General features: G+C 39.0%; 9 protein-coding genes and 1 pseudogene across 33 annotated transcripts; 7 read left to right on the forward strand and 3 right to left on the reverse strand.

The window, feature by feature from the left end:
- Window positions 1-11,535: 11,535 nt before the first annotated feature.
- AFF3 (ALF transcription elongation factor 3) lies at window positions 11,536-588,286 on the forward strand. 3 transcript variants are annotated; one of them, XM_047069771.1, is made up of 23 exons: window positions 11,536-11,603; window positions 54,118-54,234; window positions 142,057-142,177; window positions 143,426-143,738; window positions 143,868-144,250; window positions 303,967-304,014; window positions 382,429-382,509; window positions 398,692-398,728; window positions 409,944-409,995; window positions 464,229-464,280; window positions 487,687-487,727; window positions 534,660-534,846; window positions 542,697-543,800; window positions 548,978-549,102; window positions 552,330-552,531; window positions 555,148-555,269; window positions 564,587-564,650; window positions 566,978-567,114; window positions 571,886-571,957; window positions 573,576-573,669; window positions 576,985-577,034; window positions 577,188-577,411; window positions 580,064-588,286. In XM_047069771.1, the coding sequence occupies exons 2-23, from the start codon at window positions 54,182-54,184 to the stop codon at window positions 580,183-580,185; spliced, it is 3,684 nt and encodes a 1,227-aa protein (XP_046925727.1). In that variant the 5' UTR covers window positions 11,536-11,603; window positions 54,118-54,181; the 3' UTR covers window positions 580,186-588,286. The 3 variants fall into 3 exon arrangements, with proteins under 3 accessions (XP_046925727.1, XP_046925725.1, XP_046925726.1); XM_047069769.1 differs by lacking the exons at window positions 11,536-11,603; window positions 54,118-54,234 and adding an exon at window positions 128,995-129,363; XM_047069770.1 differs by lacking the exons at window positions 11,536-11,603; window positions 54,118-54,234 and adding an exon at window positions 128,995-129,363 and having other exon boundaries at window positions 487,690-487,727.
- Window positions 588,287-621,920: 33,634 nt separating this feature from the next.
- Window positions 621,921-714,330, forward strand: REV1 (REV1 DNA directed polymerase). Of its 13 annotated transcripts, none has more exons than XM_047069879.1 (24): window positions 621,922-622,102; window positions 640,601-640,688; window positions 651,678-651,741; window positions 653,128-653,254; window positions 669,258-669,426; window positions 674,338-674,490; window positions 677,370-678,076; window positions 680,815-680,922; window positions 682,306-682,422; window positions 686,865-686,973; window positions 691,274-691,402; window positions 693,753-693,907; window positions 696,324-696,443; window positions 701,201-701,421; window positions 701,686-701,858; window positions 707,289-707,391; window positions 708,530-708,683; window positions 708,881-709,083; window positions 710,324-710,557; window positions 711,587-711,707; window positions 712,750-712,970; window positions 713,073-713,229; window positions 713,478-713,580; window positions 713,923-714,330. In XM_047069879.1, exons 3-24 carry the CDS (start codon window positions 651,688-651,690, stop codon window positions 714,032-714,034), a joined length of 3,750 nt encoding a protein of 1,249 aa, XP_046925835.1. In that variant the 5' UTR covers window positions 621,922-622,102; window positions 640,601-640,688; window positions 651,678-651,687; the 3' UTR covers window positions 714,035-714,330. The 13 variants fall into 13 exon arrangements, with proteins under 13 accessions (XP_046925842.1, XP_046925835.1, XP_046925837.1 ...); XM_047069881.1 differs by having other exon boundaries at window positions 640,604-640,688; XM_047069878.1 differs by lacking the exon at window positions 640,601-640,688.
- Window positions 714,331-714,538: 208 nt separating this feature from the next.
- On the reverse strand, window positions 714,539-804,404 carry EIF5B (eukaryotic translation initiation factor 5B). Of its 6 annotated transcripts, none has more exons than XM_047069897.1 (26): window positions 804,140-804,404; window positions 782,423-782,457; window positions 771,981-772,012; window positions 769,458-769,583; window positions 769,273-769,357; window positions 767,950-768,622; window positions 765,176-765,393; window positions 764,451-764,601; window positions 754,862-754,960; window positions 754,086-754,175; window positions 752,007-752,081; window positions 746,252-746,538; window positions 741,797-741,904; window positions 741,514-741,624; window positions 738,640-738,707; window positions 737,959-738,100; window positions 724,679-724,810; window positions 724,079-724,261; window positions 723,782-723,943; window positions 722,280-722,411; window positions 720,929-721,060; window positions 720,745-720,821; window positions 720,464-720,628; window positions 718,488-718,626; window positions 716,335-716,496; window positions 714,539-715,963 (listed from the first exon to the last, which is right to left on the reverse strand). In XM_047069897.1, exons 1-26 carry the CDS (start codon window positions 804,402-804,404, stop codon window positions 715,856-715,858), a joined length of 3,957 nt encoding a protein of 1,318 aa, XP_046925853.1. In that variant the 3' UTR covers window positions 714,539-715,855. The 6 variants fall into 6 exon arrangements, with proteins under 6 accessions (XP_046925853.1, XP_046925848.1, XP_046925847.1 ...); XM_047069892.1 differs by lacking the exon at window positions 804,140-804,404 and adding an exon at window positions 785,632-785,695 and having other exon boundaries at window positions 746,252-746,535; XM_047069891.1 differs by lacking the exon at window positions 804,140-804,404 and adding an exon at window positions 785,632-785,695.
- Window positions 804,405-805,405: 1,001 nt separating this feature from the next.
- Window positions 805,406-822,550, forward strand: TXNDC9 (thioredoxin domain containing 9). Of its 3 annotated transcripts, XM_047068597.1 has the most exons (6): window positions 805,406-805,526; window positions 807,256-807,291; window positions 807,506-807,724; window positions 815,347-815,465; window positions 819,459-819,713; window positions 821,960-822,550. In XM_047068597.1, exons 3-6 carry the CDS (start codon window positions 807,536-807,538, stop codon window positions 822,075-822,077), a joined length of 681 nt encoding a protein of 226 aa, XP_046924553.1. In that variant the 5' UTR covers window positions 805,406-805,526; window positions 807,256-807,291; window positions 807,506-807,535; the 3' UTR covers window positions 822,078-822,550. The 3 variants fall into 3 exon arrangements, with proteins under 3 accessions (XP_046924553.1, XP_046924551.1, XP_046924554.1); XM_047068595.1 differs by lacking the exon at window positions 807,256-807,291; XM_047068598.1 differs by lacking the exon at window positions 807,256-807,291 and having other exon boundaries at window positions 805,423-805,508.
- Window positions 822,551-853,222: 30,672 nt separating this feature from the next.
- LOC124504506 (uncharacterized) lies at window positions 853,223-853,372 on the forward strand (annotated as a pseudogene).
- A 34,678-nt stretch (window positions 853,373-888,050) lies between these two features.
- LYG1 (lysozyme g1) lies at window positions 888,051-893,132 on the forward strand. The gene is made up of 5 exons (XM_047067932.1): window positions 888,051-888,093; window positions 889,703-889,807; window positions 890,988-891,181; window positions 892,689-892,821; window positions 893,014-893,132. Exons 1-5 carry the CDS (start codon window positions 888,051-888,053, stop codon window positions 893,130-893,132), a joined length of 594 nt encoding a protein of 197 aa, XP_046923888.1.
- Window positions 893,133-941,674: 48,542 nt separating this feature from the next.
- On the forward strand, window positions 941,675-949,837 carry LYG2 (lysozyme g2). Its single transcript, XM_047067939.1, has 5 exons — window positions 941,675-941,717; window positions 946,098-946,238; window positions 947,258-947,454; window positions 948,248-948,386; window positions 949,719-949,837. The coding sequence occupies exons 1-5, from the start codon at window positions 941,675-941,677 to the stop codon at window positions 949,835-949,837; spliced, it is 639 nt and encodes a 212-aa protein (XP_046923895.1).
- Window positions 949,838-980,596: 30,759 nt separating this feature from the next.
- On the reverse strand, window positions 980,597-991,732 carry MRPL30 (mitochondrial ribosomal protein L30). 3 transcript variants are annotated; one of them, XM_047068549.1, is made up of 6 exons: window positions 991,647-991,732; window positions 987,221-987,298; window positions 985,487-985,567; window positions 981,194-981,340; window positions 980,894-980,967; window positions 980,597-980,815 (listed from the first exon to the last, which is right to left on the reverse strand). In XM_047068549.1, the coding sequence occupies exons 2-6, from the start codon at window positions 987,269-987,271 to the stop codon at window positions 980,683-980,685; spliced, it is 486 nt and encodes a 161-aa protein (XP_046924505.1). In that variant the 5' UTR covers window positions 987,272-987,298; window positions 991,647-991,732; the 3' UTR covers window positions 980,597-980,682. The 3 variants fall into 3 exon arrangements, with proteins under 3 accessions (XP_046924505.1, XP_046924504.1, XP_046924506.1); XM_047068548.1 differs by lacking the exon at window positions 991,647-991,732 and adding an exon at window positions 991,471-991,553; XM_047068550.1 differs by lacking the exon at window positions 991,647-991,732 and adding an exon at window positions 989,103-989,238.
- On the forward strand, window positions 991,655-1,002,330 carry MITD1 (microtubule interacting and trafficking domain containing 1). Of its 2 annotated transcripts, none has more exons than XM_047068546.1 (7): window positions 991,655-991,862; window positions 997,946-998,047; window positions 999,912-1,000,048; window positions 1,000,129-1,000,215; window positions 1,000,916-1,001,031; window positions 1,001,923-1,001,983; window positions 1,002,097-1,002,330. In XM_047068546.1, the coding sequence occupies exons 1-7, from the start codon at window positions 991,712-991,714 to the stop codon at window positions 1,002,190-1,002,192; spliced, it is 750 nt and encodes a 249-aa protein (XP_046924502.1). In that variant the 5' UTR covers window positions 991,655-991,711; the 3' UTR covers window positions 1,002,193-1,002,330. The 2 variants fall into 2 exon arrangements, with proteins under 2 accessions (XP_046924502.1, XP_046924503.1); XM_047068547.1 differs by lacking the exon at window positions 991,655-991,862 and adding an exon at window positions 995,094-995,356.
- An 11,426-nt stretch (window positions 1,002,331-1,013,756) lies between these two features.
- On the reverse strand, window positions 1,013,757-1,016,034 carry LIPT1 (lipoyltransferase 1). The gene is made up of 2 exons (XM_047068686.1): window positions 1,015,999-1,016,034; window positions 1,013,757-1,014,907 (listed from the first exon to the last, which is right to left on the reverse strand). The coding sequence occupies exon 2, from the start codon at window positions 1,014,904-1,014,906 to the stop codon at window positions 1,013,785-1,013,787; it is 1,122 nt and encodes a 373-aa protein (XP_046924642.1). The 5' UTR covers window position 1,014,907; window positions 1,015,999-1,016,034; the 3' UTR covers window positions 1,013,757-1,013,784.
- Between the last annotated feature and the right edge of the window lie 3,640 nt (window positions 1,016,035-1,019,674).

Here is a 1,019,674-nt window from a genome sequence, read left to right on the forward strand (position 1 = left end):
AAATAACTAATGCTGGTGTTGATCAAAACTAGTGGTAGATTCTTAGAAGAATAAAATTTTGAGATAATAGCCCTCCCAATATTTTCATCCATTGCTTTGATCCATTTATAGAGATGGTTTGCTCTATGTTCATTGTCCCATGTGAAAATATGATAGCATAGAGAGCCAATTAATCCTGTAACAGACTTTAGGCCACAGGCCATTTTCTAGTTTCCTGGTAGGGTGGGTAGTGGTAAGCTACATTTTAAAATAAGTGAATGACTCACCAGTTAAAAAGAAGTGATTTCTGCAACTGTAGCCTGGACTCAGATTTTTGTCAGGATGATGTGTTCTGTTCCTTTTGCCCTTATTTGTCCTGCTTTAACCATTAGAATGTTCAAAACCAGGGAAATTATCCTGAACGTATCAAAGCAAATACATTTTAGTGATTATTCTGGATGACATTCATTTCAGGTCTTCTGAAAGGCTTCAGTATGGAGCCAGAAGTAACTTTGTCTCTAAAAAATTTTCCTAAGCCATTGTAAATATGATACAAAATGGAATGATTTCCAACTTAATTTCTTTCTGAAACTTTCCTTTTTACTCATTAAACCTTGTAAGTCAGGTGAGATTATGAAACTAGTGGTTAAGTGAAGGCTTGAAAGCTTAGATTTGGCCTCTGGATTCAAAATGCCAGAAAGCATTTTCTAGCTATTGACATGTCCGTTATTGCTAGGTGACTCAATAAATCTACCCAAGATATATGGCGACATTTTTGTGTATGTATATACAAATATGTCCTCAAAACACATGTGTTCAATATACCCCTTATTTGATTTCTTCTCTCTTCAAAGAAAGGAAACTGTCTTCTGCATTCCTTTAGAAAGGAACTTCAGATCACATTAACCCAATATTTGTCATGCAGATTGCTCCAGTTATGATGTAATATAGCCAAGACAGTTATAAAACTAGAAGATCCATAGTGAACTGAGCACCTGTAGGGTTCATTCTCATTCAGATATAACTAACTCTCCACTTAACACCAGAATCTACTGAGTAAACAAATCAACATATTTTTGGTCAGTATGATAGGTATTAATTTATGCCCCTAGATCCAATTTCTCCCTTTCCACCTCCCTTTCTCCTGAGAGTCTGAACTCTATAAATGTAACCAATAGGCTCCCTTCCTCTCTGGATTCCATTTGGGTTTAGCCAATGAGGTCACTGGCGAGAGACCAGAAGACAATAGAAATGTGATGTCATGATAATTGTTTTCCCACCTCCTTCTTAAATGGATTACTGTGAATGCCCTGTGTCCTTCTACCTCTATCAAAGCTTCTTTGTGGCAGCCCTCCCCTCTGGCTATGGCTATGTGCTTTGGGTCACAGGTGGGGGTTTGGGGAATGTGGGTGACTGGCAATGACTTCCTGCTATTGCTAACCCACGTATCCTTCAGTATCCTTTACTGGTTTCTCCAACCCTGCCCAACAACATTTTTAAAGGTTTCTTTATTAAACTCCCCTCAATTACACAGTCTGATTGAGTATACTATCTGCTTCCTATAGGGACCAAGACTGGTACAGTTTGCCCCTCCCCATTTGTCATATGTAAGCAGGACAACGCAGTGCAATACAATGGGTATGCAATGTAAGTCCAATGCAAAATGAAATTATATATTTTGCAAAAGATGCTGACATTTCATGGAACAGATGAAAGTGGTGCTGGAGAACTATTTGAATCACATGTAAAACTATTATCTAATGCAGGTTAGCAAAGTTTCTCCAGTAAACAATTGAAGAGAAAATTAACAGCCACTTAGAGTGATTTTAATGTCAAAGGATTAAAAGAGGCATTAGGCTGGGGCGCCTGGGTGGCGCAGTCGGTTAAGCGTCCGACTTCAGCCAGGTCACGATCTCGCGGTCCGTGAGTTCGAGCCCCGCGTCGGGCTCTGGGCTGATGGCTCAGAGCCTGGAGCCTGTTTCCGATTCTGTGTCTCCCTCTCTCTCTGCCCCTCCCCCGTTCATGCTCTGTCTCTCTCTGTCCCAAAAATAAATAAACGTTGAAAAAAAAAAAAAATTTAAAAGAGGCATTAGGCAAACATTTGAATTCTTTGCTGCTGCTGCTTCTTAAGTAAAAGAGATACTTTTCTTTATGTTTGTGCCATAAAACTCTGTGAGGTGAAGGATGTCCTTAGGTACTACCCTAAGGTAGTTTTCTCAGGAATGTTGCACCCAAATAGAAAAGGCCACCCAAATAGTACCAAATAGTACTCAGTTTATTTCTTTTTTGTCTTAAGAATTAGCACATAATTACAATTATAACCTACGTTTTAATAAATGTAAAAGAAACTTACTTTCACAATTTTTCACATCATTTTTTATTTGTTTTTATCTTTTTTCATTTTGTTTTTTAAAGATGAAGTCATAATGAAACTTCTTCTCTACTGAGTATCAAATATTGGTCCCCACTTAAATGGATTCACCCTACGTGGCTTTTTTTCCAGACCAGTTTGGCTAAGAGGCCCTCTGAACATCCTTGGAGGAACTGCAGCAGGCCACTGGGGGGAAAGAGGACATCCGTTCCTTAAAAGATTTCTGAGGCATCCCTGTGAATTTGGGGTTGGCCTCTGTAATCACGCTGCCAAGGGTTTAGATTCCAGCTCCAGCTCCTGCTAACCCTTTGGCCTTGGCTAGGCCCTCAACCTTGGGAACCACACCACTGAGTTGCATCTTTGAAACATTTAACATAGGCTTCAGGCACATGGTAAGCACTCAGTTAAATCCATTCCTACCAGAGTTACTAAAATTATTGTGCCAGTAGTAGTTCTATTCAATATGCTGCTCTATTACACATTTTATCCATCTTATTAAAATTAAAACAGTAAATAATGCTTATGTTTTTGTCAATTTCAAAATGACTAGAATTAAAGAATAAAAGACCAGTGAAATTAAAGCAGGATTTTCACCTTTCAAAGACAGTAATATATAATTTATTATACGTTAAATAATATAGTATATTCAAAATAATCAAAATAAGAAAGTAGCAAGAAATATAAAAAAGGAGAAGCATGAAAAATCAAAGAAGAAAAGATACATAAATTGAGACAATTGAGAAGTAAATGTGGGAAAAACTCTTATTATTATTTATTTATTTATTTATTTTTAAATATTTATTATTTTCAGGAGAGAGAGAGCAAGCAAGCAAGGTGCGGGGTGGGCAGAGAGAGAGGAAGACACAGAATCTGAAGCAGGCTCCAGGGTCTGAGCTGTCAGCACAGAGCCCAACGTGGGGCTCGAACCCATGAACTGTGAGATCATGACCTGAGCTGAAGTTGGATGCTTAGCCAACTGAGCTACCCAGGCACCCTGGAAAGAACCTTTTCTAAAGGGCAAATACCAGATGAAACATAAAGTATAATAAACTATGAGTCCTAATATATGAATCAAAATGACAAAGAAATATTAAAATTAAAAGAATAAAGACTCTTAGGAAAATGCTTAATAAAAGGAGGCAGGGAATATGGTATTTCTATTCATACAAAGTCAAATTCAGGATGATATGCATTATAATTATAATGAAGAATGGAATTATCATATTAATAAAATTAAAGCAACAGGAATATTTATGTGCCCCAAAACACAGCATCAACATATGGAAAGCAAAACCTAAGTGTCCATCAGTAGATGAATGGGTAAAGAAATGACCACACACACACACACACACACACACACAAACAAATATGATGGAATATTACTCAGCCATAAAAAAGAATGAGATCTTCCCATGTGCAATGACATGGATGGAGCTAGAGAGTCTTATGCTAAGTGAAATAAGTCAGACAAAGACAAATACCATGTGATTTCATTTATATATGAAATTTGAGGAAGAAAACAAATGAACAAACAAAGAAAAAGAGGCAGAAAAAACAGATTATTAAATACAGAGAATAAACTGGTGGTTTCCAGAGGGGAGAATTGTGGGAAGTAAGTAAAGTGGGTGAAGGAGAGTGGGAGGTATTCTCACTCATTCCAATTATGGAATGAGTAAGTTTTGGGGGTAAGGTACAGCAGAGGGAATGAAGTCGATTGTTTTATAATGTTGTATGGTCAAAGATGGTAACTATACTTTGGTGAGCATAGCATAGTGTATAGAGTTGTCAAATAACTATGTTATATACCTTAAACTCACATTGTATGTCAACTATATGTCAATAAAAATATATAGAAAGCAAATATTTTAAGATGATCAAAGAATGATTAACAAAATTCAAATGCAGAGATAACAGTAGCATGCAGCGTTATCATTAAAAATAAAAGTTATTGGGGTGCCTGGGTGGCGCAGTTGGTTAAGCCTCTGACTTCAGCCAGGTCATGATCTCGCGGTCCGTGAGTTCGAGCCCCGTGTCAGGCTCTGGGCTGATGGCTCAGAGCCTGGAGCCTGTTTCCGATTCTGTGTCTCCCTCTCTCTGCCCCTCCCCCGTTCATGCTCTGTCTCTCTCTGTCCCAAAAATAAATAAACGTTGAAAAAAATTTTTTTTAAAAATAAAAGTTATTTTGCCAGCAAAAAAGTGGATTAATTTAGGAGTAAGAGAATTGCAGTTAAGGACATGTAAGCTGTGGCAAAACCATAGTTGAGTCCGTCAAACAAAGGAGGAGAACATTACTTTATGGAGAAGAAGGAGGAAGTTTGGAGAGGCGGTATTTTGAACAAAAATCCAACGGAAGAATCATAGGTTCAGGATGATGATGGTTTCTCGTTGGCTGAGTGAAAGGGTAGTTGTTCTCTTATAGGAGATGCACTGTACAATTGTCCCTGGTGGGGCTTGTAACTGATAATTTTTTCCTGTTGATGATTCTTCCATTGGGGTCTGTAGTTGATAATTCTTCCTGTAATTGATGTTGAATATTAAGACTCCCCCTTCTAGCCTCCCAACTTTACTTTAGTGAGATGTCCCTTTATTAATTTCCACAACATGTACCAGCCAGTGGCATATTGAGTATGGAAGTAATAACCCACTCATAGCATCCAAATTTTAGAACAGAGTTTCCCGACCCATAACTACTCTTGTGCCATAGGACCTCCTGAGCCCTTAAGTCATCTACAGAGATTAGGGAAGCTGAAAACTTCAGGTTAGCTACCACTAGCCTTCAGCAATTTTTTCTGGTACTCTGAGGAGGATTGCTGGAGTAGGTGGGAGTCTGATGGCATGACCCACAGTACCTAAGACCAGAGAGGGAATACAGTGAGCCAGTATTCCAGAGCACAGCAGTACACTGTGCTTGGGCAAGGAAGTGTCTGCCACCTGGGCATCTGATTCCACAGCCACCTGCAGAGAGCTCTGCAGCTGCCTGTCAGGGAGCAGTAAGTTCAGGTAGGGTACCCACGCAGCAAGGAGCAAGTTGCACAACAGGGACATGGCTGGTAATCAGGGAGGATGAACAGGACCGCATCCAGGCCTCAGCCCTAACTTTACTCTGTCATAGGTTTTGAATCCTTCTGTCCCTTTTGGTAGATGTGCCTTCCGATGCTAGCAGGAGAGTGACTCTTCTAACAATGTATGCACAAACTGAAAATAAGAACTTCATCACTATTTTAAAATAATAATATGAAGTTTAATTTGATACAAAATTCATTCCCATGTCACAATTTATTTCAACAAAGCATTTTTCAAGAAAAGCAAAGGAAGACTGTTAGACTTCTTAAATATTGTTTTAACTGTTGTAGAAGTTTGAATGGTTATTTATAAAAGTTTAAATTTTTCTTACCTATTCATGTAAACAAAGTTTGCATCAATGGTAATGATGAAGTATTTGAAGAAATTATCCTTAAAAAGTCTTGTCTAGGAATTGTATGCAGCATATAACAAAAGAATAAAAAATAATGCTCATGAAAGTTAAAAAAAAGAATGAGTGTATTTAACCTGCAGGAGAACTAATAATTTAGTATTATTTTACAATATTTGTTTCTAAAATAATAAGGCCAAGCAACACAAATAATGAGATAGACACACACAAAATATCAGTTAACTTTCTGAATTGAAAGCCACATACCTGTTTTAAAGCTCAGGAGGCCATTTGAAATTTATTTCAGTAATGTAATGTAGTTAAACCTACATGGTATCAATTTAATGACTTTTTTCCCACTGACATGCTTTAATAGCATGTATGAGGTCTTATCACTGTCCTGTTCCTGTGCTTTCAGCATCTCATTTGTATGTAAATTCTCTTGCACACAACTTACTCTCTGGTAAATGCAACCAGCGGATTGAGTGTCTCCGTAATTATGTTCCATCCTTGTCTACCCTATTTGTTTCTTATTATATCACTGCAGAAGTCCCTGCTTCATGTTCCAGTCATGAATTACAGAGTGGCTCCGGCACTGATTTTTCTTATGGGTGATGGGCTTCTCTACCTCCTTTTCCTTAACACGTTACCCACTTACCTATAATTTTGAGACAGAATATGTGAGACTTGTTCCATCTTCCTTCTGATTGTTTGCTTCTGTTTCTTGTTTATTTTTTAACTAGAATTGTTTTGGTTCTAATAGAGATAAGTTGTTCAACTAACTTACTTAGCCCCCTCCCACCCCCTCCCTTGGTTTGATCTGGGTGATACTGAAATATGATGTAAAATCACTTTATGTACATATGGATGTTCTGGGTTGCTCAGTAGGGCTGAGAAATCTAATGAAAATTTCACATGGGATAGTCATGCTAAGGATAAACATTATGTATATAGATTTACATACAAATACAAGCACAATGTATTTTCCTGTCTTTACACATGCATATAAATGTATGTGAACAAAGTATGTGTGTGTGTGTGTGTGTGTGTGTGTGTGTGTGTATGTGTGTGTGTGAAAAGAGAGGGGGAAAGAGACTATATGTGCCCTGAAACAGTAATACCTGTGTTTGAACTCTACATCAATCATTAATCATCTATGTGACCTTGGGCAATTTCTTAAACTTCTGGGCTTCATTTTCCTCATTGGTAAAATAAAAATAAGAATAGGGGTGCCTGGGTGGCTCAGTCAGTTGGGCGTCCGACTTCGGCTCAGGTCATGATCTCACAGTTTGTGAGTTCAAGCCCTGCGTCGGGCTCTATGCTGTCAGCTCAGAGCCTGGAGCCTGCTTCCGATTCTGTGTCTCCTTCTCTCTCTGCCCCTCCCCCACTTGTGCTCTGTCTCTCTCTGTCTCTCAAAAATAAGTAAATGTAAAAAAAAAAATTAAAAAAAAATAAGGATAGTATGTACCTCACAGGGTTTTGTCAACTATTTTATTATCATGTAGGATAAATAATATAGGTATACACATAACAGACATTAATTAGATTAGATCTTCCCTATTCACTCAGCCAAAATTCACAGCACTGAGTGCCAGACACTATGCTAGAGAACTTGGGGTTATGAAGATGGAGAGTCTTTGCTCTCAGATGTGCATCCATGATCCTGTACAGTCCTCCCAGAAGGAGGGCCTCCTCCCTCTGTACCTAGCACCTGGTCACCTAGTTAGAATAGGCTGCCAGCTCCCACTCTGGCTAGGAATTATGATAAAGACCCCAGCCAGCACTAACCAGTCTTTCCTCACCCACTACCACCTTAGCTGTTGCATTTGCCCAAAAAGGAATTGTAGGATTTCCAAACATACTTCTCCATCCCAGCTTCATGGAGAGACTCACTCATGAGGCCTCTCAGTGTCCAGTGACTGCAGCGAGTGTGGGGTTATTTCCAGGTTCTCGCGGACAGGATAAGCTGTGTTTCCTGTGCTCTCATTCCCTATCACAGGGCACGAGACATTGTGCCATTTCCCTCCAGGGAGGCCTCCGGAATTTTGCATAGTAAATAGGGAGTGGGCTCAGGGGGATGGCAGCCCCACAAACACAGCCCTTCCAGGGGTCAGATGTGAAGCCCCAGCTTTCTCATCCTGGAGAAACAGGGTATGTTTGGAGTAGGGCATTCTGCCACTAACCTGCTTAGGCTCAGTGCATTTGTCCCTGTCTCTTCTGCCCCCTTCTCTAATCGGTTCTTGCTCCCAGCTCCAAACACACCCAGTGGCGTCTGTCTTGTAAAGGGCTTTGCAGTTTATGACCTACTTAGGTAACTGCCCTGTTCCTATGGGAGGGTGTGTATTATGGTTCCAATTTTATGAGGGAACAGAAGCTCTGACATATTACAACTTGCTCAAGGCCACACACCATGACAAGGTTAATACATGATAGAATTTGAGGTCAACATTAGTTTTGCCCAACTTCAATATATTTTCATTCGTATGCTCACTCAACAAATTTACTGAGGGCCTACTATGGGTGACAGAGACAGGCATGGACAGAGCCAGTGCAATCCCCACCTGGCAAAGCCTCTGGTCTCCTGGAGAAGATGCACGACCAAGTAATTGATTGTAATTAAGTGTGGTGGGTGTTGTGGCAGAGGAAGTATATTTATTAAACATCGTGCCAGAGATTTTGCCAGAGGCTGGAAATAAGTTTACATGAATGCATCTGTGACCAGCTGTTCAACCACTGTGGGGCTGTCTGTAGGGGGCACACAGAAATGCTCTGTAAGAGGAACATGGACAGGCTCCCAGAGTGCTCCCTGCCAGGGTTGGGGCAGCAAAGGCCTCCTGAAAAAGGACAGTGGCAGGAGCAGCCTGGAGTGTTCAGCAACAAGCAAGTGGTGGGTTATTGCTGAGTGGGCTGTGGGAGGGGCCTGGAGGGACAAGTGGAGGACGCGTGGCTGGGGAATCCTCATAAAACAGCTGGGAAAAAAATGCATTCTTTGAATTTCTGTTACAAATGAACACCAAAGATTTCATCTTTTTTTTTCTCTTTTTAAAATAATGGCATTCTGCCTCATCAGGAGTAGCTCTCCTTGGTATGAAATTTACAAATTGTTCGAGCTTTCATAATAGTAAGGGAAACAAATAAAATAGCTATGCTCTTCCCCACTACTTACTTGATACTTGCCCTGTGCATGCTTGATGTTGTTTAATTTATGCAGTCACTCTGATGTGGGTATTGTATAGACGAGGAGGTTGAACTTAAGTAATGTACCCAAGATTCCACAACTAGTAAATGGTAGAGGAAGGATTCAAACCCAAGTCTTTCTGATGTCAGAGCCCACCCTCTTAACCGCCAAATTGCTGTGGTACCATCCAACATGGAGACAAATGGCTATAGTGGTAGCTGGCATGTGTCATGAATTATGACTCAGAGAGGAGTAATGAGGAAGGATTTTTAGTGTCTGTGGGGACTTGCCCGATAGCCAGTAGAAGCAAAGGCATCCCCTAAAGAGGAAATAGCATGAGAAAAGAGTGACCTAAAGTAGCCTGGATGTTCATAAAATCACCAGTGGTGTGGTATTGTTGGGTGGTGAGGAGGGAGGGAGGTAGTGAGCATGACAAGAGATGATGTTGCAGAGGGCAGAGGCTACTGCATCAAACACCTTGTCTACCCAGTGGTGGAAATTTGGGATTTTCCTGTAGATGATGGGGAGCCATTAAAGAGTTTAAACACTGGGTTTGAGGTGAGGGGATTGTAATGTTATCCCTTTTGAAGTCACTTCCAAAGAAAATTTGGAGGCAGTTTGGAAAATACTCTAGAGCCTGTTACCTGGGAGATGAGTTTGGAGACTATGTGTGTCCACATTTCTGATCATACATCCTCCTTGGTAAAGAATTCTTCATAACAGATTCTCAGTGGATATATGATTATTCACAAATGATCATAATACAAGTGTATTCATACACTACCTGCATTAAAATGTCCACAAGAAGTAAACACTAAAAGTATGACATAAAAATAAACGTGAGTCTTGGGACTAGATGGAGCTGGTAGGTTGCACAATATTGTGAATATATTCAGTGCCACTGAATTCTGCATTTTAAAATGGTAAATGGTTAATTTCATGTTATGTGAATCTACCCTCAATACAAATAAACAAAACAAGTAATCACAGTATTCAAGACTTTCCTTCCCCCAACTCAGTGAATTTTCTTGCATGCCTTGGGTCCACATGCCCCTTTCAGGACTGGGGCATTGCTGATGAAGCCTAGAGTAAGGGCCTGGCTCTAGGAAAGGAGAAGAGAGAACGAATTTAGGTGTGGTTTAAGAGGTAGAATTGACAGGGCTTGAGGATTAAATGTTGAGGAGTATATGAGAAAGGAAAGAAGGTAGGAGGACTCCCCATTTCTGTTTTGAATATTTGAATATAAGAGAAAGAAATGTTTTCCCCTTGCCAGGGACCTGATGTGGTCAATGCTTGGATAATTTCCCAGTGGTTGGCATAGGCTTGCATGGAGCATTTTCTAGGTATGTCCAGAAGTAAATATAGCCTGAGGATACAGATGAGTGGTCCTGTGTGGACAAGGAAATTGAGGATCAAACCCAAAGAAGCTGTATTAGCCAAGGACAAAGCAAGAGGTCAGAAGTAGGCAACCTCAGGAAAGGAAAACAGGAGCAAGTTGGTAACAAAGCAGGAAGGATTTTACAGGTTTCATGGAAAGGTAGATGAGTTACAGACTAGGGTTTCATTTTGGCCAGTTGAGCCAGAGTGTCTGGGGGACATCATGGGAGAGCAGCAGAGACTTGTGAATATATGGATGTGGGCTTGGGAAGAGGCCACCCGTGGAGAACATGAACCACTAGATTAATAGCCCTGGAGGGGGTGGGAACTTTGGCAGAGGAATGGAAGCCTGACAATAAGAGAGATTATCTGATCCCAACCAGGAGAATGCAGAGTATGGAGGACAAGAGAGAAGTTCCAGAAGGAAAGACATGGTCACTGGTATCAAACACTGCAGGAGGACAAATAAGACAGGAACTGAAAAAAGTATCCATCAGTAAGCTCCCTGGTGACATTAGTGAAAGTAATTCCAGAGATGAATGGGGTAGAAAGGAAGTAAGCGTGTGAGGCAAGAAGCCTAATGTTGTGGGTTGACTAGTGAATGGAGATGAGGTGATAGAAATGCTACAAATAGAGCAGACTTGGGTCATCTGATTACTCACTTAGTGCACCTTCTCTCCCACTGAAAATGTATTCTAGAAAGTTCTAGAAGACTTATTATAGACCAGAGGCAAGATAAGGCTTTTCATTATGGTCTCTTGTGTGTGAGAAGTTTGGGGAGCCAGCAGAACTTCAGACAAATTAAGTAGGCCATTTAAATCCATGTACTTGATGATAAGAATGTATTTAAGGGATTCCAAAAATGTTCCTGGGATTCTTTTAAGGAGTCTATATAGAGTTAGGGAGAGGCAGAGCAGTAGAGTTCACCCTTGGCCAATATACCAACCATATTCTTCTGGTTTGTGTCAGGTGGTCCTCCAGAGTGGGGTCCAGGCTCTTGCTTTCAGCCTTCTGGTAGCCCTTGCCCTACAGTGGGTAACAGGAGGGCAGTTGGGTGTCTGGTGGGGAAATGACACTGGTTGGTTTAGTCACTCGCCTCCACACTTTCACATCCTCTATCAGCACCTGCATACTTCAGTCGTGACCACACACACTCTTCCTGTTTATATAGAAAGTGCCATTCAGAAAGCTTTGCCAGTGAGACGGGAGCTCTACACACAGCCTCAGAAGAAAGAAGTCGAACGACTTATTTGGGAGGGAAAGAAAAGGAGCCTGTAAGTTGAGAGGTAAGATCAAGCCAGAGAGCGTCTGGGTCCTCTGGGCTTCCTTGGGTGGAGAAGAAGTAACTACTGCTTTGTATGTTCCCTTTTGGGGGATGCATCAGGGTAGCCTGGCCCTCCTCCTCAGGACTGGGCAGCCAGGAGCACCTCCATTGCACCCTATAGAGATCATGCAACCTTGGGTGAATGGCTGGACAGACTGTGGAGGCAGACTTGGAACATGATCAGAAAAGGTCACAGAATTCATGTGAGTGAATCATGTGAAGAATATACAATCTTGATGTGGACATGCTGACACCATTTGTGATGATAGCTGGGCCTACGAGCCTTATGAACGGTATGTCTGAACTTCATTTAGGCCAAAAAAAAGAGCCTACAACATAGCCACAGCATAGACTCCCGTGAATGGTCACAGAGAATGATTTCCTAGAGGCCTGGTTACAGGAAGGAGGGAGTATGTATGGTTTACCCTAAGGCCATCACTGTTTCTTAAGTAACTCAGAACACACGGCCTTCTCATCAACAGGGTCTGATAACACTATCTCGTATTCTTTAGACAGCACATTATATACTATGTACGCATGTATGCTTGGATGTACACATATCATGCATATATATTTATATATGGTACATTATATGTATATATACACCCATATATATACACACATAGACACACCTAGAATACAGAATAGCAATAGTGACAATATTTTTGCAGGCAGAGAACTAATGGTGTGACAAAGGATTTTTTTCCTAATATGTGAATTCCTTGCTATTCAGGCTCTTACACATGTAAAAATGAAACCATATTTAAATATGCAGTTCATAATCCCTTTTATTCAAAGGGTTGTAAATTCCATGAGGTAGAGACCGTTCAGGTATTCTGTGACCTGATATCGCAACAAAAATAGCTCAAGCCAACTGTTAACCAGTACCCATGGCAGCACCCACAGCAGCAAAGAAGTGGCGGTAAGCTCATTCTTTAGTCTTGAGTGTACACACTAATCAAGTAAAAAAATTATGGTGTCTGCTTTTCTCAAAAGCATTTGCCCCTTAGTGTGAAGTGGGAAGAGTTCCCTCCTCTACCTAGGTCTGTCAAGGTTTCTCATCTCACTGCTGATGTGAAATTACTACAGTGAAAGTAACACAAACAATGTGCTAAGGTTTTTGTTCAACTGTGGTTCTCTTCCTCTGGGCATCACCTGCATTTAGTGTTTAGTCATTTTTGTTCATTTTGCATTTAGAAAATGGAAAAATATACATTGCTCATTCACTGGATTTCTGAGTTCCAATCTTAACTCTAACACTTGCTGTGACTTTGGGCAAGTCATTCATTATACCACTCTGCATCAGAGTCCTGACGTCTATAAAATGGGTACAATAGTCTTTACCTCTTAAGTAAGGTTTAGTGTAGCTAATAGATGTCAAGTGCTTAGGAGAGTGCCTGGCCCATTGAAAGGGCTCAATAAGTGTTAGTGACCATCATCATCATCATCATCCTCCTCTTTTTCACAATTAAGCTGTCAGACTTGAAGGGAAATGGTAGAAGAGTGGGAAAGATTGAAGGTAGGATGTGGGGTAGGTAAATGAGCGTAGAAGGAGACACAGATGAGGCCAGAACCAGGACACCCGACACGCAAAGTGTAAACCCTGCAAAGGTGCAGTGAGCGGGAGGCTGGGAAAGGAGCTTGGGGCAGACTTCCCTAGGAGTCCCACTGGCGGGAGGAGCAAGGCTCCGGAGCTTGGCAGGTTTGATTACACAAGCTCTTATACCTCTTGTGTACCCATGTGCACAGCAACCTGGGAAGTAGATGTGTGTAAATGGCATCCAAAGAACAGTACATAGCATGCATTCAGTGTCTCTCACGTGTGCTCCCCTGTTACATGCCTTCTCATGTTATCGCATCAGATCCCTTGATGGTGCCTTTTTAGACCATAGCTGATAGCTGGCCTAAGGGTGCAAAGCTGGGTGGGATTGGGGAGAGTTGCGGTCTGACCATCTCCAGGCTGTGTTCCTAGTGCCGGTGCTATACTCTACAGTACTAAGCGGTGTTGAATGTGACTGATGAGGAAGCCAGGTCCTAGAGAATTAAGAAACAAGTTCAAAGTCATGCTGGGATTTAAAGGTATGGGGAGGAGCTGGATGCTGGTCTCTGATTTCTAGACCCTTTATTCTACATATCAGTTCAGAGGAAGGACTTTTATCCTTGCATCCTGCCTCCTGAGGTTGAGAGCTATGGGTCTCCTCCAGTAAATCACTTTCTCTTCCACGCTTCAGTTTCTTTACCTGTAGAGTGGGTATAATAACCTGTCCTACATATTCACAGGGTTTTAGAAGATTCCAGTGAGGAATCTAAAGTACTATTCTTTCTTATTCATGTAGGAGAAAAATGTTGAAAGCGACTTTCAGTACAGGCAGTTAAAAGAAAAGGGAAAGGAAAAGGGTAAATGATGTTGGTTCCTAATGATGTGTTATTAGGTGGGATTTAGCTCATTCTTTGAAATAGCTATTTTGCACTTCCTGGCACCAGTGTTCCATAATCTGTTGAATCATTCCCCATATATGGGAAGTTAATTTATTGCCAACTTTTATAATATTACAAATCAAACTACATGACTGTTCTTCTATAAATCCTGTGCTACATTTTACCAGTTCTTTTATTTTTTGTGAATCTGATCAGCAAATGGTGTTCTCATTTTTGTTTTCATTGGCTTTTCTTTGATTATCAATGTGTTGACTCCCAATGTTTTAAAACATAACTGCAAGAAAATAAAAACATTATCCCTCATCCAAAAAACAGCCTAAATCCATGTTCCTTTTAAAGTGAAGTAGCACCATTTTTCTCGTGATTAAAATACAAGCAAGTATTTGTGTACATATGTGAGCCTACTGAGAAGCGCCTTGCCAAAGAGTCCTCTTTATACCTTTTATCGGTGCTAAAAATGGGGGGCTATCATGAATACAAGACAACTAGACTCCCGTGATAACTAATAAACATGACAATTTGATTTATTAATGGTCCTCTGCTGTAGTCTGTTGACAGATTTTTCTTTATGGAAAAATTACCATGGTTTAAATCTCTATCATATGGCACTTAATTCAATCGACAATATGTTACCAATTAGATCCTGCTTAAACTACCATCAGCCAGCAGACCACGGAACCTGTTAAGTAGGACAGCAATCAGGTAACTAGTAAAATGCTTTGTGGCAGCTTTCTCATCACCAAGGAGCAATGCTGAAACAGTGGAAAATGAGGAGACAAAGGGCAAATACAGCATTTCCTTTTCCCCAATTCTGAAAAAAAGAAATTGTTTCACATTCTCCTAAAAGTGTACGAAGAGTTTGTGTTTGAGTTGAGAGTTGCAGGATATTCACTAGCCCTGTTCTCTCCATCCTCTTGCCACCTTTGATGCTAAATTTGCAAGCTGAAAGACCATTCTACTCCAAAATTCTCTCTAATGTGATAATATAGAACTTCAACTCAGTCATGGTGTCCCATTTAGTCATGTTTTCTAAGAGTTCACCTTTCTCTCAAGCAACAGGGGTTGACTGCGGTAAGAAAATTCTTGTTAAGTGGGATGAGCTTCTTTTCTTATTTTTGTCTTGGAATTTGGCTGTTATGAGCCAGTGTGCTGTTACAAGAGAGAGAAACCAAATCAAGCTGTGTTAAACAAAAAGACAATCTTCTGGAACAATTTTGGGGGCTGACCAGACGTAAAGTAGAGCAGCAAGAGAGGGGCTCTGAAGGCCAGGCAGTAAGAACACCATCAGGAACCACAGTAATGAAAATGTGAACACAGCCTGGGCCATGTAATGTGGGGACCACTGTGACAGATGTGACCTCAAGTGTCCCCACTTTGGGGCCATTACTTATGTAAAATACAGAATCCCAGAAAGAAGGGAGAGTGTGATGAGCTGCATCTAGGTCACGTACCTGCCCCTAGGGAAAGGTCAGGTCTGTCCATTTGACTTTAGGTCCTACCTCCCAAAGCTATGCACTAGGAAGCATCCTCAAAAGGAAGAATGGAGTGGTATAGGAAGGGGTGGACAGTTGGAAGGTGACAGCCAAAAATGCAAATGTCTGCCCCATGGTTACCACACTGCAGCCTCTGGGTGGAGGCTGATTAGTTATAAATGTGAGAGATCAGCCATTGGTGGTTTGTTTCTATAGATAAGTGTACAAAAGGAGGAATTAGGAGACTGAGGTCCCACTGCTTCCTATATTCTCATTCTGGTCACTTTGCATCTCCAGCTTTGCTTCCCTTCCACAGCATGAGACCAAGGGATTTTCATAAGGACCTGAGCAATAAATGGAACTTCCTTCTAAATCAAAGTAATAAGTACTGTTTCCTCAGCTCTTACCTACACCGAGCATTTTTTAGTCATTTCTGGAGTCCCCATAACAGCCCTACTATGTAGATATTCACATATAGAGAATAGAGGCTCTAGGGTTAAGTGACCTGCCCAAGCACACACGGTTAGATGTGAGCTTCAAACCCAGACTTCCCAGCTCTGAAACCTTCCACCTGAGCCAGCCTTAAGGCGACCCCGAGTCCAGGCTGAACAGCAGCAACACATGTGGTATTGTTTGAATGAAAAACCCCTTTTCCTCTAGGACACCACTGTGTGTGTGTGTGTGTGTGTGTGTGTGTGTGCGCGCGCACGTGCACGCACATGCGCACACGCATGCATGTGTGTGCTCTAGGCACACATAACCAGGAAAAATGCTGAGGAAAGAGGGGCTCAGAGGAAAAACATCCCATATGTTACAACTTTGCCTCAGCTGTCCCTGTTTCTAAATACCGTGACAATATTTTCTGAAGCAAAGATCAAAGGACATATGGTCTGACTCATGGGTTAACAAAAGGAAAAATATTTGAAATTGGAAATATCTGGGACAATTTGAAATGGGTAGCTACAGTCATTCTCAGAGCACCTGGAAATCATGGAGATCTTTGTGAAACACTTTGAAATATTGGCATATTAAATCCCATTCTCCAAACAAGGAATAATTTTATCAGCAGAAATTAGGACAGCCTTGTACATTGGCTATCTGATTCCATAGCTGTGAAACCTCATGCCCATGAAAATAACAAAGGTGTTGAAATCTGTTTGCATCACCTGTAAAATCATTAGAAATAATAAGAGAGTTCTTTATACAAAAATAGATTTCTTATAAAAAAAATAGCGAGTAAGAAAATATGAGAAAAAGGGATATAATTCATAAAAGCACCTACAATTTAAATACCTAGAAAAGAACTTAAGAGAAAACACATGAGACTATATGAAAAAAATCTACTTAGGTTTGTGAAACATAAATGGAAACACATAACGTGTGGAGACTACATAAGCAGACTCAGTATTAACTCTCACCAAACTAATTTGTATGCAAAAATACATATATAAAATAAAGTTTTCAGTGCATTTGGGGAAGAAGGGGACTCGATAAAATTCCAATATAAAATTCTGATGAATTTTAGTTTAGAACAATGAGGATATTCTTGGGGGGGTGGAGAAGAAAAAGTGGTAGGGGGGCAGACTTGGTGCTTGCCTTGTGGGGTATGAAAGTTACAGTGGGGGCACCTGGGTGGCTCAGTCATTAAGCATCTGACTTTGGCTTGGGTCATGATCTCACGGTTTGTGAGTTTGAGTCCCACATCGGGTGAGCTTATGCCCTGCTTCGGGTGAGCCTCGCTTCGGGTGAGCCCTGCTTCCCTCTCCCTCTCTCTCCCTCCCTCCCTCTCATTCTCTCTCTGCGCCTCGTGACATTCTCTCTCTTTCCCTCTCTTTCTGCCCCTCTCTTAATTGTGCCCTCTCTCTGAAAAGAAAAGAAAAGAAAAGAAAAGAAAAGAAAAGAAAAGAAAAGAGAAAGAAAGAAAGAAAGAAAGAAAGAAAGAAAGAAAGAAAGAAAAATTTTCAGTGGTCATATGGTTCCAGATGGATCAGTGAGAGAGAGGAGAAAGTTCACACACACATACACTCACGCATATGCAAATTTAGTGTATGATAAATGTATTGAATCAATAATATCAAGAATGAGGACAGTAATATAAAGAATGGTCAGTCTTCATTTGGTTTGATTCTTTGGCAGATCTGACACCGTTATTCATTCTTTTCTTACCAAAGCAACTTCCCCCTCTGCCTCTAGAACATTACTCTCTTACTTCCTATCCCAGTGGTGGCTCCTTCGCCACCTCCTTTTGAGGTTCCTTCTCCAATTCTTCCAAGTATCTAGATGGTGGAGTGCCCAATGTCCAGTCCTCCAACTTCTCTGCTCTGTCTCCGTTCACTCCCTAGGGCATCTGGTCTGATATGACCATAGAAACACTAATGATGCCCAGACTTACTGCCCAGCCCTGACCTCTCTTCTGACTAGACACCTGGCTGTCTGACAACACTCAGCATCTCTACTTGAATGTATATTCAGCCTCATAATCTTAACGTGTCCAAAACAGAATTCCTGATTTCCCTGCCTCCAGCCCTGCTCCTCCTGCAGCTTCCTTTCGTGTCAATAAAAGCCTTCTCTATTCTTCCAGTATTAGGCCAGCACCTCAAAGCCATCCTTCACGCCTTTCTTTCACAACGCACATCTAATCCATCAGCAAATCCCATCTATGTGTCCTTTGAAATGTATCCAGAATTGAATCACTTCTCACCACTCCAGCCTCTACTGTCTGGGTTCTTACCTGCTCTGCACACTGTTTCCTTTCTACACTCTCTCTTCTTCATTCTGTTCTCAGCACAGACCCAGAAGAATTCTTGTAAAACAAGTCAAATCATATGATTGCTCAAACCCCTTCAAGGGCCTCCTTCCTTGCTGTTCCAGTTTTCTATTGCTGGATGACCAACGATCCCAAAACATAGTGACTTAAAACAACCTTTCAATTTTGCTCAGGATACTGTGGATCAGGAATTAAGGCATTTAGGTGGTGGCTGGACTGGAGGATCCCCTTCTGAGATGGCTTCTTCATCCACATGCCTTGTGCCTTGTGGCTCCTTGCCTGTCTGTCTATTTATGTGGCATCTCATGTTCCAGGGCTCTCTATGTGGCTTGGGCTTCTGGTGGTCTTGGGGTAGTTGTAGTTTTTCCATCGTGATGGTCCACTAAGAGGCAGTGGGGGCTACTCCCAGGACAGTTATAGCACCTTTTCTTATCGGTCTAAGCAGTTACCAGGCCTGCCCAGATCCAAAGAGGTTGAGGTCAATGCCACATTGCAAACAAGCACATGGGATATATCTGTGGCCATCGTTGGGAAATGTAATCTGCTATGCTTATCCAGTCTCCAAATCCAAAGTACTTAGATAACCTATCAGGTTCTACATGATCTGACTCCTGCTACCCTTCTGACTTCTTCTGACACCCTTGTGATGTCTCCCCTAATTTGTGGCACTGCTTCAGTCAGAGTGGTCTCTTTGCCAATCTTTGAACACACCAAGCATAATATGACCTCATGTTTCCTCTGCCTGGAATGCCCTTCCGTGGGTACGTAGGTTGCTTCTCACTTCCTCTAGGTCTCTGCCCTACCATCACCATTTCAGAGAGAACTTCCTTGACCACTCTGTGTAAAATAGCCATTCCAGCCCCTCTTTGTCCACCACATTTAGCACCACCTAACATACTACATGTTTAGTTGCCCTTATCTGTCTCTCCCTATTGTAATGTAATGTATCCCCAGGACCTAGAAAAACACCTGCTCATCATAGGTTCTGGATAAAGATTTGTTGAATAAATGAATTGTTGGATAATGAGCTTTCCAGTAAATGATGTTAAGACACTGTCTAACTGTTAGGGGTCATGGGGAATAGAGTAAAATTAGATGCATTCTAAACTAAAATAGGTTCTAGAAAGATTTTAACATATTATAATAAAGCTTGAAAGTTACTAGAGAAAATTCAGATGAAGATTAAATAACCTTGGGGTGAGAAAAGTTTTTCTAAGTCTGATACTAAATAAATGAAATATAAATAAAAATAAGACTGTCAAAAACACCACACACACAAAAAAGATGAACAGCAAACTTGGAAACATCCTTCAATATATAATGAGTGCATGCTATCCTTAATATATAAAAAAACTCTGTAAAATAAACTAATAAAAGAAATGTGTGTGTGTGTGTGTGTGTGTGTGTGTGTGTGTGTATGCCTAATTATGCATTTGGGAAGAAAAATTCCACTAGCTGTGTGGTAGTGGGCAAGCTACTCAGTTATGTAAAAGTGGATGCCGTGTGGCCTCAGTGAGCAAATATATGTACCTTTCTTAGAATAGTACCTGTCATGTGGTAGGTGCTGAATAACCATTGTCTTTTAATGTTATTATTATCTCCTAATGCCATGCGTGACACATAGGTGGAACTTTTAAGTGTTTATTAATTATTTCATTCCTTCATTCCCTGGGGCACACTGTCATGTGACTTCAGAGGCAGCACCCTGCTTTTTCCCCCCTTGACTTATAAATACAATGAAGAGAAGGTGAGGTAGAAGCTCTTTAATTCTTAAGAACTCTATTTTAAAAAGCAACCTCTCCCAAGAAAACTGCATTTATATCATATCAATAATATTGACCTGAAAATCATACTCATTCGAGTAGTTAAGGGCTAAGAAATTAGTCTGTTATGCACTCAACCAACACTTCCTCTGTTTGGTTAAAAAAAAAAAATATATATATATATAAAATAAAGTATGTCCATGAAGTCTGAGTGTCACAGGAATAGTGGGCTGTCCTGTTCTTAAAGATATTGGGTGTCTTGGGGAACTGAAATATTGAGTCCATCTTTGTTTTTCAAATGGCATATTTGCAGTTTGAAGTCAGAGAAACTCTGGGCTGAAAATGTTGCTGTGGAATTTCTGGCCATTAATTTTATGAGTCTGTTATTCAATGTTTATTGTTGCTTGGCCTGCAATTATATTTTTGTGCTTTAGGAGATGCTCAGCAATCTTTGTTTAGAAATAAAGAGTGAGAGGGGGCGCCTGGGTGGCGCAGTCGGTTAAGCGTCCGACTTCAGCCAGGTCACGATCTCGCAGTCCGTGGGTTCGAGCCCCGCGTCAGGCTCTGCGCTGATGGCTCAGAGCCTGAAGCCTGTTTCCGATTCTGTGTCTCCCTCTCTCTCTGCCCCTCCCCCGTTCATGCTCTGTCTCTCTCTGTCCCAAAAATAAATAAACGTTGAAAAAAATGAAAAAAAAAAAAGAAAGAGTGAGTGTCTAACCTTCCTGACTGGCAAATGCCCTTCTGTTGACTCAATGGAGATCTTTGAGTATTGATGGTGCTTCAGTTGGGTTGCCCTGTGAGACAGCACATGCTCAAGGAAGCTGTGAGGCAGCCCAGAGGTCTCTTCATCCCAAACTGCATGAAATGGTTTTGCTCAGAAACCTTCTAAAAGAACCCCAGAAAACTTTGTATTTCAAGGCTTCTTGGAAGTCAATATTTGAAACTGCCCCTCAAAAAAAAAAGCCACGGGGCTTTTATTTTTGAGACAGTGAACATTCGATGCACTGTAGTAAGACTGGTACAGGCAATGACCTGCACAGGGGCACATTGCTGAGTGTGTGAATGAATAGGGATTAATATCCACCCTACACTCCATGCACCTGGAGGAAGAGATGATTTTTCTCAAATTCTCACAAAGCTACCAGCATCCCATCAAGCCCTGTGCCCATAGGGCTGCACCCTTCAGAATGCGTGTCTCATATGCGTGTACACAGGACAGGCCTGGGAGAAGAGAGTGTCCTGCGTGGTAGAAATCTGTGGGGTAGGGGAGTCAGGAATGGAGAGCTGGCATGAAGCCTTGCCCACAGAGCAGTCTTGGGCATATCAGTTTTAGAAAGGATGATATTTGCAAATAGAATCTAGTCATAGATTCCATTAGCCCTGAATGTATCATTCAGCTTCTAGAAACTTCTAGAAAGTTCTTTGTGTACCCTACCCAAGTTTGGAGACTTCTCTGTTAATCATTGTTTCACATGTCACATGCTCTTAACTAATAGGGAGCTACTGAAAGTGTGACACATGCAGTATGTCTCCCTTAGGACAACGATTCCTGCCAGTGATATTTGGCCATGACCCACCTCCTTCTCATGGACAATGCAATTTGTATGAGGCAGAACCACACAGAGGCCGTTGTAAAGGCTTTGATGAATGTTAGATCTCAACTCAAATTCTAGCTGTGCCTCCTAGTATAAACTAACATTAATGATCACTCATCCAGCACTTGCTATGTACCAGGCACGAGTAACTGTACAACTGTGGGTAAATTACTTTTCTCTCTGAGTCTCAGTTAACTCTTCAGTTCAATTAGGGATAATAATACATCCGGGTTGTTGTGAGGATTTAATGAGATTGTATGTAATGCATTCAGAGTACCTGCAACATACTAAGCACTCAGTAAAAAGTAGCTATTTTTTATTATTTAGACACTGGACCCGCATCAACTTTAACATGCCTATTATTTGAAGAAGAAGTAAATTAGACATGTTGGGAAGAGGGTTAATTTCTCAGATTGGTGGAGCATTCTGTGAATAACAATAGTAATTTTCTAAATGGCTCTGAGCAACTTGGAAAAGAGCGTGCATGTAGCACAGACCCTGTTGGTTTCCTGGAGAGTAAATTGCCCTTTGGAATGGCCTGACCATTACTTGCTCATAATGTAGACTGCTTTATATATATACTTAGTTATAGCACATTTGCCAGGAAAACTACTAGTCTGATGTTTTTGCCTAAATAGCCAGTCTTTTTTTTTGCCTCAAATAAAGTGTCAAATAACTGTATATGATTTAGATTTTATGTTCAGCTGATTATTTACATCAGGAAGCATCAATCCAGAGTAATTGGCAAGTGGGTACACATTCAAATGATATGATGATATCCCTGCTACATTTTCCTGTGATTCTGGGGAGAAAATCATTAGGGATTCTTGTTTCAGAATCTCATCAAAATAGATCCTTTGGTTTAGTTAAGTGGTTGCTGCTGTGAAGTTTGCCAATGGTAGGAATGTAGCTGAAATCAGGGAGATTCTGACCCATTAGCTACGGGCCTGTATTCTGCCCAGCTGCTCTCCTGGTGCCGCAGTCCATACATTCCTCACTGGACTTAGCGGATGAGCAGCTTGGACAAAGGCGACAGATGGACTGAAGGTGCCTGACCATTGATCCTGACCTCTGACCAATCCCCTCTCTCTGTACTCTAGAAATGTGTCTATGGGAAGGATAAACAAATTAAATATCTCAATGTTGAACCTTAGAGGTCATCTAGTCTAACCATACTCCCCTTTTCCAACACATTTTGATAAGTAGTCATCAATTTAGTTTAACTACCTCTGGCAGCAACAAAAGCCTCACGGCCCCTTGATAGGGCCATTTCTTTTCCAGAGAGTTCCAATTACTTGAAAGTCCTTCATTTCAAAGCGAAATCAGCCTCTTTGTAATTTTGACTCTTGTTTCCCATTTTGCCTTTCTGGTGTCACAGTGAATATAAGAATATGAGATTGACTTAGACAAACAGATCATAAATTCTCTGTATTCCAGGCATCCTCTGAGCCAAATAACAATAACCAACATTTATTAATCTCCAGTGGCATGGGTTGGAAGAAGCAGGCTCTGGAAAACTCATTGCTTGAACTCTGAAATTAACCTTTCTTGAGTGGGTCACTCTGGTCATCCTTAACTGACCACAAAAAAACATCAGAAGCCTCTTGAGAGCTTTTCCTACGAGAATAGGCATGGAAGGGAGGGGGAGAGAGAGAGAGAGAGTGCAACTAGGGGTGGTACTGTTCATACTTGTTACAAAGGAGCTGACAGCTGAGAATGGGGACTAGCAAGAGAGGGTCAAAGATCTACCTGCTCCGTGACTGTTTTCCGACTAATGTTGACTCCTGCATCAGATGTACACCATCTCAAGAGTTCTCCATGCCTCTAGGTAACTCATCAGCATCTATTTTGGGAGCAGGAACTTCCTAGGGGTTGCTCTTCTCAGGTTGTGTTTACTCAGGCATTCAGAGTTCTTGTGTGGCAGGGGTGGGTGCAATGGTTGAAGCTCAGGGGTCAGGCAAAGTAGAGCCTGGGGCCACCTGGGGTCCAGGAATCAGCACAAGAAGTGCCTGAAAGGAATCAAAAGGCCTCCAGTCTGGTTCTGGCTCTACCACCCAGCAGCTGTATGACCCTGGGTAGATATCCTCAACTTTTTGAACCTGGTGTCCCTTACCAGCTGTTAAAGGGGAATAACCACCACCACCATTCCACCTACACCATAGTGATGATGTGAGAATTAGATGAGACAATGGAAGTAAGTGACAATGAGCTCCTAGCTGAGATGACTGAGGGATCAGGACTGAACATTCTGATTGAAATGTGAGAAATGCGGGTCAGTAATCCTGGATTTTCTAAATAATGAGTCATGGGCACTAAACACCTGGCTGCATAATTTTACTTTTTCTCTGTCTGGATGAACTGTGATTGCAGAATTACCTCCTAGAGAGGACGGGATAATGCACCACCGTGCCACCACCCAAGATTACAGACAGTATTCCTAGAACCTCACAAAGCAGCTGGCAGCTCATTGAAGCAAATTTATATGCATCAGCACTGTTTTCATCTTATACTTTAAACAACTTTAATTAATGACACCCTCCTTTCCCAGTGTGTCAACACAACTCCACCTTTTCATTTTGAAAGAACTTAAATAAATATAGAAATAAAATATTCAATTATTGGAACCAGAAATGAGAAAATATAATTGATTTGAGAGGTTTTTGCTACAGAAATTCCCCAGGGGCACTGACTACATTTTATTAAAAAAATATCACACACTTATATTTCTACATTTCTTATGTAATAATTTTTAGTTTCTCATGGGGAAAATAGTATTATTGAAGGAAAAATAATTATGACAAGTGTTAAAGATTAGTGAGCCAGATTCCCCTGGTGTGCAACCAACATCCTGGGAGTAAGTTAAGTGCCTTAGGAAGTGACATGAACTCTTGTCATTGAGTAAATTACTGCTTCGATGCACTAACAAGGACCCTAGTGGATTGGAAGAGTTCATTCAGCTTCCCAGTGCACCCAGCCTAATCCCTGCACAGCATTTGTGCTCTGAGAGAATCTGGATCTGTGTTCATCCACATCTATTTCTGTCTTCTAAGAATAGGCACTTCTTCAGGGTAGAGCCTGTATCTTTACAATTATCATTGGCATCTGGCCCGGCCCCATGCTCCTGAGAGCCCAGTAAACACTCGTCTGGCTTCTTGAATAGGATGTGCTTTGCCACTGATCAATGCCTAAATTGCCCTGATAATGTTTCTCTGCCTTCCTGCTAAAACAGTATCACAGCTTCCTGACAAGCATCAAAACCTTGATGATAAAATTCAGCTCTTCCCCGCCCCCACAAGCATTCTCTGCACATCTTGTTCAACTTATGCAACAGATACATAAAGTATGCAATAAGTTGACCATATTCTACTCAGTCATCTAATACGTAGTATTTCCTTCTTCTTTGAGAGTTCAGAATTATTAGATACTGAAAATCAAATCCAGAAGCCTAGACCATTCCTGATAGGCCAAGAACAGAGTTATATGCAAACTATGGTCCCAAGTGTAAGCACAGAGCTAGGAAAACCTAGCCTCACTGGTGATAATGAAATAAAAAGAAGTCATAGGTCTCACTTCATGTTTCTTGAGCAATTCATCAGCATCCCCACATGGCCTGCAAAACCGTTAGAAGTGGCTTGTGCCTACTTCCACAGGCTCACACAGAGCACTCTGTGCAGCTCACCCCTGCATCGCACTCTGCCCCAGCCACCTGGATCTTCTCTCCACCTGAAGTCTTCACATGTGTTCCTCAGTCTGGAACTCTCTTTCCTCACCTGGCTGATTCCTTTCCTCACCTGGCTGGTTCTCATCTTACCTGTCGCTTCCTCAAGGAGACCATCCGCATTCATGGCAAGCTGTATTTTCCTGTGTACTTTCACTATTGTAATTGTTTTCATCAAAATAATACCTTTATCTGGTAACCATTCAATGTTGGGAAGAGACAGCCCCTGGCCCTTCTCCTCCGCACTCCCAGTACTGTTTCCCAGAAGTCACCTTCTTTTCATTCACCATTTATCAGCAGGTGTGCCATTCTAGGCACAAGGGATACAATGTCAGACAGATGAGACAGACAAGGTTACTGTTCTAAGAGATTGTTTCCATTTTCATTTCTTCTGTTCTTTCCTCCATACAGACAATATACCTATAACTCTATTTTTAAAAGTGTATCAATACAGGATATTATTTACAGACTCTTCAATATGAAAGTTGATAATTTAGCTCAGTCCTACCACACTTCCCCCACAACCCAATCCTAGACATTCCCAGTGTCTGACATTTATATTGTCATCTTTTGTTATATTTGTTATCTATTGTTCTTCCTGTGTTCATATTTATAATTTCTAGTATTGTATTACATCTATATTTCTCATTTCATTAACTTTTTATAATATTGTATCTCTTTATAATATTGTATTCTCTTTTATAATATTGTATATCTCTTTTATAATATTTATCTCTTTATAATATTTTATTCTCACTTTAAAAGATAAAATTATTGATGTCTCCACCATTTTATCTACCTTCCAAGTCTCATTTTGTCAGATAAAGTTGCAACCATGTCTCCATGATTCATCCATAGATTGATCAAGTCATGTGTTATAAGTATATTCTTTTTAATAAGTCTAATTAACTAAGGAGTTAATAAGTCATAACTCCTGGGCCAATTGGGAGAGCATCAAGGTTCAATGGAATTTCTCTCTTTGTTTTTATCCTCCAATATTGACGTGTTTTAGTTTGCTTCATATTTGAATTATGGTTTTACTAAACATTCAGATTTATTATACACTCCTTACCCTACCAATGATCCCTCAAGTTTCCAGTGGGTGCTGTTGGAGTTCTTTTTGCACTATGTGTCTGTGTGATTAGTTTTCCCCAACCCTGTCTTTTCTATCAAGTCCTCCTTTTCTCCTGGAAACCTCCATCCCCTATCTCCCCTCCATCCTTCTATTCCAATCTGTACTGGTTGCCCTCTGCATCTGTGATTCAATTGTCATGTTGCAAAATTTTCCCACTGCTATCAGGAGTTTGGATTGGCACTACAGATTCCTGGACCACACAAACGTCTTCTTGTTCTACTTTTGTTCCTCTGGGTATATCTTCAAATGCCTTTAAAGGAAAGGATGTATGGCAGATAAACTTTCTGAGATCTTTTTGTCTGAAAACATTATTCTGCTCTCATATGTGATTGACATCTGGCTGGGTATAGAAGCCTTTAGAAGTTTCTTTTTATCCTTGGTACTCTGAACATCAAAGATGTTACTAGGTATGGCTCTCTTTTCTTTAATTGTTGTGGGCATTCAGAAGCTCTTTTAATTCTGAAGGATTTTGTCCTTCAGCTTTGGAAATTTTTTCTTCAAGTATTTTTTGATACTTTTTTTCATCTCCAACACCACATGTGAGACCTCCTAGATGGATTTTCTGGTTTCTAGACTGATCTTCCCTCTCATAGTTTTCAATTCTTTCTCTTTCTCCCTATATTCTAAGAGAATAGAAACTTTGGGTTTATTTTCTAGGCTTTCTGTAATTAATTTTTTTCTCAACCAGTATTATTTTTTTTAATCTGCAAGCACTCTCTTTAATTCTCCAATTTTTTTCCTTAGCATTTTGTCCCAATTTTAAGGATATTATATTTTCTCCAGACTGCCCCCCACCAAATTAATTAGAGTACTTTTTGTGTTGTCTTCTGTTCCCTAATTGTCTTTTTTTCCTCCTTTCTGGGTCAGTTTTTTTTTTTTTATTGTTGTTGTTGTGTGTGTGTGTGTGGTTTGTTTTTGTTCTTGTCTCTATCTTTCTTTTTCATGCTGCAGTTCTCCTTGTATGTCTGGTAATCCTTAATTTTGCATTTCCATTTAAGGGAATAGGATGAAATGACTTGTGTACTTCAAGTGTTTATTGTTTGCAGGTCTGTTTTCTGGCTGACTCTCTCTTCTTTAGAACTGTGAGTAGAGTGGAGTATGGTGCTTTAGGGTAGGAGAATGGTGAGAAATAATCATCCTGAAGACTTCTAAATGCTAAAATGAGGAAGGCTTTAGTCTAGTACTCTGAATATTAATGCCATTTTACGCAGAGGAAACTGAAGCTCAGAGACCTGCCTGTGCTTAAATAGCTCATAAGTGATAAAGCCAAAATTTGAACTGCAGTTTGCCTGATGAACACATATAGTCTCATTTGACAAAACCAAACAAATTTCTGTGTAAATTGAAAATTAGTGTTAAATGAATAATTAGTTCTGTCTTTGGTGTGAATATCTGCTTTCATGTGCTATCTAGTTCAAGCTTCTGCCTTGATGGTCATATCTACAGTGGCACACCAGGGACTCTGCACCTTTCCACTCATATAACAAGCCATCTTTTTCTCTTAAACAATTAATCTACTCTCTGCTATTAAAGAAAATGAGATAATTAAATTTCACTCGCACTCAGAAGGCATCTAAGCAGAATTAACAGTTTCAGAGGAACTATGTGCTATGGAACTGGAGGGAATAATTTATTTCTGAATTGGGCAGGTCCTGAGATGGTAGAAATTTCCTTAATTATTTTTAGTAGATGTTAACAAAGCCACATTCTTTCTAATTCTAAGGTTCATGTCTACTTCACTCTTTTTAAATCCCTTTTATGAAAAAAACTGTTGACAACAGATAATGATTGTGTTATTAGAAAATTACTTCTAGAAATTCAAAAACAAGCATTTATCACCTAGTATATACCAGACACTATGAAATTAAACATTGTTTTCCTAACTCAACATTTCCCACACCTTCCTGGGAGGTGGTACTAGATGTTGCATGAAGAATGCATTCCAAGGTCAAATAAGTTTGGGTTAAATAAAGTTAGTTTTCCTTTCATTGCTAATATTTGGAATCTCTTGGAGATTCACAATTTGGGAAATGCACATTTTTGAAAATGCTTAATTTAGAAAACACACATTTTGTTAGACATTGACTTAATTTATTAAAGAGCCATTTTGCTTTCCTCTCCTTTCCAGAGACAAGTTCTCAGTTACTCATGCTTGGGCCTTCTCTCCCAGCCATGTGGCTTTTCATTTCAGAGTAATATTCAATTTTTACTACTTTGGGTTGGGTAACCTCACTATTATATTCATCTTTATTCTCTGTTTTTGTATTATGACCATCTCTTAATTTGCAATCACCTCCACCCCTGCGTTCTTGAATAATGCTGTATTTTAATACAGTTTCCTCATCTATAAAATATCGACACACAAACACATGAGGGTTGAGTGAGAAATGAAAAAGAAAAATAACAGCCTATTCTAATACATGAGGTGACAATAAAACCATTAAAATAAAATTTCTGATTTTGGAGAGTTCTTTATGACCATCTCAACCTTTAGTAAATAATACCCCATTGTGGTAAACAGCAAAATCAAAACTCTACAGACTCAGGGCGCATGGCTGCTCAGTAAGTGGAGTGCGCGATTCTTAATCTCAGGGTTGTGGGTTCGAGCCCCACATTGGGTGTAGAGATTACTTAAAAATAAAAATCTTAACAATGACAACTATACAGACTCAAGCTCTAATGACAGAGAATGATCAATTAAAAAAGGCTATAAGAGGATTCCAGTTGTGTAAATATGGAGAAGGTAATTTGAGACCATAACACTCAGCAAAATGCACCAATCTCTTGAACGTGAATTTCCCCAATTTGTGACAAAATACCATGTGTTTGTTATTACTTTGATGCCTCCTCCTCTATCCATCACCTTGTTTAGTTTATGGCATCACTGCCCATCCATCTGCCTGAGTGAGAACGTCAGAGTCATCCTCATTGCTTTGCTTGCCTGTCTGATTTGAACTAATCTCTTGTCACTGGCCAAACTCATTTAAGATCCAGCTCAAAGCCTTGACCAGCTCAGGCACTTTCTAACTAAATGTATTCACCCAATAAGCATTCTTTGAGCATTTAGTGTGCCAGGCATTGTCCACGATTGCTGACTGGTACTATACAGAGCAAATATATGGGAAATTCATTTATATACCTTCACTGTGGGCAGCCACTGCTGTAGCTGACATGACCCCTCCTCCTTCATCACCATCATCTTTGGAATAGATATTTTATACCATTTTACCTTCACACCTAAACCTTGATATTAGTAGTCCTTGAATCTATTTCTACACAGGCTGGTCAGATTAGATTAAAAGGCTGGAATAAAGTGTAGGACTGTTCAGTCTCACAATATGTTCTGAAAACATTTTAATTGTTTCCAGAAGTTAAAGGGGGGATTTACTTCCACTACTCAGGTAAGTGAGGGTAACCAGAACTATATGCGTAAATGTGGGCCTAACACTCAGACCTCAGGCTTCTAGTTGGTTAAGTATTCACAGGGAATAACCAGAACCAAAATCAAAACCAAAACCTTGTCTTAGTAGGCAAGGCAGCAGGACCTTTAAGTAACTTAATACATTTTATTCTTATTATAATTTCATTTCTCCTCCATAAAAGAACTTCAAGTGAAATGACTACTGTGGAAGGCCTTGGGTTGGGCTGTTAGAATCCTTAATGAGGGGGTACTTGGGTGGTTCAGTCGATTAAGCATCCAACTTCAGCTCAGGTCATGATCTTACAGCTTGTGGGTTCAAGCCTCACATCGGACTCTGTGCTAACCACTCAGAGCCTGGAGCCTTCTTCGGATTCTGGGTCTCTGTCTCTTTCTCTACCCCTCCCCTGCTCACACTCTGTCTCTCTCTCTCAAAAATAAGTAAACACTAAAAAAAATTTTTTTTAAAGAATCCTTAATGAGGGTCAATTCTGTAACATGGTTCCCACCAAATGTGTCCAGTCAGAGTTCTTGTGGCAACACATACTCCATTTGGGCTCAGAAGGTTAACTTTTCACAGTCTTATACTTGAAAAAGTGTTACCTTCCATTTTGTCAATTAAAAGTTTCTCTAAGGAGCTTCTCAAGACCTGATAATGCCTCTTCTTATGGATTATTTATTAAACATCATCACTTACATGACCAGGTGATACCTCTTTGCTGCCAGACTCTTTTCTCCATGTTCTTATGGGTTGGTTTTGATGCTTGCTAACCTGATTGTTTTAATTGTTTAATTGTTTAATAAAGGCTGATCCTCAGCCTTTATTCTTTTTTTTTTTTAATTTTTTTTTCAACGTTTATTTATTTTTGGGACAGAGAGAGACAGAGCATGAACGGGGGAGGGGCAGAGAGAGAGGGAGACACAGAATCGGAAACAGGCTCCAGGCTCTGAGCCATCAGCCCAGAGCCCGACGCGGGGCTCGAACTCACGGACCGCGAGATCGTGACCTGGCTGAAGTCGGACGCTTAACCGACTGCGCCACCCAGGCGCCCCCCTCAGCCTTTATTCTTAGCAGGATAGTCTTTAAAACATAATCTGTCCCATTCTAACAGAGCAGTTCTGTAGAATAACTATTAATATGGTAGGTGTTCCTTCAAATCGTCACAATAGCTTCTTCCATAATAAGCTGAATCTGAGTTTCTCTACCTAATACTCTACACAGGGGGCATACATATAGGAATGGCTGACATAAACCCCGCTGCTGGTCTGTGGCCTAAGGTTAAATACTTTGCCCTCTGTAAACCACAGTTCCTCCCCTTTAAAACAAGGTAATGACAGTGCCTACCTCATTTGGCTGTTATGTGAATCAAATGAGAGCATGCATGCATATTGCCTGCTACATTGTAAACACTCAATACTTGTTAGCGACTATTAAACCATAATTAACTATTGTTAAACCCTCTTATTGTTGTGCAAAGTATGCCAAGAATAATATGGCATTGTTTGCTACTTTTATTGACTTTTCACAAGGTTTTGACTCTAGGGTCAAGACTAGGTTAGGACTTACCCGGCAAGAGGTCAATGAAGACTCCTAGTTATTGATGTTTAAATGAACCTGCTTTCAAGTGCCCAACAGGCAAAATTGGCAGGGATAGTCTCCTGAAGGGTAGATAATCTCTAGATGTATAAAAACAGGGCCAAGTGGTTAAAAGTAGGACCATAACAATACGGCCCCTGAGGGTAATCATAGGGACTTTTTGCTAGTGCCCCTTTGGCCTTACCTGTGGGTAAAGAAGGAGCTAGTATAAACATTAAAAACAGTTAGGGCACTTGTAGAAACTCAGACACATGAAGGCTTACACATCCATGCATGGAAGCATGCTCTAGGGCTACATGTGGGCAAAGCCAGAATTTTCCTTAATTGGAGTTTTTAATTGACCCCAGAATGCAAGGAAGTATTCCACTGGGTCCCTGAATTCTACAGCATAAACACTGCTAAGATTTGGGTATGGGAAAATTACAAAGCAAGTATTGCCAGGACCCCAAAGCCATGACCTAAGAGTTCTTTTCTGAAATACAACACCAGAAAAAAAAAATCATAATTATAATCATTTTAAAGCTAAAATAGTTGTCTTTGGCAGATATTATTAAATATTTAAATAGTTTATATTCAATAACAACAGTTGCCATTTGAGTGTGCTTACACTAGGTGCCAACTCTGTATTATATGTTTGCAATATTATTCTATTTATTTGTCAACAAAGAATCTATAATCATCATTCACATTTTACCAGTGAGAGAAGTGGGAATCAGAAAGTTTAAGTAAACTGCCAAAAACCATACTGCTAATAGAAGCAAAACAAGGATTTGAACCAGATTTGCTGGCCCCAAATCCTGTGCTCTTAACCAATACACAGGGTAGCTTACATCTATCCTATGAAGGTCATTGTCCAAGCAAATTACCCAAATCCAAATAAAACTTTGTTTTTCATAGCACATACACATCTATTCAATTTATCTAAAAAGTTTTAAAATAATTATGATATAAAGGCATTAGAGATATACAAATTGAGTGAACAATTGCAGAGCCAACCTCCAGAAGAAAAAAGAGATTAAAGAAAGTGAGTGTGGTGTTTAGGGTCACTTTTCCCTGGAGGCCAAATTCAATTTTGGAGGCAATCGTTGAGAGGCTAACACAAGATGTTGACAGCCTTCTGGGGCTCAAGTGATAATAATGAAGTCAGCATCCACAAGAAAAAACAGCATAGCAAATTCCTATCATTTGGATTGGAATCATGAAGAGTGTACCCTAAAAGAAATGGAGACTTGAAAGTAGACATGCCCCTAAAGGATCTTCAAAATAAATTCCCCTCAACTCATGAAACTATACAAAGATATTCCTTAATTGCTAATGCTTCTATGAACCTGGCAGAAATGGATATCTTTCTCTGGAGAAAGATAACATTATTGTAATCCTCAAATTATTTCTGAAAATCATTTTGAAAATGCAATGTCCACCATATAATTTAATAGAATAACTGGATGTAAGAAGGTAAGACAATATGAATGAAGTGTTTTCAGTAAAAAAAAAATAGACCATGTAAATACACTCATAAGGGCTCCAGATAAAGGAGTCATGAGACACAAATTTTAAGATAACTATGTTTACAGCATCTAAATTGAAAAAAAGACTGAGAATTTTAGCAGAAGGTGAGAAACTATAAAATGGAATCAAAAGGGAATTCTATAATAAAAAAAGTGATACTCCAAATTAAGAACTCAGTGAATGGGTTTTATAGTGGTTTACATATAACTCAAGAAAGAATTAGTTAACTGGAAGATCTATTAGAAGAAAATATTCAGAAAGAAGCCTTAGAAAGGCAAGAGAATTAAACTTTCAAAAGATGGAGTAAAAGACAGAAATTCTAACGTGTAAAAATTGGAGTCTCTGGAGAGGAAACAGAGAATGAGTCAAACTCAGTAACTAAGGAGATAATGGCTAAGAACTTACCAAAACTGGTGAAAGATATCAAACTCAGATAAGAAGCCCTATGGACCTCAAGTAGGATAAAGAAAAAACTACATCTATGCACATGATAGTAAAACCTCTGAAAGCTGAAAACTGAAAAGAAAATCTTAAAAGCAGCCAGAGGAAAAAGACTTTACCTACACAGGAGCGACAATATAACTGACAACCGACTTTTTAATAGATATGACAGAAGCCAGAAGACAGTGATATAATATCTTTAAATTGCTGGGGAAAATTCCCTGTCAACCTGGAATTTTAAACTTAGCAAAAATATCTTTTAATTATAAAAGTAAAATCGAGAGGTAGATAATGATGGATACATCGAAGGCTGCTTCCCTCTTCCCATGGCACCACCAAATGTACAGTTATACACAGCAATTACCTCTCAAAGAAATACAGAAACTATCTGAGAACCTCCTATACATCAGACAAATGAGAAAATACTCATATTGGAATGGTAGGAAATGCTGAGACACAGTCTTGCCATAAACCCCACCCCTGACACAGCATCATATAGTTGGGAGGGAACTCCAAATTCCCAGATTCTTCCTGAGGAGTGAAGGTTTGAACCCTACTTTTAGCACCCCAACTTTTTAAGACTCCCACTTGAAGGATGGACCCACAAAGCACCTAGATCTGAAAACCAATGGGCCTTGTGTTCAAGATACCCACAAGACAGTAGCAAACAAAGAAGCAGTTATTAATGGGCATGCAAGCGCTTACTGTGCTATCCCCCTCAGACTCAGTACAGAAGGAGCAGGAAAAATCATCCATCTTCCAGTCTCTCTGAAGGGGTCTATATGCAAACTTTGAAAGCTGTTGACTCAGGATCATATTTCTAATTCAGCATACATCTTGAGGCTGGCTGTGATCTGTTCTTGAAACAAGAGGAACCAGCAGACGTGTCCCTTTTGCTCTGTCTTTCTAGTATGCTCCAACTTGCCAGTATCTCCCTGGAAGGAGTTTACACACACATTTGCATCCAGCTTTTGCACTGCTACCTAAGGGATGACTCCCCAGATCACCCAGCTTTGATAGGCAACTAGGCTTCCATTCACAAGCCTCAAAGACACCCCACTGCAGTTATATACCTGGGCCCTGTGCAAAAGGAGCTGATAGAAGCACCATTCCAGATGCTGTTTGAGGGCCTGGCGTCCAATTATACTGCATCTAGGTGCTGAATACAATTCTTCCTTTAATGCACTGACAGGTCTTCGTACACCCTCAAACACAGAGAATCACTTAGAATATAGAAAGCATCTTGGATGATTACAAAGGTTTGAAAATCAACCAGGAGCTCAGGCCAGGCTGATTGACAAGTTTGATCTTCTAAAAAGACTACTCTGTCAAGGCTGGGAGAGGTGGTTTTATCTAATGACCAAAACCAACATAAAAGATCAAGAAAAATTAATAGAGGAAAGTCCTTCAAACAAAAGATCAAGGTAAGGAGTGAAGGTTTGAACCCTACTTTTAGTACCCCAACTTTTTAAGACTCTAAGCAAATCCCCAGAAGTAGATTTACTGAAGTGGAGATAAGTGATTTACCCAACAGAGAGTTGAAAATAATAGTAAAAGATACTGTCTGAGGTCAGGAAAACAATGTATGAACAAAGTGAGAATTTCAACAAAGAAACAGAAAATATAAACAATTACCAAACAGAAATCACATTGCTAAAGAATACAATAACTGAACTGAAAAAAATCAATAAAGGAGTTCAACAACAAACAAGATTATGTAGAAGAAAAGATAAGAGAGCATGAAAACAGACAGTAGAATTCAAAAGACCAAAATGAAAAAAGAATGAAAAGCATTGAAGATAGCTTAAAGGATGCATAGGAAACCATGAAAAATATATATACATATTATAGAGGTTTCAGAAGAAGGGCAGAAAGAGAATGGATCAGGAAGTTTAGTCAAAGAAATAATGGCTGAAAACTTTCCCAGCCTGAGTAAAGAAACAGATATCCAGATAAAGGAAGGCTAAGCAGTACAAAATAAAATGAATTAAAAAAATCTCTTTTCACTAACACATTATAAATAAAGTGACAAAAGTTAAAGATAAGGAGAACATCTTAAAAACAGCAAGAAAAAACAACTTGTTACATACAAGGGAACCCCCATAAAACTATAAGCAGATTTTTCAGCAGAAATCCTGGAGGCCAGATGGAAGTAGGAGGATATATTCAAGTGCTGAAAGGAAAACACTGTCAACCAAAAATACTCTACCCAGCAAAGTTGTTCCTCAGAATTAAAGGAGAGATAAAGAGTTTTTCAGGCAAACAGAAGCTGAAGGAGTTCACCATCACTAGATTGGTACTACAAGAAATGTTCAATGGAGTTCTTGAAGCTGAAATGGAAGGGCACTAAATAGTAACAGAAAAACTTAAGAAAGTATAAAACTCACTAGTAAAGAAATATACAGTTAAATTGAGAGTACTCTAATGTTGTAATGGTGGTGGGTAAATCCCTTATAACTCTACTCTGAAGATTAAAATGCAAAAGTATTAAAGATACCTGTAACTACAGTAATTCATTAATGGATATACAATGTAAAAAGATATAAATTGTGTTATCAAATATGTAAAATGGGGGGAGGAGAGGTTGAAAATGTAGAGCTTTTGTTTGCATTCAAAGTGAAGCTATTATCAGCTTAAAGTAGACTGCATAAATATGTTCTATGTGAGCATCATGGTAACCTCAAAGCAAAAGCCTATAGTACATTCACAAAACATAAAGAGAAAGGAGTCAAAGCATAGCACTACAGAAAATCATTGAGTCACAAAGATGGAGAGCAAGAAAGGAATAAAGGAACAGACATTTTGAAACCAGAAAATAATTAATAAAAGGCAAGAGTAAGTCCAAACTTACCAACAATTACTTCAAATGTAAATGAACTAAATTCTTCAGTCAAAAGATGTAGAGTGGGAAAAAAAGATATACAGTGGCCGAATGGATTTACAAAAAAAGACCCAGCTATATGCTATCTATTAGAGGCTTACTTTAGCTTTAAGGACTAAATGAACTGAAATAAAGGTATGAGAAAAGGTATCCCATGCAAATAAAAATAAAAAGAAAATAGGGATAGCTATACTTATGTCAGACACAATAGACTTTAAGCCAAAAAGTGACAAGAGACAAAGAAGGTCGTTATATAATGATAGAGGGGTTGACTCATCAGGATGATGTAACAGTAAATATTTATGTACCCAACATAGAAACATCTAAGTATATAAAGCAAATATTAGTAGATTTTAAAGGAGGAGAAACAATACAATAATAGCACAGGACTTCAATACTACTCTTTCAACAAGGGATAAATCATCGGGACAGAAAATCAATATGGAAAAATCTGATTGAAGCTACACATTGGATCAGGTGGACCTAACAGACATTTATAGAACATTTTATCAAACAGCAACAGAATATATATTTTTCTCAAGTACACTTGGAACATTCCCCAGGATAGATCAATTGTGAAGCCACAAAACAAGTCTTAAATAAATTTAAGGAAATTGGAAGTACCAAGGATCTTTTCCAACCCCAATGGTATGAAACTAGAAATCAATCAAAACAAGAAGAAAGCTGGAAAATTCACATATATGCGGAGAGTAACACATGCTACAAAACAACCAGTGGGTCAAAGAAGAAATAAAAAGGGAAATTAAAAGATATCTTGAGGCAAATAAAATTGAAATACAACATACCAAAACTGATGAGATGCAGCAATTGAGAAAAATACATTGAGAAGATGAAAGATCTCAAATAAACAACCTAACTTTATACCACAAGGAACTAGTAAAAGAAAAACAAATAGAGCCCAAAGTCAGTAGAATGACAGAAATAACAAAGAATGGCAATAAATGATGGAGACCAAAAAGAGAATAGAAAAGAATGACGAAAGTAAGAACTGTGTTTTTTTAAAAGATAAGCAAAACAGACAAATCTTTAGCTAGACTTACCAAGAAAAAGAGAGAGGACTCAAACTATAAAGGAAACTGGAAACATTATAATGAATACCATTTAATACAAATGATTGTAAGAGACATATGTACAATTATATGCCAACAAATTAGATAACGTTGAAGAAATGTACAAATTCCTAGAAATGTACAACTTAACAAGATTGAATCATGAATAAATAGAAGATCTGAATAGACGAATTACTAGTAATCAAAAATCTCCCAACGAAGAAAAACTAGCTCAGGCTTCACTGGTGGATTATACCAAACACTTGAAGATTTAATACCAATCCTTCTCAAATTCTTCCAAAAAATAGAAGAGGAAGGAACACTTTTAAACTCATTTTATGAGGCCAGCATTATGCTGATACCAAAGCCAGACGAGGACACTACAAGAAAATTATAGACCAATATCCCTGATGAGCACAGCTTCAAAAATTCTCAACAAAATGTTAGCAAACCAAATGCAAGCACACTAACGAGATCATACCATGGTCAAGTGAGAATTTATTCCCAGGATGCAAGTCACAAATCAGTGTGATAACCATATTAATAACATGAAGGATAAAAATTATATCATTATCCCAATAGATGTAAAAAAATCATTTGACAAAATCCAACATCTTTTCATGATAAAAACTCTCAACAAACTGGTTATAGTGGGAATGTACCTCAAAATAATAAAGGCCATATATGAGAAGCCCACAGCATCACAATAGTGAAATGCTGAAAGTTTTTCCTCTAACATCAAGAAGAAGACAAGGATGCCCACTCTCACCACTTTTCTAGAAGTGCTGGCCACAACAGTTAGGCAAGAAAAAGAAAGAAAGGCATACAAATTAAAAAAGATGTAAAATCATTTCTGTTTGCAGATGACATGATCTTATATGTAGAAAATCCTAAAGACTCCACCAAAAAACTGTTATAACTAATAATGAATTTAGTAAAGTTGCAGGATACAAAATTAACATACAAAATCAGTTATGTTTCTGTACACTTCTATCAGATAGAGAGATTAAGAAAACAATTCTGGACTGCCTGGGTGGCTCAGTTGGTTAAGTGTCCAACTTCGGCTCAGGTCATGATCTCATGGTTCATGGGTTTGAGCCCCACATCAGGCTCTGTGCCGACAACTCAGATCCTGGAGCCTGCTTCAGATTCTGTGCTTCCCTCTCTCTGCCCTTCCCTGCTTGCACTCTGTCTCTGTCTTTCTAAAAAATAAATAAAAACATTTAAAAATTTTTAAAAAAGAAAGCAATCCTATTTACAGTAGCATCAAAAGAATAAAATATCACATTGTAGGCACTTAATAAATATTTGTTTAGTGACTGAAGTATGAAAAATAAATGATGCTAATGTGGAAAGATTACAAGTTAGTCAATGATTGGTAATTAGTATCTGTGTATGCTTTAGAGAATTATTAGGAACACCAGTATATAGTTTATCATAATTTTGTTGGGAGTTTCTTTAATAATTTTGTTGTGTTCCATAACCTTCATTAACTAATCTTCTTAGATTTTGTAAAAAAAAAGACTGCAATACTTGTGAATAAATTTAACCAAAGAGATGAAAAATCTGTACACTGAAAAAGCACATAACACTGATGAGATAAATTGAAGTAGACACTAATAAGTGGAAAAATTTTGTGCTCATGGATTGGCAGAATTAATACTGTTAAAATGTTCATAGTATTTAAAGGGTTGTGTAGATTCAACACAATATCTATAAGAATTCCAATGATATTTTTCATAGACATAGAAAAAACAGTCCTAAAATTTGTATGTAACCACAAAAGACCCCAAATAGCCAGAGCAATCTTGAGAAAGAACAAAGTTAGAAGCATCACACTTGCTGATTTCAACTATATTACAAAGTTTTAGTTATCAAAACAATGGTATTGGCATAAACACAGACACATAGATCAGTAGAGTAGAATAGAGAGCCCAGAAATAAACCCACGCATTTAATTTTTGATAAAAAAGCCAAGAATATATAATGGGGAAAAGATAGTCTCTTTAATAAATGGTATTGGGAAAACTGGATAGCCATTTCAAAAGAATGAAACTGGACCCTTATCTTACACCATATGCAAAAATCAGCTCAAAATTTATTAAAAACATGAACATAAGATCTGAAACTGTAAAACTCCTAGAATAAAACAGAGAGAGTGCACTTTTTGACAATGATTTTTTGGATTTGGCACCAAAAGCAAAAGCAACAAAAGCAAAAATGAACAAGTGGGACCACATCAAACTAAAAAGCTTTTGCTCAACAAAGAAACCTATCATCAACACGGAAAGGCAATATTTCAAAGGTAGGAAAATATTTGCAAACCATATTTCCAATAAGAGCATATCCAAAAAAGAGAAAGAACTCATAAAACTCCATAGGATGGCTGTTATCAAAAAGACAAGAGATAACAAATGCTTGCAAAGATAGGTAGAATAGGGATCCTATAAGCTGTTGGTGGGAATATAAACTGGTATTATCCATTATGGAAAACAGTATGGAGGTCTTCAGAAATTAAAAGTAGAACTACCATATGATCCAGCAATCCCATTTCTGGCTATATATCCAAAGGAAATGAAACCATTATCTCAAAGAGATATCTGTATTCCCATATTATTCACAACAGCCAAGGTATGAAAACAATCATGTCTACCAAAAGATGAATGGATCAAGACAATGTGATATATGCATACAATGGAATATTATTCAGACTTAAAAAAGAAGGAAATTCAGGGCACCTGACTGGGTGGCTCAGTCAGTTAAGTGTCCAATTCTTGATTTCAACTCAGATTATGATCTCAGTTCATGAGTTCATGCCCTGCACTGACAGCACAGAGTCTGCTTGGATTCTCTCTCCCTCCCTCTGCCCCTCCCCTGCTCACCCTCTCTCTCTCAAAAATAAATACTAAAAAAAGAAGGAAATTCTGTCATTTGTAGTAAAATAGGTAAACATGAAAGGCATATGCTGAGTGAAATAAGATAAAGACAAATAGTGCTTGATGTCACTTATATGTAGAAAATAAACAAAAAACTCCATAGAAATGGGTAATAGAAAAGTAGTTCCCTGGGTTTAGGAAGTAGGGGAAAGAGGAGGAGTTTGGTAAAAGCATACAAACTTTCAGTTATAAGAGGAAGGAGGTCAGATGATTTGATGTATAACATGGTAAATATTGTTGATAACACTGTTATATAATTGATATTTGCTGAGAGTAGATTTTAGACATTCTCATAGGCACACACAAAAAAGGTAAATATGTGAGATGATAGATATGTTAATTAACTCAATGGGGGAAATTCTTTAACAATGTGTATGTATATCACGTCATCATGTTGTACACTTGAAATATCTTAAAATTTTTTTGTCAATTAAACCTCAGCGAAGTTGAAAAACTCAAAATAATAATAATAATTATAATATAGGTAGAATAGATATTTTCAGACAAAATAAACTGAGAGCATTTATCACTGGTAGAAACACAATAAAGACCAAGGGATATTCTTTAAACAAGAAAATGATCCTAAATGGATCATTAGGTGCAAGAAGGAATGAAGGACAAGCATAATGCTAATAAAAATTCAGTGTTAAGATAATAATGTTTTGGAGTATGTAAAACAGAACTAAATATATGATAACAATGTTACAAAAGTTAGGAGAGGGCTAAATAGACTTAAAGTGTTCTAAGATACTTGTATTTTCATGGATGAAGATAAAAACAAATATTAGACTTTAATAAATCAAAGATGCATATTTTGCTATCAAATGCAAACATTAAAGAATACTAAAAAAAGAAAAACATAACTTCTAAACTAATAGAGAGGAAAAAAGAATAATAAAAATGTATTCAGATAATTCAAATGAAGATAATACAAAAAAGTAAAAGAAACAGAACAATCAAAACAATTAGAAAGCTTCTTGCCAGATAGTAGATTTAAACTTCAATACAAATGTAATTATATTAAATGTAAATGTATTAAAAACCCAAAAAATCAAATTTTGTCAAACTGTGCTGAAAACAAAAAAAAAGAAAAAAAAACAGCTACGTGCTATTTACAAGAGATTCATCTAAAACATAAAGAAAGATTAAAAATGGTAGAGTGGAAAAATATTTTTTCTATAGAAACACTAACGGAAACTAAATGCAGTTATATTTATATTAGGCAAAGTAGATTTAAAAGCAAAAATCATCATTAGAGATTAAGGGGAACATGCCATCTTTTTAACAAGGTTCATTTACCAGTATAATATAACTATTCTAAATTTTTCCGTACCTAATAACATGACCTCAAAATATGTAGCGCAAAATGGGATTAGAAGAATATATAAATTCCTAATTATAGTGGAAAATGTTAACATATCTCTTAGAAATGAAAACAGACAAAATATCAGTAAGGGTAAATAGCTTTGAACAACGTAATTAGAAAACATGAACAAGGGGCGCCTGGGTGGCGCAGTTGGTTCAGCATCCGACTTCAGCCAGGTCACGATCTCGCGGTCCGTGAGTTCGAGCCCCGCGTCAGGCTCTGGGCTGATGGCTCAGAGCCTGGAGCCTGTTTCTGATTCTGTGTCTCCCTCTCTCTCTGCCCCTCCCCCTGTTCATGCTCTGTCTCTCTCTGTCTCAAAAATAAATAAACGTTAAAAAAAAATTAAAAAAAAAAAAGAAAACATGAACAATTAGGGGTGCCTGGGTGGTTCAATTAATTAAGCATCCAACTCTTGTTTTCTGCTCAGGTCATGATCTCACGGTTCATGAGTTCAAGCCCTGCTTCGGGGTGGGCACTGACAATGCAGAACCTGCTTGGGATTCTCTCTCTACTCCTCTTTCTCTGCCCCTCCTACATTCTCTCTCTCTCTCTCTTTCTCAAAATAAATAAATAAACTTACAAAAATAAAATGCAGCATCAATTCATGATTTCAATAAACAAATAAACAAAAAGTATCTATGAAGTTAACTAATTAGGAGCAGAAAGTAAATTCCTTAATCTAATGAAAGGTCTACAAAGAATCCTGAGTTTTGAAACCAGAATAGGACAAGAGTGCCCATCATTACTTCTTCTATTCAACATTGTATGTAAAGTTCTAGCTGATAAGTTAAGGTGTCAGGATTGCAGAGAGGGGAAGAAAACAGCCATCATTCACATGATGATATTGTTGAATTATTGTGTACATTGGAAATAATAAAACTACATTGGAAATAATAAAACTACAGAACAATTATTAGAATGAATAAATTAGCTTAACCAGACATTTAGAGAAAATAAAAGCCTAACAAGTGATATGCATGATCTCTACAGAAGGATGTGAAAAATTAATGTAAGTAAAGGGAAATCTAAATAAACAGAGGGACATAGCATGTTCAGATATAGAAGATGAAACATTGTTGGAATATTAGTTCTCCCCAAACTGATCTACATATTCAAAAGTATTTCTGTCAAAATGCTAACATGTTTTTTTCTGTGGGTGAGTGTGAATGTGTGTGTGTGTGTGTGTGTGTGTGTGTGTGTTTGTGTGTAACCTGACAAGCTGATTCCAAAATATTACTGAAAAACAAAGGGCTAGGAATAGAAGATTATCTTTTTTAAGTTTTTATTTATTTAGGTAATCTCTACACCCAGTGTGGGGCTCAAACTCATGACCCCAAGATCAAGAGTCTCATGCTCTTCCAACTATGCCAACCATGCACCCTGAAGATTATCCTAAAGAAGAACAAGGTGGGAGTAACTGGCTCTATCAGCCATCAGAGTCTTTTATAAAGCAATAGTAGTTAAAGTGCGGATCTGACCCAAGGAAAGACAAATGGACCAATGGAAATGAGAGGGTCGCTAGAGAAAAAGACCTGGACTAGAGCCAAAAGAGACACCTTATCCTGACCAGTTGTGTGATAGCTTCCCCTGAGTCAGGGACTCTCCCGACTACTTCACACCAGTTAATCTTCACACTGTCTTGGGATGGGACAGGCCATTGGAATTTTCCCCCCAGATAATTCTAATCTTTAGCTGTATGAAAACCACCTCCCCCAACACATACACACACACACACACACACACACACACACACACACACACTCACACCTCTCTCTCTCTCTCTCCTAAATTTCAATGAACAATGCAGTTTTTGTTGGTTTTTTTTTTACTATTTAAGGCTCATTAGGATGCTGGAGAATGCGATTACATCATATTCCAAAACTTTCTGAAATCCCATTTAGATATTTCTCTTTCCCCAAATTTCTACTCCTTTCCCTTTCTCTTCTAGCTAAGTTATTCTTTTCTTCCTGTACTCCTGTTATTTTTTGTTTTATTTTGCAGAAAAATTTTCCCCTTCCCTGTTTACTTCTCCTACATCTCTATCATCACCTAGCTTAGCAAACAAAAGTTTTTTTGAGGACTTACTGTTATAAAGGGGAGAGAAAGAATGAAAGTACTTCTAGTTTAATGTTTTCCCCTGCCACATACAGCTGTGCATGGCTTGCATTATCTTCTTTTGTGTATATTTTCAATACTATCAGGACAAAAAGAAAAAGAACCTTTTCATTTTGGAATGAACTCAAGTGCTGGAGACTAGCACGGTGCAGACTGAATGAGTGCAAGTGCTGGGCTCTAGATGTGCTGCTCAGCCAGTCTTGCAACAGGCCTCAAGGAGCCAGCATCCACCTACCCAATTAGTGAAAAGGTGCCTCATAGCATAAAAGTACTTTGGCAGCCCCAGCTTCGTGAATGTGACCCAGACAGCCACACAGGACCCCACACTTAGAAGGGTCCTGTGCTTGTCATTATTTGAAATTCTTACTAATTTATGCACAAGGGGCTCAACATTTTCATTTTGCTCTGGGCTCTGCAAATGATGTGGTCAGCCCTGTGCTGAGGGAAAGGGTTTATAGTGTTGCTTGATTTTACAACAACAAAAAAGAAAAACCTCTGGGCTGAGTGCTTTGTGAAATACTTTCTCTGGTTTCTCAGAAACCATTTCCTCTTTTCAGCTCTTAGTTGTCCCCCTGGGTTTGGCAGCTGCTGTTCACTTGCTGCTTTACTGAATCTCTGATGTTCGTTTCCTGCTCACTTAAGATGTTTTCACAACGGCAAAACAGGTTGGGTTTTTTTTTTTGTTTTTTTTTTTTTTTTTACCACCTGGCTCCAGTCTCTTGCCCTGTCCTTGCCTCCTTTTCCCTTTTCCCTTCTCCCTTCATTCTGCTTCTGCTCCCAAATGAACATGACCCACTGATCATGGGCCAAAACCCCCCATCCCAAGGCAAGGCTTTGACCACACAGAATCTTCTCTGTCATTGGAAAATGACATGCTTTTTGTCTTTGTGCTCAGTTGTGTGCTTTTCCTTCTGCCTGGAATGCTCTTCCATCACTACCACCTACCCTACTTTGGCTTTCATTCTTTTAGATCCAACCTACATGTTCTTTTCTGTATTAAGCCCGTTAAGAGTGCCTCAGGCAGAAGTTGTCACTCATCTGCTCTTGTTCTGATAGCTTTGAAGACACACCTCTGTCATAGCAGGTAACACAGAATGGCATACAGAGGTTGTTCTTCTCTTTCATCCTTTCCCACCCACCTTATTCTGGAGAAGCCCATTCAGGACTTGGAATACAACTCAGTCATTCTTTCTAGAAAGTTCTTCCTGAGTACCTGAACTTCTCTCATCATAGTACTAATCAATGTTATAAGATAATCAGTGACACCATGTCTGTTTCACTTAGGGTGGCAACCTGAGTGCCTAGCATAGTTCTGAGCACGTAACTGGCTCAATAAATATTTGTTCAATTCAAGAATGAGTAAGTGAATGGTGTATGTGCATTATTGTCTAGACTGTGGGCTTTGCAACTTTTTTTTAACTTCTCCCCCTCTTTTCTTATTTCTTAACCCACTGATTGGCATGTACTAGGTATTCAATAATTTTGTTCAGTAAATAAATATCTGAAAGGACTTATGTGACCATGGAGCCTGAGCCCAAGGCCTGGGCTTGGGTAAATATCCCCAGTGACTTCATCCTTGACTTGGGGTTGTATTCTTTAGAGGAGGATGATAGGGATGACAGCATGGGGATCTGGGCTGACGCTCACTCAGGACCAAGAGGATGAATCTCCCTTTATGTTGCAATAAACCTCATATTGTTGTCTAGAGAGTGACAGAAAGTAATGCTACATTCATAAAAATATAACTGTCTGTGCTAAGTATATAGAATTATAATAAGCATCACAGGAAGAGTTGGAGCTTTGGAAAAGCAGTGGGAACCATCCCTTGAAGAAGCTGCTGTCTTTATTTAAGGGTGAGCCTGACCCTTAGACTCATAGCTTTAATCAGGGCTCCTTCCTGTCCTCACTGTCATCTTCCTCCTATGATCTTGGGCTCCCATTTTCTACCTCCCAAAGTGCAACTTCTTCTTTGAGACCCAGCAGGGAGGTATCTTTCTTTTGAGGAGTTTCCTGCCCCCCTGTCTTGTGACAGGCATTTTCCTTCTTGTGGCCAGTTCAAGTTCTTTTTGAAGCTCCCTTTTTCCAAGAAACCGATGATCGGTTGGAAGAAGGTGGGGTTTTTCTCATTCCCCTGTCCACGTGCTGGTTTTAAGAGACTGGCTCTCCTTCTCTGTACAGTATTCCCAACTGGATAGGGAACTCCCTGTTGCAAAGGTGCCAAAAAAATTATGTGAGCCCGCAAGTCTCAGCATATGGAGCACCAAGAGAAGGAATTCAGTGAATCTGAGCTCTAATTGAGTACTTACTGCAAGTTAGTAATGTGCTAGAAAGTTACGGGGAAATCAATTTGGGATTCATAAATATAAGGAAGAATGTTGCTCCCGTCAGAGCTGAGCTCTTTTAAAATGGAATAGGAAACCTTTCAAGAGAGTGAGTTACCTATCATTAGAAATGTTCATGTGTAGGCTGAACATACCAGGGCTGATCTGGAAGGAATCCCTGCATGGGGTAGAAGGTTGGCTAGAGAGAGCCTCTATGGTTTCTTCCAAATTTCAAGCTTCTGCAATTTTATTATGGGGTTCTAACCTTGTAATGCAGTTTATATTTCAAAATACTGTACTTAATTAGTTGTTTTGCTAAACTCCTTCTGAAGTAAATCAGCTTCATACAGTGGTAATTAGTTTATTGGTAGAAACAATGACTGAGTCTGAAGCATGCATATTTTTATATATGTGACAAGGACACAAGAAAGGCTGAGTATTATTATTCATACACTGTTTTCCAGAAATGAGATTTTCTAGTATCCCTGTGAGGATGTAACAGTAACTTAACCAAGTTAATGAATAACATGAAAATAAAGAAACGATCATTAATATGGAATATTAAAAAAATGCTGAAGCCAGATTAATCGATCTTCAGACAATTGAGCATAGTTTCTTACACTTGGAGTGAACCCAGAAGATTCTGGCAAGATTATACTTAAGAAGGCACATGTAGCCTTCTCCAAATCGCAGTTCATCCTCTTGCAGTGCTGTCCCTGCTGAGGCACATAGTATGAGACATCTGGAAGACCTGAATTTATGGGCAGAGTGTTGGGCACACTGGAGAGACCATGACTTCTCCGTCAGTTAGCTATAATGATAAAATAAAATGACTACAGTGGCTCAGCCAGAGAGTCGTACTTTGTCCCCAAAAGTCCAGAGACAGGTAGGTGGTTCAAAGATGGTATAACTGTGTGAAGAAACCATCAAGGGTGTAACCTCCTTTTAACTTCAGATCTGCCAACTCTAGTTTGTGGTTGTTGCCCTTTATGTTCAGGATGGCTACTCCGCCTCAGGCCTTCAAGTATATTCTAGACAAGAAGCAAGTGACCTAGAGGAAGCAATGGTGCCTATTTCAGGAAAGCAAAACTTTCTAAGAAATTCCAGTGAACTTGAACTTATGTCTCATTGGCCCAAACTGTTATATGCTTAGTTCTTGCTGTAGTAGAGCCAAGAAAATATAGTTCTTTCAGTTGGGCTTAGTACTTCCCCAAACCAAACTTAGGTTTTGTTAGTAAATAAGAGGAGGATACATACTGGAGAGGCAACCATTGTCTGTATCCTGATGAGGTAGACTCTGCTCTCTATTTTGTTTTTTCTGGATGGAGGACCTTTGCTAGACTTTTGAGCAACTGGAGATGCCACTACCTGAAAGACCTTGTGAGGATCTTATACTGCTGCCCTTTGCGCATGTCAATATTTAACCCATCAACACATAATTTTGAAATTTTTCTGTCTTCAGGCTGTGAACCATAGTTGGTCCATTTGCAACTTCAGTGTCCTCCAGGTTCTTCATGGGGACAATCAGCCCCATGCTTGAATACTTTCTGGTGCTATAGAGAAAAGAGTCTGGCACCTAAAGTCATGTTATGAGTTCTTTCTCACATTTCCCCCCAGACCTAAACCAAGTCTCTTCCTCTTGGACGTGCTGGTCTTGCTGTCTGTTAACAGAACAGCAAGCACTCCTGTTTGGAACAGACCAACACCTTGAGATTTGTTTAAGCCAAGGAGGAGGTCCTACCTTTAAACAAAAAAGATTTATGTCTTTCCTGATGTACTCCAGGGATTCCTGTCTGACAGTGCTCAGGAGGAACCACTGAAAACAGAATTCTAACATTTTAGAGCTGTCAGAGACAAAAATTGACAAAGACAAAAAATGTCCAACTCAGCCTCTCATGTGGCAAAGGAGGGCACTGAGACTTGAGAGGATGCGTGTCTTACTCCAGGTGTGGTACGGCAGAACTCAGAGGTCAAAAACTAGGGGAAGGAAGATTGCATGGGGAGAGGTAGAGTGCTCTCACCTTCTGAGTAGATTTGTATTACATTTATTATTTAAGCACCTACAGGCATGGGAATACTTCAATGCTATAGACAATTAAGGCAGAAATTATGGGAGGTGGTATAGTGTTGTGCCTGCTTAAATCTAATCCCCTCTCTTTTATGCTCTGGTTTGTGATGCTTATCTGCTTCTTAAGTTTACTCCCCTGTAAAATAAAAGCAATGGTAACACACCTCATGTGGTTTTAGGAGGAATAAATGGAGTTGCCACTTAGAACAGTACTCAGTTATAATATAGAAATATTATAATATGGAAATGTTTGCTATCATTATGATTAGTCATCTCCTCTTCTCAACAGATTAAGAGTCTTTGAATCTTGCACGATGGCCATTGCACACCTTGCAGAAGCACAACAAAGAGCCAGTGGGGATATTAATTTTAAGTCAGGATGGTTGGTCCTTGTTACCAGCACCAAGGGATTCTCCTATCACAAATAATGGGATTATCCCCCAAGTAGATCAGGATGGCACAAAATACATGATCTGTGATAAGAAATACTTTTCTGATCTACTTTTATGATTATCCTATGCCTTTTCTGCCAGTATTTTAATTTTCAGTAGATATGCCTGCTTTGTTTCTTTTCTTTTTTAAAATGTGGTCAGCTTCACACACTAACTAGTCTTTTGTATCAGCTATATAAGAAGCAACTAACACTAAAGATGTTTGCATGGAATTCTTACACCAAATCAGCTTTTTCTTAAAGATCTCTTTAATTGGACAATACTTTAATTCTCTAAACAATATTATGGTAGTTGATCACATTTTGAAATTATCTTTGTCTTGTTTGGTACTTGAGTGGCATGAAAAATTTCCCTCTGCTTCCTTACCCCTCTCCCAAGGGGTCATTTTCCCCGCTCTTTTCTCTGCCCTGCCTGGCCTCTGACCCTGCCCAACTCTGCTGTTTCCATGGGCTTCTGAATCTAATTAATGTCTCAGTGGCTGTGTAAGTGAATTATGTAGGCAGGAGGATGTTGGAAAGTTTGAGGAAGGTACATACATTCCTTAGGGAAAACCTGGTTTTGTAAAAAAAAAAAAAAAAAAAAAAAAAAAAAAAAAAATATATATATATATATATATATATATATATATATATATATGGAATGCACTTGGAGGAGGTAGAATGTTAGTAACATACTTATACTCATTAAGTATCTCTTGCTTGATGAGCAGATGCAAACTTAGGAGCTTCTCTTTTGACATGTGGGCAATAATCAGTCATTATAGAATCTGGCTGAGGGGACAGATAATCCAAATATTGCCACCATTGCAACACAAGTGCCACGCAACTAGGGTATTGGCACCCCTTCCCCTCCCCCTCCATTTTGCAGCCAGTTCACAACCACTTGTGGGAAGCATGTCCTTAGATAATCTCTGAAATAACCCTGGCTACTAGGGCCACAAGTCCTTCTCAAACTCTCCAGGGTGTGAGCAGGCAAGGGGGGAGGGGCCAGAGTGCTGAAGTTCTCTGCCAGAGGATACTGTCAGAGAGCCCAAGGCAGAGATGGTCCCTATGCCCCATGTTTCCATGGAAACATAGGAGGAGTGATGACAGCCAGCACAGCCACACCATCTGCTCAGGACCTGGTGAACGATGAGAAAAATAGAAAAAGAAAGGCACCTCAGATCCTAGGTTAGAACCACTCTGAGATACCAGTACAGAGGGAAAGGCACTAGAACTCCTAGTGGATTAAAACCCAAGCTGTCCTGGGGCTCAACATATTAGCATGTAATTTGCAAGCAGAAAGCCTAGGGGGCTTATCCTGCGATCCCTAGATACAGTTACAAACACTCAAGAAGCCTCTGGAAGGAGAAGCAGACTGTGATGCGTCTGTAGCCTAGCTGGAACTGGAGAGAAGGTGCAGTGACAGTGACAAGCAATGCTGCAGGAGGTGGGTTGGGGGCTCCCCTGACCTTCCAACAGGAACACCTGCACGGCTGGCTTTTAGCCAGGCATATTTTTCTGGGGGAAGGGTGGGAATTATACAAGGAAAATTTCCACCTGGTCACTCATAATCGTGACCTTCTGAGTCGTAGCCACATCTTCAGAATCAGACATGAATTAACATAGCCATGCAAAGTTTCTCTTCTCTCAATTTGTACCCAAAGAGAGATCTTTGTTAGACGCCACAGATTTGCTTCTGGGTCCGTTTTGGAGGCTTTCAGTTCTAGGTTGGTGGAATGTGAGTGGGGTCCTTCCTGGGTGCACTCGTCGGCCTGCCCCAAGACTGATCAGGGTTCATTTCTCAGCCCTTTCTGTTCATAGATCTAGCTTACAAAAAAGCCAACCCTGACTCAGGGAGCCAATAGCTCCTCCCTTAGCTAACTCCCCCAGCGGCTCTTCAGAGCTGGGTGGTTTCATTCAGCTCTCTGTAGTGTTATCTGCATCTATCCAGGGAAGGGGGGAGGGAGTCCCTCAAGTCTGAAGGTCTTTAGTATGCATGGAAGCTACATCTGCTTTATAGGAAACACCAGTTCTTATTTTTAATTTAGGGAGTCTCTTACTCCTTTGCAAAACAAAACAAAAACAAAACCCCCAAAACCTCCCTTTTAGTTCTGGCATTCTAATCCCAGGAAGTCCAAACTTTTTTTGCTTCTTATTAAGGATTTAAAGTTTTGACAGCTAGATTGAGCACTTGTTTTGGTATGTGTATCTAGAGTCTAGAAGATAATGGGAACATCTTAATCCACCAGGTAAATAAAAATAATAAGGGGCGCCTGGGTGGAGCAGTCGGTTAAGCGTCTGACTTCAGCCAGGTCACGATCTCGCGGTCCGTGAGTTCGAGCCCCGCGTCAGGCTCTGGGCTGATGGCTCAGAGCCTGGAGCCTGTTTCCGATTCTGTGTCTCCCTCTCTCTCTGCCCCTCCCCCATTCATGCTCTGTCTCTCTCTGTCCCAAAAATAAATAAAACGTTGAAAAAAAAATAATAAAAAGATCACCCTATAAAGGTTCTCATTAACTGCTCTACATCTTACTTGCAAGTGCTATTAATTTATTTCTACGACAACTTAGTAAAAATGCTACCTACAGGTATGATTTGGGTTTCTTCAAAAGACCATATTCTCGGGGTGCCTGGATGGCTCAGTCTGTTGGATGTCTGACTTCGTCTCAGGTCATGATCTCACTGCTTGTGAGTTGGAGCCCCGCATCGGGCTCTGTGCTGACAGCTCAGAGCCTGGAGCCTGCTTCAGATTCTGTGTCTCCCTCTCTCTCTGCCCCTCCCCTGCTTGTGCTCTCTCTCTCTCAAAAATAATAAACGTTAAAAAAAAAAAAAGACATGTTCTCCAACTGGACACTATACACAAAAACATACACTGGAAATAAATGTATTAACATAACTTCCTCTATGTTACAGGCCCCAAACAGAAAATAAGGGCTATTCCCGAAGAAAGATAAATACCCACACTGAAATTGCTTTGGGCTCAAAGTACATTCATGTATTAACACGAGGCACTGTATTTAAATGCAAATATAAATCTACCCATTACTATGTGACTTTTGAGGAGAGGCCTTTTTTGAGTAAACCACTCCACCAGCTCTATACCCCCCAGCGCTTTCTCTCTTTCCTTTTCTGGGACGATCTATTTATCATCAGTCTCTGTGGTGGTGAGGGCCAATCTGTATCTTAAGCTTCAAGCCCAGGATGGGACTCCCAGTAAACATGGTTCTGTTTGTTCTCCAGCAGCCCCTCTTTGTATAAACAGATGTGGTGGGAAGGGAAGGAAAGCCAGATCTCTGTGAGGGGTGGGAGGTCTCCTTACTGGAGAAGCTTCCAGGCTGCAGCCCTGAGCACAGGGACAGGATGCATTTCTTGTTCAGGCAGGGGAACTTGCAGTTCTTCCAGAGAGGGGCTGTTCTTCTCACTCTCCTCCACCCTCCACCCCCTTCCTTTGTTCCTGGGAATGCTGTCTGGATGTCTCAGGCATCTCACTTTGGCCAGAGCAAACATTTCCAACAAGGCTTATGCTAAGGAGATATTAGGAAGACAGATTTTTTTTTTCTTCTCTTCAAATGCACTGTAGATTGGGATTTGGGAAGTTAGCCCTTCACACCTGTACTTTCTCCCCTATTCACATTCTCTTTGTTCTTTTGTAGCCATGTTACTACCTTCAACTAATGAGGGAGGATTTTAGGGGCTGAGAGTTGTCGGCTTGTAAAATAAAAATTCCATTTTCTCAAACTATGTTGATACTCTATCTTAATTGTTTTGCATTTTGCACATTAGTTGTGGATGCTAATAAAGGAAGGACTACTTCAGAGCTGGGGGAAGACAAGGGGGCTGAACATTTTGTAATCCAACCCAGATAGGTAAGAATTCTTATTGGTCTTTTCTTCTTCCACATGTTGTCCAGACTTAGTTGGTTAATCCTCATTCAGAGGTCAGGGAGGTGAGGAGGACTGATGGAGGGATCCTGTGACTTCTCTCCAAGGGTCTAGATTTCTTGTGGCTCCAGTCAGTGGTCCTTCTTGTTGAGAATGAACAAAGGGGAGAGTATGGGAAAGGCCTCCGGAACCACAGGGAATTGGGGGTTTGGTGCAAGTGATGGAGTATAACCACACTGCTCTGTACCGTTCTCTCCAGGAATTCTCTGGAATCCTCAGTGAGGCTCCCAGAGCTGTGGCCAAGAGGACAGGAAAGTCAGGCAACTGAGGGAGGGTTCTGGTTTCGGCCAGCTGTGGTGGAAAAACAGGGCCATGGTCCTGATCTAGGCACGGGCTTCTCAGCACGTTTGTAAAAGTAAGGGAAGGGGGGAGGACTGTTCTTTACAATCAAGGAAGTCATAATAAAAAGGACCTGATTTTTAGCAGCCACAAGGATACTCTGTCATCCTTCCAGCTGACAATATGCCACTCTCCAGACAGGAGATGGGGCGAGAAGTTAACAGTCTACACCCAGAGGCCTGTCCCCTCTCCCAGTAAGAAATAAAAAGAAAGAAGGTTAGTTTCCAGGGACGGCCAGCTGGAGGATGCTGGGACCCCCGCTGTAGGCCAAACTGCAGGTCCTGTCAGAAGAGGTTTCCTCCCTTTCACTTAACTTACTGACTCCAGATATTTTAAACGATTTGTTTACAGCGCGGCTGCAGGCAGCTCAGTTAACTCTCCCGGTGCCTGGGGCGGCCAGGGAATTTCCCAGCACGCCCTCCAGTTCTGCAGCCTGCACTCCGCCCGCGGGAGCGCCTGGCAGGGTCGGGGGAATTCTGGGCCCCCAGAGAAGTGCGTGCTGCCCGGGCAGGGCCGGGTGGGGCCGGGCAAGGGCGAGAGGCAGAAGATGCGGCAGGCCGGGCCCGGCTCAGCATCCCGCTGCGCTCGGCACCGCCGCCTTTCCCTTCTCCCCGGCTCGCAGGACCGCCCCGGGCGGCCCCGGGCGGCGGCGGGTCAGACGGGCCTCGGGGTCGCAGGGCGAGGGGGCGGCGCGGCCTGCGAGCGCCGCGGGACCCCGGTGAGCGGCGCGGGGAGCGCAGGGGCGCGCGGGGCGGGCGCGGCGCGGGGCTCACGGCGCGCGCGCGCCTCGGCCTCGCCCGCGCACACGCGCCTCCCCGAGGAGAAAGAGGCGGGCGGGCGGGCGCAGAGCTCCGCGGCGGCGGCGGCGGCGGCTGCAGCGGGCCGGGCCGCCGCGAGGGAGGGGAGGAGGGGCGGGCGCGGGGAGGGAGGGGGGCGAGGCGGCGGCGGCGGCGCGGCGAGCTCGCCGCTCTCTCCTGAGTGTGCCTGCGCGCGAGCCGGAGAGCGGGTGAGTGCGCCGGCCGCTGCCGCCCGCCCGGCGGACCGGGAGTCGGGGGCGGGGGGCGCCGGGAAGCCCGACCCGGGGGCGGGCAGCGGGCGGGCGGCGGCCGCTCGGGCTCGGCCGGGATGCACCTTGAGCAGCGCCTTTCGTTGCAGCGCGCGGGCGGCCCGAGCCTCGGCGGCGGCGGCGGCGACGGCGGCGGCGCTGACACCTCCCACCATGGACAGCTTCGACTTAGCCCTGCTCCAGGAATGGGACCTCGAGTCGCTGTGGTGAGTCCCGGTGCCCGCCGCCTGGGCAGGCGGGAGTGGCAAGGGGCGGCCGCGGCGGCCCGCGCGCCCTTACCTGGGCCGGGGGCTCCGGGCGGCCGGCCGCCGTGGGGGTGGGGTGGGTCAGGGGCGCCCGCCCCGCCGGCTCCTTCCTGCCTCCCCGGGATGGATGCACGGCCGCCTTCCCGTCTTCTTGCCCCCCTTTCCTGTCCTCTCCCCCGGTGCTGCCCGCCCCAGCCCAAGGGCTGGTGATCTGGGGAGCCAGGGGCAGAGCGCAGCCATGGAGAGAAAAGGACCCGATTTCTAGAACGTGTCACTAGTGCCTGGGGATCCACCCCTCGGCCCCTAGCCCCTCTCACCTCCCTTCTCTTAATCTGCGCCCTCCCTCATCTCCGAGAGCCTCTGGTTCACACCACCGACCCCCTGGAGTTGGTGCTGCTGCGAAGTGCCCTTAGAGGATGCTCCAGCCTCCTGCCTGGAGGCGCCGGGTCTGGGCGGCTACATCTTTTCTGTCTTCTACCCACTCCCACCCGAGATGGAAAGTGAAGACCGGGGGCAGGGGGCGAGTGCGGGAATTCCAGAGGCCTTGGCCCGGGGGGACTCGATTCCTCGAGGTTCACAATCCCTTTGGGCCCTTTCTTCACACCTCACTACAGTTGTACTCTTCCTCCTCCTCCTCCTCCTCCTCCTCCTCCTCCTCCTCCTCCTCCTCCTCCTCCTCCTCCTCCTCCTCCCCACCCCGGCGCCCCGCGTGTCCCTTTATTCCACGCTCACAGCTCGTAGCCTGGGGAGCGGGCGGCCGGGGGAGCACTCCGGGATCTGTTGCTCCGTGTTCTCACGTTGAAGAGCTGCTGTAGGTAAATCGCCGCTAGAAGCAGTTTAATTCTCGTTGCGGGTTTCTTAAAAATCCCATTGGCTGCTTCAGCATCCCTCTTATCCCCCCACCCCCCTGGCTCCTAAATGTTTTCACCCAGCCCTATTCAGGTGGTAAAATTACTGCCCGCATTTTCCTGGAGGAACTTGTGTTATGTTTAATATTTACGGGAATGAACAGCTGCTGGAACAAGCATATTAACTGCACTCTGTTCTGCCTCTGGTAATTTTTTTTTTTTTTTGCTTTAATTCAGTAAAGAGTTCACATGTGTCTAAAACTGCAAGTGGTGTGCACATGAATATGCAATGTACAATTTTAAAGCTAAGCTGCTTTAAGATTTATAGATTGTATAGATGATATGAGGATTATTTCAGTGATTCGGGCTTCTGGTGACTTTTATCTTTCTGAAGCCAGGTGTAACAAACTAAACTGGACACAAAGCAAGTGCATTATCGAGCAGTTTCTTATAAAAGATCCGGTGGAGGATGAGTAGCTCTGCATAATGCTGCTGCTTATAAAATACACAAGGATGGGCCCTATTGTAATAAAACTTTTATATATTACACTGGAAACTTCAAAGAGCCAGTGCAGAAAGAATATGAAACATGTTATTACTCTATAAAAGTTGCTAATTACTGTCTTGTTGCTCCTGGGGTTATTTCAGCCTTTCATTTACAGATACCTATTATTTTACAGGTTTACATTTAGAAATGTTGGTTTCTGGCACAAATTCATTAGGTTTCTAGATAGAAACTGTGCTTTAAATGACTTTTGCTTTTAAAAGACAGTTTTTCAGTCAAAGGGAAGAACTTACTGTTTTGGCATGTTTTTATGGTGCTTGTCAGCTTGCTGACTCAAATTGAAGCCCCCTCATGACTTTCATAAGTACTGTTGTGAAATTGCCAGCTATACTCTGTGGGCTTTTCCAGTACGGGGTCTAAGCTTTATTTCTCTTTGCATCCTTAGTTTCCAGCTGGGTTACCTGGGGCACAGTTACAGGTTGCATGTCTATTGCATTGACTTGAAATTTACATTAGCTAGGGTACATTTATTCTTTTTAAAAATGAAAAAACTAAGCATTTTTTAAAAGTTGCTGTACATACAATCAGAATTTAATCAGTGCACGGGTTTATCTTTGGCTTATGAAAACGTGCAGGCTTTTCTTGCTTACAATATAGTAGGACAGTTTGGCTTAACTGAAAGAGTGTCTCAAGTTTGCAAATGTAAAGTTTACATTTGATAAAGGCTAACATATTTATGATATGTTAAAGATCAATCAAACTACTTGAGTATGCATTTCTAACACAGACCTTTTCTCAGTCATGGATGAATTTTTGCATGGTATTTTCTAACTCAGTGTTATGGTTTATTTTTAAGTTTATAAGTTTTTAAGCTAATGGTTTATTCTTAGGCTTATAAGTAATCCAAAATAACTAACATCGAGTACTTTCTGTGTATTAAGTGTTTTCGTATCCATTGTTTTCTTATTTGAATCCCATAACAATCCTGGAGGTGGTAAGTGGTAGGAGTCCCATTTAATAGACAAGGGAATGGAGGCTTTGAATGGTAAAATGACTCCACTGAGACCATAAAGCAAATGACAGTAGAAATTTTAAGTTAACATTGACTGAATGCTTACCATTTACCAGGCTGTAAGTACATTACATGTTTTAGCTCATTTAGCCCTCACAGCCACCTTAGTAACAGCATATACTGTTACTATTCCCATTTTACAGGTTGGGAAATTGAGATGAGAAAGATCAGGGGTAACCTGCCCAAGGTCACACATCTAGAAGTGGAGCAGCTATATTCGAACCAACCATTAACTTCTCAAAACTCAGTTTTCCGACCTTAAATCCAGTGTATTTTCTACAGAGCTGCAGATGTCTCCCAGTTCATGAGGGCGGCTCTGAAGTTAATTACAAAACAAAACCTTGATGGACTGGAAGTTAAGGTTCTGTCAAAATATCAAAGAAAGAGAAGGTCAGAGCCCTAAAAGATATTGATCTAAAATTAAAAATCTAAAAACAGAATACCATGATTTGGGAAATTATGCCTGCCCTATGTGAATTAACCTATAAATATCTATAAGTTTAAAATGAATACCACTGAAAACTTCTTTTTTTAATTCATCTTAGAAAAACACCTGTTTTCTTTGGAGAGGCTGGGGGAAAGTACAGGTTAATGGCAAAGGAGAATGGTATTTTAATCCCTAACAATTCTTTCTAACTGGTAGACATTGTTTACCAATAAAACAGATTGCAGTTTGTTAGTTGTGACTGTAGCTTTGAACCTGTCTAGTCGTGGCAGAAGTTGTCCCCAAATGCCTGTATACACAGTATAAAGAAAAATGTTCAGTATTGTTGAAAAAAATCAATATAGACAATCTCTGTTCAATATTCAAGAACCATCTCCTCGGCCTCTTTGCACCCACTCCCCATACTGTCAAAACACCCATAATTATTTTTCAAAGAGGCCTTTAGAGTCTAAATTATCCAGATAGCTGTTTCAACTTTTCCTTTCAGCCTTACTTAAAGTTGAAAAGGGTAGCCCTAATTTCTACTTCTAATTTCACTTCCCGTGTCTGGTTTGAAGCAGAATCTAACCAAGAGAGAGCTTGGAACAAGGTGAAGGCACTCATTCTGCAGTGGCTCCATAAATTCACTGGGTAGAATTGGACCCCTGAAGAGTTGGGGATTCAGGAAGTTTGTAGGGGCAGAAATTCTGAGGAATAGCACCTCTTTCCAACCTCCCACTCTCTTCCCCTCTTCCTGTCTGCTCCTTCCTGTTCTCCGCCAGCTTTTGATCAGTCACTGGACATGTAAGCCATTCCTCAGGGCCTTTAAAATAATGACCATCCTTTTTACTAGGTTAACCATTACTTTCACTGCTGTAAGGGATACAAAGATGAGTAAACTGGGTTGTACATGTGATTATCTAATAGGGGAATGATACGAGTATATAAAGGAAAAGGAGGTTTTCAGCACTGGCGATTCAGAAGAGAGAAAGACCATATTTGGGACTGGGGTGGGTGGTAGAGGAGGGAAAGAGGAAAGATTGAGTTTAAAAAAAAAAAAAAAAAGGCTTCCATGGAAAAGGTGGCCTTTGAACTAAGCCTTGGAAGATGAATGGGATTTTTACAGATGGTGGGGGTGGGGGTATTGAGAGGACATAGAGGCATCTTGAGCAAAGAAAGAACTTGAACAAAGGCTTTCATGGTGTCTCTGAAAGATCCTTTTATGAATCATGGTGGAATTACCTATACCAAGTATTTTAAAGATGCCAAACTTTTGTAATTATGAGGTAGTTTCAGTGAATGGGAAAGTGTTCCAAATGAACTTAGTAAAAAAATTGTATTTAATCTTCCTTTAAATATAAAACATTTTAGTTATTGGGGAGAAAGTGTCAAAATATAATAGAAATACTCAGATTTCTCTCTACTACTCCCCTCACCGTATCCCTCCCCACCCCACCATAGGTTCACATAGGCCAGAATCCATTTACTTTTATTCAAATAGGCATTATACTTTATATTCTTTCAGATTGGAACCTTTGAAGTTGTGATAAATGGATTGTTTCATACTCATCAATTTGTTTGTTCAGTAAGCATTCACAGAGTATTAGACATTACTATATGATAGGTACTATAGAACAGTGGCTTTCAAACGTTTTACACCATGATGACTCACAGTAATAAACACATTTAACATTGCAACCCTTTGTGCGTACACATACACATAACTGAAATAAATAATTGTCACAAAATAACACTTATCCTTACTATGTGTGATGCACTTTGATATTTTCTATTTTATTTCCATTCTATTAAAAAAATTTTTTTTCCATCTGCCCATGGGTTGAAAACCTCTTGCACCCCCATGTTCCAGTGGGGGAGGGGAGTGAAGCAGAGCCCCTAACAACATAGGGATGCTTCCCAGTCGAACCTACTGACATATTTGGTTCTCTTCAAATCAACTGCCAGCCGACATGCCCAAGCCATGGCTTCATCTATGCCTCCTTTAGTTAGGCTTCCCAGGCCCTGTATAGTGTCAGAAAACTGCTCCAGATTCCTGATCTTGACCCTCAGGTACCTTGACCCTTTCTTACCTTCCTGGAAAAGCAAACATTTTAAGGCCTACCGCTATCCCTGTTGTTGGCTCTTAGTGTCAACCCAGTTCACCAGAACACAAAAGGCAGGAGAGGTGCACACAGGGACCCTCCACATTCTGTCTGCAGGGTGATGGGTAGAGAGCAGGCCAGTTGGTTGTGCTCATTGTCCATGGCCCTAAGTGGCTGTATGGTTGGCAGCAGTGCTTGTCTTTAGTTGAGAGCCCAGAGCATACCCACAGCTTGGGAAAGGTCTCAGCACGTGAGGGGATGAAAATATTTCCCAAAGTGGCTTTCAGGGCTAGGGCCCGTGGGCTGCAGCCTCAAAGGGGGCTGGTTGCCTGGGTGCAGGAGGTAGAGAGGTGTTGATGGGAAGCAGTAGAGCACTGGGGGCAGGGAGCTGAGTGCTGCATCCATTTGTGAGAAGCATCAGCCTGGCTGTGGGTAGGTGTGTTTTGGAGAAAACCAGGTGGGAAGACTGGTTGATGCCTGGTGTTGGAGTTGAGGACTCAGGCTTGGCTGGGGGCCACACTGTTACCAGAGAGGATGTGAACTGGGTGTGCGGATGAATTTTAACCAAATGTCTTTTGATGACGATGAAGATGAGTATTGTGTGTGGGGAAATGATTCCTTCCTGTGTTCCAGATTCTCTTTTGTGAAAATGTAGGAGGGTTATAAAATGCTAGGAATCTATTTTGGGAAAATGTCCCTGTGAACCAGAATGGGTCTAATCAATGACACTTCAGATGTAGCAACTTGTACAAAGCCCTTTGGCATATTGTTGGTTAGCATTGGAGTCAAATTAAGAAAAAAAATAACCTCAAAAGGAATGCAAGATTTTTTGTGTATAAATGGAATTTTTAACCTGGAAGAAGTTTGCCTGTTTAAATTTTCTTTATTTTGAAAACGAAGCCTTGGTAGCAAAATCAAAGACATAAAAGACAATTTTAATATCATTTAATGGTAACATAATGTTTCCTTGTTTTATTTCAAAGTGAAATCCATAAAACTTATTTTAAATGTTGCCTGTTCTCTTTTGTCTGGGAATTTAATTGAGGTTTCTGAATTCAGCTGGCTCCAACCTTGCTTTCTGTTTGGCCCTGGGCAGCTCACGATTTTTCTCATTTCCTATTCTCAGTCTTGGTTTAATCACTTATAAAATGACAGCACTTATACTGGCCTACCTCATAAGGTTGTGATGTTAAGTAATAAAAGTGTCAATTGCTTTGTGAATGCCAAATGTAGTTCTTTTAATACCCTTCGCTTCCTTAAAAAGTCTCTTTATCATAAACAAGGAAGGATACAGAAAGGCCACATTGGGTCAGGTCATCCATCTGGTACAGAGTTCTCTCTCCAGCAATGGGATCCAGGGACATTTTAGAGTGGAGGTTGGTTGGTAGTTTTTTCTTAGTTGTATATCATAGTCTAGCAGACAAATACACCCTTACTTGTGGTTGTACTAACATATGTAGATATATTAACCATTACATAATCTTTGATGTTTCACTGAGAATGTATTGAATTACCACCCATTACATCAAATGACTTCATTTGGCACTGTGGGTCTCATTAAATTATGTCAGGCTAATCATAATTTAGTTTCAATAGAAACAAAATACACAGTTATTACCAGGGTAAGAGGACACCGCACCATCCAAGAAACTAAATGGGTTTAGTCTGCATAAACTAACCCCTGGGGACATGACAGGGGCCCTGGAGGGGTTGAGGGAGTTTTACTGGGAAGCGGGCATAGAGTTGTTCTGGGTTATTTAAGGGCACCAGTAAGTTCAGGGGGTATGAGAGTATCTAAAGGGGATGTGACCCGGCTGTCTTAGGGTAACAATTACCTGTCTGTAGGAGGCTTATAGATGCTCTGCCTGCTACTCTATAGAAAAGATTCCTGGGTATGTGGACCAGCAGCAGTAAGTTGTCTGAGTTCTTCCAACTTCAGAATCTGTGATCATTTCCATCATAGGAGAGCAGGAATCAAAGTATAGAAGTCATTAATTTTCCCTTGTGTATTTTCCCTTTGTAATTTCTCCACTCACATGTGGAGGATGGCATAGAGGGTACTTAAACTTCTTCACATAATTTCTTCCCAGGGGGCTCATTGTTAGCTGAGGTAAACAAAAAGGACTGTAATTTGAAGACCACTCTAACATAACAACTCAGCTTAGAGTTATGTGTTAACTTGATGCTGAAAATAAGTTTAATTTTACTTTTTTATGGACAGGAAATTAGTTTTCAGAAATCCTCTGGAGTGCTGTAATATGAATCTGTTAGTCTTGGTTAAATCTTTGTTGTCATACCTGTACTGTTTACCTGAGTTATGAAGTGACAGAACATATTTTCTGTCAATGTTCATTGAAATGTTAATTAGTTACCTGGCAGTTTAGATAGAAAAAGCCTTTACTCTAGTGGATCATCACCAGTTCTGGGAAATAATCTGGTTTTGTTTTCCAATTTCAAGATATATTTGTTTTTCTATAAAATATATCTTGAGGAAGAAAAGACCCAGCGCTTAGAAAACTATTTTGAGAACACAGGTCAGCGTACTTAACTGTCACCCAGGCCAGTGCTTCTCAGACATTAATGTGCCTTCAAATAACTTAGGGATCTTGGTAAAATATTTATTATGACTTAATAGGTCCAGGGTGAAGCTATGATTCTGCATTTAAAAAGAATCTCTTTTAACATATTACATATTCTTTTTATTTGAGGGGAGGGGTTGTATAATAACAGTACAATTCCATAATGCCAGGGAGTTACATTCAGATGCAGCATTTATTTTATTTTTGTGGGTCTTTATAATACAATTTTGATGAGTGAGGGGGTGGTTAATTGTATCCTAGTGGGGATAAAGTGGTAAATAAACATAAAAGCCTAAGTAAACAAAGTTTGTAATAAATAGGCTAATCACTTTTTATAGCATTACAGTTGTTGTTAGTCCTTCGAAGGCTGGGTCCTTCTGCATCAAGAGTGAATGCTCAGAGTAGCTGGATACAGAATCTTACACTTCTGGATTTGTCAGGGAATCTCAGTCCTTCCTGTGGGTGCCCAGGACTCAGACCACATGTCTGCCTTCTCTCCCAAGCCATTCTCTCTTTGGGAGGGAATTGGGGATACAGGGTGCAGATGGGAGGCAGGTTGGTAGTGGTGGGGGAGAGGGGAATGACTGCACAACCCTGTGGCCAGCATTACAAATTGCAACTTTCCTAGTGTCCTGGGAGAAATCAAAACTCAAGCTCCAAGTGGAACCAAGGGTAAGTCTCAGACACCTCACATGGGAACCTTCTATCCCATTGCTGCCAACTACTGTCTCCCTCAGTCCTGACCAGAGTGCCCTCCTGAGTCCATCCAGTGGGCAGGCATAGCTGCCGTTCCTCGGCTTAATTTTCCAATCCTATTTCATTAGAAAAATAAGTGCAGATAGGAATGATTATGTGAGCAAATATAACACAGTTGACTTTGAATGTGCTGTCAGGTTGGCAGGAAATTTATTTACTTTATCTTCTTAATGAGAGAGAGAGAGAGAGAGAGAGTGTGTGTGTGTGTGTGCGCGTGTGCATGCCATTCTCTGAAATGGTGCAGAAGACTGTTGCTGATTAAGAGCAAGCCACATTGGGTGTAAACAATTGTGACTATTTCAGATTTGGAAAAGAAAGCTGATTTTAAGGAATGGTAGTGACCAGTTCAAATCTTGCAGCCTTGGGACACATGTGAACCCACGGAGGAAGTGCTCACAATAGCTTTTAGCCCATTGTTTGTGGCAAGACTCCTCATTTCTACTTTTAGTGGCCATGATGCTGCCTTATACATCATAATCCAGTATGCTGACTAATTGTGTTTAATAATTTCTTTTAATTATGCAACATTATATTCCTCTAATTTAACTTTTCTTTCAGGTTGGGGGGAGGTGAGGGAAACTATTTCCCTCAAGCATGAAGATAGGTCAGGCCCATAATAAGGAAGGCAAGTGTTTGGTTATTGCTTTGGTTTGTACTAGTATTACCAAATTAATGTATTTTCTTTTACACGAGAGAAAACACTATTTATTGGCTATCAGTATATGGTACAAATCACAGAATAGTCAGGTGATTTAGACAACTCTCAACAAAACAAAACAAAAACAAAAAGGACTCAGAGTCAGCCGTTTGCTCTGTTGGGTCCTAAGAAGAAATACCCAGGAGTTCTTTAAGAACAAAAAAGCAGCTGATGATGGTCAGCTAAATTCTGAACTTTGGTTACATTATTCAGGCTTTTGGCCTTGACTGAGAAGATACCCATCAGCATGGCCCTCCCTACTTGCTCCCTTTCATACCAACCGTATTCCATGGCGGAGAGCATACTGGTGTCATTTTTCAGAACTGAGCAGGAAAATGCTGTTGGAATTTGGGGACTTTACCTCAGGCTGAGAGGCCTGTATCTTCAAGGGCCATGGACTCTGCAGCTCACTGAAATAGAGGCTCAGGATCCATAGTGTTTTGGTCCATCCACTTTCTGAAATGTCCTGCCAGGTCCTCTCCTGGTCTGCAGCAGTGGTGAAAATGAGGATTCACCTTGTGGGAGGGTGGGACCCTTTGAGCAAAATCTCTGAGCTGTCTGTTTTCCTGAGGAAATAGGTAGCAGCATCAGCAGTAATGGGAAAACCATATTATTCCAACCGACATCCATATGGAAGAGCCTTCTCTTTTTGATGTAAAATCAAATGGTGTAATATTTTCCTGTGGTATACCAGTTGTACCTCTGGCTGTGTAACTCTGTAGGATGAAGCCTTTGACCTACCCTGCGTTGTCCGGGCTCAGGTTAGGGTGATGCAGATAAAGTCCATGCTGTGTCTGAGCACCAGACACATCTGCTGCTGCAGGGTATTCGGAGCGTGGGACAGATGTTGCGTGCAGAGCCTGCTGCGTCCTCAGAAGTGTGTCCATGTGTAGTGCAGGGCTGCTTAGCTGGTACCACATGGACTCTCCTATTTCTGTTCCTTTCATTGAAGATAAGTCCTTCTCCAGAATATGGCATGACTTCTTCTGAGAACTAAATCTTTAAGGTGACTTTCCTTTAGAGTGTTTTGTTCTGTTTTTGATAAGTAGATTTTAATCTTTTAGTATGAGCAGAATACCTGAGAAAATTTTCTTGTGGGAGAGCTGGCGTATTTTACCTGCTACCTAGCCACCTTCTCCCTCCCTCCCTTCAGCTTGAATGAATACTCCAAGGCTGAGTTAACAAGTTCTCAGTATGGAAATTAAATATTTATAGTCTAAAAAGGAAGTATGGTATTTTAGTTTCTAATATTTAGGTAGATAATTAGTTACATAAATTAGTTTCTATTCTATTCCTTACTCTTATCCCTCAGCACGACAAAAGTAATATTTTAAAGTCCTAGAATATCATATACAATAATGTAACACAGTATAGATACTTCAAGCTGCTCTTTGTAACTTTCTTCCTCTAGATTTATAGGTTTCTGGGTTGAGATGAGCAGCCATTTATTGAACCATACACAGAAGTGAATAGACCACTTTTCTAGCCCTTGATGTGTTTATACTTTAGCCTGGAACAGATTATTTCAAATAATCTCGGTAGAGTTTTTATATGCTCTAATCGGGAATCCTGTGGAGTACATAAAAGGGTACCCTACTCAGTGTGGAGTTTTAGGGAAGATTCCTGGAGAAAATGACATCCAATTTGAGTTTTATAGGATGAATAGGAATTAGGCTGGGAGTAGGGTGAATGTGGGTGGGTACAATGGTGCAAAGAGTGAGCAAAGGCACAAAGGTGGAAAGTAGCATGTTGTGAACAGCAGTGAATGCAGATAAGTTACAGGTCTGAAGCATTCAAGATGAGGAGTAGCAGGAGAGGAACTGGGGGAGAGGAGCCCGGGAGCCAGGCCTTTGAGGGCCTTGCTTGGCATTCAGAGAGTTTGAACATTTTCTATTAGATGATAGTCTGCTATTGAGGGTGTTGAGCAGGAGAACAAAATGGTCACATGTTCTTTTTGTTTTTATTTGTAGAAGGCATTGTCCATGGATGAGTCTGGTGCCTCTGAGGGGCCACATCTGAAGGATCAGGAGGTCAGTCAGGGAGTGCTGGCTGCCAAGGCGCAGCCAATGAGGATGGTGGGGAGGAGGCAGCGGAGAGGTGTTGAGGAGATTACATTGGCAGAATTTGCTGACTGACTAGACAGATGAATCAGGGAGGATGAAGGACCAAAGATACTTTTAGAATACTTAGCTTGTGTGATGAGGTAGGGAATAGAAGAGGAGGAGCAAGCTGAATGGAGAAAGATGAAGTGGTTGGATTTAAATATGTTGCATTTGAAATGCCTTTGGGCCATCCAGGTAGAATTGCCTGTAGAAAGTTTGCGGTTCAGAAGGTTAGGACAGAAATGAAGATTCGGGAGTTATCAGCATACAGGTATAGATGACATCTGTGGTTTGGGCAAGATTATCCAGGGAGAGAGGAGAAAATGAGAATTAAGCTGAGGACCCAGAGGGGTAGTGGGAGGGAAAGCAGCCCTTGAAGGAGGTTGAAAAGACATGGTTGGAAAGGTAGGAGACCATGAGAAAGTGGCGTCCCAGGTCAACTGCTTTAGAGTAGTCATTTAACATGAGAAGGTTGAGGTGGTTTATGGAGTTGGCAGTGGGGGTGCAAAAAGGAATGAGAGATGTGTAAGGGGTGATTATGAATGGTCTCCTCTTGAAAGGAAAGATGGGGCAAATGAATGGAGGCATGTCTCAGAGAAGGAACAGGGCAGGCTGGGCCAGGCCCAGAATAAGAGGAAGAACGTGTGGGTGGTTATAGATGTAGATACAATGGGGGTGGTGGGTGGAGACTTTTTAAAAACGTATCTGTGAGAAAAGGAAGTTTCAGGGCATGGAACCATAGAGAAGAAGATAGTATTGAATATTAGACTCTTAAATGTAAATAATAAATGTTTCATAGATTGTTTTGAACACATGACTAATGAATGAAAAGTCTGCATAAGCCACTTTAGCATAAATCTATGTCATACCATCTGTAATTTAATTAGAATGTTTTTTAAAGTAATTTTGATTCAGAAGTAATTGGATGAAGCTACATAGCCAGGAAAAAAATTGTAGATTTTTTCTAATTGAAGACTGTTTAAAATGGATTTTTAAAAATTGTTTTCAAACACACAAGACTGACAGAGTCCGATGCCCTAGGATGTTGTTCTGACATAAAATGGCTGTATCTCCTTAGAAAGGTACCTTGACCTCCTATCTCAACTTTAACCCATACCCATATGATTGCTGCCCAGTTTTGGACTTAGAATGACCTCAGATTCTCCAGCTGGATGACAGCCCACTGTGGTCTGTACAGTGAACCTAAGTGAGGTAGTAATTGTTTCTACAGACTTCAGATTTGGGTACTTTTTATTCTTTTGATTCCCTTCTATTATCACTGCATTAATTGCTGCTACAGAACATAGGATAGTTTTACATCAAATTGCCTGATTCTGGCAAACCAAGAGATGAGTCATTACATATTTCTTTCATACTGAATTGTGAAATCAACATTCCCTAAAGGTTGTTTATGACATCTATCAGGTTTGTCTACTTACAGATAAATTAAAATGACAAAGTGGGTTAGATGCTAGGGTTGTAGTTTGTTTTAGTCAGCTTTTGTCAGGCGATGCTGTGGTAATAACCCCTGGATCTCAGTGGTTTACAATCTCAAAGTGTAATTCTTAGCCATATTACGTGGCAGTTGAAGGTCAGCTGTGCCCTAGTGTGTTTTCTTCATTCTGGGACTTAGGCTGACAGAGTGCACCTTTTTGGAACATGCCATCCGCTGGGTGGAGGGAATAAAGGAGCTTTTGCTGGATGTGGAATACTGTCATATGGCTCCCATTTCATCGGCCTAATCAGTCATAAGCCCAAGCATGACATTGGTAGGGAGGGCAAAGGTTCTCTTTTCATAAAACAGCACTGCCAGTCGCATGGCAGCCAGCAGGAAGGCATAGCCTTGTAAAGGGAGGCAATGAAAAATTGAAAACAATGATATAGTCTATTATGCAATTCATCAGTATTTTGTTGTTGTTGTTGACACTGTTAATGAGTATTTTTAAATTAAAGGAAAATAGCAAGATTCAGAAAAGAGCTCCCAGAATTGTCTGGTAGCATGTTATAAAAGTTTTCTGTCTTTTGGCCTATGGTTTTCTTTTTATTGGAATTTATCACCTTTTTTGAATTTACATTGCAAGAAGAGTACCTGATGAAAAAAAGTTAGTGAAATGCTTTTATCCAAAGAGGCAAAGCTTCCATGTTACTGGCTTTACAATATTAGGGAAATTATTTTTGAAAGCATGTGTGTAATATTTTATTTTTAAGCAATTTGCCTTTATCATGTATGGTGTAAAATATTATTATTCGATTATTATGTCCAGGTTCTTAATAACTTGACTTTGCTTGCCACTTACTAATTAGAATCAAATTGTGAATGAAGAGTAAAATACATGTATAAATTGAAAGGAAATCAGGCAATAAACTATCTGATTTACAGAAAAGAAAAGTTGCATCCATGTTTTCTTTAACTAAAGCTTTGCTTATAACTTGAGCCTGGTTTTGATTTTTTTTTTTTAAACAAATTTAGACAACAAAAGAAGATGTCGTAACCTACAAATATAGAGGGGATGAGAATTGTCCATTGATGTGAGTGAATGAATGTTTCTTTATTGAGGTTCTGAGGGTAAAGGGTATGAAAGAAATTTCTTGGAACCTAGCAGGACCTCTCAGGGCTTAGGCTTATTCTTGGTTCAATTTATGCCTTACAGATTTTAGAGTAGGCTAGATCTGTATTCAAATCTTCAAACAAGAAATAAAGGTAATGCTTTTCTGCAACAGAGACCAATTTTCCTTTCTGTATATGTTTGATTATGTTACCTAAGAAGCATGTTCAATACTGTTGGAATAAAATACCACTTCTATGTTAATTTTAATGAAGTTGAAGAAGGAAACAGTCTACACCAATATTGTGAAGTGCTTGATGGTGTTTAAAATCTCTGGGAGACTGGGCCAAAGTAAGAATATAAACTAAATAAGAGAAAATGTAGTCATTACTTTCTAGTTTGTATGAGCACCAAGATGCAATATTTTGAACTAATTGCAACTGCTATAAAGTGCTTTGAAGAAAACCCATTAGAAGAAAAGTAAAACTTGAATAGATTAGTATTCTTTAGTGAGCCTGGCAGAATTTCTTTCGTTGCTTCAAAATCTTTTCTGTTTCTTATCACTTAACTTTCTTGGCCTACAAACAAAAGTATCTTTCCCTTCATATTTTCCATAATTGTGTGTATACCAGGAAACACTTCTTTTAACCAAATATTATGTATAGTTTTAAAAGCGAAAAATAGGGGTGCCTGGATGGCTCAGTTGATTAAACATCCCACTCTTGATTTCCGCTCTCATGGTGGGAGGATGGAACCCCATGTGGGGCTCTGGACTGAGTATGGAATCTGCTTGGGATTCTCTCTCTCCCTCTCTCTCTGCTCCTTTCCCCCTTTCAGGAGTGCAGGTGCACTTGCGTTTCTCTCTCTCTCTCTCTCTCTCTCTCTCTTTCTCTCAAATAAATAAACTTTAAAAAGAAAAGCCAAAATAAATTCTGAATTTTATATTTATATATCTCAGGTTGAGATTAATGAAATTAAAAGAGCAAGCTTCTTAGTTGCTAGTATTTAGTGAGGGGATCATAAGTTATTGATACTTTTACTTTCTTTTTCGTCTATGTGCGTGTGTTTATGTGCGTGTGTGTATTCCTTTGGGTTTTGGATTTTATATGTGTAAGATCATGTCATCCTTGAGTAGAGATAGGTTTGCTTCTTCCTTTCCAATCTGGATACCTTTTTTTTTTTTTTCTTGCCTAGTTGGCATGTTAGAATGTTTATTTTTTTGAGAGAGAGAGAAAATGCACATGCACATGTAAGTGGGGGAGGGACAGAGATAGAGGGAGAGAGAGAATCCCAAGCAGGCTCCATGTCCAGCCCAGAGTCTGACACAGGGCTTGATCTCACAACCTTGATCTCACAATGGTGAGATCATGACCTGAGCTGAAATCAAGCGTCAGACACGTAACCAACTGAGCCACCCAGGTGCCCTTAGAATGTTTAGTACAGTGTTGAATAGCAGTGGCAATAGAAGACATTCATGGCTTGTTCTTGGTCTTAGGGGGAAAGCACTCAGTCAATCACTATTAAGTATGATTTGTTTGTGGGTTTTCATAGATGCCTTTTATTAGGTTGAAGAAGTTCCTCTGTTTTTAGTTTGTTAAGCATTTTTATCATGAAACAGTGATTTTGTCAAGGCTTTAGACATTCTATGGAGGCGACTGTGTGGGTTTTGTTCTTTATTCTATTTATGTGGTCTATTATGTTGACTGATTCTGATATGTTGTAACAACCTTGCATGCCTGGAATATTTCACTTGGTCATGGTATATAATGCTTTAGTATGTTGCTGGATTCATTTTGCTGATGAATAACTTACTTTTTTGAAAACAGACTTTCTGTCAGTTTGTTCTTCAATATTGGAAGTTCATGAGCACTGGAGAGAAAAATAAAGGAATATGACTTTTTTAGGACTTGGCCCCATGGAAATATGGAAACTTCATTTCTTTTTTTTTTTTTAATATATGAAATTTATTGTCAAATTGGTTTCCATACAACACCCAGTGCTCATCCCAAAAGGTGCCCTCCTCAATACCCATCACCCACCCTCCCCTCCCTCCCACCCCCCATCAACCCTCAGTTTGTTCTCAGTTTTTACGAGTCTCTTATGCTTTGGCTCTCTCCCACTCTAACCTCTTTTTTTTTTTTTTCCTTCCCCTCCCCCATGGTGGAAACTTCATTTCTACACATACTCTGAATGGCTGTCCTTTAAGTGATAATCAAATTTCAAAATATGCCAGCCTGAGTACTCAAGTTCAGAAGCTTACATAATCGTTATCTAAAGAACTTTACCTGGACATATGCTTAAAGTCCCACATAGTGTTTTTTCTTATATGACACATTCAGATTTTAGGTCCTGACCCTGTGGAAGTCACTTAAATTTTTCTTTTTAGCTGAGTTTCCTGATCAGTAAAACAGGATTATGAAGACCAAATAAAATATGGTATGTGAATGTGCTCATAAGATATTATATAATGGTAAAATTCAATTATTTATATTTATATAACCAGGTAAATATAACTATTCAGCACCGGGCACAAATTCAAACAACTTCAAGGGCCAAACAGACCAAGTTAATGTTTGAAGCAGTTACATAATTGGATGTGATGGGGCCTGTGGCCAGTTGGAAACTTTGCAACTTTGCTTTAGTACATTCAAATTCAATGGAAAACAAACAAAATAGAATGAAGAAAGCAAACTCAAATTCCTACTGTCCTGGCCAGACATCACACATCTGCCTGCTCTGTGAGACCCTATTTGGTGACACCCTATTCAGGGATGGAATGTAAAGATCTGGGGTCTAGTTTCATTTCCACCATTGAGGAAATTCTTTTTATTTTATGTTTATTTTTGAGAGAGAGAGGGAGGGTGGGGAGGGGCGGACACAGCATCTGAAGCAGGCTCCAGGCTCTGAGCTGTCAGCACAGAGCCTGATCCGGGGCTTGAACTCATGAATTGTGAGATCATGACCTGAGTTGAAGTTGGATACTTAACCGAATGAGCCACCCAGGCGCCCCTTACCGTTGAGGGAATTCTTAACCTCTCCTAGGCTTCATTTTCTCATTTGTAAAATGCAGATGATGTATGCCTTGCTGACCTCCAAGGGCTGCTGTGAGAGGCTTAAGTAGAATCAATGTGAAAGGGACTCAAAAATTATTCAAGCCTGTATAAATGTAAGGAAAATTGTTGTTTCTCAGTTTCTAGAAATCTTAACTTTCAGATGATGATACTTGTTAAGAAGGTTTCATAGATAAACGTTGGAAAAACTCCAAAAGGCCGGCTAGAAAAGTCCCCTTTCTATAGAATGAGCTTGGTAATAGATGTAAACCCATTTAATGTATTTTCTAGACTTGAATTGTTACCTGGATCTTGCCATTATCATTATAGTGAAAAGAACCATTGTCTTGTTTTTCTCACCATTACCTTCTATTAGATATGTGAATTATTATGACAGTAAAATAGGCCTCATAATTCTCACAAACCAGATATGTTATTTATAAGGGCTTTCTGTGGTTTCCTTAACAAATAGAGTCAAAACTGGTACCTTTTTTGGTGCCCTAAGATTAGAAAAAGTGATTTCTGCAGTTTTCTGGCTGAAGTCAATCAAATGCTAATATCTTGAAGTCTCTGTAAGAGGTTCTTTTGGAGCAAGATGTAAAACAGCATCTGTATAAAATTGCCAAATAGACCTTCAGCAGTATTTGTGGCTCAGCCTACCAGTTCTCAGTCAGCAGGATATAGTCCTAGAAACTCATGGTCCTAAGTTTATTGAGGTCCTATTAAGTGTGAAGCACTGTGCCAGCTTGGGAACACAGAAAAGTAATGTGGTCCCTGTTCCAAAGAAGCATGAAGTCTGGTTGGAGAAGCAGTCTCCATGAAGTAGCTCTAGAATCTGGACTCATAGACTATTAGCTTGTCTCGAAGGAGCCCTGGAGGTCATCTCTTCAGCCATTTCCTTCAGTTTACAGCAGAAAAAAACTGATGCCTATAATTAAATGCTAATATCTGTGGGATAGTCCAGGTGTTCTCAACTCTAGCTGCTTCCCAGAATCACCTGGGTCTACAGACTCTGTGGGGTGGGGAACCAGGAGTTCACACTGAAGTGCAAAAATCCACAGTCCTGGGGGATTCTGGCAGAGCTAGTTTGCTTAGTGGATTTGGGAATGGTACCAGCCAGGTTGTTAGTGGTTTTGGAATTGAGAGTTTAGGGAGTTCATTGAGAGGCCAAGAAAGGGCCTGATGGGGAGTTTGCATGTTCCAGTAATGGGTGGGTAAGATTGAGGTGACCAAGATGTTGGGTGAGGGCATGGCGTTGGGGATTGCAATGACCAAGGTGATGAGCAAGATGTTTTACATCATGAGTCTCTCTTGGATAGCAAGGTGCTGTAGGAGATTTCATACATTTGCTTCGAAAAAGAGCTATGACACGTGCAAGACATCCTGAGTCACTTTTTTGTTTGTTTGTTTGTTTTGGTCAAGGTTTTAAGAACGTATTTGATTACATTACAGGTAACTACAATCCTAAATTCATTGTATTTGACTAAGCATTTTTTTCTAGTTTGTTACTAATATATGGTTAGTATCTTCATTGGCTTTCCCAAATTGTTTTGAGACAGACATTGATAATTTTGTAAGCTCAATTCCTATATTTTTTGGTAATAAAGTATTTAATATGCAGTGTGCTAATAAATATGTCTGTATAAAGAAGTGTACTATAGACAACCAGTAAAAACGCTAACACTTACAAACTATTCTTTGTTGAAAATAATTCTATTTTCTCGAGAAAGTGATGATTTGTGATATTTTAAATATTATTAAGATACATGAAGTTGGACACAGTCTTCATAATAAATAAATGTACTTAACCAGTATGTATAAGATACCACACAATTTCCTTTTTATAAAATGTCCACTTTATATTTACATATATAGTAATTTCATAGTTATGCATTCTGTATGCATTTTATAATTATGTTGATTCCACTGTCAAAATGAAACAGTTTGTTTTTGTACTGGAACAGTTCTCCCTAGTCTGTGAGTTGGTTGAAGGCAGTAACCACATAGTAATGATTAAGAGCACCGACTCAGAATCAGATGACCTGGGTTCTTATCACCCCGCTTTGTTGCTTGCTAGCTATGGGTAACTATTTTGTCAACTGTGAACTCTGGGAAAAAATAATACCTATCACAAAGGATTGGTGTCAGGACTAAGTGAGTTAATCTGTGTAAAGTGCTTTAAAGTTATTTAGTTAATGCCTCTCGTTTTATACATTGAGGAATCAAGGGTTTATTCTAAGAACTTGCTCAAGATCATTAAAAAATGAAAACCCAGACCAGAACCCAGACCTACCTGATTCCCAGGCTAGGCAAGAAGGGAAGAAAGTTGCTTCTCTCTGAAGCACTTTCGTCAGTGTTTTGTCACTTGGTCTGGCTCTCTCTCAGTCCCTCTGGCCCTCCCCCCACCCCGTGCCAAACTCTCATCTCTCTTAATCCCATTCTTCCTCTCTTAGCCCTGTAAAGCTGTATTCTTACCCTAGAGGTCAGGGAAACCCCAACATCATATGCACATTTTTCTTTTTGTCTTTTCTGAGAAGAGAGCCTACAGCTTTAATTAGGCTCCCCAAAGCATCTGTGACCCCACTTCCTTGAGAGTGGAAGTGGCTCTAGCAGCAGCAGGTTTCCATTATGAGCAGAAGCTGAGGTGGCTGGAGAAGTATAAGAACTGCATTCCTTTGTTAGTGTTTCCAGCTGCAGAGGAAGGAGTGGGTACTAATAGGGATGCTGGGCAGAGCCATTCTGCCAGGCTACAGGGATTTTATCATGAATACACTGTCAAATCTCTTCTTGGCTATGTGAACAAGTAGGAGGCTTGGAGCTCTACAGCCAGAGCATAAAGACAATGCAGGCCATGGTTTGGAAAGCAAGCCCATAAGAACTCAGAGCCTACAGGGCCCTCTCTTCCTCTGTCACTTCCTTATGGCATCGTGGGAGTCCAGTGGCTTACATTTGCCTTCATTACAAATGAGCTGATTGACCTGAACTTTCTCACAGTGGTGCATAACTGCTAAAAGAAAAATTCTGCTGTTCTGTGTTTAAAATAAAATTAAGGGACCAATGTTGTGTATAAGGACTTAGGAGTTCAAATGCATTTTGATATTGTAAGAACCATTTTACAAGAATGCATATCACCTTACATGCCAAAGGCTTTTCAAGTTAATTGTAGTTTGAGTTACCCTACAGGTTATGACTCAGTGCTAAAATTGTGACCAAATAGCTTCAAATGTCCCTTTTGCTGTTACAAGGTAGCCCAACATTTTTTCCTTCATTATGCAATATTTAAATGTATCACACAGCAGCTTTACCATAACTGATGGCAACACACTTTTTATAGCAGTGGCAGGATCAAGGACTTTTTAATATAGTCTGGCCAGACACCAAGAGTACAGAAGTGATCCATTTCTTCCCTGGCAGCTAGGTGGAAAACAGGGCATGTTGGGGGCATTTAGTTAAGCATGGCCAGACAGGAGGGCTTTATCAGGATGAAAGTCTTTTGCCAAGTATGTGTGATAATGCCAGGGTTAGCTTTGGGACTTTGGACCTGGTCTATATTTAGCATCCAGAAACCACCATGGGGCTGTCATTGGTTAGGAGTTTCCAGTCACAGTTCTTTGTTAAAGTTAGGTAATTTAATTCATGTAGGACAGTGGTGCACTGTTTGTTCTAAAGTTTGTTAGTTCACTCATTAATTTATTGATATTTCAACATATCTGTTTTTCCTGACAATAGGTTTACTTCTAGGACATTTTTAGAAGGATCTGAATCATTTTTGATGAGAGAAACTCATAATGAAAACATAAGAGCAAGAAAACATTAGAGAGCTTATAAAGTTTCACAAACCTTCTTAAAGAGCTTTCCAAGGAAACAGTTATTAAACATTACTAAATCAAGGAAAGAAATGTCAATAGGAATTTCTTTATTTAAATGAATTTTCAAAAAACCCCTCACATACACAAGATCTTTCTGTTATGTTACATTTCGTTTCCCCCCCCCCCCCAGTAGACATATTTATGTCTTACACAAGTTGCCGGTTGACTGGTATGGGAGAGCTGCTGAGCACTGAAAGTCAAATGTGGGCTTAACTTCTGACCATGCCACTCACTACAATCTGTTTTTTTATTTCTGTATCCATAAAGTTGGGGTGATGATTCTGTCCTGTCTACCTCATGGGGTTGTGTAAATATTAAATGAATGAACAGTGCCTTACTCTCAGCACCCAATAAATTATAACTATTTTTCCCCCAAAGATTCTGTGCTTCTGAAGGTGAATCAAAGTTGACTGTGTGGAGGTCCTATTCCTAATCAAAGTTTCCTCTCCTCTCCTTTTGTCTGTGAATTTAGAACATGGGTGGGAGATGGGCCAACAGTAAGAGAGGTGAGAGAGGCAGTGGAGGCCAGTGGAAATTTAGGCAGGTGGAACGAAATGTGAGGACTCAACAGAACTTATCCGTTGGAGGAACTCACTAGGTAAGCAGGTGGTCACTGAAGTTGTGAGGATTTTTTTTTTTTTTTCTAGCTCTGTTTGATGTGGCCACCCAGGGACTTTCCTGTCTCTAGATCTGAATAAAGGGGAGAAAATTGCTTTTAGGCAGAATCTACTTGCTATAATATGGAGACCACCTCATGGCTAGAGAGAAAACAGGCCTCAGAATCAGGATCTTTTCTTGCATAGAAACCTAATCATGCCCCTTCCTGAAGCAGTTTACCTGATTGTACTTGTGGATTGTGGGCTTGACTCACTCTTTCGTTGGCTCTGCCTCCTGCAGTAAACTTAGGCGTATAAGGTCCATTCTTTCTGTGCTTTTGGACTGCCATTCAGGCTGCATTGCTGGTTTCTGCAGGTGTCTGCTGTTACCTGACTTTTTAGCTGCCTGCTCAATCCTCATTATAGCTTCTGGATAACCACTCAATCTGCTCCTAGCCCAGAAAAGGCCCCACCTTTGGTTCCCAGCCTTGTGTTGATCATCACCCTGGGTTTCTGTAGAGCTCTTCCCTTTTGGAGAAGTACAGACTTCAACGTCCAGGCCCTTTGGCAGCACCCTGGGGCAGGGAGCAGCATTTATGTGTTTTGCTAGAGGAGGAAGTGAGTGACCCAGCTGATAGGATACAGGTTAACCTGAATGATTATCATAGAAAGTTAGCTCTGTACAGTAGGCATTCTATGTCCCACTTGACAAATGGGGTCAGTGTGACTCTGAGGAGTCAAATACATGTGTAAGTGTTGTGGCCAATGAATGGTGGAGTCAGGGTTGCATCCTTGTTCTGTCTGATAGGCAGAGGGTTTTTTCTTTTGTTTGTTCCCAGAAGAGGACAATGCCTGCGTGCTCGAAAGTAGAAATTTGCCTGAGAAGCCTCCAAAATGAACTGATTCTTTTTTTTTAAGTTTATTTATTTTTAGAGAGAGAGAGGGAGAGAGCAAGAATCCCAAGTAGGCTCTGTGCTTGCAGCGCACAGCCTGATGTGGGACTTAAACTCACAAACCGTGAGATCATGACCTGAGCCAAAATCAAGAGTCGGGCACTTAACCGACTGAGCCATCCACGCGCTACCCCCCCCCCCCCCAAAATGAACTGGTTCTTAATCTTTATGTATAAATTGGTCATTTAGCCCACACAACACAAATTATTTCCTTCAAGGAGAACATCTGAAGCAAACTGGTTAGAACTTGGTGCGTGACTGTGCTTTTTTTTTTTTTTTTGCATCATCTTTCCTCTCTCCCTGCTTTCCTCTCTTCCTTTCTTAATTTATGTAGCCAAGATGGTGGGCTTTACTTTTGCCTCTAGTCTCTAGATTTCAGGACAAGAATTTATTGACAAATCTGCATATGGCTTTTTTTCCCCAGCTTTAGCCAAGGCCTTGGATAAAAATGTAAAGGAAAGCCTTCCAGATGAACTATATTAATGTTTTAATTAGAAGTAATATATTCTTCGACACAGCTAAGCAAAATTGTAATAAACATCCATGTAATAGTGTACAAATAGCGATAATGGTTAAGAGCTACTAATAATAATAACATCCTATCTACATTCTCTCTAGTCATCACAATAACCTACCATAGCAGGGAGAACAGGTGAGGAAACCAAGGCACAGTTGGGCTTATGTGCAATTGTGACATTGGACATAATGTCATTGTACTATGCAATGCTGATTATAAAGCAAAGCAGGTACTCTGTCTCATTTTTCAAAGGATATTGCAGCTCTTGTAACCCTTTTTTTTAAATTGTGATCCTTATTCTTAGTCACTTTCCTGTGTATTAGCACAGAATGTTATATGCTACTTAAGTGATAATGACAAGAGTAACAGTGAAGTGTGTGGTTAGAGCAGGGAAAACTGAAACCAAGATGTTCTGTCTTCATGGCCAGGAACTCAGGAGCACCAGACTCGAGGGAGGCTGACTTCTTACTCTTACAGTGAATCTGGTAGCACCCCATTCACCCAGCACTTAGACACAGCACATGCATCTGTCAGACTAGCCTGATAAGCTTCAGATCAAGGTATGGCGACCACCAAAAGTTTAGATAGTGGTTATGAAGCTGGGGAACTTCAGTTTCTGTTGAAGGGCCAGAGAAAGTACAGTTCACATTGTGGAGTTCTCCCCATTTCTGAGAGTGAAGCAGGGACCAGTCAATTCCAGTTGAATTCAATGCACACTGATTGTGTGTCCATCATAAAGTAAGTGTGACAGGCAAGAAGAAGTGTGTCCAGATGGTGGCTGCCCAGGGGAGTTGACAAGTTAGTTGAGAAACTTGAATTCTGCTAGTTTGCTTATTTCTAGCGGGCCTTTTTTTTTTTTAGGTTAAGTATACTTTCCTATATACAGTACCTAATGCTATTTGACATAGTATTATTCTCAAGTTTTTATTCTTTCACTGGGAGGTGTTTAGAAGTCCATGTGACTCAGTTCTTTGTGCAGCCGAGTGAGCCTGTTCTCTGTGTTGTCATTTACACCACTGCTTAAAAGCAAGACTTAATGCTGCAGGTGGGAGCAGAGCCTCCTGAGACATTGTTTGATTTGTGCTTCTGGGTCAAGACCAAGTCATATATGTGTACTCTTGTGGACTGGATTCTTTGACTAAATGAAAGATTGAACTAGCAGTCTCTAAGTCTCTTCCCTCTCTTCCCTTTTGATTTTGATTCAAAATAATAAAAACAAACAAGCCTTATAAAAAGCTGTGAGTTTGAAGTGGCAAAAAATCTCTTCAGTGTTTCAGATGGTGTTTGTAGAATCCACAACTTGACATTATATGGGTATTATAGTATCTTCTGCGTTTCAGCGGAAGCTGAGTTCACCTGGCTCCAAGATGTCCATCTCTGGCAATCTAGCACTCCGTCTCAGTGTATGAGCTGACATGCTTTCAGTCGGTTTGGTTTGTCATGGATTTGCTGGCCAATCTGTACTGCTTCCTAGCTGGAATATGCAAAATATGTACATTTTACTAATTGACATTTATTTCAAGGAAAAAATTGCCAAAGGAATCGGGGTGGGGGAAAAGAATGTGTTTCTGTGGGATGGAATTGCTCACAATATAGGCATGAGACAGGAAATTTAGAGAACTGGGTTAGAAAGTCAGCAGAAGTCAGCAGTTGACTGGGTGTCCATGGGAGTTGCTTGAACCCTTCTGAATTCTAGAGGTTTAGCATATTAATTGACTTCTAGTCCAGCTAGCCTTAAGAATTCTGAAATTGTCCAAATAAAGGCAACTATACCTGGTTAGTGTCTATTAATGGAACAGATAATCCAGAGTTGAAGTAGTAGAGAAAGAGTTTGGAGATTAGCTGGCTGTCCCTGCCAAGCCACTTACCCCAAAATTCCTGGAGTGGATTAGTCAGGAGGGAAGAAGTATATCCTATATTAGTTTCTATTGCTGCTGGAATGGATTACCACAAACTTACTGGTGTAAAACAACACACATTTGTTATAGTGCTGAAGGTCTGAAGTCTAAAACAGATGTCAATGGCCTAAAATGAATGTGTCCTTCTGGGGGATCTAGGGGAGAATCTGTTTCCTTGATTTTTCCAACTTTTAGAGGCTTTCCACATTCCTTGACTTGTGGTCCCTTCCTCCATCTTCAAAGCCAGCAATCATCTCACATTGACCTCTGCTTCTCTGACTCTCCTGCCTCCCTCTTATAAGAATCTTTGTGATTAGATTGGGCTTTCTGGGATAATCCAGGATAATCTCCTCAGCTCAAGATCCTTAACTTAATCATACCTACAAAGCCCCTTTTGCCATGTAAGGTAACATATTCACAGGTTCTGGGGATTAGGAGGTGGACATCTTTGGGGGGCCATTATTCTACCTACTGCACATACATAATGTTGATAGCATTGCACTGGCCCAGGAGACCATGCTTCTCTCCCTTGAAAGAGATATTGCTAGCAGATTAAATCATTTTTAGCATTCATGAGGGACCTTCAGCTGCACTGCTCCAGCCTCTTGTGCCTCAGCAGGAAGTTTATTAAAAGGAAAAAGGGGAGAAAATGGGAACAGAACTACACAGCTGGGAGGCAGTTTTATCAACTCAAATGGAGTCAACATCAAGGCCTTCATAAGGAGAGTGTGTGATATGCACTGATTCAGTTGTGCAGAGAAAAAGGCAAACAGGTTCCAAGGGTCAGAACCACAGGTATTTTGCGACTTGCCTCTTAGGAAATTTGGTGAGATAGTTCAGTTTTAGGTTTGCATTCCACATGGAGGTAACATGTATTTGCTTTTCAGTGGTGAGGCTTTTTCTGGGAAGGTTTTTTTTTTTTTTTTTTTCTGGGAAGATATCAAATCCTCAGTGGGAAAGAAGTTCCTGCATAGAGTCTGAATGTGACACCAACAGTGTTTATAGTTCTCTACAGCAGAAACCACGATGAATCTGTGTTCTTAGTGTCTCAGGGGTGACATTTTAATTGTCATTGCATTAGATAAGGAGTTATCTCAGTTTGTAGTTACAGACATAATTGAGGACAAGTTAGAGTGTGGGAGAACAAATGAGTGACACTGAAGTCACATCTTTTTCCTCGTAAACTCCAGCTACGTTGCATTCATACTCTGATTTGACAGAGACATTCATGTCATCAGAAGGAAATTCTTTGGTTCCCAAAGAATTATATATTTCTCCAGTCCATTTTGACTTTCTGATTTGCTTTGATAGAAGCATACTAACCTGCCTCCAAACACTACTTGGTAAGTGGTGAAGAAGTGCTGACTGATGTATTGAAGAAGAATCTGGGCTGTGTTCAGGTATTGGTATGGGCTCTGTAACGGGAGTCCCAGGGCATTCTGGCAGCACAGTGCCTTCAAGGCATAAAGCATCTTACAGAGGAGGGAGCCACAGAGACACTAGCAGCAGGAACAACTGGAATATGATATTCTGTTTCTGCCATCATTTGAAACATCATCAGGTAAATGTATGCTGGGAATTTAGCCAGAACCTCTAGGGAAAAGTGAAAGCTGGAAACATTTATAAAATACCACAGTTTTAGATTTTCCCTAATTATAGTGAAATTTCCTTAGTTATTTCCCAACTTAACAGGGTTTTTTTTTTCATTATAGAAGTAAATGTAATCATTGAAACCACAAACAAAAAGGTCTTTATTTTATTTCTTTTTGGTTTATTTATTTATTTTCCTTTATTGAAGTATAACATACATTGTTATATTAGTTTCAGGTGTAGAATATAGTGATTCATCAGTTCTATACATTTCTCAGTGCTCATCACGATAAGTGTATTTTTAATCCCCTTCATCTATTTCACCATCCCCCCCCCCACCATTAACAGCTTTTTGCTACTGTTGTGGTGGTGTCTAGAAATAGGATTCTTCTGATCTGACAATTTCTAGGAAACAGAGGTGCTTATTTTTCAAGCTCTCTCTTGGTTGTGCTCTGTGAAAGGATGTTTTCAGTGAAAAATCTTGAACTGGGGATTCTGAGAAAGAGAAGCAAACATCCTTGGCCATCATTTGTTGCTGTGACTGTGTATTGTTTTCCTTCAGTTCTCAGAACTCTAGTATAAAGACGGAGTACCTGTTTGCTAGAGGGGCATAACTATTGCTCTAAACTTTCTTGTGCTTCTTGTGGACTTGTTTACTGAATGAAGCATTGATCATGGTGTTTCTTTTTTTAATGTTTATTTTAGAGAGAGAGAGCACAAGCAGGGGAAGGGCAGAGAGAGAGGGAGACACAGAATCTGAAGCAGGCTTCAGGGTCTAAGCTGTTAGCACAGAGCCTGATGTGGGGCTCGAACCCATGAACTGTGAGATCATGACCTGAGCTGAAGTCAGATGCTCACCGACTGAGCCAGGCAGGCACCCTGATCATGGTGTTTCTTAAGAGGGTTTTAGAAGAAGTGGATTTAGATGTTTACCATATTTTACCTGGGAGCCTTGACATTTAAATTAATGCATGGCCAGCTTCTGTGTGTTTGCTGTTCCCCTAAATGGGTCTGCTGTAAACTTATCTGATCACCCACCAAGAAACATGAGCAGTTAGCTCAAGTTATTCTTTTGAAAGCAAAGGATACTCCCTGGAGCAGAGAACTCTATTCTGTGTTTCCTTTCTAGAGGGGTTGTATTTATAGCTCATTGTCATATAATTAAATGCTCTATTTACTGGCAGGAATTAAGATCCTATAATGGTCCTTTTGAACATTTAAATTAGAATATTTTTTTAACCTATCTAGGCTTCCTGCTGCCTCCCCTTACCTCCCTCTCTACTAGTGCTCCAAGGTGGACTTTAATTTGCCTCCAAGTGGCAGTGACTGTCTCCAAAATATTCCTTAATTTCCCAAGGTCAGAGTTTGTGTTCTCAGGATAAACAAGGCTAACGAGTCCTCCGCTGGGCCTCTGCCCTTTAGTTCTTCCCAGTCATTCCATCTCAGGGAGGATCTGCAGATCCTCATGTTGGACACTAGTAAAAAGCACGCTGCATTTTTCGTACTCTTCTGATTCAGAGTTCAGAGGCAAATTGGGCTTTAACTTTTCACCAGGTAAAGTGAGATAAAGCCATCTGCTACATAAAAGAATACTGTAAACAAGGTGCTGGGATGTGTTAGCCATCTTTGAGAGACTAATCTATTCACAGGCCATTTTCCAAGTCACCTTATCACTTTAGGTTGTGTTGATCCTGTGGTGGATCAGCTGTAAAAACACAGTGTTTAGCAAAAGTGCACATCTAAGTATATGTGGGTACTTGGGAGCTGTGAGCGGTTGGGAATGGGAATACAGGCATGGAGACAGCATGGCTACGGGGTACAGGAAGGAGAGTGACAAGGATGCAAGAGAGTGAGAGGCAGATGAAGGAGGAACAGACACAGAGGCAGGAGGAGAGCCAGGAGGTGGCAAAGTCCAGAAGCCCAGGAAGTGGGAAATTTCAAGGGTGGGGGTCAACAGAGTCACCAGCTAAGTCAGATCTGGGAAGATTGCATTGGGTTCGGTGGCCATACCTGAAATATTTGAAACACAGGAAACCAGTGCTCAGAATGAGTAAGTGTCTGATCCCTGGCCTGGCCGTGACAGGACCTGGTAGGGGTCTTCCTTCTGGAACTTTCTACCCAGTCACTTTCATATTTACGGGACTGGTACCTCTGATTTGACTCGTTTACAGTGCCCCATTATAGGGGCCACATTTTCTCATGTTTCATAATTTAAGAATTTCTCATTTCATTAGTCTTCTTATTAGGTATATATCATGGATGGAGTAAAGTGCTACTTGTTGCACAATAAGCTGCTTATTTACAATTTTAAACTTAGATGTAATACTTTAAGTGAGAAAAAAAAAAGATCTGATTTCCATGAAATAGCCATCTGAAAGCTCTTGACATCAACTTTTGAATTGTAGGTGGCAACAATTATTCTTTTTAATTTTTAACTTCTGACTGTGATGTATGAACTTGCCTTCGTTTGAGAAAGAGGTTGGTGTCTTATTTATCTGGCTCTGTGTTATATTTTATTTGGCCAAAGAACACATTTTGTTGAGATGCTTGGGTGAACAGAAAATGTGTGGCATGTGTATTAGTTTGTGAGAGCTGTTTTAACAAAGCACCACAGACTGGAAGGCTTTACCAACAGAAATCTATTGTCTCACAGTTCTGCAGGCTGGAACTCTAGACCAAGGTGTTGGCAGAGTAAGTTCCTTCTGAAGACTGTGGAGGAGAAGCTCTTCCTGCCTCTCTCCTAGGTTCTTGTGGCTTGCTGGCAATATTTGGTGTTCCTGGGCATGTGGAAAAAATCACACTGATCTCCACTTTCATGCCTACCTGGCAGTTTTTCCTTTTCATGAGGCCATCACTCAAAATGGATCAGGGGCCCATTCTACTCCAGGATGACCTCATCTTAGCTAATTACATCTGCAGTGACCCTGTTTCCAAATAAGATTGCATTCTGCGGTACTAGGGTTAGGAACTTCAACCTACAAATTTGGGGGGACATAGTTCAACTCATAACAGACTATATACAGCAAGTAAGATTCTCTGAGTCTGAGGTTGGGGAATCTGTACTCAACATTGGCCTTCAGGTGTAGGACTTTGCCTTATACTTCATTGAAAAATGACATTTCAGAGAAGTCCGACAATAATTTTTTCATATTTAAATCTGCAAATTAATTAGTCAAATCAGTTAATATGCAAACAGAAATAGGGAACAAAAGGACTCAGGTAAAGTAAGAGGGATGGCAGGAAATAGGAAATGAAGACAAAAAGGCAAAGATAAAGAAAATACATACATTTATCTTGATGAGCAGTGAGAAATGTATAGAATTGTTGAATCATTATATTGTACACCTGAAACAGATATAACTAATTATACTTCAATAAGAAAATAAAGAAAATACAGATAAGAGACAGCAATGGTGGTTATGTTGGGAGCATATTTCAGATAAGGTGGGTTCTTAACATTGGTGATGTTAATCCCACACTTAATAAACAAGAAAAACAAAGGTACAGCTATCAGTATTACTTTAGAGTTGTTTTAGTTCATTAATACCTAGTCTGAGGCTACCACTTTCCTGGAGTTGGGGGTCCAGCCTTTACCAATAGGACAGGTCCAGACAGCAAGCCAGGCCTAGCCCAGCTCAGGACTCACCTCTCCACAGCTCCTGTGCTTCAGGGTCCACAGCATATTCCCTTAAAGGCTAAGGGGTCATTTAGAGGACAGCCTGAGCACATGGACACACGGAGGCCAAAATATCTCATTTTGTGGTTAAAAGAGAGGTGATTTTTCTAGCCATCCTATCCCATAGATTAGAAATCTCCAGTTGTCAGTGACTCTTCCCTTGTTTATATTTAGTAACAGACGTCAGAAGGCATAAAAATACATGATAAATGCTGTTTAGTTGAGCAAGCTGGATTTACAGACTGTACTACCTGCAGATAACCACATCTGCTGTGCAGTATGTGCCTGGAATATATACTCACTGAGACTCTGAAAGGGGGAGGGTGTCTTCACAGGAAAGAGGCAGCTGATTCACAGGCAGAAAAAGGGAAAATAAGACACAATTATGGTTTCTTAAGGTAAGTGCCAACCTATTTACACCATCATTTGTTATTTATTGACAGTTCTGCTCAAAGCATTTTTAGGGGTGTTCTTTTCAGTTCCTTCTAATGTGCATGCCAACACCAACCCCTTTAAAAGAAGACCCTAATATCGAGCCACCTCATTTGTCCAGTTTTAGGCTGGAGTTGAAGATTGGAGGTTTCTTTATTCAGACGAGGGGCCTCGCAGAACCACATTTCCTCTGTCCAGATGTGTTTCAGGGGTGGATAAAGGATACGTGTGTTTTATTGCACTGTGACTGTTTCTTCAAACCCAAATCCACATTTGTAGACTATGGCATCATGGAGTCACCTCATTCACACATGGTCTAGTGTATATTTCAAAATTCACATTTTGTATACTATTCACATAAAACTTGGAACTTTGAAACCCTCCTATATCTTTTATACTTTCATTACAGTTGACCCTTGAACTGCGCGGGTCTACTTATACATGGATTTCTTCCAATAAATACTGTACAGTACTGTAAATGTATTTTGTCTTCTTTATGATTTTTCAGTAACATTTTCTTTTCTCTAGCTTGATTTTTTTTGGTAAGAATACTGTATATAGTACATATAACATACAAGATATGTGTCAATTGACTGTTTATGTTATTGGTGAGGCTTCTGGTCAAGAGTAGGTTATTAATGAAGTTTTGGGGGAATCCAACATAATATGTGGATTTTCAACTGTGTAGGGGACTGGTGCCCCAAACTCCTGTGTTATTCAAGTGTCAACTGTAAAAGATGCCCCAGGCCAGGCTTTTCTCCTGTCAGCCATTTTTATTTTTAAAAGGGTTCTCTATTTTATTTTATTTGTTTTTTTTTTAATGTTTTTTTTTAATTTATTTTTGAGACAGAGACAGAGCATGAACCGGGGAGGGTCAGAGAGAGAGAGACACAGAATCTGAAGCAGGCTCCAGGCTCTGAGCTGTCAGCACAGAGCCTGACACGGGGCTCGAACTCACGACTGTGAGATCATGACCTGAGCCGAAGTCGGATGCTCAACCGACTGAGCCACCCAGGCGCCCCAAGGGTTCTCTATTTTATATGACATTTCCAGAGTTAAAAGCTTTTGCAAACACATGCTTTTTTTTTTTTCTTTTGGGAATAGGTCTTATACTATTAGACCATTGTTGATAAGAAATTTATGTTATTAAATTGCAACATGTTTCAAGTCAAGTGTTTCAATGCTATAACTTATACGATGTCAATCCTTTAAAAAAATTTTTTTGAACGTTTATTTAGTTTTGAGAAAGAGAGAGACAGAGACAGAGCACGAGAGAGAGAGGGAGACTCAGAATCCCAAGCAGGGCCCAGGCTCTGAGCTGTCAGCACAGAGCCTGACGCAGAGCTCATACCCACAAACCATGAAATCATGGCCTGAACCAAAGTTAGACGCCCAACTGACTGAGCCACCAGGCACCCCAAAATGTCAATTCTTTTCAAAATACTTGAGCACCTATGTTGTGCTAGACAAGAATATGTACTTTCATATGTTGCAAAATGTTCATTCTTACTAGTAACTTTAAAACCGAAAACCAGAAACAATATATTCCATTTAAAAAAAAAAAAAACCTCATTGGGGAGGCTGGGTGGCTCAGTCGGTTGGGCGTCTGACTTCAGCTCAGGTCATGATCTTGTGGTTCGTGAGTTCAAGCCCCATGTTAGGCTCTGTGCTGACAGCTCGGAGCCTGGAGCCTGCTTCAGATTCTGTGTCTCCCTCTCTCTGCTTCTCTGTCTCTCTCTCTCTCAAAAATAAATAAAGCTTAAAAATTAAAAAAAAAACCAACCTCGTTTATTAAAATTAAAAACCATCAAACCCAGGTCATTAGAGATGGCGACTTCCAATACAAAAAGAGTTTACCAAAAACTGTCTTTTGGGAGTAGATCTTAGAGGTGTTATAGATAATTGCTTCATTCAACAAATCTTGATCAAGCATCTCCTATGAGCCTGACACTTGTAATTAAGTGGTGGAAGTGGGCACAGAGAAGTGGAAGGGAGCAGAGAATCCTAGTTGCTGAGGCCAATTAGGAGCAGTCCGAAATGAAGATAACGCATTTCCAAAATTATCACATGTGGAACAATGTGAAAATATAACTGATGATTAGAATTCAATTGATAACTTTTCAAGAATACATCTGTAGAATAACGATGAACACCGTATAGTAATTCAGGGGAACCAGAGTATGAGCATTAATGAAAGGCAGTGATTCCGTCTCAGTCATGAACAGGAAAGTTGACCCGAGGCAGAAAATGACTGCTCCAAAAGTGATATATCTTCTAAAAATGCTCAGATTTCTACTTATAACAATTACAACAACAATGATTTCACATCTGTTAGTCAGAGGGTTTTAATCTGCAAAAGGTGAAGTGTTTGACAGTTCCTTGTTCTCACATACAGATGAGCTGCCTGAAGTTTAACCTTTGGATGTGCTTAAGCAACCACGCTTTACAGTTTTTGTACAAAACCACCCAAACAGAAACAGTCCAGTAACTTGCAAACAGGAATACAGAAATCTGGAGACATTTTTTTAATTTGATATAAATGGCTTCAATTACCTCCTTTTTTTCTGTCTGGGGGTATTTTTAACACTCACCCTAGTGTCTAGAAGCAACTTTACAATTAAAGAATTGAAGCTATTTGTGCAGATATAAATGCCAGAACAGGATAATTCTTCCATTTCAGTGCCTTACAGGATTTTAAATGGGTGAGTGTGGCTTTTTGATATGGGAGGATAAGAAATGCGGTCTTCTATCTTTACCTGAGTATGCTGGAATAAATATGAGTTTTAAACTCCTATATGTAGAGAATTTATATCTTGAGCTTCTAATTGTTGTAAATGAGCAAAAATTCATTGGCTTTATATAGTACTGCATTCAGTTTTTAAATGTAACTTTATGTTAAAATTGATTTTAAGGTGATTTTTGCAAAGGTAAGATGTTTTATTCAACTAATTCAAATTATATTGCATTAGGTTTTGTTCATGTTGCCTGAAGAACACAGGATGAAAAAACAGACAAGAAAATAGGAGATGGTCAAACACTAACTGTACATAAACCACATTGTCCTTATTTTTAATCAGTGAATGCTCTTAAGCTTGATCATGTACTGTGGAGAACACATTTTTTAAAGAGACTCTGGGCATTTACTAGAGATGGGCACCATACTAAGTATTTTACATATGTTATCTTACTTAACTATTTCTATGACTCATTTAGACTCATTTAGTCTATTTTACAAATGAAGATGTAGCCTGAAAAGATTTAACAGTGGTCCACAAATTGGTCTGCTAGCAAGTCATGTGGGAACTTTTTAAAAATAGAGATTCCTGGGGGCACCTGGGTGGCTCAGTTGGCTAAGCATCCGACTTTAGCTCAGGTCGTGATCTCGCAGTCTGTGAATTCGAGCCCCGCATCAGGCTCTGTGCTGACAGCTTGGAGCTTGGAGCCTGCTTTGGATTCTGTGTCTCCCTCTCTCTCTCCCCTTCCCCCACTTGTGCTCTGTCTCTCTCTGTCTCTTAAAAACAAATGTTAAAAAAAAAATAGAGAGATTCCTAGACCGACTTCTGGTGGGTAGGATTTAGAAGTTCTAGAGTATAGATCTGAGTGTCTTTATGGTTAAACAGTTTCTCCAGTTGATTGTTATGAGCCCTGCCAGGTTTGGAGGCCATACTTGGTTGGAAGAGCCACCTTGTGTCACACAGTTGTGAAATGATAGTGCTGAGACTGGCACTCAGGTCTGTGTGATTCCAGAGTTGACATAATCTGAAAGTGACCATCATAGGGACCTGAGCAGAGACATTTAAAAACCACTGTTGAGTCCTAAGCATTTGAAAGAACCCTAACTTTCATTTTGTCTGACATCTTACCCAGTATGGGATTCCCCTCCCAACATCCTCTGACGGTGGGCTTCTGAGCCTCTGCGGCAGGCATTTCAGAGATGAGGCTCCAGTTTTTCCAGGCAGGCCCTGCTGTTGCTGGGCAGTTCTGATTATTCTCAAGTTCCGCTGAGTTCTGGGCACATATGTTCCTGCCTTTCACTTACTGGATTTGCCCTCTGGAGCTCTCTAGAATAAATCCAGTCCTTCTTTTGCATGAGAGCCTTTGTGCTATTCAAAGAAACACAGCTTCTCCATACTGTGGCTTTCCTACTCCAGGCTCCTGTGTCATGTGCCAAATTCAGATCCCCTCTGAAAAGAGACCACCGCAGCCTCCATCAACAACCATGATATCAACCGTGGAATCTCCGCAGCTCTTGAGGAAGCATGTGCTATGCTGTTGCTCCTAAGTATCACATAATTTTGTAGCTTCCCTAGATTCCAGTTCATTTTCTTTTCCTTTTTTAATACTTAGCTCTTGTCAGAATTAGGAGACTGGGTCATGGTTTATAACACAAATCTAAGTTTTGCTTGTTGAAAAAGATCACTTGCATTCCAAATCAAAGATGTAGAGGAATTAGAAGCATGGGAATTTGGGACAGTAAGAGAGGAGTTAGTTGTGCTGTAGCAGCAGGTGTCTCCATTCCTTGTAGCCCGTGAGCCTGTGGCCCCTCTGCAGCACCAGCCAGCCTTTGCCGGAGGACAGGCTGTTCCTGAACAGCTCCTCCACTGTAGTAAAAGCAAACATATTTTTCTCCTATACTGAACCCTTCAGCCCTTTGTGTTTAAACTATTTCCCATCTTGTTTGAACTATTTTTTCTGGAACAAATATTTACTGTAGGCAGTGTAAATAACAGCTGACACTGTTTGTGTTGACTTTTCTATGACTCTTCTGGGCCTTTATTTAGTTAGCAGAGAGTTTGGAGACCTGAATTCATGTCTCTACCTTGTCACCAGTTTATGGCTTGCATGAGTCTTTTAATTTTCTGTGCCAAAGTTCTTTTGTGAAATAAGAGTTAATAAGTACCTTTGACCTATCTTGTGGAGAGAGGTGTTAAATGTTGTAGCCATCTAGAGACCTGAGATGTCCAGAGAAATGAGTTCCATAAAACGATGCAATGCTATTGTGAATATTTATTTGCCATTAATATAAATGAAATTATCAGCTTATCAGTGGAATTTAGATTATTTTTCAAGCACGCTGTTTAGTTGTTTTTTTTTTTTTTTTTTTTTAATTTTTGCTGTTGCTGTTAGTTTAGACAGGGTGGGGTTATCAAAAATATTTACCAGAAAATTCTGGCCTTTCAGGGAACAGACTGATCACTCAGAAACAACTCCCTTAATTGATCTCAGATGCGCTTGGAGAGGGGTGTGCGAATGTGCATGCATGCACACTCAGATTTGTGTGCTTGCTCCATTTGTGCTCAGGAAGGAAACAGATGAGAGGTGCTTCCCCCTGCTCATCATCTAGCTCTTTCCTTTTTTTTCCCCCCAGCTCTTTCCTTAACTGTAGGTTGGACTGGAAGAAGTAAACTTTTTACATCTCCCTTGGGGGCAGGGGATTTAAGGTTATCTGTCTGGCCTTTTGAGCAACACCTTTTTTTTTAGCATGTGTGAAAGTATGAGCAGATCTTCAAGTTTGCTAGTTAAGAAGAAATAATTATGAGTAGGATGGTTTAGATGAAGATACAAGTCAGTGAATTGCAGTTGCCCAGGATCACGAGTAGTATTTCCTTCAGGGCATAACACTGGAGTTGAAGATGTGAATAAAAGTGGTATCTTCTCCTTTTGTAGAAGCCCTCAGTCTCTTGTCAACTTTTCTGAATATCTGTCCCCAGTTTTCCCCTCTGTAAAATGTCAGTTTCGAACAATATTTCCTCTGGCTTTCCTTGCAGAGATACTTGTGGGGGTTAAATAGGACACTAGCAAATGCTTTGAAAATCAGATGGTACTTCAGAAATGATAAACATTGTTTGGTTCTCATTTGGAGTGGGCAGAAAAGATATCTCATTTCTTCAAAGTAATTTAAAGAAGATGGAAGAGAGGATGTTCCTCTTTTTGTAGTGATACAAACCACTTTGTTTCGATGCACTAAGGTTGATTTATCACGTGCAAGCTCTATAAGAAATAAAGGGGACCTCACTGGGTCTGCCAGAACCCTTATACCACAGGCCATTACAAACACATTCAAGTGTGGCTGACATCTAGTAGCTGTAGGTCTACCATGTGCCAATTAGAATATTTCACTATGCAATAAAAGAGAAGTTAATAAAACACATCTAAGAAATGAAAAGTAAGATTAGAAGTGGTGTTTTGGCCCTTACTCAAGTGGCACAGAGCAGAAGAGAGTATGGAAATCATGCTCAGTTCGCTTCTTGTGTTTTTATTCACCACCGGCTTATGCATTACTAAGTGTCTGTAGATATCTAGATATCACCCCCTCACCCCAAACACTCTGCTCTTGGTTTTAATTCAGTACTATTTTACTGTTTAGCAACATATGGAAATTTTAGAATTTAAATTCAAAATAATAAAATGAATTAAAATCATAATCAATTGGTGTCTTTGTTGGCTTTTCTGCTTACAAGACAGATTGCAGAGATTTTTCTATTTTGTTCCTCTCAAGAGATACTGTGGACCCCCCGAAATACCTGGAGGTGGTTTAAAAAATTTTTTTTTAACCACAAGTGAACTGCTGTTTAGCAACATTGACTACAACTGTGCTTCTTGGGAATTTCGCCACTATATAATTGGCTTCTTCATTTCTTTTCTTGCTTAACTAGTGTATATAATCACTGATTTATAAGTGTGAGCTATAATAATGTCAGCTGTCTGCTGGTATGATTGGAGAGAGTATTATGAAATGAAGTTAATTTTCTATCTTCTTTTCTTGGAAACTCTTTTACACTTAATTTTGAGCAGATAAGTGACATAAAAGACCAAGCCACTTGAAGATAATGCATTTAGAAATTGCTGATTGATGAGCTTATGCTTATCTAATTTTGTTTTAAAAAGATCCTAATATATCTTTTGAGAATAGATTTTTGAATGGAAGAACAAAAGTACTCTAGCATAGGTGGATAACATATACCAGTAAAAGGAACATTGAAGGGCTCCGACTGTGTTTTTCTCTGTCCAAAAATTATCTTAATATTAATCCTGGAAAATTCATGTTTTAGTTATGGTTGTCAGTGGTGGAAAATATTATTTAGCTTAATAATTTTAATTAAAATAAATGTTTGTGTTTTAAGCAAAACAGTCTACGTTGTAATAGGATAATAGCAACATTTTATGCATCTCTTTCTTTGTTGGATTTTCTTTTGGAGATAATGATCTTTTGGGCTGTTTTCCATAAATATGCATATCATACTTGTGTTTCCCTTTAAATGCATGCATGAGTAAGAAGCACTGAATTTGATTAACTTTATTAACCATAAATAATGAAGTGTACTCTTTTATGTTAACCCTTATTTTATTGTGTATCAGCCTTTAGACATTTGGCTATCTGGACAAGCAATCATTTATATCCTTTTAAAAAATATTTATTGCTTCTTTGACTAATTGCTTCTTATGCGACTTAAAGCCTTTTGCAGTGGTACCATTTGTTAAAACACAGCCAGAAGCAGGCAGAGCAGTGTCATTTTTCAAAAATTTAGTGTCATTTTTATAGACAAATAACACTTGTAAATGATGGATAATAGCTAGCAGGATGCTGCATGGTATAAAATGTGCATGAATTATATTTTCTGGGAGCTAGAAGGTTAACTTGCCTATGAACTAATTGAAGAGCTTTATGGTAAATGCAAAATGCTGTATGCACATTATCGGCAAGACTTAAACCAGCTGAAAAAGGGATTTCCTTCCCTTGGGTGTTATTCATTATCTCATCCCCTTTCCTGGCTAGCTGGTGTGTAAGGAGAACATCTAATCATAATGCATCTATAGAATTTATAAAAGAGCATAGCATAGATACTTTTCAGAGCGATTGGCAGATTAATACTTTGCACGTTAGAAATGGGAGTGGAGGTGAGTGTGGGCACTGAAATTATCACTGCATAATGATATATCTTTGTGTTTACACAGACCATGTTTATCAGGCCAACTGTGGTTTCTGGCCCTCAGAAAACAAATGGTGGAAGATACTCCTGGTCTCTTTGGCAGCTTGCAGTATAGAAGTAACAGGAAGTTATCACCTACTTTTTGTTGAGGAAGGCTAACTCCCCGTTCTGTTTTTTTTATACTCTTTACACTGGACAGTTGAAAACACACTGTCTCACTTTGCTAGCAATCAGAATGCTCAATAAACTATAGTATTATGTTAATGAAAACCTCAGAAACTTCACTCATTCAGAGGTGACACTTTTCCTGCCTATCTTGGTTGTAGGCATCCATCCATCCTGACCATGGGAGAAGAGGTACGTTTGGTGTCTTTTTCATTTTCTTCTGCATTTTAACTGCTCTTTCTCTTTGGGTTCATGTTGGGGAAGAAAAGAAGTTGAGGGAAGGAAGGTAATTGTAAGAAATAGGATTTCTTACTTGACTGGTCTGGTCACAAGCTGGCTTTGTGTTTTCTGGGCTAAGTTGCCTTTTAGCATCTCTTTGTCTTTGGGGCTTTTCCGTTTCACTACAATAGTGAAAACAGTCTAGGCTGCATTTCCTTTCATTTACCCTGATTAGTATATCCATGGATTCATGTCTTACCACCTTCGGGAAAGTCTCAGTTATTATAGCCTTAAATATTCCCTGTCCTCCATTCTTTCTCTTCTTTTCTTCTAAGACTGTGATTAGACTTATTTTAGACCTTCTCATTGTATTCTCCATGTAGCTTAACATCTCTTCTATATTTTTCATTGCATTGTCTCCCTGGATTGCCTTTTAGGCGATTTCTTTAGCTCTTCCTTCCAGCTCATTAATTCCCTTTTCAGCTTTGATTAATATCCTGTGTAATCTTGCTAGTGAATTTTTTTTCCAAAAATTATCATTTTTATTTGTAAATGTCTTATTTGGTTCTTAAATCTGGTTATTAAAAAAAAAACTATGGTCATATACATATAAGATTTACAATCTTAATCATTGTTAAGTGGTACAGTTCAGTTAAGTTCAGTTAAGATTAAGTACATTCACATTGTTGTGCAACCAATCTCCAGGTCTCTTTTCATCTTGCAGAACTGAAACTGCCTGGTCATTTTTGATAGTCACTTTCTCTGTTTATTTATGTGATTCTATCATTTTGCTTCTTTAATATTGCATATGTAATTATTTTATAGGCTCTCTCTGGTAATTGAAACTTCTGAAGTCCATGGCAGTCTAAATCTGTTGTTTGTTATCTCTTCTGACTCTCATGCATGGTGTTTTGTTTCCATGTGTGCTTAGTAAACCTTGATTGCTAGTTCCTATTTGATTTGATTGATCTTAATCTGCAGATGAAGCCTTGGGACCTAAATCAAGGAAGCTTTTCTGGGAGAGTGTTTGCTTTTCCTTCTGCAAGTAGTCATGGGATGCTGCTGTCCTGAGACAATTTCACCACCTTCCAGATGTCCCAGAGCTTTAGTTTATTGCGCCCACCCAACCACACATATAAAGCCCTCCCAAATGTCACTTTGAAAATAGCACTGTCCCTCATAGGACCCTCTCCTTTCTTGTGCTCATTGCCTAGGGTTTCGTTTGTTTGCTTTTTCCTTTGTGCCTGTGGTGAGTTTTCTTGCTTCCTCTGAACCTAAGAAAACAAGAATGATTGCTTTTTACTTAGGATCGGATTGCTTTACTGGTAGACCCCAGGGTATCTGGTCTGCCATACTTGTGGAAGCCTTAGCTGATTTTAAAGCACCTTTCCCATGGGCACTCTTTTAGCTCCTGTGCTGGGCCCCTCAAACTGTAGTGCCCTTGTTAGGGAAAGCTTCTCCTGCAGTTGCATCCGAGCTTCTGATTTTATAGAGAGTTCTGCTCTATCTAGACCCTGTCAGGATCACCTTATCCCCTGGAAGAAGTCTGTTGCGCAGGATGACCTCTGGTCATCCCACCATAAATTCTACATTTGGCTCCCTAGGTTGAGTCACCTTTGTTCCACTTCAGGGTGGATAATGGGATGCAGGTATTTCCCTCTGCAATTTTTATTTTTATTTTTTTGCTAGCCTGGGTCCCTCTAGGTATGTGTCAGCTGCAAGTCTACTATGCCTTCCAGATTCTAGGGAAACCTTCTCAAGTGCTGGTTCTTTTCTATTCTGGAGCCTCTCTCAGTAAACTTGAACTGAGAGTAGGCACCCAACCCCACCATGCTACCTCTGGTTTTTTTTTTTTTTTTTTCACTCTCAGTGGGCAAAGGGTATACAAAATAATGAAATCAGTTTGACCACATTAACCTTAAAAAGTTCCTTTAAAAAGCCTGATACCTCACTTTTTAAATTTATATCTGGCTTTGTAGCTCATTTGAAACTTCCAATTTACTATCTGCCCATACAAACACATATAGCATGTTTCATCTCTTCTATCACAGGGTATTTTTCCCCTTCCTTTGCCCTATTGTTCGTTAAACATCTTCTAGAATGGACTGTATTTCCTACTTCGTCTGTAAGTTAGTTGGTTCACTTTTTTATTACCTTGCAGAAAGTGTATTTTACCCCCTGTGATTTTGGGACATAAGAGTATAAGACACAGAAGAGCTGTGAGCCCCCAGAACCACAACAGGGTCACTAAAAATAGGGCAGGGCAGTACGTTTTCATTTGGAATCTTTTATTATTTTTTTTAATGTCATGACAGATTAACTCCATTAAAAATAAGATTATATTTATATAGCCTCCCACTGCCTCCCTAGGAAGTGGAGCTTAACTCCCCATCCCTGGAGTATGGGCTGCATTTTGTGTGGAGACACCTGACAAACACTTCCTCAGCCAGGTGATCAGGGTTGATATCAACAAGGGCAAGTCACGCTGATAGTATGTACCCTTGATAAGATGTGATGACAATGACACTTCACCTCTGTGGTCTTCTCCTAAAAACCCATAATCACAGTATAATGATGAGAGAAAACACCAGCAAAATCCAAAGTGAGGGACATTCTACACAGTGCCTAACCAGCACTCCTCAAACTGTCAAGATCATCAAAAACAAGGAAAGTGTGAGAAACTGTCACAGATGAGAGGAGGCAAAGGAACCATGACTATTAACTGTAATGTTATGGGATCTGGGAGCAGAGGAAGGATATCAGGAAAAAAAAAAGCTGTGAAATCCAAAGAAAGTATGGCATTTAGTTAATAGTGTACTAATGTTGGTTCCTTAGTTATAACAGATGCACAGAGTAATGTGAGATGTTAACAATAGGGTAGACTGGGTGATGGAGTATGTAGAGATTCTTTGCACTGTCTTTGCAACTTTTCTGTACATCTAAAACGATTGTAAAGTAAAAATGTTATTCAAATTAAAAATCTAAATTTAATTTTAGGTATTAAACACTTTTCCTTATGCACTGGGAAATATTATGTATATGTGGTGTTATCTGTACTTCAGCAGAACCTTTGACCGTTTTCCAGAAGAGGTGAGAAATTGTGGTGGCAAGGCACATAGCACAGTTGAGCAGACAGCAGTTAGCATAGTGATGAAGAGCATCTCTGGAGCCAGACTGACTGGGTTTGAAGCCCAATTTCATTCCTCCTAGTTGGGTGACCTTAGGCAAGTTAACATTTCCATGCCTCAGTATACCCACACATAATATCATTATCCCACATTGGGTGGTTGAGGACTAATGATGTAACACACATAAAGCTCCCTGGCATAATCCACATCCCTGCTGAATGCCAGGACTTTCACTCATTTTTCCAGCATCTTTACACCTACTCAAATGACTCAGGCACGTTGGTGGATAACCTGATGCCAGGCAAGTTAATGTGAAAATGTCTGTTCTCAGAGGCCAGTGTTGAACTGAACGAGGATAGAGGGTGTGTTTCCCACATTGTTTAGTAATAACATCATCACTTGTGTATCCTGGATCATCCTTTGGGTACTCTCTAAATGTTAAGGAATGGATCAGATTAATACATGTAGTCCTATGCGTTTTGTGGTTGTGGTTTTGCAGAACTTAATTTATTTATGATTTTGAGGAAACACATCATATGGCTGGGATCGTAAAGCTTGTTCTGTGGATAGTGCTGTGTTTCATGCCAGATAAGCTTTCATTGTCTGCTTTCAAAGGCACTTGCAAGGCATCAGTGCCAGATTCTGGGTTATCTTCTTCTAGTCCTGACATCTGGCTTCTTGGCTGACTCTTTAGCCAGATGGAAGCACTGATGTGGCCTCTGGATCAGAATTAGCCCTCTTTTTCTTATTGTCCTTTTGCTAATGTGTCATCGATTAGAAGAAATGAGGACATAGAATTTTCTTAAAAAAAATAGCTTTATTGAGATATAATTCACATACCATAAAATTTATCCACATAGAATGTACAATTCATTGGTTTCAGTGTATTCACAGAGTTGTGCAACCCTCATTGCACTCAATTTTGGAACATCTTCATGACCCCCAAAGAAATCACATACCCATTAGTTCCCATGCCCGGACTCCCCACCACTCCTGGCCCTAGAAAATCAATCTACTTTCTATCTCTATAGATTTTCCTGTTCTGGACCTTTCATATAAATGGGATCATATAATATGTGGCCTCTGTATCTGGCTTATTTTGCGTAGCATAACATTTTTAGGGTTTATCGTATTCTGGTATATATCAGTACTTCTTTCCTTTTTATTGCTGAATAGTGTTCCATTGAATATATAGACAACATCTTATGTATCTGCTCATGAATTGATGAGCATTTGAGTTGTTTTTACACTTTTTGGCTACTACAGTAATGCTGCTTTGAACATTTGTATACAAGTTGTTGTGTGGATGAGTGTTTTCAGTTTTCTTGGGTACATACCTAGGAGTGGAATTGCTGGTTTATATGTTGTAACTGTATGTTTCATTGGTTGAGGAACCACTAGACTGTTTTCCATCATCTTATATTTTCATCAGTAGCAAATGAGCGTTCTAATTTTTCTACATCCTTGTCACTACTTGTTATCTGTCTTTTTGGTTATATACATGCCAATACTTGTGCAGTAGTATCTCATTGTGGTTTTGATTGGCATCTCCCTACTGATTAAGGATGATAACCACCTTTTCATATGCTTATTGGCTATTTGTTTATCTTGTTTGAATAAATGTCTATTCATATCCTTTCCCCATTTTTAAATAGGTTATTTTCTTCTTATTATTGAGTTGTAAGAGTTCTTCATATATTCTAGGTCAAACTCCCTTATCAGAAATATGATTTGCACATACTTTGTACCATTCTGTGTGTAGAATGATAGTCTTTGAAACACAAAAGGTTTTGATGTTGATGAAATCCACTTTATTTTTTGCTGTTGTTACTTGTACTTTGGGTCATATCTAAGAAAGGTTTGCTAATCAAAGTCATGAATATTTACTCCTATATTTTCCAAGATTTTTGTAGTTTTAGATCTTATGTTTAGGCCTATGATCTATTTAAAATTAATTTTGTGTATGGTATGAGGAAGGGATCTCTTGCCTTTTTTTTTTCAGTGGATCTGTAATTTTGGTATGGGCTAGCAAAAGGTGCCTACAGGCCCAGCTTCCAATAAAAATTCTTGGGTGCCTAGTCTCTAATGGGCTTCCCTGGGTACAAACATTGTACACATGTTGTTGCATTTTTTAAAACGTGTATTTACTATTTTGAGAGAGAGTGTGTGTGTGTGAGCAAGCAGGGGAGGGCAGGGAGAGAGGGAGGAGAGAGAATCCCAAGCAGGCTCTGCACCGTCAGCGTAGAGCCCAATGTGAGGCTTGAACTCATGAACCGTGAGATCCTGAGCTGAGATCAAAAGTCGGATGTTTAACTGACTGAGCCACCCAGGCACCCCACGTGTTGTATTTTTATTGCTGGGAGAAAAGTGTGCTCTGTGTGACCCCTCCTGGGAGGGAGAGAACATAGGAAGTTTGCACATAGGTCCCTCCAGACTAGTGTCTTTTCCCCTTATGATCTAGCTTTGTATATCTACTACATAGCTATAACAAATCTTAGTTATGAGTGTAAGTATGTACTGAATCTGTGTCCTTCTAGCAACCATCTGAACATGGTGGTGGTCTTAGGGCTGCATAAAACAGGGTCCAAATTCATTCTTCTGCATTTAGGTATCAGGTTGTCCTAGCATTATTTAGTGAAAGAGGATGTACATTTTCAAAGAGAGATTTAACTCCTGAAAGCTTAGGAGCACCACCTGTCTTACACAAGGTCATACAAGTAGCAAGTATATGGACTGGGATAGGAGCCTATCTTATTTTAGGCTGCTATAACAAAAGTATCCATAGACTGGGTAGCTTAAACAACAGACATCTGTTCCTCACAGTCCTAGGTCTAGGAAGTCTGAGATCAAGTGGCAGCTGATTCATTTCGTGAGGAGGCCCCTCTTCCTGTTTTGTGAACAGACACCTTCTTGCTGTATCCTCCTATGGTGTAGAGAGGGAGAGGTTCTGGACTCTTCTTTCCTCTTCTTGTAGGGGCATGAATCAAAATGATACCTTTCTTGAGTCTGCTGGAATTTTACTTCATTGTAGTTATCTGCTTCAAACTACTGGCCCTATGTGTATTATGTAAGCCTTATGTAAAAAGCACCCTTGGGATACCTGACTTTCATCATCCACAATTGTTGATTAAAGGTCAGCTACCCACTTCATCAACAAGGTTTATATATTTCTCTTAAATATATGTAAGTCTTATTAATTTTGCTTTTCTCATGGCGGCTTTTTGGTTTTTAACTGTGTCTAAAAACAAGTTTGGATTGTCTTCCTAAAAGACATCCTAGTGTATCAGAGAAAGCATGAACTTTGGGTGCAGAGGACCTGGGGTGAATGCTGTTCCTGCCATTTACCAGTTATACACCTTGGGTGACTGAGTCCTATGAGCCTCATTTTCCTGCAGAGCTGTTGAGAGGAATACATAAGGTAACATCTATAAAATGCCTAGGATATTATGTCTTGGCATCTAGTAGTCACTCAATAAATGGTTGCTATTCTTGTAGTTGACACTGAAACCCCAGCTATCACCAACTTTTGTCTGTGTGGTCCTTTTGCTAATACCCTTATTTGAATATGGCTTAGGTCAGTCTTTTTCTCAGAAAGTTAATGTAGTCATTTTATTTTCTAGCTTTTGTGATTTACTCTAGCTATTTGAGAGTTGAAATCTCTCAAGTTTTCAGGGTGTGTTCCCAAGGGAACCATGAAGGCTCGTAGTTTATCTTGTTCCAGGAAATATAGATGCTGAGGTATTCATGGAATATGTGTTTGCATTCCTGCTAGAGCAGCTCACGAACTATGTAGGTTAGAGGATGCAGGGTGCTTCTTTGCCAGAGGAGAAACTTTCTCTGAGTATTGTGATTTTCTAGTGGAGACAAAGATTTCTTCAACAAGGTGGGAGAGATTTTACAACACTGAGGAGGTAGAGTTCATTTTTAAAAATATTTTTGTAAATGTTTTACTTATTTTTGAGAGAGAGAGAGAGAGAGCGCGCAAGGGAGGGGCAGAGAGACAGGGATAGAGCATCTGAAGCAGGTTCTCTGGCTCTGCACTGATGGCAGAGAGCCTGAAGCAGGGCTCGACTTACAAACTGTGAGATCGTGACCTGAGCCGAAGTCAGACTGAGCCACCCAGGTGCCCCAAGGAGGCAGAGTTTAAATGAGTAGCAAGAGGTTGGTGAGAAGAAAAAAATATGAATAATTGAAACGGAAAGACAAACCACCAATAGAGAGCTACACATACTGTGACCCCGTTGAGAGAGTTAATAACATTGGTAGTGATACTAGTATTAATAATAGGTAACATGTATGGAGTATTTACTCCATGACATGTGTACAGTGCTAAGTGCCTTGATCATGTATTTCGTTGTATAATAGATAAAAGGTTCTACAGAGTCCAGTCGGGAGTTAAAGAGAGTAAAGAACTTATTCTGAGATCACACAGCTAGGAAATGGCAGATCCAGGAAATGAATCCAGTGTGGCTAGGGACGACAGAGATGTTTTTTTTTTTTTTTTTTTTTCTTGAGTGTGTGAGTGACCTGAGACCTCATCAAGCCTGTGAAATGCTGTCTACCTCCATTTCCGCAGCTTTTCCTATGGAGCCAGCTGCTCAGACTGGATCCTTTTCAGAGTAAAGAGGGCTCTATTAACATTTACCTCAGGGCAAAAGATATGTACCAGACTGTCCCAAGCATATGGTCACCTGAGTGTAGGGGTTTTAGAACAATTCTATTTGAAGCCAAAAAGAAAAAATAAAAAAGACATAGCCTTATTTAGAACAGATGATGGTATAGTATAACCAGATGATATGGAGAAAGCAGAACTGCTTGACTCCTATTTTGATTATATCGTATTTATCAGGAAAAATGATCTTGAAATTGCTATGGGTAGAATAAAGATGGTTACGAGAAATTAAAGCCCAAGATAGAAGAGATAATGAGAGCTGCTAAAAATGCATTTAGGTCTCCTGGGCACTGAAAGAACTTGCAGATGTGATTGTGGAACCACTTTAGATAATATTTTGTGAATCAAGGCAAATAGGATGCCAGAAGATTGTAAATGATTTCAGTGAACATGTACCAGTTTTCAAGGGCGGGGGGAAAGCATAGTTTAGAAACTACAGATGGGTGAGCTTAAGTCAGTTTCTGATGAAATTCTAAAAGCAATATTAAACAGATGTTTGTGAAGATATAAAAAGGCAGCAGTGATTACTGGGAGACACAAAGGATTCTCTAAGAACAAGTTTGTTCCTGTTTGGATGGGATCATTACTGTGACACAGGAAGAGGATGCCAGATAGTGAATATTGATTTTAACAAGACATTTGTGAGTCTCTTGTGACATGGCAACATGGAGAAATGTGAGGTGGGTGATAATACAGTTCGGTGAATTTCTGTTTGGTGCAAGAGGGAACAACAGCCATTTTAAAAGTAGGTGATAAATGGATGAATTGACAAACTCTGGCCAATGGGCCAGAATGGCCCCCTGCTTGTTTTTGTAAATAAAGTTTTATTGGAACACAGTGAAGCCATTCATTTCTATGGCTGCTTTTCTGCTAACTGGAATGATTGAGCAGTTGTGATACAGATCATATGGCTTACATAGCCTAAAATATTTGCTCTCTGGCTCTTTATGGAAAAAATTTGCTGGCCCCTGTACATAATGCTGGTTTTCAGACAAGCTGCATATTAGAATTGCATAGTTTCTCATTAATGCCCTAGCTTGTGTTCCCCACACTCCCTAGCTGAATAAGAATCTCTGAGGCTAGATCTAGCTTTTTTTTTTTTTAAGATTCCTGGGTGATTGTAATGTGTAGTCAGTCAGGCCTGGAGACCTCTGACCCAGAGGTAGGGTGCTAATGAGAAGTGCTGCAGGGGGCCAGGAACCATCTCATGTTTTCTATTAGAGCTAATGATATATAATTAATCTCTGGATGACACAGAAGGGAGAGGAAGAGAGAGTTCTCTAGATGACAGGATAAGAATTACAAACTTTCTGTCCCTAGGGTAACAAAATGATGGTGGTTATAGTAATAAATGCAAAGTCTTGCATTTATGTACTATATGTCCCTGTGTAAGTATTGGGTGATGATTTAACATCATTGAAATTCATATGAAAATAACTAAGGGTTAACTGCCAACATTATGATATAACCAGGAAAACCAAAATGAAACAAAAGTAACAATAACAACCAAGGCAGCCTCAGCCTGTGTTAACCTAATTATAATGAAAAGCAAAGATACTATACTCTGTTCAGGTCAGATCACATCTGTTAGATCTAAGGTCCTTATGGCTGAAAATATGGCTGATTCTGCTTTCGATTCTCACCCAGGAGTGGGACTTACAGGGCCCACCCTCCTTAAAGCAGGATGAACTGCCATGGGAGGCAAGGAGGTCTCATTTCTGGGCAGTGTTCAAGGAGAGATTGTATGACCATTTGGCATGGGTTAGAATTGAACATATTCTTGGTGATTATGTTGGGGGGTCTCCAGAGAAACAGAACCAATAGAATTTATGTGTGTGTCTGTGTGTTAATACATTTATAAAGAGATTTATTGCTCATGTGATTATGGAAGCCAGTAAGCCCCAAGATCTGCAGGGTCAGTCAGCAGACTGGAGACCTAGAAGAACCAAAGATGTTTATTCTAGTCTGAATCCTTAAGGCCTGTGGGCAAGAAGAGCCAATAGTGTAAGTTCCAGTCAGAAGGCCTGCAGGTTTCAAAACCCAGGAAGAGGTGATGTTTCAGTTCCAATCTGAAGGCAGAAAGGAGTCCTTGTCCCAGTTTGAAGGTGGTTGGGCAGAAAGAATTCTCTCTTCCTCAGAGGAAGTCTGCTTTTGTTCTGCTTGGGCTTTCATTGGATTGTAGGAGGCTCACCCACACTGGGAAGAGCAATCTGCTTTACTCAGTCTACTGATTCAAATGCTAATCCAATGTAGAAACACCCTCAGACACACGCAGAAGGATGTTTCACCTAATGTCTGTGCACCCATAGCCTAGTCAGAGACACATAAAATTAGCCACTATCACAGGGACCATCTAATGCAATGTCTTCATTTAGTGCGAGAGGAAACAGTCTCAGAGGATGTGGCTTGCTCAAGGTGCTCCAGTGGCCAAAGCAGCTGTAGGATTTGGGTCTCCTGCATCCACAGACCTGTGCTTTTCTGGGCAGACTGTTCAGTACATGTGGATGGTGTGCCAGTGACCTCTAGGGTCCTCTCCAATCCTCAGGGTTAAACCGACTCTGTTAAAAGAAATGAAGAAGTGATGCCTCGGGGTGAGAAAGCTTAACCAGAGCAGAGCACTGCAGCCATCGGAAAGTAGTGTGCAATTTTGAGGCGCAGACCTGCCCACGAGATACAGAGGTGGTCAGCGCATACCCAGGTGACAGCCACAGGCTTATTTACTTGGATTTTATACATAAACACCCTTCAGGCCTCTCCGGGAGCCCCAAGGCTAGTTAATCTTCTAATGCTCTGAAGAGCAGGAGGAAGAGGGATCTGCAGGTAGGATTTCAGGCTGGCGTGCATAATTAGGTGAGTGGCAGGCCACTTTGGGGAGCTCCCTGGTCCTCTCAGCATCTGAACTCCTTGTGTAGAACCAGCAGATAATTGGCCAGAAAGATGCAGGGCACCCAAAGGGAAGCTCTTCCTCTAGGATATTGCTCCTGACAGCCATCAAAATAGGCTAAGCATCTACTGGTATCAAATACTAGGTCCTTCACATACATTATTTTCCTAGTTCAGAAATGGCTCTTCAAGTTACACATTATTATCCCCATGCCACAGATAAGAAGACTGAGCTCCAGATGCATTTTCTTCATTTTGGAGGAAGATTATTTGAATTGACAGCATAGATTCAAGCTTCTAATGGAATGTCCCTGCATGTTTCCACGCTGCTGGCACTGAGCCCATCTGATTTTAGGGAATGATAATAATGCAGTTATTCAGAAGATTGCTCTCAGAATCATCTCTCAGTTACTGTCAAACAGCAGAATTTGAAATTCCGCGGCGGCTAACATGCTGACACCCAACACAGTTCAGGTGTTGTATAAATAAAGTCAACAGGCTGACTTTTGAGTAAAACATAATTTTTCAACTGCTGCCAAGAGGAAGATAATTGATGATAAAAGGCAAATAGAAATGACTTTTTGATTACCTGTTGTTTTAGATTACCTCAGCTTCTCTTCATCATTGCTACAGAGACTTAAAAGCTATGCAAAAAAGCCTCTTAGTATAAATTTCTCCTCTTCCACTTCCCCTCCTATTACATTTCCCCACACCTTTTAATAGAAGCCCTCCTCTTGGGGAAGTCAGGAATTAGTTGCTTAACTTTCTAATTATTGCAAGTGTGTTAAACAAATCACTGTAAGAGGCTTGCGTGTTGCAGGTGTCCATGCCTAAGTAGATAGTCAAGAGGGCTGCTGGAGAAAGTACTAGCGGGTGCTGCTGCCCCGTTCCCTCCAGGAAATCTAATTTAGGATGATAGTGGATGGACTTAGACTGCTTTGAGGAGTGTTCTGTCTAAATGCACAAATATATTATTTTTAGGCTCTAAACCATATGAATTGGTAAGTGGACCCACCAAGCTCAAGGAGTCTCTAAACCCAGCTCTTGTACATGAGTAGGCAGTTGGAAAGTTTGGTGGTAACATGAGGCTCTTCTGGACCTGTTCTCATCAAGAATATTGCTAGAAGGCATTTCTAGGTAGTCCCCAAACAAATTGGGCACGACAGCCCCATTGCCCTTCCCATACTCATTTGTGGGGGGGGGGGGAGATGCGGGGAGGTAGGAGATCTTGGGTTGCTTCTGCCATTTTACTTCAAAACTTCACAATTCAAGTTTTTTCAGTTTCGTAAACCATAAATAGAAATCTTACTCTTCTTGTTTCCCCCATCATGTTAGATTCAAGGCTGAAATTTTAAACAGAAACTGAATGGCATGGCTGCTCATCCCTGGATTAAGGCTTTATGGTAAAACAAACTTAATTGATATAAACTACAAGACAAACAAACATGAACAAAGCACACAAAGGAGGGAAGGAAAGGAAGACTGCATATAGCAAGCTTAAAACTTGGTTTCCTTCCTTCTCCCCACCCGCTCCAGTCCCCTTCCTCAGTCTGTGATTGAACATCCTAAGGCCCTTTGAAAATCCATTTGTGTTTTTGTTGAATGCATCTCAGGTCTTGAGGACTCACAGCCTGGAGAAGTATTGATTGCATTTAAGGGTCCATTACTTAGGTAAACCAAATAATGTAACTGATCTTGGCTCTAATTGATCAAATCTCTCCCACAGTGTTGGAAAGATTGTAATCTAATCACTCCAGTTCCTGGTTTCTAAGGGGAAGGTTACATTTTGCTGAAATTTACCCTGCTTTGGCAACCTCTCCTTATCTGGGTTCCACTTCTTGAAACACACAGTGTAGGTTGTAGATCTATAAACTGGGAGGTACGGACACACACAGATAATCTATGCCTGTAAAACTCCCTCAGTTTCAATTTCAACTCTCCATATAAATGGTAGACAAGAAATGTTAAGCCATGTTAGTTTTTCCCTTTAACTTTTCACAGCTTGGTAAAGGGGAGTTGGAAGATACTTGTACCTAATCTGGGTCACTATTGGCCTCTCATTTCTCCTAATGAGCTTTGCCTCATCCCCATACTTCCCATGCTGTGTTTTCAGTTTCAGAACATGTAAGTGCAGTGTGTTTGAAGACTGTTGTTAAAAGCTGCTGAGATGCCGATTTATCCGTGGATTGGCTTCCCTGGCTTTAACTTGTTCTTCACTAGCAGCCCCCTGCACCTTCCTGAGAGGCATTACATTGGCTCAGCTTGGATTTTCCAGGTCTTTTTACTTCCTTAGTTAGGCCTGGTCTATCCCACAGGTGAAAACCCAGGGCTGAGCTGGGAGTAGACAGAAACTTAGCAAAGCAGCTTGTTATTTACCCTAACCAGCAGGATAACCATATTTAATGAAGAATGCCAGAATGACTGAGTTGGAAGAAAAAGGCCCTGCCATGGAGAGAAATCAGAAATTTAATTAAAAGGTAACTTCCCTAGCATTCCTAAAGATGCCATAGGTTATTGGTCTCCCTCCCTTTCTCTCTGCCCTGCTCATGCTCTCTCTCTCTTAAAAAAAAAAAAAAAAAAAAAAAGTGTTTCTACAAATGTAGAAACTGTGGTTAGGAACTATAGTAACTCTCTTAAAATTAAATAAAACATACTCTAAATATACCTCTTTTCCTACAAAACTAAGTACAATACTAGACTTCTCACTGGAGCTGGTGGGATGGACATCTTTAATGAGAAGTGCTTGGCTGCTCCATAGCATGGATTCTTTCTGGCATCTAAAAATGTAAGGTGACTAGAATGTGCTTCACAGCAATGTCTGAGTCAATATATATTGAGACGTGGCTGTGAAGCCATTTCCAAGTGTAATTCTTGCCATTTTAATGCGTTTAATATTCATGCTAAACAGCTTAAATTCAGAGTAGCACAATAACGTTTCTTGCAAGTTTGTATCTAAGAAGTTGTATAGAGAGTATTTCTAGTTTGACCTCTCATTCTGCCTGTTGGAGTACTCCTATTTTCTGAGCTTTTGATTTCAAGTTTATAGAAAATTTGAAACAAGGGTAATGAACATGGGGAATTCATTACCCCTCTACCCCCACCCTCTCTGCCATCTACTTTGCTACACTTGTTCTCTGAACATTCGAAAGAATGTTGCAGACCATGACAATTCATCCCCACAGATTTCAGGTGTATCTCCTAAGAATTAGGTTTTCTTTTATACAATCTGTTACCATTATAACACCAAAAAAATTTAACTTCAATATAGATATAATAATATTATCTAGTATAAGTTCATATTTAAATTAACCCAGTTGTTATTTTCCTTATAGCTATGTTTTTAATGTTTATTTATTTTTGAGAGAGAGAGAGAGAGTGCGAGTGGGGGAGAGCCAGAGAGAAAGGGAGACATAGAATCCCAAGCAGGCTCCGGGCTCTGAGCTGTCAGCACAGAGCCCAATGAGAGGCTTGAACTCAGGAACAATAAGATCATGACCTGAGCCAAAGTTAGACACTTAACCGACTGAGCCACACAGGTGTCTCTGCTTAAAGCTATTTTTTTTTTTAAATCCAGGATCCAATCAAGGATCACATATTATACTTAGTTGTCATATCTCCTTAGTCTCTTTTCAATAAGTCCCTCAGTTTTTTCAAACTCTATTGTGACATTGACAGTTTTGAAAAGTCAATGCCAGTTCTTATGGACTGTCTCACAGTCTGTATCTGCTCCGTTGTTTCCTCTTATAAGATTAAAAAATGCCACCTTGGGAGGGTTGCCTTCCTGTGGCAGGGCCTCAGGAAGCACAGAAAGTCAATCTGTTCCCTTGGTGGTACTGTTGGCTTTGATCATGTGGTCAAAGTGGTGTCCACCAGATCTCTCCCCTGTAAAGGCACCTTCTTCTTCCTGTGATTAAGTAGCTTTTGGGGGTGTTTTGAGACCAGGTGAATGAATATCCCATTCTCCAACAATCTTTACTGGGAGTTTTAACATCTACTGATGGTCTTTGCCTAAATCAGTTATTGAATTGGTGGTTACCATACCCCAGTTTGGGGAAAGAAGAAGTCAATTGTACTTTGGGTACCAGAGAAATGGCTCTAGGGAGAAAAAAAAATGCATGTCCCTTTTATTAAAAACAAAAGAATTTGTTTTGTCCGTATTTAAAATAAAGTTTTAAATGAAATTTTGAGTGTGAATATCAATAAATAAAAACCTGTGTTAATTTTGAGTGCAGATCATAAAATTGTGAGCTTATAAATTTCTAAAAGTTTTACACCAAATCTTAAAATTTGCATCAAAAATTATAGGGTTGAATCTTGTTATTGCAGTTTTTGGAACAAAAGTGGGAAGTGTTCTGTGTGCATGAGTGAAAGATCTCCATATAGCTCTGTCACTGTAGAAATATCATCTAAGGAATCTATGAAACTCTGAACGAATCTGTTGTATTTTTTAAGCAGTACTCATTTGAGAAATTGCTTGTGATAAATAGGTTTCACTAATTAAATCATACACTTCCATAGTACGTTACATATAAAACTAGACTAGAAAATAAATATAATTAAAGTAAACATGCCCTTCTAATTAGTAATTGTTTCTGCCATTTTAAGCAAATTTCAGAGTCACAGAGAGCTTCTCCACTATAAACCTAATAATGAAGCTTGTGATAACAGGTGTAAATTAACACAATGGAAAACATTTACACTGTAACATGCTAAATTAAAAATGACATTAACAAGTCTCATTTTCAAATTCTGTATAATTAACATTTGTTCAACCCAGAGATGAATAAGTGCACTACAATGGTAGATGTCTTTATTTATAGCTTATAATATTTGTCATAGCTTTATCTTTGTTAAATTGTAAACAACAGAGTTGCATTCCTTCTTAAAATTTATCATGTTTATGTAATCTTAGACAGTTTTGACAAAGGGTAAAATGTGGTATTTACTGGTGTCATTACTGTGGGTAATATGCAGGTGTGCCACCAGAACAGCTTTGGTCCAGGATACAGATAGACATGAAATACTGAGAGTGGCTTGAGTATGGAGATATGCAGGTACAGCGGTAATAATATACACGACATGATAAAATATTAGGATTCCCTCGAGTGTTTCCGTTCAATGCACATATGTGCTTCTAAGTGCTTTGAATCGATGTTTGTTTCTGCAAATAAATATTATCTTAAAGGCTTTCTTTTATGGCACTCGTTAATACAGGCTAGAAACCAGAGAACAGAGGAAACGGCTTTGTAGCTTAATTTGTCACAAAGGACATGATGTTTTACTCCTTACAGAGAGTTTCATCAGTACACTAATGATTGAACGAAGAATTAAGCATTATTGCATTACAGTGGCTTAGATCTTGTCATTGACTTCTTTGTTTTTTTTATAGTTGACATTAAAAAAACTTAATATTTTAATTACTGCAACTGAATTTAAAAAATTGTCAAGGACATGTACTCTGAATTATTTTTTTGAGATTAAAAAAAAATTTTCTGTTTATTTAGGTTGCTTTTGGGTTTATTCTAGAGAATAGGGGATGGAAAGGTTTATAAGGGCAGGGTCTGTGTTGTGTCATTAAGCCTGCTTCATAGGGGATACTCGCTAATACTTGGAGAATTCTAAGATTCAGTACCTACAAGTTCTGGAACTTACTGTCTTGTCGAGGAGATGGAAAAGTGAAGCAGTGATTGCTTTACACCATCTGCTCTCCTGGTCCTCAGGTCTTCAGACTCAGACTGGAATGAAACCATTGGCTTCTCTGGATCTCCATCTTGCCAGCTCACCCTGCAGATCTGGAGACTTGTCAGCCTTCATAATTGCATGAGCCAAATCCTTAAAATAAATCTGTTTACACACACACACACACACACACACATGCACGCACGCACACACACACACATACACTCCTTGTTGGTTCTATTTCTCTGGAGAAACCTAATAACCAATATAACATTATAAAGTAGGTTAGGTATTATATTATATATGTGTATGTGTGTGTGTGTTTGTGTGTGTATAAAAGTGTGTATGGCAGAATAGTAAATATTTGTTGGTACCCTTAAAGGGAAGATTTAAGGCAGTTCCTAGCAGAGTACCGATATACAGTGAGAACTCAGTAATGATAGCTGTTCTTCTTATTAAGAAGTATATTTGTCTGCAATTGCTTGGCCATTTTCTGTGCTTCTTAGAGGCAGAACAAGAACACTGGTGAAAATGTGATTGCTGCTGGTCGGTAGTAGCTGCTCCAGAACTCATCAATTGCTTGCTTTTCTGAGGTGATTTCAGTCTTCTCTGTCTACCACTGGCCACTTGGTTAAAGAAAATAGCCAATTTCCCACCTCCTCCCATTCTTGCCCCACCCCCATTACCATGGCTTGTTCCTTCCCTTCCCTTTTCTCTCTATTCAGACCAGATTATTATAGCCCTATTTTATGAGATGGCTGGTTAGGCTGCAGAGGTGCTTAGCCCCCGTGCGAGGCTCTTTCTCCCACAGCAGATTACCATCCTGTACTTGTTGCCTTCCACCTACCTTGCCCCTATCCATCTCTTCAGGTTTGCTTCACTGCTTAATGTTGTCTGACCTGCAGGACAGAGAGACAGCAATGGGATAGAAGGGTTCATCGGGCCCCTGAATGGACAGTCCTGTTTTCTTTATTCCTGTTTGGCACATCTACAGATTATCTTTTTAATGTTTATTTTTTGTTTTTTAGAGAGAGGGAGAGAGAAAACAGGGGGAAAGGCAGAGAGAGAGAGAGGGGAAGAAAGAATCCCAAGCAGGGCAGAGCCGAATGTGGGACTTGAACTCATAATCCACGAGATCGTGACCTGAGCCGAAATCAAGAGTCAGACACTTAACCAACGGAGCCACCCAGGTGCTCCATTTATAGATTATTTTTGAAGGAATATAAACATATCAACTTTCCCCAAACTAAATCTCAGAGATCGACTCAAACTGTATACCATGTCAAACATGTATCATCCAGGAAACTGGCAAACAGTAGGCCAACCCACAGAGAAAAAAAGATGAGATAGTATGCATTTGTTTGTTACTTAGGGGATTCTCTTTAGTTGTGGGCTACTGCATTGGGTCAGCAAAGTGAACTTATGTTGGGTGTTGTGAAAATGTTGAGCTGTTACGCTCAAAACATGTAACAGTCTAGAATACTTAGATATTACTGCTGGGAAGTGAATGTTTATAAACTGTCTTCCTTGAGAGAGGATTCTGCTAGGTGCCAAGAGAGAGCAGAAATGGAAGATGCATTCCTGCCCTCCAGGCACTGACCATGTAATTGAGAACCCAGCCATCTTGAGACAGAGGAGGGTTGGGAGGAAAGGCAAGACAGCAATGCTGCCCACAGTCACAGCTCTTAAATATGTTCAGTCCTGGCCCAGTGGCCGGATGGGAAGGAAAGTGCCGCCCTGAGATCTAATTACCAGAGACAGAGATGCTCAGGTGTGAGCTGCCTAATTATGAAAGCCCAGGGCACAGAAGCTCTCATGAGACCGACCAGTGTTAAAGATACTGAGAAAATAATTTTGACAGCAAATTTAAACTCAGATGAACTCCACTAGGAGCTGCAAATGTAGGAATGGAGCCTAGGTTCTCTTAAAAGCAAAAAATCCTCAGCAACAACTACAAAAACTTTGGATTCATTTTTTTCAAGCCAGATCATCATGCTAGTTTCACAGAAGTGTGTGAAAAATGAATGCACATGAACAGGGCCTTTTAAATGCTCATAATTAAGGCAAAAGATCACATAGTTGATAGTTTGGTTGGTGACGGTAGTAAAAACAGTTGCTCTTTGTGGAATGTATTGGTTGAAAAGAAAAGTTGTATTTTCTAGTATCCTGCATCGTGAAACTTTTTTTGAATGCAGCTATTTTTTTCTTCAACTATGTTCAATTTCTCTGAAAATAAAAATCTACAGTGCAGTGAAGCTACTTTGCATCTTTTTCAATATGACATTCTCCCCATGTGATTGTACAGAATTCATTTTGCATGGCCCCATACCAAATCCCTCCAATTCCTGTCCTCATATACAGCAGAGCCATGTGGTTCACACATGACGCCAAGCCTGGTAGGCACATAGTGTTGCTGTCAGGAGAAGATGCTTGCTGAGGGGGCTGGGATGCACATTGCACACCATGTCATCCCACCTGCCCTTCCTGTTTGGGGCTAAGGCCACAGGTTCTTTCAGAGCCAAATTGATACTCTTTTGAGAGAAGCATCTGGCTTTTTGGCAGCTCTGTGGAAGTTACCTTGGTCATGTGAGAGTTTCTTCTGCATTTATCACATGTTTTAGATATTAAAAGGATTCCTGGCATTTTAATGTCCCAATTTCCAGGCATGAGGAACATGAAAAAGCTGAAGTCTGTTTGTACTTGCAAGGCCTCTTTGAAATTTGTAGGGAAACAACAACAACAACAACAACAACAAAAACTTCCAAGTTGTACCTTACCTACATTCATGGATGGTTTTCGACTGCCTAATTTTACACTTGATCTTAGCCAAAAGGCTGAGAAGCAATGTACTGCCTAATTTTAATATCCCCAAATCTGGTATTTATGCTGGCGTGAAACATCAGTAGGGATTAGAGAGAAGTGGTCTTTAAAAATACTCACCGAGAAAACTAAAATGACATTTTTTCTTAGTTTAAATGTTTCAGAATTCACTAATATTTATTGAACAGCTATGATGTTCCATGCAGTAGGTACCATACCAGACACAATGTGTATTAGCTTGAGCTGCTATAACAAATAGACCATGGACTGGGGTATTTCAACAAGAGACAGTATTTCTCACAGTTCTAACGGCTGAAGTCCAAGATCAAGGTATCAGGAGATTTGATATCTGGTGAGGTCCCTCTTCGTGGCTCACAGAAGGCTGCCTTCTGGCTGTCTTTACATGGACAGGTGGGAGACAGGGGAGGAGGAGAGGGAGATGTGTCTGGTCTCTCTTCTTATTCTTAAAAGGACACTACAGGAGCTTCACTCTCATGACCTCTTCTAAGCCTAATTACTTCCCAAAGGCCCTACCTACAGACACCATCACGTTGGAGGTTAAGTCTTCAACATAGAATTTGGGGAAGACACAGATATTCAACCCATAAGATCATGTTAGAAAGTTCATCAAGTTTTTCGTTATCAAATTTCAGAAAGCCTTCCCAGTCTATACTGCTCACATTTCCATGTGACCTTTCTTTATTTTGTTGAATAATTTATTCATGTTGCTTATTTTATTAAATGTTGTATATTCATGTTGTATACCTTCAGCTAACTTTGATTACTTAATCATAATTTAGTATCCAACTGCTAAATATTTTTCTATGTTTCCATTCATTTCTCAGTCATTAGATAGTTTTTCAGGGGTGTGGATTGTCACATCTGTAACTTGCTTTATCCAGCTCCCAGCCCAGCATTTCTTTATGTTACAAACACCTATTGTGGACCTATTTGTGCCAAGCACAGATTCCAGACACTGCACTGAAAGAGAATTGCTTGCCTACTGGAGCTCACATTTTAGTGGGCCAAATAGCAGCTTTCAGATTGAAATATATTTGTGCTATAGAGAAAATAAAATGGGTGATAAGGGACATGGCAGAGGGCGCTTGCAGGTGGAGGGCAGCAGTCATTAGGATGGCCAAGGAAGCCCCACTGATGAGGTGACATTTGACCTGAGATCCGAGAAGTTAACCACATAGAGGTCTTGGCGAAAAGATTTTCAAACAAAGGAAACAGCAGGGATAGGGCTTTTCTCTTAGCTCATTCATGGGACAAAAAAACAAAGAAAGGCCACGTGCCAGGGGTGGGATGAATGATGGTGAGACAGGGCCGAGGGGTTGGCAAGGTTGTGGGATGGTGTGGGGGTGGCATGAGGTGGGCTCATGGGCTGGAGCTTTAGAGGCAATGGTGAGGAATTGGCCATTTATTCCAAATGCAGAGGGAAGCTGTGGGAGAGTTGGAAGCAGGAGAAAAATAGGATTTTATTAATGCTGCAGGCTTATTCAGTAAATACCATGATGATAGTAGTATTCATAGTATATAATTACATGTAATAACATGTGTACTTCCTATGATGTGAACACTCCTTCTGTGTTTGGTTGAAAACTAAAATGAATGAATAAGTGAATTATATCCCTCTGTGTTTCTAACAGTTTAATATTCATTATTTGGAGAAGATACAGTTTTATCCATGTGTAAGCATAAATTGTTCATTCGAGTAGGGCATGCCAATTTTAGCTAGGGTCTCCTCTTAATTTTGATTGTGTATCCCTTGTGGCTACATGTCAAAATATGACATATCAACATAAGCCAACCTGGATTTAATGAATAGGAAACCATGGAATTTATATGATTTGGGGGCACATGGGTGCTTTTTTAATGCCAATTCCAAGGATAAGTGGCATGGAGGTTATTTGATTAATTGGGCAAGCATAAACTCTAGGTTTGACTGCCTGCCTGTCATCTGAACACAAAACATTGAATATTAGTTGACTTAGCACTCCAGAATTAAAATCATGATACTTCTTTTACTGTGAACAGAATATTTTGCTTAGCTTTACACTGTCCTTTAAATTAGCACTGACAGTACCCTGAATATATAGTTTTTACTTACTAGTGAGATATTTTCCAAGGTGTATTTCAAGAATACTCTGCTCCCTGAAGTTCAAGTGTAGTCATAGTACATAGTACATAGTACATAGGTTGAACCTATGTACTGCTTTTGTGGAACTGGAGAATACCATATGTTCTGGAGGCGCTTCCTGAATTTCTTTGCTGACATCTTGCTTGGTAGAGCCATCAATCACATATGACTTTTATCCTCATTTGCATTTTGTGCACATTTGCACATAGTTTTAGCTCTGTGTTGGCCTTATTTTTGAAGCCCCAGAAACCTGAATTGGTTTAACCATCAAGGTGATAAAGAGGGAGGCAGTAACCCTGATTAGAACCTGACCGGGCTGATGTGATCCTGAGTGCTACCCAGATCCCCTGGGATGATGCAGCTCTTGACCTGATGAGCTGGTGTTGGGTCTGTCCACTTCTCACCTCTAGGGACTAAAAGAAAGACTCTGAGACTTTCCCAATTGGTAATCCAGACCCTTTCACCACCATTAGGAAGGTACACCATTAAGACACTCCTAACACATTCAGACTTAATTCCTATGTGTTTTTAAATTCTGAAAGTTCGTGACTTTTTTTTTAAAGTAAACTCTACCCCCAGTGTGGGACTCGAACTCACAACCACAGGATCGAGATTTGCATGCTCTATCAACTGAGCCAGTCAGGCGCCCCCATGAAAGTTGGTGACTTTTTGGGGCGCCTGGGTGGCTCAGTTGGTTAAGCGTCTGACTTCGGCTCAGGTCATGATCTTGAGGTCCCTGAGTTCAAGCCCCGCATCAGGTTCTGTGCTGACAGCTCAGAGCCTGGAGCCTATTTCAGATTCTGTGTCTCCCTCTCTCTCTGACCCTCCCCCGTTCATGCTTTGTCTCTCTCTGTCTCAAAAATAAAAATAAACGTTAAAAAAAATAAAAATAAATAAAAAAAAGAAAGTTGGTGACTTTCTAAGAAGCTCAAAAATAAAATTTAGTAGCTGTGACAAATACTCATAGCCCTTGATAGAACCTATCCTGCAGATTTTAATGTTTTGTTATTAATACCAGTTTTTCTTTCCTTGCTTGATTGTATTCTCTTATTTGAATAATGTTTTACAGTGCAGGAGCAATTTCTTATTTTGTCTTTTCAAAAATACAAAAAGCATACAGAGTATAGCATTATTATGGCCACCTGTAGATAAAGACACTGATAGTATTTCTGAGGTAGATATCCAGCAGGCTGTGGGACTAGGTGCCATCCCAGATGTGCAGCCATTGAGCATTGTGTTCCTACCACCATTCCATGCTGCCTTTGCTAAAGGCCAAAGTCAATGAAGTTTAACTCTTTCCAGTTTAGAAGAAGGCATAGGATAGTAAATATTAATCTGTAGTGTTTTAAGATTTCTTTTAGAGTGCTTTATTAGGAAATTCATGAGATCGGAAGGATACAGTCCTCTTCAGGATCAGGAACTATTTTGGTTGAGTTTGAAGTTTGTCTTTTTTAGAATTCATAGACTAGAATTTGATCTGATTTGGTTCTTGCTGTATTCTGTTGAATTGAGGCCACATAGAAAGATTGTTGAATCAGATGGAATAGTAGTAGGAGGAAAAGGTAAAGAGAGGTTGAACACTTTTTTTTCTTACACATCTTTATTTTGTATTTCTCACTGAGAGCTCCCCACTTTTCTATTTACAAATCGTAATAACAGGGGGAAAAAGACAAGGTTAAGAAACTTGCCACAGTATGAGACAGACTGCAATCAGAACACAGTTCTGACTCCATCATAAAGCATATTTCCCAACTGATTGAGGTTTTCACCCGTTAGTACTCCTTGTTCTCCTTCGAGGGTTTATCCAAGTGGGGCTCTTTCATCTGAGGGGATCTGTCCCATCATCACTCAGTCCAGCTTCCCAGCTGGCCTGGCAAAACACTTTCCCAAGCCCTGAAACTGTGTTTTCTAACACTGCTTTCACTTGTGATTGTCCATGAGAAAATCCTTTGAAGACAAGGCAGGCCTGTAAGTACCAGGTGAATGAAGCAGGTGCTTCAGCACCCCAGCTCTGTGTGCTCTTGCCAGGCAGGTGTGTCAGACCTGGTGATGCTGACACCAGTTTTAAGCACTGCCTCAACATCCTGCTCTCATCAGGGGTTCATGGTGGTCCTCTGGTGTAACTGATAAAGATGTAAAACTGGGACATTTTCTCCTGCTGTGACTAGAAAAGGGACTGTAATATATTGTTTTCCCTTACTGGTAAGAGGGAGGTCTCCAAGAGCATTTGGAGCATTTGCAACTCAGTGATGTATATTGTCCGAATTAGGAAAGTGATTGCATCTCAGCTAGATTGGAGTCTTTCTCGGAGCAAAGGAATGCTGTGATCATTGGGGTGGAGCTCTTTGTGTGGAGTACAGTATCAGGGACACAGGGAAAATGGCACTCCAAGTAATTTGTTGAGTTTTCTTTCTTTGAGGACGTTATAGTTAATGAAAGAGGTTGAAAGCAACAATTGTCATAGTGCTTAATGACACTGGCACACAGGGTCCAAATGGCTACAGATTTAGAAAAGTTCAGCAGAGAAAATGAGGACAGAGGAGCATGTAGGGGAGGTCAAGAGAGTGTGGTCAGGGAACGGAAGGTTTCTGTGAAAGAATGACAGAGTTGTGAGGAAAGGGGAAGGTTATGGGTCATGCAGGTAGATGAAATTCTGCTTAGGAAGCATGGCATATACAGTTCCTGGGGTTGAAATGGTCAGTAGCACTGAGGCAGATGTTTGCTAGGCTGAAGTATTATAAATCTCCATGTTTGAGATTTCTGTGAAATAGAACAGTTGAAATGAAAACTGAATTTAACAAACATTTATTCAGTGCCCCTTTGAGCTAGGTATCGAGGCAGATTCTGGGGAGAACAAAGAGGAGTACCTGCCCCAGAATTCACACTCTCCTGGGGGAGAGAGAAAATGAAAACTAATCTGTGCTGGATGTGAGCCCAAGGCACCTGGAACAAGGAGGAGGCAGCAGTCAGCCATGTTAGAGACTGCTTCCTAGAGTAGGGGAATCTTCCAGCAGAACTAACAGCGAATAGGATGTGGGGAGAGACAGAAGAGGAATTTCAAGTTAAGCAAGAAGGTTAGCAAAGGTATGTGTGTGAAAAGGAACATGATGCATTGGGGAGCAGTCCCAGGTATCTACAGTGTGGACACACACAGGTAACTTACGTAGAGCTAAGGAGGGAGGCAGGTAGGTCATCACCAATGGGGAGAGCCTTTTATGTCATGCTAAGGCTTCTGGACATCCTCAGGTCTCATAGACAATATTTGAAGGAGTGTGAATTTGATAGGATAGCTACTGGTTGCTAGGAAGCCATTGTGGATTTTTGAGCAAGAAAGTGATGTAATGAAGGTGGTGTTTCATTTAGTTAATTTAAAATGTAAACACTGTTATAATAGTTTTCTCTCATAAAAGTAAGATAGATTAATTTCAGAAAAATTCAAATGTAGAAAAGCTATAAAGTAGACATGTTGCATAATCCCATGACCCATTGATAAAAATTAAACTATTTGAATGCTTTGTTACATTGCAGTCTTTTCTATGCATAGATGTGGCATTGGTAAAATCATGGGAAGAGTTTAGACCGGTATCTAGCCTCCTTTTCCCCCAACCGCAAGCCGCATGATGTCTTTCACTTGCTCTTTCCAATGCTTATAAAATACATGAGAAATAACATCAAAGCTCCCTTTGTATTATTAATCCACAAAATGGTTGAGATTGTTTACTCTTTTGTGCCTTTCTGTAAGTCACTTTCTGCTTTTTGCAGCTCTTCTCCTTTTGATGTGTACACACTTGTAAATTGTTTTTGTGGGGGTGTTTTTGATATCTCCAGATTGTTTTCAATTCAAGGAAAATTTAAGTCAATTTGACTGATGCTGGAAGGCTGGAATCCTGGAAGGAATGAAAGAAGGGGCTACATTGTCTCTTTGGCTGAAACCTGTGAGAATAAGTCTATATGACAGCCCTAGTGTGGTGGGAGAGCAGGCAGGGCGTAGGTAGCCTCACCCAGCCGAGGTGTCCATGGGTGGGTCTGCTGTGTCCTGTGTCCTCTGGAGGCTGGTGATCCTTCTCCACTTCAGTCTTGGACTTCACTGCAGAAGAATTATTCCTGTCTTGTATTTGCCTTTCTCTCTCTCTCTCTTTCATTTTTCTCTTCCCTTAATGACTTGATGAAGAACTTTTTGGGGTGAGGAGAAATATAGCCTAGAGTTTTATCATTGAAATGCTGACTTTGAAAGTATTTCTTCTGCCCAAGCCATTTCAGGGTCTACAGAGGCCCAGATCAAACAATTACAAAACAAAACAAAAAACCGAAAACACTCAGAGTTGAAGTTGAGAATGCCGTTCTTGACTTTCTCACCAAGTTATATTTATAAAATGTGTACATTCAATATATTTGCCCCTTCCCCTCATCTTTGAATCATAGTGAGTAGAGTTTTGAATCTTCCATTTTGCTAATATTGTAAGCATTTATCATGATATATCTTTATATTTTCCTTGAAAATAGATGCATAATATCCAGTTACATGAATGAACCATAACTTGTGTAAACATCCTTCTATTGGACATATAGGGTTTTTTTTCCTCTTAATATTTTCTCTTAATTTAGAAGTGTTCACTATTGATACTAATATTTCTGTTAACATGAACATGTGCAATGGTGAACATTCTTGTATAGAAGTCACTGTACATATTGCCAATAATTCCTGATTGGAGGATGTGAGCTTTAATATAGTTCTTGATATCTTGCCAAATTTCCCGTTAGAGAGATTTGACCTGTTTTGCTAGCAGCAGGAACATACGAAACCTCCTGCTGTCCTGTACAGTTGTCTGCATTGAGGGTTATACTTTTTAGTTCTTTGCCTCTTTGGTAGGAAAAAATCGTATTTCTTTATTGTTTATTTTTTTCTTTTCTTTTTTCCTTTTTAAAAATTACTGACAATTTTCAATTTTTTTTACATGTTTAGTTATTTTTATTTCTCACCATCTTTTATATTTTTTGGCCACTTATTGTTCATGCCCTAACTCACTTTTATCTGATTTTTAAGAAACCATTTCCTATATTTATAAAAAATCTTTGTCTATAGGCTAAAACTATTACCCCCTTTTCTTATATGTTTTATATCTTTTCCCAGTTTATCTTTAATCTTTTGCAGATAAATTTGTGGAGATTTTATGATGTGTAGAAGTGTATAATTCTACATGATCAAATCTGTCCTTTTTTTTTTTTTTTTTTGCATTCTCTTTCATTGCTTTAATGATTAGGAATGCCAGCCCCTTCTAAGATCACATAAATGTTTATATTTTCTTTTTGTTTTATTGTTGCTTCATTTTATTTTTATTTTATTTATTTATTTATTTATTTATTTATTTATTTATTTATTTTAAGAGAGAGAGAGCTCGCATGTGCAAGAGTGCGTGAGCAGGGGAGAGGCAGAGAGAGAGGGAGAAAGAGAATCCCAAGCAGGCTCCACGCTGTCAGTGGAGAGTTGGACATGGGGCTTGATCTCACAACCTGTGAGATCTGACCTGAGCTGAAATCAAGAGTCTGACACTTAACTGACTAAGCCACCCAGCTGCCACTATCGTTGATTCATTTTAAAACAATTATTCTTCAAACTGTTAAAAATTTATTTTTGAATATGTTATGAGTAAGATAAAAACACTTTCTTTCCCAAATACTGTCCTTGTTATCCTCAAACCCCAAAGTGGATCTATAATGATACATTGTTAAGTTTTTACAAAGCTGGTAAGATCATAATGGCCTAGGGCAATATGTGGGAAAATCCTAGAATTATTAAATAGAAGGAATTGAATGTAGCTGGTGAACAGCAGGCACTTCAAACCTAAGGCATTGTGAGAATGGAGGCGCCATCCGTGTTAATGGGGAATTCATGGTGGGGGAGACCATCGTCAGGAAAGAGTTTGATAAATTTTCTTCAGCACTTTATTTTTCAGAGCCCTCATACACACATTCATTTTTTTTTAATGTTTATTTATTTTGAGAGAGAGAGAGAGAGAGAGAGAGAGAGAGTGAGTAGAGGAGGAGCAGGGAGAGAAGGAGAGAGAGAGAATCCTAAGCAGACTTGGTTCTGTCAGCACAGAGCCCCGTGCAGGACTTGATCTCACGAACCATGAGATTGTGACCTGAGCGGAAACCAAGAGTCAGATGCTTAACCAACTGAGCCACCCAGGCACCTTATACATATGTTCAGTTTTGATTAGAACCATATCAGTGGTCTCTTTCAGTGGACTGAACATCTTCTTGAGCAAAGATGTAGTAGATTAAGTGGATCAAGGGACAGAGGAAAAATCTGGGTTTTTAAAACTGTGTGCCTTGAAGTTCCCTCCACATTCCAAGTATGCTTTACTCACAACTCACCTTTGTAACATACTTTATGAGTAACAGATAACTTTCATACCTATTAGTTCACTTGGTTCTCAGAACAACCCAGTGTCGAAGGCATGCATATTATGTCTTTGTTTCTAAAGATCTGAAAACTTATTAGACATTAGGTGCCTAAGGTCACACAAAGAATATATGTTTTCCTGCTCTTTCAGTGAGTAAATGCTCATCAAGCGCCCATGGTATGCCAAGCGTTGTCAGGTACTGAGGATACATAGAAAGAAGTGTTCTTAATGAAACAAGGAAGAATCAGACTCTTTTCCTTAGACTTCATTTTTTTAGAGCCAGGACTTGGTGCTTGGCAATACCCATCCATTAAAGTAAAAGAAAACTCACATAAGACAATTAATGTGACTGACACTGAATACTTCATACGTGGTGAACTTGAGTGATCTGGATGGAATGGGGGAATTTGAGTGATAATTAGATCAACGTATTATGTTGTTTTCTGCTGTGGTATGCAATGTATACCTTTTTGAAGCTCTTTTTATTGGTACTAGATCGAAAGCCAGATAATTTGTTGGTTATTTATTATGTAAAGTGTAATTCAGAGTCACTCAGGCTCTTCCTTTAAAGAGAAATGTTTTTTTCTTCGTTGATATTCATGATATAAGTGTCCAGCACTACCATCTCTAGAAAGTTTAGTGTTTGCAGTGTAAAAAATAAAAAGAAAATGGGGCACCTGGGTGGCTCAGTCGGTTGAGTGTCCGACTTCGGCTCAGGTCATGATCTTGTGATCTGTGAGTTCGAGCCCCGTGTCGGGCTCTGTGCTGACAGCTCAGAGCCTGGAGCCTGCTTCAGATTCTGTGTCTCCCTCTCTCTCTCCGCCCCTCCCCTGCTCATGCTCTGTCTCTCTCTCTGTCAAAAATAAATAAACATTAAAAAAAAATTTTAAAAGAAAAAGAAATAAAAACTGGATTTCTGTGGCCTTTCATTGTAAGAGGAAAAACTAGTTACTCTAATGATTTTATTTTTTTGAATTCTAAATTGAAAAAAAAAATATTGCTGTATTGGAAAACCAAAGGTGGGAATGAGTTTGTTCAGCTGATGTTTCTCAGTTTAAATTTCTATATTTAATTCTTTTTTTTGCATTTAAGTCTGTATATGTATATTAATTCTATTGTTACATATGTATATTTTGTATGTAATGCCACTTTATATTTCCATTTCATCTTACATTGTTATTCTTGTTCTTTTATGTGCTCCAATAAAGTCATTGTTTCTATATGTGTTTTCTGATTGACAAGTTGAATAAAGAAATTGATTTTCTTTGGCGTAAAACTAAGTATCGAGTCACGCAGGAAAGCCTTTGGAAAACAAATAGAGCAATCCTTTTGTCAATGCTAATATTTCAGTTTTTCAAGCTACTTGCATGACTAGAGTGATAACCGATCTTAGAACAAGCATTTGATATTGATTTGCCAGTCTAAAGTAACAAGTTACTGCTTCACTTCTTATCAAGAATTAAATCAAAAATAATTCGGTGCCTTATATAATATGTACCTTGAGAATTCTCTTGCATGATTTATGTGCTGCAGTGTAGCAAGGATAAATGTTGAAAAATCATATGACTTTAGATAAAGGTTGTATATTATTACTACATAACTTTATTATATAGTAAATCTTAATTTGATATACACAAAAAGCTATTGCAGAGGTTCTTAAAAAGTTGGGCACATTATAAGAATTTGCATCTTTTTTTATTAATCCTGATGAATTCATAGCCCATAAGGCTTTTATTGTCCAATAAAAATCCCAAATGGGAAATACTGATTTGCTTACAAAACATAGACCTTTTTGCAAATCAGAATTGATTATCATTCAAAGCTGATATTAGAAATAAAAATTCTATATTGTTTCCTCTTCTCAAAATTAAAAAATGAGGTTATAATTAGGTACTCTGTGTTTCATATGAAAGTCAGATAGTATTTTTTTTTTGCATATCTTAAATTTATTTCCAGAATTTACCATCTGGTAAAATGGTTTGAGTTAATTTCAGATAGTTGCAAGTAACTCAGATGTTTCATACAGAATTAACAATTCATGTATCCCATATTTGCGTGTGTGAGTATATATGCAATATGCTTGTTGTATCTCAGATATTTAAAATAAATCCAGAGTTAATATTGGATCTTTTTATTCTAACTCCTCTTCCTACCCCAAGGCCATAGAATTTTTTTTTGATAATTTAGGTCTGTTTTTTGCTTATGTTTCATGTTCATAATGTGTAAATGGGAATGGGGGCTTTTTGTGACAATGACCCCACTCAAGCACCCAAGTGAAGGAAAACTACATCTTTATGCTTCCAGATTTGGTAGGGGAGGAGATATGGATATGTTATATGTGAGGATATGCATACCTGTTCCTAAACGAACTCCTACCAATTGTGTGTGGATTTGGCAAGTTGGTTCCAAAATATGTCTGACAAATACAGAAGGTCAAGAATATCAAGACAATCTTGAAAAAGAGTAAGGTTGTAGGACTTACAGAGCTATAGCAATTAAGACATACAGTGTTGGCACAGGGATAGGCAAATAGACAAGTGAAATTGAAAAAGGAGTCCCAGGAACAGAACCACACCTGTGTGAAGACCTGATTTATGGCAAAAGTTGGCACTGCATAGCAATGGGAAAATAATGGTCTTTTCAACTAATAGAGCTGGGTCATTTGGCTTGCTGTATGGAACCAAAATGAAACTGATCACTACGTTACATCAAAATCAATTTCAAGTATTTTTTCCCCCTGAATTGACATTGGTTTCATGCATAGTATGAGGTAGTGGTCAAGTTTTAATTAAGTGAGTTGATTAAATCATTGACAGAACAAAGATCATTAAAAGCTTAATAGAATATTGCCAGAATCTCAGAAATCTCTCCTGGGCATCCTTCTGCACATTATTCTTTCCCTTTTTTCCAGAGAAAACTATTGTCCTGAATTCTAACACTAAAGTTTATGCTTACTTGTTTTTGTACATCATACAAATAGAATTATATAGTAAGATATTCTTCTCTGTATTGCTTCTTTCAGTCAATATTGTGTTCATGAGGTTTATTTATGTTGCTGGATATAGCTGTAGTTCTTAAGTGTGGAATTATGCTGTACCTTCCTAAAGGTAGAGTTGCTATATAAAATATTTGGATTTATTTATTTATTTAGATTAGACTCATAAGTATTTCTTTTATACTTTGGGTTATACTCCAATACTGTTTTACTTATTTTCTCATTCAAATTGCTCCAGCTTTGGCTAATGGAAACTCTTTCAGTTGGCTCCTATATCTCTTTGACATGTGTCCATTATTGGTGGTAGTGTTCTTGCTTTCTAGTGATACAAGTTTGTTCTGCCCTATCTTGTGTATTTTGTGTGCTAGTCCAAAAATGAACCATTTCTTCAAGTAGCCCTGGTTCCTTTCTTTGGACAATGGTGTTGGAAACCACGATCTGAATACTAGCCATGCTTGTTGCCACTGGGGTATTGATGTTTCTGGGCCCACTCAGCTGACAGAGCAAGGTACGCATACACACACACACACACACACACACACACATATACACATATATACATATATATACACACATATTTATAAATATCTCTATATGTTTCCATTTGCATATATATTAATTTGAAGCTAAGTTCAGTCTGTTGCCTCCAGCTCTAACCCATCATCACATGGATTGCATAGGTCATTCTAGCTTCCTCCCCTTTCTTATATGAGGGAGATTCCAAGGGTTTTTGGCCAATTGGAAGAATGCAGTTGCTATTTACTGCAGATGGGAAGGACTGCATGGGAGCAAGATTAGGGTGAACTTCTAAAATACTGTTATTCTACTATCAATAACTGGTGACGTGAATTAAATAGATAATATTTTGTTATCTTAAATGTTAATATGTATAATATCTATAATTGTGAAATAATTTTTAAAAGTCAGATTGCTACTTTCTTTTGTCTTAGATTATGTAGTAAAATACATGTAACATAAATCTACCATTTTTACCATTTTTAAGTGTACAGTTCGGTAATGTTAAGTGCAGCAGATCTCCAGAACTGTTTCTATCTTGCAAAACTGAAACTATATCCATTGAACAGTTCACCATTTGTCCCTCCCCCAGCCTTTAGCAACTACCCTCTGCTTTCTATCTCTGAATTTGACTACTCTAGGTACTTCATACAAGTGGAATCATACAGTATTTGTCTTTTTGTGATTGGCTCATTCACTTAGCATAACATCCTCAAGGGCTTCCATGTTGTATGTATTACTTTGCTAGGATCATGTAACAAAACACCACAGACTGGGTGGCTTAGCAGAAATTTGTTTTCTCACAGTCCTGAAGGCTGGAATTCCAAGATCAAAACGTCAGCAGGTTGGTTTGTTCTGAGGCCTCTCTCCTCAGCTTGCAAATGGTTTCTGTCTTACGGCCTCTTCACGTGGTCTTTTCCCTATGCACAGTCATCCCTGGTGTCCCTCTTGTGAATCCAAATTTCCTTCTCTTATAAGAACACGAGTCAAATTGAATTAGGACCCATGCTAATGACTCATTTTAATTGAATCTCCTCCTTAAAGGCCCTGCCTTCAAATATAGTCACATTTTGAGGTACTAGACATTAGGGCTTCAGTGTATGAATTTAGGAGGGACACAGTTTAGATGATAACATTGTTGTATATGTCGAGTGTCAGAATTGCTTCCTTATAAGGCTGGATAAACTCCATGATATGTATACACCACATCGTTTATCCAGTCATTTGTCATTTGGGTTGTTTCCACCTCTCGGGTGTTATGACTAATGCTGCTATGAACATGGGTATACAGATACCTCTTTGAGACCTTGCTTTCAATTACAAAATATTGTAATTCTATTTTCAACTTTTTGAGGAACTGCCATACTATTTTTTTTCAGTATCACAACTGTGTACCTTCATTTTAAAAATTTTTTTATTTTTTAATATAATTTATTGTCAGACTGGCTTCCATACAACATCCAGTGCTCATCCCAACAAGTGCCCTTCTCAATGCCCATCACCCACTTTCCCCTCTCCCCCACCCTCCCATCAGCCGTCACCTTTTTCTCTGTATTTAAGAGGCCCTTATGGTTTGCCTCCCTCCCTCTCTGTTTGTAACTTTTTTTTCCCCCATCCCTTCCCCCATGGTCTTCTGTTAAGTTTCTCAAGATCCACTGGGGGGTAAAATGCCATACTGTTTTCTAATGAAGCTGTACCCATTTTACATTCCCATCAACAACATGCACGGGGTTCCAGTTTCTCCACACCCTCACCAACATTTGTTATTTTCTTTTTTTTAGAGTAGCCATCCTAATGTGTATGAAGAGTGTGAAGAGTCAAACATACCAACTAAAAACAAAGGAAAAAGAACATTTTATTTCTTCTGTTTCTCAGGAATAACCAACATTAACATCTTGGTATTCTTTTAGATTTTTTTCTATGTATATATGTATGTGTGTGCGCGTACACACACACACTTTTGTATAATTTAAGAAAACTTTGATCATTTGCTTATGTAATTTTTATCCTGTTTTTTTTTCCCATTTAACATTACATTATGAGTATTTCCTGCATCACTAAGTATTATTGAAATACAGGAGTTTTAATGGCTACAGTAAATTATGATTTAATTATTTTCTGACTTTTGCACATCAGGTTGTTTCTAGTTCCCCATCTTGTATACAATTCTCTGATGAAAATTCATCTACGTAAATCTCTGCATTTCTGACAGTTTCCTTTGGACATATTCCTAGGGAGATATTAGCAAGGTTCTGAATATGTGTTACAAAATGCAGAATTGTTTTCTGGAACTTGGTTCTGATCTAGGCTTCCTCCAGCCACATGTCACCCAACACTTACCAGAATTGAATATTAATTTTTAACTCACTTAAAATTATTTTTCTAATTGGATAGGTAAAAATTGTTTCACTTTGGCTTTCTTTGCATTTCTTTAATTATTAACAATGATGTGCAATTGTTATGTATTTATTATTTATCCTCTTGTGAGTTTAATGAGCCTGATAAAATAATTGACAGTGATAGAAAATGGCACATTGAATTTGCAGAATTACCAATATTTTCTTAGTATAAGAAGATGCTATTAGTCATAGCCTTTAATGTTTAAGAATACATAATATGCCTAATATTAATATTAAGAGATAAGAAATTACAATGAATATTTCCTTGTTTTATAAGATGTAAATACTAGCCAGAGATGACTGCTTAAAATATAAATGCTTGAAAGAAATGAGTATTATAATCTGAAGAACAATTCATTTTTATCTAAAATTCCAACGTTATTACTAGCTTGAAAAAAATAGTTAATAAATACTATTTCTCAAACAGCAAGCAAAGTTAGACTAGATGAGAGATGAGGAGACAGTTCTGACACAAAAAGTCAAGAGAGTGCTAATGCAAGTATAAGAGAGGAGAGATTTGGAGGGGAATGGAGTGGACAAGGGAGCAGGATGGACAATTAATCAATTTGTAGCCAGGAGAGTGGAATTCAGAGTTCTTGGGAGGGCTTTGGCAATTCAGCAGATTGCCTCTACCTTTTTTTTTAATTTTTATTTTTATGTATTTTTATTTTTATTTATTTTTTTAATGTTTATTTATTTTTGAGACAGAGAGAGACAGAGCATGAACGGGGGAGGGGCAGAGAGAGAGGGAGACACAGAATCAGAAGCAGGCTCCAGGCTCTGAGCCATCAGCCCAGAGCCTGACGCGGGGCTCGAACTCATGAACCGTGAGATCGTGACCTGAGCTGAAGTCGGACGCTCAACCGACTGAGCCACCCAGGCACCCCTATTGCCTCTACCTTTGAGGTAAATTGTTATTCTCCTATAAATTGAAAGTCTCAGACACCTCTGTACTCAGATTTGTCGTATTGAGGTTCTGTATCTCTCTGGAGCTGTGGGCAAGTTGAGTTCATAAAGAAATGTTTCCATACCTGGTATCAAATGACCTGGTGTTTCTGAGTTATCCCTGGGGATTATGCAGATTATTTGTCTGAAACTGTAAATGCAGGTAGATGCTAGCAGGATGACTATGGTGATTTGTTTGTCTGTTTGTTTGGTATGTGTAAGTCCAGGGTAATTGTTGACAGATTCAGAAAGTCCTTGATCAATGTGGAGTTTGGTTGAATTAAAGTCTACAGGTTAGGTTTGTGGAGAGATCTGTTTAGTTCATCCTTGGGGAGGAGGTGTGGGGGGGCTGTGTGGAGAAAATACGCTTGGACTGGTAAGGGGGCCCGGATCCTTGGAGAGAGTCGCATATAAACCTGTGCTATATTTACTAATCATTGCCTTAACTTTACATTTTGCATGTTTATAGATCAGAAAGGGAAGCAAATTAAAACTGTCAATATTTTAAAAATATAATGCTTTGTATTAAAAAAGTAATATGCTTGTAAAACATCCAAACTATACAGAAGACTTCCCACCCCCTGCCACTTCATTCACTTCAGAGATAACTATTTTAAGATTTTCAAATGTCTTTAAAAGCACACATGTTATTTTATGTAAAAGAGATTATATCATCCATGTTCTTCTACAGCTTATTCTTTTCACTTAATATGTATGTCTTAGATATTTTTCCATGTCTTTACATTAGATCCCCTCCATCCAATGGTGGCATAGTCTTCCATTGTATGAAATACCATAAATTTTAACCAGTCTCTAAAGAATGGTACTTAATTGACTTTAAATTTGTTTTGCAGTTTAAATAATGCTGCAGTGACATCCTAAATATGAATGGTATATTCCTAAATATGAAATCCTTGGGTCAAAGTCAACATTTAATGACAGCCTGTAATGGATAAGGAGTGGTGTTTCTTTCTGTATAGTGGGTATTTTAATCACCTTCTTTCCAGGCATTAATAATATTTCACCTTGGCAGAGCACTTTAACATTTTTAAGGAATTCTTCGTTCGTGACTTCATTTGCTTCTTACAACCAGTGAACAGTGTATGTATTGGTTTTATTAACCCTGCTAAGGCATAAAATAGGTCTTAACCTGTCTATGGCTGGACCTTACCTGGGTCTCCTCATTCTTGGCCTAATATTAATATCTTTGAAAGTAGTGGAGGATCCTTGGAAGTTATAGCCCCAGTGGTAGGAAGTATTCTTCTTGTTCAATGGGAGGTTTTGCTATGTCTTCCCTTTTCTTTCTTTCTTTCTTTCTTTCTTTCTTTCTTTCTTTCTTTCTTTCTTTCTTTCTTTAATGTTTATTTATTTTTGAGAGACAAAGCATGAGCAGGGAGGGGTAGAGAGAGGAGAGGACAGAGGATCTGAAGCTGGCTCTGTGCTGGCAGCAGCGAGCCCAACGTGGGGCTCAAACTCATGAATTGTGAGATCATGATCTGAGCTGAAGTTGGACACTCAACTGAGTGAGCCACCCAGGTGCCCCATGTCTTCCCTTTACTATCATTCCAAGTTGACTCTGAATCATTAGCTTTTTAGTCAAGAAAAGCTTTAAGTTCAATAACTTTCAGGTAGATTTCCCATTGAGATATTACAGTATCTTATATTAATGCATGTAGACTTTTAATTCCAGAAGGATAATATGACACTTCCATGTTTCTTTATGCCAGTCATTTAAAAAATTATTTGATAAAAAACCTAGCTTTATTAACTCTTTGAAGCTGCTGCTTTCAGAATGTACCTGAAAGGCCTTTATGTATCATAGCATATGTTTACTGTCCTGAGAAGACCAGATAAGTCTACTTACAGTATTGTTTTTTCTTATTGGTTATTCAGTGAAAGAGGGGTTGAGTGAAAATGAACACTGGTGATTCAGCCATCCATCCCTTCAAGCAACAAATGGTAGCTGAGTGCCTACTGTAAGTCAGGTATTGTTCTCAGCTAATTCTGAGAGGTGTGGACCCTAATATTTAGTGGAAAGAGACCCCTAGGGACTCAGAAAGCTGGACAATCAAGATGGAAACCCACAGAATAGAATCCTCCTGACACAGCAGGAGGCTAATTGATTTTGAATTGCCAGAGAACCAAGATGAGGAGAGAAGTCAAATGCTTGTTCTCCAGTCTTTTCTTCTATTATGTGCCACAAACTGCCCAACCTTGTTCTGGGCACATTTTGAGGAAGAAGAACCTTCTTCCTAGGCTTTCTTCACAATAAGTTTATCTTAATACCACAGAGTTGCCTATATTTCCTGTGACGTTGGATTTACTCTCTTGTTTATGGTTGTATATTGGAAACATTAAAAGAGATAGAAACAGTAAGGAGTGAGGGAAGAGAGGAAAGGAGAAGGGGAGGAGGGATAAAGACATTTTAAGATAACATGAAGCAAATATGTTGTCAGAATATGTATGAGTGTCCCCTTTACAACATTTCTTAAAGAATGGTGATAATTATCATCATGTGTAGGCAGCTCCATAATATATAATATGCCTAATCTTCTAGGGATCTAATAAAATATTTGTATGATAGATTACATGTCTAATTAAAATTGGGAACTTGTGAATGATACATCAACCATAGGAAGACCCCCTGGTTTTCTGACACTGTGTTATATGGATATTTAGAATTAATCATCTTTACTGTCACTAGCACCTAATGAATTATAGAACTATAGAGTTCAAATAATTCAAAATTCTTAACATCTTCCTCTAACTCAAGCTTAATTGACTATAGAACTTTCACGGTGGTAAGTTAGAGAAATGTCCCTGAGAGTCTCTGTCGAGGCAGGGCCATGGATATATTTTTGTGTCTAGCTGGTGTTTTGTTTATAGTAAGTGTTAATTAAATTTTTTGAATAAAAAAATATATTTTTAAAACACTTCAGTTTTTTAATATCCAGGACTTCTGTGGAACTTAGAATTTGATTCTAACAGTTACTATTTAGGCAAATCATTTAAATTTTCCAAGTCTCATTTCTCCATTGAAGACAGGCATCTATCTGTAAAATGAAGAGAAGAATGTTTATGGCACACAGATTTTGTTTCATTTTTATATTTGCATGTTCATTTATTACAATTCTGTGTTTTTCATAAATAAGGGTTACATAGCAGGTTTGTTGAGAGGGATAATAAAATACCAACACTTTCCAGCACCAAACAGTTGCCCACTATTACTATTAATATGATTCCCATTGTTATGCTCTACAAACAGAAGGAGCACTTTAAGACCCAGAATCTGAATGGATTTGTATTCTGTTTTTTCAAATTGTGGTATGTATACAGATTAAATTTTGATGAGGAATAAGGAAAATTTTTTTAAATCATTTATTGTGTATTTTTACAGTCATTTAAAGTCATTTTTACAGTATTATTTTCAGTGCCTACTCTGTGCTAGGTAGGGTTCTAGGTTCTGGGAATTCAGTTTTACAGAAAGTAGACACAGTTCCTCCTCTGTGGAGCTAACCATGTAATGGAGGATTCAGATAATTCGTGTAAGAAATGTGATTGGGGGCAGAATGTAGGGTTCTATGTAGGACACATGAAGGTCAGGACTGGTCAGGACTTGGGTCTGTTGAAGGCATCAGGGAATGTTTCTGAGAAGGAAGCATCACTAAATTGAGAGCTTCAGGATCAGGAGGAGGTAGGCAGGTGGCAAACATATCCCTGGGCTCAAAGAGAGGCCATAGTATAGAGATTAGGGGAGATTTCGGCCAACGCTGGAGAGAGAAACAGGGACCAAGCCCTGCAGGGCATGGATGCCAGATTTGGATTCTGTCCAAGGGAGGGTGGAGCAGAACAGTGACTGATCAAACTGCTATTTTAGGGAACACCACTTTACTGTGGAGGAACAGATGACAGGAAGAACAACCAGGAGACCCTTTGGGATGCACTCTGTGGGCTAGGAGAGAGAGCCAGTGGTGGCCTAGACTGGGGAGGCAGCTTGGAGGAGAACTTTGGACAAATTTGAGTGATATTGACAGGACCTGGGGATTGACTAGATGCTCATATTTCTGACCCAAACAGCTATGTGGGTAGTGGTGCCATCCACCAACACAAGCAACAGAATGGAGGCAGAGGCTGGGTTCAGGGAGTGGCAATGAGCCATGTGTAGACTTTCTGGGCTCTGTGTAACTGTGGGAAACATGACTTGAGAAAGTCTGGTGGATGGTTGCATAATTGGTTCTGGAGTTGAGAAGAGAGATATAGATAAGTCTTAGAGCCTTGCATGTCACCACTATAAAGATGGCACCTGAAGGGAAGGATATGAATGATATCACCAGGAAGACTGTCACATGAGAAGAGACCAGGCCTAGACACAAGGTCTTACCCACAACCCTGAGTGGCAACAAATTCTAAAGGAGTGGCATAGGAGTAGAAACATGTACAGCACACTCAGGAGTAGCCCAGGAGGTGAATCACGAGTATACATTTCCACAGATCCTAGGGAACAAAGTTTCTCTAAAGCAGTGGTGGCTGTGTGGGAGGTTGGGGAGTGGATGCTTAGTGGGGGAGTTGTGACCTTGCTGTGAAGAGCAGAGCCAGATGACATGGGTTTAGAAAAACCAGGAATTGGAGAGAGACAAGTGTCGATAGCTCTGCAGAAAATGGTTGCTGATGGAGAGCAACAGCAAAAAGAGGACAGAAGGTCAGGGAGAACTTGTCATTTTCTTTTTTAGAAGATAGGAGGACCTTGAATGGGTTTATTAGCTGATGAAAAAAAAAAAAAAAACAAAACCCAGTGGAAACCAAGATGGTGACTAAGTAGGAGAAAATGGTATCTGTGGGAAGGTGGGGAGGGGGCAGTAGGCTTCAGAGTCCAAGTGGGAGAGTCAGCCTGGGGAGGAGAAAGGACTCACCTTCAAGAGCAGTGAGGAGGAAAGGGTGTAAGGTCTGAAGTGGCCAGTGAGGTGAGAAAGGTTGGAGGATGGGAAGTTGAGGGAGCATCTGCCTGTTGCCTTCTGTTTCTCTTTGACCGAGGAACTGAGCCCAGGTCTCATGCCCCGGATCTGATTTCCTCGTGACATAGAGGCTCCATCCTTTCAGTGGTTCTGTGTTCTCATTCAGATACTGAGGATTTCTGTCATACATTCCTCTTGCCTCCTCCCTTTACCCACCAAGACTTCTAGCTAAGCCCATAAACTGCCCTGTACTAGAATAGGTCCTTCTTATCTTCAAAACAGGTCTCTTTCCCTCTCAGATAAATTAATAGGTCTATTATAGTGGTTGCCATTTGTGTTTCCTACATGGAAGACTCTAATGGTTGATCTGTCAGATTGCTTAGACATCAGAAGGTATTTGAGGACATGCATATCCCTTTAATTCTTCCTTTCCTTAAAGTTAGCTGTTTGTTTTCATTCTAGCCTGGGGCTAGTTCTGTACCTCACAGGTAAATTAATTCAGCTCAACAGATGGAAGTGGCTCAAGTTAACTCTTGCTCCTTTTCAGAAATCCCATTTCAACCAGATAGTGTATGTCATTGGTGGTTCTGGGAAGAAAAGAAGTTGAGCAGCTGGATTCAGGAAGAACAGGGGCCATTTTTTAATGGCTGATGTACAGGGTCTCAGGACTTTCTATGTCCAAAAGCCTGACCCAACTGATAGTAAGAAGTTATATAAGAGGACTTGGCCACCCTTCTGCCCTCTGATCACATCCATGACCCTGAGTGGCCACACAGAGATTGTATGGAAGGGCATCATGGTTAAAACATAGGCATGGTATATGAAATATGACTCTTCCTTATAGATGGCATTAAAATTCCTAGGAGTGGAAGTTTAGAAACTTATACTGTACAGTGAAAATGAAAAGTAACGGTATTTTGTGGAGGAAAAGTAATTTATTGGCTCTGACATGAAAAGCCCTGGGAGTAAGCATCCTTCTAATAATGGACACCCATGATTGATGGCTGTTCTGTGCTGCTGCTGTCTAGAAGTGAGCTCTTTGAAATAGCATAGTAGGGACTTTGCAGGTGAGTCTCATTTGGTTAAGTTACTGCTGCTTTTGTGAAGCTCTGCTGCATCTTTATATTCTAACAAGGAGAAGATGGTAAATCAGAGTAATTGCTTCATCTCAAGGCACTTTTATATTGTAAAGGAAAAAGGTCCTGTTAAGAAACTCAGATTAACTTCTCTGTTTATCCTATATGGAAAGCCTCTTTGAAAGCTGCTTATCATACAACCTGCTGGTTTATTTATAATGGAACAATTCCATTAGAACCTGACACTTGTTCTCATGGCAGGAAGACTTAAGATCCCTCAGGAAAAGCATTTAACCCTTGGAAATGCAAAGCTGTCATTTATCTGTCATCTCTCTAAAAACTCACTGGAGGGTATTTACGAGAGAGATTTGGAACAGTTATCATTTCCACCGAGTTAGAAATGGAGTTAGGACTCACTAAATGGTCAGTAGAGAACAGATGAGCGTCCAGTACCGTAGTGCAGAAGCGGCTTGTCTTTGTTAGTGCCATTACAATGCACTAATTATGGTGTTCCACAATTTTTAAGTAATTCACTGTACAGAGTTCAGGGACTGGTGTATTAGTTAATTGCTAGTTGTAACTCATTTGAATTGCTTATCTCACTTATATTTTATAAGTTTTACAAGAGTTCTGAAAGTTGATGCTTATCAACCAAGGAAACTTAGCAGATCTTAGAAGAATGAACTCAAATTGTCATGATATGAAAATTAACACCCTTCTGCCTGGCAGTTACTAGCAAAAGATGGGGATACCATTTGTCAAAGTCTGTCAGTAAGTAGGTTCCCTGGGGAGCCAGTGGAGCATAGTCTAAGAATTCATTCTCTGGTGCCAGACTGCCTGGCTTCAGACCCCAACATTGTCGCTCACTGGCTATGGGACTTGTACAAGTTAGTTAAACTTAGAGCCTCATGTTTCTTCAGTGGTTGATGGGGATAATGTCTCTTGGGGTTTTGAAGACTACTCAGTGAAATAATGTATGTAAAGTGCTTCATGCAGTGGCTGCATGTAGTATTAAAGGGTAGTTGTTGTTATTAGCAAAATTTAATATGGGCCTGGTGGGTTTGGTAAGATGTTATAGATTATCCCAAAAGGATATTTTTCTTTGGAATATTTGTCGGCTACATTTGTCTGTGGGTATTCATTATTTTTGTGACTCCCTTCTCTTTCCTAGTTTCACCAAAGCTGTCGTATAGGACAAGTGATTACGGCACAAACCATCCTCAATTCCTCTCCCATTCTTGTAGAACAGATTGGCAGCCCTGAGGAAGAGACCTATAAATGCTCTCAAAGAGAGTCTCTGAATCACCTTTGTGATCAGAGACAAACAAGTAAGGTTGGACTGACCTTTTCAAGGTACCTATGGTAGAAATAATATTGCGGGTCATACTTACAAAGCTGATGGCAAATTAGTGGTGTAATGCTGTTGGGGAAAATGGAGGGAACAGGTGTGAGAACTGAAATTACTTGAGTCAAAAAGAAGCCTAGTATAAGTGAGCAGGGCAGAGTGATGTTGTTCAGGATTTAAGGGTTTATTGTATGCACCGTTGACCAGTCCTCTCTCCTCAGCAGATCTTTAACTGCCGACCTCCCACAATTCTCACCACCACTACCCTCTGCCACCCCACCCCACCCCTTCCCACCACCCTCCAGCCCATCTTCCCAGCACACCACCTCTACCACTCTTACCACCACCATCACCACCCTGCTCCCCATTACTGCTCCCTCAACACCCCATCCCTTCCCATTTCCCCCCACCCCTTCTTACTCCTATCACCCCGATCCACACCCCCATCATTATTATTACCACCCCCAACACCTCACCCCCTTCCTCTTCCCCCACAGCCCTTCTTACTACCACCGCCCCCACCACCCCCATCATCACCACCCCCACCCCCATTATCACCATCACCATCATTCCCCCCACCACCTCATCATCACCACTCACCCCATTGTCACTACCACTACCACCATCACCCTTTCACCCCCTACCACCTCCTCATCACCACCCCAACCCCATCATCACCACCACTACCACCATCATCCTCCCCACCCCCCACCTCCTGGCGCCAGCACCACAGCTATAACAGTTCAAGGCCTTGAGGAACTCTCATTGGAGGATCCTTGCCTCTTCACCAAGCTCTGATTCTAACCCACCTTTTCTCTGACTTGCTTCTCTCACCTGCGCACTCTCTGACTACCTTCCTGTCTTTCAGTCTCCCAGCTCTGTCTATAGATTAAGGAAGGAATTTGCAAGTATACTTCTGTAATCTTGCTTTTCTCTGACTTAAGGGATTACTAATCTTCTATCATTTGCTTTATAAATAACAAGAGATGATAATTAGTTTGACTCGTTAAGTGTAAAGCAGTTATTATTTTGCAGCATTTGATTAAGTTTCTTTAATTATGCACCGTTGTATATGCTACTGCTCCAAAGATCAGGAGAGTTTCTGTGAAACATTCTTCTCTCCACTTAATGCCTTTTCTTCTTCCTATTTGCCCCTGTGGCTGCCAGTGGACACCCCAGGGGCAGGTTAGCGTGTTTTCCAAGGACTTTAAGCGTCCCACGATTGAAAAGGTTGTCTTCTCTGTGGTCAGGGTGTTCAAGGCCAGCCCTGATACAAACTGTATTCTTCACTTTATCTACCCTTCATTTATTCACTCCAAACCAAACCTGCTTCAGGAAGGGATCAGATAAACTTATTTGGGGTAAGGTAGAAATGACAGAGTAGCAGTGGAGCAAACCAAACAAATGAAACTTTAAATGTGGAATTCCAGCTGGATAAAGAAGTAGGATGGTGTTGGGAGGGCAAGAGTCACCTCTTCCAAACCCTCTCAAAGGCCACTTAATAGTAATTTATGTACCTTGTACTTTTAAGCCCTTCTTCCCTTCACTGTCCTCCACCTGCCCTTTTCTCAAGAGCCAACTCAAAGGAGTCTCTTTCAGGAAGCACTCCAGATTCCCTGTGCTCCCTTCTGCAGTGCCCTAGCCACATGATGTCAGCATTCTCTGCTTAGAATAGACCCCTGCCCAGCACTGAGTGTGGAGCCTGCATAAAATTCTCTCTCTCTCTCTCTCTCTCCCTCTGCCCCTCTCCCCCACTCATCCATGCTCCCTTTCTCTCTCTCTAAAAAAAAAAACTTATAGAATGGGGCCCTTCCCTCTTCTCCCCCTTGTCTTCTGAACCATTAGCTTCTCAGCAGCAGGAAAGGCCAGTCACAGCCCTAATTGTCTCCCCTGCATCTAAAACCATGGCATTCAGGAAATGCTTTTGGACTGAAGTGAATTGTATTTCTGCTGTATGAAGAGGAGAATATTTTTTAACCATGGAGAACATGATAACTTTCTTCAGATCGGTGAGAGATTGTTCCCTCTCTTCCCCTTGATGTACTTGTTTCCCAGACCGCAACTCTGGAGACATACCAGTAGGTAGGATAATGTTTTTTTTTTTTTTTTTTTTGTTTTTTTTTTTTAAGAAGAAAACACTATGATGATTCCAGCCAAGGGGTGTAATTAGCTACATATCCCCTTGGCTGAAAGCCTCGTCCATGGGAAATGCAGTTTGTTTGCAGCAATTGTTCGAATGTGAACAGGCTGCATATGGATCAGTGCTACAGGGAAGAGAGTCAGTCCCTCCTGGCCAGCTGTGCCTTCTGGGTCAAACTTGAGCTCAGCAGAGGGGGCAGCTCCCCCAGCTCCAGCACCTTTCTCTCTAATAAGGCTGCAGAGACCAGAGCAGGCTGAAGAATGGGTAGGATCTGAGGAAAATGATGAGCAGCCTTTGCTGGCTTACTTTTGAGTCTATAATTTTTAAATTCACTCACCTGTCCTTTATTCCACTCTTCTGTATTACATGGATATCCTTTTGGCATGTGTACTGTGGAAAGAAACTGATTTTTGTCTTTGTTTTTTGGGACTATAAAAATTATAACAACCCAGCCTTTATTCCAGAATTCTCATTTTAGTTCTTTCTGAATGGAAAGTAGCTTCCCTATGTTTCATTGTCCTGTTTTGCTTTTGTGAGGGAAACATTCAGTGTTTTCTAATACTGGGCTTGTAGACATTAGGGTTTAGGAAGTGTGTCCACCTCTTGGCTCCCGGGTAGCCCCTCCTCTACAGATTGACATTGCTGTCCCTTCTACATGATATCTTCTTTATGACATTGTTTTGGTGATTGAACTCTTATCCTGAGTCCCTTGATCTTTAAAAAAGGTAGCCTAGTAATAATATCTACCATCCTTGTCTTTCTCCAGGAGACATTGTAAGGATAATTAGGGGACATATGTGTGAAATGTTTTGAGCCCAGTGGAAGGGAGAAACTATCAGACACAAAGGTATTGCTATTATTCAGTTTCATACTGTTACCATATGATCAAGGATACATTAATTTTGGAAATGGTGATAATTTCATGTTTGGACTTCTATTCCTCCCTAATCAGCAAAATTGGCTTTGCCCTGAACCCTATACTTACCTCATTTTATAGATTAAAAACAAATAAGGGGCAATGATCAGAAATGTTTTTACTATGTTTTTCACTGGCTATTTTTTTTATTCTAAAAATAAGTTAGTCTTTTAAAGGTAGTTGATTAAAAAGCTTCATTTTCTGGGAATGTTATGCATTTGCAATATATAATAAATAATACTGTAGCAGTTGGCTGCCTCCACTTTCATACAAAATAAATAAATACATTTGGTGACATACATTTGAGGAATGTGATTCTTACAATTTTCACAGAAATAAGGAATAACTTTACAGATGATAGAGATTTTACCATCTGCTAGTAACAACAACAATAACAAAACATAGCTCATGATACGAAGCTCTTACTGAGTCTAATGTATTTATTGGCATGCCAGGAATAAGAATTCTCTACAACTTTAGTCGACCATCCCCAGGGAAGATGACCTGACTTTCAGCATGTCAGGGGAAAGGTTCCTTTGCTTCTAAAGCAAATGACATGGGCTTTACATCGTTTGAATGGCAGAGGAGGGAAGAGGGATAAGTTTTAATGGTGAGAAATCAAGAGAAAAGCACTCTCCAGAATTGTAAGTACCTACAGAGATTTCACTGGTAATTAGTGGAATGGTGGACTTACTGTCAAGAAGATACTGTCTTTATGCGTTAAACATTTAGTGTTGACCAAAGAGATAAAATTTCAGACACTTAGAGAAAGATGGGGCATGTAAGTCCAGACTTTCTCTACAATGACATTTGCATTAAGCAGGTGACATTTTCCTAGGCCTGACATGACAGGTAAGGGTTGTGGTTCTAGTTAAGGATGAGGAACCAGGAGGGTCACCATTAGGAAGGGATAAATGTTCAGTGGAGGCTGGGGAAGAGAAACGAAAGGGAAAGCATTGAAGACGTATTAGCTCTCTTTTTGGGTTTCCTTTGCTCTCTTCCGGAGAAGGTGGGGATGATTGTCATTTTTGATCATTCTGCTTTCATCTGGTGGCATGGAGGATATTGCATGGCACAAGCATCATGGCTATCCTGTGAAAGATGGCCAGTGCATTTTTAAAAAACTGTTTATTTGTTTATTTTGAGAGTGAGGGGAAGGGCAGAGAGAGGGAGAGAGAGAAAGAGAGAGAAAGAGAGAGAATGAATCCCAAGCAGGCTCCATGTTATCAGCACAGAGCCTGATGTGAGGCTCAACCTCATGAACTATGAGAACATGCCCTAAGCTGAAATCAAGAGTCAGACAGAGACTCAACCGAGTCACCCACACACTCCAATGGCCAGTGCATTTTTATTAGTAGACTATGTGTAGGTGGTCCTGAGCGTGTTCAGTCTTTCTTAGTAGTAGATGCTATAGGCTGGGTATGCAGGTAGAACCTCATTAGAGAACTTTAGCCAGCACTGGTGTGCATGTTGGAGTGCTTTTGGTTATCTTTAAATGGATTGGGGAATGAAGCAGGTTTAGTTAAAGAGGAGCAGCTTGCCTCTCACCTCCCAACTTCTCCATATTTTTAAGTGATTTTTACTCCCTGACCCTGGAAAATACAGTAAGTCTGATATCTAATTGATTTTTGCTTTCAGCCTAATGCTAAACATCTAAGCCATGTTGCAAAGTAGGCAGTGTTTATAAATTTGTTTTCATTGCTATATTCTATATCATCCCTCCTTTTTTTTTTTTGTCATGCCTCATATTTGGACCCTGATGTCCTGTGCCCTTTCCAATTGGCCTTTGGCAAAAATGCTGACAAACTCATACACATTCAGATACCAAGGGCTGATCAGGTTAAAGTGTTTCCCCTTCTTGTGGTGTCTACATTTTTTACAGGGGTGAAGACATCTTAAGCCAGAGGAATGACTCTCTAGTTGTGGAATTTCAGTCGTCAGCCAGCAGATGTAGGAGGTATTATTTTGGGTATTGGGCCTCTCAGAAGTCCTGAAATCATCCTAAATGACCACCTGCCTGCTCCATGTTACATAAGGCCACTTCATGCATCATACCAGTCTTGTGTGTTTGGTTGGTTTGACCTTGCCTGAGGGCAGCAAGCATGTTTATGGAAGTCTCTGTGCATGGAGTCCTGCATAGTTGGTGCTTTGCAGATACCTGTGTGTGCTGGAGAGGGGAAGAAGTACGGTGCATGGTATGCAAGCTTATTTTTCTGATTGCCAAATGCTGGTTTGGGTCCTAAAGTTAGCAAGTTCATAGTAAAACTCGATTTGTCCCCTTGGTTAAAGCTCACTTCATGCCCATCCACAGCATGAGTCATGTGTTGTCAGAGCAGTCTCCATTTGAAATCCATGGAATGTTTGTGAAAGCTGCAGTCTCATATTGCGAATGTCCACAAGCAGGGCAGGGCAACCATAGCCTCTTCTTTGAACTTGAAGCCTGGTTCTGTGAATAAGAGTGTCATTTTCATCTTATGCCTTCCTTACTCCAGTCACTATCACTATAGCCATCCAGAGAGTTCTTAGTGATCGCAATGTCAGAGCTGTGAGCCTCTCATTTGGTAAGGCTGTGGCTGCAGCCTCCGTTTATGTGAAGGTCACTGGTTGGACTCCCCAATCTAATAACTTTGGGTAACGTACGAAAGATGAATTAAAATGCTAATAGGTGATATGTTCTGGGTATTTTAACATTTCCTAATCTTAAATTTAAATGAAATTCCTTAGGTGTTCTCCCAGCCTTGCTGAAAGCATATTTAGCATTGCCCCTTAGCGAATTTAAAGTATATTCTATCCACCCGGGCAGAGCTAGAAGGATAAGCAATATGTATTTTATGATCATTTTATTTGTGTCCTCTATAGCTACATGACACAAATATTCTCTTATACTCAAGATAGCAATTCAGCTAAAACAAAACTAGACAAAACAGGATCTCACTCTTTCATATATTTCTATGAACCCACAGATCCTTTCATTATTAACAACATTTAAAAGCAGTACATTGGAGTTTGGGCACCTAAAGCTATTCCAAAGCCATTTTGTAGATTACCTTCACGTTTAAACCTTACAACGCCATGAAACATCCCTGTTTTATAATGAAGACACTGGGGTGCAGAGAGGTTGTGTGGCTTTCCCATCATCATGTCGCTGGTTATGGGAGAACCACAGTCACAGTCACAGTGGTTGTCCTGGCTCCCAGCTCAGGCATCTGTGCATTAGATCAAGTGGGAGCTCTAAGCAGAACAAGGTCACTTAAAATGCTTCTGCTAGGAAATGAAGACAGTGCTCATTCTGAGGGACATGTCAGTTATGTTGTCTCCACTGAGCCAGATTTACTTTATGTACCAAGCTGAAAAAAACATGTGTATTTCCTTCCTTCAGTAAACGGGTCACTTCCTTATTATTAGTTGAATTAGCCCCTTTATTTCCTCCTTATGAGGGGGAAGGAACACTCCCTTAGTCCTCCCAGTTATCTGGTGTCTGGTCACTTCATAATTGTATTTTGGGAGAATAGATATTAATTTTCTTTAACAAAAAGGCTGAGATCCTTGATGACACACCATAATTCAATTTCTGTTCTCTCCCTTCGTTGCCTGCACCCCTTCCTCCTGGCACATTTTTCATAGTTAGGAGTGATAGTGTCAAATATATCAGAAGGAAGAATTGATTCAGTAGTAGTTTGACGACTTGACTGATTAGCAGAGATCAGAAGAAGGCTCATAACTGTGAAAACCACTGCAGCATGGAGTTTTAACAGCTCTTTAGGGAGCTAGTTAATGAAAGAATCACTACAGAAACACAGCCATGCAAAAAAAAAAAAAAAAAAAAAAAGAAAGAAAGACAAGAACAGAAGCATTCCCATATAACACTCAGAGGCTATGTCTTAAGAGGAAATATGCTCATAATTTCTATTTACACATCACTGTAATTACTGTCTGCCTTAAGATTACTTTCAGTCTTCTCCTGTCAAAATTGCTTAGATATTTCCTGTTTTACGTATCAGGCAGAGAGGTCTAGTACTGGTTGGAACTTGTCCTAAGGATTTTCTTTTGCTCCTGAAGAATGTAATTATCAGACACCCAAGCTCATACTGCTTGATTAGACTGGCTTTAATCTGATCCATGTTCTTATCATCACCATTTGTCCATGACCCAGACTTCTGCACTCAGGGGAATGTTTGACTGGGCTTTAGCCTTTAACTTTTTCCTGTGTGGTTGTTCTCTTTTCTTTCTCCTGATGCAGCGTCTATGAACCAGATAGAAATGTGTTACGGAGGAAAGAACGAGAAAGAAGAAATCAGGAAACTCAGCAGGATGATGGCGCATTTAATTCGAGTTACTCCCTTTTCAGTGAACCCTACAAGGTAGATGGTTTTCTGTTGTTCATCGTCACCTTCACTTGTACCTCTGCTTTCAGTCTGTATTGGAAGAGTCAACCAACCAAACTTCAGCTGGCTCTCTGCCTGGTCAGCCCAGGAAGACAGCTCAGACGCTCAAAATGAGGTCTTCTCAGATCACAGATCTTGGTGTTGAGTTCACACGACTTGACTGCCTGCTCCCTCAGTAAAATATAACTTTTGCTTAATAGTGAGAGCTGTTTGCTGTGATTTTTATCAATAGTATAGACTTCATTTCTGCATTGATTTTCAAAGTCAATGCCACTTGTTATGTTTTTTTTCTCAGCTATTAGGAAATATAAAGAGGTTTGGTAACATTTGCCACACATGGGTCATGCTGCAATCAGGGTACCTGATAGGGTGATGAGAAAAAAGCTGCTGGATTGCTTCTCATTTATACCAAAGGTCAGAGATACAGCTTCTCTTCCAAGATGAAAGGTCTTCCAAGATTTCATTAATATCTGAGGCTGCACAGAACTATGGATAGTTTAGGCTGGTGGCTTCTTGCACATTTAGCCCCATGTTCATTTTAAGCTTTACTCTGACTTCTTTTGCCTGTCCCTCTGGGTTTCTGACAAGAATAATTATATATTTAGAAATTGGCAGCAGAACAATTTGAGCCAAATTTGAATTTTCAAGAAAAGCTTCCAAAGGGACTATAAAAAAGAAAAGAAAACCTAATCCTGGAAAGTCTTAATTGAGACTGTTTTGTGCAGCTACAGTGGTAAATTTTCTGATTTCCTTAGCTGTAGCACACCACCAAGGATAGATTCCTTTTTGATGTAGTCTGAGGCTCTTAACAGCTTCCTGGTTCTGGCATGATACAGAGTGTGGATGGACTTCTTCAGCAAAGGACAGGTTTTTTTTTTTTTTATGTTTATTCATTTTTGAAAGACTGAGACAGAGCACAAGCAGGGGTGGGGTGGAGAGAGAGGGGGACACAGAATCTGAAGCAGGCTCCAGGCTCTGAGCTGTCAGCACAGAGCCCAACGCGGGGCTCGAACTCACGAACTGTGAGATCATGACCTGAGCCAAAGTCGGACGCTCAACTGACTGAGCCACCCAGGCGCCCCAGCAAAGGACAGTTTTGATGTCATCCCCCAACTCTTATTCTGAATGTGACAAGCCTACTGTGATCAATAATGGCACCTCTCCGTTGTTTCCTGTGTTTCTGTTGTCTCTAACAAGAGGGTACGTGTGTTTCTCTTTCTCCAGACGAACAAGGGAGATGAGCTCTCCAACCGGATCCAGAATACTTTAGGCAATTACGATGAAATGAAAGACTTTTTAACTGATAGATCTAATCAGAGTCATCTCGTTGGCGTTCCCAAACCTGGGGTTCCTCAGGCTCCTGTGAACAAGATCGATGAACATTTTGTTGCAGATTCAAGAGCCCAGACCCAGCCCTCATCTGTCTGTAGCACTGCATCTTCCACACCAGCAGCTGTCCCCGTGCAGCAGAGTAAGAGGGGCACCATGGGCTGGCAGAAGGCTGGGCACCCACCATCAGATGGCCAACAGAGAGCAAGTAAGCACGGACCCAGGTTGCTTGATTTGAACAGATCTGCTAACCCAAAGAACCATAATAAAAAACCTAACCACTCTGTGTCGAGCCCCTCATCCTCATCTTCCTCTTCTTCTTCTTCTTCCAACTCAGCACAAGGCTCTCTCAGGACCTTGCTTGGAGATGGTGTTGGCAGACAGCAGCCACGAGCCAAGCAAGTGTGCAATGTAGAGGTGGGTCTTCAGACCCAGGAAAGGCCACCTGCTATGGCAGCCAAGCACAGCAGCAGCGGACACTGTGTTCAGAACTTTCCTCCATCCCTGGCTTCAAAACCCAGCCTGGTTCAGCAGAAACCAACTGCATATGTGCGGCCGATGGACGGCCAAGATCAGGCTCCTGATGAGTCTCCAAAGCTTAAGTCATCCACAGAAACCAGTGTGCACTGTACGTCATACAGGGGAGTCCCGGCCACCAAGCCAGAGTCCACCAGAGCCAAGGCCAAGCTGTCCAAGTTCAGCATCCCCAAGCAAGGAGAGGTAAGTTTTCTCAATACCACCTACATACATCTGAGCAGTTCTAAGTGACCACTGGACGATTACAAATTAAACTCCCATGTTTCTTTATTTCAGTGTGTGAACAACTCCATATGGTAGGATTTGTAGCAATCACTAAAGGAGGATGTACACATAAATAATGGTTTCCTATCAACTTTCTCAAATTGATTATCACCAAATTATTTTTAAGTTCCAATACATGCAGTTATGTGTCTACATTCATTCAGGAAAGGAATGTCTCCTTCAATATAGTTCAAGGGATTTTTTTTGTATTGTTAATGAGTCAGTGTTGACACAGATACTATATATTAGAAATAAAAGTATTGTAAAGGCTATATGTAAAGAGGTTAATTTTTATGTAAAAGAGTTCAGAAGTTTGACGCTTTTGTCAGTTTTGGAATGTTCCAGCACAGACTTCACAAAGTAAACCTCATAATGATTTTTAAAGTAACTTTAAATGACTCAATATTGAGGGGCACCTGGGTGGCTCGGTTGGTGGAGTATCTGACTCTTGATATCAGGTCTTCATCTCAGGGTTGTGACTTCGAGCCCCGTGTTGGACATGAAGCCTACTTAAAAAAAAGACTTAATATTAAGTATGGTGCATATTCAAACGTATCAAGGTCTTGTCCATATTATAATATTTAAAATCCAGGTTAATTGATTTGAATCAAGTAAGAACTCTCCTTGTCCTATAAAAATGATCTTAGGTTATATGAAGAGAATGAAATCTTTTAGTTCAGATTCTTCTGGTTTGCATCTTGAATTTATTTATTTGAAATTATTTATTTATTTATTTATTTATTTATTTATCTTGAAAGTATTTATTTATTGCATTATAAAATATGTATATTGGATGTATAGAATATTAGAATTCAAAAAGGCAAATCACATAATCACAGGGGTAGCAGAGAAGCCATGATTACTCACTTGAACAGTAAATCTGGATGGAAAATGAAGTTTTGTTTTAAAGAACCACATTTCAGACTATATTACAAATTGATGACAGTTGTCAAGAGCACATGAAAAAGTATGCCTGCGCATTTTTTTTTGTTTTGTTTTGCTGTGATGTGGTATATTAACAAACATAAAATGTGAATTCTGGAGCATTGGATTTAAGAACTGTCCATTTTTTTTTTCTTTTTGACACAGTCATTTTTAAAGATGGAGTAACACTGCAGAATATTCTGTATATTTTAATTTGATTTAATAACCAAATGAAACACGAATGATTTGATGTTTCTTGTTGGGAGTCTGACAAGGCTGAAGTTAATCATTTCTGAGCTGAGCTATCACTTCAGAAAGCACCATGCACCAGTTGGGAGATCAGCATATTACCCTTGAAGGAGAAGATATATATTTTTTTACTCTAAGGTGTTTATACAGGTTCTAAAGAAGAAATTAAGTGACATATATACTAGTAACTCCTTTTAATTATTCATTTATGATGGATCCCATAAAGTATTCTTAGGAATTAATAGAAGCAACACATAATTTCTGCAAGCATTTATGTTTTTAAAAGTTTGTAAGAAACACACATTAATATCACTTTACAAAATGAATTTATCAAGCCCTTTGATTTTTGTTGTCATCAAATGACCTGGCAAATTAAACATGGCTTATCCTTGAACAGAGGTGGCTGCAACCACCAGGAATCCTTTATAATTGTAATCCCAATTGATTCCCTGTTAAAATGATTTTTATGTGCCAAAGAAACTTCAAATTTATTAGGTGGTAATTTATTTATTTACTTTGTAACTCAATGAGTTGATAAAGCCCTGGTTAAAAGCCAGTTTTTGATAGCCAGTATAATCCTATGAAGATAACTATACAGTTTTCATTAGGCTTTGGGTATGTCATTAATAACATGGACACTTTCAGGACGCCCTTCCAAGACCTCAGATTGGGAATGACACATTGTACTACGGTTCAGTAATCACAGAAAGAGGGAAATGCCTCGGATAGAAAGTCATACCAGGAGAAATTAGAGCTTTCAAAAAGGAAGTGTTTCATTTCCCCTATGTAATGACATCGAGCCAGTCAGCTTGCTTCCTTCCTAACATTCTATACTGAATACTCTAAAGAGGCCAATCAAGCGTGGTTAGGAAAAGGTAAGAAGTGTCATTCGTAAAACAAAGTTTTAATTGGTGGATTTGGTTTTTTTGTTTTTGGTATGAAAGATGTATAGTCCTTATTTTAGCAAAAAACTTTGCATATTATGGAAAATATGATAATTTGAATTTTGCAACACTTGTGTGTTTAATCAGTCTATTATAATAAGAAAATGAATCTTTCCCAGTTAGCAGCAGAATAGTATCTATAAGTTACATTTTCCATCTTTCAGACTCAAAGAGTTTTTTTGTTTGTTTGTTTTAACAGTACTCCGAGAGACCCTTTTATATATACCCTTTTGCAGGTATATCATTATTTATAGAACATCTCTATAAAATCCATAATCATAGCACAGAAACTGAAGAATTTTATCAGCTAATCAGTTTGTACTTTTATGGGGATATTTGCCTTTATTTTCTGGAGAGAATAAAACAAATGTGGCAAACAAGAAATATTAATGCCTATTTTTTTTATGCAGATAGTACCTATATAAAAATGTTCTCTTGATAGTACTGACATTAATTTTCAATGAGGTAAGGAATGCATTATCTTAGGGAAATTTACAGAGGCAGTGACCTGAAAGGAACTTTCCTGATTTGACTATACTTTCCCAGGGCATTAGGTGTAGAATAAGACTTATGCCTGTGTGAAGGTTTTGGGGGCTGAAAGGAAGTGTTAGGTAAAAATGACGTAAAGACAAGGGAGATGCAAATATAGCTGTATGGCATTGTGTAGGTACAGTCCTCATAAGAAATCAAATCAATGACTAGGTGTAATGTGATGTGAGAAATTGAAAAAAAAAATCTAAGATGTGATCTCTATGTGCAAGAAATTTACATGAATTGAATAAATTAGACTCCAGCACTTAGCTTTTAATTTGCAATTTCTCTCACGTACAGTCCAAACTAAATTTAAAATTGGCCTTCTAGTCCTAGAAAATTTCCTCACCTTCATAATCCTTGTGGTAGAAAACTATTCAATGTTATTTTAAAAAATTGAGAATTTGTGAATCTCTTTTGCCTGATTTTACACTTCATGAAATTTTTCATTCTTTTTCTTACAACATCTGCACTCTATCTGCTGCCATGGCGAATTATTTGTTATAATTCTTTAGTCTTCAATAATAGGTAATTAGTGTGGAAAAATTCAGTGCAATTTGATGTGGAAGTTAAAGACCTCAAGGGAGTTCCCTAACTGATACACCTGTCTCCTGGCTGGTTTTCCCCAGCACAGTTTTGTGTTTAATGAAAAACATATTTTTGTTGTTATAGCTGAATTTTTGATTCTTGATGCCATCCCTCATTAAGTGAGCCTTCCCTGGAGTGCCACTTGGAAGGGTGACTAGCGTTAGGTGAGGGACATAAGAAATGACTGCAGCATGTGTTCTAGAACATTCTTGGGTAGGGCACACTAAATCTTGTTTGCAGTTGAAGAAAATTTTTTGTTTCACATACACACACAAAATTGATGTTTTGCCCTTTACATGCCCCGGACACTGGGGACTGTTAACCTAGGAGTAGATATAGGTTTTGTGGGACCTAAAATAAATACTGTCTTGGGAGTTTTCGTTAGGAAAAAAGGAGTAGAAAAATTATCTTATGCTTGAAATTTTTACAAAAACATGCTTTAACTCATTGCTAGAGCCCTTCCTGGGGCCTTGGAGGAATGTTCACTTAAGAGGCCCTGAAGCTCATGCGTCATTAGCTTCATGCTGTATCTATCCTTCACTCATGGAATAATACAAAATTATTAAAATGATAATTTTAGATTTGAAAAGAGTACTTTATATTGGCCTCAAACTTGGTAGAATTTAAAAATACATATGTATATGCTAGGTGATACAGGAAGACAGAAATGGGACAATCCTATAAAAAAGCCTAATATGCAGTGCCACTGAGACAAAGCACGGGAATATGGGCCTCATGGGCTATGAAATCAGTTTGTTCGGCAAGTTACAGCTTCACTGGTATTCCAAAACATACACATTTTAGTTTCTGTTTGTTATTAATTTAATAAGTAGCAGTGACTTAAGACCACTCTCACAGAGGGCTCTGATGGCTGAGAATAGAACACATCTGAAAAGCCAGGGAAGGAAGGAGAGAACGCAGGACCTGCTGCTCTTAGTTTAATCAATGATGAGGAAAGAGATACCTCAATTTGAATATCAATTAATAGACTGTGTGTATATTAGGACTTTTCCTAGTGGTTGATAATTCATCCACAAGAACAGAGACACCATTTTTGGCTGGTCAGAATTTTGTTAAAATAAATAAATAGTTGAAGATGTATTGATTAATCAGCATTTTCACAATGGGCATTTTAAAATCACCATTTATACCATGAATAAGAACAGAAAGATAAAGCACTGTGATTCCACAAAATAGCTTCCTAGAAAAGCAATTAACTGATTTTTTTTTCTAAGTTCACAGAAGATAAATGATGTAGGCTTCCTATTTCCTGTCACTCTTGGTTACCTTTGTATGAAAATGGATTTCTTCCAAATTAAAGTCGGCACCAGCCTGTCGGACGGAAAAGGCATCTGCAGAGCAATGTGTACATTACATATTCATGCCAGTCTAAATTTCTTAATTACATTTGAGATGTATAATGTTTTCAAATGGAAGCATGCTATCTGATGGCTGGTTCATTGATGAAATGAGGGTGTATGTCCAGATTGGAGACTTGGTTTCCCTGACTGTTGTAGTTTCATCCTCCCCATCGTCATCACTTCCATCCTCCTTCAAGAGGCCACATCTTGTGGGGCAGTGGGACAGCGGCGGGGGGAGCGGGGGGGTGGGCTTAGTACCAGCACAGATGGTTCTCCTCTGTGCTTCCTCCTCCCCATGTAATCCGTGCTATCTGTTCCCTGAGTGAGGACGTACACAACTTGTACCCTGTAGACTTAAAAGAGGGAAGACCCACAACTTTGATCTCAGATATGAAAGGACTTGTTTTCCATCTTATAGATGGGTCATTTTGAAGGTCAAAATGAAGGCTGGCAAGTGGAAATGTTTCCATATTTTTTGGTACTTTTATGTTCAGCCAGCGAGGCCCTGAAAGGTAAAGCACTTAGTCACTTAAAAATAACTTCAGCTTCTATAACCCTTTATTGAAAACTTTGAAGAAAGCATATTAAAATGTGTCTTGTGTGAAGGTGCTGGTGTCCTTTTCCACCCCCTTTCCTCTCTGGGTTCATATTATAAAACCACATTTTCTAGCCATAAGGTAGTAAACTACTCCCAATGATGGAGGCATTGAGGGTGAGACCCAGAGGGAGGCTATTAGCAAGTCCCCTCTACTTTCCCTGTATATTTTCTCAGTTCTCATAAAGTTTCCTCTCCCGGAAAGCATCTGGACAGATTACGGGGCTGTTTTCTCTTAAACTGCAACCTTATGTGTGTTGACTCCAAACCTGGGGCTAATCAAGAGCCTGAGGCCTCTGTGTTTGGAGCCACTTGAAAAGATGGTATATAATCCAAGAACCTCTCCTACCCTGGAAAAAGTATCACTTAACAGTCTAATGACAAAAGCCTCTTCTTTTGTAGTTTGTTCGTTCTTGGTTGGAAATCCTGGGCAAGCTTTCAGATACATAGGATACATGGTGGAATCCTGATGGCTCTGCAAGGTGTAGGTTCAAATCCTGGCTCTCCCTCTTATTAGACATGTGGCCCAGGGCAAGTGGTTTAACTTCTCTGGGCCTCAGTTTTCTTATGTGTGGAGAAAATGATAATATCTATGTGTCAGAGTTGCTGGAAAGAGGAGTCAATTGATGAGTTGAAGAATGTCATGTACTTAGCACAGTGACAATATAGTAAGTATTCAGTAAATATTGGCTATATTACTCTTCCTAGAAATACCTCTGAAATGACAAAAGCAAACAAGATAGAGAAATGATAGTATTGGAAGTGGTTGTGTGTGTGTGTGTGTGTGTGTGTGTGTGTGTGTGTGTTGTGTGTGTGTGTGAGCTAAAGCGAGAGAGGCAGAGAGATGGGGGGAAGGGAAAAGAAGAATGAAGTTCCGGAAGTTTTTTGGTGTTTATTTGTTAGAAATAATGGAAATCTTGAAGACTGAGATTATCCTGGATTAATATCGCAAAGCCTGAGTGACATGATTCTCTCTTATTTAATGCTTAGCCCCCTCCTGAGATTTTATTGCCAAGTCTGGGATCGAATTTTCTCTCTCTTCCTGTGCATTTGGCTTTCCTGAGCTATTATTACCTGTAGTGGAACATATCACACTTGAGCTTTATTTCCAGTTAAATGAAATATAAAATCAACAAGATATGGGCTGAGGAAAAGTGTTAAAATTTCCAGGTAGTATTTTTTTTTTATTTTATTTTTTTAACGTTTATTTATTTTTGAGACAGAGAGAGACAGAGCATGAACAGAGGAAGGGCAGAGAGAGAGGGAGACACAGAATCTGAAACGGGCTCCAGGCTCTGAGCTGTCAGCACAGAGCCCGACGCGGGGCTCGAACTCACGGATCGTGAGATCGTGACCTGAGCCAAAGTCGGCCGCTTAACCGACTGAGCCACCCAGGCGCCCCTCCAGGTAGTATTTAGAATGACTCACTGAAATAGATCTCTTTGAAGCCACACAGTATTAAATAGCATGTTTAATTGGGCCGAGGAGGAGAATCACTTACCCACATAATTAACCAGCGTTACCAATACCTTTATGGTAGATGAGAGTGCAGTTTCCCTGCTGCCAGTCACACACTCTGTCCTGTGGCTGCAAGTGTGACAAGCGGCGTGCCAGCCGCCCCTGGACGTCGCAGTTTTCCATTTTGGCCAAAGGTCAGGCTTTAGGATCAACAGAGGTGTTGAGAAGTGATACTGACTGGGACCTGTGTCTGCAGTAATTGGCCTGATTTTAGAACAGAATGAGGAATGTGGTTTCTGGAGCTAGATCTTCTGACTTTGACTGTCAGTCCATTGGCTAGCCAGATGACCTTGTGTCTCAGTGGCTTTATCTGTGACACGGAATCATGACTAGTAAGCCAGGAATGCCTTAACAAAGTACCACAAATTGGTTGGTTTAGAACAACAAATTAATTGCCTCACAGGACTGGAGGCCAGAACCCTGAAATCAAGGTGTTGCCAGAGTTGGTTTCTTCTGAGGGCTGTGAGGGAGAATCTGTTGTAGCCTAGCTTTACTGGCTTGAAGATGGCTGTCTTCTCCCTGTGTCTTTATGTTGTTTTTATGTGTGTGTCTTTCTAAATTTCCCCTTTTTGTAAGGACATCAGTCATACTGGATTAGGGTCCACCATAATGACCTCATTGTTAACTTGATTACTTCTGTACAGACCCTATCTCTATCTAAAATTTATAACTGTGAAGGACACAATTCAAAAAACAGTACCTGATAGCATTTGATAGCGTTTTTATGACTATTTAATAAGTTAATACTTGTACAGTGTTTAGAATAGTGTGGCTGGCACATAGTAAGCTCTTAAAAATCCACAGTAACAATAACTCAATAATGATAATAATTATTATTATTTATAGTAGGTATGTTTACTTCACATTTACCTTCTAATATGCTCAGCCCTAGATGTTTTGAGAGTTCAGAATCTGGAAATTGAGGTGAGGTGGTGAATTTTACTAGAATATCCATGTGATAAAAGCAAGGATTTTGTTTTGTTTTTACTGGAGTTTGTTTACTGAAGTTTCCCTAACTGTGCCTGGCACATAGTTTGTGCTCAATAGGTATTTATTGAATTAGTTAATTAATTTAAGGATATGGGTGAAGGAAGTCACTCCCCTCCAAACACTGACCTCCTCTCCTTGGGGCCTCAGTAATTCCTGCAAAACCTTTTATGGGAGGAGAAAAGCCAAACACTTCCAACATATAATTTATAGCTGCCGTTACAAAGAGAAATGGGAACCATATTTACTGATGTATGTAAACACAGCCCATGTAAAATAAACCATAGAGCTATATGCTGGCCTCAGAAACAAAAGCCAAAGCAGGCGGTGTCTCTGCCAGGGATGTTATGTGCTCTGCCTCTTTTTCCTTGTTCTCCTTTGTTTGGTTTTCCTGAGCAGAAACTCTGGCCTCGGGGCAGTGTGTGCAGTGTTCTGTGTATGTGCTGCAGGCAGATGCTTGTTTCTCTGGCCACATGATGCCAGCTGTAGCATGAGGACTTGGGAATGAGGAGGGTGGTGAGGGGGCCAAGGGACAGTGGGGAAGAGACCACATTTTCAAACTTTCTGCTATGTGAATTAAGTTTTAATGGATTTGAAATAACTTGGAATACATGGGGTTCTTAGAGGTACTGATTTCCAGAATGTCCCTTTGGCCCTTTTTCCCTATATGTCATTTTGTGCTTCATGGATCTTGTTTCTGTCATGATTCATGTTTGACTTATTCATGGTAATGCGTTATTTCATAATTTATGTAAACATAGTCCACACATTTATCTAGAGCTCTGTTTATTTGTTGTCTTGGAGACATATCCTTCAGAAATATTGCTGGTTACATAGCATTTGGGTCCACATAGCTAGTGGCATGCCTATAATACACAGTAAATGGTTGACTCTTTATCTGTGTGACAGAAGGCTAAACAGTAGAAAATAGGAAAATGTGTGCATTCAGTTACTGATCTACATAAGCCCTGGAAACAAATATAGATCAGCCACTCCCTTCCCCCCCTCGTTCTTGGATGTCTTGAAAATCTCACAGAGAGAGCATGGGCGAGGGAAGGTCTACTCCAAACCTCCTGTGGGATGTTTGACTACTCTCTGTGACGTCCTTACTGAGGCTCATCCTGTTTGTGCTCAACCCCCACAGCTAAGAGGGAAATTACCACCTCCTGGGATAGGCTTCCCATCTTTGGACAGCTGTCACCCTTCCTTGGGTTGATGTATAAGTCAACCTTCCAATAGCTTATACTTCTTAGCATTAGGTATGCCCACTGGGACTTCAAATTGCTGGATATTTCACCTATGTTTGTGTTTTATTATTAATTCCTGTAGGTTAGGTCCTCTGGACAGTCCCTCCCTCAGGGTCACGCCACCCTTTTCCAGATGGCATCAAAGTAATTTAAACACGAGTTTTCAGAGGAACCTTCCTTGCTTCAGCATAACCTATCTTGATTATTCCTTTACCATTTTGATAGTTTGTGGTTAGTATTACTGTTTCTTACCCTTTTATAATTTGTGGTTAGTATTTCAGAAAAGGGAGCAAGCACAGCATAGTAAACGGGGCTGGGTTTACACCTGTAGAGGGGTACAGATAGATAGGTTTGGAAGATAGGGAGCAGGTTGCAGTATTAAAAAGAGTAGATAAAGTAATCCACATTAAGAAATTGAAACGTGAACCACAAGAGGGTGAGGCAACGTTAGCAGGAGGTACCTGGAGAAAGAAGAAGTTAGCTGGAGTAGAATGGGTAGCTAGGGCAAAGGTGCAAGTGGAAACGGAACACACCTCCTTGCCCTATAATACCAAGAGGACAGTGTGCTGGAGTGGAATATACAAGGAGGAAGGGAATGGGAGAGGAAACCACATCACATAAGGGCTTTAGGCCACAGGAAGGACCATGGTATTACTGAGTGAGAATTGGGAGCCCTTCAGGGGTTCTGAGCACAAAGTGTCATGATCTATCTTAAGTATTACAAGGATCAGTGTGGCTGCCATGTTGAGAATAAACTATAATGGGTAGAGGTGGAAGCAGGAGATCACTTGGCAGATGATTTCTTTAATCTGGGGCAGAGAAAGGGGGGAGATGATAGTAGTTATAGGACCTAGGTTGTAGCAAAGATGATGAGAAGATTGGATTCTGGATATAATTTGGAGGAGAGTCAGGCACGAATTGACTCGCTAGATGACAGATGGAGAGGAATTGGGGACAGATTTTTGACTTGGGCAACTGGAAGAAAGAAGTTACTTTAACTGAGATGGGAAAAGCTATAGAAGCAGGTTTTTGAGAAGAGCAAGAATTCATATGAGCTTATTGGAGTTTGACAAGTATCTGTTAGACATCCAGGTAGATATGAGTAGACACATACATTGGAGCCACAGGTGTGGAATTTGGTAGAGAAGGAATATGTATCTGGACTGAAGATACAGATTTGGAAGTCATTGGCATACATGTGATAATGCCTTGAGGCTGGATGAGGTCCCTCAGATTAGTGTGGCTAAAGAAGAGGGCTGAGCCCTCATGTACTCCTACATCAAGGAGTTAGTGAGAAGAGAAGGTGCTAGCAAAGGAGACAGAAAGGAAGGGATCAGTAGGCAGGAAGAAAACAGTGCAGTATCTAGAAGACAGAAGGAAAATGGTATCAACAAGGGAAGGAAATTAATCAGTTTCAATTCTTGGTGTTGGATTTAGTAACATGGAAGTCACCAGTTACCTCAATGAGCATTTTGGAGGCCAAAGTCTGAGTTTAAGAGAAAATCATGAGAAGGAATTAGACACATGACATATAGACAGCTCTTTCCAGAAATTTTGCTGTAAAGGGCAGCAAAGATTTTGAGAGTAATATGTCTTCATTATAAAAAATTTGGATAACATTAAGAACATAAAAGAGAAAAAAAATCACATGTAATCCTGCAATCTGGAAGTAGTTACAGTTAACATTTTGGTATAGATCCTTCTGGTCTTTTTCTATACTTAGACCTTCTTTATTGAACTGGGGTGAAGCTATCATATATGGTTATTTTCCCAACTATTTTCCTTACATACCAAAACCACTTTGCCATGTCATTGAACAGTCTTTGGCAACATTCAGCATATGGTCTTTGCATCTCATTTAGTTGGGAACTTCAGTGGTTTTATCCTATGGAGATTCCATAATTTATTTACACAACCCTTTTGTTGGGCATTTAGGCTGTTTTTGTTTTTTTTTTCACTATTCTAAATTATTCTGCAATAAATAGCCTTATAAGTAAATTTGTATAGATATCATATTTTCAAGGAAAAACTCTTGGACATCTAATTTACAATTCTAAAATGAAGAAAGGTTATCATATATAATCTTTTGTAATTTTCTTTTCACATTCTTTACCCATTTTTCCACTGAAGTGTTTGTATTTTTTCTTACTGAGTTAGGAGTTTCTTTAAAAATTAAGAAGATGAACCTTTTCTAAATATATTGGAAGCAATTCTCCCCTTTCTTGATTAACCTTTGTTTATAATGTAGAAATTAAATTTTGTATCTCGTTTCCTTTTGATCTCTTCCTTTGTAATTATGTTAAAAAGGCTATTTCCATAGATACATTAAAGAGTTAAGTCTAACATGTAAAACCATAAAGGAACTAGATGAAAAGTTATGCATCTGGAATTTATTTTGATACAAGGTAAGACTTTACTTACTTGTTTATATTTCCCCACAGCCATATTCTAGCATAAGTGATTGTTCAGTCCATCTTTTCTTTATAATTCAGTATGAAACAAGTGGTAAACACTCCATCTTTATGGAATTGTGATGTAGCTGTAGGTAGAGATAAAATAATGTAATTTCTTGTGAGATGGAAATCTTAAATCAAAATGTTCGATCCTTTCTTCCAGAACCTGGCCTAAGTTGTGCACTTCCATAGTCTGCTCCAATCACCAAAGAGCTTCCTTTCTTCTAAATTCCAATAAGGTCACTATGTGTTATATTACTGTTTATTATTGTTTATTGTTTTGTTTGTCTGTCTTGTCTCACAAATATATTGTAAGCACTTTGAGGACAGGCTCTGCTTCTCATCTGTCTTTGCCCTATCACCTAGAATAGGATTCTGTTAGATCTAGTACTTAATTATTTTGTTCCTGAAGTCTGGACTTTGAGATTTTGTACCTGATAAATAGAGACAAACATACTGTAACTGGTTTGAATGATGTTAGTTAGATCAAGGACAAAAATAAAGACTGGAAATGAATATATTCATATAAATGAATATTATAATAGCATATAATCTTACCCAGGCTTCATCCCTGTTTACTTACCAGACCTCTTGCTGTTTCCTAAGCATGCCATTTTCTTTCATAATAGTCTGGCTTTGCTTGTATGCCTGTAGTATTGTTCTTCCTTAGTTTGCCTGCCAAATTCCTCCTTCAAGTCCAGTTCATCTTACAGAAAATGATAATATATTTGTAAATTAGAAAGCCACCACCCAGAATTGATCACTATTAATATATTGGTATATTTGCTTTCTATCTTATTCTTGATATTTTTCTGCTTACTTACTCATTGTTTTTGTTAACACATTACATGCTCATTCAAATTATCTAAATAATGAAGAAAATGTAATTTAAAAATCAACTCAAATCCCGCCATCCAGAAAAAAGGGTCCCACAAACATAAGATGAATTTCATTCCAGATAACATTCTCTTTGTTCACCTCTATCTCTGTTTATATTTCTTTGGTTTTGCCAGTTTGGAGACTCTCTTGAGCATTGGTATATATATATTCTTCAAATATGGCTATCCTGTTACTTCTTGAAAATGGTTCTTTCTGCTTGAATATCTAAAGAATTATTTCTTTAAACTTCTGCAGTTTAATCAAAATATGTCTTAGCATTTCCCAAAACATGGATTGCTCTTTCAATCTTGCCAGAATAGTTCATTCTTCCAGTTCAGGGATTTTTCCTGTATTAAGTGTTTACACACATTGTTTGCACACACTGTTTTTGATTTGCCTCTTAAAGGAATTAATTACTCTTGTGTTGAATCATCTTTATCTTTCATCTCTGTTAGTTCCTTTCTAATTGCTTTGATCTTTATTATTTCACCTGTAATCACTACTGTTTTCCTAAGCCTTTCCTACATGTCAGTGATCAGTTTTTGGTACCTATTCTGTTTCTTACTATGTCAGTTTTTTTTTCACTAACTCCATCACATGACTATACAATTTTGTTAACAAAAAATTATACCCCCCCCAATTTCTTAAATCATTCTCCTCTAAGAATTTACACAATTTTAATTCTCACTTGTATTTTGTTCATGTACAATTTGTTTATTGTTATAATTCAGGGTTTTATTTTTCATGAAAAAGTTAGAAATCAAGCTGTCCTTTGCTTTTAATACCACATATTGGTTCTTCCTTTTAATGGACATTTTCTAGTACCAAACTCTCAGAAGAAGCAGCATATCTATTAGATCTTAATTGGAGCATGGTGCCGCTTCATGTGATAGATTCCAAAAACGGCAGCTTAAATACAAAATAAAAGCTTATTTTTCTTTCATTATAAATTTGAGGTGGAATGCTGGTTCTGTTCTGTGACATCCTTTTATGGATGCAGGCTCCTTTTATTCTGTAGCTTTATAACCTAGAAGAGGGCTACACTTGTCCACCTGATCCAAGATGGCCCAGGTTCCTTCTGAGGGAAGAGGAAGGGGAATGGGGAGGGAATATCCAGTCATTTAAAGCTTTAACCTGGAAGGATCACAAAGCACAGACTTCTCTCTCTCTCTCGTATCCCATTGGCCTCAATTAGTCACCTGTCTTTCTTAGCTTCAAAGAAGGATGAGAAATGTGTTCATCCTTTACGCTGGGTCACCACATGTCCAGATATTTTTTATTATGGACAAAGGGATGAATAGATAGTGGGGGAAAACAAGCAACCTCAGCCCTATAGTAGTTACTTTATATCAGTGGTTATTTAAGGGTTTGTCTCATGATTTTGGGGAGCCCTTCAAAAGAAAGAATCCTTTTCTCCATTCTCATTTCCCCAGTGCCTGAGTCCAACATATAATAGGTGTTCAGTAGTTTTTTGTTAGATAGTTGTTTTTTAATTACAGTGACCCAAGTCATATAATTTTTTGAATTTCTGAATGAATGGGGTCTATAAACTCATAAAGTGTTTTTAGAACATTATAAAAATTTTTGACAAAGAGGAAAGGGCTCCCTATTATATTATTCTAGTTTGATAATTGTCCCTGAAATCAATGATAGCTACAACATATATGAATTTGACTGAAGTATAAATATAACCAGTAATATAGGCTCTTCTTACTCAATATGAAAATGTCTTTGGATAATAAGTGGATTCCTATCTAAATTCATGAGTTCTCTTATGACATTTGGGTTAAGCCTGAAATGGATTAATCTTTTTCTGATAAAGTTTCATAAGCTGTGATTTCTCTGGTGACCACATTTAATTAGATATTAAATAAACTGCTTATCTTTATACCAACAGGTTTTATGACAGCATTTTTTCCCCTGAGCTGTACTTCACAGATTAAGTAGCTAGCAGTAGTAAAAAAATAAAATAAAATAAATTGTTTTGGTAACCATAATATCCTTAGATTGGAAATTAAAACATGCCCATTTTTTAAATGAAAAATAAATATTCAAGCTTAGATTTAAAGAACAGAGACAGTAAGGTAGTCTAAATATATACATTCCAATGAAAATAAATTCATTTTGTTTTTGTAAGTACTATTTTATATATTTTACCCCTACAAATTGGCTTTGCCTTTTTTAAGTGGAAAAAATTCCATTTAATTAGTAAAGGCAGAAACATTTTGTGATAAGGTTCTGAAGGTTTTAATTAAAAACCTGGATTTTCTTTTCTTTTTTTTTAATTTTATAAATTACAGTTAGAGTCTCCAACCCCAGTATACTCATGGCATTCTGACTCACCTGTTTTTTTTTTTTTAACCCCAAGTGTTGGTGTGGAGGGTAGAGACTTGCAGTTCTTGTGGATGCTAATTTAATCTGCTGTTTTAGCAACTGGAACACCACAGAGATTGATCTGGAAACACCAGATGACCTTTTGTACAGATCAGAGCAGGAGAGTTTCTGAGTTGCCTGCAGTACTGAGATCCAAAAGGAAAGGAAGATCAGCAGTTGTCGGATTGCCTAAAGGCATAAAATGTGTAAAGGGTTTAATTTTTCTTAGTTCTATACCGTTTCCTAGAGCACAGCAAATTTTTAGAAGAGACTCACTCTCCAGAAGTTTCTTTAGTTCCATCAAATTGAAAGTGAAATGGTTTTTACTTTTCTCTGTTAGTCCCTCCACCTTCCCAGGTAAACTTGAAGAAGGCACAGGGAGAGGTGAGTAGCGTAGCCTCTCTGCAAAAGACCTGATGGCTGAACTGGTTATACAAAGGCTGGAATAGGTTGGGCTTCATCTGAATTCCTGATTCAAGTTTCTGGCATGTATTTCAGATTGGTATCTTTGAGACCTTGGTGGTTAAGCAGCATTCAGGCCGAGGTCTTTTTTTTTTTTTTTTTTGTAACAAATGCTTTCTGGGTATGAACCTCATGTGCTGGAATGATCTTGGATTCTCCTTCTTTATCCATACCATATCTTATTGATTATTCTTTTCGTAAGTCTCTCATATTCTTCCAGATCTTAGTGTTACTCTCCTCTTTAACTATTTCACTTTGATACTAGCTTTTCAGTGTTTATCTTGTCAACATCTCTTTAATAAGCCCTGAACAGCATTGTCCGATCAATTAATCTTCAGGTTCCACTTCTTTCTCACCAGCTGCGAATACTGGCCAGCTCCCTAGTCCTTGTAAGATATGGAACATTTTATGGACAAGAGTATGTGAAGTTAATTTCATAATTCCTTTAAAAATTTTTAACTGTGATAAAAAACACATAGCATACAATTTACCATCTTAACCATTTTTTAAATTAAAAAAATATTTATTTATTTTTGAGAGAGAGAGAGAGAGAGAGAGAGAGAGAGAGAGAGAGAGAACATATGCATACCTAGGCAGGGGAGGGGCAGAGAGAGGGAGACAGAGAATCCCAAGCAGTCTCTGCCACTGCTCAGCACAGACCCTGATGCAGGGCTTGAACTCACGAACCATGAGATCGTGACCTGAGCCAAAATCAAGAGTTGGATGCTTACCCAACTGAGCCACCCAGGCGACCCTTAACCAGTATACAGTTCAGTAGTGTTAAGTATATTCATGTTGTTGTGCAGCAATATTTCATAATTTTTGAAGGTTTTATTCTCCTCTCACTGAAGAGAATTGTAAATTCTGTTAAATATAACATGGATTTTAAAGGATTCTATATTTAAGTGTTTAAGAACTTCATGCCAGTCAATTGAAATCATTATGTGCAATTAAGTGGCGGCTGTTGGAATCTTCCTTGACTTCAGTTGTGATTTTGCTACTCTTCCTTTCTCTGGTGTCTCTTAACTGAGTAAGGATGTGCTTCAGTAATGTTAGGCACTTAGTAACTCTTTGTTGATTGGCCATGTGGGATGATAGAGCCATTGTTAATATAGGATATTGCTTTTCCTGACCATCCTTCCAGGAATACAGGCTAATCCCATGATGTTCCAGTGAAATATAATTCAGCTACATCAAGAAAAAATAGCTTATATTGTTAACATTCTTTAGCAATTACAATTAAAGAGAACACGTGAAAGTTGCAAAATGCTTTTCTAATGTCTGTTAATGATTTTATTTGAGTGAATTATTTGATTTCATTTGCATTCTCACATGCCTTAGAAACAATAAAATGGAGGGGAATGAACTAATTTTTAAATAGTGGGCTAGTTGCAAACAGGACTAACTACCTGCAAGACTTTGATCAATTCTCTGATTCACTCTGGACTTCAGGTGTATTTAATTAGATCCTGTTCTGTTCCAACCATATTTTGATTCCTTTACATGATGTAGCAGTGACCAAAGTAACAATATAAAACACTGTCAGGCTCAGCACTATATTCTGTTTCTGGATAATATAAAACAGAACAATAATTACATTACAATAATCCTTAAGATTACAATAAATTACAGTAAAAATACCTTCAGATGACAGTATAAAAAATGTCACATAAGACATTAATTAATTTTGTATTTTATACATTGAAATGTTGGTATCCAGGATTTTATACTCTTTTTGTTCTACACATTTTCCCCAGAGTTGGGGGAGGGGCTTTATCCATTCCAATGACTTCATATACCATTTGTATGATTACAATATGTATCTCTAGTTCTGACCTTCCTTCTAGGCTGAAAAGCCATATTTCTAATTGCTTGCTTTCTTTTTTTTTCTTTTTTAAAATTCAAAAAAATTGAGTATAGTTAACATACAATGCTACCTTAGTTTCAGGTATACAGCATAATAGTGATTCAACTTCTCTATACATTTCGCTATGCTCACTGACTAACTGTTTTCTCGATGTGCCCCTATGGATGTTTTTGTAGGCACTCCATACTTAAAATGACCAGCACCCATCATACTGTCTTTCTGCAGAGCAGAGTTCTTTGAAATTCTCTGTCTTGGCTACAGGAGTGCCTTACACTGGGTCTCTAGGCTAACCTTTGAAGTCTTTCTCATTTGTTATGTTTCTGTCATTCCACATGTACCCCATCATGGATTACTTTTAATTTTATTCTGAGATAGTCTCTTGAGTGGGGTCCCACATCCCTATATTTTGTCACCTCTTGGCTTTTTGCCATTCATCTCTTCTAAATTTAGTGCAACATTCACATCTTACCAGACATGAACTGCTAAAAAATACATTTTTCTGATGAAGAGAAAATGGAAGACAAATCTGATCGTGTTACATTCTTACTCCAGCAGTTCCTGTTTCCCTTCTTTCCTAGAACAACATTTAGTATTCCCATGTGTAATCTATAGAACATTAATTTTGAGGGATGTCAATAGTTATGTGAAAATGGCATTTAAGTTAAGATGGTTTTTACTGAGGTATTTCTCAGTCCTGTTACACTAAATGTATATTATGAATCTCTGAAAGGAGACTTAAGGTTGTAGCATTTTCTAAACTTACTTGATCAAAAAATGTTTTGGGGGGCACCTGGGTGGTTCAGTAGGTTATATGCCTGACTTTTGATTTTGGCTCGGGTCATAATTTTGTGGTTTGTGGGATCAAGCCCTGCGTTGGGCTGACAGCACAGAGTCTGCTTGGGATTTTCTCTCTCCCTCTCTGCCTCTCCCCAGGTTGCATTCTGTCTCTCTCTCTCTCAAAATAAATGAACTTAAAAAAAAGTTTTGGTTTTGTGTGTGTGTGTGTGTGTGTGTGTGTGTGCAAAATAGCTCAGGGAATTAGTATTCTGAGAAACAAAATCTAGAAAATACTAACATAGAGATAAAAAAAATCTAATACTTGGACCTAGCATACAGCCTTCACAATCTTACGTCAACTCACCCTTCTAGCTTTGACCTCACAACACTAATCCAGGTACACTACACTTTAGCCACTCTGAACTTGATGGCTGTATTCCCACCCACCCGCACCCCCAATATACCATGGCTTCCATGCCTTCATGCTTTTACTGTAGGTTTTTCCATACCAGACATTTTCTGCATCCACTCACTCCCACCCCATCAAGGCAACTGTCACTAAAGCACTTTTGTCATCTCCTATGTGAAACCTCTGCTCCTCATGGAATGGCTTGGTTTCTGTGTTTCTGCACAGAACTTCTTGTCTCTGCATGCCCCCGCCATCTATTATCCATCCATCCATCCATCCATCCATCCATCCATCCATCCATCCACCCGTCCACCCGTCCGTCCGTCCATCCGTCCATCCATCCTACTATGTTTTCATTAGGCTCACATAGCTCTCTTTCACAGTCTGTGAGCCCCTAGTAAGGCTAGTGCCCTGTCTTATTCATGTTTACATCTTTGGCATCCAGTACAGTGTTTATCTTGAAGGTGCTTCATACATTAATGTCAAATTAAATAAAAAGCTTTAAAAAATCACATAGCAGTTCTTACAACAGGATTCATGGTGTTTTATAAGCAAGCATTATCCCAGCCTAGAGATTGAGAAAATAATATACTTTACATCTTACATCCTGTCAGAATTCTGGCTGGACATTAAATTCTTAAATAACAGAATTTTTTAAGCGTATGGGTAGTGCAGGAGTAATCTTATGGATAAAAGCTTCATTTGGAGTAGCCAATGATCAGACAAGTGTCCACACTTTGAGAATAAATAGGAGTTTGAAATCACAATTTCATTAAGGGCACAGATCTAGTTTCCTTAAATTATGATTACAAAGGAGTTATTTAAAACAAATAAATGCTCATAGTTTGGCATAAGCAAAAGTTCAAGTAACATTGAGTATCCCAGCCAAAGATGAGAATAAATCAAAATTAAATGAGCCCTGCATGGTCCTGTGTCGTAAGCTGGATCTCTGAATGACAGTCTGAGAGCACCTGTGGATGGATCTAAACTAACATTAGCTGAACACACCAGCTCCAAATATGCTATTTGTGGAAGCATTGCATGGGAAAGTGAAACCTAATGTTCTTTCCCCTATTCAACATAACACCAATTTATGGAAAGTTTCATTATGTTACGTACAAGTTTTCTAGGGCTTTCACTTATAAACGTGGACCCCAAATAGATTAATGCCAAGCCCGTGGATAATGTTTCCCATATCCCTTTCTTTTAGGTATGGTTTAGCATTAATTGTTGCATAGGATCAAGCTATCAGAAAAGAATTCAGCCTTTGCAACAGTGTTGAGCTAGATGAACACACATGCGGAAAGAGGTCAGAGAGATCCTCCTCTTAGGCTAAGAAAGTGTCTTTCTGCCTTTGACCCCTGGTTCATGCACTGATGGTCACTGTTTGAGAAGTGCAGCTGTGAAGCCAGTTAAAGTAAAGGGCATGTGATTATGTTTGTAACGATCAGCTGTTTTGTTCACCAAAGACCTGGCTGGGATGAAAGTGTAGAAAACACCCCTCTCATCATCAGCCACCTCAACTTGTTTAGTAGGTTTACTTCTCCAGATACTCTGATGCCTTAATACTTGTTTGCAGATTAACTTGCATCTGTAAATTCTGAGATTTGCAATTCTGAATGAAAACTCTATTTAATCTACAAGTTACACATTCTTGAACCATGCACATTAAGTATTTTGATGGGGGTAGGGTTTTAAATCTAATTTTAAATATTCAGGATCTTAGAAAATATGAGGTAAACTTAAGTAGGCGTTATCTTGCACATTCTACCTTTGAATTAGTTTATTCACATCTGTGAATTTCTATTAGGATTATTGTTCCTTAGGTAAAACTGTAATAAAACGTCATTTAAAAGATGCTCTTAGAACCACTTTTTTCTGAAAATCACATGTTTAGAACTTGTTTGCTTTAAATTATAGCACTGGTAATGAAATACACAAAAATTTGTTTAACGTTCATACCTTTTGGGAGGATAATCAGTTTAACATATTAGACAAGAGACTATCCTAGAATGTCGTACCATTAATTTAAGCTTAAACATTTGGCCAATTTAGTCCTTCAAAAAGTAAAACTTATGACTTGATAAATATTAATAAAGATACTACTGTAACAGTGTCAGAAGTTTGTGAACACTGCATGGATTGGGTCATGTGAAGAGGTTGTGACTAACATTGGTGAGCAGGTACTTATTGTTGACACTGAAAATCATGAAATTCAGCATGCCTTACCTATCTTTATTTTATTTTATTTTATTTTATTTTATTTTATTTTATTTTATTTTATTTTATTTTATTTTATTTTATTTTATTTTATTCTACTCTATTGTATTGTATTCTATTCTATTTCTTGTGGAAGTATGATTTATATGTAGGACAAATGATCCTAAAATACAGCTTGAGGAATTTTTACAAATTGAACACATCTGTGTAACTGGCACCCACATTAAGAAATGAAGCATTACCAGACCACAGAAGCCCTCCTGTGCCCCTTCCCAGTAATACCCTACCTACCCATGGGGGACCACTATCTTGACTTCTAACAGCAAAATTATTTTTGCCTGTTTTTGTACTTTATATTATTGGCTTCTTTTGTTTAGCATTTTGTTTGTAAGATTCATCAATGTTGTGTGAATTGGAGACTGTGCTTTCTTATTGCAGTGGAGTGGGATTCCATTAATTTGTCCTTACGTATCTGTTTTTATTATAATTTTATCATTTCATTAATTTTATTTCTCTGATTTAATGGCACACCAATTTACCTTTAAAAAGGTCAAATGCTATTCCTTTTACTGCATGTGCCATACAATCTTTTAAAACATGGATAAATGAGGCAGCAATAAATTTAGCAAATTTTATGAGTAAAAGAAACTGGTAGCACATTTTCATTATCTGAAAGAGGTCATGTCCATGGCAGTGCATTGCAATTTTGAATATGTAAAAAGAAAGTGAGTCTGGTAGAATGCCAAAATAAATTTAGTTGCAAGATGATGACAGAAATATAGTTGTACTTAAGATTTGGACATTGCCTTATCCTTTATCATTGACTGGATGATATTTTTAAGAGAATATCTTAAAGCAGAAAAGGTAAATTTGGTTTGGTTACCCAGTACAAAATATCCAGTATGTAAATGCCTTACATCTGTGTATTTGTTTTGCTGCAGACATAACCAGCAAGAGTTTAGTGATGAAATCTGTTCTTAATTATGAGAGCAGCTGTTGGAGTGGTAGCCATTTTTTTTTCCTCCTGATGTGAAGTTGCCTGATTTACTCATTTTTGCCTGCATTTTTCAGGGTTGCTAGTGCAGAAAAGGGCCCCTTTGTGAGAGGTTGCAATTTGTTTTCTGTATGAGAGCCAGTGCAAATGGACTAAATCTGCACAGCAGGGTGGTTTTATCTGTCCTCCTCGTGCACTGCAAGCTGTCTTACCTCTGCTCGGCACCAGAGACCTATAAAACCACCCAACAAATGAGGGGGCTGTTAAGTGTTCTGGCAAGAATCTCAGGCAGCAAGCAGTTCATGTGAATTAACTAGGTCCTTCTGATGGGGTGGGGGGTGGCAGAGTTGGACGATACGGAACTGGAACAGATGGTATTAACATACTATTTTGTTTTTAGTTTTGTAGATTTATTAACCTACGTCTTTCCAGTTCTATTCAGTTATTTTTACATCCGTAGGGCTATAGCATATTTATGATCATTGAGGTTACCAAAACAAAGCAAAAACACATTTTGATAATCTTTCAGATTATTTCATAAGCAATCTTCATGCAAAGCCCAGGCCTTCACAGAAGGGGCCTGTTTAATTTCTCTAGATATTCATGGCATACTAACATAAGGACTTTGGATGAAACTGAATATGGAAGCTGAGTGAAGAGAATCTTTCATTATTAAAATTTTCTACTCCGGTCTGAATTAAAAAGCTTCACAGATTCCTTTCATATACAGAAAGTAAGGAGTTGTTTAGCTGGAAGTGACTGATACCTATATATCAATCTTAGTTGCCCTGAACATTTGTTTGCTGTCCATACTATTCCAACTCTTGTCACAATCACCTTAACACTTGAAGCCTGACATTTGAAATATTAGCAGCAACTTATACTGCATTGTACAATATAAAAATAAAAGACAAAAACAAAAATGCAAAAACAAAGCTTACTGTTAACAAACTGGGAGGGAAACACTTTTATATTTTATTTTATGTAAAAGAGTAAAGAGCCATTTCTCTCTCATGCTTGAAAACCAGTGTTTTATAAGCTTTGTGAAGTGGATTTCTTCTGAAATTAAACTAATTAGTGAAATTAAAACTAATGTTGTTTAGATGAATTTTTCTGCTCTGCTGGCACTTTCTGGAGTCATGTAGTCCTGTTGCAAAACCTTTGGAGTACTCAGTATTCTAAACCTTCTGAAAAAACTGCTTGCTTGGCGGGTTATTTCCTTTCTGATTTTAATTAAACACAGACCTTAACACTTGAATAATTATCTGAGTAACTCAGTCCTTTAGAGCTTCTTTTGCACAAAGAATTCAGGGAAAGGTGAGTTTTTCTCACCTGAATTGTCCAGATAATTTTGTTTTTGCTTTCTGGCACTTCTGAAGTCAATAGGTAAAAAGACACAGGTCCTATTGCTTTTTCAGCCTCTCCCCTCAAATGGCAGACAACTCCAGAGCTTGAGGTCAAGTCTCTGCCTGGTTAGCAGAGATTTTGTTAAGTATTTGACGTTGTTTCCGGATATATTAACAGGAACAGTAGTGGTAATAACAAAGACATTTAAAAATAATTCGTATCATTTGTAAAAATGAATCGTATCATGTTGGATTAAGGAAAAAAACAGAAAGATAATCAAGAAAAATGGAGATCATCCTTTATGTGAATTATTGAAAATTTGTAAACCATTCAAAGCCAAGTGGAGGAAATGGGTCAGATGAAGAGTAGGCCCCACTCAGTTCTGCTTCTACTGCCATTGGGATACAAGGTGACTGTTGGCTTGATGAGACTGCCCTGTTCACGGAAAACTGGATTAATCTCACTCTTGTACGAGGCTCTTCTGATTAAGCAGAACTTAGATTTCATCTAATATATCTTAAATCTCCTCTGGTTGGGTTCTAATCAGCCACAGACACATGAATAATTCTTTAAGGGCTGAAACTCTTGTCTTTATTAACAATTTGTGGATTCTCCCATATATGCCTGGTTATGTCATTGTATGAATTATACCTTGTGACAAAGATTATGTCCTATCCCTCAGGGAGATTACCTATATGTGGCAATAAACTGAGTAATTGTATGTGAGTGAACATAACTCATATAAACCCAGAATGTTCTCTGTTTCCTCCATTATTCAACCCTTCCCTTCTCTTTCATTAGAAAATATTTTTTCTGTCCTTCTTCATTTTCTGTATTATTTTTTATCTTAGCTCTCTACTTGATTGCTTGGTTTACAGTTTCATTTTGAGTTAAATGCTTCATGGTTTTTTTTTCTGTTTATTTAATTTTTGAGAGAGAGAGAGAGAGACAGAGACAGAGAGAGAACGTGAGTGGGGGAAGGGCAGAGAGAGGGAGATACAGAATTCCAAGCAGGCTCTAGGCTCCTTCCTCCAGCACAGAGTCTGATGTGGGACCCGAACCCATAAACTGTGGGCTCATCACCTGAGCTGAAGTCGGATGCTTAACTGAGCCACCCAGGTGCCCCCAATGCTCCATGTTTAATGTTCTCTGCAAATTTTTAGTAAATTAAATATCCTGGGCCCCCAGTGTGAGGGAAATTGAAACACCAGACCTGGAGAGTGACAAGGAATACTGCCAGTAGTTAACGTGCCAAAATGAGACTCAGAAATTCACGTAACTCAGTGAGTGTGGTTGCTTGGGCTGGACTGCATTTCTCTGTTATGTTTATGTTCCTCTGGTTAGATCACCTCAGAACTCCAGAAGTGAATCCCAAAGGATGGCGGTTTGGTCCTTGACTGCCTTTTCTTGCTTGTGTATGTGGCTCTAGTGGCTTGAGGAAGAGCATTGTAGGGCTAGTATCTTTGAGGCATTGCTAGGTCCTGATATTGTGAACAGCAAAAAAAAGCAATGGAAATTACTGGCATTTTTTTGTCTTCTGGTAGTTTTCAGTCAAAGATTCTCTTTTTCAAAAGATTTTAGTGGTTTTACATTTTAGGTGTTTAACAGTCAGTGGACAAGTTCAGTACATAAAATGCATCTGATTATTGTGAATATTGTAATTTTCAGTGACACTTTGAAGTTCACATGAGAAATGACAGCTCTAAGTTCCTATTCATTTGAGGTTTTAAAACATGATCTCAGATTTGAAGGTAAATGACAAACTGGGGAATATTTACAGCCTGTTAGTCTCCTGAAAACATAAAGGACTCTTAAATATTATTTTTAAAAAACCAAACACAATAAAAACCTTTGCTCTAAAAGAAAAATGGTCAAAGATCCTGAGCAGACTGCTCACAAAAAGAAGATATCCAGCTGTCAAAAGGAAAAATAAACATAAAGACAAGCAAAATGAAAATATCAGTGTCTTAACATGTTGCCCATCTAGTTAGCAAAAATTTGAAAACTGAAGAATTTGGAGTAGTCATTCTTGTAGTATCTTTATGGAAGTTTAAATTGTTAACTTTCTGAAGAACAACTGTGTAAGCATGAAGAAATTTAAAATATTATCTATAGGAATGTTTCTCACAGTTTCATTTAACATATTAAGGAATTGGAAAAAATCCCTATGCCCTATGTCACATTAAAATATGATTTTGAAAAGAACTCAGTGTCATAAGAAACTTTTCATGCTATGTTAACAGAAAAACAAATATATAAAACAGTATATAGAGAATGATTCCAATTTTATCAATACACAGTCTATTACCAGAAATTATTTTTATTGGTGGCACTATAGATTGTTAAAATGTTTTTCCTCTTCTTCAGTTTGTTCTTACAGTGAACATGAATTACTTTTATAATTAGAAACAACTCATGCAATTAAAAAATAACTCTATGATTTAAAGTTCCCTTAGATTGACTGTAAAAATGTGTTATGCCAACAAATATTTTGTTTAAATAAAATACAGTGACAGAAAGACACTTTTTTTTTTATAGTATTGATCTGGATAACAGAAAATTGATACATGTAATAGCTGCCCAGGGAGCACTAAATAAGAAGAAAATACCTAGCCCTGTGCTTAAGGTCAACAAACCTGGCATTAATGGAATCAGGAAAAGAAAAGCAATTGCCATAAATCAAATCCTTTCATAGAGTATGTCTGTTTTTCCTTTAAAATCTAAAAATTGCCACATACCGGGAAAGAGAAATCATTGCCTTTCTTCATGTCCTTGTGGTACAATTGTTCTGAGAGGTGCCCTGTCTCTAATTGCCACCCCATGCACATCGTGCCAGAGTGTCATTATATCTGCAGTTAGAGGAAAGAAAACATTGACATTGTGTCTGTTAGGGCTCATCTTGTTCTTCTGTCCTGGCACAAGGGCCAAGTGTGCTAGACAGCCCTCGAGGCTGACATGAGACTGTGGAACAGCAGGGAAAGGCAAACAGCACAATATTTATTTCCATAAGTGACATTACAGCATTGAATATGAAACCCCAAATCCTCTATTAACTTAAGACAAGCAATAGCTGAAGTTGAATTGCATGCTATAACAGTAATGGGCTATAAACCCAAGGACGTTGTCATGAGTTTTTACATTACAAAAAAATTGGCCAGAAACTTATATTTAATTAAGGACACATGATTATGGCAAGAAATGTAGTTGAAAACCACAGATAGTGAGCAGTATAGACAGTAAGATATTCAGAGCAGTGTTTGCTTATCTACATTGCTTGTACTTGATGGAATTCAAGTTCTTACTGCTACTCAGAGTTCAAATAGTGGATTTGCAGCAGGGAAGAAAATGTTTAATACAGAGATAGTAGAACTAGGGAGTGATTTTTTTTTTAAAGGTAAAGTATATAATAAAGGAAAAAAAGAAACCTAAGAAAAATGAGGTTTTTTCCTCTGGTCTTTTTTCAGGGCTTATAAGACTTCTTCCTGAATCTAAATATTCTCACTCAGCCTTAGATTCATGGCTGTTCTGAGCTTATCAGCCATCGCACTCTTTTTCTACAAAGACTCCTTTAACAGAATGCCTCTTACTAAAATGAGCTAGTTCTCAGGCACTTTCTTTTCCCTTGAGAAAATGCAGACTAATTCAGTTTAAATGTGTGTTGAACACCTAGTATGTACAAGGCCCTTCAGGGTCTCTGGGTATTATGGGGATAACTTAGTCCCAGTCCTTGTCTTTGAAGATACTGGTAGGGAAGAAAAGTGTATTTATTAATAAAATATTCCTTTTTTATGCCCTTCCAGATTTTGAACAGACTTAAATCATGTTCATTCCCTCCCTACGTTCAACTCTTCCAGTTGAAGAGCCCTATTTAGTTAAGTCCTCTTACCGCCTTAATCATGTGAACCTTTTCCTTCCCCTGTCATGCATACACATGGAACTTCAGCTTCATCTAGAAAGATGAGAATGCCCTCATTCTCTGATGATGTCCAGCGTTTCTATTTGTCATGTTGGCCGTTGGGCCTTGTGTTCTCAGAGAGAAGTCAATAATGACTTCCATTTTCATATTATTCGCATTGATGCTTTGAGGGTTTTTTATTTACCAATAAGTAATTTTGACATTGGCAATATTAATAAAACTACAGTGCAAGTGTTTTCTAAATATTTTTCTCCAGGGGCGCCTGGGTGGCGCAGTCGGTTAAGCGTCCGACTTCAGCCAGGTCACGATCTCGCGGTCTGTGAGTTCGAGCCCCGCGTCGGGCTCTGGGCTGATGGCTCAGAGCCTGGAGCCGTTTCCGATTCTGTGTCTCCCTCTCTCTCTGCCCCTCCCCCGTTCATGCTCTGTCTCTCTCTGTCCCCAAAATAAATAAACGTTGAAAAAAAAATTAAATATTTTTCTCCATGTTGAGCTTATTAGCCTCTTCTGCTTTCTGCTGGGTTTTTAGCTATACAGTAGGCACCCCTACCGTAGATTTTCCTGTGGACCACAGTTCTGTGAGCAGTCTTCACTTATAAAGTATATTCAGACATACTCTTCAGATTATTTTGCTTCCAGGAATTCTGTTCCTGAACCTCGGAAGGAATGTGCACTGCAGTTGTCTTTGAACTTTTACCGCCCAGGTGATTGTTCTGCATTTGGATGTTTGGATGAAGTTTCCCAAACTACTTATCTTATGTATAGATAAGGGGGAAGGTAGGTTGCAGCTGAGCTCTTTCTCTCATTTAGAGCAGGACAGCTTTGGGATGGGCTGATTGGAGATCATGAGCTCCTCCCTCCGGAGGAGCACTGGTAGGAATAGGGTGATCAATTGGGGGCTGTGTCTGAAGAGCATGCACTGCAGATAAGGGTCGACCAGATGTTTTCCAGGATCCCTGAACAACTTAACATCTCAGAGTCTGTGAGGACAGGACCAGTGGGTGGTGGGAGAAGCTGAACGTTTAAGCTCCCTAAGTGTCCCTTGGGGTTCTGCTTTGGGACCCACACAAAACTTTTGAGGCCAATCTGAAGGTATGTGGCCATGGACATCTCCTCTACTCTAAGTTGGGGCAGGATTTTCCAGCAAAAAGGAAGGCAAAGACCAGCCCAATCTTGACAGTGTTTGTTTTGGAAGCAGAACTGAGCTATTACCTTTTCATCAAGAGAAGAAAAAAAGTGTGCTGCAAAGCTAATAGGGATTTTTTTTTTTTAATCTGGCATTCATGTAATTTCTGCTACAACACCTGAGATCTACTTTTTTTCTACATTTTTTTCTTGAAAACTTAGGATTTCCATGGCATTGGTGGGGTCTGGGGCTAGAATTAGGGAAGAGTGCTCTCCTTGCTGTTGAAAACCCCTTTCCAGCCTTAGGAAGAACAGGCCTCCATTTACACTTTGGCAGTGGTGGCTAGTGGAGAGATGGTGAATCTGTGAGATATACTGGCTGGCTGCTGCCTCCCTCCCGGGTTAGAGGGACTACTGTGGACATCCTGGGCTAATGCAAAGTTTTGATAAGCCAGTCATGGCCTTAGATTCATTCATAGGCCAGGAAGAGACCACTGGTTGCAAATTTCATCTTCCAGACTATAGGCAGGGCCACAGTGAAGCCATCTCAGACATTTAAGAACCTATCCGGCTCTTAAACTGTGCAAAAATGATCCCTCAGTCTCTCAGTTTATCTTAGGAACTCTTTATGTTAGGAAATTTAGCTTTAGAACAAATTCAGATTCTTCATACTTCAGTTCAAAGACCATGTCCTTTGGCTATCATCCTCTTTCTGAGTAGCCATAATGTATTTGAAAACCAATATGAAATTGGCTTTTAGCTTTCTCTTCTCCCCAGGTGAAATAACTTCAGTTTCAGTCACTTGAATTCAGAAGAAAAAGCTTCCTATGAAAATTTAAATCAAGTAAATATAAGTCTTTTTTTTTAAGGGAAGGGGGATAGGAGAGAGAGAGAAAGAAAGAAAGAAATAGAGGGAAAGAAGAGAAAGAAATGGTTTTTATGCTGATAATGTCCCACCTGAAGTTCAGGCAACCTGAAATGAAGTAAAAGTTTTATATTAAGTTTGTATTACTGCAAAATTACTCATTGCTGTCCATTCCTCTCTTAATGGGAATGGAGTTTACTGTTCTTTTTAAGTCTTATGGATTTCCTTTGTGAATTTCAAAGCAATTGTGTGAATTGAAGAGATTTAGGAGCTGTTGAGAGAAACAAGTTTGTGGAGTAAGGATTCCTTGCTTCTGCCAAAACCTCAGCTCTCTTTGGAACAAGAGTTATTAATCTTTGGGGAGTGTCATAGACCCATTTGAAAATCTGGTAAAAGTTAAAAATCCTTTCCTAGAAAAAAACAACATATGTATATACAGAAACGATGCCATATAATTTCATTGAGTTCCTGAACCTCAGATTCTAATCCCTAAATCTAAAATAGGCTGCATTTTAGTCAGAGGTAAAACTGAATCATTTTGCATAAAACTCTTAATTTATAACTAGAAAGAGAAAGTGATTTTTTCTTTTTATAAAAGGGTAAAGTAAAACAGATTCCTATTGAAGTATAGTTCTCTGTGACATAATTGGATATTTAATTTAATTTAAATTGAAAATGCTTTTTCATTTCTGAAGTATTCCCACCAGAAATCCATAATATCTAATAGAATTTAATTTTGAATAAGAGTTGGTGTTCACCTCCTCCTTACAATGCAGTGAACTGTGTGAAGAAACCCTGGACAGGCACCAGGATAATGGATTCTTCTCTTGCTTCCGCCACTGGCTGGTTGTATGGACCTGGGTACATCTGTCACCATCCTAGGGTTTCTTATCAGTAAAATGTCATTTTCAGAATCTCTTCCTGAGCTTTGTTTTTATGTGTTTTTAGTTTTCTATCTCCATGGCTGTGCTTTTTCAGAATTTAGTGAGATGTTCCTTGATGTAGCACTTTTATAATTCAGTAGGCAGCTTGGCAAAAATGAGTGGAGGAAAGGGTGTAATGAGGTCTCAGCACCAACGGCTGCCGCCATAATTGCTCATCAGAGCTCATGTGTCACTTATCCCATCTCAGTCAGCTGCATTCCGAACATTGTGCAATAAGATGGAAACTTCAATGTCTCCTCACTCCTAGCCCACATACACACTTTAAGAATACAGGATGTATGAGAATTCAGATTTCCTGAACAATTTTCTTCCTTTTGACGTACGCAGGCCTGGTCCAAGGACTTAGAGGGGGTCCTGCAGGACCAGCCAAGAGTATCCTTGGCTTTGCACAGGATGGAAAGAAATCAAACCTGAGCCAGGAGGAAGTAAGAGCAGAGTTTATTGAATAGCGTAAGCGATAGAGCATAGCAGACAGAGTGTCTGGGAGACTCAGGAAAAGAGAGTGAATCTCTCTGTCACTTGGGGTTAGGGATTTATATTAGCAGGGGGTTAGGGGTTTATATTAGCAGGGGGTCAGGGTATGTGTTCCTTCAGGAATTCAGGATAGGGTTTGCTCAAAGGCGAGTGACAGGGAACAATAGGTGTTATTTCGTAAGTCATCGAAGGTAGGGAGTATTGATGCCGGCCAGCTTCAGCCATGGTTTTATTCGAAGCTAATGTCTTGGAACATGTTGGGGATCCGGCTCTTTTTAAATGTTATCAGGTGTTTGGAGGCTTAGGACAAAACTCAGAGAAAGATGAACTTTTATTGTTTTCCCCTTGGAGTGGGAACATAGCTTCTTCGTTTTATTCAGATGCAAAATATAGAACTAGAGTAAATGGGGCCTAGCAGAAAAACAGAAGAGATGGAGCCTCTCTAAACATGGAATCACTTCATTTTCCCTATCTCAATTTCAGTCCCACTAAAATAGCAACATGTCATAGTAAGTGACTTGATTTATAGATAATTACTTCATACATATATTTCCATGACTAATATTGGCACCCATAGATTTGAAATTGGAAGATTCTCCTGTCATTGTTAGTATTTCATAAGTAGGTATACCCTGTGCAGGTAAAATTGTTTAGTCTAGATAGCTGGTCAATTTAGATAGATTGTTTAATGTTTTCTGCTTTGTGTGATACTTAAGAATAGCCAGTTCTACCCCAATTCATTTGTGTTAAAATGACGGATCACTGATTTGGTGGGCCTAGGTAGCTTTCAGCTTCAAGTCAGATGTGTATTGCTCACTAGCCTAAATAGCTGCGAAGAGAAAAACCCAAAGTGCTTGGTGCAACAAAACCAAGTTTCTGGGGAATAAGAGTAGGCAAATATGATTCCCAGGTTAAGGATGCCTTCCAGTTCAGCAGGCTTCTTGGTTGGACTTACATATTCTTGGTGAAATCAAGTGGAAAATTTTGATATTCCCTTAGTGATTGAAGTTATGTATTTCAGGAAGTACATTATAATTATCATTACCTTGAACTGCAACCTGATGATATGATTCCTTAGTGTCACCTCACCATGGCAGGGCTGCATCATGATACCCGCCATCATTGGCTCTGGAAGAGTTTGTTACATGTGTCACAACTTGGAAAGGCAATGTGTCTTTAGTCTCTGTTGGTACCAAAGGATGGACTGGGGAGAAGGTGTTCAAACAGATCTCATTAATTAGTCTTTCATTTCTGCAGTGCAATGACAAATGTCAGCTTTGCATTTATTTTATACTCCATTGCTGAAAGAAATCTCCACACTTGGAAGAGATCCTTCACAGTTGTAGGAGCAGCAATGAAAAATCATTTCCATTTTTCACTGGTCAGAGAGACAAAAGGTGGTCAGATTGGGTAGAGACAGGTTTCAGATAAATGCTGAAGTACCCTGCTAGTAAAGGAGAGCAGGTTATCTTTGAATCATGGCAGCGATTACTCATGCTTTTAGCGGTGTGCTTTTCATCCCTGCAATTAGCTTCTTGTCTGCCAGTGTTTGGATACAGAATCTGTGGTTGTCATGCAGTCAGTGTCAAAATCACTCAACACTGTGCTCACTTTTGTGCTTGAGTACACTTATTGATGAGCACACAGGTGTTAAATTAGATTGGTTTCTATCTATTGTATGAAGTGGCCAGATACCAACTAATCCTCCTCTTGCTAAGGTTTCTGAAGTCCAGGTTACAGGAAAACGAAGAATAATCAGATAGTTTTAATCAAATAGGAATTATAAAGATTCACTTAATTAAAAAAAAAAATCCCATCACATTTCACCTAAGGGAAAAAAATAAAAACAATTTGTGGTAGAAAATAGACATTTAGATAGAATGGATACATTTTACATGACAATGCATTTGACTTTCATTTACCTCCATGGTATTAACATAATTTGTACATATTCAACATCTAAACTCCCTTACTCCCCAGCTCAGAAAATCACAGGTGAAATTGTTCTTCAGGAGTTATGTTTAAATGCAAATTAGAAAGGCGGCTTCAGAAATTCATGAGCCTTTCTGCTCCTTGGGGCATCTCCGGTGCTCTGGCTTCTGGCTCAATACAGGGCTCTTATTATTGAAATGGCTCATTAATGCTTGCATTCCAGAAGAAGAACCCTCGCTGGCACCCCTGCCCCAGAGCAGACCACAACAAAGGGCCCACATACAAGCAGGCAAACTAATTAAAACAATAGCTACAGAGACAGAATAGAAATTGGAGACCTGTACCTGTAGCAATAATTTTCCATTAAAGGTCTCATTTTTTTTTTTTTTAATGAAGACTACCTAGAAAGGGGAAAACACTGAGAATTAGAATTAGGCAATTAGGGCTTATACAGTACAATTTTGAATACCCAGGTCTCAATAGAATTACTTTAGTGGATCTGAATTTGTGATTGCAATTCTATGCAGTACAGATTTGGGGGTATCAAACTTAGGAGAAATTTGGGTCCATTTTATGTGATTCCTCCCCCACCCCCATCCCTGGTTTTCATAGAGTGAAGTATAGCCATCTGTCTAAGGTGTCAGTCTGAATCTATGGGTGAAAAATAGGAAGTATTCTGCATTGATGTAGGTGCTGGGAAAGTGGAGCCCATGGAACAATGTGCTTATCTGCTTCCATTGTCTACCTTCTACTTAACAGAATTTCAGCAGAGTAGAAGTCCTCAGGATCTATGTTTTCCCTCCTCATATCTCATCCTAACAAAGAAGGGTTTTTCTAATGAGCAGGTGGACTGCTTTTTAGTTACATCTGTGCCTTGATAACAAAACACAGGGCCTAAGTGAGTGAGAGGTAAGTGCTACTAGTGAGTGCTTAGAAGAACAACTGTATCTATAGTGAACATTCAATACAGAGCTAGGGTCCTGTGAATTTAAGTGTTTGGAAGTTCTACAGGGCATATCAGGAAAATAAATTAAAGGTGTCTTGTGTTGTTTTAGGGTCCATTTCTGATCAGATCAAGTATGTCAAAAAGCATACTAAATAAAATCACCAAAGGAAAAAAGCTTGCATGTCCATTTATACTTAACCATTTGTAAGTCTTGAGGCAGAGCTTTGTTATGATGGTGCTGGGCTTAACAAAGGAATAAAAGGGCAATGCAGTATTTCTGTTGGGCATAACTGGAGCCAGAGCTATAGCTAGAAGAGTAGCATCCACCTCTAGGAGCTGGGTGAGGAGTGGTGAGGAGTTTGGAACACAGCTTTGCCTCCTTCTGTTTTTTTATTGACTGTGCCTAAAGTCCTTACTACCCTATAGTTATTCACAATCCTTTTTAACCTGTTATAAGTTCTTTATATCACTTATCACTGTCTGCAATTGTCTTACTCATTTCCTGGTTTATTGCCCTACTCAATATACTAAGGACTGGATCTGTCTTGTTTACTGCTGTATCCTAGGACCTAGAGGAGTGCCAGGCATACAGTGAAGGGCCAATAGCTATCTGTTGAGTGAATGAAAATACCATCCATAATGAAAAGCAAATATAGATATTCCATGAAACTCTGTGCATGGTGTCACTGTTTGTTTTTATCTGATACCTCCTCCCCACCACCCACCACGATTCCTATAAAATTATAGGAGAGGACACTGCTTGAAGCTTACCTGAATCAAGAGTTAACCAACTATAGCATCTCTGGATGTAAGTATTTATTGTGGACTTACTCCTGTTCAAATCTTCTTGCTAAACAGGATAGACATGAGGGTGACCAAGAAGCCAGCCTATGTCTTCTGAGCCTGGCACACTTTTTGTGGCCTTTGCACTAGACCCTCATTGACCCCAGCTCGAGGGTTTGGGGTATATTGTGGGTGACACCAGTATTGTAGCCTCACAGTCTTAGTGCCCAATGGGTTTATTAGTGCCACTAGCCTCTTGCAAATGGTCAGCTGGATTTAGGGTAGGACATTTCTGTGCCGCTGGAAAGGACACTAGCTTAATGTGGATCTAATTTGATTTTTTTCACCTGTTAATGGATTTAGGCTTCTTTTGTCTTTACAGTGCACAGACATGTCAAATTCTTTTGGTTTCCTGCTCATGATTTAGACAGTGGAAATCAATCCAAATCATTTTTTTTCCACCATAAAGTTTTGTTAACAGAGCCTCAAGAGATTTTTCTAGATCAATCATACTGAGCTGAAACCTCCAACTAATATATTTTTGTTGCTCGTTTTTTGGTTTGGCCCTGGGCCTGACTCTCCAATGTAGGGCTAGATGATGAGTTATTATTTAAACCAAAATGGCCTTCAAATTATATTTTATGATCATATTACCCTGCTTAAAGTTTTCAGTACAAGATGGATCAAACACTACATGTTCAGTCAACAGTGGACTCCACAGTGTGGATTACACAAAATAAATTTAAGTCATGTTTTTTTAATATATATATTTCAAGGAGCTTTCAGCCTGAAGAGGAGACATGACATTTACATTTAGTAGTGGGTTGTGGTTTTGGATTAGCTGGAGATAATTTTGATTGGAGAGAAAAAGTTAGATTGTGGAGGGATTGAAAGTCAGCCAGAAGTTTGAGTCTGGATATTTTCCTGGACAGAGTGGGAACTGTAATCAGTTTAGGAAATGGGAAAAGATGTTGTAGAAGTTAAATCTATGGAACATTATTTTGGGGGTAGCGTAATGGAGTGAAGGGGGAAAAACAGGAGACAGACAAGAACAAAATGAAGGAATGGTGAGACATCTTGAAGGAAGTGATAGGCCCTGGATATGCTCTGCCTGGGTGAGGGGAAGGGACAACAAATTAGAGAAGATCTTGATCCTGTGACTTAGTAAAGTCTGTTCAGAGGAGTGTATATGGTAGAGTTGATATGACAGCATGTTAGGTATTTATAGCAACAGTCTGCATGTGAAAACCATTTGATTGTTGTTGTAACAACCCTCCAGACCAGGCAGGAAAGATCTTTTGACTCTCATAGATGTAGATGTTCAGAGAGCTCAGAAAATGCAAGGCACATGTTAATAAAGTGGAGAAGCTGGCATGAAGTCTGAGTTCACAGGGACCTGGTCAAGAATGTGATAAATTCTCATTTGAATATGTGGAATTTGAGTTGGTTGTGGAAAATTCAAGTGGAATGCTGAGGAAACATTTGGAGATACAGTGTAGGTGCTTGAGACCAAAGTCCTCAATATGGTAATTAAATCAGTGAAACAATAATTGAATCTCTTTGGGAAGGAGATTTAGAGAAAGAAGAATAGGAGACCAAGAACTCCACCTTGAAGACCCTGCATCATTAGGAAGTAGCAGAAGACCCCAGTAGGGAGTGGCTCCAGGAGCAAGAAAAAAAGGATGTGTAGTATCTTGGAAGTGATGAAAGGGGAGCAGATTGAGAAAGAGAGGGGCAGTGTCACGATGCTTGAGGGGTTATGAAGAAGGCTCATTTCCTTGGCAAAAAAAGGTTATGGTTGATGTTCCTGAGAGTTAGTTTGGTAAGAACCTGAGCCAGGTGGTAAAATATTTCAAAGTGAGTGGGTGGGTGATGAGGAAATAGGGATTTTGATATTAAACCATCTTTAGTCATGAATAATGATAGAAGGAGGGAGATGGTTTCTAGAAAAACAACAGGACTGATCAGTGGGTTTTCAAGCTATGGAAGACTTCTATGGTTGTTTGAAAGGGAAAGGGAAGGAAATGTTGGTAGAAGAAAGTCAAGATGATGGGCAAGAAAGGGAAAGGGTAGTCTTTGGGTCACACGGGCAGGGTTACTCTTCAGAAAGTAGGAGCACTACTACCTTCAGGACTGTAAGGAGGTGACTCCAGTTTATTGTCAGCTGTACAGTAAATTCCCCAAAGAAAAAAGTGGAACACATCATTTCATGTCTGTGCCTTTTGCCACTTTCTTTCTTTTCATCCTTATCAGAAAATTTCTTCACCTCTTACACAGATGCACCATTTGTGCACTATTATTCACTGTTATATATCTTCTCAGTCCAAAGATTAATACAACAAAAACTGAGATTGAGATAGGTAATACCTATAAATGTTTTGTGTTTCATGGGAGGAAAACATTACATAAATGTTTGGTGCTTTTGTGATACGTCTGTGTATGACATCAAGGGTCATAATTATTTAAAAAATGATAAATAGAGATTCAGGCTTAGATATACTAATTTTTTTTATTTGGTAGGTGTTTATTACTTTTTAAATATGGATCTAGATTTGGTAGAAATGATATGGATTTTCAGGTTAATAACACTGTTATAAAGCATAATCCATCTTCATAGAGAAGGGAGTTTAAGCTTCCCCTCTCCCCCTTCCATATACAGATGGAGTTGTCTAAGCATGGGTCTTCCCACCAGTTAGTACATTTGTTCAAGGTAAATTGAGGTCACTATTCAGCAAAAGAGAAAGTGTATGTCTGCATTGTCTCTGAAGGTGGTAAAGGGAGTAGAGTAGACTCCATGGGGGGAGTGGGGATCCTTGAATAAGAGATGTGGCATGCATACCTGAAGAGTGTCTGGTGGCCATCCTCTCACCTTTGTACCCTAGTGTAGGAGAGAACATTAGTCAGAAAGCTGCTCCCATATTCCCATACTCTTGTTCTGGATCTTAGGAAGACAGTGAGATTGTAGGGCGGGGAGCAGTTCATTCTGTTTAACTCCAGCACCTGTGTTCTTCCTCCTGCCCCTCTCCATTTGCTTCATTTTCATCTCATCTCACTTATGACCCTGAAGAGTCTGAATCTCTTCTTTTGCAATGACACATTGCTGAATTTTGATTCATAGTTAAGAGGATATTGCTTTAGGTGCCTTAGAAGTGGGGAACAAAGAGGTAGAGGGATGTAAAGGCTGAAAAGAAGGGTAATGCGAAAATTGTACAAACCTTTCACTGGTCAGAGCTTTCAGGACTTCCCATAGGTATTGTATGACAAACCAAACCTCTTCTAGGCCGTTTACCTCCTTACTGCTCACTTCATGTTTTACTGTTACTCATGTATGTTGGGGACATTCCTGCTCCTTGTTTATTGATGTTACTGCATGCTAAATTATTCTAGAGTAGTCTCAAATCCAAGTTGTACCAAAGAAGAAATGTCAACTGAATTATCTTTAATGAAATCATTTTCTTTTTTAATCATAGAGTCAACCAAAGGGAAAAAAAGGATTTGCTTTAATTGCAGGCACTTGGAACACCAAGCCTGAGGTTAAATATCCTTTCATCTTGCATGATTGTGACAGACAGAGTAGGCATTCTTAACTCTGTAAATGCTTATGGTTTGGGAATAATTAAATTGGGTTAGGGAAGCAAAATGAAGGAAATACATGGTTGAAAGAAAAAGAATCTCCTTCAGTTAAAGGCAAAAGGAGGTTTTAAAAACTGATGGAAATGAAGTTGATTGCTTGCCAAGTTTGGTACACATGAGACCCTGAAACGTAGAGCTAGAAGAATGAATAGTGATGCAAACAAAGGTTGTGTAGGCTAAAGGAAGGAAGAGTTAATTCTTACCGGGGTATCAGGAAAGGGTCTTCTCATCTGAGTGGGATTTGAGAGGAGGATGAGGGTAAGGACATTTAAGGTTAAAGGAATACAAGAGCAAACCACAGATGGGAATGTGTAGGCATATATTGTGTTCAGTGAACACAGAATGATCTGCTGTGTTTTGTACTTCATTACCTAGGAAATGGTGAGATATTGAAGCAGAATTGAATGTACCAGGCTATATGTTAAAGGATAGAATCCTGTGGCCTTGTGAGGATGGATTGTGTAATCAGAAACAAGTCAAGTTAGGAAGACAGGAAATGGCTGCAAGGGTTAAGGCATGCAATGGTGATGGCTGGAATAAAGCAATGTTGTTGAGTGGAATGCTGAGAAACAATATAGAGAGATCCTGTTTGCCAGTGTCCATGATGTGGATACTCCCATCTACTGAATGTGGAGTTGAGAAGAGATGCACACAATCAGTGCACAAGATATGTATAAGGAGTGAGATGTGGAAGAAAAACCACCCAGAAGTGAAGGACTGAGAAAGGGAAAGTCATGGGGGTGAGAATCGGGAGAAGGCAGAATAGCAGCAGCATCGCAAAGAGTTCAAGCAACAGCATGATGTCATCAGGAGGACGGGATGTTTAGACTCCCAGTTTATGAACATAAAATTTTAATCAGAATTGGCCCAGCGTGAATTAATTTTCATAAAGTTCCTGAGGGAACATCATTAAGCCAATTTAATTCCTTCCCATAATCAATTTTCCATAGAGTACTGTTAATCTGTTTCCAGTTTTTTTCTGTTTTCATATTTATCTTAATAAAATTATTTAAATCAGGGTGAGTTATTTTCCTCATAAATATCATGGTAAAGATTTGATTTATCAATACTTTTAAAAATCTCAGTTGAATTTTACTGATTATATCCTTTGGTGTTCATTTTCTTTTGAGGCCATCATTTGTGGATCCAGTTTCCCTGCGTCCTTTTTTTTTTTTTTTTTTTTTGGGTAATTGTTATCAACAAACAGATGATCCTTTAAGCAATAGTATATCTATATAAATTTTAGGTTCTGATCATTATAGCCATGTAAGTTTTACTTTGTCTTTAAATATAAACCCATTAAGTTTTAGTTAGTTGCTTTTTCCTGACAGCTCACTTAAGCACAGAGCAATTAAAAACCTAGGTGGGAGTCCTAACAAAGAAAGATGGCATGGTTTGGAAAGCTCTTTCTCCAGTCTTCCATATCATACATTCAATGGACTTAATTAATAGAGGTCTTGAAATCTGGTATTGGGAGAAAGTAACTTCATTGCCTCTGTTCAAATAAGTTCAAAATCTTGAGTTTTTATACTGTTTTGAAATAAAAACATAAAATCATTTCATTTGCTAGTCAAAATATAATAAAAATCTCACATATATTTCCACTTACTATGTGGCAGTTGTGTTAATACAGTCAAAGAACAGAGCACTGTATCTAATTTGAGGCTGGTAGAAGAATGACTAATGGGTTCGAAAAGTTCACACTCGACCTTGAGACAAATAGAGGGAACTATCATCACCATGAGAATGAGCCCAATTCCAAAAAGGCCACTTGTGGTTGGCGCCATTTCAGTTATAAATTTGCCACAGCCCATAAGCTAGGTTTTGGGCTCAGAAGGCTGATTTTCCCACCAAACTCTTAAGACTGGACTCATCTATATTAACCTAACAAGACTGATGTGCAAAACTAGAATGTCAGTTTATTCATTCAAGTAGGAAAAGGACTAAAAATTTAGGAAAGAATATAGGATTGAAGTCTGGCTGGTTTAGAGGGGGAAAAGAAATGGGGAAAAGGAGATGTGTGTGCAACAATAGCTTTCAGCTAGTTGTCATCAGATGCAGGTTTACTGTAGATTTCTGAGTATTTTTATTTATTTACCATGTACCCCAGGAGGGAGAGCAGGACTGGAATATTTGAAGTCCAGTAAGTACAGTTCCATGCTTCCATCTCAATGCCTTCTAACAGGGTATTAGTAATAGATTTGGTTAAGGCTGCTTCTTCCTGGAAAGGTTTGGGATGGGTGCTACACTGTGCTTTTTTCTTCTATGCTAGGCATGGTTGCTTTAACCACCCTTCTGAATCACATGGCCTTACTTTAGATAGGTATCTTCTGTCAAATTACATTATAGTTTTGTAGGTCTAGCATTCATAGCAATTTTTTGAAAATTTATTTTTATATTTCATTCATTTTGTGTCATTCATAAAGTTGAAACCTCAGAGAACAATCTCAAATCCTAGTTTTGGGGGAGTCCAATCCCTAAGAACCAACAACCATAACACTTTCAGTCTTCCATAAGATAAGATCACTTAAAGATTAACGATTGAGTTGAATTGCATTCGGCATCCTCCACACGTTTTAATTACACTTTTTATTTTGAGGTAATTGTAGATTCACATGCAATTATAAGAAATAATACAGAAAGATCCCATGTACTTATCTGTTACCCATTTTTCCTCAATGGTAACATCTTGCAATACTATGGTATAATATCACAATCAGGATATTGACATTGGCACAGTCAAGATACAGAAGAATTCTGTCACCACAAAGATCCTTTGTGTTGCCCTTGCATACCCAAAACAAATTCTTTTTTAAAGTACTATCCTCTCTATTTTAAAGTTTTCCTTTTTATTAATTTTTAGACAGAGCACAAGTGGGATAGAGGGGCAGAGAGAGAGAGAGAGAGAGAGAGAGAGAGAGAGAGAGAGAATCCCAAGCAGGTTCCACGCTCAGTGTGGAGCCTGACATGTGGCTCAATCCCATGACCCTAGGATCATGGCCTGAGCTGAAATCAAAAGTCAGATGCTCAACTGACTGAGTCATCCAGGCACCCTCCCCAAAATAAATTCTACTTGGTCATGGTGCATAATACTTTTTGTACATTGCTAGATTTGGTTTACTAATATTTTACTGAGGATTTTTGCATCTAATACTTGAGATCTTCCTTCTTTTCTAATGTAGGCTTTTAGTACTATAAATTTTCCTCCCAGCACTACTTTAGCTGAGGACCAAATATTTTGGTATGTTGTATTTTCATATTCTTTCAGTTCTATACATTTTTTATTTCCTTTGAGATATTGTTTTTGATGCATGTAGTGTTTAGAAGTGTCTTGTACAAATAATCCAGTGAAGAAATGGGCAGAAGACATGAATAGACACTTTTCTAAAGAAGACATCCAGATGGCCAACAGACACATAAAAAGATGCTCAACATCACTCCTCATCAGGGAAATACAAATCAAAACCACACTGAGATACCACCTCACACCAGTCAGAGTGGCTAAAATGAACAAATCAGGAGACTATAGATGGTGGAGAGGATGTGGAGAAACGGGAACCCTCTTGCACTATTGGTGGGAATGCAAACTGGTGCAGCCACTCTGGAAAACAGTGTGGAAGTTGCTCAAAAAATTAAAAATAAATATACCCTATGACCCAGCGATAGCACTGCTAGGAATTTACCTAAAGGATACAGGAGTGCTGATGCATAGGGGCACTTGTACCCTAATGTTTATAGCAGCACTTTCAACAATGGTCAAATTATGGAAAGAGCCTAAATGCTCATCAACTGATGAATGGATAAAGAAGATGTGGTTTATATATACAATGGAATACTACCTGGCAATGAGAAAGAATGAAATATGGCCATTTGTAGCAATGTGGATGGAACTGGAGGGTATTATGCTAAGTGAAATCAGGCAGAGAAAGACAGATACCATGTTTTCACTCATATGTGGATCCTGAGAAACTTAACAGAAGACCATGGGGGAAGGGAAAGGGGGAAAAAAAGTTACAGAGAGGGAAGGAGGCAAACCATAAAAGACTCTTGAATACCAAGAACACACTGAGGGTTGATGGGGGGTGGGGGAGAGGGGAAAGTAGGTGATAGGCATTGAGGAGGGCACCTGTTGGGATGAGCACTGGGTGTTGTATGCAGACCAATTTGACAATAAATTATATTAATATAAAAAAACGAAAGAAAAAACTCTAAGTACCAAGTTATTTAAAGTAGGGTGGTTAATCATAGTTAAAAGAACTATAAACATCTGACATAATAGATAGAGCAATACAAAAGATATACCCATCAAATGATAAATAAAAGGACAAGTCAAAATATATGGAATTGGTTATGAAATAAGTTTTAAAAGTAGAAACAGGAAATTATATCTACACAATCAAACGAATTGTGAAAAAATTATAAATACGGGTAAATACTAGAAAGAATAAAAATTGCTTTTTTCAGAAAAAAGACATGGAAGTGTCTTGTATAATTTCCAGGGGCTTGGAGATTGTCCTCTTGTCTTTCTGTTATTGTTTTCTAGTATGATTCCATGATGGTCTATGTATGATTTTAATTCCTTTACATTTGTTGAACTTTTGGTTTGTGACATAGGAAATTCTCTGTCTTGATGAATGATCCATGAGCACTTGAAAAAAATGTTTATTCTGCTGTCGTTGAGTGTAATTTTCTGTATATGTCAGGTAGATCTTGTTGGTTGAATGTGTTCAATTATTCTATATCCTTTTTGATTTTCTGTGTAGTAGTTCTAACTATTGCCAAAAGTGGGGTGTTTAAGTCCCCAGCTATTATTACATATTTATCTGTTTTGCCTTTCAGCTCTATCAGTTTTTGTTTCATGCATTTTGAGGTTGTTTGGTGCATGCATATACTTTTAGGTTTGTTATGCCTTCCCAGTGGATTGATTGTTTTAAAATCATGTAATACTCCTTTTCATCTTTGGTGTTTTCCTTTAACTCTATTTTATTAGTCTACTGATATTAATGTAGTCACTTCTGACCTTTTTTTCTTTGGTTGATATTTGCATGGTATATCCTTTTCCCTCTTATTTTAACCTACCTATAGTGTAGTACATGAAGTAAGTGTCATGTAGACAGTATATTGTTGGCTCATGTTATTCTAAAACTCTGACAGTTTGTTTTAATTGGTTTACTGAGACCATTTACATTTAAGGTAATTTTTTACACGTTTTGGCTTAAGTCTTCCATTTTATTATTTGTTTTCTGATTTGTTTTCACTGTGTCTCATTTCTCTGTTTCTCTTAGTTTTCTGTAGGTTACATGAAGAATTTTTAAATGATTCTATGTTGATTTATTTATAGTTTTTTTCTTTTGAGAGACAGAGCATGTGTTCAAGAAAGAGCAGACAAGGGGTAGAGGGAGAGAGAGAGAGAGACAGACAGACAAGGAATCTTAAGCAGGCCCCACACCCAGTGTGGAGCCCGATGTGGGGCTTGATCTTACAACTGTGAGATCATGACTTGAGCCGAATTCAACAGTCAGATGCTTAACCAACTGAGCCACCCAGGAGCCCCTATTTATAGTTTGTTTTTTTTTTTTTTAAGTATATCACTTTGTATAGTTTTCTTAATGGTAGCTGTAAGTATTAACTTGCATTTATGAAACATCATAGTCTACTGATACCAATGTTGTACCATTTTGATAGAAATGTAGAAGATTTAGTCATTTGGGCATCTTTACCCCTCCTTTTCTTTAAATATGATTGTTTGAAGTGTTTCTTCTTTGTACATCATGCACCACATCAGATGGTGCAATAATTTTTGCTTTAACCATCAGTTTTACTCATTCTGATACTTTTTTTCTCTGAAGTTCCAGACTTTCTTTTGCTATTTCCTTTCCTAGCCATTCTTTAAGGGTAGATTTTCTAGTAAAAATTCTCTTAGTTTTTCTTTATCTGAGAATGTTTTTATTTCCTCTTTCATTTCTGAAGGATATTGTTGCCAGATATAGAATTAAAAGTTGACACGTCTTTTCTTTGAAACATATTTGAAGACTTGTGCCATTTCCACCTGGCCATCATGGTTTCAGATGAGAAATCTGTTTTCATATGAATTGTTATATCCTTATAAATAATGCAACTTTTCCCACTAGCCACTTTCAAGACTTTTTTCTTTGTCTTCAGTTTCAGAATCATGATGTGTCTTGGTATGAATTTCTTTGATTTTTCTCTTATTTAGAATTCACTTAGATTTTTGAATCTGTGAGTTATGTGTCTTTCACCAAATTTAAGACATTTTCAGCCATTATTTTGTTAATAGCTTTTTATCCATACTGACTTCTCCCCCTCTGATGATAAAAAATATTAGATCTTTTGTTACTGTCCCACAGGCCTCTAAGGCTCTATTTTTTTTGTTTTGTTTTGTTTTCAGTCCATTTTCTTTCTATTGCTCAGATTGAGTAAATTCTATTGATACATCTTCTAAGTTTTATTGATTCTATTCTCTGTCATTCCCACTTTACTCCTGAGCTTATTTAGTGATTTTATATTTACTTTAGTATTTTTATTATACAATTTCAATTTTGTTCATTTTTATAATTTCTCATTTTTCACTGAGATTTTCTGTTTTTCATTTGTTTCAAGATATTTTATTGTTTATTAGATTGTTGAAGCATTTTTTTTTAAACGTTTATTTTTGAGACAGAGAGAGACAGAGCATGAACGGGGGAGGGTCAGAGAGAGGGAGACACAGAATCTGAAACAGGCTCCAGGCTCTGAGCTGTCAGCACAGAGCCCGATGCAGGGCTCGAACTCACGGACTGCGAGATCGTGACCCGAGCCGAAGTCGGCCGCTTAACCGACTGAGCCACCCAGGCGCCACTGTTGAAGCATTTTCATGATAACTGCTTTAAAGTCCTGTCAGATAATGCTAACATATGATCATGCTAGTGTTAACATTAGTTGAGGGTCTTCTCTCCTTCAATTTTTTATTTTCCTGGCTCTTGGTATGATGGGTGATTTTTACAGTTTTGTCCTGGACATTGTGACTATTAAGAGTCTCTGTTTTTAGGTTTAGTACCCAGGCTACTTTTGTGGATTGTGGTTACAATGACATTTAATGTTCAGAGCTTTTGCAGTACCATTTTGGTCTGTTTAGATTATCCTGTGCACCTGATGCTGCTTGAGGAAAAGGAGTTTTTGCAGGCTGGGTCCCCTGATGCCTTTGGATCAGAAAAAGGAGTGTTTGGCCCATAGGGAGGACATGCATGAAGAATGCTTCCCTGTCAGATGCTTCTTGTGGTGGAATGCCCTTTGCAGGGTGTGTCTGGGTGAGGGAGGACAATCTTAGGCCTGGAAGGTTAGGAGAACACTTCTTCTGGCTGATTTTTGTCAGTGGGGCACCTGATCTGTCCCCCTTTCCAGTTCTGCCTCACTTGGCATTGTTGGTAGGAGTATTATTCAAATCACAGAAGGAATGAGCCTATCTGAGCTGCCTCTGTTCCCACAGGTTGTGGGTTAGGAAACCCCAACTCTGAGATACCTTCTCCTATTGAGTGGGGTGGTCCTAAGGTGCCCTGTTGCTCTGTGGACCTCTGGACCCTAGGGTCTTTAGGCAATTCACTTTACTCTTGACACCTTTTAGATTTTTCCTTTTGCTGCCCTTTGTGTTATTTCCAGGGTTTGTTGTTTGCTTAGCAGGGATAGGAAGAAATAAGTCTGTATCATCCTGTCCACCCTTGGTGCCCAGAGGTCAGTCCACTAGTATTTCTGAGACCCAGTATGTACAGTCTGTGGAAAATGTAGAAACACATAATCTATATAATCTTTGTGCACCAAGTGGATTGATCAGTTGGGAACAAAGAGCCTAAAGAAAATGGCAAAAGTGAAACCATAGGTGTCTCAAAGCAAAGTGTGATCGATTGGCCAAGTGAGTGGTATGTGCAAGAAACACTGAAGGCTCAGAGGAAGGAGAGGTCAATATATCTCCTCATAGCCTGACCTGAGCAATTAATAACCACAGTTTTTCAGTGGTTGTGACACCCATAGGATATGACCATCAGGTTAATGAGGTTTTCTAGCTGGTAATATAGAACTGCCAGCTAGAAAGCAACGTCTTAAAACAAGACACCTTCCCCCAAGTTATCCAGTCCCTGCTTTACCATATACAGGGGAGTGGGAGGCAGGGTGGTGAGCTATTAGTGGGAGACAGGCAATGGGGAAGACTTTGGGAGAGTGGCTCTCAAAATGCCTACACATGGTGACTAAGACCCTGAAGGCAGTGACTAAAATGCCAAAAAGGTGTGAGGCTGGCTCAGTGTGATCTCCAGTTTTGAGAGAACAGGTAGCAAGCCCACCACATGGAAGGGCATGTGACTGTGGGGAAGCCAGAAACACAGGGCTGTGTGAAAGTAGGTCACAGGTTTGGCAGCTTTATCAAGGCAGCTCTGAAGGAAACAGCACAGCATTCTGGTGACTGGCAAAAGGTGGAGGCCAGATCCTTAATTAGCATATCAGAGTGCTCAGAAGGGGACCTGGAAGGCCCACCTCTTGATGTGTGCTGCAATTGATACCCACTCCATTTTGGAACTTGCACATGCCCCTTCCCCAGCTGTTCCAAGCACCTGGTCCTATTTGGAGGGTCCCTGTACTAGGTAGTGTGCAGGCATAAAGGAGGGGAGAGGGAGGGAAGGCAGAGAATAAAAAAAATAATATGACATAGATGGCAAGCTTGATTTTTTCATAAGAAGTCTGTGGTATGAAATGCAGCACTTGAGAGAAGGGAAAATGTTTGGGGGTTATTATAAGGATAATAGCATTTAGCTTATTGTTTATAAAATGCAACTTCTCAGTAGGATATCTTGGAGTTAGTCCATATGGTGCTAGTGGTTTTTTTTTCAGTGAACGTAAAAACTAATTGTAAATAGTGATATTAAATGAAATATCAGAATGACTACTTTCCCTGTAATAGCTAAGAAAATGTGAAATGGTATATGACCTGCAATTTCTAGTTGAGCCTAAAAATCACAGTAGAGAAACCTGTATTGTTGTTATTATTTAAATACAGTTAAAAATTTAAAGATGAGTGCTGGTGGAGCAGTGGCTCAGATGTTAGCAACTCTAGTGCCTGTCAAAGAAGGAGGGGTTTACCCTTTTTTAAGCATAAGCTTCCACATTTCATTAGTGTAAAATCTTGATTGTGCCACTCCTTTAGTATAATGGATAATCTTAAGAAGCAAGTAACCAACAGACAAACAACAAAACACATACTTTTATTTTGGCTTATTCTGCATAAGTTAAAAATCTGTTTGCTTTATCCAACAACAGAATATTTATTGATCACAGACTGCATTCCACATCCTGTTCTAGGCACTGGGAATATAACAGTGAATAAAACACACAAAAACCCCTGACCTTGTTTATTCTGTCTAGGACACTACTCAGATATCCATGGTCTTGCTTGGGCGTGGACATGATTGGGTGTGGTAGGGAGAAGCCATAAACTATGCTGTGTGACAAGAGAGAGCGAATATGGAGTTTAAAATGGGGCTTAAATCATGTATGGGAGTTGGAAGCATGCATTTAACAAGAGTGGACTGTTTACAAGCAGAAAGAAAAGGGAGAAATATATGAGTGATTTTAGGAGGAAAAATGCTAATAATCTCATATGTGTTAATACTATAAACTATCTTTAAAAATATAAATGTATTTTTTCATTTTGCTCAATGATCCATTATTGAGCATTTAAAAGGTGCTGGATTCAAAAGTATTACTTAGAACCAAGGGATCGTGAGGAAGAATTCTTTGCTTCATTTCCCTAACTATAAAGAAGAATATTGTAGTATTACAATAAAAATTTTCTTTAAGTACAAATATGCTTTGCAAATATGTATTTCACATACCAACCTTATATAACTTTCCTTATCATATCATATTTTCCAAGCAAAACTAGAGTTTTCCCTCCAACCTCATACATTTTATTTTTCTATTTCTCTCTGTTTATCCGCTTCCTGATAATGTCCTTATTCCTTTCCTGCTCCTCAAAAAGTCTCTGGCAATCAAAACTTTATACATCCCTCAAAAATGTCCTCTAGTAAAAGATCTTTTCCTCCCATAAGGTCTGCATAGCATTTTGTGCTTCCTCACGTTACCTGTTTATTTACAATTTTCCTCTGCCCGAGTTAGATTGCATACTCCCTAAGGACAGCAACTGTTTCTTACCAGTCTCTGCATATCCCTCCAGGGATCATCCACATGGAAGTTGCTCAGTAAATATTTATTGAGTTGTGTTGTATAGCTAGCCCTCCTAGTTTTTGAATATAACTATTCTGTTCCACCAATTTTTCCAGGCGGTGTATGTATACAGTTCTTGAGATGCAGTGTTTCCAGAGCCTTTGTCTTTCTGCTTGCTCTGGTTTGGACATTGTCCCTCTGTGTCAGACAGAAAACAGTATTCTTATTGGGGCCAAGTACAGCCCAACCACCTATTTCCTCAGTTGTGAGGGGGTGGGGGGGCCTGAGTGGGGAGCAACCTGCCGTTCTGAGAGTCATCTTATTTTAATTATTGTGGTGAAGTCAAGTGGACCAAAAATTCTTTGGCTCACATAACAGGTGTGAATCACACTGCCAGGCCTTGTGGCCAATCAGCCCCCATGCCTGCTTCTAAAGTGCTACTCCTTTCTACCCTCGAAAGACTCACCTGCCTCCCTCACTATAGACATTGAAAAAACATCAGACTGAGCTGGTACAACCCTTTATTTCCACGTACTGAGTGGATTTTTCCCCTGAAAAAGATTTAACATGTAGACTTTATCTTCTACGAATCTTGAGAGTTTGCTTTTTCTTTGCCCATTACATACTGCTTTATCTGAAAGGTCTCTCTAACCTGGATGATCCAGTTGGTTCTGTTAACACTTCATACCATCTTTGGAGACAGTGCTGTCTTTTGCACACCCTGCTGAGGCCGGCAACCAGAAAACTGCTGTTTTGTGACTCTATGCTATATCTTTTTCTCTCTGTAAAGAAATACACCAGGTCACTTCTGTTTTCTCCTGTCTCCCTCCTTCCACATCTCACACACGTACATAAATGAATTTTCTTACTTGACAAGCTATGGAGATAAATTTAAGTGAGATATCACAGTGGATTATTGTCCTTTGATTTTAATCTATTTCTGCATGGAACCCTAAGGTGTTAAGTGTTACTGCCTTTCCTGTAAAGGAGTGATAAATTTTAAAAAATAACTCTGGAATGCCCTCCCAAATTTCTAGGGGTCAGCATTTAATTAAGTAAGGTGTCTGACAGGTCTGTAAGTAATGATCCAGGAACACACACACACACACAGCTTGTGAGTGTGATGAGGCCTTTGCAGTTCATGGGTAATGGAGCCCTGTTCAGATTTTGTGGGCAGTAGAATGCATATTGTCTCTTTATCCCAAGGCTCTAATGTGGGAGCCTGGTATTTATTGGGCACCACTGTCAGCTGTTTCTGCTGAACTTTTCATGTTGTAATTTCTGTGGGTAGGTACTTATATTATTTTTATACCTAACCTACCTTTATACTGTGGTTCTTAAGGCACAGAGCTCACATTTCCTCTTCAGTGAAAGGCAACAGGGAGAATTATCATATAATATCAATGAGTTCCTAATTTCCTGTTCTTCTCAGAAACTCCTTGCCAAAATTGCCTACTACCACACTCCAGGTATAATCTATTGCCTATTGTTCAGCAATGCTGAAATGTACTGAATAGAGTACATCATGAATAGAGATGGATGATGAACTCATGTGCCTCTGAAATTCCTTTAGTGGCATAATCTTGGTCAAAATCAGATATATTGAAGGAATATTGCCAAATCATTCCAATTTATTTTAATGTTAAGTCAAAGCAGGTGAGGGATAACTTTTATATTCATTTAAAATCAGGTCCTCAAACCATAACTTGCTTATAAAAGCTAAATGTGAGGTTTTGCATCAATCAGCTTAAGCTAACTGATGCTACAGTAACAAACAGCCCCTGATCTTGTGGCTTCCAATGTAGTGGTTCACATTACTTGTCTGTCACAGTTTCATTTCAGTTCTGCTTTAGGATATATTCCTCGGAGACTCAGGCTTTTTCTCGCATCAGTAAGGGAGGGCCCCAGTGCCTGCTAGCAGTGTCTTCCTCCTTCCTTTAACCTAATATCCCTAGTGTTACTGGACTAAAACAATATAGTTTCAAAAGCATCATTTCTGGACAAACAAAAAAGTATATGATGAGGACAAATGTGGTCAGATTTTTCAAGGCTGTTCTACATAAATGTACACCTACACGCAGAATTCTCAAATTTACTGCTTTCATTTTGCCAATTGCTGTACCTGCACACACCTGTTTTGACTAGAACCATCTTCATTTTTCAGTGGTTACAAATTTTGTCCGTGTAAAAACTTGTGAAATCCTAGCCTCCCCCCCATGGATCCTCTGCAACAATGTAGAGAAGTTTATGTGTACAGCTGCCTGTATGTAGAGAATTCTCTGGGCTCTTTGAATATGTTAAAAAAAATAAAAGGTCAAAAGGAGACATTTTTATGCCCTTTTAAAAACCTAATGCTTCCCGTAAGGACATTGGAATGGTTTTATGGAATGGTGTCATACTTCCTTAAATGATAACGAAACAAACTGGTGTAAATATAAAAAATTTGGCTTGATAATTTTTAGTAAAAATCTATCCTGCCGGCATTTCTTCAGCATATTATTCTGGCATTAAAATTAAAAATTTCCTTAATTGTAAAATATACTCTGCCTTGGCTATAAGAGCATTAGGCATTTCTAATGGGAGCAAAAGTCTGTTCTGTGCACACCAGAAACATGACAAGTGCAGCAGGGTCTTAACTGCATTCGAATTCATTTCTGTTTGTTTACAACACACATCTTTGAGTTTATGGCAGTGTTTCCTATTAAGATGTTAAACAATCATAAGAATTTTTTGGAGGCAATGGCAATTCTCAGTCAAAATGTCTTGAGTTCACAGTAGTAAAGCGTCACAGAAGAAACTTAACAGTTTTCTATAAATTTAATTGCTGCCTTGAAGTAATTATGTCTAGAGAACAGAATACTGTATATATTTTATTATCCATCAGTTTCTTTTTTAATAGGAGTGCTGTGCTTTGTACAAGTCAATTATTTTTGATAGTTTCTGTAATTAATGTTTAATTATATTTTATTATCCTCATTTTACTACATCACCTTGGTGATAATTGAAGCATTTCTAAATACTGTACTTCCTCAGAGTGTTTTGTATGTGTATACTATTACCTTGTTAACATGTCCACAAAGTTTCAGGATGTGTGTGTGTGTGTGTGTGTGTGTGTGTGTGTGTGTGTAGGCATACACACATACACAAATGTACGTCACCATTTACTAGAAAATATTTGAAATCTGTTTTCTTTATACTTATAAGTCAGTGTAGTCCCAAAATATGAATAAAGATAAGGGGGGAAAAGCCAATGTATTACATTCTATTTGTATTTATCAGAACAACAGATTGTTAATTAAGTGGGGGGGTTTTGGTCCCACAGCATTTTAATATCCCCATGTTTATATTACGCTAAATGTATACAAAAAGACACCACTGACCTTCTGTCAGTAGAAGTTATTCTTTGAGAATTTTGGTTAGTTTGTGCACAGTAGTGGTAAAAAATCTGTATCATTCCATCACTCCACTTACACACATGCACAAAAAGTCCCTGGACTTTGTATACAAAGCAAGTTTTAAGCCATGACTTTGGCCAAGTAGTCACACCCGCAAGACCCTCTGTGTTCCTACTAATCCTTCATTACATCTCCCCAGTGACTCACTCAGTTGTCTGGGGCAGAGCTAGGTCTCTCCCACTGTGGGCTGTTCTCAAAGGGAGTGGAGGGTCACGGGAGTAGGAGCTGCAGCTAGTGAGGGGAGCCCAGTTCCTCACTTAAGTCCTTCCTGCACCATCATCCCTCTGTCTCCGTGTTTGGGCTCACTGTGTTGGTTCTGATTATTGTTATCCGTCACTTTGTGTTTTGTTTTCACATAATTTTCCTGCATATTTTTAACAACTGGCATTTTTCCTCCTCTTCTACATAAAACAGTCCAAGGAGGGATATTATAGAGCAACTTTCTCAGTTCATTGGTCAGCTACTCTGTACAGGATGAAATAATACATTTTGATGAATTTGAGGAGTTACAGCTATTACTGATCCTCAGTCTTCGAAGACTTATAGTTTGGACATAGGAGGATTTAAAATTACCCGGAGTGAACTTTTATTTTAATGGCTCATCTTCTTGTAGGTATTGGCAAATTGAATTTATGGTCATTTTTCTAAAGAAGGACAGAGAAATGAGCATTTCTGGAGTATCTCTGTGAGTCTGTTTTAGATGCTTCCTCAAATATGTCTTATATATAATCATTCCAGAACCTTTGTGAGCATTCCAAACCGTTTTGGGAGTATTGTCTCCATTTTTTTTTTTTTACAATGGAGGACAGAAGTCTAAAGGCATAAGATAGTCCATCAAGAGGCACAGGTGGCCTTTAATGTCTGTCCCTGCTTCCCTATCCTGAATCACACAGCCTGTAAATGTGAGGGTGCCTTTGAAGTTCTTGTAATACAAGACTCCTTTTCAGATTTCAGGGCCCTGGGAATGCATACTGTCTCTGTATTCCAAGATTCTAGTATGGGGCCTGGTGTTAATTGAGCACTGGATGGGATGAAGATCCTAATAAGGACTAACACTTAGTGCTTACTAAATACCAGACCCTATTTTAAGGACTTTAATTAATTACTTAATTCTCCTACTGAGTCTATGGAGTACAGCACTCTTCTACCTTCATTTTACAGGGAAGGAAATTGCAGCACAGAGAAGTTGAACAACCCGCCTGAGGTCACATAGTAAGTTAGAGCCAGGATTTGCACCCAGCTGTCTGCTTTCAACACCCACACTCTTAACCACTGGAGTGCATCTGCCTTGCATTAGTCAGTCCTTGGAATAAGGAAAAGAAGGGCCCTGGCAAAGAACGTGTGTGGAATGAGAGGGCCTCTGCACATGCACCCTTTTCAATCATAAATAGTGTAGTTCATATACTTTTTAAAAAAAAAAGGTTATTTATTTATTTGAGAGAGAGAGAGAGAGAAAGCATAAGCAGGGGTAGGGGAGAGAATCCCAAGCAGGCTCTTGGCTGTTAACACCAAGCCTGATATGGGGCTCGATCTCATGAATGGTGTGATCATGACCTGAGCTGAAATCAAGGATCAGACGCTTGACTAACTGAGCCACCCAGGCCCCCTAGTTATGTTTTTTATATTGGGTAGCTACCTTCCTAGTAAAGCTTAGAAACAATAATACACAGGATTGGAAAACCAAAGAAGGAGGAAAAGCAAGATGTTGGAGGGCAGGTCAGGTCAAGGTGAATGTTTTCAGGGTGAGATCAGTAGGACAGAGGGAACCAACCAAGTGAGAGTTTGGGTGTTTGAAAAACAAAGGACTTTTCTAAAGTGGAGGAGGAAAATGTGAACTCATCTGGTGCCTCTTGTTTTCTAAATGAGAGAGTGTAGCACCTCACTTTACATCCTCCAAGCAGTCATTCTCAGAGAATTAAGTCAGTCTCAGCTTTGCAGAGAAAATCAAGTCAGTGTAATATGAAGTATTTACTGATGAACTGACCATTTGTAAAATGAGTTTTTACTCCTATCGCTTTCCTAACCTGGCATCTGTCTACTTGTTCCCCCCTAAGAAGTTGTAAACATCTGACGAAATACTGCAAATACAGTGCAATTTGGGACTGTGATGTCTATGTCTTACCAAAATATGGAATTTCAATGATGTCAATGAAACTGATGTTGGAGAACTGTTCAGATCGTAGGCAGAACCATTGGCAAATGAACATTTGGCATAGTTAGACAAGTTAGTAATTAAAGAGGAAATCAACCAGAATGATGGCATGGTAGGTATTTTTTTTAAAGAGATATCTTGGTAAGAACTACAGACTCTCAATTGTTTTTTGCAAAAAAAAAAAAGTCAGTTTCAAAAATCAGAAAGATGTTCTCAAGGGAAGTTCACACATTTCACATTTTTTTTCAGAAAAATTATTTTGAATACTTATAATTTGATTTGTTCTTTAAGGCTGAGTGGCGAGTTACAATTAAAACATAAACATTATTAAGCTCTCAATAAATGAATTTTCTTTCTTAGTTTTTTAGGCTAAATAAAAGCTCTTTTTACTATTTAGCATATAACCTCAGCCCCCCATTTTCAGTGGCTTAATTTTACCTGCCCATTTGGGCATCATAGCAGATTATCAGGGACATTTGTACACACAGGCATATATGTTTGAATGGAGGCATATATATTCTCATTGTTATCTAATTTCTTGAACAGTAGTTCTCTATCAACAAATTAGATTGTATTTGCTGTCCCAATAGGAAGTATGTCTCAAACTTCTCAAGAATTTGTCACAGTACCAGTAGGGCACAGAGCATATAAATAACATATAGTTTTAAGTAACAGGTTGATGTAGGAGTCTGAGTCTCCTGTCGTAATTATGCATAATAGGTGTTTTAGAAACATTTGCTGACTGGATGGATAAATTCTCCACCTAAGAGTTTGGAATGGTTAAACCTAGTTTTTAAATCTTTATTTTATTTTATTTTTTATATTTTTTTTGTAAAATAAAGTGATTTCATGGATATGGCAGTTCATTGAGCACACACCAGAAAAACTCACCAATTTTTTATTTGGCCATATTATTTTCATAATTATTAGTAGTAATGAATTGCCATGATCCTTCCTTCAAAGGAAAAACATTGAATTTCCTCCCATGTCCCAGGCACTGAGGCACAAGAATACAGTGACTTTATATCTCTTTTACCTAAGAGAATATTCAGATTTAGCAAATATTTCTATTCTTCCTCTGCTGGAATCTGTCACATACTCACCCACACACTGGGTCTTCTTAACTTGTTTCCACCTTTTTATTATTATTTTTTGACAGATTAAAAAAACAAAACAAAACTTAGAAACCTAACCACAAATGTAGAAATACTTGGCTGAGGAAGGAGGATGGAGATAATCCATTTAATCTTACTGTTATGTTACATTTAATGTTACTGCACGATTAATCATGTAATTATTTGTCCAAACTGAATTGATGCAGCTGCACATGTAATTAAGGTTTAGCTATAAAATCACTTTGTTAGTAATGCTTTCTTGTCTGTCTCTTATGAATCAAATTGCTGGGTAGAGAGTTGATTTTTAAAATCTCTTCGTAATGGCTAGGGAATATATAAGAAATGAAGTGTTTTTTTAAGTACTTGGGAAGAGTAAAAAATATCATTTCATGGTTATTGTGTGAAAAGACATTCTATTCCATTCCATTTTTTGATATTTGAAATATTATTTCAGTAGCTGCAGAAGACATTTATCGCTGCCTGTGAGTGTTTTAGAACATTCGTACACCAGATGGAATTCACATACTTGCCCCAAAGTTCATCTTTTCTCCTGCCTTTAGGGGAACTAAAAGGAAATAAATGTTTCACTTGAGATGGAAACAGTTAAATAAATAAAACAGTTTAGATACATGAATGTTAGCAGCAATAAGATACCCTAAATGGATGGGTTAAGTACTTTTATATGCATTACTTCATTTAATTCTTGACCTCCCTAATAGGTTGGTATTATTATTTTTCCCATTTTACAGATGAGAAATCTGAAATCTGAGTAATTTGCCAAGGCACCTTGAAAGTGACCTTTATTTTTCCAACTAAAAATTTTATTTGGAGGAGTTAAATTGAGACTACATCCAGAGGTTTTCCACCCATTTCTGTCCCAGGTTTCATATCACTCTAGTTGGGAGGATTGGATTTGGTCATGAGCTAATCGTAGGGAAGACACAGCTTTTTTGTGTGTGTGTATGAATTTACATATTCTTTAGTTCATACAATACTGCATGTAACATTTTTGATTAGACTAAAGAGCATATTAAGCATCAAATGCTCTGCCATAATGAATTTTTAAAATCCTAATTCCAGGATAGTTAACATACAGTGCTATATTAGTTTCAGGTGTACAATATAGTGATCCAACACTTCTGTACAACACCCGGAGCTCATCACAAGTGCACTCCTTCATCCCCATCACCTATTTCACCGCCCCCCACCGCCTGCCTCCTTTCTGGTAACCATCTGTTTGTTCTCTAGAGTTAAGAGTCTGTTTTTCTGGTTTATCCGCCCCCCCCCCCCCCCCCGCCCTTTGTTCGTTTGTTTTGTTTCTTAAATTCCACATGTGAGTGAAATCATAGGTATTTGTCTTTCTCTGACTGGCTAATTTCACTTAGCCATTTTTATTTTCATTATTATTTTTTCTCTGACAAAGTGGTTTCAATCTCAGATGTTTTCCTTGTGGACTGCAGGTTTAGGATGAGAAGATGCTGCACGTGCTGTTCTGAGGGAGCTGTGTCCGTAGGACTTTCATTCTTTCTCAGAATGAGGCAAGGAGATCCATCTGGGGACAGCAGGAGAAGGTGTCCTTTCAGCAGGGCCCTTGCTGTCCACTGTTCTCATTCATCATCCATCTTCCTTTGAGTTTTTCGATTCCAAATAAAATACGATAGACTAGGACAGCAAAGAAAAATTCATGCTGTCTGCCTACAAAGCCAAGCAAGGCACTCAGACTGTGCTACAGAAGCTGAGATGTGAAAAGGAGCAGGTGGATGGAATGTGGGGCAACATGGGGAGTTGTCTCAGGACTCACTTAGTGTAAGATTCTCCCAAATCTACAGTTCCATAAAGAGGTGAGTTTTGTAGGAACTGAGCACTGCAGGCAGAAAACGGCCAAAACTTCCCTCGCCTGCTCACACTCTGTCTCCCTCTCTTTCAAAAATAAATAAACATTAAAAAAAAAATTTTTTTTTAAAGGGGGCTCCTGGGTGGCTCAGTCGGTTAAGTGTCCGACTTCGGCTCAGGTCATGATCTCACAGTTCGTGGGTTCGAGCCCCGCGTCGGGCTCTGTGCTGACAGCTCAGAGCCTGGAGCCTGCTTCGATTCTGTATCTCCCTCTCTCTCTGCCCCTTGCCTGCTCACATTCTGTCTCCCTCTCTTTCAAAAATAAATAAATATAAAAAAAATTTTTTTTAAAGAAAAGAAAATGGCCAGGCCTTCCTCATGGGAGGAGGTGGACACTGGTAGTGACAGAGCTCTGAGTACCCCCAGACTGGTGACCTGTACAGTTGGGTCTTATTAATGCAGACTAGTATTGGGGAGAAAGGCAACCAACCTGAATGAGAGTCTCCTAAGTTATAGAGGATTGTGAAAGTAATTTAGTTTTACTGCTCTTCAGTACAAGTATCATGATCTCCCTTGCTTAAAAGAGTGCAGCCACTCACTTCTTGTGGCCAAAATCTTGGCTGCAGGATAATCTGTGTAAGTCCCCATTCTTTCTTCCCAGGGTTATCCCCCACCAGTACCTTCATTTATTCCGTGCACTGAAAAAACTGGATATTTTAGTATTCCCTATGTACCCCATGCCATGCTTTCCACCTCTACTGGGCTGAATTCTAACCCTCCCATCTCCGTATGCCCACTTGTACATGTGTCCTAAGTTCCTTCCTTTGCTCTTCTTGGTCAGATGCAGCTCCCCCTTCCTATGAAAGCTCCATGCAGTTTGTCTACATATATCCACTTTTTGACTTTATATTTCATGAATGAGTTTAGATGTGTTGTTTATCCCTACATCCTGCTACAATACTTTATACAGGGCTTTGCAGGTAAGTATTGAGTAAAAATTTATGTAATGACTGAGTAAAAGCAAAGAATACATTCACTTGCATGAGGAGAACAAAATGGTGCCAGTTAGAAGCCCTGAGGTGACATATTTTAATAAGGATCATTTTATCTAGGATGTAGTGAGGGCAAGGACCTGTCTGTGATACACCAGTGAAAAGACCATAAGTCACTGCCCTAAAGATTCGATATTAGTTTGTTAGTCATTTGTATGTAATTGGGGATTAAATGTGCCTGAGGTACTCTAGTCTCCTAAATAAGTTACCTATGACCCACCCACACACCAGATCTTGGTATTATTAGTTTCTTAAACAAACCATTATACTCAGGTATCAAAACATGTGAACTTTGGCCTAATTCCTATTCATCTGTTATTGATTTCTAGCTAGGGTGGCCCAAATGAATTTGCTTTCCTTTATTCTCAGTAACTGTCAGTCTGCAAGAGAAGGTCCATTTCTGAGTTTGGGGTGTGCTTTGGATAAATTCTGAAGACAGTGGTGCATCTTGAAGCTCCAGCAGGATGTCAGTCAGAGCCTCTCTCTGGACCATCACCATCTTTCAGGGACGGTTGCTGCATATGTTGTCTCCCAGCATGGGGTTGCCTCTTCATGGTTGAGGCTGTGTCTCTTAGGCAGAGCCTGGAGGAGGACAGCATGGGGTACACGTTTCTGGAAGTTAATTTCCTATGAAATAGAAAATCATTGAAATGGGTAACGGGGGAATTTCTATTTGTCAAAAATACGGTTCGTCAAAAATTTGGTTAAAAAAATTGGCTTTGCACATAGATAGTCATTTGGACGAATTGTTCAGTAAGTATGTTTGCAATGCCACCTAGGCTGTTCTGGGGTGTGGCAGACCCCCTGTTACATGTCTCACAGTTTTCCTGAGTGGCTGGTAAGGTTTTTGTCAACAGCTTCTGCTTTCTAACCCCCAACGTGTCTTCCACATGTGTGGCTTATTTTCAGTGATTATTTATCCCATAATGCAGAGCTGAGCCATCTCTAAAAATACCTGTGGACTAGGTTTTAGAGTCAGCAAGAAGCTGTTTGAAGGAATCATTGTTGCATAACTTGGACCCCAGATAGTTCCCCAGTGAGGGTGGGATGGATGGAGAGTTTCTCATTTTTCCTGGCTAGACAGTGGGGTACAGAAATTGAACAATTGGGAAACCGGAAACTCACCATTCCCAGTTGTCTCCATGAAGAGGAGAAAGGGCCAGAACTGACCACACTGTGGCAGGGGCCACTAGCATGCCTGGCTGGGAAGTCTGACTTCTTGGTGAGAAGCTGTGGTGGGAACTGAGAAGGCTCAGTGTGCTTGTCAACAACAGCTCTTCACCCCATCTGTGGAAATGGAGAGGAGGTCCTATTCGCCATGAGTCTTCAAGGAAAGTAGTGAAGTTTCCTTCAGAGTTCCATTAGACTAGAGGTGTTACCTAAAGAACTGTTTTCTTGCTCCGCATTTTGCTAACTAGACCGTGGAGACTTATGCATTTGTATCTTCTGCATACATGTATTAAAGTGATCCTGATAGTGTCTGAACCAAGAGGGAAAGAGCCACTGTTGTTTTGGAAGAGTAGAAATTCCAAAGTAATTTTTAGTCAAAGTGTGCCAGGTCTTAGAAATCATGTTTATCTTTTGAGAACCAGCTAAAGGCCATTCTTTGATCACTGTTTCCTTCATGCTTAGTTTATATCTCTGCATCAGCCTGCAGACAGTAATAAGTCCTGCATTCTGAGTTATCTCTGTATATTCACTTATCTCTGAGGACAAGGTCATCTCAAGATCAGGGATCATGTCTTGCCTCTGTTACTCCGGCATTAACACAGTGCCTGTACATAGTGGGTATCCATTAACTGTGGAACACTTCAATGGGTGAATCAGGTTACTGCGTTTATGTCAGAGAATCACCTAAACTCCCTATTGAGTCCATTTTATCTAAGTCTGTTTTTAAAAAAACAACAGATAACCTCTTAAGGTCCATTCCCTTTCTTAATTAAATATAAATGTATATTTTGATTATTACATTAAATATTAATATTTACATTTAATACATTAAATATAAATGTATAGATTTTGATTATTACATTTTAGCTTCAAAAAAGAAAGCTCTTTCTGGACGTGGGTCTTGTGGGCCACTGATTATTTGTCACCCTGGCTACAGGAGAGCTTCTTCACAGCTCTGTCACTCACTGCCTTGTCTTTTCCTTCTTTGTACCTCTAGGGTCAAGCATGGTTCATAGCATATAAGTGCTGAAAAATTTAAAAAGCAGAGTTACAGAGCACGTTGGCTCTTCCTTAGAGTATAAACTTCTTGACCTCCAGTGAAAGAAGGGCTGTCTCCTGCTATGTTCCTTTCCATGCCAGAGCCCCCGACAGGTGGTGTAATTTGATGAAGATGGGAAGCTTTGACCAACCTCTGTACTTTGAAGAAGTTGGAGTTTAGGTTCCCCACCACCAACCTTTCACAGTCTGCTTTGCCTTAAGTTATGTTTTTGTCTAATTAATCCTACTCTGCTTATTAGGACATTCCTGCATATGGATGTTATTACTGATAGGGGAACAGATAATACACTTAAACAGCTTTAATTTTATAGTGAGAAATATCCACACTGGGACAGCATGAAAGAGTATGATCAACTCCAACCCAAGGTCATCAACTCCAATCTCGCTTTTGGCCATTAAAACAAAAAGTCAATATAAGTAGGCTTATTTTAGACACAAAGAACTCATAGAAGACAGATGTAGGTTAGGTTGAAATCCAACATTCAATCTAATCTAGATGATCATCCAGACAAAAATTTCAAGTTGAGGCATTAGTGGGAAAAAGATCTACTAGTCCCAGTTTTAAATAAAGTACTAATCTGAGAGAAACATATAACAGGGAAATTAGCCAAAGACTCTGCAAAACTGTCATCAGCTCCACTATTAAATGGTAGACTGAACAATCGGCAGAGGGGTAATAGGGAACCAATGAGAAATTATTCTTCCACATTCAGCTTCTTTTTTAACCAAGTAGAGTTCATTAGAAATAGATCACCAGGTAATAACTTGACAATTATTGAGTGCAGTAAATCTGTGAAAAGAGAGAAAGGATCTTCATTAATATGAAGAAAAACCTTTCATTTGATAACTTTTTTTTTTCCAGAGGAAATGAGGTCTTTTTGGTTTGAGGACAGTGTCACATTTTCTTTTAATGATCAAAGAATCGTTCATTGTAGTAACATCATCATCTATTGAAAATTGGATGCATCACCACTCTGAATCTGCTAAATTTCATGGACTGGTGTGTTTCTACACTTCCCAATGTTTAATATGGTGACTAAGACAGAAGATGAGGAATGTCATCGTCGCCTTCATAGTGTTATGAAGCCATTGAAAGGTAGTCAGGACACAGGCACTATCCAGAGGGCTCATGCATATTTCTGGGGCCTCGTGCAGAACTAGACCAGGGTTTTGGAGTAAGGGCCATGAGTTTGCATCAGTTTCTCTTGCCTTTATGCTGTCTGTGGCTTTGAGGTCCTGGGCTGCTTTGTTCTTCATTGGCTTGGCATATGATCAGTAAAGATCCTGATCAGCCGACCCTTCTGAACTGAGGTACCTGGAAAACTCAGAATACGAATGGTGTGTTAGTGGACTTTTATGTGGCTGTTGATCTGGGTACAAGCTGGGACTTAATCATAACAACTGCTTTTGAAGTGGCAGTGTTGCCAGAAATTATTTTCCTCTAATGCAGAAGGAGAATGATGGGTTTCTTCTGTTTTTTGTTTCTCCCACCACCCCAAGAGCCTCATGTGATTATTTCTCAGGGAAGGAAAATATGTTGGGAATGAAGCACAGGTAGTGGTGTCACTGAGTAGGGCATGAAGTAGGGCACAATTTAGTCACTGTGCTCTTTCGCTGCTGGGAATTCCTGTGCTCTAGAGAGGAGAAGGACTTGGCTTCAGCCAAGGCCAACTTGGGAAACCCCCCTCACTCTCCCCTTCCCCCCATTCAGGGCCAAGTGCTTCTCTGTAGGAGTTATTGGCAACATGCAAGGCCTATACATGCCCAGGACCTTTGCATTGGCTCTCCCTTCTGCCAGGAACTTTCCTCCCCCAGCTCTCCACAGGGTTCTTTTTCCCTCTTTGTTCAGGATCTTGGTTTAAATATTACCTTTACAGAGAGGATTTTGCTGGCTACCAACAGTCACTCACTATCTCTCAGCACCCTTATTTTCTGACATTGTCTTATTCATCAGTCTTCTTTTTGTTCCTCCAACTTGCTCTTCTCCATGCCATTTAGAATATAAACTCATTATCATGTTCCCTGGGAGAGTGTCTAGAACTTAGTAGGGGCTTAATAGACACCTTTTGAATGGATGAATAATGCACATCTTACTGTAGTAACACATACTCTGCTACTTACTGAATGTTTCCCCCAGTAGACTAGTAGCTCCTTGAGGGCATGAAGTGTGTCTCACACTTCTTGTACCTTCAGCACTTGGCTCACATTAGGCACTAAGTAGATGCTGAATCATTGACTAGTAAAAAGGGTGAGGACAGCTACTTGGGAGATAAACTGTATGGATCTTTAAGCAATTGATTGTTGATTGATCTCAACAGGCTGCTTAACAATATCATCAGTGCCCCAGGCTCATTTTTAAAATTTCCATCCTTAGTATGTAGCTTCTGTCCTCAATGTTCCTTCATTGTCACCGGTAGTTACTGCAGCTCCAGCCATCATTACCTCTATTCCTGACAGGATGGAGGAAGAAGGGGGGATGGGCAGAATGGAGGCTGTTAGCTGAATAAGTCCTCACTTAAGGAAGTTTCTCAGAGCCCCAACAGGTAACTTCTTACATCCCTTTCGGTAGGATTTAGCCACATGAGTAATCACAGCAGAAATTGGGAAATGTGGTTTGTAAAGTGGGTACACTGCCTTGTCCAACAAAATTCAGGTGCTATTAGTAAAAGAGGAAGGGAAGAATGGACAGTGATAGGCAGCTAGCAGTCTCTGCTACCATATATAATTGAGATTACGTAAAACTACTAGGCATACTGAACTTAGAGTGCTAGGCTGCTCTAATAAGCTTAACACATAACAATAGCATAGTAACTTGTTAGATTGCCCGTAAGACAAAAGTCCAAGGAAATCTTTCGAGCACAGCCTCTCATAGTATGAATGGCTACTGAATCTTCTAAGAAATTCCTCATAGTCCTTGTGAATTTAGAGCAGTGCTGGACCAGTTTCCTTTTCTCTGACCACCAAAGAAATTCCCCTCATGATCACTGTCCATACCCGAATGATGAATCCTCAGCACGACCCTCCTTGGTAGAGCCTGCTCCTCGCTGGTTTGCTCTCAGGAGCAGAAACTCATTTGTCTGTTCAGGGCTTCAGAAGCATGTCCTGGGGATGCTCTTCGTCTTTGCAGATTCCCTTTACAAATCCCTTGTTGATTTGATCCCTTTGCAGTCCTTTGTTGATTCTTAGAAATCTAGAGCTTGAAGAAAGGGAGTCAGGGGAGTGTGGTATGAAGCAGATAGGTGAGAACACGAGAGACAGACAGAAAATGTGACAATTTAGAATTGCCTCCTGGTTCTAGTTCTAGTTTTGATTTCTGGAAGCAAATTATCTGGAAAACTGGAAAATTCTGTCCACTTCAGAAGGATATTTTTTTAATGAGTATGTATAAAATGTTTGGTAATTGCAAAGGAAAGCCCATATAGAAGATTAAATGTAATAGCACACACAACCCCCCCATGCAAACATGTGCAGAAGCTCTGGGGCATCAGGGTCTCCTGATTTAAGATTATAGTACAAGTTTCCTGCCACATCAGACATTTAAATTTGGGGGTAAACTGTAGTGAGAAATCTAAGATCTTGATGGTTGTGGAGGTCTATTCCACCCCTAAGTTAGCTTTTAGCTTAATGCAGTATAACACATCTAACTATAATCTCAGTGATGTGGGACCCATCAGAACAATATAGTCATCATTTGGAGCAAGACTTAAATATGAAGCTCTTATGTACTCTTAAAATTTTTTTTAACACTTACTTATATTTTGAGAGACAGAGAGAGACAGAGCATGAGCAGGGGAGGTGCAGAGAGAGGGAGACACAATCGGAAGCAGGCTCCAGGCTCTGAGCTGTTAGCACAGAGCCTGACGCGGGGCCCAAACTCATGAACCGAGAGATCATGTCCTGGGCCAGAGTCGGTTGCCCAACCGACTGAGCCACCCAGGTGCCCCAATTCTTACGTACTCTTAATACCTTAGATTTATCCCAACAGAAAACTGAGAATAGAGTAATTAGCAAAGTGGTTCTTATTAATGCCATAAACCGATAATGAAAGAAATACAGATTTCACATTTTATATTTCAAGTGTTTCATTAATCTAGCAGGAGTAGTTAGAATGTCAAATGTTTCAGGAAGTTTAGTTATAACAAATAGCTACATTTGTCCCTGGAGTTCAGAGATGTTAAAGAAAATTGTTAGTTTCTTCTTTAGTATATCATAGCCCTTCTAAAGCTGCATGTAGTTGGATTTTTCTTCTTAGGTAATTCATTTGCATTTTTTGGAGATATTAAATGTTCCTTAGATAAGTGTCAGTCTAAACTGATAGGAATTATTGTGTAGGAAGGGACTTAGGCATTCTTTAACAAAGTGAAGACAGGAACTGAGGGAAGCCTTTTCCCTTCTAAATCAAAGAACTTAATCGCATTTCTATGGTTAAGTGTGTGAGACCTTTGCTCCTGGTGCGATCAGGAAGGTTAAATGTTACTTGTTTGTTTTAATTAAACATTTGTATGTATTTTCTAATAGAAGGGAAACAACTAGGTATGCATTAAGTAAATTGTCCTTTTGACATTCTGCCAGTGTTCTCCGGGAACCAAGACCAAATAGGATGGTCCTTACAGAAAAAGTTAATCAAGTTGAAATCTTGTTTGTGATATTGATCCCTGGCATTTCTCTTATCTTTCTTGGCCATAAAATAATGATAAAAATATAACATTTGTATTAGGGTTCTCCAGAGAAACAGAGCCAATAGAGTATGTGTTTGTGTGTGTGTGTGTGTGTGTGTGTGTGTGTATGCATACATATACCTACCTATGTATGTGTGTGTGTGTGTACATATTGAGTATAGTATATAGTAAGGATATATACACAAACACTGTGCAAAGGTATGCACAGTATATACTGAGAGAGAGATTGAGATTGAGAAGAAGAATTGGAACCATGAGAATGGAGGCTGACAAGTCTAAAATCTTCAGGGCAGTCCAGCAGCCAGCAGGCTGGAGAACCAAAGTAGACTTGATGTTGCAATCTGCCTAACTTTGAAGGCAGTCTGGAGGCAGAATCTCCTCTTCCTCAGGGACCCCTTATTTTTTCTTAAGGCCTTCAACTGATTGGATGAGGCCTACCCATATTATGGAGGGTAATCTGCTTTACTCAAAATCTCTTGACCTAAGTGTTAATCTCTTCTAAAAATACCTAAAAAACCTAAAAACAGCAACTTACTGACTGGTTTTTCACTAAATACCTGGGTATCATGGCTTAGCCAAGTTGACCCATATAATTAACCATTACATAATATAACATATATCAGCCATACTTCAATTAAAAAATTAAAAAAATTAACCATTACAACAGTAACATCATCATCATCATCATCATCATCATCATCATCATCATCATCATTTACTGTGTGCCAGGTACTATTTTAAGTACTTTACATGTGTTAGCTCATTGGATCTCATCACAACTACATGAGATACATACTCTTGCTATATGTATTTTATAAATGGTAGAATTGCAGTGGGGTCAAGTAACATGCCCAAAGTTCTGTAGCTCATCTCACTTCATTGTATGCTTGTCTGCCTTGCCTATAAAGCTTCCTTGAAGAATCGGCTGATACTCTTCTTTTTTCTTCTCTCTCCCAGCCTTTCAAACCTGGACATCACTGATTCTTATGCCAGTCCATCATGGAATACATTGTACTTTTCTCCTCTTTTCTTTCTGAATATAAATAATCACTCTAGAATGTTACTTTTTGGATCTGGGAACTCGTAAAATAGTCACAGATGTCCTTGGATTAAGCCTGAGTGTCTGAGGACTGCACATATTGAGGTGTCCTCTATTGACGTGGCTCATGGATGATGATGACACAGATAAATCCAACTTGGGCTAGTGTCTGGACTGAGTCAGAGAATGCATGCAATAATTATTGAAAGAGGAAACCTCTTCCTGACAAAGGTCATTAGGAATTTAAAGAGTGTTTGCCTTTCCAACCAGTGTGTTTCCACTTCACCAGTCCAGTAATTTCTCACTGGGGCCAGCATCTTTAAGCCATATGAATGCACCCTAATTCCTTCTTCCTTCCTGGGGACTTCTGAGTTTGAAGTTGGACTTTGTTCCTTAATATTGTGTAACTTCTCCTTAGTGTTCTAAAAAAAAATTAGAAGATGAAGTTACAAGCTGTAAACTGCATAAGCACACAGCCCCAAATGGCATTTCCTTCTGCCTGTGTAGGAATGTATGTGGATTTGACAGATAACAACAATGCCTTTTTCTGTAATCCTCCTGTACCTTTTTGGACATGTCCCTGAAACTCGGCTGGCTTCCTTGTCCCTGCAGTTCCTGGGTGGTCTGATTAGGGTAAAACCCATCATCAAAGCAGGCCAGGTGCTGACGCTCAGCATATGAAGCTGTCAGGAAATGATCCTCTCAATTTCCTAGGAACTCCTGCCCACGCAGCACCACCAGGCCGTAACCGCTCCTGGTGCCTCAGGTGAGGGATTAGCCGAGCATCGTGTGGCTAGCTCTCACTCATCCTTCCGTACCAGCAAACTTAGATCCTTTAATTAATAGCCAGCTAATACGCAATTCCGTTTCTCTGAAGGCTGTAGTCTCTGAGGGATAGAAGCAAGAAGCAGAAGGGGAGGGGAAACAAAAATGAAAAACACGAGAGTGTTGGGTTATATTTTTTCCTTCCAAGCATCTTGGAAAATTCTCTCTCTAGCTCTTGCCATGGATACCTACCTACCTACCTATCTAGGTTCCAAGATCAAACAATTAGTATGGGTGTTTTTCTTCTCCTGATTTTGGAATGTTAATAATAGAGGGACTTTGGTTTTGGTTTTGTTTGAATTCATATTCTTATTTCCCGTCTCCTTCCATTTCTTCCTTTTGCTTTTGTTGAATGATTCATCATGGAGCTCCCATGATTGAGGATGAATGACTGGGTTACTTACCAAGAAGCCTGTTTATTTGCAGTCGTACTGCTTCAAGTAGGTGTTCTTAGTTACTACTTGCATGTTGGTCAGTTCTCTCCTGACACCCTTAAGTGGAATGGAAAATAGTGAAGTGTATTCAAATTGTAGCGTATTCAAAATAGAGAAGTGGTGTTGGAGTTTTAGTACAGACCATTGGCTTTTTGTTATGGGGCTATTTGTAGAGTCCTAGAAATACCCATGATGGGGCTAAGGCTCAGGAAGTTGCTGATATATGGAACATAAGATTGTCACACTGATTCATGGGGGATGGCCTGCCATCTCTGGGAATGTTTGAGTTTTTCAGTCTCTTCTAGATTGTACCCACTAGTGTAGTGAGAATACATCTTCTCAGTAAGGCTCATGGTACTTTATTTTCCTCAGTACTTTATTATTGTAAAGTTCCATAAAGACCAACACCTGTTTCCTTCTCCCCCATTTGAGTTATAAATTGCTCATTAAATATTTGTTCAGTGAATGAATGCTGACCCATCTGGCTAAGTATAGTAAGAAGTTCTTCAGAAAGCAACATAGCCAGTGTCCAACATGCAAATGTCCGAGATAACAAGCTATATTTCATGTTCTGGTGGCAGTTTATTGGTGGTGACTGTCAGCATGGACACCATGTTGAGAGGGATACTTAAATGTCTCCATGGCTGAGGATAAAAGAATGCCACACATACCGGAGGTGACAGTGGACATTTGCCATACCCTTGCTAATGCTAAACATTAGGTAGCCTCCTTTTTTCAAACATAAAGGTGTTGGAGTGTTAAGAGGCACGTAAAGAGGTGTATAAACACACTCATTTTGTCCCCTTTTAAATCTAGAACTAATTGAGAAATAAGACACAAGTGACAGTCAAATGTATGTCAGAATATCAGCTGATAAAGTAGATTACAGAAGGTGACCTTTGATCTGTGTTTCTTCTCCACAGAATTAAACATTCAATCCCAGTAATCTTGGGAAGTGCTGGACAACTGCAGCTTCTCCTGAGAGGCAAGTCCTGCCTTGCTTAGTTTTCTGCATGGCAGGAGAACAGAAAAAATGTAATAACATTGTATGGTAGCAGAATGGTAACTATACTAATGGTGTAATGTATAGAATTGTGGAATCAATATGTTATACACCTGAAACTAATATAACATTGTATGTCAACTGTACTTCAATAAATAAAAAGTGCAACATTTTCATAGAAAGATCCAAAGCACCAGACTGACCAACGTGCATTGATCCTTCTCCCTTAGGCAGTGATAGGAAGGGAGGGAGTGAGACTGAGTGAGGTTGGAATTGCTCCTTCGCAACTGGCCCCTTCTCAGGAATGGAGTGCAAGCTTCTTCCCCTCTGGGGCAGATGAGAAGAGGGAATAGTATTCCCATCGCAGTGACAAGTTATATGTAAACATCTATTCCAATACAAGTTGTCTAGATACAAGTAGTATCTAGTACAAGTAGTCCACCTGGATCTGTCTTTTTGTTCTGTCTAGGTCCAGTGCAGCCCTCACTATTGGATTAAGCCCCGTGGCATCCCTTTGTCCCATCCCAGGGGTGGAGGTCTGCAGGGCATCCTTCTCTGTCCTGCCCTGCACCTCTATTACCTGAGAAGTGATTCCCTTTGGCTGTATTTAGCTGCCTGTGAGGCACTGAAGGGTACATACGCAGCCCTTTGTGTCTCTGTAGGTCCCTGTATTGTTTTAAGGAATTGCCTTTGTATCTTTTTATATGCTGGGTCACAGAGGAGTCTTCTCAGAAACTTTTGACATTCAGAACTTTATGAAAACTCACATAATGTATTCCTCTTCTAGACCTGAAAATGCCCAGTTGATAGTTTAGTGTGAAATGTCAAACCATAGAATTAAAGGAGACCACACACTTGATCTAGACAGCACTGTCTCTTATCATTATGGAGGGTATGTGGGGGCTGTGGTATAGAGAAGCTTCAGGAGTCCAGCTTCTAATATGGGGAGACTTTGGGCAAGGGTTGCATTCTTTACTCAGTGCGTCATATTGTACACAGGGCCCCTTTCAATTCCTTGTGCTGTTTTTCTGAACCCATTTGTGGGGATTTCTGGCTGCCCTAGAGATGTTGGTGGCACCTCCCCAAGCTGCGAGTGCAAGGTGGGCATTTATGCAGAGGAAGTCAGAGGACCAAGGGAAGGTCATACTGCTTAGCTGGGGTTGACACTAGAGTTGAAGCTGCTTCCTTCCTGAGACTGTCCTATTCTGAAACACCTCCAGCCATCTTTAGTTATCTGTTCTGCCAGCTATCAGGTCTCGTGTTTTAAGAGTCTTTCAAATGCTTAACCTAAATACTGCCACCTCTGGTTTAAGCTTATTACTTTCTTGGTAGGTCCTCAAGGGAACTTCCCACTTACCTTAAACCTTTAATATTCAAAATGTTGTGTTTTTCTGATAAAGACCTCAGGTGAGATACATCACTAGTTGTATAGAGCTCAGAATTTCTTTACCACCTTCTTTATTCCATTATTCTCCTTTCTGGAAAGATAAATCTCTTTTAATGATGAACACACATATATTTATTTTCTACAACCAAATCTAGTTTGCCTTTCTATGAAATGACTTCATTGCAATTCAACTTCTAGGAGCTTGTTTAACATCAATTTAAAAACCTCACATTATTGCAGCTGTACATTATGATCAGGAGTAAAACAAGAAGATCTATGGAGCACTATGGAAAATTAATTGGAAAATATGATTAACTGATGAGTCCACAGGGCCCTATGGAAAATATTGACCTTGCTGCTTCTCTATGTATGTAGCCTTTTAAACTTGGAAATACATTCTCTGATCCTGAGAGTATGGAACTAACATTGAAGTTCATTTTGTACCTGCCAGACACAGATTAATGCAAGATGCAGTCCCTGCCCACCTAGTTCCTACAGTTGAGCTGGGCAGATAGACAGCTTGTAAGGTGACACAGTGTTCGAGGTACAATACTGTCCCCCAAGTAAGGAAAGTCAGCACTGTCTGACTAGCCCCTTCCCAGCAGTGCTGTGGTGGATGCCATGTGTGAGAGGCCAATGACACAGGGGACACCTGTGGAGGAGAACAGTTCTCTTGTTGGTGGCTGTTACTTGCTTCATATAACTGGAGGGTGCTCTGCTTCCAAATCTTGTTTTCTTAAATCAGCATAAAATCTGGAATGAAGAAAGATATCTTCTGAAATGTTCTTTCTTAGTGAAGAAAAATAAGCAGAGTGAGCTGCCTCATCTATACCCTGATTGTAGTGCTAACTTAGGAAAGATAAATGAACCTTACCTCTACGGTCACCAAGACTGTGCTGTTTAACATTTTTCTTTGGGGTTCCCATTGACTGAGGAGAGTACATAGCAAACCTTGCAATACAAATTATTTTTACTTATATATGTTTATATAATGAACATATGTTTATATAAGTGAAACAATAACAAAATTATCATAGTGATCTTTAAACAGTGTTCCATGACTGTGATTTTAAGTACTCACTGAAATGAAAAAAGAAAAGAGTCTATCAGTGTCTTTCCAACACCTTAACTCGTCCTCAAAGCTGGGATCCTTCTTGCTTTGTACCAGAAAGTTCCATTCTGTTTCTTGGCCATACAAGAAAAGGAACTATACACTTTCTTAACATCTCAGCAGGTACTATAAGCTTATGAGCTAGTCAATGAATATCACTCTTAGATCCTGACATGTCATATCCAGGGCATAAGCCAACCAAAAATAATGAGACAGGGAGTATGCCATTATTTTTATTTGATCATTTGGTTGATTTTGTTAAAAAGCAAACTGATCCCAAGGTCATGATAATCTATGCTTATTCTGTGTCTTAAAACTATGAACCATCTATAATGTTGTGAAGTTTAAAAAAGCAAAGACTCATTTTGTGACTCTAAACCTTCTTTCATATGAATTTCAGTTCTAAATCTTAAACTGTTGGTTATATGTATATATGTATTGTATGTATGTATATATATTTTAGTATTGTAAAGGCTTAGGCAAGTTACTAAATCATACCCAGGTGTGCTGTGAGAGCCATTATAAATGGATATCTCGTCTCATTAAAACCTCATAGAGGGGCACCTGGGTGGCTCAGTCAGTTGAGCGTCCGACTTCAGCCAGGTCATGATCTCGCGGTCCGGGAGTTCGAGCCCCGCGTCAGGCTCTGGGCTGATGGCCCAGAGCCTGGAGCCTGCTTCCGATTCTGTGTCTCCCTCTCTCTCTGCCCCAACCCCGTTCATGCTCTGTCTCTCTCTGTCTCAAAAATAAAATTAAAAAATGAAAAAAAAAAAAAAACCTCATAGAAATGGAACATGTCCTTGAGAACCATAGTTTGGAAAGTACATATATTTGAGCTTGTGTTTTGAGACTGGCTTCCTGGGTCCCATTGGCAAATTTAACCCATTAATGGCTAATGCATTAAAGAAATATAAAAGCCCTTAGGCTAGTCTCCCCATCTCATGGATTTGCATCACTGGTACAAGCATTAATCAACACGTTTGAACCTCAGTCACAGATTGCCTTTGATCAGAAGCCTGGTTTCTCCCAGAGTGTAGTAATGTTGGAGTTAAATGAAAGAGAGAGAGAGAGAGAGAGAGAGAGAGAGAGAGAGAGAGGCTTGGATGGAGGGGAGAGTAGCCTCTCTCACCTACCAGACAATTTTCCTCTCCCTTCTCAAAGCGAGCTCCTGGCACATTCAGATGACCACATAGTATCCATGGCTGGGGCCAGGGCTTAGTCTGCACTCTGTAACAGAGGGGACCAGCCTGCAGAGGCCACACTGAAGACATAGCTGACAGTGCAGGCTCAGGGTCACCTATAACTTTGTACCTACATCTCTGCAACACTGCTAGGCTCTTCCTCGGGACCAGCTATTTGCTTAGCTCTGCCGATCTGTCTTGTCAACAGATTGTAATCCTTGGGAAAAGAAGTATGAAGTTTTATTTCTTTTTTCGTATATGAGCCATTCTTTTATCATTTCCTGGTGGGAAAACATGGGATTTGGGTAAACTGAACTTATCCTCTTGACCTCACCTGGGCATCGAACACTCTCTTAGCCTAGAGTCAGCAGTTTCTTAAAGTTTAGAGAGATGCTCGTATGCAGGTCTGTGGCAGTCTTTATATAATCCAGGAAATACTTGGTTTTAATATCTTGGGATTTTCTGCTTTCCTGAATTTGAAACATAGAAAGAAGTCAGATGTTCATTTAAATAAAATAGAAATTCTAAATGCATGGTAATGAATTTACCCCTGGTTCTCCTTCACCAGACATGTCAAACTATATTTTAAAATGATGCTCATTCTCAGATATTTGTTGGCATTCCAGCCTTTTCATTTGCTTAGAAATGCTATTTTCAAGGTATTTTGGTTGTAAAATGTTATACTCAATACGTGTTTATTTTAACATTTTTTATTTCTTTTTACTTTATTATACTATGAACTTAAATCAAGTAAGGCCAATGTCAGAAAATGAAGGAACATATCCTTTTTTCTTCTTGAATGGAGTCGATCCATGGACTTAATTAATTTTTATTATGTAACCTTTATGGTTGAGTTTTTACTGACATTTACCCATGCCATTTCTTAAATCATAACCTGAAATGCATTGAACTGGTCTAAAATATTTTTGTGCTTTTGTAAAAAGCAGCTTTAATATGCAGCATTTAATCCACATCCTGAAAGTTTGGTTTCTGCGGCATATATGTGATTTTTGTGTAGACACTGCTGTGCAACGTGTTTTGTGATCAGAGTTCTTAAAGTTAAAGGCTGTGGCAACTGCAAGAGAGTTGATCTGAATGGGTCACACTAATTTGACAGGTCCTTTAGAGCCGGGTTGATGCAATTCTTTGTTTAAATGAATTGAAGTTGGGGCCATCACAAGCCACAGGGGTGGCTTTACTCAGCACATCGCCAAGGCCTGCCTCCATGATATGGCAAAAGAGTGATATGGTAAAAAGTTTATGCAGATACAGTTACTGAGCTTTTGAAGGAAGATTCTTTTATCAGTGGTAGCTTTCAAGTTCCACCTGATACTGGCAAACAAAGTCCAGCTTGTTCTCATTATATAAATATAATTAGGTGAGTATGTTCTGTGAAGATGACCTATAAATATCAGTCTCCACTTGCAAATATTTATAGGACACAGAACCTTCGGAAGCTTATATTCAAGGAAGGATCCTGTGCATATTAAAAAGACTTACATAATGCTATTTAGCTACCATTCTGAGGTTTTTGTGAGGTTATTTACCATTAAACTTTAATTTTCTTTCCCATATTAGTACATCTGTCCCACAATAGCTTTGCAGGCTCTGAAGCATGAAATAGCCTCCCACGTGCTCTGTAGTCTCTCAGTATACATTCATGGTGCTCTGATTAGAAAACTTTAGTATTTTTAAGGTTTAGAGCTCTGGAGAGGCTGTGGGGCTGGACTGCTTCTGGCTCATTTGTAAATCTTTGGAAAATGGTTTAATTACTCATCTTTCTGAGCTTCTGACTTTTCTAAGCAGGTATTGGCTTGTACACATAGGGGCATGAGGAGAAGCAGGGAGATGAGTGATTCAGCTTTCACCTCTTTCCCCTCAAGGAGGCAGGGGTCCACTCTTAAGAGAATCCCAGTAGCCCCTTGCACATCCGCTTATACACTGGAGCCTGTGTGAGACCAGGGGAGCTGCTAGGAGACTCAGTAGAAATTACCTGGGATTAGCATATAGGCTGTGATGCTTTTGTTTAGATTATTGGGAGATTTACATTTGTGGGCAATATTTCTGATTGGTTTGACTTCAGAAATTTCATTTTTTTTGTTGATTTGTTAATACATGCAGAGGAAAGAAATCAGGTTCTGAGAAAGAGATCAACGGAAACGTTGTTAGGTGTGTATGGTGTTTTTAGAGCAAGTTGTTGAATAATAAACAAGCATAAATCATGTGTAATCCCTTGCAACCCTGCAGGTGCATCAAGCTTGCCCCTTCATCCGGGTCCTGTGTGTCTGAAGCACTTTGCACAGCCAGTGGAGCCATTAGATTAGAAGTTGGGGTATGAGATAAAAATTGCACTTAATCAAAATTGTCCTTGAGATGCCCTAAATCTCCCACAAAAAAACAGTTGATACCTGTTCTAATGTATCCAGTACTCTATCCTGTGTATATATAAATTAATAATGTGTAAAGTGGGTGCTTTGACTTTCAAGATTTTGTTATATGAAAAAAATATGCATCCTTAAGCAATAGAACCAGCTCAGAGTAGGGAAATGAGAAGCATGAAGAACTTGCACCTGAATGTGGAGCGGCAGGTCCCCAGCTGTCCCTCCAAGTGTCCTCTAGACATATGTGCTTCCGGCAGAGTGGCAGGTGGGCTTAGTAGTGCTGTTTCAGTTCCTCTTATGCTCTTGTACTCATGTGTTTGCACTTCGCTCGCTCGATCTCATTAGCTGCGTTTCTTTTCCAGGCATATATATACGTATGTGTGTGTGTGTGTGTGTGTGTGTGTGTGTGTGTGTGTGTATGTGCCTGGAAAAGAAAAAAATATATATATATATACGTATATATACATATATATATATAGGTCTGATCTTGTACTTATTGGTTTATGTTATGACTGGAGTAACCTTATGGCAGGTTACTCCATGAAGACTGAGGCCTGCAAATTATTGGTTTTTGTATCCTCAGCTCCTCACACAGCTGAATTGGGACTCAGTAAATGTTTACTGAATGTACAAGTGGTGATTCCATTTTCCTATGAGCAGCCTTTGCAGATAATTTTTTTCAGGTTGCCTTTATTTTTATTTTAGTTTATTTTAATTCCAGTGTAGTTAACATGCAGTGTTGTATTAGCTTCAGGTGTACAATATAGTGATTCAGCAATTTCATACATCACCCAGCCTCTGCAGATATTAATTAAAAGGCTGCATGGTTGCCTATAGCTTAAAAGGGACATCATCTTACCCAACATTATCAGTTTCTCATCCATAGTTGTGAGACCTTGGTTTATTCCCTGATAATAAAGCAGCTCTCTTGGAGTGGAAGCTCAGCTTGTGAGCCTTGGGACAATACGTGCTGTTTACTGTGTGTCTTCTGTGTGCTAAGCTGACGTCAGGACCTGGGGTTTCCAGTCTTGTTCTGTGTGTACTCTCCACCTGTGCTTGACTTCTGAACTGCTCGGTCTACCAGGACAGCCTCAGGGATGGCAGGGAGTGGGCCCCTGGAGAAGCACAGAAAGGAAAGTTGAAGGTAGTGGAAGGCTGAGATTTCAGCATGCTTTCTTTCTTCATGTTTTAGTTGTCTTTTCATATGCCCAAGACTGAATGTAGGACATCCATTCTGTAAACGTTTATTGAGTTCCTACTAAGTACCAGTGCTATACTGTCTGCTGAGAACCCAAGACATTGATATGTGGTCCTTGGAGATCAAAAGCAACATACATAAGTTCCTAGAACATGCTCTGGGGGCAACAAGAATCATTCCTTGGAATAGCTTGTGTTTATCTATAATAAAAACATATTTTGTAGGAAAATATTATTGAGCTTAAAACAAATAGAGATTGATCAATCTGTGCCAAGCCTGAAGTAAATTTGACTGAATCAGTATGAGCAAAAGGAAAGAAAATCTGTAATAACAATAATATTAATAATAAAAAACCTTAGTCATTTGCATTTGATGGCATACTTCTAAAATAGAAATTCCCTTTTGGAGTGTATGGACACGGGAAAATTAAGTTGATGAAATAGCACTTTGGGTTTTATGTGTCAGTTTAATAGTTTCTAAATCTGAAACATAGCATGTGATGGAGTGACCTCCTGATGTTGCTATTTTTGCCAGATTAATGTTAAATTTATAGCGATAAGCAAAGGTAAAGTGAAGTTTGAGTTTGTTATATAATATGGCAGACTGAGGAAAGGTGATAGTAATTAAAGGATATTCACTCCTTCACCTTCTTGTTAATGACAGTCTTTTTACATATTCTAAACTTCAATGAAAAGATCAGGAATTCAACTTTTAGTGAGCACTAACTGTATACAAGTTGCTATAGTAAGCACTGTGGGAAGAATTCAAAGAAGAATAGAAATATACACTACACTGTGTGCAGTAGACATAAACTATACATCATACTGGGATCAAATAAGAGGTATAATAGAGATATAAGTTGTGATGTGACTAAGAAGGTTGATTTCTTTGGGGACTATAAGAAAACATCTCAAAGGAAGTGATATACAAGTAGAACCTTGAAGAATGTGTAAGATTTGTGCCAGCTGAAGGAGGAGGAATTGCATTATTCTGTGGTTTGTGTATGTGTGTGTGTTCTTTCCAAAAAACTTAAATCCCTGAGGCAGGGACCGTATCTTACAGGGAAAAAGAAATTTCCTCAATCCCCAATCTAATATAGCACACAAAAGTTTGTTCAGTGGTACTTATTAATAGTGGAAGGACAGGATAGGGAAGCTCAAGGGAAGACTGTTATAACAAACCTACAGAGCATAGCTTGAATTGGGTAAGGGCCTGATCTTCTTATGAGGGTCATATCTAGCAAGGTGATTCATAGATAAGCTCATTCCCAGTAGACCTGCATTAAGCCATTTGCTGTAATTCTCTCTTGCCTATTCTGTAGTCTGAAAGCGGAGATGTTTCTTAAAGCAAGACATGCCTACCCTTTATATGTAGCTGTTATTGCATTTATTCTTTACTTTGGTTTCATTGGAACTGTAAGAATTGCAACATTAAAAGCGAATTCTATGGTGTGACTTTATAGAGGCAACAGACACATTTAATATGTTAACTACCTGCATACTGGGGTGGATCACAGCAGGTTCTCTTCCCCCAGGCCCCCATTTTTAAGCTATGTAAATCTCAGAAACCAAGGATGCTGAAATTTTCTATTTTGGGAATATTTTTTCCAAAGCAAAATTGAGTTTTCATTGCAAAAGAACTATGGAATAAGTCCTTTAAAATATATGATTCAAATGATTTCCACAGTCAGCATTGTAGATATGTTTATATGCCATTGAACAACTACTGTCACTATGCTTTATCTCTTTTGAATGAATTCATTGGGCCTCACTTTCCACCCAGCTAGAATTCAGAAGATCCTAGTCATCTTTAATTGTCCCTTTTGCAAAAATACAAATTAACTTCTGAGTTTACAGAACTCATAATTACGGCTCTTAAGCATCCCTTGGTAGAATGTGAAATAAAGTAGTTGCTGATTCTTGAGGCCAAAGCATATTTCTTTGCAGATATTCCATATGCCTTTAGCACTGAAAGCTTATATCTAGAAATTGACAATCTGTACTCTGGTAAGCTTCACAAATGTTCAGACCAAAGTCCTTATCAACACTTGGTACACACAATCCCACAACTCCCTGAGGAGCCATTTAACTGAGCAACTTGGCATTTGGTTTGAAAAGATGGCAACTGTGAGAAGACCCTGGTAGACCAAGGTTAAAAAGAGACCCAGTTCTCTCTTATTTTCAGGTGTCCTGTATATTATCATATCTAAAATGGAGCTAGGTTACTGTCATGCTTCCTGTGGGGAAAGAAAGATTTGCTTAAAACACATTATATTTGGCATGGTGGTTTAAAACTCTTCCAAGGGAGGGGTGATGGTGGAACTGTCTGTTCTTTTCTAAAGTTTGTAAAATGTGAGACATTTATGAGGTTGATGCTCTGGATGGGTGTGTTGGGAATGAATAGCACGTGCACAAATATACTATATTACATTTGAGAAGCATTTCAGGGACAACCGGCAGAGCAGTAGCTTGCCCTCGCTGAAAGCTCCAGCAGTCTAGGCAAAAAAATATGACCACCATTCCAAAGAAGTGGCCAAAAGACTGAAACTAGGAAAAAGGCTTCTTTCATCCCCAGAGACAGGAGAGACCCTAGGCATAAAGGGAAAAAAAAACACACACAAAAAAAACAACAAAAACATGTTAACTCAAGAACTGACCATTGTTCTCAATTCTTAGGAACTGTGTTACCCTTTTGTTAATTGAGGTATAGTTTGCATGCAGTGGCATGTTCAGTTACCAAATACACCTTCAGTCTGTTAGGATAAATGCAAAGGCTAAAGGCATCATCCCCCATGCCACCTTCCAGTCAGTTTCCCTGGCCCGCTTTGATCTGATTTTACCCACTCTAGAATTTTGTAGAAATGGGATCATACAGTATATTCTTTTTATTCCTGGCTTTTTTTTTTAACTTAACATAGCATTTTTGAGATTCATCCATATTGTTGCCTGTATCAGTGGTTCCTTTTTTCCCCCCATTGTTGGGGAGTAATCCACTGTATGAATGTATCACAGTAGATTGATTCCTTGATGGAAATCTAGGCTATTTGGAGGTTTGTGTTATTATGAATAAAATAGCTATGGACATTGTAGCACTGAGCTTTTTGTAGACCTTTGGTTTGATTTTTGTATAAATACCTAGGAGTGGAATTGGTAGGTTATAGAGTAGATCATATTTTACTTTAAGAAACTGCAAGAGATTTCCAAAATGCACCATCTTATACTTGACCAACAATATTGAGGAGTTCAGTTATTGCACATCCTCCTCAACATTTAGTGGTGTTAGTCTTTTTCATCTAACCATTTTAGTAGGTGACTGTTGGTATCTCATTGTGGTTTTAATTTGCATTCCCCAGATGGAAATGATGTTGAATGCTTTCCAATGTGCTTATTGGCAATTTGCTTAAACGTCATTTGTGAAGTGGCTCTTCAAGTCTTTTTGCCTTTTTTGTGATGTTATTGTTGTATATTAGGTACCAGAGTGCTTCTTATGTTCTAGATGGAAGTTACTTTTCAGATTGGATTGCAGATATTACCTCCCATTCTGTGGCTGTTTATTATCTGTTTATTCTCTTGGTGGTACTTTAAAGAAATTTTTTTTTAATGTTTATTTTGGAGAGAGAGAGAGAGAGAGAGAGAGAGAGACAGAGCATGAGTGGGGGAGGGGCAGAGAGAGAGAGGGAGACACAGAATCTGAAGCAGGCTCCAGGCTCTAAGCTGTCAGCCCAGAGCCTCATGCAGGACTCGAACCGATGAATCATGACCTGAGCCGAAGTTGGATGCTTAACCTACTGAGCCATCCAGGCGCCCCTCTTGGTGGTACTTTTTTAGAAAATTTTTTTATTTGAGAGGGAGAGTGGGTGAAGGGGCAGAGAAAGAGAGAGAGAAAGAGAGAGAGAGAGAGAGAGAGGGAGAGAGAGAGACCGACAGACAGAGACAGAGAGAATCCCAAGCAGACTCCACACTGTCAGCACAGAGCCTGATGTGAGACTCAAACTCACAAACAGTGGGATCATGACATGAGCCAAAATCAAGAGTAGGAAGCTTAACCAACTAAGCCACCCAGGTGCCCCTTGATGGTACTTTTTGATGAACATTGTAAATTGTGATGAGATCTGAGTTATCATTTTTGTTCTTTTAAAAAAAAATTTTAATGTTTATTTCTGAGAGAGAGACACAGGGCATGAGCCGGGGAGGGGCGGAGAGGGAGGGAGACATGAAATCTGAAGCAGGCTCCATCCAGGCTCTGAGCTGTCAGCATAGAGCTGACATGGGGCTTGAACCCATGAACTGTAACACGAACTGTGAGATCATGACCTGAGCCAGTGTCAGACACTTAACCAGCTGAGCTACCCAGGCATCCCTCATTTTTGTTCTTTTATGTTTATTCCTTTCTAAGAAAAATTCCTACTCTCAGAAATCTTTCCCTACTTCACCTTCATGAAGGTGTTGTTCTAATAGTGTTTGAAAAACTTTTTTTATTTTGAAATGATTTTAGATTTATAGAAAGTTGCAAAGTAGTACATCAAGTGGCTGTATACCCTTCACCCAGCTGCTCCTGATGTTAACATCTTCCATGACCGTTGTACAGTTATCATAATTGAGAAATCAACATCGGTACAGTTCATGAAGTACAGACTCTGTTCAGATTTTACCAGTTTCTCCCTTAATGTTTTGTCATGTTCTAGGTTCCTATCCAGAACACCACATTGCCTTAGTTGTCATGACTCTTTAGTGTTCTGCAGTCTCTGATAGTTCCTCAGCTTTTCCTGGTCTTTTATAAACTTGACACTTATGAAGACTACACCATAGGTTTTGTAGAGTAACCCTCACTTTGGTTATGTCTGACATTTTCTTCATAATTAGACTAAGATTATGGATTACTAGAAAGAATGAGTAGGAACAAAGGTGATGTATTCTTTTCACCATTTCTAATACCTTGTTTGTTATAGCTTTTATGTTGGGTCCATGATTGTCTCACATTGTATTTTTGCACATTTTCTTTTGAGAAAAGCCTGCTGGGATTTTGACTGGAATTGTATTGAATCTTTAGATCAGTTTGGGGAGAATTGACATCTTAATAATAGAGTGTTTCAATGTGTGCATTCATAGTGTATCTTTCTACTTATTTAGGTCTTTAGTTTCTCTCAGCAATGTTTTAGAATTTTTAGGGCAAAGATCTTACATGACTTTTGTTAAATGAATCCCTAAGTACTTGATATTTTTGATACTTGTGTAAATAGTATTTTTAGCCTTTCTGTTGCTAATATATTGACTTTGTATCCTATAATGTTGCTGAGTTCATTTATAAGATCTAGCAGTTCTCTTGTAGATTCATTCTGACTTTTTATATACATAACATGTCATCACTGAATAAGGAGAGTTTTGCTGCTTCATTCTCAGTCTGTATGCCTTCTATTTCTCTTGCTTGTCTGATTGGACTGGCTAGGACCTCCATTAAAATGTTGAATAGAAGTGGTACAAGTACACATTATACATTTCTGCTTTGTTCCCAACCTTAGAGGGAAACATTTAATATTTTACTGTTAAGTGTTGTTAGCTATAGACTTTTCACTTTTTGACATCCATTACAGGCTGAGGAAGTGCTCTTCTGTTCCTAGTTTGCTGAAAGATTTTTGCATAAATGGGTGTTTCATAAATGGGTTATGTATTTAACATAAACTGATGTGTCAAAGACTTTCTCTGCATGTGCTGAAATGATATGAGTTTTCCCTCTTAATGTGTTAATATAATGAACTACATTAGTTTATTTCCAACCATTTATTCCTGGAATAAACTCTCCTTGATTATGGTATATTATCCTTCTTATATATTTCTGGGTAATTTAGTGATATTTTTATTAAAGTTTTTTTTTTATATTGATGTTTGTGAGGGATTCTGGTCTGTAACTTTCTTTTCTTATAATGTGTTTGGTTTTGATACCAGGATTATAATGAGTTCATATGATGAATTGGAAAGTATTTTCCCCCTTTGTCTTCTAAAAGATTGTGTCCGATTGATATTATCTCTTTCATTAATTCTGAGAAGAACTTAACAGTGGACACATTTAGTCCTGGAGTTTTCTTTTAGAAAAAATGTTTAATTACAAATTCAGTTTCTTTAACAGATACAGAATTCTTTAGATTTTCAATCTCTTCTTATGTCAGTTTTGGTAAGTTGTGTCTTTAAATGAATCTATTTCATCTACATTGTCAGATTTATTGGCTTAAATGGTTTGTAATATCTCATTATGGTTTTAATTTTTTGTACAATGTGTAGTATGTCCACTGTTTTATTCTTAAGATCGATCGTTCTGGTTTTCTTTCTTTCTTGCTTTCTTTTTTCAAAATCCTTATTGGTATTTCTAGGTGGTTATAATTTTATCTATCTTTTTAAAGAACCAACTTGTGGCTTTCTTGATTTTTTTCTGTTTGTAGTTTTCTGTTTCATTAATTTTTATTATTTTCTGTGTTCCACTTACTTTGGTTTTAATTTGGGGAATTGTATTACTTTTAACCTTTGCCTTAAAGGAATTACTATGAGTAAGGGGAAAAAAGAGATTAATTAGTTTGAAACCTTTTTAAATAAGGAGTAATCATTTTATAAAAGGTATTATAGGTAAGTTGAACTTGATAGTAGTTTTCTAATATGAACAAAGTTCACCTGTTAGACCTAAAATGCTCTGATCTTGACAGCAAGCGCCCAGGGGATTGGCTTATTTCATAGAAGGAACCATCCCATATTCTACAGCCCATTCTAGAACTGGCAAAGGAATGCCTCTTGAAAGGTATATATAGTAGGAGGGCATACAACACATCTTCTCCACACAATTAAATTAATTTAAAACATGAAAATTATGCATCTAGTTTTAATTGATGTGTTCAACTGTGGGCATTGATGTGAGAAGTATGGTAATTATACTTGAGATAAACATTAATAGCTTTATGCTCTTGGATCTTCCATAAAAGAATTTGGTGCCCCAAATGTTCTTCATCTATGTCCTTTATGAGGGAAGACATTGCAGTGCAGGAAAATGATTCTGCACTGCTCTTGGGGATTAATGATTATTGTCTATATTCATAAAAACCAGACAGCAATCTCTAATATACATCATAAAGCAATAACAATAATAATTAGGATTGATAGCACCTCCTGCTTTTCAAACCACAAGAGCCAGGCATTTTCACGCCCCATGTGAAAATCACCTTTTCTGTGATGCCACTGGAGGATTTAGTGGTTTTGTGTAAAAGTGGTTTTAGATTACAAAGTAGGGGTGAAGGTATCCAAGTTCAGTTTTCATACTAAACTTTTTCTACCAGATTCAGTATTTTCATTGCCGCTCTATTTTTTTTTTATAACATTTGGAAACAAGACTAAAGTACGTGTAAAGTTTGTCATTGGAAGCCGCTTCTATTAGTTTTTGGTTTTAAGTAATCCTTGGACTTCTCCTTCATACTGCACTTAAATACCACTTTTATGAGGTAGGCTTTAGGTTAGCACTTCTTATGGCAGTCACCTAATGCTTATGTGTGTTATGTTTGTCCCTGTCACCTCATAAATATTTGTTGTTTGAATGAATGAATGAATGAATGTAACAACCAAAGTTGTAAGATTGATTTAAAGACCAGAGCAATTAATATTACAAACACTGATGCCAGAATAGATGCTTTTCTGATAGTGGCACCATTTTTGTGGAAAGCAGGGGTGGAACATTGTATATGGTGACTTTGTCCGTAATTCTGACCTCCAGAATGTCTAAAGAATGAGGAATGGGGCCAAGGTATGTTCATTAGTAGATTTTTAAGGGTGTTACATGTGATGTAGAAGTAGTCTAATTTAAATTATTACAAATTATTTTAAATGCCCAAGATATTTCCAGGATGTTTCAAACTTTGATTGATTGCCTTTTCTTCATAGTCTGCAAAGCAAAATGATGGTGTTTCAAAAAACTTTTCTTTACGACTTCTGAGTTATCATGCTCATAATCAAAAGATATACAGCAATGTAATGGGCAAGTCAGAAAAAAATCGCTCTATATTTTGTTTTGTAACTGCAACCAGAATATATTTTTCAGATAATAGGAGACAATTGCGCGGTTGAAGGAACAGTAAATTATTTATTCCCTTTAGAAAAATACACTGAAAGAGAAAAGCTGGGGTTTTTTTTCTTTCCCCCTTTTTTATATCAGAATTGATTGTGCACTAGCGTATTACTATTCAGTCCTATAAGAATTTGTTAGGATATTTTCCTCCTCCTAAGGTTTTTATTTCTGTAATATTTTCATATAATGGCCAAGTAATAAATATCCAACAGAATTTTTTTCATGCTTTTTGTGGAGCAGATAATGCATTTTTCTTGTTAAATAGCAAACTACTTTCATCATTTACTTTTCTTACTAGGTTATGTTGCATCTTATGTAGAAATGTGTATGGGTTGCTACAGAATCCTGGCCTCTATTAATGAGATACTCACTGCTATCACATATAATCAGAGTATTGTAAATTCTGATGCTTTTAGGTAATTTTTAATATCAGAAAATCTGACAGACTGTTTTGTAATCTATCATATGATCACCAAATTATGATTATATGTTATGATATATGATCATATGATAATCTCTTTAGGGGATTCCAGAAAAATAAAATATTATTTCTTCCCCCTGAAGACTCTTGAGTGCAGCTGAAAGAGACAAGGCTGGCACACAGGAAACAAGTATTGAACTCTAACGAGAGGATATAATTGTGCATTCGCTGTTATAAGTGTTTAGAACACAGATAAATGTTAATATTTGGAGTTTCCTCTGTTTGCCTGTCCCTGATCCACTCTCACGTCTTCTTCCATCTGCTTCATGCCAGGGAAGTTCCTGTAAGAACCACATCAGGCTCTTCTACCCTCTGCTTCTGGTGGAGCTCAGCCAATGAGGAGATCAAAGGGAGGAAGGAGAGTCAGATCCCATCTCCTCCCTTCCCTGCTATGACCCCTGTTAGCACCCTCTGGGCTCTGACCTTTCAGGCCAAGAAGCAGTCATTACCCTTTCTGTGCTGTACTAGCTTAAGGTTCCCAACCCTCTGCAATGGAGTATGTAAGCAGTCCTTCTCTTAAACTCTTCTCTTCCAGGTCCTTGCTTACCCAGTCTTCCAGGACCCTGACTATACAGTGGGCTTCAGTAGTTAGGGTGGGTTTTCTGAAAGGAAGCTCAAGTCAGGCCTTGGAGGTCAGGGATGTAAGAAACAGGATGTAGCCTGAACAAGAGCAGAGACACAGAAGTGCAAATCTTCTAGAGATCTCTGGTAATTCTAGTCTTACAGAGGTGGCATTAAATGTCAGGCCCTCATCTTTGCAGCTGTCTTTGCCTTGTGGGCTTGCAAGGATGAGATTCCCTCACAGTCTACCCTGCAATGAAGATTTGGGGTGACCAGAGTTGATGACCCAGAGAGGTTGCTGCACCTGAAGAGGTAGCTCATAATTCTGTTTAGGATTGTTGCCAGGGTATGTTTCCTAAGGGCATGATTGGAGAGGGTGATTTCCAAGGACCAGGGTATCACTAGCTTCTTCCTAGTCTGACTTTGCACTCTTAATGCATCCTGCAGGCTCTTGGAAAATCTTGCTCTGAGCTTGTTTCAAAAGGATGGACACTTTTAAGTCTCTGTCCATCTCTACAAATCTTTCTCTCTTTGTCTCTGTCTTTCATTCTAAGTTCATTTTTTTCCCTATGGACATTAGATACTTGCTGTGTGTCAAATCCTGTTTCAGGTGCTGGGAATATGGAAATAATAAGGAATCATAGAGCTCCTTACCTCTAGGGTTTATATTCTAATGAAGGAAAGTATAATATGTATACCTATACAGATAGATGATAGGATTTCAGAGAATAGTAAGTGCTGTGGTAGAAACAAAGTGAGGGGATGGAGTGATGGGCTAAGAAGGAAGGGAGGAATTGTAGATGGGATGGTTAAAGAAAATTTTTGAAGAGGTAATGTTTCAGAAGAGAAGTAAATACAAAGGATTCAGACAAATGAAGAGTGCCCTAATCAGAGACCGTCTCTTTTATTTATTTATTTATTTATTTATTTATTTATTTATTTAAACATTTGTTTATTTTAAGAGAGAGTGTGCACACCTGTACATGCAGGCACACGTGGGGGTGGGGGGAGGCAGAGAGAGAGGGAGGGAGAGAATCCCAAATTGTCAGTGCAGAGCCCTGTGCAGGGCTTGATCTCACCAATCGTGAGATCATGACCTGAGCTGAAACCGAGAGTCAGACATTTAACCCACTGAACCACCCAGGTGCCCACGAACTTCTCTTTTAAACTCAACTCTAGTTTAGGGCAACCCAACTTTGCAGTGCTGAATATAGGATTGTATTGTTTCATTTTTCTAGTTTTAAGCACCACAAGCTATATTAGCATCTTAAGATGAACTTGTGAAAAGATCCTTTTTAACTTGAAAAAAATAATTGAAATACTGAAAAGTACATAGAATAACACAGTAAACACCTGGGTGTATGCTATCCAGAAATAGCTAATTTATTTCAGTTATTTTTTATAAAAAGAAGAAAGTGTGATAACAACTTGTGAGGCTACATAATTTATGGGGCTCAGTGCAAAATTAAAATGTGGGTACCCATGTTTAAAAATTAAGAATTTCACTAAATAACATAGTAATGTTTCACCTTTATGTTGTAAATTACATAAATGATATTGTACTGTCCGTGACATTGTAACTTGACTTTCACGTCACACGTTTCAGCATCTGTCCCTACTGATATGTGTGGCTGTGTATTTTTTTCATGCTAACTGCTCTTAGAAGTTAATATATAATATTTTAATTAATCTGTTTCATTATTAAGCCAATATTTTTCATCTTTTCATATCTATATAATTTTAATACATTTATTTTATGCTGAAAAGTTGCAAGGAGAGTCAAAGTATTTCCCACACCTTTCACTTGGATTCCCCAAATATTAATACTTTATCACATTGCTTAATTTTTCTCTTTTCCTCTTCTCTTCTCTTCGTTCTCTGTATGTGTGTATAGTATAAAATATATGGCTTTAGCATATGTGCATATAATTTTTTTCTGAACCATTTGAGAAAACAGTGCAGACATGATACTCACTTATTCCTAAATACTTCGTTGTGTATTTCTCAAAAAAGCAAGAGCATTCTCTTACCTAATCACAGTACATTGATCAAAATTAGAAAACTAACATGAATACAATGCTATAATCTAAAAACCTTATTTTAAAAACCTTATTTTAATTTCTCAAGTTGTCTTAGTGATGTCTCATTTCTTTTTTGGTCCAGGGTCCAATTCGAGATCATCCACTGCATTTAGTTGACAAACTTTTTCAGACTCCTTCAATATGCATTAGCTCTTCAGTCTTTTGTTTTTTTCTTTTTCTTTTTCTTTTTTTTTTTTTTTTTTTGGTTTTTCACAGCCTTGACATTTTTGAGGACCATAGGCCTGTATTTTATAAACTGTTTCTCAATTTATGGTTGTTGTTTTTTTAATGTTTCCCAATGATTAGATTCAAGTTTTGCATTTTTTGGTAGGAATGCCACAGGAGAGATGCTGATTCATCTGAAAACATCATGTTCAGAGAGTCTCATGATACTGACTTGTCTCATTACTGGTGATGTGAACATTCTCACTTGGTTAAGGTGATACCTGTCAGTTTTCTCCACTGAAGTTATTAAAAAATATTGTTAATAAGTATCTTTGAGACTGTAGACATTTTATTTCTTTTCATTTTTTTAAATGTTTATTCATTTTTTGAGAGAGAGAGACAGAGTGTGAGTGGGAGAGAGACAGAGAGAGACAGAGGGAGACACAGAATCCGAAGCAGGCTCCAGGCTCTGAGCTGTCAGCACAGAACCCGATGAGGGGCTTGAACTCATGAGCCACAAGATCATGACCCGGCCGAAGTCAGACGCTTAACCAACCGAGCCACCCAGGCACCCCGGCATTTTATTTCTTATGAGGCTTTCACTCAGTAGTTTTAGCATCCATTGAAGATTCTTGTCTGAGTCATTTATTGTAGTGGTGCTTGCCAAACAGTGGTTTTCTAATTGTATCATTACTTCTACATTTATTATTGGCATTCCTATATAAGGAAGAGCTTTCCCTTCTACTTCATTCATTAATTTAATCAGTATGAACTCATGGATTTTTATTTTATACAATAGGTTATGATTGATTATTCACATTATTTTTTCAATACATTTAAAAAAATATTTACTTATTTTTGAGAGAGAGAGAGAGAGAGAGGCAGAGAGAGAGGGAGACACAGAAGTCAAAGCAGACTCCAGGCTCTGAGCTGTCAGCACAGAACTCGATCTGGGGCTCGAACCCACAAATCATGAGATCATGACTTCAGCTGAAGTCAGACGCTTAACTGACTGAGCCACCCAGGTGCCCCATTATTCACATTATCTTAATGATCAAAATATTCCAGTAAGCTAAGATTTTGTTTTCCTGTGTTATCATTTGGGAAAAGATGACCCTGTGCAATTTGTCCCTCATTAAATTTACGGTTTTCTGAGTAAATATGTAGCTTCATGTCTGTTTCAGACCTTAGTGATCTTGAAATCATTTGGTGAGAAATACAACTATATTTTTTTGACTTAAAAATATGAACTTTGGAAACCTTTGTATGATTGAAAGTTACCCTAATGAAGAAAAATCTTCATAATCAGTGGTGTGGAGAAGTGATTTATTGGGTCTTAATGGGGACATCCAGCATAGTTATAAATATGAAGACATGTTATAGCAAATTATGTGGCATTTGGAAGCATGTGTGCCCCAAGTGTGACTTTTGGCCAATAATTTTTACCAATGCAAACCATTACCAAATGACGTTTATGGACTGTGTTTGTCATCAAACATAAAACTTTAGGTAAATATAGTACTATTGATCAATGGTTTCCTGGGAAGGTTTTTTTCCCGTGACTCACAGTGGATTTTGCCCCTAAGCCTCTAATAATGCTAGGTTCTTACATTAATAAATAGAGCAGTCTTCCTTTTATAGGCTAATCACTTGGAGAAATCAAGACTCTCCATTCCTCAGTAACATGAATGTGGCCTTGTTCTCCTCTGGGCTAAAAAGCAATATATTACTCCCATTGATCTCTGAATTACTTCCACATGCCAAGGAATACTGTGTCTGAGGCTTGGTATCCTGGCTATAGATGGATTCTGCCTCTCTCTTTCATTTGGGCACTTTCCCCTGCCAGCTATTATTTTGTGCTTGTAAATTCCGCCACTTTCAACAAGACAGTCCTGATGAATCATCAGGGAAGTTAACCTTTACTATCTAGAGCTTTTAAAATGTTAAATGGCTTTCAAATACTCTGGTTCTTGGAATTTCACATCACAGCTGTAAGTAACAACATGGGGTTCTTCACCACCCAGCACAGGTATTGGCTTTTGTCTCTGTGGTACATATCTTCATTTCTAGCCTCTTGGCTGCCATAACTCAGTCACCCCATTTATTACCACTAAGCATCCTTTCAGGCAGCTGTTGCTGGGTGCAGCAGCTTGTTTTTTTAAAGAAACGTTTTGCATAATATTTACATTTACAATCTGTTTTCGTATGCAGTTCAAGTGTTGGTCAGTAAAATACAGTATGAATCGTGGGATACAGGAAACCTCCAATGACTATTCAACCTTTATGCTTGGAATTTTGCTCTGTTAGAGAGGTCAGTGCTTACCATAACAGCCAGACCTACATCCTTTGCCCTGCTTGTCTGAGTGAACATAAAAAGTGCAAATCTTTAAATGGGCACAAACGTTTGACAAAACCAGTTGGATCTATTGGGGCAGCTAGTTTGTAGTTTCCAGTTTCTACTGAGTTTTTGAGAGGAATCCTTTAAAAAAAATCTTTTTGTACTAAATCTTGGTACATGCTTAGTCTTATAAAAAAAATAACAGAAATAATAGATCAAACGATGATTGAAAGAACTTGGGATGTGACAGTCACACACAAAACCACATAGACCCTTGATGCCATACTTCCTACAATACAGGCCAATCTACTGTGAAAGACAGAGCCTCAGACAGCTAGCAGAATAAATGGACTAATATGCTTCACCCCAGGAAGCCCACACCCCAGCAGCTCTGACTCAGACACTGTGCTGGGTTATTATACTGTACGCACAAATCAAAAGCATTTTTTATGCCTTCCTTAACATTTATGTAAAAGTGTTCTTTCAAGATTCTTCAGTAAACTTCACCGATCATCAAAGTAGCCTTGGATAGGGAAGAAGGAATTGTAGAGTCCCTAATTCAGTATTTGAAATAACATGTGATGTTAGTTCTAATTACGCGATTTGTGCAGCCAAACAACAAAGCCAGTGAGAGCTCTTTCAGTGATCATATTTAACTTAGTCCATTAAAAACCACAATACTTCTCATAGGTCTCTTATTCAGAATAGGATCTAAAGTAACTTATCAAAATTCATACAATTATTATATAGTAAATAAAAGTAGCCTGTAAATTGCCTCTGAGTTTCCTAGTGGCCAAAGTGAAAAGAGAAACTTGAAGGGCTTCAAGAGTCACATTGTCCTTAAATATAAACTTAGTCACTTAGGGCAAGCAGACACTTTGCTCCTATTGTGGTCTAAGAGACATTTTTCCTTATATAGCTCATGGACAGTGATATAGAAGAAAAGATTGTTTATAACATTCTTGCATTAGCTAGAAATTTTTATCCAGTTGTTTTTGTTGTATTCCTTCCTGTACATAGTGGCCAAAATGCTAGAATACAGTTCAGTGGTGATAGAGGATGAATACATTGCTGTTTTTCCTATCCCCTATCTAGATGTTTCCTTAATGCTTTAATACAGTATCCAAATGCTACTGCATAGTATAATATTTTAAATTATTAATCAAGTCTAGTTTTTAAAATATGCTTGGGAATGAAAATAAATGAACAATAAAAATACTAACTGACAGTACTTATTGAGTAAATAATAGGAGGTTAGTTTTCTATCATTGCCTAAATAAAGGTATGTTTATTCCCAAATCAAGTATTACGAGTGCTTTCCTCCTAAATGGTCATCGTAATGCAATTAGTATTTAGTGAGCAGTCTCTGTGACAGAGCATAGCATTGTGGTTGTGTTTCTTTCAGTCCAAATCGGAACATTTTATATTTCCGAGTTCATCTCAAACTGAACATAATGCTGTACATGAAATGGTGAATTTTAAACATCTTTTGATCAGTGACATGAGTAAAGGGTGGAAAATTATGTTCATAATAGATGACCTATTATTGGTTTTAGACCAATAAGCAGGCAGTAAAATAGCCAACAAAGATTCAAAATTATTATGAGAAATGGGAGAAAATGGGCAAGTATAAGCCACCTGAATTAGACATAAGTATGGAGTAGACACTTTTGTTAAAGACAAAGGTAAGCTGTGAGAATCACATGGTCATGAGGCCAGGACTCATTCATTTGAATGAGGAGGGAGAGTAAAGCATCGAGATGCCTTGTACTTGGCAGGAAGAGAATGAGGGATGGACGGTAGCCGTGTGGAGACAGGCATGGTAAACCCAAGACTGAATATGGGTGGTGAATGTTTGTTTCATATTAAAAGCAGCATCCCTCAACAACAACTCAGACTCTCTCATTAGAAAACTGCATCTAGGGGCGCCTGGGTGGCGCAGTCGGTTAAGCGTCCGACTTCAGCCAGGTCACGATCTCGCGGTCCGGGAGTTTGAGCCCCGCGTCAGGCTCTGGGCTGATGGCTCGGAGCCTGGAGCCTGTTTCGGATTCTGTGTCTCCCTCTCTCTCTGCCCCTCCCCCGTTCATGCTCTGTCTCTCTCTGTCCCAAAAATAAATAAAAACGTTGAGAAAAAAAAAATTAAAAAAAAAAAAAAGAAAACTGCATCTAGTGTTAGCTTCTTAGGATGAGAAAAAAAAAACAGTAAAAGCTCCACAGGCAAGCAAGTGAAGTAATTGCAAGGCTGGGTACATGATTCACGGTGAAGCATGAAGGGGGGTGGGTGGGTTATTTAACCTGAAGAGAAGAATAGGCTTTTCTAAACTAGTGTCTAAGGAATAATATTTTGGTAATACTTGAAATACTTCACTTTAATCTTGCACATAGAATGACTGAGTTTTGCATGAACTTGTTAATTATGTAAAGTGGTAAAAATTATACACATTGCAACAGAATTGGACTAGTGTTAGGCAGCTTACACAGATTTTACATAATTTCAACATTCTTATTTATTTATTTATTTATTTATTTATTTATTTATTTATTTATTTATTTATTTTTAACCTTTTTTAAGTTTATTTATTTATTTGGAGAGAGGATGAGTGATGCAGGCATGGAGAGAGGGAGAGAGAGAATTTCAAGCAGGCTCTGCACTGTCAGCACAGAGCCTGATGCAGGGCTCTGAGCCAAAATCAAGAGTCAGACACTTAACCAACTGAGCCACCCAGGAGCCCCCATAATTTTAACGTTCTTTTATCAATGACATGATAAATATCTGAGTGACTTCAAATGACAACAAAAGGTTGTTTTCCACCTCCATTTAGGACAAAAGGAGCCCTAAATTACAAAAGGAAAAATATCTGTGCATATTGTTAGAATTCAGTTGCTTTACCATTAAGGGATTTAGGGGGTTGATCTTCAAGAATGTGATGCATCCAGTATTTACCTGGCATACCTGCTGTGTAGTAACAGGTAAGAGTGGTTACCACAGTATTGGCACATGATAGCTCTTTAACCATCAATACAGTTTTAGTTGGTGTATCAGTCATGGTTCCAGAAGAGAACCAGAAATAGTAGGAGATATATGGATGTGTGTGTATGTGTATGTATGTGTATGTATATATATATATATATATATATATATATATATATATATATATGTAGGTAAGTAGGTAGATAGATAGGTACATAGCAAGGAGTTGGCTTATGGGTTGTGGGGAATGGTTTGGCAAGTACAAAGCCTGTAGGGAAGAACAGGCTGGGAATTCTTGGCCAGGAGCTGATGCTGTAGTGCACTGGTGGGAGTGGTAGAATTTCTTCTTCAGTGAAACCTCAGTTGGGCTGTTAAGGTCTTTCAGCTGATTGGATCAATCCCAGCTAGGCTATCTAGGATAATCTTATCTACATTACTGATTGTGGATGTTAACCACATCTACAAAATACTTTCACAACAACACCTGTTTTGGTGTTTGATTGAGTAACTGGGGCTGTAGCCTAGTCAAGTCAACACATAAACATGACCATTGCAGGTGGATAAGGGGAGGCTTGTGTTTTGGGCTGACCAGCCAGTCCTAACACATCACTTAGTAGTTGGGAAGTCTAGGTCTGAAGCCCAGCTTTTGTTGCATCCTGGTTGCCTGCCAAGCATGTGTCCTGCCCCTTCCTTGTTTCAGTTTCCTCATATATAAAATGGGGTAGTAATGCCAACTTTTGGGGGGTTCTTAGGACAATCGAGTGAATATCTGATATGATAAAAGTACACAGTTGAATGTCATTGTTGTGGTTTGTAAAGTAGTTTAAGTTGCAGTTTAGAGGGTTTTATCTTCACATTGTTTGGAACGGCATCCATAATTGTAAGAATGCCTAAAAATCTTCTGAATGAGTAGTAGGGAAGAATTTGGAGTATTTTGGTGTTGGGACTTACAAAAGTTTCTTTTTACATCTATAGTCACACATTAGTCAGGCCTGGTTTTAATATTCTTTTATTGTGTAGAGCAAAGATTATCAGCTTATTTATCAAACACAAGGAATAAAAATAAAAAAAAAACAGTGAACAGGAATGATTCTCTGATGGCATTAGAGGGCATGATAAATGATAACATCTGTGTGAATACCAAATGGAGTCATTAGGATCTATGCCGCTGGTATGAGTACCAACTGAATTCGTAATGACGGGACTCTTAAAATAATGTATTACTTAGGATGTGAGGAAGTGGAGCGCTTAATTTTTCTGTTGGTTTATTGCAGCCCTTAACAAGCACGGCTGCTAGTAAGTAGACAGTTAAATTAAACTCATGAATATCTGTTATAGTTTTTAAAATATAAAATTGAAACAAAAGCCTTATATTGCTGTTTGTACCAATGCACCAAACTACATGAAGCAGCTCTCTTTGTGGGCTTGACGCTAGGAATAAACACACGAGAGCAAAGGGGACAATTAATCCAAGTGATTTCTCCTTATCATTTACAATAATCAGTGTCTAAGAGGATAAGAGGAGAAACTGTAACTAATGACATGATCTTTATTTCTGAGAGAGGGGGAGGTTGATGGGGGGACAGGCAAGAAGCATTTGGACTGAGAACGTGAGTCAGATGACTGTCCTTGCCTTTATTTGTGAAAAGTCACTGAGACCCAGAGGGCTGTTACAGAAGTTTTCATCAGAAGCTTTCCTCCAAACTAGTGGAGGTAGGCTGGCAGGACCTTAACAAGCATCTTCAGGGCAACCCTGTGAAGACTTGGGTGCCAGCAGAGAGAAAGGGCAGCAGAGATTTCTGGATGGCATACCATCATTGGATGTCCCGCAAAGTTAAGGCAGCATAGTTCCATCCCTTGAAAACTGGCCTTGGGGCAGCAAGGTTTCTAGGCCACCCCAGGGCAGAGGCCAGTGTGGTCAGGGAGAGTGGGAGGGGGAAGTTCAAGAGAGTGACCACCCAGAGGAGGAAGCCAGGAGGTGTTGAGGGGATGGAAGAATCCAGCAGTGGCAGCAAAGGGGGAATGGAGGAAAGAGAAGGCAGGATAGCAGGGCCCTAGGCATCCATGCCTCATCCTGAAGCATCTGGTTAGCATGGCCACAGGGAGGGTTGCAGGCACTAGAGATGTGGGAAGGGGTGTTATTCTAGACCCTAAAAGTCACCTGAGAAAGAGGACCAAACAGATTATGTTAGTGTTCCAGGCAGTTTTAAGACAGATGAGCTTATAGAACTGGTCATGCTCATTTGAGACTTTTCTTGTCCAAAGGGGAAAGAGGGATGTCTGGGGAATCTGGAGACAAAGGCAAAGGCAAAGTCGATTATGGAAGAAACACAAAAGAACAAAACAATGAACAAGATAGGGAAACATTGTTACCGATATTGCTTGCACCAAACATGTATCAATGAAGAGAAAGTCCTCATTTAATTGAAAACCCTAAGGGGCAACTGAGAACACTAAAGTATTTCAGATTTCTGGGCCTGATATGGCTATATCAACTGGTGTTTGCCTCATAAGATAACTGAGAGGAAAGGGTGTAAGATAAATTCATTCAAAATAAAATGGAAAGGGCCCCAAGCCAGAATATATTTTTGGATGGGACTTTTTCTGCACTCTAAATTTAACTGAGTGGAATTCATTTATAAGTGCTATCCTATTCAACCTTTAGAAATGAAGGATTTGCCATTTAATGGGAGATGTGCATTTTATTGTACAGATAGAACATGATGTCCTTGCTTAGTTATTCTCCAGAGGTCCAGGCCCTGTTTTGCATTGTGTATTGAGCACAGAGGAGACATGGATTTATCTTAGACCTGACAGACCTGGCATTTCTACATGAAGATCAAGGCTTGGGGAGACTGTAGTTTCCATTCCCAGTAGAGTGTCAGATGGCAGAACTATCAGAAGTGACCTGTTTCTGGCTTCATACTCAGAAGCCCATGAAGGCAGAACAAGTGAGGAAGAAAAGGCAAGTTTTCCGGTGAAGGATAAAATTTGTAAAGATATGTAAAGCAGTTGATTAAACCTTAGCAAATTTAAGCAGCAGATGAGAAGTTGTTGAATTCCTCTGTGTTTATAAATATGCTTTCTGCTGGGAACATCTTAAAATGATGTCAGTAGAAGAAGGTCAATATAAGAAAGAGAGCTATTCATGAAATATATTTGGGAAGAAAGTTTGTAATCAGCATCAGCAGGTTGTCAGCAATTGTAAAATAGGGCATTTTCCCATTCATAGTGACATCATGGAAGACATAAGCCTAAGTTGTGTTTGCTGTGTCACATTAGGATATCCCAGACCTTTGATATAAGTAATGAGCCTAAAGTAAAACTCAGAGGAAACTCTATTACAAACTCTACCAGAAAGGCATAGCAGGACATTCATTTTAGAATCTAATTAAAAATAAGCTCGTCAAACTTATGTATGATTTTGTGTATCTTAAACCTGATAGTTATCTATTTAATGGAAGTTTGTAAGGAGGTTATTATTTGTATTCTAATTTCCTGAGCTGCAATTTAAAAGAAGAGACAATTTGGTAATAAAACAACTGCTACCTTCTAAAACTTTTGATCAGTGCCCAGCATTTTTATCATCTTCTATATGTAAGGTATTTATTTATTTCCCTATGTTTTAAGTAGTCACTTATGTTTTTTCATCCACTCAACAAATATCTATATATTTTTTTCAATATATGAAATTTATTGTCAAATTGGTTTCCATACAACACCCAGTGCTCATCCCAAAAGGTGCCCTCCTCAATACCCATCACCCACCCTCCCCTCCCTCCCACCCTTCATCAGCCCTCAGTTTGTTCCCAGTTTTTAAGAGTCTCTCATGCTTTCAACAAATATCTATAGAGCGTTTACTATTGCCAGACACTGTTCCAAACTCTGGACATAATTATGGCAGAAAAGAATCTGTTACTTCATACATTGACTTCAAGATTCACATTAGAAAATGTGGATGTTTTAACATCTCTGAAATTGAAATGTGTCTTACAATCTATGAGGTGTCATAATTTGGTCGACATAAATTATTCTTCCTAAATGGCACATAACATTGTGGTGCACCTCACCACATGGACAGCACCTTATAATGGTTGAAATAGAGTTTAATGATACAATTGCAATTATATATGTTGGTGAACCTAGACCAACGATTTCATATTTATTTATTATGAAAATTGGGATTATCCTTCCAAGATGATTTCGTTGTGCCTTTGGAAAAAAAAAAATCACTCTGTTGTCCTTGGTAGTTGTAAATGCGAGGGAAAAATTTAATTATAGATAAAATGGGATTCAGAAGAATATAAATACTAAACTTTCCTATATTTCTTCCCTCGTTATGTAGGCGAGTTTTCTAAGACAGCTTAATCATCTCAGTGTTTGTATTATATAGGATGTTGTCAGTGTGTGTGTACATATCTTATATTGCTGTTTTTTCTTTCTGTTTTATTCTGTGACTAAAATCAATTTAATTACTTTATAATATTGCTGTAAGTAAATCCAGTCATGGAAGTCCGGATAATTCAGGAAAGTTAAATTAGGAGGTGATTCTTCCCTTTGAACATGGAATTACCATAGAATTTGCTCAAATGGGACATTTAAAATCAACTTTGATTCACAGAAATTCAGTTTGCATGTAGTTTTAAAAGCATGTGTGTCAGGTAAAATGAGGTACACCTGCACCAATGTGGTACACCTGCATTGTCGAGCTGAGTCAACAATTGAATTCAGCAGAATATATTCAAACACATAGCACGCTAAGTATATAAACATTATTCAGAAGAGTCGCCCACTGGGAATTAGAATTTATCACTCATTGATTTTAGACAAATGTTCAATTTCTCTGACCATAAAAGAGAAATATTTCCTCCATTGTACATGTATAACAAGTCAGTATTAATTGTAGCATGTGACTTCCAGATTTTAAGAATTTATAGGGCTGTAAATTATTTATACTGTTTATTAAAGTTTATACTTTTAGTGCATGAGCTTACAGTTTAAACAGTCGTGAGCAAATATACTTCCAAATACATCTAAAATGTATATTTCATGAGCAGTATTAATGACCATCACACATGGGGTTCTGTAGGAGCACCAAGGAGGGACCTGTCTTTCAGACTTGAGGAGAAAATTACATTGAAGCAAAGACTTACATGATGTACAGGGGCAGAGGGAAAACACTTCCAATATCTAGAAGTATAGGTGAGAACAGAAAGAGGTTGAGTGGGGAGTTGTGAAAGGAAGTGAAAGAGGTTAAGTTGAGCCAGATCCAGAAATTCCTTCTTAGCTGTGACAAGCAGTTGGCCTTTTCTTGTAAGGGCACAGATATCAAAGTGTCTCAAGCAGGAGAGCAGCATAATGCTGGAGATCCCTATGGCTGCGGTGAGAGAACCCACTGGAGCTGGACTGCATGCCAGGGGACTTGTCAGGAAGGTAACCCCAGTAATGTGAGAAGAAAGAATGGAGTGTGAGCTAGAGACGGTAGGGATGGAGAGGGGTGTCCAGAGAACAGAACTCTTCAGGAAGAGTTGGTAATGTAATGGGTATGGGGTGAAACGTGGGCAGGAGTTGTGGCTGACTCTCAGATTCCCAGCTTGGGCAGCCAGAAGGATGGTGGTACCATTCTCTGAAAGAGTGAACGCATGAGGAAAAGCAGATTGTGAACAGGGGGTCAAGATGAGGAGGCCAGTCCAAGTAGAGATGTCCCATTGGCCATGGAGAGAGAGGGGAGAGCAAAGGTTTGGTAGAGCCAGCAGAGTTTGGCAGAATCTATTGGAGACCAGGAGAAAGCTGAATGGAGAAACACAGATTGCTGCACAGCCCAAGCACCAGGGCAAAGGCCGTGTCTACCAGGTTATGATTAGATTTTTTCCAGCTATGCTATGTAATGCATGCATAGATGACATCCTAATAAAGTAACAGAAGGTTTAATCTGACGTAATGCATTGGGAAGACAAATTCAGGATCCTCAGAATGATTGGCAGGAGGAAAAGAGAGAAGAAAACTCCCATTAAAGAGAATTTTGCCTTATTTCCTTAGTGCCATAATATTAGGGAGATTTTCTGCAATAAATTCAGAGCTGGTGGCGTGTATGCACACACATATGCATGCATGCATACACATATGCATCCATATACATTCTTTTCCTTCAAGTGACAAGGAGGGATGCTGCCATTAGAAGGGGCATGCATTTCTACCGATCTGTGGCTAATCCTGTCCTTTCAACTCTTTAGGAGGAGGAAAATGAGTAGCATTGTACACTGTGGACATTGTACATTATCAGTTTTTTTTTTAGTGACCTGCCATTATGGGAATGTGCCAGACCTACTTCATGGAGATTGTCCAAGCCTGCCTGACAGCCTTTCGTCATGGGCATTTCCCCCTTTGACTGTACCCATGGCTACCGTTCTATTCCTGCCCAGGGTTGCTTTAGCAGCTGTTAGAACCACACTGCCAACATCCTGTGACCCCCAGAGAATCCCAGGCCTGATCTGGCCACCCAGACACTTTCAGTCAGTAAATGCCATTGTATCCAGTGCCCACTGTGTCCTGCTGGGCATCGCACCAACCCCCAGGAGATACACTCCTTTTAGCTGCCTCACCAAATGCCGAGTAGGCTTCCCTCCAACAGGACCCTGAAAAGCATCTCTCTGGGCAGGGGTCTTTGAAGGCAGCAGTGGTCTGTGTGAAGGAAAGAAGAAAAATAAGGAACCCCTGAAAGGGCTCCTGGTAGTTAAGGAAAAGAAAACCAGGGCGGGCTTGGATCTAAGAGCTACATATTTGGATTGGAAAAGTTTTAAAGTTTGAAATCCCTTTGAGAAGTTGCCTGAACCAAATTTATAGTCTTTAGCAGTCTCTGCATCCCGACAGCCGTGTGTCTCCCTAGGGTATGGTAATTTCCGAAGTCATTATTGGGCTCAAATTACAGTATCAACTTGTGTACTTTCCTCATCATCATTTTGTTCCATCGCAAGAGGAAAATGATGGTGCTGCCTTCACACAAGTGCAGTAAAATCTTCTTGCCAGTGTAATTTCTCAGGGTAAGTTATAGCCTCTTCACAGGGTTCCCGCTTTTTTTACACTTCAATTAAAATTCTTTAGGAGCCTTAATATCCTATCAGAGCCTTGATGTTGTGGGTTCTTCATGGCCTTGCATTGAAATCTTTATGGGATCGTCGTAGTGCAGTTAAGTGGTTATTGGTGCAGCAGGGTTTAACAATAAAGCCCTAAAAAACCACTTCAGAGTATGCCCCATTCTGATAAATTTTGAATAGCTCTGCCATTTCCAAACATACCTTCAAAATACCCAAAGACATGTGTGTCCCTTAGGGACTGTAACAACTACTTTCTGATAAACAGAAAAAAAAAATCTTTGTTTCCTTGCATTTCTATTTCGTGAGGACTTGACTTGTGGCCTCTGTTTTCTTTGGCCATGTGGCTCAGAATTTTCCTCAGACCCACAAGGATTATGTAGAGTGAGCGAAAAAGAATGTTTCTTTGTGGGTAGCTATTATTAAAAGTGCTAAAATCTTAAGCCAATTGTGCATCTTTCAGGTAGCAAAATTGTCTGTTTTCTTCCTTCAGACCCTTATGTCAGCAATATTTCTTTCATGATAACATTTATTTATCAAAGTGTATGCTACTTTGACTTTTTATAAAATACCAGTGAAGATAAATGGATCGATTGACCCCAGGAGCAGTTTATTTATCCCCTTAGTCACACTTCAGTGGCAAAATCAATACCCTTCTGAAATATCTGATATTACAGCAGTTCCAGTAAATAGTGACATTCCTGAGCTATGTGCAAGGGGAACTAAAATTTATTATCAACTTAGATTTTTTAGTACCTGTATTGATTTTCCTGGAGATGCTTGTGAATTTTTATTTATCTGTAGCTGAGCAAGTGACCTTTGTTTCAGAAAACTGCAGTTTAAACTTGCCAAGATTAGGGGAGTTGGAAGGACTTGTGTATATTTGTGAATGTGGGGTGAAAGAAAAGAAACCATGGAGAGGGTTTTTTTTTCTTCAAGAGTGGGCTTTTTTGTTTTCTTAAATAGCCAACATTTTGCACTCTTTTTTGTGTCTCCAAATCCAGACATTCCAAGTCCACATCCTTGTGCCTAGCCCTGTGAGAAGGGTTCTGGATGAAATGGCATTTGAGCCAGTCTTGGTTCTGAAGATAACGTTAGCATAAGCAGGGGGTTGAGAGAAGGGAAGGCACTGAGAACAGGAAGCAGGAAGAAGGCTGGGATGCTGGTGTGGAAGGAGGAGTAAGGGAGGACAAGAGAGAGATGCACTGTTGTTGGGTAGGGACAGTAATGGGAGATGAAGTTGGCCGACATGAGGGCACCAGGCAGAAGGGCCTTGGATTTTAGGCCTGGAGGCAGTGGGAGCTGTTTCGGAATTTCATTTGTTTTTTCATTATTAAAAAATTTTTTTTCTAACTATTTATTTTTGAGAGGCAGAGTGAGACAGAGCATGAGTGGGGGAGGGACAGAGAGAGAGAGACACAGAATCCAAAGCAGGGTCCAGGCTCTGAGCTGTCAGCACAGAGCCCAACAGGGAGTTCGAACTCATGGACTGCAAGATCATGACCTGAGCCAAAGCCGGAGGCTCAACCTACTGAGCCACCCAGGCACCCCTGTTTCAGAATTTTAGACTGAGATCAAAATGTATTATTAAAAAACTGGTCTGGTCATAGGAGGTCACAGAATGGAAAAGGCTGTCTTGGGAGGCTTTCTTGAGAGAACATAGCTGCGTCAGGAGCCAGGTACAGCCACAAAAGCTGGAGACAACGTGTTGGGGACCAAAGCTTTGGCATAAGCAAGTACAGGACTGAGTAGAAGACAAGTTATATGTGGCCCGGGAAAGGATAGATAGATAGATAGATAGATAGATAGATAGATAGATAAAATAACAGAAGAGAAGACGTGCAAGATTTGCTTGCTTACGGAATTGCACTTCCTGATTGTGAGCCTGTTCTTGAGGTTTGAGATGACAGTTTCTCCTGTGAGGGGGTCATGGCATGCTGTGATCAGTGTCAGAAGCTAGGGTTTGAGAATCTGAAGGTGGTTTGAGCATGCTGGCCATGAACCAGCCTCCTTGTGCCTCAGCATCCTCATCTGAGTGCCTGTCCACTGGGGCTAGAGGGATGATCCAGTGAGAGAATATGGTGTAAGCATTAGGCACCATGCTCGGCACATGGCAGGTAGGTGCTCCATACGTGTGAGTTATTATTATTCTGAAGATTATATAGGGGAAATGTTAACTCTCAGGAAAGTCAAAACAAAAGCTAGGGGGAATGACAGGATAGGCTTCTCTCACTCTGCAAACACATTTCTTTTTTTTTTTCTTTTTTTTTTTTCAACGTTTATTTATTTTTGGGACAGAGAGAGACAGAGCATGAACGGGGGAGGGGCAGAGAGAGAGGGAGACACAGAATCGGAAACAGGCTCCAGGCTCCGAGCCATCAGCCCAGAGCCTGACGCGGGGTTCGAACTCACGGACCGCGAGATCGTGACCTGGCTGAAGTCGGACGCTTAACCGACTGCGCCACCCAGGCGCCCCTGCAAACACATTTCTTAATTAACAGGAAAGGAGAGAAGAATCCACTTTTGTCTGTATTCTGCATATAACTTTGGAATATACTCAGTGGAAATTGTAGACACAATTGGAAATAGCAAAGTCTTAAGACTTATTGACCCAGATTATCAGATAAATTCTCTAGTATTTTTCAGAAGTTAATCATTTGAAGGGCTCTGCTTTTCTTATCAATTCACAACTAATGTGTTTTTATTAAACTGGTGCTTTGTGGTTTATGTGTAACATTCACTTGCTCTGCTTGTGTCATTTTTTTTCTTACTGAAATTTTCAATTCAGCATTTACTGAATTGCCCAACAAAATGTTCAGCACTATACTGGGCAAATAAAAAGGAATAAGATTTATATTTTACTCCTAAAGGGTGTCTCTTCAGAAAGACAGAATTATAAAATGATGTAAGAAAGTAAGTGAGTAGGATTAAAAGGAATGATATAGACAGTAAGCAGTCCAGAAATGAAGAGAAGTTAGAATTGTGAGCAGAAAAGGGAAATGAATTGAGCTCTGAGGAGGCAGTGCAGTGTGGGCGGTGGGAAGTAAGTGTGAGGAGAGATGAACATCATCGGAAGACAATGCCTGTGGCCGGAGTCTTCACAGAATGATGAGCAGACCCATCTGGCCCAAGAGATCCTTTGGATCAGTTCAAGGGGTCTTTATTTCCATGGTCTCCTGGTACACTGTTTCATTCCTAAATCTGTTGGATTTGGGGGAATGGGAGTGGAGGTGATTTTTAAGGTAATTAAATTAATTGCACATAACTAACAATTAAATTAAGTATATGTGATTATAATGCAACTTGTCCTATATTCATTGCCAGATAAAAACTTTTGAAATGCAGTTTAAAATGCTAGTCTTTGTTGTCCCAAAATGGAAATCATACCAATGGTAAATGAGTTGAGTTTACTTTTCTAGTGATTTTATAATAAACGACTGTTTCGTGTAACTTTGGCAGATAAAATAACCACCTGTTATTCAGTTTTTTGAGTAAACCTTCACAATACAATTGAAAAAAAAATAATTTAAAAAATAAGTAAATCATTCCTTTAAAATTTATAGGATGTACTTGCAAAACAGTTTATTTACTCTTGGGGTAGAGAAGTATTGAATAAGAACGCATTTTTGACAGGGAGAAAAATGACCAAGTGAAATATCTTGACTAGCAATTTTAAGTACTTTGACTTAACTGTGCTTCACTTCAGATGGAAACTTCTGACAGGTTCTTGGGTAAAGCTCTGTGCAAAAGACATTGGGTACTAACCCAGGCACCTGAGAAGCCTGCAGAGTAGCAGGAATGAGATTGCAGATGGGTGGTCAGGATGCACTTTTCTATATTTCTGGAATTTGGATATGATAGATGAGTGCTTTGGATAGTGTTGATGGAAGTTCCTTGGCCGCAAGGGTTTGGGTCATTCCATTGTACAGTTTCATATCAACTTATAATACCATGTATATTCTGTGTTTATCATATAACCAACTCCCTCCCGAGTTGTTTATTCAGAACCTGAAGGTGAAGAGTGTTTTCTGTGGTCAGGTGATTTCTCAATTGAGATTTTACGTTTTAAAAAGGTGGGGGAAGGGGGGGTGCAGGCAAGGAGGAAGAAGAAAAAGAAGATAGAGAGGTGGAGGTGGAGGAGTTAGTGGAAAAGAAAGACAAGAGACAGCTCTTTTTATATGGTAGAAGCAGCTGCTAAGGGCATACAGATATAGTTTATTACTTTAATCAGTTCACCTTAAATCCTTTCATCGGCATATATACAGTGCACAACCCAGGCCTTTATTGCAGATGGTACCACGGCCATGGGTGAGGGTTTCTGCATGCCACTGTCAGAGGTCAGGCTTTACCAGGAGTAACGATCCTCTCTGCAGTGAGCATGGTGGCCCCTTTATAAAACCAGCTTCAAAAGGTTATGTGAATAGATGCAATTAAATAATATATAAGTGAAGGCTGGGATTCTTGTGCTGCAAGAATACCCCTGTGCATTTAGCACATCTGAATTTCAATATGTCATCTTTTTAGAATCAAAGGCTGTTTCTATCCTGTGTTGTTGAATTGGAGTTCAACTTCAAAAACACATTTAAAATTTCAAATTGGTTTTTATATTAATTTTCTCCTGAAGTATGGGGAAATGTTCTGTTGGTGGGATTATAAACTAGCATTATCTTTTCAAAATGCAATTTGGCAATATCTGCGAACGTTTGAAAATATGAGCCCTTCAGGCTGGCAGTTCCATTTCTAAGAACATTTCCAGCAGAAATACCCACATATGTGCACAAGGAACTTGTAATAGAGAAGTATCAACAACCCAAATGCCTTCCTATAGGGAAGAGTTTAAATTGTGGTGTAAAAATTGTGTGGATTGTCTTATGTCAGTTACATAAAATGAAAACAAATCAATGTGTGCTGAGCATCAAGAAATGTTAAATGAGGGGCGCCTGGGTGGCGCAGTCGGTTAAGCGTCCGACTTCAGCCAGGTCACGATCTCACGGTCCGTGAGTTCGAGCCCCGCGTCGGGCTCTGGGCTGATGGCTCAGAGCCTGGAGCCTGTTTCCGATTCTGTGTCTCCCTCTCTCTCTGCCCCTCCCCTGTTCATGCTCTGTCTCTCTCTGTCCCAAAAATAAAATAAACGTTGAAAAAAAAATAAAAAAAAAAAAGAAATGTTAAATGAAAAGCAGTTGTAAAACCAATACATAAGATGATCCCACTTTTATTTTTAAATAATGATACACAAAACTATTAATAATTGGTTATTTTTTGGAGAGGGATACAAACTGGTCTAGAAATAAAGAGGGTGGGGGTTACATTTTAAAATCTATGCACTTTGCACCATGTGAAGTTTTTAAAAGCACAGGCTTCTGTATTATATAATTAAGCTTTTAAAAAATATTTTCCTGACATTCATCACACACACACAAAAATGTCAGACAATCAAAATGCTTACTAAGTACCTGACACTGTCCTTCCTTCTTTCTTTCACAATTTATATTCTCAAGTTTGGAGGCTACAAGCCCAAGATCAGGGTGGCAGCATAGCTGGGTTTGGGTGAGAGCCCTCTTCTTGGCTTGCAGACAGATGCCTTCTTGCTGTGTCCTCACAAGATGGAGAGAGGGCAGGCAAGCTCTCCAGTGGCTCCTATAAAAGCACTAATCCTATGGTGAGGGCCCTACATTCAGGACCTCATCTAACCTAATACCTCCTCAAAGCCCCACCTCCAAACACCATCACACTGTAGGTTAAGGCTGCAACATATGAACTTGGGGGGACACGTTCAGTTCATAATACTGTCTAAAAAAAGATTGTCAAACTTCTGGTCAGTAACATTTGTTAAATATTTGCTTTGTGTAACACACTATGAAGTACCTCAGACATATTCATAAGAGAAAATAATTTCCGGTGTCGGGCGGGGGGCGGGGGTGGTGTTGAGAAGGTGTGACCATCCTCGTCCAGAGCAGATATTCTGACCAGCACCAGGGGCCAGGCAGGCCCAGCCACGGGTAATAGAGATGGTTTATTTGAAATTTTTAAAAAAAAATTTGGAGGGGGTACAAAACTGGTTCATCCTGTATTGTCTGTCTGGGTAGTGAGAGTGCCGTTTCTCTTCTACACGGGTCATAGAGCCATCTGTGTAAGCATCAGGATGATGAGAATCAGGTGCCCACGATGGAGCAGCAGCTTGTCCTCAGCAACTCCCATCTGCTACCCCACAAGCCCACAACTTCCGTCTGTGCTGTTCTGGGATGGGAGAACCCAGTGCTGAGTGCTGAGCCCCGTGGCAGAGACTGGAGGCGATCCTCTAGCTGTCCTCCATCTTACTGACCTCACAAGATTCTCTTTCATGCTCTGGGTGTTGACATGGACATAAGGAACATACAGCCTTTAGGAAGAATCAGGGGAGGGAAAGGGGTCACAACAAATGCTTGTTGACTAAGCTAACGAGGGACAGATGGCAGCACCTATGACAGCCCGATAACATTTGGTTATTTCTCATGAGTACAGGGGTCTCTTCAAAGGAACTTACATAGATAATATGAAAATGATACAGAATTTCCTTCTTTTCTTCCAAAAAAATTTACTATGAGAATGTGTTTAATAATAGTATCCTATACCCTAGTTCTAAATTGTCTAGACTAATGTATTGTGCCCTAAATTTGTATTAAATTGCCCAGATAGCCAAGGAGTTATAGCAATAAAAGGAGGACTTGGGTCTTCTAACTCTCAGATGTTGATGCTCATGACAGATGTTCCAGAAACTCCCTTGGGAATCTACCCTGTATTTGAATATTCTTACTTCCTTTGTAATAGTTGGGTTTACATCCTACAGAGGTTAAGGTATCAAATGCTGCAGCAAGCCGTGGGCAGAGCCCTTAAACCATTCTCTATAGTGAGCCCATACCCACAGGGACCTCTGAAGCCACGTTCTATGTCTTCTGTGGTCAAGGTGGGAATGCAAGTTGAAGGAGCCTGGATTTTTAAGCAAGGCTGAATCAGGGCTCTTTTAAGACTTTCAAGGCATTAGGCTTGCTTCCTTTTGGTGGCCCTACCCTTTTCCTATCAAGCATATTAAAATATACCCACATCCCACATTAAGTATAACATTTTGATATTTTATCTTAATGCTTTAACATTTTTGAGAGGCTTTTATAATTTTGCTTTTGAAGTTATTTGACTATAACTAATTCATTTAATTTACAATTGGTTCCTCTGTATTAATCAAACTCAGGAATTCTTGGAAAATGAAAAAAAAATCTAAGCTATACATTATTTTCAAGTATAATGGATTTTTAAAAAAGAATACTAAATGTAACAATTTATAAAAATGACTTAATATGTTTTTGGACATTACTTAAACTTTTGTTAATTTTGACATTATAGTTTTCTCTTTATTTTCGAGCCCCTATAGTTAGTTCTTCAGGTCTCAAATATTTGTTTGGGACCTTAAAATTCTGGTAGGCTTTTAAACCCAGTGTATAACAGATAGAATGATCATGGTCCTGGATACAAATCCTGGTTCTACTGCTTACAAGCTGTGTGACATAGTGAAAGGCACTTTCAAACTCTCTGAACCTCAGTGTCTTCATTTGTAAAATGAGGGTAATACTGCCTCCCCTAGCGAGGTCATGTCTGCTCCCTTGGTGTTGGATGAAACTTCCACCAGTGACTGTCATCTGTTTGTCACAGGGACCAGATGGAAGGTTCGGTAGCCCTCCTAGCCTGCACCTGAAGCAGAGTCAAGGGTAGTCTTTCTTCCTCAGCCTCAGAATCCCGAAACCTAAATGGGACTCTGGCTGCCTTTGCGATAGGCAGGGACATTCTTACCTGCCTGGTGTTCCTTCCCTCCTGTATTAATCATGTCTTTTTATTCTGTAATTTTGATGCTTTGACATCTTGGGGCCTGGCTGATCCTGGAGAGACCGCCTTTTCCAGGAGTAGCCGATTCTTAGAGATACAAGTGACTACTCGGTTGGATTTTTAAAAAATCCATTATACTTGAAAATAATGTATAGCTTAGATTTTTTTTTCATTTTCCAAGAATTCCTGAGTTTGTCCATTTAATACAGAGGAACCAATTGTACACCTTTTGACAAAAACTAACCAATCCAGAGCCCACACCCACAAACACCTCCTTTATCAGGCCACTGTCCCTCTGCCCTAATCACCCCAGGTACCAGACCACAAGGGACAACCTCTGTACTGTAGAGCTCACTACAGTTATTCAAACTGGCCCCTCCTAATCCTGCTCTCCCTGCCTCAACCATTCCTTCCCTTGGAAACTCCGATAACGGCTCTTGCCCGAATTTTCCCCTTGTTCCCTCTGCCTCCTGACTAACCCTGGTACTTCCCCATGTGGCTCCCGTCGTGCGGTATGCCGCCTCCACTGGGAACCTGTGCATAACAAGTTATCTTTTCAATGGCAGTTGTCTTCTGACCATTTGTCTCCTGTCATCATTCCTGAATAGTAATAAAACCTACATCTATAGGATACCAGCCCTGGGGAGGGCAAGTCCCAGTGAGCAAGGAAACCGACTCTCAGGAGTGCTTGGGTCCCACGACAGAGGTGAGGGAGAGCCAGCTGACCTTCCTCCTGCATCTGGTAGGCCAGGGGCATGCAGAGGTCACTTCTACCCAGACAGAACTGAGCCCCAAAGCCTATCTCTGATGCCTTGCTGTTTGAAGGAGCCAGGGAGGGGCAGCTAGGGTGCTGTGTGTGGGAACAGTGTAAGAAAGTGCCAAATTCTTAGAAGTAATATGCCTCCTCCTGTTCCAGATCTTCTCCCCCCTCTGACCCAGGAGCATTCTGTTTGCCTGGCCAGGCATCATGGATATCCTAGATAGGGCTTGGTTTGTTTTTTTTTTTTTTTTTTTTTTGTTTTTTGTTTTTTATTTTTTGTTTTTTGTTTTTTTGTCTCAATTAAAAATGAGGTGCCAAAGCATGTATCTTAATCAAGTGTTAAAAGTCTTGGTATTTCTTCTGGCTTCTGCTTCCTCTCTATTCTTTATTCTTTCTGACGAATTTTCGATTGAAAATTAATGCTAGAAATACATGACTAGAGACAAAACATGGAAACATATAAAGCTAGTTCTGAAAACTCAGGACATATACCTGATGACAGTCTCGTCGATCGCCCAAATTGTGTGGAAATCAGAAAACACCCCTTCACCTGCTGTGACATTTCCCTCACCACTGCCTCATTGGGTGCAAGTAGCTGCCTGCAGTTTTCTGGGATGTTCACAGAAGCCTGTGGGCTGGGCTGATATCCCACGCCTTCTCTCTCAAGGCATACTCTGCTACACTAACACAGAATATCTGGGGGAGGTCAGGGAGGCTGCTGTGGAGAAAAGACCAAATGAAAAACCCAGCTCATTCAGAACTTGCCAATGTACAAGCAAAATGATACTCGTGTATTCAGTGGATGAGGCAGGGGTAGATTTACCACTAAATTAACCAAGCTTAAATTTCAGGGCTCCTGGGTTGCATGATCCTCTTACAAGGCCCTGTACCTAATTTTATATTCACAATTTCACATTCTTTTTGTTCTTTTTTGAAGGAGAGCTCAATAGCATTTAGGGCTCGCAAAATCTGCGTCTGTCCCTGGGAAGGGGTTATATGGTTATGTGGGTGTTATGTGATGCTTTTACTCCTTGTCATATAAATCTGTCATGATGAAAGCACATGTTGAAACGACATGTGTCAACATCATTCAAAAACAATGGCATTGGTACCACAGATAATGAATGTATTTCAAATATATTGTTCATTACATCTTAACAGACTTGTATTGAAATCTTTTGCTTTTCTTTACAACATTCGGATCTGTAGAAAGCTGGGTTATGAGAAAAAGAAAGAATTGACAAATCAGTGCTTTTATTTCTCAGCAATATGTCTGTCCCTCTGGGTTTTAAACCTAAAAATGAATTTTTAAAGACTTAAAGCACACAATTGCATCGTTATTTTTATGACCGTCAAATTAATTCTTTCATCTACCACTTGAAACCAGTGGGGATTGACGGTCCTGTTTCCTTACTTTAATGATGTAAAACTTCATTGATAATGAAGATTCTGGAGGATAAAAAATGGTTCTGTGACTACTATTGATTAACTGTCTTGTTGGCTTCATTGTTCAGCCCTCATTGGCCTCTTGGGCAGAGGGAGGCCCAAGAATAACATTGCTGACATTTCCTTGAAAAGATGCAATGCTTTGACAAAGACAGCTGCATGCTTTAAAAAGATACAGTTTTGATGTACATGCTTTAGTCTTTTCAGAAGTACGAGTGATTGATTACAATGCATAATAGAGACCTCTGAAAGTTGCATCGGGTTAAATGTTTATCTGAAATACTTAAGAATGAAAGTCTTTGTAAGATGGTGATTTGCAAAAAAAAATTCATATAGTTTTTAGAAAGAAATTGATGAAGTGGGAAGAAATCAAGGAAATGATAATATACTTTTCTGCAAGCACTAGAGTAATTATAACATTTAATTTAATAAACATCTCTAGTCTAGTAGCTATGAAATCCTGGATGCAGTTTTTAATACAATACAGAGAATGAAATGCTGTCTTAAAATGGCAGTACTCAAATATTATACACATGATGAAGCTTCTGCTTAATTGACAGTTTTTATTCACTTGAAATTACATATAATGTCCTTGATGTCTATGCCTTATAGGTGAGATCTGTTTAATTTATCCCAATACTTCCATCACCTATTTTCTTCATTTGTTCTCAAATTACAGTGAAGTTTTACTATATTTTATTTTTAGAGTTAACGTCTTCTGATCCGAGTATTTTATTGGGAATATACTTTTTTCATCCCTTGCTTTGGAATTATCTAAAATATTTATATTAGGTTCATTACTAAAACATTTGATGCAAAGTTTTGACTGTGTATGACAGTGTTTGTTATTAATATAACACTTGCTGAGTTTCGTTATGGGTAATAATTGCAGAGAGGTATCTCTTAGAATCATGTATGCTCATGGATGTTTGGTGCAGCCTGTAGTAATGTGCCTGTTTGGAGTCGAACAGACACTGACTGAAGTGTCTCTTCACCTTATGGTAGGGTGGTCTGGAGGAAGTTATACCTATCTCACTAAGCCTTGTTAACTCATCTGTGAATGAGGGGAAGTAATACTATCTCACAGGGATGTGATGCAGGGTCAAATCAGATAAAGGATAGAAAGGGTTTAGCCCAATACTAAGTACTTGTCATCAAGTACAACAATAATAAAGATGTATATTTATTAAATGCTGATTATGTTCCAGATACTGAATTATGAAGTGGGATTTTTTTAAAAAGAAGAATAACAGAATAATTTCTAACATTAAGGAGCTTATATTTTTTGGTAAAATTACATATGTTTAAGTAACAATTATAATGTGATAACTACACTACTGTGAATATATACTATGATATTTTGCAAGCAGGGATGATGTGTTGCTTAAGAAAATAGTCACCTTCAGGCAAACGCTGAATTAACAAGCACAGTGCCCACACTACCCTGACTAATCAGTTATAAGAAAGTCTCAGAGTCCAAGAAGAATTCATTGTCTTTCTTACCTAAAGATGATTCTAGTAACAACAGCGTTTTTCCTCTCTAATTTTATGCTTTCAAAAACCAAAAACATGAATTTTTACCTTTTCTGGACTCAGAGACAGCTTCTCTGGCCTAGGGGGCTACATTTGTAGTTGCTATTTGCCTTAGACCTCTTCCATTCTGAGGCTGAGGCTGAATTGAACATGACAGGGAGGGTCAGGTGAACAGATGAGCTCAGCTGCCTTCCACCAGCACACCTGCTGCTTTTAGGGTCTCTGCCCCATCAGACCAGGGAGGCAGCTGTGACCTGTGAAGGCCAACATTTCCACCATTTCTGTTTCAAACACTGACTGGTAGTATGGGTTTAGATACCTGAGCTGGTTCAGCCATCCCATTAAGGATGAGAGTTGGTAAGTGATGAAATTTTAAAAATTAGGTGTCACTGGAAATCAAATTAAGGAAATTAAATTTCGTGATTTCCTATAGCACTGGGGACAAGTTGAAGTTGGTATTCTAAAGGTAGTTTTTCTAAATTTTAAGAAAAATTCAAATTAATATAGTAAAATGCTTTCATGAATATTGTTGTTCTTTTGTCATTCAAGAAATCTGCAAATCAAATGTTATAATGGAATTTCTTACACAGCAGTCATTTTGATATAATAAATGTCTGCCTTACTGTCGTTTTTTTTTTTTACTTTGGGTAATAATATTTCTTCCATGGAGTGTGTCATACAGACCTTTTTTAAAGGACCTTAATCCAATGGACTTGAAGTTAAAATAGTCCAAAATCAATTAGAGATTTTTCTAATGGCAAACTTGCATCCTTTGCATTTCCTAGCAGGGAGAGGAGACAGCAAGAGGCTATAGATGCTTTTAGCTCTGCCCCCAGGCCTGACATTATGGGAATGCATCCATCCTGTGTTACAGAGGCTTTCTGACCTTGCATGTCCCTCCTTTGTCTGGAAAATAATTTTTTTGTGACTCCAGTGTATTAGTTTTAATTTAGCAGTGGGCATCTTGGAGTATCCACGTGTTGGAGTAGGCCAAGGCCAACCTGAAGAAGGAGATCCCCAGCAAGAGCTGGCCAGGGATAAGATGAATGATCTCCCAGTATGGGTGGCAGGTAATAAGACCTAGCTAGTGTGAAGCTGAGCACCCATCTTTAGGGTTATGGAAAACTTTCTGAAGTGGGAGAGAGACATTAAATCTAAAAGGCACAATGTAAGTGAACAAGATTTGAACAGGTTTGCATATCAGGGAGAAGACGCATAAGAGGTATGTTTAAAGGATATTCTTTTTAAAAAAAAATTTTTTTTTCAACGTTTATTTATTTTTGGGACAGAGAGAGACAGAGCATGAACAGGGGAGGGGCAGAGAGAGAGGGAGACACAGAATCGGAAACAGGCTCCAGGCTCCGAGCCATCAGCCCAGAGCCTGACGCGGGGCTCGAACTCACATACCGCGAGATCGTGACCTGGCTGAAGTCGGACGCTTAACCGACTGCGCCACCCAGGCGCCCCTTAAAGGATATTCTTTAATATATTTGCAGGGTTTAGGAAAGAAGTCTACACATGGTTCAGCCTTGTTTTGCCTTCTCCAGATCAATCACTAAGAGTAAACTGGATCAATAAACTTCCACTGTCTACATGTTCCCTCTTCCATCTGTAGACAGTAGGGGATGAAATAAAACTGGTTAAAAGCAGGTAATTCCCCCTTGCCTATAATGTAGCCAGAGAGGGTAGATGGAGAAGCCTTATCACATAATAGATTCTAAAACCTGTCCTGTAGGTATGGTCTACCCTCCAAATGAGCTTGTTCAAATGGCCCAAGTGAGGTGTTGAGTTTCTCTCCTAACCAGGAGTAAGACAGAGTGAATGAGCAGATCTGCTATAGACAAGTTAGTGGTCATAGAACAGGAAAAGAGTTCCGTATCTCTTACTACCTCTAAAACTTACAAGGTGCTAGGAGTGGTATTTTGAGGCCTTAAATAGTCCCTGTACCTTCATCCCTGGAGCCAGCAGCCACTGGGCATAAATACACAAATTTAGAGGCCTGGAATTTCTCTCTGAGACTCATATTTCCTCAAATTGAAGGCAGAAGCATGAAAATAATCTTCAGGTGATCATGATGATTATATTTTCATTTAATCTTTACTGTGGATAAGGCACTATGTTATATGTAGGTTATATGCATGGGAGTCCAGACACAATTCTTCCTATCAGAGAGATGTTGGTGACTTAAGTGGAACATTAAAACTGCTCACTAAGACAGAAGGGAATAAATATCAAGCAAAAGGGTTGTAGACATTGGGTTTTAAGCAAGAAGATGAGAGAAAGCCTTTATATTGTGAGGTATGGTTTGAGCAGACCTTCAGAGGAAGAATTTGAGGAGGAGGAGAAAGGAGGGGCTCCCAGCAGGAATGCACAGACTGTTTAAAAGGAAATGCCCAAATGAGCCAGACAGGAGGGCTTAGTTAGGGGCTGCATTTGGCTCTATGGATTGCAGATTTATCCTCTAGGTGATGGGAACCATTAAAGCTCGGAGCATGGAGCATGGAGCATGGAGAACTGAATGGTGAGAGCTATATTTTAAGATTAACCTAGTAGTGGAGGATGGTGTTGTTTGGAAGGGGTGGGCGGCAGGCAAGCTTTTAGGGATTTGTTTCTGGCCAAAGAACACCAAAAATGAAGAACATGGGTTATTGCGATGAATACCTCTGATAGAGAGGAGAACAGGTTCTGGGATGGTAGGAGAAGCAAATAGGATGAGTCCCACAATCCCTAAACGGACAGGGGGTCTGCTCTGGTACCTGCCTTGGGTAGTCTTCACAGTGAAAGTTGATAGACAGTACAGACTCATCCTGCTTTAACTAAATTTCTAACTTTAAACATCTAGATTAATAAATAAGCAAATAAAGGAATAACTATTTGCTTTTCAAAATGGTTCTTTGCTAAAGAAGGAATTATAGTGGAATTACTTTATAGACCAAGCTTGCAAGTATTTAAAACGTGATGTCTATATCTTTAGTGCCATACCCATTGGGTAAAACAAGGCAACATTTATCTTTACTGCACACAGACCTCATCTCTTCATTTGGCCTATTAAATAAATCAACATTATCAATGTTGCTCTGTCTACTGATAAATAAGGCCTCCTGCAATGAAGAACAAAATTCCAACCATTTTTAATTTAGCAAAATGATATTACTACAATGCTTCCTTCTTCCTGAAATTTATAGTAATTCCATCTCGCCTTGTTTTTATTTTCGCATATACTTAAAACTAAATTTTTGTCCCTTCCTGATTTAGTAGATGGCTCTCTGTTGATTTTAGATGTAGGATGTTTCAGTTGGGAAGGACAAAGAAGCCACCTTGAGGGCGAGACTGGAGAAATGATAAAAGAAAACGCATGTTATTTTCCTTCTCTCCATGAAATCATGGTTTGCTGAAAGAAAAAAGACCTTTGTGAAACACGGTGGTTCTCTTCCAAATGAAATTGGAGGGTCACTCCAAAGATTAATGATTCTGAGATGTTAATTCAGCAGAGAATTTATTTTTAAAGGCTGAGATTTATTCTGAGCCAGAGGATCCTGAGTTCAGCTGGGAGACTAATGAAGCATGTATTTTATGTTGTGGAGCTCCTAGTGGTGCTGTCAGTCATTTAACATGGGGCCTCTTCGCAGGGATTTCACATCCGGTTAAAAGTTTATGCATTCAAATGGCGAGATTCTTCTTCATTGGGAATTTTCTCAGAAAACATTTAGGGGGTAGCTTATTTCTTTTATACTTGAAAGGTTTTCCGTGTGAGAGTTCCGTGTTTCTATGGAGGTGCCACATGGGTGGGAATTTATATTATTAACATATTGAAAAGGTTAAAAGGCACATTCTTCACAGTAGGGCACCTTCCAGTCCCTGGGTTGTACATTGTTTTTCCTGCCTAGGGTCAAAACTAAAACAATTTATTGATATCCTAACCATTTATCTTCCCAGACTCCAGGTGAGGCTTAAATTTCATTTAAAAATATTCTCTGAACATACAATGCTTTTTCAGCATTAAAAACTGCATAGAATAATACCTTGTTTTTCCTTGTCAGAAGTAATTTTTAGTTAATCTCTCAGACTGCACCCCTTCACTGTCTTCTCGCCCCTTTTCACCCGTACTTCTCAAGGCCTCACTGACACATGGCATTACCTTCTCCCTCACTGATTACTGTTGTTCTTAGATCATGAAGCAATCAATGTGCCCCATCAAAATGTACATTATTAGGAAATTGATGGGCAGAAATAAAGTGGCCATTTGGACTCAGACTACAGAGTTTCTTCATGAGGCCAGCCATCATTCTGACAGTCCTGAGCCTTGCACTGAATTAAGCTTAGTCATGTTATAAAGAAAATTCTTCATTAGAAATAACCAAATAAATGAACTAAAACAGAATGTTCAGTAGAGTCACCTGGCTTTACTGTGATCTCCCATTTTTCATGATGCATTCTTTCATTAGCCAGACCTTCAAAGACAGATGCTACTCATCCAGAGATGGGCCATCATTGGACACTGTCACAAGGGGATGGGTGCTTCCCAAAGGCAACAAATCACAGTGAATCAGACAGGCTTTGGGGGTATACCTCAAGCCAGGTTAGCAGGTGGACACTAGCCATTAAAGAACCCAGGCTTCCACGTTATGCTGTTTACTAGCTTACATTTTCCTAGCTGGATGATTTCAGTCTCTCCTCTGAGATATTTCTCTAGCATTTTGACCTCATAAAATATAATATCTCTAGAAAACCTAGATTGGTTAATTATAGTTTAATCCTGCAGACTGGGGCTGTGGAAACCCCCTTGTGCAGATTAATGGCTATTCCCTGGACATTAGGTAAACCTCAACAGTGCATTTATCTGTATCTTCATTTTATATACAGTCACTCACACACATACATACACAGAACTGAAATGAGCTCTCACATAAGCAGGGATAGCCAAAGAATGCAAATAATGATTTACATGTTGCAACAAGAGAAGATGGGTTGGGGAGGGAAGATCTATATATCTATATCTGTATCTATACATCTATATCTGTATCTATATCTATATCTATATCTATATCTATATCTATATCTATATCTATATCTGTATGTGGAGAGGGAGAGGGAGAGCGGGAGGGAGGGGGACAGGGAGAGACAGAGAGAGACAGAGGGAGGAAAATGAGGACCAATCATGCCAGCATGAGGCATGATTTGCTGCTATTTTCCTTTCTCAGTGTATTTTTCCTGAATGCCTCCCTAGCAGTGCTGTTCAGTTACTACTGTTGTGTGTGTGCTTGTGCATAAATTCAGGTCAAGCACAAAACCCTGATTTCTCTATTCATCATAAGAACAGGTAATGTTCTTATCAATACATAATAAGAAATCACAACTAATTTGGCTCATGACCTTATTCTTTTATCATTAATGGTTGAAATGGTGTTTGCCTAGCCATTAATGCATTCGGTTCAGTAAACTGAAGCTGTTTGAAATTTTCACTAATCCTTTCCCATTGAGGGCTTCCCTGGACCAAATTACTTCTGAATAAAACAACAAAGCAAATGCATGCACAGGTTTCTAAGATTTTCCGGATCAAACGTAATTTACAGGGCACAGCATTTTAAAATGGGATTTCTTCATTTTGAAATCACAGAATCCAAAGCACTGGAGAATGAATGAACTGTTTCCTGAAAATATGAATTGCATGAACTTATCCCATAAAGTGTTCAAGTATTGAGGGCTTATTTTTTTCCCATTGAAAACATGAACCAATATATAGCATAAAAGTAGAAAAATGGTTTAACACCCAGCACAAAGATGCTTTTCGAAGGAATCCGTCTTTGCTATTTAATTTACATTTTGAGGGCTCATTAGGATGATGAATGACACGGCTGGAGAATAAAACATACTTCCTGAACAAAAGACGATCTCTGTAGCCTAATAACATTTTATGCCAGCACTTACATTTGTCAGAAGTGGATGCTATTTATCCCTATGATTATTTAAAAATCATTTTTATTGTCCTTTGTGCTGTGTCCTCTTCTGGGAATTTTAATTCAGAGTTTGACACCTACTTATTAACTTCGGTGAAGTATGGAGTACAAAGGCCTATACTCTATAAAGAATTCTGAACAGCCATGTTTATATTGCCTGCAGCTGTACACAAATTAGCTCAGTTTGGATTTGTTTCGATCAGAAACAGAAAGCCTGTTGGAATCGCATGTAACCTCTGCTTCCCGGGCAAAGCAAGTGCTCTCTCCGTCTGAACCAAGCAGGGCTTACGGAGTCAACAGAAGGGGCATTTTCCTAATTATGCTGCAGCCCTATGCATTACTTCCATTTCCCTGGCCTCCTCCAACTGCTCCTCCCAAACAACACACTGTCATCTGTCGCCACATACTGATGCCCGTTCTCTCCTCTCTGATCTCCTCACCCAGCCTGCACTTCGACTCCCACACCCTCACTATTATTCCAGATTGCTTCTTCCTAAGCCATCTGTTTCCCTGGCGGTGTATTTTCACATCTCCTCAGTGGGCTAGGTTTTTTTTCCAGGGTGGATAGCACCCTTTTGAAATTGAGTGGGAGTCCTATCTGCATGATGAGATCCACACCAGGAATCCTAGAGCGAGGGATTCTCCATGTGGCACTGTCATTAAAGCCCAGCCCTCACTCCTGGGAGGCAGTCCACGGGATCATCCAGCTCATCGCATGGCCTTGTTGCAAACCCTGATCTCCACCCGCCACCTCAAAATGCCAACTCATTTTACCGGTGACTCATCATAGAGGTTTTTGTAAAGGGTGAGTGTCTGGTCTTTCCCAAGAGGAAAAACGGCCCCAGCTCTGTGACTCAGAACCTCAGGCTGAGCTGTGTCCCAGGAGATACCTTGGCAGGCCCGGGAGTGCCATGGTGGGGCTCTCCCAGGGCATGTGACATGCAACCAGACAGCGTGTGGTGTGCTTCTATCTGCCTTAATATGATGTACAAATGTTTCATCATGATTCCATTCCTCCAGCTAGACTCAGGCCTGTTGGCATCAGGCGATCTTATGTTTCTTAGCAGGCTAGAAAGAAAACACCTAGACACAAAATTTCAAAGATGAATTCTTGGAAGGTAGAATCCTGATACTAATTTTACATCTCTCTTATCAAATGATTTTGGCTGATGATACTTCAAATCGATATTCTTCAGGGAACCCAGCTTTGAGTTATTGGTCGGGCTTCATTAGCAATTTAATGAACATATAACCATCTTACCACTTTCATTGTTATTTTAAATGATATTAATAAAAGAAACTATTTCTATTTGGTTCTTAACTACTTTAATATTTTAATGAAAGTTACAATGATAATTGGTGATAGCTCATACCTAAAAGACTAATAACTTTATCTGTTCCCATGGACATTAATAATAATTGAAAAGGGCATAAAAAAAACTCAAGAAGACATGAAGGCATGAAGATCAGGTTTTCCATTTTTCCACAGGAACACAGATGTGGCCCTTGGGCACATTGGCAAGACCTGAGTGCTTGTGAACCTGGCCACGTGTGAAATGATGACCAATTACTTTTGCTTCCTTTTACAAATATAAGAAATTATAAAGACCAATTATTTATGCCTAGTTGACTCCAAGTAAACTATCCAGAAGCTCAGAATTACCTTCACAGGGAAACTCTGACTGTTCTGCTACCTCAAATTAAGAGAGAAATTTTACAAAAGTGGCTTACTGTACCTCAAGGAAATGGAAGAAATACTGATATACATTCTGTGTAGTTTTTATGAAATGCTTCATTACTATTATTAATATTGTTGTTATATAGACATTTATGGAGCTACTAGGAAGTTGATGAGCATGTCTCAGAAGATATAATCATGGTTCCTGTTCGCAATCTGAATTTAAATGAGCTTAGAGATGGATAGTATAAACATAAAAATTCAGGTAAAGGAAATGATTTCAAGAAAGGAATTCCATGAATCTGCAGAACTCATTATGGACTGCATGGGGAAGTCAGTGACTTTTTTCAAAGCATAAATAATAGGTATCTTTGTTAAAGAATACAATCTGGAAAACAGTTTTAGAACTGCATGCTTTGCGTTTCCATCCCCATGACCAGCTCTGGGACTTTTTTCAACCCCTGTGAGTTATTACTTCATTGCTTCTGTCCAGCAGATTCCTGGGCTGCCCTGTGCATGGGCTTCGCACACAAAAAGAAACCTGACATCTCTGAAGTGACCTAATTTTGTGGCCTTTGGTTGTCTAGTTTCCTCAACCTCTGTCCACATTTAATTCAGATATTTGAAAGATACTCCACAGGCTTACAGAATCAAGGTGTGTGAAAAGGATTGCTGCTTAAATCTATACGAAGTGTGCTGACCAAGATGCCGTTGAATAGCAGTGCAAAAACAAGACATGTTGGCAGGCAGCAGGAATCACCCATCCACCCACTCTTTCACTTGAGAGAACTCATGTTGCCAAATCAAGAGTTTAGTGACAGCTTTCTTAAGTAATTGATTGAATGTCTTACATGTTCTTAAATTCACACTTATCATTGATTATTTTTAGATTGTATCAGTTTTCATAGTAGTACAGTCCCAGAGAACATGATGAGAATTGGAAGAAATACGTCAGTGCCTACTGACAGAACAGAATTCTATTTCCTTTTTTACTGAAATCTACTTATTATAAAATAACATGTTAAAGGGAGAGATCGTAAGACTTGAGATTAATTTGGAAGCCTCTGAGTGTTTAAAAATCCACCATGGATGGGTAAAAAATACTCTTAGTGTGTTCCAATAAAGAAGTGATTATTGGGTGGAATTTTCCCTTCACTCTGAAGCACAAAAAGGCAAACAAATAAACACTGAGACTGAGTCTAATCACAGGAAAGGAGGAGGGAAGCTAGGAGACAGGTTGAGAGACAAGAGGTAAAGCTAGGAGACAGGTTGAGAGAGGTAAGGGAAGACCGTTCCATGGCAAGAACAATCTCTCCCAAAAGCTGTGTTTTAGCCACTTAAAATTCAACCAAAGAGTTTTATTCCAAGGTCAGATCACCCTGCCTTGATTTTTCTTCTCAACTTAAGCTAAGCTCTTGTTGACCTGGAGAATTACTATAGATGTTATGCGAACTTCCTCTTCCTGCTTTTGTTTTCTATGTATTACTTCAAAAATGCATTTTATTGGATGTCTATTTCAACATAGAACTTAACTGTTAGGTACTTTTGCAATGTTTAATGCTAAATAATCAAAGTAGGTTGACCTATAGCATCACATCTGTGGCATTGGGAAGAAATGTGCAGGATGTACTATAAGAATGGTGTCATTTGATTTGGCACATTCATTTAGCACACATTTTGTAAATACGTATCTTTCTTACCACTTTGTCTCCAGCACCTGGATAGTGTCTGGCACACAGTGGAACTCAGTGAATACTTGTTGAATGAATGAAGAGTGCACTCTTTTGTGAATTACAGTGTTTTTGAATGGAAGCAAATTAACACCTAGCATCTAGATAATAGTGCTTACTCTGTGTTTAGCAACATCTATACTAGCGGCAAACAAAAGTTTTAGTTGCTTCTAAATAAACTAGTATATCATGCTTGCAAAATAGTTTTATGTTTCACTTAATATTTTCATTGCATTCTAAAAATAGTCATGCTGGCTTCATGTGTTCTATGAATATGGAATGAATGTATGGTCTTTGATAAAGTGCTGATGGCAATTTCCATTTAAAGGAGGTTCCCTGTCTATGATGCCAACAACTGTAATGGCTCCCAACACCCATGGACTCTCAATGTCTCCTTCTTCATGTTTTTAGTCGGCTCCCTTTCTCATTTCTCACTGTGGTGGTTGCAACCTGCTAGCACCCTCCAAAGCCCCCATCATAGAAGGTGATGGATATTTCTACCTGATGTCCCATCGACAGGCCAAATGTATGTCCCAGACATCCCAGTTAGACTGTGTTAAGGATTTGGTTCCTCTCCTGAAGGCCATAAAAAGCCATTGGATGGTTTCAAGCAAAGAAACCTCATGGCATGATCCCTCTTTTGCAAAGCATACTCTGGCTGCTGTGTAAAGAATGGAGGGGGGTGAGGAGCAAGGAGGGAAGCTAGGAGACAGGTTAAGAAAGGTAAGAGGTGATAATCTTGGGCTAACATGGTGGCATTGGAGTTGGGTCACAATACACAGATGTAAATATCTCTTGGAGGTAGTGGAATTGACATGACATTGATGAAGCGGGTGTGACAGTAAGATAGCAAGTGGGTTTGTAGGGTAGACATTCCCTGAGGTGACCAGGATGGAAAAAGTTCAGTAGAAAAGACCAGGGGTTCAGTTATAGATATTTTGAGATTTCTGTGAGATATTCAAGTGGATATACCAACCAGGCAGTTGGATAAATGAGCTTGGGATTACAGCAATAGATCTGAGCTGGACGTGAATGTTTGGGAGTTAACATACGAATGGTATTTGGAGCCATAGGAGTACGTGGAATGACCTAGGGAATGGGTGTGGCATGAGAAATAAAAGAGGTTCAAGACCAAGTCCTTTGGAACCAACAGGAATAGTAAGTGATTGGGGAGGAGCTGGCAAGGAAAACAAGAGTCAGGGAGAAACCAGAAGTCACCCGTGCCCTGGAAGCGGAAAGATTGGAGGCGGTGAAGGAGAACATCCTGAGCAACAGGGCTCAGGGCTCTGGGCCCGCTTCCCATTTCAGGGTCAGAGAGGAGGGCCTAGGCTGCAGTGCTCTGAGCAGGACAGGAAGATGCTGAAGAGATGCGCATAGAGAAAATTGCCTGTGAGCAACATCTTTGATAAGTGCTCACAACAAAAGCAAAAAAATGCATCTTAAAAATTCATGCAAGTTTTATTTTACATTATACATCTGTGTCTGCTTTCATTTTAAAACACCACATTGGCACCATCAGGAATAAACAAACCCATATCAGTTACCTATCTTGTTGGCTGAAGGGACAGATGTTTTTGTCCTGAGTCTGTTCATTTTTAACAACCATGCTAAACTGCAGAGAGCTGACATGGCACAGCAGGTTTAGGGGCCAGGCAATTTCTCATCTCTCTCTTGTGTCACAATATTTTGAGAACCTAGACACATATAAAAACATAAATATAAATGTCAGCTTTTTTTCTCCAGTGCTTCCAGTGATTCCCTGGCAACCCCTAAGAAGAGATGCTCAGAAAACTACACAGAGGTGGGGTAGGTAATGTTCTGAGGCCACATCAAGGGCAATTACACGATTAGAGCTTTTTAAAGAGTGGTCTAGTTCATGGAGCAATTGAAGGAGTCTCTGACCAGTTGATCTTTTTTAACAATCTCTGGGAAATACTCAACGAAGAACTTTTTCAGTAGAGGTGACTGATAGATGTTCTTTTTGCTTTAATCACTGAGATGGTTATTTTTATCACACCTGAATGAGCCAAGGGTCTCAAGTGATCCCCTGGCCCCTTTTACCCAATCTTACATGCCATTTACCATAGGCCAGCTTTGTTCTTTGGTCTGTACCAGATTTGTTCCATTTAGTCCTCATAACAACCCTATAGGATATATGTCACGAATTATCTCCATTTTAAAGATAGGAAAACTGAGGCATAAGAGGTATAGGAATCTACCAAAGGCAGCAGTTCTCAAATATGTAGTTTCTAATGGCCCGAGACCCTTACGATGGGTACACAAGATCAAAACTATCTTCACAGTAATATAAAAATGCTGTTTGTCTTTTTTCACAATGTCTTTTTTAATGTCTAGTTGACATTAAACTAGGTTGAAAAACAATTGAGGGTAAAACTCAGGTGCCTTAGCATGAATCAAAGCAACGCCACCAAATTTTGTTAGTAGTCATTGTATTCTTCACTGTCGGGTACTCACAGTTAAAATCAAAACAAAAACTGTCAGTTTCATTTAAGAATGTACTTGATAAAGAAGCAAAGAATTATTAAGTAGATCTTAACAGCTGAGTACATGTCTTTCTAACACTCTGTAAGTGGGAAATGTGTGTAAGATACTTCTACTGCCTGCCTACCTGAGTAGAGTGGTTGTCTTGAGAAAAGCCACTTAGTGGCACTAATGTAAAATGGAACACTGTTTTACTTTAAAGAATGGCTGAGAAATGAATTACGATTCTCAAACCTGGGTATTTGGCAGACATTTTCTTGAATGTGAATGGAGCGAAAGTCACTTCAAGGAAAACTGACAGTATTTGTTGCTAATGATTAAACTTGAGCTTTCAAGCAAAAATTAAAATTTTAGAAAACTTGTATCTGCCACCAGGAGCTTGACAACTACTTTAATGTAGACACTGGAGAACTTTTTTGATGAGACTGTTGATGATACGATTTTTTGATGTTCTATAATGAAATGTGTTACTGTATGGAAGATCTGTATAACTTAACGAACCAATATTTTCCAATGACAGTGCATAAGGTCACATAATTGTACATGTACAAAAAATTCATCCAAAGTGCCAGATAGACCAATGAATTTTAACATAACAAAGTTTGGAAAGTTCATTACTGTGATTTCAGAGTTCACATTACACCTAACCTTTGCCATTTATTTCTCAAAACATTTTTTTCATGCAAAATGAAAATATTCAAAACACTGCCTTCATGTAATTACTGATTGAGAGTCAGCCCTGAAGAAACATCTGTAAAATAAGACAGATTTTATGAGCATTTCCTCACATTAAGGAATTTTATTCAATTTATCCAGGTTTTTAATCTGTTTTCATGATGGGGCATAGAGAATTCATTAAGGTGAGAAATAGAACAATGCGTTGTGTTGTAGTGTAAATATATGTTTAATAGTAATATCAATAGCTAATATGTATTGAGAGTGGGTGCCCACTATGGGCCTCATGCTTTGCTGTGCCCCTGATACTTGTAGAATCCCACTGAGGCAGGCAATCTTATATTCCTCATTATATAGGTGAAGAAACTGAAATACAGAGTGGTTAGGTTAGTATTAAGTGATGGAGCCAGCTTCTGAACCCTGCAGTCTACTTCCAGAGTCCAGCTTCTTAATTATATTTTATGGAATTTAAACCACTTTGAGGGGCGCCTGGGTGGCGCAGTCGGTTAAGCGTCCGACTTCAGCCAGGTCACGATCTCGCGGTCCGTGAGTTCGAGCCCCGCGTCGGGCTCTGGGCTGACGGCTCAGAGCCTGGAGCCTGTTTCCGATTCTGTGTCTCCCTCTCTCTCTGCCCCTCCCCCGTTCATGCTCTGTCTCTCTCTGTCCCAAAAAATAAATAAACGTTGAAAAAAAAATTAAAAAAAAAAAAAATAAACCACTTTGAGGGACAGAGTGGTTTCTTTATGTAATTGATGATTTTTCAAACACTCCTTATGGTTGCTAATTCTTTTTTTTTATTTTTTGGAAAAGCTTTACTGTCTTCCTCATCCCACAGCTTGGCTAGAAGGCTCCCAGAGGTTAAAAAGCTCCCTCAAAGGCCCAGGAGGGCCCTAGTCATTGAGGGCTAGCCTTTCTCAGGGTTCCTTGCATAGCCCACTTGGGGACCTGCCAGCCTGTAGAAAAGGGTCAGGCAATTACCCGTCTCATCTAGGAAGTGTTTTCTAGGAAGCCACAAGGATGGGGTCTGTGTGGGTACATTCAGGAGGGCTGGTGAAGGTTCTCTGCACTGTCAGAATGCCCAGGGTGGGATCCCATTCATCCTGGACAGCTTTCTGAGGAGAGAGCAGGAGTGTCCTCTACCAACCAGAAGGAAGAGACCCACACCACACTCTCCAAGGCCACATCCTCAGGGTGGAAATCTAGGTCCAGAGGAAAGGAGATGTTGGAGGCGGATGCAGGTTGACTGGACAGCTGGCTGTGATCTCACCCTGAAGGAAGAAGTCTGTTGGATCTGGATGCTCATGGCTGATCAGCAACAAGATGCCAACTCTGGACAAACAGTGTTCCCTGTTCCCAGAGGCAGAGGAGAGCTGAGAAGATGGTCTATAGGGTGAGGCCAGGGAGGAGCTTGGAGGGGTTTCAGAGGCTGGTCAGCTCTGTTTGGGCCCAAGCACTGGCCTTGAAGTAAGAGACAGACCCATAGGACCACCAAGCTCACATTTCTAAATTCTAAGTTCATTTTCTATAAAACTTCCTAATGGGATCCCTGCAGATATGCTGAGGAATCATGAGTTCACAGCCCTGGCTGATGTCATGTCCACTAGCTCCTTTGTGCCCAGCTCACCTTGGCATGGTGAACTCCATAATGCAGTTCTCCATTATCCAACCAATCTCTCACAGAACATAAGATTATTATTCTTTATGAGCTTTCAGGAAAGGGGGGATGTTAGCTTACAAAAAAGAGCAAGATTTTGAGTGCATGCCCTAGTAACAACTTTTAAAGAATATATAATTCCCCCCGCCCCCCATATTATATTTTCCCATAAAAGAAACTCTCTGGGACAGGGTTCTGTTACTCTGCTGTGGCTTTAATTGCAGTCTGGCACATCACTGTGTACATTGGGGTGCTACTTGGGGTAACCCAGGATGAGCTGTATTCCCCTGATGTTTCTTAAAAGGGCACAGCGGTGGCCCTGCTGGCTGGAGATAAACTGACACACTTGAATACTCCTTGTTCAACATTTCTTATTAGTCCATAAAGTCCTGTGTCAGTCCCAACACTTCTTCAGGACAGATGTCATAATTTTCAAGGTTGTATTGCTGACATTTTAAAGTATGGAATTTTATGAGTAGGAGATCTATCCTCGTTATATTTAACAGCCTCCCTCCCCCTCCTTTTTTTTTTTTTAGCCCTGAACCTGACACATGAGCATAGTAGGTGCTGAGTAAATATTTATTAAGTGCCCTTTTTTTATGGAAGGCCCTTTCTGAGATGTAAAAAGTACTATGCTATTAGCTAAGTCATTACAAATATATTGTTGGGTATTTTATGGGAAGGTTGCTAATATCATCTGTTCCAAATCCTGGGCATGTGTTAAATAGACTACAGCCCTCTCTGTACAGGCTACCAGGGGGCCCACTTTGCTTGGGGTCAGTTTAGTAAGACCCTGAGCTGGCTGGGGCCAGGTGGGTGTGGCAGGGGCCACCTAGAAGTCCAGAACTAAGAACTTCAATTAAAAATAGGACTGTTGGATCTTCGCATAGCTGCCTTTCTTCTTTATACAAAGAGATAGCCTCATACAAAGAGAACACAGTGTCCATCCAGAGAATAGTGACTTTATCCTCTTTGGCTCTTTGATTTTGTTCAGGGGATCATGGATGAAACTGATTAAAATGCTCAGAAGCCACAGGGTCATCTAAGACAGACTCATGGTTCTCAGTACTCTTCCTTCATTCCTCATTATCTTGCTGTTTCCATACAAAAACTCCCAACCCCTTCTCTAGAACTTTCATAACAAGATAAAAGACCCCTCCCCCAAGTCCCTCCTGCTTCAGGATGCATCTCCCCTCAGGGCACCACCTGTCAGACGCTCCTCTTGCTTGCCCTGCTGTCTCCCCTTCTGGCCCGACATTGAATTTCAGTAGGTTGCGGCTAATGTTGAATATATTTCAAATGCTGTGCCCTCTCTGTGAACTATGAAGACAAGATTAGCAGATACAATTAGCTGCTTTCAGATTAAAAAACAAATCAGAAGAACTAGATTTTAATTATTGCCCTATTGGTTATTACTATTTGGAACATTGTCTTCTGTAATAGTCTATTTCTGAAGCAGGAAGAGAGTGGGAAATGGTAGAAATTAGAATACAGGATTTTTTTTTCTTCTTAAGGAAAGAAACCCAGCACACTTTCAAAAGCTGTGAAAGCGTTCTCATGATCTGGTAGATCCCATCTGTGCATTTTTCAATGACATACTTCAAGTACACAAGCTACAGTCAAAGGACCTAAAAAAAAAAAAAAAAGAAAGAAAGAAAGACAGAGAAACGTGGGTGTTAATGAGAGGCCCCAGCCTGACAGCTGTGGGGAAAGCTAATCTCTCCCTCCACGTGCCCACCTGTCCCAGGGGCACGATTAGCATGCTCACACTTCCTGGAGGAAGTCTGGCGTTCTGAAGTGTCACCCAGAGTCCGGAATGCCCCAGTGGATGCATCACGGTGGTATGAGGTTACTCTGGCTCTGACCCCCAGCACTGTCCTTTGGAAACCACAATGAAATTGATGGAAGAGATGGTGAGCCCCTCCTCTCTGTTTTCATTATGGGGGTGGGGGTGGGGTATGGATGGAAAGAACATTATCAAAGAACATTCTGACCATGAGATATAAGACATCTGCAATTCTCGCTTATCTGGGGAGGTTATCAAATGACCTTCTCCAGAGGCTTTTAGAGAAAGGGGGCTGCCAGCCATCTTTTTGGAAATGCAGGCCCTCGGGACACTGGGTGATGGATTCTTGACTGCTAGAGGTTTCTTCCAGTCCTGTGATACTAGTGAGTTATTCTTGGTCACTGCTGTGGTGATTAGTTTTCCAACAGGCTGACTTAAAAACTCATCTGCCATAATATAACCTGAAACTCCCTAGTTTCTCTTGGGTTTTGCTCCTGTTATCAGTTCCATTCAAACCCACTATGACAAGTTTATAAGTGACCATGACCATCAGCATTCTTCCTAAAAAGGGATTCAGAGAAACAAATACTCCCTGTAATATTAGGGAAGTTAATTTGCCAACTTCAATTTTCTCATCTTTTGGCCTCTGCTTCAGTTTTTGGCTTGGTTAAAGTATCATTGGGAGAAGAATTGCTATAACTCCCTTTGAGTGTTTTGACATCGTTATTAGATTTTGGGGACTTTTAGCATCTGAATACCCTCACAGAATCCCCTGTCTTATGGGGCAGAGCCCACCTAACAAAGCTGAAAATGCCAGATATTTGATTCTCCCTCCTCCCTTAAAGCTGGGACTTAGGCCCATGATCCAGGCTCTGTCTGTCCAGCTCATCACATCACCAGAGGCAGATGAGGTGAGGATGTAGGAAATACAAGGAATCTGTTCCAGTGAGGGTGGGGCAATGGTGGCAGTTCACTCTGGTTTTCAGACTGCTGTTTTCTTATAGCACTGTCCAGTGCCCATTGATGTGAGCTCATCTTTCACAGAAGAGGTGTGCCCCAGACCAGCTTTGCAGGTTTCCTGGAGAGTCTGTGAGAAACCCAGTATCCTCTTTAATAAATGCCATTTTTATTTAAATTCACCAGTGTTGTTTTTTTGTTACTTTTTGCTGAAAACAATGTCAAGTGAGTTAGCCTCTTTCTTACCATGTGGAAGCACTGAAAAAGATACACAGTGTAGCACATGGATGATCATAAGCCACTCTGAGGTAGGGAGCTTAAAATTCATCTCTTCCACTTCCAACCAGTCCAAGACTGAAATGTAGCTTCCAACTTTGCCTTAATATCTTCAGAAGGTACTCTCTGTCTTCAGAAGGTAGCCCAGTTAGTTTGTTTCTGGAAAGCTCTGAATATTGGGAGAATTTCTCTTATCTTGCAATTCTGCTGCCTAATACAATGCATGACACATGATAGGAGCTCAACAAATAGTTATTGAATGAATGATTGAAGTGTAATATCCATCACTGGCTCTAATTTTGCCCATAATAGCCTCATAGAGTAACTCTAATCTCTTATCTGTATCATAATACTTCAAGAATATAAGGGCTTTCTGATGTCGTTGAGTTCTCACATCCTCTGAGTGAGCATTTTCAGTGACTTCATGTGTTCCTCTCCTTTGGGCACCTTCCTCATGTGTGCATCCAGAACTCAACACAGTACACTACGTTTGGTCCATAAATTAGGTTATCCTTCTCTTTTTATGCCTAATTAATCAAATTAATTTGTAGGTTAACTTTACTTCACTATCAACTCCTGACTCCCAACTCTTCTACCTTATCCACATGAGGCTGCTAAGCTACAACTCATATATTCTTGGAGTTGTATCTTTGGGTCTAAATATACTTAATTCTCATGTATCTCTATTAAATTCCATTTTGTTGGAATGACCCATCCAGCTTAGTGAGATCATTCTGAATCTAAATCTGTCTTCAAACTTATGAAGTATGTGTGGCTAAAATAAGCAGTTTGACAGCCAGGACCTTCCCTGCTCTTGTAAATAATACTTTGATTTACTCTTTAACCACTCTCTGTTTCCAGAGTCTATTGCTCATAGGCCAAAGCTGCCCACATTTTTCCTTGAAGTGTTCCAAAGAGTCTACTCAAAAAAGCTGTCCCATTTCCACTGCTCAGGATGGTCCCCTGTTTCTTTCTCCCCCAGCACTTGATGGCTGGGCCACCGCAACTTAAGCTATGCCATTGTACCCTTAGAGAACATTTTATCTACCCATACAGATTATATTCACTTCCATTCAGCATCTAACATAGTTGTTGCTTAACTGTCTGGTTTCCATCCAATGTGTTCTCAGCGGCGTGAGCTCAGCAAATATTATTGTAGTGTTATCAGATTGACTCTATTTAAGAATCTCTTTTCTTTCTGTTAATGCTAGAGAAAGTTCAGAGGGGATACTAAATTCCTAAAAAGCAACATGTGGCATTAATGTCATCTCTAAGTCTCCAGCTGCAAAGAAGTCACGATTCTTTTCCCTTTTGTTTGATTCGGAGTTTTGTGGGGCCTTGATGGTGCTGGACTCTGTCTGCCACACTCCCAAAGAACATATCAGCCCTTAATATGTCATGTTCAGTGAACACATTGGATTATGAAGCAGAATTCAAATAAAGCTTTCAGTTTTTTCATTGATGAAGTTCTTTGGTCACTTGGAGGATTCCCTGACATTGGCTAACATGTTAACCTCAGGCTTCTCAGTGCTCACTGGAGGTGCATTTGCAATAGAGTGGTCATAGTGTCTGGGAAGTGGCTTCATTCAGAATAGTCATGAATAGACAGCCTTTGAATAACTGGTCATATGGCTGGTCAAGTGACTGGTCATAAGGACTTTTCATGGCGTTTGTAACCTATTAACTTCAGGGATTCCACCAGAGGAATAGATGCATAGTTATACCAGTCTACAGATCTGTGTTTATGCTTTTAAATATAGCTGTATAAAAGACATTGAACGAAATGGAAGCCATCATGGAATCTGCTCTACTCCAGGGGTAATGGGGACAGTATTTGTGTACATTTTTCCTATACCTGGCCTTCTTATCATGGAAAAGACTAGATAGATTTTTAAAGACACGTATAGACTTTTATCAGTAGACAAACTTATCAAGACCCCAGAATCCAAATCCGGCAGTGATACAGACACCCTTGTCTGTTTTCAGTCTATTATGCAGCCATCATTTGGTTCTTTGTATCATAAAGCAAGGAAAAACTATATGAATGAATTCTCCAAGACCAAAAGTAGGTCAGTTTAGGAAATAGCTCAGCTAGTCAGATGTTGCCAGCAGTAGTGAACTGTCAGGACCATGGCAACAACTAACTTCCTTGCTTCCCCTCGGTAAGGTGATTCGGTGGAATTGAAGTACCAAGCAGATAATTGATGCGTACCCTACTTCCTGATACTCTGATGGCTTACAAGGCCCTCATAATATCTTTCTTTTGTCTCTTTTTTGTCATTTCTAACATGGAGTTTGATCCACAATTGTGAAAGAAGCAACATCTTTGTGGCATGTGGGTTTCAAATGAAAATTGATCATAAACCTATCACATTCTCCCATCTGATGCTTCCATCCTTATCTGCCTCCGAGCTGCTCAGTTAGGATGTTATCAGCTGACTTACATGCTCACACGACACTCGTCCGAATAATTTCTGCATAACCTTGTTAAAAAATGTCTGCTCTGTGGATAAACTAGTATCATTAAATAATATTTTTGTATCTTGGGACCAAAGCATAATATATACATTAATAGTTGATTTTTTAAAATGTTCTCTACAAGATTGCATGTAAAAAACATAAATCAATACAGGAATTCAAATATTTTCCAGTGTCTCTAAGTCATACTTATATTTATCTAAGATACTTTATTTGATGGCTAAAGGATTAGGGTTGGGGTTATGTGAACTCTTTTATGAAATTTTTCTTAAAAGAGGAGACAAAATAAATAGAGCAGTCTGACTCTAATGTTTGTATGGTTTAAATCAGTCATCATCTGACTTCATAGCCCATGAGAAAGTGGTGTATTTACACTGAAATAGTTATCTTCATAGCACAGAAGTGTTTTTTTAACTCTGAAATAGTTATGCTTTTTACAGAAGATAAATTTTGACTTTTTTGTCTGAAATAGGCAATGTGGAGGCTTCTTTGTGAATGACAAAAACATCCACCTTTAAAAGAGCTTACTTCTCAACCTCTGTTATTACCTGCAAAAATCAATGGCTATAGCAAATGAACAGTAGAGTCTTTATTGAGCAAGGTAGATGGATTAGTTTTGAATTTCTGTGGTTCCATTTCCTTTGCAGGAAAAACATCTGTTGAGATATTTTATTGAGTGTTCCCATTTAAAGCTATCTTTATTTTAATAAAAAAATCTTTGTAATATTAGTTTGCCAAAATAGCACCATTAGATGATAGGAGGTGGGTGGAATAGAGAATAGCGTAGAGTGACCAAAGTAGTCTTTTTAATTGCAGAAGAAGGACAGAGAGAGGAAACCTTTTGGTGTCTGGCACTAGATTTTAATTTAGAAGAGAAAACTGAGTAAGTTCAATGACAATCTCATTCATTTCCCTTTTGCAATGCCTTAGCCTTTGGCATACTGACACATCAAATAGGTTTCAAAGATCCCTTTTATGTTTGTAAAATATTAATTGTTTTTTACTCAGCTCTTACACAGGGTAAAGATCATAAGGAATGAGATGAGACTGTGGAAATTTCCCACCTCAATCATTCAGTCCAGTGTTAGGACCACACCATGGAGCATTGGACCACACTGATGATGCTGGGCATTATCCATAAATATGACCATAGATACTGGACAATTGGGGGAAGGAGTTTGGTGAAGGGCAGAGGAAGCCTTCAAAAACTAACCAGTGAAGAAAAAATTGGTGATCACAGGGAATAAGACATTTTTCATAATCTATGACAATCTCCCAATTGAGAACAGGAAAGCCTTAAAAAATGTGGCAGATGGAGAGTGTTAACAAGAAAATAGACCATAAAAGAATTTATGAACTTGCAAACCTTTTTTAAAAATTGTAATAAACAGGTAGTAAATGTATAAAGGAAAGCAAGGAAATGACAAACACACCATTTGAGAATAGTGAAGAGAAAGTGGTAAGTAAGGAACACAGTGGTCCAAAAACTTATTTTTATAGTTCTGTGTCTTAAGCTGTTTGGGTACACAAATATGTATTTTGCTGTTCTTTAAAATGTGCATGCACATTATGGACACTCTTCTGTATGTATGATATATTTTGAAATAAAGCCTTTAAGAGGCACCTGGCTGGCTCAGTCAGTAGAGCATGTGACTCTTGATCTCAGGGTTGTAGGTTTGAGCCCCACATTGGGTGTAGAGATTCCTTAAAAATAGAACCTTAAAAACAAACAAACAACTTTAGGAAAGCAGAAAGAAGTAGTTAATCAAAAAGGAGCTCAACTAAAGACTTATAATGGTGCCAAAGATATACTCAATGATTTCAAAGTAGTAATAACAACTTGCACATCTTGAGTTCTTATGAAGCAAGTACTATTCAAGAACTTTTAAATGTAATCATGTAATGCACAGTCTTGTGTAGTACATCACTGTTATCTCCATTTATGTAGTGGGGAAACTGAGACACAGAGTGTGACCAGGATACAAATCCAGGGACTTTGGCTCTAAAGTCCATGCTCTTAGCCACTTTTCTACACACCCATATAGCATTTAAAAGACCAAATAAAATATTGCATCAGTTCTTACACAAAATAAAAATTTGCATCAGTTCTTATACAGAAAAGATTAAATTTTCTTTTGAATCTGAAAGGCTGGAAACTACAGATGGAATGAAATCGGCAACACCAATTTTGGAGCTATTGGCCAAAACCATTGTGTAACTGGCAAATTGCTGAAAACTTGATTGGCTACCACTCTGACTTGTTTCCATAAGGAATTCAATGAATTAAGATTTGTGAGTCACTTCCTTATGAGGCCAGCCAGTGAACTCCATCAAAGAGGAGGGTCACTTAATACAAAATGCATGGGCTATGGTTTGAGGAGTAGGAAGTGTGGTTTCTATGGGGAAAATATCCAACGAGCCCAAGTACCACATTTTTGAGAGAAAATATAAATTTGTTAACAGAAAGAAGCTATTGACATAACTTATTTAAATTATCAAAAGTCCTTTGAAAATATTCTTTATCAAGGTTACTAAAAAAAATTGAGCTTCATATGGTTAAAAGTGGAGAGAAGAAAAAGTAACATTTTGAAATAGAAAATGAACATATAGAAAACAAAAACAAAGGATAAACAGGTATATTTCTGGATAATGATAGATAATCATTTAAATCCTTTAGGATAAGGTATTGGCTTGAGATCTGGTTAGTTAACAAATTCACAGTATTCAAGTGTTTTGCAAACTTCATTGTAATATAAGAATTTCCTAGGGAGCTTGTTAAAAATATAAATTCCTGGATTCTACCCCAGAGATTCTGACTCAGTGGGTTTGGAGCTGGCCCAGAAATTGTTAATTTTAACAAGAGTTCTAGGTAATTGTGCTGTAGATGGTTCCTGACCCCTCTCAAAAAAACTAAAATCCTTATCAAAAATTATGTGATTCTGGAAGACAGGGTGCAGAGTGACATGTTTATAGACGACCCCCAACTCTTCTGAGGAACAGTGTACCAAAGTGGTAAGGATAAATCACAAAATGATCTTGAAAGACTGAGTGGGCAGAAAAGAAAAACCGCAGCTTTAATGTAAGCAAATGTAAGATAATGCCATTAATGGAAAGCAGTCCAAACTCAATTTAGCACTGTCTTAGGAGATAGGAAAAGCAGAGCTATTTTATTTTGGATCTCATAGACATATTCATAAAGGATGAAAACCATGTATTAGTAAGTGTTTGGTCAGTTATTACTAAGGAGCAAACCATCCCAAAACTCAGTGGGTTAAAACAAAAATCAGTTATTCTTGCTCCCGTGTTCAGCCTAGGCTAGAACTGGCTGAAACCAGCTCCATGTTGAAGGTTGGGTTCAGATCTGTTCTAGAAGTTAATTCTTCTAGAATGTACTTTTCACGGTGATAGCAGAAGTTCAGAAGGACAAGCCCTGCTGAGCAAGCACATTTGAAGCTTGTGTCATGTCGAGTCCAATGGACCAAAGCAAGTTGCTCAGCCAACCAATATCAAGGGGTAGGGAAAAATATTCCTCCCACAATGGGAGAGAAAGGGGAGTGAATATTTTCTGAAAAATAACTTGAAAGAGCACAGTAGAGATGCTCTTCTTTAGTTTCTGTCAGAGAAAAAAAGCTATTAATGAGATGTCTATAGATGCAAGGCCAAGTTGTGGGTTGGAAGCCACTTGGGAAGACTTACCCAAGTTAAAGGTAGGCTGAGGAGAAATGTGACAATGCAGGCCCACGCAGAGTTCTTTGGGAGAACATAAAAGAATAATTAATTATAGGACCATCCAGGAAGGTTGAATTGACTGGGGATTTTAGGATGGATGGGATCTTTCACCATCAGAAACAGAAAGTTGATCTGATCCAGGTGGGGATTTACAGGTATATGTGTTCCAGTGTTACATTTCTCTATCTTACTGTGCATTGCATGTAAAAATCACAACATATATTCCCCTTAGCTTACTTTCTAATGAGCTAATTAAAGAATGACTTGGAAAACCTCTAAATTTTTGGAAATAAAGTAAAAAGGATGAAATCAAAAAGCCTTGTATTTCAACACCCAAAAATGCAATGATTATATTAAACATTTTATAAATGTTAAAAAAAAACAACTAAATAATACAGAACCATTTGATAATCAGCATAATTATTTTAGGATTAAAAATTATTCAGTCTTATAAACAAATTGTCACAATTGATCACAATTAATGCTAATAAGTAGGGTGCAGTATTATGTTCTGATTCACTCAGTTGTGCCTCTAAATGAGTGGTACAATTATAGGAACAGTTTGCAAATGAGCTCCCAAACATAGATGCCAATTATGATGATTCATTTACTTAGAATAAAAGAAGATCAGTTTTATAGATTTTTTTCCTTTTGAGAAAATAAATATTCTTTAGGGCAGTCTTCTTGAAACCTAAACCATGTCCCTTGCCCAATAGTTTAGTGATAAGTAAAGATGAAAATTAGAACACTATTTTTCTCCATGGTTCTTTCTAGGAAAAGACTGAAGGATTTAATGAAAGGTACTCTATAAAAGCAGAATTCTTTAATAATTTCTGACAATTTCAATGCCAGAAGAAGGGAGTGAGTTTAATAGTTCCCTCCTACATGTCCCATATCAGGACACCAGCTGAGTCATCATTTGAGAATTTTCTGAAAGACAACCCTTGCTCCAAATGTGCTATCTCCAAAATCCTTTGAGAGATGTTAATAGCATTAAGATATGCTTATGTATAATTTGATACCCAAGTAATCAAAAGTCTCACATTCTTGGGTTGAAGATGGCATCTGTACCACATTTTCTAAAATGTTTGGTTCTCAACCTAAGAAAGGACCAGGTGCCAAAGGTTTTTGTTTGTTTTTGTTTTTGTTTGTTTGTTTTTTACAAGCTGATTATTTGAAACTTAGGACATAATTTTCTCAAAGAAATAATGTTATGAATAGTGATTTAGTTCCAGGATAGTCTATAGGAATCAATGTATCCCACAGTGTAACTAAATACTAACATAAGGTTTCAACTATGTCAGTCCTCCTTTTAAAACTTAACTCTTGGGGCGCCTGGGTGGCGCAGTCGGTTAAGCGTCCGACTTCAGCCAGGTCACGATCTCGTGGTCCGTGAGTTCGAGCCCCGCGTCAGGCTCTGGGCTGATGGCTCAGAGCCTGGAGCCTGTTTCTGATTCTGTGTCTCCCTCTCTCTCTGCCCCTCCCCCGTTCATGCTCCGTCTCTCTCTGTCCCAAAAATAAATAAACGTTGAAAAAAAATTAATAAAAAAACTTAACTCTTGTTTTGTTCATTTTGTGTGGAATAATTTGTACATAATAAAATCCACCAATTTTAAATGAACAACTCAATGAATTTGGATAATTTCAACATGTGTCATCTCACCATTGGCATCTACGTCTTTTCCTATGTGAATTGAGGTTTTTTTGCTTCTTCAGACATTCAGTAACTTTGGATTGTATCTTGGACATTTTGAATATTACACAGTTAAGACTCATTTTTGTTTAAATCATGTGGAGAATATCGGTATTTTTTGTTTTAGCAAGCAATCAGCCTGGTTGGATTCAGGCTGTAGGTTCTGATGTACCTTCTGTGAGCTTTAATTTCAATGCCATTTCTGTTTTCACATCTTTGGCATGCTATTATTCAGGCCATTCCTATGTATGTGCCATCCAATGGCTGCCTGGACCCAGCCTATCCAGTAGTTTGGATCCCAAAGTCTGTGGTATGCTGTTTAGAGTTAGATCCAAACGTGTTCTGCTCAGGAGTGAGCCAAGAAGATTATTTAAAAAAACAAAAACAAAACAAAAACCCTTATGGGGTTAATTTCCCAATCTTTTTCCTCTCTGTAACCTCTCCAGAGCTTTCTAGTTCACTGGGGCTCTCTTTTTAGACACTCTACCAGAAATCTGGGAGTTTATACCACATTGTCACATACTTCCTGCAACTCTACCCGGGAGTTTGCCCTGCCCTCTTAGCAAGGTTGATCTGATCAAAGCTGTGATTTGTGTGTGTGTGTGCTCCATTGTTACATTCACGTAGTTCATGTTTGAATGGGCATTCTTCTAACCAGAGAAGAAGGTCCCTCTTCATCACAACCCTAGGCTCTTGTTGGCACCCATTTGCTGCCACTGCACCACCAAGAGATATTTTTGGAGACTGAGGTGTGACAAAGTGGAGAAATGGAGGATTCCCTGCATGTTCTCTGGACACTGGTAGCATCTTCAGCTTCCTTTTGAGCCATATTAGCAGGCTTCTCCTACTTCTCTCTGTCTCCCTGTGTCAACAATAATGCCCACTTGTAGGTTTCACACTTTGTGGAGTACAGCCTGGGAGATATAGGAGAAAAAAGAAAATTGTTCACTGGCACTTCAGATTCTGGTCTTCTTTGCCAGTCAGCCTGCTGCTGTTTAATTTTTACTCCACACATTTTGTCCAGGTTCTTGAGCTGCATTCAGTGTGAGAGGATAAAGTAGGCTTACTCCCTCTCACCTTGAACTAGAAGTGAACATGTCAGTCTATTTAACTTTAGTCTTTCTAGTAGACATATAACATTACCTCATTGTGGCCTTCATTGGCTTTCCCATTTTTAGCCAATGATACTGAGCATCTTTTCATAGGCTTACTTACCACTCCTGTATTTTCTTTGGCAAAAAAAGATTTTTCCCAAATCTTCCATTTTTTTAAGAAAATTAACTTTTGGGGCGCCTGGGTGGCGCAGTTGGTTAAGCGTCCGACTTCAGCCAGGTCACGATCTCACGGTCCGTGAGTTCGAGCCCCGCGTCAGGCTCTGGGCTGATGGCTCAGAGCCTGGAGCCTGTTTCCGATTCTGTGTCTCCCTCTCTCTCTGCCCCTCCCCCGTTCATGCTCTGTCTCTCTCTGTCCCAAAAATAAATAAACGTTGAAAAAAAATTTTTTTAAAAAAGAAAATTAACTTTTCCTTTCAGTATAGTTTAATATTTACAAAATGTTGCGGAGAGTACTGACAGTTCCCTATACCCTACATCCAGTTTCAACTATTGTTAATATCTTATATTAGTGTGAAACATTCATCACAACTAATGAGTCAATACTGATACATTATTATTACCTAAATAATACTTTATTCAGATTTATTTAGCTTTTATCTAACATCCCTTTTCTGTTCTAGGGTCCCATGTAGGATACCGTACGTTTAGTGTCATGTCTCCTTAGGCTTCTCTAAACTGTGAGAGTTCCTCAGACTACCCTTATTTTTGATAACCTTGACAGTTCTGAGAAACACTAGTCCAGCATTTGTAGGAAGCCCTCAGTTTGGGTTTGTCTGATCTCTTTCTCATCATTAAACTGAAGTTATGGATTTAGAGGAGGAAGATTCCAGAGGGAAAATGCCAGTTTTATCACATGGTATAAAGGGTACATACTATCAACATGACTTATCAGTGTTGATGTTGACCTTGATCTTTTCACTGGAGTGGTGTTTGCCAGGTTTCTTCCCTGTAAAATTATTTTTTCTCCCCCTCCTCAATATTGTACTTTTGGGAGAGAATTCCCTGTGTGCAGCCCATACTTAAGAAGTAGGAATTTAAGCTCCACCTCCTTGAGGGCATATTAACTACATAATTTAATTCTTATACACAGAAGATTTATCTGCTCTTCTCCATTTATCTTTTTCAGTCATTTTTAAATAATCAGTGTGGAATCATGGATATTTATCTCATACTTTGAGTTATAATCCAACACTACTTTGTTGTTCCAGCTCTGGCTATTAGGAGCTCTTCCAGTTGGCCCCTGTGTCCCTTTGACATACCTCCATCATTGTGTTTTTGCCCATGTTTTATTGGGTTTTCTTTTCATTACTGAGTTGTAAACGTTCTTTATTTTGGTCATATGTCTTCTATCTGATATATGTTTTACAAGTATTTTCTCCCAGATTGTGGTTTCTCTTTCTCTTCTTCTTTTGGTAACAGCTTTATTGATATATAACTCATACACCATACAATTTGCTCATTAAACATATACAATTTTTAATATATTCAGAATTATGTAACTATCATCACAATTTTTGAACATTTTCATTATTCCCAAAAGAAACTTTGTACCCTTTATCTCTTCATTTTTTCCAATGTCTTTTGAAGAAGGAAAGCTTTAATTTTAACCAAGGAAGTTATATTTTTCTCTTGAAGCTTGTGCTTTTTGTGTCTTAGTTAAGAAATATTTGCCTCATCTAAGGTCATTATGATTTTCACTTATGTTCTTAGAAATTATGTATTTTAGCCCTTACATTTAGGTCTAAGATCCTTTTTGAGACAATTTATGAGGTGTGAGGCAAGGCTCAGGTTTATCTGTTTGTATATGGATATGCAGTTGTTCTAACACCATTTTTTAAAAGATTCTTTTCTTCCTTAAATTACCTTTTAACAAATTACCTTACCTTCCTGGGGCATCTGGGTGGCTCATCAGTTGAGCATCCGACTCTTGGTTTTGGCTCAGGTCATGATCTCACAGGTTGTGGGATCAGCCCCGCATTGGGCTCTGTGCTGACAGCATGGATCATGCTTGGGATTCTCTCTCTCTTTCTCTCTGTCTCTCTCTCTCTCTCTGCCCTTCCCCAACTCGTGCATTCACTGTCTCTTAACCCCTCTCAAAATAAATAAACCTAAAACTTTATCTCACCTTCCTAAAACACAAATTGACAATTTATATGCCAGTCTAGTTATTAACCATCATTTAAAATTTTTTGTTAATATTGTAAAATGCCTAAAAACATACAACCTACCAAGACTGAATCATGAGGAAGTAGAATATCTGAACAGACCAATAACAAGTAAGGAGATTGAATCAATGATCAAAATCTCCCAACAAACAAAGATGGCTTCAATGGTAATTTTTACCAAACATTTAAATAAGAATTAATGCCAATCTTTCTCATTCTCCTTCAGAAAAAATGGAGAGGAGGGTCCAGTACCAAACTCATTTTACAAAGCCAGCGTTACCCTGATACCAAAGCCAGATTACAAGGACACTACAAGAAAAGAAAATTACAGGTCAATATCCCTGATGAACATAGGTGCAAAAATCCTCAACAAAATATTAGCAAACCTAATTCAACAGTACATGAAGAGGATCACACACCATGATCAAGTGGGATTTTATCCCTGGGATACAGGGATAGTTCAACATACATATATCAATAAATGTGACATGCTACATTAATACAGTGAAGAGTAAAGATCATATGATCATGCCAATAGATGCAGAAAAAGCATTTGACAAAATTCAGCATTTTTTCATGATAAAAACTCTCAACAAATTAGGTATAGAAGAAATGTATCTCAACATAATGAGGGCCGTATATGACAACCCCATGGCTAACACTATACTCAATAGTGAAAAAAAGCTGAAAGCTTTACCTCTAAGATTAGGAACAGGACAAGGATATCTACCCTTGCCACTTCTATTCAACACTGTACTGAAAGTCCTAGCCAGAGTAATTAGGCAAGAAAAATAAATGTATTTCCAATTCTGGAACCCCAAACCTTATTGTTTTTATTGTAAGGACTTCCTTTCCTGATGAGTGGAGAAGAAAGGGGCCAAACTCTATCTACAGGCAACTATATTCTGGTTATAGATCTTCAATTTTTGCAAAAATAAAATGCCACTGTAGGCCAAAGCTTTACCAGGTGTCCTGAATTAGGGAACAGAAGGCAAAAGTGATAGGAGGTTTTGAGCTGTACCTAATGTTTATGTGTTTATATGAATTTGGTTGTGTGGATTTTCTGTAGTAAGTTTGTAACTCCACAGCTATTTGTCATGCTGACTTGTCTTGCCTAAGTTGTTTTTATTTATTATTTTTAATCTATTTGTTACTGTGGCTGCATGGGATTTAAAGAGTTGCTAAAGACAGTCAAGATTACAAACCAGTCAAGAGATAAAATCATTAGCCAAAAGTAATAGACAGATGAATATGAAGTAAAAATTTTGTGAAAAAGTTTTATAAGACCACATAACTTTCAGGGCACCTGGATGGCTCAGTTCGTTAAGCATCTGACTCTTAGTTTTGGCTCAGGTTGCGATCTCACAGTCATGGGATCAAGTCCTGCATTGGGCTCCACGCTGAGCATGGAGCCTGCCTGGGATTCTCTCTCTCTCCCTCTCTCTCTGCCCCTTCCCCACTTGCAGGTACATGCATGCTCTCTCAAAATAAATACATAAACATTAGCCAAAAAACCACATAACTTTCTCCACTGACACTAATTCCTGTGACCACATGCATCAGGAAGGAACTCCTTTGCTGGCTGATTTGTAGACATAACCAAATAGCAGTATAGATTTGCAGATTATTGGAAATCACTCAATATATGCCAATCTACTCCTACTACAGGTTTTACATTTTTTAGGGTTATATTTATGATTTATATAACTACATTTAGAGAACTTAAGTGTTTGGCAAATGTTTCTACTGCCTGACTTCCTTTGGGTTCTCTCTAAACTATTCGTCAAATTGTTTAAATATGCTTTGTTACTTTAAAAAGACTTTTATGCGTCAGATACAAAAACAACTTTAGCATTTAGAATATATCCACCAGACCCTGACCATTTGAGGTAATACTGATTTTTATATATGAGTTAATACTGTTCATCCAATAATCATGTACTGGTGTCTCACTATATCCATAAGACACTGTATAAAGCTGTTAAGTGGAATGAAGTTAGTTTTGAATTCATTTGAAACCCCAGGGATTGCCATTATAAATTTGTAATTCTCTATGTGTTTGTACATTTTGTAAATTTTACCAAACTTTGGAATTAGTTTATGAGACAAGTTGTGAGCTATAATACAACCAATGGGATTCAGGTTGCTTTTCCATCTCATGGATTGAAATATTTATCACAAGTTCTTTCCTTGACTTCCAGTCACAGATCTGTAATGGTAGTCAGTCACTGTGTTAGGTGCAATTGGTCTGTCCTTGGACAAATATTGGAAAGTGTACTGTAACATAAACTCTGCTTCTGTGATTGAATAAACTCATTTTTCCGGTGGTGGGTGCTTTGGGTTATGCAGAGGGCATATCATCTGTTGTTGACAATGTAAATGATGGCTTTGTAAATGTCATTTTAAAAGTTAGCCTGAAATTTTAGATCTCTGGCCTATTGTGGGGCAGGCTAAGTTTTGCTGCTCTTAATCTTCTTATAACTGCTTTCTCAATAACCACGCTTGTGGTAATAACCAACTGACTGTCCTCCATTTGTTCATAGTTTTCCGAACTCTGTGACTGTCACTGTGCTTCTGGGAGAGTTTGCCTTTATGCAGCTACTCTGTTCTTTGGAGTTTAAGGCACTTCTCCAAGAATCTCTTCGTGATGACACAAGGGAGCTACTTCTACCCTATACAAATATTGTTCATTTCTTAACCTTGAAAGGTCAACTCAGGTGTTCCCACACAAATATCAGAACAACAAAGGGTTGCCTGTAATAGCAATTGAGGCCAAAGGCCTGGTCCACGAAGTTGGTTTTGGATTATGGCCCTACCACATGCTATTGTATGACTTGGAAGAAGTTCCTCTTCTACAAAATGGGGATAATAGTAGAATCCGCTTTGTAAAATTGTGATAATTGAATGATATGATGAGTAAAGCACTTAGCACCATGCCTGGAAAACTGTGATACTCAATGAAATTAGCTATCAGTACTGAGACTGTGAGTGAAATCAGGCAGGATAAATCAATAAACCTAAAGCAAGATGTGTTCAACAAGTTATATATAGTCACCTCCATGTCCCTTTTTCTGGAACAGTTAACTTTTGATCTTCCTCACTGCATCATCTCCTGCTTCAGGAAGGGTGAAATGAATATTATGGTTTGAGGTATAATTCAAGAAGCTGTAAACACCAAGAAATTTAACAGAAAAAAAAAAGTACTCAAGTAGGAAAAAGAAACATGTTTTGGAAACCATTGGGTTGAAGTAGAAAATGCAAGCAGGGTGATTTTTTTTTTTTTAACCTGCTGTAGGGCCATATGGTTGCTGAATGTGTTGATGCTGGTTTTAAGATTCTCGAGTATTTTAAACTTGACATGTTATTTTTTTAATGATTTCAAACATCATTTCTTTCAGAGCCTTTTCCCAATGTTGCCGTAATATTGAACAGATGGCTCGGCAGCATTTACATTTGCATTTTGCAATACTGCCATGTTATTTGCACAATTTCTTATCAAAAACCTGTGATTCTTTCTCTACCTTTTCAGAATGGCTGCAATGCAACTGTAAATAGGTTCTTCCCAGAGTCTTGGGAATGTAGGAGACATTGGGATTGCATATTGCTTCTTCTTTTCAATTTTATGTTGTTATATTTTGGGGTTTTATACCCACTGTTACTAGGATTCTCTCTCATCTTAAACAGCCCCTTTCTTCCAAATGACCAGAAGTCCTCATTATACCTTTGTGAGATGAGCAAAAATGAGGTAATGTTAGTGCTAAAAGGAATCTTGAAGGTTATACCAGCCCTTTCACATCTCCCTGTTTACTGTTCTAGCAATTGCTTGTCACTGTCCAAAGTCATCCTGTTTATTTATTTGTCATCCAGCTCTACCATAAAATGTGAGCTCCACCAGAGCTGGGTCCCTCTCTATTTTGTTTACCACCTTATCCCCAGCACTGGCACAGCATTGATGCCCAGTAATCATCCGTGAATGAATGAATGAGCTAATGAAGTAGTTAATAAGTAATTTTCTAGATGCTGAAATTCTTTCACAAGCAGAATATGAGTTCCCTGACATATAATTGCTTTCTCTCATCTTTTTACTTTTATTTTACTTACCTATATTTTTAAGAGGGCTTTTCCAGGAGTATTCTCTTGATAGTCTTTACTTCCTTGTTTTATACAGTTGTTGTTTTTTAATAAAAAATAAATATGTGCATATAAATAGATAGTCCCATAGGAGACTTTTTTTTCTTTGGGGGCACAATGGGATTAGTGCCAACATAAAGGCATTTTCTTGCTTAACAGATTGAAAAGACACAGGAAGCAGGAGAAGTTGTATTGATCAGAGCTGACTGTAGACCTTTCGTTTTAAAGGCATGTGATGATGAAAAATAAGCACACCAATATCTCTATTAAGATTCTTTGATTTTCTCTTTTTGATTGAGGACTGCTAGGGTGCCTCCTCGGCTCAGAGGTGGTTAATGCAGCAGGCCATATTATGTCTGACTGCTGGCTTCCTGGTTCACATTTATCTGGGCTTGCCCTCGGTTATTGCTGTTCCCAGCCCATGACCTGCGTTAAATATCTCTGTGAATTCAGGCTAGGAACTAGACTGAGAGTTGTTCTGTGTTAGCTTTGCACATAGAACAAATAGAGGAAAATTTTAATATGGAAGGTTACACTATGCTATATCTAGAAAAGGATCATTTGCTCTAATTGTTGTGAAGTGTTGGCAGGTTATTAGTAGAGTAACAAATTCTGTCTTTCAGCTCTGAGGTACAGTGAGAGGTGAAGAAACACTTTTATTGGTACAACCATGTGTCTAGAAAGCATTTTAGGCTTCATCAAGTAAGTCTTTATAGATATTAGAGTTTCTGTGAAAAGGGACAGGAGCTTCATCTCTGCTGAATGAAAACTTTGATTTTTCTAAAGCCAGAATTACAAAAGGATTTTAAAGGTGAGGGTTTTTGTACTGTGGGTTGATATTTCCCACTTCTGAAGCTAGATTTTGCCACAGGCAAGCCCATGAGAAGCCTCCAACAGTGCTCAGAGTAGGAGATAAAGTGCTATAGAGAACAAACTCCAGCCCAAATGCAGAAATGAAAAAAAAAATTTATTATTTTTTTCTGGTCTTCACAATACACCAAATGTTTTTCATAAAACATTAATATAGGTAAGATTTGAGGAGACAGGGAGAGAACATAAAAGTCAGCAGCTGAGGGGCGCCTGGGTGGCGCAGTCGGTTAAGCGTCCGACTTCAGCCAGGTCACGATCTCGCGGTCCGTGAGTTCGAGCCCCGCGTCGGGCTCTGGGCTGATGGCTCAGAGCCTGGAGCCTGTTTCCGATTCTGTGTCTCCCTCTCTCTCTGCGCCTCCCCCGTTCATACTCTGTCTCTCTCTGTCCCAAAAATAAATAAACGTTGAAAAAAAAATAAAAATAAAAAAAAATAAAAGTCAGCAGCTGGAATGTAGTCCTTACCAATATGGTAGGATTAGTTAAGTCCAGTGGAGGTATGATATTTCATGGGCTCCCTATACTCACCACCAAACCTTGGAAAAATCTTACCTGTTTTAACATGAAGCTTTATTTATGATGTATATCCTAAGACAAGGCTCTGCATTATAGGGTTAACTGTATAATAAATACTGCCTAAGGATAGTATTTTCCTCAATAATGAGTTTAACCCTTTGTGTGCTGTACCCTGTAGCGATATAACCTTCCTGTCTGTGAAAATGAATACTAATTATCATTATAAACAGTTCTTCTCATTATGTTCCAATGGATGGCATCTTTTATAGCTTGCTAATTATAAGCACACAGAACTGAAGTGCTTGAAGTTAAATAATGTAAACAGGGTTGTAATAGATTTTCATGTTGAATTCTTTTATTGATTAATTGTTAATTAAAATTTCTCAAATCTCTACCCAATTAATCCATTTAATTTATTAGATACTGTAATAACTCTGATTCTATACTTACAGATTGTATTTATGGAATATTATTTTTATTCTCTTAAAAGGATTTCTTCATTAATCCTTCATACAGACTTATAGTGCTATGCTAAACCAGAAGGTATAGAAATTTACCATTCAACATGGTAACCAAAATTTGGTTAGAAATGACCATAAGGATAGTCTTAAAGTTAGAGAGAATCTCACACTTAGAGGTGTGAGTTAACAACTAACTTCTGTTCAGAGAATCATTTAACTTCTGGTTGAACATGTAGTCCCTCAAAAAAACATACCCATTCTCTTTGGATGATCCTAATTGTGAAAAAGAACTTTCAGGAAGCTAAAATGACCCGTGCACTTTACTCCCATTGTTCCATACTCCCATGTCTGGAATGACCTAACATATGTTTAAACTCTTTTTCATAACAATGCCCTTTAAATATATAAGAGTCTAGTGTGACCCATTTAACTCTTCTCTTTTCGTGACAGATTCTTTTATTTAACTATTCCACAAAGGCTCAGACCCCTCATCAGTCTTGATGTCTTTTTCTAGACTCATGGAGCTTTCAACTCAGCAATGAAAGGAAACATTTAAACATAATACTAGAAGTAATGAGATTCTCATAGTGGAAGGAAAAAATACTACAGGTTTATAGGTAGGAAAGGAGGTAGGGGAAGGGGTTAACCTAGCCCAGTGTTAAAACCTCTCTAGGTTGGTAGCTATAACAGCATGTGCACCAGATGAGCAGATTATAAATATAATGCCCCATCCCACATCCCCATTCCCCTTACTCTGTTCTAGGTTTCCCCCATAACATTGCATTTTCTAGCATACTATATAATTTATTGATTTATTATTTTACTGTCTCCTTTCATTAGAATCTAAACTCCATGAGTGCAGGAATTTTTTTCTGCCATATACAGTTATGAATTCCTAGCATCTAGAACATGCTAGACACATAAAAATATTTACTCAACAGTATTTATTCCTTAGGTATGGCTATTCAGTTATCTACCAGTCCATCTAACTATACTGGCAACCAATTCTTATGTTTCCATCTCACCTACTGGGAGCTCTTATAAGACCTTGACAGATGCCTTGAAGAATCCAGATACATTATATTTAAGACCAAGGAAAATTGTAGAAATAACATCATCTGGTCTTCGTGAACTCACGTTGGCTTCTGGTAATCATAGTTTTCTTTTCTAAGTATGGAAATGCTCTCTTTATAATTCTAAAATAAAATAATTATTCATAATTATTTAGTGTTCAGCTCTCATGTGGAAAGAACCCTGCTCAATGCCCTGTATAAATGTATTGGCTCATATTTAGTATGTGCTGTTATCATCCCTGTTTTACGAATGAAATCCATGAAGTCTAGAGAAGTTAGGTAACTTCTGCGGAACAAGTGTAAAGTGGTTTAAAGCATTCTCATAGTATTCCCACCTAACTGGCACTTAAACTCTGTCTTAGTTTGTTCTACTCCTTATCACTTTGAAGATCATTCTTGATGTGGAAGCAGAAAAAAGATAGACGTTGAATTTTGAATTATGTTTTTTTCTGGCATCTGTTGATGTTGTGCTATTTCACACAACCCCATCTACCTAAGCAGTCACCGCCCCCTTTTTTTTAATTACTCAAGGATAATTGATGAACAATGTTATATTAGTTTCAGGTGTGCAGCATACTGATTCAACAGTTCTATACATTCCTGAGTGCTCACCACAATAAGTGTGGTCACCATCTGTCGCCACCTGTTCTTACTCTTTACACTGCCTTACAGGTTTTTCAAGCGCCTCTCTGGTTGCATGTTTCATTAAATAGTCTGTATCTTTTATTCCTTTATGATTGTTAAGTTTTGGGGTGTTCTTTTTTTGTAGCCTAAAGGAAAGTGGTTTCTAAATATCATCCACCTTCCCAGTGTTAGAGATCGAGTTCATAATCAAACATGGCACTTTATGTATTGGCATGATGTTAGAAAGGAGGGTTTAACTGAATGATTTGTTTCTTTTTGCTTTTCCTGTAGGCCTTTCAGCCATAGTGTTAGATAGAAAGTAACCTTGACAAATTTTCATTTATACTTGCTGACTTAATCTGACTGCTCTTGTTGGTATTTGTGACAAAATGATCATTTTTTATTAAACTGCTAAGTTGTTCCAACATAATCTTGAGTGTGTTTTAATTAGATTTCAAGCCTTTATGTTATATACTTTATATTTATATTTTATATAACCATTATATAAAATATAATATAATATATTATAAATTATAAATATAAATTATATTGTATATTATATAATATATTATAATTTTATTTTATATTATTTATTTATATTATGTAATATTATATAATATATATATAATTATATAATATAATATTACATTATATTATTTATATTGTATATTTTATATTTATATATTTTTTATAAATATGTATATATTTTATACACACACACATACATACTGTTAAATTTTTCTCTGTTCAAAAGAGAGATTATTGGTACAGAAATTTGCCTTACAGATCAATTTCAGACTCTAACAATCTACTGAGAAAAGCCAAAGAAACCAAAGGTTTTTTTTATAAATTTTTTTTTTCAACGTGTATTTATTTTTGGGACAGAGAGAGACAGAGCATGAACGGGGGAGGGGCAGAGAGAGAGGGAGACACAGAGTCGGAAACAGGCTCCAGGCTCTGAGCCATCAGCCCAGAGCCCGACGCGGGGCTCGAACTCACGGACCGCGAGATCGTGACCAGGCTGAAGTCGGACGCCCAACCGACTGCGCCACCCAGGCGCCCCGAAACCAAAGGTTTTTAAATCAAAAAGTGACCTAAGCAACATAGTCTTGTTCTCAATGTTTCCCAGTATCTGAAGGATCTCACACATGGTGTTAGCTAACATTGAAGAGGGAACATCTGCATTCTCTCCAAACAGAATCGTGTCATAATGATCTCAGCATATTTAAAATGTGGTATTTATCCCTTATTGAAATTTTTGTTTTTGAAAACTTTTGTTTTTCTCCCTCTGGATTACAACTCCAAGAGGCTGTGCTACCAGTGAGAGTGTGAAGATACAGAGAGATTGCCTTCCTACTGGGCTTTACACAGAAGCTTTGGAATAGGGATAGAAAACAGTTTGCCATCTTTTTGGTAGGGTCACAGGAACTGATGTGTCTCTTCTCTTCCTGAATTGCTCAGCAAGGACCTGGAGAGAATGCTTTATCTGGTGATGTTTTATTTGGAAATTCAGGAGTCAATGGGCATTTCCAGGGGCCTTCTGAGCCCTGCCCTGATAGCAGAAAGGCAGATGTGTGGATTAATACCCAGGTTCAGCCCCAGGTACGCCAAGTTCCACGGGCGAATAAACTCACTCTGTCTTACCTTGGGGCACAAATACAGGTTTTGAAGGAACTGAGTATTTTCTAGGAGTGGAAGGGAAAAGATAAAACCCATTGCCGTTATGACAGATCTCCTTCCAATAGCCTGCAAATATTTTCCAAGACTAACAGTTAAAGCCACATTAGCAGAATACAGAATAAAAATGCTGTAAATGCACACAAGTGAAAAAAGAAAATCTTTAATTATGGCATTGTAGGTAGATTTTTTCTGAAAAATATAAAACTTTGAGTATTAAAAATTCCTCACCAGCCAATAGAAATATGTACCAGTTTCTCACTCATGCTTTTCAATGCTGCCTGCTCCCACCTCTCAGGTCAGCCTCATTTTCAGATGGATTTCTTCATTCAGCTTTTATTTACAGCATATCTCCTCAGACAGCATACACAAAAGCAGTTGATGTCAAGCACAGAAGTAATGAACTTTATTCTGGGGGTCAGCCAGACCTGAGACCTTGGGTAAAGGTGAGATGATCATGGAGAAAGATTCATGAAGAAACGTGACATATTAAGGACATAAATCTGTCCTTTATTTCTTTTATCCAAGTACATAAGTAAACTTAATAGAATGTGCCAAACAGAATGTTGTTAAATACATAAGGCCACTTCTGCCACTTACAGTAGTCCATAAGTATCTTTCATTGGCTAATTTCTTCAGCCATATCATATTACTCTCCATCTTATAAGCTTTTGTGTTCAGAATTCCATGATTGGAAAAGAAAACCATGTTCCAACCATAAATGACAGTCAAATGTGTCTTCTCCTGTATGTTTTCCTCCATCATTTAAGAAAACAAAAGAGAGGTGCCTGGGTGGCTCAGTTGGTTAAGCATCAATTTTGACTCAGGTCACGATCTCACGGTTCATGGGTTCAAGCCCCACCTCGGGCTCTGCTCTGACAGCTAGGAGCTGGGAGCATGCTTCAGATTCTGTGTCTACCTCTCTCTGTCTGTCCCTCTCTCATTTATGCTCTCTCTCTCTCTCTCTCTCTCAAAAATAAATATTTTTTTTGAAAGGAGAACAGATATGTTATAGGGATGCCCTATCAGCAAACCTTCTTCTACCTACAGAAAACACATGGTTTGTTATTAGATTATATAGATAGGGTACAGGACAAGATTCAGAAAAATGTTGAAAAGGAAATGGCACATTTCCGAAATCTCACTGAAGTCTGCCTATTGTGTGAGGGTTAATAACGTCAGCACTGTCACTTGCCTGTGCCTGTGTGGTCTTCCTCTCGCTCAGAGTAATGACTGCACAATTTTAGATGAAAGAACACAGAGGTCTTGAAGTGTTCTTGTCAATGTCAGATTATAAGTGGAAAGCACGTGTTCACTACTACTGTTATGTGGTTTCTTTACCCAGCTTTGACAGGACAGTGGAAGACAGCTTTGCTATACACTATTCAGGCACTTTATTGAGACATGACCCTGTGGAAAAGCACTCAATATCAATCAGTGATCAAGATGTAAAACTACCGTCTCTGGTTCTGATCTCTTTATGCCATCAATAGATATTTGACAAGGTCAGTGCACTGACAGACCATTTAACTTTCTGAAGACGAAATGCACGTTTAACTACAAGCTTTGATTGAGGTTACTAATTTTCATTATAAAAATAATATCATAATTGAAAGACCTTGTCTTATGTCTAAGAATTTGATAGAAAATCAATTATTAACTCTTTAATCATACTGCCTGTTGATAGGAGCCAGTATGGAGATTAGGGAAGTCACATAACTTGCTAATGGTTTTTGCAGTAATGTGTATAAGCTTAATTTTAATGAAGTAAATACATGTTGATGTTCTAAGAATTTGTCTTTAAGATAACTCTGGCAATTTATTTGGGAGGGGTGAGACAGGTAAAGCAAAGACATCCCTTTGTAATGTAGATGACCAGCCCTATTACTTATAAAGTATGACACTTTAATTTTTAAGAGTCTCTTTTAAAAAATATATTGGCCTTTTATTTATTACTTCATTCAACAAACATCATCAAGCACCTACTACACATTGTACAAAGTACTCTGCTGGGAACTGGTCATAAACACATAAATGAGAGATACCATATCCACTGTAAAATCTACTTCTTTATCAACAGTTTCCTCATTCTGTTCTTTTCAGTTAAGTAAAGTATTTGTTAGTTCAATATAATCATATTTAAAAAGCTAATGTGGGGGCATCTGAGTGGCTCAGTCAGTTAAACATCCTACTCTTGATTTTGGCTCAGGTCATGATCTCACAGTTCGTGAGATCCAGTCCTGGGTAGGGCTCTGCACTGATAGTGCGGACCCTGCGCAGGGTTCTCTCTTTCCCTCTCTCTCTGTCCCGCCCCTCCCTCTCTCTCTCAAAATAAATAAATAAACTTTAAAAAATAAATAAATAAATAAATAAAAGGCTAATGTGAAGGGGAGTGGGGAGAAACTGCTTAGTTGGGTACAGCATTTTACTTTGTACTGATAGAAATGTTTTGGAATTAGAGGTGATTGTGATTCACAATATTGTGTACTAGATGTATATACTAAATGCCACCAAATTGTATACTGTAATGCAGTTGATTTTATGTTATGTGACTTTCATCTCAATTTTCTTAAGTTTAATGCAGTTTGTTTCTCTTGATATATTTATTTGGCTTTGTATTGGATATTAGATTTGAGAGGTCTAGCTTGGTCCCTTTCAGGTCTTTTTTGTAAATTTTAGAATTCTGAAGATTTTTCTTATGGGTTTTAAACATTTCTTTGAAGGTTCTTACTCATTTATTTTTCTTGATATTGTGGATGGGATTTTTTTCATATTTTTGAATTGTTTATTACTGCTACACAGAAGAGCTATTGAGCTCCTTAGTTTATATCCAGCACTTTTTTTAAAGTTTGTTTGTTTGTTTATTTATTTATTTATTTATTTATTTATTTATTTATTTATTTTGAGAGAGAGAGAGAGCAGGAGAGCAAGCGAGCACACTGGGGAGGGGCAGAGAGAAAGAGAGAGAGATAATCCCAAGCAGACTCCATGCTGTCAGCATAGAGCTCAACTTGGGGCTGGATCTCACCAGCCATGCAATCATGTCCTGAACCGAAATCAGGAGTTGGCTGTTTAATTGACTGAGCCACCCAGGCGCCCCTGTACCCAATACTTTTTAACTTCCCTTTTTAATAAGATTCCCAGTAAACTCTTTTGGATTTTTCTAAGTATATGATCAAACATCTATAGGTGGAGATAATCCCAGTTTTACATATTTTCCTTACTGATACAGTACTTTAAAAGGGCCCTAATATTAAATATTAAACCATTTTGCATTCCCCAGAATCCCACTAATTATTGTGACATTTTATTGAATTATATTTACTAATAATCTGTTGAGAATTTTATATTTATCTTCATAAGAGATATTGATTATTCTCTTATGTTAGGTTTTTATACTAATTTAATAAAATCACTCATAACTTTACATTACTGTCTACTCTGGAAAAGAAAATATATGGAATTAGTTTCCCTTGGGAGTTGGAAATACTTCACTTTAAAACTATCTGATTTGAAGCCATATTTGAAGATAATTTTAAATTTAATCTGCATTCTCAGGGTTATAAGTCCAGTCTCTTTTCTTTATTTAAATCCTTTTTTCCCCCGGAAAGTTGCTAATTTCATCAAAAATTTTCAGTTTTAGTATTGTATTCTTTTTTAATATCAATATCAATATCTTCTTATAATCCCTTCCATATATTTTATCTTCTTCTTATATCAAATTATGTTTATTTGGGCTTTCTTTTTATTTATTCATTTTTTAAATGTTTTAAGCAAGGGAGGGGCAGAGAGAGAGGGAGACAAAGAATCTGAAGCAGGCTCCAGGCTCTGAGCTGTCAGCACAGAGCCTGACCCGGGGCTTGAACTCACAGACAATGAGATCATGACCTGAGCCGAAGTTGGACGCTCAACCGACTGAGCCACCCAGGCGCCCCCTGGGCTTTCTTTTTATTGAACAGATTTTTAAGTGACTTTCTATTATTGTTTGGGTGGTATGTTTTATTTTTGTTTCAATAAATTATATTCTGGCTTTGTAAACTCTACTGATTTTTCATGTTATAAATATTTCATTGGTTTTCCCTATGTGTTATTTTCTCCCTTTTATATCTCTCTTGATTTTAAATTTTTAATTGATTGCCTAGCACCTAAATTTTCTCTCAAAACATAGTGTAATTTTGTTAGTGTGTGAATTTTTCTCTAAGAATATTTTGGGGTATCCCATAATTTTGTTTGGCAGTATTTTAATATTATTTTTCTGTAACTATAAAGACTTATTTATAAGTGTGTGATATTTGTTTTATTCTAAGAATTCTAGAAGGTTTTTATGTCTATACAGTGTTTAATTTATAGCTTCATTGTTTTTCTTTTAATTTTTTTTAACATTTATTTATTTTTGAGACAGAGAGAGACAGAGCATGAACGGGGGAGGGTCAGAGAGAGGGAGACACAGAATCTGAAACAGGTTCCAGGCTCTGAGCTGTCAGCACAAAGTCCGATGCGGGGCTCGAACTCACGGACTGCTAGATCATGACCCGAGCCGAATTTGGATGCCCAACCGACTGAGCCACCCAGGCGCCCCTATAGCTTCATTGTTTTGATAACTTGTGGTTAAAGAGTCTGGGCTATAAAACAACTACTTTTTTGGAATTTTTTTCATCCTATCGTAGCTCAATATATGACTACTACAGCAATTGCCGCTTTGGTAACTGTCTCATGTGTGCTTGAAACACTGGGATTCCTGTCTAAGTTCACAGTACCTAACAATTCAGCCTTATTCATTTTAGTTAATTTTTAAATTTTTCTATCCCTTTATGTAGTTTCTTTTGGAGGAGGATACAGCATCCTTTGTCTATTTAGGAATGATAAGGGTGGATTAAATACTTCCAACCATAATGATTCTATTTCTCTGCCTTTTTCCTAGCATGCGTTATTTTGATGCTCTGTTACTGCCTGGGCTATTTTTTTCCTCATTCTGTATTGTGCTTTTCAGTTATTTTATTTTATTTTATTTTCTATGAACCATCCTTTAGTTGATATTAGTATTGCCACCATCAGCCCTCACTTTGTTTGCATTTTTATATATACCTTTGTACATCTTTCTTTTCTTATTTCTCTTTTTGCTTATATTTCCTCTCAGTATATAAATGTCTCAATGATGGTGTAACAGTAGAATCAGAGAGGAAGGGATGGATGTGAGTGGCAGAGCAAAAGAGCAGATTCAGGAGATAAAAAGGGACTGAAGAGGGATGAAGTGGGTTTTTAGCGTGGGTGGGAGCAGAGTGTAGCCCTCAAAAGGGAAGGAGTTAGGTTGGGTGTAAGACAGGTTAAATTCGAAAGAGAACTGGCCAGCTGCCTCCCTGTCCGCATGTGACACTGGCCTCAGGTGAGGCTGGGTTACAGCCAGTGGATGAGCTTCCCATAGAATTATGATGATCCCTGAATTCAAGCTTACATCCTCGCCACTGCTTTGGTGGCATGGATGGCACACACCTAATTTCTTTGTAACTTAGTTTTTCTGTAAATCAAGAATAGTAAGGCTTATTTAAAAATACTTCTGTAGAAGTATTGAAGAGTGTGCATGTGATAAACAATTTCTAAATGCTTGAGGGCCTTTTGAGTGCTTGCAGACAAGCAAAGGCATCGTGACTTTAAAGTAGCTTTATTTTAGAATGAAAGTTCCATCTTAAATATGTCTGATGAAGAGTTAAACTATTTTTGAAAATAGGACGTGTGCAGCTTCATCTATGCAGCGAAATGCCATTTCCCACTGATTTGATCGAGCCTTTTCTCCTTAAGCCTTGCTTGCTTCTTCCAGGGCTCTGTGCTTGGCATGGTAATTAGGGACTTCTGCTCTCACTGATAGGATGCTCCTGGCTATTTCTCCAGCTCTACTTTCCCACAGCTTAGCTCCTTACATTTCCCTGGCAGAGTGTGTGGTGTGTATTTTTAAGTGGTAGGATTTGAGGAAAGCAGTTCTGTGAAAAAGGAACGTGATAGACAAGGCTGTAGAGCAGGAGAATCAGCTGGGGTTGCTAGCTTTTAATTGAAGTTTAGTTGGAGGTTCAGTGAGGTGAGACTGTTATGACAGATTTCAAAATGTAATGATAGGAAATGGGGTGGGTTCATCAAAGTCGCAGTAAATACGGAGCAACAGCTCAGCAACTCAGCATGAAACAACAGCTACAAACCCTTAAAAAAAAAATAGAGAGTAATTAAAATGTGCATTGTGCAGTCCTTCTTCTCAGTGGGTACCTTTCCAGGGAAAGCAATAACTTTATTGTGAAAAATATAAACACAAATTTAGAGATGTAAATTACATGCATGTTTTAATCTGGTTCATAAACACTGAAAGTTTTGAAAACGTAAATATAATCAAAGTACCCAACTGCAGCTGAAACCAGATTTGAGAAAGACATCAAGAAGGTGAAAGGCCCTCCAGTCTCCCCCAAACCCTCACCCTCTACTCACCCCAATCCTACCTGCTTACCCCCTTTTGTGTATTTGGAAAAGAAGAGGTGGGATTCTGTCCTTCAATTTCAGGGGACACAAAAGCTTGTCTCCAATCTGTCAATGTCACAGAAGGGTTTGTGGTTTTAACCCTTTCTGTCCACTTTCTCTTCTGTCTCTTCCCCCTTTGGTCTATGCATGTGATGTTGGAGGTTAGTAAGCCACAGAGTGACTAAGTGTTGGATAATGTGCAGCATGGGAATTTACCCAAATACTCTTCAGATTCTTTTATTTCTGTACTTCAAGCATGACAGTGACCTCAAATTGTACCAGTTTTAAAGATTGATCTTACAGAGACAGATGACATAGTAGAAAATGCACTGAACTGGTGTTGAAGAAATGGGTGTGGGTTCTATCTTGACTGCCCCTTCCTGCCAGAATGACTTTGGGCAAAGTCTTTCACTTCTCTGGGCCACAGTTTCTCCATCTGTTAAAATCACTGAGTTGGCCTAAAATGAGCTCTAAGGTTCCTCCCAATTTAAACTTTCTACAGTACTCTGCTTCACAGACCCACTCCAACCAAGATGGGATCCTAGAGATTCAGATTCAATGTGGTACTCTTCTTAGGTCCCTAGGTGTTTCCAGGAGTAATAAATGTTCCAGAGGAGGCCCAAGATTTCTGCCAAGGACTCTCCATACTGTCATGTAAGCCCAGGGCTTCCTGACACTGTTATTTGAAGTTGTTTGTCCTGACTTCAGTCCTGGTAATTTCTCAGCTTTAATAAGGGTCTTTCCTAGTAGGGAAAGACCTGATGTCTGTCCAGACCATCAAAACTCATGGTTGGAACAGTCATTGGGAGGACCCAGTGTAATAATCTTACCTACTCCATCTACAGGGATGAAGGACGTATTTGAACAGTCATCTGTACTGTATTTCTCTTTCAGTGAATTCCCTTTTTAGAATAGGATAGTAGAAATTTATAGGATTACAGGGAGAAATACCCATAAGAGCAACCTGTCATTTATATAAATCACTTGAAATGAAATTAAAGTGTGGTATTCAAGGGAATTGTAGTTTAAGGAATCAACCCAAAGTTTAATTTGAAGAATGTTTTTACTATGTTGTGTATCTGGGTGAGTCTACCAAGTGAACATGAAGTCAAGTTTTTCTTGATTGATCATTTTAAGGTGGAAAATAGAAAGTTACGTGAGAACTTAGCATTTACTCTGCCAGTATGTTATGCAGTAGAAAAGAGTTGGGACTTAGAAGTAGAATAAGGGGAATGGTTGTAAGTTTGAAGACAGGTTTTCCAGTTGAGATCATTTATCCCCACTGCTGAATTCCAAAGGAGATTGTTCCAAACACCATTGAGCCCTGGCCGGACTGAGACTGTTCCCTACAGACTCTATGATGATTGCCTGAGGCTGCCCTGGAAAGGAAGTAGGTTTGGGGCAGGTTCAAACAAGAGCTCTTTGATCCAGTTGGATTGGAGTGTTAGAATGGTGAAGTTTCCAGAGCAGTCCTAGGATAAGACACTGGGGAGGGAGTTATTAGATGTGTGTCACCAAACTGGAACTTTTGGGTAAACAGGAGGGATGCGCATTTGGGTCTCCTAACCTGTCATGCTTTTTAAGACTATTTTTTCTTGATTTATAGTAATAGACATGTATGTTGTGTTCTTGCACTGTGAGCAACAGTGGCTGTGCCTTATGCTTTTTGTTATTAATCTTTTAGTGATGAACCAGCATGAAGTAATTTATACAAAGAGAATGTTCCTATTTTAACTAAAAATTACCAAATAACCCATAAGGAAATTAACCTTACCTAAAAGTTCTCAAACTATTCGATTAAAGACCTAAATATAAAAACTAACTGTAAAACTCTTAAAAATAACAGGGGTACATCTTTCAGAACCTTGGATTCAGCAGTGGTTTCTTATATATGACACCAAAAGCAAAGGAACAAAGGCAAGAAAGATAAAATGGACTTCATCAAAACTAAAAATTATGTACATCCATGAACTACCAAGAGAGTGAACATACACCCCCATAGAATGCAAGAAAAGATGTGCAAATCATATATCTGATAAGGGTCAAGGATCCAGAATACATAAAGAACTCTTACAGCAAACAATAGGAAGACACACACACACACACACACACAAAAACAATTAAAAAGTGGGCAAAGGACATTTTTCCAAAGCAGATATGCAGATGACCAACATGCACATGTAAAGATGCTCAACACCAATAGTCATTAGGAAAATGCATATCAAACCTGTAATGAGATACCATTTTATACCCAGTAGGATGGGTCCTAACAAAAACAAAACAATGCAAAACCAGAAATAAACAAGTATTTGTGAGGAGTTGGAGAAATTAGAACCTTCATACATTGCTGGTGGGAATATAAAATAGTACAGCTAGTATGGAAAACAATTTGGCAGTTCCTCAACAAGCTAAGCGTAGGATTGCCATATGACCTACTAATTCAATTCCTAATTATATACCCCAAAAAACTGAAAGCAGACATTGAAACAAAAATTTGTTCATGGATGTTTATAGAAGTGATATCACAATAGCCAAAGTGGAAATATCAAAATGTCCATCAATTTACAAATAGATAAACAAAATGTGGTATATCCATACAGTGGAATATTATTCAGCCATAAAAAAGAATGAAGTATGATACATGCTATAACACAGAGGAACCAGGGCGCCTGGGTGGCTCAGTCGGCTGTGCATCTGACTCTAGATTTTGGCTCAGGTCATGATCTCATGGTTTGTGGGATTGAGCCCCACATCAGGCTCCACACTGACAGCATGGAGCCTGCTTGTGATTTTCTCTCTCCTTCTCTCTCTGCCCCTCCCCAGCCAAATAAATAAATTAAAAAAAAAATGAGGAACCTTGAAAACTTGAAAACATTATTCTAAGTGAAACCAGCCAGACATAAAAGACTACATATTTTATGATTCCATTTACATGAAATATCCAGACTAGAAGGATCCATCAAGACAGAAAGTAGTGGTTATTAGGGGCTGGGGAGAGAAGAATGGGGAGTTCCTGTTCAAGAGGCATGGGGACTCCATTCAGGGTTATGAAAAACTTATAGAACTAGATAGTGGTGGCATTGTGACTGTATTGAATGCCAGTAAATTATACACTTTAAAATGGTTTAAGGGGCGCCTGGGTGGCGCAGTCGGTTAAGCGTCCGACTTCAGCCAGGTCACGATCTCGCGGTCCGTGAGTTCGAGCCCCGCGTCAGGCTCTGGGCTGATGGCTCGGAGCCTGGAGCCTGCTTCCGATTCTGTGTCTCCCTCTCTCTCTGCGCCTCCCCCGTTCATGCTCTGTCTCTCTCTGTCCCAAAAATAAATAAACGTTAAAATGGTTTAAAATGCGGGCGCCTGGATGGCTCAGTCAGTTAAGCCTCAGACTTCAGCTCAGGTCATGATCTCACAGTTCGTGAGTTCAAGCACTGCGTCAGGCTCTGTGCTGACAGCTTAATGCCTGGAGCCTGCTCTGAGTTCTGTGTCTTCCTCTCTCTCTGCCCCTCCTCTGCTCATGCTCTGTCTGTCTGTCTCTCTCTCTCAAAAATAAATAAAAACTTTAAAAAATGGTTTAAAATGGCAAATTTCATATTTTGCATATTTTACCATGTGCATGTATGCGTGCACACGCACGCGTGCACACACACACACACACAGACACACACAAGAAATTTCTAAACTTATATAAACCTTGTGGAAACCCTGGTAATGAAATACCTTTGACAAATGAACTCAGATTTGCCAACAGATTATATTTCAAACACAGCTTTGGGACTGGGGAAAGTTTCTGGAAGTGAAAATGTACATGATTGAGAGTCAGGAGTCCTATGTCTGGTCCAGGCACTGCTGTTATGTGGCAAGGGACAAGTCATGTAAACTTTATGGGCCTCCATTAGGGGACCTGGACAAATTCTCTCAATCATGTGTGGGACCTTTTCAAGCTTCCCATATCTTCATTCACTCTGCCTCCTTACCCAGTATGAAGGGTAGAATATTTCAAACAGAATGCTCTTCCACCAGGTGAAGGGGGTGAGGTGGCACACACAGGGGTGGTTAGGGTACAAAGGTGTGCTCTTTGGCAAGCCTTTGCAATATTCCCAAATCTTGGAGCCAATTATGGTACTCCTCATATTTCTAAGACTACAGGAAGTAGGTTCATTCATTTCTTCATACAGTGTCCACTAGCCAACATTTACTGCACATACTCAGGACAATGTGAAGCACAGCTGAAAGACCCAGAGCCCCTGAATTTGTGGAGTGTATGTTCTGTGGGGAGGAAGTATCATGAAATAGCTAGTTACTGAGTGTGGTGAGTGCTCTGAAGAAGTAAATGCGGCTGAGGATGAGTACTCCAGGCTTAGCTACGGCTGCTCTGAGGAAGTCCTGGTTGACCTGTTATCTACAGGGCGACTTGGAATTAACCAGGAAACCCAGGAAGGGGCACATTTGCTTCCCTGATGGAGAGAGAACTGTGACGAGGATGGGAGAGCGGGTTTGGAGAAGACTATGAAGACAGCCTCGTTCTAGAATGTCACGCTGAACTGTGGACAGCCTTGTTGAATTAAAAGGCCAGGGAAAGTGGCTCCCTGAGACCACAGTGGGCACTTCTACCAGCAGATGCTGCTTTCATGTCCCCACCATACCACTTCCTGCGCTCTGAGCTATGGAACCAGCAGTAACCACACAGCATTTCTGGAACTTAAAATGCTCCCCAGTGTCGGCTCTGACCTGAAGCCACCATTCCTCAGAGTCCTTAACATCTCCACAGCACAGGGCAGTGTGGGTCACAGAACAAGTGGCTGTGGAGTATGACACCCAGCATGCTGTGCGAATGTTGAGAGGATATTTCTCCTTTTGGTCTTTCAGTTTTCTGCTCATCAAACCAGTAAATCTGGGCTTTGAGGATGGTGGAACTACCAGACTTTTACGTAAAAAGTGGGGACAGACTTTTACTTAAGCCTTAGCAAGCCACTGGACTCGGCAAAGCCATTGCATATATTTGGTAGGTGAACTGGTTCCACTTTTGCAGTGGAGGCCACATTTCCACACATTGGTAGAGCCCAAGGTGAAGAGCTCACACCTGTCTGTCGGCTGCTATCCTCCCAGAAGCCTGCCCTGCCAAGCATGGCCATGACAGGAGGGCCCCGAGCTAAAACTCAGGTGTATGCAGTGCTCCTGGCTGACCTGTCCACTGTGCCACAGAGGGGAGGGGAGCAGTCATAGCCGTGACTCGTGCTGCCCCATAAAGGAAAGGAGCTCATCAGTAAGCCCCACTTCAGGCATCCCTGGTCCAAGCTCAAGTTTAGAAGCTTATGTGTCATCTTTTCTTTGTAACCATAAATCTGTGCTCTCAGGCCTAATTCTGTTGTGTTTTTTTTCCCCCCTTTGCTTTCAGGAGAGTAGATCTGGAGACACAAACAGCTGTGTTGAAGAAATAATTCGGGTAAGGAGATTTTTTTTTTCTTTTTACAAATCTTACCAATTGATTGGACTAGATCCCAAATAGAAGGAGGCATGTGGCTGTGTTGTCCAAGGAGCCTATTGTTTGCTTCTTGTTTCAGGTTTACCTTTTCTGAAGGCAATCATATAAGTTGTCCAAATGCCGCTTTACAAAAGCAATTCTTCTTTTAGAAATCTAGGAGTTACATATCAACCCAGTGCCTTTGTACAGGCTGAGGTGACACTGTATTAAAGTGATCAGCTGGGAGACAGAAGAACAGAGTTGAGATGAAAAATATGGTTGTGCTTACATTTGGATGCCCCCATTTGTCAGCCTACTATTTAAAAGCATCCTTTAATAGTCCTTACTTCCCAGTCAGGCAAGGGTTGCCTTGTTAGTTTTCTCCTAAACTTAATTAGAATCAGAAGCACTCTGACAAAGAGGTGATGCTCACTGTCTGAAAATTTATTTCCATATTGTTTTGCATCTTACCGTTTTTGCCTATTACTGTCTGACACTGTCCTTTTCATCATCATCATCATCATCATCATCATCTCTAGTAGATACCCTCCAAGAACCAGTTTCACACCCAGATTCACTTAAGCTGGGCTCTCCTGCCATATTAGTGTTTTCTTGAGTATTCAAACTTGTAATCAGGATGTCATCTTCAACCCATATTTTTTCTTCACTCATATTTATTCAGGGGAGTGACCTAATAATTTACATTCTCAAAAAGCTGATATTACACTGGGAAAAACACCAAGACAAATTAGACCAGATGGGATGGCAATTCCCTATAAAGAAAAAACCTTTATTTTAATACATTTCTAACTTTTGGACATCCTACACACTTTTTCTTGAATTGCTAATGAATGACAGTAATATAATTATTTGGTTTAAAAATTTACATTAATCATCACATTGTTTTCAGAGGCAGATTTTTTTTCTTCCTGGAAAGCATTATTTCATAAACCTTTTAACTCTCAAGTTAACCAAAATAATTAATTGAAGTTTGATCTGTTGAGTTCGTAATGATTTTTGTTTTTCTGGCAGAGATTAATATAGAAAACAGTTGTCAAAGTGGGTAGCTTCATTTCTGGCACTTAATATATGTTAAATAAAATACATATTGTATTTTATATCTGTATTATCTCTAACCTGGAGCTTTGTTTCAGATTAAACAACAAATAGTGTGAAGTGCTGATATACTTGTCCTATTTCTCTTTTGACATACTTTCACGTTTGGAATCCAAATATTCAGTGATAAAGCCATCTTCCTTTGATTGGTTATGGTATTTATGTCAGCAAAATGCTAATAGCAGTACACATCGCTCCTTTGATTTCACTATTTTTAAAATCCGACCCCTTCTTATCCTTTCTTATCTTTTCTGAGGTTATGGTAGAAATCTGTCATTTGACCTTTCTTTGCCGCACTCCAAACAAGGCTTAAAGTGTGAATATAGGCTTGAGCAATTCACACACCAAAACGGTATAGTTTAGGTAACATAAAATTCACTTAAACTGAATGCTGCCGTCAAGAGGTTTAAGGCATTTTTTTTTTCAGAAGAGGGCTGAAGAAAGCCTTATACCCCCTCATCCCACTCCTACTTCCTGATATTGCCCCTCATATTCCACTGGCACTGGCACTGCCACAGCCACAGCCTGCCTGGAATCAGTCATGGAACAAAAGGGAAAGTCTGGACCAACCAGATCATTGATTTGTAAGCATGTGCAAAGGGCAGTGGAGATGATGAACTCATCAGAAGATAGCTGAGCTCTCTTTAATGTTCTGATCTTCCTAGAGCCCATGATGAGTGGTCCAGGATGGGAGATAGTATAGGGTCAGAGGAAACAGAGGTGATAGTGGTGCTGGTGTTGTCCAGGTGGGCCTTTTCTCTGTCCTCACCTGTCAACCTGTGGTGTTAGTAGCCTTAGTTGTTGCTGAGGGAGCTCCTAGATGATCATGCCAGTATTGCCAGTTTTGCCTGGAATGTTTTCCTGGCTGTCCTCTGCCTCGCTCACACCAGTCATTCTTCAGGGCTGTCTTCCCCACTTGTCCTAAGCATGTCCTCTCTTCCAAACACAAGCACAGGAGGCCTTCTCTGTTACAGCCTATTGTATTTATTGTGTATCTGCCAGATGTCAGTATTCCTCCCACACCATGGCCCCGATGTCTGGAATTGAGAATCAGGATCTTGTTGAATGAATAAATAAATAAGTGAAGGAAGGAAAGAATCCTCCAAGGGAGAAGGAAGAATATCATTGTGATAGCTCACAAACAGATTCCATTTACTCTAAATCATGGGCATGACGTATTGGCTTAAAAGCAGTGGATTCCCATGGACAGGTAGTCTTTATGGACCCCAGTTTTCATTGTCACTTTCTCTCCCCGTATGATCAGCGAGGTAAACCTAATGTGGTCCAGGTCACCAAGGTACTTGGTACTTATAGCCATCTCTCTCTCTTATTGTGGAGAATGAGCAGGTCATAAAGGCGCCTTAAAATAATGAAAATTGAGATATTCATTTAACAAGTGTTAGCATGTCCTTTCCATGTGGGAGGTACAGGGAGAACAATAGCAGGCCAAACAGACATGACCCTTTTGAAACCAGTGATGTGCTGGAAGATATAGATACTAAGTTTTATTTGTAATCTTATAAATAAATGTCTAATATTAATTGTGACGAATACTCAGCGTGACTCTAATTTTAGGTCTTTCATGAGGAAGCAACATTTGGACCAATAGTTGGAGTTTGAATAGAAAATTGGTATAGGAGAAAAATGTTGAGGCTGCTAGCAGAGGAACAGGAATAGTTTGGCTAGTTAGGGACCCACAAAGGGCAGTGAGCCCAGAGTGGCTAGAGTGTAGGTGGGAAAACTAGGCAGGAGAAGCCAGGTAGGGCTGTTTCTTCTCAGTCATGTTTAAGATATGTGTAGGGGAGTCAGTGAAGGAGCTGAGCCAGAGTAACATTATCAGATTAGCTGTTTAGACACTCTACTCTGACTGCTTTGTGGAATGGATTGAGAGGAGAAGGGGAAGAAGAAAGAGGAGAGGCTGTTGCAGCTGTCCAGATGAGAGATGCTTGGTGGGGCACTCACGGGCATGGAAACATTGAAGGAGATGCTGGTTTGAGGGGGAGGGATGAAATAATTAATTTTCTGACATGTTGAGTTTGAACTACCTTTGAGGCAATCCAGTAAACATGGAGAATGTAGATGAGCATACATCCGTCTGGGGCTCAGAACAGAGGTCTAAAGCTGCAGGCTAATTTTGTTGGTAATAAAAGCACAGAAATAGGTTAATCTACCCAGAGAGAGGAGAGACCGAGAGGCAATGAAAACTGAAATTCAAACGTGTAAGGGTCAGGGAGAGTAGGATCCCCTTGCAAATGAAAGTAAGAGGGCATGACTCAGGAAGTCGAGGAGTAATAATGGCCATGGAAAGTCCCAGAATCCAGGGAAAGAGAGTTTCAAGCTCAACAGTGTACAGGATTTCTGAGGGGAGAAGAGAGACAAAAATTGAAAACCACTCTATGGATTGGACAACAAAAAGCTCATCAGTGGTTTTATTGCATGCTGTTTCTGTGGAGTAGAGGGGGCAGCATCCAGACAAGAGAAAACTGAGAATATAGCATCAGTGAGTTGAAAGAACTTTTATGAGGAAAGGCCATGGTTCCCATTCAGGGCCTTTCCATCTGCAATCAATCCTATAGCTAATAACAGGTACCAAATGATGAAGAGCTAACATTTGTGGAACATTTATTACAAACGAGGAACTGTTCTCAGTTTCTTGCTTGTGTTAACTCATTTAACCATCACAGATGCCCCATGATTCAGGCACTGTTAACATCCCCATTTTACAGAAGAAGGAAGTTAAACACAGCTTGCCCAAAGTCATACAACTAGAAAGTAGTAGAGCTGGGATTTTAACGAGCACAGTCTGGCACCAGCACCCTCTCTATCTTATCTATCAAGCTTTCTTATTTAAATGAAGAAGTCCCCCTGGCTCAATAATGAAACCACTCAGGCATTTTGCCATGAAAGGGAGGTTTCCCATTTCCACGTGTTTATGATTCGGAAGTGCCAGATCATGCATTTGTGCACTTGAACTCACAGAGGTTTTATGGCCAACGTTATCAACCTCATCTTTAAACTTCTTCTTCCTTTCCTCTCTCTTATTTTTGCTGAGGTGACTGTTTTCAAGCCATTTGAATATTACATTATATTCTAAAGTGTAATTATTTTTTACTCTTACTCAGAGAATTTTAACCCTGGGACCTAATAAATCTGTGTATTATTGCAAAATTCAGTTAACCGAGGGAGAAATTATAACTGAGTTCTATGAAGATGGGCAACACAAGCTAGGAACCCTCATAGCTGACATAGTGTTTGTAAGAGACAGTTTTTTAAGTTACACTATATTTCATTCTTAAAGGTTCCAGTGCTGTAATACTTAGGTGCTTTCTGTAGCATTATCCATTAACGTAGAATGGCATTAACATTTGTTCAGCAAATAAAATCCATTTACAACTTAATGGGGTTGTACAGGGCTGGAATCTAGGATGCACAAATTTTATGCAAGACAGCTTTAGATGGAGTTGTTGAGGAGTACTACTCATAGCGTGTGAGCCTTTCTAATAAAGAAACCAATGATTGAGATTCTGGTTTGGGCTCAAAGGATAAATTTAGAGACAATTTCCACATAACATCAGAGCCGATTATCTTCTTAGTTTTCATCTTTAGTCACTAATTCAGTTCCAACTTCATAGAAATCTTTATAGTGAATATTTACATAGAGTTGCATTTCTGTTGGTAGGAAAAGGGTAACTGGTACTTGTTTGAATTCTGGAGACCCACATCAATTTCTTGACACTACAGTTGAACAACTTCTAGCCCAAAAGGAAACTCCTTTCCTAGAAAGTTAAGGAGCCTGCTGGACAAGATTTTTGGTTTTGATTCTGGGAGATCTGTGAGTGAGGAAAGCATTGAAAGCACCATTGTATGACGTGCACATTATTGTGGCCCCCTGACATGTTCAGACCCTCATGGTGGGCCAAGACAAACCTTGTGCTTAAAAGTGTACATTTAATGAAAATATATTAGCCACTCTATAGAAAAAATAGAGAACAAACAGACAACTTGTTTTAAGTGACCTATTTGGGTCATTTGAAAAAATGGACCTCAGTCCAATCTCCCCTGCTTTAGACCAGATGGGCTTTTTTTTTTTTTAAACGTTTATTTATTTTTGAGACAGAGAGAGACAGAGCATGATCGGGGGAGGGTCAGAGAGAGAGAGAGACACAGAATCTGAAACAGGCTCTAGGCTCTGAGCTGTCAGCACAGAGCCAGATGGGCTTTTTTTTTAACTCATGCTCTTTTCTTTATTAATTATTTCATTTGTTTCAAACAGTAAAGATTTTGTTAGTGACAAAATGAAGCCCACAAATGGCAAAATCAGTCCATGTATAGCTTTTCAGGAGCCCCATTAATGCATCCCATTACTTGTTGTAGTGAAATAAAATCAAAGCAAAAGTAAACTTGATGTAGGCCTAGAGAAATTGACCAGACAAAACCTACAAGTCTTGTCCAAGATGAATTATTTTTTGGTAGTGTTTTGTTTTGATTTTTCTTTTCATATTTGATCATCTGAATGGATAGAGACAGAAATACCACAATTTATATTTTATTTTATAACCATAGATGCATTTTTAAGAGATGTTATTATGCTAGTCCTTTTGGCCAAAACCACAAACCCTACTTAAATGACTCCATTTCTGCTTGCCAAGGGCATTTTTGTACCTGTGAGGAGTATCCATTGGCCTGCTCCAATGTTTCAGGGCCATTTGGCTACACTCTGTAGACTTTGCGATGACTCTAGAGGTGTTCAGTTTCTAACAGACGTGAGGCAAGAGACCACTCTAAATCAGAATTTGCTCTGAGCCCAGAGATTTTGGGGTGATGGCCAGAGGAACCTCAGAGGTCCAGAAGCTCCTGTTGGGCACAAAGGGCTTTGCCTTTCTGTGTTTACCTGTCTTGTTCTGATGCATACCATTAGAAATTACAAAGGCATTTACAGAACCATGGGGATAGAAGCCCAAAGGAATGTTAGCAGCCCATGTAGCTAGAGGCATGTGGGAATATACTTTCTGCTCTGACAGTCAAGAGTGAATTCTGATACTTCAGCTGATATCTTTTCATGGGTGTTTGTCAATATTTTACTATGAAGGTGCTGACTGAAAAAAAGAGGAGATAACACAAATGGCATGTTAACAAAACCTAGATGCCATGGGTGTCATGGAAACTAATGGTGCTGTGTGCCTCCTGCTGTACCCAGGCTGGTAAAGACTAAGAGATGTGCAAGGGAAATGTGTCAGCCAGCCAGAATGCATGAAGAGCTGGGCTTCAGGCAAGGTCAGAGACTCAGTTTCAGTTTCTCAGGAAGATATTTGGAGAGTCTCAGCATTACATTAGAGGACCAGAAGATTAAAAATACTTGATTTTGTAAGTGTTCTGTTGCTCTTGCCTTACAAGGTGTACATCAAGAGATCAAAGAAATGAAGAGATTGAATGTCACTCAACAAGTGGTAGATTTACTCTGTGCTTTTAAACACTTGTAAGACATGCAAAAGGGACCAGATGCTTATAGAATAAGAGAGAGAATGTGGGGAAGAAAACAAACAGCTCCTCTGAAAGGTGCTTTGCAGAGTCCTACCCCAGCAACATGGGAGTGTAGGAGGGTGGGACAGAAGCAGAGACTGCGGTCGACTGTCAGAGTATATGTGGTCCATTGGATTATACAGTGTCACCCATCCATGCCGCTCAGCTTTTCACAGCACCTCGCGGTATTTTGCTTCTTTGTATTTCAGCGAGTTATCATTTCCAGAAAAATAAGTGCTTAACCTTGGATCACATAGAGCAAAGCTTGCAAATTCTTATCTTTATCCAAGAATGAAGTTTACCATTGCAATTTGTTTTTTGTTTTACTTACAGAAAATACCAAGACACAGATTATGATGTCTGATAATACTTTCAAATGTATAAGTTCCCAAAGAACATATTTATTTTTAATCTTTGGTTCCCTTAAGTGCTGTTGTTCAGCAGTACAGTGCTACTATTTAGTGCTAGCCATTTAATTTGCTTCATGTCCTTTGCTAAATTTACCTAACAGAACGAATGCAATTTTATTTTTTCTTTCCTATTTCTGTGTTTAAGTATAATATAAGCATATGTGTTCATTGGACTTTGAAAACCTTACCAAAAATCAAAATGGATAATTATTTATATAATTTTTATTTTAAGTCCTTTTATAAGGAATATTTCAGAGTGCTAATTAAAAAGCACAAAAACAGGGGCACCTGGGTGGCTCAGTTGGTTGAGCGTCCAACTTCAGCTGCAGTCATGATCTCACAGTTCGTGGGTTCGAGCCCCGTGTCGGGCTCAGTGCTGACAGCTCAGAGCCTGGAGCCTGCTTCAGATTCTGTGTCTCCCTCTCTCTCTTCCCCATCCCTGCTCATGCTCTGTCTCTCTCTCTCAAAAATAAATAAACAGTAAGAAAAAAAAATTTTTTTAAAGCACAAAAACATTAAAATATTAGCCAAAGTGATATTAGTACTTAAAATGTGCAGACAAATAAGATTCTCCTTGTTTGTAAAAGTATTTTTGGAGGGTGATGTATGTATATATGCATGCGTGTAACCTTTGTGTCAGGAAATTTCTGGCATAAAGAGTCCTGTGACCTTCTTCACCTCTACCCTACATTTTATGCTTCTCTCTCTCTCTGACTTAGAAATTCTCTCAGGCAGCTGGTTGTTGCAAACACGTTCTTGAATACAAGTCACTGAAGACCTCTTCCTACTGTTTCCACCCCATCAAGATTCCATAAGGGCATGGCCATCTTTCCCCCAGAGAGCTTGCCAATTTTAGCCTGTGACTGGCACAGCCATGTGTGAGGCATTGCCCTCCTTTGAGGAGGGTCCCTCTGTGGACGCGCCCCTCCATTAGCAGGGCACCATCGTGCTTGGTCCCTTGTCCTCAGCCCTGAGTCCCTCCAGGACTTCTGGGATGGAGCAGTGAAACCTTTTCTCTAGCAGCCAACTCTGGGGCTGGATCATGGACCCCTCTAGGCACCCAACCAGTTGTGACCTCTCATTTATGCTGAATCCTACTTCCAGGGCAGGATCACATTAGCTGGCCTGTGCTATTTCCCTTAAACAGTGACTTGCTCCCACTAGAGCTCACTGTCAATGTGGTCTTCACCAGGCATTGGTGCTCTAGGTGTCCTGCAGTCTCTCCACCTTTGCCCAGTCAGTGTTCCTCAATTTTTTCTCATTATCCTCTTCTAAGGAATCTTACAAGACACTCTTCCTAATTGCTACTCAACAAAATTCTAATACCACAAATATATTGTACATCTATGGATGGTACATGTATCTGTGATTTATACATAGAGAGTAAGACTTTTTCATCCCCAAGAATGAGGTTGATCTGGCTTAGCCAAGCCATTCCCCTTGCTCCACACCTCTGACATCTGCATCTCCTTCCTGCCTCAGCAGAAGCTCCGCCTTCTCTGGAACTCAGGAAATAGATGCTATTAGCATGAAGCCCTCATCCTGCTTGCTTCACTGGCCAATTTGCCAGCCTCTGTCCTAGGCACTGGGGGTACTGCAGTGAACAAAATAGGCCTAGACTCTGCCTTGCCAGACTTCCCACGTTCTGACCTTCTGACAGACCTGGAAACTTACCTGAATCTCACCTACCCCTCCTTCCCTCTTTCCTGACTTCTGGCCAATCCCTCTGCCTGAGCTTTGGAGTCCCATTCACTACTGCAGCCAACTCAAGAGCTGACAAGTGCCCTCCAGCCCCCATCTATTGTAGTGTCTTGTCCTCAGGGTAAATATGTACACATTCTTTCCATCTTTGGAAAAGAGTTTCTTCAAATCTGTACTCCTTGTGGCTCTTCCCTTTTTCGGTAGACTCCCCTGGCAAAAGTCCCTATGTGCCTTCAGCTCCACTTTCTTATCAACCCACCGCTGTCCAGTTTCTCCCCATCCACTCCTCTGAAACCATTATACCAGGGTCAACGGTCCAGGATAGCTTCCCACTAAGCTCAGAGACCATTCCCAGTATGATCTTTTGGGGGGTATTCAATGTGCTGACTGCACATTCCACTTTAAAATGCGCAGGCCTTAGCATCTCTCACCACACCCTCTTGGGTTTATTCCCAATTGGTGGTCCATTTCTTCTTGGTCTCCATGGACCTCTCTTCCTGCAACTACCTTTATCCCATATGTGTTAGTATTCCTCGGACTTCTGTCCTAGCTCTTTTTTCTTCTCACAGGCTACAGTTTCTCCAGCTTCTGGTAATATTTGTGCCACGATGGGTGTTAAGTGTGTATCTCGAGCCCAGCTCTGTTTCCTGAGTTTCATACTCATCTGTCCAGCTCCACTTATATGTGTCATGGACCCCTCCACACTAATGCCACCCCATACCTCTGCTGATTCTTCCTCCAGCAGGGGTTATCCTCATCCACCTGGCTTCTCAAGCCATTGGATTCTCCTATCCACACTTGCCACATTCGGTTCTATACCCAGTCTGTCAGTCTGTCTCATGAATCTCCCTCAAATAGGTCTGCTTCTTTCCATCCCTGTGCTGCTCTCCTTGTTCAGTCCATCATCCTTTCCCACCTAGATTGTTCCATAGACCTCCTCCCTGGCCACCTGCCTACCAGCTGCCTCCAGTCAGCTTCCCCAGTGTAGGAAGAATCCGCTTTCCAAAGCATGTTTGCTTTAAAAACATTTTGGTGGCTCCCCTCTGGGTTCAGGACAGAGTCAGATTCCTAGATGTGGTCTATAGAGCCACACAAATCCTAGTCCTGTATCACATTCCAGCCTTATCTTTGGCTACTGCCCATCCCACACTCTCTACCCCACTTCTGCTAGAGTAATGTCAGCACCTCTTCCTCACCTCTGGGCTTATCTCATGTTCTTCTGTACCCACAGAGCATGCTCTGTCTACCCCTCCCCCCAGATTCCACTGTTTTTCTGCTTATCTTCCAAGCCTACCTTGAGATGTCACTCCCTCCAGGAAGCCTTCCTGATTCCCAGAGTCTGAGTTAGAGGCTCCTATTCTGTATTCCCCAGGAAAGCTATCGTTTATTCTTATCACTTCACTTATTACCTTGAGTCACAATGGTCTTTCTTATCCCGCATTAGGCTGTTACTGTCTATCCCCGGGGGCTGTCAAAATGACTGTCACATAATGCATGTTTAATAAATACTGAATATATGGGTGGAGAATAATGAATGGATGACTTTGACGTTTTACTCAATGTCTGTTCCTGCCCTCCACCTTGTCCTTCCAATCCTGCAACAAAAAATGTTGAGGTGCTATGCCCCTAAAACATCAGTTCTCCAAGGACAGCCAAGACTGTTGTGTGACCTGGGAGCATTAGGATGCATTCTACAATTAGCACAAATGCAAGAGAGATGAAAACTCACCTCTTAACTCCCAAGGGTTGGAAGTGAAAAGGAGTCCGGCAGCTTTTGCTGGCATACACATCGGGAGAGCTCAGACCTTCGTATCTGCTGCTTATGTTCTGATTATCTTTCATGAGACTGAGTTTTTCATTTTGATAGATAATGAGTATAATGTACAAGTTGAAGAAATCAAGATAATAAATTTGCAGGGATAATTTGGTTAATTACCATGTTGCTGCTCATAGAATCAAGGGCTGAAAGTCAAAGCTATTTCCACTGCTAATATGCTCTGTGGAAAGCAGTTCTTAGAACAATTAAAACACATCTACCCAAAGCGATCAACTCAAGATATACATTTTAAAATTGTATTTTTAATCATGAAAACTACACAGAGTGTTTTCTGTTACTTTTTCAAATTATGGGGTGTGAAATTAAAAATTTGCTACAAATTACTATTGTACCCACAGAGAGAAGTTGAAAATAACTTCTAAAATAGAAGATGATAATTTGCAGATTAAAGAGATAAGGGCCTTGAAAAATTAGACCATCTATCTAGATATTAATCATATATTTTAAATAAGACATTTTCTATAGTTCTTTTATTCATAATTATTTAGATCAGCATAACCTGATAAAACTTAGAAACCTAATTTTTTTTCCATTTCATTTATATGTTGTTTTATAAGTTTGGAGAAATTGGATCTGTAGGTGTGCAATTATTTTGTTTTTATGGTAGTTGGATGCAATGCAATGTAAGTGTTTTTTAAATGTAGGAATTGGGGGCACTCCCACAGGTGGCTCAGTTGGTTAACCATCCGACACTTGATTTTAGCTAAGGTCATGATCTCATGGTCATGAGATTGTGTCCCACATCGGGCTCCACACTGAGTGAGAAGCTGCTTGGATTCTCTCTCTCTCCCTCTCTCTGCCCCTCCCCCTGTTAAAATAAATAAGCATTTTAAATATATATATATATATATATATATATATATATATATAAAAAATAAATAAATAAGCAAGCAAGCAAACAAGCAAATAAAAATAGAGACCGGAACTCAGATATTTTGCATAACTTTTAGAATGTGCTCCTATATTTATGGGCATCTTGTTTTGTTCAGACTTTCAAAGCTGTCCACACAGCCTGTAATTTCAGAATAGGTGACCCAGCATCAACATTCTTTAGCCTCCTGCATTAACTAGGTTTTGCATGTGTATGTTGTCCCATTTGCACATAGTACCATTCCTGGGCCTACTTATATCTCAGAAGTTCTGGAGAAGTTCTGTGTTCAGTACCACTGCTCATACCTTCACTCTCCAGAGATCAGCCCTCTACCAAATACTGTTTTTCTAAACAATTTCAGTTTCTGATGATAAATCAGGAAACATACACCTCTTCCTGTGTCTCCAGTTATCAGGTTTGAGAACAATTGTCACATGCTAACAGTAGCGGCTTTATTTTCTTCCCTCTCTCTCTCCTCCCACTAAAAAGATGTGCCTGTTTTTGAGGATGTGTATCTTTTTCTCTCCCTGAATTTCTTAGGACATCATAGAAGTTATGACCAGTTATGGCAGTTCACTGTTTATTATTACAGGTTTTTCAGTACAATGTTTTTATTTTAGTGGCTTATTTTTGTGTTGTAATTCTAAATAATTAGAGATCTGTGGTTGTGTGGAATTAAAAATATTAAAGATTTCATGTTATTTTTTATCAACGTTTATTTATTTTTGGGACAGAGAGAGACAGAGCATGAACGGGGGAGGGGCAGAGAGAGAGGGAGACACAGAATCGGAAACAGGCTCCAGGCTCTGAGCCATCAGCCCAGAGCCTGACGCAGGGCTCGAACTCACGGACCGCGAGATCGTGACCTGGCTGAAGTCGGACGCTTAACCGACTGCGCCACCCAGGCGCCCCTCATGTTATTTTTTAAACAAAATATTTATGAACATTGATTAGGCTTCTGAGATTTGATCAAAAATCTTAAGATCAGCAGGCTTATTATTGATGTATTATACAATAATTTAAAACTCTATCCTCAGCTACTTGTAAATATCTTTTTAGTAGTCTCAAATAAAGATTTACTTCTGTACGTAGAGTACATATTTCTTTTTAAATTACCCTGAGATGCTTTATTATTATCAAAATACTTATATCCACACATTTTTATGAATCATTTTAGTCTTCCCTCCCCTGGCAATAACTTGTGACCTAACAGTATTTTTGGCCCATTTTTAAACATGTTTTTGAATTCAGTTTAGTGGTGTATATTGGGAGGTGGGCTGGAGGAGTGAAGAATAGGCTTTTCAAAATAGAACCTTTAAATATTGCTAAAAATGTTAGTAACAGCTACTAAAAACTGACCAATCCCTGAAAACCTACCCAGGCTGCTTCTCTGGAAACCAAATTACATATTAAGACCCTGGTAATTCTGAGACTCAACTCGAACTACAAAAGCCATTTGAAAATCCCATTGCATATAACTAGGGAGAAAGAGGCAAGGAAGGTAAGAAAACCAAGCCACATGCAATGAAGAAGATGGTATTGCACAGGAAATGAAGTGCAACAGGTTCTTTCCAGACAGTGAGATAAAAACCTCTCCTCTAGTCTGCAAAATATGCATTTATCATTCTGACTTTTTAACTTCCTGTTTACTTGTTTATTCACCGTCGTCTCTCACCAGCCTCTTCACACCCATCCCAATCCCAGACTCTGGAAAAAGACAAAAAATGAACACGGAGTTCTTTTGGAGGCTAGTTCGTTATTGTTGTATGAAATGAGGAGCCCACTGTGATATGAATAAAGACTCCGAAGCAGATTCCTAACATGTTTAAAGTGGTGTAAATGGTGGGGGAGGAGGGGTCATTGTAGCTGGCATCGTCTAGAAAGATCATCAGCAACCCTTGAATAGTTGAAATGATTAATCACTTCAGCACAAAAGAACACAAAAGGAGATTTGTTAAGAATAAGCAGGGGACAGAGTGCTAGCTCCAGGGGTGACATGCTTGTCTGCTTAATAATGTATTTTTAAAGTGTGTGCCACATCAAAAGCAAAGCACATGCAAATGGAGGAAGATGAAAAGAAAAGGCAGTGAGCAAAATATTTGGTGAATTAGAACAAATGTTTAGGAAATCAGATGAGCAGTAATTTTGATTTGAACATTTTAAAGATGCATTCCCTTCCCCTATCCTCTCCCCCACCCCCAGTGTGCTAGAAGCACTGGGAAAACTCATGGTTCCTCGAGGGACATGTGCTAGACCTTGGACACTGAAAATGATGAAGAGCTGATCAAATCAATATTACATCATAGCCTCCCTGTATTTAAGGTGCAGGATTTGAATAGCTCCTTGGACTAGAGTGAATTCCATGGCTTAAAGCATCAGAAAGTATCATAACAGCAAAGCTTAACATGTATGGATGGTTAACTGTGCCCTTAATATCTATTACCCCTTTTAATCGTCACAGTGATCCTATATGCTGTCATCCCCATTTTACAGAAGAGGCAGTGGAGATGTAGAGAGTAACTAGGAGACGTGGTTAGGATTTAAACTCAGGTCTCTGGAGCCCAAGCTTATAAATGTAATGCAGTGCAATTTTTTTTTAAAACTATGAATATTTTCAAAACAGAAGACTAAGCAAATTCTTCTTGTGGGGATACATCAAGACTCTCGCATCTGTACCACTTTTTTCTTACAGTCTTGAGGAAACAAAGGGATACGTGATGGCTGCGTCTGTTGCCACGGTGGTAAGAAGCTGCAAAGAGTCTGTAAGGAGTTAGATTGAGGATTGGTACATGCCATGTACAGTGAGCATAGAAATACCGCTGATGGTTCTTTAGGAATTGATCTCAAGTGTATATTCATGTGTAAACTAGTTACGAGTAATATGCCTTCAAACTCTGGGTTCTTCTGCATCAGCCTTTGTTATATGCTGCCTTGTATGGAGCTGCACATTACTGCCCATATTACCCCTAGTAAAAGCAACATCAGTCAGTGCTGTCCTCTTCCTCACAAGGCAGGAGGGTAAAAAAGGAGAGTCCAGAGACACCCAGAATTCCAGGTGACAGAAGTCGAGGCTCCGCTGACCGCATGGGTATGCGTCGCACCAGAGCTCCAGCTTGTGCATCAGATACTGCTGTGTTCAAGAACAGCACTGCCCCCAGACCGGCTGGGTAACACTGAGCCAATATAGATTTCAAAACAGTGCACATTTTGCCCAGAAAAAAAAGTCATTGTTCTCACTCACTATTTGATATGGTTGTAACACCCATTGCTGGATAAATTTGTGAATACACACATCTTAGTGAGTCAGCATCTAACAAAATATTTTCATTCATCAGAGGCAGTTCTGGAGGTAAACCAATTTTGTAAATCTGTGATTGAAATAAACATTTTATTTTGGAACTGATGACTGTTAGCTGCTGGTATACTTGTGGTTAGGGTAATCGAGTATTTTCAGATTCATTAGCGATGAATTTCAATCTATGACATCTAGCTGTAGAATATTTGTGACATTATCTTTACTGCTGCGAAACGATTGCTTTGCTAAAGGCTTCCTGGCTATAGGAAAAGATTAGCCTGGGATTAACAGCAAACTCCACTAAAGAACCTGCTTACAGTTTCTTTAAAACTTAGTGTTAATAGGAAAACAAAAGTGTTGGAAATCACCGAGTTTGACTGACAAACAATAAAGCTTGGAATAAAACCAAAGCCAGTGGAACATTATAAATTACTTTACAAAAATGGAGTTTTTTATACAAATGTTCAGGTGCATGTACTAAGTAAAGTGACTGCAGAGGGAATAAGTGCAGACTACACCCCCTGGTGGAACATTTGTTTGATAGGCAGTTGATAGCTTTTTATCTTGTTAATAAGTACAGTTAAAGTGCTTATTTAAATTTCTTTGCCTTTTTAGTTGATTGTAAAACTATGTCAACTTATGCCTATAAGTTGCTTTTCCATGTGTATGGTTATACTAAGTATGCCTAATTATAAATCCGATTACCCAGGCAAGGTAATTTTTATAATATGTGTTCTAGTCTGCTATGTTTCTAAAGATTCCTTTTGAGAGCTCACAAAGGATTAAAAATCATGCATAACTTCTAACTTATAGCAGTATTTTCACATTGAAATACACTTGGTACATTGCTTGGAACAGCTGGCAAATGACATAGAACCTTCCTACTTAAATATAAATCCTTTCCACATATACTTATTCAACCGAGGAGAGCAATGTAAAACTCGGAAATCTACTTGGACTTGAAAGGATAATGAATTAAAATAGTGGAAGTCTTCAAAGGGGTAGGTTCGGAAAATCCTCAGCTTTTATATAGACCCTTAAAAGAAGACACACAAAAAAGAAATGGGTTGGCATTTTTACACCATGTATGAAGGATTATTTCTTTTCAATATGGTATTTTTCAGTGATGTACAGACTTAATTTCAATTAGAATGAGATTGCCTACATTTCTGTATGGTCTTGTGGCACCCAGCAATCATCTCGATAAGTGCTTGAATGGTTTATTGAAAATCTGACTTCATGAAAAAATGGACTTATTAAGTATTTAAAGACATCTTATATACTTTCAAGTATGGGACATATTACTTGTTAAATTATATTCAGTGCCTTAAGTTATTACTGTTAAGAAAGCCAGACTCCTAGAGTCTAGAAATGAATAAGAGCTAGAATTTTATATATAGATAATTTATGTCTTCATGGGGACTCAAGCATCTAAAATTATAAACTTAGTGTTGCCTCTGATAAGAATCTATTCTTCAATAAATTAATTTATAATGATATGTATCAGTACTTGAAAATGAAGAACTGGGCCTACATATTCAACATAGTAAATAATTTTTTTTTTAATTTTTTTTCAACGTTTATTTATTTTTGGGACAGAGAGACAGAGCATGAACGGGGGAGGGGCAGAGAGAGAGGGAGACACAGAATCGGAAACAGGCTCCAGGCTCTGAGCCATCAGCCCAGAGCCCGACGCGGGGCTCGAACTCATGGACCGCGAGATCGTGACCTGGCTGAAGTCGGACGCTTAACCGACTGCGCCACCCAGGCGCCCCATTTTTTTAATGCTTATTTATTTTTGAGAGCAAGTCAGAGTGCAAGCAGGGGAGGGGCAGAGAGAGAGGGAGACACAGAATCCAAAGCAGGCTCCAGGCTCTGAGCTGTCAGCACAGAGCTGGATGCAGGGTTCAAACCCATAAACTGTGAGATCATGACCACTGGGACGCTTAACTGACTGAGCCACCCAGGCACCCTAATAGTAAGTTTTCTAACTGATTGTCTTGTCTGCCTGTGGCCAGCAGTAACATGTGCTTGATCCAGGTTGATTGTGTAGCTCAAAAGAGATTAAGGATTGCACACAGCTTGGTAAGGTACTATTAAAAACAGTAATGTCTCAGCTCAGAGCTGCAGAAAGAAGGTAGAGAGCTAGAAGATGCACTGCTTCCACTCTTACAACAAGAAAAAAGCTAGAGAAACAGCAAATTAACTATTTAACCCATAAAAGAACTGGTATCACAGGGCAAATGATTAACATAAAATGAGATGAGAGAAAGTCACCTTCAGGAAGAAATAAGGCCTAAGCATTTGCTTATGTGGGACACCACCCAAGGCCATGTAAACCAGTAAGAAGATTCAGCTAGAAACTTGTAATGAATTGCTAAAGTTAAGTGCGGGCTCACAGGAGAGTGCCACAAACACAGGGAGGGTTTCACTCTCTTTTGGCTTTTCCTCCACCAGACACTAATGGGAAAGACCAGGGAGCATACTGAGAAGTCTCTCTTGTGGTGCTGGCTGGGGGACACAGGGGAGGGAACAGCAGTCATTTCCCAACCTCCATTCAGACCCAATTCCTCTATTTCTCTGACTGACTGGAAGTCTTCATCTGCACAAAACTGCAACCTGAGAGCACTGGTGGGGCAGGGGAATAGCAACCACCTTCAAAACTGAACTCAGACCCCTCTCCCTGTCATTTCTAAGAAACAAAAGCCTTAATCTCCAGAAGGAAGGACAACTAAAATGTATTCTGAGGTCCCTAGAGGAGGTCCACTGTACCTGGGGAAGAGAAAAGAAATAGCTCTACCCCTAGGGATGGTGCAGGAATATGTGCTACCTAACATTACATCTGGAGAGAGGCCTCGCACGAAGACTCATGTTCACAGTGCCTACCTGAAACCAAGTCTTAATTAGAACATCAGAGACTGTCTTCCCTCCCCAATTCTCTAACCACCACACTAGCAAGCAGTGAGTAGAAATGACACTGGGATACCACTGGAAGAGTCATGCATAGGAAAGACCCAAAGTTGAGTGGGGAGATGCCTAGGCAAGCAGAGAGCAAACTTCACACCCAGACCAATTACTAACTAGATTAATACAAACCTTAACACTAAAGACCTAACAGAGGGACTCAGAGTGTACTGCCCTATACAGTATGTATGGCTTTTAATACATACTTAGGAGACCTATGAAAAGGCAAGAAAAACACAATCTGAAGCAACAAAGCAATCATCAGAAAGGGAGTTTTATGTGACACAGACATGAAAACAACAGAGAACTTAAATGGCTACAATTAATATGTTAATGGCTCTGAAGGAAAAGGCCTCTAAAATTATAAAGTTAGCTTTTACCTCTGCTAGGAATCTAAAATCATGCAAGCAGAATCATATAAGTAATTTAACTGGGGAGATAAGGACTGTAAACTATAAGAGAGAGAGCCACATGAAAAAGAAACTGAGAAATGGAGAGCACAGAGAGATGGAGAATGCCTTTGATGGGTTAATCAGCAGACTGGACACTGCTGAGGGAAGAATCTAAGAGCATGAAGATAAGTCAATGGGAAATAAAATGAAAACAAAGAGATAAAAATATGAGGAAAAAGAAGAGAGTATCTAAGATCTTTAGAATAATATTATTATTAATTAATTATAATTATTATATATAATATATAATATATAATATATATTATTTTAATTATATAAATAATTATATAATTTATATAATTATATAAATATACATATATAATTATATATAATAATTATAATATAATTATTAATTAAATTATAAATGATGTGATATTCATATCATTGGAATCCCGGGGTGGGGGTGTGGGAAGAGAATAAGACAAAAGAAATAATGACCAAGAACTTTCAGAATTAGTGACAGACTCCCAAACCACATATCCCAGAAGCTCAGACTCAAAGAATACCCAGCAGTATGAATACCATCATATACACACACATACCCCTCAAGGTATATCATATTCAAACTTCTGAATATCAAAGACAAAGAGAAAATCTTGAAGTTAGTCCAAGAAAAAAGACACATTACCAACAGAGGAATTAAGAATGACTGAAGACTTCTCACCAGTAGCCAGGCAAGCGGTAAGACAATGGAGTGACATCTTTAAAGTGGTAAAAGAAGAAAAAGCTGTCAACCCAGACTTGTCAGCAAAAACAAACAAACAAACAAACAAAAACTTAAAAGTTAAAGAGGAGTAAAGAGTTTTGCAGATGAAAACTGCGGCAATTCATTTCCAGCAGACCTATAAGAAATGTTAAAGGAAATTCGGAAGCAGAAGGGATATGATGTAGTCTGAAACTCAGATCTACACACACACAAATAAGAGCATTAGAAATGGAATAAGTAAAAGTAAAACAGCCACAGAAGCATGTAGTAAATTCCGAAGCCAAGAGCCAGACCTTATGCAGAGTTCTTTTATTTACTGTTTAAAATGCAACTGTTACAGGCGCGCCCAGGTGGTTCAGTCGATTGAGCATCCAAGTCTTGATTTCAGCCCAGGTCAGGATTCCAGGGTCGTGGGATTGAGCCCCACACTCAGTGCAGAGCCTGCTTAAGATTCTCTCTGCCTCTCTCCCCTGCTTGCATGCTTGCTCGCACACACACTCTCTCTCTCAAATTAAAAAGTAAGTAAAATACAACTATTACATACTATTTAATGGAAATAGAGTTTCAATTTGGAACGATGAAGAGGTTTTGTGGATGGATGGTGGTGATGGTTACACAACAATACAAATGTACTTAATGCCACTGAACAGTACACTTAAAAATGGGTTAAAATGGTGAGTTTTATGTTATATATATTTTACCACAATAAAGAATGTAACTGTTCCACCCAAGGAGTACCCAATAGGATGCAGACATACAGCACCTCTGTGTTTGGTCACGTGGTCTCTCGCAACCCTTTTCATGGGCTACTTCTTCCCCTGCCCATAAATGAAATCTTAGTAGTTTCCATGACTTTACCATGCACTAGTAGATGATTCAAAGGTCCTTCAGTCATTCTTAGTGACAGAAAATCTCATTTCAATAATTAAAGTGCCCAGTAATAGGGCACCATCAAAGCTCTGAACTTCACTGAAAGTTAAAGATTTTCTTCCCCCAACTTGGGCTTCCTTCAGGCTGGAATCCCAGGAGGGAAAGAGGGACATGGGAGTACTTTCTCTATTTCACTGTCTTACATTGTTCTTTTTTCAGCTGGGGTTTCTAGCTTCCCCAGGACTAGAACCAGGGTCACAAAAAATGCTAAGGAGCCAAACAAGTCATATTTGGCTGTCCCTGTGTGCTGACACTGGTACTCTTTGGTGTCGGTGGGTCTCTCCTTTGGGGAAAGAGCACTGGTTCTTTATGGGATGCTTTAGTAGTTCCAGAAAGATTTTTCCCCGCTGTGAACATCCACTTGTAGCTCCTTTAATGAAGGTAATTCATCTGTAATCCATATGACTCCTTGTTCTCTCCATGTTCTTGTCCAACCCAGCTTCTGCATCCATGTATATCTTGTCTCTCTGTAGGTCCCAGTGCAGTCTGCATGCGACATAGCCTTCTGTGCTGCCTTATCAACCATTCACTGGCTGCTCTCATTGATTTTTTCCAGGCTTTAGTTATGTATCCCCAAGTGCCCAGAGCAAATATAAAGTCCCCTGAAGGTGGTTGATGTGTGCACATGTATGTGTATTAAAGCCCTTTCATTTAGGTTTGAGGTGAGGAAGAACTGTCTCCCTTCCCCTCACTTACTTCAGATGAGAGAGGGAAGCTTTATAATGTTACATAATATTACAGCATCTCTCTCCAAAGAAATTCTGGTTCTGGGCCTCAGATGATATTGAGCAAAAAGTCATAAAACTCTCCTTGAGCCCATCTCTTACAAGCTTCACCTTGCCTTGGTATACTTTCCTTGGATGGTATGGCATCTGTTGTTTGTTCTAAATAAAAAACCAAGCACGAGTTCCATTTTCATATCATGTTCAGGAGTACTCAATTTTACCATGATCTGGAGGTACGTGTTTAGCTAGAGGGTACACTTGGTAAGAGGTTTACCATTTTGTTCTATGCTACTGTAGTATCTACCATCTAGGTTACAAATAAAGCTTTGTTCAGAAAACCTGACATCTCAGATAGACACAAGGCTTTTACCAGGTAGAAATAAGTATGTCTGCTCTCCTCTATTTTTCTCACATCCTCAGCCTTCTTAATCCTTTCATAGTTTCCCCCTTACCTTTTAAAAAATTTGTATAATGAGTTTCGTCTCAGACGAGGTACACAGATCTCGCTGAAATCATGAGCCAACATCTGCAAGAAGGTCATAGTGCCTAGGCCTTATTAAATAGTCCAAGCCAGAATCTGGTTCTATAACTTCAATAGGACCAGCCAAAGGACAAAATTAAGTCTTATTAAGAGCTAGTCAGTTTAGTAAATGTTTGTTATCCTGTGTTTTCCAGCACTACTTAAAGAGCTATTTTTAAAAGGTGATTTTAGTTTTGGAATATAACTAGGACAACAAACCACTTACACAAATGGTATCTTTGTTTAAAATGATACCACATCACCGTGTGATTGAGCTACAGATGGGACTGGTACGTTCTAATCTTTAGGGATGTCTCCAGTAAGCAATTCCACAGCCTCCCTCCTCGACAGCCTTCCAACCCGGTCCAACAATGGCTGTCACGATACACAGATTAGCATTGGTACCTAAAGATACCCTTGAAATACTTGTTATTTAGACCATGTTATCACATGGCATGAAAATGTTGAAGAAAGGAAACACAGACTTTTAAAAATATGTCAGTATTTCCTGATTATCTTTTTTTTTAGGCCAAACCCTTCATTTTGACACTTAATGAATAAAATGCCCACATGGCAAGAAATGAGATAATGAATTGTAAAAAGACATAATCAGCAATGACTAAATAATTAAGGGAATTGAAATGCAGAGTCATTTGGGAATGCATTAATAATAACACGATTTGTTCCATATGCTGAAGAATTCTGTTTTTAGAAAATCAATCATCACACATGCTCCATAGCAAAAAGAAAAAAAAATTAATGTTGACTAATAGGAACTGTAATTAGATGTTCTGCTTTTAAACAGCTGAATAAAAGATGAAATCATATAGAAAGTATATTTAGACACAAGTCAGAAAGTAAACTGATTATTATTCATAGTGCTGTTAATAGGAACTATAATTTATGCATCTAGTGGGAATTGTGTTAGGCAATTAAGGTAGGGAATCACACTCGACTTCCCTTTATGCATTTACATTTATGTATTTTCCTCTATTGTACGGGGGACTCTCTTTTTTCTCATCTTTGACCAGCTTAACCATTAGAGTCACATCTTGAGGTAGTGCACAGTGAACATTTGGGGGTTCTGGGACTTGGAAGGTCTTCCCTCCAGAGGGTGCTGCACCAGGATTCTGCTCGGCCAGTGTGTACCATGCACCTTTGTCAGGCATTGCCAGTGGGGGATTGTGACTTTTCAGCTTCTGTTAGTGTTTCACCTTCAGAGGTTTCTTCAAAGCTTCCTAGGAGGGAAAGAGTAATGTCTGACTTGGAAAGGCTGCTGTGGGCAGCCTCTAAAGTAGAGAGAGTGGGAGGTAGTGACCCAGCGCAGTCACTGTGGACTGGCTCTGGCTGTCCAAGCCAGTCAGCAGGAGTGGCCACGTTTCACTAATCATTGGCACCTCTCTTCAGCACAATACAAAAATCACTCCTTTTGTTTTTTTGCGGTGTGACATTAGAACAAATCTGTGAGATCATGGTTGAAATGAAGAAGTTCCTGATTTTCGGATTTTCCATTAAAATGATGTACCTTTTTGGAGAATAAAATAGCTTATAGTGGTTGATAGGAGTGCAAGATTTTAACAAAATTCCACAAGCTCCCTGGCTGTCTGTGTGTATATACATAGTTGCCAAGGCACAAAGGCTAAAGCTGCCCTGCAGGTGCATTCTTTTATTAATACAAAAAAAAAAAAAAATTGAACCGTAAAGTGAGCAATTCCTTTTAACTATGGATGTGAGGTGTTCACATTGCTCTGCTGTTCCTCAGCCCTACACTGACTCTGCCTGTATGAGCAGTTCCTCCTGTCCCTCTCAGTCAATTATTGTGTCCCTGTCCACAGCGTGGGTCGGGGACAAGCACTCAATTCTGGGGAGACAGTCTCCTCAGCTCTGCAAGAGGCATGCTTTGTGTTCTTCATTAAGTTTCTGAACAACCTCACATCTTTTTTTCCTTTCATAGAATAGAAACACGATCTCTTACTGCTCTTTTGGGCAATATATGTTGATATGACACATACCATAAGGGTTTTGCAGTGTGGGTAATAGAAAGAACACTGGACTAGAACTCTGCATATCTGGGTTTGAATCTGATTTTGTGGCCTTAAGGAAATCCCTCTGTGCCTCAGTTTGCGCATCTATAAATCAGAGATAACAATGCTTTCCTTATCTGCCTTGCAAAGTAGTTATGAGGGTCTAATAAAAACTATACATGTCAAAGTGCTTTGAAAACTGTAAGTCATGTTATAAATGTCAGGGTTGTTTTGATTGTACTTAATATTTTATGCATATATTACCTTCCTTAGAACATAAAGTTCTGAAGGAGGTAGGCAGCCTTATACAAGTCCTTGAGCTATAACCATAAAATTCATAATCCACCATGGCTCTCAATAGAGAAATAATTACTCAGAAACATACACTATAGTAGGCAGAATAATGCCCCCCCCCAAAAGATGTCCATATCCTTATCCCCAGAACACATGATCATGTTAGGTTATATGGCATAGGGGAATTAAGGTTACAAATGGAATTGAGGTTGATAATCAGCTGACCTGGAGATGGAGAGATTCTAGGTGGGTCCAGTGTAATCTCTAAGGTCCTTCCTGAGTAGAGGAGAGAGGCAGAAGAGACCAGAGGATGAAAGACACCCGACATTGCTAGCTCAGAAGATGGAAGAAAGAGCCACAGCCAAAGAACAAGGACAGTCTCTAAAGGATGGAGGGGGCAAGGAACAGATTGTCCTCTAGAGCTTCAGAACACAGCCCTGCTCACACCTTTGTTTTAGCCCATTCCAGACTTCTAAGGTAATAAATTATGAGATCGTACATTTGTGTTGTTTTAAGCCTCTAAATTTGAGGTGATTTGTTTACAGCAGCAATAGAAAACCAACACACACAGATTCTGACTAAAGCCAGTCGACAGGATTATTCGGGTACTAATTTTAAAATGCCCCAAAGCCTTGACTGCATATGGCAACAACCACCTGGAGGATTTCAGAGCCTAATACTTCTACTTGTGTCTGGTTTGCCCAGGCATTTGAGCTAATCCTCTACTTTGCTTTAGCTTTATTTCCTGGCTTACATAAGTAATAAGTTTATTGCCTTGTGCCCTGTGGTTATTCCATAAATGCTTATTGACTCCCTGACAGTGTGTGTGAGTACTGCCTAGGTGAGGCTAGAGAGGCCAGGTAAGACAAGGGACTTGTCTGGGGTTGCAGAGAGACCAGGAGGATGCTCAGCCTTCAAGTAGTCTTCACCTGTAATCATCTGCCCTTCCCACAGTACATTCCACTTCAGATTAGCGTCCAGTGATAATGGATCCTTTTGCTCATCTCAGGCTGTTTACAGGTACCAGTATTGATTCAAGCCCCAGAGGATCCTGAGTAAAAATCACTGATCAATCTGCCTACTAGGGAAAACTTGAAATTCATAAGGACATACAGTTGACTTTATACATAGTTATTAAGCTCTTGCTATATATTCCAACACAAGTAATGGATAAAATAGATCCATTTCCCCCAAATATTTCATAAAACTGAGCGTCCTTTGTCCCACAAGTTGTCCAGCAATACTTACCAAAGATCTCCTAAATAAGTTCTATTCGACAGAAAATTGTTTGTTGGTTTGTTTTTAATATAACACATGGCCCCAAAGCAAGGAGTTAGTGATCCCACATAACAGTGAATAAGAAACATGCAAAAAAGCATGGGAGCATGTAAGTTAACAGGTATGCAAATAAATATAGTGCTGTGTGATATGCAGCTTACCAGGGACATTTGTTTTTTATTTGTTTGCTTCTTTTGAGAAAATAAGTTTCCTCCTTAGTACTTAGCACCTTGGTGCTAAGTAGCAGCAATCCCAGAACATCCCCCACAACTGGACTTCAGTAACAGCCAACTGAGGCAAAGATGGGCAGTGGCTTTGAAGACAGATCCTATTCTGAATCCCAGCTTTACCACTTACTAACTGAGTGATTCTAGGTAAATCACTTAATCTCATTGAGCCTATTTTCTGCTTCTGTTAAATGAAATCATAGGCGGATGAAAAGAGATAATATATGTAAAGCCCCAGCTCGGGCAGACCCACACCCCTTCCTACCTGCCAGGGCAGCAGCTGCATGGAGGAGTGAGCATCTCCTGTATGGAGAGCTTGCCCATATGGCCTCTAAGAGCTCAGCCCCTCTGCTAAAGCTCTTTGCTGTGACTTTCCCTTCCTGTCACACCTTCACTCCCATATCCAAGCACATACCTTGGAACCTCAAGGGTTTTCTGCCTTCCAGAAACTTCTTTCATATGCCAAAGAAAGAATTTAAAAATCTTCAAGAAGAGCACTAGTACTGCACTTTAACTTTATTTTTCTCTTTTCCCTTTAAAACACACACAAGACCACTCCTTGCCCTGTTCTCTACCCTTTTAAATGTGAATTCCAATGTTTTGATTCATTACCTTTGCTATCTATTGACTTCCTCTGGCCAGAGAATGAACCTGTGAGCTTAAAATGGAAACAGAAAAACTCCTCCCTTTTCTGTAGCTGCTGCTTCACTGAGTAGTCATTAAGTAAATTTGGTGTTTTAATGCACTAAAACACATGATTGTTTAACAGAGTATATTATGGAAAATGGTAGCGTTAATAGTCTCTGTGGAGTTCTAGTTGGGGGAAAGTACATTATAGCATTGCCAAGGCAGGGGGCTGTTTTTGTAGGTGAAAATAAGTTACTGACATTGTACATCATTTTTATATCTTGTTGCTAGGCAACATTAAGAATGTGGTTATTGCCGATGTGTCTGCTTTTTTGTTTAAAAAAAAAAGCCACTTCTTAATTCTGTTAAATTAGCCTTGTTATTGATTCTGTGGTCTTTCCTGAGTGTATTGATTGAGGTTCATCCATTAGCTGGGGGTGGGATGGGGGAGGAGAGACAGATTTGCGTCTGTAACTAGAGCACATACATTAGTACTAATCACTAGTTCTCTTGTTCATCACTCTTTGTTTTCATACAGATACAGGTAGAATTTGGGTACCCTGAGATGTGATATCCAGTGAACTAGAGTAAGATATGGACAGAAACTGCTGGTGAATTAAATGAATAATTACACATATTTTCTAGAATACACTGCCTGTCACCAATGGCCCTGAGACCCCAGGATATTTCTTTGTTTTCTTTTTCCTCAGTTGTGTCTCTTTTGTTTTCTGCGTCACTTCACTTGTTTGTTTCCCGACATTGTGCTACATCAGCAGCCATCCCCACAGTCACTTAAGAAAACTCACGAGTGGTATTTAGAGAAGATGGAAAGTGTGAGGACATGTGATTTTTAAATTCCCGTGAAATGGAGTTCTTCCAGCCTCTGTTACAGCCCCTCTTCCCAGGTACATAAGCCCTCCTACTCACATGCAGCTGCTCTGATTGTCCCTACTTCACACCATTGCTGAGGGAGGGATTCCCACCCCCAGAGTAATGGGGACAGCTGAACACATGACACCTGACACTGGACAGGTGAGCTTGACAGCAGTTTCTGGGTCACATATACTCACAGCCTGGCAGATGAGGATGCAGGGCCATACAGGGCTACACTCTGGAATAGAGTGAACCAGAAGAAGTGGTAAGAAGGAGGATCCATAGTAACAAGAGGGTGAGGTACTCCCTGGTCTCCACAATGGGGAGACTGGCTTGTTTGAATAATTCTGCAGGCTGGCAGGGATGAGCAGGAACTGTGCCTGTTTCTCTTGGTAAGGAGGGTTGTTTGGCTGGAGGACCTTATCCACAGGGGTGGGGGACAGGGGGCAGGCGGTGGTGGGGTGGGAGGGGCTTGTGGTTAGGCCAGGTGAGGCCCTCCTGGTTTCAGACTTTAAGCTGTACTGCAAAGCTGTAATCATCAAGACAGTACGGTACTGGCACAAAAAAAGACACATAGATCAATGGAACAGAATAGAGAACCCAGAAATGGACCCACAAATGTATGGCCAACTAATCTTTAACAAAGCAAGAAAGAATCCCCAATAGGAAATATTCAAAACGATTTTTAAAAAAGAATAATGCTTGTGAATTTTTATCTGAAACAAGGGTGGAGTAGGTGGAAACAGGTGTATGTGGAGGGAAAGGGACTCTTCTGAGACTAGCAGATCCACTCCAGGTTCTGGGACGTCAGGGTTGTTCTGAGTTACTTGCTTTATCATATGTGTTTAACTTGGATTACTCTCATTAAATCTGGAGTGGCTAGCTAGAAGAAACAAACTAGGAACTAGATGTGGTACATCGAATCTGTCAAGGAATGCCCATCCTCCTCCACACACCTTGGGTCTCCACACTGACATTACAGGGCTGAGCACATGCACTGTTATGTTTGCTCATGTGTCTGCCCCATCCCTGGAAGATGAACTCCATGAGGTCAGGGGCTGTTATTTCTTGCCTTTTATTGCATCTTCTGTACTCAGCACACCACTCCACACACAGTAGACAGAAGCACAATAATGCTGATAGGAGTAATTAATTAATTAATTGGATAGTCACCTGATGCAGATGAATTCACAAGATGATCAGTGACAAAGCAGTTTCCGGAAACTGGGCTCCTCTTCAAACGAGCCTGTGGTTTACTATAACTATTCTGATTTTTTTCTGCCATTGCTGTGAGGCATGTTCTTTATTTTGTGCATATGTGGGTTTTTTGGTCCAAGAATAATTTATCGTTTGACAGTGATCTTTAAGAATATTTGCAAGTTAGGGGCGCCTGGGTCGCTCAGTCAGTTAAGTGGCTGACTTCTGCTCAGGTCATGATCTCACGGTCCGTGAGTTCGAGCGCCGTGTCGGGCTCTGTGCTGACAGCTCAGAGCCTGGAGCCTGTTTCATATTCTGTGTCTCCCTCTCTCTGACCCTCCCCCATTCATGCTCTGTCTCTCTCTGTCTCAAAAATAAACGTTAAAAAAAATTTTTTTTAAAGAATATTTGCAAGTTAAACTGTTGGGTTTTGAAAGATATGCTGGTTATGTGTGTTGCAAGAGACATTATATTCAGCTTCCATGAAAAAGGCAGACAAATATTCTTTCATTACGTGTTTGTGTGTGCATGCATATGTGTGTATGCGTGTGTGTGTGCGTGTGTGTGTGTATCTGCATGCATGTGTGTACATAGAGGATACACCTGCAGGCATTAACACATGTGAGAAAATGTTTCTGGCACTGAGCAATTTCCCCCCTGGAATTTACATTCTAAAGAAGAGGCAGACATATACATAATTATGAGATAATAGGATAAGTGCTTTATTATTAAGTATGTACAAAATGTTGTGGGCCTGAAGAGGAGTAGGGATTTTCCTGCACAGAAAATAATCAACTATTGTGTTGATATGAATCAAAAAATCAAAAATCAGTTGCTGGTTTAGAGGATGAGGATTGTTTCCTCAGGCACCAAATTATTACTAGGTTTAAAAAAAGTTTTCAAAAGCTATTACTGCCTGTATTCTCTATGTTTTATTTGTGGCTGTGTGTCTGTCTGCACAACATAAAGCCAGAGAACACATCTGATTCCTCTTTCCATCTCTGGAATCTAGTATAATTGAATTATTTTCATAATGCCACTGATATAAATATACTTCTTTTTTATTTTTATTTTTTATTTAGGGAGTGAGCATACAAGCGGAGGAGGGGGCAGAGGGAGAGAGAGAATCTTAAGTGGGTTCCACACTCAGCGTGGATCCTGACATTGGGCTCAATCCCACGATGCTGGGATCAAGACTTGAGCCAAAATTAAGAGTTGGACAGACGCTCAACCAACTAAGCCATCCAGGCATCCCAATATGATATACTTCCAACTTTTAAAAGTGTTTTATTCTTCAAATTGAAGTTGAATAAATAGAAGTAGATTTTTCTTATTGTGAAGCAGATGTATAATCAACATTTATTTTATAAGTAATATTATACCTTTGAATGTACAATGGAATACTACTTGGCAATGAGAAAAAAAATGAAATCATGCCATTTACAGCAACATGGATGGAACTGGAAGGTATTATGCTGAGTGAAATAAGTCAGAGAAAGACAGATATCATACGTTTTCACTCATATGTGGAACTTGAGAAACTTAACAGAAAACTATGCGGGAAGGGACGGGGAACAAAATAGTTACAGAGAGGGAGGGAGGCAAATCATAAGAGACTTAAATACAGAGAACAAACTGAGGGTTGATAGCGGGTGGGGGAGAGGGGAAAATGGGTGATGGGCATTGAGGAGGACACTTGTTGGGATGAGCACTGGGTGTTGCACGTAAGCGATGAATCACAGAAATCTGCCTCCAAAACAAAGAGCACACTGTACACACTGTATATCAGCCAATTTGACAATAAATTATATTTAAAAAGTAAAATACAAATAACAAAAGTAATATTATACCTTTGAGACCAAGCATAGATTCGGGGAGAGGGGTGGTTTGCAGAATGGAATACACTGTGTCCAGGATCACCAAGATACCAGCTGGGTAATGACTTTCATATTAGCCATCACTACTTATTATTTGTAGTCAATTACATTAAGGAAACTCTTAATGTATCTATGGGAATAGGTTAATAATACAGTCAGATGGCAGGTACACTTAATGAGAGCTGCCTTTTTTTTTTTCTTTTTGATGTGTAGTTTTGAGAGAGAGAGAGAGAAAGACAGAGTATGAGTGGGAGAGGGGCAGAGAAAGAGAGAGGGAGACAGAGTCTGAAACAGGGTCCAGGCTCTGAGCTGTCAGCCCAGAGCCTGACGCGGGGCGCGAACTCATGAACCGTGAGATCATGACCTCAGCTCAAGTCAAACACTTAACTGACTGAGCCACCCAGGCGCCCCATGAGAGATGCCTTTTTTGTCTCTTTATCCCGCACTCAGATACTGAGCTCTTAAAGGTTTTTAATATTTTCATAAGATAAAAAACCATTCAAAATTTTAAAGTATTCAACACATCAAGTGAAATAACTGGTTATTTTAAAATAACTGATTTTAAATTGTGTTTTCAATTAAAATGAGTCCTAAGTTGTGAACTTCAATAGTTGCCTACTCATACATGCATTATTCATTAGAAAAATAATTTCCATAACTTTTTAAACTTGGTAATTACATGTTTTAATTATGTAATTACACATTCTAATTATGCAGTTAAATCCGATTACAGTAATTACGTAATTATATGATAATTGATACATAATACACATGTAAAAACCTGTATAAGCATATATTTAACAAAGGAAATAGTTCCGAGGAAGATAGTTATGGGAAAAGTCACAAAAGGATTGACTTAATAGAATTTGGCTAATAATGACTTGAAATAATATAGAGACCCCTCATACAATTATATACAAGTAGTCATGCTATATAGGATCCTTTTTCATAATTTCTACTTTTCTGGTCACAGGTAAACCCATGAACTGAAGAGCTGGAACTCAGGGGGGGAGGGGATGAGTGAAAATGAGAAATCCTATAACTAGATGTTAGGATAGGAACACAGTTGGTGAAACCTTTGTAACAGAGCAGGCTCCTCCATCCAGTTTTTCCAGAAGGAAAGCAATACAGGTCCTGTGTTTTGATGACAGGAACTTGTTGCTCCCTGCACATGAATCCCCTGCTGGGTCAGTGGCTGCCTTACTTAGGGATCCATCTTTACCTTTCCAATTAGCTGTTCCACTGGCTTCACTTCCTTGACTGTTAGTATCCACAATAACTAAAATCTTTGACATTGAAGACCAATTTAATGAAAACATGAAAAAATACCTTGTAGTCTATTTGCATGAAGGTTAGAAAAGAAAATCCATATAATTACAAGAAGTAATTGAAATTGACATACTTTGAAATTTCTGAAAAGTTTCTCAGAATTATGTAGCTGGTTTTGATGAAAGAAATCCTGCTGGGAGCTTACAGAAAGGATTACATGTATGAAGTCTAAATTGCATAGAATTGAGAGTAAATAGGAAATACCAGCTGTTCATTTCTTTATTGAAGTAAAATTGACATACGATAAACTGCACATATTTAGAATGGCAGCTCAATAAGTTTTCACATAGGTATATACCTGTGAAAACATCATCACAATCAAGATAATGAACATTTTCATCCCTCCACAGATTTTTCTCAGACTCGTTGGTCATTCATCTCTCTTACCCTTGAATGTCCCACCTATCCCGCCGGGCCACCACTCATCTGCTTTCTGTCATAAGAGTGTGCATTTTTTTACACTTTTATATAAATGGAATCATATATACTCTTTCTTATCTTCAGTCTGCGTAAGTATTTTGAGATTCATATGTGTTTCATGCTCATTCCTTTTTATCACTGAGCAGTATTCCATTGTGTGGATATACCACAACTTGTTTATCCATTCACTTTCAAAGGACATTCTATTTGTTTCCATTTCTTGGCTGGTACAAATAAGTCTGTTATAAACATTTGTGCACATGTTTAAAGCATACAAAAACTCTTTGTGTGGAATTATGCTTTCTTTTCTCTGGAATAAATACCTAGTAGTGCAGTGTTTGAATCAAATGATAGAAGTATGTTTAACTTAAAAAAAAAAAAAAACCACTACTAAAACTGTTCTCCAAAGTGCTTATGCAGTTTTTCATCTCCACCAACAATATAATGAGAATTTTGGTTCCTCTGCAATCTTGCAAATACCCGGTCTCTTTAATTCTAAACATCCTAATGCAATAGTATCCTATCATGGTTTTCATTTGTGTTGCCTTAATTACTAATTATCTTGAGCTTCTCTTCATGCACTTATTTTCCATCTATACATCTTCTTTGGTGAAGTGTCCAAAACTTGTGTCCTTTTTTATTGTTTTTTTTTTTTATTGAGTTTGAGAGTTCTTTATATCTATTTTATACACAAGTCTTTATATACTTTGCAAATGTTTTCTGTTAGTATAAAGCTTGTCTTTACATTATCTTTAACAGTGTCTTTCAAAGATGACACTGTTGGGTTTTCAAAAAATTAATTTTGATGAAGTCCAGTTTATTAATTGTTTTTCTTTATGGATCATGTTTTTAGTGGCATAGGTACAAAATCCTTCCATATTCCAAGATCACAAAGACTTTTTCCTACTTTTTGTTTTAAGGTTTGCAGCTTTAGGTTTTATATTTGGGGTTAAGATCCACTTTAAAGTCTGGATGGAAGTTCAGTTTTTGCACATGGATAATCCAATTGTTCCGGCACCACTGCTTGAAAACACTGTCCTTTCCCCATTGAATTGTCTTTGCACTTTGCTTAAAATCAATTGTCCGTATATGTGTGATCTGTCCCTGGATTCTCTGTTTTGTCCCTATATATCAATCTTTACACCAATATCACACTCTCTTGGTCACTGTGGATCTATAATAAGATTTTCTAGCAGGTAGTGTTAGTTCTCCCATTTCACATGTTCTTGTTTTTTACGTTGTTTTGGTTATTTTTACACCTTTGCATTTCTGTGTGGATTTTAGAATCAGCTCATCAATTTCTACCCCCCAAAAAATGCCTGCTGGGATTTTCATTGGGATTGTATTGAATCTGCAGATCAATTTGGAGAGAACTGGCATCTTAACAGTATTGATTCTTCTAAGCCATGAACACAGTATATATCTCCATTCATTTAAATCTCATTTAATTTTGGCCTTCATTGTTTGGAATTTTTAGTGTATAGGACAAGAACATCTTTTGTCAGAATTATCCCTAAGTATTTCATATTTTTTACACTACTGTACATGGCATTAATTTTTTAATTTCAATTTATATTTATTAGTTGCTACCAAATAGATATCCAGTTGATCTCAATTGATCTTACATCCTGAAGCATTATGAAACCAACTTACTAATTTTAGTAGCTTTTTTGTAGATTCCACTGGATTTTCTACATAAACCCTCATGTCATAGTGTTGCTGTTCAAGGCTGCATTGTGACTGATTTTCTTCATTCTTATTCTGTCAATTACTAAGGGAGTGATATTGAAATCTGACTATAATTATGGGTTTGCCTATTTCCTCTTACTGTTGTATCAGTTTTTGCTTCATACATTTGAAACTCTGTAATGGGAGGTGTCAGAATTTAGATTGCATTGCCCTATTGACAGATTGACTCCTTGGACATAATATAACCTCTTTATCCCTGGTTGCACTGAGATATACTTTGATATTAATATAGCCGTTCTAGCTTTTTTAGAATTCATATTAGTATGTAATACCTATTTCTATCATTTTGTTTTAACCTATTTTTTTATATTTTAAATGTGTTTTTTATAAGCAGCATATAATTGGGTCTTGATTTTTTTATGCAATCTCACCATTTTTGTCTTTTAATTGGGATTTGAAAATGTTTACATTTATTTTTTTAATTTTTTTAATGTTTATTTATATTTGAGAGAGAGAGAGACAATGTGCGAGCAGGGGAGGGGAAGAGGGAGACGGAGACAGAATCTGAAGCAGGCTGCAGGAGCTGTCAACACAGAGCCTGACACGGGGCTCTAACTCACAAGCCTTAAGATCATGACCTGAGCCAAAGTCAGATGCTTAACTGACTGAGCCACCCAGGTGCACCGTGAAAATGTTTACATTTAATGTGATTGTTGATATGGTTGAGATTAAGTCTATGGTCTTGCTATTTTCTATTCATCCTATCTTCTGTTTCTCTTCCCTCTTTTTCTGCTTTCTTTTGTATTAATTGAGTTGTTTCATTAATACACTTTATTTACTTGTTGACTTACTATCACTCTTTGTTATCTCAGTGGTTGCTTTTTTTACAGTAGACATCTTTAACTTACTGCAGTCTGCTTTCCAGTGATATTATACCACTTCACATGCAGTATGAGAACTTTGCAATAGGATACTTTCATTTTCCCCTCCTAGCCACCTACATACTATTGTTGACATATATATTTACTTATATATGTTATGAGCTCCATATAAATTATTATTATTTAAATAGCCAATTATATTTTAAGTGCATTTAAATTATAAAATATACTTTTATATATTTACCTCTGTAGTTACCATTTCCAGTTCTCTTTACTTCTTTGAATATATCTACATATCCATCTGGTATCATTTTCCTTCTGCCTAGAGGACTTCCTTTAACATTTCTTAGAGTAAAGATCTGCTAATTATGAATTTTTCAGGATTTGCATATTTGAAAATGTCATTTATTTTACCCTTGTTTTTTACAGATGATTCTGCTGGTTATATATCACTGGGTTGGTATTTTCTTTCCATATTTTAAAGATGTTGCTCTGCTGTCTTCTCACTTGCATTTTTTTTCCAACAAGAAATCCATTGTAATCTTTATCTTCATTTCATTTTACTCTGGCTGCTTTTAATATTTTCCCTTTATTGTTGATTTTGAGCAATTTAATTACACTGTGTTCTCACATAGCATTCTTTTTGGTTCCCATGTTTAGAGTTTATTGAGTTTCCTGAGTCTATAGATTTATAATTTTCATCCATTTCGAATTCTTTTCTTTTATTATTTTTTCAAATCTATTCCCCCTCCCTCTTTTCTCCCTTAGGGACTCAAATTTCATGTACATTAGAACATACATTAAGTTATCTCACAGCTCAATAATTTTTTTTTTTTTTGCTTTTTTTTCCTCTCGGTGTTTTTTTGTGTGTGGTTTCTGTTTTTGTATCTTCAAGTTCATTAGTCTTTCCTTCTGTAATCTTGATTCTGCCATTAATTGTTTTCAGTGTATATTTTCATCTCATACATTGTAGTATTCATGCCTAGAAGTTTGATTTGGGTCTTCTGTGTATCTTCTATGTCTCTCCTTACCTTTTTGGACATATAAGTTCCAATTATGATAACTTTAATTTATCCTTATATACTTACTCTGACATCTTTGTCAGTCCTGAGTTGGTTTTGATTGATTGTTCTCTTCACTATGGGTTACGTTTTCTTGCTTCTTTGCAGGTCTAGTAATCTCTGGTTGGTTGTCAGGCAGTGAGACAAAGAGGCAGAATTCTCTTTGTATTTCTATAAATCTTGAGGTTTGTTCTGGGGTGCATTTAGGTTGCTTGGAAACAACTTGATCATTTGGAGTCTTATTTTAACAATCTGTTAGGTGAGAAAAGAGCAGCATTTAGTCTGTTGCCCACTACTGAGGCAAGGTTCTTTTGACTGTTCTACCCAGTGTCCCATCATTTATGAGGTTTTCTACTCTAGTAATGAAAACAATTACTGTTCAGGCCTTGGGTGAGCACCTGATGTTTTCTTTCTAATCCTTTCAGATAATTCTTTTCCTGGCCTCAATTTCTTTCCTCTTACACTTGTGCTACTCAGGAGTCTGTTGAATACTCAAGGAGGACCTTCTTCAGATTTCCAGTATTCTCTCTGTTCAGCAATCTCTCTGGCACTGTGTCCTGCGAACTCTAGTCAACTTGTTCTTCCAGACTCAGCTCAGAGTGTCTACTAGACTCTATCTGGATTTCCTTTTCTGTACCTTAGTCTGGCAACTCTCTTGATGCAGTAAGCTGGGGTAATAGTACAGCTCACCTCATTAGTTGTCCCTCTCCTGAGAATCAGTGTTCTTGGTCTTGAAAATCTTTGTTTCATGTATTTGTCCAAATAGGAAACTTTTTGAATTAAAATATATCTAGGTTTTTTCCCTTTTTTTAGTGTGAAGTATAGTTGACACAGAGTTACCTTAGTTTCAGGTATACAATATAGTGATTCAACAAGTCTGTAAATTCTACTATGCTTACCACAAGTATACCTACCATCTGTCATCATATTACTATTACAGTACCATTGACTATATTCCTTATGCTGTGCCTTTTATTCCCATGACATTCATTCCATAACTAGAAGCCTATATCTCCTTAAAAGGAGAAAGAAATTGTGACACAGTATTAAACTGCAGAGTTTTGTGCACACTCATATAACGTGATTGTGAGCACAATGTGATCATATATGTCAGTTGCAGCGGATACTACAATAGGATATTAAATATAGTTAAGTGGGAAAATTGCAGGTATTTCCCCCAACATTGAAATTTACCCCATTTTGGCCAGTTTTCTTAGATCATAAAACATAGAGAACCTCCATACTGAGATGGTCACATTTTAAAATTCTGATTTTCTGAATAGGTTTTGACTGTGATTGATAATCTAACAAGAAAAAGTAGGATGGTTTGGTGTTAAAAGGCCTTTGGACCTCTTTAGTTTTAAAGGTTGACATTAAATAAAACTATGGATACTGAACAACCTTCTAAATTATCACTTATCCTTTATCCAATTTTTAACAAATATTGCTTCTAGATTGATTTTTCTAAAACATGCTTCTTCATTTTGTACTTAAACACCTAGTTTATAAGAAGAGGTAAAATATAAACAAATTAACACAATTCCATGATGTACATGCCAAATGAGATGCAAAGCACTCCATAGACATGAGGAAGATAATGTTTTAACTACCTGAAGGGAAGAAGAGGAATCTACTAGATGGACAAGACAGGAGAGGTGCCACAAGTGAATTGTCAGAATTGTCAGAATATGAAAACTTAAGAAATAAAAGTTGGTGGATGGGGCACCTGGGTGGCTCAGTCGGTTAAGCATCCGACTTTGGCTCCGGCCATAATTTCATAGCTTGTGAGTTTGAGCCCCGTGTCAGGCTCTGTGCTGACAGCTCAGAGCCTGGAGCCTGCTTCGGATTCTGTGCCTCCCTCTCTCTCTGCCCCAACCCACTCGCATTCTGTCTCTTCCAAAAATAAATAAACATTAAAAAAGAAAGAAAGAAAGAAAGAAAGAAAGAAAGAAAGAAAGAAAGAAAGAAAGAAAGAAAGAAAAGTTGGTGGAAAATGGGGGCACAAGGGTGTGTACAGAGACGCTAGAAGCTTAAGCCAAGATGTATGACAATGTCAGAGGTCCTGGTTTCCTGTGACCATCCTGCTTTATGTTCATTATCGTAGTATCCCCTTCTGATGAGCATTTTAGTTCTTTAAAAATATACCACTATAGACGATAAAATATATAGTCAGCTTTGAAAGATTTTAAGCTAGAGAGTGACATCATCAGGTTTGTATTTTTGAATGATTATCTGGTTTCTCTGTTCTGCCATGAACAAATAGAAGACTGAACAAAATATGTGAAGTAACTATTTTCAAACATTGGAAAATAGTCAATACAGAATTGTGATTTTATAAGAAGGAAAATAAACTAGGTGACTACTGCATGTTCACTTCAGATTTATACTCACAGGTGCTTTCCAGACTGCAATGCAGAGAAGTAGCTTCAGGCAGAACCTAGAAGTCTCACTGAGATGAGGGGAAAGAGAACAGTGTTTGCAGAGGCCTAGGGAGCTGGAATTTGCAAAGCAGAATACAAAATTGGAGACATTCTGAGAAAGAGTTCCAGAAATCTGCATAGGGAGCCCCTTGAGTCTTTGGCTGAATACTAATCCTTGCATACATAATGTGAAACTCCACAAGGCCACGCAAATAAAAATTTCCATGGAGCTATAAACTGAACAATTCCCAGAGCTCTCATAGGGCAGAGGTACATTTGAATTCTCACAAGCCATAATGGAGAAATCTCATTAAAAAACCAGAACACTAAGTAGAGTCACCAGAAAAGTCATGCCTTAGTAATAAGGCTAAAACATCCCCAGAGTAAAGGCTGCTTTAGACCCACCCTAACAAACTTTAAAATTAAGCCTTATAAGGATAAACCTGATCCAGTATTAACAAATTTCATCAATCTTTTAAGAAAGAAAGAAATTTAAAACAGATATCATACACATCCATTAGAATGGCTGTGATAAAAAAGACAAGAAATAATGAGTGTTGACAAAGATGTGGAAAAAAAGAAACTCTTGTGCACTATTGGTAGGAATGTAAATCAGTACAGCCACTATGGAAAACAGTATGGAGTTTCCTCAAAAAAGTAAAACTAAAACTACCATATGACCCAGCAATTCCACTTCTGAGTATTTATTCGAAAGAAAACACAGAACTCAAAAAGATATATGTACCCCCATGTTCATTGTGGTATTGTTTATAATAGCCAAGATATGGAAACAACCTATATAATAACCAAGATATGGAAACAACCATTCTTTGACAGATGAATGGATGAAGATATACATACACTATACATAAAGGAATATTACTCACCCATAAATAAAGAATTAAATCCTGCCATTTGCAACAACATGGATAGAACTTGAGGTCATTATGCTAACTGAAATAAGTCAGACAGAGAAAGACAAATACTGTATGATCTCAGTTATATGTGGAATTTTAAAAACAAACAAAAAACCAGCTCACAGATGCAGACAACAGATTAATGGCTGCCAGAGGTAAGATGGGAGTGGGTGAAATGGGTGAAGGGAATCAAAAGATAACAAACTTCCAGTTATAAAATGAATAAGTCACGTGGATATAACGTACAACCTTGTAGCTATAGTTCATAGCACTGTATTGCATACTTAAAAGTTGTGAAGAGAGTAAATCTTAAAAGTTCTGTTCACAAAAAGAATTCTTTAAGTATGTATGGTGATGGATGGTGACTGGACTTATTGTGGTGATCATTTTGTAATATATACAGATATCAAATCATTATGTTGTAAGCCTGAAATTAATATAATGTTGTATGTTAATTCTGCCTCAATGTATGTTAATTCTGCCTCAATAAAAAAATTTGAAAAACAATACCAATGTAACAGTCAGAGAGTTAAGTATCCAATACAAATTATTAGAGATACAGGGGCACCTGAGGGGCTCAGTCAGTTAAGCATCCCACTCTTGGTTTCGGCTGAGGTCATGATCTCACAGTTTTACGGGTTCGAGCCCCATGTTGGGCTGTATGCTGGCATTGCGGAGCCTGCTTGGGATTCTCTTTCTCTCTCTTCTTCTCCCTCTGACCCTCCCCCACTAGTGCTGTTTCTGTCTCTCTCAAAATAAATAAATAAATAATAAGCTTTAAAGAAAAATTATTAGACATACAAAGAAACAGCAAAATATGACTCATAACAAGAGAAAAATCAGTGAATAAAAACATTCTCAGAAGTGAAAGACATTCTGGAATTATCAGACAAAAGCTTTATAACAGCTTATCTCAATGGTCTTGACGATTTAAAGGAAAAGATTAATATACTAAGGAAAGACATTGAAGATATAGAAATGGAACTTCCAGAGCTGAAAATACATTTTTTGAAATTTAAAATTCACTGGACAGATTTAACAGAAAACATTACAATAGAAACTATCCTAAATGAGGCCTAGAGAGAAAAAAACAGAACCCTACTGGTCTGTGTCACAATATCTCAGTATTGATCATATGTGTACTTGCCATTCCAGAAGGGAGGAGAAAAAAAGGAGCAGAAAAAATACTTTGAAGAAATAATGGCTGAAAGTCTTTCACAGTTGATGAAAACTATAAACCTACAGATCTAGGAATTTCAACAAATCCCAAGTAGGATACACAGAAAGAACATCGCATCAGAGCAGATTATGCTAAAAATGAATAAGAAAGAAAATTTTAAAGCAACTAGAGAAAAGAAAAGGAACACTATACACAGGGGACCAAACATCAAAACATGACTGCAACCTTACTGTCAGTAGCAATACAAACCACAACACAATGGAGTGGCATTTTAAAAGTGTTGAAAGAAAGAAACCATCAACCTAGAAATTAATATCCAATGAAAATATCTCAAAACTGAAGACAAAGTAGAGCTTTTCAAATAAACAAAAGGTGAAATGATTCATTTCCAACAAATTAGACAAGTGTTAAAGAAAGTTTTCTAGGCTTAAGAAAAATAATGCCAGTTGGAAACTTGCTGCTACATAAACGAATGAAAACCTCCAGAAATGGTAGATAAATTGTAAATATAGTTTTCTGATTTACTTTTATTTTGAAGATAACTGGTAATCTAAAGCAAAGGACAACAATTTATTGAAGTGTTCATAACATATGTAAAAGGATAAGTGACAACAACAGTACAACAGACTGAAGGGGAAATAAAGCTTACTGTTGCAAAGCTCTTACATTAGAAGTAGAGTGATATATTACTTTATGACGGACCATGATGATAATGTATATGGTAAACTGAAGAGCAGCTACTTAAAAATTAAATGAAGGTATAGCAAATAAGCCAATAATGGAGAAAAAAATACAAGATAGATTGAATTAATACAAAAGAAGGCTGGAAAAGAGAAGAAAAGGAACAAAGAATGGACAGGCCAACGTAGACATCAACTATCAAGATGATAAAAGACTTAAACCAAAGCCTAATGTAATATACACTTAATATTAAATTAATGTAATTTTATAATCACATGAAATGAAATGGTCTAAACACTCTAATTAAAATGCTGAGATCGTTAGAGTGGGTATAATAAAAGCAGAAAGGAACCATATGCTGTCTACATGCTTTATATTTAGAGAGATGGGCAAAGTAAAAGGATGAACAATATATGGAAATATTAATCTAAAGAAAGATTGAAAAGCTGCATTCATATCAGCCAAAGTAGAATTCAGGATGAATAATATCACCAGGGATGTAGTGGTGTTTTTAAAATGATAAAAAAAAATGTGTAGAAAGTCATCAAAAGTACATAACAATCTTGTATGTATATGCCATTCACAGTAGCACTAAAATCATAAAGTACTTATTGATTATTGATAAATTTAGCAAAATGCATATAAGAATTATACTCTGAAAGCTATAAAAAACTACTAAGGGAAATTAAAGAAAACCTAAATAAATGGAGAGCTAAACTATAGTGCTTAGGGAAGTAGACACTGACACTGAGACAAAAATGCAAGTGTAATAGAATCAAATGAAAGATCTACATATACAGTCAGTTCTCATTATTCATGGTAGTTATGTTCTTGAAAGTTGCCATGAATATGGAATTTGCAAATATTGAACCTAGGGGAAATAACAGTGTTAAGGTCCTGCAAGCCTCTCTGGTCACATTTTCATCAACCTGTCAATACATATAACCTTGTTTTATGTGTGTTTTTGTTTAAAGCCACCTTATTTAATATGTATTGTTGGTTCATTAACATTGAACTCATGGCCAACACGCTAACTCAGGACTGAATGAAGCTTATTTAACACGTGTATCTTCTCTGTAAGGCACATCAGAGCTTTCTTGCACCTAGGAACATTAGACAGCACTTGAGCTCTATGCTTGGAGCTATTTTAAACAGTGAAACCACCAACAAAAATGCATCATGCAAATGCAAAAAATATGGTGCTAATATACCATAAAAAGTACCTTTGTTTATATTATAGTATGGGAGCTGAAAGAAGGCAAAGCATTGCCTTATTGGGCCTCAGCTGGCAACATGCACATTGAGCAATTCATGGGCAAGTCCTATCATATTGTGATTTATAATAAGATACACACACACATACACACACACACACACACACACACACACACACACACACACACAGTAAAACCTTGGATTGCGAGTAACTTGTTCTCCGAGAGTTCCACAAGACAAGCAAACATTTCTAATACATTTTAACTTGATAAATGAGTGATGTCTTGCAATGTAAGTAGTACATGGTGCCGAACATCACATGCTCACAACTGAGCCAATGGTTCTTGATATTTGCTTTGATAAACAGATGCTTTGGATTAGAAGCATGTTGTGAATTATGCTCGCAAACCAAGGTTTTACTGTATTTGGTCTTCATCCCGATTCCTGGCACAAAGCTTCAAAAATCCTTGGAATTTCCTAAATGATAAGAGAGATAAAGGTTTCTCTTGTTATTCATAACAAATCTCTTTCAACCACATCTGTGTATGTTAATGAGGTGATTTTTGGAAAGTCCCTAGATTACTAAGGATGAAGTCTAGTTGCCAGGAGAAACAGCTATATGATTAGAGGGTTGGAACTTTCAGCCTTACCTCCTGACTACCAGGGAGGGGAGAAGATTGAAGCAATCACCAGCAGCCAGTGAATTAATCAATCATTCCTATGTAATGATGCCTCCAAAAAAACCCAAAAGGATGGGGTTCAGAGAGCATCCAGGTTGGTGAACAGGAACTCATCCATGTGCTGGGAGAGTAGCACACCCCAAACTCCATGGGGACAGGAGCTCCTATGCTCAGAATTTTATGTACCTCACCCTATGTGTCTCTTCATCTGGCTGTTCATTCATGGACATATGTTTTCATTTATCTTGAGTAAGTGCCTACGAGTAGAGTTGCTGAATTGCATGTTGATCATGGTTTCTCAGACTTAGCACTATTGACATTTTGCACCGATACTTCTGTCTTGTGGGGGACTGTGCATCAGAGAGTGTTTAGCAGTCCTCTACCCACTAGATGCTAGTAACATCCTCTCACTTGTGACAACCAAAAATTGTCTCCCGACACTGACCGTGGTTGAAAACCACTATAGAATTTGTGGTGGCCACTTAGTGGAGATTGATAATAAAATTGTAAAAACAGATAGTGCTCAGTGAAGGAAATATTTTATCCTCAGATGCATGAATATATCTCACTTCTTACCAGGGAGAAGCAAATCTTAGATCTCTCATTCATTCACAGAAGATTCTATTTAGTGCATTTCATTCAAAAATTCCAAAACGTTAGTCCGATTGTGTTTAGATACTGAAAAGCACATGGTGGTTTTTATTAAGTTTTCAGTTGTTTTGTTATGTGTGCTACAGGTAGACACTGTGGTTACCTCAGTTACCTGCTTCTTAGTCTTGTTTCAGGCAGTTCTTGTGGCACTTCACTTACTGTATAGGCTTTTCAGACAGTTCATGAATCTGATGTTGCTGTCCCATTTCTTCCCTTATCTGTGCTGTATGTACATTTTTGGACAAGAAACATTAGCTTGCAGTATTTTCTAAAGCAGGTTGCTGAATGCTTGAGTAGTCATTTTGTTGGAAGAATTTATCATGGGCAAGAGAGTTTCACATAGGAACGTATGTATTTTCTGATGAGCAATCACTTCACATTTATTTTTTGCAGGAGCTGCCACCAAGAATCTAATTTTAGGTATCGTCACCAGCGTCCATGCATGTGTAATTTTGACTGGATCTACATTCCTTTCATTGTTGAAATTAGTTGAATGATTCTGTAATTTGCTTTAAAATGCAAAGAAGATAATTTTGTAGCTATATTTTAATTTGCAGAGCTTGCGCTTCTGCCACTGATGTTTATTTTCCTGACAAGACTTTAAAAAGTGTGGGAAGGACTCAGCACTGTAACTTACCCTTGGAAGCAGCCTGAATCCTTGGGCAGTACCTCCATCAGCTTCTCCGACACAACCCATTCTCAGTGCCGATTTTCAACATTTCCAAAATGAAAAAGTCTCTCTTAATGTTGGAGGCAAGAAGAAGCATGGCCGCCATTCATTGCATGTTAATCCCACTGGTATCCAGAGGGAAAGATGGAAATTCTGAGCCCTATTGTCATTCTGGTCACATGTACCTGATTACTTGGGTCCCTAGGAAAGAAGTACCAGTGGCCCGAGTCCTTAGCAATGATGAGAAGTATCATATCAGCTCTGGGAGGCATTTTACAGATGAGAGAACAGACTCAGAGAATGGCTAGCCCTAAATCACAGAGTTGCTACATAACCCAGCAAACTCAAAGACAAGCCTCTGAGTAAAATCCAGGGTGTTTTTTTTTTCTACTCTGCCAAAACTATCTCCATCAAAAGTTGAAACCCAGCCTAATGCTCTTTAGTCAGAAATGTTTAGACTTTCAGACCAGCAGACCCTGATCAAAGCTCTCCAGGATATACATCATAGGGAACTAATAATTTATTGGCTAGATGATGTGTTCCCAAGACAGAAATTTATGACCTGTCTGTGGCAAGGAGTGAGGAGTGGACAGGAGCTGACTGGGGATACCATGTTGCTTTGAATCCCTATAAACCAAAGAGCCAAACCCTGAGGCTTTCTTAGAAAGCAAAGTACACCACTTTACAGTGCCTGAGTGCAGGTGTGGTACCCAACGAGGTGGGAGTTGCAGCTAGACAGAGAAGACAGCCTCCAGAGGATACCTACATCATCATTTTTGTGTGTTTTCTACCCTCTGTGCTTTAGCCTGGCACTCACTGACCTCTGATTTAAAGAGTTGAGTTTGCAGCAGTTTGCTAATTATGACCCAATGAGGCACTTCTAGCTGTGGTCAGAGTGAGTGGGTGTTAGCCAGCATTCAGCCATGGCTTCCCATTGCCATCTGTGATTTAGAGCAAAATCTTTGAGAGAAGTATAACTGCCTGAATTACTGCTCTTTTATATGTTTTTAAATGAGAATGTAAAGGCCAAGGGCATTTTTTCCCATTTAATACTATTAAATCCATCATTAAATCTCTCGCTGAACACTGGCTGATTTTAATGATGCCCTCCAGTCCCGATCCTGATGCTTGACTGTGTTAATATTGTTGTATATATAGATACAATAAATAATGCTTAGCTAAGATGGTATGAGAAGCATTGCTATGTGTATCAATAAAAATAGTCGTGCTAATGAGACCAAGTGTCAGGAACAGATGGTGTGGTGGGAATCCAGCCATTGGCACTAAAAGCACGGTAAAGGACAAAGCTCCATGGCACATTGAATCTATCACTAAAACCAGCCTGAATCCTCTAAATATTTTACAGCAACTTGGCATAAAAGGATTAATTTGAAGTTATCGTTTATATTTTTACTATCTTACTTTATAGCACTATGACATAAAAACCACAAATGCTTTCCACGGTCAGTTCTATTTACTGACTCCCACACCCCTGACTCCTGGGCAGAGTCAAAGCAAAGGTACTTACCTGCCTGATTCCTTACCACATTGCTGACTGACATGTTTCTATCATATAAGACCAAGCAACAGAATATGAGAACTCTCAGGGCACCTGGGTGGCTCAGTCAGTTAAGTGTACAACTCTTGATTTCAGCTTGGGTCATGATCTCATGGTTCATGAGATCCAGCTTCGCATCTGGCTCCGTGCTGAGTTTGCAGCCTGCTTGGGATTCTCTCTCTCACTCTCTCTTTGCCCCTTCTCCACTCTCTCTCTCTCTCTCAAGATAAATAAGCATTTTTTAAAAAGAATGTGGGGGGTGGCGCCTGGGTGGCTCAGTCGGTTAAGCTTCCGACTTCAGCTCAGGTCATGATCACGTGGTCTGTGAGTTCGAGCTCCATGTCGGGCTCTGGGCTGACAACTCAGAGCCTGGAGCCTGCTTCGGATTCTGTGTCTCCTTCTCTCTCTGTACCTCCCCCACTCACATTCTGTCTCTCTCTCTCTTAATAAGTAAACATTAAAAAAATTTTTTTTAGAGAATGTGGGAAATCATGATTTTGATTTTTAAACATTTGCCATTTTGAAGATGAAACATTATATACCTGAATATTATCCAATATTATATCCTTCACTTTATGACTACTTTGATAATAATTTCAGTGGCTACAACTAATATTTAAAGTCATACAAGGAGCTAGTGTGCTGGTGGCAGCTTTGGTGCTAACATCTCATTTGAGCCTCCCACTGACCCCATGAGTCAAGTACTATTATCATTTCCCATTTATAGATGAGGAAACAGGACCTGGAGGTTAAATAACCTTCCAAAAATTGGCAGAGCTTGCTTATATTCAAACTCCAACAGTCAGATTACAGGATCCACACTCTTTGCCTCCAGTGCTGTTCGTCTGCTTCACATACCAAACATTGTTAGGTGAATATAAAGTTTCAGAGCAGGCTCAGAGTAGGTCCTTAACAAATATGTGTGGATGGAGTGCAGAGAATATGTACACAGGGCATGTTGCAGTAGGTGAACTCAAGTTCTTAAATAACTCCTTAAAAGTTTATACTGACTCCAACTCCCAGAATTTCTGGAGTGTATGGAAATAGTTAGAAGTTTTCTAAAGAGTTCCATATATTCAATGGAAGAAGCTACAGCAGAGAAAGCTTTCATCTATGATATTTTTTAGAACTTTTATTTTAAGTATCTACCAGAAACCTGAAGTTAAATAAAATGTCCCTTTTTTATTGCCCTTATAGAACTTCTGGTAAGATTCAGTTGTAAAGAGAGAAAAGGAATAAGGAGAGAGTAAAGTTTTATTCTTTTTAAGCTAGTCTTCCTATCTTTAGCAGTTGTAACCTTTACAGGTAATTGTTAGAGATTTGGATATAATTTTTGAACTAGCTCTGTCCTTTTAAAGGCAGGTAGAATCCACCTCTGCGCTATTATTTTAGATTTAGAAATGGCCGCTTAATGTGAGTGTGGCACTAAGGTAGTGATATATAATTTCATTACTCGAAGACTCCATTACTGTAATTCTCTGTTCTCTGTTTTACTCTCTTCCTGTTATACAGGTCCACATAGATTAGAACTTGGAATGACTTAGCCGGGGTTTGATTAGGAACAGACAAACCAGTTCAAGCTGACCTGCAGTAACACTAACTCATTCTTCTGCCTCTTCCTACCCTGTGTCCTCTTCGCTGCCAGGACACAAGCAGGGATGAAGTGAATAAAACCTCAGAGGGTCCCAACATCACCTCTGTGCACAAACAGCAAATAAGATACAAACAGTTTAAGAAACTGCAGTTAGAATTTCCTCAGTAGATAATTTCAGAAGAGTAAGGAAACATGCAAAAGAGTATCAGGAACATATTTGCACAAAGGAAAACTAATACATCCGTCTTATAGGGTCATTATGAATTTTTAAACTCTAATAACTTAGAATGACCTCATGAGAGAAACAGCCTCTGAAGGTAATTGAAAGGATATGGACTAAATTTTAGGGCAGTACAATTACATTTGGCGTATTCTTCAGATCCTGAAATGAAAAGTGGCTTAGAAAATTGAAGTCCACATATTCACTAAAAGAAAACTGCTCTTGTATTTAATGCCATGTAGATAAAGCTTGTTCCCCACGTGCCAACAGCCTGTGATTTTGAAGTTGAGAAGCAGAGTATCTTAATATTATATAAAGCATTATATTACTCTAATATCATACTAATATACAGTATGTACTAGCATAAAATCTTAATACACAGTTTTGTTTGCCAGCCCATTTGCCTTTGGTCCTTCCTCTGCTCAGAGTCTGTTCCTGGCCCCTGTAGAGATATAAGTCCCAGGCCTTGTGCCTGTCGTCTCTATTCTGTGGGCCCTTGGTGTGACCTCCTGAGTTCTGTCAGATTTGCAACTTGCAGAGGTTTGACAGAATATTACTACACACACACACACACACACACACACACACACACACACACACACAACTCAGACCCTCTGGAAGGTGCTACAGACTGGAGCTCATCCACATCTTGCTTCTAGGCAGGGAAGTGTCCAAGAGGACAAAGTTCTGGAAAGTTTGGGCTGTGTGGGCCTGGTTGTGATCAACAAGTACTGCCTCCAGATTTCTCAGGGCTACCTCAGTTTCCCTGAGGGGCCTGACGCTTAAATAAACCCCTTGCTAATCATTGAGGCCAGAGTAGCTGCTGTGACAAATCCACGCTTCTCAAAAAGCCATCTGTGGAGGCTACCTTGAGTGTTTTCTTTGAGAACCATTGAGGAGTGCCTGGATATGCCTAAAAAGTAGACTTTCAATGTTAATGTAGCTTCCAAAAGTATTTGCAAAGGATGGCATATGATCGATGAAGTATAGTGTCTGTGCTTAGCACATTGTAAGTGCTCAAAAGAGAGTGTTGATTTGTTGCTTTGAAGAGCCTCTTGAATAACTTTCCCTTTCCATGAGGGCCCTGTCTTGACCTATCAGAGCAAGAATAGATTATCTTAGAAAAGAAGCTGGCTTTATATTTGCAGGGTGGTCTTTTGATCATTCTGTCCTTTTTCTCAAAATTTCTAAAAATGGCAGCATCTACACCACAAAGTGTGCCTGCATTCTAGAAGGACAGTCAGGCTAAGTGATTTATTACAAAGATGTTTGGTTGAGAAAAGAATACATGTTTTGTCAGTGACCAAACTTGCCTTAGTCCTTAGGACAGCGTAATCCTGTTAGGCTCCTTAATCCTTTGCTGTCACATGGTGTCATTCACCAGTAGATGCCAAGTGCCCTTGAAAGAGGCCTGAGTTGTACATCCTGAGATAGGGTGAGTTCTGTCACAAAGGGCAGCAGCATAGCTACTGGCACAAAAACTACAGAGTTTTAATCAATACCCTCCCCTTTTGCATTGTCTACCCAGAGTCCCTAGACTCTGACAACATACAGGCCCTCTCAGAACACACAGAACACGCTCCTTCTTCCATTGCTTTTTAGAATCTCCATGGTTAGGTCCAAGGGTGGAGGGAATTTCTATCCCTCAAGTTTGGAGGGGAATATTAAAAAATATTTGGGAGGTGAGAGTTGGTAATACATGGCAATTATCAAACTCTGAGAGCAAAAGCTTTATTGCCATTTTGAAATTGGGTCATTATGTGCATTTTCTCATTTAAATCTCTGCTCATTGTCTACTTTCCTTCTGTGAATGACAGATTTTATCTTCCACTGTCATCTGCAAAAAGAGATACCAAGAGACAAGCTAGCCAACCTGGGTTCAAGGTTCCAAGCAGCCATTCACTGTCTTTTTACCCTATTAAGCTCCCTAAAAAAACACCCTAGAAATTTGTCTAAAACAATAAGGCAAAACAAACTTTTGGATGTTGGAATGATTTGTCTGGAAAACATCCAAACTTAAGAAAACAGATCCTCCACGCACCCACAGGCCAAAATAAGCATTTGTGTCTTTTTTTGCTGCTGGATATATAAATGTCATTAGTTTAAAGTATTTGAGTCTTGTTATGGGGCTTTGTAGCACTAATTTTATCTTCAGAAGTCTTGTCTCTGAATTTGCCATGAGTACTCTGTGTGTGTGTGTGTGTGTGTGTGTGTGTGTGTGTGTGTGTAGGGGCAGGAGTATTGTAGTCCATAAATCTAACTGCCGGTTTAAATGGTCAAATGCTGGTAGAGGCCTGAGCCCTTGATGTTACAAAAAAAAGCAAAACACAGAAGGAAATAAGCAAATGCTTTTCAAACTGGATCTTTTGAGAACCAGTGTTGCAGGTCAAGGTTTTAAAAAGTATCAGGAGTACTTTCAAATGGATTACCATGAAAACATTTGCAGGGTCACTATAGGTCCCTTGTCCTACAGCGACAACAAAGGTCACAGCTCGGGCAGTGTGTCCCCTAAGTGTTCAGTGGGGGCTTTGTACTGTCTTTTAAAATTCTAACACTGACCTTTCCTTTTTGGGTTCTGTGTCTTCCTCTTTCTCATGCTGGCAGAATTGGGCCTTAAAAAAAAATAACATCATAAGTCTGGAATCCTGTTTCTTTATTTTATAATGTTCACTACTAAGGGGCGCCTGGGTGGCTCAGTAAGTTAAGCGTCCGACTTCAGCTCAGGTCACGATCTCACGGTCCATGAGTTCGAGCCCCGCATCAGGCTGTGTGCTGACAGCTCAGAGCCTGGAGCCTGTTACAGATTCTGTGTCTCCCTCTTTCTCTCTCCTCCCCCGCTCATGCTCTGTCTCTCTCTTCTCAAAAATAAATAAATGTTAAAAAAAATATATATGTTTACTATTAGCATTTACAGATGTTTGAGCTACAGGGATTTTGGTAACATCTACTTTAAGCCTTTCAAGTGCACTCTGTGTACAGGTATTAGGGTGTGAGGACCCTAAATCCAAAAGACGACTGTCTTGAGGCCCAAGGGAAAATGGAAAATCAAAACATTGGCCAAAATAAAGAAGGAAATGAAGAAAAAAACCTTTCCTTCCAGGTTTCTGAAGCCATAGTTTTTGGTGTGTACCTATTTGTTTGGATTGAAGTCATGCACATAATGAAGCCCTACCTGGGCTTAAATGTCACCCAGGCCCGCAGTATCCACCTTAGCACTTCTCTCACATTACATCAGAGAAAATAGTTTATATTCCCAATTTACAGGAAACAGAAAATATCTTTTGTATATATTTGGATTTTATTAAGCTCAAATCACTATCTATATTTTGCTGTACTTGGTTAATGCAAATGGCACTACTTAACCCCACTTCTTTCCTTCTTTTTTCCATTCATTCATTCATTCATTCATTGAACAAGTGTGTTCAGTGCCTCTACCATATGCCAGCACAGACTTCTCAAAATAGGAGTCAACAAACTTTTTCCATAAAGGGCCATAAAGGTGGTAAATATTTTAGGTTTTGTGGGTTGTATAGCCTCTGGCAGCTAATCGGTTGTGCCTTTATAGCACAAAAGCAGCTGTACAGACATAATGCATGGGTACAGGCATGTCCCAGTAAAACTTCATTTATAAAAACAGGTAATAGATCAGTCACTTTGGTCTGGAGGTCATTGTTTACTGACTCCACAATAGAGCAGTGAACTAAAAAGAGACAATTCTTTGTTCTTAAGAAATTTACATATCACTAGATGGAGGCAAGAACATCCGAAAATATATAAATGTCAGGTAGGTCATAAGAGCTAAGAAGGAGAAGGCAGGGTGAGAGGACAGGAAGCAGTGGGGCAAGTGTTATTTAAGATAGGGCAGGCAAGGAGCCCTCTCTGTGGAAGTGACAATGGAGCAGAGACCTAACAAATGAGGAAATAAATAGTATTGCTATCATGGAGTAGGGTGGGAAGGCTAAGATTACAGCAAGTGCAAAGTCCCTGAGGCAGGAGCTGATTTGAAGAAACAGCAAGAAGGCCATTGTAGCTAGAGTAGAATAAGTAGGGAGACAATAATGGAAATTAGAGATAACCAGAGGCCAGATCATATAGGATGTTATAGGTTATTATAAGGACCTTGGGTTTATTCTCTATGAGATAGGCAGTAATTGGAAGGTTTTCATCAGAGGAGTTACAGGATTGGTTTTGTGTGTGTGTGTTTTTTAAAGATCACTCTGATTTGTTCCTGAAGTATAACTGTTAGCACATTCGCCTAAAACATCCCTCTGGCTGATGTACGGAGAAGAGACTTGTCAGGGGACAAGGATGGGAGCAAGAAACCTTAGTAAAATTGAAATAAGAAATGAGAGTGGCATATACCAGGATGGTGGCAGTGGATGGTACAAGTGATTAGATTCCAGATACAAATTGAAGGTTGAGCTGACAGGATTTGCTAATAGACTGAATGTTCAGTGTGGGAGAAGAAGGGTCAAAATGATTCTAAGGTTTTGATCTGAGCAAGTAGAAGAATGAAGTTGCCACTAACTAAGATGGGGAAGGGTGTGGGGAAAGAAGGCCTGCAGTCAGTTTTAAATGTATTAAATTGAGGTGCTATTCTGATATCCAAGTGGAGGTAAATGGGAAGCAGTTCAATCTACAAGTTTAGAATTCAGGAGAAAGAGATAGGTTAGCAGGATAAATTGGGCCAGGATGAGATCACCTAGAAATAAGTATACTTGGGAAAGAGAAGTGATTGAAGGGCTGAGCCCTGGTTCGCACAATCCTCTTGCAAGGGAAACTGGGAGGGAGTGCCTATTGGGGAAGAAGGAGAACTAAGAAAAGGTGATTCAGTGACCAGGTGGAGAGTGATTCACAAAGGAGAGAATTATCAACTGAAAGAGTGCTGAGAGGTCCAGTTAGATGGAGACTGAGAATCCGCACTGAGAATGCCAGCACGGTGCCAGCTCAGTGTGGCTGGAATTGGGAGATTAAGGGGAGAAAGTGGAGACAGAGTATAGATAGCTCCTCCAAGGAGTTTGGCTGTAAAAGGGAGGAGAAAATGGAACCGTTGCGCAGGTGTGTGAGATTAAGGAAGAGTGGAGATGGGAGATACGTTTTGCTGTTATTACAGTGATAGGAATGACCCATAGAAACAGAGTATGAACGGATGACCATTACATGCTCATCTTACCTTTTCTTATAATGATGCTGTGGCAGTCTTTTCAGTATAATTAAAAGAAACTTTCTATGTATGTGTGGCTGAATATATAGACTGGAAATGAAAAAGCCTGAAGCCTGGACCTGGCTTAACCATTTGCCAGTGTTATCCTTGGGAAAATTTCTGAGCTTCAGTTTCTTCACTTGTAGAATGAAGATTAATAATAATAATAATAATAACTGTGTGGTCACTTTCCAGGTTTGTGTGTGTGTATGTGTAAAGACGACGAAAACTGTGAATCACCACACTAGCATATGATTTTAAATGCATATTGATGATCTTCCTGTTGTTCTAAGAATTATTTTTTAGGGATTTATTTTAAGCAATTTCTTTTTTTTTTTTTCAACGTTTATTTATTTTTGGGACAGAGAGAGACAGAGCATGAATGGGGGAGGGGCAGAGAGAGAGGGAGACACAGAACCGGAAACAGGCTCCAGGCTCTGAGCCATCAGCCCAGAGCCCGACGCGGGGCTCGAACTCACGGACCGTAAGATCGTGACCTGGCTGAAGTCGGACGCTTAACCGACTGCGCCACCCAGGCGCCCCTTAAGCAATTTCAAAGTTGGTTCAATATATAAAATAAAATAATATACAATAACTGTAGAATAAGTGATAAAACCACATAATTATCTCAATAGGTAAAGAAAAAGCATTTGATAAAATCCAGCACCTTTTCATGATAAAAATGCTCCCAACAAACTAGGAATAGAGACAAACTTCTTCAATCTAAAAAGGGATATCTATGGAAAACCCACAGCTAACATCACATTAAGATTAAGAACTAGACAAGATGTATGCACTCATGGCTCCTATTGAACATTGTATTGGAAGTACTATGTGGGCAGTTAGGCAAGAAAAAAAATGCATCTAAATTGGAAAGGAAGAAGAAAAACTATCTCTATTCACTGATAACATCATTTTCTATATATCAATCTCTAAAGAACCCCTCTCGGCAACTCATACACAAAACTATTATAATTAACAAATAGGTCAACAAAGTTGCAGGATACAAGATTAATATACTAAAATAAATATTGCTATATACTAACAACGAACAATCTGAAAATGAAACTTTTAAAAATCTGTTTACAATAGCATCAAAAGAATAAAATACTTAGAAATAAAATTAATTAAGGTAGATCTATTTTTAATTTTTTGAGGAACCTCCACACTGTTTTCTAGAGCGGCTGCACCAGTTTGCATTCCCACCAACAGTGCAAGAGGGTTCCCATTTCTCCACATCCTCTCCAGCATCTATAGTCTCCTGATTTGTTCATTTTAGCCACTCTGACCAGCGTGAGGTGGTATCTCAGTGTGGTTTTGATTTGTATTTCCCTGATGAGGAGTGATGTTGAGCATCTTTTCATGTGTCTGTTTGCCATCTGGATGCCCAAAAAAATTCTTGAAAAGAACAAAATTGAAGTACTCATACTTTCTGATTTCAAAACTTACTACAAAGCAGCAAAGTATAGTATTGGCATAAGGGTAGAGGTATAGACCAATGAAATAGAACTGAGAGTCCAAAGTTAAACCCATGATTTTATGGTCAGGTGATCTTTGATAAGGATATCAAGTCAATTCAATGGGAAAAGAAGAGTCTTGTCAACAGTTATTACTGGGACAACCAGATATCCACATGCAAAAGAATGAAGTCAGACCTTTACCTCACACCATATATAAAAATTAACTCAAGATGGATTAATAACCTAAATTTTAGAGGCAAAACTATAAAAATATTAGAAGAAAATATAAGATAAATATTTATGCTGTTGGGTTAAACTTATTTTTCTTAAATATAACGTGAAAAGCACAAGCAACAAAAGGAAAAATAGCTGAGTTAGAGCTCATCAAAATTTAAAACTTTTGTGCTTCAAAGGACGTTATCAAGAAAGTAGAAAGATCACCCACAGAATGGGAGAAAATATTTGCAAATCATGTATCTAGTAAGGGTTTATTATCCAGGATGTATTTTTTAAAACTCGACAATAAAAAAAAACCAAAACTCAACTCAAAAAAGGGGCAAAGGATTTGAATAGACCTCTCTTTAAAGAAGATACACAAATGGCCAAGAAGCACATGAAAGGATATTTGCCATTAGTTATTAGAAAAATAGAGATCAAAACTATGAGCTTCCACTTAATACCACGAGGATGGCTAAAATGAACAAAGTATTGGTAATGATGTGTAGAAATTGGAACCCTCGTATGTTGCCAGTGTGAATGTAAAATGGTGCAGGGGCTATGGAAAACAGTTGGCAGTTCCTCAAAAAGTTAAGCATAGAGTTACCATATGACACAGCACTTCCATTCTGAAGTACATACCCAAGAGAATTAAATGCATATGTTCACACCAAACTTGTTACGTGAATATTAGTAGCAGCATTATCCATAATAGCCAAAAAGTTGAGGCAACCCAAATATTTATCAACTGATGAGTATATAAACAAATTGTGCTATAATGAAGTATTAGTTAGCCATAAATAGGGATGAAATACCAATACATGCTACAGCATGGTTGAACCTTGAAAACATTATGCTAAGTAAAAGAAGCCAGGCACAAAAGGCCACATATTGTATGATTCCATTTCTTTGAAATGTCCAGAGTAGGTAAATCCATCAAGACAACAAGTAGAGAGATAGTGGTTGCCAGGGGTGGGAGGAGAGTGGAATTGGAAGGTACAAAGTTTCTTTTTGACATGACAGAAATGTTCTGGAATTAGATGTGGATGGTAGTTGCACAACTTTGCGAATAACATAAACCCACTGAACTATGTATTTTTAAATGGTTAAAGTAGTGAATTTTTATCTCAGTTTTTAGAAATTTATTTTGTAGTTCCTGGTAAACATAGCATAATAGGAATTTCAGACTTGGAGTTAGCATAAAACACAACTGCAATATATCCTTTATTGGGAAGGACCAAGTTCACCGGGATGGGTCTCTCTTCAACACATACACGCTATACACACAAACCAAAAACACCTTTTCTTTCCTATTTTCCTTCTTTTGATCATGAAGGTAGACAGTTGAGACAAAAAAATAACAAAAAGAGCTTTTACATAGGAAATACAGTTAAGTTTTGCAATAAGTGCCTATTGCCCTAACCATATGTGGTCAATTATGTCTTAGAGATTCATTATCATCTTTTTCTTTCCCCCAAAGCCTGCTTAAATTCCAAGTTCTGGGAGTCATGAATCAACATGTTTTTCTGTAGCAACCAGAATTGGAAATGACTTAAGATCCTTAACACCATCATTGCTGAACATGTGAAGTCAGCTACCAGTAGAGTCCCTAATTCATTCCACCATTTCATCAGTCAGAGTCCAGTGAGAATTTTCCTCAGTGCCTCCTTTGTCATCACTAAATTCAAGATGGTCCCTTAGGAGGGGCTATACTGTTTTAAATGTCGTTTTTTCCTGATGATTAAAGTAATATGTTCATTTAAAGGTAGTACTGAGTTTAATTAAAAAAACAAAAATTTTTAGGCATTTCCTTGCCAAGAAATCCTAAAATATACACATTGACAATGTAAATTCTTGTACTGAAATGTTTGAGGAGAAACTGCTGAAATGGAGATGGCTTTTCTAAGTTGTGTGTGTGTGTGTGTGTGTGTGTGTGTGTGTGTGTGTGTGTGTATGTGTGTGTGTGACACACACAAAGATGTTTTCACAAAACACTCTTGATAGATACATACTCAAAGCCACATACTGTGTAAGATGCAGGAAAAAGCCATGGACTTGTAGGAGGTGAGAGCTGAGGAGGAAGAGAAGGAGTACACTAGATGGAGAGGAAGGAAGGAAGAGTGTGCCCAGGCAGTGGGGACACAGGAAAGCCCAACGGAGGACATGAGGCAAGCCCAGTGATCACTCTGGCAGTGGTACTTCAGACACTGCTCTGCCTTTGGCTCTTAGCTGTCGAACAAACCAATTGACACCTATCTTTTTTACACAGTCACACCTGCAGGGGCTGGGTCACATGGACATGTAGGCTGCCCATTTGCACTGGCAGTGCTGGAACTAATTTTTTCAGATTTTTCATTTTGTTCTAAAGGAACCCTGGCCCTGCTTTGGTAATGCTGTGCAGGCTGCGCCTGTGCACCTAGGGCCAGATCGGGCAGGTCTCCATCTGCAGGTGTGTCTCTGTTGAAGGCTGACTTGTCTTTGTACATGAAGGCCATGCCTGCAGGGAGTTTGTCTGATAGAGACCAGCTCTTCAGGGCACTTTCATGGCTGCAGAAAAGAAAGGAACAGAGCAGAAACCCTGCCAGATGCTGGAGGTGTCAAGCTAGAAATCCTTATCTAAGGTAATTTAAGAGAGTTATGAATGAGGAACCTTGTACTTTAATAGAGAAGCTTATAAGGGACACCTAGGTGACTCAGTTGGTTAAGCATCTGACTCTTGATTTTGCCTCAGGTCATGATCTCACAGTTCGTAGGTTCAAGCCCCACATCAGTCTTTGCACTGGCAGTGCAAAGCCTGCTTGGAATTCTCTCTCTCCTTATCTCTCTGCCTCCTCCCTGCTCTTTCTCTCTCAAAATAAATAAATAAGCTTTAAAAAAAAAATAGAGAAGCTTACAAGGCTAGGCAGTAGGAATGCTTATCCCAACCATGGCAAAGCAAAAGCACAAGTATCCAGTGCCAGTGCCTTCCCTCCTTGAGGAAAAGCAGGCAAACCACTCCCCCAAGACTCAGCATTCAGGCCCAGGGCCCAGCATGGTCAATCTGCGGACACCCCCTGTCGGGGGGCTCACTGCATTGACAGTCAGCCCTCAGAGTTGCATCAACCACTGTCTGTTGTCAGCTGGTTTAAGGCCCACAGAGAGGAACCTCGGATGTCAGACCTGAAGTCAGGTAGACCCAAGACAATGCTTTTGGAGGAATGGAAGGCTTTCTCTGTGCAGAAAGAACTAAGGACTCCTGGAGCACTTTCCTAAGACATTTGGGAAGAAAGCAGGTAAATGGGAGGACGTGTGACTTGTGTAGGAACTGAGTATGGGGCCTCACATGCGTGAGGTCTCAATAAATGTTAGTGTAGAAACAGAGGCACCAAAGCTACAACTTACTTGAAACCCTGATTGTGTCAGAAAATCATAGACCCCTTGCTTTAGGCCAAAGCTGACTTTCTGCCCAGATTCCCCCTTACCATTACACACATCCCTTTTAACCAATGGTGTATATCTGAAAGTACCAAGATCCCTGCAGCTAGCTAGGCTTACAAAATTGTAATAGTGGAAAGTAGATTTCCCCTGAAAAGTCAAATTTTCCATGTTTCAGAGAATGAGGGACAAAATGGGGCCTATGTCCCTTCTGGAAGCATACACTGTGGAACCGCAGAGATCCCCTGCTTGAGGGCAGTGGGAGCTGTTTCAGTAGGCACAGTCCCACCCCCACTGGAGAGGTAGGCACAGAAACAGGGTGGCTTAGAGACAGGTGGAGGCGTTGCTCCTTTACTTCCTGGTTTTGTGACCCTGGACAAGTTCTTTAACCTCTCAAATCTTCATTTTCCTCATCTTTAACATAGTGCTTACCTCACAGTTGCTTTGAAATTGCATGAAATAAATGTAGAGGAAGTACTTGGTGTGGTTCTTGGCACGCAGTGAGCATTCGGTACATGGCGCCTTTGAAAATATATTAGATGCTCATGCTCTGCTCAGTGGTAGCCCAGGGAGCTGAACTTGTTCATCTGTCCCTTGAATTGTGATTTTAGCTGTGATGAAAATTGCAGTTAAAGGTGACTCAGTGATTGCATTGGTCATTCCTTGTACTCTTTGTACATCAATTCAGATACTTTCCCTCTTCCTCAGAGCCCAACACTTCCTCTGTTTTAAAGTCTTATTCTCAATAAGGGAAGAGCAAGAGTTCTTTAAGCAAGGCTGCTCTGCTCATTTTGGTGCTCTTTATGCCTTTTAAAATTATCTGGTCATAGATGTTAAACGTCTCTAACGTCTTACAGCCCCTATGATCTAAAATACATAAGATTGCCATGAATTACATGCCATTTTGTGACACTCAATAACTGATGTGTGTCCACTGGGCCTCCAGATTCTAAATGCAAGTCTTCTTAGGGGAAGGACTGTGTTTTATATTCCTTCTGTATGGCCAGAACCCAGGCAAAAACCATATTAAGCCTCTAATGCAGTTGAATAAATCAGGCAGGTTGGTATACCTTCTTGTTTGTTTAATTCAAATACAAATTGACCAGGCTCACTCCTGTCTGCAGTAATAACAGGAGAACATGGAAGAGCAAAGAGGAACTTGTTGTGCCCTGGCAGCACCTAGGGCAGGGCTGGGCCAGACTGAGCAGGGATCTAGGAGTTGGGGTGGGGCATGGTTGCCCCCTCACAGTCATCATCCAAGCCTGGGTATAGTATGCTCTTAAAACTGCCTTTGAAGAAACGTGCTGTAAGATGAGAAGTTGGCCCTGCAGACTTTGTGTCCTCTAAAAGCAGTTCCTTGCTGTGCTGCTAAAACACCGGATTTTTTCTTTGTCACCTTCTTCTTCCTAGTCTATTGTAATTACATTTCTCAACTGTTTCTAAAAAGTTTTTTTTTCCCCAGAAGGCTGCCTTCTTTCCCACTGTCCCCCATCCAGACTGTCTGGCACACGATCACCAAGTTGCTTTGCCCAAAACAGCACCTGGCATGTCTGACCCTCCACGTTCAAACCCTCATAACCTACCACTGCCAACCCACCCTCCATGGCACACTCTGGCATTCGAAGCCCTGTGGAGACCGTTCTCATTACTCTCCTCAGCTCTCTACTCAAGCCCAGGTGACTTCCACTCATCCCCTTGCCCCAGCTCAAATACCCTACCAACTTATTCCTGGGATTACCTAGGTCTCAACTTCTGTTACTGGCTTACTTCACCTCCTTTACAGAGTCCTGAACATGCCAGCTCACAATGAACACTGCTGCCTTGCTCAGCTCCAAGCATCACTGCCCATCCTGCATTTGGAGTTTGCCACACATGCCCAAGGGACTGTATTACTAATGTCTGCATGTGTTTGTAGATTTCCACCTTCCCCTTTACTGTACTGTACTGCCCCTGCACTGTAAACCCCCTTACAGCAGAGTTCGTACTGTACTGTACTGTACTTCCCCTGCACTGTAAAGCCCCTTACAGCAGAGGTCGTGTTTCTTTTTACTATGCCCCTTAACACGCTCAGACTAGTGCCCTCCACTAGCCAACTCGCCACTGAATTCTGTAGAACATGATCATGACACTCCTGGTGTTCTGGTCTCTACCTTAGTTAGGGTTGCTATTAGATACCTCAGAGCTGAGCCCTCTCATTTTGGCTAGAGCCTATCATTGAGCCCCAGACAAAGCTATTTGTTGTGCAGACAGGAATAATAAAAGATGATTTTAGCAGTTTTTCGTGGTTGAACCAGCCCTTCATCTGACAGCCTGCAGCCCACTGCAGGAATGGTAGGAAAAGTGTGCTTCCTTGTGCCAGTTCCCTCTCCATTGTAATTAGGAAGCTGGTTTGCTTGAAATATTGTTTCACAGGTGCAGGATTCATCCTCGACAGGTGATTATGTTTTGATTTTTATCATCACTTATAAAACAGAATGGGGAAAGAGATTTCAGACCATAAAGCATATTCCACTGCAAATGAGATATTAGTGTTAAAAATTCATCAATGTTGCTAAATATTTACCCAATACAGTGTTTCTACCTTCTGCCAACCTGAGGCATTCTCTTGGCAAATGTGCCTCATGGAACTTTGGAAGTCTTTCTGCATTACTAGTCTAACTACATAAATACAACCATCTGTCCATACTAGGTAAACAGACTGACCTCTATTCTTCTTCTTCTTTTTTTTAACCTTTGTTTTAATTTCTTGAAATTTGTCCAAAATAATCCTGACTCTACTGCTGGTTCTTTGTTAGGAGCCAAAAAGATACAATTATAAAGAACTCCAGAAACATCTAGTACATTCCTTTTCTTCTTAGTGTAATTTGAAACCCCCCTGAGAATTGTAATTTAAAAGTTCCCCACACTTTCCTTCCTCTCCAGAGGTAGCCATGCATTTTCTTGTGTTTCCTACTGTTGCATTATTTTATTGTTCTACTGTAGAAACTTGGTATTTTTAAAGCATCAAATTTGTTTTCAAGTTCATATTTGCACAGAACCAAACTACAGCCGTTAATAAGATTAGATTAGTGGGTGTTGATTTAGTTCCGACTATGTGCTTAGTTGCTACGTCCATTTTTTTTTTAATGTTTTTAATTTTTATATCTGAAGGATAGAGATACAGAGCATGAGTGGGGACAGGCAGAGAGAGAGAGACAGAATCCAAAGCAGGCTCTCCCAGCACAGAGCCCCACATGGGACTTGAACCCACAAACCATGAGATCATGACCTGAACTGAAGTCGGATGCCCAACCTATTGAGCCGCCCAGGTGCCCTGCTAGGTTCATCTTTAAAAGAAATATTCATATGTGGGATATTTTTAATTCATTCAAAAAGTCATGTTGAGAAGTTAAACACTCATTCTCATGAGGTCATCTCTCAAGCATTCCTAGAACTACTTTCTCCTTGAGAGCAAGGAAGATGAACAGGGAGGAACCAGCATCCTTACTTGGGTTTTGATCCAAAATAGCTCTCCTTAGCTTGATTAGGCAGTTTATTGAGGTTTGATTCTAAGTGACTTTTCACTCTCTCTGAATTCACATCCACTCTATACACTGAGATTCCCCCCGACACACTCCTCCCCCAGGAATTCAAAGGACCATGATGTAGAACAGTTCCCAAAGAGAAATTTCAGAAACATTTTGAGCTGTCCCAGCACTGTTGGAAGAAAAGACTTACCTGCTTGACAGCAAGAAATCATATGAGTGTATGTTATAGCATGGTAGTTTAACAATCATTACCTCCTCACATCTCATATGCTAAGTAATCATTCATTCAGGAATTGTTTAGCAAGTACTTTAGCAAGTACACTGCGTTAGGGTAGGTCCTGGAGATGTAGCAGTGAACCAAAGAGGGGGTCTCTGCCCTCCGAAGGCTTACCTGTAATCTCATTCAGTGGCAGATTGGGTGCTATAAATTGTTAGTGTTATAGACATTCAGAGGAAGGAAAGGTTGGGAAAAAGAAGACGGAAACAGACGTTTCCTGAACAGTATGGGCTGTGAACTGATATGTGATGGAAGGGTAGGATGTGGACAGGGAAGTGAAGGCAGATGGGCAACATTTGAGCAAAGCCCTACAAGGTGAGATGCACAGAGCCTCCTTACTATGAGCAGCAAGGAGAACCTGACTTGCCTAAATGACGGCTCCTGGAAGGAGCATGCTGGACATGTCAAAGTCAGGCAGGGCCTGAGACAAGATTGAGAAGTGGGACCTAGTCTAATGGGCAATCAGGGGCCCTCTCAATTAAGCAGACTCTTAAGGAGACAGGTGGCATGATAGAAAAGGTGTTTATGGAAGATTAATCTGGCATCAGGATTAATGACCTTTCCCCTAGCTGCAGTTGCCCTAACTTCCTTGCGCTCAAATATATTTCATGATAGATGGTTTTAGAATTACATGTCAGAGACTTGGACATGAACTTCCCCAGGGTGGGGAAGCAATTTAAGAATTAGAGCGTGATTGTTTAACTCTGAAGTAAAAATGGTGCTTGGCTTAACCAGATGACTTGATGCTGATCAAAACAAATTGTTTTTAAAAATTGTCACCATGTCATCCTGAAGAGATACAAAAGAAATAACAAGAAAAGGGAAGAGGCAAATTCCAGAGAATCTGAGAACATTAAGACCTTGGCTGTGTATTGAGACCGGGTTTCCAGAGTAATTACTTTCCATTTCTGTCACTCAGAAGAGCTGAACGTAGCCAGGTAATTTCTGTGTAAACTTCAGCAAGAATCTTGCTATGTGTATACACAGTTGCTCTTGAGGTGGAGTTGGGTAGGCTCCATCTAAGAGTCTAAGAGTTCCTTTGGTAGGTCTTTGATTATTGCATTTTTCCTTACGATATTCACAGATGAGAAACCAAAGGCCCGGGTAAGTCAAGCACACATCCTGGTCAAGGACAGAGCAAGGTGTCCTGATTCCTAGTATACTTGCCTTCACCTGCCCACTTCACCTAATCCTGATCTCTGCTTTTTTCTTTCCCTTCCCTTTTTTCTGTTTTGTCCCACTTCTTGTTTATTTTTGGTGAGAGGAAAGGTAGGGAAAGAAGGGTTGAAGACCAGGGTTGAGTAAGAAATGCTAAGAGAACCAATAATGCTAGAATAGTGTATAGATTACACTTACACTTAACTACTGCTGATGCTACTTGTTCTACATCATACTATTTATGAAATAATATGAAATATGGTATCTTATCTACTTCTCACCAAACCCCAGTTACAAACTGAAGGCAAATGCAAAGATGCAGAAGCCTTTGTTTCATATTCTAGGTGAGCCACAGAATGACTTGGTGGCCTTGGGTAGATAACTTCTCTGAGCCAGGTGCCCTCATCCCCCACCCTCCTGGTTCCATGGTTCCCTATGGCTCTGGGACCAGCCTCAGTCTCTCCTCATTCTGAGCCCAGTGCTTTTGTTTTCTTTGTCTCTAGGAACTCTGAAGCATTAAGTTTTAAAATATAAATATGCTTTAAACAAGGTAACATTTTTTAAATGTTTAGTTGGAATTTTGCATTTCTAGCAATTTCTTGATGCATCCCACTTGTGCCAACCTTCTTTCTTGTGAGAACCACTCTTGTCGTTACACCCAGGCTTAGATCTCTTCACTGGCTGAGTTGTTCCATTATACGCTTCCATTATCTGAGTGCATGTTACCCATTCCAGGTTCATCTCGGTCCCTGCCAGGGCACTCACTACCACCCAGCATCACCCTCCACGCTCCCCTCATCAAGCCAGCTTCCTTACTCCCACTACCATCAGGGACACGTTTATGTGGGTTCTGACCCTCCACCAAAAACCTGCTACTCCTCTGTGGCTCCTTCCCTAAGTCAAAAGTGTCCTTACCTTATCAGTACCACTATTCTACTCTAATCTGCAGGGCATAATTGAGCACTGCCTAGCTCTCCCTTTTATGACTTTATTGAGGCATAGTTTACATATCAAAAAACTAACCCATTTCCAGTGTACAATTCAGTGATTCATAGTAAATTTAGAGTATGCAACCATCACCCTTATATAGTTTCAGATTTCATCACCCTGGTAAGGTCCCTCATACCCATTGTATAGCCAACAATCACACACAAACATACAAACACACCCACCCGCTGACTCACTCCCTTACATGTATACACTCACTCAAACATCTTTTGGTTCAATTGGAATAATACTGTCCTGTTCTATTTAGGCTTTTATTACAATAAATATTTTTTGTGATCAGGTTTCAATATTTAGACACGTTTGCTGCTATATAATAAAATTGTCACATATTGGTAATTATATTAAATATTTTTCAAAGATAAAATTTGTATTGTTCACCTTTTCTTCTAAAGAGTTGCTTTTCCTTCCAAGTTTTCTTGTCCATTTTTACTTCAGGAATTCTTTCCATAGATTCGAAAATGTATTTATGTGACAACCTGACAGATAAACAGAGCTAATTTCTAAATACTCTGATGTCAAAACGGGCAAAGATATAAAAAGGTATTTCAGGAATAGGAAAAGAAGATGCCTAATAAATATGCTACACTAATAATTAGAGATGCAATCAAAGCAACAGTTCAAGCACTTTTTTCCCTATAAAATTGGCAGTGGGGCCCCTGTGTGTCTTATTTGGTTAGGCATCCAACTCTTGATTTTGACTCAGGTCATGATCTCATGGTCCTGAGATCAAGCCTCTCTCCCTCTCCCTTTGCCCTTCCTCTGTGTGCTCTCTTTGTCTCTCAAAAATAAATCAATAAACAATAAATAAATAAATAAATAAATAAATAAATAAATATTATTTATTAATAAATAAAGGCGATGAGGTAAAAAAAATGTTGAGGTATAAATGATAAATAAAATTATAATATATTTAAAGAGTCCATCATGATGATGAGATATACATATGCCTTGTGAAAATATTTCCACCATGAAGTTAATTAACACTTCTGTCACCTCGCCTTTTTTTTAAGTTTTCAGCAAATTTCATTTATACAATACAGTATTTACATTACATTATTAACAACTATACATTTGGGTCTCAGGCTTTATTTATCCTATAAGTGAAAGTTTGTACTCTTTTACCAACCTCTCCCTATTTTTCCCAAACCCCAACCTCAGGCAACCACCATTCTATTCTCTGTTTCTATGAATTCAACTTTCTTTAGATTCCACCTGTAGTGATGCTGGACAGTATTTGTCTTTCTCTGTTTAGTATATTTTACTTGGAATAATTTCCTCAAGGTCCATCCATGTTATCACAAAAGGCAAGATTTTCTCTTTTTTAAAGCTGAATAATATTCCATTGTATATACATACCACAATTTATTTTTCCATTCATCCATCAGTGGGCACTTAGGGTGTTTCCGTTCTTTGGCTATTATGAATAATGCTGCAATGAACGTGGGAATACAAATACGTCTTTGAGATAATGATTATCTCCTTTAGATATAATATCCAAATGTGAGCCTATTAGATCATGTAGTAGTTCTACTTTAATTTCTTGAGGAACTTCCATACTGTTTTCCATAGTAGCTGTACCACTTTACATTCTCAGCAACAGTGTACAAGGGCTTAATCTTCTCCACATCCTTGCCAGCATTTTTCATCTCATATCTTTTTTATAACAGACATCCTAACAGATGCGAGGTGATAGTTCATTGTGGTTTTGATGTGCATTTCTCTGATCATTAGTGATTCTGAGCTCCTTTTCATATACCTGTTGTACATCTGTATGTCTTCTTTGGGAAATGTCTGTTCAGATCTTTGGGTTACTTGTTTTTTTTTGTTTTGTTTTGTTTTGTTTTTTTTGCTTTTGGGTTGTATGAGTTCCTTATACATTTTGGATATTTATCAGATATGTGGTTTGCAAATCTCCTACGCCACAAGTTTTCTTTTCATTTTGTTGATGTTTCCTTTGCTGTGTAGAAGCTTTTAGTTTGATGGAGTCCTGCTTGTTTATTTTTGCATTTATTGCCTTTGCTTTTTGTGTCAAAACTGAGAGATCAATGTCAAGGAACTTACTCCCTGTGTTCTCTTCTAGGAATTTTTTTGTATCAGGTCTTCTATTCTGTTTCAGAGTTTACATCTTCTTATATTGTGCATTTATTAACAAATTGTTGTAGTTATTTTTAATACTTTTGGCTTTTAGCCTTATACTACAGTTATAGGTAATTATATACCACCACTATAAGATTAGAGTATTCTGTATTTAACTACATATTTACCTTAACCAGTGAGTTTTATTCTCTCTTGTATTTTTATGTTACTAATTAGCATCCCTTCATATTGAAGAACTCCCTTTAACATTTCTTAAAAGGCTGGTCTAGTGATGATGGAAGGATTTTTTCAGGTAGAGTATCCTCAGGTGGCAGGGTTTTTTTCTGTGACAGCATTTTGAATGTATCACCCCACTGCCTTCAGGCCTGCAAGGTTTCTCCTGAAAAATCTGTTGATAATATTGTGGTATTTCCCTCGTATGTAACAAGTTGCTTCTTTCTTGCTGCTTTTAAGATTCTCTCTTTGTCTTTAGCTTTTGACAGTTTAATTATAATATGTGTCAGCATGAGTTTCTTTGGAAACTTCTTCTTCTTTGGAACTTCATCTTCTTTGGCACTTTCTGGGATTCCTGGATCTGGGTGTTTGTTTCCTTTTTCAACTTAGAGAAGTTTTCAGTCATTATTTATCTGAGTAAATTTCAGCCCATTTTTCTCTTTTCTCTTTCTGGGATCCCCATAATGTATATTGGTACATGTAATGGTGTCCTATAAGTCCCTTAAGCTAGCTCACTCTTTTTTATTCTTTTTGTTTTCTTTTTGTACCTCTTATTGGATGAATTCCACTGCCCTGTTATCAGGTTCACTGATTTTTTTTTTCTTCCTCTTGATTTAGTGTGCTGTTCAATCCCTCTATTAAATTTTCCAACTCATTTATTACATTCATCAGCTTTGTGATTTTTTTCATACCTTTTAATATTTTCTACATCTTTGTTGAAATTCTCACTTTGTTTATAAATTGATTTCCTGACCTCAGTGAGCATCTTTATAAATATTACTCTGAACCTTCAATTGGATAAATCACTTATCTCTGTTTCATTAGGATTGGTTTCTGGAGATTTATCTTTTTTTGTTTGGAACATAGTTCCCAATTTCTTCCTTTCTGAGATGTTCTGTGTTTGTTTCTGCATATTAGATAAAACAGCCACCTCTCCCTGGCTTGACAGACTGGTTTTGTATAGTTGAGTCCAGTCAACCCACCCAGTTTGAGCTCCTGGTTACCTCTCAAACATTTGTGATTGTCCAAGCTGCCATTTTGGCTCTGTAGTGGCTCCCAGTAGTTGAGAGTATGCCAAGACTTTTCAGTGTCCCAAAGGGGAGGATTGTAGTTAGCACTTAGATGCACATTGATCAGAAGCCAGCCCCTCTGAAACGCATGCACTCTTATTCCATCCAGGGAGAAACTGGGAGATGGGAATCTTTGCCTGCTACCTCTGCACTTTGTCCAGGTGTATAGCCACAAACGCTCCTGTATCCCTTAATGACTGCTTCTGTGTTTTTTGTAATCCTGTGGGACTCATGAATGTGAGCCTTGCTGGCTTTTGGAGCTAGGTGATTTGGGGGCCCATCTCTCAAATGGCAGCCTTCAAATTTGGGGTGCTAGCTCTGTGACCCATACCCTTTGCTCTTCAGAGAGAAGCTGGGACTTAGGGGTTTCCTCCCAGTTATATGCAGTGCCAGTGATGGTATTTATGGCATGAGTCTCAGCCTTTTCTACCTGTTTCAATGTGGACATTTTCTCTGTCACCTGACATGTAGAATTCACTCATCTAGTTCCTGGATTTCTCTCAGAGGAGATTGCTCCATGTGTAGGTGTATATTCAGTGTGTCCATGAGAGGAGGGAAATTCAGTAGCCTCCTATGCCACCATCTTGGTCCAGTAGCCACTGCAAATAGGATTTTTAAGAAGAGTATTAATAAAAGTCTTTAGAAACTTTCATATACTTTTCATATGAAAAGGGCTTTCATGTACTGTTACAGGATATGTAAATTAATAGACCATTTTGAGAGAACAATTTGACAATATATTAGCATTTGAAATATTTATGCCATTTGACCTAGAAATTCTATACAAGGAATTTATACTCTGGAAGTAATATAGAGCCATGAAAAGATCAATGTACAAGGATTTTTTTCCAAAGTATGGTTTATAGTCACGAAAAAAGGCAACAAACCAACTCTCCATCACTTGATTAAATAAACTATCATACTTCCAGTCAGATTAAATAAACTATAGTACTTCCAGTCAGTGGATTGCCTGTGTAGCTTTCAAAAGAAGATACATTTATCAGTTGTATTGGCAAAGAAGAAATTAAAGATGAAAATGATTAAGTCACCGAACAGTATGACCTCATTAAAAATATGTGGATAATCCCCATATTAGTATAAGTATATAAAAAATTGGATAAGTACCCAGTGCTTGAAACTGTTCACTCTGAGCATTCTCCATAGTTGTTAGGATCCTGAGTGGCTTTCACTTTCCTGCATTTTATATTTTTACAATGTTTAACTTTTAACAAGAAGCATATATTATTTATGTAAACAGAAAGATGCAGTGAAGATAATTTTTCAATTAAATTAAAAATTAAATTGAAATCATGTGTCCTAGACTAACAGAGATTACATGTGCAGTTAAGAACTTCACTGAGTCAGGAATAGATACAAACAGAGAGAGCAGGGATTGCCTCAAGTCTCCCCAACGTGGCCCCATCTAATCAGAAGAAAGTAGGTACTCCAAACATGGGACTCCCAGAGACCTCTCGCTGTGATGATCTCAAATGCTTCCAAGATATGCAGGTCACCATTTTAAGAAATGGCTAGTTTACCACTGAGTAGTTTTAATGGTTATTATATTATATTATATTATTTATATTGTATTATATTATATTATATTATATTACACTAACTTAAACTGCATTGTGTTATGTTATATAATACTATATAAAGTTATGTACATGTTTACTGTCTATCTCATTTTTGCCAGAACGTAGCATCCGTGAGGATGGGAATCATATTTGCAGCTGTGTCTCCAGCACCTAAAACAGTACTTAGCACAAAGCACCTGTGGAATATTGTCAGAAATTGTTAGAAAGTTTATAGAAACCAAACTCTTCCTGAGAGCTTTAACAAGTTGCCTCTAATTATGTTGGGTGTCTCCATGAGCCACATGTAATGTTTTTTCCACAAGGTAGCCCCTTGGATGTCTGACACAGCAACTTATTCTTCTTTTTTGCCAAACTAATTAGACACATTAGACCAATGCAACAACCATGAGAACTATGATACCTCAACCAGCATCCATTATGGCCAGGATAGACATTGGTGGCTGGGGTGGCTCCATGAGAAACAAAACCAGAAGAAATAAAAACATAACAGCCACGAGGAATATGGATGTATTGTGTTTACAGTGTTCACTGTTTGTTGCTTGTTGCCCCACTGATGCTCACAATTCCACGTGCGTTGTATTCTGTGTTGCATCCCCAGGACATAGTGTTGCACCTGGTACATAGTGGATGGTTAGAAATGAGTTCAGTTGAATGTACATCTGGATGCACTAGTAGAAACTGAATTGATTGGTCTAACTAGTCATAAACTATTCAGCATGATTGTAGACCTCTTCTCAAGACAGGAAACTATGTCTGGTGTTGTCAGCAAGGATCAAGGAATAGAAACATCTGTCTCAAATTTGTAGATTGTCCATTTGCTTTTGTGTATTCTGAACCTTCCTTCTCACTTTCTCCCCATGGAGACATCTGCAAGATCATCTTTGCTTCCTAATTTCCTTAAGGTCTTTTCTTTCCCCCTTTCAAGACACAGCATCTGAGTTCAGGATCTTATCTTCCTTAGACATCATTAATTTGGTGCCTTCATTTTTTATCTTCATTTCTTTGTTCTCACAGAATATCTTTTCCCAAGGGATAAGCTCTTTACAGGCTATACTAACTCAGTCTTTTTTGTTGCCTTTTCTTCTAAGAAAAGTAGTTATCATTCTGTTTTTATTTTGGCCCTAACTTCTCTTTTCTCGCAGACCTATGAACTTCTGGGGAAAGTATTTTAATCTTTTGCTTCTCCTTTTTCAGGATATATTAACCTCATGGTTTAAAAAGAAAAAAAAAAAAAGATGGTCTCTCCAAAACTAACCAGCTTTCCTTCTTCCTCCCGATTTGGCTGTCTGTATCTGGAATACTTCAGTAGACATTTCCTGTATTTTTTAAAGTCATCCTGCCTTTTACATCCATCCATAAGATGAGGAAATATCCCTGCTAGCTAGGGCAATGCCACTCAGTGATTTCTAAATCACCCCTCAAACTGAGAAGAAATACTTGGGTGAAGTTAATAGACAGAAACCTGCATGTTCGAAGGGAACTTAGCTGGGAAAGGACTTGAAAGGGAGAAAGGCGTGCACCATCAGCAAGGTTGGGCTAAGGGCAGCACAGCTGCTGAGACTTGCCTTCCCTCTGGGGAACCAGACATCCTACTGTACCAGGGACTTTTATCTTAGCCCCAGTGGCTCTCTGGTTCTCTTCTTACCCTGCCTGCCTGCCTTGCTCTGTGCCCTGCCTTGATGTCAACTCCTACCACCATGATCCAGTAGCTTTCTGTCTCTATATTCACATTTCCCCATTGCCTCCTTCAGATCATTTTAGAAGAGCCCTCAGGTCAGTACTTGCAGTAGTAGTCTATAGGCATAAAAACAAAGCTTCTAATCTCTTAAGAACCCCAAACCAAATTTTGGAAAGAGAATGCATTCCACTTATTACTAATTGTCCCATTTCAGAAAAATACCAGACAATGAGACAGCACCCCCCTCTTTATGCACATGGTGCTTTAGTAGCAAAGGGAGTGAGGGAAGCAAATTATTGTTTAATAAGCACACTTTCATTATGCCTTCTATTTGACTATGAATAATTAACCAGTTAAATATTAAATAATTAACAGAGTGAAATAGATTAAAAAACAAACTCATAAATGCCTTCTCCTATAGCCATCCCCATCTCTTCACAAAGTCTAAGCCAAAAGCTGCCAACGCTAATTATAAAGGTAGTGATACAGCCATAATCACCTTCTTTGGAGCACCTACTTTTTGCCAGACACTATGCACTCTGTTTGTTTGTCACTAACCCTTTTAGTAATCCTACAAGATAGGGTTATTAACACCAATTTACAGATGAGGACATCAATAATCAGAAAAGCAAACTTGCCCAAGGTCATTCTGCTGGTTCATGGCAGGGACAAGATGACACATGGTTTCTCAGATGCTGACTCCAAACCTGTTCTGCCATTCCACTTCTCTATAATTGAGAGATGGGTTTTGGCGAATGCACTTTTATGATTATCTGTCTGTGGAAGGGGGTTCAGGAACATAAGTAAGAGGAAAACATGGCCAAGAATGTAATTATCACCCTCTTCCCCCTCCTGGCCTCCACAGTCTTCCTCTCTGTCCCAAATAATACCTTCTTTACCCTTAGATATGTATGAAAGAGCAGTTTGATCATTGCAAACCACAGCTAGTTCTAGGATTAATTACAGTCTGTACATCTAGTAGGAGGGCTAATTTCTGGTTGTTTGTGCTGTCACAAAAAAGGTGTTATGTAGAGCAGAAGTAAGGTGACAGTGGCACCATTAATAACATGACCTTTCTTATGAGCTGGTTAGGAATTTGGTTCATTTCTCATAAACCTAGACTTAATATGACTTATTCTTAGAAATGATACAGGAAAGGGGTGCCTGGGTGGCTCAGTCGTTTGAATGTCCCAACTTCAGCTCAGGTCATGACTTCACAGTTTGTGGTTTCAAGCCCCACATTGGGCTCTATGCTGACAGTTCAGAGCCTGGAGCCTGTTTCAGATTCTGTGTCTCCCTCTTTATCTGCCCCTCACCCACTCTCACTCTGTCTGTCTCTCTCTCAAAAATAAATAAACATTAAAAATTTTTTCAAAAAAGAAATGGTACAGGAAAATACAGTCCCATATTCAGAATGTGGGAAATCCTCCTACTGCCCCGCCAAATGCTTTATTTTTTTTTGAAAGCATCTTTTAAAATTACACTAATTAATGCTTCTCAACAGGAGCACAAGGTTTTTAAGAGTGCAGGAAACTAGCAGGTGTCTGTGTGTTGCAGCAGGAACTCTGGGGTGAAGTTGTCACCTGGGTTTAACAAGAGTCGTTAAGTTCCTACAGCTGTACACTCAACATCAAAACCCTCTTTAAATTCCAAGAACCCAAAGTGATTTTACTACTTTTAACATTTTAACACAATGTTTAGTTCTAGAGACAACCCACAATTAAAGAATAGAAATTATAATATTTTTAAGCCCAGGGGAAAAAATGAATGTTGAAAGCCAGGTGAATCTAAAAATGAATTATGGAATTGTATGGTTCTTATTTTTCCAGAAAGTCCCAGGGAAATAGATAAAACAATACTCTTAACACAGAGGGACAAGACAATAAAACAAGTTACATCCATCTTCCTGCCCCCAAAGAAACTGGAAAACAACAAAACTGCATCTAGAACAAGAAATCTTCAGAAAAGTCTACAATGAAGGGATCTAGCATGAAATAAATTTTTGAAATGGCAGCTGTATTTTGACTTCAGTCAGTGCTCTTATCCTTAAGCTATCCTCTAATCCTTATTGGAGAGTCCAGAGTTTACAGGGTTGCTGAAGTCAGGAAACTGAGACGTGGGTCTCTAGTGCACAGGATGGATTTCCTTACAAGAAATCACACTCTTTACATGTGAAGGAAATAATGAAAGGCCAGACACAGTGTGGTATCAGAGAACTGAAAATCTGATGGCCCAAGGAGCAAGTGTGATGCACCCACCTAAGACACCCTTGAAATTGCCAGGTTGAAGGCTTTTGTATTTTTCAGTCCCCAGTGCTTGCCTTCCCCGCATAGGCCCATGGGGTCGTACTGTTTTCTAACACAGGTGTTCTCCTTGTCTTTCTCAATATGTGAAAGCTGAATTGAAAACTGCTTCTCAAATTGATGCCATTAATCTTGACCTACGTGGTGCGTCCTCCATTTTATTCATTGATGATTAACCTCATTGAGAACATGGGGATAGCCTTAAATTAAAAGGCTCTGGCTTAGATTAGTTGGTGTTCCAAATCTGAGATTCTTCTCTCCAGGAGACATGGATAAGACCAGAAAATACAGCTCCTGGGAATCCCCTTCTCAGGCCAGTTTTAGTCCAAATTGGACATATTCCTGGGTTTTCAATATGAAGAAACAAGATTTCACTATGATTTTTGGTAATGCTACAATTATACGTTTTTATTGGTTATTTGCTTAGTTGTAATTTTAGCAGCCTAAGCTGTACTGTAAAAAAATAGAAGAAAGTACTTTCCTTTTTCAGCAGCTACTATTTTTCTAAAAGGTTTCCATGAGTAGTGTTTCCATCAAGATAATGATTGTTGTTATTCTTAATGGACATGAATTCATTATATTTACTATTATTTTTCATACTATAGGTCTTTTACTATAGTAACAAAATGAGGATGTTCTTGAATTTTTGTTGATTTAGGGTAAAACCTTAGCCTGCTTGTTCAGAGCCAAAATCTGCCCAGCCTTTGAGTTTGACCTTGAAGTCTATTTAAAGTCCAGGGATGGATTGACAATTAGAATATACTCTCTAACCCCATTAGGGAAGGATTTGTGTGCTTCCCCCAGTTTTTCTTACTCAAGAGCTGCTGCTCTGAATCCCAGGTATGGGCCTTCCAGAGTGTTTCCCTTCACCAGATACAGTACTCTTGTTAGCTACCCGCATTTAAAGGATATGTAATTTTTATTACACTTTTCTGTTGTTGGAAACACTTATCTGATAAGAGTGTCATAACACAAATAATTTGTGTGAAACTGAAAACAAAATAGTGCTCTGATCTGCAGCAGCCACCGCCATACATAAAAGTCGACTTTGGCAGTTTGTATTTTTGTTCCCAAGTGATGGAATTAAACCAGTGTTTTATTTTGAGAAGAGTGAGTTTCTGAGCACAAAGAATGCTGGAGTTAGCTATGGTCATCTGCCAGGCCTGTGGAGGTAGACACCCCGTTTTAGCAGACCTCTGAGTTGGCAGCAGATGTTGAAACATTGCTGAAAGAGAAAGAAGATATTCAGTCGCTCTCAATCCTGGCAACCATCATATGTGTTTCGTAGGACAAGTATAGCTTATTGGTGTTATCATTCTAGAAGGAGAGAAAAGAGAATCCCAGGGAAATTAAATGAATTCCTATTACTTTATCCATTGTGCTAGGCCTCCAGAGAGCTATAAGAGAGTTTAAAAGACATAATCCCTTCCCTCAAACAGGTTATACGGTAAAACCTTGGACTGTGAGTAACGTGTTCTGGGAGTGTTCCGCAAGATGAGTGAACATTTCTAGTAAATTTTAACTTGATAAATGAGCGATGTCTTGCAATATGTGTATGTGATGCCAAACATCACATGGTCACAACTCAGCCACCGGTTCTTGAAATTCACTTTGATGTACAAGTGATTTGGATTACAAGCATGTTTTTGGAATGAATTATGCCCACAAACCGAGGTTTTACTCTAATCTAACAAGGGTTATAAATTCATAATCTGATAGTGGTAACACATGAAAGGTAAAGTCACAGCCCCAGGTAGCATGGAAATGTTTAGTAGGGGACACAGATCACAGTAATGGAGAGGTGGAGGGTGTGGCTCTCGCTAAGGATCACGCTGGTCAGTGACCTTCATAAAGAGACGAGGGATGAGAAAGAATGAAGAGATAAGTGAAGTTGGAAAAACATGAAAGGAAAAGCAAAAAAATGTCAGGATAGGAAAACCTAGGGCAGGACAAGAAGTAAACCCATCTGGCTTGTGGGGAGGACCGTACAGAAAAGTAACAAGCAGTAACACTGCAGTGTTTCTTGATGGCACCATATGACAGAGCATCTTGAATGCTTGGACCAGAGTCACTGGAAGCTTTTGAGCAAGTGTAGCATAGTAACTATTTTAAATAAAACACTTGGGTGACAGTGATCAGGATAGATTGTAGTGGGGAGACAGTAGGCAAGGAGAGAGACCAGGGAAAGTATTTCTCTATTTGCTGATTTTAATAGGGAAATTTAAATGTTGTTCAAAAATTTTCTGGTTTCCTCTGTTTGCAAACTAACTATACTTTGCGGATCTTTATACTGTATATTTTGAACACTAAGATTTCAGGCTAAAATTCAACTGCCTTGAATAACAAAGAGCTACAGTGCTTAATGAATGGATGCCCTACATTTGTCCTAGGACAGGCTGATGAAGGTGACACCAGAGTAAGTGGGGAGCTGCATGGAGGGAGAGGGTTGTGCAAAATGAGTACATGAAAGTCTGCTCACCTTTAAGCTCTGGACTCTTGGGACTCAAGGTCAATCTTACAGTAAAATAGATGTGAAAATGGACACTGGCCTGTATGCCCCATGGCCTTCAGAAAACCAGTATAAGGAGGATAGAAAAAAAAAGTTGGACAGTTAATGAAATGCAGTATTCTATACCGTTATCATTGAACCATCTGTTACTTCATTTAGCAGAAAAGTGAGTGTATTTACTATAAAGAGACTTGGCATTTTAAGCCTATATAAGAAATAAGAAGACACCCTGAAATATATCCTTTGGGTAACTAGACATCTGCTTGGAGAGATGGGACTAGTGAGGCTGTGTTAAGACAGATATGTCTTATTCTTAATCCTACCAGTTGGCTAAGGAACCTAAGCTCAAAACTGAGGCCCTCTCAGTGTTGAGGAATAGGGTGTGACCTCATTCCTAAGTGGCAAGAAAATCAAAAAGGAAGGAAGGCAGACAAAGAAGTGGCAAGGGACCTTAGAAGTTCAGAAAGCAACTACCTAAACTCTGGAGTAATTGGCCTTACATTACTTCTGTGATCCAGGAAGTGGCTACAGGATAGCCACTGTGATGATGGGATGGTTGAGGAGAGGAAGTCAAGAGCATGAGTGGGGGTGGGGGACAATGGGCACAGTGGCATGGGATTGATGACCTTGCAATGGGTAGGAATCTTTTCCTGTGAAGAATATTTTGTGAGACAAACTAAGTGAAATTTTAGAAGTTATCAAAAATTATATCTTTGTTTACATTTTAAACTACTAGAAACAGGTATAAATTAAACGCTTAAAAAAAAAAACAAATCTCATTATTATTATGTCAAGGCTCTGTTCCCATGAGAAAACTTAGGGACAGTGTAAAGAATCATTATTATGATTCTTTCTTAGGAATCATGGTAATTGCTTTAAATAAGTTTCTGTTTTAGTACTCTATAGTTTGTGTTAATAATTGCTAGCTTAATTGCAGGTTACATTTGCATAATACTTCATTCTTTTATCAAAACACTTTCCCATGTATTCTCTCATCTCAGTATCCCAATATCTAAAGCTCAGAGAGAAATTCTGTTTCTCAGTTTAGAGACCCAGAATTCTGAAACTCAGTTTGATGTTAATCAGTACTGTCTTTTATAGAGTGATTAAACATAAAGGAACATGCTATGCTCCTTATATGTATTATCTCATTTAATCTTCATGATTAAACCATGAGATTGTTAACATCTCTATTTCCTCTGGTTCTAAAATACTACAAGCTGAGATTTGATTGATTCCTAAGTCTGTGGTTTTAAAATCACTACAATTTACTCAAGATGTCACTTACCTAAGCTCACTGAGCTAGTGTGACAGAAGAGGAAATAGGAATGATCTATTTGTTCTTAATTTTCCCATCTAACCCTAATGGAGAATTTTTACATAATAAATGATCAATCTTTTAAAAAATCATCGCACATTGATTTTTAAAGTATATATTTAAATAGTTTGTGTAAAGAATTCTTATGGTTTTTTTGGAAATTCTAAAGATTTAAATGTTTTAAGCAACCCGTTTATCATTCCTTCATATATTTAGCAGAACTCATTAGGTTGAAAAATTACATAGAAATAGTTAGAATTAAAATAAAGTTAGTGAGCAGTTTTGCATTGAAATATGGGTGTTCAGTTCAATTCAGTGAGTTAATTTTGAGTGTTTAGTATTTATAATGTGCTTCAGTCTACACAAAGACATGTTGGCAGTATCCCTCTCTGAAGAAATTTTCAGTCCTTCTTTATAGGATTATGTTTAATAGATCTGAATGTTATTGAAACATATTATTGAGATTCCTAAGTATGATTTCTGTTCTACTTTGGAGGAAGGAATGGGAGGGGAAAGAGGGAGAAATGGTTGTGTGCAGATTGAGGTATGTACTCATAAAACTGTAAGACAAAAATTAATCTAACAGGTACTACGAGAGAGAAAAACAAATACTTTTGGAGGAGCATGAGAAGGGAACCGTCGTATCATCTTGGAATGGAAGGGGAATCAGCAAAGGCCTCAAGACATAGATGATGTTTAAGATGAGCCTTAGTGGTTGGATAGAAATCCAAAGTGCATATGAGGGCAGGACATTCACACACAAAAGTATAGTGTCAATGAAAACAGAGGTGTAGTTTTTCTTATACGTACTGTGCGTGTAGATTAATAAAAAGGCACAAGGCGAAAAACAGACTTTGTTGTAGAAGGTCTTGAATACTAGGATGAGGTCTTTAAGAGCAAATGCAGTGAAGTGAAAGACAAATAGTGGGCTGGAGGTATGAGATATATGTGCAAATTTCAGCTGTGGCATTTATGAATTGAGTGAACTTGGGCAAATCAGTTAATCTCTTTGAGCAATATGGATGTAATAATAATTAGTAATAATTGAAGGTTGAGTGTAAATTTAAAATCTTGTGTGGAAATACTGTGAAAACTGTAAAGCACAACAGGAGTCATTGTGGCCATGGTCGTCATCATATTGTTATGTATATAGTGGGATGTGAAAATTTTGGAGGAGTGAAGCTCTTCATTTGGATCTGTAGTCTAGAAAAATTAAGTTGGCAGGAGTGTAGCAGAAGGATTAATAACAGCAAAAGAAAGAACCAGTGAAGGAGCTATTAAAGTAATTCAGGTTAAAAGTAGTGAAGGTGTGATTAGTATGGTAGAGATATTGCAGAGATACTGTCCCAATTTGGCCTTCATCCAAAAATATACTGAGCACCCACTCTGTTCCTTGACACTAACTCAGCATTCCTGCATAACTACCTCAAAAGAGACAACATGGATAGATACAGGATAGAACTGGCCAAGACTTGGGGAGCAGAGTTAAGAGGAGAGAGGGACATAGAGGGTCACTGGATCTTCCTTTGCTTTCCACTGGAAACACAATGGAGAAGGGACATCTCAAATGCATATGAGCTTAACCCACCTACAGAACAGGTGTTAGGGTGAGTGAGAGATGTTAATAAGGTCAATAAATACTTCCCCGGGTGGGTTTGACTCTGTCTGCTCCCAGTGTGGGTCTGCACTATCTAAGGTATTGAAGGAGGAGAGTTACCAAAACAAAACAAAACAAAAACGCACAAGACCATCCTTAAGAATGTCTTTGACTTGAAAAACCTGACAGAATCCCTTTTTCCCAAGCGAGGTGAGAAAATGTCTTCAACTAAAAAGAATTTCTCACTTTGCTTAAAACAGATCAACTACTGTTTCTATGCTTGCTTGGGTTTAAAGGTGGAAGGAAAAAAAAAAACGGGTTAAAACCCTACTTGTAAACACCGAGTAAGTTTCCTGGTGATCAGAAATTGATTGAATTTAATTGTAATTCAATCACTTAGTGACTGCACATCCCTTCCAGGAGGTGGAACTGGAGGAGAAAACTATAAGTGAATAAACAACCGTTCTCTCACACACAGTGCAGTGTACGTGTGTGTCAAAACACATACCACAGAGGACTGTGCATTGAGCTGAAGTTGTATTCTTAATACTGTGTTATAAAAATGGCAAGATACTTACTTCTCTCTCTATTTCATACATGTGATACGTTTTTTTACTTCTCCATGAAGGAAATTTTTATGAAGACCAAAGTGATATGTGGGGCTTATTGAAAACTCATACTAATATTAGTTTTGAACAAAATAAAAAAGTCCTCTAATAATGACCCTAAAGTCAGAAGTACTTTGTACATTCCTTCAGAAACACCCTGTGAAATTTTGTGGGATCAAGTCCAAGAGAAGCAGCCCCCTTTGTACAGCATTTTCCATAGAGCTTTTACTACTGGGTTGTCCCTTTACTCAGGAGCTTAAATGAAGTAAAAAATAGGACAGCCTTGCAGATCTTTTTAAGATATAAAGGGAGCATGGGGATAGCCATGGAACCAAGAATTGGTAAAATTAGGAAAAGAAATCATGAAAGTGGGTCTCACATCCTTTTTTAAAAAATCCCTTTCATTCTTTATTCATCTCTTGTTCATTCCTCTCCCTTCCATGTATTAAGGCAGGCTCATATAGCTGTTTTATATGCTACTGACTTTAAATAATCTCTGTATTACAAAGCTGTGTTTTTTCCCTCTCTTTAGGAGATGACCTGGCTCCCACCACTTTCTGCTGTTCAAGCACCTGGCAAAGTGGAACCAAGCAAATTTCCATTTCCAAATAAGGTGAGATCTTGCAACACTCAGGAGGAATATGCTTTACTCACACAGAGATTTTTAGTGGATAGTGGATTTTCCCTTGGTTGTTTTTTCCTCTGTAAATATTCCTGCCAGAGGCATATGGCTTTGATTTTCAACAATTTGCAAGCATGTATTTATTCATCAAAAGGAGAAAATTAAGCTTTGACTTCCATACTTTCTGCAAAATGTGATGCATATTATAATTGTCATTTTATCTAAAAACATTTGTGAAATTGAAATGCATCTTACAATCATTTTATACATTCAGTGTGATTGTGTCTTTTTTTTCTCCTGAAAAGCTATTATTAAATTGATGATGTATCTTAAAATCAATGTCTTAGAATTGAAGACATGTAGTATATCATTGCTCTTGGGGATCTTTTGTAAACCTTAAAATATTTTCTAGGACTTTAAAAGACAAATTTCCATATTTTCTAAGGACAAGCACACACTCAAAAAATCAGCCACAATATATCTATTTAAATTACATGTGAGTCTAATAGGTTTTATTTTCTATTCTTCACCATACAACTAACACTTAACTACATATTCATAAATATAAAATTATGCAAGTAGAAGCAAAATATAAAAGTGTCCAATACCCTCATCCAGATTTTATTTCCCTACCCAGAGTTTACTCTCAAGAGTTTGGTGTGTACCCTTTTAGCCATCTTCGCTGTGCATTATAAACATATATGTGCATATGCAGATTTAAAAAACTCTTAAGTGGTATAGTTCTACAAACATTTCTTCTAAGAGTTTTTCAGATACCTTGAATGCATATCATTGCTAAATACCAACATTGCAACTTTTTACAGTGAATTATTAAAATAACATTTCATTATAATTATCACAGTGGTAAATTCCATTCTAAGAGCTGACTTTCATTTCCCTTAACAAAGTGTATTTGGAGATCTTTCCAAGTAAATACATGGAAATGTTCTTCATTATTTAATAGCAGCACAGTCTTTTGTCATATGAACTGTAGTTTATTTGGTCAAGCTCCTTTTGATGGATATTGAACTTGTTTATGGTTTGTTGTTATCACACGCATTAGCACAACCAACATTTTTTGTAATGTCTCTTGTATATCTCTTATTAAATATCTCTAGTACAGATATCTAGAATAGGAATTGGGTGCTGGAAACATGAGAAACCATATTTAGCTTTGACTGTGTTTCAATAGTACTTTTTATGCATCTTGCCAATGTTTAACATTGTCTGGTTTTATATCATTGTGTCTGTAGTGTGGGTGAAAAACTGATATCCCATTGTTTTAATTTGCATTTCTCCAATTACTTTGAAGTTTGAGCATTGACCGTTTTTCCTTTACAAATTGCCCATTTGTATCCATTACCAATTTTAAAAAATGATTTATAGAAACTCCTTATATCTTATTCATTTGTCTGTTATATATGATGCAACTATTTTCTTACAACCTTATTTATGTACGTTTTATACTAGTAAAGTGTTTAATTTTTATGTCAGAGAAAAATTATTTCCTGCTCCAACATTCTAACAGTGTTCTCTATTTTATTCTCATTTTTTATAGTTTCGTTTTTGGATTTTAAAAAAGTTTTTGTGGATGGTATAACATAGGATTCTAGCTTTCTTCTTTTCAGTGGTTAGAAAATCATTGTTACACTATCAACTAATTAGTCCATGTCCCCCCTACCCCCACCACTGGTTTGAAATGCCACCTATGTCAACAATTGAATTTGTTTCAGGACTGTCCATTTGTTTTTGTTTTTGTTTTTCAGTATATTTCTTTAATTCTTTCCCAATAACTTATTTTTAAATTAGAGGTTGACAAGCTTTTTCTGTAAAGGATAACATTGTAAACAGTTTAGGCTTTGCAGACAATACCTAAATGAATGAATGTAGCTATGTTCAAATAAAATTTTATTTACTGAAACAGGTAGTGACACAATATATAAAGAACTCTTACAACCCACCAATAAAAAGATAACTCATTTTAAGAACGGGCAAAGGAGTTAAATAGCCATTTCTCCCAAGGAGATCTACAAATGCCTGATTAACTACATGAAAAGACACTATTGCTACTGTTAATCATTAGAGATACAAATCAGAACCATGGGAGATATTCTTTCGTGTCTACTTAAATGGCTAAAATCAGGGGCACCTTGGTGGCTCAGTTGGTTGAGTGTCTGACTTTGGCTCATGTCATGATTTCGCAGTTTCCGAGTTCAAGCCCTACATCGGGGTCGCTGCTGTCAGCGCAGAGCCCAATTTAGATCCTCTGTCCCCCTCTCTCTGCCCCTGTCCTGCTTGCTCTTGCGCTCTCTCCCTCTCTCTCTCTCTCTCTCTCTCTCTCTCTCAAAAATAAATAAAACATTAAAAAAAACTAAGAGCTACGGACACCTGGGTGGCTCAGTCAGTTGAGCATCCAGCTTCGGCTCCCGTCATGATCTCACAGGCTCTGTGCTAAGAGCTCAGAGCTTGGAGCCTGCTTCGGATTCTGTGTCTCCCTCTCTCTCTGCCCCTCCCCTGCTCACACTCTGTCTCTCTCGCTCTTAAAAATAAATAAAAAATAAAAAAATTAAGAGCCTATTAAATGGCTAAAATCAAAGGCAAACAAACAATAATCAGTGTTGGCAAGAGTATTGAGAAACTGGAACTCTGTTATCAATTGCTGGTAGGATCTAAAAAGAAGCAGCCTCTTTGAAAGACACTTTAACAGTTCCTCAAAAGTTTAACATCAGGTTATCATATGATCCAGCAATTCCACTCCTGGGTATCTATTCAAGAGAATTGAAAAGGAATGCTACTGGATTATATATATATCTGTTTACTGAACTCCTTTTCATTCTGCTAGATTTTTTTTTTTTTGGTAGACTTATATTTTCCAAGTGGGGAGAAACAGAATATGTAGCAGTAAAATACATAACATGTTAGATTATGATGTATAGTGAAAGGAAGATAATGGATGCTGATGGTGAATGGGGGTGGATGAATATTAAATAGAGAGCTTAAGAAAGACCATCCTAAGGAGGTGACACTTGAGCTGAAGGAAGAGAAGGAGTGAGTCACACAGACATGTCGAGGAAGGGAGTTCTGGGCAGATGGAAGTGAAAGTGCCTGCATGCTGGAGGGACCACAGGGCCACTGGGGTCAGGGCAGAGCAACCCAGGCAAGGAACAGTAAGTGACACAGTGAGGTAAATGCAGTCACATTATGCTGGGACAGTAGGGCCACTAAAAGATTTGGGGCTTTACATGAAATAAAAAGCTGTTATTTTGCAAATAACAAATGCGTTCCATTTTATCCTTCTTATTGTGTCGTCTGGAGTCTATACATTTTTTTGTCATATTCATGACATTAATAAGGATTATTCTAATCATTGAGTATAATTGTTAACAGTGAGTATAAGAATTGCATATTATAGGTCCAGCTGAGGTAGCTTCCTTCTATTTCTAGCTTTCTGAACATTTAATTTTTTTTCATGTTTAAAACTTAAGGTACAGGGGCGCCTGGGTGGCGCAGTCGGTTAAGCGTCCGACTTCAGCCAGGTCACGATCTCACGGTCTGTGAGTTCAAGCCCCGCGTCAGGCTCTGGGCTGATGGCTCGGAGCCTGGAGCCTGTTTCCGATTCTGTGTCTCCCTCTCTCTCTGCCCCTCCCCCGTTCATGCTCTGTCTCTGTCTGTCCCAAAAATAAATAAAGACGTTGAAAAAAATTAAAAAAAAAAAACTTAAGGTACAATTCGCAAGTAGCAAATTTACTCTTTTTTAGTATCCTGCAGGTTTTGAGACCACCACACTCAAGGTACAGAAGCATTTCACGGCCACCCAAAACTCCACCTTGATACTCTCTAGTCAACACCTGCTGTACCCCAATCCCTAGCAATTGCTAATCTGTTTTCCAGAGTATATATGAATAGAACAAGTTTGAATTTAGTTGAAATTTATTCAGTATTTATTGAGATGTTCATAATTTTTTTCTTTAATCTGCTAATATGGAAAATTACATTAATAGATTCTCTAATTTTTTTAATCACCTGTATATTCCTATTATTAGCTTCCTTGACCATGGTGTATTGTTCATTTGATACACTCTTGGATTCAATATGCCAATATTTAATTTAGGAATGTTACTCCTGTGTTCATAAGTGATCTTGGTCTAGTTATCTTTTTGTGTATGTTTGTTCAGTTTTGACATCAGGAATATAACGGCCTTCTATAATGAATTCTTTAGCTTTCTACCTTTTTCTGTATTCTGGGACAGTTTAAATAACATGCCAGTTTCCCCTTCCTTAAAGGCGTGAAGTAACTCAACCGTAAGACATACTGTACATAATTTTCTTTTAAGAGTAGATCTTGAATTATATTTTCATTTTCTTGTATGCCTATTGGCTTTTTCAAATTTTCTACCTCTTCTTCGGTTAATCTTTCTTTGTTCCTTTTTTTTCCTCCTTTACGGTTTTCAAACATATACATAATATCCTGTGTTTCTAGTAATTGCCTTTTAATGTTTAATACATTAACCTATTTAAACTTATTTTTATCAACACCTACAATTAACTTATATCCATATTCTACCCCCAAATATAAAACAATTAGTTTTAGTTTGGTCTTCCGTCACCATCATTTCTCAGTTTGAGATTACCGTATTTCGAATTGTCATTATTAGAACCATTTTCCAGCATTACACCTTAACAATTATTTGTTAGCTCCTTAATTGGTCATTAATTGTCATTGTTTCTTGTGTCTCAAGTCTTTTTTTTTTTTTAACATTTGCTTATTGTTTTGCTAGAGTGTATTTTTTAGCAGGTTTTTAGTCCAGACTTGACCTAAAGTCTCTGATAGTCCTTTTCTGCACTTAGCTTCAATCCTTACACTTCTCCTCTTTGTTTGATCATTCCTTCAATAATATCGTCTAAGCCTCTTGCTTTAAATACTCTCCATGCCAAGCATATGACTTGTAAATTTATTTCTCTAGACCTTTCTCTGTGCCCCAAACTCCATACTTGTATTTGTACGAACTTACACATCTTCGCTTGGATACCTAACAAATAGCTTAAGCTTGATATATTAAAAACTGAGCTCTCAATCCCCCCCACAAACCTTTGATCCCAGTGCTTCTCAGTAAGTGATTTCTCCATTTTTGCAGCTGGCTCAAGCCAAAAACCTTAGAGTCATCTGTATTTGTTTTCTAAGACACCTGTAACAAAATACACAAAGTGAGCAGCTTAAAGTAAAAGAAATTTATTTCCTCAGAGTTCTGGAGGCTGGAAGTGTGAAATCAGGTGTCAACAGGGCCTTGCTCATTCTGAAGGTTCTAGGGAAGAATCCTTCCTTGCCTCTTCCCAGCTTCTGATGACTGTCAGAAGTCTGCCATATTCTTTGGCTTGTAGCTACATCACTTTCATTTCTGCCTCTACAGTCACATGGCTGTCTTCCCTCTCTGTGTGTCTATGTCTCAATCTCCCTTCTGTTATAAGGACTGCAGTCATTAGATTTAGGGCCCACCCTAATCTAGTGTGTCCTTGATTTTACCTGTGAGAACCCTATATCCACATGAAGTCAAATATACAGATTCTGAGTGGACATGAGCTATTCAGCTCAGTACACCATCCTTGACTCCTCTTTCTCTCGTACCACACATCCAACCCATAATTAAATCATGTCTACTCTACTTTGAAGATATATCTTGAATCTAAATCCTTCCCCTACCATCACAGCTACCTCCGGTCTACACTCTCTCACCTTTTGCATTAATTATTGCAATAACTCCCTAACAAGTCTTCCTGTTTCCATACTTGCTCTACCTACCACTTTGTTCTGAGCCATGATCACATCTAGTTTGGACTCTTACAATTCTCCAACCATTTACCCTAGCCTCTAATACACAGCCTATTCTCCACACAGTAGCCTCAACAATACTTTTTTGAGTCTTGCTTTTTAATCCATTCAGCCACTCTGTGTCTTTAGATTGGAGAATTTAATTCATTTACATTTGAAGTAAGTACTGATACTGTCATTTTGTTAATTGTTTCCTAGCTGTTTTTGTAGTTCCTTTCTGTTTTCTCCTTCTCTCGCTCTCTTCCTTTGTGGTGTGATGACTTTCTTTAGTGGTATGCTTGTATTCCTGTATCTTTTCTGTATTTACTATAGGTTTTTGCTTTATGATTATCATGAGGCTTACGTATAACAATTTATATCCATAACAGTCTATTTTAAATTGATAACAACTTAACTTTGATCACATTAAAGCTGAACATTTTTATTCTCTCCCTGCCATGTTTTAGTTTTGGTGTCACACTTCACATGTTTTTGTCTTGTGTATACCCTAACTAATTATTGTAATCATGGCTATTTTTACCACTTTTATCTTTTAACCATCATTCTACCTTTATAATAATTAATCCACTACCTTAACTATATATTTACTTTTCCAGTAAGATTTACTCTTTCAGATGTTTTCTTGTTATTAATTAGACCACTTCTTTTCAGTTTCATGATGTTCCTTCAGCATTATCTCTTGCAAGGCTGGTTAGTATGATGAACTCCTTTAGTTTTTCCTTGTCTAGAAAACTCTTGATCTCTCCTCTCCTTAAATTCTTAATGATAACTTTGCTGGGTCGAGTATTCTTGGTTAGAAGATTTTTTTCTTCCAGTACTTTACATATATCCTGCCACTCCCTTCTGACCTGAAGAGTTTGTGCTGAAACTCTTATGGGAGTTCCCTTGTGTATAACAAGTTGCTGCTCTTACTGCTTTTAATATTCTCTTTTTGTCTTTAATTTTTGACATTGTAATCATAATGTGCCTTGGTGTGGTTCTCTTTGGATTCATCTTTTTGGAACTCTCTGGTATTCCTGGATCTGGATTTCTGTTTCTTTCTCCAAGGTAGGGAAATTTTCAGCCATTATTTCTTCAAATAAGATTTTTGTCTGTTTCTCTTTTTCTCTTCCTTCTGGGAGCCCTGTAATGCAAATGTTAGTCTGTTGTCCTATATGTCCCTTAAACTATCTTATTTCATTCCTTTTTTTTCTCTTTTTGCTCCTTTGTTTGGTGAGTTCCATTGCCTTGTCTTTGAGTAGACTGGTCCTTTCTTACGTGTATTTTTCAGTTCATCATTGCATTCTTCACCTCTGTGACTTCTGTTTTGTACCTTCTTATATTTTACATCTCTTTGTTGAAATTCTCACTATGTTCATCCATTCTTCTCACCAGTTCAGTAAGCATTATTATGACCATTTCTTTGAACTTTTCATCAGGTAAATTATCTCTTTCATTAAGGTTTTTGTTTCCAAAGTTTTGCTTTCATTTGGAACACATTCCTCTCTCTCTTCATTTTGCTTGATTCTCTGCTGGTTTCTATATAGTAGGTCTGACAACCACTTCAGCCAGTCTTGAAGGAGTGGCCCCATGTAGCAAATGAACCTTTTTATTCAGCCCTGCCCAGATCTTGGTCATCTCTCAAACCTCTGTGCTTGTCCAAGAGCCTATTATATTTTTAACAGCCCCCAGTAGTTGAGGATGTACCAAAACATGTCAATGTCCCAAAGGAAAGGATCACAGCACCTAGATTCAAGCTGACTGCAAACCAGAGCCTCAGGCAGCAGCTTTTAAAGGATGCAAACTTATACAATCCTGAGGGACCACAGGCATAAGCACTGCTGACCCCCAGAGCCAGGCAATCTGGAAGTGTTCCCTGGGCAGCAAAAGCAAAAGTTTGGGCTCCAAGGGACTGTATTCTGGGAGATACCAGCAAGCTAGGGCAAGCCAGAAGGAGAATGCAAAGATGGTTTCCACAGCATATGTTCCTTGACAGCAGTTCCATAAGCCACTAAGATATGTGTCATTCCAAAAGCCTGCCTCTCAGTCTGGAGCTCCAAGACAAGCAAAGTGGCTTCCTTCACAGAAAGACTGGGGGCAAGAGGCTGTGCCTCAGTCTACTCTCTGTGCAGTGCCCTGGATGTGGTAGCCTGCTGAGAACCTTCCTCTGATTGCCACAGTCCTATGGGACCCAGGAACACAAGCTCCTCAGGCCACCAGATCCAGGTGATCAAGAGGCATCCTCGGGGCATCTGCTCTAAACACCAGTAACCAAACACACGTGAAGCTCCCCTCCAAGAGACATGGTATTCTAGAACACAGTGAGGATGAGTGCAAAGATAGCACCCACCCTCTGAAATAGCTGGAAAGGATTGCAGTCAGCTCCTAGATGCATGTTTAATTAGTAGCCTGCCCTGGAGGCCATAGCCATGATCATTAGCTACTAGGCCTCCTTCACAGAAAGACTGAGCTCCTAGGCCTGTTGCTTCTTGCTGTGTCCTTTGAACTCTTCTCCATTGGTTACAGTCTGTTGAACCTGTGAGTTTAAGCCCAACTGGCTACCCCAACCAGGCAATGTAGAGATGTGCCCTGGCAGCAGTCACAGAAATCAGGGCATCAGACAGGGATATGAGCTCCTCTCTGGGTGACATCTATTATTACAGTCCCCTGTGACCAGGATCAAGTTTTTTTTTTTTTTAGAGAAACTTATTCCATATATATCTGTGGACTCAGTGTGTCTGCAGGAGGAGATAAGGTCAAGATCTTCCTATGTCACCATCTTTAACCAGAACCTGCATGTCCCTCTTGCATTCAGAATTTCTCAGTAGCATTCTCCCACACAAAATACCATGCAAAATCCTTATAATTTTTGTATATAATCCTGCCAAAATAATAGCTTGACCCAAAGTACAATCAAATAAGCATTTTTATTACCTAAACATATCCATGGTTTAAGTACAATTTCTGGTGTAATTGAGCACACATACCAAGGCACATTTGGTTGTGACTTTTCCAAAAGAATTGTAGAAATTTGTTTTGTTGAATGTACATGGTTAAGTTTATTTTTTTTTAATTTTTTTTCAACGTTTTTATTTATTTTTGGGACAGAGAGAGACAGAGCATGAACGGGGGAGGGGCAGAGAGAGAGGGAGACACAGAATCGGAAACAGGCTCCAGGCTCCGAGCCATCAGCCCAGAGCCTGATGCGGGGCTCGAACTCACGGACCGCGAGATCGTGACCTGGCCGAAGTCGGACGCCCAACCGACTGCGCCACCCAGGCGCCCCCATGGTTAAGTTTAAGTAGTAATCTACTTCCTGTGGTAAAATTGAGCCCTTATCTCATTAGTACAAAAAAATTAACTTTTCAAGGTAGAAATTAAGTTATAAGAATCTTCTACCCAAAAAGATACTTATTAAATATCAGCTAGGGCACAGAATTTCAAATTTAAATTTTAAAATGTGTGTTATTTAGGGGTGCCTGGGTGGCTCAGTTGGTTAAACATCTGACTCTTGATTTCAGCTCAGGTCGTGATCTCATGGTCCATTAGATTGAGCCCTGTGCCAGGCTCCTGCTGGGCTTGGAGCCTGCTTAAGATTTTCTCTCTGCTCCTCTCACCCCCTGTGTGGGTGCTCGCTCACTCTCTCTCTCTCTCTCTCTCTCTCTCTCTCAAAACAAAACAAAACAAAAACTAATTGTGTGTCATTTAGGACTTTCATAGGACTTTGGTGGAGTTATGTTACCCTAGATCTTTTTGCCTTGCCCGAGAAAGAAAGAATAAGTCATTTTACAAAGTGTAAGAACATTGCATAATTTTAATAATACTTCTCTTTCAAAAAGCTTATGATAAGTACTATTAACTTATCTTGTACAGATGAAATAAGATTGGATTAGTGTCCTATTTCTGCTGTTAACAAATTACCACAAACTTAGTGACTTAAGACCACACAAATTTATGATCTTACAACTCTGGAAGTCAGAAGTCTGAGCTAAAATCAAGGTGTTGGTGGACTGCATTCCTTCTGAATGCTCTAAGCAAGACTTTGTTTTCTTGCCGTTCTCAGTTTCTACAAGCTGCCCCTGTGACTTAGCTCATCACCCTCATCATTCTGACCTCTGACTTCCTTGTCACGTCTCCTTCTCTGACTCTCTTTCCTCCTTCCCTCTATTATAAAGGCCCTTGTAATTATATTGGGTCTACTTAGATAACCCAGGATAATCTCCTATCTCAAAATTGTTAATTTAATCATATCTGTGAATTCCTTTTGTCATAAGCAGCAGCATATTCACAGGGTCCAGGAAATAGGATACAGACATCTTTGAAGGAGCCCACTGTGCCTACTACAAAGATTGTTGCTAATTTTCACACACACAGTGTATCTCTCTTAACCTGTATCTCAACTAATTAGCATTTTGACAACTGGGGCTTGCAGTTCATTAATTAGATTATTAATGTTTGAGATTATCACTATTGCTAGTGTGCAGGAACAAGAATTATTTATGGAATTTGAGGGGCAAAATCTCCAAAATGACTAATAAATAACAAAAGTAAGCCCTTATTAAGATTGAAAGGGTGATTTGACCTCACGAAGAAAATCTTTTTAACTGGGCATTGAGTAACCAGTACCACTAAATTAATTAGCTAAATACTTCCGAGAATTTCCCCAATTTGTCTGGGTGTTGAAGGACATAATGTATAGTAAAGTCCATTGATAATGAACTTGGATATATTTTTTCTGTTCTCTGAAGACTTAATTTGGTGTTATAGTTCCCTAGACAAAAATTACCAGACATGTTTGCTTCATTCTTTAAATCTCAAAAGTAATTGAAGTCGGTTAAAAAAACAAACAAACAAACAAAAAAAAAACGGTTTGCCATTATCAGGTATTTAAACCCAGGGAAAAAAAATTTAATTTGCCCTTTTCTCTTCATTTCTGTAGCAGTCTCCTAAATTTTGAAATGCAAGTAAAGGACTCAAAGTTGTAGAACCTTTTCCATTCTCAGAAGGCATATGTGAAAATTTTAATGATATTTCACAAACATCTGTGGCAATGGATGCTGACTTTGGTGGGTTCAAACATGGTCTGGAACTATTCTTACTGATCAGTGTGTAAAGCATTATACATAAGGATTCTAGAATCATCTTAGAAATGATAATCCTATTGCCCTTTTGTACCCTTGAAGGAGAATGAAGCCAGCAAGTATGAAGGAAAGGGCTTTAAAGTTCCAAAGTTCATTTTCTATGTCCCTCTTGTGGTTCCTAGCATGCTTTAAGGTTTACCACAACATGTTTGGACTAAAACTCCATATTTAGAGTTACCTTGAAACAAACATTTAAATTAATTATAAATTACATTATTTCAACTCTTCTGAGCTTTACTGAAAAGAATGAGAAGAAAGTGATAGGTGGGAGTGACGGGAGATCCCAAATCAGGTAATTCTTTTTCCTGTAGTGACTAGCTTTATGTGTGGGTCTGAAAATAAGAGAAGATATAGTTCTATTTCTTGCCTTTTATAATTCTAATGATTGATTGATAGACAAGCAAGGAGTGATATGAGTGGAGCAGTCCTCAAATGGTCCCCAAAAGCCATTTTTAAGTAGTATCTCACAGTATAAGGATCCTCCTTAAGCTACATGGCTTAAGAACTTCTGTGTTTTATTGATCTCAGGTAGATATTTTTTTTAGACTTTAAATTCCCTAAAATCAGGATTTGTTTTATAGTTGATGATGTCTTACAATTACTTGGCAGTCATTTTCTTTCATAGTAATACATGAGGGAATGTAGCCTCCTACAGTTTTGATGGCATGTTACATCTGATGAAATATAGTCTTTATTACAGTGCTTCATTGAAGGGCTGTCTCAGATACCAGGGTGCTTGGTTATTTCCATCTCCAGCAAAATGATTTATACGAACTTTACTTTCCAGATAAACACCACATGTAAAGAAGGTTTAGGATTCCCAATACCAAATGATACTTTAGATGTTGGGAATTAAGGACTCAGAGACAGAGAAGAATAAATTCCATCTGTAGATACCCTTGTAAGTAACCAGAAGAGGCTCTCCCCTTTGTGCAAGTGTCAGAATGATGCACACTTGATGAATGACACTGGCAAACCAGAAGCATTCAATTAACCTTAGCAATGTCCTGTTACAGGATTGCAGGCAACTTTTTTTTTAATACTTTACTCCTTTTCTGAATTTTCTTTAATGAATAGATATTACTTTTGTTTGTTTCTTTAAGTAAGTAAATGCTCCTTAATAAGATAAAGCCACCCTTGGGTCAAGACAATAATAATAGTAGCATTCTTTTGATGATATTTACTATCAAGTTGTACACTTCAAATATGTGCAATTTATGTCATGCAATTTGTACCTTAATAAAGCTGAGCTTGTCTTTTTTTTTTTTAAAGAGTCATAGTTGAAAAGATCATTTCTGTAGTGGCAGTATGACACAGTACAGTGAAAACATAAAGCAGATAAGTCCTTCTGAGATTCAGGAAGATTTCAAAGAGCACGTAACTCTTGAGCTTTTTTATTCTGAGCCTTGAAGAAAGAATGAAGTTTACCAAGCAGAAAACAGAAAATGGCAGGACATGCATCCCCAAGGACAAGGAAAGTCTGCAAAGGCTTGAAGCACTCTTGCAGAGCAGTCATGACATCCCTTTCAGCCCTAGGTTATAATATTTTGTATACACATCATCTCCACTACTAACTCACCAGACACCCAGGCCCTATAGGCAGGGATTTGGTGCACTCACTCTATAACTCTTAAGGTGCCTGACAGAACCTTGCAGCCCTTGTAGAGTGCTCCCAGAGGAGTCTAAAATAAAAATGCACAGATGGGGTTAGCAACTCCCTAAGCTACTAATGGAAAACTTAGTAAGAGCCTTTGAGAGAGAGGAGAGAGAGAGAGAAGGCCTTTGAGACAGAAGCTATAGGTGTATGGGTGTCTGGGTGTCTGGGTGGGGTGGCAGGAAGTATAACATGGGAAGGATATCAGTGCCTGGGCCTTTGGGAGGGAGGGGCTTTGTTTCCCTCTACTCTGAACCCAGTCTGGCTCTGGCTTAGTGAAGGATGAAGGATCTGTACACTCTGTGGTAGCCGCAGGGTTTTGCAGCTACCTACGCAGGGCAGGATTCCTTCAAGAAGCAGCAGCCACAGGCCCTGTTGTTGGCCAGCAGAGACCTAATCAAAATGAGGACAGTGTCCTTGGGACCTAATCTTGGGAGAAGGCTCATAAGGTAACTCACACCCTCCACCAGCCAACTGGCTACATGCTAGCCCAATGTCGGTGAGGATGACAATGGGACATCATTCGTACCCACAGAGTGCCATGGTCAAGAAACACTGGGATTAGAGCCAGTATTTTCAAGCTAGTATTTGTTGGTTCAGTGCACCACCCAGAAGACCTCAGTTACGAACATGACATTACATATTAGAACAAAGCCTTTATTTTATTGTGCATCTCCAGAAGTTTCCTTCTTTCCAGAAGGGCAGACTTTTATGGTGATTTTTTCTCACCAATTACTTTAATCATTTTCTACCTTTCTTCACTACCCACACAAAATAGAAACAATAATCATCATTAATTACACAAATGTTTTAGGTAAAATTCAAAGTTCATGATCTCTGAAATATATGCTCTTACAGTATGTAATTATAATTCAGGTTATCTGTGAGCTTACTTTTGGTTCTCTGCTCAGAGTCTATGGTCTGTAGTCATCATCTGAGGTTTAGGGTATCTAACGTGTACCCAGAAATAAAATGAGCTATTTCCCAAGAGTGTCAGTAAACAGTCTTACAAAAATTCCTACTTTTTCTTTTAAGAATAAACAATGCTGAAAACTATCTCAGTTACCATGTTTGTCTATTTGATGGTGAGTGAGTATTTACCTCTCTAGTACAAGACACCTTCAGTATGTCAAAATCTACCCATGGCTCAGAGGAGTCGATTACATAGAACTCAAAGTACTTTTCACATATCAAAGCTAACATTAATTTATGTTCAGATATAAACTCTAAATTAATTAGAAAAGATGGAGAACATACCAGTCCATTTGAAGGATTTAACTGTGGACATCTTCTTAGTACCAACTATCCAAAGTAGGGCCAAATCATTTATTTATGAGGATTATACTTTAGCCCATCAGTTCAGGACCAGCAGTGTATTTCATTTTAATGCACTGTTTCCAAAACCTGAATCTCAGGTTAAGAGTTGAGCTTCTTCTTTTTCTGCAGATGAATAGCTCATTATTACCAACATTGATATTAAAGCATCTGTGTGTGATTCAGTCAGCCTAGCAGAGTGGGAATCCCTTCCGCTCCTGACTTTCCCACCCAGCCCCCACCCAATAGTCTGGCTGGTTTTGTACTGTTCCAGTGGATTCCTTTTTAAAACATCACATGGGTTTGAATATGCAACAAGTCATATTAAAGGACATCTCCTGTCCCATGACAAACATATTCATGGAGCAAACTTCTAGTAAAATATTTTAAACTATATAATAGAAGTGAATTCCATTTCACTCAGTTTTTGTCCCATGCACTAAAATTATAAAGAAGTTCCACTGGATTTTATATGCTGTGCTTATTCTTTTACATTCCTACCATCTCAATTAATTCATTCTTTCGTAACTCTCCTTATATTTCATACTAAACGGGAATTTTGCAAGGAAGAAGGATGTGAATTCCCAAAACAAAATTTAGAATTCCACTTTAATGCAAATAAAATGAGATTCAATCACTATTTACCTAAACAGTAACTAAACTCAAAATACTATGGAGTACTGACTTTCCACCATTTCAGGTAAGTGGAAATCTGTAGTAATCTTTCCGTCCACCAATATGAGACTGATAACAATTGTTCAGTGGAGTGTCCCTGGGGGCCTGGATGCTGGCCTCATCTGCAGAAAGGTGATGAGAGTAGAGAATCAAAGGGAAGTGGGTTAGATTAAAAGTCAGCAATATAATAAATCCTAATAAATAAATCCTAGTAATATGAACTAAAACCATAAACCTCATGGAAGGAAACATATAGATAAATTTATGACTTTGGATTTGGCAGCAGATTCTCAGATATGACACCAAAAGCATGAACAATGACAACAAAAATTAAATAAACTGAACTTCATTAAAATTAAAAACTTCTGTACATTTTGTGATGGGGTGAGGGTGAGGAAGCATTTGTTATTAAACTGTTGGAGTTTTGGAACGAGTGAAAAAAAAAACTGTGCATTAAAGGACATTACCAATAAAGTGAAAAGACAGCTGACAGAATGGGAGGAAATATTTGTAAATCATATGTCTGATAAGAGTCTATTATCCAGAATATATAAAGAACTCTTTCAACTCAACAACAAAAAGGCAAACAACCCAGTTTAAAATGGGCAAAGTACTTAAATAGATATTTCTCCAAAGAAGATATAAGATGTCTAACAAAAACATGAAAATGTTAGGGAAATATATATATCAAAGCACACATACTAAGATTGCTATGATAAAGTTTCTAAAAATAAAAAGAAAATGACAAGTGTTGGTGAGGATGTGAAAAAACCAGAACCCTCATACATGGCTGGTAAAAATGAAAAATGATTCAGTCATTTTGAAAAACAGTTTGGTAGCTCCTCAAAAAGTTTCATATAGAATTACCATATGACCCTACAAATTCCATTTGTAGGTCTATACCCAAAAGGACTGAAAACAGGGACTGAAACAGCTACATACACATGTGTGTACATAGCACTATTCACAATAGCCAAAAGGTGAAAACAGCCCAAATATCCATTAATGGATGAATGGCTAAATGAACTGTTGTATATACATAGAATGGAATATTATTTGGCCATAAAGAGGAATGAAGTATTGGATGAATTGCCAAAACATTATGCTAAGTGAAAGAAGCCAGACACCAAAGGTCACATATTTTGTGATTCCACTCCCCAAAATATCCAAAATAGATAAATTTAGGATGCAGATTGGTGGTTGTCAGGGCCTGAGGGGAGCCGGGGGAATGAAGAGATACTGCCTAACTGGCAAGGAGTTTTATTTAGGAATGATGGAAATATTTTGCAACCAAATAGAGGTAATTGTGGCACACCATGTACCACTGAACTATTCACTTTAAGGTGGTTAATTTTGTTACATGAATTTCACCTCAATAAACAGAAGTCTACAACACAAAAGATAAATGGTTGTGAACTGTTTTACCAGAACTGCTTAGCCAGGACATTGAGATAAATGTTTCTCATTAGAGTAGAGATCATGATTAGAGATTAGGGTCTGGGTGACTAGTAGTAGACCTCATATTCAACTTAGATTTTGAAAGTCAAAATGAGAAAATTAATTGATATTTCTTGTTCTTTTAGGACTCTCAGCTTGTTTCCTCTGGACACAATAATCCAAGTAAGAAAGACTTCTCTCTACAGCTTCATATATGGAGGGTGGGAGATGGAGGGGGTGAGGAAGGGAAGGTGCATGCAATAGACTGTAGGTTGAGAAGGAATTTCACCAAAAAACCAAAATCAAGTCGGGGAAAAGAGGACCATTTGTTCAAGTACTGCCCAAATGGATAAGATTCAAGGTGATCTTGAGTGCTCCTCCATCTTTATTCAAGGGAAGGAGGTGCCAAACATAAAATGGTGAATTTCAAAGGAATGCTAGGAGGAAGGAACACTATGCTCCTATGGTTGGTCTCTGGTATATGAGGAGGGAAAAAAACCTTTAAAGACAACTAATGAGTTACCTAAATTGAAAAAAAATGAGTGGGCCAAGAGAACAAATTAGAAGACCTCAAGATAAATGACCTTAGAATGCATGAAGATATCATGCCCTCTTCCAGAGATAGGCAGGCTGCAGTATCTAAGAAGGAATTTTTTATTGAAACCAGTGTCCAATAAAACATACGGGCTTTATCGTCAAAGAGAGAATGTTATTGTTTCATGAAGTAGTGTTTTAGTTCTCTTCTTTGGCATGAAGTAATTGGTGTTAGTATCTTCTTGAGCATTAAAAATGCATAACCCGGGGCACCTGGGTGGCTCAGTTGGTTAAATGTCCGACTTCGGCTCAGGTCATGATCTCACGGTCTGTGAGTTCGAGCCCCACGTCGGGCTCTGTGCTGACAGCTCGGAGCCTGGAGCCTGCTTCGGATTCTGTGTCTCCCTCTCTTTCTGCCCCTCCCCCACTCACACTCTGTCTCTCTCTCTTTTTCTCAAAAATAAATAAAACATTAAAAAAAATTTTTTAATTAAAAAATTGTCCATGTCATGAAAGCACACTCACAAAGACTGGGCATTGTTAGTCTCAAAACCAGCCATTCAGCTAAGAGCACCCCTTGCCAATTACAAAGCTATGTTTGAACATGAAAATCACTCTGAGCTAGTAAATGCATCTTTGGAACTGAGGCTCACCCACTGAGCGTCTGTGAGACAGAAGGCTTGAGGAGAAAAGACATCCAGACAAATGTGTTAGGAAGCCCGGACTTTTAATGCACAGCTAGAGAAAGGTCAGGGAAGGGGAATGATGGCATAATGACACAAAGGCAATATCACTTAATTATCCCACCCTCTTTTGGGATTTGCTGTGAGCACAAGCACTGGTGAAGTAGCGAAAGGCCAAGGGACTTGAAATCTGAAGACTATAAATTCACTGGTAAGAAAAGAAATTAGAAGAAATGCCTGATTAAGTCCTTCATGAGATGTGCAGTATCAGCATCATATGCCTTATGAACATACTAAAAAACATGCTAGAGTATACAGAAGAGTTGCCATTACTTTCCTCACTGTTTCTTTCCATTTCAACTTAAACAGTTCAGAGTAAAGAGAACATAATCGATGAATGAATGTACTTTCTCTGAGCTTAGAGTTTTTGACATAAAGAACAAAGGAAATAGCTGTTGAGTCTTTTCTATGTTCCAGTGCCTTGAGGTGTTATTTCACTTAATCCTAACCATAGCCATATAAGGTAGGCGTTACCATCCCCATTTTACACATGATGAAAATGAGATTTTGAAGACAATAACTAACCCAGGATCACATGGCTAAATGAAAAATGACTGCCAGGATTTGTATTCCAGGATCTCTACCCCAAAGACAACAGACTGTATTTCACTACCTTGACCCCTGTCATTTCACAGTGGATTTGAATTCTTGTCCAAGAACTATATACTTTGACTTTGTATGCATCTGGCATATTTTTATGGCATGTCATAAATCCTCATGCTTATACTACAGTTTAGATTATGTAAAGCAGACCCCATCTTGTATGAAATGTGAAGTGACACCTGCCTTGTGTGGTATACTCTCTGGCATTTCGTTGTCTAGGTAAATTTGTGATTGACTTCCTCTTTTCTAGGGGTAGGGAGATTTTTTTTCCCCAAATAATCCCCCAAAAGCCAAGTACATCTATAAAAAGGTAATACCACTATTTAAAAATCTGAGCTTTTTCTTTTTTTTTTCTTTTTTTTAATTTTTTTTTAACGTTTATTTATTTTTGAGACAGAGAGAGACACAGCATGAACGCGGGAGGGTCAGAGAGAGGGAGACACAGAATCTAAAATAGGCTCCAGGCTCTGAGCTGTCAGCACAGAGCCCGACGCGGGGCTCGAACTCACGGACCGCGAGATCATGACCTGAGCCGAAGTCGGCCGCTTAACCGACTGAGCCACCCAGGCGCCCCAAAAATCCGAGCTTTTTCTATAGATTATGGCATATTTAAAACCAAAAATCCGAGCTTTTTCTATAGATTATGGCATATTTAAAACTTTAGGAGAGCTGATGCCACCAGTAGTTCCAGTGCTGTGTTTTATTTTTGGTTTGGAATCATTATTGTTTGGAATATTTCTGGAATTCTGACTCCAGTAAATAGGTAGAAAATAGAAAAAAAAAACAAACTGAACTTCAGAGACACCAAACACAAATATGTATGTGTGGATTGACGGACTAAGCATCACTACTTTAGGTCAGTGCTTTTTTCCTTTTTTTTTTAAGCTTTTTTTTTTTTTAATGTTTATTTTTGAGAGAGACAGAGAGAGAGAGAGAGAGAGGGACAGAGAGAGGGAGACCTAGTATCTGAAGCAGGGTCTAGGTTCTGAACTATCAGCACAGAGCCTGACATGGGGCTTGAATCCACGAACAGTGAGATCACGACCTGAACCGAAGTTGGACGCTTAACTGACTGAGCCACCCAGGCGCCCCAGGTCAATGCTTTTTTTCTTTTTGAAATTAGCAAAAGTATGTATGTCGATACTAAAGGGAAAGAGTGTGTGAATTAAACAGAAATTCTTTTAATCCAAATCTTTTAAAAGATGGATACTCTAGGGGCGCCTGGGTGGCTTGGTTGGTTAAGCATCCGACTTCGGGACTTCGGCTCAGGTCATGATCTCACGGTCCGTGAGTTCGAGCCCCGCATCAGGCTCTGTGCTGACCACTCAGAGCCTGCAGCCTGTTTCAGATTCTGTGTCTCCCTCTGTCTCTGCCCCTCCCCTGTTCATGCTCTGTCTCTCTCTGTCTCAAAAATAAATAAACATTGAAAAAAAAAATAAAAAAAAAAGATGGATACTCTAGTCATTTTGTTGAATTACTGATTAATTTAATATTATAAAATATAAGCTTTTTAAGCATTGAGAAACTTAAATATTAAAATAGATGATGTATGTCTGTGTTTTTTAAAAGTTATGAGAGTGTCCTGTTCAAGAGGAAGACTACGCATAAGCACCTCTTCCCCTTTCTTTAGAATCCCCATTTAGCTAACCAAAAGCTATAGTAATGGAAATAAATCCATAATAGCACTGAGAACACGAGGGGATGCAATCAACAAACCAGAAGTTCTGTTGAGTTTTTGGAAAACAGAAGCAGAAAGGACCATACTGTTTGATCATCCTGGCAGGGAAGATCATGACCCAGAAAAAGAAAGAAAGGAAAATGATGGAAAAAACAGGAACAAGTTCTAATAGTGGTGGAAACTATCCTAGGGAGCTCTAGGAGAGACTCCATACTGCCACTTATTCCCAAGAAAGAATAGATAGGCATGGATTGTGAGCAAGATAGGAAGACCTGGGTCATTCTTCTACCAATTACCTCAACCCCCATCCTAACTGTTTTCTTATACAGAGCATCCAGTCTGGTTTTTCTCCCCCAAAAATCCAAAAGACAAAAAAATTAGTTACATTTACTAAGAAAATGAAGAGCTGACCTGAAGTTCCACTTAACGACTGGAACTTTAATAAGAGAGAAGCAGAACAGATTCTGAAATGACACCAGACCTTAAAAATAGACATGTATGGTTGGCAAAAGAAGAGTCAAGTTTGCTGAAGATGGAAACAAAAAATACTAATACTCAGACTGAAGTACTTCCTACTTTTGTTGGAGTGTAGGGTTAGGGCTCCCAGCTTGCCTGAGGCCTCTCTTCTGAACCCTAAATAAAGCCTTTGAGTCACCAAACCCTATCCACTTACAAAGAGCTCTAAATCAGCCCTTCCCTCCAAGCCAAAGGAGTGTTAGGAAAAGAGATCAGTGTACCAGTAGAGGAAATTCACACCATTTACCTTCATTAACCAACCCATTTTCATTCAAAAATGTGACTATATAACCAAGGAGCATCAAAGAGAAGGAATGGCCCTAAGGGAATCAATATATTAATTCAAAGAACAGAAGAAAAAAATTGCAAGTATCATTACAGCCTTCAGAAAAAAATTGAAATTATTTGTATTAAATATAAAGGGAACAGAATGGCATGAAAAAGAAGTCATTAGAGAATAAACAAGCACTTGAGAATTTAAATATGGCCAATAAAACTTAAAAAATTAATATAAATACCTGAAGTCTGGAATCTAGAATGTAAGGTTGAAAACATTTTCTTTTTCTGGATATTAAGCAAAAGACAGAAGGAAATACAAAAGGAAGGTAAGATACATGGAAGATCAATCAGGGAGGAAAGGTCAAAATCCAACTAATAGGGATACCAGAAAGAGAAAAGAAAGAAAATGGAAAAGAAGAAAAAGAATAAAAATAGAATTCTAAAAGAAATGAAAAACTCACTATCAAAACAACTCATAAACAAGAAAACAAGAGACTATAAACAAAAGCAATGAAAAGCAGATGGCAGAGAATTAGACCGGCAAAGACTTGAGAGATTGGAATTACCAAGCCCAAAATACAAAACAAGAGTGCTTACTTTAATTTCTAGAAATAAAAGAGAAGATTGAAAATGTGGTAAAGAAAGAAAAGATTTGAAGACATACTAATCAGAACCTCTATAACTGAGAAAATAAAAATAGAAAATAAGAATTCCTTAGGCTTAACAGCAGACGATTGGACATCACTGAAGAAAAAAGTAATGAATTGCAAAATTGGACTTAAGCAATTATCTAGAATGCAGCCTAGAGAAATGGAAAATACAAAATGGAAGTTAAGAAACATGAGGGACAGGGGCACCCAGGTGATTCAGTTGGTTGAGTGTCTGACTTGGTTTTGGCTCAAGTCATGGCTCAAGTCATGATCCAAGGGTCGTGGGATTGAGCCACATGTCAGGCTCTGCACTGAGTGTGGAGCCTGCTTAAGATTCTCTCTCTTCCTTTGCCCCTGTCCCCAGCTCTTGCACTTTCTCTGTCCTCCCCCTTGCCCCTGCTGCCAAAAAAAAAAAAGTAAAAGAAAAGAACATAAGGGATAAAGTGAGAGGTCTAATGTATATTCAACTAGAATTCCAGAAGGAGCTAAGGGAACAGAGTAAATATTAAAGGAGAAAGCGGCTGAAAATTTTCCAGAATTGAAAGACACTACCACACAGATTGAAAGAACTCAATGAATATTAAACAGGATAAATAAAAAGAGGTCCACACTAGACACATTATAGTTAAACTGAAAATCACAAAGATAAAAAAAATCTTAAAATACCCTTTAATATCTTCAGAAAAGCAACAATTAGACTTCCAGTTGACTTCTCAATTGTAGCAATAGGATCCAGCAGACAGCAAATTTATAACTTCACTTTTGTGTATGTGGAAAACGACAGTTGATTCTCAAATGTATGTGATATAACAAAGGGCTAAGAATAGCTCAGACACTCCTGAAGAAGAACAAGGTTGGAGTCTGGCCTTACTAGTATTAGAAGTAAGTACATATTTTTTAGCTAAGTAATGAAGATAGTAATAGACAAATTGATCAGTGAAACAGAAGACCCAGAAACAGATCCACAAATGTGTGAAAACTAGATTTATTACAGAGCTGATAATGTAGACCAATGGAGAAAGAATGGGCTTCTTAATAAATAGTACCAGAATAATTGATTATCTATAGGGATAAAAAATGAAATTAATATACCACACCATATACAAAAACTTTTCCAGGTATTTTTTAAAGACCTGAATGTTAATATTAAAATTCTATACTTTCAAAAGATAATATAGAACATCTTTATGATATATTTATTAAAATAAAAAAGATATCAAATAAAGGAAAATGTTGATAAATTCATGTACATTAATATTGAGAACTTATAATCATCCAAAGATACCAGAAAAGGAGTAAAAAGACTCCCACTGGGAGAAATTATTTAAGGAGAGTCTCTGTGTGTGCATGTATATATGTGACAGGAGATTTGTATCAAGAAAATAGTTATTTTCTTCTATGAATTAAAAAAAAGAATACTACAAAAAATTTTAAGGGTTTAAAGAGAATGTCACAGAGAGCAAGCACAACATATCTCCTCATTGGTACTCAGATATGCAAACACCACAATGAAATTACATGTTACATTATTATGTTAGAAAAACCTTTTAAATCTTAACTATAAGTTAATTTGGAAACCAGTTTAAGATTCTCCAGTAAAGTTAAGAATATATAAGCCCCACGTCTCAGAACTCCTAACACATGCACAAAGAAGGAGGTTCATGAATGTGTGTAATGACATCATTCTAATGAAGAAAACTTAAATGTCCATCAAGAGTCAAATGAGTAAGGAAATGATGGTAGATTCTTATAAGGGGTTGCTGCACCACAGTGAGAATGATCAACACTACAATACATCATGATGGCTGACTCTCAAAATCATAATGTTGAGTGACAGAAGGAAGTCTCAGAAGAATGCATACAGTGTGATTCCATTTATATAAAATTTAAAATCAGAAAAAACTGAAGAATATTTTATTTGCTAATGAATACATGGATGGTAAAAGCTATTAAGAAAAGAAAAGGAATGATTAACACAAGATTCCATTTCCAGATAGCTGGTGGGGATGGCAGAAATAGGAGGTTTCTGGGTTATTTCTTGGTAATACCCACTTCCTGGCCTGGAAGATGTTTTCAAAGTTAACTCATTTTAATTTTTTAAAACTTCATGTGCACACTTTCATATACATATACATTTTATGTACATTAAATGCATAGTCTATTGAACATTTTTTAAGGAAAAGTATAGCCTTTACTTGAGACAGATTAACACGTGGCATGATGAAATGTAAGAATGGGAATACATTTGACTGAAATGCCAGGAACACTTGCCTTCATTTGGGTTTATGACATTCCTTTCTGTACACATCCAGTCTTACTTCTTGGTTCTTTAGTGACTAATATTTAATCATTATAATATTATAAATCCTATTATTCATTGGTTTGTAATTTTTCTAATTGGCCTATAGGCAATTCCAAAAATTAAATTATTAATTAAATTAATATTAATGAGGGTGACTCATTAATAATTACTGAACAGAATATAAATATTTTAAATCTTGGCTATGTAGAAGGAAACGTATAGCTGTGCAGAGTTGTGTACAGTGGAGAGAGGGAAGGCAGGAGGGAAGAATAGATGAATGAATTTCCACATTTCACATAGTATACAGGAAAAGATACTGTCAATAGTTGATTAATCAAGAAATAGAAGGTTAAACTTAAGGTTATAAATACCCAGTAGAGGCACTAAAAGTAATAATAGACTAGTAAGAATTGTAAGCAGAGATGGTAGTATATTAAGTACCTTAAGTCTCATCTTTGATAACAGAAATCGTTACACAGTCTAAAGTCATTACATCTAGAAACAAGTATATCACTGAGCATAGTGGTTGAAGGGCTAACATAACTAAAAACAAAAGCTAGCAAAGTCAACACTGCAAACATGGATTCCTTTCATTATAAAGAAAAGTCATAGGGGTGCCTGGGTGGCTCAGGTCCTGATCTCATGGTTCTTGGGTTGGAGCCCCATGTCAGACTCTGCACTACCAGCCTGGAGATTCGTGGGATTCTTGCTCTCTCCTCTCTCTCTGCCCCTCCCCTGCTCGCGCTTTCTCCCTCTCTCTCAAAATAAATAAAATAAACTTAAAAAAAAAAAAAGAAAAGTTATAGTATAGCAACTTCCCTCTGCAGCAGAATACAGCTTAACGCAGGTGTATTTTTATTCCCTTTCAACAGTCTGTAGTCCACCTTGTAGCACTGTTGATGGAGAGTACATACTCCAGGAGTGCAGTCATGTTCTGTGTTTAAAGAGCATGAATTAGGTATTATTTATCTTTATGCTTGCTAGAGTGCCCAGCGTTTAAGTCCTCAGTGCATTTATTGGATTAAAGTGTAGCTACTGTCATTTTTTTTTAAGTGGCCTATTGGGGCCATCAAGCTGTTTCATACCTCAAACTGTATATTCATCTCAGTGGTGAGTGTACCTTTCTCCTCTTCCTCCACTACTGTGACAGGGATTCTGTATTTATGACAGGTCATGAGACAGAAGACCTATATGAAGCATGTAGTATATGTTTAAGTACTGTGGAAGGCTCAAGTAGACAAATATGGAGCATCAAACTGAAAGTATGCATATAATATACGTATATACATACCTATGCATTTACATGTGTATGTAGATATATATATCCTATGGCTCATTTTTTGTGCCCTCTTCCTCTCTGTAATTATATTTCCACATGCAAAATAACCACACTGCTCCTGAGCCGTTCTTTTATGTCCAGTTTCTTAATGATCAATACAGAGACCAGTGTGGTATCTATCATGAAAACAGCTGAAATAACCAGGGTGACCCCAAAAAGTCTTCTTTGGTGGCTGCAGGGAAACATCTGAGCATCCAACTAAGAATTTTTTTGTCAAGAGTTTTCTAGTATACATTTATTATTTTCCCTTGGGTCCTGAAAAAGAGACTATGATTCTTAATGGCTTATGTACTTAAACATTTCAAGTTAACTTCAGAAATTGCATCACCTAAAATTTCAAGATGTTGAGAATTTTGTGTCTTATTCTTTGTGAATGACAAACACAGCTTTAATCCCTGTCTCCATTCTGAGCTTACTTTTCCCCCAGAAAGATTAATTCATTATCAGCACCAAAGTCAGAGAACACTCTCTCTAGGACCATCTGTAAATGCCCTGTTTGGCCCCATTGTGTCCTTCCTATTCTGTTTTTCCCTGTTGCCACAACATAAGTGCTGCTAAGAGCAGAGATCATCAGCTGCAGCTTTGTCCCTGAGCTGATCCAGCCCACAATTCCTGCAGCCCCCAGATCCCATGTGCACTAAGGCCTGTACCCTATCAGCCTGCAGTTTATCTGACAGCATTGTTGCTCAAGGTAAAACATACTTATTCAAACATCCAAATAATTGTCTCTGTTTATATTATTGATTTTCTGGGTTTTTGACAGAAGTTGTCTGGCAATGTTTACTATTGCCTGCTGCTCCTGAACCTGCTGTTTTACATTCTTGATTAAGATTTTATGTGGGGTTATTACCAGTGGCTATAAACTCAGGAAAGTAACCAATTTTCCCAAATTAAAGGGGAAAATATATCAATATGTTTCAGAAATTAAACCTCCATTTTGTTTTGTTTTACATAATGCAGGTGTTACAGCTCCTATTTTGGCATTCTAGCAGGAGGCATGGTTACTTAGTGGAAAAGTGATCCTGGAAAGAACTAAATTAGGTTATTTTCCAGCACTAGAACCAGTTGATGAGGACTTACATGTCTCCTATATAAGTACACCACAGACTGGCCTGGAAGACAAAAATATAGTATCAAACTATGAGCTTGAAAGCAAGTTTGTTTATTTGCTGCCTCTACTTTTATTTCAAAATGGATTCCTTTGTACTGGGGCTTTGTCTAATCAGTGTTTGTTATCAAGGCACCTAAATCAATTTTGTGGCTTTTTAACAAAGTGACTGTCCCTCATGGTTTTTCTGGCACTGTGTAGACGTATTAACAGAGTTATATCTGAGATAAATGTGTGAACTATATATGTAACGGTGCCTTTTTTCCCTCACAACTCTTTAATTTTCTATTTAAAAAAGGAGAAATTGTAAAGTTTCCTTTTTTTAAGTTTATTTTGAGAGAGAGAGAAAACCGGTGGGCGGGGTGGGGGGGTGGGGGGGTTGCGGGACAGAGAATGGACAGAGGATCCAAAGCAGGCTCTGTGCTGATGGTACAGAGCCCAACACAGGGCTTGAACTCATGAACCGTGAGATCATGACTTGAGCCAAAGTGAGACACCTAGCTGACTGAGCCACCCAGGATCCCCTGTAAAATTTACTTTTGAGTTCAGTTTGGGTGATATCTTTGGAATGTGTTCATCATGAAAATAAGTTAAACATAATTACATCATGTTAATCATGGAATCATTCCTGAGACTAGGTGACCACAAGCTAATGTCACCTGCTGACAAGGGAGGCTCATCTAGTGCCATTGGCCTGAGGTTCTACAAGATGTTTAGGCCTGACTTGAAAGGGCAAAGCAAAAGCAAGTGGCCGCCATCAAGCCCATTTCTTACAACCCACAACCTTTTCTAGGCTTTACTCAGCTGTTAGCACCACACAATCATCATAACTCTAGCCGACTCACACTTGCAAGTCATGACCCTCCCCCTTCCTTCCCCTAGCCTCAAGGAAATAAAAAGAAGCACCTTACAAAATAAGGAAGCATGGTTCAAACCCTCAATGGCCAAGGATCGAAGAATTATGTCTATTGCTAGAAGAATTTGCCATTTAAAACTACTAAAAGTGAACTGGTTCCAGACTCCCTTAATTAAAGCCTATTAAGTGTTTGATGACCACAAACCACAGAAACATTTCTTTAGCTAGACTTTCAAATGGTCTGGAAGGATTTCTGGTTTATACCTTATTCTGCATTAATTCAGGGGTCCCGAAAAGCTGCTGCCAGGACTTTCCGTGGGTATACATCTTGGGGATCTTGTAATCTATCAGTGTTCTGTACGGTTCTCTCCTCCACCTTCTTATGGAACCTGACCTGCTTGTATTAGTAAAAGGGATCAAAGGTCAAAATGCCTTGCATGTTAGAATGCTAATGGAGTTTATTTCCTTAAATTGTCTGTAAAATGCAATGGAAGGAAACAGGTTCCATCTGTAAGATGTTCATCTTTTGGCAGGGTCTCCACTCTGAACCTCTGGTTGTTTGCAAACAGCTCCTAGTACCTACTCACAGATCCATGCCTGGGCAATTGTAATACATAGAAGAAATTACTTGACAATCCGGTTCTCAGACAATAAAAAGATGTTTTAAAAGCCTCCTGCTGCACATTTTGAAAGATTTTTAATAGGAGCATTGAAATATATTTAATCTCTCTTAAATCTTAAAGACCGTAACACTCACATGTTGACATTTTTTGTCTGCTTCCTTTTTAAGAGAAAGGTGATGCTGAGCCAGAGAGTCCTGACAATGGCACATCAAATACATCGTAAGTCTCTTTCCTGTTTCTATCCAGATAATATGTCTGTAGTGTGAAACAGTGCAAATATCACATAAGAGTAATAATAATAATGGAAGGAAGCCTGTGGTTCTCTTTCTCATGATGATGTCTTTCAATGCTTTTGGGTACGGACACATTTTGAGGTCTTTCTTATGCTTTAGCACAGTAAGAGTAATCTTAAAAATGTAAATACTCCTCCTGATAAAATAGAAATGTAGTAAGATTTCAGGGTGTGTGTCATTGGGGAGAAAGGAGACAAACCCTTTAGAATTTGGCTGGAGATTTTCAGCCCTGTCCTAAATAACTGTGTGACTTTTCACATATACTGGGAGGTATTCTGTCGTACACACGATGAAGTACCAATGTCATTTTAAAAGCCTGCCATCTCCAACCTCACCTTGGAATTGTGTGAAAAATACGATGATGAATATCTCTGGAATCTCAAATTTGTCATGTTTTTGAATTTACAAACGCAATTTTAAAAACATAAGAAAAGGCACTTAGAAAGCATGTGTTCCTCACTCTCTATTTTTTGTCTTTTTCCTCTCAGTACTCAAAGAATCCAAATGTATTTTTAATGATTAATTTGATACCAACTTTATTTCCCAAAGTTTAAATAAAATAATTCACGAGCTAGCAAATTACTTTAGCTTCACAGGAATCAGTCACAGGTTGGCTCCTTAAGAATCTTTATTTTTATTACTCTGAGGGGCAAGATAAGTTTTCTTATTATGAGATAGCTTTGTGAATTTATCTATGTGTGAGCCAGTGCTCATATTGCTCAGCATCTAAAATGCTATTCATTAGATACCACACCTCGTGATACAATATTATTGAATGTCTTATTTTGTCCAAAATCTGTTTCTCATTCTAGGAAGATCCTTTGGTGTGTATCAGAGGGCTATATATTTCACAAAGGATATAATTACATGTTTGTCTTTCTTAAAATATTGTCCTAAAAATTCTAAATAGTTCTACTGTCATGATTTCTGATGATACAATGAATGTGACTAGTCTTAAGTGGTTCAAATAGTACTAATTTTTAAATTTTTGTGCTGCAAAATATAATGGGAAAAGGGTTTTAATGCCATCTGGAGGCATTCTAGAGAACTGAAAAGGGTAGAATCATTTCAAAATTTGGTTCTTTTGAGTAACATTTGAAACTGGATAAGAATCAATATACTAGACTATAAGCTGTTTGGGAATAAGTTCTATAATTTTATAAAAATGCGTATTATTGTAGAAACAACAATTTTTCAAATTCTCATTAACAAAATTGTTTTAAAAACAAAGGAACATATAAAGTATGTTGAAGAACTGCCAACATCCCACATTTAATTTTACAAATTTTAAAATCACATTTAATACACATCCTAGTTTTGTTAATGCAGTTTGATGTGCCATTAGTTCTTCTTCTCTTATGCTTTCTAAAAAGCCTATTCTCTAAAAAAAATTGGTTTCCTTATGTTAGTTTCTTATTAAAATAAATATGTTGTTTGAGGAATTCTTTTAAACCCTCTGGAGATGCCAGAATGGTAAAAACTTGAAGTATCATCCCACATTCATCATCTACCTCACATCTGCCTCTTGAACTAGAAGTAGCAAAATAAAGTCTTAGGTTGAAAGGGTTTTTCTTTAAAAAGTGGAGAATTCTGAACTTGAACCCTCTAACTAGTTCTCTCATAATTTGGCAAGAGGAAGAACATATTATGAACAAAGAGCAATGACTCAGGATGCCTGAGATTTGTGTAGCATTTTATATTTTCTGTGCAGTACCTTATTTGAGCTTTACTTAGGTAGACGGGTAGGGCAGGAGCAATATCCTTATTTTATAATACAAGGAATCTAGGATCAGGAAAGTCACTTGAATTAAGTTAAAAAAAATTAAGACACAGATCAGTTATTTTGCTTTTTTGCCCATTTACCAAACTGAGGGGTGAGTAGATCAAAGGAGACAAAGGAAAGCCTTGAGTCAGAATCAAGTTGAAAAACTGTGATCAGATTATTTGTTAAGTGGTAAGTGTATTAGTTTGCTAAGGCTGCCATAACACAGTACCGCAAACTGGACTCCTTGAACAACAGAAATTTGTTGTCTCATAGTTCTGCAGGCTGGAAGTCTAAGATCAGTCAGTAGGATTGGTTTCTTCTGTGAAGGAGGGATCTGCTGTCCCAGCCTTTGTTTTACAGATGGCCATATTCCCCCTGTGTTTCTTCACATAATCTTCCTTCTGTGTATGTCTCTGATCCAAATTTCTCCTTTTTATAAAAATACCAGTTATATTGGATTAGGGCCCACCCTAATGGTTTTGTGTTTACTTTATTACCCCATAAAGACCCTGTCTCCATATAAGGTTACACTATGAAGTATTGGAGTCCAGGACTTCAACATAAGAATTTTGTGGGGAAACAGTCCAACCCATAACATTAAGGCTCAGAACAACCAGAAGGATACAGAAGTCAGGTCAGGAGAATGGGGAATGTATAGATGCCAGGATATTAAGTAAGGTGTAAGAACCCAAGTAAAACAGACCAGCAGTGATGAATTCCTTTGTTGCTGAAGGGGTGAAGAAGCAAAGCAAAGAAAAGTGTAGATCACGTACACACAAAAACATGGGGAAAGATACCTCTTTAACATCCGTGGTTTAATGGGACAAAGTCAGCTTCAGTAATGCTTATAACATTCATCTGTCTGTATAATTCAGTGACCCTGTAATGAAGCTATTATATGAGTTTAAATTATAGCATTTAATTGGGAGTGTCCCCACAGGGAGCTCATTTCCTAAAGAAGCATCTTTCCTCCTCAGCCTCTTTTAAAGCAAGAGATCAGCATTATTTACAATGGCCAAGACATGGAAACAAACCAAGTGATCACTAATGGATGAACTGATAAAGAAAATGTGATGTACATACACACACACACACATATACACACACAATAGAATATTATTTGACCATAAAAAATGAAGGAAATCCTGCCATTTTCAACAACAGGGATGGACCTTGAAGGCATTACACCAAGCGAAATAAGTCAGACAAAGACAAACGCCATATGATCTCAGTATATATGCGGAATCCTAAAAAAAAAAAAAAAAACAGATTTGTGGTTGCCAGAGATAGGAACCAGGGGAGTGAGGGATGAGCAAAATAGGGGAAGGTGGTTAAAACATACAAATTTCCAGTTGTAAAATAAGTCCTGGGGATACAATGTACACCTTGACGACTATAGTTGATAGTACTCTATTGTATATTTGAAAGTTGCTAAAAGAATAGTTCTTAGAAGTTCTCAAACCAAGAAAAAAAATTATAACTATGTGTGGTTGTGGATGTTAACTAGACATTGTGGTAATCATTTCACAGTATATACATATAGTTGACCCCTGAACAACATAGGTTTGTAATGCACAGATCTGCTTATATGTGGGGTTTTTTTCAATAAATACAGTACTGTAAATGTAATTTTTCTTCCTTATGACTTTCCCAATAACATTTTCTTTTTTCTAGCTTACCTTATTGTACCAATACAGTATATAAATCATATAACATACAATATATGTGTTACTTGACTGTTTATGCTATCAGTAAGGCTTCCAATCACCAGTACACTATTAGTTAAGTTTTGGGGGAGTCAAAAGTTATACATGGATTTTTTTTTTAATTTTTTTAACGTTTATTTATTTTTGAGACAGAGAGAGAGCATGAACAGGGGAGGGGCAGAGAGAGAGGGAGACACAGAATCTGAAACAGGCTCCAGGCTCTGAGCTGTCAGCACAGAGCCCGACGCGGGGCTTGAACTCACGGACCGTGAGATCATGACCTGAGCCGAAGTCGGACGCTTAACCGACCAAGCCACCCAGGCGCCCCTATACATGGATTTTTGACTGCCTGTGTGTTGGGGCATCAACCACATTTTTCAAGGGTCAATGGTATGTCAAATCATTATGCTGTACACCTTAAACTAATACATGAATGAATAAAAGCAGGAGATTAATCATAAGTTTTAGATAGTCATTGCTTGGTAGGACAGAATAGTCTGGATAATATATGAGGATTCCCTCAGGATGTATTATTTAATGATCCTATGAATATTCATAAAGATGAAAGGTATAATTTATTCTTAACACACACACACACACCATAAGTTAAAATTTCTGTGAGAGAAATTTATGTCAATAAATTGTGTCAATAATTGGGGCGCCTTGGTGGCTCAGTTAGTTAAGCATTTGACTTTGGCTCAGATCATGATCTCACAGTTGGTGGGTTTGAGCCCTGCGTCAGGCTCTGTATTGACAGCTCAGAGCCTGGAGCCTGCTTCAGATTCTGTTTCCCTCTCTGCCCCTCCCCTGCTCATGCTCTGTCTCTGTCTCTCTCTCAAAAATGAATAAACACTTTAAAATTTTAAGTTATATCAGTAATGGAAGAGATTATATTGGATTACCTCTCCTGTGGAGAACTGTTATAAACTCTGGACAAAATATTTTTTCAACTATTTGAAGGTATTATTATATGCTGACTAAAAGAAGGCAGATAATGTTGGAAATTTGTTCCTTGAAAGAAGGAAATTGGACTGAGTGAATTGAACTGGGTGAGATCTGCATTTATACAGCTTCTCCCTGAGGGTTCTTTCAATCCACAAAGAGCAACTAGAATTCAAGGAGAAAGCCACAGTCATATTTGCTTGAAGTATCCGAAAATGGAGTTCAGGGCTGCCAGAGTAGATGGGCTTTAAGGGAGGAATTTCCAAAAAGCAAAGAACCATATAAAATAGAGCTTCACTTCTTTATATAAATTCCTCTCAATCCTTGGATGATCCCTAAACTGCATATATGTGGGGGAGATGCCAGTGAGCCCAGTGGAAAACAGTAACTAGAAAGCTGAAAAACTGAGCAGAGATTTCAACTGCTGCCTAATGCCTACAACTACTGCCTGTAGAATTTGGAATTTGAATCCCATCCAATTATAAGAGCTTGGTAAACACCTTGAGGTTTTTTTCAAAACCTCAGAGGGGCTATGCCTTAATAAAGGACTAATCCTAAAACTAAAGACAAAACCAAAATGTCTTATAACAAAATGTAACACTAAGTACCCACAAGTTTCAGGCGATCAGCTAAGAATTTGAGAGAACAAAAAAAGTCTACGTTATTTAAAGGAAGAAAACAGACTCTAAAATCTCTATAATATATCATGACAACGTTCATTAACCAAAAATTAAAGGATATGTGAAGAAATAGGAAAATGTGATCCATAATCAAGAGAAAATGTTGTCTGTCATAGACCTTGAGATGACCTAGATGTTGGAATTTTCAGATAAGAACTTTCAAGCATCTATTATAATATGTTCAAGGACATAAAGGAAAAAAACATTTTCATAATGACTGAAAGAAGGGAAATGGAAGCAATAAAGAAAGACCAAATGAAAATTCTGGAACTGAAAAGAACAATATTTGAAATGAAAATTTCACTAGATAGCCAATAAGAATTATCCAGTATGAAAAACAATGAGAACAAAGATTTAAAAGCAATGAACAGAGCCTCAATGCATTATGGGACAATATCAGGTAGTCTAATATACATGTACTTGGAGTCCCGGAAGGAAAGGGCAGAGAAAAGAGATCAGGAAAATATATGAAAAAATAATAACTGAATGCTTCCTAAACTGGGTAAAAAAATTAACTTACAAATACAGGAAATTCAGCTAACCCTAAGAAGGATAAATACACATAAAACCACATCTTGAAACATAATCATACAATTCCTAAAAGCTAAAGATGAAGAGAAACTCTTGAAAGTTGCCAAGGGAAAATGACATATTATGTGCAGGGAAACAGTGTATAACTAACTGAAGGATTCCCATTAGAAACTTCAGAGGCTAGAATATAGGGCAGAAACATCTTTAAAGTGCCGAAAAAGAAAACAAAAAGATAAATAACTGTCAAGCCATAATTCTAAATCTAGCAAAAATATCCTTCAAAACAGAAGGTGAAATAAAGACTCTTGGATGCACAAATTCAGAGAGGAATTCATTCCATTAGGCCTGTGCCACAAATGATGAAGGAAATTTGTCAGGCTGAGAGGTAATAAAATCAGATGGAAACTCAAACCTATAAGAAGGAAATATATACAGGAGAAAATAAATATATATGTAAATATAAAAGATTATTTAATGTAAAAAATAAAATACTGTTTTGTGGGAGTTATGATGTATAGTTGACTGTTGAACAATGCAGGGGTTGGGGCACTAACCCCTCATGCATCAAAAATCCACATATAACTTTTGATTCCCCAGACTTAAGTACTAATACCTGCTGTTGACTGCAAGTCTTACAGATGACATAGTTAACACATATTTTTATCTGTGTAATATACTGTATTCTTACAATAAAGTTAGCTAGAGAAAAAATTATTGTTAGAAAAATCATAAAGAAGAGAAAATATATTTACAGTATTTATTTTAAAAATCTCATATAAGTGGCTCTGTTCAGTTCAAACCCTTGTTGTTCAAGGGTCAACTGTATATAGATGTAAAATAAATGACAAAAATCACACAAAGAATAAGAAAGTACTAATGGAATTGCATGACTACAAGATTCTTACATTTTATGTGAATCAGTGTAATATTATATCTAAGTTTGGTGATAAGGATGCATAGTATAATACCTATAAAAAACACTAAAAACAAATACTTCCAAAAAAGCATAGCTAACATTAAGTCATTGGAGGAATTTTTTAAAAATACCAAAATCTTTGGTTAATACAATATATGAGAGGAAAGAAAGAATGGAAAGAAAAAACAGAAGGTGTCAATATAAAAGAAATAGGAAAATAGTAAACCTAATCCCAGCTGTATCAATTAATTGCATTAAATGTAAAATAGACTAAAAACTCCAGTTAAAGGGCAAAGACTGTCAAACTGGCATAAAATCAAGGCTTTCTGCTGTCTCTGAGATACACAATTTAAATCTAAAAACACAATTCGTTTGGGATGCCTGGGTGGTTCAGTCAGTTGAGCATCTGACTGTTGATTTTGGCTCAGGTCATGATCCCAGGGTAATGGGACTGAGCCCCACATCAGGCTCCGCATTGAGCATGGAGCCTGCCTAAGATTCTCTCTCTCTCTCTCTCTCTCTCTCTCTCTCTCTTCCTCTGCCTCTCTCTCTCTCTCTCTCTCTCTCTCTCAAAACAAAACACAAATAGTTGGAAGCCAGACGATGGAAAAGATAGATTATATCAACAGTAAGCATAAGATAGCCAGTGCGACACCATTAATATTGCCAAGTAGACCTTTAGACAGAGTTTTATAGGACATGTAAAGGACATTTCATCATGCTAAAAAGGTCAGTTAACAAGAAAACATAACAATCATAACTATGTATGTATTTACTAACAGATCTTTATATACAATAATAGTTATAGGTTTTTAACATCCCTTTCTTCAGTAATCAGAAAAATTAAACAAAATATTAGCAAATATATAGAATATTTGGGCATATTAACCACTTTGACCTAATTGACATTTATAGAATACTACACCCAACAAGTGCAAGTTACAGAATCTTATCAAGTACACACAAAGCACTCAAGACACACCTTATTGAGAGCAATAAAAGAAATACCAATAAATTCCATAGGATTAGAATTTTAGAGTATGTTTTATGATCACAGTATGAAATGGCAAAGAAATAATCTAGGTATTTGAGAGTTAAATAATATTTCTAAAAGTCTTTGAGTTAAAGAATAAATCATAAGGGAAATTAGAAAGTAATTTTAACTGAATGAAAATGAAAGTACAATTTATGAAAATTATAGGATTCACTAAAACAATAAACACACCAAAAAAGTTCACAGCTTCACATGCTTATATTTTAAAAAGAACAGCGTTGAACATCAATAACTTATGTTTCCACTTTCAGGAGCTAGAAAAAGAAGCATAAATTAAACCCAAGATAATTGTAAAGGTGTGCATAATAAATAGGAATAGAAGTTAACAAATAATAGAAAATTAATGAAGCCAAAATTGAGTTCTTTTAAAAGATTAATAAAATTAACAAACACTAATGATAATAAGTAAGAAAAAAAGAGTGAAAACACAAATTACCAACATCAGCAATGCGAAGAAGGGACATGAACACATATCCTGTAGAAATCTTAACAATAGTAACAATATTCTGAACTATTTCTAGCCAATCGATTTGACAGTTTAGATGAAATAGTCAATTTCCTTAGCCACTCTGTAGAACAGTATGGAAATCCCTCAAAACACTAAAAACAGAACTACCCTATGATCCAGCAATTGCACTATTAGATATTTATTCAAAGTATACAAAAATATACATCTGAAGGGGCACATCACCCCAATGTTTATAGTAGTATTATCAACAATAGCCAAATTACGGAGAGAGTCCAAGTGTCCATCAACTGATGAATGGATAAAGATTGGTATGTATATACAATGGAATATTACTCAGCCATCAAGAAAGAAATCTTGCCATTTGCAACAATGTGAATGGAGCTAGACTGTATTATGTTAAGCAAAGTAACAAAGAAGGACAAATACCATACGATTTCACTCATGTGGAATTTAAGAAACAAAACAGATGAACATATGAAAAGTGGGGAAGAGAAGAGAGGGAAATAAATCACAAGAGACTCTTAATGATGGAGAACAAACTGTGGGTTGACGGAGGGAAGTGGGTGGGGATGGGTTAGATGGGTGATGGGTACTAAGGATAGCACTTGTGATTAGCACTGGGTGTTTTATGTAAGTGATGAATCACTGAACTCTACTCCTGAAACCAATATTGTACCATATGTTAACTAAAATTTAAATTAAAAAAAAAAAGAAATAGTCCATTTCCTTGAAAATACACAATACCATAGCTGCCACAAGAAGATTTAGAAAATCTGAATGCCACTATGACTAATTTAAAAATTGAATTCATAATGAAAACTTTTCCACAAAGCAGACTCCTCCAGGGCTAGATCGTTTCATAGGTAAATTCTCTCAAAACTTTAAATGATGCCAATGAATACCAACAAATAAACTGCCAGTCTTACAGGAACTCCTTCAGAAGGTAGGGGAAGAAAAACTACACAGTTATTATATAAAGCCAGTATAACCCTGATACCAACATCTGACATAAACCTTATAAGAAAAGAAAATAATAATCCAGTATCCCTCATAAACATTCCAAAATTCCTTATAAAATATTAGCATGTATAATCCAGTGATATATGAGAAAATATGATTAACTATGACTAAGTGGGTCATAGTTAAGTGGGGTTTATCACAGGCATGCATGGTTGGTTTAACAGAAAAATTAATTAATGTATTTTACCATATCAATAGAATAAAGGAGAAAAATCATCTATGATCCTCTAAATAGACGGAGATAAACCATTTGGCATAATTAACACCCATTGATGATTTTTTTAATCTCAGCAAACTAGGACTGGAAGGGAACTTAATCTAATAAAGGGCATATACAATAAAAAAACCTACCACTATCATATTTAATGATGAAACACCAAACACTTTCCTCCTAAGATCAGAAACATAGCAATGATGTCTATGCTTATCACCTCTATTCAACATTGTACTGGAAGTTCTAGTCAGTGCAATAAGGCAAGAAAAGGAAATAACAGACATAAAGATTGAAAAGAATGATTGTTGATACAGAAAATCCTCAGAAATCTAATAAACAACTAATAAAATCAATGAACGAATTTGGCAAGGTCAGTATACAAAACTCAGTTGTGTTTTTACTTATTAGCAGTAAGCAATTAGAAAATGAAATTTTAAAAGGAATTTCATTTACAATGACAAAATAAATCATAAATTTAGCAAAAGATATGAGGCCTGTACACTGAAAACTATAAAACATCGATGAGGGAAATTTAAGACCTAAATAAATGGACAGATGTTCATGAATTGGAAGCTTTGATTATGTTAACATGTCAGTTCTTTTCATATTGTTCTATAGATTCAGCACAATCTTGATCAAAAGGCTAGCAGGACACTTTTCTAGAAAATGACAAGTTGACTCTAAATTTTTATAAAAAAGCAAAGGACCTAAGTAGCCAAAACCGTCTTGAAGAACAAGGTTGAAGGCCTTATAGTCCGTGATTTCACGACTTAAAAGCTGAAGTAATTTAATGTAATGTGGCATTGACATGAGGACAGACAAATCAATAGAGCAAAATACAGTCTCAAGTAGACCCATACCTATATGGTCTATTGATTTTTTACAGAATCACCAAGCAGTTCAGTGGGAAAAGCCAAATACTTTCAACAAATACTATTGGAACAACTGCTGGGGAAAAAATATGAATCTCACACCATATAAAATTGAGATGGATCATAAACTTCAATATAAAGGCTGAAGCTATAAAGCTTCTAGAGCAAAACATAGGAGAGTATCTTCACATGCTGGGATAGGCAAAGATGTCTCACAGAGGTCACAAAAAACATATGATATAAAAGAAAATCCTGATGAACTGGACTTCATCAAAATTAAAAATATATTCTCATCAAAATGACAAGGCAAGGCACAAACTGGGAGAATATATTTGCAATACATATATCTGACAAATAATTTGTATCCAGAATATATAAGGAACTCCAACAATTCAATAACAAAATGATAAGGAAACAGATGTTTTAAATGGGCAACCTCCTCGAACAGACAAAAGAAGATACACAGATGGCTAATAAGCAGCTAAAAGATGCATTTCATTTTAATGACTTAAAAGATGTCATTTCAATAACACTCATCTTCAGGGAAATACAAATTAAAGCCACAATGAGATACCACTACACAACTGCTAGAATGGCTAAAATTTAAAAGACTGATAACACCAAATAGTGGCAAAAGGTATGGAGCAGTTGGAAGTCTCATGCATTGCTGGTGGAAAAGTAAAATGGCATAATCATTTTTGAAAATCATGTGGCTATTTCTTATACACATTTATTGCATGACCCAGCAATTAAACACATACTTATTGTATGACCCAGCAATTCTATTTGTAGGCACTCATGCAGGAAAAATGGAAAACATGTATTCTTTAAAATATTTGTACATTTCAGTGGCTTTATTCATGGTAGTCAAAAACTGGAAACAACCCCAATATCCATCAGCTGGTGAATGGATAATTGTGGTATATTCACACAATTAAGTACTTCTAATCAAAAGTCAACAAACTTCCCAACTGGATCTGTAGATTCAATGTAATCCCAATCAAAATTGTAGCAAGTTATTTTGTGGGTATCAACAAACTGATCCTAATGTTTATATGGAGAGGCAGAAGACCCAGAAGAGCCAATGCAGGAGGAGAACAACAAAGTTGGAGGACTTAAACTGCCCACTCCAAGACTTACTATAAAGCTACAGTAATCAAGACAGTGTGGTATTGGCAAAAGAAGAGAGAAATAGATCAATGGAACAACATAGACCCACATAAATATAGTCAACTGATCTTTGACAAAGGAGCAAAGACAGTACAATGGAGCAAAGTCTTTTCAACAAATGGTGCTGGAACAGCTGGATATCCACATAGAAAAAAGTGAATCTAGACAGCCCCTCACAAAAATTAACTCTAAATGGGTTACAGACCTAAATATAAACCACAAAACTATAAAACTCCTAGAAGGTAATATAGGAGAAAACCTAGATGACCTTGGGTATAGTGACAATTTTTTTAGATACACCACCAAAGGCACAATCCATTAAAACAATAATTGATAAACTGGACTTCATTGAAATTAAAAATGCCTGGTCTCTGAAAAACAATATGAAAAGAATGAGAAGATGAGAATAAGAAGACAAGTCAATGTCAAGTGGATAAGACTGGGAGAAAATGCTTATAAAAGACATATCTGATAAAGGACTGGTACCCAAAATATATAAAGAATTTTTAAAACTCAACAATAAGAAAACAACCCAATTTAAAAATGGGCCAGGGATGCCTGGGTGGCTCAGTCGTTTGAATGTCTGACTCTTGATGTCAGCTCAGGTCATGATCTTACAGTTGTGAGATCAACCGTGTCAGGCTTCAGGCTGAGTATGGAGCCTGCTTGGGATTCTCTCTCTCTTTGTGTCTGCCTCTCTCTCTCTGAAAATAAGTAAATAAATATTTTTTAAATGGGACATAAAAAGATGAAAGATGAAAACATGCTCTTACACCATATGTCATCAGGGAAATACAAATTAAAACAATGAGATACCACTATTAGAATAGCCCAAACCCAGAACACTAACCAGATCAGATGCTGGTAGGGATATGGAGTAATAAGAACTCTCATTCTTTGCTGGTGGTTGTTAGGAGAGGCTGGGGAATGACTGGAAGGGGTCATGATGAAACTTCTGAAGTAATGGAAAGGTTCTATATCTTAATTTGGGCTGTGTAACAAGAATATACAGTTATCAAAACTCCAATGAATTTTACACTTAAGTTCTGTGCATTTCACTGTCTATAAATTTTACCCCAATTATTAAACAAATAGCAAAATTAATTTTACAGAAAGGATGAATTTGTGTGACAGCTTTTCTACCTGATGATAGTAATAATTGACTCATTTTGAGCTTTTACCTTGACCAGATACTCGTCTTAACACTTTACATGTTTTATCGCCTCTAATTTTTAGCAAAAATCCAATAACACCCTCTTTAGGCAAATTGAGGTTTCTGCTTTATATAGCATAAAGTGGCAAAGCCAGGATTTAAACCCAAGATTCAGACCCTATAAGCCAAGCTCCTAACCATTGTCCCATTCTGCTGCTGTCTGAGAGCTCTTCTGAAGTTTCGCTGGAGACAATAACCAAGCCAGGAAGAGCAAGCAATTAAAGTAGTGCCTACAGAGGAAGAGTAGACTGAGACCCTGCCAGATTGTCATCTCTACTAGAAAAGTTCTAGGAATCACAAGCAAGGGGAGATTCCCAAGATATTATGAAGGCCACAGTTTGGCAGGGTCACTGTGCTTGCTTAATCCAGAGTTGCCAACCCCTGACAAATATACTCTCAAATGAGAGGCCAATAGCATAGCCTTGTAAAAGAATCCTTAGACAGGACCCTTCTACATTTGTAGATGACCCTCATTGGACAAAGCATCTATAATGTTAAAGACTACATGAAGATTTGAAATTACCTTTATAAATTAAAGAAATGGGATCAAATACTAAGTCTTCACCTCCTAGGAGAAAAAAAATAAACAAATGAAGCAGAAAGAGAATGAATGGCCCATCAGGTGTGCACATGGTACAGTAAAAGACTTGGAAATTATTATCTTGAATTAGAGTGACTCATGCAATGTTCTTTCTCCAAAGTTAGTGCAGTAGTTGAAATTAATATATAGAAAGTGCCAATTACCTAGTAAGCATCCAATAAACAGCTATTACTGCAATCATTACAGGATTCATGACTTAAAAAAGATGGAAAACAACCCTGTCTCAGCAGGTAGTAATGATCAGGGCTCAGTTAGAATTTTAATCTTTCCTTTAAAAAGGTGGGGGGGGACTAAGAAAGGGTTAAGGGTGATTAAAAAAAAAGTTTCAAAAGGTCTTCTAATGGAGCTGAGGTGGTGCAGTCTACTGTCAGTCAGTCTATTCCAGAGATGTTAACCAGAATGAGCTCTTCTCCAAAGCTTTTGGATAATAGGACCATATGCAAGGAGTGCATGACTTTACCTCTCCCCTGTGAAGAATGTATGGCCTGAAGGAGGCTAAAGAAATCACCACTGACTTCTGTTTCTAAATGTTTTGGGAGATGTGACTGTTATTGATTGGTAGAACAAAGTGGTCCTAGATGATGTCCAAGATCCTTTCCAGGTATATAATGTCCAACACTGTGAGTCATTCATAAAGATGAAAGGTAAAATATGCTCATATCAATAAAAAATATTTGCCTTTGTCAGTTCAGGTTGCTATAACAAACTACCATAGACTGGGTGATTTATAAACAATGGAAATTTAATTCTCACCATTCTGGAGGCCAGGATCAAGGTGCTGGCAGATCCAGCATGTGGTGAGGGCCCACTTCCTGGTTTGCAGATGGCCATCTTCTTGCTGTGTCCTCACATGGAGGAGAGCAGAGAGATAGAGGAAGCAAGATTTGTTATATTCCTTCTTATGAGGGCATAAATTCTAATTACCTCCCAAAGGCATCACTTGGGGGTTAGAATTTCAACATACAAATTTTGGAGGGACATAAACTGTCCATGACCATATTCATTAAAAATTTCTTAAATTTGGAGGAAAATATGCAGAGAAACAATTATATGCCAAACACAAGGAAATCTATCATTTATACATGTGCATTTAATAATAAGGTTATACAAACCTATCGCTATAATAGGTTCTGGAAGTTGAGAGATCAAAGTTGATTTGAGAACTGTTACTGATAGATGGGGTTTTTTGGGGTGTGTGTGTGTGTGTGTGTGTGTGTGTGTGTGTTTAAGAGAAGTTTGAAACCTTCCTGATATTTATTTTGGCCATAGCAATCCATGTCCAAAATAATGAACTGTGACTGTTCTTTTAGTCTATGGGGTGTCTGTCCCCAGAGACTTCCTTTCTGTATCTGTTTAAGTAATTTGCCAGGATTCTGTCTGCTGAGAAAATGAGAAACCTAGTGTACAGCCTTTGCTAGAAAAAAATTGGCCAGATTGTGTTTCTTCAAGTCTCAAACACTAAGAATAAAAAATATAATAGGAAGAACCTCAAGGTTCCTTGGGTGCCCTCATTATGTAGATGATCACACTAGGCTGAAGGCCTTCACAAGGTATGGTTTATTCAATAAAGAAGGAAAACCTTGACCCAACACTCAGATACCAATAAGTCCGAAGCTGGAAGGCCTTGTCAAAGGAGAAGAGATGTGTATATCAATTTTACCTGAGGGAGAAACTAGACATTGCTGTCATATTCGTTGTATTCTCAGATTAAAACTCCAAATGAACCCAAGAATGCAAGTTGGAAATTATGCCATCACAGAACAAGATTGCAAACTTTATTTTTTATGTTCTTACACCAGACTGGAAGGCCTCTGGTCCCAGATGTCACAAAAGAGAATTCTTCAGAACAACTAGAGAATGTGTTCCCTGACCCCTGCTTGGTTCCCCAGAGATTCACGCTTTCTCTTTCTTTTATGTTCAGGTCCCATCCAAATGCACCTGTGATAAAATACACATAACATAAAATTTACCATCTTAACCATTTTTTTTTAATTTTTTTTCAACGTTTATTTATTTTTGAGACAGAGAGAGACAGAGCATGAACGGGGGAGGGGCAGAGAGAGAGGGAGACACAGAGTCGGAAACAGGCTCCAGGCTCTGAGCCATCAGCCCAGAGCCCGACGCGGGGCTCGAACTCCCAGACCGCGAGATCGTGACCTGGCTGAAGTCGGACGCTTAACCGACTGCGCCACCCAGGCGCCCCCCCATCTTAACCATTTTTAAGTGTACAATTTAGTAGCATTAAGTGTATTCACATCATTGTTTGACTGTCACCACCATCTATCCACAGAACTCTTTTGATCTTCCCAAATGGAAGCTCTGCTGATACACTGAATTGATAAATTGCCATAGCCAGTAACTCCCATTTCTCCCTCCCCTGGTCCCTGGCAATCACCACTCCACTTTCTGTTTCTATAAATGTGACTACTCTAGAGATCTCATATAAGTAGAATCATATAGTATTTGTCCTTTTGTGTCTGGTTTTTTTCACTTAGCGTGTCTTCAAGTTTCATCCAGATTGTAGCCTGTGTCAGACTTTCCTTCCTTTTTAAGAAGGAATTTCTTTCCTTTTCATGCCTAACTGATATTCCACTGTGTGTGTGTGTGTGTGTGTGTGTGTGTGTATGTATATATATAAAATGAAATAATATTCCATGGTGTGTATATACATAATGAAGTAATATTCCATGGTGTCTATATATATTTTGTGTTTCCATTCATCCATCAGTGGACACCTAGGTTGCTTCTGCTATTTAGCTGTTGTGAATAATGCCAATTACGAAGAGGAGTATACAAATACTGCTTCAGATTCCTGCTTTTGATTATTTGGGGTGTGTACTCACTTCATACTTTTTGAACATAACCTACACAGTCAGAAGTACATTTTACATCATATCCTATGAAAGTGTATATACTGAAAGAAAGATATCACAAAACATTACCCATGACTACTCTGACGTCTTCAATTCTTATTTAATATTTTAAAGTACAAGTCAAACCACACAAATTCACCTTTGTCAGCCAACGCTCATAACACAATATAGGTTACCGACCAACTAATGAGATAGTCTGTGCCCAAGGAGTGAGGAAGGAGAAGGAAGTAACATACACTGGCCCTGCCATATTTCTAGCCCCTGCTCAGTCACCTTATGTAAACAGCCTCCACAGACTTCCCCATCGCCTCGAAAGGGAGTCCTTCCTTCCTCATTTTACAGATGAGGAAACTGAGACTGAAAGACTGTAAGAGGCCATCCAAAGATTTATATCCATTGAGTCTTCCCACTCAGCTCTGCTGCAGGCTTTCTCTCTGACCCCACTACCAGAATGTGACTAGTTTATACCCTGCAGTATTCCCCTCAGACAACCTGTAAGCATTCCCAGAGGGCCAAGGAAAGCTTGAACTCAAAGGCCTGACAACTCAGAAAATGTTAGGACCCGATCATAGGCTCAAGAGGGTAGATAGTTGGAGTGTACAATATGTGAGAAGGGAAAGTTTTTCAGTGACCCCTGATCAGATCATATAAGCAACCGCTTCCTTCACTTAATAATTAAGGTGAATGCAGTTTCTGGAAGTGAGTTTGGCACCTCTGCAATGAGCTCTTACAGTCCACAGAGACATTAATTAATAAACTTTAGGTACTCTGTATTCACTGTGGTGTTAGCAGATGGCATCGTTTTTCTGAGGAGTTACTTGGGCCATGGGAGAGTGTGGTAAATCAATAAATATTACCATATGTATTGATTGCAGTGGGTAATCAATAAATATTGCCTGGTATTAACAGACTGATTATGCTTCCTCCAAATGTTTTCTTTTATAGAGCTTCTGCATACTCTTATGCTGAAATTTTGCCCAGCCTCTAGAACATAATACTTACGCGATACAAAATTGTTAGTATGCATCAGTGAATGAATGCAGAGTAACTCAAAGGATGGTTGGAATACATTTGCTGTGCATTTTCTATATCTTCGTTCAGAAATACCACTAGTGAGATTTGTTCTTTCTCTTCTACAGATTTTAATCAGGATGTAAACCTCCAAAATGCAGAGCTTACGTATTTACAAACTGAATTCTCCCTCCCCACACCACTGCCCCCAGATTGCAGATTCTCTTTGCCTCTAATGCTGATCCCTTCCCAGGCAGCCTGGTACCCTTATGATACTTTCCAAGCATCAAATGCCTATTTTGTGCCAGACACTTTACTGGACATGTTGTCTTAATTCTAAAGTAATCCAATGAAGTGTATTATTACATTATTACATCCTATATTATAAAACAGAAAACCAAGGTCTCAGAGTTGGCGAGTTGGCTCAGGGAGGTTCTGCAGCTGGCAGTGGCCTAGATTTCAGCAGGGTTGGCCAGCTCCAGAAGCACTTGCAGGAACCACCTTCAGTTTGCGGCCTAGTGCAGAGGGCACATGAAGCAGAAGTGATTTTTAAGGGAGAAATCCTGTTTTCTGTATAGAGGGCTGGTATTTCCGTAAAAGCCCTCAATGTCTGCTCTCCCTCCATATCATCAAGAAGACTGTATCCCAAAGAGCTGGGGAGGAGGCCATGGGAGGAAGCCTGGCTGGTTCTACATGATGTGGAAAGGGTGGTGTTCCTGCACAAGTGATGGAGAGCTTGGAAATAGCAGAGGCTGGAGTCTGGAATTCATCTGACCATCCAAATAGCTGGCAGAAGTAAAAGGACGGATTCCCAGCCCCGGCCCACCTGCTCACCTCACAGGGCCTTCTGTTGGCAGAGTATATTTTGCCAAAGCAACAGTCGCATGATCCTACCAAAGCATGTAAAATATTTAAGCCTCTGCCCTCAAGGTTCTACCACAGAGAATTCCACCCCCACTTCTAGCTTCTTAAATAGCTGAAATACACAAAGACACAGGAAATGCAGGGACAAAGGGCAGGTGACCAAACGTTCACATATCACACACTCATCTTTCTATGTTAAAAAGGGCATTCCTGCTTTTAAAATGAAGACTTGGTGAGATTTAAAGCTTTAGAATAGTAAAGGTGTTGGTATATCATGATTGAGAGGTAACAAATACTGAATAGTGACTGTATTCCAGGCTGTTGTGCTAAATGCCTTATAAAAATAGGATAACTATTGGGGCGCCTGGGTGGCGCAGTCGGTTAAGCGTCCGACTTCAGCCAGGTCATGATCTTGCGGTCCGGGAGTTTGAGCCCCGCGTCAGGCTCTGGGCTGATGGCTCGGAGCCTGGAGCCTGTTTCCGATTCTGTGTCTCCCTCTCTCTCTGCGCCTCCCCCGTTCATGCTCTGTCTCTCTCTGTCCCAAAAATAAATAAAAAAACATTGAAAAAAATGAAAAAAAATTTAAAAATAGGATAACTATATAATATCACAGTTACACAGGGAAGACATGTATAAACTGAAACATAGGATCACCCTATAGGTAAATCAACTCTTTGAATCTTCATAGCAACTCAAAAAAGTAGACAGTATTAGCTCTCTCTTTTTTTAAAGTTTACTTATTATTGTTTTTGAAAGTAAGAGAGCACATGGATGCACGTGTGAGCAGGGGAGGGGCAGAGAGAGAGGGGGACAGAGGATCCTAAGCGGGCTCTGTGCTGACAGCAGATAGCCAGACATGGGGCTCAAACTCATGAACCATGAGATCATGACCTGAGCCCAAGGTAGACACTTAACCGACTGAGCCCCCCAGGTGCCCCAGAATCTTTTTATAGATAATTATAGAAAGCGAGTCTCAGGGAGCTCACACAGGTAGCGTGGCCAAGCCAGGACGTTACCCTAGAGGTGTCTGACTTGAAAGCAGTCTTTCTTTAACACTGCCTCCAACTGCAGACACCTGAGCTGCGTTGTAGCGTAGACCTAGCACTGCTGGACTCCATTCCTGGTTCAAAACACAAACAAATGAAGTTCAAAGTGGCCAGATGGCAGGAAACCCAGTGACTGGGGACTGTTTCATTTGAAAGTCTGCTTAACACTAAAGCCTAGAAGATTGAGTTAGATTAATTGGCTTTTAGGAATGGAGGAAAAAGTGCTATTCATTTGCTTTTGGAGTTTGGGAGAGTAAAGAGAATAATAATCAGGATGAGACAAGAAAAGCAACCAATAGTTCGGTAGAGCTGTTAACCATACAGCTTCACTTATTAAAACAATTAGATGCTAATTTCACACAACCCAAAAAGTTGTATACTGTGAAAACAAAAAGATTTTTTAATGGATAAGTACACAAAATAGTGTTATTTTTTATTTTGAAAAATATAAATATATTATCTATTTGGCCACAGGGGAAAAAAATCATTTTTCTCCTGGGCCAGTTGCAAAAATGAAGCCAATCTCTGATTTTGTGAGTTTTGTTTTCCTGTTGACAGTTTTGGCTATAATCCTCACCCCCAAAATTTACTGAGCCCTTTACTATGTGCTAGGAACTATTCTAAGCATCTTACTCATATCATTCTCACAGCTCTCTGGAATGGTTATCCCCATTTACAGATAAGGGAAATGATGCACAGAGAGGGTAAGTAACTTGCCCAGCATCACACAGCTAGTGTGTGATAGCTGGGATTTGAACTCACTCTGATTCCTGAGCCCATGCTTTTAACTATACTTCTATACAATCTCTATTCTGGCTAGTAGACTTCAACATATTTTCAAAATACTGAATATTAATATGTCTTTGAACAAGAGAACACCATTTCTGAATTATGTGTCACCCCTGAGTGTACTTAGATGTTGGAAAATGCAATTGAATTAATAATTAATGTAGTTAAGATCTTTATCTTATCTTTAAATGTCTGGACCATATCAGTACTTTCATCTTCCCTTTCAAAATGTCCAAGAAGTGATCATTTAATTGCATTTTGAAGTATAATTGAATTATATTGTTTTTCCTAATAATCACTGTTACTAACCATGCTAAATTGCCTCAGAGTGGGAACCACAGAGGGAAAATTCATTCAGTGCCTTTGAAAATATTAAATTTGATGTACAAATTTTGAAGGAGAATGATCAATTGAAACTTGAGTATTTGTATGGTTTTGTGGCTGGGCTGAGATCCCATGTTGTCTGAGGGGACCCACTTTGTAAATTCAGGACTTGGGTGATCCAAAGCTGAAACCCTATGGACTTCTTCAGTATCAGGCTGTGGTATGCTCTGTGGGTCTGTTAGTAAAACTTGATGGGTCAAAAATAAACCAATGCCATGGAGAGTTATACCTAGACAAAAAGCATTCATGAGGATAGGAATGGAAATTTCTCTTCTTCCAGTTGTGAATACATGTCTTTGCTAGTTTTTTTAATCCCTTCCATTTAACCTCCAAAGTAGGATTGCCAGATAAAATACAAGACATGCAGTTAAATTTGAATTTTAGAGTAACAATGAGTAATCTTTAGCATTAGTATATCCCATGCGATATTTGGAAATATTTTTTTTAGTATAACTATGTATTCTATAATAATTGGGGCATATATTAAAAATTATTTGGTTTTTTTTACCTGAACTTCAAATTTAACTGGACATCCTGTATTTTTTATTTGCTAATTCTAGCAACCCTACCAAACACCATGTAAATTTAGGTCCAACTGGACTTTAATTTAAATCCATAATTTATCAAAGCAAGATAAGTTGAAGAAGGGAGAGAAAAAAGAAGGGAAAAGAGATAAAGTAACAGAAGGACGAGAGAAAGTAAGAATGAATTCTGGCAATCTGCCAAGTAAAATAACTAACATTTTGCAAGAAAGAAATCCTAAAACTGAGGTCATAGAATGGAAAAAGTCTGTTTCACAGACTCTTTAGCCTGAATACTGGCCAAAAGAAGGCAGGCATCCTATTAACATCTGAATACCAAAGCTCATCCAGGAATGGAAAGATTTGGAATTTGAAGATCCTTAGCTTCCAGCTTTGTTAGAATACCACAATTCTTTATTAATTGCAAGGAGGATTTTGTTTTTTCAGTGAGATGTGTCAGTAATTCTATATCAAAGAAAGCTAACTAACTTCAGTTTATGTTACTCCGATGCATTTGAAACTTCGCAGATAACCTTTTGTTTGCTTGCCTTGCGCTAAAATGAAAAAAAAAAAACTTTCAGATACCTGATATGGAGAAGAATTTACTCTGTTTAAAAATCACACAGTTCTGCTGTGAAGCATGAAGATGGCTTTTTTTTAAGTTAAAAAATATTAACTGACAGCTTCAAGACAGATTTTTTTTTTCTTTAATCTCTAACCAGACAAATTACTAGAAGCAAGAAACCTCTTGCCTTAATCTGGACACGTCACAGACGTGACCCTGTTCTGTAGGAGATGGCTTTTTAACTGTGGATGGGGGAAAATAACGTTTGGAATTTTTAGGATGTTATTACAAGCAAGTTTACTAGTTTTTGACTTACTAAGCCACAGCTGGAGCCAGCCTTCATCGGGGTAAGAATATTTTCATGCTACTATTATATCTTTCGTATTTCAAATGTAGGATTATTGCATTTTGGGGAATATGGCCTTTGAGGCTTGTACTGTCTGTTGAGTATGCAAATGTGAATGTCCTATAAAAGGGGAGAGAAGCTGACAGTTTCCTTCTGTGCCGTAAATTTAAAGACTCCAACAGATGAGAGTTGGGGCTGCTGGAGCAGGAATTGGATCACACCATCATGTGGGATAAAAGAAAATTTTGTATTTCTTTGAGAGGCATTAAAAGGGCTGGGCTTCTGGCCTCCCTCAGAGCCAAGCAACTATGTGCCAGGCTCTCATTTCTGTAATTGTTATCTTGTTGCTGCTGCTTTAAAAAAAAAAATTGACCAAATGGTGCAAGGATTTTTTCTGATCAAATTAATTATGAATCTGCCTGATAGTATTTTCTTTCAGATTAGTGAAATAGGAACCATCATTGCTTTTTCTATCACCTTCCCTCCATTCTGCATTTTTGTTTCTTTTATAAGATACCTTGTATCATTAGTTCAGAGAAAGAATAATGTTATTCTGTATATTTTCCCTTAAAGAGACTTCAAAAAATTCAAAGCCAGGCTCTCTCCAAGGAGCCACAGATGGCATCCCTGCAGGCCTGGCTGCCTGTGGAAAGGCACTGAGAAGCCAGAGAGAAACACATCAGTCCACCTGTGACAGCCAGGTTAGGAGCAGATGCCATTTTGATACGAGAAATGTCCAAAGGAAATTATCAGGTGACGTAAATAACAGATAACCAATTGATACGGTGAATTTCAGTGTTCTGTCCAATTAGTTTATTTTTTCAGTCCAATCTCTTTACCATGCTTCTTAACCAGGGTGTACCTCAGATCATCTGGGGAGCTCTTTGAAATATGAATAGCTGTGCTCTGCAGTCTCAGTTAACCAGTACCTGCCCCTGTGATTCTGATATACATCCTTGGTTGAAAACCATACTCAGGAGGTCCCATACCCAGCTAACCTTCAGAGCACTGAAAGGGCTTTAAAATGCAGATTCCTGGGCCACTCCACCAGAGATTCTGATTTGGTGTGGCTGGGTTTGGGCCTACAAATATGTATGTTTGAAAAGTTTCACAATTCATTTTAATGATTAGGCAGATTTGGAAACCACCTTTGTCCTAACTGAATCATATTAATTTCATCAAAAAAGCAGTTTTTGATTAAAAAGAAAAATAATCTGGTCATGTGTACAGTACCTTTGAAACAATACCTATGTTTCCATTGTTTTCACCTTCAACTTTTTTCTAGCTTTATCCCTGCCTGCTTCTCTCCCATCTCAATAGAAGAAATGCCTGATCCTTTTCTCCTCTGGTGCCCCTGACCTCATCTCTTCCCTCCTATCGTGTTATTTTCTTAGATGCTCTTCCTACTTGGGCCTATAGCCTGTTCATATTTTCCCAAACAAAACAAACAGGGCCACAGCCATCAACCATTGTAGCTACTGAGCTCTCATGGGTTCTTCTCCCTGACTGCTTGTCTACTACTGCCACCTTTGGCAATGTCATTGTGGGCCACCATGTCACTTGTCACTTGTCACTGGGCAAAACCAGTGGCCCTTTTTGAGTCTATAATTTCCTTGATGTCTTTGCAGCCAGTGACCCACTGATCATGCCCTCTTTGAACCATCTATTCCTTGTCTGCGATCCTACTGTGTTCTCTTGGTTTTCCTAGCAGGGTTCAGGCTTTGGTCTGTTTCTTTTTCTCTGCATCCTTCTCGTACTGATCTTAATCCATTCCCATAGCTTTAACTCTCATCTCTGTCCAGATGCCTCTCAAATCAAGATCCCTAACTCTGATGTCTTCCTTGAGCTTCTAACCAGTCTTTCCTTCCATCCACTGAGACCCCAAATCCTATATGTTCAGAATCTAATACTCTTCTCCATTCTTTCCCCAGCTCTTTCTCTTATATCACGTACTTTTGTGAACAATGACCCCAAGACTCGAAACTTTGGTTTCTCTCCCATCCTTGGCACCAAAACTCGGTTACTTGCTATATCCTATCAAGTTCTATGCCCACAACTTCTCCTACATAATTCTTTTTCTATACGTCTCCATGCAACCTGAGTTTAGGCCTTCCCTTCTCCCTTCCCTGTCCTCTATAGAAGCCTGGTCTCCCTGCCCCCAGTTTCTTCATTCCATCTATATGATGCTGCCAGATTAATTTATCTAATATATAGTTCTAATCATCCACTTCTCTTCTCTAAAACCTTCGATAACTATGTACTACCAAAAACTAAGTTCAAATTCTAAACCTAGATTTTAGAATCTTGTGTGATCTTCCTTCCCTATTTATTTTTCTAGCTTCATCTTCCACATACCTACCCTTAGTCCCCACATACCGAATGCACCATCTAAACTGGCACCATCCCTCTCTCATGCCCTGGGATCTTTCTTCTACATGCCTTTGTTCATACCACTCTCTCTGCTGAGAGCGCTTTCTTCTAATTATCCTATGAGAGTCTCTCTTGGTTCTAACATGAGATCCTCTCCTACTTCTCCTGTGATAATGCTACACGAGTTTAAGTTCTAGCTTAGTTTCTATCTCTACCATTACACCAAATATGCTGGGTTCCTGACTTTGCCTCTAATATATTTCCTTATACTATAATGAATTTATTAGTAATAAATATATGATACGCATGTAAAATCACTACAAAATTAAAATTCACCTTGGTTATTGCCTGAACATTTTGAAATATGGGTTAGTTGGGTATTAGCACACTGACATAGAAGCAGAGTGTATCCATGATCTAGAACTGTATACTTTTAATCCACTAACTAGGTGAACCCAGGGGCTAGAAAAGCAAGTAAAATACAGGAAACATGATTAGTTGCTTTGTTGGTTTGAATCCAAAGATAGTATAGGATCCAAATTCTGAAAGTCAAGTGGGTCTCCATGGTGAAATCCATACCTTCCAATTCCCAGTACTTCATTTTACCCAATTGCAACCAAAGACATGACACTATATACTGATGCTGACCTTCTGCCTAGGGCTTTTGTGTTACATCTGAGATCTACCAGAGTAGTTGGCTATATTCTTTTTTTTTTTTTTAATTACACCTATGGGCATAAAGGAGGGTGTGTTATGTAAGATACAATAAGATATTACTGGATACAGTAATGGCTCTGAGACCTCAAAGTCACACTAGAAGGTCAGAGACCACAGACCTTGAATATTTCATCCTTAAACTTCTAAAACTAGTACAATTCCAGCTGAACAGGTAAATATAGTTTTCATAGTAGAGAGTATAAAGGAACTTAAATAGAGTTAAAATTTCTACATTTCACTCTAACTGGATACCAATAGGCTGTGATAAGTTATCTATGTGTATGGCAATACTGAGAGCAACCCCTAAGAAAACTATACAAGCATTATACTCAAAAACAAAAATCAAAATGGATCTCTAAGGCAAGAAAAAAAAAGAAGAATGAGAAACAAAAGATAAAAACAATGAATAACTAATAATATGGCAGACATAAACCCTAACATATCAAAAATTACATTCAATGTAAATGGTCTAAATACACCAATTAAAATACAGAGATTGGTAGAGTGGATTTTTAAAAAATGACCCAAATACTTAGGGTCTACAAGAAACTCATTTCAAACACAGAAATACACATCATGTAAAAATTAATTTTAAAATTTAGGAATAGCTATATTAATATTTTAAAGGTAGGGTTTAGAGCAAAGAAAATTGCAAGGGACAAAGAGGGAAGTTACATAATGATAAAAGGATTAATCCACCAAAAAGATATACCAACCTGAAATGTATATTTAGAAACAAAAGCACTTCAAAACACATGAAGCAAAACCTGATATTGCTGAAAAGATAAATAGACAAATCTACAATTATAGTTAGGGATTTCAAAATCCCACTTTCAGCAATTAATAGACTATTAGACAGGAAATCAACAATGATATAGAGGGATTGAACAATACCATCAAGCAATAAGGATCTAGTTGACATTAATAGAACATTTCATCCAACAACAGTTAGAATATACTTTCTTTTCAAGTACTCATGGGACATTCACCAAGATAAGCCTTATTCTGGGTCATAAAACAAACCCTAACAAATTTAAAAGAACTGAAATTGGGGTGCCTGGGTGGCTCAGTCGGTTAAGCATCCGACTTTGGCTCAGGTCATGATCTCATGGTCTGTGCGTTTGAGCCCCACGTCAGGCTCTGTGCTGACAGCTCAGAGCCTGGAACCTGATTCAGATTCTGTGTCTCCCTCTCTCTCTGCCCTCCCCTGCTCGCTCTCTCTCAAAAATAAATAAACATTAAAAATTTAAAAAAAAATAAAGTGTAAAAGAACTGAAATCATATATAGTATATTCTCTGACCATAACAGAATCAAACCAAAAATAAATAACAGAAAGACGATAGGAAAATCTCCAAACACTTGGAAATCAAACAGCTTACTTCTACATAGCTCATAGGCCAAAGAGGAAATTTCAAAGGAAATTTATAATACACATAAAAAATGACTGAAAATGAAAACACAACATATCAAAGTGTTGTGGGATGCACCTAAAACAGTATCAAGTTGGAAATTTATAGCACTGAATGCTTACATTAGAAATGAGCAAATATCTCAAGTCAATTATCTTAGTCCTACCTTAAGCTAGAAAAAGAAAAGCAAAATACACCCAAGACAAGCAGAAGAGAAGAAATAACAAAAATAAGAGCTAAAATCAATGACATCGGGCACCTGGTTGGCCCAGTCAGTTTGGCATCTGACTTCGGCTCAGGTCACGATCTCACAGTTCACGGTTTGTGAGTTTGAGCCCCACGTCGGGTTCTGTGCTGACAGCTCAGAGCCTGGAGCCTACTTCAGATTCTGTGTCTCCCTCTCTCTCTCTCTGCCCCTCCCCTGCTCACACTCTGTCTCTCTCTCTAAAAAATAAATAAACCTTAATTTTTTAAATAAAATCAATGATATCAAAAACAGGAAAACAATAGAAAAATTAATAAGCAAAAAGCCGGTTCTTTGAAGAAATTAATAAAATTCTAGCAAGATTGAAGATAAACAAGAGAGAAAATACAAATAACCAATATTAGGAACAAAACAAGGGGTATCACTGTAAGACCTTGCAGATGTCAGAAGAATAAGGCAATCCTAAGAACATAATTCTACACACATACCTCTGACAATTTACACGAAATGGATCAATTCCTTGAAAACCCACAAATTATGAGAACTCAGCCAAGTTGAAATAGTTAACCTGAATAGCCCTATGACTGTTAAAGAAATTTACTTTGTCATTTAAAAGCTTCCCCCAAAAAAGAAATCTCTAGGCACAGGTGTTTTCACTGGAGAATTTTATCATATATATAAAGAAGAATAAACATTAATTTTGTACAGTCCTTTCCAGAAAAAATTAGAAGGGAGCACTTCCCAAATCATATGAGGCCAATAGTATCCTGATGCCAAAACCAGACAAAAACAAAACAAAACAAAAGAATATTATAGACCAATATCTCTCATGAACTTACAAATTAAAAAAAAAAATTTTAGGGAAATGTTAGCAAGTTGAATCCAACAATGTATAAAAGGAATAATATACCATGACCAAGTAGGATTTATCCCAGGTATGCAAGGCTGGTTCAATATGTGAAAATGAATCCATGTAATGTATTATATCAACAAGCTAAAGAGGAAAATGCATATGATCACATGAATTGACACAGAAAAAGCATTTTACAAAATGTAACAACTGTTCATCATAAAAACCCTTGATACACTAGGAATAGAAGGGGCTTCCTCCACCTCTTAAAGAACATGTGCAAAATAGTTAAAGCTAACAGTTAACTTCATACTTAGTAGTACAAGGATGAGTGCTTTTCTTCTAAGATCAAGAGCAAGGTCAGGTTCTTTGCTGTCATCACTCTTAATCAATGTAACACTGAAAGTTCTAGCCACTGCAGGATGGCAAGAAACTGTCTCTACTTGGAGACAACATGCTTGTCTGTATAGAAAATCCCAAAGAACCTATCAAACAGAACTACCAAATGAGTTCTGGAAGGTTGTATGATATAAGATCAACATGCAAAAATCAATTGCATTGGGGCACCAGGGTGGCTCAGTCAGTTGGGCGTCCGACTTCAGCTCAGGTCATGATCTCACAGTTCGTGGGTTCGGGCCCACATCAGGCACTGTGCTAACAGCTCAGAGCCTGGAGCCTGCTTCAGATTCTGTGTCTCCCTCTCTCTCTGCTCCTCCCCTGCTCACACTGTCTCTCTCTCTCTCTCTCTCTCTCTCAAAAATAAATATAAAATTTTTTTTAAAAAATCAATAGCATTTCTGTATTCTAGTGACAAGTAGAAACCAAAAGAAATATGCAATACCATTTACCGTAGCTTCAAATAAAGGAAAATACTTGGGTGTAAATCTAACAAAATGTGTACAAGGTCTCTGATAAAAATTACAGCATACCGATGCCTAAATGCCTATAATGTTCTCACTTGGTGTCTATAAATGTGTGTTTATTAGCACTGTGAATCAGTCTTTCCTTGCAAAAGAGTGTTAACTCTGATCTGTGGTAAGACTCAGACATTTCTGGGTAAATATGTAAAAGATCAAGTGCTTAAATGGATAAAAATTATTGGTAGCATCTATACTGATACAAAGTTTTCCACTGTCTCAATATCAAAAGCTCAAGAATGCCCAGATTCCCAAAGTGAGTCAGTGCTTGGACTATTTTGCATGAATGTAGTTAGCCAGGATCAACAGTCTTGGAGTTGAGCTTGAGGTGGAATTTCCAAATTTTCAAATGTTTGGTGACAGCCATCCAGCACCCCAATGCTGGGCAGTCCAAGGCATGAGTCACAGGCAGACTCTTGGACAGTCAGTGTGCTGAAGAGATGCCCAGATTGGCCCCAAAACTCCATTGTTAACAGTACCAGAAGACACATAGCTGCTCTGGGGGCTGGGAAATAAGCTTTAAAAAAAAAAAAAAACACTGCTAAAACAGTGGTCCAAAGGCAAAGATTAGAGATGCCTGATTTAGAGATTGTTGTTGCATAGATCAAAGTTTTCAAACTGGGAAATGTAGAGATATTCTGGTTCCTAGAACTTTGGGTTAGTTCCAGGAACAAGATAGCAGTGTGCTACTGCCCGATCCTACCAATGATGCACACTTGAAATTCTGTTTTGAATGGCCTGGGAATATACAGAGAAGTTTTGGAAAAGGAAAAAGCAGACATAAACATCAGAGAATATCATAGATGAGGCCTCATGCTACAGGCAGTAGATAGATACATCAGGAAGTTGCAAGTACACAAAGTCTGGTGTTTGTTTACTGCCTTATTAATGATCATAAAGTAGTGATTTTCAAAGCACTTTCAATTCTGTTACATCACACTGTCTTCAACAACAACCTGTAAAGAAGGCAGACTTGGTTTTATTATTCCCGTTTTAAGTATTTAACATCAGAACCAGGAGGACTCAGATCCTCACATTATCAGCTCTGAATACCCAGTAGAGCTGTCAGAGCCCGAAAAGAGTTATCAGAGCCGGGATCCTTGGCATGACCCATTTTTCTCTTGTTTTGATCACAAGGGCCTTTCTACAAGAACAGAATTATCTTGCTTATGAAAAGAAAAAAAAAGAAAAAGAATTAGCCTTTACAACAGATGTACAAAAACCTAACTCATGATCTTACTTACTGCTCTTCTTACTACATTTGCTCTATAGACCTGAAGCTTGCATATTTTTTCTCTGAAAAAAAAAAATTCTAGGCTTTTACAGATAGTCTTGTGGTTGGAAAGTCTTTTTTAAGGTAGGATAGGTACAATCTCAAACACACACACACACACACACACACACACACACACGCCACTCCCCATACCCAGAGCAGGGGTGGACAAAAGGTCATCTCATTCACCTGCAGTGCTGCCCAGCTAAGTAGGTGGCGGAACCCTACATGGCATCGAGAATTCTCAAATCTTCAGGAAGCTGATCCAAAATTTTATGGAACTCCTCCTCTACAGCTTTCCCCTACTTCTGTTCTCTGCCTATGAAAAGCCAGATGAATGCCTTTCCCTTGGGGTGGGGAAGCAAAGTCAGGATAAGAGACCTAATGCCTTCAGATCTTACAGGTGTGACAAGGGCTTCACACCCCCCCCCCCTTAGGAGAGAGAGATCAAGGAAGAGGAGAGCAAAGGGAGCAGCAAGGCTGGCTGACTGCTTCTCCACAGTCATCAAGAATCCCCCTAGTCCATAGAAATCCCACAGTGTGCTGTGCAGAGCTTTCATTAGTCCAAATTCTGGGCTTCCAGAGACCACATGTCTAGAGCAATATAGTATCACAATAAGCATAATGATTCTCTTTTGTGGCAAACTAAATGTGGGCAGACTGGGGATGCATACCCTGGAATGGACCTTTTACATTAAATGTAATACAGAGTTTAAAGAATAGAATCATAAGGTAAACTGGCTTAAAATTGTATACTGTTCAGCTACGATGCAGTGATTTTCACTTCCTGGGCATGAACCACCTGCGTCTTGCCACTATAACATGCTGTGATGTTCGTATGAGGAGATGGAGGATGAAACCATATTAATGAAACTTTTTACAGTTCTTCCAAGCAGCCAAGATTTTATGTGATAATATGTCAAAGTGATTTCTTGGGCAATTCATTTGTGAATTTTATCTGCACACTCACACACACAAAAAAATCAATTTTGTTTGAATGGGTTTGGACAGCTAACTGTTGTGTGAGGCCATCAGGCTGTGAAGAGTGAGTGTCCCCCATGGGATGGCGATGACTCATGTTCACTAAGTGCCCTGTTGGAGCAGCGTGGGGTGCTTCTCCCACGAGCAAGCTTTTCACAGATTCTAGGGAGTTCTTGGGCCAGGGAAAGATACTCTGTGATTGATCATCTTTAGTTTTACAGATACTTTATTTCAGCTGCTTCATCAGTTCTCCTATTTTATGGCATTCAGATGCTTGTAAGTGCCCATGAATTCTCAGAATTATACATTACAAATGTAATTTTGAAAAAACGAAGATATGGTGCTGTTTTGTTAGTTTGAGAAATATTCTGCTTATTAAGGTTGTTGGAAGTAACCATGGTCATTTATAATGAAAAAAGTGGAAGCAGAGATAACCCTCCCTCCTGCATCCTGTGCATGTATGGAGATGCATGTAAACTCATAGTTTTTACAGGAACATACATTACCTGGATTGTTTTTTCTTTGCAATTTAAAGGCGTACTTCCAGCCTACCTCAAGAGCTTTCACTAAAAAGAGTATATTTATGATCATAAAGGTAGGTAGGTACCTAGCATTAATCCCCTGGTTGTTGGTAAGCTAGTGAATTAAATGAGTCAAGCTGTATACAGGTAGAAGTATGGAGTGTACTAGGATCCCACCTGGGAGACTCACCCAGGGGGAAGCAGAGTGTGGGGTCTGAGTCACCTGAGGTATGAGGCTGGCCCAGTTGTGACATCTAGAGCTGTGCTGCCCAGTCCAGGAGCCACCAGGCACAGGTGGCCACAGACACTGGAAATGTGGAGACCCCACCCTGAGATAGTGTAAAGTACACACCAGGTGTCAAACACTTGGTGCAAAAATACGTATATAAATGATCTCAGTAATTTTTATGTTGAAATGGCAATATTTGGTGTATATTGGGTTCAATAAATATATTATTAAAATTAAGTTCACCATTTTTCTTTTTGTAACATAGCTACTAGCAACTTTTTAATTCCATTGGTGACTCACATTCTATTTCTGTTAGCGCTGTTCAAGAGAATTGACTGGCATGTGGGGTGGGCAAGGAGAGGTCTTACGGAAAGCAATGCAAACAATTTCAAACTGATTACTCTCATTCCTGTCCTAAAAGCCATTGGCTGCCCTATCCAGGGGCTTCTCCCTGGCCACCTTTGGTAGCTTTGGCACACACTCCATTACATCCTGTGGCCAGCTTCCCTCTCCTCCCCCATTGCCCACCACCCTCCTGCGCCTCTCCCTCCCTCCACCATGGCCCCACACTACTGACAGCTCACATTCTATTGGCCTGAGCAGTTCATTCTATTGGCCTGAGCAGTTCCTCCTCTGACTTCTCACTCATTTGCCCTGAGGTACTGAAAAGAACTAGTCTTTGGTTAACAAGACCATCCTCCTTAGAAGACTTTCCTTTAAAACATCAATCCACAGTCTGTCCCTCAATTCACATATTTTAGAAGCTCTAAAGGCTTGAAGTTAAAAAAAAAAAAAAAACTCATTTGGTAGAACTGGCTGCAAGCTGTTTTTAACTTTGGTCTCACTTCCTATGACTGTTCATGCACCCACCCCAGACCCTGCCCAGATGTTACAGAGTATGTGATGGAGGCATCAGTTTGCCTTTCTAAAAGGAAGTTCTGGATCCCCAAAACACATCCAGACCTGAGAGTTTCAGATAAGGCATTATGGACCTGAAGCAGTTTTTCCCTCTTATAAGCTGGCTTCCCTCACCCATGTAGGCTGCCTTAAAGACCATCTTCCTTTAAGACAGGCTTAACCAGGTCATTGTGCTCCTAAGACTCCCCTGGCCTTCAGGGCCAGGTCCCAGCTCCGTAACAGCTGCCGGGGCTCCTCATCAGAGGGTATTGATCACCTGCTACACGTAGGCCATCAGACAGGTGCTGAGGGGATTCCATAGACACTTGAAAGTTAGTCTGTGACCTTAAAGAAGGGACATGAAACACCAGGAACTGCAGTGAACAATAGAAGGATTAAACGCAAACATGAGGGAAACCAGCTACAAGTGCAGGCAGAAAAAGAGAAGCAAGAGAGCACAGCAGCATGGGCTCTCTAGTCTCAGGTGGGCTGGACAGCAGGATAGAGGCCGAGGGGTGGGTGGGTCTGGAGCGGAAGAAGTAACGAGAATGCAGTTTCCTGCTCCCACACCTGGATGTCTGTCTTCTCCAGATAGTTAATGGGGTTGGCCTGTTGCCTGCCTTTCCAGTGGGCCCAGGGGACAACCGAAGGATACTGCCTTCTAGAATCAAATGTGTTCCTTGTGTTTTGTCATTTGAACGGATTCCTTAGAAACACATAACCAGATGTTGAAGTTCATTGTTTTCATCCCCGTGTCGGCTAGGTAAGCTGATCGAAGCATGCTGAAATGACAATATTTGTCATAATTTGAGCCCAAATTAATCTACCAACCCCTTTTTCCCCACTCTCCCTCACCTCTGGATTACATGTCAAGTTGCCAGAGGAATTAGTTGTGGTTGCTGGTAGCCCTTCAATCCATTTCCCATTTATGGAGGGCCTACTGTATATAAGACTCTGAGCCTACACTATTAGAATCCCTCATACTTATTCTGTGCTTTAAAATTTGCAGAATGTTTTTGTCTACATTATCTTATTCAGTTGCCCAATAATCTTTTAAGTTGAGATGTATTTTATTCACTCTCAATTTACATTCAGAAGTAGAGGCCTGAAAAGGCCCAGTAATTTACTCAGGGCCATCAAGCTGGTAGGTGACAAAGTTAGAAGTCAAAAATTAACTCCAAATCAGCACGTTTTCCAATACAGTAGTCACCCATTTCCTATATCTCATTGTAACTTGAGGGGTTAAAATGTGACATGTTGCACATTTGGGCCAGGGTGCTGGCTGGATCAGTTAAAAGAGCTGCACTCTTGTGGGTTAATGAAAGGGAGATGTAAGGCTTTACTGGATAAATTCCATAGTTATGAAATTACAGTATGTCATATAACCAAATGACAATTTCTGATAATGTCTTCCTGGCAGCACAAATGCTTTTGTGCACATATCGTTTTTTAGATAGTACAATAGTTTGGAGAGAGTGTTTTATTTTCTCTTTTATAGAGAAGGAAATTGAACGTCACTATTACCAGCAGGTCACCAAGCAAGTAAAGAACCCTGGGAAGTAAAGCCAGAACCTTGTCCACCCACACTCAGAGCACCTGGACTCACTGCTCGTGGTTCACACCAACTATGCTCTGTCTTTACACCTGCCACCCAATCAGTGGGGCAAGAGTCACCAAATGGGTCTTCCTTCAGTCAAAATTTGACCTGAGTCCATAAAATCCTTTGAAAGTCTAAAGCACCCATCTCTAATGTCTGGTCTAGAGAGTTCTTAAAATCATCGAGAAGTAAGAAGTATGTATTTACACAGTGAAAAAGGCTGCTTTTATATAGGAGGAAACAGAAGAGGTGTTTTGAGTGTTTTTCTTACTGACCAACTTAAGAGTGTATAAATAAGGTACCAAAACTCACTGGCTTTTGAATTCATTCTTTAATTCTTAAAAAAAAAAAAAAGTAAATTAACAACTTTATCTTTGGGTAATAAGGGGAAGATAGAAGTACCTGGTATCACAGGAGAAAGTCTTGTCTGGGAGCACATAATAGCCATTCCCTGGTTATCGCAGAACCAGCAACAAACCTAAGATTTACAAATTGCAGGTTCCAGGAGGCAATGCCATTTCTGTAACACCCACCAATGCTATAGTTTTTCTTTGGTTGAAATCAACTTAACGAATATAAAAAGTATAAGTGTTTTTCTCTAATAGAAAAGATTTAGAAGTACTGTAAGTGATGATAATAGATAAATTGTAGTGGCATGTAAACTGTTTCCATATGAAAATTAGGTTTGGGCACACCCAGTATTTGCAACATCTGGGGGATAGAAAGAAGGGTTGTTCCGAGAATCTAACTGAAACATACACGGAGAAAAAGAAAATTTTTCTTGCAGAATCCCATTTAAAGTTACCCATTCTGGGTAACAATGTTAATGTTACTCTCAGTTAATACTGACTTGAGTTGCAATCAGTAATGGAATTTCCATCTCACGGTTTTTGATCCCCCTTCTCCTCTCGTTCTATCACCCACCTGTTTTCTCTGTAACCCCATAGCAGTCTGTTCATTTCCATTTGGTTCACTTGGGGAATCTGTTAATTTGTTAAGCTCCTGCTCTGTTTGGGGCCCAGCACTGGAAATAAGAAACATGGAAATATGGCATGGCCCCTGCTCAAAAGAAGTTCCTCCCGCAGGAGGTAAGGCTGGAGCATAAAGAAGGCATTTCAGTGTAAGGTGACAGCAGCTCTGATAAGAGGTGTGCATCCTGACGGGCTCAGCGTCCCCTGCAGGTGCCAGAACAGCCCCAGCCCTAGAAGCTAAGCTGGCTGGACGCTTTCACACTTTCACACTCTTCTGCTGCATTTAACCTGGTACCAGATAACCTGACTCCCCAGAGGACACAAGAGTTTCAAGCACCATCTTGGTCTCACAAGTCTGGAGGAGGGAAGAGAACTACTGGCTCCCAACCAAGACAACTGATCCTTAATGGGGTTCAGAGAAGAGGGGACACCAGGGAAGGGGGATCATCTGGTGGACTTCCTAGAGGAGCAGTTCTTGGAATGGACCCTCAAAGATTGCAGAGGAAGGAGGCCAGGCATTGCAGGTGAGGACACAACATGTAGCACTCCAGGATTTGGTCATGATCCCTCTTCTCTCACAGAAAACTCCTCCAAAGCCTTTATCTTATCAGCCAATCTTCCTCCTGGCTCTGCACATCCCAGTCAGACCACCGCCTCCAGCCTCCATAGCCTCGTAACCTCTTCCCAACTATTGCTGCTGTGGATCAGATAGAAGAGTAAGAATAAAGAACAGTGATGCTTCAGAAGCAGCTACGAGCAAGGGACAAGCAGAATTCTCTGTCCTGCCTCCCTGGCCACAGGGGCCACCATGCAGATGGGAGACCTCAGCAAAGGCCAGAACCAGAGGTAGCAGTTAGGGCTTTTCTCTGCCTTGGGACTTAGTGCTGCAGGGAAAGAGTTAACAGTGGGATTTGGCAGGAGGAGGGCTCAACCCAGAGGAGGTGGTGGGGGCCAGGGCAGAGGCCACACCTTCCCTGTGTTCCAGCAAAGCCCTGACCTTGCCACTCTGTCAGGCTTAGCTGCCTACCCTGGAGGCTAACAACTAGTCACTGCTTCCAGAAGCTCTACCAAGAAGGGCAAGAAGGCTGTTCAGAGGAGTCCTTGACACCTTCCACATTTTAGATCATTTTAGTCAACTACATGAACTTAGCCCTTCCTGGGCCCTAATCACTAATTCAATATCCTCCTGAAATAAGACATCCCCCAGAATGAATTTCTACCTTCTATCCAACAGCCCTCCTACTGGGGGAGCTTTTCCCTTAAGTTCATTTTTCTCTTGATCCTATCACCTGCTCACAGGCTCTCTCACTGATGGCACGGTGGCCATTTGCTTTTTCACAGTGCTATTTCCTGGCAGGAGGGAAAAGTGTCTGAAGATACTTACCTGAGGCCCCTACCTTCCTGCACAGGTTTTCCTCTGAAGAAAGAGTTGGGGTGCCACCACTACCACTGACAGTTTATAAACCACTGGTCTCGATTATCCCCAAAGCCTCTTCACCTCTAAAATCACTTTTAAGAGGATTTTCCTGACGCATAAGCTCATTTATGGTCTGATCTCTCTGACTGTGGTCCTGAGTGAAGGATTCCTTTGGGGAAGGCAGCTCAGAGAAAGCAGGGAAATGCCCCAGCTTGTACACCAGGTGGGGACAAGGGTACAGGAGCATCAGCTACACTGATGTGTTTGGGTGCTCCAAAATAACACTGTCCCAAACTGCAGGCCACAGAAGTTCAACAGGTACATGCATTTTGGGCAGAGCTTTATTATGGTGTTTGTATTTTTCATGAAAATAATTTGGTCACAGATGCATTGAAAAATGCTGTATGGAGCTCTTGGTGCACAAATGAGACCAAATTTCCCCAGAACATCAACTCAGCATGGGAAGAGTGAGCAGTGACTAGACACAGCCTAGTTTGGAGACCAGCCTTGGTAATTAGGCAACCTGAGAATTTTCTAGAGCAGGGAGTGTGTTACAGGTGGGAGGTGAGGAAGTCCTGGTCAAGATTGGTTGGTGAAGAAAAAGAAAAGGCAGGGAGGGAGTCTCTGATAGGGCTAGAAACTACCTGCTTGGCATCAGCTTCCTAAGGGACTGGTCCTCTAGGCCCCATACAACATCGAAGCAAAGTTAGGTAAGTCCCTTTAACACATATTCCTTACATACTGTTGTCATTGCCTCTTGTGCCCCACACCAAGACATTCAGATGGAATGTTCCCAGTTCGCCTGACACTGCACCCACATTGGCCTCTTTCTCCTTCCCCATATGGCTCCTCCTGGCCCTCCCTGTCCTTCCTTTTCCATCAGGGAAACCAAAAGAAGGAAACTCCACTGTGCCTGCATAGAAACTCTTCAAAACACAATTTTAATCTTTTTTTAAAAAATATTACCTTGTATTAAGATAACTTTAACCAAAATACATTTGTCAAAAGCCAGATTTTGACTGGGAAAAGATCTGGATAAAAAGTAGCATACACTACCCAGTCATTTCCTGCAAGAATTTTAGCAGCAGCACATGGCCATTAGCCTTGCACTTTTTATTTCATAAACAGCTGCAGAGTCATTTGAGGCCCTGGGATTCTCCAGTTTCTGAGCCCTTCCGTTGTTGGTCTGATCCTGGAGTAGACAAATTTGCCCAGCCACTTTCTGTTTTTGAAGTTAATAGACAATGAGCTCTAAAAAGTGTGGTTATTATAAATTCAAGAGCTTTTTAAAGTAAACTTTTATATAACTTATCTCAAGCTCATTTTTCAGCCCTCTAAAGATAGACTTTAAGATTTTAAGTGTATTCCATTCCATTTGTAGTCATGGATCAAGTTCTTCTGTGCAGTGTTGCAGGTTTTGTCTCTTATTATGGAGGCATGTGTGCTTATGACTTTTCATTAAGTAAATATTTGTGTGCCTCAGGCACTGGGGACACAGAAAGGAGTGAGGCTGACACTTCCTTCAAGGAGCCCATGAGTCAGGTAGATGACAGTCTGAAGACAGATAATTACACTATAGTGTGGGCAAATGTGCTATTAGACGGTGTACAGAAGAGTGTAATTAACTAAGGTCATTGAGCATCAAGACGATATGCCCTTTGGGGTGGCATTTGAAGGGTGAATAATAGATGAAAACAGGGAATAGAAAGAAAGGCATTTCAGGCAGGAGAGGTGGAGGCTGAGATTCTGACAAGTGTAACTATATATAGTTTGCATTGTTCCAGTATTGATTATAAGGGCTGGGACAGGCTAACAACTGCACAGAGCTGAGGCCAGGCCATGAAGTGCCTTGTCGTCCCTAACAAGCAGCAGGTACTATGGATTTAGATTTTAGGTGGATTGCAACAAGATGGGCAATAGAACCTGGAGGAAAAACTGGAGGGAGGAAGTTAGGAAGCTATTACAGGGGTACCAGAAGTGTGAATTAAAGCAGTACTGTGAGGGATGGAGGAAGATGGGTTCAAAAGAAAACTTAGGACATTGAACACAATACCTCCAGGAGTTTTACTGTCTGTAAAGAGGGCAGGGAGAAGTCAACAACCATGTGCACATGACCTGGTGGGTAATAGTATCATGGACCTGGACATAGAATTCAGCAGTGCATGTTGGATTTTAGGTGGGGAGGTGAGAGGGTTCTGGTTTTAGGCAAATCATAGAGGCACATCCAAGTGGAGATTCATTTATTTTCTCAGCAAACATTTGTTATGTGGTTATTCTACGCCAGGCATTTTGTTGGATGCTAAAGATGCCCTATAGGATAAAATGTGGTCTCTGGCCTTCAGGAAGCCATAGTGTGGAAATGCGAGGGTGCACTTGAGCCTAGGGAACTGGCTCTTGGAGGATGAGGTCATAGATGTCATCCTCAGGAGTAGATGAGGTAAGAAGGGGTAGAAGAGAATAGAAACTGAGGACAGGATCCTACGGTAACATCAACTTCTGAAGAGTGGCAAAAGGAAATGGGAAGTCAAAGGTAAAGAGAACCTTAAGGACCAGAGAAGCTGTGCAAGAAGCATTTCAAGGAAGGAGTGGCACATGAATGTGGCATAAATCAGTGTGAGCAAACAAGACAAACAGAGGTGTCTGGTTCATTTGACAATTGAATGTCCCTGATAGCCTTAGTGTATACATATGAATATGCAGATACCTGTCATTTGGAAAGAATTCTGCTCTTGCTGATCAAGAATCTGAATGCTTTATTAGGACTTAAAATGTCTATTTGGCCAGAATTTAACCACTTTGCACAGGTAATGACAAGCCTTTGATTTATGCCTATAGCAATCACTGGCAACACATTGTGACTCTGTCCCTTGGTTCTATCTATAGAGTGTCTATAGGACTACTCAATCCAATACTTTTTATGTGATTAAAAAATAGTTTACTAGGGGCACATGGGTGGCTCAGTCAGCTAAGCGGCCAACACTTGATCTCAGCTCAGATCTTGATCTCAGGGCTGTGAGTTAAAGCCCCATGTTGGGCTCCACACTAGGTGTGAAGCCTACTTAAAAAAAGAAAGAAAGAAAAGAAAAGAAAGAAAGGAAAGGAAATAGGAAATAAAAGAAAAGAAAAGAGAAAAAATATACATTAAAAAAAAAAACAGTTGACTAATGTTGGATTATAACCCAATACAGAAAGTAAATATGTGAGAGTCCATGCTGATATAAGTAAATGATTGAATAAATAAAGGAGTGAATAAGCAAATTTCTTGTACAGAATAATACCAAATAATATCTGTAGATACTGCTCCTCAAGGAAGTGGAATGTAAATCTCTACCCCTTAAGCATGAATTTTCCTTAGGGACTTCCATGTGGAGTCTGGAAAGAGGGGGGAAAGAATAACTTTACAGTGGATAAATCTGATAAACACAATTTTAGCCAAGTGATGCCAAGCTTAACATCATAAGTGATAAGTCATGTTGATAACATGCACCCTTGATATGATGGAACAAGAATGGCACTTTACCTCTGGACTCTTCCTCCCCAGAACCCTAACCTCATCATGAGAAAAATATCAAACAATCCAAATTGTGGGACATTCTACAAAAAACATGGCCAACACTCCTCAAAGTGGTCAACATCATCAAAAACAAAGCAAGACTGAGAAATTGTCACAGCCAAGAAGAAGAACCTTAAGGAGACATGACAACTGAATGCCACATCTGTCTATCAGATGGGATCCTGAACATGCTGCATGAGAAAGGAGCCACGAGCCTTGGGATAGGGAGATGGTGCACCTAAAATGGTAGAGGTTTCCAAAGACAATAGTACATCTACTTCACAGTGTGTCTAGTATTGGTCCTGAGCTCAGTTGATTCTCTACCATTCTAATGAAAAACTGTGGACCAGGACTCTTGACCCATCTAAAATTGGAAAATCAGAAAGTCTACATTGGACTGCGGCCCTACTTCTCTTCATCCCTACTCCTGTGCTCTGTCAATGAATAGACCCACCTAGGCAGGGGATTTACACCATGACCTCTAGGATAGTGACTACATTTATCGTGATCATTACTGGTCATTTTCATAAGGAGAACAAACATTACAGTCACATTCTGTTTCAAAAATATGCACTACCACTTAAAATTTTTCACATGAATTATTTCCTTTGCACTTGAGATTCCTTTCTGCCACATGAAAGTCAAATAGATGAATATGTAAAAAGTTGGGTAGGCAACAACTTGATTCTGCAGTTTTACTCTTTTTTACTTAAACCCAAAATACACCTGACCTAAAACTATAAGGAAATGCTGAAACTTTTTTGTGGAGTGGCCCTGACTGATGCTTGTGACCCTGTTTCCAGTTCAGTAAATGGAACCATCCTCTACAATAGGTATGGCAGGGCTTAATGTGCATGGGTTGTTTGATACATTCTGTATCACTATGAGCAGAACAACTCCCATAAGGATGTATTTGGTGGATAGAGATGCATGTTGAATGGGTAACTGTTTCCCATTGCAAAAACCAGTTGTGCATACCTGAAAATGAGTTTAGACAATTTAATATATTTGCCTAACTTTCAACCCTATTCACTTTTTTTAAAAAGTAGTGTATTAGTCCTGGTGTATATGAGATCTTTCTTAACGAATAGCTAATAGGATGCTTTTTCTCTAATATGGAACATGGATGTCCTTTTCTTCTCTTTACATTTAAATGATCAGTTTATTGTTGTTTGTGGCATTTAGTGGATTTAGTGGGGGATTTAGTGTGGGTTAGTGGATTTAGTATAAAAACCTGCAGCCACCAATGAGCATCTGACTTCAACTCAGGTCATGTTCTCTCTCTTTGTGAATTCGAGCCCCACGTCAGGCTTGCTGCTCTCTGTGCAGAGCCTGTTTCGGATCCTCTGCTCCCACCCACCCTCCCTTCCCCTCACCCACTCATGCTTTCTCTCTTTCAAAAATATTTTTTTAAAACAAAGCCTGCATCTAGTCACAGGTAGCCAGAAGTCCTGAGGGCATATGTTCCAGGGACTGGACAACTTGGGGTGAGGGATTGGCTGGATCTCTGCAGTATCCAGGTCTGGCTTGGTTCCCTCCACAGTCACAGAAACCAGAATAGTCATCTAGGTCCACATAGCATAGGACAAAGTTGTTAAAATTTGGTGATGAATCTCAAATTACCTATGGGTATCCTAAACAAAGAGGCAGATGCACAGGGAGGAAACAACTAAATGAACAAGGTGAAGAACAATTAGGAACTATTGACTTCAGACATAGGACAGGTGTCTCTCCCACTCCGGTTAATACCGATATAGCCTATACAGTGGACTGTGTCCCTCACATGAATGTACATTGGGAAGGACGTCGGAGAACTTGTAGTGGACACAAGAGAGAAATACAGAGATGCTTCAAAGCCTGGAGAATAAAACTTATGAGGAAAAATAAAAGGGGCCAGGATTGTCTGACAAAGAAAGAAGATGCTTATCAGTTTCCTAGGTTCACTGATCTGACTTTCCCTCCAATAAGCAGTGAGCCACTTGAAAGCAAAGACTTTTACGGGGCGCCTGGGTGGCTCAGTCGGTTAAGCGTCCGACTTCGGCTCAGGTCACGATCTCGCGGTATGTGAGTTCGAGCCCCGCGTCGGGCTCTGTGCTGACTGCTCAGAGCCTGGAGCCTGTTTCAGATTCTGTGTCTCCCTCTCTCTCTGACCTTCCCCCGTTCATGCTCTGTCTCTCTCTGTCTCAAAAATAAATAAATGTTAAAAAAAATTAAAAAAAAAAAAGAAAGCAAAGACTTTTTCAACTTTATATCACTAGCACCTAGAATACCCTTGGCTCTTTGGAGATGGTCAATAAATTAAGGAGTTTATGTTCTCTGTTAGAAGAAGGGAATGGACTTAAATTATCACATGCAGATTGTTACAAGACGGAATGGGTAATAAAATACCAATAATAATACTGAATATATATTAATTATTGTGTATCAGGCACTGCAAAATGTTTTGTGCATTTTCCCCATATAATTCCCACAATATTCCTGGGAGGTAAACATTCTTATTTTTATGTTTTAAAGATAAGAAAACTGGGGCGCCTGGGTGGCTCATTCAGTTAAGCGTCCAACTCTTGGTTTCAGCTCAGGTCATGGTCGTACAGTTGTGGGATCAAGCCCCACATCAGGTTCCACACTGGCATGGAGCCTGCTTAAGATTCTCTCTCTCCCTCTCCCTCTGACCCTACCCCACTCATGCATGCTCTCAATCTTTCTCTCTCTCTCCCTTTCTCTCTCTCAATAAATAAATAAGTAAATAATAATATTAAAAAATAAAGATGAAGAAGCTGAGACCGAGCAATTCTAGGTTCTCTGCACAAGGATGCACAGCTAGAATGTGGCAGGGCCTGAATGTACATCAATAAACCAGGCTTTCTGACTTCAGAGTTCATGCTCCTAATTACCATACGTGTAAGTCAGAGTTTGATCTGGGAAAGAGAAACCACTCTAGGTATTTTAAGTAGAAACGCACTTAAGATACGGCATTAGTGGCTTCCAAATGCATCAGGAGGGTTAGGGTAGTTATAGGCACGGAGCCACCAGGAAATCAGTAAAAGCCAGAGTTACGGAAAGGTGCTAACAATAACCTCAGATGTCTGCAGCACCTACAGGTGCCAGAATGCCTGGAAGCTACTAACAGCACATCTGCCATCTGCTGAAGCTTATGTATGGCTTTCGCTGACCTGGGAGCATTAATGACTTCCATTGCTCTTTAACCTTCCGAACCCCATTCAATGCTTCTCACTGGTGACATCAAACCCAAAACTTCTGCAGGCAGGGAATGTAGTTCCCAGGCCTCTAGCACCTGTGGTACTGGGTAGTGCTTTAAAGGGGAGCTGAGATGTCAACCAATAGACAACCCAGCACACTGTGTTATTTTGTCTTGGAGTTTGGGGACTCCTCCTGAGAACTTGAAAGGCAGGATAACCTATAACCTTCTTATTTCCTCCCAGGGGCTGAAGAAAAGGCCAGAAAATAATTTCAGGTGCCCCAGCATTGTCCATGGCTTCTGAAAACAACCACTGAAGAATTCTAAAACACTAACAATAATTCCTTAACTCATTAGTATTGATGGGTTTGTCCCTTATCTTAGGCATTGAGGAAAACACACCTCTCCCTTGGAAGCCTTCTTATTCAAATGCAAGGGGAGGGGAAAGCTGGAGCCAGAAGAGTTGACAAGCAGCCCTATATAGTGCTTTAATTCTGTTCAGTTAGAGAGATGTGAAGAATTCCGTCCTGTGAATTGGAGATGGTCCCAATGAGAAGGTGATCGTTCACTTGGAGTTGAGGCCGTGGTTTTTAACCCTGACTGAACAGTAAATTCATCTGGGCTGTCTGTCAATAACACTGATGCCCATGCCCAACCCAAGACCAGTTAAATCAGATTCTCTGGGGATGAGGTCCATGAATCAGTTTTTTCTTTCCCCTGTATCTATCTATTTCACTCATCTTCTAACCCACCTCTTCCCCTCCACCACCAGTTTGTTCTCCATATATAAGTCTAATTTTTTGTCTCTTTTTTTCTTCAGTTGTTTTGTTAAATTTTGCATATGAGTGAAATCATGGTATTTGTCTTTCTCTGTCCAATTTATTTCATTTGCATTATATCCTTTAAATCCATCCATGTTATCACAATGGCAATATACCCTTCTTTTTATGACTGACTAATATTCCACTATATATATATGCACCACATCTTTTCTATCCATTCATCTATCAGTGGACACTTGGATTACTTCCATATCATAGCTATTGTAAATAATGCTGCAATAACATAGGGGTGCATGTATCTTTTTGTATTAGTGTTTTCATTTTCTTTAAATAAATACCCAATAGTGAACTTACTAGATCATCTGCTAGTTCTATTTTTAATTTTTTTGAGGAACCTCCATACTGTTTTCCACAGTGGCTGCACCAGTTTGCATTCCCACCAACAGTTCATGAAGGTTCCCTTTTCTGTACATCCTTGCCAACACCTGTTATTTCTTATCTTTTTGATTCTAGCCTTTCTAACAGGTGTAGAGTAATATCTCATTTTGATTTTGATTTGCATTTCCCTGATGATGAGTGATGTTCAGCATCCTTTCATGTGTCTGTTGGCCCTTTGTGTGTCTTCTTTGAAGAAATGTCTATTCAGGTCTTCTGCCCATTTTTTAATTGCATTATTTGTTTTTTGGTGTTGAGTTGTATAAGTTCTTTATACATTTTGTATATTAACTCCTTATCAGATATATCATTTGCAAATACCTTCTCCCATTCAGTAGGTTGCCTTATGATTTTGTTGATGGCTTCTTTCACTGTGCAAAAAGAATCAGTATTTTTTTAAAGCACCTAAAGTAATGTTAACCACATCATTGAGAAACCCTTACGAGGCTTTGCAATTGCCAGGGTGCTTTCACCTTATTTTCTCATTTGAATCAACTATCATCCCATTTTATTAATGGGTAAACTAAAACTTCAGAATTTAGGTCCAGAACTATTGAAGACATGCAGCTCTTCTGACTCTTGTCCAGGTGTGTGTTATATAGTGGTTCCCAAACTTTGCTATAAATCAGAATCACCTAGGAGGCTTTTAAAAACATGGCTGCCCAGATCACACCCCTGTTACATAAGAATGTGGGGGTGGTATTCTTCAAAGATCCCAAGTGATTCTGATGTGCAGTAAAGTTTAGAAACCACTGTGTTATGCCATACACAGGCAACATGTGAGGTTGGTATCACTTAAAGTGCACTCATTTGCTAATTAGGAGATTATGCTTGGTTCTCTTTTCTAATTCTAACAGTTTATCAGTTCAAATAAATCTCTCAATTAGGGACACTTAGCAGTTAACTTATTAATAACAATAGCCACAAAAATGCAAAAACTGGCATCATGAACCAAAGAACAAATCTTAACCTACTGGATGTGTAACCGTTTTAGGTTCAGTGTGTTCTTATTGTCAAAAGTTATCAATTAAGTAAGCTAAACATTAGTTAGCAAACAGAATAGGCAACCAGCTTATTAATTTATTGACAACGAATTAATATTCAACATCACAAACATAAGCCATATATGTGCATATCTCATTTCTCCTCTGGTTAGGTGTAAACATTCCCCTGCAAAGAGGGTTAAATAAAGAAATACCCATCATCGAATCTATGCAGCCAAGAAAACTTTATGTTCCCAGTCAGGGTCCTCTGACCTCTCTTCTGGTATCTACCTGGAAAAGGATCTTATTCTTTCACATGCTGTACTTGAATTTACTCAGCCTTAGAAATTGAATCCTCTAAAACCGAGGACACCAAGTTCAGGAACTAATTTTCTAGAAGTCCTTGTAACAAACAAGGATAGGAATTTTGAAACTGTCTTTGAGGAGAGAGCTTTTCTCTATTAAAGTGCTATTTCTAAAGCCACGGTTGTTTTTTGATAGAAACGATAGAGTCCACACGGCCCTTTTCTCCTGTACTTCTTTCAGGAAGGAGCAATTTTAAAGTCTGATGTGTTCACAGAATGCTTCATTATAACTGTGGCGTACATTGCCCTAAATGGAAAAGATGGAGCATTTTCATACTTTCATGGTCACATGAACTGTGTGAACATCCATGAGATAGATGTTCAAGGAAAACGGGCCCAGCTTTCTATTTCTCCTAGACGGAGAATTCCCTCTGGGCCACTCAGCATCCCGAGCTAGAACTGCAATTCCAAGTGAAAAAAAAAAAAAAAAAAAAACAACCAGCACACTTTTAAAAATATACAACTTAAAAAAAAATCTAGAATTCTTTAAATAACTTTTGGGAGCTGTGTCTTTACTATATCTAAGAGAAGCGGGTATGTCAGAGCAACAAGGGTAGACGTCCCTTGCACAGTCAGCCTTTGACAAGGTGTATTTACAAGGCTGCCCACTGTTCTGGTTTCCTAGGCTCCCAAACACATTGCCCTGAGCATACCCCTCTTGTGGGCCACTGCAGCTTTGTGCAAGGTTCTGCTTTCCAGTTCTTCTGTGAAGCCAAAAGCTTACATGTAATTAGCATCATCAGAATTAGAAGCAGAATGGGTCACTGAAACATTTAACTGACACAAAATGGACCTCTGGGATTCCAGTCTCCACCAAGGGTAGTAAGTGGGGGCTACACATTTATGATGATTCTAACCAAAACCTTCCCTTTCTCCTCCCTCAGTTCCTTCACATGCTAAGTTACTAGGATCTTTGCCTTCATAGGCTTGTTCCGTGCACCCTGTCAGGTGCAGGCAAGAAGTGTTAGAGATTGACATTTGAAATAGGCAATGGGGGGCTGAGGGCTGAGTGGGGTGGGAAAAACAAAACCTCTAGAGATCTGACCATCCCTCACCTTCTATGAGCCTGCATTGTCCGGTATAGGAGCCACTAGCCACATGTGGCTAGTGAGCATTTGAACTGTGTATATTATCATTGAAACGATATGTTGGCTTAAATAAAACATACTGTTAGTTGGTTTTACTTGTTTTTCACACCTTTTTTAACATGGCTTTTACAACTTTTTAATCACCCTTTAGGCCCACAGTATACTTCTGTTGAACGGCTTGAATAATGGCTGCTAATGCTTTTAGCTTGAGCAGCTGAGAGTGATCTTGAAAAGGGACACACTAAATATTTAAAATCATCTGCCAGCATATGAATTACTTATCAATGCCTAACGAATTACAGCAAAACTTAGTGGCTTCAAACAACATTTATTACTCTATAGTTTCTGTCAGTCAGGGATCTGAGTGTGGCTCACCTGGGTCCTCTGGCTAAGGACCTCTCACAAAGTAGCACGGGGTCAGTGGGTCTGCAGTCCCCTCAAGGCTTACCTGGGAAAAGACCCACTTCCAAGTTCACTCATGTGGTTGCTGGCAAGATTCAGTTCTTCCTGGGTGGCTGGGCTGAGGACCTTAGTTCTTCCTTGGCTGTTGGCAGCAGGTTCCCCTCAGCTCCCTGCCATGGGGATTTCTCCATACAGCAGCTCACAACCTGGCAGCTTTTTCCATCCAAGCAAGCAGGCATGAAGAGTAAGAGCATGCATGCCAACAAGCAGAGGTCACCTGAACTCGCAAGTGACACCCCATCCCTTTTGCCCTACTCCATTTACTAGAAGCAAGTCACTCGGTGCGGCCACACTCAGGGGAGGGGAGTGCATGAGGACATGAATACCAGGACGTGGGATCATTGGGAGCATCTTGGAAGCTGCCTACCACAGCCAGATAAAGAGGATCCAGTTGACATTATATTTGTCCACCTCATAGTTGTTCTTAAATGCCATGTACTTACCCTGATGGGTCTAATGTGCTGCATTCATATTTGCTTGTTGATGCATAAAGAAAACCTGAAATAATAAGAAACTATTATTTCTTATAAGAAACTGTATAAGAAACTATAGACAATGGTGACTTTGGGGGACGAAAGTAAGAAGTAAGAGGATTGGAACAAGGCTGGGAGTGAGACATTTCACTGGACACCTTTTCCTTTTTTAAATTTTTTTTAATGTTTTATTTATTTTTAAGACAGAGACAGAGCATGAGAGGGGATGGGGCAGAGAGAGAGGGAGACACAGAATCTGAAGTAGGCTCCAGGCTCTGAGCTGTGAGCACTGAGCCCGACGTGGGGCTCAAACCCAGGAACCCGTGAAATCATGACCTGAGCCAAAGTCGGATGCTTAACCAACTGAACCACCTAGGCGCTCCTGGACACCTTTTCCTATTTGGAGAGTTCTGAACTATATGTGTGTATTACTTTTTTTAAAATATCATGAGAGTGAGGGAAATAAATACCTCTGTTCCCCCAAGCACTCTGTGCTTGCCTGTCACCCTTCCTTCATGGGGCAGGATAGAGTCCCTGATTTCAATCTGCCTCCTCTAGGACCTTGAAGCCCCTCAAGTACTCTCTCCTCCTCACAACTTTTCCTGAGCCCCCTGGTCTCCAGAACTCATCCCACCACTGACTGATTTTTTTTATTAGTGTTGATTTTCATTTTCCTTTGATTTCCATTTATTCTACATTAACATGCTAGATATGAGATTTCAAAGACATTCATCTCGTATCTCACCAGGGTTTAGCAGGTTTTCTAAATGAGGTTGATTTTTTGCGAGAGTCTTAAATAGTAGGAAATGAGATACTGGCCCCCAGGGAGGATGGGCCTGTGTAGAAGGTAGCAGGTGGACTCAGCTTGTACATGGGAGAAAAAGACCACTGGAACTTACCATCTGTAAGGAAAAGTAAGGTCACAAACAGAAAAGATACAATGCACCTTCACCCTCCAACCCAGGATGAGCGTGACAGAATCAGAGAGCTATTTGTGATTTCATTGACAATCAAAACAGTCCCAGGCAGAAGAGGTCCAGGAAGGAAATATATGTGAACCATCTCTCTATGCACCAACATTGCTTCAAAAGATGTAAATATGAAACCCTGGATAGGAAGATATCAGAGTTGAAAACGCTTGGGTCATCTAGACCACACCCTTTGTCTTACTCCTGATTTCTCCATTTGTTTCCAGACTAAGTTACTTCATTTGTACCTTGGATGCATTAAATCACCAACCCCCAGTGTGAGCCTATCCTAGCCTTCCTGGCTCCCAGTCGACTGGAGTGATATGAGCTAAATTCTTCTGAACAAATGCAGAGGAAAAGTGGTTACCTATTTATGAAAATAAGCCCAGGCAGATGGTAGCACTGACCCTGACAGAGCAGTGGACTTCAGACAGAATGAAATGTGTTGTATAACTTCCTCCCCATGTTCTGAGCAGTAGAGATGATGGCTTGGGGAATACCTGCAGAGGGGTATACTTGCATAACGAGTAGGCTATCGTGCACTGCTAATTGCTAGAGTAGATATTTGCATATATGAATATGTTTAATGGGGAGTCATAAACATTTGTCTTTGGCTTTAAATCTCAAATAGGTGGAGACCATAGTAGCACCAGATATAGAAGCAAATCTGAAAATCAAACAGCCCAATTAAAACTCAGATTTTTTAAAAGCCATTAAGATCAAGCAAAATGAAATGAACTTTAAAGGGCTAAAGGATTCAGGTCTGTTAAGGGCCCCAAATGGCAAGTAATTCCGGGGAAATCCTATTAATTAAAAACCACTGCTCTGTGAAATGGCTGCCATTACATTTGAAGGCAGTTAATGTGCCCGTTTGCAATACCTGTGAAGAAATAGTGGAGCATTAGAAACAGTTGACCATCTGCTAAGGGTAGGCTACTGTTCCTGTTCCATGGAAAGTGCCGTACCTCAAAAATGTAAGGACTAGCAACAACATAAATTTGTTGCCCAGTTAAAAAATACTACATGTGGGAAAGTTGCCACAAATATTAAAGTTGTAGGGGTTTTTAGTTCTCCCTTTTATGAGAGCTCCTGAAGATCCCATCAGAGGAGGCAGTTGGGTTCTGTGAGAACTGTGTGTGCCAGAGCTTCACAACTGCAGGCAGTTTGTAAATGGCGAGAGTGATAGTGCCAATGCAAATGTAATAGCCCTGGGAGACAGGGTGCCAGCACCCCCCCACTCGCACACGGGCAGAAGAAGGAGTAGAAGGCTGAGAGACCGGATGCCAATCCTGCTGTTGGAGAGGCAGTGTTGCCATTCATCCCTCACTTGCGGAAGAGACCCCCAACACCCACCCACAGAGGTAGTACTTGGCACACACACGGCAAAGTGGCTTCAGAGCTCCAAAGCCACTCTGTCACACCCTCTCCTATACGCAGGCCGCACAAGGCCCCCTCCTGTGGCTCCAAACCTTTTGACCTGTACCAGGTACTCATAGGGCATGGCATAACATACCTGGGACAGTAATTTTAAGATAAGAAACTGTTGTCTAATGCAGTTCCCCAGTGAAAAATAGATGGAATCTTAATCATCAGTTGCATGTTTAAAACTCTTGCCCGAGTCCTTTAACATCTCAGTTCTTAGTTACCTGGTTCAGAGGGAAGTCACAAGGGGTACCACCCTGGAGTGCCTCTGACAGCAGTTTGACAGCCCCTCAGGTGTTCAGGGCACTGAGTCCAGGTTTCTGTTTACCTCTGGCCGCACCTCTGCTCCCTGCTCGTCCTTCGAAAAGTTTCATTTTATTGTCTGTTTTATTTCAGCATCCCCGTTGTCATCACTCGGTGGCTCCTGCTGAGGGACTCTGGCCACGTGGCTGACCACTGGCCCTCAGAGCAGATCTCCTTGTGCACTGAGGGTGATGGGCATGTTTACTGTCCTCTCTAGCTGTGAAGCCACATCCAATCAATCAACCATGGCAGCAATTATACCCTAAAATACATTACCCCTCTAGAGAGCCTCATCTTTTCTTTTCAGAAAAGAAAAATAGTAAGGGGGGAAAAGGTATAAAAAAAGTAGAAAGCTCTATTCTGGTAAGTAGAGCTTAGATTTAAGGCATTATTATAGAAATATCTTTTCTCTCCCATTGTTTACCCATGCAAATTCTTTAAATGCTCTAAGGCATATCCCTCAGAGATAAAAGAGGAATATTAGTGAAAATGAACATTTATTGAATGCTCGTTCCGTGCCAGGTTCTGTACTAAGCACTTTCCAAGGGTTGTGTAATGATTTCTCCAGAAAACCCGTTAAGGCAGGTATTGGGTCACTCAGCTAGGTGAGTGGCAGCGCTAGGTTTCATCCTGGCAGCCTGACTGTCCCAGCAGCCTGCTGGGACCACCACAGCCTGCTGTCCCAGCAGCGCCCACCTCAGAGGAATTGCTGTGGGACTGAATGAGGTAACGTAGAAAGTGCTTTTAGCCAACCTGGCACAAAGATCCATTCAACGCTGAGATCTGCTCCTAATCAAGAGTTCTAGAAGGGGAGGGACTAAGGGAGCATGAAAGGGAGCTGCTTTCTCGCTGGGTGGGCATCATTGGCTGGAAGAAGGCTGGGTGGTGCTCAAATGTAAGGATGCAAGGGTGCGGCAGGTGCCCACATGAGCCACCATGACGCCGAAGCACAGGCTTCATGGGCTTATGTGCGTATGACCCATCCCAAACTCTGCCTTCAGCCCTTCAGAACATCAGAGGCTTTGCCTTCCTTTTTCGGAAATGGAGTCGGAGATCCCAAGCCCCTGCCTTTTGGCCTGGCCAACACTTAATTTGGATTTTCTCTCACTTTTGGCTTACGCCTTTGTAGTTGTTTGTTCTTATTTAATGTACGTATGCCAATCTGTTCCTTTCAGAAATAGACAGATGATAAAAATGTTCTCAAGTGAGTGGGATCAGAGTTGGGGATTGCAACAGTACCATTTGTGTGTTTAGCTGGAGGTAATCCCAGCCTGCAGTCTACCTGCCGCACACAAAACACTGACATTTCTTAGGATCTTGTGGGGGTTACAGCATTTTTCTTCTCTGACCACATTTCATTGTTCAGCTATAACCTCAAATACACACTTTGGCTCCTCTTCCCCAGGTCTGTTTAGCCAGACTTGAAGCACGCAGTGAATGGAAACAAGAACTCACTTTGAAAGTTGAGTCATGGGGATTCTGCTGTGACCATCAGAATAAAACAGAAGGGCTGGTCTGTATTCTTGGATGGCCTTGAGCATCAGTTTCCTCAGCGTGTCTGTTGGGGATTGGGCACAGGGTGGCGGCGGCTGGCTGTTCCAGGTCTGTGGTTGCAAGTGTTGGTAATAGCGGTACCCCAGGATTGCTGTGGGATTATGTATGAGCTGTTTGACTTAGTGTTTCATTGCCATTTCTCCATATTTCAAGATTCTGAAGTTTCATTGGATTCTGACTTCTCTGGAAGTCTGTCTTGAATACGAGGTATTTTTACATTCGATCCTTTTTTAGATCTCAGCCAGAAACACAATAAATTCATTTTTTTCTCAATATAAAAAATTCAGAAGGCAAGGTGGATCTCTGACTGCCTTTCTTCTGGAAGTGATGACAAAGTAGAAATGACAAGTATAGAAATGACAAAGCCAAGACCCAGAGGTGTGACTTACCAGGGATCAGAGGATATGAGAGACAGTATGAAACTCAAACAAACACTCATTGATGCATGTACACATTTTAGCACATGCTTAAAATAAACAAAAATAAGCTGTATTCCTACCTTAAAAGAGAACCTCACACACTGTTTTTACTGTTGTGGTCACTTTCAGCATTGCCAGCCTCGCGTGGTGACCGAGTCACATGGCTGGTGTGCAGCCAAGCTATGATCCCTTGCTTTGGGGCATGTTGGGATTTCTTGCTGTGGTTGACAGTGGCCTTCAAGTCTGTGCACGCTATTGCCTATATAAAGATGAAACTTCTCAGTCACCCTTGATATGACCTCCATCCAACAACAAGGGGGTTGTTAATGATGATTGTGTGTGTCCTTCCCCCTCCTTCTTTCCACCCACTGACAGGACCACCCACACTTAGAACACCCAATGCTTGCAGGGCAGTCCTTGAGATTAAACCAAATAGCTGTTGGCAGTTTACCTCTAAAGAGGGAGTGAGGGGTGGAGGCAAGAAACTATCCTGCTCCTCTGGGGTTTTTCATCAGAAAGGCATTTGTGCCTTTTGGTAGGAAAATAATCGTGGGGAAGGTGCCCCAGCCCAGCCAGCAAGCTGGTATTGTATTGTGTGCCATCACTGTGCTAGTCACTGGATACTCAAGGACAAAGAAAACACAGTCCCCTTCCTACATTCTTCCTAAACAGTGCTCTAATAAATTACCACCACGTCTCTTCTCTTTGAAGCCAAGGGTAGGAGTTTATAAGGTCAAAGGAAATGAATGGCAGCCAGGCGGATATAAAGGGCAGTTGTGGATGGAGCTCTGCAGTCTTTGCTGATGTTTTCTTGGTTTGCCTGTGGTTGAAATAATAAAAGAGTGATACTTCTCCATATTGGTAGAATAGCCATAGTCTGTGAAAAAGCAGATCTGGTGTCCTAATAGTTATGGTTTAAATGGTACACCAAAAATTGCTTAGAAATTTTTCAGTTTTCAGAGACTGAAAGTCTCAGTCTCACTCTATGACAAATAGAAGAGTTTTTCTACTTTACAAAGTAAGGGGTAATTTTATTCTCTATACTCATGGAATCTTAATCAGGATTGGGCCTTAGAGATTGCCCAGCATAACCTGTCATTTTACAAATCAGAAAATGGGACCAAGGGTAAGGGAGTTAAGTGATTTTCTCCAAACACATGGCCGGTTGGGACAAAACTAGGTCCACGCACTGCCCCAGCAAATCTTTACCCCAAGTTCACCCCAAAGGTCACTGAAATTACTTACAAAAAATATTCAGAGGAATATACTGATGATGGGCCCACAATTGGCCTTTAAAGAAATGAGGCACATTTTAGGGTAGAGTCTTTGGAAGGTGACTTCAAGGAGAACAATGAGGCCTGTCAAGTATATGGGTTCAGTGGCCTTCAGACTGATTCCTGGAGCCCCAGGATCTATCACAAATGGACCCTTCCCCACCCCCCACAGAACAGCTCTGCTTTCATTTGTGTTATAGAATGTCCTTCTGAGATTTCTTTTGAAATGAATTAATCTGAAAACTATTATTCTATAAACAGTTCAGCAATGGTACTAAGAATACAATTTTATCATCATCAGAAATAATAGGGTTTGATTTTTTTTGTTTGTATGTTTTTACTTTTAACTCTTACAGACCCAAAAGTATACTTCCCCACTGCCTCCGCCATGGCAAATCTGAGACACCAGGGAGCACTGGGGAGTTAGTTGCCTTCACAGGGTCTTTTCTAGAAAGTTCTCTCCTGTTGAGTTTTCCTCATCCGGCAGGATCTTCAGGCAGATGTCTTCTCCAGATCCTTGGCCGGTGGAAGATCTAAGCAGCCAATGCTCACAGCTCTAGTTTGTTGTGTTAGTGCTGTCGGAAGAGTTCTACTTGCTCTCTCATTGTTTACCTTGAATAGTAAATGGAGACATAGCATAGCACCTGTCACATGGTAAACACTGAACAAATACTGTGGAATTAAAACTTCACAACCAAAAGCTGTATTTGATTCTGTTTGTTTAAAACCTCATATTCTTGAAACAACCCATCTTACCCTATTAAGGACTGTTAAGAGGGTTAATTTTCATGATGGGGCAGTTTGTTATTTCCTAAGTACATCAGAAGAAAAAGCTTAAAAAAAAGGGTTTGTTTTTTTTTTAATTAATCAGGAAACAGACTTATGGTTAAATCATTACTCTAATAAAGATATTTTGGTACTGAATTATTTTGAATTTGCTAAGTATCTATACCTCTTTGTTCCTTTTTTCAGAATGCTAGAAGATGACCTTAAGCTAAGTAGTGATGAAGAGGAGAATGAACAGGTAAGATTTTCTTTTATGTTACTGTCTTTTGAATGTGACACAGCATTGCTAACTCGGTGGGTATTAACTGAGTCATACACACTCTAAATTGTGGTGCTCAAGGATGGTGGGTGCCTTCTGATAATTATGAGCTTCCATGCCATTGGGCCAGTCCATTCAACTATCTTAGCCTTAATTTCCCTTAAATCTGTGATACTGTGATTTTTATGTCATTGAAACCAACAATGGGTACTTACAATGAAGCTAACTAGCATTAGACTTCAGTATAAAATAGGCCCTTTTGTCATTTTCTGTTTCTTTTATTTTTTTGGCAAAGCTCACTGGTCTTCTAGAGATCAAGCGTGTGACCTAACCTCATCAGCATGCAATAGGCAAGCTGTAATATTAAATATTGAGAAACCTTATACAGATATTATTAACATTGAGAAGAAGCAAATGTGGAGGTGAACTTCAATGATGAATAAAAAATAATCATGCTCTGAATAGGCTGTTTGTCTTAGATGATAAATGTGCTTAAAATGTTCTTCCCTGGTGTTGATTTACCAGCTCGAGACATCAGTCAGGGGTTTATAAATACTCTTCTGATCAGTCAGTTAAGGTGGAAAAATATCCACGTAACATTCATTACTTTCACTTCTGCGTTTCAGGAAATGTTTGTATTTTTTAAAGTAAGCTTGAAAACACAAAAGATAGATTTTCCTACACTTCTGTTTCCTTCTTCTTATTATCCGTGTGGTATTTTGTTAAATTTGGACAAATGTGGTAGGTATAAAAACAATCCAGAGAGTTTTTTTCAGAGGTTATTTTTACATGTGATGTAAGACTGGGTGCAATTGATCTTGAAATAGTGAATTTTTATGAAGGTGTCATGGTGTGCTATACGGGTGATTCAGCTGTCTAACCATGCAAATGGAAATAATGTACAAAGAGAGTGTGCAGAGATGAAATAAAATTCAAAAGAACATTTCCAGGAAGAGCATCTAAGCAGAATGTGGCTGTGAGGTCACAGAGTTTGCTCACCTTGAAGAAGAAAGTGAGGCACCAAAGAGGGGCCTGGGTGTGAAGTAGAACTTGAATTGAAACTAGAGTGGCAAGTGGAGAAAATCCCAAGTGAAGGAAGGTTAATTGAGCAAGGTGAGCTGCTAGTGTTTGGGTTTTGTAGAGAGTGACTACCTTGTTTCTAGTGTGCATACCAGGAGAGTCAGGTATCTGTAACATGGCAATCTTGGCAGAACTGAGAATGACTTCACTCCTAATTTTGGTTCCTCATCTATGTGACTATTACCTAATGATTTCATCTTATCATGTTTTTTTCCCAGCGAGAGTTTCAGATAGGTACATTGTGGATTAAGTAATATCAGATGTGTAGATTATGTATACTTTATATTAGAAAGGGATTCACAGAGTATTGCATTCAGCAAGCTTTCTTAATTTGGAAAGAATTTTCCAGAGTTATTTCCAGGAAATATTTCCACTGGAAACTCGATTTAAAAAAATTATTTATCAAGGATATACCAGACACATTCTGTAAGGCAGTAGAAAGTTTTCATTGAATCATTTTGCTTTATTAGCTACTCCTTTCTAATCTGTAGCCATTGATAGTATTATATTGTGAATATATAGGTTAGATCATTTATTCTTATATTTGGTGCCTGTGTGTGTACACCTTTTCTCGTTTGCATTGAAAACGGCTGACAGAATGAATGATTTTTATACAGTAGTGTAATTAAGACTCCAGACAGCAGTTTTGTATGTGGTAGTTTAAGTGATTGCTCTAACACTAATTATATTAAGTTATCTTGCTTTGGCCTATAATTATAGCCTGCCCTAATCACAAAATCATAATTTCCGTGCTTTAGAGAAGACTAATGATATGGTATTATTTTCCTCCAAGACCAAAATATGACTGTGCCCCTAAAGACTAGAGCCTGTGCACACATGCAACACGCATACACACACTGCATTTCTCTGGCATTGGGAGATAATTAAACATTTAACATAAATGCTCTTGTGAGATGTAATCAGAGTTTGTCCCTTAACCCAAAATCTTTCAAAAATGTATGGTACATTTCCCTGCCTCAATAAATGCAGTATACTAACCTCCTTAGCCTTCTCTTACATGATATCTGGTTGTCCTTGTGAATATTGGTCACTTGCTGTGACAAAGAGATACCCACAAGAGCTTCAACTTGCTATGCCGGTTTACCCTTCCTAAAGTCACCTCAGACTCACATGCATTTGAGTACTCTATCTAATGCTTCCTTTATCCTCATTGCCTCAGTGTTCTCAAAAATGAAGACACAGGCTAGTTTAGTGAGTAAGCCCGGACTGAGCAGCCCTGCTCCCTGGGTTCAAATCTCTGCTAGTGACTCAGTAGCTTTGCAGCCTCAGCCCAGCCCCTAAACTGTTCTCTGCTCCAGGGTCACCATTTGTAAAGTGGAAATTAGTGTTAGATCCCCAAAGCCTGCCGCTTCCTCAGGACTTGTGCTCTACCTGTTATCTTCACATCACCAGATCCACTAAGCTTTTGGTGTTTTGCATTTTAGTCAACTTACAATTGAATATACCATACATAGAGAAAAGTACACATAATCTAAGAATACAATGTGATGAATATTCATAAACCACACAAACCCATGTAATCAGCACCCAGATCAAGATACAGACATGACCAGCCTCTCAGGTCTCCCATGTCCCTGTCCAGTCACCACCCTCCAGAAGAATAAGCACTCCTCTGTTTTTCTAATACCCAGAGGGTAATTTTGCTTCATTTTGAAATTTATATCAACAGAATCATACAGATTCATTGTATCCGTTGTATCCGTTGTAACAACGGAATCTGTTGTTTCTGGCTTCTTTCACTCAGCATTATGTTTGTGAGACTCATCCATGTTGCATGTACTTGAAATTTGTTCATCTTCATTACTCATATTTCTTCATGTGCATATAGCCTAATTTACTTACCCATTCTACTACTGATGGGCATGAAGATATTTGAGGCTATTAAAATAGTGCTGTTGTTAACATTCTTGTACAGGTCTTTTGGTGAGCATATGGGAACATTTTTGTTAGGTCTACACCCAAGAGTAGAAATGCAGGGCCATGCCGTATGTGCGTGCACAAGATGAATATATCATCCCAAACCATCTTCCAAAGTGGTTTCACCAGTTGGCATTCCCATGAGGAGTATAAGAGAATTGCAGTTGCTCCTCATCCTCACCATGTTTCTCTTTCAGGGTCATGAGCAGTGTTCTGAAGGTGTCTATTTTTGTATTGTCTTTGTCTGGTTTTGAAATAAGGACAGTACTGGCTTATAAAATGAATTGAATAGTGTTCCCTGTACTTGTTTTTTTTTTTCCTGAAGAAATTATATAAAAGTAATGCTAATTTTTCTTTAAATGTTTGTCAAATTTCTCCAGTGAAACTACATGGGCCTGGAGATTTTTAACACTTAAAAATTCTGTTTTCTGAATAGTTAAAGAGCTATATGGACTACTTCACATTGGGTAGGTTATGGCACTATGTGCTCTTTAAGTAATTGGTTTATCATGTCATTTAAGTTGTCACATTTACATGTAAAAAGTTCTTTTATTGTGCCTTTAATGTCTGGGTCTATAGTGATATCCCATTTTATTCTTGATACTTATCTTATTTTTGTCTTTGTCAGTCTTGCTAGAAGTTTTTCAATGTCATTGATCTTTTCAAAAAACAAGTTTTTCATTTTATTGATATTTGCTGTCAACTTTACTGTTTTCAGTTTCATTGATTTCTTGTCTTCATTATTTCCCTCCTTCTGTTGTTTTGAGTTCATTGTGCTCTTCTTTTTCTAGTTTCTTGAGGGAGCTTAGATTACTGATTTGAGACTTCCTCTTTTATAATATGAGAATTTAACACTATACATTTCCCTCTCAGCACGTTGTTGCTGCATCCCACAGATTTTGATAAGTTGTATTTTCATTGTGGCTTCTTTCACTCAGCATTATGTTTGTGAGACTCAACCATGTTGCATGTAATTGAACACTTCAGTTCAGTGAGACTTCCCCTTTGATGCATGAATTGTTTAGAAGTGGGTTGTTTTCATTTCCAAATGTTTGGAGATTTCTTGTAGTCTTACTTTTATTGATTTCTAGTTTGGTTCCACTGTGGTCAAAGAACACATTTGCTATGATTTCAGTTCTTGTGAATTTACTGAGTATTTTCTATGGCCCAAGATATGGTCTGCATTGGTATATGTTTTATGGGCACTTGAAAGAATGTGTATGCTGCTGCGGTTGGGTGGAATGTTCTATAAATGTCAGTTAGATCCCGTTCGTTGATGCTGTTGTGGAGTTCTTCTAGATCCTTGCTGACTTTCTCTCTAGTTGCTTTATCAGTTGTTGGGAGAGGAGTGTTGACATCTCCAACTATAATTGTGGATTTGTCTATTGCCCCTTCCCATTCTATCAGTTTTTGCTTCACATATTTTACAGCTCTGTTATTTGGTTCATAACATTTAGGATTGCTATGTCTTCTTCGTAGATTGACCTCTTATCATTAGGTAATTTTCCACTCTAACTCTAGTAATTTTCTTTTCTTTGCTTGGAAGTCTGCTTTATCTGACACTGATATAGCCACTGCTGCATTCTTTTGATTAATGTTTGCATAATATAACTTTTTCCATTCTTTTACCTTCAACCCACCTATGTTGTTGTATTTGAAGTGAGTTTCTTACAGTGTATTATTGTCATATCTTTTATTTTGCCAATCTCTGTCTTTTAACTGATGTATTTAGAACATTTGCATTTAATGTAATTACTGATATATTATGGCTTAAGTCTATTGCTTTATTTTTTCCTTTTCTGTCACTTTCCTTTTATTTCTGTTTTCATCTTTCCGTTTTCTTTTTACTGACTTCTTACAGGTTTCTTGAACATTCTCCAGAATTCTGTCTTTATTTATCTATAGTATTTTTAGTGTATCTCTTTGTATTGCTTTTTTAGTGGCTCTTCTAGGGATTATATTTTGTGTGTGTGTGTGTGTGTGTGTGTGTGTGTGTGTGTGTGTGTATAACTTATTAACAGTTCATTGGTGATAGCATTTTAGAGGTTTTCTCCGTTAATATCCTCCATCACAGAACTGATAATATGTTGGATATATGTTGGATAATATGTGGCTAATAAAGAATTTCATTTTCTATATTCCTGATAGGCCTTGGGGCCTTCTTCTTTTGACTCCTTTCTGCACCACCTCCCCACCAGAACTACACAACTTGGTCACAGTGACCTCCACAGAACCAAACATACTGGGCTCTGTTCAGTGTCTTGTCTTACCAGAAGACTTACCACATTGAAAACTATTGATAACCCCACTTTTCTTGAGGTGTCAAATACTAAACTCCTGGTTTGTTTCCTGCCCTTTTGACTGTTTTTCCTTAGGCTCCTTTGCTGACTGCTCCTCCTCTGCCCAATTTTAAATAGTAGAATCTTTCAGCCTTTATTCATGATTTCTGTTCTCCACTTCTTTCTTTCTCTGTCTCTCTGGATGATCTCATCCATTCCCATGACCTTCATTTTTTATATGCTTACAATTTCTAAAGTTATATCCTTACCTCAAACCCTCTTCTGAACTGCAGACCTACTTGACTTTTCCACTCGGATGTCTCACAAGCATTTTAAATTCAATTTGTGCCAAACTGGACTTCTGGTCTTTGCCATCCCTTATCCACCCACACACAAATATATTCTTCTTGTGATTATTTCCATTTCTAAAAGCGGCCTTGCCATACACCCAGTTATTCAAGTCTAGAAACACCAGGTTCATCCTCGACAACTCCCTGTTCCTCACTTAGATGTTAATTTTGTCTCTAAGGCCTATAAATTCAACCTCCAAAATTAAATATTAGTCTTTCCACCTCCTTCCATCCTGGCTAGTCTAAGCCAATCAAGTAGACACTAGCCTATTTATATTCTTCCCTTTCTATAGTACAACCTCCTCACAGCAATCTTTGAAAAATATAAATCAGATCAACTCATTACCTGCTCTAAAGTCTTCAATACGTTTCCCATTTCACTTGAGATAAAATCCAGAGCCCATGGCATGACTAACACTACCCTACACAGTGTGGTTCACCCCTCTTCTTTCCCTTCATTTCACACTGTTCTCATTCATGGCACGTTAACTACATGAGCCTGCTTTCATCTCCTCCAACAAGCCATGCTCACCTGCCTCAGGGCCTCCAGAGGCCTCTCCTCCCTCATTTTTTTTTTATCTGATGAACTGCAACATAACTTTCACTTTCTCAGGGGCCTCCCCATTATCTAAATTGGACCACCCTCCCCCTCCCCAGTTAGTCCTTCTCACAATCATCCTAACCTTTTTTCTTAAGTCTCATCATAATTTTACTTATGTTTTATCTTACTTTTTAAAGTATATGTCTCGGGGTGCCTGAGTGGCTCAGGTTAAGCATCCGACTTCAGCTCAGGTCATGATCTTACGGTTTGTGAGTTCAAAGCTCATGTCAGGCTCTGTGCTGACAGCTCAGAACCTGGAACCTGCTTCAGATTCTGTTTGTGTCTTTCTCTGTGCCCCTCCCCCTGCTCATGCTCTGTCTCTCTCTCTTTCTCAATAAATAAATAAATAAATAAATAAATAAATAAATATTTTCAAAAAGAATTTAAAATATCTATCTCTACCAATTAGACTGGAAGTTTCCTGGGGGCACGGACTGTTCTGGCACAGCAGAGGTGCTAAATACTTGCTGAATGAATACATGAATAAATGTACAATGTTGAGTTGAATTGAGAGTATTTCCTGCTCTTTGTTGTCCCGTATCAGAGATAACTTTTGCTCTACCTTTATTTCATGTATTGAACACTATGATTTTTCAAATTAGTTCTATGCAAAATCAAAGGTATTGACATAAAAGAACAAAAACACAAGACCCAAGATCATAAGGTGGCTGTAGATTATTGCAAAAACAATCTACCTATTAAGGAGGAAAGGTCCATCCAGTCTCCATGGAAATATCTATAGCCACTTCTTAAATGTACTTACTATCGGGGCGCCTGGGTGGCGCAGTCAGTTAAGCGTCCGACTTCAGCTCAGGTCACGATCTCGCGGTCCATGAGTTCGAGCCCCACGTCGGGCTCTGGGCTGATGGCTCAGAGCCTGGAGCCTGTTTCCGATTCTGTGTCTCCCTCTCTCTCTGCCCCTCCCCCGTTCATGCTCTGTCTCTCTCTGTCCCAAAAATAAATAAACGTTGAAAAAAAAAATGTACTTACTACCAAGCCATATTGAAGTTACAAATTTTCAGAATCTGTCTCTGCAGCAAGGGTTTCTTTGATATCTTCTATGCTTTTTTGAAGCCTGGCTAGTATTCTTATGACTTGTTCAGATATATTGCTTATATATGTTTTGAGAAAATCCATGGCTATGGTTGGTTTCTTCTTGATCTTTCTTTTAGGGAGAATTTCTCCATCTTGTCATGTTGTCTAGGTTTTTACCTTTTGCATCTTAAGAAAGCTTGTTATGCTTCCTGCTCCTGAGAGAATGCTATATTAAGAAGAGGTCAAGGCACCCGGGTGGCTCAGTCAGTTAAGCGTCCAACTCTTGATCTCAGCTCAGGTCCTGATCTCAGGGTCATGAGTTCAAGCCCCGGGCTGTGAGCATGAATAATGCCATGTTCTCTCCCTCAAATTATGCAGACTGTTCTCTTAATCCTCAGATCAATTTCCTAGGTGTTCAAAATGATTGGATGTTGATATAGCTGTGTTGGAGGGACCCAGCAAGCCCAGATTCCCCTTACTTATTCCTATATATTAACTCCAATCCAAAATTTATCTCAAACAGAAGCCTCTGAAACCAAAAGAATGGGTTTCTCTTATAGCCTTCCCTTTCAGGGATAGCAGAATTTTGACTGTAACCTCTAGAGCTGAGATTGTGACAGAGTTTACCTAGAAAATTTGGAGATATAATTAAAATAGAAGCATAGTTTCATGTTTGTTCCTATAATTTTCATACTTGATAAGGTTTGAACTGGGACTAAGACAAATGATATGAGAATCAGTTTTCTTGCTTGTCTGGACAAGTGACAGATACTGATACATGTAGCAATTTGTTTGATCCCCTTTTCTGTAACTCTTGGTTTTAATTTTTTTTTTTCAACGTTTATTTATTTTTGGGACAGAGAGAGACAGAGCATGAACGGGGGAGGGGCAGAGAGAGAGGGAGACACAGAATCGGAAACAGGCTCCAGGCTCTGAGCCATCAGCCCAGAGCCTGACGCGGGGCTCGAACTCACGGACCACGAGATCGTGACCTGGCTGAAGTCGGACGCTTAACCGACTGCGCCACCCAGGCGCCCCTGTAACTCTTGGTTTTAAAATTCCAAAGGCCAATGTTTTCATGTAAGAATACAAAGAAATTAGAAAATTTAAGACAAAATTATTCCTGAAGTCACTAAATACTGAAGGAATTTTTTTAATAGACTTGGAGAGATTAATTATATTCCATATCTCCCAATTTGGCAAAAAGCGGAGCTGTGCCTCTCAAGTCAGGGTAAGCTTGGGAAGCTGGACACGGCAAATATCTAGATGAAATTATTATAGCTAAGGCTTAAGAAGAGGAACATATGATTAAGACTCTCAGCAAGGAGCAGCCGAGAGAGTGTCAGTGGCAGACAGTGTTTCAGAGATGACAAATATATAAGCTTAGGGAAAGTAAAGAAGCAAGATCCAGATTGAATGGCTGCATATGTGCCTGCAGCTTCCAGTAATTACATTATCCACACGTATCAGGCAGCCTTTTCATTTTAATTATGTAACTGCATTTTTTTCTTTAAATGAGCATGGTTTATCCACTCAAACTGACAATTTTAATTTTGCAGGCACTGATCATTGGATGTAATCTGTAGAGGGAAATTTTCCTACTGGCATAATTTACTTCTTACAATGAAGAAAAGTTACCTTTTAATCCCCCAATCAATATTTGGAGAGCACAATTAATTTAATAGATATCTAGGTAGTTAACATAAATCTCCAAGTTAAAAAGCCAATTCTTTTTTTATTTTTAATGCATGGAGTACTAATCGTGTCTCTCAAAAAGAATCCCAGTCCTCTCGGAATAAGTCTAAAGCCTCCTTGCATCAAGATGTCAAGATATAGGTGAAATTGCTCTGCGCACCGAACTGCAGGTCTCATTGCTTTTTGTTGCCTTTGGTTTCTTATGGGGAAGCACAGAAATATTCCTACTCAGTTCTCTGCTTTTTACTGTAGAGGCCACTGGGTAAAATAACTGACATCAGTTTGGGGTGTCATATTAAAAGCAGGTTGCCAGTTGTAATGGGTGCTGTTCATTTTTTCCTTTGTTCCTTTTTTAATATGACAGTTGCATAACAGAAAGCAGAGTTTTTGAAAAGAACCTCTGAAGCCATTGGCAGTGCATGTCTATCAGTGACCAAATGAATTAGCTAAATGATATGCAGACGTGGAATAAAAACATAGGAGGTTTGTGCAGCCCAGCACCACTTCCCTGGGTGCATTTTTCTTCTCGGGATCAGCTTGGTTGATGCTGGAGTTCTTGGCCTGTGAAAATTTATTACCCACAGAGTCGATCTGCATTCAGGCGGCCAAGTCTGAATAAATAGAGTCATTGTGCTTGTCTGGGATTTGTGGCCAGAGTTCATCCAGTCAGCCTGACATTCACATCCCAGGAGATTCATAAAAGCCAACACCCTGGTATGTGCTCTTGAATCCTGCCAAACTTGTGTGGAATTATATAAACAGGAGTTGAAGCAGTAATCAGGACCAGGTTTGAGGGGCAAGGCTCCAAAATCAAGTTTCTCCTACATTAGAAATGAACTGTATTGTAGATATTATTTGCAGTCAAACAAGAGCTAAAAAATTTTTACATAAGAGTCATTCTGAAAATAATCTTGAATGCCTACTAAGCGCCAAACGTCATGCAAGACACATTAGTAATATACATTATGATAATTTAACCACAAAAATTTAAGGTAAATTTTAAATGCCAGAAAAAACTCTGCCCTCCGTGTACACACACACACACACACACACACACACACACAAAAGCATATATTACACCTAATAGCAAAACAGAAGAAAAGGAAGAATAGTTTGTTTTTTTTCTGTTTAGTCTTGCATTAATGCTATCCCTAAGCTAAATATCCAATTTAGTCATATTGATGAATTGGTATCTTTTTAATATAGAAACAGCAATAACTCACATTGATAACTACTTCCTGTCAGGTCTTTGTCATCTGTATTTGAAGTAATCATGTATTTGAAACTTCTGTCTTAGTCAGTGAAAACTCAAATGGTTGGCAGGAGGTTTTTATTGATATACTAGTCCTAAAACTTAGTTAAGTAATCATACTTTATAAATAAAATTTTATTGTCACCAGAAGCAAATGCAAAATTTCTTTAATATGGCCAATTTTATGGTATTTTTAAATCATGCCACTCTTCATAAACATTTGTGAAAATCATGAGAAGTAGAGATATCCAAAAATGTAATTGCTTTTGTTTCATGTTAATGAACAGTAATTTCCAAAATTGAAATTATCAGCTGATTTAAATGTCACTGAGCACAGATGTACAAAGGCTCACAACCCTATCTCCTAAAATATTTTCTCAGACCTCATGTGGGGGACCCAACTGAGATTTATGTAGGTTTAGTTGTGCCCAACCAACCTGGACCATAAGATGTGACTAATTTCAGTTGGAAGGCCCTGAACAGAAATGCAGGAAAGGAGAAATTACATAAAAATGAAAAGGTGATCCATTAAATTTGGGCAAACATACTATTAACACAAAAATAGAGAATCATTGCTTTGTTAAGTTCAAGAATTCATAGAGGAGCTACATTTTTGAAACTAAGCCAAGTTTTGTTAATGGCGGATATCAGTACCAACAAAATAGACTCTCTATTTGGAGAACAGAAGAAAGGCCATGCATCACGAGTTGATAGGCATGTTCTTCTCAAATACAGCTGCCAGCAGAGCTCCTGGTTGGCAGAGGAAGTGGAATTCTCCCTCCAGAGGATGCAGCTATTTAACTCAGAGGAATAGTCCTTTGTCCTGTGACTTTAATGGTTTTTATCTTAAATAGCTTCTTCAGAAGTATAACCATTCAAGAGTGGATGCTCCTTGGAGTATATGCTATCATTCATATCCAGGCTTGAGTAGTTTCATTTAGTAAAGGATTTACCTACAGTCATTCAGGTGTTTGGTCCAGATATGCACTTGGAAAGTTTTTTTTTGTTTGTATTTTTCCAAATCTTCTCCAAGTGGGGCTGGTTATCTCATAGCACAGCCTTTCTCAGGAGACTCTCTTAGCCTGTTGTTTCTACATGGAGCATAATCATTTGTGGTAATTCAATGCCCCTTGGCACTTGCCAGTTCCATCCTGACCAGATCTGCAGCCAACAGGTTGTGCTGAGTGAAAGAAGACCATCTTTAAGAAGCATACCAGACAGTTCCAGAAATTCCAGGCCACCAGACAGTCCTTTCCACACTAGAAAAGAGCAAGTTAGCCCAATGTCACTCTGGGGAGGTTAATTCATCATCACCCCAGAGGGGTACCACTTCTTTCAACTTGGACTTCATTCTTAAAGGTCCAAAGCAGTTCAAGGAAGAGTATGTTGTAAGATTACAACATGTTAGATATGAAAGCACTTTCACATATAAACTCTAAAGCAGTGGTCTCTTGAGAGGTGAAAATCCTAATACTAATAGTAACACATTCAGAATCAATCTAGCTTTCTGATATGTTAAAAAATTGGTTTACAAAGTGCCATTATAAGACTCTTTCTTAACCATTACAAACCTATTTTTAACCTTCAAATATTGCTATTTTGTCTCAGTGAAAAAGATGTTTAAGTGATACATAAAGCCAGATTTAAGATTTTGGTTCTTGAAATACAGGTTGCATTTATAACAAAACCATCAAAACATTTATGTGACTCTCATTTTGTCTTTATACAATAACAAAGTAACATTTATACCTCACACAACTTAGTCCCCAGTTGCATTCATAATAATCAAACACCTAGCAAGGCCAGTGGAAAATGAATGGGTCTCCACTAAAGCATTGTGTTAAGGTAGCATAAGGATTTTGTTAAAAGCTTTAAAAGGTATTTGGCAAACCCAACAAAGTAGGAAGTAACTAAACCCAGTATCCACTTGCTGTACCAAAGGTGAGAGTTATTAACAGGCCATCACCATCTGTCGCCATGCTCATGGTCTGGCCTGCACTGAAATTGTTCTGTGAGATGAGTTCTAGGAACATACAGATGACCAAAACTATGATAAGCAGGCCACAAAGCCATGGGAGAACCTGCAGGGCTTAGATTGCATCAACTCCATACTCCAAATTTAACTTTCCATTCCCAATAACCAGGCATTTAAATCCACATATTACTTGTAGAGTATCTCCAAGTTACTCAGATATGATGGTGATTCTTGTTTGTTTGCTTCCACTTTGAAATTGTAGATGCTGCTAGATGAGCATGTACACACACACACACACTCACTCGCTCACTCACTCTCTCCATTATGAGAATTGACAGCCACACTTGGATATTCCACCATCATCCTGCACACTGGTGGGGCTGCCCTGTTTGCCTAATGAATCCTCAGTGATCTCTGCACCTACCTAGACCTGACCCAGGCAGGCACTTCCTTTATATATGCAGTCTGTCATGGTGAGCTCTGGAGGTCAAAAGAATTCTTCTCCAGAAGTTTCTGGCAAGCTCTGAGATAAACAATATGCTTCTACCTATAAACTTCTTGAGGAAAAGACTTCAGTCTCAGAAACCTAAAACCCTCCTATCTCCTTTGCAAGCACCTGTCTAAAAGATGACTCCTACACTTCCTCTTCAATAACATCCCCGCAGGAAGCTTGTCCCTGTGTATGTTAGTGTCCACTCAGCACCCCACCAGTTCTCTTCACACTGATACTGGCAGAATTCCAAACTCACCTGATCCCCTTCCCTTCACCCTCTGCCAGGAATAGTCTGCAGTGAGGCAGAAGCAGGACTGGGGTGCTCTGTGGTATTTCAGTGACCTGGTTCCATTACTTACCACCTGTGACTGTGAGCAAGCCACCCTTACTGAACCCCTGTTTCAATATCTTTTTTTTTTCAACATTTATTTATTTTGGGGACAGAGAGAGACAGAGCATGAACGGGGGAGGGGCAGAGAGAGAGGGAGACACAGAATCGGAAACAGGCTCCAGGCTCTGGGCCATCAGCCCAGAGCCCGACGCGGGGCTCAAACTCACGGACCGTGAGATCGTGACCTGAGCTGAAGTCGGACGCTTAACCAACTGCACCACCCAGGTGCCCCCTGTTTCAATATCTTAATGTAACTGGACAAAAATGCTGAAGTGGATTAATAGAAAACATTTTATATTAATATAAATATGTATTACTATAAAGCTACTAAAGTACACATTTTCACGTCCTTCCCCACCTTCTGCCTCTTCTCTCCCTTCTCCCCAGGAACATTCTTTTTTTTGCATTGCTGGAACTTTTTTAAATGTCTATTTAGTTATGAAAGGACAGGAGTACAGGAAGAGGCCAGAAAAATTGGTTTATATCAGAAAAGGCAGTTATAGAAGAATAGAGCCAGAAGATAGGAGGAAGAAGAGAGGAGAAGGTCTGGATTTTTAGAAGAGAGTGTGAGGAGGCAGGAAGGAGGCAGAGAGAGGAGAAGAGAGACAGGGTCACTGCCACACCATGTGGGACTTAGAAAAGATGACTGATAAAGTGGAATGGGGTTTAGAGTGTGTTACAGTCTAGCTCCCCAGCCCTCTCTTGTCAAGAGGCTTTGATATTTACCTTACTTTTCAAGGCTGTCATGGAATATTCGTGTTTCTTTCCAGTGAAACACCATTCTTCGACTGGCCCCAAGGCTGGCCCTGATGTATTTGGGTTACATGTAAAATAGGGATAGATTCACATTGAATTGCTAATGGTAACTATCATCCCAGTGGAGAAATGGAGGTTGTTTTTTATTTTGTTTTTATTATTGTTGTTTGTTGTTTTGCTTGTTACATACATGTAATTTTTTCTACACTGCACACATACCTCTTAAAACAGTTGAAAATTATAATAAAAATTAGAAGCCTGGAATTTAAACATATATCCTGATGTATGTATGGCATGCATACAATGAAAATGATATGTGAAATCTGAAGGTTTAGGGCTAGATATTACATGTTATTTGCATGAGTCTATCACCTCTCTCCCAAGGCAACTGAAACATTGTGAGAACACAGGTAACAAGAGAACCAAGCCCCCAATTAATGGGATTAATTAAATTTGTGATTCTTTAGAGGAGAAAGATTCTTTAGGAGGAGAAAATACTTATGTTTGGAACAGAAGGGTAGAGACTGATAACTTACCACGTCTCCAGCAGGGGTCACAAATGGTCCCTTATTTAGTACCTTGATAGAAGCTTTTACTGAAAAACACCACAAGGAAAAAGATTAATTTCTTATAAGGAAAGTGTTTTGTTTCTAACAAAATAATAGCACAGCAAAGATTTGTCAGATCCTTTTATTGAAGAGGGTAATTGACAATTGAAGGATGGTAGCTGTTTAAAAGCAAAATACTGCCTGTTCATTCCTTTAAAACAAAAACAAACAAAAAGGAACACTGAGTTTACAATTATACTAACAGAATCTTGAATAAATGTTAGAATCTGTGTTAAAGACTAAAGCTCAGTTGCCAATTTTGAGTCCTCATTCTCTGCACAAATGCTTCTGGAATGAGATGGAACTGAATGAAAGAGATGAAGACTAATCCCTCATCCCTTAGGCGTTCAGGAGAGGTACCAGTATGCTTGATCATCTGGTGACATTATATTTGTCAAGCATTTGTGTGCCCTGTGCTGTTGGTTAGACATTGTACCATGGTTGTTCAATAATGTAACTGGGGCTTACTTCCTATGCTCAAGGAGCTAGTGTCTAGCCTCTCTAAGTCTGGCCCTTTATGGGGTAAGTGTCTAGCTGCCCCCAGTGGATGCAAGTACTTGCCATGGGACAGCAGTGCCACATCAGCTGAAGCGCAGGTTGCTCCTATGACCTCACTTGGGGCTGGGTATCAGTTCTGCAGCCGCCACCTTACCCCCAACATTGTGGTGAATGCTACTAGCCTCATGCATGGCCATGGGTCTTCCTACCATTATCCTTGCACTTCACACTGACCTCTTACCACTCCCACACCACACCTGTCCCATAGATCTCCTCCAGGAAGCCACTGACCCATAATGTTGCCCTTGTAGCAGTCAATATGGCACACTGTCTAGGGTGCCTTGTATCTTCCAGGCCCTCAGTGGAGCCGCAACCCCTCTGGGAGGAGTCTGATGTCAGTCACTGTGAATGGGGGACAGCACCCATGGCATGTGCTCACATTGTCCCCACACCTTTCCCTTCTCTCTCCCAACTCCTAGCGGCTGCCCCAGAGTTTTCATTTGTGAAGGCAAAAGCCCCCAGGACAGAGAGGCAAAAGGGGCTGCAAGTGGATGTCACAAATTGTTCAGTTTATCTCCAGTGAGTTTATCTCCAGCATTATGTCCAGGAAATGCTCAGTGAAAACAAGCATGTCTCTCTTAATCCCTCTCAGAAGATTCAAATAGCCAAATCAGGACTGTCACTGACAATCTGACCTCAGACAAGTCCCCCAAATCAGTCAGTTGGTAACAGGATCCAAATTATGAGATAACGTTATACAGCCCAACTTCACTGATATTGTCAACCCTAATCAGCCTTTTCCATGGGATAGAGTAGGTGCTCAATAAATGTTTGTTGTTGTCTTTATGGAATTTCCAGTAGACATAAATAAATCTAAGCAATCCCGTGTGGAGGGAAAAAACTAGTCAAACTTTCTCCCAAGAGGAAAGTATACCCTAATTTTTAAAGAAAGTGAAATAGAGAAAGAATATAAAGCTAAGAAAAAAATGTATTTCAACAAGTCTCTTAGATTAGCGCTGTGGCAAATAGTGGCAATATGTCATCCCCAAAAGCTACCTACTCACCCCCTGCCTGTGAATCCCACAGCAAGTGTTGTCAGTTGCCGGGAAGCCCTTTCAGATGGAGGAGGAATGGACTAGGTCTCCACCTTCAGTGATCCTCAAGAAACTGGAGGAGCCAAGATGAGAATTCTCACAAAACAAATGGCAAACTCCTCCAGAAAGAAAAGAACCCAGTGCTAATCCATGTTCTGGGCTAGGAGTTCAGAGAGAGGAAGGTCAACAAAAGCATGGGTGGTCAAGGAGCACTTATAAAAAGGTTGAGCTAGACCTCAGATTAAAGGCAGAATCTAAATAGAGGAGCAGCTGGAAAGAGAATGGGAAAATGACAGAAGCATTGGCTTGATTTAAAGGAACAAGAATCCAAGTGATTTGTCTGCTACTGACCCCATTCTGCTGTCTGTTTTCTTTATTGACAAGTTCCTCAGCCCCTGAAATTCTGTCTTCTAATCCTGATCTCATTTATATTTGTGCAGACTCATGTTTATTAGAGCAGCCACACAGCCCAGTGTGCCCAGAAGAGCAGGGTTCTCTCCTGTTTCCCCTGCTCCTATCTGCAGAGCATCCCCTTTCATTCTCCAAAATGTTCTTATTTGGATCATAAACTACATTGTCATCCCTAACTCTGCCTGAGTCTAAGTCTACTGAACAAAACGCTTCCTAGACAGCATTTCTGAAAATGCACAATGCTCATTATTACAGAGGGAAAACTGAAGAAAGTTAAGACTTCCCTTTGTCTTGCATATATTACCAAATGGGTTGAAAGCAACAAAGAAGCTCACAACATAAAAAGTTAAGAGACTCATCAACTAGGACTCAAATGGAAAGCCAACAGCGTAAAAGTTAAGTTAATGAAACATAAAATGTGTTAAGAGATGTAGAAGGAAATTAAGCAGTGAAACAAATTCATAAATACAAGTCTCAACTTGAAGAAAAATGGCAAGAAAAAAGTAAGGCCTTACTAGACAGAATTCCCATAAAGATACATGAATCCAGTCTAAAGTTCACAGCATGCATCAGTAACAGCAAAACACAGATGAACTAAGATTATCTGCTATGGTATTTTTTCAAGTAGCTGAATGTGGATACAACATCCTAACACAGGTGAAGCACAGTGATTAAAATCACTGCTGCACAGGTACCTGCTTTATTGTCAGTATAATAAACCTGACACTCTTCATAGAAAAGATGGAGGTCACTCACATGTGGACGGAGAAATAAAGATGTATTCTAACCAGTTGAATCCTCAACCTACTTCTCTTAGAAGAGAGCCAATTGTAGACCAAAAAAATTCAGTCACATATCTCCTTTTGACTGTTATTTGCCAAAAAGCTATTGATATTTTATACTTTGTTGACATTTAAACAGCTTCAATCTCATGTATCCAGCTATCTACTCAGCCTCTCCACTGGAACATCCCAGAAGCACCTTGAATTTCACACACCCGAAATTAAAATCTACCTTTGCCCGTATACCTGCACCAGTGGTGCCCATCCTGATCAGTGGCTCCTCATGCTTACCAGGTGCTCAAGGCAGAAGCCTGGGACTCTTTCCTGATGTCCTCCCCACCCCACCCCCAAGTCTGCCACATCCCACCCATCACAAGTTCCCTCAGCTCCGCCTCCAGAACATAACACGAACTCTCTCTCTCTCCATCTCCAGTGCTACCCTGCCCTTCTCCTGCCTCCGTTGTTGCAACAACCTCAAACATTGTCCCTTCCTGCTCAAATCCATTCACCGCACAGAAGCCAGAGTGATATCTGAAAAATGTCAGTTTTATTGCCTCACTCCCTGCTTTTTTTTTCAATTATAGATTCACCAGAAGATGCAAAGAATGTACAAGCAGATCCCATATATCCTTCACCCATCTTCCAATAATGTAAATCCTTCAATGACCTCCTATTGCCCTATGGATAATATCCAAAATCCTTAATTTGACCTCCAAAGCCCTTAGGATTTGCCCCTGTCCCCACTTCTCACTGAGCTCCCCCATGGTGTCCTTCATATAGTTCTGCAACTGAGCAAGGAACTAGGCCAGCCTCAAGCCTTTGCTCCCAAACTGTCCTCCCTGCCAGGAGCCCTTCCTTCCCCACCCACTCCCATGTCTCTGGCTCAGTAACTTCTTTATCCTGCAAGCATCAGATTTTTTGTGCTTTACTTGGTTAGCAGGCCCTCCCTGACCATTCATTCCAAATGAGATCTTCATATTCTGTTTCATAGCACCTGTCCATTTCAGTCATAGCCCTTGTAATCTAGCATGTTTAAGTGTGTTTAATTTTTCATGTCTGACTCACGCTAGACCCTAACTACAATATGGTGAGGGTTTTGTCTGTTTTGCCTGTCACCTAAGCCGAGCCCAATAACTGTACATCATAGGTACTTCAGACCAAATTACAGAGCTGTCCGCGTGTTAGTTCTGTTTCTATCAAGTAAAAAAGAAATTGGATCATCCTGAGACCCTGCTGAATTTCAGCCTGTTCCTTTCATTCTCCTCCCCGCTTCAATATCCATAAACTTGTTCTATGCACAACCCAATTATAAGAAGGGCACTTAATTTCCTCTTTGAGTTCCCTCAATAACAGATTTTGACTGGTAATTCATTTAGCATACATTGAAACCTGAATGTCTACTGATTATGTTCCAAAACACTGAACTTGCTGTAATAAAGACAGAGAAAAGATGTCATCTTTTGAGGAGAACCTGGAAAATTATTATTTCTGGTGGAAAGCTTGTTTTGTCTCATAGACTTATGCTTCAGAGTCATTCGTGAATGAGTAATGAACTCAGGAAAGATCAATGAAGTATTCTCTTAACCCTCTCAACCTATTTTGCTGAGAACAAAATAAGAGGAAAGTTACGAGAGGAGATGATGATTTAGGAAGAGAAAAATATGGTCGCTGTAATGTACAACTCTTGAAAGAAGGAAATTGGGCAATTCATCTAGTTTACTATGAGTAGTTTTTCAGGCTTCAATCATGAGTCACCTAAGTAATTTTTTTTCTCTGCTCTTTAATTGCAATGTTTATTTATTTTATTATTTTCCAAGAGTGAAGTAAAACAGTATGCAAAAGCCAAACTACTTTTAAGAGAGGAGGCAGTAAAAAAAATTTTTTTTTGTGGTCTTTGCCTTGGTATATGACATACAATTTCAATCTAATGCCATAAAGCTATGATTTTCTCAAGGAATTATTTAAAATGTTTAAAATACTCTCATCTCTTTTCTTGATGGATGATGAGTCATCCTCTGTAAAGTTTTTAATGATGTAGAATAAACTGCAAATTAAATAGCATAATCAAAACCAGGCATTGAAAATAATGGGCAGGCAATCAATGATGCTAAATACCGCAGTGTTAAGTGGGTGGTAACATGCATTGTGTGGACAGATTGGAGAGTGACGGTCACAGAAAGACACTGCTTAGTGACTTGGGATGACTGATGTCTAAGCCTTCATATGTCTGTGACATATGTCTAAACCTTTTGGCTCCACCATCACATCCATCTGGTAAAGGAAAGAAACCCCTGCTCCAAGCCGCCAATTCAGCTTCTGTTAGAGATCTCAGTCAACATCAGTCCTATGGACTTGCTCTCAACAGGTGCCAACCACCTGGGATGCATCACTCCAGTGATGGTTGAACAACTGAGTTTCTCAGTTTTTGTGTTGCTTTTGCTTTTGCTCTCTAAATAACTTTCTTATAGGCTTCACATCAAAAACACTGTGTTTCCCTACCACAAAAGTCAGTAGGAAGTATTTGGAGGCAGGAGAAAAAAGAATCAATACACTTTTTTAAACATTGACTGCCATGGCTAGGGGAAACTTCAGATGCCATGTTAGAGGTTTCTGTTGAACTTTTGGTCACATCCCTTATGATTTTTGTTATTCCAGGAAGAGTCAGTCTCCAGTGCCTCCTGCTGAGATGATGTTAAGAGACTGTACTAATAATGCATGCCATCTTTCCTTTGGGGAGTTCCAAATTCTTTTTGTGCATTTAGCCAGAGTCAAGAGTAGAGAGTTAAGTTCTTTTCAAGTACGGCTGCCAAAGGTGAAAGCCATCTTGATGAGTGATAAGAGAACCCTTTAGGAGGCAAACGTGGGAACAGTGATGGCTGCCCATCACCTGCTGGGTGTTTTTTGTGGGCATGCTCCTGGGCTGGCCCTCTGGGAGAGCACCAAGAAAGGAGCATGAGAGAAGGAAATACCTGTCCTCTGAGGTATCAGAGGGGGCTTCTGGGCTCCAAGTCTTCCTCAGGCTTCTCACCTCTTTCCCCATGCCTCTTTTCTACTCCCTCAGTTGTCCTCGCCAAGACAAGCTGTGCAGATATTCTTCTTTTCTCTCTTGACTGATTATGTGACACTGGAATGCCAGGACATTTGGGCCCTAATTTGCTGGAATCCAGGGGAGAAGGGGGAGGCAATAACCCCTTAGACTGTCCTCAGTAGCCTGGACAGTGACTGACTGGCTCCCTCATCATTCCCTTCAGAGAAGGAGAGGGCAGTTTGGAAACAGACATAGGTTGAGGGCCAGATTCAAGGTTGCCATATAAATGAATAGCAAAACCTCTCCCGGAATGTAAGACTTTCAATTCCCAGTTTCACAGACCTTATGTTGTTTTTTTTCTTAAATCAATGTGGTTATGTCATTTGTGGGAATTATCTAAGTTCCTCTTACTCATTTATTTTCAGTTCCTTTTGCCAGGCTCAGAGGCTAATGTTCCCTGTGTCACTTATTTCAAATCTGACTTTCATTCCTACTTTGCTACAGTGTTTCTCTGTAGAGATACCCTTGTCATTTTAAGGGGACATTTCCTCACCGTATAAGTGAACTTCCTGATCTTTAAAAGGTTTTAGCATCCCTGACCCCAGGCACTAAATGCCTGTAGTAATCCCCCTCATGAATATAATACAAAGAAACTCCCCTGCTCAATTCCAGACACTTCTGGGGTTGGGAGTAAGGGGTGTCCTGGTTGAGAACCACTGCTAGAGGCTTGGACAGGCCTTTGCTCTACCTCCTACTCCAGTATGACCAACACGTCTTCTCCCTGCCCACATCCCTCCTTGTCTTTAAAGTTCTGCTCAAGGGCACCTGGGTGGCTCAGTCAGTTAAGCATCTGACTCTTGATTTTGGCTCAGCCGTGATCTCACAGTTCATGGGATCGAGCCCCACTTCAGACTTCCATGCTGACAGAGCAAGCCTGCTTGGATTCTCTATCTCCCTCTCTCTCTGTCCCTCCCCTGCTTGCTCTCTCTTGCTCTCTCTCTCTCTCTCTCTCCCTCTTTCTCTTTCTCTCTCTCTCTCTCTCAAAATAAATAAACTAAAAAAAATAAAGTTCTGGAGCACCTGGGTGGTTCAGTCGGTTGAGCGTCCGACTTCGGCTCAGGTCATGATCTCACAGTTTGTGAGTTCAAGCCCCGCATCAGGCTCTGTGCTGACAACTCAGAGCCTGGAGCCTGCTTTGTATTCATTCTCTCTCTCTCTCTCTCTCTCTCTCTCTCTCTCTCTCTCTGTCTCCCTCTACCCCTCCCCCACTAGTGCTCTGTCTGTCAAAAATAAATAAATGTAAAACAATTTTTTTTAATAAATAAAGTTCTGCTTAAATTTCAGTGAAAAGGATTCCCTGATTGAGTCATTCATTTAACATCTACTCAGCAGATATTTACTGAGCACTTGCTGACAGTTCCAGGCACTGTTTGAGGAGCTGCTGATCCACCAGCCATTAGCTGTCCCTCAGATGGGCACCTTCCTGATGCTGTCCTACCTTAACCTTTTCATTTGCATTTTATTTCCTAAGTGTCCTCAAGTCATCCCTGGACCCCCGAGTGACTTCCTACCTAGGGATTGAGCTTCCCTAAGACGATGACTACTTATTCTGCTTTTGTTTTTGTCCCTCCTGGAGGCCAGTATAATAGTTTCTACACAGTAGGAATTCAGTAAGTGTTGGACTGACTGATCCAGGGACATGCAGCTACTACCAAGGGTGTATTTCATTTCTGTAATAGGGATGATGATACTAATGTGTCAGATTTTTTTTCTAATCTGAAGATTCTATTTAGTCTGTTGTCTAAATGGAAAGAGGAATAACATGGGAAACGTTTTGGTGTCCCTGGTAATTAATAAACTTGACATATGTAGCATACATGGTGAAAATGAACTGTATGTACTCTTTATTTTCTAGTACACCCTGAGTGAGCCTTGGTCTAAGAGGCCATGCTTTGATCCCCTCCCAATTATAACTTCTGAGACAGAGAACAGAGTATGACCTTGGCCTTCTGAAGCCACAGAGTATTAAGTGATAGAAAGCCAATGTACAAAAATTTAGAATAGCCAGACGAAAAGAAAGTGATTACAAACATGAGAGAATCTGATGGAGAAATGGCAACCTTTTTCTCTTAGTTTTTGTATTATGGAAAGTTTCAAAAACATACAAAGATGTACAGAATAATATACTAATCCCCCAGTGTGCTCATCACCTAGCTTCCACAGTTACCAACCCAAGGCCATCATGTCTCATTTATAAATGCCCATCCATTCTCCCTTCCTTCCAACTGTACTGTTTTAAAACAAATCCCAACAATATATAATTGTATCCATATTTCAAAATGGATCTCTAAAAGACACTTTTAAAAATCACCACAATATCATTACTATGCCTAAAACAAATCAGTAATCTCCTAATACTCTGACTCTTCCAACCAGTGTTCCAATTTCCAATTGTACTGACTTTTTCAATAAATCTAAAAACTGAGTAAAAAATTATACTTTCGGGGCACCTGGGTGGCACAGTTGGTTGAGTGTTCCAAACTCAGCTCAGGTGTTGATCTCACAGTTCGTGGGTTTGAGCCCCACGTTGGGCTGTCTGCTGTCAGTGCAGAGCCTGCCTTGGATCCTGTCCTCCTTTCTCTCTGCACCTCTCCCACTCATGAGCATGAGTGTGCTGTCTCTCTCTCTCTCTCTCTCTCTCTCTCTCAAAAATAAATAAAAAAATTATTTTAACTACACTTTCATTGAGGAAGAAGCTACAGGAAACAAAACAGATTTTTTTCTTAGAGGAAAGTAGAGTAAAGCAATGGTAAAGGTGATTTCAGAGTGTAAAAATGAAATAGGTCTGAGCCTCTCCGGGTCTCTAGAGACTAGTCTAACCTCACCTAGAACTCCTTGCCTCCCTGTTCTCGCCCCCTGGTGGCAGGTGTGCGCTGTGGGCTTCAGTTAACTCTGAGGAGCGTCCATTTCATAACATGATGGGTCTCTACTATGTTGCTAGTAGTTTAATAGTTGGCCACATGGCAAAAACGTGTGTGACACAGGTTTTTTAAAAGTGTTGATTGAGTACATAATTTAAAGTCAGAATATTAAATAAACATCTCTGCCCTTCCTTCCAGCAGGCAGCCCAGAGAACTGCTCTCCACGCTCTGTCTGACAGGTACATTTTGTCATTTTTATGAACTATAAATTGCTTTATGAAACATTGAGCCCTATTTATTGTGGCATATAATTCATAATCGGATTTTGTCCCTAAAGTGTCTGTGAACTGGGATGTTAAACATTTTGCATGCTTGGATTTGTCATGCATGTGTGGAGTTTATTACTGCAAAAATCGCCTTGTTGTATTTCATAGAAAGTATGAAGAATCCCTTGTTGTGCAATGAAACAGGAGACAAGAAACTTAGAGGGAAAGACCTGAATGGTGCAGTAAATTCTGAACTTTGGAATTGGTTGCGATCTAAGCTCATTTTTCAGCAATAAGTACTTCATTCGTTTTGAGATGTTTTCTTCAGACTTTTTCCATATCATTTCACAAGAGCTGTCTGTCTTTTGATGAAATCCTCTCATGAAATACTTTGTGCACATAACCCAGTTCATGGTCCTGAGAGCCTGACTTTTCCCTCCACACTTTGGCTTGTGTTTTTGGACTTGTGTTATTGCATGAGATATATAAACCTAATCAGTAAACACACTTAAGCTGTATTTCACATCGTGCTCTGCCAGAAAGGCTTTATACAGATAGCTGAACAGGGATATATAAAGTTACTTTCAGGGATGGACCATGCCCTTTTTGTTTTGATTGGTTTTTAAGCTTTCATTTACTAAGGTTGCGGTGTGTGTATGTGTGTCTCCTAAAGAACTGTCAGGAGGTGAAGATGAAGCCCCAGTTTCTCTCCACAAGTCAGGCTCTTACGGTGTTAGAGCCAGCTGCAGGAGATGTTACCCTGGCTGGCTGGTGGGCACCTTAGCATTAGCTAGCTAACTGTCACAACCTTCCCCTTCCTTCTCAGTTCTTGTTTTTCTTTCTTTTTCTTTTTCTTTTTTTTTCTTTGTGTGTGTGTGTGGAATGAATAATAATTGACTGTGTCAACTAGCTCAGTTCACTGCTTCTCCAAGGTAAAACCTGTCACTGAGGCAAATTATCTGTGCACATGGGTGAAAAGCATTTCCTCTATGGTGGCAGGCTGAGCGTGAGTATTTTTATTTCATTTGAAAAGCCTTCCCCATGACAACCACACAAGCCTGTGTGCTGTAAGAGTGGCTGCCACAGGATCGTCTACAATTGTTCCTGGGATTTTCACAAAAGCTGATAAACTGTACTGCTTCGGAGTCTATTGGTACGAGACTCTGGATCAAAACATTTAAAATCTGACACATTAATTCCTTTCCTCTACATACTTCTTTTTTTCCCCTTTGACTTATTAAGTAAGAGCTTCCTTCAACAAAATGCACTGATAAGGAAGCAAAAGCCCTCAGATTACAAGATAATGTTATTGCCATGGTTAGATTTTTTTGGAGGGGTACTGACAATGTTATAAAATTAGATTATGGTGATGGTTTCACAACCCTGTAACTATACTGAAAACCATCAAACTGTGTTTTTTTAAATGCATGAACATTATGGTATATAAACTGTATTTCAATAAAGCTACATATATAGGCACAAAACATCACTATGAACTTTGGTAGAATGAATCAAAACCTATTTTAGGAAAATAATTGAATTCCTTTGAAGACATGGCTGCAAATACAAAGACAAGTCATCAGAAACTAGAATTGATACATTCTAAGACTGCTTCCCAAAAGATACGTGACTCTGTCTTGGATAGAAAATGTACATGGATTTTAATGATAGCAACACTATTCCCCCTTGACTTTCTTCTGATATTCTAAAACCCCTCATCAAACCCAATAGTTAGTCAACCGGTAAGTTAGCATCTTAGCCTCTGTTGATTCTGTAACCGGTAAGATCAGAATACTGTGAGGAAAAAAAAAAAAAAAAAGCGCATTCCCTGGAAACAGAGAAACAGGTTCCCATTATAATTTCTCTTCTTTTGAATTTTCCATCTTTAAATATAATAGAGCATTACCCCCTTAAATCTAACGTTTTTTTCTGTTCAAAATTGGGGGAATTCGGCTCATTTTAAAGTAATGAGTTGACTTTGCCATTCTAACAATGCAGTCGTGTAAAGCTACCTTCTTTCTCTGTGCTTTCTCTATTCTATGTTTTCCACTAATTTGGGGCCACACGAGTAATAGATGTGAAAGGTATGTGTAATCATTTAGAGATACGATTTTAAATCCTTTTTAAAATAAGAACTTAAAATACCTACTGAGTTAATCGGATTTATATTTTCTATTTTCTTAAATTAGGGAATGTTAACTTACCAAGTAATATGTCATTTTCTAACACATTACTTATTCTGTTGAATAAACCAGTATTTTATAGAAAATAATGACTATGATTCTGGGACATACTCCTGCGTGTCTTGCCTAATATTCTGTCTGTCAGAGGATCCACCTCAGGGTAGGAATAGAATTGAGTGAAGATTCCCCCCAAGTCATGACCTTCCCAAGGTGGAGATCTAACCCCAATATCCCTGACTACTTAGAGCCTTGTATTAATCTATTTACAAAAACTCATCTGTTTTACTAAACAATTTTTTCCAGCCTGTTGTCACTTCTTGATATAAAATTCCATAGCGATGGGGTGCCTGGATGGCTCAGTTAAGCATCTGACTCTTTTTTTTTTTAATGTTTTGTTTTATTTTTTGAGAGACAGAGCATGAGCATAGGAGGGGCAGAGAGAGAGAGAGAGACAGAATCAGAATCAGAAGCAGGCTCCAGGCTCTGAGGTATCAGCACAGAGCCCAACCAACGCAGGGCTTGAACCCAGGAACGCAAGATCATGACCTGATCCAAAGTTGGACACTCAACTGACTGAGTCACCCAGGTGCCCCAAGCATCCAACTCTTGATTTTGGTTCAGGTCATGATCTCAGGATGATAATATCAAGCCCCATGTTAGGCTCTGCACTAATAGCACAGAAGCTGCTTGGGATTCCCTGTCCCTCTGTCTCTGCCCCTCCCCTGTTCTCTCTCTCTCAAAATAAATAAATAAACTTTAAAAAATAAATAAATAAAACTCCATAACGATGAACAAGCACTTTCATTTTTGTCCTAGAAAATGACAACACTTGTGAGACCCCACAAGGTGCTTCCTGTGTTCTGTAATTCTGCAGTTGGATAAAAAAGCCCATGTTGGCTTGGGCTGTGCCACCACAGACTTCTTGTCTCATGTCCCGATAGTTAGTTCATATGTTGCCCCTTTCTCTTCCATTTAGCCTTACAACCACCTTGAGTACCTGGTGAACACAGGACGTCTGATCCAGGAGTAGAGCCATTTTGTTTCAAGATGTACACTTGATGATGACCTAGGGGTTTACTTGACGTGGTGTCATTGGGGGATGTGAGTGTATAATGAAGGAAGCCAACGGCTGTTCTCTGCTTCCCCAGGAGAAAACCTGCATCTAGGCCTTTTGAGACCTGACCTGATGAGACTAGTTATAAGGGAAAGGGTTGGCATTTCCCTTTCCTTCCTTCTAATGACAAGCAGAAACTTTGTCCCTGTGGGGTGTCTGAAATGACAGTATCCAGATGTCTTCTGAAGGCCAATCTTGTCTATCTTTTCATTTCTCCAGTTTCCTGGTTTAAATAGGCATTCTAGCAGAAATCCAATATTTGACACTTAAGACTGTGCTTTCAAGTTCAGTGAGTCCTAAGTAATCAGTACACAACCTCAATAAATTAAAACTATAGTATTTCCATTCTCTAAATTTAAAAATCTTCTGCGGTCACCTCCAGAGAGGTGGCCTTGTTTGGTCTTGCTTGAACAACGGGTTTAATTTATAGTTCATCCCAAATAGCCAGAGCATCATTACTGGCTCACACTGGCAAGGCAAATTTGGGCCTCAGCCCAGCTAACTTGTGCCACCCTGCAGTGACAGGAAGGGTTGTGTGAGGGTAGAATGGCATGTCTTTTTGTTCTTTCCTACTGCTGACTGTGGAACTTTTCATCCGTTTTATGCCTTTGAAAGTCATCTGGCCTACCAGAGGCTTACCCATTCCCCAAATCGTGAAAAAACCAAGAGACCAAGGCAGGAAGAGGTGGCAAAATCCTCAACAAGGTAAAACAAACCACTTACAAGAAAACTTCAATCTATAAAGGGACACTCTCCTTTTTACTTATTCACTCCTTATGATGTGCCTCCCAACTGGTTTTTTTCTCCTTCTGGATTATTGTACTGGATAGGGTAGAGAGAGGCAGAGGAGAATCAGGATAAATGGGCACGAGGCTCATTTATAAAGGTGTGTCTTTGGTGTTGACTCGCCGCACTGTGAAAGCTGCCACATCGCCAGTAATGTGGAAAATATGCAAAGTGATGTTCAGAGAAGGAAGGGTATGTGTGCTGCATATGAAGTGCCTTGGAATATGATTAACTTCCCTTCATAAGTAGTAAATAGTAGATAACTGTGATCAAAAACGGGATTCGTGTGATTTATCAAGCTGAGCAACTGTGCATTTGCAGAGAAGCTGGAGGTCAATCTTGAAATCTAGGGCAAGAGGAGCACTAGGAAATTGCTAGGGCTAAGAAGTTAATCATACCCTTGGACTGCTTCCATCTGTCTCAGAGCGACAGGGCTGCTGCAGAACGAGCAGGGATGCTTTATAGCAGCAGATCAGGAATTAATATTTTCTGTGAAACCTCAAGCATCATTTGCAGTAACTTGGGTTTTATAAAAATGGAGCATAATTTCATATGAATAAATCACATTCAGCTGGAAATAAGAGAAGCTGGGAAAAAAAAACTGTGCTTGACTAAAAAAAAGAAAAAAGAAAAAAAAAAAGGAATGAGCAGCAAGAAAGCCAACATGAAAACAGTTGTTGAAGCGATGGCACTTGGAGGGCACAAGTGGCCGTGTGGTTAAATTGTGCATATAATCATCTTCTGAAATGTCAGCGTGCGACTCCAGAAATGGCTACATTTTTATAGCCGTGGAGATGCATCACCAGACTGTAACCTGTCTGCCCATCTGGCAATATCTCAGGTCCAAGATCCATTTATATTGAAATCCAAACAACTGCCATTGATTGATTCACTTACGCCACAAGCATTTATTGAGCGCATCCCGCATGTTCAGCCAGGCGCAGAGCTGGGGCAGGCAGGGGTGCAGTGGTGAGGAGAAACAGCCATGCCCCTGTGCTCAGGGCTTTACCATCCAGGGGGTTGCTGGCTATGCAAAAAGAAAGGCCTCATACAGCTCATTCACATGAATCACACCCCTAAAATCTCTACTTCTCATTAGAGAGAATGTAATGGAATTAAGTAAATGAGAATTAGACCAAAATGAAGGGGTTTTACTTCCACGGGGGCTGGTGTTCATCCAAAGACAGGACTGGAAATGGCCCCAACGCAAGGTGAGGAGCACCGGGTGGGCATCAGACTGTGGGGGGGGGGGGGCGCGGCGTACATTCAGCTTCATCTTCCTGACACCTTGCCAAGTGGACCAACTTCAGCCAAGCAAAGGGAACATGTTGGGGATGGCCACCAGCACAGAAGCACAACTTTCTGGGTAACATTTTACATAATGTCCCTGATGTCCTGAGAGGAGAGTCAAGTTGCCATGCACTACTAACAGTTGGTCTCTTCTGAAAGGGTCCAAAAAGGAGGCGATGCAGAACTTTTTAAGAAAGCTTTAAATTTCCAACTTTAAAGATGCTAATGTGGCATGCTAGACAGTATCTATCAGCCCTGCCCTTGAGACCCACAGCAGTCTCTCCAATGCAAAGGACTCCTTAGTTATAATGAAGTCTCTTTGGTGTACCGTGTAAATTAAAAACGTTTTAAAAGAGCTTTAGAGTTTAGAAGCACTATCACATTGACTGTCTCATTTTGTGGCTCTCACAACAACCCTGTGAGATAGGAAGGACCCATTTTACAGGTAATAAAACTGAGCCTGAGATAGGTGATGGGACTCATCCAGGGTCACAAGGTAGCAAGTAGCAGAGCTGGGACTAAACTCCAGGTCCTATGACTCCCAGTGAGTGTGATTTTCTCGTCCTCCATCACACAGCAACAAAGCAAGCTTGGAAGGGGTCAGAGACTGATGGCTTGTGCCACGTTTTACATTCTAACAACTAGTTTACTCAGTCTGTACTAACACTTTGTTTCTGCTAATAGTTATAATAATCCTAACATTTCTGGCTTGATTATCTTTTTATCCCTAGCACCTAGCATAATTCCTAGCAATTAGGAGACACAGTAAGTCACTTAATGAATGAAAGAAAACAATGAGCAAATAAATGAATAAACTAGGACCAATGTTTTGTGGTTAAATGATGGCAACTTTGGGCTGAAAATAGAAAATACTTTTCTAAATGGGTAAGGGGCATTAAGGAATCTACTCCTGAAATCATTGATTCACTATATGCTAACTAATTTGGATGTCAATTTTAAAAAAGAAAAAGAAAAGAAAAAAGAAAACAGAAAATACTTTTCTGAAACTTGCTGTGTGCCACTGCAGCAGACCATCCAGGAGATAGAGGTTGGTGGTCAGGGGCTCACCACTAAGGGCTTAGAGCAGATGTCTGTGCCTATAAGATGCTATAGAATTGAGAAATACTATTAACTGCCACACAGGTAAAGAAGGGGAAAAAATGGAATCGTTTTTTAAAAATCAGTCCAAAAGTAGCCAAGAAACTGATGAATGGGTAAAGATGTGAGACTTACATATAATGAAATATTATTCAGCCATAAAAAGAAAAGAATGAAATCTTGTCATTTGCTACAACATGGATGGAGCCAGAGAGTATTATACTAAGTGAAATACATCGATCAGAGAAGGACAAAAACCATATGATTTCACTCATATGTGGAGTTTAAGAAACAAAATAAGCAAAGGGAAAAAGAGAGAGGGAGACAAAGCAAGAAACAGACTCTTAATTATAGAGAACAAATTGATGGTTACCAGAAGGGGGAGGGGTGGAGGGATGGGTGAAACAGGTGATGGGGATTAAGGAGGGCACTTGTGATGAGCACGGGGTGATGTATGGACTTGTTGAATCACTGTATTGCACACCTGAAACTAATGTTACACTGTTCACTAACTGAAATTAAAATTAAAACTTGAAAAACACTTCAAAAGATTAAAATCATCCAGTGCAATTAGAGTGGAATTAAATTAGGACTCAGTAACCAATGGAGAACTCTATGATGCCATGGAGAGGTTTCCTGCATGGAGAGGGGGTTAGGCCAGATGACCTCTGGCCCTTCCCTGTCTCCCCTCCTCGCTCCTCATTTCTGTGATTCATACTGCTGCCACAACTTACAATGCTCTCTCATATTCTCTCCACCAATGATGCAGGCTCCTTTTTTTCCTGCATTCTTTTGTAAGATATTTACACTACTGAGCCCCTATAATGGGTAAGGCATTGTGCTGCTGGTCTATATGGAAGATACCAAAATTTATTACCTGTGCATCCCACTCTCTGGGAGTTTACAATGTGATAGAAGAAACTTAGGCATATGTGTAACTACTATGTATATTAAATGTCAGCATGTGCATACCTGACCATAGGTCTTATTAGCACAGCAGTCATGTGGAGGTGCTGCACTCAGCATTTCATACGCATCACTTCATTTACTCCTCACAACAAGCCTCTCAGCTAGGAAGGAAGGATTCAACATAAGGGTCCTAAAGAGATGATATTTTCAATGAAGTTTTATTTCACTTCATTTCCCAAATACTCTCCCTAAAATCCTAGTGAATCTGGGTGACCAGAGACACATAACTTACCCAAAGTCTTATGGACATAAAGCCCCAGAGTGGTCTGTCTGACTCTGGTGGATGATGCTCTTAGCTGCTTCAGCAATCACCCTCGCCCCCCATCAATTTATAAAGAAATAACTTTACTGGAGGGGTGCAGTTAAAGCACTGAAGTACTCTCAGAGCACAGAGGAGGGGAGCAGGGAGGAGGGATTTGAAGTATATGTAAAGGATGGTAGCTTCAGATGACCCAGGAGCGGAAAGGGAAGGACCGGTCTTCTCTGTAGAAAGAATGGCTTTGGTCTGAGCAAGCAAGCCTGTGGGGGTGAACAGGGAGCTGCAGGCCCTTCATTCTGCTGGGGTGTAGGCTTCTAAAGGGAAAGGCATGTGAAAGCCAACTCTAGACAGCCACTGATGCAGAGGGGTGAGGCTCGCCTTTTGCTACACAGTGCTTCCTTCAAATGTGAGCTCAAGCTTCATCTTCTATGGAAACCCTGAATAACCCCCTTACCTGGCTCTCATACACCTATTCCGTCAGCACCTCATATAATTGTGGACACAGTCCTGCTTCCATCCTCTGCTCACCTTATGTATTTATGTCTGGTCTCAACAACCGACTGGAGAACAGGATCCCCATCTTAAATACTAGGTAGTACTTTATACAAAATGACTGTTCAGTGAGACTTACTCAGTGCCTTTCAAACAATAAAGACCAGGAATTCAAATTATGCCTCTTATCTCTGCTCTCATGATAAAAAGGGAAAAAATACCAAACCTCTGGCCCAGCTCTCCCTAACCTCCCCTCATCAGGAAGCAAGGATGGGATTTTGAATCCTTGAACTTGGACTAGAATTTTCTTTGGGCTAAGTGTTTACCCATCTGCGTCTGAACTTTCTCAGTTGCATAAACAAGATGATAGTAATGCCCTCCTTGTTAGGTTTATGTCCAGATTAAATGAGGTGATAAATAGAAAAAATACCTATTATTCCATTCATATGGTAGTAATTACTGCATCACTGAGAAGAGTCATCCATCAATATACCATGAGATACTCTCTGATTTAAGTCCTACCAAGATACTTAAAAACCAGGGGAGGAAAATATTACGTTATGGACTTAATATATGAAACCCTGAATAGCTAATAGTGTGGGTCATGTTCTTACATTGACATTGTAGGAAAATAGGTACCAAGAAATCCCAAAAACTATGCCTGACTGTGGCTTACACCATCCCTATTTTGTAATCTATCCTAACCTAGCCTGTTCTCCCCTAAAAGCCAACTTGTGGGTCCATCGGTCCTAGATGAGGCTCACACATGCCTTCAAAGAGGCTCCAGCCAAGTCTCTTCCACATCATCTTCCTACTTGATTCCTGTAGAAAAGGCTATCTGGGCCATTTCCTGACACCTTTTTCAGCATATCTCCAAAGAATTGGTCTCATGTAATATTTCAAAGTAAGTAATCTTTATTTCAAAAGCAAACAGTGATTCTTAGATACCATGGGGATGGATCCCTGATAAGCTCTGTTCAGGGGAACCGTGTGGAGGGAGAAAAAAATGCCAAGTCCCTGAGCCAGCACTCTCCTAACAGGACCCAACGGTACCCATACGTATTCACAAAAGTGGGCCGGCCCCCTTGGCCTTACTGCTTCTTCTGGGGAGGCCATGTAAGTGTCCCCTACTGCCCTTTGGTGGCTGTTAGCTCAATTGACTGCGTTAACAATGTGAGCAAATGCAGGCTGTCAGGTCTAAAATTCAGCTTTTAAAAAGCCCCCCTAGTACTAATTTCCACAATAAAACTGAATGGCTCCAGAGAAGCCATTGAGTTCTATCAGGTAAATAACACACATTTTAAAAGGTCCCAAACTTGTATTTTACACAATAGAACAGAGCAGCCTGGAAGAAACTGTTATAGTCTTTTGAGTAAATAAACAATGAATTGTATGAAGCCACTAATTGCCCTTTCAAATGGTCTAGTGGGTTTTGGGACACCTGAGGGTTAGTATGGACCCGCTGCTGGATGTCTGGGCAAAGAAGATGCCACAGGAGGGGTCTCTGGGCCAAAGTGTGTTTTAACCCGTTTTATCACTGCCCATAATTGCCGTGAGCCTGTAGGAACACGTGTGGCATTCTTAGGAGGGTACGTCCTCTTTAAAAATGACTGATAGTGCTCTCAGCCACACAATGATGTGAATGTAGTTAATGCCACTGAATTGTACTCTTGAAAATGGTTAAAATGATAAATTTTATGTGATATGTGTATTTTACCACAATTAAAAAAGAAAAAAAATGAATGTACACACTAATATTCCAAGCTCCTTTTCTCACATGTCTCCAGTGGGGAGTAGTTCTCTCTGTCCCAGGATTGAGGTGCTGGTGTTCTTGCCTGGAGATTCTTTCCTTCCTTCCCTCCTTCCGTCCTTCCTTCCTTCCTTCCTTCCTTCCTTCCTTCCTTCCTTCCTTCCTTCCTTCCTTCCTTCCCTCTCTGCTTGTGGAGAAGGCCTCTCAAAGGTGAGCCTGGTCCCCTGGGGTGAGGAGACCCTACGGTCTGACCCTCTGCTCCTACAGCCAGGAAAGGATTTGTGATTACGGAAGAGCAGAGCTAATTGTTCACACAAGCTCTGAGTTAACAAGAGCTGTTAACACAAGAGCTGAGTTAACAAGCCCTGGGGAAGGGGTCAGAAGGAACCAGACACCCCTTAGAAGGCTTGTTGTAACTTATTACTACCATACTTTAAATTACCAACTTTGACCCATTACCATCCACACTGTGTTCCCCTATTCTGGACCCATTTTCTCAGACTAAATTGATAAAACTACTGAAGGTGAAATATTTAAATAACAGAACTCTAAATTATTTTTACTAAAGTCTTTGTCACTATGTCCTACTCCTTTGAACCATGATATCGCTTTCACTTCTAGGCGAAGGTCGATGGTATAATGTATGCTTGTTAATTTAATTTTTGATACATCCAGAAAAGTTATTTATATATCCAGTATATAAGACATCTCAAACTTAGCATTAAAAGAAATAAAACTCTTACATAATTAGCATAATTTTCAATATTTGTCACTCTTGTCTACTCTTTTCCTTTTTTAACTGAAGTACAGTTGATGTGCAATGTTACATTAGTTTCAGACGTCCAACATAGTGACTTACTCGACAAGTCTATTCGTTATGCTGTACTCACCACGAGGGTAGCTACTGTCTGTCACCCTACAACGCTATTACGGTACCATTGACTATATTCCCAAAGTCGTACTTTTCATCTCTATGACTTATTCATTCCATACCTGGAAGCCTGGACCTCGCACTCCCCTTTACCCATTTTGCCCATCTCCCTAACTCCCTCCTCTCTGCTAACCGCCAGTTTGTTCTCTGTATTTGTAAGTCTGATTCTGCTTTTTGTTTGTTTATTCATTTGTTTTATTTTTTAGATCCCACCTGTAAATGAAATCATATGATATTCATCTTTTTTCTGTCTTATTTCGCCTACCATAATAGCTTCCAGGTCCATCCATGTTGTTACAAATGGCAAGATCTCATTCTTTTTTATGGCTGAGTAGTATTTCAGTGTGTACACATAGCACATCTTCTTTATCCATCCGTTGATGAACACTTACATTGCTTCCATATCTTAGCTATTTTAAATGATGCTGCAGTAAACATAGGGGTGCATATAGCTTTTCTAATTAGTCTTTGTATTCTTCAGGTAAATACCCAGTATTGAAACTATTGGGTCATATATTATCTCTATTTTTAATTTTTTTAGAACCTTCCATGCTGTTTTCCACAGGGGCTGCACCAATTTACATTTTCACCAACAGTGCACAGGGTTGTTCTTTCTCCACATCCTTGCCAACACTTATAATTTCTTGTCTTTTTGATTCTAGCCATTCTGACAGGTGTAGGGTGATATCTCATTGTGGTTTTGACTTGCATTCCCCTGATGGTTAGTGATATTGAGCATCTTTTCATGTGTCGGTTGGCCCTTTGTGTGTCTTCTTTGGGAAAAAAAATGTCTATTCAGGTCTTCTGCCTATTTTTTAATCAGATTATTTGGGGTTTTTTGCTATTGAGTTGTATACATTCCCTATATATTTTGGATATTAACCCTTTGTCAGATATGTCATTTGCAAATATCTTCTCCCATTCAGTAGGTTGCCTTTTAGTTTTGATGATGGTTTGCTGTGCAAAACCTTTTTATTTTTGTATAGTCCCAGTAGTTTGTTTTTGCTGTCTACTTTTTAAAAATATATATTTCTGAAATAAAATTACACCTGTACCTTCTTGAATGACTAGTTTTGATTAAGCACTTGCTGTCCTACACTGAATATATTGATGCCTTATTAATTAGCGGTCAGTCAGTTCTTTTAAAATGTTTAAACTGATTACACAGGAAGATACGATCTATAGTCACCCCCCACCTTTTTACATTTCGCCTGTGTGTTCACCATTCTCACTGACTCAGATCTGCGACACTGAACTGAACATAAAAGAAACCCAAGAGCAACAAGTAACATATCTTACAGGGGGACAAAAAGATACAAAAAGATGAAGTACATTTTCATACACATGTATATTTCTTAGCACTCTGATGCCACTGTCTTTAGATCTATCACTCATGTCTGTGCCCTTAATAAGTGGAGGGCCAGCTGAGAAACACTTGTGGTGGGTGGATAGTTCTAAAGCCAATAGATAGATTGGGGAGGGGGGGGGTTGTTTTGTTTTGTTTAAAACCAAACTACTTAGCCGCTTTTAATGGAAGTTTATTTACATTATGATACCACCATTGTTTTTTGTTTTGTTAAATCTCCTTTTAGTGGAGAAAATTAGCTAAAGGCCTGGAGGCTTCCTTCTCTGCTTTAAGAGCCTTTCAGGCCAACACCTCCCACCCATCCCCATCCCCAGTACATTCCCTCCCAGGCAGTCCCACCCCAGCCTTTTCACTCTGGACTCAAAGAGCCAGCTGGAAAGAGCTGCCCCTCCAGCTGCTCACTCTGGGCATCAGGCCTGCCCCTCCTCTCCTCTCCTCCACTCCCCAGTCGGCCTCCCCATGACCCACTCCTCTGACTGCCCTCCCGGACGCAGCCATGGGCCAGCATTGGCTGAGCTGCTTGGCTGGCCTTTAATGACTGTGTTTTGGAGCCTGATGAGCTCCCCTGCTGCTGTTGAAAGGTTAATGTGCTCCCCATCAACTGGAGCAGCCTGACCTTTCCCGATTTCATCCAATTCCTTTCCCTGTTCTGGCTCCCGGGCAAGTGACCGGCAGGCCCGCTGCCACACCATATCCTCCCAATGTCCCCAAGAGTGCAGCACCCACCTCTGCCCTTGACAGCCAGCATCACAGCCTGGCCATCTGCACCCTGTTACTCTCACAGCCATCAGAGCTGCTGAATTCTGAGCCATATCCCCAGCCGTGCCTCCTCTCTCTCTAATTCTCCATGGCCTTGGAACTGAGTCTTCATGCTGCCCTCTACCCATTGCTCCTCGCATCCTGAGAGTCAGTATTCGGTTGTCAGTGCTCATTATTTAATTGTAGGTCAGTTAGGTCAAAATATTGAAATCAAATCAGGGTTATGAAGGGAAAGTCCATGGCCCCTTTTCCATTTCACAGACCAGTTCTGCCTGCTTACTGGTCCTGATCCAGCTAATTGGACAGGACTTCCATGAAGCTAGCACAGCCCAAGAGTATGTAGGCCCAGCAGCTCCCCAGGGGCTTCCCTGTGGCCCCATTTACCCTGTTCACAGCCAATGAGTCAGAAGGCCACTTTAGGCCATGATTCCTCATCTAACACTGGAGACAGTAACCCCTATTCAGCTAGCAGATCCTGGTGCTGGGAGGGAAGAAGGAAAATGATGTGTCTGAAGGCATGAATGCTACCCAAGCACAGAGAATTAAAGACATTTATTAGTTTGCTGAGGAAATATGTGAACGAGGTCCATATTTTCTTTGATTCATTGCCCCAGCCACTAAGCTATTTAATGTAATTTTTTTTAATTTTTTAATGTTTATCTATTTTTTGAGAGACAGAAAGAACACGAGTGGGGGAGGGGGAGAAAAAGAGGGAGACACAGAATCTAAAGCAGGCTCCAGGCTCTGAAGCTGTCAGCACAGAGGCTGACGCAGGGTTCAAACTCAGGAGCTGGGAGATCATGACCTGAGCTGTAGTGGAATGCTTATCCGACTGAGCCACAGAGATGCCCCACTATTTAGTGTAATTCTAAAATGACAGTAGGTGTGGGCCTTTGCTATTGCTGGAAGATGAACACAAAGTTGAGTGATAACCCACCCCTCCTTGACAAAGGCATATGGTCATCAGGCCATCATGTTACCTTCCTTCCTCTTGGAGTGACATGCCTGCTGCAGCGGTCCCTGTGCTAGGGCTTAATGTCATTGTCCCATTTCATCTCCATGGCAGCACTCTGGGTAGGCACCATTGTCCCCATTTTACATGTGGGGAAACTGACACCTAGAATGAATGATGGAGTCACTTGCCCAAGGTTGAAGAAGGGCTACAGCTGGCGAGAGTCCAGGTTTTCAGGTGGCAATGTGGCCATGTGCAGGTAACGGCCTGGCACACTGAGCTAGTAACCAAGGCACAGTGCCCTGATTGCCCCAAGGGTCTCACCCTTGCCCCACCCCCGTTGCACGCCCTTAAAAAGGACAAAATCCCACCTGCCACAAGCTTACATTCACAGCACAGGCTCGAGTGCTGCACGCCAGACCAAGGGCTGCTCTTGCCCTTGCCTTTGTCTGTGCATCAAAACATAGTCACATTTAATCAGAGGAGCAGTCCGTGCCACATTTGAGCATAAAACAGGAATGAACCTGCTGCATCCCTGAAGGTTTCCACTGGGGTCTGACTTGGTAGAACATACCTCATCTGCTCCTGCTCTCTCCAAGAAAGTAGTTCTGAGGATTTCAGCCCTCCTTCTGTGTTCTGCCCTTAAAACAGATGACCCAAAAACCCCTGAAAAGTGCTGTAGTGGTGCTTAGATTTATATGGTGAGGAAAGGAGAGTCAAGCCAATATTATTTCCTAAGACTTATATTTCTTCAAGATTTTTTTTCCTTCCATCTGGCTGAAGAAATGTTAGTTATTCATTAACATTTCTAAATGAAGGCCAAATATTTTGCCCACAGCTCTACAGCAGTTCTGTACCCCATCAGTCTTTAAATGTGAACCCGACCCGTATGTTGTTCCTCTGGGCACTAGTCATCAGTTATCCTCAGGTTTCCTCAGTCAGGTGAGGTGAAGCTCTGGGGTGGTGGATACCACACAGACTCTCTGAATATCAGAAGGTCCGGAACAGTAAGGGTTCAACCAACATGACCCCTCCTGTCCCCGTCAAGCCCTGGCTCTGTCACAGGCTCACCCTGTGACTCCAAATACAGAAATTGTACTTCTCCCACACGTGCACGCACTCTGTTTCTTCTGCCTGGAACAGTTTCCCCTCTCCCCTCCTCCCCTCCAAGTTGCCTGGCTTGCTCCTTCCCATACCAGGTCACAGCTGTACCCCATTAGACCTTCCTGTACCCCATTAGACCTTCCTCCCTTTGCCATCTTCCCATAGCACCCTCCACTTGTCTCTTGGTGACACTCACCACTGTTGTAATGAACTGCTTAATTTCCTGCCTCCCCATGGGAGACAAGCTCCGTCTTATGCCTGTCAAATCTGGGTACCTCGTGTAGTGCCTGATGCATGGCCTTAATACTTGCTAACTGACTTTATTTCTTTGAGTCTTTTTTCTCGTCTGTTAAGTGGAGATGGTGATGCTTGCTCTATTTACCTTGAAACATTCATCAGGCCTTATGGGATTATTTTTTTGCAAAAGAGCTATGGAAAACAAAAAACTTATTACAAATAGTGTAGGTTTTTAGTGCAACAGATACAAGGAAGGAAGGAAGGAAGGAAGGAAGGAAGGAAGGAAGGAAGGAAGGAAGGGAGGGAGGAAAGGAGGGAGGAAAGAACTTGAAGAGCTTCTACCCTTGATGAGTAATGAAGGGTAAAGTAAAACACCACATTCTGTCCATTACACTTAACCCTTTACCCGCAACCTAAGGGTGGCTGGCAACTTTTCTCCAACAGTAATTAATGAAATAAGTTATACAACAGCAATCGTAGTAAATATTATATAAAAGCAATTACTGAAGTGACAATTTTAATTCAAAATTATTTTATTTACATGAGACCCCCAACTTATTTAAAATCCTGGCTCCACAGAGCCTCCTTGAGCTTCCAAAACTGTCGCCACCACCTTGGCTACCTGGAGATAGTCTGCAAAATTTTATTCCACCTTTACACTAGTGAAAAACTGGGGGAATGCAAGCAGATAGGTAGCTGGGTAGATTACAGACAGGCAGGAACTGAGTCCCCTCAGAAGACTGTTGTGCCATTCTTCAACAAAGACTTGCATTCTGGCTTCTGTGCCAATAGATCTGAAGCCATAGAAGCAATGTTCCCCGTGTGACTCCCCAGGCTGATTATAGCTGCAGTGATTATACATCCCAGTGATTGCCTGGGCCCCATTATAATTACAGCTGGTGCCTCCTTCACTCTTAAAAGTGTCCTGGTTTAAACCACAATAAGATATCACATCACACCCACTAAGATGGCTACTATCAAAAATAAATAAAATAACAAAAAATAATAAGTGTTGGCAAAGATTTGGGGAATGGAACCCTCATGCACTGTTGGTGAGAATGCTATAATGGTATAGCCACTATAGAAAAAAATACAGTGCTTAAGAAAATAAAAAATAGAATTACCATGTGATTCAGTAATTCCATTTTGGGATATTATCTCAAAGAATCCAAAGCACAGTCTCAAAGAGATATTTGCACACCCATATTCATGGCATCACTGTTCACAATAGCCAAGAAATGGAAGCAACTCATAGATGGATGAAAGGATAAACAAAATATACCTACACTGGGGTATATTCAGAATTAAAAAGGAAGGAGATTCTGACGTGCTGTATAATATATTTTGAGGACATTTATGCTAAGTGACATAAGCCAGCTCCAAAAAGATAAATACTGTGTAATTCCACTCATGTGGGTTATCTAGAGTAATCAAATTCAGACAGAAAGTAGGATGGTTGCCAGAGGCTGAGAGGAGGGAGGAATGGAAAATTAGTATTTAAAGGGGATAGAGTTTCAGGCATGCCTGGGTGGCTCAGTCGGTTAAGCATCTGACTCTTGATTTTGACTCAGGTCATGATCTCAGCGTTCATGCGTTTGAGCCCCACATTGGGCTCTGCGCTGCGGAGCCTGCTTGGAATTTTTTTCTCTCTCGCTCTCTCTCTGCTCTCTCTCTTTCTCTCTCTCTCTCAAAATAAATAAATAAATAAACTTTAGAAAATAGTATAGAGTTTCAGTTTTGTAAGATGAAAAGAGTTTTGGAGATGAATGGTGGTAATGGTATCAGAACAATGTGATATACTTAATGCTACCAAACAGTACACTTAAAAATGATTAAGATTTAGGGGCGCCTGGGTGGCGCAGTCGGTTAAGCGTCCGACTTCAGCCAGGTCACGATCTCGGGGTCCCTGAGTTCGAGCCCCGCGTCAGGCTCTGGGCTGATGGCTCAGAGCCTGGAGCCTGTTTCCGATTCTGTGTCTCCCTCTCTCTCTGCCCCTCCCCCGTTCATGCTCTGTCTCTCTCTGTCCCAAAAATAAATAAACGTTGAAAAAAACAATTTTTTTAATAAAAAAAAATAAAAAAAATTAAAAAAAATGATTAAGATTTATGTTATGTGTATTTTCACACAATTTTTTTTAAATTAAAGTGTCCTGGTTCAGAACATAAATTATATGGCCACCCTGATTATAACTAATTTTGAATTCTTGTCAGTCAGTGTTACTCAAGGAAGCATTTTCAGTGTAAGCCTTTTATTTCTGACTATAAAATAGAAAGCTCTTCTTATGGAGGAGTCAACCTGTCAGCAGGCAGACAGGGCGAAGTTTGAAGGACATTTGTTTGGGTTGGGTGCTTTGATAGGTAGCAGTTCTCAGAAGCACTGGGCCACCAGTGCAGGGGAGTCCAGCTTACTGCTTTCATTGTCTTGGGGCTGGGGTTCTCTGCAAAAGAAAGGCTTCTTGCAATTTCGAGAGTGCTTGTCCCACGGCTTAGGCAGGCCAAGGGAGAGCATCCCATGTGCAGTTCACTCCCAGGAGCTAGAACCCTCACTGTGCCTTCGCAACAGCCCACAGCACTTGGGTCTAACAGACTTAGCTAGTAGCTGCCTCCTTCTGATAGGCCTTCTCCGCCCCTCTGCACTGAGAACCCCATGTCCTCTCAAAGGTTGACTCTTCCATGAGGTGAGTCCAAGACAGTCTTTTCTCCTAGATACAGCCCCTTAGCTGTATAACAGCTGTGTGAAAGTGTCCCTGTCGATTCTCCCCAGGATGGTGATCCTTCCTCCACTGGCCTCTTCTCCTTCATCAGCTGATAAACTTCCTGAGGGCAGTATGAAGATGGTGTCATAAAATCTTCCCTTTATTCTATGATATGTGTTCAGTAGCTATTGTAGACTATTTATTTTCTGTTTTCTAACACAATTGCCATGACTTTAGTTAGTATTTAACATTGCTATCTTAACCTTCCTCCCTTTTCAAGCTTCGTGCAATGCATCCCCATCACATTTCCAGTGTTATTTTTATCTCTGAACTTTCTGTTGAAGATTATCTGTTGCAAATCTTAATGCTAAAACCCTGGTAGAAGCAGAGCTAAAGGAAATGCAAGTTTTCATGAGCTCTTGCCTCCCTGATGCTCACATTCCTCAGGGATTGGGTCATTTGCCCCCATGGGCAGCCCCCAAGGAGGAGTCTAGAGTGAAACTTGGTACCTGTAGTCAACCTCATCTATCTCTCCATCCTACTACCTGTTCCAAAAAGGGTTAGCTGCATCTAGTGCAGTAGGAAGGTCTAAATAACAGAGTCTAAAGGAAAAGACTTGCTTTCCAGAGGAAATTTTTACCTTTTATGTGCTATGAGAATAAAACTGGCAACAACAACAAACATGAACTCTGGGTTTGCAGATGCCACCGTCTTTCAGTGAAACACCCCAAGGACGGCCTGTCCTATTGACTCCCAACATTATGGCCAAGCCTGCTCTGCTGAATAAAATATTCTTCCAATATTCTGTTGTCCAAAAACAACAACACACAACTTAGGATGGGTGGAGTTCGGCCAGTCTGGATGCACTAAAGATCCTTCAGTGTTGGCATTCTCTATACCTGCCCTGGAAGGCAATCTGGTATATTTCTTTTTCTAGAAACTCTAATCTCTTCACATGGCCACTTTAGGATTCTCAACTGGCTGGTAGGTGTTGCAGTCGTGGAGATATAAACAAGTTTGGTTACACTAAGAAAATGCTTACATAAGGCTCACTTTTCATCTTTTCAACTTATTCAGAAGCTTTAAAGGCAATATTTTAACCCTGAATTTTGTGACTTTGAAATAGATTCATGATATTTTGATTACCCCTTTATTTTATCCTCTAACAGTTCCTCCATCACAATGTCTGTTGTATTACAATGCTCTTTTTTTTTTTAATGTTTATTTATTTTAAGAGAGGGAGCACGTGAGCAGGGGAGGGGCAGAAAGAGGTGGGGAGGAGCGAGAGAGAATCCCAGGCAGGCTCCATGCTGTCAGTTCAGAGTGTGACACAGAGCTTGATCTCACGGACCATGAGATCATGACCTGAGCCAAAACCAAGAGTTGGGACGCTTAACCGACTGAGCCACCCAGGTGCACCTACACTGCTCTTAAAATATAGCTTTGGCAATCTCAAATGAGAATTCCCAGGTCCCCAGACTTCAGATCTGTGATTAATTGCAGTTAATCTTCTCACATGTCATTGCATCTAGGATCCTGTCAAATAACCCAGAAGACACTTTGCAAATTTTCAAGCAGGAAATCCCTGCACACTACTTAATGGTGGTGCTGTTTGCCAGGTGTCATGCAAATTTCTTAAGTCATCTACAGATGGTCCAAGAGCATCTCCTTAGTGCTTGGTACCATACATTCTCATGTTGGATGCATAAGAAAGATCACAAACCTAAGGTTTCCAGGTTTAGCAAATAAAAATACAGGAACAATGAATAATTCGTTAGTAGTATAAGTATGTCCCCCATATTGCCTATTATTCATTGGTCATCTGAAATTCACATTTCACTGGGTACCCTCTACATAAACCATATTTTGGTCTGACAAAATATGACAACCATATTTTGGTCAAAAGACCATTATGAAAAAAAGTGTCCTATGAAAGTATTTGATCTTTGTTGAAAATTACATAAGAAAATGTCAAGATCTTGGAAGGCTTGACATGGTTTTGTATACAAACCATGGATATGACTTAAATCAAAATTCTATCTCATTCTTCAAGAGAGCTTCCTTGAAAACTAATTTTCTCTTTCCAGTAGCATAAGCTTCTCCCTTCCACCATGGTTCCTCTTGATTTTCCAAACAAGTGTGTATCTTGTGTGTGTGGAGTGAGTGTCATACTTGCTGCAAGTGTTGGGCTTGGGCTTGTTTGGAAATCCAGGTGGGAGGGGGACCGTTTGCAGGTCAGAGGCATCTGGCTGAACTCCTGCCCTCCAACCCCCACCATATGTGTTCTGATGGAAAACATCAGACCTCCACTTTCTATGAGACATGGGCTGCTGCACCAGCACTGTGCTGACTTTTTGGTGCCGTTTCTAATTTGTATTTTGCTGAGTTATTTGTGCCAAGGACTGTCTGTTTTGATAAAGTGGAGACTTTCTTGCTGCCACTGAAGAGAATTCCTGATCTGTTTCCACATCTGCAGTGAGGCCAGAGAGAGTTTTCTGTTGACCTCTGAGAACAGCAGATTACGGGCTGAGCGCATCACCTCAGAGCATGTGGCCGTCAGGCTGTGAGGCTCTCATTAACAGGACTGCATGTGGGTGATGCTTGCTTTCAAGCTCTGTTTTTTAACCACTATGACTCCCTTGGTTATCACATCATATTAATTATTCATTGCCTAACGTTTTTCCAAATGTAATTAATGACTTAGGTTACACAATGGCAATGGTAGTAAATATTACAATATAAAAGCAATTACTGAAGGGGCAATTTTAATTCAAAATTATTTTAATTACATGGGACTCCAGCTTCTATAAAAGGCTGTCTCCACAGAAACTCCTCTGAGCTTCCGAAACTGTCACCACCTTGGTTACCTGGAGACAGTCTGCGAAATCTTCTTCCACCTTCCCGTTAGTGAGGCAGTCAGGGAATGCAAGCAGAGAGGTAGCAGGGTGAATCATAGATAGGACCAGGGCCCTCTCAGAAGACCACAGTCCCAGGAGTCTGGATGACAGCTTGCACATTGGGCATTTTGTTTTAGAGAAGGATGGAGGTAGAAGAGGCCTGAGGCTCCAGGTGGGACCAGCTCCCTGGGCCAGTGAACCGCGCAGTCTCAAAGGGCCCTGTGATCAGATGGTCCACACTTAGTTTAATGCTGCGTGGTTGCCTTCCTGAAATCCTTCACAGTTTGACCTTTGAATTTGTGTTTCATAAGCAAAGTACAGCGAAACAGTAGAGCTGCAGTAGAAGCTTAGAGTCTTGGCTCATGTGCCTCCCAGGGAGCCACCTGCTCCCCCGCCCAGCACCCTGGCCCCTCTGAGTTCTCACCCTATGCAGCACCTGCTGCCATCCTGCACCCCAGGGGAGACGTGGGTGCACTGGGGGTGGAGGGAGGGCACACATGCCTAGGCACCATGGTGGCCTTTTCCTCCCCATACTGGCGCCTCTGGGCCCGTTCAGTGGGCAGTTCTTCCAGAGCAAGCCTCTCTCTACCCTGATTCGGGTGCCTAGTGTGTCCGGCTCAGGGATCACAATCCTCGAGGGGGTCTCCCCTTGCCCGTGGTGGTTGGGGCAGGAGGCTGTGGAAACAGGAGACGCCTGGCTCAACTTCACTACCCTCCAGCCAGAGCTCCACAAGACAAAGTTCCCCAGATGCCTATGAGGGTCTATACTCACCCCACAAGTACCCTGGTACCCAGAAAGCACAACATGAAATAGCAAATTAAAAATGCCCTGACTGAGAAACCGTAGAAGAAAGGAGGGAGATTTATATTTCAGTACTTGTAATGACACCTTTTTTCCTGCTTTTTGAACAAGGGGCTCACATACTCATTATGCAGTGGGCCCCACAAACCGTGTGACAGGACCTGGCTCCAGAGCTTAGGGAAGTTGGGCCACTGCCCTTTTTTAGCATCAGAAAAGGCCTATATTTTCAGGTTTTATGATCCTAATGGAGCATTTTCTCTCACGGAACACTCTGAGGTCCCAAATGCATTTTGCTCCTTGGAATTAAGTGAGGCACACCCTGCCAGCTGTGCTCTGACACCTGCCCACACACCTTCCTTCTGTCCTCTCTTCCTCCCGCAAACTGTCTCATTTTTCCTTCACAATGAGACTACCTCGGAAGCAGAGTCCTGATCAAAGAGACAAGCCGCAGCTTCCACTGGGAGCTCCCTGTGGGCAAGGACTGTCTCTGGCACCCATTTCAGTGCTCCTGCCTTTTACCCAGAATTCAGTTGGGGCCTGACTGTGTTCCCCGACTCCATGGTTTGTGTTCAGTGGAGGAACAGGCTGCAGCCGTGCAGGCCGATGACGGGGACCATTCAGACCCCGCTGGGAGAACTCCATCAATTCAGGCCGGGCCTCGCCTGGGAGTTTTATTGACCTGCTGTATGATGCTTGGCGACGCTTCTCCTTTTCGTGAGAAACTCATTTCTGGGAGCAGGATTGCTCACATTTTCTGTGACGGTGGAGCTGGGGAGTCACAGAACTCAGACTTATTGGCGCCATTCACAGGAATAATAAAGCAAATAAAATTATATTGACCACATTTCAGTTTATTTCATGCCCCCTTCTTTTTCTTACCCCCTGCCCTTCCTTTCTCCCTCTTTGCTCAGCCTGCCCGTAAAACAACCTCTCTATTTTCAGCAAACCTTAAAGAAACAAAGACCTGGCTCCAAAGTTCCTTTCCTCGAATAAAATGTCATCCTTGTAATTTCCCTCTCAGGTTCAGCTCATTCTCAGCTTCTGCATGTGGGTGTCGCTTGCAATCATGAGCGTCTCCTGGGGGCACAGCCTCCACAGAGTTTGTTCGAGGGGCCTCAGTGGGTGAAGGAGAGCTCCGTCTCTGACTCACTTGTCCTCCACTCCAGTAGCGGCTGCACCAAAGAGGGGCTGGAGACCCCCCAATCCAGCATATCTCCCACAAGCCTCCCACTTGGAATAGTCTTTCTACTTTAAATCACATATATTTGCTTACAGAGTTTCTGCTCCACGCAGTACAGGAAATCAATCAATCCCAATCTGTTTATTGAGCTCTTTTCATCACCACTTGTGTATCTATAGAAGAGCTACTTGGTGCGGGACTCTGTAAAATGGAAGGAGATAAATGGTTCTGCCCCCGATCTGAGCCATTTTGACTTCACCCTGCACAACTGCCCTCTGTGAATCTCTGTTTCCTGCTAGATTCTGGATTCCGACCCATAATCCACCCCTTTGCCTAGAGCTTGTCCCCTTCTCTATTCTCCTAGTAAATCCTACCTTACACTTAAGGCCCTGCTCGGGCACCCCCACCTCCAGAGACACCTACCTGCAAACTCCAGCCCTCCTGGGGTTTCTCTGGAGTTATTCTCCTGGTCTTGAAACTCTTAAGAGTAGAATTTTATCACAGAATTTAGCCCTTGAAAAATACTGTCTTCTTTCAAACATTATTCTGGGCCCTCCAACTTTGAGGATGTGGATTAACATGGTGCTTGTGGCCCCCACCACACAGAACAGTGCCAGGCAGGTAGTGTGTACAGAGCAACAGTGTGAGGCAAGAAGCACTTAACACATTCTTAATGGCAGAAAAATCCTCATTGACCTAAAACTAAAATGGAAAGTGCTCTGGATGTAACTGGCTTCAGGCAGATAATGCCTTTGGCTCATCCTTGAAGTCACTTACACACAGCAAGATAAGAAATCTCCAGCCCCCAGCACAGCACCTGGCATATCAGAGGCTCAGTACATAGTTGTCAGGGGAATGTTTGCGATTGCCTCAACTTCTTAGCGGTAGCAAAGCTAGGAATTTGGCACATGCTCAACTGTTCCATATAACCCTACATGCACATGCAGGAAGAAAACACAAGACAGCATGTTATAGTCAACTCAGGACTAACTACCAGTAGCGATTCATCTACAACTTCTGGCTCCGATGTCCTCTGGTGGTTTTCCTGGCCTCCCAGCTGCTCATCATCCTGAATGGGGGAAAAAGAAAGAATTAACATACAAATTACCATCACTTCTAGTTAGAAATTCTGATATTAGGCATTTCTAGGGATAAGTAACTAAAGTCAGGGTCATCAGGGTCTCCTTTGTAATTAACTATAGATTTACCAAAAGATATTGGAGATCAGAGTGACCTGAGACATTGTCTCATCCAGCCTGTCTGTTAACAAAGTGGCAGAGACGCACAGGTGTGACTAGAACCCCAGTGTGCAGGTGTCAAGGCTGCAAAGCTTTCTCCTTGAGTTTTAGCTGGGATGACCTATCAAGCTCACCTTGTATCTGGCTAGTGAGATTTGTTGCCATTTGTTGCAGATGTTCCATTAATGGAGCAGGCTTCCTGTATGAGGAAGACACCATCGATTGCCTGTCCCGCAGCCACTCTCCACTTTCTTACAAGACCACCTGTGGGTTCACCCCACGCTGAATGGCATGTTCTTCAGGCTTCAGTCCTAAGGGGTGACTATTGATTGCTCTAAGCCAATCTTAATGGTCTTAATGGACTTATTACCCATGCCGTGGAACTGGTTTAGTCATGGGCATGTGACGCAGTTGAAGCCGGCGAGGAGTGGTCTACTTAACAAGAGAACCCAGAGAGGAATATTCCTTTCTCCAAGCTTTGTTGTCTGCTTGTGATGACTAGCAGCCGCCTTAGGACAGTGAGGACAGTCAGCCTGCAGGCGAGCCAAGGGTGGCAGTGAGAAAAGATAGAGAGAACCTGTGTCCTTGAGGAGACCACCAGGCCTCTGAATTAGCCAGTCCTGGAAATGCCCCTTTGGGGCTTCTTGCTAGGAGACGTGCATGTCCTTACTGTGTTTTTGTGTGTGTGGTTTTTTTTTTTTTTTTTTTTTTTTGGTTTTTTACTTTAGTTATGGTCCCTGTTCCCTGTTGCCAGGCACAGTCTATCAGCTACGCTGTATTACATAGCTTTTGAAAAGGCCCTTATGAAGAGCACTTCCCGCAGAAACACCTGAATAATATTTTACACATTTGCCCTGAGAGTCCTTATCCAAGGAACAAACCCCGCTCAGTTAACGACAGCTAACAAGATCACAGCTTGAGCTGATACGGCCACAAGTCTGTGTCTCCAATGTTGTAATTTGGTTTCCATAAAAATCCCTTTTGCTCATCATCCTTAAGTCTTGCATTCCTTGGTGAGATGCAAATTAAACACCACATGCTGCTGACATTCAGAAGCTTGCTTTATTTGCTTTAAACACAGGAGAGAATTGGTTTATTCAGATAGAGATTGGGTTAGAAGGACAGTTTTCAGGAGCCAAACATTATCCCAGACTAAGACTGGGGTTCTGCCGTCTCTCTGGGCCCCTCCAGCCCCCCAGCTGTGGGAGCTTTTCAAGCTTTGACCTTGTTCAAGATCATAGCTGCCTAGAACTCTGCACTAAAACAACCAGGTTTATGGAAAATTGGAGAAGAGAAGTAGTGTTGGGAAGCTCATTTGCCACATGATCTTGGTGACACCATGCTACACCCCTTTTCTGGAGAGTCAGATTAGCTGATCTCCCAGGCTCCTTCCTGATCAAATATTTTATAATCCTATGAAATGACCAGATGGGCAATGCAAGTTACGAATGCAGGTAAACTGGAAAAATTCCTACTTGTTTAGGCTACCACATTGAAAGAAGTTTTAGTTATCAAAAATTAAAGAATAATGTTCAACTGTATTTATTGAGCACTTACTCTGTGCTATGCACTGTGCTAATTAAGAACATTACATGCATTTTCTCATTTGGTCCACCTAGCAGTACTCTGAGATGGGCACTGTTATTACCCCCTTTAATGCCAATGAGGCAGCTGAAGGTCAGAAAAGTTCAGTAACTTCCCCGAGGTCACACAGCCAGCAAGCAGAGGAGGTAAAATGTCCATCAGGCCTGATTCTAAAACCATCCTGCTTCATGTGGCAAAATTATCTAAATGTGACTCACTGAGACCAAAAAGGGTGATAATTTAACCCACTTGCTGGGAAAGTTTGGCTCCTCAGAGAACACAGGTTAGCATTAGGAGCCCAAGACCTGGGTTTCAGCCTCTGTTACGTGATCTTGAGTAGGCAATTTAGCCTCTCTGTTTTCCCTTCTATAAAGTGGACATAATAATACCTGACTTTCCTATTTTATAGGCTTACTGTGAGGCTTACAGAAGGGACTTGAAAATGCTTTGAAAACTCTTAAAAATTATTTTGCTACAGCAGTACCATCAAGACAGTGAGAAAATATTTGCAATTTGCATATCTGATAAGGGACTTTTATCTGGAATATATAAGGAACTATTACAACTCAGCAATGAAATTTTTTTTTAAGGCAAAGGATTGGAGTAGACATTCTCAAAAGAAGATATGCACATGGCCAATAAGCACATGAAAAGATGGTCAATAGTATTAATCATCAGGGAGATGCAAACCAAAGCCACAACAAGCTCCCACTTTACACCTACCACTATGGCTAGAATCAAAAAGATGGATGATAAGAAGTGTTGGCAAGCAGGTAGAGAGATTGGAGTCCTCATACACTCCTGATGGGAATGCAAAATGGTGTGATTGCTTTGGAAAACAGTCTGGCAGTCCCTCGAAAGATTAAACGTAGAGTTACCATAGGACCTAGTGATCCCACTCCTAGGTATAAACTCAAGAGAAATGAAAATGTGTGTCCACACAAAACTTGCACAGGAATGTTCATAACTTTATTCATAATAATAAGTGGAAACAACCAATGGATGGGTAAACAAAATGTGGTATATCCATACAATGGAATATTGTTCAACCACAATATTGTGCCAATACATGCTACAACATGGATGATCTGTGAAAACGTTATGCCAAACGGCAAAAGCCGGTCACCGAAGACCACACACTGGTTGCTTCCATTTATATGAAATGTCCCGAATAGGCAAATCTGTAGCAAGAGAGAGCAGATCAGTGGTTGCTGAGGGCTGGAACAAAGGGAACAATGGATGAGGGAGATGACGATTGCTGACAACTGCTAGTGGGTACAGGATTTCTTTAAAGGGGACAAAAATATAGGAAAATTAGATTGTGGTGATGGTTGAACAACCTTGTGAATATACTAAAACACTTTGAATTATACACTTTAAATGGGTTAACTGTGTGGCATATAAATTATATCTCAGGGAAGCTGGTTTTAGCATGTTTTTTTTTTTTCTTAAGTAATCAGGGAGCTCGGGTAAATTTTTACTGCCACATGGATTATAGAGTTCCCTTGAGGGCAGCAGTGCAGGACTGCACTGTGTAAAGGCCTCCTTGAACTGAAAATACATACAAGAAAATTTAAGAACTGCATGAGCAAGTCCAAGGGTGGCAGGATCTGTCATGTGCTATTGCTTTAAAAGACTCTGAAGTGCTTGAAGGTACCAGAGGTGCCCTTCACAGTAGAACTTCTCTCTTCCAGGACTCATATTGAAGCTTGGAACTCAGTGGGGTGCAGTAGGCCTTGCATGTCCCCACAACATGATTTCACCTCTAGAAGCAGTCCCTACACAACCTGCCCGAGGATAGGGTGAGAAAGAAGCTCAAGGGTAGCGTTAAATTATGGCAGCCAAGAATCTCTCCACATTCTGTTGCAGATCAGGTGGCTGAAAAACAGTCACGTGGGGAGGTTCCCTGCCCACATCCAGCAGCCGCAGGTCAGGGAAAAACAACACACTGAGGAAGTCACAAGAGCTACATTTGTCTTGTGAGCAGATCACATGAGCTACTGCTGAGGTCATTCATCTGGATGTCTGGCTCACTCTTAGCAGCTGGAGCACAAACACCCGCACCTGGCAGCACCCTCTGTACCCATCAGCCAGCTAGCTCAGCCTCTCAGAGGCCAGTGCCCTTCCATTCCCACCTTGTCTCCCCGTACTCCTACCCAGATGGCCTTCTTCTAACGCATGATTCAGCTCTTTCTGCCAGGGGAGTAGTTGTGTTAATGGGTCTTTCCAGCTCTCTGGCCTTTTGGTACAGGCCCTCGAGAGCCACTGCCACATTACAGCTCCCATCCCAATTGTCAAGAGAAGTATGTTGAATTCCCTGCTTTGAGGTATTCTCTGGGCCAGGAAGGGCTTTCCAACTCAGTGTCTCTAGTGGTACCACTCACCTGACTATAAAAGAAGCAAGTTTGTGTCGCCAGAAGGCAACTGCTTCCTGGCACGGTCTCTCAAACAGTGTTAACTACAGGATGGAAATGCACCTGGTCTTGCATATTGGTGCGGTACAGAGGTGGCCTGGCCAAAGCAGTGCAGGGATTTCTGAGAAGCATTCCACATGGGGACCAGACAGCATCCTCTAGAGCCCTCACCCATCAGGACTCCCAGCTTAAATGCTTGTCTGTTACACAGGCAAAATGTGCACATGTTTTTCTGCTTCCTAGTGATATTTACACAGACACACTCCACCCCCACCAAGAACACTTGCATCTGGAGAGGGACAAGAGGGTTCCACTCCATTCAAAGCCATCAGTCCAGAGAAGATAGCCAGCTGGAAAATGTTCTCTGAAGGGCCTTTATTTACAAATAAATAAATAAATAAATATTATTTTAGAAACAGACAAAAACTATCAACAAAGCCAGGAATATTTAGCAACCAATGTATATGTGTACATTATTGTATTTTTTCTTTTTTTGTGTGAAATGCCTTTTTGCTTGTTTGGGCCACATGTGGATCTTTATTCAACTGGAATTAAAACCTTGTCCCAAATACAACCCAGAGTTCCAAGCCATAGGGTTTGTTTGTTTGTTTTTGGTCTTAGTGCATCTAGAACATTCTTCATCCATTCTAAAAAGAAAATATGATAAATCTAAAAGCAGGACCAATGTCATAACGAAAGAATTTATATTCCTTAGTAAATATTATTAGTCACATAGTAATCCTGTAAACTCAAGAATCCTAAACTTAGGAATGTTTTAGTGCTATTCAGGCAGATTCTTCAAGCCAAAGCACACATCTAGGGGAAGCAGAGCATCAGACAGCTGGTTTAAGAATTAATGGCTTATTGTCATCTATAACATTTGATGTCATAAAATATGGAAATCCAGGAAATGACGCAGGCCCCATGAGGTGACATCTGTGCTCTCTGGTGTCTGAAACTGATGATCAAGCCCTATGGCCCAAAGCTTTTCAAAAAATTGGAATTTGGACATTAGTTCCTCATTCCCTTTAGGACTATGTAAATGGTCCAGTTGGCTGATCAGGAAGATCTCTGGATTCTTTGGTTTGTAACAGAAGAATTCCATATGCTACAATAGCATCAATAGTCAAATATGAGGTACAATTTATGTCCAAGTATATTGGCCTCCTATATTACTGGATTTCTCTCTTGCTAAATGTGGCAAGTTCTGTTAACTTTTATCCTTCCCTAAGGCCAACAGAAGGTTTCAGAGACCTTTGGGATGGACACAGTTCTGTATAAGTCTTCTTTATGGCCATAATCCCTTCCCCAGGCCATTCCCTATTTACCATCCCATCCTAGTTCACAGTAAATGAGCTGTGCTGCCTGCCCCTTCCTTCTCATCTTCACCAGATTGTCTTAGTTGAACCCTAAGATTCCCCACTCAGACTGAAGCCATCCTACTCAAATTATTGACATATACTAAGCTACATCTGCCATTTTTATTTTTTTGGACCCAAATGTAATGTTTATCTTTCTTAAATGTCATTTTTTATGGGAAAGCAGTCTTCTAAATAGCTATTTGATCAAAGGGGAACTTTACTATAACAATCCATTTAGAAAGTGAAGAAAATAAAGGGGCACCTGGGTGGCTCAGTTGGTTGAGTGTCCAACTTTGTCTCGGTTCATGATCTCACGGTTCATGGGTTTGAGCCCCGCATTGGGCTCTGTGCTGACAGCTCAGAGCCTGGAGCCTGCTTCAGATTCTATGTCTCCCCATCTCTCTGCTCCTCCCCAGCTCGCATTATGTCTCTCTTTCTCTCTCAAATAAATAAATAAATAAATAAATAAAACATTAAAACTTTTTCAAAAAAAAAAGTAAAGAAAATAAAAACACAATGTAATGAGAATCATCACCTGCAACCATAGATATACTCAGAGGCAGAGTGATAACCCCAAGTGCTTCCATTATTGAGAAAGAATTAAAATACCTGAAACAAGCCCTCAACTCAAGAAGTGTGTAAAAGTATTATAAAATAGACCTGAAAAATATAGAAGGAAGCAAAGCCAGAAAATACTACAATTATTATACAGATCGAGCTGTTTCTTTGAAAATAAGATAGACAAACTTTTGACAAATATAATGAAGAAAAAGGGAAGAGAAAGCAAAATTTAGGTGAAGTTCTATATTAGACACCATGGTGTTTAAGAGAATATTCTAAAATTTTGCGAAATAAATAAACTTGAAAACACAAACTGGGGCATCTGGATGGCTCAGTCCGTTAAGTATCCAACTCTTGATTTCAGCTCAGATCGTGATCTTGTGGTTTGTGAGTTCAAGCCCCGCATCAGGCTCCAACCTGACAGCATGGGTCCTGTTTGGGATTTTCTTTCTCCCTCTCTCTCTTCCCCTCCCCTGCTTGCTCTCTCTCAAAACAAACAAACATTTAAAAAAAAGAAAGAAAGAAAAGAAAAATTGAATAGAATTTTTTGGAAATTAACAAAAGCAACAATAGAATAAACAGAAGCAAGAACTAAATTATAAAAGATACCAAAGAATTGTCATTCTGAAAAGCTCTGTGACTAGATGATTTAGTGCTGGCAAGTTCTAAACTTTGTAGGAACAGATAATTCTCATACTATTGAAACATTTTTAGAACACCATCCAATTTATTCTTTCAAGCTAACCTCCCCATAATGCAAAACCTGCCAAAAATTGCCCCCAAATATAAAATAGTTGAATGTAGGTATATGTCAGGTTCACCTATAAGTGTAGGTTCTCTCAGAATTCTAAATAAAATATTAGCAAGCTAATTTTGATGATATATTAAGAGAATCATCTTTCACAATCAAATAGACATGAAAAGGCCAGCATGTGTTCTATTGGTGAAATATTGAGAAATACAGAAAAGTTCAAAAAATATTTAAGCCTCAGGGCACCTGGGTGTCTCAGTCAGTTAAGCATCTGGGTCTTGATCTCAGGGTTGTGACTTCAAGCCCACAATGGGGTCCATGCTAGGCATGAAACTTATTTTTTTAAAAATTTAAACCTCATAATTCCACCATCCAAAACTATCCACAGTTAACATTTAAATATATATCCTTCCAGTGTTTTTTTCCGTGTGTGTGTGTGTGTGTGTGTATGTGTGTGTGTGTGTTTGTATGTGTGTGTGCATAATGTATGTAATGTATTTGTGTACGTATATGTATAATGTATGTGTGTATCTATATAATGTATTTATGATCATGCTGCTTTGTAGCATAAATAGACTGTCTGGGAAAGACCACACACATATGCCCTCTGAGGTTAGATTAGGTCCTCATTTTATTTGCCAAAGGATATAAAAGCACAGCTGAGGCACCGGAGCCCCACAGAGCTGGAATAGGTACCTGTGCACCAGCACAGATCCCCAGGTACCCCTAGAGCTTCTAATAGGGTCCTCATACCTTGGTCCCTTTAAGCTTGAACCTCACATGACTAGTTAGTCAGGAAGATTTACACAATCTGAATGCTGAATAATCCCATTGAAGAGCCTGTTTGTAGACATTGGGAGCATCTGATAACCTTAAGTAAAACTCAGAGTCAGCAAAACCCCATCCTCTCCCCCAGGAAAAAAAGCAGAGTCAACACTTAGGTGTTCCTGATGAGTCTCTCTGCCCTCAGATGACTAGCATAAAGCCCATTTCCTCAAAAATATCCCTTGAGAAATTTTCATAAAGTAAGTATTCTGCTAATATATTAATGAGGACTGCATAACACTAAAAAATATTCCTTCATAAAGGTGTATCATTATTTATTTAACAATCTCCGATTGTTGGGCATTTGGGGTGTTTACAAAATCATTCCTATTGCAAATAATGTAAGAGCATATATTCTTTAGATAAGTGTTTTTAAACATCCCTGATTATTTTCATAGAACAAATTTCTAGAAACAGAATCTCAGCTCTGTCTCTTATTAGGAATCTTATTGTCCTCACCTACAAAGAGGCAGAATAGTATCTACCCTATAAGGAGGCAACAATGGTGTAGAGTAACAAAAAAAATACTTGAGGGAAGTATTTTCCAATTGCCCTGAGTCACTGTTTTATGTTGGGACGTGGATATTTCCCTCCACTTGGATACTGGGTAGTCCATTCTGACTTATTTATAGAGCTTTTCTTTGATTTTCTAGATTAATGAAAAATGTGCAGTTTTTGCATTGTCAAAAAGTACTATTATAACCTACTTTACAGTTTTCATAGCTGATTTCATCTACTTTTTATGACTCTATACTGTTTCTGATTGTTATAATTTTTCCTTGAAGAAGCCTGGAGCAGCTGACTCCTCTATTCCAGGCTCTGTGCAATATGGAATGTCTGTCAACTGCCTCCTCTTCAGACACACACACACACACACACACACACACACACACACACACACACACGCTATTACTCTGATGTGGAGCAAAGTAGGTTCTTTTTTTTTTCCTGAATCAAATATAGCATTATTTTTTTAGGTATAACTGATATACAATACCCTATTAGTTTCAGGTGTACATAATAATGCAATAGTTTTATACATTACCAAATTATGTCCATGTTAAGTCTAGTTACCATCTGTCACCACACAAAGTTACTATAGTATTATTGGCTATATTCCCTATGCTGGACATTACATCCCTGTGATCTATTTATTTTATAACTGGAAGTTTGTACCTCCTAATCCTCTTCATCTATTTTGCCCACCAATGACTGCCCCCCTCTGCTGTTAATCAACAGTTTGTTTTCTGTGTCTGAGTCTGTTTCTGTTTTCTTTTGTTTGTTCATTTGTTTTGTTTTGTTAGATTCCATATGTAAGTGAAATCATAGGAGATCTTTCTCTGTCTGACTTGTTTCACTTAGCATTATACCCTCTGGGTCTGTCCATGTTGTCAAAATGGCAAGATTTCATTCTTTTTTATGGCTGAGTAATATTCCAGTGTGTGTGTGTGTGTGTGTGTGTGTGTGTGTGTGTGTCACATCTTTTTTATACATTCATCTGTTGATAGACACAGGTTGCTTCCATATCTTGGCTATTGTAAATAATGCTGCAATGAACATAGAGGTGCATATAAATCTTCAAATTTGTGTCTTGGTTTTCTTCACATAACACCTAGAAGTGGTATTCCTGGATCATATGATAGTTCTTTTTTTTAGGAACCTCCATACTGTTTTCTGTAGCAGCTTCATCAGTTTACATTCTCACCAACAGTGTATGAGAGTTCTCTTTTCTCTACATCCTTAAGAACACTTATTTCTTGTCCTTTTGATACTGGCCATTGTGACAGGTGCAAGGTGATATCTCATTGTGGTTTTGATTTGCATTTCCCTGATGAGGAGTGATGTTGAGCATCTTTCATACACCTATTGCCATCCAGATATCTTCCTTGGAAAAGTGTTTATTCAAATTCTCTGTGCATTTTTTATCAGCTACTTTGTTTTTTATATTCAGTTGTGTACATTCTTTATATATTTTGGAAACTAACCCCTTATCGAATGCATGATTTGCAAATATCTCCTCCTATTTAGTGGGTTGCCTTTTAATTTTGTTGATGGTTTCCTTCACTGTGCAAAAGCTTTTTAGTTTGATGTAATCTCATTTATTTATTTTAGCTTTTGTTGCTCTTGCCTGAAGATATTGGTCCAAAAAAAAAAAAAAAAACCAAACAAACAAAATAAATACTGCAAAGACCAACGTCAAAGAGTTTACTGTCTGCATTTTCTTCTAGGAGTTTTATGGTTTCAGGTGTTATATTCAAGTCTTTAATCCATTTTAAGTTTATTTTTTATATATGGAGTGAGAAAGTAGTCCAGTTTCATTCTTTTCCATGTAGCTGTCCAGTTCCCCCAACACTATTGAAGAAACTGCCTTTTCCCCATTGTATATTCTTGCCTCCTTTGTTATAGATTAATTGACCATACATGTGCAGGTTTATTTCTGGACTCTCTATTCCAGTCCATTAATCTATGACTCTGTTTTCATGCCAGTACCATACTGTTTTGGTTACTATAGCTTTGTAGTATAATTTGAAATCAGAGAGCATGATACTTCCAGCTTTGTTCTTCTTTCTCAAGATTGCTTTGGCAGGGCACCTGGGTGGCTTAGTTGGTTAAGCATCTGACTTTGGCTCAGGTCATGATCTCACAGTCCATGAGTTCGAGCCCCATGTCAGGCTCTGTGCTGACAGCTCAGAGCCTGGAGCCTGCTTTGGAGTCTGTGTCTCCCTCTCTGCCTGCCCCATCCACACTCATACTCTGTCTCTCACTCTCAAAAATAAATAAACATTTAAAAAATTTAAAAAAAAGATTGCTTTGGCTATTTAGGGCCTTTTGTGGTTCCATACAAATTTTCAAATTCTTTGTTCTAGTTCTGTAAAAATTGCTATTGGTATTTTGGTGGGGATTGCATTGAGTCTGTAGATTGCTTGGAGTAGTATAACCATTTTAACAATAGTAATTCTTCCATCTGTGAGCACAGTCTATCTTTCCGTCTATTTGTCTCATCTTCAGTTTCTTTCATCAGTGTCTTATACAGAGTACCTGTCTTCCACCTGCTTAGTTAAATTTATTCCTAGATATTTTATTCTTTTTGATGCCATTATAAATTGGATTATTTCCTTAATTTTTCTCTCTGGCGCCTTGTTATTAACATACAGAAACACAACCAATTTCAGTATGTTCGTTTTGTATTCTGCAACTTCACTGAATTCATTTCTTAGTTCTAATCGTTTTTTGGTGGAATCTTTAGGGTTTTCTATAAATATCTGCACATAGTGACAGTTTTATTTCTTCCTTTCTGATTTGGGAGCCTTTTATTTCTTTCTTGCATAATTATTGTGGCTAGGATTTCCAGTAGTAAGTTGAATAAAGTTAGCGAGAGTGGGCATCCCTGTTTTCTTCCTGATCATAGAGGAAAAGCTTTCAGCTTTTGACCATTGAGTGTGATATTAGCTATGGGTCTGCCATATATGGTCTTTATTGTGTTGAGGTATGTTCCATGCGCACTTTGTTGAGAATTTTTATCATAAGTGGATGTTGAATTTTGTCAAATGCTTTATCTGTACTACTGAAGTGATCATAGGATTTTTATCCTTCATTTTGTTAATGTAGTGTACTATATTGATTAATTTACAGATGCTAAACCACCTTTGCATCCCTAAACTTGACCATGGTGTGATTCTCTTAATATATTGTTGAATTCTGTTTGCTAATATTTTGTTGAAGGTTTTTGCATCTGTCTTCATTATGGGTATTGGCTGTAATTTTCTTTTTCTGGTGTCTTTGGTTTTGGTATCAAGGTAATGCTGGCCTCATAAAATGAGTTTGGAAGCATTCCTTCTGCTTTTTTGAGTAATTTGAGGAGCAGTACTAACTCTTCTTTAAGTCATTGGTAGAATTCTCCTGTGAAGGCATCAGGTCCTTGACTTTTGGTTTTTGGGAATTTTTAAATTACTAATTCAGTTTTGCTACTTGTAATTGGTCTATTCAGATTTTCAATTCTTCATGATTCAATCTTAGAAGGTTGTTTATTTCCAGTTGTCTATCTACCTCTTGTAGGTTTTTCAATTTGTTGGCTTACACTTGTTCATAGCACCCTCATGATCTTTTGTATTTCTGTAGTGTCAGCTGCAACTTCCCCTCTTTAATCTCTGGTTTTATTTATTTGGGCCAACTCTCTTTTTTTTCTTGATGAGTCTGGCTAGAGGTTTATTGATTTTCTTTATCTTTTCAAAGAACCAGCTTTTAGTTTCATTGATCTTTCAATTTTTTTAAGTCTCAATTTTATTTACTTCCACTCTGATCTTTATTATTTCTTTCCTTCTACTAACTTTAGGCTTTATTTGTTTTTCTTTTTCTACTTCCTTTAAGTATAGGTTGGATTGTTTACTTGAGATTTTTCTTGTTTCTTGAGGTTGGCCTGTGTTGTCCTTAGGACTGCTTTTGCTTCATCCCATAGATTTGGGGAATTTGTGATTCCATTTCATTTATCTCAAGGTGTTTTTTTAATTTCCTTTTTGATTTCTTCATTGATCCGTTGGTTGTTTAGTAGCATATTGTTTAGTCTCCAAATGTTTGTGTTTTTTCATTTTCTTCTTGTAATTGATTTCTAATTCATACAGTTCTGCTCACAAAAGATGCTTGATATGATTTCAGTCTTCTAGAATTTATTGAGGTTTATTCTGTGACTTAGCATGTGATCTATCCTGGATAATATTCCATATGCACTGGAGATGAACGTTTGCAGATAAAATATTCTGTATGTGAGTTCATCTGGCCTAATGTGTTAAGGCCAATGTTTCCTCATTAATTTTCTGCTGTATGATCTATGCATTCATATAACTGGGCTTTTAAAGTCCCCTAATATTATTGTATTACTGTGAATTTGTTCTTTATTTCCGTTAATATTTTCTTTATATATTTAGATGCTCCTATGTTGGATGCACCCAAATAAATATATATTTATGAATGTTATATCCTCTTCTTGGATTGCCATCTTTATCATTATGTAATGCCCTTCTTTGTCTTTTGTTACAGTCTTTGTTTTGAAGTCTATTTAGTCTGATATGAGTATTGCTACTTCAGCTTTCTTTTTATTTTTATTTGCATGGAATATCTTTCTCCATTCCTTCATTTTCTGTCTGTGTGTGTTTTTAGATATGAAGTGAGTTGCTTGTAGACAGCATATAAATGGGTCTTGGTTTTTTTACCCTTTGAGCCACTCTGTGTATTTTGATTGGAGCATCTAGTCCATTTACATTTAAAGCAATTAATGATAGGTATGTATTTATTTTTTTTTCATTTTTTCATGGATTTTTTTGTAGTTCTCATTCTGTTCTTTTGCTTTCTTCCTCTGTGATTTGATAACTTTCTTTAGCTTTATGTTTGTGTTCCTTAATCTTTATTTTTTTGTGTATCTATTGTAGGATTTTGGTTTGTGGTTTCCATGAAGTTCATATATCTTAACCCATATTGTCCTATATATATAGCAGTGTATTTTTTTTTTTAATGTTTGTTTATTCTTGAGAGAGAGATAGAGTGCGAGTGGGGAGGAACAGAGTGAGAGGGAGACACAGGATCAGAAGCAGGCTCCAGGCTCTGAGCTGTCAGCACAGAGCCCAATGTGGAGCTCGAACTCACAAACTGTGAGATCATGACCTGAGCCACAGTCAGATGCTCAACCGACTGAGCCACCCAGGCACCTCTGTAGCAATGTATTTTAAACTGATAATTACTTAAATTTGAATGCATTCTAAAATCCCTACACTACATTTTATGTTTTTGACATCATATTTTACATCTTTTTTTTTGTATCCCTTAACTATTTATTGTAGTTATAGTTGATTTACTATTTTTGTCTTTCAATCTTCATACTAGCTTTCTAAGTGGCTGATCCACTGCCTTTACTATATATTTGTCCTTACCAGTGAGGGTTTTTTTTTTTAACCAGTGAGTTTTTTTCTTTCATATATTTTCTTTTTTCTACTTGCAGCCTTTTCTTGTCTACTTAAAGAAGACCCTTTAACATTTCTTGTGAGGCGAGTTTAGTGGTGATGAACTCCTTTAGTTTTTGCTTATCTGGGAAACTCTATCCTCAATTCTGAGTGATAATCTTGACAGGTAGTGTTTTTGTTTTTTTCCCCTTTTCAGAACTTTAAATATATCCTGCCATTCCCTTCTGACCAGCAAAGTTTCTGCTGAAAATCAGAGTTCTGATGGGGTGATTTCCACTATTCAGTCTTCCAGGTCACTAATTCATTTTTCTGTGTCATCTAATCTGCTGTTGATTCCCTCTAGTGTATTTTTCACTTCAGTTATTGTATTCTACAACTCTTATTGGTTCTTTCTTTCTTATATTTTCTAACTCTTTGTTGAAATTCTCACTGTGTTCCTTCGTTCTTCTCCCAAGTTTGATGAGTGTTTATATGACCATTACTTTGAACTCTTTACCAGGTAAATTACTTATCTCTGTTTCACCAGGATCTTTTTATGGTTTTATGTTGTTCTTTCCTTTGAAACATGTTTCTCTGTCTCTTTATTTTGTCTTACCTTCTGTTCGTTTCTATTAATTAGACAGAGTAGCTACCTCTCCCAGGTATGAAGGAGTGGCCTTGTATAGGAGTATCCCCTGTGTAGACTGCATGTGTCTGGTAGCTTTGGCAGGCCACTGGAACTGGAGCAGGTGCAGGCCAGGGGTTCCCAGAGCATTCTGCATCAAAACTGTCCTGATGGGATGGCTGCAGTTGGAGTGAGCACAGGCCAAGAAGTCCCACACTGGGAGCTAATGGAGGCCAGGGCATCCTGGGGCATGCTGCACCAGAGCTTCCCTGGCAGGACAGAGCAGGCATGAGCAGTGGTGTACAAGGGTGCACCATGCCTTGGCTGCCCTTATGGGATGGCTGGGGGAGAGCAAGTGTGAACCAGGACTTCTCTGGACTTATCATGCCAAGGCTACCTTGGCAGGATAGCTCAAACTGGAGCAAGCATGGGCTGGTGGGGTCCCAGGGCATGCTGCATGGGGCCACCTAAGCACGATGGCTGGAGCTGTAACAGGCATGAACCAGGGGCTCCCAGGGCATGTCACGCTGGGGCCTTCCTGGGGGTACTGCTAAAGCTAGTATAGGCCAGGGACCTGGGACACAATGGGCAGCTCTAGCAATTTGACTAGAGTACATCCATCCTGCTCACCCACGCTATCAAGATGGAAGAGGAACATAAAATGTGGCACTTGCCATCACCCCCAACCCTGGAGAGATTTCCAGAGTTTCTACCCATTGACAGATGCTCTCCAGTTAGTAAGTGGGTTTCCTTCACTTTGGTCTAGTTGCCACTGTTAAACCACTATTGTTTTGCTGCCCCAGGTGGGTGAATCTGCCCTGTGGGCCCCTTAGGGATAACCCTCCCTACTGTAGGTCACCGTGCTAGGAATTGCATTCCATCATTACTGTGTTTCTGTCTCACCTACTCTTCTCTGTGTGGTCCTTCTACTGTTTCCTGTGAGGATTTCACTAGGAACTCAGTTCTTCTTCAGGAAGAATTGCTCTATCTGTAGTAGTATAGAATGAGCAAGTCCATGGGAGGAGGTGAGTTCAGAGTCTTCCTACACTGCCATCTTGGTCCACTCTCTTCACAAAGTGGATTCTTAACAAATGTCACACGAATATCATGCCTTATTCTCATACCATTTACTCTGAACTTAACTTTTAAGTACTCACCTTTTCAACCTTAACATTTTTACAACCGTTTGAGTCATTTTTCTCACAATGGTATATGCATTCTTTGTGATGGACCTTTCTAGCTTTGGTACATAAACTATTAAAATCTGAGCTCAATTTCCACTATAAATGGTTGTTAAATAGTGAACAGGGACTGCAGCAGACACCCGCATGTTTGTTTCATTCATCAGCTTTTGATACAATTAACCAGAACAGAGGTTGGAAGTATTGAGAGAGAGTTCCTTTCCACGTGGTAAATATCATATAGGCCATTCCCATTCTGGAACAAAATACTGACGTACTTTTCCCAATTCCTTCTGCTAAATACAGCTAAGATCTTTAGATATTATAAAACAAACATAAGTCTGTAAGAAAGAGAGAAAGCAGATCAGCTAGGGACTTACGGCCCAAGAAAGGCATGGTGGTTAGTTCACTAGGTCTTCATTTTTCCTCATATAGCCCAGAGCAGATACTGGAAAGGCCAGCAACCTGGAAATGCCAACAGGCACAAATTTAAAAAAATAAAAATAAAATCCCCAAGAAAGCCAGCTCTCTCTAGTAAGAGAACCAGGAAGCAGCTGTCCTAGCAAGAAGAAAACTTTTAGACAATAGCTGCTGTGTTCCAGTCAAACACCATAGGGGAAAGAAGTGACCACGTTTCCACCCTCATCAGGAAAAGGCAAAGTTAGGAGCCTCGAATTCCTTCCTCCCACCCTGCCCAACTGTAAAGAGATACCTCTCTGCCCCCTTGCTGGTATTGTGTTAGTGGATGCCTGCTAAACCAAGCGCTTTTACTGAAATGCTAAGTCTTATAATACCAAAAATGTTCAGCATGCAATAGAACATCACTCATCATATCAAGAAACTGGAAGATCTCAACTTGAATGAGAAAAGACAATCAACAGATGCCAATAGTGGATGATCTAAATATTACAACTGTCTGACAAGGATTTTAAAGGAACCATTATAAAATGCTTCAACAAGCAATTAGGAACATACTTGAAACAAATGAAAACATAGAGTCTCAGCAAAGAAATAAAAGATATAAAGAGAAATCAAATGAGAATTGTAAAACTGAAAAATTCAATAACTGAAATTTTAAAATTCAGTGAGTGAGCCCCAAAAGAGAATGAAGATAACAGAGAAAAGAAACTGTGGTCCTGAAGATAGAATGATAGACATTGCCAGTATGAACAACAGAGAAACTAGACTAAAGAAAAAGGGCAGAGCCTCAAGAACCTGAAGAACTATAACAAAAGATTTAGCATTTGCATCATTAGAGGCCCAGAAGGAGAGAAAGAGTGTGGAGCTGAAAATTTTTTCAAATAATGGCTGATATTTTTTCAAGTTTTGCAAACAGATTCCTGAAGCTAAGCAAACCCCAAACAGAATAAACCCAAATAAATGAATGCCAAGACACAACATAGTCAAGCTTCTGAAAACAAGTCAAACAAACAAAAAAAAAAAATTCTTGAAAGCAGTGAGAAATAAAAACCTTACCTATTGGGGTGAAGTGATAAAAAAAATTTGAATGACCCTAGAGTCAGAAACCATGGAGGCCAAAAGGAATTAGCACATCATTTTCTTAAGGGTCGAAAGAAGAAAAAAAAAAAAAAAACCTGTCAACTTAAAATCCTATATTCACTGAAAATTTCCTTCAGAAATGAAGGACAAGTGAAGACATTTTGAGATAAAAGAAATTGACAAGCATTTGTAGCCAGCAGACCTACCCAAAAAGAATGACTGAAGGAAGTTCTTGAAAATGAAAGGAAATAGAAGGAGCCTCAATACAATAAATGGTATAAGAAGGAAAGAAGAACAATGGAAACAGTAAAAATAGGGTCAATACTATAATTTTTTTTCTCTTCTTGGGGTTTCTAAATTATATTTGACAACTGAAGCAAAATTTAAAACATTGTCTGGTGTGGTTCTCCAATGTATATAGAAGAAATATTTAAAACAACAAAGATAAGGTTTCTACACTTCACTCAAACTGGTCAAACGACAATACCAGTAGATTGTGATAGGTTATGTATAATGTAGCACCTAGAAAAACTAAAATTTAAAATCTGTACAAAGAAACGAATTCAAAAACACTGTAAGTAAATCAAAATATAATTCTATTTTTTATTTATTATAATTCTGTTCTACTCCAGTGGTTGCCAGAGGTAGGGGAAGGGAGGGTGGGAGAAATGGGTGAACTATTATTTTTTAGTTTAAAAAAATTTAAATATATATAAATATGTGAATTTATATATATTTATATATATACACATACACACATATATTTAGTTACATAATTATAGATATATGTAATTCTAAAACAGAGATGGTCAAAATTATGAGAAATTTATTATGGCTGAGGTTTATGGATAGACCCATTGAGGTGAAGCAGAAGATCTGATTGAGGCCAGACTGTGAAGAGCTTCAAAAAGCCATGTTTACCAGAAGACTTGTTGCTGGTGGTATAGCAGAGCAAACAAAAACATTTTATACAGAACCAGCGGTCCTATCAGTTTTGTATTTTGGAAGATAATTTCAGCAATGTTGAACCTCCTGTGCCGTCTTTTACCATTTTCACTTCTCATAATGTAGTTATAGTTTTAGACTAATTAATATGAATAAAGATGCTATCAGAAAAGGAATATTGTTGCCAGGGCACTGATCACACTTTGGAAATCAAGCATTTGGGAATCAGTACAGAGTGTTGAGTGGGAAAGGGCTGTCTCCTCTTCTAAAATACCATCATCTGGCCAGTACAAGTGGAGTGGTCACAGGAAGTGAGGCACCCTGCTAGGCATCACGGCTGTCCACACGGTGCCAACCAGGCAGAGAGCCTTTCACATGTGAGTTGAAAGCTTGTGACAACTTTGGGTATGTATCCAGGCCCCACAATACACTTGGCAGGCATGAGCACCCTTCACTGTGAGATCCGGGATTTGTCATTTAAGTTGCAGATCTTTTCTTTTACTGTCCTTCAGACTTCACCCAGGCCAGATTTGGAAAGGAATGTGTCACTGCAGGGAAAGGAGGGAACACAGCAACAGATCATTTAGAATCAAGCTGAGACTCTCTCAAAGGTGTCTTTGGTCTTGACTGTTCACAAACCAGCAAAACATTGCATAAAATCAAAATATAAAAAGGAAATAAACCATCCAAGAGAGAACTGTGCTTAAATTATAGCAGAAAAAATTTAGAGCACATTTAAAGCAATATTCTCTGAAAGGAAAAAGTTAAAATCAGAAGATCAAACAAATATCCATTGATAGATGAATGGATCAGGAATATGTATCTCTCAGGAAGATAGGTATATACACACACACAGACATATATATATATACCCACATACATACATATATATACATATACACACAATGGAATATTAGCCATCAAAAAGAATGAAATCAGGGCGCCTGGGTGGCTCAGTCGATTGAGCGTCCGACTTCAGCTCAGGTCATGATCTCGCGGTCTGTGAGTTCGAGCCTCACGTCGTGCTCTGTGCTGACGGCTCATAGCCCGGAGTCTGCTTCGGATTCTGTGTCTCCCTCTCTCTCTGACCCTCCCCCGTTCATTCTCTGTGTCTCTCTGTCTCAAAAATAAATAAACGTTAAAAAATAAAAAAAATAAAAAGAATGAAATCTTGCCATTTGCAATGATGTGGTCAGAGCTAGAGTGTATTGTGCTAAGTGAAATAAATCAGTCAGAGAAAGACAAATACCACATGATTTCACTCATATGTGAAATTTAAGAAACAGATGAACATAGGGGAACAGAAAAAGAGAGAGGGGGGAAGCAAATCATAAGAGACTCATAACTATAGAAAACAAACTGAGGATTGCTGGAGGGGAAGTGGGCAGGGGACAGGCTAAATGGGTGATGGGTATTAAGGAAGCCACTTGTTGTGATGAGCACTGGGTATTATATTTAAGTGATGAATCACTAAATTCTACACCTGAAACCAATTTTGCCATATATGTTAACTGACTAGAATTTAAATACAAACTTGAAATTAAAAAAAAATCCTATGGTAAAAAAAAAAAAAGAAAGTTGGAGGATCACAAGAGGTGCTAAAATCCCTTTAAATATTTTCTTTTGGAGCGCCTTGGTGCCTTAGTTGGTTAAGCGTCTGATTTTGGCTCAGGTCATGATCTTACGGTTCGGGAGTTTGAGCACCACATCAGGCTCTGTGCTGACAGCTCAGAGCCTGGAGCCTGCCTCAGACTCTGTGTCTCCCTCTCTTTCTGCCCCTACCCTGTTCACACTCTGTCTCTCAAGCATTAAACATTAAAAAAAAAAAAAAAAAAAAAAAAAAAAAAACTTTTTTTTTAATTTTCTTTATTGGAAAAGAGAGATTATAACCCTTTTGAAAGGTTAAATCCCTTTTTTAAACTCATTAACCCAATGATAGATTTTCTCTATTGATTTTTTCATTCAGTAATCACATGTAAATGCCCCATTATGTCCCAGGCACTGTGCTAAGTTTAATGATGCAAAGACTTTTATTCCATTATCTCAGTAATGTTGTCACATCTGCAGACTCAATGGCACTGTCTTCCTGAAATGACATAGAGGTCAAAAGCTCTCCTAAATATCGTCCAGGGCTGTGTCATCATGTCAACTGATCTGTGTTATCATTTTAGGAAAAAGTTAATTTTTAGTTAAGTTCATATTTTTTTAATATCTTTGGTATGGAAACATGACAACTAGTTGGCACACTAACATGCTCAGTTTGCAACTTCAAATATGTTAAGCCTGAAGTCTTCTTTCCAGAAGGTCTTTCTGGTACGTCTTTTTCCATCTTCTCGATTCCATGACTCCCAAGAGCCCTCCTAGTTTAACTGCTCTCAGCCTTCTATATTAATATTAGTCTGCAGTGATGACGGTCCCCAGCTTCCTCCTCTGTTGTGCCCCCTCCCCTCCCTGCTGCAGCAGCCCACAGAGACAAAGCAGCTTCCTGCATTCATGGCTATAACATTCGTTATGCCAGGGCCAGATCGACTAACTGTCCCTCAAGGACCTGCACTAAGACTAGTTACTGGAGCAGCCTTCATGGAGGTTAGAATAGTTATCTTGATCCCTCAGCTGGAGCCATGACAGTCTTTCCAGGCTCCCATCCTTGACATGGATTGTTTCTGGTGACATATTCTCTACCCAGACCATTGAAACATGAATATATTTGATTCTGACCCCAGAAGCATGGTAAGCCTCACAGCCTCACAACCAAAGCACGAAGGAACACCTAAAAGTCCTGGCTGTCTCAACTGTTTTCAAAACAAATAATAGTTATGCCAGTAAAACTGTCATTTTAAGTGAATTTCCTAATTTAAGGAAGGAAAACATAAAAGCATAAGGCTTTTCTGCCCGTCTTCTTCAGATCAGAGATTCTCTCTCCTTGGGCTAGTATGTCTCATTACTCCAGGACAGCAGTCATAAAAGGAAGGCAGCATGGTAACTGTTTAATGGACATTTTCTCAGAAATTAAAGTGCCGCTTTTCAAAAGACAGTCAATCACTTTGTGGTGCAGGCCCCAGGGAACTGCACACACATTGCTGCTTCTGCCGCACACACAACGCCCAGGTACACACAGCACCAGCATCACATGTTTTTGTTGTTTGAATTAAAGCAAGTAGAATGTACTGCTCAGTGATCAAAGCCTTTGACCATCATATAAAATCAATCAAAATGCTCTTTATTCATCATAATTTCCCCATCTTCAGCAAATGCCATTCCAAAGTATGGCAGGGAGACCTATCTCTTTCTTCCAATATGTGTTGCTTTGGGGGTTTGGTTTTTGTTTTTGTTTTTGTTTTGAGTTTTAAGGTTGGGGGTTGTATTTTGGGGAAGTGGTATTGTTTAGTTGTTTGGAGTTTTTCCCCCAGTGTTTTGGGGGCCTACTGACAAACTATTATGGATCTCAGATGTTCATGTTTGGTCAGGATCTATAGCCTTTTTTGTTTGTTTGTTTTATGACCCCACTGATAGTACCCATCTGTACAGGAAAAATGGATTTTGGTTCATAAAGAAAGAAAGAAATATTACAGCCCTTTGATCGTTAACTTTCCCTTCCCCACCTTTTTCTAAAGATCCAGGATTCCTCCCTCAGCACCAGACACGAACGATAGTCTGGTAAAGAAACCACTACAGCTCAGGCGAGGCATAAATGTGCCTATGTTGTCTGATGTTGAAGAATTTTGTCAGACAGTAGGTACAGACCATGACATTGGTGAAAGAAATAAAAACCACTAGGGAAGGTTATGTTCCAGCTCCATTTTCCTCGAACCCTGCAGTTCAAACCGATGCCTCTATTTTCCGCTGTATCCTACAAGATAGTTGCTTGTCATTCTTCTAAAGAAGCAAGGCTCCAGCGAATATTAACCCCCCTTCCTGCCCCCATGCTGAGGATTTATGAGAATCTGTCCTTGGGCAAAACACTAGTCCAGGATTTAAGGGGTGGGTGAAAGGGTCCTTCACCTTGTCCAGGCTGCTTTGCACTTAAGGCCATAAACGCTGACAAGTTCCCCCACCCCTGGCCTTCACTAATGTCCAGTCCTGATGAAGCAGTATAGTCACAGTTGGAAGTGGCCAGCAGATATTTGCTGACTCAACATTCAAAAGTGATCACTGCATTTCATGGGTTCAGAATTTGACCTCAAAAGAATAGATTCAGGCATGTTGCAATACAGTTAATAAAGGACTTTGAAGATGTTGAATATGATGTGAGTACTGAAACTTTCTTTTTGGCTCGAGCACTCCTTGGGTGCATATGTGCTCTTTGAATTTTTGTGGTTAATTACCATTAGAAAGTGTCAATTTTTCCTGTTGTCTTTGAGTATATAATGACTTCTGGCAAATTTCAGAATGGATATGAATATTGAGCATAAATTTGAAATGCTATTGCTATAAGCCACTGCACTGGGGTTACATTTTAAAATCTGGAATATATAAAAATGTGTAAGGGATGGATCTTTAGTTCTTTAACAAAGAGTTCAAAGGAAAGTTACTGTTTATAAAGTAAGCCAGCTCCTACAAAGACTCCAGCAGTCAACTCCATGGGCAGGAAGAGGTAGGAAACAGGACTATAACTTTGATGATCCCACAGTCTCCAGAACCTTCCAGCAGGCCATGAAAGCACAGAGAAGAATGCTGTGCCCTTCCTCATAGCCCACTTCCTAAAATAAAGCAAACAGACATTTTCAATCTTCACAAAATATTTCAAGCATTTTGGATTTCCTTGCGTTTTTGTAGACAATTGGATTCTAGAGGGTGCATTTGCAAAGCCATTCCCAGAAACAGTCATTCTGAAATGACAGCACCCTCCTTTCTAAAATGGCCACCAAATAACTAATGCCAGGCTATCACGGGGCACCAGCTTTCATTCCCAATTATATTTTTATATACATATATTTTTTTTTTTTAACCATTAGGAGGCCATTGACCTGATGATGGCCCTTCATGTTCCAGGTGATGGTTGACAGACGTGCAGCCTGTGTGCTTCTTCTCTCCTTTGGTCGAATGACAGCTTGCTCGGTGGTGTTTCGTGTTTGCTCACTTGGTTTTCCTTCCCTCTCCTTCCCGGGGGCCTCGTGGGCTGGCAGCGCCGTGGTCCAGCAGGCCAACTGCAGAGCCTCTGTGCCTTCCAGCAAGGGCAGCAGCAGCGGCAGCAGCAGCGGCAGCAGCAGCTCCTCCAGTGACTCAGAGAGCAGCTCGGGATCTGACTCGGAGACGGAGAGCAGTTCCAGCGAGAGTGAGGGCAGCAAGCCTCCCCACTACTCCAGCCCGGAGGTAAGAGCCTGAGCCCCTCCCGCCCTCCGCGTCTCTCTCAGTGAGCACAATAAATCCCCTGGAGTCTGGTTCTCACACCTCCCGCCCTCCCCCACCCCACCCCTCTTCCTCAGAAAGCGGGACTGGCCTGGAGGCTACCACCGCTTGGCAGCCTGTCAGGGTTTGTTTGGGTTCATCATCTTCCCCACTCTGTCCCCTCCTCACAGTTCTCCTAATTACAGAGCTCCCTTTGAAGTACAGACACTTCGTCTTTCATTGTCCAAAAATCTCTATCTCAACTTTCGGTATGCTGTACACATCACCGCCTGGAAATAACCTCTAGATCAGGTCTCCCTAATAACTAGGAGGCAATAACTAGGCAGGGCAGTTCACCACCTGGGAAGAGTGACCACCCATAAATCAGGGGCAAAGGAGTGTTATGGATTAGACATGCTTAGAATCCTACCTTTTGGCAGTTTGTCACGGATTAGAGGAACAAGGACTATAAATATTAATAAAACCTTCTTAACTGCATTTTCTTTGTGAAAATATAAAAAGAAAAATTAGCATCAACCTACAAATAATAATGAAACCTTTTATAGCTATGATGAGTATCTATGTGGAAAATTTAGGTGCCTCATATAAAAGCATTATAAGGTACCAATAAAAACCACTGCTATTCCTACTTTAAAGGGGAAAGGGGGAAATTAAAGAGTAATTCAGTGCATGGAGATTCTCGAGAGAGGGTTGAAAGCAAACTTCTCAAGTCCCTGGAACTGTAAGGGTAGACTTTGATTGCTAAAGAAAGAATAAAATACAGTTTCTCCTTGGGTGTATAAACATTTGGCATTACCATGGATCATAGGATTTAAGTTTTTTTGCCTACAGCCCTCTGTACCACTTTGGGGCCCAAATTTCTAAATAGGCTCTGAAATAAAACCGAAGTCACTTTTGCAAACCCTGGCAGTGAAAGGGGAGCACTGCTAAGGGCCTGCACAATCTACGTTGCCTGCTTTGTACCTGTGACTCACGACATCCTCACACCCAAAAGCGACTGTGTTTTTATCTGGAGTTCATAGACTGGCTCCTAAATTCCCTCAGGTTTTTCCCCTTCCAGTCTCCTCCTCTCAGGAGGCTAAGGCTTTTTGCAGAAGCATTGAGAATTTCCCCTAAGTGCTCATTTCCTATAGTACCTTTCTGCCCTTCACTGAGATCTCTCCATTCGTCCCAAAATAAACCATCTCTCCATCTCTCCTGCCTTTTTCTCTCCTTTTCATGATGCTTACCTCCTCCCCCATCTCTCTCTATTTCTGTCTCTGTCTCCCAATATAACAGGAAGGCCCTTAGCAACATCAACCTATAAAAGCCACAGGTTGATATAACCCTGACTTTCCCAGAATCTAAATTGTTATTCCTTCTTCATAATTTCATTCATTCACTCACTCATTTTGTTCATTCCACAAATATTTACTGAGCATCTGCCAAGGGGCTTAGCTCTGGAATACAGCAATTATCTGACAGGAGAGGTCCCTGTCTTCAGGGAACTGGCATTCTAATGGGAGTAACTTGAAACAAAAAAGTACAGGAGTGAAACAAAATAAGGAGTTGAGAAGCCATCCTAATGCTATAATTTGTTGAGAAATTCCAGAATATTTAGTTTTAAGAAATAACTAGGTACCAGGGACATGGCAAAGGGCAGTGGAGATGCATAAAAAGTGTTAGTGTCCATGAACAACCCTTCCTCCAGTCTCTTTGTGACTTTGAAGGTTTAATTCATGAATGTTGGGTCTTATTTTCATGCTGAAATGTGAATCCTGGAGCTTCTGGATGAGGCTAAACCTCATCTAAGAGAGGTACAGTTATAAAGTGCTTGGAGGAAATTCTTTTTAAATGTCACTGAGATAATTACAAAGACTTGAACTTCTTGGTGATGAAAGGAAGCTCTCGTGGAGGAAGCTTCCAGCAGCTATCCAGGGCCCCTCACCAAGGAAGGGAGCACAAGTCTACTACAGCAGGCCTAAAAGTTTAAGTTGCCTAAAGCCACAGAGTTTCAACTCCCTGCTTCTCTGTGCAGAGGGAATGCAGAAGTGACAAGCTATGTATTAGCCACGATGCCTGTTACTGCTGTCTGCTGGAAAGGAATGTATCAGTTGGAGTAAAAGTAAGATTTAACATTTTCCCTGAGATGAATACAGACACACACCCTTTAAAAATAAAATGAGTCTGCAGAATGAAAATCACAAAGATAGGAGGTAGCATTCTATGGCTGAACCTCCCCAGCATCTGTTTTTACTGTGACTTGGCTGGCCCACGTCATCTTAAGGAGGGCGGTGAGATTCCTTTTCCTGAACCCCACAAGACAATTGGACTCTGTATATCCACACGTCTCACATTCCACTGCACAGACAATTCATACGGCTGCTTTGAACAAAATGCTCCTGGCCATCACTTACCTGCTGGTACCATCCTGATGTGGGAGTACAAGGAGGCATGCATGATGGTCCAAGGCACCTGCATGCTCCCCTTCTACGTGCCAGCACGGGAAACCCACTGGGCCCAGCTAAGTTTCATCTGAACTGTTCTTCATGGCTGTGGTTGTAGAAAGGCACTTATTTTACATTAATCACCATAGGTAATGTCATATCTGCGGCTAGCACGGAGGAGCCGCTGTGAACAGTGTTTCCATACTACAGATCCCCTTTCGGTAGCCTGATATTTGCTTAGTTGTTCTAAGCCTAATTTCCTTCACTTGTGTTTTATCTTCTTTCCTGGCATGGTGCATCCTTTCATGTGTGAGCTTTCCAGGGGGAAGCACCTTCCCCCTCAGCTAGTACATGAGCTCCCTAGAGCGGTATTCCACAAGTAATAGGTGTCACATGGGAAAAAGAAACCCCGGTCACATGATTTTATGGAGTGTCAGGATAAAGTCGGTTTAACCCATCTCTTTAGAGCAACACCCAGCCCTTAAATATTGCTCATGTAAACTGTTTTCCATTGTGGCATTTCCCAAACTTATCTGACCCTGAAAACTTTTCTTCATGGAATATATGAACTGAATGCACATTTTGGAAAATGCTGCCTTAGCTTGTTCCTAAAAATCAACAGAAATGTTGGGGCGCCTGGGTGGCGCAGTCGGTTAAACGTCCGACTTCAGCCAGGTCACGATCTTGCGGTCCGTGAGTTCGAGCCCCGCGTCGGGCTCTGGGCTGATGGCTCAGAGCCTGGAGCCTGTTTCCGATTCTGTGTCTCCCTCTCTCTCTGCCCCTCCCCCGTTCATGCTCTGTCTCTCTCTGTCCCAAAAATAAATAAACGTTGAAAAAAAAAAAATCAACAGAAATGTGACACAAGTCACTCATTGATTAAACAGGCATTTCCTCAATTAGGCATCTGTGGGGTCCATGGCAGCGGGTGCTATGAAGGATGTAGATGAAGCAGGAACTAAAATCCACAGTGGAGAGCCTGTGCATGAATCAGAAGGAAGATTAATCAGGAAGGAGAGTCATGACCGAAAATACAAAGCAGCCAGCAAGCAGACAGGCACCACCAGGCAAAAACCCTGAGGAAGTCGGCCCGCAGGAAGTTAACCATAGTCACCAGCAGACCAGTGGATGAGGGCCCTAAGCCCTGAGTTTTTCCTCCTCCACTGCCACTCAGCTCTTCACCATTGAAGCTTCCTTGGCCACAACTGCCTTATCCCAAAAATGGCAGGTATTCCTGTTCTGCCTAATCTGTAAACCTGTTCTGAGGAATAAATGATATAATTTGAGTGAAAGCTCAATGTAAGTGGTTCTTATTAGGAGCAAAGCACAGCAATTGGCCTGCCTAACCTGTTACAGACACTGCAAACAATACAAAAAAAAAAAAAAAAAACAGAGTCCAGGTCCTCTGAAAGAAGTGTTTGGCTTTGTTGAAGACCCAAGATGCATACATGTGAAATCAATATGAACATCACAAGACTATGCAGTTAAAAAAAAAGACAAAACAAAAACAACAACAACAAAAAAGACTATGTGGTTGAAGATAATAAAGGCCAACAGGTATTGCTTGGAGTGGTGTTCTCGAAAAATTAGATCTAATTCTGTCATTTTAGGTTGAAGACCAACATTTCTCAAAGGAATGAGGTCCCCCTTTCATGAGGCTATGCCAGTGAGTAATGGGAGATCAGGCAAAGCAGAGGATTAGGTCTAATAAATAAACACTAAAAGTTTTTATTTGAGTAAGTGACACACAATGTTACACTAGTTTCAGGTGCACAACATAGTGATTTGACAAGCTTAAACAGTATGCTATTGAGAATCTTTAAACTTAAGCAAATACGGGTTTAGTCTTGGTAGTGCCTGGTAGCTTGCAGCCTTGGACATGTCTCTTAACCTCTCTGAGCCTCATCTACAAGTTAGGGGTGATAATATTTCTTACTTGTATGGATTAGATTAGATGATATCTGTAAAGTGGGAGGCACATTGTAGTTGTTCAGCAATGAAAGATGACTGTGAGATAATAGATGCCCTTGAAAACCAGCCCAAGGCATTTGGATTTCCTTTGAAAGGCAATAGGAGGTCATTGTAGATCCTTAAGAAAGGAGGTGTGAGTTAGCGATGTGTTGAAAATGGTACTTTAGACTGATGTTTTCAGCGGTGGAGTGCAGGAAAAAAATGACACTAAAGCACATCAGACAACGGGCCCATACTAAATTTATGAAATTCTCCCCTTCACTGTTAATGCTCCCATCAGGAAATTTTAGTGCAACTCTCCCCATGTGCAGCTGTGCTTTTGGCCATAGGCAGTTGTCTGTGTTCTCTGACATAAGACACGTGGGCTGTGGAAGGCTCAGGATGGTGGGGTGAGGGTGAGGTAGACGTAGTGTTAAACATGGTGGCAGGACCAGTGTGAGTTCATGCTCAGCCATAAATGTTTTTACCTTCTCCCAAAATGTGTCCCCTTTCTACCAGAGGCCCCTTCAGCATCCATTAGTATTGACCGTGTCCCATGACACTAGGGAAGCTGAGGCACACAAGTCACTGACTTGCCAGTGGTCACATAGTGAGGGAAATACGGGGCAAGGAGGAGACACTGTCAGAAGCCATAAATTGTTTGCCACCACATGAGCTTTCAGCCACACTCAGCTAAACCCAGGGAAGGCGAGGGCTTCCCACTGGCCACAAAGCTGTTCTGTGTCCTGCTGTCCTGCTTTCTGTCTTGCATGCATCTCCCACAGTATGTACGAGGTGTGCTCTTAGGGTTCCTGTGTTCCCTTTCTCTGGAGAAGCCAAAATAAGGTGAGGTCAGAATTTATGCAGAACAACCCAGAGATGCAAAATGATAACTTTTTGTTCTTTTGCATCTTGCTGTAGAGCCCTGGTCCTTTTGGTACATGAAAACCAACAAAGCAAAAAGTCAAGTCGAAGGCCAGACTCCTCATTGAGGCCATGAGGGTTTCACCTCCCACACCTGTGTCAGGGCGAAGCCTCTCCATCCTCACTGCCCTGGGAGAGGGGCCCCAGATTCTCATGCTGGTCCCTACTGAAATATCACTCGTCCTTCCCAGTCTCTGGAAACCTTGTGCTAGTGTTCCCCAAAGTGCAGTTGGTCTCATCTATTTTGGGGGAACCAGCAGGATGTGTATGGTCCCTTGCCACAGCTCCAGTGCCTGGTGCCCACTCTCTGTGTCCTCTCATCTTGGCCCCAGGCTCCTCTGGCCCATCGAAGGCATTCCATGTCCTAAGCTATGTCCCAGACTCCCCCAGCCCCAGCCGGGGACAAGACTGCCTGCCCCACTCCCCTCAGATCCTTGCAGCATGTGCTTATGCCCCAAGTTCCGCTCTCAATCTGGACCTCTCTGTTGAAAGACAAATTTTGACTCATAAAAGCAAGCTTTTAGAAATTATTATGTTAAAATTTTTTTTAAAAAAAGTTTTTCGGGGGGCGCCTGGGTGGCGCAGTCGGTTAAGCGTCCGACTTCAGCCAGGTCACGATCTCACGGTCCGTGAGTTCGAGCCCCGCGTCGGGCTCTGAGCTGATGGCTCAGAGCCTGGAGCCTGTTTCCGATTCTGTGTCTCCCTCTCTCTCTGCCCCTCCCCCGTTCATGCTCTGTCTCTCTCTGTCCCAAAAATAAATAAACGTGGAAAAAAAAAATTTTTTAAAAAATAAAAAAAAAAAAAGTTTTTCGGGGCCCCTGGGTGGCGCAGTCGGTTAAGCGTCCGACTTCAGCCAGGTCACGATCTCGCGGTCCGTGAGTTCGAGCCCCGCGTCAGGCTCTGGGCTGATGGCTCGGAGCCTGGAGCCTGTTTCCGATTCTGTGTCTCCCTCTCTCTCTGCCCCTCCCCCGTTCATGCTCTGTCTCTCTCTGTCCCAAAAATAAATTAAAAAAAACGTTGAAAAAAAAAAATTTTTTTTTAAAAAAAAAAAAGTTTTTCGCCTGCAAGGAAGCCTGACTTGCTCTGGACTTTAGCCAATCAAATTTGAAATGCAAAATTAAGCAATGTCTTCTTTTAGTCTGGGCTAGAAACTGGTCTCCTGAAACAATGGATGCCACAAATTCAGAGCATGGGAGGCCACAGGGAAGGAAAAATACATCACCTTAAATAGTGAAAATATTTTCCCCATTTCACTTTTCACAAATTGAAAACACTCTGGCTAAAGCTTTACACTTACCAATACACCTATTTTCTATTAATAATCATAGATACTGGATATTGGACTTTTATTAGAAATCAACAGCATTTATTCCCTTTTTATAAGCCATAACCTTTTCATGAGCCATAGATACCTAGAGACTTGAATGAAAACTGTAGACCTCTCTCAGAAAAATGTATCCACACAGCATTTCATATTCTGTTTCAGAGCATTCATTGACTCCCTGGAACCAATCCATGTGGCAAAGTTTAAAATCTATAATGTCTGTGATTTGCTCTAAGTTAGCAAAACTGTGTGCAGGAGAAGCTTCCACCATCACTTCTGTGTCTGAAACACTTCCAGCGAAGTGGGACAGAAGCAAGCTGAAGATGGACTAACCAAGTCCAGCTGCCAAAGCATATGGGGCACACAGAGTTCCCTTTGAATCAGGAGCTCTCTACCACTAAACAAGCCATCTCCCCAAAGTTATAGCTTCTACTGTTAAATAACTGTGCCCTACTTGCCTTCACCACGTAAATCATATGTTAATTGCTTGGGATTATAGGTTCCACTTAGCCCCCTCTTTTTTTTTTTAATTTTTTTAAATGTTTATTTTTGAGAGTGAGAGAAATAGAGCATGAATGGGGGAGGGGCAGAAAAGGAGGGAGGCACAGAATCTGAAGCAGGCTCCAGGCTCTGAGCTGTCAGCACAGAGCCTGATGTGGGCTCAAATCCACAAACCGTGAGATCATTACCTGAGCTGAAGTTGGACGCTTAACCGACTGAGCAATCCAGGCACCCCTAGCCCCCTCTTTTAATTTCCTCTAAATTTTTTAGTCTTAACAAAAAATGAGTGCTTTAATACTCAGGGCCCCCAAACTATTCCCCAGTTAACTTTCCTTGAAATCTCAAGTCTAGGTATGTGTGTATAATTATAAGAAATACACATTGTGTAACACTCAAAAGTGCTGGAAATGGGTTCTCATTAAGCACGGGGCTCTCTCCTTATTTTTTCCAAATACTCTTCATACTACTGCACTGACATACTCAGTGGGACAGAAAAGGGCCCCCACCCCCCCATCCTGTGTGCTGATGCAGCTTCACTACACACACCAACTGCTTCCGTTTTCCTTCTGCTCACAGCCCGTTGTTTTTCTGCGCACACACCTAGGGGGTAAGTGAAGATTAAAAACAGCCAAGCCCGTTTTAAGTAAGTCTAATAAAAGATGTTCTGTTTATTGCCGGTTTTCTGCTTTTAGGCCGAACCAGCGTCCTCTAACAAGTGGCAGCTGGATAAATGGCTGAACAAAGTTAATCCCCACAAGCCGCCTATCCTGATCCAAAATGAAAGCCACGGGCCAGAGAGCAATCAATACTACACCCCGGCCAAAGACGAAGTGCAGGACTGTGGGAAACTTCCCGACGGTTGCCAAACCAGCCTGAGAGAGAAGGACCTCAAGAGCACCTGCAAGGAGGAGCAGAGGCCAAGGACAGCGAACAAGGCCCCGGGGAGCAAAGGAGTGAAGCAGAAGTCTCCACCTGCGGCCGTGGCCGTGGCCGTGACCACAGCTGCCCAGCCGCCCGCTGTACCCGGCACACCCGCCGAGAGCGCACCGGCGCCTGCGCGGAGGTCTGTGGGCAAGAAGCCCACCAGGCGCACGGAGAGGACCTCTGCCGGCGACGGTGCCAACTGCCACCGGCCCGAGGAGCCAGCAGCCGCCGATGCGCTGGGGGCAAGCGTGGTGATCCCCCCGGAGCCCACCAAAACCAGGCCCTGCGGCAACAGCAGAACGAGCCACCGCAAGGAGCTGCGCTCCTCCGTGACCTGCGAGAAGCGCCGCACGCGGGGGCTGAGCCGCATCGTCCCCAAATCCAAGGAGTTCATAGAGACAGAGTCGTCATCTTCGTCCTCCTCCTCGGACTCAGACCTGGAATCGGAGCAGGAGGAATACCCTCTGTCCAAAGCACAGGCCGTGGCCGCCGCAGCCGCCGCCTCGGGGAGTGAGCAGAGACTAAAGGAGGCTGCCAACAGCATCAGCAGCGGTGGGGGCCCCCGGGCCCCCGTAGGCTCCATCAACGCCAGGACCACCAGTGACATTGCCAAGGAGCTGGAGGAGCAGTTCTACACACTGGTCCCTTTCGGCCGGAATGAACTTCTCTCCCCCTTGAAGGACAGTGATGAGGTCAGGTCTCTCTGGGTCAAAATTGACCTGACCCTCCTGTCCAGGATCCCAGAACACCTGCCCCAGGAGCCGGGGGTCTTGAATGCTCCTGCAGCCAAGGACGCTGAGAGTGCACAGCCCAGCCATCCATCTGACACTCCTGCCGAAAAGGCTTTGCCAAAATCCAAGAGGAAACGCAAGGTAGGCCTGGGGCTGAGGGCATGGCAGGCAGGGAGGGCTTTCCCTTGTGTTGTGAGTTGTGGGGAGGTGTTAAAGCCCACATGGGCTGCTGGCCCGCAATGTACAGGCAACAGTTTTATGTGTGTCCTACTCAACAAACTTTCCTATAGTACTTTGTATATGCCACATACTTATGTACTTGACACAGATTAACTCAGTTACATCCTTAGAACCACTTGATGAGGGAAACACCATTAATATCCCCATTTTATCATTATAATTAAGCCCTGTCCCACTGCATGGTGAAGTGGGCATACAGAAAATCTTTATCAAGCATGTGCAGAGGCAAGCTCGATGCTGGGCCAGTAGAAAAGCTGAACACATGGTGAATCCCACCCTTTGCTGGAAGTGATAGAGTGGCATTGATCAATCATGGACTATGAAGCCAAATAGCTTCATAGAATTTAATGCTGTGACTGGGGTGAAACATGAAACAGAAGTGCCAGACACCAGGCTGTGGGTGGATGTGCCCAGTGAGAGGAACATTAGTTTCAGAACCAGCAGCAGCTGCTCCCAGTAGCCTTGACCAAGGAGAACTCTGGGGGGGAAACGGCCTGGGAACAGGTCCCTGAAGAGGAGGAACACTGAGTAATCAGAGAGGATGATGTGGCACCAAAAAAGGGAAACAGGACGAACAAGGAAGGCATGGAGTAAGAAAGGTGGCTCGAGTGCAGGGAGAGCTGGATACACATCTGGAAGCAGACCCAGATATTCAGTAGTGTTTGCAGACTTTTGAGGGCAGGAATAACGTAATCACAAATTAAATTAGGACCAATTTTGAGGAGTTTTATCTCCTCCTGTTACTGTTACCTTCAAAAGTAACTTGAGCCACAGCGAAAAACAACATGGGTAACAAACCAAAGATTGCAATATCATGGATGGTTCCAAATTTAGGACAAAATCACTAACAATATCTAATGTACATATGTCCCCACAAGAGATGCTATTCTAAGCACTTTGTACATATTATTTAGTCCTTGCAACTTTATAAGCCAAATATTTTTGTCATGCCCATTTTATAGATGAGGAAACTGAAGCTCAGAAAGCCTAAAGCATCTTGCCCTAGGTTCACGTAGGTGATAAGGGGAAGAGCTAGGAATGAACCCAGGCTGTCTGGCTCCAGGGTCTTCAAATAAAAAATTAGTCTGAGGTTTGTGTAGTAGTTTCCCCATAGGGCCCCTGCCCGGAAGGGCTCTATACATTTAATTCTTGCAGTTGTCATCTTGAAATTCATTTTATCTCTGAATTTGTGTTGTTAAGTGAAGTGCAGTGGAACAGTAGAGCATGACTGGGGGCCCATGGAGCTGTGACTCACATGTGGTCCCCACCTCCTGCCTATTTCCACAGGACAGGTTCTGCCCAGCCCTTTGGCCCCTTTGCATTCCAAAGTTAGCAAAACTGCATACAGGGAAAGTTTTCATCATCACTCCCATACTGAAATACTTCTGGCAACATGGTGAAGCATGTCCAGTCCTCATCTCCTTCCAGGACCTGTGCTGCACCCCCAAGTCCCCAGAGGCCAAGGCACAGGTGCAGTGATAGTCAGGGTCAAGATAGGCATCTCACCCAACTCTAATCCAGGGCCTGAATGGTCTCGGGGGAGAACTACAATCTCCTAGTGGTTGCAGGTTCACCTTGGGTTTGGCATTGGACTGTGGAAAGGGGAAATGCCTAACTGGACATCCCCATCCCTATATAACTGGCAGGCAGGGGGGAACCTCTACTGTTGGGCCACGCACATGCATACAGTTGTAGGACCGGCCCCAGACACTTCAGTTGGCCTGCACCCCCTCAGATCCCCATGCCTCAAGGAACACAAGATGAAATGATAAATAAACACCACCATGATAGGTCAAGAGAGAGACTTTGACACCCAGGGAAATGTTTTCTACTTTGATACTTTATCACATTACTCTTTTCTTGCTTTTTTTTTCAGTTTTATTTTTGGAGGTATACTTGACATAACATTATATTAGTTTCAGGTGTATAATGCAACAATGCAGTTTTTCTAAATATTGCAAAATGATTATCCCAAGAAGTCCAGTTAATATCCATCACTATGCATAGCTACAATTTTTTTTTATGAGAATGTTCTTGTTAACTATAGTCACTGTGCTGTAGATTATATCTCCCTGACTTATTCATTTTATAACTGGAAATTTTTACATTTTGACCTCCTTCTCCCATTTTCCCACCTCTTACCCTCCACCTCAGGCAACTACCTATGTATTCTCTATATATAAACTCAGGCTGTTTTTAGTTTGGGGTTGTTGTTTTTTTTTTTTTTTTTGATTCTACATTTAAGTGAGATCATATGGTATTTATCTTTTTTTCTGTCTGACTTATCTCACTTAGTAAAATGCCCTCAAGTTCCATCCACATTGTTACAAATGGCAAGATTTCATTTTTTATGACTAAATAATATTCCATTGTACATATAGTTACATATAGATATAGATACACACACACCCACACACACCCCACATCTTCTTTATCCATTCATCAATTGATAGACATTTATGTTGTTTTCACGTCTTGGCTGTTGTGAATAATACTGCAGTGAACATGGGGTTGAATAATATCTTTCTGAGTTAGTATTTTTCCTTTTCTTCAGATAAATACGCAAGGTGGAATTACTGGATCATATGGTAGTTCTAGTTTTAATTTTTTGAGGAAACTCCATACTGTTTTCCACAGTGGCTGTACCAATGTGCATTCCCACCTACAGTACAGGAGGATTCCCTTTTCTCTACATCCTTGCCAACACTTGAGTTTTTTATTTTAGCCATTCTGACAGGTATGAAGTGATCTTACTGTGGTTTTGATTTGCATTTGCCTGATGATTAGTGATATTGAGGATCTTTTCATTTCTTTGTTGGCCATCTGTATGGCTTCTTTGGAAAAATGTTCAGATTCTCTGCCCATTGTTTAATTGGGTTGCGTTTTAGCAATCAAGTTGTGTAAGTTCTTTATATGTTTTAGATATTAACTCCTTATCAGATATATATTTACAAATATCTTCTCCCATTCTGTAGGTTGCCTTTTTGTTTTGTTGATGGTTTTCTATGCTGTGCAGAAGCTTTATCACAGTTTGATATAGTCCTACTTGTTTATTTTTGCTTTTGTTGTCTTTTTGATGTAGTTGGCACCAGCCTTCTGGGTAAAAATAATCAGGTGACCTTACCTTCTCAGTACTTCTACTTTCTTCGTTTGTGAAGTAGTGATATCTTTGCAGAGGTGGTATAAGGTTCAGACCATATAATTCAGTGATGTAATCGTCAGATAATTCAGGCCATATAATTCATATAATATGAGTTAGCTCGCTACTTCCCTACCCCTCTTCCCTCCTGTTTCCCTCTAGATACTCCACCCTCCCATTACATGTTGGATTAATGGGTAAATGGATAGACTGATGGAAAGAGAGAGAGAGAGAGAGAGAGAGAGAGAAACATAGTTATATAAGAAATGTACACATCTAGATGGGGCGCCTGGGTAGCTCAGTCAGTTAAGCGGCTGACTTCGGCTCGGGTCATGATCTCGCGGTCCATGAGTTCGAGCCCCGCGTTGGGCTCTGTGCTGACAGCTCAGAGCCTGGAGCCTGTTTCAGATTCTGTGTCTCCCTCTCTCTGACCCTCCCCCGTTCATGCTTTATCTCTCTCTGTCTCAAAAATAAATAAACGTTAAAAAAAAAAAAGAAATGTACACATCTAGAAATTGATAAACATATATTGAAAATACATATAGCTGTATAAGCATACATAGAGATATGCAGAAAGACATACAAATTCTATAATATTCTATATTTAAGTAATTTTATTACTCATGGCCTTTTTAAAAATTCTTAACTTATGAAATTTCATTTACACTAAGCCTGACACCCATCTCTCCTCATAAAATCTAATGAATCATCATTAAATACAGATACAGAGAAGTGAAAGAACATTTTCATAGCAATCTTCCCTAAGCATTTGGGGTATTAAGACCCCAGTACTGGGACACTACAGACCCAACTACCAAAGGTGCAGAGTCCAGCCCTGCTGGAACCCTGGAGCAGAAATGGAGATTCAGAGCTTTTGTTTGGGCCTTCCCTGGGTACAGTTTCAGTGTGAGCATCTGGGATCCTGTGACAGAGGCTGTGTGACAATCCCAGCTAGAAAGAGGTCAGAGTCTTTCTATCTTGGAAGCCAGTGCTTATCTCCTGGAAAACACTGCTGAGAGCCCTAAATATACTGTTAACTGTGTTTCTACTTTCTCACCAGCAGTGGAGCTTTGTTGAGTGCATTTGCCATTGCACCCTAATACACATATAAACACGATTGTGGAAACAAGAATTCAATCAAAATACTATTTTCTAAAAGGGTACATTAAGGATTGTAAGATGTCATGGATAGTAATTGTTCACTAGAATTAAGACACCAAGAGGTAACAACCTTTGCTTGAAATTCATAAAAGCCATTATGGCATTAAGCCCAGGACACGGTTGTCATACTTTATTCAGATACCAAGAAATGCCAAAATGAGAGACACTGAAGGTGCAGTGTCAATTCAGAACAGGTCTTTTTTGGGGCACCTGGGTGACTCAGTCGGTTAAGCATTCGACTTCGGCTCAGGTCATGATCTCACAGTTGGTGGGTTCGAGCCCCGCGTCGGGCTCTGTGTTGACAGCTCAGAGCCTGGAGCCTGCTTCGGATTCTGTGTCTCCCTCTCTCTCTGCTCCTCCCCCACTCATGCTCTGTCTCTCTCTCAAAAATAAAGAAACATTAAAAAAATATTTAAAAAATAAAAATAAAAAAAAGAACAGGTCTTTTTTGGAGAGCTGATTCAGATGTGTTGATGGTAGACCAATTTTCATCATTCACATTGTTCCCTCCCTAATGTTGACCATGGTGTCACGCTCTTCCTGTCAATAAACTGTCAACAGTAAAACTGACAGGTTTCATCCTTGTTGGTGGAGGAACTGACTGGGAACCTAGAACAGAGGCAAGAACATTGTAACCATACTGCTGCTTGGGATACTCTTCCAGAGAAGCCGAGTAAGCTGGCCTCCCGGGAGCCCTCGCTGTGTGGAAGGTTGTGATGGGATCTATTATGATCCCTTGAAATCCAAAGCTGATTGGTTTTTGCTTATTCCCATGCAGTGTGACAACGAAGATGACTACAGGGAGGTCAAGAAGGCCCAGGGAGAGAAAGAGAGCTCTTCACGACTGACTGCCTCTGCCAATAATACTTTATCCGCAAACCACTGCAACATGAACATCAACAGGTATGCATGTTCCACTGGAGTTACAGTGAGCCAGAAGGATCTCTGGGTCTGAAAGTCATGTATCATATTGGAGGAGAGTCCGATTGTTCAATGACTGCTCTGGTCTGGGTCTTTAGACTTGATTCTCCTGATTTAAACTAAGGCTAATAATTATACCTGAATGTGTGCTCATGTCACAGCCCCATGTACAGAGTCAGTACTTCTCTGTAACAAAAGACCGGTTACTAGTTAACACTCAGTTCTGTACTCTCAAAGACACACTTTCCCTCTGAAAACTCAGTAACTAAATTTTCAAACCATGATTTTAATAGCCACTAAACCTGTAAGAACAGTAAGCTTATTATACAGAGGGACAACGAAATATAAACTTTGGTGGAGTCTCTTGGATATAGACTAAAACTGTGGCATTAGACAGGATCTGTGTCTCCAAGGTTAAACAGCACCCAGTCACTTCTTTAAAGGGGTTCCAGATGGACCCACTTTGCACCAAATCCCCTCCATGACAAATGGCTTTCTAGCAAGGCAAGGTCCCTGATATTTATTAGAAGTGAGTAGCTTATCATCAGTCATAGAAGCTCTTTCCATTTAGAAATACCACAGCTCAGAAACCACTTTTCCTCTGCTAAGACACTCCTCACTCTCCCTGACTGTGTACATGGAATTTTTAAGGGGAGATTAATGTTTCAGCACAACACATAAAAATGTAAACTGAAAGGTTAGGAGAAGATGTAGAGCAGTACTAAAACTCGGAGAGGAAATTGGAGAGCGAGGGCACACGATCACCGGCCCACTGCAGTGTCAGAGTCACCTTGGGAAGGAAGGCGAGGACTCTTGAAGGTCTGAGCAAGAGGGAGCGTGCAGACGCGAGCTGGCCTAGTCCACAGTGCTCTGTGCCTAGCGGGTGGTATCCCAAAATACTGAGAAAATGCAAATGGGGGACGTGTGGTTCCAAAATGTCTTAAATGTGTGATATGGTTCTATACATGCTTCTTTCTTAATGCACTGAAAATCTTTCTAGCAGATCTAGTAACTGCCATGATATCTAAGTAGCGATGAATATAAACAATATTTCAAGTTGTCTGCAACAACTGGAACATGACACAAAAATGTCTGTGATTTCTCCTGATGACACAATCACAGGCATTGCTAATAATACTCCTGCTAAACCACTACTCTGGAAATGTTCAGTTTCAGTGAGAAGTTAATGAAAATGAAGATGTAACTTTTTCCATCCAAGTTCACAAACCCCAGGAACTCTTGCTCTAGAGCCTTTGCCTGGCAGAGCCTGCTGGCTCTGATAGTTTTATTTATGATACATAATGACACTTGCATATAAAAGTGCTTTGAGTTCTTTCTAGGAAAGGTGGTCAATGTACCTCTGGAGTAAGGTGATCACCTATCCCAAAAAGGATATCCAAAGAAAGCTTTTTTGGTCAGCTTGAATATGTAAACTTATAATGATGAAGAAATAATCCTATGTCCGTGACAACACTTAATGTAATAATTTAGTTTTCTATGAGCATTTAAAATCACATAATATGAAAAATAATAGAAATTTATAAACATGACTTTCTTCACTCACATGTCAAGACACAATTATATATAGACTGGTCACATCTATCTTCAGCATCAGTGTCTTTGTCATCATCAACTGAGCCACTTTTGACTTGCCCGAGGGAGTTTTCCAGAACACATCTTCTCACTTCTGCCTTGTTAGATGCATGGTATTTTTTGTACTAGAAAGCTATCACCAGAAATTCTACCCCTACACAGATCTATTTGCATAACACTAAGAACCTCGTTACTTTAACATTAAGAACCTTGGCTTTATTATCTGTTCTAGAGGCCTGTGTTTGTAATTTCTACACTGTGACCACCAACTAAGGAAATTGCTTTTTGAAGTGACTTTAATGGCTTGTTTGCAGTGATAGCCAACACATGCAATTAAGAAGTAATGACTGCAGGAATAGTGACTAAGTCTTTGTTAAATGGATTTACCTTTTTTTTTTTTTTAAACTGGCTTTGTCAAGTGACTTCTGTGAGCATCCCAAATTAACAATGTTTGAGTTTATTTCAGGTTATTGTATCTTTCCTCAGTTTTTTGTTTTTTGTTTGTTTTTTCTTCAGGGCAAAGTAATGGAGAGAGCCCTATCAATATAACATACATTGCAAAGATTCAAACACAAGTGACTCCCTTTTCTGATGGTTAATTGGGGGGGGGGGGGGGGAGTTCTATTCAGACATAGACAATAGTTTCATTCTTTTTTTTTATTTTTTGTTTTAATTGAATTATAGTTGACATACAGTGTTATGTTAGTTTTAGCTATATAACATAGTGATTCAACATTAATGAATGCTCATCATGATAAGTGTGGTCACCATCTGTCACCATACAAAGCTATTAACAGTGTTACTGACTTTTTATCCCCGCAACTCATTTATTTTATAATTGAAAGTCTGTACCTCCTAATCCCCTTCACCTATTTTACCCACACCTCCCACCTGTCCAACAACCACCAGTTTGTTCTCTGTATTTATGAGTCTGTTTCAGTTTTTTGTTTGTTCATTTGTTTTGTTTTTTTAGATTCTACATGTAAGTGAAATTATATGTATTTGTCTTCCTCTGGTATAAACAATTAGTTCTGAAGATAAAATAAGGAGCTAGGAATCAGAGAATGTAATTTTTAATAACAATTTTCTATTCTGTGTTTATTTGAATCAATGCCTGCTTATCCCAGAAGCCTAACAATTAAAAGTTGGCCTCATATGCTTTGCAGATTATTCTGTGATTCTGTTATTCTCCATATAATAATTAGTATAAGCTCAGGTGTTAGCAAAAGTCCTTTTAGAAGTAGACCGCTTGTACATCATTTGATTGCCTTTCCCATTACTTGCTGCTTAGGCTTGTCAGGAAAACAGTAAGTTGTTTGTTGTGTATTTTGAGATCCTTGGATGAAATACTCAGAAAATGAAAATCTTATTATTCTTAGTCATTTAGCACCAGAATTATTATTCATCCTGATAAGACAAATAAAGAAACAATGAGTAAAATTTACTTATTGTCCGTTATGGTCCTAATGCCATAAAATTGTTTCCTGGTATAATAATTCCCAATAAACGCCTTCCTACCAGCAGGTTTTAAATGAGAGGTTTGGGTCATATATAAAACATTTACCTTTCCCTGTGCTGACTGTGTGACATTCCATTACTGTGATTTCCTTTTTCAGCTTGGCAATACCAATAAATAAAAATGAAAAAATGCTCCGGTCACCCATCTCGCCCCTGTCTGATGCATCTAAACACAAATACTCCAGCGAGGACTTAACTTCTTCCAGCAGATCAAATGGCAACGGTTTGTTCACTTCCGCCTCCTCCAACAAAAAGCATAAGGCTGAGAACCAGCTGCAGTCCCATGCCGGAGACCTCACAGTATGTTCATTCTCTTCCTCTCCCAATAAAAATAAAAATGAAATTGAGCACACCCCTATACTCATCTGTCTTTAGCCCAGCACAGTCTAAACACATGCTTGAGGTCCCTCAAGAATTCCTAAATGCTGCTCTGGGAAGGCCTGGTGAATGAGCACACCCCTTTACCCCTTCCCACAGAGAACTACAGAAGAAGAAACCAGAGGAGGCATTTGAAGCCTCTTTTGCTTAAGAAACCTCTTTGCAGGATTTCATTTCCCACTCTAAAAAGAAACAGCCCCATAGTAATACTACCCCAGGACAATGTAAATTGGGAGTTTGAAACCAACCAACCTTTTTATTTGGAAAGATTCCTTACCCCAGGACAGAGTGAAATCTGGGACTGAAACCCCAGGCCAAAACTGTGGGACTCCCACTCCACCCTTGGTAACTGGTAAAGTGGCTGCAGTATGGGACCCCTCCCCCACCCCTTTTCCAGTGACCTTCTCAAGGGTGATTCCAGCTGCCTGCACTCCCCTGGAGAACGGTGGGGACTTGGGTCCAAGTCTGTCTAACTTCGTATCTTAGTCAAAATGTGATTTGGGGCCAGTTGCATCATCTCTCTGAGCCAGTTTCATTTGCGAAATGGTGGCAGAAAGATTTAAATGAGCCAGTACTATCTGAAGAACCAGACACATACAGATACCTATGCAACTAACACTACATGTTAGTTCCTCTTTTCTGCTACTCCACTTAACAGCTGGTAGCCCTGGATCATGCATCCTCTGGGGCACATTATTTAACTCCAAACTCTTCCCCGAATTCTCTCAGGTCACCATGCTATGAAAACCAGTGGGGCTTTGTGAGGCAGGGAGAGAGATGAGACATGAGAATAGGGCTGTTCGAAAAAAGGTGGGGGAGGCAGTATTTAATGTTCTATCTCATGAATTAAAGAGGTAAAAAAGTTGGTAGTAGGTCTGTCAAGAGCCAAAATCTTGTAACATCAGGAAATTAACCCACTTACACACCCTTATTTGGGAGCAATTATCTTCAATTCTAGGCTCAAAGAATCTGAGAAGACCCTACTAGAAAAACCTGGAATAAAAATAAACCATTTCAAATTAAAACACAAACTTATCTAGATCCTAACATAAAAGCAACCATGTCTAGAGAATTGTAAAATAATTACAGACTTTTACCAAACAGACGTTTATTGAGCAAGTACTTTGTGCCAGGCACTGTGTCAAGCAACGGAGATCCAGTGGTGATCTAACAGATTCAGTCCGTGCCTGTGTGAAGTTCACAGTCTAGCTGTGGAGATTATACACATCTATAATTACTGTCATGAGTGCCACAAGGGAAATGCAGAGTCCTAGGTCCTCTGACAACAAAGACGCTTGCTCTACACATAAAATCAGTCCATATTTAAAGAAGCATTTGTACACACTCAACACATTTTCATTACTTCCATTCATCCATTCGTGTTGTGGGTATCTGTAGTTTGTTCCAGAAGAATCCACTTGAATTTCATAACCAAAGACAGTTGCTTTATTATCCGTGGGTCTAGCACAAAATAGGTGTTCTATAAATATTGGAATCCCTAGGGAATATGATTTTTTTTTTATTTTTCCACAAATCTATAGTGTTCCTTTTAAAAATACATTTTAAATAATTTCTAGTTATTCCCTTTGGCTTTTCATGCTCTTCACAGACAGCTAATGAGAATCAGTCCATTTTGTGACCTGAATGACTTCTCTTTTGCAAGGGTATAGCTCAGCAGTTCTGAAACCTTGGTTCCTGGATTAGCATCACCTGGAACTTGCTAGAAATGAGATGTTCTCAGGCCCCACTCCACACATCTAAATTAGACTCGGGGTCAGAGGAGCAGCTGTCTGTGTGTTGATGGAACCCCCTGATGATTCTGATGCAGAGTCACCTTAGAGAACCACTGGTCTGGCCAACTGGGGAAAGAAGGGGCTTGAGTCCTAAGCCCTAGACCTCACCCATAGTAGTTATTTGAGCTTGAGCAAGTTACTTAACTTCAACCAGCCACAGTTTCTGGATCTGTGAGAGTGGGCCACTAAGAACTTCCCTTTTGTAAGCTCCATCCCTAGCACAGAACCCAACACGGGGCTTGAACTCACAACCCTGAGATCAAGACCTGAGCTGAAATCAAGAGTCAGAAGTTCAACCAACTGAACCATCCAGGCTCCCCAAGAACTTCCCTTTTGATACTGTTATAAGAATGACATTTGAAGGATGCCTGGGTGGCTCAGTCAGTTAAGCATCCGACTTTGGCTCAGGTCATGATCTTACAGTTCCTGAATTCAGGCCCTGCGTCTGGCTCTGCACTGACAGTTCAGAGCCTGGAGCCTGCTTCAGATTCTGTATCTCTGTCTCTCTGCTCCTCCCCTCCCCTCAAAAATAAATAAATGTTAAAAATTAAAAAAAAAAAAAAGAATGACATTTGACAACACACATGAAAGCCCTCACTCAGCATGAGAACTGGAATGCATGTATTTCTTTTTCTGTATTTAAACAAAGGGATCATCAGTTCTAACAGAGAACACAAAACAGTGGGTTGTTCTTTCAGCCAGGTGGCCAGTTTCTGAAAAGACTGGTGTGTTGTTTTTTGTTTAGAAAGCCGCTCACAACAATTCCGAAAACGTTCTCCACAAGTCACGGCCACAAACAGAGCCATGGTCTCCAGGTTCCAACGGCCACAGGGACTGCAAGAGGCAGAAACTTATCTTCGATGATATGTGAGTGTGGACTCTGTCGATGTAGTGAGGGGCAAAGTTAAAACAGAAACTCTGTGGGTAGAAGGGTTATATTCATGACTTGGTCAGGGAAATGTTGCCCTCTCAAAGAGAACTGGAGCTTACCTTTGAATGCACCCCTGAGTCCCGGGGAGATTTTTGAACAGCTAGAACAGCCAGAGCTCCTGGGGTTGCCTCCAAGATGTCAGGAAGCTAAGGCAAATGGCAGTCATGGGTCTTACATCTCTAAGCAACTTCATTTTGGGTTGTTGGCAGTTGTATGCTACCAGAAAGAGAAGCATTTTTGTTTTTGTAAATTAGAATGGGCAAAGAATAATAGTGGTTCACTCCTGGCTTGTTTCCTCTAAAATGCTACATTCTTTATAATAGCATAAACAGTTCACACAGGAAAAAAAATATCCTGTCATCCTTCCCCCAGCCCTAGTGCTGAAACCCAAGTATTACTTCCACTCCCAGCATCAATTCATAAAAGGAGGAGAAACAAGAGAAGATGAATAAAAAGTAACATCCTGGAATGTTCTTCAGATGCTGAAAATGACAAAGGAGAAGTGATAAAGTGATACTGAAAACTGTTTAGGCTCTTGGGGGGAAAAATATGTGTCAAGGACAAGCCTGGAAGACAGAAGATATGGTTTCAAGAGTTTGGCTTGAATCCTGTTTTCAACGTTAACTGTTCAACAAGCACCCAGTGCAGGTCTGTGTGAGGCACTCCATCAAATCCTGGGGGTGGGGACAGCATGCAGCACTGAGACATCCTGTCCTCTAACTGCTTACAGTCTGGCTGAGGAGACAAACTACAAACCCCTCACCCCACCTAAAACTGGAAAAGTTAGGGGTGCCAAATGTCTTCGAGTCCCAGCTTCTTTATTAGGAAAAACAACAGTCATGATACCTCTCTCCTGAAAGAAAGTTCTCCCAAGACCCAGTTAGTTGAGATCACCCAAGGGGGACCATCCTTGCAGAAGTGATGACTATTGCATCCTCATCTTCCATCCATCCTCTCCTCCAGCCCTGGCTTCACCCAGAGTACAGACAAGTTCTACTTATTCAACCCTACAGACTTCTCTGCGAAATGAGAATGTGCCGTTAGAGTCCTCAAATTATTCTTGGACTTCAGTGAGCTAATTAAGGGCACAGAATTGGGGAGTTAAAAGCCAAATCCACATTTTTTGTTTGTTCCACTTACTGAACACATTCCAAGATAATTGGATTTATGAAAGTTTTAAGAGTAGCCCAGGAGGACAGGTGTTTTTCTCTCCTTCCCATGGCTGCTGCAGCAGGATTTGGCCCCAGGCATGCTCTCCTGGCCCTAACCGCCTCCCCTTCTCCTTGTCTTCTCCACTGCCCTAATCGAAGAGGGTGGCCATTAATCTCCGAGGTAGGGACATGTAGTGGGAGGACAGTCCCTTGGTCAACTGCATATATAATTAGTGTTTGGTAGTCTTACTTGTTCACGTGAACTCTAACCATTTGTAAAAATGGGAGATTAAAATTGTGTCTGATGACAACGTGGCAGTTTGCACTCAGAAGTCATAATCTAACAACATGATTAAACACAACGTGCGTTAGACACTAAGGTGCTTAAAACATCCAACATTTCCAACAGCTGATGTTAAGGGGCATGGTATTTAAACACACGTAATACCATTATTACGTGTATTAATGCAATCATAATAAACATACATATAGAAAATTTAAATATAAGGAATTATCCAATGTATGGACCAAAAAGCTAAGTCAAAAATAGCAACAACTAAATGGCCGTACTTCGATCTGCAGTTTCTTGGACTGTTTACAAGAGGAAATGTTTCTCAATCTGCCGGCACTATTGCTAATATAATTTTTTCACGATCTGTGTCAACAAAGAAGCTGTTATCATTCGTTCCTCCCATTAGCAATATGTATAATTTTTCTGGCTGACAGCTACAATAAAACTGTTTCTCTTTTATGGATATAGATATAATAGAATAAAAAGGCACTTGTACGTATCCGTCATACGGAGAGATAGATGTCATGTTCCAATTGCCATGTGTCCCAGTTGATTTGAGATCTGTAACAGTAAAATAAACATGCAACTCAAACAGCCACTCAACCACTGAACTAAGAAAGTCTCCGGAAGACCCTTGAAGCTTGAAAAACAAAACTAGGCATTGTCTTTTCCTTGAAACAATACAGATCACTGTCCCTTAAGAAATCGCTGCGCTAGGAAGTCACCTAAACTTGTATAAAATGTCTCCCACGTCCAGTTGGTATGTGCTGAGCACTTACTAAGTGCCAGGTACATTGGCAGAAGCTAAGATATGCAATTCATGAATCCTCAGTTATTAATTCAGGGGAGAGGGAGGCACATGGGTGGCTCCCCTGGGAAGGTGCCTTGGGACCACAAAACTTCAGCCTCCTGCTCCTCTCTGTTCTTCACCAGCTTCCCCACCAGCAGGGTTGCTAACAGACGAGGACCTGGCCCCTGTCACTCTCCTTGACTTTTCCCCACTGAAGGTGTCAACAAGCAGTGAAACAACCAGAGAGGCTACCAGTAGAAAAAAAAGAAAGACCTGGAGAAATAGCTCAGGAGCAATTTAGAGTTGATGGAAATCCAGTTATAGTGATCCAAAAAGGAACAGATGCCATTACTGTCATTTACTTTTTAAAGCTGCATCATGTAGCTTTTAGAAAAAAAAAAGTAAACTCATCCTTTTGTATTATAAATACTCGTTAATGGTTGAATAAACATGCAATGCAGACAACAGCTGAATTCAGTGGGCGATTAATAACAAGTGTTGAATGAACACAGCTGAATTAGAATAACAGCGCTAGGAGAGTAATGCCTGCAGTTTTTTCACCATGAATATAAGGAATCTACATGCAGGTAAATTGAAATTCATGGGTTCCTAAGCCCCTTTTCCTATGTTACTTACCAATTAACTAGGCACCAGTTTGTGTCTTCAGGATGCAGATGGAACTGAACAAAATAACACTTATTTTTTAAATGTGATCCAGGTCAGCTGGTTCTGCGTAATTTGCAGGCTCAGACTGGTGGCAATGTGATGGCACCTCCTCCCTGACATTTAGCCACACTCGACATCCACTACTTGACAGCCCCGGTTTTAAGGTGACACCGGTGTGATTGCCAAACTTTTGTTTAAAAAAAAAAAAATCTGTAAGAATTTATGTCAATGAGTGACAGCACTAGATTCAACTCAAAGCCCAGAAACTGATCTTATTAGTGTGAAGCCACGAGCTGTAAATTACTTTGTGTCGTAATTAGTGACAGGGGAGTTCTTGGCCCTGGAAAATCGAGAGAGAACAACTGTGTCATGAAGGCCTCGGTACAGAAGTCCTGAGCAAAGCTAAGTGGTGAAACGCTTGGCTGGGAAATCAAGTCTCCTTTCCCACCAGCCATATTGCTGTGTTGGGAAGCCAGAGAATCCCTAGTGCCAGAACTGCCTGCTGCTCCCAGAAGCATGTACTGTCTCCTGCCCATATTTCACAAGGAAGAGTCAGTCACGATCATCACATTCAGCAAAACCACCAAACATTCCATCTGTCCCCGTGGCACCAGTAACTGGAGCCCAGCTACTTAACTCTCCCAACATTGAGAAGAGACTCCCTCAGCCACGCATGCTGAAGGCCATGGCGTGTGAAATGTGACTGGCACGGGAGGGGAAAGGATTTGGCATTTGTGATGTAATTATGCTCAGCAATCTCCTAGCTAAAAGGATTTAATTTTATAGAGGATGGGAAGAGTCTAGTATGTAAAAGGTCAGATCTCTTGTGGCATGATTTAGTCAAAGGACATCAACTAAAATCTTTGAGTAGGTGATGGTACAACGAGGCGAGGCACTCCCACGGGGGGCTTGCTGTGGCCATTGCTCCTTTCCTGAGGGGCTCCCCTTCCCCACCTTTCCCGGTAAGCCAGTAGTATGCCTTCCTGTTCTTCTGTATGGAATTTTCTCCTTTATGAGATCCCTCTCAGCCAAGTTTTTATTTTTTTCTTAACTGAAACCAAGAGTGAAAGAGAAAGAAAAAGACTAGGCTTGGGATGGAGACGTAGAGGCGATAAGATCTTTCAGATCTCCCTGACTAAAATCTTCATTCTCTGATCATTTTAAGGGTTTTGTAAAATTATTTTATTTTAAATGTCACACCCAGAGAAGAACAACAATCAAGCTGATGAGTTTCCATTTCAATAGAAAGTTGCTTTTGATTGAATGACAAAAACCTGCCACATTTAGTCTGTGCATCTTGGAAAACGCACACTGTTTTCTGTGTGTGACCGAGAGAGAACACAGTCGTGTGCAAGAGCCTATGGTGTGTACAAGACACGATGCATGATCACCTGTGCTTCTGAGAAGCCAGGTTCTAGAGACTCTGGGGTCCCAGCCAGCATCAAGTTCATGGAAACAAAAACTGCATTTGAATCTTTGCTGCTTAAATTCAGTCTACCTGCTTCCTTCAAGAAGCACTCATAAAGCCAACACTGGCACACCAGAGACGCTGACCCTCAAGTGCCCTCATCAGTAGTGTTCACTTTAGTAGATTAAAAAGAATTACAGGCTCCCCTGCTCTCTAAAGTAGAGCATTCCTATGAAACCATTTGTAAGTCAGAATGGTGTAAAGCAAAGAGTATCCCCAGTTTTCTGAGAGTTCGCTTGGCATTACTTCACTTAAAGAAAGACCTACATTAGTACAGTTAAGGCTTTTTTCAGAATAGTGAAAATCCTCTTCAGGTTAGTGAAAAACATTTCTAATCTAGGTCTTTCGTAAAAGTGAACTTTCAGAAAGCAGGGGGATGCCTGTACTTAACTTCTTACATGTCCTTCTTTGTGAAGAAAGTACTTCAAAGCTGGGGACACAGTAACGCCCATGGGGCTTATCAGATGACAAGCTGACAGGATATCGGATGATGAATTCATTTGGTATGCAGTTGCCTATTTGTCTCATTTGGACTTCATCTTCCCTAAGGAAATTATCCAGATTTCTGCTGTGCCAAGGAACCTGTTTGTTCAAACACATTGAGCTCCCATCCCTGCCAGTTTTCACAAAACAGGAGGCTCTGCTGAGGGGGGTGGGGGGTGCATTTCACAGAGGTAGGAATTACAGAAAGAAGGCTGCCAGCCTCTCCATGGGAGACCATTCAACTCCATCTCAGCCACAGAACAGAACAAAAAGCAAGGTTGCTTTAATACTCCTCTGCCAGAAGAAATATCAGGGTAGCTCAAATCCTGTTGCTGCCTCAGAACTGAGGTTGCATGTTTATAGGGGTGATAGTGGAAGGGTGAGGAAAAGAAAAAAAAACATTCTATTTGGATCAAGTGTTCAGATTGTTTTTGTTGCAAAGAGCTCTTACAACAAAGATACACATGGCCAAGGCTTGGCTTTTAAAAAGATCACTTGCAAGCCCCATTTCTGAAGAGCCCAAGATACATAGTTAGTTACACTTATGATGTTTAATTGAACTTTTATTAGGTTGGTTCATGTGTCATCGTAAGCTACCATCACTTTGAAAGAACAATATGAAGAATGCTGTTACTAAATGAAAACTGAAAACTCTAGGCTTTTCATGTAAAAAAAACAAAAACAAAAACAAAAAAAAACACCAAAGATTAGATCACAAATCTGTTGGAACACTGAGATAATTAGATTTTATTGTAGTACCTTGGCCAAGTTGTAGTCTGTAACTGCCACAATGGCGACAGTTTTACTTTCCTCCTGACTGGGACATTGCTGTCAGAGTGATGCCTTCATCATAGCATGCATCCACCGCCCTGCTGGACAGTCTCCAGTGGTGTCCCATTAGCCCCACTGCCTTTATAATGTTCTAATCTAGGAACGTGGCACTAGGAATCACCTGAAAGGAGAAAATGAGCCAATCATCAGGCAATCTTCAGTGACTCAGTGTAGTGAGCCCTCCATTATATGCGAGGATGAGAATTGTGACTAATGTGTTTGTAAATGGCCTCTGGACGGTACATTTTTTTCAGCATCTCAGCTTAGTGTCAGCTGCGTGATACAGTCAGAAAATTAGATGTGTTACTTACCCGCGTACACTATTGTGAGAGTTTGTGACCCAGCCTCCATATCAGATTTAAAAATACATTCATATGCTTCAGATCAAAACAATGTTGATTAAGGAGCATATATTAGGAATCAGGAGGCCCCACCATCCTTAAGGGCAACTTTGAAGGTTAGTAAAAACTAAGATGCCATAGCTTATTGCCAGGAGAATCCTTTCATGAAAACGAAATGCATTTGAAATGATGATCTGTTGGTGACAAGGTCTACAAAACCGGGCAAGAAAAAATTGACCAAACTCATATACTAGAGTGTGGAGCAGATAATGATGTGGAGAATTTCAAGTTGCCATGGAGACGTTCTCTGGCTCATTGGCTGCGATGCTGCACCCCATCAGAAGCCACCACTCTCCTCTAAGCTCAAAATGAATTCAATGCTATTCAAAGAGGATTCATGTACCTTCTACCATGTAGAAGCCTAAGACTATAGGGTGGGGAAGATCAAAGAGGTCCCAGCACAGTCCCTGCTGAAAATGTACCAGCTGCAGAGCTGCCCACATGCAATAACTGTAGCCATACCCCTCCAAAGGTAATTAAATGCCTAGACATGTAGTGTAAGTAAGAAGTGGTATCTAGGAAAGACCCAGATGAGCATGGACCAGAGTTACCAAGAAGGTCTTATGGTACAAGAATTTGAGGGAGAGGTAGCATTTGGCTCATAGAAGGCACTCAGTGAATGTGCACTCAGAGAGCAGAATATTCTAAGTGAGAAGAAAAGGATGAGTAGAGAAGCCCTAAGACAGAGATAGCATGTGAGCAACACAGCAAGGAGACCACCCCTCGCCATGGCTACAGTTGTGGGGTTACCAAGATCAGTGGGGGCCTGAACTGAGACTTGATCCCAGAGGATCTGGAGATTGACTTTAGATCTGGAAGTAGTATGGTGATTTAACGAAAGCCATGTTTTACAAACACTGGTTAAAGGTTAAAGCTCAGGATAGATCACAGGGGAGTGAAATAAGAGGCCAAGAGAGGTGATGAAAGCCTAGGCCTCGGTAGTGGATGTGGTCACTGAGAAAAGGAAGGATGTTTAGGATGCACTCATAACATCTGATAAGAGGGAAGAGAAATCGATAAAGACCCCGGAACTCCTCTCTTGAGTGGATAGGCTCTGGGAACTCATCTGAAGCTCAGGTGTCAGGTCTGGGTCTGAGCTAGAGGTAGGGTCTGCTCTTCTACACTGAGGCATTCCACAAAAGGACAAACAATAATGCAGAGGACTTTTAGGGCAGTGCAACGATTCTCTATGATACTATGATAATGGTGGATAAATGTCATTATACATTTGTTAAAACCCACAGGATATACAAAACCAAGAATGAACCCTAATGTAAACTATGCACTTTGGGTGATAATGACAGGTCAGTGTGGGTGCATTGATTGTAACAAATGTCCCACGACTCTGGTCAGACCTGTTAAGGTAGGTAAGGGAGGCTGATGGGAGAGGGGCAGGAGGTATATGACAACTCTCTAAATTCTCTATACTTTCCATTCAGTTTTGCTGTGAACCTAAAATTGCTCTGAAAAATAAAGTTCATTAAAAAAACAAAGATAGCAACAACAAAATAATGTAAATTACCAGAACTGGAATCCAAGACCAGTATTCAGTGTGCATTCAAAGGTCAGTGTGTGGACAAAGAAGGGAAAACCACCATGTAAAGGTGAAAACCCATTCAAATGGAAAAAGTGTGAACTTCTAGGAGATGGACTGGAGAAAGTAGAGCCAGTAGGAGAAGCATGGCCTTCCTATGAAGGAAACCTCAGACCCCACCTGCCACAAAGACCCACCAAGATGAATAGAAGGTTTCAGGCCTGAGTGGCAAGAAGAATGATAGAGGGCTGATGAGCCAAAGACAGGGAACTTAATTGTACACATTAAGGGAATTCTGCAGCTCTGTTCCTCATTTCTTTGTTGGAAATGTTAAATATTCCCAGCACATTATCACAAGAATGACAATATTTTACAGGGGAATAAAAGACCAAACGAAAGTCCTTTTTGGCCTCTGTGATTTGTACTTGAGACTAATTATTATAAAAAATAATAATTATTATTATTCATTATGATAATGGTTTGATTGATTAAAACCATTAAAATGAAGGTAAAACTTTGGGATTGCAATGTCATTGTCACGGTATGCATGGTTTTTCTAAGCATTTTGACCTCTTTGGATAAAAGGATGCTTTAACCACCTAATAATGCGGTAAGGAAAAAGACCCATTAGAATCTCAAAGAAGAGGGTTCAGAATAAGCATTTAACAATAGATGAGTCAGTCCATGATTAATATCACTACTTATGTCTTACTCTCATTCAGAGAGTCCTGGCTTATATTGGATATTCATGAGCAAGTCAAATTTATTGATTATATAAAGACCCATAATATAAAAAAGTTTATGCTGATGGCACCTAGAGTATGTAGATTTTTAAAAATCTATCAGACTAAGCATTTAAAGGTACTGTCTGATAAGTAGCTTCATGTAACTTGGGGTCATTACACACACTCAGATCAGTCTCTGTATTAATTACCTTCATCTCCCAGCAGAGTTAGTGCTGGCCAGGGTTATTGCTTTAATAATGCACATGTCTGCTGTTAATGTTTACCAGCTAGCTAATCAGAACTCTAGAGAATACATGCCACGTTTGCATTGTTACAAGGTAGACATCATTTTACAATTAACTTCATTACAACTGGAATATAATCATACAGTATTACCTCTTTTCGTGTTTCACTGTGAGGCCTTAAAATAATTAGATATAGATACATACAACTGTAGGTGCCATTTATGCACATAAATGACAACTTACCTTCATAAGAATACATAAATATACTCACCCAAACATATCTGTGCAAGTATTATGAGGTGTATTTATGATCTTTAAATTAAAAAGGGATTGTTTTATACAAATATCATGTAAAATAAGATTTTTTACTTGTTTTCTTAACCATGCAATAAGAAATCTGATTCACAAATTAGACACTGGGGAACCATGTTAAAACCACTGTCAATGTAGACTGTCTGCACATATTGAATGTGTTTTGAATAGTTAATTTAAGAGAAAAATAATTGTGATATTTTACATACAGGAAGTAATTTGGGAATGCAAAAATGCTTGATTCCATATTAAACAGACTTTTAAAATTGTGATTCAAGTTTGAGCAAAAAGAGAAGAATGTTTTCCAAAGATCTTGCACTTACACAATAATGACATTTCATATTCTTTCCTGTAGGCCACGCAGTGCAGATTATTTTATGCAGGAAGCTAAACGGATGAAGCATAAAGCAGATGCAATGGTAAGACCCTTTTCTTTCCAGATATGTTCTTCCAAATTATGTTTGTACTGCAGCTTCATCACTGGGGCAATATAGCTGGGGTAATTATAAAATCTATTACAAGGATGGCTGGGTCTGTTAAATGGAGAAATGTTTATATAATCAAGTGCTCATAGCCCAATAAATTATGACTTCAACCAATAATGTCTGACTGGGAGAAAGTCCCGGATAAATGAATATTTCAATTTAGTTCTAAGGTTTGAATAGTAACTAGAGGCAATGGAGTCAGTGGGTGGTAGTATTTTTTTTCCTTTAAGAAAAAAAAAAATCTGGGTTTGCATTTTTCTCTCTTGTTAGCCTGGCCAGCCCTTGGCTTGGTCCCAGGATCAAATCCCTTTTCAAGAGGACTCATGTTCTGCCTGTGTATCTGCCAAAATTAATACTTCCTGTGAAACTGTACAACACAGAAACCATTATACTGCACATAAGACCCTAAAGTCACCATGATTTGATGTCTTCCAAAAAAATAACTTTTCTTACTTGGATAATCTCCTGTTTTGGAAAGTGTGAACCTTCCAGGCAAGAAATAGAAAACCTCTGGGTTTTTCTGAAAGAGATCACATGGTTGGTCCATCTTAGGTCTCATCCAAAGAGACTCCTTCCTACCCAGTAATTCCAGTTCTGTTCCCCTCCAGCATTCCCAACAGATTAGGGTGCTGGAGATGAATAAGACATTTCAGATGACCTTCAAGGTAGTATTCCAGTGCTGAAGGTGCTTACATCATAAATGTACCCCTCCCCAGTGTCGCTGATGTTGCCAAACATTTATTTGTCAGAAGATCACTGTCTAGGTACACTGATGTGCAAGGAAAATAGGCAGAGTTATCAGAAAGTAGACAAGAGAAGTGGGAGGTACAGTTCTTGTCGTCACAACCCCACAGTCTAGTGGAGAGTTCTGGTCACCTGAAGAAGCTGATGCATGATCGCCATTGGAGAAGAGCACAGAATTTTAAAGCGGAATGAAATTTCCTGCCTGAATCATGCAGTGTTTACCAGGAGTGTTCGTTCCATGTCGTGTTATCCCACCTGACCTTTCCTTTCAACATTCTGCTCCAAGCCACACTGGTGCCATCCCAGCCTCTGAGCACACCTCACTCATGCCAGCTACCGGGCCTTTTCAGCAGCAGAGCCACACACACACACACACACACACACACACACACACACTCACTCACTCACACATACTCACACCTCCACTTCCTCCACAAATCCAGCCAAATCATACTATTCCTTCCTATGGCCATTTTCAGGTCTCTTCCCTGAGCCTCCCCAGCCTTTCTGCAGCCCCATGACTTGCTCCCTTCCTATCATCTCTTTGCATTGTACTCTCTGCTTTGCATTTTGTTAGTTAATCACAGACTGCCTTGCACTTTGAACTATCTTGTGGGTGCATGTTTTCTCTCTCCAGATGTATTCTGTGTTCCTGAAAGAAGCTTTTGTGTATCAAGTACACACTGCACAGAATCGAGTGCTGTAGAAAACACTTGTTGAATGAAATGACTTCCTTAATTTGAAAGCATTGCCAAGAAATATTTCTCTATAGCCTATTAGGATTATAAGCTATTTGAAAACTTGATTTGCCAAAGAGGGAGTGTTGCTCTACATTGCTGTTTTCTAAGGTATCCGTTACTAATGAGAATTGGTTTCAGAGGCAAGACTTAGATTAGTAATTTGTGTAATTCTGTTCTGATTGATGAATAAATATGTGAAAGCTTGGAAGAGTATGCAATCCAAACTTAGAATATGTAATTATCACTGAAAGTGATACATGTATATGGAATATACACAATACATGTATATGGAACCAGGAACTTGATGTGTAAGTTCAGATTTATGAGAACCTGATAATATGAAGCTGATTCTTGGTTATCCTCACTGATGTGGAGAGAAACTAAATAAATTTAGACAACTTGAGGTAATCATCCCAAATAATTTTTTATTTGGCATAGCATACAGGGACAAGGAGTGAGGTTGCCAAGCAATTAGGGGTTAGAAAGAAGGAAACAGAAATTAGAACAACCATGCAGTTCTGAGCAATTCTGATTGGCAGCTGTTGTATGGATCTGGTACAATTCTGTATATAACCGTTCACCCACTTACCCTAAACCAGTAGCAATTTGCAAAAGTAACTAGAGAAGGAAGCATCCTATTTCTTTCTTCTCTCGGCTCCATTCACAGGATTTTGGAACTCAGAAGTCAGGTTTCTCAAATAAAGCATATTGACTATGTGACAATGCCATTTTAAAAACTATACTTAAGGAAGACACTGTATTAACTCTGTTGATCAGGTGGAAAAGTTTGGAAAGGCTTTGAATTATGCTGAAGCAGCTTTGTCATTTATTGAGTGTGGAAATGCAATGGAACAAGGCCCAATGGAATCCAAATCTCCCTATACAATGTATTCGGAAACAGTAGAGCTCATCAGGTAAGCACCACGTCTTGCTGGGGGAGTGGAAGGGGTGAGGAATGTATGTCAGTACTATGAATACAGAGAAAAGAATTCCAACTGCACTATCAGCTACCAAGAACCAAGGTGCATCCTCACAAAGAACAACATAAGATTTTGCAAGGCTCTTTTACACACCCTGCCTCCCTTGCTCTCTTGTGAGTGAGCAAGAAAGCTCCTATAACCCCTGATTACTTCAGAAAGGAAGCTGAGTCCAAATGAGATGTGACATGCCTGCTTCACCCAGCTGAGAAGTGGCAGATTTTGAACTAAATTCACCTCAGTGCTGCTTTTTTTTTTTTTTTTTAACCTGATTCAGGTTAGTATAGTCTAAATCTTAACTCCATCAGTAGATGATTCAGGAGTATTTAACGAGAGGAAAGAAGATTCGGGGTGGGAGGGATTTTAGGAAGGGAAAGCCACCCTGTGATATGCTGTCTCAGAGGGTGCTGATGTTGTTTGGTCTTAAACCTGAATGTGAGCACCATCCCCCACCTGGGTTGAGACATTTAATGTGAGCAGATACAGGGTTTCTGACATGGGCATATCAAGGGTTGGATGGGAGACTCTTGGCTTCCATCATGGAGACCCAGAAAAGCACATCTTCAATGTTTTTTTTAGTGAACCATTAAGGAAATTTCATCCATGAGCCATACGGAGAATCTTGTCATATAGTTTTTGTCTCTATTTAGTCAACTGCTTAGAATAATATCTAATACCCATATGTGAAATTATTCTTCCCCAAAACTAACTTTAAGAGACTTTTCTAATTCTGGAATTCTTTGCAACCTAAGATTAGATATTTTTTAACATGCCCCACCATTCCAGATGAAAGATTTCTAGTCCCCTTGGGTTATAACCTTTTTGATCTGAATTGGCCCGAAGATACAATTTGGTATTTTATACCATTCTCCTTCAGTAAATAGGTTCCAGCCTTTGAAACTGTCATCCCAGCATCAGAGAATATATCATCTTCAAAAAGCACCTCTTAAGAACGTTTTAAAAGTCAATACTGTCCAGTCATTTTTCTTATTAAAATATTTCTACTACGTCAGTGTATTGGTGATTCCTTCATACTATTTACATGATATGTATGCTATTTTTGTCAGTGAAAAAAAGAAATCACCATAGTAAAATTACTGTATGAGATCCTAGATCGTCACATTCCTTCCTCAGAATAAGGCACAGACTCAGATACCCACAAGCAGTCAGGGAAGAACATGGTGAAAGTAGATGGGCACAAAATAGTAAGGTGTCCTAGAATGTGAGTGCTTTGAACCAGGGAATTTGGGAGGAGTCTGATTTGTTTACTGATGTATCCCTAATCCTTGGAACAGTTCCTGAACGTAGTATGTGTTCAATAAATACTTGAGGAATAAATAAATAAACCAGTCACAGGGCCTATGGTGAACTCCAGTGTGCACGGCCCCCTTTAAGGCATTCAAATTTTAAAAACAATCCCAAACAACAATGAAAGCCTGAGGGCAGTCAAATACATCTGGAGGTGCTGATGTGCTACACCTGCCCTGCACCAGAGTTAGGACTCTAGTGTGTTCACTGATATAAGTATCATTGCATGATGGAGAACAAAATCTATTTTCTAGATAATTCAGACTGAGTAGAATCCCTTGAACTAGTCAGAAAACTAAGACAAAAGAAAGTTTTCTTATCCGAGTTAGAAAATAACATTAATTTATTACTTATATCTGCATGTTGCCCACCAGGCTTGAGACTCTTCTCCCCCACTGAGAGTCAGTGGGGGCTGGGAGCCCTGGCAAGGGAGGATCTCACCACAACTGTCCAGCTCAGGCTACATTCTTTGTCCCCATAGACAGAAGAATTCCTTTCTCCCCAAGGGATACCAAGTGACTGGGGACACTGGCAAGTGGACCCCTGCACCACGAATCAAAATGGTGCCACAAAAGCTCTGAAAATTAGATTGTAATTGGAACTACAGCCCAGAAGTAGGCCAGGACCTGCCTGCTAAACCTAAACAGGGTGACTTCCTTTTAAAATAAAAGATTTAAATAGAACCCTGGGTCTCCTAACATAATAACCAAATGCCCAAGGTTCAATAGAAACTCACTCATCATACCAAGAAACCAGAAAATCACAACTGGAATGAAAAAACACAATCATTTGACACCAATCACCAAGGTAAATCAGATGTTGGAATTATCTGAAAGGGATTTTAAAGCAGCCATCATAAAAATACTTCGATCAACAAATGGTGATAAATTCTCTTAAAAGAACAAAAAAAAAAATAGAACATCTCAGCAAAGAAGTATAAATTTTCTTTAAAAAAAAGAAAAAAAGAACCAGGGGCGCCTGGGTGGCTCAGGTGGTTGAGCAACCGACTTCAGCTCAGGTCATGATCTCATGGTTTGTGAGTTCAAGACCCGTGTCAAACTCTGTGCTGACAGCTCAGAGTCTGGAGCCTGCTTCGGATTCTGTGTCTCCCTCTCTCTCTGCCCCTCCCCCACTCATGCTCTGTCTCTCTCTGTCTCAGAAATAAACATTAAAAAAATAAAAAGAACCAAATGTAAATTATAGAAATGAAAAATAGAAACAAAGATCTCACTGGATCGGCTCAGTAGTAGCATGGAGATATGCTGGTTCGTAACCCTCTCAGGAGATTCCCAGGTATAATCTGAAACCAGGCCCTGTACATGGGGGCCAAGAAGACACTGGGGAAGAGGCAGGCCACTCCAGGTTGGTAGGTGGCAGGTTTAATAAGCAAAGAGAACTTACATGTAAGACTTGTCTTGAGTGACCATAAAATTAATGGATTCCCATACTTGCCCACCAATTCTTAAAGTTTATATGGAGGCCTTAGTGAGTTCACTCAAGTATACTGTGAAGGTGTTCTTAACACCACACGCTGTCTCAAGGTTGTGTCCTTGGAGCAGCCTCTGGGAACAGAAAAGGCAAATAGAACCCACATTTCAAGGACAAGGGAGGAGATGAGGCTCTGATCATCCAGGTCCAGCTCACAGGTCAATTGGCAGTCACATTTTTTTGAAGACCTTCCCCAGCAAGACAACAGAGGATAGAATCAGTGAACTTGAGAACAGAAAATAGAATTTACCCAATCTAAGCAACAAAAAGAAATAGACTGAAAAAAATGTATAAAGCCTCAAGCACAATGACAGAAGATCCAACACGCGTCTCATTGAAGTCTCAGGAGAGGAAGAGAGTGGGATTAAAAGAGTATTTGAAGAAGCAATGGCTGAAATTTGCCAAATTTGGCAAAATATATAAACCTACAGGTACAAGAAGCTGAGAAAAACCCAAGTAGGATAAACCAAAATAAATGCATGCCAAGACACATCATAACTACATTTCTGAAAACTAAAGACAAAGGAAAAAAATTCTGAAGACAACCAGAGAGAAATGTAGGGGAGCACCAGTTTGTATGACAGCAGACTTCTCATCTGAAACCATGGAGGCCAAAAGGGAGTGGCATGACATTTTTCAAGTAGTAAAAGAAAAAAACCCATCAAAATGAACTTTAGATGCAGGGAAACTTCATTATACAGGAATGACTAGGAAATAAAAATATTCTCAGATATGAAAAACTAAAAGTATTTGTTTCTGACCTATAAAGATGGGCTAAAGGAAGTTCCTCAAACTAAAGGAGATGACAAATGAAGGAATATTGGAGTGTCAGGAAGGAAGGAAGAACAGTGGAAGAACAGAAATGTGGATACATGCAATAAACTATCCTCTTCGTGAGTTTTATAAATCATACTCAGTGGTTAAAAAAAACTGGGGACATAATGGACATAAATGGAAATAAGGTTTTCATGCTCCACTCAAAGTGGAACATGTTAATACCCATGAATTGTGATAACTCATGTATATTGTAAATACCCAGAACAACCACTAGGAAAACTGCAGAGATCTATTCAAAGGCACTGCAAATCTGCATGTTGTAGACCTAGTATAATAACAGCATCATATCTTGAGCAATTTACAATGACCTTCACAAATACTATCCTTGTAACAAGGCTGTATAATCAGCAGTATTCATCATATTTTATCAATAAGGAAATCGAGGCTTAATGACATTCATTTGAGCTCTCACAACTAATAAGAGGCTGAACCAGGATTTGAACCCAGGACTCTGACCGTTTCAGCTATGTGTGCGCTCTCTCAAAGAGTCTGTAAGTAACTTGGTATATTATTGGGAGAGTGAAATGGCCATTTGTCCCCTTGATTAGAGAAATAAATGGGAGTAAGTAAAGTTCAAAAGAGCCACCTTTTTTAGGACACTTACACAGCCATCAAAGTAAGAGCTCCATAACAATGAAAAAGGGGTGAATCCAAGCATTCATCTGAGTACAAGGAGTGAACATTTTTCTGAAGGTTGGTTTGGAAGGATTGAACTTCACTCAATCTTGTCAGCCACTCAGCCATAAGTCAAAATTTTATAAAAATGGATGTGTCACTATATTCATGGATAATATTTGAACTGGCCTCACTCTCAACCACCGGTAGCATTTGAACTTGTATTGTTAAGGGGGAGAAAGTAGCTGGACAATCATTAAAGTCATTTTGTTCTAGTCATCACAGTAGTGTAATGCTTAGGGAAAATGGGGCAGCATTAGCTAGCTTTTAAGAATTAATAGCAAGTGCTATGAAAAACTAAGTTTTGGGGCAAAGGGAACCACCATCATAGAAGATGTTCTGTTGTTAACAAGAAAGCTTTTTTTTTTCCTTTGGTTTTTCATTTCTTTTTTTCCCCTAGGTATGCTATGAGACTAAAAACCCATTCAGGCCCTAATGCCACACCAGAAGACAAACAACTGGCTGCATTATGGTAAGTGCATGATATCAACTTAAAATAGCCTCCACAGCCATGTATACCTTCATTGGCAAACCAACTGCTGAAATGTATACATTTTTCTACTACCTTCTATCATGCAAAAACAAATTCAGTTCTGATGGTGGCTGGGGTGAGCCCACACAATTTCTTGCTGGCCTACCAAGCATGATGTGAATTCACAGTGATTGAGAGTCAACAGGTTCATTACACAAGGATAATTTTTTCTGTGTATTTGTATGTATGTGAGTGCATGCACAACTTTAAAATCAGGTAGGTCTGTGTTTTAATAATTTGAATGTGAGTTGTGCCAAATGTAATTTCTCTTGTGTTTGACACTCTAGACACGATCAAAATAATCCATTTGTTCGTTTACATGTGGGATTATTATGACTAAAACAAGATGGTGCCCTGAAGTTCTCAACACATCAAAGAAACAGCTTATTACACTGTAATAACAGAAGCATTTCTTTTAAACTGTTCACCAGCATGTAATAGATTTTTTTTTCTGTATCTGTGGTGATTACAATGGTAATGACTATGTGAATATAATAATAACAATTTTCCCCATTATATCTCCTTGGAACACCTCACCTCATTCTCCCAAATCATAGGCCACCTGTCTTGGTTCCTCCTATATAGGGATCCAACATTTTTTGCTCTCCAGTGGTTCATATTCTACTCTAGAACCTGATCTGCAAGTCAGAGAATCAAGTCTCAAAAAAAATAACAGCAACATTCAGAAAAGAGAGGGTCTCAGGTAGTTTTGCATTGTCACACCATCTGCAATTTTTTGTGCTCAGAAGACACTAGTAAGTTGTAGTTGGTACATTGGCATTCTAGCATGTCAGCACCAGAACTGAGTTAGCAAATAATTGAGGGAAAAGCACCAGGGAAAAGCGGAGGGTATGTCTCAGTAAATGCTTTCTTCGTTGTTTTCAAACGTAAAGTTCCATTATTAGGATTAACAAATTAATGATGATTAATACCTAATATTATAGAAGATAGAATACTAATATGTAAATAATAAATGTAAAATAATGATACTCTCAGCCTTGAGTTTTTGCTGTTTATAAAGTATTCATATATATTAATTTGAACTACTTATACAGTCCAGTAAAGTAGTTTAAAAGTGAAGGGAATACAAACAGGTGGAAGAGCTGTTCTTTCAGCAAAGCCAAAGGTGCAGAAGTCAGGGCACCAGAGAAATCAAAGTAAGGTGGCTCTGCCCTGAAACTCCCCCAGTGAGTTTCCCAGTGACTGGGAAAGCCCTGTGCTAATGCTCCCTCACTCCTCCCATGGAGAGAGACTGTCCTCTAGTGGTGGAAGAAGAAAATGGCCTGTCCCTTGGCCCCAACAAAGAAGCAATAAAGCTATGATATAGTGGTAGATATGTTTATGGAATAACTCCTTGAAGTTTTGAATTCTATCTTTTGAACTAAGGGAAGGTCAGATACTTTTCAGACGTAAATGTAAGTTTAAAAATATTACATATATATAATCATGATATAAATGCTGAGTGCCTTAGAACAAGAGTTTTGTTTTTTTTTTTTAAGTCTTGTTTGCAAAGGACATACTCATGCTTTCAGGGCCCATTTCTCTCTTTCTGCTGCAGTTATCGATGCCTGGCTCTCCTGTACTGGCGGATGTTTCGACTCAAAAGGGACCACGCTGTGAAGTACTCAAAAGCACTTATCGACTATTTCAAGGTACTATCTGGCTAATGGGCAACATTATTGCTTGTATCCACTGGTCTCTCTGTCATGGACATTTTCGAGGAGCCTGGTAGAATTCATGGCTTTGGGGATAATACAGGAACCCTCTGATATCAACACTAACCCCCTTTATGACATACTCATGGTGTTCAAGGCTCAAAGAATGGCCTTGAGAGTCCATCTAATTTATCTCCCTGCCTTGTGTCCAAGTATTTTTATGGCCTCAAGAGAAAGAATACTGGTGTCCTAGGAAATTCCTCTTTATAGCTAACAAATTTCTCATGTTCCTTTAGAGCTTCTTCCTCTTAGAAGTAACTACTTAGAACTTCCTCATAGCTCTCTCCAGTAGCTAATTTAACTTTTAATCAAGGCATTGTTTTAAATGATAAGAAATGGCTTGTTAGAACTCAGAGGTAGTGGGTAAATATAAGGGTAGAATTGGAAAATATGCTAACTTTTCCCTATCTCAGGAAATGAAATCATTTTCATTGGGAGAATAAAAAAAGAAAACCTTCTCTGATGTACTTGTGAAGTGGACATGAAGTTATTCATTTGAGATTTCTCAGCCCCTTTGCTGTCCATTTGTCTATAGAAACAAGAAATTATAGCATTTCCACCTCCACCAACCCCATGTCAGATACACACCATCATTTTAGATCCTTTAATCCCCAACCTCCACTTCTTAGACATCATCTCAGATGACCAGGCTACGTTGGAGGTTCTGTGGGCTATGACCAGCATGCCATTTCCTTCCTGGTCACGTGTGTAAAGTAACCAGGTGCTAAGGCAAGGAGATAACTGTTTTGACACATTGACCATTCTGTGTCATAATGACAAGAACAGACACTGAGTCTATTCCTTTACTTCCAGAAAGTCAGAATCTAAGAGCTAATACTAAAGAACGTTACTACAGTCAAAAAAAGAAAAGAAAAGAAAATGCTTGAATAAAAAAGGAATCTGAACTCTGTAAGCTACAGAGATTACAACATAACTTTTAAGGGATATAAGAAGTTCTTAGCCTATGTATGCCATCCATGAATATGTACAGAATGGACAAAGAACACAATTTAAATATCAGAGTTTCCCCTCCAGGGGCTATTGGTGGCTACCCTTAATTAAAGGCCATTTAAATGCCTTTACAGTATTAAGTTCAGAGATTATGAGGGCACCTGGGTGGCTCAGTTGGTTGAACATCAGACTTTGGCTCAGATCATGATCTCATGGTTTGTGGGCTCAAGCCCCGCATCAGGCTTTCTGCTGACAGCCTGCTTCAGATTCTCTGTCTCCCTCTCTCTCTGTCCCTCCCCTGCTCATGCATGTCTTTCAAAAATAAATAAGCATTAAAAAAAAAAGATATTTTATTAAAAATAGACCTACCCTATGACCCAGCAGTAGCACTTCTAGGAATTTACCCAAGGGATACAGGAGTACTGATGCATAGGGGCACTTGTACCCCAATGTTTATAGCAGCACTCTCAACCAGCTTATGGAGAGAGCAGCACTCTCAGCCAGATTATGGAAAGAGCCTAAATGTCCATCAACTGATGAATGGATAAAGAAATTGTGGTTTATATACACAATGGAGTACTACGTGGCAATGAGAAAGAATGAAATATGGCCCTTTGTAGCAACGTGGATGGAACTGGAGAGTGTTATGCTAAGTGAAATAAGCCATACAGAGAAAGACAGATACCATATGTGTTCTTTCTTATGTGGATCTTATGTGGAGAAACTTAACAGGAACCCATGGGGAAGGGGAAGGGAAAAAAAAAAGAGGTTAGAGTGGGAGAGAGCCAAAGCATAAGAGACTATTAAAAACTGAGAACAAACTGAGGGTTGATGGGGGGTGGGAGGGAGGGGAGGGTGGGTGATGGGTATTGAGGAGGGCACCTTTTGGGATGAGCACTGGGTGTTGTATGGAAACCAATTTGACAAATTTCATATATTAAAAAAAAAGATATTTTAAGTTCAGAGATTATGAAACCTTCAGGTGGCAATGATAATTTGTCCATAAGCAAAGTGTTTTATCAATACAGAGCTGCCTCTCAATAAAGGACTTGATTCCCACTCATGCTTTTAGTCACAGGGCTTACTGGTAGTAGAAGAGGCATGAAGGCAATAGTAGAATTTCCACCTGTAAGGCCATTTCTTACCATTCTGGTAACACCTCCGCTAAAAGACTAAAAATCACTCACCACTTCATAAAGTCCTTTTTAACCAAAGAAACACCTTGTCTCTGGGGTACCAGGCTGAGGCTGTTTTCCTCTCTCTGGAAGGCAAAATTCACATCAGTATCATAAAGACCATTTTTTTCCGGGGTGCCTGGGTGGCTCAGTCGGTTGGGCGTCCGACTTCGGCTCAGGTCACGATCTCACGGTCCGTGAGTTTGAGCCCCACGTCGGGCTCTGGGCTGATGGCTCAGAGCCTGGAGCCTGCTTCCGGTTCTGTGTCTCCCTCTCTCTCTGCCCCTCCCCTGTTCTTGCTCTGTCTCTCTCTGTCTCAAAAATAAATAAACATTAAAGACCATTTTTTTCCTTAATAGTCCCATAGACTTATGTCCAAGAACGCATTATCAGACTCTCAGAGAGGAAATCTGTCTGTACATTTAGCAGCTTTCCTTGCCAAAGTCAAAACTTCTTTCAATGCCTGATGCAAACAACTGGCTTATGTAACATAACATCCTAAGTCAAAATACTCAGATAAGTCAGTTTTTCAATACTCTGTTACGCACATATATTTTAATTTGTTCTTTTAGAAAACTTCAACAGCACTTTCCTTTAAGACAAATACTTCTAAACTTCATAAGTCAAAACAATAGAATCTGATGTCTCATATATTTTCAGCCATTAAACGTATGGCAGTGGTTTCTGTAGATATGCCCTACATTTAAATATAAGGTGTTCCCCGTGGGTGTGGCAGGGGGAAGGTGCGGTCCTGCTCCTTTTTTCCTTTTCAGAAAAATTAAGCTAGTTGAAAAAACTTAGGCTGGTTTAGGATTCAACAGACCCTTAGGATTATGATTTAATTTGGTACACAGAATTTGGTGCATGAAAACCCAGCCTGTGGGTTGAGCTCTTCATTGTAGCCCATGGTGGATGCCTGCAGGCCATGCAGCTGCCCCCACCAGCTTCCAGAAAAGAAACCAGTAGCCTAGTAATTGTAACTTCCCAGATCCAATTTCTGTGAATCTTTATTTTATCTGCAGCCTCTGCCATTACGTCTCTCAAAGGTCACCTGAGAACACGTTATCGTCAGCTGTTTAAACTTAAACAGATGGTACTCACTGTCAACGTTTTTCTTTTCCTGCAGAATTCATCTAAAGCTGCCCAAGCCCCATCTCCATGGGGAGCCAGTGGAAAGTAAGTTCATTTCTCCAAAGTAAAGGTGATAAATGAGGCACTGCATGATGCTGGGCCATGTGCTACTTTGCTTACAGCACCCTGGGGGGCTGTTCTACCCCACCTGGTACCAGCCCCCCTACTCTTGTTTTTTTCTACGCTCTCCCCTTCCAGGAGCACTGGAACCCCATCCCCCATGTCTCCCAACCCCTCTCCGACCAGCTCCGTGGGATCTCAGGGGAGCCTCTCCAATGCCAACACCCTGTCCCCTTCCACCATCGTCAGCATCCCACAGCGCATCCACCAGATGGCAGCCAACCACGTCAGCATCACCAACAGCATTCTCCACAGCTATGACTACTGGGAGATGGCGGACAACCTGGCCAAGGAAAACAGAGGTGTGTGAGCCTCTAGGAAGTGTGTGTGTGTGGTTCCAACCACAACCCAGGGAGCCAGCCTGACGCGGGACATCATTGAGCAAGTTTTCATCATTTACCAGAGGAGACAGTAGAAGCTGTGCACAACTTTTCCTGACCTCCCACCCTCACTCAGGGTCTCTCGTGCCTTAACCTACCTTAATCTTGACTATAGGAGATTAGAGATGGAGGTGGACATAGATATGATACAGATACATAGAAATGGTGTAAATACAGATAGAGATATATACACATATGCTCTTCTTTGAGACTGTGAGCTCCGTGAAGGTAGGGGTAACGTTCTATTCAGCTTAGTGTTCCCAAGACCTGCACGGTGCCTAGAATACAACTAGGGACCTGCAACATTTAACTATTAATTAATGAGGATGAATGTTCCTGGCTGCATAAGTGATAGCTGCTTGCCACTGAAAAGAGAGTGTTTTATAGGCAGCAGTAAGTTCTATTTCTCTTTAAGTAAGGTTTGTTTTCACAGATTATAAAACAAATGCATGCCTACTGTGGCTAAATTTGTAAAGTGTGGAAAACTACAGGGAAAAACGTTTTTTAATTATCAGTAATCTTATCACCAAGAGATAATTACTGTTAACATTCTACCGAAGTTTCCTCTAGTCTTCTCCAAACATGCACAATTCTTGCCAAAATAAGATTATAGTTCATATACAGTTTTATATCCTGTTTCCATTTAACAATATCAGGCATTTTCCCATGCCACTAACTAGTTCAAAAACGTCTTTTATGATGTTCTAGAAGACTGTCATAATAGTGGTTTTACAGTCATAAAGTATCATGATTTCTCAAAACCATTCCCTTCTTGTTGGACATTTATATCACTTCCAACTTTTGTTCTACTACAAATAATGTTATGACAAATCTTATATAAATCATTGTCTATATTCTGATTATTTTCATACAAGGGAGAATTTGAAGGTCAACAGCTATAGATTCTTTTAAGATATATATTGTTATATATCTTAATATATATTAACTTTTCTCCCAAATGATTATACCGATTTACTACTCTCCCTCCCACAGCAGGAGAGCACAAATCTGAGTTCACTTTCAAGCCATTAAGTGTGAATTCTGTTCCCACAAAAGCATAAGCTTCTGAGGACAAGACCAGAATGTTCACAATGAGATGAGGAATTAATGGCATAGATAAGCACGTGGGTCCTGAGTACATGAAATTGGAAATAAAACCGGATAGTACATAACATGCATCCCAGAGGTGACACACCCTGAAAACTCTAATGGGAATGCCAGGGAGGTCAATGCCAGGGGACTGAGGCCACCAGGAGAGGCCTTCTAGAGGAATTGACAGAGAACAGGGTTTGGAAAGGCAAATAGTCGTTGTGTAGCTGAGATGGAGTGGGGTGGGCATCCCCAGTGGACACAACAGAAGGGACAGGACGTATAAAAATTGACATGGCCAGTTTGGGAGACCCTGAACAGGCCACACTCCAGATGGCACTGCCAGCTGCCTACTGGATGTCTCCTACCAGAGGGCTCAATGCTACATGTCCAGTGTAAAGTCGGCATTTTTCCTGGACCTGCCCCCTCCTCCCCAGTTCTGCTCCTGGATTCCTGCCTTGGCTTCCCTCCCCACCACCTCAGAGTCTTCTCTAATCTCTCCCTCGCCTTCTCCGGCAGGACATCATTCAGCATGTATATGAGGAACTTTGAAAAACTCCCAGATTCTCACTTTCAAAGACTGTTGTTCAGTGATCCAGTTATGACAGTATAACAGCCATACGAGCCATTGTTTCTCTGAGCCACTATCCCGTGATCTCTGAGCGAGCAGAGCCTGCACCTTATTCGTCTTCTGTACCCCCTACCTCTACCCCCTGCACCTAGCACAGTGCCTCAGCACATAATAAATGTTAACGAAGGCACAGACCTAGAGAATGTCCTAGGACTAGAAGGTGACCTCAGTAGGGGTTTTTCAGAACCCATCTCTGACTTGCCCCCAAGGTCCTGGACCCTTCTGCCTTGGACTCACTGCAGAGGTTCAGCACATGCTACAGTTGAGTACAGTATTAAGGGGTGACAGAGCCATAAGCCACATCTAGGGCAGGATGCATTCATGCACAAGGACAATGCAGTCTAAGGAAGTAAATTTTCTTTGCTATTTGGCTGAGTAAATGTTATTCATTTGAATGAGAAATAAGATAAAAAGAGAGAGGGAGGCGAACCATAAGAAACTCTTAAATACAGAGAACAAATTGAGGGTTGCTGGAGGGGAGGTGGGGGTGGGGTGGGCATTAAGGAGGACACTTGTTGGGATGAGTACTGGGTGTTATATGTAAGTGAGGAATCCCAAAATTCTACTCCTGAAGTCATTATTATGCTGTATGTTAACTAACTTGGATTTAAATAAAATTTTAAAATAAATAAATAAATAAATGAGAAATGGCCAATAGAATTAATTGGATATAGGATGAGTTCTCTACCTTTGGGTTTTATTTTGTCCAGTGGAATGCTAAAGCTGCCTGATGGAATAGAGAGTGCATGATTTATATAGAGACTGTGAATGGAATTTTTTCTTAAGTCACTCAGGTCTCTCAGGGTAGCACGCTCAGCACGTGTGTCACTCAAACGACTCTCTCTGTCCTCTAGAATTCTTCAACGACCTGGATTTGCTCATGGGGCCTGTCACCCTGCACAGCAGCATGGAGCACCTGGTCCAATACTCCCAGCAGGGCCTGCACTGGCTGCGGAACAGCACCCACCTGTCATAGGGAACTTGCCCCTGAGCTGGATTGTGCTCTCATCTCCACGGACGGCTCAATGTTTCTGGACACTGTGCTACTGAAATTCCCAGCCACAGCATTTATCGAACTGCGGTGAATATTTTCTCAGCATCGAACAATGGTCTTTTCCCAGGGCATGTGTGTTTGTATGTGTGGGCGTAAAAGAAGTTGCCTGTGTATGTGTGTAAGATATACAGCTCTTTAAAATACATTTTTGTCTAGTTTTCATAATCCCAAGCTAGACAAAGTGATCAGAGGTTTCTGATTAGAGAATATACACTTACACACATGCACGCACGCACAAAATCACACACACACACACTTTCTATTTCAAAGCTAAACCATGACTTCTTAGAACATTCAACCAAAATCTCATGGGTTAGTTAACCAGGTGCAATACAGCACACCAAAAGCTTGACTGCCAGTTAAGATGAACCTAGTTCTTATACTGTTGATTACTTTCAGTATTAATATACTATTCCCCAATTAATTTTTGATTGTGTGTATTATGGATAATTGAATAACGAAAAAAAGTCAGTTATTTTTGTGCTGGACGTTTACTAGATTGCATGTTACCAAATACCTTGCCTTTTGTCTAACACGCACCCTTCCATCCAACTTTATTATCAACTAAATGCGTTATAAGCAAATGGATCAAATCCCACAGGCCTTCCCTGCCCTGCCCCCAAAATCATATGAAAATGGCACTGGGATTTGGTAACAACAGTGTCATTGAAAGCTGACCAACAAGAACAGACAACTGAGCTTGGAGCTTAGTTGGGAATTGAAACCTTCTGCACGTGGAACAGTAAGCCTGCCCAGCCCACGTGTGTTTTCTTCCTGCCACTGTGACACAGCAGCCATAGAGCCACATGGCATTTGTCAGCCAATATGTTTCAAGTCTTTTCTTCCCACGATAGCTTTCTTGCAAATTTTCTTGGCCAAATGGGACATTACCTAGAACGTCTCTTCACTAGGAGTCTGTATCTGCTGCTTATCAGGCTGAGAAATATTTGCTATCGTGAGACTGTCTCACCCTCTCACTCTTTGTGCAGAATGCAGGCCTCTAATAGCATTTTGATCTGGGGGGATATGTTTCAGGCTTTGATTTGCAAGCTGCTTATTGTGCGGGGTGAGTTATTTTTGCAATGATCACAACCCTGTTTGGGGTAGCAACGACTAGAACATCATGTTTGCATCCTGTACGTCTGGTATGTTTACGTCTTGCCCTTGATTCTTTTCTTTTCAATTAAGTTTACATTTTAGTTTTTTGACATCTTGTTTACAGTCTTTGTGTGAAGCTTACTTCTTTTATAGTCTCTTGTCATGCCCTAGATTTAGTCTTCTTGTTAAATATATTTGAATATAAAAAATATTGGTAAGAAGAAAAACTTCTGCAAAAGAGGATATACCTTGCCATGTCCTTAAAAGCAAAAATAATGTGCTTGAAGCCTCTCACTTGACAGAATTGCACCAGGATGGTCTGAGAAAGAGTCAGGTGATGCAGTATGTGGAACACTCCATTTTCCAAGGTGATGCTGGCACAAAACAGTTATAGTAGATTGTGATATATGCTTTTCCCTGATGCTCTTACTGCTTTGGTTGTAATGTTAACATTTTTGTCACCTGATCTGTAGATGGGAAATAAGACTGCTGTCATTCTAAGCACTGATTCAAAACTGTACAAATGATTGAACAACTTAGGTGATTTGAAATGAATTTAAAGTGAAGGGTCTGAAGTGAAATGAAGCCAGTGAAGGGTTTGTGAAATTTGCATTTGGCTTTGGCCCTGAAATGTTACCAGTATTTCTATTTTACATTTGTCCAACTGTGGGGCGCCTCACATCCCTTTCACTAGCTATTGGCAGAGTTTGCGATCCCATCCTATGTTGGAAATTTGAGTCTAACTTGGGAAATTTTGGATTTTTTTTTTTTTTGGAGGACTAAAGCTTAGTTCTAGTTACCCTTGATGAATCCTGATGAAATGTTGAAACTCTCAAAGGGATGAACCTCAGGGTCCATCGTGCATCCCCTGGGTGCTTTCTGGCCCTGCCCATCCTCAAAGCCACGGGTCTTGTAGCGGCCCATAATGTGCTTACCCACAAAACCCCATGTAGACCCACAGGAGGCCCCTGGCTGATTGTGCCCACAGCATTTTATCAGCACTTACGTGGCCCGTGTTCCGCAAAAAAAAACACTTGGAAGTCATCATCTTGGAGATGGTCAGAGCATGCAGTTCCTCTCCCTGTCTTTGATCTCATCAACTGACCACGTGAGGGCAGCAGTTTTTGTTGGCTTTGGCATAGATGATTTTGGTAAGGAACCATCTTCTGACTGTTACTTGTGAAAGTCATTCATGACTTATTCCTTTTATTTAGCTTTGTTCAAAGTAGAAATACCTTTCTTGTGTTTTTGGATTATAAAAGTAATACATGCTCATTGTAAAGATTCAAACAATACAGCAATGTAGAAAGTAGAAGGTAGCAAGTCCCATCCCTGAAAGACAACCACTGTTGACAGTCTCATGTATATTTTTCCACAGATGCTCCCATTTAAACATACTATCATTTTTTTCTCTTTGAAGACATATAATTTCCTCAGAAGTTCAACATAAGTTCGACTGACCTTATCCTTCCATGACCTGAGTGGATGCCTTCCTTTATCACAATGTTAGAGTTACCTTTGAAAGTAACCCAAATATATTCCTGGTCAAAATTTGGGATTTGTTACTACTCTCTACAGAGATCAGACTTATGTGAAGGAGTGTGCCTAGAAAGTGAGGTTTGATTAAAACAGATATTTCTGGAAACTTGCAGATTGCAGACAGAAACTCGGACCCCCTATCTAAAGAAGAATGTACTGGAAAAATAATCTGAAGAGTTGACAAATTGTGTGCTAGATCGAACACATGGAATGCAATGCAATGAGATTTTCTGCACTAAAACTTATCCTAGTATGTAAAACAATGATGTGTGTATTATATAACAGTGATGTGTACATTTCTGACATCCCATACATGATATACACAGTTTGTATAAATGCATACATTTAAAAATATATATGTACAATACAGCTAACATAAAACTGTAGTATGCCTGAAGGATATTACTAGTGCCTAACATTGAGTATAAGTCGCTGCGTGTTCGCATCACCTTGGAAGTGCAGTAATTGTTGAAACTTAATCAGTGCAGCCAATATTATTTATGAATCACATCTTTGAAACTGTGCAGTAGTATATACATATATATTTTTAAATAACATTTTTCACAGTTTTCCAGAGTTACTGTTGAAACCTGTATCACCAAAAAAAAAGCAAAACAAAAAAAAAAAAAGCAAGATTTTTTTAATGATGTAGACACTCTTCAGACCCAGTAATCTGTGTGTGATTTCCTGTTTGTAGATACCCAAGAGACTTTAGCAGTCACCAGCCTTAATGCATGTACAGGATATTATTGTGACTTAATTTATCTGCAGTTTTTAATCCATGTGAAATTGGAATTTATAAACTGACTTGGATTAAATATGTCTGCCTTTCTAAGGTTGCAAATGTTACATTAAATGACTTATGTTGTAAATGAGAGAAACCGAGTTGTATGTAAAAAAAAAAAATGTCCACCAATTTCTGTGAATATTTTTACAAGGAAACTTCAGAATCAAAATACGTTCAAATAAGAATTCTGGTCCCTCATTCATAATCTCTTCAGAAGCAACCTTGTTGTTTCATGAATCTTTTAAATGTAGCTTCCATGGATTTTCATTACTGTAGGCCTGACATTTTTCACAGTCAAGATGGAAGCATGTTCTCCTGCATTATAACTAGTTTACAACTTGTCTTTCCCATTTCCCAGCACATATATGCACACATGCATGTGCAGAAGAACACCCCCCAGTGTCCCAGAAAATGCTGAATAGAAAGCTTGAGGAGTTCATATTGATGACTGCATTGATGCCTGTCTACCCAGTAGTCCTGGTATACTGTTTTACCTAATATTCCTTAATGACACAAGTTAACTTATATGTGCCAGGTTTTTTCAACTCAGACCAACAAGGTGGAATAATGTTTGCAATATTTGGTTGAGTAAAATAGGAGAATTTTGAACTAACGAAGACAGAAATATTAGAACAGTGGCTTGCCATTATATATCTCTCTGTGTGGGAGGGTTTTCTCTTAACCTTATTTTTACTCTTCTCCCCAAATTTTTTCAATCCATTCCTTCCCAAAGAAGCAGAAACAGCAACAAAAACAGAATGACTTTTTCACCTTACCCAGCTCCTACCCTTAGATTCAAAGTGTCTTGTCTTGCAAGAGGACCCTAACTCGGGGCCACTATGGAGACCACCTCATCCCAGAAATGGCCAGGACAGGGGACTGGCTTTGCTTGCTCCAGGGACCTTGATACTCTTTTCAGAAGTGGTTTGGGCTAAGAAACACTCAACAGTCTTTCAAGAACTGTCTTTCTCTTACACAGTTTGCCTGCTATTGAAGTCTATACTAATCAGAATCATATTTTTAAGAAGTAACACATTTTCAATGAAACATGGACCAACTGGAGTCTTGAAAGACATTTTTTAATGAAAGAAAGAAAACCTAACAACATAAACTGCATTTCCAACAATTTTTCAAGCACAGTTTTCATTATTACAACTTCCTAACAAATAGCACAAGAAATGTTCAGATTTGAGATCTGTGTTCTCTTTGTCCAAACTGAATTATTCTGTATATGTCATCAGAGGGGTCAATTTGTTTGTGTGGCATGAGGGAAATTATAAAACTCTGTTCTCAAACTAATTACATCTGACCATAGTTTTGGTTTTTATTATTTAATTGGCATTCTGAGGCAGCAGGGGGTAATTTGGGGCTGGCTCCAAGGGGAGTCAGCTTCACAGCTCTTCGAGTAATGGGAATCAGGGGATTAAACCCCTACGTGTTGCTTTGAAAATCCACCTCTTAACAGCCAGTTTTAAACACATTGATCCGAGGGATGAACTCAAGGTACTAACTGCAAGTCAAAACAATCATTGGCGTTTGTCTTGAAGCATCAGGAAGTAATGATGAGGCCTGGAAATCTGAATCAAGGACGTGTTTTCTACTCATTTCTGACATAGGAAAAGCTCATCGGAAAATATATCCAAAGACAATGTCAAATAGTACCAGTGTTTAGGGTTTTCAAACAGTGGTGCTTGGTTAGAAAAATAATTACAATATTCTGGTTCCTGTATTGTTCTTCAACCCTTTTTCAGTTTTCCATAAAACAAAACTCACTTTTTCCCCAGCATTTATCATCTCTTGATTTCTAGATGTCCAGATGAGCAAAGAGAAAATACTTAACACTGAGGAATACACACTACCTGACTGAACAGCATTCTACTCACAGTAGTCAAAGATACATGACTTATATTAAAATCTCCTCTGTTACCCCATCCTACAAAATGAGAGATCACAAAGCCTAAAGTATGGCCATGTAGTTGAGATGTCAAAAATTCTAAGCACATAACACACTAATCTTTGGTGACAGACACGTTTGTGGCCTCACCAGCTATCTCTGGGGCCTATTTGTGTGGTGAAATATCAATATTAACACTTTCCTTTGAGTAATTTGCAACCTGATTATTAATCTTCTGAAGTTCCTAGGGCTGCCAGCTCAACCCAAAAGTGTCCTGCCCTGTGAGCTGGGTTATTTTTTTTGTTCCTTTGGTTTTTTGTTTCCCTTCTAAGTTCTATATGTCAGGTTTAGTATCTTGACTTTTTAGATGAACAGTTACTAGAGACAGTGGAAGCTTTAAGAAAACAAGGATTCAATATTAGAACTCAGTGATGTTGGGATGAGAACTCAGGAAAACACTCCCCTCCTTCACCTGCTGCACCTGATCTTTGAATAAAGCTCCCTTGTATACTTCAGTTTCCTCTATGTGAAATGTAACTCAGAACACCCACGACCTCAGACAGAGTGTGAGGATCAACAGATCTGGGCAAGCATTTTGAGATCCCCAGCTGTCACACTCAGCAAGAGTCACGCATTGTCAGCACAGAAGCAACAGAAATATACTGTATCTACAGGCACCAAGATACAAAGGTGTATGATGCAGGGCATGGGACTCTGTCCCAGCCCTGACTAGATTCCAGAGGACCAGGAACATGACAGTGGGATAACCACAGACCCTTTCATAAGACTCTTCAGCCTTTGTCATTACCGCTTTGAGTCCATCCTGCCTGTAGGCAGAGCTCTAAGACCAATGACGGCGGTGGGGAAGGAGAGTCCTTGCCAAGAGCAACAGGGCTACCAAGTACCCCAGTTGGTGGTGCAATCGCCCCTCCCCTTTCTCATCCAGTCCCAGCCTTAAGAAATCAAGGGGTGTCCAGATGGAAAGAGGAAGAAGGAACATTGGGTCCAAGCTTCCAGTGTGCACCATCTTCCAGGAGAAAACTTACTTATTGAACACCATGTTTCAATATCTTCATAGAGCCAGAGAACACAGCACAGTCTCATTTTCCATACTCTCATGGTGTTTCTTTGAGTGCCAGGAGGCTGAGTTGCCTACATGTGCACCTTGTGCCTCTGATTGTTTGTTTGTTTGTCTGTCTGTCTGGGGCCAGGAGGTGGAAGATAAGCTTCTTTGGGAGGTTTATTCCTGAGAAAGGAGATCTGTCATAAGGGACTTGGGTATGTCATGAGCTTCAGGAAAAAGGAAACCTCTCTTGAGAGAAGGTAAATATTTTCTCTAGTGGGTTAGGTTGCCTCAACATAATCACTTAATTGTAGGCTACATTTTAGTCAGTATACCAGGAGAGGGAAAAATCAACGTAAGACCTTAGTAATTTTTGTGATGCCCAACTAGTGACTGTATATTCTAGCCCCAAACATTGAAACGAAAACTGGAAATCTGACTAATCTGAATGTTTCATACCACCGCGGTCAATGTCCTCAATGTTGGATAGAAGTTTTTAGCTTTTATCTAATATTTATATTATTTAGACACAGGGCTTCCTTGTATCCCTAAATCAGTGCTTTGATGTAACCAAAATAATCATGAAATACCCATTGAAAAGGGCTTTTTTTTCTTTTCATCCCCATTGGAAAATCCCTAGGTTTTCTCCAGTACAAAAGAGCAATCACTGAAGGTCTTACAAGATCCATCCTCATTTGGGCCCAAATCGATACTAACACCCTTTCCACAAAAGCACAACACCTTATCCAGTGTGAATTCTGAGTATTTAGGTAAAAAAAAAAAATCTAGAATGGCAACATGGGGTTTATTAGCATGAGGAGGTGTCGATCCACTAGCTAGGCACTTGGATGCTATACTGCCTTTTCTCAGGCAGGATGTTATAGAACAAACACTCCTACTACAGCATAATAAATAGCAGCTTACTCTATGGTTCTGTGGAATCAAGTTGAAAGTCACTCCCATGTAAGTTTGCCTCAGTCAGAGCAGGAATTTTAAATTCCACCCTTTTATCCTGGATCATCTTAGATGTTTATTCATGGAGTTGTCAACGCTAACTCAATATTCCTATATAGCATGTCACATCAAACACCGTTTCAAATTGTGTATCTCGGCCTTGGGAGAGCTGTCAGCAACCTGGGAACCTGCTTATGTCCCACGAGACTTTTCCACTGATCCAATTTTAGCAGCTGCAAAAACAGATTACAGGGCCTTTATCTTCTCCTCTTACAGGAATTGGTCTTACAACTGTTTCCAGAATTGAAGAGGATTTTAAGTAGGACAATTGTGTACAGTAATTTATGCTGTAAAAATGTACCCATTGTAGCGTTGATTAAAGTGCTGTATTTATAAGGTCAAATACTATTTTCATTTGTGTCTAGTTATTCAATATTAAAATAGCTGAAGTTCATTTTTCTTAATGTGATATTTATTTGGAGCTTCTTGTTAGAGCATTCGGGTATGGTTATGGAGGAAGTCCAGAATCTGTGTTGATAGTCACTATTTTAATCCAAGTAGTTGTAATGGTCTATTAAGCACCAACATTACGAACACTATTACTGATGAAACCATGTGCTCTTGGCTGTGTCTTTAAGTACGTGATAAAAATCTAACCCAAGCAATTAATAAAGACCATTGGCTTTAATAAGGTTTACTTCCTCCAGCTTTTCTTCTCAAAATGCATTAACACTTTTTCCAACAAAATTCCAAAGCATCCTCACAAAATCCCACAAGATCTCTTACTCCTAAAGAGGGGTCTCATCTCCCAGGCTTCTTCTAAGATGTCTGCATGCCTGAAGCCTAAAGTGTTTCACTGTGGGGGTTGCTAATGTCTGTGTAAGGAAGTGCAAATATTAAATCCCCTTTCTACGTCTCTCTCTCCGTGTAAGAAAAAAGTTACAGGGCACCTGGGTGGCTTAGTCAGTTAAGCGTCCAACTCTTGACTTTGGCTCAGGTCATGATCTCACAGTCCATAGGAAAAAGCCCTGCTTGGAATTCTCTCTCTCCTCTCTCTCTGCCCCTCCCCTGTTCATGTGCTCTCCCTCTCAATATAAATAAATAAATAAACTTAAAAAAAAAAAGAAAAGAATTGCTCCCACATAGCTGTAATTATCATATGACAAATAAAACTCCACATTCAAATTGTGAATTATTCAATAGTGAATTATTTTGGCAAGGTGTTAGGAAGGAGTGGAGTGTGTGTCTAATATTAAGGAGTTGTCTAAGGAGATCTTATATTTTGTCTGAGTTTAAATTTACACGTACAGGGGTGCCTGGGTGGCTCAGTCAGTTAAGCATCCGACTTTGGCTTAGGTCATGATCCCACAGTTTGTGGGTTCAAGCCCCGCATCAGGCTCTGTGCTGACAGCTCAGAGCCTGGAGCCTGCTTTGGATTGTGCGTCTCCCTCTCTCTCTGCCCCTCTTCTGCTTGTGCTCTGTCTCACAAAAATAAAAATGTTAAAAAATGTTTAAAAAATTTTTACATGTACAAAAATTATGGAATCATTGTCTCTTATTTTACTGTTTGAAAATTTTGCTGTGTCTATAAGTCACATAAAACTCATGCAGAACAGTTTCTGGAATAGAGAAACATCTTGCTATACTGTAACAGAATGAACCTCAAGGATTTATAAGTATAAGCACTTTTATATTTGAATGCATTTTATATTTTATATTTAATGCATCAGTGAAGTTAATTTTTAATGTCTTGATAAACCTTGAAATCAACATCACTCTGTCTCACAAACATCCTACTGCTTCTTCTTAGAACTTCTGAGTAAAATGTCCTTTCCTATGTGTTACAGTATTTTGTTTTAAATAGAATCACCTAGTCACAAACTTATCTTTTCTCTGCAAAGATTTGAATCCACCTGAACTACTAAGCTGGATAATGCATTTGACAGAAAGGAACACCAATCTGAGAATGCTCTTGGCAGGCAATGTTAAGTGTCACTTTAGAGTGAAAAAGAAATAAAACAACCTATGAGAGAGCCTGGAATATTCTTGCTAAGAGAGTTTTTTTTATTTTGTTTCTTTGGTTTTATACATGTCAAGCTTTGTTTACTATAAAGCAATGTCTAAATGGAGGCTGTTACATTGTGACATAGTTCTAACACAACAGACAAAAATATTCCATGCTCACTGCACACTGAGCAGCATGGAGCCTGCTTGGGATTCTCCCTCTCGCTCTCTGCCACTCCCCCACTCATGCTCTCTCTGTCTCTCTCAAAGTAAATAAAGAACTTAAAAAACTATATACATATATATACATACACACATACATATATATACATACATATATATACATATATGTATACACATATACATATGTGTATATACACATGTGTATATACATATACATATGTGATGGACTCGTGCCATTTTTGGTTCACTACATTTCTTTTTTCCAGTTTTTTAAACTCTTTCAATCAAACAAGTAATATGAGAATACAATCTTATCTTTTAAAAATGTATGCAATTAAATAGTTAAGCATTGCTGTTGATTCATCCTTTTAAAATGTAGAATTTATTGGTTTTTAGCATGTCCACAAGGTTGTGCAACCATCACCATAGTCTAAATACAGAGCATTTGCACTACCCCAAAAAGACACCCCATACTCACTAGCAGTCACTCCCCATAGCGCCTTCCCCAGGCCCCTGGCAGCCATCAATCTGTTTACTGTCTCAATAGATTTGCCTATTCTGGACATTTCATATAAATGAAATGATACAAGTGGCCTTTTTTGTTGGCCTTCCTTCACTTAGCATAACGTTATCAAGATTCATCCCTACTGTAACATGTATAAGCACTTCATTCTTTTCTAAGACTAAACAAGATTCCATTGTATAGACATACCATATTTTGTTTATTCATCAGTCAATAGGCACTGGGTTCTCACTTTTTGGCTATTATGAATGATGATGCTATTAATGTTCATAGCACAAGTTTGTGAGTATATGTTTCCAGTGCTCTTGTGTATATACCTTCTTGAGAAATTGCTGGTCATGGGATAACTCCATGTTTCATTTTTTGAGGGGAGAATGGGGAGTGACTGTTGATGGGGTACAGGATCCTTGTTGGGTAGTGAAAATGTTGTGGAATTAGAAAGTGGTTAAGGTTGCACATTGTGAATATACTGAAATCCACGGAGTTGTACACTTTGAAAGGAGGAATTTTATGGTATGTGAATTACATCTCAATTTCAAAAGTAGTCAGTATTTATTTAGACTTAGCATGAGAGCTTGCCAGTTGTTTTGTTGCTTCTTGTATCATACTTCCTGAGTTGATTCTTTTTTCAGATCAGATCTGAGATGTAAAATTTTTTAATCTTTGCATGTCTGAAAGTATCTCGCTTTGTGCCTTCACACTTATGTCATAGTTTCACCTATTATGGAATGCTAATTCGAAAGGATTTTCCTTGGAAGTTTGAAAATACTGTTCCAGTCTCTTTTTGCATCTCATGTTGTCTTGGTAGTAACAGAGCCCCTCCTCTCCCCATCCCACTATTCCCAGAAAGCATTTAGAGTTTTCCCTCTATCCTTGATGTCTGAAATGTCACCACGACACAGCTTGGTAGGAGTCTTTCATTTTGTTTGTCCTTGACTCTGCACATCCGCCATGGGCACTTGCACTCTGGGCTCCACACCTGTCCTCACTCTGGGACACTGTCTTCTATGCCTGGTGAGTGTACTCTGTCCTCCATGCCTTCTGTCCTTATCTCCTGAAGATCTGTTCAATGAATGCTGGGAACTTCTGGGTTCATCTTCTGATTCTCTTGACCCTCTTTATACTTTGTCTCCCTGTCCGTTTTTGCTATTCTGAGAGAATTCCTTGGCTCACCCTTTCAACTTATTCTCTTGTCAGCGGCAATGCTTCTGCCCACTTACTGAGAGTTTTATTTTACTTCGGTCATCAAATTCTTAATTTCCAACATCTCTAAAGCCTTCCTTTTTGTGGGCAATATCATTTTATTTCTCTCTGAGGATTCTAATTATATATGTGCCTGTTGACTTGTTCTGTTTGCTCTATTAAGTCTGTTTCTTTGGATGTAAACTTTTGCATTTGTTGGGGTTGGTACAACTCTCTTGTATGGCTTTTTCCAACTGTTTAGAGGTTTTTGGCTGTGTGCTCCACTTCACATTTGAGCTCTCAGCCTTTCTGCCAATGTTCTATTTACTGCATCTAATCTCCTGGGTATAGAGGGCACCTTACCCCTCCTGGGGGTTGCCAGGGCCCCATCTCAACCTCCATCACAACCATTAGAACCCAGTGGTCCTTACTGGGTGACTAACACCCTTAGTGCTTGCTTCTTAACCTGAGGGTGGACAGGTGGTTGCTCCTATATGGCATCCCAAGTGATTAACGACCCCCGCTGGAAACCTCCCAATATTCTTGACCTCCAATCTCATCAAATCCTGGATCAGCCCTCTCTATGTTTTACTACTGCACAACCTCAGGACTGTGATTTTCTTCTTCATGATGACCCTAGACTTTTCCCATCCTTAAGAGCTGCCTCAAAGTTCCTGGACCTTTCAATACACTGCCTCTTGTTTTTAGTGCAGTTGTGGTTTGTTTTTGCTGTTGCTGTTATATCTCTTTGGCCATCTTGATCCCCTCTCTCCTTTAATGAAATCAAGTCCCAGTGTTTGTCAGTGGCAGGAGAATTGCCCTATAGCAATCAGGCTTGATGCAACTCAGGCTTCCTTATGGGATGTTCTGCATGTTGCTGGTCTGCATTCCTTCTTATTCCATCTAACATGCTTTCCGAGATGGCCTTGGACTTCTAGACTCTGCATTGCGGGGAGCCTTACCCCTCAGCTAACCAGCTCTGTTTATCCTGGCTTTTCTGATGCAGTCACTGCTCAGCCCCTTGAAAACCACTTTGCTGCCCGTTCCTGCAGCTGCTGCACCACACCTCTGGTGAATGTATCCAGCAGCAGCCCTGAGAGGTCTCTCCCTGCTGGCTGTTTTTGGCCTTTGTTGCCTCTGCCACACCCATGAGTCCAGTGTGAAGTAGATTTTTGGCATCTATCCCAGATTTAACCTTAAAACTTCCCCCTTCTCCATCACAGAGCATGCTGAGGCCATTTCTACTCTGGCCTTGAAAGAGTCACATGCAGAAGCCAAGTCAGGTGGTTCCAACCCCACTGCTGGTCAACACAGCACATGAGTATAAACCAGGGACCTGTCGCAAGAGCAGTGGCATAAATCAGTTGTTAGTACTGAGACAGAAGAGCTGGGAACAACAAGGAGACTTGACCATGAGTTGCCTGGACACTGAGATGTGACTCCTGACATGGGGCTGGCTCAGAGTCCAGAGCCTGGGGTGGGTGACCTCCAGGTGGAGGTTCTGTGGCTTCAGTCATGAAGAGGAAAAGGCTGAGGGGTAGAGAGAAAATAAAGCGGTTCCATCCTTTTTACCAGACTGGTTCTAATTGAGCTTGCTGACCCAGAGAACGGTTCTACATTCAGCCATTCAGTCCAGGACATTTCTAAAGTGGGACTTGGAGGTTGACATCATCTCAAAGTGAGTGAGCAAGGTAAGTGAGGCATGATCCATGAAAAGTGTCCAGGGTCTTGAGTGTGCAGATGGACACATGTGCCTTGCCACAGGACCAGTCCCTTGGGGAGGAAGAGGCAGATGACAGCCGGGTAGTGGGATTCATGGAGCACTTGGAAGAATGTTCTACCTCCCTTGGTGACTGAAAACTCCCGGAAGACTGCCTCCAGGCTCCTCTTTGTAAAAAACCCATATTCCCCCAAGGTGTCACAGACTAAGGCCCTCACACATCCATGACATCTTATCACACTCTTGCCACTGATAAGCAGGAGGAGACTGTGGGGGGCAGAGGTACCGGTGAGGAGGTGGCCAGGAAGGCTGAAGCAGAGAGAGGGAGACAGGCCTCCCTCGCCGGGGAACAAGGCTGCAACACTGCTCCTAACAGTTCATTTACCTGGGTCATTTGCTTTTAAAATGGGACCTCGATTCTAGCGATGGTTGACTATGTGACCATTCCTGACTTGTCCTCCCCACGTAGACAGCACTGGAATTGAAGTGGAAATTCCCCAGTGGAGGAGTGTCACTGCCTTCCCAGGAGAGTTCGACATGTTTATCTTGAGCTTGAGGTTGTAATTATGATTTAGTAGAATGACACTTCGGAATGTCTTTTTCTTCATTTCATGTAAATTAAGTTGCTGGTGCATGTGGGAATGTGTGTGTCTATATTCCTAAAGGGAGTTGGGGAATCCATTAGTTATTGTCTAGGAAGTGCTCTGCAGATAAAAAGCTCTGCAGAAATGTGAGGTATTATTATTAGGTGCCTTCAATTTGTAAATCATCTCGAATGGGTTGTTTTGTTTTATAGTGTTTTGTTTTGGTAGGAAAATGATCGCTTCAAAACCTGAGTTCAGCAATGGCCAAGACACATGCCAAAGAACATGAGTAAGATATGAATACAGGTTTTTCAATGGTTTTGATTTATTCACTTCACAGGTTTGCGAGGCACTAAGAACTCCAGTGAAGGCACTGGACTTCTTTGAGAAGTCCCATGAACTGTCCTGACCTCCAAAACCAACATGAAGGGCGGTGGGGAGCTGTGCAGATAGTCTGCAAAGGGTGCAGAGAGTCTGGCTTTCATCATTGAATGAATGAGTGAGTAAATTTGGAGATAATTCCTACCCTGCAGATTCTTAGTATTCAGAAAAATAGTGTATTTTTCTTATCATGATGAACTGTTCTAGGTTCAACACAAAGAAATAAGACTTCAAACAGGCTGCATTTGCTCCAAACATTGAAAGGGGGAAGTTTACATAAAGCGAACAAAGACGTAGGGGCACCTGGGTGGCTCAGTTGGTTGAGCGTCCAACTTCGGCTTGGGCCATTATCTTGCAGTTGCAGTTCATGGGTTCAAGCCCCACATTGGGCTCGCTGTGCTGAAGCTGCTGTCTGTGCAGAGCCCGCTTTGGATCCTCTGTCCCCCTCTCTCTGCCCCTCTCCTGCTTGTACTCTCTATCAAAAATAAATAAACAATTGTTTTTAAAAAGACACAAATAATTGGGCACTGGTATACCCATAGTCAAAGGAAACCTGGTGTATGTTAGGTCAAAAGCCATCTTCCCACCGGACCTTGCAAATTAAGTGGCCAACCCTGGGGAGGTGTCCTGTGTTTAGTGGTATCTATCACCTCTACCCACCAAACGTCAGTAGCACTCCTCTCCAAGTTGTAACAATGAAAATTGTCTCCACAGACATGCCAAGTGTCTCCTGAGGGACAAAATCTCCCCACATTGAGAGCCACTGCATTTGAAGAAAATCCAACCACTTTGGTACATGCAAAGCTCAGTGATCTGGCTTTTGCTTCTCTTATCTGAGCCACTCACTTCTCCCCATACAGGGATCCAGCCATGGTGAAACCACTTGAGGTTCTTGAACCAAGCCACATGAATACCTCCATGCCTTTGTACACCTTCGTCCCACTTCCTAGACCACCACTTTCTGACTTCAATCAGCCAATTCCTTATTAGCTTTCAAAACACAAACAGGCATCAAATAACCCACTCATCCCCAAATCCAGCTTTCCTTTACTTGTCTCCCTCCCACCATATGGGGGAGGGGCCCTCCTTTGGAGTCCCAAAGCCCCTTGCTCAGAGCCCCAACTGCCCCTTCTGCACTACCTGGTAATAACCTGTGTGCAGACTTTAATGACACCAGCTTGTGAGCTAGACTGTGAGGCCAGGTGGGACTCTATCTTTTATCTCTGTACCTGCAGGACATAGCACAGTGTCTAGCACAGAGCAGATGCTGAGTAAATGGATGTATGAGAAAGGAGGGTGGGAGAGAGAAGTGGAGGCAAGTGGGGAAAGGGGAGAAGGAAGGGGAGAAAGGAGGAGGAAGGCTGTTAGGGATTTTTCTAACGTTACATGAGTAGTAAATGTTGCTCTCTCTATTCAATTTCTACTTCTAGAAGTCCATTAACTCAACCATAAAAATAAACGCTGGTCCCTCATAAAAACAATATATGTCAACAAATTGAGGCCTTTTAGCACTTAGATCAGTTGCTGGGCTTTTTTTTTTTTTAATCCCGGGCAAAGTACTTTACCCTTTCTCTGATGATTACTGCTTATTCCAGATGGTCCTTGTTCAAACACTGGCCTTTCTCGGATTTCCCTCCTTCCTTGCTGTGCTCAGAGGCAGTGGCTGTCTCTGAGTGAATGGGGACAGACCCACTAGTGCCCAGCCACACCCACCAAGGCCAGGGGGAACCCACCCCACCCCTAGATTCGCCCTTTGCTCGAAGACTGCTCTGTTTATTCAATCATTTCTGAGCTGCACTGGCCATCTGCTGGCTCCATCAATTAAGTGATCGAATTCCCTTTGAGTGCTGCAAAGGACTTCCTCCTCTCTCTCCTGCTCTCCCCAGCCCCTGAAGTAGAAACTGCTGAGGAGGCTCCTAGAAGTGGATGAACTGATGCATTTCTGAGCAGAAAATAGGCACTTAATCCCCTGACTTCCCTGAAGCTCGGGTCATCTTCCTATTGGAAGTGAAGTAGCACAAAGCAATATGAGGCCTTGTACTTGGGATGGGAAAGTCATCATGCATGAATAAGCCAAAATAGAGAGTGAAAAAGAATTAGGTGAAGATCATACAGAAAATCAGCAGAGGACCTAAAATGAATGAGACGTTTCCTTTTCTGCTGGGCTAATACTTTTTGAGGTATCTGCCAGTTGTTTCCACTTTCTTTTCAACCTATCACCTGCCACACCTCAGAATTCGAGCATTCCAGGCTATTCTGTACTCACGGTCTCCAGGGAAGGATGTGTCAGGCAAAAAGGAGAGCCAGGGCACCGAGCACTTGAGCTGGGACTAGTCTGGGTTGAAATGTGCTAAGCAAAATATGCCCCCCAGATTTTGAAGCCTTAGTATAAAAAAGAAGTTAATTATACCAATAACAATTTTTTATTGACTATATGTTGAAATGATAATATTTGTGATATATTGGGTTAAAATATCATTTAAAATAATTTCATCTGCTCCTTTTTACTTTTTTTTTCAATGTTTATTTTTGAGAGAGGGAGAGAAAGTGTGTGCGCGGGGGAGGGGCAGAGAGACAGGGAGACAGAGGATCCAAAGCGGGCACTGTGCTGACAACAGAGCCCGATGTGGGGCTCGAACCCATGAACCCTGATATCATGACACTTAATCAACAGAGCCACCCAGGTGCTCCTCCTTTTCACTTTATTAATGTGGCTCCTAGAAAAATCTAAATTAGATATGTGGCTTGCATTATCCTCCACTGGGCAGTTCTCATCTGAGAGAAGAGGATAAAGGTGAGGACTTGCAGCCCTTTAGCAAACAGCAGTGCCTGCCATCTGCACATCTCCAGTATTCCACACCTTCATCTACACAGCATTCTTGATGTTTGAATGATCACACAAAGTCTTTCATTTCTTCTTTATTATTTATGTGATACACCTAAGGTTTTATTTCATGCTCTCAGGAGCAGCATAAATGGATAAAATGTTGGATGATGGGAGTCTGAACATATCTAGTTATTTTATATTAATTCTTAATGGAAATAATTCCCTCTTTCCGGTCTTTTGACTGAAAGTTGCATTTTCTTCCAATATACTATGTATATTGTGGATCCTCTATTTTAACTTTCTAATTCTCTTAAGATTAAATTAGAATAGAGTTTGCCAGTATGGACAACATGCGACGGACTCATCTCTCCTCGCTCCTCCAGTCAAGTGCAATTATAAACCCTGGAAACAGTGCAAGAGGCAAACAAAGGAGAGCTCTGAGAGGTAGAAAGAGGAAGGAAAACTTGCTAGGGACCCAGGCCTGGAAAACCAACATAGCAGCAGGATGTCTCCCAACTGACCACCCAACAGAAGAAGGCAACCCAGGCCTGCCGTCTCCTGATCCCCAACCTAGCAACAGAAAGTGACCCAAGTAGGCTCATTCTCACTGATGGAACAGCAGACCTACTGCCAACACCAAATAAATCCTACAACAATGAGGCAGTGAGGATCATGCCACAGGTGCCTAGCCCAGAGGTGCTTTCCTTTTCTGCTGGTCCTGAGACTGCCCTCCCCCCCACCTAAGACAGGACACCACTAAGAAAAACCCTACTACAAGAAGCACCCAACCTGGAAGCTACACCCCTAAAAAAAAACAAAAACAAACAAACAAAAAAAAAAAAAAACCCTACTACAAGAAGTACCCAACCTGGAAAACCTCTTTGTCCTCCCAAGTCTAAGACTCACCCAGAGACACCAACCAATGTCCCAAGTGGCACCATAGGGAAGAATCCCACCATAGCAAGCCTCTTGGACAGCCTAAATATATGGAAGAACATACTATATTCATGGACTAGAAGACTCAACATAGTAAAGATGTTAATTTCCCCCCAAATCTGTATAGATTTAATGTAACTCTTTTAAAAATCCCAGCAAAGGGGCGCCTGGGTGGCTCAGTCGGTTGAGCGTCCGACTTCGGCTCAGGTCATGATCTCGCGGTCTGTGAGTTCAAGCCCCGCGTCGGGCTCTGGGCTGACAGCTCAGAGCCTGGAACCTGCTTCATATTCTGGGTCTCCCACTCTCTCTCTCTGCCCTCTCCCGCTCATGCTGTCTCTCTCTGTCTCTCAAAAATAAATAAACACTAAAAAAAAAAAATTTTTTTATATCCCAGCAAAGATTTTCAGACATAGACAAGTTATCCAAAATTTACATTAAAAGGCACAGACTATAGAAGAGCTAAAACAATCTTGACAAAGATGAATACAGTGAGAGGGATCACTCTATCTGATATTAACATTTACTATATAATTATAGTAATAAACACAGTATGGTACTAACAGAGGGAGAGATATATAGATCAAAGGGACAAAATTGAGAATCCAGAAATAGATCCATATAAACATGTTTAACTGATTTTTTACAAAAGTGCAAAAGCAGTTCAATAAAGGAAGGATAGTCTTTTTAACAAGAAGTACTGAAGGAATTAGTATCCACAGACAAAAACAAACAAAAAAACTCAACCTAAACTTCACTCTTTATATAAAAATTAGCACAAAATGTATTGTAGACTTACATGTAAAATGAAAAACTAGAAATCTTTCAGAACCAAACATTGGAGAAAATCTTTGGGATTTAGGGCTTTATAAAGAGTTCTTACATTTGACACCAAAAATGCAATTTTAAGAGGACAAATTGGATCTTATCAAAATTAAAAACATTTTCTCTGTGAAGTCTTCTGTTAGGATAAAAAGACAAGCTACAGGCTAGGAGCAAATATTTGCAAACTATACATATGACAATGGACTAGTACCTAGAATATATAAAGGTCTCAAAACTTGAGAGTAAAACAGACCCAAAAAAATTCCAATAAAATAAAATAAAAACTAATCAAAAATGGGCAAAATACACAAACATTTCACTGAAATAAAATGCATACCAAATAAGAAAACAACTTCAACAACGTTAGCCATCAAAGATTTGCAAATGAAAATCAGGATATGCTGCTACACACCTGTCAGAATGGCTAAAACAGCACCCAACACAGAAGCACCTAAATAATGACAAATATGGGCAAGAACGTGGAGAAACTGGGTCACTCATGCATTGTTGGAGGGAATGTCAAATGGAACAGCCACTCTGGAAAACAGTTCAGTGGCAGTTTCTTATAAAACTAAACATGCAACTACCATATGACCCAACACAGCAATTGCACTCTTAAGCATTTATTCCAGAAAAGTGAAAACATGTTTATACAAAAACCTGTACACAAATGCTCACATCAAACCTGGAAACAGCCTAGATGTCTTTCGATGGGTTAATGGGTGAAAGTGGAATACTAATCAGCAGTAAAAATGAATGATCCAGTGATACAAGCTACAACTGAATGAATCTCCAGAGAATTATACTGAGGAAAAAAAAATCTCCAAAAGTTGTGTGATTTTACTTATACAACATTTATGTAACATTTTGAAATGACAAAATTATAGAAAGGGGGAGGAGAGTACTGACTGCCAGGGGTTAGGAGCTCAGGAGAAAGTGATGGGAGGGAGGTGGATGTGGTTGTCGAGGGGCAACAGGAGGGATCATTGCAATGATGGAACTGTTCTGTATCTTGGTTGTGGTGGTGAATGCATGAACCTACACATGGTATAGAATTGTATAGAATTACAAACACATATCCACACAAATCAGCACAAGTAAAACTGACGATGTCTGAACAAGGCAGCAGATTGCATCAAAGTCAATATCCTTGTGAAACTGTACTACAGTTTGCAAGGTGTTACCATGGGGAGAAACTGGGTAAAGGGTACACGGGATCTCTCTGAATTATTTTTACAAGTGCAGGTAAATCTACACTTTTCTCAGTAAAAATTAATACAAAATAATGGACTACATTTTACTCAGTCAGGACACTTTAAAGTACAAGAAAGGGGTGAGAACTTCTCAGAAATTGTAGCACAAGACTTTGTTACAAAAACAAACAAAACAAAAACAAACAACAAACCCTAAACCTTGAGTCAATCTTGCAAAAAGCAAAAGAATGAATACAAAGAGACATCATCAGGGCCCCTGGGAGTCTCAGTCGGTTGAGGGTTGGACTCTTGAATTCAACTCAGGTCATGATCCCAGGGTCATGGGATAGAGCCCCACTTAAGATTCATTCTCTCTCTCTCTCTCTCTCTCTCTCTGCCCTTCCCCCAACTCACACGTGCATACAAGCTATCTCTCTATAAAAACAAAACAAATCAAAGAGGCTTTGTCAACCAGCTAATCACATTTAGACAATATTCTGGTTTAGTTCCTGGTGTTCTGATTTCTAATGCCTTTTCCACCTTTCTTTGTTAGTGATTGAAAGGCATCAATTGCAGATATGATACATAAAATGTTGGTTTGCAAATACCCCGTTCTATGAACTTCAACATTTGGCTGGACATTTTGAAGATGCTTTAGATACCCAAAAGGAAAACAAATAAGCAAAGCACACAATGTTACAATTAAAGCAATTAAACCTATCCTCCTCTCCCTCAAGAGACCATATAAACTTTCCCTTTGACAAAGACATTTGCCAATACTATAAAAGAAATAAAAGGAAGGGGTTAGGCATTGGAAAAATAACTAACCCATCTTAACTAAAATGGAACAGAACTATGCTGCCTCGTTGTTATTCCAAACAGGAATAATGAAGGGACTCTGAGGGATATTGCAGTGCCCAATTTCCAATGATTCCTTTAATTCAATAAGGAGGATTATCGTCAATAACAGAAAGACAAAAGCAAACCTTTCTGACAGACACACGTGCTACTCTATCAACTGTCAGTTCTACCAAAATTTCTACCCATCTTCCTCAGAGTTATTCACTATTCAAGAATTTCAAGCAGTGCTCAAATGCCTCCCATTACCCAACCTGTGGCTGTAACTCTTAGCCCCCTCAGTAGTGGGCATGCATTTCTTCTCTGCAACACCATACCGATAAATTTTATTGGGAGAAATCTTTTTTGTAAATTGAACTGCCAACTTAAATGTTCCTCGGATGGGCTTTTTCTAGAAACACCTGAAGACTCTCATGTATAATCCCTTAATAACATAACTTGGATGGCATTTTGCCTGTTCTTGAAAATGTAACCCAATCTCAGTTTTAGCAATTATTTGAAGTCTCTGATTCTCTCTGGGACAACAGTCATCCTGAAGAATTCTAGAAACCAAACCCATCAAAATAGAAATTGACTTTTCTAAATTCTTACCCATCCTTGTTCAATACAAGGCTTTAAAGCCTGCAACTAAGGAAGGATCGGAGCCTACTGTGGAAGATTTTATGAAGCAGGGGTCCATTATTCCTTGCATCAGCCCTCATAATACTCCAGATTTGCCTGGTAAAAAACCTCATGGGCATAGATATTGATTTATGGAAGACTGCAGGACTATAAATAAGATTGTGATTCCTCTTTTCTCACTGTTCCTTCACCCAAATTCTGTTTGATCCTCAATACTACTTGAAGGCACTCACTTCACTGTGATGGACTGATATTATTAAGCACCCCATTAGATCCAGGCAGTCAATATTTCTTTCCCTTATCATGGGAAAATCAACCATACCCTTGGACTATTTTATCTTGGGGATTTACTGATACTCTCCCCTTATTTCTTTCAGATTCTTAATTGGGGACTTGAAGATTTGAGATTTCCTTGTGATTCTGTTCTAAGATACTATATAGATGATCTTTTACTATGTTCAAAAAAGGAGCAAAGCTTTAAAATTGATTCTGTGTATTTATCAAAGACCTTAGTTCAAAGGAGACATAAAGCCTTCAGGGAGAAAAACACAATTCTGTGACAACAACAGCAAAAAGTTCATTCTTTAGGACATACAATATCACAAGAAGGCAAATGTCTCACTTTGTATAAATTACAAATGATTCAGAATTTTCCAAGACCAACTACCGGGGATTCCTAGGTTGACTGTATATCACAGGCATGGGTACCAAACTGCCAAACTTGTGTAACACTGAAACCTTTTCCCTGAATTACATCCTTAGGTCCTGAACCTCTACCCTAGGAAGATAAATAAGTCTTTTGAAATCTAAAAAACGCTCTGCAACCATCCCCTAACTTGGGGGTGCCTAATTATCATAAACCCATTTCCCTTTTTGTTCAAGAGAGTCTTCTCAGACGGCTCATGTTCCAGTGAGGAAGGGCCATGATGGAGACCACGTGGGCATACAATAAGAAAGGAAACAACAGAGAGGAGGTGGTGAAGGAAAGTGAGCCAAAAAGGTGGTGGTGGCAACTTTAGACATGTTGTTCAAGGAAGGTCACTCTGCAGTGTTGAGCGGTGAGCTGAGATGGGACTGAGATGCAGGAGCTGGCCAAACAGAGAGCATTTCGGGCAGAGGGAACCATGAGGACCCAGAAGCAAAGTCAAGGAAAGGCACTAAGTTTGCAGAGTAGCGGGCGTAAGGGGGTGTGCAACAGAGGGACATTGACAAGGAAGCAGGATCAGATACCACAGGGTCTTGGATGCCAAGCTAAGAATTTCACCAAGGACAGGGAGCCAAATTGTACAGACACTGTTCACCTCAAAAGCCCCTTTCTTCACCATTTTCCCCTTTCCTGCTGTCCTTCTCAGGTTCCCTCTTGATATCTGGGCTTCCTGAGCAGTGGTATCCTAGTCCCAGGACCATTGATAGGCCACCTTCCTACCTTTTCCTGGTTCTTAACTGGGGCAACTTCTAGCCTCTGAATCAGCATTTGAAATTAATTTCCCATGCAGGAATTTACAAACAATCCTTACTAAAAATTAATGTGTGCACAACAGCCCAGGTATCAACTTTCCTTTATAATTACAACAATAACCTCGAGAAATACCCAACATTTGGTTAAGTGTGACTAGCTTGTGTCTAAAAACAAGGCCAGGTTGTGTTTTTAATAACTCCAGTTACTTTCCCACAGATTTCTTGTTGGCCATTTTCCCACAATAGATTTTTCATTTCCCTGAGCTGTTGTGTATTCTGATTTAGTCTTTCAGATTTTGTTTGTTTGCTGTTTGTTTCCTTCAAGATAATTGTGCTTTTCCCTACTTTGGGATCTTTCTTTCTTTCTTTCTTTCTTTTTAACTGGGCTCCTTGCCCAATGTGGGGCTTGAACTCATGACCTGGAGATCAAGAGTCATGTGCTCTAGTGGCTGAGCCAGCCAGGTGCCACTGGAATCTTTCTTTACATTGGTTATTGGGTGGGGGTGGGGGATCCATAATTTGTTTTCAAGTTTCATCAGTATCTCTGCCTATTTGCTGAACACCTTTGAGACAATAATATCTGGGCTTGGTGCTTTGCTTAGCTGAAATGCATTCTGCCTGCTAATAATCCTTTCTACCAACACCACCCTTTCACTCAGTCCCCTGAATATCAGCTGCGGTTCCTAGATATAAGGCTCTTCATTTTGGCAGTTCGCCACTCTCCCTCTGTCAGTAATGACATGGTCTGTTCAAAATCTAGTCTTCCTTTATCTCTTTTGTTCTCTGAACCCCTTTTTTCCCCCATGCGAAAATATTTGATGCCTTGTGTATGTGGTTTAAAAGCCTATGATTATGAATGCTGCTTGCAGTATTGAGCCTCTTGATTGTTTTAATCTCTCCCTGATTAAACTCATATAATGATTAATTCTGCTTGTCTTTTATAATTCCCTTATTTTTATTCTGGCTTCCTCATATCTTTAAAAAAAAAAAAAAAAAGGCCAGAAGCAAAAAGCCTCTCCCATTGTTCTTTCTATCTTTAATTGAATATATTTCTGTGACCATTTAGCTTTTTAAAATTGTATTAAACACATTGTATTATTTTGAATATGTCAGTACTACATGATAAAAACAATAACCCTTGTTCCAATTTATTGTATTCAGTTTTTAAACCTTCAGAATTAAGGTTTCTTAGAATTTCAGAACTAGGGAAAACAGTGTTTACTGCAACCCTTTCATTTTGCAGACCAGGACTTTGAGGTCCAGAGAAGTTAAAACTATTGGCCCCAAATGAAGCAGCTCATTAGTGGCAGAGTCAGAACCCGAAACCAGTGCCGTTTCTACAATTGAGCTGTGTCTCCACTTAACGTGCCATTTACATTTGAATACCACCAATATAAATCATAATTCTCAGAATATGTGTATTAATCTTTTTTTCCCTTCAGTATTTGTATTTGGAACACCCACAAAAGTGAAACCTTCCGATAAAATCCAGAAACAAACTCCATCCTTTAGGGTCCTTGTAGGTCCCTGGAGTCGTTAATGACAGAGTGAGTAGTAAAAGTCCCTGGGTTTTATTTTCCATTCTCCCGCTGATTTGGTGTCTAACTTTGCAAATATTTCCCCCTTGGGCTTTCCTAATGTGTTGGATTCTAGTTACAGACAGACGCTATGACAGACCTTGTCCAAGACAGTCAAAGAATAAGACATACAGCATCATTTAGGATATTACATTTGGGGGCATATACTTACTTTTAGTCCAGAAATGTGATCCTCATGTCTCTCATCCTAGTTCAAAGTGCATTTCTAATGCTCTCTGGCCAAGCCCAAGATTCAGGGCAATTTAGAGTGTTCCTTGGGGGTTGCTTACTATTCCAGTGAAAGGGGGAAGGGAAGTGCTGATGAGTTAGGCCTGTGTTCTTACTCAACTTTCTCCATATGGTGGGATCGGTCCCTGAGATCAAGTTCTGCTAAATCCCTGGGAATGGCCCAAGGTCATGAGAATTTGCTAGCCCCTGGGAAAGTTAAGTTGAGAGCTGTTTGTCCTAAGCACTGGCCTCCTTCTTTGTGATGTCAGTAGATAGAGATGGACTGCACTAACTCCATGGAAAGTTCGATCAACCTTCCAGGTTGGTAAAACACAGATCTTTAATCTTAGTAGGTGTCCCTTGGCTGCAAGTTACTGAAACCAACCTGAGTCAGCTTAAGCAGGAAAGAGAAATCCATTCCAAGGATACAGGCCTATGTCATTCTCTCCACTTGTGGTTGCTTTGCTACAGGAATCAATTGGCTGCAAGAGTCTACAAGAATAAGCTTCCTGACTCCATCCTATAAATTCACTCAGAGTTCTTGAGGTTGCCTGCCATTTGAAGATTCTCTGTTCAGATTCCAAATTCTCCTGGAATTTTTATCTAGCTGAGACCTAAGATAAATGGAGATGGAATTATGTGTTAAATTATGTGTTATCACAGTTAAGTATGTGTGATTCTCTGTGACTCTCTAACCTAAGAATGTGTTCATACGAGCATACCCTCAAATTCAAAGATACAGACCCATGCAGACTCACACATGCTCACAGTGTCTAAGCAAAAGCTTGTTGTATTTTTAAATGGTTGTGGTATACTTTTTTCCAGGTTGGTGCCCAGTGGTAGTGTTCCCAGGCAACACATGAATAAAATACATTGTTTCATGCAAGAGAAGAAGAATTAGAGAAAGAGAGGTGGGGAGGCAAAAAGAAAATCTATCACTTAGATTATTGATCTATCTCACTCAGAAAGCACAGGCTCTGAAACATTATGAAGGACCAACTGACCTGACCAAACTAGAGAAATAATCCTTTGTTAATTTAAAAGTAAACAAAGAGACTTTCTATTGAACTTTCAGTTGAGCACACATTATTTTCTCTGTCCTTTTCCAAATCTCACAAAAATGACTATAAAGCGTTTGTTTTTGTTGTTGTTGTTGTTGTTTATAAAAGGGATTCAAATGCAACAAGGAAGAGGTGAATGGGAAAGGATAGTCATCAACAAAAGTGTAGAAGCTGGAAATCAGAAGGATGCATGGCAACTCATCTGGGAACCAGGAGAAGCTGAAAGCAAAGAGCTGCCAGTGGAGAAGCAGGAGGAGCAATCAGAGAAATCTCAGGCGTTGGGAGCACCAAGTCCTTCTGAAGGTAGGAACGAGGTTGAGGAAACAGGAAGATTGGTTGAAAGTCTGATCCTCTCCTTCACTCCTATTCTTCTGGCTGAAAACCTACATCATCTTTCACACCCTATATCCCACGTGCAATCCATCCACAAAACCTATTGGCTCCACCTTAAAACCATCTTCAAAGTCTGGCCATTTCTCACCACCTCCACCACAACTGACCTAGAGCAGGCCACCATCACCTCTTGCCTGGATCCATCTTCTTCCTCTCCTCTCATTTTCTATTACATCTTTGTCCCCATCTCTCCACAGCACTTTACAAGTCACTAGTAACCTCCAGATTGCCAAGTCCAATGTTCATTTTTGGTCTTGTCTTACTTGTATTATCAGCAATGTGTGACTCAGTGAATCCTTCTTTCATCCTTAGAATACTCCTCCTTCCTTTTTTTTTTTTTTGTCTTTCAGAAGATTACTTTCATTTCCTTCTCCATCTATCTCACTGAAAGTTCATCCTTTTCAGCTTCCTTTGATGGATCCTCATCATCTTGACAACATCTTCATACGAGTGCTCCTAATCTCAGTCATCAAACATTTTATCTCTATATACTCATTCCCTAACTGATTGTATCCAGCTGCATGGATTTAAACATCATCCATTAACTAACAACTCCCAAATGTAGAGCCCTCAATCTGGACATCTTCCCAAACCCTACAGTTGAATATCTAACTGCCTATTCAACATCCCCATTTGGTTATCTGATGGATATCTCAAACCTAACATGACTAAAACAGAATTCCTGATTCCTGCTCCCACCCCTAAAATCTCTTATTTTCCTCTAATCTTCCTCACATGGAAGCCACAGGAATTCTTCTAAAAGTAACTCAGCTCATACCTCACGTTTCTGGTCAAAACCTTTCAGTGGCTCATCACACTCAGCATGTAGGTCCAGGGCCCAACATGATTGGCTTCCTGCCACCCCCTGACTTCATCTCCAACCATTCCCCTCTTTGTGGCTCTGATTAAGCTTCACTGTCCTTAAATACTGAAGTATATTCCCAACCCAGGGCCTCTGATCTCACTGTCCTTTGAATATGGAATGCCCTTCTCCAAAACACCTGCATGGTTTCTTTCCTCACTTCCTTCTGGCCTCTACTCAAAAGAGAATCTTTACCAAAGCAGGCTGTCCTTACCACCTCTCTAAATACACCCACCCTTCCCCAGTCTGGCCTTCTTCCCCATTTTACTTTCTACCACAGTACTTCCCACTACCTGATGGTAAACAAATAAAGAGACTTTCTATTGAACTTTGGGTTGAGCACACATTATTTTCTCTGTCCCTTTCCAAATCTCACAAAAATGACTGTAAACTGATGGTTTACTCACATAGCTTTTTATTTGTTTATTGATTACTTTTACCCACTAGGAAATAAGCACCACCAGCACAGGAAATTCGCCCAGGTTGTTGACTGCTGCAGCTCTCCAGGACCCAAAATGGAGTTGTAATGAATCTATAAAAAAGCAGTTAAATGCTTTAGTGAGCTTCCAAGCCTGTGTACCCAGATGACACCTGTTCCCTGACCACAGCATAACAGTAGAAGTTTGCTCCTGGAAAGGCTGATCTGAGAAGCTCTGGATTCAAGAATGCAGAGCAAGCTGAAGAAGGGATATCTTGATAAAAACAGGGGACTAAGTGAAAGTGTACACTTTAGAGGTTGAGACTCCCAAGTTCCTGCCCACCCACACTTCTACCCTACCTTCTCCGTAGTACAGAGATTTTCAGCCAGGCTTAATCTCCCTTAACAGGACCAAGGACCTTCTTGTGCACAAAATAAACCATTCTTCCTAAAGACCAATAGTCACTGATATGTCAGGGTCCCCAATCAAGCAGATAGCTGACCCTCTGATTATTTGGTAAGGAAACCCATCATTCAACAGGCCCTTCTATGCCATTTAGTTATTTTAAGGCTTTCTGCTTACATATGAACTGATAGTCATCATTATCTGTTATGGACGTGTCTGTTATGGACTAAAATTTTTGTCTCCCCTCCCCGCCAAATTTATAAGTTGAAGCCCCAACCCACAATGTGACTATATTTGGAGATAGGGCCTTTAAGGAGGTAATTAAGGTTAAATGAAGCCATAGAGGTAGAGGATTAGCATCCTTATAAGTAGAGGAGGAGAAACCAGGAACACACATACCCAGAAAAAAGGCTGTGTGAGGACATAGCAAGAAGGTGGCTGTCTGCAAGCCAAGGAGAGAGGCCTTACCAGAAACCAACCCTTTTGGCACCTGGATCTTGGACTTCCAGCCTCCAGAAATTGAGAAAATAAATTTCTGTTGAAAGCCACCCCATCTAGGGGCGCCTGGGTGGCGCAGTCGGTTAAGCGTCCGACTTCAGCCAGGTCACGATCTCGTGGTCCGTGAGTTCGAGCCCTGCGTCGGGCTCTGGGCTGATGGCTCAGAGCCTGGAGCCTGTTTCCGATTCTGTGTCTCCCTCTCTCTCTGCCCCTCCCCCATTCGTGCTCTGTCTCTCTCTGTCCCAAAAATATATAAAAACGTTGAAAAAAAAATTTTTTTTAAATAAAAAAAAAAAAGAAAGCCACCCCGTCTAAAAGTGGTATCTTTTATGAAAGCTTGAACAGATTAATACAGTGTCTAACGTGAAAGATAAGAACCAAACCAAGCAGTGAAGAGAAGATATAAAGTGATATAAGGAGATATAAGGAGCAGAAAAATTTTGAAATAATTAATATCATTAATATCCATAGAGAGGTAAAAGAACATCTCTGCAATAAGAACAAAAATGTTATTTTAAAAAAATATTGCTTTTTGGAGAGCAAGAGAGAGAGCACAAGCAGGGGAGTGGGGTAGAGGGAGGGAGAGAAAGAGAGAGACAGAGAGAAAATCTTAAGCAGGCTCCATGCTCAGTGCAGAGCTTAAAATGGAGCTTGATCCCATGACCCTGGGATTGTGACCCGAGCCAAAATCAAGAGTCAGATGCTCAACCGACTGAGCCACCCACATGCCTCCCAAAATGATATTTTACACAAATAAGCAAACTTAATGGTACAAAAAGGAGCTCTTAGAAATATAGAATATAATATATGAAGTTTTAAAGTTAGTTGAGATTTAGAAAATAAAGTTGAATAAACTCCCAGAAGGTGGAACAAATGGACAGAAAACAGAGGAGACAATATTTTCCAGCTTTATTGAGGTATAATTGACAAATGAAATTGTATACATTTAAAGTAAACAATGTGATGATTTGATATATGTATACTTGTAAAATAGTTATCCCAATCAATTTAATTAATGCATCCATCACCTCACATAGTTTGCATTTGTGTGGGTGTGTGGTGGAACAATTAAGATCTACTTTCTTAGATCTATATTCATCAGCGGTATTGGCCTGTAATTTTCTTTTCTTATAGGGCCCTTGTCTGACTTTGGTATCAGGTAACGCTAGCCTCCTAAAATTAATTTGGAAGTGTTCCCTTCTCTTCAGTTCTTTGGAAGAGTTTGAGAAGGATTAGTATTAATTCTTTTTTGTTTCACAGAATTCATCAGTAAATGCAGTAGGCTTTTTTTTCTTGGGATGTTTTTGATTACTGATTCATTCTCCTTACTCATTATTGGTTTGCTCATATTTTCTATTTCTTCATGATCCAGTCTTGGTAGGTTGTATGTTTCTAGGAATTTGCCCATTTCTTTTAGGTTATCTGATTTGTTGATATATAACTGTTAATAGTAGTCTCTTACAATCCTTTGTATTTCTCTGGTATCAGTTGTAATGTTTCCTATTCTTTCACTTCTGATTTTATTTATTTGAACCTTCATTTTTTCCCTTAGTCCAGCTAAAGGTGTGTCAATTTTGTTTATCTTTTAAAAAATCAACTCTTTGGCACAAAACATTCTGATCAATGGAGGAACAGAATAGAGAACCCAGAAATGGACCCACAAACATATGGCCGAGTAATCTTTGACAAAGCAGGAAAGAATATCCAATGGAATAAAGACAGTCTCTTCAGCAAATGGTGCTTGGAAAATGGGCAGCGACATGCAGAAAAATGAACCTGGGCCACTTTCTTACACCATACACAAAAATAAACTCAAAATGGATGAAAGACCTAAATGTGAGACAGGAAGCCATCCAAAATTCTAGAGCAGATAGCAGGCAAAAACCTCTTTGTCCTTGGCAGTGGCAACTTCTTACTCCACATGTCTCCAGAGGCAAGAGAAACAAAAGCAAAAATGAACTATTGAGACTCATCAAAATAAAAAGCTTCCACATGGTGAAGGAAACAATCATCAAAACTAAAAGGCAACTGACAGAACAGGAGAAGATATTTGCAAACGACATATCAGATAAAGGGTTAGTATCCAAAATCTATAAAGAACTTATCAAATTCAACACCCAAAAAACAATCCAGTGAAGAAACGGGCAAAAGACATGAATAGACACTTTTCCAAAGAAGACATCCAGATGGCCAACCGACACATGAAAAAATGCTCAATGTCACTCATCATCAGGGAAATACAAATCAAAACTACAATGAGATAACACCTCATACCTCTTAGAGTGGCTAACATTAACAACTCAGGCAACAACACATATTGGTGAGGATGCAGAGAGAGAGCATCTCTTTTACACTGCTGGTGGGAATGCAAACTGGTACAGCCACTCTGGAAAACAGTACAGAGATTCCTCAAAAAATTAAAAATAGAACTGCACTACAACCCAGCAATTGCACTAGGTATTTAGCCAAGGGATACAGGGATGCTGTTTCGAAGGGGCACATGAACCCCAATGTTTATAGCAGCGCTATCAATGATAACCAAAGTATGGAAAGAGCCCAAATGTCCATCGATGGATGAATGGATAAAGAAGAGGTGGTATATATATATATATATATATATATATATATATACAACGGAGTATAACTCAGCGATCAAAAAGAATGAAATCTTGCCATTTGCAACTACATGGATGGAACCAGAGGGTATTATCCTAAGTGAAATTAGTCAGAGAAAGACAAAAATCATATGACTTCACTCATAAGAGGACTTTAAGACAAAAAACAGATGAACATAAGGTAAGGGAAGCAAAAATAATATTAAAAACAGGGAGGGGGACAAAACATAACAGACTTAAATATGGAGAACAAACAGAGGGTTACTGGAGGGGTTGGAGGAGGGGGGATGGGCTAAATGGGTAAGGGGCATTAAGAAATATACTCCTGAAATCATTGTTGCAATATATGCTAACTAACTTTGATGTAAATTAAAAAAATAAATTAAATTAAATGGTAAAAAAAATCAACTCTTGATTTTTGTATCATTTTTGTATCATTTGTATCATTTTTCTGGTCTCTATTCCTTTTATTTCTGTTCTGATCTTTGTTATTTCTTTCCTTCTACTAACTTTAAGCTTAGGTTTTTTTAAGTTCTTTGAGGTAAAGGAAAGAAAGAAATTATCAAAGAAATAGTATAAGACAAAAATTAAAATAGATGAACATGAGCTTCTAAATGGAAAGAGTCCATGAAGTACGCAACACAATGAACAGAAGTGCCACACTACAGCATATAACTATGAATTTCTAGGACACCAGAAATAAATGGAAGATCTAGAGAAAAAAAAAGTGAGATCACAGGTCTAGAAATCAGAATGGCATCAGATTTTCAGTGGTAGAAGCCACAACATGGTTGAACAGCACCTTGAAATTTCTTAGGGAAATAATTTACAACTTTAAAACATTGCCATTATCTATCAACTATGAGAGTAGAATAGAGAAAAAATAACCTCTCTTGCACTGTTTCTCAGGAAGCTGTTAGAGGATATGCTAGATCAAAACAAGAGACTCAAGAAAGAAGAAATGGAATCAAGATGGATATAGAAGAAGAAAATTCTCAAAAGTCAAAAAGAACTCTCAGGAAAACAATTGTGCAGCAGAACTAGAGAGCCACCAGCCCTCATTGGAACAAGAAATGACCTCTAAATTATGGTGTCATGACTCCAAGAAAAAATGAAAACTGATAGTTTATCTGATTATTAAAAAAATTATGGTCATATAAACTATATAAGTCACCTCCGAATGTTAATTTAAATAGTCATGATAATGTAAACACTAAACACTGGCATAACCAACTTTTGTGACATACCTAAAATGAGAATATATGGGGTGGAAAATGTGTGTGTGTGTGTGTGTGTGTGTGTGTGTTGCACATAAATTTTCACTTAAGACAGCCAAATACACATATTTCATGGTAAGAAGTCAGTAGACAATATCTAAAATTGAAAGAGCGAGTACTAGCAATATAAACATGCCATTGGAAACATGAAGGTAAATCCCGGCATAAATTGCTACAAAAATTGACAGTATTGGCTTGCTTGGAAATCAGAAACTTGGAGAAGTTATAAGCTTTTGATAAAAGTAATATTAAGTTTAAAAATAATCAAAGAAGCTAGGAAACTGTTATTTATGCCACTAAAAATTGAAGGAGAGAATATAAATGTAAAATATGAGTTATATATGTATAACTCATTTATTTGACAGGGAAATTCCCAACTTTCTTCTCTTGCTAAATTAAAAACAGCAAAGATTAAATTGTCCATTTGAATTGAGACAGGGTGATTTCAACATACATGGTACATTGATAATAATTAGCTATTATTGTTACATTTAAAATGCCATTGATGACTAGGAGTACCTGAGTGGCTCAGTCAGTTAAACGTCCAACTCTTGATTTCAGCTCAGGTCATGATCTCACAGTTTGTGAGATTGAGACCCACACCAGGCTCTGTGCTGACAGCATGGAGCCTGCTTGGGAATTCTCTCTCCCTGTCTCTCTGCCTCTCCCCAGGTTGTGTGCTCTCTCTCACTCTCTCTTTCTATTTATCAAAATAAATAAATAAACATTTTAAAACAAACGCCACTGATGACTAGTCTTTTAAGTAATGTCTACACTCAGCATGAGGCTAGAACTCATGCCCCCAAGATCAAGAGTCACATGCTCCACCAACTGAGCCAGCCAGGTGCCCCCATTGATGACTATTGATTTCTTCTTATTTTCATTTCAAATTCCAATTATTCTTTGCTGGTATATATAAAAGCAAATGACTTTTGTATATTGACCTTGTATTCTGTGACCTTGATATACTCCCTTATTTGTCCCAAGAGATTCTCTTTCAGGTTTTCTACATACACAATTACGTCATCTGCAAATAAAGACGGTTTCATTTCCTCCTTTCCAATTTGCATAATTTTATTTCCTTTTCTTGTCATATTGCATTGGCTAGGACTTCCAGTATGATGTTGAGTAACTGAGATGTAAAAGAATATACTTGCTTTGTTCCTATGCTTAGAGGAAAGCATTCAGTCTCTCATCATTATTATATAAGCTGTAGGTTTTTTATGTATACACTTCATTAGGCTAAAAAAACTTTTCTATTTCTAATTTGAATTTTTTGTTGAATGGTTTTTCAGCAACTATTGCTATAACCATACAGGTTTTCGTATTCCTTTAAAATGATTAATTACATTGAGTGATTTATGAGTATTGAACCAGTTTTGCATTCTTAGGGTAAACCCCATTTGGTTGTAATGTATCATCCTTTTTATATATTGCTGAATTCAATTTGCTAATATTTTGTTAAGGATTTCTGCATCTGAGTTAATGAGAGGCTAGTTTTTCTTAGCTGTTCCATCTTTAACTGGTTTTGATAATAGAACAAGTTGGAAAATGTCTCTTTTTTCATTTTTTTGAAAGATACCAGGTAGAATTGATTTTTTTTTCTTTGAACATTTGGTAGAATTCAACAGTGAAATCATCTTGGCCTGGCGTTTTCTTTGTTGGGAAGACTTTTAATTCAATTTTAAAAATAGATATAGGATTAGATCTTGAAAAGACTATATACTCTGAGTGAGTTTGGTAGGTTGTGTCTTTCAAACAATTGGTCCATTTAATCTAAGCTATCAAAATTGTTCATTGTATTACCTTATTTTATTTTTGATGCCCATGGGAAATTAAATCATTACCAATATCATTTCTGATACTGGTCATTTATGTCTTCTCTCCTTTTTCTTGGTTACCCTGGCTACAGGCTTATCAATTTTATGGATCTTTTCAAAAGAACCAAATTTTGTTTTCATTGATTTTCTTGTTCCTCTGTTTTCATTTTCACTGATATCTGCTCTAATTTTATTATATCCTTTCTTCTGCTGATTTAGTTTGTTCTTATTTCTCAAGTTTCCTAAGGTAGAAAATTGATTATTGATATATCTATCTATCTATATCTATATCTATATCACCTATAATACTAAGAACTTCTCTCTAAGCACTGCTTTCACTATATCCCACACATTTTGGAAAGTTGTATTTTCATTTTCATTTAGTTCAAAATATTTTTAAATGTCTCTTGAGACTTCTTTGATCCTTGTGTTATTTAGAATAGTGTTGTTTACTCTCTAAATATTTAGAATAGTATTGTTTAATCTCTAAAGATTTTCCTAACTATCTTTCTGTTACTGATTTCAATTTTAATGTCATGGTCTGAGAACATACTTTGTATGATTTCTATTCTTTTGAATTTGTTAAGGTATATTTCACGGCCAAGAATGCAGTCTATCTTGGTGAATGTTTCATGTGCAGTTAAGAATGTACACTCTGCTCTCGTTGGATGGATTATCCTATAAATGTCTATTAGATCAAGTTGTTTGATAGTCTTTTCAGGTCATCTATATCCTTACTGGCTCCTGCCTGCTTGATTTATGAATTACTGACAGAAAGGTGCTGAAGTCTTCAACTATAATTGTGGATTTGTCTATTTCTCTTTTCAGTCCCATCAGCTTTTGTTTCATGTATTTTGACACTTTGTTGTTAGGTACATATACAATAAGGATTATTATACCTTCTCGGAGAATTAACCCTTTTATCATTATGTAATTGCCCTTCTTTATTCCTGATAATATTCCACATTTGGAAGTCTTTTGGGTTGAAATTAAGATAGCTATTCCAACTTTCTTTGGTTAGTGCCAGCAAGGTATATCTTTCTCTATCCCATTACTTTTAACCTATCTGAGTCTTTATATTTAAAGTGGGTTTTCTTGTACACAGTATCTAGTCTTGTTTTGTTTTAAATCCAACCTGAAAACTTCTGTCTTTTAACTGGTGTGTTTAGACCATTCATATTTAAAGTGATTCTTGATCTAGCTGAATTAAAATCTATGGCTGCGGATCCCAAATTTCCTCACTCTTACACTAGTCCAAGCAAACTCTAGCAATTCATCAAAATTTCCTTGCAAGTGTTCCTACCACCTTATGGCATCCAATAACTTCTGCTCTGGGTAAGCAGATCTATGCTATATATGGATATATATAGCATATATATCTGGATATATATATCTGGATATACTTGTCTCTAGATTTTGGGGTGGTGGTTTGTCATGTGACCTCAGTTCTCTTTTTTATTATTATTTTTTTATTAAAATTTTTTTAACGGTTATTCATTTTTGAAACAGAGAGAGAGACAGAGCATGAATGGGGGAAGGTCAGAGAGAGAGAGGGAGACACAGAATCTGAAACAGGCTCCAGGCTCTGAGCTGTCAGCACAGAGCCCGACGCGGGGCTCAGACTCACGGACCGTGAGATCATGACCTGAGCCGAAGTCGGACGCCCAACCTACTGAGCCACCCAGGCGCCCCCTCAGTTCTCTGATGCATCTAAAAAAAGTCACTGATTATTGTCGTGATCACTGATGGGAGTGATGACCTCTAATATCTTTACAGGTCAAATGTGGATTCCTTTTTATAATCAGGATCATACTTGATATATATCTTAGCCTTAAAACTACCATCTCACTTAATGTGAAACATTGGACCCACTCCCATTAAAATTAAAAACTGAGAGGGCGCCTGGGTAGCTCAATCGGTTGAGTGTCCAACTTTGGCTCAAGTCATGATCTAACAGTTTGAGAGTTCAAGCCCTGTGTTGGACTCTGTGCTGGCAGCTCAGAGCCTGGAGTCTGCTTCAGATTCTGTGTCTCCCTCTCTCTCTGTCCCTCCCCAGCTCACACTCTGTCTCTCTCTCTCAAAAATAAGTATTAAAAAAAATTAAAAATAAAAAAATTAGGGGCGCCTGGGTGGCGCAGTCGGTTAAGCGTCCGACTTCAGCCAGGTCATGATCTCGCGGTCCGGGAGTTCGAGCCCCGCGTCAGGCTCTGGGCTGATGGCTCAGAGCCTGGAGCCTGTTTCCGATTCTGTGTCTCCCTCTCTCTCTGCCCCTCCCCCGTTCATGCTCTGTCTCTCTCTGTCCCAAAAATAAATAAACGTTGAAAAAACAATTTTTTTTAATAAAAATAAAAATAAAAAAATTAAATTAAAAACTGAGAATAAACTGACGGTCGATGGGAGGGTGGGAGGGAGGAGAAAGTGGGTGATGGGCATTGAGGAGCACACCAGTTGGGATGAGCACTGGGTGTTGTATGGAAACCAATGTGACAATAAATTTCTTATTAAAAATAAATAAATTAAATAAAATTAGGAACAGTTTCCCACTATTTCAGCTATGATATATTGGAGGTATTAACTAAAGCAATCAAATAAGAGAAAAATGATTAAAGAAGTAAAAATAGTAAAAGAAGAATTAAAATGTTATCTGTATGCAGATGATATGATAGAATATTTGAAAAATACAAGAAAATCAATGAAAAATACCAATTCAAACAACAGACATTTTAATACAGTAGAATATAAAATTAACCTATAAAAAAATCAATAGACTTCATTTAAACAATAGCCAGTATAAAAAGATAATAAATAAGAAGACTATTTACTACAGCAACAAAAACACATAGATAAAATTCATAAAAAGAGACACAAATGTGCATAAACTTATATAACCAAATTTTGGGAAGCTTCTGAAAGACTCTAATTTGGCAATGAAGAAATGGAAAGATGTCCCATGTCCTTGGATAAGATAATTCAGCATAAAAAATTATCCCTGTTTATACATATGTTTAATGAAGTCCCAATAAAAATATAAAGTTCCCTCTCCCCAGAGAAGTATACAAGTTGATTCTAAAATGGAAAAATTAGCAAACAAGAATAGGTAAGAAAACTCTGAAAGAGAAGACTAATAGTGGTAGCCTTATTAGATTAATAAAACAGGGGCGCCTAGGTGGCTCGGTCGGTTGAGCGTCCAACTTTAGCTCAGGTCATGATTTCGCGGTTCGTGGGTTCGATCCCCACATCAGGCCCTGTGCTGTCAGATCAGAGCCTGGAGCCTACTTCAGATTCTGTGTCTCCGTCTCCCCCTCCCTCTCCCCCACTCGCACCCTGTCTCTCTCTTTCTCTCTCTTAAAAATAAACATTAAAAACAAACAAAACAACAAAAACAAACAGAAGGGGCACCTGGGTGGCTCACTCAGTTAAGCATCTGACTTCGGCTCAGGTCATGATCTCATAGGTTGTGAGTTTGAGCCCCGCGTTGGGCTCTGTGCTGACAGTTTAGAGCCTGGAGCATGCTTTGGATTCTATGTTTCCTTCTCTCTTTGCTCCTCCCCAGCTTGTGCTCTCTTTCTCTCTCTCTCTCTCTCGAAAATAAACATTAAACAAACAAACAAACAAACAAACAAAAACAAACAAAAACTACTTTAAACAACTACTGGGGTGGGTTACAGGACATAGGCACCAACTTGAAGGGGTTATGACTGTCCAAATTTGGAACAATTTACACATCAAAAAGAATGAATATAATCAACTGCAAGATTACAATAAATAAATAAATATTTATGAGTCCTTTCAATTTTTCAAGAAAAAGAAGGAAAAACAGAGAAAGAAAAGGCTCATTTACCGACACTGGAGGTAACTCTTAGATAACACTTTTCTATGAACATTGGTAATGAAAGGGAAGGAATTAAGCATTTGCCCTCCTTTTCAAGGAGAAATGAGAGTTTATCCCCAGTTGACAAAATGTCAGCTATTCAATGTGGGAGAAATTATGAAATTAGAAAATCACTTCTTTGCAACCTAATAAAACAACTGATTCAGTCCAGATCACCCATGAATGCTGAAACCGCTAAGTGAAAAGATTGTTAAGAAGAATATTCACTTGATAAAAAGTACTGCTCCACCGTGTGCACAGGGGAAAACATGGTTTTGCAAAGGAGAGATCTGGCTGTCACCACCTAGCCAAGGATTTAACTTAGTATCAGTGGTAATGGGACAGAATGTACCTCTTGTTATAATGCAATATGACGCAATACGTACGAAAGGTTTTTGCCAATGTGGAATGGGAGATGAGGTTGGCAGTATCCAACCTAATCGCATAGTTTGAGAAGTTTTACATTGCCCAATGGGCACATAGTTCCCATTGGGAAGTAATGATGGTTATTTAAAAATGAAATTCAAATATTATTTTTGCTTTCACTTTATGTGTATTATTTTTTCAAATGCCTATTAAGTTGTTATGTCACAAATGCTTATTAAGTTGTTTGGCCATACTTCCTTCATAAACTATTAAGTATTTCTTTTGGCCTAGGAATGCTGTGAAACAAAATTACTGAGACTCAGTGCCATGATCAATCAGTATAATCCCTCCCTTGAATACATCTTCAATTTCTTTGCCCTTTTCTCCATGCATTATACTTGCTTTGCAAAACCTCTACCATTGTCAGATCCAAACCACTCCCTCCTCTGTGCCTGCCTCTGGGCACCTAGACTAACACAAGCCTTCCTGACGGCCTCCACCCCTACTTACCATGCAGAGCCAGAGTGACTAGAAAAGTCACTTTATTCATTAAAACCCTTCAATGATTCATTGCCCTTAGAATACAGTCAAAACACATTCGTATACTCTAAGGGGCCTTTCATGATCTGACCCCTACTTGCTTCTCCAACCTTTTTTCAGCATACTCCCCACCCATGTCCTTCTGTGCTTTGCACTATGCAGTTTCTGGAATGTTCCTGGTTCTCCCTCCCTTCTGCCTTTGCACGTGTTGCTTCCTCTGTGGGGAGTGGCATTTCCCTAGCCAAATTGACCAGTATCTCAGTTTTTACTGAGATGTCACCCTCTCTAGGAAGCCTTGCTGACATCCTTTTTATGTTCCCATAGAACACTCTTGGGTAGCAGCTCTGAACCTGTACTGCAGGTGCCTGTTTACTGATTTGTCTCCTCCCTTCCTATACTGGAAACTTTTTGAGAGCGGGAAATGCATTTGTTCCCTGGTGACCCAAGTGTAACTGGCATTCAGAATGCTTATCACAACTAATTGTTAAATCATCCTGAATTTTGTGAACTATGTTTTTTAATTATAGATATATATATACTTGTCCATGGTCTTTTTTTACTCTGTAAAAACAGATAATGTGTTTAGAAGAATTAAGTCTCAGTAATCCAATTCTGACTCCAACTTCCTTTCTAAGTTTCTGTAGGTTTGTGCCCATTCTTCCTTGTTATTATTTCATCTTTCAGCATAATGTGCTGAATGCCTTACAATGATCAGCATGTTCATCTTTCCCATGAGTAAATCACAGGAGTTGCTGTGTGAGTAGATCACCCAAGGGACTTGAGTACAGATCTCTGTTTTTTAATGGTTTCATGTTCTTATTTTCTGCTTTTAGTATTTGAGAGACTAGATGTGGATGTTTTCAAGGAAAGTTGACTGCCAAATAAAGAGGTTAAAGGGTAACAGAGCTACATCCTTTCCCAGGGCTGTGCCTACAAGGGCCTGCACTTCTATAGGCCCCTTGAGATGTCAGTAATGATAGAAATCTCAAAAATAAATTTTAATGAAGCTCAGAAAAGAGGAATAAGGCAGAGTGTCCCAAGGCATCTCTCAAGTGTGGGAGTCCAGAGTGGCTCTCTCAGTTGCACTACCCAAAGGTCAAACCAGCTCCCCTTAGACTGGGAAAGACAGTCCCCATGAGAATCAATGGAATGAATGTAGGTGACTGGACAAAATTGAAATAAAAGGCTCTTCAGACATTGTGTAATATATTATGGGATAGCATAACAGAATATTCTAGAATGGGCAAAAAAAAAACCTGGAAAGGTTGTATGAAGGATTTTAGAGTTTGTATACATTTTATTCATGTACTCTTCATCTTTTTGTCCTTTTTTATCTAAAGAGGAATGGTATTTTTTTTCTTCCTTATCAGAGGCTTTCTAATAGCACTAAAATGCAGTCATACTATCTTACTATATTCTATAGAGGTGTTGCCAAGGTCAGTTAACTGCTCCATGTTTGTGTTTCTTTCTTGAGAAAATACAAAAAAAAAATCTTTTAATAGAGAAAATTGCAATTGAAATAAATGGTACATTTCCTGTAGTTTCCAGGTTATTTTCCAATTTGAAAATCGAGTTTTGTCATTTCTTGTTAACAGAATGCTGCCATTTAGAGATACACATTTAAAAAAAATTAATAAGGGCTTACCATTGTTTTTCTGTGGGATCTCAGCAGATGAGGATACCCTTAGTTGCAGTGAGCAACTAATTGTGAGCCCTCTGAAATTACGCCAATGTATTAAATTATGACGTCTCAAAAAACATGCACCCTGCTTTTGCTGGGTCAGAGACAAGAATACTGAAGCTGAAGTGCATCTACAAGTCTATAAAATGGCAAAACCCAAAAAGGCTTGAATAAAAGAAACAAGTCATTCGAATATCTTCTGAACTACCAGTAAACAAGTCTCAGCTCTGCAAAATCAGTCTTCAAAAGAGTGCTGTTTCCTAAGTACATGCAAACTCTTCGAATTATCTGAGGTGAGGGAATAAGGAAAAAAAGTGTTGAGCCTTTGCACAGAGGTTCGTTTCATGTTTGTTCATTCCAACAATAAAGCCTATTATAATAGCAATGTGGGATCTCTTGGCAAAGCGACACAGCCAAAAGGGGGTGGGAAAATGGTCCTTATGGAACAATTGTCTTTTGCCGGAAGGCCCTCAATTAAAATTGTATTTAAGCATACAAAATGTACGATTTTTTTTTTTTTAACATTAGTAGAAAATTGCTTTCGCGTATAACCCCAGCGCTGCACGTGGGATGGGATACCGCCGTTGGTTTACAAATATCCAGGTGCAATCCTGGGCGGGAACTCATGGGACAAGAAACGGTGTTTGCGTCTCTGTGGGAGCTGGCGCTGAATCACTTAAACCCCGTGGCGCAGTGTTCATTCCCCCTACGTGGGCCATGATTCTCGGTTGCTCCCTGACATAGGAAAGTGTCAGTTCGTGTGTGTCCCTTTCTCCGCTAGATGTCACTGTAAATCAATTGCTTGTGGAGGGGGACCGTGTGTTTCTCGCGTCTTCAGACAGTGCCAGGATTTTAAGCATGGTCAGTCCCCGCACTTGTCTCCTCCCAGAGTGGGAAGTCCATCGCGGGACCGGGGCGGTGGTGGGCACTCGCTGAAGCGAGAGCAGTGCCTCCTCGGGCGAGGCGACCCGGGCGTGACGACCCGAGCAGAAGACCCGCAGCTTGTGGGGTGCAGGGCAGGCTGCGCGCGGCGGAAGGCGGGCCCGCGCCGCACGCCTCTCCGCCCCCGCTAGCAAGACGGTCACGTGCCGCAGAGGCGCTGCCCCCTGCGGGCGGTGGCGGGAGGGCGGGGCGTGGCCAAGCAGGCAATCGCGGAGCTCCGAGGCGCTGCGCCCGCGGTTCCGGGTCGCCCGGGACAGGGCGCGGGCCAGGCGCGTGCGCCGCTCAGGGATGAATGCGAGCCGGGGCGGGGACTGTCGCTCGCCAGCCTAGCGCGCCCCGCAGGCCAGCGCAGGAGGAGAGCGGAGGGGGCGGAGCCAGGGAGCGCGCAAGCAGTGGAGGGGGAGGGGCGGGGCGGAGTTGCGGCGCGCGCGCCCGCAGGAGTCGGGGAGGGGCGGGAGCAGCCGCGGAGCGCGCGCAGGGCTGGCCGCCGTGAGCGTGGGGCGAGCGTGGGCCGCGGCGCGGCGGTGTGACTCCTTCCCGCGACCCTCCCCCCCGGCCCCCTGCAAGGGTACTGTGCGGCGGCGGTAGGGGCACCGGAGCCCTCAAGGCCGAGCAGGCAGCGGTGCCCGGGCATGGTGGTCCGGGGCAACGCGGAAGGTGAGCGACCCCCGGGCCGGCGGCGGGGGTGGGGGAGGGGTGGGACCGGACACGCGTCGCCCAGAGGCGCCGCAGACCCGCCCGAACGCGGACAGCCTAAGGCGGGGCCGGGGAGGGCGCGCCAGCCCGGGCACCGCAGGCCGTCCTGTCGCGGCCTGGGCGGCCCGCGGCGTCCCCAAGCGCGGCAGCTGCCGGGTTATGTAACGCGTGACCTCCCCTTCCCCCTCCGCCATGGCGCGGCCGGCCGGCGGCCGCCGACCCTGCCTCCCGCAAACGGCCGCCCCACAGACGCGCCGCGCCAAAGAGTCTCGCACGGCGGCCCTTCCCTCGGTTCTCCCTGCGTCCCGCCGACGGACGCCACCCCCGGCCCCGCTCACACCGCGCCGCAAACTCCTTCCTGCGTCGGCGCCTGGGCCGGCCATTCATCCCCGCGCCATTCATTCATGCGCGCGTTTGGTCGTCGGCTCTTCAGGCATCGCAGGATGTCTGCTGGGGCCGGACGCTTGTGTTCCCCGCCGCAGGCCATCCCCTCCCCCACCTCCCGTGACCCCTATATCAGACACCCCTCCCCCGCATTGGGGCCCGAAATCGGTGTTGGACTGTCTGAAGACAATTTTTATTCACTTAGTTTTCCTTGTTCCCTGTTTCCTTAATACGCAGGGCACCTTTCCCCAACTGTCCTTAACAAGTGCCCTTTTTCACACTTCCACTCACTATTAAAATGATTAAGTCCCTGTGTGGACCGAAAGGGCTTTTCCTTATATATTTAACTGCTCTTCCTACCTAAACACTCTGTGAGGAAATACCTTAATATACCACTCCTTGTTTAAAACAAAATACTTGCGGATGGTGGAAGTTTACTATTTCTGTTTCTCACGCCTTCTTAGGTCACGTATAGAGTAGAAATGGTATCATTTAGGTGAAAATAATGTAGACTACCACATCCCATAAAAGGACCTGTAACTAACTTCTAAGGACTTTTATGTAACAGTTCTCCATTCCGTGTGTCTGCCTGGTCTCTGTGGCCTCTCCACTTTAGTCTTGGGGAATTAGCCGTTTCTTTTTTAGGGTTGGGCACACCACAGCCTTGGTTCTTGCTGTGGAGCAGTACACCGCAGTCCATCCTGTGGGGGTACGGTCGACCTGCTTTCCAGACTTCCCATCTCTCCTTTCCCACATAGCCTTGTCTTAGCCGGTGCAAGTGCTGCTAGCAAGTGGTTCCCTCCCTGTTTCCTGTGGTGGACTCTGGGAGGTTCACCTAAAGTTCCTTTTCCAGGAATTTTTTTCAGGTCTAGGAAGATCGCCATTCAATTCTTAGGCTGTTTATTTGCCACTCAGATTCTACATGTGTTGTGATTATCTTTTTATCCATAGTCTCTTTTTCTCTTTCAGTCTGTACCAGACTCGTCTTTTGTCAGAATTTTACTCACATTTTATTGTAAACAATACATATCTTAAGATTTCTCCACCCCCCCAAAACGTAGGAATCACTCTTTTAGGGTTAATGTTTATGATACCTCAAGTGGAAAATAATTTTTCAAAATAATATTTGAATAAGTAGGACGACTCCATCTTCCCCACCCCAACTTCAAAACTCAGTTCTCCATGAGAGAGAGAAACCCTGTCCTCACCAGCAACAAACTAGTCATTAATAATAAATTGGGAAGACTACATATGATACATCTGATAGTCCTTTCTTTGGCAGTTGTTGTGGTGGAAAGATAAGAACTTTAGAGTTAGATGTAGATTTAAATTCTGGCTTATTAGCTCTGTGACTTTGGACAGTTTAAGTTACTCTTATCTGATTTTTTCCCCTCGTATAGAATTTCCTCATGTTATTTCTTACCGTAGGTAGCTGAGGATTAAATGAGTCTTTCAATGTAAGGCATCTAGTGAGTACCTGGTATACAGTGCTGCTCAATAAATACATACATACTTGCTTGGTTTGGTATGCTTCTTTATTGCAATTCACCATCTAGAATGAGCCAGGAAATGCTGGAAACAAAGCATGAGAGGAGAACTGATCAGAGGAGGGGATAGGTACTTCTTGTCTCTGAATAAATGAACCAACCCTTAGCTAAAGAGTAGTAAATCTCTTTCTGCTTCTCAAGAATGTACAAGTGTATGTGGCATATTATCCATAATAGACTACATTAAACAGTACTTCTAATTGAAGGAAATATGTATTAACCTTTTTTTCTTTTATATATAGCACCAACTGAAGCACTAACTTGGATATTAAAAAGGAATCTTTTAAGTTGTTAGGAATGAAGGATGAAGGGAGGAAGCATATTTTATTTATTATTTATTTCTTTATAAGTAGGTGTTTATTTTGAGAGAGAGACAGTGTGAGTGGAGGAGGGACAGAGAGAGCGAGAGAGAGAGAACCCAAAGCAGACTCCAGGCTCTGAGCTGTCAGTATAGAGTCCAACATGGGGCTCATACCCACGAACCGCAACACGAGATCATGACCCGAGCCGAAGTCGGAACCTTAACCCACTTAGCCACTCAGGTGCCCCTCGTATTTTATTTTATTTTATTTTATTTTATTTTATTTTATTTTATTTTATTTTATTTTTTTAAAAAAAATTTTTTTTTCAACGTTTATTTATTTTTGGGACAGAGAGAGACAGAGCATGAACGGGGGAGGGGCAGAGAGAGAGGGAGACACAGAATCGGAAACAGGCTCCAGGCTCTGAGCTATCAGCACAGAGCCCGACGCGGGGCTCGAACTCACGGACCGCGAGATCGTGACCTGGCTGAAGTCGGACGCTTAACCGACTGCGCCACCCAGGCGCCCCAAGGTGCCCCTCGTATTTTAAACAGTCCTTTTTGGGAATGATTGGGGTTGTGTGCTCTTCCTTTAGTGTCTCATCTACTTACAAACAGTACTAAATCCACTATGAGTTCATTTCTTCCTTAGACTGTTTTAACAGTGCCCTCCCTGGTATCCCTGTTTTGTTTTTCTTCCTGACTGATCCCTGCATAAGAATCCATGGTCTTTTTAAAGACTTAAATCCTATTGTCATCCTTAGGCTCAAAATCCTCTGAGAAAGCTTCCTGTTTACCCTTAGGGCATTACATGACTTGTCAGCTGCCACAACTTGACTCTTCATCACCGTGCCCCAGTTCCCTGGTCCTTTTGTCATTTTTTGAACTAACCAAACTGTTACTACCTTACCAGTGTTAAACTTGGTGTTCTCTTAGTTGGGCCACGCCTTGCTTCTGGTGGTTATCTTGCCTTTACATCTTCTGTTTGCTCGTCAAATGTCATTACCTCAGAGAGGCCTTCCCTGATCCCTAAAATACAAGCCAGCCCCGATCTTTCTTCCACTTTTTGATTCTTTCACTTTGCTTTTTCTTCATAGCATTTATTGTTTGGTGAAAGTCACACTGTTGACTTATTTATCAGTTTGCTCCAATGCCTCTCCCCCACTAGAGGGCAGGGACCTTGTCTTACTGTTCTCACAGCTCTGTTCCCAGTGCTCAGAAATGTGCCTGGCACATAGTAGGTGCTCAAAAGAACTTGTTAAATGAATGAATGGTATACTTAATTTAAACATGGCTCTGGAGTCAGACAGCTTGGGTCAGAATGTTGTCTCCTATCATTTACTGATTCTGTAGTCTTGGGCAAGTTAATATCCTTTGATGCCTCAGTTTGCTCATCTGTGAGATGGAGACTGTATATACCTTATAGGATTATGCTGAATAATAATTGAGTTAATATATGTCAAGTACTTAGAACAAGGTTATTTTATAGTTTATAGGAACAGTATTTGATGTTAGCTTGGAACATTCACTCAGCATTTTGTTTTTGCATGAGACACGTGCAATCATTTAATTTTATATTTATGACTTTTGCTGGTATTTTTGGCTACCAAAGTTGTATTAATGGAACTCCTTTTTATTTATTTTTATTTTTTAAGTTTATTTATTTGAGAGAGACAGCATGAGTAAGAGAGGGAAGAGAGAGGGAGAAAGAAGAATCCACAGAGCCTGACATGGGGCTCGAACTTATGAAACTGAGATCATGACCTTAGCTGAAACCAGGAGTTGGACGTGTAACTGACTGAGCCAACCAAAGTGCCCCTGTAAACTTATTTTTAAAATAAATACATCTCGTGAATGTCTAGAATGGATTAAAAAATAAACTGCTGAGGATGGTGACCAGTATTGGTCGTAATGTGTAAGTCAGCTTTTTCATTCTGTGATCTGTGGAAGATGCTAGGAGAGATTATCTCAGCAGCTGCCCACCAGAGTAGCTTTTACATATTTCCTTTTGAAGTTCTGCTGGAGATGGGACTGTGGTGATGAAAGGACTTGTTCGAGGCCCAAGACGGAAGATCCTGGAAGATCAAGTTGAAGGATGAGTCCTGTAGTATTTGGGAAAGAGGGGTGTTTATCATCTTTGGCATTCAATTTCTGTTATTTTTTGTTACGGATCCTCCCCTCCCCCATTGTGTTTGGCTCTTGATAAGAGCTTATAGTGACCCAACTCTACTTCTTATCTTTTTTTCCCCTTTCTGTTCATCTTTTCATAATGAGATTTTGTTTTTCCTTTAATATTTTACAGAAATGGAGAGGAAAGAATTAACAAACAGTAACTTTGTAATAATAGATGATTTGAGCTAATGCAACTTGAGTTCTTAGAAACTAAGATTCTGCCTGTAGTAACTGCACTTGCTTGATACCAGTTATTTTTACTCAGTCCACGTATCTTTATTAAGGTGCTTCTTTGTAGGAACATACTTCTTTCTTACTCTGAACTTTAACAAATAGGATCCTATTAGTGGGCCTTAAACTTAGGAAAAAAATTCAAAATACTGCTTCTCTGTGTAACATTTGTTCCAAAATTTAATAATAATTGCTAACTTATTGAACACTTACTATGTGTCAGGCTCTTTGCTGAGTGCATTGCCTCATTCAGTATTCACAACCACTCTGAGGTAGCACAGTTATAAAGAAACAGATTTAGATAATGTTCCTTGGGCAGTCACACAGTTATGAAAGGAGCCAGGATTTCAGTCTACTACCTGAGTCCATAACTCAAGGTCATAACTACTTTTCTCTGAGGCACATAAAAATACGGTTTCTGGGGGTGCCTGGGTGGCTCAGTCAGTTGAGTGTCTGACTCTTTAATTCAGCTCAGGTCATGATTCCAGGGTCACGGGATCAAGCGCTGCATCAGGTTTTGTGCTGGGCATAGAGCCTGCTTAAGGTTCCCACCTGTGCTTACTCTCTCTCTCAAACTAAAAACAACACCAAAAAAACCTCATGGTTTCTACTTGGAAACTTGCCATCATATTTTACCATGTTATTTCTGTGTGGTGTTCCTGTAACTGCAAGTAGTTTCATTGTTTGTGGCTAAGTTTTGTTTTTTGTTTTTGATTTAACTATTATACTTAAATGCCTAAATGTTCAGTAAGTGAGAAACGTTTTAATAGGTTGATGATAGGCAAAATTATTTTTTTTCTCATCTTATTACAGAGCCACAAATAAGTCAAAGCATGTCCGTCATGGAAGGTCACCTATGTAAATAGTTTGAAAAAGTTTTGCTTGATAGATGCGAGGCATCAGATTTAAGAAAACATTGTACCTTTAAATTTGCTTAAGGCTAAAATTTCAGGTAGCAAGTAAATACTTAATAAAAATTAAAGATCTGTTTCTGCTGATTATGGAGCAAATTTTCACCATCTTTGTTTTTAATAAGAGGGTATCATTCAGTCAATTAAAATGCCTTGAAACCTAAAAAAAAAAAAAAAAAAAAAAAGGTAGGGACACATTGGTAGAATGTTTTTACACCATGGTAAACTTTTAAGTATTTTTGACATACTTGCAAGACTTTAAAATTTGAAGGGCGCCTGGGTGACTCAGTCGGTTAAGCATCTGCCTTCGGCTCAGGTCATGATCTCACAGTTCGTGGGTTCAGGCCCTGCATTGGGCTCTGTGCTGACAGCTAGCTCAGCCTGGAGCTTGTCTTCGGATTCTGTGTCTCCCTCTCTCTCTGTCCCTCCCCTGCTTGCACTGTCTCTCTCTCTCTCAAAAATAAATTAAAAAAACATAAATTTTAAAAAAAGACTTTAAAATTTGAAGAATATCTAAATTATGAGTTTGTTGACTTCTCAACACTTAAGTAGAACTTAAGTAGATTCAGAATGCCGGTGCTAGAATGAACCTTGCAGCTTATATTTTCCTTATATTCTTCTGGAAGAAAATGAGACCCAAAGAGTCATTCTATTAAGAGAAGAAATAGTACTAGAGGAGTGCCTGGCTGGTTTAGTTGGTTAAGCTTCGACTCTTGGTGTCTGCTCAGATCATGATCTAATGGTTGTGAAATCGAGCCCCTTGGGATTTTCTCTCCCCTTCTCTCTCTGCCTCTCTGACACTTGTGCACACACGTGCTCTCTCTCTCAAGTAAATAAACTTTTAAAAAATGTTTAAAAAGGAAGAAATAGTACTAGAACTTAGGGGTTTTGTTTTGCTGTTGTTTTTACTATAAGATCATTTTTTAAATTATTCTGAACTGCTCTCCATTAATCACCCAGTGTGTTTAGACCAATGTATTTGAGACCAATGTATGTTTAATATCTTATGTTCAAGAGAATAGAGAATTGAACGATATGTTCTGATAAATTTGTGATTTAATACCTTGAGGTTTTGTTTTTTTATCATTGGCTTTGAAGTAATAAAAAAAATACTTGTAGTCTATAGTATGATAGAAAGTATGCTTTCTCAGGGCACCTGGGTGGCTTAGTCGGTTAAGCGTCTGACTCTTGGTTTTGGCTCAGGTCATGATCTCACGGTTCAGGAGTTCCAGCCCCACATTGGGCTCTGTGCTGATGGCTTAGAGCCTGGAGCCTGCTTCAGATTCTGTCTCCTTCCCTCCCTCTCTCTCTCCCCCTCTCTCTCTCTCTCTCTCTCTGTCCCCCCCCTTCCCTGCTTGCACTTTCTCTCAAAAATAAACATTAAAAAAAATTTTTTTTAATTAAAAAAAAGAGAAGTATGCTTTCTCATGCCAGTAGGTAGGTGCTTATACATGTAGGATAGCTTGAGTAATACTTTAAAGACCATTCTGGTCTCGTGGCTTTATGCTTGAATGAAAGGTTAGAGGTAGGCAATAACATTGATTGTGATGTGAATAATTTTTACTTGAATCCAGTGTCTGAGTAACCAAAATGTTGCTAATTGGCTTCAGTCATTCCTGATCATAACCAAGGCTAAAATGAGCTTTTGGAGATTTAGTCAGAAAATAATAGCTTGAATCTTACATTTTCTAAACTCCCATCATTTCTACACTAGAGATTACTAAAAACGGACTTAATACATTTTTATCATTTAGGCATTAGTCTTAATTATGTGTTTGAAATTATGATTCTCTTTTAAATGCTTTTCATCAGAGTTCTGAATTTTTTCTTATAATAAGTTCTATTTATTTAAAAAAATTAAATTGGACAATCCTGAATTAAAAAAAATTTTTTTAACAGTTTCTTCTTCTTAAGTAGGCCTTACAAACAGCATGAAGCCCAATGTGGGGCTTGAACTCCCAACCCTGAGAGCAAGACCCAAGCTGAGATCAAGAGTCAGGATACTCAACTGACTGAACCAGTCAGGCTCCCCTAACAGTTTGTTCTTTAGTATGTTTAAGAGCATAACCAAAAATGTCCTTTATTTTTTGTAATGCTTTATGCCTTAAAAAGTGCTTTCACTTGGCTTTTTCTCATTCAGTTCCTAAAAGAGAGAAGTGAGATGGTATGTCCTGTTGTATAGCTGTGTGATTCTGGCACTAACCACCAGAGTTAGGGTAGACATCACAGGTTAAGGGCATTGTCCATTGGATTTTCCTCACTTCAAATACCATTTGCAAGCTCCAGGGCTTCCAGGCCACTTGTATTTGTGACCAACTGGCTACAAATTTGGGAGTTCCTACTACCCCTTCAAATTTGATAATTTTTTTTTTTTTTCAACGTTTATTTATTTTTGGGACAGAGAGAGACAGAGCATGAACGGGCGAGGGGCAGAGAGAGAGGGAGACACAGAATCGGAAACAGGCTCCAGGCTCCGAGCCATCAGCCCAGAGCCCGACGCGGGGCTCAAACTCACGGACCGTGAGATCGTGACCTGGCTGAAGTCGGACGCTTAACCGACTGCGCCACCCAGGCGCCCCACAAATTTGATAATTTGCTGGAATGACTCAGAACTTAGGAAAGTGCTGTACTTAAAATTACAGTTTTATTATTAAGGATACAAATCAAGGCAAGACAAATGAAGACACAACCTAGAGAGAGGTCTACAAGGGTCCCAGATATGAAGCTTCCATTTCTTCAGGACATGTTATCCTCTTGCCACATTGACATGTGATTACCAACCAGGGAGGCTCAACCAAGCCTCCATGTCCAGAGTTTTTATTGGAGTTTTATTACATAGGCATGATTGATTGAATTGGCCATACGGTGAATCAGTCTCCAGCCCCCTCCTCTTCCAGGATGTTAGGCTGATATCATATGCCTCAAAACCCCAATCCTTTAATCACTTGACTGGCCTTTCAAGTATGGCCAACCCTATTCCTGAAACTAGAGGCCCACTGGGAGTTATATGTTCATAATAAAAGATGTCCTAGGGGCCCAACAAGGAAAACAAAGACACTTCTCTCTATCAGTTGCGAAATTCCAAGGATTTAGAGTCTCCGTCCTATGAATCAGGGACAAAGGCAGCCAGAATTTGTATTATACAATAATAGCTGAAGAAGTGAGAACAGACATTTGTCTAATTTGTGACCATTGCAACTAGAACATATCTCTGTAGTAGTAGCCAGTAGCCCAGTGATCTCCATTACTAAAAAATTGTAACAGGTTGCATTTGAATATATTTATATATGTAGAAAGATTGCTTTCTTTAAAAAAAAAATTTTTTAATGTTTGTTTATTTTTGAGAGAGAGAGAGAGAGAGTGCCAGAGTGTGAGCCGGGGAGGGGAACTCACCAACCACGAGATCACGACCTGAGTTGGATGCTTAACTGACTGAACTACCCAGGATCCCTGAAAGATTGCTCTCTATTGAAAATTAAAACATTCTTTTATCAATATAATTGTATTTAAAACCTGGCTCAATGTTCTTTTGAGTCTCATACTAACATAAATTGTAGGTAAGTTTATAAACTACATGCTTTTTGGTATTTATAAGCTCAGCAATTTTGGCTGTGAAAATACTTACTTTTGGTATTTTTGAATTTGTAATTTTAGACTTAGGTTGTTATTAGTGTTAAGTCAGAGAAAATCTAAACCTATGAGGTGAGATTTTTGTTAGGTGGAGGTGTTGATAACGTATCCATTGGTTGTTAGTGTCATAAAGTGTTTTAGTAACTTAATTGCCATTTTGAATTTTAGCTCTTGAGTAGAAGTTACTAGCTGTTCAGGTACAGTGTTGAAGATTGATAATATTCTTTTGCATATTGTTTATGCCCAGTAGAAAATCTTATTTCTGATTGTCATTTAAAGATTATATTACATACTTGGACACCTGGGTGGCTCAGTAGCTTAAGTGTCCAACTCAATTTAGGCTCAGGTCATGATCTCATAGTTTGTGAGATCAAGCCCCACGTCAGGCTCTGGGCAGACAGTGTAAAGCCTGCTTGGGATTCTCCCTCTCCTTGTCTGTCTGTCTCTCTCTCTCTCTCTCTCTCTCTCTCTGCCCCTCCCCTGTGCGTGTACATTCTCTCAAAACAAATAAACTTAAGGGGAAAAAAGGTTATATTACATTCTCTTGGAACTTACTGAATGTTCAGAAATAGTCTATTAAAGTAGGGAGTGTTATAAATAAACTGTTTAATTGAATAAGAATTCTAGTGTTTTCTGAGGAATGCAGCATCTACTATTTGAAATGTCGTATTATCTTAAAAATTAGTGGGTTTTGTTGTTTTTTATATATGATTGGGAATTCTTGGCATGAAGCAAAGGAAAAGAGGCCAGAAAGTACAGAAGGGGTGATTTCTTAAACATTCTACTCCCTTTATTTTATTTTCACTCACAGTTACATTTAATAGAAGGATTTGTGGGAAAAGAGATTTGTAACAGATGAAACTAGCAGATCTGGAAAAGAGTGAGTTTGACCACAATTTTGAATTACACTTATTCAGAGGAATTTGTTTTTAGTTGTATGTCATTATTGTATGCTGGCATATCTTCTGAATTTGGAGATCTAATACATTTAGGGATAGAAGACACAAGATGAGGACTTTTGCAAAGCCAGGTTTATAGATCTTGGTGTAGATTAGGCTCAGGAGGGAGAACCTCTCCCTGTCTGTGTGCAGTCATCCCTATCCTCCAGCATTTACATACACAAATTTGCTCTTTCTTTCCTAACTTTTACAAAATAAGGTTCAAACTTGTTAGTATGATATTTAAAGCCTTCTGTTATATTTCTTCAACTACCTTATAAGTTATCACTACGTCTACCCATATGTCAATCCAGAATGTTGCCATAAACATCTTTTTTCTTTTGTGTTTTTGCTCATGAATTTCCTTCTTCCTGAAATACCCTCTCACCCTCTTCTGCCCATTAAAATCCTACTCACTGTTCTCAGTGGATATCTACCTCTTCAGTGAAGCCTTCTTGGATGTATTCTCCATCATGAGATTTATTGCTGTTTTCTCTGTGCATTTATTCCTTCTTGACATTCCCTCTAATGTGCGCTCCTGTATTGTAGTTTTACACAAGTCTTTTTTCTCTAATAGATAATGTTGGATTGTGGTTTATACTTTATTTATTTACCTTGAAAACTGTAAACTATAGTAAATGTTCAATGAATGTAGAGTAAACTGTTAGATTAGACCTGGAATTTGGGGAGAGGAGGAGTGCAAGGAACAGGACAGGAGAGATCTTGTTACCTGTAATCTAAAAACCTTGATCTGGTGAGTTTACTCATTTAGTCCTCGGACTGTGATACTCTTTCTATTTAGTGTACATTATACCAACTTTCTACTTGGTATACTGTCTCATTTGAACTTGTCCTCTAGTTGTCTCTCTTTGCAATTACCGCTCTAGATACACTGCATGCAGAATCAGTGTTTCTCCTCTTGTGTGCCTCAGACCAGCCACATCAGCATTACCTGGGAACTTTTTAGAAATGGAGATTCCTGGCCCCACTTCAGACCTACTGAATGAGAAACTTTGGAGTGGGGGCCCAGCAGTCTGTGTTAACTGGGCCTTCAAAATATTCTGCTCCATGCTGAAGTATGAGAAATACTGAAGATGTAGTCCCTATTTCTTTGATATTATCTCCTCCATATCTGGAGAGGTTATGTTCTGTCCCTGTTACTGAGCTTCTACTCTGGCCTTTGATTTACTGCAACCTTGAACTTTTCTGTGGATAATTACTTGGCTTCCCTGTGAGAATATACCACTTCTCCTTAGAGAAGAAGGAAGATCACTGGCTTTTTATTCCTTCTTCTAGACTTTTTTAAAATTCTGTCATCTCCAGCAGTGCTGGTAGGTCAGTCGGTTGAGTGTCCGACTTCAGCTCAGGTTATGACCTTGTGGTCAGTGAGTTCGGGCCCCGTGTCAGGCTCTTTGCTGACAGCCCGGAGCCTGGAGCCTGCTTCGGATTCTGTGTCTCCGTCTCTGCTCCTCGCCTGCTCGTGCTCTGTCTTTCTCTGTCTCAGAAGTGAATAAATGTTAAAAAAAAAAATAAAATAAATTTTTAAGTCATGTTATCTCTAGAACTTCCTTTTGTTTTACTTTGTAGCTTGAGGCTGACTTTTGGACATGCTGACCTTGAAATGCATGTGAGACATCCTAGTGGAGTTGTTTAATAAGCAATTGGGCCACATGATTTGGAGTTCAGAAAGTCAGAAAAATTGAGGGAAGGTGTTTACAAACCAGTTAATTTTGCTGCACTCTGGAAAGTCAGAGAAGGCAGTTCTTTGTGCTTTATTAAAATATCAGTCTTCATTTCTTTCCTTTCTGTGGAAATCTGTAATTACAGGGAGGAAAATTATTAGTAATTCTTCTAGAACACCTCCTTCAACTTGTATTCAGATGACTGATTTTGTTAAATCATTCATCTTTTTGTATTTTTTTGTTATAACAAAGAGGATAAGAGAAAATTCTTTGTTATATTGAATTCTGTGGGATAGAAACTTTCCTTTTAATAAGATCAGTCTCAGAGTGGGATGTTACAAATATTTGTTATGCATTTTCAGTTTTAATATATCCAAATATTTTTCTTATATATCTTGTTTTTCTCTTTTTATCTCTGTCGTCTATTAAAATACTGACTCTCAATCATAGTATGAAAATGTTAAAATGTATTTACATTAGGGTACAGGCTTAGCTGCTGTAACAGAAACTTACAAACACAATGATACAAACACAACACTAATGAAGTTTTTCTCTTTCCTGTAATAGTAGGTGGGCAGTCTGTAGTGGGTGAGGGACTGCCTTTTTTTTTTTTTTAAGGTTATTCATGGTCCCAGGTTCCTTCTGTTTGCTTAGCAATCCCCTTAAGTATTGTTCTCATTTCACATTGAAGCCAGATTACTTCATAGGGGCACACCAGAAAAAGAGTAAATACTTTCCTTTGAGAAGGTGACACATATTTTTTTATATATATTATTCTGCTTGTATCTCACTGGCCAGAACTTAGTCACATGGCCACTCCTGATTTTAAAGGAGCCTGGGAAATGTAGTCTCAGTTGGTAACTCTGCTTCCCACTTAGGGGAATGGGAGAAGTGTTCTATTACTAAAAGAAAGGAAGAAAGAATGACTGCTGAACATCATTCTGATACTCCGAACTTTAGGAGTTTCAAGACCACTCTCCTTTCTGTTACCAACCGCAATTTTGCGGAGCCCCAAGATCACCCTCAGGTTCAATAATTCACTAGAACTCTTAAAAGCTGTTGTACTCATGGTTATGATTTACTCAGTAAAAGATGTAGATCAAAACTAGCTGAGGGAGAAGGCACTTGGGGCACACAGGTGGAACTTCCAGTTGCCCTCTCTCACTGAAGCCTTAGGACAGCACTAACTTCTGGCAACAATGAGTGTCAGTACACACAAAATACTGCCAACCAAGGAAGTTTACCCAAGCCTTAATGTCCAGAGTTTTTATTGGAGTTTGGTCATACAGATATGGTTGGCTACCCATGTGGCTGATCTTTAGTCTCCTGTCTCTGAAAGTTAATAATGCATGACCCAAAGTATCCATTATAAATCACTTTGTTAGACTATTTGAAGTGGCTCGTGGTTGGCTACTAAACAAAGACATTGATCATACAGGACATTCCAGTGGCTTAGAGATTACCTCCCAGGAACCAAGGTTAAAGGCTAGACCTCTTTTTGAGTAAGGTTAATTCTTTACTAGATAGCCACTTCTGTGGATAGGCACATCTTGTTTCTGGATATATAGACAGTTGCATAATATAAATGCTTTCATTTTGAAAGCTTTTTTTCTTACATGAATAGACGTTTAAAATCCTGTACCTTTTAAAAACTACAAGAGACTACGTTAGGTTCAACTATCCACAAATGAACTAGCATCTGACTGCTTGTGACCTAGATCAGAGAACCAGTTAACAAAGTTGATACTGTATCTGAATCTCTACTTATGAATATGGGCTACTTACATTTGCAGTCTAGATGGAATCTGTTTGTTGTAGGACCTATTTTCCTCCTTTGTCCTTTACATATGTACCATACATGTCTGGGAGCTACTGTATCTGACCCAGACAGGTACTGGATTCGAAGCATCTATTTTGTTGAATTGTATTTGTCTGGTTCAGTTCATTATGAGTGGTTTTTTTTTCCAGTATGAGTGTTCTCTTCAGAAGCTTATTGTATTGGTAGTATTGTTCAATTTCCCCTTGAAGGTTGGATGACAGTTTTGTACAAGTGTGATTTTGCATCACAAACCAGCAATGCGGCCTTTAGTCTTTCTACACTAGGAGGCAACTGTGCACAGAATAATTAGTATTTGGCCTACCTACTCCAGATTGTTGTGAAGATAAATAGTAAATGTAAAGGTCCCTTTGGAAAAAATATAAATACTATGGAATTGTAAAATATTACTAGTGGTATGTTTAAATTTAAAGAATTTAAAGTTAAATGTTAAAAATTTTAATAAAGGAAGGAAATAGAAGATACCAGTTGAGTGAATTTTTAAAAAGATGAGAATATAATTTTCTCTTCCCTTTATTTTCTCAGTTTTCTGCAGTAAACATGTAGTTCTTTTATCATGAGAGCACAGAAAACTTTTTGAAAAGGGACACCTAGCAAGACCAAATACTGGCAATGTAACAAAGCAGTGTATAAACACAAATCATGACTTGGATGAGTAATAGCAAATTTCTCAAGAAAAGGTGGAAAGATCAGACTCACTTCTGGAAAAAGTTTATGTACCCAAGTCTATAATTTGTTGTTTAGACAGTGCCTTTGTATGTTGTAGCCACTTTTATTTGATGGATTAAAGTTCTTTGATTTCTGTATTTTTTTGGTGTTTATCAAATGGTATCTCCTGGGGCACCTGGTTGGCTATTCATTTAAGTGTCTAACTTTTGATTTTAGCTCAGGTCATGATACTATGGTTCGTGAGATTGAGCCCCACATTGGGCTCTGTGCTGACAGCTTGGGGCCTGCTTGGGATCTCTCCCCCCCTTTCTCCCTGCCCCTCCCCCACTCATGCTTGTGTATGCTTTCAAAAATAAACATTTTTATTTTTAGAAATTTTTTTAATGTTTATTCTTGAGGGAGAGAGGGAGTGTGAGTGGGGGAGGGGCAGAGAGAGAGGAAGACACAGAATCTGAAGCAGGCTCCAGGCTCTGAGCTGTCAGTGCAGAGCCCAATGCAGGGCCTGAACCCACGAGCCATGAGATCATGACCTGAGCTGAAGTCAGACATTTAACCAACTGAGCCGCCCAGGCGCCCCAACAAACATTTTTTAAAAAGAAAAAAATACTTTAAAAAAAGATCGTATCTCTTATAGAACAGGAATTGTTTTATTGTAGCAGAAAACAATTGGTAATAGGAAAATGTGTCTGTATAATGAAGGTGAGGGAGCCAGGTTAAAAAGTTTTTTAAAAGGGTCCTGTTAGGTTAGGAATAATACCTGGTTGAACTATCTTGACATTTTATTTTTATATATTTTCAAAGAGATTTTATACACACAGTGTTCTTAGGACATTAAACTGTCAGTTTGGTTTTGAATCCCTACAAGTGAGTATATGGTAAAGACTAGAGCCATTAGTTGTGCTTCTTGGAAATTATCACAAGGGTACAATGTCTGTCACCCAGGTGTCTGATTTTTGTTTTTAATAGCTTGATGAGTTTTTTTCGAAGTCAAAAACATGGCTAGTGTGTTGGACAGGTCGAGAAGATTCTACTTCCTTGGTTTATGAAATTCAAGAATCTCTTTTGCCCTTGTAACTTGAGCAGGCTGAGAGCTGTAGACAGTGATGGTCTCTGGTTGAGTCAGACCAAAACCTCAAAACAGTTGTATTTTTCTGTTTAAGTATTATGTAAATAGCTGTTTATCTGGTATTAAAGCTTTTACCATTTAAGGACAAATAAGAGCACACTGAAGCAGGCATTGTCAAGTCGTGTTAGTGACTGCGTGCTAGCACTTCATTTACTTAGTTACTCATTGTCCTTAGTTAAGGACAGTACTTGGTCCTAGTAAATTAGTTCTACAAATGCCTTCCCAGTGTCCTCTCTGAGGAAAAAGTTCCAGATACTGCTATATAGATTTCTTGGAGAAGTAGTCTCTCTCCCAGTGTTATACTGCCCTCTTCCCTGTTAGCTTGCCGGTCTCTGTAATCCCAGCTGCCTATGGAATGTTTCCAATGTCAGAAGTCCTTTTTTTTTTTCTTTGCTTATTCTTAGAAATTTCATTTAAAAATTTTTGATTGTGGGAAAATCATGTGTAAAATTTACCATTTTAACCATTTTTATGTGGACAGTTCAGTAGCACTAAGCACGTTCATGTTGTTGTGTAATCATCACCACTATCCAGAATGCTTTTTGGTTTATAGCTGAAACTCTGTACCATTAAACTGTAGCTCTCTATTCCCATTCCCCCTAAGCCCCTGGCAACTCCCGTTTTACTTTCTTTCTTTATGATTTTGACTATAGATACCTCATAAAAATGGAATCATACAGTGTTTCTCTTTTTATTACTGGCTTATGTCACTTAGCATAGTGTCCTTAAGGTTCATCCATGTTGCAGTGTTTGTAAGAATTCTCTTCCTTTTTAAGTCTGAATTATATTCCACTGTATGTATATACAATGTTTTGTTTATCCGTTCATCTGTCAGTGGACATTTGGGTTGCTTTCACCTTTTGGCTGTGGTGAATAATGCTGCTATGAACATGGGTGTATAAATAACTCTTTGGGGCTGTGCTTTCAATTCTTTTGGGTATATACCCAGAAATGGAAATGCTGGATCCTAGAGTAATCCTATTTTTAATTTTTTGAGGAACCCACCATATTGTTTTCCATAATAGCTACACCATTGTATATTCTCACCAACAGACCAGCAGTGTACGAGTGTTTCAATTTCTCCACATCCTCACCAACACTTACTTTCTGGTTTTAAAAAAAAAAAATTTTTTTTAATGTTTATTTTTGAGAGAGAGAGAGAGAGACAGAGTGTGGGCAGGGGAGGGGCAGAGAGAGAGGGAGACACACAAACCGAAGCAGGCTCCTGGCTCTGTGCTATAAGCACAGAGCCCCATGTGGGGCTCAAACCCACGAAATGTGAGATCATGACCTGAGCCGAAGCCTGGCGCTTAACTGACTGAGCCACCCAGGTGCCCCTTCTGTTTTTTTTTTTTTTTAATGTTTGTTTATTTTTGACAGAGAGAGAGAGAGAGAGAGACAAAGCATGAGCGGGGGAGGGGCAGAGAGAGAGGGAGACACAGAATCCGAAACAGGCTCCAGGCTCTGAGCTGTCAGCACAGAGCCCGACGCGGGGCTCGAACTCACAGACCGCGAGATCATGACCTGAGCCGAAGTCGGACACTCAACCGACTGAGCCACCCAGGCACCCCAGCTTCTGTTTTTTAATAGTAGCCTTCCTAATAGATATGAGATAGTATCACATTGTGGTTTCGATTTGCGTTTCCTTAATGAATAGTGATGCTGAGCATTTTTTCACATGCTTCTTGGCCATTGTATTTTTTTTTTTTTTGAGAAATGTCTGTTTAAATCCTTTGCCCCTTTTATTTTTTTCGTAATGTTTATTTTGAGAGTGTGCATGTGTGTGAGTGAATGGGGGAGGGACAGAGAGAGAGATGGAAAGAGAGAATCCCAAGCAGGCTCCACACACAGTGCAGAGCCCAACGCAGGGCTCGATCTCATGGCCACAAGATCACGACCTGAGCCGATATCAAGAGTTGGGCACTTAACTGACCGAATCATCCAGGTGCCCCTAAATCCTTTGCCCATTTTAAAATCAGTTTCTTTTTATTGTTAAATTGTAGAAATTCTTTATATATTCAGGATGTTAAATATCAGATTAGGTGATTTTAAAATATTTTCTCTTGTGTGGGTTACCCTTTTACTCAGTTGATTGTGTCCTTTGCTGCACAGTTTTTAATTTTGATATAGCCCAGTTTATTTTTCCTTTTGTTGGCTTTTTTTGGTCATATTTTGCCATGTTTAATGTTATGAAGCTTTTGTTCTGTGTTTTCTTTTTGAAGTTTTATTGTTCAGGTCTTTGATCCATTTTAACTTTTTATGTGTATAGGATAAGGGTCCATCTTAATTTTGTTGCATGTGGATATCCAGTTTTCCATTTCCTTTGGCAAAAAGACTGCTTTTCCCCATTTAATGGTCATGGAGAAGTCTTCTTAAATACATGTGTCCCTGGAATACCAGTTATTACCAATTTCTTAGTTGTTAGCAGCGAATTGATAGCAGACTAAAGAAAGAGGCCTTGAAGAAGAGATGTTGAGTATTGATATGGTAGGGAGCCAAGGGTAAACTTGTTTTATTTCAGACTTGCCTAGTGATGGTCTGGGTGGCTACAGGCTGCTTTCTTTGCATTTGTGTCATATTCATGAATTAATATACTATTATAATATGCAGATTCATTCATCTGTTGCATATTGATTTGTATATTCCAATTCATTCTGCACCTATTTCTTAAATAACTATTGAATGAAGATAAACCCATACATGTACATATGACTAGAGTAATGAGACTATGTAAAAACCACTCAGAGTCAGTTTCATTACTTTATAGCCTATGTATTTTAGAGTTACAGACCTATAACCAACAGATTAACACTAATAATGAATATGTATTTGGGCAGTTCCTTGATATGTTGTGGAGATTTTGCTGGTATGTGTTTAGAACCCTGTAATGTTAATAATTCTTCATGAGATAGATGAAATACCACTTTTGCATGAAAATGATTTTTTTTGGTGACGTGGGTAGATGTCAAAGTCCCAGTAATCATAGTAAAGAAGACAGAATGAATTTTTGTTTGTTTGTTTCTTGTTTTAGCAGGATTTGAGTAGCTTCTTAAATGCATATTGGAAGTCCAGAGTGAACTGTGTGCTCCAGCAAAAGATGAAATAAAGTTAGGAGAAAGGTATGAATAAGTAATTTTGATATATTTTTTCATAAGTAGATCCTTCATGAGACTCTTCATAGGATTTTTTAATACCCCTGTTAAGAGAATGGAAGAGTCAGGAAATCTTTAGCATTGCAAGGCATTCAGGGTCCCCGAGCTCATTATAGATATAGCTGCTGTCCCATTTGCCTTAAACGTGCCTCACCTGGCTAGCTGTTAGTCTGTGTTGACACTGGGGGCTGGGCATGACTGCACTGACAGCCTCTCATTTTGTTGGTCTTTATAATTTTATTACTTGACGTCTAATAGGTGAGTTTTAGCTTTTGAATCTTTCAGGGGGTGGAACATTTCCACCCTCTTTTGTAGTCACATATGGGAACACAGAACACAGCCAGAAGTCTTCAGACTTAGTTTTTAGTTCATTAGTTTTGGTTTTCAGTCTTTTTCAGTTTGAGCTTTTTTCTTATTCAGACCTCAGATAATTTAAAACTTACAAAGCAGGGTTGCCAAAATTAAAGTGGTTTTAGAGAGTGGAACCTTACATGATTGTTGTTTTGCCCCAAACTTTTGTTTCTTCCCTACCACATTCATCCCATATATGCAGTGCATAGTTCCACAGGGATTCTACTGAGCACTTACCGGTCAAACTTTGTTTTATAGGTGAACGGATGTGAGGCTCAGTGCTCTTGGATTCATCCCAAGTCATACAGATAGGCAGTGGTGGAACTGGGATTAAAGCCTAGATCTTGTGTCACTAAATATATTGCTCTATTATGTTGTACACCGTGGATAGCACATTTAAAATAATGATATTGTGTACTTTATAATCTTCAAAGAGTTTCCATACATGTGGTCTCATTTGATTTTCACTTTGTGACTTGGTGCAGTAGATTAGTATAATAGCAGCTAATGTTTATTGAGGGCATACCCTAAATGCTAGGGATAAGGGTACTTTTGCATACATGAGTTCATTCTTTATCCATTTTTTAACTAGTTTTTAAAAACCCAGCAATTGACTTCGGCGTTGATGCTGTTGGATAAGGAGAAGTCCATAGGTTACATAGGTTATTTTAGGTTGTGTATTACAGTTTCAGAAACATTTATCACTTTCCTCAAGGTCGTGGGACTAGATTGGGAACGTAGTCGGCAAGAGTTTCATCTAGAAGGCCAATTTTTATTTATAAGTGTGACTTGATAATTGGATGACTTGTTGATAAAGGGCGTTCTCTGCAGGGTTAGTCAAGAGGACATGTTGTAAGTCAGAAGGATGCTTGGAACAGAGAAGATAAGAACAGAGCATGTGTGTTGTTTTTGAGGGTTATTTCTGTCAAGTTGTGGTGTCCTGACTTACTGTTCTCCATTCTAGGGGAAGTCCTATTTGAAGAAACAAATCAGTCATCTGGAGTGGAGAACTATTCCCCTGAATATGTCTTGAGAGGCATAAGTGCCTCTTTTTGAAGCTCTATACTGGTTAGCACAAACATAAGCCCTGACCTCATGGCATACCACTTTCCACAAATAGGTTTTTATGTTGTTTCCTGATTTCACACTACAAAAAAAGCACTGTAGTGTTTAGAACCCCCTAAATGACTTACATTTAATCCCACCTGTTGGATGGTTCTTGTTAGCATCAAAAGTGTGTATCATTTGCTAATCTGGTCTGTGTACCATTTTGGGGGGAGGGAGCATATCGTATTTCTATCTGTTAAACACAGAATCTGACTGTGATTCTTTGGAAAGATGTTTTAAAATAAGAGAAATAGGGGTGCCTGGCTGGCTCAGTCAGTAGAGCATGTGACTCTTGATCTCAGGTCATGAGTTTGAGCCCCACGTTGAGTATGGAGATTATTTAAAAATAAAAGCTTAAAAAAAAAGAATAAAAAACAAATACGATTAAATATACAAGGTACAGTTTTAAATATAGATACATTGGGGTACATTATACTAAAGACATTATTATTTCTACCTTGCTTTATCTCCTACATAGAAGTTTATTTTCTTTATTAAATAAGAACTTGTTGGCTTTCTATCATATGCAAGATTATTGATTATTTTATATACATAGTATGTTCATATTTTCATTCTGCAATGTTTTGAGTATGAGAAAGGAGAGGAGTGTGGGTCTAACTGAAGTAAGTGAAGTATGAACAATCTTTGATGCTGTGTACATATGAACAGAAGTCTGATAAGCCTACTTACTACTTCCTGTCACCTGTCTGTCATCTTCACCTGTCACCTTCCTGTCTCTTACTGACCTTACAGTTTAGGTTGTCAGGGGGCTTTGCTGCATGCCAGGTTGGTCTGTTACTGCTCTTTGCCAGCATCTTAGATGTGGGTTATGTAGTTTTCTTTGTGTCCTGGTTTTGTTTTTGTTTTTGTTTTTGTTTTTTTGTCCTCCCTACTCTTCTGCATGAAATCTTCCTCTTAAGTTCGTTTGTAGGGCTAGTTAGTATTTCCTTAATTGGTGCTCATTTCCTTTTAGATTGTAAAGTTTTAAAATTTATATAAAAATGTCTAATTTTATTTATCTCAGTACTGTTTAGTATAATATGGTGCTTTATACACAGTAATATTCCATTAGCTTTGATCTATAGGTAGTTTAATGTGGTCTCTCCTATACACATCTGAATTATTTCTTACATGCCATAATTACCTATGCTATGAGAAGTAATCTACAGCTGTCTACTGAACTATCTAGCATCTTTGTCTGACAAAAGAAGAGTTATACTACTGTTGTCTACAACAGTGACAGGGCTGATAAATTGCCACTCCCAGTATGTAGCAAACACCAGATTTAGTTAGGTTTTTACCCCAATCCACTGTCACAGGCCATCTTGGTCTATACATATTATTTAAATGAATTTGATAGGACTGGTTGCCTTAAGTCTTTTCTGAATAAGTCTAGGAGGTCTGCATAAATAAATGTAGAGCATCAAAACTGTTACACAATGTAATTTCTAAAATTGAAGTATGTTGCTGAAGTATATGGATATAATGTTAATTTTTATATTTAATTTCTGAAAATATTTCTGTGTGTCTTGTATGGAGTACAAAAGGGAACTGTGGAAGAATTTTAATCTAAAATGGAACCAGAGGATTTGAAATGGAGAATCTCAGGCACGTGCCCTCAGAGGAATGAACTTAAGAACTGAGGCACTGATTTGCTGTAAATGCCTGATTTACAGAAGATGGAGACCTCTCCTGACCAATGAATGTCTGCCAAAAATCTCTCCCCATCCTCAAGCCAGTGAACTTACTGCTTGGATTCCACCTGGGCTTCCCCCTCTTTACAATCCTTGCCCATAAATACAGCCCGCCCCAAACCCTTAACAGGCTTGCCTATACCTTGCTACCACAGGAGTTTCCCAAATTGGAATTCCTCTGCTGTTCTCAGATAAAGTCAATTTATGGTAAATCTAGTAGTCAACTACCCAAACCTCTTAAAGACCCGGCAATGTAATTGAGACCCAGAGAAATGGAGATGTACCAGAGATCAGTGAAACCAGTTAGTGGCACAGCCTGTACTAGAAACATTTCCTCTTCTACTCTTTTATTCATAATTCTTTGATCCACTGTGCTGTATATTCTACAAAAAATAACAGATTGACTATCATTACTGCACTTTTATTTAGTCAGTATTTAACATTGATTAATCCAGATATTTATTGTTTTCCTTGCTGCATTTTTCCTGTATTTTTGATCTTCCAAGCTAATATTTTCTTCTACCTGAGGGATATCTTTTAGGATTTCCTGTAGTACAAGTTTGCTGGTGGCATTAGCTTCTGTTTTTTTTTTTTTTTAATTTTTTTTTTTCAACGTTTATTTATTTTTGGGACAGAGAGAGACAGAGCATGAACGGGGGAGGCGCAGAGAGAGAGGGAGACACAGAGTCGGAAGCAGGCTCCAGGCTCTGAGCCATCAGCCCAGAGCCCGACGCGGGGCTCGAACTCACGGACCGCGAGATCGTGAGCTGGCTGAAGTCGGACGCTTAACCGACTGCGCCACCCAGGCGCCCCTAGCTTCTGTTTTTAATTTGCCCCGGATACCTTTATGTTCTCTTTCTTGACTGAATTTTTCTCTGGGTATAGAATTCTAAGTATTTTCTTTCAGTGTAGTCTTCTGGCACTATTGTTTCTGTTGAAAAGACAGCCTTTATGTAATTGGTCCTCCTTTGAATATTTTGAATGAAATCTGTTTTCTCCACCCATGGCAGCTATTTATTTGTTTCCTTGAACATAGTAAGCATAGTTAATCTTTAACTGGGTTAAAATCAGTATCTGGAAACAAACTGAGGGCTGATGGGGGGTGGAAGGGAGGGGAGGGTGGGTGATGGGTATTGAAGAGAGCATCTTTTGGGATGAGCACTGGGTGTTGTATGGAAACCAATTTGACAATAAATTTCATATATTAAAAAAAAATCAGTATCTGGAGTCTGTGTAGGTCTGTTTACTTTGTTTCTGTTGGTTCTCACTCATGTGATCTTACTACTTTGTGTGCCTGGTTATTTTTATTTGTATGCCAGACTTTATATTTTCAAAATGGTTTTCAGAAACATGTGTTTAGGATGTTGTCATTCCCTGTATAGGGTTTACATTGCTTCTGCCAGATGGTTTAGAGCATTCCAGATCATCTTTTTTTTTTTTTTAATTATCATTCCAGTGTAGTTCATGTACAATGTTATATTAGTTTCAGGTGTACAATATAGTGATTCAGGAATTCTATACATTACATGATAAGTATACTCTTTAATCCCCTTCACCTATTTCACCCATCCACCTCCCCTCTGGTTGGTAACCATCAGTTTGTTCTCAGAGTCTGTTTTTGGCTTGTCTCTTTTTGATTTGTTTCTTAAATTCCACATACGAATTGAAATCATGTGGTATTTATCTTTCTCTGACTGGCTTATTTCACTTAGCTTAATACTCTAGCTCCATTCATGTTATTGTAGGTGGCAAAATTTCGTTTTTCCTTATGGCTGAATAATATTATGTTGTGTATATATATCATTATCCATTCATCTGTTGATGGACACTTGGGCTGCTTCCATAATTTGGCTCTTCTAAGTAATGCAGTAAACATAGGGGTACATGTATCTTTTTGAATTAGTGTTTTCATATTCTTTGGGTAAATACCCACTAGTAGAATTACTGGATCATATAATTTATTGATTAAAAATCATATAATTTATTGTAAAAAATCATTTAATTTTTTTTTTTTCAACGTTTATTTATTTTTGGGACAGAGAGAGACAGAGCATGAACGGGGGAGGGGCAGAGAGAGAGGGAGACACAGAACCGGAAGCAGGCTCCAGGCTCTGAGCCATCAGCCCAGAGCCTGACGCGGGGCTCGAACTCACGGACCGCGAGATCGTGACCTGGCTGAAGTCGGACGCTTAACCGACTGCGCCACCCAGGCGCCCCAAAAATCATTTAATTTTTTAAGAAACTTCTATACTGTTTACCACAGTGGCTGCACCAGTGTGCATTCTCACCAACAGTTCACAAAGGATCCCTTTTCTCTACATCCTTGCCAATACTTGTTTTTTGTGTTTTTGATTTTAGTTATTCTGACAGGTGTGAATTGATACCTCATTGTGGTTTGGATTTACATTTCCCTAATGATGAGTGATGTTACGCATCTTCGTGTGTCTGTTGGCCATGTGTATATGTTTGTGGTTGGAGAAATGTCTGTTCATGTCTTCTGCCTGTTTCTAATTGGATAATTTGGGATTTTTTGGTATTACTAATCCTTTATCAGGTATGTCATTTGCAAATATCTTCTTCCATTCAGTAGGTTGTCTTTAGTTTTGTTGATTGTTTCCTTTGCTTTGCAGAAGCTTTTTATTTTTGTTGTAGTCCCAGTAGTTTATTTTTGCTTTTCTTTCCCTTGAGGCCGGAGACCTATCTAGAAAAATGTAGCTATGGCCATTGTTGGAAAAATTGCTGCCTGTGCTCTCTTCCAGGATTTTTATGGTTTGAGGTCACACATTTAGGTCTTTAATCCATTTTGAGTTTATTTTTGTATATGGTGTAAGAAACTGGTGCAGTTTAATTCTTCTGTATGTTGCTATTTTTCTCAACACTATTTGTTGAAAAGATTGTTTTTTCCCATTGCACATTCTTCCTTTGTCCAAGATTAATTGACCATGTAATCGTGGGTTTATTTCTGGGCTCTCTCTTCTGTTCCTTCATCTTTGTATCTGTTTTCATCCCACTACCATAGTGTTTTGATTACTACAGCTTTGTGTAGTGTATCTTGAAATCTGGAATTGTGATATCTACAGTTTTTCTTTTTCAAGATGGCTATGTCTATTCAGAGTCTTGTGGTTCCGTACAAATTTTAGGATTATTTGTTGTCCTGTGAAATACGCTGTTGGTATTTTACTAGGGATTCTATTAAATCTGTAGATTGCTTTGGGTGGTATGGAAATTTAACAATATTGGTTCTCCCTTCCATGAGCATGGAATATCTTTCCATTTTTTTGTGTCATCTTCAGTTTCTTTCATTCATGTTTTATAGTTTTCAGAGTATAGGTTTTTCACCTCCTTGGTTAAGTTTATTCCTAGGTATTTTATTTTATTTTTTTTTTTATTTTTTGGTGTTATTGTAAGTGGGATTATTTTACTAATTTCTCTCTTTCCTCCATGATTAGTATATAGAAATGCAATGTATTTCTGTATATTGATTTTGTATCCTGCAATCCTAATGTATTCATTTATCAGTTCTAGTAGTATTTTGGTGGAGTCTTTAGGGTTTTCCATATGTAATATCATGTCATTTGCAAATAATGGAAGTTTTACTTGTTCTTTACCAATTTGGATGCCTCTTATTTTTTTCTGTTACCTAACTGCTGTGGTTAGGACTTCCAGTACTATATTCAATAAAAGTGGTGGGAGTGGCATCCTTGTCTTGTTCTTGATCTTAGGGGAAAAGCTCTCAGGTTTTCACCATTGAGTATGAGGTTAACTGTGGGTTTTTCAAAAATGGCCTTTGTGTTGTATGTTCTCTCTAAGCCTACGTTGAGGATTTTTATCATGAGTGGGTGTTGTAACTGTGTCAGATGCTTTTTCTGCCTCTGTTGAAATGATCATATGATTTTTTTCCCTTTTTTTGTTAATATGATGTACTACATTGATTGATTTGTGAATATTGAACCACCCTTGCATACTTGGGATAAATCCCATTATGAATCATAGTTAATGATTTTTTTGAACATATTGTCATATTCAGCTTGCTAATATTTTGTTGAGAAGTTTTGCATCTTTGCTTATCAGAGATACTGACCTGTAGTTCCCTTTTTTTGTAGTATCTTTATCTGGTTTTGGTTACCAGGGTAATGCCTGCCTCACAGAATGAATTTGGAGGCTTTTCTTCCTCTTCTGGCTTTTGGAATAGGTATCAACTCGTCCTTAAATGTTTTCTAGAATTCACCTGTGAAGCCATCTGATCCTGGACTTCAGTTTGTTGGGAGTTTTTTGAATACGGATTCAATTCCATTGCTGGCAATAGGTCTGTTCACATTTCCTATTTCTTCCTGATTCAGTTTTGAGAAGTTACTGTTTCTAGGAATTTATCTATTTCTTCTAGGTTGTCCCATTTGTTGGCTTATAATTAATTTTTCATAATCTTCTCTAACTATCCTTTATATTTCTGTAGTGTTATTTCTCCTCTTTTCTTTCTTTAAAAATTTTTTTTAATGTTTATTTTTGAGAGAGAGTGTGAGTAGGGGAGGGGCAGAGAGAGTAGGAGACACAGAATCTGAAGCAGGCTCCAGGCTCTGAGCTGTCAGCACAAAGCCTGACACAGGGCTCAAACTGACGAACTGCGAGATGTGACCTGGGCTGAAGTCAGATGCTTAACCGACTGAGCCACCCATGCACCCCTCTCCTCTTTTATTTCTAATTTTGTTGATTTGAGTACCCCCCCCCCTTTTTAATGTTTGTTTATTTAATTTTGAGAGTGATCAGGGGAGGGTCAGAGAGAGAGAGAAAGAGATCTGAAGCAGGCCTGGAACTGTCTGCACAGAGCCTGACATGAGGCTTGAACTCACAAACTGAGATCATGACCTGAGCTGAAGTTGAATGCTTAACCAGCTGAGTCACCCAGGCACCCTCTTTTTTTTTAATGAGTCTGGGTAAACACTTGATTCCAAAGAATCAGCTCTTGGTTTCATTGATCTGTTCTGTTGTTTTTTTGGTTTCTATTTTATTTCTGCTCTAATTGTTATTTTTTCTTCTTTCTACTGGTTTTGGGTTTTTTCTTCTTTTTCTACCTCTTTTAGGTGTAAGGTTAGGTTGTTTATTTGAGTTTTTTTGCTTCTCGAGGTAGACCTGTATTGTTATAAACTTCCCTCTTAGAACTGCTTTTGGTGCATCCCGAAGATTTTGGACCATTGTGTTTTCATTTTCATGTGTCTATGTATTTTTTTATTTTTCCTCCTTGATTTCTTGGTTGACTCATTTCATTATTTAGTAGCATGTTATTTGACTTCCATGTATTTGTGTTCTTTAAGATCATCTAATTTACTTTCAGAGGTTGAAATAATCCAAGGCAGGCTACATTTTTGGCAAAATTTGGTTTGTCTACTTCCAGTTTACTTACCCCTAGGATTCTAATCCCAAGTGTGGAGATGTATATGCTTGGAGGACCCTTGAATTCCAACTGTTGTTCCCTTAGTGCTATGTTTGTTCAGAAACATTGCCCAGACTGTTATAATTGCCACATGCTTTCAGAGGAAAAAGCTGTCCCAACCTGGGGAGGACAGGTGAGCTGGCAGGGTTTCTTTGTCATCTTCTAAATCTGGGCCCAGTAATTTTTCATTATTTTGTTTTTTAAAAAATAATGTTTTGTTTAGTTTTCTTCTTTCTCACCAGGAAGATTGATCCCAATAACCTAGTTAACTGCTTGTTATGGGTTTTTCTCAAAAATAGAATTTGAATGTATAAAATGAAATGTTTCTTGTTTCTTTTTCCCTTTTTTCAGTCTATTTGAATCCTGAATCAATCAATAGGAGTTTGCTGTACTCAAATTAGTTGAAATGAAGAAATTACTAATTTCAGTCTTTTACTTTTTCAAAGCTTAAACATTTGTCTGGGATAGCTTTATTACTTTGAAATAGAAGAAGAAGCTTGAAAAAAATTTTTTTTAACTTACAACTTTATTTCATACTTTCCTACCCTCATGAAACCACTGATTAGGATTTCTCAAATTGGCCTTTTGCAGTAGTTACCCAGTAGATCGTAAATGAATAATATATTCTTTAACTTACTTTTCATTTAGTTGATTAATTGTTCCCTTTAATTTTTGTGAGCATTCCTAACATACAAGGGCCAGAACTCCCAGACTCTTTACTTATTAAGAGCAGATGTATAGATTCAAAGTTAATACGAAGTCACGAAGTTTGTGTTAACACATTTCCCCCACTCCTTTAAGATAAGGGGAGAAGTCTTGAGGGACTGGACAAAGTGTACCTTTTGAAAATAGAACTATTTAGCAGAGCAATATGGCAGTTCTAGGACTCATAATGAACACATTGGGTAGCCATGCCCCCTACCTTTGTCAAACTGAAAACAACACCAACTCTTCTCTGCCAGCATCCACATCCCCTAATCTGGATTAATTACGTTGCCTCTTGTTCACAGAGCTCTTTGCTCATGCCCCTTGTCTCTCTATAGGACTTACTTACTTATTTATTTTTTATTTATTTATTTATTTATTTACATTTATTTATTTTTGAGAAACAGAGTGAGACAAAGCGTGACGTGAACGGGGGAGGGGCAGAGAGAGAAGGAGACAGAATCTGAAGCAGGCTCCAGGCTCTTAGCAAGCGGTAAGCGCAGAGCCTGATGCGGGGCTTGAACCCACAAATTGTGAGATCATGACCTGAGCCGAAGTTGGACACTCAACCGACTGTACCACCCAGGCGCCCCCGGACTTACCTTTTTAAGAGAAGGTCTCTACATATCTTTTAGGCCCCTTTTAAAAGCTGACAGTAAACATTCATAATATAAATGTCAGCAAGGAAAAACTATACATTGCACAATATATCAAGTATAGAAATATTTGAAAGAAAATGCTTATGTGTGTGTCTAAAGTGTCATATTTTAAGGTTTCACCAGTAACAAATTCTTATAAACCATATCACAGCTAATTTGACTTGGATAATGTACAGAGCTTCTTCTGTAACATATTAATTGTTATTAACTTATGTAGTAGAAGAAAAATAACCTAAATAGAGGGCAAGTTAGTTTTGTGAAGGATAATGCAGTCGGGTCTCAAGATGTAGCCGTATAGCTAGACGAGTTTTATAAGGAGTTTCATTTAGTGCCTGCTTTGACTTCCGAACCATTTGATAACCTTGCTAGCTACTAAGGCACCTAACACTTGAGATAAGCCATTATTTGGTCATTTGGGTGGTTTAACAGCATAGTGGGTCAAGTGTAGCCTTAAGGAGAATGCCAGTTTAATAGTTTGTGATAAGTGATAATCCTTCTACATTATCTCCCTTAAGATGTGCTGTTTTAATTGACTTCTTTTAGGAGTTTTTGCATAATAGATGAATTACACTATAACTGTATTCTTAAGTGTCTAGTATGTAATAGTAAAGCCAGTTTAAGAGCCGTATTAGAGGACAATTCATGAAGGAAAATGTTTTCTTGGGTTCTGTTAATACTAATTAATGTTAACAAGCATGGCCATGTTAGTCTAATGTGGTGATGTTTTACGCAAGTGTGTATTAGGTTTGGTGCATAGGAATGCATAAATGTTTTTGCTATAAAAAATTTATAATAGTTATAATTGAAACATGATATTTCTCTATAGAAGGGTGTTTTAGGTACAAATCTCACTTGTGAAGCAGGAGAATGTTATGCTTTGGGAAAAGTTTTAACTTTCACAAATTGAATATTTGAGTTTATTTTAAATTGTCATTTTTCTTGACTTGAAATAAAATGTCAATTAGTATTACGTTATAAAATTGACAGTTTTTTTTTTCCCCCCTTAATACAGACGCTCCACCATGAGACGAGGTGGAGGGAGGAGGCGAGCTGAAAATGATGGCTGGGAAAAATGGGTGTGTTTTAAAAGAATAAAAATAATTATATTTAATTGTCTAGGTATTTTTTGTTCTTGTAGGTTGGAGTGTGGTTTAAGTCATTTTTTAAAATTGTAAATCACTCTAGATACCACCTCTTCTGAGTTTTCACAATGTATTGAAAGCTTGTTTAAACTTTTTAACACACGAACTTTTTTTATCTTGAGGAAATAAATGTTCTGGTGTACAAATATTTATTTGTGATAATTTTATTGCAGCATTGCTAGTAATACTGAAAAACAGGAAAATACCAGATATACTGTAGTAGACGATTGGTCAAGTTAATTATCACTATGCAGTAGAACACTGTTCAGCCATTATTTAGCTTTTTATTTCTTAACTCGAGATGGCCTTGACTAAAATCGTGTTTTATAAAGGATTATTCTCTGTGATCCTATTTATGTAAAATGTGCATATTCTGAGACATAGTAATAAATTTAAAAATAGATCCCAGAATGTTAACAGTGAATGGGATTATACCTAATTTACATTTTCTTTATATTTTCTGAAAATAAAATTTTTTTTCCACAATGAGCATGTAATATCTGAATAATCAAAACCAGCAAAATAATTTCCATTTTGGAGGAAATAAGTACTACTTTCAAGATTTCTATGACTGTATTTTAAAGATTTAATGGACAGTTCTTTATCAGTAAAGTAAAATCAAAAAACAATCGATAATTCACATAATTAAGCTTAATTATCACATAATTAAGTTTAATGTTCAGGAAAAGTGTAGCTAAGTTCATAGATTTGTATAGGTCTTTAGCAAAAATAATGTTTTTATGTTCTTTCCGAGGTTGATGTTCTCTAATGAAAATTATTACTGCTGTCAAGTAGATTGATTAGATCAGAATTTGGCCACTGAATCATTTATTGTATTATCTACATGTATGGAGAGCTGTACTCGTTTGTTGAACTGTTTCATTTTGCTTTAAATTACTAATTCTAAGTTTCCTGTATTCAGAAGATAGTGGAAACCAATTGAAAATACACTCTTACTGACCACTTGTCAAATTTTTAATTGGTTTAAACTTCTGTGTAACCTCTGCTTGATTTTGTAGATAAGAACAATATTTTGTAGCATTAAATTCATTATTCTTGTCTTACCTTTTCCCACTTTTAAAGTAACTGTTATAAGAATGTGATAAAATAATTAAGAATTGAGTTGATAGAAAAACCTGTTTTATTGCCTTGCCTTATGGTGAATATTTATAATTATATCCTATGTCATTATACCTTGGTCACTAGCATAGAATAAGGTCCTTTTCTTTTTAATGTAAATTTCTGTTAAAATTGGGGGGGGGGTAGAAAATACAACCTTTGTAATTGGTTTACTTTTTTTTTTTTTTTTTTTAATTCCAGGGTGGGTATATGGCTGCCAAGGTCCAGAAATTGGAGGAACAGTTTCGGTCAGATGCTGCTCTACAAAAGGATGGAACTTCATCTACGATTTTTAGTGGAGTTGCCATTTATGTTAATGGATATACAGGTTGAGTACTTTTTACTTTTTAGGTATCCTGTTTTGGCATGTACTTTCATTAAGATTGAGTGTGATTTGCTTTAAATTCTGTTTTTAGTTATCTTGTATATAAAAATGATAAAATCCTCTGCTTATTGTCTTGGACATTTCCTTTTCATCCCACCTATACCTGCCATTGTGTTTTTTATTTTAATTTTTATCAAGTTTGAAAAAGCCAAATGAGGTTAAAAATAGTCTTCTTTCTTAACCACCTGATTGGAAGCTCATCACACATGTGTGGGACATGTACACTGTGAGCTTCAGTATAGTGGCATCTGGTAGGGCCATTTCATCGGTGGATTTGCATAGATCCTTTTGAGCTGATGGGGGAGGAGGGTGTAGTGTGTGTGTTAGATTTCCCAGAATTTTGCTTAGAGAAGGGTATATAAACCTAGCTTGGAGAAGAAAGAGGCCACAGTTCTCACAATTTAGAAAACAGAATTTCATTTAATCTTGTTCTTTTTTTTTCATCCCCTATATCCACTTCTCCCCTCCTGTATTCCTTTTGTTATTGAGTCTACTCCCTGGAAGGGACAGGATAGTTTTTTCTTTTTGGGTGGGAGAGGACATCTGGAATTCTAATTTGTCTCTTAAAATTTAAACCATAAACTTCTTGTTTCAGAACCTATCCACATGACCACTTTTGGAGATACCCAGTGCCTCTTTTTCATGAGTTTCTCTTGCTTTCACTGGCACCAAACAGACTCTTGTGTGCTTCCACATAGCCAGCTTAGGTTTTTCTCTTTCTCTGGTCTGTAAAGTCAGTTATCACTTGTCTGTTGGCTGTCAGCTTTTATTACTAAAGTTTTCATCTCTTGAGAATTCCTCTCTTAAGATCACTTTATTTTTTTTTTTTTAAGTGAATGGCTATAAATATTTGTGTCATTCTGTTATATATGTCTCTCTCTTTGCTTCTCAGCGGGGTGTTACTTATCTTTAAGGTCTCTTTATAAGTCACTTCCTCTAACTTGTCTGATTGTCTTCCTACTGGGATAGGTGACTTCTACTCCTTTGGGGCTATGGCTTGTTAGCATTTATTGGATCTTTCTTTAGTTGTCTGTTTACTGGATAAGAGCGAGAGAAACACTTTCACCATTTTCATTACTGTTGTATCCTGGTGTCTCTGGGCATTAACCACTCGGGAAATATTTATTGAATTAAAATTAAGTTTTAATTAACTGAAAACGTTTTCCTGGTTGAGTTTTATCAGGCATCTTTAGTCTAAGAATGTTACCTCACAATGAATGCTGGTGCAGCTCTGGGAAAGTTCACAACATGTAACTTTTCTGCTTAAGTATCCTGGAACATTCAGGTTCCACTGACTTTCCTGAGATGCATTATAAAGATTAAAAATGTTTTTTAAAAAAAGAAGAAACATCGCTTGTTACATTAGCCAGTTACAGAAGTCCCCAGTTTACAAGGGTACCCTTATTCATTATTAAGAAAGAGATCCTTTGTGTGAGGGAGAAAATAAAAGCTATAGTAATCACTCCCATGGTTGAGAATCGGGAATTCTGATTCTATTTTTGTTACCAATTTTTGTGTGACCATAAGACATTTTCTCTTTGGACTCATTTTATTTGGACCCAGTTTTATCCCTATCCTTTTCATTATTTTTCCCTATCCTTTTCTTTAGGATAGGGATAATAATTTTTACTGTTGTTTGGATAACATTATTATAATTCTACAAGTAAAATTCCATTATGTTGAATTTCATAGGGACTTGCAGGTTGTGATGATACAGTTTTTTTAGAAATATTTTCAGTTTTAGTGAATACTCTGTAGATAAAAGAATCAACAGCCTCTGTGTAATGAATTAGCAGTATAGTCAATTAGTGCTTTAGCTGCAGTAAGAGAAGTAGGAAATGCTGTATTGTTGATTCTTAATCATGCTCCCCATAGACTAACATTCCAGGTTTTCTTTTTCTTTAATGTTTATTTGAGAGAGAGATAGAGAGCAAGCAGGGGAGGGGCAGAGAGAGGGAGAAAGAGAGAGAGAGATGCAGAGAATTCTTAAGCAGGCTCTGCATTGCCCGTGCAGAGCCCGACATGAGGCTCAAACTCACGAACCATGAGATCACGACCTGAGCTGAAACCAAGAGTCGGACGCTTGAGCCACGCAGGCACCCAACATTCCAAGTTTTCCTGACTCCTTTAAAGCTCCCAGGTGTTCCACCTGAACTTCTCTCTGTTGACTCCCATCCTTTGCAAACCAATTACTGTTGAATTTGAGATTAAAGAAAAGATTCTACATCTTTTGGCTATTGTGCTTCTGTCAACCCATTCTCTTTTTTTCCCAAAAAAGGATGCTTTCCCTGCCAAGGTTAACTTCTTCACCTTCCATCCTGTTTTTGTTTTTGTTTTTATTTTTGTTTTTTTAATTAAAAATTTTTTTGAGGTAATTGTAAATTTACATGCCATTATAAGAAATACTACAGAGATACTATGAACCATTTGCCCAGTTTATCTCAATGGTAATATCTTGTAAACCATAGTACAATATCAACCAGGAAATTGCCATTGATACATTCAAGATAGAGAATGTTTCCACACGACAAAGATTCTTCATGCTGCCCTTTTTTAGACAAAAGGCTCTCAGCCTCGTTTTAGTCCTTTTAACTACTAACCTAGTCTCCATTTCTATACTTTTTTCATTTCAAGAATGTTACATAAAAGAACATACTGTATACAACCTTTTAGTATTAGCTTTTAAAATTAAGATAATATTCTAGTGATTCATATACATTGTATATATCAGTAGTTTTTTCCCTTTTATTGTTGAGTTGTATTCCATTATATGGGTGTTCTACAGTTTGTTGAACATTTACCTGTTTAAGAACATCTGGATTATTGGGGCGCCTGGGTGGCTCATTCAGTTAGGTGTCTCATTTCAGCTAAAGTCATGAGCTCTCTGCTCTTGAGTTTAAACCAGGCATCGGGCTCTGTGCTGAAAGCTCAGAGGCTGGGACCTACTTCAGATTCTGTGTCTCCCTCTCTGCCCCTCCCCTGCTCAGGCTCTGTCTGTCTCTTCCTCTCTCTCTCTTTCTCAAAAATAAACATTAAAAATAATTTAACATCTGGATTATTTTCTGGTTTTGGCTCTGAACATATGTGTACAGATTTTGTGTGAACATAAGAGAGCTGTTGCTAAGTCATACATACAGTAGTTGCCTGTTTAGTTTTTTAAAGAAATTGCCAAATGGTTTCTCAGTGGCTGTGCTATTTTATTTTATATTCCCACTAGCAATTTATGAGTGACCCATTTCTCTGCATTCTTGTTAGCATTTAGTGTTTTTTAAGCATTTTAATAGGTGTGTCCTGCTATCTCATTGTGGTTTTTATTTGTGTTGCAATTGCTCTGCATCCTCACCAGCATTTCATAAAGACAATTTGGTTTTTTGTTTTTGTTTTTTAAATTAATTTACGCATTCTAATATGTGTAGTGGTGTCTCATTGTGCTTTTAATTTGTATTTGCCTGATGACTGATCGTGAACATCTTTTGATGCGTCTGTTTGCCATCTGTATGTCCTTGACAGTGAAACTCTGTACACATCTTTGTCCATTTTCTAATTTGTTTTATATTCTCTTCAGTTTTGAGAGTTCTTTATATATTCCATATACTACTCCTTTGTCAGATGTGTGGTTTGCAGATATTTCTCTTAGTCTGTAGCTTGTCTTTCATCCTTTTCACATGGTCTTTTGCAGAGCAAAGTTTTTAATTTTCATAAGGTTGAGTTTATGGATCTTTACGTTTATGGATTGTGTTTTCAATTCAAAAGTCTTTGCTTAATACTAGATCCCAAAGATTTTCACCTGTTTTCTTCTAAAAATTTTCATAGTTTTATGTTTTAAGTTCATGATTCATTTTGAGTTAATTTTTACTTATTTTTTTGGTGGCCTATGGGTATCCCATTGCTCTAGTTCTGCTTGTTGAAATATTATCTTTCCTCCATTAGATTACTTTCACACTTTTATCAAAAATTAGTTGGACGTCTCTGGGTCTGTTTCTGGATTCTCTGTTTTATTATATTGATGCATGTCTCTCTTCACTGGTACCACCTGGTTTTTGATTATCTGTATTGTAAGCCTTAACATGAGGTAGAATGATACTTCCATTTTCTTCTTTGCTAAGATTGTTTTAGTTATTCTTAGGGCCTATGCCTTTCCATATAAATTTTAGAATAAGGTTGTCTTTGTTTATAAAATAAATACCTTGTTGTGATTGTGATAGGAATTACATTAAGCCTGGAGATCAGTTTAAGGAGAATTGACATCTTTACTCTGTTGAGTTTTCTAGTCTGTGGACCTTCCATCCCATTTTATTCCACCTTAATTGATTGAACAAATGTATTTTCTATGCTGCTTGTGTGTTAGTAACTAGGTTTGAACAGAGATGGTGGTTGATGAATAATGTGGGTTTTGTGGTGATAATAATCTCTGAGAGATACAGAGGAAGGTGGATGGCAACACAGAAGAGAAGTTAGTTACTGCCTTTGAGAGTTAGTGAATCCTTCATAAAGGGATTGACTTTTTAAGCTCAGTCTGGATAAAGAGGCATTTTCTAAATGAGGAAGGGTAAAGGCATTCTTGTCATGATCGTAATGTACATTTTCACCTTTATATTCTCTAATTTTGGTCATTGGGCTTATTCTGATGTTTTAGGTTTTTTCTTTATACTTTTGTTTCTGCGCTTTCATTTGTGCTTTTGCCTCTTGTGAAACGCTGCTTTCCTCACTACTGTGAACTGGAATTATACTCATCCATTAAGACTCAGATTAAATTAGATTTTGCCTCCTTTCCTAAGCCAGTCCATAGTATTTAAATTTCATAGCAGCACTACTAGAAACATTTATTTTGATACCTGAGTCTTATATTGTCAGGTCTTACTTTATGTTTTAAGTTTTTTTGGAGTCAGAAAGCCCATTTTATGTAGTAGCCCCTAGACAAACATGAGGGCTACAGAGGTAGCACTGTAGGGCCTTAAATTTGCTATTCCATCTGATGTCCCCAGGTCTTCATCATTCACATCTCTGATCAAATGTCATCTCCTTTGAGACTTTTCCTGACCACACTTCTCCAAGATAGGTGTACCTTACCCTTCAATTGCTTTCGTGACCCCTTGTCCAGCTGTATTTCTCTTTATAGAATTTATTTGTACCTGAACTGGTATCATTTATTTGACTTGTTTTCTGTCTGCCCAGTGAAATAGAAGTACTACCATGGAGCACAGAGATGAGTTTTTTATTGATCATTGCTATAGCCCAGTGGCCTAGAGCCGTTCCTGGTACATTGTAAGATGGCTAATAAATATTAGTTGAGTAAATGAGTGAATAACAGGGTTTTGTATTTGTACATCATACTGTTAAAATCTTTTCATTCATATGTTAATTCAACTCCGTCTTCTTGAATTTATAGCTTTTAATTAAGAAATAGGCTACATTGTAGGCTTTTACTGAATTGTAATCTCTGGGAGATAGGCCCTGAGCATGCTTATTTTGGTGAAAGCTCCCAGAGTGAGCTAGTACCAAATCTTGTGAACTGTAATTGCTATCTTCTGTTGAGTGGGATCAGGATAGTTAATATGGCAAGAGATGTTCTGGTTATTTTGTACTTTTTTCAATATGTAGATAAAAGACCAGGTCCAACAGCTTTGGCACTGCTGAGATTTGTGAAAAAATAGGTGGGCAGGCAAACATGTTGGCATGCATTGCAAAATGAACAAGGGAATATGCAAGTATGACAGGCTATCATTTCAAGTGATAAGGATTTGTTTGAAAACTTTAATGACCTTAACCTTACTTTGGTGTTTTCTGAACCTTGTGATGTCTTAGGAAAAGAGCCCCATTTAGTGGTGAAAAATCTAATTTTTATTAAGAAATGTGTGCTTTCCAGAAATTATTTTTTTGTAAATACATATCTTTCATTTTCTGTGAGACTCTGATCTTATAAATCAGAGATACAGGAATTTAACCTCTAACATGGGAGAGACTTACTGTATTATTTTATGCCACCCACTGTTATTTTTGTCCAGTGTCTAATAGGTGTTTGCACTTAATAGTTACGACTCTCTAGGCTTTTGAATCTTTTCTTCAATTTTTGTTTGGTTAAGTGTATGTGGCTTATAGTTGAATGTGGTAACTCTAAGGTAGTTAGGTAGGAAAGGAGTCAGGAGAGTAAGCATAGCTGCTGGAGGAAGAGTAACAGTTGGGAGTCAGAAGACAAAAAGGGTCTGCACAATAGCTAAGTGATTATGGACAAGTCACCTAATTTTTTTCTATTTCCTTATCAGTAACCGTGCTAAATTATCTTTTCTAATTTATAGGATTGTGAGACTCAAATGAAATAATGAAATAATGAAGGATATTACTACTGTAGGACCAAAGGAGGTGTAAGCAGCCATTTGGTTTACTTCTTTCTACCATGTATGTAGCACAACCAACATTAAATCAAGCTCTTTGGATATACAGAATGAAATGGTGCGCATGATGAATATTTTCTCATTAGAGATGTATCAAGGAAAGCTTTTGTGCAAGATAATAAATTTTTTTTGAAATTTATTTATTTTGAGAGAGAGGGAACACGAGCAGGGGAGGGTAGAGAGAGAGAATTCGAAGCAGGCTCTGCACTGTCAGTGCAGAGCCTGACACAAGGCTCAAACCCATGAACCGTGAGATCATGGCCTGTGTGAGCCGAAACCAAGAGTCAGATGCTTAATGGACTGAGCCACCCAGCCGTCCCTAAAGTTTGTTTTTAGAATTTATTTTAACCAGATAACCAAAACTGTTCTAAACTGAGCCTAGAGACATGAGAGTGGTCTTCATGTGTTTCTTTTTGCATTCTGTAGTGGTTATTTGCTGTGGTGGGATTTCACTTGCAGAACGTCAGGCCTAAGTTGTGGTCCTGTGATAGATGCCTTCTACTTTTACTGTGTGTAATTGTCTCTTACTAGGGTTGTCTTTAGTTCTGAACTTCAGTTGCATTCAAAACATTCTTATAGAATGTTCTGTAAAATTACAGGAGTATTGTGGAATATAATTTTAAACTTTGAGAAGATACTTTAGGATCCTAGAGTGCCTTCATTGTCATTAAGAACACCCATTATTATTTTACATAAGAAGTTCTGGTGAATAGTTTGGGTTTTTAGAATGCCAGAAATCCTTTTGTTGCAATAGCAATACTTCTTCAAACCCTTTTGTCCTTGTTATTAGTACTGTTAGCTATTAGCCAACCTGCTACAGCAAATTATCTGACTTATGTTTTGTTTCCCCCACAATAGTGTACCTTAAGGCAATGATGAAGAACAGTGAGGAGAGAACTAGCTCTGACATGTCAAAACCTATTATGGAAGGCTATAAGCATTTAAAACTTGACGTAACTGGTGTAAGAATAGGCAGATGCATGGTTTAGAATTGCTCTGAAATAAATTCTCTGTATATAAATTTGGTATGTAAATTAGATATCATTTGTATATATATATGTACTTACTATAAATTACTGCGTTAATATTTATAAATCACTTAGAACAGCCTAGCACTTAAGCACTGCTTTAAATATTCTAAGTTGTAAAGAACCACAGATAAGTGGGGGAGAGGGTAGGATTATTCAGTATAATTTGTTGCAACAAATTGGATGACTGGAAAAAAGCTTATCCATCAAAATCATAAGAAATTAAACACTCAGATCCCAATAGATTAAAGGGCAGATTTCAGAAACCATTTATTTCAGGAAATAGACCTGAGTCACAAACATGTAAATATGTTCACCTTCACTATTAGAGAAATGTATAAGGAAGCAGGATAAATTTTGTGCAAAATTTATTTAATTTCAAAAAATTATTATGTGAATATACCTAATACATAAACAGATGGATGAGAATAGCCAACCCTTTCATTGATGGAGCAAGAGTGTAAGGTGGTATACTGGCTTTGGAAAATGGCATTATGAAATACATGAGGAGACTTTAATATGCTTATAATGTTTGGCTCAATAATTCTTCTGAGAGTATATTCTAAGGCCATAAGCCTAACTGGCCTTCCATTATAAGTTAATATTAAAGATAATCTTAATCATGTTGTTTTGTTTGAAAGCAAAGCACTGTATAAGAATAGAAACTTAGGTATAAATTATACCATCTATAAGGTGACCTAAAACTGAACCTGGGTGGTTCAGTTGGTTAAGCAGTTGACTCTTCATTTCGTCTCAGGTCATGACCTCACGGTTTTGTGAGATCAAGCCCCATGTGCTCTGCACTGATAGCAGAGCCTGCTTGGGATTCTCTCTTTCCTGGCTCTCTGCCTCTCCCCCTGTGCGCACACTCGATCGCACGCGCTCTCTCTCAAAATAAATTAAACATTAAATAACAATTCAGAAGATAACAATGGATAATTTATAATAATATAGGAAAATTTTTGGTAAATGTGAAAGGGTAGAATGTAAAATGAAAAGTAGGGGACAATCAAACAGAAAAGTACAGGAAAAAACATGATAGAAGCAAATACATTACAGTGGTTTTTTGGGGGCATAGAACTATGTATGAGTGATGTATTTTCTTCTATTTTCAGATATTTTATTCTAGGCATGTTTTATAGTAGAGAGTAATCTTTAAGTAATTCTGAGTTTTAATATTTATCTTAGGAAATATGAAATTACTAAGTTGTTTGCTTAGTAATTTTTGCTAAATTTTTTTGTTTGTTTTGCTTTTTTGTTTGTTTTTAGGCTGAACATCAGTATAGATCTACTGGTATAGGTTGTAGAAGTAGGGAAGACAAATTACTTACATAAATATTTCCAAATACACTCTGTGGCGGATTGTATTTTTGTTCACCAAAATCTGCTTCCCCTCCCTGGGGAAGGATTTTACTTCCTTACTTATTGAGGTCAGATTTGGCCATGTTCACAAAATGTAAGTGAAATGGTATATATCATTTTGGGGATAAAGCTTTAAAAGTCAGTTCGTGCTTCATTATACCCTCTTTTTCTTTTGCCACAATGACTGGCAGTGTTCTAGATTGAGGTTGCTCCATCGGTCTGGATGTCAATAAAGATAACATGGAGCCACAGCTCCATGGACATGATGGCAGAGGATGGAAATGTTTCATGGGTGAAAAATAAACCTTTGTTTTAAGTCACTGCAATTTTGGGGTCATATGTTACTGCAGCATAACCTACCCTATCCTCTCTGAGTAGTATCTGAAATAGTGGATAATGGAAATATTTAGAACAAATACTGTACTTTGTTTTTGTTTTCATGAAGTAGTAGTCTTTGGCTGTATTTTAGATCAAGGGTTAGCAAACTTTTTCTGTGAAGGACCAGAGCTTTGTGGGCCATGTACTCTTTGTTGCATCTGTTCAGCTCTGCTATTATAGCCCTCAGAGCAGCCATGGACAGTATGTAAATGAATGAGAGTAGTATTCCATAAAACTTTATTTACAAAAACAGGTGGGCCAGATTTGGCCCAAGGGCTTAGTTTGCTGACCCTTGTTTTAGATCACAGACTCAGAATCTTGGGATTAGGAGGGAATTTAAGTCTTCAAGTTAATCATTTTCTGTGTGTGAATTACGTCTTCAGTATTGCTGAGTTAGAGACATGCCACCACTCAGCCTCTTGCAGTGACTCCAGTGATGGTATACTGTCTTGGGGTGCAAGCCAGTTCATTTTGGAGCAGGTATGATCGTTTTAGTGAGTTAAAATGTGCATGCATTCCTATAGCTTCCATCCAGTGGTCCTAGTTCTTTCTCGAAGACTCACAGAGCATAAATTCAAACCCTGCCATGTCCTCTCAGTGTGGTCTTTAAGCTAATTCATCCTATAGCTCTCAAACTAGATTATTCCTAGTTCTTTGAAAAGTGTGCTTTCAACTCTATGGCCACAGCTCTCCCCCATTCCTTAACAGCTTTGCTCACCAATTTTCCTCAGCTTATCTGAATGTAAAATCCTATGTAGTTTTCTGGGTTCAACTCAGTCAAATGTTTGTCAGCTCTCTGTTCCCACAGAAATTTTTATCTGATAGAGTATCTTGTGTTAAAAAAAAAAAAAGCATTTGTGAAATCCTTACTAAATTCTAAGTGAGATGCTTGAAATGAGGGGGCATATGGGTGGCTAGGTCGGTTAAGCATCCGACTTCAGCTGAGGTCATGATCTTGTAGTTCGTGGGTTCGAGCCCTGTGTTGGGCTCTGTGTGGACTGTTTTCCTTTCTCTCTGCCTCTCTTCCACTTGCATTCTGTCTCTTTCTCTCTCTCACCTTCAAAAATAAACATTAAAAAAAAGAACAGAAGAAAATATGGGTACTGAGGATACTATCACTCATTAAATAAGGTTCCTGTCTCCAGATATAATAAGTGCTGTTGCATGCCTGATTAAAACTGCTAGTTGTTTTAAATAGGTTATTAACTTCAGTTCCAAAACACTTGAAAGGTTTTACAGTCTTAAAATTGTATGTATTTTTAAGTACACTAAAAACACAAAACAAATATTCAAATATACTACTTACTAGAAATGTTTTGTACCTTTTGTTGTTAGGTTATGTACTTTTTACATAGACCTTGGAATATAACTTCTTTTAAATAGTTGAAAATATTAATAGTTCTAATGTGTGTGAATCAGGATTTTCTCACTACTATGCTGGAATGCAAAATAGTAAGTATATGTAAGTGTATGTAAGTATACTATGCTGGAATACACAAAGTAGTAAGTATAAGTAAGTATATAGATTGAACTTTAAAAATAAAGTCTTATGTTACTCTTACTTGTTTGGTATTTGGGTTTTGTTTTTTTTTTTTGTTTTTTTGTAAGGGTTCGTTTGAAATAGGGTTTTGCTCTTTAAAAAATTGGGGGGCATCTGGGTTTTTTCAGTTAAGCATCTGACTCTTGGTTTCAGTTCAGGTCATGATCTCACAGTTTGTGAGATCAAGGCCCTCATGGGGCTCTGCACTGTCACATGGATTCTCTCTTCCTCCCTCCTTTGCTTTCTCTCTTGTTTGCTGGAGATAATGGTTAGTACATACAGTTATACAATAGCTTTGTAAGGAATCAAATGTCAACTAGTCTAGCCTCTCATTTTGTAATGAGGACACTGAAGCTAAATGGGATGAGTCAGTTGCCCAATATGTCATGACTTTTAAGTGTCACACTGCAGCTGGAAACCAGGCCTTTCTATCTAGTGTAGCAGCATGTTAAGGCTGATTAAGTATGAGTTTTTGGAGACAGAAACCTGGACTTGAATTGTAGCTATTCCATTAGCTGTGTGTGACTTTGGAAAGTTACCTTAATCTCTCTTATCTTTTTTTTTTTTTTTAATTTTTTAATGTTTATATATTTTTGAGAGAGAGAGAGAGGACATGAGCTCTCTATGAGGGGCAGAGTGAGGGAGACACAGAATCTGAAGCAGGCTCCAGGCTCTGAGCTGTCAGCACAGAGCCAGACAGGGGGCTCAAACTCACCAACTGTGAGAACCTGACCTGAGCCAAAGTCGGACGCTTAACCCAGTGAGCCACCCAGGTGCTCCTCTCTTTTGTTTTTCTATAAATCTGCCTAAAGTTGATGCTATTTATAAGAAACCTCAGGTGCATTGATGAACAATAATTTGCTTGCTGAAAAATTCAGTATATCTTCAGGGAAATAATTTGTTTGGCATATGTACCTTTATAAAAAAATTTTTGGGTTCCTGTGTGAATCAGTCAGTAACGCGTACATCTCTTGATGTGGGCTCAGATTATGATCTCATGGTTCATGGGATCGAGCCCCACATAGGATCTGTGCTGATAACACGGAACTTGTTTACAATTCCTTCTTTCTCTCTCTCTCTCTCTCTCTGCCCCTTTCTTGCTTGCACATGCACTCAAATAAATACGTAATTAATTAAATCATTTGTTAGAACCAGTGCTTTTTTTTTCCCCCTTCCTTTGGTAAAGTCATTTTTGGGAGCTGCTGAGCCTCAGAGACATGCTCTTTTATTTAATGGATCTTCACCCAAGATATCATTGGTAATCTGTGGTGATGATGTTTGTTAGTGATTAAATTATTTTTTAATACTCTAATGTATTTAAAAATAAAATGTTCAATGAAGATGCATAGGGAGGGTTGAGGGATAGTTTTATTTATTGTTTAAATTGGTCCCGTTGGTTTAACTTAAGTTTATTTAGACCAATGTGGAAAATGAAATGGTTATTAGATCTCTAAAAGGTCTTTTAGTTCTGAAATTCTCAAGAGGGTAACATCAGTTGTAAAGATTTGGGGGATAAAATTTCTCTGAATATACTTTGGTTTGGTTTGATTTTTCATTTTCTTATTCTGGCCAGTATGTCAAGGTCTTTCTTGAAGGAAAAGGTACTGGAGGGTGGGCAACAAGAGAAGGATTTATAGGTGGGATTACAAATTGAAAAAAATTAGTGATTTATAGGTAGAGAGTGGTCTCAGCCATAAGAGTTTTTTTCCTTTCTGCTTTTAGGATAGAGATGGGAACAGTAATAATACTTGTAATAGCTGACACATAATTCTTACTGTGTGCATGGCATTTTTCTTAGCGGTTTATAATTTTTAGCTCTTAATTCCACAACAGCCTTCTGTGGCACTATTATTCCCAGTTTACAAAATCTGAGAAAAGTGAGGCCCTGGGAAGTTAAGTAACTTGCTTGAGGTTCACACAGCTTAGCAGGTGATGGAGCTAGGATTTGAACACGCTCAGTCTTGCTTTGGACCTTGTGCTATTATGACCTAATTTGTTGAATTACTGAATAAATATTTTGAGAATTGAAGTGATAATACTGCTTACACTCCATTTTTGCTATTGAGGTAAAAACTCCAGGCAGGAGTCTTTGATGCTTGGGAGATGCCAATTTATTCAGTAAATGTGTAAAAAAATAATACCTGATACCTGCTTTGTGCCAGACATGTGGAAGTGAATAAAACAGACAAGGTTCCTGCCCTCAAGGAGCTTGTGCTCCACGGGGAAATCAGGTAAACAAATAGGGTAATTTCAGATTGTTATTAGTAGTCTGAAGAAAACTAACTGGTGTAGTAGATTGCAGGAATGGGGTTACACAAAACTTAAGTGTCCTGGAGATTTCATGGGGTTGGATACTGTCTCCCAAACATTTTTCTCTAATTAGCCCACATCTGAATTTAAAGAGAGTGTCAAGCACAAAAATGAATTTATTGTGCAAATCTTCAGAGCTGTTTATATTCTTTTGAACTTTTAATGTAGGAGTATGTTCTGCTGAAGAAACAAAGCCAGAGAGAAATACGGTTTTTAAAATATCAAAAAGCAATGAAAATGAGGGCAGCCACCATGCATGCCATGCTCTTTGGACTGGTAGAACGGTCCCTGGCTGCTTTCCTTAGTGCATTATTGTCAATTCTGTTTGTTTAAAATATTAGGGCTACTGAGTGTCAGCATATATGTGTCTTCTATGATTTTTTGTAGGGTCTAGGGCAGGATCCTCAAGTCATACATTACTTGAAAGGAGTTCTGCTGTCATTATAGTTTGCAATAACAGTTTTTATACCTAGTGCTTTCTATGTGCCAGACTTATTTATTTGTAAAGAGGAGAAAGCTTAAAGGAGTTAAGTCCTTGTCCAAAGTCATGCAGCTAAAGAATATTAAAGCCAAGATTAAACCCAGGTCATTCTGACACCAGAGTTCATGGGATCTTAACCTTTTAACTAGATTGGTTTTAATGGTCCACTTCACACTGAAAAATATGCAAGAGTTTGCAAAATTGGACTTCAGGGAACCTCCTCAACTTTATCCAGTAGGTCCATGTTTTCCAGTTTCAAAATTCTGCAGTGGTTTGATTTCAGAGAGCAAGTAGTAGAGGGGGCATACTTCACAAGTATCTGTTTACAGAAGTAATGTGTTCTGTCAGCCTGTTTTCTGTTTAAATCATTTAATACAGTTAGAATTGGTTTAGATTAACCAAGTTAATTTACAAGATTAACTTGTAAGTACTTTTTTGCATTACCTTGCTTTTTATTGGGTTTGGTATTTGTCCATATGGTTACGTTGTACCTAGCCTTTAATTTGGTACTTTTTATTATTATTTTATATCAACCAAATTCTTTAATCTTAGGGAAATACGTGAACTGCAGATTTCTGACTGCTTAATTTTCACTGTTTTACATTAAGCTTTTGTGATGCTCTATTTTTTGTGATCCTTAAGCCCTATAAACCTTCCATTATGAATTTTGAATTAATTTTATTTAAAAGTTGTTTCATTTCTCTTTTTAGTGCACTGTTAAATTTGGGTAGCCTCTAGCCACATTTGTTAATAAGAACTTGAAATGTGGCTAGTCTAAATTGACATATGTTTTAAATGTAAATATGTGCTAGACACTTAGTCTAAAAAAAATATGAAATTATATTTTTTTATGTTGATTACGTGTTGAAACAATAAAATTTTCTAGTAAGCCTCTTAAAGAGGCTTACTTACTAGTAAGTAAGCTTACTTTCTAGTAAGCCTCTTAAAGAGGACTTTTTACTAAAAGTAAAATTAATTTTAGTAATATTTTTAACCTAATAGATCCAAAATATTAAGTTATATATGTGGCTTGCATTTGTGGTTCACATTATATTTCTGTGGGACAGTAGTAGTATGTGCAATCAGTAGCATCATAGGAATTCTACACTATAAGAATTTACCAAGACTAGACAAAACCTGTCATATCTAAATGTCCTTTGTTAGTGTTTTTCTTCTTCTAAAGACTAAAATTCCCCTAATTACATAGTTATCATAATAAAAGTGTTTATTTAAATACTTTGACCTGTATTGTATTTATTTAAATACTTTGATCTGTATCATATGAATTTAAGAAAATCTGTTGCTTGAATAACAAGTAGATACATAAGCCTCCAGTGACATTTCCCCATTCTTCACACCCCCTCCCCCATACAGCTGTTTTGAGGAAGGTATGATTAGAGCTTTCATTAGGATAATAGGTGGAAGAAACAAGCTATTGAAAATAATTAGTTTAATGTGATGCTAGTAATACTGGTCATAACATAACTTTAGTGAGTTCGACTTTTTATGGGAAAGCATAGGTCACCCTGATTCTTGTTTAAGGTATTTTTCTATAGTTTAAGAAACATTAATTTGAAACAAAATGGAAAAAAAATGAAGTTTCTTTGTTTTTTTTTTTTTTTTTGTATTGGTTATTTTTTGGTTTTGGTAAAAGTTCATATTAAGAAACTGAATAATACTATTTTAACTTTTTTTATATTAAATAAAAAAAGGTTATTGGGGCTCCTGGTGGCTCAGTTGGTTGAGCATCTGACTCTGGATTTTAGTTTATTGTTCATGGGATCAAGCCCACCTCAGGTTCTGCTGATGTGCCCAGCCTGCTTGGACTTCTTTCTCTCTCCTTCTCTCTGCCCTTCCCCTGCTCGCTCGCTCGCTCTCTCTCTCTCTCTCTCTCTCAAAAAATAAATTAAAAAACTTTAAATAAATAAAAGTTATTAAGCTTCATAGGGCTAAAGTCTTTTAATAGCCCTATAGTAAATCTGCTCATAGTAAGTATGAGTAATTTACCAACTATTGTACTATTCTGAAGGAGGTAGGTGTAAGATTAATTGGAGTCTCTGTAAACTGATCTATAAATGATTTTATACTTGTTAATTTTTTAAAACCTAAGATAACCAATATCAAGGTCATGTAGCAAAATGTTGATCAAAAGTTTTAAAATATCTGCTCTGTTATTAGTGTAGATTCATTACTTGAGGTCCCTATGTGCTCTGGGCACATCTTAGCAATAAGTGCTTTTTTATTGGTGGACTGTCTCCAGTAGCCAGGGAAGAGGATGTGCTAAAGCCAAATAGCCTTATCACTTTGTGACTTACCTCCCAATTTTGTTTACTGACAACACAGCCCAGGAGAAATCAGTGATATGTTCCTCAAATTGGGCTTTTTACGGGATTATTCAGCTAGGGCTGTACTTATATAAAAAACTCTTTAACATATTTTAATACTAATTTTACAGATCCTTCTGCTGAGGAATTGCGAAAGCTAATGATGTTGCATGGAGGTCAATACCATGTGTATTATTCCAGATCCAAAACAACACACATTATTGCCACAAATCTTCCAAATGCCAAAATTAAAGAATTAAAGGGAGAAAAAGTAATTCGGCCAGAATGGATTGTGGAAAGGTAAGTTTAATTTTTAATTAATAAGTTTTTAAAATTGGAATACTGTATATTATAAACACACATTGCCTCTTAAGAGTGAAAAATAATGTCTTAACACCAGTGTACTCTTTAACCTCACATTGATAATTTAGGTAGCCTAGTATGTTAGTGTTCTTGCAACAACCTTAGCTACGAGGAATTAGGGGAGATGACTCAGGTAAGCAGCAGGAAGCAGTGATGGGAAGGGATTGGCTGAGCATGGTATTCATTCAGCAAATGCTTGTGCATCTCTGATGGGCTAGATGGTGCTCTGTGTATTTGGGAATTATCGATGAAGCAAACAAAGATCCCATCCCTACCTCTTGGAGCTTATGTGTTCTATTGAAGAAAACATAATAAACAGTATGCTTGGTATATGAGTAAATTCTATCCTGTGTTAAAAGTACATGCTAAGAGGTAAGAAGAAGACCAGGGTATTGTGGACCTGGAGTACTCAGGACAAAGAGGAAGAGCAGTTTCAGGTATTAATATCTTTTAGTTGTTACGTTATGGTTCTTCTGTTGTTGATTTGGAATTGATGTTCTAAATCAGCGGCCATTCGTATTAATTTCCTAAGTTTAAATATGTCATCTGAACCTTGGCAATGAGCCATAACTTAAGTGAATTTATATTTTGAAATGGTGTATATATATATGAGTAATTGTTAGATGTATGAAAATTAAAAGTGAAAATATTAAAATCCTCATTTGTAAAAGAAGGCTAATATTGACATGATATGATTATGTGAGAACTAGAAATAATTTGTGCAATTATCTAGCATAATGCCTGGCACATTGTTAGAGGCAAAATATAGAAGTTCCTTTGTTGTTTTATTTTTATTCTGTAAACATCAGCAATTGTTAAAAAATAAATTCCAAAATGTCAAAAGTATATATCTATTTATTTATTTGCTTATTCACTCATTTTTAAATTTTATTTATTTTGAGAGAGAGAGAGCATGCACTTGAGCAGGGGAGGGGCAGAGAGAGGGGAGAGAGAGAATCCGAAGCAGGCTGTTTGCTGTCAGCATGAAGCCTGATGCGGGGCTCGATCCCACTAACCGTGAGATCATGACCAGAGCTGAACCAAGAATCAGACGCTTAACCAACTGAGCCACCCAAGTGCCCCAAAAGTGCATTTTTAGAAAGTGCATTTGGCTTCCAGAAAACCATATGTATCTTAGAGATTAAAATTTTTTTAAACCTTGGGGGATTAGGTTGACAGCCTATCCTTGGAATATGTCACCAGTGCCTTTTGCTGTTTTCTCATGACCTGACCCTTCATTACATCAGATCAAAGAACGTGGCTTTTAGCTATGTGTCTCCTTAAAAAAGGAGCTGTGTGGTTTTCAGTATAAGAAGTTTGTATCACCACCTCATGCCAGTCAGAGTGGCTAAAATGAACAAATCAGGAGACTATAGATGCTGGCGAGGATGTGGAGAAACGGGAACTCTCTTGCACTGCTGGTGGGAATGCAAACTGGTGCAGCCATTCTGGAAAACAGTGTGGAGGTTCCTCAAAAAATTAAAAATAGAACTACCCTATGACCCAGCAATAGCACTGCTAGGAATTTATCCAAGGAATACAGGAGTGTTGATGCATTGGGGCACATGTACCCCAATGTTTATAGCAGCACTTTCAACAATAGCCAAATTATGGAAAGAGCCTAAGTGTCCATCAACTGACAAATGGATAAAGAAGATGTGGTTTGGGGCGCCTGGGTGGCGCAGTCGGTTAAGCGTCTGACTTCAGCCAGGTCACGATCTCGCGGTCCGGGAGTTCGAGCCCCGCGTCAGGCTCTGGGCTGACAGCTCGGAGCCTGGAGCCTGTTTCCGATTCTGTGTCTCCCTCTCTCTCTGCCCCTCCCCCGTTCATGCTCTGTCTCTCTCTGTCCCAAAAATAAATAAACGTTGAAAAAAAAAAGAAGATGTGGTTTATATATACATTGGAATACTACTTGGCAATGAGAAAGAATGAAATATGGCCTTTTGTAGCAACATGGATGGAACTGGAGAGTGTTATGCTAAGTGAAATAAGTCAGGCAGAGAAAGACAGATACCATATGTTTTCACTCATATGTGGATCCTGAGAAACTTAACAGAAAACCATGGGGGAGGGGATGGGGGAACAAAAAAAGTTAGAGAGGGAAGGGGGCAAACCATAAGAGACTCTTAAATACTGAGAACAAACTGAGGGTTGATGGGGTTGGTGGAGAGGGGAAAGTGGGTGATGGGCATTGAGGAGGGCACCTGTTGGGATGAGCACTGGGTGTTGTATGGAAACCAATTTGACAATAAATTATATTTAATATGAAAAAAGTTTGTATCATTCCACAGTTGTACTGTGTGTTGTCATGTGCAGACAATCCTATCATCGTGCTAGGGCTAGAATTTTGATCTGAGGATATTAGTTTGACTTTGGAGGGAATGGTGGAGATCCATAGATAGTAGGAAAGTGGGTTGAAAAGGGCACTTGCTGAGTGGAACTTGATTTGCTTAGAAAATGGGAGTTTACATTAGAACTTTTTTTTCAAATACCTACTCTTCCTTCTTGCCCTGAATATAACTAGAGAGAATACAATCAAAAAAAAACTTAAGGCAGTTACAAGTTTTAAAGTTCACCTGAGTGGATTTTATTTTGGTTTGAAGTCAGGCTTAATCATCTGTTTTTTAATAACTGAAGTTACTTTGGACATCCTTATCATATGGCCTGTTTGCTTCATTTTATATATGAGAAGGCAGAGCTAATAAGATATATCCAAGAACAGCAGGATTCTGAATTCAGATCTTTCTGACTAATTGGGTCTGCTCTTTGCTGTTTAATTAAGTTTGATGTAGATGAGTTGGCCCTGTGGAAATGGATCAGTCTGGGCATATGTCTTAATATATAAAATAAATGCCCAGTGTCTGCATGTACTAGCATGGAATCCTTTTGCGCAGTTACAGTACTCTTTCTTTCATACTGTAATCCCAGTCTTGTTCATCTCTTCTCAGTAGTGTTTTTATGAGATTTTATTGTAATTAAAATTTTAAACATTATTTTAGTTATTTAACAGATGATAAATGATACTCTTTTCTATAATTTTCCTGTTTTTAGTTTGAGCAGTTTAAACAGCAACTACCACTTCTAAGTGTTTGAGGTGATTGCTTTGCTTTTTTTTTAAAATTTTTTTTTCAACGTTTATTTACTTTTGGGACAGAGAGAGACAGAGCATGAACGGGGGAGGGGCAGAGAGAGAGGGAGACACAGAATCGGAAACAGGCTCCAGGCTCTGAGCCATCAGCCCAGAGCCTGACGCGGGGCTCGAACTCACGCACTGCGAGATCGTGACCTGGCTGAAGTCGGACGCTTAACCGACTGCGCCACCCAGGCACCCCGATTGCTTTGCTTTGATTAGAATTCCCTGGTGTCTGTGTATGTGCCATTAAACCTGAGTTAATGTGGGCATGAATATAAGGCCACGACTTCTAAGAGGCAAGGGAGTCCTTTAATGGAGAAGTTTTAGGTATGAGATTATTTTACTGAAACCTTTGCCTTGCAAATCTTATACTTTTATATAGTATAAATTAGGGATTTTCAAATTTTTGTCCTCATCCTTTTCTTCAGACAATGTAATGTGGATATCTGAAGGGTAAGATAGTTAATGAGAAGCTGCTGTGATTCACCCCACTGCCTCCTCAAGCCTGACAAGTGCTGTGGAGCACAGTTTAAAAATGCTGTCCTTAGTTACTAAGGCTGATTTTGTTTTTGTTCTTCATTTTGTGTTGAGTCTCTTGTAGCAGGGGACCCTGCCTCCTATGGTTAGGTTCCCAGGTGGGTCTGCTGGCAGTGAGAGATGGTGATTGTTGCAGTTTATGCCAGCTCATTGGGGTCTCCTGCTGGGGGTAACTGGCTCCCAGTCAAACTCTGCCCTTTCTTTTTAAGCTCCCAAACTATAATATGTTAGCACATCTGCCACGTATGTACTTAAACGATACTCTGAAGAGCCCATACTTCACATGGGCTAAAATGTTTCTAATTACATTAACTGTATAGATTAGAGTGCTTATTCAGTTCACTTACATAAAAGTTGACAGCAGTTTCGCCTCATGATTTCTTTCGTTTCTCTTGTGTTTTTGTATCTTGCCTCAATTTATTCTTTATAGAAAATGTATACGACTAATTTCTGGTATAGATTTGGCTTTTTTTTTTTTTAAATGGTGTCATTTACATTTTTTCTCACAGTATTACACAGTTCTTGTAAAATTATTTTTACTTGACTAACAAACCAACAGACACATTTCAGACGATTCCCCAATGACTTGTAGGTAGTATTTTATCAGAAAATACATTCTTGGTCTCCAAGAGCTCAAAAACAAATAGCTTATTTTCAGTATCTGTAATAAAAAACCAATCTGTACCCTGTAGGAGAGAGGGCAAGAAGTTGTATACGTATTTTTATACCTTTTATTCCCCTTCCTGAGCTTATGGTGTGGCAAATGGGAATTCTCATCCATTTTAGTTATTCTGGAAAAGCTTACTAGAGCAGATTTGAGAAAATCTTGATGATTCTATATGAATTGTTTGAGGGGGAGTTGTGGTAAAAATATTAAAGTCATGAGGATTAAAGTATTGACTAGTCGAACTCGTGCTTGCAGTTTTGTCATCTTACTCTATTTCTTTTTCCCCTCATGTAATGTCGTTGGCCATTGACTTTTAAAGGAATATCTTATTCTTAAGTGTTTAAGTAAGATTATGTTGCATTAGGGCCACTAAAACAGAGGGAGAAGAAATAAACTAGGAGAATAGGTGGCTCATTGTTGGTGAAAAACTCCATTGTTAACATTTATTTTTCATGAAACTTCTTTTCCTCAAGTATTAAACTCTTAAGTTGGTTTTACTTTTTTGTTTCAGCATCAAAGCTGGACGACTCCTGTCCTACATTCCCTATCAGCTGTACAGCAAGCAGTCCAACATGCAGAAGGGTCTCAACTTTAATCCTGTGTGCAAACCTGAGGATCCTGTGCCGGGTCCAAGCAGTGTATCCAAACAGCTGAACAACAGGGTGTAAGTTTCTCTAGATTGGGGAATGCTGCAAAGCTGGGTTTTAGCAGTGGGTGTGGGTACTGCTCCTGCTTTGCTGAAATAGAAACAAATACAAAACATGGCCATTTATCTATATTAAACATGTTAAAATATGTTTAAAGGTATCTTACCTAAAAATTATTTTGGGGGTGTCTACGTGGCTCAGTTAAGCATCCACTTTGGCTCAGGTCATGATCTCATGGTTTGTGAGTTTAAGCCCCACATTGGGCTCTGTGCTGACACTGTGGAGCCTGCTTGAGATTCTCTCTCTCCCCCCTTTTCTCTCTACTCCTCCCCCACTTTTACACGTGCCCTCCCAAAAAATAAACTTAAAAATTAAATTTATTTTTATCATGAAAGTTTCTTAAATAAAATGTAAATAAGGAAGCTTTCCCAATCAGTGTAGATTCCCCTGTTATACTAATGGATCTTAAATTACTGGAAGTAAAATTTTCCATGGATTTGCCCAAAATTACTTCCACATAAGTAATTTGCTGTAGAATGTTGCTTTCTCAAAAACCAAGCTAATTGCACCAGTATGCTTTTGTTGTGTGCTATATACATAATAAATGTGTTAACATTTCTAGGTTATTTTTGAAAATTTCCAAATTCATAGCAGTTTTACATATGTAAATATATTTACATTGGTAAAAATTTAGTTGGTGACCCTCAGTGTTAGAGCTAGAGGTAACTCTAGACTTTATTCCATGTGGCAGATTTAAAAAAATATATTGATTAAGCTTTAATTGCAGTTATCTTGGGTAAATTGGTTTCATGATTAATTGGTGTGTTGCCTTAACTTGTATATCAGGTGGTTTATTATCGCTAGTGTTCTCCTTATTTATTAAATTGCTTGCTTTGGGAGTTGGATATATATATATATTTAAAGACCAGAAGTCCAATTAAGCTGGGAGGATCTGATATCACTACCTTCAGTAGTTTTTGTTGTTGTCATTTGTATTTTATCTTGTATTCACTTATAAGCATATTCATGTTTTTCACATTACCTAACCCTTTCAATTTTTTTAGCACCATCAAGGTGCACAACAAATAATATCAGAAAATCTTTCCAAATGTGCAACTTCGTATTTTTCTCTTACAGTAATAAAAATAGGAACTAGGTGGTTGTTATTTTTAATTCTCCCTTGTGTCAGTTTTAGCAGGAATTTACCTATTAGATTGTACTTTTTAATACATGTACACTTTTGCCTAATTAATGTATGTCTCCCAATGATGTATTTCCATTACAGCTACTTTATGAATATCCATTTGTGTAGGCTGAAAAACTATAGTACAGAAAGAATGTATATTAGGAATGTGTTTCTTGCCAGTGTTTGTAATTCTGTTGCATATGTTGCTAGTATACATGAGAAGAATCTTATTGTTTGTCACACAGAAAACTAGATGTCAGGCTTTTCTGACTTAACTCACTTTTGTTGCTTTCCATAATATTTATTCTTTAGTATATTCAGTACGTTTTATAAATTTCTTTGAAGTTCTTTTATGTGACTTCTTGTTCCCTTGCTTTCTCTTTATCTCAAGGGCCAGACATGTAGCAAATGAGGTTTTCTTTCCTTCCTCTTTTATTTTAATTGCTCCCTGATCTTCTATTTTCCCTTTTCACTGGCATGATCATCTGTGAAGATTGGACCTAATCAGAATTGCCTGTCATATTCCATGAGATGGTTCAGCCAGAGCCAACCCAGAAATGGGTGGTAATGTTTTGCATCTGTCTCATGTGTGACTTTTCTGTTTATTCATACTGTTACTGCTAATCTCTTGTGTTGGTATTAGGATGAGAGACTTTAGATTAAACTTGGTAATACTGTGGCAGCCTCACCAATGCTTGGGTATCATGTATCAGGCAACCTTCTCTGGAGCCTGAACTGTAATTGGGTTAATGGTGTGGGTGTTTCTAAGTAGAATGAATTGCTGTTCTGTAATTCAGGTTTTTGTTTTTGTTACTTAGATCATTTTTGTGAATGCAAATGAAATTTGTCTTTATTATAGAGTATTAACAAGCAAATATCTAGAGGAGTCAGAATGTGAATTTAGCAAAACATTTGTCATAGGTCCTACATTTATAAACTTGTCCTCCAGAAACTTGATCAGATTGCCTTGGACCACCCTGGTGTCTGAATATGCTTTTTTAAGAAATGAAATGCCATTTCCTTTGTTAATAAGCAGATGTCCTCATTTTACTAGGTATACATTTTACTGAATTACCCATACACATTAACCTAGTTCTTTTTACCTACTCATGACAGTGGGCCTATTAAGGGATTAGTAAATACAGTCTGTCAGTCTTCCTGAGTGAAACTAACTGGCCCTAGGATTGTAGCAGTATCATATTTAATGTGTTGAACAATGCCTTACATAAAACTAAAACTAGGAATATTAATTCAGATAAAGTTTCTTATCCATTTTTATGGGAGTTATTTATGTTAACTCCCATAATTTATTGACTCCCTAGTAAATGCCAGATACTGTGCTACTGTGGGTATTTAGGGATTACAGGTTCCATTTAAATTTTAGTGGGAAGAATAATTGAAAATAGTTTTTATTTTTCTTCAACCTGAGATTCTTTTGTGTTTCTTCTTTGGGAGTATTTGAAGTTTGAAAAAAAAAGAACAAAACTTAAAAGACTTTATGTTCTAGGATTTTCGTAGTTACCTTGCTACTTTGGTTTAGCTAAGAATTATCTTAGTTGGAAGAGAAAGAATATAAAATTTATGGCTTAATTTTTCAATTTTTAGGGGGAGAAATATTGAAGGTGTGCATCACTTAAGACCATGTTTACATTAAAAATTGTTTTAGCCTGAAAGTCACATATCAATTTAAATCTTTTTTTCTGTCTGTAGAAATCACATAATTAAGAAGATTGAGACAGAAAATGAAGTCAAAGTCAATGGAATGAACAGTTGGAATGAAGAAGATGCCAATAATGATTTTAGTTTTGCGGAGCTGGAGCACATCCTTCCAGGAAGGAAACAAAACGGAATTCCGCATCACAGAGACAGCACTGCCATTTTTAATGGACATACTCCTAGCTCTAATGGTGCCTTACAGATGCAGGATTGCTTGGTGCCCATGGGCAACAGTGTTGCCAGCAGGCTTTCTCCAGACTTTGCCCAGGAGGAGGAGCAGGCTGAGAAGAGCAGCACTGACTTCAGAGACTGCATTTTGCATCAGTTGCAACAGAGCACTAGAAACACAGATGCTGTGCGGAATCCACACAGAACTCATTCCTTCTCCTTATCATCTTTGCACAGTAACACTAAGATAAATGGTGCTCACCACTCCGCTGTTCAGGGGCCTTCAAGCACAAAAAGCACTTCAGTACCTGCTCTTAGCAAGGCAGCACCTTCAGTGCCATCCAAACCTTCAGATTGCAATTTTATTTCAGACTTCTACTCCCACTCAAGACTGCATCACATATCAATGTGGAAGTGTGAATTGACTGAGTTTGTCAATACCCTACAAAGACAAAGTAGTGGTATCTTTCCAGGAAGGGAAAAGTTAAAAAAAATGAAAACAGGCAGGTCTGCACTTGTTGTAACTGACACAGGTAGATACTTACTAACATTGTTTTCTTAAGAAACAATAGTACTTGACCATTTTGTTCTTAAGGTGTCACTGGTATTCTGATCAGTACTAAGCTCTCATAAAAGTCTTTAGGAATATCGGGGCATGTAAGTTAACAGTAAGTATAGCAGATTATAGAAAGCTTTCTTCCTTATTAAAATATTTTTTACAAATTTAGATTTAAATGTTGGCTAGCTGAATATTTTCAGGTAACTTAAACAGTAACAAGGTTGGGATTCTGAGCATTCATGCCTCATGTAGACCTTGTCAGTTGTTGAAATTTTGAACTGTGTAAAATATAACATGTAATTCTATCCAGTGCTCAAATTCTTGTAAGAATAAATTGGTTTGGTAAGAGTAACTTAATTCTAGAAGCTGGCATCTGAATGACTTTTAAATTATTAAAGAACTGACTTAATAGCTACTGTAATTACAGTGGTAAACTTGTAGTGAGATTAAGTATTTTCACATAATAGTAGATGGGTTAATTGTATTTTGTTTTTTAATACTTTTCTTGTCTTCAAAAGCAAACAAAACCAACAATTACAGACTGTATTTCTATGCAGTCATTACTAATTAGTTTCTGGTTTGAGGTTTTAGAAACTTTATAGAATATATGGTTTTGTTTTGTTTTTTAGAGAGATATCTCAGATTATCTCATATTACCTTTTAACTTCTAGCTATGGAAACTGAGGTACAGAGAGAAGCTCATGGTTCTGCCCTAGACAGTGATAGAGCTTCTCCCTGTGGGTTTTTTTCTATTATGTTTTGTTGTGTTTGATGTAGTCCTAAATACTTTGTGTTACTTATGAGATATTTCAGAATAATGTTACAGGTATTAGATTATCCATTCATCATCCCTTGGCCTCATATGGTAAAGGTCATTTAATTTTGAAAGCTGCAAAGAATTATTATGAATTAGTTTCATGAATGGAATAAAATGATAAATTTTTATATTGTATGAAAGCATTCAGTAGGTGTTTGGTATATGCATTCTGTACTACTTGAATATTTAAAGCAGTTATTTGGGGTTTATATTATGTTTATATAATATTTATATACAGCAAAATTATAATTGTTAAGATTTATTTTCTAAATCATTTCTTGAGATGATACAGAGGATAGCAAGGAAGTGCATGGCTTGAGTTCAATAATGTATCCTTAATCCAAATTCTGACTCTGCAGGGCCATGGGCCAGTTCACCTCTCTGGGTCTCAGTTTCCCCTTCACGGTGGAGTGATAGGTGGTCCATGGTGCTCACTTTGTGGGCTTCTGAACTCAAGGGAAGATAACATGAACAAAGGCTTGTTGCCTTGCACATAGTGAGAACTTGGTGCTTTCACACTGCTTTCACAGTCACAATTTGGTAAATGTAGTAGTCTGAACCATTGGGGAGTAAAAATGTAAGGTTTTGGAAGCTTATTCTGAAGACTTAACACCTTCAGTACTAGTATTCTTAAACCTATCAACAGAAAACTTTTTTATGAGATTAGAACTTTTTTTTTTTTAACGTTTATTTAGTTTTTGAGAGAGACAGAGTGGGAGTGGGGGGGTGGGCAGAGAGAGAGGGAGACACAGAATCCAAAGCAGGTTCTGAGCTGTCAGCACAGAACCTGATGCAGCCCGACGCGGGCTTGAACTCATGAACCACAAGGTCATGACCTGAGCCTAAGTCGGACGCCTAACCAACTGAGCCACCCAGGTGCCCTGAGATTAGAACTTTTTACAAGCTTGGAGTTCTTATTTCCAAGAATTCTATATTTTAGAGGACTAGGAAAAAGGTCTAAGGATGGAACTGATAAAGAACAAAGCTCTAGTTGTGGCTGGATTGGTTGCAATAACCCTGATAAACCAAAATACATAGCTCAGGGTGATTAGAAGGCAGAGTCCTTAGGAGAGGACACTACCCTTTTCTTGAAAGTGGCATATATGCTTCAGAGCTGATTTTTAATAGTGTTTAATGGCTAAAGGAGGAAAATTGTATATATTTACCTACAGATTTATATGTAGGTATTTGTTTTATAGACTTTTTCTAAATATATCTAGAGCAACAATGTGATGGTTCCAGGGCTCAAATCAGACTGCCTAGAGTTGAAATCCAGTTCAGCTTCTTCTTACTGGCTGCATAACACAGTCATTAACATAACATAATATTAATCTATCAAATGGACCTAATAAGATTATATATTTCATCATATTGAGAATTTAAATAAATACATGTAAACCTCTTAAAACAGTGCATGACACGTACCAAGCACTCTATACTGGCAGTTTTTACTGTTTTTTTTATCAAGGAATATTTGTAGACTGCATATGGAATACTGATCATCTAAAGTTACTTAGCTCCACGTAACTATATGAAAGTACTTTTATACATTTTAATAAAATATTCACACAGAAATAACTTTAAGTATTTAGACATACTTTGGATGAAAGACTTAATAATTATTACAATATAGATTAGGAAAACTTGCTATCTTCATAATTGATTTCCAATTATGTTTGCAAACTAAATTTATATCTCTGGATTATGTTTAGAGCCAAAGAAACTGACGTTTGGCTTGAAGTGATTGAAATATTCTGTAATAGATACTGTATTTTTTGAGACTTCATTCAACTTATAGGCACTTAAAGTACAGTTTTTAAAATTAAATAGACCTGATTTTTTTTTTTGATATTAAAAATTAGCTTCGGGTTTGAACATTTTCTTTTTCCTTCTAGGAAATATGTCAGTATTGAGTTCACCCAGGCATCAGAGCTGTATAATGCATGTTGATATGGATTGCTTCTTTGTATCAGTGGGTATACGAAATAGACCAGATCTCAAAGGTCTGTATTCTTGTTCATATTTTAAGAAAACTTGATATTGTTATAAATATATATTCTAAGGGATCATAAAACCTTCAAGAAATATTATTTTCATTTTCCTTGGCAAAATAAATCCCTGCTTCCAAGTTTTCTGACTCAGTTATCAAGAAAGATAAAGGGAAATTAGAAACATTTTGTTCTCCCTGTGGAGGTTAGGTCTTTTAGGGAAGAATACTCCTCTTCAGCTGAAAGATCTCATCTAAGACTAATAAGACTGGTACTTGCATTGGGCATTTTCTATATTTTTACATATTTACTCTTACTTGGTTATTAAATAGAAATTTTATGGTAGCATCTTCCGCAGTTTGGGTCCATGTGCTTTCTTTCTCTTGGGTAAATAACTTGATTAACTGTTCTGATGATGCTAGTGCACATTCCAACTTTTTGGTTTGAGAATAATTTTGCATTATTGAATATTGCTGAGATATGCTGTCATCTTTGTTTTAATGGAATTTCAGATATTTGTGAGTTAATCAATACTTTTAAAAACATTTATTCTGGATTTTTCAGTAGTTCTGTCGGTGCTTGAAAGATGTAACTATTAGCATTTTCTTCTGAGAGTCTGTTCTTTTTCAGGAAAGCACAGAAACTGCTGGGTTAACACCAGGGCTTTATTTGTGTCATGAATAGCTACTGCTTCAGCTTTTAAGGGAGTTTAGAATATTTAAAGAATTGAGTTTAGCCTGATGAGTCACTCTGATGGTAGTATTTTTTATCCTCACAACAAATGCATTCAGTAACATATATATGAATGATGCATGCTGTTGCTTTCAGAAGTTACAGTTCTTTTGTAACTTAATGCATACACAAGGAAATGATACCTGAAAGATTTTATAACTAAACCAGAAACTGAGGGACTGTATTCTCAAGTTTATTATATAGTAGGTCAGATTGTGGTCCCTTTGCATATATATTTGTTTCTCTTGTAAAATTGAAAGATTGGATGTTACCTTACTTTTCTGATACGAGAAATATAAAAAGTCCAGATGTAGTTGGTTTTCTTACCCTCTCCCACCATTCCAGTTTGAATCTAGGATCTGAGTTGACTCTTCTCTACTGTAAGAAACCAAACAAAAATCATGGGAAAGGAAGTGATAGCGTTTTAACTTGAATAAATGTATCATATTGTCATAAATAGTTTACTTTTTGGAGGGTGTTGAGAAACTTAGATGATTTTTGTATGGTGATTGAGAATGTTTAAAGATACTAGCTCCTTATGGACTAATGTCTAAAGCTAAAGAAAATATGTCATATTTTTAAAACTTTTGAAAATGTTTCCTTTACATATTGCCATGTTAACATTCCTATATTTAGATTTAAAAATAATTTTTTTTTTCCTCACAGGAAAACCAGTGGCTGTTACAAGTAACAGAGGCACAGGAAGGGCACCTTTACGTCCTGGCGCTAACCCCCAGTTGGAGTGGCAGTATTACCAGAATAAAATCCTGAAAGGCAAAGCAGGTACAAATGAGCTCTCTTTGAAGTCATAATGCTCCTGTTGAAGACGTCTGGATTTTGCTGCTGGTATTGTCATTACAGAAATGAAAGAGTTGAAATAATTAGCTTTTTCATTCAAGGGTTTTAAAGGTGTCAGTGACATCTTAAAGCAAAATCTGCATGCAATACAAATGACTGGTTTATAGTCCTGCTTTGTTGAATTGGATGATGATATTTTCCTGGGATAGAAAAGAATGTTTTATAGGGTGTGATTAGTTTGCTTTGTGTATATTTAGATTGGGATAAAAATAAAATCATGGACATCATTTTGTGGTGGTCTCTAGACTCAAGTTGATTACTAGTTGTTTGGTCACTGATCAACAGTAAAGACACTAAAGATTTGTGTGAGGCTGTGGAATAAGAAATAGTAGGACTTTATTTATTGGAATAAGAAGATAAATACTAGGAATCATTCCCCATATCTTTGTTGAACCTGTTTGAACATTTTCTTGCCTCACTGGCTTTTGAATTTTTTGCTATTAATAAAAATCATAAATTATACTGATCACAGTATTAACATTTTTATGTCTGTTTTTTCCCCCTGAGTAAATTCCCTGAGAAATATTTGATTAGAAATTAAATTCTTTGTCATTGATCAGTTTCCTCTTGAATGTCTGCAAAGCCAAAAGTTTTTAAAAATTAATTTTCCAGAAGAATATTAATCAGAAAGTAGTCAGAAATATACAGTGGAATGGAAGGCAAGCAGTTAAATTTCATCCTGATTATTTCAGGTTCCTAGTTTTCAGTTGTAAGAATTTGGGATTATTTTAGAAATGATCTCATAGAAATTAAGGCAGAAGGAAAGCCACTGGACATATCTGAGGAGTTTTTTGGAATTACAGTCTTTTTGTTGGTTGTGATTATCTGTTTACATGGTATGAATACAAAAGACAATAACTAGAGATAGAACTTTATGCTTCATGTGTACCTGTATTTTCCAGATTTCCTTTCTCTTGGTTATTTAAATCTTTTAAGAGATTTTTGACATTCCAACATTTTGTGTGTCATGAATAGATCTTGAAGTAGTCAGTATTGAGCTTAAGATTTAGTTGTATTGTGGTATGTTGCAATACGGGTAGTTTCTTAAGTATTGGTAGTATGGTTTTGTGCTAGGTTGGTTTCTAGAAAACAAGTAAGTAGCTTAAGGAAATGCATACTTGTCACATTGGGCAGTCAGTGAAAAACTTACTGAATGAGCGTTGAAAGAAGAAAAAATACCATGGACATACCGTTCAGTAATGTCTGTCAGTTATGCAGTACTCAGTTTCTCTGGTGGGTAGAATCTTGTGTTTGCTACACACATCTGTATTTCAGCAGTCTCTGCCTGGAAGTTTGGCCTTGGCAAGCACACATCCCTTAGGAGTAGCAGAGAACTAGTCCTCTTACATCTTTCCTTCCTTCACAAGTGATCTGACCACACACAGTTTATTCACAGAATACAGTTGTTGCTTACTTAATTATCTTCATCAGTTTAGCCACTGGATTTTCATAACACTGTAATGACCTTTTATAATTCACATCCCCTCCACCTCTACATGTGGGTAGGAAATTGGAAGGTAAATATTAAGAGAAATATTGAAATTTCACTTGACATTGAAAACTGTCAAAAATAGTTTTTCTGTCACTAGAACAGGTGAATATAATACTTTGCATTTTATATTCTTTCTTTAACTTGATGTCATTCACTTTTATGTCCTAAGCCTTTGACCCATTAGGAGCTTACCAAAATATTTGTAACATAAAATGAACAGATTGTTCTTAAAGTTTGGTTGCAACTAACCTTGTACTTAGAACTTGTTTTTTCAGTGCCTTTGTTCTTCTTTCCTTGTTACTCCCTGATCTTTCTTTCTCTGTGTCCTTATAAGACATGACATCAAATTTTAAAATATCGAGGATCAATTTAGGAATTAGAATCTTTGGCTTCTGCACACTAGCTTTTAAAACAAAAAAATCAGTTATGATTTTTCACCTTGTACGTCTAGGCAAAGTATTAGAACAAATAGCATCTTTAGCCTTTTATAGGTAGAAACTTTAGTTTCTTATTCGTCATATTAAAAAACTCTTTGTCTAAATACACCAGCATAACCAAGGGCTTTCCATCCATGACTTCCTTTGGAAGCTGCTTCCTGAACAGTACTCAGCAGTGACGCTTCTCATTGAGGGGACCTCATTATTTGGAATCCATTTATACTCAAGATTTTGTGGTTGGGGCCTTTTACCCTTTCCTGGATTCCAGGATGCAGATGTTTTCTTACCCCTTCAACAACTTCAGTGTTCATTCTAAAGAACAACAGTTTTTAAAATCGTTTTAGTCATAGATTTATTCTCAGCGATTTCTTTTTCACAGACTTGGGTCCCGGCCTCTGATTTCTCCAACCGTTCCTCCACATTCTCCATGTGCCCGTCTAGTTTGTCAAGTTTTGATGAGCAGTTCTCTACTTTGCCCTCCAGTGAGGACAGTGTGTCCCTGAATTTCCCTGAATCTCCCTTGAAGCAACTCACTGCGCTCGTGGAGGGATCCCTGCACTCTGCTGCACTGTGGAAAAGGTCAGCCAGCCCAGTGAAGAGAAACCCGAGGTGCTGCCTCTCAGGCAGGGCATTGGGAGCACAGGGAGCAGACACTGTTCTCACCTCCAGCATGACTTTCCTGTGATTTTCCAGACAAGTATCATAGATTATTTAACTAGACTTTCAAATAGAAGTCACCTAACTCCCCAACTTTCAAGGCATACATAATCATGGTTATACTTGTGAAAGGCAGCTGGTTGTGGCTCTTCAAGCTTCAGCTCTCTTTGTTGTTGTTGTTGGTTCAGTAGCAGCCTCTCTTGAACTATGATACTGACAATCCTGAAATTTCCTAAAGATTTTCAGCTTAGAATAATGGACTAAGAAAGCTGATAATATTTAGCCTTCTAAGATGCTTCAGAAAAATGGGGAAGTCTGCTCTGCACTCTGTTTTTAATGTATCATAGTATAGCATATGTGTATCATAATATATCAGAAATCATAGCTTAAATTTTATACTCTGCTGTTTTAATTTTTGAGGCAAGTGGGATTTGAGCCCATTAAGATACCAGTCCTTTCAGTTTGATTTGGGTTTATGCTTTGTGTGTTTGGGTGCCGGAATCCAGAAATACTTACGTGGGTTGCATAGTTGGGTAAAAGATGTTGACAGTTTCTGGAGTCAAATCAGGAAGACTTATTTTGGCCCATAAAGCCAGATACTTTGCCATGTGTTCCTGGGGGTGCTTTAACTTGGCTGATTTTTCATGGAACATTGTGTCTCTGAAATATGCAGAAGAGAAATCCTGGGTTTGCTAGTTATATATTGTACTCAAAATAGGTTTGTCTAGAATTAATTGAAGTGGTATATCTTGGCTTGTTTTACTAACTACTGGTATTTTTGTTCATAATACTAGAACTATGGCTGAGATTGTGTTTCAAGAATATATGTTTTTAAAACATAGTCTTGGAACTTAATATCCCAAGGGACCAAGAACTGAAGTTGTGTTTTAATCTTTCTCAATTGCTAGTGAAGCTAAAGGTGCTAAAGGAGGTAAAATGGCGTGCAGTCAGTACTCTCCTGATAGGTGCTTTTATAATCTTGTGTGAAGCTGTAAATTGGGTTTGGATATTAAAAGATACTAGTGAGTGGTACTGTTTAGGCTAGAGTTGTATTGTGTAAAGCAATTGGTATTCTGATCACACCTGAATGTTTTTAATTGAACATGCATTGTTAAGCCATTGAGTAGAACTTACTGAAAGGTGGGCAGTGTTGTGAAGCTCTTTTACCCGATGTGCGTTCAAAAGAAAAACCTTAAATTTAGGATGAAACCTCTTTCTGGTATGCGACCTACTGAATTGGATCGAATGACTTACAGGAAATTGGTGTTTGTTGAGCATGTTGTTCAGTAGATTTAAGCTTTGGAGGTAGTTTATTTAGGAAATAGCAAAGAACATTCAGAGAAATGTGTATTTTCCATTAACTTAAGTTTCCCATTACAGAGAGCTGTATAATCCTTTCAAGGCTAAAAGAGGGATTCATCTTCCTGATAACTTTTCATCCTTTTCATCTCAAGAGACTGTTGAAGAATGTTTTATATTTATCTTTTGATATATTGTGTAAAAAAGAAAAAAAACTAAAAAACTCAAAATCTTTACTAAAGTGAACACTTTCAATTTATTACACATTTTTGTCTGACCGCTGATGAAGTATAAATGGAAGCAAACCATTTTAGAGCTATAAGTTTTCTTTTATTAAGTAAGGAGACCAATACCAGTGGATATAACTATTTGGAATTTACTATGCATTTATATATGAAAGGAATGGAAAATACATTTCTTGAATGAAAGTTAAGGAAAATGAGTTTCCAATGTATAATCATTAAATTTTATTATTTTTAAAGCAAAGATACCAGATTCATCAATGTGGGAGAATCAAGATTCTGCACAAGCAAATGGGATTGATTCTGTTTTGTCAAAGGCTGAAATTGCCTCTTGTAGTTACGAAGCCAGGTATGTGGAAATTAAGTCTATTGTAATACTTACGGATAGGTAATCATTTTTACAGACTCTTTTGAAGTGGATTCAGACGTGCCAGTCATCCCTGTATTACATGTTATGGAAAGAAATATTTCAAGGCTTAGTCCCTTCAGTTCCTTTTTTCCTTTCACAAATGCTAGATAACTTTAAATAAATACCTTACTTTCCTGATGAATCGGTAGGTCCTACAGTGGAAACCAAAAGAAATTGGGCGTTGTCACTCTCAGACCATTGTCTTTTGAAGGATAGAATTAAAGAATTAGATATTTTTTACTATTCATCTATTCTGATCACTCCTTTTTATAGCTAAGAAAAATCCCTTGCAATTTAAAACTCGTAATACATAATATTTTCTTAAAATTTTTTGTTAAAACTTGATTGTCTATTAAATTACAAGTAAATAATTGCATATTGGCATACCCAATAATCTCCTCACTTAAAATTTCAGACTGTTGTCAACTTGTTAGTACCAACTTTGTGTGTAGGTTTTTATCTTACAGTAACCTTAAACTCTCATTACAATGGGCTCTGTTAGTACAGGAAGAAACAGACATTATGTATGTGTTCCTCACACTTAAATCATTTAAAACTAGAAGGAGTAATAATGATTAATTTGAAAGAGCTGCCTTTTTTTTTTCTTTCCTGATAACTGACACTTTCTACGTTTATAACATTTACATATTGTTGGCAAGCATTAAAGTATTTAACAATTATAAAAACAGAGTCCTACATCAGTTATATTTTTCAGTCTTTTTTACTTATGCCTTTGTCATTCATACTTTTCTTTTTTATTGAGATATAATTGGCATGTAACGTTATATTAGTTGCAGGTGTATAGCATAATGATTTGATATATGTAACATTTTTCAGTCCTAATTAAAAGTTGGGGTTGTTCAAGCAAGTCTAATAGGAACAAAAGATATTTCAACATCATCTAACTGAAATAGTTTAAAATCTTGCCAGTTATTTTATAAAAAGAATACTTAAGAAAACTTTGAAATCAAACATACGTAATTATAAAATATTTTAAATTACTTCCCAATTATGACCTGTGAAACTTTTACTCCTAGACTGACTTTGCCTTTCTAATTGACAGAATTACGTTTTAACCTTTTCATTGTTGATAATGCAGCCCAAGAGTTGAAAATTTACTTTAATAAAAATGATAAGTCAGATACAAATGCATTCTGGATTGTTATATTTTTATTAAGCCAGGCAGTTTAGAGCTGATTTTGTGTTGTGCTCAGTAAGTCTGGCTTTTTTCCCCACTGAGTTGTTGAATGATGACTTGTGCCTCTGGTGTCTGGACAGTTGTGTTCACATGTGGAGGGCATGGGGAAGCTCTGTTTGAGTTTTGCTCAAGGCTGAAGTGAAAGCCCCACCCTCTCTATTGCTTCTGAAGGGTGTCTCTTCTCATTCAGCACCCCAGGCTGAGTGCTGGTCATAGGGTAGCAAGGCTGCCTCGGGGGTAAAAGTGTTTCCTGTTCCTGATGGCTTTGGACACAAGTAGCCACAGCTTTAGGAGGAGCTCTAGGAGCTCTAGGCTTCTTTTGGTGTTTGGATGTTGCAGTTGTATTGCATCAAAGATAGTGATTGTCAAGCTGAATGTATTACAGAATAATTGGTGTTACGATAATATGGTCCAAATACTATGCAGCAAGCCAGTGAGGTGGTAATTGTTTAAGGAGAAACGTAAGTGATGAAAATGAATTTGAGTATAAGTTGGGGGAAGAAGAACCCATAAGAGTGGGGTTTTATCTCTTATTGTGATTTTCCTTTTGTAGAAAGCTGTTGATAGAAAGTCTCTAGAAAACAATTCTTGGATACCCTTTTCTTGTCCAATAATTATATTTTCCTTAGGTGAGAAGATTTGTTAAAAATTTCTCACATTTGCATCAGAGAAATGTTTTTAGGGTTGGAGTAGGGACTGGATATAGGGATGGGCCTCCCAGTTTTATCCATTGTTGAGTTTCCAAAAGACACAGACTAATAATGAGGTCAGGAAAGGATGGTATGTACACATGAGGGTAGAAATTATGGAAAGGTAGAATGTATATACGAAGGCTAGAATATACATTACTGTTAGTAGTTTTACTCATACTTAACAGAAAGAGCATTATACATAAGTGAGAAGGTAGATATATGGATGAATAGGAAGTGATCTATGAATATCCGAGAATCACATATTTTTTAAGATCAATCATTTTTAAATCTCTGTTTTCATGCACTTTGTAAGGACGCTTTACTGTTCTTATAGTGATGTGGATACCTATTAGCATATTGAATGGGCAGTGACATACATGTGCAGTGTAAACCTGCAAATAAACAATTTTTGTGGCACACACTGATAAAGTATTGGTAGTTTATTCTCTGTGGGATCTAGTTGACAGGAATAGATAAACCACTTGTAGTGAAGGGTCACTATAATGTTTTGTATTTGCCTTTACTCATTTATTTTATATGAAACAAATCCACTTTCCCAACTACCAACTCAAGAGAATTTTGCTTCCTTCCCTTAGTTATGGGAACCCTCTTAGGTTCCCTTAGGTTTTCCTTTTTTGTTTGTAACTTCCCTAGTGTTTAGTGGCTCCTAAACATTTCTCTCCAAGATGTGTATGTGCACAAGTACATAAATAGATGTCTTTTGTTTTGCTAATAAGTAACATATCCCTGAAAATTTTTGAATAAGTGAAAAAATAGGAAAATACAATTGTAAATATAAGAATACAGTATATAGCAGTTATGTAACACATTCTTTCAATAATGAATAATTACCTTTAATTTGTAAGCTTAGCTTTTGCATGCTGAACCTACACATGTAGCATTATTGAAAATGTCTTAAACTGTATGTGTTTGTATATAGACTTCAAAACTTTTACACACACACACACACACACACACACACACACACATCCTTGCTTTACTAAACAAGATCCATTGACTATGATCTATTATTTGGTGGGTGAGTGTAGGGAGGGTAATCCTTGTGAACATCATGGGGTCTGTTTTGTTTACCATGTTTTACCTACCACCTCGCAAAATACCTCAGACATAAATTTTTGTTGAATGAATGAAAAAATTTTCGTTGCCATACTGTTTGTCAGTCAGCACTTCTTTTACTGTCATTTTTCCTTCCTATTAGATACTTCTCGTCTACTAGGAGCTTTGAAGTCAGTAATTTATTACTGTTTTTGTGTCCATCAGAAATGCATATGATTTTGCATTTACTTCTGAGTAGCTTGGAGGATTCTTTTCCTTCTTGGCTTTCGGTGGTGTGAGATGGGGAGGGTGCCAGAGATTTCTGAGTAACTGAAGCATAGTATTTGTATATTGTTTCTCAAAACAGGGCACACTACCATGCTGAGTAAGCACTTAGTAAATATTTATTGAAAAATGTATAGAATAACTGATGTATTTACACAGGAGTATGTAATCTGGTGAAACAGTGCTTATTATTTTGCTTGTGTTTTTATTTTAGTATTTTTTCTTGGTTTCATTACAGAGTGGTAAAATGGAATTTTACTAATTATATATAATTCCATAATTACAGTTTTGTGCTGAATGCTCCAAATATCAAAGGTAATGTGGGGCATTGAGACACGCAAAAGATTTAAAATTTACCATTTTCAATTAGGTCCCTCAAAGTTCTGGAACCCTGGCTCCTGCCCAGAGTGATGTCCTACCATATACAATGCTGTTGGCATCTCAACCACTGTGGAGCCACTTCAGGAGCATGGAATTGGTCAATTGGGAATTGGGTGGTAATAGGATGAGTACATTTTGTCTGTTTGTCACATAGCACTGTTTTGTGTAGTTCTTTCGTTTATATTCTTTGTCTTTGGGGGATGAACCCTGGCCAAACCGTGCCATGTGTTAGGGGAAGAAAACCTCTTTTTGACAGCACATTCCTGCTCTGTGGTGGTTGTGATATCACCAGCATATGGCATGCTGGCATCTCTGCAAAGGGGCCAGAGGTCAGAGTCTTAGGAGAAATCTTCAGATACAGACAAGAGCCAAACCTGGTCTTTTAATAACATATTTTGGCACATTTACACATGTCATTTACGCTAATCAGTCAATTGTGCATTTTTCCTTTGGGGGGGAAACAAACTTGAAGTTTTCTTAATGCTTGTTGTTTATCCCTAATGAGAATTGAGTTAAACGAAAAGTATATATTATTGGCATGGGGACATACTGTCAACATTTGATATTTGATTTTGCATTTGAAAGTTATTCCTAGTATAACATTCATTGTGTTTTATTCTTTCTCTAGACAAGTTGGCATTAAGAATGGAATGTTTTTTGGGCAAGCTAAACAACTTTGTCCTAATCTTCAAGCTGTTCCATATGATTTTCATGCATATAAGGAAGTTGCACGAACAATGTATGAAACATTGGCAAGGTACAGCATATACCACAGTCACTTTCATGTCTGTTCTTTTACTTCTTATATTTAATAATGAAGAGAATCCAGCTTTCTTTAGGGTTGGCAGGGTCATATTTGCTAGACTCTTAACCTCTTTCAGTGTCCCATTCCTCAGCAATTCCAATAATCAGTAGCTCAATCTTAAGGGACATGTTTGCACTGCTCAAACTGTTCAGGTGCTTCCTGATATAGGTATAAACGGGTTCTCTGCCTGCATAACTTTAGTTAAGTGGCTCTCGTTTTCTTCCCTTGGAACCCAGACAGATGAAAGATTGGCATTTTTTAACCTAATTATCGTTTCGTTTATGATTAGATAAATGGGTTAACAAGTGGAGACTCTAAAACCATTTATCTTCTAAAATCATTAACCCAGACAGATGAAAGATTGGCATTTTTTAACCTGGTTTTTTTCTTTTATTGTGTTTGAATTATAGTTTCGTTTATGATTAGATAAATGGGTTAACAAGTGGAGACTCTAAAACCATTTATCTTCTAAAATCATTAGGTATGCCAAAAGTTAGTTTTTAAGTTTTTAGTATAGTTTCAGGGTGGTTGATTAGTTGGCTTGAGAAAAGGAGGTTAATTTTTAGTTGTGGTGTAGGTATATTTAATATTAATTCAAAACTCAAAATTTAAAATAAATATATTGCAGGCCATGTATGGTCTGAAGCAGCAGTCAGCATATTTTTTTCTATAAAGGGCTAGAAAAGGTCTGTCCCAGCTCCTGTGGCTGCGAAAGCAGCCACAGACAGAAGTATTAGTGAATGGGCATGGCTGTATTATTGATTTACCAAAACTATCTGGACAGTAGGCCAAGGTCTGTTGACCTTTGGAGTATATTAATGTTCTAAGAGATCCTTCTTGTACCTCTGTCTTCACCTCTTCCTCTCCTTTGTTACGCATTATTTTGAATATCTATTTATTATCTATTAAATGCAGACAGTTGTTGATGGTGCTGGTCCTACAGAGAGGAATGAGATTCAATCTCTGATCAAGAGAGAGAAAATAAAAGGAACAGATGATGGTTTCTGGCATTAGTTTGTGGGTCTGAGTGCTGAATGATAAGCCATTTATAATCACAGCTGTCCTTAAGATCCCACATATGGGAATGTTGGTGTTACCAAGTTTTTAAATCCTGTTCCAGAGCTGGGGTCAATAGAAGCATCCAAATAAGGGCTGAGAATGGATGACTGAGCTGGGTAGTGGTACAACTGTGTTTTGAGTATCAAGGCATTCAAGCAACTGTCAGCCTGAATCTCACATCAGGAGGATTTGAGAGAGAGCCGTGACACATACTAGTCCTGAGATAATTTTAGTTTGTGCAAACATTGTCAGTGACATGTGGCTTTGCTATGGGAAAAAATTCAGTGGTGTTCTCCTTTCACTCTTTGGAAATCCTGCCTCGGCTTCATATTCTCCATGTTTCAAGTTAGCTTTCACTCTGAAGCAAAATTCTTCAGATCAGGTGCACCCTTCTGCTCTTACCTTTATTTAAGTGTAAACAAAACACTCATTTCTTAAATGAATACAGATATTCAGTATTCATTAACCTGATTTGTAACCTGCAGTAAGATGTGGGTGAGATGAGGCATAGTATACCTTATCATGTAGATTATTAAAGACACATTTTTGACCTCGAGGCCTTTCCAGTTGCCTTACATTTGTGGTCCACATATTTGATTAGCTTTGGAGCCACATGACAACTCTGCTTTTCTTTTCCTCTTCTATAGCTAATTAAAACAAGGCCTTTGTGTAGATAATAACCAAAACCCAAAGTATTTCTACATTCAGGAATGTCATCTGTGTTCTTTTAGACAGGTATTTGGGGTGATTGACCTTTATATCCTTTATATCCTATCCTATATCCCTATCCCAGGTCTGCTACAATGAAAAGTATTTAATTATGGTGTTTTTGTTGAGGAAATCATCAGTTACTTAATTTGATTTGTGTAATTTTTCTGTCCGTTTGGGATTCTGATAAACCATGTTTGAAAATATTTTAGATGTTCTGACAGTTCTAATTCACCCACTAATTTTTAGATGTTCAGAGTTTTACAGTATTGAGAAACTGGAATAATAATTTCTGTTGTATTTTTGGTAGTTATAGGAAATGAGAAAATACTAATTCGTTTTACAGTTAAAAGTTAGGTGACTAAATAGTGGTACTTGGGTCAGTTTAATTAAAATGCTAATACTGTTTAGCATTTTAAGTCTTATTAGGAAATGTGAAGAAAGATGCCATAGGAAGGCTGGACTTGGTGCAACATTAGTGTCTACTAGATGGCAGGCTGCGCCTGGTTCACTGCCTTTGCTCTTTTGTTGATAGCTACACACATAACATCGAAGCTGTGAGTTGTGATGAAGCACTGGTAGACATCACTGAGATCCTTGCAGAGACCAGACTTACTCCTGATGAATTTGCAAATGCTGTCCGCATGGAAATCAAAGACCAGACCAAATGTGCTGCCTCTGTTGGAATTGGTTAGTGTACAGCTTATCTCATATGATTCATTTTACTCAAAGTATTGTTTTGTGATCACTGAATATCGTTTAATATTTAAGAGTGATTTTTTTTTTTTTTTAGATTTTGGTGTTTTGTTCTTTTTTTTTTTTATCATACCACATAGGCCCCTGACTTCTAAAACTGTTCTTAGTATCACTCATATTTGTGTAATACGTGAGATAAAAGTGTTAGAAATTGTGATTGATTGTCAGTGATTGATAATGATATCTTTCAGATAAACAAGTTGGAATATTTTAGTTTTTCAAAAAATGGGGAGAATTGAATTCAATATTTGTAAACATGCTCTTTAAAAAACACTTTCTTTCTTACATGTGTGTTAAAAAACACATACTCTTTTTTAACACTTCCTGAGAGGAGGAGGGCGCATGCCACACCACACAGGGCCACATGGAGAAGCCCCCAGTTTTGGTCAGGAGGCAGAAGCAGGGTGAGAGGAAATCGTAGGCCAGAGCCTATATTGGGGTTTCTGTGGGAAAAGCTGGACAGAGCAGAGCAAACAGCCTTGAATTGGCTACTGTGGATAATCCTGTGGTTTTAGGGCTATATGCGGAGATCTCTAGTCCCCTGGTACCTTGGCCCTGGGATGATTTAGGGGAGGAAAACACTGTTTTTGTGTATGAGCTTGATGAGATGGTTGGGGGTGGCTGGGTTGCATATGAGAGATGTTGATAGGTGTTGATATGACAGCTGTTTGCTGTCCTTAGGAACCAGCTAGCCCTCTCCCCAGCCAGCAAGATTTTAAAGGTGTCAGAACACGGTATCATAAGATACAGAAAATAAAAAACATGATTAATACATTCATAGCATTCTTCCTGTTACTAGCTGGCCTACCTTTATCCTCCCATGTTTGGCCCACAGATCCTTCTCAATATTCATTTAGGGCTTATTTTCTGTATTCCAGTATCTGGCATGGGTTTTGTTTGTTTTAACTTGTACTTCTTTCTAATTTACAGGTGTGACAATGTGAGTACAGTACATTCTTTTAAGTTTAAGCACATAATTAAAACAAAAATCCCACATGATACTTCCATTCCTCAGCCCCCTCTCCACAACTCACCACTTTTATCGTTTTAGTATGACTTTGCAGAACTTTTTCTCTTAATGAATATCTACATATCTACCCTAGGAAAACCCATAGTTGTTATATAAGTCTTCTGTAAGACTGAGGCATATCCTTTTTATAAGTCTTCCATAAATTCTGGAGATTTTATTATTTACATAGCAATCTACCTGACACCCTCCTCTCACAGACCCCTGATACCATCTCTGTCCCTGGTAGCCTTTTCCTCTGCTCTGCATTACTTCTCCATGTCCATACCACACCTGGGACCTCACTGTCACTATCTGTCTTTGTTTTCAAGATGCTCATACCCTCAATTTCTCCTGCACATGGTTTTTTTTTTTTAATTAAATATAGTTTGTTGTCAAATTGGTTTCCATACAACACCCAGTGCTCATCCCAACAGGTGCCCTCTTCAATGTCCATCACCCACTTTCCCTTCTCCCCCACCCGCACCAACCCTCAGTTTGTTCTCAGTATTTTAGAGTCTCTTATGGTTTGCCTCCCTCCCTCTCTGTAACTTTTTGTTTTTTCCCCTTCTCCTCCCCCATGGTTCTTTGTTAAGTTTCTTAGGATCCACATATGACTTAAAACATGTGGTATCTGTCTTTCTCTGCCTTACTTATTTCACTTAGCATAACACTCTCCAGTTCCATCCATGTTGCTACAAATGGCCATATTTTATTCTTTCTCATTGCCAAGTAGTATTCCATTGTATATATAAACCACATCTTCTTTATCCATTTGTCAGTTGATGGGCATTTAGGCTCTTTCCATAATTTGGCTATTGTTGAAAGTGCTGCTATAAACATTGGGGTACAAGTGCCCCTATCCTGCACATGTTCTGATTATATAGTGAGACTTCGGGTTCCTTGGGTTCCCTTCCCCCGCCTCTCCCTGCCCCCATAACCCCCCTTCCAATAGCACTCCTTTGGCTTTATTTCCCTGCCTAGCCTGGATGCATTGGTTGGTGGGATGATCTGATTTCTGATCATTGCCTTCAGTGCCTGTAAACTTCCAATCATAAGATTAGGACTATTTTTTCTGTTCCTTTACCAGGGATAGGAGGTGTTGAAATGACACTCAGTTGGGAACAAAGGGAAACCCCTATCCAATAACCATGTGGATTATAATCTGTCATACTTAACAAAATTCTGCCAGTTTTGTACTGTGTTTGAAATGATCAGAATTGAAAATTGTTTTTCATTGTTTTTGAGAGAAATTGGATAGGTAATTTGTCTGTAGATGTCTTTTTTTAAGAAATTTAAAAATAATTATGAATATTTCTTGAACATTTTTTTTTAACTTTATAGGTTCTAATATTCTTCTTGCTAGAATGGCAACTAGAAAAGCAAAACCAGATGGGCAGTACCACCTAAAACCAGAAGAAGTAGATGATTTTATCAGAGGTCAGCTAGTTAGTAATCTACCAGGTAAATACAGATCTGTGCTTTTTAACTTCCATTTATTGTAAACATTTATTAGTGCTTTTCATAGTTTTGGAACATAATTCTTTTCCAAAACATGATTATATATTTTTTTATCCATGATTGAGTGCCATGAAAACTAGAATTTGAAATTCTGCAATGAGTAATTCCTTACCAGGACCTGCATGTTACCTTTTACTTCTGTTTCTCACATCTTTTAGTTTAAGTATTTCTCAAGTGACAAGATCAGGGGATGCTAAGAAGTCATTTTAAATATGATGAAATTGACGTTTCGCCCCTTAAATAAATCATAATTGAAATTGTGTACTTCTAGGCCAATTACAAAGTTTGAGAATCGATACCCCTATTTATAAAATTATACTGCTGCACTTGTGACAGGTTTCTGAGTTTAGTAAGAAAAGTAGAAAATGTACGAATCATATTAGGAAGAGTAAAGCCTAAAGATGAAGTGTTATGTTTTGTTAACTCAGAGGTTGAGGTAAAATGTCCATCTCCACCTTTCTCTGCTAAGGGCCAGGATGTTTAGTTATTTTATATTTTTGTGTGGTTGCTGTGTGGCTAACAATCCTAGCATGTAAAAATCTTTCCATAGACAAATCATCAAATATAATTATAACTGAAAAACAGTTGCCCTTTTGAGGCCTGGAATAGATCTAATTTTTTTTGTGTGTAGGACAATTCCGGTGGGGCTCAAAACCATGAACTGTAAGATCATGATCTGAGCTGAAATCAAGGGTCAGATGCTTAACCGACGGAGCCACCCAGGCGCCCCAGTAGATAGATACCTCTTTCTAAGAAATGTCTCTAGGGGAAGTGTCAGACTCTTGATCTCAGCTCAGGTCTTGATCTCAGGGTCATAAGTTCAAGCCCTTTGTTAGGCTCCATGCTGGATTTGAAGCCTACTTAGGGAAAAAAAAAAATGGGAGTTTAAGCTTTTTTTTATTAGCCATCTCTATTAGTTTGCTAAGGCTACCATAACAAGATACCACAGACTGCATGGCTTAAGTAACAGAAACTTATTTTCTCAGGATTCTGGGGGCTAGAAGTCCAAGATTGAGTTGTCAGCAGGGTGGTTTCTTCTGAGGCCTCTCTCCTTGGCTTGTAGACTGACCATCTTCTCCCTGTGTTGTCACATGGTCTTTTTTCTTTATGCGTCTGTGTCCTAACCTTTTGTTACAGGGACACCAGTCATGCTGGATTAGGACCCACTTGTATATGACCTTACTACTGCAATTACCTCTTTCAAGTTCCTGTCTCTAATTATAGTCACATTCTGAGGTATTGAGTGTTAGAAGGAGACACAGTTCAGTCTGTCACACCATCTTCTTTAAACTGAATCATTTTTGTTAGTTTTGTTTGTTTGGGGTTTTTTGTTTTCTTTTGTTTGTTTATTTTTACAAGAAATAGAGTTTTTAGTTCCTGAAACTGGCAATCTTCCCTCTCACTTTCTTTTGTTTCCTGGCCAGAGGGACTTTATTTCTTGAAGGGCAAGTTTTTGAAGTTCCATGTCCTGGTTGAATTCTTACGCACAGCATTGAATTTCCTAGGGGATGTCTGAAATATAGTGAGGGGTGGCAAGATTGGCTCCCTCTGGCAAGCCATCTTCCCATGTGGTCTCCTGTCTTCAAAACCAGGTTGTATCCGCCCAAAATTCTTCATGTGATTTCCATGTGTCTATCAACTTTTAGCAAATTCCCAAATTCTTAATCAGATAAATTTAGAACATTTCAGGTATGCAAAATGTCACTTTGCTGTTGTTATGCCTGTCTTGAAGATGGCGTTATAATCATCTTTTTTCCAAAGTGTGCTCCACAGAATACAGGCTGTTCCTTTAAAAAAAGATTTCACATGTGTGTGGGTACCATCCCTGGTGGAGACACACATAGTAAAAGTTGAGAATTGTTGCAGTAACCATATTTTTGTTAGGAAGCAGTCATTTCCCAAAGATATTTGAGGATGAATAGATAGTGCCTATTAACATCTTGTGGAAAATATGATATTTAATATGATAGCTCTCTGGCCAATAACCAGAAGAAACTCAGGATGAATGAACACACCTCCCCCATTGTCCTCTGCAAGCTCTTTTTGGCCCTCTGTGCCCATAAATGTATACATGGCACACAGTTTCCTAGCACAATATATACAATTACTGTAGCTACCTCAGAAAGAGAAAACATACTTCCAATAAGTTTATGTTTTAGGGGACTCTACAGAAAAATGATTATATGTTACACTAACATTACCTAATGAGACCTGTTTTATTTAATTAAAGAAAGGATTGTCCCCAACAGCTATTTGAATACAATAGCCACTTCTTTGAGTTCTTTGGATCTTTGCAAGGCTTTTCACCTTATGTGTGCGCCCTTAACTGAAGGACCTGCTGCACCTGGGTTTGAGCACCCAGCCTGCGGTTGCCATCTCTTCATGCCATTCTTAGAGAAACACCATGAACATGTAGGTGTACATAAAGATGTGCGCTGTTCTGATACGGGAACCAGTAACTAAGTGAAGCTAGGAAGACTTAAGATTTAATTAATTATAGTCAAATAAAATTCATTTCCTCATCTGCACTAGTCACATTTCAGTGCTTAATAGCCACATGTGGCAAGTGCCTACTGGATTAGACAGCACAGATAACATTTTCATCATCACAAAAAGTTCTCCTAAACAGTGTTAATTTAGATGATGAAAACTTTATTCTTCTATGGCACTGTCAGTGCCAAGTCTGGATGCCAGGGGAAGAGATACTACTGGCTGTTTTTAATCTAGAATAATAGTTATGCTTCAAGGACAGATAACAAGTCTTTGTCCCAGTGGCTGGACCGGGAGCTTCCACATCTCTTTTTTTTTTTTTTTTCCTCTTCTCACTTGGTTCTAGGCTAGCATATTTTCTTTCACTTTCCTTTCTAGGTGGCTGCACTCAGTTTGAGCCTCAAGACCCTATTACTTTGTCCTTAGAGGTGTCTCCTTTCCTTTCAAATACATGATGCAGTCAAACTAGCAGTCCTCTTAGGGTTTTGGTGCTGATTAATTTTTCCTCCCCACGCAGTATGGTAGGGGTTAGAGGTGGGCTGCCGCCCCCACATGCTTCTCTCTCCTGTTCAACTTCAGGGCCATTCCATTTCATTAGGTAAGCTTGCAGCAGACTGGGTCTTTTGTTTTTCCCTAGAGGGACAGTGTACTTAGATTAGGTTGACTGTAGTTAATTTGGTGATATTTAATATGATAGCTTTTCTTTTGTACCTACTGGCTAATAATCTGTTCTGCTGTATTGAAGATACTGTTCAGAAACAATAGGTTTTCCCACTGCCACACCCCAGCACACATAGAATTAATCCAGGATTATTGCCTCTTGCTGATTTTGCAAGTCAGAACATATCAACAACTCTCCAGTTCTCCAAGGGAACACGAATAGTGTGTCATGTGTGACTTTGGCCAGTTTAGTGTCTTTCTTGAGTTTCTCCTCCCCATCATGAAAAATACTCAGATAGGTTTCACTTAGAATTTCACCTTTTTGTGAATGATACTCCTCTGGTAGATTTTGTTGTTGTTAAAGCTGACTCTGTTATTTTTTCTTGTTCTCTGTTCTTACTTGAACTTTAAAATGGCACTGATGGGAGGCAGCACCCTTAACACCTTTCATCTAACTTCAGGAGGGAATAACTTTTCCCACCTCCATGGCCATAGATCTCTTGTAAAGTTGGCAGCCTCCTAACCCTGGTAACTGCTTCAAAGAAGTTCTCCTGGCAGAGCCTGGACTAGACCAGTTGTCCTTCTGCCAAAGACCATTGAGAGAATAGACACTGGAAGAATGATAATCAAGTAATGAGCAGAACATAGCAGACTTCACTCTGAGCTCTCCGCCAAGCTCCTACAGAAGACCAGAAACAGTCTTTTTCTCATTGGTGGAAATTACTGATTTGATGGTGCAGAGCCATCGTGACAAGAATTTTAGTTTCCTAGGTTACTCTTAAATATCTCTCTTAGATATGTGTACCTTTGTTAAGATCTTGGGCAAATTGAGAGTGACAACTCATCAGTATCCTCCAGGTGAGGCTCAGACCTTGCATCTGGAAGAGAAGGAGACAGGGACTGTGCTGCATGCAGGAGAGCTGAGACCTTTTCAGGGAGATCGTCTTTGTTGACAGAAGAAATCTATCTTGTCCCCGCTGCCCCTTTTTTGCTTAGGAACCTTCATCCCCAGGTCACTTTGTCCAGGATGACAGCAATAATGTTTGTAGTTTTGGACCTACGTTGAAGGTTCTTGTTTTAGTTTCCATTCATAGCAAGTGAGGCTGAAAGTGTCGAGAGGTTTGGCTGTCACAGAAATCATGATAGAATTCCTAACACTTGGAGTCCCACTAGGTCATACTATAGGTCATACTGTAGACCTGTTTAAATAGGTCTGTAACTTCATTAGTTGATTCTGTGAATAGGAAATCCTAATATTACTCAGTAATAAAGATAGCATTCCTTTGAGAACTTACCTAGTTACACATATTTGAGAAGGTTCACCTATATGTAGAACTCAGATTGAGAAGTAGTTTCTAGAAATACCTTTACTAGCAGTTGCGCTAAAAAATTCTTGAATCTTTGAGATGCTTCAATTATGTCACTTAAAAATTTTAAGAGAAATTATTTTAAACTAGTTTTTTGGGTGAATAATAGTTCTTTAACATTGCTGAATTGTTTTTAATGGTTTATGTGCAGAATTATAGAACTATACATATCTCCTTTTCTAGGAGTTGGACGTTCAATGGAATCCAAGTTGACATCTTTGGGAATTAAAACTTGTGGAGACTTGCAGTATATGACAATGGCAAAACTCCAAAAAGAATTTGGTCCCAAAACAGGTCAGATGCTTTATAGGTTCTGCCGTGGTTTGGATGATAGACCAGTTCGAACTGAAAAGGAAAGAAAATCTATTTCAGCTGAGATCAACTATGGAATAAGATTTACCCAGGTACTGATCTCTTAACGAGTTTTATCCATTTACTCTTATCTCTTCACATAGTCCCCCTCTCCAACTAGTCCGTAGACTCTTGATGCTTGAAGTGAAGACTTTACACTCTTGCTGCTTCCGTGGCTTGCAGAATATTTGTTTTTAACAGACACTTAGCAGGATATAAAGAGTATATATGTTTGGTTTTGAAAGTGAAAATACTTGAGAATTCTTTGGTATGTAGGAAAATAACATGGGGGATCTGCTGTGTTTGTCTCTCCATAGCCAAAAGAAGCAGAAGCTTTTCTTCTGAATCTCTCAGAAGAAATTCAGCGACGACTTGAAGCTGCTGGCATGAAGGGTAAACGCCTGATGCTCAAAATCATGATACGAAAGCCTGGGGCCCCTGTAGAAACTGCAAAATTTGGAGGCCATGGAATCTGTGATAATATCACCAGGTAAGCTTATTTAAAAGAGTTTGGATAATTGATATTTTGGTGCAGGTTATTACAATTAATAGAAAATGAAGAAAACCAAGGAAGAGTATGAATAAAGATCTCTGAATTCAGAGGATATCTGGTACTCTGCAGCGCTGGGCCTCAGCCCAAGGCCATTGCAGCTGTGTCACTGCCCTCAGGTTTGGCTCCTGACATGCACCTGTGTGCCTGACCTTTAGCAGGGTCTTCAGGCTGTTGACTTCAGTGCACGGACAGAAGGAAAGGGAAAGGCTAAGACCTGCCACTGTGGCAACAGTTGTGACAGGGTCTTGGAGGGGTGAGGGTCAGTACAGTGATTCAGAAAGTGATTTTAATGAGACATTTTCTTTGTTTAGGGAGGTGTAGTTTCTGTGTCTGAAATGATTATTGTAGTCTCTCCAAATTGGTAGAAAGCATTTAAAACCCCCTTTTATTAAATATGAGGGCCACTAATATAAAACTTCCTGTGAAGTTTGTGACAAATATGAAAATACCTAATTTTGTGTGCCATTTTGTTAACACATGGTACACTATATTTTATCTGTCAGATCAACCAAAGCCTTGAGACTTCTGACCCTGAAAGCCACACATAAGGAATTGTTAAAAAAAAAAAAAAAAAAAAAAAAAAAAAAAGTTAAGGGTTAGTTCATGCCTGCCATAGAAATTATGTTTGCGTGTATAGTGATGTTGCCACAAGTCACAAGAGGACTGCCCTCCATTACAGGCACATTCTAGCTTTATCATTCATGCATTGTTCACCATGAAAACGGGTTATAAATTGTACTTTAAACAACACGTTTATAAAATACCTTTTTAGGTAGTTGGTAATCTTTATTATATTTACCTATTTTTTTAAATGTTTATTATTTTGAGAAAGAGAGCACAAGCAGGGCAGAGAGAGAGAGAGAGAGAGAGAAAGGGGGAATCCCAAGCAGGCCCTGCACTGTCAGCACAGAGCTTGACGTAGGACGGGAACTCAAACCGTGAGATCATGACCTGAGCCAAAACCAAGAGTTGGGTGCTTAACTAACTGAGCCACCAAGGCGCTCCTGTATTTAACCTATTTTAATAAACATTTTGATGTATCCGTATTTTAAATGCTGTATTAGTTAAATACAGTGTTAGTGGTCTTTTCTATAACAAGTTGGTTATGAGGCCCTAACTGTGGAATAGAGTGATCTTTTTACATATGGTTTCTATGAGAAAATCAGATCTAGTTTATTAATACCTTTCTTGGGAATGCAACCTAGAACTTGCTTTGTACAAGGTACATGAAAAGGATCATCCAAAAACTAATTTTTCTTTAGAAAGAGAACTGGCAGTAGAGTATCCTTTTGTCATGTATGCATTTTTAAATGTCTTAGCGTTGTATATTTTGGTGCATCAGCAGTACCTGGGGGCTCACTCTGTCTAATTTTAGTAAGAAAATCAGCCTTCATTTAATCCTTTTTGGAGAATCCAGGTACTCCAAAAATATAATTATAACAGTAAGAAAAACTAGGATTAATTATACTGAACCCCCTGCCCCCCCAGTTGAAGGATAATATTCAGCCTTTTTTGTAAGCACATACCTCCTTGCTGTTGTTAGTATTTGTTCCATTTTTGTTCTGAACTTAAAAAGTTTTATTATGAAAATTTTAAACATATTTAAAAGTAGAAATAGTAGAACTATTATGAACCCATTACCTGATCTCAACAGTTGCTGTCAGCTCCTCTGATACCATCCTTCCTCCCCTTCTCCCAGTGATTTTGAAGTGAATTTCCTATACAGTCTTGTTTCTTCCATAGGTATCTCAGTGTTTGTCTCTAACAAGATGAGGACTCTTTGTTTGGTGACCACAGGACAGTTCAAAACCTACTGTGTAGAGGCACCTAGGTGGGTGGCTCAGTCGGTTAAGCGTCCGACTTTGGCTCAGGTCACAATCTCACGGTTTGTCGTTTTGAGCCCCACATCGGGCTCTTTGCTAATAGCTCAGAGCCTGGAGGCTGATTCAGATTCTGTGTCTCCCTGTCTCTCTGCCCTTCACCCTGCTCGTCCTCTCTCTCTCTCTCCCTCCCTCCCTTCCACTCTCAAAAATAAACATTAAAAAAAAATTGGGGGGGGGGGGGCCCTGAGTGGCTCAGTCAGTTAAGCATCTGACTTCACCTCAGGTCATGATCTCACAGTTTGTGAGTTCAAGCTCAGAGCCTGAAGCCAGCTTCTGATTCTGTCTCCCTCTCTCTCTCTGCCCCTCCACTGCTCATGCTGTCTCTCTGTCTCTCTCAAAAATAAACATTTAAAAAAAAAATTTAAAAAAATTTTTTTAATGTTAAAAAAAAAAACACCTGTGTATAAAATGTACATTTTGCTGTGCCCTTAAAATACTAACTTTGGATAAGATGATAATGAAAAAGAACACATAATGAATCAGAACAAGTGTAATTTTATAAATGTTACCAAAATGCAGATCGGTTATAAACCATTAACTTAAACTTAACATTTTGGTAGTGTTCTAACTGCCTGAGGAAGGCTTTAGGTGTGGGATTATGAAATATTATAACACTGACCTTGTATTTCCTCTAATTCAGGGGTTGATACACTCTTTCCTGTGGGCCATATCCATCCTTGGGCCTGTTTTTATGTGGTCTTTGTGAGCCAAGAATGATTCTTATATGAAAGTTTGTAAAGAGTGAAGACCATGTGAGAGGAACCACAAAGCACAGGCGATTCATTCTCTGGTTCTTTACAGAAACAGGCTGTGGGCGCCTGCTGTAGTCCCCACTGAAGTAATGTTGGGCTGAGTTAAGCAGTGGTAGTCCACAGTCCATGATTCTGTTACCTCTTGTAATGGGCCCTGATCAAAAGATACATGGCAATCATGTGCCTTGCAGACTCTGATAGGTTATAATACTGTAAGAGAAAGGATTCCATTTTAAATTGCATGTCAAAGAGCCATATGTAGGTTCAGATCTCTGGCTTGATTATCACGCGGAAAAATTTTCTCTTAACAGTTTTCCTTTGGGCAAAGACTTTTTTCCCCCTTGGAGTTCTTTTGTGTATATGTATTTTTAATTTGAATTTTATACACACACACAGTCCCTTGCACTACTTCTCTTTCATTGCCTATTGCTGTTTCCCCTGTATGCACATTTCCTTTGCCCCCAGGCAGTGTTAACATTATTATGATCATGTGCACACTATATGTGGATGAGCATATAGCCCACTGTGACCTCATTCCCTTTTTTGTTGAACTTGTTTTTCCTGGAGTTCTGAGCATCTTGTTTTGTTTGTTGGCTTTTTTTTGTGAATTTGCCATTGAGTTTATCTCCAAAGTCCCTCCTAGTGTGTTTCAGTACACCAGAATCAACTGGTTTGATCTTTTTACTTGGGGCCCTCCAGCAAGCTAAATGCAATCAGGATTAGTTTAAGACCTACTATAAAGTGGGAGTCTTGGGGTATCCCTTCTCTGTGATCTGTTGATCCCTGGTCTCCTCATCCTAGTGTCTATTGAGAAAGAGTTCATGGGCATAAATTGTTTTTGAACCTGTCTGTGCTAATGCTCAGTAGTTTTGTTGACTTAAAAGTTGTAACTTCTAGTTAGAAATTATTTCTCCTGATTTAAAGATTCCATTGTCCCCTTTTTTTCATGATTACTTTGGAGAAGTCCAGTATTCTGATTGCCTGTTCTTTACAGATCTGTTCTTTCTGGAACTTTCAGGATTTTCTCTTTAACTCAGGTTCTGGAATTTTGTTTGGTCTTTATCTTTGTGCCAGGTACTTTGTCCATATTAATTTATTATTTCTACCAACATTTTAAACTTCTGAGTATTTTTTAAAAATTCTTTGGACATTTAAATGTAGCATCTGTTATTTCACAGATGCAATATTATCTCTTATCTCTTAAATATTCTTCTATTCCCTTTGTCACTTGTTTCTCCAGTTCCTTCTTTCTCTTTTGACTGCTTTTATATTGGAGGTTTTCTTCAACTATCTGTCTTATTTCATGCCCCACATGAAATCTTCCCATCTCCTGCCTACAGTGGGCGAGCACATGTGAAGATGGCAGCCGGCATTCTGGTTCCTCCATAGGAAGAGCAGTCTAGGTGGGAAGGAAGAGTGTAGGCTGCTTTTGAGCAAGGTGCCTCCCTCTCTCCGTGGCCATGCATGATGTCCCCTGGCTCTCAGCATCGACATTGGCGTGTACAAAATCCCAGAGGAGGGGTGATCTATGTGTCTGCTGCATGTGCACATTCTTGGTCCCTTCTCGCCCCCTTCACTGGTACCTGGCACCTCTAATCACTGAGTGTTTCTGAGGTTCTGTAGCATAAATTGGCTTATCTAAAGTTGGTGCCTTGCTTTAGGCATTTAGCAGGCATATTTGGTAACTTAACACTTACTGATACGCTTTCAGTGTTCTGAGTTACAGTTAACATTGGTCCTCTGTTCTTGTCTCTTCTCCTGTTTAGATTTTTTAGGAGTTTATGCCATTTAAAACTCATTTCAAAATAGTTAAGTGGTGTTCAGGAGAAATATAAATGTGTTTAAACCACCAGTCCACTAAAAACCTTGCTTTTAAGTTCTTCTGTATTTATTTGTGTTAAATAAATGTAATTAAGGTAACAAATCAATGTAAATATTTTCCTTAAAAAACTGGTACCTCTCATGGGTGTACATAATGTCCTCATGGTACTGAGAAAATAAATACAATAAAAGTAGTTTTTAGCACCTAATAATGCAGTCTCCTTTCTTCTAGAATTCTTAAAGATCTAAGAATTCTTAAAGATCTATTCTGGTCCTGCTGGGTTTTAGACAGGGTGCCACCATGTTTCCTTTGTCATTGTTGTTCATGCATTTCTTTATTGATTTCTAGAGCCTCTAAGAAATTGTTAATGCACATTCACATGTTGAAATTATGTAGTGGCTTTACTTCAGACATGATAAAAGTAGAATCAAGAACTAAAACACAGGGGATTCATCTTTTATACCTCAACATAGAGAATCTTGGAACCTAAGACTTCTCTTGGAATCTAAAACTTCATGTTTATATTCATGCTTTAGTTGTAACATAATGTTTGTATTTGTATATGCATTAACTAAAATACATCTTTTTAAAAAATGTTTTCCAGTTTATTTTTAGTTGGCCAGGTCTTCATTAGCCTGTAACTCAAAGTCCCAGTGTTCTATATGGTTTTTCTTTTACACCCTGGCTGTCAGTGTAATTAATTTGTTATACTGGCTTCCTTGAAGGGGGGAGGGGGACTCTTGTGTTCATTTTTAAGGATTATCTTTACTACTTAATTACTTAAACTGTTTTTGTAACTTTCTTTACAGCTTTCCTATATCTCTTTAAACTGTTCCATACTCGTGAGGTACTAGTGAATATATATGGAATGTAGCTTTTGCTTCGTTAAAGTTAATTCTGTCATTTACAGGACTGTAACTCTTGACCAGGCAACAGATAGTGCAAAGATAATTGGAAAAGCTACACTAAACATGTTTCATACAATGAAACTAAATATATCGGATATGAGAGGGGTGAGTATATAACATTTTAAAATTCTGACTTTCTGTAATGTTTTTCTCACTTAAGGTTTGATCTGAGAATGGTCATGGCAGTGGGTAGTGGGTTTATGAGATTTTCAGCTTCTTTGATATGCTACCAGAATAGAAACTGAAAAACTCTGGACTTTCTCCTCTGACCTGATTTTGTTATTTTTCAGAGAAGAGTCAAATTTGTTCTGAAAGCTCTTCGTTTTGTTTTCTGCCTACGATAATTTTGTATCTTGAATTTTTATGTCTTTCAATTAACCAAGGGCTTATTTTACATACATTATCCTGCTTCTGGTTCTCATTGGTAGATGGGACTGTGAAGAGTGTGGAACTGCAAATAATACTTATATCGTTAAGGTCCCTTTTAATCCAAAATTTATTCTGTGTCTGTTGATGCTCTAGAAAGGAGAATTTACCACCACAAACATGCCTTTGGGATGGATAGGTGAGAGGATATTAAAAAATGTAAAAACCTTAATTTTCTTAAGGATAAACCTTTGTAGGTTCTGTTGTGTGTGTGCTTATATGTGAGTGAAAGGCAGTTATTGGTGTGGTATCTGTGGAAGGATTAAAGAATTACTAAACCAGACATGATCAAAACTCCCTGAAATACTATTACAGTAAGGCTTTATGGTAGTGTGGGGCGGGGTGGGGGGTACAGTCTTCGAGAGCCCATGGTGTACCCAGAGCACTGCTCATCCCACTCCCCAAACCCACTTGTTTGAAAAGTTCTTCATTTAAAACAGAAAAATGGTAAGGAAGTAAGGTTGCAAGTAGGCTGTTCCTATAGGATCTTTTGTTTTTAATCTTAAAAATTTAGTTGATTAGAACTTCAGTGGGATATAGTATTACACTTTTTTGGATTTTTCTGATTCTGAAGAGATTACAGTATATTTAGATAGAAATGGATACTCCAAGATTGAGGTGAATAACTGCTCACTAGCTAGTTTAGATACAGTTTTTGTAATAAATCATGTAGAAGGCTCTTTGAATACTTTAATTTTTTATTATAGAAATAGATCTAGAAGATCTTTCTAAAAAGGAATAGCTGAGAATTTTGCTTAGTTGAATTCATATTCTTGCTTTAGTTTTCCTGGAAACACATTTTCAACTCTGGTTCTAGGTTGGGATTCACGTGAATCAGTTGGTTCCGACCAACCCAGACCCTTCTTCATGCCCTACTCGTCCATCAGTTCTTCCTGGCGGGTCACACTCTGTCCTGGATCTCTTCCAGGTTCAGAAAGCGAAGAAATCCACAGAAGAGGAGCACAAAGAAGGTCAGTGGGCATCAGTGTGGTTCTTATTAATACAACAGTTGTCTGGCATGGCTCTGTGACTTTTTAAGAAACAAACGGACATTCTGGATTATGATGAATCGATAGGTTTGTTTTACTTAAAATGGCTTAAAGTAATCCATGCCATCCTGTCCCCGATGATATGAAGAAGCTACTGTATGTATTTTCTGTACTTTCAGTATTTCTGGCTGCTATGGATCTGGAAATATCATCTGCCTCTAGAAATTGCACTTTCTTGCCATCTTTTTCAACACATCTGACATCAAGTGTCAATCCTGTTACTAGCAAAGCTGAGTCTTCAGGGAAATGGAATGGTCTACATTCTCCCATCAGTTTAAAATCAAGACTTAACCTGAGTATTGAGGTTCCATCACCTTCCCAGGTATATTTTTATAGTTCTGAGTGTGATTTAAGTGCAACAGCAGTTTTAAAGTAGGGATGACATTTTTAGGTAACAGCATAGCCGAGAAGGGGAGAGGGTACTTGTCAGGGTAGATCACAGGCAGCTCATGGTGTTACAGAACTCCATATGGGAAATAATCAGGTTAGGGGAAAGGTGGTGCTTTTGCAAAGATCAGCGACTCTTGCAAGTTGTAGAACATGGATGAAAGCTAGTTCTGCAACTGCCCGTCAGTAGCCACTCTACCTCTTTGTAGCAGCAATAATCACAGGGACTCCACTCTATTCAGCAGTATCGCTTTGTGATCATCAGTAGGGGCCCATGTCCAAGGTTTTTCTTGCAGCATTTGCAGACCATCCTTTCTGTAGAGTGAATGATTTTCCTAACGTAAGTGAGTAATTCCATTGGTATGGGCTGTAAACGTGGAATACTTTTGGAATTTTTGCTCCTTGTAAGGTTAAGATAGCACTTCAATATATATTGGGAAAGTCCATTTCTATGCTTCACTGAATAGTAGGAGGCTGAAGGAAACAGACATGCCAGCTGTGAGGCTGGGAAAGGGACAGCTCTAATCAGCTGGCATTGGGTCCCGGTTGCTGTTGAGTTATCCAAAAATAGTTGATCCTGGCAAAGTAGAAGATTGGCCTACTCATTTATAGGATTCCATCTCTAAATGGAAGTGCACCGATGGGCAGAGGATTCTGGTATGTAGGCCAAAGAAAAGTTAGTTTCTACAATCCCTTTTTTCTAACTTGCTGTTGTCAGAACTAGAAGTTTTTGTATTTGGGGGCATAGTCTCCCGTCTGAAAGGTAAACTTCTGACCCAGGACTCTGTTGTCCCATTCATTCCAAAAATGTGACGTACCCCGTGGGTATTGCCCCTGCCCTTGGGAGGGGTCTGAGATCCAGGTTTGACAAAGGCTCTGTCTGCCCCTGTTGTAGTACAGATACAATGAGTATATTTGGACTTGCCTCATCCAGTGGTACTGCCCGTAGTTGTATGCTGGTCTCTCCAGACTGCACATTACTACTGAGGCCCCAATGGCAAAAAGCCAAAGACATTCCAAAAATGTGCTGCTTTGAGGGGTTACCTTTCCTATCCTGCTTCTCTGCGCCTCATGTTGTCTGAGATGTTCAAATTGAAATTAAAATGCTACATTAACACTCCTACCACTTCCTCTCTGAACACGCTTTAACTTCAGACTCATGTGGTATTTTATAGCTTGATCAGTCTGTTTTAGAAGCACTTCCACCTGATCTCCGGGAACAAGTAGAGCAAGTTTGTGCTGTTCAGCAAGGAGAGCTGCATGGCGACAAAAAGAAAGAGCCAGTAAATGGCTGTAATACAGGAATTTTGCCACAACCAGTTGGGACAGTTTTGTTACAAATACCAGAACCTCAAGAATCTAACAGTGATGCAGGAATCAATGTCATAGCCCTGCCAGCATTTTCACAGGTGAGGTAAATTAGGGACCTTTCACCCTACATATGCTCTGGGCAGGTCTCATTTCTTTTCCTTTGGACCATAAACTCATGGTAGCTCTTGGGCCCCATATCCATTGGGGCCCAAGGCACTGGCTCATTTCTACATCATCTAAAGGACATGGACTCCCAGAGAAGGAGGACATGGTATGTAGGTGCTTAAAATTTCCACCCAGAAGTAAGAAACACATTCAGTTCTTATTTTCTTGGCCAGGGAAGACCACTGGGCCACATTTTAAATAACTAGGTGGAGGCGGGGCACCTGGGTGGTTCTGTCAGTTGAGGGTCCAACTTCAGCTCAGGTCATGATCTCACAGTTCATGAGTTTAAGCCCTGTGTTGGGCTCTCTGCCGTCAGCTCCAGACCCCGCTTCAGATCCTCTGTTATCCTCTCTCTCTGCCCCTCCTCCACTCACACTCTATCAAAAATAAACATTAAAAAATAAATAGCTAGGTGGAGATGTATAATCATAGACTAGAGACAATAACACAATCTAAGTTTGGTGTTTTTTAAAAAAAAGTACTACACGTAAACCTATTTTCTTGGGTTTGCTTCTCTTTTTTTTGGTGGGGGCAGGGGGAAGCATCTTTTTTAAAGTTCTTTTGAGAGAGTGAGTTCGTGCAACCAAGGGAGGAGCACAGAGAAGGGGGCAATTCCCAACCAGACTCCATGCTGTCAGCGCTGAGCCTGATCTCACAACCTGTGAGCCGAAATCAAGAGTCAGACGCTCAACTGACTGAGTCACTCTGGTGCCCCACTTCTCATTTCTTAGTGGTGTTTCTTGCCTTGGTGGTTCTGCAGTGGGTGTTTTTTTTTTAAGTCAGTTATTACTCAGAATTTTCTTATTCTCACCCTAAAACCTTGTGAGGATTTAATGAGCTTTAATATTGAGGCCCTAGTAAGAATTCGTACAGACAGAAAAGCATGATTTGAAAACAAAGTCTGTTTTGTGAAAAAATAGAGTCAACTCAAGTTTGACTCTGAACCTTCTCGTTTCCACTAGGTGGACCCTGAGGTGTTTGCTGCCCTTCCTGCTGAGCTTCAGAAGGAGCTGAAGGCAGCATATGATCAAAGACAAAGGCAGGGAGAGAATGCCGTTCACCAGCAGTCAGCTGCTGCATCTGGTAAGCATAAGCGTGGGAAGGGACATGTAACACAACTGAAGATGAGGGAAATGAGGTCATTGGTAGGGTATGATTATTGTAGCAGATTAATGGCCAACATCTAAGCTGCTAATCATGTTAAGAGCTCTTTGTATTGGAGAGGAAGTATATGATGCAGGTAAGTGTTGTCCTAGACCTAGCTGGAGTTGTGTAACTTCTGACTTCCATACCTTTACTTTAAAAGTAGTCTGGGGGCACCTGGATGGCTCAGTCCTTTGAGCATCCGACTCTTGATTTCCACTCAGGTTATAATGTCAGGGTTGTGGGATTGAGCCCTGTGTGTAAGGCTTTGTGCTGAGCATGAAACCTGCTTAAGATTAAGAGTCTCTCTCCCTGTACTGCTCACACTCTCAAATAAAAATGAATGAATGAATGAATGAATTTAAATGTTTGAGTTACCACCAGAAGTCTTTTGACTACATGTCAAGACTGACAGATCAGAGTATAGGTTTAAAACTGAATGAAAGGGGTGCCTGGGTGGCTCAGTCAGTTAAGCATCCGACTTCGGCTCAGGTCATGATCTTGCAGTTTGAGTTCGAGCCTCACATCGGGCTCTGTGCTGACAGCTCAGAGCCTGGAGCCTGCTTCAGATTCTGTGTCCTCCCCTCTCTGCCCCTCCAATGCTCATGCTTGGTCTGTCTCTCAATAATAAATACATGTTAAAAAATAAGAAAATCTGAAAGAAAGGTTCTGAACATGTATTCCAACAATGCCTGAACTGTTGAATTTTCATTTAATCTTTACAGCTCCCCCCCCCCTTATAGATAAGCAATGCCCAAAAGATAAGATTTTTAGTGCCCCAAAGAAAGTGGGCACAGATAGTGGGTGTCCTACAGCCTGCGCTTTCATCCAGTTACTGCCTCCAATACTGTCTTGGTAAGAGGCCTGTGTTGGTGTGTGTGTGTGTGTGTGTGTGCACATGCAGCGTCTGTATTTAAAAGAAAGATTGCATGGTACTATCTAGACATATGTTGTTGAAGATACCACGTTCATACTTTTTTAGTGCCAAAGAATCCGTTACATCAACTAAAACCAGCAGCAATGAAAGAAAAGAAACGGAACAAGAAAAAAAATCCCGTCAGTTCCCCCAAAAAAATTCAGAGCCCTTTGAAAAACAAGTTGCTTAATAGCCCTGTGAAAACTCTTCCAGGGGCTTGTGGGAGTCCCCAGAAGTTAATCGATGGGTTTCTGAAACATGAAGGCCTTGCTTCTGAGAAACCTCTGGTAATAATTTTTAATACTTTTTAAGCTTTGACCTTTTATCAGATCTTAATGTACTTGATGTTATGTAAATATAGCACTTTTTGTCATTTGTTTTCTTAACAGGGAGAACTCTCTGCTTCTACTTCAGGTGTGCCAGGCCCTTCTGGTTTGCAGCCTGAGCTGTCTGGCCACGTGAGATCCCCAGCACCCAACCTAGCGGGAGCTGTTGAATTCAGTGACGTGAAGACCTTGCTCAAAGAGTGGATAACTACCATTTCAGGTGGGCTTGGCTGGTGTGACAGCCACAGACTGAGAGGTAATGGTTCTAAAATTTTGGAACTTGAACCAGACTCAGCTATATAAATGCAACTCTTTTCTGAATCTGGTAAGCCAAAACCAGCCACCCTGTAACTTTTGAAACTATACTATAGACCACTGGTTGGATGGCTAGAAGTTGGGGGTAGTTGTAGAGATGCAGTTCTCCTTCATGCAAGCAGGCTGGTCCTTACTGAGGATTTTCCTCTCTAGATCCAATGGAGGAAGACATTCTGCAAGTTGTGAAATACTGTACTGACCTAATAGAGGAAAAAGATTTGGAAAAATTGGATCTAGTAATAAAGTACATGAAAAGGTAATTATTCAATACTTTTATCTAAAGGACAAAATGGGCATCTCACACAGCTACTTTTAAGGTGAGGCACAGAGCAAGTTTGACATTTGGGGGCAATCAGTTAACTAAGGAGTTAGTGAAAAGGGAGTAACCTTTGTTTTGAATCCCAAGCAACTGCCAGAAGATCAAAGATTGTTCCCCTTGAGGTTTATATAGTTTCAAACCATACTAACTACTTTGAAGTGTTCTGAGGTTTGGGCCAAAATTGATTCTTACCTAAAAATGTTTACGACCCTAAGGAGATGTTAAACTGATTCTTGGAGGAGTCTTTTTACTTAAAGTTTTTTCTTAACCCACCTTTAGGTTGATGCAGCAGTCGGTGGAATCGGTTTGGAATATGGCATTTGACTTTATTCTTGACAATGTTCAGGTGGTTTTACAACAGACTTATGGAAGCACATTAAAAGTTACATAAATATTACCAGGGAGCCTGGTGCTCTCCACTAGCTGTGCCATAAGTGCTTGTGAGGTATTTGCAAAGTGCATGATAGTAATGCTCTGAGTTTTTATAATTTTAAATTTCTTTTTAAGCAAGTGTTTTGTACATTTCTTTTCAATAAGTGCCAAATTTGTCAGTATTGCATGTAAATAATTGTGTTCTTTTACTGTAGCATAGATTCTATTTACAAAATGTTTGTTTATAAAGTTTTATGGATTTTTACAGTGAAGTGTTTACAGTTGTTTAATAAAGAACTGTATGTATATTTTGTACAGGCTCCTTTTTGTGAATCCTTTAGGAAGCAAATCCTGAACTGTTTATTGTGTTTAAAGGCTGAGAAACCTTCAAGCTGGACTGTTAGAGGCTCCATGCTAAGCTCTGAAATTCCCGAGAGGTCCCAGAATGGGATTCTACTTGTTCCGGGTAAAGCTTCTAAATAATTTTATCACTTTTGTCCCCAAGCATGAACACAGGAGCATGTTATGAAAACCTTCTTTACTTCTTCCACGTGGAGGGATTTACATACTTTAAATTAGAACACACACATAATTATTAAATTTTTCTTGGGAAAATTATGTCCCACAGATGGCTTAGCGGTGGTGTCTCCACCTCTACCGTCCCTAGAGAAACTTCAGTAGTACTGAAGAATGGTACAGATTTTCAAATGTATATAAAGTATTTTTCTATGCTATGTTAGTTATGCTGTAATACTTCAAAAATATAGTTCATAAATCTACACCAGTGAACACTTGGGAACATTTTCTTTAAAACACACCCCACACTGACTTCAACACTGTGCTTGCTCTCTCAATAGTTACTAGAGATCTGTTAGAAGAATTAATTTCACACTAACAGATTTCTTATAATGGGGGAAGGAATAGATCTTCATGTGGACTTCCCACATGCTAAAATCCAGTAACTGATATGAACAAGTCAGTTTCTGCAACAACTTAGAAGCACTAAGCCCAAATAGTTCCCTACTTGATTGCCCCATCAGGAAATGTATGCATGGTAGAATTTTTATATCCATCTTGGTTCTAGTGTGTCCTAGAAAATCCTAATGTTAGCGTGTGCTGGTACACAAGGTAGTACACTGAGGCTGATGACTCACTCATGGAGAGAAGCTACGCTAGCATGGAAGCCTAAGGGATGTCTGTTTTCTTTATTGGTAGTTCAGAATTGTGCTGATTACAGTGGACTCTCAGGACTATACAAGCAGTAAATAGCAGCCAGCTAGGCTTTTACACCATGGTTTCACACAAAGCAGATAAAGAAATAGCAGAATGCCTAAATTTCTATTTTAAAAAATTCCTAAGGGCATATGGCAGAAGAATGCTGGGGGAAAAAAAAAATCACTGTGGGAAGGATAGGCATAAATAAAGTATTTCTTACATCAAAAGAGTCCCAAGAATCACAAAATCTGCAGAAGCCTGGTTAATCAAATACTGCAGTACTGATTTAATCAGTATAAAATTGAAAGAGCTTTAGATCTGTAATAAAAATCCAAATTTGGGTTAGGGCAAACTTTAAAACAGCAGCCAGTAGAGAAGGATTGGGAAAGGAGTGGGCAGGTGAACAGGCACGTTGGAACTGTGGGGACACGTAATCGACCACTGTCAAACCAGTGTAAGTTTCTTGGTTTCTCATGGAAAACATTTTATACACCTATTTTTTTCCTTCCATACTTAAGTTCATCAGTGTCCAGATACATCCGTTCCATTTTTTTGTCTTGTTTTTTCTTGGTGGTATTATGACATAATATTTCATTTATTCCAATTCCTGCCCCATGTGGAAAAATTAGATGATTTCAAATACTTTCTTCAGCTCCACAATAAGCTGCCAATCACTCTTCTGCATCTCATCTCTGAACCAGTCTTTGAGGGCATCGATGGACTGCCGGCTGATCTGCAAGCCCGAGGCACAAACAGGGTCAACAACAGTGCAACCACCACATGCCAAAAAAAGCACGTGGCCCAAGGCTGACACAGCTACTGCTCATTAAAAAGAAACCTTGGCCAAAATAACGAATGCCGTACCTGTCTGCCTTTCAGAGTAGTAAATCTCTGCAAGTCCTAGCAGGCACTCTAACTCTGTTAGGAGGCCCCTTCCTCAACACAGAGAAGGCCGCGTTATAGGTCATGCCCTGAAGAAGAATCCAGTCCTGCTGGACTGTAAAAGTTCAAACATCCAGCCCTGAGAGCTACTGTGCAAAGGTAACCAGAGAAGAGTTGACCCCCAATTTCTCTAAAATGGGCCACTTCTATGAAGACACTTACCTTACTGACAAGAATGTCTGTAGCTTCAAAATGTCTTCCATACATTTTGGGAGATTCACCAGGGATAGGTTCTATTTTGACACAGACTTCTTGCCCTTTTTTTGCAACATCCACTTGTTTATGGTTTATTTCAATACTCGTTACTATTCCAATGTCAACAAACTGTAAAATAAGAACTGCAATATAAGCAGAGGAATCATGCCAGTCACAGGCACTGCAACCTGGACAGCTAAAATAAAAACTGGAGCAAAAGAGCTAGTTTAAAAGCCTTGGCTCTGTGACCCTTCTTCATCCCTCATCACAGTGTGTTTCACTGGTAAAGTAGGGATGACCCCACCACACCCCCTGTGCCCTTCACAAGATGACTGTAAGGACAAAAGGAGATCATTCATATGCTTTAAACAACTTTAAAAGTACCCTATCAATTCAATGTGGTTTATTATCTCTGTTCTACCCTTTCTCATGACAAGTGCCATAATAAGAACTGGCAGGCCTAAAACTTGAATCAGGAATGAGTTTGGAGTGGTCGGTATGGTGAGCAAAGGGATTATGTCAGAGCAGCAGCCAGGGATACATCTTGTGGGGCCAAGTGGGCCGAGGTTAGAGCCTTGGCATTTCATTCTGAGGATGAGAGCTGTGAGCAACCTGATCTCAGTTACAGTACAGGAGAAAACCACTCTGCTGCCTGCTTATGAAGGGACAGAGGAGAGAGAGAATGTGTGACCAAAGCCACAGAGGAGATAATCGCTGCAAATAAATGTCCTTCCTCAGTCCACTGAACTGGTATAAAAGCAACAACTCCTAGAAGCAACAAGTCCTAGTGCTCAGATGACTTCTAAGTGCCATCTCCCACTAAAGGAACCAGGTCTGGGGCAGGGAAAGTACTAGATGAGCCTAGAGCATCTCACTGCACCAGAAAGGAAGAAGATGCTCCAAGAGTTATGTGTCCAGGGCAATCTGCAGTAGCTAGTTTGAATGGGCTCCCACTGACCAGAATGGGTGTGGGGGGGGGGGGGATCTCAAAAATATTGGTAATGGATTAGAACATCAGATTTTTAAAAAAGCTAACCGAGTGTGTATGACATACTTAATGAAAAGTTCAGGGGAGAGACAGGTTCTTTACAGAAGTGTTGGTGGGGGGAATCACAGTTTTATAAACTTAGGCAAGGATTACCAATTATTAAATCTACAGGAATAAAGGTTGTTGAAACAGGATATTCACAAGTACTCAAAGTGCCCCCAGAGATTACTTAATAATCCAAAGGCAGACGTGGTTCTAATGGCTATCCTCAGCCAACAGCACCCTACTCAGTAAACGAAGGTGCTGCCACAGTAAGGAAGCTTGTGTGGTGAGGCTCGAGGCACACGGGAGCATCTTTGCATGCAGTATCCGTTCTAATTGTAACTTCCCTCTAATGAGGAGGAAACTGACAGATCCAAGTTGAGAAATGATCTGCAAAAGAACAGGGCTCTCCCCAAAGGATGGGGGGCTGTCCCTATTGAGACTAAAACCCATAATAACCAAATGCAGTGCACCTTGAAGGAATCCTGGACCAGGTCAGCAGATGGCATTATTAAAGACACTTGGGACAGAGCACCTGGGCGGCTCAGTCAAGTGTGAGTCTTGATTTGGGCTCAGGCCATGATCTCATGGTTCATGAGATTGAGCCCTGCGTTGAGCTCTGTGCTGATGGAAGGAGGCTGCTTGGGATTCTCTCTCCCTGCCTCATGCGTGCATGCACATGCACTTTCTCTCTCAATGATGAAAAAAGGCCCTCAGGACAACTGGTGAAATGCAAATGAGGACTATAAATTATAGGACATTATTGAGTTAATGTTAATTTTTCTTAGGTATAATGCTAATTTAGGGGAAGGGAAAGTGGGTGTTCATTACTCTGTTCTTTATTTTCCCCTAGGCTTGAAACTTCAAAAAGTTTTCAAAAGGGCAGTAAGTTAAAGTACCTTGCAACTTTCTTTTGTTGAAGCACCGATACCTGGTGCTAAGAATTAACACAGATTAATGAACACTCGTAGTTAAGGGAATAAATCACAGAAGGTGACAAACTCTTCTGCTTGTTGTCACCACTCCTGGCCTCCCCATTTTACTGCTTTTAAGAGACCATACTTGATTTGAAAGTACAACGAGAACTTACATTTTTGCTAGGGACGCACATGGGTGTCCCCTGTTTCACCTGACCTGCTTCCACAGTCACTCCCATCACTATTGGGTCTCGAGAATTAAAAATATACTGGGGGAGGATTTTCATCTTGCAGGGAAATACTGCTATGTGCCTAAAAGGAGGAGGAAAAAAAAAACACTAAATTTTGAAGCAGACAAAAATCACTTAAACCTAAAAATATGAATATGAGGCTTCCCCTGTCAGATAAAAGCACTTCCAGGTGGTGCCAGAAAAGCAGGAAGGACGCTGCAGAATGACCTTGGTGGTGTCCACAATGGTCCAGTCTCCGGTCCTGGGTGCATCATCCCCTCGCCATCCCCTTCCCCTCCTTCCCTCTGTGCTGTCACTTCCCAAGTCTTGAAGAAGCTGCATCACCGGAGCATGCGAAGTCTCTGCCCCAAAATTTAGATGGAGCTGAGAACCTCAATAGGACCCACGGTCGGGCACACAGGCAGTTGGCTCTGGGGACCACACAGGCATCAAACCAGTCACCTTCTCTCTACCATGTTCCCAAACCAGGTGACCCAAAGGCCACTTACTGAGCATGAGCTTCAAGTCTTTCACAGTGTCTAGTAGTTTTCTTAACCAAAGTCTTTTCACTTGTGGTTTCATGATTTCAAGGGAGCATATCCCAGTCTAAATCCCAATACTCACCTGGCAGTACACTTTAAATATGTACCCCAAATTGAGCCGTTCTCAGGTCTTGCCTGGAATACTGGGAGCCTGATAAAACTCCTTGCTGCCTCCCTAAAATCCTCCAAGGGGCCTACTGAGTCCCACAACTTCTCTGACCTCATCTCCTACTGTTCTCTGCCAGATTCGATGTGGCTGCCTCCCAGTGCTGTCCTTCTGCCTGGACAACTCCCTGGTCTGGGAGGCTCAAGTCATTCCCTTCAGATCTCTGCTTGAACAAGAGACCCTATGGAGGGAAGCTGTCCCTAACCACACTGCTTGTCACACTGCTCTTCCTCCTGATTTAGGCCTTCCCTGCTCTGTTCTGCTTTTCAGCACTTCACCCTACTGCTCGTGAGTTCATGGCTGTCTCCCCTGAGGTGCAAGAGGAGGGAACCTGGTCAAGGTTACTGCTGCCTCCTCAATCACCTGCAGCAATGCCACCTATACCAGGCAAGCTGTGAGGTCTGCTGGAGGAACAAGCTCTCTTCCCATGGAACACCTCACCTTATTTCATTTCCTCACCTCCCACGTTCTAATTTTGTTCCTTCCTTCCCATGTAATCCCAGATAAGGAACTCCAACAAGATAATTTTAGCAACTGCTAATCAATAATGAGACCCAGACCTGCCAATTTAAAAATTAAAAAATAAAAGGCTACACAGAGGATTTGTTAACACTGCTAGAATGCCTCAGATGGGCATTTATGGTTTATAACACATCATTTCAGGATGCTGCCTCTTCCAGATGAGCAAATGCCATGCTTCCACTGTCCACACACCTTTCCGATACAGGTATCCCCTACATTTTGAAAGGTCACATGATACCACTTTGCTTTTATAAAGACCTATGTTAGTACCTGCTTTCCCTAACCAAAAGAGGAGGATTTGTGCTTTTATGAAAAAAGGCGAAAAGGAAAAATGTTTAGCATTTGTTTTGCAGTGAACCGTTAAAGAGGCGGTGGGCACCCCAGAGTGGCCCCACCAAACTTCTTCCCAAGAACCACACTCAACATCTCAGTATCATGCTGCCAGGGCTGTGAGCAAGGTCTGTGAGCATCTGGGCTTCATTTCGATTTTATCTGTTATTAAGATGTGTCCTAAGGTATCAGAAGGGAGTGCTCAAAAAATTTTCCATATAAATTAACAGTAATTACTTCTTCACTATATGCCAATTCGGCTTACAGAAGGTTTCACAGGAATGCTCTACTTTCGGATAGTGGGAGAAACCTGTATTTGGCAATTCGAAGACCCAAAATAAGTAAAATCACGAACTTACTTAAATTCTTCTTGTTTCTGTTTCTTGTAGTCTTGTCTATATTTCGTAAAGGCATCAAATAAATGATAAATAATTTCTGCACTAAAAATTCTAACTCCTAAACTATCAGCCATTTCTTGTGCATCCCGTTCAATTCTCACATCAAAGGCCAAAATCACTGCGTACCTGAAAGGTTCAAACACAATAAAGATCATTCAATTAAACACAGAATATGTCAGGTAGGACAGGTTGAAGAAAATAGGTAATATTAAAGCCTTCACAGCAGGAGAGAAATTACTTACTGAGGATCATGTTCCAACATCACTGAGGCCTTCATGACATCTTTTTTATGGACTGGACCAATATTAATTCCTGCATACTGTAGAAAGGGAGTTTCTGAGCTTAATGGCCTGTGTCAGGTAAAGGAAACAGCACTACAAACCATGATTACCACGGACTCCCGTGGAGTCAGGTAGGATTACTTACGGGCACTTCTGATGTTTTCAGAAATTCAAGTAGAGCTTCCAAAGATCCCAGTGTAGAGGCCTGGACATAGACTCCTTTTTCTTCCAACTTGATAGCATTTAGCGTCTGCTTCAACTCATGGATCAATTCATCCTTGAAAAATTAGATTTGACAAGGTTGTAAATATATCTCTATCATCAGCAGCTTACACTAAGGCTGTGTTTCTCTTTTTAATTAAGTATTTACCTGAAAACATGAAAGCAAGCCTAAGAAAAAGTAAGGCATAGCAGAACCTGTACTGGAATGGAGAAGGAGATTCAGGGCCCATATCTGAAATGTGTCCCATACATCTGTCTTTAGATTACTAATGTTGAAATCTATTTAACCTCTGCTGTACTTGGCAAATAAGGTAGATGGGTGAGCTGAATGAAATGAGAATCTTTTCAAAGTTAAAAAGCATTACATAAATGTAATGTGTTGTGCTAGCCTAAAGGGTCTGCTTGACTGCCTTAAGCCTTAACTGAAATACCCTAACCTCAGCACCCTTTTCCTCAGTCACTGCTCCTTTAGGGATGAAGACATTCTCCCCAGAAATAACTACAACAGCTATGTTCATGCCATAGTTGGTACTAGCCAAAGAGGAATGCGTGCCCTGTTCTTACTGGCTGTAAGGTGGCCACTTCCTTGATGGTGGTGACCTGGTGCTGCCTGAAGAATAACAGTGGTCTCAGCGTAGTAGATGAGCCGTGTGCTCAGAACAGTGCCATCTTCTCTCTGGCAAGCGAGTACATAAACTCAAAGTTTGACTCTGTGTAACTATGCTAGACTCCGGTGGACATCTGCTCCTACAGATAGGCAAATTTTAAAATGACTTCAAGATTATCTTGAGTTCTGTCTGCATATTCTGGTATCTAAAGTTTGTTTATTTTTGAGAGAGCGTGTGGGAGGGGCAGAGAGAGAAAGTGCCAAGCAGGCTCCGTACTGTCAGCGTGGAGCCCAACGCAGGGCTCAAACTCATGAACTGCAAGATCATGACTTGAGCCGGAATCCAGAGCTGGATGCTCAACTGACTGAGCCACCCAGGCACCCCTGCATATTCTGATCTTAAAAAACATGAATAGCTTCTAGCTTTTGTTTCATTTTTTACTTAAATAAAATGTGTACCTTAAAATTCTAGTCTATATAATATTAATGTTCATTCACAGGGCTGTGTAAACTGAAGTAATCTAAAAGCATCAACTGTTTGCTATGAGCCACCAGGTTAGGCTTCACAAAGACAAAGGTGCCCACTTCATTCATCATTACCAGCATGTGCCCTACTGACACAGCAGCAGAACTCAAATAGCTTTGGACGTTTAAAAAAGTAATTTACTTTAAGAACCGGGATTTCATCTTCTTTATAAGCCACCAGGAGGGGTAAGCCGGCCAATGTCTTCTCCAGGTCTTTTCCAAGAATCTTTACCCCCTGAGCTGCTTCTACTTCTTTATGCTTTTCATACTGGTTCTACAAAGATCAAAATATTTGTTACCACATTTATTTGAAAGTGGTTAATAGAAGATGATGTGACAGTATTTTCATGACACTGGGATAAGGAAATTTTTCTTAAAGTAAACAAAAAGCAATAAACAAACATTTGTTTCATAAGATTCCACAGAAAAGGTAAAAAGACAAGTCACAGAGTAGAAGATGGTACAATACATACAAGCCACTAACAGACTAGTACCCTGACTACATAGACAAATCCCATGACTCTGTAATAAAGACAGACAATGCTGGAACACAGGGACATTTCACAAAGTAGTGAATTTAAATGGCTAATAAACATACAAAATAATAGCCAACCATATTTCAATCAGGCAAGTACCAAATGAAACAACGAGCTACCAGACAGGAAAAAATTTTAAACTCTGACAGCATCAGAGAGCTGACAAGACGTGACATAATGAAAATTCTAATATACTGCAGTTGAAAGTATAACTTGTTAGACTTACTGTGGACAACAATATGGCCTTATCCAGTAAAACTGGAGCTAAGTGTAAGTGAGGACTCAGCAATTCACTCCTAGGCATACACCCTGGAGAAACTTGCACAACTACACCAAGAGATAATACAAGAATATTCGTAGGAATGACACTGCTGGTAATAATAAAAGTTTTAAAACTGGAGATAGCCTACACTTTCCATCAACAGAACAGATAAACCATAATATATTCATTCAGTAGAATACTACACAACAACAAAAATCAACAATAGCTATAGGCAACAACATGGATAAATCTTAAAAGTATTTTTTGACCAAAAGAAGCCAGATACAAAGGAATGGAAAAGGACTCCACATATATAAAGTCCATACAGATTTTTGAGAACCCCACACTCACGTATTGTTTAAAAAGGATATTAATTACTATCATGGAAATGGAAGCAGTTAACTTTTAGGAATGTGGGGGACTGGGGGGGAGGGGTGGGGAGAGGGGAGGGACTAACATCAGTAAGAAGCACACAGGCTTCGGGGATATCAGCAATGTTCTGATTCTTTACCTGTTTGCTTCCTAAAAATTGGTTAAACTTGTCTTCTATGCTTATGGAATTTTGTGTATTAATGTTTTATTTCATAATAAAAAATGTTAGTAAGAGACTACTTAGCAGTGTAGAACCAAAATAATACACTTCAGTTTTCATGGAAAGCTTAGGTGGTAAATAAAAACTTGCACACATCTCCACTCTGACAGATGATCCTGTATGCGGGATTCAAAATAAGACAAGGAGCGAGAGCATATTAAGCCAACCAACTCTCGAAGTCAAGAAGGGACCTCAGCAGAACTTATACACAATGTACACATCCCCGTGTGTCAACACTTGCCACCCAGGCTTACCTTCACCCGTAATTCCTTCATAGGAGGAGGTAATAGGAGGCCTCGAATCTGAGTTACAATGGGCCCTTCTACTCCAGGAACGATAATTGTATCTCCTTCCTTCAAACGCCCATTGATCAGTATCACATCTATGGTGGTGCCCATTCCTGGGAGAGCCTTAACCTAAGAGACATAATCGCAAAGGGAGTGAAATATATGCTGCACTATATTGACTGAATATAAGAGTAGGAAACATCCCCATCCAAGACCTCCATGTTAAAAACAAAAGGGAAAATAAACTGAAAAGCTGATCATTACCTCCATCACCTGTGCTCTTAGCTCCTCACAATGTGCAAGTCTCTTGCTCAACATGGTCTGAGTTAACTCGACAAGAAGGTAGATCAAACTTCCCATGCCATCACCAGTATGTGCAGAGGTAGGTACCAAGGACACAAAAGTACGGGGATCCTTGTTCTCATAAAACAAAGCTGCATTCAAACCCTAGAGACAGGAAAAGCAAAATCATTCCAAAAGGCCAAACTGGAAGGAAGTATCCAGAACAGCATGACTGACTACCTAATAGATAAGCAAATTACTCATCTTTCTGAAACTCCTAAAAAACACTCCAGATCATGTATAACCTGTAGGTATTAGTTGTATCACAGAAAAGTAGTGGCTTTCCCAGTCAACTTTATTTTTAAAATTTAAACATTCAGACTTTACAAAGACAGATCTTTGAAATATCAGCTTTCTAACTTAAAAAGGGATAAGGGAAAAGAATGGAGATCATTACTTGCCAGTGATAGGGAAACAGAACCAGTATTAGTGAAAATGCTAGCTTTATTATAAGGACAATATAACAAAAGGAAAAATATTCTATAACATAGGCTTTTCACTAAGAAGGGAAAGTTTTCTTACCTGCTGTGCAAATTCTACAATAATAGCCTTTGCTCGCTCCTCAAATTCATCTTTTGTATTCTTTTTCTGCTTCTTTAAAGTAGCAGCCACATCAGAGTCAGGGCTCTTTTTCCAATCATACAACCTATCAATCTGGACAAAAATTTTTCATAAGAAACATCTTGAAAACATTCAGAATGCTAAGGAACTTAATTAAGTTCCTAAATTAAAGTTCCTAAAAACTCCTAGTGTATATTATACATATTCAGAAGAGTGTGAATTACTCAAATATTTTATTATACCAAAAAGCCCATACAACCCGCTTAAACTGCAGTCCCTTAATTTATTTTCATTTTTAAAATTTTTTTAATGTTTATTTATTTTTGAGAGAGAGAGAACATGAGTGGAGGAGGGGCAGAAAGCGAGAGGGAGACACAGAATCTGAAGCAGGCTCCAGGCTCGGAGCTGTCAACACAGCTCGAATATGGAGCTCAAACTCACAGACTGCGAGATCATAACCTGAGCTGAAGTCAGATGCTTAACTGACTGAGCCACCCAGGTGCCCCTAACTGCAGCCCTTCTTCAACTACAAACTTCTGAGGTAACAAGCTGCCCATGAGCCTCCAAACCAGTTCATGAGAGGCTGTCATTTGTTTGCAAAAGATGAGATCCTAGAATTATCCTGGCACTATTAGCACATGTTGCTGGAATTCCAAAATGGTTTTGTTTAGTAAATAAAAATAAGAAATATAGCAAATATCATCACTAGGAAAATTACAGCAAAAAAAAAAAAATAGTAATAATTGCATCCTATTTCAGAGAACAGTCCATTTTAATTGTTTTATTGCTCACATTAGATTTACTCTGTTAAATAAATCATGTATTTTCTTTCACTTTTCAAAAGTGTGATAAATGGGTATAGACAGGAAAACTAATTAGTAGGAAAAAGAAACGAGCAAAATCCATTTCCTAAGTCTAGGGTTACAATATAAAGAAGCTTCCTCAATCTGAATGCTACAAAGGAGAAACATTAGTAAGTAGGAACAGATCCAGAAATGACAAAGTTGATATAATTAGCATACGAGATTCTTAAAACAATTATTATAAAATATGTGACTTTAAAGAAAAAATATGAAGAGCTTTAAAAAACACATAATATGAAATAAAAATTTACTAGATAAGCTTAACAGTAAATTACATATTACAAAAGAAAAGACTGAAGGCCTTGAAGATATAGCAATAAAAACTCCCAGCTGAAGCATACAAAGAAAAAAGAATGAAAGAAAACCTTAGTCATTCATGAAAAACCTCTGAATAACCTAATTTTTGTAAACAGATGAAGACTATAAATCCACAGATCTAAGAAAATCATTACAAAATCTCACTAATGAACCTTTAAAAGGAAAGTTCTTAAAAACAATCACAGAAAAGGATATATTATATACAAAGAAACGAAGGACTATTAGAGATAAAAGCCATAAAGCAATGAAGGAAAAAAATATTTTTTAAATCTGGAATTCCATATTCAGAAAATTATTTGATCTAAATAATAAAAGCATAAAATATGTAAGCACTGCTTATAACAGTGAGCTAAACTTACCCTCAAATATTTCTATTAGATAAGAAAAAATATCTGAAATCAACAATCTAAGATTCCACCTTAAGAAGTTAGAAAGGAAGAGGACAGGAAAATCAAAGAAGAAAGAAGCAAATGATAAAATTAACACTGGAAATCAATGAGATATAAAATAAAACAATAGAGAATATCAATAGAATAAAGAGCTGGTTCTCTGAAATACAAATTTCTATACTGATAAAAGACAAAAAACCTAAATAACCTGTACCTGTTTAAGAGATTCTATGCAGATATGGCTTCCTAGTGAATTCCATCAAACATTTAAAAAAATTCTATCATTTCTATACAAACTCTTTCAGATAATAAAGGAGGAAATACCTTTCAACTCATCCGACAAAGCCAACATTACGCTAATATCAAAACCAGACAAAAAGACAGTAAAGCAAAACTATAAAGCAAAGTCACTCATGAATACAGACACAAAAATCATCAACAAAAACTTGTCAAATCAAATCAGGCAATACATGAAAAAGATAATGCATCATGACCAAGTAAGTGGGGTTTATTCTAGTAATGCAAGGCTGGTTTAACATTTAAAAATCCAAAAGTAATCAACAAATAGTGAACAACTGAACATGCACATGTAAAAAAAACAACTTAGACACAATACAGGCCTTCCACTCTTCACAAAAATTAACTCAGAATAATCACAGACCAAAATGTAATACATAAAACTCTAAAACTCCTGAAAGATAAAACAGGAGAAAATGTGATGACCTTGGCTGTGGTGAGGACTATTTAGACACCACAACCAAAGGCATAATCCATGAAAGAAAGAATATGATAAGCTAAACTTCATTAAAATGATAAGTTTCTGTGAAAGTGAGTCTAGGGAATCAAACAAGAAGCCAGACTGGGAGAAAACATTTGCCGAAGACCCATCTGATAAAGAACCTATATCCAAAATACAGAAAGAACTCTTAAAACTCAAGAATATAAAGAATCCAATTTAGGGGCGCCTGGGTGGCGCAGTCGGTTAAGCGTCCGACTTCAGCCAGGTCACGATCTCGCGGTCCGTGAGTTCAAGCCCCGCGTCGGGCTCTGGGCTGATGGCTCAGAGCCTGGAGCCTGTTTCCAATTCTGTGTCTCCCTCTCTCTCTGCCCCTCCCCCGTTCATGCTCTGTCTCTCTCTGTCCCAAAAATAAATAAACATTCAAAAAAAAAAAAAAAGAATCCAATTTAACAATGGGCCAAAGAATTTGACAACTCAGAGATGGCAAATAAGCATATGAAAAGATGTTCCACATCTTATGGAAACACAAATTAAAACAACAACGAGATACCACTACATACCTACTAGAATGACTAAAATCCAAAACTCAACATCAAATGTTGGTAAAGATGTAGCAACTCTCATTCACTGCTGGCAGGATCGCAAACTGTTACAGCCACTTGGGCAGTTTGTTCCAAAACTTAAAACTCTTACCATAACAATCCACCATCACACTCTTTGATATTCACCCAGAGAACCAGAAAACATATGCTTACACACAAACCTGCACAAAGAGGTTCATGGCAGCTTTTATTCCTAACTGCAAAACCTGAAAGCAACCAAGATGTCCTTCAATGGGTAATGAATAAACAGTAGTGTATCCAGACAACGGAATGAATTATTAAGCAAAATAAATGATCTTAAAACAAAAAAATGAGGGGCGCCTGGGTGGCTCAGTCGGTTAAGCGTCCGACTTCGGCTCAGGTCACGATCTCGCAGTCCGTGAGTTCGAGCCCCGCGTGGGGCTCTGTGCTGACTGCTCAGAGCCTGGAGCCTGTTTCACATTCTGTGTCTCCCTCTCTCTCTGACCCTCCCCCGTTCATGCTCTGTCTCTGTCTCAAAAATAAATAAACGTTAAAAAAAATTAAAAAAAAAAAAAAACTAAAAAATGAGCTACCAAGACATGACAATACGTGGAGGAAACTTTAATTCTTATTTTTAAGTGAAAGAAGGCAATCTGAAAAAGCTTACTGTAAAATCCTATATGATTCCACCTATGACACTCCAGAGAAGGCAAAACTATGCAGACAGTACAAAGATCAGGGATCTTTTTGCCAGGGACTGAGAGATGGGGTAAGAAACAGGCAAAGTGGAAAGGATTTTTAAAGCAGTGAAAATTATATGATACCAAAATGTTGGATACATGTCATTATACATCTGTCCAACCCACAGGATGTACAACACCAAGAATGAACCCTAAACTATAGACTTTGGGTGATAATGATGTGTCAGTGTAAGTTCATCAATTACAACAAATGTACCACTCTGGTGTGGGAGGGAGGGTGCTGATATTGGGAGGCTATGCATACGTGTATGTGGGAAATCTCTACCTTCCTGTCAACACTGCTATGAAATCTTAAATGGCTCTATAAAAAAAAAAAAAAAGTCTTCATAATAAAATGTTAGTAAAGTCTCCTCAAAATATCAACAGTAACTCATGTTACAGAATAAAGAGGAAAAGCCACATGAATATCTTAAGAGAAGCAGAATAAGCCATCTGACAAATTTTAACATCTCATGACTTAAACAAGAGTAACACTTTAAGCAACCTACTGCTGACATCACATGTAATGGTGAAAGATCAAGTACTTCCCCCTAAGGTAGGGCAGAAAGCAAGAAGTCTGTCATTACTTCTATTCAACATTGTTCCAGAAGGTCTAGTTAGTGCAGTCAGGAAGAAGAAAATTTACAGAGCACACGCATGAAGGGCAAAAGTAAAACAAACCCTTTATTTGCAGATAACATAATCATGTAGATGGAAAATCCCACATGATCTACAAAAGAAGCTTCTAGGCCTAATCAGTGAAATTAGTAACATCACAAGATTTAAAAATGAATACATAAAAATCAACTATATTCCTATATAAATTACAAACCCCAAAATTTTAAATGTTATTCACAACAGCATCAAAACCATGAAAATACTATGGATAAATTTAGAAAAATATGTCTAACACATGGACAATAAAGGTACAAAATATCACCAAGAAGAAATAAAAAACTAAGTAAATAAATATAGAGATGTCATGTTCACTTATCAGAAGACTCAATTTTGATAAAATGTCAACTCTCACAGAATTTACCTACAAATTAAATACAATCCCACACAAAATTCCAAAAGTCCTTTTGTAAAAACTAAGCAGATTCTGAACTTCATATGAAAATTCAAGAACCCTAAAATAACCAGAACAATTCTGAGAAACAAAAAGTTAAAATTACCAATACCTGCTTTCAAGACATTACTATAAATTATAATAACCAAAACAGGGTAGTAGTGGCATAAGGATAGATATACAGGTCAATGGAAGAGAAGATAAATACCAAAAAGGGACATATGTACATGGTCAATTAGTAGTCAACAAAGATTCAAAAGTAATTCAGTGCAGAACTGCTGGTCCAAGATGGCAATATATAGGGAGACACTGACCTCACCACCTCCAGGGACACACTAAAACTGTACCTATTTACAGAACAATTCATCCTGAAGAAGAACGGAGAGTTAACAGCTTCTGTACAACAAAGACCATGTAGAGAATGGCAAGAGAGACAGAGACACAGAAACAAAGAGGACCCCCATCAACAGTGCAAACTTCTGTGTGGAAGGATAGTACTGAAGGACTGTGAGTAGATTCATCTGCCCTGGGGTGCAGAAAAAAAAGCTGTGGTTTGCGAAGACATCTAGAATATAAAGGAACAGCTCCAGAACCCTAACAGCAGGGGAACTGCTGAAACTCTCTCCAGGTCAAGAGGAACTGTCAAGTGCCTCCACCCTGGCAGCGTGGACAGGAGCAAGGTCCAGGCATTCTAGATGGCCTAACACCTCAGTCAGCCCTGAGTCCCTAGCCCACACCCGACCCAAGCCATTCCATCAAGATGGCTCCTGTGCGGTGCAGCATACCAGGACATGCCTAGCCAGCCTCACTACATGCCTCACTACAGCTGCAGCTGTCCGTCAAAGTGACACAAACACAAAGCACCCTAGAACACTCAGGCCCACACCACTGCAGCTCCAGACAACTTGCTAGGACTCCCCTGGCTTAGAGCATATTAGAACCTCCCAACCCACACCAGCTTATACTCCAGACAACTCGCCAGGGAATCTCCTTCATGGAGTGCCCAAGGCACCCCCAGTCTGTACCCACCTTGGTTCTAGCCTCCCTGCCAGGACACCCCTGTGTGCAGTGATCCAGGACAATCCTTGCCCATACCTGCCTTGGCTTTAGTCACCCTACCAGGGCATCCCTGCGTGGAGAGCCCCAGGAGCCCTAGCTCGCATCCACTTCAGATTCAGCTGTACTCAGAGTGCATTCAATGCAGAGTGCCACAGTACTGCCCCAGCCTGTGTCCATTCAGTTTCAGCTATCCTGTCAGTGTTCTCTGCAAGGAGAGCCCCAGAATCCCCTCGGTTACACCCACTTCAGCTCTAGCTGTGATGCTAGGGTGCCCTCCATAAAGAGAGCCCTGGGACCCCCTGGCTTCCACCCATTTCAACTCCAGCTGTGCTGCCCTCTGGGTGAAGAGCCCCAGGAACACCTGGTTTGAACCCACTTCACTTCTGACTATCACACCAGGGTGGCCCTAGCATGGAGAATGCTAGGATCCACAGTCCATAAACACCACAGTCCAGATAGCCACCCCAACTCACCAAGCACATTCTACACAGGAACCCACACTCAAGATCATTCCCTCTAGTTAAGGAAAAATAGCCGTTCCACCTAATCCATAGAAATAAACAGAAGAAGTAAATCAAAATGACAAAAAGAATATACTCCAAACAAAGAAAAAGATAAAACTTCAGAAAAAGAATTAAATGAAATGGAGATCAGCAGTATGCCTGATCAAGAGTTCAAAGTAATAGTAATGAAGATGCTTACTGGACTGGAGAGAACCATGAATGAAGTCAGGCATAACTTCAAAAAAGACATATAAAATATAAAAAAGAAGGAATCAGAGTTGAAGAATAGCAGATGAAAAACACATTAAAGGGATTCGATAGATTTGAGGATGAGAAGAATGGATCAGTGATTTGGACAGCAGGGGAATGGAAAGCACCAAAGGGGGGAAAAAAGAATTTAAAAATAATTATAGAGTAAGGGATCTGTTGGATAACAGGGTAACATCAAGCAAACAAACATTCATGTTATAAAGGCCTGATAAGGAGAAGACTTAAAAAAAGGGGCAGAGAACTTATCCTAAGAAGTAATAGCTGAAAAACATCCCTACCCCTGGAGAGGAAACACATTCAGATTCAGGAGGCACAGAAAGCTCCAAACGAGATGAAGCCTCACAAGGCAATCAGCTGATACTTCAGCAGAAATTTGCTGGCCAGAAAGGAGTAGAAAAGAACCACAATCAAGAACACTACCCAGCAAGATTATCATTCAGAAATGAAGGACAGCTAAAGAGTTTCCCAAACAAAAAGGAGTTCTTCGCCACTACAACAGCCTTATAAGAAATGTCAAAGAGACTCCTGTAAATGGAAAAGAAAAGGCCATGAGAGAACAAAATTATGAAAGGAAAGAAGCCTGACAAAATAAAAAAGATGCAAAATATAACAATATATATTTAATATGTAGAAGAGGTAAATAAAAATGAAGTTCTTCTAGACGATGCTCAAACATAAGTGACCATTAACAGACTGCTATATACTTGGGATGTTATATACATGAACTTCATGATAACCACAAAACCATTAATAGACACACCGAAAAAATCCAATCATGACACTAAAGAAAATCATTAATCACAAAAAAAGAGAGCAAGAGAAGAAAGGAAGAGAGAATTACAAAAACAACCAGAGAATAATTGAAAAATGGCAATAAGTACATCCTTATCAATAATTGCTTGAAAGGTAAATGGTCTGAATGTTCCAATCAAAAAACATAGGGTGACAGAATGGTTAAGAAAACAGAACCATTTGGGGCACCTATGTGGCTCAGTCAGTTAAGTGTTCAAACTCTTGATCTTGGCTCAGGTCATCATGATCTCACAGTTCATTGAGTTCGAGCCCCACATGGGGCTCTGTGCTGATGGCACAGAGCCTGCTTAGGATTCTGTCTCTCCTTCTCTCTGCCCCCCCCCGCCTGTGGAGTGCTTGCTCTATCTCTCAAAATATATAAATAAGCTTAAAAAAAAAAAAAAAAGAAAGAAAGAAAATAGAACCATTTGCTGCCTACACTTTAGCCCTGAACATATACAGAGTAAAAGAAAAGGGATAGAAAAAGCTATTCCACGTACATGAAAGTAGAAAGAAAACAATAGCCAGGGCAGCAATGTTAATATCAGACAAGAGACTTTAAAGCAAAGACTATTACAAGAGACAAAGAAGGACACTACAGAATAATGAAGAAATCAATCCAACAAGGAGATACCACAATTGTAAATATTTATGCACCTAAATAAATAAATAAAGCAATTATTAACAGATGTAAAAGGAGAAACTGCAAGTAATACAAGAATAGTAGGGGGCTTTAATACCCCACTTACCTGAATGGACAGATCATCCAGGTACAAATCAATAAAGAAACAGTATCTCTGAATGACACATTTGACTAAATGGACTTAACAGACATGTACAGTACATGCCATGCACAAACAAAAGAATACATTCTTTTCAAGTGCACATGGAACATTCTTCAGGAAAGATCATGTTAGGCCACAAAATAAGTTTCAATAAATTTAAGAAGACTGAAATAATATCAATCTTTTAGAATCACAACAGTATAAAAATATAAATCAATTACATTTTTCTAGAAAAAAGAAAAAAAACTGAAAACAAACAAACATGTGGAAGCTAAACAACATGGTACTAAACAACCAGTAGGTCAACGAAGACATCAAAGAGGAAATTTTAAAAATAACTTGACAAGGGGCACCTGCGTGGCTCAGATGGTTCACTGCCCAACTTTGGCTCAGGTCATGATCTTGCTGGTTCAGAGTTTGAGCCCTGCCTGGAGCCTATTTCAGATTCTGTGTCTCCCTCCCTCTCTCTCTGCCCTTCCCCAGCTTGTGTGTGCTCTGTCTCTCTCTCAAAAATAACATTCAAAAAACTTTTTTTAAATTAAAAAAAAATATCTTGAGACAAATGAAAAACAAAAACACAACAGTCCAATATCTTTGTGATAACAGTGAAAGCAGTTCTAAGAGGAAAATTCATAGCAATACAGGCATATCTCAAGAAGCAGAAAAATCTCTGATGGGTACTAAGGAGGGCACCTTTTGGGATGAGCACTGGGTGTTGTATGGAAACCAATTTGACAATAAATTTCAAAAAAAGAAGAAGTAGAAAAACCTCAAGTAAACAATCTAACCTTATACCTAAAAATGGAAAAACAAAAACAAAAAAAGCCCCAAGTTAGTAGAAGGAAGGAAATAATAAACATCAGAGAAGAAGTGAATGAAAGAGACTATAAAAAAAAAAACAGGAAAAGTCAATGAAACCAACAGCTCATTTTTTGAAACAAAAAACAAAATTAATAAACCTTTAGCTAGACTCATTGAGAAAAAAGAAGACTCAAAATCAGAAATTAAAGAGAAGTAACTGACACCACAGAAATACAAAAGACTATGAGTTTATTACAAAAAAATTATATGCCAACAACTTTGACAACTTAGAAGAAATAATAATGGAAAACATACAATCTTCTAAGACAGAATCAGGAGGAAACAGAAAATCTAAACAGACCAATTACTAGTAACAAAATTGAACCAATAATGAAAACAGTCCCAATAAACAAAAGTCTAGGACTTCTGAAACCAAATGGCTTCAAAGGTGAATTCTACCTAACATTTAAAAAACGGTTAATAGCTATTCTGCTCAAACTATTTCAGAAAATAGAAGAGGAAGGAAAATTTCCAAATACATTCTATGATGCTAGGATTACCCCAATTCCAAAACCAAAGACATTACAAAAAAAGAAAACTGCATGCCAATGTCTAATGAACACAGATGAAAAAATCCTCAAAATATGAGCAAGTTGAATTCAACAATACACTGAAAAGGATCATTCACCACAACCAAGTGGGATGGTTCAATATCCACAAATCAATCAAGCTGATACACCACATTAACAAAATGAAGGACAAAAATCGTAAGATCATCTCAACAGATTCAGAAAAGGTATCTGACAAAAGCCAATATCCATTCATGATAAAAACTCAACAAAGTGGGTTTAGAGGGAACATATTGCAACATAATGAAGGCCATATATGACAAACCTTCAGCTAACATCACATTCAGTGGTGAAAAACAGAACTTTTCTTCTTAGATCAGGAACAGGGCAAGAATGTCTGCTTTTGCCACTTTTATTCAACATAGCATGGGAAGTCCCAGCAGTAGCAATCAGACAACAAAAGGCATCCAAATTGGTTAGGAAGAGGTAAAAGTGTCACTATCAGTACATGACAGGATAATACATACAGAAACCCCTAAAGACTCCACCAAAAATTTATTAAACTACATTAATTCAATAAAGTTGGAGGATACAAAATTAATATGCAAAAATCTCTTGCATTTCTATACACTAATAATGAAGTAGGAGAAAGGCAAGTTAAGAAAACCATTCCATTTACAGTTGTACCAGAAAGAATAAAATACCTAGGAACAAATTTAACCAAAACTGTAAAAAATCTGTACTCTGAAAACTCAAAGACACTGATATAAGAAATGGAAAATGACACAAACAAATACAAAGAAAGACCACACTCATGGACTGGAAGAATACTGTTAAAACGTCCATCCTACCCAAAGCAACCTACAGATTCAATGCAGTCCCAATCAAAATACCAAAAGCATTTTTCACAGAACTTTAACAAATAATCCTAAAATCTGTACAGAATCACAAAAGACTCTAAACAGCCAAAGCAATCTTGAGAAAAAATAACAAAGCTGGAAATAACACAATCCCAGATTTCAAGCTATAGTACAATACTAAAGTAATGAAAACAGAATGGTACTGGCACAAAAACAGACACATAGATCATTGGAACAGAATAGAACTCTGAAATAAACCAATGCTTTAGGGTCAATCTGTTACAAAGGAGAAAGGAATATACAATGGGGAAAAGCAGTCTCTTCAACAAATGATGCTGGGAAAACTGGACAGCTATAAAACAATAAAACTGGACCACTTTCTAACACCATACACAAAAATAAACTTAAAATGTATTAAAGACCTAAAGGTAAGACCTAAAACCACAAAACTAGAAGAGAACAAAGGCAGTAATTTCCCTGACATCAGCTGTAGCAGCATTTTTCTATGTCTCCAAAGACAAGGGAAACAAAAATAAAAATAAGCTATTGAGACTACACCAAAATGAAAACCTTTTGTACAGTGAGGGAAAATTTCAACAAACAGAAAGGCAACCTATGGAATGAGAGAAGGTATTTGCAAATGATATAGCCAATAGAGTTAACATCAAACATAAAGACCATCTACCATGCTATACCCCCAAACACATATGATCCGAATTTAAAAAAGGGTAGAAAACCTAAATAAACATTTTTCCATCCATAAGACATCCAGATGGTCAAGAGACACCTGAAAAGATGCTCACCATCATTAATCATCAGGGAAACACAAAACCACAATGAGATATCACCTTATTACAGAGTTAGAATGGCTAGTATCAAAAAGACAATAAATAACTAGTGTCAGTGAGGATGTGTAGAAAAGGGAGTCCTCCTACACTGTTGGTGGCAATGTAAATTGGAGCAACCAATGTGGAAAACAGTATGGAGTTTCCTCAAAAAATTAAAAATATAAATACCATTATAATCCAGCAATTCCACTACTGGGTGTTTACCCAAAGAAAATGAAAACCCTAATATGAAAACACAGAGGCACCCCATGTTTGCTGCAGTATTTACAATATCCGAGATATGGAAGCAACCTAGGTGTTCAATGACAGTTAAATGGATAAAGATGTGGTATGTACATGTACATACACACACACACACACACACACACTACACACAATGGAGTATTACTCAGCTATAAAAATGAATGACATCTTGCCATTTACAACGTGGACAGACCCAGAGGATATTATGCTAAGTGAAATAAGCCTAACAGAGAAAGACAAATACCATATGATTTCTTGTATGTGTAATCTAAAAAGAAGAAGAAAAAAAAAAACAAGCAAACAACCAAAAAGTAGAAACAGACCCATAAACATAACAATGCGATTGTCAGAGGCTGGAGGTGGAGAGGCATGGGTAAAATGGGTTAAAGGGGAGTAAGAGGTATAGGACTGCAGTTATAGAATGTATAAATCACAAGAATGAATGATACAGCATAGGAATATAGTTGATGCTACTATAATAGTAGAATATACAGTGACAGTAGCTACATTTGTCAGCACAGCAAAACAATGTAGAATATAATAATCACTATGTTGTACACCTGAAACTAATGTAACCTTGTGTCAACTATACATCATTATAAAAAGAAACCAAAAAAGAAAGTATAATCTTTCCAACAAAAGGTTTTGAACTGGATATTCGTAGAAAAAAGTGTACCCTGATCCTTAAATTATACTATACACAAAAATTAACTAAAAATAATCACAGACCTAAATGTTAACTATCTAGAAACACTTAAAAAATTTCTTCATCAACTTGGGGTGGTTAAAGATTACTTACAGAGAACATAAGAAACACAAATTATAAAGAATTCCTACACATCAGACTTCACCAAAATTAGAAACTTTTGCTTTTCAAAACAAATCATCACGAAAATGAAAAACCAAGTCCTAGACTACAAGAACATACCGGCAATATGCATAACTGACAAAAGACTTATATCAACAATAAAGAACTCTAAAAATTCCACAAGACAACAATCTAATAAAAAATGAACCAAGATTTTAAAATAGTTACTTCACAAAGAGAGAGATGGCAAATAAATACATGAAAAGATTCTTGATGCCATTAGTCATGACAGAAATGCAAATGAAACCATAATAATTTAGCATTACACACTTACTACAACAGCTGTAGGTAGAACAAATGTTGGCAAGAATTTGCGGAACTGAAATCCTAAAATATAAAGTGGTATGATCTCTTTGGGAAAATGTCATTTTCTAATTAAGTGAAACATATAAATACCACTTGACCCAGCAGTTCCCTTTTTAAATAGTTACCCAAAAGAAATGTCAACCCAAAGACCTGTGGAAATGTTCATAGCTGCTTCCTTAATAAGCTAGAAGTGGAATCAGTGCAAATATTCTTCAATTTGTAAGTTGGATGAAGTGTGGTATTATTCAGATGATGAAATATTACTCATCAATGAAAAGGAACCACTAATGGTATATGCGACACGGATAAATGCAAAATAACAAGTGTGTGGAAAATGCCAGACTCAAAAGATTACACACTGTGTAATTCCATTAATATGAAACAGTCTGTTTTATAGACTGATCTGATGGGAGGATCAGTGTTTGGGCTTGACAAAGGGGGTAGGCTTACTGTAACAGAATACGAGGGAACATTCTGGGAATATGGATCTCCATGTTCCGATGGTAGTGGTTTTATATGTGTGTATAAATCTGTCAAAATACATTTAACTTGGCATGAGTACATATTCTTATATGAAAGTTATACTATGGCACATTTGTTTAATCACAAAAATTTAAGAACCATGTCTTCACATTTAATTTTTCAGGGGAGCTTACCTTATTGAGTGCAACAATGAAGGGACATTTTTTAGATTTCAGAAGGTTAATAGATTCAATTGTTTGGGGCTCCAAACCATGCATAATATCAACGACTAAAATAGCAATATCACAAAGAGAGCTTCCTCTGTTTCTTAGATTACTGTTGAAAAGAGGGGAAAAGATGAATAAGTAGAAATCTTAAAATTACTATTTTGCTTAAACAAATTTTTAATTTCTTTGTAAAACCTACAGAAAAAAAAAACAAAATGAAGCGCATGCATTAACATTCAAGTGCCATTAGCCCTTAACTTGCCAAATGCTTATCTGACACAGTGAATTGACATCAGCTGGAATGAGTTAGTTCCAGAAGTTACTCCAATATTTCTGCAAATTGTACTGGCCAAGTTTTTTGCGCTAAGGAATATGGCCAAGAGGCAACAGGATAAATTCCACCTATAATGGGTTTCACAGGAGACAGACCAAGTATGTATTAGGATTTGGTCTTTCAAAGTATAAAAGATCTCTACAGAATACAAGTATCCAAATAAAGTACTGCATATTCAGTAAGGCACAGATAAGGATCAATAGTGGGACCACATATCTTAAAATACAACCCAAAAATTGATTAATCAGACGTTCTGACTCACTGAACTTTTAGACTTAATCGTTTCAAGCAGTTTGGTTTCAAGTTGCTCTTACCTGAAAGACTCATGGCCGGGAGTATCAATAATCAGCATCCCTGGAATTCGTACATTCTCTCTATCAAACTAGAAAAGGTGAAGAAAAGTGGAGAGCTTCAGGAAGCCAAACTTTATAAAGTTTCTTATAAAAACAATTATTCTGCCATGAAAACTTAAAAATATCACCACTTCCTTTTCTAAAAAATGGTTTTAAAACAGTGAGTCAAGCAGCAAAGCACAACAGTATTTTCATTAATATCAAAAGGAGTTTTGCAAGGAAAAAAATGAAATAAGAAAACATTCTCTTTGTTAAGGTCATAAAAATTTTTGAGCAGATTATCAGTAAGTAATAAATGACAGCAGTCATCTTAGAGTGACTATCTATAAAAAGGTGACATGCAAGAAGAGGTTCTCGCTGTTTGAAAAATGTATCTGTTCCAACTTTAAAGCAATTCTAAGCTTTGAAAAATATCCTAAAATACATTTTAAAGAAAATTTACCTCATCAACCTGAAATATCTTTAAGAAAGACTTCATATGCTGCTTTATTTAAATAACATCATAAACACTTAATTTTCTGGACAAAAGTTCATTAATGAATGGAAAAAAATTACAACATGCCTGATATGCACATTCTCCTTTAACCTAAAGTGTGGCACTGACCAACAAATCTCTCTCACGCACACACAAAACTTTTACTTGTTTATCTATACTTTTTGTCAATCTTCAAATGATTTTTCAAAATCTTATCTCCTGTTCTATGTCAAAATGATTCATCATGTAAAACCTCTCATATTTGCATACTGGTGATCTTAAATCAACATTCACTGGGCACCATAATTATTTCTATTTTGTATTTCTGGAATACAAAAAATAGAACTGTCATATAAAAGTTATCCTGAGAACTTTAATATACGTCTAATAAAAATCGTGCTCTTTAACTGTGTTCTAAAATAAAACCAGATTTCAAGTTCTGGCAACTAGTGGAATGAGCTGTTGAAAAATCTCCAATGACTAACATAAAAATACCAGATAAATTACAACCAAGATAAATTCTAAATTATGAATTTAAAAAACTATAATTCAAGAAAATCATGCTCAAATATTTTAAACTACATACTGAGATGGAGCTGGAAAATTTCCACATAACTGGAAAACTGACCTGGAACAATCAACACCAAGATGCAGAAAGGCCACATTACTTATAAAAGGATGAAAACCAGCTTGTGATCAAACTTGAAAGGCAATAATTTATGTGAGAAGAAACCAGCGTAACATTTAAGATATTTAAGGAAAGGAAATGAGAATCAAATATTTTATATGGAGCCAACTGACTTTCCAGGATGAAGGCCACAAAGTATACAATATTCAAAAACTCAAAGAATATTATTCCCATTATTCCTTCCTTAGGAATCTACCAGAAAACAAGCTTCATAAAACATAATCTCAACCAAACCTCCCTTCCCCAAACTGGAGACAAATTTGTAGACCCTTTCTATATACTAAACTAAGACAAAATAAGGAGTAGAGACACATTAGCATGTAATAATTTATCATGTGTGTCATTTATCAATTTTATTACTTCTCAGTTCCAAATTTACCCTTTTTCACCTGCTCTAGGATAATGGAATTACGGATTCTTTTTTTTTTTTTATAAGGCCCAGTTCCAAGACTGGAGCATGGTATGTAGATGAGCCTGGAAGATTCTGCTACACCAAACAGCATGGATGCAACCAAACACTACTAAAAGCGAACCAAAAAGACTCAGTAGCAAATCAGTAGATGAAGATGAGACTATCTCACCACAAGAATAAATGAATTAAAACACAGTAAATATGTTTCAATCCATGAGTTTATAGCAATACAAAACCGAACAAAATTAGTCACTCTTTATTTTTAAAGTTAGTAAATAAGGTAAAGGATTAGGCATTTATTCTGCCTTCACTATACATATTATCCTGAGTAACCAAACAGCAAACCAGGCAGTTTTTCTAAAGAAGTAATCCAATAAATAAACACAATAATAGGCTTAGAATAGCAACATTTTGCAACCTCTAACACATTAAAGGTAGAGATTACTTTAAAAGTTCCTCCTGAGTAGAAGAGTGTTTTGATTGGAAAGGGACATAAGAGAGGTCTTCTGAGGTAATTGCCAAGATTCTATCTCCTAACATGGATTACACAAAGGTTTTGCTTTATAATGATTCATTAAGTTTTTACCTTAATCTTATGTGATTTTCTTTATTGTGTTATATTTTGGATAAATAAGCTGAATATCTCCAAAGTAGAGAATATAAGGGAGATAAAGAAAATACAATCAATTTGATAGAAGCTAAAAAGGGTGTGGGAGGAAACAGTTTTTAAACATGGAGATCTAGGGGCGCCTGGGTGGCGCAGTCGGTTAAGCGTCCGACTTCAGCCAGGTCACGATCTCGCGGTCCCTGAGTTCGAGCCCCGCGTCAGGCTCTGGGCTGATGGCTCAGAGCCTGGAGCCTGTTTCCGATTCTGTGTCTCCCTCTCTCTCTGCCCCTCCCCCGTTCATGCTCTGTCTCTCTCTGTCCCAAAAATAAATAAACGTTGAAAAAAAAAAAAAATTTAAAAAAAAAACATGGAGATCTATGGTGAAAATGTTAAAACATGTAGGTGAAACACTCTAACTTCAAAATAGTGATTGCCTCTGGGAGCAAGAGGAAAGGAAATGAAACTTGAGGGTTCCTATTCATCTAATGTTTTCTTTTGGGGGGAAAAAAAAGATCTGAAGCAAAACAGAGCAAAGTGGCACAAGTGTTAATTATAAATAGTGAGCACGTGGGTCTTTATACTAACCTTTTTTCCTATATTTGAATTTTTGTTAGAGATTGAAACATGCAAAATACATTTACATTTGTACTTACATTTTTAATCATCTTAGTCTGTTCATTAATAGCTTCAAGGGGAACATTGGTGGCCCCAATTTGTTGCGTAATGCCACCTGCTTCACCATCTTGTACATGTGTGTGACGAAGCTGGGATAAGATAGCAGATTCAGATTTGTATTTCAAAATATAAAAAGAAGCAAAAGCAGTAAGAAGGTAGCAACCTATTTAACAGAACTGCCTATATATGCTATGGTTTCTATTAGCTTTTTATAAGATATCATTCACTTAAGAAGTATCAAAGCTAACAATATTTTCTTACTTTATCTAGAATTTTTGTCTTCCCTGTATCCACATGTCCAAGTACACAAATAACAGGAGCTCTTAGCTTTTCTGTATTTACATTTTTACTGTGTTCAAGTCGTCGTTTCTAGGAATGAAAAAAAAAAATCACAAAATTATTTCAAACCTTGACTGCCATCATCCTTTAAATTATGTTGCCTTAGCAAGAGAATGCCAGAACCTTCATCCAAGGTTCTCTGTTGATTTAACTACATGTAACTGCACTTTACAATGTAAACTTTACAATCTAATTCCCTTTACAGTACCTTTGGACAAAGGGAAACCTGCTAAAATAGATTTCAGAGCAACATTATTAAATTAAGAGTAAAAATCATGTAAAATTTTGGCTCCAACTTTCTGAACACTTTTGTACATTGCTTATTTAATGGAATATAAGAAATTGATCTTCTATCATACTTAGTATACAGTACAAATTTTTTTTGAAAAAAATTTTTTCAATTGTGATCCCATTCAATAGTATCAAAAACAGTAAAATACCTAGTAATAAATTTAAAAGAATTACAAATCTCAAACTATGAAAACTATAAGACACTACTAGAAGAAACTGTAAAAGATCCAACTGAATGTATAATCATCAGCCTATTTCAATAATATTAAAATAGATAATTCTCCCTAAATTGATCTATAGATTCAACACAATCACCAGCTAAATCTAAGCAAGATTTTTGCAGAAATTGACAAACTGACCATAAAATTTATATGGAAAAGTAAGTGACCTATTATAGCCAAAATAATCTTGAAAAGGAATAACAATGGAAGATTTCCCTATCTCAAAACTTACTATAAAACTATAATAAAGAGAGTGTGGTACTAGCAGAAGAACAGATAATACAGGTGAATGAAACAGAAATCAAAGTCCACAAATAAACCTTCATATTTCCGACCTATTGATTTGTCAAAGATGCCAAAGCAATGGGAAAAGGATAGCTTTTCAAACAATGATGCTAGTTAAATTAATAAAAAATGAACTTTGTCTATGACCCCACATCATGCATAAAAGGTATCTTAAAACAGATCAGAGGGGCGCCTGGGTGGCTCAGTCGGTTAAGCATGCAACTTCAGCTTAGGTCATGATCTCGCGGTCCATGAGTTCGAGCCCCACATCGGGCTCTGTGCTGACAGCTCAGAGCCTGGAGCCTGCTTTGGATGCTGTGTTTCCCTCTCTCTGACCCTCCCCCACTCACATTCTGTCTCTCAAAAATGAATATTTAAAAAAAATTTTTTTAATTTATCAGAGGTAGAGCTAAAGACAGAAGAAACTAAAGGTATAAATTTAGAAATAAACAGGACAAAATATTCATGACATTAAGTTAGACAAAGATTTCTATACTACAACACTAGAAGCATGCTCTATAACAGCAAATTTTGATAAACTGACGTTAACAAAATTTAAAAAAACTAAAAGAACTCTTACAACTCAATAATAAAAAGACAAATAATTTGAATACATGTTTTACCAATGAAGATACCGGAAGGGCCAATAAGCAAACTGAGAAATGCTCAACATGAGAGAAATGCAAATTAAAACCACAATAAGATATATACTATTTCATATCCACTAGAATGGCTATAATTGAAAAGACAAAGGTTAACAAGTATTAGTGAGGATACAGAGAACCTTCAACTGGTTGGAATCTATAATTGTGCAGCCACTTTGGAAAAGAGTTTAACAGTTTCTGAAAACGTTAAACACAAATTTACCATATTATCCAGCAATTTCACTCTTAGGAGTACATACTCCCACCCTTCCCCCCCAAATGAAAACACATTTCCATACAAAGATTCATATGCAAATGCATGTATATAACAGTACTATTCATAATAGCCAAAAAGTAGAAACAACTCTGTCCTCTAGTGAATAGATAATAATAAAATATGGTATATTTATACAACAAAACGCTATTTGGCAATAAAAATGAACAAAATTCTGATACAGCTACCACACAGATAACCAGGGTAAGTAAAATAAGCCAGACACAAAAAAACACATATTATATGACTGAATTTACAACGGTCCCTCCTTATCCAAGGGGTGGTGATACATTCCAAGACCCCCAGTGGATGTCTGATACTGCAGATAGTACCAAACCCTATATATACTCCATGTTTCTTCTATACATATCAATGATAAATTTGTAAACTAGGCACAGTAAAAGATTAATAATAACTAGTAATAAAATACGAGAATAACAATATACCGCAATAAAAGTTCTGTACATATGGTCTCTCTCAAAGTATGTTATTGTACTGCACTCACCCTTCTTCTTATGATGATGTGAGATTATGAAATGCCTATGTAATGAGATGAAGTAAGGTGAATGACATAGTGTTAGGCAACTACTGACCCTCTGACAATACATCAGGAGGAGGATCATCTGCTTCCAGAATGCAACTGACCACACCATGGAAAACAAAACTGTAGATGAGGGGACAGGGAGGGTGGGCATAGGAACTGCTGTATATGTAGGACTAGGAATAGGGAATGACGCAAATTGGTGTAAGAAATCTTCCTGGGGTGATAAAAATAATGTTGAGTTGTGACAATAGATGAACAACTCTGACAATAGATGAACAACTCTAATTTACAAAATTGTACTGAATTGTACACTTAAAATGGATCAATTCTTTGATATGTAGATATCTCAACAAAGCTGCTTAAAAAAACTATTGTGCTAAGAGGTCCATAGCATATTATGTGAAGAAAAGAATATGTATCTACAAAATTTATTATCTAACTTCTTTTTTTTAATGTTTATTATTTTGAGAGACAGTACAAGTTGGGGAGGGGTAGGGAGAGAGGGAGGGAGAGGGGGAGAGAGAAAATCCTAAGCAGGCTCCACACCGTCAGCAGGCAGCCTGATGCGGGGCTCAGTCTCACAAACTGTGAGATCATGACCCAAGCTGAAATCAAGAGTCAGATGCTTAACTGATTAAGCTACCCAGGTGCCTCTTAGTTTTAATCAAACATTTTAAAAAACCTGAACATGTACAGAACTATGAACAGGTCTGGGAAGTGAGATAATGGGGAAACTTTTACTTTCTGCTTTACACCCATTGTTTTTAAATGATCACAGTACGAACTGTCTCTCACAAATGGGTATAGAGCAAGACAGTTGGCTTGAGTAGGTGCTATGGGAAGCTGCAGTTATAATGGGAAAGAGAAGGGAATGCCACTGGTATCTAGTGGGTGGGGGGAAGGGATGCTGTATAATGTCCTAAATGAAGAGGACTATCCTCCAAAACAGAATTATATTACCTAAAACTGTCAATAGTGATAGGGTGAGAAACTGAACTTAAATCAACAGACCTTCTTAAGAAATTCTGAAAATGTATCCCTTTGTAGGCTTCACAGAGGAAAGAGGCAAACACTGACATACAGGTTATCAAAACAAAAAAATTTAAAAATTAGGATTATAAATGAAAAAAATATATATTATATTATTATTGTTATTATTATAGAGACAGAGAGAATCTAAAACAGGCTCCATACTCAGAGCAGAGTCTGACACAGGACTCAATCCCACAACCCTGGGATCATGACCTGAGCCGAAATCAAAAGAGTTGGCCACTCAACTGACTGAGCCACTCAGGCACCCCTTTTAACAAAGAAAAGCTAAAATAATTTTTAGCTTTAAAACAGTTTAGCACCCTCAAGAAAACTAGTTTTTATTGTTATTATTTATACTAAGCTGACAGAATTGAAGAAAACTCTCAAGTCTACTGCATTACATAGGAAAAATATAGTAAGCCTGGTAGGTATGTACACTTTACTAAATAGAAAGATGCCTCAGTAACCCACCAGATTTAAACAACTAAAGTGATCAGATGCCTCACAGTAACTACCTAAAATATACAAGGCAAACACTAGTTTAGTGTTTATGACTAGAAGGTATGTGCTCAGAGTAAACCATCACTCAAAGAGCACATAAAAATTTAGAGAAAACAAGAAATATATGATGAAGCAGTATACCATTATGACTTAGGTCAGGGAGTAAGGTCCTTGGGTTAGATCAGTGTCAAAGACCTGTTGTCTAACCCAAAGTCATAAATATTTTCCTCTGCATTTTTTCTAAATTCATACCTTTAGTTTATTACATCTTTAGCTCTATCTCTGATCTAAGATTACTTTTAGGTATGATGTGGGGTCAGAGACTAAACTTTTTATTAATTTAACTAGCATCATTTGGTTGAGAAAGGTATCCTTTTCCCACTGAATTGCTTTGGTATCTTTGACAACAAATCAATAGGCCAGAAAGATGAGGGTTTATTCTTGGACTTTCAGTTGTTTCATTCACCTGTATTATCTGTTCTCATGCCAGTACCACATTGTCTTTAGTTCAGAGGATAGTTCTAATGATCCTAGAGGAGTGGGGAGGAAAGGAGTAAAGAGAAAGGCAAACGGGAAAATAAATACCTCAATCCTCCGTTTGGCTTTGTCATAAGCCCTTTCTTCTTTAGTTCGATCATCATCAGAGTCGTATTCAGATTCTGAACTCATTTCTTTACTTGGTTTTTTATCTAACATTTTCCCCGCTTCTTTCTCATCGGACACCTTTTCATCTTCTTCATCACCTTCACTGCCTTCACTTTCTCCTTCCTCTTCCTCTTCTTCTTCACTCTCTTCCTCTTCACTCTCTTCTTCCTCCTCCTCCTCCTCTTCTTCAGGGTTTTCTTTTACTTCTATATGCACCGTGTTTTCTTCTTTGAGTAAGAAAGATTTTAAAATAAATGAAAGTTAAAAATGGAGATTTCTGTCAAGATTAAGGGGAAATACTAAGGGTGCATTAAGTAAGGCAGTAACATTATAAAACATCATTAATGCTAAATTGTTTTCATGCATCATAAAAGCAAAGCATTGGTCAACATGTTACAATGAAGATTGCCATTTAACAATAAAAACTTAATATATTACTAAGACAACCTAAAGACAGAAAAGGAACACAGTGAGGGGAACAAAATGCTTACAATTTCTTTCCCTTGGAGTCATTTGCTGATTCTGCACTTGATCTTAGCACAAAGGAAGAGAAGCAATGGTCATTTGCTGATTCTAGAGAAGGTGAGCTTAAGCAGTGCTTAGGGGTCCAGGTATTGGGCCTATTAAGGACTCAGGGGGGTAAGGTTGACTACTCTTTATTGTGGAGTAAAATCCTGGGGAACTGCACCCTAGCAGTTAGAATGAATAGAAAATAAACAGGACCTCCCTGTTATTGGCCAATCACCTCCAGATTCTATCAATTCTAAATTTGGAATAAGATGATTCCATATTGCTAGTTCATTCAGACTCCTGGTGGATTGTACACATAATTTTCTCTGGAGAAAGAAAACACCATCCTTGACCTCAAATTATTTTGCAGTTTTACAAGTATAATATCCAGCACAATATATGAAAATAATGAGTCACATGAAAAAACGAATCACAGGATGGAAGCCAGCATACAGAAAACCACAAAATGTCTATACATTGAGGTTATAAAACCAAAATTTAAAAATGACTATGTTTCTCACATCCAGGGAGCAAAAGATTAAAAACTTTAGAAAGTAAAGAACTATAAAAAATAGTTAAATGGAATATCTAAAACTAGAAAACACTGGAGACAAAACTAGGAACCCAAAAGATGGGTTTAACAGGAGAGGAGAAACAGCTGAAGAGAAAATTAGTGAACCAGAAGACAGATGAGAAGAAACAATCTAGAAAGAACCATGGAAATTCAATTATGTGAAAAACACAGAAAAGACGACACATTGATATAACAGGAAGGTATATCATAGGCATAACTAGAATCCCTGAGAAGAAATAATGGTTCATAACATTGTAAAATGGATAAAAACATAAAACCATACATTGATAAAGCTCTATAGGCAGAATAAATAAAAGGAAACTGACCCTGGCCACACCATAATAAAACTGCTGAAAGCCAAAGACACATGAAAACTTTAGGCTGATATCTGACTTCTCAAAAGAAACCATGAAAGCTAACACAAGGGAATAGTATCTTTAAAATGTTAAAGAGAATTTCAACAAAGAGGTCCTCACCCAATAAATATACCCTTCAAGAATTAAGATGATATAGGGGCGCCTGGGTGGCGCAGTCGGTTAAGCGTCCGACTTCAGCCAGGTCACGATCTCGCGGTCCGTGAGTTCGAGCCCCGCGTCGGGCTCTGGGCTGATGGCTCAGAGCCTGGAGCCTGTTTCCGATTCTGTGTCTCCCTCTCTCTCTGCCCCTCCCCCGTTCATGCTCTGTCTCTCTCTGTCCCAAAAATAAATAAATGTTGAAAAAAAAAATAAATAAAATAAAAAAAAAAAAAAGAATTAAGATGATATATACACAATGGAATACTATGTGGCAATGAGAAAAAATGAAATACGGCCTTTTGTAGCAACGTGGATGGAACTGGAGAGTGTGATGCTAAGTGAAATAAGCCATACAGAGAAAGACAGATACCATATGGTTTCACACTTATGTGGATCCTGAGAAACTTAACAGGAACCCATGGGGGAGGGGAAGGAAAAAAAAAAAAAAAAAAAAGAGGTTAGAGTGGGAGAGAGCCAAAGCATAAGAGACTGTTAAAAACTGAGAACAAACTGAGGGTTGATGGGGGGTGGGAGGGAGGGGAGGGTGGGTGATGGGTATTGAGGAGGGCACCTTTTGGGATGAGCACTGGGTGTTGTATGGAAACCAATTTGTCAATAAATTTCATAAAAAAAAAAAATTAAGATGAGATAATGGTATTTTTAGAAAAGCAAAAATGGAATGCCTCACTAACAGATTCATACTAAAGGAAATTCTAAAAGGTGTTCTTCAGGCCAGAAGAAATAATCTCAAATGGAAGGTCAGAGACACAAAAAGAAATGAAACACAACAAAAAGCTTACAATATGAATAAACTTAAGCTATTATGGGATTTAGAGAATTAAAATAAATGAGAATAATGATATATAAATTGAGAAGTAGATAAATGTTCTTCATGTATTCTGTGGTATGCATTGTCTGTCTGGAAAGAGGGTAACATTAAACACTAATAGTTCAAATATCTTTGTTAAAAAGGATACTTTTATCCTGGAGTAACCACTAAAAGTAAGTGGAAGAGTATACAACTTCCAAGCTCATGGAAGGAGGAAAATATGGAATTAAAAACAAAACAAAAAAACCCAATCCCAAAAACGGTTAGAAAGGAGAAAAAAAGAAACAGAATAAGGACTAAATAAGATAAAGATAATAAGTATACTTCATTAATTCCATCAAGGGTTAAATGTAATGGGCTAAGTGGTCTAGGTAAAATATAAAGATTGACACTCTGGATTTAAAAATCTCAAATATGCGCTATTTAAGGAGACAGAAAAATAAAAATAGAAAAATATCATGTGAATCAAAGCTGGTATAGCCATATCATGTATACTTTAAGGCAAAAGGCATTACTAGAAATAAAAAAATAAAATATAAATAAAACATAATAGAATAACAAATCAGTGCATCAATCCATCAAAAAATGAGTGTACTCACCTAATAATAAAGTACTAAAATATATTAAACAAAATTAACAGAACTCAAGGAGAAACAGACAATTTACAATTAGGGCAGGAGATTTTAACCCACCTCTCTCAGTAACAGAGAAAAAACGCACTCCAGAAAAAAAAGAATAAGAAACACTTGAACAAAATGATAAGCAAATCTGATTAAAAACAGTGTACCCTTGAACAATGTGGAAGTTAGAGATGTTTGTCGCCCTGCATAGTCAAAAATCCATGTATAACTTTTGACTCCTCAAAAACCTAACTACTAATAGCCTACCACTGACCGTAAGCCTTAGTAATAACAAATAGTTGATTAGCACATATTTTCTATGCTATGTGTATTACATACTATATTCCTATAATAAAAGAAACCAGAGAAATAATAATGTTATGAATAAAATCTAAAGGGAAATATATTTATAGCACTGTATTTATTAAAAAAAAAAAATTTGCATGTGAGTGAACTCCTGGAGTTCAAATCCATGTTGTTCAAGGGTTAACTCTATAGAGAACAAGGCACACAGTACTGCAGAATATAAACTCCTTCCAATCACATATTAAATATTTACAATAATCAACCATGTATTAGGTTGTAAATTAATTCTCAACATATTTCAATTTTTTTAATGTTTGTTTATTTTTGAGAGAGAGAAAGAGAGACAGTGTGCAAGGAGAGAAGGGGCAGAGAGAGAGGGAGACACAGAATCTGAAGGAGGCTCCAGGCTCTGAGCTGTCAGCACAGAGCCTGATACAGGGCTCAAACTCACTAACTGCCAGATCATGACCTGAGCCGAAGTCAGATGCTTAACCTACTGAGCCACCCAGGCGCCCCTCTCAACATATTTCAAAAAGATACATTTATGTTCTGTGATCTCAATGAAGTAACAATAATCAGAAAATCCCACTTTTGTAAATTAAAAACTACATTTCTATAAATCAGGTAAAATATATTAAAATGGAAATTACAAATATCATCAGAACTTGTGAAATAGGACTAAAGCTTAAAGAAAAATTTAGTTTTAAAAACATATATTAAGTGTTGGCCAGGATGTGGAAAAAAAGGAACCCTAGTGCACTGTTGGTGGGAATGCAAACTGGTGCAGCCACTGTGGAAAACAGTATGGAGATTCCTCAAAAAGTTAAAAATATAACTATCTTACGATCCAGTAATGACACTACCGGGCACTTACCCCCCAAAAATACAAAAACACTAATTCAAAGGGATACATGTACCCTTATGTTTATAACAGCATTACTTACAATAGCCAAAATATATAAGCAGCCAAAGTATGCACTGATAGATGAATGGATAAAGAAGATGTGGAATATATATATACAACAGAATATTATTCAGCCATAAGAAAGAATGACGTCTTGCCATTTTGCAACAACAACATGGATGGAGCTAGAGGGTCTAACACTAAGTGAAATACATCAGTCGGAGAAAGACAAATATCATGATTTTACTCATATGTGGAATTTAAGAAACAAAACAAATAAGCAAAGGGCATATGAAAGAGAGAAATAGAAAAACCAAGAAAAATACTCTTAACTACAGAGAGCAAACTGATGGTTACCAGAGGCTGGGGAGAGGGTAGGGGTGAATTCAATAGGTGATGGGGATTAAGGAGTGCACTTGTTATGATGAGCACCAGTTGATACACAGGATTGTTGAAACATTATCATACACCTGAAACTAATATAACACTGTATATTAACTGTAATTAAAATGAAAACTTCCAAAAAAAACCACCCACATATATTAAGGAAAAAAACTCTAAATAAACAAATATCCATTTTAAGAAGTTAGTGGGGCGCCTGGGTGGCTCAGTCGGTTGAGCATCTGACTTCGGCTCGGGTCATGATCTCACCGTTGGTGGGTTCGAGCCCCGTGTTGGGGCTCTGCCCCTCCCCTGCTCATGCTCTGTCTCTCTCTGTCTCTCAAAAATAAATAAATGTATAAAAAAAAAAAATTTAAGAAGTTAGGGGGAAAAATCAGGAAATTAAAACCAAAGAAAGTAGACTTTAATAATAAATGACAGAAAGTAATGACAAAGAAAAATTGTTTATTCACATTGACTAGGTACCATTTACTTGCATTATCTTTGTATTATGTTTTAAGTTAAAGGGGCTTTTGGTAGGCTACCTTTAATAACCTAATCCCATTTATAACATCATACTGAAATATATATATATATATGTATATGTATATATACATATATATATATATGTATATATATATATATATATATATGTATGTATACATATTTTAAAGTTTATTTTTGAGAGGGAGAGTGTGCACACAGGGGAGGGGCACAGAGAGAGGCAGAGACAGGCACCCAATGTGGGGCTTGAACTCGTGAACCATGAGAACACGACCTGAGGTAAAATCAAGAGTCGGGACACAACCAAATGAGCCATCCAGGCGCCACTGAAAAAATGTATTTTAAATCCTAGGATCTTCTGAAAAACCATTTATTCATAAAATGAGGATCCACATAAGGATTTAGGAACCATGGCAATGGAGAAATCAAGACTAGTTTTTATTCTCAGAAATGTTCATATGGCTTTCATCATCAGAAGACTGACCATTCCTTTAAATATACACACCTCTAATTACCACAAGATTTATCAATGTGTACTTATAAGCTATTCACCTTTTTCTCTCTCCTCATCACTGGCCATAGCTTCCCAATCATCCAATCCAGCATCTTCAGTTTCTTCTTCCTCTTCTGTAAATAAAGATTTTTGTTAGAAATCATCTAGAAATAGGGAATTGCTTTTAGAAAAAAGTAGAAAATTATGCTGACATTAAAAATGTTTTCATTATGCAAAAACACATATACAATCTCATTATCTTTGAATTATTTTTTTCAATATAGCTAGCATGTTATAATTTACTATTACCAAATGCTGCACAATTACCCAGAATTTTGAATACATGAAATTACACTTAATCCAGATTTCATATTTGACATAATTAAAATATTAGAAACTCAGACATTTAAATGTTTTGTTAGATTTTGAAAAGGGTAGATGGTCGTACTCCTAGGTTCTTGAGCAAAAATGAAATTTCACAAGAGTCCCCTCACCTTATCTAGTCTTGCTTTCTGCATTTTCAGTTACCCACAGTCAACTGTGGTCTGGAAGCAGACAATCCTCCTTCTTAACATGGTCAGGAGGTCAACAGTAGTTTAACATTACATCACAGTGCCTACATCACTCATCTCACTTCATCTCATCATGTGAGTGTTTTGTCATATCACATCATCACAAGAAGAGTACAGTACAATATTTTAAAAGAAAAAGACTACATTCACATAACTTTTCATACAGTATATCATTCTGATTGTTCATGTTATTACTCATTACTGTCCTTTTCTTACGTGCCTAATTTATAAGTTAAACTCTATCACATCTATGTATGTAAAGGAGAAAACATAGTATATACAGAATTCAGTACTATCTGCTGTTTCAGGCATCCACTGGGTGTCTTGGAGCATATCCCCTGCAGATAAGAGGGGACTTACTGCATCTCCATTTTGATGTTTCAAACTTCTACTTCATACCTAAGAATTTACTACTTATTTTATTGCTTTAACCTCTACAGATACATACAAATACTACTTAAATTATATAGCTGTAGGTACAAAGCTACACCTCTACTCCAGTTGAAAATAAGAATAGAATATCTGCTGACAATCCAAAAGTATCTAGAAAGGTATAATTTTGAATTCAAGATTTAATATTCTCAATATTAATGACTCTTTTTTATGAAATCCAATAAAGCAAAACTATTCTCAAATCATAGGACATGTGGTATTTGCTTCCCTGTAATAATTATTACTTGACAACAAGTTTGGTTGAGTCATCTTGAGGAAAAGAAAATGAGTCAGGTACATGTACCCAAAACATCCTTCTAAATTAACAATTCTTTCTACTGCTACAAATGTCACCTAAAATAATGGACTGCTATTAAGTGTATCAACCTGAATTCCTCTAATGTCATCATGTTAAGCTGAGTTGTGCCAAGTAAATGATCCATTTTATACCAAGAACAGAAGGGGAGAAAGAAGGAAAGGAACCAGAAATGATATCTTTCACTAGTGTGGGTCAGTCTTGGCATTCTCTTGCTTTTTATTCCCAATCCAAACTTAACAATATGGGCTTCTCTTGATATTATTACCACACATTTAGTTAACCTCTGGCTCTATCAATACGTAGTCTAATGAATTAGAACAATGTTTATCTTAAACAAACAAAAAAAAAAGCCAAAGATTTTTCTCTAACCTCAAAACACACACACACACAATGAATAAACAATCCTCTTATTGATTTAGTAAATAGAAGTTGACCTCCAAGGAGGTTTAAAAATGCCAATTTTTATGACTCTTAAATAGTTCTCATTAAAATGCTACCAATTTGTTTCCAAAGGATTAAATAAAGAACTTCAGGTCTTCTTGGCACCACCTAAGATTTCTGACCCAAAATGAAAACATCAGAAAAAATCTAAAAACTTCTATCCTCTCTACATTTTACTGACACTATTAAAAAGAAACTGACTCAAATCTCCTACACTTTTTTCAAAATGGAAATGGAAAGGAATGGTTTAGAGAAAAGAAGTATGAAAAAAGACCATCCTGCCAGATATTTGGTTTCCCCACACTAATAATGACTAGACAACTTCTGACACGCCAATGCTATTTAATAGGAAGCAATTAGTCAGTGCTACTGGCCTGGTTCAACAGGAGGTGGTGTCTCTTCCTTTTCTGGTACTCCTTGTTCTACCACTTCTACAGCAGCATTTAATTCTATTGGTTCAGACACTGAAAACAAGGCAGAAACCAAGTTAACAATACTTTTTCAGTGCATAATTTGTTAGGATACTCTGTTAAGTACTGAATAAAAACCAATAGTACAAACTTGAATTCTTCAGCACGTTTAGAAAATGTTTAAATATCAGTCATATATTTTACAGGAAACAGAGTTTCTTTCTATTCAAGGAGTAGAATGGAAAATTACAAAAAGGTTGAGAAGGAAACAAAGAAAAAATAAGAATAATTAAGAATAGTTTTTGGGTACGATCTAGGTTTTTCGAACAAAAGCACTTTTCCATTAACCTGTCATTTAAATCAGCTGAGAATGATTAACAATAATAGGAAATACGGTATAGTAAGTTTCAATATGTAATTCTGATTTCCAGTTTCTTTAAAAGACATTGTTTTGAATGTTGTAGGAGAAAGTCAAACAAAATTTAAAAAATTTTTTTTAACGTTTATTCAGTTTTTGGTAGAGAGAGACAGAGCGTGAGTGGGGGCAGGGCAGAGAGAGAGGGAGACACAGAATCCGAAGCAGGCTCTAGGTTCTGAACTGACAGCACAGAGCCCGACGCGGAACTTGAACTCACAGACCGTGAGATCATGACCTGAGCCAAAGTCAGACGCTTAACCGACTTGAGCCACCCAGGCGCCCCCAAAATATTTTTAAGTCATAGGTCACTTTGTATACAAACCTTCTTTATTTTCTAGCTGCTGTAGTGTTTTTTTCTTCTTTTTATCTTCATAAATTGGCCTTTTCTTTGGCAAAGAGTCTTTTGATGGCACTTCAACACCTAAGTGATAAGAATGAAAAACTTTAGACTTATGCTATTTGCATATCATTTAAGAAATGCTACTTGAAAAGGTAACATTTTATTCACCCCAGAGATACATACCCTGAAACATAAAAGAACATTCATGGAAAAATCTTTTTTATATAAGATATTGTAAAATATACATACACTAAAATTCTACTTTCTTGGTGTCCAGTTCTGTGACTTTTGACAGATGAGCAGAGTTATTAAACACAAGATGAAGAACAATTCCATCACCCTAGGCTGTTCTGTGTAGTCAAACCCTACTTACATCCTTGCAACCACCTATCTGTTCTCTTTCCCAAAAGATTTTTTTCCAAAATATCACAGAAATTAAACCTTCTAGTCTGGGCTGTTGTCATCATAATGGATTTTAGAGTCATCCTCGTGTGTACTAATACTTCATTTCTTTTTATTGCTGAGTAGCATTCTATTGTTAAGTATATACTACAGTTCCATTATCTTTTAGACAACTGATGGACATTTGAGTTGTTTCCAGTTTTTGACAATTACGAATAAAGCTGCTACAAACATTTGTATGCAGGTTTCTATGTGAACATTTCCTTGTGGTAAATATTTTGAAGTGGGAATGATGGGACATTATGTAAATAGGTATTTAATTTTGTAAGAAACTGCCAACTGTTTTCCAAATTGGCTTTACCGTTTTGCATTCCAACCAGTAAAGTAGGTGAGTTCCAACTGTTCTGTATACTTGCCAGAAAAAGATGTTTTAAATGTAAGTATTTCAATAAATATGTAGTGAAAGCTCATGGTGGTCTTAATTTGAATTTCCATAATGACTAATGTTAAACATTCTTTTCATTGCTTATAGTTTAAGTTTCTGTTCAAATCTTTTGCCCATTTTTAAATAGGGTTGTTGCTTTTCTTATTGTTGAATACAGAGTTATCTTCTCATATTCTGCATATTAATCCTTTGTCAGATACGTGATTTTCGGTACTGTCTCTGAACTGTCTCAATGGTGTCTTTTGCAGAACAAGTTTTTAACTGGACTTCCTCAAATTTGTTCCTTTTATGAATTATGCTTTTGAAGTTAAACTAATCACTAACACAAGGTCACAAAGACTTTCTACTATGTTTTCCCCTAAAGTTTTATAGTTGTACATTTTATATTTAGATTTATGATCTTTTTTGTGTTAATTTTTATTTAATGAGATTTAGGACGAGGCTTTTGGGTTTTTGTTTTTGCATATAGATTCCCAATTGTATCAGTTGTTGCTAATACTGTATTTTACTTAACAAACTGCCTTTTACCTATGACAGAAAAAAAACAAACTGACCATATACAGACTATTATATTGATCTATTTGTCTTTATTGCTGCTTTTGCCATTATCACACTGTACTGATGACTGCAGCTTTACAGTAAGTCTTGAAATCAGGTACAATATTCTGAGTCTTTCAAGTATATTCTTTTCGAAATTATTTTGGCCATTCTAACTCCTTCATCTCTTCATACACACTTTAGAAATAGCTTATAGATACTCATAAAATATCCTACTGCTGACTGGGATTGCACTGAATCTACAGATCATTTCGGAGAACTGATTATCTTAACAATATCGTTTTCCTATCCATGAATGCAACATTTCTCCATTTACAAAGTTCTCTGATTATTTTCGTGTTTTTTTTTTATAGTTTTCAGCATATAGGTCCCACAAATATTAGAATTATAACTGTTTCAATGTATTTTTGGGGTGGGGTGCTATTGTAAATAACACGGTTTTGATTTTCAGCTGTTAATGGCTAGCATACAGATATACAATTGGTATTTGCATGCTGGCCCTATCTATAACTTTGTTAATCTCAATTATTGGTTGTAGGGTTTCATGTTTTTTCAGTGGTATCTCACAGTAGTTTCTATGTAAACAATTGTCATCTGTAAATAGAGTTTTACTTCTTCCTTTCAATCTGTATGTGTTTTACTTTTTTTTCTTTCTTTCCCCTAATTACAACTCTAGGATGTTCCAGTACAATGTGGAATGATTGTGGTGAGAATGGACATCCTTGCCTTAATTACAATATTAGGGTTTAGCAGCCATAATTCATCATTAAGTGCAACAATTGTGTATTTTTTTTGTAGATCTCTTTTAGCAAAATAAGGAACTTTTCTATTTTGTGAATTTCTATCATATATGCTTACTGAATTTTGCCAAATGATTTTTCTGCATCCATGTAGTTTTGCTTCTTTAAACACATTTACTGATTTTCAAAATGGAACCAGCCTTCACTCCTAGGATAAAATCCACTTCATCATGATAGATTTTAAGTTTTGATAGTTTGTGTCTTTTAAGGAATGGCCCTATTTTATCTTAAGCTTTTCAATCTATTAGCACAGAGCTGTTCATTATATTGCTTTATCATTTTAACACCTGGAAATCTGTAATGACATATCCCTCCCCACTCTTTCCTCATGGTATCAGTAATTTGTGTCTTGTCTCTTTTTTCTTCTTAGCCAATCTAGAAGTTTATCATTTTTATTGATCTTTTCAAAGTACTAACTTTTGGTTTCAATGATTCTCTATTAAGTCTTGTTTTATACTACATTGTTTTCTGCATTTTTCTTTCTGCCTTTTTTTCTTTTTTAGTTTAAATGGGAAGCTTAGACTATTGATTTGAGACCTTCTTTTTCTAAAACAAGCATTTTAATACTACAAATTCCCCTCTAAGAACTGCTTTAGCTGCACCCCACAAATTTTAATATGCTGTGTTTTCCTTTTTTTTTTTTTCTTCTAATTCAAGATATTTTCTAATTTTCAATAAGAGTTTCTCCTGGGCTCAGGGGTTAATAAGAAATGTGGTTTAATTTCTAAATATTTACTGATTTTGTAGATATATTTCTATTATTCATTTCTAGTTTAATTCTGTTTTGGTCCCCCAGAAAACACTGTAAGATTTCAAATCTTTTAAATGTTTTAGGATTTATTTTATGGCTCCCCAAAAATGGTCTATTTTGGTGAATGTTTGTGAACTTGTAGTTAGGTACACATAAGATTGTTATAAAGTTATGAGGCATTCACTTTTTATCATATGCAATGTAGGTCTTTATTTTTGGTAATTTTACTTGTTCTGAAGTACTTCAGATTAATATAACAACTTCAGCTTTCTTTTGGTATCTGTTTTTACCATTTTATCTATATCAGTACACTTAAGTGGATTTACTGCAGACAGCACATAGCTAGCTGGCTCTTGGTTTCTGACAGTCTCTTTTAATTGATATCTTTAGACTATTCATATTTTAATTATTAATGCAGTTGGTTTTAAGTCTATCATTTTATTATTTGATTTGTTACCTCTGTTTTCCATTTCCCTTTTCACCTCCTGCTTTCTTGTGGATTATTTGAATATACTTTAGATTTCCTTTTTAATTTATCTACTAACTTTTAGTTTTAATCTTATTTAATGGCTGCTACAGAAATTAGAACATTTATAACAGACTTTCCACAGTATACTTAGAATCAGTATTTTACCTGGTACATACATGAGCCATAGAGGTAAATCTGGGTCTTGGGCACACCGGTTTATATCATGGATTAGTTCTTAAAGTTTTGACTATCCTTTTTTGGGTCTCTTCTAAACACACAGAACTATATAGTAAGCCTAGGATTTATGTCCATTCATCAACAGAATTATAGGATTCTTCTGTCACTTCTCCCCCACCCTGCAATTTCCCCTACACTCTCTGGCTCCCAGGAGCCCCTCTTGTCCCTCTGGCCAAAAAATATGAGGTACTCTCAGAACTTTACCCTTTATGTTTTGAAGTTCCATTTAAGTGGAGCTGCTATTTGGCCTCAAAAGTTAAAAAAAAAAAAAAGGGGGGGAGTCCCTTCAAACTCTTCAGACATCAGAGACCCCTTTCCCTGACTCCTCTCTTCAAAAAGAAGTAACCATGTGTGCACCACTCTGTTTTAAAAATAATGATCATTCGGAACACCTGGGTGGCTCAGTTGGTTAAGCATCCGACTTCGGCTCAGGTCATGATCTCGCAAATTTGTGAATTTGAGCCCCACATCGGGCTCTGTGCTGATAGCTCAGAGCCTAGAGCCTGCTTCAGATTCTGTGTCTCCCTCTCTCTCTGCCCCTTCTTCACTTGTGTTCTCGTTCTCTCTCTCTCTCAAAATAAATAAATATTAAAAAAATTCTCACTAAAAAAAAAATAATGATCATTCAACAATGTATGCAATTCAAAGTGAACAAAGAAATTTAAGAATTTTACAGCAGTGCGTGGATGGCCCAGTGGGTTAAGCGTCCAACTCTTGATTCGGGCTCAGGTCATCTCATGGTTTGTGGGATCAAGCCCTGTGCAGGGCTCTGCGTTGACAATGCAGAGCCTGCTTGGGAGTCTCTCTCCCTGCCTCTCCCCCTACTTGTGCTCCCTAGCTCACTCTCTCTCAAAATAAATAAGCTTTAAAAATTTTGTAAAAATATATAAAGAATTTCACAGCTGAAAGGACAGAAATTCTACAACTCCTTTTCCCACATCTCCCACAAGGTCCACAAAAACCTTCACTAGCTCTACTTACTCCATAAATTTTGGACTATGAACTGAAACAGACAATAAAAATTAGAAAATCCAAAATGAAGCCACAGTTGAAAAAAAGGTAAATTCTACCTTTAATCTATCCTTTTCACTTCAGAATAAATGCCTCTAACAATCTGACAGAAACAAGAGAAATTAAAAGTAGATCCTAATTTTTTTTTTTTAACGTTTATTTATTTTTGAGAGAGAGAGAGAGACAGAGCATGAATGGGGGAGGGTCAGAGAGAGGGAGACACAGAATCTGAAACAGGCTCCAGGCTCTGAGCTGTCAGCACAGAGCCCAACGCGGGGCTCGAACTCACGGACCGCAAAATCATGACCCGACCCAAAGTCGGCCGCCCAACTGACTGAACCACCCAGGCGCCCCAGAGTAGATCCTAATTTAACACCTATTCTTCCAAATACTTTAGTAGTAATGAAAAATATGCTACTATTTATATGCCTTTTCATCATCAATATAATTAATCAGCCTTGTTTGTCTTGAATTCTGCAATTTAAGCACTAAAGTAACAAGACATGGCAAATAAATAGCATCAGGTAACCTCCAGCATGTTTCAGAGTAATATGGTCACTGATCTCTATTTAAACATTTAACATAAACATATTTAAAAATCTGTATTTTGGTCTTTGAAAGATACAGTGAAAACATGACACTCACAAAATGTTTTCTTTGTAATGAACTCACAAATAAGATGAAAATTAAGTGCATAGTAAATAGAATAATGCCTCCCCCTGCCCCAAAACATCCAGGTCTTAATCCCCAGGACATGTGAATATGTTACCTAACATGGCAAAAAAGACACTGCAGATGTGAATAAGCCTAAGGACTTGAGATGAGAGACATTATCCTGGATTATCCAAGTGAGCCCAACCTAATCAACTGCATGAGATCCTTTAAAAATGAAGAACCTTTCTCTGAGGTACAGGCTGAAGTCAGAGGATGATGTACCCATGGAAAAATAGTCAGCATTATGCAATACTGATGGCTCTGAAGATGAAAGAAGGGCATCATGAACCAAGTAATATGAATGCCTCTAGAAGACAACAAGGGAATTGGTTCTACCCTAGAAACTCCAGAAAGGAATGCAGGCCTGCCAACACCTTAAACCAGTGAGACCCACATCAGACATCTGATTTAGAGAATTTCAAAGTAATAAATTTTGTGTCTTTTTAAGCTACTAAATTTGTTACAATACAAATAAAAAACTAAGTATAACAGAAGTTTCATTACCATTACAAAACAAAGTCATTAAGTTTACTTTTTTTCAACTATGGCCAGCTTCACAGCTGGTCAAAAGCTGGTCAAAAGTAAGATTCAATGAGAAAGTGACTTATCCCAAATGAAAAGGTTAGTGTCAGATCACAAATCTGTTTTTATTTGAATTCATGGTTCTTACTATCCAGTTTTGAACACTTCATATTTTCTCTTAAATAGAGCAAACAAATAAATTTTGTCAAATTAAGACATGGCAGTACAAACCAATGTCAAATCTGATCTGCAAGTAACATTACTGAATCTGAGGAGAATACATCTTCATCAGTCAACGGTTACTAGTAAATCCCAGACATGGAATGGTTCTCTATTACAATCCTTCCTCTCCATTCCTATAACAAACTCCTAAGAGAGGTTACTTTCCATTTGCTGGATTACTACTGACATAGTCTCACATAGGGCAGAAATTTTATAAAACAATAAAAACTATTTACTGTGGGGTCTTGAATGAAGTCATTAACAGAAGGAAATCACTTAAAATGTTCTTAACTTTAAAGTACTGAATGAACGCATGTATGTAAGTAATGAGATTGGCCAGAATTATAAAATCAGAGCTATCATTTGGTAAGACAAACTAAAATAAAAGGATAAAGCCAGCTGACAATGTGGAGATAATCCAGTTGACCAGAGATATCCCTGCCCAGCAGCCTACCCCTAGTAAGTAAAAGCAGGGACCTGGGAGGAGAAACTGTAAGTTAGATGAACTGAAGGGTGGTCACAGCAACACTGCAGACTTAATCAACAGACTATTCTTCGAGTTAGGGAATGTTTAATAAACTGTTATATTTGTAGTCAACATCAACGTGTGTGTTCAGATATTCCATTCACCTTGCAAACTGAGATTATTACAATCAAATTCACACAGAAACTCTTTGCCTGAAGTGAATTAATTTCAAATTATTTGTAAAGTACTTGCTATACGGTTAGTAGTTACTAGGCTAAAGGCTATAGAACTGACTGAAAATGCTATCTGCTACACAATTCAGAGTAATTATCAGAAAACACCGGCAGATACCTACACTCTCAAACACATTTTGGGCTCAATAAATAAGTTTTATATTGTTCTAGGTAATGAATGTGGTACCTGATCTTTACCCAACAAGGTAGCTTTGAAAGATATGGTGAAACAAAACACTGTAGCTTCTTTTGAGATGACTCAATGAGCATACTATGGAGGCCTTTAATATCAAGCTAAGGAGCTTGGACTTTTTATCAATACATAGGGAATCAGTAAGAGGACAAATATTGAGCAACATTATGAAAAATAAGAGCCCAAGGGGAGAGATGCCACTCGAGAGACCATCTCTTCCAAACCCGTCCTAATGATCATGATATTAAATTACGGGGGGGGGGGGGGGTTCTTGGCTAGCTCTTGATCTTAGGGTCATGAGTTCAAGCCCCACATTGGGGGCAGTGTCTACTTAATTATAATTTTCATCTAATCTCATAAGTACAAGTCAAACTACTCCATAAAACATTTCTAAGAATGGAAAATTATTCCCTGCTTGGTCCCATCCCAATTTCTACATGAGTGCTTTTAGACATCCAAATAGTCACCAGTCAAATCTCGTATCTGGGTGCTAGCTGTACTCATATTTGTTCTCTAATTTCATCTTTAAAAAACTACAGCCCCAATTAAGAATAAACTTTTTGATCCAAGTACTGTGTTTCTCTACATTTACTGCTGCCAGCTGAACATATAATGCATAATAAAGAGGTGGTCACACAGATCAGTTTAAATCTCAGCTCCATGACACTGGGCAAACAGTTTAAACTTGGAGTTTGGGAACGAATGATGGGAATGAAAATACTTATTAGATTCTTATAAGGAAAGAGACAATGTCAAAGGTTTATGACAATATCAGTTACTTAATAAATATGCAATAAATGGTACCTATTACTGTAATTATAGCAAAAACACCAAAATTAGTCATATAAAAAATCTGTGAAATGTAAGAACAAGAAATTAAGAGAGGTCTTCTTCTCAATATTCTTCTCAATGGAGCAGAGAAACTATTTTAAATCATCTTATCTGTCAGAAACATAATTACACGTCCAGATTACGGTCTCTAAACTAAAAGAACTAGGGCTCCTTGTATAAACAGGTGACTTCAGGTCTAGGGCAGAAAATGTGTAAGATGTACCATAGATACCTTGTTGTGTTAGAAAGTGAGGTAGAGGTCAAAGAATACTGTGGTTGTGTGGAAAAAATCAGAGGGACCAACCTAAATGAGGTCCCGCTGGCCAAAGATGGGACAATTTTGAGTATTAAAAAATATAAATGATTTCATGAGATAAAAACATGTAAATTACATAAAACCCCATTAAAATAATACAGATCCAAAAAACAAAATTACACTCACTGATCACCTTTGGAAGTTGCTAAGACATCAATTTATTATCCTGAGGATTAATGAAGGAAAATAATTAAGCATTTATCCTGGCTTTCCTGCGTGAACTGTATTTCAGGGAAAGTTTTTCTTTAAACAAAGATTATAGCTAATAAATGCAAAAGGAATGACAGTATATCACAACTTTGCAATTCCTAATGAGCTCCTTGATACAGGCAATGATCACTAATTGGATATTAAATTATTAGGTGAAAAATCAGTGGATTACTTGTATAATGGACAAAGCTGCCAATACCTAACCCAATAATCAATCTTGGTATCACCAAAAGTGAGACAACCAGATCACATGCCTCCGGACATGAGGCAACAGGAAGTACATAGTACCACTTGGAAAAGCCAAGCTGCTAGATATAGGAAATTTTAACAGATAGAGAAGTTTATTAGCCAATACCAGGAGAATGCAATTAAACAAATTCAGAATATGAGAAATTCCAAATAACCCAGTATCTACAACTAATAAATGGCATACCAAAACCAAGAATGGGTAATAGTATCAGTGAGAGACAGACATATCAACCAAAGGCAACGTGTGGATCTAATCTGGATCCTGATTCAAACAAACAAATTATAAAAAACACTGTGGATACAAGGGGAAAAACTATAGACAACCAGATGCTATCAAGAAATTAATTTTGTTATATGTAATAATCTACTTAATGTAAAAAAAAAAAAGTCCTCATTTGTTAGTAAATAGGAGTAAAATAATAAAGTAAAAAGGAGTGAAATAATATGGTGTTTAAAATTCACTTTAAAATACTTGAGGAAAAAAAGTCAGTGGAGAGCGAGAGAAAACAAGAATGGTTAAATACTGACAACTGTTGAAACTGAGTAACAGATACTTGGTGATTGATTTTACTGTATTCTCTTTGTTTATTGTGGGGGAAACAAAAACTTATTTACAGACATACTATCATTTACACATAAATTTTCATCATCATATAGAAGTCACCTCCCTAAATAATGTAATTATCTTACCTATTCTTTACACTTTTCTTTAAGTAAGCTCTATACCCAACCTGGGGCTTGAATGCATGCCCTGAAACCAAGAGATGCATGGTCTACCAACTGAGCCAACCAGGTGTCCCTCTTCTTTACATTTTTATTTGACTTTTTCCACAGCATTTTCATAGAAATTCTCTGACTTCTACTCTCCTTTTGACAATTACAGACCTATAACTGCATGACAGAAGCTTCTAGACTATTCAGTTAGTTAAAAATACTACTTACCCTGAGCTTGTAGAAGTTTAAGAGTAGCTTCAGCTCTGGCTCTGGCTTCTCTCTGGGATTTAGTTAAAAGTTTCCCTTCTTTTTTCAAGCGTTCTTTTCGTTCTTTTTCTTTTTGCTTTTTCCTTTCTCTCTTTTCTTGTTCTAGTCTTTCCTGCATAGGAGTACATATCAGACAAAAATTGTATTGACATAATTATGAAATTTAAATGTCAAGAACACAAATTCAAACAAAGCTCTTGAAATACATGCAAAGTATTACATTATGAATACCCAAATGAAAATAAATATTAGTTTTTAAATGTTTACATAATTATGTTTGAGACAACACGAGCAAAGGAGGGGCAGAGAGAGAGGAAGAGAGAGAATCCCAATGCAGGGCTCGAACCCACAAACTGTAAGATCGTGACCTGGGCTGAAATCAAGAGTTGGATGCTTAACTGACTGAAATACCCAGATGCCACAAATGAAAATACTTCAACAGTGTACATAATAATTATTAATTAACATCATATGAGAGTAGACCAAGTATTGGAGTGGATATATAACCAACTTCTGCACCTAAGTAAATAAAGGTAGAATTTTCTATATTGCTTCATCTTATTGTTTACATCTGAATAATAATGTAATTGAATTACCATACAACTATGACATTTTTAGAATAAGAAGATTAAAGATATCTTACAGAGCACAGACTTTAAATTAAACACAACTTCATGAAAACATACCTCTTCTTTACGTTTAGCTTCTAACTCTTCAAGCCGTTTTATGCGTTCCTCCTCTTCTCTCTTTTGTCGTTCTTCTTCTTCTTTAAGCTTAGCCAGAGCTTCTTGCATAGCTTTAACTGTGGCTTTGCTAGGTCCCTTTTTCTTCTCCTTCTCTTTTTCTTCCTTTTCTCCTTTCTTTTTCTTCTTATCTTTTTTCTTTTTGTCTCCTTCATTGTCATCTACCAAAAAAGAACAGAGGCAAAGTGTTTTTTAAAAAGTGGTTTCCTAACACAGTGATAAGCAGCCCCCAGAATTCAAAGACCATATTGGGCTGAGGTTGATGCCAGCAGCAGGGTAAGGTTTCTCGAGAGGTACAGAACAGCTCCAAAAAACTGAGTTGGCTTCAATGCTAGCATTGCTCTAAATTGTCCTGGGATATCCAATAAGACAGGAGGATTCAGTCAGCAGGAAGAAGACATACTGTATCTAATGTATCACTTAATCCACGGTATCTTAATTCCTGCCGAAATTTAGTAGATAGTTTTACTTCTAAAAGAGGATGGGGGCGCCTTGGTGGCTCAGCTGGTTAAGTGACTTCAGCTCAGGGCATGATCTCACAGTCGTGAGTTCAGCCCCACGTCAGGCTCTGTGCCAACAGCTCAGAGCCTGGGGCCTGCTTCAAATTGTGTCTCCCTGTCTCTCTGCCCCAACGCCGTTCGCACTCTCTCTCAAAAATAAAATAAAAACATAAAAAAAAATTTTTTTTAAAGAAGAGGAGGATAGGAATGATGCCTACCTTAAGGGGATATTAGAAAGATAAAATATAGGGGCACCTGGGTGGCTCAGTCGGTTGAGCATCCGACTTCAGCTCAGGTCATGATCTCACACTCCGTGAGTTCAAGCCCTGCGTCGGGCTCTGTGCTGTCAGCTCAGAGCCTGGAGCCTGCTTCGGATTCTGTGTCTCCCTCTCTCTCTGTCCCTCCCCTGCTCATGCTCTGTCTCTCTCTGTCTCAAAAATAAATTAATAAAAACATTAAAAAAAAAAGATAAAAATATAGATAACTATCTTCTAAGAACTCTAGAGCATTATGCTAAAGAATTAAAGTTTATGAAGCTACTTTTGTGGTATTACTCTTCAAAGATGTCCAGATAATACAAATTTGGTTAAGAAAGATATGTCAATTTTTCCATTAAAAGTTTTCTAGTCTTAAAAAAAGCTGTATGAGGGGCACCTGGGTGGCTCAGTCGGCTAAGCGTCCGACTTCAGCTCAGGTCATGATCTCGCAGTTTGAGACTTCGAGCCTCGCGTAGGGCTCTGTGCTGACAGCTCAGAGCCTGGAGCCTGCTTCAGATTCTCTGTCTCCCTCTCTCTCCGCCCCTCCCCTACTTGCACTCTCTCTTTCTCTCAAAAATAAATAAACATTGAAAAGAAAATTTTTTTAAACAAGCTGTATGAATCATTTGATCTTTATTCTTCTGAAAAAGAAGAATTCTAGCTAGAAAGCTTACTTTTTATTAATTGGTTCTACCAAAAAAGAAAACAAAACTTGGCTCACAGTTGCTTAAAAAATGTTAATTAATTTTAGCATGTTTTTGCTTTTGTATTTCATAGATTAAATTGGGCTTTTAAAAACAGGAAAAGAATTCATTATCTGATACTGAGACATCAAAAGGAATATATCACTTTAGACCTTCCAGTATTTGTCAGCACTGAAACTGTTTTCACAGTGAAATTCTATAAAAATCCTAGTCTGTACACAAACCATTTTAGACATTTTAAACTATATATATATATATATCAATGTTTAACAATGAAAATCAAAAGTACTTACTTACTTTCTTAATTAATTAAAGTAAGCTTCATGCCCAGCTTGGAGTCCAATATAGGGCTTGAACTCATGACCCTGAGATCAAGAGTTGGATGCTTAACCCAATGAGCCACGCAAGCATCCCTAGATGTAATTTTTGTTTTATTTTATTTTTTTTTAAATTTTTTTTTCAACGTTTATTTATTTTTGGGACAGAGAGAGGCAGAGCATGAACGGGGGAGGGGCAGAGAGAGAGGGAGACACAGAATCGGAAACAGGCTCCAGGCTCTGAGCCATCAGCCCAGAGCCCGACACGGGGCTCGAACTCACGGACCGCGAGATCGTGACCTGGCTGAAGTCGGACACTTAACCGACTGCGCCACCCAGGCGCCCCGATGTAATTTTTAAAAGGCTTCTTCCCACCTGGGTGGTTCAGTCGGTTAAGTAACTGACTTCAGCTCAGGTCATGATCTCACAGTTCGTGGGTTTAAGCCTGGCATGGGGCTCTGTGCTGACAGCTCAGAGCCTGGAGCCTGCTTCAGTTTCTGTGTCTCCCTCTTTCTCTGCCCCTCCCATGCTTACGCTGTTTGTCTCTCTCTCTCTGTCTCTCTCAAAATAAATAAACATTAAAAAAAATTTTTTTAACGCTTCTTCTTACAACTTAAGTCCCTTTACAACCAAGGACAAAAAACAAAATTTCTGGGGCCACCTGGGTGGCTCAGTTGGTTAAGTGTCCAACTCTTGATTTTCATTCGGCTCAGGTCATGATCTCACAAGTCGTGAGATCAAGCCCTGCAGTGGGCTCCACGCTTACAGCACAGAGCCTGCTTGGGATTCTCTCTCCCCTCCACTTCACCCCTGCTTGCGCACATGTGAGCACACACTCTCTCTCAGAATAAACATATAAACTTAAAAAAAAATGACCTTGGGGCGAAACTCAGACTGTGAGTCCAAGCCTACAGCCCTTTCCTTAATAATATTACCAACCTTCAGCAGCTGTGGGAGTCTCTCCTTTCTCTTCAGAAGTAGGGACTGCTCCAACATCAAGGGTCACTTTGGATTTTATAGTTTCTTCTTCAGATTTCTTTTGAGATTGTTTACTCTGATCCTTTTTCCCAGTCTCTAGCTCTTCTTTTTCTTTCAGCTTCCGCAGTTTTGCTTTTTCTTCATCTCGCTTTTTTCTTTCCCGTTCTTTCTTTTCCGCCTTCTTTTGGGCCACTGTCTTAATTCTGAAGGAGGAGTCGTCATCTTCATTCCCACTCTCCACATTAGGACCTGGCTTATTTTTTTGATTTTTTTTCTGTCCTTTTCTAGACTGCAAAAATTCATCTGATTCATCACCACTTTCACCCGAAGAATTTACTCTGGAACGCTCTTTAATTCTTTTACTGTTATCCTCATCATCTTCTGAGCCATCCCCTTTTTTACTTGATTTCTGAGCTTTCCCTTTAGCTTTTTTAGAAAGTTTATTAAAATCATCATCATCATCATCACTCCCAGAGTACATTTCCACTTTTGGCTTTGCAGATTTTTTCGATTTTGAATCTTTATCTTCCCATTCTTCACTATCATTATCATCAAAACTTTGTTTTTTGCCTTTCTGTCCTTTCTTTTTTTTATCTTGTTTTGAGGTGGATTCTTCTTCATTATTTTCTGTTGGCTAAAACAATTCCATTGTTAAAAATATTAAGTTCTATTTTATGTTTTAAAATAACTGAGACTCCTCAATCATGTACTTTATTAAGTATGCATAGAAAAAATTCTCCAAATAACTTCAAAATAAGGTCGTTTTTTTCAAGAATATAAAACTCAATCAAGTACCAGAAGCCAGCCTAGACCTCAGGCACATTTCACATTCACTGTAAATTTCAGAATCCAGGTGCTCTGAAACAAGTACTAATCATCAGTCCACATTTACTACCTTCTTCAAATGGTATACAAAGCCTACAAGGAAGCTGAATGAAAAAAAATATGTCTATCACTTTCCAATTACTTTAGGTTATCCAAATTCAAAGAATGAAAAAGAAAGATCAAAGAACACTGGAGACAGAGACAGGAACATTTTATCTCCAAATGTACCAATTGTGAACGAGCAACATATCACAAAATACCTCTGAAATCCCAAATAAAATGTCTTTGTATCTGTGTTGGGTTTTACAACGTATTTCTTTCTTAAAAATTGTTTTCCCCCTTTGGCAGCAGAAACTATAGAAACTTTTAATTAACATATTCACACTGCTCGAAAGCTTCTAAAAGGCAGCTCCCTAAAACTGGCACTAGGATGCAGAATAGGTAACAAGGGTCTTTCACCTTTACTGCAGCACTTTCTCTGTCAGCTTTGATGCCTTGAGCTTCCCAAGACAATTCTTCCAGTTCTTTCAGGATATCATCTTCACTAGAAAGGATTAAAATATATTTTGAGGCACCAAATTAATTTAATAAGTGAATCTAATACCAAAGCTAATAAAAATCAAATATATTTAAAATATACTTACTCAAAGTCTTGCCTTTTTTTCTCCTTTTTCTTTTTCCCCTTTGACTTTTGAGGTTCCTGTTCCTTGGCAGCACCAGCTCCTTCTATTTCTGCAGCCAAGGCATCAAGATCAATGTCATCCTTGGCACTTAAATGAAAACAAAGAAGACCTAAATGTTACTCAAGAGCAAAATAATCTACCACATTACAGAGACATATATCATTTTGACTTTTCTCATTAGCAGCCCAGTGAGAAAAATCATTTGGCAAGTTCTTTCATGACAACACTTGAGTTGTATCTACTTATCAGCCTCCCGCATCTATTTCGAGAACACGCTCAAATCAGAAAGAACTATAATCAGGAAGTCCAGGAAAATCTAGGTAAACAAGAGAAAGAAATTAACTTTTGCTGATAACAAAGTTTATATGTACCTAAAGGAATTATTTATAAAATGGAGAGAGCTTAAAAGATAAAATGAGTCTTATTACTTTATTTGTAATAGCAACAGCTAAATATTTGAACACCTATTCAATTTTTACTTGGAATAGCAAAAATTTTAGAGCTGGAAGAAACTTTAGAGACCATCTAGTCTGTCACTTTACCAACAGGAAAACTAAGATGCACAAAGTTTGAATGCCTTGAGCAAGACAACCACACATCCAAATCTAAATGAATTAGAAATGATTCACTAAATAAAACACAAAAACATCTAAAACCCCAGAACCAAATCTCACAATGTTTTACATTCTTGATTTCATTTCTGGTTCTATCCCACAATGTCCTCACCTACAAATACTGGAATAAATCAAACTAAGTTCCGGTTAAAAACTACAGAAAATCCAGGAGGTCAAAGATGTACAAATATGAAAGGTAGATGAATCCAAATAAATGATACAATAAGAAAACAAAGACTTAATGCATCATGACCCCCACTCTGCAGACCTTGTTTATAAAGATGTTTCATTTCAGTAAAGAAAATTTCCTAATTTAAGATTTACAAGACACTGAGGATATAAAATTTATTCCCAAGGATCTTAGAAGAGACATCAAATCAGTAAGCCAGAAATTTGCAAAATGCCAAATGCCAAGCAGTGAAGAAATTTATGCTTTTATAATAGTTGTCTACAACAAATATATTACCTTTTTCCTATATTTTAGACAGTGTATTTGAGGAAGATTATAGAACACTGAGCACTAGAGATGACTTCCTAAAGCACGAAATCCACAATCAGAAAGTCAGACCCTTCCTGGTTGAGGACAGACCTGGAACCAAGTACTGAAGGAGGAACAAGAGTTAGCTGGACAAAGTAGGTGTGCCCATCAGACACAAGGAGTACAAAAACCTAAAGACAAAGTGCATGGTATCTTAGGAAGACTCATAAAGGGGTATCTGAACCAACTGAGATGTTTTTCATAAGTTATGGATTTCGTGATCCAACCCAAGATCAAGGGACCCAGTAATGGGCTAGGAGTTTAGCAGTGTATCTTTAGCCATCTTTCCAGGTGACTGTGGGTTCAATTTGAAATATTCTTCTTAATAAATGTAGAAACCAAGGTACAGAGAATTTAACTTAGGATCACACAAGGAAGAGATGGAATTTGAACCCAGAAGTTCTGATTCTACTGTCAGAGCTCTTAACTCTGCTTACAAAGTCAAATTTGCATTTTAGAAAGCTACCTTTGGTATGAGTAGCAGGGCAGAATCCCAACTAGTTAGGAAGCAGGAAAACCAGTTGGTAGGAGCTTTTATAGTTAATTATAATGAGAAATGATCAACACCTGACTTGTAGTAGTTGCAAGCAAGATGATAGAAGATAAATATTAAGGGGATCAATCAGTAGCACTTAAGTGACCAACTGGATGTATTGTATATAGAAGGGAAAGAATCAAGAACCATCCTTAGGTCTCATTAAGTAACAGAAACCAAAGCCTAGCCAAGCTCAACCAGCACTCTCCAAAGGCATCTCTGCCACTATGTCACACCACAGCAGCTTATAAAAACAGGGTGAGATGGGAAGATGGTTAATGATTGAAGCTTGTCACCTCACCTCCAAAAATTTGCCATCTCTTACCTGAACTATATTCATCTCATCAGAATAGCTTGTGACTGGATATATTTCCAGACCACTCATTAACAAACATCTCCAGAGTAACAGTATATAGGACTGCATCTGTATGCTGTTGAGTCTGAAAGGCTTCTGGCCAGTTATAAAAGACTGACAATTTTTGAGTGCTTATCATGTATCAAAGCACTGTGCTGTTCAACCACTAGACATACTATGTATCATTTACTCCTCACAACAACTCTATGAAGTTAAGCTTAAAGATGATAAAAAGAATTTACAAAAGGCTAGAAAATAGTATGCCAGGAACTCAAGCCCAAATCTGACACCAGAATTGTGCTGCCTTCTCTAAAAATGGGAAATAATCAAGTGTCTGACATTATTTGAAAAACTCAAACATAGCTACAAAATATATCAGTGATATATAACAAAACTTAAGTCTTAACCACAATGGTTTCTCAAGTGTTCCTTTGATACGTACTGAATTTGCTGCTCCAGACTCAGGAAAAGGTCCTAAAGAGTAAACCATATTACAATGTCAGGACATGAAAACAACATGCGTATCATATTAGTGATTTAAGCCAAAACATTGAAATTTGGTTTTTAAAGTTTATTTATTTATTTTGAGAGACAAAGAGAACGAGAGAGAGAGAGAGAGAGAGAGAGAATGAACACACCCCAAGCTGGTTCCGTGCTGTCAGCACAGAACCCAACGCGGGGCTTAATCTCACGAACCATGAGATCATGACCTGAGCCTAAATCAACAGTGGGACGCTTAACCAAATAAGCCACCCAGACGCCCCTAAGCTGAAACTTTAGAGTATACCTACATTTTCAGTGCTACTCCTATACCTACTCACTATAAACTACAGCTTACGATTTCAATAAACTTAAGAGTCAAACCTAAAATGCAGCCATGGTGATAACAAAAGCTTTAAAAGCTTTAAGGAATCTGTAAAAAATATTTTTCTGTAGGTATGTCTTTCTGCAAACCACTTTTTCCTTTAATAAGGCTGTAACAGTCCTAATAATGTTTCCTGTGACAGCCCCCAATCCTTTATTCTAAACTTATTACCGATTTACAGAAATAAAAAGCAATTTCTATTGTACTCGACTCATGTTTTTACAAGCCAGATTTTTCCATCAAGACCATAAAAATGTTATGACTTAATGGCCTTAAAAAATAAAGGTATTAAAAATACTGTTATGTGTAGATTTTTAAGAACAGCAAAGCTACTTTCTAAAGTGGGTTTACCATTTAATATTCACACCAGCAACGCATGGAGATAACCATTTTTTTCACATCCTAGTCAGTATTTGATATTATGGCTACTTTCCCTTTAAGATACTCTAATAAATTAAGGGGTAATATCACAATAGTATTTTTCTTTTTTTAATTTATTAACATTTATTTTTGAGAGACAAAGAGAGACAACGAACGAGCAGGGGAGGGGTAGAGAGAGGGAGACACAAAATCAGAAGCAGGCTCCAGGCTCTGAGCTGTCAGCAGAGGCAGAAGTGGGGCCTGAGATCATGACCTGAAGTGAAGTCAGACACTTAACTGACTGAGCCACCCACGTGCCCCATAATAATTTTCATTTGCATTTTCTTAAAGGATAGGTTAATTACACATTTTTTCATGTGTTTGTCATTCATAGTACTACTCTGTGAAATGTCTGTTCATATTGTTTGCCCATTTTCTAATAGCACTGAATGTTGAATTTTGAGAACTCTTTTTATGTTCTCTATGAGTCATTGGTCAAATATGGTTTATACATATGTTCTTCCAGTCTGTAGCTCACTTTTTCATCCATTTAACAGCATTTTTATTAAAGGAAAAAAAAATTAATTTTCATGTGGTACTCTTTACCAAGATTTTATGAATCATGCACTTGGTGTCATGACTAAGAACATTTCATCATGCCATAGGTCTTGAAAATAAAACCTTTGTTATCTTCTAAAAGTTGGGTGCTTTAATGTTTTATATTTAAATCTATGATCTATTTTAATTTTTTTCACCTATGGGTACTCAACTGCTCCAGCAACATTTTACACTAATCATCTTACACCTTCACCAAAAATCACTCAGCTGTACTTGTATAGGGCTATTTCTGAGTCCTCCATTCTGCTTTACTGATCTATGTGTCTGTCTTTCCTTCAGACACTTACATTGTCATGATTAATGGAGCTACATAATAAGTTTTAAAATCAGGTGGAATGATTTCTTCCCCTTATTAATCATTATGAGAATTGTTTTATCTATTCTTAACTTTGACTTTTGAAATATATTTTAGAATAATCTTGTATACATCTACGAAAAGTATCTTGCTAGAATTTGAATATAAATTGTGACTTCATTATGTTGTCTTTCAATCTATGAACACAGTAAGTTTTTCCATTTATTTAAATCAGATTTCTTTCATCAGTGTTTCAAAATTTTCACAAAACCTGTATTTAAAAAAATTTTTTTAAATATTTTTTAGAGAGATAGAGAGAGCATTAGTAAAGGAGGGGCAGAGAGAGAAAGAGAGAGAGACACACAGAATCTGAAGCAGGCTCTTCGGAACTTCTTCAAGCTGAAGAAGTTTCCCTCTATTTCTAGTTTTCTGAGTTTCATCATGAATGGGTGATGTATTCTTGTCAAAAGCTTTCTTTTTCACATAAAAATAACCAAAAGAATTTTTTTTAAGTTTTCTGCATCAATTGGTGTAATCATAAATAATTTTTCTTCTTTCACCTGTTAATGTGGTAGATTACACTTACTGGTTTCTGAATCATGAATCAGTCTTGCATCACCTGAATTCATTCCATTTCTTTTTATTTCTTTTTATTTGTCAAGATGTATGTGTATTCAATTCTATTTGTTAATATTTTTAAATTTTTTTAAGTACATTTATTTATTTTTGAGAGAGAGTGAGCACAAGCAGGGGAGGGCCAGTGGGGGGGGGGAGACACAGAATCTGAAGCAGACACCAGGCTCTGAGCTGTCAAGCAGAGCTCAATGCAGGGCTCAAACCCATACATTATGAGATCATGACCTGAGCCAAAGTCAGATGCTTAACCAATTGAGCCACCCAGGCGCCCTGTCTATTTGTTAATATTTCATTAACAATTTTTGCAATCTATATTTATGAGGATATCAGCTTGTAGTTTTCTTTTTTGTGTGTACCACTTCTGACTGGCTTTGACATCAGGGTAGTACCAGTTTCATAAAAAGATCTAGAAGGTTCAGTCCCCTCTCCTATATTCCAGAAATTATTATAGAGCATTGGGGTTACTACTTCTTTAAACATTTGGTAGAAAACTCCAGAAAAACCATCAGAGTCTGCAGACTTATTTTTCAGGACTTCTTTTTTTTAGTAAAGGGGATGGCAGGGGTGGGGAGAAGGAGGGAGAGAGAATCCTAAGCAGGCTCCACACCCAGCACAGAGCCCAATGTGGAGCTCAATCTCATGACCTAGAACTGAAATCAAGAGTTGGACACTTAACTGAGCCACCCAGATGCTCCCATGACATTTTAAATTATGAATTCAATTTCCTTAATAGGAATAAGGCTCTTCAAATTATCTATTTCACCTTAATAAGCTTTGATAGTTTAAGAAGTTAGCTCATTTCATTTAAGTTCTCAGATTCATGTGTATAGAGTTGTTCACAGTATCTTTTTTTCTTTTTGATACACATCTATAATAATATCCCCTATTTCCTCCTTAAAGGCCTGTATCTAGTCAACAAATTGAGTCAGTAATTTGTAACCTTCAAGCAATAGGTCCAGGTAATTTTACTAGTATAGCATTTAAGAAAGAAGTGATACCATTTCTCCACAATCTCTAGAAAATAAAAGCAGAGTTTTCCTAACTCATTCTGTGAAGCGAGTATCACCCCAGTACCAAAACGAAAACCAGTATAAGGAAACTACAAATATCACTCATAAACAAAGATGTCAAGATTCTCTAAAAAATATATTAGAAAGGCACCTGGGTGGCTCAGTCAGTTGAACATCCGACTTTGGCTCAGGTCACGATCTCATGGTTCATGAGTTCGAGCCTCACATCGGGCTCGCTGCTGTCAGCATGGAGCCTGCTTTGAATCCTCTGTCCCCGTCTCTCTCTGCCCCTCCCCAGCTCACATGCTCTCTCTCAAAAACAAATAAAACATTTCAGAAAATTAGCAAATTAAAGCCAACAATGTATAACATGAATTATACACTACAACCAATTAGAATTTATTTCAGATATGCAAGATTTGAATACAGGAAATACTGTGAAAATGCCAACAGATTAAATAACTTAGATGAAATGGACAAATTCCTAGAAAGACAAACTATTAGAACTGATTCAAGAAGAATTAGAAAATCTGAATACACCTTTAGTAAGTAAGGTAATTGAGTTATTAATTAAAAAAGTTTTCCACTAAGAAAAGCCTAGAGCCAGATGACTTCACTGGTGAATTCTATGATACATTTAAAGAAGTAACATCAATCCTTCACAAACTCTTTTGGGCGGGGGGAGGGGGGTAGGGAGAGAGAAGTGAACACCGAGACCAATATTACCCAGATAACAAAACGAGACAAAGACATTAGAAAGGTATAGAAGAGGCAGTTGTAGAACATTGTGAATATACTTAATGCCACTAAATTATGTGGTTAAAATGGTAAATTTTATGTGTATTTTACAATAAACAGAAAACTATCCCCCAAAAAAGGTACAAATGAACATTTGTGTACAAATATTCTCAACAAAATACTATCAAACCAAATCCAGCCACAGATTAAAGAAATTATGCATCATAATCAAGTTGAATGCACTCCAGGAACACAAGGTTGGGTTTAACACACAACAAAGCAATGTTATCAGGGCACCTGGGTGGCTCAGTCTGTTACACATCCAACACTTGATTTCAGCTGAGGTCATGATCTTGTGGGTCATGAGATGGAGCCCCATGTTGGGCTGTGTGCTGACAGCACAGAGCCTGCTTGGGATTCTCTCTCCCTCTTTCTCAGTCCCTCCCTCATTCTCTCTCAAAATAAATTGGAAAAAAAAAATAGAAAAAGCAATGCTATCAACTACATCAATAGGCCACAGGAAAATAAATAAATATATATATATATATGATCATATTAACTGCCATAGAAAATACATTTTACAAACCCAACACCTATTCATATAAAACACTCAGCAAACAAGAAATAGACATCAAGACCTAAACAAATAGAAAGATGTTCCATGATCATGAACTGGAAAACAATATAGTTAAGATGTCAATTCTTCCCACCATGATCTACAGATTCAACCCCTTTGCAAACACCAACAAACTGATTCTACAGTTTAAAAGGAAAAACAAGACTTTGAATAGTCAACACAATACTGAAGAACAAAGCTGAAGGACTCTATCCTATTTCAAGACTTACTTAGGGGTGCCTGGCTGGCTAAGTTGGTTAAGCATCCAATTTCAGCTCAGGTCATGATCTCATGGTTCATGAGTTCAAGCCCCATCTTGGGCTCTGGGCTGAAAGCTTGGAGCCTGGAGCCTGCTTCGGATTCTCTGTCTGCCTCTCTCTCTCTCTGCCCCACCCCCCTCTTAATACGCACATGCGCTCTCTCTCTCTCTGAAAAATAAACATTTTTTAAAAATGTGTTTAAAAAAAACACTTAAAGCTTACTATCAAGGCAGTAGAGTTAAAACAAAAAAAGATGCAGAATCTGTGGACCCTGGGTTTGGCAATGAGGTTTAAGATGAAACAAAAACCAAAACCAGAATTTATCAGAGAAGAAATGATAATTTAGACTTTATTAAAATTTAAAATTTCTGCTTAGAAGGATATTGATAAAAAAATGAAAACACAAACCACACAATAACAGAAAATGCTGGCATGCCTTCCTTTATTGTACTTCACAGATACTCTGAACTTTCAAAGCAGCCCATGGATCAGAGTCATTTCGACTTTCAAGTCTCATGATGTAAGAAATACACTTTGTAAGGCTATAGCTGCCATAGACAGGGATTCCTCTGATGGATCTGAACAACAACAACAACAAAACTGAAAACCTTCTGAGGAGGATTCACTATTCTAGATGTCACAAACACATTTATGATTTATGGGGAGGGATCAAAATATCAACATTAACAGGAATTTGGAAGAAGTTGGTTCCAACTGTCATGGATTACTTTGCAGGGTTCAAGACTTCAGTGGAAGAATAACTGTAGATGTGGTGGAAACAGCAAGAGAACGAGAACTAGAAGTGGAACCTCAAGATGTAACTGAAATGCTACAATCTCATGATAAAACCTTTAACAGGAGCTGTGTCTTATGGATAAACAAAGAAATGATTTCTTGAGATGGAATTTACTCCAGGTGAAGGTGCTGTGAAAACTGTTGAAATGACAATGAAAGACTTAGAATATTACATAAACTTAGTTGATAAGCAGCAACAGGGCTTGCTGCAATTTCAAAAGTTCTATCATTGAGTAAATACGCTATCAAACAGCATTGCATGCCACAAAAATATCATTCATGAAAGAGTCAATTAACCAACTTTATTGTTGCCTTCTTTTAAGAAATTGCCACAGTCACCCCAAACTTCAGAAACCACCAATGTGATCAGTCAGCAGTCATTAACATCAAGGCAAGACTCTACTCCAACAACACAATTATGAATTGCTGAAAGCTCAGATGATGGTTAGCATTTTCTACCACTGCAGTATTTTTAAGTTAATGTTACATACATTCGTTTAGACATAATGCTATTATTTGCACACAGTAGACTACAGTATACTATAACATAATTTTCATATGCACTGAGAAACCAGAAAACTGATCTGACTTGCCTTATCGCAGTGGTACAGAACCAAACATGCAGTATCTTTGAGGTATGCCTGTATTTGCAAAACACTACTGACTAAAGGACTTGTATCCAAAATATGGGAAAAGAAATTTAAACCTAATAATAATAATAACAATAATAATAACAGAGAACCCAATTAAAATATGAATAGGGGTGCCTGGGTGGCTCAGTTGGTTAAGGTTAAGCATCTGTCTCTTGATGTCGGCTCAGGGTTGTGATCTCATGGTGTGTGAGCTGGAGCCCCGTGTCCGGCTCTGTGCTAAAAGTGCAGGGCCTGCTTCGGATTCTCTCCCTCTCTCTCTGCCCCTCCCCTGCTCACACAAGCTATCAAAATAAATAAACTTAAAAAATAAAAATACGAACAAAGATTTTAACAGTCACTTGACCAAAAGATACATAAATGGCAAATACAAAAAGAGATAAAATGCTTATCATTTGTCATGAGGGTAATACAAATTAAAACAAGGAGACAGCACTTCATACCTATCACAATCACTAGAATCAAAGAAACTGCCAATATCAATTGTTGGTGAGAATGCAAAATAGCAGATTCTGGGCTTGAGGTAAGTCTGGATCACTGTGTAATACTAGAAAGCAAGTGATTACCATCTTTCCCTACCCACCCCTGCCCAAAACAATGAGTGTACAACTAAGAACGTAGGGACCAAGCGAAAGAGCACTCAACTGGCAACAAGAGGAACAAATTAATTTCTTAATTAAAGCAACAAATTATTGGGCGCCTGGGTGGCTCAGTCGGTTAAAGCGTCCGACTTCGGCTCAGGTCACGATCTCGCGGTCCATGAGTTTGAGCCCCACGTCGGGCTCTGGGCTGATGGCTCAGAGCCTGGAGCCTGTTTCTGATTCTGTGTCTCCCTCTCTCTCTGCCCCTGCCCCGTTCATGCTCTGTCTCTGTCTCAAAAATAAATAAAAAAAAAAACGTTAAAAAAAAAAATTTAAAAAAAAAAGCAACAAATTAATATAGTATGAGATTTTAAACTAAAATATAAAATATTGTCCCCAAGTACACACTGATGGAGATGAACGAATGAATGGGGACAAGACAAGTCTCCCATGCAGAATTCTAAACAAGTTATTCAGACATGCCACCATTAAGGAAATGGATAATTTCCCACTTAAATGTGAGCAACACACAGTGATTTACTTCCAGAGAGTACAGTATGGAAAAAAGGAAGAAAAGAGTAACTGTATAATGTAAAAGCCTGACAAATACAGCCAAATGATCTGGGTCAACATAAGTGAATTGTTGAAGTCTTCTCAAAGATAAGAGGAGTCCAAGGAAAAATGACAATCATTTACAATGACTCCAAAGAAAATGCTTTGCTATAAATCTAACAAAACATGTATAGAATTTGTAAGCTGAAAATCACAAAATGGTGATAAAAGAAATTCAAGACGAACTTAATAAAATGGAAATATACCATGTTCATGAACTAGGAGATTCAACACAGTAAAAATTCTCCCCAAAAATGACATTCAAATTTAAGCAATTCCAATAAAAATCCCAGCAAGATTTTTGGGACATAGCCACAAGACTACTCCAAAATGTATATGGAAAACAAAACAAAAACAAAACAAAACAAAAAAAACAAAAACTAGAATAACTAAAACATTCTAGAAAAAGACTTAAAAAAAATGACTTTAGGGACACATGGGTGGTTCAATTGGTTAAGTTGACTCTTGATTTCAGCTCAGGTCATGATCTCACAGTTCGTGAGATTGAGCCTCGTGTGCTGTGCTGACAGCATGGAGCCTGCTTGAAATTCTCTCTGCTGCTCTCGCTCCTCCTCCCTGGCTTGTGTATGTGCTCTCTCTCAAAATAAATAAACAAACATAAAAAAAATTTTATAATGACTTTAGCAGATTTTGAGAATAACCAAAACTGTGGTTCTGGCAGATGGACAGACACAGATACCAACAGACACAGGTATCAACAAGAAGAGGGAATCTCAAATTAGCCCCTACAGAAGTATGGCCAACTGATTTTTGACAAAGGTGCAAAAAGTAATTCAAGAGAAGAAAGACAGTCTTTTCAACAAATGATGCTAGGGCAAATGGACATGTATTTGTACAAAAAAAATGAATTCCAATCTCATTACTTATGCAAAAATGAACTCAAGATACATGACAGACCTAAATGTAAAACACGAAAATATAACTTTTACAAAAAATTTTGGGGGATCTAGCATTAATCAGGTTTTAAGACTTCCTGAAATTAAAAGTTCAATCCAAAATAAGTTGGACTTCATCAGAATTAAAAACTCTGGCTATGCAAAAGACCTTATGAAGGGAATGAAAAGGGGCACCTGGGTGGCTCAGCTGGTTAAGTGCCCAACTTCAGCTCAGGTCATGCTCTCTTGCACTTTGTGAGTTTGAACCCTGTGCTGGGCTCTGTGCTGACAGCTCAGAGCCTGGAGCCTGCTTCAGCTTCTCTCTCTCTCTCTCTCTCTCTCTCTCTCTCTCCCCCATTAAGTGCTCTCTCTCAAAAATAAGTAAACATTAAAAAAATAATAATAAAAAAATACATCTTTGAAGGGAATGAAAAAACAAGCCACAAAGAGGGAGAGAATATTTGCAAACCACATTCTGAAAAGGACTAGTATCTAAAGTATACAAATAACTCTAAGAACTTAACATAAAAATCCAAATAATCTAAATTAGAAAATGGACAAAGGCATAAGAAGACATTTCACTGAAGAGCATTTACATATGGAAAATAAAGGATATTCCACATCATTAAGGCATTTGGGAATATCACTACGCACAAATCAGAATGCCCTCTCTACAAAAAAAAAAAAAAAAAAAAGTGATAATAACCAATGTTGGTAAGGATGTACAGGATCTGGATCACTCAAACATTGCTGGTGGGAATGTAAACTGGTATAGCCACTCTGAAAAACAGTCTGTCATGTTCTTGTAAGACTAAAAATGTACTTACCATTTGGCCCAGCAATTGCACTCTTACACATTTATCCCTGAATAATGAAATTGTTCTCATGCAGAAACTTGTACACAAATGTTTATAGTGGCTTCATTTGCCATAGCCAAAAACTGGAAACAACCCAATTGTCCTTAATGGGTGAATGGTTAAATAAACTGTGGTTCATCCCCATTCCATAGAATACTATTAAGCTATAAAATGGAAAGAACTATCAATTCATGCAACAAGTGGATGAATCACAAGAGAATTAAGGCTGACTGGAAAGAAGTCAATCCCAAAGATTACATATATACATGATTCCATTTATAAAACGTTTTGAAAAGAAAAAATTTTACAAACGTAGAACAGATTCAACGTTACCTGGAGTAGGGATGGGCAAGGAAGGGGAGGTGCACAGAAAGGAGATGAATATGGTCACACATGAACAACATGAGGGATTCCTACAGTGATGTTCTATACTTTGACTCTGGTAGTGAATACACAAATCTACACAGGTGATAATACTGTATAGTACTAAACACAAACACAAATGAAACTGGGAAAATCTGAATATGGTCAGTGAACTGTATCTAGGCCAATATCCAAGTTGTGATATTGCATAATTTTACAAGATGTTACCATGGTGGGGAAACTGGGTAAAGGTACAACAAGGATCTCTCTGTATTGTTTCTCACAACTGAATGTCTACAATTATCTTAAAAGTTTCATTTGAAAAACCAAACACTGTTAAAATAAAAAGGCAAGGCTGACTGAGTAGTTTCTTTTCAATGCATATATACCTGATGAAGAATTTGTGATATTAAGAACTCCTACAACCCAATATTAAATGATGTTATTTTTTAAATGGGCGAATGATCTGAACACTTAACCAAATGAGATTCAAGAATGACAAACACATAACAAGATAGTCAATGTCACAAATGTAAGAAAATATAAATTAAAGCCACAATGAGATGCCACTACACAGCCACCAGGATGACTAAAATTAAGGACTGATAATACTAAGTGTTGAGAGAGGATGTGGACCAACTGGAACACATCCCCAGAGGGAATGTAAAAATAGCACAGCCACTTTGGAAGAGACAGTTTGGCAGTTTCTTAAAGTTAAACATACACACTTACCATAGGACCCAGCAATCCCACTCCTAGGTATTTACCTAAGAGAAATGAAAACATATGTCCACACAAAGACTTGTACTCAAATATTCATAGCAGCTTTATTCATAATCACAAGAAGCTGGAAACAACCCAAACATCCATCTACCAGGTAATTTATAAACAAATTGTCATCTATCCACACATTGCACTACTAATCAATGATAAAAGAATTAATGTTATGTATACTGACGTGGATAATCTCAAAAGTATTATATTAAGTGACTCAGCCAGCCAATAAAGGCTACAAACCCTATGATTCTACTTTTACGAATTTCTGGAAAAGGGAAAACTACAGTGACAAAAATAAAAAAATAAAAACAAAAAAACTAGTGATTTCTGGCCAAAAGCCAATTCATTGTAGGGAAAAAGTATTGACTACAAAGGGTCATAAAGGAACTTTTGGACTAATGGAAATATTCTAGATCATGACTGCAGTGAAGGATACACAACTATACACATTTATCAAAACTTATCAACTGCACCACTTGAAATCTGTTATATCAATACCTTGAAAAATGTTAATTTGAATTTCTAGTAATACTCTAACAATAGTTTAGAACTTAGAGTGCATTTATCAGTTTAAACAGTTATGGTTAAAAGCATGTAAACCTAATATAAATCATTTACCTGTTTTTATAAGTTATGAAAAATAAGAATAAAGCTATAATATCTTCTAATACTGTAATTTCTATTAACATGATATAATGTATAACTAAAATGATGTTACAATAAAAGAATCTTTTAAAAACATGGTATTTATTAATTGTGTGTGCAGGCATATACTCAACTTTGGTATTTGGCTTTTTGGAATTAAATAAAAATCATATATAAAAATAAAGACATACTTCATTTTGAGATCAATATAGTAAAACCTTTAACGATACAAAACACTATCCAAAAAAAGTTCACTGAAAAAAAGTAAAAGGCAAATTAACCTTATATGCAAATCTCTCAATCCCACACTTGGCAAATTTCATTTAATAATGACAGGCATTTTCCACTAAAGTCTAATGTAAAGGTAGACAAGTATGTAGAAAATGCAACCCTTGCCAAACTATTTCAGAATTCAAAATCTTCAAGCTTCCTAAGACTTTCTCCTACCAGCCCCTCTTCACCCCCTGTAGAAGTTTTACAACCTGGCCCCAAATTTCTCTGACACTCAGAGACAGTGCTCTGTCACCTTCACTTTAACTTGGGGCTACTGATCAACTGACTATGGTAAAAATGATGCTATAGTTCCTGGGCCCATAACCTTCCCTGGCAACATCTACTTCCTGACTTTTGAGATGTTCACTGCCAAGCTAATAAGAATGTCCAGACTACAGAGAGATCAAATATAGATGTTCCAGCTAAAGTCCCAACCAAGAACCACCATGATGATCCACCAGAAGTGAGTGAGGTGCCAGGTAAGGTAGCCTTTAAGATGATTCCACCACAGCCACCATTTATCTGCAACCACATGAGAGACCCTAAGTGAGACCCACCTGAGTCAAGTCAACCCTAAGAACCAAGAGATAATGACTTTTATTACTTTAAGCCACTAAGTTTGGAATGACTTATTACAATGCAAAAATAATTGGAGCACCTATATATTTCTTCCTATTTCTAATCAATACCTATAGAAAGGGTAAAATCCAAAACACAACATTTCTTCTTCTCTACTCATCCCTAAATTGAAAAACAAATTGATCGTAATCTCGAAGTACCGAGGGAAATGCTGGGGGAAGGAACAGTCATGCCTAACCCTGTTACTACTTTTCAATTTACTTTGGTTTCTGCTCATCTCTCCCAAAACTCTTATCAACAATTAGGGAAAAGCATACCGAGGAATCCAATTCTTTACTCCTACTCCTAACTCTATCCTAGCAGCACCAATAGCAATAAGGAAAACAGAATCCTGCCTTCTCCATAGGATGCCTTTTAGCATTTCTCCAATCTCCATCTCTTCTTACCCAGCACTCCTTGATTATCAACAGTTACATATGCAAAAAGGAAAAATAAGACAAAAGAATGAAAAGCTCCATAGTCATAGCTCTCTCACTAGCTCCCATCACTACCACAACCACCAACACCCAAAAGTGCTCACTCTCCACTCCCCCAGTGGAGTTCTATCTTATGTACTACAACCACTTAATTCAGAGCTACCTATTCACATTTGGGGAGGAGGGAGCTCCCCCAGCTTACTATTTCCTTATAAACTAAGTTTTGACTCCTTTAAAAGGGATATGAAACCATATGAAATGCTACTTTCATTGCACAATGCAATGCAAACAGAACATATCTTACTACCTTCCACAAAATTCAGCCTAATTCACCACTTTCTAAATACCTGATACATTAAAGTGACAACACAAGAGCAACACAAGCATCATCTTGCAGACCCCAAAATACATATAATCTAAATTCATACATATTATCGATTCTAATGTGTCTAAATATAAAATCAGTCCAGGGCATTTTTTTCCAAACTGGAGTGTGTACCCTCGATGGGAAAGGCGGGGGGGGGGGGGGGGGGGTGGGAGTGTCAGGAGTGGAAATCAGGATTGTGGGTTATTTCAGAAGCCTAAAAATTCTCCCTAGTGGCTTCTGTTTTAGCTGTTTCTAAATTAAAAAGAGTTTTTTAAAAATGTTTATTTATTTTTGAGAGAGAAAGACAGCATGTACGCATACAGAGGAGGTGCAGAAAGAGAGGGAGACACAGAATCTGAGGCAGGCTCCAGGCTCTGAGCTGTCATCACAGAGCCTGATGTGGGGCTCAAACTCAGACCATGAAATCATGACCTGAGCAGAAGTCGGATGCTCAAACGACTGAGCCACCCAGGCACCCATTTTTAATTAAAAAAACATTTTTTTTAATGTTTATTTATTTTTGAGAGAGAGAGAGAGACAGAGTGTGAGCAGGGGAGGGGCAGAGAGAAAGGGAGACACAGAATCTGAAACAGGCATCAGTCTCTGAGCTGTCAGCACAGAGCCAGATGCAGGGCTCAAACTCACAAGCTGTGAGATCATGACCTAAGCCGAAGTCAGACGCTTAACTGACTGAGCCACTCAGGTGCCCCTTAATTTTAATTTGATAATAAAGATTTAAGATAAACATGTCATGAATCATCCAGATAGCCACCTTATCAGACTGTACTGTCACGGAATATCAACCCAAGCTTTTGTTTACAAACCTCCACTTGAAATTTGATGAAAAAGATCAGGAGCAGACGATGTAAACATTGTGCCAACAGAAGGTGCTATAACACAAAACTTAAAATCATTAGTTCAAATTGAAAAAATTATTAGAAAAATTGAGCCCTTGCTGAACTCAAAAGAAGTCTATTACAGGAGTCAATATAGTAACAATAAAATGGTCAATTTAGATACTGCCACTCAAAGAATTAATCCGGAATAAACAGCAACAATATCACCTTGTTAGAGATGCAAAATCTTAGGTCCCACCCCAGACTTACTAAATCAGTATCTCTTTTTTAACAAGATCCATAGGTTAATTACATGCACATTAAAGTTTGAGAAGCACTGATTTAGAATCGACAACACAGTAATATCATCTTTCATGTCAATGCTACAAATTTGAATGTAAAAAATCTTCTATTTCTTACTATTTGATAGAAGAGTATTTTGAGTCTCATACTTTCACAAGAAATACAAGTTTTATACTTAGTATTACCCCCGTAGATATGTATAGACACTATTGATAACTTAAGCCAATATTCTGAATTAATATCTTAAGAAAGGACACAATCTAAGCTCTAAAATAACTGATCAAATTGAGCACATTCAGAAAAAAACAATTTGAGTACATTCAGCACTCACTGAAAGTGAACCTATAGTCTACATTCTGTACAAGTAACTCTGGTCCTTTAATCACTGTCAAAGGTATAATATCCACTGGGACCCCTGGGTGGCTCAGCTGGTTAAGCACCCAACTTCAGCTCAGGTCATGATCTCGCATTTCATGAGCCCCACGTCAGGCTCTGTGCTGACAGCTCAGAGCCTGGAGCCTGCTTCGGATTCTAAGTATCCCTCTCTCTCTGCCCCTCCCTAGCTCGCACTCTGTCTCTGTCTCTCTCTCAAAAATAAACACTAAAAAAAATTTTTTTAAGTATTATTTCCACCTAATATACTTTGGTATAGTACCCAGAATAACCAAATAGACATTAATAAAATTTTTATGCAGGAAACTACTCTCAGGAGAGGATACTTGTCAATAACCAACTGGCTGGACAACACCATCAGTAGAAAGAGCTGGCTGCACCTGTGTACAGAATTACTAGGCAATAGAGAAGCAAATGAAGATCTAGGATATTCTTTGTCATCCACCCTGGTAACTCAAATATACAGCACACTCCTTTTCCTGTTCGTTCTGATCTGGCCTGCTCTGAGGGAAGTTTTAATTAGAAAGGGATCTGAAAGACACATATATAATAATTTTGGGAAGCAAAACTGCAATCTGAAGGGTGGCACTCCTATAAACTAAACTCCACATTCTCTCTGCATCTCCTCACTGTATTATCTGTGCGTAAGAATATTTGTTCCATTAAAATGTAAGATCCTTTTAAACTCCTTTTTTTATGCCCAATTCACCTCAATACCTTCTACAACTAATAATGACCAAGAAATTTAATACATTCCAAATAGGCATTATTAAATAAAGAAAAAACTCTATTCTGGAACAGCAACTACAACTTTCATACAATTGGGAAGGCAGGTTCATCACAGCAGCTTAATAAAAACCACACTACCGCAATAACAATTACTGAACTTTTATTTTGATCACAGAACTTCCAAATTGAATTTTCTGAAACAAATTCAAACAGTTAAAAAAAAATCCCATGAGAGAAAAGTACAATGACATTTCATTTATCCAAACACAGACAAGGATTCTACTGTATGTGAAATTTCCAAATGAATGGAAATGCACCACTCTTTAAAATTTAAGATGTAAATCTTTCTTATGTTGATTATGTAACCTCCTGAAATACTATTTACAAATGTCTGAGGCTGGGGCGCCGGGGTGGCTCATTTGGTAAAGCATCTGACTTCGGCTCAGGTCACAATCTCCCAGTTCATGGATTTGAGCCGGGCATCCAGCTCTGTGCTGACAGCTCAGAGCCTGGAGCCTGCTTTGATTCTGTGTCTCCCTCTCTCTTTCTCTGCCCCTCCCCTGCCTGCACTTGGTCTCTATCTTAAAAATAAACATTAAAAAAAATTTTTTTAAATGTCTGAGGCTGTTTCAAAATGATGAGGAAATAAAAGAGTAGGTAGAATATAGATGAAACAAGATCATCCATGAATCTGTAATATTTGAAACTGAGTGATGGACACATGTGGATTCATTATTCTACTTCTGTATGTGTTTGAAAATTTTCATTTAAGAAAATTTATACTACAGCAGTCAAAACAATGTGGTACTGGTATAAGGCTAACCACAGACCAAAAGAATAAAAAATCCAGAAATAAATCCATTCATCCATGGTCAGTGGACTTGACAGCAGTGCCAACACCAATCAACAAAGAAATAGTCTCTTCAACAAACGGTACTAGGTCTAGATGTTCACATATAAAAGACGTTGAACCTCTAATTCACATCATATACAAAAATTGACTGAAAATGGGTTAAAGACATAAATTTAAGTGCTAAAACATAAAATTCTTTTTTTTAAAATTTTTTTTTTCAACGTTTATTTATTTTTGGGACAGAGAGAGACAGAGCATGAACGGGGGAGGGGCAGAGAGAGAGGGAGACACAGAATCAGAAACAGGCTCCAGGCTCTGAGCCATCAGCCCAGAGCCCGACGCGGGGCTCGAACTCACGGACCGCGAGATCGTGACCTGGCTGAAGTCGGACGCTTAACCAACTGCGCCACCCAGGCGCCCCTAAAACATAAAATTCTTAAGAAAACATAAAAGTGAATCTTGATGACCCTGGACTTGGCAATAAGATTCTTAGCTACAATACCAAAGGTACAAGCAACAACAGCCAAAAAAAGAAGTTGGACTTCATCAAAATTAAATTTTTTTTGTAAAAGGGACACTATCAAGACAATGAAAACAGCCCATATAATGGAAGAAAATATTTACAAATCATACATCTGATAAAGGTCAAGTATCCAGAATATATACAGAATTCTTAAAACTCGACCTTAAACAATTTAAAAATGAGTAAAGGACTTACACAGACTTTTTCCAAGGACATGCAAATGGATAGTGAATACATATGTGAATACACTGTGAATACATGTGAATACGTCATTAGTAACCAGGGAAATGCACATCAAAACTAGGATGTGACACCATTTCACAACTACTAGGGACACCATTTCACAACTACTAAGATGATTATTAAAAATAAAAACAAAGGCCAAGATACGAAGAAATTAGAACCCTTTCACACTGCTGGCAGAAATGTAAAATGGTGCAGCCACTATAAAAAGTTTGGTGATTCCTCCAACATTTTTCACAAAACTAGAATTAATACTAAAATGTATATAGAACCACAAAAGACCACAAACAGCCAAAGCAAACTTGGGTGGGGGAGGGGAGAGAGGGGGCATGGGCAGGAGAGATATATCACAATCCCTGATTTCATGATATAGTACAAAGCTGTAGTAATAAAAACAGTATGAAACTGGCACAATAATAGACATAGGTCAATGGAACAGAATAGAAAGCCCAAAAGTAACATTTATATGGTCAATTAAATTATGACAAAGGAGGCAAGAATCTCTTCAATAAATGGTGCTAGGAAACCTGGACAGCTACATGTAAAAGAATGACACTGGACCAATTTTTTTTTTTTAAGTTTATGTATTTTAAGAGAGTGAGCGAGCAAACAAGGTAGGGGCAGAGAGAGATTTGGGGAGAGAGAGAGAATCCCAAGCAGGATTCTCTGAACTGTCAGAGTCAGCACGGAGCCCAAAGTGGGGCTTGAACTCATGAAGGAAGAGATCATGACCTAAGCCAAAGTCAAGTCAGACGCTTAACCAACTGAGCCAACCAGGCACCCCTGGACTGCTTCCTAACACCATACACAAAAATAAACTCAAAATAGATTAAAGACCTAAATGTAAGACCTAAAAACATAAAATTCCTAGAAGATAACACAGGTAGTAATTTCTCTGACATAAGCTATAACAACATTTATCTAGATATGTCTCCTCTAAGGCAAAGAAAATAAAAGCAAAAATAAACTACTGGGACTATATCTAAATAAAAAAAACTTGTGTGCAGTGAAGGAAACCCATCAACAAAACCAAAAGAAAACCTCCTGAATGGAAGAAGATATTTGCAAATAACATATCCAATAAGGGATTAATATCCAAAATAAACACAGAACCTCTACAACCCAACACTTCAAATAATCCGTTAAAAATGGGCAGAGAACCTGAATAGACATTCTTCTAAATACATTTAAAGGGTCATCAGAAACATGAAAATATGCTCAACATCACTCATCTGCAGGCAAATGCAAATCAAAACCACAATGAGTTATCACCTTACAACTGTTCAGAATGGCTAGTATCAAAAACGGTAGAAGTAAGTGTTGGCAAGGATGAGGAGAAAAAGGAACTTTTGTGCCCAGTTGGTAGGAACATAAATTGGTACAGCCACTGTGGAAAACAATATGGAGATTCCTCAAAAAATTAAAAATAGAAATAAAATATGATCCAGTAATTTCACTACTGGATATTTACCCAAATAAAAACGATTAACACTAATTCAAAAAGATACATGCACCACAATGTTTACTGCAACATTACTTACAATGGCCAAGATATGGAAGCAATCCAAGTATCCATCGATAGACAAATGGATAAGGAAGTTGTGGTGTACATATACAATGAAATTATGCAGCCATTAAAAAAAAGGATGAGATCTTGCCATTTGTGACAACATGGATGGACCCAGAGAGTACTATGTTAAGTGAAAAAAGTTGGATTGAGAGACAAATACCATATGATTTCACTCATGTGGAATCTAAAAAAAATAAATAAATAAACAAAACGCAGAATCACCACCTGGGTGGCTCAGTCGGTTAAGTATCAGACTTCAGCTCAGGTCATGATCTCATGGTTTGTGGGTTTGAGCCCCACATTGGGCCCTGTGCTGACAGCTCAGAGCCTGGAGCCTGCTTCAGACTGTGTCTCTCTCTCTCTCTCTCTCCGCTCCTCCCCCGCTTGTGCTCTTTCTCTCAAAACTCAATGAACGTTAAAAAAAAAAAAAAAGAAATTTTTTTCTTAAAAAGCAGAATTAGACTTATAAATATGGAGAACTGATGCTTGCCAGAGGGGAGGGGATAGGCACAATGGATGAAGGGGAGTGGGAGATACAGGCTTTCAGTTATGGAATGAATAATATAGTCAGTGATGTTGTAATAGCATTGTATGGTGTTGGACAGTAGCTACACCTCTGGTGAGCATAGCACAATGTATAAACTTCTCCAAACACTATGTTGTACACCCGAAACTAATGTATCATTGTGCATCAACTATACTCAAAAAAAAAAAAAAAAAAAAAAAAGTTTGGTGGTTCCTCAAAACATTAAACATAGAATTACCATATACCCACCAATTCCACCCCTAGGTATATACTCAAGAGAACTGAATACAGGGACTCAAACACCTGTACATAAATGTTCATAGCAGCACTTTTCACAACAGCCAAAAGGTGCAATCAAAAATGTTCATCACTGGATAAACGGATGAACATTATTTGGCATACATATACAAAATGAAATTATTCAGCTATAAAAACAAAATGAAGTACTGACACATTCAGGACATGGATGAACCTCCAAAACATTATGCTAAGTAAAAGAGTCCAGACACAAAAGGTCATATGTGGTATAATTCCATTACATGAAATATATATCCAGAACAGGTCAATTAAAAGACATAAAGTGGATTAGTTCTTGGTTGCCAGGAGCTCAGAGGAGGGGGAAATGGGGAGTGACTGCTTAATGGGCACAGATTTCCTTTGGAGGTGCTAAAACATTTTGGAATTAGAAGAAATAGCAAAACGTTGTGAATGTATTAACTGCTACAGAATTACATTATTTAAAATGGTCGGGGTACCCAGGTAGCTCAGTTGGTTAAGCATCCAACTTTGGATCATGTCATGATCTCACTGTTTGTAAGTTCAAGCCCATGTTGGGCTCTGTGCTGACAGCTCAGAACCTGGAACCTGCTTGAGTTCTGTGCATGTGTGTCTCTCTGCCCCTCCCCCACTGGCTTGCTCTCGCTTGCTCTCTCTCTCAAAAAAAAGAAATGAAACATTAAAAATAAAATTAAGTTAAAATGATCAGTTTCATGTTATGTTAATTTCACCTCAAAAAAACTTCACAATACTGATTACATATTTCATATTAACCCAACTAAGAGTGAATTAATATAACAACACTCTATTCCTCTTTCAGTAGTAAGTTTGCAGGCTTTCAAAACGATTTTGTCCTTAAACCAAACAGGACAGAATGCAGTTACCACTTATCAGTTTAATAACTCCTTTCAATTCTAATTACCAAGAGACTGAGATAACCAAATTTTGAGAATTCTAAATAAGTTCAAAATGAGAACATGAAGAGAAAATCTACACAAGAAAAAAAAAATTTTTAGCCAGATACCTATAACACAAGTGTGAACTTAAAAAATTATGAGCTATACCACTATGAAATGCAGTGTAAACCTTGAACAAACTGTGAAAAGCCACTGTGCAGCTAGAAATTTGACATATGGACTGAATATTAAATATTAGAGGATTTGTGTTAATTGCACTAGGTGGGATAAGGGTATTGTGGTTATATTAAAAAAAACATTCAGGGAGAAATGTCAAGATATTAATAAAATACATGACAAAAATGGAGACAAAATTCTATTTACAATTAAATCTAGGTGATAAGTATATGGGGTTCATTATATTATTCCTTCAACTTTTCTGTGTGCTTGCAATTTTTATATTAGAAGTTAAACTTCTATATTTAAAACAATTACAGGGGCACCTGAGTGGCTCAGTCGGTTAAGAGTCTGACTCTTGATTTAAGCTCAAGTCATGATCTGAGGGTCATGAGATCAAGGGCCACATCAGGCTCATGCGGAGCATAGAGGTTGCTTAAGATTCTCTCTCCCCCTCTCTCTGCTCCTCCCCATCCCCACTCATGCGCCCTCCTTCCCACTCTCTTTCTAAAATAAGTAAAATAAAAATAAAAAAATGAGTAAAAATAAAATTTAAAAATTACAAGCTTGCATAAACAAAAGGTAAACTTTGGAATGAATCGGGCACCTATTACTTTGTCTCATAATTTTTGGAGTTTGGAAAGGTAATGCCTTCCCAACATTTCATTCCTTTAAGACTTTGTTAATTATTAATGTGTCTAAAAAAAGAAATTAGTTTTCATTATTTTGAGTTTAGAGCAATTTAATTCTTGAGAACTGAAAATCCACCAAGTACATACCTTTTTTTCTAGGTTCAGTCTTGACAAGTCATGCATTTAAGTAATATCTAACCTTAAGTAAAATGCCACTGACCTGGACTGAAGGATTATAAATTAAAATGAAAATATTAGATAACAGCACAACTGTCCCTGTACTGTTTTACACAGCATTAAATACTATCTATATGCAAGGTAAAATTTCAAATCTAACCATGTAAAAAAAATAGAAATAGCATGTACAAGTTCCAACCTAGAATAAGAGGGAAAAAAATAGAAATAAAGCATGGCAGAAGTGGCACAAATGAAAACAAAATCGATGACTGAAATAAAGTCAAATCTATCATTAATACAAGCAATATAAGTGACTTTAAATCCTTAAAGATAGGCTGTCAAATTCTATTATAAAAATTCAATGTTACGCTGTTTACCAAGACAGACCCAAAACAGCTACACAGAAAGGTTAAAAGGGAAAAGATGGAATACTCAACAAAACACTAGGAAACCAAATCCAAAAACATATAAAAGGGATTATACACCATGAGCAAGTGGGATCTATCCCAGGATTGCAAGGTTGATTCAACATAGAAAAATCAATTAACATAATCCAACATATGTGAATAGAAAAAAAGACAAAACCACATGATCGTCTCAGTAAATGAAGAAACAGCATTCAACAAAATCCAACATTCTCATGGTAAAAACTTTCTACAAATTAGAAACAGAATGGAAATTCCTCAATCTGAAAAAGGGCATCTAGGAAAAACACAGTTAACATCATACCAAATGGGTAAATACTGAAAGCTTTTCCCCCTAAGATAAGAAACAAGACAAGGATATCCACTCTCCCCATTTCTAGTCAACATTATACTGGAGAATCTAGCCAGAGCTTTAAGCAAGACAAATAAGCCAAGAACATTTAGACTGGAAAAGGAGGAAACTATCTGAACTTGCAGATGACATGATCATGTCCACAGAATACACATACATACATACGTACACACACACACACACACACACACACACGTCAAAATATCACTAGAGCTAGTAAATCAGTTCAGTAAGATTACAGGATAGATCACTATACAAAAATTGTATTTAAACTATGCACTAGTAATAAACAATCTGAAAATGAACTTAAAATAATTCTACTTTCTGGGTGTTGTATGGAAACCAATTTGACAATAAATTTCATATATTGAAAAAAATAAAAAATAAAAAAAAATAATAATTCTACTTGCAACAGTGTAAAAAAGAATTAGATGCTTAAGAATACTTTTTTAAAGAACTGCAAATGTTGAACTCTGAAAACTGTAAAAAAAAGAAAAAATCACTGAGGGCATTCACTTTCGAATGTCCCCTCTCTGTAAAGAGAGCTTTCCTACTATTCTTCCTTTTTAAAAAAAAAACTTTTTAATGTTTATTTTATTTTTAAGAGACACAGAGCATGAGTGGGGGAGGGGCAGAGAGAGAGAGGGAGACCCAGAATCTGAAGCAGGCTCCAGGCTCTGAGCTGGCAGCACAGAGCCTGACGCGGGGCTGGAACCCACAAACCGTGATATCGTGACCTGGGCTGAAGTCGGACGCTCAACCGACTGAGTCACCCAAGCGCCCGTATTATTCTTCCTTTCTAATCTTATATTCTAATAAACATTTGCCTGCTGCTGGCAAAAAAAAAAAAAAAAAAAAAAAAAAATCACCGAAAGTAAAGACCTAAGTAAGTGGAAAGACATCCCACACTCATGGATCAAAAGGCATAATATTGACAATACTCCCAAAATTGATCTACGAATGAAATGCAATCCCACTCAAAATCCCAACTACCTTTCTTTCTTGTTGCAGAAATTGAGAAGTGACCCTAACATCTGTATGGAAATGTAAGGAACACACAATAGCTAAAACAATCTCAAAAACAAGTTAGAAACATCACACTTTCCAATTTCTAAACTTACTACAAAACTAATGCAATCAGGAGAGTGTGGTACTGCTGTAAGGACACAAAGATCGAGAGAACAGTATTGAGTCCAGAAATAAACCCCTACACATATGGCCAATTGATTTCAACAAGGAATTAGAGAATAGTCTTTAACAAATGGTGCTGGGACAACTAAATATTCACAGGCAAAAAATTAAGCTAGACTCCCACCTCACACTTAATAAAATGTAACTCAAAATAGCTCAAAAGCCTAAATGTAAGAGCTAAAACTACAAAGCTACAAGAAAAAAAAAAAAGAAACAGTAAATCTTCACGACTTTGGATTTGGTAACAGTTTCTTAGATCTAACACCAAAAGTACATGCAACCGAAGACAAAATAGATAAATCAGACTTCATGAAAATTAGGAACTTTTTTGCTACAAAGGGCAACGTCAAGAAAATGAAACAACAGGGGCACCTGCTGGCTCGTCAGTAGAGCACGTGACTCTTGATCTCAGGGCTGTGAGTCTGAGCCCCACATTGGGTGCAGACATTACTTAAAACTCAAAAAAAAAAAAAAAAAAAACCCAGAAAGTGAAACAACCACCTCCTAAGGCAGAAAATAACCCACAGAATGGGGACAAAATATTTGCAAATCATATCTCACTAAGGATTTGCATTTAGAATATATAAATAACTGATATTCCTCAACAATAAAGAAATCAATTTAAAAATAGGCAAAGGATCGGAATAGAAAGTTCTGCAAACAAGATATACAAAGATCCAAAAAGCACATGAGGACATACTCAACATCTTAAGCCATCATGGAATGCAAACCAAAATCCCAGTAAGACACCACTTCTCACACCTACTAGAATGGCTATAAATCAAAAAGTGAGAAGACAGAAAGTGCTGATGAAGAGATATAGATTCTTTTGGAATTCTTTTCTTATAAACATTTTTTTAAATATTTGTTTATTTTTGGGGCGCCTGGGTGGCTCAGTCGGTTAAATGTCCAACTTTGGCTCAGGTCATGATCTCACAGTTCATGGGTTTGAGCCCGGCATTGGGTTCTGTGCTGACATGACAGCTCAGAGCCTGGAGCCCGCTTCAGATTCTGTGTCTCCCACTGTCTCTGCCCCCTCCCCGGCTTGCACTCAATCTCTCTCTCTCTCTCTCTCAAAAATAAATAAATACATACATACATACATACATACATACATACATAAATAAATAAATTTTAGTGTTTATTTTTAAACACTCTCAAAAATAAACACTAATATATATATATATATATATATATATATATATATATACACACACACACACACACACATTTATTTTTGAGAGAGAGAGTGTGTGAGTGAGGTAGGGGCAGAGAAAGGGAGACAGAGAATCCCAAGCAGGCTCCTTCTTGTCAGCACAGAGCCCTCCCTACATGAGGCTCATATCCATGAACTGTGAGATCACAACCTGAGCCAAAATCAAGAGTCAGATGCCTAACTGAGCCACCCAGAGACCCCAAGAAATTGGAAATCTTCTACATGGTTGATTGGAATGTAAAATGGAGCAGCAGCTTTGGCAGCTCCTGAAGAAGTTAAATACAGAGTCACCCTATGACCCAACAATTTAACTCCTAGGTATAAACACCAAAGAACTGAAAACATATGTCCACACAAAAACTTGTACAGGTATTTTTATAGCAGTATGATTCATAATAGCCAACAAGTAGCACCCCAAGGTCCATCAAGCAATGAACAGGAAAATAAAATGTAGTATATTCATATAATGGAATTTTAGAACACATGATTCTAGCCTTAGAAGAAATGCCAACCACAATGTCATCAGTCTTATCAGCTTCACAAAAGCTCAGTACCTGAAACCTAATGACATAAATCTGAATTAAAACAGTACTCAATTTGGGGCGCCTTGATGGCTCAGTCAACTGAGCGTCAGACTCTTGACTTTGGCTCAGGTCATGATCCCAGGGTCATGGGATCCACGTTCAGCACAGAGCCTGCTTAAGATTCTCTCTCTCTCCCCTCTGCCCCTCTCCCTTGCTTATAAAATAACAACAACAACAACAAAACCAACAGTGCTCAATTGTATTTTTAGGGACTGCTATCCAAAGTTTATGGTTTGAATAAAGTTTCAGAAACAGAAAAGCCACATATTTTAGACCTCAGTGGAAAGTACATTTCTATCACCAAAAGGAGGACTGAAAACCAATTATTCTTAAAAACGAGGGGCGCCTGGGTGGCGCAGTCAGTTAAGCGTCCGACTTCAGCCAGGTCACGATCTCGCGGTCCGGGAGTTCGAGCCCCGCGTCGGGCTCTGGGCTGACCGCTCAGAGCCTGGAGCCTGTTTCCGATTCTGTGTCTCCCTCTCTCTCTGCCCCTCCCCCATTCATGCTCTGTCTCTCTCTGTCCCAAAAATAAATAAACGTTGAAAAAAAAAAAAAATGACTGCTACCTGGGTGAAAAATAGGGATTTCTCTTAAAGAACATACCTGAAATTTTACATACCATGTCTGAAACAGGAAGGACTGAAACATTAAATCATCATTGTTTTCACTTTAAACATACAGGCTAAGAGAAAAGCAATTATGTAATTAAATTGGTTGATAGACAAAGAAATTCTTTAAAGAAATTTTGGCACTGATTAACTTATAGACAATGGCTGTCATTCTTCTATTCTCCTTTTTTGAGTTCTTAATCTTTAATAGTTGTTTCACCAATAAAGACCCTATGAAGATATTAATTTTTCATTGGAAAGTCTGTATTTTGGAATATCAAGATTTCTTAAATCAGCTAGGACAGCACAGTGAAAAGCCACAGGTTCTGGGGTCAGAGTCTACCTACCAGCTGAAAGGCTCTAACCACAAACATATTTTTATGTTAAATCCCACTTTCCCCTTATCTGTATTTACATAATAGTTCTTGAATCTCTATACGTTTCCGTTCCTCCTAGATTCTCAAACTAGTTACAATGTGGTTATTGGTTCTAAATTAAGTTCTTTCGTTAAAGTTACATAAATATGTGGTTACTGCTAGGGCAAGCTGGGTTACTATGATTATTTCAATACTGTTTTAATGAGGGTTCAAAATACCTGTGTATTTTGTACTATAATTTCTCAACAGTTCATATTTGTCACAGGGCATAAATTAGAATGGGAGAGGAAAAGAAGTCATTTGAATGCTGCTGCAATGTAATCCTCTCCCTGTTCTCCCCCTTTTCACTATTTACATATTATCACAAATTAATAACCTAACCACAACTCAGGCCTCACCTTTTACACTATTTCTAGTAACAAAGTTCAGTGAGTTGGTCAGACACAAGATAACCATCTTAAAAATTTTCTTATTAAACAAAAAAGAAAAATTACATAAACAGCAACCAAACTGTTAAGATATCTAGGAATAAGCCAAACGAGAAATATCCTAAAGACTCAAATAAAAAAAAAATAAAATTTTACTCATCTACAATTAACCAAATAGAGAAGCATGTCTTATCAGCAATTTGTTTACCACGTTATTTCGATCACCTAGGACAATACCTGGCACTTAAGTGATTAGGCAGACAATACATTTCTTGAATGAGATAATTCAATATCATAAAGATGTCAAGTATACTAAATAATCCAAAAACTTAATGGGACTTAGAATTAAAACCAATCCCAACAGATTTGTAATAGACCTTGATAAGTTCACCTACTGCATAAAAAAAAAAAAAAAATCATAAGAGCATGAACATGACCACAGATGTCTTAAGTTGTCCTTGAGCAGTTCTCAAGCATTTCTATCATCTGTTAGAAAAACACTAATGATGGTCCAACAGCTTAGAAAATGTCTCACACATGCCCAAATCTAGTTTAGGAATCCCTAAATCAGCTGTTCTCAAAGTAGTCCCCAAGACCTGTTCAGGGGGGTCTAAACTAATTCAAGAGATCAAATCTATTTTCAAAATAATACTAAGAAGCTATTACACTTCTTTATTCTCATTTTCTTACAACTGTAAGGTGGAGTTTTCAGGAGGCCACATGACGTGCGATACTGCTCCAAGAATGAATGCACAAACATATGAGAATCAAGTTCTCTTCTAAGCCAGACAGTAAGGAAATTTGCAAATATGTTTGATACCTGTCCTTTCATTACTTTTTGAAAATGATTACTTAACAACGCTACTTATGTTAATATATAACGTGTTCATTAGTTTTTTTAAGATTTTAGTTTTTTAAGTAAACTCTTTGCCAAGGTGGGGCTCAAACTTTTGACCTCAAAGATCAAGAGTATCATGCTTGGTGGCTCAGTCAGTTAAGCGTCTGGCTCTTGATTCTGCTCAGGTAGTGATCTCAGGGTTCATGAGATCATGCCCCACATTGGGCTCTGTGCTGACAGAGTGGATGGAGTTGGCTTGGATTCTCTGTCTCCCTCTCTGCCCTCCCCAGTTCACATTCTATAAAAATAAATAAACATTAAAAATAAAAAAGAGTCCTACCAACTGAACCAGCCAGGCACCCCGAGTTTTATTTTTAAATTAATAACAACTATTTTAAGAACTTTTAATTTGTAATACAGTTAAGTATTGATAGATATAACCCACATAAAAACGTTTTTAGTTCCTTAGGAAGTTAAGAATGTAAAGGGGTACTAGGACCAAAAAGTTTGAGAACTGCTGTTCTGACCTAACCACTGACACTCAGTTCTTCAGCTAAACAATCCTTGGCCTGCCTTACAGATCAAATCCAAGAAGGAAAGAAACTTAGATAAATAAAGCACAATTAGTAGGAAAGCAACATCAAAAATAGCTGCATCAGCTCTCCAGAGATCACCACTATAGAAGGTTAAAGTTATTACAAGCTAACAACAAAAGTTTATTATCTGCTTTCTCATTCATGTATGGCAAACTATGACAAATATCACGTATCAATTTCCTAAAGTATCAGTAAGGGAACAAGGTAAGCCAATAGAACTCTTGGATTATACATCATTTTTATGATCGAATATATGAAAACACAAGGTTTTTAAAAAATTTTTTTAATGTTTATTTATTTTTGAGAGGAGGGGGGAGGGGCAGAGAGAGGGAGACACAGAACCCCAAGCTGGCTACAGGTTCTGAGCTGTCAGCATAGCTGGACATAGTGCTGGAACCCACGAACTGTGAGATCATAACCTGAGCTGAAGTCAGACGATTAACCAACTGAGCCGCCCAGGAGATAAGAAGGTTTTGTTTTATTTTGTTTTGCTAATTTAAGTATATACAGATGAGAAATAAATGCCTTTGTTGAACTAGACTATTTGGACTACTTGTTACTTGGTTTACTCCCTCTCTAGGCAGCTCTAGAGTATCTGATATACTTGGAGCTCCTTCTGAGCAGGTTCCTTAAGCAGATAACCATGTTTTCTACCACAGTGGAGGGACTCTGCTACCCTGATCATACCTGATTAACTAGGATAAATGTCTGACATTAGAACATTCCTAAAGGTGAGGAAACTATCTCAAAGACAGCCAGAACTCCCATGAAAACAGGGAAATTGCCAGTAATAACAGGAATATTACCTGAGTTAAAACAACAAATAGTGGAGTCACTATACTGGCAAATTTACTGGTGTAGAGAATCACAGCAAGAAATAACCTGATGGTGAACATACCCTAGAACTCTACGGAATCCTGAAAGACTTTCTAGCTCCTGAATGACATCCCCACCGCCATGATATCTGATGCTGGGATACATGAAATAATTATCTTTCTTCTCTCTGTATGCCCTCCCCCCTTTTTTTTTTGCAGGGAAGGTAATTAATACTATTAATGTGACACATCAACTCCCTTATAATCTGAAATTTATAACTACCACACTTAAGGGGATCAAACAAACAAAAAAGGGACCAGAATGAAGAAACAGAGGCTAACTATGAAAAACTAAATAATTTAGATCCTTTTTCTTTACACACATCCATAAGAAAATCAATTGTATTGTGTAAATGGAAAAAGTACGACGTCACTAGAACACACAAGATCCCATAAGGTCCCATTACATAAACTGAGGACTGTGAGAATTATGAGCATATTGGCCTTGGGACGCCTGGGTAGCTCAGTCGGTTAAACGTCTAACTCTTGATTTTGGCCCAGGTAATGATCTCATGGTTTGTGAGTTCAAGCCTCGCATGGGACTCCGCTCTGACAGCAAGGAGCCTGCTTGGGATTCTGTCTCCCTCCCTCTCTCCCTCGTCTCTCCCCCTCCCTCCCTCCCTCCCTCTCTCTTTCAAAAAATAAATTAACATTAAACATACAAACATTATGTTTTGTATGATTTATAGATATTGAATCCTAGCCCTTATCTCATCAAGAGTTTTTCCAGTTGGGGCAGGCACCTAGGTGACTCAGTCAGTTAAGCATCCGACTTCAGCCCAGGTCAATGTCTTGGGTTCACAAATTCAAACCCTGCATCAGGCTCTCTGCTGTCAGTGGAGCCCTCTTCAGATCCTCTGTCTCCCTCTCTCAGTCTGCCTCTTCCCCCATTGGCTCTCTCTCTCAAAAATAAACAAACATTACAGAAAATTTACATTAAAAAAAAAGTTTATCCAGTCAACTGAAAAAAGGCAGGAAAACTTGAATACCTTAACAAAATCTCATTCTCAGAATTACCCAAGCTGTAAAATTTTAGAACTTAGTTTTTGAACAAAAGTCAGTCACTGGTAAGATAACATGCAACTCAAATAAAATCAGACACTCAGATGAAATAAAACCTAATTTTAAATGAACATTGAGTGACTGAGAAATTAAAATAAGGATTAAACATAAGGAAGTAAGAATTAAAACAAGTATTTTCTCTGTTCTTTCCAAAACCTGAAAAGTGACTCAATGCCCTATCTTGATTAACTAGTAAGCAGCTGCTCATTTCTCACCCAGTTCTACCTGGCCAGAAACATTTTCAATTTAGCATAGCTTGAAAGGGAAGGGCAGGTGGAATGAATATAAAATCATTAAAAGTGGGGATTTTTATACAAGAGTAAAACCAGACAAATATCTCATTTTACACAAACAAGAACGTTAATCCTAACAGAGGGCTCTCTCCTTCTAGACCTTCTTCCCAGTCTGTTTTTCTCTCTTTTACAAATATTCAAAATATCCTTGAGAAAAACAGTATTCAACATACAGAAGGTCAAAGCAAACTAATTCACAAGTAGTGGAACTTCTCTGGTACCCGCCTCCCCGCAAATATCTTCCCAGTCTCTCCTTTCCACTAAAATATCTTATGTGGAATGCCAAAGTAAAAAGGCCAAGCAGTTCTGGTCCAAGGGGGACCTCTGCAAAACCCTGGGATTTCTTACATTATTATCTGAAAAGCATTTAAGCAAAGGAGGCCATGAAACATTGGGGGGGGGGGGGGAAGGACTTAATACTAGCACATGAGAAAATAAAATTTTCAATTACATTGACTTCACTTTCCCTTCAAAATGAGCCAAAATATAAGACAACAGATTAGTCTGGGGCTGGGGGGGGCGAGGAACCAGTAGTAGCATTTCTCCTATACTTCCAAACCAATCATTTAACAAGAGGCTCCAGTGTTTGCACTTCAAACTTTACATCACTCATGAAAATCTTTATAATCAGTAACAAACACTTTTTTTCTAAAAACACACAAACAAGAATAAGTGTCTCCCCTATGAATAGCTTTTTTCCATTATGAAAGAACTTAAAAAGTAAAGCATTAACATACATGTATTTTTTTTTAATTTAAAGGACTTCTGTAATCCTGAACCAAGCAAACCAATTGAGAAAAAAAAAAAACTTTTTAAATAAGACAGTGGACAGCTGAGTGGATATTCCATAATACTTAAGAAAGCCTTAATATTCCCTAGACTTGATGATAAAATTGGGGTTTTTTTTCCCCTCAAGTATTTATCTTTCAGATACACTTGAAAGATTTACACATGAAAGGATTGAGATGGCTTTAAAATATCCAGCAGGTGGATAAAACAGAAATGGTCATGTAATAACCATGGGTAATTGGTACACAAAGCTTTATTATACTCATCTATTTCTTCCACACGGTTGAAGAAAAAATGCAGCCTATGCGTCAAAACATCCGGCCAAAAGCAAAGAAATTTTTGTCCCACGAAATCACCCAGAATTCTGCTTATTTTCTCTAATTTACCTGATTTGATTAGCAAGTTCTAGTCTGCAAGCCAATTAACTTCCTCCAATTCCAAGATTCACCTTGATGTCTTTCAATTCCACTCATCAGCTAGGTGACTGCTAGGTAACTGTCAGGTGAGCACACAACCCAGAATTCCAAATTATAATTAGTAACCTTATTTTAACTTCAAGACCTGATATCCATTTTTGAGTCAAAATGACTATTACAGATGGTTGTCGTGGTTTTTGTTTTAATTTTACCTTACTCTCCCCCTAATCTCTGAACTAGTTTGGGGAGTAGAATACAAAGCTGAAATATAACAGATGTTGTTCTCTCCCTGGGAGTAAACTTTGAGAAGAGTGAAAGAATTCAATCGAATGTGACACACAGAAATGTTGCAAAAATTTCGGGGTAGGTAGCTTTATGATATATCCTTACACTCCCTCCCCCCAAAAACCTTTTAAGTGGTTAGAAAGGAGAGACCCGGGTTGGTTGGTTTTGTCTCCTCCCCAGTTTTTAGGGGGAGGTGCTTAGAGAGCAAAGAAATGACCAAAAGACAGGCCGGAAGAAGGAAAGCTTTGAAAAGCACGGAATCTGGACAACCAGCCCTTAAATAATTGAGACCTGTCCCCAAATACAATAAAGGTTAAGAGGGAGTTACCTGTTAAACACCTCCGGGTAATTCCAACGCACCTGAGCGGCTCAGAGTTTAAAAAAAAAAAAAAAAAAAAAAAACTAGCTCTAGGTGCACATATTCGAACTCTCCTCTCCAAGTATTCATAGGTACAAAGGCACAGAAAGAATTCTTCCTCACCGTCGCTAACAGTAGCGCCGCAAAAACAACTCTCTCGCCCTGGCCACGATGGCCGGGCCGTGTCCGGCCCAGAGAAGCGTCCTGAGCCCCTACCCCTGGGAACCCGAAACCACTGCCCTGCTCCTGTGGCGGGAGACCCCTCTTTCCAGGCCGGGAGAGAAGTAGCCACGGGACCAAGTATCGACTGGAAGAACGCCGCCGAGGCCCTCCGCGCCCGCCCGGAACTGGGGTCTTGGCCCCGCGCCGCCCCATTCTGGACTCAGGCCCGGGGCCCCGCGGTGCCGGTCGCGAGCCTCGCCCCCGGTCCACCCCGCGCCGGCGGAACCCGCGCGAACCCCTGAGCTGCGCCGGACGCCGCCGTGCAGACCCAGTCACTGGCTACCTGTCTTCGCTCTTGTTTTTCTGCTTCTTCCCCATCGTGTGTCAGCGGCGCTCGTAGCCCCAGCCCCTCTATTCGGTCTCTTACAGACCCAATGTCCCCCAGCCGACTTTGGTCTCTGTTCAGCTCCGTTCCCCTCGCGCTGCCGCCTCTCGCACCCGGCTCTCCACAGACCCGCGCACTGGGACAGGGCACATATGGTGTGAGCTCTGAGTGCGCAAGCGCATCGCCCAGCCGCCTCGGCGTGAGGACGCAGGGCGCGGCTCATCGAGAGCTGCGCTTTGGGTAGAGCGTCTCCAGTTCACCCGCCCCTCAGGCGGGAGCCCGAGCGCCCCCTTTCCACAAGCGTCCTCCGCGCAGCGATAACCGCGGGGTTCTAGAACCCTGACACAGACAATGAGGCCGAAAATTCCCCTTGTCAGCTCCATCTGTAAGGGGGAACGCGGACTTGGATAGTTGGAGCTCATTTCAGAAATAAACCTTGGGCTTTCGGTCCACCTCTGTATCTTTGTATTCTCAGACGCACGAAGTTCAGTAAAGAACCATGATGAACAAACGACAGGCACTCTGCATGATAAATCCAGGACAAATTGTAACTTTCGGTAACATCCCTGAATTATGAAGTCTGTTGAGTCACTAAAAAAATAATTACAATAAAATAAGGACACACCCATTCCCCAAAATAAATGTTAATCTTTACATTCAAAGCGAGAGCAAGTTCTAAGAATTTGTGTTAAGGAAGGTAAAAGGAACCTACTAGGGTGGTAAGCATGTTCAATACCTGGATCTGGACGGTGATATTATGGGTGTTATCTATGTAAAAACTAATCATGCTGTGTAAGTTATACCTCAACTTTTTTTTTTAATTTACATCCAAGTTAGTTACCATGTAGTGCAACAATAATTTGAGTTATACCTCAACTTTTTTTAAAAAATGTGTTCATTAAACACAATGCAAGGGAAGTTGGAGTGTCACTCTGGAGCAAGACCATAGCTGTCTCGTTTCTGATGTAACATTACGTGTCCTAAGGCTCAGAGCCTAAGAAAGTCCGACGATGCGAGGTTGAGCACATATAAACTACAACTTCCAGCGTACTTTGCTCCCTCCTCCGTGGGCCGTTTACTCCGAAGGAGGCTAGTAATCGGAAACCTGGGGGTGGAGAAATGGGAGATGCGCACGCGCAGAAGCGCTCACCGCACGCACGCCCTCCTCCCCCGCCCAACTTCCTTGAGTGTCGCAGGTTGTGTCGCGGGAGGGCCGCAGCTAAAGGGGAGGCGGAAGTGACGGCCGGTTCGCAGCTACCGGCAGCTGCTGTGAGGGTGAAGGCACAGTGGACTGCCTTTCTGGAGCGACTGGTTCCTCACTTCTCAGGTATCCCCGAGAGCTCAGGTGAGGCAGCGGATTGTGAGAAAAAGCCGGCCACCGCCTCCCGGTGCTGATGGACACTTCACTCTACATCCGGCCAGGGCGGGGGATGGGCGCTGCCTAGATGTCGGTGTCAGTGAGGTGGAGGCGGCTTTGGCGCATGCGCCCCGGGAGGTGTGGAACTCGCGGCCACCTGAACTCGGCCTTCATCTTTTCCTGGGGGCTCAGGGAGTGGCGAGGATGCTTTTGGGAAGGTGCCTGGGGAGCATTTAAGGTTGTTCTGGCGGGTACATGGAAGAGAGTCAAAGAAACAGGTAATTGGAGGACAGACAAGCCCCTTCCCACCATTCTCGATGAACTGAAAAAGAGTCAGAGGTTTGTGGTTTGAAGAATGAAAAGTTATCAGAACCGCTACACCCCCTCCTTTCTTTCCCTTTTGTAAATGCGGTGACCACCGCCACCTGTCCCCTGAACAGCTTTTATTAATCACTTCTGTTCCCAATTATTCCAGAATTAAATTCTGAATTCATCTTATAAAACTCTAGGAATAAGCATTTTCTATACCTCTAATAAAAACAGGTTCTGACATGTAGGTCAGTCTCTTAATAACCAATTTTCTGCTTATCCGGCCACAACCCTAAAGGAAACAATCTTACTGACATTTTTCTTTGGAGGTAGGGAGTGTGAAATTATTTTACCATATTTGAAATGCCACTCCTTGAAAGATTATAGCATTTATGAGGAACTTACAGTTTGGATTTTTAAAACTCAAAGACTTTTGGAACTTAACGATAATTTGACCAGAAACTAGGCACATATTCATTCAGTATTAACACATTTTTTGAGCAGTTAGCCCTGCTAACTCTGGGATGAAATCAAGTGTGCTTTTCAACTGCTTTTCCTTGTGAAGAAAGATGAATCAAAAGTGAAGTTTGCAAGAAGATTACTTCTTTCCACTTCGGCAGTTTAGACGGTTTGTGTGGGCTAGGCTGTACATGTAAGTAAGGGGATCAGTGAGTTCATGGTTTATTAAGATGTTTTAAGGTTCTTCAGTAGTATTTTCAACTGTGTCGTAGTTAATTGGGATTCAACATATTTCTGCTTTGATAGGCAAATTATAAATTATATTTCTGTAGTAATAACCCAGGGATACACCTAAAATTTACATCTGATTGTTGCTGGCAGAAAATACTACATTGTGTAAAATGTGTACTTGAGATAGAGCTTCCTTTCCTATCTGGATTAGATTTTGTTTTTAAACTCCTATTTTACATTAAGGAGTGATGGGAAAATCAATATTTTTAATATTTGTTGTGATGCTGTTTTACGTCAAAGTTAAGAACACTGTCAGTAGATTAACACCAGTATCTTTGTAGCCTCATAGAGTTTGTTAGATTATAGGCGAATAGCAGTGAAAACTAAAGTTGAGAGAACACCAGGCACTGTTCTTTACATAAATTGTAATGTGCTTTCTCAGGGATTAAATAAAAATCATTTATGTAGAGACCTTTGGCTCTCTATATCTTTGGCTCAACTCCACTCTGTATTGAAGCAAAGTTTGTTTTGTATATGTAAGTGTAAAACCTTAGTACAGTTAAACTTTACTGTTATTCACAGTCATTTCTGCTTTCTCTTTTCTTCTGGTTTAAAAAAAAAACCAACAAAAAAAACCCTGTCAATATATGTCACTAGGTATAACTCCCAACCACCCATTTCTCTCTGGTCTTAAAGACTTGTCTTTGCTTTATTGTAGTGAAACAATGTAAATCAGAAGCACCTAAACTTTGCTGTAAGTAATTTTTGAGTGGTTTGACTATAACCTATTGACAATTCAATTTAAAAGCATTTAAGTAAAAATGTTTAAATGTAACATGAAATGCTGGGTTGTCAGAACACTTTGTAGACTACAAATTTTACACTTGCTAGAAGTTTTGGAAATGGTAGAGGAAACTTTGTCTCTCTCTTTTTTTTTTTTCTCACAACTTTGCAAACTTTCTCCCTAGCACCAAGACTAAACTGTACCATTTAGAAGAATGGAAGCTAATACATCTGTTGACATGTTTTCAAAAGTCCTGGAGAATCAATTGCTTCAGACTACCAAACTAGTGGAAGAACATTTGGATTCTGAAATTCAGAAACTGGATCAGATGGATGAGGATGAATTGGAACGCCTCAAAGAAAAGAGACTTGAGGCACTAAGGAAAGCTCAACAGCAGAAACAAGTAACCTCTCTGCCCTGCTTTCTGAAATTACTTTAACAGTATGCTCCTAACAACTTATATATACGTGTGCTGCAGTAGTTACATTTCAGGCCTCATTTTTAAGGTTTTTATTTTTGGGGGTTAACTTCAAAGTATGATCACTGTTAACAATCTTCTGGGGAAAAAATAGTTTTAAAGAGACATTAAAAATTAGCCTGCTCAGCATATTAATCCTCAGTCAAGTAAAAGAAACCACATGTGTCCAAGGTCATTTTTTGAGCTCAGATTTATTGGGTGAGGAGGAAGTAAACTAGGAAGAGCACTGGGAGTACAAGGAGCCAGTCATTCATTCCCCTTTTGGGTAGTTGTAAAGCCAATTGTACTTCAGTTGTGATCAGTGTAAGTGAGGTGAGAGCTGTAAGGCAATTTACATTGAAGAAATATTCAGGCTTTGCCAGTGTAACAAATACATGACTTATTTATTCAAAAGAATGCATACTGGGTCACAAAGAAGGGTGGCCACAACTCTATCCTTGTTGGTCTCTTTAGAGTGTGAGTGTGAAACCAACTTGTAGACTCTAGTCAAAACAAATTGGGTTAAATCCGTAAATTTAATTTGGATTGAAAATGTTTACATTGAAATAGATTATTACCAATTCTGGTTGCTCTTCAATTGGCTATGACTAAAACATGAGCTTTAAATTTTCTAGAGAAACAGTGATTTTGTTTGTGCTGCTACAGCATCTCTTTGATAATGTTTATCCCCTCACTATTTAGAAGAGTTGCTACAAAAGGAATCTTCTATAATGTGACTGAGTTTCTAGTTTTATATTTTGAGTTTTCTACAATAGGGTGTGTATATATGTATGTGGATTTGAAACCACGAGACTTTAATATAATGCTAATCATTATCTCAGGTAATACATGATGAGATTCTGCTACACATTCCTCTTTTTCATGACAACAGGTAAATAACACTACTAATTGCTAATGTTCAACTAACAAAAGTTGTCATAACCAGGATGTTTTTCTACAAAGACTGAATCTACCTGATTTGCAGTGAGGAATATACATAATGGCTTAAATGAAATTGTCAGCAGTTAAAAACAATATTCTGAGTATCATTAAAAAATCATCTCAGGCATGCAGCCTTTATGGATTTTTTAATTAATATGCAAATCAATTTAAAATGAATTTGTCATAGAATAAGTGAGAGGGTCTTATTTTAGAGCTTTCATTGCATTTAATCTTTTTTTTTAATATGAAATTTATTGTCAAATTGGTTTCCATACAACACCCAGTGCTCATCCCAATAGGTGCCCTCCTCAATACCCCTCACCCACCCACCACTCCCTCCCACCCCCCATCAACCCTCAGTTTGTTCTCAGTTTTTAAGAGTCTCTTATGTTTTGGCTCCCTCCCTCTCTAACCTTTATTTTTTTTTTCCCTTCCCCTCCCCCATGGTCTTCTGTTAAGTTTCTCAGGATCCACATAAGAGTGAAAACATATGGTATCTGTCTTTCTCTGTATGACTTACTTCACTTAGCATAACACTCTCCAGTTCCATCCACGTTGCTACAAAAGGCCATATTTCATTCTTTCTCATTGCCAAGTAGTATTCCATTGTATATATAAACCACATTTCTTTATCCATTCATCAGTTGATGGACATTTAGGGTCTTTCCATAATTTGGCTATTGTTGAAAGTGCTGCTGTAAACATTGGGGGTACAGGTGCCCCTACGCATCAGCACTCCTGTATCCCTTGGGTAAATTCCTAGCAGTGCTATTGCTGGGTCATAAAGTAGATCTATTTTTAATTTTTTGAGGAAATTCCACACTGTTTTCCAGAGTTGCTGCACCAGTTTACATTCCCACCAACAGTGCAAGAGGGTGCCCGTTTCTCCACATCCTCTCCAGCATCTATAGTCTCCTGATTTGTTCATTTCAGCCACTCTGACTGGCATGAGGTGATATCTCAGTGTGGTTTTGATTTGTGTTTCCCTGATGAGGAGTGACGTTGAACATCTTTTCATGTCCCTGTTGGATATCTGGATGTCTTCTTTAGAGAAGTGTCTGTTCATGTTTTCTGCCCATTTCTTCACTGGATTATTTGTTTTTCAGGTGTGGAGTTTGGTGAGCTCTTTATAGATTTTGGATACTAGCCTTTTGTCTGATTTGTCACTTGCAAATATCTTTTCCCATTCCGTTGGTTGCCTTTTAGCTTTGTTAATTGTTTCCTTTGCAGTGCAGAAGCTTTTTATCTTCATGAGGTCCCAATAGTTCAGTTTTGCTTTTAATTCCCTTGCCTTTGGAGATGTGTCAAGTAAGAAATTGCTGCAGCTGAGGTCAGAGAGGGTTTTTTTCCTGCTTTCTCCTCTAGGGTTTTGATGGTTTCCTGTCTCACATTCAGGTCCTTTATCCATTTTCAGTTTATTTTTATGAATGGTATAAGAAAGTGGTCTAGTTTCATTCTTCTGCATGTTGGTGTCCAGATCTCCCAGCACCATTTGTTAAAAGACTGTTTTCCACTGGATATTCTTTCCTGCTTTGTCAAAGAATAGTTGGCCATACTTTTGTGGGTCCAATTCTGGGTTCTCTATTCTATTCCTTTGGTCTATGTGTCTGTTTTTGTGCCAATACCATGCTGTCTTGATGATTACAGCTTTGTAGTAGAGGCTGGTCTGGGATTGTGATGCCTCCTGCTTTGATCTTCTTCAATATTACTTTGGCTATTCGGGGTCTTTTGTGGTTCCATACAAATTTTAGGAATGCTTGTTCTAGCTTCGAGAAGAATGCTGGTGCAGTTTTGATTGGGATTGCATGAATGATCGATTGTAGATTGCTTTGGGTGGCATTGACATTTTAACAATATTTATTCTTCCAATCCGTGAGCATGGAATGTTTTTCCATTTCTTTATATCTTCTTCAATTTCCTTCATAAGCTTTCTATAGTTTTCACCATACAGATCTTTTACATCTTTGGTTAGGTTTATTCCTAGGTATTTTATGCTTCTTGGTGCAATTGTGAATGGGATCAGTTTCTTTCTTTGTCTTTCTGTTGCTTCATTATTAGTGTATAAGAATGCAACTGATTTCTGTACATTAATTTTGTATCCTGTGACTTTGCTGAATTCATGTATCAGTTCTAGCAGACTTTTGGTGGAGTCTATCAGGTTTTCCTTGTATAATGTCATGTAATTTGCAAAAAGTGAAAGCTTGACTTCGTCTTTGCCAGTTTTGATGCCTTTGATTTCCTTTTGTTGTCTGATTGCTGATGCTAGAACTTCCAACACTATGTTAAACAGCAGCAGTGAGAGTGGACATCTCTGTTGTGTTTCTCAGGGGAAAGCTCTCAGTTTTTCCCCATTGAGGATGATATTAGCTGTGGGTTTTTCATAAATGGCTTTTATGATCTTTAGGTGTGTTCCTTCTACCCCGACTTTCTCGAGGGTTTTTATTAAGAAAGGTTGCTGAATTTTGTCAAAGGCCTTTTCTGCATCGATTGACAGGATCATATGGTTCTTATCTTTTCTTTTGGCAATGTGATGTATCACGTTGATTGATTTGCGATTGTTGAATCAGCCCTGCATCCCAGGAATGAATCCCACTTGATCATGGTGAATAATTCTTTTTATATGCTGTTGAATTCGATTTGCTAGTATTTTATTGAGAATTTTTGCATCCATATTTATCAGGGATATTGGCCTGTAGTTCTGTTTTTTTACTGGGTCTCTGTCTGGTTTGGGAATCAAAGTAATGCTGGCTTCAAAGAATGTTTCTGGAAGTTTTCCTTTCCTTTCTATTTTTTGGAACAGCTTGAGAAGGATAGGTATTATCTCTGCTTTAAATGTCTGGTAGAATTCCCCAAGGAAGCCATCTGGTCATGGATTCTTATTTGTTGGGAGATTTTTGATAACTGATTCAATTTCTTTGCTGGTTATGGGTCTGTTCAAGTTTTCTGTTTCTTCCTGTTTGAGTTTTGGAAGTGGGTGGGTGCTTAGGAATTTGTCCATTTCTTCCAGGTTGTCCAGTTTTTTGGCATATAATTTTTCATAGTATTTCCTGATAATTGCTTGTATTTCTGAGGAATTGGTTGTCATCTCCCTTTGGGTCATCTCCCTTTTCTTTTTGAGAAGCCTGGCTAGAAGTTTATCAATTTTATTTTTTCAAAAAACCAACTCTTGGTTTCATTGATCTTCTCTACAGTTTTTTTAGATTCTATATTGTTTGTTTATGCTCTGATCTTTATTATTTCTCTTCTTCTGCTGGGTTTGGGGTGTCTTTGCTATTCTGCTTCTATTTGCTTTAGGTATGCTGTTAGATTTTGTATTTGGGATTTTTCTTGTTTCTGGAGATAGGCCTGGATTGCAATGTATTTTCCTCTCAGGACTGCCTTCGCTTCATCCCAGAGTGTTTGGATTGTTGTATTTTCATTTTCATTTGTTTCCATATATTCTTTCATTTCTTTTCTAATTGCCTGGTTGACCCATTCATTCTTTAGTAGGGTGTTCTTTAACGTCCATGCTTTTGGAGGTTTTCCAGACTTTTTCCTATGGTTGATTTCAAGTTTCATAGCATTGTGGTCTGAAAGTGTGCGTGATATGATCTCAATTTGTCACAGGATAACTGAGAAGGTCTTATTTTAGAGCTTTCATTGCATTTTAATCTTTTTTATTAAAATGCTTCCTAAGGAAGTAGATAAGAAGCCTTAATAGATTTTATAGATACTCTTTTTCAAAGAGTAATATAGATTGCATAGTAATTTTGATTTACTGATCTATGTGGGTATCAGGAAATCAGTATAAGCAGTGACATAAGCACTTAATAGGCCTACGTGAATCAATATTCCTCAGTCAGCCAAGCACCCTCCTACTGTTATGACAGCTAGTGACATATGAGTTGGGTGGTGAAAAGGACAGGTGAGAAATAGGAAGAGCCCATCCAAAGGCTTGGGTTTTAGCCACTAAGTGAGAGTGAGATGCTGCCCACTGCCAGCCCTTGGGTAGGCTCAGCCTGCACCGTGATCTGTGCCCATCCTGCTTGATTCCATTCAGCAGATACTTGGGGAGCACATGCTCTGTGAAAGAAACTATGCTAAGAGCACAGGGATGTGCTGAGTGTCTTGGGAGAGATGCCATGTGTTGGTAGAGGTTCACAGTGGGCTTGCCTCCCTCTTAAGAACTTGGACAGGTTCAGGTCTTTGGCCTATTGGTTTAACACGTGGGAATTAATAATAAAAAGAGCTTTTTAAAAAAAAATTTTTTTTAATGTTTACTCATTTTTGAGAGAGACAGAGTGTAAGCAGGGGAGGGGCAGAGAGAAAGGGAGACACAGAATCCAAAGCTGTGCTGACAGCTCAGAGCCCGATCTCACAAACCATGAGATCATGACCTGAGCCAAAGTCAGATGCTTAACTAACTGAGCCACCCAGGCACCCCAATAAAAAGAGCTTTTTAAAAAATATTCTTTTTTTAAGGGCACATGTTATTGGTCAGTTAAGAAAAATCATGAAATGTGACATGCTATTAAGGAATTGTATTTGAGAGTTTAAATTGTTTATAGAAGCCTGATTGGGGGTGCCTGAGTGGCTCAGGCAGTTAAGTCTCCAACTCTTGATTTCAGGTCAGGTCATGATCTCAACAGTTGTGAGATAGAGCTTTGTGTCGGGATCTGTGCTGAGCATGGAGTCTGCTTAAGATTCTCTCTCTCCCTTCCTGTCCCTCCCCCGCTTGTGCAGGGGTGTGCATGCTCTATCAAAAAAAATTTTTTTTTAATTTTCATTTATTTATTTTAAATGTTTTAGAGAGAGAGTGCATGTGCACATGCACAATCAGGGGAGGGACAGAGAGAGAGAGAGAGAGAGAGAGAGAGAGAGGAATAGAAGATCCAAAGCAGGCTCCATGCTGATAGCACAGACCATGATGCGGGGCTCCAACTCACGAACTGTGAAATCATGACCTGAGCTGAAGTCGGATGCTTAACCAACTGAGCCACCCAGGCACCACTAAAACATTCTTTTTTTTAAAAGAAGCTTACCAAAGAAATATCCCATAAGGAGAAAACACCAGGGCCTCCTGTGAGTGTTAGCTCAGCATTAGTCAATGTGAAATGGAAACCAAAACTATTAATGCTGTCTGTATTAGCTTAAGTCCAGAAGAAGAAAAGAGATGGCACTCGTGCCCCTTTTCTAGGCAGACCACTTCTGGAGGGCTCTATTCACACCTCTGCCACTTTTTAAAAAGATGAGGAGGAATTAGTCTCTGATCAGAGGAGGATAACTAGAAGAGTAAGAAATGTAGAGATCATTTCATCTGAGAAACAGCCAAAAGGAAATGAAGGGGGAGGTAGAAAAGAAAAGACATAGGTGAGATAGGACATCTGAAGGGCTGACATGTGAAAGATAACAACTTTTCTCTCTAATCTTCTGCCCAAGCTGGGACCCACAGACCAAAGTTACAGTTATACTGTAGTTCAGGGTGAGAAAACCCTTCTAAAAGTATAAATGCAGATGCTTTTTAAGGACATGTGCCAAACACTATTGCAGTTATTTTCATGTTGATGGTCTTATTTTCACAACTTAGTGAGATAGTTGCTTTGTGATCTCCACTTTACAAATAAGGAAATGGAGACTCAAAAAGGTTAATTAGAATTCTTAGACTAATAAATGGTAGAACAATTATTCAAGCCCATACCTTCTGCCTGCATGCCCAGTGGTCCTTTGTGTAAAAATCAGTTGCCTCAAAAAGGAAGCAAGCTTCCAGTTGAGATGATGAATCTTTCCTGTGGCAGGAAGCTTGAGAAACAAAAAGGTCTGTCAGGCATGGTTGATAAGGGTTGATATGTTGGGTTGAGAAGTTGGATTAGATGACTTGTGAGTGCTGTATTGTTTCTGGACACCATATGAGAAGACAACTTTTTCTATCTAGTATACTACCCATTGGTGACCAGTATAGAAGTGGTTCCTGCCTCTCTGAGCCCACAGGGCTCCTAAGCTGCAAAGCTGCAATAACCACTGCCTGTGTCTTCCCCTCCCCTACAAAGACCAAGTAGCTTTATCTCATGAGCATTATTTTTCAAAGCTTTGCAGTAACTTGGATCTAATGCTTCTGATTTTAGTAGTTTAAGCGCAGCAAAATTAAATGGATATTTACTTTCTTTTCATTTTATTTATTTTAGAAAGTGAGCATGAGTGGGGGAGGGGTAAGAGAGGGGGCAGAGGGAAAGAGAGAAGCAGGCTCCACACTGAGCATGGATCAAGGGGCTCAATCCCATGACACTGGAATCATGACTTGAGTCGAAATCAGGAGTTGGACACTCAATTGACTGAGCCACCCAGGCACCCCTTATGTCTCTTGAGTCTAAATTTTTATTTTTGAAGTTCTAACAAAACATTTGTGTGAAGGTACCAAGACAGACGATTGTTTTAAACACAAAGCATGCTGAAAGATAGTCATTGCCCCCAGACTGTATTTGCACTGACACTGGAAACATATGAAAGTAAATCACTAAGAGGAATTCATTTCCTTCTACAAGATAAAATCAACTTCATTACAGAATATTACAGTGATTTAGACCCAAAATGTGAAGTGGTACTGGAAGAGATATTTCAAGTGTGTAATATTTCCCTTTTCTCCAAATTAGGAATGGCTTTCAAAAGGACATGGAGAATACAGAGAAATACCTAGTGAGAGAGACTTTTTTCAAGAAGTCAAGGAGAGTAAAAAAGTGGTTTGCCATTTCTACAGGGACTCCACGTTCAGGTAACTTTGTTTCCATCAGTGACTTTTTAAAATTTTATTTGTTTATTTTTGTTAATGTTTGTTTATTTTTGAGGGAGAGTGAACGCAAGTGGAGGGTGGGGAGAGCAAGAGAGAGGGGCACAGAGGATCCGAAGCAGACTCTGCACTGATAGCAGCGAGCCCAATGCAGGGCTTGAGCTCACCAACTGTGAGATCATGACCTAAGCTGAAGTTGGACACTCAACTGACTGATTACCTAGGTGCCCCAAGTGAATTTTTAAAAATATGATGAGATCTTTGAATAGAGATATACTACTAACATAATAGAGAAATTAAGAAAAATAAGAGGAACTGCTTAAGTTCTTTGTACTTGTGTACAAGTCTCCATTAAACAGTTGTTATTTTGAAGATTAATGTAAAACCTGTGATACAAAAAAGTATAAATGAACATTATTGAAATTCAAGATTATTTCCACAGAACTCGCTATTTTCTGAATTATATTTCCACTAGATAACTTTAAAAACATCTAAGAAACATACATGTAAATTTTCTTTTTGTCAACACAAGAATTATTTATTTATTTATTTATTTATTTATTTATTTTGGTGCTGTTATGATACAGGTGTGATGTAGGGAGTGGGGGCCAACATTTTGAACACCAGCTTTGAATTCACTCCTCAGCTAGCAACTCATGGGGAGACAATGGTTTGGCCAAGCCTTTCACTAGAAGCATCGCTGGGACTGCCAGCCTTGGCCGAAAACAGAGGAAAGTGATTTATGTTAGCGAGGCCAGGTCTGCAAGCCTCTCTATGGAGGCAGAGTCCTTGTACAATGAAAATACCCCTAGAAAAGATTATGTCTTAACTCAGAGGACTCATGCCTTTCTTTCTTTTAACCCCAAAATTTGATTAGTTGCCAACTTTTAGAAATTGAGAGATACAGTTTTTTTAATCCAGATTTCAGAATTTTAAAAGAATCGAATTAACTTAATAGCAAACCTAGAATTCAGTATGAAAGCAGTTTGCTAATACTGAAGATCAGCTGCCTCCCTCAGACAGATATACACTCCAGTATAGAGTCTCCATCATTCACTGTTGTCTCAGCCCTGCCCTCTTCCCTCATTTCAGTAACCCACCCAGCCCTTGTCTTAAACTCACCACCCAGTAACTTGGTTATTAATTAACATTTTTCATGGATTGATTGCCTGGGATTTGTGGACTAAGGTAATAAAAAGGAAAGAAAATGTTGAGATTGTGAAATCTGTAAGGGAAAGTGGGAAGGAATTAGGAAAGAAAAGAATATCAGAGAAACCTTCTGCCACCGTGGTACTCTATCATCTCCCATTGGTACACATTTCTCAAGTTGCCAACTTCTGACATATATGATGAGGTGATGTGTTAATATCATATTACTCTCTAAGATTGATATTATGTGATGTTTATTAGATGTATTTGTCCACTAAATTGTTAGGTTTGTGAAAGCAGAGAGTTTGCCTCTATTGTGGTTAACTGTGCTCCCCAAGTTCCTAGCCTTAGAGCAGCAATGGCTGACAACACATAGTTGTAGGTGCTCAGTAAATATATTCGATGGGGGTATAAACAGTGCAATACCAGGAGTACTTACCTTCAAAACAAATGAAAAATAAGGCGTGCCTGGCTGGCTCAGTCAGTAGAGCATCTGGCTTGATCTTGGTGTCTTGAGTTCAAGTCCAACATTGGGTATAGAGATTGCTTTAAAAAAAATTAAAAAAAAAAGAGAGTGCCTGAGTAACTCAGTCAGTTAAGCATCCAACTCTTGATCTCAGTTCAAGTCTTAATCTTACAGTTCGTGACATCGAGCCCTGCATCGGGCTCTGCTTTTAGCACAGAGATCTCTCTGTCTCTCCCTCTCTCTCAAATAAACTTTAAAAGAAAAGAAAAATCAAAGATCAAAATGTTTTATATATAGATCTGATATAGGTATCAAAGTTCTTGGCACATAGTAGGCTGGATACTTGATGTGTAAAATCCTGGAACATTAACAATGACCCTTTCAGGTAAGTAGGTGTAATTCCAGTGCTTTATGTGTGGAGACCAAGACTTGGAGAAATTAAGTGACTCACCTAATGTCACTCATCTTCTAAATGATAGAAGAGGATTTAAACCCAGGATTTAAGCCTAATGCTGTTTTAACTACACCATGATTGCTGCTTCTGGGTTTAAAAAAAATGGATTAATTTAAAATAGGTTCCATATAACTCCAGTAAAACCATGGAGTTGATTTATCTACAAGTTTTCAAGAACATATTTCTCATATAATGGTTCATTTATCATTTGTGCTTCATTCAGAAACTAATTATTAATTTGTTCTCTCCTACCATTTTTCACTAGTCTCATTGCTATACTACATGGGTGATATATGAAAAGATACTTTCAGAGGTAAAGTGATGAGGCATCCAGGTTACCAGAAACTTGCTGGACCCAATCCTAATTCAGGAATAAGTACACCAAGAAGTGCCCAGAAAGCCTGCTAATAACAACTATGAAACATTTGATGTCTTCATCATCTAAAGCAGTAGTTCTCAAACTTTATGGGGCATGAGAGTCACCTGCCTGTTTCCCAGCTCCACTCCCAGAAAATTTTGGTTCGTCTATATGTTTTAAAAGTTAATTTTAATAAATACCTGTGGTTAAAAACTATTGCTCAAGGGGTCCCTGGGTGGCTCAGTCAGTTAAGTGTCTGACTGTGGCTCGGGTCATGATCTCATGAGTTCAAGTCCCACATCGGGCTCTCTACTGTCAGCACAGAGCCCACTTCAGATCCTCTTTCCCCATCTCTTTCTGCCCTTCTCCTGCCTCAAAAATAAACATTAAAAAAATTAAAAGAAAAAAAAAAGAACTGCTCAAGAAGATTATTATTAAGAGTAGTCTTTTTTAGGAACCCTAGAGGACTGACCAATTTAAAATGCATTTTAACTTACAGAAAGTGTCATTTCCATTTTTCTTTTCAAAAGAAGGTGGCTTAATAAAAGTTACTCCTGATATTTTTCATTTCTGTAGAATCTTATGACCATATTTATAGCCCTTAACCTTATGCTTTTTTTTTATTTTTTTTTTAATATTTATTTATTTTTGAGAGAGAGAGAGAGAGATGGCATGAGCGGGGGCAGGGCAGAGAGAGAGGGAGACAGAATCTGAAGCAGGCTCCAGGTTCTGAGCTGTCAGCACAGAGCCCGATGCAGGGCTCGAACTCACAAACTGAAATCATGACCTGAGCCGAAGTCAGACACTTAACCGTCTGAGCCACCCAGGCGCCCCTTAACCTTATGCTTCTTAATGAAAGTTGCACAATTGGGAGAGTTCTTTCTCAATGACACCATTCAGTCTTTGTGACTTCCAAATAAGGCACTGTATATACATTTCTGATTCTGAAAAGTCTCCTCTGAGTTCTGTCAAGTTCAGTTTTGTCACCTTTCAAGTTCCATGTATGAAACACCAGTAAACAAAGATAAATGACAATTTTTTGTTCTTACCAAGAACATGACAACTTCATGAACCACTTACAATTAAAGTATATATTTAATATTTTGTTTTTTATGAATATCATTAGGACACATCTGACTTCTAGAATACTGGATTCTTTTTCTCCCTCTTATATCATTTAGCTAACCTATGAAAGAGAAATGAGGTTATCCGACACAAGCATGCGTTGGCTGCCAAATTATATTCAAATAGAAAAACTATAAAATTAGATGTACCTTTATGATATTTATTTAGGGGCACCTAGGTGGCTCAGTCAGTTTAGCGTCCGACTTCAGCTCAGGTCGTGATCTCACAGCTCATGAGTTTGAGCCCCGCATCGGGCTCTGTGCTGACAGCTTGGAACCTGGAGCCTGCTTCAGATTCTCCCTCTCTCTCTGCCCCTAACCCACTTGTATCCTGTCTCCTGTCTCTCTCAAAAATAAATAAACATTAAAAAAAATTTTTTTTAAATAAGTATGTTTAAGCTTTTGATTTTCTACATGCTGTTTGCAGGTGTAAAATATTAGACCGACATTTGGTAATATTATCCAAGAAACATCTGGAGACCAAATTTCTGAAGCTGAATGTGGAAAAAGCACCTTTCCTTTGTGAGAGACTGCGTATCAAAGTCATTCCCACACTAGCACTGGTAAAAGATGGAAAAACACAAGATTATGTTGTTGGATTTACTGACCTAGGAAATACAGATGACTTCACCACAGAAACTTTAGAATGGAGGCTGGGTTGTTCTGATATTCTCAATTACAGGTAACTTTTAGCAAAACAATTTTAATTGACATATTCAGTTGATGTTTTTAGAGAAGTTTTTTTATGTCAACATTTATGGAGCTAAGTTTTCTGAAACAAAAAGTTTCACAAATGAAAAATGTATTTCTTAAAGTACATTATTACTTTAAACAAAATCCATTAGATCTTAAAATCCATTAGAGATAAAATTGAGTCTTAGAGTATACCTAGCTATAAAAGTTTTCAACCTAACAGATCTTATTGAACTAATTTTGTATTAGTCTAGAAACCCAAAATGACATTGAACATCAGATTTTTTAATGTAGCTATTCTTGTCTTGTAGAATCTGATAAAATGTATAATCTGGTATCTGTGATTAGCTTAAATGACTTACCGTGAAGAACAGTCTCAATTTGAAAACAATCAAAAATGCAACTTACATTTTTCATTCATCTCCTTGTCTGCTTCTCCAAGTAATTTATCTAATTCCATAAATCAGCATATCATCTAGTCTTCTGTGCCTGTTTTTGATTTGCAAAATTAACAGATAAAATTATATAATTATCATTCCACAGTCCTAGTGCCTTTCAGTAAGTAGAAAGTTCTCTCCTCTTTTTCCTCCCCCTTTTTCTCTGAATCTCCCCTACACATGCCTAAATTATCCCTACATTGGAATTTTAGGTTTTACTTTTCTTAATACTAAGTAAAACATTTTTTTGAAATGAATTTTGAAATGATTTCAGACTTTAAACAAGTTCGAAACTAGTACAAAGAATTCTCATAGACCTTTTGCCCATATTTCTCAAGTTTTAAAAATTTTACATTTGCTTTATCATTTTTCTGAATACATAAATACTGTTTTCAAAACCATTTGAGGAGGAGTTGGAGATGTATTGTCCCTATACTCCTAAATATTTCCTTGTGTATTTTCTAATAAAGACTTTTTCTTATATAACCACAGTACAGTAATTAAGACGAGAAGTGTTTTTATAATATATAGACCTTATTCAGATTCTACCTTTGTCCCAATAATGTCCTGCATACTAAAATGTTGCGTGTAGTTACTGTGTATTTTTAGTTCCGTTAACCTGTGATAACTTGTTGTCATTTTTCAATACTTTGACATTTTTGAAGAGTACATGTTATTTATTTTGTAGAGCATCCCTCAATTTGGGTTTGTCTCATGTTTCAAGATTAGGTTGGACTATGCATTTTTCATAGGTACATGATGGAAGGGATGTTATATTCCTTCTCAGTGTATTGTAGCAGGAGGTATAGGGTGGTTTGTTTGTTTCATTTCTGGTGGTAATAACTGAGCACTGGTTAACCAGTTGTCCAGACATCATTTAGTTGTCCTAAATGATGATTTAGGAAGAACTTTTCCATATTACACATTAATTCACTTTTTCATTTATTTATATTAGAATGGGCAGTGGCTTATCTTATCCATTGGGTTATATTTGGTTACTAATATTATTTACTTTGAAGCCCAGATTGCCCCAGTGTGGTCAGTGAGAGCCCCTCTTATGGAGCCTTCTTTGTCTTTTCCATGTGTCTCAATAGTTCTTTAAGTACTTGCTTTCTGGTGCAAATAAGATGTCTTAGAGAGGGACTCATGTAGTACTTTCCCTAGAATTGGCTGTTTCTTCAGGGAACCATGGTTCCTCTCAGTGGCAAATGGTATTTCAAAACCAGAATCTAGGTGCCAGACATCTTCCCAGATATTTTTGAAAGAAGTTGTTTTTTCATTTCATATATTTCTCAAGCATCATTGAAGTTTCATACCAATTCCAGGTTAATGATAATGAATTCCATGAGTTTTCTTGATGTTTATCTAAACATTATAAGATATTAAACAGGATCAAACCAGCCGTAACAAGCTATCAGAAATAGAGCACCATTTTCCTATGTCATTCTTACAGTGGCAAGAATCTAATCCAAGTTCAGCATATCCAAAACAGATGGAAAAACAATTTCATTTCCTTCTATGCTTTTCAGTCAGAAATTCTATTGGTACATCCTCTGAGATGTTAATCAGTAATTAATGCTAAAAGAGAAAATAAAACATTGATATAAGAGACTTAGTAATACAAAATAAGGTTTAAAACTTTTAACCATAATTGTGACTAATATACCTCTTCTGTAACACCAGCATTAAAGAAAACTTTATTCCATGTTAGGAAGAAAAGAATTTTTTGTGCAGGTTAGCATACCAACTGTACAAAATTATAAAGAGTAAATGCTTTTCAAATTTGCTTTATTTTTAGTGGAAATTTAATGGAGCCACCATTTCAGAGCCAAAAGAAATTTGGAACAAACTTCACAAAGCTGGAAAAGAAAACTATCCGAGGGAAGAAATATGATTCAGACTCTGATGATGATTAGAAATTAATTATAATTCTTTGTAAATTGTCTTTTTATTTCTGCTTCAAAATTAGATGTGTTTTCTAAATTCAGTTGGTTTTGATACATTGGTCATCTATTGGTCATATTCTAGAGTTTTGTACAGTTTCATCACATTGAAAGACATCTTTAATATTTTCTGTGTGGCACTTGTGTTGAAGAAAACTGAGTTCTTAAATTATCCAGCAAGGGTCTGGATTCTCTATTTTTGAGATTGATTTTATCACAATATGATTCTTAGGTCTTTATACCATTCACAATTGTGTTTTTAATCTACTGGATTGGAAATAGGAATTCAAATTATTCCAGGACTAATTCTTACACAGCATCATTTCCTTTATACAACAGGTCAAATTACATTTACTGGTGTAACAGACTCACTTGTAAATGAATTATAAACACTCTTTACTTCTGGAATATATTTAACTATTAAAAAACTGCTTATTTATTCTGTAGGCTGTGTGTTGATGTTGAATGAACTGATGGCAGCAGAAAGTTTTTTCAGGTTTTGAACATTTTGCCTTAGAGTTCTGATTACTTGTATTTTAATACATGCATTAAAAATAATCAGGAAGCATGTTTGGAACGGCAACATGAGATCTGCACACTCCTCAGTGAAAACAACTAACTGGTAAATATATATATGTGTATTTTTTTTCACTTAAAGTCTCTGGGAATTGTCATAAAAGCATACAGCAAACAAAAACATTTGTTACAGAAACATATATTCAAGAAAACACTGAAGCTTGGTAAGAATAGTGAATCCCTCTGGTATTTGAGCCATGACCCCATACCCTTCTGCCCCTAGCTCCCCACTTCAGCCTACAGTTTCTCCCTAGGATGAGTAGACTCCTAGCATTTCTCATGCTACCCACCCCCACCCCCCACCATGTCACAGTACCAAAGAGGTCTGGACCTTCCTTCCTCTACCCAGTCCCCACTTACAGCACTGAACGTCTACACCAAGAATGGCAGACCAAGAATACTGTTTTCTAATCACTTGCCCCAGCTTATAAGTGGATCCATGCCAGGAGAGGCAAACACGACCAGGAGCTATCACCCACAGCTCTATTTATAGACCACAGGTATCACTCCTATAAAAGCAGACTACTGTCCCCAGCCTTGACTCTGAGGGAATAGCAAGCTATAAAAACAGCTTCCATAGCATCCTCTAATAAGAGGTTAGTTCAAACCTAAGGGTGCTGCTGTAGACAAAGGAAATTTGGAGTGGGAGTAGACAGACAAGAGAAGACTGTAACTCCATGATAGCTACAAGCAAAAGGGAAGACCAGTGATAAGTCTAACAGAGAATGAAAGGCAGCTAAGGGTAGTCCTAAGGCTAGAACAAGCCTCAAAGAGTCTACAAGGGCATGAATTTAATTAGATCAAACTCCATAGCAATTTATGCCCCAGGGCATTGTCCAAAATAATAAGTCCACCAGTAGTTAGTGGATGTTAATTCACAGTGTGATAACAATAGAGGCAGACAAACTGGAGCTCTTAGAAGGAGATCAAGGAAAGAAACCGTAAAAACCCAAAAACTGTCCTTGGGTTTGGAGGGAGGAGTCAGGGTGATCCCACATACCCAGGCTGTACCCTTTGCAAAGGAGCATCAGAGGCTGTACAGTGCAAGGTAAATGGATTTAAACAGGCTAAGTCACTAAATAAGCCCTGGGGAAGAGGGAAGGATGAGTTTCCAGAGCTGCTATGTTATCTAAACTCTAGTTTTCAACAAAAAGTTAGAAGATCTGTAGAGAACCAGTAAAGTGTGTGCCATAGACAAAGGGATTTCAATACAGTAAAAGGAAACTGCCCTTGAATGGGCCCAGATGTTGGAAGCAAAAACTTCAAAGAAACCATGCTGGAGATAAAGGTATGATAATATTTCATCAACTAGAGAATGAAGAAAGTATTTTAAAAGAACCAAATGGAGATCTCTGGACTTGAAAAGTATAACTGCAATGAAAAAAAATCATTAAAAGGACTCAGCAGTAGATTTTAGCTTACAGTAGAATCAGCAAATGTGGAGACTTATCAATGCAGGTAATACAATCTGAAGAACAGGAGAAAAGGGAATGAAGAAAAATAGCTTCAGAGAAATGTATCAACATATGTGTAATGGGAGTACCAGAAGGAGAAAAGGAAAACAGAAAACTTGTTAGAAGAAATTATGCTTAAAAATTCCAAATCTGGTATAAAAAAACAGAAAATCAGTAGTTTCTTCCATAAAGTGGAATGGTCTGTACCCACATACATGTCAGACTAAAAATACTGAAAGACAATTCTTGAAAACATGTACAAGAAAATCCCATTAACAGATCAGAAACAATGGAAGTCTGAAGGCAGTGGGATGACATGCAGAGTACTGGAGAGGAAAAAACTGTCAACCAAGAATCTTTTCACAAAACTATCAGAAATCAAGGCAAAATGAGGACATTCTCAGATTTTAAGAATTCATTACTAGGAAACCAATCTTAGAAGAAATGTTGAAGTTTTTTAAGCCGAAAGGAAGTGAGACCACATAGTAATTCAAATCCTCACAGGAAAAAAAAAGCCAGTAAAGGTGATTATGTAGGAAATTATAAAAAGACATTGTAATAACCTATTCCCCCTCCCTGAGCTGATTTAAAAAACAGTTCTATAAAACTATGTATATAATTGTGGTGTTACCTATAACAGAAATAACTGTGACACCTTAAAGCAGATGGGAGCAAAGCTATATTTCAATAATAAATCCACAAAAAGAAATGAGAATAAGAAATGGTAAATAAAAAGGCTAATGTAAAAAACTATAAGTGTATACTTGTTCTTTCAACTCTTAAAACACAATCACAAAAATTACAGCATGTATTGAGATATTTTTAATATATTAGAGATGCAGTATGTATAACAAAAAAGGAGAGCTTTATAGGAGTAACATTTATATAATTCACTGGAATTATTATAAAGCTAGATTTTTTTTTTTTTGAAGTTTATTTTGAGAGAGCATGAGCAGAAGGGCAGAGAGGGAGACACAGAATCTCCAGCAGGCTCCACGTCATTAGTGCAGAGCCTGACATGGGGCTTAAACCCATGAACCGTGAAATCATGACCCAAGCTGAGATCAAGAGTTGATGCTTAACCAAGTGAACCACCCAGGTGCCCCACTAAAGCAAATTCTGACAAGATGTATGCTTGTAAGGCCTAGAGTAACCACTGAGAAACTAATCCAAAAAAATACAAAAAATTATTAAAAGCAGAATCAAAATACTACACTAGAAAGTAGTTGAGAAAGAAATGAGAAAAATAAAGAAAAAAAGATGACATACAGAAAACAAAAAGCGAAATACATAAATCCAACCATATAAATGGCAACATTACATTTAAGTGAATTAATCAAATATTAGACTGAATTACAAAAACAAAATCCAACTAAATGCTGTCCACAGGAGACACACTTTGGATTCCAAAATTAAAATGAAAAAAACTATACCATTCAAATAACCATCAGAGAGCTGGAGTGGCCAAAAAAGATTTGAAAATAAAAAGCCTTCTACAGAAAGATGCTCATTTTATAGTGATAAAAGAGACTCCATCAGAAGCCATTAACAATTTTAAACATCTCTGCACCTCACAACACAGCCCATAAATTCTTGACAATTTTATATTTTGCTGTCAGAATTCTGAAGCAAAACTTCACAGAATTGACAGGAAAATAGATAATTTAGCAGTAATAGAGATATGACTCACTTTTCAACAATGAATAGAAAAAGTATGCAGAGGATCAACAATAGAAGATGAACAATACTGTAAACCAACTCTACCTAACATATTGTATCTATAGAACATTCCCACACCAACAGCACAATTCTCAAGATCACATGGAACATTCTCCAAGACAGATCAGCCCACAAACAAGCCTCAATAAATGCAAAAATATTAAAATAATAAAAGGTATGGTTCTCTGATCACAATGGAATGAAATTACAAATAAGTAACAAATCTGGAAAATTCAAAAATGTGTAGAAATTAATGCACTCCATAAATAACCAATGAGTCAGAGAAAAATCACAAGGTAGGAAATCCTTTGAGATTGTATGAAAATAAAAATGTAAAATTCCAAAGCTTACGGAATGCCACTAAAGTAGTACTTACAGGGAAATAGCAGTAAACATCAGTATGAAAGATACAAAGATCTCAAATCAATAAACCACCTTAAAACATTGAAAAAAGAACAAACTAAAAATGGTGAAAAATCTTAAAGCTGCAATAATTGAGACTGTGGTATAGCCAGGCATAAAGATAAACCTATAAACCAATGGAGTTGAATTGAGTGTCCAGAAATAAACTCTTAACAATTTTTAGTCAATTGATGTTTGGCAGAGGTGCCAAGACAATTCAAGTGGAAAAGAATAATCTCTTCAACCAGTGACATTGGGACTATTAAATATCTATCGGTGAAAGGATGAAGTTGAACCTCTTCCTCACACAATATACAAAATTTAACTTAAAATGGACCAAACACCTATATGGTACTGAATAAGGTACTGATGTGTACAACAATATGGATGAACCTTAAAAACATGCTAAGTTTAAAAAGCCAGTCACAAAAGACTACATGTATGATCCCATGTATATGTGAAATGTCCAGGAAACTCATATCTATAGGAACGGAAAATAAATTAGTAGTTGCATAAAACAAGAGGGTTGTCAGGGGATAGGGAGTGATGGATGTTGGTATGGGGTTTCTTTGGGGATGGTGAAAATCTCCTAAATTGATTTGGTGATAGTTGTAAAACTCTGTGAATATACTAAATTGTATACTTTAATAGAATGAATTGTATCTTTTGTGAATTACATCTCAGTAAAGCATTTAAAGGTGATAGAAACTATAAAGGAGCAATGAATAAAAAAGTAACAAGACAACAGGAGGATATGAAAAAGAGCTAGGAAAGAAATAAAAACATTTCACAAATAAAGGAGAAGAAATAACAGGAGGAAATAGACAACAGTTAAAAGGACTCTAGGAAAAATGTTAAATATGGAAGCCAGGCAAAGAAGATCCACCATAATTATATATTAATTTGTGAAGAAGAAAACCAAAGGAATTGAATAGGAAGACATTCCCAAAATGATAATTTGATAAAACTCTACTGAAGTAAAAGATTCAAACTTACATGTTGGAAAGGCATCCCACATACTTGTAAAATTGAGAACAGCCACTACTGAGAAATACTCTTGTAAAAATTCCTGGCTTTTAAAGGAGGAGTAAAGTAAGGTTTGGTCATTCAGGCAAAAAGGCCAGGTCACTTATATGAGAAAAAAAATTGAGTTAGCACTGGAATTTTATCCACACTTTATGCCACAATACAATAAAATGGCATATTTAATATATTTAGGGGAGGAAAATGTGAACCAAGGATTTTATGTATTTTTTAAAGTTTATTTATTTTGAGAGAGAGAGAATGGAGGAGAGGAAGAGAGACGGGGAAAGAGAGAAAATCCCAAGCAGGTTCCATGCTGTCAGCATGAAGCCCGACGCAGGGCTCCAACTCACAATCCATAAGATCATGACCTGAGCCAAAGTCGGATGTTTAACTGAGAGAGCCACCCAGGTACCCCAAGGATTTTATATTCTTAAGAAATGAAACCATATGTAAAATTATGATTATGCAAGAAATTAGAGAATGTTGTAATGAGTAATCTAAACAAGCTTCAGACAACCAGGAAACGATTGGAGAAATTCCAATATAAGGCGTGGAAGTATTTAGTATATTTATCCTTAAAACTAAGTCTAATCCTGGTCAGCAAAAAATTGTAGAGTAGGCAATTCCAAGGGCACACTTTCCCCTCCCCACCGCACCCCCCGACAACTGAAAAAAATCAAGCATAAACTGTCAATTAACTTTTACATAATTATGGAAAACTGTCAAAAGTTAACAACCAAGGAAATGCTGAATCAAGAAAAAAATTTAAAAACAGTAGGAAATCTTTTTGGCATTTTTTATTTGCCTTTGTCCCACCCCCTTTCTGAATGTTTGGTGGTCTTGAAAACAGCCTGCATTCACAGTGTGGGATCCTACTCCCTGATGCTGGAGAAAGCAGAGTAGACTTTATTCTCAAAGAATTGTTTGTTCTTACCTGTCTGGGCACTACTTGAAGGACTGACACAGGGAAACACATATTTGTTTTGCCTAACTCAGAACCCCAGGAAGAAAAGCAGCAGGCATTCCTCAAAAACTTCGGGCAACATGCAGCCACTTGGGACAAAAGATTATTTAATTGAAGCATACAATAGAGCACCAAAGCCTGTGAAGAAAAGCTGATGAGAGAATTTCTTTGGGAATATTAAGACATTCAAAGTTGCACTTTTACACTGAAGAATTTCAGGAGTCTTGTGAATGTCCAAGATAGAGTGCATGGTCTGAAAGGACCAGAGAAGACTCTAAGCTTTCACTTCAGTGTAATCTCTATGTTCAGTTAAAGCAAGAAATAAAAGCTAAGGCAGAGGTGTAGATATTCTGACCAAGCGTTGTACAAATACCCCAGTACAGAGTCCATCTGAAGAGTGGCATAGGCTTTTATTTGTGTCTTTTTACCCCCTCCTTCCTCTCTCCCTTAGGGTATTCAAGGAAAGTTCATTAAAACACTAGCTGAACACAAGCTAAAGGTATAGAAGCTTCAACTTCTTTATCCATTCATCTGTCAATGGACATTGGAGCTCTTTCCATACTTTGGCTATTGTTGATAGTGCTGCTATAAACATTGGGGTGCATGTGTCCCTTCAAAGCAGTACACCTGTATCCCTTAGATAAATGCCTAGTAGTGCAACTGCTGGGTCATAGGGTAATTCTATTTTTAATTTTATGAGGAACCTCCATACTGTTTTCCAGAGTGGCTGCACCAGTTTACGTTCTCACCAACAGTGCAAAAGAGATACTCTTTCTCTGCATCCTCGTTAACATCTGTTGTTGCCTGAGTTGTTAATGTTAGCCATTCTGACAGGTGTAAGGTGGTATCTCATTGTGGTTTTCATTTGTATTTCCCTGATGCTGAGGGATGTTGAGATTTTTTTCATGTGTCTGTTAGCCATCTGGATGTCTTCTCTGGAGAAGTGTCTGTTCATGTCTTTTGCCCATTTCTTCACTGGATTATTTGTTTTCTGGGTGTTGAGTTTGATAAGTTCTTTGTAGATTTTGGATACTAACCCTTTATCTGATATGTCACTTGCAAATATATTCTCCCATTCTGTCGATTGCTTTTTAGTTTTGCTGATTGTTTCCTTCACCGTGTAGAAGCTTTTTATTTTGATGAGGTCCCAGTAGTTCATTTTTGCTTTTGTTTCCCTTGCCTCTGGAGATGTGTTGAGTAAGAAGTTGCTGTGACCAAGATCAAAGAGGTTTTTGCCTGCTTTCTCCTTGAGGATTTTGATGGCTTCCTGTCTTACATTTAGGTCTTTCATCCATTTTGAGTTTATTTTGGCAATTTCTTATAAAACTAAACATGCTCTTACCATATAATCCAGAAATTACCCTCCTTGGTATTTACCAAAAGGAGTTGGAAACTTATTTCCATAGCAAAATGTACACATGAATGTTTACAGCAGCTTTATTCATAATTGCTAAAACTTGGGAGCAGCTATGGATGTCTTCAGTAGGTGAATAAATAAACAAACTGTGGTACATCCAGCCAAAGAGTAGTATTCAGTGCCAAAAAGAAATGAACTATTAAGCAATGAAAAAACATGAAGGTAATGTAAGTGCATATTACAAAGTGAAAGAAAACAATTTGAAAAGACTACATGCTACATAGTGTATGGTTTCAACAACATGACATTCTGGGGAAACAGTATGATGAAGACAGTAGAAAGATGAGGGATTGCCAGGGGTTAAAAGGGAGGGAGGCATGAAAAGGTAGAGCACATTTAGGGCAATGAAACGACTCTGTTTGATACTATAATAATGACTACATGTCATTATACATTTGTCCAAACCCATAGAAAAGTCAACACCAAGAACGAACCTTAATATAAATTATGGACTTTGGATAATAATGATGTGTCAATGTACGTCATCAGGTGTAACAAATGTATGACTCCAGTGGGGAATGATGATAATGAGGGAGGCTGTGCATAAGTGGGAACATGGAATATATGGGAGACCTCTATACCTTCCACTCAATTTTCCTGTATACCTAAAAGTGCTCTAGGGGCGCCTGGGTGGCTTGGTCGGTTGGGCGTCCGACTTTGGCTCAGGTCATGATCCCACGGTCCATGAGTTCAAGCCCCGCACTGGGCTCTGTGCTGACAGCTCAGAGCCTGGAGCCTGTTTCAGATTCTGTGTCTCCCTCTCTCTCTGCTCCTCCCCTGTTCATGCTCTGTCTCTCTCTGTCTCAAAAATAAATAAACGTTAAAAAAAAATTTTTTTAAATATAATAAAAGCGCTCTAAAAAATAATTTCTATTTTTAAAAAGAGAGAATATCTCAAATTAAGCTAACATTACATCTTAATGAAGATTGTAAAGGAAGAGCAAACAAAACCCAAATCTACCAGAAGGAAATACACAAATGTGTGTACCTGCATGTTCACAGCAGCATTATTCATAATAGCTAAAAGATGGAAAGAACCCCAAAATCCATCAATGAATAAATGGATAAACATTGTGATTCATGTATCCATTATAGTATTATTCAGCCACAAAAAAAATAATGAAATACTAATACAAACTATAACATGGATGAACCTCAAAAGCATTATTCCACATGGAAGTAGACACAAAGGTAACATATTGTAGGCTTCCATTTACAGGAATCCAGAATAGGTAAATCCATAGAGCACACAGGTGTTTGCAGGGGGCTGGGGGAAGAGAGAATGTGTAATGGGTATGGAGTTTCCTTTTGGGGTGATGAAAACATGAAACTAGATAGAGCTGTTGGTTGTATAATATTTTGAATGTACTTAATGTCACTAACATGTACACTTCAAAATCATTTTTATGGGAAGCCGGAGTGGCTCAGTCGGTTAAGCATCCAACTCTTCATTTCAGCTCAGGTCATGGTTTCACAGTTCATGAGTTTAAGCCCCACATTGGCTCTTCACTGGTGGCAGAGAGCCTGCTTGGGATTCTCCCCCTCTCCGCCTCCCCTGCTCACACGTGTGTGTGCGCACTCTCTCTCTCGCTCTCAAAAATAGATAAATAAATAAATAAATAAATATTTTTTAAAAAATAAAATCATTTTTATGTTATGTGAATTTCACCACAATTAAAAAAAAAACTAAATTCAAGTTGTGGAAATAAGAGCTACAGAACAGTGTGTAATCATTATGTGCTCTGACAATATAGATACAATACACTTTTTAACATTTATTTACTTTTAAGAAGCAGAGAGAGACAGGGCATGAGTGGGGGATGGGCAGAGAGAGAGGGAGATACAGAAACTGAAGCAGGCTCCAGGCTCTGAACTGTCAGCACAGAGCCTGATGTGGGGCTTGAACTCACAAACTGTGATATCATGATCTGAGCCGAAGTTAGACACTCAACAAACTGAGCCACTCAGGCACCCTGATACAATACAATTTTTAAAATGTTTTATTTGGGGCGCCTGGGTGGCGCAGTCGGTTAAGCGTCCGACTTCAGCCAGGTCACGATCTCGCGGTCCGTGAGTTCGAGCCCCGCGTTGGGCTCTGGGCTGATGGCTCAGAGCCTGGAGCCTGGAGCCTGTTTCCGATTCTGTGTCTCCCTCTCTCTCTGCCCCTCCCCCGTTCATGCTCTGTCTCTCTCTGTCCCAAAAATAAATAAACGTTGAAAAAAAAATAAAAATAAAATGTTTTATTTATTTCTGAGAGAGAGAGATTGCAATTGAGAGCACACATGAGCAGGGGAGGGCAGACAGAGACGGAGAGAGAGAAATCCAAGCAGGCTCCATGCTGTCAGCACAGAGCCTGACATGGGGCTTGATCTCACAAAGTGTGAAATCATGACTTGAGCTGAAATCAAGAGTCAGATGCTTAACTGACTGAGCCACCCACGTACCCCACATTACCCTTTTTAAAATAAGGAAAGGATAAAGAGTATCTAGAATAAACTTACTAGTTGCCTTATAGGTGGGCATTAGTTCAAATTAGAAGCTCAGGGAAGGAAAGAAAAAAGATTATTACTGCCTAACTTCAATGTTGTTCAAATTAGGGAAACAACAGTCACTAAAAGAGAAGAATGAAAGGTTTTATATAAAGGTTTATACGAATAACCATGAGAACAAAAATACAAACATTTCTTTTAAAATGTTATATTTTATTAGTTATTTTTATAATTGAAGTGTATTCAGGATTTCTCTTTAGGAATATTGCCATATATGAAAATCCCTTTGAGTTATATATTAAAAATTTCCTTCTCTTTCCATTTTCTTTATAGTCACTAATTATGCCTATGTATGTACTCTGTATCTATAATTTTCTCTCTAATCCTTTCTGTTTAATTCTGTTTAATACACTCCTCTTTCTCAATTTTGTCCTCCACAGTTCTTCCCAACTTTTCAGAATCTCTTTTTCTGAACCCAATATGCCATTATGGCAGGTTAAAGATAGCTAAATGTCTTTGCTTTGATACCCCTCCCTCTAAGAAGTGAAGGTCTCACTCTCTTAATCTTGAAGCTGGGTGAGCTTTGTAAACTACAGTTGACCCTTGAGTAAGGTGAGGACTAGGGGCACCAACTTCCCATGCAGAAGATTCACATATAACTATGTGAACTATATAACTATATAACTATAACACATGTAACTACTCCAAAACTTAACTACTAATAGCCTACTGTTGACCAGAATCCTTACCAATAACATAAGCAGTTGATTAACACATATTTTGTATACGTACTATATCCTTATTTCTATGATAAAGTAAGCTAGAGGAAAGAGATTTTAAAAATCATGAGGAAGAGAAAATACATTTACAATACCACACTGTATTTATAAAAAAAAAATCCACATGTAAGTGAACCCATGTAGTTCAAACCCATGTTGTTCAGAGGGTCAGCTGTATTTTGACCAATAGAAGATGAAGAAGTAACCCTGCAAGTTTCAGGTCTCAGCCTCTTTTAAGAGACCAACAGCTTCTACTTTCTAACTCTAAATGCTTGCTTGCTTGCTTTTAGAATATGGCTACCATGTTGTGTGGACACCTGCAGGCCATAGGTCCCAGTGGTCCTGTGGAGAGACCCATGCAGCCAACAAACCTGGCTGAGTTTTCAGCCACCAGCTAGTAGCAAGTTGCCAGCCATGTGAGTGAGTGAGCCATTTTGGAAGTGGATTCTCCAGTTCAGTTGAACTGCCTGATCTGATGCCTCATAAAGAAGAGATAAGCCAACTCTGTTGAACCCAGAAAAATTGCAGATTTATAAAAGCATTATTTTGTTGTAGTTTTAAGATTCAAAGATTTGGGATAACTTGTTATACTGTAACAGACAACCAAAACACCCTTCCTTTTATTTCACTCTTCAATGTGTTAACCTCATTTCTGACAGAGATCTCATTTTTTTTAAACCAGAATTTATTTTCCTAAGCCTGTCTCTGTTTTTGCCACTTGTTTTATAAGTGGTAACTTGTAACCAACTTCAAATAACTTATTAAAAGATTTAGAATATGTGAGGATAGGATCGTTCTAAGTTTTTATGGTTTTGATGACTTTAAAAAAAAATTTTTTTAATGTTTTATTTATTTATTTATTTATTTATTTATTTTTTAACACTAATTCAACGTTTATTTATTTTTGGGACAGAGAGAGACAGAGCATGAACGGGGAGGGGCAGAGAGAGAGGGAGACACAGAATCGGAAACAGGCTCCAGGCTCTGAGCCATCAGCCCAGAGCCTGACGCGGGGCTCGAACTCCCGGACCGCGAGATCGTGACCTGGCTGAAGTCGGACGCTTAACCGACTGCGCCACCCAGGCGCCCCTAATGTTTTATTTTTGAGACAGAGACAGAGCATGAGCACTGGAGGGGCAGAGAGAGAGGGAGACACAGAATCCGAAGCAGGAGCCAGGCTCTGAGCTGTAAGCACAGAGCCGGACGCGGGGCTCGAACTCACAAACCATGAGATCATGACTTGAGCCGAAGCTGGACGCTTAACCAACTGAGCCACCCAGGCGCCCCTTGATGACTTTTTCTGATGAAAGATCTTTATCTGTCATTTGTTTTTCCTATTTTTTCTTTTATTATTAATTTTTTATTTAAATTTTTTTTTTCAACGTTTTATTTATTTTTGGGACAGAGAGAGACAGAGCATGAACGGGGGAGGGCCAGAGAGAGAGGGAGACACAGAATCGGAAACAGGCTCCAGGCTCTGAGCCATCAGCCCAGAGCCTGACGCGGGGCTCGAACTCACAGACTGCGAGATCGTGACCTGGCTGAAGTCGGACGCTTAACCGACTGCGCCACCCAGGCGCCCCTATTATTAATTTTTTAGATAAAGAGAGAGAGCAGGAATAGGGGCAGAGAGAGAGAATCTTAAGCAGGCTCCACACTCAGCACAGAGCCTGAAAGCAGGGCTCAATCCCATGACCCTGGGATCATGACCTGAACCGAAATCAAGAGTAGGACGCTCAACTGTCTGAGCCACCCAGGAGCCCCATTATCTTTTTTTCTTTTCTTTTCTTTTCTTTTCTTTTCTTTTCTTTTCTTTTAAACCCTGTGTTGGTTCCTTTCTAACAATTCTAACAATCCTTTCTAACAATTCTAACAATTCCTTTCTAACAATTTCTAACAATCTTTAAATAGAGGAATTCTTGAAACTGTTCTTTGCAGGAGTTTTAGAAGAGACCGGTACTGGGTTCCAGGCTAGCAAGAATAGGATACAAGATTGTGTGTATCAATGACATATATTCACTTTCCCTTCTCCCAACCACAAGAGATTAGTGTCTCTCACACTGTTTACAATGCAGAATCTCTGTTCCAGGCTGCTTTGCTTCCTGCACAAATGGTCTCAGTGTGTCATTTATCCTTGCCTCTTCCACGTCTTTTTGGTAATAGACTAAGTCGAGGGAGGCACATGACACCAGGGTGGTTGGGGTTTCCCACCAGGTGTTTTACCACCCTTGCTGGGCCTTTTCCTGGAGCACATACTGAGGACTTGTGTGCAGGTCATTCCCAGAAGCCGCTGCTGCACAATCTTCATTTCTTGGACATTTATATTAAAATTTTTAATGCATCTTAAATTCTTTACAATTTTGAATCATCTGTGTTTATCAAATACCCATTTATAATGTAATACTCTAGGGGCGCCTGAGTGGCTCAGTTGGTTAAGCATCCGACTTTGGCCTAAGTCATGATCTCATCATTCCCGAGTTCAAGCCCCATGTAGGTCTCTGTGTTGACAGCTCAGAGCCTGGAGCCTGTTTTGGATTCTGTGTCTCCCTCCCTCCCTCTCTCTCTCTCTCTCTGCCCCTCCACCACTCACACTCTGTCTCTCTCTCTCAAAAATAAACTCTAAAAAGAAAAAGAAAAAAGGAAAAAATTTATAATGTAATACTCTATTTGTATTGTAAATGAAGGGAAGCCAAAATATATTGGTTTTATGCTTAGTTCAGACTGTAAAAACATAAGAATAAAAGAGTAATTGTACTAGGTAGATTAACTGGAACACTCAGCTGAGGAACAATGAATCGGCTTGCCATAAGGACTAATACCTTCACAAGAGTTGAAGTCCCTTATTCACTCGTGCCAGTATCACCATCACCTAAATGGTGACCAGGCTGAATCCTAGTGCCAAGTGTACCTAGCCTTTCATTGTGCTGAAGTGCTTAGTAAGGAATGCAGACAGGAATAGTCCCAACTTCTTAACACAGACTACTATTCCAGACTTTTGCTTGATCTCAGTTGAAAAAGATAATGCTAACACCAAATTCTTTCTTATTTTTTTTCATATTCTTATTTTGTTATTTAAATTCAAGTTAGTTAATATACAGCGCAGTATTGGTTTCAGGAGAATTTAGTGATTCATCACTTACATATAACACCCGATGCTCATCCCAACAAGTGCCCTTCTTAATTCCCATCAGCCATTTAGCCCATCCCCCAGCCCACTGCCTCTCCAGCAACCCTCAGTTTATTCCGTGTATTTTTAAGTCTCTTCAGGTTTGCCCCCCTCTGTTTTTATCTTATTATATTTTTCCTTCTCTTATGTTTATCTAGTTCCATCCACATTGTTGCAAATGGCTAGATTTCATTCTTTTTGATTGCTGGGTAATATTCCATTGTATGTATATGTATATATATATATATATATATATATATATATACCACATCCTTAAAAAAATTTTTTTCAATAGTTATTTTTGAGAGAGAGAGAGAGAGTGTGAGCAGAGAAGGGACAGAGAGAGAGACAGGGAGTCACAGAATCTGAAGCAGGCTCCAGCCTCCGAGCTGTCAGCACAGAGCCCGACACGGGGCTTAAACCCACAAACTGTGAGATCATGACCTGAGCTGAAGTCAGACACTTAACTGACTGAGCCACCCAGGCACCCCAATATACCACAACTTCTTTATCCATTAATCAGTGGACATTTGGGCTCTTTCTATACTTTGGCTATTGTCAATAGTGCTGCTATAAACATTGGGGTGCATGTACCTCTTTTAATCAGCATTTTTGTATCCTTTGGATAAATAACTCAGTGAAATTGCTGGATCATAAGGTAGTTCTATTTTAATTTTTTGAGGAACCTTCATACTTTTTTCCAGAGTGGCTGCACCAGTTTACATTCCCACCAGCAGTGCACAAGGGTTCCTTTTTCTCTGCATCCTTGCCAACATCTACTGTTGCCTGAGTTAATTTTAGCCATTCTGACAGGTGTAAGGTGGTATCTCATTGTGATTTGGATTCGTATTTCCCTGATGAGGAGTGATGTTGAGCATCTTTTCATGTGTCTTTTATCCATCTTGATGTCTTCTTTGGAAAAGTGTCTATTCATGTCTTTTGCCCATTTCTTCATTGGATTATTTGTTTTTTGGGTGTTGAGTTTGATAAGTTCTTTATAGATTTTGGATACTATTTTTTCTTATTTTTAAGCTCCATTTTCCTTTAATAGCTGTAGGTCTCAACCCCAGCACACCTGAGGGATATGCCACATCTGTCAGTGCATTTGCTAACTGTTACAGTGACCCTTAATCTCAAGTGCACGGTTTTTCAAAGTGTGTTCCACTGCTGTGTACATGCAACAGAATCTTAGACAATACTTAGGACAGTATTGTAGTCAATTGTTAAAGACTTAAGACATCACCTCAGGTGTACTGGATCAATCTTTAGGGTTGAGATCAGGGAATGAGCCCCTTTAAAAAAGCCCGTGGTCATCAAGCTCCACTTTGAGAACCATTGGCTGGGACATTGTATCGGAGTTTGAGAAGTTGAGACTGAAAACTCTCACTAGGCAATTATTATCTTCACCCCCATCTCCACTTCTATCAGCTGAGAATCAATGACAATCAAGGCTCTGAGCAAGAGTTTCTCTTTTGATAGCTCTCAGTCATCTCCGAAAATCTCCACCAGTCTTCCGTTTCCCCAGTTCATCTACTGCTCAGCAGTGTGTTCCCTTGTCAATTTGTGTGGAAGTTGAATATGTAGCCAAAACATGATTTTCTGAACTCAGCAGTGTCTGATTCTTAAGGTGCAAACTTGAGATTCTTCATCAATTCCTATGAACAGAGTCCGCTGTGTTCTTGAAAGTTGTATTAATGTTATTTTGTAATGTAGCTAACCACTTACTCCTTAATAAAAAGTAAACTGAACTTTAAAAAGACAAATTGCTTAAGTACTGGCACTTTTATTTATCTTTGATAAAGAGCCTATGGGGACTTTCCCAGAGAAACTTAATCATCAAAAGGTTGATCCAACTCAAAGAAAAAAAGCAATGCAGAAACTACCTAAAAATTCAGAAATCTAACAGGTAATAAAATGAAGTTATAATACATCTAATATTTCACTGTAGCATTTAAAGGCCATGCTTCAGGTTTGCCACAGTTCAGTTCTATTTTAAGCTTCCTCATCTATTTTTATTTCTTAGGAAGGGACTCATTTGCTTTTGTTACAGGTTTTTGCTCTTTGCGGATAAATATTGCCATTCTGTTCCTTGGTAACTGCACTCTAAGAACATGATGTAATCAATTGCATTAGGTTTGGAACTATTTTTACACAATATTTGCATTTACCCTGGCTCTCTGATGTTGACAAGTGAATTTTGTTTACTTTTTGAGAAAGAATGAGAGGGGGAGGGGCAGAAAGATTGCGGATGACAGAGAATCCAAAGAGGGCATCAGCAGCAAGCCCCAATGCAGGGCTCAAACCATGAACCATGATAATCGTGGTCTGAGCTGAAGTCACATGCTCAACTAAGTCACCAAGGGACCCCTTGTCAAGTGATTTAAATCAATGCTATTACTCAGTGTGGGCCAAGACAGGCAGCATCAGCATCATTTAGGAGCTTGGTAAAATTGCAAGTTCTCAAGCCCCACCCCATACTTACTGAATCAGAATTTCAGGGAGGCAGCAGTCTGTGTTTCAACAAAGCTTTCAGGAGGTCCCAATACACGCCACAAGTGTGATTCTAGCAATTGTGAAAGGATTAAGCCTTGCACTAAGAAAAAGAATATCTACACTTTCCAGTTGATAGTGTATCTGTGTTTTGAAAATCTCATATTTGGGAGCACCAGGGTGGCTCAGATGGTTAAGTGTCCGACCCTTGATTTTTGTTCGGGTCATGATCTCATGGTTGGTGAGTTTGAGCCCTGCAACAGGTTCTGAGCTGACATGTTGGAACCTGCTTGGGATTCTCTCTCCACCTCACTCTCCGCCCCTCCCTCCCTCACGCTTGAGCACTCTCTCTCAAAATAAATAAATAAACTTTAAAAATCTTATGCTCGGCCAGACCAATAGGTTTCCACTTTAGTGCCAACTCCTTTTTTGGACAAATTTTTTGGGATGGGGGATACTGTTCAAAACACTTTATTCTTTTCCCCAGTGACCAGAAATTGGCAGCATTGAGATATAATTCATATACCATACAATCCACCTATTTAAAATGCACAGTTCAATGGTTTTTAGTGTATTCACAGATAATTGCACATGTGGATATGCAACCATCTCTATGGCCAACTCCCTTTAATTGGTAGGTAGTAGCTGACTAGAGCATGGTAATAAGATTCAGAGGTCATATCCAATCTTGGCCAGAAAGAGTGCTGTGATTAATGAGCCATGTCTGCTTTGGTTATGGAGTTGAAGAATTGTGGCATTTGGGACATTTATTTGCCATAACTACAAATACCCTCATTTCAAATGCATTTAGGAAGGCAGCAGAATTTGGTTTGGGTGAAGAAAAAAACAACAAAAATCTTGAAACAATACCAATAACAGCAGCAAATACCTGTGCCTTCAGGCCACAAAAGGAGGCCAGCCCTAATGGTGATGATTCTTGAGGAAATCATAAATGAGATTGAGTTGACCCAGAACATGTGGTCAATGCTTATGTTAACCAAAGCTCTGATCTATTGTGTTTATATACCCTCAGTATCCTTTGGCTTCATGAAAACAGATCTTGAACACAGAATGACACTGAATGAAATTTAAGACCCCAGTTGTTTTTGAAGTGTGTATAAGGTCCTCTAAATGCCTGTAGATTTATTGGAACAAGGGTCCTACCCCAAAAGCTATTTGTTGAACACATGGAAAGTGCCCTTACTTGGTGATTTCATTCTTCTCCTGACATATATATGCTCGAAGAATCAGGGGAAAAAAGATTTTAGGCAAAGAATAGTGACTCAGAACTACTTTTACATATACCATCAGTGCAAGGGGAAATTGCCTGGGGAAATACTCCATTAAATTGCACAAAACAAGAAATATTAATACAAAAGAATCTATTCTGAAAATGAGCTGATCCACATGTTTAATTCTTGGATTCCCATTTTCAACTATTTCAGAAGTCTGTAAATAGACTTTATACCAAAAATATACTGAACATTGCTTAGTGTTCACATTTATAATTCCAAGAGTTTTAGACTTTGCTCCTCTGGTCATTATTATAAACACCAATTATCTCTGAATATTATTAAAGAAAAACAATTGCTAATTGCTCATTTCAGATTGTGCAGATATAATCTATCTTCATATTTAAGAGTACTGTGATAAAAATTATCTATATGGTTGTAGAACTTTTACTTCAGAATAAACTTAATAAAAAATATATATAACATATATATATGTAATATATATTTTTAAGAGGGACAGAGAGAGTGTGTGCACATGGCTTGAGCACCAGTAGGGAAGAGGCAGAGGAAGAGAGGGAGAGAGAGAATCCCAAGCAGTGAATTTAATCTTGGCTTGGTATATGGCTATGTAGTCATAGCAATAAGCCCTATATATATGTAGATATCTTTTTAATTTTAAGTTTTCCCATTTGGGCCTCAAAAAGTGTGTTATGTAATTAGGGCAAAAATTATCACCCCCATTTTGCAAATGAGAAAACTGAAATGCCAAGAAATTAAATCTTTTATCCTGTAAGGTATCTACTTCTGGCCTCCAGTTTGCTCATCTGTAAACAGGTTGGTGTCGAGGTGGGAGTTAGATGGTCTATAAGCTTCTTTTTTTTTTTTTTTTTAATTTATTTTTTTTTTTTACATTTTTTTTTTCAACGTTTATTTATTTTTGGGACAGAGAGAGACAGAGCATGAACGGGGGAGGGGCAGAGAGAGAGGGAGACATAGAATCGGAAACAGGCTCCAGGCTCTGAGCCATCAGCCCAGAGCCTGACGCGGGGCTCGAACTCTCGGACCGCGAGATCGTGACCTGGCTGAAGTCGGACGCTTAACCGACTGCGCCACCCAGGCGCCCCTATAAGCTTCTTTTTAATGTTTATTTTTGAGAGAGAGAAAGAGACAGAGCATGAATGGGGGAGGGGCAGAGAGAAAGGGAGACACAGAATCTAAAGCAGGCTCCAGGCTCTGAGCTGGAGCTCAGCTCAGCACAGAGCCTGAAGGAAGGCTCGAACTCAAGAGCTGTGAGATCATGACCTGAGCCAAAGTTCAGATGCTTAACCAACTGAGCCATCCAGGTGCCCCTGTAAGCTTCTTTCCTTTAAAGTAAGCTTATTTCCTTTAAATATGTTAGGGTTTAGTTATTCTATTTCAATATTCAAAGCAGCCCTGCAGAACACATTTTACTTGATGCCAGAGCAAACATAGCCAAAGTCTTCACGCTTTGGGTAAATGTTCACTAATTATGCTAATAAAAGCAAAGTTGGTTTGAGTCAGGGTTTTCCAACCTCAGCACTTTTGACATTTTGGGTTGGACAATCCTCTGTTATAGAGGAGTTGTCGGTCCTGTGTATTGTTGGATATAGGTGCACTGTAGGGCGTAGACATTACTCCCTATCCCCCTCAAGACCAACTTAATAAATAATGTGGCTGAATAAAAGAAAGTAACATGCTGAGAATGCAGACAACTGACCAGTGAACCTTTCAGAGACCAGATGAGGAAATACACCTTGTTCCCCTGCACCTGAGCCCTTGCCCCAACCATTTTATATTGTCTTATCTGAATTACACTAACAGAGACAGTTTGACAATGTTTGCCACAATTGTGAGGCAGTATGTATTGCCATTAAAATATTATTTTCCAAATAGGTTTCCTAAGAGTATTACCCAATTCTTAGTTAACAATGAAAAGAGTTCCTTCTCAGTCCAAACAAAAGCCACAGGAAAGTTCTAATACTGACTTAACTCTAACTTGTTCAGTCATATCCACTGAGACAAAAGGATACCCCTTTGGCCAGTCCAGTTAACACAGTGGAAAGGCTGGAGACTGTAGGGTTCTGGAACTGGCTCCTGAGAAACCTGTCATATATTCCTTAATGCTCAAACCAGTTCTGCCCATTGACCCAGGTCTTCAGACTTTATATGATATTTGAGTTTGGATAACTCACCTGTCCATTTGACTGTTTTTCTACTTTTTCTGTTCAGCTCTAGAGGAGAGGTACCCCTTTATATGAGTGTGGTCAAATAACTACTCTGCTTTATTAAATGAAACCTCTTCTAGGCAGGACACAGTTTTAGTACTGATCAAAGAGAGACTAGAAGCACAGTAGCAAGGGATGTAGGTTTGAGTGAGGGCAGTACCAGAAAACATGGAAGACAACCAAGAAAGTTGCAGGAGATCTTTGGGAAAAGGGTGGGGTATGGGGATTGATTGGATGTGGTGCTCAGGTGATGGAGGTGGGAAGAAGGAAAGGGTAGTTTAAAATAACTCACCTGAGTATTTCTTAACCAATCTAGGAGATCCAAGGAAAGAAGTGGTCATGAGGTGGGGAGAGAAAAGAATACAAGAGGAATTTTTAAAAAATTAAGCATATACAGAGGAAGGAGGGTGTAGATTTATGAAAACTAAGAAAATTTGAAAAAGGAGCATTTATTTTTTTTTAATTTTTTTTTCAACGTTTATTTATTTTTGGGACAGAGAGAGACAGAGCATGAACGGGGGAGGGGCAGAGAGAGAGGGAGACACAGAATCGAAAGCAGGCTCCAGGCTCTGAGCCATCAGCCCAGAGCCTGACGCGGGGCTCAAACTCACGGACCGCAAGATCGTGACCTGGCTGAAGTCGGACGCTTAACCGACTGCGCCACCCAGGCGCCCCAAAAAAGGAGCATTTAATTAGCAGTTCTAAATGCTGTAAAGGAGTTAAGGTGGAAGAAGTCTAAGAAGAGGCAATGCAAAAGTCATCAGCAATTACCAAGGGAACCAATTCCACAGTGCCTATTTTCATTACCTGCAAATTGAAAAACATGGCCACATGATGGATTTTGATTGAGTTATGAACCTATTTATATGCAGTCTTTTCAAAGGTCCCAAAGCAAATCATATGTGTTTGATGAATCACTACTATTGAATAAAAATATGTAATAAAATGTAACTACCCTGGAAAACCCATATTGTACTGTCACAATTGTGACTGGGACAGAAACCAAATATTGAGGGATTATAGGAATGAACTCAGGCACAAGAAGGGAATAGGTAAGAGATATGAATAATTTTAGAAAAATTTAAAAGGGATGGGAGAAGCCACTCCCCAGGTTGTCAGAGGCAGGCTGGAACTGCTCTTGCTGAGGGGGATCTGAGGTACCCTGCAGAGATCAGGATAGTCTCTGCACTTGTTCACAGAATATGCTGTTAATAGGCAACCTGCACACTTTTCATCAGACTAACAATGATTTTGATGGTTGATCTGCTGAGAGAAGATAGACATTTGAGGGTAACATTGAAATAATTGAATGTGCATGATCCAATTACTATATCTTAAATGCCTAAAGGAAAGTGGGGTGGGGGAAGACTTGATTGGCCATTTTTATTGTTAATTATTTTTCTGGTTACAAGAGCAAGAAGGTAAACAACAGTCAGTCAGAGAAATATGAAACATGACAAGGAGGAATGTCCTGTAATCTCCTCTTTCACTGATCACGTCTTTCAAGATTTGGTGCATTTTCCCCAAAATTTTAACTTTATAAACACATACTAACTTTTTATTAAAAATGGGATAATTCAGTACTTTCTGTTCTGCAACTTGCTTTCACCCCATTCAACTATATAGTTTGTACATTTTCCCACATCAGTACATGTAGAGCTACCTTTCTTTAATGAATGCAAAGTATTTTGTTGTATAGATACTGTATATGAAAATATTTCCTAATCAGTCCAGAATCTCTGGACTTTTCAACTTAATACCCCAAATTCCTTATTTATGAAGAACTTGTCCTGTGTCTTTGGCCCCACAGAAGTAAAATGTGGAGCTCTGAGCTGGCAAGATGGGCAGTGCTTTTCTTCCCTCTCTTTCACAAGAGAGGAAGGTGTAGCTAAGTCTCTAAATAAGACCTCTCCATAAAAAAAAAAAAAAAAAATCTTGATCATAGCACCAGGTTTTTTGTGATTATAAAATGTAAAGCACATACTACACATTATGAAATAGACTGAATAGCTATCTTAAATTTAATTGTATGCTTAAAAAAGGAAAACACTGAATATACCACTCCCACTGAAAAGTCTGAGGGTGAGCATAAAAATTCTTCAGCACTTCCAGTTCTAAAGTATGTTCCAAGTAAAAGGATTACTTGGGAAGCCATTCCACAGAATAAAGGATATGGATTAGCTTCGTGGGAAGGGGTTGGTGAGTTGAGAGAGCACATGTGGCTCCCTTTGATATTTCTTTGGTGGTACAGATCATTCAGGTGGCTTCCCTTCCCTCAGAGCTGACTGCCAGGGTCTTTTCTCACTACTTTCCACTCCTTCTCTGAGTGGCCCCACACTCTTTAGTCTCCTCCTCCTCCTCCTCCCAGTTCCATCCAAGCAAACAGTTAAGATGTGCCCCTTTCATGAAACTATCTGATTTTCTAGTCTTTCTTCCATTAAATGTATTGTGCAGGGAGGAGGGGGGGTGCTCTTTTGCCCTTTTTTTATTATACATAATATAAATTCTTACTTCATGTATTTTCAAAACAACTGACTTAAATTTGTACTAGTCCTTAGCATCCTTATGGAGAAACCCATTTTATTTAAAACTGTGTTTTCTAGGGGCGCCTGGGTGGCTCAGTCAGTTTAGCGTCTGACTTCTGCTCAGGTCATGATCTCATGGTTTGTGAGTTCCAGCCCTGCGTCATGTTCTGTGCTGACAGTTCAGAACCTGGAACCTGCTTCGGATTCTGTGTCTCCTCCTCTCTTTGCCCATCCCATGGCTCATGCTCTGTCTCTCTCTGTCTCTCAATAATAAATAAACATTAAAAAAAATTTTTAACTGTTTTCTAGGTTTTAAATTACACAATAAAAATAAGTTTAATCTTTTATAAAAACAAAAATACAATTAGAGCAGGCTGAATCTAATAAGGGGAAAATTCTCGTCAAGAAAACTGGAAACAGGGAGTGACATCAGCAACATAATGGGCATAAGATGTCCCCCAGTTACTTTCTATCTATCTATCTATCTATCTATCTATCTAGAGATAGAGAAGAGAAGAGAGAGAGAGAGAGGGAATCCTAAGTAGGCTCCATACCCAGCATGGATCCTGATGCGGGGCTCAATCTCCTGACCATGATATCATGACCAGCTGAAGCCAAGAGTCTAATGCTCAACTGCTCAACCAACTGAGCCATCCAGATACCCCTCTCCCCATTTAAACAACTAATTAGGTATCCATCCATGAACATAAGTGCCACTTGTAAATTGTGGTATCCAGCACCCCATACCAAGGGACTTGGGAGAAGTCGGTAATAGGCATCGCATTCAGTAATAGACAGACTGTCTATTTTCTACAGGTTGTGGAGCCAGCAGGAGCTGGAGAACCTGCCCCAACCCCTGTCACTTATGGTCAGGTAAAATTTGGAGAGTGCTGATGGGAAAGACACCCTCAGGCAAGACAGACTTTGTAGAAGTCCAGCCTTCCTGAGAGTTAGATTCTAACATATTGTTGGATAAATAAAATTTGCAGATTTGGATACACTCCAGAAGGTAAGAGGAATTTTGCCAGTGCTGTCCTCCCAAAGCAATACAGCATGGGGCTGAACTAGTTGGTAGTGAGCTCTCCCATCAAAGGTAAAGTAGAGTGTTGAGTGCCCAGCTACCCCAGCTGTGTAGCATACTGCTGGAAAAACCCATTTCTCTACAACAGCACCAAGAATACAGAGGTGGGACCTCCAAAACTGGGGGGAAGCAAAGAGATCAAGAAGGCAGATAAGAATATCAAAGGGGGTTGAAAAGGGTATGAGCCCCTGGAAGAATCTCTCCTAGGATTTCCCACTCAGCCCATAGGCAACTGCCATCACCCAGAGTGCTGAACTTCACTGTGTTTCCAGCTCTTAGTGTTTGTTCCTGAGTGCCACAGCCAGAGTGAGCTCCAGTATATAGAATGCTCTCAGAAAAATCAGGCCAATCTGTGGACTAGGGAGAAACCACAAACTTGGGCGGTAATGCCACCTTCTGGCAAATAAAGGAGAGGTTTCCAACAGCCAACCTGGTTAGTTCAAAGAACCAGAGAACATCAAAATGCTTAAGAATTCTGCCACAGTGGGAGTAAGAAGTATGGAGCAGGTGCATCCAAACAAAGTTAGAGAAAACCCAGATATAACAGGGCCAACTGACAGTATATCCCCTCTGAAGCTAACTAGTAAAGATTTGAGGAGTTCTGCTACTTCAAATGCAAAAGCAGCAATGCAAAACTCTTAAGGAGCATGATGAGTGAAGCAAACATGTCATCATCTAAAGATAATAATCCTCTAGTAACAAATCAATTACATGGAATTTCACAATCAAGCTGATAAAGAATTCAGAGTCACTATTCTGAGATACTCTATGAGCTATAAGAAAATACACAACAACTTAATGAAATCAGGACTACATAAACAGAATGATAAATTTAACAAAAGAAGTCATAAAAAAGGATAAAACAAATTCTGGAGCTGCAAAATTCATTGAATGAATGAAATGGGAAAAAATGCCATGTAAACCAAGGGAAGATGGAATAAGTGAGCAAGAGGATAGGAACTTGCAAATAACCCAATCAGAAGAGAACAAAGAAAAACAAATGAGAAAGAGCAAAGAAAGCCCAAATGATCTATGAAATCCATCAAACATATAAATATTAGAATAATTAGTATTCCGTAAGGAGAAAAGATGGAGAGAGCACAGAAGTTTATTTAAATAAAGAACTGAAAAATTCCCAAACCTGGGAAAGACTTGGATGTCCAAGTTGACTAAGCTAATAGATCACCCTATTATCTCAATGAAAAAGAGATCTACCCCACAACTATACAGTCAACTAATCTTCAGCAAAGCAAGAAAGAATATCCAATAGAAAAAAAGACCATCTCTTCAGCAAAATTATGTTGGGAAAACTGGACAACATGCAAAAAAAAAAAAAAAAAAGAAACTATACCACTTTCTTATTCCATACACAAAAATAAATTCAAAATGAATGAAAGACCTAAATGTGAAACAGGAAACTATCAAAATCTTGGAGGAGAATGGAGGCAGTAACCTCTTTGACATCGGCAATAGCAACTTCTTTCTAGATAGGTCTCCTGAGGGAAGGCGAAACAAAAGCAAAATAAACTATTGGGACTTCACCAAGATAAAAAGTTTCTGCACAGTGAAGGAAACAATGAACAAAACTAATGGACAACCTACACAATGGGAGAAGATGTTTGCCAATGACATATCTGATAAATAATCCAGTTTTTTAAAAGGAAGACAACACAAATAGACATTTTTCCAAAGAAGACGTCCAGATGGCCAACAGACACATGATGACTGACATTAAGCATCTTTTCATCAGGAAAAGAAAAATCAAAACTACAATGAGATATCACCTCACACCAGTCAGAATAGCTAAAATTACCAACACAGGAAACAACAGAGATCGGTGAGGATTTGGAAAAAGGGGAATCCTCTTACACTGTTAGTGGGAATGAAAACTGGTGCAGCCACTCTGGAAAACAGTATGGAGAGTCCTTAAAAAGTCAAAAATAGGGGACACCTGGGTGGCTCAGTCAGTTAAGTGTCTGACTTCAGGTCATAATCTCGCAATTTGTGGGTTCGAGCCCCATATCGGGCTCTGGGCTGACAGCTCAGAGCCTGGAGCCTGCTTTGGATTCTGTGTCTCCCTCTCTCTCTCTGCCCCTCTCCTGCTCATGCTCAGTCTCTATCTCTCAAAAATAAACATTAAAAAAATTTTTTAAGTTAAAAATAGAACTACCCTAGGATCCAGCAATTGCACTACTAGGTATTTACCCAAAGGATACAAAAATACTGATTCGCAGGGATACATGCACCCTGATGTTTATAGAAGCATTATTAATGGTAGCCAAATTATGGGAAGAGCCCCAATATCCATTGACTGATGAATGGATAAAGAAGATGTGATATGTATATACAATAGAATATTACTAAGTCATAAAAAAGAATGAAATCTTGCCATTTGCAATGATGTGGATAGAGATAGAGTATTATGCTAAGCAAAATAATCAGTCACAGAAAAACAAATACCATATAATCTCACTCATATGTGGAAATTAAGAAACAAAACTGATGAACATAGGGGGAAAAAAAAGAGAGGCAAACTAGACAACAGACTCTCAACTACAGAGAACAAATGGAGTGTTACTGGAGGGAAAATGAGAAGTGGCATGGGTTAAATGGGTGATAGGTATTAAGGAGAGCAGTTGTGATGAGCATTAGGTGTTGTATGAAAGTGATGAATAGCTAAATTTTACACCTGAAACTAATATTACACTGCATGTTAATTGGAATTTAAATGAAAATTTGAAAAAAGAAAAAAAAACAATCTCTAGGGCAGCATACTGAAAATTTTAGGGTAGCATACTGAAAGTTCAAAATGTGAAGGCACACCATGCCATTTCTTTGTCCTTGAAGGAAAAAACTCACAGACTAGTGTAATCTTGGCACTGAGCTGTGCTACCCAAGGGTGAGAGGCAAAGAACAGTAAAGTTTATCTGATCTTTTTATCCAATTCAATGTAGTTCTTCTCAGCTTTGAGCTTGTTTGGCATATTGCAACCTCTGACAAGGATTTTGACCTCTAGTAATGGCATTTTTGCCCTTAAAATATCATTAACTTAAACTGATGGTTATCCAAAGGGGTGGGTTGGGGAATGAGTTAAATAGGTGATGGAGATTAAAGAGTGCACTTGTGATGAGCACTTTAAAAAAAAAATTTAATGTTTATTTATTTTTGAGACAGAGACAGACAGACCATGAGTGGGTGAGGGGCAGAGAGAGAGGGAGACACAGAATCCAAAGCAGGCTCCAGGTTCTGAGCTGATAGCACAGAGCCCAATGCGGGGATCGAACCCACAAACAGTGAGATCATGACCTGAATAAAAGTCAGATGCTTAACTGACTGAGCCACCCAGGCACCCCTGTAATGAGCACTTTCTATGGAAGTGTTGAATCACTATATTGTACACCTGAAACTAATATTACACTGTATACTAATTCGCTGGAATCTAAATAAAAACTTGAGAGACCTACTCTAACACACATTATAATGAACATGTCAAAAATCAAAGATAAGCAGAAAATCCTAAAAGCAGCCAGAGCCAGGGTTGGGGGCAGGGAGGCACTGGTCAGTGGGGGAGAAGGAGACAGAGGAGGAAGAAAAGATTGTAGCCTACAAAGGAACCCCCCAGTTGGGCTATCTGCTGATTTCTCAACAGAAACTCTACAGACCATGAGAGAGTGAAATGACATATTCAAAGTGTTGAAGGAAAATTGCCAACTAAGAATAACATGTCCAGCAGAGCTACCCTTCAAATATGGAGAAATAAAGGCTTTCCTCAAGCATACTAACATTTGCATTATGGGGGTCACAGAAGAAGAGAGAAAGGGACAGTAAGCTTGTTTGAAGAAACAATAGCTGAAAACTCCTTTAACTTGGGAAGGAAACAGATATTCAGGTCCAGAAAGCAAAGAGAGCCCCAAACAAGATAAACTCAAGGAGGCTTATGCCAGAATATATAATAATTAAAATGTCAAAGATCAAAGATCAAAGATAAAGAGAATCTTAAAAACAGTAAAAGAAATGCAACTAGTTACATACAAGTGAAACTCCATAAGGCTATCTGCTGATTTTTCAGCAGAAACATTGCAAGTAGGAAGAGAGTGGCTGGATATATTCAAAGGAAAAATATGAAAAGGAAAAAGACTACAAACAAGAAGACTCTACCTGGCAAGATCATCATTCAGAACTGAAGGAGAGAGAAAGATTTTGTCAGAAAAACAAAAGTGAAAGGAGTTCATCACCATTAAACCAACCTTATAAGAAACATTAAATAAACCTTATAAGAAACATTAAAGGCCTTTACAATATAGAGCTTACAATATAGTGATTCAACACTTCATAGAACACCCAGTGCTCATCACAAGTGCACTCTTCAATCCTTCTTTAAGCAGGAAAGGCTGTTATTAGAAGAAAATTAGGAAAGAAAAGAGGTTCACAGGTAAAAATAAACATATAGTAAAGGTAGTAGATCAATCATTTATAAAGCTAGTATGGAGACTCAAAGGCAAAAGTAGTAAAATCAATTATATCTAAAAATGAGTTAAGGGATTTACAAAATAAATATTGCAAAAGATGACGTATACATAAAAAGTGGAGGCAGCAGTAAAAATGTAGTATTTTTTTTAAGTTTATTTTGAGAGAGAGAATGAGCAGGGGAGGGGCAGCAAGAGAGGTGGAAAGAGGATCTGAAGTGGGCTCCGTGCTGACAGCAGAGAGCCCAATGCAGGGCTTGAACCCGTGAGCCATGAAATCATGACCTGAGCAGAAGTCAGATGCTTAACTGACTGAGCCACTCAGGTGCCCCAAAATGTAGTATCTTTGGAATGTGTTTGAACTTAAGTGACCATCAACTTAATACAGACTGCTGTATACTTAGGATATTATATATGAACCTTAAGTAACTAGAAATTGTACAAAAAATAAAGAGAAAGGAATCCAAGCATAAACACCAAAGGAAGTCATCAATTTCAAGAGAACAGAGAATAATAAGGAGAACTACAAAAACGACTAGAAAACAATGAACAAAATAGCAATAAGCATATATCTATAAATAATTTTCTTCAAATTTTTTATTTGGAGAGAAAGTGGGGAGGGGCAGAGAAAGAGGGAGACAGAGGGAGACTGCCAAGCAGGTTCCACACTGTCAGAGCAGAGCCTGATGCAGGACTTGAGCTCATGAACCATGAGATCATGACCTGAGCAGAAGTCAGATGCTTAACAGACTGAGCCACCCAGGCCCCCTCAAAAAGTTCTTTTTGTGGGACTTGAACTCATGACCTTGAGATCAAGAAATGAGCTGAGATCAAGAGTCAGACGCTTAGGTCGGTTAAGCATCCGACTTCAGCTCAGGTCATGATCTCACAGTTTGTGAGCTCAAGTCCCATGTTGGGACTCTGTGCTGACAGCTCAGAGACTGGAGCCTGTTTCAGAGTCTGTCTCACTCTCTCTGGCCCTCCCCCACTCGTGCTCTGTCTCTGTCTCTCTCTCTCGAAAATAATTACACATTAAAAAATTTTTAAAAAGAAAAGAGAGTCAGATGTTGAAACAACTGTGCCACCTGGCTCCCCTCAATAATTACTTTAAACGTGAGTAGACTAGGGGTGCCAGGGTAGCTCAGTCAGTTAAGCGTCCAACTTCAGCTTAGGCCATGATCTCACGGTTCATGAGACAGGTCAGAGGCTGGAGCCTGCTTCAGATTCTGTATCTCCTTCTCTCTGCCCCTCCCCTGCTCGTACTCGGTCTCTCTCTCAAAAATAAATAAACATTAAAAAACTAATGAACGTGAATAGACTAAATGCTCCAGTCAAAAGACACAGGGCAGCTGAATGGATTGAAAAAGAAAAAAAAAAAAAAGACAAGGGGTGCCTGGGTGGCTCAGTTGGTGAAGCAAATTCTTTGTTTTGGCTCAGGTCGTGATCTCACAGTTCATGAATTTGAGCCCCATGTCAGGCTCCAAGCTGACAGTGCGGAGCCTGCTTGGGATTCTCTCTCTCCTTCTCTCTCTCTCTCTCTCTCTCTCTCTCCGCACCTGTCCTGCTCACTCAGTCTCTCTCTCAAAATAAATAAGTAAACTTAAAAAAAAAAACCCAAGACCCATCTATATGCTGCTTACAAGAAACTCACTTCAGATCTAAGGACACATAACACACTAAAAGTGAAAGGATATAAAAAGACATTCCTTGCAAATGGAAGTAAAAAAAAAGAAAAAGCCACAATAGCAATGCTTGTATCAGACAAAATAGACTTTAAAACAAAGGCTGCAACAAGAGACAAAAAGAGCATTACATAATGATAAAGGAATTAATCCAACAAGAGTGTGTAACAACTGTAAATATTTATGCACCCAGCATAGGAGGACCTACATATATAAAGCAAATATTAACAAACATAGAGGGAGACATTAACAATAACAGTAGGGAACTTTAACATCCCACTTACATCAATGGATAGATCATCCAGACAGAAAATCAATAAAGAAACAGTGTCTTTGAATAACACATTAGAGCAGACAGACTTTGCAGATACATACAGAACATTTTACCCAAACACAGAAAACACATTCTTTTCAAGTGCACATGGAACATTCTCCAAAACTGATCACATGTGAGACCACAAAACCAATCTCAATAAATTTAAGAAGACCGAAATCATATCAAGCATCTTTTCTGACCACAATGTTATGAAACTGGAAATCAATTACAGAGGACAAAATTGGAAAAAACACTAACATGTGAAGACTAAATAACAGGCTACTAAAACAAAAACAAAAAACAAAAAACAGGCTGCTCAACAACCATTGAGTCAAAGAAGTCAAAGAGGAAATTAAAAAATACCTGGAGATAAATGAAAATGGAAACAACAGTCCAAAGTCTATGAGACACAGCAAAAGCAATACTAAAAAAGAAGTTTATAATGATACAGGCCTACCTAAACAAACAAGAAAAACCTCAAACAATCTAACTCTCCACCTAAAGGAACTGGGAAAAGGACAAAGAAAGCCCAAAGTTAGTAGGAGGAAAAAAAAAATCAAGATTGGAGTGGAAATTAATAAAATAAAGAGAAAAACAATAGAAAAGATCAATGAAATCAAGAACTGGTTCTTTAAAAAAGAGAAACAAAATTGATAAACCTTTAGCAACAAAGAGAGAGGACTCAAATCAGAAATGAAAGAGGAAACAACCAATACCACAGAAATACAAAGGATTATAAAAGACTACTATAAAAAATTATATGCTAACAAATTGGACAAACTAGAAGAAATTGAGAAATTATTAGAAACCTATAATCTTCCAGTACAGAATGAAGAATAAGTAGAAAATCAGAACAAAACTGAATTGGTAATAAGCTCTTAACAAATCAAAGTTCAGAACCAATGATGGTTGTTCAAATCCCAACTTCTCCACTCACTAGCTGCTCACCCCCGAAAAAGTTACTTAACCACCCTACTCTTCATCTCTCTCCTCTGTAACAGACTATGATAATAGACTTACACCATGAGGTTGCTATGGGGATAAGCAAGTTAGTAGTCCTCTAGCACTTAGAATATTTGTCACTTATTATCGCTTCTCGGCCTTTTGGCTAAGATCAAGTGTAGAATATTTGTCACTTATTAAGTACTGAAAAAGTGCTAGTGTAACAGGATATTAAATTGGAAAATTTGGGATTTCAAGATTTCATGTTCTAGAATATACAACACATATGACATTCTAAAGTGATTTGCTAATCTGAGATGAAATATTTCAAAAGAAAAAAAAGCCCCAAATAAATAAATAACGGGCATACCATTCTTAAACTCTATGCCCACATTAGGATTGTATACAATTGGCAGAGTTGTTGGAAATTAGAGGGAGAGAGGATTTCTTTGGAAAGAGATATGCTATCAGTTCTCCTCAAGGGCAAGTGGTGAGGGTGCCGCCTCCTTCATCTGAAGCCTAGAGAGAGGGACTCAAACATGTCTATTGACTGCTGCCTGAAAAATCAAAAAGGCAAGCGAAGGGAAACCCAGCAGATGATTAGATGGACATGTGGCTGCATTGGAACTGGCCTGTGGATCAGATATGAACATGCCAAGGGGAGAAGCAGTGCCAGCTTATCTCATACCTTGCTTGATGGAATCCCCAATAGGAGTGAACAGGCTCCAAGGATTATTAAAAAAAAAAAAAAAATCCAGTTAGCAACTGTCAAGAAGATCAAATCACTTAAACTATGAAGACTATCAAGCTGGACTTAAATGTCTCCCTAACAATGCTACGTGTTAGGAGACAGTGGAACAATGCTGCCAAGACCCACAGAGGCAGCATCTGGAACCCAGGGTCCCTCCAGCTCTCCTTCTTGAGGAGTTCAGGGTTGACTCTGGTCAAGACTCTGCAGTGGTGAGTTACGTTCTCACCCACCACCTGCGCGCTCAGCCTGACCCCTTCCTTCCTCTTAAGGGGATGCCGGCTGGAGCCATGGGGACAGGAATGGGTGTAAGCAAGTTTTAATACCTATCCTCCTCAAACTCTCCCCTCCCCCATGCCCCTAAAATAGGAAAAAAAAATCTTCTAAGTTCATTCTATAAGGTCAGCATTACCCTGATACCAAAACCATACAAAGATACCACAAAAACAAAAACAAAACAAAACAAAACAAAAAACAGAAAACTACAGGCCAATATCCCTGATGAACATAGATGCAAAAGTTCTTAGCAAAATATTAGCAAATAGAATTCAACAATACATTAAAAGGACTATTCACTATAAACAAATGGAATTTATTCCAGGGATACAAGGATGGTTCAAATATCTGCAAATCAATCAATGTGATATACCATATTAAAATGAAGGGTAAAAACCATACCATTGGGGTGACTTGTGGCTCAGTTGATGAAGTGTCCAACTTCAGCTCAGGTCAGGATCTCATGGTTTGTGTGTTTGAGCCCCACATTGCACTATGCGCTGACAGCTTGGAGCCAGGAGAATGCTTTGATTCTCTGTCTCCCTCTCTCTCTGCCCCTCTCCTGCTTGTGTTTGCTTTCTCTCTCAAAAATATATTTTAAAGAAAGCCATATGATATCTCTATAGTTGCAAGGAAAGCATTTGACAAAATTAAACTTCCATTCATGACAAAAAAAAAAAAAGAACTTGCAACAGAGTAGGTGTAAACAGAACATACCTCAACGTAATAAAAACCATATAAAACAAACCCACAATTAATATCATACTCATTAGTGAAACACTGATAGCTTTCCCTCTAAGATCAAGAGCAAGACAAGAATGTGCACCCTTCTCACTTTTATTCAACATAGCATAGGGAGTCCTGGCCACAGCAATCAGATGAGATGAAAAGCATCCAAATTGGTAAATAAGAAGTGAAACTGTCACTATTTGTGCATAACAGGATGCTATATATAGAAAACTGTAAAGAATCCACCAAAAAATTATTAGAATAAGTGAATTCAATAAAGTTGGAGGACACAAAATTCATATACAAAAATCTCTTGCATTTATATACACTAATGAAACAACAGAAAGAGAAATTAAGAAACCCATCCCATTTACAATGGTACCCTAAAGAATAAAATACCTAGAAATAAATTTAACCAAGAAGGTGAAAAACTTATACTCTGAAAATTCTAAGACATTGATGAAAGAAATGGAAGATGACACAAATAGATGGAAAGACGTACCACACTCATGGATTGGAAGAATATTGTTAAAATGTCCATCCTACCCCAAACAATCTATAACTTCAACAGAATCCTTATCAAATAGGTTGATATAAAAAATACCATTTTTCAGACAACTAGAAAAAATAATCCTAAAATTTGTATGGAACCACAAAAGACCTCGAATAGCCAAAACAATCTTGAGAAAGAAGAACAAAGCTGGAGGTATCAAAATCCCTGACTTCAAGCTATTATACAAAGCTATAGTAATCAAAATAGTAAGGTGCTGGCACAAAAACACACATATCAATGAAACAGGATAGAGAGGCAAGAAATGGACCCACACTTATATGATCAATCTATGACAAAGATAGAAATCATATACAATGGGGGGAATGACAGGCTTAAATTTTTAAAAATGTTTATTAATTTTTGAGAGGGAGAGAGAGAGAGCAAGCAAGCAGGGAAGGGGCAAGAGAGAGGAAGACACAGAATCTGAAACAGGGTCCAGGCTCTGAGCTGTCAGCACAGAGCCTGACACGGGGCTTGAACTCAAGAACCATGAGATCATGGCCTGAGCTGAAGTCGGATGCTTAACTGACTGAGCCACCCAGGCGCCCCTAGATAGCCTTTTCAATAAATGGTGCTGGAAAGCTGGACAGCTACATGCAGAAGAACAAAACTGGACCACTTTCTTACACCATACACAAAAATAAACTCAAAAAAGGGGCGCGTGGGTGGCTCAGTCATTTGAGCATCCAACTTTGGTTGATGAGCTTTGGCTCAGGTCTGATGTCATGGTTCAGGAGTTTAAGCCCCACGTCTGGTTTGCTGGCTGCTGTCAGTGTGGAGCCTGCTTTGGATCCACTATCCTCTTTATGCCCCATCCCTGTTACACTCTCTCTCAAATATAAATAAACATTAAAAAAAAAAACTTAAAAGGATTGAAGACCTAAACGTGTAACTTGAAACCATGAAACTCCTAGAAGAAAACAGACAGTAACCACTTGCACATTGCCAACATTTGCAACAACACGGATGGACCTAGAAGGTATTATGCTAAGTGAAATAACTCAAAGAACAAATACCATATGATTTCACTTATACATAGAATCTAAAAAACAAAACAAATCAACAAAAAACAAAAACAGACTCATAGATACAGTGAACAAACGATTACCACAGGGGAGGGGGTGGGGAAATGGGCAAAATAGGTGAGAGAGTAAGAGATATAAACTTCCAGTTGTAAAATAAGTCACAGTGATGGAAAGTGTGGCACTGCGAATATAGTCAATAATATTGTAATAACTTTGTATGGTGACAGATGGTGGTGACTACAATTACTAGAGTGAGCACTGAGCAGTATATAGACTTGTCTAATCACTGTTGTATGCCTGAAACTAATATAACATAGGTCAACTACTTCAATAAGTATTGAAAAAGCAATAGTCTTTCCCAAACAAAACTGATGTGGTTCATCACTATTAAACCTACTTTACAAGGAATACTTGAATTTCTTTAAGCTGAAAAGATGTTAGGGACATAAAAACATATGAAAGTACACAACACACTGGTGATGGTAAAAATACAGTCAGATATATAAAACTATAATTCTGTAATAGGATCATGTGGTAACGAGTTACCATTATAGAGGTTAAAGGAAAGGAGTAATAAAAAATAACTATAGCTACTAGTCAACAAATACACAATACAAAAAGAAGTAAATTGTGATAAAAAATGTCAAGTGGGAATAAAAGGGTAGACTTTTTTTTAGGTGATCAAGTCACCTAAAGCTCAGAGTCTGCTTCAGATTCTGTGTCTCCCTCTCTCTCTGCCCCTCCCCCACTCGTTCTCGTTCTCTCTCTCTCTCTCTCTCTCTTGAAAATAAACATTAAAAAAATAAAGATCATAACCTGAGCTGAAGTCAGATGCTCAACCAACTGAGCCATCCAGGTGCCCCAAGAGCTGTTTTTTTTTTTAAGTTTATTTATTTATTTTGAAAGAATGAGAGAGGGAGGGGGAGAGGGAGAGAGAGTGAGCGAGCGAGCGAAGACCCCAAGCAGGCTCTGCACTGTCAGTGCAGAGCCCAACATGGGGCTCAAACCCACAAACGGTGAGATCATGACCTGAACCAAAATCCAGAGTCAGACACTTAACCGACTGAGACACCCAGGTGCACCAAGAGTTGTTTTTTTAAATTTTTTTTAATGTTTATTTATTTTTGAGAGAGACAGAGACAGAATGCAAGTGGGTTAGGGGCAGAGAGAGAAGGAGACACAGAACCCAAAGTAGGCTCCAAGCCATCAGCACAGAGCCCAATGCGGGGCTCGAACTCACAGAGCTGTGAGATCATGACCTGAGCCACCCAGGCGCCCCGTTTTTTTTTTTAAGGTAAACAAAATTGACAAGTCTTTAGCTAGACTAAGAAAAAAAAAGATTCAAATAAAATCAGATATGAAAGAAGAGACATTACAAATACTACTGTAGAAATACATATGATCATAAGATTTTTATGAACATATAAGCCAACAAATTGGGTCACCTAGGAAAAAAAATGGATAAATTCTTAGAAACATAACAACTTACCAAGACAATCAGGAGAAATAAAAAAAAATTGAACAGACCAATAAACAAGTAAAGAGAATGACTCAGTAATCAAAAACATTCCAACCAGAAAAGTCTTGCCCTAGATAGCTTCACTGGTGAATTGTAGCAAACATTTAAATATTAAAGCCAATGCTTTTCAAACTCTTCCAAAAACAAATTTAAGAGGAAAGAAAACTTCCAAACTCGTTTTATGAAGCCAGGATTACCCTGATGCCAAAGCCAAAAAAGGGCACTATAAGAAAACTATAGACCAACATCCTTGATGAATATGAATATAGGTGCAAAGATTCTCAACAAAACATTAACAAATAAAACTCAACAACACATTAAAAGGATCATAACCATGATCAAGTGGGATTTACCTCTGGGATGTAAGGAGCATTCAACATAAGCAAATCAATAAACATGATACACCACATTAAGAGAAAGATAAAATCATATGATCATTTCAATAGATGCAGAAAAGACATTTTACAAAACACAACATGCTTTCAAGATAAGAACTCAACAAACTGTATACAGAAGGAATGTATCACAACATAATAAAAGCCATATAGGACAAGCCTATGGCTAACATATTCAACAGTGAAAGATTAAATGTTTTTCTTAATAACATTAGGAACAAGACAAGGATGTCCACTATCACCACACTTACTCAACTTTGTACTGGAAATCCTACCTAGAGCAAGATAAAGAAATGAAAGATATACATTCAAAAAGAAAGAAGTAAAATTATTATCATTTATAGATGATACCCTCTCTTATTAAAAAAAAATCCTGAAGTCAACCAAAAAACTGTTGGAACTATGCAATAAATTCCATAAAGTTGCAGGATATAAAAATCAGGGGAGCCTGAATGGCTCAGTCAGTTAAAGGTCCAACTTCGGCTCAGGTCATGATCTCACAGTTCTTGAGCTCAAGCCCCATGTCTAGCTCTGCTCTGACAGTAAGGAACCTGCTTCAGATTCTCTGTCTCCCTCTCTCTCTGCTCCTCCCCTGTGCTCTGTCTCTCTCAAAAATAAATAAACAAACAAACAAACAAACACACAAAAAAAGAACTACTATGTGATCCACCAGTTCCACTTCTGGGTATATACCAAAAGGAATAAAAGCAGGATGTCAAAAGATATATGCACTCCCATGCTTATTGCACCATTATTCACAATAGCCAAGATATGGAAAGTTCTGTCAATAGATTAGTGGATAAAGAAGATGTGATTCACACACACACACACACACACACACACACACACACACATATTTAGCCATTAGAAAGAAGGAAATTTTGTCATTTGGGCCAATGAATGATTTTGAGGGCTTTACGCTTACTGAGATAAGCCAGACAAAGACAAACATTGTATGATATCACTTACATGTGGAATCTAAAAAAAGTCAAAGATTGGGTGCCTGGGTGGCTCAGTCAGTTAAGCATCTGACTCTTGAGCTCAGCTCAAGTCTTGAGATCTCAAGGTTGTGAGTTCAAGCCTTGCGTTGGGCTCTGTGCTGGGCATGAAGCCTACAAAATAAATAAAATAAATAAACAAATAAATAAAATAAAATAAAATAAAATAGCCAAACTCATAGAAACAGAGAATAGAACAGGGGCTTAGGACTGGGGGAATTTGGGGGATGTTGTTAAAGGGCACAACCTGCAACTACAAGATAAATAAATTCTGAAGATCTAATGCACAGCATAGCAATCATAGTCACTGATGCTGTATTATATACTTCAAAATTACTAAGAGACTAGATCTTAACTGTTCTCACCACAAAAAAGAAATGGTAAGTATGTGACATCACAGAGGTTTTACCTAAAACTATGGTGGTAATCATATAGCAATAAATAAACCTATCAAATCAACAGATACACCCTAAGTTTGCGCATGTTATATGTAAATTAGGTCTCAATTAAAAAAATTTAGAAACAACCAACCAAACAAAGAACTGGAAACAAGTGAGACAAGTCGCTTCCTCTTGGGCAAAGCCACACCTAGAAAGATTTGAGAAAAGATTTTGGCAATGGATGGCCGAGAGACAATAGAAACTGCAGCTGTGGCTCTTAACCTTGGCTGCATGTATCAGTTTCTGTTGCTGCTGTAACAACTACCGCAAACCTGATTGCCTAAAACAACGACAAGTTTATTACCTTACAGTTCTGGAGGTCAGAAGTTAGAAATGGGACTCACTGAGCTAAAATCAAAATGTCAACAAGGCTACTGTCCTTCCGGAGGTCCTATAATGAATCCATTTCCTTGCCTTTTCCATGTTCTTGAGGCCGACTCATTCGTTGGCTTGTGGCCCCTTCCTCCATCTTCATAAAGCATCAGTGGCTGGTGGAGCCTCACACCACATTGCCCTGACACTGCTTCTTCTGCCTCTCTCTTCCACACTTAAGGGCCTTTTTGCTAACATTGAGCCCACCTGGATAATCCTATATAGTCTACCTGTTTTAAGGTCAGTTGATTAGCAACCTTAATTCCATCTGCTACCTCAATTCCCTTCTGCTGGGTAACACTCATGAAGAAAACAGGTCATAGGTTCCAGGGTTTAGGATGTGAACTTCTTTGGGAGGCCATTATTCTGCCTACCACAGCTGGGGAATCTCAAATGATACTGATGCCTGGGCTCACCCCCAGAGAGTCTGATATCATTGGCCTAGAATGTGGCATAGGCATCCAGATGTTTTTAATGTTCCCCAGGTGATTCTAATGAGCAGCCACTGAAAACCACTGCTCCAAAGAAATAGAATATTTATTTTATTATTTACGTACCATTTAACCTTTCCAACAAAGCATTTATACTTAACAACTGTTAAAGTAACTACATTAGGTCCACGATGGAATCCTTCATGCTAAACCCAATGTTAGCAAACCAAAACTTAACTAAGTTTCTATGCTTGGCTTAGCCAAAAAAGGAAGGCCATGGTCAACCAAGCAGTGCTTGCCTCCTTGGCACAATTTACCTGACCTGGCTAAAAGACTTCCCTTTGCCACATATAAGGGATAACCCTGCTTTAACCAGACAGCAAATGCTCCATATAACTTCCTTGTTTCTGCTCACTTTGGTCCATAAAAATCTCTCACCTGGTACAGCTCTCTGGAGCTCCTTTCTCTCTGCTAGATTGGAAGCTGCCTGATTCATGAATTGTTAAATAAAGCCAATTAGATCCTTGCAAAATTTATGATTAGATTCTTTTTTTTTTTAACCCAACTAACATTTATATTCCAGGCATTGTGATAAGGTAATTGTGCTAATATTATGCTGACATTTTACAATATTTTCCCTCAAGAAATCCCCACAACAACCCTATAAAATAGGTACTTTTTTATTCCCATTTTACAGATGAGGAAAGAGACTCAGAAATTTGCCCAATTTAATATGGTGGAAGCTGTTGAGCAAAGATCCCAGTTCTGTCTGACTTGTAACCGCTACACCAATTTACTTCTTGATAGTAGAGCTGCAAGAGCATTTAGACTTTAGACTTAGAAGCAAAAAGGTGTTAATTAGATATTTAATGTCTAGGGGTGCCTGGGTGGCTCAGTTGGTTGAGCGTCCAACTTTGGCTCAGGTCATGATCTCATGGGTCTGGAGTTTGAGCCCCATATCAGGCTCTGTGCTGACAGCCCAGAGCCTGCCTGGGATTCTTTCTCTCTCTTTCTCTCTCTCTCTCTCTCTCTCTCTCTCTCTCTGCGCCCCTTCCCCACTCATGTTCTGTCTCTCAAAAAAATAAAAAAATGTTTAAAAAATTTAAAGAAAAGATATTTAATGTCTAAATTCTAGGAGGAATATAAACTATGATGAGTGTCAGAAGCTGTATTATGCCTGGGGAGTTCTGATACAGGGAATCAATGTTTAAAGAAGTAGTAATATGCTCATAACCAGGAACTTTAAAATGATCTTTAGTATGTAAGGCACAGGTTACATTTCATGACTTATAAGCCAATACTAAGGTTACCTAGCTTTTTTGTACATTTAAAATAAAACCATATAGGGAGAGGCTTCTGGGAAGATGGCGGCGTAGGAGGACGCTGGGCTTACCGTCCTGTGGATCACTTAGATTCCACTCACACCTGCCTAAATAACCCAGAAAATCACCAGAAGACTAGCAGCAAGGATTCTCTGGAGCCAAGCGTAGATGAGAGGTCCACGGAAGAGGGTAGGTGCGTGCTACACGGACTGGTGGGAGGGAGCCCAGGCGGAGGGGCAGCCCACCAGCAATGCAGAGCCCCTGAGTCTGCCTTGCAAAAGCAGAGGGGCCAGACGGAGTGTGTTTGGACACCAAGCAGGACTTAATATCTGGAAGGTTATAAGTTAACAGCTCTGCTCAGAGAGCAGGAGGGCTGGAGGACAACGGGAGGGAGAGTTGTTGAGCCCCGGAGCGCCTCTTGGCGGGGAACAAAGGCACTCGCCAGCGCCATCTCCCTCGCCCATTCCCCAGCCAAAATCCCAAAGGGAACCAGTTCCTGCCAGGGAACTTCCTTGCACCACCCAAACACTCAACACTGTGCTATTGCGGATCCATCTCTCCGGCGGGTCTGACTCCCTCCAGGTGCCACAGGGCCCCTCCTGAAGCGGACCTCTGAAGGAAAAGTGAGCTGAGCCTACCCCTTCCACCCCTATGCACCTTGCCGATCCATCCCAGCTGATATGCCAGATCCCCAGCACCACAAGCCAGGCAGTGTGCAAGTAGCCCAGATGGCCACGCTACCTCACAGTGAATCCCACCCCCAGGAGAGGGGAAGAGAAGGTACACACCAGTCTGACTGTGGACCCAGCGGTGGGCTGGGGGCAGACATCAGGTCTGACTGTGGCCCCGCCCACCAGCACAAGTTATTCAAGACAGCACAGGAGAAGTGCCCGAAGTCCCGCAACACTCCAGGGACTATCCAAAATGACAAAACAGAAGAATTCCCCTCAAAAAAAAAAACCTCCAGGAAATAACAACAGCTAATGAATTGATCAAAAACGATTTAAACAATGTAACAAAAGTGAATTTAGAATAATAGTCATAAAATTAATCCCTGGGCTTGAAAACAGTATAAAGGGCAGCAGAGAATCTATTGCTACAGAGATCAAGGGACTAAGGAACAGCCAGGAGGAGCTAAAAAATGCTATTAATAAACTGCAAAATAAAATGGAGATGACCACAACTCGGATTGAAGAGGCAGAGGAAAGAATAGGTGAGCTAGAAGATAAAATTATGGAAAAAGAAGAAGCTGAGAAAAAGATAGATAAAAAAATCCAGGAGTATGAGGGGAAAATTAGAGAACTAAGTGATGCACTAAAGAGAAATAAGCTACGTATAATTGGTATTCCAGAGGAGGAAGAGAGAGGGAAAGATACTGAAGGTGTACTTGAAGAAATAATAGCTGAGAACTTCCCGAATCTGGGGAAGGAAAAAGGCATTGAAATCCAAGAGGCACAGAGAACTCCCTTCAGACATAACTTGAATTGATCATCTGCACGACATATCATAGTGAAACTGGCAAAATACAAGAATAAAGAGAAAATTCTGAAAGCAGCTAGGGATAAACGTGCTCTAACATATAAAGGGAGACCTATAAGACTTGTGACTGATCCCTCTACTGAAACTTGGCAGGCCAGAAAGGAATGGCAGGAGATCTTCAATGTGATGAACAGAAAAAAATATGCAGCCGAGAATCCTTTATCCAGCAAGTCTGTCATTTAGAATAGGAGAGATAAAGGTCTTCCCAAACAAACAAAAACTGAAGGAATTCGTCACCACTAAACCAGCCCTACAAGAGATCCTAAGGGGGATCCTGTGAGACAAAGTACCAGAGACATCGCTACAAGCATGAAACCTACAGAGATCACAATGACCCTAAACCCATATCTTTCTATAATAACATTGAATGTAAATGGATTAAATGTGCCAACCAAAACACATAGGGTATCAGAATGGATAAAAAAACAAGACCCATCTATTTGCTGTCTACAAGAGACTCATTTTAGACCTGAGGACACCTTCAGATTGAAAGTGAGGGGATGGAGAACTATTTATCATGCTACCGGAAGTCAAAAGAAAGCTGGAGTAACCATACTTCTATCAGACAAACTAGACTTTAAATTAAAGGCTGTAACAAGAGATGAAGAAGGCCATTATATAATAATCACAGGGTCTATCCATCAAGAAGAACTAACAATTATAAATGTCTATGTGCTGAATACGGGAGCCCCCAAATATATAAAACAATTACTCACAAACATAAGCAACCTTATTGATAAGAATGTGGTAATTGCAGGGGACTTTAATACCCCAATTACAACAATGGATTGATCATCTAGACACAAGATCAATAAACAAACAAGGGCCCTGAATGATACATTGGATCAGATGGACTTGACAGATATATTTAGAATTCTGCATGCCAAAGCAACAGAATATACTTTCTTCTCGAGTGCACATGGAACATTCTCCAAGATAGATCACAAACTGGGTCACAAAACAGCCCTTCATAAGTATACAAGAATTGAGATCATACCATGCATACTTTCAGACCAGTATGCTATGAAGCTTGAAATCAACCACAGGAAAAAGTCTGGAAAACCTCCAAAAGCATGGAGGTTAAAGAACACCCTACTAAAGAATGAATGGGTCAACCAGGCAATTAGAGAAGAAATTAAAAAATATATGGAAACAAACAAAAATGAAAATACAACAATCCAAATGCTTTGGGATGCAGCGAAGGCAGTCCTGAGAGGAAAATACATTGCAATCCAGGCCTATCTCCAGAAACAAGAAAAATCCCAAATACAAAATCTAACAGCACACCTAAAGGAAATAGAAGCAGAGCAGCAAAGACACCCCAAACCCAGCAGAAGAAGAGAAATAATAAAGATCAGAGCAGAAATAAACAATACAGAATCTAAAAACACTGTAGAGCAGATCAATCAAACCAAGAGTTGGTTTTTTGAAAAAATAAACAAAAGTGACAAACCTCTAGCCAGGCTTCTCAAAAAGAAAAGGGAGATGACCCAAATAGATAAAATCATGAATGAAAATGGAATTATTACAACCAATCCCTCAGAAATACAAGCAATTATCAGGGAATACTATGAAAAATTATATGCCAAAAAACTGGACAACCTGGAAGAAATGGACGAATTCCTAAACACCCACCCACTTCCAAAACTCAAACATGAGGAAACAGAAAGCTTGAACAGACCCATAACCAGTGAAGAAATTGAATCAGTTATCAAAATCTCCCAACAAATAAGAGTCCAGGACCAGATGGCTTCCCTGGGGAATTCTACCAGACATTTAAAGCAGAGATAATACCTATCCTTCTCAAGCTATTCCAAAAAATAGGAAGGGAAGGAAAACTTCCAGACTCATTCTATGAAGCCAGTATTACTTTGATTCCTAAACCAGACAGAGACCCAGTAAAAAAGAACTGCAGGCCAATATCCCTGATGAATATGCATGCAAAAATTCTCAATAAGATACTAGCAAATCGAATTCAACAGCATATAAAAAGAATTATTCACCATGATCAAGTGGGATTCATTCCTGGGCTGCAGGGCTGGTTCAACATTCGCAAATCAATCAATGTGATACATCACATTAATAAAAGAAAAGATAAGAACCATATGATACTGTCAATTGATGCAGAAAAAGCATTTGACAAAATTCACCATCCTTTCTTAATAAAAACACTCGAGAAAGTCGGGGTAGAAGGAACACACTTAAACATCATAAAAGCCATTTATGAAAAACCCACAGCTAACATCATCCTCAATGAGGAAAAACTGAGAGCTTTTTCCCTGAGATCAGGAACACGACAGGGATGTCCACTCTCACCGCTGTTGTTTAACGTAGTGTTGGAAGTGCTAGTATCAGCAATCAGACAACAAAAGGAAATCAAAATCAAAACTGGCAAAGATGACTCCACCAAAAGTCTGCTAGAACTGATACATGAATTCAGCAAAGTCGCAGGATACAAAATCAATGTACAGAAATCAGTTGCATTCTTATACACTAACAATGAAGCAACAGAAAGACAAAGAAAGAAACTGATCCCATTCACAATTGCACCAAGAAGCATAAAATACCTAGGAATAAATCTAACCAAAGATGTAAAAGATCTGTGTGCTGAAAACTATAGAAAGCTTATGAAGGAAATTGAAGAAGATATAAAGAAATGGAAAAACATTCCGTGCTCATGGATTGGAAGAATAAATATTGTCAAAATGTCAATACTACCCAAAGCTATCTACACATTCAATGCAATCCCAATCAAAATTGCACCAGCATTCTTCTCGAAACTAGAACAAGCAATCCTAAAATTCATATGGAACCACAAAAGGCCCCGAATAGCCAAAGTAATTTTGAAGAAGAAGACCAAAGCAGGAGGCATCACAATGCCAGACTAGTCTCTACTACAAAGCTGTCATCATCAAGACAGCATGGATAAAGGACCTAAATGTGAGACAGGAAACCATCAAAACCTTAGAGGAGAAAGCAGGAAAAGACCTCTCTGACCTCAGCCGTAGCAATCTCTTACTCGACACATCCCCAAAGGCAAGGGAATTAAAAGCAAAAGTGAATTACTGGGACCTTATGAAGATCAAAAGCTTCTGCACAGCAAAGGAAACAATCAACAAAACCAAAAGGCAACTAACGGAATGGGAAAAGATATTTGCAAATGACTTATCGGACAAAGGGCTAGTATCCAAAATCTATATAGAGCTCACCAAACTCCACACCCAAAAAACAAATAATCCAGTGAAGAAATGGGCAGAAAACATGAATAGACACTTCTCTAAAGAAGACATCCAGATGGCCAACAGGCACATGAAAACATGCTCAACGTCGCTCCTCATCAGGGAAATACAAATCAAAACCACACTCAGATATCACCTCACGCCAGTCAGAGTGGCCAAAAATGAACAAATCAGGAGACTATAGATGCTGGCGAGGATGTGGAGAAATGGGAACCCTCTTGCACTGTTGGTGGGAATGCAAACTGGTGCAGCCACTCTGGAAAACAGTGTGGAGGTTCCTCAAAAAATTAAAAATAGATCTACTTTATGACCCAGCAATAGCACTGCTAGGAATTTACCCAAGGGATACAGGAGTACTGATGCATAGGGGCACTTGTACCCCAATGTTTATAGCAGCACTCTCAACAATAGCCAAATTGTGGAAAAAGCCTAAATGTCCATCAACTGATGAATGGATAAAGAAATTGTGGTTTATATACACAATGGAGTACTACATGGCAATGAGAAAGAATGAAATATGGCCCTTTGTAGCAACATGGATGGAACTGGAGAGTGTTATGCTAAGTGAAATAAGCCATACAGAGAAAGACAGATACCATATGGTTTCACTCTTATGTGGATCCTGAGAAACTTAACAGAAACCCATGGGGGAGGGGAAAGAAAAAAAAGAAAAAAAAAAGAAAAAAAAGAGGTTAGAGTGGGAGAGAGAGCCAAAGCATAAGGGACTCTTAAAAACTGAGAATAGGGGCGCCTGGGTGGCGCAGTTGGTTAGGCATCCAACTTCAGCCAGGTCACGATGTCGCGGTCCGGGAGTTCAAGCCCCGCGTCAGGCTCTGGGCTGATGGCTCAGAGCCTGGAGCCTGTTTCCGATTCTGTGTCTCCCTCTCTCTCTGCCCCTCCCCCGTTCATGCTCTGTCTCTCTCTGTCCCAAAAATAAATAAACGTTGAAAAAAAAAAAACTGAGAACAAACTGAGGGTTGATGGGGGGTGGGAGGCAGGGGAGGGTAGGTGATGGCCATTGAAAAGGGCATCTTTTGGGATGAGCACTGGGTGTTGTATGGAAACTAATTTGACAATAAATTTCATATAATAAAAAATAAAAAAAATAAAACCGTATACATATTTTTTTAAGTTTATTTATTTTGGGAGAGAGAGAGACAGAGAGAGAGAGAGAGAGAGAGAGAGAGAGAGAGAGAGAATCCCAAGCAGGCTCCAAGCTGTCAGCCCCACCAGGGTTGGGTCATGACCTGAGCCAATATCAAGAGTTGGATGCCCCTCTATCTGCCCCCCCCCCCGCTCACACTCCCTGTCTCTGTCTCAAAAATAAATAAACATTAAAAAAAAAAAAAGAGTTGGATGCTTAGCTGACTGAGCTAGCCAGGTGCCCCTATATACATATTGTTTAAACAGAACATTTAAAAACAGAATGTCCCTGATTTTTTCTAGGAATCCATGTTATAAAGTCAGCCAAACTTAGCATAATTTCCCAGTAAAACACCATTCATGAACTTTTGGTGGCTTTTCTTGTAAGGAATTAGGAAGTTTCTCTAGCCTTCCTGGGAAACCCCAACCCCTTCACAGTGATTTCTAAACATCTCCATGACCACATTCATGGCTTACTTCAATCTTTATTTAACACTGTTGGCACCTAACTTTCCCTGGATCTCCATCTTTGAGAATAGAAGGGGAATGAGTGACTACACAAATACTACCAACGGGGAATGTGCTGTGTAGTCGTGGATCATCTCTAGATGGGTGTGAGGGCTGAGCAAGGTGGCTGGTTAACTGGGCCTAACAGCCTTTCACTAATAGTGCAGAACATTGACCACAAGTCTGTCACTGGAAACCATCTGAACTTTGAATGCAGCTATATGTCATGTGCATGGGTCCTACCAATATAATATTAAGTGAGAAAATAAGCTAAAAACTACCTTTGGGAAATGATATTAATGTGAAAAAAATTTTCCCTTCAAAAGCAAGGAAATGGAGGACTTTTCCTCAGGGAAGATTTAATAGATACACTTTTCCCTGTTTCCCTCCAAGTACAACTAAAAACCTTGGTATACACATATCAATCAGACTGGCTCAGGACCTGAAGAACAACATGGCAGTGAGTTTCTTGGGATTATTTTTGGTTTGGTTTTGGTTTGGTTTTTGCTTACTGTATGCCCAACTTGAAGCTGAAGAAGCAGGCAAACTGGAAACACCTATGCACCCAGACATCCCTACCTGAGCCCCCCCCCAAAAAAAAGTTCTCAATAAAAGCCTATTCCGTTAAACTTTAAGACCAGGAAAGGGACAGTCCAGTAAGAGAGACAATGTTTATACAATTACCACTCTACTGTAGCCCCACCTCTGCCAGCAGTGTGAATCCTAGCATAGACCTCCACCCTTGCCAAGCTGTAACAAGGTGCCCCACTTTCTCCTCATGTTGTGGTGTCAGAGGGCAAGCTGGGAATTTCATTCTAATGGGGCTAATAAATTTCTGTCCCCACCACAGTGTCACTGGGAACCAAGTGAGGAGCCTGGACTCCATCATCTGCAGTAATGAGCACTTTTTCTCCAAAAGAGGTGATTAGAGGAGATCTAGTAGAGAATCAGGACTTTAACCACCACCCAGTGGTAATGAGGCTTCCCTGCCTCCCCCCATCAATATCAGGGGAACAGCAGACAGGCACTCTTCCAGGGAGTGGATGATATCAGGGAGATGTCAGTGGAGGCCTTCTCTGGAACCAACGTCCCATTTCTGCACAGCAGTAATGAGGCAGTAATGAGGACCCCTACCCCACTCAGTGTCAGTGGACATCAAGTGGGGAGCCAGAACTTCCATCCCCACCTAGTGGTAATAACATGACACTTCTCCGTTTGCCTTTTGGAGCAATGTCAGAGGAAGCCAGTTAAAACAGTTTTATTGGTGAGAATGCAAGCTGGTGCAGCCACTCTGGAAAACAGTATGGAGGTTCCTCAAAAAACTAAAAAATAGAACTACCCTACAACCCAGCAATTGCATTACTAGGCATTTATCCACAGGATACAGGTATGCTGTTTCGAAGGGACACATGCACCCCAATGTTTATAGCAGCGCTATCAACAATAGCCAAAGTATGGAAAGAGCCCAAATGTCCATCGATGGATGAATGGATAAAGAAGATGTGGTATATATATACAATGGAGTATTACTTGGCAATCAAAAAGAATGAAATCTTGCCATTTGCAACTGCATGGGTGGAACTGGAGAGTATTATGCTAAGTGAAATTAGAGAAAGACAAAAATCATAAGACTTCACTCATATGAGGACTTTAAGAGACAAAACAGATGAACATAAGGGAAGGGAAACAAAAATAATATAAAAACAGGGAGGGGGACAAAACAGAAGAGACTCATAAATATGAAGAACAAACTGAGGGTTGTGGGAGGGGGTATGGGCTAAATGGGTAAGGGGAACTAAAGAATCTACTCCTGAAATCATTGTTGCATATATGCTAACTAATTTGGATGTAAATTTAAAAAAATAAAAAATAAAATAAAATAAAATAAAAACAGGTTTAAATAAGATCCAGAGTCTCATACATAGTACCTCAAATGTCCAGGCTTCAACTGAAAATCACTCACAATTCCAAGAACCAGTAATATTTCCAACGGAACGCAAAAAGACAATCGACAGATGCCAATATACAGATGACAGAGATGTTAGACTTAACTGAAGGATTTCTAAATACTTCACCAATTACAAACACATCTAAAATGGTTGAAAATAGTCTCAGAAAAATAAAAAAGAAAAAAAAAGATACAAAGAAGAACCAAATAGAAATTTTAGAACTGAACAATAACACTCATTTCCACAAGTCTAGTGGATCCCATAATAAATTATTAATTTGGGGATCACAAGATGTAACAGCCAGTTGGCACGTCTCATCCTAAATTAAAGTTAATTCTGAGCCAGGGGGATGGGAAGCCCTAGCCAGCCTTCAGTAGGCTCTTGACATAGATAAATCAGGCAGTTATTTCTCAAAGGAGTATCTACAAACTATATAGGATTTGCTCACTCTCTTTGATTAGTCAAGTGGCTCCTATTATAGAATTCCTAAATGGCTTGGAATTACTGTCTACCTATGAGCTCCTGAGACTCAGACCTTTGCTTCCCAAGGCAACAAATCCTACTACTGAGAAAAGGCTTCATTTCAGAATTTCCAGGGTCAGCTGGTAGTAGTGACTCCATGATGTGGGCTTCCCGCATTACTGATTTCGGGTAATAACCACAGGAATTCATTCCATGCTCTTCTACAGCAGCTATACAGAGCATCCAGTCTCCTCCATTCCTGAATGCAAATCCCCAAGATACGGGACACACAGCTCCATTTCCTGACCTGAGGCAATGGCAATCTCTCCAGCCTTGTTAGGGATGCATCCTATCCCTGGGATCCCAGTCACCATCTATCCAACCACTTCTAGAGGATAATCCTCTAGAGGACAATCACCTCTATCCAACCTTTTGTGGTCTTGACTGAAGCTGGTTCCCAAATCATGGTACTCCCCAGAGAGCCCACTAAATTTAAGAGAGGAACCCTATGTTCTCTAGGGAGTTACAGGACATAAGATTGAAGGCAAATAAGTCTACCTTACTCAACCATTGACCCCTTGCTAATTTGGTAACCTGGATAAGTCATTTAATCATTGAGTATCACAGTTTCCTCACCTGTAAAATATGGGTAATGGTAATGCCTCCACATGTGAAAGTACTTTATACCCTGGGAAGTAATCCACAACTGTGAGGTGTGACTGAATGATCCCTTAGGTAGGTTCCCATATTTGGGATGTTTCAGACAAATTGCGTGAGTCACAGCATCTAAGACTTTATTGGCTCCTGGATAAGAGTTTTATTTGTCTCACTCTCCCATGCCTGTGGACAATAAAGAATTTACTTAGCATTGCCTCATCAGTTTATTGCTGGCTGGCTGATGGATTCTATGGAGTTTTATGATCTGTACATGAAAGGTTTAATGTTGGCTTCAGGAAGAGCCTTCAATTTAGCCCCTTTGCACAACAGAAATCAGAAAAATGCACATATCCGGCAGTGAGCTTCATGAGGGCAGAGGCTGTCTTATTATTCCTGTCATAAAGCCCAGGGGTTGGTACATTGTAGACTAAGTACACATTACACTAAGTAAACATTTATTTAATGGGTGAACAGAATTATTTTGGAAGGAATAAGGGTGTTACTTGCTTCCTGGAATTGCCTATCTCTGTAACTAGTCTAGACATTTATTTTTTGCCTTGTTTTTGTGCTGTTATTTTGTTGTTGTTGTTGTTACATGAAGTCAATATTTTTTCACTTATTAGAGAAAAGATGTCATATGAATATAAACATAAAATACATAAAAAGCTTCTATCAGGTTCATAATTCAAGTGCCCATTCTTTTTCTTCATATAAACCAGAAGAAACCAAAAACACATTGAAGAGCCAGCCTTCATTCATAGATGATCTATCTCCCCAATGCTTTCAGGCAAAAGTAGTCTCAGGCCCATGTTACTTGAAAAGTATTTCTCTTGGAGATTTTATTAGTTGTAAGGGGAAAGTCAATAAAAGATGTGTTTACATGTTTAAATGTATTTAATTACCCACACATTTATAAATTGGTATTAAATCATTGCTCTTAACACACAAGGGAATTTCACACTTTAGGGATGTGCCCAGCCAAAGATAAAAAGCAGGAATGTAAAATAAAGGATTTTTTTCCCCCAGAAAAAGACAAACATGGTAGACCCTCTCAATGAACTGGGGTTTGACTATTAAGAACAAGTCAACTCTCTGAGCCCCAGAGCTACCAGAGGTTTCTCTTGAGCAAGAGCAATCAATCTACTTCTCCTCCAGAAATCACACACAGAATCACAGCAAGGTTTTGAATGGTCTTTGCAGCAAACCGCAGTATATATAGACATGGCACCTTTTTCCATCTGAGAGTTTTAGGTAGTCAAATTTCTCTTATGCTGAAATTTCAACCATTGCTTTCCTTCATTGACTTTAAAGAAAACTGGATGATATGGTCTTTTGCAGTGAGAATGCTTGGTGTGACATGTTGATTTTTTGTGACATGTTCTCTAAGGATGGCATCATACAGTGTGAAAACAAATAGAAAAAAGTCCCTAAGTTCCATGTTCGATGTATGAAAAGAAATTGCATACATTTTATTGTTCCTGATGTTTTGGCTAATCTATGAGAAAGATAATCTATGGATATCTATGAATAATCTATGATATGATCCTAGGGTCTCTTCAAATGAATATAAAGATTCTATAGGTGCCCATCAGATCAGATAAACTTCATCCTTTTCTCTCAGAGAAATGCTGCAAAGATATATTAACAGAAAAGCCCTCTTGGGCCTACCTACCAAGCAAGTGCATGCCACACCCAGTATGTACTGGCTTGTATTGTGAGACTGTACCCCAAACCTGTGTGTAGGACCAGCCTCGGGGGAGGGCAAGAAGAGCTGCCAATTTCTCCCAAGGAAATGCCAGCAGAACACACCACAACATCTGCCCCATTCAGCTACTGCTTACAAAAGGCCACTAGGAGAATTCGTGGACTTGAATATGTATAATAGCATAGTCCTCAAAGGACTGGCACAGCGGAAGCTCCTACTGAATGAAATCAACAGCATTTCTCAAGGGAGAACTGAATGCCAGGAGCAACACCCTAGAACTGAGATAACTCAAAAAAATACCTCCCCATATTTCCAAATACCCCTACTTAAAAACAATTTAGCTCAATCCAGTGAGCTAAGCAGGAGGAAGGTTTTGGTTCATTTGTTTTATAGGTTTTCTGTTGTTTCACCAAAAGAAAACTAAGTATGCAAGAAGATCTGTTCCACAATAAAATATAGCAAGTCAGTCATGTCTAAAGCTAGCACTAATGGCTCATTCTCAGTTCCCTTTTTCTGATTGTGCTTCTTCTGACTGACATCCTTTCTTCCTGGCATTGTGGCCAAAACTGCCCATGGTCTGGTAAAGCTGTCAAGAATGAGGAATAATGACATCTTGGCTCTTCCTTTATCTGGGAAGGGGACACTGCTGACAGCATTGCTGGCAGCCAATCTCCTTGTGAGAACGACTTGTTTAATTGTCTCCTTGGAAAGTTCCAGAGGGTTTTGTTGATGATTCTTTGGTAAGCAATTTGGAGGCTTTTAGATGAAAAGGCTTTGCAGATATAAATTTATATTAGTCTTTCTCCCACTCCCCTCTTCCTTTCCTTTAGTGTGTTGCGATGCCCAGAAGTTTGTCCCTGGCTTTAAGTGAGTTGGTAGTGTTGATTAGAGATGGAAAAGAGAAGGTCTAAAGAATGTTAAAAATACCATTGTCATTTACAAGCATTATCTCATTTAATTCTTAAAACCTCCCCATGAGGTAGGAGCATTATCACCGTTTTAACAGCCAAGGAAACAGGCTTAAAGAGATCATCTTGCCACAGGTCACCCAGAGCTCTGGGATTTCAAAGTCCATGCTCTCAGTCACTCTGCTTTCCTTTCCCAGCAAAAGCCAACCAACTCCTGGCATGAACTCAAGATTCTACTCTCAGTCATCTTCAAGGAGACTGCTCCATTTCTTACTCCCTTGATGCATTTTCAAGCTCTTCCTTTGCAGGATCCCTCCTGTCAGTGTTCAGAGATGCCCTAATAGTCCCTTTTGTACAAATAAATAATAAATACTCCCCCTTTGCCTCTACATTTCAGTCCAGTTAGTACCTCATCTCACTTTTCTTAGAAAGTTGCTAAAGTGATTCTCTCTCTACTCTCTATATTTGAAAGAGAAAGCATTAACCCTGGGAGTCAGAAGCCATCGTGGGTGGTGGGTGGTAGGACAGAAAGCCTTAGGATGAGGCTGACACAAAGAAAGCAGAGTGTAGTACTGGGTATTTGCTCAGAGAAAATGAAAACACTAATATGAAAAGATACATATAGCCCTATGTTTATTGCAGCATTATTTACAATAGCCAAGATATGAAAGCAAGCAAACTTGCTTGTGTTCATCAATAGATAAATGGATAAAGAAGATATGGTATATGTGTGTGTGTGTATGTGTGTATGCATGTGTGTATACACACACAATAGAATATCACTTAGCCATAAAAAAGAATGAGATCTTGCCATTTGTGACAACATGGATGAATCTAGAAGATATTCTGCTAAGTGAAATAAGTCAGACAGAGAAAGACAAATACCATATGATATCACTTATATGTGGAATCTAAAAAGACACAGAACCATAAACACAAAGAACAAATTGGTTGTCAGAGGGGAGGGAAGTGGAAGGATAGGCAAAATGGGTAAGGAAGAGTGGGAGGTACAGGCTTGCAGTTATGGAATGAGTGAGTCATAGGAATGAAAGCACAGCATAGGGAATATAGTCAATGGTATTGTAATAGTGTTGTGTGGTGACAGATGGTAGGCAATCTTGCAGTGAACATGTGTAGGGAATCACTATGATAGGAAAAGATAGCATAAAATAGGCAGAGAGGGAAAGATTAGGACCTGAGGTCCCTGGGTGGGGATAGACACATATTTTGGAACAATGCTGAGAGCATCTGAACACAGCAAACTCTCTCAGGTGTAAAGTTCCTCTTAATGTAACTAACACCCACCTACCGCCCCCCTCATGTCTCCTTCAGGAACTGACAAAAGACCTAATTGAAAATAAGTATAGTAGACCCTGAAACATATGAAACAAGGAACAGTATGGCCATAGACTACCCCTTATACAATGAAAATGAGCCAATCGTGAATGGACAAACCCAGCACCTAGAACTATCAAGCCAGTAAGGTAGGACCTGAGAAGGAACAAGGGGGAAGGTAAGGGAGGGCTGACCAGAACCTTATAAAACAAGGACACTTGCCTATAGTCGCAGGCATTCACTTTCGAATGTCCCCTCTCTATAAAGAGAGCTTTCTTACTATTCTTCCTTTCTAATTTTATACTCTAATAAACTTCTGCCTGCTGCTCATTCTGTGTCCACCTCTTCATTCTTTAAAGCAGCAAGACAATGAACCCCAGGTATTGAGGTAAAACAAACAAACCCTGAAACATCACTATGTTGTACACCTGAAACTAATGTAACATTGTGTGTGAACGCTACTCCAATTAAGAAGGAAAGAAAGAAAGAAAGAAAGAAAGAAAGAAAGAAAGAAAGAAAAGGGAGGAAGAGAGGGAGGGAGGGTGGGAGGGAGGAAGGAAGGAAGGAAAGAAAGAAGGAAGGAAGGAGGGAAGGAGGGAAGGAAGGAAAGAAGAGTGAAGGCACAAAAGAATTCCAGGTGCACAATGACATTGCTGAACTGTTGAATCAAACCATCTCTGAAACAGCCTATCTTTGAGCGTCCTGTTACCTAAGTTAATAAATATTTATTGAGTCAAATTTTCAGTTACTTACAATGAAATGAGTCCTGATACACCTATATCAAAATTGTTCTTGCATGGTATTGAGTGACCTCTATGTAGCTAAATGCAATAATCTCTTTTCAGTCTTCTCTTCTCAACAGCATTTAACAAAGATACCACTAAGTCCTTGGCCTCTGTGATATAATATTGTTAAAGAACAAAAATTCAACGAGAAAACATAAAGATCTAATTGGCTTTATTATTCAACAATTCATGAATCTGGCAGCATTCCCTCTAACAAAGAGAAGGCATGCTCTGAGGAGTTGCATAAAATGGAAGGCTTTTATAGGCCTAAAGAGGTAGGACAAGGAAATTATTACCAAAAGAAAAAAAAAAAAAGGCCAGGTCACCTTCCCTTAGGGAAAAGAGCAGGGGGTCTTATCATGCAGGCGACTTCTCACTGGGGTCATTCCAACCAGTCTGGGGACATTCCAAACTGGTTGGTTTAAAATTCCACTCCTGGGAGAGGTTGAAACTGCAATTATGTTAGGTATTAAGTCTTGGTGGGGCCTAACATAACTTGACTCCATTTTGAACGTGCTGTTTCTTTTTAACAATACTCTACTAGTTTTCCCCTCCTGTATGGTCTCTCCTATTTGGGCTCCTTCTCCAGTTTTTCTTCCCCCTCTACTCAATCCCTAAATATTGGGGTTATTCAGGGACTGGTAAAGGGCATACTTCAATTCTCACTTGATGGTTTCTTCCCAAACAGCGTCTTCTAGTTCCCCACCCTTACTTCCCTCTATATAGCAATGACTCCCAAATTTATAGTTATCAATCCAGGCCTCACTTCTGAGCTCCAAATGCCATTGTGACATCTTTACTTGTATGTCTCACAGGCACTTGAAGCCTAACTCATTATATTAGAATATAAGCTTTACAAGGGCAAGGTCATAGTTGTGCTCTTCACCAGCATCATGCCTGACACAGAATAAGCCCTTTATAAAATTTTAGAATGAATGAATGAGAGACAAATAAGTGGGTAAATTAAATAATGGTACCCTTTAGTTGCAGCTATAATTATCCTAACTCAAATTACTTTAAATAATAACAGGAATGTAGTATAACTCAACTGAGATGTCTCAACTGAACTTGAGAACAGGAATGTGGTTAGGCCTTTTGGAACCTGGCTTAGGATGTTGTCAGGATTCTCTTCAATTATTCCTCTTCATTCCTCCTGTGCAGCTACTTCATTTTTCTCTCTAGCTGCCTTTTTTTGGCTTTAGCTCTTCAGACCAAATGGAAATTCTAGACCAATGGTTGGCAAGCTTTTTCTTAGAGGCTCAGGTAGACTTCTGGGCCATGTGGAACCTGTCACAAATACTCAAATCTACCGTTGTAGCACAAAAGCAGTCATAGACAATATGTAAATGAATGGCCATGGCTGTATTCTCATAAAATTTTATTTATAAAACAAGTGGTGGCCCTTGGGCTGCAGTTTGTCCATCCCTGTTCTAGACTACCAACAAATACCAAATCCACATGTCCTTGGTTTCAGCAATTTGGAGAGAAATTATCACATCTCTCTCTTGGTTCCAAGTTGCTTCTTGGTTCATCTCAGGTAATTTTCCCACCACTGATCCAAGAGACTGTGGACAAGAGGTAGGGTAAAGTTACAAATGGGTACTCTCATGGTACTCACCTGTGTTACAGGAAATTGAAGATAGGGGCAATTCCTGGTGTGAAAGGTAAGAGAGATGATTCATTTTCAGAAATACCAAATAAAAGCTGTTCTAATTAATAATAGGTTTACAACTTATTGGAAGTATGTATGAACACCCCACCACCACCACCACACCAACAATGGAGTTTCAAACCCTTAGACACTTCACTTCCTGGTTCTTCTTCCCCTCTCCATTTTGCAGGCTTATTTTGGGGGCTTTGCAATGAGCATGCGCCAAAGAACAAAGGGAGGAGGAACTGATAGTCTCTGTGGCACTTCAGGGAATGTACATTTTCCTGTTCCAATCAGGTTACTTTTTGCCTTACATGGGCATAGGCAACTTCCGGGTAAGGCTGTAACCTCTGTAGTACTCAGCCAATGAGGAACCAGGGGAGGGACTTGCATGCTAGGAGATAAATTGTCTGCTGTAACTGCCCCAAGTGTTCCTGTCCATCAGACATCCACTCATGCAAGAACGTTGATTAAAACCTCCCTTCACTATGTTCCGAGTCTCAGCATCCTTCCTTTGATTGGGTCAATGGGTTTATTTCTAACACCTGAGAAAAATCATGCTGCAAATTCCAATGTTTAAAACTCAATTCTTAGTCTTCTTTCACATTTAAGATTCAACACCATTCTGCTAGTTGCTTATGTCCCCTCTCTTTTCCTCGTCCTCTGCATCTAGTCCTCTCTGTTACCCATCATCCTAGTGCAACTATTATCTCTCACCTGGTCCTCTTCAATATCTCTCAACTCTTGTTCACCTCTAATCTAATTGACAGACAGAGGGTCCTTTTAAAACATAAAGATATCATTTTTCTTCATGGACAACGCCCTCTTAGACCACTAGGATTTTTAGGGTTAGAGGACCCAGGTACATTGGAGAAGAATTGGAAATTATCACAGGCAGGGTCCATGAGAAGCCATTTCTCAGAGACATGAATAGCAGCAACCAAAGATGGTAGCTTCACTCAGGACTGAAGGTAGTTGAAAGGTTAAACACTGAGCAGGGCAGGAGACTGACAAAACAGGAGTCCAGGAAGCACCTGCCTAAAAGAGATGGTACAGAATTTAAGAGCTAAATGCTAAGGCAGCATCCAGGGGAAGAGAGAAGCTGGGTGCTTAACTCAGTCTCTCCATTCCCAAGCAAGATACCTTCCTCCTCTGTCAACTCAGACGTTTAAGTGAGGAGTAATAGAGATGGCATTTGTAACAGATTCTGATATGTTGGCTTTTAGGCAACAGGCTTGAGAAGTGGAAACCTGAGCAAGGCAATAGCGCCCACAGTGACCATCCAGCTAACACAAACAGGCTCATTAAATGACCCACCTCAAAATAGCTATAGGCCCTAACTGACTAGTTACAACCAGGAATAGTTCCTAAGATTACTAAAAGACGGAAAATTCCATACATTCCCATACTCTCTTCTCTACCCTATAACTATAGCCCCTCACTACTGCCTCCAGGCAGACAATCTCTTCTTTGCTGTCCAGCCTGCTGCTCCCTTGCAGTGTATTCAATAAACTATCTCCTTTGTTCTGCCTTGGGCAAATTCTTTCACCACTCAAGGCCACCAATCCCCATTCAATCTGGACACCCACAATATGTTCAGTAAATGCTTTCAATTTTAATGCAGAAGAATCTTGTAATACTACATTATTAGGGTATTAGAAAATGCCAAGAAGTACTGGGAGTAGAGAAGGATGGGTAAAAAGATATTGTTTAAGAGACATTTTATAGAAGAAATATGGTTGGGAGAAGACACTTTCTGAAACTTTGGAGAGATAGATGAAAAAAGAGGATTTTTAGGAAGTTTGGTGATGTGTAGAATGATTCTCTTTTTGGTACCTCTCAAGGTAATTTCCTGTAAAACTATCCATTTGTTTTGGGGGTTTTTGTCAATTGATTTATGTTCCTATGGAGGGATACCATGCAGAACCCAGCCTTAAGGTAAAAGTAAGAAAGCTAAATTCATTCCATACACAGACTCAAACTAAGAAGAAGATCCTGTGTCTGTGAAGTAAGGCTGGGGTGGGAGTGAGGTGAAGGAGTGCAATATTGTGATTTGTAATAAGAAATATACATTTGGGTTCGGACAACATAAATTTATTTTGTCACGTTTTTGGAGGGTGAAAGTCTAAGATTGAGGTATTGGCTAATTGGGATTCTTTCTCTTTTTTTAAGTTTTATTTATTTATTTTTTAAAGTAATCTCTACACCCAACAAGGGGCTCAAACTCATAATCCCGAGATCAAGAGTCACATGCTCTTCTAACTGAGCCATTGGTCACCCCAGGTTGGGATTTTCTTGAGCCTTCTCTTCCTGGCTTGCAGATGGGTACTCTCTTGCTGTGTCCTCATGATGAGGGAGTGTGGGGCAAGCTGAGGGTAAAATACAGGCTGGCACCTCTCCCCTTCCCCCCAGGCGGAATATGTGTGATATTCCTTGGACACTCCTGGCTACCCAAGAACAAAGGAAAGGGGTTTGAGTGCTTGCCACGGTAATGTGGGAAACCAAAGCAAATGAAAAATTAAATTCCCTTACTGCCTATAGCCCACTGACAAGTCCTTGTAACTGGCAGAATGACCTCCCTCCAGGAGCTCAGCTGCTTCAATGATGACACTTTGCTAGGGGCAAAAGAGAACCTTAGCTTAACATTATCCCAACTTGAGAATCCTATAAATCTACTTCCTTTATCTCAACTGCCCCAAGATATATGCTGGCAATCATACTCCAAGCTAATGGCCCCCAATATCCATCTTAAGGGTCTCATGACTAAGGTTTTGTTAAATGGTAATAAATGGTGTTTCCCTAGCAATATCTACCTTCTCAAGGTCCTGGAAATCTTGCTTCCAAAATTCCTTAGAGACTTACTCTATCCCTGAACCCCTCCCAACCTGAGGAGCAGGTCACGACCCCAGTGCAGCTCTTCCTGCCCATGGGTCCTGTCCCATGCTTTAATAAAATCACCTTTTTGCACCAAAGACAACTTCAAGACTTCTTTCTTGGTCATTGGCTCCAGGCCCCACGAACCCCCATCACCCCAAAACGTCATCACTCATATGGCCTTTTCTCTGTGTGTATGCATCTTGGTATCTCTTCTAGTGCGTATAAAGATACCATTGGATTATTTTAAAAAAAGAAAAAAGAAATGAAATATATATTTGGTTTTCATCTCCATTCCTGGTACAGATCTCCTAAAATCCTTGGAATTTCCCAGGGGATGAGAACAATAAAGGTGCCTTTTATTATGTTAATGAGGTGGGTTTTGGAAAGAAAGGTGGAGGGTGGGTGGGAGGAGGGACAAATGAGTGATTAAAAGGTTGGAATTTTCAGTTCCCTCATCCCTAACCCAACCTCTGGGAAGGGGGGAGTGGCTGGAGATTGAGTTCAATCTCCCTGGTCAATCAGTCATGGCTAAGTAATGCTGCCATAAGAACCCAAAACGAGGGGTTGGGAGAGCTTCCAGGTTGGTGGAGATTCATGGACAGGAGTGTATCTGGAGACAGCATAGAAGCTCTATACCCTGTCCCCATATCTCACCCTACAAATCTTTTCCATCTGGCTATTCCTGAGTTATATCCTTTTATAAGAAACCAGTAATCTAGTCAGTAAAATGTTTCTTTGAGTTCTATGTGCCATTCTAGCAAATTAATTGACCCCAAGGATTCAGAACCTCAGATTTATAGTCTGTCTGTCTGTCAGAAGCACAGGTGACAACCTGGTCTTGTGATGGGTGTCTGAACTGGGGTGGGAGCATTCTTGTAAGACTGAACCCTTAATCTGAGATCTGATGCTGTCTCCAGGTACATAGTGTCAGAATTGAGTTAAATTGCAGACACCCAACTGGTGTCACAGAATTGCCTGTATGGAAAAGAAAAAAACAAAAAAACAAAAAACAACAACAAAAAACACATGAGAACTGGCATCAGAATTGTAGAGGCATTCATTGCTCTCCTGGCCCTGGGAGCATGACAGGGAATATTTTGCACTGTTCCTATTTAGTGTCACTTAAGATTAAGTGCAGCAAGCTTTTTTTTCCCATACCCACACCACCTCCCCTACTGTTTGTTGTACACCAGGTCTTTGGAAGGAATTTTTATCCATATGGGAACCAGCCGAGGGCTGAACAAGCCTGAAGCTTGTATGGGCATCATTTCTGCGGAGCTGTTGTCATGCAACATGCTGGCCTCCGACTAGGGAGAACCTTCCAGGATACTAATGTGGATACTGGGTTAGATCAGCCCTAGTGACATGGTCAGGGCAGGTGGGGTCAAGGCATTTCCATATTCCCTTACACTGTAATAAATTTTAGTTGGTGTGTGCTAGACAAAATGAAAAGAAAGGGCTCCGTTTTTTTGTAAGGATATGGCTTCAGGGCACATTATTGCCCTGCTTTATATTCCAACTCTGCCAATAACAGAGAGGAGACAAGCATTCTCATATCCTCCTTCCCAAATTTAAAGTTCAGGAACTCCCTGGGTCTCTGGGTCTGGGTCCTTGCTCACAGTGCCCTGCATTCTTGTGGCCTCATCATTTCAGCCACTGGTAGAGAGCAACAAAATCCTAATCCCCAAAATCTGAGCTGCAGTCTTAAATATCCTATCCATTAATTCATTCGCTTATTCTTTCCATAAACATTTATTGAATATTCCTTATGTGCTATTTAGGGGATACAGGAAAAAAGACCCAGTCTTTGCTCTCCAGTTGTTTTCAGACTGACAAAAAAAAAAAAAAAAAAAGTGTCACAGGTGCTGTGATAGAAATATCCACAGGGCTGCCTGCATGGGTCATGAGCAATGCAAGCTTACCCTGGGACCTGGCATTGGGAACCCAATCTGAATCTTGCTGGGTAAGGTTGTAGGAATTCTTCATGCCCTGACTGATTCAACATATATGTACCAAACACCCATAATATGTCAGACTCTGATCTGGGCTCTGAGGACTCGGTCATAATGAAGCAGCCAAGGTCACTGCTCAGAGCTTACATTCTAGTTGTGTCAGGGTGGAGGCAGGGGGAGAAGGCAGGAGATGCAGAGGAGACAGATTACAAACAAGTTAACAATGAGCAAGCCATTTATTCTAGGGATTTTATTGAGTATCTCCTATGTGTCAGGCAGGGTGTCAGGGTGGGGTTATAAAGACACATGAGACATAGTGCCTGTCCCTAAGGACATTTCAGGCAGGGGGAAGAGCCTGTGGGAAGGTATAGAGCAAATGATGGGGCTGTGTTGAGGGAAAATCAAGTCATTCAGTAGAGATGGGGCAAAGGGTGTGGTTGGTAATAGAGAGGGTTCCCTCTTCTACTTATGAAACTCATCCCTTGGGCAATCCAGGGCAGAGTCCTTCCTGGAAACTTCATATAAAACTTCTCAAAGTATTTATTGAGGTAGGAATTTAGGAACAAAATGTATGAACTACCCGTATATAAAAACAATTCAGTTTGTCTAAGGTGTGGTTCTCCTTGCTTGAAACACCAACCAAGAATGAGTTTTTGACATTCCAAATTCAGTTTCTTTCCCTCTTCTTTCCTTTCCTTTCCTTTCCTTTCCTTTCCTTTCCTTTCCTTTCCTTTCCTTTCCTTTCCTTTCTTTCCTTTCTTTTTTTCTCTTTCTTTCTTTCTTCCCCCTCTCTTTCTTTTTTTCCTTTCCCTTTCCTTCTTTCCTTCCTTCCTTCCTTCCTTCCTTCCTTCCTTCCTTCCTTTCTTCTTTTCTTACCTTCCCCGATTCCTAGAAACTGGTGCAAATAAAAGCAAATGTTGGACTGAAAGCATCAACATGAATCTACAAACTATGATCCACCTCTGAGGTGTGCTAGGAAAGTAATTGGTTAATGTTTGCATAATGCCAGGACATTCTTGAATAAAAGGCCCTATATAAGTTCAAAGTATTTGTAATTATTGTGATTATTACTATAACTTGTGAGAGTTAGCCATAACTCTTTTCATAAGAGGATGAAGTCAACACTTTTAAAAAGAGGAAGCAGGACAGGGACTCTATATAAAGCATTGGGGACTGACTTGCCTCTAAGGACAAGAGGTAACAGAAGACAGGTGAGTATAAGATGGACTGGGGAAACTTACTTTCAGGCTTATTTAGAATGAAAGATCCAGTCTATGGTGATCAATTGGTAATGATGGTGTCTTTGCTGCTAAGTAAACAAGAAAATTTGGAGTTGGATAAAACTTAAGGACCTTGCCAGGAAAGCCCAAGTTATAAAAGATTATGTAGATGATGGGATGATTTTTTTCTGTTCATTATAATACTTATAAAAAGATAGATTTCTGTTAATGCAAGTATAGAGTTACTTTTGGATTTGTGCAAAACAAAGAACAGAAACAGATGTACATTTAACAGAAGGTGTAATAGGCTGAATAGGATGTCTTTGCTGTGATTTCAAAGCCAAAGGATTGACTGGGGTGTCTGGGTGGCTCTTGATTTCAGCTCAGGTCATAATCTCATGGTTTGTGAGATCAAGCCCCAAGTTGGACTCTGTGCTGACAGCAGAGAGCCTGCTTGGGATTCTCTCTCTCCCTCCATCTCTGCCTCTCCCCCTGCTCTCTCTCTCTCTCTCTTTGAAAATAAATAAATAAAAATTAAACAACAACAACAACAACAACAACAAAGCCAAAGGATTGAGGTGTTGGTATTTTGCCAGATAGCAATCTCTCCCCCACCATCACATTCCTGACAACGTTGCATTAAACTCATACACCTTACATAATGGCTCTACAATAGAATCCTATTTTCTCTGGAAACCTTGAAGGAGCTAAGGCGAACATGTTTAGCAGCTTAAGCCTGGCTAAGTAAAAGGAGAGACAAGCTTCAAGGAGATTAACAGAGAGACCATGGTCTCTTTCATTTGATCTTTGTTCAGAAAGAGATATGCCAGGGATAACTCCCAGGACAGGGAAAGGAGCCTTCCTGGAGTTCTCAACTCTGGGAAGAGTTTGCCCAGATGGGCAAAATGAGGAGAATAGGGCACAGAGGGCTTACAGAGAGAGAAGAAAGGATTTGCCTGCAGAGAGTGAAGAGATGCCATCACACCTCCAAGCTCTTTGGGGCTGGTAAACTGCTCATAATCCAAATTCAGGAAACATACATATTCACAGATCATGCAATTCTGCAAAAAGTGAGTTCAGAAGGAGCCTTAAATTTTACTCTAAAAGTTATATTTTTCTCAAGAAAACGTGATCATAGTAGAAAACATTTGATATTTGTGACTGTCATTGCTATTATTTTAATTTAGTCCTGTTGGTGGGTAGCCATCTGCAGAGCAATGGGCTGGGGTGTTGCTGTGAGGAGAGAGGGAAAAGACAGGTCAGCAAGAGTGTGGATGACTAAGACGAGATACTACTGGAAAGGCCTATCAGCCCACAGGGAGCAAGCAGACGGAAAGACAAGTTATCAGTAAAAGCAGGCGACAAGACAGTGTGGAGTGGGAGACCTGTCTAACATGCATGTGTAGGGCAGTCCTCAATTCTTCTAGCATCAAACAGGGGGCCACGATGTGGCAGGGTCAGCTTCCTCATCAGCACCTCAGGGAGCTGATACAACACATTTTCCAGGCTGGTTGGAGGGACCTAAGGACGTGTAGTGGTTATGATTTAAGGTTTCTGGTGAAGACCTGAGAGCACATTCATGGAAAAGGAACATGAGTTCTGTAGTGAGAGAATTACAAAGACCAAAAACTTTTATTTCCACATTTTTCAGAAAAATTGCTTAAGGGAGGAGAAGATGGTCTATTATGCCTTACAAACCTAACCAGTGCTTTGGGAATTATAAAGCATTCAGTGGAGGGAAGGTGGGTAGAGGCCATCAGGAACTTGAACTGGCCCCAAGGGATGCTCAGGTTGTCTGTTTCCAGTGTGCCCATCAGGCTACTGCTCCAGCTTGTTGACATCTTGTGGTGTGTGTCACTGTTTTGCTCTTCAGGAAGGAGGAAGAGGGATGCCACCAGAGGTACTGTGCTTGGCATTAATTATGAGCACTGTGCTGTCTTGGCTTGACATTCTAATAATGGTTTCAAGTGCAGGGAGCCCCAGGGGATTAAGAAATTAGCCATAAGTAACCAGTGGACACTTGGTTACCCTGAGCACACTCCAGCAATGCCTCAACAGTCCCTTCTAAAACACAGAGTGCTTTTTGGCATCTGTAAGTTTGGGTCACAGAGTTTGAGTTATTTCAGTATGCTGTGTTTATTTCCATTGTCACCTGTTGCTCTTTCCTGATGCAGTTAAAACATAATAAAAGTAACTTTGTATTTCTAAGTAATTGACACACATAATTACATAGCCTCTTTTCATTCAAGTGCTTGCTCAACAGAGCTTTAGTTCCATTCTTGGAATGTGAGGTAGCTTTCATGTTGCAATGAAAACTAAGTCCTTTTCCACTTGGGTTTCCAAGAGGAAGTATTTTTGTTCCCTGGAAAAGCAGCAACAAGAGTAAAATGCCCTGGGTTTAGCATCTGGATGCCAGCAGTGCTTTTTTCTTTAGGATTCTTTCCATAAAGCCAGTGAGAAGTCTCTGTGAAGACAAACTTTGATGAGACTGTATGAGCTTTTCCTATACCTAACTGGCTCTTTCTCCATTCTTTTTCCTGGGACTCAGTGTCCTCTCTCATTCAGTGTTGGAGGCTCAGTGGGTACATAATAAACAATTCCTGTTGAGTGTTTGAACCTGAGAAATTTTGCAGACCCAGCTAAAATTCCACGTTCCTGTAACTTTCTAAGCATGGCATTTTCCACTCAACTAAGGGAAATCAGGTAGACCATCTCAGTGTTGTGGGGAAGAAAAACAAAACAAAACAAATGGCCATGTCTGAGGAGCACACAATTGCTTGGTATAAGACTTAATTCAAATGACTTCTTTAATACCTCTCCTTTACCTTGAGACATAATCTTTTCCTGGGTGTTTGGAAGGAAACACCCATAAAGAGTAATCTCAAGGGACGCCAGGGTGGCTCAGTTGGTTGAGTGTCTGACTTTGGCTCAAGTCATGATCTCATGGTTTGTGAGTTCAAGCCCTGCATTGGGCTTGCTGCTGTCAGCTTGGAGCCTGCTTTCGATCCCCTGTCTCCCTCTCTCTCTTTGCTTCTACCCTGTTCACTCTCTCTCTCTCAAAAATAAATAAAACATTAAAAAAAAAGAATAACCTCAAAACAAAAGAGATGAGAAAGTGCCAGGTGCTGTATTTTTATGCACACTCTTACTTATAATGATAGTAATATTTCAAAATGATAGGTAGTCAGGCTCAGCTGACCTAGGGAGAGGATGAGGAACACTCTGCAGTGGGAGGGGTTAGTGGGAGGTGGAGAATTTGGGGACAGAAGGCCAGCTCCTTCAGCATTGCCTGGAGTCAACTATGCTAGGTGGCATTTGTGTATTTGTTAGGTAGCTAGTGGGAGAACCAAGGCTCTTTGCACACATGGAAGTTGGTTACAGAAATGGTTGGGATGAGAAAGAGAAAGTGGGTGAGTGCAAGTGCTTGATACTGACCATTTATCACTTCTCCCATCTAGTGAGCATCTTGTAAGTTCAATTCTGGCCCCCTACCCATGACCTGACTTCATGGGATTTTGACTTTGCTGGTGGAATCAACCCGTGTCTCTATCTTCCCAGGTTCTGGCCCAGGTTTTCTCCTGTATAGGAGTCTTGCAGAAGGGGAATGGGGAGCATGGCTTAAGGTGGCCAAAGGGGTCTGAGATTCCCAGGCTGGGGGGTTAGAGCAGTGAGAAAGGTCTACCAATTCCTTCCTCCAATCAAAACAAAGTATATTCCAAGACCCTGAAGGCACTATAACCTTTCCTCTACACTGAACAAAAAAGAACCCAAATGAAGAGAAACACTAATATAAGATTCTCCTTTTCACATTATCTTTTCATAAGGAGAGGGCTACAACTGAGATAAGGCTCACGCATCCAAAGTTTGTTTTTCAGCATCTGAACTCAGGTCACTATGTTTCTCAGTGTTGAGAATCAAAGTTTCTTGTCTTCTTGAAATAATTACTATCCGGTAACTTGGTGGTATGGTGAGTCCCTGTGGACCAAGCAGGAGTATCATCATTTTAAAGCTAATTAAAAGGATGGATGGAGCACATGTCTTACTTTTGCTTTTCTTATTATGATTCAAATAATTAATTTTCTTAGTTAAGATATGGGTGAAAAAGTTTTTCTTTTTTTTTTTTACCTCTTTCCATAGAAACATTACATATTGTTATGATGACGATTGATGTTTTCACATCTTTGAGTTAATTTCTATTCTAAAATCATTTTAGGACCAGTAGAATCAGCTCATCAATATGTCTGTGCTGTGGCTGCTTCTGGGTCTCCTTGCCCTTACTGGTGAGTAAGGGTCTCCTACATGACCTTGGAGATGGGAAGGGTAAGCATAGGAAGAAAATGGTATTTCTGATACTTGAAACTGCAGTAGAAAATGTTTTTTTTCTAAGCTGTCCAAAAAATACTGGACTTAATAACAGCCACTGAAAAATAGCTTCTTTCCAGATGCCCCACAAAGGAGGGGGTTCCGCAGAATGTAGGCTTGGCTTAAGACAGCATTGCTGGAAGCTGGACGTTAAATACACATCATTGATAAGTACTTATTTATAAGTGCTATAGACTTTATACATCATTGATAAGTATTCATTGATAAGTACTCATTGATAAGTACTGTAGGCTTTAAATATACATCATTGATAAGTACTCATTGATAAGCACTGTAGAAGAATTGTGATGGCTTCCTGTAATAATTCAAATGCAATTTCAAATAGAAAACTAGCATGAAGGAGATCAAAAACATGTGACTAAGCTAACCACTGAGGCTGACATAGCTGCTATGCTTGAAATTTCAGATTTGGTCTTAAGTTTCCTTGCAGCTGGGGCAAAGGGAAAAGTACATATTTTTTGATAAATAAAAGGAGGAAGCATAGTTTCTCAGGAGAAGCAAATTTTATCATAGCTGTAACTTCTGATGATTACTCAGATAGGGTCTTACATTTATTCATTTATTGATTGATCCATTTATTTAACAAGTATTTTTAAATTTCAACAAGATATTTTGGGAATATAAGGAACTTTAAGGAGCATTTAATATGACTAGGGAGTGGCTATGGGGCAGGAGCAATGAATGACACAACCAATTACAATATTAAGGGTATTTGTCACCAATTATAAATATAAAAATGTACTGATTAAAAAATAAAAAAAGACACATCAGCTCATTTAGCTTTTACTACACTTATAAAAGACCAGGTCTTTTCATCTCCATATTTCTTTCAGATTACTTATCAAAAGTTTGTAAAGTAGAAGTATGTACTCCAAAATATTAATATTTTCAGATGTCAATCTCAAGAAGCTCTCAGTAAGAAAATAGAACTTTAAAAGGCATTTATATAAATATACAATACACATATGATGATGTGTAGTAGATTTATTTCCAAAGATTTGCAAATCATGAAGATTTGATGATATGAGCAAAGAAGAAAGTAAATAAAAAAAGAGCAATCTAATGAGAAGTCCTTACTTCCCTCTGGTTCTCCAGAGCAACCATAAATATCTCACCTGACCAACCGGTCAGGAATATTTGAAGGTGAAGTACTGAGAGTTCCCCTAGGATACAGGATGAGGACTAGTTACAGGGAAGAGATCATCTGGTTTGATTCCAAGACACCAACTCAACAACATTGGACAGCCCAGGGCTTTGCAAAGAGTATAGCTGCTCCAACAGTTCCCCATGCCTGCAGGATAGGAGATGACAATTTTGTATCGAGGGGGTTTCTGTGATAATTTCCTAGTCACCATACTGTAAATTTCAAAAGTGTTTCAATTTAGAGTGAAGTTCTTGTAATTGGATTTTGGTAAAGTTCTTTTTATTAGTGGTACTTCATTCATGGACAGATGATCAACATGAGTCTAGTTCAATGCCTTACATTGAAATTTTCTCAATTTGTAGATTTATCTGAAAGCAGCAACTGGGGATGCTATGGAAACATCCGAAACTTCAACACCCCTGGAGCATCTTGTGGGATTGGAAAACGTCAAGGCCTGAACTACTGTGGTATTTTATAATCCCAATGTCCACCTCACCCTCCACTTCCCTTTCTTTCGGAAGGCGCCTCCTTTTTTTTTTTTTTTTTTTCAACGTTTATTTATTTTTTTGGGGACAGAGAGAGACAGAGCATGAACGGGGTAGGGGCAGAGAGAGAGAGGGAGACACAGAATCGGAAACAGGCTCCAGGCTCTGAGCCATCAGCCCAGAGCCTGACGCGGGGCTCGAACACGCGGGGCTCGAACTCACGGACCGCGAGATCGTGACCTGGCTGAAGTCGGACGCTTAACCGACTGCGCCACCCAGGCGCCCCAAGAAGGCGCCTCCTTTTGGCAAGGGTGACTTTGACAGGATCTTGTCCCTTCTCCCGACACTTCAAACCCATGTCTCCCTGTCCTTCCTCACAAATTTTGGTCCTCTCAACATATCCTTTGGCTCCCACTATTTCCCACAGCCCCACACTACCAAGTAGTGGGAAGAGCACTAGACGTGGAGTCCAAAGACCTTGTCTAAGTGTGTGCTGTGGTTCTTCAATGAGTCATTTAGTCCCCCTCCATCTCTACTGAAAGGACTTTAAAGTACTTATTTTACAGTCTTGTTGTAAACTCTGGTCGGTGGAATGTAGATGAGAATACTTTTGAAACCACAAAAAATGCTTACAAGGTAAACAGGCCAGCCAGGTAAATCAGTATTAGTTTTAATTTTGCCCAACATCCTTGTTATTCTACAATGGTTTAAGATCATGCAATATCTGGATGTCCTTTTAGGAGGGAAAGGTGGGCAAGAGTGAGCAAACCTGTCAGGGAAACAAGGACTTCTTAAAGGGGTTGGGGGATTCTCTCTTTCACATCTGGTGCCCATTGTAGCTGATGGATAGGCATATATGTTTGGGGTACTTAGGATGGGGCCAGTGTGCCTGTGCCTAGAGAATTGTCTTGTGTGGGCCAGAGCATCCCCTGAGAGTCCAGCAAGAGGCACTGGAAGCCATAAAGGACCCTGCCTCAGTGGACACCAACTCAAGTCCAAAGAAGAATCATACTTTCAGGTCCACTAGGGATTCCAGACTGAAACATGGGCTTCTTGGTCCTAGACCACTGCCCAGATCCTTGGAGTGTGATTTCTGTCCTCTTGAGCTCCCATGTCAGCATAAGTCACACAAGCCACATCCTTCCTTCTGTGTTTGCTTTAGGAGTTCGTGCTTCTGAAAGGCTGGCTGAAATAGACATGCCATACATCCTGAGATATCAGCCTGTGATTCGTACTGTTGGCCAAAAGTACTGCATGGATCCTGCAGTGATCGCTGGTGTCTTGTCCAGGGAGTCTCATGGTGGCAACATTATGGTCAATGTGGGCAATGTGGGTGATGGAATCGGGGTTGTGCAGGTAACTCTCTGTCAGTTATGATATATGGCTGTTGTGTTGCATGGCATGATGCTAAGGGGACATCTTCACATTTGTTGTTGTGGACACCCTGAAGTGCAGTTCTATGGAACACAGAGTGAAAGGTGCTCCCTGGCACTGTGAGAGCCACATCCCTGCCTGATGCAGGTAGTAGCATCACTGTTTTGTTTTGAGCCATGGTTTCTTTTCAAAATCAACTACACTGTGTTCCCAGGATATCATCTGTGGTCCCCTAGTCTGGTTCCTTGTTCTGTTATTTTGTAACCACGTGACCTCATTTAATCTCCCTAGGCCTCAGTTTCCTCACCTATAAGACGCCATCCTCATAGAATTGTTATGAAGACTCAATGCAATAATGGGAAAATGTGCTTAGTATCTGGCAGATTCTCAGCAAATATTGAATTCCTTTTCCTTTTCTTTCTTCTACGCAATTCTTAGTTCTGAAGATCCAGTTTTATTTTTGCACTAATTCTGCCTGGTCTCAACTTGTCTCACAGAAACTCCCAGGGAACTGGGCATTAACCCCACTGTTGAATTCATTGTATCTGGGGGGATCAAGGATGGCAAGGAGACAATGGTGCTGTGATTTTTTTTTCTATTGCATTTGACATTATTATTGTAATTGTTGGGAAGCCTTTAAGTACTGTGGTCATCTTTTTAGCTTTTAGGAGCATGTGATCTCCTCAGTGATCTTTAAACTGGTTTCCTATTACTATTTGGAGTGACGCTTTGCAATTTAAAAGTACTTTCAAATACTTTATCTCATTTTGATTTAGGGACTCATCCAATAATCTGATGAGGATGGGGTGAAGGGGAAGGCATGCAATCCATCCTTTCCAAGTGAGGAGGTGTTTTTACAAGGATGGAGTCATTGCTGCAAAGTCACATGGCAGCTGGAAAATGCAAAACAGGGACCAATACCAACATGGGCGATGTTAGGGTCAGCATCATTTCTGATGCCTTGCTCTGCCTTTGTGAAATCTTGTCCTTGGGAAAAGGATGAGCCCATTTACTTTGAAGATGAAGGAATTGTCCCGAGTCAGACATTTCTCCTAAATATGTTGAAACTCATGTGGAATGGTAACCAAAGATGTATAAGAAAAATTAGAAGTACTTTTAGACATTCAGATTACCTGGAAGGAGAATTACAAGTACAGATAGAAAAAGCCATTTCTGACCGGTTTGGAGGGCTTACATTTAAACACTGAAGGAGGGCATCAGACTGGGATGTTCACTACTTCTGTCACCTTAGGTTTTCAATTCTGCCTCTCACCATTATAATGAAGCAGTTGCAAAATGTCTGCTCATGCTTCACTTACCCAAACCTTGTAACTTTTACTGTTTATTCCCAGGGAGATTAAAGGTGGCATTAGCTCTGCCAGAGGAGGAGGAGAGAAAAAAGAAGGGAAATTAAAAAGCAACACTGATCCCATGAAGTCCTGTCACTCTCCCACCTGGCTTACTTAGCTTTTCCTCTGCCTCCCTCTAGGACCCTGGCCTTTATGCTCCCACATCCTGGATCAGCGAGTCCCAGGTTTCTCAGATAATCGAGGTCCTGACACTTAGGATCAAAGAAATCCAGACCAGGTTTCCAACCTGGACCCCTGACCAGTACCTGAGAGGTAAGTGTAACCCAGGGTTAGTGGTTTCACAGCATGAAGTAAGAAGAACAAATACAAGACATTACATCAGATTCCCCCAAACTTCAGTTGCCTCCTACGAAGCAATTAGGAAAGAGAATCTAAGCTAACTGCTTAGACCCTGAAGCAATGAGGGACTATAGGGTCAGCATTAACCCATCTCACAAATTCCAGGTGGACTCTGTGCCTATGCTGGAGGTCCTGGCTACATCAGAAGCAGCCAAGACCTGAACTGTGACTTCTGCAATGATGTCCTTGCACGAGCCAAATACTTCAAGAGACACGGCTTCTAATGCTTCAGAGCAAACAGGAGGCCTCAAGTGTTACACAGATAAAACTAGCCAATGGAGCTTGTAACTGTGAATCTGAATTTGACTTGAAGGTCATCAAAATAACATGAATCACATTAAAGGAAGAGTTGTCTGCATTTTGTGGTGTGGTATGTATGTAAATTAAGGGTTATGTCTCCTTAAAGGTATTTCCATGGAAGTTAGCTGCAATGTGGATTTCCACAAAATGAATCCTGTATTCATTGACTGGCATTGCCAGATATAGCAAATAAAAACAGGAAACCCAGTTAAATCTGAGTTCTGGGTAAATGATGATTGATTTTTTAGTATAAGTCCCATGCAATATTTAGAATACTTTTACCCTAAAAAATTATTCATAGTTTATCTGAAATTCAAATTTAACTGGGCATGTGGTATTCTATGTGGCAACTCTTATCACTGATTTCCTTGATAAAAATCATAGTTTTTAATTTTAATTGAGGGGTGTCTAGGTGGCTCAGTTGGTTAAGCATCCCACTTCGGCTCAGGTCATGATCTCACAGCTCGTGAATTGGAGACCCACATCGGGCTCTGTGTTGACAGCTCAGAGCCTGGAGCCTGCTTCAGATTCTGTGTCTCCCTCTCTCTCTCTGCCCCTCCTCCACTTGTTCTCTCTCTCTCTTAAAAATAAACATAAAAAAATAAATTTTAATTGAAAACTTTCAAAGAGAAAAAGGGTGGGATGGTGGCCAGCCCCATCTTCTGGGCGGAGAAGTTTCAGGAGTTGCTCCTTTGCAGCATTAGCTTAACCCTAGGACAGTCTCTTTGTCATTTAATTTTACCTCTTCCTTTCCTTTCCTGGACCACATAACCTTCTCCTGCGCCCATACTCCCCAACTCACCTAGATTATTCCCTGTTTGGGGCACTTAAGTCTAACAGAGCCAGGCCATAGGATAGTGATTCATCAGTCAGAACTGCCCTCAAGGATACTGACCAACACTATACTGGTAAATTATTTAATTCAAAGGTTTGTGTTCTATAAATGTAATAAATGTCCATTCCTCCCTACTACATGATATCAATACTCTGCAGTGTGTCATTCTAGAACAACTGTCATCACTTCAAACAGTATTTTTTTTTTAAGCAACAACTGTGTGCTTAGCTCAACTAAATCAACTAAATCATACAGTATAGTTGGGGATAACAGCCAACCACACATGTGCACAAGGTACAAACTCAGGGCCTATACCAGGTAGCCGTGTAAAGTGCTCATCTTCTGTGTCAGGGGCCTGTGGAACCTGCCCATGACCACTGGTGCCCTTGACTTCCTCCAGGGCCACTTCCTTCTTTTTTTTTTTTTTTAATGTTTTTATTTATTTTTGAGAGAGACAGAGACAGAGCATGAGCGGGGGAAGGGGGGGAGAGAGAGAGAGAGAGAGAGAGAGAGAGAGAATCTGAAGGAGGCTTCAGGCTCTGAGCTGTCAACACAGAGCCCGATGTGGGGTTGCAACTCACGAGCTGTGATATCATGACCTGAGTCGAAGTCGGAAGCTCAACCGACTGAACAACCCAGGGCCACTTCCTTCTTAGCCTCTCCACCCACTGCTTTCCTAGACCTACGTTCCCACCAAGGAAAAATGACTAAGGAAGCCTCATGAATACACCCTCTTTGGGGATTTACATTTCATTAGTACAAAGGAAATAGATTCTGAGGCACTGGTTATCAGCCCACAGGTGAAATATTTGGGTGAATAAAATCCTCCTGAAATCACACCATTAGGGCAGCGTCATGCAGCTCCCACTACAGACACATATGCCCAGTAAGTAGGGGTAACTTGTGTACATGTTGGTAGAGTCCTTCCTGAGAAAATTTCCAGTTAAAGAAAGCCAATTAGGAGCACCAGGATATCACAATAGGAGCTCTGGAGAAGGCTCAGCTGCATGAGAGCTGGTAAAAGTATAGGGTATTAATTATACAGCTACTAACAAATCCTTACTTGTAGAGCAAAACCTTCTAACTGCCAACCACTGTATTAAAAACTGTAAAGGCAAAATTCATGCTCACAAAGTCTCCTGTTTTAATTGGGATACAGATATACCAACACTTGGGACACAATAAGAATTTCTTTAAAGAAGAGATAGCTAAAAATCGATGTGGGAACTTTGGTGAAGAACTGAGGCCTGAATTCAAGCCAGAGGCTAAGTAAGCTGTTTTACTAGGTAGGTGCTATATTCTCACACTTGCCCTGAGAGGATACACCATTTTTATGCAGTTGAACAGACCAAAGAACTGCCAACCAAAGCTGTTTTGGGACTTGCCTTAGTCACAGAAACAAAATCCAAACCCAGATTTCTTCCATTTAAAATCTTTTTATTTTTCCCTAAGTGAACACATGCACATAATTAGATGATTATTAATATGTATGGTGTGTGTGTGTGTGTGTGTGTGTGTTTCTGTCTCTATGGTGTTAATAATAGCCCTTTATGTGCTTGCTTCCTTAATTTTCTCTGTACTTAACACTAACTGAATTCTAAATCTCCTCTCTGAGGTAAATCAGAAGGGTCTGAGAGCACCCTGGGATCCCCTTCACCATCAGCCCTTCACAGCTGATGTTAGGGTGCCAACCATCCCAGTTTGTCCGGAGCTGATGGGTTTCCTGAGACATGGGATGTTCACTGCTATACATGAGAAAGTTAAAGGGGAAAGGTCTCAGGCCAGTCCAGGTGAGCTTGGTGTTGTCCCTTGCAGGAGGTATTTGAAAATGTCAGAGAGCAGTTTTCTTCTTTCCCTCCCTCCTCCTCACACTCCTTGTCTTGTTATTGCCACAATGCTTGGGGTAGGAGGTTGGCAGGGGAAATGGACATTACTGGTGTTTTGAGGTGATGCTAAGCATCTAGCAGTTTACACTGGGTAGGATGTTCTTATCCAGTGAAGGCCTTATATAAATGACGGGGTGTGTGTGTGTGCGTGTACACATTTTTTTAACCTCTTCTTGAGTTAGCCTTTTGTCTACTTTATAACTCAGGATTTTTTAAAAAAAGGTCTGGGAGCCACCTCTTTGAAATGTAAACATCTAGGAAGATGGAGTATCTATGCTCCTGTCACTATGATAGTTGAACTCTGGGCATCTCTGTGTCATAGAAACAAGAAAATTTTTATTACTTCTGATAAAGGTGAGTTTAGGATAAACTATTAAAGAATATACAGCCAATGGTGCTGTTAGGTCTTCTCATATGTATATAAAGGCTAAAAATAGAGCAGCATAAAAAGATTATAACTTCTTGGCTGTGTAAATAGAATAGAATTTATTTCTATATGTATAATTTCTTTGCAGATGATCAACCGTGTCCATGTTCTGATTTATGCTTATTCAATAATAAAATTGCTCTTTCTTTTTGACATTTTGTTCAACTTTTAAGTCCCTAACAACACAAAAAGAAAAGAATATTTGGTTAAAGATCACTCAACACTGGGCTGACAGCTGGCTGTGTGAGGAACTGGTGTTCCAGAATAAATCTTAATCATGTCAAAGTTCTTTAGTTTTTCTCTTTTTCAAGTACAAGATTTTCATCAAGATGCTAGGAATTTCTTCCTAGAGATTGTGAATCTCGTCACACAAATGGTTCTGTCCCAGAGCAGACACTGTGCAATCAGTTCACAGAAAAGTTGGGTAGTAACCAAGGATTACTGTACTTTCCTGAATAATTTTTGTTTTCCATGGAGTTAATAATCACCCTTTATTTGTGTACTGCCTTAGTTTTCTCTGTACTTAACACCAATTCAATTCTAAATCTCCTCTCTGAGGTAAATCAGAAGGGTCTGAGAGCACCCTGGGATCCCTTTCACCATCAGCCCTTAGCAGCTGTCCTCTGTGGCTCCTTGCATTTTTTGCATCTTTCTTAGCTTAGTCCTCTGTTTTGATAGAGCACATCCTCCAGGAGCTTCCTGAAGAAAAGTGAATGGGAGGTAAATTTTCCCAGACTTTTCTTGTACAAGTATCATTTTCATTTTTCCTACTATCACATGAATTGGTTATTTGGCCTGTAACAAAATTATAGTTTGGAAATAATTTTTCTTTAAAATTTTGAAGACATTGTGCCCTTGGTCTTCTGGCTTCCAGGGTTAGTCTTGAGAAGCCTGATGTCATTTCAATTTTAATCCTTTATTTATGATGTATCCTGTCCTCCCGTCTAGAAGATTGTAGAATATTCTCTTGTCACATATTTGATATCTCACAATGATGTGCTTTAGTAAGATTCTGGTTTTATCCATTATGCTGGGCACTCAGTCAGTCCTTTTAAATTTAATTTCAAAATAAAAAAATTTGGCTGATAATTTCCTTCCCTCCATCTTTCTCTGTCCTATGTTATTGAGCATGGATCTCCTGGACTGGTCCTCTAAATTTCTGATTTTTTTCTCTAATATTTTTTACTTCAGTCCTTTTGTTTTCTAGAAAATTTCTTTGTCTCCTAAAGTTTCCAATAAGTTTTTCATTTCTGCTGTCATGTTTTTATTTTCCAGGAGGTTTTTTTTTCCTGCTGAGTACTTCTTTTACTTATTTATTTTTATTTTTATTTGTATTTTTCAATATATGAAGTTTAGTGTCAAACCCAGTGCTCATCCCAAAGGTGCCCTCCTCAATACCCATGACCCATCCTCCCCTCCCTCCCACCCCCCATCAACCCTCAGTTTGTTCTCAGTTTTTAAGAGTCTCTTATGCTTTGGCTCTCTTCCACTCTAACCTCTTTTTTTTTCCCTTCCCCTCCCCCATGGTCTTCTGTTAAGTTTCTCAGGATCCACATAAGAGTGAAACCATATGGTATCTGTCTTTCTCTGTATGGCTTATTTCATTTAGCATAACACTCTCCAGTTCCATCCATGTTGCTACAAAGGGCCATATTTCATTCTTTCTCCTTGCCACGTGGTACTCCATTGTGTATATAAACCACAATTTCTTTATCCATTCATCAGTTGATGGACATTTAGGGTCTTTCCATAATTTGGCTATTGTTGAGAGTGCTGCTGTGAACATTGGGGTACAAGTGCCCCTATGCATCAGTACTCCTGTATCCCTTGGGTAATTCCTAGCAGTGCTATTGCTGGGCCATAGGGTAGGTCTATTTTTAATTTTCTGAGGAACCTCCACACTGTTTTCCAGAGCGGCTGCACCAATTTGCATTCCCACCAACAGTGCAAGAGGGTGCCTGTTTCTCCACATCCTCTCCAGCATCTATAGTCTCCTGATTTGTTCATTTTGGCACTCTGACTGGTGTGAGGTGATATCTGAGGGTGGTTTTGGTTTGTATTTCCCTGATGAGGAGCGACGTTGAGCATCTTTTCATGTGCCTGTTGGCCATCTGGATGTCTTCTTTAGAGAAGTGTCTATTCATGTTTTCTGCCCATTTATTCACTGGATTATTTTTTTTTCAGGTGTGGAGTTTGGTGAGCTCTTTATAGATTTTGGATACTAGCCCTTTGTCTGATATGTCATTTGCAAATATCTTTTCCCATTCCGTTGGTTGTCTTTTAGTTTTGTTGGTTGTTTCCTTTGCTGTGCAGAAGCTTTTTATTTCATGAGGTCCCAATAGTTCATTTTTGCTTTTAATTCCCTTGCCTTTGGGGATGTGTCAAGTAAGAAATTGCTACGGCTGAGGTCAGAGAGGTCTTTGTCTGCTTTCTCCTCTAGGGTTTTGATGGTTTCCTGTCTCACATTCAGGTCCTTTATCTATTTTGAGTTTATTTTTGTGAATGGTGTGAGAAAGTGGTCTACTTTCATTCTTCTGCATGTTGCTGTCCAGTTCTCCCAGCACCATTTGTTAAAGAGACTGTCTTTTTTCCATTGGATGTTCTTTCCTGCTTTGTCAAAGATGAGTTGGCCATACGTTTGTGGGTCTAGTTCTGGGGTTTCTATTCTATTCCATTGGTCTATATGTCTGTTTTTGTGCCAATACCATGCTGTCTTGATGATGACAGCTTTGTAGTAGAGGCTAAATTCTGGGATTGTGATGCCTCCCGCTTTGGTTTTCTTCTTCAAAATTACTTTGGCTATTTGGGGCCTTTTGTGGTTCCATATGAATTTTAGGATTGCTTGTTCTAGCTTCGAGAAGAATGCTGGTGCAATTTTGATTGGGATAGCATTGAATGTGTAGATAGCTTTGGGTAGTATTGACATTTTGACAATGTTTATTCTTCCAATCCATGAGCACGGAATGTTTTTCCATTTCTTTGTATCTTCTTCAATTTCCTTCATAAGCTTTCTATAGTTTTCAGCATACAGATCCTTTACATCTTTGGTTAGGTTTATTCCTAGGTATTTTATGCTTCTTGGTGCAATTGTGAATGGGATCAGTTTCTTTATTTGTCTTTCTGTTGCTTCATTATTAGTGTATAAGAATGCAACTGATTTCTGTACATTGATTTTGTATCCTGCAACTTTGCTAAATTCATGTATCAGTTCTAGCACACTTCTGGTGGAGTCTATCGGATTTTCCATGTATAATATGTCATCTGCAAAAGGTGAAAGCTTGACTTCATCTTTGCCAGTTTTGATGCCTTTGATTTCCTTTTGTTGTCTGATTGCTGATGCTAGAACTTCCAACACTATGTTAAACAACAGCGGTGAGAGTGGACATCCCTGTCGTGTTCTTGATCTCAGGGAAAAAGCCCTCAGTTTTTCCCCATTGAGGATGATGTTAGCTGTGATGTTAGATGATGTTAGCTGTTTCCCCATTGAGGATGATGTTAGCCATAAATGGCTTTTATGATCTTTAAGTATGTTCCTTCTATCCCGACTTTCTCAAGGGTTTTTATTAAGAAAGGTTGCTGAATTTTGTCAAAGGCCTTTCTGCATTGATTGACAGGATCATATGGTTCTTATCTTTTCTTTTATTAATGTGATGTATCACATTGATTGATTTGCGAATGTTGAACCAGCCCTGCAGCCCAGGAATGAATCCCACTTGATCATGGTGAATAATTCTTTTTATATGCTGTTGAATTCGATTTGCTAGTATCTTATTGAGAATTTTTGCATCCATATTCATCAGGGATATTGGCCTGTAGTTCTCTTTTTTTTACTGGGTCTCTGTCTGGTTTGGGAATCAAAGTAATACTGGCTTCATAGAATGAGTCTGGAAGTTTTCTTTCCCTTTCTATTTTTTGGAATAGCTTGAGAAGGATAGGTATTATCTCTGCTTTAAACGTCTGGTAGAATTCCCCTGGGAAGCCATCTGGTCATGGACTCTTTTTTTTTTTTTTTTCAACGTTTATTTATTTTTGGGACAGAGAGAGATAGAGCATGAACGGGGGAGGGGCAGAGAGAGAGGGAGACACAGAATCGGAAACAGGCTCCAGGCTCTGAGCCATCAGCCCAGAGCCTGACGCGGGGCACGAACCCACGGACCGCGAGATCGTGACCTGGCCAAAGTCGGACGCTTAACCGACTGCGCCACCCAGGCGCCCCTGGTCCTGGACTCTTATTTGTTGGGAGATTTTTGATGACTGATTCAATTTCTTCCCTGGTTATGGGTCTGTTCAAGCCTTCTATTTCCTCCTGATTGAGTTTTGGAAGCGTGTGGGTGTTTATGAATTCGTCCATTTCTTCCAGGTTGTCCAGTTTGTTGGCATATAATTTTTCATAGTATTCCCTGATAATTGCTTGTATTTCTGAGGGATTGGTTGTAATAATTCCATTTCATTCATGATTTTATCTATTTGGGTCATCTCCCTTTTTTTTTTTTTTTGAGAATCCTGGCTAGAGGTTTATCACTTTTGTTTATTTTTTCAAAAAACCAACTCTTGGTTTTGTTGACCTGCTCTACAGTGTTTTTAGATTCTATATTGTTTATTTCTGCTCTGATCTTTATTATTTCTCTTCTTCTGCTGGGTTTGGGGTGTCTTTGCTGCTCTGCTTCTATTTCCTTTAGGTGTGCTGTTAGATTTTGTATTTGGGATTTTTCTTGTTTCTGGAGATAGGCCTGGATTGCAATGTATTTTCCTCTCAGGACTGCCTTCGCTGCATCCCAAAGCGTTTGGATTGTTGTATTTTCATTTTCGTTTGTTTCCATATATTTTTTAATTTCTTCTCTAATTGCCTGGTTGACCCATTCATTCTTTAGTAGGGTGTTCTTTAACCTCCATGCTTTTGGAGGTTTTCCAGACTTTTTCCTGTGGTTGATTTCAAGCTTCATAGCATTGTGGTCTGAAAGTATGCATGGTATGATCTCAATTCTTGTATACTTATGAAGGGCTGTTTTGTGACTCAGTATATGATCTATCTTGGAGAATGTTCCATGTGCACTCGAGAAAAAAGTATATTCTGTTGCTTTGGGATGCAGAGTTCTAAATATATCTGTCAAGTCCATCTGATCCAGTGTCTCATTCAGGCCCTTGTTTCTTTATTGACCGTGTGTCTAGATGATCTATCCATTTCTGTAAGTGGAGTGTTAAAGGCCCCTGCAATTACCACATTCTTATCAATAAGGTTGCTTATGTTTGTGGGTAATTGTTTTATATATTTGGGGGCTCCTGTATTCGGCACATAGATATTTATAATTGTTAGTTCTTCTTGATGGATAGACCCTGTGATTATTATATAATGGCCTTCTTCATATCTTGTTACAGCCTTTAATTTAAAGTCTAGTTTGTCTGATAGAAGTATGGTTACTTCAGCTTTCTTTTGACTTCCAGTAGCATGGTAAATAGTTCTCCATCCCCTCACTCTGAATCTAAAGGTGTCCTCAGGTCTAAAATGAGTCTCTTGTAGACAGCAAATAGATGGGTCTTGTTTTTTTATCCATTCTGATACCCTATGTCTTTTGGTTGGCGCATTTAGCCCATTTACATTCAGTGTTATTATAGAAAGATATGGGTTTAGAGTCATTGTGATGTCCGTAGGTTTCATGCTTGTAGCGATGTCTCTGGTACTTTGTCTCACAGGGTCCCCCTTAGGATCTCTTGTAGGGCTGGTTTAGTGGTGATGAATTGCTTCAGTTTTTGTTTGTTTGGGAAGACATTTATCTCTCCTATTCTAAATGACAGACTTGCTGGATAAAGGATTCTCAGCTGCATATTTTTTTCTGTTCATCACATTGAAGATCTCCTGCCATTCCTTTCTGGCCTGCCAAGTTTCAGTAGTGGGATCAGTCACGAGTCTTATAGGTCTCCCTTTATATGTTAGAGCACGTTTATCTCTAGCTGCTTTCAGAATTTTCTCTTTATCCTTGTATTTTGCCAGTTTCACTATGATATGTCGTGCAGAAGATTGATTCAAGTTACGTCTGAAGGGAGTTCTCTGTGCCTCTTGGATTTCAATGCCTTTTTCCTTCCCAGTTCAGGGAAGTTCCCAGCTATTATTTCTTCAAGTACACCTTCAGCACCTTTCCCTCTCTCTTCCTCCTCTGGAATACCAATTATGTGTATATTTCTTCTCTTTAGTGCATCACTTAGTTCTCTAATTTTCCCCTCATACTCCTGGATTTTTTTATCTATCTTTTTCTCAGCTTCTTCTTTTTCCATAATTTTATCTTCTAGTTCACCTATTCTCTCCTCTGCCTGTTCAATCCAAGCGGTAGTTGTCTCCATTTTATTTTGCAGTTCATTGATAGCATTTTTTTAGCTCCTCCTGGCTGTTCCTTAGTCCCTTGATCTCTGTAGCAAGAGATTCTCTGCTCTCCTTTATACTGTTTTCAAGCCCAGCGATTAATTTTATGACTATTATTCTAAATTCACTTTCTGTTATATTGTTTAAATCATTTTTGATCAGTTCGTTAGCTGTTGTTATTTCCTGGACGTTTTTCTCAGGGGAATTCTTCCATTTCGTTATTTTGGATAGTCCCTGGAGTGTTGCGGGACTGCGAGGCACTTCCCCTCTGCTGTCTTAAATAACTTGCGTTGGTGGGCAGGGGCGCAGTCAGACCTGATGTCTGCCCCCAGACCACTGCTGGGGCCACAGTCAGACTGGTGTGCACCTTCTCTTCCCCTCTCCTAGGGGCGGGATTCACTGTGGGGTGGCGTGGCCCTACTGGGCTACTTGCACACTGCCAGGCTTGTGGCACTGTGGATCTGGCGTATTAGCTGGCGTGGATCAGCAAGGTGCACAGGGGCGGGAGGGGTAGGCTCAGCTCACTTTTCCTTCGGAGATCTGCTTCAGGAGGGGCCCTGCGGCATCTGGAGGGGGTCAGACCCGCTGGAGGGATGGATCCGCAAAAGCACAGCGTTGGGTGTTTGTGCGGTGCAAGCAAGTTCCCTGGCAGGAACTGGTTCCCTTGGGATTTTGGCTGGGGGATGGGTGAGGGAGATGGCGCTGGTGGGCGCCTTTGTTCCCCACCAAGCTGAGCTCTGTCTCCGGGCTCAACAACTCTCCCTCCCGTTTTCCTCCAGCCCTCCCGTTCTCCGTTCTCCGAACAGAGCTGTTAGCTTATAACCTTCCAGATGTCACGTCCCGCTTGCTGTCGGAACACACTCCGTTTGGCCCCTCCGCTCTTGCAAGCCAGACTCGGGGGCTCTGCTTGGCCTGCGGGCTGCGTCTCCGCCCCAGCTCCTTCCCGCCAGTCCGTTAGCGCGCACCGCCTGGCCGCCCTTCCTACACTCTTACTTGGGCCTCTCGTCTCTGCTTGGCCCCAGAGACTCCATTCTGCTAGTCTTCTGACGATTTTCTGGGTTATTTAGGCAGGTGTAGTTGGAATCTAAGTGATCAGCAGGACACGCGGTGAGCCCAGCGTCCTCCTATGCCGCCATCTTCCTAGGACCCTGAGTACTTCTTTTAATAGCATCTTGCTTTGGTTTCATCAATGCAATATTTTCTCTTATTTCTCTGGGTATTATTGAGAGTCCTCCCCACTCCTCCAAGTCTTCTTCCACAATCTCTATTTCTTTCTGGGTCCCTTTTTCTGTTTGTTCTGGCATCTATATTTCATATTGGAGGCTTTCTTCAAATGTCAGTAATTATTTGTTATCTGGACATATTACAAGTGCAGGAACTAGAAAGTTTATCAGAAACTTTGAGCACATGGATGGAGTTTATCATCTGTGAGCAATCCCATAAAGTGGTCCTGTTGGGCTATTTGTTAGGAAATCCTCTATGTCTGTATATCTTTAGATATTTTCTTTTGACTATTCATACGCCTGAGAGAAAAAACCCATATAGAGTCTGGTGGTATTCTGGAATCCAAGAGGAGGTAGCAGGCTGAGGAACTCAGCATTCAGCATGCATTTCACTTGGTCTCCCTCTTTTCTGTATGAATGCCTTCCCAAATTTGCCAGATATTATCCTGCCCTCTGTATTACCCTTTCCAGAAAGGAAAATCTCTGCCAGGATCAGGGAAGAGATCCAGGGTTTCAGCTGTTTCTTAATCACCTTTCAACCTTAAACATCTTTTCTTCACCTGAGTTTCCCTCAACTTCCAGAAGTGGCCAATGCCATTAATTTCTGAGTCTTCTGAAGGTTTCACAACATGAATTAAGTTGGTTCTTTGCTTTCCCACTGCCAAGCTAGGATTTCACTTCTTATGCCTGTTTTATCAGTGACCAACTTGTCCAAGTGTTTTCCAGCTTTCACAACTGTTGCTTTTATCTATCAGGGTCTAGGAATGTTTCCAAGGACCAGGAGTTTTCAACTAGAATTTCTGCTGTTTCTCTGTATCATACTTAGAGCAAAGTTGATAGCTTCCTCATGCTGTGGATTTTAGCCTTGGTAGATCCAAGTAGATCACTGTAGCAGGAAGACTTCTAAGATGGCCTCTAGGTTCCCTTTCTCCTGGTGTTCATGCTCTTGTGGAATTCCCTCCCCTTCATTGTGGGTAGTAATTGGGACTTGCTTCTAAAAAATAAAGTATGGCATAGATGATGAGATGTTACTTCTGTGTTTACACTGCATAAGATTGTAACTTCTGTCTTGTTAGCAAACTCCCTGACTGGCTTTGATGAAGCAAATTGCCATGTTAGGGAAGCCTATGTGGCAAAGAACTGAGGATGGCCTCTGGCAGCAAGGAAGTGAGGCCCTCATTCCACCGATTCAAAGGAACTGAATCCTCCCCAAAACCACATGGGTGAGCTTTGCATCAGGTCCTTCCATAGTTGAGCTTTGAGATGAGATTCTAGTCCTGGTTGATTGCAGCTGTATGAAAGACACTGAAGCAGAGGATCCAACTGAGCTATGCCTGGATTCCACAGACACTGAGATAATAAATGCATTTAAGAAAACGTTTATTTATTCATTGTGAGAGAGAGGGAGAAGGAGAGAGTGTGTGCAAGTGGGGGAGGAGCAGAAGGACAGGAAGATAGAGAATCCCAAGCAGGGTCTGCACTGTCAGCATGGAGCCCAATGCGGGGCTCGAACCCATGAACCATGAGATCATGACCTGAACTGAGAACAAGAGTCAGTCTCGTAACCAACTGAGCCACCCAGGTACCCCAATAAATGCATTTTTTAAGCCATTAAATTTGTCGTAATTTGTTATGCAGCAATAGATAACCAGTATCACCACTATCAAAGTAATGGCTGGTCTGTCCTACTGCCAAACAAAACCACTTTATATTTTGGAAGTGTATTCAGTGCAGAATCAAGTAGATTACCTAATTAGATAAATATTAGGAAATATAATTGCTTCCCAAACAAAAATCAATTATCTTTCATTATGAAAAGTTTCTGTATTGCTTTTATTTTTACCAAAGTAATATAAACACAGAAAAATAGAATTGTGCAGATTCTGGGAAGATGGCGGCGTAGGAGGACGCTGGGCTCACCGCGCGTCCTGCTGATCACTTAGATTCCACCTACACCTGCCTAAATAACCCAGAAAACCGGCAGAGGATTAGCAGAACGGAGTCACCAGACCCAAGTGCAGACGAGAGGCCCACGGAAGAGGGTAGGAAGGGCGGCGAGGCGGTGCGCGCTCCACGGACTGGCGGGAGGGAGCCGGGGCGGAGGGGCGGCTCGCCAGCCAAGCAGAGCCCCCGAGTCCGGCTTGCAAAAGCGGAGGGGCCTGACGGACTGTGTTCCGACAGCAAGCGCGACTTAGCGTCTGGGAGGTCATAAGTTAACAGCTCTGCTCGGAAAGCGGGAAGGCTGGAGGACAAAGGGAGGATGAGCTGCGGAGCCCCCGGACGACAGAGCTCAGTTTGGCAGGGAACAAAGGGCTCGCCAGCGCCATCTCCCCCGCCCATCCCCCAGCCAAAATCCCGAAGGGAACCGGTTCTGGCCAGGGAAATTGTTCGCTCCGCGCAAACACCCAACTCTGTGCTTCTGCGGAGCCAAACCTCCGGCAGCGGATCTGACTCCCTCCCGCTGCCACAGGGCCCCTCCTGAAGTGGATCACCTAAGGAGAAGCGAGCTAAGCCTGCCCCCCCTGCCGCCGTGCACCTTGCCTTCCCACCCCAGCTAATACGCCAGATCCCCAGCATCACAAGCCTGGTAGTGTGTAAGTAGCCCAGACGGGCCACGCCACCCCACAGTGAATCCCGCCCCTAGGAGAGGGGAAGAGAAGGCACACACCAGTCTGACTGTGGCCCCAGCGGTGGGCTGGGGGCAGACATCAGGTCGGACTGCGGCCCCGCCCACCAACTCCAGTTATACACCACAGCACAGGGGAAGTGCCCTGCAGGCCCTCACCACACCAGGGACTATCCAAAATGACCAAGCGGAAGAATTCCCCTCAGAAGAATCTCCAGGAAATAACAACAGCTAATGAGCTGATCAAAAAGGATCTAAATAATATAACAGAAAGTGAATTTAGAATAATAGTCATAAAATTAATCGCTGGGCTGGAAAACAGCATACAGGACAGCAGAGAATCTCTTGCTACAGAGATCAAGGGACTAAGGAACAGTCACGAGGAGCTGAAAAACGCTTTAAATGAAATGCAAAACAAAATGCAAACCACCACGGCTCGGATGGAAGAGGCAGAGGAGAGAATAGGTGAACTAGAGGATAAAGTTATGGAAAAAGAGGAAGCTGAGAAAAAGAGAGATAAAAAAATCCAGGAGTATGAGGGGAAAATTAGAGAACTAAGTGATACACTAAAAAGAAATAATATACGCATAATTGGTATCCCAGAGGAGGAAGAGAGAGGGAAAGGTGCTGAAGGGGTACTTGAAGAAATAATAGCTGAGAACTTCCCTGAACTGGGGAAGGAAAAAGGCATTGAAATCCAAGAGGCACAGAGAACTCCCTTCAGACGTAACTTGAATCGACCTTCTGCACGACATATCATAGTGAAACTGGCAAAATACAAGGATAAAGAGAAAATTCTGAAAGCAGCAAGGGGTAAACGTGCCCTCACATATAAAGGGAGACCTATAAGACTCGTGACTGATCCCACTACTGAAACTTGGCAGGCCAGAAAGAATTGGCACGAGATTTTCAGGGTGCTAGACAGCAAAAATATGCAGCCGAGAATCCTTTATCCAGCAAGTCTGTCATTTAGAATAGAAGGAGAGATAAAGGTCTTCCCAAACAAACAAAAACTGAAGGAATTTGTCACCACTAAACCAGCCCTACAAGAGATCCTAAGGGGGACCCTGTGAGACAAAGTACCAGAGACATCACTACAAGCATAAAACATACAGACATCACAATGACTCTAAACCCGTATCTTTCTATAATAACACTGAATGTAAATGGGCTAAATGCGCCAACCAAAAGACATAGGGTATCAGAATGGATAAAAAAACAAGACCCATCTATTTGCTGTCTACAAGAGACTCATTTTAGACCTGAGGACACCTTTAGATTCAGAGTGAGGGGATGGAGAACTATTTACCATGCTACTGGAAGTCAAAAGAAAGCTGAAGTAACCATACTTCTATCAGACAAACTAGACTTTAAATTAAAGGCTGTAACAAGAGATGAAGAAGGACATTATATAATAGTTACAGGGTCTATCCATCAGGAAGAGCTAACAATTATAAATGTCTATGCGCCAAATACCGGAGCCCCCAAATATATAAAACAATTACTCATAAACAGAAGCAACCTTATTGACAAGAATGTGGTAATTGCTGGGGACTTTAACACCCCACTTACAGAAATGGATAGATCATCTAGACACACGGTCAATAAAGAAACAAGGGCCCTGAATGAGACACTGGATCAGATGGACTTGACAGATATATTTAGAACTCTGCATCCCAAAGCAACAGAATATACTTTCTTCTCGAGTGCACATGGAACATTCTCCAAGATAGATCATATACTGAGTCACAAAACAGCCCTTCATAAGTTTACAAGAATTGAAATTATACCATGCATACTTTCAGACCACAATGCTATGAAGCTTGAAATCAACCACAGGAAAAAGTCTGGAAAACCTCCAAAAGCATGGAGGTTAAAGAACACCCTACTAACGAATGAGTGGGTCAACCAGGCAATTAGAGAAGAAATCAAAAAATATATGGAAACAAACGCAAATGAAAATACAACAATCCAAACGCTTTGGGACGCAGCAAAGGCAGTCCTGAGAGGAAAATACATTGCAATCCAGGCCTATCTCCAGAAACAAGAAAAATCCCAAATACAAAATCTAACAGCACACCTAAAGGAAATAGAAGCAGAACAGCAAAGGCAGCCTAAACCTAGCAGAAGAAGAGAAATAATAAAGATCAGAGCAGAAATAAACAATATAGAATCTAAAAAAACTGTAGAGCAGATCAACGAAACCAAGAGTTGGTTTTTTGAAAAAATAAACAAAATTGACAAACCTCTAGCCAGGCTTCTCAAAAAGAAAAGGGAGATGACCCAAATAGATAAAATCATGAATGAAAATGGAATGATTACAACCAATCCCTCAGAGATACAAACAATTATCAGGGAATACTATGAAAAATTATATGCCAACAAATTGGACAACCTGGAAGAAATGGACAAATTCCTGAACACCCACACTCTTCCAAAACTCAAACATGAGGAAATAGAAAGCTTGAACAGACCCATAACCAGCGAAGAAATTGAATCGGTTATCAAAAATCTCCCAACAAATAAGAGTCCAGGACCAGATGGCTTCCCAGGGGAGTTCTACCAGACGTTTAAAGCAGAGATAATACCTATCCTTCTCAAGCTATTCCAAGAAATAGAAAGGGAAGGAAAACTTCCAGACTCATTCTATGAAGCCAGTATTACTTTGATTCCTAAACCAGACAGAGACCCAGTAAAAAAAAGAGAACTACAGGCCAATATCCCTGATGAATATAGATGCAAAAATTCTCAATAAGATACTAGCAAATCGAATTCAACAGCATATAAAAAGAATTATTCACCATGATCAAGTGGGATTCATTCCTGGGATGCAGGGCTGGTTCAACATTCGCAAATCAATCAATGTGATACATTACATTAACAAAAAAAAAAGAGAAGAACCATATGATCCTGTCAATCGATGCAGAAAAGGCCTTTGACAAAGTCCAGCACCCTTTCTTAATAAATACCCTTGAGAAAGTTGGGATAGAAGGAACATACTTAAAGATCATAAAAGCCATTTATGAAAAGCCCACAGCTAACATCATCCTCAACGGGGAAAAACTGAGAGCTTTTTCCCTGAGATCAGGAACACGACAGGGATGCCCACTCTCACCGTTGTTGTTTAACATAGTGCTGGAAGTTCTAGCATCAGCAATCAGACAACAAAAGGAAATCAAAGGCATCAAAATTGGCAAAGATGAAGTCAAGCTCTCGCTTTTTGCAGATGACATGATATTATACATGGAAAATCCGATAGACTCCACCAAAAGTCTGCTAGAACTGATACATGAATTCAGCAAAGTTGCAGGATACAAAATCAATGTACAGAAATCAGTTGCATTCTTATACACTAATAATGAAGCAACAGAAAGACAAAGAAAGAAACTGATCCCATTCACAATTGCACCAAGAAGCATAAAATACCTAGGAATAAATCTAACCAAAGATGTAAAGGATCTGTATGCTGAAAACTATAGAAAGCTTATGAAGGTAATTGAAGAAGATTTAAAGAAATGGAAAGACATTCCCTGCTCATGGATTGGAAAAATAAATATTGTCAAAATGTCAATACTACCCAAAGCTATCTACACATTCAATGCAATCCCAATCAAAATTGCACCAGCATTCTTCTCGAAGCTAGAACAAGCAATCCTAAAATTCATATGGAACCACAAAAGGCCTCGAATAGCCAAAGTAATTTTGAAGAAGAAGACCAAAGCAGGAGGCATCACAATCCCAGACTTTAGCCTCTACTACAAAGCTGTCATCATCAAAACAGCATGGTATTGGCACAAAAACAGACACACAGACCAATGGAATAGAATAGAAACCCCAGAACTAGACCCACAAACGTATGGCCAACTCATCTTTGACAAAGCAGGAAAGAACATCCAATGGAAAAAAGACAGCCTCTTTAACAAATGGTGCTGGGAGAACTGGACAGCAACATGCAGAAGGTTGAAACTAGACCACTTTCTCACACCATTTACAAAAATAAACTCAAAATGGATAAAGGACCTAAATGTGAGACAGGAAACCATCAAAACCTTAGAGGAGAAAGCAGGAAAAGACCTCTCTGACCTCAGCCGTAGCAATCTCTTACTCGACACATCCCCAAAGGCAAGGGAATTAAAAGCAAAAGTGAATTACTGGGACCTTATGAAGATAAAAAGCTTCTGCACAGCAAAGGAAACAACCAACAAAACTAAAAGGCAACCAACGGAATGGGAAAAGATATTTGCAAAGGACATATCGGACAAAGGGCTAGTATCTAAAATCTATAAAGAGCTCACCAAACTCCACACCCGAAAAACAAATAACCCAGTGAAGAAATGGGCAGAAAACATGAATAGACACTTCTCTAAAGAAGACATCCAGATGGCCAACAGGCACATGAAAAGATGTTCAGCGTCGCTCCTTATCAGGGAAATACAAATCAAAACCACACTCAGGTATCACCTCACGCCAGTCAGAGTGGCCAAAATGAACAAATCAGGAGACTATAGATGCTGGAGAGGATGTGGAGAAACGGGAACCCTCTTGCACTGTTGGTGGGAATGCAAATTGGTGCAGCCGCTCTGGAAAGCAGTGTGGAGGTTCCTCAGAAAATTAAAAATAGACCTACCCTATGACCCAGCAATAGCACTGCTAGGAATCTACCCAAGGGATACAGGAGTACTGATGCATAGGGGCACTTGTACCCCAATGTTCATAGCAGCACTCTCAACAATAGCCAAATTATGGAAAGAGCCTAAATGTCCATCAACTGATGAATGGATAAAGAAATTGTGGTTTATATACACAATGGAATACTACGTGGCAATGAGAAAAAATGAAATATGGCCTTTTGTAGCAACGTGGATGGAACTGGAGAGTGTGATGCTAAGTGAAATAAGCCATACAGAGAAAGACAGATACCATATGGTTTCACTCTTATGTGGATCCTGAGAAACTTAACAGGAACCCATGGGGGAGGGGAAGGAAAAAAAAAAAGGACGTTAGAGTGGGAGAGAGCCAAAGCATAAGAGACTGTTAAAAAACTGAGAACAAACTGAGGGTTGATGGGGGGTGGGAGGGAGGGGAGGGTGGGTGATGGGTATTGAGGAGGGCACCTTTTGGGATGAGCACTGGGTGTTGTATGGAAACCAATTTGTCAATAAATTTCATATATAAAAAAAAAAAGAAAGAAAAATAGAATTGTGCAAATAATAAAAAGCAGAAGTATTCCCACTCCATCCCTCCTCAGACATCCTTAAAGCAACAAAATTCTTTTATAATTATTTACTTCATTCCATTATGTGGATGTATCATTATTTAATAAATTTCCTAAAGGAAGTTTGGATCATTGACATTCTTCCCCACCCCTGCATTTTATTTTGGAAATTTTCAAACAAATCAGAGAGTTGGAAACTTTTACAGTGGGCACCCATGTCTGTACTACTTAGATTCTTCCCCTTAATGTGTTACTAAACTTGTTTTATTATATATACATTTACTCAACTATCCATCCTCTGTCTATCCATCAATCCATCAATTTTTTTTGATGCATTTCAGACTAATTTAGAGACATTATTTCTACTTCCTCCCAGATACTTCAGTCTGTATATGATTAACAGGAGTTCAATATTTGTCCATGATTCTTTTTTACTGTTATTCTTTTGAGGTAAGATTTGCACACACAAATCTTAAGTGTACCATTTGATGAGTTCTAGCAAATGTTACTCCCAAACAGTCTAAATCCTGGTCCTGTTACAGAACACTGCCATCACTCCAAAAAATCCTCTCACGATCTTGCTCAATTTCCTCCCATGAAGGCAACTACTGTTCAGTCTTCAGACCATAAATTTTCTTGTTCTAGAATTTCACTTACATGGAATAAATAGCATGCATTCTTTTTGTACAAGTCTTCTTTCATTCAGCAAAATGTTTTTTTGTTTTTTGTTTTTTTTTTTTTTTGTTTTTTTTGTTTTTTTTTTTTTTTTTAAATTTTTTTTTTTCAACGTTTATTTATTTTTGGGACAGAGAGAGACAGAGTATGAACGGGGGAGGGGCAGAGCGAGAGGGAGACACAGAATCGGAAACAGGCTCCAGGCTCTGAGCCATCAGCCCAGAGCCCGACGCGGGGCTCGAACTCCCGGACCGCGAGATCGTGACCTGGCTGAAGTCGGACGCCCAACCGACTGCGCCACCCAGGCGCCCCAGCAAAATGTTTTTGAAGTTCATCTACATTATTGTATTTGCTAGTAATTCGTATGTTTTCCTTGTTGACTAATACTTTGTGGTATAGCTATCCCATTCTGTTTATGCATGCTTCTGTTGACAGTCACCTAGGTTGTTTCTAGATTTGGGTTATTATAGAATAAAGTTGCTATGAATATTCTGGTACAACTCTTTCTGTGGACATATCTTTTTCACATCTCTTAGGTGAATATGTAGAAGTGGAATTTTTGAGTAAAAGCAACCACTTTTAATTCTTTCCTTTATAGTCCTTCTTATGGTAAACTCCTTAATGCTAAATAATATCCAATTATCACTTTTATATTATAATTTTTCCCAGGCCTCAGGAATCAGAATTATATTAATCATAAATACTGGTTAATGACACTCTCTAGTCAAATAATCCAAATATGGCCTGATTTTATTGTTATAGTTAGATATAGCTATATATAGTTAATTCTACAATTTGGTATTTTCAGCAATGTAACAATCATGTGGATGCCCAAATAAAACCTAGGATGTTAACAATAAATAAGATACATTTAAATATATTGTTCCTTCCTCTTCACCATTATATCCCCTTGCAGCTTCTCCACCTATCAACATAAATCCTGTGTTCATCATTCCCTTGCTTTCCTCTCATTCTCATTTTAGTTTTTAGGATTATAAAAAAAAATATATGATGAGGAAAAAAGCCACATGATTTTCTTAATTGATACAGAAAAATAATTTGACAAAATTCAACATTCTTTTATGATAAAAACACTGATCAAGCTAGGAACAAAAGAAAATTAGCTCAACATAATTAAGTTCATATATGAAAACCCACAGCTATCAACATACTGAATGATAAAAAATTGAAATCTTTTCCTCCAAGTTCAGGAACAAGACAAGGATGTCTGCTTTTGTCACTTATGTTCAAGTTAGTCACTTATGTTCAAGGGTATTAGCTGTAGCAAGCAAATAAGAAAAAGAGATAAAAGACACTGAAATTGTAAAGGAAGAAGTAAAATTACCTCTGCAGATAATATGATCTTACATGTGGATAACTAAAGATTACACATACACACACATGCACACTTACACAAAAAACCTGTTAGGACTAGATGTCAATACTACGCAAAGTGATCTACAGATTCAATGCAACTTTTATCAAAATCCCAGACTTTTTTTTTTTTTGGCAGAAATTAAAAACCCATTCTAAAAATCAAATGGAGCCTCACAGGACCCTGGATAGTCAAAATAATATTGAAAAAGAACAAAGTTGAAGATCTCCTACTTCCTCATTTCAAAACTTACTGTAAAGCTACAGTAACTAAATCATGGTGCTACTGGGATAAAGGCAGACATAAAGACCAATGGAATCGAATAGAGATCTCAAAAATAAACTCTTACATACACGGTCAAATGATTTTTGACTAGGATACCAAGATGATTTGATGAGAGTAAGGATAGTCTTTTCAACAAATGATACAGGGAAAACTGAATAATGAAGCTGGACCCTTACCTTATACCAAATATAAGAATTAACTAAAAATGAAAAAAAAATTAACTAAAAATGGATCAAAAACCTAAATATAAGAGATAAAACTATAAAACTCTCAGAAGATAGGGAGAAATCTTTATGATAATTGGATTTAGCAATAATTTCTTGATGAGAGCAGAACAACAAAATAAAAATAAATTGGACTTCATCAAAATTTTTAAAATTGTGCATCAAAATACACTACCAATAGAGTAGAAACACAATCCATGGAATGGGAGAAAATGTTTGCAAATCACATATCTGATAAGGGATTAATATCCAGAACATTTAGAGAACTCCCAAAACTCAACAATAAAAAACCAAACAGCCCCACTAAGCATATGAAAAGATGTTCATCTTCGCTAGTCATTAGAGAAATGCAAAGCAAAATCACAATGAGATACCATCTCATACTCATTATGGTAACTCCTAAAATAAGCAACAATAAAAAATAAAAAAACAAATACCCAATTAAAAAATGGACCAAGGACTTGTATAGACATTTATCCAAAGAACATAACTAGGTGACTAACAAGACATTATTAAAAAGAAAACCGAGGCACTTGCATGGTTCAGTCATTTAAGCACCCGACTTCAGCTCAGGTCATGATCTTGTGACTTGTGAGTTCGAGCCCCATGTCAGGCTCTGTGTGACAGCTCAGAGCCTAGAGCCTGCTTCAGATTCTGTGTCTTCCTCTCTCTCTGCCCCTTCTCTGCTCATACTTTCTCTCTCTCTCTCTCTCTCTCTCTCTCTCTCTCTGAAAAATAAACATTAAAAAAATAAATTAATTAGTAAAAACAGAAGAAAAGAAAACTACAAGCCAAAACTGGCATCACATAGGTTAAAAGCCTCAAGTCAGTAAACTAAGGCTTAATACCTAGCCTGCCATTTCAACGCCCTAGGAATGTAACCTTTAACCAGTCAACATGGAATTTCCTGGTCAATGCTGGGAAATTTACTGATAGACCCTTTCTGCTCCCTCTTAGGAGGACACCCTTGCCTAAAAAGTGCATTCCTTACTAATAAATTTCTGTCTTCTTTTTTAATGACCTTTCTCTGCCTTTAAAAACTCTTGTTTTGTTTAGAGCTGTCCTCTTCTTGCTAGATGGGAAGCTGCTCAATTCATGAGTTGTTTAATAAAGTCAATTAGATCTTCAAATTTACTTGATTGAATTTTGTTTCTTAACAATAAAATATCAATAACCAAGGGAAGAAAGTTGAAATTTGTTTACTATGCCAGTAGACCTATTAATTTCTTTCTGTAGTTCTATCAAATTTCATTTAATATATTTTGAGGCTATTCTATTAGATCCTTGCATGTTTAGCATTGCTACATCTTATTAATGAATTAAATCTTTGTGATTCGTTTAATGTTTCTATATTTAATAATGTGTTTTTATCTTAAGGCCTATTTTATTTGATACAATGTTGCCACACCAGTTTTATTTAGCCAATATTTGCCAGAAATGTCATTTCAGCCCTTTAACTTTAGCCTTTTATATCCTTAGATGTTAGATATATCTCTGATAAACAGAATATATCTGGATTTTTACAAAAACTCTAATTGCTCAATAAACTCAATGAATAGTGAATTTATTCTATTCACACTTATAAAAATTAATCATGAATTTGGATCTACCTGTTGCATCCACACGACTCCTGAAACAGAATGCTACGGGCACCAGTGACAGTCATAACAGAATTTATTGCAATGAGAGGCAAGGCCAACCAATCGGGACCGACACTCTTGACCAGAGTGCGGTCTTGAACAGCCAGGGTACAGAGTTTTTATAGCCAACCATATCATCTTATCATCGCCGGGGAACAGAACAAATAGTTCCCAGATGGGGGTGGAAACAGTTCAGACATGTCCTTACCCCAATCCAAAACATTAATCCAGTTGATTTTCCTTGACCTTTTGTTCCCTTGATTGACAGGACAAGGCTGTTATCTCTTATTATCTCTGTTATTTCTTAAGGCTACAGGTTAGCCCTACACTACAATTTAACCCTTACATACCTTTACCATTTTTTTAAATGTTTATTTTGAGGGAGAGAGAGAAAGAGAGCACACGTACAAGTGGGGGAAGGGCAAAGAGAGATGAGAAAGAGAATCCCAACCAGGCTCCATGCTGCCAACATGGAGCCCAATGCAGGGTTCATCTCATGAACCATGAGATCATACCCTGAGCTGTAATCAAGAGTTAGTCACTCAACCGACTGAGCCACGGAGGCACCCCTACTTTTATCATCTTAATTTATTATTTTGATTTGCCTACTCATTTTGTGTTTTTTAAAAATTATTTCTTATAATTAAAAAAATTATTGATATTTTGTTCTCTCCCTAAATAACACAAGAAACTAGCAGGCTGTCAACATTCATTGGTCTCTATTACAAACCTACCAAGTTGATGTTTTCTAGATTTTCAGTTTTCAGTTATGGATTTATTTCTATTCCTTTTTTTTTTTTTTTTTTCAACGTTTTTTATTTATTTTGGGGACAGAGAGAGACAGAGCATGAACGGGGGAGAGGCAGAGAGAGAGGGAGACACAGAATCGGAAACAGGCTCCAGGCTCCGAGCCATCAGCCCAGAGCCATCAGCCCAGAGCCCGACGCGGGGCTCGAACTCACGGACCGCGAGATCGTGACCTGGCTGAAGTCGGACGCTTAACCGACTGCGCCACCCAGGCGCCCCTATTCCTTTTTTAAGGCAAAAACCACCAACCTAAATAAAGAGGTAAGCTGAGGCAAGCTCAAGTTACCAGAAATTGAGTTTATTCGGGAATGGCCATGCGACTACAATTCAGGAAACATGTAGCAAGTACAGGCAAGTCCATTGAGGGTTTGGGGCAGGCTCTTTGATGGGCAAAAAGCTCAGAGGGGGAAGTCCAGCAGAGTCCAAGCAGTGAGTTCATTGGCTTGGGGATGCAGACAGATTCTTGGTGGATATTCACTGGTCAGGAGAGAAGTCTCCATCTTCTGTAAATTAGACGTTTACAGGAAATCAGTCCCTCAGTTCTTAAGTCCCTTCTTCTGAGGGTGCTCGCATGAGATTCTCCATTTCATATTCTCTGGCTCCATTTTAGGTTGAAATCCTTTCACACAACCAAGTTGACTAAAGCGTTTCATTCTCTTTCCTTCATTTACATGTTGGAATCTCTCCTGGATATATTACCCTTCTTTTTAAAATATTTCATCCAAAATTTTCCAATGTAGGTTTTTTGTGTGGCATATCTTCAGAGGACATATTTGCATAAGGATGTATTTTTTATCATACCCATCTTTGGCTGGGTATAAAATTGTATTTCCTAAGATAGTTTCTATCACTATTCTTTATTATTATCCTATTATTAATATTCTTAAATTATCCTATAATGTATAGATGTGAATTTGTTATTACCTTTCCTCTTTGCACTTTCTGGACGCTTTCAATCTGAGGCTTATCACCTTTTCTAAAATTCTAGGTAATTAATAACCAGTATTTCTTGAAATAAGCCCCCTTTTTCATTTTATTTTTTTCTCTTTCTGGGACACCTGCTTTATAGATTACTGTCGGATAATACTTGTTTCCATCCATCAAAATTTTCATTTCTCCCTAAATTTAAAATTAGGTTAATTTAAAATTATTTGTTGGTCTCTGCTAATATTTTTGCTTTTGATGGGATCTATATGTTATCTTCCTTTTGAAATGCTTCCTCAAAGGTCTAGTAACCTTGGACTGTGAATCCATTTGCCCTAGGGTATTCTCTCTGCATGCTGCTTCAGAAGCATAGGCCTAGCAGAGAAGGCCCCAGTGATGCTGAGGCTGGGGGAGGGGAGGGGCAGGAATGGGCCCCAAGGGGGAGAGTCTTGGGCACCAGCCAATCATTTGTTCCAGGAGGGAAAGGGTAGGGGAAGTTTAGTTGGTACCCACCTGCTTCTCTTCGTCCAAAGCCCAGAGATTCTGTGCTTGCTTAATTTGACACCTGGGGACACCTGAACCAGGCTGCAAATATAAGCAGGCCCTGTTTTCCAAGGTAATGTAGAATGGTCATGAAACAAGATCTGAAGTTCCTCCTATCTTACTCTCCAATCAGCCTGTTTGCTTCCAGTTACAGGCCCCATCTGAACACATAACACTTAAAAACAGCCCACCCCCTTCGAGGTGGCTCAGTCAATTAAGTATCAGACTCTTGATTTCAGCTCAGGTGTGGTCTCACGGTGGTGATATCGAGTCCCACCTCAGGCTCTGTGCTGGGCATGGAGCCTGCCTAAGATTTTCTCTCCCTTCCTCTGACCACGCCTTGCACACTCTCTCCAAAACAAAAAACCAAAAAACCTTATCCAGCCCCACCCCACCTCGGGGGATTGAACTTGATCCTGGAGAGGGATGTACCAGCATCTCTGTCATACTTTTTGTAGTCCCCACCCTTTAAAAAAAAATCAAGTAATACACATATGTGGTTTAAAAAAAAAAAAGAGAGACTGAGTTTATAATGAAAGTGAAGACAACACACTCTACCCTACCCCTTTCCCAATCATACTTCCTTGGAGCAAATGTGTTAATCCTTTCTTTTTGTAGCTTTCCTGATGAATACCTGTAAGGGAAGAACTTTTTTTTTCCCTCTTACTAGGGAAAACCCCACCTCTACCTTACTGTGTGTTTCTTCTCTGGGAGCCACCTTTACTACTCACACAAAACCTGGTGTTCAGCCACAATCTAGCACACTCTAAGCCTAGGGTGGGTGATGGTCTGGTGAGGCCACAGACAAGACTAAGAGACAATTGAGATATGAGTTTATTGGGAGAAGTTTATTGGCCAACTGGTCAAAGCATTATTGCTGGGATCTATGTGCAGCAAGTTTTTAAATCATAGCAACTTAATGTAGCAACTGTCAGTGGCCCTCTCCCTCCTTGCATGGCTAGCATTTCTAAGGAGATCAAGGCCTGCCACCTGGACACTCTTCATTACAAGGGAAATGCTCTGGGTTGCCCCTTTGCCCCAGAGCACCTCACCCTGCAACACATTCTGCTGCACATTCTGCTTGATGGGAATATGAAGGGAAGACAGGATCTCTTTCAAGATAGTCATTAACAGGTGCATGCGGGGTATGCTTGCACAAACTAGCTATCAGCCACATACCATACATCTGGTCACCACATGTGTGGAAGCTTTCCCCCACACCAAGCAATTCTCAATTCTGCAAATTTGCTCAATTGAGCAAAACTCAATTGAGCTCAATTTGCTCAATTGAGCAAAACTCAATTCTGACACTCTTTGCCTGTCAGATTCCACAGGTCAGTCCCACAAGATTGCCCCCCTACTTCTGACAGCACCCACACACATCAGATACCAATCTGTTGTCACTCATGCTTCTGACCAACTGGCTATCGATCAGAGATTCCAATTACCCTCTCCTTAGGTTCAATTAATTTGCTAGAGCGGCTCACGTAACTCAGGGAAATACATATGTTTACCAGTTTATTTAAGGATGAAGATGAACAGCCAGATGATGAGACCTGGGACAGTCCCAAGTAAAGGAGTTTCTGTCCCTGTGGAGGTGAGGTGCCTCACCCTCCTGGTGTGGAAGTGTTCACCCATCTGGAAGCTCTCTGCACCCTGTTCTATTGGGATTTTATAGAAGCTTCCTCACACAGGCACAATCAATCATTAACTACATTTCCAGCACCTCTCCCACCTCAGAAGGCTGGGGAGGCGGTGGAGCTGAAAATTCCAAGCTTCTAATTATGGCTTGGTCTTGTTGATGAGCAGCCCCCATCCAGGAGTCCACCCAGAGTCACCTCATTAGAACAAAAGATGCTCCTAGTGTTCTTATCACTTAGGAAATTATGAGGGTTTTAGGAGCTCTGTGTCAGGACCTGGGGACAGAGACCAAATATATATTTTCTGTTATACCACAGTACCTCTTTAACTTAAAAAAACCAAAACAAAACAAAACAAAAAAACAAAAAAACTATGTTAATCCTGTTATTTCTCCTTTTCCGCTGCTGTTAGAAGAGTTAATTTTGAAAATAAAGGAAACCTCATTTAAAATGGAGCCAGGAAGCCCTGAAGGAGGAACTCCTACCTGTGCCACTCCTTGAGTCTGCATAGCCAGCAGAAAGAATGAAGAGAATTACCTTGACAAGAGAAAACATTTTCACGTGTGAATTTCATCTCCAGGTCTTAAAGAAGCAAGATCTTTCCCTGCTGTAGGGAGGCCAACAGCACACCAATTGCCACTTGCAGTCAATGAGAAACTGTTTCCTTCCTTCCTTCCCTCCTTCCTTCTTTCCTTCCTCCCTTCCTCCCTCCCTCCCTTTCTTTCTCCTTCCTTCCTTCCTTCCTTCCTTCCTTCCTTCCTTCCTTCCTTCCTTCCTTCCTTCCTTCCTTCCTTCCTTCCTTCCTTCCTTCCTTCCTTCCTTTCGAGCGAATATGAACAGGCTCCGCACTGTCAGTGCAGAGCCCGCAGGGCGCTCGATCTCACAAACTGTGACATGACGACTTGAGCTGAAATCAAGAGTTGGATACTTAAATGATTGAGCCACCCAGGCACCTCCAGGGGCAACTAATTTTACCTATTCTTTTGTATTTTTTCAGACATATGTTATACATATGAATAAATATGCATGTAATATTCTTGGGCTTTACTATTTTCCCCACAACCAGAGGCACACTATATATACTTTTATGCACAGTGTTATATAAAGTGTTTATGTACAGTTTAAAGAACACCAAAATGAATACCCATATAGCCATCTCTCGGGTTAAGAACCAGAACACCACTGCTACTCTATCTCCAAGGTGCTTCTCTTCCATCACCACCAGGGGGAACCTGGACTGAATTTTTGTATTAACCAGACTTCTGCTTTGCTTTTCATGTTTACGGACTACATATGTATTCTTAGATGATATAGCATTTAGTTGGGCCTGCTTATGAACTTTATATCAATGAGGTCATTTTGTAGATGTTAATCAGTAAGTTGTTCCTTTTACTTGATCTTGTTTGTGAGAAACAAACAAGTGGGTACTTATGGCTGTAATGTTATCTATTTTCACTAGTATCTGATATTCCATTTTGTATGCATGTGGCAGTTTATCAATTCCACAGTTGACGGACATTTGGGTGGTGACAGATTTTGCTACTGTGAACAATGCTGTTATAGACTTTGTTGTGCAAGCCTCCTGTTGCATGCTTCAAGTTTCCGGAGCCGTGCTATCTAGCACTGTAGCCATTAGCCATATGTGGCTATTGAGCACCTAACATATAGCCAGTCCAAGTGCAGCAAGCCTAGAATATCCATTGAATTGTGAAGACTTAGTATGAAAAAGAAATGTAAAATATCTCACTATTAATGTTTTTATATTAATTACATGTTGAAATGATAAAATTTTAGATACATTGGCTTAAGTTAAAATATTGTTAAAATTAATTTCAACTAAATCTTTTTACTTTTTTATTTTTTTAAATGTTTATTTATTTATTGAGAGAGAGAGAGAGAGTGCGCGAGCGAGCACAAGTGAAGGGAGGGGCAGAGAGAGAGGAGAGAGAGAATCCCAAGTGGCCTCCCTCCACACTGTCAGCACAGAGCCTGACATGGGGTTCCATCTCAGGAGCTGTGAGATCATGACCTGAGCTGAAAACAAGAGTCGGCTGTTTGAGCCAGCCAGGTGCCCCTCTTTTTATTTTTTTACATGAGTTATTAGAAAATTAAAAATTACATATATGGTTTGCATTCTATTTCTAGGACAGTGCTGTTCAATAAGGTATCTATCTTACTGTGGAGTTGCTGGATCTAATTTTCAATGATGCCCAAGTGTTTTGCAAAGTGGTTATAACCTTTACACTTTCATCAGCAATGTATGAATGCTCTTCTTGCCACATCCCCCAGCACTGTGCATATTTAAAATTTTTGCCAATCTGGTGGATGTGAAATGTTATTGGATTGTGCTTTAAATATGCATTTTCCTGATTACTCAAGATGTTGAGAAACTTTTTCAGGCACAAGACTAAGTGTTATACATACACTTTATTTTTTTAAAGTTTACTTACTTATTTTGAGAGAGAGAGTGCACAGGTGGGGAAAGGACAGAGAGAGAGAGAGAGAGAGAGAGAGAGAGAGAGAGAGAAAGAGAGAGAATGCCAAGTAGGCTCTGCACCCAGTGCAAAGCCCAATGTAGGGCTTGAACTCACGACTGTGAAATCAGGACCTGAGCTGAGGTCTGGCACTTAGACAACTGAGTCATCTAGGTGCCCTGCCCCATTATACATACACTTAAAAAAAAATTGTCAACGTAGTTGACACACGATGTTACATTAGTTTCAGATGTACAACATAGCGATTCAGCATCTCTATACTTTATGCTATGCTCACCACAAGTGTAGCTCCCATCTGTCACCATACAGTGGTATTACAATGTCATTGACTATATTCCCTATGCTGTGCCTTTCACCCCTGTGACTTATGGGTTTCTATTATCTGTTTATTTAAAAAAATATCATGAGCACTTGAGGACCGATGCCAATCTAAAAAAATTGAATATTACCAATAAATGACCTCTACCTATATGGTTCTTCTCCTATTCCATCCTCTGCTTTCTGCAACCATTTTCCTGTATTTTATATTTATCATTCCCTTCTTATCAATATAATGTATATTGCTTAGTCTTATGCATAACATGTATATTACACATATTGCTTTGTCTTGTTTTTTAAAGATTTTTCATTTTTTTAAATGTTTGTTTATTTTTTTTAAATTTTTTTTAACCTTTATTTATTTTTGAGACAGAGAGAGACAGAGCATGAATGGGGGAGGGGCAGAGAGAGAGGGAGACACAGAATCAGAAGCAGGCTCCAGGCTCCGAGCCATCAGCCCAGAGCCCGACGCAGGGCTCGAACCCACGGACCGCAAGATCGTGACCTGAGCTGAGGTCGGACGCTTAACCGACTGAGCCACCCAGGCGCCCCAATGTTTGTTTATTTTTTAGAGAGAGATGAGAGTGTGTACGCACGCATGAGTGGGGGAGGGGCAGAGAGCAAGGGAGAGAGAGAATCCAAAGCCTGACACAGGGCTCGAACCCACAAACCATGAGATCATGACCTGAGCTGGAATCAAGAGTTGAATGCTCAGCTGACTGAGCCAGCCAGGTGCCTCCATAGCAGTTTAGTTAGATATAATTCATATATCATAGAATTTACCCTTTAAAGTATACAATTAGTATTTTTAGCATATTCATGCTGTTGTGCAACCATCACCACTGTCTAATTCCAGAACATTTTCTTTCTTTTTTTAAAAAATTTTTAAAATGTTTATTTATTTTTGAAAGAGAGAGAGACAGATCATGAAGGAGGGAGGGGCAGAGAGAGAGGGGGAAACAGAATCTGAAGCAGGCTCCAGTCTCTGAGCTGTCGGCACGACAGCCTGACATGGGGCTCAACCTCATTAACTGCAAGATCATGACCTGAGCTGAATTCCAATGCTTAATGGACTGAGCCACCCAGGTGCCCCAAGAACATTTTCGTCATACCCCCAAATAAACCTTATATCTATTAGGTAGTCACTCCCCACTCTCCTCCAAATACCCAAATACCACTCCCAGCTGCCACTAATCTACTTTCTTTCCATGGATTTGCCTACTGGACATTTCACATAAATGAAATCAAGTAATATGTGGCTTTTGGTGTCTGGATTTTTTTCACTCAACGTAATGGTTTCAAGGTACATTCCTGTTGTAGTATGGGTCAGCACTGAATTCTTTTTATTCATGAATGATATTTCATTGTATGGATTTGTGCATTTTATCTATTCATCAGTTGATGGACATTTAGATTGTTTCCTACTTTTGGCTAATGTAAATAATAGTGTATGAAAATTTGTGTACAGGCTTTTTGTGTTGCACATATATATTTTCATTTCTCCTTGGTGTACACCTAGAAGCGGAGTTGCTGGGTCATGTGGTTACTTTATGGATAACTTTTGGACGAAATGCCAAGCTGCTTTCTACAAGGGCTCTGCCATTTTACATGAATGAGGGTTCCTATCTCCCATATCCTTGTCAATCCTTGTTATTGTCCATCTTTATAATTTTAGCCATCTAATGGGTGTGAAGTGGGAGCTCATTGTGGTTTTGATTTGCCTTTCCTGATGACTAATAATGTTGAGCATCCTTTTATTGGCTTTCTTGTATGTCTTCTTTTGGATATGTAATGTCTATTCAAATGCCTTGCTTACTTTTGAGTTACTTGTCTCATTTTTGAATTGTAAGAATTCTTAACACATTCTAGATACAAGTCCCTCATCAGGTTTATGTTTGTACATATTTTCTCCCGTTCTGTGGGTTGTCTTTTCAGTTTTTGATGGCATGGAGATGAACCAACTTGGACCATGAAGAAAAGGCAAACTTAGGGAAGGCAGAGCAGTATATAGAAGAAGAATCTGACTCATGTTGAATAACTAATTTGTTGAATAACTGTGATTTTGGATCTTTATTACATTAGCCAAACCCGTATCTTAACAAAGAAAATACTCCTTAACTCACTTTTTGATAGTAATTATGTCATACATCCAATAGTACATTTTCCCTTTTTGAATGCCTTCGTATCCATTATTGAACTATATTTCCACAGAAGCTCTGTGAGATAGGTAGAATCATGTTATTTCCATTTTACAAAAGAGAAACCTGAGACCCAGAAAGCTCAGTGACTGACATGGTGTCACATAGCTTGTGGATGTCAAGGCAGGAATGAATTCTTAGCACCAAGGCTCCCTGCCTCCTGACATCCCTGAGTGCTTGGCTGGGGAGTAGAGGTAGGTATATTTTGTCTTAAGGGAAGAAGGTGGATTGTCACAGTACACATTTGGTCAGAAGTCTAGACTCTGCTTCTATTTATTGTGTATACTTTTATAGTAACTTAAGCTTTCTGAGCCTCAGTTTCCTTATCTAGAAATTAAGGGGTTGGACATGTTGATGCTCTGAATTTCCTACCAGGTGTAAATTTCTTTTAATATAATTATACTGCCTCTAGGTAGTTGTATTTATAATCTGTTTTGACTGCCTGTTATGCTAAATATTTGCTCATATGGCATATCCACTTCAGCTAATCTAAACATATATTGGAAAATTGTTTTGGATACCAGTTTAACAAAGGCAGCTCCCCTCATGCAGCAAGAGAGACGTGGCTTCACATCAGAACATATCTCTGCTTGAATTTCCCCATCTGTGGAATGAGAATTAAAGGAAATAATGTGTGGGGGCGCCTGGGTAGCTCAGTCAGTTAAGCATGCACCTCTTGATTTCAGCTCAGGTCATGATCTCACAGTTTGTGGGTTCGAGCCCCATGCTGGGCTCTGTGCTGACAGTGCAGAGCCTGCTTGGGATTCTCTCTCTCTACCTATCTCTGCCCCTCCCTTGCTAGCCTTCATGCTCTCGCTCTCTCTCAAAAATAAATAAATAAAAAACATTTTTAAAAAAGGAAACAATGTGTGTAAAATGCTGATTAGAGCCCCTGACACAGGTAGGAAGTCAATCAATGACAAAAATAAGTATTATTTTACAGGATAGATGTACAGTTAATTAACCTCCTCGTAACAAGGGGTCAAGATTTCATGTGATGGAATTCACATGTACTCACAGAGGATCCTGTCTAAGGAAGCCCTATCAGGGCTCTTGGGGCAAATAGGATATTCTTAGGCTTTCATCTTGATGAGATCAATATGAATGCCCAAGGCTGTACTGATCAACTGTGGCAGTGGGACCCCAGACAATCTCTCCTCTTGGGTTGAATGCTGACACACAAACATCATTACCTGGAAAAAAATGAAAGAGGGACTTGGGATGTCCTTGTTTACTGATATAAGAGCTTAGAGGGGGAAAAATCAGTTTAGAAAAATAAAGACAATTGTTCTTGCTAGCACTGGTATGATTTCATTTCCATGTTCTGAAAGAAGATAAAAACCCTAAGATTGTATGTAGCAAAGAGCAAAATGCCTGCCCTGCTCTTGGGAAGGCTTTTTTTTTTTTTTCAGGGATATCTTCCAGCAGCCAGTCCAGCGTTAGAGCTCAGACCCACAGCTGTGGTTTCAGTTTCCAGGGGAAGAGGGTGCATAATGTGTCAGTCCTGAAGGGAAGCCCTTTCTTGGCTCCTCAGATGAAAGATTGCCTCCACCATTCCTCACCCCCACCCACACTTTGCTCATTGGCATATGATTTCATCTTTTGTTCATTCATCTGCCTGAGACCACAGATGTCCATGACGCTGGAATTATGCAATCTAATCTTCCAAAAAAACCCACAGTGTTTATATGGTCTCTCAGTCTGCTGCTGCCTTATTTGATGAATCTGCATTGGGACATCTTATGTGAAACATCTCAGGAGAGAAAGCTGGTTATAACTTTCCTTATAGCTTAGGGTAGCAACGTGATCACAGCATGCCAGGTAAATAGGACTCTGCTCAGAGGTGCTTCTATGATATGACCTTTAAATCTCAGCAGAGTGAAAATACAATGATGAAACATTCAAATTAAAACATTTTTATTTTTATTTATTTATTTACCAGGGTGTTTTTTTAGTTTATTTATTTTGAGAGAGAGAATGCGTGGACAAGTGTGTGAATGGGGAAGGGGCAGAGAGGGAAAGAGAGAGAGAATGAATTCCAAGCAGACTGCATGCTATCAGCCCAGAGCTCCATGCAGGGCTTGATCTCACAAACCATGAGATCATGATCTGAGCCAAAATCATGAGTTGGACACTTAACCGACTGAGCCACTCAGGCACCCCTAAATTAAAACATTTTTAAAATGGCCTTTGTTGGGGCACCTGGGTGGCTCAGTTGGTTGAGCATCCAACTTCGGCTCAGGTCATGGTCTCGTGGTTTGTGAGCTCGAACCCCATGTCGGGCTCTGTGCTGACAGCTCAGAGCCTGGAGCCTGCTTCAGATTCTGTGTCTCCCTCTCTCTCTGCCCCTCCCCCACTTGCACTCTGTTTCTCTCTCAAAAATAAATAAACATTTAAAAAAAATTTTTAAAGGTCTTTGTTACTCTCATGTTCTCCTTGACTTCTGTGGGAAATAGTTTACAGTCTGTGATTTTTAAAAATTTATTCCTAAGAAAAACTGGGAATTTCTCTTCAAGCATTTCTTCCCTGTGGGTGACCTGCTGCCCTGCTGCCTCCACCCAAGCACCAACTACCCCCTAATGATTCTCACACAAACACCTACCTTATTCCATCAAAAGGTACTTCTCCTGTTGTCTGTCTTCTCTATCGTGCTCTATGCTTTCTGACTAACTTAAAGAGAGTAGGAAAGATAGCAAGAGAGAGGGGGGAAGGCGAGAGAGAGAAAGAACAAGATTTAAACCCATCAATGTACTAGGAGTGCCTGGGTGGCTCAGTGGGTTAAGCGTCCAACTCTTGATTTCAGTTCAGATCATGATCTCACGGTTCGTGGGTTTGAGCCTGTGCTGACAGGACAGAGCCTGCTTGGGATTCTCTCTCTCCTTCCCCTCTCCTGCTCTCTCTCTCTCTTTCAAAATAAACAAATATATATATATATATATATATATATATATATATATATATATATGATAAACCCACCAATGTGCTAATATAAGTTGCAATTTCTTCATCTGTCAAGTAAAAATAACATCAGAATCAGTCAAATTGAATTAAAATATATTTAGGACTGGGGCACCTGGGTGGCTCAGTTTAAGCGTCTGACTTTGGCTCAGGTCACGATCTTACAGTTTGTGAGCTGGAGCCCCACATCTGATTCTCTACTGTCAGCCCAGAGCCTGCTTCAGATCCTCTGTCCCCCTCTCTCTCCTCCCTCCCCACCTCTCAAAAATAAACATTTTAAAATATATATATTTAGGTCTGCAGTGGAGGGAAATGCTCAGGTTACCTCAGATGATGGTGATCTATTGATCACCATCAGAAAGTAGAGGAAGCTGGTACAGCAGGGAATGAGCAGGTGGTATGGAGAAGCAGAATGTTCTTCAGAAGACCACAGCCCCATAAGTGGCCTAGGAGCAACTCCTAGTGATCTCTTCTTGGGATTCAGGAACGCTCCATCTCTGTATAAACAGCTACTACTTCTGACAGCCAAATGATTTTTCTGACTAATCTCTGGTCTCCTGTCTTCTCACTCAGGGCTTCTCTTGCCTCATGGCTTCTGCTTCCCACCTTCGTTCTGTGGACTTTTCTGCTTCTTGCTACTCTACTCTCTTTGTCTTACGTCAAAACTCTACAATCAGGAAAACTAAAACCAAAACCAAAAACATCTCCAGTCAGAGTTTCATGGATTGTTCTCCAGGATAATAACCCACAGATTTTTCCAAGTGTGCTTTTTTCCTGGCTCATATTAATAGTTCTTAGAGATTTATCAGGAGTAGAATGACATCCTTACATGTTTATCAGAGTTGGTTTTCCCATGTGCTTTCTCACTTCAATTCTAGTCCACAAACATGTATAGAGCACCAATGATATGCCAAATACTATGCCAAGTACTAGGGATAGAAAGATGACAGGACATGAATCAACAGACTGTGAGAGAGACAACCCAGAAAGGAGACTATTGAAATTCAGTGGTGTATTTGGTTTCTAGGACTGCTGTAAGAAACTGCCACAAACTGGGTGGCTTAACACAACAGAAATTAATCGCTCACAGTTCTGGAGTCTAAAAGTTCAAAATCAAGGTGTCAGCAGGGCCATGCTCCTCTGGCTTTTGGTGGTTTCCTGCAATCTTTGGCATTCCTTGGCTTGTAAACACATCACTCCAATCTCTGCCTCAGGCTTCACATGTTTACTTCCTGTGTGTCCCCATGTGTCTTCACATTATCTTCCTTTAAGGGTACCAGTCATTGCATTTATGACCCACCCTAATCCAGTATGATCGCATCTTAACTTGATTACATCTGCAAAAATCCTATTTCTAAATAAGATCCCATTCATTCACTGGTTCCTGGTGGATGTGAATGTTGAAGTGACCTTATTTGACCCAGCATGGGTGATAAAGAGTATGCTGGTGGGGGGGGGAGTACAGGGTGCTCCAAGGAGGACATTTACTCCCCTCTTCCCTGTATAATGGCTGCCTACTGGCCTGATCTAGTCACAGAAAGTCCAGCACAACTGAGCAGCATAGGAGGATCAATACTGGTAACCAAGAGGTACTGTTTGTTGAATGGTTGTGTATGACAAGCATCATAATAGGTACTTTATATATAAAATTAAATATGATTCTCACAATATCGTAAATAAATAATAGTATTCTGGTTAAGTTAATCAGGGAGGTTAAGTCAGTTTCTCAGCGTCAAATGGCCAGTTAAGAAGCAGGTTTTGAACTAAAGTCCAAGACTTTAGCACTACAAATACTTCAAGGGACACTGGGGCTGACAGGACCTGGTACAGTGCAACTTGAAATACCTAAAAATATCTCCTCCATAGGTATAAAAATTCTATGTTAGATGAATCATTTGTCTTAGGGCAGGAAAATCTCATTTAAACAGTCATCATTTAAAAGTGTGTCACCCATGCTGGAGAGGATGCGGAGAAACAGGAACCCTCTTGCACTGCTGGTGGGAATACAAAGTGGTGCATTCTAGAAAACAGTGTGGAAATTCCTCAAAAAATTAAAAATAGATCTACTCTATGACCCAGCAATAGCACTGCTAGGAAATTTACCCAAGAGATACAGGAGTGCTGACGCATTGGGGCACTTGTACCCCAATGTTTATAGCAGCACTTTCAACAGTAGCCAAATTATAGAAAAAGCCTAAGTGTCCATCAACTGATGAATGGATAAAGAAATTATGGCTTATATACACAATGGAATACTACTTGGCAATGAGAAAGAATGAAATATGGCCTTTTGTAGCAACATGGATGGAACTGGAGAGTGTTATGCTAAGTGAAATAAATCATACAGAGAAAGACAGATACCATATGTTTCACTCTTATGTGAATCCTGAGAAACTTAGCAGGGGGAGGGGAAGGAAAAAAAAGTTAGAGAGGGAGGGAGCCAAACCATAAAAGACTCTTAAAAACTGAGAACAGGGGCGCCTGGGTGGCGCAGTCGGTTAAGCGTCCGACTTCAGCCAGGTCACGATCTCGCGGTCCGCGAGTTCGAGCCCCGCGTCAGGCTCTGGGCTGATGGCTCAGAGCCTGGAGCCTGTTTCCGATTCTGTGTCTCCCTCTCTCTCTGCCCCTCCCCCGTTCATGCTCTGTCTCTCTCTGTCCCAAAAAAAAATAAATAAACGTTGAAAAAAAAATTAAAAAAAAAAAAAAAAACAAAACTGAGAACAAACTGAGGGTTGATGGGGGCTTGGAGGGAGGGGAAAGTGGGTGATGGACATTGAGGAGGGCACCTATTGGGATGAGCACTGGGTGTTGTATGGAAACCAATTTGACAATAAAGTTCATATTAAAAAAATACATATACAATGGAGTATTACTCGGAAATCAAAAAGAATAAAATCTTGTCATTTGCAAGTACATGGATGGAACCAGAGAGTATTATGCTAAGCAAAATAAGTCAGTCAGAGAAAGACAAATATTATATGACTTCACTTATATGAGGAATTTAAGATACAAAACAGATGAACATAAGGGAAGGGAATCAAAAATAATATAAAAACCGGGAGGGAGACAAACCATAAAAGACTCTTAAATATAGAGAACAAATGGAGGGTTGCTGGAGAGGTTATGGGTGGGGAGTAAGGGATATTAAGAAAGACACTTGGGATGAGCACTGGGTGTTATACATAGGGGATGAATCACTGGAATCTACTCCTGAAATCATTATTGCACTATATATTAACTAACTTGGTTAAAAATAAATAAATAACAAAAAATAAATAAATAAAATAAAATAAAATAAAATAAAATAAAATAAAAGTGTGTCACCCAGTATGGTAGCCACTAGCCATACGTGACTACTGAGCACTTGAAACATGGTTAAGTTGAACTGAGCTGTGCTGTGATTCTAAAATACACAGACTGAGTATTAAAAAGAGGATTGTAAATATCTGTCTTTATACTGATTACATGTTGAAATAATATTTTGGATGTATTAGATTAAATAAAATACACTATTAAAATTAATCTTCATTTTCTTTTCCCCCTTCTCAATGTGGCTAATAGAAAATTTAAAATCAAATTTGTGGTTAATGTTATAGTTCCTTTGGACAGTGCTGGTCTGGAAAACCTCTGAACATAGAACTCTAAGAAGTATATTTTCCAATGGGAGTGAGTGTATATCAGAGAAGGAAGACAGATGCTGGGCCGTGTTGAAATTAAAGTGGACCTACATGGCTCGGAAAAGAGGTCTTTGTGCAGCCAAGTGGTAAGTGAGGGAATTAGTGTCTGGCTTTTGGAAATGAGAAAACAAGTCACTGAATCTTGGAATTTCATGATTTAAGAAATAAATGCCTTGTGGATCATCTGGTCCAGTAAATAATGTGAAGGAAATGCCTGGGACGCAGTGTTGGAATGTTTGAGTTCTAGTCTCAGCTTCACCATTTATTAGCTGGGAGATCTTGGGAAAATCACTTAATCTCTTTTCTTCTATGTATAATGGAGGAGATAAATTTGCTTGACCTTTCTCAGAGGGTTATTTCAGGTATTTTAACTTATTCAAAAGTCCATTTGAAATTCTGAAACACTGTACAAATATAAGATATTAAAAAGACATTGCCTATGTTATAATCCTGGCTCAATCCAGCTGTACAGAGAGATGTTGATAATTTTCTTTTTTTTATTTAAATTTTTTTTTTCAACGTTTATTTATTTTTGGGACAGAGAGAGACAGAGCATGAACGGGGGAGGGGCAGAGAGAGAGGGAGACACAGAATCGGAAACAGGCTCCAGGCTCTGAGCCATCAGCCCAGAGCCTGACGCGGGGCTCGAACTCGCGGACCGCGAGATCGTGACCTGGCTGAAGTCGGACGCTTAACCGACTGCGCCACCCAGGCGCCCCGAGATGTTGATAATTTTCAAAGTGAGTAATTACTGTATAGACAAGTTGTCATTGAACATATTGGTGTCTTTGTGCTTATGTCTATGCAGAGAAGCAAAAGAAAGTGAAGATGAAGAAAGCCAGAAGCTCCCATTTTCTTCTTTTTTCTATGGTAGTTACAATTTCCTTTGGATGAGAATTCTGGAACCTGACAAAATCAAGTAAATCAGGCTGAGATAATAAAATAGTATAAAAATTGCTGTAAGATGATGTTTCTGGGCTGAGCTGCTCACTCTGCCCAAGCTGGCATCTTCTTGGGTTGGCTCTTTTCAGAGGCAAAGGCAGCACAATGCTGCTCTCTGTTGTTAACAATGTGGCATGACCATCTGGGGCCACTTCCCTGTTTTTCTTGAACAGTGAATTCTCCAGCCCCAGGGTTGTTAGAAGTTCCTACAAAGGAGCCAGGAGAAGCCAGTGATGCCTGAGGCATTCTCACCCCTTTGCCAGCCTCAGGAATACTGGCTGAGGTTGGGTCAACAGGTTGGGAGACAGACAGCTATGACTCCTCAGGCCTCTCCTCCTTGCCTGTTGCTGGACTGGACCCTCAGGGAGGCCAGTGTTTTCCTGGGCCTCTCTGTTCCTGTGCACATCTGGAGCTAAAACTCAGACTTCATTCCCTCAGCTCTCAATTTGACTCAAAGAAGGATGGGCAAATGTAAATGTCCTCTGACTATCCCACCTTCCCAGTCACCTACTGAGGTGAGGGCCAAGGGGCTAGAATTCTGGAAGGTGTCTTTGAAGTTTTTATAAAACTCTAGAGGCCGAGGGCCATCAAAAGGAAATCTCTACACAGTGTCCACCTGTGGGATCAGACCTAGCTACACTCTGGAGAACACAGGATTCTTTAAAATTCCAAAGAATTTTGAAATAGCGTTCCTTTTGATAACCAAATTAATACATATTCTTTGTAGAATATGTGAAAGATATGAAAGATACTGTGATTATACCCCCATAAATTATGTATTATTTTGCTTTATGTTCTGCAATTCCTTTCTTTATATTTCATATAATTAACAAAGGACTAGGACCCAGACTACAATGGATTAAGTATTCCTACTTTAAAAAATGAGAAATAAGCAAATGATCTAGTAAAAGATTATCAAAAGATATGAGTAAATAGTTTAGAGAAGCTGTAAGTGTAATGGTGAATATACATAGATGAAAAGACACCCAACCTCAATCCAGGAAATGAGACTTTTCCCACCCAATTTAAAAAGTCTGATAACAGCAAATGTTGGTGGAGATATGGGACATTGGGAACATTCATATCCCACTTTAGAGGGTAGGTGTGGTGTAGCTTCTTTGAAGAAAATTTTCTAACATCTAGTGCAGGTGAAGATGCAATTCAGCTTATTTTCCATGACTGTATATATACACACACTTAAAATAAAATTGGAACCATTCATTAATACTATTTAACAACCCGCTTAAGTAAAGAGCTTAACAATATATCACGAACATTTTCCTGTTGTTAAACAAGAAAACTTATTATTAAAAAGCCTCCAGCAGAGGCTCCTAATCCATGCTTCCTCTCTCTGCACTCTGGGGGGCCTAGCATTTTGGTGCTTCTAAAACATTTATGGACTCTGACTTCAACTAGTCCATATCTGGACACTACTATCTTTTTGGCTTTCTTGTCAAGTCTCAAACCTCCAGAGTGGCTTTTCTACATTTTCTCCATTTCCATAAGCATCTAATTCTACATAATTTTTACTCTTAGCACATGATTTGACCTTCTTTTTTTTTTTAATTTTTTTTAACGTTTATTTATTTTTGAGACAGAGAGAGACAGAGCATGAACGGGGGAGGGTCAGAGAGAGAGAGAGAGAGAGAGAGACAGAATTTGAAACAGGCTCCAGGTTCTGAGCTGTCAGCACAGAGCCCGACGTGGGGCTTGAACTCACGAACCGCGAGATCATGACCTGAGCCGAAGTCGGACGCTTAACCGACTGAGCCACCCAGGCGCCCCATGACCTTCTATTTCATAGAAGAATTAGGGATAATTAGAGAACTCTGTTTTTTCCCATTGACTCTATACATTTAACTGCATTATTATCTGATTTTGTCTTCTTCTTCTTTCTGTTAACAATAAAAGAAGTGTTCCCATTCCTGCCTCATGCCAATCTCTATTCCTAGGCTTTTGAACTCATGACTTTAATCTTATGTGATCACATAATGCTTCCATTTCCATATCCTCAATATCTTCTACAGCATTTAAATATTTCAAGTCATTCCCAGCATAAATCATGACAAAGTGGCTTTGACTCAAGTCTTCCTTCAGATACTGTCCTAGCTCTTCTCTCCAATACAGGTATAGTGAACAACTATGACACATTAAAAAAAAAAAATCAGACTTCTCTTTTCTCCTTTTCAAACAAATCTATTCCTAGACATGGTTGAATAGTCCAGAAGTGGGCATTTGACCCAATCTAGGTTAATTGGAGTTCTTCCCTAATTTGTTTGTTTATTAACCTGGGTATTATTACATTATATGGCTATACCACGATTGTTAATCCATTCCCCTGTTGGTGAGTTTTTGGTGTTTCTAGTATTTTCACTATTATAAATAAAGCTACTATGAACATTCTTGTGCAAGTCTTTTTGGAGGCATTTGTTTCCATTTATCTTAGATAAATACTCAGGAATGGAATTTCTGTGTCCTATGGTAGATGTATGTATAAGTGACCAAATCAGACCACCCCACAAAGTGCTACTTTGACATAGTAATTATTTTAAATTAAAGTTAGTTAAAAAAAAAAAACAGCCAGTGCAAGAACACTCCTACCCTGCTTTGTCTCCAGAAAGCAGGAAAGAAATCTCCTATATGAAAGTTACCCTCCCTGTACAAGAGGCATAGAGATATCCTTATCAACAGAGAGAGGGGATTCAGGGCCAAGAAGCCTTTATCAACAAACTTTGTACTTTTTACTAATTTACTACCCCAGCCCAAATTCTGTGCAGAATTTCATAGTAATTGAAGCTCCCAAACATAAGTCTTCTTTGTCTTGTCAGTTACCTGCAGAGTTATTGTCTCTTTATCTAAAAAATATAAAAACTGCCTGCCTTGGCCATTTCTTTAGATCTCAATCTCATTATTGGGCCTCCATGTGTACATAATTAAAATTTGTTTTTTTCTTCTGTGAATCTGTCTCATGTCATTTAATTCTTAGACTAGCTAGATTTGTGAAGGGTAGAGAAAAAATTTTCCTCCCCAACACATGTTTAACTTTATAAGAAACTGCTAAGCAGTTCTCCAAAGCAATTATTCCATTTTACACTCTAACTAGGAATGTACAAGAGTTCCATTTGCTTCATATTTCCACCAATATTTGTTATAACCAGTCTTTGATTTTAGCCTTTTTAGAGAGTGTGAAATTCTCACTGTGATTTTAATTTGTATTTTCCTGATGCCCAATGATGTTGAGCATCTTTTTGTGAGTTTTTTGACCATTTGTGTCTCTTTTCTGAACTGTTGGTCAAATATTTGACACTGGAAAATCATGTACCTTCCGCAGGGTATGGCATTTTATTTACCATCGAGTATATTAAACTCAAGACAAGAAAAGAAAAGCACTAAGCAGTTCAAGCCAGGCATAGAAATATCTTGAGGTTAAATCAAGCTTTTTAGTGAAATTTTGTGCAAGGGCTCCTCTTCTGCCTTCCCACCAGCCATCGTTTCTCAAGTGCCTTTCCCATGTGTTCTTGGGCAGCCTCTTCATTCTTTAGTTTCTAAGCTGTGCAGTGGATGCTTAGGCTGCTTGTGACTGTTTCTGATATTACCATTCCTCCAGTCCCACCAGGCAGACTGCAGAGTCCCAGCAATAGCCCTTCTTGTCTTGTCATATGTCCTTCCTGGCTTCACTTGTTACTTCCTACCCTATTAGTCAACTCTTCATTATGTTTCCTGGTATCCCATGGACAAATAAACAAACAAATGAATAAATCAACTCACCAGGATCTGTGTGCAACTCCATCATAGTAATAACTGGCGTGTTATGAAGCATTGCAATTTATAACATGTTTTCACACATATAATTTATTTTTAACGTCAAAACAGTCATGGGGCGTCATTATCATCTCCATTTTACAGATGAGGCAAACTAAAGCTCAGAGAGGTTAAATGAGTTGCCATGGTAATCATCATTGGTTGTTCTTGAGAAAAGAGAGCTGTGACTGGGATCCACAAATGGCAACATGGAAGAGGCAACCCAGTCTCTAAAACCACAGACCAGTGCTGAAAAGGAGGTAGATATGGATGAGAAAAGAAAGGGGACCAAGCAAGCTTCAGATACTGAGCTCTTATAACTCCAAAGGGTGCTGACCTAGGCTAGCTCAAGGCACAAGTGCATCTCTTTATATGATATGTTTTGAGGAGTCCCTCAAGGAATTCCCACATTCCCTTCTTTGGGCACACACAGTGCCTCCGATTCCATAATCATTTTTCTCCTTCTATTAATTAGGACAGTACTTCTTAAACTTTTCCACTGAAGCTTTCTCAATGGCAGAGGCACATAAAGGCCACTCTGCGTGGGTGGTGGTCTGGAGCAGAGTTTCAAGAGGGAGAGAGAGACATTTCTGAATCTGGTGTTTTATCTTAAACTTTAATGTAGAATTCACATTTTTCTCCACAATAAAGTTTAAAAATACATGGGTATTTTTAAAACACATGTATTTTATAATAAAAATAATGACCCTTTTGCAAAAGTGTGTGTGTGTGTGTGTGTGTGTGTGTGTATGTGCATTTGTGTGTTATCATGTTTGTCCTCTGGTTTCTGTATTCTTTTGGCAGACTGACTTATTTCTCACTGTAAAAACAAGATTTCAGGAATTCAAAGCCCTGGTTAAAATTAAATTGTACCTGACATGATATTACTTTAAGTTTCTGTCACTAATTAATACAATTGTTATCAGGTTAACCTAAGGGAGAGTAGGACATTGAGGTTAGGAAGTAGAGAGTCAACAGAAAGAAAAGTTGAAAAATTCTGTGGAATTGCCAGAGTATTTGAGTTTTGTCTTGGGTCTGAACATCACAGTGGTAGTGATTGTCCCAGACTGTGGTCTCCACCTAGCCCCAAACTATGAGCAGCAGTGATCAGAACCCAGATCTGAGACTTTCTTGGCAAAAAGAATCTTGATTTTTTCAATTTGTTATATTTTTCAGCCACTTACATTATTTTGGGCAATTTTGAGGCTACTTTGACATATGCAAAGTTGAAACTTTCATTGGCCTTACTCATATCTCCTGCAATTCACCAAGCCTGACAGGAAAAATCTGTAGCTATGATTGAGACCAACCAACAAGCAAGCAAGCAAGCAAGCAAACAAACGACACCTCTTTCTTACTATCCTTGCCAATGAAAATGGTTGATGACTAGGATTCTGAATTCAATTCTGTGCCTATATATGACAAAGGAATTCTACGATTTGCCAATTGCAAGATAGAGAAGAAAATGTATTTTGAAAGCCACCCTAAAACACAGGATGACTTTCATGGAATTTGTGATTTTGATTAAAACTAAAATGAAGTTCAAGTTTTTCATGAAAAACAGTAAAAACTGTAATGTAGACTTAATGCATATTTAATCCTCTCTGCTTGACCTCCCACAGTATTTTCTCTTTTGGATCCAGTAGATTGTTGGAGCCAGAGGAGAGCTTGGAGATCATCTGCTGTCATCCAGGTTTATAAATGGGAAAATGATGTCTAGACTGGTGACCTACCCAACGGCCCTCAACTCAAGGGCCCAAGGGCCCTCAGCTGGTTGGAGTCAGATCTTAGACCACAAGCTGGATCTCTAGACTTCTGGGCCAGAGCTCTTCCTGCCACACCCTGTTTTGGTGGGACTGATGGAAAACAAGTTGTTTTTGTGGAACCTACATACGTCTTGGCTTAAGGTCTCTTGCTGAGGTCATTTAGATGTTAGGCATGACTGGAGTCCTCATCCCCAAGGCCAGGAACCACAAATGTATTATTTGGCTACCAGAGGCTATCAAAGAATTGCTATATTGAAAAGTCTTAGAGGTGGACAACTGACTGGGAGGGGAAGGAGATCAGGGAACTGGTCACAGAGTTCTATTTGTATAGCAAGGACATGTTTTGCATATAGATCATATTTTTATTTTGGGAACTCGGGGATGCTGATGGAGATTATACCAGGTAACTGGTCCCCCCAAGCTCCTCCTGGCAACATCAGTACAACTCATATGCAGAGTCACTGTTGTCACCCCCGGGAAGAGATGGGGAATCATTTAGTAAATTACTTTCTAAATATCAAAAATTTTCTCAGCTCTTTATACAATAGTACCCACACTTAACCATTACTGGGTTGTAGATTATAGTAGTTAAAAGTTATACTTTAGAGCGCAACAAAGCTGGGTGCAGACCTTGGCCATGCACCTTATTACTGTTGTACCAGGCTTACTATACAAGCTCAATGCATGTTATTGGTGGAGAAGATATAAAGTGACAAAAAGCCACCGTGGATTCAGTTAACTCACATTTGTATTTAAAAATTACAACAGCATCTACAAACAAATAACTGAAATATCTGCAATTGGAATCATTTATTCAGACCATAGACAATGCTTTGAATTGATTGATTTGAACCTATTGTAATAATTACTGTGCAGGGTCATTGATGCATAGTGCTAGCACCTTGTACATAGTGGAAGAGCACAGATTTTGGAATCTTATAGACCTGGGTTCAAATCCCAGCTTTGCCATGTCCTGTTGTGCCATCTCTGACAAGTTGCTTAACTTCTCTGAGTCTCAGTTTCCTCATCTCTAAAATAAGGAATAATACCTACCTTACAGAGCTGTTGGAGGATTGGATGATATAATGCACATAGAAACCTGATGTATGATGAGTGTCAAATAAATATTTATTTGTATTCTCACAACTTGAGCAAAGCTTAATAATCCGCATCAGTTTGAAAACATTTATTTAAATTGCAGAAGACCTGGGCATTAAGACCTTCATGCCCAGAAGGACTTATAACTCTACTATATGAAAACAGGGAGAAGAGTAAAATATGCTTCACGTTTAACAGTACAGTACTTTCAGTGTTTTATTTTTAAATAAAAAATACTCATGGGGGCCTTGAGTACAATGTCAATGTGATGTTGCCACTGTTAATGGTGATGGCTCATTTGTTCCTGAGGGAAATATTGGAGAAGCTGGACCCATGTAAAACCTCTTATTAAAGAGTGGCCTTGATTACAGCACCTGTGGTGATGGTAGAGCTGTCTCCCTTCCCCCACCACAAGTCATTTTCATGATAGTCAGGGCAGGAATCATCATTGGTTCAGAACATCCCTGCCCTCTCTCCTCCCCCCAACCTTTTTTTTTTTTTTTTTGGAATAGAAGACTGGAGGCCACTTAAAAGGAAATCTATTCTACAGACAGGAAGGCACTCAGGGCAGAAGTGAATGTAATGAGATAGTGCAGAGATCAGCTTCATGAAGGCATGATCTCCTAGAAGTTGTGGTTTATTCATTGCCAGGGAGCCTGGCAAGTTGGTTGACTCAGGCCCTTCATCTTTCCCATCTCCTGCTCAGTCTCTCTCACACCTGTCTTCATCTTGTGGATTTATGGAAGGATTGTGTACAGTGTTAGAAACTTCTCATACATGTTAAAGGGACCCATATAAAACTTCCTCCCCTTTGGAAAATGTGCTTTGTCTATTTCAAGAATGTCTCTTCCATTTCCTGTTCCCAGCACTGCACAATGTGCTTTTATCTCTTCCTTTGGACATAAATGTGAAGAAAAATACTCCATCCTTGATAAAAATGTTCATACCTGGGGGCGCCTGGGTGGCGCAGTCGGTTAAGCGTCCGACTTCAGCCAGGTCACGATCTCGCGGTCCGTGAGTTCGAGCCCCGCGTCGGGCTCTGGGCTGATGGCTCAGAGCCTGGAGCCTGTTTCCGATTCTGTGTCTCCCTCTCTCTCTGCCCCTCGCCCGTTCATGCTCTGTCTCTCTCTGTCCCAAAAATAAATAAAAAAAAAAAAAAAAAAAAAAAAAAAAAAAAAAAAAAGAAAGAGTCACATTTAAAAAAATGTTCATACCTGGCCAAATCTTTTTTTCCCATTTCCTCAGATAGTTTGGGAAACCAGCACTCATATTGCTACTCCCTGGCTTTGTACTGATCTCCCAGAGCAGGTAGTCAATCTTGGCTCTGTTTGTCAGTGTAGAATTGGAACAAGAAGCCCTGTGGCATATTAGTATGTGGATCATGCGACAATGGAATGAGGAACAAAGAGCAGGAGGCTCAAACTTCAGGCAAACAACCAATCCAGGAATGAGAGCTGCTAGTAGTTCCTGTTTATCTTTTTTATGCTAATTATCTGCTTCTTGTTCTCAAATTTAGAAGCTGTTGACCTACCTCAATTTTAGATACTGTCCACCAAATATATGCCTCCACTACAACTTGGGGGTTCATTAGATTAATTAATTAATAGTGGTTAATAAATGCTTTGAAATATTTTTATTAAAAGGGCCACCTAAGTCCAAAGTATTATTATAATCAGGTCTAATGAGGTCAGTGGCTTAAAGAGAGGGTTTTAAACCATATATAAACCTCCTCCAATGATCAGTGGTACAGGATGAAGGTAAGAAGAGGCAGGTGAGTCTACATGCTGGCATTTAAAACTTCCCTCCACTGTGGCAGATCCACACTGAAGTCTGCTTGGACTGAAGCCAGGTACTCACAGATCTACCAACTAATGGATTCTTAAATTTTTTAACCTTTTAGGACGAAGGCCACTGCTTTGTTAAAGCCTGGCGTGCAAGGTGGTGCTGAGAACGGGGAACCTTCCCAAACTCAGAGGGGAGACTTTCTCTGCAAGTTCACAAACCAGGTTAGTGCTAGCCTTCTTGTGTCTTGTAGAACACTTAAGCTGTCTTTTGAATGACACCAAGAATAGAGTCAATGGAGGAATGTAGGGAGCACAGCTAACCTCTTCTGAGTCATGATCTCTAATGCTCTTCTCATGATTTCTTATGATTTTCTAAGGAGATTGGTATAAGAATTGGAACAAAATTATGATGTAAGCAATCTTGGAGATGGGATGGGAGTGTGTGTGTGTGTGTGTGTGTGTGTGTGTGTGTGTGTGTAACATATGTAAGATATTCATAGACTCATGTCAATATGAAGTTGGATTAAAAAGAGTTGGGAGGTTATACTTAGACAAGAGAGTGATTCAGTGAACCATAATTCTGAGCCTATGAGAATACTATCTTGGAACTGGTGAAAAGGTATTATATTATAAATGACTCTAAACTTTTTAAAATCAAAACAAGTTTCCTTTAGGAACCTTTCAAGTTTTAAAATTAGCCAGTTTCTCTTTCAAATCATAACAGGTGCTGCAGGATAAGATTCACCACCATGCTATCCTCTATCCTGTTTTGGGGACTTGTTGCTCTCATTGGTAAGTCACTGATTGACATTTAGTATTGTTTTCAGGGTGTCCACAAAAATATGCAGCACAGTCATGAATCAGAAAAGGCAATGATTACATGCAATGGAGGGGTGGGCACTCCTAATCAGCCTGGCCATCAATCAACTGCTTATATCTATAATCAAGAGTGTATTCTGCTTGCCAAGCAGGTGAAGGTGATCTCAGTGAGAATTTATGGAACAGTGCCTTAGGAGGCAAGACATATGAAGATAAAATTATCAATACCAGGCAGTAAATAAGAGTTAAATGAATATAGACACAAAAGACACTAGTCTTGGAGGAGTTTAGGATGAAGAGTTCACATCTAGTCAGGATGTTGATACCAAAAGGCTTTCCTAGGGGATGTGATACTTGAGGAACGTTTTGTATTTTGATAAAAGAAGAAAGGAGTCACTGAATGGATAGAATGACTTTAGTACAGAAAAGCAGAAATGGATGAAAAGTATTTGGGATGCAATAAACAGATCAGCGTGACAAGAACAGAAGTAACGATTTCTGAAGGGAAGGCTAAAAAGTTAGGCTAGTGAGATGGTGAGGGACTTTGAAAAAGAAAAAAATTGAAATTTTGGCTTAAGAAAAATAAAAAGACATTGTAAACAATGTCCAAATTGTCTTTATGAATAGAGTGAAGATTGAGAAGAAAGTGTTTCTAAAATGTTTAATTCTAAATTTGAAAAAGTAAGACTACAGAAAAGTGATGATTTCCAATTATTTATATGGTCAAAGGCAGGGGAACATAGTTTAGAATTTTTATTCCTTCTTTAATTCCCAGGTGACAGCAGAGTTACATAGCTAGTAGACTAATTATAAGCTACTATACTATGTTTAACTGAAAGGTGACTATAATTAAGAAGGGCCTGGGTGTTTACGATGTCAATACAAGTAGCGTAAAGCCCATGGTCATATTATAATCCCCTTAAATCAAACTTTGGTATGCATGAATCTGTTGGGAATCCTGGTTAAAGTGGAGATTCTTTGACCTTAAACCTAAAAACTGGCTCAATAGACCTAGTATGAGGAGGCCATAGATATGCTTTTTTTTTTTTTAATTTTTTTTTTCAACGTTTATTTATTTTTGGGACAGAGAGAGACAGAGCATGAACGGGGGAGGGGCAGAGAGAGAGGGAGACACAGAATCGGAAACAGGCTCCAGGCTCTGAGCCAGCAGCCCAGAGCCCGACGCGGGGCTCGAACTCCCGGACCGCGAGATCGTGACCTGGCTGAAGTCGGACGCTTAACCGACTGCGCCACCCAGGCGCCCCAAGATATGCATTTTTAATAAGCATACAGATCACTTTGATACTTGTGGCCTTTGAGCCACATATCGAGCATGGCAAAGGCTGACTCTCTAGTGGAAAGAAATGGAAACTTTTGACATATGGACACTTGATACAGATAATTCCTTTACTTCTCATCCATCCATCTATCCATCCATCCATTCATGTATCTATTCACAAATATTTACTGAATGTCCACTTTATGTCAGGCATTGTTCTAGGTGCTGAGGAAGATATAGTAGAAAAAAAATGTTCTAGTGAGAGAAACAGACAGAAAAAAGAGAGGAAGAAATAAAAGAAGAAAGGAAGGAAGACATGTCAGATGGTGATACGTGATATAAATAAAATAATGTAAGGTAGTGGGTGACAAGGAATGAGGCATGAGTATGTTGCCTTTTTAATGTAAGTAGGAAAAAAGGCTCTTTAATAAGGTAATTTTAAAAAGTTTGTTGTAGAATGTTTCAAACATATAAAATGGGGGAGGGAATAGCATAATTAACTCCCATGGACCCATAATTAACTCCCATCAAGCATCTATGGTTTTCAACACTTTGTATTCTTATTTTTATTTATCCCTCATCTCTACAAAAAAAATTTTTTTTTTGGTGATGGGGAGGTTGAAATATTTTAAAGCAACCCAAAACATCAAAACATTTCACCTGTAAATGTTTTAGTATGTGTCTATAATGTGTAAGAACCAGTTCTGGTTCAAGTAGAGATCAAGTTCTGGTTCAGTCCAGATCAAGTAGGGCTTGGAAGCCAGAATTGAATGATTGGAAAGCTATTGGAAGGTTAAGAGAGAAGACTGATATGATTCCAGGCATGTTTCCATAGACTACTCTGGCTGCTGGGGATTAGACTGTAAGGGTGGAGGAGGGAGGTCAGTTAGGAGGCTATTACAATAATCAAGATTAGCAATGGTGATTTGGACCCTGGTGGTGGTAGCAGAGGTAGTGAGAAGTGGTTAGATTCTGGATATATGTTGTCAGTCTGCACCCTCACTCACAGCTTCCATGCCTCTATCTTACATATAATCTATGTCATGGAAATCTACTCATTCATTCATTCATTCATGTATAGTTCCTACACATATTGTAGGCACAAGGTATACCGAGGGCCATGGAGAGTGCCAATGTGATGGTTCTTGCTCTTTGCCATCACATGGAAATCCACACTGCTTTGAAAAGCTTTGCTAGTTTCTGCTGCTTTTATTATCTAAATAGGCTTTCTTACTATTCTGAGTTTACTTGATAGTTGCACTGTCTGACTTCCTTGTCCATTTACAAACTTTTGGTTTTTTTGCCTGTTTGTAGATAGGAGAGAGTAGATTGTGCCTGTATTTTTATTTGTTTAGATGAGTTTTGCTTTTTATTTTTTATTTTTTTTAAAAATCATTTATTTATTATTTTTGAGAGAGAGACAGAGTACGAGCAGGGTAGGGGCAGAGATAGAGGGAGACACAGAATCTGAAGCAGGCTCCAGGCTCTGAGCTGTCAGCACAGAGCCCAATGCAGGGCTCGGACTCACTAACCTGGAGATCACATGACCTGAGAGAAAGTGGGATGCTCAACCAACTGAGCCTCCCAGGCGCCCTGAGTTTTGCTTTTTAAACAAGTTAATCTTTAGAGTTGCTTTGTTTTCCTTTTAAAATAAATATTTTTAAGGAAGAGTTCCATTGGTTATGTGCCTAATTCTAAGAGAGTCTCTTTATACTGTCAAGTTAATCAGAACCAGATTAACTGTGGTTAATGGTCCTATTTAAAAACACCATTTACAACACTAAATGAAACAACAGCGGTTTTTTTAAGTTTATTTATTTATTTTTGAGAGAGAGAGGAAGCTAGAGCAAGCAGGGGAAGGGTACAGGGGCGGGGGCAGGGGAGAGAGGGAGAGCCTGATGTGGGGCTTGAACTCACAAACTGTGAGATCATGACTCGAGCTGAAATCAGGAGTTGAACGCTTAACTGACTGAGCCACCCAGGTGCCCCAACATAATTTTTTACATCAAGTGTTTTAACAAACAATTTCCTACAACAAATATATGTAGTCTTAAGATATAAGTCAACAATCTTAGGAATTATTAGAACAAACTTTCCAACTTACAGAAAAGCTATCTCCTTTAGCAAATAGACTTGGACAGAAAGTCACTTCATAATGTTAAAATAAAAAATAAGAATGAATTTAACTTAAATTTTTATGGTAAGTTAAATTTTATTTCCAAGTTTACTAATTATACTTAGAAACTCAAATCTGTAGAAACATGATATAAAATGGATATTTTAAGGTAATGGCATCCTTCTTTTTTATCTTACATGGTATTTTTACCCTTCTTTCTTATATTCCTAAACAAAAACAGTTGTTAATATAAGTGCTTATATCCCAGAAGTATTTGTGTCAGAAGCGTCTTAACATTTCTCTCAAAGTTCCTGCTTAAAACTCTAGTGTAGCAATTTTATTTAAACATTTTTAATTTTTTTTTTTTTTTTTGAGAGAGAGACAGAGTGTGAGCGGGATAGGGGCAGAGAGAAAGGGAGACAATTCAAAGCAGGCTCCAGGCTCTGAGCTGTCAGCCCAGAGCCCGATGTGCAGCTGGAACTCACAAACTGTGCGGTCATGACCCGACCTGAAGTCGGAGGCTTAACTGACTGAGCCAAACAGACTCCCCTCTAGCGGCAATTTTAATTCTGATCAAGATTACAGCAAATGTTTTTGAGACCTATAAAAATTTGATTTTCATAATACTTTCTACAATGTTTGGAATTAAGTGCTTTATTAAAAATTTGGGGGGGGGCGGGGATGCCTGGTGGCTCAGTTGGTAGAGCATGCAACTCTTGATCTCCAGATTATGTTGGGTGTGAAGACTACTTTAAAAAAAAATTTTTTTTAAGGTTGGGGTAAAGTGGGAAGGAGGAATCTTCTATTCTGTTTTGTCTAATGAACCATCCTAAGGGTCTTGGGAGGGACTTGGGGAAGAGTAAATTTATGGCTTCGCCTTTGGTTTAGTAACGCTGATTATAGCAACTCGAGTGATATTTCTCACAGGCTTCATGTGAATTATCATTCTATCCACCAGGCACTTCTAGGGGCTCATACCCTTTCACTCAGTCAATGAGCCCTCACCTGCATCCCCGCCTGTACCACGGCTGCTACGGTGATATCATGACCATGGAGACCTCTGGTGCTTCTTGTGATATAACCAGGTTGATTAACTGTGGTAAGTGAAAAGCAAAGCAAACATTTGGCTTTCCCATTTTCATAATTTCCAGATTCATTTTTAGGAAGTAGCTTAATTTTAAAAAGGTATAATCACTGTTACAACAATGATACCAAAATTAAAAATTAGAAGAAAGCAGAATCGTCACCAACCTAACAATCTGTTTCTTTTCATTTTCCCCCTATTCTTTCCAAACTTTGTCTTAATGGGTTTATTTCTACATATTGAAATGACTGTTTACATAAAATATTACATTCTGGCTTTGTTTTATGTTTTTTTGTTGGTTTTTACTTCATGTTACAGCATGAGCATTTTAAGCACGCCTCTTGCTCTCTGTACATCTTGTCTTTTTTTTTTTTTTTTTAATTTTTTTTTCAACGTTTATTTATTTTTGGGACAGAGAGAGACAGAGCATGAACGGGGGAGGGGCAGAGAGAGAGGGAGACACAGAATCGGAAGCAGGCTCCAGGCTCTGAGCCATCAGCCCAGAGCCTGACGCGGGGCTCGAACTCCCGGACCGCGAGATCGTGACCTGGCTGAAGTCGGACGCTTAACCGACTGCGCCACCCAGGCGCCCCTGTACATCTTGTCTTTTGAGAATCCTGTTCCAAAGTCTTCTTCATGTTATCCCAGTATTAGAAAATCAGTACTGGAAGCAACAACAAGGTCAATCTAATCCTACCTCCCCCGATTTATAGATCTGAAAACTGAGGCTCAGCAAGAAGAGACTTCCCATGGGTCTGGAACTAGGTAGTGGCAGAACCAGACTCAAATTTAGGCCGGCTGACTTCTAGTTCAAGAGTCTTCCCAATGCACCAATGTGGCGGGTAGCAGAAGATCAAGAAAGAGAGCAGAAGTGGTATCTGCCAGTGGTTGTGAACCTTTCAAGGTTTATGCAATTAGAGATCAGAAAATGTCCTAGAATAGTTCCAAGATGTGGTCAGGCGCCGTGACTAACTTACTAAACTTTGAAAGTGGGTTTTCTTCTGGAGTAAACAGTTTATTTTCTATTGACTTAGGGATCCGTGGTTCTGAAATGTTTGCTGAGATGGATTTGAGGGCCTTAAAGCCTTACCAGATTCTGATCAAAGAAGTTGGGCTGAGGCATTGTGTGGACCCTGCTCTCATTGCAGCCATCATCTCCAGAGAAAGCCATGGTGGAGCAGTCCTGCAAGATGGCTGGGACCACAGAGGACTTAGATTTGGCTTGATGCAGGTACCTGGCAAGGAAATTTTCAGTCAGTCCCACTTTATCCTTCCTTTTGGAAGCTCAATCCAATCTGGATACTCATTTGCAGTACTTCCAGTCTTCAAAACACCCTGGTACTTCAGCATCATTTGCACTTCTGTATTTCTCTAACTTATCTTTGGTTATTTCATTCAAGATTTATCAGTTATTGGCTGTCTTCAGAAAAAGTATTTAATGAGTTTTATAATTATAGTTTGCAACTAATAAAATGTAATACACTTAATTGAGAAAATCTTATAAAGGGTACTATTAAAGGTGTCCATTTGGGGTTCATAAAGTAGTAAATTTCATCCACGTAGATCAAAACACTATTAATTAAGCTCTATTTGAACGAACTTGTTTTTTTAAGCAAATTGGAGAAGACAATCCAAATTATTTGGATGTTTGCTTCCAGTCTTTATTTTAAATTGTCTGTAGAAACCCAGACTTTAGCTGTCCCAGTTAGAAACAAATTTTTATTTTTGACTGCAAGTATCTAGACATTGAGTGCTAATTATTTGTTTTGAAACAACTTTTTCATATATTTATTTCTATTTGAGAGCTTAACTAAAACTATGCCACATTCACATCTCCTAAATCATACTTTGTTTCTCCGACTCTCTTTTCGTGAGAAAAAGGACTATAGAATTGATTCTGTGGAGATAAAGTAAGGGGGCCGAGGCCACTGTCTGTGTACTTGAATACAAGGAAGAGAAATCAGGAATAGCAGAAAAATGCATTGTTTCATCTAGATGCTGACATTATTATCTGATTTTTCTAGCTTGATAAAAAAATTCATCACCCTGTTGGTACCTGGGACAGCAAAGAACACCTATTGCAGGCTGTTGGGATTCTAACAGACAAAATAAAGGCAATCCAGAAAAAGTTCCCCACGTGGAGTGTGGCTCAACACCTCAAAGGTAGGCCATATTTGTGGAGCTTTGTTAAAAAGTTCAGTGAGTGAGACCCCTGAAGACCAGATGTGCCCTCGGCCTCCCTGAGGGCATTCTCATGGGGTCAACAGTGGGCATAGGAGGAGCTGCCGGATGACTGTACTAGTTTTCTCCAAACCACTGAGTTACTTTGAGTGGTCTTCCTTCCCAACTTCCATTTCCTCTTCTGCCAGACATTGGCATTCTCATTACCTCTCTCCTTGGTTACTGGGCCACTGAGTGATGTCTTGAGTATTAATGCCATAGTTTAAAAGAATATGTTTACCTCCCTCTGATAGTTTTTTTTCTTGATGAAAGAAACTGTTAACCTCTTTATGAATTGTTTGAACAAATTTTTACTCTGTGAGCATTCTCAGTGACATCAGGGCTTTAGGTACCATGACATGTCCAAGTGGAGATTTCTGCTTGGTTGATCACAGATCTCCTCAAGTTCAGCATCTTCCAGACTGAATTAAGTCACTAGCTTCCCACTATAAACTTGCTCTTTCTTCTGCATTTTCTATCTCTGAAAGGTGTCAAAATATGTCTAGTCATTCCAGCCAGAAAAACAGATTGTTTTCTTAGGTTCTCTGGTTCTTTCTGTCTTCACATCCAACCACACCAAGTCCTATTAACTCTACCTTCTATGGACTCATGGTATGTATATACCTCTCTCCTCCTTTAACATCCTTAATTTAGAACAAACAATTTCTTTTTCCTTGAAATCAGGGATCAGGACCAGGGAGCTTTTCCTCTATACATCAGAGCAGAGCATAATTATGTTAAACACATAAGTAGCTATTGAAGATCAAAATTCTTGGGTAAAATACACCTACACACACATATCCCTACATAGAAATGATTATGTCTTGGATACCGTTGTGCACCCTGAACTCAGTGTGGCACCCATCCTGGCACATAGTAGGTGCTTAAAAACATTAACTGAATGCCTAAAAAAGTGAGTGAATAAGTAATTTTTAAAAAATGAGTAAGATATTTAATGGCTGAGAGAATGTTATAAGCATTCTCAGACTGATTTGCTGAGGATCTACTTTTGCCAGACCTGGACTCTATAAGAAGCAAATACGACTTTTGTAGCAAGAAATACAAAGGACTTTTAAAAGGAGAGAGAAGGAAAGCAATCTGGAATTTTCCCAGAGATTCTTGGGGTAGTTGATCCTTTTAGGAGGGGAGGAAAAGGGAAGGATCTGGGACTGTGTGCTTTGGAAGATTTACCTAGGGGGCTTACATCCTGGGAATGCTCAAAGCTGATTTCTGCTGAAAGTTAATGTTTCATTCTGAACTTCTGTTTCATTTCAGGTGGTCTCTCGGCCTTTAAGTCAGGAATCGATGCTATTGCAACCCCAGTGGACATAGACAATGACTTGGTCAATGATCTTCTCGCCCGAGCTAAATTCTATAAAAGACATGGCTTCTAGGCAAAGCTCTATGGGTGGGCTGAGTTCGCAGGTATTCAGATGGCCCCCCTTTGAGAGTTTGAAATGGATGCGTTATACCCAACACTGGCAAAGAAATAGCTGCAATTATGACAGAAAATTCATATCTCAGTTTTCTTAATGCAAATAAGCATTAAAAAAGAAAAGGAGGGGCGCCTGGGTGGCTCAGTCGGTTGGGCGTCTGACTTTGGCTCAGGTCATGATCTCGCCATCCATGAGTTCGAGCCTCGCGTCGGGCTCTGTGCTGACAGCTCAGAGCCTGGAGCCTGTTTCAGATTCTGTGTCTCCCTCTCTCTCTGACCTTCCCCCATTCATGCTCTGTCTCTCTCTGTCTCAAAAATGAATAAACGTTAAAAAAAAATTAAAAAAAAAAAGAAAAGGAAACCCACCCAGTTCATAGTACAGTTCCCATGAAACGCACATAGATGTATGCATAATTATTTTAAGTGTGAATATCATGGTGACTGACATCTACATATTCCAGTGAGGCCTTATTTTATCCCATGATTTCAATGGGATAAACTGACCCTTGTTTTACTGGAATTGTTAACAAGAGAGCCTGACCTGAGCTTTTGTCTTTCTCCAAGTATCTGTCTAAGCCACCAGGGTGTGATTGTGAGATATGCCTACTCATAAGCCAGTCAACCTGTGGGACAATGGAGAAGCTAGAGATGGAATTCTAGCTTCACAAGTAACTGAGAGCTGACTGTGGTAAAGCTGATCTGAAAGTGATATACTCCACATCCCTGACTCACATCAAGCTTCTTTGTCTTCTTCCTCTTATTTGCTGAAGATCCAGGGACTGGCTTCTTATTTCAGTAACTCCTGCCACACACTTGTTGAACAAGTCCACTTCCCACAAAACATGACTGAAGATAAGCATATAGGACCTGACTGAGTTATGGTTCTTTAGTTTTAAGCAAAAGTAACCAATTCTGGAAAATTTAAGGAATGAATGGCCATTATGAGAAGGACATCAAAAGGCTCCCAGAAACAACAAGGTCAAGGACATGAACAGAAACCAGGCAACTCTGGGCAGCAGGAACCAGTTGACCATAGTTGATAGCATTCCCACTGCATGAATAGATTAGCACTCTCCCTACATAAATAGACTCCAGAGACTTTCTCTCCCATCCTTTCATCATTTTGCTTCACTTTCATAGTCCCAGGAGAGAGGCTCTGACGGGCTTATCTTGGGGCATCTACATACCTATGCCTTGGCTACTTTGCTCTTTGGTCTTGCACAAACAATCCGTGATGGAAAAGAGTTCTCTAGAATGAAACTTGGTGCAGTTTGTGGCTTTCCTTACATACTCAGGAGAGGACACAAATAATAATGTTGGAGTGTAAATCCCTCAAAGTCCCTGCCAACATGGCTCCTGCTTGGCCTTTAGCTTCCTTTGGGAATATTTGATAAAAGTTTCTACTCGTTATTTCTCTTTCTGAGGAGGAATAAAAATTAAACCCACCTACACTCCAGTGCACCCGGAGAAAGCCAAGTAAACCATTCTGCCCAACAACCTCTCAACCCAGTCTAAAGATCTGACCAAGGCAGAACCAGGCCCCTTGTGTTTCACTGGGCAGAGCCAATGGTCATCTAGTATGGCAGCCATGCAGCATACAGTCCATCTTTTATGATTGGTGAAGGACCATACTGTACCAGTTGTTAAATATTTTGATTATCATCCCTATATGTGGGCAATCCAGAATGTTCTTTAGATGTTCCTTTGCTCAAGAATGATTTTTTCTGGACTTTCTTCCACAAGCATGTACTCCACCTAATTGCCAGCCCCTTCACTATTACTACTAAGCAATAAAGTACATCTAGGTGAGATAATTTCCAAGTAATTTGAAAAATAAGAAATAGTATGCTGACTTAGACTCTGAATTGATTCCTCCAGTATTCTCTTTATGACTGGGATACCAAGAGATGTTCTATAGGAGAGTCCATATTTAAGGTGTCTTAGTTTGGTTCCCACCTGAGACAAAGGATTCAGATCCAGGTAGCTTATCTGAGAGGTGCAGAGAATACTGGTGTGAAGTGGCTTGGTGATACAGGGAAGGGAAAAAAGCCTGAAGTGTCATGAAGCCAGCTACCATGGTGCATACTGGGACTCTACCTTCCAAGCACACCTCAAGGAATGTACAACACACAGTTTAGAATTATTCTACCCAAAGGACAAGGGGCTGGGGTGTTTATATACAATTTTTCAGAGTCACTGATTGAGGGATTTTTCTGTTGGGGGCCAAGGGAGGGCATGTTAATTCTTTGCTCCTCTGGTCTGCCATGCAAGTAGGCAGCACACTTTTCTGCAGTTCCAAGGAAAAGAGATTGTAGGCATAGAGATGCAGATACTGGCAGATGGAAATCACCTGAGAATCCTGAACTATCTAGGGATATGGGAAAGGCACTGGCACCATCTACTTCACAGATTAGAGATACGTGGGGGTTGGAAAAATCCCTCCAACACTGTTTGCTTTCCTCCATAACCTAACAACATAGTAAGAACAATATAAAATAAACATAAGCCTCATTATGCCTCATGATTTCCATGTCACGCTTTTCCATAATCTATTACAATTACTAATTAGATATAATAAACTGCCCCACTCTATTTTTTTCCTGTTGATACTGAGAACAATGTTAGAGATGTTAGACTCAAATGTGGCTCCATTAAATATTCTTTCAGTCATCCTCAATTTTCTTTATATTTTTTGCCTGTACCCTCTTCAGAGATAATGAATGGCTCTATGTTTACATCCTAGTGTGCATAGTGTCACTTCTTTTTGTTGTCTAGGAACTAAGCTGTCTCTGGAAAATGAAGAAGATTCTCTTATAAATAGTTTCCAAAGCATAAAAAAGAAATATCTAAAACCATTTCCCTAGCTGGACTTGTTCATGGTTATCCTCTCATCCTATCTCTTTCTTGACGGTCAGTGCTGAGAACATTATTAGAGGTCACAGATATACTAAAAGAACATAGATGACAAATGGCCCTAATAAGAAGACCAGCCTCAGGGGCTGTGAAGACTATTGTGAAGACTGAAGGAAAAAATGTTTGAGAAATTACTAAATAATCATTGGTTATGTCGTGGTGGCAGCATCCCCAGAGTGAGGGGTTTTGCAAGCCAGGGGGTCATAAGGACACAGGATTCCTGAGAGAGAGGGAGCTCTGAAAGTTAAAAGACCCTAAAAGTGACTGACTGAGATACCCCTCTTTGCCAGCCCCATTGGGTTTGGCCTGTGAAGCAGCCCTTAGTTTGTCTTCTTGGGGTGGAATTATCTACCAGTTACTTCTTTTTAGTTGCCATCTTGATGCTTATTTGTATTGAATTTAAAATCCTCTCTTTAAAAATGCTGTTTTACATTAACAACTCAGGCAACAACAGATGTTGACGAGGATGCGGAGAAAGAGGATCTCTTTTGCACTGCTGGTGGGAATGCAAACTGGTGCAGTGACTCTGGAAAACAGTATGGAGGTTCCTCAACAAATTAAAAATAGAACTACCCTACGACCCAGCAATTGCACTACTGGGTATTTATCCAAGGGATACAGGTATGCTGTTTTGAGAGGGCACATGCACCCCAATGTTTATAGCAGCACCATCAACAATAGCCAAAGTATGGAAAGAGCACAAATATCCATCGATGGATGAATGGATAAAGAAGATGTGGTGTATATATATACAATGGAGTATTACTCGGCAATCAAAAAGAATGAAATCTTGCCATTTGCAACTGTGTGGGTGGAACTGGAGGGTATTATGCTAAGCGAAAGTAGTCAGTCGGAGAAAGACAAATATCATATAACTTCACTCATATGAGGGCTTTAAGATACAAAACAGATGAACATAAGGGAAGGGAAGCAAAAATAACATAAAAATAGGGAGGGGGACAAAAACATAAGAGACTCTTAAATATGGAGAACAAACAGAGAGTTACTGGAGGGGTTTTGGGAGGGGGGGGATGGGCTAAATGGGTAAGAGGCATTAAGGAATCTATTCCTGAAATCATTGTTGCACTATATGCTAACTAACTTGGATATAAATTTAAAAAAATAAATTAAAAAAATTAAAATGCTGTTTTAAATTGTGAAATAATACACATACAGAAGAGTACATGTAATAACAAAACTGTTTAGCAAAATAAACTATTAACAGTGTTAAAAAAGGCTAACCACAGAACAGGAGAAGACATTTCAACTAATAAGTAAATATTTTATTGTAGTCTAATACATCAATATATTTGCTTTTGGGAGGGCCCAAAGTGATATTTTAATTGGTTTTTATAAAGTATTTTTATGTAGTTTCATTAATATTTTACTCCAAGTCTCATGAAGATAAAATACCCCGCTGGATATTCATAGAATACTAAAGGGCATTGTTAAATTATGCATTTATTGTGCTGCTAAATTTTTCCCTTGATTTTTTTTCAATTTTTAAATTGTGGTAAAATAAATAACATAATATTTACCATTGTAACTATTTTAAGTGTACAGCTCAGTGGTATTAAATCCATTCATAATGTTGTGCAATCATCACCACCAGCCATTTCCATAAGTTGTTTCATCTGATAAAATCTATACTCATTAAACAATAGCCCCCTTTCCTCCCTACCCCTCAGCCACTGGCAACTACCATTCTGCTTTCTATCTCCATGATTTTGACAATTCTTTTTTTTTTTAATTTTTAATGTTTATTTACTTAGAGAGAGACAGACACAGAGTATGAGCGGGGAGGCATAGAGAGAGAGGGAGACATAGAATCTGAAGCAGCCTCCAGGTTCTGAGCTGTCAGCACAGAGCCCCACATAGGGCTGGAACTCAGGAAATGTGAGATCACGACCGGAGCAGAAGCTGAAAGCTTAACCAACTGAGTCACCCAGGCACTCCTGATTTTGACTAAGTACCTTATATAAATATTATCTTATTCTTCTTTTTTTAAGTTTATCCATTTATTTGAGAGAGAGCGAGAGTACGCACAAGTGAGGCAGCGGCAGAGGGAGAGGGAGACAGAGAATCCCAAGCAGGCTCCCCTCAGCACAGAGCCTGATGCAGCACTCGATTCCCGACAACAGGACCATGAGATGATATCAGAGTTCAACAATTAACTGATGGAGCCATCCAGGCACCCCTGCCTTATTATTAATGTTTCTCATGCCTTATTTAAGAAATATTTTTCATCATCAGATTATGAAGATATTCTCCTACATTACTTCTAAATGCCTTACTGTTTTATATTTCACATGTGGTTTTGTAAAGCACTGGATTTTTGGTGTGTTGTGATTTAAAGATCCAACTCACGCCAGTCAGAGTGGCCAAAATGAACAAATCAGGAGACTATAGATGCTGGAGAGGATGTGGAGAAACGGGAACCCTCTTGCACTGTTGGTGGGAATGCAAATTGGTGCAGCCGCTCTGGAAAGCAGTGTGGAGGTTCCTCAGAAAATTAAAAATAGACCTACCCTATGGCCCAGCAATAGCACTGCTAGGAATTTATCCAAGGGATACAGGAGTACTGATGCATAGGGGCACTTGTACCCCAATGTTCATAGCAGCACTCTCAACAATAGCCAAATTATGGAAAGAGCCTAAATGTCCATCAACTGATGAATGGATAAAGAAATTGTGGTTTATATACACAATGGAATACTACGTGGCAATGAGAAAAAATGAAATATGGCCTTTTGTAGCAACGTGGATGGAACTGGAGAGTGTGATGCTAAGTGAAATAAGCCATACAGAGAAAGACAGATACCATATGGTTTCACTCTTATGTGGATCCTGAGAAACTTAACAGGAACCCATGGGGGAGGGGAAGGAAAAAAAAAAAAAGACGTTAGAGTGGGAGAGAGCCAAAGCATAAGAGACTGTTAAAAACTGAGAACAAACTGAGGGTTGATGGGGGGTGGGAGGGAGGGGAGGGTGAGTGATGGGTATTGAGGAGGGCACCTTTTGGGATGAGCACTGGGTGTTGTATGGAAACCAATTTGTCAATCAATTTCATATATATAAAATAAATAAATAAATAAATAAATAAATAAATAAATAAATAAATAAATAAATGTTTTTCCATGTGGATACCTAAAATTGTCTTAAAAACATTTACTGAAAAGACCATCTTTGCCTCACTGCTCTGCACTACCACCTCTATGTCTAATTTCTCTCTTCTGCTCATCAGTTTACTTACTTCTAGCAAGACCAACCTACTTGAGTTGGTATAGCTTTTTTGTAAGTCTTGATTCCTGGTCAAGCAAATCCTTCAACTTTGTTTTCTCCTTGCATTTTTATATAAATTTTATGATTAGCTGGTCAAGTTCCACAAAAATAACTGTTAGGACTTTTTTTAAATTAATAAGCTTTAAGTTTTTAAAGGGAGTTTTAGATTCACAACAAAATTGAGCAGAAAAAGGACCAAGAGTTCCCAAATACCCTCAGTCCCCACACACGCACAGTCTCCCCCAGTATCGATATCCTAGACCACAGAAGTGCATTTGTTATAATCAATGAACCTACATGGACACATCATTATCATCTGAAGTCCATAGTTTATATTAGTGTTCATTCTTGGTGTTGTACATATTATGGGTTTTGACAAATGTATAATGACATGTATCCATTATTAGAGTATCATACAAAAGAGTTTCACTGCCCTAAAAGTCCTCTGGGCTCAGCCTATTCATCCTTCCCTCCCTTCTTCCCCCCAACCACTGATCATTTTACTGTCTTGATAGTTTTGCCTTTTCCAGAATGTTATATACTTCTGGAATCATACAGTGTGTAGTCTTTTCAGATTGTCTTCTTTCACTTAATAATATGCATTTAAATTTCCTCCATATCCTCCATTTTTTTCAAGGCTTTGTAGCTCATTTCTTTTTGGCACTGAAAAATACTGCATTATCTAAACATACCACAATTTATTTATCCATTCGTCTGCTGAAGTCATCTTCGGCTCCCAAATTTTGGCAATTATGAGTAAAGCTGCTATAAACACCTGTGTGCAGGTTTTTGTGTGGACATAATTTTCAATTCATTTGGGTAAATACCAGGAACATGATTGCTGGATCACATGGAAAGAGTATGTTAAGTTTTGTAAGAAACTGTCACACTGCCTTCTCAAGTGGCCATACCATTTTTTCCCCAGTAGGAATAAATGAGAGTTTCTGATGCTCCATATCTTTGTCAGCATCTGGTAATGACAGTGTTTTGGATTTGAACCATTCTAATATGTATGTAGAGATCCTGTTGTTTTAATTTGCCCCTTCCTAATGACATATGATGTTGAACACCTTTTCAGATGTTTACTTGCCATTGTATATCTTCTTTGGTGAAATGCTTATTAGGTCTTTGGCTCATCTTTTAATCAGGTTGTTTATTTTCTTGTTGTTGAGTTTTAAGAATTCTGTGTATATTTTGGATAATAGTCCTTTATCAGATGTGTATTTTGCAAATATTTTCTCCCAGTCTGCACTTTGTTTTATTATTCTCATAACACTATCTTTCAGAGCAGAAGTGTTTCATTTTAATGAAATCCAGTATCAATTTTTTCTTTCATGGATCATGTCTTTGGTGTTGTCACCAAAGTGACTAAAAGTCATTAACAGGGGTGCCTGAGTGATTCAGTAGGTTGAGCATCCGACTTTGGCTCAGGTCATGATCTTGTAGATCGTGAGTTTGAGCCCTGTGTTGGGTTCTGTGCTGACAGTTCAGAGCCTAAAGCCTGCTTTGGATACTGTGTTTCCCTTTATTTTTGCCCCTCCCCTTCTTGTGCTCTGTCTTTCTCAAAGATAATAAGTATTAAAAATAAATAAATAAAGTCATCAACACACCTAAGGTCATGTAGGTCTTTTCCTATGTTATCTTCTAGGAGTATTAGCTTTACATTTTGCATTTAGGTATATATTCATTTGGATTTAATTTTTGTGAAGAGTATAAGGTCTGTGTCTAGATTCTTTTTTTTTTTTTGGATGTGGATGTCCAATTGTTCCAGTATCATTTGTTGACATCATGATCTTTGCTCCATTGATTGTAATACCTTTGCTCCTTTGTCAAAGATCAGTTGACTATATTTATGTGTGTCTATTTCTGGGCTCTCTATTCTGTTCCATTAATCTATAGGTCTATTCTTTCTCAAATACCACACTGTCTTGATTATTGTAGCTTTATAGTAAATCTTGAGGCCAGGTAGTATCAGTCCCTCCAATTTTGTTCTTCAATATTGAGTTGGCAATTCTGGATCTTTCCTTCCCCATATAGACTTTAGACTCAGTTGCTAAATAACTTGATGTTTTTGCTGAACTAATCCTAAACTGTTTGCTTGAGCTCATGGTTCTTCTTGTGGTATGAACACTACTTCTGGCTGAGAAAACACAACACTGTCCAGACAGCTGATCAAGCTCTATTGAGATTCTGTTATTATTTTCTCTCACGTTTCTATTTACCACTGCTAACCCCTAAATCCTGCCACCCTTTTGCCCCTATCAGAAGAAGAATAATCTCATGATAGTCTTAACTCAGGGAACTTTCTCTCCCATTGAGAACCTTGACCTAATATGATTTGTTGATTGATCATACCTCAACCAAAACTGGAAGTTATAAGCAAAATATGTTATAAGTAATGTAAGCTCTCCTTTAGAAAATAGTTCTCCATCAGGTAAAATTAGCCTAGGTAGCAAAACTTACTGCACCAATGAGAGCATATCAACTATCCAAAGAGTAGAGGGTAAACATATACAGATAGCAAGTATATTTTTAGAGTAGTACATGGCTTTGAAATACTGTGGAGACAAAGGGTGTTTCTTACCCCTGCTGGAATCCCCATCCAAAATGGACAAGTCATAGAACATCAAGGTGCTCCTACTTCCAAGAGAGGTGGCTATTATAAGGATTGAGACCTGTCCAAAAGGAGGGAGAAGGGGTAGAGAAAGAAAATAGGTAAGACTAAAGAAATGCTCTAGGAGATTATTTTGCTAAACAAGCAACCCTAACCACAGTAATAACCATAATCAAACACTCAAAGGAAAAATCACTGGAGGGATTCAAATAGGCCATTATAAAATATTAATGTTTAGCTTCTTATTTTAAAAAGAGATAATGGGGGGGGAGGGAATCTGGTTTTACCTTTCACTCCTTCACTTAGACAATCTCAGGTACTCCCAAGATGGCTGATTGGTGACACCAGATGATTTCAAATGAATACTAATGAAGTTTCTTTATGAAACTTTACTAATTATGGCACAGTGGAATCACGTGTCACATGTCAACAACATAATCATGAAAAAAACTGTGAAGGTAAGACATGGCCAGCAACTGAAGACTTAAAGACCCTTTGACCACCTTCAGATAGATTTATATCCAGTTTCCACCATCAGTGGGATTTGACTATATTTTAGTTATTCTATGCCTATTTTTAGGATATACTAAAGCATTTCCTTGCCAAAAAGCTGAAAAACTTACAGTTGCTTAAAAACTGCTTGATTTTATGTTTCCAACTTTTATATCAAACAACCAAGAGGATAAGTTGGAAGAAATACCCTTTTTTCCCTCTCTCTACTCATGCTTCAAGACTCAGAATAAGTGCTGCCCTACTTTTGAAATCTTCATGGACCTCTCAAGCAGAATGAGTCTTTTTTTTTTTTTCTTAAATGTTTATTTATTCTTGAGAGAGAGAAAGAGCATGAGTAGGGGAGGGGCAGAGAGAGAAGGAGGCACAAAAATCCAAAGCAGACTCCAGGCTCTGAGCTGTCAGCACAGAACCCAGTGCAGGGCTCGAACTCACACACCATGAGATCATGACCTGAGTCAAAGTCAGACACTTAACTGACTGAGCCACCCAGGCACCCCAGAGAATGAGTCATTTTTAATGCTGGACTTCACTAGCACCTAACAAGACCTTTGAATGTGGAGTCAGACTGATGTAGATTAAAATCTTACTCTATCACTTAACAGATCTTCAGTCTTGAGCAAGTTTCTGCTCCACTCTGAGCATCAGATCACTCTTCTATAAAAATGGATAAAATAGTTTATATCACATTGTACATTGTATCTGTGAAGTAAGTGAGATTTTCAATGTAATATAAGTGGCACAGTGAGATGATGGTTATAATGTACTCAGCAAAGTTAATGCAAGACATCCATTTATAGATTTTAGAAGCTCAATGGACCTCAAACAGCATAAATATAAAGAAAAGCAAAATAGCCATATAACTATCAATCTGCTGAAATCCAGAGATAAAGCAGACATTGAAGCAACCGGAGAAAAATGACACATTAGATACACGAGAACTACTTAAAGATTGTGAACTTTACATCAGAAATATTGGGAGCCAGTTAAAGACAGTTAAAAGGCACCATTAAAGTGCTGAAGTAAAAACAAAAACAAAAACAAAAACCAGTGCAGGATGTTGTATCCAGGAAAACTAACTTCTAAAAAATAAGATAAAATAAAATACTAAATAAAAAAACATTTTAAGGTAAACAAAACCTGAGGAAATTCATCACCAGCTGACTTGTACTGAAGAAATCTTAAAGAAACTTCTTCAGGCAGAAGGGAAATGACACCAGGTGGTTACGCAAATTTACAGAAAAAAAAATATTGCAAGAAATAGTGACTATATAAGACTATATATATATTTTTAGTTCTTTAAATGATATATGAAAAGTCAAAGCTAAATTTATAATGTTGTACTGTGCAGTTTATCATGTATGTAGTTATACATGACAAAAATATCAGTATGAATGGGGGGGTGAATGGAATTATACTATTGAAATATTTCTATATTTATTATGAAGTATTAACTCTGAGTAGTTTGGCGTAAGTTAACGTGCATTGTAATCCTAAGGCAAGCATTTAAAAATTATGCAAAGGGGCGCCTGGGTGGCGCAGTCGGTTAAGCGTCCGACTTCAGCCAGGTCACGATCTCGCGGTCTGTGAGTTCGAGCCCCGCGTCAGGCTCTGGGCTGATGGCTCAGAGCCTGGAGCCTGTTTCCGATTCTGTGTCTCCCTCTCTCTCTGCCCCTCCCCCATTCATGCTCTGTCTCTCTCTGTCCCAAAAATAAATAAACGTTGAAAAAAAAATTAAAAAAAAATAAAAATTATGCAAGAAATACAGTCAGTAGAAAAATAAAAACACAAAATGTTAAAAAAAAATAACCAGAAAGTATAAAAACAGAGCTAAAAAAAGATTAAATATGAGAAAAATATAAAACAAATATGTAAAATGGCAGCTCTAAATCCAACCACATTAGCAATTATGCTAAATGTAAGTGAATAGAACACTATAATTAAAAGAATTATTAGATTGGAGTTTTAAAAGTAAGACTCAAATACATGCTATCTACAAAAGATTCACTTTAAATGGAAAGACACATATAAGTTGAAACTAAAATGATAGGAAAAGATATATTATGCATATAGTCATAAAGAAGCTGGAATGGTTATATCTATATCAGACATAACAGACAGCAAAACATCTCTCTTTATCAGAGATAAAAAAGTAACATTTTATAGTGAAAAAGGAGCCAATCATCAGGAAGATATAAAAATTATAAATGTGTCTGCACCTAACAACAAAACTTCAAAATAAATGGGACAAAACTGACAAAACTAAAGGGAGAAACAGACAAATCCATAATCATAGTTAACATCCTTTTTTAAGCAATTGATAAAATAAGTAGAAAATAAGCAAGAATCTAGAACTCTGCTGCTAATACAATAGCTATTAGAATCACATGTGGCTATTGAGTTCTTGAAATGTTAGTCTAAATTGAGATGTACTGGGCAGTGTAAAATCCACACTGAATTTCAAAGACTTAATAGGAAACAAGAATGTAAAATATCCTGTTAATGATTTTATATGGGTTACATGTTAAATGATATTTAGATATTTCAGGTTAGATAAAATGTAGTTTAAAAATTAATTACATCTGTTTTTTTTTTCTTGAGTTAATGTGGCTACCAGAAAATTTAAAATTACATATGTGGCTCACATTAGAATTTTTTTCTGGATAGTAAATTGATCTACAAGCTGTGTAAGATGCTGTCAAACACCTTGACCTAAATGATATTTATAGATACTCCAGCACACAATGGAAGAATAGATATTCTTTGCAAGTGCATATGAAAAGTTCCCCAAGATAGACCAAACTGTGCGCCATAAAACAAATCTCAATAAATGTCAAAGAAATCTTACAGAGGAGGTTCTCTAACCACAATGGAATTCAATTAGAAAGCAAAAAGAGTAATACCCAAATATTTAGAAATTAAACAATGCTCTCCTAAATAACCTATGGTCAAGGAAGGAATCACAAAGCAAAGTAGAAAATATTTCAAATTGTATAATAACGAAACCATAACATCCAAGTTAGAGGTAAGCAGCAAAATCAGGGCTTAGTGGGAAGTTTATAGCTTTAAATGCTTACATTAGGGGGCGCCTGGGTGGCCCAGTTGGTTAAGCTACCAACTTCGGCTCAGGTCATGAGCCCTGTGTCGGGTTCTGTACTGACAGTTCAGAGCCCGGAGCCTACTTCAGATTCTGTGTCTCCCCCTCTCGCTACCCCTCCCCTGCTCGCTCTGTGCCTCTCTGTCTCTCGATAATAATAAACATTAAAAAAATTAAAAAACAATAAATGTTTCCATTAGAAAAAAAACGCTTAGAATCAATGATATAAATTTATGCCTTAAGAGACTGGAAAACAAGTAAACAAACCAAAATTAAGCAGAAGAAAGGAAATAACAATGATTATAGTGGAAATAAATGAGACAGAGCAGACAAAAAATAGAGAAAATTAACCAAACCAAAAGTTGGTTCCTTCAAAATATTAACAAATTTGATTACATTGATTACAAACTAATCAAGAAAGAAAACACAAACCACCAATATTAGAAATGAAGGAATGGAAAACAATTTTTTTAATTAAAAAAAAGAGGGGCGCCTGGGTGGCGCAGTCGGTTAAGCGTCCGACTTCAGCCAGGTCACGATCTCGCGGTCCGCGAGTTCGAGCCCCGCGTCAGGCTCTGGGCTGATGGCTCAGAGCCTGGAGCCTGTTTCCGATTCTGTGTCTCCCTCTCTCTCTGCCCCTCGCCCGTTCATGCTCTGTCTCTCTCTGTCCCAAAAATAAATAAACGTTGAAAAAAAAATTAAAAAATAAATAAATAAATAAAGTTGTTCAGAAATTCTATTACCATTTTATTTTTAGAAAATCTAGCAATATCCCTCCATTCCTTCATTTTTTTTTTAATTTTTTTTTCAACGTTTATTTATTTTTGGGACAGAGAGAGACAGAGCATGAACGGGGGAGGGGCAGAGAGAGAGGGAGACACAGAATCGGAAACAGGCTCCAGGCTCTGAGCCATCAGCCCAGAGCCTGACGCGGGGCTCGAACTCACGGACCGCGAGATCGTGACCTGGCTGAAGTCGGACGCTTAACCGACTGCGCCACCCAGGCGCCCCTCTGAACAACTTTAAACAAATACACTTAGCAATTTATAAGAAACAGACAAGTTCTTGAAAAATTAGAATGAAATAAAAAACCTCAACCATTATATCTATCTGTATCTCTGTATCTATCTCTGTATCTCTGTATCAATCTCTGTATCTCTCTCTCTCCTATCTACTATCTACCTAAAACCCCCAGTATAAAAGATTTCAGGCATAAATGGTTTTACTGAGAATTTTTTATCAAATGTTTACAGAAGACTTAAAACAAGTATTACATAAACTCTCAGAAAATAGTAAGAATACTTTCCAACTTATTTTAAGAGTACACACTAACCCTAATACCAAACTCAGATAAAGAGACTGCAAGAAAAGAAAATTAAATGCCATAGTCCTTAATAAAATGTTAGCAAACCAAATCTGGCAATATGTAAGAAGGGTAATTAATCATGATATAGTGGAGTTTATTCTAGTACTTCACAGATGATTTAAAATTGAAAATCATCTAAGTAATCCACCATATTAACAGAATGAGAGAAATATATAAATTTCAGTAGCTGGCAGAATCCAACATGTATCCATGATAAAAATTTTCAGCAATCCAGTATTTAAGTAACTTCCTCTATCTGACTAAGGACATCAACAAAAAAAATCTATAGCTAACATCATACTTATTGGTGAAATTAAAGATTTTTTCCTTAAATCAGAAACAAGGCTAGTGTGTTATATATAAATTGGTACTTGTAAAAGGTATTTCACCCTATATTTTAATGTAGGTTATAAAGTCTTGACTGTGTTTGAAATTGGCTTTCCCATTTGTAATGCTCTCTTGTTATTAAAGTTTCACCTCAAAGTTGTAGATAAGTTGTAATGAGCATGTTTTAGAAAGTACAGCCATGTTCTGGAACATACTGATAAAAAATTGCATAACTTGTAAGCACAATATGTAAACAGTTATGAAATTAGTTTGGTAATTTGAGGTGAAACCAATCAGAATATGAATGATATTCATATCTGCTGCAAACCATATACTGAGAGGTGCACTCCAAGTGCTGAGGGCCATTTTAGTTTGCATATTAAGCCCAGCTCACCACACCCCGCCCTCTCCGACAAACTTTTACTCTGAAGTGCACTGAACCAGCCATAAACTGCCACACACCATAGAAGGATTCCAGTCTTTTGTGAAGACATCCACAGTAAAGGGCACTAGCCAGTAGTGAGCAGCCCGCAGTGTACCAGCCAGCAGTGAGCAGCAGCTAATGCAGACAGAAGGATGACCAATCTCTGGACCAAGCAGCCATCCATCCCATTCCCCTGGCTTGCAAGCAGGTACTCTTTAGTCTGTTGAAAGGAACAAATAAATGAAAGTCGTAGCAGCTTAGTGGTGTTTGTGTGAAGTTTTCCTGGTTCTGCCTACCTGCCTACTCCAAGCCCAAGTCTTCGTGTTGAGCTTGAGTTATTGTTGCTCAGAAAAATACAATGATATGTGATCTTATCATTTCTACTCAATAATTAGTGGTGGTCCTAGCCAGCATAACAAGGCAAAAAAAAAAAAAAAAAAAGAAAGAAAGGGCCTCTTTAGCACAAACACTTTAGCTGCTTCAGACTCCTTCCTGCTAGCACACAGGAATCTGTAAAAGTCCTGTGTCTGGAGTGAGACCTGTTAGATGTCCCTCTCTGGGCTCTGTCACTCTGAGCCTCTACTTAGGTGTGGGGTGCAGAACTTCATTTCTCTCAACCCCCAAAATACCTCTCACCGCTCTCTCTGGTCTAATACCCCTTAATAATTTCATGCTTTCAAAAACAAATGCCTGGAATAGATGCTGACCTCAATCAAAAGAACACAAAGGGCTGGCAACTGAGAGAACAAAACAGAGATTAAAGTCTCAAACAAAATACAGTGCCACACCAACATCAGTGCTATTTGGGTTCATTTAATATGTTCCTTAAAAAAAGCCATGTTGTTTACTTTTAAGAAGATGAAAGGCTAAAACATGGCTGAAGCTTTGAACGTGTGAAATGCAGAAAGGGGTGGGAGAGGACATGGTTACTAATTGTGCCTTTGATGTCAGGGAATTAGAAAGCTTTATAAGGACCTGCAAGCCCCAGCATTCTGAGAAGAGCTGCACATACAGAGAGTGATTGAAGTCTGGGCATGGATGCATTTGCTCATTTCTGTTCTACTTGCTTCTCTGTCTTCATGGGTTGTATGGGGGGTGAGTTCCTCATTAACTGACAAACGGTAATTTAATAGCCACAAAGAGTAACCACCCAAGTAGGGCTTAGCTTTGCCAAATCCATTCTGAATGTTAAAATGCCTTTTCTAATTTTTAAAGAATGAAATAAGTAACTGTAGGCTGTTCGCTGTAATTTGAAACTGGCAAAAACATGTGGAATGTTTTAGGGGTCATGGCTGTGAGCATCACGTCTTAGCCATTTGATCATCCCAAGTCAATGCCATGGAAAGCTGGGGGTTTGGCTTCCCCAGTTCTCTACATGGCTCCATTCCTAAACACATCCTCTCTTATCCTGCATAATTCTCTTTCCCATCATGTCCTTCACTCTCTCACATACACGGCCTTCTCTCCCCAGAATCTATGCTCCTCCATCTGCTCCCCAGGTCATCTGCCCCTCCTGAATCCTTGGGTCTGCACCAATCTCTTCCCATTGCTAAGGGTCTGCCATGGGCTTGGAATCCCCCATCCTCCATTCCCCAGCTCTTCTGTCACTACTTCCTAGTTCTTTATTGCACTGGATTCTAAAATTAAAACAAAGACGTTTTACAAAGTGACCTCAGTGGAAGTATTTTTATTACCTCAAACTTAAGGAATTGGAGCCAGAGAGTCTGGATTAGCACTTTCACAGGTAAAGAACAAGTTAATTCTTTATCACTTACATCTCTGAGGATTTTTTGGAGTTTTATTCAAAAAAAAAAAAAAAGAGGTCTCTGCTCAGATGTCCTTTGAGCTTGTGTCCATGCTGTCTAAAATTAAAACAATCAGATAAGTGATCTGTTCCAATATGTGAACTTATACTTTATTTAAAAGTCCTAAAAGCATAAAAGTTAAAGTCAAATTTAAGTATGTACACATTTTTATGTTGATTTTTTTGTTAAGAGTATAATTAACTGAACTTGAGATTGCTGTGCATTATAGAATTTTGGCCAGAGTATCTTAAGGGAAGAAACAAGTTAAACCCAATATAGTTTTGAATGTACTGTGTTGTTTATAATGTGAGGAAACACTGGTTTCCTCATAGCAGTTCAATACCATTCTTGCAAAGACTTGCTCTTATGTGTAGTGCATGAGTTGTTTTAAGCATATCTATATTTATAGAGTGGTGCTAAGAGATAGGTTCTATTCTCATTTTATCTCATATTCTCATGCATACTGAGGCTATGGATTTTACTGATGCTTCAGGGCCTTGGTGCTCCTGAGCTGAGTCTTGGGTCGAGCGTCCATGTTGTGGAGATCTCAGGAGGTCTTCAATGTCTTTACCAGTGAAACCCTGTGTAAACATCCCGAGGCCAGGTCTTATCCCCACAGTAGGGGGTCATAGAGGGAGGTTGTGAGAGCCTCAGATATCTTCAGAGTATGGTGGATGGTCTGAGAGGAGAGGAGCCTTCTGATTAAAGACGAGCAGAAAGATGAAGGTATACCTAAGAGTGAGCTCTGTATGGAAGGTGGCTCAGCATGAAGGTGTGTGTGTGGGGGGGGGGGGGCGGGTAGGACAGTCAGAAGGGCATGGATTAGATCAGAGTATGGAGTATATTAATTAGAGAATAAGATTAATTTGCCAACATTGATCAATATTCAATGAGTAGATCTGTCTAAATACCTTTACTAATAAGATCCTTCTGCACACAAAGCTGTTTATTGAAGGAAGAATGATGGAAGATTTTCTTAATGTCAAAGTATATTCAATTATTAAAACTCATGATAATGAAGAAAACCGATACATAGTTGCTGTAGGTACAACGTAGACCTTTTCCCTTAGAAGCTCTTTGCTTTTTCCCTTTTCCAGGTCTGGCCTTAACATCAGTTTAGCCCATTGCCTTCTGGTGCAATGTGAAGATTGGGAGCTGGGCACAGAATTTCCAAAAGGCAAGTTCAGCCCTTGAGAATAGCAACTCTGCCTTGGCCAACATTGTCATTTCTCTGCCCCTCATCCAACCCTCATTTTCAGATGGTTTTGAGAAGGAGGAAACTGCATGGGTGTTTTGTTGATCTACCTAAGTTCAAGACTAAGCTTCAGTGATAACCTTCCAGAGGGTCTGATAATCTCAGGTAAGCAAACTAACTACCATGTCTGCACAGGGGCATAAACATTTTAGGCACCAGATACCCCAAATCAGCACATAAATATCAGGCTCCTTTTAAAAAATTTCACATCAATTCTGTCCCATGAGCTCAAATTCTTTAACGGTTTTATTTATTTTTGAGAGAGAGAGAGAGAGAGAAAGTGAGGGAGGGGCAAAGAGAGAGAGACACACACACAAATCTGAAGCAGGCTCCATGCTCTGATCTGTCAGGACAGTCACAGATCATGACCTGAGCTGAAGTCAGACACTCAACCAAGCCACGCAGGCGCCTCCTATGAGCTTAAATTCTTATGCACAGTGGCAGGATTATGGATAGAATTCAATTGCATAAATACTTAGGAAGTAACCCCTACTCTGGAGACAGGTGCAGTGCTAGCTGCTGCAGTCTATATTCCACATTCTAATTATCTGGAGAATGAGGATGCCCACTTACCAAGCTAGAACTTAAGAACCTTAAAATTCACTTTTCTCCTTCAAAACTTTGGCCAAAGGAGGGACCTGTCTAAGGTTCTCCCCACAGGCTGGTGTCACTGATAGCCTAGTCCTTAGCATGGGGGCAGAGGTGAAATATTAAAAGGGTCAATGGCCAAGTTAATTTCTGAAGAAAACATATTACTACCATATTACTAACAAAAACAATGACAGCTACTGTGTTCTAGGCAGTAAATCAGTAGCTTTATGTTTATTTCCTCATTCTATTCTTATGATATTTATCATCTTCAATGTAAGGATGAGAAAACTGAAACCCAGAGATTAAATTACTTTCTGAAGTCCCATAGCCAGTAACAGGGCTAGGATATGCCCTTAATTTTGATGATGTTCTGTGTGTGCAGTAATGACATTCTGTCTATATCTTGGATTTGCCACTTCCAATGTCTCCTCCCACAATTTCTGGTTGACCTCATAAGGTATATAGCTGATTAAAATGTCTGCAAAAGGGTATCAATCAAATGTTGATTTGAAATTATCTCTCTGAAGCCTTCCCTCCCCCTAAGATGCCTCCTATACTTTGTGTATTAAACAAATAAACAAACAAACAAACAAACAAACAAAAAACCCTACTCAGTTTCAGACATGTAAAATGTGGCTAATTTTGAAATGCAAAATACAACACCTTAAAGGGGTGATGTATGGAATAGCTGAATTACTATACTGTACATTTGAAACTAATATAACACTGTAATGTAACAATTTTAACAAACTGGAATTAAAATAAAAACTTAAAAAATAGCTCCTATACTCTCCAAAACCTTGCTCCCCTACTTCATTCTGTTACCTTGAAAATTCTCAGCCTAATTTAAAACATTCTTAAAAGAAAATTTTAAATATCACCCATGAAGCCAGGTTACCTGGAAAGGTAGATGTGATATTTGGAAACCTCCAAAAGTTGTTTGGAGTCAGGTGTTGCAAAAAGCAAACACACAAACTAAGAATCATGTGATTAACCCTGGCAAGGTTGTTTTCATTCAAATGTAGAGGTTTAATGAGCCAGGTTTTTTTTTTTTTAATATGAAATTTATTGTCAAATTGGTTTCCATACAACACCCAGTGCTCATCCCAACAGGTGCCCTCCTCAATGCCCATCACCCACCCACCTCTCCCTCCCACCCCCCATCAATTATTCTCAGTTTTTATAACTCTCTTATGGTTTGAATGAGCCAGGTTTAACTCATATGGACACCACACTGGTCCAAGGGAAGAATTTCCAACCTGGCAGACCAAGAGGAGTCCTTTCCAGGGTGATGCCTTTGAAAAAAACCTCAGAGACTTTAAAAAATTTTAGAGACACAGATGATCTCTTTAAAGTAGCTTACCTAAAGACATATATCAACAGTTTCTTGATTATACATACAATTATACATTTGCTCATTTTTCACACACACTTTATTCTGACATTATGAAATATACACAAAAACATAAATTTGAGGGATTAGATGAAAAAACAAATAGAAATAAAATTTCCAATACTTATTTTCCTCACCCCAGTGGAGTGTGCTCTCTCCCTCAGGAAGGCATGTTCCATTTTAGAGACAGCACCTTCTCTCTCCTCCTGTCCTTAGAGATTATTGCTTCCAAAATGATTGCAGCAATGATCTTCAAAGGATATTAGCCTACAAAGCCAATATCCAAGAGGTTGCAAAATGGTTTCCTGTGGGCCCGTCACTCATTGTGGCCATCATTTCATGGGAGGGTCTTGCTGGGAGAATTCTCAGAAACAGCTGGGGAGATACAGGAAATAGTTTTGGGCTGAGGCAGGTATGACAGCAAAGCAGTGAAGGTTGGTTCAGCTGGCTGTTGGGATTTTGGCTATAGAACTTTAGAGGAGATTAAGGTACTATTTTTATTAGCATGTAAATGATCCAAACTCATACTTTGCTATAAGGCAAAATGTGCCCTTCTGGGTCCCTTCTCTATCAGGGCTTCTGCCCTGAACCTCTACACTTCTTCCACCCAATTCTGGCTTCCTCCCTGGAGCTCCACCTGTCTGTGCTCCACTGAGGCTGTTGCTCCCTGATGACCCCACTTTTCCACTTCCTTCCTCCATCACAATGAAATGATGACTTGAGGAGATCAGATAGCAGCTCAGAGGTAACTTTTCTGAATAGTTGCCCCTTCACTTGTATTCTTGAAGACGCAAGGAAATTAAAGGACTCCACTTCTTTCTCTTTTTAAAAAAATTTATTTACCTTTTTTTCCCCCAGTCTGAGATATAATTGACATACAGTACTGTGTAAGTTTAATGTGCACAACATAATTATTTGACTTATATATACTGTGAATGATGATCACAGTCAACATCCATCATGTTTTATAGAAAGAAAAACAATGTTATTTTTTTTAATTTGTGATGAGAACTCTTAGGATCTATCTTATTGATTTTTATTTTTTATTTAAATTCAAGTTGGATACCATACCGTGTAGTCTTGGCCTCAGTAGTAGAACCCAGTGATTCATCTCTTACATATGACACCCAGTGCTCATCCTGAAAAGCGCCCTCCTTAATGCCCATTACCCATTTAACCCATCCCTCCCTCACCCTCCGACTCCAGCAACCCTCAGTTTGTTCTCTGTATTTAAGTGTCTCTTATGGTTTGCCTGTTTTTATCTCATTTTCCTTCCCTTCCCCTATGTTCATCTGTTGAGTTTCTCAAATTCCACATGAGTAAAATTATATGATATCTGTCTTTCTTTGACTGACTTATTTCACTTAGCATAATACACTCTAGCTCCATCCACGTTGTTGCAAATGGCAAGATTCCATTCTTTTTGATTGCTGAGTAATATTCCATTGTGTGTGTGTGTGTGTGTGTGTGTGTGTGTGTATGTATGTATGTATACCACATCTTCTTTATCCATGCATCAGTTGATGGACATTTGGGTTCTTTCCATAATTTGGCTATTGTTGATAGCACTGCCATAAACATTGGGGTACACATGCCTCTTCGAGTCAGCATTTTTGTATCCTTTCTACAGTACAATTGCTGGGTCATAGGGTAGTTCTATTTTTAACTTTTTGCAGAACCTCCATACTGTTGTCCAGAGTGGCCATATTCCCACCAACAGTGCAAAAGTGTTCCCCTTTCTCTGCATCCTTGCCAACATCTGTTGTTTACTGAGTTGTTAATTTTAGCAATTCTGACAGGTGTGAGGTGGTAACCACAATGAGATTTGTATTTCCCTGATGATAAGTGATGTTGAGCATCTTGTTATGTGTCTGTTAGTCATCTGGATGGCTTGGGAAAGTGTCTATTCATGTCTTCTGCCTATTTCTTCACTGGATTATTTGTTTTTGGGGTGTTGAGTTTGGTAAGATTTTTATAGATTTTGGATACTAAACCTTTATCTGATATATCATTTGCAAATATCTTCTCTGATTCTGTTGTTAGCCTTTTAGTTTTGTTTCCTTTGCTGTGCAGAAGCTTATCTTGATGAGGTCCCAATAGTTCATTTCTGTTTTTGTTTTCCTTGCCTCTGGAGAGATGTCAAGCAAGAAGTTGCTGTGGCCTAGGTCAAAGAGGTTGCTGCCTGTTTTCTTCTCTAGGATTTTGATGATTTGTTGTCTCACGTTTAGGTCTTTCATCATTTTGTTTATTTTTGTGTGGTGCAGTTTCATTCTTCTGCATGTCACTGTCCAGTTCTCCTAGCACCAATTGCTAGAGACTGTCTTTTTTTCACTGGATACTCTCTCCTGTTTTGTCAAAGATTATTTGGCCATATGCTTGTGGGTCCATTTCTGGGTTCTCTATTCTCTTCCATTGATCTATGTATCTATTTTTGTGCCTATACCATACTGTCTTGATGATTACAGCTTTGCAATACAGTTTTAAGTCCGGAATTGTGATGCTTTCAGCTTTTTCTTTTTCAACATTACTTTGTCTATTCAGGGTCTTTTGTGGTTCCATACAAATTTTAGGATTGCTTGTTCTAGCTCTGTGAAGAATGCTGGTGTTATTTTGATAGGTATTACATTGAGTATGTAGATTGCTTTGGGGAGTATTGACATTTTATTTATTTTTTTATTATGAAATTTATTGTCAAATTGGTTTCCATACAACACCCAGTGCTCATCCCAACAGGTGGGGGGAGTATTGACATTTTAACAATATTTGTTCTTCCAATCCATGAGCATGGGAATATTTTTCCATTTCTTTGTGTCTTCAATTTCTTTCATAGGCTTTCTATAGTTTTCAGCGAACAGATCTTTTACCTCTTTGGCTAGGTTTATTCCTAGGTATTTTATGGGTTTTAGTGCAATCATAAATGGGATTGATTCCTTGATATCTCCTGCTGCTTCATTACTGGTGTATTAGAAATGCAACCGATTTCTGTACATTGATTTTATATCCTGTGACTTTGCTGAATTCATGTATCAGCTTTAGCAATTTTTTGGTGGAGTCTTTCAGGTTTTCCATGTAGAGTATCATGGCATCTGCGAAGAGTGAAAGTTTGACTTCTTCCTTGCCAATTTGGATGCCTTTTATTTCTTTTTGTTGTCTGATTGCCGAGGCTAGGACTTCCAGTACTGACTTTAAAATATATCTTACAGCAGTGTTAAGGATAGCCGTCTTGTATATTACAACCCTAGTACTTATAACTGGAATTTTGCACCTTGAACCACCTTCATCCAATTCCCCATCCCACCACCTCCTCCCCTTGGTAACCACAAATCTGATGTTTTCTTCTATGAATTTTTTTTAAGATAAAAAGATTCCACATACAAGTGAGATCATATAGTATTTGTTTTTCTCTGACTACTCTCAGTATAATGCCATCAAGGCCCATCCATATTGTTGCAAATGGCAGATTTCTTTTTAATGGCTGAATAATACTTGTTATACACATATACCCAACTCCTTTATCCATTCATTTGTTGATGTATACTTTGGTTGTTTCCATGTATTGACTATGTTAGTAATGCTGCTATAAACATTAGGATGTAGAATCTCTCTTCAACAATGTTTTCATTTCCTTCAATTACATTCCCTGAAGTGGAATTACTGGATCATATGGTAGTTCAATTTTTAGTGTTTTGAGGAAACTGCATACTGTTTTCCATAGTGACTGTACAAATTTACATTCCCACCAACAATGTTCTGGACATCTTTGCCAGCATGTTATCTCTTATATTTCTGACGACAGCTTTTTTTTTAAATGTTTTATTTTTGAGAGGGAGAGAGAGAGAGGGAGAGAGGGAGAGAGGGAGAGAGGGAGAGAGGGAGAGAGAGAGAGAGAGAGAGAGAAACAGTGTCAGGGAGGGGAAGAGAGGGAGACACAGAATCAAAGCAGGCTCCAGGCTCTGAGTGGTCAGCACAGAGCCTGATGTGGGGCTTGAACTCACAAACTGCAAGATCATGACCTGAGCCAAAGTTGGCACTTAACCACTGAGCCACCCCAGGCGCCCCCTGATGGTATATACTCTGAGATAACTCATTGTGGTTTTGATTTGCATTCCTTAATGATTAGTGATGTTGAGCACCTTTTCATGTACCTGCCATTCACAGATCCCCTTCGGAAAAATGTGTATTCAGGCCCTTGGCCCAGTTTTAAAATTGGACTATTTATTTTGCTATTGGGTTGTAGGACTCTTTATATATTTTGGATACTAACCCCTTCTCAGGTATATGGTTTGCAAATGTTTTTTCCCATTCCACAGGTTGTCTTTTCATTTTGTTGATGGTTTCCTTTGCTGTGCAGAGGCTTTTTAATGTAGTCCCACTTGTTCATCGGTTTTGTTGCATTTTACGTATCATATCCAAGAAGTCATTGCCAAGACCTATGTCAAGGAGCTTTTTCCTGTTTTCTTCTAGTTTTATGGTTTCTAGTCTTACATTTAAGTCTTTAATCCCTTTTGAGTTAATTCTTTGCGAATGGTATTAAGATAAAGATTTAGCTTCATTCTTTTACATGTGAATATCCAAGTTTCCCAGCACCATTTAACTGTCTTTTCCCCATTGAGTGTTCTTGGCTCCATTGTCAAATACAGTTGGCTGTATATGCATGGGCTTATTTCTATGCTCTCGATTCTGTTCTATTGGTTTATACATTTATTTTATGCCAGTACTATTCTGCTTGATTACTATTGCTTTGTAATATAGCTTGAAATGAGTAAGTATGATGCTTCCCACTTTTCTTTCCCTCAGGATTGCTTTGGCTATTCTGGGTCTTTGGTGGTTCCATGTACATTTTAGGATTATTTTCTCTATATCTGTAAAAAAAAAAAAAAATGCCATTGGAATTTTGATATAGATTGCATTGAATCTACAGATGCCTTTGAATAGTGTGGACATTTTAACATTAATTCTTCCAGTCCATAAACACAGAATATCTTTCCATTTATGTCTTATTTGATTTTTTTTCATTAATGTTTTGTGGTTTTCAGAGCAGAGATATTTTACCTCTCTGGTTAAATTTATTCCTAAGTATTTTATTGTTTTCGACTATTGTAAATGAGATTGTAACAATTTCTTTTTCAGATAATTTAATAGAAACGCTGAGTTTTTTGTATGTTGACTTTGAATCCTGCAACTTTACTGTATTTGTTAATTAGATTTAACAGTTTTGGTGGGGGGGGGGTCTTTAGAATTTTTCTGTGTAAAATTATGTCATCTGAAAATAAAGACAATTTTGCTTTTTCTTTAAATGACTGCATTTCTAATAGAGGAATGTCAGACTCCCTAACAGTGATGGGAGGGAGTTTTTGGTTGAGGGGCCTTTCCAAGTCCTATTCTATATTTCATCCTATGGAAAGGTAGTTTCTTGCATTGTACTAAGTTGAAACATGGGATTCAGGCAGATTTTACCAAATTAGTATTGTAAATAAGAAAATGCCTTAATAAAAGTACCAGTCCCTGTCAGTGTCTCCGAGACCCTCTCTAAGAACTCCAGTATCTCTGAACCAGAGAACAAGGCAATAAATGAGATGTGGATCTTAGTGACAAAGTGTCATGGGGGACAAGTTTGAACAAAAGTAGTAACTCCTCAAACCTGAGATGAGAAAGAAAAACACAGGATTTCTTTAACCTCAGGGAAAAGAGTAGGACGAGCATGACTACAGACAGACTAAACAGACAGAGAATTTAATAAATACAATGGAAAAATAATTTAACATCCCAACAAGAATGTATTTAGGGTCCATGCTGTCAGAGGGCTGGTCCTTTTGTCTAAATTTCTTAGATTAATGCATGACACCACAGACTCATAGGAGAGAGGTAATAGGGTTTTGAGTGTTGCAGTATTGGACAGTGATGTATAAAGAGACAGAAACAACACTTCATACGTCAGGGGACTCGCCAAAAAATACCAAGTTAGTTGTCAATGGAAGAGTCTGTACTATTTAAGTGTAGTAGAGACCCTAGAACCAAATCAACTGAAGCTTTCACACTTTTGTTGCAGCTACAGTTCTTAACAAGGTGGATGTATATATCTTGGCTACTGATATAACAAGATTAAATATAGCAATGGGCCTCTGATGATTTCCATTTAATTGAATCAGTTCCCTAATGCTTGTTCAGATTTGTAATGAAAGGAAAGGGGGTGGAGACGGGAGCATTTGTGAATCTAGAATAATGGAAACAATCTTTTGGAAGGTAGTTATTGTATCGTTGTGTCCAATCATATTTCTTTTAACTTGAAAAAATGTATATTCATTAAAAGATACTTAATAGACTTTACTCATATGTAATTAATCTAGAGAGATCAACTCTTTCTAAGTTGTCAGATTTCTGTCAATACTAAGTTTGGTAGACAAAAATGCTCATAATCATTTTGAACTCAAGTTTGGAGAATTTTTAGACAATCATCCCTACTGCTTTTACTTTTATGTGGTGAACAGCAAATCTCTGTTATCTGATGGCCACTTTAGAAAACCCATAGGCAGGGGCACCTGGGTGGCTCAGTTGGTTGAGTGCCCAACTTCAGCTCAGGTCACGATCTCGCAGTTCGTGAGTTTGAGCCCCACGTCAGGCTCTGTACTGACAGCTCAGAGCCTGGAGCGTGCTTCAGATTCTGTGTCCCCCCTCTCTCTGCCCACCCCTACTTGTGCTCTGTCTCGCTCTTTCAAAAATGAATAAACATAAAAAAAAAATTAAAAAAAGAAAGAAAATCCATAGACAGTTTAAGAATAAAATACATCTTAATAATTATACTGTTTCAAATTTGGGTATGACTTTGGGAAAGGCAAAATCAAGAACAGTTTTGAGAGAGGACAAGATATGTGCTAAGTATCTAAAATAGGAAAAAGGGGTGCCTGGGTGGCTCAGTCAGTTTAGCAACAGACTCTTGGTTTCGGCTCTGGTCATGATCTCGCAGTTTTGTGAGTTCAAGCCCCACATTGGGCTCCGAGCTGGCAGTGCGAAACCTGCTTGGGATTCTCTCTCCCTCCCTCTCCCTACCCCTCCCCTACTTGTGCTATCTCTGCCTCTCTCAAAATAAATAAATTTATTTAAAAAATAAAAAAAAATAAAATAGGAAATAATGATTCTCTAGACAAAAATACCTTGGTTTACTCAAACTTGATTTTTACCTTTATTTTACATTATTCATGCACAGATTGCAATAATTTGTTAATATACCTTTATATGTATTTAGGCGTGGACATTTACATTTAATAAACCTAAGTTTATATCTATTGCTTTACAATAGAATTTGTCAGGGGCACCTGGCTGGCTCAGTCAGTTAAGTGTCCAGCTCTTGGTATCAGCTCAGGTAATGATTTCATGGTCATGGGATCGAGCCCTGCCTCAGGCTCTATGCTGAGCTTAGAGCCTGCTTGGGATTCTTTCTCTGCTTCTCCTTTCTTTCTCTCAAAATAAATAAACTTAAAAAAAAAAAAGTATAATTTATAATTATATTAAATAAAAGATGTAGGAGTACCTGGGTGACTCAGTCAGTTGAACATGCAACTCTTGATTTCAGGCCATGATTTCATGATTTCACAGTTCATGATTTTCACGGTTCATTGAGCCCCAGTGTTGGGCTCTGTGCTGACAGCACAGAGCCTGCTTGAGATTCTCTCTATCCCTCTCCTGCTCTCTCTTGTGTGAGCGCACGCTCTCTCTCTCAAATACTTAAAAGAAAAAAAAGTATACATATTAAATTTACCATCTTAAGGAGTAAATCATATTCATTATGCTACATACATATTTGTATTTCTCTGTAGTTATTGTACCTGATTTATATTGTTTATAATATATAAAGTGTTAACAATTAGTATAACATATAACATTCTTAACACTTTATATTATCTTTAACTTAAGTGGCCAACAAATTTTTTCTCCATACAATGAAGAAAATTAGAGAACAGAATATGAAGAATTATTCATCTATTAAAAAAATTTTTTTTAATGTTTATTTATTTGAGAGAGACAGACAGCATGAGGGAGGGAGGGGCAGAGAGTGGGAGACACAGAATCTGAAGCTAGCTCCAGGGTCTGAGCTATCAGCACAGAACCTCTTGTGGGGCTCGAACTCATGAACCATGAGATCATGACCTGAGCCGAAGTCTGACACTTAACCCACTGAGCCACCCAGGAGCCCCAAGAGAGAAAAGTTTAGATGCAGAAAAGTTTTGATGTATATACATATATAAAGAGTGACAGATGGTTTAGACAGTAACTTGGACCCTTGAAAATTTTATCAAGCTGTGTGATCAAAAAACCAGTACTTGTTACTCCTGGAAGTTTGGGAAGGAGAGGATACCACCTATATTAAGCAAAATTATCTCTTTTTTAGAAAAACAGGACAAATAATCTCTTCATGGGATTTCTTCGTTTTTTTTGTTGTAAGGTACCTCCTAAATGCACCATCTTATTATTTGTGTCAAAAGCTCCTCAAAATGGCCAGTGCAATTCCACTTGGTGGAACTGCTCTTGGTGAAACTGTGCTAGTTAGGATGCTAAGTATTAGTATTGCGATGACAAAAGATGCCCCTGGAAGAGGTGCAATTTTAGATTGAGAAGATGTCAAGAGAACTGGAATGGTCCTTAAAAGTAGTGCTAGTGCTCAGGTAACTTCTCGGAGACCCAAAGACAAAACTAAGCAAGAAGTCCTTAAAAGGTTTTGAAATGATATGAAGCAAAGGAATGACAATATGGGGATTTCCATGGGTCTACTTAGGGATGGACTTACCATGCTTGCAGGTAATCTTTAAGGAGGCCCCCAGGATCCTTGCCTCTTGGCAGTCATACATTTGTGTAATTCCCCTCTTCCTTGCGTTTGGCTGGACTTATGACTTGCTTCTAACCAATGGAATGCAACAAAGGTGATGGAATGTACATGACTGCATTTGCATGATTACCTAAGAGTATAGCACATGATGAGGTTTTTGGAGGTGTTAGTGGGGTTCACAGGGTCCGGAGTCCATGGCCAAGAAAGAATTCTTGAAGACATCTTTGGTGCAAAAAGGTGATTTTATTTAAGCACCCTGCCCTGGACGATGAGGAAAGACTGATTATATACTATGGGGTTGGGGGAGGTAAAGTCCAGGGGAAGTTTCCAGGGAGATTTTCATATGCTAAAGACTCACAGGACACTGGAGGCCTAGCTACTGTCAAGCTAAGGCTGTTTTTCCTTCTAGCAAAACATTAAGACAGTAGGGTGTTCCTAAAAAAATTTTTACTCTGCCAGCCTCAAGTATTTGTCAATGGGCTGCATGTTACAAGGGAATGGAGTTCTACCTGCCATTTCCTTCTGCCTTTGTTTCCCACTGTGGAGGGCTAGTGGAGACCTAGGTCCTGAAGGACTATGATCTCTATCAGTTAACCTTTTGTTTTCCACTTTCCTTTGTTCTTGGGCAGCCAGGAGTGCCTGAGGAGTATCACACATATCCCACCTGGTTGGGTTGTGGGGGGTGTTTGTGGTCTGTCAGCTTGCCTTGTGCTCCCTCATTAGCACACATCTTGCTAGTTTCTCTCTTCAACACTGACTGCCTTTGAAGAAACAACTTGCCATGAATCCTACAATCACAAGCAAATGAAATGAGAGAGCTTGGAAGCAGATCCTTTCCCAGTCAAGGCTGAGAACTCAGCCTTGTGAGACCGTAAGTGACTAAGCCCAGCTAAGCCCAGACTTCTGACCCACAGAAACAGTGGGATGATTAAGTGTGTGTTGCTTTAAGCAACTGGGTTTGTGGTAATTAGTTACACAGCAATAGAAAACTAATGCACTAGCTTATAGCCATGTGCGCCTTATACTTTTCTCCTTATAGACAATTTTATTTACAAATATTCAACAACATTTAGGTCCTTTTTTCTAGTCATGGACTGTTGAGGTTAAAATTACTTACCTAAACTTCATTAGAATCTTTGGGTAAAAATTAACCAATGTTCTTTTCCCCATTGTAAACATTAATATTAGTATAGTGAAAGAGATGGCAATAAATTAGCAGGGACCAGCTTTTATTAACACAGCTATCCTCAAACCACCTCCAGCAAGGACACATTTTGTTGTAGCATACAGGTTTCTCTCCAACTAGAATGAGCTCTCTGAAGTAAGTGTCCTCTGGCTTTAAGGTCTCCTCCAGGCCTTACATATACTAGATATTTCATAATTGTTGAATTGAAACTGTAATTGCATTCAAGCTTAGTAATTAATGATATCTGGCTCATTTCAGGTAGCAATTCTGAATGCTCTAAAACATCAAGACCTATGACAGGATGAATACTACATAATATGAATACTGTCATAATTATGAGTAGTATGCCAATGTTATTGTTGCCCAAACTAAACCTCACAAAAGACAAAGGGAAATAAGCAACTAGAATTCAGAGATTCTTCACCACCATCTTTGATTAGCTGCCACAAAACTTCCCACTATTGAACCTGTCCTACAATTCTTACTTCTCCCAACCCCTCCAGGTATCTAAAATAGGAAAAAAAAAAAAAAAAAAAAAAAGGGAAATAAAACAATTCTCCCTCAAAGATTTCTCCCTTCTTTCTCATCTTTTAAATATTACCTCAACCGTTGGCAGAGGTTTCTTAGGAACTCAAAGAACATCAATAAAATTTGGGCCAATTTAGATTTATAATTAGAAAAAGATACTATTTTTGGTATTAAATTTAAGAATAAAATGCAGCCAACTCTACATATATACTTATAGACACTAAAGCACAAAGCAGTCAATCTAGCTACACCCAATGTTTAATGACTGTGGCCGAATCTCTGTTCTCTAGCAAGAGACTAAACTCCTGATGGGCAGGGACTGCTCATCTGGTCTGCTGTGCATTTCCCCAACACGTAACACACTGCTCACTCAAAGGGACACTCGAGGAATTTGTTGCGTTCAATTAAAAGAGAAAACAATATTTTAAACAAGTCAATGGTGACTGCTAAGGTGACATCTGAACCCAGATGTTTAAACAATACCACTCCAGCCCATTCTGCAGTGAAACTATCAGACAGAAAAGAGAGTTAAATCAAATACCAGCACTGAAACTTCTAAGCCTATACAAGGAAGAAATCACACCATGTTTAGCCAGTGAAAATGACTAGAATTTAAAATATATTTTAATGAGAACACTTTCTATCTTTAAATAAAAATGATTTACATTTTTAAATATGAAACTGCTCTGGCATTAGGACTTAACTGCTTGCTGATCTACAGGGTTTAGATGCCACCGCACCACTAATTCCCCAGTGCTCTTGAGGCACGTGTTAGACATGTCCTCTTCTGCTGGAAGTCCTTGTGGCAACTTCAGGGGCTGGATTCTGTGACATAAGAAAATGCTTTTAGAATTACACTAGGTAATACATTTTTTTAAATAGCTGAAGTAACAAACAACAAACCTTATCAAATGTTTAACCACTTTCAGTTTTGCATTCACTGAAGGTATATTCTTGTGAACTTGAGGAGTATGTGCCTATAAACAAAGGAAACAGGGTTATGGATCCATTTCAAAGCAGATGGTCCCATGTTACAGTGAAATGTTAAGGTGAAACTCATTTTGTCTGAATCAAATTTTCAAATAAATTACACTAATACATTTAAATGAGTGAAGTAATAAAAATGTACCTTAAAGTTTAAAAATTATAAAATTTAAAGCAAATTTAAACAACTAACTTAAGAAGACTTAAACAGCTGCTTACTTTTTCTAATCCAAGCATCTTTATTATATCTTTTTCCCAATATGGACGTCTTTTTGTACTCTTTATTCTGGTAACAATATGTAGTTTATGAGGGTGCTGTGGATCCCCACCATATTTTTCATGATCTGCAGGTGAAGGCTGAAATACCTAGGAAAGAATTATAAATGGTAAGTTTTCAATTACACAGTTTCTATGTATTTCCTTTTCCTTTCTTAACCACCCCCCAAAATCTACATAACGATCTCATCCCCAATCCTTCTGAAATCCTCATCTTCAAACTGATTATTCAGACAAAGTCTAAGGATTGCATACTCTGAAAAAAAAAAAAAATCACACAGGCAAAGACTGTTTTGTTTTGTTTTAAGAGCAAAGCGGGAGTAACCAAAGGACATTAAAGAGTTCAAATGCCAGGAGACTGTATTAGCACCAGATAAGCAGGGCACAGTAGCATCCCTCCACCCCATTCAGGCAGGGCATCAAAGATAAGCTTACAATGACAACACATGAGTATGTGTTAGTACAAATGACTGCCTACAAAGGGTCAGAAACAGCTCAAGAGAGCTGACATTAATACTGATTCTCTAAAAAATCAAAAGGTTCTAGTAAGCTATCACACAAAAAAACTTCCCTGAGTATATAAAATGTACTAAATAAAGAGGTACATGGTAATACTATTTGTAATAATGAAAAATTTAAAGGCCACATCCATGTTCCTCGTAGAATAACTAAATGGAATTACAAGGCATACATTTGAATTAAAACTAGTACAAAATAATAAAACCAGTAATATATGATACAACTGAATAAATTATGATGTATCCCATGGGATACAATGCTGCCATAAAAACCAATTAAGGTTAACTATCTTAGCAGCTACTAACATTGAAGGATGGCCATAATACATTCTTGAGAAAAAAATAATTCCACACCACTATGTGTAGTAGGATCTCATATTTGTTTCATCTGTAACAAGTACATGAGTGTGTACACAGGATACACTACATAACAACTAATTCTAAGAATCATGTAATATACATATGTGCATATACATACACTTATATATGTATAAAGGTGTACACTTATATATGTATAAAGGTCTCAAAGACATTAGATCGAGTCATATCACCTCTGGGAAATCAGACCAAGGAAGGACATGGACACACGGACACACACACATGGTGGCACTTTGATCAAAAAGGGTATTATTTAATTATAAAATAATATTGTAGAAATTTATCTGCTGAGAGGCTCACATTATATTGCTAAATGAAGACAGCAGCTAAAGAAGCATTTTACATGAGATGATTCACATCTTTAAAAACATATAACAGAAAAGGATATGGAAGCTGTCTCCAGGTGGTGGGATTAAGGGTGTCTTTTTGCTCTTTTTGCTCATTTGTATTTTCTAGGGGTTTTGAAGAGATGCAGGGTGAGAAGAATGGTGGTAAACAGAGGATGGGGCAGGCATGCTGAAGAAAAACAAAGATTTAAAGAAACAGTGTAAAGAGCACAAAATATCTGGGAAAACCAAGGGTAAATGTGTGGCTCAAGTAGAAAAAAACATGAAAGCAATGTAGAGGATGAAGTTAAATTGCTCAACTGTGCTGAGCCTTCAGAAACTTCCAGAAGGGATACAGAGCTCTTGAAGACTTGAAGCAATATGACTACAATTTGAAGGGACTCAGAAAGAATATACTTGTAAGAGGACAAAATGAAGTGGGAATGGGAGACTGGTACCAGGAAACTTGCAGCCCTGGTTTAAGAGCCTGAACTACAGTAGCTGCAACAGAAAAGGGACTCATTTGGGGACTCTGGACAGTAAAATAGATGCATTTGTGGTGAATGGAGGAAATGGAGGGGTTGAGATGGACACATCTCCACCCTGATTTGGGAACTCAGGTAAAGGATGGTAGCATTAACTGATATAACTAATACAGGACGAGCATCCTATTTCATTTGGTTGTTTGGAGGGAAAGTAAGACGAGTTTGATTCTAAATATGTTTAACCTGAAATACCTCTGCATTATCCACAAGGCAGGGTCTAGGAACATGTGAGAATATAGGAATAAGTTCAGAAGATAGGCATGGGCTGGAGATACACATCTCAGAATCATTTCCATGAAGTTTGAATTTTCATATTTGCTACAGCTGACAATCAAAATCAATGCCTTACACATTTTATTTATTTATTTTTTTTCAACGTTTATTTATTTTTGGGACAGAGAGAGACAGAGCATGAACGGGGGAGGGGCAGAGAGAGAGGGAGACACAGAATCAGAAACAGGCTCCAGGCTCTGAGCCATCAGCCCAGAGCCTGACGCGGGGCTCGAACTCCCGGACCGCGAGATCGTGACCTGGCTGAAGTCGGACGCTCAACCGACTGCGCCACCCAGGCGCCCCAATGCCTTACACATTTTAAAGGAATGCTAACGTCTGTATCTATCCTTTTATTCTAGAACTTTACAGACTAAGAAACACGAAAAGATACAAGACAATACAGTTGTGGAAAGGACAGCAGCAGCAAAGCCATGACTTGAAAAATAAAGAGGTTTCTGATATAAGAACATCAAGCATATTAAAGGTGTCAAAATAGTCAATGGTAACACTATTTTATCTTTAAAAAAAATCAAAGGAGAATGGTAGTTGTCAGGGGCTGGGGAAAAGAGATTGGGGAGTTATTATTTAATGGGTACAGAGTTCCAGTTTTGTAAGATGAAGAGTTCTGGAGATGGATGGTGTGAGGACTGCACAACAATATGAATGTATTTAATAACACTGTAACGTACACTTAAAAATGGTTGAGACAGTACACTGTATATATATTTTGCTGCAATACAAAAAACTGGGGGAAAAAAACACAAAAAAACCCAGACTTTAAAAACTAAATGTAGTCTTTTCCATATATTCCATCAACTGCATAACTGCATTCTTAGGTACTTACCTCAAATGAGTTGAAAACTTATGTCCCCACAAAAACTTGCACACAAATGTTTACAGCAGCTTTATTCACTACTGTCAAGAACTGGAAACAATTAAGATGTCCTTCAGGAGATGAATGGCTAAACAAACTACAGTACATCCATAAAACCAAATATTATTTGTAATAAAAAGAAATGAACTGCATAGCCACACAACTCAGGTTATAAAAATGCAACTTTCATTATTTCCAGAAACTTGTTTGATTTCTGAGTCCCCAGCCACTTTAATGGAAAATAACTTGATCTTTCAAATTCGTGTTTTTCCTTAACTCTATCCAGATATGTTTTAGCTAACTCACAATTTATCATTCTTTTGACTAAGTATAGTTAACAAAAAGCTAGCAATCCTGGTGGCAAGACGTCAAGAAACCTTAACTGCATATTGCTAAGTGAACGAAGCCAGTCTGAAAGATTACATGTGCATGATTCCAACGATAAGGAATTCTGGAAAAGGCAAAACTATAAAAACAGGAAAAATATCAGTGGTTTCCAGGGGTTGGGAAATGAGAGGGAGGGATGAACAGGTGAGAACAGAGGATTTTTAGGGCAATGAAACTAGTTGTATGATTCCCTAATGACCCAGGACATTGTGCATTTGTCAAAAGCCACAGAATGTGTAACACTGATAGTAAACCCCGATCCAATCTAAGGACTTTAGTTAATAATAATCTGTCAATTCTGGTCCATCAATTCTAACAAATATATACCAATACAAAATGTTAATTATAGGGTAACTATATATGTTGGGGGAGGGAGTATATGGGAACTCTCTGTACTTTCTGTTCAATTTTTCTATAAGCCAAAAACTGCTGTAAGAAATAAAGTCTATTCATTTAAACAAAATAAAACAGAAGTTAATAGGGGGCTTAGCCAGTGTTTTCCAAAAGTATGATATGTACACATAAGTATAGCAAAGAAAACGCAAAGATCCCAAGTTGCAATACTCAATATATAAAGTGAACACAAAGAAGCACAGAGACAGAGTCTGAGCCAGAGGAAGACCCACTGTTTTCCTGAGGATAATGGTGATATGAAAACACAAAATATTAAGGCAAAAATCATAAGCGGCAATAAACAGGTACTAAGATGATAAAACCCCACTACTTCAAAGGCCAGTGGCACATTAAAAAAAAAAAAAAATCATTACCTAGATAAATTCTACCATGTGTTATTTAAACTCTATACTACCATGGACATCCACAAATAATTCAATGTAAAAGTTTTCAATATTACACAAATAGGTACCATTTGAAAACATAACATGCTTAAAAAAATAGTAACGCTAACCCCCACCCCACCAAACCCTTGTTCTTACTTTATCTGGAATTCTTGACTTGGTAAATTTGTGACGAATCCAATCTGTACAAATGAGAGACTCCACACCTTTTGTTACAGTCTAAACATGACAGAAAACATTTTTTAAAAAACTCTGGCTAGTGCAGAAATCTATACTCACCAATTTTTAGGTGACAAAAGTCTGTTTTTATTTAACCTATAATTATCAAACCTTTATCTCAGCTCCTTAGCTAAATGAATACATCTCACCTTACCACTAACATTATAAAGCAAAAAGCACATATAGACTTCTCTTTTTTTTCAAGTTTTTATTTAAATTCCAGTTAACATTCAGTGTAATATCAGTTTCAGGTGTAGAATTTAGTGATTCCCACTTCCACAACACCCAGTGCTCATCACGACAGGTGCCCACCTTAGTACCCATCACCCATCTAGCCCATCCTCCCGCTCCCATCCCCTCCAGTAACCCTCAGTTTGTTCCCTATAGTTAAGAGTCTGTTTCCTGGTTTGCCTCTCTTTTTTTCTTTTTTCTCCTATGTTCATCTGTTTTGTTTCTTAAATTCCATATATGAGTCAAATATAGACTTCTTGACCAGGGTGGGCAATATTTTTCTATAAAGGACAAGACAGGAAATATTTCCAGCTTTAGGGCTGTATGGTTTCCATTGTCAAGTCTCAACTCTGCCACGGTAAGGTAAAAGCAGCCACAAACAATATGTAAACAAATAGGCATGGCTATTTTCTAATAAAACTTGATTTACAAAAATAGGTGGACTGAATTTGACTTGCAGGCCATAGTTTGCCAACGCCTGCTCTAGACAATGTGCAATAATTTACCTTCACCAATACAATGTAAAAGAAAAGGAGGTGCCAATTTTATTTCTAGTCCCTACAATGCCAACACTCCTAGTTTCTATTTCTTATTCCCTTTCTACAATCTTCCAGTCCTGTTGCTCTCAGTCTGCTAAAGAAAAAGGATTCACTGCCAATCCTTCCCATCAGGAAACTCCCCTCTGGATGGGCAATAATCATTCCTTTCATGCCCTCTCTGTCCTGCAGAGATCCACAAACAACTAGACAGTAAGTAGGAGTGAATGAGGGAGAGAAAGGAAAAACATGGGCTTCTAATCCTGGCTCTGTGCTCACCATTTGTGAGAAATGAGACACTTATCCTCTCAGAGAGTCAATTTCCTCAGCTATTTAAGAAGGAAATAATACTGATCACACAGGATTAATCTAAGGTTAAGGCAATGTACTGGCCAGCACCAATGTATGGCCAGCAGCAGGTCTGTATCTAGACTCTGGCCCTCATGAATGGGTTAGGCTGTACTGCTACAATTTCTGTAAGAAAGAATAGAAGGAATTACATGAAAATACAAACATTAGTGATCTCTGGGAGAGGGCTTTTCTTCTTTCTGCTCTTCCATATTTTTCTATGATTGGAAATATACTCTTTTCATAATTGAAGGGAAAAACCTAAAACGTTAAAAAGATTAAGGGGAATCAACAGTGGCCATTTTTTACCAGCATGTTCTCCAGGAAAAGATCTTTTGTGTTTTTAAATTTTTAGTGATAAAACAGCAGATCATAAATCATAAATAAAACTGCTCTTCAACATTAAAAAACACTATATAAAAAAAGGAACTTGTACAGTTTAACTTGCCTGTTTGTTTTGTTAATTACAAAAGAGAGAGAAATCACTCTTAAGGAATAAAAAAAGAGAGAAAGATGATACTTGAAAAGAAATACTTACTTGGAGTCCACCCGGGGGCTTCTGAACTATTGAGCGCAAAATCCCTGCCATGAGTGTGGTGACTGTTCTCTTCAAAGGCTATGACAAGCATAAAATAGATCCATGGGTCAAATATGTATTGGAAATGGACAGGTGCCTACTTACATATTATTAAAAACCTAAAGAAGTTAATTATGAACTTGACTGAAGTTTAACAGTAAAATCCTAGTTATTTTAATGCAATAAGAGTAAGAAGTTATAATAAATGTTTTATTCAGAATTCAGCAAAACCATATGTAGCAATTATACATTAATCACATTCCATTTTTGCCAGATGAGTTAGTACCTAGGTTGATTCAACAAAAATGGGCAAAGAAATCACTACTACTTAATTTCTTCACCAAAGAGCACAGATAAAGAATGCTTTGTTATAAAATCACAAAATGAAAGGACTAGAAGGGACTGAAGAAATCTAGACTCCTAGAATGAGAATTGACAACCTTCTTTAAAAAAAAAAAAGAAAAGAAAAAAATGTTTATTTATGTATTTTGAGAGTGAGCAAGTAAGCTGGGGAGAGAGAGAGAGAGAATCACAAAAGCTCAACACAGAGCCCAGTGCGTGGCTGGATCCCAAAACCCTGGGATCATGACCTGAGCAATCAAGAGGTGGATGCTTCACTAACTGGGCCACCCAGGTGCCTCTAGAATTGACCACCTTAGCCTATGTATGTGGAAAATGAAAATTCATTCATTTTGAAGGGCATCCACCTTCAATCCAATCCAATCCAAGGGCATCCAGCTTATCCAAGGAGCATATAGTTTGGAACCCAATTCTCGTAATTCCTACTCCAGTGCATTTTCACTAAATCATAATACCTTTTTGTTAAAAAGTAAACTATAACTTTCTTTCTTGAATACTTGTATTTTTAAACTATTCTTAATGAATATGCATTGCTTCTATGATGTAAAAAAGTCATGTTTATTTAGACAGGCAATAATTACAACCAATTATACTGATGTATACAAAAGCAGAAAGATAAGGTTTATGAACTACATGTACATTTTTCATAGGTTACTTAATTTGTGTGTTTCAATTCTTTTTCAAAAGGACAGAATATAATACCTACTTTCCAAATGAATCATTCTAAAAACACCTAAAACAGTTTTTAGTACATAGGAAGCCCTCAACAAATGGTAGCTTTTACTATTATGAAATTATTACAAAGTTGTAATAAGAATACCCTAACACACTAAAATTGGGTAAATGCTGTACTTCAGTGAATCCACCAGATTCTGGCTCACTCAAGCTCGTCAAGTCTTTCCTGTGATGTGGACAAAACAATGAAGTTGTGGGAATCAACGCAAGATGTCCCATTAAAAGAGCCAAGACTTTTGAAAAATTCTCAGCAACTAAACCAGTCTCTCAAAATTAATTATGCATCAGTTTTACAAGAGTCAACTACTAAATCCTTAATGCCATGAAAGCCAGAATTTTATCTTGTTCATTTTCTACTCTCAGCATCTAGCACAGTATCTGATGAACAGTAGGCACCCAGTGTTTGTTTATGAATGTTTGAATCAATTAATGGGTTAGAACTATGATCTGCTCAACTCAGAATTCAGAAGTATATCAAAATTTCATAACTCTCATTCAGACTTCAAAGATTACTATACAGCATAAGAATTTCTAGTTCAAATCAGTATCTAGTGCAAATCATCAGCCATTGCTTGGCTGGTTGTTTATATATATTTTGTATCGACGCTTCCTTAGAAGAGATGCTTATTTAATCCTCTGGCTCTGCAATCAAATAGGTAACGATAAATTATTTTCTCTACCATACTTCTTCCTCCTAAGTTAAACATTATATATTAACCCAATTCATTTGGCTTCACATTTTTTTTACTTTTCTCTTATCATTTAGATTTCAGCAAAAGCCTCCTAAGGGGCCTTCCACTTTCCAGTCCAACTTCCATAAGCTCTCTTCTCCATAGCAGCAACCATTTCATTAAAATCCCAAATCAAATCATGTCAACTCCTCTTCCCCAAACATTCCAATGAGCCAGGTTTCTCACTGTTGAAGTGAAAGGTAACATATAAGAGGAGAAAGCTAGAATAATCCATGTGATTCAATGACACAAGTTGAGAGTTTGAGCTCATGTTTAGCTTAATATAGATACTGATGGATATAGAAATAATCACAGGTATGAATGTATATATACATGGGTTAGCTCTGTTAGCTGAATGGCATCCCAGTAGCAACGAACACACTCAGCGCCTGATCTTAGCATTCTCTAATAAAAGGAACCAGGGCTCCTTTGAGAAATGGCTAATCATAGGGCTACTGCAGTGAATATATTAAGATGAACCTGGAGCACTTTGTAGCACTAGAAACGAACTACTTAAAAACTCAAAATGATGGGAGTTTGTCTTCAAATACCTGACTGCCTTAAAACTGTCAAAATCACCAAAAACAAGGAAAGTGAGAAACTGCCATAGTCAAGAGGAGCCTAAGGAGACATGACTACTAACTAAATGGGGTAAAAGGACATCTGGTAAACACTAAGAAAATTCGAATGAAATATGGACTTTAGTTAGCAGTGTAATAATGCTGGTTCATCAATTCTAACAAATGTACCATACTAATGTAAGATGTTAATAAAAGGGGAAATAGGATGTGGGGTATATAGGAACTTTACTATTTTCACAACTTTTCTGTAAACCTAAAGTTATCCTAAAATAAAAAGCCTATTTATTAAAAAACCAAAACCTCCAATGTCTCAGAGCAATAGCCAGTCCTTAACCCCTACCTCTAGGACTTCATCTCCAACTGCTCCCTTGCTCACTGGATACACACACTGACACCCTTACAGGTCCTAGAAGTTGCCAGGCAGACAAGCTCCTCTGGACTGACTGTTTTTTCTCCTGGAATGCTCCTGATATTCATATAGTTAGTTCCCTTATTGCTTCAATTTTTGGCTCAAATCTCTTCTTAGTGGGGTCTATCCTGATTCCATTGTCTAACATTTTGACCCCCCACAATTGTCAGCACTCCTCACTCCACTGGATTTTCTTTCCATAGCACTTCTCTTCTAACATAGTTTGTTAGGTTTGTTGCTTACTGTCTGTCTCCACCCAGTAACATATTAACTCCGCAAGGACAATAAATTAAAAAAAAATTTTTTTTTTCTTGGTGTGCCCTATCTATTCACAGATGTATCCCAAGCATCTACCAAGAGCAGCACCTGTTGTGTAGTAGGTACGTTATCAATTTCTGCTGAATTAAGTTTAATTTACAGACTTCAGAAGGTGTGACAGTGAAAAGTTGTAAGTTTTAATAAAAAATAAAGGTTAATGTTAATAATTATTCACACAACTCTTGGACCTTGAAGCAACTATACTGTCTTCTACTGTACAGTAGCTTTTCTCTTGCAAAAATAGGAAAACACATGCATCATGAGAAGTATGATCCCTTTTCCATTAAGAAAATGTCTGTGACTGTATATGTATACACAGAAAAACTCTGGAAAGCTATCAGTAAAATATAAACATACCCATGGGGGGGAAGGCTACCAAGGTGATTTTCTACTTTTTGCCCCCAGTTAATATCCGAACTACTTACTGACAAAAGGAAGGAAAACACTGAAAACGCACAACATAGAATTTTCTTTTCAATTAACCGATATCTCTGAACGCAAAAAATGTCTCTTTTAATTCCTAATGCCTAAAAAGTAACAGGCAGTCTTCATCAGCGCCTGTTGGCGAAAATATGCAAAACAGGCAGCTATGGGTAGGCGGCGATCAAAAACATGATTGCAAAATTACAGCTTTTAGTAAAATGGTAAATATTTTAACTGCAAACTCCCGAAGGTGTTGCCTTCTAAGATGCAATTAGCAAGCTTTTATCCTCATTAACAAAAAATTCAAGTTACGCGGATCCCCAGTGGGAAACCGAAATTAGTTATAAACAGAAGCACAAAAACTGCCAAAACAACACTGAATTCCCTGCCCCACTAAACTATCTTGCCTAGGCGGGTCCAGAGCCGGGCTTAGCAAGCCGCGCGACTCCGGAACTGGGAAACCGGATCCGCTCGACCACTGGCTTTTCGCGATCCCAAGGGACAGTGAACGGGCGCAAACTCATTTAGGTTGTTACGACCCGCAAACTCAGAATCCAATAGGAAAATCAATCCACATCTCCACGGCGTTCCCAGGTACCCACTCCTGGCAAAAATGCAATATTCCTAAATATTCTTCAGCCTGACCTTACTCACCGAGGGGAAGCAGAGCAGACGGGCGCCCAAGAAGCGCAACACACAAACTGGCCGTCATATAGCGTACTCATCTTCAACCCCGGCACTTTAGTTCCGGCCACGTCCCGCCCCTTCAAGGCCATAAAAAGAGAGCGCAGGCGCAGGTTTGTCACGTTATTTCCCCCCTCCCTCCTCACCTCCCCGGCGCGGCAGCGGCTGGCTCGGCTCTGGTTGTTTGAAGCAGAGAGGCGTTTCCGTAACTATGGCGAGATCCGGACAGGAGCAGGAAGCCGAAAGCACAGCTGCATTCAAGGTGCTAAAGCGGGCGATGGAACTGGACTCGGAGTCCCGGTACCAGCAGGCTCTGGTGTGTTACCAGGAGGGGATTGACCTGCTCATGCAGGTCCTGAGAGGTGAGCAGGGAGCCGGGGAGAGGATACCAGAGGAAAGGAACTGGATCCGCAGTTTCTGGGGGTGGAGTGAAAGTTAAAAACCCTTCTTGTACACCACCAGGAAGCAGTCACAAACAGAAGGTTGATATTCTACAGGACAAGTGGACTGTTTTCTTTTAGATTGATGTCATCAAAAAAGACAGGGTCAGTACTCTAGATTTTGAAGAGACAGAATCAAATCTAAATATATAAGCCTTGATAGGACTCAGGTTCGAAAGAAATGTAAAAATACATTTTTGGATCCTTTTTGGAAAGTTTGAATATGGATTGGGTAACAAATTATTGACTTTGTTAGGTAGCATGTTTTTTTCTAAAACTGTCCTTGATTTTTAGAAATGCAGACCGAAGTGTCTTGGGAAGAATTTGTCATAATGTCTGAATTTAACTTTAAGGGGGGGAGGGGACCCGGAGCAAATGTGGCAGAATTCTAGCAATTCTTAAATCTATGTGATCGGTAATAAGGGTGTTCGTTACACTATTATCTTTGCTTTTATGTTTAGATATTTTCGTTAGAAGTAAACAAAAATAAAATCACATAGCGGTAGAATACCTTAAGTACCTTTAAGTACACCTTAAATAACGGGTGTACTGAAATTCGTTGTGAGAAATACATAGGATTGTGGGTGGGTGCAGCGAAACTTGATCTGTTAATATAGTTATGCAATGTTGAGAAGTACCCAAATAACCATTAACAACCGGTACAATCTCTGGCACATAGTAGACACTCAGTAATTATGTATTAAACTGATTTAAGTCCGGCCCCCGCTCCCCACGCCCTGTAGCTCCCAGTCTGGCCGAAGATCTCCCCTGTGTGCCTTTTAGCCTAAGTATTACGGAAGCTTTTGGACAGCAGAGGGCGCTTTTCAGGGTTGGGGGCTTTAGTAGCAAAACTACTTTGGGAAGGCCCAGATGATGTTGAAGATGAAGATGATGATGATGGAGAAGAAGAAGGAGATGATGATGATGGAGGAAAGTAATTATCATTTATGAGTGCTGAGTGCTAGGCACTGTCAGAGCACATGAACATCATGATCTTGTTTCATCTTTACAATTGCCCTGAGAAGTAGGAGCTGATGTTATCCTCATTGTACAGCATAAAATTAAGCTTTTCAGTTCCACCACAGTTAGTCAAAATTGGGAGCCCAAGGCTTTAAAGACTCTGGTATACTGACTGCCAAAAAAAGAGAGGGTGTACAGTGTTGGTCAGGTGGATCATTGCTTAAGTTCCAGTGCTCTAGGGTTGTCAGGTCAAGCACTACTCAAGTTCTGGCATTCTGGGAATCTGAATCAGGAGAACTATAGTTTTGCTCCTGTGTGCTCTACTGATTCTACAGAGGTTATATAGAGACAGTGACCTGATCTTACAGGTTAAGATACAAATGCAAATAACTCTAGTACAGGAAATAAGTGCCAGGAGAGAGAGATGGACAATGAGGATTTAAATAGTTAAAGGTCATTTGGGGGAGGAAAGGTGGAGGTGGCTTTTGAGGAATAAGTAGAATTTCAGAAATGAAATTCCGCAGAGTGTTTAAATTCTGTCTGTGCTATTTTTACCAAATAAGTGGTTCACTTTGGTTCATTGTGTGTCTCTAGAAGAAGAGTGAGAAGTAAAGTAGATTGAGGTGTGGTGTGGATGACCTTCACTGCCAGGAGATTTTAACTCCTTCCATAGACAAGGAGAAACCATTTAAAGTTTTTATAAAGGAGTGATGTAATTAGAGTTGTATGTCAGGGCTTGTCTCTATTAGGAATATGCTCTCCTCCCAAATATCTGCATAGCATACTCCCTCTTCTCTTTCAGTTTTTTATATAAATAGTACCTTCACTGTGAGGCCTTTCCTGACGTCCTGTGTAAAGTTACAACCCCATCCCAGGACTCCCTTGTTTTCTTCCTTGTTTTATTTTATTTAATAGCACTTATCACAATCTAACATGCATATTTTACCAACTTCCTTTTATTGTTGTCTTTCCTCCCACTTGAATGATAGGGGATAATCATGTCTGTTTTATTAACTGCTGTAGCCCCAGTGCTTAGAACAATGTCTGGCATGTGGTAAGTTCTCAGTAAATAATTCTTGAATAAATGAGTGAATATGGCAAGAGTGTGGGGGAGATACTAACCTGAAGAGACTGACGTAAAGCAGACCAATCGAGGAGCTTCTGCAGGAATCAAGATGAGAGGTGAGAAGGGCCTGAAGGAACCAGAGGGGTGACACCAATATTAAGAAAGGAGGAGACAGTCTGGATATTGAATAATTGGCATTAGGACATGACTAGATGTGGGAGTGAGGTTCAGTGGAATCCAACCTGCTGTAAGTAAGCCTAGGAAACTGAGATGTGATGTTTGAGGAATGGGTCTACATTGTTAAATTCTGCCAGCTGATCGAGGGTGATCGTTAAGAAAGGACTACTTTATTTACAGAGGACAGAGAAAATAGAGTATATTTATAGGCAGTCGCAAAGTAATAGTGGAATTTAAGAAAAGAGATATTACAGTCTGGTTCTAAAGGAAGCCCAGAGTATGGTGAATGGAAAAAATTATGTAGGTGATAATGATATTAACAAAATTTATTATTTCCTACAAGCCAGTCTCTTTGATCATTAATCATCTCCCTGTCTAAGGAACAATTTCTCTTTCCGTGTTACAGTTGAGGATACAGACAGGTTGAATAACTGGCATGGTCACACAGCCAAAAGTGGCAGAGCAAGTTTTGAACTAAAACCATGTGACTCCAGATGCTTTGCTGTTAACCACTGTTCACACTGCCTCTTTGTAACAGAGACCATAAAATGCTTAATCCTGATAAAAAGACCAGTTCAAGGTTTTTGAGTTTAAAGAAATATATATAAACCTAGTAGAAGAATATGAGTTCTCATATCACCTTAGGAGCAAAAACAGGATTTCTCACAAGAGATTTATAGATTATAAATGGATAGATTAGGATTTTCTTAAGCTACTGAAGTATAGGCATGAGAAAGTAGGGATCTTGATACTAATTTTCAAGTAGAAGGACTTGAAAAGAAAAGAATTCAGTAATTATATTGATATCAATAATTTTTTTTAACATTTATTTATTTTTGAGAAGAGAGAGACAGAGCATGAGCGGGGAAGGAGAAAGAAAGAGGAGACACAGAATCTGAAACAGGCTCCAGGCTCTGAGCTGTCAGCACAGAGCCCCACGCAGGGCTTGAACTCACGGACCGCGAGATCATGACCTGAGCCGAAGTCGGACGCTGAACCGACTGAGCCATCCAGGCGCCCCATATTGATATCAATAAAATGTTGGAAACAACCTGAATACCCTGGGAAGAAGAGAGGTTGAATAAAGTGTGGTACATCCACACAATGGAGTGCTATACCGCTGTAAAAAACAATGAGGATCTGTGGAAGCGATATGGAGTGATTTCCAGGATACACTGTTAGGTGAAAACTACAAAGGACAAAGAGATCTACGGTATGCTATCCTTCATGTAAAAAGGAAGATATTCATGTGTCTCCTCATTTGTTCGAAACAAAGGAAGGATAAAAACAGAAACTAATGAGGTTTGTGGGGTGGTGGAAAAGAGGTACAAAGAAGGAAGGAATGGGAATGGGGTAGCAAGATGAGGAAGGAATAATGCTGCTCTGAATTATTCAACTGTGATACAGAAGCAGGTGGACAAGAAAATAGGTAACTCAATTATCTCTGGAAAATAGTATTTTGACCATATTCTGTAAGGTTAAAGACAAAATGAATTATATACAAACATAGTGTTTTACTTGGTAAATGTTTTTCTCCCAGAGGTAGAAACTACTTTATATGAGTCTTGAATAAGCCAGTATATATATTGTGGATAATAAAAGAAGTTACACATAAGGAGATAAGGCTAGTATGAACCCTGTGGGATCCAAGTTATCATCATGAACTTATGGTTTTTAACATATATACAGATGTGTAGACACGGAAATAAAGGCAGATATATGTGTGTGTTAGTAACCCTATATATATTTACTTTCTAGCCACAAATTGAAAGGATCTGGAAGTAGTGACAGGACTCCCCTAGTGGCAGCAAGTATACTCAGCACCCAGAATTGGATTTCTTCATACCATTCTCCAATAAAAGGAACTTAGGGCTTTGGAAAAATGGTTGATTCCAGGGCTGGGGCAGGGAAAATACAAGATGAGTTTAGAACATTTTGCACCAGAAAGCAAGGAAGTGCTCAAAATATAATGGGTCATGTTGAAAGTACAGGGGTCAGCCAACATGCAGGAGCTCTCAAAGCCAAAGCTGATAAAGTTAGGGCAAGATAATAATATTGCCATTTGCAGCAACATAGATGGAACTAGAGAGTATTACGCTAAGTGAAATAAGAGAAAGCCAAATACCATATGATTTCACTTATATGTGGAATTTAAGAAACAAAACAAATGAGCAAAGGGAAGAAGAGAGAGAGGCAAACCAAGAAACAAACAGACTCTTAACTATAGAGAACAAACTGATGGTTACCAGGGGGAGATGGGTAGGGGGATGGGAGAATAGGGGATAGAGATTAAGGAGTGCACTTGTGATGGCCATTGGGTGATGTATGGAAGTGCTGAATTACTATATCATACACCTGAAACTAATATTATACTGTAAACTAACTGGAATTTAAATAAAAACTTAAAAAAACAATAGTATTGGATTACAACCCATAAAATAAAATAAATATGCATGAGTCGATACTGATACAAACTGATCACTCAATAAATAAATAGATGGGGGGAGAATGGACAGCTCTTCCTTATAGTAGCATTCCAGTTTATAAATTAATTAGGAATGATGGAAATAGAAAATCCCTGTTTGACAGACACTGCAGTGATAACTGTTGCAGGCAAGGACTATCAATGGATGCTAAAATTAGGGGGTGAAAGAGTGATGAGAAACAGGATATCTTCCCACAAGATACTTATCAATTATGAAGGACAAAATAGTGATTTTACAGTGGAGTGATCTTTGAACTCACCAGTAATGACATATATTGACATCATGTACCGAGAAGGCCATGCTTTCATGATTTTCTTCCCCAAAATGCATAACCTCAATCTAATCATGAGAAAACACCAACAGCCCCAAATGAGAGACATCCTACAAAATAACTGACCACTGCACTGTTTCCCCAAATGTCATAATCATAAAAGGTAGAGAGGCTAAGGACCGATTTCAGATTGGAGGAGACTAAGGAAACATGACAATTAAATGCTGTGCAGGATTGTGGACCAGAAAATGAACTTCCTCTTTCTCTAGTGGGAACATTGGTGGAATACAAATAAGGTTTGTGAATGAGTTAGTAATGTTGTATCAATGTTAATTTCCTAACCTTGATAATTGTAGCATATTCACATGATATGTTAACATTAGGGGAGTTTGTGTGCCATTATTGCAGCTTTTCCATAAATATAAAACTAATTCAAAGTAAAATGTTGTTAAAAAGTGGGAGTTTAAAAATGAAATTATTATGGACAATATAAGTAATAGCAAAAAGAAGGAATGAGGGAACCAGAAGTGATTTAGGGGCGAGGGACTTGGGGTAAGGTTTTATTGATAATATGTATTCAAAAAATACCTTATATTTTTTGGGTGACTGGGAAAAAGACTGAGCATGAACTATAATGGGTAAGTCTGGAAGAGAAGCTGGTTTTGTGGAAGAAAGATAGGTATTGTTTCCTGTGTTTTGATTATGTTAAGATTTCAGACTTAAGGTTGATTAGGACGAAATGGTTCTCAGACTCAGGTTTGAAAATAAGCCACCTTTGTCATCACCTCATCAAATTTGGTATCCCCAGCAGTGAGACACAGTGTCAGAGTTCCCACTCCTAAATAAAGCTGTTTCAGGTGCTTATTGCAAAAAAGGAGGTCTTGGTGATCAAACCAAATTTGAGCCCATTTGTGTATTTGAGGATTGAGGCAAACCATGCTAAATAGGACAGGAAATTTGTGGAAGAGTTGGGAAACTGGAAATAATGCCTGTTTAAATAGAAAAACTTTTTGGAAATTTGAGAGTGTATTTTTTTAATTTGTAGGCACCAAAGATGTTACAAAGAAATGTAATCTCAGAAAACAAATTTCTAGCTACATGGATAGAGCAGAAATAGTGAAGAAATACACGGATCAAGAAAAAGAAGGTAAAGAGGCTGTTTTATAGAATGTGTCCATAAGTAAGTGTGACAAAGCCCATTTCATCCAGTGTTTCTGGCTCTGCCTTTTGTAACTCTTTGCGGTCTGGACCATTTATCCCTGGGAGCCTATAGTTTTATTCTGCATTTCCATGTCCCTATATATAACCTATATTCTTAACCCTTTTAGGTGGGGAGGTGATTTTCACACACCCTCTTGAGAATATCTGATGAAAGCTATACATACTGCAGAACTTTGCATGCCATTTTAAGGAATTCACTGCAGATCCTTATGAAGCTTATGTGTGGACTGGAGTTGAAATAATACTACGCAGAAATAGGAAATGTAAATCCTGTATTTTATTTCTGTTTCACTTTCTAAAATGACCAAAATGTTAAAGTAGCTAAGGAAACTCCTGGGACTTCTTTAGGATTTTGCTGTGAATCAAAACATTTCAGGAGTGAAGTATTCCTAATGACTAGAGATGCCACTAGTTGTCCTTCCCTACTTACTATTAATCTACTTATGAGCATCCAGTTTACAAACATATGTCTATAAATGGTCATTACCACCTTTGCCTGGCATAATCCTACTTTTTTTTAGCCAAAGTTACTACTGTCCTCAAAAAACCAGTGCCTCCAGACCTCAGCTGCTCTTCCTTGCTATCCTTATATGGCCCTCCCCTACCTCTTCCTAGTATTCCATATGAGCCCCTACCCTGGGTACCCCCCGCCCCAGCGAGCTCCTCTGTTGAGTGGGAATAAAATTGTATTTCCTTCACCCCAAATTGAAACTCACAATGAAATTTCCTTTTAAAACATTGATGAAATAGAGTACCATCAGCATTGTGGTTTGAATACATTGGGTTAAGTTAACCTTTGTGGGTAGCTTGGCTTGAAAACTGATGCATAGTTGCTAGTAACATCATATCTGTGGAAATACTAGGAAAAAAATCCAAACTACTGTTTTTTAAAAAACTTTAAATTGGCAACCTCACATAAATTAGGAACTACCATTAGGGGTCATGTTTTTAAAAAAATCTTAAAGATCTTTGATAACTTACTCAATAATCATTCGTTTTGAATGAACAAAAACTATGGAACTGTTTTACTGACCCTGTGCAATCCTAGTCTTGGGTTGTTAAGAAGTGCTAAAATTACTACTTAAAGTACTCTATGGGGCACCTGGGTGGCTCGGTTGTCTGTGTGTCCAACTTCGGGTCAGGTCATGATCTCGCAGCTCATGAATTCGAGCCCCACATCAACTCTCTGCTGTCAGCATGGAGCTGGCTTTGGTTCCTGTCTCCTTGTCTTCCCCTCTCCAGCTCCTGGTTTCTCTCTGTCTCAAAAATAAATAAAAACATCAAAAAAAATTTAAATACTTTATAAGTTCTAAGAAGGCCTTCTAAATTCCATGTATTTATATGTTTAATACTTTAGCCGTTAAATTGCAGGACACAGAAAGACTTATATCTGAAGAGAAGGACCACATAGCCACTGAGTTATATAGCTTATGGTTCTACTCATGGTGACAGAATTATCAGCTGTCATTATATATATAGACTTCTCTTGAATAAACTGTCTGGTCTATAGGATTCAGCTCAAGAACCTCTTCCAAGAAATCTCTGGACTTTCCCATTTGACTTCCATGAAGGCAGAACTCACTTATGGAATTCTTTGCCTTATTTATTTCTGTACATATAGCATCTTGCATTGTGCCTCGTATATATGTAGGAGGCATTCAGAAATGTTTGCTGAGTGGAGGAGTTAAAAAAATTAACTTGTATCTGATCCTGATTAATCACTATATGTAAATAGTATAAAAAGAAAATAAATTGTCACTGGTTTTATTATCGAAACTTGTGTTTTTTAGATGGAAAATATCATCGGCAGATTAAAATAGAAGAGAATGCAACAGGTTTCAGTTACGAGTCACTTTTTCAAGAATATCTTAATGAAACAGTTACAGAAGTTTGGATACAAGATCCTTATATTAGACAGATTCATCAGGTAGGTGAAATGCAGAAAAATATGATGAAATGTTACTTAAAATGTATGAGTTAGTAATAACCCGTCATGATGTCTTTCAGCTGTATAACTTTCTTCGATTTTGTGAGATGCTTATTAAGAGACCATGTAAAGTAAAAACCATTCATCTTCTCACCTCTCTGGATGAAGTAGGTATCTGGAAGCATTTACTCTTTCTTCATGAATTTTGTTTAGCTAGGAGATGTAGTTTGAGCAAGGAAATGTGGACACAGTGCTTCAGCTAGAGCTATTTCTTTGGGAATTATACAACAATAGGCCTAAAATACCTTCAGAAAAATGCTATTGACTTTTCTGATTTTGTTGTATCTTGCATTTGGCTACTTTGCTAAACTATAATTCAAATAGTTTGTCAGTTTAGTTTCTTGGATGTTCTAGGAGATGATCACACTGTCTGCACTATTGACAATTTTGTCTCTTTACCAATGATTATATCTTTTTCTTGATTTACTGTATTGGCTTTCTGGTGGATCATAGCATGATAGTGAGCATCTCTATCTTGATTTTGATTTAAATAGGAATGCTTCTAAATAAACCAGAATTTTAAGATTAACTTGAAGAAAGCACCCCATCTTAATAACTAAATAGCATTACTAAAACACATTTTAGGAGATAGGATAGAATTGTGTTATGTGTACATTAGAAAAAAACAATTATTTTGATAAAAACAACTGCCATTAAACTGCTTCATACTTTTATTGCTTCTTTGAGATAATAGACATTGAAACTAGTATAGAATCTTTCCCATTTTATCTGATACACATTGTGTAGCTTAATGATAATTTAAAATAGTAATAACTGAACAGAAAATCATATTTTTCCTATTAACAGGGTAGTGGGAAAGAGCAGCAAAGTAGTGGCCTGCAAGAAATAAAAGAGTCACTCAAGAATCATGGAGTGCTGTTGGAATTAGAATATTCTTCTTCAGTACATGACCGAGAAATTAGGTTAGTTATAGCAGTATTTTAATTTTTATGCAGTTGAATATACTTACTTATTTTAATGCAATATAATTGCATATAAATATTCAGTTTATTAAAATTTTAAATAAAGCACAATTTTAGTATCTTTTCACTTTTTAGGAAAAAATCTGGCTTATTATATCTGAGTTTCATATCTCTTAATGGAATAGTTTACATGTTCTGTTTCACGTGAGAAGAGGAAGTTCTTTTCTATTCAAGCATACATATAGTGTTGGGGTATTAGGATAATTTTCTGGTGGTAATATTTAATATTCTGATGATTTTAGTATTCACTTATATTTTATGAAATAATCTCATAGGCATGACAGTACACAGCAGTGTCTACAAGGAGACAGTATATGCAGGTATTTTAGTAATATGTTCCTCTGTTTCGCACAGTAGCTTTCATATGTTTATAGTGAGTGCACCTTTAGTTTTAATGAAAACTTAAGCACAACCTAAATGCAAAACAGCTGAAAATGCAGCTGCTGTGGTTGAAGCAGAGGTCGGGGTCCAGAGTTCATCCTGCGTATGTCCTCCATCTCTAGGTAGGGAAACCCCTGCAACGCACCATAGCCTGACCTGAATACATTTAGCAGAACAGGAAAGTTTTATCAGAGGTCTGAAATTCAAGAATAAGATATAATTTACTTGACAAACTTGTTACCATCTAATCAAACCAACTAATGGTTTCTTTGGACATTTTATTTCATTGTAGACATGGCCCATGAATAACTCCAAGTTTGGTTCAACTCATGCCACTGGAGAAAATGATTTTCTTTGTTAGGGGGAAATTTTGCTGACACTTACTACTACATCTTTGATAAGTGTCTGACTTATATGTCTGGAATATAATACTGTATACTATTTCAATAGGTTTAACAATGGATGGATGATTAAGATTGGAAGGGGACTTGATTATTTTAAGAAACCACAGGTAAGATATAGTCTTATGAGTAAGTATGTTGTACTTTTTGTAACATTTTAACAAATGGCTTTGGACTTTTTTATTAAAAAAAAAAAAAAACACCTCTTTTCTTCTCTTCTTAGAGTCGTTTTTCCCTTGGATATTGTGATTTTGATTTAAGACCATGTCATGAAACAACGGTGGACATTTTTCATAACAAGCACACAAAAAAAATATGATGGGCAGTAACTTAATTTGCATTATATATTTATATTTTAAGTGAATATTGATTTTGGGTTTTTTGTTTTTTTTTTTTACTTTGGACAGATCATTTCTATAATTATGTATTCAATAATAAATTTTTACATTTCTACTAATTTATGGATTCATTGTTCAGTTATGTAACCAATCCTAAATATTTTTTATAAATATATTATTTAGTGGATTTACAGGATTTCTAGTCATATGATTAATTTAAACATTTTACCAGCTTTTCTCTTAATTTGACTATTGGGGAATGAATCAATAAACAATGAGAACCTATTAGGAAGATAAATTGAATGTTAATCTTGCCCCTGGGTAAGATATAAAGAGTCCAGGAGGAAAAAATCATGGATTAGAGTACTCTTTTTTTTTTTTAAAGTTTTTTTTTTTAACGTTTATTTACTTTTGAGACAGAGAGAGACAGAGCATGAATGGGGGAGGGTCAGAGAGAGAGAGAGGGAGACACAGAATCCGAAACAGGCTCCAGGCTCTGAGCTGTCAGCACAGAGCCCGACGCGGGGCTCAAACTCACGAACCGTGAGATCATGACCTGAGCCAAAGTCAGACGCTTACCCGACTGAGCCACCCAGGCGCCCCTAGAGTACTCTTAAAAGACAGATGGGCTTGGGGCACTTGGGTGGCTCAGTCGGTTAGCATCTGACTTCAGCTCAGGTCATGGTCTTGCCCTTCCCGAGTTCAAGCCCCACATCAGGCTCTGTGCTGACAGCTCAGAGCCTGGAGCCTGTTTCAGATTCTGTGTCCTCCTTTCTCTCTGCCCCTCCCCAATTCACGCTCTGTCTCTCTCAAAAATAAACATTAAAAAAAAATTTTTAAAAAAAAAGAGAGAGATGGGCTTGTAGTTCTAATAACCAAGGAAAAAATACTAATTTTATTACAATTAAGTGTTTTTGGCAGAAGTACACTAACCTTGATTTATCCAATATTACCTAACTTCATAAAGGCAAATCATACCAATTATACAGATGCATTTTGCATCATTTAACCTTGGCTGGCACATTTGTAAAGCTTTGCGTCTTAGAATCAACTATTCTGGTTAAGCTCATCCATCCAGATGCCAGATGACTGGTTGGGGACAAAGACTAGGTTCCATGGAGATAGGCTGGGATTGCAGACTATCACATATGGAGAAGACAGAAGATTACATTCAAGATTAAATAGCATGGAGGACCTAAGCCAGGTAGAAGCCACGGGAATATGATTGGGCAGAGTGGTCCTGGGTGGCTTGGACACCAGATTTATGTTTTACCTTTGGGAACCAGCAGTCACCTGACTGACTTGGCACAAAAGACCAAGAAGGAATTCCAGAGAAGTTCCTAATATTTTTCTTTGATGTGTTCAGGTTCACATGCTGATAATGCTAAACCTGAAAAGACTCAAACCAGTTTGCCAAGTTTTATTATATTGGAATTCAGGGTCTCAGGACAGCACTTGGAACCCAAGTGTTGGACTTAATCAGAAGTTACTTTCTGCAAAGTATCGTAGCTTAGCTTGCCATCCTGTAGACATAGAGTGGCTTTTCATTCAGGTGAGAACATGTATTAGACCTCCTTATTTTCATGTTAAATAACAACTCTGATTTCTTCTAGAGCATGTGAACTTATCATTATAGAGACTCAGCAATCTATAACTCTGTGAAATTAACTTTTATCCAATCTACATAGGAATCCTGCCTAAGAGATACTGATACTTAAGGGAGAGCACCTAACAGACATGCTATTGATAATACTAGATATTTGAAATCCATCCCCAGGTCCAATTAGGACATCAGAAGTCTACCAGATGCAAGTTACTTATTAAATACATCAAGAAATGTGCAAGAGCTATATGAGAAAACTATAAACTTTATGGAAGAATATAAAAGAAAACTAGGGAAAAACAAATGATATTCTCAAAATGGGAAGGCTTAATAAGATGTCACTTCTCCCTAAGTTAATTTATAAACTAAATGACAAAGACACTTAACACTAGGAGACTTGCTTGACCAGCCAAAAAGACATAAAGCTACAACATATATATTTTTAACTGTATGGACATAAGAATGGACAAAACAGTAGCAAAGAATAAGGAGTCTGGAAACATCTGGGAGAGGAAGTGAATGTGTGTAAGAGCCCTCAACATACAATAAAGGTGTTGTTCATATTAGTGGGGGAAAGAGTAGACTATTCAATAAATGTTTGGAAGAAACATTAGATATCTACCCCACATAGAGGTTATTGTGTTAAAGAGCCAATTAATTAAAAAAAATTATTTTAGCTCCACTAAATGTACTAAGTATAACATAAAACCCACGAATTATCAAGGAAAGGAAAAAGCAAAAGATGTGATCATGTAAATAGTTAAAACTTGACTAAAGAGACCATGAAAAGTTAAAATGAGATCAAATTTACAGCATACAGAGAAAAGGGTTAATAGTATTAATATATAAGAAAGATACCAGGGGTGCCTGGGTGGCTCAGTAGGTTGAGTGTCTGACTTCAGCTCAGGTCATGATCTCATGTCTCGTGAGTTCAAGCCCCATGTCGGGCTCTGTGCTGACAGCTCAGAGCCCAGAGCCTGCTTTGGATTCTGTGTCTCCCTCTCTCTCTGCCCCTAACCCACTTGCATTCTATCTTCATCTCTCAAAAATAAGTAAACACTAAAAAAAAAAAAAAAAAAAAAAAAAAAAAAAAAGAAAGAAACAAAGAAAAATAGCCAACTTTTCAGGAAGTAAGCTTAATCTTGCCTCTTTAACCTCACCAAGGACTTTGTCCTTTGAGCTATCTCCTTCTCTGCTCTATTGTTGCTGCCAGTACATATATCCCCAACTAGACACCTATTTCTTTGTTCTTCATGAACAAACTTCTTCAAGTTCTCTATTCAATTTTTTCCCATTTTCTACCCACATACTCATACTTAACTTACTTCAACCAGGCTACCCAGTCACTCCACTGAAAATGCTCTTGTCAAGGTCAACAGTGACTTCCATATTACCATATCCAGTGGCTACTTTCTTCCTGTTTCTTGGCCTTTCAGGAGTATTTGACCCAGTTGGCCACTCCCTTCTTGAAACTCTCAAATTCTAAGAAACACATTTTTTTCCTCCTCCATTGGCCTTCTCCTAAATTACATACTAAGTAATAACCTCTTTTTTTAAATTTACACTCTCCCCCAAGTGATTATACCAGTAACTTCTTAGTGAAAAGCAACAGAAACTGCTCTTACCTGATGTAAGCAAAAAGATTATAAAGAATAGTGGGTAGTTCAGTCTATCAACACAAGAGCTACAGACTTGGCCTTGGAGGTTCTGCAGTGGAAAAAAAAAAAAAAACACATCTAGAATCACAACACAGAACTAATCAGATGATACCACTGCTGACTCCAATGCAAGGCCTGGCCTGAGTAGCCTTATTATTACTTATATCATTTAAAGTACAGGGCAATACACTGTCAGCCTCAGCACCTTTGCTGCCCCCAGATATTCAAGCTCCTGTCACTACTGCCAGAGAAGGGTTTTCACCATCCCAGGTTCTCTGCATCATGATCCATTCAGAATCTGAAGCAAGTGTATCTGATTTTCAGAGCCTAAGTCCTGTACCCTCACCCTAGATTCAAGAGAGGTTAGGAAAAGAGTACAGTGAAAATTTCAGTTTCCATAAAGGGGGTGGTGGTGTTGGTTTGCAACTTCTGGAGTTCAAGTGAAATTTCGAAACTGGCGTCCATACACTCAGGGTAAGGAGAGAGTGAAGAAAGAGGCAGACCTCTCCAGATTGGTGGGGGGGGGGGTTAATAAGCAAGGGAACTTACATATGAGGCTTGTCTTGGGTGGCTACAAGATAAGTAATCTCCATACATGCCTTTAGAATCTCAAGAGTTCATGGAGGACCTGATGGGATTCAAGTCACATATACAGTCCAGATGGTCTCAGTAGCCTATTACTCTCTCAAGGCCGAGTCCTTGAGGTGGTTCCCAGTGTGGGAACAGTGGGAAGAACATATATTCCAAGGACAGGGGGGACAGGAGCCTCTGATTGCCCATATCCAGTCTGAGGGTCAACTGGCAGTCACATCCTTTTGATGACCTCTCCAACATCTGGGTTCTACCTCCTGCCAAGGTTTATAAGGTGGACAATTCCCCAGACATATTAAGGGGACTGAGATGCTAAACACTTTAAGCTTCAGCTGAATTATAATAGTTCACAATTACCATTTACATGGCTTAAAATATTATTTGTATGCTGTCAACTCCTAAATCTATAAACTAAACCAAAACTTTTCCTTGGAATTGTGATCTCATATATTCAGCTGGCATTTCATCTGGCATCTCAGAAGCACAGGCATTTCAAATACAGTAAAACCTTGGATTGTAACTTGTTCTGTGAGCATTCTTCAAGATGAGTGAACATTTCTGATAAGTTTTAACTCAATAAGCGTGTGACATCTTGCAATACAAGTACTACGTGATGCTGAACGTCACATGATCACTCTCTTGCTGTGGGATTGTGGGTGATTGTCTCCTATGCTTGGATACTCGGTCTCAGGCCATGGTGTTGGGCAGAAATCAGTGATTTTTCAAAATGTTGGAAAGTGCCTACAACTGGCATTAGTTATTTTATGTCACCTCAAAGCACATGGACAGTCCTTTGCTTTTCCATACAGGAGTAAGCTTAGGAATGCTTTGCTTCATTCTAGGTCAGGCTGCTTGCAGATACAGACCCTTTCCTCTGCTGCCTTATTGCCAGTTACATTACATACAGTATGACAAGAGTTTATTAACACTGTACTGTAGCCAACAGCCGTGTGAAATGTATACAATGGCAGAAAGAGGTTGAAAAGAAAGATGGTAAGGAGGAGATGATTACAGTGGAAAAGGTTAAGAAGGAAATCATCAAGAAGTACGGACAAGGTATGTGAGTGGCCGAAATTGCAAGATTTTATAAGAAGTCTATGTCTGCATCTTGTCTGCAGAGGAAGAGGAGAAAAAGGCAGAGGAATTCTTCAAATGAGATGAGGGAGATGTGTAAAATGTGGGAGACCGTACACAATTTTGTAGAAAAATCACCACCCGAATAAGGCTGTAGCAGTACAAGCAATGAATCTGTTTAACGACAATGCAATGTCACATTTCTACAAAATCTTCAAAAGGCGGCAAGAGCAAGTGTCATTGGATAGGTTCTGTGTTAAAGTTGCATGAAAAGAGAAAGATTCCATTGAGCCAATAGATAACAGAGGTTCCGTTAGTGATAGTGAAAGTCGTCCTACACAATAACCCTACTCTCTCTTGTCTCCCTCACAGCAGCCACGAAGGTTTTCAGAGGTAAGTGCAGGTTAATTTATTTTTCTTTATATTTTGTATTTTATTATTTTACATTATGTTACAGTATTGTAATCATTTTTATATGAATATTTTTGGGTTGTGGAACGAATTACCTGAGTTTTCATTATTTCTTATGGGGAAATTTGGTATACAAATGCTTTGGATTACAAGCATGTTTCTGGAATGAATTATGCTCGCAAAACAAGGTTTTACTGTAAAGGATGTTGCAACTGAACTTTGGATACACACTCCTCTACTCCCTGTTTACTCCCATACATCCAATTGCTCAAATAAATCTAGAAGTCATTCTTGATTCCTCATTCTATCTCCAGGTGGAAACGATCAGAAAGTTCTGTGGACTCTAGCTGCAAAACATACCTTTTCTATTCCAGGTGATACCTGTTAAATGTCCCTTTTGGAACTTGAAGCCCTAAAAACTTTCACCTGATGATATCCTTGCTCTTGAGAAACAAATGGTATCAGAAAATCATGAGTGCTTTATTGCACCGAAGCACATCATATCAAGATTTTTATACCTTTCTTAGAAAATAACTTTCACGGGGTGCCTGGATAGCTTAGTTGGTTGAGCGTCCGACTTTAGCTCAGGTCATGATCTCACCGTTCATGAGTTCAAGCCCCGCGTCGGGCTCTGTGCTGACAGCTCAGAGCCTGGAGCCTGCTTTGGATTCTGTGTCTCCCTCTCTCTCTGACCCTCTCCCACTCACACCCTGTCTCTCTCTCTCTCTCTCTCTCTCTCTCTCTCTCTCAAAAATAAATAAACATTAAAAGAAAAGAACTTTCACATGTTGCAGCTTAAAAAATATGCCCCGAGAAATCTCCTCAAAATTGTTTACTTGCTATTTAATATTGCTGCAAAAGAACAGAAGGACCTGCCTATGAAACCTGCCTCAAATGAAGAACAGTTAGACTGCCAATTGTGTTTGTCCCAGGAGCCACTTGAAAAGTAAAATCCAGGACGCCTGGGTGGCTCAGTCCGTTGAGCGTTGGACTTTGGCTCAGGTCATGATCTTGCAGTTCAGGAGTTTGAGCCCTACATTGGGCTTGCTGCTGTCAGTGCATAGCCCACTTCGGATCTTCTGTCTCCCTCTCTCTTGTCCCTTCCCTGCTTCTGTGCTGTCTCTTAAAAATAAATAAAATAAAACATTAAAAATTAAAAAAAAAGAAAAGTAAAATCCCCTTCACTTACTCCACTTCCACTTTGAGAGAACCAGTTGCAGGAAAATCCCTGTGTCCACTCCCGCTCCTTCTCTTCTCAAGAGAGAGAGAGAGAAGAGAAAGAGAAAGAAGGAAAGAAGGAAAGATGAGATCTGGACCCACTCAGTTACATGAAGAGAACTCATAAGAGCTCAATTCACATTAAATCCTAACTTCTAGTACATCAGATTGTAACTGTATTTGGAGGTAAGGTCTTCAAAGAGTTACAAAGCTAAAATGATGTCGTTAGGGTGGACCCTCTTCCAGTAAGATTGGTGTCCTTATAAGAAGTGGAAATTTTGACACAGATATACACACTCAGAGGAAATGTAACAGCATTCTATTGGTCTTAAGGGTTAACTTGCTTCAAGCTTATTCACTCCTTGCTTGCTGACCAAAATCTCTGTAGCAGTACTAACCTACTTCCCTTGAGATCCTGAAGACCACTGACCTTGAGGAACAAAGAACCAGACTTTCTGGAAGATAAGACATGACTATACTCAAAAACAGCTGCCACTGACCATAGTATCCTCAGTAAGAGACATCTGGAAGCCTTGATTCCTGGTACAGGGGTAGGAGTTGGGATTGCCTTGCCAGGATGTGGCTTGTTGGACTTCAGGGGCATCCTTTACTGAGAGACACCTAGGAGCCTTGATTATTGGTAAAGCAGAAGAATCGGGAAAACTTGCATGGACAGATGATTAACTGGTGAGCACCAACTTCTCTTGAACATAGTCCCCTTACCATTCCCTGTGCCTTCCCTTTTAAAAATTCTCCTGCTTCCCTTGGACAGGGAAGATGGGTCTTTGAGATGTTAGTCCGCCATTTTCCCAGGTTGCCAACTTCCTGAATAAAGCAGCCTTTCCTTTCCCACCAATGCCTGTCACTTGAGTGTTGGCTTTTGAGTGGTGACTTTGGAACTGGTCCTCTCTCTGGTAACAGAAAGGCTATGTGAGGACACAGCAAGAAGGCAGCCAAGGAGAGAGGCTCCAGGAGATACCAAACCCATCAACACCTTGATCTTGGACTTGCTAGCCTCCAGAACTATGAGAAAATATATTTCTATCGTTTAAGCCACCCAATCTGTGGTATTTTTTGTGGCCACCCTAGCAAACTAACATATACTGCTTTATTGTTTCCCTTTAAAAAGAATCCAAATTAAACCTTGCCCTGAAAATGGACATCATCCTTAATTTTTGACAAGTGTTGAACACTGTGTCAGTATCTTTCCATGGCCATTGCCAGCATCACCTCTGCTGGGATTCCTACAGTAGTCTTCCAAATGGCTTTCTGCTTCCTATCTTCCCTCACTCCAGTCCATTCTCCACAAAGCAGACAGAATAGTCTTTATAAGAACTGCAGTATCATTGCACTTAAAATCTTTCTCTACCTCGGGCTATCAGTCCCTACATAATCTGGTCTCTTTTTCTCTCCAGCTTTGTCTTGCTCCATTCTCCTCATGTTCCCACACTTCAATTTTTCTATACTTCCTTTGACACCATTAAAAACCTAGCTGTGGGGTGCCTGCGTGGCTCAGTTGGTTAAGTGTCCAACTCTTGATTTTGGCTCAGGTCATGATCTCACAGTTCATGAGTTCAAGCCCTGCATCACTGCCAGCACAGAGCCTTCTTGGGATTCTTTTTCCCTCTTTCTGCCCTTCCCCTACTCATGCTCTCTCTTAACTAAAACTTAAGAAAAATCTAGCTTTTACCTGCTTTAGGGCCTTCCTGTATACTGTTCTGTGTCGCAGATTATACTTTACAAAAATGGTTTCAGTAACATCTCCCAGACCCAGCAATTTTTTAGAATGTTTGAGAGAAAGAGCGCATATGTGTGCACAAGCGGGGTAGGGGCAGAGAGAGGGAGATAGAATCCCAAGCAGACTCTGTGCTGCCAGCACTGAGCCTGATGCAAGGCTCCAGCTCACGCACTGTGAGATTATAACCTGAGCTGAAATCAAGTCAGATGTTTAACTTACCAAGCAACCCAGGGGCTACCCTGCCTCCCCCCACCTTTTTTTTTCCTGCCTCCCCTTTTTTAATGCCAGCAGTGATTTTTAGAGTGACTTTGAGATTCCTCCCATGGAGAGGTGGTTATTGATGTTCTCTCCCCTTGAATTTGGATGCACATGGGACTACAGAAGTGATACTGTGTTACTTCCAAGACTAGGTCATAAAAGGAAAGAGTTTCTGTTGGGCTTGAGTCACTTGTTCTGGAAATCCAGCTACCATGTTGTGAGGAAGTCCAGGCAGGCTTGATTAGGCCCAAGTAGAAAGAAATTGAAGCCCTCAACTCACAGCCCCAGCTGAGCTCCCAGCCAACTGCCAGCACCAATTTGCCAGCCATGTGAGCCATCTTGAAGTAGGTATTTCTAGCCCCTTAAGCTGTCCTAGCTAATCCCACTGGATCATATGAGCTATCCGCATCAAAGCTCAGCTCAAATTGTAGATTTGTGAATAAAATAAATGTTTTTTAAGACACTAAGTTTTGGAATGGTTTGTTAGTTAGCAATAGATAACTGATGAAACTTGGAATACTCTCCTCCCCACTCCCCTGTGCATGGCTGCTTTCTTCTCATTCTTCAGTCTCTGTTTCAATGTCCTCTCCTTGATAGGTCTAGCTAGGTAGTCTCTATTATAGCTACCTGGGCTTTTGTTTGTTTGTTTTATAATTGTACACTGATTTGTCTGTCTACATTTCCTATTAGGCTTGAGTTTTTTACACTCAGGTCTTTAACTACTAATGGGTCATAAAATCAGTTTTTAAAAGCTGAAATAAAATTGAATATAAAATATCAAATAAATAGTATAGGATAAACATTGCATTGTAAAACTTGTTACGTATAGGTAATATCTGTGCTGGTACACAATATAAAATATATATTTTTTACTCTAGTTTTTAACAAGTTTGAAAAGCCATTACACTAAACTGTCAATTCTTGAGGTCGTATCTGTATCTTACTCACCATGAACATCCAGCAACTACAAAGTACCTGGGACACAGTAGGCACTCAAAAAGCACACAGTAAATACTGTAGAAATAAGAGAAATATATGAATGAACTGTAGAGACACAAAGTGTTGGCAGTGATTTTACTCTGAAGAAGTTTGGCACTGAAGAGATAGAGACAGAACAAAACTTGAGCAGAGGTTTAGGGGAAAGAAGAGACATGAGCATGTTCATTCACTCTGGGTAAGGATCCAGTAAAAATGGAGAGAGAAAATAAAAGATAAAGAAGATAATTTTTTGATTGTACAAGGCCCAAACAGGTTGGAAAGGACAAAGATCCAGGTACAATTACAGGGGTTAGCCTTAAGGAAAAGGAGTTGAGAATGAAGGACAATTGTTGAGAAGACATGGGGTACTGAAGGAACTCATTTATGAAGGCTTCCACTGCAAATTAGGAGTCAAGGTTTGTGACAAGAGCAGTGGAGCTCTGAACTTAAGAGGAAACATTTGTGATTAAGGCCTTTGAAGAATGAGGGAGTCAATGGAGAGGAATTGAACCTGACGCCAATAGAGAATAAATGTAAGTTGGAAACTGCAAATATTAAATTGGGTTAATCTGCATGATTACGTGAATTTTCCTCCAGCTTTGCCTGCCATCTGGGTATCATAGGAGTAAAAAATCAGTTGTTGGGGGCGCCTGGGTGGCTTGGTCGGTTAAGCGTCTGACTTCGGCTCAGGTCATGATCTCACGGTCCGTGAGTTCGAGCCCCGCGTCGGGCTCTGTGCTGACAGCTCAGAGCCTGGAGCCTGTTTCAGATTCTGTGTCTCCCTCTCTGTCTGACCCTCCCCCATTCATGCTCTGTCTCTCTCTGTCTCAAAAATAAATAAACGTTAAAAAAAAATTAAAAAAAAAAATCAGTTGTTGGAAGAAAAATAATTTTAAAAAATGGCCACATAGGTCAAGAGAGAAAAGCAAATGAGAATGCTGATAAGAAAGGACAGTATACATGAAAGAATTCAGGGTTGGGTAGGAAGGGAGAGGAAGCAAGAGATTTGGAGAGTTAAGGGGTTAGAAAAGTGCAGTGGGCTCCTCTTTAATGGGAGAGGATGGAGGATAAGACACTTGAATAACATGGGGGTTAGAGGTACTGACCGTGGCACAGTTGAAAATCCACATATAACTTCGGACTTCCCCAAAACTTAACTAGTAGCCTGCTGACCAGAAGCCTTATTAATAACCATCAACACATATTTTGTATTATGTACTGTATTCTTGAAGTAAGCTAGAAAAAATGTTATTTAAAAATCATAAGGCAGGTGCCTGGGTGGCTCAACTGGCTAAGCATCTGACTTCAGCTCAGGTCATGATCTCATTGTTCGTGGGTTCAAGCCCCCCGTTAGGCTCTGTGCTGACAGCTCAGAGCCTAGACCTGGTTTGGGTTTTGTCTCCCTCTCTCTCTGCCCCTCTCCTGCTCATGCTCTGTCTCTCTCAAATAAAAAAATAAATGCTAAAAAAATTTTTTTTAAAAAATCGTAAGGGAAAGAAAATATTTATAGCACTGTAAAAAAAAAAAAAATCTACATATAATTGGACCCATGCAGTTCAAACCCATTGTTCAAGGTCAACTGTATGATTAAAAGGAAGAAGTTTAGAATTTAAGGTATCAGAGGTGACAGGAAGCCTGGGTTGTATTCCCTAGAGGTAAGAAAACTAATTCTGAGATCACTGTCAAATAAAGTATACATCTCCATGGTGATAACAGGAAGAAGCAGAAATACATATCTGTGCTAGGTTAAAAAAAATAAAAAGCAATGAAGAAATAGATAACATATCTATAGGCCAGAAAATAGAAAATATGGACTAGGTGACACTTCCTAATGAGGAATAGTTACTGAAAGAGACTACGTTTTTTTTAAGAGACATACAATGAAGGTGCCTAGCTGGCTCAGTCGATAACAGCGTGCGACTTGATCTCAGGGTTGTGAATTCAAGCCCCATGTTGGGTGTAGAGATTACTTTAAAAAAAAAAAAAAAGACATACAAAGTAAACATTTTATTATCATTAAAACCATTAAGAAATTTATTTGGAATCACATTATTCCCTTAATTTTTTCACAGAGAATATTCCATTTACTGTGTAGTTCATCATCTTTAGGACATGTTTTATGTAATATACTTGTTAGCATAGTAGTTTCAATTGGGCAAAACTTACTGCCAATAAAACCTGCTTTTAATTTGTCACATATTTCCAGTGGCAACCAATGATCAGGTGCTTCAATATTACAGATTTCAATTCTTCCATTCTTTATGTCTATGACTATTTTAATTTCCAAATATGACTGTCCATATAATACATTAAAGGAAGTGTTTATACTAAACTTTGGAGTTTTGCCATATATCCACTCCCAGCTCTGTAGTTCTTTGGCTTTATTATTTATTCCAGGAAACAGTGTCTCATCCGTTGGGTTTATTAGGTTAATATGATTATCAATTTGATGGTAAGCAGCATATTCTGCAGCAATAGCATTCATCAGTACTTCACAGGTCAGAGTGGGATCTTTTTCCAAAAGATTTTTTACTACAGAAGGTATGCTAGCAGTGGCATTGCTCTTGATCCCTTGGTAAGGGCTCTTCAGCAAAGATGACAAGAAGGTCCTATTGGTACTACATAATAAAGTGCAATGGTGATAAGCAGTAGTCCGGCCAATCTTAGAAGCTGTTCCTGAGATTTTAAACTGTCCATCAAGTAAAAGGTCACATCTTTTGGTGGCCTGCACATCCAGCTGGGGTTGGATAGCATTCAGAGCTTTCACAACTAATTTTAAATTCTCCATCCTATTGTACTTTTTTTTGGTTGTAAAAAAAGTCAAATTGATATTACCCATATCATGATAGACTGTTCCTCCTCCACTTCTTCTCCGAGCCAGTTTTATACCTTCTTCTCTCATCAGATTCAGGTTACATTCCTGCCAAGGATTCTGATGTCTACCTATTACAACAGAGGGAGAATTTCTCCAAAGGAAAAGAACCGGCTTGCCCTCTAGATTCACATGGTCATGGATCCAGTCTTCTACAGCCAGATTTTGATAAACATCATTAGAAATCGATTGTAAAATAAGCCCACTTTTTACTGTGTTTTTAAAGCCAGCTGTTGGGACCTTGAGGTTACAAAGTAACTGGAAGCAATTCTTCATTGAAAATGGGATCAGCATGCTTTTAAAAATGGAAGAGAAACAAGTTAATTGAGAAAAAGAAAATTTAATTGCATTTTCTAGCTCTTGATTCTCGGTTATTTAATCAAAATTTTTCTAATGTATCAGTTGCTTTGCTTGCCTTTTAGCTTTATTGTTAGTCTTTAACAACTCTACAACAGAGTACTCAAAGGAAATAAATGAAGACAAACCTGAAGAAGAGTTTCAATGTCTGATGGAATGTGCCTTGTGGAAACCACCTTCCCAACTTCTGGGCTCTGGAGAGATCCTGTTAAAGCCAGGATATCCTCTTTCTCCTAGAGGAGGCTTGGATTCATCTGGGACCGGTGAATCTCTTTTTATTCAATGGTTCAGTAACAGATCAGCCTTGAAGGTCTGGTAAAATGTTTCTTTTCTTTTTTAAAAATGTTTGCTTATTTTTGAGATAGAGGGCGAGTGGGGGGGGGGGGCAGAGAGACGGAGACACAAGACTCCGAAGCAGGCTCCAGGCTCTGAGCTATCGGTACAGAGACCCAGGCTGGTCTCAAACTCACCAACTGTGCGATCATGACCTGAGCCAAAGTCGGAGAAGCCGACTGAGCCACCCAGGCCTCCCTAAAATGTTTCTTTACATTTTATAGTTTTCCCCCAGACAACAACCTTATTTCCATATTCTAGGGGGACGCTTTGATACCACCATTTTGCATTACAAACATGCTTTTCAACACTGAACAGAAAGCAAAAGATAACAATTCCATCTATCCTCCTATGTAGGCCCAGCTCCTTCAAAACACCTGTTATTTTGCCACATCTTTGACAGTACATAACTGACCCAGAGTCTCACGACGGTCGCATGTTTTATTTCGCTTTCTTGGCTCTCTGTGGGAACGCACACACCTGGCACCCAAACGTTTTAGTTTTTTACCTCCTGCGTTGGGGATAAGCTGTTCCTAACCGTGGAGTTAGGTCGTCCCAAGCGGTGAGCGAAAACCACGGCGTGTACAGCACCGGCCTCGGCGGCCTGGCCTCACAGTCCCAGGTGTCCACCCACCACTCACACCCAAAGGGCCGCCCGCCCCAGCGCCCCCGAACCGCACTTACAGCTTAGCTCACCTGCTTCTTCCAGTCGCGCGCACGGCGCTCGCCAGTTCCTACAGGAGAAAGACGCGTGCGAGGACCCACGGCCCGTCAGGCTGCGCGCGCGGCCAGCTCCGCCCACTGCCCACTGGGCCAGAGGAAGGCTGGGCGGCGGAAGCGCCGAGAGGAGGCGGGGCCACGCCGGGAGCCCTTCGTTCTCATTCTTTGGTGTCTGGCTGTGGGTGCCCGAGGGGCTCTCGACAGAGTGGACCAGCTGGCGCTAAACCAGATTAGAGATGGGGATACGTTCCAATGGAAAGTCACAGCGCCCGCAGTTCAGATGGAGTTCCCCACGTGACAGCGCAGAGCTAATGGTCACCCAGGGCGAAGGTAGGACAGGGCGGCTGTGTCAGGTTGGAGGGGGCATTCGCAGAGCGAGGCCAGAGGGAGGACGCCAGGAAGCCAGAGCAGTCAGGTCGCATGCCAGGCCAGGCCAGAGCACCAGCAGATGCCTACTGAATGTGCAGTCATTGCTCCAGGTCTTTCTGTATCTCCTCACAGTCCAAAGAGCACATAATTCCACTTGGAAGGCGAGAAAACTAAAATCAGTTTAAAAGACAAATTGCATTTAAAGGAATAAACGCTGGTATTCCCAATACAGAGATGGAAACTGCTGGGAAGGAGTGGGTCAGAAAATACACACTTAGGCTAATGAATGTTACCTATCTGCGGTGACCCTAAGTGCAGTTGGCAAGAAAATTCTTGTGGCTCAGCCAGATGGGCAATTCCTCCGGCAAGCCAAAGTTTCATTTAACTATTGCTGCATAATAACTGACTCAAACATCAGTGGCTTAACACGATTTTTTATTTCTAACATTTATACGGTTTCACCAGAGCTTTATTCATCCAGGGTTGGCTGAACTGGGAAGTCCAGGATGGTCTTATTCACACCCTGGCAACTGGTGTTTACTGGCTGCTGGGGCACCTCAATTCACGCCTAGCCTTGGAAGAGACACTTCAGCCACCTTATGTTAGCCAAAGCAACAACAAAGACAGGCCAGAGACAAGGGATGGAGCAATGGACCTCATCTCTTCATAAGAGGAGCCCAAAGAATTTGTGGTCTTTTTCAATCTTCCACAGAAATGAAAATTTTCAGTTAGAATAGAAACTGTCTAAGCCTGCATCTTGGAATAAGCAGCATCCAGGGTTCACAATTTGGTGATGCTTCACAGGGCTCCATAAAAAGCTACAATTTTTTTTAAAAAGCTACAATAAAGACAAATGGCTCATTTATCATTGCCCTTTTGGTTGAAGTTCCTCTTTCTTGTATTACGCAGATGGAATGGATTTTGTTCAGTTAGTCCCTCTAGGAATTTTATTAAAAATAGCCACACAATACTGTTTCCCTTTGCTTATATTACATCCTTCCTAAATTTCATTTCTCTCAAATCTGAGATGATAATTTTTTTCCCTTTATTTCCTACTGAGGTGGTTGTGTCCTTTGGTTATTCTTAACCCTTCTCCTACTTCACCTCCACTGGAACCTTCTTCCACTGACACCCAAACATGAACTCTGCTTCATCATAACAATCCTCCAGTGACCCCACTTCTTTTTCCACCTTTCATCCTGTCTACTTCCCTTTAAAAGAGCAGAGCTTCAAGGACTTGGCTACATATCCAGTTGCTTACTTCCCATTCATAATCAACTTCCAATATTTCTTCTGTCCCCATTCTGTCAAAAGTGCTTTTGAGTGGGGGGTGGTGGGGTGGTGAAATGGGTCAGGGTGGTCAAAGGTATAAACTTCCAGTTATAAGTAAGTCCTGGGGATCTAATGTACAGCATGGTGTCTATAGTTAACAATATTGTATTAATGTGTTAACAAGGTGCTGAGAGTAGATCTTAAAATTTTTCATCACAAGAAAAAAAATTTGATGGATGTTAACTTATTGTGTTGTTTTGCGGTATATACATATATAAAATCATTATGTTGTACACCTAAAACTAACCCAATGTCATATGCCAATTATATTTCTATTAAAAAATAGAAATAAAGAATAAATAAATCTCTTTAAATCATTAAAAATGTATTCAGGGCTGATGAAGAATGAGGTCAGCTACTTATTTTCAAATGGTTGTGGGGAGACGGAAGGCCTTTGTACTAGCAACTTTTCTGTAAATTTGAGATTGTTTCAAAATAAAAGGAAAATAATATATGTTAGGTGTCTGACTAAAGACTGTTAGTGCCCCCATGCATTCTCCAGCTGCTGTGAGTGTAGGAGCTGTTGTGTCCAGAGACACGTTAGTGATTCATGCTACCTCCCTGCTCCTCCAGCCTCCCCCTTGGGCTTTGTGGTAGCAATCAAGGTCTGACTAGTATGGGGCACAATAGTGCCACCCTTTGCCTCAAAATGGGTAATGGAACAGCTGTACAGTCAGATCCTTCCAAAGCATCCTGTGGATCAGGCCAAGAATTTATCTGAGCCCTCATCCTCAGCTGACTCCTATTTCCCTGTCTTACTTCCTTCACTCCCTTATATGCTTTTTCTAAAGAGCACAGTCTCAAAAATCACATGCATCTGAATTCCTGTCTCAGGCAGTTTCTAGGGAATCCCAACTAAGAGATCACACACTAGCTCAATAAGTGAAAGCTTTTATTATTAGCATCCATGACAACATCATTAGATGCAATACATAATAGGTTTAGACACCTTATTTTATGGATATGTTGAATTTAAAGTCTCCTAAACATCCTTATTTCTGCTGAACTACTTTTTTTTTTTTATGGGAAGTTTACTATCTTATTAGAAGTGGCAGAACTCTGAAAAGTACTCACTTTAGGATTCCACTTGTAGAATTCTCCCAAAACACCTAAGTGAGGTTGTTATCCTTATTAAGCTTGTTCCATTTTACCTCTTCCAGGAAGTCTTTGTGGATTTCCCTTGTCAAGTGTGCTGCTAAAACTATGGCTTAGGTTGGATTTGAGGATTCCAGTTTTTTGGTATCTTAGCAGCAGTGGTTCTCAGTGAGGGTGATTAATGTTAGCATTTTTATTGTCTCAATGACTTGAGTGAGCTACTATATTTGACATCATGCAACGCATGAGGCATCATGCACAATGAAAAATCATCCCACATTCAGCATCACCATGACTATCAAATATCCTGTTGGACATTCATGGAGATGAAAAACAAGGTTGTAAATATCTGAGCCAAGCCCCTGTTAAAAAAAAAAAAAAAGTGATTTTGCTAAGGTCATTGTGACATTTCACGTTGCTAGATCCAATCCTTGTCTAACCTTGCAGTTGACTACCTCCACCTTAATGACTACTGTAGGCAATCTTGACATTACCTTGTCTTGGTTTTCCACCATCCTCAATGCCAGTTCCTCAGTTCCTTTGCTAGTTCCCTTGTGCTGACTAGCTCCTAAATGTTGGAGTTCTCAGGACTTTTCTCACATTATACATTCACCTTAAGCAATTTCATTCATTCCCAAGGCTTTAAATGCCATTTCTGTGTACAACTTCAAAAGTTGTATTTTTAGTTTCATACATATAAATGACTATTTGCCTTGGAAGCTGAGTTATGTCCCCAAACCATGCTCCTGAGCTTTTCCCTAAGGAACCTCCATGCATGTAGTCTCTTTAGCTAGAAATCGTTTCTTTTTCCTCCACTTTCAAACCATCACTCTTTCCTGCTAAACTTCATTTGGAC

The sequence above is a fragment of the Lynx rufus genome, unplaced genomic scaffold, assembly GCF_022079265.1.
Source record: "Lynx rufus isolate CCGP_SWC_20201006 ecotype Redwood Valley unplaced genomic scaffold, mLynRuf1.p SCAF_8, whole genome shotgun sequence".
NCBI lineage: Eukaryota > Metazoa > Chordata > Mammalia > Carnivora > Felidae > Lynx > Lynx rufus.

Excerpts from the sequence above, each read along its gene's own strand:
- AFF3 (XM_047069769.1), top strand. The coding sequence starts at position 129,302 with ATGAACACTGGTGATTCAGCCATCCATCCCTTCAAGCAACAAATGGTA. Across the intron at positions 144,251-303,966 it reads GCATCCCCAAGCAAGGAGAG|GAGAGTAGATCTGGAGACAC; the intron begins GTAAGTTTTCTC and ends CTTTGCTTTCAG. Across the intron at positions 564,651-566,977 it reads AGCATAAAGCAGATGCAATG|GTGGAAAAGTTTGGAAAGGC; the intron begins GTAAGACCCTTT and ends TCTGTTGATCAG.
- REV1 (XM_047069879.1), top strand. The coding sequence starts at position 651,688 with ATGAGACGAGGTGGAGGGAGGAGGCGAGCTGAAAATGATGGCTGGGAA. Across the intron at positions 708,684-708,880 it reads AGAAGAGGAGCACAAAGAAG|TATTTCTGGCTGCTATGGAT; the intron begins GTCAGTGGGCAT and ends CTGTACTTTCAG. Across the intron at positions 712,971-713,072 it reads TTGCTTCTGAGAAACCTCTG|GGAGAACTCTCTGCTTCTAC; the intron begins GTAATAATTTTT and ends TTTTCTTAACAG.
- EIF5B (XM_047069897.1), bottom strand. The coding sequence starts at position 804,404 with ATGAGCCGCGCCCTGCGTCCTCACGCCGAGGCGGCTGGGCGATGCGCT. Across the intron at positions 772,013-782,422 it reads TGGGATTGCTGGGTCCTATG|GACCTTTTCCTGAGTCTGGA; the intron begins GTAAGTGTGTAT and ends TTTACTCTTTAG. Across the intron at positions 715,964-716,334 it reads CAGACATTCTTGTCAGTAAG|ATCAGCCGGCAGTCCATCGA; the intron begins GTAAGTGTCTTC and ends TCGGGCTTGCAG.
- TXNDC9 (XM_047068597.1), top strand. The coding sequence starts at position 807,536 with ATGGAAGCTAATACATCTGTTGACATGTTTTCAAAAGTCCTGGAGAAT. Across the intron at positions 807,725-815,346 it reads AAGCTCAACAGCAGAAACAA|GAATGGCTTTCAAAAGGACA; the intron begins GTAACCTCTCTG and ends TCTCCAAATTAG. Across the intron at positions 819,714-821,959 it reads TCTGATATTCTCAATTACAG|TGGAAATTTAATGGAGCCAC; the intron begins GTAACTTTTAGC and ends CTTTATTTTTAG.
- LYG1 (XM_047067932.1), top strand. The coding sequence starts at position 888,051 with ATGTCTGTGCTGTGGCTGCTTCTGGGTCTCCTTGCCCTTACTG. Across the intron at positions 888,094-889,702 it reads GGGTCTCCTTGCCCTTACTG|ATTTATCTGAAAGCAGCAAC; the intron begins GTGAGTAAGGGT and ends CTCAATTTGTAG. Across the intron at positions 891,182-892,688 it reads ATGGAATCGGGGTTGTGCAG|GACCCTGGCCTTTATGCTCC; the intron begins GTAACTCTCTGT and ends GCCTCCCTCTAG.
- LYG2 (XM_047067939.1), top strand. The coding sequence starts at position 941,675 with ATGCTATCCTCTATCCTGTTTTGGGGACTTGTTGCTCTCATTG. Across the intron at positions 941,718-946,097 it reads GGGACTTGTTGCTCTCATTG|GCACTTCTAGGGGCTCATAC; the intron begins GTAAGTCACTGA and ends TCTATCCACCAG. Across the intron at positions 948,387-949,718 it reads TGTGGCTCAACACCTCAAAG|GTGGTCTCTCGGCCTTTAAG; the intron begins GTAGGCCATATT and ends GTTTCATTTCAG.
- MRPL30 (XM_047068549.1), bottom strand. The coding sequence starts at position 987,271 with ATGGCAGGGATTTTGCGCTCAATAGTTCAGAAGCCCCCGGGTGGACTC. Across the intron at positions 981,341-985,486 it reads AGTCAAGAATTCCAGATAAA|GTATTTCAGCCTTCACCTGC; the intron begins GTAAGAACAAGG and ends ATTCTTTCCTAG. Across the intron at positions 980,968-981,193 it reads AGATGCTTGGATTAGAAAAA|GCACATACTCCTCAAGTTCA; the intron begins GTAAGCAGCTGT and ends CTTTGTTTATAG.
- MITD1 (XM_047068546.1), top strand. The coding sequence starts at position 991,712 with ATGGCGAGATCCGGACAGGAGCAGGAAGCCGAAAGCACAGCTGCATTC. Across the intron at positions 991,863-997,945 it reads GCTCATGCAGGTCCTGAGAG|GCACCAAAGATGTTACAAAG; the intron begins GTGAGCAGGGAG and ends TTTAATTTGTAG. Across the intron at positions 1,001,032-1,001,922 it reads GTACATGACCGAGAAATTAG|GTTTAACAATGGATGGATGA; the intron begins GTTAGTTATAGC and ends CTATTTCAATAG.
- LIPT1 (XM_047068686.1), bottom strand. The coding sequence starts at position 1,014,906 with ATGCTGATCCCATTTTCAATGAAGAATTGCTTCCAGTTACTTTGTAAC.